The 1,153,433-nt window shown below is 46.2% G+C and overlaps 7 protein-coding genes, 1 long non-coding RNA gene, 2 other non-coding genes and 2 pseudogenes across 16 annotated transcripts; 6 read left to right on the plus strand and 6 right to left on the minus strand.

Moving 5' to 3' along the window:
• Positions 1 to 110,597: 110,597 nt before the first annotated feature.
• Positions 110,598 to 638,056, plus strand: DOCK1 (dedicator of cytokinesis 1). Its single transcript, XM_089898353.1, has 52 exons — positions 110,598 to 110,790; positions 161,396 to 161,479; positions 168,971 to 169,011; positions 172,948 to 173,003; positions 176,515 to 176,611; positions 179,462 to 179,610; positions 184,105 to 184,240; positions 185,450 to 185,607; positions 187,200 to 187,281; positions 187,700 to 187,835; positions 191,556 to 191,628; positions 194,829 to 194,971; positions 201,416 to 201,541; positions 206,441 to 206,565; positions 208,047 to 208,145; positions 209,084 to 209,156; positions 214,519 to 214,622; positions 215,186 to 215,369; positions 219,859 to 219,956; positions 225,407 to 225,496; positions 225,828 to 225,928; positions 230,229 to 230,363; positions 236,880 to 236,988; positions 288,765 to 288,835; positions 291,463 to 291,569; positions 310,668 to 310,795; positions 312,794 to 312,889; positions 432,155 to 432,256; positions 439,459 to 439,553; positions 521,662 to 521,740; positions 529,393 to 529,493; positions 539,874 to 539,932; positions 551,071 to 551,219; positions 561,108 to 561,193; positions 561,380 to 561,536; positions 567,704 to 567,744; positions 569,218 to 569,308; positions 572,777 to 572,896; positions 588,060 to 588,149; positions 589,017 to 589,121; positions 598,663 to 598,804; positions 598,939 to 599,017; positions 600,775 to 600,859; positions 603,905 to 603,991; positions 606,855 to 607,031; positions 607,975 to 608,058; positions 613,495 to 613,632; positions 621,567 to 621,712; positions 625,469 to 625,667; positions 629,444 to 629,597; positions 632,920 to 633,071; positions 636,995 to 638,056. The coding sequence occupies exons 1-52, from the start codon at positions 110,613 to 110,615 to the stop codon at positions 637,088 to 637,090; spliced, it is 5,793 nt and encodes a 1,930-aa protein (XP_089754479.1). The 5' UTR covers positions 110,598 to 110,612; the 3' UTR covers positions 637,091 to 638,056.
• On the minus strand, positions 159,436 to 159,508 carry TRNAV-CAC (transfer RNA valine (anticodon CAC)). The gene has a single exon. It is a non-coding gene; the product is annotated as a tRNA-Val (tRNA).
• Positions 179,617 to 184,098, plus strand: LOC149747347 (large ribosomal subunit protein eL39-like; annotated as a pseudogene).
• INSYN2A (inhibitory synaptic factor 2A) lies at positions 320,011 to 380,723 on the minus strand. Of its 3 annotated transcripts, none has more exons than XM_022568467.3 (3): positions 357,685 to 358,931; positions 337,658 to 337,729; positions 320,011 to 322,330 (listed from the first exon to the last, which is right to left on the minus strand). In XM_022568467.3, exons 1-3 carry the CDS (start codon positions 358,857 to 358,859, stop codon positions 322,150 to 322,152), a joined length of 1,428 nt encoding a protein of 475 aa, XP_022424175.2. In that variant the 5' UTR covers positions 358,860 to 358,931; the 3' UTR covers positions 320,011 to 322,149. The 3 variants fall into 3 exon arrangements, with proteins under 3 accessions (XP_022424175.2, XP_089754480.1, XP_022424174.2); XM_089898354.1 differs by lacking the exon at positions 320,011 to 322,330 and adding an exon at positions 379,958 to 380,723 and having other exon boundaries at positions 332,227 to 337,729; positions 357,685 to 358,864; XM_022568466.3 differs by lacking the exons at positions 320,011 to 322,330; positions 337,658 to 337,729 and adding an exon at positions 379,958 to 380,723 and having other exon boundaries at positions 356,316 to 358,864.
• Positions 414,612 to 416,097, minus strand: LOC111172197 (putative acidic leucine-rich nuclear phosphoprotein 32 family member C). Its single transcript, XM_089898355.1, is given in 2 exon segments — positions 414,612 to 415,868; positions 415,871 to 416,097. Coding segments are annotated over 2 exon segments (633 nt in total). The 5' UTR covers positions 416,049 to 416,097; the 3' UTR covers positions 414,612 to 415,413.
• On the plus strand, positions 448,049 to 469,466 carry LOC149747348 (uncharacterized). Its single transcript, XR_016388213.1, has 2 exons — positions 448,049 to 466,144; positions 466,183 to 469,466. It is a non-coding gene; the product is annotated as an uncharacterized LOC149747348 (long non-coding RNA).
• A 207,679-nt stretch (positions 638,057 to 845,735) lies between the features above and the next one.
• FOXI2 (forkhead box I2) lies at positions 845,736 to 849,154 on the plus strand. The gene is made up of 2 exons (XM_022569504.2): positions 845,736 to 846,289; positions 847,031 to 849,154. The coding sequence occupies exons 1-2, from the start codon at positions 845,743 to 845,745 to the stop codon at positions 847,471 to 847,473; spliced, it is 990 nt and encodes a 329-aa protein (XP_022425212.2). The 5' UTR covers positions 845,736 to 845,742; the 3' UTR covers positions 847,474 to 849,154.
• A 76,131-nt stretch (positions 849,155 to 925,285) lies between these two features.
• CLRN3 (clarin 3) lies at positions 925,286 to 941,772 on the minus strand. 2 transcript variants are annotated; one of them, XM_022569503.2, is made up of 3 exons: positions 941,419 to 941,772; positions 934,860 to 935,039; positions 925,286 to 929,027 (listed from the first exon to the last, which is right to left on the minus strand). In XM_022569503.2, exons 1-3 carry the CDS (start codon positions 941,645 to 941,647, stop codon positions 928,747 to 928,749), a joined length of 690 nt encoding a protein of 229 aa, XP_022425211.1. In that variant the 5' UTR covers positions 941,648 to 941,772; the 3' UTR covers positions 925,286 to 928,746. The 2 variants fall into 2 exon arrangements, with proteins under 2 accessions (XP_022425211.1, XP_089754482.1); XM_089898356.1 differs by lacking the exon at positions 941,419 to 941,772 and adding an exon at positions 935,407 to 937,465.
• Positions 941,773 to 964,898: 23,126 nt separating this feature from the next.
• On the minus strand, positions 964,899 to 966,115 carry LOC111172194 (S-phase kinase-associated protein 1-like; annotated as a pseudogene).
• Positions 966,116 to 1,021,390: 55,275 nt separating this feature from the next.
• PTPRE (protein tyrosine phosphatase receptor type E) lies at positions 1,021,391 to 1,119,066 on the plus strand. 4 transcript variants are annotated; one of them, XM_022568456.2, is made up of 20 exons: positions 1,021,391 to 1,021,412; positions 1,075,415 to 1,075,533; positions 1,080,879 to 1,080,984; positions 1,081,296 to 1,081,369; positions 1,083,008 to 1,083,144; positions 1,088,422 to 1,088,512; positions 1,092,969 to 1,093,045; positions 1,093,726 to 1,093,762; positions 1,095,599 to 1,095,696; positions 1,099,983 to 1,100,102; positions 1,101,360 to 1,101,523; positions 1,105,070 to 1,105,205; positions 1,105,482 to 1,105,631; positions 1,105,955 to 1,106,048; positions 1,107,054 to 1,107,130; positions 1,108,308 to 1,108,442; positions 1,111,523 to 1,111,648; positions 1,112,525 to 1,112,691; positions 1,114,084 to 1,114,219; positions 1,116,069 to 1,119,066. In XM_022568456.2, the coding sequence occupies exons 2-20, from the start codon at positions 1,075,422 to 1,075,424 to the stop codon at positions 1,116,141 to 1,116,143; spliced, it is 2,112 nt and encodes a 703-aa protein (XP_022424164.1). In that variant the 5' UTR covers positions 1,021,391 to 1,021,412; positions 1,075,415 to 1,075,421; the 3' UTR covers positions 1,116,144 to 1,119,066. The 4 variants fall into 4 exon arrangements, with proteins under 4 accessions (XP_022424164.1, XP_089754484.1, XP_022424167.1 ...); XM_089898358.1 differs by lacking the exon at positions 1,021,391 to 1,021,412 and having other exon boundaries at positions 1,108,320 to 1,108,442; XM_022568459.3 differs by lacking the exons at positions 1,021,391 to 1,021,412; positions 1,075,415 to 1,075,533; positions 1,080,879 to 1,080,984 and adding an exon at positions 1,081,061 to 1,081,151.
• Positions 1,119,067 to 1,123,000: 3,934 nt separating this feature from the next.
• Positions 1,123,001 to 1,123,107, plus strand: LOC115801517 (U6 spliceosomal RNA). Its single transcript, XR_004021821.1, has one exon. It is a non-coding gene; the product is annotated as a U6 spliceosomal RNA (small nuclear RNA).
• An 851-nt stretch (positions 1,123,108 to 1,123,958) lies between these two features.
• MKI67 (marker of proliferation Ki-67) lies at positions 1,123,959 to 1,151,030 on the minus strand. Its single transcript, XM_089898357.1, has 15 exons — positions 1,150,857 to 1,151,030; positions 1,150,270 to 1,150,459; positions 1,147,901 to 1,147,979; positions 1,147,694 to 1,147,809; positions 1,144,527 to 1,144,593; positions 1,142,583 to 1,142,628; positions 1,141,066 to 1,142,136; positions 1,139,589 to 1,139,764; positions 1,136,360 to 1,136,681; positions 1,136,149 to 1,136,270; positions 1,135,870 to 1,136,041; positions 1,133,876 to 1,134,031; positions 1,128,007 to 1,132,934; positions 1,126,689 to 1,127,132; positions 1,123,959 to 1,125,421 (listed from the first exon to the last, which is right to left on the minus strand). The coding sequence occupies exons 2-15, from the start codon at positions 1,150,359 to 1,150,361 to the stop codon at positions 1,125,356 to 1,125,358; spliced, it is 7,857 nt and encodes a 2,618-aa protein (XP_089754483.1). The 5' UTR covers positions 1,150,362 to 1,150,459; positions 1,150,857 to 1,151,030; the 3' UTR covers positions 1,123,959 to 1,125,355.
• Between the last annotated feature and the right edge of the window lie 2,403 nt (positions 1,151,031 to 1,153,433).

Below are 1,153,433 nucleotides of genomic sequence, written 5' to 3' on the forward strand. Positions count from 1 at the left end.
TTTTTAATGTTGTCAATTTCTGGTTCATTGTGGTTTGAGAATCCTGCTTGTATTATTTCTATTCCTTTAAATTCATTGAGATCTTCTTTGTGAGGTAAGATTTGGTCAATTGTCTTAATGTTTCATTTGTACTTTAAGAGAAGGCGTCTTCTCATATATTGTTTACATTTCTATACATATCTATAAAATTTACTCATTGAGTATGCTATTATGTCTTCTATATTCTTACTAATTTTCTGTCCATGTGGTATCGCTTCAGTTGAGAGGAGTGGGTTAAGTCTAATGTTATGTGCTTGACTAATTCTCCTTGAATCTTTTATAGATTCTGCACTGCAATTGTTGCCACGTCACCGGGTGCCTACATGCTAGCAACTGCGGTATCTTCCGTGATTGTAGCCTTGACATTATAAACTGCTTTCCCGGTCTTTTATAATGCTTTCTGATCTGACATACCTTGCCAGATATCAAGTTTTCTTTCTTGCATTTTTATCCTTCTTTTTATTTTACTTATTCATTATCTCACATAGCATAAGTTTGTCCATTCTTTAACTGTTAATCTTTCTAGATCTCTTTATTTTAGAAATGTCTCTTATATAGGGCATAGTGTTAGATTTTTCTTAAGTAACCAAAACTGTAAATCCTTCCTTTAACAGTCTAAGCCGATTTACATTTATCACAATCAATATATTTTGCCTCAGTTTCATAATATTATATATTTTATGTATATAGACGTATATATATATATACATACCTATACACACATATACATGCATATGGAAATACATATAATGATCTTTCAGTATGTAGTCATTTCGGTTTTTTATCTTTCTGTCTTAATGAGGTTTGCATTTTTGTGCAAGTAATCACCTCTACACGAACACCTCTTTATCATACTTTACTTCCTGCTCACTTAACTTTTCATCTATTGACCCTCCGCTATAAAAAATGTCAAGATTAACCAGCTGTCTCTTCTTTGCATCCACCCGCTCCTCCTCAGCGTCTAGTTTGAAATAATATAATTTTACTCCCAGTTCACACAAATAAGGTAATCAGTAAACTTATCCTTGGAATTATCTACTCTAAGGTCATCAAAGTTAATAATTTCTATTTCTGTAGTTTAAACATTTTAAACAAGCACAATACACTCCAGGGATGTCTGATTCTCTAACCCTAATGACCACACTGCCCTCAGTGCTGTGTCTTTGGGCATTTTCAAATAGTTAGTGGATATTTACTGAGTGACAAATGCATACCCAGTACTGTTCTAGGTACGTATAAAATTTTAATTCAGGTGAGTGAAGCCCGGGGGACGATGTCTAGCACAGAGTAAGTAATCATCATCACCATCACTCTGAAAAGACATCAGAGCTGACCCCTGGGCGTTGAATGTCCTGAGTAAGCATATCCTGGCATTCAAGGCCTTTTGGGATCTGACCCCAAACCCTTTGCCTGTTATGAACATTCAGGCTTTTTTTCATGACCTCCTGGCATCTATTCCACTTTCCTTTCTAACCACATCCTTATTTCCCTCTGAGAAACCACCTCTACAAAACTCTCACTCCTGGTTCTTGGAGGAAACCTGGCCTCATCCAGAGGACACGCTCCAAAAGTGAAGCACACCAGCGAGATCTAAGCCAATCAGTGGATAAATCACATTTCCTTTGACACACTGGTGAGTTCAATGTTATGCACATGACCGATCAGAGGCAATGAGATGCAATAAGACTTTTTCCAGGTATACTGGGAAATACATATTATTTTCCGCTAAGAAATATGAGGACTGGAGCTATGGCATCTCTTTTGTGGTCGTGAAAAGAAAGCCTCTCTGGGATGAAGCCCATCACTAAAGCCAGGTGACAAGATGGGGAGAAACAGGGTAGGGACATTTTTGAGTCATTCCTAAGGCTACCCCTGACTTTTCTCTTAAGTGAAACAATAGATTCCTTTTCTCTTTAGCTGACTGGTATTGGATTTTGTCATTTCCAACCCAAAGAGACTTAAGTGACATATGATCTGATCTTGCTTTTCCTGCATCCACGTGTACTCCATAATTTTCCACCTACTTGGCTTTGTTAAAACTATTCTTTCTATCTGGGATGTCCTTTGCCTATCCCCATAGATGCAAATTCTTCTAATTTTTTAGGATTTAAGTAAAATGCTACCTTCTCTATAAAGAATTCCTTGAAGTGTTCAGGGAAGATGAAGCATCAATTCAGCAACTTATTCTCAAATGGTCCAGAAAACCATTCTTTATATTCCAATTGCAACTTTTCTATAACTTTGTAATTCTTTTAAAATTTAAACAATTAAACATAAAGAAGTCTAACCTCCCTGATGGGCTCGTCATCAGTAGAGGCAACTTCACAACAGTATTATTAATATTCTTCCTGTCGGGGTTGACTTGCAGTAGCTGTAATGTGTCACATCCCTTGAACAAGGTAGATGGGCCCCTTGTCAAACGGGCAAAAGTCTCCAGGATTTATCCCAGTTCCTGGCACATAGTAGGTACTCTAGAGAAGTTTTTGAGTGAGTGAATGAACAGGCGTGGATCCTACACACAGGCATCAAAGCAGAAAATCCATGGAACCTTTCCTTTGATATTTTATGTGATGTAAGGAAAGATTATTAATGTTCTAGGGTCTGATTCCTGTTTAAATAGGAGAATAAAAAGGAGATTTTCCAACTGAAATAACTTTGCTTTCCGTAGACCGTGTAATGAGATAAGTGAAGATTCACGCAAGACTAATGGATTCTTTGTGGAAAGGATGGATGCATGAAGGGAACATGACATCACTGCACGATGACAACAGCAGAAGTTATTTATCAGAAATTTAAATGGATTTACTCGGCTCGTGGCATCACTCCTATTATAATGCCAAGTACACATTTGGCAAGACTTGCCTCCTTCCTCCCGACCTCCCTCCCGACCTCCCTCTGCTTTGCCTTCCCCTCACTTGCTGGCACTTCTTGCACCAGACTGTCAATTTGCATGGCACTACAAATGAGTGCAACCCTGCATATAGTCATGAAGCCTGCCCAGCACCCTCATGAGCATAATGGCTCAGAAAACAAAAATCCCACTCCTTGGAGTACTTAGTAAGAGACCATACTCAGCCTGGCTGCTGCAGGCCTGACCCCAAAGCCTCACTTCACATAGAACGCATGGACGCTAACTCCTCTCTTCAAAAGGACCACCAGAAAGATGTCGTGTCCGGTTGGGAAATCTAACCCCATGTCTCGCGTTATGGGAAGAGAATTCCATCAGTTTAAAAGAGCTCACTCCTGGCCCCAACATTGTCCCTGTATGACTTTGATAAATCACCCTTCGTCCCAGGGTCTCAGGCTACTGGTCAGACAAGTAGATATAGTAAAAAATTGCCTTAACTTCTTCACCCAGCCATAGTGAGGCTCGAATGTACAGGAAAGCACTATAAAAATAAAGCTGTTCCCAATACACACAAATTATGATCAATATTTAGATGCTAAGGCAGTAGTTACAGAGACATGAGGCATCCAAGCAAAAAGAAGGTAGAGTGGATTAAGGGAATTTGGTCCAAGCTCCAAATGGAATGAAGTGCCTGACTTCCCCTTCGGTGATGCTGGCCTTCCACCGTACCCTGGGCTGACAGCATCACCAGGAAGGTCTGATTGTTGGAAGCACTATACGATGTAAAGTCTTATGACTTCAGCGTACATTAATGCAACTCACATCTTGAAGAGATCACGTCTGTGCTATTTGGTGGTATGTGATGTGACAAAGAGAAGAGTGTCTCTCAAAATAGTCCTGTGGCTTCCCCATTTCTCTCCCCATCTAGAAAGAAGTGGCCCTCCTCTCCATCATCTTTGCTCACCTGCTCTTCCCCTCTGCCCCTTCATGACTCTCCTGCTCTCTCTTTTTCTCTTTTCTACTAGCTTCAAGCAAACACATGTAGACCTTCCCAAACAGGAAATACTTCCTACTACTATGCTCCCTTCCAGGATAAAGGATTCTCTTCTCTCCCTCTACTCCCACAGGCCTCCTAAGTGAGGACCCATCTCTTGGCCCAATTCTCTCCCACTCTCTTCACATCCTCTTTCCTGGACCTTCTCAACCTACCTGGGCTGCAGCCAATGACCCGCTGAGGACCCTTGAGCCAAACTCTCCCTGGGCTCCTGGCCCCCACTGCCACCTGTCTATGGGATATCCTTCCCTGAATGTCCCAGCAGACCCTCATCTCATGCTCAACTAAATTTTCATCTCCTTTCTCAGACTGCCTTCTACGTTAAACTCTTTTATTTCACCCAGTTGGGCCAACATGATTCAAACCATCCAACCTAAGAAAACAAACTCAAAGTCATCTTTGAATGCTCCCTCTTATTCCCTACTTGCCCTGTCAATTCTCTCCATTCTTTTTGCTGCCATCCTTTGCTCAAGTCACTGCATTTCTCCTGGACACTAGCCTTCCAACTGCCTGGTCCCAAGTATCTCTTCTATCTATACAACTGCCCAGAAGATCTTCCTAAGTTACAGCACACAGTTCCAGAATCTAAAATCCCTCAGCCCCCACGTCCACCTCTCACATTGCTTTCTGTATAATTCAATCCCCTCAGCTTGGCATTCAAGTTTATTTTGGGTCTCGCCCCAGCCAACCCCTCCTTCACATGCACTGCTTACTTCCTCGTAACCAAAGTATGGACACTTCACAAGTGCGTGCCCACGGCCTTTGCTCACATGGGTTCCTCTTCCTGGAGCACCTTTCCTTACCTCCCATCCCTACTTAGCAGAATCATCTGAGGCCCAGCTCTGGTCCACCTACCAGGAAAACATCCTGGATCCCTGCTTTTCTGCTGCCTTTATTAGAACCATGAGCATACATGCCCGTTCTCTTCACTAGGTTATAAATGCCGTGAGAGAGCAGTCTGGGTCTTGTTCATTGATGGATGCCACACAGCAATATCTCATTGTAGCATGCAATTTTATTTGCTGTGAGAAATCCATTTGTTAAAATAAATTCCCCTGGGGTGGATTCAATACCTCCTTTGAAATGAACCTTGTTGCCTTCTGATGTTTGCATCCTCTTGAAATTTTCAGACATTTTCCTTAAACTTGAGGTTTCCATTTTGAATCACCTAGATAGATGTGCCTAGCTGGCAACTACAACACCAACCTTGAAATTTCATGAAAGAAGAATAATCCAATTCCTATGGAATAATAGAACAATGCTAAATAAGGGTTTCTGTTTGTAAAAACTACAAAATGCCCAAGAAGAAAGAAATGCTGCTTGAATATTTAATCAACAGTGATCTAAAGAAACTGAAGAAAGTAAAAGTAAAGCCACGCCTTCTGATTTCTCAATTCCCTGAAAGCTTGGGAGCGTACTCTTTCCGTGGCCAGGAGAGGAGACAGTTGCATTTCCAAAGTTAAAATAGAAGTGGATTCGGCGGTGAGGGGGATGCTTGCTCTATCGGAAAAAGTCGCATATTTGCTAGGAAAGATGATACAAGTTATGTTCTCTTTTGTTAAGGCAGCCTCGGAAGGCTTCTTTAGAAACGTTTTCCTATTTAGAAAAAGGTTGAGTGGAATCTCCCATGAAAATCTTCAACTAAAGATTTCCATGCGGAATCACCGACCAATTAAAAATTACAATATGCAAATGGCTCTGGCATATATGTTCATAAACATGTTTACTAATTCTCGAGGTGGCATGTCTTGACTGCAAATTACACGCTGCTAGACCCACCTGAAGTAAGTCTCTAGCTCCCTTTTTGAAAATGACATCACATGACCATCAATAGTTTATATTCACAATTTGCAAATTTTCTTAAATGGAATATCTTGGTAAGGGATCATATTTCTATCACCTCTGAGAAAGCTCTCCTCTGTTAATTAGAAGAACTAAGAAATTAGAAGAACTAAGAACTCTATTTTGTCGGCAAATTCCTACACTGGAGGACTAGAGGGTTTACCTACAATATTTGTCTTGTGACTCATTTTAGCTTTGACAGTTTGACTATCATAATTATCACTTTCTCAGGAAATATTTAATGAAGATAATAAGGTAATCCTGTGCATGACTGCACTTTCTCATGGAATCGTTTTCATTCATTATTTTAATGATAGGAAAAATGTGAATTTGTTATTAAGCTAACACAAGGCTGAATTTTCAGATATGTTACAAAAATGTACATTATGGTACATAATTTTAAAGGGCATATACACTATCTTTATGGAGTAAGGTTTAAAAATATCATCTTAATGGAAAGACCAACATTCTTTCAGGGAGGGTACAGTCACTATGTTGGAAAATACCTCAGTCATCTGTTCACGGGGCTTAAAGTGGCTCCTCAACTTGAGTGGCTGCCCCACTCAAGTTGGCTTGAAGCAAGTCAATAAAAGATGGGCTTCAGATGCTCTGCATGTAGAGGTCAAGGAGAGAAGAGAGGAGGGGGGAGAGGAAGGGAGGGCTGAAGCGGAGGGTCCCCAGGGGCTTCGAAGGACAGAATAGCTTATTAAGTGTGAGTTACAAAGCAGCTCCATCATCGCCAACATTCCTCCAAGTCCACCGCCCGCACAACTGCCTTGTGTGTGGAATCAAGCAGACAGACAGAGTTATGCACTCAGGATGGCGTGGACCAGAGAGACTGTGGGTCCCACAGAAACAAAAACTGAATGCGCCCAGGGATTTATCTGAATCTGGGGGGCCTGGATGAGGGAACATGGGTGGACCTCTGCATGGCACTTGGGGATGCCCTGCCTTCGAGTCTCTTTTTTTGATATTACCACTAATTTTTGAAAAGAAAACATTTGCCCCTGGAAATATTTTTCCATATTTTTTTTCTGACTTGAGAGATCTGTGACTCGCGACAGAGCTTTCCCCTCCCCACACCAGGAAAAGATATACCTTCAGCAAAGCACATAAAGGATTAAGGATGAAGTAACCTACGACTCTTCAGTTGAGTGTTTCCTCCTCTCACTTTCTCAGTATGGACTCAGAGATGGTCAGATTTCCTATATACCCAAAACTGATGGAAAAACTCTGCAGGAAACTGGGGTGATAGCAGCTTCTGGCATCTTTGCTCGGGGATGAAAATCCTCAAGGCTCTGTGTCCCCTTCTCCCTTCGTCCTCAACCACAAACTGGAGTCTTAAAATGTACCAAGTCAGGACTTCCCTGGTGGCGCAGTGGTTAAGAATTCGCCCGCCAATGCAGGGGACACGGGTTTGAGCCCCGGTCCAGGAAGATCCCACATGCTGCGGAGCAACGAAGCCCGTGCGCCACAACTACTGAATCCTGTGCTCCTAGAGCCTGTGCTCCACAACAAGAGAAGCCACAACAATGAGAAGGCGTGCACTGCAATGAACAGTAGCCCCCGCTCATCGCAACTAGAGAAAGCCCACATGCAACAACAAAGACCCAACGCAGCCTAAAATAAATAAATTAAAAATATATATATACGTCAGAAAGAGAAAAACAGATACCATACGCTAACACATAGATATGGAATCTAAGAAAAAAAAAAAGGTCATGAAGAACCTAGGGGTAAGACAGGAATAAAGACACAGACCTACTAGAGAATGGACTTGAGGATATGGGGATGGGGAAGGGTAAGCTGTGACGAAGTGAGACAGTGGCATGGACATATATACACTACCAAACATAAAATAGATAGCTAGTGGGAAGCAGCCACATAGCACAGGGAGATCAGCTAGGTGGTTTGTGACCACTTAGAGGGGTGGGATAGGGAGGGTGGGAGGGAGGGAGAGGCAAGAGGGAGGGGATATGGGAACATATGTATATGTATAACTGATTCACTTTGTTATAAAGCAGAAACTAACACACCATTGTAAAGCAATTATACTCCAAAAAAGATGTTAAGAAAAAAATGCTGACTGATAATATGTAATAGGCAGTGAGTATATTATCATTATTCCAGTTTATAGGACATTTAGAAATGTTTCTTAATTATCACATGTATCCTTATTACTAATGGCTCATCTTGCCACACCTGTTTCTAAAATATTTGCTCTTAACTTGGGGTCAGGAAACATACTTATATTATATGTAGAACTTTGCATATTTGTCTACTTTTGAGGGAAATAAATTTGTTTTGTTTTATAATGAAATTCCAAAGAAGCAGGTAACCCAAAATATATAACAACTAAATTTTCTAGCAAATGAAAATTTTAGAGAAAAAAAACTGTATTAAGAGCTGATAGATTGGAAGCCTCGGATTCTACACCAACACTGCAGCTAGTCAGCTGTCATTTTTGCAGATCTTTTATAAAATGATAGTATTTCTCTTGCTGACAATTTAAATCTCCCAATCTGTGTCCCGTTCTCTCAAGCATCACTAACAAATTTGCTGTGATGATTGTACACTCCTTGATAGTGAAGACATTACTGTTGTCAAACTTGTACACTCTAAAGTTGCCCACTCACAGAATGGCTCAGACTAGGTACTCTGAACTGAAACCGTACAGAGTCCATGGCATGGTACAAGAACTAAAACTTCTATTCTAAGGCAAAAATAAGTTTATCAATATTGACCTTCCTCAACATAACTCAAAGGAATCAGTATTGTAGAAGTTTCAGGTTCTAGGACGGGTTACTCTAGTAATGTGGGTTTTGTAGTCAGGCACCTTCAACTCCCAGCTCTGCCTCAACAATGGTGGGAACACGTACAATGCTTTCAATGTATCTGTTTCAATTTACCCTTCTATAAAACTGACATAATAATATTACTATTTAGCTTAGTTTTTGCAAGTTTTAAAGAAGGTAATACATGTGTTTTTGTTTGTTTGTTTTATTAGACCTGTGATCTGGCTTGTACTAATTAATTCATTAATTCATCCATTCAGTTTTATTTATATATAATTGACAAATAAAAATTGTATGTATTTAAAGTAATATATATATATGTATATATATATACCAAGTCCTCTTCTTCCTTTTCATTCTCAACTGTCATCCATTTAAAATATTTTTCCCTTTTTTCTTTTACATCTTTATTGGAGTATAATTGCTTTACAATGGTGTGTTAGTTTCTGCTGTACAACAAAGTGAATCAGCTATACATATACATATACCCCCATATCCCCTCCCTATTGCACCTCCCTCGCACCCTCCCCATCCCACCCCTCTAGGTGGTCACAAAGCACCGAGCTGATCTCCCTGTGCCACGCGGCTGCTTCCCACTAGCTATCTGTTTTACATTTGGTAGTGTATATATGTCAATGCTACTCACTCACTTCGTCCCAGCTTACCCTTCCCCCTCCCCGTGTCCTCAAGTCCATTCTCTACGTCTGTGTCTTTATTCCTGTCCTGCCCCTACGTTCATCAGAACCGTTTTTTTTAGAATCCATATATATGTGTTAGCATATGGTATTTGTTTTTCTCTTTCTGACTTACTTCAAAAAAAAAGATGCAAACGTGACACAATTAAACAATGGGAATATATCAGTTTCACTTAATTTTCAGTTTTATACTTTATATGGAGAAAAACATACACAAAAATTTAATTAGATATTCTCTTATGTTGTTTACAGCAATTAAAATCAAGTTTACCGCAGCAAGGAGAAAAATTACAGATTATTTCATCAATAAAAATAATAATAAGTAAAAAATAAAATAAAATATATTTTCTGAACACCAACTCTGCATAACATACAACATATAGGCAGCCTTGCTAGAAAGGAATATTTTTCTACTGAGCAAGAAATTAGAAATGGTTGAAAGAAAAAGAAAATATTAGGAAAATTCACCCACTAGAGTAGATATACTGTGTAACTAACCACCAGTAATACACAGTTGTAACTGGCAACTCAGGCTAAGGTCCCCTGCTCTGTAAACTCATGATTTACCCCCCTCGACTTGTAGATCCTAAAACTGTTTCCTCTAAGTTTCTGGATGATTGCTCACTCTAGGGTCTAGGAGACGGTGACAAAGTCCATTTTGCACAGAAAGTGTAAAATGTGCTAGTCCAAGGTGACATGGGTCACGGGTTTTTTTTTTGAATCCAGATGAAGAGAAACTGGGAAAATTCAGGTGTATTTGTGAGCAGTTTTTCTCCTGAGCAGGAGATGCTTGGATTTGCATTTGATGTTGTCTGCTCCTCAGTTCTGGGGAAACCTGCCAAAGTCCTTCAGTATCTGCAAAGCAAAGGGACTTTACTGGAAAGGAGGGCCTGGAGAAAACATGGCAGTGGGAACCATGCTCCTTGGCGTCGTCCTCCGAGATGCTGCTATTTTCATGGACAGAGCTGCCTACTCTGCAGGGTATTAGTGATGGAAAAGTGCTTCTTTCCTAAGTGAGGACTGAGCCTGCCCTTAGCCTATTTTCTTGTGCATCCTTACAGAGCTGTGGGCATGTTCTCAGCAGTTTTGGGTGGCGTGGATGGACAGGAAGGACATGCAGGCCCATCTAGCCCCATAGGCCAAGAGGAGAGGCTCAAAAGGACACCAGCTCCCCTTGGCCCAGCCCAGCCTAGACTGCAGGTGGGATTTAAGATCAGGTAATCCAGCTTGGAGAAATGTACTCATGTTCTGTGGCTAGTAGTGGGGCAAACCAATGATTCTAAAGAGATCAAAGCCAGATGGACTTCTTACTAGAGTTAAGGGGAAAATGCCCGCTGAGGCTTGGGGTCTGGGGCCATCTTGGGAGTGCACCAGTGGGGAGACAGAAGCGGGCTGTGAACCGAGGTAAGGAGAGGGCTGGGAGAAGATGTCCTGCAGTGGTTGTATGTGATTCTGCTCGTCTCCTGTGATCATGGGTCCATCTTTAATATTTTTCTGGAAGTTGGAACCTGCTCTTTGCTGTGGTGCAGGACCCAGAGGAGCCAAGGGGAAGGCCACGCTCAGCCTCTGTGTTAGTTTCCTGTTACTGCTGTACTAAATTACCGCAAACTCAGTGGCTTAAAGTAACACAGTCATTCCTACACTTCTGGAGGTCAGAAGTCTACAGTGGGTCTCAAGGAACTAAAATCAAGCCTGGTGTTTCTTCTGGAGGCTTTAGGGGAGCATCAGTCCCTTGCCTTTTCTATCATCTAGAGGGCTTCTGGATTCCTCAGCTCATGGTTGCATCACTCCAACCTTCACTTCCATCCTTGCACCTGCTTCTCTGACCCTGACCATCTTGCCTCCCTCTTAAAAGGACCCTTGTGAAGATATCAGGCCCACTTGGTGAATCAGGGGATCTCCCCATGGCAACATTTGCAATTTAGTCACATCCTGCAAAATCCCTTTTACCATGTAAAGTGACATGTTCACAGGCTCCAGAGATTGGGACCTGGACACCTTGAGAAGCCATTATTAGCCTTCCACAGCCTTCCAGCCCCAGCCCAAGTGAGCACTGACAGATGCACCCAGCAAAGGAGCCCACCCAAGAGGCACTGGTGGCAGAGGCCACAGAGGGGATCCACAAGGTGCAGGAGGCCAAGGTGGGAAACCACAGCAGGGGAGGGGGTGGGTCCTCAACACTCTTCATTTCATATTAACAACAAATCAGTTTTAGTATAAACAAAACCCAAATATTACACAGGACATACTTGTACTAAAAATTATTCAGTGTTTATCTGACATTCACATTTAACTGGTTGTCCTGTATTTTCATTTGCTAAATCCAGAAACCCTGGAGGAGCTCACAGAAATAGTTCCGAGGCATCTGGAAGGAAACTACTTAAACGGAGCTAGTGTCCTACAATGAGGCCATTAGAGAGGTTTGCTGGTGTTATTACATCACACATTGTACTCATCGATTTTATAAATTACAGTCATGGTTCCCTTAACACTTTCTTATTTCCACATTAATATTTCTCTGATCTTAATTTTATTGTCTTTTCTAATGTTAGGTTTTCTGCATTTTTAAAACTTGGCTAGTTTTATCCAGGTACTAAATATACGTTTCAAAAATGTCATTCCAACCAATGTATCGAACTGAGCACTTTATTTTCATAAAGCAAAGACATCACCTGTTGCCTACAATAAAGAGAGTGTGGCTCAAACAGTGAAAGTCATAATTGGGCCACTGACTGTCAAAGTTCTTCTTGGACTTCAAGACGATCAAGCTAAAGTTGACAACCAGTTATATTTCTTGTGCATCAGAAAATTCTCAGAGATCTCATGTGAAATGGTATGATTCTTCAAAAGGCATCATAGCCTGGGTATTGAAAAGGGTCTCAAGTAAATTTCTATGTCATGGAAGATTTCCTAAGCAGTCAGCAGTCAGAAGTGTGAAAAAGCCCCAGGATGATTTGACATCCTTTTTAAAGAGTGTATATCCTTGGAGGGCAGACAGCAGAAGCAAGAAGAACTACAATCCTGCAGCCTGTAGAACAAAAACCACATTCACAGAAAGATAGACAAGATAAAAAGGCAGAGGGCTATGTACCAGATGAAGGAACAAGTGAAGATGATCCAGGACCTTGGAAAAAGAATGGAGGCAAACATCAAGAAGATGTAAGAAATGTTTAACAAAGATGTAGAAGAATTAAAGAACAAACAAATGGAGATGAACAATACAATAACTGAAATGAAAAATACAGTAGAAGGAATCAATAGCAGAATAACTGGGGCAGAAGAACGGATAAGTGACCTGGAAGACAGAATGGTGGAATTCACTGCTGTGGAACAGAATAAAGAAAAAAGAATGAAAAGAAATGAAGACATCCTAAGAGACCTCTGGGACAACATTAAATGCAACAACATTCGCATCATAGGGGTCCCAGAAGGAGAACAGAGAGAGAGAGGATCCGAGAAAATATTTGAAGACATTACAGTTGAAAACTTCCCTAACATGAGAAAGGAAATAGCCAACCAAGTCCAGGAAGTGCAGAGCCCCATACAGGATAAACCCGAGGAGAAACACACAAAGACACATAGTAATCAAATTGGCAAAAATTAAAGACAAAGAAAAATTATTGAAAGCAGTAAGGGAAAAATGACAAATAACATACAACGGAACTCCCATAAGATTAAGAGCTGATTTCTCAGCGGAAACTCTACAAGCCAGAAAGGAGTGGCATGATATACTTAAAGTGATGAAAGGGAAGAACGTACAACCAAGATTACTCTACCCAGCAAGGATCTCATTCAGATTCAATGGAGAAATCAAAAGCTTTACAGTCAAGCAAAAGCTAAGAGAATTCAGCACCACCAAACCAGCTCTACAACAAATGCTAAAGGAACTTCTCTAAGTGGGAAACACAAGAGAAGAAAAGGATCTACAAAAACAAACCCAAAACAATTAAGAAAATGGTCATAGGAACATACATATCAATAATTACCTTAGGGCTACCCTGGTGACGCAGTGGTTGAGAGTCCGCCTGCTGATGCAGGGGACACGGGTTCATGCCCCGGTCCGGGAAGATCCCACATGCCGCGGAGCGGCTGGGCCCGTGAGCCATGGCCGCTGAGCCTGTGCATCCGCAGCCTGTGCTCCACAACGGGAGAGGCCACAACAGTGAGAGGTCCGCGTACTGAAAAAAAAAAAAAAAATTACCTTAAATGTGAATGGATTAAATGTTCCAACCAAAAGACACAGGCTTGCTGAATGGATACAAAAACAAGACCCATATATATGCTGTCTATAAGAGACCCACTTCAGACCTAGGGACACATACAGACTGAAACTGAGGGAATAGAAAAAGATATTCCATGCCAATGGAAATAAAAAGAAAGCTGGAGTAGCAATACTCATATCAGATAAAATAGACTTTAAAATAAAGAATGTTACAAGAGACAATGAAGGACACTACATGATGACCAGGGGATCAATCCAAAAAGAAGGTACAACAATCATAAATATATATGCACCCAACATAGGAGCACCTCAATACATAAGGCAAACGCTAACAGCTATAAAAGAGGAAATTGGCAGTAACACAATAATAGTGTGGGACATTAGACCTCACTTACACCAATGGACAGATCATCCAAACAGAAAATTAATAAGGAAACACAAGTTTTAAATGACACAGTAGACCAGATAGATTTAATTGATATTTATAGGACATTCCATCCAAAACAGCAGATTACACTTTCTTCTCAAGGGCACACAGAACATTCTCCAGGATAGATCACATCTTGGGTCACAAATCAAGCCTCAGTAAATTTAAGAAAATTGAAATCATATCAAGCATCTTTTCTGACCACAACACTATGAGATCAGAAATGAATTACAGGGAAAAAAATGTAAAAAACACAAACACATGGAGGTTAAATAATACATTACTAAATAACCAAGAGATCACTGAAGAAATCAAAGAGGAAATCAAAAAATACCTAGAGACAAATGACAATGAAAACAAGACGATCTAAAACCTATGGGATGCAGCAAAAGCAGTTCTAAGAGGGAAGTTTATAGCTTTACAAGCCTACCTTAAGAAACAAGAAAAATCTCAAATAAACAATCTAACCTTACACCTAAAGGAACTAGAGAAAGAAAAACAAACAAAACCCAAAGTTAGCAGAAGGAAAAAATCATAAAGATCAGAACAGAAATAAATGAAATAGAAACAAAGAAAACAATAGCAAAGATCAATAAAACTAAAAGCTGGTTCCTTGAGAAGATAAACAAAATTGATAAACCATTAGCCAGACTCATCAAGAAAAAGAGGGAGAGGACTAAAATCAATAAAATTAGAAATGAAAAAGGAGAAGTTACAACAGACACTGCAGAAATACAAAGCATCCTAAGAGACTACTACAAGAAACTCTATGCCAATAAAATGGACAACCTGGAAGAAATGGACAAAATCTTAGAAAGGTATAATCTTCCAAGACAGAACCAGGAAGAAATAGAAAATATGAACAGGCCAATCACAAGTAATGAAATTGAAACTGTGATTAAAATTCTTCCAACAAACAAAAGTCCAGGACCAGATGACTTCACAGGTGAATTCTATCACACATTTTCAGAAGAGCTAACACCCATTCTTCTCAAACTCTTCCAAATAATTGCAGAGGAAGGAACACTCCCAAACACATTCTATGAGGCCACCATCACCCTGATACCAAAACCAGACAAAGATACTACAAGAAAAGAAAATTACAGATCAATATCACTGATGAATATAGATGCAAAAATCCTCAACAAAATACTAGAAAACAGAATCCAAGAACACATTAAAAGGATCATATCCCAGGGACACAAGGATTCTTCAATATATGCAAATCAATCAATGTGATACACTATATTAACAAATTGAGGAATAAAAACCATGTGATCATCTCAAGAGATGCAGAAAAACCTTTTGACAAAATTCAACACCCATTTGTGATAAAAACTCTCCAGAAAGTGGGCACAGAGGGAACCTACCTCAACATAATAAAGGCCATATATGACAAACCCACAGCAAACAGCATTCTCAATGGTAAAAAACTGAAAGCATTTCCTCTAAGATCAGGAACAAGACAAGGATGTCCACTCTCACCACTGTTATTCAACATAGTTTTGGAAGTCCTAGCCATGGCAATCAGAGAATAAAAAGAAATAAAAGGAATACAAATTGGAAAAGAAGAAATAAAACTGTCACTGTTTGCAGATGACATGATACTATACATAGAGAATCCTAAAGATGCCACCAGAAAACTACTAGAACTAATCAATGAATCTGGTAAAGTTGCAGGATACGAAATTAATGCACAGAAATCACTTGCATTCCTATACACTAATGATGAAAAATCTGAAAGAGAAATTAAGGAAACACTCCCATTTACCATTGCAACAAAAAGAATAAAATACCTAGGAATAAACCTACCTAGGGATACAAAAGACCTGTATGCAGAAAACTATAAGACACTGATGAAAGAAATTAAAGATGATACCAACAGATGGAGAGATATACCATGTTCTTGGATTGGAAGAATCAACACTGTGAATATGACTATACTACCCAAAGGAATCTACAGATTCAATGCAATCCCTATCAAATTACCAATGGCATTTTTTACGGAACTAGAACAAAAAATCTTAAAATTTGTATGGAGACACAAAAGACCCAGAATAGCCAAAGCAGTCTTGAGGGAAAAAAATGGAGCGGGCGGAATCAGACTCCCTGACTTCAGAAAATACTTCAAAACTACAGTAATCAAGACAATATGGTACTGGCACTAAAACAGAAATATAGATCAATGGAACAGGATAGAAAGCCCAGAGATAAACCCATGCACATATCGTCACCTTATCTTTGATAAAGGAGGAAAGAATATACAATGGAGAAAAGACAGCCTCTTCAATAAGTGGTGCTAGGAAAACTGGACAGCTACATTAAAAGAATGAAATTAGAACACTCCCTAACACCATACACAAAAGTAAACTCAAAATGGATTAAAGACCTAAATGTAAGGCCAGACAGTGTAAAACTCTTATAGGAAAACATAGGCAGAACACTCTATGACATAAATCACAGCAAGATCCTTTTTGACCCACCTTCTAGAGAAATGGAAATAAAAACAAAAATAAACAAATGGGACCTAATGAAACTTCAAAGCTTTTGCACAGCAAAGGAAACCATAAACAAGATGAAAAGACAACACTCAGAATGGGAGAAAATATTTGCAAATGAAGCAACTGACAAAGGATTAATCTCCAGAATTTACAAGCAGCTCATGCAGCTCAATATCAAAAAAACAAACCACCCAATCCAAAAATGGGCAGAAGACCTAAACAGACATTTCTCCAAAGAAGATAATACAGACTGCCAACAAACACATGAAAGAATGCTCAACATCACTGATCATCAGAGAAATGCAAATCAAAACTACAGTGAGGTATCACCTCACACTGGTCAGAATGGCCGTCATCAAAAAAATCTACAAACAATAAATGCTGGAGAGGGTGTGGAGAAAAGGGAACCCTCTTGCACTGTTGGTGGGAATGTAAATTGATACAGCCACTATGGGGAACAGTATGGAGGTTCCTTAAAAAACTAAACATAGAACTACCGTATGACCCTGCAATCCCACTACTGGGCATATACCTTGAGAAAACCATAATTTAAAAAGAGTCACGCATCACAATGTTCATTGCAGCAGTATTTACAACAGCCAGGACATGGAAGCAACCTAAGTGTTCATCGACAGATGAATGGATAAAGGAGATGTGGCACATATATACAATGGAATATTACTCAGCCATAAAAAGAAACGAAATTGAGTTATTTGTAGTGAGGTGGATGGACCTAGGGTCTGTCATACAGAGTGAGGTATGTCAGAAAGAGAAAAACACATACCATATGCTAAACACATATATATGAAATCTAAAAAAAAAAAATTGTTCTGATGAACCTAGGGGCAGGACAGGAATAAAGACACAGATGTAGAGAATAGACTTGAGGACACGGGAAGGGGGAAGGGTAAGCTGGGATGAAGTGAGAGAGTAGCATTGACATACATACACTACCATATATAAAATAGATAGCTAGTGAGAAGCAGCCATATAGCACAGGGAGATCAGCTCGGTGCTTTGTGACCACCTAGAGGGGTGGGATAGGGAGGATAGGAGGGAGACGCAAGAGGGAGGGTATATGGGGATATATGTATACATATAGCTGATTCACTTTGTTATACAGCAGCAACTAACACAGCATTGTAAAGCAATTATACTCCAATAAAGATGTTCAAAAACAAAGGTCAATAAATGTACACCTGTAATTAATATAACATTGTAAATCAATTATACTTAAAGAAGAAAATAGGTCAATCGAAGCTTTACAAACTAAAATTCAAAGAATTAAAAACAAAATCCCCAGAACATTCTAGAGTGATGGGAAAGGGGAGTTTCCTGGTTAGGATTCTGGGCTTTCACTGCCATGGCCTGGGTTCAATCCCAGGTCGGGGAACTGAGATCCCACAAAACATGCTGTGTGGCTGAAAAGAAAAAAAGAAATAGAGTGATGGGACAATTTCAACAGGTATAATAAATGCATAATTGGAATACCTGAAGGCAGAAAGAGAGTGGAACAGAAGAAATAGTTGAATAATAATGGCAAAGAACTTTCCAAAATTAATAATAATTGCTCCAAATCCCAGATCCAGAATAACAGAGAACATTAAGCAGAATAAATGCCAAAAAAATCTACATGCAGGCATAACATGTTCAAATGGCAGAAAACCAATGACAAAGACAAATTATTGAATGAAGGCAGCGGGAGGGAAAAAAGACACTTTATCAGATGAAACAGAATTTTAGCAGCCATTCCACCATAAACCACACAAGAGAGAATGGAGTCAAAGCTTTTCTGTTGAAATAACAAAAATGCCAATCTAGAATTCTATGTTCAGAGAAATCACTCTTCAAAAGTGAAAGAAAAAGAAAGATTTACTCATATAAACATAAACTGAAGAAATCCATCACCTGTTCTGCAAGAAACATTAAAAGATTTTCTCACGCAGAAGGAAAATGATGTAGGTCCAAGACTTGTATCTACGTCTAAAAAAAAAAAATGGAAAAGCATTGGAGAAGGAATAAATGAAGGTAAAGAAAATATGTTTTATTCTTAATTGATCTAAGAGTTAACTATTTGTTTGAAGTAGTAACAATGTATTAGGTGATTACAGCAAATAAGTAAATGAAATGAATCGCAGCAAGGTCATAAGGATGGAAGGGAGAAGTTGGGAATTCTCTTTTATAAGATAACCTCACTACATATAAAGTAGAATAATGTTATTTGTAGGTAGACTTAAATTAGTTTAAAAGTGAGTTTTGTAAACTCTTAGAGCAACAATTTTTTAAGAAGCATACTTGCTATGCTAAGAGAGCAGATAAAATTTAATCATATGAAATGCTCAAATAAAATCGGAGAAGGCAGAAAAGAAGTCTCTGACAATAAATAGAAAATGGTTACAACCATGGTTGATATATTAATCCAAATATATCAGTAATCACATTAAATATGATTAAAATAGACTGTCAGAGAAAAAAAGACCACAATATATGTTATCTACATGAAAGTGACTATAAACATAAAGTTTAATGTAAAAGATTGGAAAAGATAGACCATGCTAATACTATTCTAAAGAAAGCTGGAGTAGCTATATTAATTTCAATGCAGATTTTAAAACAAGGAAAATTATCAGGGGCACTACCTAATGATACAGGGGCTATTTCTCAAAGAAGACATGTAACAGTTCTAAAGATGTATGCACTTACAAAGAAGGCATTGAAATACATGAAGCAAAATTTGATACAACTGAATGAAGAAATAGTCAAATCCACTGTTAAAGTTGGAATTCAATACCTTCTTGTCAGTAATTGATAGCCCAAGCAGACAGAAAATAAGTAAGGATACAATGGACCTGAATAATACTATCAATCAACTTGATCTAATTGCCATTTATAGAATACTCTATCCAACAACAGTAGAATATACCTTCTTCAAAGCTCTCATGGAATATTCAGCAAAATGGATCATGTTCTGGGCCAGGAAATACATCTTAATAACTTAAAAGGAATAGAAATCACACAAAGTGTGTTCTTGGGCCACAAAGGGATTAAGCTAGTAATCGGTAACAGAAAAATAGCTGGGAGCCCCCAAATATTTGGCAATTGAGCAACACATTTCTAAATAATATGTGGCTCCAAGAGGAAGTATCAAGAGAAATGTAAAAATATTATGAACTAAATTAAAATGAGATCACAACCTATCAAAATTTGTGGGATATAGTAAAATCAGTGCTTAGAGAAAAATACACAGCATTAAAATGTACTTATTGGAAAAGAAGAAAACTAGAATATCAATAATCTAAACTTTCATCTTAGAAAACTAGAGAAGGAAAATCAAGAGAATCCTAAAGCAAGAAAGGAAAAGAAACAATGAAAATTAGAGCAAAAATCAATAAAATTGAAAACAGGAAAATAAGTGAGAAAAATCTATAAAACCCAAAGCTGGTTCTTTGGCAAGATTAATAATATTGATAAAGATCTAGCCAAGCTAACTAAGACAAAAAGAGAAGGCACAAATTATCAATATCATAAATCTGGAAGGCTCATCACTACTGATGCAGTGGACATTAAATAGATAACAATGAAAGTCTACAAACAATTCTATACCCGCAAATTTAATATTTTAGATGAAATGGACCAATTCCTTGAAAGAGGCAAACTAATAAAGTAAATAAAACTCAAACTAATAAAACTAACAAAAAGGAGATGCAGATAACCTGAATAGCCTATGACTTTTAAAGAAATTGAATTAATAATTAATATCCTTCCAAAAAAGAAGCACCAGATCCAGAGAGTTTCATGGGTGAATTTTACCAAACATTTAAGTAAGACATAATGCCAATTCTCCACAATGTCTCCAAGAGAATAAAAGCAGAGGGAACATTTCCTAATTCATTCTATGAAGCCAGCATTACCCTAAAACAAAATCAAAAAAAAGAAATTAAAAGAAAGGAAAATTACAGACCAATATCTCACATGAACACATACTCAAAAATCCTCAAAAAATATTAGAAAATCTGATCCAACAACGTATAATGTATTCTATTCCACAACCAAGTGGGATTATTATTCCAGGAATACAAGGTTGGTTGAACATTTGAAAATCAACCAATGTAATCCACCATATCAACAGACTGAAGAAGAAAAATCATATCGTCAAATCGACTGGCACGGAAAAAGCATTTGACAAAATCTACACACATGCATGATTTTTTTAAAAATTCCCAGCAAACTAGGAATGAAGGGTAACTTCCTCAATCTGATAAAGAACATCTATAAAAACCTATTTAAGATATATATGTATATATATATATATATATGTGTGTGTGTGTATGTATAACTGAACCACTATATTGTACACCTGAAACTAACACAACATTGCAAATCAACTACACTTCAAAAAAATTAAAATAAAATAAAAATTTAAAAATCTATTTAGTTTTTATAGGTAACTATTAAGTGTGATAGCTAATATTATAATTAATGGTGAGAAACTGAACACTGTCTCCCTAAAACCAGGAATAAGACAAGGATGTTCTTTCTCACCACTCCTATTCAACATCACACAGAAAGTGCAAGTTGGTAAAATGAGGTAAGAAAAGAAAGTAAACGGTATACAGAGTGGAAAGGAAGAAATAAAGCTTCTTTGTTTTAAGATGACATGGTTATGTATAAAAATTCCAATCAACCAAAAAAAAAAAAAAGAAAAGAAAAGAAATAAAACCTCCTGGAACTAATAAAAGAGGATAGCAAGATTATAAGATACACAGTTAATAGACAAAAGTCAATTGCTCTCTTTTGCCAGCAATGAACAATTGCCATTTGAAACAAAAAAGAAAAGAATTGACAGTAGCATCCAAAAAATAAAATGCTTAGGTACAAATCTAACCAAAAATGTGTAGGATCTATATGCAGAAAACTGTAAGACACTGACGAAAATCAAGAGAATCTATATAGAGAGATGTTCCATGTTTATGGAATGGAAGACTCAATATTGTTAAGATGTAACTTCTTCCCAATGCGATCTAAAGATTCAACTTAATCCCAGTCAAAACATGAGCATGCTATTTTGTAGATATTTACAAAATAATTTTAAAGTTTATGCAAAAAGGCAAAAGACCTAGAATAGCATACACAATACTGAAGGAGTACTAAATTGGAAGACTCACACCTCCTAATTTCAAGAGTTACTGTAAGGCTACAGTAATCAAGACAGCACAATATTGGTAAAAGAACAGGCACATAGATCAATGGGACAAAATTAAAAGTCCAAAAATACACCCACAAAAATCTAGTTAACTGGTCTTTGACAAAGAAGCAAAGACAATTAAATGGAAAAAGGTAGTTTTTTCAAAACCAGTACTGTATTTAAAAAATGGTTTTAAAAAAAAAGTACTGTATACAAAAATAATAACCTAGACACAGACCTTAAACCTTACATAAAAATTAACTCCAGATGGATCATAGACCTAAATGTAAAATGCCAAACTATAAAACTTCTTGAAGAAAATCTATATGACCTTGGGTTTGGGGATGAGTTTTTAAATACAACATCAATGGAATGATTCATGAAAGAAAAAAATTGGTAAGTTGGACTTTATTATAGTTAAAACATGCTCTGCACAAGACACTGATAAGAGAATGCAAAGATAAGCCACAGATTGGGAGGAAATATTTTCAAAATACTTATCTGATAAAGGATTTGTATCCAAAATAGGCAAAGAACTCTTAAAACTCAACAATAAGGAAACAGAAAACCCAATTTAAAGATGGGGAAAAGATCTGAAATGTCGTCTCTACAAAGAAGATAAACATATGGCAAATAAGTATATGAAAAGGTGCTCAACATTTGTCCTTAGGGAATTGCAAGCTAAAGCAACAATGAGACACCACTGCACACCTATTTGAATGGTTAGAATCCAAAAGACTGACAGTACCAACTGCTGGAAAGAATGCAGAAAAACAGGAATTCTCATTCATTCATTGCTGTAGGAAATGCAAAACGGTATAGCTCCTTTGGAAGACAGTTTGTCAGTTTCTTACACAACTAAACACAGTCTTACCATAAGATCTAGCAATTACCTTCATAGGTATTTACCCAAATGATTTGAAAACTCATGTTCACACAAAAAACTGCACATACACGTTTATAGCAGCTTCATTCATATTTTCCAAAAACGGGAAGCAACCAAAAAGTCCATCAGTAGGTGAATGGATAAACAAACTATGGTATACCCATGCAATTATATGATGTTGGGGAAAAGGCCAACGATAGAGACAATAAACAGATCTATGGTTGCCAGGAGATCCAAGTCAGGGTGTGGTGGTTGAGTAGGTGAAGCACACGGGATTTTTAGGACAACAAACCTATTCTGTATGATACTATAATGATGAATACAAAACAGTAAGCATTTACCAAAACCCGTAGAACTTGACAGCACAAAGAGGAAACCTTAAAGTACGCAAATTAGGCAAATTTATAAAAAATCACTTAGGATGTTGGGGGTCCCAGGATGGAAGTCAGAATGTGACAGAAGACTCTAAATGTAGTAAAAATATATGCAACAATCTGACTAGGATGGGGAATAAGGTGCTGACCTAAGAAACTCTGGAAATGAGTAGAGGCTATAACCTATACATAAGCACCTTAGTTGATAAGCTTGTTCCCGTGGGGATATGCATTAACAATTCTGAAACCATTATACAAATATAATGAAAGTAAGCAGTTAATAAATGGCAGGAGTCCGGTTTCTCACTGTTAGAATGGGAATGGATTAGAGTTAGAGATAGGAGTATGCTAAACTCATGTTCAGCTTGCTATAGATACAGATGGCTACACGTAGGAATATTTATAGATATGTACATACACATGGACTAGTACATGCATATATGACTGCTCTGTCAGCTGAGAGGACCTAAAAGGAATTACAGCCTAGGACTTCCCTGGTGGCGCAGTGGTTAAGAATCCACCTGCCAATGCAGGGGACACAGTTTCGAGCCCTGGTCGGGGAAGATCTCACATGCCACAGAGCAACTAAGCCCGGGCGCCACAACTACTGAGCCTGCGCTCTAGAGCCCGTGAGCCAAAACTACTGAGCTCGTGTGCTGCAACTACTGAAGCCCATGCACCTAGAGCCTGTGCTCCGCAACAAGAGAAGCCACCGCAATGAGAGGCCCAAACCCCGCAACAAAGAGTAGCCCCCGCTCGCCACAACTAGAGAAAGCCCGCGTGCAGCAACGAAGACCCAACGCAGCCAAAAATAGGTAAATAAATAAATTTAAATTTAAAAAAGAAATGACACCCTAGTAGCAAGAAGCACAACAGGCACTAGATCTTGGTTTCTAATAACATTCTCCAGTGAAAGAAATCCAGGCTAGTCAGACAAATGGTGGGATTATAGACTGGGACAAGAAATACACAAGATGAGCCTGGAGCATCCTTGTAATGCAAGGAAGTGTAAACAGAAAAAGAAAGCTGAGGGTATTTTAAAGGCGTACAGAAGCAACTGAAAGAGCTCCCCGTGGCCAAACTGGAAAATTCTGAGCAGTGGAATAAAATAAATAAAGTAGTATTGGATTATAGCCCGAAGTATATAATGAATATGTAGGGTCCGTGCTGATGTAAATGATTAAATAAGTAAACAAATAAGAAAGATTAGGCAAATCTTCTATGCAGAAGAATTCCACATGATTTATGTATACACTCTACCTTTAAGGAAGGGGGGCATACTCCTTGCTCCTTAAGTGTGGGCTTTCTTGGGTGACTTTCTTCCAAAGAGTACCCGTAGGGAAAGGGAGAAACAGAAGTACAACTTTATAGTGGAGGGATCTGACAAACACAACCTCAGCCAGGTGATCAAGGTCAACACCGGAAGTGATGAAACATATTAATAGGAGGTGCCCTTGGTATGATGTGATGAGAATAGCACCTTACCTCTGTGGTCCTCCTCCCCAGGACCCCTTGAATCCAATTCACTCATGAGAAAAACATCAGACAAATCCTAATTGAAGGACATTCTAGAAAATATCTGACTGGTAATCTTCAAAACTGTTTAAGTCATCAAAAACAGGGAAAGCCTGGGCCTCCCTGGTGGCGCCGTGGTTGAGAGTCCGCCTGCTGATGCAGGGGACGCGGGTTCGTGCCCCGGTCCGGGAAGATCTCACATGCCGCGGAGCGGCTGGGCCCGTGAGCCATGGCCGCTGAGCCTGCGCGTCCGGAGCCTGTGCTCCGCAACGGGAGAGGCCACAACAGTGAGAGCCCTGCGTACCGCAAACAAACAACAAAAAAAAAAACAGGGAAAGTCTGAGAAACTGCCACAGACAAGGGGACTTTTAGGAGACAAAATGACCAAGTGTAATGTGGGATCCTGGGTGGAATTAAGGAACAGAAAAAGGGTATTAGGTAAAAAGTAAGGAAATCTAAATAAACTATGATCTTGGGAATTCCCTGGCGGTCCAGTGGTTAGGACTCCATGCTTTCACTGCCGAGGGCGTGGGTTCAATCCCTGGTAGGGGAACTAAGTTCCCACAAGCAGCAAGGTGTGGCCCCAAAAAAAAAGAATAAAAATAAAACTATGGTCTTTAATCAGTAATAATGTATCAACTTAGATGCAGGAATTGTAACAAATATATCATATTAACATAAGATGTCAATAACAGGGGAACTGATGTGGGGTACATGAAAACTCCCTGTACTATTTTGGCAATAATTCTGTAAATTTAAAACTGTTTTTTAAAAGTTCATTTTTTGTAAATCAAAGGGATAGAAAGCAGAGGTCAAAATTGAAAAAACTCACAGAACTCTGAAATTCAGGCAACACATCTGCAAAAATAAACATTAAAAAGCTTGTTTTAATCTACCAACATGTCCATCATAATAACATCATTGGTTAATCTAACTTGATTCTGAAATAAACTGATTTCATTATATCCAATTATAGGCAAGATGCAGACACATACCGAACTATTCAAGAATCAGATGGGCTGGAGACAATATCTTAATAGAATGAGTGGTTTGTTTCTTAAAATGCTAAATCAGAACATGAAGATCCAAGCATGCATGCTGGCTAAACCCACACAGAAGTGGACAAATAGAATCTCAAACATTGTGCTGCTAATTTGTGGCATCCTTATAACTCAACTGGGCAGTTTGAGGAACATCACAGAAGAAAGACAAATAATAAGAATGGACCTAAGGAGATTATAAACAGAGCTAGAAAATAACAAAAATGAGATTCCTGCTGGATAAATGCCAGTTAATACATATAGGAAAAATAATCCCAAACAGATAAAGTCACAGGGAATGAGATGCTTGAAAATGCCAAAGAAATCAAGCAATGAAAGCAGATTAGATGTTAGCTTGTACGCAATAAGGTGCGGGCAGTGAACCAAGGTGGGAACAGGATGTGGGCTTCAGAGATGGTACAAACAAGCCAGTGAACCTCTTCTGGGTAACGACCTCTGGTCCTCCGGGAAGCTGGGGGAGGGCTGAGTGTGGAGCTGGCTTGTCCCAGAGAGCAGAGAGCTAAGAGATTCCATGCTCTTCAAATTCATGCCAAATGAGAAGGTTGTTCTTCATTTCTGCTAAGTGTTCATAACTGAACAGAGTCAAAGCAAGCCACAGAATATGAGAATTGGAAAGGACTTTTGAAATCCAATGTCTAAAAAACATGATAATGGGAGACTTGGGCATCAGGTTTCCCCCGCTGTCCAAAAGCAGAGCATTCCTATGAAACCTTCTGTAACTGAAACAGCATAAAGGGAAGAAACAATTACCTTAGGACACATCTTGCTAACAGGTGTACAAAATAAATTGAGATAAAGCACAGGTGCTCACAGACACAGTTCAAAGCTCTGGTGACCTGAAGCTGAGGTGCTGAGTGTAGTCCTGGGGAAGGAACTTGGCAGGGCCACTCCCACTGCTGGGCAGGGGGTGGGGGGGGCCGGGGGGGTCCACTGCCCCTAAAATGACTGCTGCAAAACAAACTCTGAACACGACTTTCACAATTTTTGCTTTTCACCTTTTTTTGTAAAAGTGGAAATCTTCTTCCAGTTTCTTTCAGTTGGCAAAAAACAAGTACTAGTAAAGCTCTTTCATAAAAGCAAAGCATTAAGTGAACTTTCCAAAAGTGGGGGATACCTGCATCCCCATTTTACAGATGAGGAAGGTGAAGCCCAGAAAAGTTGAGGCACTTTCCTGAGGCCTCCAGGCAGTTGATGGCAAGGCCAGGATGATCACCAGAGCTGCACAATGCCCAAGTGTATGCACCTAGTCCCTCAAAGAGGTGGCCCCCTGCTGGGCAAGCAGCCCAGGTAGTCCTGCTGGAGTGGCTGAAAGGTCTGAGTCCCCAGCCACTGCAGACAGAGGAGGCACTGGGCCACCTCCTGTCTTGTGTGCTTTGCTTTCTGAGAAAGTGAGTTTCACAGGGCAGCTATAGCCCTGGGGTGGGGCGAGGGCCAGAGGATGTCCATACTATGGATGCGGGGAGCCCCGTATGGCCACACACCTGGGTCTGTCCTCTTACTGACTCTTCATCCGGAAACGGGATGTGTTCATTGCCGTTTGCTTGAGTCCTCCCATGAAGGTTATCTCTCCCTCCCTGTCTGTCCCTGTCTCTGTCTGTCCCTGTCCTCTCTGTCTTTCCCTCTCTCTTCTGAACTCAGGCAGGTAACGGGATTGGCACCTATTAGCCCGTCAATCTCAACAGTGACAAGTGAATAAATAATGCAGTCCCTCCCTGTGAACTCTTTCTGCTCCATAGAGATGGGCAGTGCCAAGGCCTCAGGGCCCCACCAGTCAGGGGGACACTCCCAACACACCTCAGGGCTCTGCCCCAAACACGTGGCCCACCCTTTCCTTGAGCCTTACACTCCCCCCCCAACCCCCTGCCTACCAGCCAGAGGCCAGTTCAAATCATCTCTCTTGAGCATCAGTCCAAGCTCAAAGGGGTCTTGGGAATAGCCCCCTTGCTTAAAGAGTGCCCACTTTAGGTGGGAACTTCTCGTTTCACACCAGAAATGTTGATTTAAGGGGCTTCCCTGGTGGCGCAGTGGTTGAGAGTCCGCCTGCCGATGCAGCGGACGCGGGTTCGTGCCCCGGTCTGGGAGGTTACCACATGCCGCGGAGTGGCTGGGCCCGTGAGCCATGGCCGCTGAGCCTGTGCGTCCAGAGCCTGTGCTCCGCAACGGGAGAGGCCACAACAGTGAGAGGTCCGCGTAACGTAAAAAAAAAAAAAAAGAAATGTTGATTTAAGCATCTGTTATGTGCCAGACACCTGTCTGACACTGGTGCAATCAAGAAAAATTATAAACTGTGCCTACTTTAAGAAAACCAGTCTGGTGGAGGCCACCATCATGTCCACAAGTCAAGAAGAAAGAGTTGGGTCCCTGCACAGCAGAAGCCTTGACGTCTCCCAGGGAGTGGGCAGTGACCTCACCAAGCCAAGAGGATTTTATGTCCACATACACATGGTGTTAGAATACACAGCTAAAGCACAATAGGGAATAAGAGAAAATAAGATGCAATGGAAGGAGGTGAAAATGATTGGGTCCAGGCAATAAGTAGAGAGAAAAAAAGAAGAAATAAGAGGTCAGTAGAAGATCAAGGAGAAGGCTTCAAGAAGCAGCAAGACTTGACTTGGGTTTTGAAGGGCATCTGGGCTCCAGGTAGGCATGGCTCAATGCACAAATGGGGTTTCATGTGGGGAATGAACGTGGGGAGCAGAAATCAGAGGAGGTCCAGGTCTCAGCCCAGGGCATGAGTGGGCATAGAGGGCACTGCCCAAGCCCAAGGAGCATCAGACAAGCTGGAAAAGGCCAGGGCCAGGACCACTGCGAACACCCATCCACCCCCAGCTGACAGAGGACCTCGGCCCCTGGGAGTGCGTGGGCAGCCAGGATGGGCCAGAACTGTCTGGTCACTCCGAGGAAAGCTAGGAAGTTCCCTGCCCAACCTCCGAGGCCAACTGTGCAAAAGGTTCTACCCAAAGATCAGAGGAAAATAATTCCCGGTGGGCTCCCCACTTTAGATGTGATTCTTCAGAGTCATAGAATCCACCTGGAGGGGCTCATAAAACACATCTGATCCAGAGAGCCACTCAACTACTCTTACAGAAAGTGGGAGTGATCATGACAGAGTCATCCAACATGACAGACAGAAAGAGAAAGAAGTGTTGGGTCTAAACTCTGCGCTTAGACACATCACCTACACAGCGCCAGGTATTTTAGGGGGTGCTGGGGATAGAAAAGTGACTAAAACAGACAAAAATCCCTGCCCTCACAGAGTCTGTATTTTGGGGGCATCTATAAACGGCAGATCATAGTAGTGCCTCCCTACGGAATTATCACAGTTAAAATAAAGTTCTGTCTTCGATGCAATGACTGTTCAATGGTGAAAGAAACAAATTCCAAGGCCAGCACAGAATTCATGGAGCTGGCACTCGACAAATAGGGAAGCTGGAGGTTGGACCCTCCCTGCCACGTCCCAGGATGTCCCCACTGCCCAGACCAGACGCCCATGAGGCTGGAAGCAGGAAGATCTCCGGCTTTGCCTCCTTGCTGGAGCGCCTAAAACCAGTAGCTCCACAGTGCAGGAGGCCCCACCACCACCAAGGCGTCCCACGAGCACCACACCCACGTCCCCAGCCAGCTTGCTCTCAAAAGGAGCCCCGGAAATCTTTCTTTGTCGACTAAAACAATGGAAATTGGTTTTTTGGTCAAAACCTGTGATATTTTTAGGAGTCTTCCTCTACAGATGCTTCCATTTACACCCTGTAGGTTTTAAGCAAAGATAATTAAATGGATCTTGCAAGGCAAAGACCAACCGGTGTGATAGAAAATTATAGTTCAGCACATGCTTCTAACTGAAACATGCAACTTAGCAAACAGACCCAGCACCTTCTGCCTTGTTAGTGCCAAACGTTGATCTCCACCCTCAGGTGCGGTAACAAGAGAGATGAAGAATCCTGAGCAGGCCCGGAATGTGATCTCACCCACCAAACCTTTCTGGCTTTCTTCTGGGTCCTCACTTTCAAGTGTCGGTGCCTCAAAGCCATCCAGCTTCAAAGCCCAAAGCTTCTTGCCTGGATTAGCAGCCAAGCCAAAGGCCCCGCGAGGAGTCTGTCTGGTAAGGTCCTTCCTGCTGCTGGGACTGACTGTCCTGGAGGGAAGAGCTCCTGAAAGTCAGGGGCCCGGCCAACGACGCCACGCGTGCGTGCAAGGGTGACACCACGTGCGTGCAACCACACCACGTGTGCGTGCAAGGACGGCTGCCCGGCCACCGCACCCACCGCCGCCCTGCCCCCCCTGGGGCCTGGTTTGCTGGCCTCCGGGCCTGGCTCACAAGCGACGCTCCCCTCTGCCGCCAACTGCCCTCTGCCACCTGCTCCTGTTTCTGCTGGTGATGTCGAACTTTCCCAAGCCCCCTGCTCTGGAAAACAGCGATGGTTAAACCCTGTCCCTGCCTTTTTTGTTCCAGCGAACAGCCAACGGCAGAGAACTGCCCTTCGCAGCAGGGCTTAGGTCAGAATCCCAGATGCCCCCGCCCCGCCCTTGTTTACCCATAAGAAAGCCGGACACAGACCCCCAATTCCCACATAAATGATTGGCTGAACTGGCTGTCCCCACTGACCAATCTGGACAAAATGCCTGCTAACTTGGCCAAAGTTTCATCAGGCTCGGAGCCCCTTCCCCAGAGCCCCTGAACTGGTCCTCGGGTACTGGAACAATGAGCAAAACTTTCCTAACAGAATCAGCTGACCTCAGAGCCAATCACGGACTCCTCCCGCTGCCCCATCCCTGGTGCTTTCTAGCCCACTGACTCCACCCTATAAAGGAAAATCCCTTGCAACGTGGATGGACCTAGAAATTATCATACTAAGTGGAGTAAGTCAGAGAAAGACAAATCTCCTATGATATCACTTATATGTGGAATCTAAAAATGTGGTACAAATGAACTTATTTACAAAATAGAAACAGACTCACAGACCTAGAAAACAAATTTATGGTTACCAAAGGGGAAAGATGGGGAGGGGTAAATCAGGAATTTGGGATTAACAGGTACACACTACTATATATAAAACAAACAAGCACCTACTGTAGAGCACAGGGAACTATATTCAATATCTTGTAAAACCTATAATGGAAAAGAATATATATATATATATATATATATACATGTATATGTATATATACATATATAACTGAATCACTTTACTCTATACCTAAAACAGTGTAAATCAGCTATACTTCAATTTAAAAAAAAAAAGAAAAGAAAAGAAAAGAAAGAAAATGCCTTTTCTGCCTGACCTTGGAGAGCTTGCAGTTTCAAGGTCAAGTGTCCATATTAAAATAGTAGTCCCCTCCCCCTACTGCAATAATCCTTTTAAACGAAGTTTCTCTGTACTTCAGTCCAGATTCATTTTATCTGACACCAGCACCTCCAGTCCTCCATAAGCCCTCTCAGTCTCCCCCCCTTTCTCCTTGATTACCTGGAAGCCCAGGTACCTTTTGTGACTTGTCTCCTCCACAAAGTACCCCCTGACAGTAGGCTTAGCCCACTGGAAAGCAGATGGTGTCTGACCAGCTTGGCTCCAGATCGCTGCATCGTTATGATGGGCACATGACCTCAGCAAGTTCCTTCATCTCTTAGAGCCAAGTCTGCTCCTCTGCACAATGCCATTAAAGACGCTTTCCTCGCAGGAGGAATAAATCGGGGTGTGGGAGATAGGGGGTGGGGGGCACACGTAAAGCACTCAAGTCTCCAGAAGCCACAGCAGCAAACACAGAGCATGCGTGCCAAGACCGCTCCAGCCCCCAAGACAAACATCACCAGGCGGGCACAGCCCTCTTGCCCTGCCAAGGAGAGGACAGATGCAGAACAACCTGGGAGAGCCCAGGAACCGATACAGAAAGGAAACCGGCCAGGGCATCTCTGGGAAGCTGAGTTTCTAACATCGGAACACAGGGCAGACGCCTTCAGGTATCTCAATGCTTCCTTCCCACCTAGTGGTTCCCACACAGCTGGAGTTCAAAAAAGGTAATAATGGGGCTTTATTGTCTCTGTTTCCTATGTGCTGATCTGAGTTGAGGCTGCAGAAGCTCATTAAAATATCCATTTTCAAAATTGCTCTTGGTTGGCATCATAACAGTTCATTGTGGTAGCACTGGCTATGAACGGCTATAAAAGAAACGCCTTTGAAATGATGCAACTGACAAGGGCTTAATTTCCAAAATATACAAACGGCTCATACAACTCAATAACAAAAAAACAAACAACCCAATCAAAAAATGGGCAGAAGCCCTAAATAGACATTTCTCCAAGGAAGGCATACAGATGGCCAATAGGTATCTGAAAACATGCTCAATGTCGCTAATTATTAGAGAAATGCAAATCAAAACTACAATGAGGTACCACCTCACAGTGGTCAGAATAACCATCGTTAAAAAGTCTACAAATAATAAATGCTGGAGAGGGTATGGAGAAAAGGGAACCCTCCTACACTGTTGGTGGGAATGTAAATTGGTATAGCCACTATGGAAAAACAGTATGGAGGTCCCTCAGAAAACTAAAAATAGAGCTGATATATGATCCAGCAATCCCACTCCTGGGCATATATCCAGAGAAAACCATAATTCAAAAAGATCAATGCACCCTAATGTTCATTGCAGCACTATTTACAATAGCCAAGATGTGGAAACAACCTAAATATCAACAGCTGAATGGAAAAGGATGTGTTATGTATATATTGGGGGGCCCAAAAAGTGCCTTCTGTTTTTTTAAGTAAAAATAAAAAACACATTTTTCATTTTCACCAAGAACTTGATTGAACTACATATTCACCCTTTTGTTCCACTACCTTCTGCCATTTTTCAGGCAACTTCATAATTCCATCTTCCCAAAACTTTTTATCTTTTTGACAAAGAACTGTTCCAGGTACCTTTTACAGTCTTCCAGGGAATTGAAATTTTTTCCATTAAGAGAATTTTGTAAAGACCGAAATAAATGAAAATCCGAAGGTGCAATACCTGGCAAATATGACAGATGAATCAGAACTTCCCAGCCAAGCTGTAAGAGTTTTTGCCTGGTCATCAAAGAAACATGTGGTCTTGCGTTATACTGGTGGCAGATTATGCGTTTTCTGTTGACGAATTCTGCATGCTTTGCGTCGAGCGCCACTTTCAGTTTGTCTAATCGAGAGCAGTGCTTGTTTGAATTAATCATTTGGTTTTCCGGAAGGAGTTCATAATAGAGGACTCCCTTCTAAACCCACCATATACACAACATCACCTTCTTTGGATGAAGACCAGTCTTTGGAGTGGTTGGTGGTGGTTCATTTCGCTTGCCCCACAATCTCTTCCATTCCACATTATTGTACAGTATCCACTTTTCATTGCCCGTCACAATTTGTTTCAAAAATGGAACGTTTTCATTACATTTCAGTAGAGAATCGTGTGTGGAAATATGGTCAAGAAGGTTTTTCTTGCTTAACTTATGTGGAACCCAAACGTCAAAGCGATTCACGTAAACAAAGCTGGTGCAAACGATTTTCAGCCCTTGATTTGGCTATTTTGAGTATGTCAGCTCTCTCCCGCGTTGTGTAATATTGATTGTTCTCAATTATCATTTCGATTTGATCGCTATCAACTTCAACTGGTCTACCCAACCGTGGAGCATGGTGCAGCGAGAAATCTCCAGCACGGAACTTCGCAAACCACTTTTGACATGTTCGATCAGTCACAGCACTTTCTCCATACACTGCACAAATCTATTTTGCTTTTCAGTTGTGTTTTTACCTTTCTTGAAATAATAAAGCCTAGTATGCTGAAAATGTTGCTTTTTTACCTTCCATCTTCAATATTAAAGTGGCTACACAAAAATTCACCAATTTTGATGTCTTTTTTAAATGCACACTGATATAACAGCTGCCACATACAATCTAACAAAATTGATTAGAATGAAGTTAAAGACAACTAAGAGCTACTAAAGCCATCTTGTGGAAAAAACCGAACGAACTTTTTGGCCCACCCAATATATATATAAAAAATGTATATATATATAATGAAATATATATATATTTATATAATATACAAATGAAATACTACTCAGATTTTATATATATATAAAAGCTGAGTAGTATGTATATATATATATACAATGGAATATTACTCAGCCATAGAAAGGAATGAAATAATGCCATTTGCAACAACATGGGTGGACCTAGTGATTATCATACTAAGTGAAGTAAGTCAGACAGAGGAGGAAAATACCATATGATATTGCTTATATGTGGAATCTAAAATATGATACAAATGAACTTATTTACAAAACAAAAACAGACTCATGGATGTAGAAAACAAACTTATGGTTACCAATGGGGGAAGGGGTGGGAGAGGAATAAATTAGAAGTTTGGGATGCTAACTGTTATATATAGAATAGATAAAGAACAAGGTCCTACTGTATAGCACAGGGAACTATATTCAATATCCTGTAATAAACCATAATCGAAAAGAATATGAAAAAGAACACACACACACACACACACACACATATATATATATATATAATTGGATCACTTTGCTGTACACCAGAAATTAAAACAACATTGTAAATCAACTATACTTCAATACAAATTTAAAAAAAAAATAAGATATACACTTTGTATGCAAGGTCTTTCCCAAAGTGAGCTCTATAGAGAGGAAACGTTCTGTAAAATATCCCATGACATAAAAGGTGACCCCCTAATCCTACAGCTAAAGCCCTGAGAAGCTGGGAGTGCCAAGTTTAGGTTACAATAGGCAGGTTTGCTTCTAAAGTAAGTTTTACTTGGCAAGCACACGAATCTTTGTTTTCTTTTGTTTGTTTTCTTATACATTTGAATATTTTCAGTTCCACAGTGCTGACCATTCAAATGTGCGCTTTCCATTTTCCCACTGTTGCCCTCACCACTCAGTGACCCATTCCCACCAGATCCCACAGTTGTCACCCCTGCTGGGATACTATGGACATTTGGTTCTGTGACTTCAGTCAGGTCTCCTGCCTCCTTGCCCAGTGGCTTTTCTATAGTGTCCTGTGGCCAGCTGTGAACTTCAGCTGCTTCTCAAGGAGTCTTAACCCCAAGTCAGCCTCAAAGGCCAAGAGAGTCCTTTAGGTTCTCAAGGGACACATACAAAAGTCCAAGACTCAAAAATCTCATTGATTTAACTTAGAAAGCACAATTTTTCTTTCTGACCTAGCTTTTCTACTTCTAGAAACATATCCCCAGGAAGCATGATCCAAAAAATATATGTGTAATGATATTTATCAGAGCACTGATTGAATACTAAAAAATTGGCAATCATTTAAATGTCTAGCAATGTAGCACTAATCCACAATTTACACCCACTGAGAGATTATACAGCCATTTAAGATATACATGCTATAATCAGATATTTGTTTAATAACATATTAATGGCAGAGAGTTAAGTGGGAAAATTATGCCTTCTCTTGTAGCGAACCCAGTTTGCTTGGTCCCCTGACCCCACCACCCCTAGAGCTTTGGCTGTTTGCTCAGTGAGAATCTCACTGCTGCCACCAAGACCTATTTAGTCTCCTGACCCTGCCTGGTGTCTCAGTCTCCCCAGACAAGGGCTGGGCTCAGGTTCAAGCCCATGCCTCCAACAGGCAGGTCTAAATCAAAAACCCCACGTATGGCAGCTCCCACCACTTCCAGATCCAAAAGAAGCACTTGAGCTGCTGGGTGGGACCTGCTTTCTCCAATGGCTGCCTGGAGAGGCTGGCAATAAAGCACAGAAGGCCAGATATTTGACGTCCATGGGGCAAAATTTGACCAATGAGAGGGAAGAAATTAGAAGGAGCCCTCAGGTAAGAACCTCTCCCTTCCAGCCCCTAAGAGTGTTCTGAGACATGGAGGTCCCACACAGGCTGTTGGAAGATAGCCCACTGCATCTTCCTGTGAGGCTCTCGATAGCCCAATAATGTACCACATTATATTTTGCTTTTTTTTTACCTCTTCTGCCTCCTTCCCCTTTTCCCTCACTGTTGTTGCCATGGGATTGCACCTCCCAGGAAAGCCTTAGCAAATAAGCTAGGTACCTGGGCTAAAACAAAAAAAAAATCTAAAAGATACTCTGTGTGTGTGCGTGCGTGTGTGTGTGTGTGTGTTCACACACATGCATGTGAGCCTGTGTATGAGAGAGAGAGAATTGTGGTTTCAGGTGATGTTCACTTTTAAATTGTAAATTTTTGTATCATTTCAATTATGACTATTATTACATTTATAATCTTTAAAGTTTATTTTTTTGAGAGTGTCAACCACTGAATATTCTAACCGTCCCCGTAAAGGTTAGAAAACTGCAAAATTAGAGGAAGAACAGTCCACAAGGTCACTGCTGACACTAATTGCTAGTCTGGAGGATCCCCGAAATCCCCTGTAGGTTTGATAACTGGCCAGAAGGACTCACAGAACTCACTGAAAACTGTTATGCTTGTGGTTATGGTTTATTACAGGGAAGGGATAAAATTAAAATCAGCCAAGCGTGGGCGGAGGGATAAATTAGGAGTTGGGGGATTAACACACACACAATACTATATATAAAATAGATAACCAACAAAGACTTACTGTATAGCACAGGGAACTATACTGGATATCTTGTAATAACCTATAAGAGAAAAGAATCTGAAAAAGAATATATAGATAGATAAAGAGATAGATACAGAGATGGAGATGAGGTATATATGTGTGTATGTATGTATAACTGAATCATTTTGCTGTATACCTGAAACTAACACAACATTGTAAATCAATGATACTTCAATTAAAATCAGCCAAGGGGAGGGGCTCATGGACAGAGTCCAGGAAACGTCCCTAGTGCAGAGCTTCCATTTTTGTCTCCCTGTGGAGTCAGGAACAGCATTTATTTCCCAACATCAACGTGTGACAACACGCACAGAGTATTGCCAACCAGGGATGCTCACCCAAGTCTTGGTGTCCAGACTTGTACTGGGGCTCCATCACAGGCATCACTGATTGCCTGTGGAGCTGGTCTGTCTCTAGCCCCTCTGGACCTCCGACCCAAAGTCCCCACCCTACATCACATTGTTGCTATCCTGCTTGGCCCAAGGCCCCAGGAAAATAAAGATGCTCCTATCAGGCAGAACATTCCAAGGGCTTAGAGCTCACCTCCCAGAAGCTGAGGGCAAAGGCCAGATCTCGTTCTGGGCAGGGATAAATTCTCTGGTGCTCATCTCCTGTAAAATTTTAGCTCAGTGGTCTTCCAGTGCCTTCACGGTAAAGTCAGATCTTTGCAGACCCTTTAAGATCCATCCACTGCGTATCTCTCCGCGCATGTGCATCCCTCCCAACCACACATGCTCTCCTGCCATCCCGGTCTGTTGCAAGCACTATTCTCTCTCGCCTCCAGGCCCTTGCGTGGTCTATTTCCTCTGCCCTGAACATCTGGCTAACGCCACCTCACGCTTGGACACGCTGAGGTTCTGCTTCCGAAGCCTCAGATTCTTATACCCACAAAGCCTTCTTCTTCCTTGGAGGCCATGTCTCAGGCCGCAGCTCTCATGAAGGAATTCTCTTTGAAACATTGTTTCTTTGGGCAAAATAATGCCAGAAAGAAAATCCGTACTAGTGATGGAAGTAAAGCATCTAAGAAATGATGGTTCTTAACCAGAAAATGGAAGTGTAGGAGAGATTACAGAGTGAAATATCAAATGTGGCAGCCTTTCGTATCTATGCCTGTTACATATTAGTCTCTTTCTGGAAAAGCAGTTCAGGAGTTAACTCGACAAGCAGTCCTATTGCTGCAAAAATTACACACTGAGTTAAAGATAAAACTTCAGTGATATTTAGAAGGACAGTTAACTATGGTGTATCAATATGCAGAGAAAACATGTAACTACCAATTGATTTAAATAATTTACTTACTTAATCTCTTCTTAGAACCCACTGTGTGTCATATATTGTTCCAAACCCTTTACAAATAACTTTTAAAATAACTTATTTAATCCTTTTAACAATCCTATGAGGTTAGTATTAATATTAACCTCCATTTACATAGGAGGAAACTGACACACAGAGAGGTTAGGTAACTTGCCCAGGGTCACACAGCTCATAAGTGGTAGAACCAGGATGGGCATCTGCATTCTGATTCTACGGTAATAATGTGATTCACTAGAGTATAAACTCCCAGACACCAAGAACTGAGATTAATTTGCTCACTTCTATATTCCCTGTTATTAGCACAGTTCCTGATACCAAATAGATACTCAACAAAGGTTTATTGTTAATTGATTAATTAATTAACAGGACTAAATATTTTTAATGTCCATTAATTAATTAATCACACTAAGGGTTTAATACATGAAACATTTAATGGACATTTTAAGACATTAAATTATCTGCCCAATCAAACACACTCTATAATCTAGGGAATGGTTTGTGGCTGCAAGGGAAACAAATGAGTTAGGGATTCAGGGAAGGAGCCATGGAAAGAAAAAGTTTGAGAGCCTTCTCCTAGAAAATAAGCGTTGGCAGATGACTTTCTGGGGTGAATATAGCTAAGATACAATTAAATAAATTTCTTGTTGAAGTCTTGAGTATGCTGTCAGGTTCATTACTCAATGCCCATAAGGCTTAGATTGAGAGAATCATAGAATTTCAAAGGTGGAAGTGACCTTAGAGGTCATCAGATTTAACTTTCTCATTTTGCTGTGTTTTCATAAAAAGAAACAAAGACCCAGAGTGTTCTGGTGGCTGGCTTATGATCATCTCTCCCTCTATGTCGAAAGCCCCTCGTTCCCCTCTTCAGAACGTCCTGGTGCAATGCATCCTACAAGGCTCTTCTCAACCCACCCACCCCCATGTGGTCTCTCTTGCACCCTCGAAGCCACTGGAAGCCATTTATCTCCTTTTAACTCCCGTAACATCCCGTTTTTAGCACTCTTTAATGCTTAGCTTTCTTCAGCAACGGAGTGTGTGTTTAATTTCCCCAGATGGGCACAGAGGTCAGCAAGCATTTGTTGAATAAATAAATCCAAGCTCCGTGTCGGCTGACACAGCAGGACACATCTGGCTTCACGTTCCATGATGCAATGAGCCAGCTCACCGGGGCCTGGGGCCCAGAGAACAGTGTGCGTGAACTTATACCTGTCCTCTAGGAAGTTAGTGATCATAGTGGTTAGGGTCATAAGCCTCAGAGCCTGGGTTCACATCCTTTCTCCATCACTCACTGGCTGAGTTATTTAGGCATTTACTTATCTGCCCTCCTTGTCTGTCAAATGAGGATGAAAATAAACTATATCTGCCCAAACGTACTCTATGAGGATAAAATGGATGATGTTATGTAAAGCATTTAGAACAGTGTTTAGCACATAGCGAGTGTTCAATAGATGTTACCAAAAATAGAATTATTAGCTTCTTATTATTGTGCCTTGAATAAAGCCTGACATACCAGTCTAATAAATGGTAACTGCTATTAGTTCCTTTGGCATCTAGAATCTTTGTCACTGTCTGCAACTACACTTCACAACAGAACATTTCAAATGATCAGAAGAACAAAGAATACAGAATAGACTAAGGAAACTGCACCCCTCGAGGGGAAGTGGTAGGAAAGCTATCTGTGCAGGAAGAAATGTACATAACATAACTATTACAGACTCTTAAAAATTCCATAAAGTTGCATGAGCAATTAAAACACATTAGGGACCAATTTCAGATGTGCTCCCAGGACCAAATAGTGTAATTATGTCACTGAACTAATATCATCATTTCCATTTAGCTGAAAGAGTTCTCAGGTCATAAACACAGTGGTTTGCGTTCTACCATAGCCGACTGCTATGAGTGTAATGGATGCCTAATGACCCAGCCAGTTTAATCAAAGCAAGGAATCTTCTTTCCAGACGCTTCTGTCACTTACACTGTATGATCTAAACTTAAAATTATGGCACAGCTCAAACACAAGGCAGTATTCATTCACCTTTATGAAGCTCTTAGCTCTGAAGATTTAAAATATACTGAACCAAGTACTTTGAATTCAGGGAAAAAAATGTTTCCTCAAGTTAAGTAATGGGAGTGTTATGAGGCATTATTAACCTTTCCTGCCCTAGAACCCCATTTCAGAGATGATGAAAGAGGATTTTGCGTTCCACCCTCCACATAACCTTTCTTTCCTCTGATTTTAAATATTAGTCTCAGATTCCTTTTTTTTTTAATAGTAGAGCTGCTGTCTTTTTTTAAATTAATTTATTAATTTTATTTTTGGCTGTGCTGGGTCTTCATTGCTGTGCATGGGCTTTCTCTATGCAGCAAAAGGGAGCTACTCTTCGTTGCAGCGCACAGGCTTCTCATTGCGGTGGCTTCTCTTGTTGCGGAGCACCGGCTCTAGGTGTGCGGGCTTCAGTAGTTGTGGCTCTCGGACTCAGTAGTTGTGACTCACGGGCTCAGTAGTTGTGGCGTAAGGACTTAGTTACTCCGCGGCATGTGGGATCTTCCCGGACCAGGGCTCGAACCTGTGTCGCCTGCATTGGCAGACGGATTCTTAACCACTGCGCCACCAGGGAAGTCCTAGTCTCAGATTCCTGTGGCCTGTGGGATAATGACAAGGTGCCCACATTTTATCACATTTTCTCATCTTTATTGTATTTCCTACATTTGGGCAAATAGTCTAACTACCCAGCCTCGTCAACAGCAACAGGGGTCTCAGCAGCTCAGGGAGACCTCAAAGACCACCACCATCCTGCCCTTTCCTTCTCTTTGCATCAGCTTTGACAGAACAGGTAAATCCATGGCTGTAAGAAGGTCTTTGCGTCCAGGTTTATAGGTCTGCTTGACACATGAGCAGCACTTATGAGACAGAAACAGAAGTCCTTCGCAGACATAGCTTCTTTAGCAGGGCATTTTGTGAAAAGAAATGAGACCATTTGGGGCTTCCCTAGTGGTGCAGTGGTTAAGAATCCGCCTGCCAATGCAGGGAACATGGGAACACGAGCCCTGGTCCGGGAAGATCCCACGTGCCGTGGAGCAACTAAGCCCGTGCGCCCAAACTACTGAGCCTGCACTCTAGAGCCCGTGAGCCACAACTACTGAGCCCATGTGCCTAGAGCCCGTGCTCCCCAACAAGAGAAGCCACTGCAATAAGAAGCCCATGCACCACAACGAAGACCCAATACAGCCAAAAATAAAAAAAATAAATAAATAAATTTATTTTAAAAGAAAGAAATGAGACCATTTGACTCCATTGTTAAGCAGTACTATAAGTGCCTATAAGAATCCCTGCCTTCCTGTTCTTGAAGAGGGAAGTTTCATTGTGAGAGACATTCTTGATGCATTTCTGTCTAAATTTTATTTGAAGATAATTCTTTTGCACTTGTAGAAAGTTTATTTTATCTTCGTTGAAGGGAAATCAGCCCTGTTGTGTTATGCTATTTTTTTTAAAATAGGAGGGATGTTACCTATTGCTTGGACTTTCATAGGAACCTGATATTCCTGTGAATAAGATAATTATAAGGATATAACTGAATAGCAAGTGAATTGAAACATCCTAAGGGTGCATCAGCATGAGCTGGTTAAGTGAATGATGGCACTCACACAATGGAGTATTATAAAGCAATTTCAAAGAATGAGGCAGTTCTTGTGTTAATATGGGATATTCTCCAATCCAACATATTATGAAGAAAGCAAGGCCATAAACAGTGGAAAGAGTAGGCTACAATTGGTGGGGGTATTTTCAAAGGAGAGATAGACCCTTATATTTACCCATACACACAACTTCACTGCAAAAATCCAATAGAAATTTATAACAGTTTCTGTCTCTGGGGAGGTAACCAGAGAACTAGTGGACTGTGGAGAAAGAGACATATACTTTTTTACTGTATATTTCATTTATTTTTACTGAGCTCTAGTATTCAATTGAGAGAAAGAGAGAGAGAGAGAGAGATACATTTTTTGGTATCATTTTTTTTTAGATTCCACATATAAGTGATATCATATGACATTTGTCTTTCTCTGTCTGGCTTATTTCACTTAGCGTGATAATCTCTAGGTCCATTTGCTGCAAATGGCAAGAAAGAGATATAATTTTTAAAAAGGTTATTTCTACAAATGATGTTAGAACAGTTGTCAGCCATACACAAAAAATAAAACTTGACCTATATAAAGACTAATTCAAAGTGAATCAGAGATCTAAATATAAAATACAAATGATAAAACTTGTTAGAGGAGGGGACTTCCCCGGTGGTCTAATGGTTAAGACTCCACGCTTCCAATGCAGGGGGTGTGGGTTTGACCCCTGGTCAGGGAATAAGATCCCACATGCCATGTGGCATGGCCGAAAGATTAAAAAAAATAAATTTTTTAGAGGAAAACCATCAAAACCTGGGTAAGATGAAGAGTTCACAGAAATGACACCAAAATCATTACATTAAAAATAGATAGAACTTCAGCAGGTGTTGGAAGAGGAGGTATTTGGCTTTTATTCCCACTCAGAAATAATAATTTGACAGGCATCCACAGACAAAACATTTAAAAAATTGATAAATTGAATTTTATTAAGATCTAAGATTTGTCCTTATTCAAAGCTACCATCAAGAGAATAGAGAGACAAGCTATAGACTGGAAGAAAATATGTACAAATCACATGCTCAACAAAGTACTTATATCCAGAATATAAAAGAACTCTCAAAACTCAATTAGAAACCAAACGACCCAATTTTTAAAATGGGAAAAGGACCTGAACAGACACTTTACCAGAGACTATTTGCAGATGGTAAATAAATACATAAAAGATGTTTACCATCATTAGCCATTAGAGAAATGCAAATTAAAACCATAGTGAAATACCTATACACCTACTAGAAGGACTAAAATGTTTAAAAATAATGACAATAAGAAATGCTGGCAAGGATGTGGAGCAATGACAACTCTTATACATCGATGATAGGAATACAGAATGGTACAGTCACTCTGGAAAACAGCTTGGCAGACAAATGAAGTTAAATTTTATCATTTGACCCAACAATCCCATCCCTGAGTATTTGCCCTAGAAAAAAATGAAAACTTATGCTCACACAAAAACCTGTATTCACAGTTGCTTTATTCGTGAAAGCCAGAAGCTAGAAATATTCCAAATATTGTTCACTAGGCTAATTGATAAAGTGTGGCACATCTGTACAATGGACTATCACTCAGCAGTAAAAAAGAAAAAAGAGACAAACTATTGATGCATGGGACAACTTGGGTGAACTGCAAAGACATACTGTATGAGAGAAGCAGTCTCAAAGGTCTACATACTGTACAAGCCCATTTATTTGAATTCTCAAAAAGACAAAACTATAGTTATAGAAAACAGATCACTGGTTGCCAGGAATGACAGGTAAGGGGAAGGCATCACTATAGAAGGAAAACATGAGGACATTTTGGGAGGGTAACAGAACTGTTCTATATCCTGATTATGGTAGTGGTTACATGAAGATATACATGTGTCAAAACTCATAGAACTGTACCAAAAGAAAACAAATTTTAATTTAGTGTATATTTTTAAATTATTTTTTAATAATTTTTTTTTAAAGAATGGTGAGTTCCAGCTTCCAGTACTAGTGGAGTAGTTTGGTAAAACTAAGACACTGTTACAATGTTCCTATATTATATATAAAGTAGTGAATTGTTAAATCTAAGTTGATTGTGATGAATTAATGTAATCCCTACAGGAACTACTAAAAAAAAAATTAAAACAGCAAAAATGCCTAAAGAAGAAACAAAAGAAATATTGTATTAATTCACAAGATGTCAAGAAAGGAGAAACAGAGAAACAAAAAGCAAATGAGACAAATAGAGAACAAATGGCAAAATAACTCACCTAAATCCACCTGTATCAATGAGTATATTAAATGTAAATGAACTAAAAACTCTAATCATAAAATAGAGATTCTCCAGCTGGATAAAAAACTAAGACCCAAGTGTATGCTGTCTACAAAGGAGTTATTTAATAGTTTTTTAAAAGACACAAATAAGTTGAAAGTAAAAACATGAAGAAAGCATATACCATGCAAACACTAATCCTAACAAAACTAGAGTGGCTACATTAGTATCCAACAAAACAGATTTCACGACAAGAAGCATTACCAGAGATAAAGCAGAGCATTTTATAATGATAAAAAATGTCAACATAGCAGGGAGGCATAACTGTATCCCTAATAATGCAGCTTCAAAATACATGAAGCAAAAGCTGATAATAAAAAAAAGGAGATGTCCGTCAACAGATGAATGGATAAAGAAGATATGGGAGATATATATATATATATATATATATATATATATATATATATATATGTTGGAATATTACTCAGCCATAAAAAATAATGAAATTCTGCCATTTGCAGCAACATGGATAGACCTAAAGAATATTATGCTTAGTAAAATAAGTAAGTCAGACAGAGAAAAACAAATAATGCATGATATCACTTACATGTGGAATCTAAAGAAATAATATAAACAAATGTATATAGCAACATAGAAACAGATTCACAGGTGTAGAAAACAAACTAGTGGTTACCAAAGGGGAGAGGGAAGGGGGAAAGGGCAAGTTAGGGGTATGGGATTAAGAGATACAAACTGTGTATAAATTACATAAGCAACAAGGATATACTGTATAGCACAGGGAATTATAGCCATAATCTTATAATAACTTTTAATGGAGTATAATCTGTAAAAGTACTGAATCACCATGCTGTGTACCTGAAACTAATATAATATTGTAAATCAACTATACTTTAATAAAAAAAAAATAAGTTAACATAAATTTTTTTTAAAAAAAGAGAAATAGGCAAAGCCATAATCAGAGATGGAGATTTTAATACCTCTAAGTAATTGATAGAACAATTAGAAAAATCAGCAATGATACAGAAGATCTGAAGGGCACTCTAAAACCTCTGACCTAATAGACATTTACAGAACACATATTTAAGAAGTGTGCTGCAAAGTTTGAACATTTTACCAAAAAAAGAAAAGTAAGTGTGGAGGAGAATGGGTATAATTACTAATGAAAAAAATTATGGATGAATGTTCATAATTGTTGAAACTAGGTGATGGGTGCATTGGTGCATATGTATGTATGGTGTGTATGTATGATGGGTACATTGGTGCGTATGTATGATTCTGTTTACTCTGTCTATGATTGAAATTTTGTGTAGTAAAAGCTAAAAATTAAGTTTAGGTCAGAATACATGGCCTTTAGCAGATAACTTTGTTCTTTTCCATGATGGTTTATGACAGGATGTTGAATATAGTTCCCTGTGCTCTACCCTAGAGCCTTGTTGTTTATCCATTCTGTATATAATAGTTCGCATCTTAGCAGAAGACTTTTAAACTTTGTACACACACAAAGGCACGCTGACTCTGATGGTAGAACCTCAGGAACCAAATGTGGCGTGAACAGTGGCACAAGCCTGCTCCCTTGCCTGTTCCCTTTGTCTCCTTAGGTCTCCCCAACCTCCAGGCACACCACATGCCCTCAGCATCCATAAGATTATTCATACCATTCCCCCAAACTCCTCCTCCTCTCCAAAGGGCTAAAGTCCGCCTCGTCACACTCAACCCCACTTCCCCTGAGGACTTCTCTACCCACTCATCCTTCTTCACCATGTGAAGATGTTGCCCAGAACTTTCCATGACACTCACCTGGCATTCAGCACTTATCGTCCAGTATGGCTAACTTTCCTTCATTAAACCTCATAGTTCCAAAAATGGACACAAACTATAAAAATTGTCAGAATCTCCACATTCTGGGTAGAAAGCAGCCATTTTGTTTCGGCAAACACATTGGTGAACTCTTCTCTTAGACAAAGATGGCTCCCTAAACCTAGGTCGGAGAGAGTAGGTCACGAAATAGGACGTTAAGCAGGAACAGAACTCTCCTGTCTACCCCTAGGTTAGCCTTAACACTGTAGTAAAAGACTCCCACCCCAGCTGGGGAGGGGAGGAGCCGGGTCTGTGTCCACCCTCGTGGCACAGGTTTGGGGGAGAGGAGAGCAGGAAAAGGGACCCACGTGGCAAGAGGCAAGCAAGACACACCTCTGACCTCTGCTGCTTCTTGCCTTCCCATCTCAGAGTTTCTCCCTTTTTCTTTTCTGTAGCAGCTAAGCTTTGGTTAAAGCAGTTTAAAGTCTCCATTTCTATTTTGATAATATGAAATCTTCCACATTGGAACATAAAATATTGATCGCACTCACTTCTGAAACAGAGACTCACGCATCAACCCTTTCCAAACAAGCTTGGAAAACACCCTGACCCCACGGGTCATCTTCAGCCTATGCTTAGCTTTAGGAAACAACAAAAATCATACCAAGAGGAAGAAAGAAACATTTGTATCATGCACCCCTTCAAACCTCAAAAAATATGTATATAAGCATTTACGAAAATATGAAGGAAAAACATGAAATACATGACCATTTCATTGTTTAAAACTTCCTGGAACAGTATGAGCGTAGATGGTCCTCACCTTGTGTGGTGGTGCACATTGGGACCATGCAAAATCAAGGACTGCCTGTACCCTTACTTAGTAATTTATGATCCCTTAAAATTGGAAGCAAAGGGAACTTTTTGATTAAAGACAGGTGAGTAAACCTACTTCTCCCACCCCTTTCAAGGTCACCCCAAACAACCTGAAAATGAAGGGAAAGCCTCTTCTTAAAATGGACAGGGAAAGAGCCACAACTCCAAAGCACAAAAGGATGCATGCCTACAGGGTGCTGTAAAACACAGTCAAAATTGGGGAAGATGCCGAGAGATAAGGCACATCTTCAGATTTTAAGCTACTCACCAATGCCCATAAAAGTTCGTCATGGTCATGAAAGGCTAATCTCTTCATCAGCCTTTGATTAGATCTGTGAATAGGGTAGATCATGCTGGAAGCAAGCCAATTAACTGATGGTCAGAAGAGGTCAATGTAAAGGAGAAACCACGAAGAGACACCACTTTCATTTATGAAGGACATGGTATCAGACCTGAGGGAGAGATTGCCTGAGAAAAAGAGGAAGGGGAGGCAGTCTGACCAGATTATGAAACAGAGAGGCTATGGCTAAGGACTTTATAAAAGTCCACTGACTTTATGGTTGCTGAAAATTGAGAGTACTTCTCTTTCATCTCAAAGATCACAGGTGCAATGGACTGAATGTTTATGTCCCCCCAAAATTCATGTGCTGAAATCTCATCCCCAAGGTGATGGTATTAGGTGATGGAGTCTTTGGGAACTGTTTAGGTCATGAGGGTGAAGCCCTCATGAACGGGATTAGTGTCCTTATGAAAGATCCCCTGCCTCATCCACCCTGTGAGGACACAGGGAGAAGCGCCATCTCTGAGCCGGAAGGTGGGCTTTCGCCAGACATCGCATCTGCAGGCACTGTGACCTTGGATTCCCAGCCTCCAGAATTGTGAGAGATAAATGTTTGCTGTTTATAAGCCGCCCCATTTATGGTATTTTTATTACAGCAGCCAAAGTGGACTAAGACAAAGGCAACCTGATTCTCTGATAAGAGATCAAAGAAGAGAGAAGATTCAAACAGATATTATAAGGCACCAGAAGAAGACAAGCAGGTTGGAAGATCTAAGAAAAATAAAAACATTTACAAATTCAAATCAGTACATCAACTATACTTCAATTTTTAAAAATCTTAAAAATAAGTGGTTTGGAGGGGAGGGATAAATTAGGAGTTTGGGATTAACATATACATATGACTATATATAAAATAGATAATCAACAAGGACCTACTGTATAGCACGGGGAACTCTACTCAATCCTCTGTAATAACCTATATGGGAAAAGAATCTGAAAAAGAATGGATATACGTATATGTCTAACTGATTCACTTTGTTGTACACCTGAAACTAACACAGCATTGTAAATCAATTCTACCCCAATATAAAATAAAAACTAAATTAAAAAAGAAGGCACTACTGCTTTCACAATTCATAAAATGCTCACAAAACCTCATAACATAAATAAAACATCTAAAAAGTTTCCAATGTAAAAAAGTTTTTAATTAAAAAAGTTTTTAAGTAGTTTGGGAGCCCAGTGTTATAGGGTCAGAAGTTATTCAGCCCCCCACATGGGGAAAAAGAAGAATTTAAATCATATCGGAAACAACCAAAATTAGTGCTCAGAAATATAGCTGGGGCAAAACAAAGTGCAAAAAATAAAGCTATAAACTTATCAGAGTTCTGCCTTTTGGTCATACAGACTAAGCTTCATGTTGGTTATAATAATTATAAACTCTGGACAAAAATCTTTAAAATATAATTTTTGGAGGCAATGGAGAGCAACCAAAATTAGGCAGAAACTGGAGGTAGTTCAACCCTTGAAAGAAAGGAGTCACAGGGGGTGTGATCCACGTTTAATTGCTTTTCCTTCCAGAACACTCTGCCCCGCATGGTGGGGGTCCCTTAGCTCTCAAGGAAAGTCACAACCTGCTGGTGAGAGGAATAGGGAGAAATTCGGGGCTGCCAGGATGTAAGAAATTAAGGAGGAAATCCAGTAAAGGAAGGAGGCACAGAACGGGGAGCTCCATGACTGAATAATCTCACCACCAAATCACTGGCTGGCCCTGAACTGTATATGTGACCAATGGGACTCCAAGTAGAGGGGGGACAGCAGGAAAGCTGAGCGCTGAGCAGAGATTTCTGTTCCCACCAGGAAACAGTTTGGCATTTCAGTGACCAAGTTAAAGGCACTGGGTAATCACCCAGGTTTCTAGTGAAGCCCCAGAAAGGCCAGCCCAGAGTCAAGTCCACATCCCACCCAATGGCACTGGGAAGCTGGACCAGAGGGGCTCACGGTTCAGGTCATTGCATTCCAGCTGCCAGGGTCAAAGGACAAAGCCGAGACCAGGCCAGAAGATGGACATACAGCCAGGGTCCCTGTGAGTGTCCACCTGCCGAGGCTTGTGTCACAGGAGGGTCCAGGTGCATGGAGGAGCCCCCCTCATTCCAGAACCTTCTTTCCCACGATGTTTCTCCTGGGCTTTGCTTCTCTCTGATGCTGTCTTGCTCTCCATTCTCTGAAACTCAGCCACGTGGCTTATCCTCTTTCCAGGATTTGTTGAGTAGCCCCTGTGCCGGGCCCTGTGTTGGTTGCTGGGTTTCTTCCAGCTGGTTCTTTTCAGCTCTAAGCTTTCACTTGGATCTTCCCTTCTGACAAGACACCATCCACCTTTGGGGCCTCAGTGCCAAATCCTAAGATGCAGCCTGAATCCTTGGCAAGGGCAGAGCCAGAGATGACTTTACATGTGTTTAAGGTGCAAGGACATCGTTTCCTGGTGACATGTGTGAACCCCAGTCATGACAAATGCGTTGCACAATGGATGGGTCCACTCCTCCACTGGAGGTTTGCCAAGATTGTTTTTTTCTTCCACATACACATCCTTCCCATTACATACCAGTCAACTGGGGATCTCTCCATGAATTGTAACACTCTATCTTCAAGACCTTTTTCCGTGATGAGTACAAACTTGAGAAAGGCGTTTTAGAGCTTTCTGAAATCCAGCATCTCTGATGACTTTTAAATGTGTCTACATGGCTTCACTCTTAAGAATCAGAAAAATACATTTTTCTGGGACAAACTTCACTCATTCATTAATTCAAATGTCTGTGTTCTGTTCACAGGAGATTGATTCAAAACCCTACAAGACAAATGCTAATTATGAACTTAGCTCTGTGACCCTGGACAAGCGATATACTTACCTGCTGTAAGTTTCTATTTCTTCTATAAAATGGGAATAATAATGTCACATACTTGATAGAGTATGTGAGTATAGATAGAGTATACTTTGACAAATAAAGAATGTATGGGAGTATTTAGCCCATGGCTGCCTCAAAGGAATCAGTAAAAGCTAGCTGTTGTTTCAGGTTTATCTCTATTCACAGGGTTAGGAGAGAGGAGAGAGCAGGGATTTGAACCTACGACCAGTGCTCAGAAACTTGTTACACTTTCTGTAGATGTAAAGCCCTCTGCCCTACACCTAGCACTCGGGAAACACAATAAATCATAGTAACTGTGGTTCTGAACCAGGTTCTACACTAGCAGAGGTTTACAACTGTACCTAACTAAATATACAGATGCACAAAGACTGCAAAATGAACAAAAAAGTTTTAGAATATAATGAATTATGGCTCTTTCCTTCTCTTTTCCCTTAATTTTATGAAACTAAATAAATGAACACTTTGGAGGAAAAACAAACATTTGTAGTTACAGGTTATAAAACAGTGTAAATGGAATGAGATACAGGGATTCTGGGAGGGGGCAGGAGCATCCCCAGAGACAGTGACAGAACTGTGACACCCAATATATCTGGACAGAACTAAAATTCAAAATGAGGGGCTTCCTTGCTGGTGCAGTGGTTGAGAGTCCGCCTGCCGATGCAGGGGACACGGGTTCGTGCCCCAGTCCGGGAAGATCCCACATGCCGCGCGGAGCAGCTGGGCCCGTGAGCCATGGCCGCTGAGCCTGCGCATCCGGAGCCTGTGCTCCGCAACGGGAGAGGCCACAACAGTGAGAGGTCCGCATACCGCAAAAACAAAAACAAAAACAAACAAAATGATACCTGCACCCCTACGTTCATAGCAGCCTAAATGTCCATTGATAGAGGAATGGATAAAGAAGATGTGGTACATATATACCAAGGAATGAAATACTGCCATTTGTAGCAACATGGATGGACCTAGAGATTATCATATTAAGTGAAGTAAGTCAGAAAGACAAATACCATCTGACATCACTTATACGTGGCATCTAAAATATGACACAAATGAACTTATCTACAAAACAGAAACAGACTCACAGACATAGAGAACAGACTTGTGGTTGCCTGGGGTCAGGGGAGGGAGGGATGGATTAGGAGTGTGGGATTGGCAGGTGCAAACTATTATATAGAGAATGGATAAACAACGAGGTCCTACTGTAGAGCACAGGGAACTATATTCAATATCCTGTAATAAACCATCATGGAAAAGACTATGAAAAAGAATATCTATATATATGTGTATAACAGAGTCACTTCGCTGTACAGCAGACATTAACACAACACTGTAAATCAACTATACTTCAGTTAAAAGAAAAAAAAAAAAAAGCAAGCACTGTGGTGCCCAAAAGAAAGCTAAGGGGAAATACAGGTATTTGGTTCAAGTCCACAATCATCACGATTCTAATAGGTGACCCCTCTCTAGGTAAGTTAACATACAAAGCATTTAAAACAACAACAATCTCTGCCCACTTTTTCTTGAAAGTTCGAGAAATGTGCCAGTTTGGAGACAGGCAACAATAATAAAGAATTAAACATCGTTTCCCATTTTTTCACTGAGTAGCTATGGCCAGCTCTCATTAACAGTAAACAAGAATGAAGCCTTGTAAGAAAAAAAAAATGGATTAATAATTAAAAAAAGAAAGTTTGGCTCTCTTAAGGGTCAGAACCAATAGATCCTGAGACCTAGGAACCCAATGGCACAGACCACATCTTTTTGTGTCCCCAAAACCCTGAAATGCTTCCCATTTCTTGACAAGTGTGGCACCACACGGCCCCTACTCACGAAGCGTCTCCTCTGTGCTGGGCAGGCACTGTGCTAAGTTCTTCTCTGACAAGTTTCTTATCACACAGTCGCAGTGATAACTAACGTTGGGGCCAGGGTTCAGACTCACGCTGGTCTGATTCCAACATGGGTGTCCTTACCCACACCCCAGAGCTACACCTGCCCCTTAGTCTCACTTCTGTTATTACAACAGATCAGCCCCCAGCAGCAACTGTACCTTCCTCCCTCTTTTGTTTTGCTTCTGTTGTTCTCTTTGCAAAAATGCCCCCCTCCAGTGGGATGATGGATGTTTACTCAACTTACTGTGATGATCATTTTATGATGTATACAAGTCAAATCATTATGCCTATACAGTGCTATATGTCAGCTGTAGCTCAATAAACTGGAAGAAAATCAACGCTACCCCACCAAGTCTGTTGAAAGCCATTCTTCCTTCAAACTAACCCTCACAGGCTACTTATCCCCTCCGGACAGAGATTTCTGCACTCCCATCCCACCTCCCCCGACCCGTTCTCCCTGACTGTGCCCACATCTGTTTTTCTACACCTGATACACCTGCCACCTCTCTTAAGGAAACCAGAAGGGTATATGGGGTTTCATGGGGTCCTGGAAAATGCTTGGGCTTTCCCACCAGAGCTGGAAGCCAGTTCTTCTTCTCGTTCACTATGTGATGTTGAGTAAACGCCTCAGAATCCCATCTGTAAAACAGATGCAGCCACTCCCACTCAGAAGGGTTCCCGTGAGGGTTTAGTGGGATGAACCAAGCAGCCTAGAGGCTCCATGAGCCCTGCTTCCTTCTGCCTCCCCACGGACAGCCCTCCTACAACTGCCTCGTCTGGTGGTGAGTTGGTATTTCTCTTGCTACCTGGTTAAGTTGTATGACACACATGCACAGATCATAGGCTACTCACCAGGCCTTTCCTGCTCAGCCCAATACATATTAGGGCCCCTATAATTACCTGTCTAACTGGATGAAATGCACACCTCCCCCAGAACATGGAAAAACAGTTGCATCGCCCTCGTTTATTCAGTCTGGATCTCATAACATACATTTCTAATACAATAAGAATTATTCAGAGTTGTCAACATTCAGAAACAGTCTTTGCAACGAACTTCTAAATCTTTAGTAAGAGCTATGTTTACATAAATATTTATTGAGTTTAAGGCTTTCAGTGTATATTGTAAACAACACTGCCAGGCATAGTTCTTATTATTGCTCAGGAGAGACCGAATTTAATCATTCATATTCTGTTCTTAGTTATTAAGGATACATCACCCTGACCGGGTATCTCTGGAGCCACAAGCAAATAGAAGCAAGTAAAGAAAGAAGAGCGTGATTCCAGGATCCTTGGTCAACATTATCACTCACCAGCCACGGACGGGTCCATCAATCCATCTAAGCATTTATTTCCCATCTGTAAAATGGGGATGATTTGGGCATTGCCCAAACAATGTTGTAAGAATACAATTAAAAACCATATGCAGGGCTTCCCTGGTGGCGCAGTGGTTGAGAGTCTGCCTGCCGATGCAGGGGACACGGGTTCGTGCCCCGGTCCGGGAGGATCCCACATGCTGCGGAGCGGCTGGGCCCGTGAACTGAGCCATGGCTGCTGAGCCTGCGCGTCCGGAGCCTGTGCTCCGCAACGGGAGAGGCCACAGTGGGGAGAGGCCCGCGTACCGCCAAAAAAAAAAAAAAAAACCATATGCAGACGTGTTTGCTAACAGGTAAGAAATGCAATGTTGCTAAGAATTACTGACAATGCACTACTGGGGCTATTCACCAAACATAGCTCTGAGCTTCCTGGCTATCGAGTCTCAAGGGACGACCACAGTTTACATGGTTTTTCGATGTTTATTAAGAGGAAGCTGAACAGTTCTTTCAAAAAGAAACTCTAAGGCTCTGCTGAGGGGAATTTGGCATCTTGACACACACAGGAGACCAGCAATTTCCTAATAGATGATGTGTTTGAGGCTGTTTTGGAAGGGACAGAGACCTTCTTCCTGGGAATATTTATCCCAGGAAGGTCTGATGACAGCTGAGGACATCAGGCTGGATTGTCACTCAGGGGAGGGGTTCCCAGGCAGCCAGATTTACTGCTCCTTGCAAAGCCTTTTTTTGGGGTCTTGAGAATGTCTCAAAATGGTAAAATGGCTTCATTATCTATAGACCCTCCACAAGGCAGGAAAGAGAGAGAGAGAGAGGGAAAAAGCAAGAGAGGAAGAGAGAAAGAGAAAGGACATTTAAGATATCAGCTTCACCTACACAAAGATCAAAGAATCCCGGATCCTTGATTTCCCCAAACTGTCTCACCTTACAAGCTAGAAAGAGATGAGAATCTTTACTAGAGTGCAGTAGCTCACCAAGAGAAAAATGCTGAACTAAAAATATTGGGCTGGCCAAAAATTTCCTTCGGGCTTTTGTAAGCTGTTATGGAAAAACCTGAACGAACTTTTTGGCTGACCCAATACTTCCTTGCTCCAAAGTTAATTATTAAGCCACAATTTTTTATCAGTTAGCACAACCCTCATTTATCTGTTGCTCAATATTCAGCAAATATTTATTGGGCATCTATTATAGGCCTGAGGATATTATTATTGATAAAAGCATATAATAAAAATACTAGCAGGCATTTACTGAATGTTTTCCATGAGCCAAGGGAAAATTCTGGACATTCATGGTCAAAACAATTCAGTCTTGGCCACCGCCCTGGAGAAGCGAAGCCTTCCCTCTTCCCCCTACCAGAATTTAGGGAGCAGGGGTCCTGGTGTCCCCCCTGGGGAGAGAGCCAGGAGAGCACTGAAGGCTAAGAAGATATGAAAGTGCATCTCTTATCAAAGGGTAGTATGGCCCCGTCTGCAAGATCAAAAACCACCACAGGAGAGGTGAAGACATTCGAGATCGAAAGGTGAGGATGACTTGTCCTGGGAAAGTGGAGATTCCAGTACCGACCCCACGTGCTCGCAAAGAGCAAGTCCACAGCTGAGTGTTTCTCCTTCAAGTCAACTGTTGCAAACATGCACCTGCACGTCTGGAATCTCCTAACTGAGCCCCTCCCCTTGTGCTCTGCAAGCAGCCAGAGAGCGTCCTGGATTGCAGGTCCGACTCATCAATGCCCCCACTTGAAACAAACCCGTGGTGTGTCCCCAGTGCCCTCAGGATAGAGGTGGGCTCTTCACAAGTCTGTTCCCACCAACCTCCCCAGGTTCTTCTTCCCTCATCACCCTCAGACCCACTCAGTCCTCAGAGGTTCCCTCTGGACCCTCACCTCCTGGCCCAGCATGAGCCTCATCCAGTCCCCTCCTCCTGTTTCACCCATCTCACCTCTCATCCCTTTAGCCTCTGCGTCACATTCACGGAGCGGCTCCATCCCTATGGGGTTCGCCCACCAGGAACTGGCCACACTAACTATAGTTTCTCAACTGCTGTCTCACGCCCTGCCCGACTGACGTTGACAATAACAGCCCCATGGTGGGCTCCCAATGGATGCTTGGGAATGTTGGCAGAATGAATATATTAAAGACGAGAGGTAGAGGGCCACCTAAGAAGCCGCTCCTGACCCAGGCTAGACCGACACCAGAGCAGGTGTAGAGCCATCCCAGGTCCACCAGTTCGTCACCTCTGCCTGGGGGCCAGCTAACTACAGACATGGCTTCAGTGAAAGTGCAAGATGGGAAAGCCCTGGCCAGTTCTCTTGGGGCCGCTCACCGTGATGTTCCTCTCCGATCGAGTCAGCACGAAACGAACGTCAGTCTCCTCTGTGGTACCATCGTTTTCTTCGAGATGAGCACTGTCACCGTATTTTAACTGTCGGTGGACTATTTCAGAGTATCTTCCTTCCTGAGCTCGGAGATAACCATCTGCCGAATAACAGAATATAAATTCTAGGTCCACAGGGCCTGAGGGGGGTTTTGTGGCCACATTTCTGAAATCAAGTGATTTTTCCTCCAGTGACATACAGCTCAGTACAATCTTTCACTTATGTGGCAAAATACTCCGAATTTTGACGCTGTGGGTGCACAAGTGAAAATCATGGAACTGAAAGGCCGTAGCTTGACATGCAATCACCGGAATCCACCTCCCCCTCACACACGCCCACCACACACTCCAGGGATCTGAAGCCTCCAGGGCAAGACTTGATGCCCAATTTGGCGAACCTGGCGAGTTTCACTGGCGATCTCAGGGAAGACGGATAGACTCACTCTCTGAATGGGATCAAAACATCTCAGCAGAAAATACCAACAATGCTTTGCTTCCACCAAACTTAGCCCCTGGGGAAATTACGCTTGGATGATTTACGGAATGCGGGTCTTTAGCTGCCGTACACTTTGCAGTGCCAACAAAGGCAACAATAATATATAATTGATTCCACTTGGATCTCAGAGAGTCAATAAAGAACTTTGTTTATACATAATTTTGTTGGGCAAATCTCCCAGATGGTACTGGAATGCTGCATTTTTAAGACGTTGAGTTTGGTCCAGGAGGATCATAAATTATAAAGATAATGTGTCTTTTGTATCGTTACAGTCATCTAATTGTAATCACAATTATAGTCACTGTGAAATCTAACTACCTTCTATTTTAGTATTACGCCCGACATTTTTTTAAAGCTTCATTTATTTAAGAACCAAAAGTCAAAATAAGGGCTCCAGAATCCCAGAGCTCCACCTGCTAACACAAGGGCAATTTTACAGACTAAAACCTATCATGAAAATAAAAATTTAATATTTTCATAATAGGAATTAACAGCAGTACAAACATAAACTCTCCAATAGGTTTTAGGTTAACTTTCTCACTCTCTAGAAAGAGGCTTTAGCTAGGTTCCTAGGAAATTAACGCTTCATCTCTGCAATAATTTTCTACTCTCTGAAACATGTAATTTATGCTTTTATTAAAGATAAAATTATGGTTCTCTCTCTTATTGCTGCATCACACAAAAATGCTCGAACAGATTAACACAACATTGGGAGGGTAGGTTTGGGATGTCGTGATTTAAAATATAAGGTGTCAGCTTAGGAAATGCCTGCGGTGGGGGGGGGGGGGCGGCCCTGGTGGGTGCATTTCACAGAGCCTGGCAGGCATCCCAGAACAGCTGAGACTGGCACCCCTGCCCACCCCACGTGACTCCCTTCCAAGAGAGCGACAGTGCCTGCATACTAAGACACTGTGGACAGAGGAAGCAAGCAGTAGGTTCAAAAACAAGCCCCCAAATGGAAAATTACCCAGGCCGAGGCTAACAATTGCCGGCATTGGCTTATAATTGAGCTGCTTCTCCCAAGGGCAACGCCGCATCACCTGCTCCAGGTGAGAGGCCTCCGGGATTTAGGTATCAGGGGATGGTTAATGATTCTCTCAAGTCGTGGCAGGAAGCCCAGCTGGCTTCAGAACAGATGGGAGGACATTCAGGGCAGAGGAGGGGGACCTGGAATAAGGGACTAGAGAGACAGTTCTCAGACTTGAGTAAGTGTCCCAATCATTGCAGGACACATTAATCACAGAGGGCCAGGCTAGACCCCGAAATTCTTATCTGAGGGCTTGGGATGGGGTCTGAGTAACTACGGTTCTAGCAGGTCTCCAGCTTCTGTCACTTACTGGTCCAGAAACCGCACGGGGAAAACCACAGCACAAGAGCCTCATGCTCTACCTAGACCCAGAGCAACACCTGGCACCTGTTAGAAACACAGAATCTCAGACCCTCCCTGGACCTATTGATTCAGAACCCACAGCTTAACGAGATTCTCCACGTGGTTCGTGCACACGTTAAAATTTGAAAAGCACCATAGTACGTGCTATTTAAGGCCCTTTCGGCCCCTGGGATTCAACTAGTTCTGTGTCCACATGGTTCCAATATGGATGCCTGTTGGGGGCATAGGGGTGCACGAGCACGCGCGTGTTTGGGGTGGGAAGAGAGGGCGTGGTTCGTTTTTAACCCTTGACTAACTTTCTCCCACTCCCTCTCCCCTCAAAAACGTACTGAGTAAAGTAAGGTTTTGCATCTACCCTCCTGGATAACCAGTCAGTACACACGCAAAGCACATACATTAGCCCTGAACTGGCTATGCCCATCATAACACTGTAATGACTGCTGCCCATCCTTGAGGGTCACCCTGAGAGCAAGGTGGCGCTGTCCGGAGAGCCCCCATTCTCGCCACAGCATGGTCTGGGCCAATAGATGTTTGCGGGCTGACCGAGGGCTGTCGGGTGAGGACACGTGGGGAGACGCACAGCACCTGATTGCGCTGTAACACCCCTGAGGCCCTCCCCAGCCCCCTCCCCACCTCGACATCCCCTCAGCCCCAGGGCCCGTGCTGTTCACAGCACCGCTCACCCGCATTCTCCATGCTCACAGCTCCTCTCCGGAAACGCCTGGGTTCTGAGCATCAGCCCCCAGAACCTGGATGCTGGGTCTCAGACTAGAGCAGGAACGGACAAGCTTTTCCTGCAAAGGGCCAGATGGTTAACACCTCAGACTCTGTGAGTCACACAAGCTCAGGTGGGCAGCCACTCATCTCAGCTGATGCTCCTTGAAATCAGCCAGAGACAATACCTAAGCCTTAGGCTACGTTCAGACAAAACTTTGTGGACACTGACATCTGAATTTCATGTCATTTTTATGTATTACAAAATATGATTCCTCTTTTGCTTTTTTTTTTTTAACCACTTAAAAATGTAAAATTTCTTATCTCAAGAACCACACAAAAAAACAGGAAATGGGCAGTGGCTGGATTTGGCCCATGGGCCACAGTCGGACCTCATCTAGAGGTCAAGTGCAGGGTTAAGGTCAAGTCCTGGCAGTGTGTCTGACTAGATGTGTGGCCTTAACCAACCGAGGGCTGCTGTCCCAGTGACATGAGATGACACACGGTCTGTGGCCTGCAGGGAGTGAGCAGTAAGTAGTGGCCGTTGTGACTGTTGTCATGGTTGAGCTCTAGAAAAAGCCAGTGGAGGCAGGCGGGAAAGACCAAGACACTTCGGTCAGGGCTAGGCCTTGTTTGATAAACCTCCGTGGAAATACGGACTCTTTAGAGGAAAGGGGGCATCTCTCCATGGAGCCCCAACCTGAAAAGGCTCTGTGGACACTGAGCTGCCTACCCAGTGGTCACCAGGAAGATGCAAGTAAGCATTTGACAGTTATGTGAGCAAAGGCAGCACCAGGACAGGCGGGGGTGAGGTAACTGCAGATAGAGGAGCTATGGTGGCCGGAACAAGCCCCAACCAATGTGACCCAGAGAAGAGAGGGCGCCAAGGGTTCCCTAAGAACGTTGGAGTCAGGGTCTGGCTCCCCCGTCTGTGGGCCCCCAGGCAAGCTGCTAATTCAGCCTGTTTGAGCCTTGGCTTCATCGTCTACAACATACTTGTCAATTTGCTTGGCATATATTTACTGAATACCTACTGTGTGCCAGGCACTGTGCCAAGTGCTGCGGATGCACGGGTAATAGAGTCAAAAAAGACAAATGATGGACTTCCCTGGTGGCGCAGTGGTTGGGAATCCGCCTACCAATGCATGGGACACGGGTTCGAGCCCTGGTCCGGGAAGATCCCACATGCCGCGGAGCAACTAAGCCGGTGCGCCACAGCTACCGAGCCTGTGCTCTAGAGCCCATGAACCGCAACTACTGAGCCCACGTGCCACAACTACTGAGCCTGCACTCTACAGCCTGTGCTCCACAACAAGAGAAGCCACCGCAGTGAGAAGCCTGCACACCGCAAAGAAGAGTAGCCCCCGCTCGCCACAACTAGAGAAAGCCCGCACGCAGCAACGAAGACCCAACACAGCCAAAAATAAATAAATAAGACAAATGATGGATCAATAGATAAATGATACATGATGGATGAATAGATAAATAGATGGACAAATATTAACAGCTGCCATCAGCACCTGCCTTGGCTTAGGAGAATAATTTGATCAGCCTTTTGCACTGTGCACAGAGAGACCAAAGGCCACAGGTCAGCCCGCAGGAGGATTCCCCAGCTGCCTGCTGTCAGGTAGCAGGAGTGACAGGACTCTGGCCAAATGGACAACACGGACCCCCTTCAAGGGACAGACTGACACAGGAAGGGGTGCTGGTTTTGCCAAATTGTCCACATTTTCCAAAGAAACTCAAACTTCCGCAGTGCACCCAATGTTAAATGTTGGTCTCTAGTTCAAAAACGCCCAAAGACTATGGAACAAACAAAACACACCCGTGAGCTGAAAGTATTGGCCCGTAGGCCGCCGGTTTGTGATCTCTGACTTAGAAAAGGAGGCAGCAAAACAAAGAAATCGCTAACTCACACTGTAGGAGAGGAGCAGAAAGCAGAACAGACCGTGGGGGACACGGGGGTGGGAGGCTAATGGCGCGTGTCCGGGGCACTGTGCCCACTGGGCTCTGAAGGACAAGGATGTCTCATGTCAACACTGCATTGTTGTGACACCAACTCCCTCATCGCCGGGCAGACTCGGGCCTATCTGCCTTCAGTGAGTGGTGCAGGAGAGATGAGGGGACAGACGAGGGGCTGAATACCACCTCTGGAGCAGGGTGGCAGTGGGAGGGTGGTGGCCAGCAAGGGCAGGACCCCAGGAGCTGCAGGACCTACCGCAAGAAGTAAAGCCCCTCGGGATCACAAAAACAGCCTGGGAGTGAAAGAGGAGGCTGGGGTCCATTGAAGTCTGAAAGGCCAGGGTCCCCCAGCCTATGGCAGGTTAAACAGAGGAGGGCAAAGCCTGGCCCCTCAAGGGGTCTGCTGAGGAAATGGACAACCTCACAGCCCTGGGAGCGGGGGACAGATTACTCTCATTTACCCACAAAGAAAGCAAGGAGCAGACAATGGGATAATATGTCCAAAATCACACAGAAAAGAGTACATCCAAATCCTACCCAGGTCTGTCTGATGACCCCACAAAGTGTGATTTTGTTGCGTTGATGTGTTGTCACAGCCCAACCCTGTCTGGAGAAGAGAAGCACTGTGCCTTGTCCCCCAAGCATACCTAAAAGTGGAAAAGGACAGCACAACCGCTGCTGTGTGAAAGAACACGTCCCACACATTCTCCATCCTTCCTCATCACACTGTTTGCTGAAGGGATCCTGGGGACACAGTGGACAGTGGACCTGGAGCCTGACCATGAGGCTGAAGCGCAGTTTCCCACCTTCATCTGCTGTGTCTTCTGTCTTTTAACTTCTCAGTTTCCTCATCTGTGAAATGGGAATAATGATAGCAGTTGCTGTCTTGAAAGTTTCCTCGTGAAAGGCTGTGTGATTGACAGTATGGAAGGCCTCCATCAAAGACGTTCCGTGCATCTGTTGGGCTGGGTTTTGTTGTCATTGTTGGGGCCGTAACCCGTGCAGTTTCCCACCTGCGTTGTCACCGGGGAAGGAAGCCCTGACTCCCGACCACAGTCGTAACAACCTCACGGGGCCAGGCTCTGAGTCTACGGTGTGACCCTACATCGCACCAGGGGATGTCCCCTCCCCCTGGGGACTCACCATCAGACCCACCTGAGTTGCCTGGGCTGTGGTGTTCCCACCATGGGGCGGGGCCCTTGGGGTTGAGAGAGCTGGAGCCCATCAGGGGTTCCGGCACCGACCCCCCGGGCCACTCGGGGTTTCTGCTTCTGTGGAACTCTCCGTCTTGATCCAGGTCTCCTCCAGGCGGGCCTCCACTCTCTCCAGGCCAAATGACCTGTACCGTCCCCATCACGTCCTTCCTGTCTGTGTGCCAATTCTTCACGGCCTGTTGGAGCCCAAGTATGATTATGTGAAGCCCTGCGTTTATTGAGACAGCCTCCCGGGGGCACGCTCATGATTTGGGGGGCAAGGGGGACTTGGAGTCTTAATTCAAACAATAGCTATCAGTGGAATTTTAGACCAAGGCATGAGGGTCACCAGCTTGTTCTCTGCTGGGAGTCTGCTTACAGATGGGGTTCTGCCCATGACAATGGTTTCTCATTCTGTCTTTGAACAGGAGTCCCACCTGCATATGTAGAAACCATTACAATGTCACATATACTGAGGGTAAACCTACCTTTTTATTTTTTTTTGCGGTATGCTGGCCTCTCACTGCTGTGGCCTCTCCCGTTGCGGAGCACAGGCTCCGGACGCGCAGGCTCAGCGGCCATGGCTCACGGGCCCAGCCGCTCCGCGGCATGTGGGATCTTCCCGGACCGGGGCACGAACCCGCGTCCCCTACATCGGCAGGCGGACTCTGCGCCACCAGGGAAGCCCTACCTATTTTTTTAACTTCTCACTTTGTGTTTGCTTAAGTAGGCTCACTGGTCTACAGTGCATGGCACACTGCAGCCCCATCCATACCATGCCGTGCCCGGGACAGCAGAGAGGCGGTCTGTGCCAAGCCCAGCAACCTTCATTTTGGAAACGTCCCTCAAGTCTAAACCAGTGGATGCGGGAGGCAAACGAGCCTTGTTTCCTGGGCCCCATCCTCACCCGCTCCCGGTCTGCCGCACCAGGGCCAGCCAGCTGCGTGCACACACAAGCTGCAGCCACAGACATGAAAATAAAAGGCCTTTGCCTTCATGGCACTGAAAGCATCACGCTTTTAGTCCATGCAGTACAGGCGCCACGTTTTGGGAATCACTGGCCTATACCGAAGAGTGTATAAATAAAGTCATCAAGTATACTTCCTTCTTCCACTAATTTTGTAATTTAATAAAAAACAATTTTGCTTGATATGGTCCATCTGTTATATACAGAAGGCATGGGCATTACTGCTTTAGGTTAAATATAATTTTGAAATGTGCCACCTGGATGCCATCATCCCCTGAGCCCTTTAAACTATATTCTCTTGGAAAGAATGTGACATGTAAGGTAAACATGGGGTCTTTTTTCCCCATTGCAAATGAGCGTTTTCTGTCCTCTAAAAATCAGAAGGATATTTCTACTGTTATGATTTTATTATGCTTCTTTATAGTGTCGTTTGCTTTCGTGAAGTTAAAGGAAGCAGTGAAGTGGAAACCAGTAACAAATAGGGCATGTTGAAATCAAGCTCCAGAGTTTAAAGTTTCCATTCATTTAACTGGGGAGAAAAGTGTGTGTTTGTTTAGATGCCTAATTATTGGGAAAGGAGAGGTTCATCTGTCTAAGTTAATATCCCCTAACCGAGTTGAAAATTAGCATACATCTCTTTAATTACACCTGCTGCTACAGCCTCATGGACCAGCCACACACACAGGATGGGAGGGGGTGTCCTGACCACCTGCCCCCCAACACTGCCTGTTGCTGGAAGGACGTCGGGCCCCCCAGGAAGCTCCAGGCGCCTCTTCCCCATCACCGGCTTGAAACCCACATGGCCCTAAGTGACCAGCCTCCATCAGTGTGCTCAGCCAGTGTATCCTCAGAGCTGTACGATGCTTGGCGCACGGATGTGCACAATAATTGTTGAATGACTGAATGAATGAATGAATGACAATTTAACAAGTGCTTGTGAGCCCTCCTCTGTGGCATCACATGGCATGTGCACTAACATTTGATCTCCAAAGCCAAGCATTAATAGGCCCCATGGAAACCACTGTGGCTCCCATAACTGCTCCCCCTGGAGGCTGGGAAGAGAAGGGCCCCTGCTGCTGTGGGGTTATATGTTAATTTCTAAGCCCATCATCTGGAGGTTCCATTTATTCACTTGCTTATCATTGCCGAAAACAAATGATCTGGAGCTTAAACATCTGACAATCAAGAAATGGTTGAGGAAATAATAGAATTGCAATGCACTAAGTTGCTATTTAAAATGATGTTTGTCCAGCACTTATAATAACATTAGAAATGCTTATGATCTAATATTAATGGGAAACAAAATCGTCTACGCCATATAAAGTCATATGAAAACGATTACGGTAAAGGCATTTTTAAAAAATCAAAGAATTCGAAAACAAGACCAGAAGAAAGCAGCAAGAATGTCAACTGTCTCTGGGTGATGAATTTATGTTACTTGATTCTCCTTTGTGCTTCTCGGTGCTTGCCAGATTTTCTGTAGCTAGCATCTACTACTGGTTCTATATTAAAAAAATCATAAAGCTTTTTTGTTTTTTAAGAGGAGGTGATCTATAGTCACCTCCCTGCCCCCAGCCAGCTCAGATTGCTGTTTCTGGTTTTCCTGAAGAGGGGGTCCTGGTGATACCTGCGTGTCCAGGAGGTTCTCCCGCACCCGGAGGGCTTTGGGGTGTGTGCTGCAGAGGGGTGCGGGCCCCAAGCCCCCTGGCAGCTGCCCCTTTCTAGTGATTGATGACTGAGTTAGTGTCCAGATACCCAGGGCCGGTGGAAGAATGGGACCAGAGCCCCTCCCTCTGCTTTTCCTGTTAATGATTCAGGCCCGTAGATTGCACTGCCTCCCCCGTTACATTTCCAAGGCGTTTTACAATCAATAACTAATTTATTTATGATCCTCTAAGAAATAGGTGTTATTTTCCATCTCATTAAAATGCGGCTTGAGCTTCACCCATGACTGACATGGGGATTCAGCTCTGGTTGGGGCTCCTGGGATGAGAAGGTCAGGGCGGGAGGCTAAGGAGGGTTTATAGATTCTCCTGGTGCAGAGGGCAGAGGAAGGCAGAGGGTCGGGGACTCCTAAATGCTGTCCCTGAGCAAAGCTACTGTGGTCGGAAGGGAGGGACCATTCTGAGTTCCCCCAAGGAAATTTCTCAGTGTACATGGTGTGAAATCACTCTAGGGGTTCTAGTAACCGGCGTGTGTAGGAAGGATTTTCCAAGGGTCCTTGCAAGTCCTGTGATAGCCAGAAAGCCCCGATGGTTGTGGTTGTTACTGCTAACGTGCCCCCCACGTGCACATACCTTCTGGATGGCATGCCCAAGGAAGCCGACCTATATTCATATATTTCCTACAATGTTTCATTTCTAAAGAAAAATCTTGAAGGTTCTTTTTAACAATGTCTAAAACATTGCTGTCACGGGGACCAAAGTCGCTTTTTAAATCACTTTTTGAAGCGTTAGTCATTTGAGTTCACAAAGATAGGGTCATTTAGCGATAAAAGCACTGGAATCCATCTCCGCCAGAGCTTCCAGTGTGCGTTTCCCTTGACTTGTTAGCATTTCTGAAACCCAGCAATTAAACCTGCTTAGAAAGGTAGCCAGGCAAATGATGTCCTCAGCCTGGGTCCCCATTTAGGGTCTCCTTAATTCCCACCGATCCTGCACACGAGACTCCAATGGTGCCTACTCTCAGGCCCCAGATGGCGCCAGGTGCCACGCCCTCTGAATGTCTTGGTCTCTCTCTTCCCCAACTCTCTGGCTCTCCCCAGGCTTCCAGGCAAACCCACCACATCATCACCCCTCTCCTGGCGCTATGGGGGTGGGGGAAAGGGGGCATCCCCACACCAGATTCAGGGAAGAGGAGAGGAAGGGAAGGACAACGGAAATAGACTGTGAGATCATCAGGTCGGGGCATGAAAGGAGGGAGAGCACATGAGATCGTTCCAGAAACGTAGAAGGGGGTCACTTTGGAACACCCTTGAATGCAATGCCAGTGCCGTTGTCATTCATTCTGCAGGTAAAAGGGAGCCATTGATGTTTCCAAGCACAGGAGTGAGGGGATCAGAGATGTGGTCTTGGAAGGTCCTGCAAGAAAATTATAGCTGGATAAAAGCAACCCACCCTCCAGCTGGAAGTCAAACTGCCCCATTTGAGACCCCTCCTCGTTCCTTCCATTCTCTTTCTATTCATGAAGACTTCTTTCTCCCCTTTGATGTGGCTTCTCTGTCCTCACGTGTCTCACTTTCTCGCTGGTCTGGCAGCATCTTGCAGGCAGGTTTGTGTCTGAGGTACCTCTCCGACCAGCGTGTATGGCAGTAATCCGGGCCACCCATGCTGCCTGCCTTGCTGCCTGATTTCAAATCTGCCTTATTTCGAAAGAGATTTAGGGCAAATTGTGGGTGATTAAGAAATCAGATGGATGTGTGGATGAATGAAGGAACAGATGAGTGCTTGATGGAATGCCAGCTTTCATAGTCCCAGAGGCCCCTGCCTCTCCTGCAGCCCACTCTGCCCAGAGCTGGCAGTGCCTCTGGAAACCTCTGGGCATGAAAGCCTGAATGAGGGAGAGACTCCCAGACTCCTGTTCACTTGTCACCTGGCACCAAGCGGCCCTGCCTCACGTATCCAGGTTCCGGGTACCCCCACTGATCCCTGGACGCTCTCTTCATCCTTCTCACCACATTCCTAAAGGATAGAGACTTTCTTCATTGCTAGCTTTGTGAAGATCATTAGAGCAGAAGGGTTACGCCCTGGTCATGCCAAACCACACATCCTCGGCCTCTCCTTTAGAAAAATAGAAACCCTCCTTGTTTAAGGTGATTAAACTGTGGTCTGCCGAGATGCACGGTTCTTTTCCAGCTAAATCTCCATATCACGACCTACCCCAGATCCAGTACCCGGGGAGTTTTGTTCTACCTACTGTACCTTTTCCAATTGTACTGGACCCCTGGGCAAGAGAGCATTTGTAAATATTCCACCTCTGTGCTAATATTATTGAAGAAACTGGGCTGAGAAGAAATATGATGTGTTTTAGAAAGATAAGTAAATACTGGGCCTCCAGGTTATGTATATATTTGACAATAGCCTGTACCCCAGGGTCTTTATTTGTGATATTGAAGAGAAACTGTTTGGAAAGCTGTAATAACTTTAGCTACAGCATAAAGGAAGGTAATATGCAGCATGATTAGCTTGCCATTATGTTATCTGTGCTGTATAGATACAGAAATTCAGAATCAGATATTTTATGGGAAATCACTACAATTCTGAAAATGTGACTGAACTTTTCCTAAATATATCAAAAAAGGAACAGCTTGTGAGCATATATAATTGAAAACAAAGTTTATGAGGCGGTAGATGTCTACAAACATCAACAGAAATTTAACAGAACTGTGTAAAATTTTGTGTTTGGTCTGTTACACTCAGAAGCTCCCCTGCGTGTATCCACTGTTCCTGTAGTGGGAGGTGCTCAGTGCATTCGCAGATGGGTATAGTGATTTGATGAGAAGGTCTATGGGGTTTGAGACTGATGGGATGGCCACGTACAGCCATGCAGGTTGTGCACTGAACAACTGCAGGGCACCCCTTTGCCATAGAGAATGATGTGAAATGCCCCTGCTGGAGTTCAGTACAAGACCCGCACAGCAGTCAAGAGTTCTTCTTGAGCCATCACCTTGATGGGGAAGCAGAATCCACCTGTAATCCCCCAAATAATACAGCTGAGAAGGAAAACCTAAAGCCTTGTGCACTGTTGATGGGAAGGCAGATTGGCGTAGCCACTATGTAAAACAGTATGGAGGGTCCTCAAAAAATTAAAAATAGAACTACCACATGATCTAGCAATATCTCTTCTGGCTCCATATCCGAAGGAAAAAAAAATTACTATCTTGAAGAAATGTCTGCCATGGCAGCATTAGTTTCAACAGCCAAGACATAGAAACAGCCTATGTGTCCATCAACGGGTGAATGGGTAAAGAAAATGTGGTATATATACACAATGAAATATTATTCCACCCTAAAAAAAGAATAAAATCTTGCCATTTGTGAAAAAATAGATGGGCCTTGAAGGCATTAGGTTAAGTGAAATAAGTCAGACAAAGATAAATACCATATGATCTCATTTATATGTGGAATCTTTAAAAAAAAAAAAAAAAAGGGCTTCCCTGGTGGCGCAGTGGTTGAGAGTCCGCCTGCCGACGCAGGGGACATGGGTTCGTGTCCCGGTCCGGGAAGATGCCACATGCTGCGGAGCGGCTGGGCCTGTGAGCCATGGCCGCTGAGCCTGCACATCCGGAGCCTGTGCTCCGCAACAGGAGAGGCCACAACGGTGAGAGGCCCGCGTACCGCGAAAACAAACAAACAAACAAACAAAAAACATATAGATACAGAGAAAAGATTCGTGGTTGCCAGAAGTAGAGGGTGGGGGGAGGGGTGAAATGGGTAAAGGGAATCAAAAGGTACAAACTTTCAGGTATTAAAAAAAAAAGCTTTCCTAGCAATCGTAACTACCTTCAATTCATTCATTCACTCATTCATTCATTCAGCTCTTGAAGTTGTGAATTCCCCCTTAGAACCATCACAGGGGCTGCCAGTGGATTCCTACATCAGGGAGAGAATTCAACTGCTGGGTGTACTCTCACCTGGGATCCATGATCTCACCAGCAAGCCAGATGCATTTCCTCCCATATTCCTGCTCCTGGGTGCAGCTTTCTTTGACCCTAGTGTATGGGGGTTGGAACCCGTGCTGCCTTCTGACTAACAACTGGGAAGGTTGCTTTTGTCATTTTGGGATTTGCATCTGAGAAAAGGCTCAGCCACATCCTCCTGTCTTACATGATGGGTTCCTAATGCTACCTGGCAGAACGTTAAATCGTTTCTCAAAAGCTGCTCCTGCTAATGACCTACAACTACTCCATGAAACGTGCTCTCATTTTAGGTCCAGCAAAAACAATTCCATGCCAACAAATGATTTAGAGCTGACAAAAAATATCTCACAAATAAAATAGACACAAAAAAGCAGTGAGTTGACATCTGTTATGACTTTTGAAAATGTCCAGATTGGTATGGATAGATTGCGGGGCTACCAACCTTTGTCGTATTTAAAGCATCCTCAAGGGATCCCCATTCTGGAGCTGGAATTTTCTTTGCTGATTCTTCCCTGCCTAACTAGTATTTAACACCATCACGCACATCAACACACATTGAATAATTACAAGAACTTAAGTCTCTTCTAGAGAAAAGAAAATCAGATAATTTAGGAGGTAGAAAACAAGACCTAAGAGAGAAAAATAATTGTTGGAATTAGGACTGTTTAACCCAGAGGGAAAAACAACCGTCTGATGGGTCACTAATTCCGGCAAGTTGATTGAATACTTTTACATAGGATACTGACCATCTGGTTTCCCCTTCCTGAGCACAGAAAGGGAAATGATTTTCAATTGCATCAGGAAGGATTTAGGTTGGAAAATAAGGAAGAGTTTCCAGATGCTTAAGTTTATTAAATACTGACTTCTGAGAGGCCACAGCATCACTTTTTGGAAATGATTCAGGGTATGACAAATTCTGTCCATCCAGACTGTTTTAGGAGCAGTCTGAGTGGAGGACATAGGATGAGTGAAATGATCTCTTTGAAAAGCCTTGCTGCCCTATTTGTTGTACTAAAAGCACCTCTTAGAGAAGCATACATAATTTCTAGGCTTTCAAAATACTCTTACTGTCTCGCTTACGTAGACCCTTCCTAGAGGCAGAAAAGGTGAGTTACCTGGTTCTGGCCTCGCCTCTCCTGTGGGTGAGTCATGAGATCTGCAACGTGTTGGGATATCCAGCCCTAGTTTCCTCGTCTGGACCTGCTCTCGTGGAGGTAAACATGTTGATGAACAGCTTGCTATGTGCACCTGCTGTTGTTTTTATCCTGCTGGCTTCCCATCCCCTGGATCTGGAGGGGGAGAGGAGGGAACTCAACCAAGGTGGCAATCTCCTGTCCTCTGTCCACTGTGATTGGTCCAGGGGTGGGTGTGTGTAACCCAAGGTGGGCCAATCAGTGTTTTATCTGTAGGTTTTACCTTCAGTGTTTCAGTGTTTTACCTGAAGGTACTGAGGAAAGGTCTTGGTTTCCTTGCTGGAGGCAAGCTGGCCCAATGGGAGTCCATGACTGCCTGAAGCCATGTCTCCACTACCTGGAGAAAGCCGTTTGTATAAAAATCCCCCAAACTGTGAGAGGCTGAAAGGACAGCGAGAAAACACTTCAGGCCCTCAAGTCAGCCCAGAAGATGGCCCTCACCCCGCTATTTCCCCTGGGGTTTTGTGAGTCGATAGAATACTTTTTCCCCCCATAAGCTAATTTGAGTTCAGTTTCTGTCATTGGCAACCCAAACGTTCTGGTGAATATGGAATAAACATGAGGTCCCAAGGATGTGGGAGCTAGCAAGAGCATAGGGCACAGAAGACAGGGCACAAGCTGCTCTAAATTCAGAATATCTTTCAGCAAGATCTATTCACACCTCAGGGGAGAGAAGAGAGAAAGGGGAAGAGAGAGGGGGCAGAAGACTGGAGCCAGGAACCTGGCAGAAGGCAGGGCACAGGCTGAATCTGCAGAGGCTCTGACGTGCCCTTAAGAACAGCAGTACATAATGTGGGGTTTTCGAACGCTAGCTGCACAAAGGGACTACTCCTACGGCCGTCAATTTCAGGAAAAGTTCTTCCACGTGGAAGCAGCCTATATTCATGGCAGTTGGAAGGGAGGTGTAGGGTCAGAGTTGGGCTCACCATAATGTAGACATAAGGAATGATCACAAGAGGCAGGGCACAGAAGGAGAGTCTTTCAAGCAGGAAATCAAGAATTCTGTTCTGATCCTCTCATGAGAAGCTAAGCCATGGGCTGTTTGCAGTCACTGACAGATAGCCTTTTCGATTTCCAGAGGCCCAGAATGGGTAGTTGAGTCACTGTTATCCTAGATGGCATGGGACCTGGAGATCCCAGAAGACACCTGGTCACAAAGGAACAGGCCTTGTTATCAGAGGAGACATTAAAATGGGGACCAGGTAACCTCTTTAAGTGTTATGGTTTATTCTGCTCTAAGGAAGTGTGTGTGTACGCAAGTCACTAAAATGTTCTCCTTTGATGGAATCACATTGCACGGGTGATCCAAGACCCGCACATGAACATCCATTCACGACAGTTAAGCCAGGCCCTTTCGCATTTGGCATGGGGCATTTTGTAAACAAAGGACACTCAGCAACAGAGGAAGGTTTCCCCACATCTTCAGGGGAGCCAAGCAGGACCCACAATCAAACAGAAATTGTGGACAGGACAGCATCAGTAAGCCCACACAATTATTGCACCTAAATTGCAGAATGGAAAAAAGCAGCTTTCAGAATGAAATTGATATGGGCGAAAATTGCCAAGAACACTGTTTTAAGGAACAAGCTACCTTTTTTTTTTTTTTTACCATCTAAGCTTATTCTGAAATGACTTTACCATTAGATTTTAACAAGAAGATTTAATGGGCGAGAAGCTAAACTTCCATTAAGTCGTTTCAAACACCCCCGATTCATATTTACTAGTAATGATGATTTCCAAACGCTCATTCCTGCAACCCAGAATGGGCAGCCCAGCAGGCTGTTGCCGTGCATGGAGTAATCTGCATGAATGATTGCCTGTCAGCATGGCATATTAAAGGGAAACATCAAGGTTACAAGGTAATGCTTTGGTCTGCTGTCTAACTTGAAGACACAAAGTGGAAAAATAGACTTGAGGCAAAAGCTTTTAGACTTTTCGAGTTTACATGAAATTTGGGAATCTTAACCCTTAGGGTGGGGCTTGGAGGGATCAACAGATGTCCTGAAAATGTGCACCAGATTTTTTTGCATGTCTGTATTATGTGCCTTTTTTCTAGGAAGAGGATCCATAGAGAGGATACGACCCCCCAAACTTTTAAGAATCACTGAATACGTGTACTTTTACCAGTGCGGCCCAATAGAACTTTCTGGAATGATGGAACTATTTTATATCTTCATTAACCAAAATGTTAGCCATTAGCCACTCATGGCTCCTGAGTGCATGAAATGTGGCTAGTGCAACTGACAAACTGAATTTTTAACTTTATTTAATTTTAATTAATTTAAATTTAAATTTGGAAAAGCAGAATTGTAGGGATTAAAAAACAGATCAGTGGTTACCAGGGGCTAGGGGTTGGGAGAAGGTTGACCACAAAAGAGCAGCCTGATGGAATAATTTGGAGTGATGGAACTCTTCTGCATTTTGATTGGGGTGGCAGTACTTGACTCTATGCATTTGTCAAAGCTCATGGAACCCTACATCAAAACTAATGATTTATTGGGAACCCCCTGGCGGTTAGGACTTCGTGCTTCCACTGCAAGGGGCACGGGTTTGATCCCTGTTTGGGGAACTAAGATCCCACAAGCCGTGTGGTACAGCATATACATATATAGTGATTTATTATATGCAGATTGAAAATAAAATTTTAAAAGATGTAATTGCTTACACGTGGCTCGTGGCTACCATATTGGTTGTGCAGCTCTAGACCATCACTTTAAAAGGCCTACATGTGTAGGCATCACCAATGATGTAACTGGACTTTCCTGACTGACAGAACAGCCACGGTGACCTGAACACACAGCCTTAGCCTTGGTAAGTTCCACTGACAGTAGACATCTTACTCAGAAACAATCTCAAACTCACGTGCTCATGGAAACCCTTTTAAACACAACTCCAATTTTTTCCCTTTTGACCATTTATCAGTTTCCTAAGGCTGCCCTAACAAAGTACAGCACACTGGTAGCTTAGAACAGCAGAAATTGATTCTCTCCGGCAGACCAGAAGTCTGAAATCCAGGTGTTGGCAAGACCGGTGTCTTCTTGACTGCTCAGAGGGAGAATCCAGTCTATGTCTCCCTTCTAGCTTCTGGGGGCTTCTGGACATCCTCGCACACCTTGGCTTGTGGCAGCATCACTCCCATCTCCATCTCCATCTTCCACCTTCGCAGAGCATTCTCCCATCTGTGTCTCTCTGAGTCTCTGTGCACAAATTTCCCTCTTCTCATACGGACACTAGAAATTGGATTTGGCCCACCCTAACTCAGTATGACCTCATCTTAATGTAATCACATCTGCACAGATCCTATTTCCCAAAAAAGGTCCTATTCACAGGTCCCAGGATTTGAATGTATCTTTTCAGGGGACACAATTCAACCCATAAAAGCCTAAAGTCGTTGCTGGGACAGAATCCCTTTCCCAGTATAGAGCATTCCAGACCAAGTATAGCTTCACCTTGGACTTATCTTTAATTTCATTTGTGTGTATGCATCTGTGTGTGTGTGTTTTCCATTTCAGCACTTTTACCATGACATGAGTGTCCTGTCCGTGGCAAAGGGAGCGGTGCCTGGCCAGTACCCTCCTTTACCGGGCCCTTGCCATTCAGGAAAAACTTTCCTTCATTAACTGAAGGGCAGGCCCTGAGGCAGAGATGTGGCCTCTCCCAGATCAGTGGCCCTTGAGCTGGTTGGCAGAACTCTGGGCACAGGGGCAGGGAGGCCATAGGACAAGAGGAGCTGGATTTGACACTAAAACCTCTTATTACAGGTGACACAGGACTTACTTTACTTTTTTTTTTTTTTTTTTTGACGGCACAACGTGGCGTGCGGGATCTTAATCCCCTGACCAGGGATCGAATCCACAACCTCAGCAGTGAAGGCGCGAAGTCTTAACCACTGGACCACCAGGGAAATCCCAGTTACTTTACTTTTTGAGCCTTAATTTCCTCACTAGTCACGTATGACTGTCGTGCTTACTTCTTGGGTTGTTTTGATCATGAAATAATAGATCTATTGAGTACTTAGCTAATTGATGTGTAGTTTTCCAAGTCCTTCCCTTTTGGACTATTTTCCTTTCATTTCTCCACACACATAGAGCCTTATACTATAAAAATAATTTCTATTTAATAGAAAAATGCAGAAAAATGTAAAAGGTAAATGAAAATATTTGTAATTCCCTCACCCAGGGATAATCGTTATTTAAATTTTTAAGTATTTCCTGACCATCTTTTTTCATGCGTATATGTAATGCACTATCTCTGCACAATTGGCTTCATTCTGTGCATTTTGTCTGGAACTGCTCTCACTTAACAAGACAGTGCGTTTTCATATTTAATTAATCGTCCTCTAAAACACAGTTTATAATGGCTGCGGAGTAATCCATCGTGGATATAGCGTATTTCTTCAATTAATAACCTTCTGTCAGCCCTTTTGGCTGTTCCCAATTTTTTAAACAAGATCGCTAGAAACGTTCTTATGTATAAAACACTGTGCAGCTCTCTAATTATTCCCTTTAGAAAAGTTATCAGGGGAGAATTTCCTGGCAGTCCAGTGGTTAGGACTCAGTGCTTTCACTGCCATGGGCCCAGGTTCAATCCCTGGTCAGGGAACTAAGATCCCACACGCTACACGGCACGGCAAATCCACTCTCTAAAGGACCATTTCATAACTTCTCCTTCCTGCTTCCATCTTTCCCTCTGCCTCTTCATCTCAGCTGATAACCTTCCCTCTTGATTTCACTGAGAAGACAGAAGCCATCAAAGAGAACTTTCTTATCTTCCCTTGAGCAAGTCCAGCCACCTACCTTCTTCTGGACCATCACACTACCTGGCCTCCCTCCTGTACAGATGAAGTTCAGCCCCTCCAGCCACTTGGGTCCTGGGTCCTGGGTCCCGGCCTCTCTTGCTGACTCAAGGATGATGCTCCTAGAACCCTCCCCTTCCTCTCCTGCATCTTCAGAGAGCTTTAGTGCATCTGGATCATCCCCAACACTTTGCAAACACACATGGATTTACCTCCTGTATTTGTTTTCTATGACTACTATCACAAGTGACCACGAACTTAGTGGCTTCAAGCAACATAAATTTATAATCTTACAGTTCTGGAGGTCAGAAGTCCAAAATGGGTTTTACTGGTCTAAAATCAAGGCGTCAGCATGGTTGCATTCCTTCTGGAGGCTCTAGGGGAGAATCCACTTCCTGCCCTTTTCCAGCCTCTCTCTTAGAAAGACCGTGTGATTACTCTACCATCTAGATAATCCAGGGTACTATGCCCATCTCAAAACCCTTAATCACATCTTCAATGGCACCTTTTGTCGAGTAAGGTAACATGCTCACAGGCTCCAGGGATTCTACCATGGACATCTTCAGGAGATGGTTATTCTGCCAACCACATCTTCCATCTTTTCTCTCAGAAACCACTCCAGCTGGACCTTTGTCCCACCAGCAACCTGCTTCTGCCAAGTCCCCCATGATCTCCTCGGCGCCGCATCTGTGGTCAGGTCTCAGTGCTGCGGTGCCCTGATGTCTTCGCTACATTTGACAAGAGATCATTATTCCCTTCATCCTTTTAGGATGCCAGAATTTCTTGGTTTTCCCCTTATTTCATTGGCTCATCCCCCTCCATCTCTTATTAAATCCTGCCCCCCCCCTTGACCACTATGTAACCCTAGGACTCACTTCTTTATCTGCACTGACTCCCTGGGTGACCTCCTTTGGTCCTACGGCATAAAACGTTACGTGTACTGATGAAACCCAAATCTACGTTCCCAGTGCCAACCTCTCCTCTGAGCTTCCAGACCCAGACCAGTCCTCTTGGATTCTCACAGGCCTCTCCCACTTGGCATGTGCAAGACTGAACTCAATGTCCCTCCACCTCCACCTGTATTCCCATCTCAGCAAATGACGCAGGGCACCAAGATGCTCAGACAAAAAGCATGAATTCATCTTGGTTCTGCTCTTTCCCTCAAAACCAGCATCTGATGCATCATCAAGTCTTGAAGGTGCACCTTTACCACACATCCCTGGACGATCCTCCATCCCTGCAGTACCCCATGCACTGTCCCCTCTCTGCTGGGTTACTTCAGGGACCTCCAAGTTACCTGAATTACCAGTCTCCCTGCTTCTAGTCCTGACTTATAGTCTGTTTTCAATGCAGAAGTTGGCACAATCCTTAAAATGTACATCAAATCCTGTCATTCTTGGGCTCAGATCCTCCAATCAGACTATATACAAGATCAGGATGGTAACCATGGCGCAAGGATCTCAGACACATAACAAGAGGATTAAGGACTTTGCTGATGACCAATGAACAGGTAGAAGAGTCAGGGCATCATAAGTCCTGTTGACTGTTGGCGGTATTGCAGGAAGTTAGCTAGAAAATGGGCAGCAAAAGGGTGCGATCAAGATTTAGAAGAGCTGTGCGTCAGAATTAAGAATTTCTGATAAGCAGTGTACCCATTGGTAAAATTAACAGAAATGTGACAGACTGGGAGATGTTTGCAAATCTACAACTGACCAGGGATTTAAAAACAAAATCAAAAAAAAAGATTTCAAAGAGCTCCAACAATTGGACCAGGCAGAAGCTCTGAAGCCTGGCTGTGCATTAGAGGCAGCTCAAAAGAATTTTGACAATATTGCTGTCTGGGCCTTCCCCAGATGACATCAATCAGAACCTCTGGGCATGAGGTCCCAGCACCAGTACACTTTAAAAGCTCTCCACACAATTCTGCTTTGAGGACTGAGAACCACTCTGGAGGGTATGAACATGGGAGCACGGAGATAAGGTGAGAAGAAGGAAAAGGAGGCTGAAAATGAGAAGATGAAGCAGCTGAGAGGCCAGGGTGTCTGACGGTCATTTATGTGGATGCTGAAGCCTCCGTGAGCTGCAGAGCAGAGAAATCCAGCTCTGATTAGAGACGCTTTCTTGGACTGATCTTCTGGGCATCTTGCTGAGATAAGACGGGCAATTTGTGGTGGGAGCTGGGAATGAGGTCTTCCCAGGGCACATGGGCCTCTAAAGAGCTCCCTCAAGTTCTTCCGAGGGCAGTGCTGAGGCCCAGGAGTGGGGTGATCCAAGTAGGAACACTCTAAGCTCAGTGGACCTCTTTTGTGTCCGTGGCAGACAGAATAATGCCCACCTGGAATGGGCTGAATGGCGTCCCCCCAAATCCATGTCTACCCTAACAGTCAGAATGAGATTTTATTTGGAAATAGGGTCTTTGCAGATGGAATTACGTTAACATGAGATCATACTGGATTAGGATGGTCCCTAAATCCAATGCCTGGTGTCCTTATAAGAAGAAAAGACACATAGAGATACACAGGAAAGAAAGGGGTCATGTAAAGACACTGGCAGAGATAGAGATGACACAGCTACAAGGGAAAGAATGACAAGAATTGTCAGAGCCACCAAAAGCTGGAAGAAGCAAAGAAGGATTCTTCCCTAGAACCTTCAGAGGGAGCAGAGGCATCAGGACAACTTCTAGTCTCCAGAACTGAGAGAGAATAAAATTCTGTTGTTGTAAGCCACCCGGTTTATGGTACTTTGCCATAGCAGCCCTAGGAAATCAACATACACAAAGATGTTCACATCCTACTTCCCAGCTCCTATAAGTGCGTTATGCTATATGGCAAGGGGGAACTGAGGTTGCTAATCAACTGCCTTTAAAATAGGGAGATTCTCCGGGATTATCCAGGTGGGCCCACTGTAGCCACGAGTGTCCTTAGACGTGAAGAGGAAGGTGGAAGAGTCAGCGTCCGAGGGATATGATATTGGGATGTGATGTTGGAAAGACTCAGGACTCAGCGGGTCATTGCCAACTTCCAAGATGGAGGAAGAGGCTACGAGCCATGAAATGGGCAACCTCTAGAAGCTGAAAAAGGCAAGGACACCGATTCTCCCCCTAGGGCTTCAGGAAAGGAACACAGCCTTGCTGACTGACACTTTGGTTTTAACCCAGGGAGACTCACTTAGGACCTCGGACCCCAGAACTGGAAGGTAGTAACTTTGCGTTGTTTCAACCCACTGCGCGGTAATTTGTTACAGCAGCAATAGAAAACTAATATAATAGCAAAAAATAATTTTTACCTTTTTCTATACATTCTCTCCCAGTCAGTTTTAACTTTGCTACTTTTTATATAAGAAATTAAAATTTTTTACCAAGCAAATTCTCTTGTATAATTTCCTTTATGTTTTTATCTTTTCGTACGATACTTAGAGCTCCTCTCCGTAGAGGTGGGATACGTACTCCTTTTATCCTCTTACAGCTTTTCACGATTTGAATTTTTATATTTAATTTTATAATCCAGTAGCTTTTAACCAATTTTTTCTGGTTGCAGATACTTTGAGAATCTGATGAAAGCTATAGATGCCAAAGAACACAAACATATACGCGTAAAAATTTGCGATGATTAAGAACGTTCTCAATCTTGTTGCAGTTTCTTTTGGCTTACAGCATGGAGCAGAGGGCTTATTTCAAAAAGGCTTTCTTGTCCCACTAACATGTCGCATAAACAAAAGTTTCGAATATCAAACAAAAGGCTTTTCTTCCCTTAGGCCAAAGTTTTCACCTCTAGAAAAAGAAGGTAAAAAAATTTCTTTTAAAAGTAAACCTAGGGGGCTTCCCTGGTGGCGCAGTGGTTAAGAATCCGCCTGCCAATGCAGGGGACACGTGTTCGAGCCCTGGTCCGGGAGGATCCCACATGCCGCGGAGCAACTAAGCCCGTGCACCACAACTACTGAGCCTGCGCTCTAGAGCCCGTGAGCCACAGTCACTGAGCCCACGTGCCACAGCTACTGAACCCGCATACTCTGGAACCTATGCGCCACAACTACAGAGAAGCCCATGTGCCACAATGAAGACCCCTCGTGCCACAACTAAGACCTGATGCAGCCAAATGAATAAATAAATAAACATATAAATATTTTTTAAAAAATGAACCTAGGTATATACCCAAAACAACTGAAAGCAGTGACTCAGATATACGTACAGCAATGTTCATAGCAGCATCATTCATGAGCGCCAAAATGTGGGAATATCTGAAGTGTCCACTGATGGATGAATGGACAAACACAATGTGGTCCATCCATACAGTATCGTTCAGCCTTGAAAAGGAATGAAGTTCTGACATTACCTTAAAATAAGCCAGACACAGAAGAACAAATATTGTATGATCCCCCTTATATGAGGTGCCTAATATATAGACAAATTTATAGAGACAGAAAATAGAATAGAGGTTCTCAGGGCCTGGGGGAAAGATGGAATGGAGAGTTAGTGTTTAATGGATACAGTTTTAATTTGGGATGATGAATAAATTCTGGATGTGTATAGCAGTGATGCTTGCACAACAACATAAATGCGCTTAAAGCAGCACTGAGTGGTACACTTAAAATAGTTAAAGGAGGGCTTCCCTAGTGGCGCAGTGGTTGCGAGTCCGCCTGCCGATGCAGGGGACACGGGTTCGTGCCCCGGTCCGGGAAGATCCCACATGCCGCGGAGCGGCTGGGCCCGTGAGCCATGGCCACTGAGCCTGCACTCCGCAAAGGGAGAGGCCACAACAGTGAGAGGCCAGCGTACCAGAAAAAAAAAAAAAAAATAGTTAAAGGAAAAAAAATAGTTAAAGGAGGATTATATGTTGTGGATAATTAACCACCATCAAAAAAAAAAAAATTATTACTCGTCCCCAGGGAGTGTCCCGGGGAACCCCAGGTGCAGAGTCTAGGAAAGGCCTAGAATAACAGTCAACATTAAAATGGAATGTAAAAAAAAAAGAGAGAGAACAAAATCAATGGGACTAAAAATAACTTTTTGGAAACAAAAATGAAAAGTGATCGGACTGAAGCTGTCGATGTTACGGGCTACTCATTTGTTGATTTCTTCATTCATTTAATGACTGTTTACTAAGGACCTACCACGTGTCAGGATAGTGTGAGATACGATGGGCAGAACACATGCACAAGACCTGTTTCCTCTCATCCCTGGGCTTCGAGTCCAGAGGCTGGACGTGGGATTGTGCCACCGGGGGCCCCGTCAGAACTGAGCCACTGTTTCTCCCAACTGCTGGGAGCACTGGCAGAGGATGCGCTCAGCTGAGTCTCCCTCCGAGCCTCACAAAGCCGTCGCCAAGCCTAAGGTCATGCATCCCACCTGGGGGCAGCCCACAATGACCTGTCCATGATGGGGTATAAAGGCCTGGCCAAGGAGGTCATCCCCAAGAAGGCACTCCAGCCCCAGGGCCCCCAGGGGATGAGCCGAGGCCTGAGTTAAACTGCATCACACACACCTTCTCCCTTCACCCGATCTTGCTTTCCCACCCCACATCCCCTGCTCCCCCATGGGGCTGATGTGAAGGATTCTTCCCAGTACCTTCCTGCACACAAATCTCCTTCACAGAGTCTGATTCTTGGGTAACTCGACCTAAGACAAAGGGACAGCAACACAAGTTCATAAACAATGATAAGACAACTCTGAGTGATCCCCACCAGGAGGAGGGAGAAACTGTCTCCCTGGGTGGCCTTGTTTTCTGGAGGCCAGGCAGATTTTATATGAAACATGAAGAACAGAAAAGACTTCTCGTGGCCACAGGCAGGAGGGCATTGTATCAGAAGGGGCAGGCCTGACACAGACGAGAAGCCGGGGGCAGGGCCTGGGGTGTCCCAGAGGCAGTGGCGAGGCTGCTAAAGACAGTATTCTGCGAGTAAGTGAAGTAGGATGTTAGGACCTGAGGAAAACCAGGAACTTTGGAGAAGAGAGCTGGGAAAGATTATGTGTATTCAGTGTGGAGGTCTGAGAGGTGGAGAAAATTACCTGATGATAAATTGTTAAACTGTTAAAGACACAGCAACATCTTACCCTAAATGCTTTCTTTTATAAGTTCCATATGGGTGCGTGCGGTGACCTGCAGGAAGAAATGGGAAGGCGTTATATCTAACATCCCCTTTCATAGATGATGATTCAGACGAAGACATGCAGTGAGGTTAAGCAATTTGTCTAAGGTCAATCATATGCAGATTTATATTCCTGCGGGGCAAGAGGGGCACATAGCAGCATATTTAACAGTGACATTGAGAGAATTCATAAGTACATAAGAGGATTTTTTAAGAATTTTTAAAAGTTATCCAAGCCTTTCATGTAACAAGGAAAAAGTCTGAGATTCAGAAGGGTTAAGTAGCTCACCTAAGATCACAGAGCTTTAGAATTAGACGGGGTTCCAATTCTCAGGACCAAGCAGCTATGGAAAGTTCTGTCAGCAACATAGTGGGATTTGGTATTAAATCCTCCTCTGGGTTTAGACCAGTTTTATAAGCAGCCCAATAGACCATGCCCTGGCTCGGTCCCCCATGACTGGTGAGTGGGAAATGTAGAAATTGTTTTCTTTATTTAGTGTGCTCCATTGAGATCCAGAAAATGCTTAATGTGGTCCACTCTTGAGTGATAGGTTGCAGCAAATTACAACCTTCACATCATGACATCTTGTGACTTGGAGCCCTCTGTATAGCACATAAACCTGTCACGATCCCAGATTACTCAGCTGTCCAGGCTCATCTCCCCCTGTTCTGTACCACCTGTGTGGGCCCCAGCAACATAGAAGCCCGAGCCATCCCCAGGCCACCATGCTGTCATGATCCGGTGCCTTTGCACTGTGTGTTTTTCCTGGCCCCTGCTTTCCTCTGCTCTGCCCGGGAAATCCTACGTGCTTGAGACTCAACTTAAAAAAAAAAAAAATCTACACCTATATTTATAGCAGCAGTATTCACAATAGCCAAGAGGTGGAAACAACCCAAATGCCCATCAAAAGATGAATGGATAAACAGCATTTGGTATATACACACGATGGAATATTATTCAGCCTTGAAAAGAAAGGAAATTCTGATGCATGCTACAACATGGATGAACCTTGAGACATTATGCAAAGTGAAATAAGCCAGGCCCCGAAAACAAATACTGTATGATTCCACTTATATGAGGTCCCTAGAGCAGCCAGCTTCACAGAGACAGAAGGGAGAATGGTGGCTGCCAGGGGCGGGGGCGGGGGAGGAGAGAAGCTGGGGGTAGTTATTGTGTAATGCGTACAAAGTTTCAGTTCGGGAAGATGAAAAAGTTCTGGAAGCTGATTGCACAACAGGGTGAATACGCTTAGCACTGCTGAACTGTCCACTTAGAAATGGTTAAAATGGTAAATTTTGTCATGTGCCTTTTACCACAATTTGGAAAAAAACATTTTTAAAAAGTCCGTCCTCTGCAAAGGCTTTCTTGCGTCCCCACGTGGGGTGATCCAGGTCTGCTTCAGGTCTTCTGGACACACTTGTATTGACACACTGACCACGGCCACCATGGAACTACTAACCGAGGTGCTTCCTTCAACGAATGAGGGGCCTCTCGAGTGGAGAATGGCATGATTCCTGTTGGTCTCCGTAGCCACAGCCCCTACGCAGTTGCTGGCACATGCTAGACAGTAATTGCTGCTCACTTAGGACCCTAAGTAGGATGTTATCATGAGGCGTCAAGTCTTCCCTAGCTCCTTGGTAGAATCATAGGTCCATGATGCCGCTACAACTGACAAGCCATTTGTAAAGAACAGGCTTGACAGATTGAACACTTTCCCCTTGAAAAATGGAGATGAATAAGAAAATATTGAGCATCCTGAAGGCATGGGAAGATTTACAGAGACATTAACGGAGAGCCCAGCCCCGCCCAGCTCAGCTCTGCATTGTGGGGCATCTCATTCACCTCTGCAGCCTGCCTCCCCTTATGGGGGTCTGCAATCTACAAACCTATAAATATCACAGTAACATACGACCAGGAGTGTCAGGGATGTCAGCCAAGGTGGTAAAAGTGTCTGTTGAAGAAGCTTGAGGGTGCATCACAGTGAAGGATGGACTGGAGACGGGAAATGCAAGTGTTAATTACAAGGCTAGGGTTTGGGATCCGGGGGCAAAGGCAGCCTTGGAGAGTGGAAGGAAGGACAGGGCAGAAGAGCTCCCGAGGCCAGGAGCCATTCCTGGGCCTCTCTTCCTCCTGAGCTGTTTCCTGCTCTCAGTGCTTGTGCTTTGGGCCCAGTGATGAGATGTTAATTGGGTCCTAACACAAGTCCCCGCATGCTTTCATAGACCCCCTCCCCAGCCTCCTATGGTCAGCCTCTGACCTGGGCTTCAGAGGTGAAGAAGAAACAGCTAGATGGGACAAGTGCCCCATAGAGGGTGAGTAGTCAACCCAGAGGTGTGAGAGGAGAGGCTTCATCAGTGGGAGCTGGGTGAAGGGGTCGCAGTTGATGTAAATGATTATCTCAGAGCCAAGGTCACCTGGGGGGCTGGCACGACGCATACGAGACCTTCAGGGCAAACAATCCGAAAGCAAACAGCAATGCATGGACCCAGCTAAATGGCTTGGCTAATAACAACAACGATAACTTACACTGACTGGATACTTTGCTCAATGCCACGCACTGTGCCCAGCATTTTTAAGTGGGCTATCTCATTTCATCCTTCAAGAACTCTATAGGGGATATGCCATTATTCCCACTTTTCTATCAAGAAAATTGAGGCCCTGAGAAGTCAAGTGACCTGCTCAAGGATCTGTGTGATGTCAGAACAAATGTGGAGAGGCAGGAAGGGAACCATCATAAATCAAGATAAAGAGCTGCAACCTCGGGGCAGCCGAGGAAACACACGCTGGAGATGTGACAGCAGCTGTAGTCATCACCAACAGGCAGAGGGTCAGGAGCTGGGAATAAAATACCATCTAGGTATTAAGCATTCACGTTAATCAGAGGGTAGATTGGTACCTCAATAAAGCGGGCAGTAGAGGAAGTGGGGGTGAGATGTATGGCCCGCTCCTACCTGGGGATGGCGAGCTATGGGCAGGGAGCCCATGCGGGCTGCACACTGGAAGCCGAGTGACACAGAGGAGCTGCTGCTCTCAAGGGAAGGCAGGCTGCCACCCCAGTGTCTCCTCCCACATACTCCAGCAAGACCTCGGCCACAGGCAGGGTGTGTCCGGGTCTGGCAGTTCACAGACACCCACGTCCTCAGGGGAAAGGAGAGGGCCGTCCCTTGGCAAAAATCTTCTGGGGACTCTGCACTACATTTCAAGAATCCTCAACCTGCCCCTTCTCCAGAATCTGTAATGAAGTCTGCCTGAAATTACAGGCTTAATTTTTAAGGATCACTCAGTAGAACATGCAATGAAAATGAAGAAGTGCATTCCCCAGCAGATACTGGGGGAAATACACTAACTCAGATTATCTTAGCCCCGGAGCTGTGCGGCATGACAGAAACTCACACTGCATCCCACACTCAGCACACATTTAGTGGGGTCCTCCGTGTGCCATGGGCTGTGCTGGGTCCTGGGCCTATAAGGTCAAAGCAGACCTGGGGGGCTTCCCTGGTGGCGCAGTGGTTGAGAGTCCGCCTGCCGATGCAGGGGACGCGGGTTCGTGCCCCGGTCCGGGAAGATCCCACACGCTGCGGAGCGGCTGGGCCCGTGAGCCATGGCCGCTGAGCCTGCGCGTCCGGAGCCTGTGCTCCGCAACGGGAGAGGCCACAACAGTGAGAGGCCCGCGTACCGCAAAAAAAAAAAACAACAAAAAAAGAAGACCTGGGCTCAGCCCTCAAGATGCTCACATATGGGGGTAATGGGTCAGGAATGACGTGGACTCTGCAGGAACACACTGGCGGGTCACTGTCTGGGTTTGGGGACACCCAGACCTTGAGGTGAGCATTGGAACACCGGGAGCTACTCAGCAGGTGCCAGCGATGCTAGTAGGGGGCGGAGAATAAGACCAGGGAGGAAAGCAGCCAATATAGGATGCGTTATCAAGCCAGCATCCCCGTGGGGTGAAGGAGCTTCATCCTGCTGGGGAAGCTGGGAGCCAGTGTAGGACACCTGCCTCTGAGCTACCCCACCGGAGGACGAGGAAGCTGGGGCATTTATGCACCAACTCCCACCAGTCATGGGCTAAGCCTACTCCAGAAGCCTCTAATTCTGACCTGCCACACAGGTGACAGCGGCTCCAGGGGCAAGCAGAATCCCTCGGGGGGCGGGTGGGAGGCTCTGCTGGTGCTGGGACTCTGGCCTATCTGCACTGGAATGGTAAAAGCGAGGGGACGTGGCCGAGACACTCCTAGTGTCCCCCCGAGGGCCACACACCTCCAAGTGGTTATTTTTAAGGGGTTTGTCTTGCCTCGCACATTGGAATATTAACCCGCCCAAGGACAAAGGCCCCTCCTACACCTCCCGGCATCTGGTCACAGGTTTTGCCACATATTTGACCAATACCCTGTGCCCAGTGTCAGGCCGGCAGGGTTCCGCGCACCATGCTCCCCAAGTACTCTGTGCTATGAGATCATCAAGCGTGTTTCATAGAGAAGGAAACAGACTCAGAGGGTCAGGGCTGGGGCGTGTGGGCCGTGGGCGTTGCTCACAGCACGCCCATGCGGGAGCTACTCTGTGCGGACTTCTACATGAATGGAGCCTCCCAGCATTGTTCAGTGCGAAGCCTGGGCAGCTGCGTCCGGGGGCCCTAGGTGAGAAAGGGTGATACCTTGCCAAGCATCCCTCTGCTAGGAAGTGGCAGTGTGGGCACCTGTCGGCTCCAAAGCCCCGACTCCTAGACCCTGCTTCTTTCCCTCCACAGCCCTGGAAGAATGCACTTCATAAACAAAACCCATCTTAACTCTTTCAGTCCCTCGGGCTGCTGCTGAGTCATGCACCTTCAAGGCTAAAAGGATTTGCGCAAGTAATCAGCCCAGGCCAGGGGGTGGCATGAGTCATGATAGGCAACAGGCAAGAATCAGAAACAAGAATCTGAGAGGCGGAAGTGAGCAGAAAAAGCAGAGGTCTTTGGAAGACGACAATGAAGCAGGTTTAAGAGGCAAATGGGCAGCAGGAGAAATGAGGGAGACTTAGACTAAGGAACCGCACAGCATTTCCAAAGAACTCAGAACTTTTTAAAATAAATTTATTTATTTATTTTTGGCTGCATTGGGTCCTCGTTGCTGCGCGCGGGCTTTCTCTAGTTGCAGCGAGCGGGGGCTACTCTTCGTTGTGGCGCGCAGGCTTCTCATTGCGGTGGCTTCTCTTGTTGCAGAGCACGGGCTCTAGGCACGCGTGTCAAGGTCATGAGTGCGCTCCACCTGGCCAGTCAAGTGATCCCTCCTCTGTCCTCATCCCAGCGTCTTAGTGACCTTCGCAGGGGGCCTCTCCTGCCTGCTGGACCCCACGCTTTCTGGGCTTCCCTCCTGGTCTCTGATGCTCCTTTCCAGCCCCTCCTCTGCTTCTGACCCTCACTGAGGGCATATCCAGGGTCTGCTCTGGGTCCCCTCCTCTTTCTCTCTGCACATTCTTCCCAGGTATCTCATCCTGTCTCCAGGCTCTAAACGCCTTGTATTTGACCCCTGAATCCATATCTCCTGCTCTCATCTCCTCCTGGAATTCCAGATTTCTAGATCCAACTGCTTATTGACATGGCTCCTCACATGTCTAAGAATGATCTCAGACTCAAGAGGCCGAACAGAAATCTTTATTTCCCTCCCTTGCCCGCAGCCTGCATCCTTCCTGCATCCCCTCCATCTCTGTAATCACCACCCCATCACTCACCCAGATTTCCAAGCCAAAAATCTTGGAGTCTTTCTGGCACCCCATCTTTTCCTCACTCCCCACTTGCAGCCCGTTACTGGGTCCTGTCATAGCCCCCACGTGAGGGTGGACCTCTACACCTTGATCTCCAGAGATCTTCAGCACCTCGTAATGGGTATCCTGCCTCGACTCTTAGAGTCAGAACTTTAAAAACATTAGATGTGTTCCTTCTCTCAGCCTAAAATCCAAAGGTTACCACCACATCTAGAATAAAACCCAGCCCTTATCATGGCCTGCCAGGCCTCTAGGCTGTCTACTTCTTAACCCTGACCTGTGCCTCTCTCACATGGTTCATGCTTTGCCAGCCACGCGGCTGTGTCTGTTCCTTAAACACGCCAAGTTCATCCTTCACGTCAGGCCTTGGCCACCCCTAGTTCCTCTCCTCAAAATGTACACCCCTCATCTGAGCATCACGGAGTCCCAACGTAAAGGTCCTCTCCCTGTCTCCGCCCTCTGTGACCCCTTCCCCCTTTCATTCTCTGCAGAGCCCACCTCCTTCGTTCTCCTGTTTAGAGATTTGTTTGTTTACTGTCTGTCTTCCCAGACTCACTCACCATGGTCACACCAGCGCTTGGAGGAGTGGCTGAACATTGTTGCCACCGAGAAGCACTTGAATGAACTCAGAATGGACAAATGTTAAAACTGACCCAAACCAAGAGCAATCAAGCTGTGAGTCTCTTTCAAAAACAGGCACATCCCCAAGAGTCTTCTGAGAACTAAGCCGCCTACAAGAACAGTGAGATTACCGTTCTTCTGTCCCCAGTGATAAAAGAAAGCGCATGCCCAGAAGTCCCATCAAGGACATTGCCTTCTCGGGGCCTCCCTGGTGGCGCAGTGGTTGAGAGTCCGCCTGCCGATGCAGGGGACGCGGGTTCGTGCCCCGGTCCGGGAAGATCCCACATGCCGCAGAGTGGCTGGGCCCGTGAGCCATGGCCGCTGAGCCTGCGCGTCTGGAGCCTGTGCTCCGCAACGGGAGAGGCCACAACAGTGAGAGGCCCACGTACCGCAAAAAAAAAAAAAAAAAAAGGACATTGCCTTCTGATTCCTCTTCTAAGTCAATCTCATCATTGCAATTAGCTCCTTTCACATTACAGAGTCAACCTGAGCTCGATGGTAAATCAATGACATCTCGACGGAGAATAAGTGGGCCCATCTTACACTCCTCAGGCTCAAACTTCAAAGCAATGTATGTGTGTTTCCTCTCTAACCCTTAACCCTTGTGCTGGCCACTCAATGACGTACAATGAGTGACAACTTTACAATTGTGCCATTGATCAACTGCCTAGGTTTTCTTTCATTGAGATTTGGATTTTGCTCTATCATTTTTCTATAATTCTATGTCAGGATGATATTTCAGTAAGAAAACCTATCTGAAATCAGAAGTATAGGTCTTAAATTTAGACATTAAAAAAAATGCACCGAACAAGCAAGGTTTTGTGAACCTCTATCATATAATAATCCAGAGGTCAGATTGGCCCACAGCTGTGCAAAGTCAAAATTTAGTGTTGTTATTGTTCAAAGAGGGAAACTCTTTGGATGTGTAAAGAGCACAGTAGAATAAGCAAGATGGGCTGGGCTTGTTAAATGCAAACTAAGCAGGACCTCTCCCTAGAGATAGGATTTGCTCTTTGATAACAGTTGGAACTCTCAGACCCCATTTGACCTAGAGCCAGAGACTTTCTCCTTAAAATTCATATTTTAAAACCTTAATTCAGTTTATGATACGTGTTGTCTTAAAGCCTGATGAAGATAGCGTTATCCGTGCTGTACTAAATACTAATAATCAACTTCCCAATATCATTGTATTCCTGATGTGGATTCTGTGACTTAAGGATGTGGGTTTAATGGAACCACCATCCCGTTACTGCCATGTGACATCTTACTTGAGGACGTGCCACTCCTGAATGACAGAGGATGAGGTCATTCATTGTACCAACAACCAGGGTCCTATTGAGATCTTAGCTCTTTGTGGTCCCTTATCTTATCTCCCGTCTTTTCTATCAGCTCCTATCCTAACTCTCTACCCGGGGCCAGGCCCGCATCACTTCTCCCTGGCAACACTGTTTCACTGCCCAGACGCTTCACCCTCCGGACAGACCTTCGGCATGCAGCCCCTGCGTCTGGTCTACAGGACAAATGCAATCACCAGGCTGAGACGCACTCGACATGGAGGAATGCCTACAGGAGAAGTCTTTGAACCCGAGCAGCCATGACCTTCCCCCTTCCCACCCTGACCTTCATTCTTGCCTCCTTGACCTGATCTCCTTGAGGGCAGGGTCAGGGTGCTTTCTGGCACAGAGCAGACACTCCACAAAGGTTAACCAAATAAAGGTTGAATGGATGGGCCTGTTACTACAGTGATGCTAAAAGCTTTTGTAAAAAAATGCTAGCTCCTGTCATCTGGACCAACAGGAGCCAGACAAGCAGCCAGTGTCCACTGGGGCAGAGCCTTCGAGGGAAGGTAAGTTCACTTGTCGGGCCACCATGGAGGTGGCACAGGAATCGAAGGGAGAAGCTGTCTCTGTGGTGCCAAACACGGGGGCTCTAAGTAGCACTTCAGGGAAGAAGACAACGGTCCTGACCTATGTACGTTTGCTCGAAAGGGCCATGAACAGAAACAAAAGAAGAAAGAGATTGGGAAAGGAATCTGAAAGCGAAGATGTAAAGAAAGGTGGTATTTAAAAATAATAACTGAATTAAAGGAGAGGCCGTGAGGTATACGAACAACCCACTCATTCAACACAGGACTGATGGGAGGACACCCACAGACAACCACCTGAGAGCTGGGAGTTGGGGCTTCCCTCTGAAGGAGCCACAGCAGGAATCTCCACCCATCGAGTTTGCTTCAGTGCCTGTCCTGGGATCAACAAACAACTGACATCTCAGAGTTCCTGCTACAATAGGAAAAGCAGGCAATGACTGTCCCCTAGGAGGCCACTCAGTGTGCCCGCTGGGCCTCGCAGGGGGTGCCAGCTAGATGTGTCCTAGTTGATGTCCCTGTGTGCCAGGTGCAGGACATCAATATTGCAGCAGCCGAAACTGAATCTAGGGTTGACCAGACATAGGAATTCAGGTTAAATTCAGGTTAAATTCAGGTTAACAAAAGTTCCAAGAGGTGAATGTATATAATAATACAGGCCACATGTTCACTGATATCCAAAAATAAAATGCTGAGTTGCCTGCAAGACTCATGTCTGTGGATCTGTCATGCTCTCTTGGAGGGAGACCTCAAGGGAAGTCACACCGTCAACTGAAGGGCAGTGGAAGTACAGAGTCCAGCAAAGGCTGCTTATTGGAGGACCTGAAGGCTAAGGCCAAGGGACTCTGCCAGCCAATGCCCCATCTTTATTGTAAGGTGGGCTCTAAGCTACCATCAGAAACTTGGATTTGAACTGACAAATTCTTGCTTTCTGTCTGCACCTTTTCTAGCCCTTCTCCCTTCCTCAGACTGGATATAGGGGACTAGGTTGAAGACTTTTTGGAAATAATACCCAAATTAGTGTCACAGTTTGGTTGCTCCCAAAAGGAGATACTGTGACAAAGGTTTGCATGAAGATAGCTTTTTGGAAGGTGATCCCAGGAAACACAAGGAAAGAAGTGAGGAAAGTGAACAAGGAAGGGAGAAAAGTCGATGAGGTTCACAGATGGTCAGGATGCTCCTTGGTCGCCCCTGGGGGTCATCTGAGATACCAGGTGGAAAATGCCCAGTAGAGCATTTACCCACCGATCCCTCTCCTACTGGTTGAAGTTTATCCCTGGAGGCAATCACTCTCCACTCACTTCCAAGCTGCACCTGTGTGCGTCTAGACATGCTTCAAGTGCCAAAGAAAGCCCTTCAAGCAGACGGGAAGAGAGAGAAACCGGAGTTCAAGGTGGGGCGTTGTCAGGGTGCTGGGAGTTGTCTGCAGGTGCAGAAAAATTCACATGGGCCCACAGGTGATGCTATAGCTCGTGATTCTCAGGTCCCATGGGTCATACATTTACAGTCAGCTAAACTGCTCCATAAATGGATAATTGGCTGATACTCAATCCTTTTTTCTTCCCCTTGAAGTGTAATCTTCCAAAAAGCTCTGTTCAAGACACCACCCTGGTTTCGTGGTCCCACCCCACTCAGCCAAGGCATTCAACCCCAAGAATAAAAGTGATATTCCATGAAAAGATTATTCTTCTCTTCATAATATTTTCATTCACTATAGACTATAAATGATTCATAACTTGATTTTCCCCACTTGTCACAAAATACGAATTTTCATTTCATTTTCAAGATTAAATTTTAGACTTAAATTAGCCCCTTAAAAAGTAGAGTGATATTTAAAATAAACTTGCAGTTCATTTCTATTTTAATACAGAGATTAACAGACCTACCCAAGATTTAAGATGTTATCTTTTTATTCAATTAATATCTTAGAATTAAGTGTTTATTATTGGTATTAATGAAAACTTTAAAAATTATTAATTGGGCCTAAATTACAATCAAATCAAAATTTTACAAAGTAAGATGTGAGACTAAAACAAACACTTATCACTCCTTTCAGCTATGATATAATTAGGAAGTCAGTCAACCTACTATTTATTTAAAGTATCCGTTCAACCACATTATAAACCATTAATTTTTAGGAATAGTTCAGTTGCCAAGCTCAAGCTTCTAGAGTATATTCTTTGTTCTTCCTCCCACTATAATAGCAAATGACAGTGACAAAATTTCTCACATCTGCTACCTCTAGCTGGAGTGCAATTATAGAAAGAGGGGACCATAATTAAAAGCCATCTGAAAGCAAAGATATAGGTGGATTCTGAGAGCAACAGTTGAAACCAAGAGGGGTTTTGCCCCTTCCAATAGCAAGTGGCTGCCACAGGCCCATGGGAAGAAGGACAAAGGGACTGGGGCAGCTCAGGGCCTGCCAGGGATTTCTTCTAGAACAGGGCACACACAGAGGAGAAACTTAAGGGGATGGAATAAATTTGATCAGGACGGGGACAATAGAGATGAAGGTAAGATCCATGTCACAGTGGTTAAGGGCAATGGATCCCAGAAAACTTGCTCGGAAAGCAAGCTGCCATATCTTTTAACAAGACACAAAAGCAACAGAGGAGGAGTTAGAAGAACTCTGGGGAGTTAGACAAGCCTTCTTGAACACTGCCTTAATTGGAAAGTTAAGGAGAACTAATTCCACTTAAAAATGAGCAATGGACAAGGAATGAAGTTAGATTCCATACAAAGTGACTATAAGAAAAAGAACAGAAGAGGCAGAATAAACATCCCAATAGATGATCAAAGCATGCCAGAGAGATGAGACAACAGACAGATCAAAAGTAACCTATTATTTCAAGATAAGCTAAAATATATGAGTAAACAACATTTAGGAAAATTCAGGAATGAGATAACAGAACTTACAAAAGAACTCAAAAAAATGTTTATACAGAAATTGAAGACTTGGGACTTCCCTGGTGGTCCAGTGATTAAGACTCCATGCTTCCAATTCAAGGGCGGGGGTTCGATCCCACATGGTCGGGGAACTAAGATCCCACATGCCACGTGGCACAGCCAAAAAAACAAAAAAAATTGAAGACTAATTTAGAAGGAACACAGTGGTAAATAGACAGAAATAATGCCTGAAGAGTAATAGCAGAATTTTTAAAAAGTATTTTAAATCAAAAAGAAATTTAGGGCTTCCCTGGTGGTGCAGTGGTTGAGAGTCCGCCTGCCGATGCAGGGGACACGGGTTCGTGCCCCAGTCTGGGAAGATCCCACATGCCGCGGAGTGGCTGGGCCTGTGAGCCGTGGCCGCTGAGCCTGCGTGTCCGGAGCCTGTGCTCCGCAATGGGAGAGGCTACAACAGTGAGAGGCCCGCGTACCGCAAAAAAAAAGAAATTTAAAAAAAGATTTGAGAAAAAGTAGCCAGTGTTGAAGTAGGCAAAGAAGATTAAACATGCAGATAATAGGAGTCCCTTAAGAATGTGATCAAGGCAAGGGAAGAAAACAAATATTAAAAACATAATTCAAGAAAGATTCCCTGAAATAAAGAAAGGATATGAAACTACATATTGAAAGAGCATAGTACACACCTGAGACTACTGACCCAGAAAACCAACACCGAGACATGGTCTAGTAAAATTACTAAGTTTAAAAAATAAAAAAAGCCCAAAAAGCTTTGGGCATCTAGAAAAAAAGAACATGGGAATTGCAAGGGAAAGATAATTAGACCATCTTTAGAGTTTTTAACTGCAATACTTCCTGCCAGAAGAAAGTGGAGCACCTATTTAAGAAACTCAAGGAAAGGGATGGTAAGCCAAGGATTTTTTTTTTTTTTTTTTTTTTTGGTACTCGGGCCTCTCACTGCTGTGGCCTCTCCTGCCGCGGAGCACAGGCTCCGGACACGCAGGCTCAGCGGCCACGGCTCACGGGCCCAGCCGCTCCGCTAAGCCAAGGATTTTATATCCAGCAAAACTGACTTTCCAACATAAACACAAATTACTATGAACTTTCAAGAAAGCAAGGAATACTGGTCCAATCAGCTATTCCTGAGGAATTTAATAGAGAATGACTTTCAGATCCCCAAATGATCAGACACTCACGGGCATAATGAAGGATGGTGAACACTAAATATACCATTATTTGTAGAACTAAAAGTAAGTGAGGGTTGAAATGTAGAGGTCATAGTAAGTCATGAGGATGTGCTCTGACAATGTAGGTAGAGACAACTGGTTTTTTTTTTTAATGGGGGATTAGAGATTGTGGAGAACATATGCTCAAAAATATTTAAATATGTTCGTGGTAGTATCAGCACTATTATTCTGTGGCTGCTGTGTGCTTGATAGGGGATAAAAGAAGTGCAAAATTTGGGGCCGTATTAATTCTATCATCCCCTGTGTCCTTAAAAACTAGGAGTTATGGGCTTCCCTGGTGGCGCAGTGCTTAAGAATCTGCCTGCCAATGCAGGGGACACAGGTTTGAGCCCTGGTCCGGGAAGATCTCGCACGCCACAGAGCATCTAAGCCCACGTGCCACAACTACTGAGCCTGCGCTCTAGAGCCTGCGAGCCACTACTGCTGAAGCCCGCACGCCTGGAGCCCGTGCTCTGCAACAAGAGAAGCCACCGCAGTGAGAAGCTCATGCACCACAACGAAGAGTAACCCCCGCTCGCTGCAACTAGAGAAAGCCCGTGTGCAGCAATGGAACCAATGCAGCCAAAAATAAATAAATTTATTAAATAAAAACAAACAAACAAAAAACTAGGAGCTACAGATATAGTAGGAGAAAACTGTAGAAGAGTTTATGTCAAAGCTCTAGAATCTTAAGGTTGAATTGGAAGATCAATATGAACTCAGGAAAAAGTTTTTCATATACATATGATTTTTATATATATATTTTTTCATATGTGTATATAAAGTTGCTGAAAAGGCTGAGAAACAATAATTAATCCAGTAACAATGAACATTCCTAGAGCATTCTTTCTCACTGAAAGAAACCAGCACTTTTTGGAGAAATGATTGATTATATAGTCCTGGGGCAGAAAACATATAAATGGCCTGAAATATCTTTTAATACCATATAGCACAAAAGCTATCAACAACTCCTAGGGTCATGTCAAAAGGACCCAGGAGCCAATGTGAAATGCTACCTTCAGACCAAAGGTGGGACCATATCTTCAATAATGATTATAACTGCAATGGATTGAAACCCACCCAATATGTTTAAATCCATAACTTCATAAAGTTAAGGCCAAAAAAAAGGGGACTGCATTTGGAAGATTACAGAAAGAGTTCATCATCCTGAAAACTGGTAACTAAAGAAGAATTAAACATTATCTGACAAGCCCCCTGTGGAACCAAGTAGTAGATAAGGAGGAGTGTCTCTTTAAAAATGTATTTCAATTAGTAAATGAAAAGAGAAATGATGGAATTAGAATACCACCACTTAGCAATCTCTAATAACTTAACAGATAAAGGCATTGAGCACCAAAGCCCGCTAACATTACAAAGGGAGAGACAACTAGTTATTAAGTGCATCCTATAGTCTGGCCAAAGGGACCTGACCTGAATCTGATCCAGTTTCTGGATCCAGCTGTAAATTTTCAGGAAATACAGGGACAGAGGAACATGTTAAACTGTACCGTAGGGACTTCCCTGGTGGCACAGCGGTGAAGACTCCAATCTCCCAATGCAGGGGTCCAGGGTTCGATCCCTGGTCAGGGAACTAGATCCCACATGCATGCCGCAACTAAGACCCGGCAAAACCAAATAAATAAATAAATATTTTTAAAAAAAACAAAAACCTGTACCATAAATGTGCAATCTGCAAAGCCCAGACTGTGAGAAATTTTACAGATCAATGGTCCTCCAACAGATACTGCATGGAAACAAAAGGGAGTAAAGAGAAACCTAGAGGTTAAAGAGACTTGAAAGATAAACCAAAAATTTTTTTAATGTAAGACTATAGTTTTCATATAATAAGAAATATATATTCAGGCTCTACCCACACCCTTACTCCACCAATTCCTGGCACAGAGCTTCTCAGAGCCTAGAAATCTCTTAAGTGCTCTGAGTGTCTTTGGCATGCTAAAGAAATGATTCTTTTTTAAAAATTTTTATTGAAATATAGTTGATTTACAATGTTGTGTTATTTTCAGGTGTACAGCAAAGTGATTCAGTTATACATACGTATATATATATATATATATATATATTCTTTTTTAGATTCTTTTCCATTGTAGGTTATTACAACATATTGAGTATAGTTCCCTGTGCTATACAGTAGGTCCTTGTTGGTTATCTATTTTATATATAGCAGTGTGTTTATTTTAATCCCAAACTCCTAATTTATGCCTCCCCTGTCTTTCCCCTTTGGTAACCATAAGTTTGTTTTCTATGTCTGTGAGTCTATTTCTATTTTGTAAGTAAGTTCGTTTGTATCATATTTTTTTTAGATTCCACATACGACTGATATCATATGATCTCTGTCTGACCTACTTCACTTAGTACGATAATCTCTAGGACCATCCATGTTGCTGCCAATGGCATTATTTCATTCTTTTTATGGCTGAGTAATACTCCATTGTGTATATGTACCACATCTTCTTTATCCAGTCATTCGTCAGTGGACACTTAGGCTGCTTCCATGTCTTGGCTACTGTGAATAGTGCTGCTATGAACATTGGGGTGCATGGATCTTTTCGAATCATGATTTTCTCTGGATATATGCCCAGGAGTGGGATTGCTGGATCGTATAGTAACTCTACTTTTTGTTTTTTAAGGAACCTCCATACTGTTCTCCACAGTGCTAATGAGATGACTCTTAGCTGAGGGGTCTCTAGGTAGGGTGTAGGTTGTCAGGATCTGGGCTGGTCCCTCTGGCATGGAGGGCTGGGCAATTTGGGCTGGTTCCAGGCCAGAGGAACCTGCCCTGTGATTAGAGGGTTGCAACTTTCAACACCACCCCTTCAAAACCTTGGTGATTACCAGTGGCCAAAGATTTAATCAATTGTGCCTACATAATGGACCGTCCATAAAAACCCCAAATGAAGGGGTTTGGAGAGAGTCCCGGCTGGTGAACACATCCACGTGCCGGGAGCGTAGTGCACCCCAAACTCCATGGAGACAGAAGTCCCTGTGCTTGGGATGCCTCTGGACCTCAGCGTCTGTATCTCATCGTCTGGCTGTTCATTTGTATCCTTCATAATAAACAGGTAACAGAAAGTAAAGTGTGTCCCTGAGTTCTGTGAGTCAATATAGCAAATTATTAACCATGAGAAGGGGGTTGTAAGAACACCTGAACTGTAGCCAAGTCGTACAGAAGTGTGGGTAACCTGGGGCACCCACTACTGGCAATTGGCATCTGAAGTTAGGAGGCTGAGGTTGGGGGACTGAGCCCCTAACCTGTGAGGTCTGTCGTTAACTACTGTGGTTAGTGTCAGAATTGAATTAAACTTTAGGACGCCCAGGTGGTGTGGGAGAATTGGAGAATTGCTTGTTGTGCAAAATCCGTACAGTTGCTTCCAGAAGTGTTATGAGTGACCAACAAAAATCAGTTTCAAAAAACACAAGAAATTAAAAGTCAGGATAACGTTGCATCTGGGGCAAAAGAAGGGGTTGTGATTGGGACAGGCATCGGAAGGAGCTATCAGGGTGGCTGGCAAAGTTCTATTTCTCAACCTGGCAGTGTTTGCCTTGAAAGAATTCACTGGGAATTCCCTAGCGGTCCAGTGGTTAGGGTTCCACACTTCTACTGCAGGGGGCACGGGTTCAATCCCTGGTCGGGGAATTAAGGTCCCACATGCCACAGGGCACATCCACCCCCCCCCCAAAAAAAAAGGGGCAAAAAAATGAATTCGCTAAGCCATATATTTGATTTGGGAAGTTTTCTGAATTTCTGATTTATTTTGTAATAAAAAGTTTTTTTTAAGTGAAAACAAAGGTCTGTCCCATGAAGACAATTTTCCTTTTGAAAGCTAGAACCTCATTTGTCTCCTGTTCTTTTCTATATATTATCAAATAACTGCGTCTATAAGCAAAGACGCGTTTAAAACCTCTCTAGGAATCAGAATGCATAAAAAAGTTGTCATCTTGCTTTGTTTCACGAGGCTCCATATGGCTTTTCTGCTCTGCAGAAAAATGGAGAAATTCACCCACACAACTCCTGCTTTCAGGATAGGATTAAGTCCTGTTTCTTCAACAGAACAAAAATGTACTTCTCTATTATCTGCTTGAGACGAACAGAGAGACAATCTGAGATTTAGTGATTTCCTTAGAAAAGTAGAGCCCAGTGTGGTCACTTAAGGTCACCCACACTTGTTTGGATGTGAGCTAGCCAAGGGCTCCCCGCCTCAGACTAATGAATGGGTCCAAGTATGATAGATGGGAGCAGACCACACGGCAGACTTGCTCTGGCTCTGCCGCACCTTCATCCCATGCCCCATAGCTGCATCCTTGCATTGGCACCTCGCTTCTGAGCTCTTAAAACCAGTGATTTAGCAAACCCAGCCACCGGAGCCCTACAGAGAGGTTGGGGATATTCTAGGATCCTGCATGCCTCGTGGTACGGCCAAAACAACAGTGGAGCTATACCATTATGATACCATTATGATGAACCTCAAAAAAGGGCTGGGCTTCCAGGTCCTAGGAGCTCCCTGACAGTGGGAGGAACCCAGGCTTCCTGCAGTCTCAGAGCTCCCGGCCTGCAGCACAAGCCTGGCATAGCAGAGGTCTTGTGAACGATAACACATAATAATAAGTACATATACTATATTATGTATGTATTAGAAGTGTTCACTAATATACCCATATAAATAAATGGTCATACCTAATGCCGAGTAATTCCAAGGCATGGCTTTTTCTCCGCCATTTACCCCTGCACCTCCTCCCCTCTCCCCGCCATCTCAGACTCCGAGGTCTCCTTTCTGATCCCAGCATCCAGCAGGTGCATTCCTGGCTCAGGACCATTGCACTTGCTGTTCCCTCAATTCTGAACACTCTGCCCCCAGATTTTTGCAAACCTCCTCCTTCCCTTCATTCAGGTCAGCTCAGATGTGATCCTCATCCATTATCTACCTGATTTACTTGTTTGCCTGTTTATTTCCTGACCCTTGCTGGACTATAAGCCCCATCAGAGAAGGAATCCTTGTCATTTCCGTATCCTGAACCTCTAGGACACCTCCAGACTCCAGGAGTGTCTGGAGGACTGGAAGTCAAGGGCTGGCCCCTGGCCTTCACTGTCACCAAGAGGATCCCTACCCACCAGGTGTTGAGTTCAACACAACTCACCTGGGCCTGGGCTGTGTGCTGAAGCAGGCAGCCTAGGCACTGGGAGTCCCGAGTCCCTAGGTCCCCTTCTCAATCTGGGGGAACACCCCTTCTCTCCGTGACTCTACAAACGTCCTCCTTTCTCCCTCCTATCCAGGACACCAGCCTCTTTCTTTTTTAAAAAAATAAATTTATTTATTTTTGGCTGTGTTGGGTCTTCGCTGCTGCGCACGGGCTTTCTCTAGTTGCGGCGAGCAGGGGCTACTCTTTGTTGTGGTGCGCGGGCTGCTCATTGTGGTGGCTCCTCTTGTTGCTGAGCTTGGGCTCTAGGGACACAGGCTTCAGTAGTTGTGGCGCACGGGCTCAGTAGTTGTGGCTCGCGGGCTTGAGGGCAGGCTCAGTAGCTGTGGTGCGCGGGCTTAGTTGCTCTGTGGCATGTGGCATCTTCCCAGACCAGGGCTCGAACCCGTGTCCTTTGCATTGGCAGGCGGATGCTTAACCACTGCGCCACCGGGGAAGTCCCAGCCTCTTTCTTTAACAAACCTTTTTAGGGCAGTTTCTCTAGAATTAGGCCCAAGATGGGAAGTCTTGATCCGTGATGCTCTGCTAAGGCAGTGCTCTCAGGAAAAGGAAAGAGAGGGAGCAGAACAGGGAGGCAGTCAGCCGCCGAAGACTAGCTTCAGCCTGGCCCTGAGGCAGGAGGTGAGGGGCAGGGCAGGAGTTGTCCCACTTGGAGGTATGAAGTCCTGTTTTGTGCCTCTGGCCACTCAGTCACTGGCCTCAGGCGGGGTGACTGTAGGGTTCCTGAGCTCTCATCCAGCCCAGTGGGGCGATGTTCCCAAGGGGACAGGCCACCCTCACCAGGACTCTGCAGGTCAAGTTACCTGGGCGGCGCTCATGACTTCAGGCAGCCTCAGCTTCCTCCCTGCGAGAGCCCTGCCTGCAGGAGGGAGAGACCACAGCCTGCAGGGCCTCTGCCCCAAAAGGAGAGGAAGAGGAACCCAAATCCACATCTCAAACGTCCTGCCATCCAAGCAAGTGCTCAGTAATGTTAGCTCGCAGCTACAGGTGTGCCGGGGGCAGCGGGGAATAAAGGAGGCCTGGCCACCCTCCTGCCCTCCTGAGGAGCCCTGCAGCCCCCGAGGTGGCCAGCCACGCAGACTCCAAAGGCTTGTCCACTGGCGGCAGGGAAAGCGGGATGGCGGGGATCCCCTTTCCCTGCAGCTCCCCTGACCCGAGTCCTCTCCGTCACTCATTTCCTTTACAAGCAGCGGGAGAGCCTCAAGCTATAGATTTTATAGCCTTAGGAAATCCCATTCAAGTGATGCTGTTCTTGCAGAATTCCTCTACTACTATTTTTACTGGCAGAAAGAAAAGAAGAAAATCAAGGATGCCTAGAGTACAGCAAGAGGACCTGTTTCTTTCTTTCTTTTTGTAAATTTTATTTATTTTTTTATACATCAGGTTCTTATTAGTTATCCATTTTATACATATTAGTGTATACGTGTCAATCCCAATCTCCCAATTCATCACACCACCACCACCATCCCCCGCCACTTTCCCCCCTTGGTGTCCATACGTTTGGAGAACCTGTTTCTTAAAACTGTTTTAGTTCACTGATTTAAAAAAAAAACTGTGGGAGTTCCCCGGCGGTCCAGTGGTTAGGACTCAGCGCTTTCACTGCTGTGGCCTGGGTTCAATCCCTAGTTGGGGAACTAAGATTCTGCAAGCCATGCAGTGTGGCCAAAAAAAAAATATTGAACTTCAGAGAACAAAGATCTCCTTGAAATCTGCATTCATCTAAAATAGTGATTCAATGCATATTGCAATTATGACACACTCAAAATGTTTGCAGTTTTATTTGTTTTCTAACATGATAAAAACCATGCAGGTCAACCCTGGAAGTCATTCATGTGTCTACCTGGGGTTGGATGGGGGTGGGGTCTTTTGTGTCTCAGAGTTAAAGTGGAGCGTGGTAGATGCAGAAAGAATTCCTCCCAAATGCCTCCCGAGCATGCCTTTACCTGGTCTCTCACCAGCAGTCGGGTCAGAGGGGAAGAGAGGGGCCAGAAGGCCCAGACACCCTATTTCTTCAGGGTTTTGCCTTCCTGTATCCAGAGTTCTGAAATCGCACTGAAGGGCTCAACCCAGACAGCCCAGCAGCTGGCAGCCCCACAGCCTCTGCTTCTCCAGCTACAGGGTCGTGTAACCTCCAACCCAGCAGAATGGGTTTCTAACTCATGTCTTATCATCTATGCTGCTCCCTGCAGAAAACTCTCCATGCTGGTAAGACAGAATCCCCATGTCTGATTGTTTATGTCCCCCCAGAATTCATATGTTAAATCCTAACCCCGAATGTGATGGGATTAGGGGGTGCAACCTTGAAGAGGTGATTAGGTCATGAGGGTGGAGGCCTCATAAATGGGATTAGTGCCCTTATAAAAGGGACCCTGCAGAGCTCCTGAGCCCCTTCTGCCCTGTGAGGACACAGCAAGATGGTGCTGTGAACCAGGAAGTGGGGCCTCACCCGACAGGTCTGCTGGGGCCTGGATCTTGGGCTTCCAGCCTCCAGAACTGTGAGAAACAGACGTCTGTTGCTTGTGAGCCCCCTAGTCTATCATATTCTGTTATAACCACCTGGAGAGACTGAGACAGTTTCCCCTCTAGGGATGCACACACACACACCCCCGGCCCCAAGCGGCTCTGCGCTGTGCCCTTGCTGGTGGAACCCTTCTTCCTCACCCACTCTTGCCCTCATTTACTCCCCTCCACCTCCCCACAGCCCCGTGACTGCTGCAGGGCCCCTCCTGCAGAACCACCCTCTCCTGGAAACCCTGCCCAGCGCCCCCCCACCCCGCCCCTCAGTCCCACCTCCCCTCGGGGGTGAGGGGCACTGCAGAGAGCAGAGTGCCCGCGGGGGTGGGACAGGAGAGGGTCTGAAGTAGGCAGGTGAATGAACACTTCCTTCTTCAGGCAGTCAGGCCTTTATTTTTAGTTCCTTTCTATTTACTGCAAGTAATACTGGTTCTCCTTTTTAAAATCAACTTACTTTTTTTGATTTTTAAGAAAAATATTAAGCAAATCGTAGTACAAGTGGTGCTGGGCAAGCAAAAGTCCTCAGGGTGGAAAGAGAGGGATGGGTTTTTAGAGCCCGCGGCCCTTGCTGTTTCCATCCTCACCTGCACTTACAACCTTCTCAGCTGTTCCTTAGCTTGTGGCCCTCCAGACTGGGAGCTCCTGGGGGGTAGTCATCACTGTGTCTCCAGGACCCCCATGGTGCCCTCGTCCAGTGGGTGTGCTGTGCACACTTCCTGCCCTGAGCTGAGCCCCACATGCTTGAGTTCCTCCGCTGGGCCTGGGTGTGTGTCTGGCTCAGGCCAGAAGCCACTTCCTCATTGTCTGTGGTCCTGGTCCTTGGGTGACAGCCAAGCAGGCACAGGGTGTGTGTGCCTGCTTGCATCTGGCTGGGGCCCTGCCTCGGGGCCCAGGAGTGGAGAGGGCTTGTTGGTGAACGTGTTGGCGAGGCCAGGCTTGTCCCCTTCTGGGGAAAAGGCCTGGGAGTGGGCCTTCCATGACGTTGAGCCACAGGACTTTTGTGCAGGTTCAAGAAAAGGTTAATTGGGGTGAGCTCTGTCCCCGCTGTCACTCATCTGCACCCTTGCACAGGTGGATCAGTTGGTCCGCAGGCCAAGGATGTGAGCTTGTACCACTGATAGCCCATGCCCTGTGTGGTCCCTGCAGCACCCAGAAGGGAGGCCGATCACCCCAGGTACTCACTCATTCACTCAACAAACATCTGCTGAGCTCCTACTCTACTGATAGCAGTAGCTGACATGTATTACACACTCGCTGTGCTCCAGGCAGTGCATGAAATGCTCCCACGTGGTTGTCTGCAAATGATAGGCTATAATTAAATGAGATAATACATGAGCTCAATAAAGCCTGCCTCTTTGTATTATTACTGCTTTCATCTCGCTATTATTAGCCCCAAGCGCCAGGCTCCGCAGATAAGATGCATAAAGCCTCCCTCCCAGCCTGTGGAGCAGTCACAGATAATTACAGGACCAGAGAAATCAGTCCAGGTAGATGCCCTCTGAGGGGGAAGGGCTTCTGTGAGTGCTACAGAGGGAGGGACTAACTGTCTGCAGGGTGAAAAAAACCTCACCTGGCTGCCCCAGGCTGGGATAGCATTAGCCTTGGCCAGAGGGAGAGAGGAGGGGCAGGTACTGTACCGGTCTAGGAAGGCTTTGGCTTAGGTGCCCTCTAGGGCCTGAGCAAGTGGTGTATGTCTGGGGCCTGGCAGGAAGTTGTATGGATGGAGGCTGGCGGGGAGGGGCACAGGCCCCTGGGGCACCTGGCTAGTAGGGCTTAAGCACAACAGTTTAAGTTGTGGAGCTCGAGGTGAGCTGGCTGGGAGGAGTAGTCTTGGTGCGGAGGCCGCTCCCGGCAGGGCTGCCCTGGGCTCAGGCCACACCTAGGGAGGAGCCACCTGGCTGCCCTGCTGGGCCTGGATCTCCACCCAGTCATGGTATTGGGACACTAGTGGTTAAGGTGGCCATTGTGTGGTCTGGATGATGAGAATTATTCAGCTTTGACATGTGCCTTTGGACTGCCAAGTCCCAGAGACAGGGAGATCCAAGGAGCATTGGTCGCTGAAGACAAGAAGTCTGGAGGCCTGGGCTTCAGCCCCAGCAACCCTGTCAGCCTCCTCATGTGCAAAGTGGGCATAAGAATAGCCCCCATCATATCCACCCCACAGATTTGCCGTCAAGACCAAATTCATGTAGGTGGTTCAGAGTCTGGGGTCGGACGTTACAGTGATTGGGTTCAATCTGGATTCTACTGCTTTTTAGCTGTGAACTCTGAGCAAGTTACAGAGAACCTTTAGGAGCCTCAGTTTCGTCATCTGTAAGATGGGGCTAACCATAGCTCCTAACTCCCAGGTTATTGTGAGGATGACATGCTCCTAGTGCATTAGTGGGTGTGTTCTCAGTAAATTAGCTGGTATTGTGCACCTGTTTAATTTGTGAATGTCAAAACTCTAAACAAAGGACCTCCCAAACTCATGCCCCCTTTCCCCTTAACTCACTTTCTAGAACCAGTTTGTCTTTTCTCACTCCATCTTCCCTTCTGCCACCAGGGTGAGCTTCCTAAAGCACAGATTTTCCTTGTGCTGTCGCTCTGGCTTGGTGGTCACAGTCTTTCTCCTCTGGCCGCAAACCCACCACACCCACCACTGCTCTTCATCCCATGCCCGCGCTCCATCTCAGGCACTGAGCGCTTTCCGGACCTCGGCCATTCCTCATGCTGCTCCTTCGTCCTGGAATGACACCTCATGTCTCACCTTCTCCCCATTATGGCCACCACATTGTCTGCTTTTCCTGATTCCTCCAGTTGGTACGAACTTCTCTTTCCTCCAAACACCCCTAAGCCTCCAGAGGCAGGGGTGTGGGTTTGCATGTGTATCTGGGCCCCGTGACTGACAGACCCGGGGCCTGCCCGCCGTTGGCCTTTTGTAAGTTCGTGCTCACCTGGACTCCTCTGTGGTGGCTGAGAAGGAGCCTCTGGCCAAGGGTCAGGCTGCAAGACTCAGGAGAGGTAATGCTGCCTCTGCTGTCTGAACCATCAGAAGGCAACGGCCAGGCCCTGGAGCCGTGCCAGCCTCCCGCGCTGCGGCCCACATCCTGTCCCTGGCTTTCGTGGCCTGGGTGAGGATGTATGACAGCGGGAAACCTGGGCAGCTCCTGTGCAGGAGACTGCAAGAAGCCAGGGAGGAGAAATGTATTTCTTATAGATCTGGAGGTTGCAATCTGAGATCAAGGTGTCAGCAGGTTGGTTTCTCCTTGAAGCCTCTCTCCGTGGTCACTTTCAGGCAGTGTCCTCACATGGCCTTTCTTCTCTGTGGGTGCACTCCTGATGTCTCTTTTTGTGTCCACATTTCTTCCTTTTATAAGGACACCAGTCAGATTGGATCAGGACCCACCCTAATGGCCTCATTTTAACTTAATCATCTCTCTAAAGGCCCTATTTCCAAATACAGTCACATTCTGAGGTACTGGGATTAGGACTTCAACATATGACAAAATTCAGTGCATAACAGTGGGTCCCCAAAGGACAGCCAGAATGGCACTGTCCAAAGATGGAGGAGTAGGGGGGACAGATACTCACCATAATTCCTGACTCCCTCTTCACTCAGGCCCCATGCTGAAAGCAGTGAGCACTTTGAGAACCAGAGACAGGAAGGGTCTCATCTAGATAAGTTTAAAAGGAAGAGGCTGGGAGAATCCCAGAATTTCCCAGATAGAATAAGGTACCCCATGGACTTCCCTGGCGGTCCAGTGGTTAAGACTCTGTGCTTCCACTGCAGGGGGCATGGGTTCCATCCCTGGTTGGGGAACTAAGATCCTGCATGCCATGTGGTGCAGCGCCCCCCCCCCAAAAGAATAAGGTACCTTATTCTTATCCTTAGAAGTATCTACCACCAATCCCACCATGACAATAACAGCTCCCATTTATGAGCACTGACTCTGACTCTATGGTTGCCATCGCTTTCACACCATTTTTATGTTTTCCTCTACATTTTGTGGGACTTGGAGCATGTTGGTAACTCTGTTTTAAGGTCTTTGTCTGCTCATTACATCATCCCTGTCACTTCTGTGTTTGTTTCTCCTGATGTGTTTTTTTCCCTGGTTACGGGTCACGTCTTCCTGCATCTTTGCACGTCTGGTCATTTTTGGTTGGACGCCAGACATTGTGCACTTGGTATTGTTGGGTGCTGGATTTTACTGTATTCTTTTAAATAGCACTGGATTTTGCTCTGGCGTGCTGTTATGTTACTTGGGCTCAGTTTCATTCTTTTGATCTTGCTTCTAGGCTTTATTATTTACTAGAGCAGCCTTTAGTTTAGGGCTAATGTCGTCCCACTACGAAGGTGTGATCCTTTGGAGGACTCGACTCCACTCTATATCATGAGGTCTTTCCACCCTGGTTGGAGGGAATACTAACTCCTGTGTGAGCTCTGGAAATTATTCAGGGCCTGCTACTTCCTGGTGTTCTTTCCACAGCCGGCTTCCTAGCATTTCAATCCACCCATGCAGAGTACTCAGAGGCTCAGTGCAGCGCTTCTGCAGATCTCTGGAATTCTCTCTCTGTGTGGACAGTTCCCTCCTCTTGGGTCCTCTGACCTGTGACTCCTAGCAGCCTCGGGTCTCCTGAACTCAGGTCTGTCTTCTGTGATTGAGACCCCTGGCTTGCTTTAGTTCCCCTTCCTGTGCTGTGGCCCAGAAAATGGCTCCAGGAAGCCACCTGGGAAGCCATAGAACTCACCTCATTCATTTCCCTTCTTCAGGGATCACAGCCCTGCGTCACCTGGAGTCTGATACCTGAAAACCACTGTTTCATCTGGAGGCCCTACAAGTGAAAGCTCTGCTACCATCATCTCATTAAGTCTTCAAGACACTCTAGAAGTCAGATTATCTTAAAAACAAGGGGGGGGCTTCCCTGGTGGCACAGTGGTTAAGAATCTGCCTGCCAATGCAGGGATGCAGCCTCTTCCTTTTAAACTTATCTAGATGAGACCCTTCCTGTCTCTGGTTCTGAAAGCGCTCACTGCTTTCGGCATGGGGCCTGAGCGAAGAGGGAGTCAGGAATTATGGTGTGTATCTGTCCCCCCTACTCCTCCATCTTTGGACAGTGCCATTCTGGCTGTCCTTTGGGGACCCACTGTTATGCACTGAATTTTGTCATATGTTGAAGTCCTAATGCAGGGGACACGGGTTCAAGCCCTGGTCCGGGAAGATCCCACATGCCGCGGAACAACTAAGCCCGTGTGCCACAACTACAGTGCCGGTGCTCTAGTGCCTGTGAGCCACAGCTACTGAGCCGACACGCCGCAACTACTGAAGCCTGCACGCCTAGAGCCCGTGCTCCGCAACAAGAGAAGTCACCGCAATGAGAAGCCTGCGCACCACAACGAAGAGTAGCCCCTGCTCGCCGCAACCAGGGAAAGCCTGCACACAGCAACGGAGACCCATTGCAGCCAAAAATAAATACATAAAATAATTACATTTATTTTTAAAAACTAAATAAATAATAAAAACGAGGAAACGTAGAGCACCCAGGTAACTTTCCCTGAGTCAGACAGCTGCCAAGGTGTTGGTCATGTGTCTGCCTGACTCTGAGAATGCTACCATGCACTGTCCGGACCCTGAGGGAATCCAGCTTCCAGGGGCAAGGCCTTGGCCGTCTCAGGCCTTGCCACCTGGATCCAGGCTCCTTCTATTTCAGGACACTCCCCCTCCCGCAGGTGTCCTGGCCCCCAGCCCCAGAGCTCATTTCTGTGTGTACCCAGTGTGGGAAGGACTGTTTGGTCTGCATTTATATTCACAGTCACATCTGCCCACGAGGCACATTGGGTCAGCAGGCAGCATCCTCTACTGAACAACATATTTGCTCTATGGAGCTGGTTGAAGTTTAACACCAAGGGTCTGCCTTAATGATCTTCACGGAGGATGCAGAGCGGCGCACCTGGGGAATGAGGTAGAGCCCGAGTGATTGGGGTGAGGCCAGCCCAGGCTACCGTTTCACAAGCGGCTTTTCAAGTCTCAAGCACTTCCCTTCCCTCAGTTTATTTATTAAAAAATTTCAGGGACTTCCCTGGTGGTCCAGTGGTTAAGACTCCACACTTCCACTGCAGGGTGCATGGGTTCGATCCCTGGTTGGGGAACTAAGATCCCACATGCTGTGTGGCATGGCCCCCCCTCAAAAAAATTCAAACATATTAAAAAAGTAGAGGGATGAAACACTCATAAACCTATCACCTAGACTGAAGAATTTTGTTTCACCTTTCTTTGTTTTTGCTGCAGTATTTTAAAGTAAATGACAAACTTCTAAACACTGCAGCATGTATCTCTAAAATATAAGGACTTTTCTGATATAACCACAATAATTCTATTATTACACTTAGCAAAATAAATAATTTTAAAATATTATCTACTCTTGGTTCACAGTTAAAATCCTCTCTTGTCCTTAACAACTTTTAGAGTTGGTTTGTTAAAGCAGTACCCAGTCAAGGACTGAATTTCTTATATTTCTTTCTTTTTAAAAATTTATTTATTGTTTATTTATTTATTTTTGGCTGCATTGGGTCTTCGTTGCTGTGTGCGGGCTTTCTCTAGTTGTGGCGAGCAGGGGCTACTCTTCGTTGCGGTGTGAGGGCTTCTCACTGCAGTAGATTCTCTCATTGTGGAGCACGGGTTCCACCAGGGAAGTCCACTTATATTTATTGTCTTTTAAAATCTAGGACAGTTCTTTCCCATCCACCCATTTTTTTCTAATAATACTGACTTGTTGATGACACCAGACCAGTGTCCTACAGAAGAGACTACCTTCTATCTTCATCTGACTGTACAGATATTCCTCAACTTACAGTGGGGTTAGGTCCCGATAAATCCATTGTAAGTTGAAAATATCGTAAGTTGAAGATGTATTTAACACACCTAACTTAACAAAACTCATCGCTTAGCCGAGCCTACCTTAAACGTGCTTAGAATACTGAAGTTATCCTACAGTGGGGCAAAATCATCTAACACAAAGCCTGTTTTATAAGAAAGTATTGAATATTTCATGTCATTAATTGGATACTGTACTGAAGTGAAACGCAGAATGGTTGGTTGTCTGGATACAGAATGATTGTACATGTATTGGTCATTTCTCCTCCTGATTGCAGGGCTGACTGGGAGCTGTAGCTCCCAGCTGCTGTCCTGTATCAAGAGATAGAATTGGACTGTGTGTCAGTAGCCCAGGAAAATATCAAAATTCAGAATTCGAGGTAAGTTTTACACTGAGTGCACGTCACTTTTGTACCATCCTAAAGTTGAAAAATCTTAAGTCGAACCATCCTAGGTCGAGGACTGTCGGGGGTTCTTGTGATGTCATTTAACCTTTTGCTCAATCTCCTCTATTTTCTGTAAACTGGAATTTAGGTCTAAAGTCTCGAATATACTTTTTTTTTTTGATTATACTTTTTAGTTCTGCGTGACATTATGTACTGTGACCATATGCCTGGAACATCTGCTACTGGATCAAAGGGGCAGCAACTGGATGCCTCACTGCAGACCCCGTACCTCCTCTTTCAGGTGGCAAACAGTCTGTGGTTAAGCCGCTTGATGAAGTGTGTAAAATCCCTGCATCCCTGTCCTACTCTCATCTACTCACCACCCTTCCTCGCCAGATAAACGTGTCCCCCTCCCCCATTCACTGTGTCTCTGGTACCTCCGCCAGGCAAGATTTTGTTGAATTATCTCTTGAGTTTGCATTGTGAATATGGAAAATTTTTTCAAATTAAAAAAATTAATTTAAATTTTCTTTCTTTTTTTTTTTTTTTTTTTTTGCGGTACGCGGGCCTCTCACTGCTGTGGCCTCTCCTGTTGCGGAGCACAGGCTCCGGACGCGCAGGCTCAGCGGCCATGGCTCACGGGCCCAGCCGCTCCATGGCATGTGGGATCCTCCCAGACCGGGGCACGAACCCGTGTCCCCTGCATCGGCAGGCAGACTCTCAACCACTGCGCCACCAGGGAAGCCCTAAATTTTCTTTTTTAAAAAATATTTATTATTTATTTGGCTGCACCAGGTGTGCGTGCTTCTCATTGCGGTGGCTTCTCGGGTTTCTCACTGTGGTGGCTTCTCTTGCTGTGGAGCATGGGCTCTAGGCGGGCTGGCTTCAGTAGTTGAGGCTCGCGAGCTCTAGAGCGCAGGCTCAGTAGTTGTGGCGCATGGGCTTAGTCGCTCCGCGGCATGTGGGATCTTCCCGGACCAGGGATTGAACCCATGTCCCCTGTATTGGCAGGCAGATTCCCAACCATTGCACCACCAGGGAAGTCCCTGCACGGGATCTTTAGTTGAAGCATGTGAACTCTTAGTTGAGGCATGTGGGATCTAGTTCCCTGACCAGGGATGGAACCCGGGCCCCCTGCATTGGGAGAGCAGACTCTTAGCCACTGGACCACCTGGGAAGTCCCAATTTTAATTTCCAAAAATTAAAACTGTAATATCAGTTATGCTTTTTCATGGCTCCATCGCAAGATTCTGCCTTATCTGGGGAGGGGGGTCACTAGTCTGAACTCCCACTGATGCCTAGGACTGGGGTACTCAGAGCCACAGTGCTCTTGGGCGGGTCACACCTGCAAGCACGGCAGAGATCCAAGTCCTGCGTGATGCCTGGGAGGTATGGCTGAGCTCCGTGGCCCAGCCACGTCAACTCAGGAGTTAAAAATGCCAACTCACCATAACCACCCAGGGCTCGTGGAATTGGAGATGGTGCCAGTCTGGAGCTCAAGCAACCACAGGGCAAGGAGCCAGGGCCCAGACTCGATTTGGAGCTGCAAGATGAGACCACTGTCAGAGTCCGGCAGGGAACGCCGACAAGCCGCTCAGTGCTTCAGGGACAGTGGCCAAACATCGCAATAATGGGACCAGAACTTCACTGTCTCCAACACATGGTCTGTGGTCCATCTGGAGTGTTAAAATTCTGATTTAGAGATTTATTTTTATGAGTGTCTTACAAAAGTATACAAATCCCACTCCACATTTATTTATCTATTCAGTGGGTCACCTTTATCAGGGTGAAAGTGGAAACTGCTCTAGAAAATGTTAACCATGATGTTATTAAGCAAAAAACCTGGGGGCAGCATCAGATGAGGAAACCAAGCACAGCTAGAGAATGTCTTACCTGTTCAGCAATATCTTCACCTTTGATCCTCAGAAGAGCTGCGTGAGGTTGGTATCATTACCCCTAGTTTATAGGTAGGGCTCTCAGAACCCTAAGGCTTACAAGCAGAAAAGGCTAGAAATGGAAGAACGGTCACACAGCTGGCAATGGCAAGGCCAGGACTCTGAGATGTGCGTGGCTCTCAAGCCCCTGGTCTTTCACTACAATACGCCATCTTCCCCAACATGTAGCCATACAAGCAAAAGTAAAATTGCGCACAAGAGAGATCAGCATCACTAAAATGTTTTCCAGGTTTTCCTTGCAGAATTCCAAGTTCCTAACAAGACCTAGAAGGCCCTTCTACTGCAGGCCCATTTCTTGGCCCTTTTCCCCTGGCTCCCTGTGCTTCAGCCACAGTGTACTAGAAGTTCCTTGAAGGATTTGTGCTCCTTCCCACCCCAGGGCCTTTGCACATGCTGTTCCCTCTGCTAGTCTCTGCTTTTCCTTAAAGTCTTGGCTTTCTCTGTTTTCTCAGGGAAGCCCGTCCTGATTTGGAGTCGGTCAGGCCGACATGTCATTTGTCTCAGAGTGCCCTACTTCTCCTGTACAGCACTTTCACTGTGCTTCTCCTTCAAGGCTCCGAGTCACCAGGCCACGGGTTCAGGGCCTGAGCTCCTGAGGTTTCTAATTTCTACAGGAGGTTTTAAGTGTGTACATGAGGTTGTGTGTGATTGGAGCTCAGTCTCCTTCCTTCTGTGGGACCTAAGTTCCTTATCAGTAAAACAGGGCCTGCAACTTTCTATAAATCAGTGGTTGATGTCCGTGAACTCTCAAGTCTCATATTATCGTCTGTACGTAGGAGGTTGCCTCTCAGCCACCCAAACTGACAAGCTCTTAGGGCATTCTCAAGTGTTTAATTAATTTATATTCTGGGTGGAACGTTGAGATTTCCCTGTCTCAAAGTGGTCCCAAGGACAGGCGACGGGCATTCTCTACAGCAGAATGGTGGCCTTCCTGGCCTTTCCTAGGCCCTACCAGCCCCTTCCCCAGCTCTGCCATCCAGCGCTGTCCCTACCCCACGGGGCTTTCCAATCTTTTCTACCTTCCTTCGTCCGATCCTTGAAGGCTTTCAGGCCTACTGCCTTGTCACTGGCTCTTGGGGTCATGAGGAGGCGACCAGCCAGTTAATATTCCATGACACCAAATTTACTCCATTTTGTGGGCTGTCTTCATTCTGAAGCTGTCTCATTCCTCCTTTTCTTGGTTTTGACCTATTCTTTTCTGAAGTTATGGTAAAAATAACTGTGTGTGTGTGTGTTGTTATAAGTTTTTCCTTGGAGAAATCTGAAACCCCATCTTCTACTGCTGTGGAAAACACAACAGTCTGAGAACTCGTACAGGGTGAAGAGCACGTTCCTAAGAGGCCAGCGTGTCTGCTCCAGACCAGGCCTGGGGGTTCCTCTCCAGGCCAGCATCTCTTCCCCTCTTTCCCCACTTCACAGACCTTGAGTCCTACTCAGCTAGCAGAAGTTTCTGGGGGCCCAAGGAGGCTGAGGTCTCTGGGCCCCAGCGGGGCCTTGCCTGCCTTTCCCTCTTGGCCTCTCCGGGTAAAGGCACTCATTCCACACTCCAGCAAGAGGTCACCTTCCCGGTAAGCGCTCCCGGCCCAGCACTGCACCATCTCCTGCCACCAGCCTTGGGTGTCCCTGCTCAAGCACTAGGAGCCGACCCACCTCTTGTTATTCTGCTCATCACCTCCCCACCCCTGGCTTGGCTAGTGTGGTGCTCCTAGCGCACCTTGGCACTGGGTAGGTGCTCAGTTAATGGTTGTCAAATGAATGAATGAACCACGTGCTCTGGGAAGGCTCCTCCCAGGGAGCCTGCGGGTTTGCTCGGCTCCAGGCCTCTCCCCCCAAAGCGGAAACTGAGTTGGGGACATCACATCACCGCGCGCCAGTCTAACCAGGGGCTGTTGCAAGCCACAAGCTTCACAAATTGCCAAGAATCCCCCTGCCCACCTGCCGGCCAGGGCGCACCCCTCTCAGAGGGGTGTATGACATCCAGCCCCCGGGAGAGCTCCGTGGACAAGGGGGAGACGACGCCCCCGCGGGGCTGCTCCTCGGGGGGTGGGGTCGCGGGCCATGGCCCCCCGCCCGCCGCCGTCCCGCCTCCCGCCGGCGCTCCCGGCCTTTCCCATCCGGCCCGCGACGCTCCGCCCGCCCCGCCCCACATGACACCGCCTCCGCCGCAAACTTTTTCCACCCCATCCTGTCGCGGCTCGAAAGGAATGGAAAATGGCGGCCTAGGAGCGGAGTTTCCTGGCGGAGCGGCGGCGGCGGCCTGGGCGGCGGGACGCGGGCGGCGGCATGACGCGCTGGGTGCCCACCAAGCGGGAGGAGAAATACGGCGTGGGTGAGCACCTCCCGCGCGCCGCGCTCCGGGCCGGCGGGGCGGGGCGGGGGCGCCCGGGAGCCTGTTGCCGGCGGCCCGGGCGGCGCGGGCGGGACGCGGAGGGGCCGCGGAGGCCGGGAACCCGCGTCCCCGCCCTGCCCGCCTGAGGGTCCGTCTGCGGGCACTGCCCCCTCGGACCCCGGGCGCACGCTGTTCCCGCGCCCGCTCCGGAGCCCGCGCGAGCCGGGCCGGGGACACGCGGGGGTGGGGGGAGGCTTGTGTCACTTCCCGAGGGTGTCCCCTCCGACATCCAGCTCTCGGGCGGGCACCCCGGCGGCGGAGCCTTCCAGCCCCCGGGGCTGTCCCCGACGCCTCGACCCCAGCTGGGCCGGGCCGGGCCGGGCCGGGCCGGGAGGCCCCGGCGGCATTGTTCGGCCGCGCCTTTTTGCTTTTCGGATGAAGTTGTGGTCAGTGTCTGCGGCTCCGGGCGGACAGTTTCAAGTTGCAGCGACCAGAGCGAAGAACTGTGCTCTCCCCCGGTGGGAGGTGGCGTGTGCGACCGGGGCTGGGCGATCGCGCCGCCTGCCGCTCGGTGGTCCTGCCCTGGACGGCGCGGGACCCTCGGAGACCAGCGGCCGAGCGCTCCAGGGTCCCCGGCGCCGGGAGCGGGTTGCGAAGGGCGGGGCCTGTTTTGGCTCCGCTGTTCTTTGTCGCTTCCTGGGGGGAGTAGGGAGGGTCGGCTGCAAGTTTACGTTTCGGACCAAGTACACATTCCAGAGTCGGAGGCTCTCCTTAGTGGCAAAGCAAGCAGCCCCCCAGGCCCCGTGCGCCCTGCCGCCCTCCTGGCGGGGGTTGGTAGCCTGGCCTGCGGAGGCCTGTGGGTGCTTGCCTTCTCTTAACTTGCGCACCGGAGGCTCTGTCTGGGCCCGCGGCGGGTCTCCCCCTCCGCACGGCTTCTCAGTTGGCTTCAGTCCCTCTTTCCTCCTGCTCCGCGATCCAGAGGCGTCCTTGACCACCTCTTCAGCCAGGCTGCACTCTGCCTGACTTGGAAGGCCTTTTGTAGCCTTGGCCTCCCCTCCGAAGCCAGGTGGTGCCCTCCTGGGGTTCCAGACCCGGCGGCCCGCCCCGCCCTGCCCTCCCGACCCTGAGCCTTTGCGGGGAGCAGCCCACTCCCACTGCTGGTGTGGTTCGGCCCTCCCACTTTGGGGAAGCCTGGGTGGTTCTGGTCCCAGGGCTCTCTCTTTTCTTTCTGTGATGCTTCTGTTAGATGCCAGGGACGTAGAGTGGAGCTGGCCTGGACATTGGGACGGTTGTAGGTCCCCTCTGGGACCGCAGGGGCTTGTTGCACAGGTGGCGCTGCTTCAGGACCACTGTGGCTTAATTCCCTTCCCTCCCCTGTTTTAGAGATGAGGCTTCCGAGGCTCAGGCACATCTACAAAGGCCAGTAGCAGAGCTGGACTTCCGAGTGCAGCTGAGTTTGTAAGCAGCGTCCTGTGGCCATTCAGGTGGTTTCAGCCCCGAGAGAAAGGTCCTCATCGATCCACATTGGATGAGGGAGGTTTGGATGTGGAGATTCCTGCTGGATCAACTTCGGGTGTGGGGCGGCATTGGGGGGGGGCGTCTGGGCTGCAGTGAGCCTGCTGGGATGCTGTGTGTGAGGGGAGGGCTGAGGGCAGACCCTCAGGGAACGCAGTGCTTAGAGATGGAAGAGAAGCTGGAGCCCTGGGGAGAGGCGGGGGCCAGGCGGGGGCAGCAGAGCCCAGCACTCCTGCTCAGGACTTGCCCTCTCAGTCCTGTGTGGTGGGGACTGCTGTCCCTCCCACTTCTCAGAGGCAAAGGACAGACTAGCGCCACTAGTAAGTGCTCCATCCTGAAACTGAACCCTGGTGGTGGCTCTGGAGTTCATGGTCACCCCACCGTGCTCACCAGGAGATGGGTGAGGGACCTCTCTTTAAGGTCGCTTTGATACCCTTGGCTCCCAGGGTGACCTGGATGGTGTCAGTGAGAACCCTGGAGGTGTCCATACCTGTGGAGTGACTTGTGTCTCATGACCAAAGGGAACATTCACAAGTAGAGACCCACAAGCAGGGTCTCCCCGCTGGGGAGGCAGCTGTGGGCGTGAACGTGGTTGTGTCCTTCCCACGGTAAGTCACATGCCTTCCAGAAGCTTTGCTAGCACTCACGGCAGTGCCTTCTAACATCACACCTTTGGCTAATACTTTGGTTTTAGGAAAACTCCAAGTTGAAAAGTTTCCAGAGAAGAAGAGTATCCTGGAGGTTTTGGAACAAGTTCTGGGAAGAATGTGAGTGGTGGTCAGGCAGGGGAGATGGGAGGGGGTCGTCCTGCCTAGTTTCACCAGGTGGAGAGGACGAGACAGCACAACTCTTTCAGCAGCAGGAGGAACTTTAAATAACTGGACCCCCTGTCGGGGAGGGCGCGCAGGCCTAGAGCTCGTAGAGTTCCCGATTTGGGGCAGGGGAAGCCTAGGGCGCTTGAGTCAGGCTGCCCTCGTGTCTGGGAGTTTGCCTGGGGAGGATCCCGCTGGTTCTCAGGGAGTGGGCTGGCTAGGAAGATGTAAGTGTTGGATGTAGGGATTCATTTCCACGAGTTTAATTCCTCTTTCTGCCGAAGGAAAAATTACTGGAGATCCCCTTTACCAACCACAGCGTTTTTTGGGGGGAGCCTCACAACAGGACTGTGTTTCCCTAGATGGGCCCTGGTGGGTCTGTGGGCGGCCAGGCTTCCACCCGGCCAGTGACTTGGCCCCTGAATGAATCACCAGGGGAGAGAAAATGGTAAAACTCCATATCATTTGGAAACATGAATCACAGCTCATTGTTTGCAAGTACTTAGAATCTGTTAGAAGCATTGTTTGTAAATGAGACACTTCAGTTATTTATTTACTTTGTGGAATCGGGAAAGGAGTAAACAGCTGATCTGTTGCCTGCTCAGCAAAGGCAGGAAACGGCGGGGGGGGGGGCCCATTCATGGTGCCGGGGATGGGTCACCTGTGAAATTGACCAGCCTGTTAATTTCTCCCCTTGGGCTTGAGTTTGGTGGGTCAGTTTTTACAGACCTGGGTTATTAACACGGACATGAACTTTGACCTAGCTGTCACACTGAGGGGTTGGACCAGATGAACTTTCCCATCATCCCCCAACTAGGCAGAGTCAAAACGTCCCAACACCAGTAAAATTGTGTTCATGGGGATCCTGTTCTTCAGATGAGGTGAAAAGATGCAGCTGTCACATCTGAGGCTGGCGTGCTCACGTCTCAGTGACGGCATAGAAGGCAGAATAACGGCCCCCCAAGTGTCCAGGATGCGTGAATGTGGCGTGTGACACGGCAGAAGGGACTTGGCAGATGAGATCACGGCTGTGAACCCGAGGTGCAGAGATGGTCCCGGGTTAGCCACGTGGGCCCCCAAAGCAGAGGACTTTCTTTGTCTGCTCGCACAAGAGAGATTTGGCAGAAGTGGAGTCAGAGCGATTCCGAGCCTGGGAGGGTTCCATGCCCGGATGCTGGCCCGGAGATGTCGAGGTCCACTTGCTACCAGGCAGAGGCCTCAGGGAGCTGAGGTTGGCCCCAGCTGACAGCCAGCAGGGAAATGGGGACCTCAATCCTGCAATTATAGCTGGATTCTGCCAGCACCCCTGAATAAGCCTGGAAACATTCATCCTTGAGCCTCCTGTGGATTGCAGCCGGCCAGCACCTTGACTTTGAGACCTAGAGCCACTGGGTGTCTGACCTGGAGCACAGTGAGATAATGAATGCAGGTGGTTTTCCACTGCCAAGGGTGTGATGATTTGTTACGGCAGCAATAGAACAGGAATGGAGGTGGTGTGGAGAGCAGCCTGGGCGAGACTACGGTTCTCTTTCCACCCTTTAGCTTTGCTAGAGGCAGATTGAACGAACACCGGTGACCTCAGCGTGCCCTTCACTCTCCACTCCAGGCAAACCTCAAAAAGGGGATGTGGGCACTGGCACCGAGACATCTTTAACTTCTGGCTCTTAATTGTTATGTGGCCCTTGAGCAAGTTATTCCTGCTTTCTTAGCCTCAGTTTCCTCATCTGGAAAGTGGACCCAAGCCTGCCTACTGCAAAGACCGGTGGGGATTCACTGGGATAATGTCCTCAGAGCACAAAGCCCTGAGATCAGCGTTTGCGATAAGCCAGGTACGCCATGGAGCGGTGCTTTTAGTAATTTTTTATTTAATAAAGCTTAGTTTAGAAATGTAGTGACAAGTGATTTCCTGTTTGGATTTGACAGTCACGGTGGCTGGAGGGATGCTTCTCTTCCAAACTTGTTGTCTTAATGGTGTGTTTTGCCCCCATATTAGGGGGATGTGACATCTTGCTTGGTGTTAGGGATTGTGACGTGTGTGTTCAGATTAGCCCTGCGCGATGATAATTGCTAGGAATGGTGTAATATCCAGTAAATTTGGGAGTGTGAGAGTTGCTGAGAGGCCCTCTTTGTTGCTTAGAGTAGCAAGCAAGCTGCTACTTTGGGGGAAGAAAAATTTGATTTGATTGTAAGTAAATAGAAATGCAGACGTTTTCATTCATTGGAGTTGCAGAAAAATGAAATTAAGGCATATTATATTTCTGCAAACCTGATTTTGCTTTGGAAACACTATAAACATTTTAAGTTTATTGTAGTGCCAGTGCTGGCCCAGAATATCAGACGTCTTATCAGGATTGTCTTAGCGGGTGTGAACGGTTCTTTCTCTTGTTCTCTTGTGACCTCGGAGGATGCAGGTCGTCCAGCCGCGGAGAAAGAAACAGGCAGTGTGAGCCCTGTGCTGGGTACAGCTGAGGAGCCGCAGTGCCCGAGGGCATCTGCCATCTCTCTGTCTCTCCTCTCTTTTTCTCTTTCTTCCCTTCTTCCCTTTCCCCCTTGTTCTTTCCTTCGTTCACTCCTTGCTCTCCCTTTTTTCTTCATTAACTTTGAATTTTCAGATAATTACAGACCCAACAGTTGTAAGAAATAGTACAGAGAGACCCTGTGTACCCACTACAGTTTTTCCCCAAGGTTATATCTTGCACAACTGCAACACACGGTATCAGAACCCGGATATTGACATTGAAGAAGATACAGAACATTTCCATCATCCCAAGGACCCCTCCTGCCCTTTTGTTGCCAAACCCACCTCCCTCTGCCCTTCCGCATCCTCCCTGGCAACCATTAATCTGTTCTCCATTTCTGTAATTTTGTAATTTCAAGAACGTTACATGAATGGGGTCTTGCAGTATGTAACCTTTTTGGATTGCCTTTTCTTGCTGAACATAATTCTCAGGAGAGTCATCAGGTTGCTGTGTGTATCCATGGTTTGAAGGATGCCTGGGTTTTGGCTGTTACTAGTAAAGCTGCTGTGAACATTCACGCACAGGTTTTTGTGTGAATGGAAGTCTTCATCTTCTGGGATAAGTGCCTAGGAATGCAGTTGTTGAATGGAAAGGTAGTTTGGCTTTTTAAGAAACTCCCAAACTTTTCCCGAGCGGCTGTGCCATTTTATGTTCCCACCAGCCGTGTTGTGTGTGTGTGTGTGTGTGTGTGTGTGTGTGTGTGAGAGAGAGAGAGAGAGAGAGAGAGAGAGAGAGATCCAGTTTCTCCGCATCCTAGTCGACATTTGCTCTCGTCCCCTGCGTCGGCAGGCGAACTCCCAACCACTGCGCCACCAGGGAAGCCCTCATCAAAAACTTTATCAGCCTTTATCCTGGCCTGTTTGCTGTTTACAGTCGCTGCTGCCTTTCCTCAAGAGTGTGATACACAATTTAGATGCCATCTTGCTGATTTTGTTTAACTTACATGGATACGTTAGGTATACTTTTAGGTATAAATGTAACTATTGTGATTTCCGTCCTGAATTAGGGTTGCCTAGCTGCTGTAAACAAACAGCCCCACCGTTTCACTGGCTTCATACAATGAACGTTCCTTTTTCCTTCACGTCACAGACCACGTGGCTGGTGGGGAGCGGCCCGGGAGCTCTGTTCCATCAGGTCATTCAGGGACCAGGGTGTCTTCTATCCTGTGGCTCTGCCCCCTGCCAGGATCTTGGGCTCCTTGCCTTTTAATTTCGGGGTGGGGGAAAGAAAGAGATGAAGGCTAGTTCACAGGAGATTTCTTCCCTGCCAGGGCTGGAGGTGGTGCCATCCTTCTGGTCACATTCTTTTGTTTAGAGCTCCGTCCCTGGCCAGCATGTGGGATCCAGAAATGTAGTCTTGCTGTGTGCCCTGCAGGAGGCTGGTGTGGAGCTCCTCCGTGTGTTTTCCATTGATCAGCAAGAGCTGTGATGGACCGGTTAGCAACATGGGCATTGAGCAAGGGGTTGTAAGATCTCATACCTTTTAGTCCCTGAGAATCCTTTGGCGGAACAGATGGCCAGACCCCTACAGAGATGTGAAGAGATGTGAACGGGGACAGATGCCGCCTTTTTCTTTGAGGTATATTCCACTACTTATGTCCCGTAGATTTCAGGATGTTCTTTGCTGTGTACTTAATCCAGATGGCTGCTGGGGTCAGGGGAGTGGACCCTTGAGCATAAGGAAAGCTCTCTAAATTGGTCATCTTCGTATTTGTCGGCAGTTCCTATTCTCACCACCCTAAAATGTATGCAGCACCCCAGACCCCATTCCTGGGTCTGTTGAATTCTTTTGACCTCAGAAGATGGTTACTAAAGCCTGCTAGTGAGAACTGTGTCTGCTTCTAAGCGTTAGCCTTTGTTTCTTTGTTAGAATGGAGTCTTCATTTTCTTTTTTTTTTTTAATAATTGAAGTACAGTTGATTTACAATGTTGTGTTAGTTTCAGGTGTACAGCAAAGTGATTCAGTTAATATATATATAATATATTTATAGAAATAAAGATATATTCTTTTTCAGATTCTTTTCCATTATAGTTTATTACAAGGTGTTGAATATAGTTCCCTGTGCTATACAGTAGGTACTTGCTACTTATCTGTTATATATATAATAGTTTGTATCTGCTAATCCCAAGCTCCTAGTTTATCCACCCCCTGCCCCCCTTTCCCCTTTGGCAACCATAAGTTTGTTTTCTATGCCTGTGAGTCTGTTTCTGTTTTGTAAATAAGTTCATTTGTATCACTTTTTAGATTCCATATATAAGTGATAACATGATATTTGTCTTTCTCTGTCTGACTTATTTCACTTAGTATAATCTCTAGGTCCATCCATGTTGCTGCAAATGGCATTATTTCATTCTTTTCTGTGGCTGAGTAGTATTCCATTGTATATATGTACCACCCCTTCTTTATCCATTCATCTGTCGATGGACCTTTAGGTTGTTTCCACGTCTTGGCTGTGTGAACAGCGCTGCAATGAACGAACCTTCATTTTCTGAAATAGCATTTGACTTTATGACCAAGCAGGCACTGAAACAGGCTGTAAGGGTAAATCAGTCAGAACTGCAGTAACTTCAAGTGATGTGAGGGGACTTGATGGCGTGGGATTTTAAAGAGCGCTGGACCAGGAGCCAGAAGGCCTGGAGTCCAGGCCTGGGTGCAGCACTTAGTGCCACCTTACTGACCTCCCCAACCTCAGGCCCTGCACGGGGCCCTGGGAGAGTCCCAGAGCCTGTGCTCACCTCTCAGCTGCCCGCGAGGAGCTACAGGGATCACGTGTGCGGGAGAGCTTGCAGCCAGAAAAAGTACCGCTCGGATTCGCTTACTGGGTGGGTGTTAACTTCCTATAGAGAAAACACGCAATTTCTGGTGATGGTTTTCTTGACTTTTGATTGGAAGAGGGCAGTATGGCCTCGTGAGCTTTCCTTTTCCTAAAGTTTGCTAATTTTTATTTTATTTGTTACAGACAAGTTGTCTGGCGATGGACTGGCATCATGGGCAGGTGAGCATTCTGAATGAGCTGCTCACCTGGGCAGTTGAACCTGCGTGTAGGTAGAGAGGAGGAGTGATGGAGTGATGGCGTAATTGTGTCCCAGCTTCAGGGATGAGCACAGTGGTCCTCAACCACAGGGAATTAGCCATAGAAGAAAATGGTGCCTTCAGACAACCCCTTCCTCCCTCCCTCCCTCCCCCCCTACCTTCCTGTTTACTTGACAGCTTTGTTCCTAGACCTCGAGGATCCAGAGACACCCCATGTCTCATCTCCGCTGGATTTTTGCCATTAAGTGAATTACTCAAAACTCTGCGGCGTTCGGCATTTTGGGGTTTGCAGGCATGTGGATCTGTTCGGTTCTTTTTTCACGTTCAGTTTGTCTTCTGAGAGTGTGTCCTCCATCCCAGCTCTCGAGGTCTCTGATCAGACTCCCGAGACCATGGTGGCTGCCGCCTCCTTGGCAAGGGCATCCTTTAAAACGCCCCTCCCGGCCTTCTTGGCCCCCTTTCCTGCTGCACTCCTGTCCCACCGGCTGCCTGGCTGGTCCCGGGTCACGGTCTGCAATTTCCTGCCTCAGCTCCATAGGGTCTGTGCCAGATCCGGCTCATTCCCCCCTCCCGGCATTGCTGGGCTGCCGAGCCCTTCCGGAATTGACCGTCCCCTGTGTTGCCAACCTCGGGCTGCGGGACAGGGTTGTGTGAGGGCTAAGGCCCCAGGGAGAATGGTCCTCAGTCCCCAGGGCCTGGGAGTCTTGAGGGACAAGGGAGGGGAGTGGTGGAGAGAGCGTGGGGAGGGGGCAAGCGGGCCCTGGGGTCAGGGAGTCAGGATTGAGGAGACCAGAGGCCAGCCTCCCCCAGATCTCACAGCACTCTGGTTTCCCTTCTTAATTTCATCAGCCAGAGTCTCGTACAGATTTGGCTGATAGAGCAGTGGTGCCCAGCAAGGGGTCCTGAGCAGCTGGCCTGAATATGGGGGAGGGAACCTGTCTAAGGCTCAGTGCCTTGTCCCTCCAATATTCAGCGACATCCCTGCAAAGAAGGTACTTTGAGTGGAGGCTGCCCGGTCTAGGACCATAGTGCTGGGTCGGGATGCCCCTGGGCCTCTGAAGCCCGTCTGCCCCAGTTTTACTCACTTGTCGACCATGGATGACAGTAGTTTCTGCCTCACAGAGTTGCTCAAGGGTTAAATGGGCGAATTCATGTAAAGCAGGTTTTCTTGACCTGTGTACTAGTGGCATTCTGGGTTGGATCTATTTTGGTCATGGGGGGCAGCCCTGTGTACTGTGGGTACTTGGCAGCATCCCTGACCTCCATCCACTAGATCCCACTAGCAATCCTCTCCCTTCAGCGGTGCCAACCCAAAATAGGTCCAGACATTGCCACCTGTCCCCCTGGGGGCCAGATGGCTCCCACTGGTGTCAATAAAGTGCTGGGAGTCACCCCCAACTCCTAGTCAGCACTCTGTAGTTGTTTACTGTAGTATTGTGACTGTGTTGTTAGAAGCAAAGTCTTTGCCGCATATTTGGGACGAAAAGTTAGAAACCTGCAGGACTTGTTTCCCGAGGGGTGTGCTTTGGGCAAGGGGACTTGGAGGAGGAAGCCTAAGGGGGTTGGGGGAGGGGTTAGCGGGGCACCTGGGCTGTCTAAGGATGTTCAGGAGACAGCTATGTTTCTTCTTTCCGAGAGACAAACAGCAGTTTTGAGGTCATGTCCTGGGAAAAATGCACAGATTACCAGGGGAATTATGGTCCATCCCCAACATTCTGTCTAAGAAATATCATTCAGGCTGCCCACAGACCTTCATAAATACAGGAGGCCAGGCATTCGCTCTTGGAGTTTTATTTGCTGGAATAAAGGCACTTATCAAGACTCCATTCCCCCCCCCCCCAAATAATAACTTATTTTCTTGAACATAATTGGCTTAACCAGGGGCAAATAATGATTTAGCAGGAGGGAAATGTGATTATTTTTCTTCCAAATTGATGTGCTTCTATTAACTTCACAAGATTAATTTTCAAGTCCTTCTAACAACATCATGTGTGTTCTACTGCCCGTTTTTCAAAGGTAAGAATGCGTTTTGGTCCTCCAGGCGCTGTGACCAGGCTGCCAAGTTTCTTCAGATGGTTCTTGGGGGGTATTGCTTTGAGGATCAGCCTGGAGAGGCCAGGGCGAGGGAGAGGTGGGGACGGGAACCCCTACTTGGGACTCCCACGTATAACAGGGAAGAGAGCTTCCTTTGGTTGACCTCACTGATGTCTGGTGGTGTTTCCATACTGAAGTTCTGGCACATCCTACCCTGTGTGTTCTGGCGGTGCCACAGTGCCTTTGTGCATGCTCTTCTGGCTGCCTGGAAATGCCCTTTGTTTATCTTCCATCTGTCAAGCTTTTCCAGGCTCAGCTCAACTTGTAAACCTTTCTTTTTTTTAATTTAATTTATTTTATTGAAGTGTAGTTGTTTTGTTTTGTTTTGGTTTGACCACACCACGAGGCGTGTGGGATTTTAGTCCCCTGACCAGGGATCGAACCCATACCCCCTGCAGTGGACCGCCAGGCAAGTCCCACAGTGTAGTTGATTTACAGTGTTGTGTTAATTTCTGCTGTACATCAAAGTGATTCAGTTATACCTATATACATTCTTCTTCATATTCTTTTCCATTATAGTTTATCATAGGATATTGAATATAGTTCAGTATACCGTATACTGCTATACAGTAGGACCTTGTTGTTTATCCATTCTGTATATGATAATCCCGAACAGCCAGTCCATCCCTTCCCCACCTCCCCTCCCCCTTGGCAACCACAAGCCTGTTCTCTATGCCTGTGAGTCTGTTTCTGTTTTGTCAATAAGTTCATTTGCGTCATATTTTGGAGTCCACATGTAGGTGATATCATATGATACTGTCTTTCTCTGTGTGACTTACTTCCCTTAATATGATAATCTCCATCTGTGTTGCTGCAAATGGCACTATTTCATTCCTTTTTACGGCTGAGTAGTATTCCATCGTATATACAGACCACATCTTCTTTATCCATTCGTCTGTCAGCGGACACTTAGGTTGTTTCCATATCTTGGCGATTGTAAATCATGCTTCTGTGAACATTGGGGTGCAGGCATCTTTTCGAATTAGAATTTTCTTCGGATACATGCCCGGAAGTGGGATTGCTGGATTATATGGCAACTCTATTTTCAGTTTTTTGAGGAATCGCCATACTTTTTTCCATTTACATCCCCACCAACAGTGTAGGAAGTCAACTGGCCAGTCTTCCTTGATTCACCCGGCTGCACGAGGGGCCCTTCTGCAGGCTGCTCTCTGCAGTTCCGTAACATGCTTCTGTCTGTGGGCGCCGTTGGTGGACTCCTCCTTCATGTCCCCTGCTGGACAGAGGGCCCCTGGGGACAAGGGCTGAGTTGTGTTCCTTCCTCTGTTCCCTGCACCTGTGTGGTCCCTGGCACATCTTGTTGAGTGAAGGTGAAGGGACAGCTAGAGTTCATCTCGGCAAAGTATCAGGAGCTAATTTGAAAGCTGTGAGTGTGTGTATCTAGGTTATTACAAAATATTGAGTATAGTTCCCTGTGCCATGCAGTAGGTCCTTGTTGGTTCTCTATTTTATTTTTATTTAATTAGTTAATTCATTGATTAATTTATTTTGGCCGCCCTGCTCGGCATGCGGGATCTTAGTTCCCCAACCCAGGATCGAACCTGCGCCCCCTGCAGTGGGAGCCTGGAGTCTTAACCACTGGACTGCCAGGGAAGTCCTGATTATATCTATGTTATATATAGTAATTGCTAGACTCTTAAAGCCAAAAGCACAACATTGTCTTGGTTTTCTAATTGAAGGACCAGAGCTGTGAGGGTAGAGCTGGGCTGGGATCCTCTGTGGCAGGCCCCCTTAGAGCTTTAATGAACACAAGAGGCCTTGGAAGTGCTGGGAGTGGGGGAGGGGCAGGGAACCTTGAGGGAAAGGTTAAAACCAGTGATGCAACAGAAATCCAATTCTGTAGGATTCCTGCCTCTTCAACCGTGTGTTGCCTCCAGTTGAAAAGAAAATAAAACCTCCATTTTACAGTTTTCACCTGACCAGTAGTTACCAGTGGGGACCATGTGTGATCAAGGGCTCGAAAACATTTGCACAATTTCCCTCTTCGACCGCTGTGATTTACAGGCAGGCACTTAAAGGTGGGATTAACGTGGAATGAGCCTTCAGAGTGAAGAATCTAAGTGCCTGGGAATAAAGTAGCGGATAAAAGTGTTTCTTAAGGACAGAGTTTTAATAATCATGGCATAAATAGTATAGCAGTAGTTACTTACATTTTTGAAGTCGATATTTTATTCACCTAACAAAGTCTGCCACTTACCTGCAAATACATGCAGCGGCTTTGCAGACGTGCTTTAAATGTGTCAGCCTACAAGTTTTGGACCAGCTTATAAAATTTTCATTGGGCTTCCTGCCTTTGTCACTGACTTAATGATGATTCCTCTCGTGGCTGGCATTGCATCACAGCTGGAAGAAATGGAATGGTGGTGTTGAATCTTGTTTTCATTTTTTTATGAACACTTCTTGTCTCATACAGGCCACCTTGCTGGGCAGTGGGCCATTTGCCCTCTGCTTATGCTCTAAAATACTTTTAATTATGCGCACGCACACACACACACACACACACACACACACAGCTGGCTGAAATCCTGGCATTACCTGGTCCAGCTTCTCCACTTTACTCTTCTTCTTACCTTTTCTTACCACTCGGGATTCATGGGTACATTTCTAAACATAAACACGTGGCAGAGTATATGTGTCATAGCTGCACCCATATGGACAACCGAAAACCTCGAAGGGCAGGAGAGACCAAATGAAGTGATGTTATTAGAAAACCTTTCATGGGACCCTTCTAGAGCAGGGATGCTTCCAATTTCTTCCTTTTCTGAGATGACAAGTGGAGGGAATACCCAAAAGTTCAAGTAGAGATGACTTTTTTTTTAATTGAAGTATAGTTGATTTACAATGTTGTGTTAGTTTCAGGTGTACAGCACAGTGATTTAGTTTATATATATATAATATATAAAGTATATATATATATAATATATATAAATATATATATAGAATATATATGGGACTTCCCTGGTGGCGCAGTGGTTAAGAATCCTCCTGCCAATGTGGGGGACACGGGTTCGAGCCCTGGTCCGGGAAGATTCCACATGCCACAGAGCAACTAAGCCCGTGCGCCACAGCTACTGAGCCTGTGCTCTAGAGCCTGCGAGTCACAACTACTGAGCCTGCATTCCTGGAGCCTGTGCTCCGCAACGAGAGAAGCCACCGTGATGAGAAGCCTGTGCGCCGCAACGAAGAGTAGCCCCTGCTTGCTGCAACTAGAGAAAACCCACATGCAGCAATGAAGACCCAAGGCAACGAAAAATAAATAAAATTGATTCTTTTTTTTTTTGAATCACTTGGCTTTTCTTTTTTTTTTTAAATTTATTTAATTTTTGGCTGTGTTGTGTCTTCGTTGCTGCACGCGGGCTTTTCTCTGGATGCGGCGAGCAGGGGCTACTCTTCATTGTGGTGCACAGGCTTCTCATTGCGGTGGCTTCTCTTGTTGCAGAGCACGGGCTCTAGCTGCGCAGGCTTCAGTAGTTGCGGCTCGCGGGCTCTAGAGCACAGGCTCAGTAGTTGTGGCGCACGGGCTTAGTTGCACCGCGGCATGTGGGATCTTCCCAGACCAGGGCTCGAACCCGTGTCTCCTGCATTGGCGGGCGGATTCTTAACCACTGCGCCACCAGGGAAGCCCAATAAAATTGATTCTTAAAAAAAAAAAAAGAATATATAAAAGAATATATTTATTCTTTTTCAGGTTCTTTTCCATTATAGGTTATTACAAGATATTGAGTATAGTTCCCTGTGCTGTACAGTGGGTCCTTATCGTTTATTTTATATGTAGTATCGTGTATCTGTTAATTCCAAATTCCTAATTTATCCCCTGCCCCCCGCCCCCCCCCCACACTACCCCTTAGTACAGATCACTCTTAACAATGGAATGAGATTTTCTTAAACTGCCACTTCTGGTGACTGAAATGAGCGCCATCTTTATCACAGAAGTCACGGAGAGCCCAGGAGTTGGAGGGGGTGGCTGACCTTGCTCTGGAGTACCGGCCTTATCGGAGGAGCTGTCCCGTGACATCAGCGGGGAGCTCCGTGACTGGAATCAAATACTGTGGCAGTTTAATTAATTATTTAATTAATCAGTCTATCTGTTTATTCATTTATTTATTTTTCAAGCTTTATTAAGATATAGCTGACATGCAGCGCTGTATAAGTTTCAGGTGTACAGCGTAATGATCTGACTTACATCGTGAAATGATTATCACAGTAAGTTTAGTGAACACCCGACATGTCGTATAGATACAACATTAAAGAAAAAAAAAATTTCCTGGTGATGAGAACTCTTAGGATTTACTCTCAGCCACTTTCATGTATCACATACAACAGTGCTAATTATATTCATCACGTTGTACATTCCATCCCTGGTACTTATTTATCTTATAGCTGGAAGTCTACCTTTTGACCGCCTTCCTCCGATCCCCCTCCTGCACCCCTCCACCTCTGTGGTAATTTTAAGTCAAAGGTTAAAAAGTCATTGGTGACCAGTGGCAGCCCTGGGAGCGTGAAGGCCTTCCGAGGATTGGGGGCCTGGCCAGTGCTGATGTGACTGTCCTGTGTCTGACCAGGCTGGGTGCCCTCTGGGGGAGCCGTCAGGGAGGCTGTGTGCCTGTAGCTGTTAGAATCCTACCACGCAGGACTAGTAAAATGGAAAACCTCCCAGAGGGGCTCTCTCTCGGCAGGGATGTGATGTGGGGTGTGTCTGGTGTGTGTGTGTGTGTGTGTGTGTGTGGAGGCTGGGCGGTTGAACTAGGTAACAATGAGATTCTTCCATCCCCGAAATCGAGCCCATGGGGGAGGCACTTGGCATGTATTCAGACCCCCGGATTCCTGTTTGAGTTTGGGCTGGTTACGTAACCTCTCTGAGCCTCAGTTTGCACATCTGTAAAGTGGGGATAATAATAGTACCCACTTCCGATGATTGTGGAGAGGAGTGACAGGCTAAGTGTCAAATGCTTAGCACCCGCTAATCACTTACTACTTGGGAACACCATCCTCAGCACCACATAAGCCTGAAAATGGACCCCTGGTGACAAAGCCACCTTTGTTTAGTGTACTTTAGTCTTCTGTTTAAAAAAAAAAAAAAAAGAAAAGATTAAAGATTACAGAGCTATTAAGTAGAAGCATGGGATTTCCACGTATATTACTTGATGTTTGTTCTCGGTTCTAAACTACTTGCAAGCTTCAGTCTGAATTTAGATATCCAGGAAAAGTAGACAAAAGAAAAATAATTAAACTTTGAAAAACAACATTTTCACAAAAGTATTTGCATATATTTACATATTAACTTGAGGAAAACACAGTTCCTGATACTTGCAATATCCTGCTTGGATCCTTTAATCCACATTCTAGGATGGAAGGTGGAGGATGTTGTGGGTTAAATTGTATCCCCCCCCACCCCCCCGCAACCCCTATTGCCTCAGACCGTGATTTTATTTGGAAATAGGGTCGTTGGAGATACAATTATCTTATTAGGTAAGATGAGGTCATCCTGGATTAGAGTTGGCCTTTTATTCAAGATGACTGGTCCTCAGAAGAAGAGGGAGACCCCGGAGAGATGACGTGAGGACAGAGGCAGAAATTGGAGTTAAGCTGCCAGTAGCCAAGGGGCACCACGGAACGCCTGGGGCTACCAGGAGCTAGAGGCTGCAAGGGAGCACCCTCCCATCAAGGCTTTGGAGGGGAGCACAGCCCTCCCCATTCCTTGATTTTGGACTCTTGCACTCCAAAACAGTGAAAGAATAAATTTCTATTGTCATAAGCCACGAGGTTTGCAGTACTTTGTTGTGGTGGCCCTAATACAGAGGATTAGGGCAGAGATGCATTTGAGAAACAGGTGAAAGGGAGTCTCTGGTCTCCATTCAGTGAGGAAGCTCATGGTCAGAGACCTTGTGTCCTGGTATATTTTGCATCATCTTTTTAGAAGATTGTCTGGAGACTAAGGTGGTGACTAATGTGCAAACGTGTGATACAGTTTGTAGGTTTTTGCTCTCTCTTTCATTTGCTTTTTTCTTTCAATTTGGATGTGATGTAGAGTGTCTTGGGCAGAACTTGAGGCAAATAGAAAATGCCTAATAAACTACCATCCCTCCCAAGGGTGAAGCTCTGAAATGTGCATGGAAGGTTCTTCTGGTTGGCAGCTGGCTCTTTAGTTGGCATCTGAGAGGTGATCTCTTTCTTTCCCTCCAGAGAGACCATCTGAATTCCTTCATTCATTGCTTCATCATTATAAGTAGACATTGAGTCAGAGCTTCCATGGAAGACACCCTTCTAGGTGCTGGGGACTCATTGAAGTACAAGGCAAACGTAGTGTGTGCCCTCGGGTTGCCCACCCTCGGGTTGCCCACCATCTAGTGGGAAAGGCGGACATGGGACCGGGTGGTTACGATGCTCGGAGTGAGCGCTCTCTAAGGGTGAGGGCGCCTACTGTGCAGGTGGGGGACCCCTACCCAGGGGCCGGACAGCCTGGGAATGCTGGCAGGAGCAAGTATCATTTCTAGAGACCCAGGGCCTCCAGCAGGTACCCCGGGGAAGAGACGGGACACGTGGCCTCAGCAGAGGGAACTGCATGTCCGAGCTTTGGAGTTGGGATGAGTGGCTTGTTGGAGAGGCTGAAAGAATAAAACATGAACAGAGTGAGGACGTTCCCTGGATTCAGAATTTAAAACAGAGTGAGGTGATGGCCTCCAAGCCCCAGGTGGAAGGAAGGAGGCTAAGGAAGGGAGGGGGAGCATTGGACCCCTTTCCCTGGCTTTCAGCCGTGATCCATTGCCAGAGCTGTGTCCTGGGCAGATGGCTGGGCTCTGCCCCCAGGGGCCTCCGCAGAACCTACTGCCTGACTTGTACATTTGTCTGGCATTATTAAGCCTCCAGCCCCCAGTTTACTAGAAACTCAGGAGAAATGGGCTTCCTTTCTTCCATTTATAAGCATTATTTTGCAGTTGCCGCAGAGCCACGATTGCCCTGAGCCAGAAGGGTTTGATCTATTGAGTCTAGACTGGTATTGTGGTTAAGTATTTAATCAGGTCACCTTCAGAAGCTTGGCTGTAAGCATTTAATCTCTGGAAGCATTTTCATATGTCTCGTTTGAGGGTGGCGTCTCTGTCCGGAAGGACCACAGGGAAGGCGGAAGGAACCAGGTTTGCAGCCATGTATAGGTCTGTCAGGCACAGATGAAAATCCATGCAAGTTTATTTGCGTCAGAATTGATTCTGCAGCTCGTTGTCAGGTCCTATTATGGGCTGGATGGTTGTTGGGCTGAATCCCAGAGGGGTAAGGGACCGTTTGCACTTGGACCGAGCTGGGGGTGAATTCTGGCTATCCGCCTTGCTGATTGGGTAATTTTTAGAATTTACCTTACCTTCCGTGCCGTGGAGGGTGAATTTGCTCCCCTGTAAACTGGGGGTAATAGCAGTTGCTACCCTAGTGTTGGCATGGATTAAAAGTCGACACCCAGGTCATGCTGTTATTTATTGGAGTTGCTCTCAAGAGTCTAGGGTGACAGTTACAGCGATCAGGCTGCAAAGTGTTTGCCCTTGGCCTTGAAGGGGTCTGGTGCTTGGTTGTGGGCGGTAGGCTGTCTGCGAAGCTTCACCGAGGACTCCTGGTGGGCCTCGAGGATGCTGAGGTTGGGAAGGGAAGCACAGAGGGAGCACCTGGTGGCGGGGAGCCCGTGGGAGGTTCTGCCTGGGCTGCAGCATGGGGTGCGGGGGAGAGAGGACAGGCGCCAGGCCAAGGGCTTGCAAGCCAGGTTAGGGGGTGGGAACTTGGTCCTGAAAGCCGCGGGGGCGGGCGGAGGGGGGAGGCAGGCAGGGCAGCACGTATGGCACAGTTGTCAGTTTATGAATCAGTGGCAGGATTTACAAGAAAAGTGATGTACTGGGGGTGAGATCCACATAATGAACCATTAGGCATGATATGGTGAACAGTTCAGTGGCATTACTACACTGACAGCCTTGTGTAACGTCCTGCATCTAGGTTTAAAAACATTTACATCTTTCCAGAGTAAAAGCCCTCACCCATAAAGCTGTTTCTCCCCCTTCCCTCCTCCTCTGAGGCCCCCTGGCAGCCGCTAAATCTGTGTTCTGTCTCTGTGGATTTACCTATTCCGGATCATACAATATGTGACCTCGTTTGTCCGGCTTTTTTGGCTTGACATAATGCTTTCGAGGTTCATCCACATTGTAGTGTGTGTCAATGCTTCATTGCGTTCTGTGGCTGAAGAGTATCTCATTATACGTATCTATACCATGATTTGTTTCTCCACTCATCTGTTGAGGGATATCTGGGTCATTTCCACCTTTTGGGTATTGTGAATAACGATGCCATGAACACTTAGGGATGAGTATTTGTTGGAACGCCTGTTTTCATTTCTTTTCGGTACCGACCTAGGAGTGGAATTGCCGGACCATATGGTAATTCTGTGTTTAAATTAGTTGCAAGATTCTTGGACATAACGGCAAACGCTGGCTGAGCAGTAAAGATGCCAGCAGCACGGAGTCCTGGACAGGGTCAGGGGTCAGCTTTGGAGTGAGGGGTTCTCTTGGGCTTGTTAACCACACACACAGCCTGCTGAGCGAGGTCCCTGTGTTTTGCTGGAGCCCTAATGTGTAGGGTCGCCGGGACCCCCTGCTCTGTCTGGTACTTCAGGAGGCAGCAGCTCTGACATCCAGGGCAAGGTGGGGTTGGAGGTGGCTCCCAACATTTCATGGGGGAAGATTACTTGGAAGAAGGGCGAGGGCAGTACGGGATCTGAGCCTGCAGACCCTCGCTTAGACTGGTTGGGTGTGTCACTGACGTGTGTGCACTTCTGATAAGAAGCAGGTGTCTCTCAGGTACAGCAGGGCCGGGTGTTAGGAGGAGGACTGGAAGAGGGACAGGGGATAGTGCCCGTGCAGGGAAGTTGGACTTGGGTCCTTGCCCATCTTTACCGCGTTCCAGCTGAGTAACCATGGGTGAGTTACACGCCTCAGTTTCTTCATCTCGCCACACGGTGTGGTTAGGAAGCTGCATCCTAGGGCCATGGTAAGGATGATGTGAGCTAAGGGGTGTGAGGTACACGGACAGTGCCTGCCAGGCGGTGAGCATGATCGATGGATGACAGCTATCGTGTTGGTTCCCTAGGGCTGCCACCATAAGGTGCTGTAACAAGCTGGGTAGCTTAAAATAACGGCATGTATTTTCTCACAGTTCTGGAGGCCAGAAGTCTCAAATCAAGGTGTTGGCAGGGTGGAGGCTCAGAGGGGGCATCGGCCTTTTGCTTCTCTGCTAGCGTCTGGCAGTCCTTGGTGTCCTTGGCTTGTGGCAGCATCACTCCGGTCTCTGCCTCTGTCTTCACATGGTGCTCTGTCTGTGTTTCCCTGAGTCTCTGTCCACAATTCCCTTTTCTTGTAAGAACAGTAGAAAACCCTAATTCAGTATGACCTCATCTCAATTTAATTACATCTGCAAAGATCCTATTTCCAAAGAAGGTCATTTTCCCAGGGTCTGGGGATTCAATATTTGAATATAACTTTTGGGGGGACAAAATTTAACCTACCACAGCTACTAATTATGAATGTTTCAAAATAAACCGATCAAACAGATCTAATAACCTTGATTAGATCTGTTTCCAGGTTAGTAGAAACCCCATTTCCAGAAGGTTATTAGGGAGGTAACAGAAGACCACAAACCTGGGTGAGTGCTGACGCCCTGGGAGGACACGCCCTGGGAGGACACGCCCATGCCGCGCTCTCCTAATGCTGTCTCGGGACAGGCCTGGGCGATAGAGCGTGGACAGAGTTCCTCCATCTGGATACCTGCTGGAAGCTTCCATCTGCTAAAGCTGAGCTTCTCTAACTCTTGACTTGCTGGGCTGACAGTTACAGCTCCTAGAAGTTCGGGGAACCCGTGGAGGGGAACGCTGTTTGGATCTCACTTAGGTGAGACTGGGGAGCTTCAAACAGCCTGGGGAGGTGGGCAGATCATTGCCCTCTATCTCAGAGATCAGACCCCCTTGAAAAGCCAGCCAGGGCTTCTAGGAAAGGGATTTCTACAGCTTCCAACGGGAGCCAGGCACGAACTAATAAAGTCTCTGATATGTCCAGTCCCTTTCTGAGGATTGGAGCTCCTCAGGAATACGGTCTGGACAGTCTATTCCCAGATGACCCTGGACGGGAAGGACAGCAGTGTTTTTTCATGGGAAGCCTCTCATGGGCTCCGACTTGGAGAGACATGGATGGAGCTGGAAGGACAAGCCCCTGACCTGGGGTTGAGGGGGTCTTCCATCTCCGGAGGACCTCGTGTGTTGGATGGGGCGGTCAGCTTTCCGGGTTTTCTCTGGTTCTTTATGGAAGCCAGCCTGGAGGGGGCGGGGCTACAGCGCAGAGCGCCTGCATCCAGGCTGGCGTAGGACACAGCTTGCATCTGCAAGAGGTGCAGTGTTTTCATCTGTGAACAGTTGGTGCACCTGGACCCTGCCTTTTTCCTGGTGTGGGATTCAGGGAAAGAAGGATGGAAAGCGCTCTAAGTGGTGCCTGGTGTGGACTCCAGGCCCCTTTCTGGAAAGGTATTAGAAAGGCAACAAGATATAGTCAGATGTTAAAAAGGCATTAAGTCTTTTCTTTTCTTTTTTTAAAACGGTATTTATTTTTTAAACTAATTTATTTATTTTATTTATTTTTGGCTGTGTTGGGTCTTCGTTGCTGTGCGCAGGCTTCCTCTAGTTGCGGCGAGCGGGGGCTACTCTTCATTGCGGTGCGTGGGCTTCTCATTGTGGTGGCTTCTCTTGTTGTGGAGCGTGGGCTCTAGGTGCATGGGCTTCAGTAGTTGTGGCTCACGGGCTCAGTAGTTGTGGCTCACGGGCTCTAGAGCACAAGCTCAGTGGTTGTGGCACACGGGCTTAGTTGCTCCGTGGCATGTGGGATCTTTCCGGACCAGGGCTCGAACCCGTGTCCCCTACATTGGCAGGCGGATTCTTAACCGCTGCGCCACCAGTGAAGTCCCAGCATTAGATCTTTTGTTAACAGGATGGAGTGGAAGTGTGGGCATATTCTTAGGGCTGGAATGATCATTTTAGAGTAGTGATGGGTAGAAGGTAATCCTCTGGAGCTCCTGCCCGTTGGATTCTAGAAGGTTGCAGATAGAGCTGAACGACAGAATCCATATGCAGAGAGGTCTTGATTGTTTCGGATCACAGGCCTAAGGACATCAAGTGAACCTCTGCCAGGCTAACTGTGGAGTCTTAGGCTCAGGGACACAAATTGGCGGACAAGCTGCAGGATAGCAGAGTGAGGCCTCCTGCGGAGACCCAGAGATTATTGTTCAAGCATCTCAGCCAGCAGCGTGTCAGGACTGCTAGAAAAGCAAAATGCACAGCGTTGCAGGCTGTCCTGGACAAGCGCAGCTGGAGGTTTGTAGGAGGGAAGATGTGGGGATGTGTGGTGGATGCAAGCCCGTCCTGCAGCGGAGTGGGTGGGACCTGGTCTGGTGGCACCGGGGAAATGCAAGGCCCGGCGATGCAGGTTGAAGGGCCCAGAGCGGGGATAAGGGGCAGAATGTCCCCTGGAGGACCACGAACCACCCATGGGAGTGTGCACACCTTGGTGACTCAGGAAGGCCCAGCGGGATTGAACTAGAAGAGCCCTGAGTCCCTTCCTTCTGAGATTCGCTTCAGTTACTGCTGGTCCTGGGGGAGCGTTTTTAACAGCAGGTGACCCAGAGCGAGGTCACACAGAGGTTGACGCACCATGTCATTGCTGATGCACGGAGGGCGCCCACTTTCTCCCCGGTGGATCTAACATCTGTCCTTCGGACCATTTGCCATGGGTTGATGGGGTAGGTGTCGAGGGAGCCTGCAGGCATGGGGTGGCTGGTGGAGGACAGCAAGGACGTTGGCTTTGGACAGCTGGAGGAGTGGCCTGACCCGGTGCCAGGGGCACTGATGGATGGGCCGACCTCCACGGGGCTACCCGTGTGCGAGGCACTGGTCTGCTGGTGTCCACTTCCCACAGTTGGGACAGATTCTGGGTCGGGGAGGGGGCAGGTGTTGCGATCTGTGGCTCTTGCAGGTATGTTGAGATGGAAATGTGACTTTATTTGGAGGGAAACATGTAGGTGATAAAAGTGGTCCCGGTGGGTGCTGTGATGTGATAGAGGCCGGCACCTGCAGCATCTCATGGCTGATGTGATAATGCTGGGTGAAGCCGTTCCCGTAAGGAGTGCCAAGCCTCTGGGGCGATGGTGTCCTCCTTTAAACATTTATCTTTTGCCTTGTCGGACGGGCAGGGAAGGTGGGGGGCCCAGGCCACCACCCGCATGGTGTCTCGGGGCCCTGTGGAGCAGTGTTGCTTCCTGCCTCTTTTAAGTTAAATATTTCAGTGACTGAAGGATATGTGATGATTCTGTGAAGATCTTTGAACTTCTGGGATTGCATTAGCTTCCCTGGCATTAGCTGAGGGCTGCACATCCTGGCGCTGGCCTAGGGCTGGGGATCAAAGGGATGGAAGAGGCAGCCCTCGCTCCTGGGATGCTTTGCATCCCGGGAGACCAGGACAGGCTTGCAGGGAAATGTGGTGATTTTAATCCAGCTGTAAATGATGACGTGCTTATCGTCGTGTTTCCCTTGGAGGTCTTTAGTATTCTGTCAAAGGGGGCAGACGTTTTCTGTGAAGCAACTTGAACTCCCACCCAGGATGTGGGTTTTCCGGCAGTCTTCAGATGCGTGAATCTGAAGTCATTTTATTTACTCTTAACACTGTGGCATTAATCACATGTAAGCCCAGATTGTATATACAGCATGATCCATGATCTTTTAGTCAAAATAAAATGTAGTGTTTTTTTATTGGCCGCACCGCATGGCTTGTGGATCTCAGTTCTCTGACCAGGGATTGAACCTCGGCCATAGTAGTGAAAGCCCGGAATCCTAACCACTTGGCCACCAGGGAACTCCCAAAATTTAGTTTTTCATTGCCCCCAAACTCAAAACCAAACAGTGTGGTGCTTGCCTTGCCGTTTGCCCTTCCATCGTCCAAGTTGGAAGTCAGAGGGGTGCCTTTGTGTGACAGTGCAGGTCTTGGTCGTGACCTTGAGTGTGACGCGCACGCTGTTACGGTGGCTGTGTGGCAGACCCCCACCTTCTGTGAGATGCTGTGCGTCAGTGATCTGGTTTTTCCTAATCGTAGCGCTCGGTGTTTAGGATCCAAGCCTGGCAAATTCTGCAAATACCGGAAGATGAGTTTTAACTTTATCTGAAAAAAATCACAGTTATCTGACGTGGAGATCATAGCAAGACTGGGCAGGTGCTTTAAATCCACATCGAAGCTCTTTAGGGTTTTATTCCTGCTTAACAGATGGGTGTCGACTTTATCTGTTTTCCCACCTGCTATGAGTTGACTTTGGATGTGGCTCAGTGTCACGGCTAGCCAGAGCCTATTTGGCATTTGTGGGGTCTTCGTTTTTATTTTTGTCCTGTCTACTTGGTGGAGGCCTCACAGCCGTGGCACGAGGATTGGGCTCAGGAAAGGTATATGGAACTTTTCTTCTGAAATGTGGACTCTTACATCGTGGTTATGTGAAAACCCTTCATTGGGACGTTACCGATTTTCATCGAGAGTTTTCTATTGAGAACGTCATGATGTTTGAAGAGTAGTCGTGATATTAACACATTTCATTGGTTTCTGATGGTTGAGTGTGTGCTTTTTTTTTTTCTGGCTGCGCCTTGCGGCGTGCAGGATCTTAGTTCCCCAACCGGGGATTGGACCTGTGCTGCCTGCAGTGGAAGCGGGGAGTCTTTTTTTTTTTAATTAAAAACAATTTTTATTGAAGTATATAGTTCACTTACAATATTGTGTTAGTTTCAGGTATACAGCGAAGTGTTTCATTTTTGTATATATATGTTGTTTCAGATTATTTTCCATTATAGTTTATTACAAGATATTGAATATAGTTCCCTGTGCTGTACAGTAAATACTTGTTGCTTATCTATTTTATATATAGTAGTTTGTATCTGTTAATCCCATACTCCTAATTTTTCCCTCCCTCCCTCACCCCTCTGGTAACCATAAGTTTGTTTTCTATGTGATATTAATAGACTGTGAGTCTATTGTTTTTTTTTAATTGGAGTATAATTGCTTTACAATGGTGTGTTAGTTTCTGCTTTATAACAAAGTGAATCAATTACACATATACATATGTTCCTATATCTCTTCCCTCTTGCGTCTCCCTCCCTCCCACCCTCCCTATCCCACCCCTCTAGGTGGTCACAGAGCACTGAGCTCATCTCCCTGTGCTATGTGGCTGGGAAGCAGGGAGTCTTAACCACTGGACCACTAGGGAAGTCCTGAGCTTGTGGTTTTTATCTAGAAAATCCTCGTATGTGGTGGGTTTGTGCAGCCCGTTAGGGCTCTACCACAGACTTCACTGGTGGCCCCCAGAGGGATCCTGTCTGCCTCGCAGATGAGAGGCTCTGCCCAGGACATGCGGACTGGAGGCCGGTTCTTTAAAGGGCCAGCAGGGCTCGTCCGGGCCTGGCCTGCCTCTGCTGCTGCGCCGGCTCATCTCACCACTGCTCTCGAGGGACAGCCAGGCTGAGCCATGTGCTTACGGCTGTTGGTCCGTGAAGGTGTCCTTTCTCTTACCTGAGTGCACGTTCCTTGCCCTGCGCTCCTACTCCCCCTGCCCTCTCCCCTCTGCTGTTTGCCTTGCTTCTCTCTGATCTCCTTCCAGGTTTGGAAGCCCCCTTGGACACTTGCCTTCCGCCTGGTTAAGGTGCCCCTACTACATGCTGCCCACAATGTCCGGAGTAGTAGAGGCCAAGGTCACGGGCTGTGTTGTGACCGCCTGGTTACTGGCCTTCTTGGTCCTCAGACTGGAAGCTCCGTGAGGGCAGGGGTGGCATCTGCCCGGCCTGTCTTCTCCGTACCCCTGGTGTCTGGTGCTGACCTTGGCCCAGCTGGTGTTTCATCAATCTTTGAACAAATGAGGCTGAAATCTTAAAGTTCTGGAAATCTTTTGATGATCTGTGGGAGTGGCATTGCAGAACATTTGAAATTGGGGCCGTCCTAGAAAAGAGTTGGCAAACTTTTTCTGCTGAAGGCCAGAAAGTAAATATTTTAGGCTTTATGCGCTATAACGCCTCTGTTGGCGTCTACTCGTTTTTTGCTGTTGTAACCCCAAAGCAGCCACAGATGAGGCGTCAAGGCACAAGTGTGCCGTGTTCCAATACAACTTTATTTATGGACACTGGAACTTGAATGCTGGATAATTTTCGCACGTCATGACGTTCTTTTTTTAAAAAAATTTTAACTGAAATATAGTTGATTTACAATGTCATGTTCTGGTGTACAGCAAAGTGATTCAGTTATATGTGTATATATTCTTTTCACATTCTTTTCCATTATGGTTTGTCACAAGATATTGAATATAGTTCCCTGTGCTATACAGTAGGTCCTTGTTGTTTACCTGTTTTATACATAGCAGTGTGTATCTGTTCATCCCAAACTCCTAATTTATCCCTTCCCCCACCACCTTTCCCCTTTGGTAACCGCTAGTCTGTTCTCTGTGTCTGTGAGTCTGTTTCTGTTTTGTCAATAAGTTCATTTGTATCATTTTGAAAGATTCCACGTATAAGTGATATCATATGATACTTGTCTGTCTCTGTCTGACTTCACTTAGTATGATAATCTCTAGGTCCATCCATGTTGCTGCAAATGGCATTATTTCATTCTTTTTTGTGGTTAAGTAATATTCCATTGTACATATGTACCACATCTTCTTTGTCCATTCATCTGTCATGGGCATTTAGGTTGTTTCCATGCCTTGGCTATTGTGAATAGTGCTGCTGTGAACATAGGGGTGCCGGTATCGTTTTGAATTAGAGTTTTGTCTGGGTATACGCCCAGGAGTGGGATTGCTGGATCATATGGTAACTCTATTTTTAGTTTTTCGAGGAACCTCCGTACTGTTTTCCATAGTGGCTGCACCCATCTACATTCCCATCAACAGTGTAAGAGGGGGGTTCCCTTTTCTCCACACCTTCTCTAGCATTTTTTTTTTTAATTAATTAATTTATCTTTGGCTGTGTTGGGTCTAAGTTGCTGGGCGTGGGCTTTCTCTAGTGCGGTGAGCAGGGGCTACTCTTCGTTGTGGTGTGCGGGCTTCTCATCGCGGTGGCTTCTCTTGTTGTGGAGCACGGGCTCTAGGTGCGTGGCCTTCAGTCGTTGCGGCGTGTTGGGCTCCGTAGTTGTGGCTCGCAGGCTCCAGAACGCAGGCTCAGTAGTTGTGGCGCACGGGCTTCGTTGCTCCGTGGCATGTGGGATCTTCCCGGGCCAGAGCTGGAACCCGTGTCCCCTGCATTGGCAGGCGCATTCTCAACCACTGCGCCACCAGGGAAGCCCTTGACATATTCTTATTTTGATCTTTTTTCCCAACTATTTAAAAATGTAAAAACCATTCTTGAGCTCACGGCCATACAAAAACTGGTGGCCCACCAGATTTGGGTGGTGGCTACAGTTTGCAGACTTCTGGTCTAAGTAGTTACTGTTGATTAGGATCGTGTTCAAAATCGTGACCGAAAAGGGCAGAATTCCCACTTAAAAAGAATAAAAAACATTAGTGTAAAATCAAAGACAAATGATCGAACCTGTCAGGAGAAGTAGATTCCCAAAATTTCCCCTGGTGTACTACCTGTTTACCTTTTTTTTTTTTTTTACATGTTATGTGTATTTTACCCCAGTCAATGGATTTTTGATCTCTTTTGAGTTGGTTTTTGTGTGCAGTGTTAGGTCCAGGTCCAGCTGCATTCCTTGGTGTGTGGATGTCAGTGCCCCCAGCAGTATTGTTGAAGACTGTCCTTTCTCTGTTGGCTGGTTTTGGCCTGCCTTGCTAAAAATCACTTGTTCATATATGTGAGAGTTTATTGCTGGGCTTTCTGTTCTATCCCGTTGGCCTATATGTGGCTCTTTATGCTGGTACCACACTGTTTTGGTGACTGTAGCTCTGTAGTAGTAAGTTTTGAAATCAGAAAGTGTGAGTCTTGCAGCTTTTGTTCGTTTGCAAGCTTGTTTTGGGATTCCTTGCATGTACCTGTTTACTTTCGGTGTATTTCTTGGCTGATAGTTTAAAGGATGTCAGAGTTTTTATTTATTTTAATTTAAATGTATTTGTCTTTTAATTTTCCCCTGACTGGCAATGGCTTGATTCAGTAGTAATGTACCCTTAACCTACCAGGTGAGTGATCTCTGATAGGTGAGTTCAGAGATCTGGATTTGGTGTAGCTGCTTTCATGTTTCCTGGATGCTTTGGTTTGGTATTTGATAATCCTACAGGTCATAATATTAGGTCCTTCTGTACTTGGGTCCCTCTCTTGGTGGCTGTAAGTGTAGCACATGCTCCTGAGTGAAGAAGGCTGCCTTATTTGGGCCCTTTGTCCTCTGGGGGTCACGCCCAGAGGCTGGCCCTCACAGCAGCCTGGGTGAGCTGGAGGCTGGCCCTCGCCTTTGGTCAGGGCTAGTATGGCAGTAGGTCTAGGAGAAGACAGATGGGAGGAGAGGCAAGAAGGAGAAAGAAAGTGGGCACAGTTTTTGCTTCCTCCCAAATGCCTTTCTAACCTTTGAAAGTCCTACATGTGTGACATTGTTGCCTCTGATTTGGACATTTCTTTGTTGTTTCCTTAACTGACAAGAAATTGACCCAGTGAATTAGCATGGTCCGTAGGAATGGTGGCAGACCGTGGGGCATTTGAGGACTCAGGGACTTGCTTTGCTTCATAATGTAGATTAATTTGTTGGGAGTCGATTGAGAATGATGTGGAATAAACTAGCCCTAGGAAGGGGGATATCCGTGCCACCATTCGGCTTATTCTTTCAAAGCAGGGTGATTTTCCAAGTTAGATAACACAGGGAATCTGGGGCATTTTACACTCAATGTAATTTTTCAAAGTACCTGTACAAGCTTCACTGCAAGTAACTCAGCGTTTGGACTTTTGTAGTTGGCCAGGGTTTATGTAATTAGTTTATCAAGTAAAATTTGAATCGTATTGACAAGATCTGGAGTTGTGATAACAAACAGTAATTGCTCATTCTTTATCAGGGAAATCAAAAGCGTCTGTTGAATTATAGTGACTCTGTTATGTTGCTCTGTGAACTCACCAAGATGATTCTTTTGGGGGTGATTAAATGTAATCATGAAACCATATATATGAGAAAGCAAACAGATGGATAAACAACCAAAGTGATTATCAGCTGTACATTTACATTTTTCCATCACAATATTTCAAGGACCTGCTGGTCCAGAGTCATCTCTTAGGTCTTTGTCTGGAAGGAAATTCTTCATAATGTTGTTTGATGGTTTATCTGCCCTGAGATCTGACCAGAGGGTGTTTCAGCAGCTTAACCTCCTAGAAACTGTTTGGAGCTTCACGTTTTTATTGGTACCAGAGAGGAAGAGAAAGTTTGATGGTGTGTGTTCTGTGGTTATGAAAGGATGCTGCATGCGCTGTATAAAGAAGCCCTGAACAGAATACGAAAGAGATTTACCTTTTGTGGATGGATTGCACATACCTAAATCCTGATGACATATTTCACTTTATGGTGCTAGTTTGGACTCTAGTCATCCTTTAAAACACAAACAGAAAACAAAATCAGTCAAATCAACAGGAACAAAGAACTCTGGCAGAATCAGAGGCAAACAGAATGTGTGGATTTTACCTGAGTATAATTGCCTTTCCTGGAAAACTCTCTCCTTTCTCAGTGCCTTTGCAGGTGGGGTGCTAAGAGTTCAACTCTCACGTGAAGATGCTTCTGGTGCGTCTCTGCATGTCTTGTAAGCTGCTTTGTTTGAGTGTTTAGACGTGAGTGCTAAGCTCACGCATCGTCCGGAACCTCCTGAGTCCCAGCAATGGGCACAAGGATTGGTGGGCCCAGTCTCTCTCCTTAGTTTGTTTCCAGTGGAGTGAAGCTCACTTTTCATTTCCGGCTGAAGTGGTACGCAGGTTGCTTGCTGTTACAGTGGAAATAAATCTTGGAAGACCTACCAGCATTGGAATCTGAGAGTAATGGATGAATCTGCACCTTATTTCTGATTTGCAGGAAGTTGCCTTAATGGAATGAGCTGGCTGCCAGGGATCAGCCATCTCTGGGAACCTGGGACCTGTGATGAAGCAGAGACATAACATCCTGCTTATTCTTCCTGTAAATACACTCAGCAATACAGAAATTCATTAAAAGATAACCACGATCTGTGCTTTGGGGAAGCTTGTAATAGAAAGCAAGGGAGAGCTGATGATTCCTGTGGCTGGGTATGTATGTATGTATGTATGTATGTATGTATTTAGGGCTGTGTTGGGTCTTTGTTATTGCGCGCGGGCTTTCTCTGGTTGCGGCGAGCGGGGGCTACTCTTCGTTGCGGTGCGCAGGCTGCTCATTGCGGTGGCTTCTCTTGTTGTGGAGCACGGGCTCTGGGTGCGCGGGCTCAGTAGTTGTTGTGGCTCGTGGGCTCTAGAGCGCAGGCTCAGTAGTTGTGGCGCACGGGCTTAGCTGCTTCACAGCATGTGGGATCTTCCCGGACCAGGGACAGAACCCGTGTCCCGTGCATTGGCAGGTGGATTCTTAACCACCGCGCCACCGGGGAAGTTCTGGGTGTTTATTTACAAGGTGTTTCTTTCCAGAAAATACTTAAATAGATTATGTGTTTTACAACCTCAATATGGACTTTTTCAGTTTTCATGAGCACTTGTGATTTTAATTACTATCCTAAAAAATACTCACTTCCTTTCCTTTTTCAACTAGAAATCATCATTAAAAATGAACAAACAAAGGGTTTAAAACCTTCTTTGAACCTGACCTTCTTACTTTCTTTAAAGGGCTAGATTTTCTGTGGTTGGAAGCACAGACTCTGGAGCCAGACTCCCTGGGGTCAAACCCCAGCTCTGCCACTGCTAGCTGGGTGACCTTAGGCCAGTCAACCTCTGCATGCCTTGGTTTTTTTCTCTGCAGATGAGTTAGCTAAATTCATATATTCAGTAAATAATTACCAAGTGCTTACAAAATGTCAGTCACTGGGCTGGGCCCTGGGATACAATGTGGACCAAGATAGATACGGGGGGTGGCAAGTAAGTTGGCAACCACAAGACAGAGTGGTGAACGGTAGGAGGGAGAAGGGACTATCAAGGAAGTCTTCCTGAAGGAGGTGACATCTTCGTGGGTGATTTGAAGAATAGGTATGAATTAATGAGATGAAGAAGGGCAGGCAGGAGTAGCATCAATATATCTGAAGGCCCAGCGGCACGAGAGTGCATGGGACATTGACGTTCAGTCTGAAACCCTTTGAAGGTGGGTGGAGGATGGATTGATGCGTCTTGGTTGAGGTTGGATAACTAAGCTGGGTCTTTGCAAGCCTCACTGAGGAATCTGACTTTATCCCCAGATCAGTGAGTAGTTATTAAGGAGTTTAAACCCAGAGGGTAATGTCATCAGATTTTGTTCTAGAAAGATCCCATAAGCAGTGGTTTGAAGAGCAGGAAAAAGGGAGGAGAGGAGGTGGGGAATGAGGAGGCTGAGGCAGCCATCCGGGTGACAGATGATGGTGGCCTGGGCAAGGGCGATGATGCAGCAGAAGTTGGGAGAAGCGGATGCATTGGAGGAATGTGAGGAGGATAAGGAATGCGAGGTTGTGCCTGATTGGTTGGGGGCGGGGACAGGATGGGTGGCTCTGCTGGTGACTGGGTGGGTGGTCCTGGGGAAGGATGGACTTGGTGACGGACATTCAGGAGGTCTCTGCTGACTCCTACGGTGAGCATCAGCTCAGTTTGGAAGGGCTGAGCGCCAAGTGTCTCTGGGACAGCCAAACTCTGCCGGAGTCACCGGGCACCGTTGATGGAGTTGGGAGTCATCACATGGACAGTGAGATGGTGACAGAAGCCGGAGGTGACTTAGGCACAGGAAGAGGAGAAGCAGTGGCTCAGGCCACAGGACCCCAGGAGCATCGGGTGTAAGGACTGAAGAGGGGGGGACCTGGAGAGTAGAGGCCCAGGAGGAAGTGGGCGGGAAGACAGAGGTGGAGAGTGTCAGTGGCTGGGATGTCTGTGACCCTGACGGGCAAGGTCCAGGGGCACGGTGGCTGGAGCCTGAGTGGGCGCGAGAGCCAAGGACGTGGCTGGAGAGAGGTATGCGTGTCTGGAGAGCTTCGGGGCTGGAGGCTGTTGGAAAGCAGAGGACTGAGCCAGCTCTGCCAGCGCTCCTGTGTGCTAGGTATCAACCGCTGCATAACAAACTATACCAAAACTTGGTGGCTTTAGATACTGTTTGTTATCTCAGTTTCTGTGGGTCAGGAATGTGGCTTTGCAGGGTCCTCCGGCTCAGGCTGTCTCGTGAGGCTGCAGGTCAGGTCCAGGGCCTCTCAGGGTTTAGCAGGGGTGGGACCTGCTTCCAGGCGCCCACAGTTGTTGTGGGCGGGATCTCTCAGCGGCTTTTAGCTGGAGGCCCTTGTCACGTGGGCTTCTCCATAGGGCAGCTCAGACATGGCAGTTGGTTTTATCAGAATGAGTGAGCAGTGAGAGAGACAGACAAACAGACAGACAGACACACACCCAGCTAGAGAGACGGAAGCCCGAGTCCTTTTGTAACCTAAGCACAGAAGTGACGTCCATCGCCTGCTGTGTTTTATTGGCTGGAAGTCAGTCGCTAGGTCCAGCTGACACTGACAGGGAGGGGACCACACGGGTGGGGCCAGCAGGAGGCGGGATCTTGGTGGCCATCTCCGAAGTCTGTTCGTCCCAGTCTCTGAGGTTTGTGTCCTCCCCTTTGTGGGTCCTGGCGACCTGCCCCCCTCAGGCTGTCGTGGTGCCTAGCACATGCCCTGCACACGCCGTGATGGCCGTGCAGGAAGCGTTAGCTCCCTGTCGGGGTCCTTGTAGGGAGGACCTGAAGGTTGAAGGGAGGTGCCCCCTTGGAAACAGAAAAGACTACATCGTAGAAAAAAATTGTTTTATAAGATACCATACGTCGAGTGCGGTTATATTTGGGGCCAGGGGAGGGGTACTCCTCGTCTTCCTGAGGCACAGGGGAAGGCCATCCTTGCTGTTGGGTGTGTTTTATCGGAGCGGGTCAGCTGTCCTGTCCTGTGGGAAGGAACCTGCAGGGTGTGCTGGGAGGGGGGAGGTGCCTCCTGGGTCCTTGTCGCCTGAGGATGGGGGGGTGAGATGTTCCCTGGGCCCGGAGTCCTTCAGCATATTCTCCAAACCCTGGTGTGGGTGCTTTGGGGCAACTCTACTTAACTCTATCATTATACTGCCAGTAAATAAAACTTGAGTTGCAAAAACAGGCACCAGGCCAGACTGGCCTGTGGGTTAGGGTTGCTGACTCCTGATCTATGGAATGAGGAAATAAAATGCCTCAAGTGCTTTTCACTGTTGGTTATCAATACTCATTTCAAGTTTTATGTTGTGTTTTATTATCCTTGTTAAAATTTGCACTCGGGGTTGGTGGAGATCACATGGACACTTTTGAGAGGCTCTGGGGAGTGGTGGTTAGGGCTTTGCTTTCCTGACACTGCCGTTTCTAAGCTGTGGGACTGCAGACAAGTTACTTAACCTCTCTGGGTTTGTTTTAAAAATTGAGCTCAGTTCGGGCTTCCCTGGTGGCGCAGTGGTTGGGAGTCTGCCTGCTAATGCAGGGAACACGGGTTCGGGCCCTGGTCTGGGAGGATCCCGCGTGCCGTGGAGTGACTGGGCCCGTGAGCCACAACTACTGAGCCTGCGTGTCTGGAGCCTGTGCCCTGCAGCGGGAGAGGCCGCGATAGTGGGGGGCCCGCGCACCGCGATGAAGAGTGGCCCCCGCTTGCCATAACTAGAGAAAGCCCTCGCACAGAAATGAAGACCCAACACAGCAAAATAAATAAATTAATTAATAAACTCCTACCCCCAACATCAAAAAAAAAAAAAGTTGAGCTCAGTTCTCTCTCTCTCTCCTCCCCCTCCCTCCTTCTCCTCTCCTCTCCTCTCTCCTTCTCTCTCACTTCCTCTTGGCCCATGCTTGGACTTTCTCTTGCCTTGGGAATCTGTAGAAGTTAGAATTTCCTTGGTGACTCTTTGTCAGGAGTACTCCCGTTTCTAAGCTGGTACCTTCGAAGCAGAACCTGAGGACAGGATTCTGGTCAAGTGGTTGAGTGAGGGTGCTCTCAGGAGAGGCCTGAAGGTCAACCGGGAAGCAGACAGGACAGGTGAAGAAACTCCCAGTGTGAAGAATACTGGGACCTGATCCTCCTGAGGCACCCGGCCTGGCCTTCTGTGTTCTAGTGTCAGCCTGTCACTGGTTGTGGTCAGCCTGGGTGGAACGTCCTAGGTGTTTTCCGGCAAGGTGCCCCGCAGAGGAGCAGGCAGCCTTTGGGAGGGGCGCCCTGCATCCTGAGCACTGATAGCCCGCACCTGAGTGGCCAGGGATGTGGTACCTGAGGTACCTGGGTCTCTGTAACCCCCCCTCCCCTCCCCTCCCTGACCCTGTGCCTCTGCCCGGTGTACATCCCGCCAGACTCCAGGGTGGGGATCACCTGGACACGGGATGGCCCTGTACTCTTGCACATCGTGCAGGGGAACCCACTGTGCTTCACGAGAAGGTGAGGCAGGAGCCCAGGTCCCTACACACGTATGTATTTGCTAAGGTTATTTTTATTTACAGATTTTAAAAAGCATACATTTTTTGCATGGGTTAGATTTAGAAGAGTGACAAATGCACACAAGGTGACAGTGGACATTAGACAAGACATTCATTTACAAGCCCATCCCACGCAGCTGCCTAAAGGTGGTGCCATCAGGACTTCCCTGGCGGTCCAGTGGTAAAGAATCCTCCCTGCAATGCAGGGGACGCCGGTTTGATCCCTGGTTGGGGAACTAAGATCCCACATGCCACGGGGCAACTAAGCCTGCGCGGCCACAACTACTGAGCCCTAGCGCCTCAACTAGAGAGCCTTCGTGCCGCAACTACAGAGCCCACGCACTCTGGAGCTCCCACACCACAACTAGAGAGAAGCCCACGCACCGTGACCAAAGATCCCGCCTGCCGCAACAAAGACCCGATGCAGCCAAAAAAAAAAAAAAAAGATAAATAAATAAGAGCACTTCAAATAAAAACGGGGTGCCGCCTATCGAAAAGTATAACTATCCAAAGAAAGATTGCATGCGTTGACTCTGAGATTCTTATAATACTGGAAGGGAGGAAGAAGTGAAAGCATCCAGCATAACTCAGGATTTGAGTGGAAAATAGTTTGCCACAGATATGCTCCCTTCCTTGGAATAATTAAAACTCTTAAAAAAAGAGGAGGCTTGTAAGTCTATTTATCTAGGGTAGCACTGCTGCTTATTAAAGATGAAACGGTCTCCAACCTTCCCTAGCGTAAAAACTAAAAAAAATATATATAAATTTTATATTTAGTATAGATTTATTATATCTAGTATTAAAAACTAAAAAGTGTGTATAAACTATATATACATGTTAAACCTTTCCTACCTGCCGCAGGATCAAGGATGATGCCCTGGAGACTGGGAGAGGGCCCTCCAGTACCAGAGATGGAGCAAGAATGTTCCAGTGCCCGGGTCTGAGGGCCAGCACACTGGACCAGAGGCCCCGTTTCCCCGGAGTCTTAGCCTCTTAAGCAACCCGTGATCCCTGCATCCAGCTATTCAGCTACGATTAACCTCAAACTTGCTGCCCCTGCAAGTGTATCAGCTCTTCTGGTCCTTTGATATTCCATCCTCTCCCTCACAAGGGACCCTTGCCCCTGTCCGCCGTCCTGAGGTGGAGGCTGTGTGCCTGTGTGGCTTGTGTCTCCGCACCTGGTCGTCAGAGCGGCTGAGGCATTGCTGGTGCCGGCGGGAAGCACACCCAGCCGGTGTGCTCGCCAGAACCCCTGACCCTCACCCAGGCCTCCCTCCCACATATGCCCTTCGGCCCTGACCCTTGTGCAGTCAACAACCTAGCAACTGCACAAGGCGGTCCTGAATAGGTAGGTGGGTGAGGAATGTTCCTATGATGGATGGGATCCATCCTTGCAAACCCCTCCTCTCCCCAGACCATCGGTGCTCCCCTGTTTTACTTCAGAGGAGCAGGGTGGAACTGGGACACAGATGAATCTCTTTGTGTGATGAGAGCGTGGGGTATTGAATGTCTTTTTTGTGCAATAACAATAAATTCATGTTAGGAAAATGTAGCAGTTTGACGGATGCGGGAAGGATCTGGAGGGAAAAGTATTACTAGAGAATATTTCACCTAAAAAGGACTTGGTGACAAGGTTTGCTTGTGACAGTCTTTGTGTGATATTAGATGATACTTTGTGTGACTTTTGTTTTGACATCTCTCCGCCTGGTTTTATGAGAGCTATTCGGGCAGCACCAGAGGGAGAGCAGCCAGGGAGGAAGAGCTGTGTCCGGTTGCCTGTGTGGGTGGTGCTCCTTTAGAATGTCACCCGGATGTTTTGTAGCAACACACACGCCAGCGTCTGACTCCTGGCTCCAAAACGCGATGTTCCCCTCCTAGCTCTGTGACTTTGAGCAGGCAGCTGAACACCTCTGTGCCTCTGCTTCTTTACCTGTGAAATGGGAATGGTAGTAGCAATACCTCCCTTGTCAAGTCTTGAGGTAACTGTATTAGGTCACCCTTGAGAGACTGTTCCATGGTCATGGTTGAATAGCTCTCATTACAGTTTTTGCTGGTTTTGTCGTTTGGAGACCTGGCTTCCCATCACAGGTCTATGGCAGGGTGTGTATCAGTCACGGCTCCATTTTTGGCTGGAGGGACATGGTTTGAGATGCAGAGCTCTTCAGGGTGGACGAATCTTGCCTTGCTCGCCTTGTGGGTCTCCACCTGCCCCGTGGTGCTCACCTGGTACCTTGGGCGGTAAACATTCCTCGTTTGCTGGACGGGCTGATAGTCTTTGGGGTTCCGGTGAGTGCTTGCTTGCAGGGGGAGCCTAGCCAGGTGTGACATGGGGAGGAAGTTTCTCCTCTAGACTAGGGTTCTGTTCGTGGGATTAATGACATTGTTATTTCATGATGTCTCAACAGCACTCTGGAGTAAGGGATGTGGGGCCTCTGATGCTGTCCCCGATCGTCCCTGCCCCTTTGAAGCACAGTGCGGCCGGCTATAGAGCAGGCGCTCCCCAGCCCTTGTTTGTGAGGCGGCAGCATAGTTGCTCTTTGTTTGAACAGCCAGGGAGGGTGTTCTCCCAGCCAGAGGTCACGTGATGCCCGTGGTGGTCCGTTACGCAGCACACCCTCCTTCCCAGTTCTTTGCTCAGAGCTTTATACGAAGAAATGGGGACGCAGTTAGTACCGACATCTTAGTGTGGGGTGAAGTGAGGAAGTATGTGGAGTCTTTTTAAAATTAATTAATTATTTTTTGGCTGCGTTGGGTCTTTGTTGCAGTGCGTGGGCTTCTCATTGCGGTGGCTTCTCTTGTTGCGGAGCACGGGCTCTAGGCGCGCGGGCTTCAGTAGTTGTGGCTCGCGGGTTCTAGAGCACAGGCTCAGTAGTTGTGGCGCACGGGCTTAGTTGCTCCACGGCACGTGGGATCTTCCCGGACCAGGGTTCGAACCCGTGTCCCCTGCATCAGCAGGCGGATTCTTAACCACTGCACCACGAGGGAGGTCCAGTATGTGGAGTCTTAAATGGAGTGTCTGGTGTTAGTAAGTGCAGAGTGAAACTTAGCTATGGTGGTCGCCATGATGGTGGTGCTGGTGGTATTGGTGGTGGTGCTGGTGTGTTGGTGTCGGTATTGTTAGTGGTGATGATCGTGGTGCTGGTGAGCCCCCATCTTTCTCACTGGAAGCCTTTGCGGCAAAGCCCTCGTGGGAGCAGTGTGCTAGGATATACCTCATCTGCAGTTGGGATTTTTCCTGGGAAACTGCTTTGGTGGAGGAAATATTTTGGGGTTGGTGGGTGTTGTCATTTCTCGGGTCAGGCGTGGTATTATCTAGAGCCTGCTGTGGTGAGTGACAGGGAACAACAGGGAATTGCAGGGAAATGAGTGTTTTCTGATGTCAGATGTGATGGAGCTGTAAAAGTTAAAAATGAAACAAGTAGAAATGGTGGGGAGATGTTCAGTTTTTTGTTCAGTGCATTATAAGAAAATACTGAGTGGATCCTGTCTGCTGAGCGTGGTGGCGGACACACTGTTGCGTGCGTATCCTGGGGTGGATTCTCTCCTGTCTTCCCTTTATCTTCTGCTTTTGTCCAGCAACTCTATAAGCAAGCAAATAGGTTTTTATAGCCTCTTGCTAAGTATTGCTCATCTCTTGCTAAGTATTTCTACCATGGTGCAAAAGCAATTTTATTATGTGAGGCAGTATTTTTGTAGTCAATTGAAATGACTATTAAAATATAACACCGCAGTCAGGGTCGCAGGAGCTCTGCTGGAGAGGCACTGCCTTTGCGAAATGGGGCAGCTTTGTCCTGGAAAAAGAACCCTTCTTGGGAGCCAGAGCCAGACCCATAGGCCCGAAACCTGTGCAGTGACACAAGACCTTGCGCTTACTTCTTTTTCTTTCTTTTTTAAAAAAATTATGGTAAAAAGGTGCATACCGTAAAACTGATGAATTTAGCCATTTTTAGGTGTCAGTTTAGTGGCATTAAGTACATCCACGCTGCTGTGCAATCATCATCCCCATCCATCTCCAGAGCTTTTCCATCTGCCCAGGTTGAAACTCTGTACCCATTAAGCGCTGTACCCTGCTCCCCAGCGCCTGGAAACCACCTGCCGTCTCTGTGAGTTTGACTACCCCGGGAACACGCCTATAAGTGGGATCATCCAATGCTTGTCCTTTTGTGCCTGGTTTATTTCACTTAGCATAATGTCCTCAGGGGTCATCCATGTTGTCTCCTGTGTCAGAATTCCCTTCCTTTTTGAGGCTGAATCGTATTCCATTGTACGGATGGACCACATTTTGCTTATCTGCTCGTCCATTGATGGACACTGGGCTTCTTGCACCTCTTGGCTATCGTGAATACTGCTGCTATGAACATGGCGATACAAATACCTGTTCAAGTCCCTGCTTTCAGTTCTTCTGGATATATTCCCAGAAGTGGAATTGCTGGGTCAGGTGTTAATCACATATTTAATTTTTCAAGGGACCACAAAACTTTTCCACTGCACCATTTTATATTCCCACCAGCGGTGCGCAGGGGGCCCAGTCTCTCCTTACCAACACTTGCCTTTTTTGTTTTTTTTTTTAAGATAATAGCCATCCTAATTGTCTTAAAATTTTTAATCATTTTTGAATAAGGGACTTCACACTTTTCTTTGCATTGGGCTCTGAAAATTATGTAGTCAGTTCTGCTGGGAAGGCACCCTGCCTCGGCCTTGCTGGGTGTTCTGTGGGCTTACAGCCACGTTCAAGAGCATGAAGGTCTGGCCAGGTGTGGGCTTAGCAACCTGCTGGGGAGGACAGAGGCTCGTGCCATCTGGGCCTAAAGCAGCTCCTGGCAGGCGGGTCTGGGGCAGAGGAGAGCTCTGAGCAGTGAATGGGTGGGCAGGGGAGACCCTCCCCTCGTGCACTGGTTTGTTTACCGCCTCGTCTTCGATCTGCAGTCCTGTCTGCGGGTCCACGTCACATAAGGTCTGTGAGCACGTGCTGGGGTCTGCTTTGTGAAAGGCAGCCCACCTGCAAACACCCCCTCAGTGAACATGCTGCCTTCTCCCCATCTGTGCACTGTCCATGGAGGGCAAATTGGTCAAGAGATTAAGGGAAGATTGGTCTTGTGTCCTTAGGGGACTTGAGCCTCACACTTGATGGCTTCGGCTGGAGCAGGGCCTTTGCATCAGATTCATCTACACACCTGAGAAGACAGACACGAGAGGCAGGTGGCCCAGGTCTGGCCAAGTCAGGACCCTCAGCTCCCTCCTTCAAGGCAGTGCTGGGACGGATGCTCTCCACTCAGGCTTCTTCTTCTCGACGAGGTTCACACAAGGGTGACCGGTGAGGGGCTGGGTTGCCGGGCAGCATCTTTTCCACACCCAGAGCCAAGAGAGACCTGCTCAGTCTTGCTGCCCCTCACAGCCCGTCCAGGGTGTGTGGTTTGCTAATGGGCCTCAGTGTGCAGGTGCCCTGGGCATCATTTGCCCAAGTGAAACTATGCTTATTCTGAGCGTGTGGTCAGACCTTCAGGGCACGCCTCCCGGGTGAGGCTGTTAGAACGGAGGTGTTAGAAGCTGTCTCTGCCGGCTAAGACCCCAGTCTGGTCCTTAGTTTCTAATGTGAGATAAATACAAACGAAGCTGCAGTGTTTTCCAACGGATTTGGGATTCAAGTAGTAGCTTTGCTGCCTTGAAAACCTGTGTTGATTTGTTAAATGATTCACTCGATCAACATCGGTGTCACTCTGGGCGCCAGGCAGTGTGAAGTGAGGATGCAGTGATGGAACTGATGGAGGGTGGGTGTGGCAGGAGTTGGAGAGCAGAGAGGTGAAGGGGTAAACCGTCCTGTGGTGTTTTAGAAGAACTGCTCATGGAATGGGAAGCCAGAGGAGGGGGCCCTTCTTCAGGCTCCCCGTGACAGGCATTTATTGGATACCTGTTAAGTGATACGTGCTTCCTGCAGTGAGTAGCAAATGGGCGCTTCGTCAGCGTGGGCAGAGGGCACTGTTGAGCTCCTGTGAGGGTGCTTCTCACCCAGTAACTCCCTCATTGGGTGAGAAGTGATGGGGAAGCTTTCCTTACGTGTGATGGATGAAGTGGAGGGCCAAGCCAGGTGAAGAGGGGGAAGAAAGGGCATTCCAGACAGAAGTAGGCTTTGGGACAGAGTCCTGGGGTGGGGTGGGGGCTGTGGTGACCCTGTGGTACGGTGACCTGGGAACCCCTCTGCTTACATTTGCACAATGGGAAAGGCTTCCCCCAGGTTGACTGCTAGCTTTATTTGTGATATTATTATTTTTGGCCATGAAGAAAAACAAATTAGCCTTCTGGAATGTTCCTTTTGTCTTTCCCCTTTATTCATCACTGCTAATATTAGATTTGAAAAAACGAGAGGAGAAGGCATGGCCTCATTCTGCAAAACCAATCAAAGCTTAAGCCCGGTAAGAGGAATTGGGGCTTGTGTCAAAGAGACCTTATCGTTGAGAATCACAGGTAAACAGGACTACGCTCAATTCTGTCACTCCTCTCCTTGTTTATGGTGTGTCCCCGGTGGAGGGGACCTGGCTCATTTCTGTCTCCCCAGGCCCCCAGGCCTGTGTGTGTTTTCACTGTGCCCTTTAGGTAGAACCAGTTTGACCAGTGGGAGCAAGTTGGAAGTCCTGGCCAGGTCTGTAGCAGAGAAATAAGACGTGCGTCGGAGGGCTCCAAGCTCCTGTCTTCCCCATCGGGAACCTCGCTAGACCAGCCCCTGGTTGTCCAGTGCCCTGGGCTCACATCCCACGTGGCTGGTGGGTCTGCAGTGCCGTCTGCAGGGAGCCTCATGGTGTTTGCCCAGCCCTGTGGGGTGAGGTCACTGTAAGGTCTCCACAGCTGGGGTGGGAGTGGGTGGTGGAGGGGGCATGGGGTGGGTAAGAGCCGGGTTGTTTCACTGGCATATATTTTCCCAAATTGCAGTAACCTTTCTGCCTGAAGAAGGATGATTAAAGAGTTTCGATCTCTCCCCCATCTCTCCTCTGCATCTCTTTGCCGCTGAGCAAAATGAAATGCAAAAAGAGATAATATTCAGGTCAGCTAAATCTTTTCTGATTTGTGGGTGGATTTGCAAAGACCATCGATAATGAAGTCAGTGGTCTTCTCCCCTGGCATTGACATTATGAAAGACAAAAGTGTTGAAAGGTGGACTCATTTTTTGTGTCACGGAAAAGCAATAAAGCCCAGACTCATCCACGACCAGTATATTTCCTAAGAAACCTGCGTATTTGGGGCACTGCGACCCTTTGGACCAGATAGAAATGAGATAGTTTCCGCCTCGTTGTGGATAAGGCTTCAATGATACTTTATTCTAAAGAAAGGTATTAAAATATCTTTGAATTGTGTCTGTCAGTTCAGTGAGAATTTGACAGAAGACTCTTTTATGTATTTCTTTTCACTATCTTATCTTTGCCATCCCTCACACCTGTTTCCATACAAAAGGCAAAAAGAAATAATGAATAACCAAAGACGGTTCCTGTATCTTGCTATGCCCCTGCACCATTTCTTTAATTATTTGCATGAGTTCAGTGATTCTAATATCCAACATCGCATGAAATCTTGCCGCAGGGAATTTTATTGGCAGAGAAAACAATCTCTCCATTCCTAGGAAAGAAAGAGATGAACCCCAGAGAAGTAACTTTGTGACTTTGAAAGTGGTACCCTTTTCAGAAATGTGGGTATTCTGTCAGACCCACACTCATGCATGCAGCTGGAGGGATTTTCTGACCTTGAGCCCATCACCTCTAGTTTTCCTATATTTCTCCTTCTAGTTTGAGCCTGATGTTTTGAACCAGGTAAGGGAAGCTGCTACACCCACTGGGGAGTTTGTATGTTGCACAGCTCACAGAAATGGGGGATGCTGGGTCCACTGGGAATTTTCCTCATTTACTTTAGCAATCTTTCTTTTTATTCATTGCATCCTTTTTTATTATTATGGTAAAATAGACACAGCATAAATTGACCATTTTGGGGTGTATGGTTCTGTGGCATTAAGCGCATTCACATCGTTGTGCAGCCATCACCCCCTTCCATCTTCAGAGCTTTGTCATCTTCCGCAACTGAAACTCTCCACCCATCACACACTAACCCCCATTGCCGTCCTCCTCAGCCCTTGGCAACCACCATCCTACCTTCTGTCTCTATGAATTTTAAGAATTCTAGGCACATCATGTAAGAAGAATTATAGAATATCTGGTCTTTTGTGTGTGGCTTACTTCACTTAGCATGGTGTCTTCAAGGTATCCTGTGTCAGCATTTCCCTCCTTTTTAAGACTGAATAATATTCCATTGTATGTATAGACCACATTTGATCTGTTGGTCGACTCTTGGGTTGTTTCCACATTTTGGCCGTTGTGAATAACGCTGCTGTGAACATGGCCGTACAAATATCTGTTCAGGTCCCTGCTTTCACTTCTTTTGGCTATATACCCAGAAGTGTAATTGCTGGATCATATGGTAGTTCTAAGTTTAACGTTTTGAGGAAACAGTAAACCGTCTTCCACAGTGGCTGTACCGTTTTACATTCCCACCAGCAATATTATAAAGTTTCCAATTTTTCCACATCTTGGCCAATACTTTTTCTTTTCTATTAAAAAAAAATGCCATCCTAGTGAATGTGCAGTGATATCTCGTAGTTTTTAAAAATTGATTTATTTACTTTATTTATTTTTGGCTGCGTTGGGTCTTCGTTGCTATCTCGTAGTTTTTGATTTGACTAGTGATGTTGAGCATTTTTTCATGTGCTTATTGGCCATTTGTGTATCTTCTTTGGAGAAATGTCTATTCAAGACCCTTGTCCATTTTTGAGTTACGTTGTTTTTTATTATCGAATTGTAGGAATTCCTTATATATTTTGGTTATCAATTCTTTATCAGATACAGGATTTGTAAATATTTTCTCCCATTCTGTGGGTTGCTTTCTCATTCTTTTGATAGTTTCCTTTGGATGCACAAAAGGTTTTAATTTTGATGAAGTCCACATCTATTTTTTGTCATTGTTGTTGCTGCCAGTGCTTTTGGTGTCATAGCCAAGAAATTTCTGCCTAATCCAGTGCCATGAAGTTTCTCTCGTGTGTTTTCTTCTAAGAGCTTTGCAGTTTTATTAGCTTTTATGTTTACGTCTTCTATCCATTTTGAGTTACTTTTTGTGAATGATTCTTCATTCTTTTGCATACAGATACCAGTCTTTTCCAACACCCCATTTGTTGAAAAGATTATCTTTTCTCCAGGTCCTGGCACCCATGTCAGAATAATTTAACCATATATGTGAGAGTTTATTTCTGGGCTCTTTATTCTATCCCATTAGTCTGTATGTCTGTATATGCCGCACAGTTTTGATTACCAGAGCTTTGTAGTATGTGTTGAAATCAGGAAGTGTGAGGCCTCCAACTTTGTTCATTTTCAATATTGTTTTGACTATTTGGGCTCCTGTGGGATGGATTTTTCTATTTCTGCAAAAATGTCATTGGGATTTTTTTTTTTTTTTTAATGGGCGAGTGCTCGCTCTAGAGAAGGGTTTCTTTTATTTATTTATTTTTTGGCCACACCATGTGGCATGTGGGATCTTAGCTCCCTGACCAGGGATCGAACCCATGCTCCCTTTAGTGGAAGCTTGGAGTCTTAACCACTGGACCACCAGGGAAGTCCCTGTCATTGGGATTTTAATAGGAATTGCATTGAATCTGTAGGTCTCTTTGGGTAGCATTGACATCTTAACAATATTAACTCTTCCAGTCCATGAACGCGAGATGACTTTCCATGTATTTGTATCTTTTAATTTCTTTCTGCATTGGTCCGTTGTTTTCAGTATGCAAGTCTTTGACCTCCTTAGTTAAGTTTGTTCCTAAGTATTTTACTTTTTATTTATCTTTAAAAAATATTAGAGACAACACTTGTAGCAGCATCCTTAGGACCAGGCTCTGAGGATCTTCCTTCCCTTCCCTTCCCTATCCTGTTCCTTTTCCTTGCTTCCATCCACGTTAGAGTTCCTGCTGTGTGCCGGGTACTGTTAGGTGCTGGGCAAAAGTAAGGCTGATGGTGAAAGCAGTGCTGAGGGTCACCATGGCTCAGGCCTCTGGGAGGCTCTAACCCTGCCTGAGTCGCCTGCCCCCAAATCAGAGAAGTGGAAGGACTGGGCTGTGGGTCATAGAAGCTGGTAATTGAGTTGGTGCCAGTCTCTTTTTTACAATAAAATTTAGGAAGCCCAGCCCCTAGCTCTGATGTAGGGTGGGAGCTGCCCCCTGCCCAGAGTCAAGTTCAAAGGTTGTACGTAAGTGTTTTCTGATTCTTTCTACACTGTTTTTACTGAATGGGTCCAATATGTGAAAAGGTTGTTCCTTAGAGACCAGGCTGCGGGGTGACTTTACTCCCTGGGGCTGCATTGTGCTCAGCTTATCTCTGCAGCACCAGCCCACTGCTGGACCAGAGCAGACGCCAGATAGAGGCTTGGGAAACGCTGTATGTCTGTGCTTGGCATGGACTAGATAAACATGTATTGGGCTTGTGAAACTCAAGGAGAGCAAGACAGACAGCCCCTCAGAAGCAGGCCCTGTGGGGGGCACAGCCAGGGTCCACGCTCCGTCCCCTTAAGGACAGGGTCTGCATTTTCCCCAGCCCTGCGAAGATGCCTGCTGTTGAACATTTTTTTCCCCACTGATGGCAAGACAAAGGGAATGAGATCACAGAGCCGTTAATTTTCACAAATTGACTTTCTAAAAGAATTCATTAACTTTTAAATTGCTACTTGAAATCCTGAAGTCATGTTTCAGGGGGACAGTGTGTGGAATAGGGAGAGAAGCTGGGAGCTGAGCAGATTTTGAGAAGTGATGTGTGGTCAAGCCCATGCCTTTGGTGCATTAAGGAGGCTTTGAACCCGCGCGCCGCTGGTGGATTATCTCATTAGATGGAAGAAACCCAAAGCAGAGCTGGGAAAGCTAATGTTGTGTCTCTCTTTCTTATTGATTGAATAAGTCTCGGGCTCCTGGATCTGTCTGCAGAGGTCAAGATCATTTTGAAAAGGAACACATGATACAGTGTTTGCTTTCACTCTGTTGCAAACCTCACAAGAAGGAATACTTTGTGGTCTGGTTAAATGCAGTGAATTTTTGTTGAATGCCTGCAAGGTATGGTGTTAGCTACTGTGGAAAATCCAGTGATTAACAAATGTTTACTTTCCCCAAGGAGTTGGGTCTGGAGGAAGAGACAGATATAGATAAGTAACCCTCCAAGGCCCTGCGGTGTCACAGAGCTCATAGGAAAGTTGGGAAGCAAGCAATTAATTCAGGTGTGCGTGTACCATTTTTTGGTCCGGGGGAAGACGTCAGAGTTCAGTAAGGATCTGGAAAAGGATGTGAAGTTAAAGGCAGCCCTTGTAGACAAGTGGGGTCTTCAGAGGGAGTGGGGGGAGGGGCATTCCTAGTGGCAGGAGCAGCTTGTGATAGGCCTGGGGTGGGGGGAAGGGGAGCTGAAGGAGGGGGAGTGGGGGGCGGAGACGAGATCGGAAAGGTGGACCGAAGTCAGATCCCACAGGGCTTTGAATGCTGGGCTGGAGAATTAGCCATTATTCAGGAAGCCAAGAGAAACCACGTAGTGTTTTGGAGTAAGATTTAAGGAAGGTAACTTTGGTGATGGAGACAGGATTTTATATAGGAAAGCAGCCTGAAGTATTATTTTTCATCTCAATGAGAGATGGTGAAGGCTTGGGTTAGGAAGAGTGGTGTGGTGTTGACAGTCTGGAAGGGACACCCCAGGGTCCCAGGGCTGCTGTCATTTGCTGTGCCTCCTCGAGCAAGTCATGACTCCTCTGGAGGCCTCTGTGTTTTCATCTGTTAAATGGGCTGAGGGACTGTAGTGTCCCCGCCCCCCCCCCCAATGTCAGAGTAGTCAAGTAGGTTTTTTTGTTTTTCCCTGAATAGGAGTTACATTTCATTGAATTCTTTTTCTGCACCGATTGGGATGATCATATGCTTTTTTATCATTTACTCTGTTAAAGTGGTGAATTACATTAATCTGTTTTCTGGATGTTAAGCCAACCTTGCATTTCTGGAATTACCTCAATTTGGGTTCTTCTGTGTAAGGAATGAGAAATCCATTACCATGATGTTGTAGACCCTGGTGGACTTCAGGAGTGCACAGGCACATTTGCCTGTCAGGGATCCAGGCTGGATGTTGTGATTTGTGGGAAGCCATCAGGAGGGCAACGTGAGGCCCAGAGAGGGCGAAGTTTGAGGAAGAGACCCTGCAGGGCTTTGGCATTCTGGCCTCTCATCCAGGCTGGCCTCTGGCCCTGTATAGCCCCTCCACTGGCTGCTCATGTATGGGCCGACTCTGAGCTGCTATAAACCCTGATGAGGGAAGTGGGAAAAATTTTATCTTCACCTCCTAGGACTGTCGTGAGTGTTGAATTAGCTGAACGTGTGAAGCTTTTAGCTCACTGGCTAGCCCAGGGAATATACTCAGTAAATGTCAGCCACTGTCATTACCAGCGTCATCACCCTCACCACCACCACCATCGTCATCTTCGTCTGTAGTATCGTCACCGTCAGTGTTATTAATAATCTTGGTGTAAATGGAAGCCCTCCTGTATGACTTATGAGCCACACTTCTTTCCTTACGTTCCTGGGCAGCCGTTTTTAGGGTGATCAGGAGGCTGAGCAGAGGAGATGCCTTTGGCTTTTCAACATCTCTGATGCACCTAAGCTGTGTGAAGCACGGACCAGAGTGTTTATTTTTTATTTTGGGAAAAAACGATCCATGCGCTTCCTTACTCTGTGCTGCTGCCGGCTCTGCCAGAAAAAAGCTACCCCCCCCCCCCAACACGCCATCCTGGGAAAGAAGCTCCCATTTCACTTTTCACGTGAATAACACGTCAAGCTTGTATGCTGGACTCTGCGGTCCAGGATTGAGAAATTCATGTTGAAGGTGCATTTATACCCAGTGACGCCGTTTCAAGCCAGGCTATTAAGAAAGGTAAATGGCTTTGAGGGGCAGGAATCGATGAAGGGCTCACCCACCAGCCAGAGGGAGGTGAAGGCTGCTCTCTCCAAAGATGTGAACGAAGGCGCGATGACCATGTTCTCTTGTAGAGGTGTTCCCACATCTTAACAGACGAGAGCGATAAAGAAGACAAACTGCAGAAAGGCCGCCATCTCTGTGCTTCTGTCAAGTAAAGACATTTTTAAAGCCAGATACCATCTGCCGTCATCATCCTTCGTAAAGGAGAAGATGCCTCTGGTCCTTCTCGTCTCTGCTTTCACCCCCCACCCCCAAAAAGGGGCAGCGTCGAAAGGTCCCATAATCAGAATAAGGCATAGCCTTTTACATTGAACACTTTGGGGCTTATTCAAGAAAAATTCACTGCATTGTTCTCATTTTTCTATCACCCAAGAATTGGGGAACCTCAGCCTCAGACTTGTTCAGATGCTTGCAACCCTGCTCAGCAGTGAATAAATCAACCACAGAATACCACTTTTATATTGTTTTCCACATTCCTTCCTGCATATGTTTCCTATTGCTGCCATAACAAACTACAAACTTAGGGGTTTAAAACAACACAAATTTATAATCTTACAGTTCTGGACGTCAGAAGTCCTGAAGTCAGCGTTTCGGCAGGGCTCTGTTCCTTCTGGAGGCTCTTGGGGAGAGTCCTTTCCTTGCCTAGTCCAGTTTCTAGAGGCTGCCAATACTCCTTGGCGTGTGGCCCCTTCCTTGCTTCCATGGTCACATCTCTGGCTGACTCTGACACTCCTGTTGTCTCTTGTGGAACCTTGTGATTTACATTGGACCCACCTGGATAACCCGGGATTAGCACCCCCATGTCAAGATCTTTAACCCAATCACATCTGCACTGGCCCCCTTTGCTGTGTAAGGGAGCATCCTCACAGGTTCTGGGATTTGGATGTGAACCTCTCTGTGGGCCATTTTTCTATCTGCCACACTTCCTCCTCCCTCCCACTTCCTCGTCCAATAATTTGTATAGTTGAGTCTTTTAATTTGCATTTAAATGTGGGATCCTTAAGGCTGGGGGCTGGGCAGCCATTGTTGTGGTCCAGGCTCTGCTGTGTCATTTGGGGCCACGGGCATAAACGCTCAGAGGCTCCCTTTCCCTTCATCTGTGAAATCATGGGTCTTCAAAGCCTCATTTCATAGTTAAATTTGAAATGTCTCTATTCTTGTATGAGATTTTCACAACTGCTTTTCTCTGCCTGCTTCAGAGATGGAGGGGCCACCGCTTAAAGGTTTTTGCATGTATGCCTTACAAATTCGCATGGACCTGAATGTATTTACAGTGGACTTGTCCATTTTATTTTATTTGTATTGTTTTTGATGTGTTTATTTTTTCCACATCTGTAATAGAACAGGCATGCTGGCAAGGATGCTGTTAAGAACGATGATAAATGCATTTATGGTTCCTGAAGGCTTTGAAAGTGGTGGTGCTGGGCTGGGAGAGGCTGGCATATGTTTTGAGCTTTCTTTATCTAATGCTGTTATTTCTTGTTAGAGATTCACCATAAAATGCTAAATAAACTTAATAACTACTAATAACCATTTATGTCAGTTGAGGACATTTAAATTTTATGAGTATGGGTGAAAATATAGGAAGATAACTGTGAAAATAGAATTTTCTATGTATATATGGTTATTGATGTTTTATTTTATTTTTTAACATCTTTATTGGAGTATAATTGCTTTACAATGGTGTGTTAGTTTCTGCCGTATAACAAAGTGAATCAACTATACATAAACATATATCCCCATATCTCCTCCCTCTTGTGTCTCCCTCCCACCCTCCGTATCCCACCCCTCTAGGTGGACACAAAGCACCTTTGTGAACATGTGATAGTCTGCTAAGTCTTTGTGGCAGTAAAAACAAAATACCCTCAAACACAATAAGAGCTTTTACAATTTACTAAGCGTTCACTGCGGGCAACACCTTGCATCAAATTAACAGATCCATTTCTTTTTTTTTTAATTTGGCTGCGCCGGGTCTTGGTTGCAACATGCGGGATCTTAGTTGCGGCATGTGGGATCTAGTTCCCTGACCAGGGATCGAACCCGGGCCCCCTGCATTGTGAGTGCAGAGTCTTAACCACTGGACCACCAGGGAAGTCCCAGCATTATTTTCTTTAAGACACAGAGTACACACACCATCCTATGAGGTAGATATCAGTCTCCTTATTATACATATGGGGAAGCTGAAGATGCGGAGGGTAGGGTGTTTGCTGGAGGTCACCCAGGTCTCCCTGGGGAGAGGTGGTACCCTGCCCACTCTGCCTGCTTCCAGAGACCGCAAATGCAGCTTGGTTATGGAGCTGGCGACAGGAAGTGTGCTGTGTTGCTGGGTGTTTTTGTAGAAGGGGTTTGAACATGCTTGGACTTGGCTCTCTGGGAGAGGTGACACGGGTGGGAAGACCCCTTTGGCAGGGGAGGAATAAGGAGTGACACACAGGTGTGGCTTCTTTCTTTCAAGGAGAAGCAGCGACAGGGGCCAGGGGTGTGTGGTTGGAAGGAGGGCCAGGCAGTCAGTCAGATGATGGAGGCCCCCCCATGCTTGTTGGAGAAGTTTGCACATGTTGTGACCAGGGAGGACTCCAGAAATGGACACAGTAATGGTGCCTGTAAAAGACAGCCTCGTCCAACAAGGTGTTCAGGATGGATGGATGAGAGTTTGATCCTGATTGATGAAAGGTTTACGATGAATTTTGCCTCAAGCCTGACATCTTTTTAGGGAGAATCCACTAGGAAGGAAAAAAATCACTGTGTTTATTTATTTTTATTGAGAGTAAGCTAATTGAATATTTGGGAGTCATAAGCAGTGTGATTGTTGCCTTTATCTCCATGCTTGAGCAAAAGTATGACCTGAATTTAATGGAATGACTTTTACGTTCTCAGCTAGGAGGAACAGAACTGCTTTTTTTAAAAAAATTATTTATTAATTTATTATTTATTTATTTTTGGCTGCGCCGGGTCTTAGTTGCAGCATGCGGAATCTTTGTTGCGGCATGCAGACTTCTTAGTTGTGGCATGCAAACTCTTAGTTGCGGCGTGTAGGATCTAGTTCCCCGACCAGGGATCGGACCCCGGTCCCCTGCAGTGGGAGCGTGGAGTCTTGCCCATTGGACCACCAGGGAAGTCCCAGGGATTTCAGACATTTGTTGCATATTGTCAGTTTGAAGGATTGCTTCCTAATATTAGACCTATTTTTTTGCCTGTTTGATTGCTTAATAGCAGCATTGGCTATGTAGTAATTTAAAGAATCAGTTTGATTTTCAAAAAATATTCAGTCCATGTGTCATTGATTTACAGATAGGAAAAAGTCATCTAATGAAAAAAGTCTGTTAATGGAAATATAAGACAGTATATGAAGTGATAATTGAAATGTTGTTGACAAGAGCTTTAGTTTTCTTTCTGTTATAAACATTATTCCACCATAAAAAGAAATGAGGTTCTGATACGTGGTACGATGTGCGTACACCTTGAAAACATTATGCTAAGTGGAAGAAGCAGACACAAAAGGATAATACTGTATGATTAACGGGGTGGCTGGAGTAGTCAGATTCATAGAGACAGAAAGTGAGTTACAGGTTATCAGGGGTTGGCGGAGGGAGTGATAGGGAGTGATTGCTTAATGGTTATGGGGTTTCTGTTTGGAGTGATGAAAAAGTTCTGGAACTTGATGGTGGTGATGGGAGAGCAACACTGTGAATGTAACTAACATCACTGAATTGTACACTTAAAAATAGTTAAAAAGGCAAATTTCACATCATACGTATTTTACCACAATAAACCACTTGTGGTTTTCTGGCGTTATGAGTAGTTATGAATTTCTTCTTCTTAAACTGAGGACCCTTGAAAAAAAAGCCTCCTTTTGTGGGTATCAGAGAGGATAGGATGATCCAGGCAAAGACTGAATATTTCAATCTTAAAAATGGCAGAAACAATCCAGCATAGTTACCTTTACTAATATCTTCTTACCTCTTTTTCCTCTGAACAGCTTTTTATAACTATGATGCCAGGGGAGCGGATGAACTTTCTTTACAAATAGGAGACACCGTGCACATCCTGGAAACGTATGAAGGTGCGTATTTATTTTGGTGTCTTTCTGTTTGTAGTTTTGTGCAGTTAGTACATTTTTCAGTGCGTAATGGGCAAAGCATTACCCTGTTAGGAAAGCGTGTATGGTTGGTTTTCTTGCATGATAGATGCTCTGTCGGGAAAGGGCAGTGGTGAGGTTATCTGTTATTTAAATCAGTTTTTTTTTTTTTTTTAAATTTAAGGTGAACTTAAAACTAAATTCCTAAACTTTTAACCTCTCAAGTTTTCTGTTGAAATAGTTGTTTTATTGTTAAGAAAAAAACCCCCATTGTTTCCTTTTTGGCAAATGTATGCCCATCTTGACTGTTAATAACTGACCACTTGAAAAAAAATTTTTAAATACATTTAAGATATTTTCGTGTTAGGCTCATTGTTTTGAGGTGTTTTATGTGAATGGTGAGACTTTCTATGCTCTCACGTAGATTTGTTAACAACTTCCTGAGAGGAACCAAAATTGTCATTTCTTATTTCCTTTTTAAAAAATCTATGACCCCATTTTCTGAATGGTGAACAGAGATTGTCACAGCTTTGTGGGATGTGGTCCAGTAAAGCAATTGTTGTAATCATCCAATAAATATACTGTCGGTGACAGTGGTTTCCTGATGTCCTTGGGTTTTCAGACAATTGGTTTTCATATTTAGGGTTTTGCAAATCATTAAAACGGGACACCTTTCGTTTTATGCTGTGGTTTATCGTTGCACAGAAAAGGAGCAATAACGGGCTTGAGTTTTAGACTCCTCACATGTGTGAGAGGAGTGTTGGTGGCTTTGTTTCTTGTTCAAAGGGGGTGACTTCCATATAACATAGGAAAAAAGAGAACTGATTAAAATTGATAATTCCAACAGCAAAATTGCTTTCAGATTGGGTTTAGCCAGACCCTTCCAAGTAGGAGGTTGGGTGACGGGGAGAGGAAATTGCACACATCCCGTAGTAATCACAAATTGATCTTCAGACTCGGTCTTTTACGTTCTCTGCACGCGAGTGACACAGCGTTCAGCTTCTGTGCACCAGGCAAGCTGCAGCTTGCTCCTGTGTTCCTGGAGAAGCGCAAACCCATTAAAATACCCGTGTCCACGTCCATGTCCCTCATTTCCCCATCTGACTCATGCTGGCTTGGAATTCCATTCCATTTGCACCTTTTACCCTAAGAAATGTCCTACTGGGGGGAAAAAAAAATCAGCTTTTGTGTCATATGCCTGGAAGCAGATGTAATACTGCAAAAACGGTCTTTATGTGAATGAGTAGCTGCAATGGGCACCTTCTGCCTGGTTTCAGTTTTTACAGCTGACATTTGGATTGCCTTATCTGCTCCCAGTATATATATGGCCAGTGACTGAGAGGAAATAGAGAAATTAACTAGAGGTTAAGGATCAAAGCTCTCATCTCAGACACTTTTCAGATCTGAAGGAGAAGTGCTCTTACATCTTTTTTTATTTCTGCCCCCGGTCAGTTGCATTTGAAATCCTGGTTAATAAACACTGGGCAATGACGTCATTCCTGAATAGATAACAATTTCCTGTGCAGCCCCGGGGTAGCAGGGGCTGCGACTTCTTGTTTTTTGCTTTGTAAGAAGAATGCACTCTTTAAACAGGGGAATCCTTGGGTGAGTCGATGATCCCTGTACATTTAACTAAAAAAAATAATTGGTGGCAGGCATTTGACTGTTTGGCCAGCATCGTGATACAGGATTCTTCGGTGAGGACTTAGTTTCCGGGCTCATCAGCCTTCTAAGTCCTGATAAAAATATTCCAGGCTTTGTAAAGACCCTGTGACATAAAACGACTTCCCCTTCTTTAACTGCTGTCTTTTTTGGTTTTAGTCAGAATCCGATCAGAGAAATGCATTTGGGGAAGTAGTTTTGATTTTGGGAAACTTGGTGACTTTATTATCATCAAATAACAATGGAATAATTGTTTTTCTGCTCTTTCCTCTTGTTCTGTTTATATTTTATGGATTATATTAGCGTTTGGCATTCTCTTCTTCTTTTCTCCTCACCCCTTCCACTTTTCCCCTAAGAAAATTTATTTATGGTTGTCAAATTTAACTTTCCCTTTCTATGTGATCCTGTTCAGGGTAGGGTACTACTGGGATTGCTCCGGAGAATATAATTTCTAGATGATTATTCCTTATATTAAGGTTCAAAGAACACGTTTACCTGCAAGTTATGGTTAATTTTTCTGTCTCAGGCTCATGGAGGCTTGGAGCACAGAACAAAGAAAAGAACTTTTCCGGTCACCAGGGAGGTGGACTGAGCTTTGAGGGGTCATTCGGGGTATGCCTCTGCCTTTAAGCAGTGTCCAGGGTCAACCAGACAGGAGAGGTGAGCCCAGGTCACCGATGTTGATTAAGTGACTCTCCAGCCAAGGAGATGCCAGTCCTGTCACCTGCTCATTTCCAGAAGGATCTCCACGGGCTGGATGCTGTGCCTGTGTGAGAGGACAGCATTGCACCCAGATCAGGAAGGCATTCTTTTGATGAAACCACAACACTGGAACTTAATTTATTCAAAATTTTCAAAGTGATAATGATCTATTTTCTTCCAAAATGCACCTTAATTCCTTTTCCTGCCACCAGCATCTGTCAACTGAAGGTCTTGAGAGGACTGCCTCTGGGTTTCCTGGGGCGACTGTAACAAAGTACCACACAGTGGGGAGTTTAAACAACAGAAATGTGTTCCCGCACAGTTCTGGAGGCTGTAAGTCCAAGACCAAGGTGTCGGCAGGGTTGGTTGCTTCTCAGGGCTGAGAGGGGCAAGCTGTTCCACGGGTCTCCCCAAGCTCTGGTGGTTTGCTGACATCGCTGGCATTCCTTGCCTTGTAGATGCAACGCCCTAGATTCTGCCTGTGTGATCACATGGCGTCCTCCCTGCGCTTGACTTTGACTGTCTATTCCTCCTTTTTATAAGGACACTGTATTGGATTAGGTCCACTGTAATGACCTCATCTTAACTTGATTATCTGCCAAGACCCTATTTCTAGATAAGGGTACACCCACAGGTGGAGGGAGTTAGGACTTCAACATCTGTTTGGGGTGGGCAGAACACAGTTCAACCCACAACCCACTACAAACAAAGTAGTCATGTTGATAAGGCTCTCATTTCACAGAAGACCACCAGGCCCTCCAGTGCAGCCTCCACCCAGCAGGCATCCTTTGCACCTTGTCCCAGGTGACCGGCCACCTGGCCCCAGCCTAGTGGAAGAGCACCGCAGCCGTGCTTCTCATCCTGTGTTGCTTCCAGAACCTCCATCCTCTGGGCTGGGTCTGCGCCCTGCCGCCGGCCCGGGTGCCTGCAAAATATTGTACCCAGGACAGCTCCAGAACGCCCAGTGTGCACGCAGATGCTGTCCATTAGGGCATGGTTTGGTCAGATCCGGCCTTTGGCTGTCTTGTAGTTCAGTACTCAGAGCAGGACACAGTACACCTGACACAGGTGACTGTGCTGTCCATCCAGGCAGGTACTTGTGAGGTGGGCAGGACCCAGGACCTTAGTGATCTAGTTTCCTCCTGTCCTACCTGAGCCCCAGCCTTTTATTTTTTAATATTTATAATTTATTTACTTATTTGGTTGCTCCGGCTCCTTAGTTGCGGCATGCGTGTGGGATCTAGTTCCCTGACCAGGGATCGAACCTGGTCCCTCTGCATTGGGAGCGCGGAGTCTTATCCACTGCGCCACCAGGGAAGTCCCCCCAGCCTTCTTCTCACACGTGTCCTAGCTTTGCTGCCGGTGGCTTCTCAGATGCTTGGTGAGCGCCCCTCTGCACCTGTGCTCTGCCGGGCCTCCCTCCTCCTTCCTCCATCTGACTAGCCATCCTTGAAGACTCCGCCTAAGCACACCTCCCTGGGCAGAAGCTCCCTTCCGACTCCCTTGCGCCTGCTTTGTTCTGCCTGGTCCTGTCCTCAGCTGGTTCCAGCCCTGGACTTGAGTGTGTGTGCTCCTGTCCTGTAGGGAACGCTCCAGTGTATCCACTGACTTGGCTGCCCTTTTCCTGGGCTGGACGGGGCCCTCCCTGAGTTTCAGGACTACGTCTGACCTATACTTGCCGTTGGGGGGCGGGTGTCTCTTGTTTGGAGCAGGTTGGTTGAGCCCTGCCTGGGAGGAGTGAATCAGCCTGTTAATTCAATGAGCCATGCACCTTTCTGCTCCTATAGCTGCATTCCCACTGGCCTGCCCCTCCAAAGCAGCAGCAACTCATCATCCTGAAGGGGGGCACCCTGCCCCCACTTCCCTGCATGAAACCTCTGGAGGGATGTCCTCTCTCCTCCATGCTCAAATCTCTGCCCTTGGTGGTGGCTTGAGCCCTGCTTGTCGTAGGGGAATCTTCTGGTGTGTGAGCCCTTGGAGGGCAGAAATTGGGTCTAATCTATTGATATTTCTACATTTGCTCTGTCTAGTGTGGCCTCTGGCACATAGTCTGCGTTCTCAGTTGGTGGAAGGAATAGCAGATGCAGAAATTCTTGGGAAGGGAAAGCCTAGGTGTTCCTTTTGCTTAGGAAGAGGCCATTAAAAAAGAAACCACCGTCTGTTATCATAAAGTAAAATCAAAGGACCCCCTTATCTTTTTATCCCGGTAGCTCAACTCTTTCTTCTCTTCCTTCTTCTGGAAAACCCTTCTGCTGTGTTTGAAGTGAATTTTTCTCTTGGCCTGTACTGGTTGGTGTATATATATATATATATATATATAAATATTTTTAATAGATCTTTATTGGAGTATAATTGCTTCACAATACCGTGTTAGTTTCTGTTGCACGACAAAGCGAATCAGCCATCTGCATACACATGTCCCCATATCCCCTCCCTCTTGAGCTTCCCTCCCATCCTCCCTTTCCCACCCCTCTAGGTCATATATACATGTGGTTGTAGCTCTCATTCTGTTTCCTTCTTTTAAAAAAATTAGTTATTTTTGGCTGCGTTGGGTCTTCGTTGCTGCGCGCGGGCTTTCTCTAGTTGTGGCGAGTAGGGGCTACTCTTTCTTGCAGTGCGCGGGCTTCTCATTGCGGTGGCTTCTCTTATGGGGCACAGGCTCTAGGTGCACGGGCTTCGGTAGTTGTGGCACGTGGGCTCAGTATTTGTGGCTTGTGGGCTCTAGAGCGCAGGCTCGGTAGTTGTGGCGCACGGGCTCAGTATTTGTGGCTTGCGGGCTCTAGAGTAGTTGTGGCACAAGGGCTTAGCTGCTCCGCAGTATGTGAGATCCCCCTGGACCAGGGCTTGAACCTGTGTCCCCTGCATTGGCAGGCGGATTCTTAACCGCTGCGCCACAATGAGGGAAGACCCTCATTCTGTTTCTTACCTTTTTACTCAGCACTGTGCTCCAAGACGCAGTCCTGTTGTGTGTATATATTTAGTCCGTGGCCCTCACTGCTCTGTGTGCACCTGCATGTTTTGCTAACCACCCTCCAGTTCTGGGCACTCATTCTGCCCCCGTAGATCACGCTGCCATGGGCCTCCTGTGTCTGCCCCGCTGCGTGTGGATGGGTATGTGGGATGTCTTTGGGGTGCACGGCTGCTCGCGGGGTGTGGGGTTATATACTCTGGATAAGTAGGGTCACGCTCACACTGGTTGTGTGGTCTCCACTCCCATCCTCAGTGCCAGGGGCTGCCGGAATCCTGCAGCACTGGAATTTCCCTCCCTATAATAACCGTGCACTGGGATTTCCCTCCCTGTAATAACCGTGCACTGGGATTTCCCTCTCTATAATAACCGTGCAGTAACATTATGTTTGAAATTTTGATTTATCTGATTATTAGTGTGAGCATCTCTTCATTCATGTGTAAGTCTCTTAGGTTCCTTCTTCTATACGTTGTTGATAAACGTTGCTTATTTTTGACTTGGTTTCTGTCTTCTTCTTGCCACGTTGAAGTATTTCCTTAGATGTTCTAGGACATTCATCCCATGTCAGTTTCAGAAAAGAAAGGGCCAAGTAATACTGAAAATACAGGAAGGATAAAATAACAGGATAGCGGACAGTCCTTTACATTGAATACAGCCTTTTGAACTTTTTCCATTTCACTGTCTGTGAACATTGTCCTGGGTGGATGCTGATTCTGGCCTTGGCAGGTAGAAACCCGCGAAGGAGACAGTGCATGGCTCTCAGGAGGTAATCCTCCAAACGTTCAGGAAAATCTAGGCATTTTGTGTCTGCGGTGCCCCCTAGTCAATCTGTGCAGTTCCCTTGTCAGGAAATGAAATGGGTTCATTGGTTGTATCCAGGTCTTAGCAAATCCTTTGCGAGGCTCCTAGCAATTTCCAGCTTCTTTTCTGAATGCTCAGAAAGCATCTCTTCATAGTGCCTGGAGGATCTTAACCCCGTCACTTTCTGGTTCCTCTCCACCTCTGGTTGTTAAATTATTGCTCTGTTAGAGGTGTGTGATCATTGGTGCAATATAGGCCCGTTTTCAGGTTCTGGGCACCTTCATTCATGTATCCCAGGTTTCTGAGGTTTGACTATTTCATACTGTATAAAAACCCAATACTTGGATGTTCTCTGGGAGTTGACTCGACTGGCACTTTCCAAGTATCTCCGTCCTTTTGCTCCTGGGGGGCTGAGTTGGAATTTGTCCGAGCTTCTGATTTCCTTTTCTGGAGTGAGGTGGCCTAAAGCAGCTTCAGAGTGTTTGGGATAAGGAAACATCCACCGATGTCCTGCCGTGGTGTAGTTGTTGGGAGGTAGGTGACCGGCCGTGGACCCCTGGGCACTGGCAGGGACAATTTCTGCCCTCAGTTGAAGTGGAGGGGACAAGGGAGTGGTCCGGTCCAGTCCGGCACTGAATGTCTCTTCCATTTGGCATTTAATTCCTGCCAGCAGTGCTAGCACGTCTGTCTTCTGCTCTGTTTGCTTGTCCTCCCCACGTGAGGGAATGGGAACTTGAATCTAGGCCAGACCCCAAGGGGGTAGGCGGACCCATATTCCTGGGCCCGGTGCTTCCTGTTGGGGGTCCAGCCTTTGCCACAGAAGCACTTTGTGCGATCGTGGCTGCTCCAGGGCAAAGCCGCCCTCCATCCCTTAGAGGGAGGAAGTCGGCTCTCAATAGGATTTCTGTTTTGCAGCAGCTCTTGATGATCTGAGGATGCTGGTATGTGCACTTGGCAGTGACCCCGCTCCATCCGGCGGAGGAACAGATACGAAAATGCACACTCCAGGAGGCTGCCTAGGGCCGGATGGTCAAAAGGACCACTCCTCCTCCTGGAACCCTGCTTCTTCAGTTCTCATTGGCGCCTTCAAGGCCGCGTGCGGCAGGTGCAGGTGAAGGAGCTGGAGGTCTGTGTGAAGAGGCCCCTGGCCAGGCTTCAAGCGTGGTTTTGAGATGCTGTTTAGGAGACCCCATAGCATCTCTCCAAAGCCTTAGGATTACTGAGTTCTGTTACGGGCTGACTTCCCTGGTTCTGCAAACAATGAGTTCTTGACAGCGGGAAGGTGCTGTTAGGACGCTGTGATGTCTCCTTGTACTAACTGTTTCGCTTTTGTGTTTGTTTAGGGTGGTACAGAGGTTACACCTTAAGGAAAAAGTCTAAGAAGGTAAGTCCTTGTTATTAAACACAGTGCATGTCCCTTCATAAATCACAATAGGCGAGGAAGTAAATTCTGTCTCATGGTGCCTAAGAGTTGTCCTTATATATCTCTTTCTCTGAATTCAGAAAATACATGGGTTGAAATGTGGGCTACCCTGAATTGTTTTCTTTAAAAAATTTTTTTAATTAAAAAAATTTTATTTTATTAATTGAAGTATAATTGATTATCAATGTTGTGTTAGTTTCAGGTGTACAGCAAAGTGGTTCAGTTATACATATATCCATTTTTTTCAGATTCTTCTCCCATACAGGTTGTTACAAAATATTGAGTAGAGTTCCCTGTGCTATACAGTAGGTCCTTGTTAGTTATCTATTCTATATATAGTAGTGTGTATATGTTAACCCCAAACTTCTAATTTATCACTTCCCTTCCTGAATTGTTTTCTTCTGAACAACATATGTACGTAGAAATTGCAGTTTCATTTCTGTGAGTGAATGGCTGGGCTGTGGCGTGATATTGACCTGCTGTCATGAGAGGTGGACTCTTCTTTTCCTGGTAGAATTCTGCATCCTGTTTAAGCACAGGGTGTGTAAGAGAATGATCTGGGTATAATGACTTGGGAAGAAAGTACTGCTCACTATTTTCAATCTTGCATTATCCTTGATGATAAATTAGCAGATTTGCAGCGCTCACGCTTGCTTTTTCCCCTCTTGCTTATAACTATTTTTATACTGCTTACGTCGCTGGCAAAAGAAAGAGGTTCTGCCTTCCAGGGCAGTTTGCATGCGTGGTTGTTTGAATTTCTGAAGCTAAGATGTGCGGTTACATTGTGGTGGACAGTCCCGTACACAGTTCTGTTGTGGCTTTTCCGTTCTCAGCTTCACAAAATCTAATGACGGCTCTTCCATTTCATTCTACGATTCTGAAGTACTGTTCCATTCTAAGCTGTGGTTTGGCTGTCCACGTTACCTTATAAAATCTCATTATACTTGACAGATGGTTCATTTTATTTCTGTTTCTTAGCTTGGCCTCTCATTATCTAGTTACTGGGCTGGGCTCCTCTTGTGGTCCGGAGCCTGTAGCTAAGGCTGCTGGAGTCCAGCTGTGCAAGCACAGGGCCTTCTTCATCTGCTTTCCCCAGACGCCCTGCTCTCAGGCTGTGCCAGACAGGTGGGAGCTGTCCATCCTCTGGTCTCAGTCACCTCGGAGGCCTCCAGGCTGAGCTTCGCGGCAGCCTTTCTCTGGCATAGTCTGTCCTAATGTGAGAGATACTGTTAGGGATACCTGGTGAGCCAGATCTGCAAATGGGAGCCAGGACCTCCCACCTCCACCCTGCCGAGCTCAGACTGGGCTATGAGTCTCTACACATCCAATGACCTGGAGCCTTGAGCTTTGAACAAGGTAGATTCCAACCAGGTGGCTGGTGGAATAGATTTCTCCAGGGAAAGTTCTATTTTCACATTGATTATCTCTTCCATAATTTGGGATTAGCAGGTGCAAGCTATTACATATAAGATGGATAAACTACAAGGTCCTATTGTATAACACAGGGAACTATATTCAATATCTTGTGATAAACCATCATGGAAAAGAATATGAAAAAGAATGTGTGTGTGTGTGTGTGTGTGTGTATATATATATATTTATTTAACTGAGTCACTTTGCTATACAGCAGAAATTAACACAACATTGTAAATCAACTATACTTCAATAAAAAAAAAAAAAGAATGTATTCCTGCAGATGAAAACCTGAGGTTCATGTGAGAAAGCCACAATTGAGGACTTGATTAATAAAGAGATTAGGGCTATGAACCATCCCCCTCCCCAGTGACAAAGCGCTAGGTGCATCCCAGGGAAGCTGTGCACTTTTCTTTGATATTTGGTGTCTGGTACCACCTTCCCAGTCGGGATCTCTCCCAACTCCTCATGCCTCCATGGGCCCTAATCCTTCCTCCCCTGCACCACAGGGCCCTGACTTTACAGCTCATAGAGCTGGGTAGGGGCATATTTATTTTTCCACCTAAAATCTTCATTAGCAGATGAGGAAATTGAAGCCTTAAAAGGGTCGGTTGTGATTTTGCATCAGCACCCCTGCCCCAGGCGGTAGCAGAGAAGGGACTTGGCTCCTAGTAACCTGACTCTGTGTTCTGGAAGCATCCTTTTATCGGTATTCACAAATGAGCAATAGATCTGGGCTGGTCCCGACTGCCCCAGCTGGAGAAGTTGCTCATTGCAGGCTTCCCTGGTGGCAAAGTGGTTAAGAATTCCACCTGCCAATGCAGGGAATACGGGTTCAATCCCTGGTCTGGGAAGATCCCACATGCCGCGGAGCAACTAAGCCCGTGCACCACAACTACTAAGCCTGTGCTCTAGAGCCCGTGAATCACAACTACTAAGCCCGCGTGCCACAGCTACTGAAGCCCACGTGCCTAGAGCCTGTGCTCCACAAAAAGAGAAGCCACCGCAATGAGAAGCCCGCGCACCGCTACGAAGAGTAGCCCCCGCTCGCTGCAACTAGAGAAAGCCCGCGCGCAGCAACGAAGACCCAATGCAGCCAAAAATAAAATGAATTAAAAAAAAAAAGTCACTTACTTCAAGCCTCCAGATGTGTCCAGCCTCATTTCTTTCACTGTCCCTTCTGTGGCTCCATGATTCTCGAGAGCAGGTTCACCGAGACTGAGGGACATCTCTGGACATGGGCAGGGGGCGAGACTGGCTTATTTGTATGCGTGTCCGTCCCGTCGTCCCTCCCCACCCCGTGCTCACCTTTTGACATCAAATGTGCACCTGGAGACCGTCCTGGGATCTGGAGGTGTCCTAGCATCGGGCACCCGCAGTCCTCTTTGGTGGTCAGCCTCTGTCTTTCTGCCTGATTCCTTCCCTCTCTGTGATAATTCTTCCTTACATGTAGTGCGGCCACTTCCCTGGCAGGCAGGAGGAACCTGAACCAGTGGTGCCCATGCCTCCTTCCCAAGCAGGATTAGTAGGGTGGTTTCTGGATTTCCTGTGGAAATCCTTCGGGGCCAGATGCCAGGGAAACCTAGTCGGAAGCTCCTGTTCCCACAGCAGGTGCCCGAAGCCACCAGGGCCACTAATTGGCTTTTTGCTGTGTGCATGACATCTCACGTGGGAAGCCACAACCTGTTTGCGTTGCATCGTTGCAAGATCCCAGGGCCTGGTGCCCCATTGCTTGCCCTCCAGGAAGGGAGGTAGTGTCCTTGCTCAGGAAGCAGGACCAGAACTCTTGGTAAAGCTCCTGGCACTTCATGCACGGCGCCTGACACTGACCGTCCTCTTGAGGAGCTGTCTCCCTCGGAACTGTCTGTTGGGCCCCTGTGTGCCGTACGCTTGGGGGTGCCAAGCACTGTCTCTGTGTAACCTGGTGTGCTCCCCCTAAGAGTCTGGCAGGTTGGGCGAAATGCACCCAGTTTCTCTATTTTATCTGACGGCCCCTCTGGAGATGGTTGCGAAAGTCTCCTTGGGTCAGGTAAGCAGTCAGTGCCTATGTGATGATCAACGGTATAAACTAACTTTTGATGACAATTTTAGTATTTCGATAGGAAGAACTGTCAGAAGCCATTGTCAGAAATTGTTCTTAGACATCATTTGGCTGTGGATCTTCCTGTGTTGAGGTCAGCAGTAAAAACGAGGTGTGACCCATGGAGAAGACACAGCAAAGTCCCTGTGGGATTTTTTCTTTGCAAACAGATTGCGTCTGTTTTCTTCTAAGACGTCTGCAGCCTCTTTGAAACACAAGCGGATTGAGTTGCCATCTTTTACACTTCTTTGTTTTCTGTGCTATGTTGTGTATGAGACTTAGCATTAGGCTTGCAGATTTAATAGTGATCCAGCCATCCCCACCTCCATTATGGGGGGGCAGTCGTTCGATTTGCAATCAGTACTCATTAATAATAAAACCTGCTGTCTTTTTTCCTCCCAAAGGGTATATTTCCTGCTTCATATATTCATCTTAAAGAAGCCATAGTTGAAGGAAAAGGGTGAGTCTTGTCTTGATATTTAAATGAAGTCATGCAGTGATTGTATTTGGCCTGAGGCTCTTTGCAGGGCTATGTTGGGGGTTGGACAATGGGTGCCATTGACCCTGATGTGACAGGAGTTTGGGGAGAGAAGGGAAACTTCTGATCTAGGGCTGTCCATAGCATGGTTTTGAGCCTTCACACAGTCTTAAGTTAAGTCAGCGTCGGAACTGCAGTCAACCTCCTTGAACCTGATGCAGATTTGGAAAGCTTCGTAGTTCTTCCTCTGTGAGCCACCCTATTAGGCAAAGCCTGCACGGCGCCCCCAGCTCTGAATCCATTTTTCCGGAAGACTTTGCAGGCTGTGACACAAATGGGGTTGAGGGTGAAGCAACAGTTGTTAAATTGGGGTGTGTGTGAATTTACACGTTGCTTAATGCTGACGTATGTTTCCTAGAGGTCATAAAACTGATGTATAAGATCTTTAAAAGGACATTCGTAGAACAGAAACCCATTAGGCAGGAATGGCAAAGGAATAGCCAGGTGCGAACTTGGAGGAAGGAGCATTAAAATGTTTTCCTTTTTTGTCTCTGCTACGTCTTCACACTAGTTAAATATGTAAATGATCAAAGTACTAACGATATGATTACTGCAGAATGACATCTCTGTGGCTGATTACAAAGTTGCCTTTCCAAGCAGTGTACTTTTAACATACGAAAAGGACTAGGTCGGGCTCTGCAGTTCCGATTAAAACGAAGAAAATAATTTAGAGGCATAAATGTGATGACCTGTAATAGGGTCCTTTTTGCTACAGATAAAATGTTTTGTATGTACAGTTTCAAAGGGAAGTAAAAAGAGGAAAGTTTGGAAACTTTCACCCTCCTGTGGAAATAGTTGAATAAAGTGTGCTTTTCATGTATTGTACTTCAGTCTGTATCAGGATCAGTCTGGACATCAGACTGTATAGGAATTATTTTTTTAAAAAGCACTTTGATGTATATAAATGAGCATATGTAAAATGTAATTATGAAGCATAATAGTGAAGGACACAAGGGACTGTGTGGATTCTTGGTAAGTAGAGTCACCCCCTGACAGCCAGATGGACAGGCAGACAGACGCTTCTGTTCCTGTCCCTGGGTTAGTGTCACATGCCCCAGCGTGAGCAAACGAATGGGGCACCAGTGAAACAAGCAGTCTAGAAAGTTCTCTGCCGATGCTCCAGGGCTCCTGTGATTGCTCTTACTGATACCTGCCCTAACCCTCCCTCGGCTGTTGCCACCCAAACCTGGCTGCTTCCCGCCTCCCTCCTGGCAGAAAACCTCCTGCCTTCAGACGACCGGTGGCCTCACTCCGTACTTTTCCTCCGGATACCGTGGGCGTCACCTTCCCTTTCTTCTCCTGGTCCTTCCTCCTTTCCAGTGCCGGCCACTCTTCATCCTGCCCCTGCCTGTCTCCTTGCTGTCCAAGTTCATTATCCCGTCTCTCCTGCAGGCTCTCTGTCCTCTCTGTACATCGGCCTTCCTTCACGCTCAGACACCCCAGATCGTGGCTGTGTTGCGGCTGCCACCGATCCTGTACCTTTAGCCTCGTGACCAAGGCAATTCCCGTTTGTCCCCTCCCCTGACACCGACATGGTTACCACACCTCCTAATCGCCAGTGTCTTCTTAGCCCTCCTCTCTGGAGCTTGTCTGTCGCATCTGACACTGGCGGGCGTCCGCTGCACTCAGCTCCTGTGGCTTCTGGTGCTTCCCCCCCTGCATCACCCCTGCCTGCCCCTCTCAGGGCGCCCTCCTTACCTTCTGGTTCTCTGTTGCCCCTCCCCCCTTGAGGTGGCTTCTGTTCTTGCATCTCAGCTGTCCCCTCTCTGTGGGGAACACTTGGATGGGGACCTCCGGCCCTGACTTGTCCCATGACATCTGCTTCAGTCATGCAGAGCCAGGGAGCTCATATGAATCACCACCTGTGACAGGCACTGTCGGGTGTGTTTACTGCTGGCCCCCAGCAGGTAACAGGGTGGTTGCAGAGGTAACAGCACAGCCGCGTCAGATACCTTAGAGCCAGCTGGCACTCAGTCCAGGGGACAGATCAGGCCAATGCAGGAAAGAAGGTGAGAAGGATCCAGAGCTGAGACCGGGGTCCACCGTGTGCAGTGAGACCCTCCTTCCATGGGGAAAGCTGGGTCTCATTGAGTTCCAGGTGTCTCCTAGCCAGTGGGAAGAGCCCAGTGGACCCAGCGTGAAACTCAGGCTCTGTGACGTGAATGCAACCCAATTACTGACGAGCGTCCTCGCACTGTGCGTAGAGAAGCTCTCCCTGGAGGCTTTGCAGGGATGACATCACAGAATCATGATGCCAACCACATTTTCATCAACATCCCTACTGGGAAACTCAGTGACAGAGTTGGTAGGGCTGCTGTAACCATCACGTCCTGTAATGGACACTGATGATGTCCCAGCAGAGGGTAATTCCTAGCAGCACTTTCATGTGGGGTGGTCCCGTGGGCCACCGGGTCCCCGGATGTCTGGTCCCTGCTACTCCCGCTGGTGCACGTGGCCAGACGTCTCTGGAGGGACTGGCCCTCTCTCAGGGACTCCAGTGTTTCTTCCTTGGGGAGCACCCCGCCATCAATGAGTCATTGCAGCCTTGAACCCCGATTGTGAGCCACAGTCAGGGTCCTGCCCACAGGTCTGGGCTCCAGGCAGTTGAAGATACGTAGGTGGGACCTATTTCAATGCCCCCAGGACACTTCATGTTGATGGGAGTCTTGTCTGTTCAGGACCTGTAGGCCCAGGTGGTCTAACTTCACAAGCCACTACATTCAGTCTCTGACCCAGTCCCACATATCAATATTATGAGTCCTCCTTAGCGCAATGCCCGACGTAGAGCACGTGACCAGAAAACAGTGGTTGATTTAATAAAAACCAGCGCACAAATATTGGTAGACCGTGAGTCAAGAATAAGTCAAGGGTTAACCTTCTGGGGTGGAGAGAAAAGGGAAAGAGGATAAGCAGAATTTGGGGATCAGGGCACCTGTGGACACTTGAAAGCTGTAACCTCGCTCATATTTAGCTTAGCAAGGATAACTGCTTCATGTATATTATCATAGAATGAGTTTTAGGCCTGACGGAAATGTAAAAAATCATCTTATCCCAAACCTGCATTTTAATGCCACACAGACTGGTGGTAATTTACGGCATCTATAAAATAGATGGGTACGCATATTATGATATACTTTCCATTTCTCAGACCTTGATGTTCTGATGGGATGTTACTTGCCTCCTTCATCTTACCTTGACATACGAGGTAGATGGCTTACACGGAGGATGACGTACGAACGTTCTCAGACTCTGTACAGAAATTACTTGTCATTCGTAGAGATGTATGTATTCCTTTGTGGGCACAGTCTCATTTTGTATACTGTCTCTCCATTTGCTTAAATATTGCACACTGTGGCCTAGATTTGGAATTTACAAGGTACCCCTGGTTTAACGAAGCCATGACCGTCTCTCTCCTTTCCTACATCCTTCCCAGGCAACATGAAACGGTCATCCCAGGCGACCTCCCACTCATACAGGAAGTCACCACAACACTGAGAGAGTGGTCCACCATCTGGAGGCAGCTCTACGTGGTGAGAAAATGGGATTTTGAATCGGAGCTTAGCAATAGAGAAGGGTCTTTGTGGACCCCGCTGAACCAACAGGGTAGTTTGCCTTTTTCCGGGAACCTCAAAAGCAGAACTTGTGGGAGCGGGTCATACTTAGCAGCCTGGCCCAGTACTCTGGCCACCCTCAGGGACCATGTGCCCTTCCACCTGCTTTGTGTTGGGGTGTAGCCGTGCTGACTGCAGTGAAGTGGCTGTCAAGGAAGGGGCCATGGGTTTCACCTTTCCTTGTGTTGGAAAGGGAAATGGGCCGCTTTCAGGCTTTGGAAGACAGGCTGAGGCAACCTGCGCTGGGGTTCCCTCAAAGTTTGTATGTGAGTATGAAAGCGAAAATCTGCTTTGAAACTGTCGTAGGTGCTTCGTTACGGATGCAGTAGAGAGGGATGACTATCTTTGCCATTGTTTGCATGTAGGTAATGCTTCTTTTCATTTGAGAAAAATGACATAGTCTTCTAGACCTAAGCGTGTCTGTTGCAGAGGGACAGAAATACTTTACTTTCTGGCTTCGTGTGCGATGTCCAGTTCTCCTCATCTCGGAAGAAGCCTTATTAATGCAGCGAGTTTGGAGCCCTGACATCTTCCATTTCGTATTCCCCGGGGCATTTCTTTGCACATAAATTCATATTTACGGAAGCATACCTTTTGTTAAGCCTGTATTTCTCTTCAGAGTCTTGACTTCTCATCTGCTAATGTTGTCAGCACAAAGCTAGGACTCTGGAGGTAAGGCCGTGCTTCGATTTCTCGGGAACATAGAAAACTTCCCAGCGTCCCACAGCTGCTCTCCAGGCAGCCTTGTTGCTTTTGATTATACAGTGGTTTCCTATAAATGCACAGTAATAAGCTGTTGCAGTAATTGTTCATCAAATGTTCTCCAAAACCTAAAAGCGTAAAGTTAGCCGGGAATGTCTTGTGTAAATCTGAGCAATTTTGGAGTCGGTGTTTCATGTTAGCAATTTTTAAACAAAAATGCAGCAGCAAAACAAACAGGAGTTGATGCTGACAAATATGTTAGTGGACACGGTTGTAGCCATACAGTCCCGGAACAGGCGTTCCTAACTGTCACCTTGGTTTCTTTTAAAAAATTTACATTTGCCTCTTAGGGATTTACATTGCTAGGTTTGTGTAAAGCTAAACAACAGTGCTTATTTTATATATATATATATATATATAGATAGATAGATATAGATATAGATACACACACACACACACACACACATACATATTGCTCATAAATATTTTTTCCCCCTCTGCTCTGTGGCTGTAGACAAGTTAGGAAAATATTGAGGATTTTAGATATTTGGTAATGCTTTATAAAACTGGACAAGGAGAATTAATAAGATGGAAACAAACTTAATTTTAGAATAAACCAGTGACTTTGATTATTTAGTTTTCATTTAAGGAATTCAGATTATGGGAATTCCTTGGTGGTCCAGTGGTTGGTTAGGACTCAGTGCTTTCACTGCCGTGGGCCCAGGTCCAATCCCTGGTTGGGGAACTAAGATTCTGCAAGCCTTGTGGCGTGGTCAAAAAAAAAAAAAAGAAAGAAAGAAATTAAGATTAGGAACATACTAAGGAAAAAAGCTCATGGGATGGAAGATAATCTGTTAGGGCATGATAGGATGGGTAAGTGGTGGGGATCTAAGAAATTCCTAGAAAGGATGTCAAATATAGAAATAGTGGGGGTAAGAGATTCACCTGTGTAGAGGAGAAGTTATTCTAAAATGTAGCAATGACCACATTTTAATTTTTTATAGGCACCGTGCCATGTAGAATTTTATCAAGTTAGGTTTCAGCTAGTTTTTTTTCATGGAAAGAACCACAGGATTCTTTTTCCTTTGGGTGATTCCTCATTTTCTTGATGAAGTGTACTCTTTGCAGTGCTCGGGCTTCTCGTTGCGGTGGCTTCTCTTGTTGCAGAGCACGGGCTCCAGGCGCGTGGGCTTCAGTAGTTGTGGCTCGCCGGCTCTCGAGCGCAGGCTCAGTAGTTGTGGCTCATTGGCTCCAGAGCGCAGGCTCAGTAGTTGTGGCGCACGGGCTTAGTTGCCCTGCGGCATGTGGGATCTTCCTGGAACGGGGCTTGAACCCGTGTCCCCTGCCTTGGCAGGCGGATTCTTAACCACTGTGCCACCAGCGAGGTCCCTCTTGATGAATTGTACTCTTGCTGTTGCAAAACTGTTGCTATTCTTTGTACCATCAAACCCCTTGGAATATGTAGAAAGTGATAAGCGGTACGAATTTTGTATCTTGTTTGTGCTTCCCTTTTGGCGTAAACGCACCAAGAGCTTTTGTAGACTCAGATTTTGCCTTTTGCAGAAGCCTCTCTGCACAAGCCAAATGCACCACAGTCACCAGAAGAGCCCAGAGGCACATTCTCTTGTAGCTCAGCCGACAGGCCTCAGGGTTGAGTTTCTCTGTGTGCTGAGAATTATTGGGGGAGAAGGTATTCTGAAGTCTCAGTAGGCAGGATCTGTAGGCTGGGCACTTCCTCAGGGAGCTACAAGGGTTGCCCATTCATAGGCCAGATTCTAGAAGCTCCCGTGCTGGCTTTGAGGCTCCAAGTCCAGATCCTGCCCTGGTCTACTCTGGTTGGCTGGAATATGCAAGATCGTGCATTGTCTTTTATTCTTTTAATCTTTTCGTGTGTGATGGGAACCAAATTCTATCTAATGTGTTCAGTTGCATGTTAAAAACATCTTTAATTTGACATTAATTGAACATCATCATGTAAAGCACAGACATGTCTATTTGAGAAAAAAGACATCCACAGTGCTCTTTTAAATCAAGAACTTAACGACTGGCTTTTCCCCCCTCGTCTAGCAAGATAACAGGGAGATGTTTCGAAACGTTCGGCACATGATCTACGACCTTATTGAGTGGCGATCGCAAATTCTTTCTGGAACTCTGCCACAGGATGAGCTCAAAGAACTGAAGAAGAAAGTCACTGCCAAAATTGATTATGGAAACAGGTTTGTTTATTTGAAAGATGATTTCATGCTTATGTTATCCAATATAATAGCATCCCCATAAACCTTGAGGAGAATATAATCCTATCTTACGATAAAACAAAATTTCTAACATCAAAATAATGGCACGGGTTTCATTTTTAAAAGGATGAGCTGTTTTCTCTTGGATCCTGAAGATCAGGGGTTTTCTGAGTCACTGTTGAAAAGTATTTTTTTCAAGAAGATGGGCCTGGGATAACCTGTCATTGTCACTCTTTCAGAGGGGACCGCGCATTGATTCCCCTGACGGGGAACTTTTCCTTTCTGCTGACAGTATTTGACCTTGATTCCAGACATGGGGGTACTTTGTGTAGTAACAAAAGCACCAGGTTTCTTTCTGTGCAGTCCTGCGTTCTGAAAGTTGGAAGGGACATCGAAGGGCACCTTAAAACTTGGCACCAGTGTAGGGACGCCAGATTTGGCGAACAAAAATACAGCCAGCTGGTCTCTTCTCTTCTCCGTCATCCTGTGTGTGGTTGAATTTGCTCCTTGCCATGTCTTCTCACAAGACTTTCAGGATCAAGCGATTCCTGGCCAAGGAACAAAAGGAGAATTGTCCTATTCCCCAACGGATTTGAATGAAAACTGGTAATAAAATCAGGTAAAATTCCAAGAGAAGACATTGGAGAAGAACCAAGCTGGGTGTATAAGGAGCCTTGCGTGAGGTGGCGCACATTTATGCTGGGTCAGGATCACTTGCATGTTACCATATCTCTCTGAGACCCTCACTAGTATCTGGACAGCCGGATGTGTTTTATTTTTGTGTCAGTTTTTCTGCACTAGTGCAGAAACTATTATTATTGGCTTAATAATAAATATGTGAGACCTTTTTTTGGAAAAAGTATACAGCCAGCTAAATTTGCATTTTCGATATGAACAACACGTAATTGTTTTACAGGAGTATGTCTCATGCAGAAGTTCCCATTTACAGCAGGGTGCCGCCCAGCTCTGCTTGAATGCCTTTAACAATGGTGCACTCACTGTCCCGCAGAGATGCGTGTCCGAGCGTGGGCGTGCGTTTCTGATGTACAGTCATCCCAGCTCTCCCAGGTTCTGTAACCAGAATGAGGCCACGCCCTTTTCTGCCGGGTAGCTATTTGACTGTTCATATAATGTCAGAGCTGGAAGAAGCCTTAAAAAGTATCTGGTCACAGGACCCCCAGATGCTGGTCTGTATCAGAATCACTTGGAAAGCTTTCAAAATATAGCATCCTGGGAACCACTCCTTAAGGTCCTGATTGCTGGCGTCTGGAATACTGGCTAGAAACCCCAGTCTTTAGAAATAGACTTGGACTGTGACGGACAGCAGATTGGGAAACTACTGGTTTAGTCCAGCCTCGTCATTTTACACGTTAGGACGTAAAGCTCAGGAAGTAGCTCCATTCAGCTGAAGGGAGCCCTGGAAAAACTAAAAAAGTGTTTTGTAAAATCAGAATTGTAACAGTTTTGTTCTCTGGTAATTCAGACTTTCAAGTGTGAAAAGGTTTTAAAAGCTGCATTATTAGTAAGATGTAATGTTTGGATTAGAAAAGGCTACAGGAGAAGGCTTTTAATTTTTTTTTCCCCCAGGAAGCCAGAGATTTCTGGGTATAGGATATGAGATATTGTTGCAGTGAAACCCTCTTCAAGACCACCTGCCTAAAAACCCAAACTTTTGGAGCTTTGCTTCTATTTTCTCTTGGAGTATCATATTTTGAACTTATGTCCAGAAACCACCTGCTTAATTTGGCCGTGGGAAGCCAAAGTACATTATGTCGTGGAACAATCTAGTTAAGAAAGGGAAGTATTTCCAAACGTAATTTACTACTTTGATAGGAAATGCAGTCCTTAACAAGATAGGTTTTTGCCCAAGGAACTCAGATCTACTCCGTAACTTCTCTAAAGCCCAGTACTCTGTGCATATCTTTTTAGTTCCTTCTTCAGAAAACAAAATAGTAAAAAATAAAATCACTGTGTTGAAAGTCGGATTTTAAAGTGGTTTCTGGGAGACATTTGAGAATATGATTAAGGTCGTGGACCATCTCTCTAGGAAAATGCACATACATAACACATAAACATGCACACAGAATTTTGCACGTAATTTCAGGAAGTCCCCCCCTGCCGCCAGAGGTGCTTTGGGCTTCCACGGATTTAGTTTCTAATGGTGTTAGGGTCCCAGCTGCTGAGAATAGCGCATGGGATGGTTGGTGTGGAGATCCCTGAGAGACCACTTCCTGTCGCAGTTGCCACATGGCATTCCGGAAGGAGCATGGGCTCTGCCATGAGAGGGTTCTGGCTCAGAATCCAGGCCCTGGGGTCTTTTAGATGTTTCTCTGAGCTTAGGTTTCCTCCTTTGTGAAATGGGTCTGACCAGCTGTACTGGCGGGCCTGAGGGACCTGGCAGGGTGTACACAGCAGGCTGGAGCATGGCCAGAGCCTCTGCTTCTCAGGGAGCCTGATTCTGTGTGGCCTGCAGGACCTTCTGGTGCGTCCTCCTAAAGCCAGATGCTTTGTAGTTCTGCCCACGCCAGCACTGGCCCTGCCCACACCAGAACAGGAACCCCTACCCACCCTAAACAGCACTGACTCTGCCCACGCCAGCCCTGGCCCTGCCCACATAAGAACGGATCCCACTTCATTGGCATTGACTGTGCCCACATCAGAATGGATCCCACTTCATTAGCATTGACTGTGCCCACATCAGAATGGATCCCACTTCATTAGCATTGACTCCACCCACACCAGCACTGGCTCCTCCCAGGGAACGAGCAGTAATATTTAAGAGGGAGGGGCTTTCCCAAATTGGTGAATCTTGTTACAGAGACAGCTAATAAGAGCATATTACCTCTTGAAATCCCTCACTATCATTACAACCACTAAGGTTCTTTTCATGCAAAGGGAAAAGCCTCTATTCGTTTAAAAGCCCGTTTACCCTGGGCTGCCGACAGGCCCAGTTGGTCTTGTTTCACCATCCGTGAATTTGCTCAGTAGATATATTAACAGGACAAAATGAGGTTTTTGTGATTGCCTTCCACAAATAGTGCAGTGGTCCAGCACAACTGACAAAACTGAACCTGCTTGACACGTTATTAGACTCATTCACCTGTAGCTTTAAGGTGTGTGACCTTCGGAGAAGTCAGAGATTAGTTCATCTAGATGGAGGTTTTACTGCCAAGTCAACTTTCCTCTTCAACTTGTAACTGTTAAAGATGTTCTCTAACTGAAATTTATCTTCATTTCAAAAGATGTTTTCCTTTGTTGTATGGTTAAAAAAAATAAAAACGCCCCGCTTCTATAGACTTGTTAATAGCAGGAAGAAAAATCCAAAAGGCAAAGTGTAAGGCATCTGTGGTTAAGATCCTCACGTCTTATTAAAAGAAAACCAGAACACACCACCGTAGCACAGCCCTTGGTTTCTTTCTTTATATAATTGCCTTTGTTTATTCTTTAAATAAAAATTGTGGTAAAAATCACCTATTTCGTTGGATTTGGGGAAATGGAGAGAATGTTGCCAAAAACCATTTCCAGATATAGACGGACAGGCTTATTACTCAGATGCTGCCTGTGTTTTAAGGCGGCTGCTACATTTAGCCATCTGCAGAAATGCTTAACATCACTGTGGGTGACTTCCGTACGTTCTGTGTTGAAACAGTAGAACGTCTTTATCGAAAATCTTCTGTTGGGCTAATTAAGGGATTAGAACTGACTCTAGGTAGAAGGAAAGTAGTGCAGTAGAAGCTGCCAGAGACAGTGGTGAGGAAATGGAGTGGTGGGTGTGCCTCTGCCCCGGCTTTTCCTTCCTCCCACCTGTCCCCCACCACCAGCTGTATATATTTGGGCATATTGGTGGGCATGTGACTGTATATACGTACACATACACACACAAATTTATATACACACATGTGCCACAGCATATACATGGCATGTGTGTGCTTTAAACTGTCCATACAGGGCTTCCCTGGTGGCGCAGTGGTTGAGAGTCCGCCTGCCGATGCAGGGGACGCAGGTTCGTGCCCCGGTCCGGGAAGATCCCACATGCCGTGGAGCGGCTGGGCCCGTGAGCCATGGCCGCTGAGCCTGCGCGTCCGGAGCCTGTGCTCCGCAACGGGAGAGGCCGCAACAGTGGGAGGCCCGCGTACCGCAAAAAAAACAAAAACAAAAACAAAAACAAAACAAAACAAAATTGTTTATACAGTTCACATGGTAATTAGCAACGTACATTTCATTCGGACTTTGTAGATCTGTAAGACAAAGCCACTACGGCAATGGAAGGAAAAACTGAATAAGTTTTTTTTTTTTTTTTAATTCCAAGGGTATACATTTTAAGTTAAAGGCGGTGACCTTGCAGAATTGTGTTTCCTAATATTGTGTGGGTGACCCCGACTTGCAGTGATGTTTTCTGCTCAGTTGCTGGGACTGAAGTTTGTTAGAGAATTCAGAGCCCTTGGGTTGTGAAGTTCTGAATTCTTGTTGTTCTAGGATCCTTGATTTGGACTTGGTGGTGAGAGATGAAGATGGGAACATTCTGGATCCAGAACTAACTAGCACGATTAGTCTTTTCAGAGCTCATGAAGTAGCTTCTAAACAAGTGGAGGAAAGATTACAAGAAGAAAAGGTAAGTTCACCTCTCTGTAATATGCCATTTACACATGGAACACATTTTCTCAGCAGCAGTTTTCTACATTAGTAAAACATGATCAGTGATGCCCATTATGTGCACTGAAAAGGACCTGAAAAGGCACAGCTACACAGTATATTTCATACGACGAGGGGTGGAATGGAGCCCAGCGTCAAAACATGCTGCTGATGACCTGAAAGCATTTCAACTCTGAGAGGGGTGTGCTTCAGCTCAGGGGGCAGGGTTTTAATGACATTGGCTTTGTGGTCTTAGCTCGTGGGAAACAATACTCGATTTTGTGTTTCCTCTGATAGGAGTAGGAGAGTGACATATCTAAGCTCAGTGATCTTATTTGCAAAGCAGAAATAGAGACACAGACGTAGAGAACAAATGTATGGATACCGAGGGGGAATGGGGGGTGGGAAGAACTGGGAGATTGGGATTGACACATATACACTATTGATGCTACGTATGAAAGAGACAACTGATGAGAACCTACTGTATAGCACAGGGAACTCTACTTAATGCATTGTGGTGACCTAAATGGGAAGGAAATCCAAAAAAGTGGGGATATATGTATATGTAAGGCTGACTCATTTTGCTGTACAGCAGAAACGAACACAACATTGTGAAACAACTATACTCCAGTAAGAATTAATTAAAAAATAAGCTCAGTGAGGGCAGGGAGCACGTATCTTATTGATCTTTTCCATCTTCCGTGGCCTTTAATGGTATCTTGTATGTAGTTGACACTGAGAACTCGATTGCCTGATCGAGCCATCCATCATTCAGCAGCTGTTGCGCACCTACGCTGTGCCAGGTACTGAGGCCATAATGACGAAGAGCAGGGATGCCCTCGGAGGGTTTGCTCTAATGGGAGAGCCAAAAAGTAGACAAGCAACTCCACATGTAGTCTCCGTTCTGATTCATTGACTGGGCCCCAAAGTGTTCTGTATCTGAAGAAAATAGTGTAAGCTGTTATGCGACTGGGACCATTGCACAGGGCACTGTTATTTTCAGTTGGGTGCGTGCCTGTGATGAGAGTGTCAGGTGAGGACAAGGAAGGCGCTGCATGAAGGGCTTTGCTGTGTTACTGCAGCTGGTTTCACATGGTTTTCTGTTCTGTAGGGAATGAACAAAGCAAGGGGTAGCCGAGAGTGTTGCTCTTGTCGACTTTCTGTTGTATTGTTTTATTTCCACTGACAGTCTCAAAAGCAGAACATAGACATTAACAGACAAGCCAAGTTTGCTGCCACCCCTTCTCTGGCCTTGTTTGTTAACCTCAAAAACGTGGTGTGTAAAATCGGAGAAGATGCTGAAGTGCTCATGTCTCTGTATGACCCAGTGGAGTCCAAGTTCATCAGGTCAGTGACATTCCCCGGCTGCTGTCTTTCCTCTTTGGTTACTGTTGGGAAGATGGCCTCGGGACCCCCCACAAAGTCTTGCTTTTGCAGGGAGCCCTAGGGGTGATCAGCTGGCCAGACTTCCCCCAGGTAGCTGAACTCTGCGTCCGGGTCAGCTTTTCTGCACGTACGTGGATATTTGATGGTAAAGCTGAGTCTTGTAATGTTATAAGGACCTCGCAACTACAGCTTGAAGTCATGCTTCCTATGTTGTCTTTAGAAGATGTTTTGTTTGTTGACCCCGCCCCCCCCAAGCCACACCCAATGTATTGATCTTGTCTTAATCTTGCTTTTTCGAGCTTTGGTTCTCTGTGAATGTCATTTCTGCACCTTTGACCTACTGTGATTTCTCCGAGATGGTTGGCTGGAATACAGTGTCTAGAAGGGTGCCTGCTATGTAAAGGCTCTCAAAGAATGTTTGTTCAATAAATATTGTAAATCCCATCTCTGCCATGTCTGTCCTTTCTCACGTGCTCTCTTTCTCAGTTCTTGTTTTTGTTCCTCAGTATAACTTTCTCTTTGTCCAGAGGGAAAAAGTATGGTTTAAACTGTGTGTGTGTGCGTGTGTGTATGTGTGTGTGTGTGTGTGTGTGTTTTAAAAGTCTAGAATCTTCACTCGTATTTTTGAAAATTTAAAAACTTAGTATATGACAGAAAACAACAAATTTCATCGCCACTTCTGATAAGGACTTTATTTCTTCTTGTAGGATTCAGTATGTATTTTTAGGTCATATTTGGTTTGTGTCAGGCTCTGAAATTATCAGGCAGTTTTACTTTATACTATAAATGAATGAATGGTGAATGTGAGACTATAATTGCTCCAAATGAACAGATATGCTTTTCATAATAAACTTTTAACATATACACACAACTGTGTAAAATAAACAACAGCGACCTACTGTATAGCACAGGGAACTATATTCAGTGTCTTGTAATAACCTATAATGGAAGAGAATCTGAAGCAGAATGCATATGTATATAACTGAATCACTTTGCTGTGCACCTGAAACTAACACAACATTGAAATTAACTAGACTTCAGTTTAAAAAAGTGGTTAAAAAAGTAATAAAAACTTTGAAATGCCCTTTGCATATAGTTCCTTTGGAATTATCACCCTGAGCATCCAAAATTAAAACCTCAGGGATTTTGTATAGGCCGTCCCTGCATACCGTCCTGTACGGAAATTGCTTATATGTTAATGGCAGAGCAGCTGTATCTGATGTGGTTGATATTTCTGAACCCATTTAGTTGTCTGCGTAGTGGACCTCCGTGGTATTAATTAAAAGTCAGTGTGGATGTACATTTGGTACCCTGAGCATCCAAAATTAAAACCTCAAGGATTTTGTATAGGCCGTCCCTGCATACCGTCCTGTACGGAAATTGCTTATATGTTAATGGCAGAGCAGCTGTATCTGATGTGGTTGACATTTCTGAACCCATTTAGTTGTCTGCGTAGTGGACCTCCGTGGTATTAATTAAAAGTCAGTGTGGATGTACATTTGGTACCCTGTTCTATTTGGGAAATTAATTTGCTTTTGTTTCTTTTTTTCAAGTGAAAACTACCTGGTTCGCTGGTCAAGTTCAGGATTGCCTAAAGATATAGACAGATTACATAACTTGCGAGCTGTCTTCACTGTAAGTGCACCCAAAGATGCGCATTTGAATCCCTCACCATCCTAAGGACTATTGAATGACCGCCCTCTGACTTCTCACCGCACTAGAGCATGGGTCCTTGGGATGCCTTTAATACTCCTTAATTTACTATAACAACATAACTGCCCAGGAATCTTCTGGGTCTCTAGCTACCCTTGGAATCCCAATGACAAAGATGTACTTCATTACGTTGAGTATGTCTCTTAAACTTGGATCTTAAGTTCATTTAATGCTAATTGACTTTGTGATTCAGCTCCTTTTTGTCTTGTGAATGACTTATTAAAATGCTAAAAACTGGTTGGAGAAAAGAGTCGCAGTCCATCTTTCTACTGTCTGTTTCAATTGAACCTGCATTGAATAATGGTTCTCCAAAATAACTTACGGAAATTAATATTTCTAGGATCTCGGAAGCAAAGACCTGAAACGGGAGAAAATCAGTTTTGTGTGTCAGATCGTTCGAGTGGGTCGCATGGAACTGAGAGACAATAACACAAGGAAGCTGACCTCCGGCTTGCGGCGGCCTTTCGGGGTGGCTGGTAATCCACTTCTTTCCTTTCTCTTAAGAGTTGCAAGATCATCACCTTTGCCGTGAATACGAGCTGCCCTTGAATATTGGACAGCGGGCTGCTTGATTTATAAGCTTTTCTGTTGGAGAGAAAAAAAAAAAATGTATTCGTTCTTCTCTGCATGGGTTCAGGTCCACATTCAGCTCAGGGTCTTTGCTCCACCAGCTTCAGGGGCGAATTGTATATTTGGTTTGAAGGTGGATCCTATCTCCTGGAGGAGACCCTGACCCACATGCTCATCCTGGAGGGAAACCAGTCACTGGAGGGTTGCAGGGTTTCTGGACTCGGCGATTGACAGATTTAGGAATGAATTTACACAGAATGGTCAAAGGGATGAAAAGGTAGAAGGAGCAGAAAGCCCGGAGAGGACAGAGTTCTCTTCAAATAGGGGCCTTTTATCCTGCAGACGTGTGCTCTGTGTTTGTTTTGTTTTTGGTGACAGCACAAGTAAAGGGAGTGATGAGTTATCTCTGTGGAGGGGAGAGGAAAGTGTCCCCAAGATGTCCTAATTAGTTGACCTCTTTCAGTGTCACTTTCATTTTTCACAATTTGGGAAGTGATTTTTCTCTCACGATTTGATGGCTGCAGTGGAGTTTCATTACGCAGCCCTCTATTTCTTCCTGTCCTTTTTGGGATTCTTGGGATTTATATCAATAGGTATGTGAGAAAATTCTTCCTTTCTGATACATCACTGGATTTCTTGTATGAGCAGAGATGGAAGGACTCTTTACCTGGGCTACCAGGAAACTCAGGGCTTAGTTTCGTTTAGTTTTGTTTTGGCCCATTTTAAACAGATTTTATTTTTAGAGCAGTTTTAGGTTCAGAGCAAAAGGGAGCAGTGGGGTGAGGTAGGGAGGGGGCAAGCGATCTCTCACCGTCCACGTTCATCCCAGAGGGCTGGCTTTCCTGAGCTGTTGAGCTGGTGTGTTTCTATAGATGCTACGTAAGGACCTGAGCCTTCTGCTTATGTGTTTCCCAACTTCCTACTCCTGTCTGCTCTGAGAATGAGGGAGGACATTTCGTCGTGCGATGTGGCCATGTACACTTTGGGCGCAAAAGGTAAATCTTTTAAGGCAACGATTCTCAGCCCTAAGTGTATTTCTCATTTGCACTTACACAATCATATACACAGCCTGGGGAGCTATTAAAACATATTCTTGTCCAGGTATGCGGTGCACATCCTTGAACTTGGATCTTTGTGTCTCTTCTGACTGTTGGGAGAGGACGAACCCCTAGAAGCGGATGCTGTGCATCTTGGCCACCTGGATGTGTGGTGCCCAGTGGCTATGAGCAGGCTGTGGGGAGTTGTCACTCGAGCCTGCTTCTCATCCCTGCCTTCTTGGCTTTCTACCTGTGCTGTCCCTCCTCCATCACCAGCATCCTGACGCCACCTTCCGTCTACCCCCTGCATCGTGTGATGTCATGTTTCTGGGCCATTTAGATCCTCCTCTGTCACACACCTTCGGTGACTACATACTGCTGGACTCTTGGCTTTCTTTTTTTTTTTAATAGATCTTTATTGGAGTGTAATTGCTTCGCAATACTGTGTTAGTTTCTGTTGTACAACAGAGCGAATCAGCCGTATGCACACACACGTCCCCATATCCCCTCCCTCCCACCCTCCCTATCCCACCCCTCTAGGTGGTCACAAAGCACCGAGCCGATCTCCCTGTGCTATGCAGCTGCTTCCCACTAGCTATCTGTTTTACATTTGGTAGTGTATACATGTCCATGCTACTCTCACTTCGCTCCAGCTCCCCCCCCGCCCCCCCCCGCCCCCCGTGTCCTCAAGTCCATTTTCTACGTCTGTGTCTTTATTCCTGACCTGCCCCTAGGTTCTTTGGAACCTTTTTTTTTTTTTAGATTCCATATATATGTGTTAGCATACGGTATTTGTTTTTGTCTTTCTGACTGACTTCACTCTGTATGACAGACTCTAGGTCCATCCAACTCATTGCAAATAACTCCCTTTTATGGCTGAGTAATATTCCATTGTATATATGTGCCACATCTTCTTTATCCATTCCTCTGTCGATGGACACTGTGGTTGCTTCCATGTCCTGGCTATTGTAAACGGTGCTGCAGTGAACATTGGGGTACATGTCTCTTTTTTGAATTATGGTTTTCTCAGGGTATCTGCCCAGTAGTGGACTCTTGGCTTTCTTAAGATGGACCCTCATACCTGAACATAGAAATGCTTGGGCTCTTACTTTGGGGGTGACACCCCCAAGTCCTTCATTCTTCCCTGGGCAACGGGGACCTTTGATGGCCAAAGTCCCAATCACAGCGAGAACTTTCTTCACCAGGACCTGTGTGCTGAAGACCAGTGAGGGAAAGACATGGTGATGGGCGATTTCAACGCCTTTCCCTCTGAGATTGGGCTGGGGGCCCAATGGGGCTGTCGCTCCCAGGAAGTAGCAGAGCTAAGGCTGCTTTCAACTTACTGGTGCTCAGACCTAGGTTTTGTTTCTTGCTCACATGCTGCCTTCCTGCCAGTAGTTGCTGGGCTCCTGGATGTGTCCAGGGCTAGAGACGGGGCTTTGACAAGGGAGCTGGATTATCAGAGAGACTCATAGTCAGCTGGTGGGATGAGTCCCAGAGGAGAGAGGTCTGCGGACACAGGAGAGCTGCTCACTGCGGCCTGGGCTGCAGGAGGTAGTCTCCTGGGTTCAGACTCACTTGTTCTGACCCATATAGAGCCAGTTGTCTGCAAATACCGAAGGCTGATTGGACTTGGGCTGAAAAATGAGCTCTATTTGTTGGTTCAGAACTGGTGGTAAAGATGTAGTCTTGGCCATATGCGCATCTTAACAACAGGAGCGATGCTTCTGCTCTGGTCCTGCAAATCCCTTCCCCCTTTTTAGGGTGGAGGGAGGTGGTAGAAATGGAAATTGTCCCCATTTTTAATATATGATTGTATGTTGTTAAAGAGGGGACCGTGCAGAAGGAATTAAGTGAGGCGTGTTGCTCACTTACCTGCAGTCAGTTGTGGTAGCCGAGCAGAGACAGAGCACGTGTCCAGTGCCCCTAGGGCTCTTCTCGGGGTTCCTCGCTGTGTTGGTCTGAGCTGGGCATCGGTGATGTTCCAGCTGCCAGATTTGGGGCAAATTCATTCAGGTCTTTGAGCCTAGTTTCCTCAACCATACAGTAGGTGAGTGAGGGGATTAGCTGTCCAGTGTTTCTTGAAATGGTGTCCACGGATGTCAGCACGGGGCGGGTAAACCGTAGCCACTTGATGTACTGTTTCCTTGCTGGGGCCGTGCAGTGGCTGACGTGAGGCTCCAGAACGGTGCTGTCCAGTGTGGTCGCCCTGCCACATGTGAAATCAGAGTAAAAATTCAGTTCCTCCATTCCACCGGCCACATTTCAGATGCTCCTTGGGATAGAACATTTCATCCACACACAAGGTTCTATTGGAAAATGCAACTCAGTCGGTGCCAGTTGGGTAATAGACAAAGGAATTTATTAAGTGGAACTCTGCTGTTTAAGCCCCAACCCCATTTGGGCTGGTGTTTCCTGATAACTTGATTGGTCTTTCAAACGTGGAAATACTTTAAACTTGAATATAAGAAAATTCCACCAGTTTATGCTTGTTTTTGGTCAGAGGACATTCTGATGTTCTTTTGTTTGTTTGTCTTCTATGATGATAGCATTTAAGCAAAACCGCCTCTGTTCTTTTCTTGTCCCCAGTGATGGATGTAACAGATATAATAAATGGAAAAGTAGATGATGAAGACAAACAGCATTTCATTCCCTTTCAGCCGTAAGTATGGGGCAAAGTACTTAACCAGATAGAATATGGAAAATGTATGTTTGTAATAATTATGTTTATAATTCAGTTTATAAATTCAGCACAAACAGGAATTGATTATTGAATAATAATGAAACATCTGTTTAGTCGCTGCTCTAGTGAAGGGCATTTTTGTAGTCGCAAGAAACCTGGGTTAAAGTTTATGGTCTTGCGAGTAGAAGATTTTACGTGTGATCCCTGACATGCCTTATCATGTGGGACACTCAGAATTACAATTCCAATCTGAGCATGCATGTTTCTTTACATAATTGATTTATTCTAGTAGCTATTCACATTTTCAAAGTACAGTAGTTTCAAATTCCTCATGGGAAGTTGCTGTCTTCAAAATAAAAAAACTGCACACAATAAGAATGAATTCTTTTGTAACTTGTGATTTTTCTGTCTCTGGGGCTGCCTCGAGTGGACGTTGTCTGTGCTTGCCATTTTTAGGGTTTGTCTAGTTCTGGCCTGAAGTCTATAGAGAGGTGTGCTTGGAAAGCACTTGGAGGAGATTCATTAAATTGATTCTCCGATTTGAAGGTAGTTCCCGTGGAAAAGGTTGAAAGAATTGGTGTTATTTCCCTGGAGATTAAAGCCAGAGGGCACGTGGATAATGGTCTGTAGTCCCTTCAAGGGCACTTCTCCACCTTAGACAGAGAGAAAGGAGGAGGAATTAGAGGGGTTTAGGTTAACTACAAGAGGGGGCTTCCTCCTGGCGGTGTGAAATCTTAGAAGACAGAGTAAAGGATAAATTGAGTTAGAATGACCTGTCATAGTGCCCTGCATTCTGTCTTTTCTCCTCATTTCTCTTTCTACTTAAGTGATTCCAGGCTTGAAAGAAATTTTATTTTAGCCAGTTCCGGTTGTTTTCAGGTGTTGGCTGAGGGGGTTTGGAGGTTGGCGGGTGGCGGGGGGAGTCCTGTCCTGGGGGGCTGGGGGAGCAGGAGGTGGTCTCCCTTTGCACCCCTGTCTTTGCACGACGGACTGCGCCTTCAGCCCCGGGCTTGAGAACCACTTGTTTAAGGTGGAACAGAGTGGTTTCCTTTACAGGCAGGTGATCTGGTCAGACAGCATCTTGAAGCATGGCTCAGTAGGCATTTAGAATAACAGAAAACATTGCATTAATGTGCTTGAAATTGAGGTTCACTTTTAGGTATCTCACCACACAACTGGAGGCGAAGGTTTTTTGTGGCTTCATTGCTTTAGATTTATTCTTCTGTCCAACACTGTAACCACTAGCCACATGTGGCCATTTCAGTTCATGAAAATTCACTAAAATTAAATATTTAGTGCCTCCATCACACTAGTTCCATTTAAAGTCTTCAGTACCACAGGTGGCTAGTGGCTACCAGATTGGTCAGTGCAGGTAGAGAACATTTCCGTCATCATAGAACGTTCTGTTGGAACGTGATACTTTGGAATCATACCTGGTGAAGAGAGTTACAAAGGGGACTCCATTCTGCAGAATCTGGAAGTTTCTTTAGTAAACAAGGAGAACATAGTCTTGGAATATGGAAAACGATACCATTAAGTTGCCCATGAGAAAAACAATGCAGCCCAGTGATGGTTTGAATGCTGTTTTATTCATTAGACCTCCGAGTTTCTTGATGCCCAAATGCACCAGTGCATTGAAATTACCTGTTGCCTACTAGTGTCTTCTGGGAAAAGTCAAGGGAAAAAAAAAACTTGGGTTACGGTTTGAAAAGTGAAGGGGGTTAGTTTTAGACTCACTAATCTCAATTTCACCGGGACTTGTTACGACCTACTTGAGGTGGCATCTTGCTGCCACTTTTTTCTCTCTTGTAGTGAAATGTCCACTTTAATTACATGTTCACTTCTTACTGTAATTTGTAACTTCTTGCTCCATTAAAGGAAGACTGATATACAGATTCGTATGTTCAGTGTTAGAAACAAAAGAGAAGCATGATTTTAATAGCAAAATAAGCAATGGAAGTAGTTCTTTGGGAAATGCCATGCTAATGAAACCCATATTTTGCTCCATTAAAACTGATTTTTTATACCACAGGGTAAATTTTAGGGAAGGAAGCATAGAGTACATTTCTCTCTCTCTGTTTTTTTTTTTTTTTTTTGCGGTATGCGGGCCTCTCACTGCTGTGGCCTCTCCCGTTGCGGAGCACAGGCTCCGGACGCGTAGGCTCAGCGGCCACGGCTCACGGGCCCAGCCGCTCCGTGGCATGTGGGATCCTCCCGGACCGGGGCACGAACCCGCATCCCCTGCATCGGCAGGTGGACTCTCAACCACGGCACCACCAGGGAAGCCCTCTCTCTGTCTTTCTTAACTTGGTGAAGTAAATGAAAACAGCACTCAGCTTTCTTGAGTAATGTGGGCTCAAGTGATGAATAGCGCTTGTCCTAGTTTCTAGAAATGATTTTAAACATTACATACCTGATGTACATTTTCTTGCTTGTTACATATTGTGCTTTGCTGTGCTACACGGTATTTCCCTTTGCCCATGTCGCCTGTTTGTTTCTATTTTCTCAGTCCTGGTGCAGCTTCTATTAAAAGCTCCTGATCCATGAGTCCCCAAAACATTGATGGTTTACATTCATAATTGTGTCAGCTTTACTCTTCAGGCATGGTAGTTGTGTTCTCTGAAGATTATACCACTCTTCACATTTAATTATTTTAGGCTACGTTGAGTACACAGTCTGATGGGGCAGAGTGGTTGCTACCCAAGCTTCCCAAGCACTTAGGTCCGAGGGATCTTTTGTTTTTTTTTTGTCTTGGTTTTGCTTTTCCCTTCAAAGCACCCACCCCTTGACCTATGCTATATGGTCAAGAATTAATGAAAAAGAAGAAATGGTCATAAACATTCCTTGGGATTAAATGCTGTTCGGCCATGTTATTTTCAGATAAGTTCCCTTTTTGTAAGTTGTCTGATAGACACGGAGTGGTGCTCTGGTTCACTTTTATTTCCCGGGGATGGGGCCGACCTCGTTCGCTTTACTTCTCTTGTGCGGTTCAGCATTTTCCTGATCAATGCTCTTCCCTGTCTCTCTTGTCACCTATCCTGTCCTTTGTCGTGCATTGACTTGTGATGACTCTCTCTCGCACTCGGTGATGATGATCTCTTGTGTTCCCTTGTTACCGTGACCTCTGGGTCCCTGTGCCCCTTTGTCTCCTGTGGTCTTGGTCGTCCCGTGCCCTCCAGGCTCGCGTTGGACGACGCCATTCGACACAAGCCGCTGAACATGTCATCCCGTTTTTCACCCAGGGTGGCGGGGGAGAATGACTTCCTTCAGACTGTTATAAACAAAGTCATTGCTGCCAAAGAAGTCAACCACAAGGGCCAGGGTATGTATTCTATGGTTTTGTTTCTATAAGAGTCCGTTTGCATGAACTTGGGGACATGCCGTGGTTTGAATTTTAGTTGATATGATGATGACGGTGATGGTAACAGTGATACTGACGGTGGCGACGCTGATAATGGTGACGGTGGCAGGGCTGGGTCATGCTGTACTCGCTGTCCCTGATGTACGGCCCGTGAGGGTTTCCTTGCCGATCATCTTTTTTTTTTTTTTTTTTTAACATCTTTATTGGGGTATAACTGCTTTACAACGGTGTGTTAGTTTCTGCTTTATAACAAAGTGAATCAGTTATACATATACATATGTTCCCATGTCTCTTCCCTCTTGCGTCTCCCTCCCTCCCACCCTCCCTATCCCACCCCTCCAGGCGGTCACAAAGCACCGAGCCGATATCCCTGTGCCATGCGGCTGCTTCCCACTAGCTACCTACCTTACGTTTGTTAGTGTATATATATCCATGCCTCTCTCTCACTTTGTCACAGCTTACCCTTCCCCCTCCCCATATCCTCAAGTCCGTTCTCCAGTAGGTCTGTGTCTTTATTCCTGTCTTACCCCTAGGTTCTTCATGACATTTTTTTTTTCTTAAATTCCATATATATGTGTTAGCATACGGTATTTGTCTTTTTCTTTCTGTCTTACTTCACTCTGTATGACAGACTCTAGGTCTATCCACCTCATTACAAATAGCTCAATGTCGTTTCTTTTTATGGCTGAGTAATATTCCATTGTATATATGTGCCACATCTTCTTTATCCATTCATCCGATGATGGGCACTTAGGTTGTTTCCATCTCCGGGCTATCTTGCCGATCATCTTTGTAAACATTGCTGAGAGCCAAGCTCCTGGATGAGAGGAGAAAACTGACTAGGATACGATGAAATGTTTGGAAAGAGCCCAGGGTTGATAGGACTGGAAGCATCTCCTCTGTTTGCTTTCCTCAGACTTCTCCAGCCACCTCCTCTGTTCAGAACACTTGAATGACTTCACAAGAGAAGAAAATAACTGTCCACTGCCTGTGATTTCACCTTGCTGTTTAGAGACACAGAGACATTCAACATCACCCACCTCCCCACGTGCTCTTCTTCTCGCTGGTTTTTTCTCTCTCACTCGTGCTGTGAACTAATCACTGCCACCTTGTTTTCCGGGGCTCCCGCACCCCGTACCCCTGAGAAAGTGGCTCCATTTCGCAGACTGGCTCCCCTTTAGTTTTGTAATCGAGGGGATTTCTCCTCCTCTGCTCCCCAGCCTGCAGTCATCGTTTTTAATCCCACGCTGACAAGTTTCCCAGCGGCTGACCCTCTGTTGGCAGAGGCAATGAATCAATCACCACGGGCTGGTGACAGCTGGCACTCGGCTGGCCAGGAGGGCTGCCGGAAAACAAGTGTTTACTGAGGCCCCGCTTCCAGCTGGAAGGGAAGTTGGGGGAGTCACCTTCTGAGTTGCTGCGACCTGAGGCTGCTTTCAGCACCAGTGGGAATATCCATTCCTCAGTCCTTGATTAGATGCAGACTTAACCATAAACGCAGTAGAGCTGAGGTGAACAGACCTGCTTCATTGTCTAGTTACCTTATGTCACCAGACTTTTAAGAAACAATTATCTTGATTCATTTCCCATTGTTCTAAGGGAGAGCGTGAATCAAACCTAAAGAATGTCCTGGAGGAATTAACAGCCCCTATCCCTCTGCAGGGACTTTTTTGGCTTTCTTTTGATATGAACCACCCCCCTTCCCTGGAGAACAACAAAACAAAAACCCCAAACCAAAACGTTAATGAATCGTGGCCTCTCTAGACAGAGAATTTTCAGCTGACCCAGGACCCGTCTTCTCATAAATTACCAGCCCTCCCAATTTGCACTTTAACTGAAAACCGCAGGGAGATCCAGTTAAAGCTGTTTGATGAGAGCGCTCTGAGGCAGTGGCCCCAGGCCCTAGGCCCCCGGCTCCTCTTGCAAAGTCATCAGAGTTTTGATACACTTTTATTACAGAGTCACACAGGAGAAGTGGAGACTGGTGGCCGGCCAGCAGGAACTTGCTCACAAAGAGGACCGTGGCCCGCCTCTGTCAGTCTCACTGGTATTGTGGCCAAAATCTGTGTCGTAGAGATGGACTGTTGCCAGGGGACCCCGATTCCTTGAACCCTGGGGGGAGGAGGGGTGCTTTCAGGTCACAGTGAGAGCTAAGTGACAAGAACATTGATTGTTTTCAGAGGGACCGTTGGTGCCTTCCTGAACCAAAATGCCCTTGGGCCACATCACTGGCTCAGGTTGACCTTGAAGCGGAAGTGATGGAGTGACCTTTCGCCAGGGCTCACTCAGGCCTATTTCATTGCATTCCAGGGAGAGCTGAGAGGCCCAGGGCCCAGTGAATGCAGCATGGAGCGAGCTGCTAGGTTTGCGGGGTTTTGCCCAGTGGAGCCCCATGTTTCCATCCATGGTGACCCATCAGTTCACACTGTCAAGTGCACAGAGCTGTGGAAGGGACTTGGAGGGACATGGCCTGTCCCTTCTGAACTGGTCTCCAGGCTTTGGCCTAGTTTAGGTTAACATCTACATGTTTACTTGTTGCAATGGACATCTTTTATATTTAGCCCAAATTATTCTGAACCCAGAGGCGCTGGGTATTTTATGTGGACGGTGAGTCCTCATACACCCCCAGACATCTGCTCCTGTTGTTTGAAATATAGCATATGCTAATAATCCCTTTTGTGTATAGTTACTCTGGTTTAGCAAAAGTCAACCTAAAATACACTTTTCCCTTGAAAATTGGCCTCATTTCCTCCTCTGAGGAAAGTGTTTGAAACCCAACGTAACAGGGCAAATTTAATCTCTGTGTTTAAATTGTGTTATATAACAGGTTGTGTCACCAAGTTATTGGTTCATCAGCTAGTTGAGCAAGCTGGTACTTGTGAGAAAGCAAAGGTGTTGGAAAGACGTCTTTACTTTTACGCTCTTAAATAATTATCTCAGCACGTCCTGCAAGTCCTTGAAAAGTGTCTTCGAGTTAGATTTATTCTGGAGATATTCCTGCCTTTGGGAGGTTTCGGGACTCAGACTCCTAAGATTTAGCTGCGTCCTGGTGTCCCCAGCAGGGAACAGCTTCATGTCAAGTGTCATGTGCAGTGATAATTCCCCTTGCACTTCTGTGAGCGTCCCTTTTCCCTGGTCTGCTCTACTGGAGGACAGAGCCAGGGGTTAGGTGCCCGGCACTCCAAGGGTCCATCTGTTCACTCATCCTACAGGTCTGGAGCTGTGCCGGCTTGTGGTGGTTCTTTTTAATGTAAATTTATTTATTTGTGGCTGTGTTGGGTCTTTGTTGCTGCGCGCAGGCTTTCTCTAGTTGTGGCGAGCGGGGGCTATTCTTCGTTGTGGGCTCCTCATTGCTGTGGCTTCTCCTGTTGCCGAGCATGGGCTCTAGGTGCACGGGCTTCAGTAGTTGTGACTCTCAGGCTTTGCAGTGCAGGCTCGGTAGTTGTGGTGCACGGGCTTAGTTGCTCCGCGGCATGTGGGATCTTCCCGGATCAGGGATCGGACCCATGTCCCCTGCATTGGCAGGTGGATTCTTAACCACTGCACCACCAGGGAAGTCCCGCTTGTGGTGCTTTTGTGTGAATTAGAAAGAGATGGTCTGTCCTGGGTGAGTGGGGAGACGTATCGCTGCCAGGATACACAGCTTGGTGAGCAGAGTGCAGGCTGGATTTAGCTCCCACTTGCCTTTCTTTGCTAGTTGCCTTGTGCAGTGCACATCCTGAGTAATGATAACACGTGTCCCTGCTGGGGTGCTATCCCCTGACGACTCTTTAGAGACCTGTTTTTATTGGTTATGCTTCTCTCCTACTTCTTCAACTCTCCCTCTCATGATCGGGAATTTTATATCTTAAAAAGAAAGAAAGGGGAAAAATATAGAAGGAAAGGAAAGAAAAGAAAAGGAAACAAACAAAAAATTCTCCCTCTGTCTCTGTATTGACTAGCTCTTGACTCCACTGTTGATTTCTCAGTGGAATCTTTCGCCTGCTGTCCGCCCTTCATCTCCTGTAACTTCTCTGTCCTTCTCCCAGCAGCGTTTGCCCCTCTCCTCCCCCAGGAGGGCTCCTGCTGAGGCCCACCCTGGTTGCTCCGTGCTGCAGACACTCCCCTTTCCTCGGGCTGCATTTTGTGCCATCGGCCACAGTGATGCCACCCGCACCTGGTTTCCTTTTTTCTCTGCCCTCTGCCTACCCCTGTCTCTCGCCGACTTCTCTTTCCCTGTGTGGACTCGCAATGTCAGCAGCTCTCCTGGGCACAGGACCGGCGTCGTCTTGCTCTCCTCCCTCTGTGCTCTGACCCTTCAGGACGTCTCCACTGGGATGCAGGGTGTGCCAGCACCTGCTATTGGTCATGCCCGGGACTGTCGCCATCTCTGAGAGTCACTCCCCCTCCATCCCTCCTTCCTCCACTTCTGATATGACCCCGATGCTGCTCACAACACCCCTGCCCCCGGTGCTGAGGTCCTGCCAGTGTCCGCCTGGGCTCCTGCAGTGGTCTCTTCACTGGGGTCCTCACCTCGCTCTAAATTCCCAGCTACCCAGTCCCATGCAGCCGCTTGAGCCCTGTCAGGTCAGACTCTGGTCGGACTCCTCCCCCGGGCCCTTTGGTGGGGACCATAGCTCCTGCCACGGCCAACAGGCCCAGGGGTCAGGTCTGTGCTGCTTTCCCAGCCGCATCCCACGCCTCTTCCCTCTGCATCTTGGGGCTGCAGCCTGGAACCCCCTTACTTAGCATCTCATCACCCCTCATCTCAGCACAATGTTCCTTCCTCAGGGGAGCCTCTGTGATGCCCTGGAGCGCAGTCTCCACGTGTGCTTTAGAAAGCTCTTTGTAGGCACGTATTTCACAGAGACACCCTTGGTGTTTGGCTCACGGAATAGAGTTGAGCCCCTGGCAGTGGTGTAGTGGGCCTTTGCCCTGTGTCTGCAGTGCCCTGTGTGTGCCTGGCACACAGTGGGTGCACATTAGGTACTTTTGAATAAATCAGAGGGGGGACGGTCTAGTTGGCAAGAGGAGAGGGCTTTCACCAGCTGGTAAAGAATAAAATGTCATCAGTGACCGCGGACTTTCTCAACGACAGGTTGTGTAAATCTTTGCAGAGGACAGGCCAGCTGCTGGGAGGCGAGGGGGCTGGAGGGGGGAGGGGGAGGGAGTGAGGCGTGAGGTTTAATTCAGCAGAGCCGCTCGCAGCAGAAGCAGCCTCAGGTGTGTTCCTTGTGTGTCCCCATCAGCTGTCTTCCAGGTCCAGTTAGAATGAAAGTTGTTCGTGAACAAGGTCTGTGGTTTTCCCATTTTCTTCTAATGAGTGCAGGGTGCTGAGCTAAACAGTGGTGAGTGGTCCCTGGAAGCATGCGTCTAGAGGATACACACGTGGGCACACACACAATAGTCATGTAAGTGAGGACAGGTACTGTTATGTTCTGATGGGCAGGTGGGGTCCCGCAGAGCTGAGTGAGAGGAGAGCAAGCAGGCCAGGCCCCCAAAATCTCAAGGACGGAGACCCCAACTGGTAGCGACACCCCTCCGTCCCTAGGAGAGCGCGTCCTTGCAAACACTGACGGAGCCAAGCCACTGCTTTGTGTCCTGCCTTCGACTTTGTCAGGTGTCGGCTTTCTTCCCTCTTATCGTTTGATTGCTGCTCCTGGAGCATTTTATACAGAATGCGTCAGCTTTTGTGGAGGAGGGGACAGAGGGCAGGGCACACACGCCTCCTAGGTACACCGTGCTCTCTCTCGGGCATCCTTGCATCTCTTTTAGAGGGTTTGAAAGCCTTCATTTTCCCCCTTGGAGAAAGGAGCTGAGTGGTGGCCAGAGCATTAGTTGCTACTTTGCTGTGACATTGTGAAACAGAGGGACGGGGCTGCCCTGACTGCCGCTGTCCCAGTCGTGTGGCTGGCCCGCTGGTGGTCCCCAGCCCTGTGTTCTGCGGCTCCCCTTCCCGGGAGCACGGGTGCCGCTGAGCGACTGGATACTTTCGTGGATTTGTGAAGCTGCGAATTTACCTCCTGAATCCTCTCCCGCTGTCATTCTTCTTGGGAGAATGGAAAATGATAGCCTTCTCAGTCCCCTTCCAGAAAAATGCTACCTTCCGATTTGTCTTCAATGTATATCAACTCAAAAGAGTCATCAGTCCCAGGCAGAGGTAGCACGTAACTGCTGTTATGTCCTTAGGCTCCTCCAGTGTGGGATTTGCATCCCAGCTAATCAGATGCAGGCACCTGTGCCAGGCACCTTTCCCCTGGTCCCGCTCCTGTCTTTCTCATCCACCCACACTTCCTCTTAAGGCATGGCATTGTGAATTAAAAGCTGCTCATTCATTGATATTGATTTCATGAAAACTTCTAAAAATGTACAAGATATAAAGTTGTACATGATAAAATGTGACTCATGCATCCATTGCTTTTCTAGGTTTGTGGGTAACATTGAAATTACTTCCTGGAGATATCCATCAGATTAGAAAAGAATTTCCTCATTTGGTGGACAGGACCACAGCAGTGGCTCGGAAAACGGGGTTTCCGGAGATAATCATGCCTGGTAAGAATGGATGAATCCTTTAGCCCCTCTGAGCGTGGGGTGGATGCGGCCGGCATTGGGAGGGTTTATGTAGCTGGCTGCAAAGAGCGACATTTAGGCAGGAGCTCAGGGAAGCAGAGGGTCGAGGGCGTAAAGCCCCGCGTGGCGCTGGGTCATTCCTGCAGGCAGGAGCTGCGGCCAGCGTGACAGCTGAGCACCCAGGGATAAGCAAATGAAACAGCACTGGCCAGAGACCCAGCCCTGAGACCTTGAGATGGTTTCTGTCGCCAGCTGGGCAAAACGCCGTCGTGATCGTGATCAAACGCACCGCTGCTCCGTGCTCTGCTGTTGCCCTTACTCAGGACGCCTGCAGTGCGTCTTCTGCCCACAGCGTCTGGGACGGAAGAATGGGCGTTTGACATCTCACTCACCCTGGCCGAAGGACTGAATGCGTTTGGTCGGGTGATCCTTAGTTAATGATGTGATAGAGGGTGATCAGACAGGGGACCGTTTGGAGAGCTGTGCAGATGTGATAGAGGGTGATCAGACAGGGGACCGTCTGGAGAGCTGTGCAGATGTGATAGAGGGTGATGATCAGACAGGGGACCGTCTGGAGAGCTGTGCAGATGTGATAGAGGGTGATGATCAGACAGGGGACCGTCTGGAGAGCTGTGCAGATGTGATAGAGGGTGATCAGACAGGGGACCGTCTGGAGAGCTGTGCAGATGTGATAGAGGGTGATCAGACAGGGGACCGCCTGGAGAGCTGTGCAGAATTCACTTTCAGGCTCTGAGGAACGGATTGATTATGATGGTTGGGTAGGACTAAGGCGACTCCTTTACGATAATAACGTACGTTCACGATGATGGTCCTGGGCCCGTCTTATGATCCTATAAGAGCATTTGAATTATCCGGAATGTGTTCACGATGATGGTCCTGGGTCTGTCTTATGATCCTGTAAGAGCATTTGAATTATCCAGAATGTGTTCAAAATGAAGGGAGCACAATTTGGGTAAATATACCCTCTTATGTTCCAAGCTTTGAAAATAACCCTCTTTGGTAGGTTATGGGTTAAATGTCTCTTCACCACAGTGGTCCACAGCCTTGAACCCCATCCATTGGCCCCAGAAGCGAGAGTGCAGGCAGCCCACCCTCTGGTATGAATATCATTTCTGCCCCTCCCTGGCCCTGGGCAAGTTAGCCGATCTCTCTTAGCTGTGGTTTCCTCCTCTGAAGAACAAGAATAATAATAATTCCTACCTATAGATCTGGTTGGAGTTAGGATGCTTTAGGGTGTAAGTAACAGAAAACACAAGGCCAGCTCAAATGGCCGCACCCTGAGGATACTTGTCGGTCATGTGAATGAGGAAAAGGGACAGAGCCTGTTGCCAGGTCAGCCTGGATCACTGGCTCCGGTTCTCTTCAGCCCCCTCTGCTGAGCTGTCTCCTTTGCGTGTTGACTTTATCCTCTGGGGACAGGTCCTGCTGGCGCCCACCTTCTTCCCAAATCCCAGTGTCTTGAAGAAGACGACATGCTTTCCACCCAGTGTTTCCAAACAAGCAGGCCAAGCGTCATCTGGCCTCAGGTCCCCTGGGGACCCTGGACAGCGATGGTGGTGACATATGCACATCGGCCACAGGGACCTCTGGAAGGGGTCAGCTCCTCCCAGCTGCAAGGGCTGTATGAGGGAGACAGGGACACACTACACATGTCTGGATAGACATCTGATCAAAAGAAGGAAGGGGGAGCAGAAAGTGACGGCCCAACACAAAGGCTGCTGCAGGGCGGATGCACAGGTTCCATGCGTGAAGCCTGTGAATGTTTACACCCGGTACCCGCTCAGTGTGTATTAGTTATCACACTAGTATCGCCCCAACCCAGCCATGGGGTTTACACTTATTAAACTGATAATGAGAGCCCACGTTAAGGTTAACCTCTGATATTTTCAACGAGATCGTGGGAAGCATGAATCTTCATCCGCGATAACCGTGGGATACTTTTTGGTTTGCAAATACTGTTCCCATTAATAATCTAGCTTGATTCCATATAAGGATCTTGGAAGCCTACAAATTGGTGTTGAACTAATTCCCATCAAGATGAAGCCATAGCCTGAAGTCACACGGGTAACGAGCAGTGGAAACGGGGCCAAAGCACCCCATGGTCGGTGCTTCCCTGCAGCCTCCTGGTTACAGGGCTTTGCTGTAGGTTCACAGGGAGAGCTGGGCACTCAGTGTGCCTCAACGTTATTGCTCCGTTTATTTTAGGGCATTTTAGGGACATGTTCTTTCTGCTCCCTCTGCCTTTCAGGGCTGTTGTGGGTCATTGTCTACTCTGTCTGTTAAAACGATAGGAAAGACATCTAACATCAGCTAGATTGAATGTTTGCCAGTCTCACCTGTAGAGGAGGTAAGCATGACACTCAGCAAGTTAAGAAACGATGGAACACCTATTGCTTGTATGAGTCAAGGCTGTTCTATATGCAGCTAATTAACTTGGACTTCCGAGTGGACGTACTGTTTGCATTTGGATTCAAGGTGCAAATTTGTAGATGAGGATAACGTCATTGACATCATGCATTTATCTTGGGTGACCTGAGGAGGCCCTCGTGTGCAAAGGCAAACCTGGGAAACTTCTGGTTCATGCTGCTTGTGCCTCCCTTACAATTGATAGACTTAAAAAGTAAGTCTAAACCTCTATGATAATCTCATGATCGATGCCTGGGGAAACTGTGCAGCTGATCGTTGTTCTGGCTTGTTCCATGTCCTAAGTCTGGGGTTGGGCTTCCCATAGTGAGCAAGCGCGGCTTGAGTGAGTCCCCCACATCCTCGGTGGCTGAGTGACCACTGAGAGGCTGTGAGCACCGCACCTTACCCTTTTGGGGGGGCTCTGTCAGACCCCCGCCTTCAGCCTCGCAGAACCTGTGCCTTCTTGTATACGCGTGTCTACGGAGACGTGCATCTCCTTTGCACGGTGGGAGAGCCGGCCGTGTCACTGTTGCTGGTTCTCCTACCTTCTCATGACCCGCTGGGAATCCCTAGGTCCTTCTGAAGGATCCTGGTGGGGAAGCAGAGTTGTCGCCGGAGCTGGGAAGGTGGCTGGAGGCTTGAGTGGGCCACCTGTATCTGCTTCCAGCCTCCTTCCTCCCCAGAAAGAGAACCTTGTAGCCCGGGAGGCATTTGCTGAGACCCTCTTGTGAGTGAGTGCCCATCGGGGGTATTGACCGCCTGTAAATGGGGTCTTACTTCTGGGCTGGAGTCAGGATCCCTAGGCCCATAGGAGGAGGGGACCCTGAGGTTCAGCCACCTCCCTGCCCAGCGCATGCTGCCTCTCTGGCTGATGAGGCCCGTATGAAGCTGCTGTGGCCCTTTTTGATGATGGTGTTGGTGCTTTGATAGAATTTTCAGGCGGAGCGCTTGTACAGACTACCCTGCCTTATCCATCAGGCCGTTTAGTGGTGAGTGGCCTGGGAGGTTAAGTGACTGGTCTGAGGTCACACAGCTAATTAGCGGCAGGTCCTGGACCGGCAGCCTTGCCTCCTGCCCCCAGCCCTGTGCGCCATCCTTTTTAACTTCTCCGTGGTCGCTATCGGCGATCACAGCCCTACTTCTTTACCAGCAGCTACTATGGCAGTGGTAGCAACCCGCTGGGATTATTACAATAATGACTTTTAAATGAAAGCTTAATCTAATGGTTGGATACATTAAAAGCCAGAATAGAGCAGTCTAGAAAGCAAAAGAAAAACAAGAAACCAAGGGGATTTTTTCTCTTCGGGGATCCTTGTTCTTTGCCCAGAGCAGGTCATTTGCTGCTCCTGGCCACACTGTTGAGGCAGCCAGACAGACAGCAGAGCAGCCGTCAGAGCGTAGCGATGCTCCCTCTAAATCATGCTGCTAATGAAGCTTGCAAAGTTTTCCCAGTCGGACCATTGCCAGGGGCTTTGTGTATTCTCAGGAGGAGGAAGCGTCTTGAGCTCATTTGTTGCGTGTGTGTGTGGGGTTGTATTTTTTGGGGGCACAGTTTAAGGCCCATCTCACTTAAAAAATGTATGAGGCTTTGCTCCCTGTGTCCCCGTTCAGGATCTTGACAACTGCCTGCCAGGAGGAGAGAGGATTCTTTGCAGAAAGTTTCTCTCTTGACCCATCCCTAGTCCCCGATCCTAAGTGTCAACTCAGGACATTGGCTTGTGGTTCAAATACTGTTTTTGTTCAACTCCTCAGTGGAACGAAAAGGAGGCCAGTGTTGCTGGTTATCCTTGGTGTGCCAGTGGGTGTTGGGGTATTCCTTGGCTACTGAGCCTCAGATGACTGCAGCCATGCCCTAATAAGGGGTGGCGATGTGGGTTGCAGTGGGCCATGGATGCTGGGGGATGGGGGGGGCGCTAGCGTCTGCGCAAACCCACTGACAGCGTTCGAGCTGCCCCGGGCATGGGCTGCCCATGGAGTGTAAGAGCTCCTCTGCCCACGTGAAGCACCAAGCAGATAATTAGGGGCCCTGACATTTTCCTCTTTCTTGCAAGTCTTATAGTGATGAAAATTGCCTTTGTCATGCTGTTAAATGCGGACACTATTTTGTAGAAAATACTTCATAATCATCTGATACAGTATTTATGATACTCTGCTAGGAATGGCAGAAATCACAGTTACACTGTGAATAATGGATTGGTTTGTTTGTTTTTATTTTTCTATTTTTGCGGTACGCGGGCCTCTCACTGTCGTGGCCTCTCCCGTTGCGGAGCACAGGCTCCGGATGCGCAGGCTCGGTGGCCATGGCTCACGGGCCCAGCCGCTCCGTGGCACGTGGGATCTTCCCGGACCGGGGCACGAACCCGTGTCCCCTGCATCGGCAGGCAGACTCTCAACAACTGTGCCACCAGGGAAGCCCTATGGATTGGTTTTAAAGGTGTAATTTTTTCCCCCCAGGTGATGTCCGAAACGATATCTACGTAACATTAGTTCAAGGAGATTTTGATAAAGGAAGCAAAACGACGGCAAAGAATGTTGAGGTTACAGTGTCTGTTTACGATGAAGATGGAAAACGACTGGAGGTATTGATTGTTGCAAAGTTGAACCTGTAGTGTTTAAGTTTTACTTCCCAAGTGTGCGCCTTGGCTCTGCTGCAGGATGCCAAAAGCCACAATCTTATTTCTGGGGAAGAGCGTTTGCTTTTTCTTCCTTTTCTTCCCTTGCCTAAGAGGGCTGGTTTCCACTGGGTCCCAGCAGCCGGCCTGTCTCAGGACGACCCTGGGGTCCTGACCACCTTCTTTTTATTTATTTGTTTATTTTTGGCTGTGTTGGGTCTTCATTGCTGCGCACGGGCTTTCTCTAGTTGCGGCGAGCGGGGGCTACTCTTCGCCGTGGTGCGCGGGCTTCTCATTGTGGTGGCTTCTCTTGTTGCAGAGCACGGGCTCTAGGCGCATGGGCTTCAGTAGTTGTGGCTCGTGGGCTCTAGAGCGCAGGCTCAGTAGTTGTGGCGCACGGGCTTAGTTGCTTCGCGGCATGTGGGATCTTCCTGGACCAGGGCTTGAACCTGTGTCCCCTGCATTGGCAGGCGGATTCTTAACCACTGCACCACCAGGGAAGTCCAACTGACCACCTTCTTTTCCAAACTCTATCCTGGGGTCCCACTTGCCGGTGTAAACCAGAGGCTCAGAGGGCGAATGATCACATTAGAAGTTCAGATACTGTTATTAGCATCTTTTGAGACAGATGGAAACTGAGCCCCAGAGAAATCAGTCACCTTGCTCAAGGTCAGAGAGCTCATGAGAGGTGGAACTGGGTTGTGAATCTGGGCCTCTGAGCCTTGTGCTTTGCTCGGTGGTGGTTACCAAGACCTCCTCCTGCATGGTCACAGCAGCCTGCGGGTGCCCTGGGAAGTGCTCAGAGGCTGCGGCCTTCTCTGAGGACTGGAGGCTGAGCCCAAGCTGGGGCCCTCCGCCAGCTGCTTCTCTGGCCCGTGGCTGCAGCCTGGGCTCCCCTGGGCCCACGTGGCCGAGAGCAGTGCCCTGTGGGTGCTCCTGAGGCCCAGCTGCGCCAGGAGGTGGGTGGCATCCTTTCTCTCTGGGTGGCCTGTGTCCAGTGTCCCTGCCCTTTTCCCCTGGGCTTTACTGGTCTCGCTGACCGCGTGTGGTCAGTGTCTGTGGCTAGAGAAGGGACAGAGTGCTGCTACCTCCTTTTTGGTCTGCAGCCCTTTACTCCAGCCGCCGAGTCAGGCAACTTGCTGCGGGTCCAGGGTGAAAGTTATTAGGGGTAAGGGTACAAAGGAATGGAGGACAGTAGCGTCCCCATATACCGCATAGCCATGAAGATCTTAGATGTCTGTGAGCAAGGTTTTCTGCTGGCTGCTGGCTCCAGCCAGATCTGTTCTTCCATCGCTGGGAGGTGTTCCGTGGGCCATGGGGTTATTGGTGTTCCCCGAGGGCCCTCGCTCCTTCTGGATCATCAAACCGGGTGGGGGGTTGGGGGACATGGATGCAGCCTCAGGCTCTGTGAGGGCTGATGTGATCTCTTTATGCCTCTTCTTTTAAAGCATGTGATTTTCCCGGGCGCTGGCGATGAAGCTATTTCAGAATACAAGTCCGTGATTTATTACCAAGTGAAACAGCCGCGCTGGTTTGAGACGGTTAAGGTATCATTTGCATGGTCCTTTTCCCATTGGGTTAATTATGAAATGCTCATTTGTACCCTGAGGAAGTTCCCGCCTCCTGCCCAGCCCAGGGCTGCCCACCGTGGACACCCTCCGCCAGCCCCCAAGGCACTTTCAACAAAGTCCTTTAGGGTTGCTAAGGAACCATGCTGGTGTTTCTTGGAATTTACATTTACTCTCATCTCCTTTTGGACCTAAAACCAGGACTTTCCTGGAGACAAATACAGAGTCCTTTAAAGATAGCAATTGTCTTTCTCTTCTCGGGTCTGTTTTATGTGTGGCATGCTGTCTTTACACCAAATGGAAAAAAATAGAGATGATAATACACAGAGGGCATCACTGGAGAGATGCATCCTGTTCCCTTGGCCTCGGTGCTCTGAGGCTCCTAATGCAGCCCGCTGATACCCCCACGCAGCCCACGCACAGGCTTGGGTACTGGGACACCAGGCCAGCGGTTGGCTTTGGAATACAGATGTTAGCTATGAGATTAGGGACAATCTTGGCTTAAAGGCAGCAGGTATTAAGTCTTTTTCCTTTTACTGTAAGTCACAAAAGGACCGCCTTCTCGCTGCAGCCGAGGGCAGGTCCCTACAACCGTAGAGGGAATATAGACACCTCCAAATCGGGGCTAAAAACGAAAATGGCAACTTTTAAAAATAGACTCTTCACGCTGAGGATCACATTTAAAAAAAAATTCAGCTGCCTTGTCCAGTGTGCTTGGCATCCCGGACAGTATTATCTGGTGTAAATTTTCGAAAGGCATTTGCTTCTGGGACAGTCATACAGGGGATGAGGTGTACGGTGTCTTCTCCCTGCAGTGCAGAAGAGTGTAGAGTGGTCCAGGATGTCTCCAGGGGAACAAAGCTGATCGAGCGAGAAGATGTTCCTAAAGGTGCTCAGCTTCTCTCTTTATTCCGCAGGTGGCCATCCCCATTGAGGACGTGAACCGCAGTCACCTCCGGTTTACCTTCCGACATAGATCGTCCCAGGACTGTGAGTAACCACACGCTTCGTTATCCCGTGTTTATCATGCACTTACTCTGGATTGTTCTAGAACGTGGCTACTGTAACACTGTGAGGTCTTGACACTTCAGCTCCGCGCCCATGCGAACCTGGTCCCGTGAAGTGCTGTCCACTCTGATTGAGTTGATCCTAGAGATCTTCAGTTTCTTCTCGAATTTGTCTGATGAGGTGCCGCTCCTTCCTACTCACGCCTTGGGTTTCCTCTTTCCCCTTTGGCTTGTAATACTGCCCCATCCATCAGAAAAGTCACTGAGATATAATACCTAGATTTCAAAAATTGCTCTTAATGCTCTTGCATCGGCGTTGAAGACCTCTGGCTTTGCTGCCAGCTGCTGGTGCCTGGAGCTCTGCCTTGCCTTTTCTCGTCCACGTTGGTGTAGCCTTGGCCGTGATGCCAAGACTTTGAGAGGAAAGAAGTTTGAATCAGTCACCTTCCAGGAGGATTTATTATCGATGATTGAAGTTTGTCTCATTACCTGTGTTGAATTCGTTGTCTGCTAAGGACGTCACCCTGTGCTAGACACTAAGTAAGATATCACAAGGGGAAGATATGCCCCCTGCCCTTCATGGTCTCTATCCATCTGGCAGTGGGCTAAGGTTTGAGAAAATAAGTGATGCTGGGTTATGTGTGCAGCGGCATCGAGGGAACGGTGGTCTGGGTGGACGCGTTTGGCACCCACCAGCCTGTGGGGGCCAGAGCCCTGCGGTTGGGGGACCTCAGCCCTGGCTCTGTGTGTCTTCACAGATGTTTCAGCCTGAGGAGGGGAATGCATGGGGGCTGCCAATCCCTCAGCAGGATGCCGGCCATAGGATAGGGCTCCACAGGACCACCGCTGCTGTGATGGTGTGTCCACCCTCCTTACTGTTTCTGGGGGCCTGCCTGACCTGTGCCCTCCCCAGAGCGTGGAGCCCGCAGAGGCAAGGGTGCAGGAGAGCAGCCGGGAGGGTGAACACGTGAGCAGAGGCATGAAGTTGGGGGTACGTAGACTCCCGTGTGGGACCAGTGAGAAGCTCTGTGAGGTTGAAGAGGCGCGAGGACTACAGGGCTGGTGTGTGGAAAGTGTGACTGTCAGCCCGAAGATGTGCTTGCGTGGGGTGAGGCCGGGAGGTGGCTGAACCAAGGGCTCTAGAGCAGCACGGGGTCCCTCGTGGTGAGTGGGCGTGTGGAGGATGCCGGGGGAGGGGTGGGAGCACTATGGAGCATCATTCCACCCCTCCTCTTGTCCCAGTGCTTAAGGGGCCAGCTGAGAAGGGGTCGGGGCCCAAGCAGTGTGGGAGGCGCAGGGTGTGAAGTCTGGGCAGCTTGGAAAGCCGGGCCCGCCCCATTTCGGGCCAAATCCAGGCCACCAGGCAGCGGGCTGGGGTCTGCTAACTGTGGGCACTCCTGGATGGCTGAAACGTGGATGGATAAGATGTTCGGACGGATGCGGACACCTCTTCGTACGTGTTCATCGTGCTCTTACTCTCTCCTGGCGCAAGTATTTGTACCACGTTATTTAGATGAGTCCTCACCACGATGCTGTGCGGTAGATCATTGGCGCTTCCTACATTACAGATGAGGAAACTGAGCCTCAGAGACCCCACCTCAGTGGCCCAGAGTCACCTGATGGTCAGTGGAAGACCTCTGGTTCCCACCTCAGTCCTTGTGTCTCCCCTGCCTTTGGGGAGCACCGAGGCCACTGCAGTCATTTGGTCTGTGTTGAGCACCTGCTGTATACGCAGCTCACACAGAGAGTTCTCCTCTTGCCAGACTTAGGTTGGGTTGAGGCGTGAGATCGGCTCGCAAGAGCCACGTGCGGAGCAGCGGCCTGGGAGCGTCGTGTGCATTAGGCAGAGGTGCGGGGTGAGCAGGGTCAGGTGGGTGATTGGAGGATTGGGGGCAGGTATGTCCTCAGCCAAGTCCCAGAAGGTGTGGTGGGCCCAGCGCCCTGCACACCGGAAGTTGCCGGGGGTGCGAATGGGCTGCAGGGGAGGAGAGGGTGGGGAGCCCTTTTGCAGGGCAAGGACAAAGTTCTAGAATGCACAGGGGACTTGTCTCAGAAGCACGCTCCCTCTTTAGAACAAGCTCATTCTCTCTAATTAATAGATTACACCAGGGCAGAGGGATCTCTTTGGTAGCATTTTAATTTTCAAAATCCTTGTTTTTCCTGTCAGTTTTAAGTACTCATTATAGACAAGATGCTATCACCCGGCCTCCCACGACACACTTGCATAATTAATGAAGTCTCCCCGGCCACAGCTGGTGGGGTTTGGGGAACGTGTCGAGCATTGCAAGTGTGATGCTGACGCCGTCCCGAGCTGTCCGCTGCGGGCGGGATGGGGGCCAGCGGGGCCCCTGCTGCGGCCTCGTCTGCAGATGCTCTGGGTCAGAAATGGGAGGAAGGCCACGCCGCATGCCCTCCCCGCCGCCCCAGGCAAAATGCGCGCTCTTTACCCCTAGTGGAAGGAAGTGAGGGGATTTCTCGCACCGGGAGCTGTCCTTGGGGCTGGGACGTTTGGCGCTGGTGTGACCGTCTGACACTGCCACAGCTTGTTAGCCGTTCCGAACGCATCAGCTGATGTTCTATGTGGATGCGGGCAGATGAGTGGCTTCTGGGGCCGGCCTGCCAGGAGCCGAGTTTCCCTTGTTTGCAGGGGGCTGGTTGGGTCCGCCAGCGCTGCCCGCCCTCTGGGGCACGTGGCCTTCTTCTGTGGCCTCTGACGTTTTGTAAATTTCTTGTCTGCCTCATAATGGCTGCTAATGAGGATGTAACAAATGCAGTCCATCCCCTGTGTGAAGATGCAGAGTATTGATAAAAGGTGCACTTTTAAGTTGTGTGCTACTTGAGAGTAGGGTCAGGGGAAGCCTTCTGCTGGCAGATATGGTCACGTGTCCTGAACTGCAGCTGCTTTCAGAGATGTGTTTTTAATTTTTTTCATGTCAGCCCAAACTTAAAAGGATCTCTTCCTTCTCACCCGAACACTGAGTTTTATGTTTTTAAGAACCCTTTCACAAAGTTCTTTCAATTTCTAGAAGTACATATTTTTTGCTTTTATCCCTCCCTTTAGCTTTGGTTGGTCAATCGTTCATCCAGTTAATTAGCTAGCATTTATTGAACACCTAATGTGTGTGCCAGACCCGATGGAAACCAGGAACGCAAAGACTAATGAGACGTGGTATCTCAGGCAGTGATGTCCTATAGCAAATATTTTGAGCCCCTGACTCAAGGTGGGCAGATGTATGCTCTTCAACCTCTGTCCTTTCATCTGCAAAAAGAGAATCTGGGATCTATAATTTTTTTCTTTTTGGCGTCCCAGCGGCCATGGCTCATGGGCCCAGCCGCTCTGCGGCATGTGGGATCTTCCCAGACCGGGGCACGAACCCGTGTTCCCTGCATCGGCAGGCGGACTCTCAACCACTGCGCCACCAGGGGAGCCCATGGGATCTATAATTTAAAGGTCTTTTCTAGCCCTGAAACTCAGTGTTTCCGTGCTGTGTTCAGCTTACATCTTGAAAAATTCATCACAAATCCATTTCTTCAGTCCAGACTCCTCATCTGTCTCTACCTGATCTGGCACCTGCCCACCTTGGAGCTCTCACTGCCTACCACTCACCAGCCACACGGGCTTCCAGTCCCCAAGCAAGGCAGGCCGGTCCCACTTTAGGGCTTCCGTATTTGGCCATCTCTTTTCCTGGAGGGTTTACATCTTGGCTCATACGTCAGCAAGAAGGTCTTCTCAGAGAGACCTTTTCCAACCATCCAGCTGGGTGGTCCCTGTTCCCATCAGCACGCTTTAACAAGCCACCAATTTTTGTTTTATTTGTTATCTGAAAGGACTTAAAAAAAAATTATTTATTTATTTTGGCTGCACCAGGTCTTAGTTGCGGCTCACCAGCTCCTTAGATGTGGCATGCAAACTCTTAGTTGCGGCATGCATGCGGGATCTAGTTCCCCGACCAGGGATTGAACCTGGGCCCCCCATTAGGAGCACAGAGTCTTACCCACTGGACCACCACGGAAGTCCTTGAAAGGACTTGTTTGTTGGCGTCTCCCCATCTAGAACAAATATTTGAGTACCTAACATATATAGCAGGCACTATTTCATGCACTGGGGAGATAGCAGTGAAAAAATGCACAATGTCTTCTGCATGGGAAAGCCCAGTTGTCTCCCCCCTCCCCTGGCCCTTTCTCATGCACAGACACCCTACAGGCTTGGTAATCTCTTGGTAATCTGGTAGTAATCTCTTGGTAATCTGTTGTCTTAATCTGCTTGGGCAGCCATAACAAAATACCATAGACTGCGTGCCTTAAACAACAGAGATTTACTTTCTCACAGTTCTGGAGGCTGCAAGTCCGAGATCAGGGTACCAGCATGGTCAGGTTCTGGTGAGGACCCTCTCCCAGGTTGCAGACGGCCGCCTTCTCTCTGTGAGCTCACACGGAGAGGGACCACTCTGGTGTCTGTTTCCCTTCTTCTACGGGCACCCGTTCTATAGCATCAGAGCCTCACCCTTATGACCTTTTAATCCTAAGAACCTCCTTACAGGCCTTTTCTCCAATACAGCCACGTGGTGGAGGGGGGCGGTTAGGCTTCAGCATAAGAATTTTGTTGAACAAATAAAACATAACAGTTCAGCCCATAGCGACTGTGAAGAACTGGCCAGGGTAGGCATTTGCTCTTCTAGGCAGGCTGGTCACTTCAGAGCAGGTGATACTTTGGCAGAAACTTGAATGAAGTGAGAGAATGAGTCTCACATGCTAATTCTGGGGGAAGGACTTTCTTGCCAAAGAGAACAACATTTCACAGTAGGGTGTGTAGCCCACCTGGGACTTTCATTTGTGGAGGGTGTGAGGTGAGCATCCATCTGTTTTGTTTGTCCCTGCTGACACTCTGAAGGGTCTGCCCCTTCCAGTGGTCACTTGCAATGGCCTGTGTTTTCATGCCCTGTTTGTTTCCACTGGTCTGTGAATCCCTGTGTTAAAAACCCACCGTCTTCATTGTTACCACTTTCCAGTTACCGTTGGGTTTTAGTATTGCAGGCTTTCCTCCACGTTCCTTTCCAAAACCATCCTCCTACTGTTGGTCCTTTACTGTAGAATCAGTTTTCAAGTTCCACAAGGAAGCTCTCCCATGAGATTTTGATTGTAATTGCTTTGAATTTACAGATTAGTTTGAGCACAGCTGATCCTTTTATGATAAGTGAACGTTGTCTATATCTCCGTTTATGTTTACTTTAACATCTGTCAGAACAGTTTTGTAATTTTTTTCAGAAAGGCAGCCCTTGTAGCATTTTATGATGTTCTTTTCTGTCGCGATGGCAGTAGAAAATGATTATTACTTTCTATTGCAGCTAAGGATAAATCCGAGAAGATATTCGCACTCGCTTTTGTAAAGCTGATGCGCTACGATGGGACCACCCTAAGAGACAGGGAACATGATCTTATTGTCTATAAGGTACGCTCTTCTGTTGGTGCAGTGTTGCTAATATTGACTGTTTCAAGTCTTTCTGGGCTTCCTGGCCTGAGCTGACATTTCCCATCTTTGTGAGAACACTGCTATCTAGCAACATTTAATTATGTAAATGAACATTTCAGATGACCAGCTGTCCCTGAGGAGAGAAGCTGACACACAATAACGCATTAAGTGCTGTTTAAAAAAATCCTCTGTGTGAATGTGAATTCATCTCCAGGAATAAGGGAAATCATTAAAATAAGCAGTTTAGCACAGGGAACTCTGCTCAATATTATGTAACAGCCTAGTAGGGAAAAGAATCTGAAAAAGAATAGACACATGTACATGTATAACTGAATCACTCTGCTGTACACCTGACACTAACACAACACTGTTAACCAGCGATACTCCAATATACAATAAAAAGTTAAAAAAAAATTAAGTGGTTTAGCAAATGATAAAGAGCAAATATCATGATGGTTAAAAGGATTAAGGATCCTAAGGGGTAGAAAATATTGCACGGGATTGTCAGTCCTATTTGACCTGTCGCATCATTAAACCCACAGGCCGAAGCGAAGAAGCTGGAAGACGCCGGCACGTACTTGAGCCTGCCGTCCACCAAAGCCGAGTTGGAAGAGAAGGGCCACTCGGCGACGGGGAAGAGCATGCAGAGTCTTGGGAGCTGCACCATCAGTAAAGATTCCTTCCAGATCTCAACTCTCGTGTGCTCCACCAAACTGACCCAGAACGGTGAGTTTGGGGCCAGAAACGGGTTCGCCCCTGGAGTTTTTCTCCTTCAACCCCATCTTTCTCGTGCTCCCTGCTGAATGGAGGAGGCTTCCTTAGGTCCCTGAAGGCTGCCGGCGAGTCATTCACACCTTCCCTCCGTAATGGCCCGTGTGGATGCTGTTGGACAAGGAGAGAGGGAGAGGGTGACATTGTTCTGCTTTGAAACTCACGTTCTGATTTTATGCTAAGGATGAACCTCAAAGAGAGATAAAGCAATGGATTTACTTTAAAAAAAAAAAAAGCTTTCTGGCCAAGGGAAGGGAGAAATCCACACAATTTGGAGTCAGACCAAAGCCCTGAACTTGAGCCTTGGCCCTGTGCTAATAACCCTGGGAATGACCTCGAACTAGGGTCTCTGAGCTCATTTTCCTCATCTATACCCTGGCTATAATGCCTGCCTCAGAGGGCTATCTGAGGGCTACGGGAGCTCTAGGGGGTGAGGCCCCTACCCTCCTTGGGTCTTCCCCTCTCTCAGCTACTCATTGAGATAATGACCAGTTACCTTTAGTTTTACAAGTTGGTGTTGACGACATCTCTAGTCCCCCTGACAGCGAGATAAGGCACCCCTTGCTGACGCACTCACACCAAAGTGCAACCTTAACGCAGCATCAGATGGTGCCCAGTGTCCCCGCGCTGCGGGCCGGGATGCTCGGCATTGTTCCCACGGACTTGCAGCCTCCCCAAGGCATGGCCGTGCGGCCGGGGCACTCCTGATTCAGAGCACACTGTCTGGTCGAGGCAGAGGGTCCTCTGCACAGATCTTACATTGAAAAATCGAGTTCACCAAATGTGATGGTCTCACAGCCGTGCAGAGTAGCTTTACGTTCTCTTGAAAGTCAGCTTGAAAATCCAATATGTTTTCCTCTCAGCCACTGATACGGACTTTGATTATCAATGTCGGTTGCTGTCGTGAATCATGTTCCCGGGGGTTGTCCGTAAAGCTTGGCAGTAGTCTCGGATGGGCTCAAGGGACAGTCATCGTTTGGACTTTAACAGGCTGATCACAGGACAGAAGGAACCTGTCATCTGGAAGGCCCTGCGTGGTAGTGGAGAGTGCGGGTCCTTATCAGACTTTCACTGCCTGCTCTAGTAACCTCCATGAGCAGATGGAAACCCTTCCCTGGGGCACTGCGTTCCGTGCACGCATGGGGAGGGGTAGATTATGCACAGGGAGTTTGCAAGTTTAGTGCCCAGGGAGCATGCTGTCAGCAAGGCGGGTGCTGGCTTGGGACTGGGTTATAGGAATGATGACCCCGTGGGTCAGATGTTACCCTCTGGATATGGCCCTGATAGTCAACTAGCCTGACGGCTGGCTCCTCCTTCTAGGGCTTCATTTAACTCAGGGCAGCCTGTCCAATGGGGCACTTAAGCTTCTGCTTTGTCTTGCCATCTTCACTGTGTGGGAAGCCACCTTCTTAGAAATGGGTCATGTTCCAAAAGCACGTTCGGAAGTTGTTATTTGGAACTTGAATATATTTTCCCCATTAAAACAGTGTGTTGAATAGCGGTTAGGTTGTGAGGCCCACGCACAGAATCCTTCTTAACCCACATATCCCTGGGGAAGACAACTGTGAACTAGGACATTCTCAAGGTATTAAGTCACAGTAATTTCCCGGGGAGATGTGTCCCACCTCCTCTCACCCTTAAGCTCTTTGAATCTCACCAGACACAGGGTAATCCCCTCTTTGGGACCGAGGGGCACAGCACGCTGGTCTCTCCAGTGGCTGTTGCCAGGCAACCAGGAAATTCCGATGTGATGAAGCTCACTAAGCGTGAGGGGGACACATCTTTTGTTGTTCATTTCACACCATCCAACAATGCCTCTTTTCTGGATGGTGGCGTGTCAGGTGTGTGCAAGATGGGGCTGCCCCAATTGGCCTCTGGCATTGAGTCCCAGATTCTCATTTGAGGGAGCCATTTTTCTGAAACGGTGATTTGTTACTGCGAAGTTCCATTTCTTAGGGAAAAGTGTGGCTGAATTATTCATCGAGGTTTGTATTAAACATCTCTGTTCTCGGCATTATGCTGGATGCTTTGGGGGATATAAAAAGAAGTAGGAGACGTGGTTCCTCTCCTCCATCAGCTTACTATGTAATTAGAGAGAGAGAAGCCATGAGGCGGAGAATTATTACGAGCCAAACTGTGGTGGTTCCCTGGGAATGAGAGGGGACAGAGAGGGTGTGGGGCTGAGCAAGCTGCCCCTCCTCAAAGGTGTTTGTCCACTGCTAATTTGCCCAGCTGTATCTTTTCTCAAAAGTACAACACAGAGATGAACCTCAGCCTCCCTCTAATCCAAAGTGCCACTAACTTTGCATGAATGGGATCCAGAGTATTAACTCACCTCCATTAAAAAAAACGCTGGTGGACTTCCCTCGTGGTGCAGTGGTTAAGAATCCATCTACCAATGCAGGGGACACGGGTTCAGTCCCTGGTCTGGGAAGATCCCACATGCAGCGGAGCACCTAAGCCCGTGTGCCACAACTACTGAGCCTGCGCTCTAGAGCCCGAGAGCCACAACTGCTGAGCCCGCATGCCACAACTACTGAAGCTGCGTGCCTACAGCCCGTGCTTCACAACAAGAGCAGCCACCGCAATGAGAAGCCTGTGCACCGCAACGATGAGTAGCCCCTGCTTGCTGCAACTAGAGAAAGCCCTTGTGCAGCAATGAAGACCCAATGCAGCCAAAAATAAACAAACAAACGAACAAAAAACCAAAGATAAGCGGTACCTTCTGGCATTCGAAAAAGCTGTTTAAAAATAAAACAACAAAAAAAAACCCACAAAAAGAACTGCTGGTAACTCTTACGATGGAAATCTCCATTAACCCTGGGACTGAGAGCGTGTCTGGGCAGGATGTAGCCTTTCTCATGACTTCACTTTCAATTAGAAATTAAAACACGTTAACCTTCATGATGAATGGCTAAAATGTTCACCTCTTTGATGGGTGGCTGCTGTTGGTCTTCCTGCCTGGCATCACACTAAGTGCTTTCTCCACATCTTGCCGTTTAAGTCTTGCACCAACCCTGTGACCCAGGTAACACTGTGCCCATTGTTCAGATAGAAAAACTGAGGTGAAGGTACTTGTCCAAGGTCACATCTTGGTGGCGTGGCCCGGCTGGTGTTTGAGTCTACTCTCTTTGCATTCTAAAGACACTAGGATGCTGTCCCCTTCACATTTTCCTGTTTGTAACTCTTCCCTTCATCAGCTGTACTTGGGGGTAAGGTGATATAAATGAGAATGTGTGTTTGGTGCTCATCCCCTGTATGCCTTCTTTGTGGTTTGATCCATGAATTATAACTGGTGTCTTGTGTTCACTGAAATTCTACCTATTGCCAAAATTATATATATTTTTTCAGTATTAACTAGGGTTTCTTTTTATGCAGACAGTTTCTGTAGCAGAAGTTCATTCCCGATGAGCATAAACAGTAAATTAGATGTGCTTTGCTAACTGTGTTTTTTCACGTAATGGGATATTAATATGACTTCAGATGAAGACGTCCTTTCCCAGAGATGTTTTGGATTCTGTTTTCATGCCCTAAACAAAATCATTTCTCAACATTGTCTTCCACGTTTAGTCTGCAAAAACCAATACGTTCAACTTGCGATTTTTCTATTAGAAAAGAAACATACAGAAACTTTTGGAAGGGCCAGGACTTGGTAAAGGTGGCAAGCTCAGTGCAGCAGTGGTCTCCAGGGCCAGGGTTCCTGTCTCCTTTGGGGACTGTCCCCTTGCATTCTCAGTACTTGAATTTATGTTGGTTATTTATTTTATATTATTTTATCTTAAAAACCTAAGAATCTTATTCTTGAACAGGAGAAAACCCCTTGGCAGGAGCTGCCAGGACAGCAGTGAATGGCCAGCGGCCTCGCAGGCCTGCTGCTCTTCTCATCTGCCTACTTGTGGGTTGGAAAGGCCGGTCCCTCTTCCGTGCTCTGATCTGCCTTCTTGTGGGTTCGAGAGGCCGGTCCCTCTTCCGTAGGCTCCCCAGATGCCTTTTTTTTTTTTTTTTTTTTTTTTTACTGGCGGTACGCGGGCCTCTCACTGTTGTGGCCTCTCCCGTTGCGGAGCGCAGGCTCAGCGGCCATGGCTCACGGACCCAGCTGCTCCGCGGCATGTGGGATCCTCCCGGACCGGGGCACGAACCCGCGTCCCCTGCATCGGCACGCGGACTCTCAACCACTGCGCCACCAGGGAAGCCCTCCCCAGATGCCTTTTGAAAGCTTCCACGTGGAAATCATTTCGTGGTAAACGTAGTTGGAAATAACGCATCCAGTCACACTGGGTGTCAAGGATGTTGCTAGAAAGTAATGAAATATTTACGTGGCGAACGTTTCCAAATAGGCTTGGTTCATCTGTTCAAAAAATTATTTAGAGGACCTCACATTATGGGTGAACGAGGGGGACAGAGTCCTTGCTGTGAGGAGCTGATGTCCGTTTCCCGTTTCCAGTGGACCTGCTGGGGCTGCTGAAGTGGCGATCCAACACCAGCCTGCTGCACCAGAACCTGAGACAGCTGATGAAGGTGGATGGCGGCGAAGTGGTGAAGGTAACGTGGCTCCCGTGCTGGTTCTGGTTGTCTTGTTGTCCTTACGGATATGAAGAGGTGTGGGCTCCGCCTCCCAAGATGGTACAGGCACGCCTCCGAGACACTGCGGGTTCGGTTCCAGACCACCACAGGAAAGCAAGTCACACGAACTGTTTGGTTCCCCAGTGAGTATCAAAGTTACATTTACACTCTACTGTAGTGTGCTGAGCGTACAGTAGCATCACGTGAAAAAAAATAAGTACGATATACAATAGACAGCCAACAAGGACCTACTGCATAGCACAGGGGACCACACTCAATATCTTGCCATAACCTATAATGGAGGAGGATCTGGCTTTCTGAGCTAGACCCCCGACAGGGGCCCCTACCGCATCGTTCTGGGTTCCCATCGTAACTTAAAGGGAAACTTTCACAATGTCCAGAGCCCTTCATGTCCTGCAAGTGTCGGAGGAGGATGTCCTCAAATTCCTTGCAAGAGTTTTAGTTGTAAACAAAAATGACTAAATAAAATATTATTCACAATTAAAAAAAAAAGAAAAGAATCTGAAAAAGAATAGATATATATATATATACGTACAACTGAATCAGTTTGCCATACACCTGAAACTAACACAACATTGTAAATCAGCTATACTTCAATTAAAAACAAACAAACAAGGGAATTCCCTGGCGGCCCAGTGATTAGGACTTTGCACTTCCATTGCAGGGGGCACGGGTTCTGGTTGGGGAACCAAGGTCCCACATGCCTTGCAGTGAGTGGAAAAAAACAAAAAAAGAAAAAAGTTTAAACAAAAGAAACAAAAAACCCTCAAAATTAAAAAACCATGTCCATTAAAAAAACCAATTAAAAAATAACTGTATTGCTAAAAAATGCTAAACCGTCACCTGAGCCTTCAGTGAGTGATAATCAACAGTCACATCAAAGATCACTGATTGCAGATCGCCATCACAAACATAATATTAATGAAGTTGGAAATATTGCAAGAATTATCCAAATGTGACACAAAGGCACAAAGTAAGCAAATGCTGTTGGAAAAATGGCTCCAAGAGACGTGCTGGACCCAGGGTTGCCACAAGTCTTTGATGGGTAAAAACCACAATATCTGACAAGTGCAATAAAACGAGGTCCACCTGGTCGTAAGCCTTTCAACAACTAGTGTCTCCGGGATGTTGACACATACCTCTAAGGCAACAGAATCCTTCTTAGACTCTGGTCCGGGGACCGCGGGCTGGCTTCACTGTGGTGGCAACAGGCTTTGGAATCAACCAAGTCTAGGGTTCTGCTTCCTCTTCCAGTGGGTCCTCACTGTGGGGCTGACACAGGTTCAATAACATCTTTAAACCTTGCTTTCCCCTGCTGTAAAATGGACATAACCAGAGTGCCTTGTTCACAGCGTCCCTGTGGAGGTTAAATGAGGTACTGGCCCCTGGGAGGTGGTCTGGTAGTATTGGGATTTATCACTATCGCTGTCATGACCATCCCCGTGATCGTTAACCCTGGCTCTCGACTCACCTAGGAGCCGTGTCATTGATGTGGAGAGCTTCGTGGTGTGTCAGAAAGATCACAGCACTCAGTCTTGTCTTGGCCGTTTTCCTCCCATGTGGTCTTGGATTGATTGCTTAGCCTCACACAGAGCAGGCCCTGGAGCAGTGCCCTTGAATCTTCATCTACGATAGGACAGTCAGACTAGAGTGATCGGAGGTCCCTTTGAGCGCTCAGATTTGGTAATCGTTGGTGGTTCCAATATTTTCTTCAGTAAAAGGCTCTCCTTGCCACTCCTGTGCCCAGTGACTTCTCCTTGTATGTAAGGAAATGCATTTCTGTGGCCACTGGGCTCCACCTTGGCTGGCGTGCAACAAGCCGGGCCACCACTCGTGGCTGCCCGAGAGCAAGGTCCCCACGGCCAGGTCCGTGTTGCTGCCTCAGTTCTTTATCCTCCGTGAGAGGTGCTTGCGGACGGAGACGACCTTATCTCTGTGAAAATTAATTACTTAAAATGGCCTTAAATTAAACAGCAGTGAGGTTAACTTCAGTAGAAATTAATTTGCTGGCACCGCTCTCCTAAATTCATTGTATAACCGTTCAAACATATCCTCACTAATCTTCAAATTTTAATCACCTTTTCCTGGCCCTTGTCTTCTTCTACTGGCTTGGACAATGTTAACTGCATTTTAAACTTCCCTGGGTTCTATGAATTCCCTAATTCAGATGAAAACTGGGTGAATTAAGTTAACATCACTTTAAAAGACCCACAGTTAATGAAATTGTGTCCTCTTTCATTTTTCGGTCCCTGTATCACATCAGGAATTGTATTTATGTTGAACTATTGACACACTGACCAGGGAAGTTCTAGAACCGTCTGGTTTTATTGCCCCCCCTCAGTTCCTCTTATCTAATCTATTATCACATCCTGTTGTTCGTCCCTGGAGTTCGTCCCTGTTCTTCTCACCTCTCTCCCTCTCCTTCCTGTGTTCACTGTGGTACCGCCCAGGGTTGGATGACCTGTCCGGCCCTTACTTGTTTTGCCTGTTTATTCCTTCCCATTGACAGTGTATCCTAATACCCTGTAGGCCTGGAGCAGGGAATAGACTCGTCTAAGGCCACCAGGCTGCTAACAGAGCCAGGAGCAGAGGGAATCGCAGCCTGCATGGGGCTGCTTTCATTCTGTTGAAGGACACTGATCGATTGTGGGTTTTATTCCATTTATTCGAGACCTCCCTTCTGTGTCTTTATAACTTTTAGTGGAAAGATGACATTGCTTGATAGACTGAGCAAAGTATTTGCTTGTTTTAGTAAAAGTGACATTGCTTGAGAAAAGTATTTGCTCATTTAGTAAAAAGTATAGTTTCCCATTTTAGTGGGAAATGAAAATGGTGATTGTGCTCTTCCAGTGGATGGTCTTGGAGAGAGGGTGGGTGTCAAAAGAAGTCTTTCGTGGCCTTGTGTGAGGGATCGCCTTCAGGACATTCGTGTCCCTGCACTGCTGCGGCTCTACGGCCAGATACACAAGGTCCCCGCTGTCTGCTGTCCTGTTTCTGTGTCATTTGTCTGGGTGGGGCTGGTAGACCTCTTTCCCTGAACTGTGACAAGCCAGGGCTTGGCACTGGACACTGGTGTGTCTGTTGGCAGTAACACTGGGCTGTTAGCAGATGGCAACGTCAAGTTTTTTTTTCTTTGCGGTACGCGGGCCTCTCACTGTTGTGGCCTCTCCCGTTGCGGAGCACAGGCTCCGGACGCGCAGGCTCAGCGGCCATGGCTCACGGGCCCAGCCGCTCCGTGGCGTGTGGGATCCTCCCGGACCAGGGCATGAACCCGTCCGGCAGGCGGACTCTCAACCACTGCGCCACCAGGGAAGCCCCAGCGTCAAGTTTTGACCTTTGCAAAGCTTTTACAATCTGAAATGATGGGAAATGATACAAAAGTAACGAGAGGTGGTGCAGGCTTAAACAATTACGGAGTGGACGGAGCCCTTGATGTCCAGACCAGAATGCCTCCTGGTCCGGCTGGTTTCATTCCCGTGTCATTTATATGTGACAGTTCTTGGCACAGACTAGGTGGTAGGTGGCACAGTGGAATAGAATGAGGATTTTATGCCTGACGCGTCTCAGATCACTTCCTAGGTCCGGGAACACGTCCTCCCTCAGGAAGAAGAGCTGTGGGGTGCTGGATTTGCAAGGCTCCACGGCTCACGGGGGGTGGGGAGCGAGCAGTGGTTGGGGAGCAGGTCTCTGTGTTTAGTTTCTGTGTCTGCGGGTCGAACCGTTTGAGGTCCTCTGCTGGAGACGTGAAGGCCCCTGAGGTTCTGTGCATGGGCTGAGCCGCCCAGGAAGATCTGGTCTAGGGATCTCACTCAGTTACACCTTTGTCCCGGCTGTGGGCCCGTCTCACTTACTCCTTTTGTTTTTAATAACCACTTGATTGAGATGTAATTCACATACCTGAAAGCACCTTTTCGTTTGTACAGTTCAGTGGTTTTCAGTGTATTCGCAGAATTGCGCAGCTGTCCACACTGTCTCACTTCAGAACCGTTCCACCACTGCAAAAAGAAACCCCACACCCGTTGGCCATCACTTCCACTCTCCCTGCAACCGGCTTTCTCTATGGATTTGACTATCTGGATATTTTATGTAAATTGAATCAGACAATATATGACCTTTTTTGATTGGCTTTCTTTAGTGTAATGCTTTCAAGGCATGTGGTGGCATGTATCAGAACTTCATTCCTTTCTATGGCTGAATAATAAATATTGCATTGTATGGATATGCCACAGTTTTTTTTATGCATTCGTCAGCAGATGGACACATTTTGACAATGATGAATAAAGCTGCTATGCATATTTTCGTACAGGTTTTTGTGTGGATGTATGTTTTCCATTCTTTGGGTTACATACCCAGGAATGAAATGTTTGTGTTACGTGGTAAATGTACATTTAACCCATTGAGGGATTGTCAGTCTGTTTTCCAAAGCCAGTGCGTCATTTTACATTTCTACCAGCACTGTATAAGGGCTCTAATTTCTCTCCGTCCTTCCCCACACTTAACTATTGTACATCGTTTTGATGACAGTCACCTCAGTCTGGGTGAAGTGATATCTCATTGTGATTTCGATGTACTAATCCCAGTGACTAATGATGATATAGCCATACTTCATTCCCTCTTACGGTCAGTAGTCCATTGTGTGTCATTCTGCCTAGTCTTGAACTACCCCATCAACAGGGAACTCATTACTTCCAATGTAGTCTTTTTTAGTTCATCTCATACTTCTTTCAGGGGAGAATGGGGTCAGGGTTCAAAGCCAGGTTCTAGTGTGACATAACTTTGAAGTCTCCTAACTTTTTCTAAATTAAATTCATAGTGTTTTGTCATTCTATGCTGTAATATTTCTTTGGTGAATTATAGTAGGCATAAAAGGAATTTCTCAATTACTGTTGAATAAATTAAGCTCATGGCTCTCTGCTCTGTACCCCAGTTTCAGAATCACACACCTCTTCTGTCCTTGGCCATCTGTGTCTGCAGAAGATCCTTTATTATACTAGAAATTTGTCCCTGTATGGCTTCTGCCCAGTTGCTAGCTCAGGTCCCACGCTCAAGTGTGTACAGAATGAGTCAGATTCGGACTTCCCAGGGTTGCTGTTGAGCTTTTTGTCCTGATGAAAGTCAGGACAAGTGTTGGAGAGGTCTCATGGGTGGGTAGGCGGTGGGCTATAGGGCATCTCCCCGCTTCCCATCCTCTGCTTGACTCAGGGTGGCCTGTCTTTGTTCTGAATTCACTCATCTCAGATTTTTGTCTTGTGAGTCTAATGACTGATAAAAATCCCCAAAGTCTGTAGCTTGGTAGGTGCCATTTGAGAAAGGTGGGTGTTTGCAGTATTGCCAAGGATGATAGTTTTTCTAGGCTGGGGAGAGTGGGGTGGATTTACCTCGTCTGCTGACCTTTTGTGTCTCTCTAGTTCCTCCAGGACACCTTGGATGCACTCTTCAACATCATGATGGAGAATTCGGAGAGCGAGACCTTTGATACATTAGTGTTTGATGCTCTGGTAAGAGGCCTCGACTTTGCATCTGCTCAGATATTACGGGACGCTTTCAGGTTGCAGCCTTTGAAGCTGGGGCGGGATCCATCACAGTAACCCTGAAAGCGCTTTCGGTTGTAAACCCAATCAAAGCAGATGAATTGAGAGGTAGAAAGTTTCTTCCACTGTAACACTGTAGTTAGGCAAATGTAAATTGTAGGGGAAGAAGTAAAGTAGCTGACCAACCTGTGTCCGAAAGTGTTATAGCTCGTTGACTCACACAGAAGTGCAGGTGATTCAGCTGAAGATTCTAAAATGGTTTGCATTTCTTTTGCTAATGAAAATATTAATTTAACAGGTATTTATCATTGGACTAATTGCCGATAGAAAATTTCAGCATTTTAATCCTGTTTTGGAAACCTACATTAAGAAACACTTTAGTGCAACATTAGCCTACACGTAAGTTCTGTTTTGTTGTTTTAAAACCAGTACTTCTTTTTGTATATTTTTGTAAGAGTCTTTTCCATATACTTTTGCCTGTGATTCTACATTTCCCTTCCCCAACTGTGAATTTACTGGGATCATTTTTATTATTGTTTCTCTCTTAACAGACCTAAAAATCTTGTTGAAAGAGATAGGTGATATATTATAAGATTCCGGAATAAGTTCTTGTTCTTCTTCACACCTTTTGTTTGTCTTTGAAATGTTCAGTTTGTGTTTGATGAAACAGATACATGAATGCAGAGTGCCCGCCGCACTGCAGCTTCCTGATGACTGTTTGATGAATGAATAAATGGTTGTGGTCCTGTATTGACGTTATTGGTCATTTAGTATGAATAAAATTCAGTTTTGTACTTTCAGTCTATCTTTTTGCTCTTTATTTATTTATTACCATTTTTAAGGTCGCAGGTGATTTGTTTATTTTTGTTCTGCTGGACAAAGCTGGATAAAATTGTTTTTTTCGGGAACTCCCTGGCAGTCCAGTGGTTAGGACTCGGTGTTTTCACTGCCATGGCCCGAGTTCGATCCCTGGTCGGGGAACTAAGATCCCGCAAGCCACACAGCACGGCCAAAAACAAAAAAAGGATCTAAAAAAAATGATTTTTTCTTTTAAATTGGTTGGTTAGTGATGTTCAGAGAGCCAGAATGTTAATGTTGTCCAGATAAAACATCTGTGGGTTTGACGGTTGTTTCTAGACTTCATCTGGATATTGGCTTTTAATACTCTTGCATCTCTTTCTTTTTTAATTTTTTCTTTAAATTTAATTTTTTTATTGAAGTCTAGTTGATTTACAACGTTGTGTTAGTTTGAGGTATACAGCCAAGTGATTCACTTATACATATATAAATATGTGTGTTTGTAATATATATATGCACATATATATTGTTTCCAGATTCTTTTTGCCTTTTAAAGAGTGCCTTTCCTTTTGTTCCAGAAGCTTCGGCTCTAACTAACTAGGATTCTTACCACTCACCCAGCTGCTCTCCACCTGCCCTACATCCCCACATGGGCCCCTGTTGGGTCTACTAGACACCAAGGGGAAAGTGTGAAGCCTGGTGTTGATGCCACAGCCCTGGGACCTGGCCACCTGGGCTTATGTTACCACTCTGTCACTTTCAAGCTTAAGTTGCTTAAACTCTGTGAGCTTCAGCCCTCTCATCTGTGCAACAGCACGGTTGTAGGTTTTCTTGAGAATTTTAATGAGTTATTACATGTCAAGTATTTGGAATAATCCCTGCCACTCAGAAAGCACCAAGCAGTAGTTAGGTTTTGTTATTATTAGAATTATTAGGGCGAGTTCCTCATTCTCTCACAATGGGATTTATTAGCATTTATTCAGACTTTTTCTTGTGTGAGTTGCAGTGAAAAAGAAAGGTTTAATTTCTTTAAGAACATTCAACTTAGAATCATTCGAAATGATTCTCTGTTAGGGCCAGGAAGTTGAGTCAGAGCTCCCATCTGTGTCTTGACCATACTTAGGTCAGAACCTGTTGTCCTTGGCTGTGGGACTCAAGGTCAGCAGCTCTGTCCCTGATTCTTGGGTTCTTCCGTGTTGGCTTGAGTGCATGTTTATTGCAGGGCAGTGGGTGGAGCCCCCAGTGGGCGGGGAGCAGCGAGTCCTCACCACACAGGGCAAAAGCTGTGACCAGCTTTGTGCTTGCTGACTAAGAAGCCTTTGTTTAAAACATTCTGTACTCTCCGTGGAGAAGCCCAGTTTGTCACACTTTGGACAGTTCCCTGCAGACCGTGGGAGGGCTGATCATGTGACACCATCTCACTATAGCAACCAGAGGGAGCCCGGGGTTTATGGGCGTGGCCTCCTTGCTGCTCTGGGTGCCATGTGACCTCCATATGTGTCACTTTCACCATTCTCCTTCTTTATTGGAAGGGGGCCAAACAGCTTTGCTCAGATCAGATCTTGCACTTTCATTTCAGAAAATCGGAACAGTGGTAAGGTTACCGTGCTGCATTCCAGGTCGCCTAGCTGGCGTCCCCCTGCCTGTGACTTTGGGGAGAACGGTGCCCTTATTCTCAAAGGTGGAAAACGAACATTGGGGAGCTTTGGGCAAGTTACTCAGTGGGAGACACAAAAAGTACCATTTTATTGTTAAGTTAGGATGGGACGGAGTTGAGAATCGGTATCCTCTCATTCAGTCTGTCCTCTGCCAAAAAGTAAATTTTAATTTCGGAAAATAAGTATTCTTGTCATGTTTTGGTAAACTAGCAACCCCAAGTGGTTCTTCAGCCATTGGAATCTGAGTATTTTTGCCTTGAAATACCAGAGGAGATAATTGTGGTTCACGCAGTTCTAACCAATCACGGAAGGTTGTGTCTGCACTAATGAAGTACTTGCAGCCTTCTCCGGCCCAGGGGACATTTGGGTTCTAAGTGTCGTCACAGCCAGTCTCTCCTCCGCCTCTTCTAGGAGCCTTGGTTAGGCTAGAGTCTGGTCCAGGTAGTTTCTTTATGTCTTTCCTTTGATAAATGTTGAGATCTGTAGCCTTTCTTTGCAAAGAACTCCAAGAGAAGAAATTAAAGATGACTGGAGGCGATGGGCATTACTTCTTAGCCCTCCGACTCTCGCAAAGCAGGAGCTCCCCTGCCTGGGCAGTTAACGGATCAGAGTGACCGGCTCTGGTCCAAGCGAGGAGGGAGGGAGGTGTCAGCTTCGGGGACGGTTCTTCCAGAAGACCAGCAGGACAGGCTCCTTCTGTCCACAGAGCTGCCTTGCCCAGAGCTGGGTCACACCTTCCTCCCACTGAATCGATGTGCCGTTTGGTCTGCCCCTCTGAGCTGGTGCCGAGGAATTTGGTCTTTCTGCAGTTACAAGTGGCGTGGCTCGCGTGGATTCGGGTCTTTTGACTTCCAGATTTATTTTCTGGTTCTGGGTCATTCCCTTTGCAAATCATTCCTTCTTTTTATTCTTTTCTTTGATTAATCTATTGGAAGGATTTCCAAAATGTATTTCTATGGAATGTATATTTCTTGGGATATTAATAAGGTCTAAGAGTAAAAGGTGTGTGTGGTCCACTCAGTTTGGGAAAATAAGTTAAACCGAGTGAAACAGGTTTTCTGCCAGGACTTGAGATGTTCTGCTGTGCCTCAGGAACCATCAGGAGGCATGTATGGGACAATACCTTTCCCGACGTCGGGGCCAGGGGAGCCTGTGGGAGGGGGATCTCTCTGGCTTCCCTTCCTCAGGACATACTGGCAGGAAGGCTTCTATGGTAGTCTCTCATTTCTTGAGTTCTGCAGCCTGATCAGTGTTAGAAATGACTTTGTATCCACTCAGTCACCCAAAAGCCTTTTTATTGTGATTTATCAGTAGAATTGTTACTCTTAGAACCGTTCCGAGGTCATCCAGAATCCAAGTTACAGTTGCTCTTATGAGTGTCTTGTAATAATCTCGAATAACAAGCTAGTGCATGCTGGCTCACAGCTTAACGGGAAATGCTGTGAATGCCCTGACAGGTTATTTTTATGACTCTGATGAATATTTAAAAGCTACAGGGAAGTTCTGTTGATTACATAAAAAGTTGGGGAGTGGAGAAGTTTGCTTTAGGGAGTAGTCTTGGTGGTTGTTGTCATACAGGTTTTACGTATGCTGCTAGTTTTTGGAGAGTTACAGTGTAGCCCAGTACACTAAAAGCTGACAGTATACTGCAGTTAATTTAATTCTTCTCTTACGATTTAGAAAGCATAGCTTGAGGGTCATCCTTGTGAACAGTGACTATTAGTTTATGGGCCGGTAGTGGTAGAAAATATAGACGTTTGGACAGAATCAAAAACTGATGATTACCATTACTGCCTCTATCATTTGAAAATACCATATGCTCAATAAAAAAAATGAGCATTATGAAAATAGATATGTCTGTAGAAATCCCTTTGATTTTTGTTATTTAGCATTGGGAAAGCTAGTTTACCTACCTACTCCTGGGCTTCTCCATCTGTAAATTAGGGATAAAACTCATCACTTGCCTTATAGTGTTGCTGTGAAGAATAAATTATATAATACATTTAAATGCTTACAAAAACATCTAAAACTTAGAAAGTTCTTGTTAAATGCTCAGATCTCGCTCCTCTGAGAGTTATTATATGGGTCGCTTTCAGTCTGCTTGAGATACATTTCACAAATATGCATATACTGATAAGCGTGTACCCAAATAAAAAGAACCCACTTGTGTATTTTTGTCCCAGTTAAGAACTGAGATATTGTAATCTTCTGGACTTGTTAACTTGTGTTTCCATTATGAACAGGAAGCTGACGAAAGTTTTAAGGAACTATGTGGACAATGCCGAGAGGCCAGGAATCAGCGACCAGCTGTATAAAGCCATGAAAGCTTTAGAGTACATCTTCAAGTTCATCGTGCGCTCCCGGATCCTGTTCAATCAGTGCGTATCACCGTGCTGGCTCTCCGGTGGACTTACAGGAAATCCTTTCCTTCCTTCCTTTTCCTTCTCCATCCCCCTTCCTCTTGCTTCTTCCCCTTCCTCCCGTCTTTCTCCTTCCTTTGCCTGCTGTCGAGCATGACACAGCAGTAACAGATAACAGTCCTGGGCTGGGTTTGCCCACACGCACTGTATCTGCTCCCACATGTAGTGAAAGGCAAGCATGAGTTTGAGTCTTGAGCCCTGAGTCTGAAATGTGTGCCTATGAGTCCAACATCGTCTCCTGAAAGCATTGATTCAGAGGTAGTGCAGACTGAACACCAAGGGTTCTGAAGTTCTTTTCAGTACATCTTATAGAGAAAAAAGCCCTTGAAAAACAAAATTAAAACAAACAAGCAACAACAGCAAAAAGCCAAAACCAAGTTAAACTACCTCACTTGGGAAGACTGGGGGCTTCCTCCCTCTTTCCGTCAACTAGAATCATGTTTTGTTCCTAGAGAGAGATTCCCACATACAAGATTGCCGTGCAAATGGACGCTCAGTGTTTTAACCTAGTGATGTGTTTCATACATTATGTAGGTGAACTTATGAGTTGTGTTTGAACTTTAAAGTGGATTGGGAATATCCCAATCCACTTTAAAATAATGACTTCGTTATTTTATAGAGAACATTAGTATTTTCTTCCTATATATCTTTAGATGAAAGAGATGTGCTAAAATAAATGAGCTTTCAGTTGGTTCGCAGTATTTAACTGTATGAATGAAGAGGTGTGAAATGGGTAGATGGGGTGTTGGGGTGTTGAAGTTGACTCCCTCTGCTCCTGCTTTTGGAGCTGTAGCTGCTCTGGGTGACCTACAGTGGATGATGTTGGTTGCTGCTGGTTATTGGAGGTTGATGTTCTTGTGGTGAGTTCTAAACACAGAGACGGAGTTTAAGAATCAGTGTCCCTCTGAGTTAGAGAATACATGTGACTTCTAAAAGCACAGCCCTCTCGAAACGTATCAGTGAATCCTTCGAGATGGAGCGAGTGTGGACGCAGATTGGTCCCTCCTTATTGCCTCTTTATCTTTGTTGGCCTGAAGTCAGCTTCTCCAGAAGGGCTGGGGAGAAAGGGGAGGTATTCAAAATCCAGCCTGTGCACACCATGGTACATGTAAGCCAAAGGAGCCAGTTAACTGACTGTGTGTACAACTGTAAGAGTCGCAGATGGGAGGGACTTCCCTGGCGGTCCAGTGGTTAAGACTTTGCCTTCCAGTGCAGGGGGTGTGGGTTCGATCCCTGGTTGCAGAGCTAAGATCCCATATGCCTCAAGGCCAAAAAACCAAAAAACGTAACAGAGAAGCAATATTGTAACAAATTCAATAAAGCCTTTAAAAATGGTCCACATCAAAAAAAAATCTTTAAAAAAGAAAAAAGAGCCACAGACGGGGTAGTACCCACCATTAATCAGTGGTCACGGCCCCTGTGTTACTGGTCAAGGATTGTTTGTGCTTTGTTCGCTCTAACATTCCGTGATCTAAGACCCACGGTTTGAGGCCATCGTGCTCTTATCCTTGACTGAGATATCAAAGGCACACTCTTCTATTTTTCTTATTGTGGATAAGGGTGACTCTTGATGTGGGTCGAAGCATTTTCTTCTCTTCAAGGTCAAAGCTGTTGATGATTTTCTCACTGTCACGGTATGAAAGATGACCAAGTAAACGAGGTTTTGTTTTCCTGTGTTTTATCTTATTATTATTATTTTTGCGGTACGCGGGCCTCTCACTGTTGTGGCCTCTCCCGTTGCGAAGCACAGGCTCCGGACGCGCAGGTTCAGTGGCCATGGCGCACGGGCCCAGCCGCTCCGCGGCATGTGGGATCTTCCCAGACCGGGCCACGAACCCGCGTCCCCTGCATCGGCAGGCGGACTCTCAACCACTGCGCCACCCGGGAAGCCCCAGATACAGTACTTGTTAAATTTAAATCTTTAGTCTGAGATTGCTGAGAAGAATCTATGATAGGAAAAAAAGTCATAACCTTAAAGTCATGGGCAACAGGGCTAAAGTCTCTTAGTCGCGTCTTGTCCTCAAACTGCCCAGGGCCCATTTTAGTAGTTCTTCATCTGTCTTATCAAAGGCATTGAGATGAAACACTGTTCCTATCTTGTATAGTCTGCTGAAGGAAAAAGCCATCCTGTGTCCTTCACAGATGTCTGGGATGTTTGATTCGTAAGCAGCTCTGATGCATGGTTTTTTTGAGGTGGGGAAGAAATCACACTCGGGTTCTCATTTTCTTACCTGCAACACATCTATTACCTTGGGAGAAAAACAGTTGTGCTCAGAGCTGGAATTGACAACTGTGTTTTTCTTTTTGCAGTTGGAATAAACGTTTGAGGTCTTTTATTTTTCTTCTTCTTTCAGACTGGTGTAGTGTGTTTTCACATAATGTAGTAGCTTTGTGAAATGCCACGATAGCTGACAGTAATCCTTCCAAAGAAGGAAGGGGCGAAACTTTGGAGAAGAAGGTATTGAAACTTACGGTTGTTACTCCACTCTCTTTCTCACTATGCAAATCCATGCTTTTTGTTTTGTTTAGAAAGCTCATTTTGCTTTGAAATGAGAACAGGAGTTTTAAAACTCTGGTCCAAAGATATTTGGTTCCTGGGGAACCCACCAAAAGATTCCTGACAGCCAGGGGCACTTCTCCACTGGTTTTGTTTGTCTGTGTTTTCTGAGTGGGTGGATCACATTAACTGGAAAGCCAGAAAACAGTCGCATCCTGCGCCAGACCTTCTGACTCCAGTCGCTAAAGCTAGTTATTGCCCAGTTCCTCTTCTGTCTTTCTGTTGCTTTGTTGAGTGTTTGCCTGTTACCTGCTGTTAGCTTCTTGAATAATTAGTCATTGATCGTAAGTTGTAAAGTTGAGTATTTAGTTCATTTATAAATAATTCAATTAAGTAATATATAAAGTTTATACCTGCTGTCTTTCTATCAATTTTCTCTTTTACCCATCTGTATTATGTTTCCTTTTCCTGCTTTTTTTGGCCTTCTTTTGTATCAATCAAAATTTTCTTTTTTTTATCCCATTTTCTCTCTTTTTTGTGTTACTATTGTCATGCATTTCAAGTCTACGTATATTTTAAGGCATTACTGTTATTATTTTTATAGTTGGTATTCATTCAGCATGTTTTATATTACTGTTTTTCCATCTTTCTTTCTTTTTTTTTTTTTTTTGTGGTACGTGGGCCTCTCACTGCTGTGGCCTCTCCCGTTGCGGAGCACAGGCTCCGGACGTGCAGGCTCAGCAGCCATGGCTCACGGGCCCAGCCACTCTGCGGCATGTGGGATCTTCCCGGACCGGGCCACGAACCCGCGTCCCCTGCATCGGCAGGCGGACTCTCAACCACTGCGCCACCGGGGAAACCCTCCATCTTTCTTTTAATTTTATGTTTCTCTATAGGATAATTTTCCTTCGGTGCAAAGAACTTCATGTAGAATTTCTTTGGGTATAAGTCTGCTGCAGGTTTTGTTTGTATGAGAATCGTTGACTTTATCTTTGTTTTTGAAGGGTGTTTTCTTTTAATATAGAATTCCAGATTGGCAGTTATTTTCTTCTTCCAGATGTTTTTCTTTTCTCTTTTGATTTCCATCATTTCTGGTGAGAAGTCAGCTTTCAGACTTACTGTTACATCTTTGAAGGTAAAGGTGTCTTTAAAATTTTTTCTCTACCTATGTTTACAATTTTTCTCTTTTTCTGTGGTTATTAGCAGTTTTACTATGGATTACATAGGAATGGTTAGCCTTTTGTTTATCCTACATTGGATTTTGAGAGCTTCTTGAATTTTTCAAAATTAATTAATTAATTATTTTGGGCTGCTTTGGGTCTTTGTTGTTGCGCACGGGCTTTCTCTAGTTGTGGCGAGCGGGGGCTGTTCTTCGTTGTGGTGCACGGGCTTCTCATTGTGGTGGCTTCTCTTGTTGCGGAGCATGGGCTCTAGGTGTGCGGGCTTCAGTAGTTGTGGCATGTGGGCTCAGTAGTTGTGGTTCTCGGGCTCTAGAGCGCAGGCTCAGTAGTTGTGGCGCACAGGCTTAGTTGCTCCGCCGGCTGTGGGATCTTCCCAGACGCGGGACTGAACCCGTGTCCCCTGCATTGGCAGGCAGATTCTTAACCACTGCGCCACCAGGGAAGCCTGCTTCTTGAATTTTGGATTGATTCTCTATTAGTTTTGGCAAATTCATGGCCATTATCTATCCTAATGTTGCATTTGTCACACTGTAGCTCTCATTTTCTTCTGTAACTTCAATTACATGTATGTTAGATCTCTTTATTGTGTCCTGCATATCTCTAGCACACTTTTCTATATTTTCTGTCTCTTCTGTTTATTTTCCTGTTAATTGTCTTCCATTTCACTGACTCTGTCTTTAACTGTGTCTAATCTCAAGTTAACCCATATAGTGAATTCTTAATTTTATTTTATCATTTAAAAAAAACTTTTTCTTTTGGCTTCGTTGGGTCTTCGTTGCTGTGTGTGGGCTTTTCTCTAATTGCAGCGAGTGAGAGCTACTCTTCGTTGCAGTGTGCAGGGTTCTCGTTGTGGTGGCTTCTCTTGTTGCAGAGCATGGGCTCTAGGTGTGTGGGCTTTATTAGTTGTGACACATGGGCTTAGTTGCTCCGTGGCATGTGGGATCTTCCTGGACCAGGGATCAAACCCATGTCCCCTGCATTGGCAGGTGGATTCTTAACCACTGTGCCACCAGGGCAGTCCCTGAATTCTTAATTTTAGATATTATATTTTTGTTTTAGAATTTTCATCTTTTTTTTATACAGAATTTTTTATCTTTAGAATTTTTTATCTTACCTTCTGTTTTCTTCATCTCTCTATTTTCATATTTCCAGTTTTCTATTTTTTCCATCTTTTTCTTTTTGTTTTACAATATAATACATTTATTTTGACAGTCTTGATACAGGATGCAACTGCTTGCTGACTACAGTATCTTGATCACTTGTGGGTCTGTTTCTGTCGTCCCTTTTTTGATTGGGCCACATGTGGTCTGGTATTCTGCTGTGTTTAATAACTTTGTTTGAATACAGGACTGTGAATATATAAAACCGTCAAAGCTCCAGATGATGTGATCTTCTTCAAGAGATGATTCATCCTTTTCTTTTCTAGGCAGAGAGAGTGAGACTGAACCTTTACACTACAGAGGCTGTATGTAGCCTTTGTGAGCCTCAGTCTTATATGGTTTTCCTCTGGTTGCCCAGGGTTTTCAACTGAGAGTCTGCTGTGTTATCTGGAGCCCCTCTCCCTGACATTTTTCAGACTGTATTCTTTATCTCTGGAGACAGATAAACACTCCACTCTGCTTTATAGATGTTTTCATTTTGGTTTTCAGTCCCCTGCGCCCTGGAGCCTTAGGAATTGGCAGATATACTGGGAGCGGGGTGGGGGGGAATGGGGGAGAATGGATGAGTACGTGCTAGAAGCCTCCCCAAGTATCTGCGCCAGTCTGCCAAACCTTGCTCCTTTTCACCTGCAAGCAGAAGTTCATGACTTCATAACTGTCATTGTTTGGCACACTGTTTATACAAACCCCTATTTGAAAACCCTTTACAAAACAGATACACTAGGTTGCAATGTCCCATTTTAGACAGAATTTGTTGCTTTACAATGGAACTCATTTAAGATTACTTCTAGGGTAATTAATTATCACTTAGTTTACAAAATTTTCCATTGTACACAAGTTTTCAGGTATGGTATACTTTTAATTAGGCAGAAAACTAGTCTGTATTAATAAAACATGTGCGCTGCATCATTTTAAAATGCAAATGTATTGCTTGTTAGTAACACAGCAGCTTGAAGTAACTGCTAATAAATAATTTATAGACAAAACTTATTTACAATTAGCAGCACGTGTTTGCATACGTGTAACCAGTGTACCACTTCCTTATTATCCATTTACTGAATATGATCCACTTTTTGAATGTTTTCCCGGAACCACCAATTCTGTGACGGAAGAATTTGTATAGTGTCATTACTCTGAAATCAAGTAATTTTGAGTTTATTATTATAGTGTCATTTTCAAAAGGTTCTAAGATCATGTTAAACTTAGTTATCTTTGTGATTGTCGATTATGTGACATTATAGGTTTAAGAAACACTGGCAGGATGTACACTGAAATATTAATGATGTGATCTCTGCGGGGTAGAATTAAAGCTGGATTTCTCCATCCTTCCTTCCTCTCTCCCTTCCTTACCCTCTCCCTCCTTCCCTCCCTTTTTATGCATTTCTGCGTTTTTCAGCTTTGTAGAATGTGTTATGTTACAAGCCAAAAGGCAATAAATAGAATGAATAAAACCAGCTTCCTCAGCGTGAAGGTGTATCTCCCTAGCTGAGGGTCCAGATTATAATCCAAGTCAGCTCCCATGTTCCATGGATATCGAGGATGTTCCCTCACAGCAATTTTAATGTCTGTAGATGCAGGAGCAGAAAGTGGTGATGTGCCGTGTGCCAGGCCCACAGATCTGTGTGTTCCTTTGCAGGCTGTACGAAAACAAAGGAGAGGCCGATTTCGTGGAGTCCTTGGTGCAGCTGTTCCGGTCCATCAGCGACATGATGAGCGGCGTGTCAGACCAGACCGTCCGGGTGAAGGTAGGTCCTTGGGGCAGCATCGACCACACTCAGGGCCCCGCTCTTAGAGGCAGGACTCCCTGCAGGCCGGGAAAAGCAGGGTCTGCATGTCCTTCGAAGCCTGGACTTGAGCGGAAGGTTCAGGAGCGGCTTTGCGGTGACCATGGTCGTGGTCCCTGTAATGGGATTCTTTTTGCTTCCTCTGGAGGGGCTCTTAAATGCTGTCCTTGGTCTTTGCTTCTCTGCAAGGAGAGGTTCTCAGTTTCCATTACGGAAGGATGGGGAAGTGGATGAGAATGATGTGTTCACGTCACTCGTCAGGGCACCTCAGTATCTGAGCAGGTGTGGGAGGCCGAGGCTGTAGGTGCCCCAGGCGTCCGTCAGGCCTCAGGCTGAGCTGCACTGATAGTGATATATCTTGGTCCCTCCAGCGAGTCTGGAAGAGCGAGCGAGGCATCCAACCTTCCCGTGGTCCTTCTGTTCTCACCACCTTATTATCTGTCCTTGCCCTGTGGTCCTTTGGGAGAAAAGATGCCTGCGTCTCAGGTGGGGTCTGTGTGGTCTTCAGGACACGCCGGCGTGGAGGTGCCAGGAGGTGGGGCGTGGGGGGCGGGCCCAGGGAGCAGCCCGGGACCCGCACACTTGCCAGCATCCCTGTCTGGCAGTTTCAGTGTGGCTGACTTACTGCAGAAGAAGCCGTGCGATTTGTGTGCACTGCCCGTGCTAATTCCTTCAAAGGACAAGAACCTTCCAAATGATTAACTTGCAGCTTTCACTCCGCTGCTCCTTGTAGCAGCCTCTGTTCTTACTTTCCTCTTTGAATGTTCTTTTACTGTAGCATTTCCCAGGAAACATCTTTATGGCTATGAAAAATATTGTGGGAAAGTGATTTCCCAGATTTTAAGTCTGGGACAGAGATGTACGTGTGCTCAGATGTGTGTCACGGTTGTTGCGACCAGGGGAGCAGTGTCACTAAACGTGAACAGTCACGATGGCCCTTTCATCTCGGAGGTGAAGCTGCTGTCTGGCAGAGCCGTGCCGTCCTCAGTATCACTTCTCAGTCTTCATGTGGAGCTGGAGATCCACAGAGAAAGCTGTGTGGCGTGTGTTTTCAAGTTTTGGCTTAATTATTTTGGCAACTTATTGCCTAAAGCTGCCTTATTGTTTTGAGGTTAAAATTAACAGTGTGTTTGGTACATTTACTACGAAATCCTCTGGCATTTCTGGAAAACAGACACAGGGAGTCTAAGAATAGATACAAATGACAGGAAGTTTTGAGCCCAGAAGTCCTTTTTGGTTTCTGAATATACTGTTAGATTATTAAATTTGATTGGGCTTGGCTTGTGTCTGCCCACCTCCCTGGATGTCAAGGCGTTTAGTAACTGCAGACTTGAAAGTCCTTCCTTCAGTGGGTGTTTTATTAGGAGACACGGGTGAGTTCAGTGACGTTTGTGCCCCGGTGCAGACCTTACATCTGCGGCACAGATGACTGAGTTTTATTTGAAATGTTGCCTGCTTGCTGCTGATTTTGTATTTTGTTCTTGCACAGTAGGTGCTTCCTCGACTTCTGAAATGTAAGAATTCCCATCACGGGATCCTGTTTTTGCGTTGTTTTAACTCCTTGCGTTTTGCTCTGTGGAAATGGAAATCCAATTGTGAGTCATCTTACGTAGAGGAAATATGAAAAAGACTGGCATTTCCTAGGGGTTAGACGTTGTTTCCCAAGGGTGGCCCTTGTTGGCTTGTTTTGATCTTGGAGATGACGTCATTTGTGAGCAGGGGGTCAGCGCGCTCCATGCGTTCTTGGTGATGTTCAGCGTGACCTGATAGACCTGTGGGGTGGGAGTGGCCGTTCTGAGCCCCGCCGTCACCCTTCTCAGACTTGTAAGAACCACTTACACCCACCTTGCGGATCCAAGTCAGCATTTTATGCCTCAGTGAAGGGAGAGGCGAGAGGAGTTTCTGATAATAATTAACTGCAGGATAAACACGGCATCCAATTAGAGTTTTGAACAGCGCTGCCTTCCACTGGACTTGGAGTTTTTAGCAGCGTCATTTAACTTAAGCAGGAGCGTACTTGGGTACGTTTTTGTTACATGGGAGAGGGAACCACGGTGAATATGTGGGCGATGCTCTGCCAGGTGGCCTCAGGTCTCCTTCACTTCTAGATCCTGCTCTGGGGCCCCCATGCGGTTCTAGAGACACACTCACCATTGTGCTGCTTTACGATCCCTCAGTTAATGACCCCCAACCTCAGAGCTGCTGACAGGTCCTTAAAAAAATTCTTTATATGGTAAAGAATATGAAAAATTACCACTTTAACCACTTTCAAGAGTATAGTTCTGTGACATGAAAGACATTCACGTGGGTGTGAAACCATCACCACCATCCGTCTCTGGAACCCTTTTCATCGCCCCAGACAAAAACTCGGTACCTGTTACACCGTAGCTGCCCCGTCCTCCCCTCCTCCCAGCCCCTGAGAGCCACCGTGCTGCTGTCTGTCTCTATGAACTTGAGTATTCCAAGTTCCTCGTGTAAGTGGAATCATACCGTACATGTCCTTTTGTGACTGCCTTCTTTTTTTTTTTTTTTGCGGTACACGGGCCTCTCACTCTTGTGGCCTCTCCCATTGCAGAGCACAGGCTCCGGATGCGCAGGCTCAGCGGCCATGGCTCACGGGCCCAGCCGCTCCGTGGCATGTGGGATCCTCCTGGACCGGGGCATGAACCCGTGTCCCCTGCACCGGCAGGCGGACTCTCAGCCACTGCGCCACCAGGGAAGCCCGTGACTGGCTTCTTTTACTTAGCATAATGTCCTCACGGTTCATCCATGTTGTAGCAGGTGTCAGCATTTCCTTCCTTGCTGAGACAGAATTGTATCCCATTGCATGTATCTAACAAATTTTGTTATTCATGCACCGTTTGATGGACACTTGGGTTCTTTACACCTTTTGGCCTTTGTGAATGATGCTGCTGTGAAAGTAAGTTTACAAGTAACGAGCTGTTCAAGCCCTGCTTTCACTTCTTTTGGGTCTATACCAGATGTGGAATTGCTGGGCTGTATATGTAATTGTTTGAGGAATTACCATGTCATTTTCCACAGCACCCATACCATTTTATTTTTTATAAAAATTAAAGAAAAAAAGATTTCTTGTTCCATTTATCTTAACAGTATTTCTGGCAGCTTCTCAAGCTTGAGACTCATTACCCACCCCCTCCCACCTTTAGCAAATGTTGCTGGTTTGTCTGCTGTACTGAAAAGATCCTCTAATACCTGTTCAACATCACCTTTCCTTTCTCACTTCCTTCCGAAGAAGACGAGTCCATTCTACTACCTGAAACTAACCCTCCACCTGTGTTGAGTTCTCCCCTACCTGCCCCTTCCTTTGGGGTCCTGATGGATCCCTCACCCTTTCGTCTCAGTCTGGAATCTTCTGTCTGCACATCAGATTGCCCCTTTCACATGCCTACAGCCACCCCCAGACATCCTAAGCATTCAGCAGGTGCTTCGGGGGACCTTCTTGGCCATCACACTTCTCCGTCCTCTGCCCCACCATGAGCAGGTCCTTGTACCTGTGGCCAGCGCCATCTGGTCCTGTTCTCTGCTCTACCCTGTGTGGTCACCGTCTGCCTCTCCCCCACGCATGACCCAATGGCACTTCACCTGCAGCATCTCCAAGCCAGACGCCATCTTCCTCTTCCATTGCCTTCTCTTCCTTTGCTCACCATGGCCGTGCCTGTCACGAGCCACTGTGTGTCTGGTACTCAGTTACTCTTGATGAAATTATGGCAGAACCTCTGTTTACTCGCTACACCCTCAGTGCTGTACCTGCCCTTCTTGTTCCCTGACTGTGTTTCAGCATTTCCCTAAAACTCACATCTGGCGGTAGACTTGTTTTTCTCAGGAAGCTGTGACGTTCTCCAGCTGCCTTGGAGAAATGGGTCAGATTCCAGGTTCTGCCGTTCAGAATCTTCACAGTCAATACAGCCAATTCTCCTATAGCCTTTGATTCTTAGAGACACGAGTAGAGTGCCCCTCTGGATGCTTGGAAGCCACCCGGAGGGTTAATGCCAAAGGCTGATAGGAAGAAGCATGAGCTCCAGGGGCTGACATTCATCGATCACTTGCCGTTTTGAGTGCTTTATATTTATCATCTTCTGTGACCCTTACAGTACTCCCGTTCCATAGGTACGATCGTTGATTGTAGGTGAAGACACCTAGAGCTGTTAATGAACTTGCCCAAGGCCATGGGACCAGGCAGAGGGATAATTTAAGCCCACGTTGCCCAGATCCAGAGCCACATCCTTCCATTCAGTTCCCCCCAGAGAGGGTCACTGGGCACCAGCGATCCGATGGCTCAGAAACAGGGCCTAAAGTGGTTGTCCACATCGAGGGACAGCAGCTCTGGATCAGATGCTTTGGGGCTGTAAAGACATCAGCTTTGTTCCCTGTGGAGCTTTTCATCGGAGTGGATATGTCCTGTGTTTTTTGGCATAAAGCAATTAAAAAACTTTGATGCTATGCCAGCAGAAATTGGTTGTGTCTAGAGGAGGTAAAGGCGGTTCCATGGGGCTGGTCCTGAGGCTTCTTGGAGGATGGGTCTCGGTGATGGGCCCCCTGCATTGGCCACAGAGGCTTCTGTTTCTTCACCACTCGTGGATTGCAGTGCTAGGTTTGGGGCACGTGGGGTTTTGCCATCAGAATTAACACAGGCATTGACATTTTCACTCTGTTCCACAAATCTTACAACTCTGTGGGATGATCCTGGAAAAGACTACCCTGTGAACTAGGCATAGCCTCCCTAGAAGTTTCTAGAACTTTCTGTTGAGGGAAACATTGACCCTGATCCACAATAAAAAATGCGTTGTTGGGCGTGTCTGTGTGTGTGTGAAGCTGAAGTCTTTCATGAAAAAGTTCTAACCCTTTATTCCATGGGATGTACTCTGGCATTTTCTGTTCCATTCTGGTATCCTTTAGTCTATTCTGAACTAATGTATTTCACTAAAAAAAAAATTGCTGGTTGACAGGCACTAAATTTATTTCCTGAACAGCAAACGTATCTCAACCCACATTTGAAAAACACTGCTCTTTACCGTTCTTTCTATTTCTTCCACCCTCTTGTTCGGTTTAGTATGAAATATTATTAGTGTTCTGTGTGTGTCTTCCATTGTAGAGACACAGGTCCCTGGTGCTCAGTGAATTCCTCTACCAGAATGCGGATTGGACTGGGGTGAAGATTAATCGAATTTGAGGCTCCTGAGCTGAGATGGGCACACAGATGCGTGAGGCTTTGCCTTCCTTCCAGGGGGCTGCCCCTTGGGTGCCAGCTTCCCTGTTGCTTGCCTTTCTGACCCCTGGTGGTGCCACTTCTGTCTGGCCTTCCCCGGGAAGAACTGTGTTGGAAATAAGCTATATGGTAATCACAGTAAATGCAGTTGTTGGGTGAGTTTTGCCCTCCAAGAAGCATGGTTTTCATTTCCTTAAATGTAAAATAGATAGCTAATGGGAAGCAGCTGCATAGCACAGGGAGATCAGCTCGGTGCTTTGTGACCACCTAGAGGGGTGGGATAGGGAGGGTGGGAGGGAGGGAGACGCAAGAGGGAGGGGATATGGGGACATATGTATATGTATAGCTGATTCACTTTGTTATAAAGCAGAAACTAACACACCATGGTAAAGCAACGATACTCCAATAAAGATGTTAAAAAACAACAACAACAACAACAAAAAATAATACCTGGAGTTGAACTATACTTACTTCTCTTCTATTTTATCTAAAATTCTTCCTTATCAGAAGCTTTGGCTGCTTTTTGTCCATTTCTCAGCTAGCTTCCAGGGTCCTCACTGCTTGTCACAAATTTGTAAGTTTCAAATATTTTTGTCCTCTGGAAAAACTCTGAATGTTTTAGGGATGATGACAAAATAAGGATCGGAAATACTGTGATTTCCTTGCAGATGAGAAAATCAGGTTGCACAGGTGACTGCTGACCTGCCCGGGGCCTTGGCTCTAGTAATAGCAGCTCCCACTTGACCCCTTCCTCCTGGGCCCCAGTGTTCTCCACTTCATGTGCTGCGTTCAAGATTCCCATAAGGATGTGAAGTCTTATCAGCTCCCTTAAACAAAGCAGGGATTTATTGTGTCCTGGCCCTCAGTTTAAATGTAATATGTGATCTTTTTAGACAAGTGGAAAATGCCAAAAAGTCACTTCAGAAAAATAAGTCTCACTTGTCATTTCCCCCCCCATAAATTACAGTGTTAGCATTTTTGTCTTTATAATCGTAGGCTTTTCCTCCTTAGGCTATGATGATGCATGAGATCGTATGTATCATATATACGTACAGATATTTGCATATGTATGTATGTGTGTTTATACATACCTGCTTATACAACTTTCCTTTTTTCCACATACATTTTATTTCCCTACATCCTTCAGTACTCTTGAAGAACACCTCTTTTAAGGTTATATCATTTCATGGTTGTGTCGTAGCTTATTTAACCAGTTTTCTATGTTTGGGCACCAAGATTGTTTGTAGTTTTTCTTTCCGTAAACAGTGCTTCAGTAACCTCCCTGGCCAACCCTTTCTCTATGGCAAAGACCTGGCTGTGTCCGGTTAGCTGGGTGCATACAGATTTCCAAATGCGCCGAAGGTCTGTGGAAGTTGTGAGCAGAGCTATCAGGACTTGCTCCCTGCCTGAGGAATCTGTGCACCTCCCATTTGGGCTGTTGTGTTCCACGTGATGGCCTGGCCTTGGTTTTCACTAGAACCCTGGTCCTGTCTGTGATTCCACTTCATCCTATTCTTTGTGGGACTGAGCGACTTGACCACAGTGCTGGACGCCTAGGGAGCTCTTTGATCCTCAGAAGTCACCTGCTTACGTAACCTTGGCGTCTCTTGGTACAGGATCAGTGGGTGAATCAAGTAAGGAGACAAGAGCTCTCCTGAGTCCGGTTCCTTCAGCTCAGATGATTCTGGGCCCTGAGGAAGCAGGCCAGCGAGACGTGGGAACCATCATAGACTTGTATGTATTTTAAAGACATGGGTAGCATCAGAGCCAGGAAGGTACGCTCAGAGCAAACAATAAAATATTTTCCTCACTTTTTTTTGAGGCTGGGGGCTGGTGGCTGTTGATTGTGTTGATTGATCCAGGATGCCGCAGATGCGAGTCAGGGCTTTGCTTGCAAAGTCTGTCATCATTTGTCCGAGATGGCTTGGATGGTGACTTTCCAGGTCACTTGTCCGTTTGGGGGGAAGACTTTCTGAACCAGGATATACTCAGCAGCTGAAGGCTGGCGTCTCAGGAGAAGACAGCCATGAAGGGAACGGCCACGGGAGAATCAGCAACGGGCCAGGCCTTCTGGAGAGTTCTCCTACTAACAGGGAGGAGAGGGTGGTCCCAGACTCCGGGGGCCGAGGGCACCGAGCCGTGCTTGGAAGTGACACCAGTCTCCTCGGACTGCTGCAACTAAATACCACAAACATGGCAGCTTGAAACAGAAATTTCTTCCTTCTGGGTGCTTGTCTTAGTTTGGGCTGCTGTCACAGAATATCGTAGACTGGGTGGCTTATAAACAACAGAAATTTATTCCTCACGTTTCTGGGGCCTGGAAGTCCAAGATGAGGGTGCCGTCAGGGCCGTGTTCGGGTGAGAGCCTTCCTCTGCATTGCCCACAGCTGACTTCTTTCATCCTTACGTGGTGGATAACAGAGACATGAAGCAAGCTCTCTTGTGACCCTTATAAGTGCACTAATCCCATTATGAGGACCCTACCCTTCCGACCTCACCTAATACGAATCACCTGGGGGTCTTGTGAAAATGCAGATTCCCCCTCGGTACTTCCAGGGAGGCGGCCGAGGGTTTTCATTTCCAGTCATAACCTAGTGAGTGCAGCTGACGTTGGTCCCTGGTCACACTCTGAGGTGGGTGTGGTTGGATCTCACCTGTGCAGTGAGTGTCCTGGCTGCCCTGGAGGGTGGAGTCCAGGCAGGTGCAGGTGTTCCCCTCGGGGCTGGCTTCACCTGCGCCACCAGCGCTCCGCTGCCCGATGTTCTGGACTACTCTGATTTCACAAGTTTTCCTTACGCGTAGATGATAAGACACTTGCAAGTGAAGTCATGACTCGCATCAAAAAAGAAGAAGCAGGGCTTCCCTGGTGGCGCAGTGGTTGAGAGTCTGCCTGCCGATGCAGGGGACATGGGTTCGTGCCCCGGTCCGGGAAGATCCCACATGCCGCGGAGCGGCTGGGCCCGTGAGCCACGGCCGCTGAGCCTGTGCTTCCGGAGCCTGTGCTCCGCAACGGGAGAGGCCACAACAGTGAGAGGCCCGCGTACCGCAAAAAAAAAAAAAAAAAAAAAAAGCTGAAGAAAACATTCTAGGTCATTTGCTTGGTAAACCTTTGGCTCAAAATGCTTCCAATTTGAACTCATCCAACACTGGGGCTTCCAGCTTCCCCCAGTGTATAATGTGGAGAGCATTCGCCCAGTGTTGGATTTCTGGAATCTCTCTTCTGGCCAGAGTTCCTTGTAGGGGAGTTGCACAGTCTTCTCAGCTGTAGCCCCAGGACACTTGAGATACCACCCATGTGGGCAGACTTTGTCTGGAGCTGTCTGGATGGAGACACTTGTTTCCTGACCACCTCCCTGCCCCCATTTGTAGTGGACAGGACTTTGCAACAGCAGCAGAAATGCAGCCTTAGCGGAAAGCAAAATCATTTCTGTTCTCCACTCTTCAGCAAGCCAACCGTTTGTGTTGGCTTTCTACCCAAGTTATGGTGTGCGTGCGTGAGAATTTGTATAGTTACAACCTAGATAAGGTTCGCTTTGCTCCCTTTGTATCATATATCATGAGTGCCTTTCCGCATTAATGAGTAGTTGTAGCTGTAACGGCTCTGTGCTACTTCAGAGCACGTGCCTGCATTGATGTGCGTTCGTTTGCTTAATCAAATGATTTTTCATCATTAACTTTTCCATTGTTGAGTACTAGGATTTTTGCTTTTAGCATTTTAAGCCTGCAGTGAATGATTTCATTGAGAAGTAGTTGGTGGCATTGATCTTTCCTTTAATTTTGTGGTGGGTTTCCTCCATGTTCTTTTTTTTTTGCAGTACGCGGGCCTCTCCCGTTGCGGAGCGCAGGCCCAGCGGCCATGGCTCACGGGCCCAGCCGCTCCGCGGCATGAACCCGCGTCCCCTGCATCGGCAGGCGGACTCAACCACTGCGCCACCAGGGAAGCCCTCCTCCGTGTTCTTTACCCTCATGTGCCTGTTTGTGTTGGAGGACAAGGCTTGAATTTGGGACCGCAGGATGTCAGGCCTTTCCTAGCCACCTTGCCTGTCCTGCCCCCTGCAGTGATGCTCTCTAGTGGAAAAGCACTCCTCTCCGGCACCTGGAGGGATTGCCTTTTCCTGGCCCCTGACCTTGGCCTTCAGGGGTCTCTCCCCCAGCTCCCCTTCCTTATCCAAGCCTTCTGCCCACCTCTTCCACCAGGCAAGGTGCCCCCCAGCCCTTTTCTCCTTCCTCCATCACAGTGGATGGCTTTATGCCTAGCCCCTCATTGTTCATTTATTGGCTCATTTGTTTTAAAAATTCATTTACTAATATGTTCATTCTGTGAGCCAGGCACTGTGCCAGGTGCTGGTCACACACATATAATACAGATGTGGGCTCTGTTCTCATGGTGATTACATTTAAGTCAGCGAGACAGGTATTAATCAAATCACCATACCCACACATGTATAGTTGTACGATTTTAAGCAAACCATAGACATAAATCTCTAATTTTAGATTGTAAAAGGTCCTTTTGAGGAAAGTAAGGGATAGGATGACCAGGGATATCAGGGGATGGGAAAGAGTTGGGGGGTTCAGGGAAGGTTTCAAGGAGGAGTTGGGTGAAGAAAGCATGAGGTGGGGCAAGTTCCAGGTAGAGGCCAGTAGACAGGAGGGTATTTGCTGCTTTCAAGGACTGGCCATAAGATCAGTGGTTGTGGCTGGATGGGGTGGGCAGTGAGCCAGCGAGGGCTGGGGGGAGAGGATGGAGAGGTGGAGGGGCGCTTGGGGCAGAGCCCGGTGGTCCTGCTCAGGATCCGTGGGCGCCACTGGAACGGGCATGGTCACATCAGACGTGGCTTCTCAGAGGGTCATCTGGCTGCTGTCTGCACAATGGGCTGGAGCAGTTAAGAGAGGATGCGGTGGGGTGAGAGGCTGTCATGAAGTCCAGGTAAGAGACTATGGGGTTGGGGCTAGAGCAGGCTTCTTTCCTTTAGTACTACTGACATTTGGGGCCCATCCTTCTTGGTTGTGGGGCTGTCTTGTGCACTACAGGTGTTTAGCAGAATCCCTGGCCTCTACACGCTAGATGCATTCCCTAGCGTGACAACCAATAATGTGTCCAGATGTTGCTCAGTGTCTCCTGGGATTGAGGTGGGGGCAGAATTGCCCCTGGTTGAGACATTGGGCTCCAGTATTGGTGATGAGTTTTGAGACGGAGGAAGAGACTTGCTGGTATAATTTATGGACTGCGGTGGTGGCTCCCACGTGGGAGATGAGGAGGAGGCAGGGTGGTTTCATCACCTCCCAAATCGTTGGCTTAAGCCACTGCCTGATGGAGAGACATCTTAAGAAGCGGGTGAAGGGACTTCCCTGCTGGCGCAGTGGTTAAGAATCCGCCTGCCAATGCAGAGGACATGAGTTCAGTCCCTGGTCCGGGAAGATCCCACATGCGGCAGAGCAACTAAGCCCGTGTGCCACAACTACTGAGCCTGCGCTCTAGAGCCCGCGAGCTACAACTACTGAGCCCGTGTGCCACAACTACTGAGCCCGCACGCCTAGAGGCCGTGCTCAGCAACAGGAGAAGCCACCGCAATGAGAAGCCTGCGTACCGCAACAAAGAGTATCCCCCGCTCGCCGTAACTAGAGAAAGCCCGCGCGCAGCAACAAAGACCCAACGCAGCCAAAAATAAATAAATTAATTAAATTATTAAAAAAAATAAAGAAGTGGCTGATGATTCTAGAATATTTGGACGTTGAGGGTGGGCTTCTCCTGAGATCCTGCTTAAAAGTTATCTCTTTCTGAGAACTGCTGTGCTAGTAACTCTGCTTCACTCCACCACGGGAAACATGTTCGTGTGCAGCCGTAGTGCGCTGAAAGCGCCCTTATTTACGTGCATTTTGGGTATCTACCTGACATTTCTAACTACGTGACCATCGTTTAGGACTGGGCTCTCATTTTCCGGTTCCCTTTAGACAGCGTCCAGTTTCCACCCCTTGTCTGGTGTGTACTCAGTGGTGCTGCTGGCTGGGTGGCTGGAGGTGTCTACACAGATACAGTGCTTGTTGCTATTGGATGCTTGGTTACGTTACATAATACAGTGGAGGAAAGTACCCAACCCAGACTCCTATATGGTTTGGAGAGAGCTTATCTGCTGCTTTTGTCCAGGTGGATTAGGGAGCCTGAGATAATCCTAAGGCCTTCTATTTGTGCAGCTCTCTCACTCCTCAGAACCTTTCAGTGCACCTTCCTGTGATCCTCCCAGCGCTGCCATGGCACCCCGTTCAAAGTAATAATGAGAAAGCATGCAGAAGGGAGGGGCAGGAAACACGATCATGTAAAGTCGGTGAGTTTAATAGCAGAGTCATCGATGGAGACATTTAGAACCCACATCCACTGGCTCTTCTCTGCAATCTTCAAATTGCAGCTGCCCCTTGGAGCGCCTTCCAAGATTTTGTTCTAGGAAAGATGAGGGGGTTTAAAACAGAGTCTAAAGCAGTCTGACCCATCTAAAGGATGGTCTCCCAGGTGAGCTGAAGGCACAGGGTCTGCAAAGGTCATGTGCACTTTGCTTGTGGAATGCTCCTTATAAGCGCATGTGCCTGTAGGTTCTTTTTGTATTGTAAGTTTCTGTGGATTGAGGCTTCTTTTGATTGCAAATGATGTAAACCTCAAACAAGAGCTAAATAAATGGCAAGATATTCCAGTGTATGGGTAAGAATACTCACTACTGTTAAGATGTCAGATCTTTCCAACTTGATCTATAGGTGCAATGCCTTCCCAAGTCAAAGTCCTAGCAAGTTACTGTGTCACTGTTGACAAAAGTGACATGAAGAGGGCAGAAGACCCAGAATATTCCACCCCATACTGAAGGAGAACAGCATCAGAGGACCGACACTCCTCGACTTCTGGGCTCTCTGCAAAGCTCCAGTAATCTAAATGCATAAACCCAACGCACATTCACTTCCAGAAGAAGGAAAGTAACTGATTCTTGTCACTGGGGAGGCCAAGGCGTTAGTCATGGCTGTGCCCAGGGGTTGAAAGAGATCCTTGCTCTCGGCTCAGTACTTTGTTCTCTCTGCTTGAGGGAAGAATGGCCACCACTAGTCAGAGGCTTGTAGTTTTCTTACTATTTGTAATCCTAGAGGACCCAGAATGACTGTCTAGCTTTTCAAGGCCAAAACCATCCACAGAAAGAGCCCTTGTTCACCTTCCTCCTGTAAAGGAAGGGACCATCCCTGAAAGGAAAAGACAAGGAAGTTGAAAAGAGCAATGGGGGCTTCCTGCTGCAGAGAGTAGAGAGAGAGGGGTAAAGGCGGCCAGTAGGGGGGCTGACATGATATTTGTGAGTGTAGCTGAAGCCAATGCAAATTAGTGACCTTGTGAAATGGCTTCTGTAGCTATTTTCCGGACTGTCTGCTGGGCTGGTGGAAAGGGTAGTTAAAGCCTTCATTTAGGCTTGGTGTTCCGGCTGGCATACCAAGTAGCCCAAGCTGAGGGCCGAGAGGAGAATATACCCTTAAATATGCCCAGGAAGAATTTTATTGAGAAACGAGTTGGCTAGTGCTAGAGCATTAGCAAGTGTGAAAAAAAAAAATTTCATACTTGAGCTTAAAAAATCATCAGCTCCATTATACTTATATCGAATAATTACAAAATTTCATGAAAGCTATTTTTCAGAACTTTACGATGGAATAAATTATTTTTGTGTATGTATGGACGCAATCTTGGACTTTATGTTGAATTTTAAAAGTGCTCACATAGTTGCCATGGGAAATCAGGGAACTGGGGAGTGAAAAAGTCATACCTGAGTTTTTCCAGGACTTTATGAGGGGACAGAATGGTTCTGTGAGGGAGGGTCAGCCCTTGCTTTCCCCGTGATATCCCGAATCAGACATTAAGCTTATACCTTACACTGTAAACCTGGGAATCCTGTGCTAGGCAGAAGAGTTTTGATAATCTGAGCAGCATTATTCTCCATGAACTGTGGATGTGACGCTTTTCTAATTCAAGTAGAATTATTTTCCCCTTGGGAAATCCTATGCATTCAATATGGTACATTGAATTAGGGGAAAGGCAAAGGAAAGAAAAGGCTATAAAAGGCATATGTTGTTAAAATAAAGCAGGTTTTATTCTCGCCTGTGTAATCTTTAGATACAGCAATTGATTCTTAGAGTTACTAACATTGTTTTTGAAACGTAAATTGTCTTCTCCCTAGTTTAATGATTAGGGAAGAACAGCAGCCCTCACTGGTTAAATAAACATAACTAAAGTGTAATTAATTTTTGAAAATGAGATTTTCATAGAAAATCTCACGAAATACACGTTGTGACATTACACATTTTATATGGTCACCACTCAAGATTAAGTACAAAGGTGATATGACTGAGAAATTAGGTGACTGCCAAGTCTGTCCTTTGTTTTTCTTTTAAACGATTCATTTTAAGATGGGAAAAAAATACTATTCCTGCTGCCATTTGTCAGGCTGATCATCTTGTTAGTTCCTGGTAGGTCATGACTCTGCTGATGGGTTCCCATCAATGCATCCTTAAGGGGAGCAGCTTCGTGGATCCATTACCTTTGGCAATCACCTTGCTGATTTGCATGGTCTACCAGCTGGCCCCTTCTCCTTTCTCCTGCCTTATTTTTTCTGGACCTGAAGATAAACCGCTGGTTCAGCAGTACGTTGGAGGGCTCCAGGTTATATGATTTATTTACTGTAATTTGCCCTCTGGGTGTGTTTCGGATGTGAGTGTCAGGCACTTACCCCTTCTAGTTTCCCAGCTTCCTACAATTTCCTCTGCAGCCAGAGCTACCCCTGGGGCAGTGGGCAGCTCTGTGTGGCAGCAAGCTGGGATGGGAGCTGAGTGTTCTTTGTGCGTCATTATTAAAACTTCGCCTAGCGCAGAATCTTGAGCTAACAGAAGCTATAGGACTATTTTTAAATGAAATTTTCATTTCTTTGTTTTGATTGCTTCTCAAAGACAGGTAACAAAAGAGAGTAAAGTACCGTAAAATAACACACCTACATCTACCACTGAGCGATTACTCATTGTCAGTCCTTTGGTCATGATTGTGTCTGAATTCTTTCTGTTTCTGTACGGATTATACATGTGATTTCCAAGAAGCCGGTGATAAATACTTGGCCAGCGCTGTCCCCTGCTTTGTTTTCCCGCAAAGCATGTATGAACTTCTTTCTACGGAATAGATACCTTCCTGTTGACACAGAGAGACTTGCTGCTTGGACCAAATCAGGATCCAATGAAATGCTGATAAATTCAGAACTACTTGACAGTACATGACAGAAAAAAGCTCAGTCAAAATGATCAGCAGTTAGAGGGCTTCCCTGGTGGCGCAGCGGTTGAGGGTCCCCCTGCCGATGCAGGGGACGTGGGTTCGTGCCCCGGTCCGGGAAGATCCCACATGCCGCGGAGCGGCTGGGCCCGTGAACCATGGCCGCTGAGCCTGCGCGTCCGGAGCCTGTGCTCCGCAACGGGAGAGACCGCAACAGCGAGAGGCCCGCGTACCGCAAAGAAAAAAAGAAAAAAAAAAAAGAGAAAAAGATTAGCAGTCATAATTAAGGAAAAGCAAAGAACCAGAAAGCAGGGGTCTCAGTGTAAACCTCAGTGGGAACCTTGGAGTTCAAGGCCTCAGGCAGCGTCAGTGCTGATGGTCTGGGGAGGGTCTGCAGGTGTGCTTCTGTGGCCCTGGGGCAGCCCTGGTTCTCCGTAATGCACCTGAGGCCTCTGACGTCCTTTCCGTTCCTCCTGGTTCTCTTCTTGCTGCGAGGGACGGGCCTGCCTCTTGTGCCTGTTCCACCTGCGCTGGCCTATCCCGGTGGGCCTCGGCCCTGCCCACAGCCACGCAGCGCCGCCCACTGCCCCTGAGCAGCCTCCCTCCAGGGCCCGCCCCTTCCTTCGTTCTTCCCGGGGGCCATGTCCATGTTGGGATCGCGCCTGCTTGTTTCTGTGCGGGCACGGGACTTCTTCAGTGACTCCGACATCTTCCTCCCCGCCTTGCCTGGAGTTTCGCCGCGTTTTGCAGGCTTCCACGGATGGAGGAGGGTAGGTGCCAGTAGCCTGTGTGTGTCCACAGTGAGGAGGGACCTGGTGCCTCTGTGGGAGTGGCCAGGTGGATTATTCTTGGGGGAAAAAATGTTGCGGTAACTTAAACATCTGTGTGGTGTTTGCCTGATGTTTATTAAATTCTTACCGAGGAAACAACCTTAAGCGCGTCTCCAGGTCTGCTTTAGATGTTGCGATCTTCATGATGTTACTGTCAGATTCAGTAGTTTAATATATATGCACTTTTAACACGTATGCAGAGGTGGTGTGGATGGGATTACTTGGCTTTATAGCTTGTTAAATGCTCATTTGGTGCCAGCTGTGGACTCGTCCTGGCCCAAGGACATGAGGAATACACAGAGGAAGGTGCAGCCTTCTGTCTGCAGGAGAGGAAAGCAGGTATTTGGTCCGGAAAATAGGTAACAGATGAGGTGGTGCATTATTGCATCATTGGGCATCCAGATGGGAGACTGCAGGCCAAACAAGGACCCAGAGAAAGTGGAGGTGGCCTGAGATCACCAGATAAGGCATGGTGGGAGCAGATAGGGCTGGTTCTGAGCTTTAAGGGTTGGTGGGAGTAGAGATAAGCAAACATTCCAGGGAAGGGGCAGAAGGTTGGGGATGGGACAGAGAAGGAAAAGAAGGAGAGAGTGGAGATGGCGGGAATGGGTTGGTTTCGTGAGAAGACTGCATCTCAGGGGCTGGAGTGGCCAGATGCATCAGGAACAGGGAGGCAGGCAGCCTTGGTCCGACCTCAGGGCCTCAGAGCTGAGAAGAGGAATGCAGTCCTGTTCCGTTCATCAGGTAGTAGTAATCTCTGAGATTCTGAACTGACCCCCTGAAAATTGGCATATAGGTTTGGTTTTTGATCTAAAATTACGTTTTTAGAAAAGGACAGGATCTCCCAAGGGAGTAAAAATGGACTTTCCCCCCAGGGATCTCTCAGTATGAAAATTACTTTAGAGAATTCTTTGTTAGTTCTTTTATTTGTGTCACGGGATACCTTTTTTCATTTGTATTTTTAAGTAAAACATGTTTTTAGTGGAAAACAAGTTTTCCTGGAATCTTGCAAGTCCCCTCTCAGAGTTTTGTGGCTGCCATTGGGAGCTCTCCCAGGGATGGTGACCTTCCATCCAGGGAAGCCGCTGGGGGTATGGGAGAGTGGCCTCTGTCTCTCCACCTCGAGCTTCGCTCAGCTGGAGAGGTGATGTCTTGCATATGTGGAATGTATTTATAGAAAATCATGACCATTTTGCAAGTGTGGCAGTCATATTTGCTAGAGGATGTGACGTGTCCTGAGTCGTCATCTGACATGAAGGTGGCCCCAGGCCCCGCCTTCTGTGCTTCATGGCTCTCCTTCACGTCTGGAACCCTTGCAGCTTTTCCGGCTGCCCTGTGGGCTTTTCGGTCACCTAGTGTGCCAGCAGCTTCCACGCCAGCAAGCCTTTTCCTCTGTGGGGCTGAAAGAACACTGCATTAGGGGCTGGGAGGCACTAGCTCACCCAGAAAGCGGGCAGAAGCTGTGTTATTGGGGCAGGAAGATTTAGATTATTTCTCATGTATTACAACTGCATCCACTTTCTGTGTTGTGAGCGTGTACATAAAATAGCTCCTTTACCCTTTTGTTTTCAACCTTTCTTTGTTCTTATATTGAGGGACAGCTACTGGTATTGTTTTTCCTCAGTCTGAAACCTTTGTCTTTTATTTGGGATATTTAATCTACTGATTCTTTTTTTTTTTTTGGTTTTGTTTACAATACCTATATCAAAAAACTGAATTTTAAATTGAGGTATAATTCATATATATTGAAATGCACAAATGTGATATGTCCAGCTTATACTCTGTTTTGAGAAATGATTGCATCATGTAACTCACACCTCCATCAAAATAAAGAACATTCCCATCACCAGTTTTGTACATTGGGTGTATTGACTGGTGATACTGGGTGCATTTCTTCTATTTTCCTCTCTGGAATCTGAGCCTCTCAATCCCAGTTACCTCAGCAGCTCTGGTTCCTTCAAAATGGAACTTTTTACTCCACTGAGTTTTCTTGTTCCCATTAGTAAAATAAAGGAAATGGTTTAGACTGTGTTCTGAGGTTGCCCCTGCATTTACACACTGTGATCCTCTCTCTAGAAACGGTCACCTCTTTAAAATAAACTCCTCTTTAAAATAAACAATGAACATCAAAGAAAACTGCACAGGCTGCAAAGGTCAAAATGCCATCATTGGCTTGCATTGGGAAATCATTTCTTTTAAGTGTGTACAGAGATGGAATGTTTAAAAGAAGCCGGTTGAGTGTGTAATGCAGTAGTCAGTCCTTCAGAAGTGCTTCATCTTTATATTTTAAACAAATCGTAACTCCCCAAATTGGTATGCCAGTTGTGTGATATTTAAAATCTTTTACCAACTCATTTTTTTTTTCTTTTTGACCCTATGTTAAATTCAGTGGAGCCCCCACTTATGCATAATTCACATTCACACCCCACTTATGCATAATTTGGGATAATTAATGTAGTGGCTGAGCTGCCATTCACGTCTTCCAGCTAGGAAATTGAAGCTTTGCCAGATGAATCCATACTGTGAGCAGGATTAAGTCATTGATGGCGTGCTTATACTTCCTCAGAGAGTAGAATCTTTTTAGGTACCGCATTATGCATCAATACTCCTCAGCCCTTCTTTCCACCAGATTTCTACCAAGGAGCTGAGAAGTGATGAATTCCAGGTCCCCCTCCAGCTCTGAAATTCTGAGTTCTTGCCGATATCATGCTGACCTGGGTTGTTAATCTCCTTTGAAAACTTGAAAGTAATAGCATTTCGTTTTTTTGAAAAGTTATCCTTCTTACCTCAGACTTTTTACTAATCTCTGTGCCCCCTGCTTCCCACTCTTACCCCCACTGTCCTCCAGTCCAGGGTTTGATTGATATTTGCTTTTGTATTGTAAGGGCTAGTTAATGTCTAACCATCCTGAGGTTTCCTTCCCTGCAGTTCCATTCCACTGGATGTGGAAAATCGCATCATCTGGCGTGCTGGGGGTTGGGTGGTCACGGTCCTCCGGGTTTTCTAGGCCTGCTGGCTCATGCATCTCACAGAGTCGAACATGCATATCCTTGCTGGAAGGAGCCCTGAGTAGATTCTGCATCACAGTTCACACTGAGTCTGTGTCTACCAACCTGTCTTCAATGCTAGGCTATTACAAATTGGCTTTATTTATTCTGTGTTTGAATTTGGACTTTCCTACCCAATAATTTAATATTTTTAAAAATGACAACTTTGGTCTCTTATTTGTCATGAGTGAGGATAGAGTTAGCCAGCCTGCAGTTTGCCGCTCTCCTCTCTCGCCCTCCCAGCGTCTGCTCATTAGCTCATAATTGTTTTCATAACCTTCTCGGAGTCTGGTGTGATCTCACTCTGAACCCTTTGTGACCCCCCCGCCCCCAAGGTAGATAAGTGGGATTTTGCTCTATGAATTATACATGTCATCTCTATTTGAAATGTTCCTGAACCCATGATGCTATATTTTGGCAAAATAAATACCACTTGCAGAGAATTTAAAACCCATCCATTTATATTTCCGTTTATTAGGAGATACAACGACCTTATGAAGCATGTAACTATCAACTCATGTTCACCTTCTCGGAAGAAGTGGCTGCTGGCATTCCTGCAGTCTGTACATGTGACAGTTCCTGCTCGCTGATTTGCACTTGTGCAGACCCTAAGCGTGGGCATCGTTGTTCATTTTGAGACTTCCTGCCTTGATGGGCAGTTAATGACCTTTCACACTGCTTCTGTGGCCCCAGGTCTGAGAAGGGATGTGTCCCCTGGACGCTCTCCCTACAACAGACCAAACCCAAGGGTCATCATGGTTCTTGTCTTTCCTGTCTTCACTCTTCTTTCGTCTGCTTCCGTCTCTTTTCCGGTGCTCTCTGTGCTGTTCCATGGTCGCTACCTCTCCAGGGAGAGCACCTCCAATAGCCATGTGGCCTGAGTCTAAGGCTGGAAGGAAATCCCTGTGTCCTGGCTCAGAATTTCAGGCCATCTCTGTGGTTCTCCTGCCCTGCCCTGGACAAGCAGAATCGTGGACCCTTGCGAGTTCTTTTTATTTTATTTTATTTAAAAAAAAATTTATAAGTTTATTTATTTAATTATGGCTGCACTGGGTCTTCGTTGCTGCGTGCGGGCTTTCTTTAGTTGCAGCGACTGGGAGCTACTCTTGGATGCGGTGCGCGGGCTTCTCATTGTGGTGTCTTCTCTTTGTTGCAGGACACAGGCTCTAGGTGCATGGGCTTCAGTAGTTGTGGCATGCGGGCTCAGTAGTTGTGGCTCGCGGCCTCTAGAGCGCAGGCTTAGAAGTTGTGGCGCACAGGCTTAGTTGCTCCGTGGCATGTGGGGTCTTCCCGGACCAGGGCTCTAACCCATGTCCCCTGCATTGGCAGGCGGATTCTTAACCACTGCACCACCAGGGAAGTCCTGAGAGTTCTTTTTAAAATCACTTTTATTGAGGTATAATTTACATCTTACAAGTGCAATCCTTTTGAGTGTATGGCTTGAAGAGTTCTGAAAATGTACGCACCATCTCATCCTGTTACAATCCAGAGATAGAATATTTCATCACCTCTGTGAGCTTCTTTTGCCAGCCCCTTGACGCTTATACGTATGCTGGTTCTTCACAGGAGAGCACTTGCACCCAAAGACTGAGAAGAAGAGCCCCGATCTCTTTTCCTTTGGCTTCTACTGTGATTTTTCTCTAAGCTACAGTTTTTTAAAATATTTTAATTCCTCTTTTCCCTTTGTCACTGTGAGAGGCTGCTGACACCTCAGGCCAGTGAAGGATAATTGTAGTAATGAGGAGAAGTTTCCCCACCGGGTATCATTTCCTCACCTTGGACACAAGAGTCTTCTTTCTCCCAGTCATTTTTTGCTTCTTCAGTACGTGGAAATGTTAAGTCATGCCCAGTCCCTCTAGGCCCAGGGAGTTGGTGTCTGCCCAGGTCTGGCGTGCAGTGGACGGGACAGATAGAGGCTTAAGTGGGAGAACAAAAGGTGACAGCGGCTGTGTGGAAGGAGCCGGAACGTGCCCTGGGCATCTGTCCCCCCCAGCCCCTGCAGTCCGCTCCTGACGGGCTCCAGGCCCTTGTCAGCCTTACTCCTTGCTGCTCCCTCTTCGTCTAGTGACCCCAAACAGGAGTGCTCACTTCCTGGCCATGCTGGTGCTTTTGCCTGTCTCTGAGTCTTTGCATGCGGAGATCTCTCTCCCTGGAATGCAGGCTCCCCTCATCTCTCCCCCGGGACCTGCCAGTCAGCTTCTGAAACCCAGTGCTGAAGCTGCTGGTATCAGTTTGTCCTGGCCTCCTGTGCTTCGAGCAGGTGCCTCCCAGCGTCCTCTGCAGGACTCCACATTTTTATTAAATGACGGCAAGCAGGTGTGTTGGCGATTGTCGCTTGCATATTCTGCTTCTCCCACAGATCAAGACTCTCTTCCGTTGAGCACCTGGCCTGGCACCTTACAAACGCATGAACTGGAGATTAGAAAATTACTCTGAAAACATACCTGCTGTTGGCATCCAAGGAGCTGTAAAACACCTGGTGCCGTTGCTTTCCAGGACACCTCCAGGCGGGCTGAGCATCCCTGGTTCTGCGGCGGTACCTCCTTGTCGCGTGGCTGGGGAGTGTGCCCTGTTCCTGCATCTCACCTCTTGCTGTCTCCTTTGGTGTCGATTCCTGACCTGACTGCTTTGATATGAGAAACCCTTTGGCTATTACCGAAGGAGATGATCATACGATTAACACGCTAACTGAACTTCATAGTGAGGAAGTATGCTTCCTGTTGATAGGTAATAGAACAGAGTAGAGTAATTTGAATTCTTTATAATGGATATGATTATAAATGATTTCCCTGTTTACTCATATAGAAGGCTAAATGGTAGATGACTAGTGAATCCTCTTTTCTGTTTTTCCTAAGGTGATTTCTTAATCTTCCAAACAAATTCCTCTGATACACAGAAGAAAAAGAATAAGCCCATTAATAGTTGCTTAAAATCTTTAAGAAGCTGTTTAAAGCTTGAGAACTGAGTTATTTATCTGTCCCTTTATTATGTTGTGACACAGGAGAGAAAATAAATTATAGACGTCCATTCCGCTGTGCTTTGTTAACCTGGGGACAAAGTTCCTAGATGTTTTACTGATCACGATATCAGGTTTCTGACGCTTGTCATAAGCAGAATCATGAGTTTTTAGACATAAAATATATTTTCCCTCTTTTGCTGTATTGCCACCAACATATTAGTATTCTTAATGAATCTGAATGTTTCCAAATCCCTTTATAGTCCATCCTCCATAGCTGCAGGAGATTGGTTCCAGGATCCCCCCTTGGATATCAAAATCCATAGATGCTCAAGTTCCTTATGTAAAATGGGGTAGTATTTACATAAAACCTAGGCGCATCCTCCTGTATACTTTAAATCATCTTTAGATGACTTATAATGCCTAATACAATGTAAATGCTCCGTAAATAGTAATAAGTACAAAGGAAATGCCATGTACATAGTTGTAAATACAGTGTAAACGCTGTGGAAGTATTTGCCAAAGTGCTGCAAATTCAAGTTTTGCTTTTTGGCACTGTTGGGATTTTGGGGGGGGGTGCGTATTTTCAATCTGAGGTTGCTTGAGTCTGCGGATGAGCAACCTGCGGATATAGAGCGCTGACTGTACTTAATACTGTCCTGTTGTTTGATGACTAAATAGTGCTGTTGTTTTGACCTCCTTTAATCCTCTTTATCCTAAATTCTTCACCTAGTACTCTCCCATATTGTGGGTGTTTCATCACTTACAACTAATTAATTCTTCATTGGCGAGTGATTGTTATACAGTGCGGTTAGGAAGATAATGTCTAAAGCCATTTTGAGCTAACTTTGTATGTCCTCTGCTACAGCACTTGGGTTTGGGAGGCATCTGGTGACCCCCTTATGATCACTGATCTCCTCGTTTATTTTATTTATTTATTTTTTGCGGTACGCGGGACTCTCACCGCTGTGGCCTCTCCCGTTGCGGAGCACAGGCTCCGGACGCGCAGGCTCAGCGGCCATGGCTCACGGGCCCAGGCGCTCCGCGGCATGCGGGATCCTCCCGGACCGGGGCACGAACCCGTGTCCCCTGCATCGGCAGGCGGACTCTCAACCACTGCGCCACCAGGGAAGCCCTCCTCGTTTATTTTTGTTAAGCAGACTTCTGGTTCAAAGCCCCTCTCTCACCAGCATGTGGAAACGTTAAATCTAACCATAGTGTCAAAGACCCTCTCCCTGGAGGGGCCACAGCGAGCATAACGGGGTCAGGGCTTTCCTCACAGTGTGCAGCAGCGTCTCTTTGGGAACCTAAATGGAAACATACAGATGCTGCTACTGAACCTGCGGTTGCAGTATTCTGTTCAACACAGCAGGACAGTCTTCCTGGGATGGGGATGCAGAGAGACCACTTGTTGTTTCCTGTGTCGTACGTCTGTGAGAACAAAACGCAAATTACTAACTCAGCAGAATATTAGCTTGCCCTGTCTTTCCGTGAGTTTCCATGAGGATTTCCTCGTTCAAGGGATAGAACTCAAACAGCAGTAGATTCTCTGCAAAGTACATCCGCCCCCAGGCTGCTCCCTGGTGACCCCTGCCGTACCCACCAGGGGGACGCAGAATTTTGCAAAAGTGAGGAAGAGGGTAGGGGGTGGCTTCTGCAAAAGATGGTTGACCGGAGGAGGCCTTTGACCTCATGAAGACATGGTGAGGTGGGAGCCCAGGACAGCTACCAGGGCATTGAGACTGTCTTACCCCAAGTGGGAGGGAAACTAGGAGTTCTCTGCCTTTTGATTCCTGGCTTGTTCATCATCCTCTGATCCCATCTCTGCCTTTTAGCCCATGGTCTACCCCAACCCTGCTTCTCGACCCATCCCATCAACCTCTGGCCTCTGTGGCGCGGAGCAGCCTTGGGCCCGGAATTTGGGGAAGACCTGGTAGAAGAGAGGGAGGTTAGGAATCCTTCTTACCCTTGACCTTCTTTATGGCGTGGGCTTCCTGGGTGGTTTTGCACAGTTAGCGGGATTTTGATGGGCCGCCAACGAGAAATTGCCACTGACGAAAAAGTCGTATTCGCCAGCTATTCTTGAGCCCCTGTCTATTTGCCAGGCAGTGTTCTAGGCATGGAGATCTGTCAGTGGTCTGGGACTTGCGGAGGGGGGTGTACACAAAGCCGGCATTACATTCTAATCAGGGGAAAGAGATGGCAGAGAACGGAGTCGTCTGTCACTTAGTGATAAACAACGATAAAAATCAACTGCTGGTTATGATCACTGTCATTCTATTTAAGACAGGCCCTCCTAACCTTCCTAAAGAAGAAGGGCCCCAATCTCATAATAGGAAACAGGTCTAAATTTTAAAAAATTTCGGCCGTAATAAAACTATTTCTTTGTGTCCGTTTTTCTTATTCTATCACAGTCCAGTGGGGGGACGGTGGTGGGTCACCCTAGGTTGCCCACAGGTACTTAAGACTTCTGACTGCAGAACTCTTTGAACCAAAGGCCTTCCTTCTGTGCCCCAGATCTCACCTCTGGATCCCGTGCCCCTCCTTTTTCATTTTCTAAAGCATTTTGGTGATGTTATTCATACGTGTGTTCATGTAACAGACGCTCGCCAGCACTGACTCAAGGCCAGATCCTATGGAAGGTGCTGGAGATGCAGAAAGATAAGAGAGTCTCAGCTCTTGGGGAGGTCCTGAGTGAGTGATGGGGTGCGAGAGGACCCCAGTGAGAGGGACCAGGGCCCCCTCAGTCCTGGGACGTGTGGGAGTTGTAGGAAATTGCTGTGAAGTCCTACAGATCAGATCTGGAGAAGCGCCCACATGCAGGAGGAGGAACCCGGCTTGTCCTTCTCAGTGTCATGGCCTGGGTCTGTGCACCCCACAATTGCCTCCTAGCTCTCGAAGCTAAGTAACATTCTCTCTGGTCTTAGAACATCTTTCTCATTATTTTGTTAAAAAAATACTAAAACACATTCGCCTGAAATCTTGATGCTAGTTTGCCATGATTTTACAGGTTACCTGGTAGGATGGATAAAAGGGGAGCAAAGAAAGTTAACGCATTTTGCGATTTCCTGCTAGCATGAACTCAAGTGTTGTCATTATAATATAATGTCATTTATAAAATAGAATAATTGGTCACATTGTGGAGATCATGAAAGATCATGAATATGTACTTAGATATCAAAGGTGCAAGTAAAAAGTTAATATAGAATAGTTTTGTGAAATCTGAGAGTGGGCAAAAATATTTCTAAATTAATATTCATATACTAAGATGTTACATAGTTAAATTAATGAAGTATAAATATTACAACTAGACACTTGGCTTTTCCCTGTATCCATAAAAGTATATATATTTGAAGTGGCCAAAATCTCTCATTGGAAAAATGAGGGATTGTCTTACATCCAGGGTCAGCTGACTCATAGGAAGTTCCATACAGCTGGGTAGGTGGGAGTGGATGTAGCAAGAGATGTTCGCGATGGGCTCCAGAAGGCTCCAGAATGTGAAGGAACCTGGTCAGGTTTGGATGGAAGGAAGTCCACTCTGCAGCTTGTCCTTAGAGCACTAGCCATTAAACAGAGCCTTTGTTCATGTAATGTGTGTATTAGATTCACACGATGCTTGCCAAAGTGGTAAGAGTTTTCAGAGGATGGGCTTGTCATTTTCCAAGCAGCACACGGAACACCTTGAGTGGATGCTGAGAAGCTCTGGGATGTTTAGAGCATCAAATAAGATGGATCACTGCTTTGTAACATTCATCCTGGCGTTGACCAAGTCCCAGAAGTTCATGCAGGGATTCAGTTCGTGATGCTCATGGGGGTGGGGGAAGGGAGAGGGCCGCTCTGTGGACCCATACTGGGGAGAATACTGAGTGGGGTTGGTCCCAGGAGCTGTTAAGGATGGATCACGGTTCGGGGGGTGGGGTCCCTGAGAAATCATGAGTGCTCACTCTTCCGGAAGCCCACCGGGGTGGGCTTGGGAGGCTTATTGAATGTGAGGGCAGTGAAGGAACATTAGTTTGCAGACTTCATTCACAAGAAACATTGCCCCTCCCCTCCTCTTTCTCAAGGGTTCTGTGGGGTTTGGGATTGCAGCCAAGCCTTTGTGAGATTAGTCCGATGAAATGTAAGTGGCACTGGGGAGCTAAAGATTTGCATCGTTTAGGGCCATCTATGTTAAGTAGAACCAGAATAATTTTGGTAGTCATTGGTCATTAAAAGAGGTAAATGACTTTTGTTTAAAAATACAAATCTTAGACATAACGGGGCATCTCATCCTGAACTTTCTTCTTCACAGCTTTATTTTGATATACTCTGTTGTTTGTCAAATTCTAGACCTTCCAAGATCGAGAGCTGAATTATTGCATTTTCTCTGATAATCATGTCATTTCATTTTCCAATAAATGTAATTATTTTCCTGCAGTTGCTTTTGTATTTAATTTCAGAGTTTTCTCTAGTTCACTGTAAATCATCATTTACAAATGCCAAGTGAACGCTAGCAAGTTTTCTGTTTTGATGGTGGCAATTATGAGTGTAATTGTAAAATTCATTCCAAATTTTATTTAACTTGATAACCAGTTGGCTGCCATCAAGTGCCTCAGATTTTTTTTTTTTTTAAATTATATGTTCAGACACACTGTGGAGTCTTCAAATAACAAACCTTTTATAAATTGGAAGTTGGGGCTTTTGTCCTTTTCACTTACTATTGCACTGTTTACTGTCATTTTCTCTGACATTTTTTCTATCCTTCAGTCAGTTTTGGAAGCCAGCGCTGTCTTCTTCTGGAGCAAAATACCATTTTTTTTCCAGATTGCAAACAGGGACGTTCCTCCCATGTCTGTGTTAAAAATACCCTTTAGAAATCATTAAAAGCTATTAAATTGACTACTGTTTATTTTTGCAGTAGAAGCCTCAACATTGTTTTTTGATTTTGCCCTGGTTTTATGTCTTTCTGTGAACTCTTCTTTTGGTTCAAATTAATCTGTCATTCCTGTTACCGCATCTGGAAGTAACAATGATTATGGTGCTTGCAATTTATTTGAACTGTATCGAGGAAGGAAAACACGAGAGGTCCGTCTTATTTCTTTTAGCATTACCTGGAAAAATGGATTTGAAGCCAGGTTCCGGGGAAGTCACTTTAAATGAATTTATGTTGTCTTTTCCATTGCTCTCATGTTTAATTGCATCCACTTCGGAGGCCTTCAGGCCTGAAAGGGACTGAGGATCGCGTGTCTGCTGAACGGTCAAAGACGGCACCTTCCTCAGGGGTCAAAGCTATTAAAAAAGGAAAACCCTGTACTTGGAAGGTTTCTTTCTAGAGGTTCAACAGCTTTGCTGAGCATCCTCTTTGGAGTTTTAACACATCTTTGCTAATCAGTGCATTTTGGTTTAACGAGTGAATGAGTAAATGGCTAAATCATGTGGAGCAGTGTTTCTTGCCTTTGTAAATTGGCTGAGCGTTTGTGGTTTTTTCCCTTTTATTAATTTAGTGTGTGATTACTGAGCACCATTCTCTCCTGTTCCCACAGTTCTTTCTTGAGTGTCTTGTCAGGGCGGGGCAGAGGTTGGGAGATCTAGCAGAACTAGGCAAGGCCCTTCCCCTCCAGGTGTGCTTGGCTCAGCGGGTCTAGGCGAGCTCACGCAGGGCTCTGATGGAGATGTGCGTGGGAGGTGTGTCAGTCTGGCATCCACTAGAAGACAGAATTAGTAGCGTACATGTTTATTAATTGCAAGGAATTGGCTTACGTGATCCTGGGGTTGCCTAGGCAAGGCTGAATGAGGTCTATAGGGCGGGCTGGAAACTCTGGGAAACCCCAGTTCTGTTCTTAACATCTTTCAGTTGATTGGATCAGGCTCACCCAGCTTGTGCAGGATGGTCGCCTTTACCTAAAGTCACCTGATTGGAGTTACTAATCACATCCGCAGATTTCCTTCACGGGACAGCTGGGCTAATGTTTGATTGAACAGATGGCTGCTATAGCCTGGCCAGGTTGATACAAAATGGTGGCATTCACAGCAGGCTATGGTCAAGTTCGCCCTGGTCTTAGTCTCGGGTTGTGTCTGTATGTGTATCTGAGGAAGGCATGAATGGATGGCCAGTGCCGGGGCATCTCGGCTACCTGGTCAAGGGCTCAGTGAATGGGTTAGAGGGCAGAGGGTGGCAGAGGCAAAGGGGAGGATGCAGGACCACCTGGCTTTCTCAGGAATCTGGAAAGAAGTGAAGGTGACTGGGGCTTAGCTTTGGGGGATGGAAAAGTCAGTGGGGAGTGGCCAGGCTATGGCTGTCTTGTGTGTTAGGGAAAGAAGCTGGGACTTGGGCCTCTTGGGGCTCCAGATCCCTGCAGGTGCTCAGCAAGGAAGATGCTGAGCCAGCCCGGCACACTGGATGTCTCTGCGGCGGTTGAAGCCGGATCCACAGGGAGCGCTGCAGGTTCTGCGGGGCTCTGGAGTGGGGGGAGCATCAGCTCCCTGCTCTCCCGCGAAAAGCACCCACCTCGGCATCCTGGAGGAGCGGTGCGGGGCCATGGTGACCCGTCCCAGTGGAGGAAGCACTGAGCAAAGCGGGTGGAGATGGCGGAGGGGGGAGGCCCTTCCAGCTGGAAAGGGGGTGGAGATGGCGGAGGGGGAGGGACCTTCCAGCTGGAAGTCGTGCCCACGTGTTGGGAGGCGGCCTGGGCACAAGAGGACGCGGGCTCTGCACACAGCCAGTCCCAGCTCGTGGGGACTCATGAGCCGTCATGGAGGGCAGACCCAGTGGGCTGAGCGGCGCTTGGGAGAGGCCCTGTGTGCGCAGACACAGTCTTTTCTGGTCACCCTGTGGTTCTGCACAGAGCACCCCTGTGTGCCTGCGGTGTGTGCTGTTACAGGACCAGAGCCATTTCTTTAACTCCTCGCATCCAGCTGACCTGAGCTGCTGCTCACGCGTGGGGCTGGCGTTGCTCCCGTGAGCCTTAGCTTGCCGGCAGCACGTTCTGGGCTTCGTTCTCTCTCTCCTCCAGCAGCCACTGGGAGCTAGGCAAAACACCCCACATAATCAAATGTTACAGTTCTTTCCAGAAATGTGCCTTGACCTTTCCTGTGTGCCAGCTGCTAGTCTCTGGCCTCAGGACGCTGACCGTCTGGCATTTCCTAACCCGTGGGCTCTAATCCCTGGCGCTAGTTCCCCAGGGACCTGCAGAGGAGCAGCTGTCTGCGGCCAGGGCAGCAGGAGTCTGCGGCCCGGGCAGCAGGAGTCGTCGGCCTGTGGTCCCGACCGGAGCTCCTGCCTGCATGGCTGGAGGTGGGGGCGTTTGCAGAAGGGTACTTTTGAGAGAACATGTTTGTTGGCAGACTTTGAACTTTCCCCGCTTGGGGCTGCCTTTCCTTCAAAAGAGCCTTTGTCAGTGCTCTGTGTTGAAGAACGTAAAATAATGAGAATGCCATTAGGTAGAAGAAAAAAGTCTTTTTTATTAATAAACAAATACGTTTGCACAAAGGAGGGAGAAGAGGGGAACCATATGTTATGGGCTGCATTGTGTCCCCAGCACATTTAAGCTGTATTCTGAGTATTTCCGAGTGTGACTGTACTTTGGAGACAAAGCTTTTAGGAGGTAATTAAGGGACAGCAGGGCCCCTTAGGGTGGGCCCTGTTCCAGTCCTTATGAGAAGAGGAAGTTACGACACGGACACATAGGAAAGAGGAGAGACACAGGGAGGACCCGGGCTGGACCCAGGGAGAAGGAGGTCCTCTGCAAGCCCACCAGGAGCCCAGCCCGGTGACACCTCGATCTGGGGCTTCTAGGAGTCACCTCATCCGTGTGTGTTAGGACACCCCTTGCTGACCCACACAGCCCGTAACAGCGAATCCCAGTGAGTTGCCTAAACTTAGGTTTGACTTCCTAGCCCCCCATCGTCATCACCCTGCTGCCCAGGGCAGGGGATCTTGCCAGGGCAGCTAGAGGGTGATCCAGGCCCATGCGCTCGGCCTCCCCGGTGACTCAGCCCTGCTGGGGTTTCCTTTGTCCTCCCCGGTCCCCCTATTTTGGTCTCTCTGTGACCTTCTCCTCCCCTGTCGCCTCTGTGTCCATGGAGCCCTGACCTGGGGCCCCTTGCCTTTTTAGCGTCTGCATTCCGAGCAGGCCCTCCTGCTCCATTCAGAGAGAAAGACAGATGGACAGATGGTGACCGCGGCCTTCCCCTGCCTTGCTGGCGGGTCACAGCCCGCCCTCCTCATTTTCTGCCTTCACACCCTCTGTGCACCCACTTTATTTCCTTCCACTCCTTTGTTCTCATCTCAGTCCCCCTGTGACATCGTGCTTCCCCCTCTGGGGGACCTCAGGATAACTGAGGATTCAGGTCCCCGCATCTAAGATTCTAGGAGAGAAAACCCCAGCCAGGGGAGCAGGCTTCCCGAGTCCTGGCACCAGGCCAGGGCTGCCGAGGGGTTGGGGGGCACGCGGGGCGGCAGAGGGCCTGACACTCGGGTCTCCAGGAGAGACGTTGCCCCGAGCTGGTGTCTGGTACGGCGATAATTAGTCTTCCCAACCAGCTTTTCCTATGGAGGAGCAGAGACTGACCTGCGGAAATATTTTTAATTACCTAACCCCAAGCTTTTCATGATTTTGGCAACATTTATAAAAATTCCCCGTTCCACGTCTCTGAGTGCCTTTTTACAAAGTTATCAATTTGGATATTCATGGTTTGAATCCTTTGACCTACATGGTAAATGTTTGCTGAGACACAGCTATAGAAAAGTGGGAAAGGGGGGGTCTCAGGGGTGGTATTTTGGGGCAGTGATCGGTGTTGGGGGCATTCGGAGGCTCTCCTTTCTGGTTTCCTTGGATTTCCACTTTGGTGGATTGTCTTACGTTTTGCTTATTTAAAGCGCTGATTGTGGCTTGCTTCAGGGGAGACGTAGCTTTCCCAGTGAACCAGGCAGTGACATTGGAATCATTATTATGATGACTAATTTCATGTCTCATTTTAGAGGAAGTTTGAGGCACCGTGCTGTTTCCAAGGTGCTGGTCTGTCTCCGCTGGAAACCATTCTGAGGGTCAGTCCTGTGTGTCACAGCTCGAGTGACAGAGAGTGACTCTGAATGACTAAATAAAGAGCAGTCTTGTGGGTGTCATTTATAGTCGGGGGGACAGCACACTCCTTTTTTTTAAATTAAGTTTTTGGTGGTGAAATGTACGTACGTAAAATTTACCATGTTAGCTATTTTAAAGCAACCACTTAGTAAAATCCCAACGTTGTGAAACCATCACCACTACCTAGTTCGAAAACGTGTTCACCACCCCGGAAGGAAACCCTGTTCCCATGGTGACTCCCTGTTACTCCCTCCCTCAGCCCCTGGCAACCACTACTCTGTTTTCTGTCTCTCTGAATGTGCCTATTTTGGATGTATCATGTCAATAACAGAATGAATATGTGGCCTCTTGTGTCTGGCTTCTCTTACTTACTAGCATATTTTCAAGGTTCATCCATGTTGTAGCCTGTGTCAGCACTTCTTTCCGTTTTATGGCAGAATCAAATTCCATTGTATGGATAGCCCACATTTCGTGTTTCCATTCATCAGTTGATGGACATTTGAGTTGTTTTCACTTTTTTGACTACTGTGAATCGTGCTATTGTGAACATTCTTGTACAAGGTTTTCTTTAAAGACCTGTTTTTGTTCTTTGGGAAGAGACCTAAGAGTGGAACTTCTGGGTCGTATGGTGACTCTCTTTAATGTATTGTATCGTATGAACTCCTGGATTACACATGAAAGTTGACATGGAAAAGTCCCCCCTTCTCTATTTTATTAAACCTTTCTCTGTAGGGCAAATGCAGGGCTGTATTTTATGTTTTCAGGTATCTAGGATCTTCACTGAGATTCAAGACCCAAAGAATTCAAGTTCACGCAGTGTTTTTCCCTGAGCAGGAGACGGGGCATCCAGAAAGAAGAGAGGGAGGAGATGTAAGGTCAGAGTCATGGGACAGCAAATCAATCTCGAGAATTTAGAAATCACAACAGATATATTTTTCCAGGAGTACATCCTGTCAAAACCCACCATTCCTAATCAGAGACAGCAACATCAGTATTATTTACGACCTCCTAAATCTTAGAACCTATGACATGGAAGAGCCTCAGGGCCAAGAAGACTCAAATCCTGTCCTCAAGGAAATGATTGAGCACTGACCGTGCATCAGACGTCTTCCCTGCAGGTTCCCGTTTAATTCTCACAAGATTCGTCCTCTGGGAGAAATCGATACCAACCTACCGCAGGGTTCAGGGACCAACTTTGGGATAAAAGGAGCAGACTGAGGAATGCTGCTGTGGGGTGTCTCCTGGATCTGCATTGCCCTATTTAAATTTAAATCCTTTCAAATTAAATAAAGCTGGGATTTCTCCTCCTCAATCACCCTAGGCATATCTCAAGTGCTCCATAGACACATGTACCTAGTGGCTGTTACATTGGACAGAGCAACTGTAGGATATCTTCCATCACTGCAGGAAGTTCTCCTGGACAGGGCTGGCGAGACAACACTGGAGTGACCACAGCAATGTTGATGTGCTGGAGAGGAGGGTGTGGGAGGAGGTGTCAGGATTTGAACCTGGAAAGGTGGAACTCTAGTCCAGGCTCCGTCATCCCTGACCAAGGCATATCCCCACCCCCAGGGGACTTGGACATGCTGCTCTTAGTGTCACTGAAAGCCGGTGGTCTCAGACCCTTGCCTGTGCACGGGTGTTTATTACTTCTCCCTAGTGAGATCAGCACAAGCATTGACAGTAAATGCTTAGGAACTTACACAGTAATTTGACACAGCTGTGTCACCCAAGTGGCATTTCCAGTTACTAGAAAATCATTTTAATTTTATTTTACAAAGCTGTTGGTTGGAAACGGACTGAAAATAGAAGTAAACTTTCGTCTTTCACAACAGGTAGTGGGAGAAGCCTTTCCTTCTGGTCTTGGGTTGGGAAGTGCGTTAGTTTCCCAGGGCTGCTTTGAGAAATGAACGCAATCTGGATGGCTTAAAGCAACAGAAGTTTGTTCTCTCGTGGTTCTGGAGGTGTCTGCAGGGTCATGTTATCTCTGAAGACTCTAGGGGAGCATCTTTCTCTCTTTGTCTCCTCCAGCTTGTGGCGGCTGCTGGCAATCCTTGGCTTTCCTTGGCTTGCGTGTTCATTTTCCACCCAGCCTCTGCCTTTTCCCTTGCCTGTGCCCCTGTGCACAGCCCCCTCTCTTGGAAGCAGCCTAAACGCCCATCGATAGATGAGTGGATAAAGAAGATATTGTGTGTGTATACACACACACACACACACACACACACGCACAGGAATGTTAGCCATAAAAACATGAAATCTTGCCATTTGTGACAATATGGATAGCCTAGAAGGTGTTAAGTGAAATGAGTCAGACAGAGAAAGACAAATACAGTGTGATTTCACTTACATGTGGAATCTAAAAAACAAGACAAATAAACAGATGTAACAAAACAGAAACAAGCTCATAGATAGAGAGAACACACTGGTGATCACCAGAGTGGAGGGACCTGTAGGGAGATGGGAATAGGTGAAGGTGATGAAGAGGTACAAGCTTCCAGTTATAAATTAAGTCAGTCACAGGGATGTAATGTACAGCCTAGAGAATATAATCAATATTGTAATAACTTGGTATAGTGACAGACGGTACCCAGACTTATCAGGGTGGTCATTTCATAATATATAAAATTATCGAATCACCACATTATACACCTGAAACTAATGATATTGTTAGTCAACTGTACGTCAATGAAAATAAATAAATATAAGTAAATCACAACAAATGAGTAAATAAACAAAGCAGAGACACAGGCATTGGATTTAAGGCCCACCCTTTCTAGTGTGCCCACATCTTAATATGATTTCATCTGCAAAGTACCTATTTCCAAATAAGTTTACTTTCATGGGTCCCAGGGGTTAGAAGTGGAACACATTTTGCGGGGGGGGCGGGGCACAGTTCCACCCACAATGGGCTGTTTTTTGCGTTGGATGCAGGGCAGCCAGTGTGCACAGGGCTTGGGGTTGGGGTAGGAGTGGGAGGGAGAGCCTGGGTCCGAGTGTTGGGCCCTGTTTGTTTTCACTGTTTACTCTCTTGAGGGGCCTTTTATTCACCCTGTTTGGCTACATCTGCCCGTTGAGTGTCTCCGCACCCTAGAGCGTCATCTCTAATGGTTTCCTGAGGGGGGGTCGGGTGGGCTGGGGCGAGCAGGCAGCGGGAGGTGCTGGGAGGGTGGAGGAGACCAGCCTCCCTCCTGCATCTTCCGTCCTCCCTTGTCTGCTGGAGCCCCTTCGTCCACCCATTTCTGTTCCTCAGAGGCTGCGTTTTGTGAGATTATTCAGCCCATGAGTAAAACACAAGTGTGACGTGTTGTCTCCTTCAGTCGCTGTTTTCAAAACTGCTTCACTGAAATGCAGCCCCTTAACATGCTTTGAATGGACCATTTTCTTATCTGTCGACTTCGGAGTTTCAAGTGTGTTTTAGAAAATCACCATCATTTGGAAGGCATGCTTTGCCTCCTGGAAGCTGTCTAGACAGGTAACTAATTTTCGCCAATTTGGAGGCAGTGGAGGCCTGTTCTAAAGGATCGTCCCCTTCTCACTGGGCCTCCTTGCTACACGGCTGTGCCAATAAAAAGTAAAAAAAAAAGTTCATAGTTTGTTTCAGATTTGTTCCTGCCGACATCACGGTAATACTGCTATTTTGCATGACTTAATTCTTGGCAAATGGATTTTAGAAGGCTAGGGAGATGACAGTGGCTCCAGAGAAGAAGGTTTTGTTCTTTTTTTTTTTTTTTGTACGCGGGCCTCTCACTGCTGTGGCCTCTCCCGTTGCGGAGCGCAGGCTCAGTGGCCACGGCTCACGGGCCCAGGCGCTCTGTGGCATGTGGGATCTTCCCGGACTGGGGCACGAACCCACGTCCCCTGCATCGGCAGGCGGACTCTCAACCACTGCGCCACCAGGGAGGCCCGAAGGTTTTGTTCTTGAATGTTGTAATTCGTCCCCTTCTCTGTCTCTTGCCTTGTGCATTTTGCACCGTGGTCCTGCTACCTAGAGCCCTGTGCTACCTGCAGGGCCCCTGTGCTCTGCTGAGCGTCTCAGCCTGGCCTCATTTCCTGAGTCATGGCGGTTCCCCTGGCCCCTTGTCCTATAGTTCATTCCGTCCTTGAGCGAACTCCCTTCTGGTGTCCCATGTGCCCAGCCTCGGGGAACCAGGATGAAACAGGTGCAGGAGCTAGTTCCAAGAGTGAGTCTTAACCACTGAGAGGAGCTAAAAGAGGGAGAGCAGAGCCACACCTGAGCCTGTGCGTCCCCACCTTTTCCATACATGGGCACATCCTTGTATAGCACAGCTACTCGTGGCCAGCGGGGACTAGCCCATAGATCCAGAGGCCTGGGTCTGGCCAGGCTGACCCAAGGGCTGAGGGCTTCTGCCCGCTGGGGACCCATTCGTGACACAGAAGGGGAAGCTCTGGTCTAACCTGGTGGTTCTTAGCCAGGGGCTGTTTGGGAATGTCAGGGACATCATTTGATTGTGACAGTGACTCTGTGTGTGTGTGTTATGTGCAGGGGGTTACGTGCATTTAATGGGCAGGAGTCAGAGAGGTGGTAAAAGCTGTCCTGCCCAATGAAAATGACATCTCTCCCATGAGAAACAGGGAGACCTTTCCCCCATTGTTGATATTCTCCAAGGGAGGCATAACAAATGTTTATCTACTTTTTTTCTTAGCATCTTTATTGGAGTATAATTGCTTTACAACGGTGTGTTAGTTGCTGCTTTATACCAGAGTGAATCAGTTATACATATGCATATATCCCCATATCTCCTTCTTCTTGCATCTCCCTCCCACCCTCCCTATCCCACCCCTCTAGGTGGTCATAGAGCACCTAGTTGATCTCCCTGTGCTATGTGGCTATTTCCCACTAGCTATGTTTTACATTTGGTAGTGTGTATATGTCCATGCCACTCTCTCACTTTGTCCCAGCTTACCCTTCCCCCTCCACATGTCCTCAGGTCCATTCTCTACGTCTGCATCTTTATTCCTGTCCTGCCCCTACGTTTATCAGAATGATTTTCTTCTAGATTCCATATATATGTGTTAGCATATGGTATTTGTTTTTCTCTTTCTGACTTCACTCTGTATGACAGACTCTAGGTCCATCCACCTCATTACAAACAACTCAATTTCATTTCTTTTTATGGCTGAGTAATATTCCATTGTATATATGTGCCACATCTTCTTTATCCATTCATCTGTCTGTGGACACTTAGGTTGCTTCCATGTCCTGGCTATTGTAAATAGAGCTGCAGTGAACATTGTGGTACATGACTCTTTTTGAATTATGGTTTTCTCAGGGTATATGAACAGTAGTGGGATTACTGGGTCATATGGTAGTTCCGTTTTTAGTTTTTTTTTTCTTTCCTGTAAGTTTATTTATTTTATATATTTATTTTTGGCTGCATCGGGTCTTTGCTGTGCGTCGGCTTTCTCTAGTTGCGGCGAGTGGGGGCTACTCTTTCTTTGCAGTGTGCGGGCTTCTCATTGCCATGGCTTCTCTTGCTGCAGAGCACGGGCTCTAGGCACGTGGGCTCAGTAGTTGTGGCTCACAGGCTCTAGAGTGCAGGCTCAGTAGTTGTGGCACACGGGCTTAGTTGCTCCGTGGCATGTGGGATCTTCCCGAACGAGGGCTTGAACCCGTGTCCCCTGCATTGGCAGGCGGATTCCCAACCCCTGCACCACCAGGGAAGTCCCCCTATTTTTAGTGTTTTAAGGAACCTCCATCCTGTTCTCCATAGTGGCTGTATCAATTTACATTCCCACCAACAGTGCAAGAGGGTTCCCTTTTCTCCACGCCCTCTCCAGCATTTGTTGTTTGTAGATTTTCTGATGATGCCCATTCTAACTGGTGTGAGGTGCTACCTCATTGTAGTTTTGATTTGCATTTCTCTAATGATTAATGATGTTGAGCATTCCTTCATGTGTTTGTTGGCAATCTGTATATCTTCTTTGGAGAAATGTCTATCTAGGTCTTCTACCCATTTTTGGATTGGGTTGTTTGTTTTTTTGATATTGAGCTGCATGAGTTGCTTGTATGTTTTGGAGATTAATCCTTTGTCAGTTGCTTCATTTGCAAATATTTTCTCCAATTCTGAGCGTTGTCTTTTCATCTTGTTTACGGTTTCCTTTGCTGTGCAAAAGCTTTTAAGTTTCATTAGGTCCCATTTGTTTATTTTTGTTTTTATTTCCATTATTCTAGGAGGTGGGTCAAAAAAAGATCTTGCTGTGATTTATGTCATAGAGTGTTCCCCCTATGGTTTCCTGTAAGAGTTTGATAGTGTCTGGCCTTACATTTAAGTCTTTAATCCATTTTGAGTTTATTTTTGTGTACGGTGTTAGGGTGTGTTCTAATTTCATCCTTTTACATGTAGTTGTCCAGTTTTCCCAGCACCACTTATTGAAGAGGATGTCTTTTCTCCACTGTATATTCTCGCCTCCTTTATCAAAGATAAGGCGACTATATGTGCATGGGTTTATCTCTGGGCTGTCTATCCTGTTCCATTGATCTATATTTCTGTTTTTGTGCCAGCACCATACTGTCTTGATTACTGTAGCTTTGTAGTATAGTCTGCAGTCAGGGAGCCTGATTCCTCCAGCTCCGTTTTTCTTTCTCAAGATTGCTTTGGCTATTCGGGGTCTTTCGTGTTGCCATACAAATTGTGAAAGTTTTTGTTCTAGTTCTGTGAAAAATGCCAGTGGTAGTTTCATAGGGATCGTATTGAATCTGTAGATTGCTTTGGGTAGTAGAGTCATTTTTACAATGTGGATTCTTCCAATCCAAGGACATGGTATATGCCTCCATCTATTTGTATCATTTTAATTTCTTTCATCAGTGTCTTATAATTTTCTGCATACAGGTCTCTGGTATCCTTAGGTAGGTTTATTCTTAGCTATTTTATTCTTTTTGTTGCAATGGTAAAAGTGAATGTTTTCTTAATTTCACTTTCAGATTTTTCCTTGTGTATAGGAATGCAAGAGATTTCTGTGCACTAATTCTGTATCCTGCTGCTTTACCAAATTCCTTGATTAGCTCTAGTAGTTTTCTGGTAGCATCTTTAGGATTCTCTATGTATAGTATCATGGCATCTGCAAACAGTGACAGCTTTACTTCTTCTTTTCCAATTTGTATTCCTTTTATTTCTTTTTCTTCTCTGATTTCTGTGGCTAAAACTTCCAAAACTATGTTGAATAATAGTGGTGAGAGGCAACCTTGTCTTGTTCCTGATGTTAGTGGACGTGGTTTCAATTTTTCACCATTGAAGATGATGTTGGCTGTGGGTTTGTCATATAACACCTTTATTATGTTCAGGAAAGTTCCCTCTATGCCTACTTTCTGGAGGGTTTTTATCGTAAATGGGTGTTGAATTTTGTTGAAAGCTTTCTCTGCATCGATTGAGATGATCATATGGTTTTTCTCCTTCAATTTGTTAACGTGGTGTATCACGTTGGTTGATTTGCATATATTGAAGAATCCTTGCATTCCTGGGATAGACCCCACTTGATCATAGTGTATGATGCTTTTAATGTGCTGTTGGATTCTGTTTGCTAGCATTTTGTGGAGAAGTTTTGCATCTATGTTCATCAGTGATATTGGCCTGTAGTTTTCTATTTTTGTGACATCTTTGTCTGGTTTTGGTATCAGAGTGAGGGTGGCCTCGTAGAACGAGTTTGGGAGTGTTCCGCCCTCTGCTATATTTTGGGAGAGTTTGAGAAGGATAGGTGTTAGCTCTTCACTAAATGTTTGATAGAATTCACCTGTGAAGCCATCTGGTCCTGGGCTTTTGTTTGTTGGAAGATTTTTTTTTTGCTGTATGCGGGCCTCTCACTGTTGTGGCCTCTCCTGTTGCGGAGCACAGGCTCCGGACGCGCAGGCTTAGCGGCCGTGGCTCATGAGCCTAGCCGCTCCACGGCATGTGGGATCTTCCTGGAGCCTAGCCGCTCTGTGGAATGTGGGATCTTCCCGGACCGGGGCACGAACCCGTGTCCCCTGCATCGGCAGGCGGACTCTCAACCACTGCGCCACCAGGGAAGCCCTTGTTGGAAGATTTTTAATCACAGTTTCAGTGCTTGTGATTGGTCTGTTCATATTTTCTGTTTCTTGCTGTTTCAGTCTCAGAAGGTTGTGCATTTCTAAGAATTTGTCCATTTCTTCCAGGTTGTCCATTTTCTTGGCATATAGTTGCTTGTAGTAATCTCTCATGTCAGTTGTTACTTCTTTTTTATTTCTAATTCTATTGATTTGAGTCTTCCCTTTTTTCTTGATAAGTGTGGCTAATGGTTTATCAAGTTTGTTTATGTTCTCAAAGAACCAGCTTTTAGTTTTATTGATCTTTCCTATCGTTTCCTTCTTTTTCATTTATTTCTGATCTGATCTTTATGATTTCTTTTCTTCTGCTAACTTTGGGGCTTTTTTGTTCTTCTTTCTCTAACTGCTTTAGGTGTAAGGTTAGGTTGTTTATTTGACACGTTTCTTGTTTCTTAAGGTAGGCTTGTATAGCTATAAACTTCCCTCTTAGAACTGCTTTTGCTGCATCCCATTGGTTTTGGGTTTTCGTTGTCATCTGTTTCTAGGTATTTTTTGATTTCCTCTTTGATTTCTTCAGTCATCTCTTGGTTATTAAGTAGTGTGTTGTTTAGCCTCCATGTATTTGTATTTTTTACAGAGTTTTTCCTGTAATGGATATCTAGTCTCATAGCATTGTGGTCGGAAAAGATACTTGATACAATTTCAATTTTCTTAAATTTACCAAGGCTTGATTTGTGACCCAAGATATGATCTATCCTGGAGAATGTTCCATGAGGACTTGAGAAGAATGTGTATTCTGTTGTTTTGGATGGAATGTCCTATAAATACCAATTCAGTCCATCTTGTTTAATGTGTCATTTAAAGTTTGTGTTTCCTTATTTATTTTCATTCTGGATGATCTGTCCATTGGTGAAAGTGGGGTGTTAAAGTCCCCTACTATGATTGTGTTACTGTCAGTTTCCCCTTTTATGGCTGTTAGCATTTGCCTTACGTATTGAGGTGCTCCTATGTTGGGTGCATAAATATTTACAATTGTTATATCTTCTTCTTGGATTGATCCCTTGATCATTAGGTAGTTTCCTTCTTTGTCTCTTGTAAGAGTTTTTATTTTAAAGTCTATTTTGTCTGATATGAGAATTGCTACTCCAGCTTTCTTTTGATTTCCATTTGCATGCAATATCTTTTTCTATCCCCTCACTTTCAGTCTGTATGTGTCCCTAGGTCTGAAGTGGGTCTCTTGTAGACAGCATATATACGGGTCTTGGTTTTTTATCCATTCAGCCAGTCTGTGTCTTTTGGTTGGAGCATTTAATCCATTTACATTGAAGGGAATTATTGATATGTATGTTCCTATTACCATTTTCTTAATTGTTTTGGGTTTATTATTGTAGGTCTTTTCCTTCTCTTGTGTTTCCTGCCTAGAGAAGTTCCTTTAGCATTTGCTGTAAAGCTGGTTTGGTGGTGCTGAATTGTCTTAGCTTTTGCTTGTCTGTACAGGTTTTAATTTCTCCATCAAATCTGAATGAGATCCTTGCTGGGTAGTTTAATCTTGGTTGTAGGTTTTTCTCCTTCATCACTTTAAATATGTCCTGCCGCTCCCTTCTGGCTTGCAGAGTTTCTGCTGAAAGATCAGCTGTTAACCTTCTGGGGATTCCCTTATGTGTGATTTGTTGTTTTTGTCTTGCTGATTTTAATATTTGTTCTTTGTATTTAATTTTTGATAGTTTGATTAATATGTGTCTTGGCGTGTTTCTCCTTGGCTTTATCCTGTATAGGACTCTCTGTTCTTCCTGGACTTGATTAACTATTTCCTTTCCCATATTAGGGAAGTTTTCAACTATAATCGCTTCAAATATTTTCTCAGTCCCTTTCTTTTTCTCTTCTTCTCCTGGGACCCCTATAGTTCGAATGTTGGTGCGTTTAATGTTGTCCCAGAGGTCTCTGAGAGTGTCCTCAATTCTTTTCATTCTTTTTTCTTATTCTGCTCTGTGGTAGTTATTTCTAGTATTTTATCTTCCAGGTCACTTATCCGTTCTTCTGCCTCAGTTATTCTGCTATTGATCCCTTCTAGAGAATTTTAAATTTCATTTATTATGTTGTTCATCACTGTTTGTTTGCTCTTTAGTTCTTCTAGGTCCTTGTTAAACGTTTCTTGTATTTTCTCCATTCTATTTCCATGATTTTGGATCGTGTTTACTATCATTATTCCGAATTCTTTTTCAGGTGGACTGCCTATTTCCTCTTCATTTGTTAGGTCTGGTGCATTTTTATCTTGCTCCTTCATCTGCCGTGTGTTTTTCTGTCTTCTCATTTTGCTTAACTTACTGTGTTTGGGGTCTCCTTTTTGGAGGCTGGATGTTCGTAGTTTCCGTTGTTTTTGGTGTCTGTCTCCAGTGGCTAAGGTTGGTTCAGTGGGTTGTGTAGGCTTCCTGGTGGAGGGGACTGGCCTATGTTCTGGTGGATGAGGCTGGATCTTGTCTTTCTGGTGGGCAGGTCCACGTCTGGTGGTGTGTTTTGGGGTGTCTGTGGCCTTATTATGACTTTAGGCAGCCTCTGTGCTAATGCATGGGGTTGTATTCCTCTGTTGCTAGTTTGGCATGGGGTGTCCTGCACTGTAGCTTGCTGGTCATTGAGTGGAGCTGGGTTTTTGCGTTGAGATGGAGACTTCTGGGAGATTTTCGCCATTTGATATTATGTGTAGCTGGGAGGTCTCTCGTGGACCAGTGTCCTGAACTTGCCTCTCCCACCTCAGTGGCACAGCCCTGGCACCTGGATGCAGCACCTAGAGCCTGTCCTCCACACGGCTTAGAATAAAAGGGAGAGAAAAAAGAAAGAAGGAAAGAAGATAAAATAGAATAAAATAAAGTAGAATAAAATAGAATAACGTTATTAAAATAAAAAATAATTATTAAGAAAAAATAATTTTTTTAAGAAAAAAAAAGGAGAGACAACCCTAGGACAACTGGTAAAAGCAAAGCTGCACAGACAAAATCACACACAGAAGCATACACATACACACTCACAAAAAGAGAAAAAGGGAAAAAAAAATATATATCCTTGCCCCGAAAGTCCACCTCTTCAATTTGGGATGACTCGTTGTCTATTCATGTGTTCCACAGATGCAGGTACATCAAGTTGATTGTGGAGCTTTAAACCGCTGCTTGTGAGGCTGCTGGGAGAGATTTCCCTTTCTCTTCTTTGTTCTCACAGCTCCCAGGGGTTCAGCTTTGGGTTTGGACCCGCCTCTGCGTGTAGGTCGCCGGAGGGCGTCTGTTCTTCGCTCAGACAGGACAGGGTTAAAGGAGCCGCTGATTCGGGGGCTCTGGCTCACTCAGGCCGGGGGGGAGGGAGGGGCACGGAGCGCGGGGCGGGCCTGCGGCGGCAGAGGCCGGCGTGACGTTGCGGCAGAGGCCGGCGTGACGTTGCACCAGCCTGAGGCCCGCCGTGCGTTCTCCCGGGGAAGTTGTCCCTGGATCCCGGGACCCTGGCAGTGGCGGGCTGCACAGGCTCCCCGGAAGGGAGGCGTGGAGAGTGACCTGTGCTCGCACACAGGCTTCTTGGTGGCGGTAGCAGCAGCCTTAGCGTCTCCTGCCCGTCTCTGGGTTCCGTGCTTTTAGCCGCGGCTCGCGCCCGTCTCTGGAGATCCTTTAAGCAGCGCTCTGAATCCCTTCTCCTCGAGCACCAGGAAACAAAGAGGCAAGAAAACTTTTCCCCGGACTCCCTCCCGGCCAGCCGTGGCGCACTAACCCCCTGCAGGCTGTGTTCACGCCGCCAACCCCAGTCCTCTCCCTGCGCTCAGACCGGAGCCCGAGCCTCAGCTCCCAGCCCCGCCAGCCCCGGCGGGGGAGCAGACAAGCCTCTCGGGCTGGTGAGTGCCGGTCGGCCCTGATCCTCTGCGCTGGAATCTCCCCGCTTTGCCCCCCGCGCCCCTGTTGCTGTGCTCTCCTCCGCGGCGCTGAAGCTCCCCCTCCGCCACCCGCAGTCTCCGCCCGCGAAGGGGCTTCTAGTGTGTGGAAACTTTTCCTCCTTTACGGCTCCCTCCCACTGGTGCAGGGCCCGTCCCTATCCTTTTGTCTGTGTCTTTTTTCTTTTTTTTTTTGCCCTACCCAGGTACGTGGGGACTTTCTTGCCTTTTGGGAGGTCTGAGGTCTTCTGCCAGCGTTCAGTAGGTGTTCTGTAGGAGTAGTTCCACGTGTAGATGTAGTTCTGATGTGTTTGTGGGGAGGAAGGTGATATCCGCGTCCTACTCTTCCGCCATCTTGAAGCTCCTGTCGACCACATCTTCATTCATCTGTTGATGGACATTTGCGTTGCTTCCACCTCTTGGCAGTTGCGTATAACGCTGCAGTGAATAGGAGTGTGTAAATGTATCTTCTGTATCCTGCTTCCATTTCTTTTGAGTAAATACCCAGAAGTGGGATTGCTGGGTCATATGGTAGTTCTATTTTTAATTTTTTGAGGAGCCTCCGTACTGTTTTCCTCAGTGGCTGTACCATGAAAATTCCCATCGACAGTGCACAGAGGTTTCAGTGTCTTTGCCCACACCCGCTATTTTCTGTTGTTCTGTGTGTTTTAAAAAAATAACTTTATTTATTTATTAATTTATTAATTTTCTGCCTGCGTTGGGTCTTCGCTCCTGTGTGCGGGCTTTCTCTAGTTGGCGGCAAGCAGGGGCTACTCTTCGTTGCGGTGCGCGGGCTTCTCATTGCGGTGGCTTCTCTTGTTGCGGAGCACGGGCTCTAGGCTCGCGGGCTTCAGTAGTTGCACTACGCGGGCTCAGTAGTTGTGGCTCGCGGGCTCTAGAGCACAGGCTCAGTAGTTGTGGCACACGGGCTTAGTTGCTCCACGGCATTTGGGATCTGCCCAGACCAGGGCTCGAACTCATGTCCCCTGCATTGGCAGGTGAATTCTTAACCACTGTGCCACCAGAGAAGTCCTCACTGAAGAATCTTAGTCTTAGTATACTGTTTGTACTTTTCTCACTACCTTTTTCCTTTGGATTTTGTGATAGTTATACATAAAACTACTCAGAGGTGTGATTTCCTCTAGCTGCTCGCTTGTCACTCGGGATTGAATGAACCAAAACGTTGGCCGTAGAGATGGGGAATGTTATGTTAAAGACCAGAATCTGCTTCAAGGGAGCTTGGTATAAAGAGAAGAGGTAATTTTAGATTTAAGATACAGAAGATGTAGGTAGTCTTGATTGAATAGGGTGTAAGGAGCAGAAGCAGTCATTGTCATTATCTTTCTTTTGTTCTGGATTCTTCTGTGTCTAAGAACAGTGTGGCTCATCTTTGAATTTCTCCAAAGTGCCGTGTGTTCCCATTTTAACTGCATGACACCTTCATGTCCTGCCATCTGCTCCATTTCATTTGTGCCCCATGAAATACACAAGCTGTGGTCCAGGGGCACCTGTTGGCTGAACTGTTCTTCCTACATGTTCCTGTATCAGGATGCTTTCCTGTATCAGGATGCTCTGGTTCTTCTGAGCCAAGTCTGAAAGGAGAATTTGTGGGCCATGTATATTTTAGCTCAAAACCTCCAAATGGAATCATTTTAATATGTGTTTTCTGGAGAAATATGTAAATTAATAATTGCTTCATACATTATTCAAGAAAAACTTATTTTGTATCACAGATAGCTCTTGTAATCTTATATATAGATATGCTAATGGATTTAATTAAACTAATTATGCTGAAAAATGTAGTCTGAACTTTACCCTAAAATAGTGTCTGTTAATCATCAGTAGTAATATTTTTATCCAGAGAGATACTTAAAACATTAAATCGATACTAGATGGAAAGTGCATGTCTTGTTTTGTTTTACAGTTTGGATTAAGTTGGCATTCTCATGAGATGCATGACAATTAAATTTGCTTAGAGAAGAGTATAAAATTTATTTAATTTCTTTAACCTGAACTGTTTGAGCAATTAGAAAACTTTTGGAATTTTCTGCCATTTCATAATTCTTTTATACATTTCATTTCTTTCTCTCTAGAATTTTGGTTTCAATGTGGTTTTTGTCCATTTGATTCAGTTCTGACCATACTTTCCTTCCTCAGAGTTGTGATACCATGAGTTCTTTTTGTTTTAACCTTTAAATCATACTTTATTATTGCCCTCTTCAGAGATGTTTCTCTCTTTTTAAAAAATGAAGTATAATTAATTTACAATGTTGTGTTAGATTCAAGTGTACAGCAAAGTGATTCAGTTATACACATACACACACACATATATATATTTTTCAGATTCTTTTCCATTATAGGTTATTACAAGATATTGAGTATAGTTCTCTGTTCTATACAGTAGGTCCTTATTGTTTTTTAAAATTAATTAATTCATTTTTGGCTGCATTGGGTCTTTGTTTTTGCACGTGGCTTTCTCTAGTTGCGGCGAGCGGGGGTTACTCTTCGTTGTGGTGTGCGGGCTTCTCACTGCGGTGGCTTCTCTTGTTGCGGAGCTTGGGCTCTAGGTGCGCGGGCTTCAGTAGTTGTGGCTCGTGGGCTGTAGAGCGCAGGCTCAGTAGTTGTGGCGCACGGGCTTAGTCGATCTGCGGCATGTGAGATCTTCCTGGACCAGGACTCGAACCCGTGTCCCCTGCATTGGCAGGCGGATTCTTAACCACTGTGACACCAGGGAAGCCCGGTCCTTATTGTTTGCTTATTTTATATATAGCAGTGTGTACCTGATAAGCGTAAACTCGCAACTTATTCCCCCCCACCTCATCCCCTTTGGCAACTATAAGTTTGTTTTCTATGTGAGTCTATTTCTGTTTTGTGAATAAGTTATTTTGTATCATTTTTTTAAGATTCCGCATGTAAGTGGTATCATATGATATTTGCCTTTGTCTGTCTGACTTCACTTAGTATGAAAATCTCTAGGTCCATCCATGTTGCTGCAAATGACATTATTTCATTCTTTCTTATGGCTGAGTAACATCCCATTGTATATATATATATATATATATATATATATATATATCACGCATCTTCTTTACGCATTCATCTGACGATGGACATTTAGGTTGCTTCCATGTCTTGGCTATTGTAAGTAGTGCTGCTGTGAACGTTGGGTGCATGTATCTTTTCAAGTTATATTTTTATCTGGATACGTGCCCAGGAGCAGGATTGCAGGATTATATGGTAGCTCTATGGATACCATGAGTTCCTGATTGCCTGAATGTTAAGTGACGAACCCAGTATTAAGAGGACCACCCAGCAACTTGCCTGTCTTTTTTTTTTTTTTTTTTTTTTTTGCAGTACGCGGGCCTCTCACTGTTGTGGCCTCTCCCGCCCCGGAGTACAGGCTCTGGACGCGCAGGCCCAGCGGCCATGGCTCACGGGCCCAGCCGCTCCGCGGCATGTGGGATCTTCCCAGACTGGGGCACGAACCCGCGTCCCCTGCATCGGCAGGCGGACTCTCAACCACTGCGCCGCCAGGGAAGCCCGCTTGTCTTTTAATATTAGTAGAAATAGCTTTACCACTGGCCCCAGATTTTGTTTCTTGTATCTTCCTGTGGATTGCTGCCTTTCAATCAGCGCTCAGTGGCAGGGAGCCCTATTGTTTTTGGTGGTAATTTCAGTTGTAACCGAATCCTTCACGTGCCTGAGTGTGTGGGGGACTGAAGTGCGTGTTCTCAGCATGTCAGTGGGCCATTGCACACGTATTTGAGGCCCAAAGGTCTTTAGGGTTGGACCCGTCCGTCCTCATGTGGGAAAGCTTTTCCACTTTCAAAGAGAAGTGCCAGCCTGGACTTAGTTGCCATTTTGTTAATTTAGGTAAATTTAAAGTCAACTCTGAAAGAATAACTTTCTTAAAAAGCAAACACTGATTTGATAAGTTCAATTATGACTTAAGACACAGGAGACGGATAAACAAAGCTCAAACATTGAATTCATTTACATTCCTCTGTTGTGCTGGTCTCTGTTCCTGGCTAGGCCCTGTCCGGTGCGTGTGTTCACACAGGTTAAGTGGCCCCGGCTCACAGCCCCGGGAGGGGTGCCGAGGAGCTCCCACTCCAAGCTGAGCCCTGTCTCTGGGGCACATCCTGCAGACCTCACCCCTCCCCACCTCACTTGCCCAGTGAACCAATGCGTGCCCCACCCCCCACCCCCGCACTGCCTGCCGGGAACCTAGCCAAGGCCTGGGAGGCATCCTGGTGGCTGCTGACATGCCATGCGGGCATCCTGACCTCTCCCCTACCATTCGAAAGAGGCTGGCATCTTCTGAGCAAGATTTTGTGTAAATAAATAACTGGTTTACAAAAAGTAATAGAAAACAACAACAGAAAAAGCGACGTCTCCAATGCCCTCCATTCCTGTTACCCGACTGTCTCTGAGACTTGGCAAATGATACTACTCACTACTTACCACTTTAATCAGGACTTGATAAAAGGAAGTTTTCACTGAATGGAGAGTTTTGCACGTTGAAGAAGGCGTGTGTGTTCACATCTGCACACGTCCACACACTTCCTGCCGCCGCAACGAGTGGTGAGCACCGTCCGTGAGCACCAGTGATGGGTCGGGGGTGTCTCGTCGCCTCCACGGCACCCTTCCGCTCTCCCGACTGCAGCTGGAGGCCGCCCCATTCACCGCTACTAACCTCCATCGTTTCCCACTGAGAGGCACCCAGAGGAAAGGCTCCCTTCCTGAGTTCACATAGTAGGTGGCGGAGGTGGCAGCCTGGCCCGGAGCCTCGGTCCTTGTCCCGGGGGTGCACCCGCTCCTGGGCGTCATGCCATCTACCCTCCCTCGTCTGCGTTCGGGCCTTCTGTTTCTGGAGGCGTCTTCTGCAGATGAGGTTCGACCCATCGCTGTCCATCACCGAGCCAGAGCCCGCCTTGTCTGGCCCGCGCTGCACACCTTGAGAAGCTCTCGAAGCAGTAGCCCCTGCCCTTGAAAGAGACCTGAATTCAGTGAAGCAGCCTGACTCCACGGAGGAAACGGAGGCCTTTTCGTGCAAGCACGAGCGGAAACCAAAACACTCAAATCTCTCGTCCAGTAGCCAGGGTTAGAAATGGGCAAAGCTGGCTGCGCCCTTAACGAGAGTGGGGGAGGGCATGTGCTTTCCCAGGAGGCTTGGGCTGCACTGCGGGGACCTCAGGGTTCCCTCAGCCTTTTCTGGCTGATCGTCTTCCTGGAGGGGATACAGCTGGGTCTCTCAGCTGACGAGGCCGATTTCAGTGGGTGCAAAGCAAAGAGGTGCAGAGTCTCTTGAGGTTAAAGAGGTGCTTTTGGGCAAAGCTCTGTGGGTCAGGGAGTCATGGAGGCTCTACTGTGTCGAGGGTTCTTGGCCGGGCAACAGCCGTGAGACCCTGGTCGGGGGGCTACAGACACACGGCCCAGCGCGGTAATATTCCTCGATGGCTGACCCGGAATCCGTGTGTCTTGAGGAAAATGATGGCTAAGGGCTGAGAAGTCACGAGGTTACCTCTGTGTGTTTAGGACCAGCGGCAGGAGTGGGGGGAACAGTGACCCAGGAGGAGGGAACAGCATGGGCACAGCCTCGGAGCTGGCAGAGAGGTCCGTAGCATGGGGGAGACTGAAAGAGGCTCCACGTTGTTGGAAGGGGTCCTGCAGGTGGAGGTGGAGGCCCCTGACTGGGACATGGGGGAGGTGGGGCCCGGGCCTCTGAGGATGCTGGGTGGTCAGGCCTGTATCCCAGGAGCAGGGCGTTGCCACCCAAGTATCTCAGTTAGATTTGCATGTTAGGAAAGCTACTCTGGCTGCGAGTGGGACGTGACCTTGAGGAGGTCAGAGCAGAGGCGGGAGGCCCCTTAGGAGGCCGTGCCTTCCTGCCGGAGGGAGACACTAGAGGCGTGGGCCAGGTGGTGGACACTATAGAAATGGAGAAGGCAGTAGAGGCAGGGGGTGTGGAATAGTGAGGATCCACCGGGCTCTGTGATTGGTCAGAAGTGGGCTGTGCTGAAGACGCAGCATCCTGAGCGTGTGACCTGGGGGCTCCCGGGTGCAGCGCCCTGAGCCTGGAGCTCCGGGACGAAGGGTACGGCCCCCTCTAAGGCAGGGGGAATTTGCAGCATCTGTGGGGCAGCCACGAGTCCAGTGGCCGCCGGGTGTGTGAGTGTGAAGCTCAGGAGAGAGGTGACCCGGGAGACAGGCATTAGGCGTCCGAAGCTGGCTGAAGGGGGCTTCCTGAGGGGTATGGAGAGGGGGGAGAAAAGTCTAGAACGGGACTGCAAGGACACCCACCTTTAAGGGAGGGGCAGGGGACAGAGGAAGGTGGTCGCCCTGGCAGTGAGGGCTGTGGATGCTCCGGGAAATGAGGGGTCACAGCAGTGTCATGGGAAGGTCACCTAAGCGAAGGCCTGGAGTCGCTGTGGCCTTGGCAGGAATGGAGACTTGATGGCGGCTGGAGAGGTCGGGGGAGTGCGTTGGTTACTGGACACCGGGGTGAGTGCACAGCTTGGGAGCTGTCTGTGCTGGGCTGGGCGGCGGGGAGCCTGGGGCTCTGGGTGCTTTCAAGGGGAGAGGCTGGCGTGGGCTGGAGTGTGGAGGAAAATGCAGGAGGTGCTCGATCAGACGGTGGGGCAGGGGCCGTGCCCAGCGGGCAGGATCCCCCCACCCCACCCCGTGGAGGCAGGTGCTCCCTCCGTCTGCCTGGAGGGACAGGCAGAGGCCGGGCGTCCGGCTTGTTTTGGCTTGAGTGGTGGGCAGAACTGCCCAGCCTGTTCTGATGGTTTTGGTTTTCCCTGAAGCAGGAGGTGAGCTGAACGAAAAGGGGGTGGGATCCTGGGCTGGAGGAGAGCGAAGAGAGGCTGAGACGGTCACTGGGGGAAGGCGGAAGGTGGAAAGGAGCCCACGACTGCCGGAGTACGGAGAGAACAGAGCTGGAAATGGGGTGCGGGGGCACGCCCTCACCTTCACTTCATTCCGTCTGTCTGTCCTTGTTATGTTATCCAGGACTGACGTGGGCTCGTGGTTGCTCTCTGTTCTCTGTGACCCTCGTGAACTGTAAAACGCGACGTCCCTAGGATCTGGCTCAGTTTGGCAGCGTTCCCTGTTAAGCAGCATTGGGGGTCTCCGCGGGTACAGCCCTCCCTCTGCGGGTGTCGCCTGACCTCGGGTCGGGGAGCCTTCAGGAGCCTGGTTAAGGCAGTGCCCGGCGGCCCCCGGGCAGCGAGCGGAGGGTGGGCCACGAAGGCCTGTCTTGTTTGCCGCTGTTTGTCCTTGTAAGATGGTATTTATCACGCTGCTCCAGGCAGATGGTGCTTCGTGGGGTACAGGCTAAAACACATTATGCTGATGCATTCTCGCCCGCGGGACCCTCACAAACTAGACAAGACACTTTCTGGCCCGAGCAGTCAGCTGTGCAAACGCTTATTATTAAACGTCACAGTAAATATTTTTTTATTTTTTCAAAGCAACTCTAAGGTATTTGAAGCAGAACTTTGGAAGCCAGAATGAAGTTATTTCTATTTAAGGTTCTTTTCAAAATTTGCATCTCGGGCTTCCCTGGTGGCGCAGTGGTTGAGAGTCCGCCTGCCGATGCAGGGGACACGGGTTCGTGCCCCGGTCCGGGAAGGTCCCACATGCTGCGGAGCGTCTGGGCCCGTGAGCCATGGCCGCTGAGCCTGCGCGTCGGGAGCCTGTGCTCTGCAACGGGAGAGGCCACAGCAGTGACAGGCTCTCATACCGCTAAAAAAAAATAAAAATAAAAAATAAAGTTGAATCTCAAAGCAGAGAGTTGGAATTCCTTGATCTGGCCGGCATTGAAGGACAGGGTTAACACCTGGGGAAAAACACCACTAATTCTGGAGTGCAGATTTAGAGGTAAACTTGGCTTACCTGTCCTTGATCATCTTGACTGTGGCGCGTTAAGGCTTGAGGGGCTTGGAGGTGGACTGGCTCCAAATCCTGGCAAAACAGCTTCACTTCACTTGTGCCTTTACTTGCTTTGCAATTATTTTCTCCCCGTGTGTGGCTCGTCTTTATTGTCTCAGCAGAAGTTCTTTTGAAGAGCAGAAATTCTTCATTTTGATGATGTACAATTGATCCAGTATTTTTCTTTTCCAGATTTTGCTTTTGGTATCATATGAAAGAAATCTTGGCTTAGCCCAAAGTCACAAGTATCTTCTTCTAGACGTTTTATAGTTTTAAGAATATAAGATCTATGATCCATTTAAAATGAATTTTTATTTAGGGTGTGAGGTATGGAAGGAATTTTATTTGGTGCTGGCCGAGGGGGCACCTTTGTCCCTTGTTGCAAATCGGTTGACCATATATATTCTGGGTAATCCGTTTAAGGTGGGTTTCTGCCTACTTGCTTTTGGAAAACAATGCTAGCAGCTGTTTAGGTAATAGGTGTGGCATTTTCCAGCGTTCAAAGTGTTATCCAGTTCTCTTTTCAATTAGATTTCGAGCTTTATTGCAGCCCCTGGAGGTATTTGACATGAGTATTATTTCCTCCATTTCATTCAGGAAGGGGGAGCCCCCCCTGGTAGAAGGAGTCACTTAGAGTCAGAGGCAGAGGGGGGCGTCCCAGCCAGGGTCAGAACATTTAAAATCCAGGACCTTTTCCCAATCGCATATAGATGAGGGTGGGCTGAGGCCCTGGCTTCCCACCAAACTGAATTTTAATTCTAGCTCAGTTCAGTACTAGCTGTGTGATCAGGGGCAAAGTAATTAACATCTCCATTGTCAGTTTCCTTGCCTTCCTGCGCAGCTAACTCCCTGTAGGAGGTCTGTTGGAATTAAAGATAAAATATACACCGGTCTAGCACAGCGGCAGAGCATGTATTAGGATCTATCATTATTACCATCACTCTTATTTTCTGAAAGTGTGGGTTTTCTAGAAGATACAGAATGTGAATATAGGAGATAAAGTTACTAAAGAAGAAAGTGATTCCAAGTTCAGGGACCTGGATATACAGGCAGTCATTTCTGGAATGGAACAAAGGCAGTCATTCTAATTGTTGAATGTGGTAGAGCTACAGGGAATTTGTTGGTGGGGGATTCTTCTGGGGGCACAGGTCTTCATTTGCTAGGATTTCCTTTGGGTAAAGGGGAAAATCACATAAAAGCTTAGTACGGTATAGGCATTCGTGAGCAAGCATTGAATGTTGGCTTCTGCTAATATCACTTTTATTATGTGTCAGGATATCCATGTTAACACATCTCCACTGTTTGTGGATCAGAGGCTTTGTTTTTTCCCCTCTGTTTTTGTTGTGTTTAACCATCAGCTTCTCATCAGGAAAGTGATCTTTGTTTGTTTTGGTATGTGTGTGGTTTTTCAAAGTAATTACAACTTCGTATGAAGATTTGCCAGCTGCCTTAGGTTCAACATTCTTCTTTGTTCTTGGTTTGCAGGGTGCAGCGCTGAAATACTTGCCAACCATTGTCAACGATGTGAAATTGGTATTTGATCCCAAAGAGCTCAGGTAAGGAAGCACCCAAGGCGAAGGCTTCCCGTGTGCCATGCTTGGCCTCCTTTTGAGGGTGTTAGTTCACGGGATGCTTGGGTTGTCTCATGACCACATAGTTCAGTGCCCTGACTCTTTCTGGAACATGTTCTAGTGATGGTGTCTGTGACACTTTGCTCATTATGTCTTTATGTGGAAAAGGTGTCATCTATCAACAGTCACAATATTTTCTTTAGAAGATTATTTATAGCCTCATGCATACATAATACAAATTGGGCATTTTGCATCCTTTAGACTTTAAAATTCCATAAGTGGTTCTTGGGTTTGGGTTTGGGTTTCAGCACCTAAACGTTTTGACTCGGGAGCTTTAATATTGGTGTCTCACCTCCTCTACCTCATTACCGTACAGCTTCTCTCTGGGGGCTCCTGCCCAAGGGCTGTGAGCCTCAGACAGGAGCCGCAAGTTGTCAGCTCAGGTTATAGTAAAACAAAAACCAAAGCAAACCAAACTCTGGGCAAGCTGGACACTGGCTTTCAGATGGAGGAGTCAGGCTGGGGACCGAATCCTTCCTTTCACCTTCCGATTTTGCCACCGTCCCCATCCAAGCTCAGTCTCAGTTGTTTACTGTGCAGATGTCACTGCATTTGGAAAAGAGGTGTCTCGAGCAAGTGGGTGCACGGCCTCTGTGACCCCAGACATCCACAGCACAGCCCTCGTCTGCTCCTTGTTTGGGTTTTGATTTAACATTTGACACAATAAACTTACCTGCAGGTGGTGGCACCACTTGACCAGCCAGAAGAGTCCACCTAAATATTAGTAAAGAGCCATCTGTCCCTCAGGTGGTTAAACGGAATGAAAAACGGTCACCCTTCTGTACTTTATGTCCACCATAGGTCACTCATGCCCTGGAAGTGAAGGGTGAGGGGCTTTTGGGAAGCTGCTCTCCTCACGAATCATCACGTGCCTGATGTGCCTGAGGATTTAGTGTCCTGCATGGACACATTTATTTTTGCTCCCAGGCGCTGACAATACTGGTTATAGTTTAGCAGGTTCTAAATGAGAAAAGGAGGCACAGATGGGCCCATGGGCAACAGGTCTGCCCTCCCGGGTCTCCGTGTGCTCTGTGACTGCAGCCCGGCTCTCAGGCAGTGGTCCAGACAACGGCAATATCAGCAGCCCCTGGGAATTTGCTGCATCTTGGGTTCCTTCCCAGATCTTCTGAATTAGGAATTGGGGGCGGGGCCCAGCTATTTGGTTTTAATGATGCCTCCAGACACTTTCAGTGAATGCTGCTGTTTGAGAACCTCAGGTCTGGAGAAACAGAGGACGAGGGGGGAGCTGCAGTTGGGTGGGCCATGGCCATGCTCTGGGCCTGTCCTCCTGGGGCATGGGGACCAGGCCTCTGCTCACTAGAGGGGTGACGTCCATGTTCACAACGGGTGCTTGTGCCTTGTGCTTGGAGATCCCGGGAAGACTCCCTTCCCCAGGACTGGTCCCATCTGCTCTTGGGCCCTTGACTCTTTCTGCCTGTGCGTGGGTTCCTCTTCAACACCTTACCTACTGATTTTTTAAAAAATGACATTGAAAATCATGGATGTATTTTTCCCTGTTTAGAAAATTGAGTCATGTTTTGATGAAACAGAAGAGATCACAGAGGAGAATAACTCAAAGTTAATTCCACGAGGATCTGGATCTTCCTAGTTATCTTTTGTGTGCCAGCGTGTGTGCACACACACTAACACACACGTACATACACCCCTAAAAGAATTCAGCATTACAGTTTTTATTTTACAGTCGACTCCTGTGCTGAAGACATCTTGTTTTCCCACATCAGGAAGGAGACTTCTACCCCATCACCATAATCTACTGTTAGAACAGTTTTGTCACCCCAATAAGATTCCTCGTGCCCAGTAAGAGTCATTGCCCACTCCCACCCCAGCTCTAGGCAACTACTAACCTACTTACTGTGTGCATAGATTTACCTTTTCTGGGCATCTCCTATAAATGGAATCGTATAATATACGTGACCTTTTGTGACTAGCTTCTTTTCACTTAGCATAATGTTTTCAAGGTCTGTTAATGTCAGGATTTCATTCCCTTTTATGGGTGAATTGTGTGGATCTACTGCATTATGTTTAGCCATTCATCAGTTGATGGACATCTGGGTTTTTCCACTTTTCAAGTGTTATGAATAACGTTGCTATGATTCATATACAGGGTCTTGTGTGGATAAATATTTTCATTTCTTTTGGGTATATACCTAGAAGTTGAAATGCTGGGTCGTATGGTAACTAAATTTAACATTTTCAGGAACTGCCAAGCATTATTCCAAAGTCTGCCCCATCTTGCATTTCCACCAGCATGGTACGAGGGTACCAGTTTCTTCACATCCTAGTCAACACTTGTTACTGGCTCTCTTTTGGATTATAGCCATTTTAGTGGGTGTGAAGTGAAAAATAACATTTTAAAGCATCGTTCTTTTGGAAGAGATTTTGGCCCATATTGTATAATGGGCCCATTCCAACATTCTGGTGGCATCTAATGACCATTCACTGAACTTGTGTCTCGGTACTGTCTTGTATCCCACTGGGTCATTTTGCAGTATTTCCAGCATCTCTTTTCACTTGTGTTTTTCCTTTTATAGCAAAATGTTTACTGATTTCATCCTAAATGTTCCCGTGGGTTTGCTGACCATTCAGAAGCTATATTGCTTGATTGAAATAATTCACAGTGACCTCTTCACACAGCATGGTGAGTGAAACCCTGAGAATCCTTAAATTGTCACATTTGTCTTTGTCTGTAGACCTCGCCCCATCTGAATTCTCTCTTCTTTGTCGAAAGGAGTGGGGAGGGGCTTCCCTGGTGGCGCAGTGGTTGAGAGTCCACCTGCCGATGCAGGGGACACGGGTTTGTGCCCCGGTCCGGGAGGATCCCACGTGCCGCAGAGCAGCTGGGCCCGTGAGCCATGGCCGCTGAGCCTGCGCTCCGCGACAGGAGAGGCTGCGGCAGTGGGAGGCCCACGTACCAAAAAAAAAAAAAACAAACAAACAAAGAAAGGAGTGGGGAGGTTGCAGCCAATTAAAACAGCTCCATTACAAGACAGGAAGATTTAGCCCTTACCAGAGAATGGTAATTGGCATATACTGTAGGTAATAGATCATTGAAGAATGAAGGCACAAACCTTGTAGTTCGGAATTAGGTGTACACCAGAGCCGTAGGATAATCAGCATACATTGTAGCCTTTAAGATGTGCGATTATCTATCCTGGGGAGGCAATCACTGTCCTCCGTTGAGATGATTGCAACAAAAAATTTCAAATTTTCTTTAAATGTAGAAGTCACGGTTATGTCTTAGCCTGAACTTTGCATTCCGTGACAGGGTTTCTTCAAACCCTGCTCAAAGGAAAAAGAATTTTAATGATTCCTCAACTCATTTATCCCAAGGAACACCTCACATTTCCACACGTTATCTCCCTTTTAATAAATCACTTTCTTTCTGTTTGGACAGATTGGATTAATATTTTACACTTGTCAAGAAGTTTTATTGAAAGCTTAAGACCTTTGCATAATTCCACAACCTTCCTCACTTACTGGTGACAAATGTAAAGACTGTTGAGTGACATTCTGATGGAGAGGCATACATTTATTCTATTCCATTTGTGTCTAGACGTTTGGCTGTTCTGTTCATTTTCTTTTATCCTCACGTGTGGTGTTGTTTCAGGGATGGAACAGCTCAGGCCTGAGATGTCCCTGTTGAGAACTCAGTGTGTGTCTGGATTAGTCCTTTGTACCATCTAGACTACTGGACCCTATGTTTTTAATCTTATTTCTTGATTTAACTTGATACAGTTCACTGGAGTCTGCACTTATAGCTAAGGCTTATGTCAAGAGGAAATGTTAAGACTTCATTTGGGTGGGAGTGTTCTTCTGGAGAAAACACATCAAACCAAGAAGGGAGTAGCTTTTTGCAGCCCTTCCAAACAGACATCCTTTCTCACTTGCATAAAAGAAAGTCAACGGTGTCGCCGTTATTTGGGACTCAAAGCCCGTGAATCTCCTTAAGCCAGTAATCCCACCCGTCAGTATTTCAGGCTCTTCTTGGAAGGCTGGATATTGAATTGCTTATTCTTCAGGTGTCTTCCAAAGCTTGGGACTTTGTGAGACTCCAGGGAGGCATGGAGGCGATAGGTGGAGATGCTGCTTCATTGTTTCTTTCCGTATTGACTAAACTTTATACCACAGCAGGTGAAATCCCCTGAAAGTTTTATATCTGGGTCTTATTAGGTAGCTTACTAATATCTCTCCTTCCAACCATCCAACCCCAAGATACGCAAAAACACACACCACCATGACCACCACCATCACCATCACCATCGCTGCCACCACCGGTGCCTTCACTGAGCTAACAGTTATCAAAAAAATGACAGTTATCACGGGTTGACTGCGCTTGGCTTTTATTGAATGTTGATACAGGGATGACCTTCTTGAGGACATATTACATACATTTCAAAATTTCTGTTGCAAAACTTTGTTCCACGTCCTTTGAATAAGGACCTAAGGCATAAACGGTTCAACTAAAAATCTTTAAAATAGATCTTCTTAAGGAGTGTATTTCAAGGAAATGTTTCCTTCTGTGGACACTTTATTTCTTTAGCTAGTAGATAGCTTGAAGGCAAACTTAGTATTTATTTTTGCAAATTATATCAGCCGTTGTTTTTGGCAGTTGTGGTTCTCTTTACCGTGCTCCATTTCTATTTCACTCCTGTTCTGTAAGTCTTTTATCATAGACTGCCTTAAGTCTTGTTTTGGAAATAATGCAGCATGCAAATAAATATTTAACTTTGTTTGACGGGGTCTTGTCAGGATGTGTAACATTTTGGAATTATTAACTTAGTATCTTTCTAGATATTGCAAAGGTAGGAATTTAATCTTAATAGTCAGTTGCACCCAACGTAGTAAATGAGATTGTAGGAAATATATGAATCCAGAATTATCACGGGCAAAGTGAGCCAAAATTAGCCTGAGGCTTCATGTCTTACAAGCAGTTCTAGAATTGTCCAATCAGTCGACATTGTCTAAGCCATAATCTTCAGTGCAAATGTACTTCCAGACGCTCACTGGCTGCCTGGAAGCATTTCAGAATGCGCTGTCCAATGTGAAAATGGCCCCGCTTACAGGCTTGAGTTTTAAGGTTGTTTCTGGGTGAAGACAGCAAGGACAGCCCAGATTTTTCTCATCTTTAGGCTCCCTGCTTCTTCAGAGTTACCCAGAGCCGTCTTACCTCCTTGTCAGGAAAGGTTTATCACTGGAATTCATCCAGTTGGTCTGTTCTTACGAAGATGTCATTACTTGTGCAAAATATGCTGTGCCACATGTGGTATAAATATTTAAAGCCAAACCATTTTCTGGTGAGATATGAGGGCTGTCATTTTCTTGCCTCGTTCCATTTCTTGTTAATTTGTAAAAAAAAATGCAGTTGTCCGTGTCCTCTTTCCTGATCCAAGTGGAATCAGTCAAACTAACTCCCTTCGTGTCTAGAGTTTTGGAATGTGCTGTAACTAGGTTTAGCTGCTCAAGCTACTGGATGTGCTAGACCTTCGTCAGTGTTCTCTGGGGGATGTGGTCAGAGTGCATCCCTGTCTGGCTCCTCCGGTTCCTCTGTGGGGCTCCAGGGCACGTCTTTGCTCATCAGCATGTGTGTTGCTTCACTCATAGAAGAGACTCACTTTGTTGCTTCGCTCTGAAGTGCTTCTTTCTGTCTCCCTCCAATATCAAAGTTATTGCGTCGTTTTGAGAGTCTTACTTTGATGGAAGTGGGAAGCTGATCTGGGTGCAGCGAGGCTGGCAGTGAATTCTGAAGCTGCCATTGCTCCTCTGCAGGAAAGCCTTCCCTTGGCAGGTTTGGGTCCCAGCAGGCCAAGGCTTCCAGGGCCCCGGTTGGCTCAGCCTGGCTCCTCTTCTGTCCTCGTTAAGGACCAGAAGACTGAGGGTGCATCCTGCTGGGTTTGTTAGGCTACAACAGGAGATGTGTCTTTTGGCAAATCGGGTTGTGTTTGGCCCCAGCTAGTGTGGACACCACAGCTGCTGTCACTGCCGTCTGTTCCCAGCCGTGCCAGCTGTGAGGCTCCTTCTGAATCAGGACCTTGCAACTCCCACTGCCTCTGCACCCTCCACCCTGGTCCGAAGGAAGTGAGAGTTCTTTACAGAGCTGTCCTCCCGCTGCTCATTTCCAGTTGCCATCCTAAGAAGTCATGCCTCCTTGGCAGAACCTGGAACATAGTTGTAGTTGCAAGGGTGGCTGTGGATTCGGGTTCTGGCTTCTGTACTGGGGAAAGAGAGCTCAAAATGTAGAAACCCCTCCCCGCCCCAAATTTAAGAAGCCTGTTCAGAAGATGTGTGTGGACCTGGCCCTCCTGCACGTCGGCCACAGTAGATTACTGACCATGCCAGTGGTCCAGCCCCTCGGCAGGTGTCCAGCGACTCAGAGTGCATGGTTGGTTGCCAGTCACATTAGCCTTTTCTCTGAGGACATGTCTCTCTCCCTTTGCTTTGCTTAAAAAATGAATGACTGGTTTGCATCATTTCTCGTGTAAATGATTTTACTTCCTCATTAATAAAGAACTACGCATGTCTGAAGCCCTTGCTGGGATGAGGGCAGGCAGCTCACGAGAGGATTGCGAGTGTTTGTGGGCTTTGTGATCACGTTGCCTGGGCTCAGATCCTGCCTCTATTACCTGCTAACTCAGTGACCTCGGGTAAGTTACCCTCCAGGCTTCAATTTCTCCAGCTGCCCTTTTCTTTTTGCCTCCGTTACGTATCTTGAAGATTAATACATGTGTGGTACTGAGATTTACACTGAGTGTTTCATGAACATTCAAGAAATGTTAGCCATGTCTTTTCATTTTTGTTGAGGATTCATTAGAAGAATGGCCGGTGAGACCCTGCCCTCGTGGCGGGGTGCGGGGCTATCATGTCAAATATGGGGCAAAAGAAAATAGACCTGGACCAAATACTGGAAGGGATTACATAGCGAGCTTCCTCCGAGAGGTGCTCTGATCACCCTGCGTAAATAAAATGTCCCCAGACACACTGCCCCTGGGCTCCTTCTGCCACTCCCCACAGCGTGCAATCATTGCCTGGTTTTACTTCTTGGCTTGCTTGTTTTCTCTGGTCCTTCCTTAAAATGAGAGGCCTTGGAGCATGGCCTTCTTGTTCATCTTGCTGTTCCTCCATCGCTGGTGCCTAGAACAGTGCCTGGCTCACAGTGCATATTTATCTCATGTTCAGATGCAGCACTTCTTTCCCCAGGGAGCAGTGCAGAGAAGGAAGCGTGACATGCATCTGTAGTTCCCTTGATCTGAGGGAGGAGAGGTCTTGTGTTCACACGGGGAAGCTGGCTGTCTCTCCCCGTCTGGGCTCTGAATGGATGGATCATGGAGCAGGAAGGAGGTGTCTTTGAGGAGGAGTAACAGAAAGAGATAAGTGAGAGAGTTAAGATACGGAGGGTCATCCGTGAGCAGTTTTATAAAATTAAGATTGTCTTCTCTTTTTTTTTCTTTTTATATGATTGCATCTACCGAGAAAACCATCTCTGGCCTCCCAGGCAACTGCTTTGGGGTCTCTGGTGTCCCGTCCACTGTGCTGAGGTCTGGATGCAGATCATAATTATGATAGTTCAATAGTGTTGAGCTCTTACTGTGTGCCAGGGGCCATGGTAAGCCCTGATCTGTCTATCTGTCTATGTTAAATTTTTATTGGGGTATAGTTGCTTTACAATGTTATGGGGCTTTTTTTTTTTTAAGATTGTCTTCTTTTTGCCTCTGATTTTATTATTCCCCTGTTTTGTGGAAAGATGAAGTGGCAGAGGGGACAGCTCAACTCTACCTCTGGACTCAAGATAGCTCTTTGTTAAAATTACGGAAAATTTTAAACATATAGGAAAATGAGGAGAAGAGTGTAATGAACGCCTTGCTGGGCTTCAGAACCTGTCGAGTCATGGTCCTGTTTTTATCTCGATGCTCCTCCCCCGGATATTGTTCTTTAAATTTATTTTATTGAAGTATAGTTGTTTTACACGGTTGTGTTAGTTTCTGCTGTACAGCAAAGTGATTCACTTATACATACACATATATGTGTGTGTGTCTATATATATATATTCTTTTTCATATTCTTTTCCATTATGGTTTATCACAGAATATTGAATATAGTTCCCTGTCCTACACAGTGGGACCTTGTTGGTTATTCGTCCTGTATGTCATAGTTTGCATCTGCTAATTCCAAACTCCCAGTCCATTCCTCCCCCTGCCCCAGATATTTTTTAAAAATTTATTTTATTGAAGTATAGTTGCTTTACACGGTTGTGTTAGTTTCTGCTGTACAGCAAAGTGATTCACTTAAACACACACACACACACACACACATATACATTCTATTTTTTTTTTTAAAGAAGATGTTGGGGGTAGGAGTTTATTAATTAATTTATTTATTTTTGCTGTGTTGGGTCTTCATTTCTGTGCGAGGGCTTTCTCTAGTTGTGGCAAGCGGGGGCCAGTCTTCATTGCGGTGCACGGGCCTCTCACTGTCGCGGCCTCTCTTGTTGCAGAGCACAGGCTCCAGACGCGCAGGCTCAGTAGTTGTGGCGCACGGGCCCAGTTGCTCTGCGGCATGTGGGGTCTTCCCAGACCAGGGCTCGAACCTGTGTCCCCTGCATCGGCAGGCGGATTCTCAACCACTGCGCCACCAGGGAAGCCCCTACATTCTTTTTCATATTCTTTTCTATTATGGTTTATCACAGGATTTTGAGTATAGTTCCCTGTCCTACACGGTGGGACTCGTCGTTTATCCATGCTTTATATCATAGCTTGCATCCATGAATCCCAAACTCCCAGTCCATCCCTCCCCCTGCCCCAGATATTTGGAGGCAAATCCCAGCTTTCACAGCATTTCATGAGGTTGTCTTTTCAAATGTAAGTTTGTAGTCAGAGTAACTGGCATTGTTTCAGGAAATGGAGGATGTGCAGAGGGGTGGATCCCCACGTTGGAGCCGGGAACCCACCTTGGCTGTTCTGGCTCCTCCTCTCCAGCTGAGGTAAAGGACTTGGGCTCCTTATCATGCTGTGTGCGGACAGCCAATGAATGGGCGGTAATGGCTCCAAGCACTGTTTGGAGATGTGACTTGACTACTTGAAAGCTGGTTAAATAAATTATGTGCTTCACAAAAAAGATGACTCTTGCATGTAATCTGCAGCATGGAGTGAGCAGATTTTCAAAGCAAGTTACGAAGAGACAGAAAGGTCAGAGCTTCATAATTTGTACATTTGTAGCTTTGTTCCCATGTGATTATATTGTTGCCCACGTATCTAATAACAGCTGTGAAAATTAAAGCTTAAATCCTATTATAGAAATGAAAATTTTCAATATAATTAAATTAAAATAGACACTAGGACACCAAGGTTTGGGATTTATGCCCACACAGATATTTTACATTAGTGTTATAGGAATTGGAATAAAAGAAATCAACCTTAGATACCATTAACTTTTAAATTAGTCAAGAGCATTGGACATCCTTGCAAGAAGCCTTTCAGCTGAGATGGGAGTTGTGCTCTTACCCACATGGGCTGCTTTTTGCTGCAGTCCTTAACCTGAGACCTTGGGAAAGCTCATTCCAGTTAACACTGAATTCCCTTGCCTTTCAAGATCTAGCCTTTCCGTATTCTCATATTCAAAGTGACCAAAGCAATTGACAGATTTCCTTTAGAGCTTACTGTCTACTTACCTTGTGTCATAAGTTTGTTTTTGCAGAATAGTGTAAGATTTGGAGAATAAAGATTTGAAGATTTAGTGGTAAGACAATCCCTTTGTAGTCTTGATAGTAGTTTAGTTTAATACTCTTGGTGGATTACTTTGGTTTAAGCTTACTGTTCATTGGGGCCACTTTGTTTTTTATTTTTTCTCTGATGTTTGGAATCTAGCAGTGAGTAGGAATGGAAAATGTGCCATTCCTTCATTCTCGGGCCATTCCTGTAGCTCTTTCCTTCAATATAACAAGTAGGCTCCTTTTACACAGTGTTCATCAACCTCATAAAACTTCATTTGTGTTCCATTTTTTTTCTTTTTTCCTTTAACATCTTTATTGGAATATAACTGCTCTACAATGTTGTGTTAGTGTCTCCTGTATAACAGAGTGAATCAGCTGTTTGCATATGTATATCCCCATATCCCGTCCCTCTTATGGCTCCCTCCCAGCCTCCTTATCCCATCCCTCTAGGTGGTCCCAAAGCATGGAGCTGATCTCCCTGTGCTATGCAGCTGCTTCCCACTAGCTATCTGTTTTACATTTTGGTAGTGTATATATGTCAGTGCCATTCTCTCACTTTGTCCCAGCTTACCCTTCCCCCTCCCCGTGTCCTCAAGTTCATTCTCTACGTCTGTGTCTTTATTCCTGTCCTACCCCTAGGTTCATGAGAACCATTTGTGTTCCTTTTTTTTTTTTTTTTTTTTTACGGTACACAGGCCTCTCACTGTTGTGGCCTCTCCCGTTGCGGAGCACAGGCTCTGGACGTGCAGGCCAAGCGGCCATGGCTCACGGGCCCAGCCACTCCGCGGCATGTGGGATCTTCCCGGACCGGGGCACGAACCCGCGTCCCCTGCATTGGCAGGCGGACTCTCAACCACTGCGCCACCAGGGAAGCCCTGTGTTCCATTTTTGAACAATACAGAGCTCCTTAAAAATGTAGGCCTGGAGAGCTCAAATAATTTTCCTCATTCTTATTTTCAAGGTGAATTATTCTTCCAGTTGTCAAGCAGAGTAAAATTCTCCTTTTTAATGGTGGAAACATTAGTTACAGCAGCTCTTTAAAATCTGAGGGCAAAGGCCCAGATGCCTATTGGGGCTAGCTAGTAGGAATTAGCAAAGTCAGATTTCTAGACCGTTTTCACTGTGATTCGATCCAAGATTTTATATCTCTAAAAAAATTACCCTGTCAATCAATTTGTTGTGCTTTAAATCGTAGAAAGAAAAGCTGTGTGTTTAATACAGACCTATAGTAAAATATACCTTCTTAATGCTTTGGATCCATGAATAAATCAAAATAAAATCTCCTGAGCTTCTCCACTGTGGAGAATGGAGAGGTATTTCTCTTATTGAAAGGGTTCTTAAACCCAGAAGTACTCTGTAGTAGTTTTTGTTAACTTGATGGATGCTTTTCGCAGAAAGAAAAATTGGGGCTGGGACTGTCATAGGCCATAATCACTTAATGTACCACTCGTATAGCATTCTGGAATACTTTAATTAGATAGTTGTGCTGAAGACTTCTGATGAACATTACCAGCTGTGAACCCCAGAGTTACTTAATTCTTTAAGTAATGATGGAATATGAATACAATTTTCTCCTCTTTTTTTCATGCCCTGAGAAAATTTTAATCTTTCTCTGTAAAGTACTGTACCTTTTTTCATCCCTCATTCTGTACATCACTCTGTAGCTTTCATTATATGTGTTTTTGAAAAGATCATTTGTTAAAACAGTGCAGCCTTTTTAGAAATGGCTTAATGAATCTAGGAGGGTGAACTCAATTTCAGTTTCTTAATTATATCCATTCCCATTCCATTGTAATTTGTTGAGTACCTACCATGTGCTCAGGACTGTTGGTTAGCAAGTTTGATTCCTCTGAGAATGGCTTCAGAGCCATCAGTTTAAAAATGCATAATTGGAAAAGAGTAATTTTCTTAATTTACAGATAACGACCCAGGAGTTAAGTAGCAAGTCCTAGTCTGCAAGCAAAATCGCAGGCAGGGAGCTGTCCACCACGTGGTGCTGATTAGGGAGTTGTCTTGTTACAAATCCATCCCCTCCTCTTTTCATAAGCTATTTCGCATCCAGCATAAGAGGTATGCATTCTGAAAACTGAATTCACTTCAAGTGCCATATGGAACACGATAAAGTACAAGTATGTGAATAAATAAACACATAAATAGATTAAACATAAATAAACCATGTAGTGTTGTGTTCATGTGCTTATGGAGTTTTCATAGCCTTTTCTCTTCTCTTTCTGTGTGATCATATTGGCAGTGCTAAGTTCCTCAGGATGTAGTTGGTCTAACCTTTATCATAGTGTGTTGGCTCTCTGTTCTGCACCCACCTCTCAGTGGACTCCTGTCCCTGTCGCTTGATATTGGGGACATGAGAGCAGTCTTAAAAGAGGCTGCCTTGGTTGTCCCATACCCAGTCATGCTCACATTGGCACTGGGACGGCAGGTCTCTGGGTCTCCCCAGTTCATGGTTCCTTCCCGGCCCCAAGCTTAGCTCTGTATGTGCACCGTGTTGCGTACAGAAACTTGCCTGGGACAATTGGAGGAGCCCCAGACCAGCCTGCAGTCTCCTATGTTCTCCTTCTAGACCCTACTTTTTTCTGTTGCGTAAACCCCTCCCTGAGGGCACAGTCCTTCCCTCAAGGTGGAGCGGACAGACCATATGATTTTGACGTTGTTTTTTTAACTGTAGAGCTCAGTATGGGGGCAAGCAGTAGAGGAGTGTGTGTGGGCCACACTGGCCAAAACCTGTGTTCTTGGTTAAAAGCATGCACACGACTCCCCAGCTCTGTTTTTCTCTTTTTGCTTTCTCATCCTCCACGTGGTAAGATTCTGCCCAAGGATAGGCAGACCTATCGAATTCCTCTCAAATGTACCAAGCCACCTCCTTAAATGCATTTCCATCCAGAGGATAGATTCCTGGTCTGACCAGTACTTTGCACACTATCTTCCCTGGCATTTTGTTTGAGTCTTTCTAATATTTTCATCTGCTTTTAAATGGGACTCATTTTAGATTTTTCTCCATTGGTTCTTCTTCCATTTCTTTCTTCTGACAAAGTATTTATTATTACGATACTAGTGGCTGGTTAACCTCTATGATTATACTTCTCCAAACTACAGGATACAAAATATCTGGTGCCCCACTCCCTTCTTTCAAAAGATGACACACTTTTTACGAGGCCCGGTGGCTTCATCCAGAAGATGTGTCTTTGACCAGCTTCTTTTTCCTATTGTTCCGCAATCTGTATCTTGCCACGTTCACTTCCAAGTCTCAAGATACTTTTAATTGCTCTGTCACTCTCTCAGTTAAAATTTTGTGACATTGGGCACCTCAAAGCTGACAGGCAGATTATCTTATTTCTGATCATTTCAGCACTCAGCCAAGTGGTGCTGAGAATCTTCTTACCAGAATACTTACAGAGGTACTACCCGTAGGTAGGAATCGAAACACAGTGCAGGGCAGTTGTATTTACTCCATTTTACAGACGAAGAAACTGAAGTTCAGAAAGGAAAACTGACATACTTAGGGTTACTTGATGTGAATTTATCCTCCTGGTACTGCTAATGATCACAGCTTACTTAAAGTGAATTAAAGTAATTCTTGGAAAAGTTTAATCTGCATTAGACCTGTAAAGATACCTGAATCATACATGTTTACACACACGTGCACATGCATGGGTCAAAGGAGCTCTGGCTTCAGGATCAGGCATCTAACTCTGGCTCAGCTGCTGCCTGGTCCCTATATTCTGGCTCCTGGCTCCCACATCTGTAAAATTTGGACATGAGTAGATTGCTCCTGTGATCCCTTCCATTGCTGGCTCTGTTTTCTTTATTTCTGGTGTTTAAAGATTTGTATGGAAGGAGAGAATTATTTGAACAAATCGAATCATGTGGGTACAGAGTTCTTAGATTGTTGAAAAATAAGGTGACTGTATAAGATGGATAGCAAGCATCCCCCATTTATATGGCTCTTACTGTTTAATTCTCAGTAATAAGTGTTCATCTGGATCTCAGTTCTGTGTAACAGGCTCAAGGTTATTAAATGCACTTTATGGATCATTTGTTTAATGTGACCAAACTAAAAACTAAGAAGCACATTATTTAGAGTTCATAAATTGCAAGTTTTAAATGGACAGATTCATTGCTGCATTTGCATCTTGCTTTGATGTAGAGCTGTAATGGCGTTATAGACGGGTATTCTGCTCGGACATTTATAAGCTGATAATGCCTGTGGAATGCCTTTTATAAAGATTAATACTTTTTACTCTGTGCCCATTACCAGAGCATTAATCATAATGGCTTCAGCCTGCACAGCTGAGGATGAACAGATGTGCAGTCATTGCTGTCTGTAATCATAGTGGATCACACTGGGAAAGGGGCTGTGGAAGGCTGGCTGGTGTGTTGCAGGACCTCTGATCCCCACGGCTGATTTGCGTGGAGTCTGGGCCCACGGGCTGCCTGCTCCGGGCTGTCAGCATTCCCTTCTGTGCACGGCAGCAAAAACCAGGACAACCGTGCTGGCTGGTTTTCGCTTCCTTGTGGGGTCAGGCCTATGCCTTGACTCAGACCTACCAGGCACTGATGAGGCCTGCAGTCCTGTACGTGTGAAGAGGATCTGACAGGAGGAAGATGTGGCCTTGATTCTCCTTCCAAAGATGAACACTGGTTTATTAAAATGAGAAATCGCACAAGAGGTCTTTAACATCTGCTTCCTAGCATACTCCGAGACTGCGCTGTCCAACCGAGTTAGAATGCCAGCTACGTACGTAATTTATAATTTTATACAGTCCACAGTAAGAAAAAAAAGTACAAAGCAGTTGGTGAAATTAATTTTAATAATATATTTTATCTGAAATATCATGTCAACATGACTTTGATCTAAATAGGACAAGTGGCATGTTTTACATTCTCGATTCATACGAAGTCTCTGAAATCCCGTGTGGTTTTCACATTTATAGCCCATCTCAATTTGGATGCTCTGTTTTCATCACAGATGCTTGATCTTAACATTTAATATAACTTACCATTGAAAAGTAGACTTACATACCCAAGTTGTTCCCGTTGTTCCAAACAGTGGTTAACAATAACTGAATCAGATGTCTTTTTTTTCCATTTAAGTTAAAATAGTGCATAAAATTAACTGAAATGGAAAATTCTACTCCTCAGCTACTAGCTACATTTCAGGGGTTCACTGGCTACCCTACTGGATAGCAGACTCCAAGGCATTAGTTTTCTGTGTGTACTTTGTTGAAAAGGCTGACTTTGCATAATAATATTATTTCTGTTACTGTTACTGACAGCTGCTAGTTATTGAATGCTTACTACTTGCCAGACACACACATTATATCATCTAATTCTCACAGTAAACCCGAGGGGTTAACAATATCAGGCCTATTTTGCAAAGAAGGACAATTAAGGATTTTAGAGAATTTAAGTCACTCGCCTGAGATTCAAGGCAAAGAGTGAGCAAGGTGGATTTTATGATTTCCTGTGTGCACGGGTAAACTGAACTTTAGCGAGGCCAAAAGGCTGTTCCAAAATCAAAAAGACTGTTAGTCCCAAACTCCCAATTTGTCCCTCCCCTCTCCCTCCCCTTTGGCAACCATAAGTTTGTTTTCTGTGTCTGTGAGTCTTGGGATTAACAACAGTGCACTACTATATATAAAATAGGTAAACAGCAAGAACCTTGTGATAAGCAATATCTTGTAATAACCTATAATGGAAAGCAATCTGAAAAAGGTTAGATATGTGTATAACTGAATCACTGTGCTGTATACCGGAAACTAACACATCATTGTAAATCAGCTCTACTCCAATTAAAAAGCCAACAAACAAAATCGAATAGACCCAGGTTCCTGGACTTCCAGTCAGGTATTTGTTGCAGCTGTTTTCTGTGTGTTTATCTATGGGTAGTTCATTTGAAATGTGTTTTCTTTTTAAAATATAAGGGTTTGTTTGTTTGATTGTTTTTCTTTCTTCCTTTTTTTTTCTTTTCTCTTTTTTTGCCTCGAGTGGGGGGATTGTCAGATTCCTGGGCCATCTGTTTTGAACCAAATGGGACAATTGGCACAAATCATGCTAGAGAAACGACGTTCTGTTCATGGAGAAGGGTATTCAGGACACTGAGTTGGGACACTCAGAATATGACAGGAGATTCCTCTTCCTTGGATGCTTTAAAACAGCTCATTGCAGGAGTGAGTGTGTGTGTGTGAGTGTGTGTGGTGTGAGTGTGTGGTGTGTGTGTGTGTTTGTCGGGGGTAGTAGCTTCCTCTGTGCTCTTAATTTTTTGTCTTGACTTACAGTAAAATTTCAGGATCTTTAGTGTTACTCCAAACTTGTGTCCCACCACTTCTTGAAAACAAAAGTGGAAGGAGCTGAAATGCAGAGTAGGGGACGTCCTTTGTAAAGTGAGGTTTGTTTTGCTTTGGTTGGGGGCTGCTGGGTGGCTGGCACGGCACCAGGAGGTGGACCTGCTTCTCACTGCAGACTCTCCTGTGATAACCCTGCACCTGTAATCACAGTGACCCCAGACCACCGCTCGTGTGCGGGTGCGAGCACACACACTCACACACACACGTGTGTCCGTGCGCCTGAACACTGCTGTCCGGATCGGCTTGGACACCATCTAGTGAAACTGCGTCACCAGAAAAGCAGGAGCCATCTTGCTATGATGCCTTTGTCCCTCTGGTGTCTTCCTAGGATGCGACGGGGCAGCCCTCGGCTGCAGGTCGTTCCTCGACTGATAGGAGCAAAGTGCTAGGTTTACGCATGAAAAAGGACAAAAAGTCCTATGGACAAAAGTCCTATGCAGCAGCTGTCCTGCTGGGAAGAGCGTGCTTCTCCACACGAGCACATGCATGCGTGCACACACACACAGTTGCACGCGCACTTGAAGTCACTGCACACACGTGTGCACGCATGTACACACACACTTCCACTGTCAGGTCTTAGTGTATGTGTGAGGGCTACTCCCGTGGATGAGAACAAGACCTCTGCTCTCACGGAGACTGCGTCCCAGGAAGGAGAAACAGGTCACAGAGCTAGTCGTAATTTCCAGCAGTCCCAGAGCTGGCACCTGAGGCCTGCCTGTCCCCAGGTCCGTCGGGGGGCTGAGCTGGGGCCTGCTGATCATGGCTCACCAAGAAGGTGGGTGTGTCAGCTTGGGCTGCTTCCAGCTTTGGTCCCTGTGGCCGCTGCAGGACTCTGGGGCGTTGCCATTCTTCCTGTGGGGACCTGGGACGTGTTTCTGAAGGCGCTGCTGCCCTGTGACCCTCTGTCTTTGGAGGCCTGCATGAGATGCCTGGGGTGGTCATTGTGCCTGTAAGAAAAGCCCAGGCAAGAGGCTGCTCCTGCCTGGTGATCTGGTCCTGTGATGGGCGTGTGGTCAGGGGATGGGGCCCTGTCCTGGGGCCGGAGGTGTGGTCCTCCACACAGGAATGTTGGACCCTCACAAAGTCCTGCTCGTGGTGTCTTGTTTCATCCTCTCGATAAAGTAGGCTTATCCCCATGACCCGCCTTTATCTTGACCAGCCAGAGATGGGGTGGGTTATGGAGTTAGAGCTACAGTTGTCCTATGGATGTTGAAAACATCCCACGTGTAAATACTATGGGTTCATCTGAAGGATTATAACAAATGGGTTTTTTATGTTCTTAGGGGCTAGGAGAATGAAATGTCTCTAAACGTGACAAAATGGTAGTGAAGTGTCCAAAAGTTTGGTGTCCAAAGCCTCAGAAGAGGCTGGATAACAACTGCACAGAGCCATCACAGACCCCTGGGCTGGGTGGAGGGTGGGCGTTTCCACCAGGTAGCCAAGGATGGCTGGTAGCATCTCTCCCCGGGGAAGATGGACAGGGCGGCCATCACTTCCCTCACCCTGGAGTAATTCTGACAGATGACACCAACATACTCAGTTACTTCTGAGAACGGTAAAGTCCACACCTGCCTGTCCAACGTGACAGATAAATGAGGCCGTATGGAATGGACTTTGGCCAGAGCATATGGGTTGCCAGGGCCTAAAGAGCCATTTCTGCAAGCTCTGAGTCCAGAGCTGTGTTCCCTGATCCTCTAGGGCTGTTCGTGGACACACGCCTGCTCCCGCGCTGGCCTAGCAAGCCCACTTGGCCTTCTACTGCTGTTGGGTCCCTCCCAGGCTTGCTTCAGACATGGCTTTGCTAAGCCTCCATCCTCATGTTTTCCTTGGTCATGTGGTCAGGGTCTGTTTTTACCTGCTCAGCTCTTCGTGGCTCTTACTTCTCCCACTGACATGTCTTGGAAACTAGACTTATCCCCAGAATGGTGGTGGCAGTGATAGGCATGACCACGCGGACAGGGGTGGCCGAGGGCTCACCCCCTGTTGAGGTCACACTGGGTGATGTGGGAGGGAAAGAGGACTCATCCTGGAGATGTCCTGCCTGGGACCTTGAGGCTGAACGCAGGCGGGGCTGCACTCAGACAGCTTTGTCAAGGGACCTCTCCTGCCCCTTGGGTGCTGGGAGCTGGGAGTGTAGCCCCTACTGTGGATGTTGTGCTGTGGTGTGGAAGGTCAACAGAGCTACCGGGGCAGATATAACTTGCGAACGTCAGGATTGTGTAGGAAAGACATTGGATTTGGGATGCTTGTGGAGTTCGTGTATGCAGTGGGTCAGCATTTTGGGCAACTGCATTTTCAGGCTGGATTCACTGCACGTGGTCATTTTCCTGTGGCATGTGCCTTGGACTGGGTTTGTCCCTGGGCGGCTCTCTGATGCCTGGGCTCCCCCCTCCCCTCCATGCTGGCAGCCCGTCTCGGCTTGGGATCACTTCCATCACAAGTTCAAGGGGCTGTGGCATTCAGAGAGATGCTCTCCATGGGGTCCTGTGTTCACCCTTGGCGTCACAGGAAGGGTTGGGTGGGAAGATAAGGGAATCGTGTGACGGCCCGTGACATCCAGGAGCACCAATGTGGAGAGACTGCCTGGTCCCCATGGGACAGCACCGCCTCCTTGTGCTGTGCTCTCACTCCCTCACCTTCGGCGACCCCTGACAACATAGTCATCCAAGCCCGGCTGGCCCCTGCCAGGAAGATATGCAGCACTTCAGCATGTCTGTGTTACCCCTGCCTATGTATTTGTTACTGTAATGGTGACATCAACAAGTAAATGCATATACTCATATATTCATTGGACAAAACTCAATCTGGAAAAATGGAGTTGCTCTCAGTTCCTTTTCTAGGGATTAAATAAAAATGGAGCTTGAAAAAGCCTTAGCGTGAGCTTCCTACATGCGGTCCCCTGGAGGGCAGAGGAGCTGAAGGGCGTGTGCGGTTTCTGCACCTCCCCCTGAGCTGCCTCGCGCCTCCAGCCCCATGCCTTCTTTATCGTGTACTTCTTGGGAAAGTCTTCTAAGCAAGTCTGCATACTTTCAGGAACCATTCCAATGTTGCATGCTTATTTTTTCCTTATGTTCAGAAAACTCAGGAAACATTAATGCAAAACTTGCTTTTAGGTATCGTTAACGTTGGAAGTCCTAAAGGGTAAAATTCTAAAAGCAAGCACAGGATATTTAATGTTCCCGAGCTCTGCTGTCTTTTGTCTCGTGCACTGCATTTTAAAGGGACCTACAGTGGCCGGGCTGGCTTCACCATACAGAGCTGGTGTTGTCAGCAGACAGGTCACGTTGGGGGATGGATGGTGCTGGTGTTAAACAGGAGTTCCCAACAGGAAGAGACAATTAGTAATTGCATTTCATCTCGAGTCTTATTTGTGTCTGGTTCATTATTTTTCTTTGATTTTTCTGAACATTCTTTCTATTGTCCTATCTAAAAAACAAACGAAAACCCAAGTGATCTTTGATCCTTAGACCCCAGTGTGCCTTTATTTCACAGCCGTGCTTTCCAGAGCCGTGTCTGTGCTTCTATTTTCGTCTTCTCATCCCACTCCAGGAAGCTGCCTTGAGAAGGACTCCATCTGCTTTTATTTATTTCTTCTTTAATTTTATACTTTTTCGATCTTTGGGCTGCACTGCGCGGCACGTGGAATAGTTAGTTCCCTGACCAGAGATCGAACCCGCGCCCCTGCATTGGCAGCGTGGACTCTTAACCACTGGACCGCCAGGGAATTCTCCTCGGTGTGCTTTTTATTGTCACATCCCAGGGCTGTGCTTTTCTACCCGTCCTTGCCACCATATTTGGCCACGCTGGCCACCTGCCCTCCCTTGGTTTGGGTGATGTCATTCATCTCTGCGTCAGCCCACATCTTTCCTCGCTCCATGTTCTGTTCTAATACCAACATCCTGACTGCTGTTCACAGTTTTCCCTTCTCATTCTACACATTCCTCTTTGATGGTCTTATTCACATACTTGGCATTTATTATGGTCTAGGGCTGTTGCTTCTTCAGTCTGTAAGGCTGGAAATCTCTAAGGTCTAGAACCCTCTCTCCATGTTCCTACTAGATGAGGCCACTTGGATGTCCAGCAGCAACTCAGATTCAACGTGTCCAGAACCTGGTCCTTTTCTCTGCCCTTAAACACCCTTCTGTCCCCAGTTTCCTCTCCTTGGATGGCATCACATGGTGCCTTGGATGAACTTGTCACGAAGATGCTGGGTGCTGTGTTTGACTCTCCTTTAGCCCCCACCCTCCTCTCCACTTCATCACCTGCCACTGTGTTCAGCCTGCCTCCAGTTTGCTTTTGTTCAAGGCCTCTTCTTTCAAACTTGCCACTGTAGCAGGAGGTCAGGCCTTTACTGTTTCTTGCCTGGACTATTGCATTAGCTAACCTGTCCAGTAATGAGCCTCCCATCTCCACTGCCCTACCTGGCGCCATCACGGCTGCTGTCTCTGGCCTTTTGATCTGATCATATCCCTTCCCTGTCAGCATCTTCCAGTTCTCCACCTCTTTCTGTCTCATCCATCATGTTCAGGATGAAATCCAACTGCCCGCCTGGTCTTTTATTCTGCTTCTCCTCTCCCCACCCTCCTGAACTGTGCATGTGGCTCTGTGAATATGTCATCTGCTCCTGTCTACTTGACTTTGTGAATAGGGTTCCTTTTCCTGGATGGCCCCCCACTTTGTGGGAAATTCTGATTCCTCTTCCCAGCAGGTGAATGTATTACCTCCCTAACTTTCACCTCCAAGGTCAATACCTGCTCCCCGCCGCCCCCTCCCTCATTAGCCCAGGGGTCTGGGAGACCAAAGAGGGGCTGGGGCTCTTCACCAGTATCTGTATCACATCATAAGAGCAAGTACCCTGTCCTGAGCATCTCACCTGTGCCAGGCCCAGGCCTTCTTGCCTCACCTTGCCAGGAGTACATTGTACCTCAGACCTGTGAGTAGCTAGTGCCACTGTGCCCATGTTAGCAATGAGGAAACCGAGGCTCAGAGAGGTAACTAGCTCTGCCCGAGATAACCTTGCAAGGAAGCCAACGGAATTTAAACCCAGCCAACCTCACTCCAGAGCCTGAGCTCTCAGCCCCCTGCAGACTGTCCCTCTGCAGATGTGAGCCCAGCAGAAAGTTGTCCCCGAGTGGGTAAACATTAAGTGGGGAATTTAGTAAGCTATGAACCGGCCAAGCTCAGGAAACTTCGGGAGGTATATGGGAGCAGGAAGGAACCATGCTCTGGTCTTCCTAGGAAATAATAAGAAGAGCTGCAATTCAAATCATTTTTGTTGTAACAACTATTTCTTCTAAAGTTGCAAATCAGTAAATTTACAGTTCAGCACAGAAAATTAGTTAAAACCCCAGCATGCTTGTTTGCATTTGTATCTATGTACATACTGTTGGATATACGTGAATATGTATTTATATGTTTGTTTGTGAACTATCGTTGTATATTTACATGGTGACACACACACATATGCGTGCACACGGGAGTGAATTATTTTATAAGAAAACAAGTGATTTCCTCCCAGTCAAGTAGTCTGACCCCCTCCAGATGTCAGTTTCACATTGCAGAGCATGTAAATGTAACATGCAGTGTCACAAGCTAGGAAAACAAGCTTCTAGCAAACAGAGTTGCATCTTGGTGGGTCTCCTGCTGACTGGCAACCCGGTGTCCCCTGCAGACTGCAGAGAGATCCTGCTTCCCATGATGACGGATCAGCTCAAGTACCATCTGGAGAGACAGGAAGATCTGGAGGCCTGCTGCCAGCTGCTCAGCAACATCCTGGAGGTTCTGTACAGGAAGGACGTGGTGAGTAATGGCGGGGCTACCTCTGTGGACCCTGCAGCAAGTGTGGGCCTGCGATCCCCAGGGGCCCCAGCCTCCCAGGACCAAGTTGTATTTGATTCAGTTAAAAAAGTATGGCCGGGGGCTTCCCTGGTGGCGCAGTGGTTGGGAGTCCGCCTGCTGATGCAGGGGACACGGGTTCGTGCCCCGGTATGGGAGGATCCCACGTGCCGTGGAGCGGCTGGGCCCGTGAGCCATGGCCGCTGAGCCTGCGCGTCCGGAGCCTGTGCTACACGATAGGGGAGGCCACAGCAGTGAGAGGCCCGCGTACAGCAAAAAAAAAAAAAAAAAAAGAAAAAAGAAAAGAAAAGAAAAAAAGGATGGCCTGAATTTTAAGGGTTACCCTTTCTTTTTCTCTCTCTAGAGTTGCATCCTCAAATTATTTTTTATTTATGTGTAAAGCATGATGATTATATTACCACGTGTGCTTTTCAGCACTGAAGATACTGTTTCATGTTTGTTTCCTATGACTTCTCAGCTAAGTGACTCCCAAGACTTAGATTTGATATTAAAAATTAGAAGTAAACAACAGGAGGCTAACTGCCTACTTCCTTTCAATTATTATTTTGTATGTGATAACTAGACAACATTATTGTTTTACACATGCACATAGTTGTTGGTTGTTTTAAGTGCGTCCGAGAGTTTTGAGAAGAGCAGTTCTCTGCCCCTTTTCCTGGGTTCCTCCCCCCACAGGCAGTTTTTTCCTGTGCTTTCTTGGCTGTTTTTTTTTTAAATGGTATTTCCTTTTGCATTTCTCAATTGTATGCTTATTCCACTGACCTTCTGTCTTAATCAAAAGCTGGCGCAAGCACATATGGAAACATCTGACCCTGTGCTTCCGCGACCCCATTGTACCCAGCACATTCATTTGGGCACACGTGTGCACACACATGTAAAGACATTGGTTCTCCAGGTGTGTCTAGACAGGTGTACAGGGCCATGTCTGTCTCTGCCTCTAGCAGTGTGTCTGCCTCTAGCAGTGGCCAGATGGGCCAGGATTTTAAGTCGGCAGGACTTGATCTTAGCTCTTCCCCACGTGACCTCCTGCCACCTCCCCAGTCCACACACACACACACACACACACACACACGTGTGCGTGCACGCGCAGGCACGCACCTTTCCTGCCCACTTCCTTGCTGCACCTGCTCATTCTCTCAGAGCCTGGGTGTTGCCCTTGAAGAAGGAGATAAGGTAAAGTAATTCATTGGGATGGTGGCTGCATCTGCTCTTCCCGGGCTTTGCCTTTGAAAGGTGTTGGAAGCCTTAACCCAAAGGCCAGCGTCCAGGGGTCCCATGCCAGGCCTTTTCCTTTTCTTATCAGATGAAAGGTTGGGAGTAAAGAGGTTGTGTGGCCAAGCCTCACAGAGGAGGTAGTGCCTGCCTGGCCTGTGCGGAAGCATCTAGAAAGCCCGTTTAAACACGTTCAAAGTTCATGAAGAAGAATCGGCAGTCCCATCACACACAAAGGAGCAAATTCTTACTGATAGAAGGTTTTCTGGCACTCTGAATTTTAAGTAGTGTGCTAAAATGATATTTAAACATTCGATTCCATGTGATTGTTCCCACATTATTGGGACCTGACATGCAGAGCCATCTATGGTTGTTATCTGTCAGCCTTGCATTTACAAATGGCCAAGTGTCTTTAGAAAACTCATTGGTGAGCTAATCAGGGATCATAAACATTATATTGTTTAAACAGAGTTGCTTTTATTTTTAAGGTTTGCTTCAATTAAATTACTATGATTATATAACACATTATCATTAATGGACTATAATTAATAAAATGCCTTGAGTTTTCTTTGTGAAGGCTTTTGCCTCTGACAAGGGCCATTTTCCATCTCGTTAAGGGTTGTAGTTGATTTACTCTTTACAGGATAAATGGATTCAGTGACAGCCGCGGGACGGGCATGTTAATGACTATCTTAGGTGGTGGTATATTTACACTGGTGTGTCCTCCTGCAGGGACCAACTCAGAGGCATGTCCAGATTATCATGGAGAAGCTTCTCCGGACAGTGAACCGAACCGTCATTTCCATGGGACGGGATTCCGAACTCATCGTAAGTGCTCGGTGACACACGCTTGTGGGTTTCATTGTGGCTGACAGCATCTTTCCCGGGAAAGTCATTCACTCTCAAGCCCGAAAATCCATGTGGTTCTTTCCCACCTGCCTTTTGAAACTAACCATGTCGTACAACGGTACAGCAAGCAGTGGGGATGCATTTATTTACAGTCTAGTAGGTTAAAGGTACTCATTTCCACGATTCTATAAGTGTCAAAGTTGAAGAGTAACAAACCAACATTTGGTTCTAGTTTTCTCATTGCTTACTTCTAGCAAAGGATGTATATGTTCTTCTAAGTCCTCATTCTTCTGGCAGTTTCTTTCTACGTATTTACATTTAAGATGCCATTAATAAAATTTTATGAAGGGCCTTAAAAAGGAATTGAGGCCCTCCGACTTCGCTGTTTTATGTCTACTGTAAAGTATTGTAGATCTCTGTCCTGTTCAGATTGTCGAGACAAGGAATGGTATCTGTTCTTTTTCTCAGAGTTTTAACAATAATTTAGCAAGCTTATTGCTAAAGCAAGACCGGAGCATTTTCATATTATGGTGATTTTTTCCAGAGTTTGCCACTCTCCTCCTCACCATCATTATTCTTAAATATGGTTTCGTGGGCAAAAGATGCATTTGTAGGTCCCATTTAATTTCTTTCATTTCTAGTACATGTTACCGCGTAACTGAGTTTGGTGGATCGCATTTCAGAAAACTAGCTTTCCTAATCACAGAACAGAAAATCCAGTTGGAGTCTTCGCTGGCAATCAGACTAGGCACATTGGTCTTCCTTGGGTGATTTTAGTTCTGTCTGCGTAGCCTGGGAACGGATCAAGTACAGTGACCCGTCTGTCTCCGTCAGGCCGCAAAGCAAGACCGGAGCACTGGGCTTGTGTTGGCTTCTGTGGCTGCATCACAGTAAAGGCTGCGGTCTGTGGTTTCGGGTCAGTCACAGGAGAATAGTTGCTGCCTTTGCATGTTTCCATCCAGTAAAATCGTCTAGTTTTTATGGCTCAGGGTTTCAGCACATGTTATGTGCAGAGTTTCCTTTTTAAGGTATATCTCTTTTAGGTTTGGATTATAACATGTATAAATTAGGGAATAAAATATTTCCTTGTAAATTGGCGTTACTTGCAGTGGATTTTCCATTCTGTAATCATGCTCTTCATCGTAACGATTCTTTTCTGTAATCTGGAAATGCTTTTGTATACGTGGGTGGAGACTGAGCCCTGTGGAGGAAGAATTGGGGTGACTCCAGGGGCACCCCCGGGGTCCGGTGTTCCCGTCTTCTTGGGGTTGTGCCCTGGGTGCCCCTGGAACACTCTCTCATTGTGGAACTCAAGAGGGCTTTAAGTAGAAAGAATGAATGTGCCTTCAAGTTGAACCAAGTTTGGTGTCACTCTGCTAAGACCCCTGTTGGAACAGGCTGAGCAGCGGGGCTGAGGTGACGTTCTGGCTGTCACGGAGTCACAGTGAACGTGTTGGGCACTCACGATGAGCAGATGGAGAACATGGCCGACGTGGAGGCCAGTGAACTGATGAGATGTTTCTGTCTCTGGTTAGGGGTGTGTTCACTTGGGTTATAAGCCCACACTGGCCAGCAGTTGAACTGGGGAGAGGAGGGCAGGGAGGAAGCCCATAAAGTTTTGGATGGGACCTTAGCCTGGGGCCAGATTGTAAGACGTGCTTGGAGCTCAGTCAGAGGATCTAGAATGGAGCGTGGTGACTTCTCTCAGACCATGTGGTCCTGGATGCCTTTGGGAAATTTCTCACATCTCAGACATAGTGATAATAGCGGCGCAAGTAATAGCTGCTCTCACCGAGCATTTGTGGACGTGCTGGGCACTGTGTAATGAATGGAGGGTCCTCACTTAACCCTCCGCTTCATCGTGCATAGGCCGCTGCAGAAATGCCTTGCAGAGAGACGGGAAACGGTCCCAGACCCACAGCTAGCGTGGCGGCGCTTGTGGGGAGCCCGGGTTGGCGCCAGAGCTGGCTTTCCTTGGTGTCTCTGTGCGACTGAGACACATGGTGCTGATCTCAGTGCTGGTCCAGGAGGCCCAGAGGCGGGCTCAGAATTCCTCCTGGTTCGGCATCGTAGTTAGTGTGGCAGCCGCCCAGGGAAATAAGCACCTTTTGCCCTTTGCCACCTTCATTCGTTTTCGTGGACCAAATGTCAGGATGTCCTGGAGGAAGACGGGCCAGACCACGGATCGGTTGCCCCTTTCCTGAAGGGCTTGGAGGAAGCCATGTGTCCTAAGGAACCCTTAGGGGTGCCTGGGAAGAGCCCTTGCACCTTTACCAAGGGGGCATGAAGTGAGGACCCAGGCTCAGTCTTACCTAGCTGTGGCCCTGCTCCTACTGCATAGGTGACGGGGTCCAGGGCACCGTCAGGGGCCACGGGGCACTAGAGCAAGCTGCCTACATCCAGGCGCATCCCCCCACCGCCCTGTCCTTCTCCAGCAGAAGTCTCCAGAAGCAGGAACAGGATTTAGGTCCTAAGCTAACTCCTCCCAATGCCAGCATCTCTAATGTGTATACAAGGAGGCCCGAAATTCCTTCCTAAAATGAACTAGGCCGTCAGGGAAGGAATCTCAAAAAACAAACAAACAAACAACTGAATATAACTGTAATTATTTAATGAGTGATGACAGCATTAAGATGTTTTCAGGAAGGACATTCTCCATTTCACATTGGAGATGTTCAGAGACTCTTTCAGTCGTCAAGGAACCATGAGTCCCCTTTGTGGCGTCCACAGAGCAGTGAGACTGAAATGTTGCCCTGCTGAGCTCAGCCTTGCTGTCCACATGGGCTCCCATGCAGATTTATGCATTAGCTTCTTAACGTCACTGCTGTAGCTCCGTGAATTTAGATGAGAGGAAGAGCTGGGGAAGAAAATATCCCTGACAAGGTGGCTGAAAAACGTAATCAGTGGCCCTTTTAGAGTGGAAAGAGAGCAGAAAATGGTTATAGGCCTGTTTGGGCTCAGCTGTAACATCCCGTTACACCACAGAGATCCCAGCCCTTATGTGTTTGCTCCTCTTTTTTGCATCAGTGGAATGGAAATGGTATAACTGTGAATCAGCTCACAAATTCTAAAGAATCGCTGAAAATGGACTTTAACAATTTAAGTGATTAAAAAGGTTTTGAATAGCTGTGCTTCACTTAATGATTTATTTCATGATATTGTCAACAGTAGTAGAAGCGTGACGTCTTTTTCCATCAAAACAAGTTACTCGTTGGGGATGAGTTGTGGCCTGACAGTTTCCCCATGTGTTTATATATGGAATTGAGAAGTGGGGAGCGTCACAAGCCATTGGCTAAGCTGTGATGTACTGTATAAGCGTCTTCTTTTAACTGTATCTATGGTACCTTATAAACACCATGCAGTTGGTTATATATCATTTGTTTTAGTTCATTTTATACCTTTCAACTTTATATTTGAAATGGGCTATTGGAATGCATATCAGGCAGAGGATAAAAATATGCCATGATCCTAAGTATTATAGTTTTTTTAACAAAACTCCATTTGGCAAGTGTAGGACTGTAGATTGCGTGGTTGCCTACAGCAGGCCCTAACACAGAAGCCTTGCAGTAACCTTGCCACAGAATTAAGATGCCATTTTATCTTTATTCCAGGATCGTCTAATGCTATAGAATAATTGAGTGGGGTGCTGAGCTTTACATTGTCTGATTTCAGATTTTATTTTTCTCTTCCTCTTTGAAAAGATTTCTAGGCCATCAGCGTTGGGCACCTTCTTGGTCATTGTGTATGGTTCTGAGCAGGGGGCCATGGTGGCTTAGGTGCTCTTGTCTGGTGGGCAGGTGACATGGTTTCCCCCTCCCTTGACCCCCCCCCCCCCCCACAACACACACATGCCTGTGTCTTTGCTGGAGTAAGTGCTGTAAACAAAGCTGGGTTGAGAGCAGACAGGATGAGTAGTACGCGTGACCCTTCCTTCTCTTGTGATATTAGCCTCTGCTGCCTCTTTCAAATAATCAGATTTACATTCTGTTAATGGGTCCTTTAAAAATGTAATTGAGTGAGCAGGACTTTTAAAGGTTCTTCTATGGCCTGGATACACACCAGAAGACTGAAATTTACTAATTCACGAAAATGAAAATGTGGCCTTCTTCAAAAGAAAGGTTCCCTTGGAAAATCCACAGAAGTAGGCTTAGGAAAGGGAAACATTCTTCCTGCATTCTCCACTTGTTCTTGTGACCACCAGACCTCCTGATCCCCTAGACTCAAGTGATGGAAGTTCTTTTGTTTCTACTCCGAACACCAGCTGTAGGGGACGTAGACGGGTGCGGTGTGTTTCATCGTGACAGTGGCGCTATTGGTGGGGAAGAGATGCTGCTAGCGAAAAGTCCACTGATTTCTTTGAGCCTGCGTGATTTATAATGACTTGACATACTTCTTCATTTAAAAGATACTGTAAAAGACTCCCTTTTACCAAGACTCATCACCAGATATTTACACAAAGATGTTATTTCCCCATGCACGAACATTTGTTTTGCGATATTTATTCTAATGGACTTTATGTATGAATGTGCTTTTAACAAAATGCTATTCTTAATCTTGCCTTGCAAAAGAAAGCAATGCATTATAAAAGTTCCAAGTGGACAGTGTTGCAAAAAGTGTCTCTAACTTGTATGTTTGTTAATAAACCTACTTAGGAAACACCTGACTTCCAGAAAATCATCCTATCACAGGTACACGTGTGAGTTGTGATGACTTTATAAATTCATTTCCATATGGTATCGGTATAGCAATTTTTCCTGCCTTTCACGTGTGTCTGTGGCCGTAGTATTTTTTCAAGGTTGGTCACTGACTGTGGATTTACTGCAGAGGAAATGAAAACCATATCATTACCTGGGTAAAACATACTGTGCAATTCTTGCATGTTCATCCCAAACCATATCGTATATTAATTATTGAGCTCCTTAAAAGGCGTTATGCTGCTTGCATATGACCTTCTCATCTGCCAAAACGTATGCTGTGCATTACAGCACGATGAGTTATCCCTAGTTCACAAAACAGAACGTTATTTCTGAATCATATAGTTCTTCTCTTCCTGTAAATAAGTTGGTTGCACACTTATCCCATGCCAAATGTGCCAGTGGTAGAGCTTTTCTAGATAAAAGGAGATATATCAGTGTCGAGTCAGCTGCTATTATCTTTAGGTGACACTGCACCAGTGACTCTTGTCTTCCTTACTAGTCACGTCAAATTTTATTCGCTGATAAAAATGCTCCCAAAGAATCATTCCAGCTGTGGTGGGCTTTGTAAACGTGTTGTGCCCTCACAGACAGGGTGGAATGGAGGGGTTCACGGCCCGTTTCTTGTATTTTGTCCTTGCTGTCTTCGATAAGAAGCACAAAGCAAGCGCTCGAATTTAATGGTGTGTCTTCTGAGTTGGAATTGAGGATTGTGTATCTGCCTTGCCTACGATGGCACCCTAAGGAAAATGGCTTTGCAAGGCGTGCTCGTTGTTGCTGTTTGAGATTGGAGTCGGCCTGGTGTGGGTCCATGAATGATGATGCCATTTCTGCCACACCTCAGGTCTCCATGGCAGTGGACACCTTGGCAACCTCATAGGATGTGGGAAACTTCTGCCAACTTCATATGCCCTTTCCAAGACAGCAAGGTTTCCCCACACCTTGATTTTCTCCCCAGTTTTACTCTGCTTTGGGGGAGAGTCTGAGATGGAAGGACCAGATGCAGAGGCCTGGGACCTCTCTTTGGAGGCTAGTCGCACACTTTCAGAATGACTGGTGGGCACCTGTGTGGCAGAATGCCCTTTGTTGGATCTAGTTATCGATAAGAGAGGGCCCCTGAGGCCGCACCAGTATTCGGCTCACAGATAATTGTAGAATGTGACTTGGAGTTTTTTCCCCCAGTGCTCCGAGCATTGGGTCTTCCTCTCTATCCTATACTTGAGCTGCACTCACCCACTTCTTTCCCCGGAGGAACTTGTGAGGCAGTGGGAGCCTTCCGTCTCAGCCGAATTCTTGCTCCCGCACCTTGCAAGTGGCCTCTGCTATTGCAGATCCCAGGAAAGGGGGTGGTGACCTCTCCTCTCCTGAGTTTCCAGGGCGCCCTCTCCCTTGGGAGAGGAGGTTGGTTTGCGCTGGTCTCTGTGGGAGAGGCAGGGTGCTCAGTCCCACTGGGGCACTGGTCCCCCACCCCGGGGAGGGAAGAAGAAAGGAAGGAGGTGGCCGACCCCCTGGGGCTGTGGACCTGCTTGATGGATGATCTAGAGAGAGTCTGTCTGCAGGGGGGCATGGCAGGGTTTGCCCTGGAGACACTGATGAGTTCAGCTGTCCCCCGGAGGTTCTTTAAAAATTAGACCTGGGCTTCCCTGGTGGCGCAGTGGTTGAGAGTCCGCTTGCCGATGCAGGGGACACGGGTTCGTGCCCTGGTCCGGGAAGATCCCACGTGCCGCGGAGCGGCTGGGCCCGGGAGCCGTGGCCGCTGAGCCTGCGCGTCCGGAGCCTGTGCTCCGCAACGGGAGAGGCCACAACAGTGAGAGGCCCGCATGCCGCAAAAAAAAAAATAAATAAAATAAAAACAAAAATTAGACCTCAGCCAGATCCTGCTGTGTACGGTGCCCTTTGCCCTTAAAAGCCATCCTGTTCTCCTGGCAGCTGAAGCCCATGCCAGGGTGTGCAGTCTGGTCAACTGAGTCTGAGCTGGATTTCAGCGCTGCCCCCTCCCCAGCCAGACCAGGCCAGTAGGCAGTGCCCACGGCCCTTCTCCTCTCCCAAAGACCCAGTGGAGTTCTCTTCAGCCTGAACATCTTTCCTTGATTATTATTTCCTCAGATTACTTATTTTTTACCAAATTATTGAAACCACGAAATAAGATTAATAGCCACACAAAACATGACCTTTGATTTTTTTTATTTAAAAATTAATAAAGAACTTAGTGACAAGTATAATAATTTAATCTCTATACGTAATGCCATGTGTACATCTACATATGAGGGAACACGGTACTTTTTACCTTGGTTTTGTATCAAAGATTTTGCTTAAATCTTTCTAAGAGAGGAGTCACCATCTGTTAGGACACTTTGCAGTTAAACTATGAAATGAGTTTGAAAATATTTTTTTTTCTATTCTGAAGACAGTTTCATTTTTAAATAGGAATTTATCTTCAGTTTCCTTTTTGATTCTGAAAATATTAACTTTTTTTTTTGTCTAGACTGCTTTCAAACAGTGATGTTACTTTGTTTACTAGATGTCCTCTTTGTTAGACGGAATTATGGTACTAAGCAGAGAGCTGCTAACACCCTTATTTCAATTCACTGAGATAGTCGGGATTTTGAAAACACAAGGAGAGATAGCTTGTTGCAAACATTTTTTATAGCTTTAGTTAAAAAGAGTAGAAAATACATGAAACACATTTTTTAAAATTTTATCTCTACATGAAACAATTGCACTTCCTTCATGGTACAGGATCAACTTAGCCTTCCTCTTGCACAAAAATATTTCTCAATTCTGTTAACTGATATTCAAGGATTTGTATCCTCATGTATCATGTCCACAAAAGATGCGTGTTTTTCTTTTAATTAAGACACACATCTGTGATATAGCTTGAGTAATCCCCAAAGAATGCTTACATGAGATACTCCTGTCACTTTTTTTTCAAGTCCACTAAGGTCTTTCTAGAATCAAAACACTTAGAATGAAAATAGATTTGCTATTGAGTCAGGAGGAAAATGCGTGGCAAGAAATAGCTCCAATCTGAGAAACGCAGGTAGATCCTTTCACTAAGGCCGACCACCTTATTGGCATCTGGTCAGTGAGGTGTGCGTGTGAGCACGAGATTAGATAAGAAACGGTTGGACAGAGACCAGAAGACTCGGTTTCATTGTACATTCACAAACGACTCAAAATTAAAGTTGAACCAAAAAAAGTCAAAAGAAGATCCCTACTTCCTACAGTGAAAAGCCAAAACTTCATAGACAAGAGTCCTTAATAGACTAGGGGCTTTTGATTTCTATAAAAAGATACTTGCAAAGGTGCAAAGGAATGAGTGAAAAAATAAAGGAACTAAGATTTATATTGCAATGTGTAATCAAAAGAGAACTCGAAGTGTCACGATTTATTTAAAAAAGACCTAAAAACATTTGATTCACAGCTTTCCCCTAGGTATGTCATTTAGTACAACTCACTAATAGGTTAAATGTAGGTGACGTTAGTTGGTTTGTTGGTAGCAGCTAAACTAAGCACGCGGTTTCTCTTTGAGATGGTCAGATCTTCTACAGTTGTTACAAAGCATAACGAATTGTATAAAATGTCTGACTGAGCTTTCGTGATGAACAGTGTCTCAGAGATTGATCCACAGAAACACTTTCCGATGGCAGAGAACGCGTGTGATTTATTGGTGACTATATTATCTGCTGTGTATCTCTCTACGTGTGTTTTCAAATTCTTGCCAGGATTTATCATTTGGCCTTTGGGTACCAAAAGATTAAAAATGAGATCTACGAAAGCTTAGTGTCCGATAGCTCTGACCCTGTCAACTTGCAGTGATTAAAGGCATGTCCTGACTTCGGGGGACTCCTGGCTGCTGGGCATTTGCAGGATGAGCAGTAAGCACGTCACCGGTCTGGAGTTGAAACAAACGCTGAATCTGAGGTGTCAGTGTGACGCTGAGATGTCACTTGGCTTAGCGCTACAGCACATGAGGCAAATATACATATAGTCACATCTTAGAGATTATTCATGGTCTCCGACCACTTGAAAAAAATTGTGCTTTCTCCGGAATTTGATGTGCTGAAAATTGCACTCGCCCCCCGCTTATTTGCAAAATTAAACATAAAAATGAAGTCCTTTGCAAATGTAAGGGCTACTTTTTCTTCTCAGTATTAAAGAAAAAAATAAAGGCTTGAAAATAATTATGAGTTTTAGCTGTGTTACAGAGTGACAGCCTGCCGTTCTGCAGGTTGATAATGTAATCCTTGCTGATCTGGGGTGCGGGCATAGAATTTTTGCTTATCACCTTTGACTATGTTAAGTTTCGTTTCCGGTTTTACATCCCACATCCACGAACTGCAAAGAACAGCTGGCAAGGTGTGACATGTACTACTTCGCTTCTGTGAGTTGATCTGTTACAAAGGCCTTTTTGGTAAGCAGGGTGAGAACTGGTGGCGTCCGAGTCAGCCACCATTCACTCCGTCCTATTCGTTTTGGGAAAGGATTTACTTTGAACTCCAGTGGGTTTTAAAGACGGCCTTTAGACTCCAAACACCATGAGTTTTAAAGGAACCAGAGTTTCCATCGTCCGTGCTTTTTAGATTCAGTTTTGGGTTTTTGCTTGGGAGTTGAGTAAGTCTCCTGAGAGTAAGGCGAGTGTGCGACCTGAGTTTCCTCGAAAGGATGGAGTTTCCTCAGAACTGGCTGGAGTTTGTCTTCTTGCTGCTTAAAATCTAGCTCCACACTAGAAAGCAAAGAGAGGGGAGAATTTAGTGCTTGGTCTTTCCTATATAAAGAGTTCCCTTAGAGACAGCAGAATTTGGTACCATCCCAGCAGGGTAATGATCATTCGGATGGTGTTTATAATGCCGTTTGACGGTTCAATATGAAGCAATTGGCTATAATATGTTTTAGTGCTCGGTCACTGTGAACTATCTCAAAAAGTTTCATTTTCTTTGAAAAATAACTTATTTGCATTCATTGCCAACTTTTGAAGTTTTATTAATGTACACAGTTGGTGTGAAAGCATATGTGTTTGTTGAAATGAGAAATGTGACATGTGAGTAACCCTTTTGCTTGTCCATAGACTGCACACATGTGCTTCATGGGACAGAGAGGTAACCGAAGATATGAGTGTTCAGGGGTCGTCTTAGTGCATGTACACCAGGTATTTGGAAGCTCTGTGCAACTTTTCACAAGGTCAGAGGAAACCATTTATCTCACCTGAAACAGTTGTAAAGTGAAGTGACCTTGGCTTCTGGTCTCCTTTGCAAAAAACCTCATCTGCCTAAAAAGCTGGTAAGAGCCCAAATATCCAACACTGGGGAGAAGAGTGTGTTTTATCAAGTCAACACCATTGAGTATCACTCAGTTGCTCGCAAAGATAGTTTTCCAGGCAAAAAGATAGTGTTCGGTGAAAATAACAAAACTGTAGTTACATGGCTGAAGCCATAATGTGCAAACATGCAGCCATGGGGAAGGACATTTGCCAGTAGTGACAGGGTTTGTGTTAGAACGACAGGGTTAAAGCTGGTTCTCTTGCGTCTTATGAAATTTCTCCTGAGAATGCTGCATTTGGCCTAGAGTCCTCCCATCCGTTCATGGCTTTGGAAGGGACCATTGTTGACCCCCTAACTTTGGGTAGGACCCCCCTGCTCCAGTGTCACTGTTCTGTGATCAGCCCAGGGGCAACGGGCCTCGCCTCCCTTTTGGTTCCCTTGCCTGTGTACCCCTAGAATCTGAACCTGGGCGCTGCATCACGCCAGGCCTCCGGAGATGTCCACTCTGTGCTGCCTCCACTTCTGTGCCGGGTGCCGGTGGAAATGTCAGTAGATTCACTAAGGCTCAGCAGTGGTGATAATACATGAGCTCAACATTTTACATCCAGTGGAACCGTAAACCGTTTACAAACATATGATGTCCTATTGATTTAGAGAACCATTAACCCTAGCTACATTTTGACATTTTGCAAAGACAAAAACAGCAAAGCTGTATTATCTGGAGTTTTAAAAACAAGTTCAAGACCCATCTAATGGACCGTTTTATGCTTTAAATCCAGTGTTCCATTTTTCTTATCATCAAAGACTGTATTAGTGAAAAAATTAAAAATATTGTCAGAGAAGTTTATGGCTAGTTCTCCCCCTGTTCCCAAAACAAAAATTATTTTCCCCCCCTCATTTCAAAGGGCCTCTTTGAGTTATGCTGCAGTTTCTAGGAAATAGAATAAAACCCCGTGCACTCATGACTTGCTAATCTAGAACAGGGGATAATGTAGTCATGCTTCCTCTTGGGGACAGTTGTGAAAAGTGCAGATCTCAGGACATGCTGCCTTTGTGAAACACGAGCCTCAGTTATTGTTTCAGTGGGAAGAACAGGGATTTCCCTCCTGGCTTTTTCATCTGATGCTGCGGAGCGGGGAGGGGGTGAGTGGGGGCTCAGATAAATCCCTTCACCTCTTTAAGGTTCGGTTTCCTTCACTTGAAGGGGTATAATAATTACTGTCCTGGTATCTTACTGAAAAATGGTAAGGATCCTCCCCACTCCCCCTGTCCTGAAAGAAAGAGTTTCCTAAACTATAAGATGCAATTCAGATATTATTTTCTCCTTATCATTTGTTGATCACTAATTGTATAATGGGGACAAGAGCTAACAATGATTAAGAAGTACCTACTCAAGAATTCTTCAACTTGGACATTTAACAAGGAAAATAAGAACCTTGCCATTGAGTCTGTAAGATAGTATAGCATCCAATATGGTATTTTAGGTACAAAAGAGTAATTTTGTCAAGGTGCTTGGTTAGTATTGAAAGCATGTTCTCCAGATCATAACCATCTCAATAGGCCCAGATAGGTTTTGTGTTATTAGGTCAGAGGGTGGGTGCTAGCATTTCCTGGGCTAACAGTACAATTCTGGGTACCTGTAATTATTGAATTCCCATTAAGCTCCTACATTGGGAATCCTGTTATTAACCAATTTATCACACCGCAGAACCACCACTGTAATCACAGCGTAATCTAATCTGAGTTCTTGTTAACAAAGTGACTCGACTTCATCTGTCTGTTGATTCCTGTCTGCACTCCCCCACGACTGAGAAGCTGCCGCCAGGAGCTGGTTTCTTCGTGGAGGGAGTGTGAGTGGCCGTGAGCGCCCGCTGGGAGATGCCTGCAGTGAGGTGACCTTGAGCCCTGCACCTCCCTCCCGGTCTGTAACCCCAAGTTGCAGTGCACCTGCTTGTCAGGTGATGTCCGGGTACCAGGGGATGCTGTGCCCTGCTATCAGGTAGGAATAACATGGCTCTGTCCAGTGTTTTCCACTGGGGGACTTTTCTCCTTTAGGGCGGAGCACACCAAGTCACCGGGGTCAATGTGAAGCAGACAGCCGGCTGGAGAGGGCAGTGTCCGAAGGTTAGTAGTCTGGCCGACTCTAGCTGACACAGAGCAAAGGTCCCTTCAGTCTTAGCAGCCAAATGGCCAGAATAAAGCAGCACCTGCTACCCTGGTCTGCACAGAGGACTTGGACAGAAGCCAGCGGTGGACAGTCTAGGGCACTTGGACTCTGTGTCCAGAGCCCCTCCCTGTTTAACACAGGGAGCTGTCCAGATAGGGCCTGGGAGCGGGGGATGGGGGGTGGGTGCTGCCTCGTGGAGAAGCGATGGCCCTCGATTTGGGCTTCCACACTGATCGGAGGGACGCGGTGGGTGTGTTGGCGGGGTTGGCTGCAGCTGCCCGGCAGACGGTGCATGTGGGCACCGTCACCGTCTTCAGGGCTGTCGCTTTCTCCCCTGTCTGGAGCACGTGTCCTGGCCACTCCTTGCCCCTCTGTCCCCAGGCCCACATGACTTCCTTACTCTCTAGCACCTTCTGCAAGCTCCCCCACTCAGCTCCTTTCTCCCTTCTTGGCACTCACTACAGATGATTGCATTTGTCTCTGTGTCATTTTGCCTCCGTCCCCCGAATGCAGCTGCTGTGATGGGGTGACTCTTGTCCTGTCTCTGCTCCCAGCACCTACAGCACGGCCTGAGTCGCGGCAGTTGCCTACGTAATACTTACAGAATTAACGCATGAGCCGTAAAAGACAAGTCCCGTCTCGGCTTTCGTCCCCATTGCCCTGGGCTGCTGTGCCTTGGTCGGTGATGTTGGCTGTGCCCCCTTGCTCTTCCCTCCCATCGAGCCCCCTCCTTACTGCCAGTAAACAGGGCTTCTCCCGCAGGCAGCGCTGTGGGACCCGCTCCCGGTGGAATCTGTGGCCCGGCTCCCTTCTCTCAGAACTTAATCGAAGAAGATGCTGAAACTTTTGTCGTAAAACACACACCAGGATCTGTTTGCAGCCTGCCTCCCCCGCTTCTACTCCTGGCTTCCCCTTTTCTGGAAGAGTCTGCGGTAAAATCTTTAAGATGGGCCGGGTTAGCAGGGTGCGGCCAGTTGTGCTCTTCGAACCCGGGAGTCTTGTGATTACCTTCCCACTTTTCCTGTGGGCTGGAGGCCCTGCTGTGGTTTTCTGCATGATGCTGCTTCTAAGCTCAGTCGAGGGCAGTGCACCTGCCTTCTGCGGTTTGGACCTGCCTTCCCAGAGCAGTTCCAGCTCAGAGACTTAGCCCTCATTGAACAGGCAGACAGGAGTGTGTGTGTTCCAAGTCTGGCCTCTAGACCTTGTCCTCATCTGCTAGGGCTCGGCTGGGGCTTGGCACAGCTTCCTGCAATGCCCAGGGTCTCAGAGTCCGGCTGCACACAAGGCTGGAGGCTGCTGGTGGTACCGTCCGCCTCCTGCAGGCCAGATCTGGCGTTTGTAGCACACCGTCGAGGGGACACACGCATCATGCGGAACACTTGCACCTCCGAGGATAAGCAGCCTGGAAAAAGTCCTGACTCTAGAGAGTCCGAGCCTGAGTGTGAAGGCACTGGAGCCAGGCCAGCCTCCGCTAAGCTGGCTGTTCTCTCCTTTGGTGCCTGAGGTACAACGCAGACTGCAGGCTGTGCCGGGTGATCCAGAGCGGCCCCAGGACCGCTGGGGCTGTTTACAAGATATGAATCCCCGGGAGCTATCATTACTTACGTTTTATCTCTCTCCTTCCCCTGCCTGTGTCCATCCAACAAAATGCTTGCGTTGAGAGCTCCGTGGTAACTGAAGCCGTGCTGCCAGTCGTGCCACCGAAAGCCATTGGCCACATCTGTGTGGCTCACGGTGATGAAGGATTAAAGCCACGGGCTGCAGACTGCATTTTTTGGTTAGTCTTTTTCTCTTGAAAATAGAAGTTTTATGTGTAGGGACTTTGCTTACAGAATTATTACTCTACATTTCCAAAGAAATAAAAATCTGCGCTGAACCTCAGGCTGCTCTGTCAGCTGGCACCAGCTTTATTTGCTTCCCGGCATCTCTGCTGGGCTTTGTAGTAACACTTCTCCCCACGACTTCATGCAATTTTGCAGAAGAGCGTGGTCCCAGCATCTCCAGCGGATGCTCTGCTTGTCTGCTGCTCCTATAAATACCCGGGCCCTGCCACAGTTTCCTTAGCAAGCTGTCGCCAGCTCCTTGAGTTAATTGAAGGGGAAATGGATTTAGAACATTCCTTTCTCCAGTCCCCTGGGTGTAGCAGTGAAGAGTTAAAAGCAGGTGAGTTCGACTCCCAGGCATTGTGTGTTTCCTGGACTGGAAGAAAACCCGAAATCTCTGATTTCTCCAACCTTGACAGTGTTGGCGGGGCTCAGTGGACCGCAGAGCGGAGGCCTCCGGTTTTAATTTTCTTTGAATCAGATCGCAGAGTCCCTGGTGCTCGGTGTGGCTCTGACTGACCCACGCTTTGCCACCGTGGATACATCATTCCACCTTCAGGGACCTGAGCTTCCCGGGCTGTGAAACGACAGTGGAGATGCACGCCCACCGCCAGGGGGTCCCATGGAGCCGCCACGCCCGCACGGAAACTCAGGCAAACTCGGGGCAGCCAGCTCGCCGGGGCGTGCGATGGCTCTCACAGTGTCCTCAAAATGCAGTGCTTTATGTCCGGCTGGCTTCACGTCAGCGCCTTGGATCACACAGTGTTGTTCAGAAGAAGCTGAAAGTCAGGCTCCAAGTAACAGGCTGGGTTGTCTCCCTTGCAAGCCTGGTGAACCAGGCACATCTCTTTTTATTTACTCCTCAGCCTCAGTTTACATATGTGGTCCCGGCTGTGCCTCTAGGCAGTGGGAGAACCAGGACCCAAAATAGCCATCATACTTCCCTGGACGCATCTCCGTGTGACTACTGAGGGGCCCCATCCATCTGGCATGTCCAGAATCAGAGCGTTTCCCCAGCCTGCTGCTCTGTCTTCCCAAACTCAGCTGCCATGCCGGGCACCTTGGCATCTAGCTGGACTCGCCCTTCCCACCTGCTTCCATCAGCTGGGTACCGTGCAGCCACCCTCAGCAATCTCCAGCACCTTCCTCTGCCCCCAAAGAACTTAGGCAGTTTTCACTTTGGCCACTGAAACAGCCGTTCAGTGCTTCTCTCTCCATCTCTCTCTTGCCCTAACGTGTTTTCCAAGTACCAGAGTCACCTTAGGAAAACCTGAAACTCCTTGACAAACTTCCGCTCATCCTTTAAACCGAGGGCACTTGTTGCCTTCTCCTTCCATGGATTTTCTAGACTAACCACATGTGCCCGCCCCTGCGTCCCATCCAAACTCCTCTGGTCCACACTGCTCAGGGTCTCTGCACATTTTTATCAGAGCACTTCTGGCTCATGTTGGATCATAGCTACTTTTTCTCAGTTCTGTGAAACGCATCGAGGGATAGACCATGTTGAATTCAACTGCATCTGTGATGCCTTTAATACAGTGACAGACTCAGCATGTGACCTCTCTGTTTACTGAATTGAAATAAACTGATGAACTGAACCCGAATCCCCTCACTTCCAGTCTCAGCAGAATGCTGCCTCTGTTTTCTAGTTATAACTTATTCATCAAAACGAACATATGTACACAAAATATGTCCATATGTTATATACCTGTTGTGTATATGTATGGAGCTTGTTCTAATAGTTTCCAGTATTAATAATTTGAACGTAGAAATGATTCATCATAACTCTGAATCCTTCTTCTGCCACTTTTTCACACAGTAGGTGCCTAATCAAAGTTTACAGAGTCACTGTAAGATTTAAAATACTAGAAATAGATAGGTATTCAATAGTACTAATACCTGAACTATAAGATCTATTCCCTTTTCGTCATGGCCTATGGCAAGGAAATTATGGTTATGGTTATAAAAAGCAAAACATTAGCCAGTTATCCTAGCTATAAAGTATATTCCAAAGTATCCAAAGTTACAGACAGTGACCTTTCTGAATACATCCTGGTACGTAGCCTGACCACGCAGGAGGACAGTCCTTCCTTTTATGCTTGACTGAAGCTCCATCCTCGGTATCTTTCTTATCTGTGACTCCTCTGGAATGCAAAGAGTGGTCTGGCACCCGGGCTTCATCTAAGTGCCCAAATTTGAGGGCTGGCCAGATGCACAGGGATCAGGGAACTGCGTTTGAGCCTCCTATAATTTTGCGCCACAGAGAGGTCGAGGCAGAAAGACTCAAGCGCTGTTTATAACCTCCAACCATAATCATTTCTCGAGTAAGAAAGGGACCAGATCACTAACAGTGTCACACGTGTATTAAGCATATCTGATGTCACGCTTCTAGCAAGCCGTCAAGATTAGACATTATATTTAGAAGGGATGGATAATTATTAAATGTGGACTGCCAGTTCACTGCTGTCCCTGGCCTCAACAAAGAGCACACAATTATTTTTTTTAATCTTTGAGCAGGAAGTGCATTGTAACTGCAGTTAAAAGGAGAAAACACAGGACTCTCCAAAATTGTTTGTAGTGGGTCCTTCAGGTGCCAGGGCTGGAACACCCAGCCAGGTGACCTGAGTCGGGTCGGCTGAGATCTTGGCCGTGACCTTGTCTTCTGTCCTCATCTTGAGGACGGACAGTCTGTTGCCCAGAGAGGAATGACTTGCGGTCACCGTGCTTGAGCTGAAGTGCAGAGCAGCCCGGCCCCTCTGAGCCACCAGCCCAGAATGCTGAGTTGCTGACGCTCTCAGGAGCTTCCCCTCTTCTGACATGAGCAGAGAGAGAGAGAGAATATGGAGCAGTGACAGTTCTCAGTGCGTAGGCCAGAAAACCATTAGTTTCTTGTGCATGTCTTATGATGTCACTGGTGACCTGTCTAAACCCCCGGGTTCCCTACCACACCTCCAGGGATGTGTTGTCTGTGGGATCAGTGCCTTCAAGGTGGCTGATGGGGCAGAAGAGTCAGCTGAGTGACAGCAGCAAACCCTAGGTGGTTTCTTTTGTCATTGAGTCCCCAAGGAATTTTACATGCTAACTTAGGGCACTCAGGTAAGGACTGGATGCTGTATCTAGCTCGTAGAAAAATCTACATGGTTGTCTAAAAGTGAATTACACTGATTTGCTCATGACACTGACAATGTAACTCCTTCACACTGTTTTGGACATAGGTGACTACCTCATTAATTTTGACTTTTGAGGGTCTTAAGAGGAGGGCTATCGGTATAATTAACCTTTCTCTGCTGAATAATTTTTAACTAATTGCTTTACAAGGAATATGTTGAGATGAGCAACCAGCTTCCACTTTTACAGCTGTACAGGTACACATAGAACTTTTGATACTAAAGGTCAGTAGAAGGTCACTGAAGACGACTAAAGCCTGATCCTTACATACTGGGGAAAAAGAAAGAATATGTTTTTATAATTCTAATGGAATAGACAAAACTTGGGCTATTGGTTTGGGGAATCTTTTCTTTTAAGATGTTGGGGGTAGGAGTTTATTTATTTATTTTGGCTGTGTTGGGGGTCTTCGTTTCCGTGCGAGGGCTTTCTCTAGTTGTGGCAGGCGGGGACCACTCTTCATCGCGGTGCGCGGGCCTCTCACTATGGCGGCCTCCCTTGTTGCGGAGCACAGGCTCCAGACGCACAGGCTCAGTAGTTGTGGCTCACGGGCCTAGTTGCTCCGCGGCATGTGGGATCTTCCCAGACCAGGGCTCGAACCCGTGTCCCCTGCATTAGCAGGCAGATTCTCAACCACTGCGCCACCAGGGAAGCTCCTCAAGGAGAATTTTGAGGTCTGTTAAGTCATTCTTTTTTGTTTTTTTCTAACGTTTAGTTTACTTTATTAAAACATATTTCCTTACATCAGAATGACATCGCCTAAAGTATTATCCAAGGAAATCCTCCCTGTCCTCTTCCTCCCACCCCATCAGTCACTGTAAATACTAGGAACAGAGCACTAAGTATTAGACAAAAGCTAATTTCCTCCACATCAGTTCATGTTGGTAAAGAACTTAATATGCACAAGTGGTGGTGATCGAAAGCAGGCCTGCAAAGGCCACTTCCACTTAGAGATAATCACTAAATGACAGAGGCAGCAAAGATTCCACTCCAAGTGGGCTCTGGGCAGGCTAGACCTGGCCCCGGTTCTGCATACAAATGCAGTTACCTCTCTTAACAATAAGACTTCATTAGGTTTCGAGGCGTCCAGTTCTGGTGGCTGTCCTGACTGCAGCTCCTTTTTTGCAGTACTCTGGAATCAGTGACATTTCCATGCACATTTTTGTCTGGAATCTTCGCAGCCTTCTGTTTTGTGTTCTTATTGGTGATGCAGTGAATTTCTATTGATGATTTGAGAAAATGCAAACCATTAATTCTGTGAATTCCTTGTTCCATCTCATAATATTAGGGTATATTTCTCATCTTTCCTGAAACCCTCCAGTCATTTTGGAAAGGACCTTGCAGAATTTGGGAGCTTCCTTGATAAACAGTTAAAGATTTCGATGCACTGGAAAGTTCCCCAGCTGCTGTAAAGCTACATGCTTATGTGCCAGCAGCAAGGCATCCCCTTTCATCCTTGGAAATCCTCTGGCTCTTTCTCCCCCTAATCCTTCCGGTTGTTTCCAACCCTCTAGCCTGGGGGGTGGGAGAGGTGTTCTACAGAACACATCTAAACCCTCCCCAATATGCTACCCCTCCAAGATGGTCCTGTGTCCTCTGCGTCAGCTGTCCCCGGGTGGAACACCCTGGTCACCTTCATCTGCCTGTCCTCTGCCTTTCTTCACTGTGTCTGTGGCCCCCACACCTTCGGTGCAGAAGGTTCCCTGTTGTTGTCACTCTGTTGTTACAAGGTCTTACGGTAGGGGTTCTACGGGGTTGTCTTCAGCCAGATCACCAGTTCCTCCCGCCTCCCGGTGTGTGGGGCCATCATGCCCCTCATCTCCTAGGAGTTCCATGAAAAATGCTTGCTGAGGAAATGCACAGAAGCACCAAATGGAAGGGACTCGGATACTTTATCAAAACAGTTGTTTGAAATTTCATCTATACTTGACCATCCATGGATCATATCAAAAGATGAAAATACAACGTAGACAACAGGGCATCCTGCAAACTCCCTCCCTCTGGGGTGTTGAAAACAAAGTGATAGGCAGACGGGCAGTGTTTCCCTTCCCTTCGGGGGCCAAGTCCACTCACGGATTCACTGCATAATTATTAGTGTCACTTGAGGCTGGCTGTGGGTGGCCCTGATGATACAGAAAGGACGCAGGTGCGGGCAGTGTCCTCCTGAAGGGGACAGGTGTTGTAGGACTTGGAACTAATGGTAGGAATTCTAATACTTTACAGGAAGATTTAAATTCTGGTAAAGATTCTACTTAATTAGTCTGAATCATCGTTATCATTATCTTTCAAAGCTCGCTTTCATTCCCCAAAGCCTTTGAACTGAGGTTAGCACAGGCTATCCTCATAAAAATGCACAAATTTGAATTCAAGCCATTTTGTTGTGGTATTATTTTACGAATTAACCACTTCAGTAAAGCAGGGAAATGGTATGTTGCATTGTTCCTTTTTGAAACAGAATCTGAACAAAGGATGAATCATGGGTTAGCGTGACTCGTCAGATTAGTCTGACAAGAGACCTGCTGAGACAGGGCGGGTACAGAGGATTTCAAGTGCTTATGAGCAAAGGTTCTATTAGTACTTGATCAGTCGAATATTTTCTGAAATAATTATAGCCTATTTTGACAGGAAATATGGATGATAGCCAGAAAAGTTTTACTACAGAAAACTAAAACTTGTATCCCTTGTTATTTTGTTTCATGCTGAGATGGTCTTAAATTAGAATTTCACAATTGGTCCAGATCAAAATGGAAAGAATGTCATTTTAGGAAACGAAAACTGTAGTCATGTCAACCACCTCCAAATTCCCACTGATGGAAGATATCACTTTTGATGCTTGGGTTTCAGTGTCTAGGAAGCAGGGCAATCCATTGCCCAAGGATGGTTGTTTCGGCTCTTTGTAAATCGATTTGCCAATATGGGAATGGATGCTATTTGGTTGAGAAATGCCCTGTGAACGCCCAAACTTTTATCTCCAAGTAGACTTTCTTCTGAAGTTCTCAAGATCCATTCCTCTCATAATTGTAGATCACTGACTCCCGGCATTTCAGAGCTAGAAAGGACCTACCTGATCCCTTCCTTCAATCATGCAGGACTTGGAGATCTAATGGACACCCCTCCAAAGACAGAGGATGGCAGCTCAGCCCTAACCTCTGGGGCGCCCCCTATCTGAGCATCAGTCCCAGGCAGGCTGATTTTCACAACCTTTTGTTTGTGGTCCCAGAGGCCCTTATTCCATGAAATTGCTTCAGGATCTTTGGTCCCTTTGATATTTTTTTTCCATGACAGACTTATTTTTTTTTACAGAGAAATACGTACTGCCACCCATGGCAAAGGCACACATTTATTCAAGGGCTTGCGTTGCTAGAACCACAGGCAGCCGTGTCTTGGACACGGCCCCCTTTGCATATCCCTAGGCCAAGTGTTACTGGCAACATGGTGGATTCTTACACTGCTCGGAGAGGGTACTTGGGTTTTGGCTGAAAAGCAGCGTGTAAATGCAAGATAGGCGGGATCAAATTCATTGACCTCCAGGGCTCTCTGCCTGCCAGCAAACAGGTATGACAAGTGACAACGTGGAAACTAGCAGCTCTGATGGCCCCTCGTGTTCGCCCAGGCTCTGGGACCACCACAGGCCTTTGGCATTTTAAAATGTCTTTATTTTGAAACTCCTTCAACCTATTCAGTTCTGAGGTGCTGCGGGCATCCTCTGGGAAAGACCCAGAAGAGTGGCAGAGATGGTGGTACAGGGACTCTTAGAACATTCCCGAAGTCTAGGGTGCAGGCCCTGGTACCTGAGAGCCTGGGTGCAGAGCCAGGCATAGAACCAACTGCAGGGACTCCGAGCTTGAACTCATCCCCTTCTGATGGGATCGTCTCTACAGAGGTGTTTGCAGGAATGGATGGAGGATTTCTTGCAGTGTCCTCCGTGAAAAGAGATGCACTTGAATCATAAAGCCTTTGCAATTTGGACACTCCCTCTGGCTCACCTCTGAGATGTTCTGGCTGCCCGTTGGCACTGCTCCAGGGCCACCTGGACAGGTGGTTTCTTCTGCCCAAGGCCTGTTGTGTTCTGGATGCTTTTCTATCAGAGAAACCTCTATCCTTCATGAAGCATTTGACATTCGATGATTGAATCACAGGGCTGGCTGTACACTGAGAAGTCATCTGGGCGAATTCTCCCTTGCTCTACGCTCCCCATTCTTTTCTGGCAGAAGGGAACCCCAAGGGAAATCACCTATCTGGAGGTATCAACAACAGCCAGCCACCACTCTCTTGTACCAGTCTTTGGTTTTCTGATGGGATCATGAAAGCCCCCTTCACCGAGGTGCTGGGTTAGTCACCACCACTGTGCGCCCCCATGATGGAACTGCTGCCCACGCGGGGCTGGATGCTCCTGGCAAACAGGCTCCTCTGTTGTTGATCCCTGACCCTCTGTCCTCACTTCTCCAGCTGTGTGCTCACCAAGGGGATGCTGGGTTTGGATCTGTTTATGCCATTTGTACTCACCATTGAAATGATGTGATTTATTTGAGTGTTACATAAACCGATGAGATACACTGGAGGCAAGAGAGAATTATTTCTGTGGGTTAGATGTTTTGGACAGAGGAGCTTGCTACAAAGTACTGAGTGTGACAAAGGGAGGGGCACATCGGTGCCCAGAAGGACCCTGAAATCAGGTTCTGTCACGAGACGGTGTTCTACCTCAGGAAAATGGGTGTGGTTCGTGGCAGGTACCTTGGAAGTCCAGTGGGGGTGACCACGGGCACAGAAGACATCTGGGCCTCGCCTCAAAAGATCGGCATAACTTAAAATCACGTACATTGTAAGACAATTATATGATTCAAATTCAAATAACATGTTTACGTTTCGGATTTCTCTTTTGACTGGTGTTCCAGTTAGTGAACCAGAAGTGAGCTTTCTTTCCTCTCATCTGTAGTGCTCAGAAAACTCTTGCTAATGTCAAGAACCAAACCAGTGTCAAGAGTAATTGTTAAATTTTAACAGTTATAATTTTAAATTATATCCTATATAAAGTGATAGGAAAACTGGGAAACAGAATTTGACGAATATGTTTGTTCAACTTGGTAGTAATATAGAGACCTCTGTTTGAATTCATAGCAGGAAGACTGCTTTTTGGGGCAGTGGGAGTCCGGCTGAAATGTTACTAGTAAGCCTTCTGAGTAACTTCTCTTTGCAGCAGAAGTTGGAGTGTTGGGAAATTTTTATTGTTGTTATCACTCTGATGGGGGGATTTTAAAACACTTTCCCGAAAGAGCGATCTAAAACTCCACTTCTTCTCTAGTACCGCCTCTCCCGGGATGCTCTGAGCACTTAGAGAGGGGGCTTACTTACTGTAGGGTGGCATGGCTGTAGAGGCCCCCACTGTACACAGTTCCTGAAGATGCACAGTCCCTGCAGTCACATCTTTGATGACAAGGTCTCTATGAAGAGACACGCATTTCCCCAGTTTGCAGGAGATGAGCAAAGTGGTCGCAATGACTCAATCCCTCTACCTGGTGAGTGAGTCTTACTGAATTTTGTCAAATTCTTGTGGCGCTGGAATTCCCAGTTCTTACCATAAATGGGCCAGTGGCCTGTGTACTGGGGTTCACACAGATCGCTGGGTGAGCCGTGTCTAACCTGTAACCACTCAAGGCTAATTCCTGTCCTTCACAGACTGTTAAATCACTTTAAACATCACTTTTTTTTTTTTTTTATGTAAGTTGCTTCTGGATTTAGAGCTAAATTTATGTAAATTACTTCAATTTACATTGGAGAGTGTCCTAATAAATTCTTCTTTCAGTCACCCACAAAATGTTAAGTGGGTTTACATCATCAAGCTCACTCTTCGCGACTTCTTTGGAAATCTGGGTTCACTTCGACTCTGTATAGCATTGGAGACTGGAGGCGTTTTAGCTCCCAGAGGAGCAAAAGCTAAATGGTGAGGGTACTTACGCCAGGAGCTCTCAGTTCTTCATTTCTTTTCCTAATTGACTGGTTTAGTGAAAGCATTTTTTTCTTTGAAAGCATTTTATTTTATGTCACTTACATCCCTTCACTGTCGATTCAAAATTGTTTCGCATAATATGGGTGTAGTAAAAAGATTCCCACCGACCAAACTTCTCTAAGTTTGTATTTGGAGTGCTTGACGTTTTTTGCCTGGGCGCTTGGTTTTCACCTCCTTGTTAATAGTGGAGAGCAATCGGGCATCTTGGCCTGCTGGGCCAGGGCTGCTGCAGGGGACCCAGGTCCCTCTGGGTAGCCAGGAGGCCTTAGCAGTTTGTGTGCCTTTTACTAGATTGTAACCAGGCCATGGTTCCTGCAAGGCAGGCTTTCTCAGTCTTGGCACAATTGACAGTTTGGATGGGCTGACTCTGTGTCATGGAGGGCTGTCCTAGGCATTATAGGATGTTAGCAGCATCCCTGGCCTCTACCTAGTAGATGCAGTAGCACCTCTCCAGTTGTGACAGCTGAAAGCATCTCCCTCCATTCTTGCCAAATGTGCCCTGGGAGGCAAAATCTCCCTGGGTCGAGAACCTCTGCAGGACGGACTTTTGCTACGGTGGTACCGGAGCTTGTGTCTGCCCTGTGGTTTCTCCTGCTGCAACCACACCAGTCACCAGGTGACCCAACTCTACTTTTAAAGAACCTGGGGCCCAGTCTGGGATGCTCTGTCTGGATTGGAGATGTGATGGACCCAAGACTGTGTGGACTCAAGCTTTTTGCCATTGTTAAGACATTTATACCCTCTCCCTGTCTCTACCTTCTTGATAGGAGGGTGGTAACTTTGAAGGTCTCTTTAGAAGGTGGTTTTTGGTTGAGATTGGCGTCCTTTATACAGTTTTAGATGTAAGACTGTGCAGCTTTTTCTTGTTGTTGATAATTTGGCAAATCAAGTAAAATTGTTCTTCAGGCTTAATTTTAAAAAATGAACTAAATCATAACATCTCTTACTGCTCTCATCTTTTGCTTACGAAAATTACATTTCCAAAAAGAAAAAATAAAAAAGACAGTAACCTCTGAAGGTCATGACCATGTCTTAAAATCCTAAATTACTGCCAAAAGCCTAACATGCTTTTTGCTTGTTGAAAGTTTCTGCTGTATTCTTGTCAATGTGAGTAATCTACGCACTTCAAATTGAAAAACAGGAAGACCAGCCATAGGGCTCTAGACGGGGGCTTATGCCCCGAGGGACATAAGTGCCACAACCCTGGTGATTCCCCAGGAAATAAACTGCACACTGGGTTTTTCTGTGGTATTCCTAGCACATACAGTGTGGTTTGCAGCCTTTGATCTATACCATCTGAAGGTCTTATATTTCACAGCCGTTACGGAACACACAGTACAGTGTTCGTGGCTGTCGATTCTGAGGGAGCAAGCCATCGAACTTACACCGATTTTGGAAACACTGCTAAGATACGTTTGCCAGATCCATGGGTTCAAGCTCTCCCTCATCCCGTGATTCTGTATGTGAGGTTGAGTATTTAGAAGCAGCCTAGAATTCTGGTCAGGAAAGGTTCTTTACTTTCTGTCTGATATAATCACCCCAGCATGATCCCAGATGATTCTTGCATTCGTGGGTAAACATCATTTGTCACTCATAATAACAAAGTGGGAAGAGGAGAATGTTGACATACCTATAGATAATACATGCACTGTTCCTGCATGTGTCACAATTAGCTGTGTCTTGCCCAGTCCGATATGAAAGCCTACAAGATAAGAACAGGAGAGCATTACACGTGGTGGCTGCTGGCTGCTGGCTTCTCTAGAGCACACAGCTCCAATCAGATTCTTTCCCAATGCCATTGCTCGTTATGGTAATAGAAATCGATCAGTGTGTTTCCCATTTTGCTCCTGTCTCTGCATTTATTGTATACGACCAATGCAACCTCTATAGCTGATACTTAAATTAAATCTAGGATGCGAACATAAACTACTGGATGAAGTAAATAATCTGATTTTGTTATAAGCAAAGGGAATTTGGGATGTTTCAGTGCAGCTTGATCTTTATGGTGTTTAAAAGAAACTTCGATGGGAAACCAACCCCAGATCTTCTGACTTGTTTCTGCCCCACCACCCCTCGGCCTGCGAGAGGAGGAGTCTGCAGACTGGGGTCCTCAGGCGAATCCCACTCTGAGCCAGCAAGCTAAGAGTGAATTTTACATTCATAAATGGTTGAGAAAGATTGAAAGAATAATAATATTTGGAACACGTGAAAACTAATGAAATTAACTTTTCAGTGTCCATAAATAAAGTTTTAAGTTTTGATAATAAAGAATAGTGAACATTTTTACATTAGTAGCTACAATACCCTTGGTCTGCAAATCCCAGGATACTCACTCTCTAGCTCTTCAGAGAAAAAAATTTGCTGACTTATGTGGTAGAGTGTCGTGCTGCATTGTCAGTGCCTTCTGACACCGTCCCTGGCTACATTCTCTGGTGAGTTCTGTCAGCCCTATGAGACTAGACGTTTTTAGGAGGAGAGGTAGGGGTGCTGATTCTCTTCCCATTAACAGAAATAACCTTAGAGTATTTTTTGGAGTATATTCTGGAAGGTTGTATAGACTTAAGGGTTTGATGAAAGGATTTTCTTGACTCTTTCTCAGCCCAGTCACCCCAAGAAGCTAGTTTTGGGGAGCTTTCATAATGTTTTTCCTACCACTTTGGCCGGCCTTCCCTCTCTGATAGTTTTAACGTGCAGGTGTATTTTATTCTGAATATTACTTTGTGCTAAGGGACAAACGTGCTAACCAGAATCTGTTAAATCAGTGGCAGAAGAAAAGCTTCCATCTGAATTGGCTCATACATACTTCGGGGGCATATTTACGTTTGGAGAGTGACTCAACATAATAATAGTGCTCAGAAGGTTTTCTGTCAACATGGATAGTCGATATTTTATCGCCTTCCCTATGTAAACTTCTCTTGCACGCATCATGGATTTTGAATTGAAATTAACTTTTGTTTTCCTCATTATATTTGGTGTTGCATAAACATTTGACAAAAGGATTTTCCTATCCATGCCACGTTGTTGCAGTGAGCTTTGGTGAACTCGGACTTGACCTTTGAGTTCTGTGCATTTTATTTATTAATCAAGTGACAATATTCTGTCCTAAAGTGTCGCCAGTCAGCGCCTGTGGCCCATGATATTCGAGCCAGAGTTGGAGTCACTGTGGCTGCGTTTGTGTTGACCTCTGTCCCCCATTTCGGACGCCTTTGGATGCCCACTTGGGGTCTTTTCCTCTCCCCTGAGCTTTGTCAGGAAGGAAACAGGGAAGAGCTTGTGCATCACACCTTCCTCTTTTCCTTAGCCCTTTCCTCCTGATGACAAGCCCCAAGGGTACATTCCTCCTGAACCTTCCTCCCTGGCTCCAGATTTGTCGAACCCATACCAAGGGGCCTCTGTGTTAGACGTTGACCTCCATTCTCCCATGCCTTATTATATATAAAAGGCCTTTCTCCATCCCACTGATTTTACTGGAGCTCTGTCCTAAGCTCATGTCTGACCACGGTCATTTTGTATGGTAAAATAAGCATGGTACTTGAGCACAAGTCCTGGCAATGACATGTTTGCTGCAGGACGTGTCTGTCCCGCTGTTAGGCTGGGCTGCAGACGAGGGACAGCTCCTCTGTGTGTTCATTGGTGTGTGTTAAGCACCAGCCAGGGAAGGGGATATGTAATAGTTTTCTGTATGCCCTAGTCACATTCTAAAGTTTAGGCTTTTAAAAGAAAACAGACGAAATCAAGGGCACTTCCTAACCTTTATTTGAGGGGCACGCTTACTGGGCTCTAAGGAAAATCCGACTTCCATGCTTGCAGAACTTTCCTGCTCGAGACCTCAGGAAGAATCTGCATCAGCTCTCATCGACACCAACACCCCTTCCTTGCCCAGGAGCATGGAGTTCCCAAGTGTCTCACTTACATTAGAGCCGCGAGTCCTCGAATTAATTACACAACCTCATTTTACAGAGGAGAATATAGCAACACTTCAGGTCTGGGATCTCATTATTCTTAGACCCCAGGCTTCTGATGCTCCGTGATGCCCTGCTCGAACCCTGGGACCTGTGTTCTGCACTTTGTATGACTGCCACCTTGGGATAGTCAGTGAGTCCAGCACTGACAGGACAGAGACTTCAGGCACCTGAAACGCACAAGAGAACTCTCTTCCAGGACCTTGGGGTTCTTCAGTTATAAACTGCTCTTTTTAAAGCCCTTTCTGAACAGACTATTCTTATCACTTGGCAAAAAGCACGCATTTTTCCCCTGTTACAATCAGTAAGCAAATAATGATTAAGTGCCATTAGGTGTCAGACATTATTCTGGCTACTGAGGAGACATTTTGGAATAAGATTGTGTCCTTGTCCTCGAAGCTTACAGCAGAGTGGGAGAGCCAGACAGGCAACACATGAACACATGAACGAATGAATGAATGGCTTTGGATACGGCTCGTTGTTAAGGAAATGTTGTACGGGTGGCTTTGGCTAAGCCCCCCGAGGACCCTGCATTTGGAATGAGACCTGGATGATAATGAAAGAGCAGTTAGTCATCTCCAGATCTAGAGATGAGTTTTGCAAACAAAAGGGCCATCACTTGTGAACGTCGTCATGGGAATGATGTTGGCATGTTTGCAGGACAGATAAAAGGGCCAGTGTGGCTAGAATAGCTGGGGCACATGAGAGAGGCGGGAGGTGAGAACAGATCCTATAAAATAGGAAGCTCTTTGGACATTGTTGTAAATTTAATGGGAAGCCACTGTAGAGGTTTATTTATACGTGGATGACAGAATGACATGGAACCTATTCCTCCTAACCTTTACTCTCACTCCTCCCTTTCTATCACATCATTTGCATTCAATTTCTTTTTTCTCCCTTCTTTGATTTGTAGCCCAGCCTAACTCACACAATCCTGAGATACAGTACGGTTTGGCTGATGCCTGTTGATTAGAATCGAGTGAGTCATAATATCTGCTTTATAGAGTGACGTATCTGTGTGTGGTCCCCGCTTTTCTAGCTAATTTAAATGACAATTTGGTGGTCCGCCATATTGCCACCATGTGTGAGAAGTGTTTTCAAGATCTCATTGCCACGAACTATTCTTGGGAAGACCCTTCAGGATGTTTCCATGGTTTTGTTAAGGACCTTTCTTTTTGAAAGGATTCAAATCTTTGGAGTCCAAAAAGGTAGTTCATAAAGATGGATGTCAGTGAGAGATTAATTTGTGGATAAAAGTTAAAGTGTTGTCCTTGTGTCATATGGTTAAGTCACAGGCTGCCTCCAGTAGCTATTGTTAATCAAGGTATGTCCACTACAATTTTATTAAGCGTGAGGGCGTTCTTAGTAGAGGTCTTAAACTGTGTAACCCCTTGTGCTTATTGCTTTGATAATCCATCTAATTGTCCCTGGGGCTTACAAAATGTAGGGTTTGGCTTCGCTGATGATTTTATGGTCACATTAATAATTGTGTTGCAGAATCTGAATAAATGTGTTCTCCAAATACAGACACAACAGATAAGTCCTTTCTACAGGACAGGGAACACAAAGTGCCATTATGGAATGTCCCTATTTTTTCCTTCTCGCTTGGAAACAAGTCATAAAACCCATACTTGGAATGATTATCTTTCTGGATTGCCATTGCCAAAAAGAGAAGCGATCCAAAAACTGAACTGCTGGAGCAGATGCTTCTCCAGTGACAGTAGGGCTAGAGGTCTTTTGTGATTGGAAGTTTGGAGAAGAGAGAGCTTAGATTATTGACGTCAGAGCCACAGAGGGAGAACATCTTGGTCCAAAATTATAAATTTTCTGTCTTGCACGTTAATTGCTACCTTTATAAAACTCTCTTCTCTTTTGTTTTGAGGAACCTATACCTTATATAGGTTTATAACCCCACGCCTGTCACAATGCCTGGTACACGCTGGGTGTTTGGTTAATATTAATTTATTAACCAAATAATACAGTCAGTCTCTGTGTTCTCATATTGAAGTCCAGTAACAGACAAATCTAATGAAAAAAATTCTGAGTGCAAAAAGCATATGAAGAGTATAAATTTTGAGAAGTTCTGATTCTCACTTTCTGGTGTAAACCTCTTTGGACCCCAGCGATAGGCACGCTCACTGCAAACACGGATGTTTTAATGCACTGATCTTTGCAACACTTGCTATTTATCATCTCACTGCAGTTAGTTGCCATTTGTCAATGTTCTGGACTCAGCGTATATTACTGTGGTGGGGGGAGGTGGGGGAGTGGAAAGCATAACATTCAGCACCGCGGACAGCGCCAAGAGTCCAGCCTGTTCCACTGACCCTCTTGACTCCCATCCCCCCAGATCACGGTCCTAACCCAGGGACCATTTCTGGGATCCTGACCCTCTCCTTCCTTGATGCCCTTTGGACACTCATTGGTCAGGGTGGGCTTTACTGAAAGGTAAAGGAGACTAGACTTCAGTTATGAAATTAATAGGGATATAAAGAGGATGGACTTTGTGGAAAGCACATGGAGGGGTGGTGGTTCTTGATTTGTTAAAGCAGAAGGTTTTGCTCAAGCTAATTTTACAAGGTAGTTTTGGTGGAGTCCAGTATGAGAGTCATTTCCACTTCCGCTTTGTAGTGAAACAGATTTCTTCAGAAGACCTTGCTGTACTTTAAAGAAAGTAAAATGAGTGTCCTTTATCGAAGACAGCATGGAACTCTAGTTGGGGCACCCCCATTCAAAGAAAACGTCAGATCCTCCTTTCTGAGTGGCCTAGAATTTTCAAGTTTAACTCAGAATGTGGTTCACCAGTTTCTCTAGCTACCTTTGGCTTCTGAGGCCATCTGCTCCAATTCTTTAGTTGTCATTATCAAAAATTCCTGAAGGTAAAAATATACTTTTGTCCACTTGTATAAAATAGATAGCATTGGTGACAATTTTGGGTCTGCAAGTCTTCAGTTAGTCCTGTTGCAGATCAGCAACAAAAGAGGCAATGAGGGATGGGATTTAAAAAACAGCAACGAAGAAGGGAAGGCAAAGGGCAGAGCTCGTGTGGCGGTTCTTGTCACAAAGCCTTAGGAATGATCAGCGAAGGAGGATGTCTGCCAGCTTCAGCCTGAGCTGGACCACAGGTGTGTCCCGGGAGGCAGGGGTGGAGAGCCGGGGACAGCGGGGACAAGGCGGCATCTGCTTTTTCATGAACGCATCACAGGGAGATCTAAGAAAGCAGGGCCCTGGGTGGTAGGAGAGGGCGCTGCAAAATATCACAGAAAGGTCACCGGCAGCTTTCTTCCTGGCTCCACGTCCAAGTGGCTCAGTGTCTCTGAGACCTTGAAGATGGGGCCTGAGAGTGGAGACTGACAACCCTGTGTCTCCAGTCCAGCCCCAGCAGAGAAAAATTGTTTGGTGGAAAGGTCAGGAAGGGGAAAAAAAATGTCTCTTACTGTGCCTGCTCTCAAAAGCAAAGTCTGACAAAGTTATAAGCAGCTCAGAGAAGAGTGGTTGGCAGGTGGAAGTAATTCTATGGTATTGAATTGTAATCACTGGTACTGGATTACTGGATTGGCTTTAATGTGCTGTTTCTCCTGCCACATCTCACAACACTGCTTTCGCCAGAAGATCTTTAATTGCCCATGGAAAAATCTCTTCTCACATTCCCTGGGGAACTGTGAATGGAGTGTTTGGTTTTAGATTTCAGAAAAGCATTCTCCTCTCAGCCAGCATCACCAGTGTGTAAGCATGCACCTGGAGGGGCCCCTCCTCCACTTCCACTTTGGGACATAGAGCAGGGCGCATGGCACAGGACACACAGCACAAGTGACCCCATTGCTAATTTGTGGGTCTTTTAAATGACATGGTGATTTTCAGCAAGTTTAGAGCTCTTAGCATGTAAGCAAAAGACGTGTTTGGGTAATGTGCAAATCGGGGCGTGATCCTTTAATTGGGGTCTTCAGAACACTCGTTACATAGGGTATTGAGTCACTTTGAATTAACTCAAAGGTATGTGTTAGGCCCTCTGCTCAGACGTTGTTTGCTGCAACAAAGAAAATGGCACGGTCTCTGCTCTCAGTGATCATTTTATGCCCTTGTTCAATTTATTCTCCTAATTTTGATCTCTCTTGTTCTTTCAGCCTTCTCACTTCATCTTCTCACTTTTTTTTTTTTTCCGTCCACGTTCTAGGCCAGGTGTGTGCTCCAGCTGTGCCCTCTTGATAACTGAGCCATCATTTATGGCAGCATCTTAAAGGGCTTTTCCACTTAATAGCCTCAAAGTGACATTAATTAGAGGCATAAAGTGATACCACTACTTTTTTTTTTTTTTTCTTGGTACGCGGGCCTCTTACCGCTGCGGCCTCTCCCGTTGCGGAGCACAGGCTCCGGATGCGCAGGCTCAGCGGCCATGGCTCACGGGCCCAGCCGCTCCGTGGCACGTGGGATCCTCCCGAACCGGGGCACGAACCCGCGTCCCCCGCATCGGCAGGCGGACTCTCAACCACTGCGCCACCAGGGAAGCCCGAAACCACTACTTTTGTTAGGGGAAATTAAATTTCAAAACTAGTCAAACTCAGCTGTTTTCCGCGACCGTCTCCTATGTTTTAAGCCCACCTCTGGCAGTAGTTTTGGCTTGTTCCTGAGTCTAATTTCTCACTAGGAATTTGCCAGATTATGCCCTGCAACTGTAGTTTAGTTCCTATATCAGCTGTTTAGTGGCTAAAGTGAATGTAGACTTTCCCCATATAACCGTGGAAACTCAACTGTATCTGTTTTATTAACTTGAGGTATTGAATGCCAGGATTTGGGGGACATCCAATTTAAGTTCGTTAAAAAAATATGACGCCAGTTTTCTTAACAAACGCCAAGAACACCCATTGGTCAATAAAAGGCAGTACTGGCTTTCACTGGTGATGGTCTGACCAGGTCCCTTTTTCCCAGTAGCTGAGGGGAGCCGTTTTGTAGCCAGCGGCAGACCTGCTATGTTAGGCTGGGCAATTCTTTGTTCATTAGTGGCCTGGAATCCCCAAGCTGACAGAGCAGTGTGTTTGTTTTAGAAACTGAGGTTGCAGTTTGAAGAACACAGACCAACACTGACCCCAGATCTTTTCACCACCCCTGCTTTCCCCTGCCTCAGGGATGTCTAAGTGGGCTGGTTGTTGTGAAGCCTTTTTAGAATTCTGCACCGTCACTTGCTCTTCAGGTGCCCTTTGGCCAGCTCTCAGTGACTTCTCCTCCGCCAGCACTCCCAGCATTTGGTATCGTCATGGCGTGCTTTGCCTTTTTCTTTGTTTGCCCAGCCGACATCTGGCTTGCTGGTCACAGGAGAGGTGGAAAGGCTTTGGGTGCATGGAATGATGAATGAAAGAGCAAATGAAAAATAAAGTTATTTGGGAAGGCAACTTTGTCTCAGTCGATCTATGAGGGTTGGTTTGATCTCTGTTTCAGTGGAACTTGACAGCTCTTGACATTTAAAGAAAGCTTTAAAAGACTCACTTCCATGTTTTCTGTTTATTGCCCTGAATATGGTAGAGCAGTGACTGCACTAGTTTCTTGGTTATAATCGCTACATTGTTTGTATTTAGAGAATTTTAGCCAGCAAGCATTTATTCTAGGACCCTGCTTTCTCTGCTCTCCTGCTCTTTTGCCTGTAGATGTGAGGTCAGGCAGTAAGGCCATTCTCATTAACTACCGGTTTCCTCTGTTTTTAGTTTCGTCTCCTGGACTTCTTTTTGGAGGAAAGGGCTCTCATTGAGATTGAAGGACGTCAAATCCTTCTTTCCACACACACTCATGCGATCCTCCTGAGTTTGAATGTGTGTGTTCCAGATGTCGCTGGCAGAAAATAAGAGTTGTTCTGGATGGAACCTTCAAGGGAGATCCAGTTTTGGAGTCCTGTGTTAGAAGAAATAATCGCTCTACAAACGTGACTGTTAGATTTCACAGCATTCTCTGTTAAGTCTCAGTACAGCTAAAGAAACTTGAGGGCTATAGCCTGGGAACTCCGACACCATCTATGATTTTGGCTTGTTGGAAATTGTGCAGAGGTCCAAACAAGTTACCTAGAAGTGATGTTTTAGAGCACAGCCCAATCATAGCTTGAGCTGGATCTTTCTTCTTCCCATTAGTGTTACCCTTACTTAATTTTTTCCACTAGAGGGTGAAGTTCTCAAAATTGTACATGTACCATTCTCCCAGAGGCAAGAATTGAGATGTGGGCCCTTGAAGAACGAGCTCTCTGTGTAACCCCGTGTGAGCTGATTAAACACATCAGGATGGTTTTCAGTAATCCTAGTTATTTCTGTGTAGTGCTCTGATTATAGACTTTCAAGCACTTTGCTATAGATTAGCCAGAGTAACCAACTGGCTTTCACTGTGTTCGCGTGTTCCGTCCACGGGCTGGTTCTTGTTCGCCAGCTCTGTGCGCGGCCCTTTGCTGGGGAGCAGTTGCTTGGATGAATAAAACACAGACCTTGCCCTCACGACACTTAAAATCTAGAGGACATTTGTTTCCAAGATGAAGGAATTGCTTCTAAGTTAACGGAGTAAGTTGTGTAACTTCAAAAAGTAGCAGTCCTTCCGTGGGGCAGTTTCTGTGCTCATTCACACCAGCATCCTTGGTCTGGACCAGCTCCTCTGTTCCCTCATAGGCTGCCCAGCATGGCTTCTGGCAAATTCCCAGCACCCTGTTGTGGCTCTTTTCCAGATCATTCCACAGCGAATGCTGATGATGTCCAGTAGAGGTGTCTTTCTCCTGTGTGGCTGAGAGCACACTGGTGGCCGTGGACACAGCTTCAGCCATCTCCCCAATCCCAGCACGTAGTCTGGTACCTTCTGGAGAGCAGGGCTGGAGCTGTGCTTCGTAAACGCAAGCTTCTGTCGTGACTGATAGAAAGTCAGTACCTGCCTCTCTTCTCTGCTTTAAACTTACCACCGTGGAACATGCCACAAATTTGAGTTATGATTTTGCTTTTTAGTCTGTCTCTTCTACTAGAATGTCAGCACGCCGAGGGCAGAGATTTTGTCTGTTTATTCCCTGATGGACGTTCAGTGCTCACATTGGGGTCTGAAGTGTAGCGGGTACTCAAGAAATAGTTTTGAATAATGAGTGAACGAGTGAATGAGTGAATGAAGAATCTGCCTGAGTGTTCTGCTGGATTAACTGATACCCACCCACAGGGTGGTCAGTTCTGTGATGTTCCCAGCTGGATCAGGTGAAAACATCTGTCTAAAAGTATTACCCTGGTACCATCTTAAATTTCCCCGCACAAGTGGGAAGGGCCAGTCATCCTCTGCTTTCCACACCCAGTTATTAAAATAAATGGCTTAGTCTGCACCTAAACCAGCTCCCTCCTCACCCCAGGAAATGTCATTTCTTTATCCCAGAAGGAATCCTGGTGAACACGTTTCAGTGGCAAACACCATATATAATGAACTCGGTGGCTTTCTTTAGACGCTGTTGACAAATTAACTTTTCTTAGCCCAGCCCCCCAACAAATGCGGTGACTCTGTTATTCTGGGGAGGCTCTGGCCGTTAGGGAAGCTTTTAATGCTTGCTTTCATTACAAAGAATTAAAGGGAAACTATAATGGTGGTGAGTGGTGCAGCATGGCCGCCAGCATGGGGAGTCGAGGCCATGTAGCTTCTCGTCCCCCGGGGTTGGCAGCAGCTACCTGCCTCTCCTCCAGCATGGTGTCTCATCGTCTGTGCCTCTCCCTGGGCCCTGCCCCGGCTCTCTCCTTCCTTGCCTTTACACAGAGCCATGCGTGATGAAGAAGAGGGACTGTCTTCTTATTATTGCACAGTCATTATTACTCCTCTCAGAAATACGTAGAGATTTGAACAGAGACAGACACGGAAATGAACACTATTGTTAGGGCAGGACCTTTTCTTTTGTGTTTTCTAATCCTATTTCCATAATATAAAACCATAATATGTAAAAATAGGGACAGATACTGATTATTATTTGGCATGTAGAACTGCCCGGTTATATTACAAATAGGGCAGAGTTTCCTTCACATATTCCTGAAATCAAGGAGATGCTAAGTTGCAAAATGATGACGATAATGACAAAGAAGACACTGGCCCCAGAGGGCACCAGGAGTAGCTATTAATAAAGGAAACAACTTTTTAGGGCTGAGCTGAAGCTGAGTTGATTAACTTGTTTCCTGAAGGAGACATAAAGCTAAAGCTATAGTTTGTTGAAAATTAATGAAAATGAATTTTGGTGGCATTGCTACCAAACTAGAAGGAAAATAGGAATGTGAGTATACTGTGTGAAAACGAATTTTCCTTCTGGGCTGCCACTTCCTTCAGCTGTAGTATTGTCACTTACCATCTTACAGAGGTTTTAATTTGAAAGCATTAATGATGTGCGTTGGGCAGTGGTTCCGATGGTAAATAACCACAGAGCTTTTACCTTTGATGTATAATTTCTTTGGATGTATTTTTTATAGAGCGCGTTGGTTCACAGTTTTAAATCAGACTTCCTCTCTGTGAAGCTTCTGTGCTTTGTTTCAGAAGCTTGACATTGCACTCGTTTTTTAAACAAATGCTTCAGAGCTCTTGTAGCTGAAGATTAAAATCTTCAAATTTTGGTGTCAGCAAGTATAAAATTCTCGATGTCCAATTATGAGACTTTTATCTGGGGAGCCAGTCTAGTGCTGTAACCAATGAGATACTGACAAAAAAATCTGACTCCATTTTGGGTCAAAATAGGCCCAGTTTTACACCTTCTTTACGTAGAGGAACTCATTTTTCATAATTGTCCGTTCAGATCTGGCTTTTAAAACACAAGTTTGCTTGTTTTTATGGTGCATTAAAAACTTTGCTTCAGCGTTTGCTCCCATGAATGTGGACATACATTTGATTCAGGTAGAGCCCGGGTGGCACTTGGTGGTCACTGGACGAGCCACTTAGGTGACAGGCGGTACGTGAAAGCTTTGAAGTGGTTTCCCCGGGAAGGTTGCTCATGGACGGCTGCTGGTCCCTGGACTTCGGTATCAGCGGCTTTGATTTCTCTGAAACTGCCTCACAGAGGGGATCCCTCTTACTGATTAGGAACCCTTAAAAACATAATTTATTACCGGGATCCCTTCCGAGGTGCTTTCTGCTCCCTCCAGCGTTAAAAGTGTGCTTTCTCCAGAACATAAATTCACGTGGACCTTTACCAGGTCTGGGTGCGGGAGCCTCTTGATCCCATCCAGTAAAAGGAAGAACCCAGAATTGGCAGGAGCAGCAAAAGCGTCTGCTTTGCAAATCTGCGCAGACGTCTAGGTTTCCCATTTTCAGAGGAGGGAGAGGATACTGCTGGGGCCTGGTGGGTCTGGATGTGAGTTTTGTCTTTACTATTTCTCACCAGTCTTGACCTTGGGGATGTTACTTAATATATCCAAGCTTTAGTTTCCCGGTGGAAGCGTATTCCTACCTTACAGTGTTATTTGGGGGATTAAATGAGACAATGCAGGATGGCCACCATATTGTAGGTGCTCAAAATGGATGAGCTCTGTTGGTGCTCTGCCCAGAGACACACACTTCACCGGAACTCTCCCCCAGAGCCAGTGGGAAATAGAGCTCAAACCATTTTTTGCGTAGCTTAGCAGAAATTGCATGGGGTTTCAAAAAGAAAGAAAAGTATTTGAAAAGTAGAGCTTGCATTTCATTTCTCTCTTTTTTTAAACCCGAGTTCTGGGACACAAATCCATAAACTCCATAAACGTTCATGCCAAGCCTTGAAGTGCTCATTTTATCTACGAATGGGCTGTCTGAATTGCCTCGTGGCTCAGTAGTGAGGCTTTTATTCACCAACCAACTTAAAAGGCTAGGGAGGTATTTGAAATCTCTCTTGGCATTCTGCACAGGAAGATTATTTAAATTACATTTTCAAGTATGTGTGATACCTACATGAAGCCCAAAGCAAGAATTTGGAACCCGTTTTATATTCTCGTAAATATATGTGCTTCATTTTTCATATTAAGGACGGAAAGGCTTATTATTGCCTAAAAACTTAAAAATAGTATTTACAACGTTATATACATTTAAGCTATAGGAAAGACCCAGTGCAGCCCTGTGTATTAAATGAAGAAAATGCTAGAATATCATGTATGCTTCTATTTCAAAATCATAAAACACGGTAACTTGTACTTGGACTTTAGAACTTGAATATTTTATCAAATATATAAAAGCCATTAGTTATAAAAGAAAAAGAAAAAACGAGGGGTTTCCCTGAAGACTATTCAAAGGATTGCAAGCTAGAAGGACAGAGGCCAGTTGCAGCAGTGTAGCAGTGGAAGAGATGAGGGATGGCTGAGGCATCAGGAGGAGAAAGAAAACATAATAGTGGGACCACTGTGTGCATTTATTAACCGACATCCGTAGAAAGGGCTGTGTTGCTTTCTCTCTCTCAACTTCTGTATGTATTTACAGCAGTGGCTGAAATTATGAAGTTCTTGGACATCTCTGGAGGATTGGTTCTTAGATCAGAAAGGACCCTTGAGGTCCCTTGTCTCGTGTGGACTGTCCTCCTTTCATGTGGGAGCGTGGGGCTCAGAGGGGCGAGGCTAGGATGAGCTGGGAACAAAACCACGTTTCCTGACTCCACATCAGCTGCCTTGGCCGCAACACCACGTAACCTTGCCCCGTACACTTCTCTGAAAACGAGCACAAAGCTGGAGGTCTCCATCCCGTAATCCTCAGCCCCTCCTGATCCTTGGAAATAAACCTGCCTTTTGAGTAAAGCAAGAACATCTCTCTGAAGGTGTTCACGCCTGCACCCTTGCATCACCTCCCTGCATTTTAGCACCTGGAAGGCTGCTTCTCAGTAACAAAGTAACTTGAAAGGAGTTAACTTTGCACACACAGTGTACAAAGAGAGCCTGGTCCTCGGTAGTTTATTTAATCTCCCAGGGAAGCCCAGGAGGGGCGGGTGTTCTTAGGTCTCTTTCACAGAGTCAGAAGCCTCTGGAGAAAGGCACTGGAGAGGTTAATAACCATCCCCAAGCACATGTAGGACAAACAGGGAGGGACGGGGCAACGTGGCCAGCTCAGGACCAGTTGGCTGCAGAGCCCCGGTCATTCTCGGAAAATGGAAAAACCACGTGAACAGGAGGGAACCTCAGTCCGCTGGCTGGCATGTTTTAAAATGTTTGGGGTTGCAACAAATGGGCAGAGACACCAAAACTGATTTCTCAAGAACTTTAGACAATGAAGTGCTAACATTTCCATCCCTTTCAAATAGGGAGCATGAGAGGACAGGGGTGCGGCTGGCAGGAGGAGAACCTTTTTGTTTCCGAGCTTGACCCTGTGTGCTGCTCTCCCTTCTCGGCTCACACACCCTCTTTCCTGTGATGCGCTGTCGGGCCAGACACCCAGGAAGGCAGTGCTCACATTCCAGAGACATCCGCCAGGATGCTTGTCAAGACCTCAGAAGCACCCACCTCCCCTCTTTGACATCTGGCCATGCCAGCTAACCAGGTGGAAAACTTTGATCTCAGTTAATTGGGTGGGTTCGGGCAAGAGTAACCCGGTCTCCTTCTAGAGGATGCACAGCCGACCTGAGATGGGTTTGTCTAACTGTGCCTGACTCCCCCCTGGGCTCCGGGTGGGTGGGAGGCTGCACGCCTCCTGCTGGGACCTCCGTGACTCCGGGCTACTCCCCGGCTGCTGCAGTGATGCTTGATTTTTCCTGTAGGTTCTTTCTGCTCTGTGACTTAAACAAATTAACTTGTCCCTTTATGCTTCCTCTGTAATTGCGATGCAGTATTTATTCTGTTTGGGCATGGATAATTAGAGAAAATTTGGAGAGATTTCTCATCCCCTGACAGGTCCCCCTGAAGAGTGCCTGCTGCTCAGTGATCTGTCAATATAAGGACAGAAGGTAAAGCAAGTATGTAATTTCTGTCCATCCAGCATTAATATCTAGGTGAAAGCAAGTCACATCACATAAACAGGTGTTGTGATGACCTCTTACTGCTGCTGGTGGGAGAGTGAGACCTTTTCCACATCATGTATGTATATGCATGTAAATTACAGGTTTGTGTATAATACACACGCACACGCACATGCACACTTCCCCAGCAGAATCCTGCAGGTTTGATGGGCTGATGAACAGATAAGCGTAGGCTTGTACAGACACAGTGTCAGCGACCTGTGGACGCTTCAGAGAGGGCCTGAGTTCTTTGCCTTCTACCCTCCCCGCCCCACCTTGCCTGACACAGTGCGCAACACTTAGGAGACTCCTGGTAGAAGCCATTTGAACCTGTGAATGAACGATACACTCGTCTGTGGGGCAGTCACATCTGGGATTGCCCTGTGCCCATATTGTGACCTGGTTTCAGGTCGAGGAACTATGGTTACTACACTTACAAGACCATGTCGCAGGAGCTGGCAAACTGGCCCAAGTCTGGCTAGCGCCTGTTTTTGTGAAGTTTCCTAGGACCATGGCAATACTCATTCGTACGTGTGTCGTGTATGACTGTGTTTACGATGTAGTGGCACATCTGAACCACTTGAACAGAGACTGCACGGCCCTCAAAGCCTAAAATAGTTACTGTTTGGCCCTTTGCAGAAAAAGTTTGCTGACATCTGCTACATTGGAAGCTGATCCTGAGGTCTTTCAGTAAAAATAGATCCTGCGGGCCTAGGTCCTTATTTCTACATGTACGTACCACACACACACCCTCACCCATTCTGTGGCTGCCTCTGTTGTCAGTGATTAAAAGGAAAAACAAAGTTGAGCAAACGTGACTACAGGATTCCACACTGGGTTTGTCTTAACTCGTGGCCATCCCCAGACCTTTATTCCTATTGCCTTTGCCGGCAGAGCCCCTGAGACTGTGCCCTCAAAGGGCCCCTGACCTCAGGGCGATTCCCCTGGCTAGTTTTTCCCTTTCCTGTCGCTGTGTGACTTGGACTCGGGAGAACGGGACATCCCCCCGTGGAGAAACCCGTTTCTCAGTGAGGTTGAATAGGACCCCATGGCCGGGAGGTTGAACCACTGGATTTATAACGCTCACTGCAAGCTACCAGGCTCCTCGGGCTGGTTGGTTACTTAGGATTTTCGTGTCTTATGTGATGGCCTCACACTCGCTCTGACTCAGTACAAAGCCCCCGGAGCTTCATGATCTCCTGTCTGCCTGCTGCCTGCTGGTCACATTTAAGGGCCAGGAGTGGCCTGGGTTTAGCTGCTCCTTCCTCCTTCCCACACCCCCAAGCCTGCAGCTAGCACTTGGCTGATACTGGGAGAGACCCGACCAGTGAAAGAACCTATCTCACTCTGGGCAATGGCAGGTTCCTGCCCTCTTGCTTAATGGGTGGAGTAAAGCTTCTCATGTCATCTGTAGGTCTTCTCTGAAGAACCGAGGGTCGCTGGGTTGTCATCCGCTAGTGAACCCCTCAAGACACCTCACATGTGGGGCTGCCAGCACCTTAGAAGTAAGCAGCCGTCTCCCTGCCGAGGTGGCCGGTAAGGGTGCAGCCCCTGAGCTGAGTGCTGCAGCCCCACAGCCTTGGGTCGGAGGGTCACCTGCCCAGCAACCCACAGCTGCTCTGGGGAATTACGACTGTTAACAAGAATTGGTTGGGTTTCTAAACTCAGTGCCCCGTTTGCCCGGTCTCAGCCTTCAGCGATTACATTTGTGGCTCGTTTAGATATCCTGTGTGACCCTGAACTTCCCGGGAAGAGACAAGAATAACGCTGAGAGCTTTGAAATAAGCAGGATCATTCTTGGCATTCACGCAAACAGAGGGATCAAAGGCTGCCTGAATTGTTTAAAGTGAGCGGTTTTAGTGAATTGCCCAGACATTTTACAAGGGACTAAGAATAAGAAGGCATATGTTCCTGAACACTTTGTGCACGTCCACTCGCTTAAAGAATGCATCCCGCTGAAATGCTCATATTAGGATAGGTCCTTTTTCAGTGCCCGCTGTGCGTCGGTTATTGCTGAGACCTTTGTGGACAACATTGTTAAGCTTCTAGCATCCCTGTTTAATAGAAGATGAAACTGAAACTAGCTGAGATTAAGTAACTTGCCTAAACTGAAAACTTTCTCTGCTGAGGCCTTTCGGAAATCTATATAAGCAAACGAGAGTAAACAAAGAGTCTCTTCTGAAAAATAATTTGGAAGTTACTGAAAATGGTCCTGGTTGGTGATACAGAAATTTCTACGCACAGAGTAAGAACTATTGCAAGAACTTGCCTGGCAGACTTGGTAATGCATAAACAAACTCAACAATGAAAAGAAGTTCTATTCAAGTTATACATTCAATGTAATTTGCCCATGGCCATGCTAGCCAAGTTCAACGAGCATTGTCTTCCTTTGGTCTGCGCTAGAGCACGCCTGAGGCCTCGCCAGCCCTGGCTCAAGCCTGCAGTGCAGTGGGGATCTGGGGGCAAAATGTGTCACTTGGTTTCAAAGTCGTGAGCTCTTAGATTGATTTCTAAGTCAAGTGCACACTGAATTCCTTCCCTCACTGAGACTCCTCTTACTGAAGGTTAATTTCTATACAAAGGCCCTTGCAAGCTAATTTGGGGGTGAAGGGTGAGGAGAGAAGTGGATTGTACACAGGTTCTGAGCATTCTTCACAGGTGATGACGTGGAGTGTTTTCCAATATTTTAATGTGATCGTGAAATTCCTTGTCATGTTACAAAATGACTATAACAATAACCTACGTGGAGCGAGCTTTACTGTTTTCTACCATGAGATGCAACGATAGGATAACATTTCTTGGCTTAGACTGAGCACATAAAATAAGTCCTGTGAATTCCTCCTTTAAAGTGACTGTCCTGGTGCATGTCCTTCAGGGCGTTGGTCCAGTGCTCAGAGCAGCCGAAGGTTACATTTTCGGGATTTAATGAGCTGGCTGATACTGGCCACAATAGCAGTATTTACACCGTGGAAATCAGCAAATGCTACTCCCCCTTCTTTGAGAGCCAGTTGTTAAAAATGTACCAGCAGACTCTCCCCCCTTGCTGGCCCAGACCCCTGAGAAAGGGATGGAGAAGGAGCTTTGCTTCTTATCTGCCCACCTCCGAGGCCGCTGTCTCCTTGTCCATATTCTGAAGTGGAAAACAGTGGTGGGAATTTGAATTCTGGGCAAATCAATGACCCTGGGCAGTTGAGCAAGAGAGGTCACCTTCAAGGGGGCTTTGGGATTTGAAACCACTTGACTCACTGTTATCCGGAGAGCGCAGGGAGGGAGGTGGAAATGTAGATTATTAGGAACAGATGTGGGGGTTCACCCGGCTATGGTCCTGCTTTCCTACCGTGAACTTGGCCTGTGCAGACAACAACTGACCTAGAGATTGATTTCTAAGTCAAGTCATCCTTTGCCTTGATCGAAGGTGCCCACTCCTCAAATGGTTAGGAGCCAGGCACTGTCCCTTGTTTTGGGGATACTGGGGCGAAGGCCTTTTTGTGATGATGGCAGTGTCCTCTGTCTTGTGTAGGAGTCAGTCTCCACAGGTGGCTCTGGGGCACCTGTGATGTTTCCGATGTGATTAAAGAACGGAATTACAATTGTAATTAATTCGAGTTTGAATTTCAATAGCCACATGTGGACAAAGCAGGTCAGGGCCAGCAGGAACGGCCCTTGGTGGCAGCCTGTGTACTGAGAGTGTGTGGGGTGCATCCGTCACTCTGGACTCAGACATGGGGCCACTAAGTGTTCCCCAGACCCCAACACCGCTGACCAGCAAGGCAACCCTCACGCCACCAGCAGACGCCACCCCATTCAGATGCACCTGGTGCTGGGCTCCGTGCATTCAAAGGTCACTCCCTGTCTTCCTCACCCTCGGTCTGCAGGACGGGGGATGAGCTCCAACTTACAGGTGAAGCAATGAGGCACAGAGAGGTGCAGCCCTCGCCCAAGTCCTCAGAGCCAGAATTCCCACCTAGACATGTCTTAACAAACTCAAAACCACTTTGAAGACTGATGTAGTCTCAAAGAACTCAGAGGATCCCATTTAAAACAACTTTCCGCCCTGTTCTAATAGAAGGAACCTCCGTGTAGAACACAGTTCTCCTTGCATGGGGTGTTTGTGGATGTTCAACCCATGCAGCTGTTTATTTTGGGACACACCCCTGTGAGATGCACGCGACTTAGTATATGCACTTGGTTTTATACCATTTGTTGAATTTTATTTCCCATTTGGTGATGTTGGTATCTTTCTAGTTTGCTGTCTGGTTTAAGTCACTACCAGCTATATCGAAGTCAGTGATCGGTCCCTGTTTGGGCTTTTCATGTTTCCATGGGAGTGGTTTACTGATCACAAATCCCTTACAGACCCACCTTAGTGTGTTGCTTTTGGTTATGTATTTATTCAAGGCTAAATGATTGAAGTGGGATGAAAATGGAGATGTAAACCCAAAATTCAAGAAAGCCTTTGAAAACCATTCTATAATGGTAGGTCTACTGTTAGATTAGTTTACGATTGGCTAGCAGCTTGTTTTGCTTAATACTGTAGGCTGCAAACAATGCTGGGTCGTAGGAGGTGGGGGTTATTGAGAGTTAACTCCTTTTGTAGATGGACCACCTACACGAAGCTGGAGAGGCCAGACACCAAGGGCAACATCTGCACCAGGCACCTTGCCTCTGGGGCCAGGGCTTAAGATCACAGAGGTTGCTCCCTCCCCTTTGTCTGCAACATGCAAACACAACGTAACTCAGCCCCAGCAATCCTGTGCAAGGGTGGTTTGCTGCCCTGACAGTGCATTTCTTGGCTTATCTTCATGCTGGCTGCCAGCTCACTTAACCCAGGGGTGGGAGCCCACGGGGTGAAGCGTGCTAATCACGCGAGGCAACAGGGCACTGCCTCAGATGCCACCTCCAAAACATGGGCTGCTGGAATCCAGACAGCTTCATGGGGGAATGGGACAGAGAGAAGGTCTGGCCGTCTAGACAAAACCAGTGAGCCGTGACACTGTTTCAAGAAACACGGAAGCAGAGCAGTGCTGGCTGTTTCGTATCAGCCTAGCACACTGCCTGGCTGTCCTAGCACAATTTCAAGTACAAAAGAAGGGCAACAGAGTTCAGTGATCTGTTATCAATGGCAGACAGTCCTGGCTGTTTTCATTCTCCCTCCTGCCCACCTGTACACACAGGGCAACTCGTGGAGAAAGGCATCTTGCTCCTAATGATATACAGATAGGATTTGTCTAAGGATGGGCATTGCTTCTATGCGTTCCAAGTAAGAAAAAAAAAAATTGTCTGCTGTATAAAATATAAAACCTCATACAGTCCTGAATATCAATGTTATTCCAATTATTTAGCATAAGCGAGTCAGCATTTACTTTTCAAAATGCCATCCGAATTTCTTTTCCATAATATGTTTCCTAAGAGGCAGGTAGCTTCTTATTTAGATTAGATATTCTGGACTGGCATACCTATTATACTTCATCAGTATCATAAACCTTTAGCCCTGGGAGATAAAAAGGAAAGCTCCATCAGTTCATTCAGAAAATAGGTATTAAATTCCAGGCCAGGTGCAGGAATGCTAACCAACAAGTCAGTCCTGCAGGTGAGGGTAAATGAGGTCTAGCGTCATAAAATAACCTGGGACTGCTTTGACCTTGCTCTGTCCTCAGACTACAGCCTGTTCTCAGAAACGCAGGCTTTAGTCTCATTAAGGATTTGGGCTTTGGGGGCTGCTGCTGGCCCCTGAGGGTGATAAGCCTGCAGGGAGCATCATAAGAAAGGCGTGAACATACATACCCTTCCCGATGGGCCTCTCCTTTTTCCAACTCCTGAATGACCCCCAAGAGCACTTTGATGGTTTCTTGGCTTGAACTGATTAAGTTCTCCATCATCTGAAGCTGTGCTTTCAGATCGACCACTTCCGCACGAGGCACGATTTGTTGGCATTCTTCACCCACGGCGAGCGCTGTCGGACAAGGCTGGTGCTCGTGCGCCGGGGGGGCCTGAGTCTGCAGGGACGCTTCACTACATTCGGGGGACAGGCACTGCGTCGGGGGCGAGCAGGCCAGGGCAGCGCCGGGCGGGGCCTGGAGCCCATTGGCCCGTGAGGCCTTCCTCCGCTCCTGGTCGGCCACGGGGCAGACGGCCCACTCGCTCGAGGGGGCGGAGTTCGACAAGGCCAGCTCGGGGGCCCTAGCGCCGGGGGCAGGTGCGTAAAGGGTGGCCACCTCCGTCTTAAACACCGTCCCGTGGGCCGATGCGGCGGGTTCCTCGGCGTCTGGGGTCGCCCGGTCGTGCTTTGCTTTCCCGTGCAGCTGGTAATCGGGCTCTTGGGAGGGAGGACGAGTGGAGTTCTGGAGAGGAGCATCTGGGCAGCGGTGCAGGTCGGGGGTTCTGCATGGCTCTGCGCAGTTGACCCCGGCGGGCTGGCCCAGCGCGTTCACGTGCTCATCAGAGTGGAAAACCAATGCCGCCGCCTTCTGAACCCGGTCCGCGTCCCACTGCCGGGACCCCTCCCCGGGCCCTTCCTCAGTCTTCTCTTTCGCATCAATTACAAACCCATTGTTTTGACTTTTAAAGGCATCCGCAGCTGGGATGCCTTTGAGATTCCCCTTCTTGCGGTCCAGGGGGAAAGTCTGGTAACACTTCTTAAGGTCCGGCGAGGTCTGCACACCTGTGCTCTTGGTGACGTTGGGGATGGACCTCCGAGCGGGCACGGTCATGTATTTGCGGTAGGTGGCCCTGTAGGACGCTGGCTTGTCGCCCAGCTGTCCCGAGGAGAGCTGCGTGTCCCTCTGCTCGTTCTGCGCCTCGCAGATATCCTTAAACCGCACCTGCAGGGCTTTATTACGCTTCTTAATCTGCCGGTTGGGATCCAGGGCATATTTCATCTCCAGGGCCAGGCACGCGGCAGGCTCCACTTCACTGGCCGAGGTCGTGAGTGCGCATTTGCTGGGTTCCTTACTGACCATGGTTCCTGCAGTCGGAGACAGCAACAGATGTGTCAGTGGAACAGAAACACACGTGCAAATGCAGGCAGCACAAACTTTTGGCCGGAATGACTACTGCCTGCTCCCTAATTATTTTTAAACAGGTGAGGTCGGCTTTTATGTTAAGGAAAATCAGACAGGCGGAGAATCGCTGGCAGGCACAGCTTGAAATGCTTCTCGGACATTAAAGCTTGCTTCCTTCTCCATGTGGGATACACTCGGTTTTCTTTTGATAGTAAGGCATGTTTCCCTATTAGACAAACCTGTTTTACTATATTCGTGAAGAAACCCGACGGCGCTGCCTCTTCTGCTTTGCAAATTGCCACTTCACACGCACATCTCCACTTCACAGGCAGATGGTTTTCCAAATGCAACTTACTTGGTTTGGGTTTTTATTACTTTTTTGAAGATGACGTGATTAATCTATTATTGGAATCCGAGAGAATTGCTATTTTTTCTTAAAGACTTCTCGGGGATTCTAGCTCCTGATCGGATAAATGTGGAGAGCCCTCCGATGAGGAACTGAGCTAAATCTATTTATGGTAGCCACTCTGGGTGCCATGGGATAGTGGGCCGTGCTGCTTTATGGGAAAAGCATAAAGGAAAAAAATCTCTGCAGTATGGCTTGCTTCTAATGGGTTAACAGGAGCCATATAAAGGACGTGGGTTTCCCTACATCTACAAAGTCTGTGTTAGCAACTCTTTTCTTTGATTCTGTGGAGAGCGGTATTTGAAAATACTGCTTTTTTTTTTTTTTTAAAGAAATGATTCATTCTAAAATCAAGTTTTGTGTTTTGATCACAACCTCTGAAAATGAACACAATGGTGGTTGTTTCAGGATTTAAATCCTGAAAGAAAATAAAATCACAAGGCTTTATGTTAATCATGCAAATTCATCTTGGGCTGAATTATTAAATGCAACTAAAAAGATGCAGGTGGCCAGTGACTGCTCCCGGGGAATACCAGTGGGTAGAATGCCTTCACTTTATTAGGCAGATTCACAGCTGTGTATTACACATGGAAGAACTTTCTTGAGGGTTGAAGTGAAAGCGAGAAAATATAGTTAAGTATGCTGTTTGTGAGTTAGCATTCATTTTTTTCCCCCTGTGTTCGAGAAGAAAACAGCCAGATGGGAGGAAGCTAGGCTGTACAGGGCACTGGCATCCAAGCAAGGTGCCCAGAGAGGCAAGGTCACTGACAGGAGCCGGTGAGAGGGGAACAAGAACAGGGTCAGGCCACCCTGTCCCTCCCAGAGCACTTCCGTGAAATGCTAGAGGCACTGCGATCACGTGGCTGCTACTCTGGGACCCAGTGGGTGTGTGGGCCCCCAGGAGCTCTGCTGATAGAGGAGGGCCACATCTAGTACCTTCAGTGCCACACTCCCTTTTCAAGGAGGAAACTGGGGTTCAGAGAGGTTACGATACTTAGTCATCGTCACACAGCAAGTAAGACATACTGGCAGGCTCCTGATCTACCTGACCCCTGAGTCCATGCTGTTTCTTGTCCCTCAGGTGTCCAGTGAACAGAGAGGCAGGACACTTCCCCACGTCCCTAGTCCTTACTGACTTAGGACTGCAGGCTAACGGGTGTGGTGGTTCAGAGAAGGAGAAGAGAGGAGAAGCTGGAGCCCCTGTCTGAGAGTGAGTTAGTGGAACTGCCCCCCCTCGGAGTTTGGGGACTCCGTTAAGTTGACATCTCATGCCAGCATGGCACTGGCGCGGTCCAGCACTTCACTAGTGTTACTGAACGAAAGGCTTAGAGAAAATGCAGGTACTTCATCAATTCTGCCTTGAACAGTAAGCTGGGAATCACGTTAGAGGACATCAAAAATAATCCCTGCAGAGTTTGGTTTCGATCACACCGGGGTGTCCCAGCCTTGGCACTCCTGGCATTATAGGCTGGGTAATTCTTTGTTGGGCGGGCTCTCCTACACAGTATAGAATGTTTATTAGCATCTTGGCTTCTCTCCACTAGATATCAGTAGCACCTCCACCCCAAAGTGACAGCAAGAAGTGGCTCCAGACAAATGGCCCTGGTGGGGGGGGGGTGGCTAACCATTCCCAGTTGAGAACCACTGCACTAGACCTGTAACCTTGGGTGGCTAGAGTGTGTCCTGAAGGTAAGGCTGGGGTGGAAAGCCACGCAAAAGACCAAGAAGGGATGGCAGTGTCCCACCTCCCAGGGGGCAGGGTGTCTGCAAAGTGTCAGCTCTGACGCTCCAATCTGGAAAAGATCCAGCTCTGTGCTGAGCCAGCATCGAGGCAAGGCCTCACTCCATTGCAGCCTGTGTGTCCTCCGACAAAAGAGTTAATGCGAAACAATCACAATCCGAGGGTAGTTTGGAGAAGACAGAACAAGCCTTCTTTGGTCTTTGGTGCTCTGCTGGGTACTGAGGATATCTGGAGACCTTTGTCATTTGAAACTCGAAAAACTAGGCAGTTTTGGAGAGAAGGAAAGGGAGAGGTACAGACTGAACTAGATTATGGGTGGTGGGGACAGAGCATGCCTGCTAAGGGTAGATAATGTATATGGTTAAGAGACACTTACTTATTCCATGAGGTTAAAAAGATGCACACAAGGGATCTTGTGTTGGGGAGATTATGGGGGGGGCGGTTGGGATAATAAGGAAATGAAATCTTAACCCTCACTCTATCTCCTATTCATGCTTTAATGCCTTTGTTGTCCAGGTTTGTCAGCATGTATTGTGCCATCATTCTACAGAAGACCTTCATACTAGGGAAAATTTGAAAGAGAGAGCATTTTTACAAAAAGCAATTTACAGTAATTTTTCAGCCTTTTCCCTGCCACTACAGAAAAATGAGTGTCTGAATAAGTTTGTCCTACCATGCTATATTCATCCTCACGATTTGCCAAAAACTGAAGTAATTTTTTTTACATCAGTCTGCTGGTTTGGAAAGATATTCTGAGTCTTGGACCCAATCATCAAACTAATAAAACAAATCAGAAGAATTAGTTGTCAGTGGCAAAATAATAGTAGTAAACAATTCCTGAGCACCTCTCTGTCTCACAGGGGGTTGCAAAGTATATGAAAATCACTTCCTTATTAGTAGAAATGATGGTGCGAAATAAGATTTTTTTATCAGTGTAGCTTGCTGTTGCTGAATTTGTTTTGAGTATAGTAATGAAGTTGTCCTAATTTCACTGACAGTAAAGACACCAAGGAGTTTTGCAGATGACTTATTCTGTCTTCAGCTGAGTTTATGAGCTCTACTGATGACTGGATGATATTTTCTAAAGCTTCACAATGGAATTTTCCTGGACATTAAGAATCACTTTTATATTAAGTTGGGCACATCTTTCCAGGGTGTTCATTCACTGTTTATTGGGGGGATTGGGCTCGAAATGATTACCATTAAGAAAATGATTTTGTATGGAAGTTTGGGAGTAGCGGAGGCAAACTATTATACATAGGATGGATAAACAGCAAGGTCCTACTGCATAGCACAGGGAACTATATTCAAAATCCTGTGACAAACTGTAATGGAAAAGAATTATACATATGTATAACTGAGTCACTTTGCTGGACAGAAGAAATGAACACACCGTTGTAAATCAACTACGCTTCAATAAAATTTAAAAACAAATAAAAAAGGATTGTGTCATAAAAGAAAATTGGACATTCTCTAGATGAGAGTCTGAGACAAGTGGAACTGCCTGGCACGCTCGTTTTTCATCGTTCCTTCACGCGTTCGTTCCTGTACACGTTACAGTGTAACCTCAACATTCAGTCCATATGTTCCCTGTTTCTGTGTCCTAACCGAATGCCAGCACTGTCCTAGGCACTTCACGTGCACCTTCTCCTTGACTCTCATGACAGCCTCACAGGGGCGGTACTACTGTTATCCTCAAGCTGCAGATCGAGAAACTGAGGCACAAGATTTTTTCGAAACCTGCTCAGAATCACACAGCCAGTGCGTCCCTTTAAGTCCCATGCATTAGGCAACTACCCCTGCCTGGGGAAATCTGCAACTGGAAGTGACCCATGATAAACCTCATAAACCATCAAACAGCTGGAACTCACGTAAGCCATTTCCTCGGCCTGTTGCTGCAAAGTATCTGGGTGCAGGTTATGCAGAGAACCTCCAGGTAGGTCCCAGGAACGTACCTGGTCCTAGAGCACAGACTCAACAAGGGTTGCCTTGAATTTTGGATTGAGCGTGACACCAAACTGGCATTTTCGGCGATGGCTTGCCTCGGCTGTGTCACCGCAGAGAACCACGGACTCTTGGAGTTAACCTCTTGGCTCTAAAGCAGCAAGAGTTCAGAAAGTTTATTTTTCATAAGGAAATTGTGCTTCAGAATTCGCTGGACTGTGCTGTCTTGAGGTGAAAATGGCAAAAGTCATGGTCGCGCCTGGCTAGCTCGGGGGGAGCTCGACGCCGAGGAGCTGTTCGCGATATAAATGTCTCAGTTACCCTCAGATTCAATTTCACAATCAAATGTGAGTTGTAAATATATAAACCTTGTGTTTTTAGATGAGTGATGGAGAGTCATCTCTGCATGCTGCTTTAAATTAATAGCTTATATAAAGATGTTCATTCCAGCTTAAAGGAGTGAAGAAATGGAAGCAACTAAACGCCTAACAGTAGGTAAACGGTTAAGTAAATTATGGTGTATATTCACTCAGTGAGACCATTAAAATGATAATTATAAAGATTATTTAGGACTTCCCTGATGGCGCAGTGGTTAGGAATCCGCCTGCCAATGCAGGGAAACAAGGGTCTGAGCCCTGGTCCGGGAAGATCCCACATGTCGCGGAGCAACTAAGCCCGTGTGCCACAACTACTGAGCCTGCGCTCTAGAGCCCGCGAGCCACAACTACTGAGCCCACGTGCCACAACTACTGAAGCCCGCGCGCCGAGAGCCCGTGCTCCACAACAAGAGAAGCCACCGCAGCGAGAAGCCCGCACACTTCAACGAAAGAGTAGCCCCCACTCGCCGCAACTAGAGAAAGCCTGCGCACAGCAACGAAGACCCAGCACAGCCAAAAATAAATAAATTAATTAATTAAAAAAATAGTATCGGAAAAAAACGCTTATGAGATAATGTTAAGTGAAAGAAAGCAATCTACCAAATTGTACTGGAAGAACATGAACAAAACTGGTCATCATTGTGGTGTTGAGATAGTGCTTTTGGGGAGGTTTATTTTCCCTTCTGTTTTCCAGTTTGGGTAGGGGGAGTTGCAGTGTCGTTATGTTGTTTGCCAATGAAAAAGACACAGGGCAAAGTTAGGCCACACCTTAGGGCAGCATGACAGGGTCAGGCCTCTGGAAAGTAGAAACACTTGGATCAAAAGAAGAAAAACCTAGAAATGATTAGATTTGGGTACAAGCAGTCTCCCAAAGGTCATCTTTTATTGTTTTGAGGAAACCTTGGATAAAGAAAGAAAATGAATTTCAAAATCCTAACAGTGTTCGTGTGTGTGTATGTGTATCTGCAGGGTGTAGACATCTACGTACATGCCTCTGTATATAGGTGTGTGTGGACTGGCTGGGAGACCCGGGGAGCGTTTAGTAGAAGATATATCCATATGTGTGAAAACTCACTGTCGGCTGGAATCTGCCATCTGTGTTAATTAGGAATCAAGCAGTTTTGACCTATAATCTGCAGTTACCATCTGAAGGAAACTTTGTGGGATTTCAGCACGAGAGAGAGTCTCCACTGGGTTAGTTCTGTTCTTAGTGTCTGAAGGGACCTGAGAGGTTTCCAGTCTGGCCCTGAGCTGTGATATAAATGGCATAATGCGGTTGACTGACAGTGGGGACTGGGGAATGGGACGGCCTTGCTAAGACGCCTCCCAGGGTCCCATCCGTCAGTGGATCCAGCAAAAAAGCAAGGCAAGCAACCCGCTGAGTTTGGAAAGGGACTGCGTGACATTATTGGTTGTTCTCGTTGCTTTCCCACTGTTGAGACACCTTGGTGTTGAAGATGCTGGCTGGGATTCAAGATTAATTGGGTCAGCATTTTATTCTATATGTGGAGGGAATGCCTGAACATTAGGCTACTCAGAGTGGGGGAGTGGTGAAAAAGAATATCCCTTGCCTTAACACGCTGCTTCCCGGAGGGAAAGGGAAGTGAGACAGAGCCTCACCTGTTAATGAATTCGTCTGCCTTCTGAAATAGTTAACATTAAGACCTGTTTTATAGCCACTGATTGATTCTTCCAAAATGGGAGCCCTCCTCTCCTCAGGGCAAAGCTAACTGCTATAGATTTTGGACTGTGCCTTCGTTAGATTCATTATCCAGTTTAATTTCCTTTAATACACTGAAATGATATTTTCCCAGACATTTCTTGCCTTCTTCAGAGGTCATTGATTAAGAGGGCTGAAATGGGGTAAAAAAGTGAATGCCGACACCCCCCTGGGATTGAGCCCTGTGGGGAGGCTGCTCCCGTCTCAGCCTCCAATGCGGTGGCCCAAGTCACGCCCCACTCCCTGGATTTGTGGACTGTTGCGGTGAGGCCTCCATCATTAAGAAGTGAGGACCATCCAGTCGGAAGCAGGGCAAAGGGCACTCAGGGAGCTTCACTGCAGGCCTTGGGCAGAAGAAATAGCATGGCAGGTGGGGCCCCGGCTCATGTATATCTTTGATTTCAGAAAACCCATTTTAACCTACTGAAAACCTTTACTCAGTTACTTCAGCTGTGTAACATAAATAGATTCTCACTGGCCTGTTTCTAATGAGTGGGAACAGAGGGAGTGAACCATCCATTTTCTACATGGATGCTTGGGTTTGGTGTTGAGGTTTTAGATGAACCAGATGATGCCCATTGGACCTCTTCATTTGTGTTTCACTGTTTACTTAGTTCTTTGACGTTCAGCTTATACTGACGTTAACCTTTGTTCATCCTCTGTCCAAATAGAATCTAAATTACTAGAAATGAATTAGCAAAAGTTTATGATGGTGGCAAAAACCAACTGGAAAAAATACCTCCTCCAAATGAGATGTTACATCACTGTAAGAAATTTTATGTGACGCAGTTAGCTTTGCTAACTAACAGTGTCCAAAAAGAATTCAGTAAACCTGGTTCCAATAGCTCCACGAGAATCATGTGTAAGATCAGGCAGAGGAACTGATTTCCCAGCTCCTCTTCTGTCCCCCATCAGTATGACAATTACAGAAAATGTTAACTATAAGGGCTTTAGTTTTGAGCATAGCTCATGAGTGCATTTAGATTACTGTAGCAAATAGCTCACCTACTCTATTCCCTGATGGTTCCGAGTAATTAAGCAACAATCAGCTGGTAGTTTGGGGCCCAACCCCAAGAGGCTGGAATTAGTAGGATGCAAATGAGGTGGCTTCCCTTTCTTAGACTATTTATGGGAATCTCAGTCCTTTGAGAACATGCGCATACTGGGATGGGCTTTGGGCTTGTTTTGCCTTATTGATGAACTATGGTGAATCCATACTTTTTTTTTTTAACTAAATGGCACGTTTTGACTCATGATATATCTGAAGCTAAAATTAGAACAGTAATTTCCCCAAGAAATAACTGTCAAAAGAGTATGTTTTCCCTGCTGCTTCTACCAGCTGAATCTCAGGATACCATATTGGAACACCCTGGCAGGGTTTCTGCTTGGAGGTTACCATTCACTACAATTGAAATCAGTTAGAGTTGAAGATGTAATCCATCTCTCTGGCAAGGCCATGGGAGTGTCCATCTATTACCATCAAAACGGATCCTCGGTGTGTTTTTCATTTGTAGTGTCTCCCGTGTTTCCATGGTCTGGCCAAACTGTAGACTTTGCAAGGTCTTGGGTGTACTGCAGCGGTAGCAAGCCAAGAAAGAAAGGGAGAAATGAGCATTTCTTGTCATCGGCTTCTGTTTATAAGTGGATGGCAAAATGTAGAGAGACCACCGCCCAGGTCAGAATCTTAACAAAAAGCCACAGTCAGAGTCAGGGTGTGTGGTCTTCCCACGTATGGCTCATGCTTTATCAGCTGGGGTCCAGGGTGGAAAGGTTGCTTGGTCTGAACACCTGAGTCTTTCCTCTGATTCTTGGGCTAAAAATGATGCAGGGATTATTTAATCTGAGAGGACCAAAAGGACATGAGTTAAGACCCCTTTCCTTTCCTTCCACTGCAGCTGGTGAACAGGTGAGGGGAACCTCAGAAGTAGCTCATTACCCTCAAGAGCGATGTGGTCAGTGTAGACCAAACTTAGGCTCGGCAGGGAGAGAGTGTACGCTTTCGCCGAGGACAGGGAGACTGAGGGCACGCTACTAGTAGCAAGTGACAGTTCCCAACTGCAGGTGCACCAAGGGTGAACTTTCAGGGTTCAGGACCCAAAATGTCAGTGTTAGGGGTGGGAGATGAGAAAGAGAAAACGAAAAGTGTCTGTGTGTCACATACTTTAGCATCCTAATAGCTGTCACATTTTACTCCTTAACATAAATTCGACTTCTCATTGATCCTGGTGGGATTTTCTACTCTGCCAGGCCAGTTGGTTTGTTAATTCTTTCCTTGACTAACAGCTGTTGTGAACTTCTGTCTTCTCCGTGCATAACAATATGTAGCTACTTTTAAAAAATAGGAAGCTACACCGCTCCCCCACATGAAAACCTCAGGGGCATCTCTGGCAGCCTGGAGGACTCTGTGCCCTCCTGGGAGGAGGGCTGGCACAGGGCAATGGCCTGAGACCTTGGTGGTCTGTACTCAACCCAGTAACAAAGCTACTGTGCTCACCTCGGCCAAGCATGGAGCAAAGGTGCCCGGTGTGAAATGCAGGACTGAACTTGTCTTACCGGGGGGTCAGGAGATCCCAGCTCATCCATCATAGGCTAGTGTGAGTCTCTGAGTCCTTTTATTCTGAGGGTGCCTTAACAGCTGCTGGCAGTGCTTTGCCTGACTGACTCCCTAGTTTAATGCCCCCAACCCAGCCATCACCAGGTCCCACTGATTTTTGTTTTTCCTTCCTCTTGCTTCACCTATTGATTTCTTCCATTTTGTTCCCACCCTTCCCACCTTGACCTTGGTGTTTTTACATCCCCTGCCCTCAGCTCTCTATCCCTCCATCCTGCATGTCCTCTTAGCCCAGGCTTCAAGTGCAAACATCTCTCCTCTCTGTGGGTACCTACCTGAGTCCCAGTTTGGTGCTTCCAAAAAGCAATTTTTTAAGGGTCCTCTATAATCTTTCCCATCCTGCTAATCTCCCTGGACTTCTCATGGGTACTCACAAACTCTGTTCAAGTTAAGTCAGCTCCTGTACTGTCTCTGGAATACACCCTGGTCACTCCCTACTTTGTGTCTTTGCTTCCGGTGGTTCATGTTCTGGGGCTGTGCCCCACCCTCCTTTTTAATGGTCCGGGTCTAGCCTTGCCTTCTCTGGCTACTCCAGTCTTCATGGCTGCTTCCATTGACTCAGTGAACGGCACCTGCACATGGAGGGTGACGTGTGCTGGGCACGCAGGGCATCGAGGAACAGTCCTCGGCAATGTGCAGCTCAGCATGGGAAAGACATTCCTCTGTGGATAGCACCAGCCCACTGTGCTCAGGACCATCCTGGTGTCAGGAAGAAGAAAGTGCTGAGAGACGGTTCCCTGGGAGTCAAGGCAGGCCTCCCCTGGGAGACATGGAAAAGCTGGCCTAAAGCCTGAGTCACTTTTCTTTGATGTGCCAGTTCTCTCTTCTTACACGTATGTAAGTGTTTGTAGACTAGGTTCCGCTAAGCGTCTCCTCTCTCTCAAACTCAATCAGCCTTTGATTCTTGCTAATTAGTTTAAGAATATAATGATATACATCCCAGGATCCTCACAGCAGGGGCCTTACCCATGACATTTTAAGAAGGTGTAGAGTGGGTACTCAGTATTACTGGCTTTCATGGAGTCTTTCTGCATAACCTGGATCCTCAGATCTGGTGAACAGACCTGGCTGTGTTCTGCAACCTGGGTAGGGATCGGATGAGTGGAAAGGGAATGGGACAGCGTTTCATTAGTTTGAGTAAAACCATGTCCACAGATTTTTATCTTCTGAACGTTGGCGTAACTAGCTTGAGTTTGGTTGTTACACGGTATTACTTTTAATTTTTTTCTGTGCAGGTGGAGGGAAACGAGATGACACACACACTCACAAAAATGAGTAGATGGTTCAGAAGCGGTGTATGTTTTATATTTAATCATAAAGTTTATTGGGGCCCTTACAACATATTTGGTATAGTAAGTGTGACCAGCAGGCTTGTTCTTACACTGCCCGGCTTCCTCCTTGGGAGTGGGATGTGGTCATGGCAGAATAAATTAAGAATTTAATTCAAAAATCTCAATAGCTTGGGATAACATAAACATTGTTAGAGAGCGTGGAATCGGTGTAATCTCAGCCTTCTAATTGGACTCTAGATTTTGCTATAGAGGAAGAACCCCTGACCTTTCAGGGCGGGTGCGGGGGCGGGGGTGGGGGTGGGGGTGGGAATCAATAGAGGGTTGGGAATCACACCTTTGCATTGAGTTACTTCAGAGCATGTGTGTTTTGGCCCAAAGGTGTTGAATGAAATAAATAGCGTTTCATTTTTCCTTACTTTGAAATGAGAACATAAAGTATAAAAGTCCACTCAATAAATAAAATCAGTAGTTAGAAATATAATTCTACGCTACTGTTTGTGATGAACATGGGGAGGGAGGAAAAGGGAAATGGGGAAATAAAATGAGAGGGGGAATGTGAGGGGAACAGTGAATGCCAGAACTGCACAGACAGACGCAGGAGAGGAAGGGGAGGTGCTCAGGGAAGCCAGTCCAGGCAGAGGGCATTACATCCTGAGTGCTATTAACTGGGGATGGAGGCACAGATCGTTCTGATGGACCAGAGCCACTACCGTCAGCTTTCCCACTGCTCTGTCTCAGACAGCTGCAGCAACCCTTCTCCTCCCATCCAGAACGGAGCTGGACAGTTCCTCCCAGGGCAAAACAAAAATCAAGCCAAGGACAGGTAACTGAGGCGGGACCATCGTACAGTTTCACATTTTATGAAGCACCCAACACACAATGAACACAAGTGTTAAACTGAATGAATAATCACATTTTAAGCTGACGTTTCTGTGTTCTGCTTCTGTCTTTTAATCTCTCTGGCACCTTGCTGGAACTGATGCTCTCTCTTCCTTCACAGGGATTGTGGTAAAGGGTGAGAGAACAGAGGGGTAAGACTGTGGAGGTTCAAGAGGTTAGCGTCATTGTGCGTAAGCAGTACTGCCGATCCTGAAATGACTCTCTGCGCCCATCAGAATCCTAAAAATACTGTTTTAAAGGAAAACATAAGTCTTCCTAAAACTTCAAACGACCCCTCTATACTTGGCTTTCTTGAAACTTTGGAGGAGAGCACAGCATTGAAGAAGTGGTACCTTTTACAAGTTTTGTTGTTGTTTTTAAAGACAGCCTTTCTGGCCACGTAGGGGAAAAGAATCCGAAGGGAGGCTGTGCTCATCCCAGAGGAAGTAGGAGAACATGCATCTTCCTCAAGGCCTCCATCCTTGGGCCTGACTCTCTAGAATACATATACTCGTCCCCAGCCCAGTCCAGGTAGTCAGAATTTCTGGGGAAACTGGTGACAGGGTGGCCGAGATCATTTTGATAATGCATGCAGGATGAAGAACCACTGGTCTCCGTGTCTTGTTTTGTTCCCCTCATTTTCTTGTATTTCCTGCTGTATCCCTGAAGCTTGGAGCTACATGTGACACGTAAAAGGTACCCATAAATATTTAACGAATGAAGGGATGAATGAGCGATGTCTCAGGGGGGCAAGCAGAGCCGTCCCCTTCTAGTTTTTCTAGAATGAACCTGGGACTCAGCCAAGGGTTGCCGATCACCAAACAGCCCAGGTTGAGGCCAGCAGAGTGGGCTTTCCATGGCTCTGTTCATGGAGCAGCAGTGGGCGTGGATTCCCCTTCCACAGAGAGGGACAATTAGTGACCTGTCATCGTCATCGTTTAAAATACAGGTCTTTTGCAATGTGGATTAATTATCAAGTGGCAAATTCCAGGTAAACTGTCACCTGGCAGGTCCATAGCAGGAATATGACACATTCACATCTTTGTTTCTTTGGATGATTCCGGTTGGGGATGCAGCACATCTAGGATTCTGCCCCTTCCTAGGAATTCCGTCGGTGGGGACAGCTCTTCTCACCAGGGATCTGGGGTTGGAGATCAGTTATTAGTGCCAGTGCTTTTCAGTGAATGATTCAGATGTAGGATTTTGTAAGTTAGCAAGGGGGTACACAAGTTCATCCCTGTAGACTAGACTCATGCTAGTCTTTTCTTGTCCTGGTCATTCCTGGATATGTCGTATCACACGGCGCTTAAGAACTGGGCTTTAGAGACTGACTGCCTGGCTTTGAGTTCTGGCACTTCCACACATTAGCCCAGAATCCTGAGCATGTTATATGACCTGGGCAAGTAAAGGTAAGCTGATGTTTCTATCCTGCTTGGCCTGGGTTAGGTACCATTTTGTACTTTATCCAAGTTCTTACACTGCATTCTCCAAATACTCTCTAAAGGAGGAGTTACCATATTTTAAAAGGTGGAGAAACTGAAGCACTGAGAAATGAGTCTGTGTCCACATCACCCAGATAGTAACTGGCAGAACTGGGGATGCAGGTGTGGACGGTGTCCGCTGGACATGGCTCTCAGTGCTCTGATCCTGTGATGAGGGCTCAGGAGGCTGGTGCCTGTGAAGCCCTCAGTATGTGGTCCTGGCGATGCTGCTGCTGGTGATGAAGTGCTGTTGACAAGGAGAACGCACTTACAAATACGTTATGGGTGTAGATGACACTGGATATGTTATTTGAGAGAAACAGGTTTGAGAACCACTTGTTAGGTTTCCACTTTGGCTGATTAGAAAGTATACAGTTGGACTTCCCTGGTGGCGCAGTGGTTAAGAATCCGCCTGCCAATGCAGGGGGCATGGGTTTGAGCCCTGGTCCGGGAAGATCCCACATGCCACGGAGCAGCTAAGCCCGTGCGCCACAACTACTGAGCCCGCATTCCAGAGCCCGCGAGTCACAACTACTGAGCCCGTGTGCCACAACTACTGAAGCCCGCATGCCTAGAGCCCATGCTCCGCAACAAGAGAAGCTACTTCAATGAGAAGCCCGTGCACTACAACGAAGGGTAGCCCCCACTCGCAACTAGAGAAAGCCCGCACGCAGCAATGGAGACCCAACGCAGCCAAAAATAAATAAGTAAAAAAAATTAAAAAAGAAGTATATAGTTGTCCTAGGTTTTTACTTGAAAACAGGGCATGCCAGTGGTCATTTTCACATAATCTTTAGATCTAGAGTTAGAATTGATGTGATGCTTTGATGTAAATAGAATTTAAATGGTCACTAGGAATGAATTGAGAGCCAGGGGCCCTGGATTCCAGTCCATTCTCTACCACTCACTCAGCAGTTGATCATGCCCCATCGAGAAGCGATGCCTCCCCTAAGCTTCCCCTCCCAACAAGAGCAGGTGATGTTTTCATAGACCCAGTGTTGCCAACCATGTGATAAATTCCATCGTTTAGCCTAACCCTTGGGGATTTTTGCCACACTAGAAAATCTGATAGAAACAATAAATAAAGCAGAGACATACTTAGAGGAGAGTAAATAGTATACATGGAGACAAATAGAAATAGCAAAGACAAAACAAACAAGAATGGAAAATACTTTTATGGAGCCACTGAACTAACAACTGCTTTGAAAACAGACAGACAGTAAATACTTGAGAATCAGCTATCACGGGGTTTTTCAATGGCCTGAGAAGTCAAATGAAAAATATGGTTTTAAAGTGAGCAACTTATCTTTTTTAACATTTTTAAAATTTCAAACTTTCCACGCTTGCACGTGGTATGAACTCTTCTTGGGAGTGATTCCTCGGCACACTTCTACAAGCTAGGTGAGTCTTAAGTGCATGACTAATGGGGAACTAGTTGTCTATTTGTTTGTGCCATGCAATTTCAACAAGGAAAAAAGAAACACACGAAAAAACCCCAAGTCTTTATGAGCCACTCTGGTATTGATTAGAACAGAAGTGCTACGTTGATGGGTCTGGCACAAAAACCAATGGAGTGGACATGTCATGACATCACATTGAGAGGTGGGGTCAAGGCTAAGAGACCAGACGTCTTCTGGTGGTCTTGGGTTGACCCAGTGAACTCTCCGGTATTTTGGTAAAGTGAAAATTCCTTTCAACCCCAAAATGTCAGCATTTGGGGTAGAAGAGCGTTTACTCTCTTGGGCTGAGGCGAAATAGAGTCATCATCCATCCTGTTCTCCTCCCTTGTTTCTCTCACTCTAACACTAGGTCACTAAACTTAGACGCATTCTTTCTTGCTTTAGTTTTTAACTTTTATTTATTTATCTATATATTTTTGGCTGTGTTGGGTCTTCGTTGCTGCACGCGGGCTTTCTCTAGTTGTGGCGAGCGGGGGCTACTCTTCATTGCGGTGCATGGGCTTCTCATTGCAGTGGCTTCTCGTTGCGGAGCACGGACTCTAGGCGTGCGGGCTTCAGTCGTTGTGGCACGTGGGCTCGGTAGTTGTGGCTTGCGGCTCTAGAGCGCAGGCTCAGTAGTTGTGGTGCACGGGCTCAGTCATTGTGGCTCGCGGGCTCAGTAGTTGTGGCTCGTGGCTCTCGAACGTGGGCTCAGTAGTTGTGGCGTGTGGCTCTAGAGCGCAGGCTCAGTAGTTGTGGCACACGGGCTCAGTAGTTGTGGCTCATGGGCTCAGTTGTGGCTCGTGGCTCTAGAGTGCAGGCTCAGTAGTTGTGGTGCATGGGCTCAGTAGTTGTGGCTCGCGGGCTCAGTAGTTGTGGCTTGTGGCTCTAGAGCACAGGCTCAGTAGTTGTGGCTTGCAGGCTCAGTAGTTGGGGCTCGCAGCTCTAGAGCGCAGGCTCAGTAGTTGTGGTGCACGGGCTCAGTAGTTGTAGCTCGCGGGCTCCAGAGTGTAGGTTCAGTAGTTGTTGCGCACGGGCTCAGTAGTTGTGGCTTGGAGGCTCAGTAGTTGTGGCACACAGGCTTAGTTGCTCTGCGGCATGTGGGATCCTCCTGGACCAGGGCTCGAACCTGTGTCCCCTGCCTTGGCAGGTGGCTTCTTAACCACTGCGCCACCAGGGAGAGCCGACATTCTTTCTTTAAAAACTCAGCTTCTACTCATGTGAACTTTTACCAAAGGAAACTCAATAAGGTTGAGTTTGGGGGTGGAAAACCCCAGACCTTTGATCCTCTTTTCTTTCCTGATCACTGTGTGGCCCAGATGTAAGGACTGTCCATCTCCAGAAGCTGTCTTCATTGTTAGCAACTTCTCACAAGACTTCCTTTTAATTCCTACTTCAAAACAACTTGAAATGGAAGAAAAAAAAATTTGTCCAATCTGGAGTCTGTGAATTTCTAGCAAGATCACTGACTAGGTTTATTGTTAATAGCCTCATTAAATATTCATGAAGCACCTGTTATTTGATAGGGCTATTCTTAGTCCTTTAAGAATTTCTCTGTGTTGAGGATCCTTTGATCCAGTTTTCTTCTCTTTGAGAGTATATCTCATGGACATTGTAAGAAGTCAGAAATGATGAAGAACTTACCTTTTAAAATAATATTTCCAGTTGGAAACTGAAGTTCAAATTTCTAATAGTAATCATATCTTTCCCCCCAAATCTGCTGGCTCCCTGGCTTCTCTGTTTGCATTGATTCCTCAACCACCATGTCTGCCTGGGTTAGTAGCATCTTTAAATGCCTTCTTCGCGTTGCCACGTCATAAAGATTTGCTGCCGGGGATGTCTCTCTCCCAGCCACCCCCTTATATACCATTCCCACTGTCACCAGTCACCTTTGCTACCAGTTAATTCTCACCTGTCACACCCTCTCAGCCGATCTCTAGCTGTCAAGACTTAATCTTCTGGAAGTGTATGTGATTGTTCAAAACATTCAGTGGTTACCCATCGCCAGTGAACACAGGACCTTTCTTTCCTGCCTGTTCCTGTGTTAACTGACTTCAAATTGCTTCTTCACTCTGATCTTCACCCCGAGACCTTTGCCCAGTGTCACTTCGTTTTTTTTTTTGCGGTACGCGGGCCTCTCACCGCCGCGGCCTCTCCCACCACGGAGCACAGGCTCCGGACGTGCAGGCCCAGCGGCCACGGCCCACGGGCCCAGCCGCTCCGCGGCATGCGGGATCCCCCCGGACCGGGGCACGAACCCGTGTCCCCTGCATCGGCAGGCGGACCCTCAACCACTGTGCCACCAGGGAAGCCCCCCAGTGTCACTTCTAACCCTTCCCACACAAGTCTCTTGCTCTGAGTATGTGGCAGCTGTGCTTAAGCTGCAGAATTTGTGTGTACGGGGCCAGCCTCAACCCTTGTCTCAGCCAGGACATTACCCTTTCCTGCCTGGGAACCTTCACAGCACACCGCTGGTCCTCTCCTGAGCCTGCTTCCCACCTCCTCTCACCCTCCTGCCCTTGAACTTCTTGAGGACCTCTCACTCATCTTGCAACGCCTCACACATTGCCATGGCCACTGTTGCTACTGTCGGGTACATTTCCACAAACCAGCCTTCCTTTCTGGACCAAGCCATCTGTGTATCAGTCTCCTTTCCAGTGCTTGCCCATTATCAAGTCCAGGTTTAATAGTTCCATTACATTTCCAAGGATGCTAAAATCACTTACTACAAAAGCAAGCAGCTTCCAGGGAGCAAAATGCAGATCATATGAGGTGTTCTGAGTCTAACTACTAAGTACACACAGAAAAACTAAAGAGATAGGCAATTGACAAACACTGGATACTTCCTAGGGAACAACCACTACAGAGCCCCACATCACTGGTGGGATGACCTAGAAACACAGACAAAGATTGGTCAGTTTCATTATCGTTGACAGTGGAGATGCTGAACCTCCAGGGTGATTTCTTAACTGAGCAGCTGAAACGAGGCCCCCAGACCATCAGCCTCCTTTTCCTGCCCTTTTCTCTCTGGAGTCTTGGTGAGGCGAGAGAGTAACTTTTATTTGCAGGGCTGCTTGTAATATTTCTGGCATCCCAAATCCTCCCTTCTCATGTCTTTCATATGCTGTAGTTATTTCATTTTATGCCCGAGGCTAGATTATTAAGGATTGAATTGGAAGTTTCTACAGTAACTGCGATGTAAACTTTGACTAGCCTTTTGCTATGCTGTTGTGATTTTTCAAAAAGTTTCTTCACCCGTGTCTTGGCCATAATAGAGTAACTCGGGTGAAGGTTCAGTGTGTAAACGTGAGTCTCTTTTGTCCTTTTTTGCTCCAGTTCCTAATAGCAAGATGACATGGTAAAGAGACCTTGTCTGTGGATGTACAATACTTTGAATAATCAGTTCAATACTCTACAGAAGCAATATTCGCAATGATATATTTGAAGACTGTTCTTTCCAGACTCCTTGGAAATATGGTGTTAGCCAAAACGTTTATAATTTAGAAACCTAAGTCTTTCTTGTCCTTAATATCTGCTTTTCTGTAGTCGAGTTAATTTTCTTTCTCTCCCAACTAGAGCTGGGACTATGCACTCAGCAGAAAGACACAGAGCCATCAGGTTAAAGTGTTCTGTTTTTATTTACATCAGCGATTTGTCGCTTGATAATTAATATCTTTGTCTACCTTAGAGCCCCTCAACTCATTCACTGTGGTGTGAACGATGTCTCAAGTACGTATGACTCATACCCATACTGAATGTCACAGTGGCTTATGGTGATATTGCTGTGCACCTACCCCTATGGTAGAGGGGGCGTCTGAAAGAGTTTATATCAGGAATTGAATTTGGAACCCGGAAATGTCTCCAAGTTATGTTTTTTGTCGATCTGAGAGGTCAGATTCTTGGGTGCTTGGAGACATTTCAGGGTCTCTGGACCTGAAAGAGATACGTTATCATACACGGTCCAAAGGCTCAAGCTTGTAATTTGTACGGCTTACTGTTAAATACTAAGCAGCCTCTTCCTGTGAATCCCAGCAGGGCCCCCACAATGTGGCACTAAGTCTCTGTGCTCTGTCCTTAATATATAAGAAAAATAGACTTTAAATATACACTGATTAAAAGTTATAAGGATTTTCTACATTTATGTTATAGGTTAACCCAGATATTAAAGACTTATCCAAATGTTTGTATGCAAATACCCTGGTAATAAGAGCGTTGTCATGTCATATCAGTCATACTAAATTTTGCTTTAAAGTATTGCAGTCACTCCATAATGAAATATTAAAATCAAATATGTGAGGAGACTAAAAAGAAACTGCTTCATAAATTATGTCAGCTCATTTCCTTGGCTGGGGAATGAAGGACTCAGGGGAAGAGGTTGCTAAGGGAGTTGGTGATGAAGGAACTGTTTAAAATAACAATGCCAGTTTTGTCTGGGGCATCATCGCGACCCCATAGCCCCTAAATGACCATGGTTGGCCTTAAATAGGCAGGCATAATTGGTGTGGCTCCCCGAGCTTCTGATTGGTTAAAGCAGCAGCCTTGCTGTGCACCTACTCAGGGGTCCGGTGGGCTGGTCCTGGTGACCCGGTCACTGCCCCCCTAAATTGATGCTGGCCCGTAAGACTGCCGCTTTGCAGTGTAGCTGTGATTTCTTTATCACGGAGAAGCAGCCTGTCCCCCACATAAGTAATCTGCTTCTCATACAAGAGTTCAGTTGTTGTAGCTCTAAATGAGACAGCCGTGGGTGACAGCAGACAAGAGAATACAAATGTGGAGCTAAGTGAACACATCTGTCCAACTGCTCTGCTGGATTCAACTCTTCATTCTGAGAATCATTTTTATTTTCTGACTTCTCATTTCCTTGTGCAGGAATCTTCCCCGTAGACCAGTGCCTTTCACGCCCAAGTCTTTTCATTAATTTACTTATTTACTTAATTTTTTTTTTCTCTACAGAGGGAGAACTAAAAGAAATACCTTACATGTGGGGAAAACAAATGTGGCAGAACAGAGAAGCCCCCAAAGTCAAGAGACTAAGAGAGAACCCAACTTTCCCTAGGCTTTCAAAAGCTTTCCAGCCTTGGCTCGATTAACCTATGTCATCACCAGTGGTTGTGTGTCTCAATAGGATAATGGGCCTGAGTTAAGTAAAAGCTAATGCCTTAATCACAATAATAAACTATAGTAAATTTAAAGGTAACCTCTGCTTTTCAAGGGTACCCATCTTTAAGTAGAGGCCCCTCCTTTAGCTAAGAAATTAAACTGAATCGTCCTATCTTTAAGGAAATGATGAATTTCGTGAAGAAAAGCTCAAACCCTCTGTAGCTAACGTAATTTATGCAAAATCATGCAATTAGTGATAGCTGCGCTAGACATTTTTTTCTCCAAATGCTCCTGTAATAAAACCATCCTGAGTAGCAGTGCCATCTAATGTAAGTAGTAAACATAGATAGTGAATTATTAATATCTGGTGAGGCATGCAGATGGCAGGACTTCCATTTTTCCTTTGAGCTGACAGCACGTTTGCTAATCATTCTGGCAAAAAAAAAAAATGGCAAAGATGAATATGAGCTTTTCTTTGAAAAGTAACATTCAACAGGATATGAATGTAATAAATAGCACACAATGTGAATCGTAAAACCCGGCACTTTACGCCTCTGCAGAGGGAAATGATGGTTATACTTTCTGCTGGATCCGTAGCATAAGCTTAATGAGGGTAAAGCGTTTTCATACGTGTACCACTCGTCAGGAATGGCCCAGGTCAGGTGATCTGGGTGGTAGTTTTCAATCAAATCCCTAGTCCGGTAACCTTGACATTCCCCGTCCCCCGGCAAATGGAAAGGGAACCTCCTGGTTAGTGCTCATCCAAGGGAAAACCTCCAAACGCGCCGGCCTGGACCCTCCTAGTCTGAGCTGTAGTCCTGTGAAATGATCGCGTGGGTTCCCAGCCAAGGCAGGGCTGGCCCAAAGTTCCTTCCCTCTCTTGGCCACTTCACCTCGGGATGCTTCCGCAGAATTTACGCGCCTAAGCAGACAAGGTCAAATTCAACGGCTTCACTGCAGCTCATGGTTCAGCGGCCCGACCGGGCGTCCAGCCCTCCGGCACAGACCTGCAGCAGGAGAGGGCGCAGGGCCCCGCTCTGTAGATGAGCCAGACGCACCCGGTCCTCCCCGATTTACACCAGATGCGCCTCTCCTCCCCCACTCCTGGCATCCCCTTATCGCTAGCTCCATCTCCCTGTGGCATATTTTGGGCTAGGAGAATGCTGAGGTCATGGGGACAGGCTCTTTTTCCTGACGACGGAGATGCCGGCCGGGAACCCTGAGCATGAACCAGCAAGACGCAGACTCTCGCTCTTGACTTTGGGCTCCAGGCGCTGCCCGGCCCCGGGCCGGCCCGCGGGCTCCCTCCTCCCTCCTGCCCTGGTTCGCCAGCAAGCCTGCTTAGACCGGTCTGCAGCCTTGGTTGGTTTCCCACGCCTGTCCCGGTCTGACTCGGGATGCCGAGCCCCCGGAAGTCCCGCGGGCGCCGACCCCGGCCCGCAGCCCCGGGAAGGTGCCAACCCGAGCGAGCCCTGGCGCCACGGGAGGAGACGGGCATTTCACGTGGGCAGCTGCCTTCGCTCTGCCCACGCCTCTCCATCGCGGCCGGCGCCAGGGCCCCTCCACTCGGACTTTTGCCCCCGAAGTTAATCAGTCGTACTTGCCAGTTCGCTTTAGTTTGGAAAAGACTTAAAAACCTCGAAATCTGCCGGGGCCACGGCCGCCCCCTGATCCCCCCAGTTCTGCCTGGCTCGGGCTGTCGGGCGCTTACGAGGCTGTGGCGTTTGTCTAGAACGGACATCGCAGACACGCAGCCCCGCTCCTCCCCGGCCGTCGCCAAAGTTGCCTGACGCCGCTCGGCGACCCGGCCATGCCAGATGCAGTTGCGTAACCTCCCGCCCCCGCCCGCAGCCCGCCGCCCGCCGCCCGCCGCCCGCCGCCGGGTTCGCTCCCGGCTGCACCGGCGCGTCCCGGCCCCGGGAGCCGCCGAGTCCCCGGCGAAGCCCGTTCGGGGGCGAGTGCGAGCTCCCGAGCCGGGGTCGGCGCCCGTCCCGGCGGTGCTCTGCCCGCGGCCAAGTGCAGCGGGCGCCGGGGCGCGGGAAGAGGGCGCGCGTGGCTCCGCTTACCTTCGGCTGCTTACAGATAAGTCGAGGTCGGTGCAGCGCTGGGCTCGGGCATGTCTCACCGCGGACCCGGGCAAGCCTGGCGCGGCACGCAGCACTCAGGGCAGGGCATCCGCGGCGAGGCTCGCCGGGCTCGCGCGGAGGAAGGCTCGGCTCCGGAGACTTGGCCGGCTGCGCGCCCGCCGCCCGCCCCCTCCACGGCCGCCGGCCCGGCCCGCCCGGCCGGCCCCCGCGCCGCAGCTCGCGTCCCTCCGGCCCGGCTCAGCGACGCGCGCGGGGAGGCAGCGGCTTGGCCGGCTCCGGGGATGCCCGCGCGCTCGCTGGCTCGCGGCGCGGCGGAGGCAGCCACAGCCACCAGGCTCCGTGCTCCTCCGATGTCCTCATTTACTGCGATTGTCTCCGGCGAGATCTCGGAGCAGAGGCCGGGAGGCGGGGGCGGAGACGGGGAGGCAGCGGGAGGGAAGCCCTTGCCGCCGCCCCCGGGTCCCAGCTACTCCGCCGAGCCGGGCGGCCGGAGGACAGGGCGCCGGAGCCGCGCGCCCGCCGCCTGTGCGCCCGGCTGGCACTGAGGCGGGCGGAGCCCGGGGCCCCGAGGGGCGGGAGCCGGGGCGGCGCGGGGCCGGACCGGGCCGCGTGCGTGGGGTGGGGGGACCCGAGGGAGCGGAGCGGGCGGGAGTGCAGGAGCCCCCGCCCGCCGACGCCCGAGCCCGGGGAGGAGGTGGAAGGAGCCGCCGGCGGCTGCCGCCTGCGCGCCGGGCTCTACCGCGGCGCGTCCTCGGGGTTTCTGGGCTGCAGGCGGCGCTGCGCGGCCCAGGAACTTGTTGAGCCTACCCTGGAGCTGGAGCCGCCTCCGGAGCAGCTGGAGGGCGGGGCCCCCTAGGTTTTTACCGGGAGCGGCCGGTGGGGACCCCGCGCGATGGCCGCCTGCTGTGCCGGCCGACCCAGCCCAGCGGGGCTTTGAAATCCAGGAGCGCGTGGGGTAGGCGCCTGACCCCTCACCTGCGGATTGCTGCCCGGTGAAGGCCAGGGTCAGGGGCGCGTTGCCTTGGGCCCAACCCGGGGTCAAACCCCCTTAAGTGGAGACTGACCGGCAGGGTCGTTGCGACTGGCCTGGGGACCCAAGTGGGGCTGCCTGCGGCGTCCGTTGCCCGCTGACCTTTAGGAACACTCCAGAGCCGGCGCCACCGCTGCTCCTAACCGAGACCCTCCCCCTCCACTGACGCTCACCACCCACCTGCCAGGCCAGAGCGCTTGCTGCGTTAGTTTCAGGCCAGAGTGGAGCTCGCTTGGGGAGGCACAAGGAGATACACCCGCTGCCCCCCAAATCCACCTATGAGTAGGTCCTCTGAGCTCAAAGCACCTGGCCCCAGGGGCTTTGCTAATTCCTGGCAGAACCTGGTGCCGTGCCTGCGATGAGACAGCCAGCTAGCTGCGGGTCACCTGGCTCCCTAAATTGTCTCAGGCTTGGGGCTTGAAGTTCATTCTCTTTGAACATGCCTGAAAGTAGCCACGTTCATTAGACTTAATATTTCCCAAGAAAAGTCAGAGAAATGGTAGATCGGAGGGCAGTGCCAGGCTCTGGGGAATGAATTGGGAGGACAGTTGGTGACGTCCTTTCACTCAAGCACCTCTTCAGACACAGTTGCTGGTGCACACACCCCGCCTGCTCATCCCTGACGCACCAGCCCTGTGCCTGGGACTCAGCCATTGCTGGGTCCTTGTTCACTGAGTTGAATTGAGCCTAGCTCCATGCTTTATATAGTGTCAGTTCTTTATAACTCACTTTATACGAAATTCTTTATTTGTCTGTACATGGATGCTTGGGGTGATGTTTCCAGACATTACACAAGAAAAGCATCCTGAAATCTCCTTTTCTCTCATTCTTTGGGATACAACTCTACAATCCTTGGCATCCAGATATGCCCAGGAAGGGATTCCAGAACCTGTGGATCCAAACTCTGTCACCGTGCTCTTTATTATCCTTTCTTAACCTAGATTCTTCAAGGCTCATTTTCAGCCTGTTTACTTCTCTGGCTGGCAGTGGCGCTGGGGGGGCTGGCTGGAGAGATTTGCCAGGTGATGTGTGAGCAGCCGGGAAACCTGTAACCCCTGTTCTGCCTGGAAGGGAACTGATATTGGGGATGTGCAGGACTTGGGGACATTCAATGCCAGGTGAGAGGGATCGTTGCCATGGATGCCTGCAACGTAATCCTCCGGGGATGGGCTGTTGCCACTGTGGGCTCAATAATCTCTCCCAGTGGTCTGGGCAACTTTCTGTAAATCATGCTTTATTGCTAATGCATAACATCGAAATCTGTCTTCCATCTCTTGAACATGTCACTGTAAATGAAGCTGCCAGGGCATCCTGAAATTGTGCTGGTGGTAATGGAAAACTAAATTTTTAGGGACCATGGGTGAAAACAGATAAACATAAATGCATAAATGCATGCCGAGAACAGAGCTGAGCCACAGGTGGCAGCGTGAAGCTGGCAAGCTCCAGGGACAGTGGGGTTTGTGATCCACATGATGCATAATCCTGGGAAGAAAATGGAAAGCTGTAATTGGCAGGTTAGAAAACCCACTTAATATGAAGAGGAGGATTTAATTGTCCTTTTTCATATCATCAAGACTATTTTAGTTGTTCATAGATCTAGTAGACACGAGTCTATTAAAATTATTGGTATCACCCCTCTTTTTTTTTTTTTTTTTTTTTTTCCGCGGTACGCGGGCCTCTCACCGTTGTGGCCTCTCCCGTTGCGGAGCGCAGGCTCAGCGGCCATGGCTCACGCGCCAGGCCGCTCCGCGGCATGTGGGATCTTCCCGGACCGGGGCATGAACCCATGTCCCCTGCATCGGCAGGCGGACTCTCAACCACTGCGCCACCAGGGAAGCCCCTCCCTCCTCGTTTGAAGTAAAAAACTATTTGTCGTATTACTTAATGGCAAGTCTTCAACTTCACGAAGGTAAATAATGGTGAGACATTGTCGCACCTTACCTTAGGCTGTGGAGAGGTATTCCACATGGGTGAAGTTGATGCGACATCATGTTCTAATCTTTAAAGCAAACGCTGTGCTGGGGGCTGGCCGGGGACACAGGGAATTCAGCCATCTTCCTGCTCCCAGATCCCCATGGCATTATTTTTTATGGATGGAAGTGTGCGTATTTTTAAGGTGTAGAATAGATCATGTTTAGTTCTTTCGGAAGAGGAGTTAAAAGTTGGTATAGAAAGTAGATTCATTTTAGGAATCAATTTGGTAAAAATTGGGTGCTTACCTTTTGCTTCAGATTTTTGCTGGAAAAGATGGACTGGCAAAGGCAAAAAAAAATAGCTACTTTTAAAGTGGAATTTCCCGAAAGCAGAAGCGCCTAAGAATAAAAATACAAGAAAGTACAAGAGAGATGATTAAGAAAATATCCGAGTGTCTTTGTTTGCCTCCTTCTTGGATGTGGGGAGGTGTTGTGCAGAGAATTGCTGGCTTTGCAGTCCTACAGCTTAGTAAATTTTGAGGTCTCAATTTCCACGTTAAAGAAGACAAGAATATAGTCAAAGATGTACAAGAACGTTCATTAGTATTGTACATCTGACTTCCGAACTGGAAATAATGCAAATCTCTGTCAACAGTAGAGTGGATAAAAATTGGGGGGTTTATTCATACAGTGGAATACTACACAGCAAGGAAGTTATTGATGATGCATATGATAACATGAGTGACCTTCACAAACCTTGGACGGCAGAAGCCAGACACAACTGTCGATGTCATATGATTCCATTTAAATAAAGTCCAGGAGGGTAAAAAATTTACCGATGGTGGTAAATGTCAGAAGGATGGTTATCTTTGAGCACACTCGTCATACAGGATCACACTGCCTTCTGTGTATCTTGAACCAGGTGGTTGCACAGCTGTGTACTTATGGAAAAGTTCATCGAGACGTTCTCTTTTTTCAGGATGCCTCCATTCTGTCTGGGCATTATTATCCCTGCGTCTTGGCAATGTCTGCACACAAGTTCCCCCAATAATCTGTCCCTTTAAATGAACCAGCTTATCTATCCACCAGTGAAATTAGCTTGTATCTTCCGAAGTGTCTTTCTCTCCAAAACCCAAGCCCAGAGAAAGAGAGGTGTCGACAGACTCACTGGTGCTGTGGGTGAGGCTCTGATTACCTGCATGTTGGAGCATCCTTCCTTGGGAGGCTCCTCCTAGACATCTGCTCGACTCTCAGGATACACAACCACAGTAGAGTTCATGTTGGAGATGATTTTCCTACCGTCCTTTCATGTTCTGCAGCGAGTGAGGTGAGCCTGTGCCTGTGATGGCAGGTTTCACCCTTCAGTTCCGAAGCTGTGGGTACAGATCAGCCATGCTCAGCCCCTGCGGAGGGGAGGGAACTCGGGTTGACCTAAGCCTGTAGGGGCGAGATCAGGTACATCAGGGCATTTTTCTTTTCTCTTTCAAGAACAAGATACAGCACTCAAAGGGGCTCCAGCCAGACCTCATCTTTTGCCTCAGAGACTAGTGAGAAGCCTTCTGAATCACTCCTTTTGTCGTATTCTGCTCAAGCCTTTACTGCCCGCTTTCAGGGCTGACTTTCTGCGCATAAGAGTCTCCTTCTGTGTAAAGTCCCTTGCCCGTGGCTCTTCCATTGTCCTGGCAACAAAGCCATGTTTCCTTCTGGTGGGAATCAGAGCTGTGTTTCTCAAGTACTGGGGATTCTCCCCATCCCTAGTTTCTTTCCCTTCCACGGTGAGCAACCAGGGATGATGTTATTGCCTTGGAACACAATTTGGTTCCGAAAAACTGAACATCACGCAGATGAGTTGAAATTCCTGGTTTTCTATAACGCATCATTGTGAATCTCATTTATCTGTAGGAAATGGAATGGTTTTATTTGTAAAGAGAGCAAAAGTGGTGGTAGGTTTTCTTAAACACACCACGCAGCCGAGGCGATGGTATGTGAGAAACGGTGAAGAGTGGGCATTTGCTTTTGACTCTCCCCTCCCCGCTCAGGACCCCTCGTGCGCAGGGCTCTGCAAACCCAGAGGCTTTCCCCTCCCCCAAGTCCGTTACTGCCCCCTTTCCTTTAGGGGGGTGTGCTGAGAAATAAACACCTGCGCCTTATTTACCTGGCCTTCATTTTGTGAGTCTGGGTGAGGGGCCCGTGGGGGATTTCTCATCATCCAAGTGTCATCTGCTGTGGAGCAGATCTCTTCCGGGTGAGGTCGCAGGTGAGGGGCTTTGCTTAACCCCTGCTGGTGATGCTGGCTGCCTCTCTGACGTGGCGAGGTCAACCCCTCGTCAAGCAGGCAGTTGACGCCGGCTGAAGAACGATACCTTTGACCAGAATTAGGTCAAGAAGGGATAAAAAATTGCTTTCAAATTTCAGTGTCTGCTCTGCTAACCCACTTTGCTGGTGTCCAGACTATTGGTGACCCTTCCTTGAGCCGTCTGCCCTGGGGCACACAAAGCCTGTGGTCAGTGTGGGTGGGGCATCAAGGAGGCCTGCGGTCTCCCCGCAGCACTTGCTGTGGGGTATCCGACAGAGGTATTAATTGGTTTGCTTTCTGTTCCCACCTGGGGATTCACCAGACATGGAGGAGGGATGGGGACATAGGGCAAAAGGAGAAAAACAAGGAGCCCTCGTTCGTCCACTCTCTTCCTTCCACAAACCCCATTTGACGATAATGACGGTCCTCCTTGGTCCTGTTTCTGCAGAATGCCACGTACCTGGTGAACTGTGCAACATCTCCTGTTGTCCTCACAAGACAACCATGAAATAGATGCTCCTATATACTCTTTTCATGGGCTTCCCTGGTGGCACAGTGGTTGGGAGTCCGCCTCCCGATGCAGGGGACACGGGTTCGTGCCCCGGTCCGGGAAGATCCCACATGCCGTGGAGCGGCTAGACCCGTGAGCCATGGCCGCTGAGCCTGCGTGTCCGGAGCCTGTGCTCCGCAACGGGAGAGGCCACAACAGTGAGAGGCCCGCGTACCGCAAAAAAAAAACCAAAAACAAAAACTATATACTCTTTGCACAGAGGAAGAACAAAAAAGTTAAGTAATTTCTCCAAGGTCACACAGCTAGGAAGTGATGGTGCCTAGATTCAAATCCAATACTGCCAGCTGCCACGATGCTACACTGCCCCAGTCAGGTTTATGCTTTTTGTATCAATCTGAGCTTCGCTCAGGGACAGATTGAGTGTTGTCCTGTTCGTACCACGCACTGGTCAGACATCATGGTCCTACTTGAGGAGTGGCCTTAACCAGCGAGGTCCATTCCTGGCCACACCAGCTACCTGTGTCCAGAGTGCACTTCACCCCTCCAGGCTCTCGTGGTGCCATCTTGGCTCTGTCATGGAACAGATTCTGACTAGTGATGTTAACTGCTAATGCCAAGCCCTCATAAAGCAGGTTACATGTCTAGGCTGACTGAGGCGTGGTTTTGGCCAGGCGTTGTTTCTCCTTTATTCCCTAAACATCATCTGATCACTGTATCAATTATACTTTTAAACAGCAATATGCCATAATCATCTCGAACTTGGATAGCACCTTTTGCTTCTCCAGTGTAATTTCAATGATCTTAGCATACCTGCTAAGATGAATACCTGCTATTAAAAGGATCCATCATAATATACATGTTCCGTATATACCACAGAAGACCATCTCAGTTTCTTCCGGGACCAGGTATCATGACGCTGTGTTACCATGGTCTTCTAGATGTATTTGCTTAGTAAGGTGGACCCTGGGTGATGAGGTAGCCAGCTGCCATCCGTCGGAAAGCAAGCATCTTGTTCTTAAACGCCAAGTTCCAAGTGGGAAGAGTACAGAATTTTAAAAAGTCTCTAGTTCTGTTTGGTGATCTCTAAGGTCACACACAGATTTTCAGTTCTGTGTTTTTCATAAATATTTCTTTTTTTTCCTCGTATTACCGAATCCTTGGAGAAGTAAATAGGCCATTACTTTAATTCCACTGCTCTGTCACGTTGCAGAGCTCCCTGTTTCCAATTTGCCTAATTTGTGTTTGGGCACATTCTGGAGCAGTGTTACACTCTAGATGTGCACCTGGCCTTAGAAGCTCACTTCTGGGTTCCCATGTGTTAATACTAGTGCACCTTTAACTAAAGTTAAAGCAATAAACAGAAACATATTTTAACACATTTCTTATACAAATTTAACTTCTTATAGGATTCAAAGAAAAGCAAGACATTTTGTTTTTAAATGTTGCTTAGTGTTCTTTTTTTCTTTTTCCTTTTTTTTAAAATACAAAACCCAGTGTGGTAGGTTAAAATGCGTATGGTTAGAATGTGGTGCAGATGGCCAAGGTTGACCACAGTCCCTGTACAGTTGATCACGGTTCCCTGGTGGGTTCTCTCCCTGCTCCCAGGCTTCTGAGCTCAGAAGGGAGGGGTCTTTATATCCCAGAACATGCATTTCATTCCAGGGACAGAGGCAGATCATACAAAGCTTTTTCTCATTGGTGTTCATTGGTTGGCTATTTCAGGAGATTAAAGGAAGCAACTTGAAAATCAATTTGTTTTTAAAAAAAAATAAAATTGAGGTGTGAATTTGGAAATTGAGTCACCAAAAAGATGAAATAGCATTAGTAGAGAAATCTGTTACTCAGTGTCAGGTTTCAAGGAAATCTTAATTCATTTTTTTTTTTTTTTTTTTGCGGTACGCGGGCCTCTCACCGTTGTGGCCTCTCCCGTTGCGGAGCACAGGCTCTGGACGCGCAGGCTCAGCGGCCGTGGCTCATGGGCCCAGCCGCTCCGCGGCATGTGGGATCTTCCCAGACTGGGGCACGAACCCACGTCCCCTGCATCGGCAGGCGGACTCTCAACCACTGCGCCACCAGGGAAGCCCCTTAATTCATTTTTATTCTGTCCTCACTATGGACCCCCAACATGTAATGTTTCAGAATTTGTTAAATATTGAAAATGTGCACCGAGGCTTGGCATTTCAGCAATCAGTAAGGGTTCTTGAGACTGACAGCTGAGTCCCTAAATGGCCTCTCTTGGCCTCAGTTCAACGTGTCCTCATTAATCGTGATTTGTCCCCTCCTGGCCCATCTCATGCTTCAAATCTCTTTACCCATTTGAATGTGGATCACCTTGCTACATTTGATGAGCATGAGCACATGTAAAATTATCCTTTTATGAGGATGTCTTGAGGATGTTTATGAGGATCCTCTATGAGGATGCTCATGTCTTATGAGCATTGTGCCCTAAAGTTCTAGTAGAAGATGAAATTTATTGATGATTTATTTATTTCACTGAATCCGAATATGAACATGAAAAAATTTATTTGAATGGTACTTTCTTCCTCCTCTCTCCAGCAGAGTAAATACTGTCACATGACATTGCTGACGATACTTCCGAGTCCCTTAAAATAAGAGTTGGGATCCATTCACACCATGAAAATAGTGAAGAGCCGGCCTCTTCACCTGCGGGTTCGTCAGCTGTTGGCTCTTTCCTTTTTGGTCCCTGGGTGTTAATGAACATTTTCACTCTGGAGCTTTCTCTGCTCCCTCGTCCATCCGGAATCAGGAATGAGGGTTCTGAATGTCAAGCTCTGGGTCTCAGCCCCGGGAATTCCATGTTCGGGCTCTGTGGTTGTGGGTGAATTGCATGAATTCGATCTGATGTTTTAGACAACCTCTCATAAGCAAATGAGCAGATTAAAGCCACGTCGTAGTTTGGTAACCACTCCCCTCCTGGTCGCGTAAGTGAACCGAGGCAGATGCCCGCAGCACGGAGCGTGTGGCTTTCCAGAGAAATGTGTCCCTGTTGTACATTGGGCATATGTAGAGTTCTTTGTTGAATTCTTGCTTTTCCTATGGACAAGCGTACTTTGTTAGTCCTTAAAGGGTATTTTTAAAACATCGCTGTAGTGAAATCAGCTTCAGGTGTGATGCATGCATGTGGCGAGTGTTGAGACGTGGCTGAGTTCACCTTGAAATTTAAATAAGCTCCAGTAAAGCAGAAATAATGTCTGTATACCATGTAAAATGCAAAGATCTCCCACAGACTTCTTTCTTCTTTATTTCTTGACAAGCATGCATAATCTCTTCATTTGAATACAGAACAGAATCAATATTTTAAGTTATTCATCCGTGGGTGCAGCCCACTTTAAGCAAACTCCTTATGTGAAAGGATGGCCTGGCAACAGGCAAACTGATAACTTTACCAAATGCTCATTTCGACGGACCACTGTCTCTCATGCACTTAGAGGGATTCAGGTTGTCAAAAGTTACTTAATACGTGACTTTGCAGAACTACATCTTTTGCATCAAGTATCGTCTACTGTACAATGTTGTTTATACACACGTATGAATACACATGTACACTGGAAACTCCTGAACTTGCCTGTGCTGGGTTTCTGTACACATTCCCCGAGTAAGATAGTCTAGACGTGGTTTGGGTCGTCAGAGCGGACTATCAGGGTTCTCGGTTTGCTAAAGTTCCCCTCTACCCTCTCTATGACATTTACCGAGTACAAACGAGAGCTAAAAAAGTAAAGAGGTAGACTTACCTCCCAAAGGATCAGGCACTGTGCTAGATGCTTTACATGTTTTCTCTTACTTCATCGCCTCCACAACGTTATGAAGTAGTAACGTGTGAAATGCAAATCGAAGGGCTGGTTGTGTAGCATCTTGGAAGATTTTTTTTTTTGCCTACACCACTTTTCAGAGTTACAGTAAATTGGAATTTACCAAGGTGTTCTTTTAAGTACTTTACAGGCCTTGTCTAGTTGAGTTTATTCCTGTTTTTACAGTAGCCGACACTTCTCGCTAATATAAATAGATGTATTGGCTTATTAAATATTTCATTTAAATATATGCTAATTTCTTCTGGGTAAATGACAAGCCTTGGCATCCCAGGTTCTGCTCTCCATAAAGTGCAGTCAGTTTCAGGTACCATCTTTCCTCCATTAACTGTTATTACATTCTTGACCTTCATGGGGAAATAGAAAACACCACCCCCCTCATTCTCTAGTCTTCATTGAACTGACTCACTTTACGCCCATTGGTTCTTCTGTGCTGGTCATGGTTCTAGACTTTTCATGAATTAGGACCTTAACCTTCCTAAAAGCTCCATGAACCGAGGTCATGGTTATCAGCACCATGTCAGGTGGAGAAAAGAAGCACAGAGAGGTCTACACATGTGACTGAGTAGGTCTGGAATCTTACATAAAAACCACTACCAAGAAGTTGTGGGTGATTAGGAATCTTCTCCAGAAATACTGGAGAGCAATTCAACTTTCAGTGAGGCAAAATATAGATGTTAGTATTAATTTTCAGCTTGTTCATGAATGATCCAGTAAACTTTTGGGAGACCTGGAAGTGCTGTCCCTTTTTTCCCCAGGAAAACAGAACATCATTCGTTCTTGTACGTGTTGAGAACATGGGTGATTATCATAAGGCAATTTGGGGATTTTTGCCTTAATAGGCAACTGACTTTATTACCTAATTGTTAATGGAAAGAAGAATTTATAGCAGTGGGAGGCAGACTTTTTCTTAGAGTTACATAATAAATATATTTTCGACTTCGGGGGTCATACAGTCTGTGTTGTAAAAACTCATCTGTGCTGGCGAAGCAGGAAAGCAGCCACAGACAATAGGTAAACAAATAAGCATGGCTGAGTTCCAGTAAAACTTTATTTATAAAACCAGGAAGTGGGCCAGATTTGCTGACCCCTGATACGTAGCATAAGTTGTTCTGAAGAATTTTGATGCCATATATAAGCCCACATTTTAAGGATGAATTAATAAAGCATTTGACTCATCACAAGAAACAGTGTTTTTTCCTTTTGCTTCTCACGTACACTGGATTCTGGGTAATACTTCTTCATCTGAGGTCTGTGCAGAATTAGATCAGTGTATCCTATCAAGGATTACTTCTGGTGAGGGATATGGTGATGGAGCAGTTCATCTGTTAGTATTTGAGTAACAGATAATAATTCCATGCATCAAGATTCACATTCTTGGAAAAAACAAAACCCAAAAAGACAAAACTGGGAATGGCAACATCTTTGTCATTGTGTACCAGAGGATTTTGCTTTGCTGGTTATGGGAATACTCTAGTTATTGAAACTAAAAGGCAGTAAAAGGGAAAGTGAGTGTATTTGGGGCCTTTGAACTTCCACACCCTTGGAGAGAACACTACATAAGTCAAGACGAGACGATGCTAGACAGCTGTTATTGGATTTTCATCTATGCCTGGTTTATTTAGGTGCTTCAAGAAACCAAATGGAATATCTTTGCTGTAGGCTTCTAATACTGGAGCTATTATGGTGACTGATATGAAATATATTTTGTTTTGGTAGTTTCCAAACAGTTGAGATAAATAGTTAAGTTTCTATAACTGGTCTTTGTAACCATATGGAAAATGATTAAGTATTAGCTTCATATGAATTTCTCACTAAAATAAGAATAAATACTCAAATATCCTTACTAATGTTATACTTAATCCTTCAGGTTTGAATATTATCAGGGAGCAGAGATTTCATGTCCCTGTATCATTTTTTTAAACATGCCAAAGATGTGACCTAGTGATCATTGAATTCAATAAACTTCATCGTGTATTGTCACCCAGCTTTAAGATTTGATGGAACACACCATCGTAAAGCAATTATACTCCAATAAAGATGTTAAGAAAAAATTGGTCAGTATCGTATCATCTGTTAGTACTTTGTGATAATCTCTAAAGACATTAGATAAACTTTTTTTCTTTTTGCGTTTTACCATGGTTTTATTAATGTATTTATTTATTTTTAACATCTTTATTGGAGGATAGTTGCTTTACAATGGTATTTTAGTTTTGCTGTATAACAAAGTAAGTCAGCTATACGTGTACATATATCCCCATATTTCCTCTCTCTTGCATCTTAATTTAATTTTATATAACAACACTTTTTCTGTAGCCTGTCATTAGGACTATGGTGCACCTTCATTAACTAAAATTAGTTTGTTGTGCGTTGTGCTGTAATTTAGCAAGTTGCAGTTAATGTAATGTCTCTTTGGCGATGGCCGTGTGTTTACCTAGCAGTGAGGATCTTAACCTACATACATTGCATTTCTCTCAAGTGTGTGTAACTGAAGGAAGTGTCTTTGAATTTATCTTCTCACTGTATAACTCTTGGAAGTACTGAGATTCCTTGGAAAACCCGGAGGCAGTTCTTCGGTTTTATGCTCTGCTTCAGCTGACAACGAGTGGCAGTTCTGAGAACCAGTTTTCATTTTTTTTTTTTTTTTTTTTTTTTGTGGTACGCGGGCCTCTCACTGCTGTGGCCTCTCCCGTTGCGGAGCACAGGCTCCGGATGCGCAGGGTCAGCGGCCATGGCTCACAGGCCCAGCCGCTCCGCGGCATGTGGGATCCTCCCGGACCGGGGCACGAACCCGTGTCCCCTGCATCGGCAGGCGGACTCTCAACCACTGCGCCACAGGGAAGCCCTCCAGTTTTCATTCTTATACTAAGGTTCACTTGATGAATCAGAATGTTTAACACACAGAAGTTAAGAGAAGGTTGACCCTGCCTTTGGAGTTGAAGAAGAAAAGCATAAGCAAGTGTGTGTTGCGTGTGTTCTAGGGCTTGATTCGGGTTTTTGTCAAAGAAAGCAAAATCTGAGGTCAACCTGTGTGGGAAAATCACATTCAAGATTTTCTGAAGGTTGAAGAAAGGAGCAAGGGCAAGTTGGAACTGTAGGGAGAGCAGGGGCTCGGGATGGGGTCAAGCCCGTGGAGTCTTTGGTGACCTGGTGTTTTTCATGACTTGCCTGGGCTTGAGGGGAGGTTAGTTCTCATCCTTTTTGTCAGAACTGAGAATCTGATACCTCATGTCATGCTGGAGTGGGGAGGCTTACAGGGAGTCCTCCGAGCCATTCTTCTTTCTTCCCTTGGTTGGAGCTGCCTTTCATTTTAAAATGGTGGATTCGGAAAAGAGAAAAGTAGTAAAAGTGCAAGAAGATGATTCACACCAGTAAGTGCTCCGTCCAATAAGTTGTAAAAAGAAATACATCCCACAACTGGGGCAAGTAAGTGTTACACGTAGAATTTATTGAAGGAACTCTGTTCAGAGAGACCTAGGGATCGTGACTCCAATTATACGAGGATGTGCCCCCCTCCTGTTAGCAGTGCACCTAAATATGCAGGACCCTGGAGCACATGAATTCAGCTGGGGCCCATTTCCTAAGACTTCTCTTTTTAATGTTCGTTCACCCTAGCAGGGCCGCAAGGGTTTCCATGTCCTCTATGCTGTTTTCCAAGGACATGGAGACTTGGCTTAAGGAAATCCTAAGCTTGGCTTCTGTGCAGCTGGTATAAGTCATCATTCCCGCTTTATTAGTCACTTTGACACATTATGATGCTCTGCCAGGATTTTTTTTTTTTTTCAAATCAGGAAAAGAAAGAGAAGATTTATATCTCAGTTCCTTGGTTCCCTCACAGTGAGAATGAAAAATTTTTATGGAATCTTAAATTTGGTGGTTATCATCCCATTACCTATAGAAACTACCGTAAAGACTCCATTCCGCTCCCTTCGACACGTGCTCTGGGCACCATCAGTGCTCGTAACGTGGCCCCCGTGCTCATCCCGGGAAGAGGGGCCCCTCCTTGTCTCTGCAGAGGACTCCCACAGAAGCCTTGGAGGGCCAAGGAGGTGGTGTGAGGCATTAGAGCTGCCATAAAGGAGCCCATGCTGGAAAATTTATTCTGAGGGATGTGGGACCCAGTACCGTTGGACGCTCACGCAGTCAGAAGGGGACTTTCTGGGATTCCCGGGAAGGAGCTCTCTCAAGTTGAGCCCAGGAATCCAGAAATGCAAGTCGAGCGGGAGCTACGTCAGGCTGTTTCTTTGTCCCTCCTCCTCTGCTTTCTTGGCCTTTAATTCTCCTGTCCATCCGGCATTGCACCTCTAGATGCGATTGGCATAGGCCATGAATATGTGGGTGCCAGGCCTAGCTCTCCACTCTGCCCCTGCCTGCAGGAGCTGGGCTGCTGATCGACGTTGAGAGCAGGACGACCTCTACTGGTCTCTCTCTTTTTGTTTTCCTTCCCCAAAGATTCCTCAGCACATGCGATTGAAGGCATAATGCAAATTCTCTCCCTCTGCTGCATTGTCTTAGGCATGACTACATTTCTTTAGAAGAGTGAAATAAAAGCTCAGAATATTCTTGGGGCTGGTTTCTAAATGTGACAAAGGCTTAATGACTTAAGGCATTACAACCAGCGGCTCTTGGCATCCTTTTTAGAGCTCCAGCTGGGCTGCCCAGCTCTGCACGCCCATCGCAGGAAGGGCCGCTGGGGAAGGCCAAGTGCAGGTAGCTGGACAGATGGGGTCTGCCTGTCTCCTTTTTGGGAAGGGCATTTCTCTTAATTTACTCAGTGGGTTAAGCTATCAGACACCTTAAAGGGAGAAAGGCTCCTCCTCAGTTTACCCCCAAAACTCACGTATTGACCTTTGCCAAGCCAGCCTCTGTGTTTCCTGTTTTCTGCCTTTATAGGGGAGTGTGGATTGACCCCATTTGTGAATTTGGGGTCTTGAGATATGATCTGACCAGCGTCAGGTGCCCCTTAGAAGCATAGCTGTCTGTGTGCTTTTCATTATTGGCATGTTTGCCTCTGACGTGTAACAGCTTTCAGTACTGATTTTTTTTTTTTTCTTTCCAGATTTTTTTTTTTAGAGCAGTTTTAGGTTCACATTAAAATCGAGGGGCAGAGACAGAGGTTTCTCCCTCGCCCTCTGCTCTCCCGCACGCACAGCCCCCCTCCGCCGCCCACTACCAACATCTCCCACTGGAGGGGACCATTTGTTCCAGTCAGTGAACCTACACTGACACATCATGATCACCCAGAGTCCAGGCTTGGCGTTGTATGTTCTGTGGGTTTGGACACAGGTGGAATGACACGTATCCATCATGATAGGGTCATGCAGAATAATTTTACTGCCCTAAAAATCCTCTGTGCTTTTTATGATTGTGATATTTACCTCTAACTTTTAACAGCTTTTCTTATTGAGTTTTTATACACTGATTTTTTGGTTTTTTCCCTAGTCGAAATGATAGGTTAGATGACTGGTCAAATAAGAAAAATTCAGGCACCATCATTTTTATAAAAGCATATTCGGAAGTAATACACGCAGTTGGTGAAGAAGGAAGATGGCATCGCAGGTGGTCCACCTGTGCTCTGCAGCCACCCCTGGGTGGGGCTGAGTCTTCCCAGGGACATGCCCCCAGGTGCAGGCTGTTCCTGTGAACACTCACCCTTCCCTGACTCCGGCCCTTCGCCTTGTCCACATGGAGGTGAATTTTGCAAATCATTTCCTGTCCTTGTCAGCAAGTCTGCCGCATGTTCCAAACCACTGCCGAGCGTGCCGTGATTCCAAAGTTTGAAAACAGCACCGTTTACAAAGACTTAAATCTGCAAACCAAATTCAATTTACTTTTGAGAATACAATGTTTTCCTCCTTGAAGGAGTCATCCATTTGGAGAATAAGCATGTATTGCAAAATTATTCAAAACTGGTTTTATCGTGACGATTTGTAAAAATCAATTTTATTTCTTTGGTATTTAAAAAAAATACCTATCACCAGTGAGTGTATCATTTTGGTTATGTGCGTTTTTTATTTTTTTTTTCAAGGACTCAGAGGATAATATCCTGAAAGGCAGGGTTATTTAACCCCGGCTCACCGATTTCTGAGTTGTCTACCTGCTGGCCTCCTATTATGTGTCTGCTTTAGATAGACTATGAGATTATTTCAAGAATCCTTTTGGTCTTTGCACTCGTAAGAAATGTTTTTTGAAGCAGCTGTACACGTGGCGCTATGTGACAACACTAGCTGCATTTCAAGAAAAGCGAGACTTCATTTTATAAGTTATTTTGTACATAGGTGTGCTTGAAGGGAATATGTAAGCGTGTGATATCATCCGTACAGAATTGGAAAATGGGTTTCCAGGAAAAGGTAAAAAGGCTTTAATATTATAAGCCAGGTACTTGCTGGCTTTTGAGGACTGGGCTTCATGCTTCCAGAGTCTTTACTTCATTTTCTTTTTGTGCTTTCAGATCCCCCCACGTGTGTTAAGCCTTTCCCCGTGGGCTTTCCTGGATGCCCAGTCATTCAGAAGCTCTCGTTCCATTTATGAGTATTTGGAGTATTTGTGTGGACTTTTTTCTCAGGATGACTTTACCAAATCTGTTATGTGCCCTTCTGTGAAGGATGCTCTCTCTGAAGGACCTTGAGAGTCCTTGTTAGTTAGGTGACTTGTTTTGTGAGCCCTTTTTTTGTTTGACCTTTCATACTTCTGATTTTTAAAATTTTTACTTTTTAAAAAATTACTTACCTATTTTATACATAGTAGTGTATATATGTCAGTGCAATCTCCCAATTCCTTCCACCCTCCCCCTTCCCCCCTTAGTATCCACACGTTTGTTCTCTACATCCGTGTCTCTATTTCTGCTTTGCAAATAAGTTCATCTCTACCATTTTTCTAGATTCCACACACAAGTGATATTATACGACTTTGTCTTTCTCTGTCTGACTTAATATAATAGTCTCTAGGTCCATCCACATCTCTGCAAATGGCACAGTTCCGTTCCTTTTTATGCTGAGTAATATTCCATCGTATATATGTACCACATCTTCTTTATCCATTCTTCTGTCGACGGGCATGTAGGTTGCTTCCATGTCCTGGCTACTGTAAATAGTACTGCAGTGAACATTGGGATGCATGCATCTTTTTGAATTATGTTTTTTTCCGGGTATCTGCCCAGGAGTGGGACTGCTGGGTCGTATGGTTGTCAGCACTTGTTAATTCCCCACTCCCCACCCTGTCCCCTTAAAAGGATGGAGAATGTGTATCACACTTACTTTGAGGTTGATTGGCTGCATCCCACTTCCATGACGATTTCCTGCTTCTTAAGTTTAAATTTGGAGAAGTGTTTTCACGTGGGAAAAATAAAACCCCAAATTCCTTATTTTTTCATTTTTAGCAGTCATACAGTAATGAGCAAAAATACAATGAAGGATGTACAAAGTCGAATCTAATCTCATCTCTCCCCAGTCCCCCTTCCCACCCTCTCCTGTCACTCACAATGTTGACATCTTGGCTTGTTTCTTTACACAGCTTTCCTCTTGTTTATAAGTACTTATGCAATTTAAAAATATATGTACATATTTTATTTATACATATAAGCTCAGATTATTATTGGGAGGGGGAGGGGGGTTTGTGTTTTTACAGAGTAGAATTAATATGTTCCTATTACCCTTCATTGCTTTTTTAAAAAAAATTTTAATTGAGACCTTTTAAAAAAATTTATTTATTTATTTATTTATTTATGGCTGTGTTGGGTCTTCGTTTCTGTGCGAGGGCTTTCTCTAGTTGCGGCAAGTGGGGGCCACTCTTCATCGCGATGTGCGGGCCTCTCACTATCGCGGTCTCTCTTGTTGCAGAGCACAGGCTCCAGACGCGCAGGCTCAGTAATTGTGGCGCACGGGCCCAGTTGCTCCGTGGCATGTGGGATCTTCCCAGACCAGGGCTCGAACCCGTGTCGCCTGCATTGGCAGGCAGATTCTCAACCACTGCGCCACCAGGGAAGCCCTGAGACTGTTTTTTTAAGAGCAGTTTTAGGTTCACATTAACACTGAGGGGAAGGCGCAGAGATTTCCAATATACCCCCTGGTCCTACACATGCACAGCACCTCCACTATCAACACCCCCACAGGAATGGTACCTTTGTTACATTTAATGAACCCATATGGCTCTTCATACTCATCCAATGTACCTCATTCACCTTAGGGTTTACTCTTGGTATTTTCCATTCTATGGGTTTGGACAAATGTATAATGACCCATATCCACCATTATAGCATCGTACAGAATCCTTTCACTGCCCTGAAAACCTTGTGGGTCCTTGGGTATTCATCCCTCCCTGAGATTCTGACCCCTGACAACCACTAATCTTTTTGCTGGCCCCATACCATTTCCAGAAGGTTGGAATTATACATTATGTGGCTTCTTTCACTTAGTGATATGCATTCAAGATTCCTCAATGTCTTTTCATGGTGTGATAGCTCTTTTTTTTTTTTTTTTAAACTGCTGAATTACATTCCATTGCCGGAATGTTCCACAGTTTTTTAGCCATTCACCTACTGAAGGGTACCTTGGTTGCTTCAAAATTTTGGCAATTGTGAGTAAAGCTCCTATTAACATCTGTGCACAGGTTTTCATGTGGACATCTGTTTTCAACTCCTTTGGTAAATACCAAGGAGCAAAATTGCCCCAAGGATATTAAGGTAAGAGTATGTTGTTTTGTCAGATTGCTTTTTTTTCATTTGACAGTATAACATGGGCATTCCTGCAGTCCATAGATACAGATCTTAAGTGTTTGGCTTTATTTTTACCAGAATATTCTTCAAGCATTCCTCGTCTGCTATAAACTGAAGGCTATAATGTCTTCCCTAATTTTTCAGAACAAATTTATTGGTAGTAATTATCTTTGCTGCAAATACATTTGTGTTGTTCTTCATGGTGGAAGAGTTATTGTAAGACACGACCTGGAAGTTAGGTTTTGGGTTAGTATTGTAGGCAACTAGTCGTATTCTAGATAGAGAAAGAACACGGGAGATAATTTTTCTTTTTAATTAGAGCAATCAGTAATATTTTCTAGTGCTTTGGAAAGATCATATATTTAGAAAGTTCCTATGAAAAATCTGATTTATTCTTCATCGCGTACTCTTGTCTACTTTGGGGCTAGGTTAGAGGTTATTTGACTTAGCGTCGTACTTTGGGGTGTTGTCAAACGTTTCCTTTTGGCATAGTGATGAGTTCTACGTAATGGATTGGTCATATAAGGTTGGATAACACGGAGTTGAACCAAATGAAAATGTTGCCTTATAGAAATTGTCTCAGAAACCTTAATATGTGAATGTATCCTATGAATTTGTTGAAGACGAGATAGGGCTTAGCATTGCAATGTTTTCCTAGCTTTCCTTTCTAGGGAGCTCTCTATTTTTGTGAAGCATGCCATGGCCAGTATTCCAGGGAACACACCTTGGGAAATGATGCTGCAGTGGCTGTTACATGTACGGTCGTGAGCTTTCGCACTGTGGAGCTTTCTGTCTTATTCCAGCCGACAGGTAGGGCTCGTCGGCGTCAGTTTTTTCTTTTTTCTTTTGAATCAAAATATATCATGCATACAAGAGAGTAAATACAATAAGTATGTACAGCTTAAAATAATAATAAAATGGGCTGCTGTGCCGTTTCCAGCTCAGGATCCTTAGATGCTCCCTTGGCCCTCTACCGTTTTCTGGTATAATCTTTAGTTAGGTTTTTCGGTTATCCCCTTGCTCTTCTGAATAGTTTCATCACATATTTATGTATCCCTTAAAAGTATTTTCTTATGTTTTGCTTGCTTTAGTCCTTGAATCATCCAATACATATTTTTCTGTGACATGCTTTTTACTTTCAGCATTATGGTTTGGTAATCTGTCCATGTCAATGGTTGCAGCTGTGGTTCGTTCATTTTCTTTACTGTGTACTATTCCAGTGGTAGGAATAGTTCACGACTGAGTTATCGCTTCTTCATGCTTGGATACATGGGTGGTATCAGGGTTTGTGCTGAGAATGGTGCCATTAAGATCATTCATCTCACTATCTCCAGGCACACCTGGAGGTTATGTACCTGGGGGTAGAGCATCTCTTTTAGGCAAATACACCCTTAGGCAAAGAGAATCCTCCATCCTTCTTAAGCTCTAAAAGTCTGTGCAGTAATCGTGAAACATAGACATAGACACTGTGATTCCTTCTCAGGTTAATCTTCATTCTCTTTTCCTAATCCAGACTAATATTTATGGGGTCGTATTTTTAAATGTACACGTACATCTTCTATGTGATGGGAACATATTGGTGGCCTGAAGCTGGGTATCCTCCCCTTCAACTCTCTTGAGCTTCCAGCTCCCCTGGGAGCCCAGGGCATTGAACCAAGACAATTTAGACCAGAAGCCTCAGCTCAATTCTCTACCCTGTTTATCTTGAGTTCCTGCTAGCAGGTACGGATAATGATGGATTGTGAACAAATAGCTCTGCCTTGTGTTTTTAGACCCTGAAATAGACAAGATGGCTTTGATAATCCTCTTTGACTGATAGGCACTTTTTGTATCCAGATCTCGTTCAGAAGCTTAAAATATGCTTCCACAAGGTTGATTTTAAGATAAATTATACAGAGCTAAAGAAAATAAAGGCAGAAAAACCCTACCTACACGTGGGATGATTTACGGACATTTTCAAAATAGTCAAAATCCAGGGGTTTTTTGTGTTCTTTTTTTTGTAGCAAACACGAACAAAGAAACAAAAAAACCCAGAAGACAATAGCAAAAACATCTAAATAACATGAGCGTAGAGCAAGATTTCCCTTTTATTACCCTGTACCTTCAGCCTACAGGAACTGCACCTCTTCTATTCAAATGTGGCTCTGAATATTCATTTGTGTTTCTGCTGCTGAGTTATCTGACTGCACCTTTGCATCTGAAATGTAAACTCATGGAGATATAGCTCCCCAGTAGTTGTATCTGAGCTGTGACAGGAGGATTGATTCACAGGGTTGGGCATAATAGAATCCCTGATACCTGGGGGTCAGTTGCGGAATTCCTGAATGAAATTGTTCTCTAGAAGGTGTGTAGTCTACCAGATCCTTGGGCTGCATTGGGGAAAACAAAGCACAAGAACCCCCCGTTGGAGTCACTTGTGGGCTATTGGAACCTGTTGGTCAAGATATTGTTTGTTGTATTGATTGACTCTTTAAGCACCAAGTTTGGAAGTAGCTTCTGTGAGCTTTTCTGCCAAATTCCACACAGAAGTAAATATTTGGTCAAAAAATTTAAAAAGTCCTTGGAACCAATCTGAAAGTGAATGATACAGACACAATGGCAAGGACAAGCAGAAGAGAGATTGGTGCCTGTCTTTAGAAGCATTGCCAGCTTTTAAGGGAAGACCTCTTGCTACTTAGTGGAAACATGTCACAGTGGTGGTGTTCTTTCAGAGAGAGCGCGGTAGCCAGGAGGTGCCACCTGGGAGTATTTTTTTTTTTAATATGTATTAATTGTTGAAAGTATGGAGGACAAGACAGTGGAAATCCAAACCAAAGCTTAAATTGGCTAGATTCTTAAAATGTATACTTTGATTCCTAGAGTGTTTATTACGAAGTCAAAAGGTTGCCATTCATTTGGATTACATTTTCCTTTAAACAAAATTTTTTGTTTTTTAGGTTCTTTGACCTAAAATATGATACATTGTACTGATGTATTTAGGTGGTACTGGTAATTAGTCAGAGGCTATCCCCAGACGTGTCTATTTTCAAATTATTTCAGTGCATAATGTTGGCATTTCTTCTTTAACCATTTCTTCTTTAAAGAAGAGTTCCCGCCTGGGACAAATGACTATTTCCATGGGGATTAAAGTTAATATTTAATAAGAGAAAACATTTTACTTTTATGCTTTCTTAAATTTCAACAAGTGTATGATTTTGAAAAGTATCAAATGCCTTCATATATTTGTGACCAAAAAAGTTATTTCCTTCTATAGTCACTAAAATATCCCCATTATTTGGAAGTTGGCAGATTGCCTTCAAATAGTTTTTCGTTTTTTTGGTAATCGGAGTAGAGTTGATTTACAGTGTTGTGTTAATTTCTGCTGTACAGCAAAGTGATTCAGTTATACACATATATGTTCTTGATGACCATGCGTTACAGCCTCTGGGCCAGACAACCTCGCTGTTCTATTTGCTGGAAAAAGGAAGAGGCTCAAGCTGACTCTCATACTTGGGCAAAAGGCTGCTGTTGATAAGTTCATGATTTCTCCAATGCAATAATAATAATGTGACTCACCCTCAAATGCTCGAGGGTTTTGCTGTCCAGGAAACATATGCACGTCCCCATCCTACGTTTCAGAAGTGATGCCTTTTCTCCTTGCTTTTCAGTGTGGATGAAGTTTGCCAATTTGCTAATTTAACAAAAGATTCAGACCTGAGTAGGAAGTACTTGCACCACACCTGTTACCCCCTGCTCTCCCTTCCGAGTGGATACGTGTCCTCTGCAGTGCAGATGTCCTGCAGGGACGGGCACCGTTTCCATCTGGTTGAGATCCTGCCTTGAGAGCAGGCCAGGACCCTTGCCTTTTAGAAGTTTGCGTGTCTGTTAATCGGTTAGCTCTGCTTTGCTAGGTGGCCCTGCAGGATATGCATGTTTGCAGGATAGCACTTTTTTTTTCCTATTACTGTTCTTAGCATCCGCCCGTGTCCCCTACTGCTGCCTTGCAGGTGACATGACCATCCAATTTGAGCTCCTTGCACGGAGCTCATGCTTGGTAGATACGTTTAAGCTGAGCCATCAGATGTGAGTGGTCTCGGTTTCCTTTTCCTTCACTCATTTCAAAATGCCTGTTTTTGTATGTCCCGCCTATAGTTCTCTCCTGGATTGGAGGCAAATGTGCCGTCTCCTTTTCAGAGCCCGTTCTGCGTGTGCCCGGTTTCTTTCCCTCAGCTTTTTAGCACTTGCTGCATACACTCTTCCATGTCCTCTTGCATCTCCCATCTCTGCATCTCCTCTCTCTTCTTGTTCTGTGCGTAGAACTCTCCTATCCCCAGAAATGCTGCCGACCATCCCAGCTTCATGCCAGGTCGTTAGAGTCTGTCCTGTCTTGTTCTTTTCACCATTTGGCAACTCCTAGAGAATGTCTAGCTGTTGCCACCACCACTTCTAACTACCCATGCCCCCGCCTTCTTTCCCCTCCCTTCTGGAACTGTTCTGTCCTGGAGTCCCTGACATCCTCTGATAACCACATCCCGTGCCGATCAGACAGCCCTCATCCTCCTGAGTCTTTCCTGGGCATTTGAGTACCTCTTTCTTCCTGCTGATGGATAGACCAAAAGGACACATTGCCTAACCATTATTAGTTTCAGAACAACACTTGAGGGTAGAATTAAACACCCTAAATTTATACATGAATAAATTGATACTCAGATTAAGTACTCTCCCTGGTTTACATTATTTATGAAAAAATTGGAATTCTTTCACAACGTGGTTGTTTTTTTTTAATTTAAATACACTGTAGTCCCTCATTTATGACCCTAATTTTAATTTATTTTACCTCCTTCAGCACTTTTAATCATTGTTTTTTTCTTAAATAAATTTATTTAGTTATATTTGGCTGAGTTGGGTCTTCATTGTGGTGCGTGGGCTTCTCATTGTGGTAGCTTTTCTTGTTGCAGAGCACAGGCTCAGTAGTTGTGGCACACGGGCTTAGTTGCTCTGCGGCATGTGGCATCTTCCTGGACCAGGGCTCGAACCCTTGTCTCCTGCATGGGCATGCGGATTCTTAACCACTGCGTCACCAGGGAAGTCCTAATCATTGTTTTTTTATGACATCTTTTAGTGCAGCTGTCCTCATACTGTTGTCACCCTAATATTTTTCTTCCAACTTTTTTTGTTTCTTCTTATTATCTCCCTGCACAAACCTTGTTTTCTTTTTCTTTCTTTCTTTCTTTTTTCTTTCTTTTTTATTGAGGTATAGTTGATTTACAATGTTGTGTTAATTTCTTCTGTACAGCAAAGTGATTCAGTTATATGTATACATACATTCTTTTTTTAAATATTCTTTTCCATATGGTTTATCATAGGATACTGAATGTAGTTCTCTGTGCTATACAGTAGGACCTTGTTGTTTATCCACTCCATATAATAATAGCTTACATCTGCTAACTCCAACGTCCCACTCCATCCCTACACCAACCCCCTCCCCCTTGGCAACCACAAGTCTGTTCTCTATGTCCACAAGTCTGTTTCTGTTTTGTAGATAGGTTTATTTGCATCATATTTTAGTTGCCACATATAAGTGACATCATACGGTATTTGTCTTTCTCTTTCTGACTTACTTCACTAAGTATGATAACCTCTAGTTGTATCCATGTTGCTGTAAGTGGCATTATTTCATTTCTTTTTAATGGCTGAGTAGTATTACATTATATATATATATACACGCACCACATCTTCTTTATCGGTTCATCTGTTGATGGACAGTTAGATAGTTTCCATGTTTTGGCTATTGTGAATAGTCCCTGCACAAATCTTGACCTCTCTGCAAACTTCTGTGTTCTGCGTCTGCATGTCCCATCATTTGCTAGAGGTTGTTAATCTCCTACGACAGGCACTTCTCCCATGTCGTTGCTTTGTCTTCCTAACATCCATTTTTAGGTATAAATTTTATCAACCAAATGAGTGTTCTTTATTTTTCTTTACTATTTTATAACTATGAAATATTTAAGTTATTTTTAGGGATAAGTAATGCTTCATGGACCATCTTTCTGCCAAAACATCTCTCTATTTAGGTTTATTTCCTTGGGATCAACTCCCACAAGCAATGTTGCTGAGTCAAAAGTATTTTAAAGGAGGACTTAAACGTGTCAATTTGGGAGATTGGATGAACAAAACAGAAAATCAAATTTAAAGCGCAAACTTAAAAGCTAAAAATGAAATGCTATCTACTAATCAGAAAAAATTGAAGTGCCTATTTATGTATTACTGTTCATTATGTTTGTAAGCAACATGTTGTCTTGATTCTAAGCCAATCATGGATCTCAGTAAATGGTCAGGAGCTTACATTTCTACGAGTATGTTTGAATTTCATCACTTTTCCTCTTGGCAATATTCCATATTCCATTTTGCCAACTATTGAGATACCCCAGTCCCACAGTGAGCACCCAGACTGGTCCTCATACTAAAGCAAGATTTTACTGGTAATAGAATTCTGGTTCACTAATTTTCTAAATGCTCTTGCCTGCTGCTGGAAAATTTTTGGCCTTCAGAACAACGTGTTCACAACTGTAGCCAGACAGAGGAATTTATAGAAGCCTTCGGTTGTCAGATGGGCAAGCTCTGCTAGGAATAATGGCTGGAGTCAGGCGAAGGTTTGAGCAGAATTTTAAGGGGAGGAATCATTGGTCGGGGAAGTGGCCTCCCAGTTGCTGGTTGCAGCCATCACCTTTCCATCGTTGAGTCTTTATCAGGGGCAGGGGTTGGTGTTCTTGCACAGCTCATCCTATAGCTCTGATCCAGTCAAGGCCAAAGAGCAGTGATCACTGACCATCATTTCTCCTCTTCCCTCCAGCTGTTGTCTGGCCAGAGGGTAGTACAGGGGACAGTTGGAGGAGGTACTCATTCACTTGTCGCCGTATTTATTAGGTGATTACCACATTCCCATGTTCTAAGTGCTAGGCATTCAGTGCTGCACCCATCAGCCTTGTTCCCTGGCCTCAGAGGAGCTTTATTATAACACAGAGGGAGGGGGGAGGAGGAGAGAAAAGGTGAGGGTGGGGAAAAGTAAGACACATTCCAAAGTCAGGCATCTCCTGCCATTGTACCAAGAACCCGCTCATGGGACACCTGCTGAGACCCTCTCCTTTCAATATAACTTGCCTTTGTCCCTGATTTCCAGCTTTAAGGAGATGAAAACTGGTTTTTTAATTGGATTCTGCACATTACTTCCTTGGAAGTGTACTTGGAAGATAGTGTACACGGTTTAAGCAGTTTCACGCTGGGTGTTACTTCATTAGTGACACTGTGTTTGGATCATAATTCTCATAAACTGATAGTATGCTAATTTTCCAGAAGCCAAAAGGATGAGAATCCTACTGTGTGTCTGTTGAGCATACTGTGCTTTGCCAGGAGGTTCTGAGCTCCTAGGGATTTCTCATTCTACTATATAAAAAAAAAAGCAAAGATATATCTTGAAAAGGTTTCCAGTTAATAAATATTAAGTTCACTTACCAATTTCTTATCTGTTTGGAGATGCTCATGGAAATAATGGCAAAGCCATGCTTCAGACATGTAATGCCAACATACTGGCAATGTGAGTATGCTCATATATGCTTTTGCATGTTGAAGAACAAAGTTTTCTTGTATGTTGGTGCCATGTATCAGTGGGAAAAATGCCACATGGAAAATATTTTTATGAGATACTAAAAATTTTAGAATATAATTACTTTCATTAATCTAAAAGAACATCAAAATGTTTGAATAGGGATTTCCTTTATAGAAATAGGAGCATAATTTGACTTAATGTGCAGTAGTACATGTGAGATGCACAATTGAAGATATTGTTGTGTCAAAGTAGAATCTGCTTTTTTTGTATCACTAATAGAGCCAGATAAATAACTTTGGTTCAAAATGGAATCATCAAGTCATAACATTTTGAACTGGAGGAACCTTTTTATTGTTTACTTTTTGGCTGGGGGTGGGGGAGGAATCTTCTTTAAATGAGAAAAACTGGTAACTTACTTAGCTTGCTGCCAATGACTAGGACAGGTAGCTTCTGACCTCTATCCCGTCTAATCTCCACCCACACCTGTGCTTATTAAACTTTTCTCACTCCACCAGCCAAAGATGCTCTTGGCAATGATCCCCTACCGTTTGCACTGAGACAAAGCAGGGCTTTTGCAAAGTTCACATGTCTCTATACTCTCTGCACCGTTGCTGCCCGTTGTCTCTGTCACGTTGAAATTCACGGTCCTTTCCTTATTTTTTCCTCCTATTTTGTGCTTTTATTTCCCAATCAAAGGATAATCAGTTATTAAGCTCGAACTTCTAGATATTGTTTATTTAATTCTCCAGATCCAGAGTCGGGTCTGTGGATTGGCCTTAAGGTTTTCCTTCTAGGTTCAAGAAGATTGGGGGTAAAGAAGAAACTGTCAGTGCACTGTGGTTGGACTGGACTTGCTGAAATATACTCTACAAGTCCTAACAAGTGTGAACATATGGATTCATGATCTGTTCGAAGCAGCCCTAAAGAAGTAAAGGTTTTGGTTAAGCTTACTGCTATTTGGGGGTTATGTACTTAGCTTTTGGCTAACTTCCTTATCTCCCACCATTCTACTCACATCTTGGCCATTTTGTCTATAAAGGGGAGGGAGTACTAGGTCTTGTTGGAGCTAATTAATTTTTTTAAATTTAATTGTGATGAAATATACATAACTCAGAAGGTACCACCTAACCTTTCTAAGTGTACAGTTCAGTGGCATTAAGTACATTGACACTGTTATGCAACCATCATCACCATGCATCTGAAGAACTCTTCATCCTTGCAAACTGAAACTCTTATACCCATTGATCACTAACTCTCCCTTCTCCCCTCCTCCAGCCCCTGGTACCCTAGCACCCTTCTACTTTCTGTCTCTGTGGATTTTACTACTCTAGACAATCACGGGTGGCTTTGAAAGCATTCCTTGGTGTGGAATCCCCTGGTCATCTCAGCCCACGTGATTCCAGTGTTGAGTGAGACCCTGTCTTCCTTACCTTCTGTCCCATCTCTGTCCCAGCCCAACCTGCTCTGTGATACTGACCATGTCCCCAGCCTACACCAGTGGCAGGTGTAGACCAACTCTTACCGTTTTGACTGTCACTGATGCAGCCCTGTTCATTGTTCACACTGTCCCCTCCTTTACTGTTGGAGCTTCGCAAGCCTTGAGACTGTGTCTTCATATTTCTGTATCCTCAGCCTCTCCCACAGTCTCTGGCCCAGGGTATGGGTTTCAGAATGAATGCTAGGAGCGTTAGGGATAAGTTACAGAACCAAAGATGTTCAAAGATGTCATCTGGTTAAAGTTCCTTCCACTCCTGTGTCCTGGATTGATCTTCATTGTATCTTCCTGGGTGAACGAGCAGCTGCCTTTCTCAGTTGATTTAAAGGTACAGTAGTTTAAGGTTCGTCCAGAGGGAGTGACGAGAAGCTGTACCCAGCAAGTGGTTCAGTGTGCAGCTCTTGGAGTCACAATGTCTTAAAAAGATGATCTCTCATGTGGGACTTGCACCTCATGGCTTATCTTTACTGAGTTTCCTTCAGTTATTTCCTTAATTTGATGTAGAGCTCAGTGCTTTTTCAATTAAAGACTCTTGAACTAAACCTTTGGGAGGACGGTCTACATCTTGTGAAGCTCAGCTTTTCTGTTTTGACGCCTCATTCGGAGGAGAGTGGAAAGCTGAACCATGTGTAGCCCGGCCTGCTGGACAACAAAGTACTGTTATGCTGAGAGTGTTTGACAGACACTCTTTAATTCAGTGACATTGGATCAGGGAGATGCTGTTCTAATAGCATCAGTCAGTATTTTTGTCTTTGTCGTCTTTAGCCACGGGTGTAGGGAGGGAAGTCGCTGTATCTGAGCTTCCAGGAGCAGCACAGAGGGGCACAGATGTCGAATTTTATACACGCTGATGTTTCCAGCATTTATTTTTTATCAAGATTTGTGCTTACAAATGGCCTGTTGAAAGTAATTGTGTAATTAGCTTAATAAATCACCTTTCTGTCATTGGTCTCTCCATATCTCCATACACACACTCCCGGATCAGCAGTTTGCCTTTTTTCACCGTAAGCTTTTATCAGTAGGGACTACAGACCAGCTGAGGTTTGCTTTCTGCTACTTAGCTTATCAAAATGACTTGGAGACTCGCAAGAAAAATAAGATACTGATGTTTTCTTGGTATATGTTTATAGCTATGCTTTGGGCTCACATGCGCCTTCTTAAAAATTTATGTGTTTACTTTCTGTCCCTGGAAAATCAGGTTTTCTTGATAACCCATTAACTATCTTTTCAAAGCAATCTTTTTTAAAAAGATTATTTCCAATTTATTTATTTATTTTTGGCTGTGTTGGGTCTTTATTGCTGTGCACGGGCTTTCTCTAGTTGCAGTGAAAGGGGGCTACTCTTTGTTGCGGTGCGCGGGCTTCCCATTGCGGTGGCTTCTTTTGTTGCGGAGCACGGGCTCTAGGCACGTGGGCTTCAGTAGTTGTGGTGCACGGGCTTCAGTAGTTGTGGCTCTCAGGCTGTACAGCGCAGGCTCAGTAGTTGTGGCGCACGGGCTTAGTTGCTCCGCGGCATGTGGGATCTTACCGGACCAGGGCTGAAACCCGTGTCCCCTGCATTGGCAGGTGGATTCTTAACCACTGTGCCATCAGGGAAGTCCCATTAACTATTTAATAAGAAAAAATATCCTGTTTTAATTATATCCAAAGATAACTTTGGGCTACTTTTTTTTTAGAATGGAGAAAGACTATTAAGAAACACTGTTTTAGGGGCAAAAGAAACACTGTTTTAAAATGTGTACACGTTTTTCTTTTACCATGGCTTAAGTTATTTGTAATAAAGAATTTCAAATAAAAACAAGCGAGAATTTAAAGCAGGAGTTTTGTGGAAGGGCAAAAAGGGGAGTGGAAATGACAAAAAAATTTGCTTAAACTCAAACTAGTAGAAAGTTAAAATACATTTTAATGAACTTGAATATGTTAACTGTGCTGTTAGAATAAGAAAAAGTTATATGTAACCATTAAATTAGAAGTATCAGAAAAATTACTATGTATACTTTGGTAATCTATTTTTGAGCAAGTTCCTTTATGTACATAAAATCAGTGTTTACAAAATGTATCCTGAAATTCACATTTGCCACCGATTAACTCTCTTCTCTCTCTGCCAGTAAATCTGAATTAGAGAGGTTTGGAATTCATATGTTGTTATGTGTCAGAAGTACACAGAGTAATAGATGGGAACAAGAATTGTAATTTGTTTGCAGGCCCCTCGTAACTGAATTTTCTAAGTACTGAACTGACTTTAAAAAATTTTTATAATTGAGTGTTTTATTGGTAATGAGAGGAACGGAACAAGTTTTAGTCAGTCAAGCAAAGCAGTTGCCCCACTTGCTACATCAATGCTACAGGCAAGAGAGGGGCGTGTCAGAGACTTCCCTGAAGAGGACAGGTGAGCCCGTGGTGTGCCCTCTGCTATGTGAATCTTGACATTTTCTCCGATCACCATTCTTTCCTTTTAGATCCCAGAGAAAGGGCACAACATAGGATGCAGCCAAACCTGTCCTTTTCTTTGTTTATTCTGTTCACCATCTCACGTTGATCCAGACTGCCAGCAACCAAATGCAGGGCTTAATCAGTTTTGTCTAATTAACTACAATTAGATTGAAGGATTTCTCTCCAGGGAGTGAGGGTTGCTCTGGAAGAATGCAGAGAAGTTAGCCTCCTGAGTTCTAGCTGTTGGATACATAGCTTAGAAAATTACAAGTTGTTGCAAAAGTATCTTTTCCACTATTTCACTCTGTAATTGCCAGGGAAGGATTTGCATTTCTGTACAAGAGTATGCAAAGAGAAAGCCAGATAAAACCTGTCAAACATAAGAAGTAGTTGATACAATATGCTCCTTTCTAAGTGAGCACCGAAGTTGTTGATGTTTTGAAATTTTCCTCATAGGCAACTTTCTATCCCCGTTGTATTGATCGTACTTGTGGACTGGAGTGGGATCTAATTGGCAACGAGAATAACTATGTATAAGACACAGGAAACTTGCAGGCAAATAAAGTTGAGCGTTGAGGTCCCTGCCCTGTCTTTGCTTCTATCTTACTTTCTGCCTCTCTGACCAGTTCCCATAAAGGGGCCTGTTGGGCTCCCAGCTCCCAGGCTCCTGGGACCTTCACCATTGTGATTAGGGAGCATCTCTGCCTGGACTGAATTTCTCCCACTTCTCTCCCCAGTTCCACCGGGCTGGGTGCCCCTGTTCCATTCCCCCCCAGCACCCGTGTCAGCCCATCTTGACCCTGCCACGCTAATACAACTGCTCTTTAATGGGTCTTTCCTCACCAGACACCGGGGCAGGCACCTGTGGCTTATCTCCATTCATATTCCAAGCCCCAGCACAGGACCTGGCCTGTAGCAAGTAGTGACGCATGTGTGTGTTGGTGAGTGAGTGGATGATTCCGGGGTCCAGGTGTACAGTCAGCTCCCCCGTGTGGCCATTCTTGACCCCTCCCACTCACCAGGCAGCTCTCGAGTTGCCCTGCCTGTCCTCTCCTTTATCTGCTGCAATTGGCTCAGTCTGTCCTTGTTGCTCCAGAGCTGCTGTCCTGGACACCCTCTCTTCGGGGTCAGGGCAGCACGAATATACTTACTTGCTAGGTGAAGACACCTGGCCATCATAAGAGCTTCCCAGGGCAGGGGGAAGGTGATTGAGACTTGTGACTCTCTGCCAGTGTGGGCCTCCCTCAGCTGCAGCACGGTTGACGACCGTTTGTAACCAACGCATTTTACAAGCGGTGTTCCTAAGGCCTCCGTTCTGTATCCTCAGACATGCCCTGAGCACCCACCTGATGGGCAGAAAGCAGACAAGAAATGGATGTGAGGTGGGCTCTCTCGTCCTCTACCGGCTTCATTCTGAGCCGTCCGCCAGCAGCCCTTTATCTGAAATGCCTGGCTGCAGCGGATGCTCTGGACACTTTCCCCCGATTCTGGTTCCCCCGGAAATTACCCTGCTCTTCCTGGACTGGAAATGCTACCCTCTGGTTGGAAAAGGCTTACTTCATGGCCAGTTATAAAGGGCAGGTAGTGTGTAGAAAGGGGCGGGGCCGTAGTGATGCCCAAGCCTTCCTCCTGTTCTCAGGGTCCCAGGCAGTGAGAATCTCACACTTCCTTCCATGCTGGCAGAATCAGGATGAGCCTCCTTTGATTTGTGACTCTCCCATTGGGGCGCTGATGGTGAGGTTTCACTGCGGCTCAGACACAGTCAGATCTGGGAGCCAAATCTCGGGGTGACTTTCAGGCTGGGCTGAGCATGGGTTCCTAGCAATCCCCCTCAGTTCCCTCCGAGTTACATGCGACAAGGTAGGACTTTTTGAGCCTTGCATAAACCTGTTCTATTGGATGTTCCTGAGCTCTGACTGATCTCTTCCCCATTACCTTTATAACCCTTAGCTTAAATTTTACTGCCTACCCTATAACTGATACTTGTTAGTAACCGAGTAGATTTTCTATCTGGTAAAATCGTGAAAGTATTAGACATTTGAAGGCGATTTTATTCTTTTTATTTTTTTGACTTTATAGAAATTTATTTCATAGCAATTATGCCAAAGTAAGGACTTATCAAATACACAAGAAATGTGAACCATATAAATACCTCATTATCCTAACAAGACTCTAATTATATCAAAATTTTCTCAGAATTTTATTGAAGCCATTAGCATCTCAAAATAATAAATATGTTCTTTTCTCTGTCAGATTATAACGATCTCCTTGATCACACATATTTCTTTGTATGTTATTGAATTTCTCTGTTCTTTCAAAGTAAACTTTTTTTTAAATGGTGATATACACATGCTGGGTTAATGTCCTTTGAGCTTCAACACACTCTTCTCTGCATTCTGTGTTCTATGACGATAATTTTAATATTTCAAAACGAGCCACATTTGCCCTCACCTATTTTTCGTACGAATGGATTTTGCTCACAGGTTGTAGAGGGAAGGGGAGTTGAATCATCTGGCTGCAGGGCTTCTCTCCTTCCTGATGGAGTGTAGATGAGGAGACCCTCCAGAAAGGTGTGCCTGAGTCTCAGGAATGTGCCCGGGTCCCCAGGTGGTTGGAAGACTCTTTCTCTCTCATCTGTGGGGCGGGGAGCAGCACGGTGCGCTTGGTGGAATGTTCTCTCAAACGCTACACAAAGCCTGTAAGCAAAATGAGGTTTTCTGCTTCCTCATTTTTGCTGGATTACGTGGCTGCATTGTGATCGCTTGGTGGCTACCATCGCACTCTTGTTTGGTTTTTGTCTTTGCCCTTTGTTTTGATGGAGGCTTACAATGACGTGATGTGACTCAGGTGAAGCTTTGCGTGGGATGGAAGCCACGGGCTGCACCTGTACACACCTATTACTGCCCAGTAAATAGACTCCCAGACCGTGTCTTACAACAGGGACCTGGGCTTTTACTCCATGTACCAAAGTGCACAAATTTTCTAGCATATCAGGTTGTCGTTATCAATGCAACGCCCGTTAAATGACCAGGCAGCTTTGCTTTAAGACTCACCTGGCAATTCTTTTTTTCCAGGACACAGTATTTAAATTCGCTTTGAATATGATAACCCAGAGAGAGAGCTCTCTTTAGAGAAAAGGTAGATGGCGAATCCCCAAGGTAGTTTCTTACATTCAGATGCGCTCACAGCAAACCCCACCACAGAGACATTTTGCTAACTAACGTGAATTCAGTACTATTAGATACCAAAAAAATTCTGGTACTGTTGTCAGCGTCTCGGAACATACATTTCAAGTTGATTGTAAAAAATACTTTGGTACATGAATTTCTTTAGAAAAGTGTTACTTAGCAGTAGGTTTAGGGATCTTTAAAAAGACTAGAAAGAAATTGATCACTTCATTAGAGGTACATTGTTTTTAATTGATATTATCAATCGGTCCTTATTTCCAATTATGGCCTTTGCTGGACTGAATAATTTCCCTTTTATTTGTTTATATTAGGCCTTTTTTCACTTTAATTTTTTTTTTTTTAATGACAACGTCATGGGCATTCAGTCTGCTTCGTCAAAGGATTTATTGCTCTTTTCTTGGCATTAGAGCTTGGTTGGCGAGTGAAACAGTGATCCCTGCCCTCTTGGAGTCTATATTCCAGTGGGGAGAGTTAATCAACAACAATTCTAATAAGTAGGTAGATTACGTGAATGTGTGTGAAGGTAACTCCTGCAGGAGAAGGTGGTGTGAGAGGATGGGGTGTGCTGGGGCCTGAGCGGGGGTCCCACTTTAAATGGGATGCAGCAGCAGCAGCGCTGGGGAAGCAGACCTTGGAGCCACATGCTGGAAGAAGGGGCTGGGAGTAAGGTGGTCTTCTTGGGGAGGAGCCTTCATCAGAGGACACAGGCAGGGCAGCCTCTTAAGGGGAGAAGCTGGGCAAGTTCTGAGACCCCATGGAGACTGTGACTGAAGCCATGAGGTTACATTAGGTTCTAGGGCTGCCATAACAAAAGCCACAGAGTGGGTGGCTTAAACAACCAAAATTCATTCCTTATCGTTCTAGAGGCCAGAAGTCCACTATCAAGGTGTCCTGCTGAGTTGGTTTCTTCTGAAGTCTCTCTCCTTGGCTAGTAGATGGCCATCTTCTTATTGCATCTTCACATGGCCCTTCTTCTGTGTGTGTGTGTGTGTGTGTGTGTGTGTGTGTGTGTGTCCTAATCTCCTCTTCGTTAAGGAATACCAGTAATATTGAATGAGGGCCACCTTAATGACCTTAATTGTCTCTTTAAAGACCCCATCTTCAAATACATTTACATTCTGAGGCTCTGGGGGGTTAGGACTTCAACATATGAATTTGCAGGGGAGGGGGGACAAAGTTCAGCTCATATCAGAGATGGAGTCAGGGGTATTTTGTGGAGAGGGGGGCAGCTCATGGATGGCCTTGTAGGCCCATTCATTGGTCAACATTAGAAATTATTATTTGTGATAATGGTTTTATCCCCAATAATGGTGCTTTCCTTTCCAGAATTCCCATGTAGTTGTGTGAAGTTTCCAATTCTTTCAAACAAATACCTCCTGTTGACCGTGCTTCTCTTTAACTGATCAGTTTAGAATTCTGCTTTTTGCCCCTTCATGACACCAAAACAGCTGATTTAAATTCAAAACTTGTGGGCTTCATTATCCCGTGTACTTCTTGTTGAGACAGGAGCTAGGATCACTACATTTTGCACTTTTAACTGTGTAGCCAGATAATTAGCTTGTGAAAAACATACTCAATTTTGCAAACAAGGAGTGATTCTGGAAAGTAATTAAAATTAGTCATTATAGTAGGACTTTGTGGATTTACCTTCCACTACATGCTGTTAAGATCTCGTCTAATCAAGATTAATAAAGAAAAAAAAAATCTTGGCTGAACATCTGTTGAAGAGTGGCTCCCGATTTAGATCATCTCAATGTGACTTGTGATTAGAGTTTTGGGTTCAGGTGAAGGGAAACCAATGTGATTTGTGATGCTTCCTTCCTTTCTTTCTTTTAAATGTTCAGATTTTATTTACAAAGCTTCTTTGTTGTACAGAACGTAAAAATGCTGTTACAATCTCAGTGTAACTGGCAGCCACGGACGGTTGACTCACAAATCACAGCTATCCACGGTACAGCAAGTCTTACACAAAAACCTAACAACGCTTATAATTTTGTTGAGGTGAAGTCCCCAAGCTTGGTGGTGGATTTCTAAGAGGGACTAAATGGAGGAAGGTAGAATGTCACAGAGACTGTTCTTTGGCTCTTCGGGTGGGTTGGTGTCCTGGGGTTTGTAATCACAGCTACCTTTTTTTTTTTCTTAAACAGCTACCAAATCCATGTGAGCAGTCCAGCCGATACTGAACAGTTCTTTTTTGCACGTTATTTGGGGTCTCAGTCATCTTTGCCTTCATCGTGTTTCTCTCTTCCTCTTTTCACCTTTCCCGATTTCTTCCCCCTCATCTTCATCTTCATCTTTTAAAAATAAATTTATTTATTTATTTTTGGCTGTGTTGGGTCTTTGTTTCTGTGCAAGGACTTTCTCTAGTTGCGGCGAGCGGGGTCCACTCTTCATCGCGGTGCGCGACCTCTCTTGTTGCGGAGCACAGGCTCTGGACGCGCAGGCTCAGCGGCCATGGCTCACGGGCCCAGACGCTCCGCGGCATGTGGGATCCTCCCGGACCGGGCGGAGCACGAACCCGTGTACCCGGACTCCCACCACTGCGCCACCAGGGAAGCCCCGGTCTTCATCTTCATCCTCTTCTTCATCTACACCCTCCACCTCGGCATCTGAGTCAGTGGCTTCACTGTCCTCTCGGTCATAGTCAACCAGGTAGGTGAGCTGGGGCGGGAACTTGAAGACACTCTCTCCGAAGTCAGTCAGGTTAGTAACCTCACGGTTAAACAGATCCAGGCTCTTCAGACATTCCAACTTTTTCAAAGGTTCCAGGGTGCTGATATCTTTCAGTTTATTTCCACTTAAGTTTAGATGTCTAAGATTTGGAAGTTTTTCTGCTAACATATCCAGATCTCCCAAGATTCAATTGTCACTGAGCTCAAGCTTTTTCAATTTAGGTAGTTGGGGAGATTTGAAACTGAAATCAAGCCTACATTAATTAAACTGAGGAACTCTAAGTTCACACATTCAGCCGTTAAGACCTTAATTTTCCCATCATTTGATGTGCAATTGTCCAGGACAAGTTCTTGAACAGCTGCCGGGGTGCAGTTCCTCAGCTCCAGGTGGATCGTCCTCTTGTCCATGTTTCTCTCCCCGCCCCCCCCACCCCGGGTCTTCAAACTTAACTTTCCGCGGCGGGGTGGAGGGACGGGGGAGAGGCGTCCTAGCCTGCGCAGAGAGGGCTGTCGGAAGGGGTCTGAGCGGTCCCGGGCGGTGGGTGGTGTGCGGCGTGCCGGCAGGCGAGCGGAGCCCCTGGAGCTGGAGCCAGTGCATCCTTTTTATTTTTATGCGTGAGTCAGGTACCTGAAATGTCTGTGATTGTCATGTTAAAACAGTAATCTTCAAAATATGTGAATTTGGTTTAAAGAGATTAATCTTAAGAAAACAGTGTTTTATATTCCCTAATTAAAACTGTGGTGGTCACCATTATGATTGGTAATTACAAGACACAGCTCTAAATTTTGAGAGGAGTAGGGGAATGGCTTCTTCTAGTATTTTCATTAAGTCTGTGTAGGAATAGATAGATGTGAATAATGTGTACATAACTCTGGGTACTCGCTGTATATTTTGATTGATATCCCGTTGAATATTTTTCTCAACATCTTGGAAAGGGTTTTGGTTTTGTCTTGTTTTTGCAAACTGTGATGTGACAGTATCTACAGTGTATACTTGCCAGGTGCATGATGATACCTCAGAGCAAGTACCAGAGGGTCTCCTTAAGATACTAAGGAGCTTTAAACAAGAGCTTCACTTGTCAGGGTTGAGTGAAGCTCTTGTTTAAATTTAGCTGACAGTAAGCTCCCTGTCAACACACTCTGGCCAATAGAATGTGAGTTTCATGAGGGCTTCTGGAATAGTGCCTAACACAGTGTGCCTCTGTAAATGTTTGTTAGACGATGCCCTTCCTAGGAAATGGGATTTATAAAGAAATGTCCATCTTCTAAGTTTTGTTTTATTATAGCTTGGCCTTACATATTTATTTTGGGGGGTGGTACCTTTCTTGCCCCCTTAGTAAAATTTAACAGCATCCCTATGTGCTTTTTTTTTTTTTCCTTTTTGCGGTATGCAGGCCTCTCACTGTTGTGGCCTCTCCCGTTGTGGAGCACAGGCTCCGGATGAGCAGGCTCAGTGGCCATGGCTCACGGGCCCAGCCGCTTCGCGACATGTGGGATCTTCCCAGACCGGGGCATGAACCCGTGTCCCCTGCATCGGCAGACGGACTCTCAACCACTGCGCCACGAGGGAAGCCCCCTGTGTGCTCTTTTGATGCGTAATTCTATTGCTGGATCTTTTTGCCCTTCAATATAAAACTCTTATATTTTAGTAATATCCATAATCCTTTTTGTTTAGCTTCACATATTTTGTCAGAGATGATCTCTAGGTTAGGAATTTTCCTTAACATCTTAAGGTCTATCTTCAGCCAATATCCAGGAGACTAGATATTAAATATTCTCACCACCCATAAAAATGGCAATTATGGGACATGATAGATGTGTTAGCTAACCATAAGTTGTGATTGCATTGCAATATATAAATGTATGAAATCAACACATTGTATGCCTTAAACTATGTCAATTAAATCTCAATTAAAAAAATAAAAATAACACATTAGACCCTAAAGGCATGCATGCCCATTAAAATCTCTAAAAAAAACCCCAAAGATGCTGGCTCTTATTACAACTTGCCATCGTCTTGGTGGTGAGGACCTGTGTAGTAGGTCCAGAAACAGAAATACAGCTTATAGTGATTGGAAAGGACAACACAAAATTGTTGACAGATGTTGGCTTGGTCTGTTTCAACATCTCTCCCCAGGCCCCCCTCCACACACCCCCCATAACAAAGACTACAGGGAGTGATGACAGATTTCTGCAAGTTCACAGTCAGTGGTTTTCGCAAGTATACAAATAAAAATATAGAGAAAAATTTAAAGCTTTTTGGAGAAAAAGCTCTCCTCCCACTAGGAACAATAATACAAGAGCCGTTTAAGATCCATATGATGAAAATCACAAAATATTCCTGAATGGCATCTAAAGAGACTTGAACAAATGGAGAGACACTGGGTGCGTGTAATTGAGAAGGCTGCTATCATAAGCCTTCTCAATGAATTTAAAAATTCAGTGCCACCTCAATTTCAATTCCAGTGGGACTTGTTTCACGCTCAGTAATGTGGTTCTAAAGTTCATGTGAAAGAATAGATTGGCATGGACACTCAGGGAAATGTGAAAACCAGGGGTAGTGATGTAGGACTTGTACTACAGATAACAAACCATTTGAAAGCTAAAGCTACAGTAACTGAGGTATGATCCAATGTTCATTAAAAGTAGTCTCTTTCTATATATATGAGAGCAAGAATGAATCCACCAAAATATCAATATTAGTTGCATATCATCTTATGGGGATTTTATGATTTTCAAATTTTCTTCTTTATATATATATCTTCTTCTTTTTACTGTGTGATCATATATATATGTATGATCATACAGTAAAATTCACCCTTTTTAGTTCTGAATTTTGATGGATATATACAGTTGTGTAATCACCACCAAATACAAATTTAGAGGATTGTGATATGCCTAAAAAAGTCCCTCATCATTCCCCTCTGGAGTCAACCGTCTCCCCTTTGTCACTGTAGTTTTAGTTTTGGGTTTCTAGAATGTCGCATAAATGAATTGATACGCTGTGTCGTCTTTTGTGTCGGCGTCTTTCAGTTAGCACAGTTTTTTTTTTCTTTGAAACAAAAGAAACCCTTGGTGTTTGAGAACGATGCACATTTATTTATTCAGTAGTAGGTCCATTGTATTGCGCAGTACTATTCCGTCATATGGATTTACCACGGTCTGTTGATCCACTTACTAGGTAATAGACATGTAAGGTGTCTCCATGTTTGGCAATTAAGACTAAGACTGTCTATAAATATTTGTATAGAGGTCTTTGTGTGGATATATGTTTTCATTTCTCTTGGGTAAATACCTAGAAGCAGGAAGGTTGGGTCCTGCCAAACCTTTTCCAAAATGTCTGTATCCTTTTGCCTTCAGACCAGCAACATAGGAGAATGTCTGTTCTGCAACTTCCTGCTTTTTTTTTTTTTTAAAACTTTAGCCATTCTAATAGGTGTGTAGTGGTATCTCATTGTGGTTTTAATTTGCATTTTCCTAATTATTAGTGACACTGAACATGGTTTCATGTCTGTCTCGGCCATTTTTATCTCCTTTTAAGTGAAATGTCTCTTTAAATTTTTTTGCCAATTTTTCGATTTGGTTGGTTGTTAATTGAGTTTTCAGAATTCTTTATATATTCTGGATACAAGCCCTTTGTCTAAGGTGTGTTTTGCAAATATTTTCTCCAGTTCTGCAGTCTGCCTTTTCACCTTCTTTTCAATGTCTTTCAAAGAGCAGATGTTTTTGATTTTGAAGAAGTTCTTTTGGTCATTTTTTTCTTTTATGTTTCATGCTTTTTGTATCCCAAGAAATATATGCCAAATCCAAGGTCAGAAAGGTTTTCCTTGTGTTTTCTTCTAGAAGTTTTGCTGTTTTGGGGGTTTTGCATTTATGTCTACGTTACATTTTGTGTTGATTTTTGTGTATGATGCAGGGTGAGGATCAATTCTATCTCCTCACCCCCTGCCTTTTTGTTTGAGACTTTTCATATGTGTCTAATTGTACCATTTGAAAATACCACCTGTTGAAGAGATTATACTTTTTCATTGAATTTTCTTGACACCTTTGTTGAAAATCTGTTAACCATATGTGTGCGGTCAGGTTTTTCCATCTATAGGCCTTTTTCACCAGTACCGCACAGTCTTAATATCTGTAGTTTTATAGTAAGTCGTAAAAGCAGGTAGTGTGTGTCCTTTTACATTATTCAAGATTTCTTTGGCTGTTTCACATTATTTGCTTTTCCACTTAAAGTTTAGAATCAGATTGTTAATTTCACAATAACCTCCTGCTGACTGTAGATCACTTGGCGTCCTAATTATATTGATTCTTCCAAAGCATGAACATAATATGTATCTCCAGTTTTTTTAGGTATTCTTTGACTCTGTTTTGAACGTTTCGTGACTTTAGCGTACAAATTTCGTGACTTTAAAGTATTCTTGTGTGTTTTTTGTGTGTTTTATCTGTCATCATCACCACCACCACCATTATAGCCATCATTTGCGTATGTACCCAGACACTGGGCCCAGGCCAGTGGTCTTGTCCAGTTTCCCATAATCTGGAGCTGTCTGCTGCTCCCTCTCCCATCCCGTCCCCCTTCTTCCCTTTCTTCCCCCTCCTCCTCCGTCTTCCTTTTTTTTTTTTTAAAAAAACTTTTGTCCGAGGGCTGTTTCTTGCTCTTCTCATCTTCTAATTGTGTATTGGCCAGGTGGCTTAAACTCTCTCTATACTCTTATCTGTAAAAAGGAGTTAATATGCTCTATACACCCCCTGAAAAAAGCTAGGGTAAGGATGTTTTCCTCAAAAAGTTATTCCTCATGATTTAACATTTTTGGCATAAAATACTACCTCAATGATAATGTGTCCTTCACATTCCATCGAACCAGGGGGCACAGCTGTAATGAGGAAGAATGTGGGGGGGGGTGAGTTTCAGATTGAGTATCTTCATCCCCAAGGACCTTTGACCTAATAGTTTCAACCCCCATTGAGGATCCTTGCTGGAATCAACCATTGCTTTAGGAGCTGAAACTGGTGATTTCCTAATTTTTTGGTCCCATCTACATTGTTTGGTCTGCAAGAAAAGAGCCTTACCTTTGCCTCTCTGGCCACCCGCCTCACCAATCCCCTTGCTCATGTATCAATATAGACTCAAGGACTTTCCATGTGTTGTAATCCATTGCTCTCCTTGTTCATTGTGACACTCGGGTGTCGCAGGTGTGGCCACTGTGGCCAGGATAGCCTCTTCCAGCATTCTCCTCATCCTGCCTTGGTCCCAGGCCCCCTGTGTGTGCTCCTTCTGGGCGGTGCTGTGTCTACTCACCTGACCAAGCCCCGGAACTCCATGCTTTCAACACAGCACCCACTCTTTGTGAGTTGAGTGTTGCACTTGTTAATACTCTGCAACATTTTGAATCTTTTCATCATTTTGGCCTTATCCCCACACTTTCTTATGTATATTCCAAGTGGCTCCATCTCCTCCGAATCTTGGGGACCTTCGATTTCCTCAGGACTGTGGTGAAGGGAGATGAGATGGGCATGAAGCCCCAGTGGGGTGTGCTTCATACTTGCAGTGTTTTCTTACACACCTGCTCGACAGGTACATTGCTCTGCAGAATTTCTCTTGGGTACCCCCCAGATTGAGTCCTGCTTCCCCATAGTAGGAAATTTTGAAAATAAACCTCAAGGCACTTAGAGCCTAAATCACTTTGGGTGCTTACGCAGTCGTAAGCAGATGAGCTATGGGTGATGTATCGTGATGTGTAGCGTTTGAACCTGTATCTGCACACAATAGATGTATTTATTTATGTATAAGTCACTATTTCCTAAGAAATAATATCTTATAAATGAGATCATCCCTATTTCTTTTATATAATAATCTCATATTCCCAAATATATTTTATTCTCCTTAAAGATTCATTAATTTTTTTAACCCTTGGTATGTGACATAGTTTTCTCCTCACTGACTCATGTAACCAATATAAATAATATTGAGGGACAGCATCCATTTATGATTCACATAGAGGAATTTCATTTCATCCAGTAAAGAGTTTCAACTTTAATCTATAACTGTGATGGTAAGAGTGTCCTTTATGGACAGAAGTCAATTAAAAAAATACGGAGAGCATTGATCCTCCTTCAGAGGCAAAATTTTATTAAGACTCAGTTACTCTTGTTTCTATTACAGTGTATTTACGGTTACTATATATCATGGGAGAACATTTGAAAAATCTGATTACCTTAAATTATCTGATTTTCTGAGTTTATGAAAATAAATATAAAATTTTCTGCTGTACTCTGACTTATGTTAGCAACAAATGAATCCTATCAAGAAGTTGTATACAAAGTATATATTCCTCATTATTACATAAAATATAATTGTATACATAAAATTTGATTGTGATTTATTTTCATCCCTTATAACAAATGTGAATATGTGTTTAATTTATTATATTGAATAAGCAGTAAATAGTTGTTATGATTATGCAAGATCCAGATAGTCCCTTTTGGTATATTCGTCCTATAAACATCTTCTTACAATTACTGCCACTGTAAAATGGAAAATGATTTTTGTTTTTAAAATTAGATTTCTTTACTTATAGTGTCTGCAATGATATGAAATACTAGCACTCAATTTAAATTTAAGATTCAGGTTTAATTTTGTTGCTAGTAGTTGTAAAAGAGCTAATAGATGACATTAGTTTCTCAACTATACTATTTTTAATTTTGTATAGCTTCTTTTTACAAACGTCCCTCACTCTGTGGTCCTTTATATTGATAAAATAAGGGATCGCAATATTTTGGAAACTAAATAAGTGAAAATTAACCGTACTTTGGATAAAGGATTCATGGGACTGAATTTATCTTTAAATGAGAAAGGGAAAAAAAGACAGCCCTCAATTTTGCCATGGATTTTATTTCTGGGAAAGATGTACCAAGTTCAAATTATGTGAGTGAATATTTATTTTTCCAAGAACCTCAGTGTTAACAATAGCACCCGATTCAGCCGTTTTGTTGTATCTTTTGCTTAAGCACATATTTAATTAACAAGACGTGAAGTACTCTGCAAAGTACAGCAGTGACTTTTGCCTTCTGATGTTTTTCACGTGGGGCACTGTCTTCTTACCTTCATTTTACAGCGTTGTTCTTCTATCTGCATTATCATTTCTTCCTCGTAACCCCCATCCTAAAAGGGTTAAGTAATTTCCTATGATGGGAAAACACATAAGTGAAGAAATCAAAGCAAAGGTGAAAAAAACTGTCTTGTATCTATTTCACAAATCTAAAGAGAAAGAACAGTTTCACAAGGATCATAGAATTTGGAAGGAGTTTTCCAAGTAGGTTATTATTGTTTTAAATCAGAATAGTATATTACTTGGTTTACAAGGACAGATCGTTTGACTTGCCCTGAGAATTAGCTGCCCCTTCACCGACCCCTCCATGATCAATTCCCGATCCACACCTGCAACTCTTTTTGCTTTTCATTTGTTCTTGAATGTTTGAGATTCATTGTTCTATCCGTAGTGTTCCAAAATCTCACAAGTGTGAGTCTGGGTCGTGCTTGACACACAGTGGGCCCTTTCATTTTGTGTACGCGTGACACTTTAGAAAAATTATCTTACATCTCTTAATTAATTTAAGTTTTATTTAAAATTTTTGACAGCTTCATTGAGATCTAATTTATATGCCATAAAATTCATCTATTTAATGTGAACGATTTAAGGGTTTTAACTGTACTCACAGAGTTGTTTAACCATTACCATCATCAATTTTAGAACACCGTCGTCAGCCTCAGAGGAAACCTGTACGCGATAGCAGTCACTCCCCGTTGCCGCCCAAACCTCCAGCCCTCGGCAGTCACAAGTCTAACTTTCTGCTGTTGTAGGTTTGCCTATCCTGGACATTTTCTAGAAATAGAATTATGCAAAATATGATCATCTGTGACTGGCTTGTCAATTTCTGCAAAGCAACCAGCTGGAATTTTGATAAGGATTGGGTTGAATCTGTACCTCAATTTAGAGAGTATAGCCATGTTAACAATACTAAGTCTTCTAATCCATGAACATGGGATATCTTTCTGTTAATTTAGGTCCTCTTTTATTCCTTTAACACTACCTTCTAGTTTTCGGGGACCAAGTTAAATTTATTCTTAAGTATTTTTTCGATACTTTTGTCAGTGGAATTTTTTCTCTCTCTCTGTGTGTCTGCTTTTTCTACTTTCGGAGGATTTCATTAGTTTTTTTATCCCAACGCTTCTATTAAAATGTTTAGTTTTGCTAATACAGCTGAAATGTTCCAGAATCATTTCTTTGTCTTTGTTCCTTTTTTTCTTTTTACAACATTGTGTTCTTGTTTTATGGATATAATCTCTTATCTGCCTGAGGAAAATAATGATCGTTCTTTGAATTTTCTTATATTTTCTAAATTTTCTTTCATTCCTCTGGCTTCTGGTTTTGTTTGTTCAGGTCTCCTTTATTAACGCTTGGTTGACTTTTCTCACAGAGCTTGGAGGCTGCTGGGTTTCACTGCATGGCAAACCACGGTGGGCTGGGCTCTCACGCTGTCAGAATCTCCATGGGAAGTTAGTGGGTATGCTCTTGTGCTGGTCAGTTTCTCCAAAGAGGATTCTTCCAGTCTCCTGTTCCAGTTTGCTGTGGGGCTGAGCCTGGTGGAGGGGCTGAGCCTTGCTGCTTTGCTGGGAGCTGAGCCGAGCAGAGTGGGGAGTTTACAGTGATTGGCTTCTTTTTTCTTTTATTTAATTTATTTATTTTTGGCTGTGTTGGGTCTTTGTTGCTGCGCATGGGCCTTCTCTAGTTGTGGCGAGCAGGGGCTCCTCTCCGTTGCGGTGCACGGGCTTCTCATTGCGGTGGTTTCGCTTGTTGTGGAGCATGGGCTCTAGGCACGTGGGCTCACTAGTTGTGGTTCACAGGCTCTAGAGCACAGTGTCAGTAGTTGTGGCGCACGGGCTTAGTTGCTCCGCAGCATGTGGGATCCTCCCAGATGAGGGCTCAAACCCATGTCCCCTTCATTGGCCGGCGGATTTCCAACCACTGCGCCACCAGGGAAGCCCCCAGTGATTGGCTTCTTATCATTGGATAGTCTCAGCCAGGTGGCTCCTGCCACGCTGTCTCTTTTGCTTTGTCCAGAGGATAAACACGTGGTTCCCTGCCAGGAGTGAGCGGGGTTCCCTTGGTGGATGTGCTGGGGTGGGCATATAGGCCACGTTTTAAAGACATCAGTGCTTTTGGTTTCCACCTGACATGCAGCCTCACTTTCTGAGTACCTGGCACCTCCAGTTTCCGAGCCTTCCTAGGGTTCTCTGCCCAGAATCAACAGGATTCCTGATAGATATTCACTCCCTTCCTGCCTCCGGGGCAGCCGGTAACCATTCCTGCATCGACTTGTCAGCTTCCAGAATTCTCTTGTCTGTAGTTGTGTCTCTTCTTATTCTCTTGGTCTTTGTGGGTTTGTGAGGTTTTTTTTTTTTAAACATCTTTATTGGAGTATAATTGCTTTACAATGGTGTGTTAGTTTCTGCTGTATAACAAAGTAAATCAGCTATACATATACATATATCCCCATATCCCCTCCCTCTTTCATCTCCCTCCCACCCTCCCTATCCCACCCCTCTAGGTGGTCACAAAGCACCGAGCTGATCTTCCTGTGCCTATGCAGCCGCTTCCCACTAGCTATCTGGTTTGTGAGTTGTAAAAACTTTTTTTATTGTCAGTTTAATGTGAAGAGACAGATGAGTTTGTGTTTTCAGTGTTTTAAATTTGTTATGTGGAAGCCCCCTACGTATAGTTTCACAAACATCATCTCTACAGAGACTTTGGAGGACGCTTTGGGGCAGTTAATGACATTTTGGGATATTCTTTCTGTTATCTTTTTGGACTCCCTATTTTTCTCTCTTAAATTTACTTGTAACACATAGAACCTGTAAATGTTTCACCATTGGCTTTCCCTCTTGAAAACAGGAAGCCTTTGCGTTCTCGAGAGCTTTCTCCTCATCTGTCCAAGAACTTATCCGTACGGGGATTTATTTCACGTCACCCCTGCCTCTGAAACAGAGCACTCAGCTCTCAATTACATTCCCTTTTCCAAATCCTCGTCCTCATAAAGTTGCTTTACAGTATTGATTCTTTGGCTGGAATGCTCCCCAATATGAAAGTCATCCAGAATCCATCAAGTCATCCGTCTTCCTGTCTTTACTACAATTCTTGCCCAGTGTCATTTAGCAGTATCATTGGAGGATTACTTTTTCTTTAATTTTTAATGGTGATGAAGTAGGTTTGATTTCATTGATATATTTGAAATGAAACATATAAATGAGAATTCCTCTTCAAAGCACTTGCCTTTGTGAAACACGTTTAAAATTTTTATTTTTTTTTTTTGCGGTACGCGGGCCTCTCACTGCTGTGGCCTCTCCCGTTGCGGAGCACAGGCTCCAGACGCGCAGGCTCAGCGGCCATGGCTCACGGGCCCAGCCACTCCGCGGCATGTGGGATCTTCCCGGACCGGGGCACGAACCCGTGTCCCCTGCATCGGCAGGCGGACTCTCAACCACTGCGCCACCAGGGAAGCCCACGTTTAAAATTTTTAACATCTCATCACTGGCCACCAAGAAGTGTAATCCCCAATTCAAATAATAGATTCTCCTGATTCAAGCCTGGTGCCCGTCCTCCAGACTCCATGCTCCTGGGGCTCTCTCCGCATCTCCAGTAGCTTCTGTGGTTTGGAGCTGCCCCCAAATCCCTTGGCGTTCAGAACACTTGGACGAGAGTTAACTTTTCTGCCTGTGCCGAGTGCCCCACGCACAATGTGAGCCCCGCGGTCATATGAAACATTCTGGACTGGCGGATGGAATTACCAAGAGCAATTTCATACGTTATTGTTCAAGCCACATAACTCAGTCCTGATGTTAGTACATAAAGGAAGCACCCCTTCACAGCTCAGGCCTGTGAGTTCAAATCCTTGGGATGTTTCCTTCTAGTTCATGTACTCAGTCTTGGACCTTAGACTAGCCAAAGATGACAAAGATACCATTGAAAAGAACTCATCCTAAGTTCCCATTCTCCAAAATCTGTTCTTTCTTAAAAACCTTCTGTCTCTATATCCTGTAGGGACTTTGTGCATTCACTAGCCTGCCACTCAGTGTCCCCTGCTCCACCAGCAGTGCTCCATTCTACCTGTCCTCCTACCTGTCCTCTGTCTTACCTGTCCTCCTTCCTACCTGTCCTCCATCCAATCTGTCCTTCATTCTACCTGTCCATCTGCCTAGAGCACTGGGGTGCCAGACAGATTTAAAACTGGGGCATTGAGGGTAGTTCTAGGAGGGAGGGCTCAGAGGCAAGTTCAGTCCAGGGCTTGAGCAGTGGTGACCTAGTCCTTGTGGATGGGGGAGCCCCATGAAAGAGATTTTTGAGGATAAGGGAGTAGGAAATGGGGACTCACGGGCAGAGGGAGAAAGAGGAGATCTCATCTGTTTCTCTCAGGACTACCTTTTAAAATACTAATATAGGGACTTCCCTGGTGGCACAGTGGTTAAGAATCCACCTGCGAATGCAGGGGACACAGGTTTGAACCCTGGTCTGGGAAGATCCCACATGCTGCGGAGCAAATAAGCCCGTGCGCCACAACTACTGATCCTGCGCTCTAGAGCCCATGAGCCACAACTACTGAGCCCGCGTGCCACAACTACTGAGCCCACATGTCACAACTACTGAAGTGTGCGCCTAGAGCCCATTCGCTGCAACAAGAGAAGCTCCGCACTCACCACAACGAGAGGAAGCCCACATGCAGCAACAAAGACCCTACGCAGCCAAAAATCAATCAATAAAAATTTATATAAAAAATAAAATACTAATATATTTTCCATTATAAAAGTAATCTGGGGGCTGCCCTGGTGGCGCAGTGGTTGAGCGTGCACCTGCCGATGCAGGGGACACGGGTTCGTGCCCCGGTCCGGGAAGATCCTACATGCCGCGGAGCGGCTGGGCCCATGAGCCATGACCGCTGAGCCTGCGCGTCCGGAGCCTGTGCTCCACAACAGGAGAGGCCACAACAGTGAGAGGCCCGCGTACCGCAAAAAAAAAAAGTAATCTGGGCTCCTCCTCCCATCCCACAACTGTCTGATGTTTTTTCTTCTAATCGTTTCTTCTTTTTTATTTTTTTCCTATGCTATATTTATATTCTTTGTTTTGCTGAAAAGTATATGTACCATAATTATGTCTGATTTTCATCGTTGAGCATTTTCTTATGTTATTAAAATAGTTCGTATTTTCATGATTAGTATTTGATGGTTGCATAATATTTCATCAGAAAACTATGGTGTGGTTACGTGATTTAGCAAATAAAAATCTACTTCAGGTAAACAACAGATCATTTTCTTAGTATCTGAATGTCTGATGTGAAATTTCCGATACAAAATTTGGGACATACTCATTTATCTGAGATTCAAATTGAGCTGGGCATCCTGTATTTTATCTTGCAACCTTACAAAATCTCATATTACTTATACAGTTCCTAGCTGTTGAACATTGAGATGTTTTCAGTGATGCAATGGACATCTTTGGGCATAAAATTTCTAATTCTGAATTACTTCCTTAGGTGGCTTGTTAGAAGTAGAATTACCCTGAGCAGATGAGTATCGTTTTTCCCAAGACTTTTCAAACCTATTGCCAAATCACTTTTTAAAAAGGTTACAGCAATTTATGCTCCTGCCAGTGCCGTCTAAGAGTGCTCATCCCCTGCGCCCGTGCTAACATTATCATCACTTAAATACTCCTCTGCTACTTTGGCAGGCAAATGATGACATACCGTTTTCATCTTTGATTACTAATGAAGTTCACATTTTTTGTTTATGAGGCTTTCTTTCCATGACCTGATTTTTAAGTTTTCTTCCACTGCCTCCTGATTTCTCTGTCCCTATTTTGCATTGCTTTGAAGTCACAAGGAATATGTCTTATTTTTATTTATTTTCTCATTTTTACTCAGCCACTGGGGCTGGAACCCCGTCCCCAGGCTCAGGTTCCAGGAGGAATTCTGCACAATCACCACCCGCCTACCTGCCAGCCCACCCACTGTCTGACATGACAGCTTCCTAGGACTTCTAAATGCATTTCCAATAAATCAATGACAAAGCATAGAATAGTAATTTTATTCTGAGCCTGCAGAATAAGTTTCTTTTGACAGCTCTCCCCCATTTCTGTTTCTGGTGTATGATTGGTTTCAAATACAGCTTCCATAAATACCTGCTTTTTATCTACCCGTAAAAACCCACCACTCTGCTCTAGAGGGTTCCACGGAGTTCACGTGGGCAGTCATGCTCCATAGCGTCCGCTATGCTTCTTCTCTAAAGATACTGGCCCCCATGGATGGGACTCCATTCCAAAGGAAAGGGGGAGCCTTTCTGTGAAATTTGACAGGCATAGTACCTCTTTCCTCGTGGGGTCTAAAGCTTCAGCTTAGAAGAGGGCTGAAGTAGCAAGATTTGCTTCCTCAGAAAGACTGAACAGCACACATTGCTTCTGGAACATTTCCTTAAGCTAAGTAAAGAGCACATTTGCACCTGCTGGACTTTTTTTTTTTTTTTGCAGTGCGCCGGCCTCTCACTGTTGTGGCCTCTCCCGTTGCGGAGCACAGGCTCCAGACGCACAGGCGCAGCGGCCATGGCTCACGGGCCCAGCCGCTCCGCGGCATGTGGGATCCTCCCGGACCGGGGCACGAACCCCTGTCCCCTGCATCGGCAGGTGGACTCTCAACCACTGCGCCACCAGGGAAGCCCCATTGGCCTTTTGACCTCTAACTCATGGCGATGACCTGCCTCTGTCCCTTTCTCTGGGCTACTCCAGTTAGTCCCCATTGCAGTTAAATAGGAGGCCATTTGGTTGCCCTCTCTGTGACGTTCTCATCCAGAGAGAAGGCTTCCCGACCGGCCATTTAAGTATTCCCAGGACTTGCTTTATGGAAATTGCTACGTTCTCTTCAGTTTTTCATGTCATGCATCGTGTCAGTTCCCCGAGCCTTTGCCTTGCATGAATTTTCAGCATTACATGGCACTCTGCTCCCTAAATTATGTCCACGTCCCATGTTCGAGTATCTGGCCAGATTCCTGATGCTCTAGTTTTTTTTCCATTAATGTTACTCAGTGTGTATGTCCTTTGCATTTTCAAGACTGCTCTGGGGCTGTGGTCTTCTTTTCTTTCCACTTTCAACTTGGTATCTTAAGTACAGTACATATGTCTATTGCTCTGAATTATACACAGCTACCTTTGTGATTTCAATGATTCTAATTTGTAAGTCCCTATTCTTTAACTCTTTTGACCTGCAGAGGATTAATCTGAGCCCCTGTTAGGTGAACCTTGACTGATATAGGCCTTTTCTTGCTCTAGAAAAGCTCCCTGTCTAGTAGGGTGGAGTCCAGGTCACAGCCACCTCGGTCAGGGTAGAAATTGGGACACTGTCTCTGGCCGCCTTTCCATTTCCTCATCCTCTTCCCAACTTTCTCTGATGACCACAGAAGTGCATGAAGTCTCTACTTCATGTTGGCCATTGTCAGTGACCTCAGATTTCTCAGAAAAATAATTAAAGTGCCTATCTGGATAAGAGGAAAATTAGCTCAGCTACTAAGCACCTACCTTGTAGCTGGTGTGCTGGGTTCACAGCCGGTTTTCCATATTCTCATCAAGAGGGGAACACCACTCAGCCTCAGTTTTACTGCCTATAAAATGGGACGAGATGAGAATCTGTGGTGTGATTGAATGAGGCCATGGTTCTAATGGCCTCAGCACAGCGCCTGACATATTGCAATTGGTCAACGTGTAAAGTTATGAAGACTGATATCCCAAAGGTGGCATCTCATCAGGAGTAAAGAAGATACAAAGGCGGCTTCTCTTGAGCTCAGCGGAATGCCAAATATTTACATATTTCAAAAGTGTATACTCATACGGGCTTCCCTGGTGGCACAGTGGTTGGGAGTCTACCTGCCTATGCAGGGGACACGGGTTCGTGCCCCAGCCTGGGAAGACCCCACATGCCGCAGAGCGGCTGGGCCCGTGAGCCATGGCTGCTGAGCCTGCGCGTCCGGAGCCTATGCTCCGCAACGGGAGAGGCCACAGCAGTGAGAGGCCCACGTACCGCAAAAAACAAACAAACAAACAAACAAACAAAAAAAGTGTATGCTCATAAATAGACATTTTACCATTTTACGGATCATTCCTCCAAAGAAGGAAAACAAGCATTATTTAGCTCTTTCCCCAAACATCAACTTGAAATCTAAATTTCAGCAATTATCATCATTAATAAATAGTTTACATTTCTGGGCAAATGGAAGATACCTTATTATCATTATTTTACTTGTTCAACTTACGTAACGCATCCTCTGAGGACCCATTTGGAAGCATATATGTTTATTATAGATATAAAATGGATCCGAAAAAATTTTGGGCTTTAACATTTCACTGTAGAGCATGCATTTGAAATGAATACGAGAGATATTTAGGCATTCAAATACATTGCTTGTAAAACAGTTAGTAAAAGAACGCAATTTGTGAACTCATTTAATAAGGCAAAATTAAGGACATGTCTCAAAGTATATCTCATCCTATAATTTTACCAGACTTGTGCTAGTTTAATGGGAGAAAATATATGTCCTCTGTTTCTTGAAATATCATTACTTTAGGGGAAGATATTTAAAAGCAAAGAAGTCTTTTAGGAAATTGTTAGCCATGAACCCCAGAAGTGATACATTGCAGTTAATGGCAATGGGACTGCTTAACCCCCTGCTCCCCCGCTAGACCAAATCCCCCTTAGTGTGTCTGCACACACACACACGTGCACAGACCTGCACACACAAACACATCCACATGCACAGCCGCTTGCATGCTGGTCACTTCTGTTGCTAAGTGCTCTGGCCCCTCAGGTTCTCCATGTCTTGATTTTGTTTGGTGGTTTCTTTGTTCCCCTTCTTTTCCTTTCCTGCCAGCTCTGTCTGGTACGAGAAATTCCCCATCTCTCCCACTTTATATTCTGATGAGGTTGCATTCCTCCTCACATGCTTCTGGTGGAGGAGAAGTGAGCCATAACTCATTGTGGAGTCGGTGGTTATTGCCTCCAAGTTGGCCAAGGGGGATAGAGGCATATTTTGAGAAATAAAAGTCCTCTCGTTGCCACAGCCCAGGAGCAGGGGCTGCACACACACTTTGCCTGATAACAGGGGCAGCAACTTTCCAGGGAACACAACGCACAGTGGTGGCGGTTTCGAGCCTGTCTTTCATTGCACATATTTAATTCGAGAATATTTCAAGCTTGTTTTTTCCAGACTGGACAGTCATGTATCAGGAAACATTTAATGTAGTTAGAAGGAAATGTAGCAAAAGGAAAGATGGTGAGGCTGGAGTGACCGCTCTCTTAGCTGGCCAGCCTGGCACATGGCTTCTCCCTGGTGGGCTTTGATCCCAGATGCTTAGTTTACATCAGTTTCTCCCATGAGTGTTGTGGGTCTCCTCATCTCATTGTATCTTTTGATTTGTTTACAGGGAAACTTCGTGGCCTGTATGACAGCTATTTTACGACAAATGGAAGATTATCATTATGCCCATTTGATCAAGACTTTTGGGAAAATGAGGACCGATGTGGTGGTGAGTGTAACTTTGACTTTCTATAACTGTGTTTTGAGGCCAGCATTTTAGGCAAAACGCTGATGTAAGTATTTCCATTTTCAATATGATTTTGGACTTGTCTCCACTTGATTTCAGAAGCCACCAGGGATGGTCTAACTAAAGGCGTGTTTGTAAGAAGATAAGGGTCAAGATACAGACTCTCTCCTTATACTGACCTGGGGAGTGATTCAGGGTGTCAGCCGAGAAAAGTCCCTTTTCTTTTTTCTCCCATGCTTTGTGGTCACGGAAAATTTGGAGATGTTACCCATGGAGAGTCTGTCATTAACTGCTGTTCATTTATTGATTGGTTTTCAATAGCAGAAGCCAGGGAGCATTGTCAGCCTTAAATTGTGCTCCTTTATTAATTAGCTTTAGTCACGGAGGCTCATTAGCATTTCTCGAAATAATTCTCTAGTCATCCTCAGTGAGAGTATGATACAACTTAATTAGGAGACGTACAGAGGGGAACTTAGGAGCTCTGTCCGTAACAAGCTGACATCGCAGGGCCATACAGCAGATGTCCTCTGTGAAGCCGCAGCCAATGTGTCTCCAGAGTTTCTGAGTATATGTCCACCTCGGCTCTCCTGTCTGGGAACACAGACTCCATTTCTGAGGCCCCTAGATTCCTATAGACTGCAGCAAGTTCTACTAGCGTTTCCAGAACAAGGTTGGTTGCACTTTACATCAATCTTATTAAGGGATAGAGACAACGCATTTAAGGCTTTTTTCCAAAGGATTAATTCTAATTAAAAAAACTACCTTATTAACTGTTGCTGCTATATGTGTGTGTGTGTACATATGTATATTTAAATTATATATATAATATTTAATATAATAATAATAAATATATGTATTTAAATTTCTAAAAAATGGATTTATACCTTAAAATCATAGCAATTTTCCTTAAATAAAAGTCAAGGAGCAAGAATGTGTATGTGTTTGTGTGTCTCTGTGTTTAGTCTTCCTTAAAAATATTAACGAGCAGTTTAATGTAGGACTGTACTCAGGCGTGTAACATATAGCACATGTGATTATATCCTGTGATTCTTCAGCAGTCATGGCATAGTGAAGTCAGATTTGCCATGTGAAACATTTCATGCCTCATGTTTGATCAGGGGAAGGATAGTTGTAGCTGAACCTTTATGAACAATTTCCTAGACAACACTTCAGGCTGAATAATAAACTTTTCAGAATGAGAAGCATTACCTGTGCTGAAAACTTAGGACTCCATTTAATTATTTGCCCTTTATCAGAATAGTCACATGATCAAAATCATACTATTCATGAAAACTGTTAAAAATATTTAATCTGGGGCTTCCCTGGTGGCACAGTGGTTGAGAGTCCGCCTGCCGATACAGGGGACGCGGGTTCGTGCCCCGGTCCGGGTGGATCCCACATGCCGCGGAGCGGCTGGGCCCGTGAGCCATGGCCGCTGAGCCTGCGCGTCCAGAGCCTGTGCTCCGCAACGGGAGAGGCCGCAACAGTGAGAGGCCCGCGTACCGCAAAAAAAAAAAAAATATATATATATATATATATATATATTAATCTGAATTATTCAGTGTTGCAGTGGATAGGGAAGCTTCAATGTATTGTGAAAAGCGATTATACAAAATAGTGTTTAAAAATGACTGTAATTTGCTGAATTCCAAGTGTGTACCCTCTCTCCTTGCACAGAGTAGATCATCAGATACTTGTTGCATGTTGTGCTCCTGATATCCCAAGGGATTTTGGTTCCTTAGACACAGTAGTTCAGAACAGCAATTATTTGCAGACAATTGGATTTCCATTATAAAATGGCATTTGTGGTTTGGATATCATAAATTCATACTGCAAGGATTGTAAACCTTTTTTATTGTTGTTAATTGGTCAGAACTTTGTAAAATGTGTTCCTATCTATTAACTATACATAGAGGGTATTTGACTATTTTTCTACTAGGACAAATGCTCACAAAAATGAAAGGTCGTTGTGTGTTAAATAATTGGAAGTTAATTAGTAATGCAGTGTACGAAGAGCCTAGATCATTTTCTCAAGACTACTTCCTTGTAAGAAGTGCTTCTTCAGGTTTTCAAATTCAGCTCTGGTTTGGTTGGATGAGTCATTCCCATACAAAATCTCAGTTATTATCAACACCAAAGTCACAGGCCTCAGAACTGGTACTTTTACAGTCTCTCAAGTGACCCTTTGGACCCCAAGACAGTGGAAGGATGGAGCACAGCATGGAACTGAAAGGCTAATCCAGGAAAGGAAAAGGGTGGACGCGTTTGGCTCAAAACTCTCTCATAACAGAGACAGTCCCTTTAGGATGGTGAGCCATGTGGGGTCTTTAAGTTCTTCTGCAGTGGAGATGCTGGCCTGAAGAAGGGGCTGCTAGCTGTCTTGTGTCCCAGTTACTGAAGCAGGACCACAGGTGGAGAACTTACTCAGTGTCCATAGTAAGATCAGAGGTGAAGAGGAGTACTCTGGGCCTTCCAGTGGAGCCTGTTCTCTTGACACTTGTCCCAGATTCCCACTAAGTGGCCATAAAGGAATGTTTGTGGAGCGACTGAGTGAATAATGAGGTATCCAAGAACAGTGCAGGTGGAAGTAACGCTTATTGGTTACAGGTTGAGTGAATGCAGGATACAGGACGGCGAAGGGTGAAAGAACCAGGCTATGGGGTCCCTCTCATCTCCAAGGAGGACCCAGGGGCAGCCACAGGCTACCGTGCATCCCCGCCTCTTTCTGTGGCCTCTCCCAGTCCTGTGCAATTGTAGGTTATGTAGAGAAGCCCGGTCAGGCAGAGCTCTGAGCTCTTAGCATCCTCCTCCTGGATTACCCTCCTGCCTCCATTCAGCTTCCATCCCAACACCTTCTGGGAACCCCTACCCGACACCTGCCTTGACCTCACCTGGTGGCTATTGCCCACTGCCCCTTCCCTTGTACCTTGTCCATCCCAGTCAACCAGCAGCCTGTGCTGGGGTGGTCCAGCGTGACTTCTCACAAATGGAAAGTGGTGAGGATGCTCACAGGGATTATGAAAGCAAGAATATTTGCCAGGTGACTGTCCTTGCCTGGGAAACATTCTGCTATTGGGCAGGCCTGGTCTTAAAGAGCCTTGATTTCCGTGTGAAATGGCCACCGAAGGGTGATTCGCAAGCTTGTGTAGGGAATGTCATGAGTAGCAGGAGGAGCCTTGCTCTGAGCATCCATTTCTTTATTTCTTGTGACCATTCCTCGTAGATGAAGCTTTACCAAAGACTGTCTCCACTGGATGATGAGTTTGGGGGTGCAGAATCCTTTTATAGTGAATTCACTCAATAGCTGTTTATTGGAGACTGACTTTGTGTTAACAGGCGGAGGAGGTGACAGCAGGCAATGCAGACGGGTCTTGCTCTCGTGGCCCCCAGTCTAGTGGAGAATATCACAGGTGATCAGGGAGTCCTTCAGATAACCCAGGCTATCCGTGCTCCAAAAGAATGATGCCTGTAAAGCAGCCAGACTGGACTGAGTCGGGTGGTCAGGAAGCCTTCTTTGCAAAGGAGAGGATTGTGGAATATCGAGGAATAGAAGAGAGGACATTCACTGTAGGTGGTAGAGCAGCAAGAGTCCCGGGGGTGAGGTGCAGCCAGACAGGTGCTGGGGCATCAAACTGCGCAGGACCCCATTGGTCATGATAAGAGGCTTTGTGTTTTTCTGCTTGTTTGGTTTCCGTTTCTGTATCATTTATTTACTGTTTTTCCCTTAATTATTTTAAAATTATTTTTAGAGCATCTATTTTTTGAGTAAACTTTTTATTTTGAGAAGATTGTAGCGTCACATGCAGCTGGAAAAAATAATGCAGAGCACCCCTGTATTCTTTACCCAGTTTCTCCCAATAGTGGCATCTTGCAAAACTATAGAACAATGTCAAAATCAGAATGTTGACGGTGATACAGTTCACTGATCTCATGTTGATTCTCTCCATTTTGCTTGTGCTCTTTGCTCTATTTATCTTGAAAAATTTCAGACATACAGAAAAGCTGAAAGAGTAGTACAATGGAAACCATTATTCCTGTCATCTGAATTCATCAGTTGGAAGCATTTTGCCATATTTGCCTCCCCTGTGTCTCTATGGACCTCTTTCTATGGAGCCAAATCCCATAAGTATGTGAGAAACATGTAAGTGGTTCAGCAAGTATCTCTCAAGGTTGAGGACAATAGTCAACGGCCTTAATGACCTTCCAGAACATAACAGTCATCTCTTCATACCATCTGTATTCCAATTTCTCCTCAGTTCTCCCCAGTCTTTGTTGTATTTCATTATAGGCTTTCTCAAATCTGCATCTAGTCTGGATTCACACGTTGTATTTGGTTATCTCTCATTCATCTCTTCTTTTTTCTAGAATGAGTTCATCACCTTGTTTTTCCTTCCCATTCATGGCATTGCTTTTTAAAATTCTATTTCATTTTTATTTATTTTTTTGAAGGGATAAAGTCGCTAGCTTTGCAGACTTTCACCCATTCTGGAATTTTTGATTGCTGCCTTGTGTACAGATTTGTTTCTGCAAATTCCTATGTCCTGCAAACTGGAAGCTTGATCTAAAATTCAAGTTCACCCTTTTGGCAAGCGGAATAGAAGTTGGTGTTAAAGCATTCCCTGGTGTGTCTGTTGGGAGTCTGGAAATGCTGGGCTGACCACTACTGATGATGCTGGGTTTGATCACTTGGTTAAAAGGGAGTAACTCCCAGACCTCTCTGTTGTGAAGATACATGCCCCTTGAAGATTATCATGTAATCTTTGGGTAATACTTTGGCATCTGCAGAAAATTGCAAAGGTCTTCCTCTAGCAATCTTTCACCTGATAAGTTTAGCATGTATTGATGGTCCTTGTCTGAAACAGTTATTTCTCTGACTTAAGAGAATGGTGACTTCCTACTTCCGAGAATCAAGACTCTTTGGCTTTAATCTAGGAACACTGGGAAGCCCCTGAGGACGTGGGTTTAGTGGGAGATTGGGGGAAGTGTTGGTGCCCTGATCTGATTTGTAATTTGAAAAGGTCACCCTGGGTGAAGTGTGGGGACTAAGAGAGACAAGAATGACCATAGGTAGATGGGCTAGGATGCCCTGCTGGTAGTCCAGGTGAAAAAGGATGATCAGTTATCCAAGTGGGTGGGTATAGAGATGGACAGAAGCAGATGGTTTTACAAGAAGATTTTGCCTGTGGAATACACTGATGGCTCTTGTTAGAGCTGTCCACTTATTATATGGAGCATCTTGTGAATAATCTAAAAATGCAGCAGGGATGGATTGATTTTAAAAAGATGAAATTTTCACAAAATATCTCGTTAATCTTCCAACTCCCCTCTTTGACTTGCAGATAGCAGTTGTAATAGTCTGCTCAGCCTCGTCGGCCGTTCTAGGCAAATGCAATGGTGGGGACTGCCGCCATGGCCAGTAAATTATGCAGACTGACAGGGGAGCCTTGCAAAACCTCATCTCCGGCAATCTGCAGCATTTTGTTTGATCAGCAAAGTACCAACATTTAACAGCTGAGCCATACTAATGAAGTACGGGACTCTGTTTCCTAGAGGGAGAAAAAAAAAGGAATTGGGAAAATATGCTTCTCTTCTAGAATAATAAAAACCAGACCCTGTATCTCAATTATTAGGCTTCGAGGAGTGATCAGCAAGAACGCCAGCAACTTCATGCAAATAGAGATGTGACTAAATTACGGCACTCAGCCGGCGAAGTAGGCAACCTGGTCATTAAAATGTGAAACTCTCGACAAAGTGGGGAAACTTAAGGAGTGAAGTATGAATTTCAGTAATTAAACTGGGGAGAGAAACTGTTCCTTGTGTCAGGGGGCACCTAGAACACCCCTGCTCACAAGCCCTGCTGGTCAGGGCTCCTGTGGGCAGAGTCTGGAGGACATGGAACTGACTTTTCCCTCCTGACTCTGCCCGGGATCCTAACCTCTCCTGCACTGGAGGCCTCTGTTGTATAAAGGGTGATCACGATTGCTCCTTGAGTTTTTATTCATGGGAGGAGGCTCGACAAACCCCTCCCAAGGCAGAGATGACTCCCTGTAACCTGGCATTGCTGTTACGGTTGCAGAGGAAGCATCTCTGAACATCGGCTTATTGCTGCTGTCGATGGAACTGGTGTCTCTTTGCAAGAAGTTCTTGGGTAGAACTTTGTGCTGGGAATTGCTTTCTTGGCTGCATAAATCCTGTTCACCACCTTGGCCTTCACAGCCATTGTACCTAATTATGAATCAGTAGATTAAATAAATGAGAAACATCCACTCTATTTGGCCGTCTCTGACTATGACCTCATTTTCCTACATGAATTCTCAGTTGCCTGTCCCCTTCCCACCCAGATCTTGAGGGAGCATGCATCCCGGGCTACCGGGATGTGTGCTTTTCAGGATAACCACTTGTTTTGTTCAGGTTAGCTCAGAATAAGCACTAAACTGTCAGATTCAAGAAATTCTCCTAATTCTGGCAGGCACAGAGTGGACCCGCTAGGAAAGGGGAACCCCTTCTCGATGCCAGGAGTGGTCTGATTGGCCAGGAAGCAAGGTGGGGCAGCAGGGCACCACTCGTGAAATTCAGGGACCATCTAGGAGACAACAGAGGTATAACTGAGGAGCTTATGGATTTGAGGATGCCACATAAAAGAGTCTGGAATGCGACCACATGCTCAAATGGTTTACTGGGAGCTGAATAGGTGCAGATGGTCAGGAGTTCCTGTTTGAGCCTTTCAGCTGTTAAATTACATAAGAAAAAGGAAAGGATAATAATACCACATATTCAACCCAATGGGCCCTGTTCATAATGAAAAATCTCTGTAGAGTAAATATAAGACATAGTTACGACCTGCGTGTTATGTCTGTTTTAAAAGGTTTCTTTAAGCAGAAAGAGTGTGACTATGTATTTGTAACCTTTGGGGACTGACTCTTTGTGACTCTTAGATATGCCCAAGGAGTATCTTTTAATATGTCCTTGAAAAAGTTCTCCGGGACAGGAGGTGCTCAGGCAAACAGAAAGGCAGAAGTGTAATACATACCTCCTGTGAAATACATCTTCATTACTTTTTCGTACGTTCTCATTCAGTTAAAAGAAAAAAAAAAAAGTCATTTATAATGTAAAATTATTCCAGGGGGCATTGGTTTTCACCTTTTTCTGGGTGGGTTGTTTCAGTGTTCTCTTTTTTATTTCAGGATTTTCTGATGGAAACATTCATCATGTTTAAGAACCTCATTGGGAAGAATGTCTACCCTTTCGACTGGGTGATCATGAACATGATGCAGAATAAGTGAGTACAGGGGAAGGCTCTCCTTGACGAGGTGCCTGATTCATGTCTGGTGGGAATGGAGGTGTTGCTTGGATACCATGGGGTCTCCCACAATGTACAGGGTGCTCCCCCTTCTGTGATGCAAATGGTTCTTTGGAGAAATGGGCCTGGAGATTGGGTGCTTTGCTTATGCCAGCACAGGCTCTGGGGCTGAGAACTTGGGCTCTGCCCCCTGGAGAAAACAAACATGAACATGACCCGCCTTTCCCTTCACCTTTGTCAAGGGCATCAGTTTGCCATCTAATCTTAACCATGTGTGTTTGTTACCCAAAGCGATTCTCAGCTCTGTGGGAGTTTTTTGAAAAGTGTTTGCATTTCACGTATTTCAGCTGGAAAGCGTCATGAGCATTTTCATCACACGTATTAAATATTAAGCACGTGCCTTGTTCATCTTCTTGTGAGGGCTGTTGGTTAATTTTCTAGCACTTGGGTTTTATACTTTCTGTAAGCGCCAACAAAGATCATGGGGTTCTCAATCGCATGTGGTTTCTAGAAGGAATTTCTGTTGACTTCTTTTTTCTGCTTCTTTCTTTTTGCAATTTTTATGGAGATAATTGTAGGTTCATAGTCAGTGCTGCGGTAAGAAGTAAGACAGGAGATCTTGTGTACCATTTACCCAGTTTTCCTTGATGATAACATTTTGTAAAACCTTAGCACCAAACTACAACCAGGGAACTGACATTGATACAATTTACCCATCTTCTTCAGATCTTCCCAGCTTGACTTGTACTCATTAGTGTTTGTGTTTAGTTTCTTGCAATTTTTTCACATGCATGTGTTCTCAAATCCACCCTCACGGTGAAAACACTGAACATTGCCTTCACCACAAGGGTCCCTGTGGTTCCCCATTTGTGACCTTCCCCCTTCCCTAATCCCTGGCAACCACTAATTTGTTCTCCATTTCTAAAATTTTGTCATTTCAAAAATGTTATATAAATGGAATCATACAGGCTGTAACCTTTTGGGATGATTGACTTTTTTTCTTTCACTCTGCCTAATTCCCTGGAGACTCATTTAGGTTCTCGGATCAGTGGTTTGTTCCTTTTCACTGCTGAGTTAGTGTTCCCTAGTATGGATGTGCCACAGGTGGTTTACCCATTTTTACTGTTGAAGGATGTCTAGACTATTTCCAGTTTGGGGCTATTACAAATACATCTGCTATGAACATTCCTGTACAGGTTTTTGTATGAACTTAAGTCTTCATTTCTCTGGCACAGCCGACCTGGGATGCAAATGCTGGACTGCATGGTAATCATATGTTTAGTTCTGTAAGAAACTGCGAAACTCTGCCATTCTCCATTCCCGTGAGCCATGTAAGAGAGATCCAGCTTCTCTGCATCCTCGTCTGCATTTGCTATTGTCACCATTTTTCATTTTAGCCCTTCTGATACACGTGTACGATGTCTCATTGTGGTTTTCATTTACGTTTTTCCTGAGCCTCTTTTTAATGATTTGTCCACCCTATGGATAAATTCATAGCAGCAAGGGCCTTTCCCTTTGCCTTTTGTGGGTGATGCTCCTTTCCAGGACAGCAGGGATGAAATCGGCCCTGTGTACCGTAAGCTGTGGGTTCTGAGCAGGCCTCCGCTAGGACTGAGCCGAAGTAAGTGTTGTCCATCTTAAGTCATACGTTGCTGTGGCTGAAGCCTCCTTCCTCACATCAGACAACATCTGAGAATTAAGTGGAGAGGCTCGGGAGGGAGCGGCCTCTCACAGCTGGAGATATAAACGTGGCCAGCGCTCACAGCAGGGGTCCTGGCCTTGGCCTCTTGCATTTCCACCTGCTCTCTCTTGGGATCTGAATCCTCACCCAGAAAGTGAGGAACTTAAAGCACGAGGAGTTTCTTCCTTTTTTCTCTGTCGGGATTACCTTTTGTGAGTGACGATTTAGAATGAGTCTAGAGAGCTGCAGTGTTCATGTTTTTAGTGGCCTATCTTCAACAAACAACAAACAAAACCCGCTGTCCTGGATCTACAGGAAGACTCGGGCTCTCCTTGCTCTGCTGGATGCTGTAGCTGAAAACGACAAACCCGTCCTTGTCGTCTAGCAATGAAATAACTTGGGGCCTCTGCATTTAACTAGATCCGGCAGATAAACTTGCCATGTCGGTAGTGAAAACACGACTCCGTTACTCGACTGAGTAGAGCTAAAGGCGGTCACTGAGTCAGGCAGCCGGGCGGCCCCGGGTGTGGTTGGGAGGCGTGCGTGTGGACACCTGACCCCGCACGTGGACTTGACCTGTGCTGCATCTCCCCTGCAGAGTGGCCGTGTCCTAGCACCCAGGCTGTGCGTTCCATACCCTGGGGACAAGGGTGGGAGAGGGCTGCTCCTACAACGTCAGATGCCATCTGTCCTCAGAAGTTGTGTGACTTGGTGACCCCAGTCCCAGGGGTCCCACCGAGGTCAACTGTCACCCCATTGAGGAGGATGCAGCCACACTTTACTTTGATGCAATTTTTTTTTTTTTTTTTTTTTTTGCGGTACGCAGGCCTCTCACTGTTGTGGCCTCTCCTGTTGCGGAGCACAGGCTCCGGACGCGCAGGGTCAGTGGCCATGGCTCACGGGCCCAGCCGCTCTGAGGCATGTGGGATCTTCCCGGACCGGGGCACGAACCCGTGTCCCCTGCATCGGCAGGCGGACTCTCAACCACTGCGCCACCAGGGAAGCCCCTGATGCTATTTTGATGGTGATGGAGAGTCTGTTTTCAGTTATACCCTTACAGTTGCATCATAGCCTCTTCCTGCGACTGCATCCTCTGCCTTCTCCTGCCAGCACTGGGGTATCTGATCATCACCCCAGACCTGCACGTGGGCGAAAGCCATGTGCTCTGTGACTCAAAGCATGGAGCGCAGCCCTCAGAGTTTCCTTCTCCGGAGACCCTGTCCAGCTTCTCCCGGGATGTTCTGTAGTTCCCAGGGTGAGGATGTCGCTTGACCCGTGCTCGCTGGAATAGTGCATTCCCTGCATTCCTCCTCACGTGCCACTCTGCAGGGTGCAGCCACGTGACAGAGATGCAGGTGTGCCGTGGCATCTCCACCAACCCAAGCCTTTGCATCTCAGCCACAGGGAGGAGAGCTCTTTGTTTGTAGGGAAAGGCAGCTCTGCAAGGCAGAAGCCCTGGTTTGTTGTGTCCTCTTAAAGGCAGATGCCGGAGACTTCTGAGGATAAAGTCTTGTGTCAACGATGATGGAATTAGGGTCTGGAGCCGGAAGTCCATCCTATTATCTTGGGCAGTATGCTCGTAGGCTGCAGCCCTAAAAGACATCTCCATAAAGGAGGAAACACTCAGAATGTAAAATCCCTGTGTTTTTTTTTATGTTGTACATAAAATGTACGGAGCCATCTCATCAAGAATTCTAGTACTCTGAGGCCAAGTCTTCCAGCTGACAGCGTTTCTTCCATCAGAACGCCCCAAGGAGGAGCTGTGTCTGTGTATGCCTCTTTGTGTGTGTGGTATGTGTGCATGCGCATGTATATGGTCGTTTGTGGTTGTGTGTGCACGCGCACGTGTGTGTGGGTTTGTTGATACCAAGTAAAGACCTTTTTTTTTTTTTGCCACACCGCAGCGTGTGGGATTTTAGTTCCCCAACCAGGGATTGAACCCAGGCCCTGGCAGTGAGAGCGCTGAGTCCTAACCACTGGACCGCCAGGGAGTTCCCTAAAGACACTTATATTTGCAGAGATTTTGACTCTGAGAAGCTGCAGCCCATCCGCCTTCCTCTCACAGCTGACATACTTTGCAGGCACAAGGTCCCCAGCCACAGGGAAGAACAGAAGAGCAGGCCATGAAGGAGGCATTTTAGACTCTGATCAAAGTTGGAGCTGTGAGGGACTTCCCTGGTGGTGCAGTGGTTAAGAATCCGCTTGCCAATGCAGGGGACACGGGTTCGATCCCTGGTCCGGGGAAGATCCCACATGCCACAGAGCAACTAAGCCTGTGCGCCACAACTACTGAGCCTGCGCTCTAGAGGCCACGAGCCACAACTACTGAGCCTGCGTTCTAGAGCCCGCAAGCCATGACTACTGAGCCTGCGCTCTAGAGCCCGCGTTCCACAGCTACTGAGCCCACGTGCCTAGAGCCCGAGCTCCGCAACAAGAGAAGCCACCGCAATGAGAAGCCCGTGCACTGCAACGAAGAGTAGCCCCCGCTTGCTGCAACTAGAGAAAACCCGTGCGCAGCAATGAAGACCCGACACAACCAAAAATAAATAGTCAATAAATAAATAAATAAAAAGTTGGGGCTGTGATCATTGTAATTTTCTCTCTTACATCTTACTGCCTTAAAACGCTACCCGCTCTGTTGAATAAACAATATTGAGTTTTAGAAGCTGAATCGGTTGGGTGGCTGAGGAAGATACTGCCTCCATGCAGCCAGCTGGGTACCACTTAAAGCTATCTTAAGACATCTGGTTGGTGACCCTTTAGTTTTCTTTAACATCCTTGTTTAAATGCCAGTTTCAGAGTGCAGAGTTTATCTCCTTTTTCATTTAACACACGCATTCTTTGTGATGTGTTGTGCGTTTTCATCTTCAGGCTAAGGGTGAGCTGAAACATATGCTTCCCACGTGCCAAGCGCTTCTCTGGGGAGACTACAGGTCATCATGTCCTTAATACCCTCAGCAGCACTTTGAGACAGCTGTTGTTTTTATGCCCACTTTACAGATGGGAAAGTTGAGGCACAAAGGTTTCTTAAGTTGCCAAAAAACACACAGCTGGGAGGTTATAGGGCCAGTATTTAAAGAGCCCGTAGCCTAAAACCACGCTGCTACCTTGAGTATGCCTCCTGTTTCCCGAAGAGAGTATTTTGTTTTGTTTTTAATCCTTATGTCTTTAAAACACAACTTTTCTGCAAGATTTACTACTTACCTGAGTGAATTTTAAGCACAGAAGTCAAGATGTTCCTACTTAGCTTTTTTTTTTTTTCGGTTTGTGGGCCTCTCACTGCTGTGGCCTCTCCCGTTGCGGAGCACAGGCTCCGGACGCGCAGGCTCAGCGGCCATGGCTCACGGGCCCAGCCGCTCCGCGGCATGTGGGATCTTCCCAGACCAAGGCACAAACCCGTGTCCCCTGCATCGGCAGGCGGACTCTCAACCACTGCGCCACCAGGGAAGCCCCCTACTTAGCTTTTTGGAGCCATTAAAAGTATATGCTGTTACAGAGGATCGCATCCATTACTGAGCTTTATGGAGTCCTGCTGTGAACTTTTAGGACAAAATATCACTAATATCTTAATAAAATAATTTCCCATAGAAATTACATAGATACCATATAACACTGTTTCTTTGTCGTTGTCTATTTGCCCCTTTTTATTCCTATGACTTAAGAGCTTGATATCTTACGTGCTCTGCCAGATTTGTCTGTTCCTCCTCCCGGCATGCATCAGAGGATGTTTCCTTGCCTGCTTGGGATAAGCAGTAATTCCCAGAAGTTTCCCTAGTCTGTATCTAAGTTTTAATGGCACAGCTGGACATGCAGTTTTACCACCTACAGCTTAGAAATTGACAAAATCAGCCTCCAAGGCCCCTTAAATATTCGTGTGCTTGTTCAGCTTTGCCTCTGCAGATGGACTGTTCTTCAATTCATGGGGCTTGGATGCTGTCTTTAACTACATTTTACATTAGTTTTGGGGCAACAACTTGTAAATCAGGAATCAGATTTATAGGATATAATGAATATCTCAAAGGACAGTAGTCACTTGGTTGCTATATTCAAGATAGTAAGTGATTGGCAATGGCCTGACGTTATAACTCTGCTCTAGGATATACTAGTGTCAGACGGCAAGGTGACATTTAAGATAAGCGCAGTTCAGGTATAGTAGATGTGTGCTTGTGTGTTAGCATCCAGAAGTGCTATTTAATCTGCCCAGAGGGAAGCAAATGCTATGTTTCCATTTAAGATCTCAGGTGGCATTGGAAGCATAGACCTTCACTTGTTGGCAGATAAATGCTGGTCGCCATTCTTGAACTTCTATCAGCTAAAATGTTCAGGTTTACAGTTTGTGGTATGTGTAGCCTAGTCTAATGTTGAAGAATTATGCTGTGGCTGTCTTAGAGTTCTGTCTGGTTGTTAACACAAACGTGACCACTTAGTTGCATTTCTATGTCTTTCTTCCGGTCGTAGGGCTTGAATTCATCCCAGTAGAGTGTTTGTGCACCGATAATCCTGACTAGAATTTTAAGGCATAGGAGTGACTTGGTAGGAAATGAGTCTGTTGGTTTGACTGAGTTCCTTTTTCACCTTGAAGGAAGCATTTGTTATTAACTACTTTTATTTACTTGCAAAAGGCATTTCTACTGTGTGCCATGGGGTAAAAACAGGGGCAGGATTGAGTATAATTTTCAGATTTTTAGAATTAGACTTTCTTATTCATGTGAACTGCAGAACATGGAATAAAACCTTTCTTACATTTGTCCACCCTTCAGACTTGCAGAAGAATTTTAAAAATTCAGTTACCCTGATTGAGCTTCTCACTAGGTCTTGTTGCTTGTGTCCTCTTCTCTTAGGATGAAAAATAAAGTAAACCATCATTTTTACTTCCTCAGAGCTCTCTTTGTTTACAACTCTGATTATCAGTATTTTCCAGTGTCCTCTTTTGGTGTCGATTTTGTGTCTCATTCTCCTTGGTTTTGTCCATGTTAAGCTGGGGCCTAAAGGAGGTTATATTTATAATTTGTTCTTTAATATCCTACACACATTCATAACAGAACTTGGTATATTTTACAAGTAAGGATTCATAGACTGTGAGTATAAAATAGACCATGTAAAGCCATAGGGAAAACTGGAAGGTTTTTAGAAGCCAAAATACTTGAAGCTGCCTGGGAGACGGAGCACGAAGGAAAATATAATGGATTGCAAAATTCTCACTGGGTGATAAAAAAGATTCTTGCAGTTTGTCAGGGGAGATTGGCAATTTATGGTAGAGATCCTTATATATGACATATTGAGCAAAAGAATATCACCTTGAAGGAATAAGTTGAGAACTCAAAATTGTGCCCACAGAAAACGGAAGACATTATTTTTATTTCAATTTTGAGATGCTTAAGATGTTACTGGTCAGCATGTTGACCATGAGCAGTTGGTCATCATTGGACCTGTCCTAAAGACTAGCTTCTCGAATGTAGTGGATTTTGCTGAGCTGCCCAATTTAGTCTTGTCTAGTTGTTGACCTTTCAAATATTGGAGACCAACCCATCTAAACTATTATCTGGTTTGTTTACCTGAAGTCAAGGTTTCATCTTAAATGTGTACTTTCAAACACTAACATTTCTTCCCAGCCTGGAATTGATGAGATCATACTGCTATTGATGTCACATGTCTGGGTGTTACTCATTTTTTGATCATGGCCGTTTGAAGGCCAAACAGTCCCAGGTGATGGGAACACAGTCTGCGTTCTCGATTGTCTTTGCACGGCAGTGTTGGCTGATTTCTCCTCCTCTTCTCTCATCTGTGATTCAGGCATTTTTGGACCAGGGAGTGTTTTCCTCAATCCATCAACACAGTGCATTATGTTTCCACCAACCTAATGCATACAATACATATTTACACACTTACAACCACATATGGCTCCTTTCATTGGGTCAATTTTCCATGCATATTTTTGTAACTTAGCTATTTTTCTCCTGTAAAATATGGCATTTTCCCCACTGGTAAGTATTATTCATCAGATGTATCAACATCCAGGAAGGCAAGCTCACGGCTGTTTCTGCCACAATTAATTTGACATATAGTCATGATAGGAAGGGTCCTTAAGGCTTAGAAAGGGATTCCATCTTTGAGATGCCAGGTTTCTTAGATGTCGTGAAGCTGCTCAGAAGGCAGATTTGCAGGGTAGGCTGTTTGCAGGTATAGCGCCATTGGGTTTCATTGCTGTGGAAGAATTTTCGTCCTTGCTAGCTCTGTGCCTTGGGCTTAGATTAGAGAAAATGTACCATTTGCTTTCGGGAGAGAGGAAGGCAGGGGTCCCCACTTTCTGGGGACCGGCCTTAAGTACTGTGGCACTAGCCACAGCCAGAACCGACACCTAATGGTCGAGTCTGGGAGGACAGCGTATTTTGTTTCCAACTCAACCTCCTTTCCAGGAAACGCTGCTCTGGTGAAAGGGCATGGAGTTGAAATCTTTGTGCAAGTTAAAAGCATGGGTGTCAAGCATTTTGGGCTCAAGAGACTCTTGGATTATTTCTTCTCAACATCTTTTCTCCTTTCTTTGAAGCATGGGGTTTTAGTTGATGTTGTTTTTAATTTATTTTTGAAAATAACTGGGTTCCTTTTGAGGTTTTGCATATCCAATAACTTGACGGTTTCAAGCACACCTAAGTATCATTTTTTCCTTTGAAACAGTATACAGTAGCTGACAGAAACACTGTCACAATCCCACTAGCTAAGGACCAAAAGGAAAAAAAATATATATATATATATATTATATATATATATATATATATATATATATATATATATATATATATATAGGTTTTGAGTGAAGAAACAGGAATTCAAAGTCATGATAATGAAAACATTCTGGAATGAAAATTTCCCTAGTGCTCAGCATGCCCGCGCTTTCTTTGGCTCATACAGTTCATAACTTCACTCTTGGAACCTTGATCCTCTATAGGGAAATTGGGCTAAGAGGAGATGTTTTGCAGCTCAGGCCCCAGTTTGCAGGCACTGAGGCCCAGGCCTGCTTCCGGATTGGGCCCACTGGGGCTGCAGCTGAGCACATTTCCGGCCAGCCTCAGGGAGAAACACGTGAGATCGTCTTCCGAGGCAGAGGTGGCCATCGTGAAGCACTGAGATTCTAAGCCAGCTCTTGATTTGCATCTAGGAATGGTGCTCTGGACCCCACGGCAGGGAGAGGAGCCCACGTGCGCAGTGATTTGCTATTAGTTGGAATTCTGTTGATCCTTTATGGCGTTTTCATAAGTTATTTTACCATTTTCCATACAGTTATTCTCTGGCATGGATACTTCTGCTCTTTGCTTAATAATTAAGCTTTTGGCCTAAAACTAACACAGATAATTCCAGATTTTACCTGGCTCTTGATAACCACTAATTCATTGCACATGGCATAGATATTTTATGCAGTTGGGTCTTATTCAAATGGCCTCTTTATTTAATTCCGAGATGAAAAATCAAAGTACTCTCCAAGGAATGGCAGTGATGAAGCACTCTTAGCCAGGACTCTTACTTAGGGAAGCTTGCTTTAGAGGAAAGTTTTGAAAGGGCAAAATCTGTAAGAATTCTCCGAGCCGGTGCACACCTTGCTGTGAGCTCCCGGCTGGTGCTGATGACGCCATCCTGCCGGCACTTAACGCTAGAGGATGTACTTCACTTTAGGAGGAATGAAGCCAAGTGCCCTCTCTACTTGCTGCATGAGACTGCTCTCAATGCAAAACAAAATGGACGAAATATAATTTATTAAGGTCGTATTCCAGATCTTTCCATCCTAAAATTTTACCTCCAGTGCTGGGGCTTAGCAGAAAGCGTGTGTAGTGTGAGACCCTCTGGTGTCATGCTCTTAAGTCTAGAATGAGTGGAGGAGGAAGCCCATGATAACTGAATGCTTGCTGTGTTGCCAGCATCGTCTTAGGTATCTGCTCTGTGGTTCTCAACCTGGGGCGCTTTTACCCCCTAGAGGCCACTCGGCAATGTCCAGACACAATTTGGTATCACAGTGTGAACTACTGGCACCTTGTGGGGAGAATCCAGTGATACTGCTAAGCATTCTTCCATGTACACGAGAGTCCCTACTGCAAAGACTCATACCCCCCCCATGTCAATTATATCCCCATTTTATGGATGAAAAAACTGAGTCTCGGTAATGTTAAGTAATTAATAGAAATATATGTCATCCATTTCAGTGATCCCCTTTTCTTTATTTCCGCTTTTCTCAGCCACTCTTCTCTGTTGCATGACCCCAGCAAGGACAGGAGCCTTTACCATAGATAATAGCAGCCGTCCACTGACTGAGCTTTCCTGTAGAGGGTGAGGATTGGAGGCAGTTTTCCCCAAGATGCCCTGCCAGGTGCTACAGCTTCACAGAAGATCCCTATGGGCGTGGCTCAGGTTCAGGTGACAATGAGAATAAGTCACACTGATGAGAATTTAGATCCTGGGGGTGCCCTTCCAGTGCCTGGCACATAGGACACGTGTGGAAGATATTAGCAAGTGTCTCTTATGGGGGAGTTACGGTTTTTGTTTTTGTTTTGTTTTAGATCCCTCATACAAGTGAGGTCATACAGTATCTGTCTTTTTCTGTCTAACTTATTTCACTTAGCGTAATGCCTTCAAGGTCCATCCACGTTTTCACAAATGACAGGATTCCCTTCTTTCTCATGGCTAACATTCTATTGTATATATACACACATCTCTTTTATCCATGCATCCTTGTTCCAGGGATGTGTGTTGCTGATATCTTTTCTTACTCACCGAGTCCTTTTTTTTTTTTTTAACCCCCTCTTAAGCGTGGTGTTTGTGGGTTGACATTAAAATTTTTTATTTGAAAAAGTTTATTTAAAAAAAATCTTTGAGGACTCTTGCAGAAGGAAACCGAGTGGACTTCCTGCTGGTCGGTTGGTCCTAACAAGCATGGTGACCATCCAGATAGCGAGGCTTAACGTATTTTCTATATGGAAGCTCCGTGAAATGCAGTTTTTGACACGAAATCATCTTGAAGATTGAACATGGAATTACACCATTATTTATCAAGCTCTTGTTCTTTTCTAGACACAAGATGGGAAATAAAATTGAGTCATATTTTATCTCCATCTTCAGCTTGACAGTGGAATACTTAAAAAAGAAATTCACATATGTAGTGCATTTGCAGGTGTATAAAGAAATGATAATACTGTTAATATAATTTCTCCATGGACTCAGAATGTTAGGTTCGTGATGGTTTCTATACATTTTTGCTCATATAAGATGCTTTTTTTTTATGTGTCATGTGGTACATTTTCATGGGATTCTGTACTTTTGTGCATGACCCTTGGACGCTGCATTGTGGGAAATCACTCATCACCTCAGTGATGCTCGGAGTTCGGTGTCGCTGTCCAGCGCATAGTAGGTGCTGAACGAACAGTGGCTGAGTAATTGCCTGACTGAAAAGAATGAACGTCGATAGGGAATGTTCTTATTACAAAGTCAACTGATAAAACACATGACATACTCTTGTAGTGGTTCTTTTCCAGGAATGAAACACAGTTACCCTTGTTATTTTGGGGTCCACAAAGAAATAATTCCAGATGTAGGTATACAATAAACATGATTAGCTAGTGATTAACTATTAGCTAATGAATTTCCTTAATTGAAGGTGTTCTAAATGTACCACAGAAATGTATGAGGGAGACCCGTGTTTGTACGTACCAGCCAGCCTTTGACTGCAGGTCTGTAAGCTGCTGGCTGCTGGCTGCTGGAGCTTGCTGTTTCTTCTTAACCCTTCCAATGAGACTTCAGAGGAGGGTTTTACTTAATACCGTACCTGTCAGATTCCCAGAGCTGCAAGTAAATTGAAAATACAAATTATATTGAAAAGTGCAATATTTTGTTTTTCTACAGTTTGGTTGATTTAGGAAGAAAATGAACTCTGACAGCTTTTGCTCTTTTCATTTCATTGGCTTCTAATGGTTCCAAACAAAAGCCCCATAGCCAAAGCCTTTTCCCGTATTGCTGTGTCAGAGATGCCATGAGCCCTTCTCTCTGCTCAAGACCCAGTGTCCACTGACTCCATGTCTTGGGTGCACAGGATCTTAGGAAGGGATAGAAAGTGCTAAATGCTAATATTTGTGAATATAAATATTAATCATCCCTGGAGCACTCCAGCTGTCCGACCCGTGGGTAGCTTTTCAGCACTTACCACTTTTTTCAGCTTTCAATCCATTTTTCATATGCAGAGATATCTTTGCCCCATTTTTTTCTGAACTGTTGCCATTGCATCCCTAACGTGGGGCTGTTCGGGATGCAGAGGTTTGGGAGAGGAGGTTAGGGGAGACCCCTCCGTCTCTCCTTTCTCTTTCTTGATTCATTATGTTCAGAGGAAAACCTTAGTGAGGTTTCATGCAAGAGCCAGAAAGTCTTAAGTTATCAGGTTGAATTCCTCACCTGTGATTCGGTGGGATGGGATGTATGTGTTGAAAGGGGACGGGGCTGTTTCATAGGGCTGAGCTCCTTTGACAGAGGCTGAACCATTAATACCTCCCAGGGTGGCTTTGCTTCAGGGACCTTTCCACACCTTCATCCTTCACACCTTTGTCACGATTCCTCCTTTGTCCTAGCTGGGGAGGGCTAGGCAGCGGTGGAGGCATTGACGGGGGCAGCTTTGGCCCTTCCTTGCAAGTCCCCCTTCCCTGCCATGTGGGAGCCGTCTGCCTCTCTGCTTTCCCCAACATCCCTGGGATTAAGGGGTCAGGAATCTGATTTGATTCTTCAAGCTGAATGTTACTGCTCCACTAAAGTAAATGGCTGTCTCGTTCCCATCTGATCCTGGAGTGTATTGTGTCCAAGGTGTTTTTAATTAGCTATTAACCAGATGATTTGGAAATGGAATATGAAAAGAAGCTGCATATTGGGTAGACTTCTTTATTTTTGGTATTAAACCTACGAATTAAGCTTGATATCTCTTTTATGAGATATCCTTGGAGGTAGACATGGTTTGCATGTAATTTTGGGGGGCCTGGCATTTCTGAGCAGTGTTTGTCACATAGTTAGGTGTTCTCTCCTAGAACTTAGCTCCCCAATATCCAGTGCATTATGAAGCGAGTTTCTCCTACTGAGAAAAACGGCGGGAAGGCAGACATCCTGCTAATTATTGACCATCTGCCCCAAAGGTAGATTTTCGTGGTTTTTCAGTTTAAAGAAACCGTATACATAACACAACACTTGAAAGAAAACATGTATTGAGCTGGGATTGTTGGGATAAGAAGGGGCTAGAGGGAACCCTGTGGGACCCAGGCATAAATATGTCTCTCCGCCCAGACAAATGAGGGACAGTGTGAGTGCCGTCATCCTTGGGGTCTGATGTGAAGGGAACTACTGCTTTCTTCAGGGGAAGCCCGTGTTTCTCTGATGTTAATTTCTATGAAGTTTCTTATCTTGGTCCTTAGAGGCGAGGATGCAATTGCTTTTGTTTTGTTTTGTATCATAGAATGTGTCCTCAGTGTCAGATTCGAAGACGTGGCACAAGCCTTCTTTCTGTGTTACTCATGATCATCTGGGTGAAAGTCAGGACAGAAAAGTGAATCCCAATTCTGTAATGTTATTATCAAGGTTGCTAAGGTTGCATCAGGTAAGGAGCTCCCTTTGTAGTTGGAGAAGCATACCTGCTTTAGAGTTTGACAGACTTTGGTTCAAACACACCCCTGCTAGCCTTGGGGCAGTGGTTTGCCTTCCCCAGCCACCTGTGAATTAACAGCCATCTGGAAGGATTCACGATGGTTATGCCAGTGGCCAGCAAAGAGCCACCCTCCACCAGTGCCAGAGAGAGTGTCCTCCCCATCCTCGTGATGGGTGTTATTGGATGATCATTCTTGAATTAGCGAGATGCAGGGGTGGGGCTTTGGGAGCCTGGTAAGCCGGCAGCTAACACAGCTCTGGCCCCCTTTCTCTCCCTTGTCAGTTGAGCTGGCCTGGGGTGAGGCAACACGGGAGCTGTCTGCATCGAGCTCGCTGCAGTGCCCGTGATACCGCTTAGTGGATGGAGATAAATCCACAGCGGGGACCGCAGGAGGCAACGTTTTGTGATTGAGTGTGTTCCTGCCCTGAGAGAGCCCCGACCCCACCCTGCCTGTGTGGCTGGGGTGACCTTGCGTGTTAAGTGCAGTTCACGCCCACTTCCCCGACCTCAGAGGGGATCAACCTTTCCTTTGGCCTTGACTCTGGTCCGGGCAGTGAGGGCAATGGGGACAGGGTCCATCCCTGCTCTGCGGCCTCCCTTAGACTCCAGGAGGCTGTTCTGTGCATCCCTTGAGGTGTGTGGCCTTCCTGTGGGATGAAGCCCATCTCCTCTGCCACTCCAGATGACGGAAGTTGCAAAGATGCTAAACCCACGCCCCTCGGAAGAGAGTTTGCTCTCTGTGTTGCAGGCCTGGGGGCTGCCCAAGGGCAATCTGTGCAGCTTTGAAAAGAAAATCGCCCTCAGGGCTGGCTTCTGTTTACACTTTAGAGATCTGTGGGGTGTTGGAGCCAAAAACCTTTCCTGGAAGAAAGTGACTGGGTCCCCTGGGGTCGCAGAAGTGCTCCTTTATCGGAGAAGCTATAATCTCCCACATCAAGGTGCTGAGGTCCACTAACTACCCACCCTTTGACCCTGTGCCCAGGGTCAAGCCCAGTGAGTCCTCCAGAGCTGGGGTGGGGAGGCTCTGGGCTTGAGGAAGAGGAAGAAGGATCTGGTAGCCTCATATCAGCCTGTGGTCAGCTACATGCGGGACTGACCGTGAAAGACCACCTGGCCGAGACCGCAGGTGACCAAGTTAGAGGCAGATTTTGTAGTGGTTGTCTTGAGATCAGTGAAAATTCTTGAGTTTAGATTCAAGGAAAACTCTTTTTATTTGCTGGGATTTCTGGTTTGTTCTCTGAGGGACAATTCAGGATCATGTACTCCTAGGGCTGGAAGTGCCTGAGGCTGGAGTGAGGTTTAGGAAGCAAGGGCAGACTCTCTGCACTCACGGTCACGAGGCATCGCTGTGACGAAGGGGCCACGAGGAAGCGCCGCACTGCCGATCAGTTCCTTGGTGATTCTGCTGATGACAAAAGGGAACGTTCATCAGTTTAGTTGTTTACACTCTTGATTGTGCGAAGGTGCTGTGGGGAGTGCGTGGGGGCTTGCTGCCACGCCGTGGGTAGCAGGAGACCATCTTGAGGTCCTATTATTGGGTGATATGCACATGACTGTGTCTCTTTTAGGCAAGTGGGTCCTGTTCCGCCTCCTTGCTACATTTCACTTCATTCAGGTGTTTATTTCTTTCAAGTAATTCCCTTTGAATTTCTAAGCTCATCTTCTTGGAATACCCACCTCAGCTTCAAAGTTGAGCTATTCGAGGACGGCTCTTCTCTTGCTTCGCAGAGGGTCAGCCCAGCCTCTCACACAGAGCTGCACACAAATTTGGGATTTAAAGAATTGTTATTGGATGGACGTGGAGATGAAGGGATGGGTAGCTAAAGATGCCTCTGGTCTTCTGGAAATCCTCGACAAAGGGATGAAAATAGCACAGAGCTTTCAAGTTTGCTGTTTCCCAGACTATAGTTTGGCAATCTGTATTTGCAAAAAGGACACCTTCTATAAGCAACGTGGGCTGTCTTTATTTTTCATTCTATGAACCATGGGCATTCGGTCTCCCTGCCTCTTACCTATGTCGCCTTCTTTCTCGCCATTGTTTGCATGTCTTACCCGTTTCTGCCCTATTTTCCTTCACATTCCTCAAGTCCTTACACTTGCTGAGATTCCAGCTTTCATCGCCTTCATCCCTTCCCTGGCTTCCCATGTGGTGTCTTCCGTGCTCTCCTGCATCTGAGGCACTGATGGACATCCGTTCCGGTAGATGTCGTATCTCCTTTCAGCCACACGGATGCTCCAGGAGGCAAAACCAGGAGGCAGTGGGTGGTCCACAAAGCTGTGGAGGGACCAGCCCGAGGCTCAGGCTCTCGGTTCAGACCTGAGTTCCTTCCCGTAGAAGCCACACAGCCTTGGTGACTCCATTAATTCCTGGAGTTGCAGCTTCCTCATTCCTGAAGTGGAGACCACAGTGGCTTGCAATGAGCATTCCAGAAGATATTGTAAAGCAAATAACTGGCCTGCAGCAGATGCACGGGATCTTGTAATATAAGAAAAAAACAAAAACACGACAAAGCCAGGAAATAGCGAAAGAATTTGGTGTCTCTAAGAATGAAGACTTTTCTAAAAAGTACGGTGTTCCCACTGAGATAGGGAGAGGGAAAGATGCTGCAAATAGACTTAAGATGGGGTTTCATCTTAATTACACGTGAGCATCTTTAACCCAGTGTGAAATCCTCGGACACAGATGTGCGATTTTGCATGATCCTATAAAATGTGAGAAAATTTCATGTGGCTTAGATTGTGGTGTGTATCTATATTCTTGCTCCTGTGTCAATGCATGTGTACTGATAGTTTATTGTGGGACGGGCACTGTTCTGGCTCTGGGGACACAGAACAAGTAAAGCAGAGTCGATTCAGCCTCCAGGAGCTGCAGGCGTTTCAGTCGTCAGAGTTCAGAGGCATCTGGGGTCCAGTGCATTGGAAAGAGATGGCCAAGAAACAAACGGACCAGCACATGAATACGCCTAAGTCTCTCCATGAGGAAAGCTTCAGACAATCTCCAGTTGAGGGACATTCTACAAAATATCTGACAGGTGCTCCAGTCAAGGTCATCAAGAATCAAGAAAAGTCTGGGAAACTGTCACAGGCCAGAGGGACCCAAAGGACAGGAGGACTGTAAGTGTTGTGGTAACATGGCTGAGATCCTGGAGCAGTAAAAGGATATGGGGAGGAAACTAGTGAAATCTGAATAATGTGTGGTTTAGTGAAGAGCAATGATGCAGCACTGGTAACATCATGGAGACAAAGGTACCATGGTGATGTAAGATGTTAGCATCCAGGGAAACGGAGTGACAGTCATGTACCAGAACTCTCTGTGCAACTGTTTTTGTAAATCTAAACCTATTCCCAGATTTAAATTTACTTAAATTTTTTTTAAAATGAAGGAGGCGGGCTTCCCTGGTGACACAGTGGTTGAGAATCCGCCTGCCAATGCAGGGGACACGGGTTTGATCCCTGGTCCGGGAAGATCCCACATGCCGCGGAGCAACTAAGCCCGTGCGCCACAACTACTGAGCCCGCGTGTCACAACTACTGAAGCCCGCACACCCTAGAGCCCGTGCTCCGCAACAAGAGAAGCCACCGCAGGGAGAAGCCCTCGCACCACAACAAAGAGTAGCCCCCGCTCGCCGCAACTTGAGAAAGTCCGCGCGCAGCAACGAAGACCCAACGCAGCCAAAAATAAATAAATAAGTAAATTTATTTATTTAAAAAAAAAAGGAAGGAGGCATGTTGGAAAATATAATGGTGATGAGGATCATTCAGAGAATTTGAATGGGAGGCTGTGACAGGCAAGGCTAGGTGGCTGACTTTAGACCAAGGGTTCAGTGAAGGGCTCTGCAGGGGAGTGGCAGTGAAGTTGGGACCTAAAGCAGATGGAAGAGGGAATTCCCTAGTGGTCCAGTGGTTAGGATTCCAAGCTCTCACTGCCAGGGGCCTGGGCTCAATCCCAAATCAGGGAACTAAGATCCCGCAAGCTGCGCGAAGCAGCCAAAAAAAAAAAAAAAAAAAAAAACAAAATCCTCACTAAAGTATTGCGTTGGCCGAAAAGTTTGTTTAGGATTTTCTGTAAGATGTTATGGAAAAACCCAAATGAAACACATTTTGGCCAACCCAATAGATGGAAGAGTGTCCTGTTCAGAGAGCAGGTGGACACAGGCTCTCTGGTGGGTATGTATGCAAGATACAAGGAGCAGAAAGAAGGCTGGTCTTGCTGTTCTATCAGAGATTTATTTTGAGGTGGAAAGTTGCTGGAAGCTTTAAATCAGAGAAATGGTATCACTGACGTTTGTTTTTCTGAGACTGTTTGAGCTGCTTTGCCAAGAAGAAGAGAGAACTGTGTCGTTGGAGGGCCAATGAGGAGCCGCTGGAAGAATCTAGGCGAGAGATGGCTGTGGCCTGGGCTCAGATAGTCTCTGGGGAGAGAAAGAGGAATGGGGGCTTTGGGGCATGTTTTGGAGGCGGGGTCAAATGGACCTGTTGCAAACTGTGTGTAGGGAGGGAAGGAAAATGGAGAATCAAGGAGAAGCCTTAGATTTCTTAGAATAAAGATGTGGCGGATATAGATACAGTGGAATATTACTCAGCCATAAAAAAGACCACAGTCTTGCCATTTGCAACAACATGGATGGACATGGCAGAGAAAGACAAATACTGTATGTTATCACTTATAAGTGGAATCTGAAAAGTAAAACGGAACAATAGACCAAAACAGAAACAGACGCACAGGTACAGAGAACAAACTAGTAGGTACCGATGGGGCAAGGGATGGGGGGGGCAAAATAATAGCCTTTATCTCTTAAATCCCTACCCCTAAGGATAAAATAAGATGCAAGGATATATTGTACAGCACAGGGAATATAGCCAATAGTTTATAAATAACTTCAAATGGGCATGAGCCATAAAAATACTGAATCACTATGTTGTACAACTGAAACCAATATAATATTGTAAATCAACTATAATAAAAGAGGTATAACAGTAGTACCAAAAAAAAAAACACACCAAAAAACACAAAAAAGGGATGGGTGGAAATTTTAATGAGGTGGAAAATCAGGCTTTTGGGGAGCTCTGTTCCGGCCTAGTTCAGTGTTTCTCAACCTTTTTTTTTTTCATTATCACCCTCCTAAGGAGAAGGATTAAATTAGATTTAAGTTTAATTAAGAAGAGACATTAAGTGCTAAGAAATAAAATTTTGTAGGTAGGGTGAGCTTGGAGGGCCACAGGCCAGGGTAATGTCTGAAATGTTCTACATCCTCCCCAAGAACCAATTTTCACCCCCTTAGGGGAGATATCAACCTGTGGAGAATGAACAACCTGGTTAATAATGAGATGCCTAGGAGACAGCCAGGTAGAGAAGCTCAGCTAGCAGTGGAAATTCAGACTGGACTTCAGGCGAAAGGGGAGGTTAGGAGATACAGCTGGATGTCCCTAGCGTTTAGATGATGAAATTGAAGCCACCTGGGGAGTGAGTGTGGCTGGAAAAGTGAAGCAGACCAGGCTGAAGCCTCAAGACACTCTTGCATGGAAGGGATTAACAGCAGAAGAGATGTCATCAAAGGAGAAAAGCCAGGAGAGGGAAGACGAGGTTGAATTCTGTTGAGAGGATGTGTAAGATCACAGAGAAGTGAACAGAGGAATCGGCCACACAGGGGTCACTGCTGCTGTTGACCAGAGCGGTATCCTTGTAATTGTCAAGGAGGAAACCAGCCTGCGGGGGTCATGGAGAGAGTGGACACACTGGCCGGCCACCTCTGTCAGGATGTAGCGATGCATTGTTGTGTGGGGGAAACTGTGATGCCAGATGGGTTTGTTATGTGTTTGTTGTTGACATAGGAATCATCCAGTGGAGAGAGAAACAGATGAGGGGTGGTGGTGGGCTGGGTGGAGGAGCTCAGTGTGAGCTGTGGGGTCCATAGTAGATGGGATGGAAGGGCACAGGCTGGCCTTTGATAGGAACGAACACAATGGATCCGTTGTAACAGGACAGAAGACAGAGTGGGTACAGACGTCATCACAGGTGTAGAGGTGACTGCTGTATGATGAGAAGATTTCAGCGTGTTTCTTTCTCTTTTCTCGCTAAAGTATGAAGCAAGATCATTAGCAAGAAGGGGTTTTCGGAAAAGTCAGTGATTACGATCTTGTGTCCCCCCCGCCCCCCAATCCTTAAGGACGGAAAAGCAGGAGCCCAGGACACTCTGGCACAGTGGTCCAGAGTCCCAGCAATGGTACACTTCAGGCTGGTGGCTTGCCATCCTTTCTCTGTTTTGTTTAGAGGTACAGAATATACAGCTCTGCTCAGCGCTTCTTGATCAGTCCCAGGAAGTCTTGGGCGCAGCAAGAATTTTGTGAACCACATTCTTTTTTTTTTTTTTGCGGTACGCGGGCCTCTCACTGCTGTGGCCTCTCCTGTTGCGGAGCACAGGCTCTGGACGCGCAGGCTCAGTGGCCGTGGCTCACGGGCCCAGCCGCTCTGCGGCATGTGGGATCTTCCCAGACCGGGGCACGAACCCGCGTCCCCTGCATCGGCAGGCGGACTCTCAATCACTGCGCCACCAGGGAAGCCCCGAGAACCACATTCTTCCATCATCCTAGTTGCTCTTTGGTCTCTATTGCTCTTTGAACTGCTCGGTTGCAGAATGCATGAAGGGATTTTAGAAATCACATGCTGAGCATTATGGGCCATTTTCTGTTGCTAACTTCACTTTCCTAGTTCCTCAGTGACATAACATGCATGTCTCTGCTGCCGGCGAGCAGCAGGTCAGGGTGTATAGAGCCCTGAAAGCTAATGGCCTTCATGCATCTCACTGATCACATTCACGTAGAAGTGTCTCTCGTCTAGCTGGAAATGCGAATGCCAGTTGGGCAGCCGTGATGAAGGAATTCCCATTTCAAATGCCTTGATGTTGAGAGTGGAGAGCGAGCTCAATTGGAACATGATCAGTTTCCCTTTTAGAAAAGGTTAATGTGGAAATACCTTGTGAGCAGCAGAGATTCTAATGTCCTTTTGACTTTAAAAAATTTCCTGGGGAGAGGGATAAATTAGGAGTATGGGATTAACAGATAAACACTATTGTATATAAAATAAACAACAAACAAGAAACTACTGTATAGCACAGGGAACTATATTCAGTATCTTGTAATAACCCATAATGGAAAAGAATACAAAAAAAGTATATATATATATATATATATATATATATATATGCATGGAATCACTTTGCTGTACACCTGAAACTAACACAATACTGTAAATCAACTGTACTTCAATAAAAATATTCTCTATTTTCATTACTGTAGAAGCACTTCATACAGTACAATCACGAACAGTATTGGTTGTTAATCAAAGCATTTGGTGTAGGGGTAGATCACTAAAGAAAAGATAGTACATATATGCCTTGCACACTTTAACTTGTAAGATGTAAACGTACATTTGTTTCACAAGGTCTGTTTGTTTGCCACGTTGTTCTACCTTACTTATTTGAAGTCGGGTCTACTGAGTAGCACTCCACATTGTCTTTCTGGCATAAAACATCTGTAATAAGTGAGTTTTCATGCCTTTAAAACCTGGAAAACTCAAGACCAGTAACATAGCGGTTTGAACTCTCCTGGATTTCTGGGATGTTCTCACGCCCATCTGATTTGACAGCAGTTTTTTTTGTTTGTTTTTTTGTTTTTTGCGGTACGCGGGCCTCTCACTGCTGTGGCCTCTCCCGTTGCGGAGCACAGGCTCCGAACGCACAGGCTCAGCGGCCGTGGCTCACGGGCCCGGCCGCTCCGCGGCATGTGGGATCTTCCCGGACCGGGGCACAAACCCGTGTCCCCTGCATTGGCAGGCGGACTCTCAACCACTGTGCCACCAGGGAAGCCCTGACAGCAGTTTTTATAGCAAGTCATCCGTCTAGTCTTTTCAAAGCTTTGACCATTTTCACATGAAAGTCAACTTTCTTTTCATAGTCGTAGTTTATCATTTCATATAATTTTTAAGTAATTTATGCAGTTATGATAACAGGTTTCCTGGATATAAACCAGGTAGGGAACAAACACAACTGTACGTACAAACCATACGTGTGTATGTGCTTTGTTCTTCACTATAGAGGTTACATGATCACATCGAAGGAGAGCTATTTAATGTTACCCGTAGTGTCACTGTTCTATAGATTAAAAAAAGAAAAATCTCTGTTAAAGTGAATATTAGGTCCTCCTCGATTGGTGTTGGGCGTAAGGGATTTTGCATATAGATGTCTCTTAAATCCCTGTGCATTAGAAGAAAAAGACCTAACTAGATAGTGTTGGACCTTGCCCAAGAAAAGAGACATCAACATATTTAAATTAGCATTAAGTGCACTCCTGGCAATTATGCAACCACTGGTCTTTACTGTTTCTAATTAGCTCTTTGCAGACCTCTCAGAGATGGCGGGTGGGTAAGCCGTCAGATTCTCAGAAAATGAGACCAAGTATTAAGATCTGAGAGAAAAGTAGTAAATGAAGCAGAACTGGCATTCAACGGACCAGAGGGGTTTTTGTTCTCACTTTTCTCCTAAATATCTCTCATCCAGTCTGGGGGTAGATTACATGAGGTTTAGGCAGTACCAGGAAAGTAAGTTAAAAAAACTATAAAAGAAGGTTGATTAAACTGAAAAGGTTTATGTTCTTTCCTAACCCTGAGTATTGAACCTGCTCATGTGGTAAAGCACCACCTGATCACCTGGTAACAGATGAGAGCAGGTGGAACCTGATCACGTGCTAACTGATCACAGGATAAAGCATCATCCAGGCTGTGAGACTGGCAGGGGAGGGGGCGAGGCAGGTGGAGGTGAAGAGAGGAGAGGAGAAAACCTTATTTTGTTTCCCTTTCAAAAGATGTGCTTCTTCTTAACAAAATGTAATCACTGATGTTAGCAAAGTAATGAGATGCTCTAGCATTGTTTACCAAATAAAAAGTTTCCTTCCGTGTGACAAACAGGAGATCAGATCAAGTGGTTAGATCCGCTGCTTATATGATGATGGGTGCAAAAATAAGTACCTAATCGGATTCTTAAGGTCCGAACGAACAGACACCAGCGTGAGACCCACCACTTAATGTAGCTCCTGTGCCCCCAGGACATCTGCTCAGTGCCCTGAACATCTGGGTTCCCAAGAAATATTAGATGAATCTGTTGATCCTGCTTTATATTTAATTAATGCTTTTCCAATGTAGTGTCTTCTACAAAGGAGTATAAATCAATACCCTTGGCTTTTTCACAATAAAATAGCATTCATGATGCTTTGAAACAGCTTCAAAAGCCCCAACTATATTCTTAGGCTTGTAGGTGTATTTTACAGGAATTATCATCAAGGATAATAAAGATCATAATAAAAGCATTTGATATTTATCAAGCCTTTAGTCTGGGCTGCACTTTCCTTGCATCCTTTGACACAATCCTCTCTGTAGCCACAGAAGGCTGATCATATGATCCTTATTTTGCAAGTGAGGGAGCTGAAGTTGATACTGATTTCGGCAATTCATGCCAGGTCATGTGACTAATAAGTCAGAGAGGACCAAATTCAAACCCCGGTTTGCCTGACACCATAGTTCACTTTCTAATTTTTTAATCTCCAGTTATATTTTTCACCTCCTTTGTACCTTCTTTACCCTTTAGAATGTGAATGGGGGAGAAGGCATGAGATTATCCAATAATGCAATTGCTTGGATAAACATTTTTTCCCCTACTGTTTTGATATAGAACTTCCAGCCCCTTTATCAGTTAAATAAATGTTTGGGGTATTAAAAAAAAATGACTCTAAGGCTTCCCTGGTGGCGCAGTGGTTGAGAGTCCGCCTGCCGATGCAGGGGACACGCGTTCATGCCCCGGTCTGGGAAGATCCCACATGCCGCGGAGCCTGCGCGTCCGGAGCCTGTGCTCCGCTAAGGGGGAGGCCACAGCAGTGAGAGGCCCGCGTACCGCAAAAAAAAAAAAAAATTACTCTTGACACTTGTGAGAGATTGGCAAGGCAGACCTTATTCAGGACGATCCTGATGGCTGTAGGGACCACAGCAGTGGGGTTTTGCAGTGGTGGAGAGAAATGGGGCTCAACTCCCTGAGAACCTAAGAAGCAAAAGGTGGGCACTTTTAGCCGAGGAGCAGGGTGGGATCAGTGGATGTTAAATCCTGAAAAGGAAGCATCAGAGGTAAGGGAAGATGCTGGCTAAACCAGCCTAACAGGTTTCTTGCTGAAGGCAGACCAGGGTGATGAGACACCGCCTGGGTGGAGGTGGGGGGAGGAACCAGGCCAGATACCTGGGGTGATCAGCTATGGAGGGTGGCGGATTCTTGCTAAAACTGGTTGACGCAGAGACAGCCACGGAAGCCCACAGGTCAGGGCTTAGTTGAGAAGAGAGTTCAGGGGAGCCTGAGTTTGATGAAGGAGAAGATCTTTGTCAGGGGCAGAAATATGGCTGGAATTCAAGTAAAGAAATGTGCTAGTGTTCACTGCAGAGCCGTTTTGCCGTGCGCTTTGGAAGAACAGCACAGAAGGAAGATCCAGTCAGCCTGGTGCACTTTCCCCCGGCTGCAGCTGCATTAGGAGACCGCAGCTCACGTTCTAGCACTTGTGAGCACGGCCGCCCGAAAAGGACTATCACACGCAAAGAAAATACTTATTTCACTCCATCATTTCTCATTCATCCCATCAGTGGCTTTTCCATAATATCTCCATATCAGTAAAATTGTAGAAGCGTGACCTGAAAGTCGAGTCAAATGTCATACTTTGAGAGCACATTCATTTTTTTAAGAAATATATTTGTGGTTTAAAAACTTTATATGTTTTACTTTTTAAAAAGGGAGAAACCTTTGTTCTTTGAGTAAAATGCCCTGGCAGTGAACCGTTTTTGTCTTTTTTTTAAGATTTTTTTTTTTTTTTCTTAGACAAAAATACCACACATTTCCCACCGCATCATCTTCACCCTTTCCCATCACCTTGCATTCAGACAGCTCTCAGGCATTTGGAAAATTGAAGGCCAAAATGCAGGGGATTCGCTCAGCCTTGACAGTTCCTGGGGACAAAGTTGGCATTTTGTTCACTGTTCTTACAGGCACTTAGCCTCTTGCCAGGCACTTCGACATCAGAGAATTCAGGGCACCGATCAGTGACTACGGGGGCAAATTGATGTAGAAGTAAGTGAGGGGCTTATACGAGAAATGCAAAATGCCCTGGTCCTTCAGCATCTACTGAGAGGCCTTCATGAGGCCGTTGATAATCCGTGTTGGTTTGAAACTGAAGGTGTCTGTCTGTTTTCCCTCCCTTTTACTTTTTTTCTCCCCAAGCCAGGAAGAATCAGGAATATTTTCAGCTTTTCCACTTATGAAATGTCCAAAGGAAATGAAAATCAGGTCAGCCCCATGGTCCGTATTTTATTCCCTGAGTTGGTGAATCACTGACACTGTTTAGTTTAGCAAGCTACTCCGTTGGAATTTACAGTAAAGCCTTATTTAATATATTTCCATTTAGTGAGTGTTTGTTTTAAATAACTTCCCTGGCTTCCTTGTTTGGTTTGTGCTGGAGACTGTCTCTGTGTTTCCAACGTGGCGGGAAACGGAGGCCCCCGGGCTTTGCCACACGGATACAGTTTTATTTTTAAATTGAAAAGTCGATTTGTTTAATGTACTTCAAGAAGCAAATTCATAAAGCTGCAGCTTTCCTGAAAGACGTTGCCAAAGTCATAATTGGTAGAAAGTTCGCAAGAAAGAGGAATTAGCTTGTTGAGCTGTGGCACAGCAAACTGTCATTGTCTCAGGTAGTTTTGTGGCTTGTTGAGAGAATGACACAGAACTTAAGAGTTCGTGAGCTCTCTGGCAGTGACATAAAGATCGCCTTTGCTGGGAGAATTTGCAGTAGGACAGCTCTCAACCCTGCGGGAGCAACGTGAAAGGACAGATCATTCCAGAAGGGCTTAGGAGGTAAGTCTTTCACTATATGCCAGGGATCCGTGATGCTCCTGGGAGCGGGTCGCAGGTGCCACACAGGCGTGTCACAGCCCCGGCAGGTGCACAGGTAGGACTGGGTTCCTTCTGTCTCCTGACTCTGTGCTTCACTGGCAGTGCTGGGGACGGGACCCAGAGGGCCTGTGAGTGTCAAAGGCCTGCTGAAGACACCTGGGGCCGATCTCGTGCTCATGCAGCCTCATCTTGAGAGTTGGGTGCCTGTTTGAACAGGACGCTTTGAGAACCAAATGGCCCAAGTTGGTTCAGATGAGCAGATGCTGACTTGGCACCACGGGGGCCCTGACCCCACCCCTGATGCTGGGGTTGCCGGGATGTAGACGCTGACCGCCCTACAGGTCAGAGGTGCTATGTCACTTCTAGGAAAAGACTGCAGAAAACATTGCAGCTCCCGGCTTGGTTGGTGCCCACCCTTCCTTCCTCTCATCTCCTTCTCTCTGAGAGAAGTCCTGTCTAGGGAGGATGTGCAGACCACCAAGGCTACACCGCTGGGATGAGGAGGGAGGAAATGGTCTCAGAGTGGAGGCACGCAATGTGCACCAGTGCAGGTTTCCTCTCACAGGGGTTCAGGAAAAGTGCCAAGCAGAGGGGGATCTGGGAGCTGGGCTGTAAAGGCAGAATAGAACTCAGTCAGCAGAAGCAGGGGGAGGTTCTCCTGCTGTGCTCCTGTGAAGGAACACAGTGTGCAAAGACCCAGTGCTCTGCAGGGCCTGGGTTAGGGAATCTGTTGGTGACCCAGGACAGCTGAGCAGAGGGACCCACACGATTGAGCAGGATAGGGTCCTGGAGCGGTGCTCTCAGGCCAGATGGCAGGAGTCCTGAATGACAGACTCAGGCCCTGAGGTCAGCTGATGAGCAACTGAATTTCCTCTGCAACCTTATTCCTCCCTTGCCGTGTCACCTAACACACATTCACAGTTTCTGTGGAGTAGGACATAGACATCTTTGAAGGTAGAATGGAAAGGCTATTATTCTGCCTACTGAAGCAGGCAAGACTTGTCTTGTTGGTCCCAGTATGTGAATGTCTAGAGTAGGGCCGGGCACTTACTAGGTGCTCACAAATTATCCTGGAACGCATAGTAGGTATACCACGAATGTTTGCTTTCCTCTTTCTTGTCTCCTTCCTGCCCCTGGGAGATATATCTATGTATCTATACATCTGTTTTATTCCAGGAGGTTCTGGTACAAGGTTCATGGGGGCACTGACCAAAAATTTCCCTTTCATACAAATTACATGCCAGTTGCATCCTCTGTGGAGGTGGTCTCCCTTCCTCTGAGTCTCCTGCTCAGGGGAAGGTGAGCTGTCCCCTTCGGCTCAGCTGAGTTAGTCTCTAATCAGCTAAATTCTTAACCAGCTTTAGGTTTTTCTACACGTATTAAATCTTATTTATTTATTTATTTTTTTATGGCTGAGTTGGGTATTTGTTGCTGCACGCGGGCTTTCTCTAGTTGCAGTGAGCGGGGGCTACTCTTTGTTGCAGCGCACGGGCTTCTCACTGCGGTGGCTTCTCTTGTTGCAGAGCATGGGCTCTAGGTGCCCGGGCTTCAGGAGTTGTGGCTTGCGGACTCTTGAGCTCAGGCTCAGTAGTTGCGGCGTGCACGGGCTTAGTTGCTCCGCGGCATGTGGGACCCTCCCAGACCAGGGCTCGAACCCATGTCCCCTGCATTGGCAGGCAGATTCTTAACCACTGCACCACCAGGGAAGCCCTACACCTATTAAATCTTATCAAATCATGACATTCATCCCACCCCCCAAAAATATCAGGAAAGACTCAATTGCTTTGGTTGTTACAAGTCTTTTATTCAGCAAAGACAATGTTATCTTGAGAGGTGATTAGACAACGTGAAGTTTTATGTATATAAATAGGCATAATTCATGTTTTGATGCTGTTAAATGTTCTTTTTTAAATTTTTATTTTAGTTTAGTTTAGTTTAGTTTAGTTTAGGGGGGAGGAGAGGTTTACAAGTTACTTTGAGAAACCAAAAGGGAAAGCAGTTATCCTTCTTCCAAGGCAGGAAATAGTCAACTATTGCCTTACAGCAGCTTCATGTTTCAAAGGAGTTAGAGCTAGTTCCTCTTTGACTTTTTAATTTAATCAACATTATTGGGGTATAATGTCTACTCAATAAAATTCACCCATTTTAAGTGTGTAGATGGTTTTCAGAACCTACTTGATTCTGATATCATATTGGGAGAAGGAGTGGAAATGTTCGGAGTTTATAATCCTGAGAAGCATCTTTATTAACTGTGATTCTGATTCCTTTGCTTGGCAAAATCACATATGCCTGAAAAGACAGCTGTCATTTCCTCTTTAGTGATGTCCTGTCCTCTGGAAGGCTCTGAGCTTCTGGGCCTTTGAGTTGAGTACAGATGACCTCCAGGCTTTTTCCTTCTGCTGTATTTTTTCCTCTTTCTGGAAGAGAGGCCAAAGGCACAGGCGAATGTGACTTGCACGGAGCTCCATGGTCCCTGGGTGTGGCTGGTCTCCCTCAAACCTGAAACACGTGGGCCGATTTCCGCCTCACGAGGCCGGGCAGGTGAGCATGCTCAGTTGGCTTCCAGCTGACTTGCTCAGAAACCTTGTGGCTTCAGCCACCAGATGGTGGTCTGCCCGGGAATGAATAGCGTTCAGAATTCCGTTGCAAAGGTTAATTTTAAAAAGCCAGTGGAAGCCTAAGGAGTCACCTGAGGGAGACGACAGCACACCTCCCCCTTTTCATTATGCTCCATGTCTCCAGCCGGCACTCCTCCCCTACCCCCTACCCACCCTCCTCTCCACACACACCCCCGTTTCTTTCTTTGCTTCTTCAGCAGCAACAAGATTCTCTCGGCTACATATTCTTTTTCCCTCAGCTATTTCCGACATCACCCTGAGTCCTGAGAGCAAGCTCTGTTTTGGTGACAACCAGTTGTCATTTTTTAGTGGCAGACTGAAAAAAAAAAAAAGACAGTATCTTTGGAGTGCGTTGGGGATCTGCCAGAGGGGACCCAGGTAACTCATGGGTTTACCAAATACTTTCTTACCCTTTCTCTTCCCACCAGGTAAGAACATAAATGTGGAAAGTTCTCCACCCAGGGGCCAAGTGTCCTGTGAGTTGAAAATGTGCTAGAAGCGCCGTGCTTCTGTGGGTCCTGTTTGGCTGAGACATGGAGCCTTGCTGGGGCTGTGGTGGGCTATGGTGCCCTTGGCTTAGCTCCGCGAAAAGGCCCTGAATGCCAGTTGGAAGTTCTGCTCACAGAGCATCACACTGGGGTTTTGCTCGGCTGCACTAAATAATGAATCATCGGTTTTCTTTGCCCATCTGTGCTTTCACACTCCTGCTCTTGGATGGAGCGGCTGTGTTCCTTGTCTGCCACGGGTAGTCGCTGTTGGAAGGAACAGGTCAGGGTGGGGACGGAAAGAGTGTGCTTGTAGCCAAACAGGCCAATGAGGTCAGAGCAAAGCGCAGAGCAGGGGCCGAGCCCTGTTCTGTGCTCTTGGCCTGATTTATCACCCTAGAGGTTACAGAAGCCTCCAGAAGGCATGCTGCCTGCTTCCACCCTCACAGGGCACAGGAGAATTGCATAGTGTTTCCTTTCAATACATTATATTCAGTAAATATAGGAGGAAGGAAACCATCCTATACCTAGTCCGAAAGGAGTAAAAAAGATACATATAACCCTTTTCTCAAATTGGCTTTAGGCAGATGTTTTTACATGTATGTTTGACTTTCTTATAATCCTGATATAAATATCATCTGTGTGCTACCGTTTTCACTTACCAGTCTATCATGGACAGTTTTCCATGTTAGCACGGAATTGTCATCACCAGTGTTCTTTTTTTTTTTTTTTTTTTTTGCGGTACACGGGCCTCTCACTGTTGTGGCCTCTCCCGTTGCGGAGCACAGGCTCCGGACGCACAGGCTCAGCGGCCATGGCTCACGGGCCCAGCCGCTCCGCGGCATGTGGGATCTTCCCAGACCGGGCACGAACCCACGTCCCCTGCATCGGCAGGCGGACTCTCAACCACTGCGCCACCAGGGAAGTCCATCACCAGTGTTCTTTTTGGCTGCATGAATCTATCCAGTAACTTGCCAGGATGTTCTCTCATTTCTTGTACTTAGATTACTATCAAGTTTTGTCTGTTGTAGATAACATTGTGATGAGTGTCTTCATGCATATGGCTTTTGTGTTTTGGATTATTTCCTAGGATACATTCCCAGAAATGGGATTACTGGAGTTTGATACATATTGTTGAATTTTTTTCCAAAAGGATTTTTACCAATTTTATTGCACACTTGCCAGATTTCAGTATTATCTTAAAAAAAATTTTTTTTGTTAATTTAGCAGGTAAAAAGTGGCTGTGTTTTGTTTACATTTCCATTTTTTCAGTTATTTGCAAGAGAAAATAGTTTGCATTCATTTTCTTTCTAACTGCATTTTTTGTTTTGTAAACTGTTCAGAACCTTTGCCTATTTATCTATTGTCTTTTAATGTTTTTTTTAAGAATTTTATTAGCATTTTTATACAGTGCTCATATTAACCCATTTGATATTTCTACAACTATTTTTCCTGTGTTGTTTGCTACTTCTTTTGGTTATTTTTTTTTAAAGAATTTGCTTTTGTTATTTTATATCCAAATTTTTAACTTATCAAATCTCTCCATCTTTTTCTTTATGATTTCTCCATAATGGCATCCTCCATCCACAAATGTGATATTCAATTCTAGGTTTTATTTTTATTTTATTATTTTGTACTTAAGATTTTAGTTTTATCTGATTTTGATTTTTTATGCTAAGCGTTTCTGAATTGATTTTTAAATTTCAACTACTTATTACAACATCATTTATTAAATAATCCTGTATGATTTAAAAGTGATTCTTTCAATTAACTTTTTAGGTAATGTTATTGGTCATTTCTGGGCAATCTGTTGCTTCCATGATAAAATCTATTCTTGGGTCACGACCACATTGTTTCAATTACTACTGCTTTATGGTATGTTTTAATATCAAACAGCACCAGTGTTTCTTTATTACTCTTTCTCTGATTCTTCTTTAATATTCAAATTTATTCTACCAAATGAACTTTCAAATTATTTTATTAAATCTCCTACCAAATATAAATTTTTTCAAGTTCTGATTGGACTTGCATTAGATCTGAGTGTGAAACAGGCACATTTTATGGCGCTGAATTTTATGCTTAATGTATTTGTTTATTTCATGAAAGAAATCCATGTTTATTATGGAAGGTATTAGAAGATAAAAAATAAAGTGGCTCATCGCCCACAAATGACCTTGCTGACCTGGATTTAATGTAGACCCTTGGGTGTATGCACATATTTCTCCTTTCCTGGCTTTGGCAGCGGTGGGGGGTAGCCTCACAGCTCAGCTCCCAGCCCTGCTTCACCTTCAGTGTGGAGGTTGGAGAGGGACTCCATGCTGAGGACCCCAGGTGCCATCTGGCATGCTTCCCTAGATTCAGCTGCCAGCCTGCTTTTCTGCAATTCTACTTTTCCTGCCTTCCCTCCAGGTAACTTCCTGTGTAGGCCTCCATCTTGTTTCCTTTCCATGATAATTAAATGATGACCATCATGTATCTCTTACTTTCCATCTGGGATCTTTTTTTTTTTTTTTTTTTTCTGATTGAGGAACACCTGGGTCTGCTGACTTTGAATTCTCTCTTTACTATGTAATGCCTTTTTAATTTCATTTCTGAAGAATATTTTGGGAAAATAATTTTAGGCTGGCAGTGACTTTTTTTCAGTTTGAAAAAGTTATTTTCTTGAAGGTAATGATTCCAGTATCTTTGGGCTTTTATTTATTCTACAGAATCTTATTATTTGTCTGAAGGTAATGTGTCTTTTTCTCCAGTGGAATTTTAATGCCAATGTATTTTTCTTTGTTTTTTTAACTTTTTATTATGGAAGTTTTTATACATATATGGAAAACTAGAATAGTATAATGTCTCTCTGTTATAACCATCGTTCAACTTTAACTGTCATAAACCGTGACTAAGCTTGTTCTAGATATCACCTGAACTTCTTCTCTCTCACCATTATTTTTAAGCAAATTCCAGGCATTATATCAGGTCGTACATAAATACTTCAGTTATAGCTCTTAAAATAAGAATTTAAAAAATACCACCACAATGTATTATTATACCTTAAAAACATCATCTTAATGTATTTTCTATAGTTTGTTCAAGTCAGTAATTAAACAAGGTACAAACATTGCATTTGGTTATTATAGCTAATGAGTTTCTTTATAATCTTGAGGTTTAACCTCTCACTTAAAAAAAATTATTTATGGAAAATATTGCCATGTTTATCCTGTAGGAATTTCCACATTCTGGATTTCTCAAATTGGATCTCCCAGTCCACTATGTTTACCCTAAACTGATATATCTACAAACTCAGTGAGATTTATTTTCTGTTTGTTTCTTGTTGTTTGGCAAGAATACCTCTCAGGTGGTCTGGTGTCCTTTCTGTTCCCTCATACTGGGAAGCACATCGTGTCTGTCTGTCGTATAAAGCTGAGATTAATTAGGATCTTCCAGTATTGTCAGCACTTATCCTTTTTTTTTTTTTTTTTTTAGGATTTATTAAAAATGTAGTATTTTTCACCCAATGATTATAGCAACCAATGATGATCATTGACTAGGTCCATTATTGGAGGTGGGGGGGGGCATTTATTATTTATATTCTGTTCTACCTGCATTCATTAGCTGGAATTCTTTCACAAAATAGAAAGTTTTTTCACAAAGTATTTGGTTAGCCCAAAGAGCAGTTTTCAAAGGAACAAAAGGATAAATGCTTGCCTCTTTTATTTGCTTATCTTCCAAATAGTGAATTGGATCACTAGTATCCTCCAACAATGACCAATGAGTTGTTGTTTTTTTTTTTTCCTTTAATATTATCATGAATCATCATGTGTCTCAGGCTATTGGCATCGTTACTGTTTTTGCTGCTCAATTGTGCCATCTTAGGCCAGCCGGACTCTCTTCATGTGGGTGCCTGGGTCTTTTTCACACAGCCCAAGTCCTCTTGGAGAATGGCTTGGCTTTCTGATGTGACAGGCTGTCCCAGGCTGATTTGGTACATTTCCTGCCCCACATGTGGAGTTAGCCGTTGAAGAAGCCTAGTTGCTTTTAGTGAGAATTGGTATTTAGAGACCATAGCTGGGCAATAAGGGTGCTCATTGCACCTGAATTAGTCATTGTTTCTAGGTCTTAGTGGGCAGTGCTGGGAAATACATTTTCAATAGAGAAAGCAATAATAGGAATTCATACTGATAGTCCCAATTCCAGTTTAGAGTTATGGAGTTATTAACTTATCTTCTTTGATGTTTTTTTATTTGTAATTTTTTTTTCTTACACTAAAAATCTTGGTTTCTGGGCTTCCCTGGTGGCACAGTGGCTGAGAGTCCGCCTGCCGATGCAGGGGATGCGGGTTCGTGCCCCGATCCGGGAGGATCCCACATGCCGCGGAGCGGCTGGGCCCGTGAGCCATGGCCGCTGAGCCTGCGCGTCCGGAGCCTGTGCTCCGCAGCGGGAGAGGCCACAGCAGCGAGAGGCCCGCGTGCCGCAAAAAACAAAAACAAAAAACAAAAACAAAAATCTTGGTTTCTAACGACACTAGCATAATTACTTATTGCTTTGTCCAAATATATGTATATAGATGATAAAATATACAGTAATTTATAATACATAATATATAATATATAGCATATATATTTCTCACACACATATGTAAAATAGTTTCAGAATAGCAATGCTAATATTATTACTAACAATATGATAACTGGAAATAGGTTATTTTTCGGCAGGACGTATTCTACAAGAAATACAAAGTCAAATTAGTGCGTTTTGCATACATTTGAGGAGATTCCTCCGGTATGGTTAAAGTCATCAATTTGATATTTAGAATAGTTTCTTTTTTAAAAAAAAAAAAGTAGTGCTTACTCTTTTATTTTCTTATATTGTTATGTCTTTCGAATACACTAAACAGGTGTCTTCAAAGTGCTTTCATTTTGGCACCTCCCTTTCTCTATAGGAAGCCATTTTTATTACTTTGTTGTTCATCTGTACATTATTACTTAACTTTTAATATAAGTAAATAGGTTACCAACCAGGGTTCTTGGCCCCCTTAATCAGTAGAAATTGATAAGAGGCCAGATAAGAAATTTAGGCAAGGCTTTATTGGGCCCCCTGCTGCAGCAGGAGGGAGCGAAAACAAGTAACAGGTTCCCTTGCTCACTCCCCCCAAGGCAAGGCGAGCTGGTTCCTTATATGAGGTGAGGGTAGGGACAGGTCCAGGGGTCAGGTGGGAGCTGTGGCTTAGGTGGTCTGCCCACCCCCTTGGTGTGGTGTTAAGTGCAGGGGGCATGTGCAGTTCCCCCTGCTTCAGCCATGGACACATACCTGGAGCCTGAGTACTGATGGGGCGGGTTGAGGTTGGGAAGGTGTGACATGCCCTCGTATCCACATCTTTTGAATTAGTCGAGACTCCTGGTTACAAGGGTCAGGACACAGGCTAGGAGGGGCTTAGGCGCAACAGGGACTATGCCAGCACGTGTCAGGAACAGCTTTGATGGGCATCTGGGGGTAATCTGCAGGAGTGGCTTGCTGAGCACTTCTCCTCGATGCTTTCAGTGTGGGCCAGCTTCATTTCTTCTTGCTACCGTCCTCCCACCCCGTCCCCCCACCCACCCCTCCTTGTGGCAGGTGGGGAATAAGGGCTACTCGCCACACGCAGCTCCCATTCTCAGACAGATGGGTATACCTGCCCCTTCGTGTGAGTTCCAGAAGCCCTCGAGTGGAATTCTAATGCTCCTGTGGCTCAATACCTAGTACACAGCCCTGTGTAGCAAGCAAGCAGCAGAGGTGGGATTGTTGATCAGAGACGCCCCTGTTGGTCAGTTCGCTGGGAGAACCTGACGGGACGGGGCTCGATCCAGCCATCCGGTGGCTCAGTGGCTGACCCACCCCTGCCAGGAAGTTGCCTCCTACCCTGTGGCTTTGCTTCTTTCTCCACCTTGTTAGGCAGAGCTCAGCCTCCTGCCCCACTGTTACGGTGGGTGTGTAGTGTTTATTATAAGCCTCAATAGATAGAACACGGAGGAACAGACAGCATTTCGAGGCACAAGCCAAATCAAGTGAAGTGCAGGCCATAAGTAATCTGTTAAACAAGAGGTCTGGCAGTAGGGCGCCTGTGTGAGGAAAGGGGTTTCACTGGGCTCCCCCGGGCTGCCTCCATCCTGCATGGTGTAGGATGGTGTAGGATGTAGCCAAGCTCACCAACCCTTGGCTGCGTCAGGCTCTGTGTGTGCCCTGCACTGCTCTGGAGTGAATATCTGTAGCTTGACAAGGACAAAGCAGCAGCGGATCCCTGGAAACTGTGTGTCTAAAGCACCTCTGTGTCTATTTCATGAACTTGCCTGAGCTGAGTCACAGTTGGCCTCTGACAGCACTTCTAACAGACCACCCTGATTTTGGACAGTTTTCATTATGTGCATTTCCAGTAGGACTACTCCCGGTCTCTCCAGTTGGTTTTTCTTTTCCCCCTTTTAAATCCTCTGTAAATGTTTGCTAGGGCCTCCATGTCTGTGCAAGATGCAATCTTTCCAGAGCTTGTGTGCCAGCCCCAGGGAAGGAAGCTGAGGGTTCTCTCTGAGCCCCAGGACCAGAGGGACTTGGGCTGCTCTCCGCTGGTTGGGACATCCCCTGTGTCCGATGTCCACTGGCCACCTCGCTGCAGAGTTCTCTTCTGCTGTTTCATGGATCACGAGTGTGAAACAGTGCTCCTGGGCCTTTATAAAGGCCACCAACATTTGTCATAGGGCCTCAGGGTCACATGCCCCAAATAACACTGAACTGAGGCCATGGAACAATGGGTATAATGCTGTGAAGTAAAGGACATCGGTAACTGACAAATCCCAGGTGTGGTGTTACTACCTGTGAGATGCTTATTTTCACGTGCGTCATTGCATGCGTCTTTGGATACCCTTATTTTTTTTTAATTGAAGTACGGTTGGGTTACAGTGTTGTGTTAGTTTAAGGTGTACAAGATGATACGGTTTGACACGTCTGTTCTTTTTCAGATTCTTTTCCGTTATAGGTTATTACAAGATACTGAGTATAGTTTCCTGTGCTATACAGTAGGTCTTTGTCATTTATTTATTTTATATATAGTAGTGTATCTCTGTTAATCCCAAACTCCTCATTTTCCCCTCCTCCTTCCTCTTTGGTAACCATAAGTTTGTTTTCTATGTCTGCGAGTCTGTTTCTGTTTTTTTTGTTTTGTTTTGTTTTTTGCGGTACGCGGGCCTCTCACCACTGTGGCCTCTCCCGCTGCGGAGCACAGGCTCCGGACGCGCAGGCTTAGCGGCCATGGCTCACGGGCCCAGCTGCTCCGCAGCATGTGGGATCTTCCCGGACCGGGGCAGGAACCCGTGTCCCCTGCATCGGCAGGCGGACTCTCAACCACTGCGCCCCCAGGGAAGCCCTGTTTCTGTTTTGCAAATAAGTTCATTGGATACTTTTGCCTTCCTGTTGACTGCTGAAAGGTGCAGCCTGCCGACTCGTCAGGCTGTTGACCACGTTTACTTAAGGAGAAATGACAGCTGTTCTCACGTCTCACCCGTAGCGATGGGCTTTATCCTCTCCTCTTGCCGAGGAAACCAGATGATGATGTGAAGTGACCCTCGACCCCCCGAGAGTTGATACTGGCAGACAAATTTCTTGCCCTGTCTCCTGGCCACCCGCTTGCCGCTTTGCAGTTGTTAGGGACGTTAGAAACAGGGCCGGGAAGTCCCAACTTGACAGGTTCAATTTGTAACGTGAAAGGCCCTGCGGGAAAGAAGGACTCCAGAAGCCCGGCAGTGCCCTGCCAGCCCTGCCGGCCAGGAGCCCCGCAAGATGAAGAGAGGAAGCGGGGCTGTTAGTGGTGGGAGTGGCGCAGCATCCCACAAGGGCCCCCTCCACATGGCACTGCCGGGCGGGGGGAGCGTATTGGGGTCAGGAAGCTTCAGAGACGTGGGGCTCCTGGTGCTCTGAACTGCCGCCCCGGATCTTCCGAAGAAGCACAGACTTGGAGGCATGGCCTTTATGGGGACATGGGGCACTGCTGGCTGGCATCTAATCTGTTATCTCTGAGGGGACAATAGCCTAGGTGGGAAGAGAAGCAAATGCCTGCCTCTGCGGAGAGAGCCCTGGTGGCCTGCAGGCGGCTGTGACTCTCCCTTCCCTGTGGCTCGGGCTGTGGAGGAACACTGCTGCCTTGTCTGGACCCTGAAGGGCCAGGGCCAAGTTTCCTGTGTCACTTGCATCCTCCTTTGGTGCATCCCGCCCAGACTAGGTTCATGGTCCGTTCTCAAGGGACAGAGCAGTGGCTTTGCAGCCGAGGTGGACGTGACATGTGTCCTTGACCGAGGCACACGCCCTCCCTCCCCTCTCCCCTTGTGGGCAGGTCATGCTCTTCAGTCTGCTGGGCAGCTTTCCGGGGGGTGAGTGTGGGACCGTGGGCCTGTGAGGACCGAGGTACGTGCCTGCCCTGTGAGCCAGACGATCAGCCCTTCTGAACCTGGGCAGCAGGATCTGTGGCCAGGTCACCCGGAGCCTAGCATAGAAGTGGCGCCCAAAAGATATTTGTGGAATGACTACACAAGATAAAAAGAAAGCAGCAAAAATGGGAGGGCTCTTTTTTTTTTTTTTTTTTTGCGGTACGCGGGCCTCTCACTGTTGTGGCCTTTCCCGTTGCGGAGCGCAGGCTCAGCGGCCATGGCTCACGGGCCCAGCCGCTCCGCGGCATGTGGGATCTTCCCGGACCGGGGCACGAACCCGCGTCCCCTGCATCGTCAGGCGGACTCTCAACCACTGCGCCACCAGGGAAGCCTGGGCTCTTAATTTTTTAAAAAGCTGGTGAGAACAGCCAGGAGCCCTGTGCCGGCGTCTTCCCAGCTCCCGGACTCTGCCTCTGGCATGGTTTTAGAACCTTCCGACCATCTGGTCTGCCCCCTGCATTCACGTGCATGGAGCTTCTTCACTTCTCTGGGGAGCCACGGGGGCCATGCTGTGGATGCACAGCGCAGGGGAGCAGCGTGTGCTCACTCACCTACCCCCAGCCTCCAGGGCAGGCATGGGTGCCTGCCTCCTGCGGTCCGTCTGTCCCCCCAACTCAGCTCGTGTCATTCCTCCTGCCCCCCATCCTCTCGTTCCTTTGGGTGGTCATCACCTGCCTATTTTAAGGCCTCTGTCACTCAGATAGGCTTGGAATGGAACAATTTTGAAGTTGAACCTTTTCCCAAGAGATCTGTATTTGTACCGAGTATTGCATTGTATGTGAATTTTCCTATTCTTAAATAAAGATGACAGAACCATGATGGGAGGGATTTGGGGCCAGGGAAAGGAGCCCCTTTAACAAACATGGCCCATAGCTTCTGATGGAGGTCAGGATTCCTGAATCACCCCTAGATTACCCATTTGGATAGCTAGAATATATTATCTTTGTTTTTGAAAACAATTAATAGGGGTAACTGAAGCCTCAACAACATGTGAAAAACCTAAAATCAGATTTGTGGTATTTAACTCTTCTCCAATGGGTACTGATAATTATACTTTTAAGTAGAGTTAAGTACAGGAGGGATCAATTCTGGGTGGACAGGCTCTGGCTTTCTTAGAGCATGCTGTGCACTTTGGAGCAAGTTTCTTAACCTCTCTGGGATTTCCCTTCCTCATCTATGAAATGAGTGGGTGTTATAGTTGATGTATGATTTTTGAAGTCCCTTCTCACTCAAAAAGTCTGCCTCAATACTTTTAACAATGCGGGACTGCCTCTTTCCACCTGACGGATTGCCTGCCGGGTGGCACCAGATTTCATTACGAAGCAGACGGGCCAATTAGTTTTCACATAGGTCCTTATAAAACACCAAAACATCAAGGTACTCACAAGGGAAGGCAGAAGAGGAGGGCAAGGCGGGGCCTGGAGCCAGCCCGTCCCCTGCACGGTACCCTCGGCCCCTGCCTCTCCCGGAAAGTCCTGTGTTCCTCTTGGGGCCCCAGCGCGCCCACCTGTTCGTCACACCTCAGTGCCCAGCGGGTGACCCAGACTAGTTGTGGTTTAATTGGCAAAACAGAGGATTATCCAGCAGTTCAGTTAGCTTTTCTCTCTTTGCCTGCCCGCCAAGCAAGCAAGCCAGAAACCTGCCCCCCGGGCCCTGCCGAGGGAAGGTGGAGCGCTTCCCTTACCCCTGCGTGCACTTGACCTCGGCGCTGAGCTCACCGCGGCTGGAGCGTAGCTGCTGCACAGCGCGATTTCTGCTCATCTCCCTCAGCGCCGACCTTCTGCAAAGCCCTGGTCCCCGGGAGAGGCCGGCCTGTGCACAGCCAGTTCAGGACAAGGTGACGAGGGCGAGGAGGGAGAGGCTGGCAGAGGTGGCCTTTGCGTGGTGTGGGCACAAGGAAGGAGGGGGCATTCCCAAAGAGGGAGGAGATTGATGGGTGGACGCGGGTGGCCCCGTGCGCCTGGATCTCAGGCGGCACGTGAGGGAGAGGTGCCATCTGTCAATACATCCTAGAGGGCGTCCTCCCCCACGTGAGATGTGCACCCTGTCCTGTCAGCGGCTGGAGGCGGGGTCGTTCACGTGTCCACCAGAAGACTGGGTCAGGGGTTCTGGTCCACTTGCTGAGGCCTCGGGTGAGGATGCTGTGGAGACAGGGATGCCAGCAGAGAGAGTGGGCAGCTATTCACAGCTCACAGGACAGCAGCAGCTGGGCGAGTACAAAGGAGGGAGGGAAACAAGAGGTGGTTAGGAGCCAGAATCTGTCGTTGTGCCAGTGAGCTGACTGCGGAAGGCAAGGAGGGGCCTAGAAAAGACAAGGCAGGATGCCGTCGTCACAGATGTCGGTTTGGAAGGGAAGAAGGCCGTTGTAAGTTTGATTTGGGACATGCGTAGTTTGAGACGCCTACAGGAAGGATGGGCTGACCAGTAGGAACCTGCAAGTATAGGCCTGGAGCTGAGAAACAAGTAGCCTCTGGAGGAATAGCTTATCCTGGTGGAAGGTAGAGAGGCGATGGGGCACGAGAACCATCAGCCCCGATTCCGGAGTGGGGGGAGGGGTAAGACATGGGGAACTCTGTCCTGGGGACCATCCTCATGGAAGCAGGTAGAGAAAAGAGAGGGGCGCTGAGCAGTGAAGGAGAGCGAAGAACCAGCTTGTGTAACTGATGCCAAGGAAGGAAGCCTCAGGTGGGACGTGTTCTCATCAAGTTCTCATAATTAAACAACAGAATAATATTCCTCAGAAAGCGAAGCAGCTCTCAATCATGCTCTATCCCTCTTCCAATTTTACAGTAATAAATTTTAGTAACTCTCTGTAGTTACGTTTTAGCATCTTGGAATATTGAAAACATAAACCAAACACTCCTAGCATTAGCTTGAGAAGCCCTTGCAGTGAACATCAGCCCATGAGAAGGGAAATGCAGGAAGCATTTCCAGAAGAAAGTGATGACAGCTCTAAGCATCCTTTTGGAGCAAGCGTCCAGTTCCACCACTGTGACCTATCATGATGCCTTCTCCACTTCCTGGTCTGAATATTATTCATTTCAAGGTTTTGTTTATTTTATCTTGAGGGGAAACAAACACTACTTAATTAATCTCACCAAACATCATATTGGAAAAGTAATTATTCCCACTCCGTATAATAACCTATCTGTAGGGAAAATAATCCATTAAGTGTGAATCAGTGTGCATTTAGAAACTGCTATTAAGATCAAATTGGTTCCTAGTTATGAGTACCATCATTTTGGTATTTGCTTATGCACATACTTTGTGATACCATGTTCTGTGACCTTAAAACCTAATACCCATACAAATAATACCTGTATGGTAATTAGTGTCAAAAAGTCACAGGTCAGGGCTTCCCTGGTGCCGCAGTGGTGGACAAATCTGCCTGCCAATGCAGGGGACATGGGTTCGAGCCCTGGTCCAGGAAGATCCCACATGCCGCGGAGCCGCTAAGCCCGTGCGCCACAACTACTGAAGCCCGCGCACCTAGAGCCCATTATCCGCAACAAGAGAAGCCACCACAATGAGAAGCCCGCACACCGCAATGAAGAGTAGCCCCCGCTCGCTGAAACTTAAAAGAAAGCTGGTGTGCAGTAACGAAGACCCAACACAGCCAAAAATAAATAAATACATTTATTTAAAAAAAAAACTCACCGGCCAGCCAATCAAATGTTTCACTGATGAATCCCTTTGTTTAGGGTTAGTTTTAGTCTGTGACAAATTTGAGAGTGAATTTCCCTCTTTTGGAATTCTAGTGATAACTGTAGCAGAGGGTGAATCTGCTTGTATTTTCAATAAGTCATTCGTTAACTGAAATGAAATCTTTTCATTAAACTATCTCTCACGGTTGAGTTAATCGGGAGTTTTCCTTTCTTTTTTAATTTACTGGTGTATCCTTCAGTTCTCCTTGAGTGAACCAAGCAATTGCTTTGACCATTGTTAGCCAGAAAGCGTTTCCCTTCAGTATCACCCTCTTCCCCAACTGCGACATAAATTGTCTCACAACCAAGATTACCACCTGCTCCTGAGACACGGGAGCTGATGATCTGCTCAGAGCTGGGCTTTGTTAAACCTTCTGAAGATGTATAAAAACTGCTATTGGTTGATTACAAGGGAAACACCTCGCAAACTTCTCTGGGTTCATATCACAAGGTCCAGAGACCGCAGTGAGCAGGACATCACTTTGGAAAATCAGCTGGGCACATTTGTCAGAAATTTATTGAGATTTTGTTGGCCTGGGGAAGGAACATGAAGGCCCTGCTCATGAGAGACAAGAGGAAATCTACCCAAGGGTGGCAAAGAGCCTAGTGATGGTTTCATTCATAAAGGAACAGATGATGTAGAGGTGGGATGCAGCCAGCATCTGTTGGGGATGAATTACGTCCCTGCAAAGATACATTGAGTTCCTATCCCCTGGTACCTGTGAATAAAACATTATTTGGAAATAGTGTCTGTGCAGATGTAATCAAGTTAAGAAGTCATACTGGAGTAGGGTGGGCCCTAATCCTATGACTGGAGAAAACAGAGGCTCAGACACAGCTGGCAGGGAGAATGCCACGTGACAGTGAAGACAGTGATTGGAGTGATGTATCTCTGAGGGGTGCCAGGGACACCACAAACTAAGACAAAGGCACGGAATAGGGTCTCCCAGACTGGCTTCATAGGGAGCATGGCTCTCTGGCACCTTGACCTTGGACTTCCTGGTCTTCAGGACTGTGAGAGAATAAATTTCTGTTGTTTTACTCCACCACTTTTTGGTCATTTGTTACCAAAGTCCTAGGACACTAGGACGTCACCTCGGCCAGTCTGGTTGAGTCCTGATGGGACCTCCCAGGCCCATTGTGGCTACTTTGGAAGGTCACCATGCTGTGGTCAAGGGTAGACAGGACTTGCTCCGTTCAACTAAGTTCTTGTACCGCATACTCACCTCAACCAGTGAAACCAAACCTCGCACCCCCATCCTTTGCTCCTCTTTCTGGAGATGTAGTTTTAAGAGAGAAAGGTATCTGTGCAGTGTTACTTCTCCCAGACTCTGTGTCCTTTCTTGCAGCAGCCCTGCCTTTGGGAGCCGACTCTGTTTCTCCAAAGCCAGCCCGCCCTCTACCCACCCACCCAACATGAATTCTGTGCTCGGAGGAGGTGATTCAGGCAGAAAGGCCGGGAGGAGCGCAGACAGGAAGGTGACCAGTGGCCTCAGTGGCCTTTCCCCTCAGGGACATCCCACAGGCTGGTGGCAGCCTTGGGCTTGAGCTGGCGTCCTCCCCTGATGACAGGTGCTGGTGGGCTGCAGCCTGGGAGCACGTGTCCCCACCTGGGCTCTTGGGAATCACCAGATAGAGACCACAATGTGAAGGGGGACATTGAACAACGGAAGGCCTCTCTCCTGCGTCTGCTTCCCTCTTCCCTCTTCTCCATCACCCATCCCATCTTCCTTGTGCTTTCCTGATAATTCTGATTCTTTCCTGAGCTACTTAGAAAAAGCCTAACAGGAAAACAGCCACTGAGAGACTCAGCTTGGACAAAGACAGCCGAAGTAGCAAAGGTTGGTATGTACTAGAATGAAGGACCCCAGAGACAATAGCAGGGACTTATGCAAATGCATAGACCATGGCCCATCAGGGACTGCCCTCCAGGAGAACTGTGTTAGGTCACGAAACGGAAAAGGGCTGCCCCCTCCCCTTTTACAGTGTGTTTTCTTTTTCCTTTGCGGGCCCTGGGATTCCTTGTAGATCTGCCATTGGATTCTTTCTGGTTGTTCATTTGAGGGGGCCTTTGGTCTGCACCCTGGCCACCCCCGGGATGGCTGTACCAGGGCTTTTCCCTCCTTCCTCTCCAGCTGGCCCTCCTGTGCTCCCTGGGGCACCACCTGACTTTCTTTGTTTTGCGTTTGTGGTGGAACTTGTTCTATCAGAACTTCTTCCTGGCCATTTGGAAGGCGATGACAGACACTTCCGGCCTCCCCTGCAGCCAGGCTGTGTGAAGGCTGGGTGCACCCCTCCGCTGCAGTCTCCAGAAAAGATAGCAGCTTTTCCCGACCTTCCAGCCTCATTCAAACACTGGAGCTGAGATGTTAGAATCACACCTCCCCTGGGAAGAGCAGCTGAGGTTTCTGTCTTAGCAGAGTCAGTGCGCATCTGTGTGATCCTATCTCTATGAGAGAAGCCAAGATCAACAAAGAGGAGTGTTTTAGAGGCTTTTTCCAGTTGAGAGGCTGACGTCCGTTTCTGACTGCGCGCCGGGCCATGGCTTCCAAAGCACTTGGATGCAGGGGTTGAAGCACAGGTTTCGTCTAGATTAGCGGGTTAATGGTTGCGTTTCCTTGAGCCCGTTTTACACACCAACGTGATTCAACAAAACCTTTGAAAAGTAGATTTTGCATCCTTTTTTAAACATCTAGCATGTGTATTGACCCTAGCAAAATGACCCAAATATTTGGTTGATGTATCGAATAAGAATCTGTCAAACTAACTTTAATGAGTACTGTACTAGTGGCTTCTTTTTGCAGAGAGAGGGGTAAGAGGGATGATAGGTGTTTGCAAAATAGCTTCACTTTCGTTGTGTGGAATAATAATTTCTGAAGGCTTTGTGGTCACCTGTGAATATGTACATTCAGATTTCAGTATTCGAAAAAAAAGTTGAATGTGTTATAGGCAAGGGTTTATATCAGGTCAGCTACTTAAGGATCCATGAGTGCACACAGTGAGTCCGTTGCCCCCAGACCTCTGTGTTTTCATTTGGCGATGGTCTCATGGGCCTTTTTCCTTCCGGTGGCCCCATGGGTTAGTTAGTATGGCAGGTCTCAGAATCCAGGGTCCCTTCTGCATAAAGGTGAGTGTCTCGGATGCTGACCTAGGTCCCTTTCTGGCCCAGCTCTTTTCCACAGCCTGTGTTTCCCACCCTCAGTCTGCCCTGGAGGAATTCAAGCCAGCCTTTACCTCTCTGCTTGGCCCACCTGAGCCCACCATGCACCTGAAGCCCCAGATGCCTGCCCTTTCCACACGCACCTGTAAGGCAGGTGGGTGAGGGAGGTGCTGAGGGGACCTGTGTGCGCAGGCATCACTGAACAGACAAGACGGCCCTGAGCTTGGAGGGAGGGGGCACCAGGAGACAATTCCTGCGGGGCCAGAGCTACTCTCGGTGGGAATTCTGAGGCTGTTTTTAATTCTCTGCTGGCTCTGCCTGTCTCTGAATCAAAGCCATGGCTGTTTTCATAGTTAGAGGCATTTTGAGGATGGCAAAGATACCTCCCCACAGAATCCAGTCTCACCTAGCACCGTGCCTAAAGTCTAGGCCATTGCGTGGAAATTGTGGTTTAAGAAATGGAGTGCTCAAGGCAGCAGTCCAGACAGTTTGGGTTTCTAACATTATTACTTCCGTTGAAGTCTTGTGGTTGATGCTGATAGTTTGTAGGTGAACTGGTTTTTTGTTTGTTTGCTTTTTTATAGTGTCAAGAGCCACTTTCATTTCTTTTTTTTTTAGAAGATGTTGGGGGTAGGAGTTTATTAATTTTTAATTTATTTTTGCTGTGTTGGGTCTTCGTTTCTGTGCAAGGGCTTTGTCTAGTTGTGGCAAGTGGGGGCCACTCTTCATCGCGGTGCGCGGGCCTCTCACTATGGCGGCCTCTCTTGTTGCGGAGCACAGGCTCCAGACGCGCAGGCTCAGTAGTTGTGGCTCACGGGCCTAGTTGCTCCGTGGCACGTGGGATCCTCCCAGACCAGGGCTCGAACCCGTGTCCCCTGCATTAGCAGGCAGATTCTCAACCACTGCGCCACCAGGGAAGCCCCTAGGTGTACTGTTTTATACCCAGGTACAGCTTTTTCTCAGCTCTTACATGAAGGAGGTAGGTGTGTGGGTCTTCAAACAGATGGAAAAGAAACATTTCTAAATGGGTCTTGTCGTGAGAACATCCAACATGGATGCCAGCTCTGTGTGCAATGAAAACACAGTGTGAGGTCACGAGAAAAGCTGCATTTTTCTTTAAATGTCTGGCTTCTTAAAATCACTAGTGTGATCACTAGTGTGATCTTAACATTGTTTTACCATGAGGTTGCACAATTAAATCTCAGGCTTAAGTTTGCAATAAAATATGAAAACTGTGCACAGTTAAGAAAATCATTATGACGCTTGTTAAAATGGTAAGGAAGACTTTGTTCAGGACTGCTGTGATGGGTGTCAAGACTTGCAGTAGCAGAGAAAGATCGAGCTTAACTCCAAATACAATAAGAACAAGTGGAGATTTATAGCCAAGGAACAAGATGGGAGGGTCAGTGGGTGGAGAATTACTAAGAGGATCAAGGGTTGGGGGATTGTTGCTAAAGCCTGAAGACAGGACTTAGGCAGTTGTCCCTTGATGTCCACAGGAGATTGGTTCCCGGATCCTCTGCGGGTACCAAAATCCGAGGAGGCTCAAGTACCTGATGTAAAGTGGTGTTTTCATCCATAGTTGGTTGAATCCATGCATGAGGATCTCGTAGATATGGAGGGCTGATTGTATATCCGAAGTGGGGGATGAAGAACTTAATTAGACATTGAGGAGGAGGGAGTTGTATCTAAACTGACTTAGCAGGATTCTTGCTACAACCAGGCTGTTAAGGCCCAGCAACAATGGGGGCTAAAGTCAAAGCCTGATCAAGAAGAGGGCTTAGAGGAGCCTGACTCAAGTTTCATCAAAGAGAGTCTTTGTCAGCACTTGACTTAGTCTTATTACTCAACAGTTACTGGCCTCTTCTGGGTTCGGTACTGGGGTTTAAAAATATTTTCTTAGTGGAGGAAGGATGAGAGGGTATTATGTAATCACAGTGCATTGAGATGTGTTAGGATGGGGTCATGTACAAGACACAGTGCAGGCCCATCAACTGGAAGGATTCAGCCGGGCCAGCCTGCAACTGGGGGAGTTCAGCGGAGAAGCTGTTTTGGGGATTGTTCTTAAAAGAGTTTCAACGGTTTGCTAGGATGAGAGCATTTGAGAGTGGAAAGGGCCTGGGGGCGAAGGAACAGCATGTGCAAAGCAGTGTAAAGAACATAAAAGCTTTCTTGCCTCTCAGGATGCAGGGTTCCATGTGGCCCAATGGGCACAGAGGGACAGGAGTTGAAACTTATCAAATGTTCAAAACTATGCTATTCTTTGAGGTATTACCCTAGCAACTTGTTATTCAGCTCGCTGTGATGTGAGATTATCTTAGGGGTCCTTCATGTGCTTCAGAAAATAATTTCCTCTTTTATCATGACCAAAATTCTGGGATATTTTTGCATTTTCAGGAGTCATACCCAAGAGGAAAATGTCAGCCCTTTTCCTGAAGTTTCTTCTATGCACTTGTGACTTTCAGTTAAATTTTAAGGCCTTCCAGAGCAGAAGGAATCTTTTGCAGTGTGGTTAAACCAGAAGTTAGGTGATTAGTTGAAAAAGTGGAAGCTATCCTTTTGATTATTACACCCCTTAATTATTTTCTTTTTACATAAAACACAGAAGTGTGCCTTTTTTCACTTTTTTTTTTCCTGATATTTTTATGTAGAATCAGTGCCTGTTTTTGAATGTGGTTCCACTGATTCACTTTCGTAATACAGAGTCAATCAATTCTGTTTAAGATTTCTTTAAAGTGGAGTTAGGAGATCTTCACATTTTCTAGTTTTTCCAGTTGTCTCACCCATGCCTACTTTTGCGGAATTTTTTAAACTATTTACCTTTATCATCCTTCTAAAGCATTCAATTTAGTTTTCAAAACATGGTTCTTCCTTTCGGGCACTCACAATTCATTGCTTCATATCTTATTTAATTACCCAACTGACCTTGGGATTATGTGCCCTGAAGAGTGTGGCCAGAAGAGCCCAGAAGTCTAGAAAGTCAGAAGCCTGTGGCTGCAATGGTCATCGTGCCCAGGACACCCGTCAGTATAATTCACTGAGGCTCTGTGGAGCGTTGGTGAACTCGGGAATGTGTTCCCCTAGAAATGATTTCAGAGGCTTTTTCAGGTACTTGAGTGCCTAACACATGCCTAGCTCTGTGCTAGGTCTCGAGGGGAATACCCATGATGAACAGGACCCGGCCCTGCCCTAAGGGCACGTGGTTTAGGACACAGGATGGCAGTCTGGTAACACAGTGCAAAAAAAGTGATGTGCCCTCGGGGAGATAAGGCCAAAAGTAGCTGGAACATGCTCTCCAACCTCAAAAATTTATCCTCAAGAACAAAGTCTTATGATAGATAATTGGCAATCTATTTGCAATCAGAAAAGAATCCAGAGGGACTGTATTTTTTGTTACAGAATTGAGATTTCCATTGGTTGTACCATTTCTATACTGAGGTAGAAGTTTATTGATTTGTTTCTTCTGGTTGGTTTCAGAGGTAGTTGTTTCTCGGTTGGGTTCTTTTCACCTGCTCATTTCATAGATCCAGGCCCCTGACCTTCATTGTACTAGGTTGACCAGATGGCTTGAACCCAGGACTGTGGGATCTAGGTATCTAAATAAGGTAATCACAAATTGAATGTTTTATGTGGTTAGCTCCAGTACATTTCAGATACATATTTGATTTTCAGTTGGTATATCAATTTGAAAACCTAAAAAGTGGATTGTTAGAAACATTGTTCTTATTAAGGACATATTTACCATTTGATCTAAATGAATTCTTGGCATTTTGTGCTGTTGCAGTGCCTCTGGCTCACAGATTGAGGAGCAGTGAATGTGTGTGTTCATCTTAAAACCTGGTTTGTAATTGCATGTAGAGGCAAACATTTAGGTATCATAGGAGATCTTAGTGGCATTTCGGAGACTGATTACCTGAAAACATATTTGTGTTGTTGAGAATGAGAATTTTTTTCTTTCACGTAGAAGTTTGTTCTCAGGTCACCATTAGGCCCACTTTCTCTGACTTGGCATTTTATGGTCTTAGGAATTTATCAGGGAAATACGTTTTGTTTATACTGACTACATTACGGGAAGCTGGGATAACTGTTTGGGGGGCTTTTACATCTCTATGTGTTAGATTTTTAGCTATTTATGAAATTAAACCACAAGTAAAGCCATGGGGGACATTAAAATTGAAGTTTGAGAATCAACATCTCGATTTCTTAAAAATAATTTTACCATAATGTCTCTCTGGGTAAGAATTGAGAAAAATATTTACATGTATTATGTGCAAAGTATTAAATTAGCCATAATTGAAAAGATGCAATACACTGACAATAATTTGGGAACCATTTTAGGATTAAAAGTAAGACCCATTTATAAGAAACTGTTTTCATTTTAGTTTTTTAATGTTAGTTTGATAACTTAAATATAAAGTGGTGGAGAAAACCCACTGGAACTGTGCAAATCAGACTGAGGGCATCTCTTATTTTTCTGGCATTTCATCACTTTGATTGACAGCTTGTCACTATGAAAGACAAGTGAGAATCCGTCCTCCTTCTGCACACACTTGGGCAGCGAGGTCCTTGGCATGGGGTGGCGTGGTAACATAATGCAACATTGTCGTGTTTTGACATTTTACCTTTTCAGGATCTGCACTTTCTCCGTGGGACCATCCACTCTTTCCCACCCATCCCCATCTCCTCTGAGATGATTTAGATCTGAACCTGGTCTCCAAAACTGGACACCAAATCCTCAAAAGAAATTCTCCTGTTCGATGCCCTGTCTGTCCTAGTGAACAGTGCCCAGTCTGCTGTCTGCATCCTTCTCAGGTCCTGGGAGGGGTGGCGTGCGTAGCGGTGACCCTTCCACTGCTATGGCTTGGACAGAAGTGGCATCCAGACACCTCTGAGGCCCTGGCCTCTCCCCTGGGGAGGCTCTACTCTGAGTCTGGGTGCTGTTTGGATCCTTTTCACTGCAGAGCTCCTGGCCCACTTCCTGGGTCTCACATGTGAAAGCTTGCCTGCCCCGCACCCCCCCCCCCCCCCCAGTGTCTGAACACATCTCCAGACAAGGCCGCCATCTCTGGGACATCCTCCTGTCCAGGCCTCTTCTGTCTCTTGCCATCTACAGCCTTCTTGTGGGAGCTCCTTATCTCATGTTTCCCTAGAGTTGTCATGGCCCAGAAGGTGAGACTCTGTGTGGGGCTGGTGGGCAGGTGGCCATCTGGCTGGCTTGGTAGTGGAATGGCCCCCCCTGGTGGGCTGGTTGCATTTAAGACTGCCTTTTGAACCAGGAGGAGATCTGTGGCTGGTGTTGTCCTGTCTACTTGGTGGTGGGTGAGGTTACTCTGCTTCTCATAGCACCATAGAATCTGAGTCTCAGATTGTGTCTCAATCCCATCCTGTTGGTTTCATGGTTTGTGGAAATTTAGAAACCACTTGATTTGCCACGGGACTGTCTCTCGTGGCATGGCTGCATCTGAGCTTACCCTTTCTTTGGCTAATCCTGATGAGTATTTTAGTACCTGCTTTGGACATGGTCTGTGTGCTAGACATCTGGCCAGCTGCCCCTCCGGTACAGGACCTGTGTCCTTGTTCTTCATTCGTGGTGGAGGGGACTAGAGATGCAGGGCCCATTCTCTGATCTCAGTTTGGGATTATCTACATCTTGTAATTAGGAAATTACACAGCTGTGACCATGTTTCTCTGACCATTTCCAAGATTTATCGGAGCCAGCCTATGAAGGACCTTTTTTTTTTTGCTGTATGCGGGCCTGTCACTGTTGTGGCCTCTCCCGTTGCAGAGCGCAGGCTCAGCGGCCATGGCTCATGGGCCCAGCCGCTCCGCGGCATGTGGGATCCTCCCGGACCGGGGCACAGACCCGTGTCCCCTGCATCGGCAGGCGGATTCTCAACCAGTGCACCACCAGGGAAGCCCGGAGGACCTTCTTAATTTTCAACGTTAATGTTTTTTAATCAATGAGATGACTCACAGCATTAAAAGAAAATCCCTTCACATCTTATATTCTACGTCAAGGGATTTCTGTGTTCTGCATTTTCCATTAAGGTTCTGGTGATAATCAAATCTGAGCTAGGACTTGGGATTTCCTATGGATGGGAGCCTGTCGCATGTTGTACCCCAGGCCCCACCGCCCCTGGGAATTTACTCTGGCAAATGAAGGAAATAGGTCTCAAGGTCTCTTCCGACAGCTTGGTGCCCAATTAGCTGGAAAGACTGGGTAGCAAGTCAATAGTTGAGCTTTGTGGCTGCTTATTATGGATTTGTTGATAGGAAACAACTTTTCTGACTGTTTACATCATGGAAATTTGATAAGCCATTTGTATTACTTAAACTGCGTATTTTATAAGTATTGTCAAAACGAGGGAGTAATTTGTAACAGAAGCAGAGTATGTAGAAACTGATCTCGGAAAAGTGTTCTCTAAATTGCTTCACTTGCAGCTACGGAGGTTGCCATAAAGAATGATTTCTCATATTGGATTTTCAAAACCGCAGGAGTGGTCACAGAGTAGGCAAGGGACAGCCTGATGATTTAAGACTATTTAATGCCTTGGTTGTCATGAAATAGAAGGAAATAAACTCCAGTGGGCTGCTAGAACACATTACTACAATCCCTTAATGCCCCAAACTAGGAGGCTGGTTTATCTCCTCTTATGTCTTATTAGATGATAATTAGAAGGAGAGAAGAAAAAAGGGCAACTGAAGCCAATGGCAGAAAATTAATCTGAAATGAGTGTGATGCAGGCAGCCATGTGTTGTTCTTAAGTTTCAGTCGCGTTTGGACCTAACGCTCCTTCAGTGGATTTTATTTTATTTTTTTCATGTACAGATATTTGGATATGATGAGACGTAAGAATGGACCAGGGGGCCATCTACCCCAGTCCTTCCCAAATTTTACTGTGCACACAAATCTCCTGGAGGTTTTATTAAAATGCAGCTTTGAATCCAGAAGATCTGGCAAGGAGCCTGGAACTCTGCATTTTCTAGCAAGTTCCCAGGTACTTCCGAGGCAGCTCTTCCATGGGGCACACGGCAAGGAGCAAGGTTCTCATCCATCCTTGTCGATTGCAGGCAGAACCGCAAGCTAGCTTCAAGTCACCCTTTATAGAGAGTGCTCTCTGTCCAGAGCTGATGGGGGGGAGTGAGCACCCAGCCAGCCAGATGTTTCCCACCCCACCCCGTTCTGCTACTCCTCCCGGAGGAGGGGTTCTTCCCTGGTTCTCCCCCAAGGCTCATTCCCTTCTCGCTTCAACCCCAGTGAAGAGAAGGCAGGTCCGCCCGCCTTTCATGTGTTGGTTCCAGGATTTGCTTAAACTACTTAAGTTCTTGTTTCCTTTCCAGCTTTTCTCTGGCCTGAGTCAGCCTTGCTGCTTTCCTCAGGATACCGGGGCTTGTTGTAATCATTGTGAGCCTTGGTCCTGACACTGGCCCATGAAGTTCTCTCTGATAACCTGGGACGGGCTCCAATTCTGCAGCCTGGGAGGATCCATGAATCTTATTTAATCTTGGACGGTGCTGCTGGCACCCATAGCAGATAAGGCTTTCCCCACCTTACAACGTGAAAAGAGACCGGTTAACCTGCGGGCCACTCACAGAGGAGAATAGCCAGTGATGAGCAGCGTAATGGACTTTTTGGTACCGCACTCAAATCCATGGGCTGATATTAACAGAACAATGTATGGAGCCCTTCCTGTGTCATAAGCATGCTGACTGTGGGTGTTGTTTTTTTTTAAATTTTTAATTAAAAGTTTAATTGTGGCAAAACATCTATAATATACAATTTACCAACTTAAACTATTTAAAGTACAGAATTCATTGGTATTAAGTCTATTCACGTGATTGTGCTGGAACTTTTTTCATCTTGCAAAACTGAACCTCTGCACCCATTAAACACTAATTACATTTTCTTCTCCCCCAGCCCCTGGTACACCCCCCACCCTGCTTTCTATTTCTATGAGTTTGACTCTTCTCGATACCTCATATAAGTAGCATGATGCCGTATTTGTCCTTATTTCACTGAGCGTGATGTCCTCAAGGCTCCTCCATGTTGTAGCATGTGCCCGAATTTCCTTCCTTTTTGAGGCTGAATAGTATTCCGTTGGATGGGTTAGACTACATTTTGTTCACCCATTCACCTGTTGATGGTCACTTGAGTTGCTTCCACTTTTGGTTATTGTGAGTAATGCTGTATGAATATGAGTGTATAAGCATCTGTTTGAGACGCTGCCTTTAATTCTTTTGAGCATGTACCCAGGAGTGGGATTGCTGGATCAGACAGTAATTCTATTTTTCGTTTTTTGAGGAACCTCCATTATAGTTTTCTGCAGTAATTACTCCATTTTAAATTCCCACTGTGGTGAACAAAGACTCCAGTTTCTCCAAATCCTTAGTAACACTTCTTTTCTCTCTCTTTTTCTTTCTTTCTTTTTCTTTCTTTCTTCCTTCCTTCCTTCCTTCTTCCTTCCTTTCTTCCTTCCTTTCTTTCCTCCTCCCTCCCTCCCTTCCTTTCTTCCTTCCTTCCTTTCTTTCTGATAGTACCCATCCTAATGGATATGAGGTGTGTTTTGCTTCATTTTTATTACAATACATTGGCTTCCCCTTATCATCCTCACACAACTCCCCAATCTATCCTCATTCTGTAGATAGAAGTTCTCTGCAAGGAGCTAAGGCACTTGTCAGTATGAAGGCAGTGGAGTGTGACCACAGGTCTCTTGCCTTTTCTCCTTTCACTGTAGCCTGCTGGCCATCCTGCTCCCCGAAGTCCACTAAGACGTGAACTTAAGGAGACTTCAAAGGGGGCTAGAAAGGCAGTAGTCCACTGACTGCTCAAGTTTGAGTGTTTTGAAGTCAACAGAATAGCCAATGATATTCCAAAGTCCCCACACATTATCAGAGACTTTGTCAAAGGAAACAGTTCCTCCTCAAATCAGTGAGTTCATTTCTCATTTTCTGATATCGTCATGACTTTGCTTGGAATCTCCCTTTGGAGATGTACTGTCAAGTGCCTTTTCTTGGGATGGATTTGCCCAAGGGCAGAGAGACCCAATCTAGAACTAAAGCCCCCGGCCTGTGATTCCAGGGACTCCTGGCTCACAGGGGCGCCTATCTGGCTCGGCTCTGAGTTTGAGCATGTTTGCAATTGAGCTGGGTCTGTGTGTGTGTGTTGTTTTTGTATAGCAGCTCTCTGATGTACACAGTTGATTTGTTCTGTTAAGATGTTTTGTGTGGAACAGATTTTATGCCTTGTTTTTTAGAGCTTTGCACCCTTCAGAGAAAATGACTTTTCCTGCCCAGGAATATTGAGACTGGAAATATTCCTCTTGACTCAGAGCGTGTCACACGCACCTGCTTTTACATTTTGGCTCCTGAGCCTGCTCATGACATGAAATTCCTCCGGGGACCTGGGTTATCGTAATGATGTCTATTTTTAGTGCATCTTGAAAACAAGGAAGGGCAGGCCATAGAAATGCTCTCCTTGGGAGTGGAAATATTTAGAGTTGGTCGGGATTGTGTGCTTGTGTGTGCTTAAGTATGATTTGGGAGCCATTTTTTCTCAACTGTAAGATGGGAGCAGGGAAAAGGAATAACAAAGGCCAAGGCCACTTGGAAATGAATGATGCTTCTCCTGGGCTGTGTTCTGGATGAACCATGGAAAGCTGCACCTGCTGATTTCTGAGCTGAGCACCACGCTGGTATTGGGGAAAGTCCAAAACAACTCCAGCAACTTCCATCATAAGTGGGTTTCTTTTTTTTTTTTTTTTTTTTTTTTTGCAGTACGCGGGCCTCTCACTGTTGCGGCCTCTCCCGTTGCGGAGCGCAGGCTCAGCGGCCATGGCTCACGGGCCCAGCCGCTTCGCGGCATGTGGGATCTTCCCAGACCGGGGCACGAACCTGCGTCCCCTGCATCGGCAGGCGGACTCTCAACCACTGCGCCACCAGGGAAGCCCATAAGTGGGTTTCTTTAAGTTGTAAGTTGCTTTCTGGCCCCAGAGCTGCTGCTTCTCTGAGTGATTTCAAATGTATGTGTATATGTAGGCAAAGCCACGTGTATCTTGTCTGCAACATTAGGTTTCTGTTGAAAACTAGGAATCATGATGTGACCAAATCAGTTACATCCGAGGGAGTTGCATTTGCGAGAAGCTGGTTTCTGAGTCTCCCCAGATTCCTCTAGAAAGTGGCTGTAGGGGAAGGAACCTTGTCTGTCTCGCCTGGACGTTCAGGTCTGTGAACCGTGACCCAGCTCACCCCTTCTATGACTGGCACAGGTGCTCAACACAGGCTTTTTGTGAGTCCACACACTGTAGGGGTTGCTGTTCAGAGAGTGTGCTGTGTCTTTACTCTGTGCGTTGGAGATTCAGAGATGAAGGAGTTGGGCTCTGCTTTCAAGGAGATGGGCAGATGGACACGTAAAGACAGTAGTGACAGTGATAAGGTGATGACTGTAGCATATAAGCAGCACCACCAGGGCATAGAGCCCCGGGAGAGGCAAGTCCCCCATTCCAGCCCAGCTGGTGCTGGCCAGAGGTGCTTCCTGGTCTTAGGGTTAGACTAGGCCAGCTCATTCTTCCTCATGCCAAGGGCGTTATCCAGTCGGCACAGTGCAGACCTGCCCCCTCCGCCATGACAAAGGTTTGGGATTTGGTGGCATGGAAAGTTGGCAAAGGGAAAAAGTACCACCAAACCCATAGGTACCTCATGGGAACCACGTTCTGTGGACTGTTAAAAAGAGATGATAGGGCTTCCCTGGTGGCACAGTGGTTGAGAGTCCGCCTGCCGATGCAGGGGACACGGGTTCGTGCCCCGGTCCGGGAGGATCCCACATGCCACAGAGCAACTAGGCCTGTGAGCCATGGCCGCTGAGCCTGCACGTCCGGAGCCTGTGCTCTGCAGCGGGAGAGGCCACAACAGTGAGAGGCCCGCATGCCACAAAAAAAAATAAAAAAGATGATAAAGATTCCACAGGAATGAACCTATTCTGAGCTGAATTGTGTCCTCACCAGAATTCATGTGTTGAAGTCCTAACCCAAGGACCTCAGAATGTGACTGTATTTGGAGATAGGGCCTGATTAAAGTTAAAACGAGATCATTAGGGTGAACCCTAATCCAATTTGACTAGTGTCCTTGTAAGAAGAGGAGATCAGGACACAGACCCACACAGAGGGAGGACCGTGTGAGGACACAGGGAGGAGACGGCCGTCTACAAGCCAAGGAGAGAGACCTCACCAGAAACCAGCCCTGCCGCCACCTTGATCTCGGACTCCCAGCCTCCAGAGTTGCGAGGAAGTACATTTCTGTTGTGTATACTGCCAGTCTGTGGTACTTGGTTACGGCAAACCTAGCAAATGAATACAGAACCCTATTTTCCTTACCTGTTATGAGCGCCGCCCCCAGAGGCACATCAGCTGAATTTCAGGGTTTCATGCAACCTTCTCAGCCAACGGGGGAACAAGCATTTGAGTACTTTTATTTAGAATTTCTGGGGAAAAGAGACGGATGGACTATATTTATCCAATAGTAAAACTCCACAGCATTGGTGAAAAGATAGGAGGGAATATTGATTTTTTTTTTCTTAGAAATCAGAAATCATGTTTAGAAGAAAGTATAAAAAGCCATCCGTATGCTGTTTAGCTTTTATTTGGATTCATTTTAAACAGAGCATTAAAAACAAAAGTTTTGCTTTGTTTCTTCTTTCTGTTTTGTATTTGAAAGTACTGTGTTTGGGTTGTTATTTTTGTATTTCTTGGGTTTATTTTTTTAGACCGTGGGTGATTTTAGCAAAGATGTATGACTTTAACCCAATAGGATAGTGTTGACAAGATAACTGAGTGTGGGTTTATGAAACAGCATTATCCTGCAGAAAAACTAAAGCAAAAGGACAGGGAAACCACAGACTAGGGCCCGAGACAGGGATCCCTCACATTCCCCAGGCAACTGGCACCTCTGGGGCCACCCCACTCCCCAACCCCCATCACCCAGAGCATTTTCAGGCATCTGTGCCCATGAACTTGGAAATAGACACTGCCACCAAGAATGAAGACCCACACACCATCAGGGGATGAAAAACGTCAGCATGGAACAAAGAAATTCCCCTTAAATAATCAAATGTCTCACCCCAAACCTTGTTCCCTGAGCTGCCTTATGCTCAAATGAGCTGCTGCGTCCGTGTATGCACTTGTATCATTTTCCTGAATTATTTCCCCAAATTTGACAGACCTTAGTAAAGCTATTTTGAGACTTTGCTGACAGTTTTTCTGGGCCCACACTATGCATTTCAGCCATTTCAATCTTAACTGTGTGACCTCATTAAGGGTGTATTTTTGTATAAGCCTGTGGGTCCGGGTGCAATGACACACGCGCTCTGCTCTGATTCCAGGATCCCGAGTTTAAAACAGCCCTGCTCTCTCAGTGCTCTCTGTGCATCTTAGTGTGGCTGGACCCAGAGAGAAAGACTTGGTCCACTGCAGCCTTTTACAAAGCAGCACTGAAATGGTGTTTTTTTCTCAAACTTGATGTATAATATTGAGATCCTTTGCTTTGTTGAAATGGTACACATTTTTCTTCATTTGCCTGCCCTGTTCGTACAGGTAATTCTCAAATGTCTAACCTGGAGTCCAGGGGTCTTGCTGCTCAAGCAGGCCACCGCGCCTCTGATCCCCTGAGTTAATTTATAATCATAGAAGTGACAGTCGGCTGGTGAGAACACGTACACCATGTCCGATGTCCAGGGTTAGGCGCTCTGGATTCTGGTTCCAATTTATTCATTGGTAACATTGAGAAGGTAGTTCCCTGAAACCCCAGCCTGGGCTACAGCGTCCTGGATGGCAGTTCAAGACAGACATGTCCTGGAGCCATCACATAGGGTTTGGTTAGTTGAGATAATAAACACGGCAGGCTTTGAACAGCTTACAACGTTCAATCTTTCAAAGTTCTGAACGCCACTAACATGGTGTTCCACTAACATGCTGGCGCCTTTCGGCTCCGTGAGTTACTGGTGGACACCCGAGTTCTTACTTGGACACCCCAGGGTGTTTGAACACACACAGCTGCTGTGCTGTGAGGTGCACTGTAGTCCCCACCAGTGGAACGTGCTGCTGTTCTAGCGCCCATAGGCTCTGCCTTAGTGATACTGATGGACCAGGAAGACAGTGGCCTTTGGGTCATAATCAGCCCCTATTCTGAAGGCAGGCAGGGTGTCTTGCAGCCTATCCGGGCCAGAGTCGGCACCCAGCAGTTATCAGCCTTCTCTTGTCCCATCTTAACGTAGAGACATACATGAGACAAATGGACACAGATTTGCTAAATTCAACCTCATTCAAATTTGAAATGATAAATGAACTTGGGGATCATTTTCATGGCAACATTGGTTCATTCTTTCTCTAGTCAAGTGTACATTGAGTGCCTACTAAGGCCACATGGAGTGCTAGATGCTGGGGATAAACGTAAGCAAAGACAGATGTGGAGCCTCCTGTCGGGCAGCTGAGGGTCCGCAGGAGGATGCTGGACTTGGCTCAAACCACCAAACAAGTGAATGTCTAATGACACATGTGACCCAAGCACCCTGGTGAAGAGATACATGGTTCTATAGGAGCGTGTTATGAGGGATGAGTGGGCCTGGGAAGGCTGGGAGCTGAAAAAGTGGAAGGAATTAGCCGGGTGTGTCCAGGCAGGAAGCAGGAGCCCTCTAGGGAGTGGGGGCAGCACTTGCAAAGGTCCTGCACATGGGAAGCACTGAAAGGTCAGTGAGGCCTGGGCTCATCCTACAAGTTAACACATCCCCATAACGTGTTAGGGCCCCGAGGACACCTTTGATGAACACTTTCCCTCCCTTACCCGCTTTCAGCTGGAACGAAGCTCACCACACGTCGGCCCCAATATGGTGGCATCATCTCATTTTGTAATGTATTTGACTGTTGGTCTAGATTTGTGCCAGGCCCTGCTGTAGACGCCAGGTATCTAACACTGAATAGGCCGGATCAGGCCCCTGCCTTCATGGGGTTTGCCTTCTAACCAGTGTGGCCTCAGACAGTAATCACCAAATATATAACTAGATCAGGTAACGTCAGCAGCTATAAGTGCTATGAAAAAAAATATGGCAAGGGGCTGGAGAGCCCCTGGACAGCTGTGCTGCCCCTGGCAGGGGTCCGGATGGCTTCCGGGGAGGGTGGGAATGGGCCGTCCCTGGACGAGAGGCTGGAATACCGAGGCTTTTCCTCTCAGGCTTGCTCCTACCTGCCTTTTCCCCACTGCACAGAACCAAAGCCTTCCCAAGGACGATAAAGGGGAAGACAAGAAAACTAAGAAATCAAAAGAGATAAAACCAGCAAAGATTGCCAAAAGCATGTGGTGTGAGCACTGATCGCGTCAGGAAGAAAATTGTTTCCATCCCCAGTTTGCTTTTCCTTTAAATAGGACATTCAGACATAGCCTCACCGTAAAATTGATTTATTGTGCGGAAATAATTTCCGTAGCTGGGGAACTAATTTGATTGTGTAGCATAAAGAAAATGTATGTGGGACAATGGGGAAGAATAGAGCCCAAATGAATCCAATATATTTTAATCTCTGCAATACAGATTATATTTTCAATTAAGAAGCTTAAGTTGCATGTGTTCGGCTGGCGGGGGCTTCCCGGAGCCCTTTACGCATGTGTTTATGGGTAATAAGTCACTTAGCATTAGCAAGTATGATCATTAGCCCGTGATCACCCAGCTGCCTCCTGTTAATAGCAAAGTCACTGCCTGCCGTGGTCATGGCCACGTTCGGGTGGTGAAAAGTGGAGTAACACAGAAAACGGAATTATTGTTTTGGTGAATGCAATTGACTAGGCAGAACAAGGAGATCCTGGATTCCATCTCCTTCAGCCCAAGCCGTGTCTGGTTCCCAAAAATCATAGTCATGTGAGAAGGTGGCCTTTGGATCATCTCTGCCAGGCTTTCCAGAAGCAGGGCACAGCATGACCACATGTGTCTGAACTGCTTTGTTTTATTAACTGTGGCTAAGGAGCATGGGCTTTGAAGCAGACAGACTTTGGTCTTTGCTCCACGGCTTGCTTCCTGCATGAGAACCTCATGGACTCCTAGGTAAAGGGGAAGTAGGATGCTCGCCCTAACACAACAGTTGTAAATCAACTATACTTAAGTTTAAAAACAATTTTTTAATGTGAAACGAAAGGGATGCTAGCCCTTATCCACTCACCTTGCGTCTCACTTAATCTTAAATCAACCCATAAGGTGGAGCCCTAATCCTTCATATTTTACAGGCAGTGGCCTCTGCCCCTTGGGCTTTTTCTCAGGGGTAAAAAGGTAGGACCCAGAGCGCTTCTGCACCTAGTCTGTGCTCAGGATTCTTTTCCCTCTCTTCGTTCCAGTAGCCGTCTACTGGGCAGAAGATTCTGGGGCCTGGCTTTGCAGACTCTCAAGCTTTGCCTCACCCCCTCCCCTCTTTAGCACAGACATAGCCGATTAGGGTGAGGGCATGAAAGAAATAAAGGGGTCATTTAAAAAAAAAAAAAAGAAGAAGAAGCAATCTGGCAGGGAGAGCAGAGGCAGATGTGGAGTTCGGTTTTTTTGTTTGTTTGTTTTGTTTTTTTAAATCTATTTCGAGCCTTTGCAGAAGGCTGGCTGGGAAGGCTGGGGCTGCTGACACACAGGGGCCAGTGCAGCCAACAAGCAGCTGTGTAAGTAGAACGGGAAGCCCAGGGCTCCTTCGCGCGCAGCCGCATGGCTGGGAGCACGTCGGGTTGGATAGCATTAAATCCAACACCATGGACCTGATGAAGGTCCAAAATAAGGTCAGAGCCGGGCAACGGGGCTGTAAACTGGAGAGCAAGCTGAGAAATGGGCCCAAGGCAGACGGGCTGAGCAGCAGGTGTACAGGGAGGGTGATGAGCCCAGAGCTTGGACGTGGGAAGAGGAGGGAAGGGGCTAGAGCAGCAGTGGTGACAGGCGGCAGATCCCAAGCTTAAAATCCGGTGTCACGTTGTTCCTTTGGGCATTGGTTTGCTCTAGAAGTATTTATGGAATAGTCAGTGCAGCTGGTGTGGAAGGGAGTCAGCCCAGCCCAGACCATGGGAACCCTTCCCTCTCCCCTCCCTTCCCCTCCGCTCGCCTCCAGGTTCTACCTCCTCTGCCCAGAAAGGCTGGAGTTTCCCTAGTCTCTATTCTTGGCGTTGCTTTTGTCCCACTTATTCTAAAATCTCTTTTCCGTGTTCTCTCATCCGTTCCTAAGGATCTGTTTGTACCTGGGCTCAGATCTAGTTTCAAATGTATATATCCCACCCTTGACCTCTCACCTGATCCCAGACCTCACTGACAGCAGCGGGACCCCGAGCCTGAAGCCAAGATCTCACTCCCCAGGGGAGATTTCTCCGCGCTCTGCCCCCATCACAGTGGTTATCACCATAAATGGCACCTTCCATCCTGGTGCGCTGGGCACAGGCCAGCGTCTTTGAAACCTCGTGGTCCTCCCGCACCCCAGCTTCCGCCCCTCACTCACCCCTGATCGGCACAGTTCCCAGTGCACAGTGGGTGCTCAATCTCGTTCAAGAACCAGAGGGCAAGAATGAGGGGCAGTGGGAAATGGGCACAAACCTAACTCCTTAAACCAGAGGTCAGCAAACTGCAACCTACGGGCCACATCTGGCTTGCCACCTGTTTTGTTTTATTTGGTTTGGTCATTTTTGTTTGTTTGTTTTTATGGCCTACGAGCTAAAAACAGTGTTTACGTTTTTAAAGGGTCGAAAGCAAAAAGTCAAAAGAATACCATTTCATGACACACAAAAATTATATGAAATTCAAATCCCAGTGTTCGTAAAAGATGTTTTATTGGCACACCCACTCGTTTGTTTGTTTTTGCGGTACGCGGGCCTCTCACCGTCGTGGCCTCTCCCGTTGCGGAGCACAGGCTCCGGATGCGCAGGCGCAGCGGCCATGGCTCACGGGCCCAGCCGCTCCGCGGCACGTGGGATCTTCCCGGACCGGGGCACGAACCCGCGTCCCCCGCATCGGCGGGCGGACTCTCAGCCACTGCGCCACCGCGGAGGCCCCGCACTCGTTTGTTTTCTGCTACAGCAGCAGAGTTGAGTAGTTACAACAGAGACCAAATGGCCGGCAGAGCCTGTCTGGCCTTTTACGGAAGAAGTTTGCTGCCCCCCAGATTGACTATTCAGCATAGTAAATGCCGTGTTCATGATGGACGTGTTATTTGCATGCTGTCATCAATAATTAATAATCGATAATCAATCATTCTTATGTTAACTGGGAACCTATTATGTAAATGATGCTCTGCAGGATGCAGAAAATGGCTACCTGCGGACTCTGCCTTGCAGGAGACAGGGTCGTTCTCATGAAAGGAATAGTGAAGAATATCAGCCCTTGGGCAGTAGCTCAGGTGGCTGGAGCAGGGAGAGGTGCACCATATCGGTACCTTGGACCAATACAGGTGTTATGGTTGCCAGGTCATTTGATTCTGTCGGTGTGGTGGGCAGAGCACGAGTTCCCCTAAGACGCCCATACCCCAACCCCCCGATCCTGTGAATACCTTAGGCTGCATGACTGGGGCATCTTAAGGTTACAGACGGAAAGTGGAAAGCTGGAAGAGGCAAGAAGACGGAACCTTCCCTAGAGCCTCCAGAAGGAATGCAGCTCTTCCGATACTTCCATTTTAGCCCAGTAAGATCCATTCTGGACTCTGACCTCCAGAAGTGTGAGATAATACATTTGTGTTGTTTTAAACCACTAAGTTGTGGTAATTTGTTACAGCAGCCTTAGGAAAGCAGTGCACTCAGGGACATCGTTCGACTTCCCCTGTCCCCTCGGCCTTGCCTCTTTCCAACCCGGGCCAGGTAGGGGTCCGGGACTCCCAGTGACGTCTGCTTGTGGCCCTGAGAATAAATCAGCACCGAGCACAGCTGTCCCCTCCTCTTGTTTTAACTTGACATTTGTGGATTTCCTTCTAAATGGCAGTTTCATAAAGATGTTCTTTATCTCAACGTAAAAAAGTAATTAGATGCATTACAGTTGTAAATTCTTGATGCTGCTTCACACTTTGGGCAGGTGGAATGACTCAGTCTGGAGCAGAAAGGTGTTTATTCTCCCTTGCACCCTCGGCTCCTCAGAAGGCTCCGCCCTCCTCTCCAGGGACCTTCCCGAGGAGTTCCCCTCCACCCCGGGTTCCCCTTTTACAGTGTTCTGCCCTCTCCCTGAGGTGGGTCCGTGGGGAGCAGAAGGCTGGGCAGAGACGACCCTCGAGGCAGAGCCCCTGGTCTGGCCATGGATGAGGGCTTCCTCTGTGTCCTTCACAAATTCTGGGTGCTCAGATGTTATCGAGTCACTCCACGTTAGAGCCCCAAGAATCTTAGGAATAATCCGGCCCAATATGTGCCGTTATAGGGGTGACTTCAGCCACTTCCCGTGGGTGCAGAGTCCCACCTCTTCCACCCGTCCTTCCCTCCCACGCCTTTTCCACATTCCCTTGTAAAGTGGAGAACGACGACATCCGCCCCTGCTTTCCCCATAACCTGGAGCTCTGTGACCCCCGCGAGGTTACCCCACCCCCCACTGACCGTGGTACCCCCCAGTGGGAGCAGCTGCCCCCAGTACCGGGCTGTGTGACTGTTGCTTCCCACAGCGTGTAAACTAATGTCTCCTGGGAAAGCTGGAGACGTGACCTTCCCCCCAACCCGGTCCGCCAAGCAAGTTTGATATTTGGAAGGCTCTGCTCCCACGTGCCCTATTGCCCCATGCCCTCCTTCCCCAGCCTCTGGGGATGTCCCCTTCCATAAGGACCGTCTCGACCATGGATGCTTCTGGGGCTTGAGCCAAGTGCGTGTATTTCCTTTCAGCCAGTTGTGGAAAAGGAAGCCAGGCTGTTTAAACTGTAGTTCCCCTCGTGTATCTTCTAAAGACCAAATCTGAGTTATCTGTAAAGGGTACCTCCGTGGTAAGGCCAGGCAGCTCCGTTACGTGTGCGGGGTGCCTCCTGCATGTGGGTGCCTGCGTCTGGGCGTCAGCCTCCACCTTCTGCACACCATGTGGCCAGTGAGCCGTGGGGCAGGGAGAAGGACGGGCAGTCACTTGGCTTCCTGGCTCTGCACCTACTGTCTGGGCGACCTGGGCGAGGGCTGATTTCATGGTTCCCACCTGTGCACTGTAGAGAGCACATGAGCGTACAGGTGAGTCCTGGCACAACAGGTGCTTGTAAGGGTTGCTTGATCAGTGTCACCTCCCTTGTCCTTGCATGGGATGACCAAGAGGCGACTTTTCTTCGACTGTGCATTTCAACATCTCAGCCGGTGTCCAGGGTTTCTCTCACTTATGGGTGGTGTCAAGGTCAACTGTGGAATAAATCCACCGTGCATCTGAGTCTTGTGCCATCTCTCCAGGGTGAGGGGTCACAGCAGAGGTGGAAAGAAGTATTTCAGGGAGGATGCTGGTTCTTGAATCTTGAGGTGGGTGGGGTCCTTCGGCTCTCCCAGCTTAGCTGTGTGTTGTCATGGGATCAGGAAGCAGCAGGTCCACAGAGACATTCTCCAGGCCCTCAAGAAGTGTGTTGTAGATGCTGACTCAGAGGACACTTTATGGGAAGAGAAATCTGCTTCTGATGCCTTCAACCCCTGGACCCGAAATGACAGAGAGGGGCTGAGCAGAAATAAACCATCTCAAATTCAGTTGACAACCTAGCACCAGCCACATCTCCTGGGAGACATGAAGCAGACATCACCGTCATCCCCTGTCATCTCAGACTTGCCATTAATTGGGCATTCGTTAAAGTAACGTGTCAATATTAGAATTTAGAAACGACTGGAAAGTTGATTTCGGAGGGGAGGCAGCTGAAGAAGACAGCTCTGATTGGCCTCCACTGAGTTTCCAGGGCAGGATCGGGGACCCCTATGTACGCCATCTCCCAGGCAACATTGTCTCCAAGCCCGTTTTGCAGATGTGGCAGCTGAAGTCTAGTCCAGGACCCATCATGCCTCTGTTTGGGGGAGAGCAGTACTATTGGAAGCTGACCGAAGGCACGTTCTAGGTTCTTTTTCATAGATACTGTGAGCTGTTCATTAGTGAAAATGGGTGAAAGGTAGCTGTTCACCACTTTGCTACCAAGTTATAGTGAAAGTGTCAGATCGAAGTCTGCCACACAGAGACGTCTATTAAGAAACGCTTTCTCACCAACAATCAATGCACACAGTTTGTTCTGAGACTTCAAGATGCCCCATTTCTCTGTCAGTTTAGGTGTTGAGAAAATCTTCTGGAGGCAAGGTTCATACAAGCCTATAGTGACCATCAGGCAACCAGAGTCCTCCAGACCAGTGACTTGACACTAGAGCGTAGGGTCAAGCTCTGGGCCCCCCGTCCATCAACACCGGGCTCCTTGGAACCGAGCACCCTATTCACACAGGAGCGAACAGAGTCCCTAAAGTCTTTTAGCTGATCCACTTCCCTTGCATAGCATTGATTTCCACTAGGACAGCCCACTTCTGTTAACCATTATATTCATTAAGAAGGCACACAGGGCTTCCCTGGTGGTGCAGTGGTTGAGAGTCCGCCTGCCGATGCAGGGGACACGGGTTCGTGCCCCGGTCCGGGAAGATCCCACATGCCACGGAGCGGCTGGGTGGAGCGGCTGGGCCTGTGAGCCATGGCCGCTGAGCCTGCGCATCTGGAGTCTGTGCTCCGCAATGGGAGAGGCCACAACAGTGAGAGGGCCGCGTGCCGCACAAAAAAAAAAGACAACAACAACAAAAAAAGAAGGCACGCATTTCCCAAAAGAAAATAATTTCTAACAATTATTCTTCTCACGCTTGTGCTTTCGATTAAGAAGAAGCTTAGCCAGAGCACTTGCCCAAGCAGTCTTCTGGAATGTGGTTTTCTGATTAAAGGTTGGTGACCAGCTGTCTGTAGTAGCACTTAGAATTTATCCCTTAAACCAGCACTCTCTGATGAAGTACTTGAGCATAATTTTCAGACCTCCTAACACTCACCTTGAGCTTATTGTGTTCCAGCAACTGTTCCAGGCACTGTACACGTTTTAGCTCATTTAACCTTCACCACCTAGCAGGTCGATTACTCTTGACACCCATTTCATGGAGGAGGAAGCCAGCTCAAGTTTGCACAGCGGGTCAGTGGTAGAAGCCAGATTTCACCTCAGGCTGTTTATCGTTGGAGTCCCTACTCTAACCACCGTGCAAACCTGCCTCTCAACACTAACCAAGGCTTGATTCCAGTCTTCCGGTCTCGTGGCGAGGCTTTTGATGAGGGGGAAGCTCAGGGTTGCTTGATGGCTGTGGTTGAGGATGCGGAGATGCTCACTGTTCTATCCAGGAAAGAATAAACAAGAGCAAACGGTCTTAATAGTAAAAAGTAAACAGATTTAAACAAGCAAGTAGGGGAGGATTAATTAGTTTACAGAGAGAAAGTAGTGGAAACTGTTTTTAGAGATTGGAATAGGTAATTACATCTTTTCTGCTTCAAAATCATTTGTTTAAATAATAGGTCAAGACTTCCCTAGTGACGCAGTGGTTAAGAATCCACCTGCCGATGCAGGAGACACGGGTTCGAGCCCTGGCCCGGGAAGGTCCCACATGCGCGGAGCAACTAAGCCCATGCGCCACAGCTACTGAGCCTGTGCTCTAGAGCCCGCGAGCCACAACTACTGAAGCCTGTGCGCCTAGAGCCCGTGCTCCACACCAGGAGAAGCCACTGCAATGAGAAGCCCCCTCACCGCAAGGAAGAGTAGCCCCGGCTCGCCGCAACTAGAGAAAAGCCCTCACGCAGCAACGAAGACCCAACGCAGCCAAAAATACAATAAATAAATTTATAGAAATAAAAAATAAAATTAAAAAAAGCCTTATTTTCAGCTTTGTGTGGGCTCTACCTTCACTGTTGCAACATGTAAATGAATGGGCATGCCTCTGTGCCAGTAAAACTTTCTTTACACCACAGGCAGACGAGTGGACTTAGCCCATGGGCTGTAGTTTGCAGACCTCTGAGATATGATACTGTCCAATTTTATATTTCCTTGCTTAGGGTTATAGCACGGGCATGGGAAATTCTAGTTCTGTACTTAATGTGCAGGACCATGCTACTCTCGCTAAAAAGAAAGCCTCATTTCTTTAGGATAAATCAGAGGAATTATGTAAATAAGAATGGCTGTTTAGGTGATTTTTATGGACTGTACGGGGAAGAAAATCATTATTCAGTTCTTGAGCTCTTGTGTTCTGGGTAGCTCACTGAATCCAGCAAGCAAATGAGCTTGGAATCAGACGGCATCCTGGGCTTGGAATAAGGTTATGCCTGTTAATAGAAAGTGTCACTCGGTGGACTGCAAACAAACAGCTTCTGAAAGAGCCACTTCATTCTTGCAAGACCTGGTTCAGGTTGATATTTCGAGTTTTAGCTTCCACCGACCTCCCCTTCACTAAGCTGAGTCTTTTATCTTGTCTCAGATACTCAGAACAGCACGGCAGCCAACAAAAGAGAGAATTCCATGATGGCAGCCTCCCCGGCCCCTCTCTCTCTCTCTCTCTCTCTCTCTCTCTCTGGCTTGCAGAAGAATTGAAGTGGGACCCAGAAAAAGCAGTTTGGCATAGAGGTTTGTGGTTCCAAGTGGCCAGTGAGGGTCCTTGGAGAATCTCCTCTGCTGGGGCGTGGATGGGAGTATGAATAGGATACATTATCGTTCCTGTGACTGTGCATCGCCTGGAAAAAGGGATTTTTGCAGATATAATTAGTTGATCTTAAGATAGGGGGATTATCTGGGTGGGCCTCATGTCATCCCAGGAGTCCTATAAAAGGAGAGTCTTTTCTCTGGCTCATGGCAGAAGGAAATGAGAGTTTGAAGCATCAGAAGGACTCAAATGCTGATGTGACGACGGCCACATGAGAGGGAATGCAGGTGGCTCCTAAGAGTAGAGAGGGGACCCCAGCTGGCAGCAAGGAAATGGGGGCCTCAGACCTACAACTGCAAAGAATTGGCTTCTGCCTGTGAGCCTGGAAGTCAAGAGCCTCCATATTAGAACCCACCCTGGCCAATGCCTGGACCAAGGCCTTCTGAGACCTCGAGCAAACACCCAAGTTAGCCTGCAGGGAGTTCTGACCTGTGAAACTGTGGCATAATGGCTGTTGAAGCCACTACATTTGTGCTAATTTGTTACACACCAGCAGACAACCTACCAAGATGGCGGCACTGTCCAGGGCCGGTGGCCTTCACGTGATGCCTGTGCAGCCGGGAGCTGGGGATGAGCTGCGGCCCTGGGCTGGGACCTGTCTCTGCAGCACTGTTAGTTTCAAAACCCACGCGTGAACCTCACCAGGCCACCCTTTTCCGTCTTGAGAAGTTACCCCTTCCGTGAAAGTCTTTGGCACTGCCTGAGCTGCTCTCCGTGAATGAAGAAAGTTCCATACACTCAACCATTGAGTGATAAGAATTCTAAGCCCCAATAAAATCAAAGACCTGAAGTTACAAGACATTCTTGTTTTCTAAGAGCTTCAACAACACCTGAGCTTTCGTGAGCACTGATCTTGTAAAGTCTCCTTTGCTCGCTACAAGCCGAAGAGCTCCTTCAGAGGCCTCTTTGGAAACAAATAACAAAGAAGAGGACAGAGGTCTTCATTTTTTGTATCTTTATCACACTCCCGATAGCACCTGCCAATTACTGAGCAGCTAGAATGACCCAAGCCCTTTGCAAACACTGACCCCTCTATCTCCCCCACTCACAGACCTCGATAAGGAAAACTGGAGTTCAGAGGTGTTCATTCACTTGCCTAAGGTTGCACAGCCTGAGTGATGGGACGTGATTTAGGCACAGAGCTCTCGGAGGGGTACCCCCCCACACACAGAGAGGCCCACCAGCCTAGTGGGAGGGAAACTAAATGAGTAGTGAGTAAAAGAAGCCGAACACCAGTGAGGAGGGGAAATGTGGAAACACCGCCAGCTGCCAGGTGCCTGCTCCATGCACACGTGCAAGCACCCAGCCCCCTGAATGGGCAGAAAACCTTGTCCCAGTTTTTAGCCTTTGGCAAACGAACCTAAAGCAAATTACATTCGTTTGCTAAATGATGACAGTGCCCATTAGCAAGTCATGAAAATGAACCAGGATAGATTCTGGGCATAGCTAGTATATTCGGAGTGTGAAATAGCTGGAAAGAATCATCCCCTTTGTGTAACTATGCTAGTTTCTCTTAAGATTTTTTGCCCTGGGCCCTGCAGTTGGCTCAGAGCCTCTGACCACTTCATGTTTTCTTGGGCTTACTAAGCGGATCCAATTGTACTGTATTTTATACAAGATACACTGCTGAGTGCTATAGGGAATAAAGTGTCAATGGACTTGCAGTAGATTTGAGACATGCCCTGTTAGGTGACCACTGTCATGTGTCAGGTTAAGTGAGAAATGATGTACTAGGATCTTAAAGGCCTCTGGGTGGATGGTTGTTGTCATTATCAGGTTTCTATTTATTTATATTCACACATTTTTTTAATGCCCCACCTCCTCCCACAATAAATCTGAGCAACCTGGTTCTTTGGGGAGGAAAATTCAGAAGTTCTTATTCCCAAGTTGGTTTTTCTTCATTTGTTGGTTTATTTTTGTTTGTTTGTTTTTAAATCATGGCACTGCATCATACTGATGATGGTGGGGTTATGAACAGAAAAATCAGAATTCCCCCTGCTGCAGTTTCTGGAAATACCCTGTTCTCTTCCCTTCTCATGTTTTTCTTTTTCTTTTTTTTATTGGGGTAAAATATATATAACATAAAATTTGCCATTTTAACCATATGTATGGGTAGAGTTCAGTGGCATTCATTCCATCCACCTTGCTGTGCAACCATCACCACTGTTTATTTCCAAAATGTTTCATCACTAAAAAGCAACTCTTGAGTCCTCATTTCTACCACCACCCCCTACTTCCACATATCTGTAACTCAGAAAATACTTCGGTGACAGATACACACGCTCTTACACCCTGGAAATGTCTTCCAGGGCAGTCGGGGCGTATGGCCAAGGGATGGGTCAGTGGTCACACCTCCCTCCCGCTTCCTCTGCCCCCTAGCCTACCCACCCGTGGCTGTCCTTGGGCAGATCCACCATGGCTGTCCTGACGCCTCTAGTTATAATCACGGGAACAACAGGTGGACCGTGGGAGAGGAGGGAGGAGGCTTGCCAGATGGATGCTGGGGTGCTGGTGGCGGGGGTCTCTGGGGTCAGCCAGGACCCTCGCGTATTCGACACGGCTGATTCTAGAATGGAGATATGCCTGTCCCTTGCATGGCCCCTCCATCAATGGAGACATCTCACTTCTTAGCATTTGCTGTTGGGCCTTCCTGATGTGTCTGTCTTGGGGATTTTCCCCCTTTACCCAGGATGTCCCTAAATCAGCCAACACTTATTTTGTGATGTTGTGTGATGTTGAAATAGGTGAGGCAGGCAGGATTGGGGATGGAGAGGAAAGTAGAAGAAGAAGGTATTAGAGAGTAGAGGGAGAGGGTGGCTTTATACATTTAAAAAACTTGACCCTGAAATAAAACTGTTAGTGAGTTGCACCTGGAGGTGCAAATGGAGGGAACCTGCCGACTTTGGTTCCCAAATCTTTTTTTTTTTTTTTTTTTTTTTTGGCCCACACCTCGCGGCATGTGGGATCTTCCCCAACCAGGGGTCGAACCTTCACCCCCTGCAGTGGAAGTGCAGAGTCTTAACCACTGGACTGCCAGGGAGGTTCCTCTCCCAACTCTTGGTAACACCACTCCTAGGCTCAAATAAGGAAGCTGTTTTCTCTAAGCTCTGGAGGGGGCTTTTTAACATCTGTTTGATCAACAAGCTTTATCTTCTGATGCCAAGAAACAGATGAGAGCCCTGGCTCCCTCCTGAAATAGGTGAAGAACTCTCCAAAAATCTGTGTAGAGGACAGATCAGAACTGAAGCACAGCTTTGCAGAGGTTGGCAAAACTTTCTGTTAAGGGCCAGGTACCTTTGCAGGCATCACTGTTCAACACTGCCTTTGTCGTGCGAAGACAGCCATAGAAAATCCCTCAATGAAAAGATGTGGTTGTGTTCTAAGAAAACTTTATTTATACCACCTCACACCCATTAGAATGGCTACTATCCAAAAACAAAAACATAAAAACCCAAAACAGAAAAACGCAAGTGTTGGCAAAGATGTGGAGGAATTGGAACCTTGAACTGTTGGCCAGAATGTAAAATGGTACGACCGCTGCGGAAAAGAGTATGGAGGTTCCTCGGAAAACTAAACGTAGAATTACCACCTGACCTAGCAATTCCACTTCTGGGTATAGAACCAAAAGAATTGAAAGCAGGGACTTGAAGAGATATTTGTTCACCCATGTTTACAGTAGCATTCTTCACTGTAGCCGAAAGGTGGAAGCAACCCAAGTGCCCATCCATGGATGAGTGGATAAATAAAATGTGGTGTTATCCATACAATAGAATATTATTCAGCCTTTAATAGGAAGGACGTTCTGACACATGCTACAACATGGATGAACCTTGAGGACATTATGCTGAGTGAAGTAAGCCAGACACAAAATGACAGACATTGTAGGATTCCACTTCTGTGAGGTCCCTAGAGTAATCAAAATCCTAGAGACAGAAAGGAGAAGGGTGGTTGCCAGGGGCCAGGGGCTGGAGAGAGTAGAGGGTTACTGTTTAATCAGGACAGAGTTTCTGTTTTATGAAAAGAGCTCTGGAAATGGTCGGTGGTGATGGTTGCACAACAAGGTGAACGTATTTAATGCCACCGAAACGTGCGTACATTTAAAAATGGTTAAGATAGTCAGTTTTGTGTTACATGTACTTTACCACAATTTTTTAAGCATTTATTAAAAAAAGAAATCAAAAATCTTTATTTACAAAATTAGGCTGTGGGGAACCTTGCCTTGAAGGATGGGAGAAATAGTTGTCGGCAGCGTGGGAAGAAGCCAGGGGTGGGTGTGTATTAGTCATAACAGTAATTGATACCGTTCATGAGACAACTGCCGCATCACAGACATGGAGACGTCAGAAAAGCCTGGTGAGGTCTGTGCTAATAAGCCATTTTCCATAGCGCGACCCACCCTAAACCCTCCGGCCCATCAGGGGCAGAGGTGCTTCCTGAGCATTAGCCCGGGCTATGGAGCAGGATATGCTTGGAGGCCGTGATGACCCATGAACTCTGTACGGCAAGCACTTGCTGCCCAGATGAGTTAGAAAAGAGTTTGACAAGAGAATGTGTTTCAAGTCTTTGCTGTAAAGTGCCTTAAATGTTAAGGGTCTTAAACCTGGGAAAAATTAGAAAACATTCTAAAAACAATAGGGGCCGCTATGAAAAGGCAGCACACTGTAGGATTCAACAAAATGACATCCTGGAAAAACCAGATCTGTGGAGACAGTAAAGATCAGTGGCTCGCAGGGGCCCAGTGGGAGGGGGAGGGTGGACAGGCAGAGCGTAGAGGGTTTTTAGCACAGTGACACTATTCTGTATGATACTGTAACGGTGGAAATGTGTTCTTGTATACTTGTCCGAAGCCGTAGAATGTACAACCCCAGGAGTGAGCCCTAATGACGCTCTGCGCTTTGGGTGACGATGAGGAGTCAACGTAAGTCCATCAGTTCGAACGCATGTACCGCCCTGGTGCAGGATGTCAGCCGTGGAGGAGCCAGCGGGGATGGGGAACGCTCTGTACATTGCATTCGATTTTGCTGTGAACCTAAAGCTGCCCTTAGGAATCCAGTCTGTTTAAAAGTAACAACAACAATAATAATGTGGGAGGGGGGCAGGATGGGAGAGCGTGGAAGCAACCAGGAGCAGAAGGTGGTAATTGTTGAAGCTGAGTGAGGAGTACGGGGGTCTCTTTTGCTGTCTACTTTTGCGTATGTTGGAAATTTTCCTCCATACGGTGTAAAAGGAACACGGTTGCAGGGTTATACTTGTATCATGCTGACCTCACTGACTGACGCTCCTAAGGAAGGTGGCATACTTGTGACCAGTTGTCACCTTGATCTAAGCCTACTGTAAGGAACATGGACTTTTGCTCCTCTGAGCTTTCGTTTCCTTGTTTGCAAAATATTAGGTAATTCATACCCCACAAGACTTGTGAGCATCACACACAGTGATGTCTGTGAAGTAACAACACTGCCTGGAACGCACAAGGTGCTCAGAAGACGCTTTACCAGCAAAGCAGCAGAAAGTTAGGTGGGTGGTCAAGTGGCAGAGAGCGGTGGTCGGTCCCGCCACTTTCAGGATGTCTCGCCTTCAGCCCACAGTGGTTCATGCGCAACACGCACTGTTTTGGCCGGAACCTGAGACAGGAGACAGATCGTGCATCTAGAGCACCAGTGTGTTGAGCATGAGTCAGAGCTGCAGACCAGGGCCCACAGATGTCTGCTCCAGGAGACCCCCAGCAGGGATGAGGCCTTCTTAGTCTGGAGCAGACTCTCCCTGGGAATTCTCTGTATTCCTGGGCCTCACGGACTGAGCCCACTTCTCCAGGTCTGTGGATCTCCCAGAGCTGGCCAGCAGAAAGGTTCAGAGCAATCTGCATTTTACTTAGGAGTCTGATGGATGTCGAAGGCTTATTGATTTGAAAAAGAAATGAGGAAATCTCATGCATTCAGGAAACAAGGGCGGCCAAGCCTTTTGTCTTTCTGGCCTCTTCCCTGCTTTAAAGTCCTCAGGGCCCCCATTGCCTACCATCAGAGGTGCAAATTCTGCACCTTGGTGTCTCCAGCCTCTCACGGCCCCAGCCAACTCTTCCAGCCTCATTCCCAGAAAGTTCTCATGACATTGGTCTTCCCACTGTTTCCCAAGTTGCAGAGACTGGGGGCGGGTCCCACCAAAGCCCCCCACCTTCTGTGCATCACTTCACCTCGAGACACACCAGGGTCTTTCCTAGAAGTCCCTTCTCTGTGCTCACGTGGTCTTCGTTCCTCACCCAAGATCCCACCGGGGGAAGTGGCTGACGCTGTTTAGACACTGACTTGATGCCATGCTGCTTGTGGGAGATGCCAGGAGACCGATCAGCTGGAGGAAAGCATCCGTCCCTTGGAATTGAAGTGACAGCCTCTGCACCTCTTTCATCACTTCACCTGTAGTTGCCTCTCCTTCCCAGCATTCCTGAATGATGCGGAAAAATCATTTTCAGGCAAATTTCCAACCACGATTCCTTGACTTACTGTTCTGCAGGGATAGGATGTGTCGCTTTACATTTGTTGCCTTTTGTCTAACCACTTTGGGCAAAACATTTTGTTAAAAGATGCAGATTTCTCTTTTCCCCCCAGAGCGACTCTAATGTGAATGCCAGACGTATTTAAATGCCCTCATATTGAACTGTACAATCTAATTATATAGCTTAAAGTAAGTTTAGAGAAGGAATAAGAGAAGCCCCACAGCTTCACCATTTGAGAAATGGGGCTTTGCCTTGCACTGGAAGCTCAGGGCATCTCTCGATAGATGTATTTCTCTCTGTAGTAATAAGGCCTCTCATCTTCCACTTCCATTGGCAGCAAACACTGGGTAACGGAGATACAGAAATGCCTGTGGCCCTGTCATAATAAAGTCATTTTAGGGACTGTAATTGTGCCAGGAGCTTCTAGTAGTTAAATTGGTTCCTGATTATGTTCCGCTTTCTAAGTTCCCTTCTTCTCAGTTACACATAACTGTGCTCCTTTGGTTGCTCAGCACACATTGCTTTCCATTAGGTACCTTTGGGGGACGGTCCCCTGCTGGAGCTCACGAGGCAGCCTTGGCCCTTTTGTGCAGGGATACAGTGGGGATGTGGGTGAGAGGCAAGGCCGGGGGATGGCTTCTGGAAAACGCCTGTGGTTGGGAGACTTGGAAACCGGCAGCTGCCTCCTTGTCAGAGCCTCGCTCCCCCTCACCCAGCCTTCTCTCGAACACATGCAGAAGTCGAGTCATGGGGCTTGTGTCCCCTTTTTACCAAATGCTACTTTCCATTTTGTAAAGGTTCAGCCGAGGCCATAGTGTTCAAATGACTTTGAATTATGTGGCAGTACATCTTCCTTACCTTTAATCTCAAAGGTAAAGGAAAAAAACACCCTGAGATTTAAAGTTCAAGATAGTTTAGAGGCCCCATAGTTTAGTACCTTTATGTGTTGGTTGAAAATAGGAGAATCTCAAAAACTTGGGCACCTTTTGAAGGTCTTCTAGCCAAATGTTTACATGGATGTAAAGAGAGAGATATGGGTGGGTAGATAGATAGATAATAGATAGATGGTTAGGTAGATGGATAGATAGATAGACAGGTAGGTAGATAGAGAGATGGATGGATGGATAGATGGGTAGATGGATGGATAGGTACATGGATGGATGGATAGATAGGTAGGTAGGTAGATAGATAGATAATAGTTGATAGAAATAATTAGATTAAAACTGTAATTGGATAAGCCTGTGTGTGTAGCCAGTTAAACTCGTATTTGACACCGTCAGGAATTACAGCACAGCATTTTGTTTCCAGCGGCAGCTCACTGTAGTTAAATGTCCATGTAGAAGAGAAGGAAGTCAAGGAGAATTTCCTGGGCTTTTTTGTTTGTTTTTAATTGTATGAGCTTTGGGAATGAGTGATCTCTGTGTCACCAGGCCCCCAGATTATTTAAAATGGGTAACGTTGTGACAAGGGGGTAAAGGTGATGACTGACTCTCTGGACACAGGAAGGAGTCAGTTACCAAGCAGAGTGAGATGAAGTTCTTTCCATGGAGCCATTAACAAGAAAAGGTGCAGCCACTGGTCTTGAATAATTTGAATGTCTACAGACAGTACATCTAGACCTTAGGGCTTCTGAGTCTTTGGGGGATTTGCCTGTGGCTCTCTCTACATTATTTATTTTGTGTGTTCGGTTTTACCTTTAAAATGTTTAGATTATTAATAAATCCTTTCATAGATTAAAAATGATTGAAAAGAGCTCTGTGAAATATTGGCTTGCCCTTTTTCTTAATCATTTTGACCGTGTGGGACAGCATCCATGAAAGCATTTAGTTCTCACACCATTAGCTTCATTTTTTAGAAATTACTTCATTCTCGTGGCTCAGAATGAGACATGACTTGCTTGGTTCACATCTCTTCCACTCCCTCTCTTTTCTGGCAGAGTCAAAGCAACACCTGTCCCAACTGCTTCCTGCCTTCTACCCACCGTGTTCTCTGTCCCCTCCCTGCAAGCATCTCGTTCTCGTGTTCTTGGGAGCTGGGAACATTATGAACAGTAGGCATGACCTCTATTCACTGGGTCGTGACATTTATGTACAGTAATGTTGGATGGAGAGAATAAAGACCAATGCAGATTGCCAGAGGGTAGATTCCCCCTCCCGTCTAGAGCAGGCTCTGAGTGTGTGTGGGGGGGGCTGTGGGTGTGGGTGTGGGTGTTTGTTTGCGTGGTAGGAGTTCCTGGACATACCACTGGCTCTGAGACATCTGTTAGTGCAGTTATAAACTGATGCTCCCTTAGATCAGAACATTTCTAAATATGCACAGTGGTAAGATGTGCTTTGGGGGATCCTGATGTGTAAAAGACGAGGTTCCCTCCATTAAGGAACTAGCTCCAGAAGTGGAGGGGAGCAATACCCAGCCATAAATGCCAAATGCCTAATGAGAAATTTGGTTATCAAGAACCTCTAAAGAGCTGAACCCCACAGTGGAAAATCTACTTGGAATGCAAGGACTCCAGGGAGAGCTGGGGGCTACCAAATATTCTAGCCTCCCTGAGCCCTCTGATGTGGGTCAGGGCTTGATCCCCTGGGCCAGTTCATCCATCCATCATCCATCCATCCATCCATCCATATTCATCCATTCATTCTTTCCTGTGGCTAATACATAGTGAACATATGTGATGTGCCGGATGCCAATTTGGCATTGCAGACACGCGGGTGAATAAACAGGACCATTTGGGAACAGTCTGGAGGGCTTCTCTGTCCTTGAGTGCAACTCCAGCGGTGCCCAGCGTGGACAGGGTCACCAGGGATGCAGAGCGGAGCCCACTTGCACCCCATCCTCCCTCTCATTGCTCCCCGACAGAAAAGACTTGCTCTTCCCCTCTGCTGAGCTGGGCTGAAACCCTCCATTTCAGCAGACTAGTAAGGCACCCTACTGTCCAGTCGCTTGGCTTAGCTCTGATGCTTCCCATAACCTTTGACGTGAAGCAGGTTGTTACGCACACGTTTCTAATGTGATTTTCTTACTTATTTCCCGCAGTTTGATGGTTACTAGAAATAACTCATGAATTACAGCAGATATTATATATTCTTACCTAAAAGTTAGCCTCTGTTTATGGTTCTTTTTGCCTAGTTAATTGATTTGTGTTCAGGTGGACTTGGAACATTGCTAAGATTTTAATCCCATCAAGTGTGAAAGGTAGGATGGAATGTATGTGTGTCCTGGGTGGCTCTGCAGAAGTGACGTGGCCCTTGATGCCTGTAGCCTGAGTGGCGCACCTCTGTTGCACCATTGATGATGGTTTTTATTTGATCATCTCTTTAGTTTTTCCCCTACAACTTGTATTTTGTGTTATTTGTGTTTTTTGTCCTGGCTTTTTAAAAAATTTATAGCGACTCTAAATTATAGACTCTCCCTCAGCATTGCCCCTTCTCAGTTGTCAGTTCATTAAAAAGTTTTTGCTCAGCCTTCATATTATTTCAGCATGGCATCTTTTTTTTTTTAAGTCATTTTGAGCAATATCTTTATTTAACTAGCCGAAATTGTTCCAGAGCTTAATTAGAAGTAGCATCTTGCAGCTGTTTGGGTGCTATCTTGAGGCACAATAATTAGCCCGTAATAATAATGCATGTCCAAGTGAACTTGTCGTTATTGTCATAGAGGGCTGAAGAGAGTGGCTTCCTTAAAGCTTACAAGGACTCTGGGCTGCACCAGTGAACGGCCAATTCCTGAAGCCGAAGGAAAAGTTAAGGGGAAAAAGAAAATGTCCCCGGCCGGAAGCCTAGTGGTTTTGTGCTGTCTGACAGCCCCTCTCCGCCCCATGACAGGAAGTTGTTTTACTCCACCGACACTTGGGGCATTCCTCCGGTTGCTGGGGTCAGCGCAGTGCACATCCCCAGATGCTACGGAACACAATTGCCAAGGGTCACATGGGCCGGGTAGAGCATCTTCTCTTGAGCCATGCATTCCGTACTTCTGAGGACCGAACATGACACGGGCAACCTCAGCCCAAGACTGGAGGGCTGATTAGGGTTGCCAGGTGACCTGTATATAGGAGGCATGTCCTGAATCTAGTGATTTTGTCCTGGTGCTGGATTAATTTGTCAGGATGCCCTCAGTGCCCTGTATTCAGCTTTTTTTTTCAATAAATTATGAAATTCAGCCAGAAGAGCTATTTTTCCAGTTTAACTAGGCATCTCATAGTGGCAGAATCTGGCCACCCTATGGCTGATGGATATGCTGCTGCCCACTCCATGCTCCTGGTTAGTGGACAAGCCAGCACGCCCATGCCCCTCCATTAATAGTCACTTACAGCACCAATTCCTCCTTTCTGCTTATGTCTTAACATCTCAGGGAAGAGTTCAGATAACTCCGGCTACGGTTTTCTTCAGCCACTAAGACAGCAAACTCCGGCACAGGTCATTTGTCATACTCGTTGTGGTCCTGGATCCCTGATAGGTCTCTTAATGAAATGATGTCTGCAAATCCTCTTTCTTTGAGCTATGCCAGAGAAAGCTGCATGATAGCGGGTGTTGGACAGGAGGTGATGGTGGGAGGTGGTGATGGAGACCTCCTTAAAGCCCCAGGTGGACCTTCCCTCTCTCCCTCCTCCCAGGCTAACTGGTCTTTAGTGGCTCTGGGACTGTCAGGGCTGGGGAGCTTCTCCGGGCATGCATAGCTAAAGAGATCCTGTTGTCAGAGAGCACCACTTCCTAGTAAGTAACCTAGATTTCTCTTACACTCTGGCCGCTTCCTGCTGTTTAAATAGAGGAAGTGTAATGAAGTTTATTATCTGCGACCTAATGCTAATCCCTCTGGCGTCCTGCCTTTGTGCAAAGGGAGAAGGGTCATTTGAAAAGAAGTATCAGGACTGAGCTCTGTTGTTGTAAACACTCCAGAGTAATAAAACAAATCTCCTGAACAAACAACCTTGTGAAACACTTAGTACTCTGGAGTCATTTGTGACAACCCTGAGTTGTATAATATATTCCATCACAGGAAAGGAAAGCCAAGGTATGGAAGGCTGTGATATTTTGTCCTGTGTTCTTAACATGGTACCTTATCAATGAATCAGTGAATTAAAATTCCTTCTAAAACTCTTGTCAAGTTACTCTCATATCTGCTAAAGCTTTTTCATTTTATTTAAACAAGTAAACAGTGACTAAAATTAACATTTGGCGTATAGGACAAACGATACTGAAGTAAGCCATACGTCCAAGCTTGATGATATTTCACCTATCGATTAAAAGAAAAAAATGCCCCCTGCCATATCAGTAAACAAAGGATATTGCAGCCAGCAAGCCATCACATTATAGCCACCCCTGTGGTGAGCCCAGAGTGAACTCAGGACGAGAAAGCACAGGATACTGGCCCCAGAGAGCTGAGGTGCACATCAAAGGAACGATTTCAGTGAGCCCAGACTCATATCTTCCCATATATGAAAAACACTAAATTCCTTAACTTGAGATATCTGATTTTCTTTTTCTTTCTTTCTTTCTTCTTTTTTTTTTAACTGGAGTATAGTTGCTTTACAGTGTTGTGTTAGTTTCTGTTGTACAAGGAAGTGAATCAGCTGTATGTATACATATATCCCCTCCCTCTTGGACCTCCCTCCCACCCACCCCCATCCCACCCATCTAGGTCATCACAGAGCACCGAGCTGAGCTCCCTGCGCTATACAGCAGGTTCCCGCTAGCTAGTTATTTTACACATGGTCGTGTATATATGTCAGTCTTAATCTCCCAATTCATCCCACCCTCCCCTTCCCCCACCTCCACATGTCTGTTCTCTAGATCTGCATCTCTGTTCCTGCCCTGCAAATAGGTTCATCTGTACCATTTTTCTAGATTCCACATATATGCGTTAGTATACGATATATTTTTTTTTCTCTTTCTGACTTACTTCACTCTGTATCACAGACTCTAGGTCCATCCACATCTCTACAAATGACCCAATTTCATTCCTTTTTATGGCTGAGTAATATTCCATTGTATATATGTACCACATCTTCTTTATCCATTCACCTGTCGATGGACACTTAGGTTGCTTCCGTGTCCTGGCTATTGTAAATAGAGCTGCAATGAACACTGGGGTACATGTGTCTTTTTGAATTAGGGTTTTCTCAGGGTACATGCCCAGTAGTGGGATTGCTGGGTCATATGGTAGTTCTGTTTTTAGTTTTGTAAGGAAACTTCATACTGTTCTCCATAGTGGCTGTATCAATTTACATTCCCACCAGCAGTGCAAGAGGGTTCCCTTTTCTCCACCCCCCTCTCCAGTATTTATTGTTTGTAGATCTTTTGATGTTGGCCATTCTGACTGGTGTGAGGTGATACCTCATTGTAGTTTTGACTTGCATTTCTCTAATAATTAGTAATGTTGAGCATCTTTTCATGTGCCTCTTGGCCACCTGTCTTCTTTGGAGAAATGTCTATTTAGGTCTTCCACCCACTCTTTGATTGGGTTGTTTGTTTTCTTGATATTGAGCTGCTTGTGTATTTTGGAGATTAATCCTTTGTCAGTTGCTTCACTTGCAAATATTTTCTCCCATTCTGAGAGCTGTCTTTTAGTCTTGTTTATGGTTTCCTTTTCTGTGCAAAAGCTTTTAAGTTTCATTAGGTCCCATTTGTTTACTTTTTTTTTAACATCTCTATTGGAGTATAATTGCTTTACAGTGGTATGTTAGTTTCTGCTTTAGCAAGGTCCTTTTTGACCCACCTCCTAGAGAAATGGAAATAAAAACAAAAATAAACATATGGGACCTAGTGAAACTTAAAAGCTTTTGCACAGCAAAGGAAAATGTAAACAAGACTAAAGGACAGCCCTCAGAATGGGAGAAAATATTTGCAAATGAAGCAATTGACAAAGGGTCAATCTCCGTTTGTTTATTTTTGTTTTTATTTTCATTACTCTGGGAGGTGGCTCAAAAAAGATCTTGCTGTGATTTATGTCAAAGAGTGTTTTTCCTATGTTTTCCTCTCAGAGTTTTATAGTGTCTGGTCTTACATTTAGGTCTTTAATCCATTTTATTTTTGTGTATGGTGTTAGGGAGTGTTGTAATTTCATTCTGTCCAGTTTTCCCAGCACCACTTATTGAAGAGGCTATCTTTCCTCCATTGTATATTCTTGCCTCCTTTGTCAAAGATAAGGTGACCATAGGTGTGTGGGTTTATCTCTGGGCTTTCTATCCTGTACCATTGATCTATATTTCTGATTTTGTGCCAGCACCGTACTGCCTTGATTATTCTAGCTTTGTAGCATAATCTGAAGTTGGAGAACCTGATTCCTCCAGCTCTGTTTTCCTTTCTCAAGATTGCTTTGTCTGTTCGGGTCTTTTGTGTTTCCATACAAATTGCAAAATTTTTTGTTCTAATTCTGTGGAAAATGCCATTGGTAGTTTGGCAGGGATTGCATTAAATCTGTAGATTGCTTTGTGTAGTGTAGTCATTTTCACAATATTGATTCTTCCAATCCAAGAACATGGTATATCTCTCCATCTATTTATGTTATCTTTGAGTTCTTTCGTCAGTGTTATATAGTATTCAGAGTACAGGTCTTTTGCCTCCTTAGGTAGGTTTATTCCTAGGTATTCGTTTTGTTGCAATGGTAAATGGGGTTGTTTCCTTAATTTCTCTTTCTGATCTTTCATTGTTAGTGTATAGAAATGAAAGAGATTTCTGTGCATTAGTTTTGTATCCTGCAACTTTACCAAATTCCTTGATTAGCTCTAGTAGTTCTCTGGTGGCATCTTTAGGATTTTCTATGTTATAGAATCACGTCATCTGCAAACAGTGACAGTTTTGCTACTTCTTTTCCAATTTGTATTCCTTTTATTTCTTTTTCTTCTCTGATTGCTGTGGCTAGGGCTTCCAAAACTATGTTGAATAATAGTGGCAAGAGTGGACGCTCTTGTCTTGTTCCTGATCTTAGAAGAAATGCTTTCACTTTTTCACCACTGAGAAGGATGTTTGCTGTGGGTTTATCATATATGGCCTTTATTATGTTGAGATAGGTTCCCTCTATGCCCACTTTCTGGAGAGTTTTTTTAATTATAAATGGGTGTTGAATTTTGTCAGAAGCTTTTTCTGCATCTATTGAGATGATCATATGGTTTTATTCTTTAATTTGTTAATATGGTGTATCACATTGGTTGATTTGCGTATATTGAAGAATCCTTGCATCCCTGGGATAAATCCCACTTGATCATGGTGTATGATCCTTTTAATGTGTTATTGGATTTTGTTTGCTAGAATTTTGTTGAGGATTTTTACGTCTATATTCATCAGTGATAATTGTCTGTACTTTTCTTTTTTTGTGATATCTTTGTCTACTTTTGGTATCAGGGTGTTGGTGGCCTCATAGAATGAGTTTGGGAGTGTTCCTCCCTCTGCAATTTTTTGGAAGAGTTTTAGAAGGATGAGTGTTAGCTCTTCTCTAAATGTTTGATAGAATTCGCCTGTGAAGCCAACTGATCCTCGACTTTTATTTGTTGGAAGATTTTTAATCAATTTCAATTTCATTACTTGTGATTGGTCTGTTTATATTTTCTGATTCTTCCTGGTTCCGTTTTGGACAGTTGTACTTTTCCAAGAATTTGTCCATTTCTTAGTAATCTTTTGAAGTTCTAACTACCTGGTCTTTGTTGCAAAAACTCCTGTGGATCCTGGCCCCACCCTCACCTCTTTGGAGCCGTCCCTCAGAGTGATCTGAGATGCTGTGTCCTAGGCTTAAGTCCTCAGTTTTGTCCGCCAAATAAAACATAATTCTCACCTTTTAGGTTGTGCATTTTTTTCCAGTCGACATGCCAAACCATTCCAAGCCTGACAGTGTGTAATAGTGCTTTCAAATGCTTCACTTTAAAAAGCCAGCTAAGCAAAGACCAATTTGGTAACACTGATACATTGTGACTTGAGAAAAATATTTAATTTGCACCTTTTCTTTTTAAAAAAATTAGGGTTTTTAGTGATATTTTTCATATGTTACTTCCACACTCTGTTATTTTGGTCTGTTTCTTTTATTCTGCATGTTTCCTTGATTAATTTGGAGAACATCTGCATATAATTCTCTGGGCTTTTCACTGGCAAAACCTCACAGCTTTTCACAGGACTTAGAGAGTTCCCGTGCCAGACAGTCTTGGATTGTAGCTAGTTGAAATGCCAAACCTCCAAAGATGCCAGAGCAGAAGTGTGTAATTATGTAATTTTCTCTTAATCTTTCAGAGTCTTTCTGCGAGCGATTAATCAGTATGCAGATATGCTGAACAAAAAATTTCTGGATCAAGCCAACTTTGAGCTGCAGGTAAGAGGAGAGGTAGACATGACCACTGTTAAGAAATCATGTTAAAACAAATTGCTGGTCTGAGCCCATATCTTATATTTCTAATCCTTGAACTTAAGTTTTCCCATTTAAGGTGTGGAAATGGAATTTACAGTGTGTGATACTGGAACCCGAGGATTGAAAATGATGCCTTTGGGCTATTTGCTCAGTTTAGCGAGGAAGGAGATGGAGCTGTTTCAGAGTGAAAGTCTTGAATCAGAGTGACAAGTAGGGACTCTCTGAGCAGGAAGGCCACCAAATCTCAATTGGTGAGGCTGCCAAGATAGTCTCAGACCATCCTAATGTGATGAGGGTCAGCCCAGGAGGAGAAGTGGGTCTGCATCACTGAGCCCAGCTTGCTTGTAGCTGTAGGTTTTCCCCTGATATATTCTCTTCCGGCTTTGTGCTGCCCCAATTGGCCTTTACCAGGCAAAAGGTCCCAGCCCTGCAACACCCCTGGGCTGTGGTCAGCTGATCCTTCCACGTTGGCCCTACTTCTCCAGTGCTTGTGGAGTGCGTGCGTGTGTGTGTGTGTGTAAAAAGGATTGGTTTTTCCCTGGCATGATTTCTTACTATGCATCTACTATTTGTGACTCTCATTTCCACTGAACTTCGGATATATTTCTGCTAATCATGATTTTGCCATTATGTAGTTTCATTTACTAAAGTTTGCAAATAAAAGCGTCCAAATGCAAACAGGTTAGTTTCCTGGGTGGGATTTTTCACTGAGAAGGAACCTGAAGAATTTATGTATACCCAGAGGGTGATCTGGCTCAAAACTGAGTTACCAGAGAACAAAAATCAGACAACCATCTACCTTCCCTTTTGCATGGTCTTCAGAAAATTTAGAGCTAATGTGCTACTCGGTTTATTAGATTAAGTTCTTAAGTGCCTAGGCCCTATTTCTTGCATCATTTTTTTAAATTAAAAATGTTTTATCGTCATTTAAGTACATAGTGGTACATCAGGTACTGTGTATTTGGAAATGTTACTTACTATTTTTCACAATTTTAAATGTTTTATTATTTTCTCTGCTTAATGTTTGTTTTCACACGTCCTGATACACAGATACATGCACGTAAAATATTTATGCAGTGTAAATCCACACATCGAATAAAATATGAAAGGCCCCTTACCACCCTTTCACTCTTTTCTCCCTCTGCCGGGTAACTTTTTAAATAATTGTTGTGTGTTCTCCTTGAGGCTTCTTTAAGCATTTACAGTTGACCCTTAAGCAATGTGGGAGGGCGGGGTGGAAGGTGATTAATCTGAGTATAATTCGGCCAACCACTATGCAGTACTGTAGTAGTTACTACTGGAAAATATCCACCTGTGAGTGGACCCGAGTAGTTCAAACTCGAGTTGTTCAAGAGTCAGCTGTATCTGGACCTAGACCTGCTTTCTTTTGGTTTTGAACGTGAATTGGGTCGTGCCAGTCGTGGTTTTCACTTCTATCATGTTCCACAACATAAATGTTACCAACATTGGTGCAGGCATTCCTGCACTGATAACCTGCAGGCTATTTTCAGTTTCTCCCATTTCCAAGCAGTGCTGCCATGAACAGTGTGGCACACGCATCTCAGTGCTGCATTGCTATAGAACAGGTTCCTGGAAGCATAATTGCCAGGCTTGACTGGTAAGATATTTTAAGCTTCATGGACACTAATAAACTACCGACCTAAAATGCTCTAGCAATTTGCAATCTCACCAGCCTTCTCTGAGAGCAGTCATTGTCTAGAGTCTTCTCCCATACCAATTTCTTTAAAATTGTTGACTCTTATTTTTATTGGCATTTCTCTGATTGCTAGTTGGGTTGAGAGTACTAATTGGCTGTGAGGATTTCTAGTATGAACTGTCTGATCATTTCCTCTGCTCACTGTCCTCTTGGGCTATTTGTCATACTTTTTTGCAAGTTGGAATTCTTGCTATAGCCTAGTCATGGGTTTAGGTTTATCGTATAGAAATATTTGGTTTTTCTGTAGTTAAATGTGTCAGTTCTTTTATGGCTTTTGGGTTTTATGTTTTGCTTGGCAAATCCGTCTTTGATTATAAATTTAACTATTCTTTATGTAGATAGTCTCTGATAATACCTTTATAGTTCTGCTTTTTTTTAACTTTCCAATGATTAATCCATCTGTGATTTCTTTTTTTAATGATTTTTGAAAAATTGATGTATAGTTGATTTACAGTTGTGTTTGCTTTAAGTGTACAGCAAAGTGATTCAGATACATATATATATACATAAAATATATACATCTGTATTCTTTTTCAGGTTCTTTTCCATTATAGGTTATTACAAGACATTGAATATAGTTCTCTGTGCTATACAGTTGGTCCTTGTTGTTTATATGCATCTGCATTTTCTATAGTTAGCGTTAGGGGCCAGAGTTTAACTTTACTTTTTCCCACATTATTTTATTGTCGACAAAAAATTAGTCAGTCTAAGGAAGAATTGGAAAATTTAATTCAAGCTGAATTTGAGGATTATAACCCAGGAAGAACATCTCAGAAAGCTCTGAGAACTGTTCTGCCAGTTAGAAATCAAGGCACATATAAGTTTTTTTGAGACAGAGGGTGGTACATCAAATGACATATTATTGACAGTTTACATAATCCAGATCTAAGTCATCAAGTTGGGTCATGTGACCCCTTACAAGGTCAAGAAAGGATGTTATCTTTTAAGGAGTTGTCTTGTTGATGCGAGGAGAATGTTTCTCTTTATGGTTGAGCAGCTATTTTCTGCCGATGGGCGAGGTTTGGTCAGTGCCTAATGCAGGTACACAATGCACAGTGAGGGGAGAAAGGAGTCCAAAGGGCAGAGAAGAATTTTTATGTTTAAATAACATATGAATTTTATTTCACATTATAAATAGTTTCTTCTTTCCCAGTGATTTGAACTGCCACTGAGGAAACTCATAATTACAAATGCATGTGGGTACATTTCTGTTTTCTGTGTTATTACCTATGGGTTTTATACCCAGCTAGTATAACCAGGACTTCCCCGTTAGTGTGTTATTGCAAAATTATCTTGACTCTTTTTGCGCATTTCCTCCTCTGTGTGAAATTCAAAATCACCTTGTTAAACTTCTTAAAAATGCTGTCTACATTTTAACTAGGATTCGGTTGAATTCATAAGTAATTGTAGGGGAAATGTAACAGCATTTTGGGGAATACGTGGCAGTATTTATTTTCTCCCATCCCACACAGGAATATTTAGGCCTTTTTCTGTGTCCTTCATTAGGTTTTCTTGTTTTATCCGTGTAGGCCGTGCCTGTCACGTGAGATGGCTGTGTGTTTCCGGTGTGACTGCAGTGGGCGTGGGCTTACTGGTTATCGCTGAGCTTGCGCATTGTTTCATGCATACGGTCCTCTGGATGCTCCCTTCAGGCCCAACACCTTGGCTGCAATGAGCCCTTTTGGCCTTTGTCCCTTGGCAAGTGTGAAGTGCATTTGATTGTTCCACTTTGGGGGGCTCCCACCCTCCCACCCCCAGGGGGAGGCTTGGGTGCCATGTGGCCGAGGCCGCCTTCAGCGTGTGGTCCAGGCAGTGGCCGCTCCCACAAGGTGCATTTTTGTGTTCTAACATTCCCTGCACAGTTCTCTCTCCTGACACTTCCTTCTCCTTTAACTAGTCATCCCTGTGGGCTGCTACTGCTTCCCTCTGTCCCTCCTCAGTCTGCTTCTCATTTCCAGCAAGTATGGTACGAAGAACTTTTTTTTCTTAACCTTATCCTAGTGAGCTGCCAGCCTGACACCCTATCACCTCCCCAGATCTGTAGTATATATTTCATACAAACAGAGACCGTCCCCTGCCTAACTAGAGTAAGAATACCAAATGCAGGAAACTTACATTCTCATCACCCCTAACCAGTCCTCAGACCACATTCAAGTTCAGTCGTCCCAATCCTGTCCTTCAGAGGTCAGCATCACAAATGCCGTTAGTTGTCACATCTGAAATCACGCGTAGCTTACAGGGTTTTTTTTTTTAATGTTTGTATTTTTATGTGATTTTTTAAAGACTTTGTTAATGGCAGTTTCAAGTTCACAGCAAAATTGAGAGGGAGGTGAAGAGATTTCCCGTAGACCCCTGCCTCCTGCACACGAAGCTACCCCACTATCAACATCCCCCACCATATGGTACATTGTTACAACTGATGGACCTACACTCACGCATCGTAATCACTGAGTCCTTACTTTACATTACGGTACACTGTAGACGTTCTGTCCACCCTGTGGGTTTGGACAAATGGAGAATGACTTGCATCCAGTTCCATTGCCCTAAAAATCCTCATCCTCCTCCTGTTCATCCCTCCCTCCCCCAATGCGTTCATTTTCTGTGTGTCTTTCGTCTCCTTCAGGCTACAACAGTTGCTCACTCCTTCCTGGCTGTTCTGTCCTCGGCACTCTTGCAGAGCCCAGGTCTGGGTTTGCAGACGGCCCTGCACTTGGGTTGCCTCACGTTCCCCAGTGCTTAGACCCAGGCTGCACCCTTGGGAGGAGCATCACGGAAGTCATGACCCCTGCCCCCCATGCCAGATGCTCCCAACTCCTGGGGGGCCCCCTTGTCCTGTTCAGGCTCTGACAATGGCCAGGGCATTTTTGAGGTGCACAATAGGCAGCCTCCTCTTTCCTAAGGATGTAAAAATCTCCTGAGGGTCCCAGTCTTGCTCTACAGGTGGAAACTGAGTCGCCAGGCACGTGGGCCACGAGGGAACCTCCTTCTTCAGGGCATTGGACTACGCAGTTCCCCTAAATATCTCCCGGGGCAGGGTTTTCAGGAGACTTGTGGCTCAGCTGTCGTCCTGGCCGCTGTGTGAGTGAAGAGAAGGAATATAGAGTTAGTGAAACTGGCATTTAAAAAGACACATTCATATTTTTGTCGATGTTGTTTTTATGGGCAGCAGGTATACATTAAAATACATTCTGGGTCCTGCTCTAGTGGTGCCCCTCACCCAAACGTGGCCGGGGACCCCTGCCAGTGCTGTGAGAGGAGGGCACTGCTGGGAGGTGGGTGGCGATAGCAGGGAGGTGTTAGTTCCAAAAACAAAGGAAGCAACTTGTACTTTATTGATTTGAGTCACCCCTTTTATTATAAAAAGGCCTAAAAGAGAAAGTGCCTTTGTGGGCAGGAAAGAGTGTGACCTGTGAGGTCCAGGATGGCCCGCTGGAGACCCTTGTTCTGCTTCACGTGTTTGTTTTTTGTGGTTTGGAGCAAGTCTCTGAACCTCATCTGAAATGGGAAGACCAGCCCTTACCTGGAAATGAGCTGCTCTGTTCCTGAAGAAATGCCAGTTCCTGAGGAGCACCGGATAAATGAAGCCCACTGCACTCTTAGCTACATCCATGCTGGAAAGTTTCCTCTTATTTCTCTGGTCGCTGAAAATAGAGTCATTACTGTTAACACCTTGTTTTTATGTAACTCTGTGTAGCCATCCCATTTGATGCAATGAATATTATCCCTGTTTTGTAAATAAGAAAACCAATACCCACAAATTTCTTCCTAAGATCATTGAAGGCACCTTGGAGCTTGGACATGTGATGGAAACTCTGTCCAGCTCTTTCCCACTGAGAGCAGGTGAAAGTTCCCCTGAAATATCCTGTGCTACAAGAATGGTCTGCTGAGGAGTATCTGTGATGGCCTGTCTCTGAGCCCCTTGCTGCAGTTCCTGGGGGGAGGAGGGTCTCCCCGCTTATCTCTCACCTGTGCTCCCCCACCCTCAGGTGCCGCCCTCTGAGAGAGGATGCGGATGGAAGCAATCTGGAGGAAGTGTCCATAGAGTTTTCATTTGCATTTGAGAAATCCCCATGGGTTCATCCCTCAAATATTGATTATTCCTGATGGATCACTTACTTTGAGCCAGGCTCTGCCCTGGACCGGGAATCCTGCCCCCACCCTGTGTATCGTGGAGTGTAAAGGGAGGACGATTAGGGCAGGACTGTAGGGACAGACCAAGGTGCTCGAGGGCTCGAGAGGGCGAACACACCTGGTCCTGGTATGCTAAGACCCAGTGAGGGAGGAGAGGGGGGTGGACCCGGCATCTGCAAAGGCCCAGGGGTGGGGAGAGCATCAGCTCGAGGATCTGATGGGAAGACAAGGGTGCAGAGTATGGGTGGAAAGGCTGCTGCAAGGCAGAAGCAGAGGGAACCAGGCAGCGGGACTCCCCTTCAAACTCTGTTCTGACCAGAAACGTGTGGGAAGTTCCTGAAGAGGTTTGAGCTGGGGTGTGGCCCCCTCAGATTAGTGTCAGTTCCCTCTGGCTGCCCTGTGGGACAAGGTGAGGACAGGAAACAGGAAGCAGGCTGTTCTGGTCTGTGAGGGATTATGCCGACCTGGGGTGGGTGATACCCCAGCACTGAGACAAAGTGGGTGGGCTTGGGAGGGATTTATAAGGGGAAGCAGAAGGACTTGCTGATTGAAATGGTGGGATGCTGTGAAGGACAAAGCCCAGAGTAAATCCCAGGTTTCTCCCCTGGGCAGTGAGGGGTATGCCCGTGTCATTTATTGAGTTCAAGCGAAAAGCCCCCATTCATGGTCCAAGAATTCGTCCTTCATTTAAATTTTCTTCACCTGGTCTTAAACATTGACCTAATCAGGGGGTCTTAGTTTCATGACTTTAGGAATCTACCCATCATAACACTTCTTGTTGAAGAACACTTTTATGGGATACTGTGTCCAGATACACAGAGCTTCCAGTGAAGAGCTTTACGAGGACAAAATCATTTTATAGTAAATTGTCATTTAAGCCACGTACAGTCTGTAAGTCCTTGACATATGAAATGTTGGATCTTTTTACGTTTTCCTCAATTTTCTAGTGTGTATATATTTTTAGTCTCATAAAAATGATAAATTATAGAAATCTACACAGTAAGTCCCCTACCTACGAACCTTCAAGTTGTGAACTTTCAAAAATGCAAATGTGCGTTCGCATGTCCAATCACGTACATTAGTTCACGCGTCTGGCGTACATTGTCCCTTGCGTGCATCCTCTACAAGTGGTTGTGCTTTTGTGTACTTTACGGTACTGTATAGAGTACAGTAGTACCGTGTCTTTATTTTCAAGCCCAGGACGTCCGGAAGCAAGCGTAAAAGCAGTGGTATATAGCTGATTGTGTTAGTTGGGTACCTAGGCTGACTTTGTTGGACTTACGACCAAGCTGGACTTACGAACGCGCTCTCGGAACTCCTTCATATGTAGGGGACTTGCTGTATACTATGAGGTAACGGGCTCCATAATACAGTATTAATAACAGCTAACATTTATTACGTGCTTACCGTGCTCCTGGCACCACTGGATGGGCACTGCATGTCTTTACTCCCTCCGTCCTTTAGCAGTCCTATCAGGTAGGTACTGTTGAAATTCCCACTTTACCTGAGGAAACCGAGGCACAGGGAGGTTAGCGTGCCGCCTAAGTGAGTGGCTGAGCTGGGACCTGACTGCATGCACCGTCAGAGCCCATGCTCAGCCCTGAACCACACCGTGGGTGGCCGATTAGCAGTGTGTGTGTAGAGAGTGCGGCTTTCAAACCTTTCAGAAGTGTGTGCTGGGCAAATGCTATTCTAAACGTCTCGGAGCGTTTCTGAGATCCTGTATTAATCGGTTCGGCACCTTAGCATCTCCCCTTTTTGGTTTCAGCTGTGGAACAACTATTTTCACCTGGCTGTCGCTTTCCTCACTCAAGAGTCCTTGCAGCTGGAGAATTTTTCAAGTGCAAAGAGAGGGAAAATCCTTAACAAGTAAGTCCACGTAGCCCCAAACGCACGGGCAGGAGCCTGCAGTTCTATTAGCACAGTCTTCTTGCGTCTTCTAAGCCAACTGGGTACCAATTGAGATGTAATCATGGTGTAACGAGAGGGTGGTTTCACACCATGAACTGAGTATTGCCTTTTGTAACCCATGAATGCAGATCTAAAACTGCAGCTTCATTCTGGTGGGTTGCAGGTCAGTGTCATTCAGGACTATTAGCACCGAACAGAATGGTAGTTTCGGGAGATAATTGCTTTTGCTGTGCACCGTGCTCATGTCACACCACGTATGGTTTGCTGTGTTGCTTAACTCTCCCAACGCTGCTTCAAACAAGGAAGCTTCTGACGGAAGCTGTTGGCGTCTTGGGATTGTGGGACAGCTCATCGCGGAGTGATGAGTCATCTGGGGCTCCTTCTTCGCAAGAGATGACCCCGGTCCTCTTCCAGGCGGGAGATCTGAAATTGCTTAACTAGCCCTTGGATTATCCTGAAAACGTCTGAGAAGCCCCGGGGAAGCCAGGATCCCTGCCTGGCTCCTTCAGCACTGCATCCCGAACAGCTCCTGGTCCAGGGTCAGGAAAAGAACCCTTACGTGGGTTTCTTTGCAACCCTTGGGCACTCTGAGGGCCTTGCCACCTCTCTCTCTGCCTCAATTTCACCAGCGTCTCAGTTCTCTGGGGGCCCCTTCCATCGGTACATCACGTTGCTAAGTCATCTGTCCCTGTTCATCACTTCGTAATCCCTCTGAGCCGTGTTGACGGTTCCAGGACATTGCCAGCCTGGTACCATCACTGAGGTTAGAGATTCCAGGGCCTCTCAGAAGGGGACAGCCGCTCAGCCCTCCTAGTATCCCAGGAGAGTGTGTCTCCCTTGCAGACCAAATGGAAAGCACGCTCTCCCTGGGGAGTAAGAAGTAGTTCAGCCAATATTTACAGAGCACGCGTGACTGCCAGTGACTTCCTAAGAACGTTTTATGCATTTTCCACGTAGAATCATTCGAACAAAACCCAAAACTATTCCATAGGTTCTCTTATCATCTTTATTTTCCAGACAAGGAAGTGAAGCAGGTTGTGAACCAGGGTCCCGTGTCTCACAGAGTCGTTCTAACTCGGGCAGTTCAGAGCCCGAGACGTTTAGCTGGGCTGCTTTTAGAACCTTAAATCCTTCCCTGAGCCATCTAAAAGTCAGCTTTCATCGGGTCATCTTGGGACTTCCCTGGCTTCCCTTCCCAGTGGTTAAGACTCCCTGCTTCCCAGGTTTGATCCCTGGTCGAGGAACTAAGATCCCTCATGCCACGTGTAGCAGCCGAAAAGAAAACAAAACCAAAACAAAACATCGGGCCGTCTTTCCTTCAAGCCTCCGCAGTTGAATGACCGGTCTGTTGGCCGTTGATAGAGACAAGTGTTCCTTCTTCAGAAAGGGAAATGCACCCCGGGTGGTGTGGGCCCAGTGGGTGCCCAGCGGCGATGGCAGGGAAGATGCCCCCTCCTCCGAGCCAGCAGAGTTTATCCCTCATCTTGGCTCAGGAGACAGACTCTTCTAGGCAGCACCTTCTGGGGATTGGCTCAACAGGGATGCTACCACTTTGTGAAATGTACATTCCCTCAGTGCTCCCAGGAAGTTAGGGGTGGCTCCCAGCTTGTTGTCCTTGATGAAAGGCTGTCATGGCGAAAGCTGTTTATAATGGAAACCCTAGTAACCAGCACACACAGGACTCGGCCCTAGCCTCTCCCCACCACAGCCCTCCAGAGCCCTGGTTATCCTGTCCTGCCCACCTGTGTGCAGTGCTCACGTGGGGTGAGGCCGGGGTCCAGACCCAGCTCCAGCCGACACCGGTGCCCATTCCTTGCCAAGCTTGTAGCGCATCCTACCCTTAGAGATGCCTGTGGAGAAGAATTGAGTTTAAACCGGAAATCTGCCTGAAAAGAGCTGACGTCTCCTTCACAGTTTGGAGAATAAAACCATTTGATTTGAGCATTCTCCGGTCAGGGCGGGGCCCGTCTCTCTCCCTGGGCCCTTTCCTTGTTGGTGTGAGAGCGTTAAAATCTAAGCTAGAGCGACACCAATACATGCATTCACCACACAGGGCCTTGTCCACCAGAGAAAACGTTTGCTTCCCACATCGTGCTGTGCCTTCTGAAGCTTCAAAGCCAAGGAAAATTAAACACAGCCAGCTGGTGTCACCCCTCCCAGAGGGCCTCTGAATCGGGCTTTTAGAATTCTCTCTGTCACAGCCGTGGCAAGGAGAGACTCCAGATTTTCCCTTTGAAATTGTCTCATGGATCCCCCGAGGGAAAAAGCCCCAAACATTTCAGAAATTGTCTTTGCAGGAGCGTCTCAGCTCCTGTGCAGCCCGAGGGGCCCTCTCCCAGGGGCACAGGTTCAGTGTGTGGCCATGACAGGCCGCGGAGGAGAAGGAATTTCCAGCATCTGTGTTAATCCTGGCCTATGAGGCCGCGTGGCTAAGATAAAACGTGGGTTCACCTGTTTGTTGTATTCACCCTGCCTCTTGCTACACCTTAAACACTTTATCATCCATGTGCAATTTTAATTTCTAAATAGCAAAACCTGCATGAGAAATATTAGGAGATGGTCCTACCCAAATGCTTAAATTTTCTAGTGCCTTAGAAATGTTTTAATTTGTTTCACATTGTGCCATGTACTCATGGCACTAGAGTCCTGGTGCTTGGCACCCAGAGATACAAAGTTCACGGTCTAGGGGGCAGGTAGCTGTGCAAAATTATATGATTGGAGTAGAACGTAAGTGCTCCCCAGGTGCCTTGGCAGCCCGGAGGTGGGCATGTAGGACTCGGCCTGGGTGGCGAAGGTGGCTGAGACGTTCACCAGACTGATTGACTGACCCCCTTGTCAGCAAACAGCCATTCCCAAAAGGGGTCATCGCGTCCTAAGGGGCAGGGCCCACTCTGTAAGCAGAAATGCTCTGCGCTGCTGAAGCATAAGTGAGTGGCCGGGCCTGGAGTGATCGGAACTTGGGGTAAAGGTGCGAGGGACCAGGTGACACGGGGACTAACCCCAGGCGTCTGAGCAAATGGCGGGCTGCTGATTTCCGGCACAGTGGAGCGTAATTCAGGGGGTTATTTTCTTATAGAGGGAAAGGCCGTGGGGTCTGAAAGTGGAGTGATGCCCCCCTGTTTAGTAGCCTCTGGCTGTCCACGTCGGCTCGTCTACTGCTGTAGGGTTTGTGAATCCAACGCAGGGCTTCGGCATGAGCCCCCTCGCGCCCCCGGCACGGCCCTTCCTCTCTGTCGCGGCCTGCACCTCCTCCTGCCTGCCTGGTCCATGGCGCTGTGGCTCAGAACAACAGAAAATCCCAGTATCAGAAGATCTGCCTGTTCGTTCCCTCTTGTTAAGCTTCCCGTCCTCCTGGTGACCTAGGTTGGGGAGATAACGAGGATATTTGTTCCAAAGGCATTCCCCAAAGCACACGGGAGCGACATCAAAGAATGGGCCATATAGTGTGCAGAGCACTGAGGAAGCCAAACCCAAACTGAATACAAGATTTGGCAATGATCCACAAAACAAATAACCTCTAGGAATCAAAGTCCATTTAACTGACTCAAAGAACATTTAACTGACTCACCTTCAGACATCCTTGGCGCTAGTGACTCCTAACAAAGACAGAGAAGGCGACAGAATGCTAACCCTGACCTTCATGAATGTCCCATCCTCCATCCCCCACGCCTTGTACGTTATGGGGGCTCCGGAAGTATGAGTCAAATGTGAAAGAGTTGGCTTTGGATTAGCAGCCAGCTTGACCATTTTAGTTTGTAAGACATCGTGTGTCCTAGCGTTGGGGCAATGGGGCGATGTGACTGCAACTGGTCTTCTGTGTTCAGGACCAGACTGCCTTCTTGAAGAGGAAAGGGGTTCATGAATGGGCCTCCAGCAGCTCTAAGCATAAAATGCCCATTTAAAAATTCCAGCCCGAGAGGGTAAAGCGTGATGGCCAAGCCCAGGTCAGTGGATTTGAACCTAGGTGATTAATGTGGGTTCTTCATGGTACCCTCTCCCCGGTTGGTCCCGGGATGTTTCCCATCCTTTTCTGGTTCGTTTCGTTTTTCCCATAGAAGTCTATCCTCAGCTCACTGCCTCTTCTAAGAGGACAGGTTTCACTACTGGACCAAAATATCACAATGTTTCCAAACACTGGGTTCTGAAACATCAGTGTGTTAATTCATACTGTACACATTACTTTTTAGGGAAACCAAAAGGAAAGAAGTACACAGTGACAAGCCTTGCTTTGCAGCGTGACCTAATCTGAAGCTGGAGTTGAACGTTCCAAATTATAAAAGGAAATTATTTGTGTTTGTGCTAATTTTTTTCCCAAGAGACTCAAATTATTCCAGATAAATTCACTATGTACTAAGAAATAGAAGGGGACCCAAGGAGATGGACTCAACAAGCTGTAACCTGTGCTAAGGTCCTTTTCGAAGAGTTAACTAAGTGTCCCACATGCATTAGCGATGCTGTATTCTTTTTTTTTTTAGCTGAAGTATAGTTGATTTATAACATTGTGTTAGTTTCTGGTGTACAGCAAAGTGATTCAGTTATATATTTTTTCAGATTATTTTCCATTATAGGTTGTTACAAGATAGTGAATATAGCTCCCTGTGCTGTACAGTAAATCATTATTGCTTACTTCTTTTATGTAAAGTACTGTGCATCTGTTAATCCCATACTCCTAATTTATTCCTCCTCCAATCCCTTTCCCCTTTGGTAGCCGTAAGTTTGTTTTCTGAGTCTCTTTCTGTATTATAAATAAATTCATTTGTATTATACTTTAGATTCCACATACAAGTGAAACTATATGGTGTTTGTCTTTCTCTGTCTGACTTACTTCATTCAGTATGACAATCTCTAGGTCCATCCATGTTGCTGCAAATGGCATTATTTCATTCCTTTTTTATGGCTGAGTAATATTCCATTGTAAATATATACCACATCTTCTTTTAGTGATGCTGAATTTTTTTGTGTGCACATATTTATTTTCTTTCTTAAAAAAACCTTTTTAATTTTATTTTTTTATACAGCAGGTTCTCCTGAGTTATCTATTTTATACATATTAGTGTATATATGTCAATCCCAATCTCCCAGTTCATCCCACCACCACCACCACCCCCTCATCCCCCCGCCCAGTGACGCTGAATTTTATTGAACGTGATAAAACTTTATGCAGCGGAGGACACATCAGACCCCCTGTGTCTAGTAAGGCTTATTCCCATCCGTCACATTTGGGGTCCCGTCTCCTCCCACCTCCCCAGAACTTACCAGTCTTTCCCATAAAAATAACAATGTCTCACCCCACCCATCATCTCCCTCCAGCTCCCTCCGTGCCTCTCTCACTGCACACCCACACCCACTCCCGATGCTGGCTGCGGGCCAGCTCTGTCCTGGGCTCCCAGAACCCCTCTATAGGTTTCCCTCCTAGCGTTTTGGCCTCTCCACTGCTCCCTTGTCAGGCTCAGACTCCTCCCTCCACCCATTAAGTGCAAGAGCTCCTCAAGTCTTGGTGTTGGGCCTTCTTATTCTGTTCTCTTTCCTTAAGATAACAGTTTTTAAATTGTGCATCTCAGCCCTTCACTGGGCTGGGATAGCAACTTAATGGGCCACTGTATTAATTTCTTAGAGTCATCTGCCATAATGTAACAACACAGACTAAGTGAAACAACAGAAATTTATTGCCTCACAGCTACAGAGGCCAGAGGTTGAAGCCAAGGCATCAGCAGAGTTGGTTCCTTCTGGAAGCTCAGAGGGAAGACCTTGTCCGTGCCTCTCTCCTATCTTCTGGGGGTGGGTGGCGCCCATCCTTGGTGCTCCGTGGCTGTGGCCCCCATCCCTGGTGCTCCGTGGCCGTGGCTGTATAACTCTCGTCTCTGCCTCCTTCTTCACGTGGCCTTCAGCCTTGTTTGTCTGTGTCTCTAAATGTATCCCTCTCCTTATAATGATGCCAGTTCTTGGATTTAAGGCCCGCCCCATCCAGCATGACCTTATCTTAACAGGATTACATCTTGTAAAGACCCTCTTTAGGGGGTCACATTCACAGGTAGTAGGGGTTAGGGCTTTAACAGATCTCTATGGAGGACACAAGTCAACCCACACGACCCAAGACCACATACATTTTTTTCCCTTTTTTTTTTTTTTTCGGTGAAATAGAATATAAGGAAGCATCAGAGTTGGCTGCAGGTAGTAAAGTTAAGTATTATTTCGTAGAACTTTTGTATACGTACATTTTTATGCACACTGCTTAGTAAAGTATATTTCTTATTGCAAAAGCGTTTTTGAAACTTAAAAAAAATACTTATAAACCTGCCTCTGCAGCCTTGGTTCACAGCACACCCCTCCTCTTGAGGGGAAGGAGTCAGGCAAGCTCCCTGTCCTCCAGTCTCACTGCCTTCTTTGGTCCGTATACTCACCTACCCCCACCCCCCCCGCCACAGGGCCTTTGCACCCGCTGGTCTCTTCCCCTCTCTGTCTGGATTACACCTTTCCTTCTTCAAATCTTGGGTAAATATTACTCTCTAAGAGAGCTTCTCCCACAGCCAACCTGGACCCACTCCTCCAGTTTTTCCTAAAGAACTGTGACCATGGCCTCCAAAAAAACATAAATAATAACCAAAAAAACTACTATATATACATATATGTGTGAGTCTCGTATGATTGTTTAATGCCCATCTCTGCTGCATGCTAATAGTCCCTCAGGTCTGTGGATTGTGTCTCTTTCCCACATTATATTAGTGGCCCCATATTAGCTCTGTGCCTGGCCTTCAGTAAGCATTTAGTAATTCATTAAACAATGAATAATGCTTACAGAACAAATTAATCTAAAAGACCATTGCAACCATGAAGGGGATGCTGTGATGAGGCCCACTCTGAACTTTTAAAGGAAGGACCAGCCTGGCTTCGTTGCTTGTTAGGACAGACGAGGGCACCGTGTCCTCGTTCTCCCAAAGGCCTGGGAGATAGATGAGCATCATGCCGTCATTATCCCAGTACTACACATGGGGAGACCAAGGGTCAGAGTGGTCAGGTAATTTTCCCAGTGTGCTTAGATTTGGTCTCAGGTTGGTCTTACCCCCAGGCTTGGGCTACCTCTGGTGGACATGGGATTTCTGCTTTTGGGGGCAAAGATTCAGGAAAGCAGGTGCTAAGGTAAGGTCTCAGAGACCAGAGTCATGCTATTTTGGGTCAGAGTTACAGGCCTGGATGTGGGATCTGCGATCTACCTGGACTGTCTAAAGGATGCCTCCTGGGAGCTCCCTTGGGCTGGCCATTTGAAGTTGTCCACTCACTTTGTGGGTGGGTACAGGTGACCTGGGTGTGGTGGGGAGTACCGGGTGACTCCGGCTTTGCAGAAACAGGCACGTCATTTCACCCCCAGGAATCTCTGCTTCCTCAGCGGGAAGATAGCTACGGGAACGTCTTCTTCCTCACCTTGTGGTCTTACTGTGAGAATCAAATCAAATGAAACACACCACACATGCACTTTGAGGGGTGAGACACAGTGCTGTGCTGTGACATCGTGGAAGTCTGCCCTCTCTGGTCCTCGAGATGCATGCTGGGGGTGAAGAACAGGAATTCTTTGGGAGTCTGGAGACTTGTGCCATCTCTTCTCCCCTTGCCCTGTGACCATGGCCAAGTCATTTTGCTTCCCCCCCAGGACTAGTTCAGTTCCCTCAACTATAAATCGTTAGTCGTGGACTTAGTAACGATCTCTAAGGCTGCCACCAGCTCTGGAATTCTCTCTCCAGGTAGGAGCATGATCCCAGATACTCTCCATTACTGCTTTTTTCTCCTCCTTGGGGCAAGGATTACAAATGGTGCAGGAATCCCTCTTAAATTCTGGTGACAGCTGTGACTCCATCTGGGGATTACGCTGAGAAGTGTATAGATTTGTCAAAGCTGCCTTCTTATTAAAATGAGAGAAGAGATCAATCTTACTGCTGGAGAGATTCGGTCCTGCCCTTTACCTTCCAGCTCTGTACTCATCTTGTACCAGCCTCGAGCACCTGTGTCTTATTTGACTATTATAATGGCATTTTTAGCACCTTTCTACCAGAGGCTTTACTCTCCTGAGCGACGTGCACTCAGATCTTTGCTAATCCCCCTGTTCTGAAATACTGTGAAGACACATCATTCCCCACGTAGAAGACAGTGAAGCGTCACTGAAAAATGTAACCCAGGCATCCTTGAGCCCCTCACGCTCCGCCGGCAGCAGGGGCAGAGGCGCTGGGCGGAGAGACAGGACGGGGCCGGCTTCCCTCTCCTCACACGCCTCCTGGGGTCCCCGGGTCAAGTCCAGCTCTGGACAGACAGCAGTCACTGTAGGGCCTGAGGCATCCATTGGGTCACTCCTGGTGATCCAAACCCAACCCGTGAGCCCGCTGCTGCCAAGGCTGGCCTGCGCTTTATCTTTCTGAAGTTTGGGGTTTGATTTGAATTATTGTAAGACCCGGGAGAGGAAGTTGAGTCAGGGGCCAGCAAGGCGCAGACGCTGATGGAGATCAGCCTGGCTTTAACCATTCGTATTTTTCAAGAGATACTGTTCTGGGCTGAGAAGGAGTTGCTTGGCAGTTAAGAGTCTTTAAGCTTGAGTTAGTGACAGGCCCACCCCTGGGACAGGCTCTCACCTCCTCTGGGCCTCTGGCGTCCTCACTGTGTTGAGGTCTGAACACCTGGCAGCAGGGGCTGGGGTGTTTACGTTCTCGGGGTCCTCCCTGCGATGCCACACTCCTCACCTCCCCAGACACCTGCTCCCCTGAAAGGCAGCTCATCCCCCTGGACAGCGCGGACCCCTCCAGCCTGAGGAGGAAGCATCTGCAGTGGATGGAGCGTGGCTTTCCTCTCCCCGATCCTATTCTCTTGGTAAATGCCCAGAGGACGGTCTTCCCAGTCATCATGCAGCCACCCACATCCTCTCCAGGCCTGGGTGCTGGGACCCCTCTGTCCTTGCTACAGGAACAAAATGGGGATTGGAAAACGGCTCTGCAAGCCTCAAAAGGGTGCACGCCTCACTGGTGCTCAGATCTTGTGTCCCTGGGGCACTTCTGGGTGCCAGCTAGGCGCAGAAGGGTGACCCGGTCCCTGCTCCCTGTGGCTTGGTGCTGGGAGCATTCCTGGGCAGAGATCCCCTCTCTCTCACTCACCGAATTTACCTGCACCAGCGCTCACCTGGTGTCAGGCTGGACTGGAAGGTAATACATTCACCTCAGAGGACCAGCTTGTCCTCGGAGGAAGGGGTACAACACTGCCCTCTCACTTCAGTTTCTCCACGGGTACAGTGAATGCCCTGGCATCTGTCCGGCTGTGATGCTCCCAAGGTTGAATTCTCCAAAGAGGAGCTGCTGGGTGTGTTCATCTTTCCTGGTTGAGCTTCTCGCAGGGTCTGCTGTCCTTTCCTGCTGTAAGTGACAGACGGGTGCTTAGGGTACCCGAGACTTTGATAAAGGGTAGCAGCCAGCTGGGGCTGTTGATTTACCAGCCGGATCTCTACCTGTGGAGGCACAAGTCGGTCATCTGTAATCAGAGCTTTTCTTCCCACATGAGCTGACATAAGGATGCACAGAGCAGGCGCCACGACACAGCTGCTACACTGTGACACTGTAGGATAATTTTGCAAATTATTATTTGTAATAGAATCAGCCTTTTCCTTAGGCAATAAAGGAAAATGTTACATTGCTCACAAACTAATAAAGGTTTATCTTCTGAAACATCAAATTCTGTTTACTCATGAAACACCCCCCCCCCCCCCCGCTGACCCACTGGGAAGAAAATTAGCATTTATTTTTGCTGGTATGTAAAAACAGGGGAATGTTTGTTGACATCTTTTGGTGTTAAGCCCTTCCTTACATTGAAAATGATAAAGAAAGAGCCAGGAGCTGGGAGCTGTATGGAAGAGGCCTTCCCTGCTCTGATTGTTTAAGACTCCAGGGCTTATTTAATATGTGAGAACTGCTTATTGTGTGCCAGGCTGTAGGATGTCATTTGGTGTCTGGTTCCTGGATGCTTATAACATGCGTGGAAAACAAACTCCCCCTCAAGCCAAGGAGCCGGGTTCTCTTTCTCCTGCCATTAGAGACTGAAGAAAGGAAAATACTTTCATTTCTCTCCACCACCTCCCCCATGTTTCCACAGAGGGGAGGATCTTATGTAATCTGTGGTGATGGGAAAATGAGATCCCTAGCTGGATTCCTCCTCCTTCAGTTCCTTTTGGTGGCAAAAGAAGTTGATGCTTGACACTCTCTTTATTTGTCTCAGGGATGGGAGAGTTTCATTGCACTTAAAAATAATCCAGGTCTGATTTTCAAATGCTCCATAGAGTGACTCAGCGTTTTTCCTGTCCCTGGTTTTCAGGTACGGAGATATGAGGAGACAGATTGGCTTCGAAATCAGGGACATGTGGTACAACCTTGGTGAGTAACTGGGACTTCAGGGCATCACGGTGAACATCATGACTCGGTGGTGGGCGATGCCACTGGCCCTGTTTGTCAGCTTTGGGGCATCTTAAAAACCTGAACAGCTTCTGTCCTTCCGAGAGCAATTGCTACCTTTGCAGTAAATGCTTTCAGTGAATGAGAGACGGGAGACCAAAGTAAAGGGAAGGAAATCTGATTGGTGGAGAAAACAGAAGAGTCAAGAGAGCGCCCTCTTGTGTCAGGTGAGCAGAGCTCTGCCTTGGAACTCTTGCTCCTGGGCAGAACTACCATTCTCTCCGTTTCTCATGAATCAAAGCATGTAGCTCATCCTACTGTTATATAGCCCCTCACTTATTGTATTCAGTTTCACATAATCTACCTTCCAAAGGGTTTATTCTCCAACTCAAAACTAGACCCTGTATTTAGGTATACTGCCACCAGGCGGTGGTAGGCTGAGTACTTGTACAATCAAAACAATAAGGGATATGTGCGTTTAAGATAAGAAATTAACATAGGCATTTATCACTATAAACTTCCCTCTTAGTATGGCTTTTGCTGCATCGCAAAGTTTTGGTATGTTGTCTTTTCATTTTTCATTTGTCTCAAGATAATTTTTGATTTCCTCTTTGACCCATTGATTGTTCAGGAGTGCAGTTTTAAACTTTCAAGTATTTGTGAATTTTCCAATTTTCCTTCTGTTATTCATTTCTAGCTTTATTCTATCATGGCAGGAAAGGATACTTGGTATGATTTCAATTTTCTTAAATTCGTTAACAATTGTTTTGTGACCTAATGTGTGACATATCCTGGAGAATGTTCCTTGTGCACTTGAGAGAAATGTGTTTTCTGCTGCCGTTAGGGGAAATGTTTTGTATATGTCTGTTAGGTCCATTGATGTATAGTGTTGGCTTACTGGTGAAGAAAGATCTCAAACAACCCAGCTTTACAGCTCAAGGAACAACAACAACCAAAAAAGAAAACTAGGCCTAAGCCTAAAGTCAGCAAAAGGAAGGAAATAATAAGGATTAGAGAAGAAATAAACAAAATAGAGGATAGAAAACGTCAATAAAATTAAGAGTTGGGTTTTTGAAAAGATAAACAAAATTGAGAAACCTTTAGCTCAATTACTGAGAAAAAAGGAGAGGAGACTCAAAAAAATAAAATCATAAATGAAAGAGGAAACATTACAACTGATGCCATAGAAATAAAAAGGATCATAAGAGACTACTGTGAACACTTAACGTGCCAGCAGCCTAGAAGAAATAGATACATTCCTAGAAACATACAACCTACTGAGACTGAATTATGAATAAATAGAAAGTCTGAACAGACCAATAATGAGTAAAGAGATTGAATCATCTTACAACAAACAAAAGTCCAGGACAAGATGCCTGCACTGGTGAATACTACCCAACATTTAAAGAAGAATTAATGTCAATCCTTTTCACACTTTTCTAAAACACTGAAGAGCAGGCAACACTTCTAAACTCATTTAATGACATGAGCATTACCATGATGCCAAAGTCAAACACACTACCAAAAAAAAAAAAAAGAAAGAAATCTATAGGCCACCATCTCTGATGAACACAGATGCAAAAATCCTCAACCAAATACTAGCAAACTGAATTCAACAGCACATTAAAAGGGTCATACGCCAGGAACAAGTGGGATTTATCTCTGGGATGCAAAGATGATTCAGCATATGCAAATTAATAAAAGTGATAGACTACATTAATTGAATGAAGGATAATAAGATTATCTCAATAGATATAGAAAAACCATTGGACAAAATTCAAAACCCTTTCATGATAAAAACTCCACAAACTAGGTATAGAAGGAATGTAACTTAACATAGTTAAGGGCATATATTGTCAACTAATATCATACTCAGTGGTAAAAAACTGATAGTTTTTCTCTAAGATTGGAAACAAGACAGGATGCTCACTCTCACCCCTCCTATTCAACATAGTACTGGAAGTCTGGACAGACCAATTAAGTAAGAAAAAGCAATAAAAGGCATCCAGATCAGAAAGGAAGAAGTAAAATTACCTCTCTTTGCAGATGACATGATCTTATATGTAGAGAACCCTAAAGACTCCTCCAAAAAAGTGTTAGAACTAACAAACAAATTCAGAAAAGTTGCAGGATACAAAATCAACATAGAAAAAAAAAAGTTGCATTTCTATACACACTACCTGTAAAAGAAATTAAGAAAACAATCCCATTTTCAGTAGCATAAAAATGAATAAAATATTTAGGAATAAACTTAACCAAGGAGGTGAAAGACTTATACACTGAAAATTACAAAACACTGATGTCAGAAATTTAAAGAGACACAAATAAATGTAAAGACATCTCATGTTCATGGATTGGAAGACTTGATATTGTTATCGCTTTCAAAATTCCAGTGGAATGTTTTACAGACATTGAAAAAATCAATTCTAAAAATCATGTGGAAACACAAAAGACCCTGAATATCCAAAGCAATCCTGAGAAAGAAGAACAAAGATGGAGGCATTATACCTCCTGGTTTCAAAATAAGTTACAAAGCTATAGAAATCAAAACAGTGTGGTACTGGCATAAAGACAGACATATAGACCAGTGAAACAGAAGAGAGAGCTCAGAAATAAGCCCACACATATGCAGTCAACTGATCTTTGACAGGAAACCAAGAATACACAGTGAAGAAAGGAAAGTGACTTTAACAAGTGGTTTGTGAACAACAAATAGTGTTGTTAATACTGGATATCCACCTGCAAAAGAATGAAATTGGACTCTTAAGCCATACACAAAAAGCAACTCATAACACACTAAAGACTTAAATGTAAGACCTGAAACCATAAAATTCCTAGAAGAAACCATAGGAGAAAAGCTTTTTGACCTTGACCTGGGCAATGATTTCTTGGAAATGGCACCAAAAAGACAAGTAGACTACATCAAACTAAAAAGCTTTTGCACAACAAAGGAAGGAAACAATAAAATGAAAAGTAATGGGAGAATATATTTGCAAACCCCATGTCGGATGAGGGATTACTATCCAGAATATATAAGGAACTCCTACAATTCTATAGCAAAAAAACAAATAAACCAATTAAAAAGTGGTCAAAGGACTTGAATAGACATTTCTTCAAAGAAGACAGACGAATGGCCGGTAAGTACATGAAAAGTTGTTTAACATCACTAATCATCAGAGAAATGCAAATCAAAACCACAGTGAGCTATTGCCTCACACCTGTTAGGATGGCTGTTACGAAGAAAATAAATAAAAGATAATCATGGGTTTGCAAGGATGTAGAGAAATTTGAACTCATGTACACAGCTGGTGGGAATGTAAAATGATGCGTATGGAGGTTCCTCAATAAAATAAAAATAGAACTACCCTATGATCCAGCATTCTCACTCCAGGTTATGTATTCTAACAAATTAAAATCAGAATCTGGGTATCTGCACTCCCATGTTCGTTGCAGCATTATTCACAATAACAGAGATATGGAAACAACCTAAATGCCCATCGACAGATGACTGGGTAAAGAAAATGTGGTATATATATGTACAATGAAATATTATTCAGCCTTAAAATAAAAGAAATCCCATTGTATGAAAAAAAAACGGAAGACCCTGAAGACCACTGTTGGATGTGAACTAAGCCAGTCGCAGATGGACAGTTACTGCATGAATCCTCACATATGAGATCTCTGAAGGAGTCAAACTCATTAGAGCAGAGAGCAGAATGGTGGTTGCCAGGGGCAGGGGTGTGCCGAGGGAGCAGTGGGGAGGTGTTGGTCAAAGGAGGAAACGTTGAAGTTTTGCAAGATGCATACATTTGAGAGATCTGCTATACACGTGGTGCCTCAAGTTAATGATCCGGTATTGTACATGTAAAGATGTAAGAAGGTAGATCTCATCTTAAGTTTATTCTTACAATAAGCAAGAAAAAAGTAAAAATGATAAGAAATTAATTCAATTTTATTTATAAGTGAATTAATTAATATAACAAGGAATTTTCTATTAAAATGTTAGCCACTATGACATGTCATTCTGTTGGTTATGTTCCTTATAAAGGAATAAACAACTGATTATAATTTGGTGTCTCCTCACCACCTTTATGTGTCCTCTGTGAACCTGGCCTCTCCTAGTTGAGATGAAGCTCTTCCTGGCACCTGTCCTCAGCTGGTTTTGTGCTGAGGTGCCCTGGGCATCTTTCTTCAGCACCACTCCTGGTCCTGTGCAAGCTTCTGCCTCTGAATTGCCCAGGCTCTCCTTCCTTCTCTCAGATTGGCACACAAATCCTACCTTGGTTTGTTGGGGGGAGGGCTTCCACTCTCCCCATCCCCCAGTGACTTTTCTTCTCTAGAAGGAGGCAGGCCACTGCCCACCTTGCTCTCTAGTCACCCCACTGCATCAGGGTTTTGTTTGTTCCACCAGAGCTGGGGCGCCTTAGCTGTATCCCAATCTGTGTGCTTCTGGAATAGCTTTCTTCGTGGTTGGAAAGGTGCCCTGATGTATCTACATTCCTTGGGCAGAACGAAACGAGGTGACAAAACTAAACACGGTTTTCGATGAAGGCCGTGGCATTGGGCCCCACCGCCTTCCTGATGGCCCTTTGAGCAGACAGGGCCAGGGTTTTGAGGGCCAGCCCTGCTACTTGGCTTAGCGGTCAGCACGTTCACAGAGGCTTCTTTTCAACTGAAGCCAGGTTTCCTCAGAGGCCTTTGACTCCTAATCCTTCTTGAGTGCCCAGAGGTCAGCAGAAGTGTGTGAAGGAAGGCTCTGTCACATCTCTAGGGAATGTTAGGAGAATTTCCAAATATTCTTTGTCTTTCCGTTTATATGAAGGATGGAGTCTTTTTCAAATGGGTCTTCATCCAGAAAAATAAATGTACAACTCTTTGGGGGGGAAATCGATACTCTGTGGATAATACTAAGAACATGGAAATTAAGAAGCTTGGTTTAACATGAGGCGCCTGCTGGGTTCTCCAGGATAAAAATCCAGTGCGAGAGCTCCCAGGTGGAGAGAAGGAGCTGGTGGGGATGACTTCTCTGCCTGTGCTCTCACTGGGAGGAGAATCCACTCCCCCACCTGCTGGGCATCAATCCTGGAGTCAACTGGGGACCCCTTAAGGAAACTCTCCACTGGGACTTTGCTGCAGCAGCTGAAATTCCAGCATCAAAGTACTGGCTCTCGGTGTCAGAGTGCCTGGCTGCATCTCCAACACAGAACCTTCCTGGGACTGTCCCGTCCTTGGTCTTCCTGCCTTCCCTGGGGAGAGAGCAGGCACCCTGGTCTCCGAGGGAAGAGACTGGATATGAGTTCCACTTGAGTGGAACTTCCTGCCAGGCTGCGTGACGCAGTCGGTCTGGGCTTCCCTCACTCAGCTTTCTAGGCTGTAAGGTGCAGAGGCTGGACGGAAGTTTTCAAGAGCCTTCTAACTCTGAAGCTCAATAATGCTTTTTATATATATGGTGCTCAATAATGCTTTTTATATGTATGGTGCTCAATAATGCTTTCTATATATATGGTGCTCAATAATGCTTTTATATGTATGGTGCTCAATAATGCTTTCTATATATATGGTGCTCAATAATGCTTTCTATATATATGGTGCTCAATAATGCTTTCTGTATATATGGCGCTCAATAATGCTTTCTGTATATATGGTGCTCAATAATGCTTTTTATATATATATGGTGATCTCGGTAGTGAAATGCTAAGGCTCCTAGAACTGTTCATGATTCATTTTAATTGATCCTACCCTGACAGGTTCATCTCTCATGTTTCCTGGCAGGTCAGACACTGTGGGACTCCTGCCAGGAAGGTTCTGTCTGTAGCCCCATTCCGAGGGAGGGGCAGGTGAGGGCGGGCAGGAACGTTCAGAGAAATGGCATGGAGGGAGTCATTCTCGGCTGGACAAGTGGGAGCCCAGGGCTCTTCTAGGTGCCGGAGTCCAGTGAGTGATGGGCTGCACCCACTGTGGCCAGGCTTTTCAGCGGGGACCTGATATACCTCTGCATGAGGGCCCTCTGCGGTCATCTTTCACCCCGGCGCTTCCAGAGAGAGTGACAACACCTTCTGAATTGTTCAGTGTCACCTCTAAAGTACAAACTCTGAGCTAGTCTATTTCTCCTAAAAGGACCCTTTTAGGTGTGTTTTCAAGTGCTTCATTCCAAAACGCCTTGGTAGTATTTTTCTCATCATTTAGGATAAGTAGAGAGAGCCACCCTGGTAGATATTCACACTGGCTTTTAACACACTAAAAGGCGTCCTTCTTGTTTGATTAGTAGCTGCTGTCTCAGCTCAGCTCACCCGGGACCCTCCCCTCCTCTCTGACCTTCAACTGAAGGGCCACTTCCTGGCTCAGAGGGAACCTCCAAAAGCGAGCCCAAGCCCAGGCTGGCCTGACACATGGGCGCTCCAGACACTCGGGTTTTCTTTTCTTTCTTTTCTTTTTTCTTCAGAGTGTTTTCAAAGTCATCTCTGGAATCCCTGAGATGGAGCACAGTTTGAAACTGATTCCTCCTCATTTGCTCCGTGTCTACGATTTCAATGCAAGACAGTGGGATGGGCCCAGGGAAGCATGAGCTTCTCTGTGAAGCCACCTCTGGGCCCTCGTGAAGCCTCCAGTGGTCGAGTGGTTGGTTCCCTCGACATCATGTCATTACGTTCTAAATAGTCTGAGTCAAGTGACAGAGACTTTTGGTTTGCAACATAAAGGATACAGTTAAGAGAGCAAATGTCCTGTCTCATCCCTGCCCGTCGCTGATTGGAATGCAGTGATGAAGGCAGCAGGTCTGTGTTTGGCAGCTTTCTACCAGGACCTCTGACTCTGGCATGAGAAGCGGCCAGGAGGTCAAATGTAAACTGTGACTGTGGTCAGTGAAGGGCAGGGATTTGGTAACAGCAAGAAATAATCATTAACCCACGTGATTGGGTTCCTTGCTTACAAAATAATTATGTTTGAAAGTTAAAAAAAAATAATAAACATGTCGGCTGCTCCCAAGATCTGGCCCAGCTTCCCCTCAAAATGGCTAAGGCTAGCTCCGTGGGGTCACCTCCGGCCACCTGGCCCTTTCTTTGCTGCTCTGAATCTCAGGTGTTGGATCCTGCCCTCCAGCGTCATTGCTGAGGATGCCACTCTAGAAATTAACGAGAGCACATCTCAGTTTCCTAAGATGGATACAACCTATTTTCTACACAGCTTTTAAACAACAAAAAAAAATTATTTTCAAATGGGCTCAGGTTTGAGATCATATTGGCAGTCTCCACCAAGAAAATAAAAATAGACGTCAGATATATTTATCCTCTTACAATTAGTCACCTGTCACTGGATCAGGCCCTGAGCCGAATGTGCCGTGAGACCGTCTCCTTCTGAGTCTTCCCAGTCATACGTGTGGTGTGAGCGGCCCAGAACCCACCTCCTTGCACAGCACTGGAACAAGGATCCGGGGTCTGTGTTGCTCAGTTTAATGCAAGTGCAGACACAGTGCTGCCCCATGGGACACAGCAGCATGGTTTTTTTTTTTTCTCCCAAACCTGTCATATTTTGAGTGTGAAAGGAGAAATCAAAGGCAGACTCTCTCCCAAAAAAGGCGGGGGGCGGGGGGGGGGGCAGATGTGCTTATTTACTCAGCTCTTCAGTTATTTATCAAAGCGCACTCGGTGCGGCAGCCTGCAGAGCACCTGAGCTCTCTTTTGCCTTCCTCACCTCGATTTACATTTTGTTTGTTACATACAGCACCCCGGAGCCCGCAGTCTCTCCAGTCTGTCCAGAACAAATGTGCTCGCAGGAAGATCTTTATCTTCCAGGTTCCGTCTGGGACATTTGTCACGCAGGGATTCCCTTCATGGGTATTTTGGAGACTTGGAAAAAATTGTGTGCTTTTCATTAAAACCCACATACAGTGGGGCCTAATCCGTTTGACTGGGTGATGGAAATTTTTGCTCTGTCTACTCTTGTGTATATGGAGATTTTCCTGGGATTAGACGATGTTTAAGGTCCCGGATTTCTGAACACTCATGATTGTCAAGAGATCATCCAGGCACCCAGGGGGAGGCTGTTGATGGGGGAGAAGCCAGCTTCCCTGAGACAGCGCAGTCTGGTTCCCAGGGAAGAAGCTCCGTGTTTTGTCACTAGAAGAAGACTGTCGGTGGGTTTTTAAGGATTGAGGAGTGGTAACCAGGAGTTTGGCCAAGGTGACCAGAGTGATCCGTCGATTCCCATTGTGATCCGATAATTAGTTTGTTCTTCCTTTGTCTCAAAAGGAAAAAAAGAAAGTAAATCCTCTTTTTCTTGAAGCCTGCATTTCAGGAGTCACCTTGATTCCCTTTGATTCCAAACCTGAGTTCATCATTAAATGCTCCAGGGGAAATCCATAATGCAAATGCCAAAAAAAAAAAAAAAAAAGAAAGAAAGAAATAAAAAAGATGAATACTGGAGAATTGTATCCGACGCTTACTTACCTTGAGGACCATTGGTTCTCCGAGGTTAAACCCTGGGGATATCACTGTGGCTGAAGTTCAGTGCTGGCCCCCAGCCAATGTGTCCTGTGTTAATGGGAGGGGTAATAATCAAAACTGAGGAGACCTTCGTTTTTGGAACATATTTTTCCAATCCCTGCATTCGCAACCACTTGTTTCTCTCTTATGCAATCCTCCCAGCCTGGAACAAAGGCTGTCAGTGAGAGACAGAGCCCTCCGTGACGCTGCAGTTGTGGTTGATGAAGAACTCTGTCACCAGCCTCTGTTTTCTGAAACATTGGCTTTGACATTTTTTAGGCATAATACAAGAAAAGTGTCACCTGAGAGACTGGATATAATAGCATTTTTAAGAGAATGCTTTGCATCACTTACGTGCTTTTCAGAAACATTAAGCATTTGGGGAAGCGATGAGAATCGTGTTATATTAGGGCCTTAGTCAAAGTATTATTTAGTAAAGGTTAATAAGATTTTAATTATATTCAGATTCCTTGTTGAATGTTGCATTTTATGTATGTGTCCACCCAATACAAATTTCTGAATACTTTAATTTAGACCACTTACGAGGATTATGTATTTTGTTAAGGGTCTTTATTTATAATAGCCAAATTTGTTTAATGGTTCTCTTTACAGAAATCTGCATTAGCTGAGTTATAAAGAAAATGAAATTATTTAGTGTATCCATTGTATTTCCAGATTGTGTAAAAATGTTAGTAACATTGATTAACTCTGGATAAATTACGAGTGCTAATAACAAAATGTCACAAATAACTCATTCAAGCATTTAATTCTTGTGCATTCTTCTATTATATGTTGGAAACAAAAAGATATAAATTGTAATGGGGTGAAATGAAAATAAATCAGGATTTCTGAAATTAAAGATAAGAAGGCAGGAATTATAAAAGACCACTTCCGTGATGGGACCTGCCTCTAAATTTAATCATATCACCTTACATAAGGTCAACGCCCCCCTTTTTTCAGAAATGAGTTTTCCAGCAGCTCCTTCCCTCTGGCAGCCTTTTATCCCTTCAAGTTCTCTGGAAGTTCACCCACGTCACTCCCAGCCCTCAGGAATTTAGACATAGCAGGGTGTGGAGGCCACTGCTGGGGTGAGGCACAATGGTAGCAAAAAACGAAAAAACGGAGATTTTGAGTTAGCGGTGTCTGAGTCGAAGGCAGAGGCCTCAAGAGGTGTGATACCAAGATTTCCAACAAAATAATTGAAATAGAAAAGAAAAAAATAAAAAGGTTTGGAGCCTGTAAGAACCCTGTCTCTACTTTCTGGGGCACCCAGTTTAGAAGTGTGATACCCCAGTAATGCTAGATGAAATGACAGGCCACTCTCCTCGGCATCTGGGTTATGACGACAGCACACGGAGAAGGGAGTGGTGTGGACAGCCAGCATCGTTTCTATTACCACGAGATGGAGAGGCCTAGTGTCCTGGAAAGATCTCGTGACCGGCAGGCCGGGCACGGGGGACACACCTGATGCTTCAGAATCACAGCATCACCGGGTTCCAGTCCTGCTCTACCATTTCCACTGAACAGCACGCTGGTTTGGGGAAATGCACAGTTTCCTCATCTGTAAAACAGAGTTCAGAAGGGCACCCCCTCTGGGGGAGGATGTTATAATGGGGGCAGGGGTATAGGAGAAATCTCTGTACCTTCTGCTCACTTTTGCTCTAAAAAATAAAGTCTATTAAAAAATAAAGTACGGTCTGGTTTTTAAAAAGAGGAGAGGAATGGTAGCCGTCTCACAAAATTATGTTGAGAATTCAGTGAGACTCTTTCTATGAGGCTTGTCATGTAGTCGCACTTAGTAAGTGTTAGCTAATTTTATAATATTCGTTATTAATCATAGGGGCAGAAGTATGTGCTTAAAACAGCTTTTTGAAAAGTTTTCTCAAAAGTTTTAAGCATATACTATTGTCCTTGCGAATCATAATGAATATTATAATCTTATGCTTTAAAAATCATATCTGGACAAGATAGGTGGGATATAAGATTAATAAAGTAGCTATTTTAATAAGCATTATCCAGTCAAATAGTAAGTCAAAAAAGGCAGAATCCTTTCTATTTTCACAGCTTCACGTCCTGAGGTCTGGTTTTGATTTCTCTGATCAGTCACTCGGAACGTTATAGAGATCCCTCGACGTTATTTACAGTTTCCAAATAGTAAACTCTTTTTGATATGATGTTGCAGACAGAAAGGGCCCAAGAGACCACCTGCCCTAACCTCTTCACTTTATCAACTCTTGTTCATTTTTCATAAAACGAGATGCCAAGGGTCCCGTCTCCCAGCCCTGCTCTTTCCAAAATTGGGTACCCGTTAGCTGCTCAGGCCCCGATGTGTGTGATGTAATTGTCTGTTTGTGAAATGGCATTTGTCGTCGGTAACAGACAAGTCATGACTGCAGGCCTTATATTGGGTAGATTTTTTTTTAACAGCTTCACTTACACTATTTGGAATACAGTTCACTTCTTATACTAAAGACTGGGCACACTCAAAATTGTTGCCTGTAGGTCAAAAATGGATACATATTCCCAAGATCCTAGCATTCAAAATCACAATGGTCTGTGTAGTTTTGTTTCTGTCCATTGAAGCTCATTTCAGAATCCTTTATTTAAAACATTTCTGAATAATGCACTTCTTTATTCAAGGTCAACACAAGATAAAGTTCATTCCAGAAATGGTCGGCCCAATATTAGAAATGACACTGATTCCTGAGACAGAGCTTCGCAAAGCCACCATCCCCATCTTCTTTGACATGATGCAGTGTGAATTCCATTCCACCCGAAGCTTCCAGATGGTAAGGACGTGGGTGTGCAGTAAGTGGCTTGGAGAGAAAAGGGGGACAAGCCTGAGTACCTTGAGACTTATAGATGGTTCTCCGGTTACACATGCTGAATATGGAAAACCTAATTCCCTACAGCTTAAGAGAGAAAACTCCTGGACTTTCCTTGTGGAAGAAGCCTGTCGTTCTCAGGGAGGATCTCACTCTCATCTTCGCAGAACGTTGTTCTCCAGTTTTAGCTTTTACTTACTTTTAAGTGGATTTACTGACACATTAAATCTGGGTAAAACTCTCTCCGGCCCTCCTTTGTACGTGCACTGGAGCTTTTGATCAGATGTTACTGTATTCTGTCAGACTGGCTGCTGCTTACTGAGTTAATTATTTTTAAGTGTAAAGTCTTTGCCTTTATTTTAAGTGTGTGCCTTGGTCTTTTTACCTGTGCAATGGAACTGATGAAAATTCCATAAAGAAAGTGTATGTAAAGTGCTAGAAACATCCTGTATCAACATGAAGAACAAAATCTGAATAATTGATATGTGAAAAGGAGCAAGATCTCCTTCCCTGGATAAGTATGGTGTTTATGGATTCCTGGGTGGGTACGCACAAGCCCGCACACAGGCACGTACAATGGATTTCTCCTTTGTGTACTGATGCCTTGCAGGAGGCAAGAGAAAAAGCCAGAGATAGGAGGTCCTCTAAATTGAAAACTACCTCTGTTAAAATATTATAGTGAATCAGGGGAGTTAATGTACTATGCATTTTACATAAATTTCTGAGGAATTGAGAGAGAAATTCCTATAGTGAATGGAAATCAAAACTGCGTCAATCAAGGTAACATGAATTTAGTGAGATCTAATATTTCAAGAGTAGGTTTTCCTTCCTCACTTTTGTACTTTCCAGTTTCAGAAACTTTGAATAGTTTATAGCCTTTAATTGGTCATTCTTTGTCATTATTGCATGAAGCTAGTAGCCACGAAGAGCAATTTTACTATTTCCCAGAACAAGAGACAGATACAAAGCCCAAAGAAGCCCCGTCTGTAAGCATGGCATTCAGACGCTGAAGTCTGGGTAGATCCTAAAGCCCTGCTCAGTCAGGAACCACCTGGGTCTTGAGCAAATCACTGACCATCTGTATGTCTCCAGCTCAGAGCTGTAAAATTGGTATGAAATAGAATCTATTCGAAAGAGCTGTTGTAAGATATAGAATCAAACCCATAAAGCCCACCCTTCCTTCCTTCCTTCTTTTCTTTCTTCCTTTTGGGTGAGGAAGATTTCCTTACATTTATTTATTTGTAAAATTAGACTATTTTGAAAGAGCAGCTGGCTTGGTTTGGTCTGTCTGGTTCACCGTCAGCCTTTGTACACGTGAGGTGTCATGTCGTAAACACTGTCCCCTCTTTGTTAACATTGTTCTTCTTGTTTGTCAATATATCAAGGACATTTTCCTCGACTGCAGCGTAGTTACCATGATTTCGAGGATGGTGTAACATTTCATAGAATGAGTGACCTCTTCCTTTCTGATCCATCCCCTTTAGTGGGGCATTTAGGTTGTATTAAACATGTGGCGAACATAATCATGCATGTAGCTTGAATTTCTTTTGAAAGTTTTCCTGTTGTACAGTCTCAAAAATGCAATTGCTGATTCAAAATATTTTGTGTGACTTTTGACATTACTGCCAATTGATCTTATTGCCACAAGATGTGACCCATCCCTACTGCCACCGGCACGAAATCATGGCCCCGTCTCACTGCCAACTCACCAGAACTAGGAACTGTAATTTAAAATGCTCTTCCCTAGGCTGCAAATGCATCAGATGTTTTGAATTTTGTATGAATCAAGCCTCAAAGGAGGACCTTATGGAAAGATGCTATTAAATTAAAGAATCAGGTAAAGGAGAAAAATGTATCTATATAGATAAATGTTACTAGCCCGGGAATATAGGATCAAAAACCTTTAAAACATTATGTCATTTGTGATTCTTTCAAGGAGTCTTTGGGTCAAAATAAGGGCCGTTGGAATTGAGAGTTTGGTTTCTGAATTGTTCTCATCCTCCCATTCATTGTCTCACTCCTGTTTCACCATAGTTTTAAAATGTCTTATAACCGTCTTCTGTGCATGTGCTTCATTTTCTCCAGTTCACAGAGTTCTCAGGTTTATCAGTAAACGGCCCAAAGCAGACAAGAGTCACAGCATTTTTGCCTCCATTCTCAACACTGTGTGCCCAGTAGTGGCTTCAGAATCTGTCCCAACATCATGAGACATCTTTCCAGAAAACCAAATGGTTTAAGTCGTACCATGAAGTAATTACACCCATTTAATTCCACCACCACAGCTTTCTTAGCCTAAAACATGCCTCACTTGGACATGTGTAAATAAAAACACGAACATGAAGACAAAGGTCCACAGAAAAAGAAAACACATTCGGGCTAAGTGTAAAGAGCTGCTCGAGTTTTTTGGTGACGAATCCTTGGCCGTTTGTTCCTTGTGTTGTCATCTGCTTGTACCCTCACAGACAGGAGGTAGGACACCGCGAAGGTAAAAAGCAAGGCAGAAAAATGAAAGCTTGTGAAAAAAAATCTCTCTGCCATATTAATGTGTTCTGGTGAATTGCGAAATGATCACTTTCCTTTTCGCTGGGACATCTCAATTTTTCTACTGACCTATCTCAGCCTCCCGCGGGAGGCCACATGGATGCCACGTGACGTCATCCTTCCCGGCTCTGCTGCTTCCCCATCATCCCTATTTCTGCCTGGCTCCTTGTCATTTGGTTCACGGGTCCAGTCCCACTGGCCTGGCCTTGGCTTGCTCTCTTGGCCTCCATGGTGGGTTGCAGTGACTTGTGGGTTCTTCCTCTGTCTCATAGCCAGTGTCCATCTGCTCCCCTCACCCCCTATCCCAGGGCTCTCCTGGACCACGGCATTTGTCTCTCGACTTGCTGTATCTTTTCTGACTCCTTTCTGTTCTCGGTTCAACTGTCATCCTCCAGCGGCTGCTCTCCTTAAGCACAAGGCACGCCCTCTGTTCCTTGTCGGTGATGTTGGTGAATGTGTGTAGCTGCACGTGCACAGAACAGGAGGGCACAGCCTTCCCTGCCTCCTTCCAGGGAGCTCCTAGGGTGGAGCTGACTGGCCGCTGTTTAATCCGCCACCAGTTCAATTATCTAACCTTATTAGTCACGTGAACAAGGCTTAAATTGGCTCTACCGTCATCGCAGATGTGCAAACCTAATGGAGTTAGGGGAAGATTAAGGTTTTTCATTTTTACAGAACTTCAGTGTTTTGAACATGTGGCGTAGCCTTGCTTTTTTAGAGCTTGCTGTATGTTTCAGAGTGAGGCTGTTCAGATGCTTCTCCCACTGCTTCCCTCCAGTGCATTAGTCCCAGTGGATACATTGTCTTCTCACTTTCCTTGGCATGCGTCCGATCTTCAAGTCATCCCACCCTACCCTACCCCAATCCCAGAGATCCCAGAGTACTGTCCCCCGTCCCCACCCTACCCTACCCCAATCCCAGAGATCCCAGAGTACTGTCCCCCGTCCCCACCCTACCCTACCCCAATCCCAGAGATCCCAGAGTACTGTCCCCCGTCCCCACCCTACCCTACCCCAATCCCAGAGATCCCAGAGTACTGTCCCCCGTCCCCACCCTACCCTACCCCAATCCCAGAGATCCCAGAGTAGCGCGATTAGCCTGAAACTGAGGACCTTGGGAAATCTCGGGGGGTGTTTTGTTTTGTTTTGTTTTGTTCTTTTCCAAAGGAGAGACCTTATGTGTGACGATTTCAGGATCTGCCCAGCTAGCACGGAGAGGTTTGGGGTCATCCTTGTCTTAGGGCCTCTTACATCATCCAGTGGACATGGAGCCACAAGATGAGCCTTAACTAACGCTTCCCCCATCTCACTGAGATCCCTGCCCCCAGATGAGTACCATTCTGAGTCTTAGCCTCTCTGGGTTTTGCTTCAGAGGAAAAGCATGCCTTTAAATTCTCTCCTAGCACCTTTTTAAGGAAATGCTTTGTTACGTCTTCGGAAAATATAGAACTAACAGCTGAGAATTGCAGCAGATGACTATTTGGGCTCTTAGACCATTCACGAAAATGGGATGGAAAAGGCTCCACGGCACAGTAATATTTTCAGTCACGGAGCTATTTTCTGTCATCTTCGTGAGGGTCAGCAAAATGCTGCATAACTTCCAGAAATTCCTATTTAGTTGTAAAAATATTAGAATGTGAGTAGCCTTTGTTCTGCAATGTTCCCGAGTTCCCGTGAATAATCTCTTCCCACCACCCAGGCTGGTACCTTAAGCAAATAATTGAATAACCCAAGTGGATGCAGACAGCTTCCGCCACTTGGTGGCAAAGCCAATATATTTTGAACGGTAATATGAATGTGAATAAGTTTGGTGGTGATTTTATCTTGTTTATTCTTTTTTTTTAAACATCTTTATTGGAGTATAATTGCTTTACAATGGTGTGTTAGTTTCTGCTTTATAACAAAGTGAATCAGCTGTACATATACATACATCCCCATATCTTATCTTGTTTATTCTTCAGTTCATTAGGATTTTGTTGATTGGTTTGTTTTTGCTTTCATTTAAAAAATAATACTTGATTCTGTCATTTTGGATGATTAGAGGGGAAATATGGCCCAAAAATTAGGCTTTTATTTCACTGAACCCCAGACCCAAAAGTGGTCCAAGAGGTCATGGAAAATAATACCCTGGACTCAGAGTTCTGATGACATTGAATCCTATTAGCTCTCCAGCAAAGAGATGCCTAGACTCCCATAATCTCTAACCAACAGGACTTACTGTGCAGACTTGTTCCTGGAGTCCACTGTCAGTTAATACAGCCCTAAAGTCAATCCTCGGTCTGGGTTGTATAGCAGTGGGGCACAGCTACACCTGTCCAAGGTGTTGCCAGGTGTAGCAGCCAGTTCCCCTGCCAGGCTGCTGCAGGTCTAGGGCTTGGGACCTCTAGGCTCCTGAGTATTTCACAAAAGCTTCAAGGTCACTGAGCTGCCCGCTTGTTAGACGTAGAAGGATGTGGGGATTTTAGAATATGGGATATGGAGTGCCAGAGATTAATTAAGTGTGTAATTAAGTTTACAGAGTGGTTAAGCAAGAGGAATGCAATATACATCAAAATATTAGTGTGTCTGAGCACAAGGATTAAAGGCTGAGTGATAGATTTGGGGGGATCAGTTACATTTCGGGTGTCAGCATATGAGCCCGGATCCCCACAGGTGTCAGAGAACCAGGCTGCTCTCTGCCAGGCCAGTGCCCTCTTCTTGGCCATGTGATCCACACAGACACAGTTCATTGCCTTTCTCCCCTGCAGCCCCTCCAGTGATGCTAAAGAGAAGGGCATGGTTCTGCAGTGCTGTTGGATTGGACAATTCCAACGGGGGGTGCAGAACCAAAGAGCATCTAATTTCCCGAGCTCTCTAATACTACGGGGTGGTCTAAAACCATGGTCCTACCTCCAGAACCTTGTGAGAAGCTTTTCTTAAAAAACAGAGAGTAGGGCAAAGTGCACCCATACAGGCAGACCCAGGAGATATTGTAGGTTTGGTTCCAGACCACCGCGATAAAGGGATATCTCAATAAAGCGAATCACATGAAGTTTTTGGTTTCCCAGTGCATATAAAAGTTGTTTACGCTATACTGTAGTCTCTTAAGTGTGCAATAGTATTATGTCTAAAAAAGCAATACTTTAATTAAAAATACTTCATTGCTAAAAATTAAAAACTACTTTATTGCTGAAAAATGCTAACCATCATCTGAGCCTTCTGCTAGCTGTAAAGGCTGCTGGAGGGTTTGAAATATTGCAAGAATTACCAAAATATGACATAGAGACACAAAGTGAGCAAAGGCTGTTTGAAAAAGGGCACCAGTAGACTTGCTCAATGCACAAACCTTCAATTTCTAAAGGCACAGTAATGCAAAGCGCAATAAAAAGAAGCATTCCTGCACCCAGGATTATTTGCGAATAATTTAGGGTTATTTAGGTTATTATTTAGGGTTATTAATAAAGGGTTTCGAAAGAAACCCTTTCGCTAATGCACTAAGCTGACCGCGGTCCTAGAGCTCAGCTTTCTCCCAGCTCTTGGTAACCTCTAAGCGCTTTACCCATGTGGTGAGTTATTTGTGCAAACCTTTCCATCCTGGCCCTCCATTGCTCTGACATAACCCCAGATCTCTTCTGTAAATGTGTCCCTGGATGCCTGGAGAATGCAAGCCTGGTTTTTATACACTTATAAATGCATTATAGCAAGAATGGTAAATCTAAGCCCCAACAGAAATGATGCATTCCAAACCAAGGAGAACTGGCTTTTGGATTATCCACTGCTGAGACCCTTCACCCCATGATCTCCTAAATTGGAGCCAATAACCCATGGTTCACAGTGGCACTGAGTGGTGAAAGCAATGGTTCTAAGTTAATTGAATTAACGATGATGTTAGTACATTACCCCTGAGAGCATGGCTCCCTCCACCCCCGACCCAGACATCCTCCACTGTGTTCAACTTAATACCAACCTTCTGAAAAGCCCTATCTACGTGGCCTCTTGTGTTTCATATTCTCAGAGGGCTGCTGGTATCAGATGCTTAGGGACGCTCTGCTCAATATTTTAAGTTGGACACCCTGTGGATCTTTTCGAAGCAATATTAGTGTTTCAGGAAAGAGAGGAAAAGATAATGATTTTGCTTATCACATGAGTGAGCCTCTGCTACCTTTTGAGCAACACAGTAAACCCTTGCTAATTTTATCCTAACCATAGAGAATCCTTTTGCAAATTACCAGACAGCATACATTTACAAGTAAGATAATAAGCATAATTTTTATAAAACCAGCTCTCCTCTCTCAGCAGAGTTACTTTCTCCAATTTATTTGGACAGGATCATTTAATCCTGATTATGATAACAGTTCACAGCACAGGAGCAAACTGATTCTAGTGTATTCTGTAAAAATTAACGAAGGCCCTAGAATTCGAGGCTGGCTGCAGATCTGTGGAATTGAATCCTTGCTGATAAACGGAATAGAGTTGCCAGGTGTTTGTGCAAATTACAGAGTTTAGACTAGAGGTTAGTAAAATTAGAATCAGCTGTGTTCTTCTGATTTACTTATCATTCATCCGCTCTTTTTAGAAAACGTTAAATTCATCAGTCAAAATTTGATAAGCAGCATATACTTTAAGGAGCTGGAGCTTCCTTTATTGCCCTTGTTTGTGACAGTGAGGTTTGTGTGGAAGCAGAGAAAACATGCCATTTCCAGAAAGTAGAGCCTCCAAATGCAAATACCGTCTGATTAACTAGAGATGAGCAATTTGAAACGCCAGTGTGTGCTTGCCAATGTTAGGGTAAGGTATGTTTTTTTCTTCATTCTCTAAGCCTTCTTTGTTGTATGCTCCTTAAACGTGTGTGGAATGGAATCATATGTTTTAATTAAATTTAGTCTTATTTTGTGTCTCGATTATTTCTTCTGAAGAATCAGCACTCACCACTTAATATTTGGCATTCCCATCATGGAAAATGGGGCTGCCAACGTTTGGTCTAGTGGCAAGCCATCTCTCTTGTGCTAGTTTCCAAGAAGAACCGCCTTTTGCAGAATTTTTTTCTGTAAGGAACAGAGTAATAGCGGGTTAGTATCCAAAGGTTGTTATTATATAGTAAAAGTCCTTATCATGAGACCTCAGGTGAACAAAAAGAAAGCAACTCATGCTTTCTTCTTCAACAGAACTATGATTTTTTCTCTGTTCCTAAAATCCCTGAACTTAAGCCCAACAGAATCAAAGAGGGTGTTTATTTGTGGGGGGAGGCAACGGAGCAGAGAATTGCAGGGATTCACTGAAGTCCTAGTTTTTGTAATGTTGCTGAGTCCTTGATGTCAAGCAAGAATCAATACTTCTCTCCAGTCCTGCTTTAAGCCTCTGTTTCATCTGTAGCGTGATGAAATTGTGGCTTCAGGCAGCGTGCCCCAATCAAGGTCATGCTCTGAGGCCCCTCCTTGGGTCTCACCAGCCCCCTTGCCTTCTGCTTCCCAGGGTCCACAACCAGCTGACACTGCAGCAGCTGTGCCCTGGGTCCCCAGTGCAGTAGACGGTGCCTGGTGGACCTGTTACAAGCACTTCGATGAATGTGTTCACCACTTGGCTTGTGTGGCCAAGAGAACAGGTTGTGTCTTAGCAACCTACTGGCCCACTCCTTTGGGGCCCTATTCAGTCCTCCCCAGCTTCAGTTTAACACCAACTCTATCCAATATATTTATGTGCACATAGCACATTCATACCATTAGAGCATCCATCTCAGGTGCTATTCTAGGGGTTGGGAATACAGCAGTGACCAAGAGAGAAGAAAATTCTTTCTCTCACGCAGCTTAAATCCTTAAGGGATCCGAGTAATAGTTGCCTGGGGAAGCAACGTCTGAGCATGTATTTCATAGGGATCCCACTAGAGATGATCATACAAAGTGAAATAAGTCAGAAAGAGAAAGACAAATACCATCTAATATCACTTGTATGTGGAATCTAAAATATGACACAAACCTATCTACGAAACAGAAACAGACTCATAGACATAGAGAACAGACTTGAGAGGGGTGGGGGAGGGAAGGATTGGGAGTGTGGGATTAGCAGACGCAAACTATTATATAGAGAATGGATAAACGAAAAGGTCCTACTGTAGAGCACGGGGAACTATATTCAATATCCTGTGATAAACCATCATGGAAAAGACTATGGAAAAGAGTGTCTATATATATGTATGACTGAGTCACTTCGCTGTACAGCAGACATTAACACAACACTGTAAATCAACTATGCATCGATAAAATCTTTTAAAAAAAGGGATCCCAGAGACCCTTGCATACATGCCATGGTCTGCTTGCTTTCTGAACCCTGAATTCAGCTGTTGTTTCCTTCAATTCCTCCTTTGCCCATCTTCTTTCAGTTCAGTGTGGGTCCCTCCATCTCTAGGTAACTAAAGCTCTTGCAGCCCCTTCTTCCTACCAGGTCCACATCTGTGAGTAACTGCAGGACCCCCTTGCAACAGGGGCACTCACCTGGCCAGAGTCCCAGTACTGAGGTGGCTCTGAATTCTGCCAGGGATGGGGGACTGGGCAGCGAGGTTGGGGATGCATGTCCATCATTATTGCGGTAGTTATTTCCAGCCTGATCGGCCATGGGGTCCATGACCTCTGTGAAGACATTTTAGAGAGTCTCTCTTGTCCAGAATTTAGAGTTTTCTTGAAACCATGAGATAGAGAGACCATCAGTTGTGAGGATCCTTTCCCACCATGATATTCTGAATCTCATCAGAAGCTTTGGGGAATTCGAAGAAGGGCCTGGGATGGACCTTTTTGAGGTGCCTGCTGGTCTGTCTGAAAGGCATTTCCCCTCTTGCTTTTTATTCTGTTTCTCACCCAGAGTGAGATGTTTCACTGGGATCCATCAAGGAGTGGCAGGGAAGTGGCCCTTTCCCTGTTTTCAGATTGCAGAGAACTCTGTGGGCAAGTGACACAGCATCTGTTCTTTTCCAAGAACCAAGGAGCTATTTTAACCGTTACTTGTTCATAAAGATGCCGTTTGGGATGTTTTTTCATATTGCTCCTTGATTTTTCTTCCCTACAGTTTCCTTGTCTGTCTTTCTCTGGCTCTTTCTCCTGTGATCAGAATATGCATCAAGGCTTCATTAACCACGGAAGGAAATGAAAGATTCCCCCTGTGACAGGGGCTCATCAGAAACCCCCAGGAGTTCAGGAAGGACAACTCTTAGAGATCAGGCTTCAAAGGTGTAGGGCAACTCTCCGATGATGATCTCTCGGCGATTTATGTATTATTGACGCTCACGTCACGAAATGAAATATCCACCATGCTGATAATTTACGCTTTCTCTGTTTAATTGTAGTTTGAAAATGAGATCATCACCAAGCTGGATCATGAAGTGGAAGGAGGTAGAGGCGATGAGCAGTACAAAGTGTTATTTGATAAAATGTAAGTGTTGATTAACAGTGGGATTTATGTCAGAATAGAGACAGAGAGACTGTAATTAGACGACAATGAACTTTGTAGCCCAGAAATAATTAAAAAGTGTTAATAATGGAAAATATTTTAAATTGCACCTCAGTCAAGTTTCTTTTCCCGAGTGTGATTAACAAGGTGTGTGTAATTATTTTTCAGTCTCTTAGAGCACTGCAGGAAGCACAAATACCTTGCCAAAACGGGAGAAACTTTTGTAAAGCTCGTCGTGCACCTGATGGAAAGACTTCTGGATTACAGAACCATCATGCATGATGAGAACAAAGAAAATCGCATGAGCTGCACTGTCAACGTGCTGGTGAGTGAAAAGTTAAATACCCGGTCTTCCCAGGAAGCCGGAGGTTGAACCAGAAGTTCAAAGCCTTGTGAAAGCTGTGGCCACGGAGCTCTGCAGAGCAGGACACAGCCTGTTTCCTTGGCTGTGGGAGGGAAGGAGGAAGGAAGAACTGTTTGCGTATCTGCTTTAAGCACGTCAGCAAAATCATCTTCCTTCTGGGTGTTTTCACACTGTTCTTCCCCTGGTTCAGAATGATGAGCCATCTTATTTTGTAAGCAGGGGAGCGCCCTCACCGATTACAGATCCTAAATGTTTCATTACTAGGAGACTGTAAACATGTCCCGTAGTGGGTCAAATGGTGGCCTCTGAAAGGTCACACAGCCTCATCCTCAGAACCTGTGAACGTGACCTTGTTTGGAAAAACATGCTCCTAGCAGATGTGATTAAGTCAAAGATCTTGAGATGAGACCGTCCTGGATTACCCAGGTGGGCCCTAAATCCGATGACAAGTATTCTTTTCTTTTTCTTTTTGCGGTACGCGGGCCTCTCACTGTTGTGGCCCCTCCCGTTGCGGAGCACAGGCTCCGGACGCGCAGGCTCAGCAGCCATGGCTCACGGGCCCAGCCGCCCCACGGCATGTGGGATCCTACCGGACCAGGGCACGAACCCGTGTCCCCTGCATCGGCAGGCGGACTCTCAACCACTGCGCCACCAGGGAAGCCCATGACAAGTATTTTTATAAGAGGCAGAAAAGGAGAAGACAGAGACCCAGAGCAGAAGACCACGTGAAGAGAGGGGCAGAGATGGGAGTGATGTGGCCACAAGCCAAGGAACACCTGGAGCCACTAGACGCTGGAAGGGGCAGGAAGGAAGCTCCCCTAGTCCCTTCAGAGGGCATGTGGCCCTGCTGACCCCTGGGTTTCAGACTCAGGCCTCCAAAACCGAAAGAGAACGCAGAGCTATTGTTTTAAGTCCTGGAGATTGTGGTAATTTGTTATGGCAGCCATAAGAAACTCGTGTGTGGCCACGTGATGGCTTGGGTGAACTTGACCACCGCCATCCACTGGTGTCTTGCAGAGCTGCTATCACTGTGATATGGTCAGGCTCTGTGGACATCGGTTTTTGACGTAGTTGTGGTACGTCAGGAATGCTTCAGGGCGATGAACTTCTAGGAAGCTTTACGACAAGCTCAGCTGCAGGGCATGGCTGGTTGGCCTCGTGGCTCTCAGGAGCCACGTGACCACCACATCTGACTCCAGAGCTCTCTGCATCTCTCTGCATCTTCCGCCCCTGCTGCTTCCTAGAAGCTAGATAAGCAGACTCCTGGCCCTGGTAGTGTTTTCCTCAATTTCCCCCGCCTGTCCCAACGCAGGAATGCAAGGAAACACTGTGCCTGGTTTCTTCTCTTTCCTTCTCTGGGGTGTCCTCACCACCACCTGGTTGTTGGATAGCGGGTGGTTGCCCTGCCCTGACTTCCCCCATTTGTACGGACTTGTAGGCGGTTTGAGCTTATGGGAGTGGACTTTTGTGCCAGGAGGAGCAGGCCCCATCATTCATTGTTGAAAATCACCAGAGATGTTTGGATTAAAAAGATAAACAAAAAGGAATATTTTTCACCTTCCATCTACTTCATTGTCAACACCGAATCTGAGCTTTGCCACGACGAGCCGGCCGCTGAAACTTCCAGAGCAGGTTTTTTTTGTTTTATTTTTTTTCCTTGCAAATCTAAACATGGGGCACTTCTGGTTTCTGGTCCAGTATGTAAAAGGGGCTTGGAAGTCGTTACTCTATCCTCACCACAAGAAAAAAGCTGGCAAACTGAAAATCAACAACTCTTCTTCGATCCACAGGGAAAACGCCTGCTCCCAAAATTGTGATACGGAGAATCACAGCCTCCCGGAGCAGAAACTAGCACTGGAGCCGGTACTGGACTCCTTTTACCCAGTACATCATGGCCACTTTCAACATAAAATAACAAGGTGTCTTAAAGGGAAAAAAAAGATGCAGTTTGAAGAGACAGGACATCACAGCTGGACTTGGACATGGCTTTAGAGGTTTTAGAATTATCAGACTGGGCACTTAAAATGACCATGATAAATATGCTAAGGGCACTAATAGAAACAGTAGACATTATGGAAGAACAGGTAATATAAGCTGAAAGATGGGAATTCTAAGAAAGTATCAAAGAGAAAATGCTAGACACTTGCAGAATGAAGAATGCCTTTGGACTTATCAATAGACTGGACACGGCTGAGGAAAGAATCGGTGAGCTTGAAACATCTAAATATGTTTGCATGTGCATCATAAGGGTCGGGGGCCACTGTAGGAGTTACTGGCGTCCATCCCTGAGATCTGGCCCACTGGCTATGTTTGCCTCTCCATCCACCTGTAGCCTGACTGTGCTAGGGCGGCAGCGAGCTCTGCCCCAGGTAAGGGCCTCGACCCTTTGCTCAGGAACGAGCCTGGCTCTTGCTCTGTTGTCTTCCTGCATTCTTGCCTCTGTCTGTAGGAATTTATTTTGATGATGCCAGTGTGGTTAACACGAAGTAGAAATCAGTGTCTTTCTGCAGGAGAGAAACAGAAACCTTTTCAAAAACATTCCCTACCACGGACATACTTTTCTAGTGCTACCTCTGAGGTTTAAGGGGACCCAAAAGGCCCATTTGTGTCCAGAAGGAAGAACTATTATTATGTCGATTAGGTTTCCAGCTTTGATGCTTGACTACTGTTTGTTTCAAGCAGGATCTTTCATGCTCACCAGGATGCAAAACCTAGTGGAGAAATGGTGACAGGCTCTGAATGGGGCCTTTTATCAGAATCAGACTCAGAATCAGAATCAGAATCAGGGTCAGAAAAATAAGGTCCTGTGAGGACACCTGAGATCATAGTTCCTGACGTTATGGTGTGTTCCTCTCTCATCCTGAGATTATCGGACAACATTCACTTCCTTCAGCTTGAAATATCCTGAATCATTCTAGGAAGAGTCAAGCATTCTATTCTTAACTGTTTCCTGGGGAGGATAAGATGGATCCCAGACTATCACAATTCTTTCATTTAAAAAATAGAGATCTGTGGATTACAGAGAACAAAAATGGATTTTTACAGATAGATGTTCTGTCTCTTAATATTCACTGCCAAGAACATTTCATCATATAAATATATTTCTAACTTCCGGGCCCATTTTTACCTTTTCTCCTGGTACTTTTCTTGTGAAACAAATAGAGTTTCATAGAACTGAATGTGTCTATCCATCTCTAGATGAGTATGTATGTATAAACATACATCTAGAAACATATAAAATGTACTCAACTGATCACTAAGCAGAAATCCCCTTGAAATCCTAAGGTTAAAAAATAAAGAACGTAAGATTTATTCATCAATAAATAAATGTAAGCTCATTGCAAAATTTCCTTTAAAACCAGTGCTATTTTTTTTTTTTTAAATAGAGTTAGTGGAACGTTCTAAGTTGTGTGGGCTCATTAATGTCCTACTCCTCCTATCACTTAAAAAACAAATTAAAATTAAAAAATGAGAGACAGGGGCTGTGATTCTGCCCAGCGGCCTAGTCCTTTAGATGTACCTCTGCAAGCAAGTCTGCATGTGTGCTGGATCATGGTTCCCACTAGGCAAAATGCGTATTTGTAATTAAGTGGAATTTCATCGTCACCTCATAATCATGCAATCTTTAATTACTGGTTCATGATTTGTTGTGTGTCACCTGGCTCTTCTATGCAATTATCAACATATTCATACCCAAGAATGGTAGAATCATTGTTTTACAGACATAAGTTAGGTCCTTCATGGCCCCTTTACAGGCTAATGAAGGTGGTTCCAAGTAGAATTCTAAGACTCTTAGGATGTGTCTTAGTTATGAAGGAGTACAAAATTGAAATACAGTGAAAATGCTTGCACTCTGAAAGATCAACGCATAGCACTGGACTGGAATTGGAGACCCAGTCCCAATAGGATTGCTTGGACAGATGTCAGCCCTGGTGCGGAGAGGACCACGGGGGGTGGGAGGATGCCCGCAGAGCCCAGAAGTGGGGCACCGAGCAGTGTGAACTTTTACATAAAGAAAGAAAAAGTTTTATAAAGAAATTGGGATTTGAGATGAATGTCCTTCAGTTCTAGGGAGGCTTTGAAGTCCTAGGCAGGGAATAGAACGCAGAGCAGGCAGGGAATAGAAGACACTTCCGTATCTCGGAGAGAGGGAGGAAAGTCGCATGATATCCCCGTTGTGAAATTGTAGAGGAGAATGATCAAAAACTTAGGAAAGGATTAAAAATAGTGCAGAAGAGGGTGGTGTGAAATCGTAGCGTGTAAATACTGGTGAGTTGGAAGTGAAGGGCTCATCCTCTGCCCTTGATGTAGGTTCCCTTTGTTACATCGCTCCGAGCCGTCAGCTGAAAATATCCTCATTACCCAGACACAGCACACGAACCAGAGGACACGCAAATCTCAGGTGCTGCAAAATGTGAAAATCTCGGTGCGTCTTTCTAAACGCGCCCCCGCTTACTCTCTGCATTTGGTTATGATTTCTTTTCGGAGAGATCAATTGTGGAAGCAGTGTCTTTCTTTGGCTAATGAAATGAAACAGGCTGTTTCATCTTCTTGGGTAATGGCATGCCTTTATGATGGTGCTATTCACTAGTTATCTCAGGCCCCCATTCTAGAGTTCTGACATGGTGCGCAGGTGCTAAATTTCACATTGAAAGCGGCAATGGTGTTTCCATACCTTAGGCCTTGTTAGGTGACTGTTCTGCGCCTTTCTGGTGCCTCGTGAACGATAAAAGATTTTAGAGTGTTTATAGAGATTTCACATTAAGAAATGTAATTGTAATAGAAATATTTATGCCCATCCTGAAAATAGTTTACAATATGTAGAATTAGCCTATTGTTGATAATCTGCTAACTAACCTTCCTCTATCAGTGCTGTACACGAGGTGTTTTTTAAGCAGCAACCAGTTTTCTTACTGTGCTTTGGAAGGCCTGTCTAGAACAGCGCTTTCCGATAGAAATTTCTTGATAATGGAGATGCTCTGTATCTACACTATTCAAGACAGTAGCACTGGCTCCATACGGATATTGAGCACTCAAAAGTGTGTGGCAAGTGCAACTGAGGAAGTGAATTTTTAACTTCATTCAATTTGAATTAAATTGACTTTCTATTTGAATACATGCGCCTCGTGGCTACTGTGTTGGACATCAGGTCTGCAATGCCACGTCGCCTTCTTGTGGCTCTTGGTAAGTGAGGCTAGACCCAGCATGCTTTGAATCATGTTGATGATGCTTATTCCAAAATTTTTCGTTTCGCTTCTAATGAGATGACAATGGTTAAGAATGGTGAAGAGATCATGTCTTCCGGTAATCCTTTGTTTTAACTGAAAACAGGTGACTTTCAAATGACAGAAGTAGATTTAAGCCATCACAACGTTTATTTTATTTTTTAATTTTTAAAAATTTGTTGCCAAGCATGTTTTCTGTTTCCTTTTTGTTTTACTGAAATAGAGTTGATTTACAGTGTTGTGTTAGTTTCGGGTATACAGCAAAGTGATTCAGGTCTCTGTATATCTGAATATATAGATTCTTTTCCATTATAGGTTATGACAAGATATTGAGTATAGTTCCCTGTGCTGTACAGTAGGTTCTTGTTGGTTATCTATTTAGATGTGATTATATATATATACAATGGAATATTACTCAGCCATAAAAAATGAAATAATGCCATTTGCAGCAACATGGGTGGACCTAGTTATTATCATACTAAGTAAGTCAGATGGAGAAAGATATATGATACCGTTTAAATGTGAAATCTAAAAAAATGATACAGATGAACTTTTTTACAAAAGAGAAATAGACTCACAGATTTAGAAAACAAACTTATGGTTACCAAAGGGGAGGGGGGCGCAGGGATAAAATAGGAGTTTGGGATTAACATATACACGCTACACTGTTTAAAGTATAGGAAATTTATTCGTTAGAATCACCCCCCGCCAGCCAAAAAAAAAAAAAAAATGAAGAACAGTGTAAGGTGTTTTTGCATTTTATGTGAATTTATGGTTCATATTCAAAGATCTGGGTCCATTTGGCTGTGTTTGACACAAGTTGAAGAACTGGATTTTTAATATGTATGTGACACCTTTTATAGAACAGGTTTCTTAAAACAGTGTTGTGGTTTGATTTTTCAGAATTTCTACAAAGAGATTGAAAGAGAAGAAATGTATATAAGGTATGTGAGCATCTGGCTCGTCTGCACCCTCGACCTGTTTACAATAATTGCTGTTTGTCAAGTCCATGCTAAAAAGTGTTTTATAGCCACAGGGGTTGATCTTGTAGGAAATCGTGAAGGCTAGAGTTTGAATTTGGTGGAGCTCCCAGAAGTATCGTCAGACCTGGTGCAGTTTGTCCGTGCCGATGCGGAGATTTGGGGTGGGGGGCATCCTTAGCCAGCTCAGAAGAAAATTATTATTTCACAGGGTTTTTATTCCTTTTGACTGACCCTTATGGCCCTTTAGAAAAAAGGCACTGCCACAAATTTTATTGTTTCACAGTAAGCCATATGATCAAATGAGAAGTCCAGTCTTAACTTTATCAGAAATAAGGCAATAGTATAAATTTTCAGTCTCTTCTTACCTGGGTACCAAATTCCCAAGTTTCATACTTTCTTCTGGATTTTTCTCCTTCACTTGCCTTTTTCTCTAGGGTGGTGGGCTATGATTGGTACCCTCTTCTTCTTGGTCACTCTTAGGGGCCAGTGTCAAATTTTAGCAAGATTACCACTTACGAGACCAGAATAATTATATAATCCACGTGGCATTAGAGTTTAATGATGAATCTTAGTTACATTAAGCATTATTTTCTTTCTTTTTTTGTTAAGTCCCTAGCGTATTTATTTGTATAAAGAGCAAACAAAAACATGATTTTCTAACTTTTGATTTCTAAGGCTTTTTAACTTTGTCCTTTAAAAACAGTACCATGTGAATATAATAAAGCTTGAGGAAAACAATCAGTTTCTTTTATCCAAAATGTAGGCTGTGGTGGGAGGGAGAGAGATGCAAGAGGGAAGAGATATGGGGATATATGTATATGTATAGCTGATTCACTTCGTCATAAAGCAGAAACTAACACACCATTGTAAAGCAATTATACTCCAATAAAGGTGTTAAAAAAAAAGTGTATACAAAAAAAAATGTAGGTTGCTCTATATTAGAAAAGCAACTTTTATTTCTTTATGGCAGAGGAATTCTTTTGATCACATTCGCTGTGATCATTGGAGCTCTTTATTCTTATGGATTTGTATTTTTATGGATTTTGTGTGTGTGTATATTTGGACTCAATAGAAATGTAAGAAATCACAATCAAACATTGTGTACTCTCATTTCAACTGCAAGAAAGAAAACTCTGGAAAAGATGAGAAAGAATGAGAGACCTTGAAGTATAATTCCACCTCCTTGTGCCACCTTCAGTTTTGTCCTGAAAAGAGAGGACTTAAATTTAAGAAATATATCTACTGTGTATTACTCTGGTTGGTTTTTCTTAGTGCTTCATGTACCAGAAGCTTCCAAGGCATTATTCATTGTGAAGATTGTAAAAAGAAAGTATAGAGATGATTTACTGTTGAAGGTAGAATTTAGCTCTTGCAGTTCTCAACACAAATTATTTGGGGATGCTTTAAGAATGTACCTATGTTTTATCGTCTCAGGTATTTGTACAAGCTCTGTGACCTGCACAAGGAATGTGATAACTACACTGAAGCAGCCTATACCTTGCTTCTCCATGCGAAGCTTCTGAAGGTAGTAAAACTTACCATATACTTTCATGATCCTGTCATTATAAATTACAAGATCATTTAACTTTTGATTTTTCCATGACAAATTTCAGTAAACCTAGAACTTAAGATTTTATGGATGTTGACTCAATGCAGTGACATAAACAAAGATAGTTAAGAAGTACTTTGATTATAGATTTGGCTCTCCTGAATGCAAATTGGACAAGATGTCAGAGCAAGTTATCACTGAGCATCTTAAACACCCATGATTGGTCTGCCAGCAGTGAGTTAGAGATTCTGTGATTCCTTATTCCTGCCAACAGGACCCAGTAATGCCGGAGGGCGACCTCAATAAGAAGGAACTTCTGTGGTACAATAGCTAAGAGAGAGGATGAGCCCACCTCTCATTATTTTATCAAAGAGTGTAGGGACCAGATCATGACTTTTCTCTCCGTGCGTTCTAAGCGGTTCCATCAAGATCTCCTGTTGGTCCATCAGTTCATGTTGGACTTCCTGCCTGATTCTCCTGGGGGATGTTACCCCTCAGCATAGGTCTGACATGACAGCTTTCAGCTCTCAGTGTCCTTTTGTTATTCAGATAGCTTTGGACATTGCTCTGTGTGTGTGTGTGTGTGTGTGTGTGTGTGTGTGTGTTGCCATAATATATTCATGCTCTCCCCATGTCCATTTTATTTTCAGCCCAGTTAGTCATACAGAGTGGACCCACAGTAAATAACTGGGTGGTTGTTTGTATTGATGGGTGGCAAGATGGATGTGTGGGTGGATGGATGGATGTGTGGATGGATGGATGGATGGATGTGTGGTTGGATGGATTGATGGATTCATGGATGGATGGATGTGTGGATGAATGTGTAGGTGGATGGATGTGTGGGTGGATGGATGGTTGTGTGGATGGATGGACGGATGTGTGGGTGGATGGATGTGTGGGTAGGTAGGTAGATAGATGAGGGAATTTCCCGTGTTAGGCAGTGAATCCCCAGCAAGAATCTTCTAGCCCTTGGCCCAGTCCTGAACTCTCCAGTAGCTTGTGTGATATGCATACTCATAAGCTGCTTTAGGGACACTGGAGTGTGGAGATTGACCTTTGCCTGAAAACAAGAGTCCTTTATAAAGAAAACACAATGAGACTGGTTTCAATCTGAATGCCTCATCCATAGTCATCCATGGTACCCTTTTGGCTTTTCACCATATAAAGCTCTCCTAAGGACTGTCATTTATGAAGATAGAGTTATCAGTTGGGGCATCTCACACCAGACCTCCCACTTTGAATTCTAATGGCTTTCATTTGTTAGAAACCCAAATTTTAGTAACAAGGTGATTTTGAAACTACGAAGATATATCTTTTACACCAGGGAAATTAAAATGGGCTTGACAAGCTGCTTGGTCACCCTTACTCTCTCTCACAGTACATAAACTTTTCTACGGGCGTGTGAATGTAAAATAGATATATGTGTATGAAACATCATTTGTTTAATCATTGCACTTACTGAGCACAGACGGGGTTATCACAAATGGTACAAGGATGTTTCACAACCCAAATCAGTTGGCCCAGTTGCATTATCATTTCCACTGGGGTTTTGAATTTTCCAGTTAGATGCCAAATAATTGCTCTCCATATCTTTTACATCATTACATTTTGCAGTTTGTCCTAAATATGTTTTGATATTGCAGAAAATGTGAATTCATGCTGGTTAATCAACATACTAAAGAACGTTACTTGTATCTTTATGAAAATTCTTCACCATGATTGATATATTCTTGTTCATTGAGTAAAAATCCTCAAATAGGGTCTTCTTTTTTTGGTTAAGGCTATTTTGTAAAAAAAAAAACAAGGGCAATAAAAACATCAGCCTTTCGCCTAGCAATCAAGTCATTTCATCTCATTGTTTAAGTGGAAGGTATAAAGGAGTTTTGCTTCTCCATTCAGTATTTTTTTAGGTGATTTTAAACTCCAAGGAAGTTATTTGGCATCCAAACTTTCTTATTCTTATTTATCTTATTGTAGTTACGTTTCAGAATCATGTAAAATTTTACTTTTACCCTTATAAAAGTAGAAATCTGGCCATGTGGTGAAAATGCCACAATTAATTGAGTTTGTAACTCCCAGTTATGGTTGGCTACGCACTTCTCCTTTGAAGGTGAAAGGATTTGCAGCAGCGTAAAGGTTTCTCACTCTTCCTTGACACTCCAGGTGCCGGAGAGCCCATCTGGCCCCATAGCCCTTTCACCCTGTTCTTTGGAGCCCTGGAGTCCAGCACGGAGTGCTCCAAACCTCTCTGGCTTCGGGAAGGTGGGAGGGGGTGTGTGCTGTGAGAGCCCGCCTCTTAGGGAGCCTTGCACTTTTGCAGGCCTGTCCCTCGGGGCCTTTGCCCTCTGCCCCAGTGGTTCCTGTCCATTTGTCTTGCCCCCTAAAATGTGGCACCACAGCTGGTCCCATTGCTCCAGATGTGGCCTGGCCAGCCCTGAGTCCAGTGGGGGACCCCCACGCCCACCCCCCTGTGGTCCAGGCAGCCTGCAAGTCCACTGCTTTCTTGGTAGCATCCTCACTGTCCTGTCTTAAAACAGGGTCAAGACCCACCTCCTGAGTCCAGCTGACGAGTGAGCCCATCCTGATTCTTTCCTCCGAGGAGCCTCTGCAGAAACCCTCGTCCTGCCTCCCGCCCTTAAATTGCCCATGAAATCTTTTCTGCAGAGTTATTATATACCACTGTGCTCTAATTTGTAATGGCACTCTCTCTGGGGCAGGTATCTTCTGACTCATCTTTGACCTGGTGCCTTGCACATAGTAGGTCCCCACCAAATATTGAAGTTTATTGAACCCTATATTTAGTGCCGTTGATTTCTTGAGCATAAGTTTAGGAGTTTAGGTGTCAAATGAGCTTGCCTTCACTTCGATGCATCCTTCCTTCATCCCATAAGTCCACTGTCACGTCCACAAACACTGGCCGAGCCCTGCCTTTGCGACAGGCAACATGCCTAGAGCTGAAGATCCCAAGACGCCTCCCTGTCTGTAAGCAGCTTTCTTTACGACCTGTAAGTGGAATCCATGTGCCTTCTGCTGTTGATTAAAATGTTGAGCAGCACAGGACTGAGGCCGCCGCCCAGGGATGCCCCACTTGAGGCAGCCACAGATCACCCGGTTCCTCATTCTTCTGGAAGGTTCCAAGGCATCCTGGGCAAGCTGACAGTTCTGTGCTGTCCAGAACCTGCCGGGTTTCTCTTCTGTGTGAATGTAGACCCAGCTTTGCCTTCTTCTTTCTTTCACTCGTCTTGAGGCCTCTGCACAGAGGTTCTGCCCTCAATTCCAGACCCGGCAGCCTGATGGCAGCAGCTCCAGTGACTCCCAGAATCATGGCCCGAGTGCCCACACTGAATTCAGGGCTTACTGTGTGCATTCTGACCTGACGGTAGGGAAACGGTAGCCCTGGCCGTGCCCTCACCTGGCACTGCTTACGCTTTGCTTTTGCCTCAGTGGTCAGAGGACGTGTGCGCGGCCCACCTCACCCAGCGGGACGGGTACCAGGCGACAACACAGGGACAGCTGAAAGAGCGGCTCTACCAGGAAATCATCCACTACTTCGACAAAGGCAAGGTAAAAAAAAAAGCAAATTTTCTGGTGTTTTCCTCTGTGTGTGCACCTTCTTGCAGTGTTGTAAACACATTTTTTAACACATGGTGTTTGTGGTACCAGAAATTTGTTACAGATTGTGTATCTGAAGGTTTTATGCAGGGCCCTCCCGCTGGCGCTTCTAAGTAGAAATCCTACCAAAGATAAAAATCAATCGCCCTTTTGTAGATGCTCTGCTGAAAGTTAGAACTGAAAAGCACAAGTATTTTCATAGTCCTTGCCAGAGAGAATCCAGGCTGGGACACTGATTTGGGGGAATTTCTGGCTACGTTAGAGCTAATGCTTTCCTTTTGACAGTTTGCGTTTTCCTGTTGTCACCAAACTATTAATCCCATGGCAAGACCAATATCACTCATGTCGGTGGCCTCTCCATTAACTGGCTCAAACAAAATTATTTAATCTGTTGACTTCTACTAAAAGGAAACCTGCCATCATTTTAATCAGCCAGTCATAGGTCTCATCACTGTAGTTCATGTGATTCAGATAAATAGTAACTATTAATAAAAAAGGGGGGCTTCCCTGGTGGCGCAGTGGTTGAGAGTCCGCCTGCCGATGCAGGGGACGCGGGTTCGTGCCCCGGTCCGGGAAGATCCCACATGCCGCTGAGCGGCTGGGCCCGTGAGCCATGGCCGCTGAGCCTGCGCGTCCGGAGCCTGTGCTCCGCAACGGAGAGGCCACAACAGTGACAGGCCCGCGTACCGCAAAAAAAAAGGGGGGGGGGCTTCTTCAGTTAAGAAGTTTTTAAAATCTGCCACCAAAGTGGCTTCTAAGCTCATTCTGTGCCTTCCTTGGGATTCTTAACTCATCTCAGTTACCAGCCTTTTTTTTTTTTTTTTTTTTTTTTTTTTTACCTTGAGAAAAGTTACCAGAGAATTCCACGACGGTACCTGTATTTGTTTCTTAGGGCTGCGGTAACATAGGCCTACCCACTGGGCAGGAATCTGTTCTCTCACAGTTCTGGGGGCTATAAAACCAAAGTCAGCGTGTCGGCAGGGCCGTGCTCTCTGAGAGAGAATGATTTAAGGGGAGAATCTGCTTTCTGCCTCTCAGTGTCTGTTGATGCCGGCAGTCCTTGGCTTGTAGATACATCACTCCAGTTTCTGCCTCCGTATTCATGTGGCTTTTTCCCTGTGTGTCACTGTGTCCAAATCTTCCTCTTCTAAGAGCACCGATTATTGGATTTAGGGCCCACGCCATCCAGTGTGACCTCATCTTAACTTGATTACGCCCAAAGACCCTGTTTCTAAATAAGGTCACATTCACAGATACCAAGGGTTAGGACTTCAACATATCTTTTGGTGGGGGGACCCAGTTCTACTCCCGGCAGCACCCATATCGGGAAAGGATGATGGCTGACCCTTTTTGTGGTTGTCGACATAAATCAAACCCTTTTGAAGAGATCATGTGTGTTTTATTTATTCCCTGGGGTCCTTGACATGGGACAAAAATCAAAATGTTCAGAATAGCATGAGGATTGGCCAGAGGCCACTTGGAAATGGTCTGTGAATTATACCTGGTCCTATAGCAAAGCAGAATATATTTCTTCATAGAAATGAGATGGTTTCACAATTAAGGCCAACTGCTAAAATTTTATTAGCTTAGCCAGGGGAATTCTGTTTCTCGACAGACTGCTAAAAAAGTGGAGCCATTCCTTCCCCCAATGGCTTTCTGGCTTATTATGTTTTTGAGAAGGGTAATCAGGTGTTACGGAAGGGGCAGAACAGGAGGTGGGACCCCAGAGCGGCCCAGGAAGCCTGAGGGCCAGAGGTCCTTGGGGCTGAAAGAGTGTGTGCCTTCACTGATAGTCATTGTGGGTTCTCACGTCCTCTGGCAGCGCTGGCCCCGAGATCTCTCCCACCACATCTCAGCTCTCTGGGTCCTCATCCACCCCAGCCCTTCCTGCCTCTTCCTGGCAGGCCTCTGCTGCTCCTAACCTTGGCTCATTTGTCCTCATCCAGCTTAATGTCACCTCTGCTCCGATGCCCACAGTGGCCTCTTCTTTTCCCGTATAGCACTTACCCACAATTTGCAACAGTAGATTTGCACGTGTATTTCTTTAGCGAGGCTCCCGTAGGCCACGAGGTCTGTGAAGATAGAGGCCACACACGTGCAGTCCCTCACAAGACATGTAACTCTCAGAGCCGGGCACGTAACACAGGGGCGTTTGTTAGATGAACAAAGAAATCAGTGAAAGAATGCAGGAACAAATGAGTGAATACTCAGCGTTTAAGGGTGATTTCGGACAGATGAGAGGTGCTCATGGACAGCAGGACAGCTGGCCTTCAATAAATAATAAATTGAGGAACCAAGTGGGTTTGGTTTTGTTTTTAGCCAGAGTAGCCTCATACGGAGAGAAAACAATGAACGTGTTTGGTTTAGCACAGTGGTTCTCAACCAGGACCCTTTCAGGTCATCATACCTGGGGGTGTGGATATGACTGGCGTCAAGTGGGTCAAGGTCAGGGGTGCCGCTTAACATCCTACACGGCGGACAGCCCTCGCCACACAGAACTATCCAGCCCAGAATGTCAGTAGTGGCCAGGTTGAGAAATCCTGGTTTCGAAAAAAAGCTAATTCAAGTGATAAAGCACTACAGGCAGAAAGAGAAAGGGGCTGAAGGAATGTTCTCACGTGTTTCTGTGTTTTGGAGGAGACAGAAGGATGGCTCTAGTAAAGTGAGCACTTAGCTCACCTGGAGTCAGGAATGTTCAACTTGATTGAACTTGTTAATCAAAACTGAGGAGGATCGTCTCCACAGCAGCTGTTAGAGGCGTACTGGCAAAAGAGACTGAAAAGCCATTTTTGAAGGCCCATAACTTCTCCACGAGAACGTTAAAAAGAAACGGAAGTTCGCACATCTTTCTGAGGCTAACATGAGGGTGAGGGAGAAAATTTCATCAAACAAAATTTCAAGTACCTGGATGATGAGCCGCGAAGCAAAAAAAAAAAAAAAAAAAAATCGTTTTAACATCAACAAGCATTAAATTTCCTGGGGAAAAATTAACAGAAGGAAGTAAGTATCCATCTTCTGTATTAGCTGGGACGGGCTGGAATCTGCTGGGGTTCCGACCTCTCACCGTCTCAGTGGTGCTACACAACCCAGGTTGATTTCTCACTCCTGCTGCCGGTCCATCCTCACTGCTGGGGACCCAGGTGAGCGCAGGTCCCAACACAAAGGAATGCAGCCTCAGAGGGACAGCAAGTCACTGCCCAGCCCCTACACACTCGGCCCAGAAATGACACATGCGTTTGTGCTCGTGTCATTGACTAAAGGAGATCACGCGGCCACAACGAGCTTCAGTGGGTGGGGAAGTGCCTGGAAGGGAAGGCAATGTACGTAGCGCCTACATCTACCAGGTAAACCAGGTAAACTACCAGGACGTTGAATCGGACAAGCGAGGCGGGGTTCTAACCTAGGGCTCTCAAAGCACGTGGAAATTACCTAAGTATATGTGTGTCCTAAAAAGGTAATACTCCCTCTAACCCCCCAATTGCAGAGCTTCCCACAACTGGACATGTGAGAATAGCGCTATCTCCAGAACCTGGTGCCGGGCCAGCTCCACTGTAGTTGAATTTCTTCCTCGGGTTAGGGAGGGGTTGGGAACGACGTGACCGGGCTGGGCAGTGCAGGGGCAGCTGCACCTGAGAACTGGTTCCAGCTCCCTGTGGCCAGGATGCCCGAAGTCTCAGCAGGTGGGGAGTCGGGGCGGCAGGAGGTCACAGCAGAAGGAAAGTTTGCTTCTTCATGCCAGATTTAGAATCACATTCATTTAGGAAACAAGACTGAGACCTGGTCTTATTATACCTGCCAGGTGTTGGGTATATGCGGTGATTTGGGAAAGAGCATCCTTCGTGCCTTCTCTGGAATAAGACAATGGCTGAGGTCGTTGCTGCAGATTCAGAACTTGACCTTGGGAAGGACTAGATGCACACATTTCTGTGCTCTGTGCCCAGACTGAAGTTTTGTTTTTTGGGTTTCTTTAATTGAAATATAGTTGATTTACAGTGTTGTATTAGTTACAGGTGTACAGCAAAGTGATTCAGTTATATATACATATATATATGTGTGTGTGTGTGTGTATATGTCTGTTCTTTTTCAGATTCTCTTCCATTATAGGTTATTATAAGATACTGAGTAGAGTTCCCTGTGCTGTACAGCGGGTCCTTGTTGGTTATCTATTTTATATATAGTAGTATGTACACGTTAATCCCAAACTCCTAATTTATTCCCCCCCCTTCCCCTTTGGTAACCATAAATTTGTTTTCTATGTCTGTGAGTCTATTTCTGTTTTGTAAATAAGTTGATTTGTATCATTTTCATAGATTCCACACATAAGTGATATCACATGGTGTTTGTCTTTCCCTGTCTGGCTGACTCCACTTAGTATGATAATCTCTAGGTCCATCCATGTTGCTGCAAATGGCATTATTTCATTCTTTTTTTTGGCTGCGTGCTATTCCATTGTGTTTATATACCACATCTCCTTTATCTATACTCATCTGTCGATTTTTGGGGAAAAAAATATCTTGAAATGGGTGATAGTTGGCAAGTGATTCAGCCCATGGGAATTTGAAGGAAGGCTGCTCACTGTGGGGTCCTCTGGGTAGAGGTGCCCAGGGAGCCAGCCCTCCTGTGATGGGGGGCTCCGACCTGAGCTGTCTGCTACGAGAGTCACAGGACCCATGCAGCCATGAGCACCTGAAACATGGCCAGTCCAAACTGAGACGCACCATCAGTGCACAACAGAACTGGATTTCTAAGGCTCCGCGTGAACAAGAGACTGTTGTTATGAGCTGAATTGTGTCCACCAGAAATTCATGTGTTGATGCCCTAATCCGAGTACCTCGGAAGGTGACTATTTGGAGGTAGGGCCTGATCCAATATGACTGAACTCCATATAAGAAGAGGAGATTAGGACAAAGACACACACTGAGCAAGGACTAGGTGAGGACACAGGGTGGGGATTTGTCTCACAAGCCAAGGAGAGAGGCCTCAGAGGAAAGCATCCTTCTGACAACTCGGCCTTGACTTCTCGCCTCCAGAACTGTAAGGAAATAAATTTGTTTAAGGCGTCCAATCTTTGGAACTTTGTTATGGCAGCCTGTCAAACATCTCATTAATTTTGTGTTATTGATTCCGTTTGAAAGAATACTTCAGGTATAGTAAATATTACTAAAATTAATTCCACTTTTTTTAAGAGTTTGCTCATTTTTAAAGCTTTTTTCTTTTTTTTAATAAATTTATTTATTTTTGGCTGCGTTGGGTCTTCGTTGCTGCGCGCGGGCTTTCTCTAGTTGCTGCGAGCGGGGGCTACTCTTCATTGCGGTGCGCGGGCTTCTCATTGCGGTGGCTTCTCTTGTTGCGGAGCACGGGCTCTAGGTGTGTGGGCTTCAGTAGTTGTGGCACGCGGGCTTATTAGTTGCTCCGCGGTATGTGGGATCCTCCCAGACCAGGGATCGAACCCGAGTCCCCTGCATTGGCAGGCGGATTCTTAACCACCGTGCCACCAGGTCCCTAATTCCACTTTTTAAAATGTGGCTACTAGAAAAATTGTTCATGTATCTTGACTGATGGTTCCATTGGACACTGCTGCTCTGAGCCAAAGACTTTGCTTTTGTTGAGAATGGTGTCTGCCAGCACATCCATCCACAGGCTGCTGGTAGATCGAAGCTTTACTGCATGTCCTTTGGAGTCATCACAGGCAGCGGCATTGCTTACGTGCTTGTTGGGATATATTCCTTACACTAAATGAATATTTTGAAAAACTGAAATAAATCTAAGAGAATTAGGAAATGGGAACCAAAGCCAGGAGATACTAGAATGTATGTCAGAATGACAAGGGGAAGCATGATCACAAGCACCAAAATTGGATTTTTTTTTCTTGTGACCCAGCGTCATTTCTGTAATTTGAAATAAGTGTCCAGAGTATGGTTGTTCTTAGCATTAGGGGATTTGGAGGGATGGGCATGTGAGGGGCTCTTTTATGAACAGAAGATCCTCTGAATGAAATACAGACAAGGCATGGTAGGCAGGGAAGGAAAGAGTAGAAACAGAGGCAGTTATGAAGATAAACCATAAGAAATCAGGAAGAAGCAACATAGCTTTGTTGGAGCAAGATGGAGTTTTCTGGTACTTACGTATTTTATTTTCAAAATTTAGAATTATGCCTCTGAGTTGTTTTCTTCTGTGCTTTGACCAAAGTCTATTATAATCTTATTATTAGTTTCCCAAACTCTTAAGGATGAGTCACGTTTTCTCACTGTGATTTGTGTGTCCAAGTGCCTTCAGGGATGAGTGTCACCGACCGACTAGCTCTAAGGTCTGCACCTTCTTGGCCAGGTTCTACCTGGGACACTGCTGAACAATGTGGGTCTCTGAGCAGAAGTCAGCTCATCCGGCGTGTTTTCCTCATGAGCTCTCAGCCTCCCTGGACTCCCAGTCCAAGATGCATCGCCCACATCCACCCCTGCCATCTGCTCCCCGGGCCACCATTCTGGGCTCTAACAAAGTGGCCATGGTATCATAGCTTGGATCGCTCCAAGGATGCCCAAACCTCAAGGTCCCCCAACCTCCTCTACAGGCAGATCCAGGCTTCTACCTGGCAGGTGAGGCCCCTTACAGCAGGGCTCTGCCCATGTATCTACCCTCTCGTCACCCACAGCATCTTGCCTCTTTCTGAACATGCTTTTTGATTCCCAGCCCCGGGACCTTCTGTGGTCTCCCCCGGATGGGAACGGCCCCTTCTCACCTGCCGTCTCTTGTGGTGACTCCTTCCCACCTCCTACGCATGTTTTCTTGCTGTCTCCACCTTGGAGCCTTTCCTGCCCCCCATGCAGAGAGAGTCCTGTCTCTGGGCTCTCCCTTCCCTGGCCAGGAGCTATTTCTATGTATCCTGTATCCCCTCCTTTGAGTATCTCACACTTTAATGGTCCCCTGAGTCCCCTGGGGATCTTGTTAAAATTCAGATTCTGGGAACCTCCCTGGCGGTCCAGTGGTTAAGACTCTGCACTTCACTACGGGGGCGCAGGTTTGATCCCTGGTCGGGGAGCTAAGATCCCACGCGCTGCGTGGTTTGTCCAAAGAAAACAAATGCAGATTCTGATTCACTAGGTCTTGGGAGGGGCCTGAGGCTCTGCATTTCTAAGCAGCTCCCAGTAATGGCAATGGAACTGGGCCAGGGTCCACCCCTGGGTCACCAGGTCCTGCTTTGACTGGAGCTCCTTGGGGACAGGGCACGCTGTGTCTGACACTTCTGTTTGTCCCTCTTCGGGAGCCCTGTGCTGCACCCAGACTGGGTATTCAGTCACTTTTTTTAAGTAGACTATTTTTTAATAGCAGTTTTTAGGTTCACAGCAAAATTGAGCAGCAGATATGGAGAGTTCCCATGTACCCCTGCCCCCGCCCCGACATGTGCAGCCTCTCCCACTGTTAACAGTGTCATTTTTATTGAATTAAGCACATTCTGGCCAATGCTTGAGCAAATACTGGAAAAGGCCACCATCACTCAGACATTCCACAGAGTTCCTAACATGGGGCTTTTTTTTTTTTTTTGCGGTACGCGGGCCTCTCACTGTTGCGGCCTCTCCCGTTGCGGAGCACAGGCTCCGGACGTGCAGGCTCAGCGGCCATGGCTCACAGGCCCAGCCGCTCCGCGGCATGTGGGATCTTCCTGGACCGGGGCACGAACCCGTGTCCCCTGCATCGGCAGGCGGACTCTCAACCACTGCGCCACCAGGGAAGCCCACATGGGGCTTATTTGTCTCACGTGTGTGGTCTGGCCTCCTGACGCAGACTCTGAGCCCCGGAAACGTCTGAAGGGCATCCCCCCGCCCCCCATTCCTGCCCGGCAGCCCCAGGGGCAGACCCCTGTCCTCATTCCAGAGGTGCCGCTCTTGGGACTGTGCCTTTTCCGCAGGCTCGTTTCCCAAGCCTGATGCTGACTTGGCTTACGTCCTGCCTTCATTACAGAAGTTGTGGATGGAACAAAGACAGATTCTCCCAAGACCCGGGCCGGCTTTTCCTGCCTGGACTCCCGACAGAACCCAAGGCAGATTTGTGTCCTGGAAACCGTGAGCGCAGGCCCTTAAAGGAGCAGGTTCCCACCCCATCCCTTGGACGCCAGCACCTGCGGGGACACCCCAGGGCGCCCGCCAGAAACTGGGGTCAGACTGTATTAAAAGTCTGTCTGCCTTTGTACTCTGAAAGCAGCAATGCTGAATGGATTTTCTTCTCCTTCATATTGGACACTCCGGTTTTTGAATTATGTTCTGTTATCTTTCTGTATTGCTCCTTCACAAAAATCATTCTTTTATTTTTGCTTTTCCACCGTTTAAAAAGGTTCTGAATGTCTTTCAGCCCAGCTTTTGGTCTTTTCATCTGTTTCTTTCTCTCCAAAAAACGTCATTTCCATCTGTTTCCCTTTTCATTCTTTTGCACTTCTTCCTTCCTGGGCTAATAATTACTTCTTGCTCCTTTTCCTTTCTTTTTTTACCACCTGTTTTTGCATCTCCGGAAAGCCCGCTGTCGGGTTTTATCGTGGCAGTCGAGCATTCTGTCCTGAAGATGCTCTGAATTGTCTGTCTTATTGTGTTTGGTTGAGGCCTAGTAATTTTCAGTAAAGCCCTTAGTTCAAGCACTGCACTGAAAATTACCAGGCTTCTCTATGGAGGGTGTGTCTAAAGTAGAAGCCCTGCTCTCAGGAAAATGTAGTCAGAGTGAGGGAGCCAGTATTAACCAGCATTAACCTCCTCGAAAGCCAGGAAGCAGCCTGGTAGCGTCAGCAAAGGGGGCACATAGCCGACAGCCCATGTGATGTCTGAAGCTCTGGGATTCTTTTCAGCTGGAGCTCTGTCTTCTTTTCCCTTAAAATAACCTCGCCTTGACGAAGATTGCACTTTGCCTTGTGCCCAAGTCAAAAGAGGAGGCATCTTGCATCATCTCACGAACTAAAAATAGGGGTTTGGAAGCAGGTTTCCACTTTTGATGAAATGGTTGGATTTCTTTTCTAAGTATTGGGGGTGACATTTTCTCATCCTCTGAGTTTCCTTTTAAAAACACAGCTGTCATTGAGAGGAATTACAGGTGCGAGCATCATATCACCCTCTTCTTGGTTTGTTCTCAGCATTTCCAAAATTTTCAAAAATCCTGACATTTGCCAGAATCTGTTCAATTAGCGAGAATTTGGCTGCAGTGCTCAGAGATCATGTGTTAATTATGATTCGCCCCCCAAAAAGAGCGAATTATTATCAGAGCATGAGAAAAGGTTTAGAGTCGTTAACAACCCTGCTGCCCCACACCCCGCCCTGCAGGACCCCTCACACGTGTTTCCACCACCCAGCCTCCTGGGTGCCAGGTGCCACCTGCACCCATGAATTACGGGGTGCAGGGGGGCGGGAGGGCAAAGGCCCACCTCGAGGCGTGAGCAGGTAAATACCAAAACCCTCCTCTGGTCTGTTGCACTGGTAGGCGCTGAGTCAACCTATCTAACAGGTATGGGAATGATTCCCTCTTCTGAGGAGAAAGGGGAGACTTCCTTGTCCCTGAGAAGGTGACATGTAAACTGGGTCTTGAAGAATGAGACAAAGCTTGCCAGATGATGGCTGGGAGGGCAGGGATTCCAAAGACTGGGAATCACACTGGTCAAGACCAGGGCTCCCGAAGACATCTCACTTCTCTGGAGAAGCCGAGAAGCCTGTCTCTCGGGGAGGGCGAGGAAGGGGTCCTGGGAGATACAGATGCAGAGAACTTGGGAGCCAGCCTGTCCATGGCCTTGTGTGTCTCCTGAAGATTTGACTTACCCCATAAGGCACAAGAGCCAATGAGATTTTATGAACATAGGCAAGGATGCCTTTATTTTCCTCTTTTCAGGGAGTGATTTTGGCTCCAAGGTGACAGAAGCCCTGGGGGTGGAGGGGGCTGGAGCAGTGGTCCAGGCCTGACCTGTGGTGGCCCAGGGAAAGGTGGTGGCAGCGGGGATGAGGAGAGGCGGGTGACAGCTCCAGAGACTTGAAGTCAGCTGATCACACAGTGTCTCTCAAATGGGGTCAGTGTCAGATGTGTGAACGCCCAGAGGAGCCGGGTACCAGGCTGGCTCAGACACCGGGAGCAGAACAAGCCTCACGTGGCTGCAAAGCTGGCAGGGAAGTGACTTCTGATCAGTCCAGGGAGGTTTTACTTCCTTCCAGGCAGTTCGAGCAGCTCCGAGTGATTAGGCTCCATTCCCTCACGTGTGAATTCTTTTTCAAAGTAATTGATTTTCCAGCTAGTGATAGCCAGGCTGTGTGGTGCAGCTTTGACCCCGTCACACCCTCGTCCACGGGTCTGCATCTGTCCCTCCTGCCCCGGGGACAGCCCTCCGTGAACATGTCCAAGGCCACGCCTCCCCCACTCAGCCCGGGATCCCCCACCCCATCCACGACATCACTCTGGCCCGTCCGCCCTCTCCCTGATAAGCAGCACTGTTTTCCTCTCCACTGGCTAATACACACTTGCCTACAACCATGCCATGATTTCTCCCATCCTTAAAAAAATTCTTTCTCGTTCTGACTCCCCTCGCCAGCTACTGCCTGTTTCTCTTCTTTCTCCAGTCCTCCTTCAAGAGCTGTGTGTACACTTCCTGTTCCTTCTCTGTTCTCCCTGAACCCACCCCCATCACAGGTGCCCAGTAATTATCTACAGAATGAGGGGATGAGTGACAGGATGTGTCCCTTCTCCTTCCAATCAAACCACCAAGAAAAAGGCAACGGTATCTTTTGCTGTCTGGTTTAGGCTTTCTAAGGGCTTGCAGAACTACAGATGCCCTGGCTTAAAGAAAAAGGAAAAAAATCCTTTTTTTTAGGGGGAAAAAAAAAGTTATACCTTCTCCATGTTTCCCCCGGGGCATTAAAACTGAGCAAACCATTTTCCATTTGGACTAATAAAGAATTGCTGTGGGGAAAAAAGGAATGTGATTTCAATGGTCAGTAATTCTTGAGTACCTGACTGCACCACAAGGCAGGATTTGTCTTCAGAGTCGGTGTAAGAACCTTTCCAGCAAGGCTTCCTAAGTCCAGCCCAAGTCCCAGATCCCACTGGGTTTCCTGCCCTACCAGAGGGCAGCCAGCCCATCTGACCCCCTTTCTCAGGCTCTGGCTCTGTCATGTGTGCGCTCAGAGAGAGGGTGGCGTCGTTACTGCACGGTTGGGCAGCTTTGATGCAGAGCACAGAGCAAATGCTCCATTGCAGGGCCTGGGAGAGCGGGGCCTGACTCACTCTCAGAATGTCTTCAGAAAGTGTGCAGCCTTTGCTCAGATTAGTGGAGATCAGCCGAGAACCGCAGGAGGACCCAGGATGCAGCTTGGCTCAGGGAGAGATGGGGAGGCCTAGAGAGAGTGGAGGTGCCCATAAGGAGTCTCCATTCTGTAAGAAGAGGTTGCAGCAGCGCCGGGACTGGCTGGGTCTCCTCTCGGCTGGACCACACCCCTTGGAGTCGCCATCCAGACTTATGACATACATCTTTCCTGGGGAATCCAGCCCGTCATCATCAAGGGACTGGAAAGAGATTCTCACTCACGTCATTCCTGCAGTGAAGCACTCACTGGCCAGGGCATAAGGCTAGTTCTGGGCCACATGGGTCCCCTCCAGTGCTGAGGGCCCTGAAACAGTGCTCTGGAATCTTCCACAGCATTGGCTCTTCATCCATTTCCTATGCAGGGCACTGGAAATTTAGAGGGTGATTGAATATGACTCTTTTCCCAACAGCTGCCTGGAAAGCCAGATGAATTTTAGAATGACTGCAATAAGAGCATCCCATAAAACATCTTCACTGGTGAGGGACTTAGCTAGTTAGCGGGTTAAACCACGGTTGCACACCAACATCCGGGTGAGTCATCACTGGCCTGAATTATTTGTAAAGGGTGTTTGTCCAGGCTGCCATCTTGGTTTTCATCCGCTGCCTCCCTAATCCTGTTAGATCAACGTTGTCATTCTACCCAACTGGTCACTCGTCAACCTCACAGTTCTCCGTAGGAAAGCAATCGCTGATGTGTGCTCTGCAGCCACTTCAGTCTTGGAACTAACGAAGGAAGTTCATCAGAAAAAAAAAGTTTTCTGTTCATGACACTTGCAGAAATGGGACTTCCTGGAAGCGAAAGGTTCAGAAAGAAAAGGTGATCATCTCAAGAGAATGTAGCTGAGATCATCTGATAAAAAGAGGAGGTGGGAAGAGTGTGCTCTGTGTTGGAAGTAAACAAACAAGGCCAAGGATGCTGTAAGATGGACTAAGGATTTCAAATCAGAAAGTAAAGTGGAGCGTTGCTAGGGTGCTTTTTCATTTGGGGCTGTGGTAACCTCATCTGCCTACTGCATGTCTAAGGATGGAGCCAGGGTAGGGCATTCAATCACACAGGCTAAAGCAATTCTTCCACCGAGATAATCTAAATCTCGATCATATTGAATCTGTTTTCTCTCTGGCACGGAAATATTTTCCAAGGTATTCACACGGGAAATATGAGCAACCCACACTCTGTAGAGCCCTAGCCAATTAAAAGTAGATGAAAATCTCCTTAATGCAGAATCCTTTAAAACATTCCGGGGTGAGGGGGGTGGAGAGGGGAATGTATGTTTATAGAAAATCTGATAAAGAACACAACTGTGTAACCTCTGGGTGAGTTGGATAAGATATTTATTCAAGACATATTTCTTTTAAAAACAATTACTTTTGATAGTTTAAAGCATCTCATCTGTCATTTAGGATAAAAATAGATTAAGCAGTGAATTAGAAGCCCTAAGATTCTAGGCAGCTAAGAGAGTGGTGTATTAGCTTGCGGAAAACTAAAGAAAAATCAATCAAGTGAATGAGAACTACAACTAAAGGTAATGATTTCTTTGAAATGGAAATGTACTAAGGGAGGAATTGGTCACTGGAGCTTAAAAGAAACATTCCAAGTGGAGAAGCTCCCTCTTCCTAGAAATATGAGCTTAGGCTCTGCCAAAGGACATGAGCTAGCTGGAGCAACAGATGAAGATATTCAAAGGATGCAAAGCTTCAGCAGGATGAAGGAGACAGGGTTTCTTGGGAAGAGAAGTGTGTGGTTCTAGGAAGAGCATTTCAGCCACTTTCTCTCTTCCCTGGCTGCTGGTCCTAACTCTGAAATCTTTTTCTACTCTGGGCTTATTTTTAATACTTTCAAAGTATTAAGATGCAATTTCAGAATAGCTTTTTCTCATCAAAAATAGAAGATGGTTTATTTAAGTAGCAGCTGTGTAAAGAGCATTTTAAGTCTATTGGGTGATTCAGTAATAAGTAAGGTCCTTGATAGTGTGGTTCTACTAAGAAAAGGCAAAGACTGGCAGGCAGGTGAGGGTTCAGTGCCAAGAGTATGCCAGTTATGGGACCCGGCTCCCTGTGTTCTCAGTGAGAGCCTGGAGTTAGGGACTAGCTTATCATCCTTTAAAACCCATTCCAGGAGGAGGGGGTGCAGGGCAGCTGGAAGTGCTGGCACATGGTCATTGTTATGGGCTCAATGTTTGCATCCCTCCAAAATTCATATGTTAAAACTCTAACCACCATGTGATGATATTTGGAAGTGAGGCTTTGGGAAGGTAATTATGTTTATATTGGGTCATGATTAGGGTGGGGGCCCCCCATGATGGGATTAGTGCCCTTATAAGAAGAGGAAGAGAAAGATCTCTCCTAAGGCCATGTGAGCACATAGTAAGAAGGTGCCTGTCTATGAGTCAGGAGGCGAACGCTTACCAAGAACTGAATCTGCCTACACCTTGATCTTGGACTTCCCAGCCTCCAGAACTGTGAGAAGGAAATACCTGTTGTATGGGATTTTGTTATAGCACCTCCAGCTAAGTCATCGAGAGCAAGAACTTCAGAAAAAGACCAAGCTGGGGCGAGTACACCGCACTGTGTGCCCTTGGGCAGGTAACTTACCTGTCTGATCCCCAACTTCCTTATCTGCCAACCAGGTGTAATAAAGATACCCACCTGACAAGGCGAAGGACTTTAACAAGGCAATGCAGGTGGCATCTCGCTGGAGGTAGAATAAGCTTGCAGTCACTGCCCTAACAGTGCTACCACTTTGTGGGGATGGTTCCAGTGGAGAAGTGAGCGATTCATGTCTGGGGACCCAGTATGTGGGGTGGTGTGACACTTTCCTGATTCTAAGTGAATAACCTTCATTTCTGTTTGAGAAACATTGTTGAGCAGGTCCTGGGCTCCATATGGTCCAGAGGTTTTGATAATGCTCAGGCCCTGCCCTCAAGGGGCTTATAGTCCCTGAGGAGGAATGACAAAGGAGCATTCCACTTTCAGTACATTACCCAAAGTTTTTTTAGTAGGGGAATCCTGGGCCTTGTAGGAGCACAGAGGAGGAGGGTGGGTGGCACCCAGGAAAGCTTTCTGGAGGAGATAGTTCCTCCATATTTTCCATGTTCTTTTCAAGTAAACCACTGTATTTTATTTTTCCCAAGGAAAACAAGGGAAATTCAGGCCTACCACATGTATCAATAAATTAATCCACATGTGTCAAAAGTTTATCAGCATTTTAATAAATGTTACCTGATTGGGAAACCCACTTTTAAACCATTACCATAAAAAATTCTCCCTTTCGAAACGATGGCAGATTTTACATCCTGACGGTATCTGCAAACGTAACATGAACTTCTTGCAAGCCTTAATTTAGATTTGAAATAGATCCTTGTCTTTCTGACCACTGACACATAGAGCTTATTAAATGGGATGATTTGGGAAAGTAGCAAATTCAGGCCTGTGATTTCTACGCAAACGCTCCTCTCAACCTCGCCCTGTGGTTTCCTTTCTGAGCTCCACGGCTGCTCCGACAGATGGACGTCAGCGGCCAGCAGCAGGCGAGGCAGGACTGGCCGGCCGACTGCTCCGACCGGGGGCAGTGGCCAGCATGATTGATGAGCCAGTAGCTGACCAGTTCGGTCAACTGATGCCCGAGCCAAAGGTCATGAGCCTCTAGAAAATATCTGTATTTTTCCAGTGCTTTCAGATTAAGCGAGTGTATTTCCAGCTTGTTTCATCATGAACGGTTGTGTTGCGGCATATTACTCTTTGACCACAGGATTCAGGTTTGAGTTTCTCTTTCCCTTGTTGCTTTCTTTTCCCTCACAGATGTGGGAAGAGGCCATCGCCCTGGGCAAGGAACTGGCTGAACAGTATGAAAACGAGATATTTGATTATGAACAACTTAGCGAATTGCTGGTAGGTCTTTTTTTCTCTTTAAATGAACAGGCAATCTCAGCTTGTTCTCCTGGAATTTTTCTTTTCCTTTGAACGTTGGGATTCTCCTTCATTTTGTCCAGGAGGACACTTGATTTGTTTGCTGGTTGATTCTGGCCCACGAGTATTCACTTTTTATTCCCCAGTGAGCTTTTTCTGGCCCACGAGTATTCACTTCTTTTCCCCAGTGAGCTTTTGTAACCAAACTCTAAGACGCCTCTGAACGATTTATATGTGAACAACTGCTGAGTCTAGGTGTACGTTGGTCTTGATGGCCCAAAGGTCTCCAGGAGTCTCCACTCGTTTAAAACTGTGAGCCTGTCCACAAGAGGGGGACGGATGGAGGCTAGCCCAGACCTTTCTCCTGCCACAGAAGCTATCGGTTTCTAACTACTGCTTTCTCTGCTGTATCATTTTTGTATTCAGCAGATCGACTTATGATGTTGTGATGTGTATCATGAATGTGGAAGAGAATTCTGCCCTCTTAAATTCTCTTGAAATGTATCCCATTATCTGACTGATACCTTTTTTTAAAAAATCCTAAAGATCAGACATTTAATCAGAAGAAAAACCATCTCTCTGGCACCTCTTTGGTTATTAAAACACCTATAAATCACAACTGGTTGCTGAATTTGGCTTTTTGGTCAAATTCCCCTGCTGAATGTTGGAGGATGAGTGAGGAGTACTGTCAACTTCGTGGTGAGATTAAATTCAATGCCTGCATCAGCACCGCTCCCCCACCTTCTCCCCGTCTCACCCGCTAGAACTGCCAAAGCTGGAAGAATCCAGATGCATGGATGTTCAACTACTCCATTCAAACCTGAAATGCATTTCCTTTCTTCCTTTCAGAAAAAACAGGCTCAATTTTATGAAAACATCGTCAAGGTGATAAGACCCAAGCCTGACTATTTTGCCGTCGGTTACTACGGACAAGGATTCCCCACGTTCCTTCGGGTAACTTTGGATTCTGTTTTGATTGGGTCAGGATTGCTCCCTGGGCAGTGAGCTTCTTCCCTTTCCGAGGAAGAATTTGGACTTTACATCCGAAGTCCGACTCTTTGTGTTATTTTAACAGCTCTGTGCTTGACTTAGGGTGCCAGAGAGGGGCTGATCGTATTTTTTGATTGCATGTAAACTTTCCATCTCATTTTTCCCAAATAGAACTCCTGTTCAGCGATTTATCTATATTTTTAAAATTATGGTTGGGGGATTTCCCTGGTGGTCCAGTGGTGAGGACTCCGCACTTTCACTGCCAGGGGCCCAGGTTCAATCCCTAGTCAGGGAGCTAGGATCCCACAAGCCGCGTGGCCTGGCCAAGAAGAAAAAAAAAATTCTGTAAGATATACATGCAAAACATAAAATTTACCCTCTTTAGGTGTATCATTCAATGGCATTAAGTCTGTTCAGTTTGTTGTGCAACTATTCCCACCATCCATCTCCTGATCTTTTTCATCTTCCCGAACTAGAACTCTTACCCCATTAAACAATAATTCCCCCTTCTCCCCTCCTCCCCAGACCCTGGCAACCACGCTTTTACTTTCTGTCTCAGAATTTGCCTGTTCTAGGGACCTCATTTAAGTGGAATAATACAAAACTTGTCCTTTTCTGTCTGGCTCACTTCCCTGAGCATCATGTCTGCAAGGCTTATCCATGTGGTAGCGTGTATCAGAACTTCATTCCTTTTTATGGAAGAGTAATATTCCATCGTACTGATGTACCACATTTTGTTTATCCATCCATCCTTTGATAGACTTTGGGCTGTTTTGCCTATTATGAATAACACTGCGATGAACATGAGTATTTTTAATTATATGAGAAACTGGAAATGGATTCCCAGTGCTGGAAACTCAGAATCATACTCCATTTCTGAGACAGGCATGTGCTCTTTGACACATGATGGAAGAAATACTGTGATCACCAGCCAAGTCACCCAATGATCGTGAGGCCAGAAATTGTGTAAATGAATGCTGCCTAGCCTACTAGTAGAATTGTTAAAAGTTTCTCAAAAACGCATTCTTGGATGCCATTGACCGTGATTTCCTGTCATTTCTTATGACCTTTTTTTTTAATGTCCCCTGGTTTTCTCTTATCCTGGGAGACCATGCGTGATCCTTCTGGTTTTAGAGAAGCAGGAGCTCTCTGCCTAGGACGCTCCTGTCTGGGGCAGTTAGATCCAGTTGGGAGATTTCTGTAGCCCCAGAGGTGTGTTCCTTTGGCCCTGGTGTTTCTGATCCCACAGGAGGCCCTGATAGTATAAGACGTCCCTTCACGCTGGCACCAGCAGGGAGGACTTACTTGGTGAGGACCTGCCATTCTGTATAGGAACTTCAGCAAGTGGCCCTCGCAGGGCTGACCAGCTCCAGAAGGTGTGACCTGTTAGTTGATACGCTCACGCAGGGTCCTGGCTGGGTGCCTGGGGCATCTGGCCTGTCCCTGTCACTGCTGGTCAGTCTCTCCTTAACACCGACACCTTCATCGTGCAGCTGTGGCATCTAAGATAGTGGTTAGGGAGGATTTTGAAATTAACTTTAAGCAAAAAACCAATCCAAAGGGGATAATGAGCCTGGAGTTGAAGTCACCTACTGTTGCTCAAGGCTTTAATTAATGTAGGTGAATCTGTACATATGCCTCCGTGTGTGTGTGTCTCTAAGAAAGACTGAGAGGGAGGGACAGGCCCTAAATCACAGCTGACCTGTGCTGTGCTGGATGTAGAGTGTATGTGTGGCCCTCCTTGGCTGGTGCTGTAATTTAAGGCCTCTACGGCTCTGTCCTGGTGTCCTGAGCTGGCAGCAGGGCGGGGTGAGCATTTTGCAGCCCCCAAGCCAACTGATGCCAGGGTTGTCCTGGGAGGTCACATGAGATCCGTGCTCCAGGGACCGTGCTGGGTCACCTGCCCATCACAAGGACAAAATGCAGAGTACGAATAACGAGTTTAACGGGCTTGATTAATATGGAACTGACTTGACCCCCACCCCCGAATAATTCTGTGGGGCTATAGCAATACATTCATTACGCTTTACAGATTACCTGTCGGGGCTCCATCTGACAATGACATTAGCAGTTACAAGAAAGTGGGTGGGATGTTTGTGTACTTCATTCAGCGCTGGGAGCACAGCCTCTGAGAACTGACTCGCTGCCCCCTCTGCTTTGTTTTGCTTTAAGCATTGATCGCATTGGGCTTTTTTGCATTTGTATGAATATTTATGATTCTTACAAGGAATAAATATCTTTGACTACTTGTACGTTTCCCTCCTGTTTTCAGGCTTGAAAGGACCACTTCAAAATGCAAAGTAATTGACATTTCTAGAAAATGTTATTAGTGTGTTCATCTATAACTCACTAGTGTTTTTCTATTAAAGCCTTTATATACATTTTTAGTATTATGTCTTCCTTCTAGGGTAGAGCATAATAAATGCATGCTAGTTTCGCAGTAGCCTGTTATACATTAAATCACCCTGAATTTCTGAAATGTTTGGCTTTTTATAGCCCTGCAGGTGCCCGTACTGTGTATTTATATTTGTATTTCTAATTAAGACTACATAGTACTTTGGTTTCTGCTTCAGATTGTTTTTTTAAAGAAAGAGCACATTTTTCTCCTGTAATGGGTACTTTAAGACATACCTAAGCACAAAGTGAAAAAAACATTTTAAATTCTTCCTTCTTTAGTGATTTACAAGAACTCAGAATAACTTTGGACTAGGGAAGGGGATAAATGGAATGCCACAGGGGCTCTGATTTTGTGAAAATTCATTAATTAGACAGATTTTAATTTGGCTTTGAGCTGAGGCTCTAGGATGCATCTGTTTGTGTATCTTCTCTTCCCCTTTCTCCCCCCCTCTCCCCCTCTTGCACTCTGGCATCCGTCCAGGGTCAGGGCAGATAACAGGGCTGCCCCTAACTCATGACCGGCTGGCCTGGACCCTCTTGCCCAGGGTCCCTGATGAAACAGCAACCAAGTCCAAGGAGGAGAAGCACGAGCCCCCAGCCTCCTGTTTCTCGGGTTCTGTGGGTTCTGCTCATCGCAACAAGGAAAACCTTGTGGCAGTTTTCATTGATGTTGAGACAGCCCTAAGATGGGGCAAGAAGATGGGTGGGGGGAGGTGGAGGGCTTCAAGAACCAGCTGCAGAACCACACTACCCACTGACACCTTTCTGTGATTCAGTTGCCACTCAGAACACACTTGCTGAATCTCTGAAGGTATGGAGACCAGTGCCCTCTTGGAATCAGAACGTTCCTGACACACATATTTACAGAGTCACGAGACAGGTCTCAGTGAGACAGCCTGAGTAGAGAGGAATGCTTACCTACGTATCATGCTCCCTCGAGGTCGCCCAGCCCAGCCACCCAAAACAACCCCCAGGTGCACTCTCCAGACTTTGTGGAGGTGACAGAAGTGGCATTTGAGAGGGACAGACTCCAGCCTTTAGGAGGAACACTCTGCATGCTCTACCCTGTCATCCGTTGATGGCTCGTTGTGCACACGACAACTGCAAACGTTCCAGGAGGGGAGTCCAGCCACCACCTCCACCCTCTCAGCACCAGGGGAGGCCCAGAGCCTTGGGTGCCTCTGCTTTGGTCTGGACCCTCTTCCCTCTGGTTCTGCTCATCTCTTGGCTGTGACCCATAGGAGCCAGCTTGGAAAGTCGTGCTCAGGCTCTGAGGCCCCACCTTAATCTCAGGCTCTCTTGAATTCTTTTTTTTTTTTTAATTTTAATTTTATTTTTTTATACAGCAGGTTCTTATTAGTTATCCATTTTATACATATTAGTGTATATATGTCAATCCCCATCTCCCTATTCATCCCACCACCACCACCCCCGCCACTATCCCCCCTTGGTGTCCATACGTTTGTTCTCTACATCTGTGTCTCACTTTCTGCCCTGCATACCGGTTCATCTGTACCATTTTTCTAGGTTCCACATACATGCATTAATATACGATATTTGTTTTACTCTTTCTGGCTTACTTCACTCTGTATGACAGTCTCTGGAGCCATCCACGTCTCTAAAAATGACCCAATTTCGTTCCTTTTTATGGCTGAGTAATATTCCATTGTATATATGTACACATCTTCTTTATCCATTTGTCTGTTGATGGGCATTTAGGTTGCTTCCATGACCTGCCTATCGTAAATAGTGCTGCAATGAACATTGGGGTGCATGTGTCTTTTTGAATTATGGTTTTCTCTGGGTATATGCCCAGTAGTGGGATTGCTGGGTTGTATGGCAGTTCTATTTTTAGTTTTTTAAGGAGCCTCCATACTGTTCTCCATAGTGGCTGTATCAATTTACGTTCCCACCAACACTGCAAGAGGGTTCGCTTTTCTCCATACCCTCTCCAGCATTTGTTGTTTGTAGATTTTCTGATGATGCCCATTCTAACTGGTGTGAGGTGATACCTCATTGTAGTTTTGATTTGCATTTCTCTAATAATTAGTGATGCTGAGCAGCTTTTCATGTGCCTCTTGGCCATCTGTACGTCTTCTTTGGAGAAATGTCTATTTAGGTCTTCTGCCCATTTTTGGATTGGGTTGTTTGTTTTTCTAATATTGAGCTGTTTATATATTTTGGAGATTAATCCTTTGTCTGTTGATTCATTTGCAAATATTTTCTCCCATTATGAGGGTTGTCTTTTGGTCTTGTTTATGGTTTCCTTTGCTGTGCAAAAGCATTGAAGTTTCCTTAGGTGTCATTTGTTTATTTTTGTTTTTATATCCATTACTCTAGGAGGTGGATCAAAAAAGGTCTTTTTTTCTTTTCTTTTCTTTTCTTTTCTTTGCAATACACGGGCCTCTCACTGTTGTGACCTCTCCCATTGTGGAGCACAGGCTCCGGATGCGCAGGCTCAGCGGCCGTGGCTCACGGGCCCAGCCGCTCCGCGGCATGTGGGATCTTCCTGGACCGGGGCACGAACCCATGTCCCCTGCATCGGCAGGCAGACTCTCAACCACTGCACCACCAGGGAAGCCCGATCAAAAAAGGTCTTGCTGTGATATATGTCAGAGTGTTCTTCCTATGTTTTCCTCTAAGAGTTTTATAGTGTCCGGTCTTGCATTTAGGTCTCTAATTCATTTTCAGTTTATTTTTGTGTATGCTGTTAGGGAGTGTTCTAATTTCATTTTTTTACATGAAGCTGTCCAGTTTTCCCAGCACCACTTATTGAAGAGACTGTCTTTTCTCCATTGTATATCCTTCCCTCCTTTGTCATAGATTAGTTGACCATAGGTGTGTGGGTTTATCTCTGGGCTTTCTATCTTGTTCCATTGATCTATATTTCTGTTTTTGTGCCAGTACCATACTGTCTTAATTACTGTAGCTTTGTAGTATAGTCTGAAGTCAGGGAGTCTGATTCCTCCAGCTCCACTTTTTTCGCTCAAGACTGCCTTGACTATTCTGGGTCTTTTGTGTCTGCATACAAATTTTAAGATTTTTTGTTCTAGTTCTGTAAAAAATGCCATTGGTCATTTGATAGGGGTTGCATTGTATCTGTAGATCGCTTTGGGTAGTATAGTCATTTTCACAATATTGATACTTCCAATCCAAGAACATGGTATATCTCTCCATCTGTTGGCATCATCTTTAATTTCTTTCATCAGTGTCTTATCATTTTTTGCATACAGGTCTTTAGTCTCCCTAGGTAGGTTTATTCCTAGGTATTTTCTTCTTTTTGTTGCAGTGGTAAATGGGAGTGTTTCCTTAATTTTTCTTTCAGATTTTTCATCATTAGTGTATAGGAATGCAAGAGATTTCTATGCATTAATTTTGTATCCTGCAACTTTACCAGATTCATTGATAAGCTCTAGTAGTTTTCTGGTGGCATCTTTAGGATTCTCTATGTATAGTATCATGTCGTCTGCAAACAGTGACAGTTTTACTTCTTCTTTTCCTATTTGGATTCCTTTTATTTCTTTTTCTTCTCTGATTGCTGTGGCTAGGACTTCCAAAACTATGTTGAATAATAGTGGTGAGAGTGGACATCCTTGTCTTATTCCTGATCTTAGAGGAAATGCTTTCAGTTTTTCAGCATTGAGAATGATGTTTGCTGTGGGTTTGTCGTATATGGCCTTTATTATGTTGAGGTAGGTTCTCTCTATGCCCACTTTCTGGAGAGTTTTTATCATAAATGGGTGCTGAATTTTGTCAAAAGCTTTTTCTGCATCTATTGACGTGATCATATGGTTTTTATTCTTCAGTTTGTTAATATGGTGTATCACAATGATTGATTGCGTATATTGAAGAAACGTTGCATCCCTGGGATAAATCCCATTTGATCATGGTGTATGATCCTTTTAATGTGTTGTTGGATTCTGTTTGCTAGCGTTTTGTTGAGGATTTTTGCATCTATATTCATCAGTGATATTGGTCTGTAATTTTCTTTTTGTGTGGTATCTTTGTCTGGTTTTGGTGTTAGGGTGATGGTGGCCTCATAGAATGAGTTTGGGAGTTTTCTCTGCAATATTTTGGAAGAGTTTGAGAAGGATGGGTGTTAGTTCTTCTCTAAATGTTTGATAGAATTTACCTGTAAAGCCATCTGGTCCTGGACTTTTGTTTGTTGGAAGGTTTTTAATCACAGTTTCAAATTCATGACTTGTGATTGGTCTGTTCATATTTTCTGTTTCTTCCTGGTTCAGTCTTGGAAGGTAATACCTTTCTAAGAATTTGTCCATTTCTTCCAGGTTGTCCATTTTATTGACATAGAGTTGCTTGTAGTAGTCTCTTAGGATGCTTTGTATTTCTGTGGTGTCTGTTGTAACTTCTCCATTTCCATTTCTAATTTTATTGATTTGAGTCCTCTCCCTCTTTTTCTTGAGTCTGACTAATCGTTTATCAATTTTGTTTATCTTCTCAAAGAACCAGCTTTTTGTTTTATTGATCTTTGCTACTGTTTTCTTTGCTTCTATTTCATTTATTTCTGTGCTGATCTTGATGATTTATTTCCTTCTGCCCTGCATACCGGTTCATCTGTACCATTTTTCTAGGTTCCACATACGTGCATTAATATACGATATTTGTTTTGCTAACTTTGGGTTTTGTTTGTCCTTCTTTCTCTAGTTCCTTTAGGTGTAAGGTTAGATTGTTATTTGAGGTTTTTCTTGTTTCTTGAGGTAGACTTGTATAGCTATAAACTTCCCTATTAGAAATGCTTTTGCGCATCCCATAGGTTTTGGATCGTCGTGTTTTCACTGTCGTTTGTCTCTAGGTAGTTTTTGATTTCCTCTTTGATTTCTTCAGTGATCTCTTGGTTATTTAGTAATGTATTGTTTAGCCTCCATGTGTTTGTGTTTTTTACGTTTTTTCCCCTGTAATTGATTTCTAATCTCATAGTGTTGTGGTCAGAAAAGATGCTTGATATGATTTCAATTTTCTTAAATTTACTGAGGCTTGATTTGTGACCCAAGATGTGATCTATCCTGGAGAATGTTCCATGCGCACTTGAGAAGAAAGTGTAGTCTGCTGTTTTTGGATGGAATGTCCTATAAATATCAATTAAATCTATCTGGTCTGTTGTGTCATTTAAAGTTTGTGTTTCCTTATTAATTTTCTGTTTGGATGATCTGTCCATTGGTGTAAGTGGGGTGTTAAAGTCCCCCCTATTATTGTGTTACTGTCGATTTCCTCTTTTAGAGCTGCTAGCAGTTGCCTTATGTATTGAGGTGCTACTGTGTTGGGTGCGTATATAATTGCTGTATCTTCTTCTTGGATTGATGCCTTGATCATTACATAGTGTCCTTCCTTGTCTCTTGTAACATTCTTTATTTTAAAGTCTGTTTTATCTGATATGAGTATTAATACTCCAGCTTTCTTTTGATTTCCATTTGCATGGAATATCTTTTTCCATCCCCTCACTTTCAGCCTGTATATATCCCTAGGTCTGAATTGGGTCTCTTGTAGACAGCGTATATATGGGTCTTGTTTTTGTATCCATTCAGCAAGCCTGTGTCTTTTGGTTGGAGCATTTAATCCATTCACGTTTAAGGTAATTATCAATATGTATGTTCCTGTTACCATTTTCTTAATTGTTTTGGGTTTGTTTTTGTAGGTTCTTCTCTTGTGTTTCCCACTTAGAGAAGTTCCTTTAGCATTTGTTGTAGAGCTGGTTTAGTGGTGCTGAATTCTCTTAGCTTTTGCTTGTCTGTAAAGCTTTCGATTTCTCCATCGAATCTGAAGGAGATCCTTGCCAGGTAAGAGTAATATTGGTTGTGGGTTCTTCCCTTTCATCACTTTAAGTATATCATGCCATTCCCTTCTGGCTTGTAGAGTTTCTGCTGAGAAATCAGCTGTTAACCTTTTGGGAGTTCCCTTGTATGTTAATTGTCATTTTTCCCTTGCTGCTTTCAATAATTTTTCTTTGTCTTTAATTTTTGCCAATTTGATTACTGTGTGTCTTGGCATGTTTCTCCTTGGGTTTATCCTGTATGGGACTCTCTGCGCTTCCTGGACTTGGGTGGCTATTTCCTTTCCCGTGTTAGGGAAGTTTTCAACTATCATCTCTTCAGATATTTTCTCGGGTCCTTTCTCTCTCTCTTCTCCTTCTGGGACCCCTATGATGTGAATGTTGTTGTGTTTAATGTTGTCCCAGAGGTCTCTTAGGCTGTCTTCATTTCTTTTCATTCTTTTTTCTTTATTCTGTTCCGCAGCAGTGAATTCCACCATTCTGTCTTCCAGGTCACTTATCCGTTCTTCTGCCTCAGTTATTCTGCTATTGATTCCTTCTCGTGTATTTTTCATTTCAGTTATTGTATTGTTCATCTCGTTTGTAATTCTTCTAGGTCTTTGTTAAACAGTTCTTGCATCTTCTCAATCTTTGCCTCCATTCTTTTTCCCAGGTCCTGGATCATCTTCACTATCATTATTCTGAATTCTTTTTCTGGAAGGTTGCCTATCTCCACTTCGTTTAGTTGTTTTTCTGGGGTTTTATCTTGTTCCTTCATCTGGCACATAGCCCTCTGCCTTTTCATCTTGTCTATCTTTCTGTGAATGTGGTTTTTGTTCCACAGGCTGCAGGATGGTAGTTCTTCTTGCTTCTGCTGTCTGCCCTCTGGTGGATGAGGCGATCTCTCCCTTGAATTCTTTCTGGTAGGATGGAAACTACTTAATTAGGGCCTACCTGGGGTGCGGGGGGAGATGATATGGACACCATTCTCCTCCACTTGCCTTGGTGCCTTTACCCTGTCTGACCATTTCATGCCCACTAGTGTGTGGGCTTCAGTCACTCACTTGGTTTCTCATGGTTTTATAAATTGATTGCTACTGTTAAGACTGAAATGTACTTTCAGTAACATCATCTTTAGTGCTTCTTAAACAGTATTAACTTGCCTGGCTTCTGTTCCTGTGTTCTTGATTAGTAAGATCACCACAATAACAAGCTGTTCTTCAATTCAGTGACATTTAAAAAAAAAACTGTCAAGCCCATCTTGAAGACCAATGCTTTTATGTGTGAACTTTTCCTGGCCCTTCCCCTGGGGTGTTATTTAATGAATGTCATTGTTTCCAGGGGAAAGTTTTCATTTACCGTGGGAAGGAGTATGAACGCCGGGAAGATTTTGAAGCTCGGCTATTAACTCAGTTTCCAAATGCTGAGAAAATGAAGACAACATCTCCACCAGGCGACGATATTAAAAACTCTGCTGGCCAATGTATCCTTTCAGACAGCCATGTCGGATATAAAATGATGGCGATGTCGTTTGTTTGGATGGTTGGGTGTACGTGGGACCTTGCTCCTGGCTAATGACCATGCTGCCTTATGACCCTTAACCCCCTTGACCTTCAGATATTCAATGCTTCACAGTAAAGCCCAAACTCGATTTGCCCCCTAAGTTTCACAGGCCCGTGTCAGAGCAGATTGTAAGGTAACATTTTCCTTACCCAACATGAGGGTGGTGAGAGGCGTACACAGATCGCTTCTTCACAATTTCACGTCTCAGAGGGTGGATGTCAGCCTTTGATTAACTTTTCAGATGCTCTTTCTGTTTACTTCAAAAAGCAAGGGAAATTAGTCATGTTCAGCATCAAAGAAGGGGGAAGGAAGATGTGAACACGTGTGGCCGGGAGGGTGCAAGGCTGTTCCTTATACCCGTGATTGGGAGACAGGGAAAGTCAGGGGGAGAAAGGGGTACTCTGGGCTCCATTTGAGCCACCAGGTGAGAGACCCCCTGTAGACCTTTTCTCCAGGGCTCAGGCCCTGCCCCACACCCCACAGATCTGTCTGTGTGCCTGTGGTGTGGCCTGAGCATTTGGATCCCAGAAGCCAGGAATAGGGATTCAGACATGTGCTCGTGATGCAGAACCAGGTGGGGGATGAGAAGAAGCCTTCACCTGTACAACAGGGTGATTACATAATATGGGATTTGGAGGTAGAATTTTTTTTTTTTTTTTTTTTTTTTTTTGCAGTATGCGGGCCTCTCACTGTTGTGGCCTCTCCCGTTGCGGAGCACAGGCTCCAGACGCGCAGGCTCAGCAGCCATGGCTCACGGGCCCAGCCGCTCCACGGCATGTGGGATCTTCCCAGACCGGGGCACGAACCCGTGTCCCCTGCATCGGCAGGTGGACTCTCAACCACTGCGCCACCAGGGAAGCCCCTGGAGGTGGATTTTAAAACTCACAGGCCAACTGTCCAAATTTGAGTGAGATTTTCTGCATCTACATTGAATTGCCCCTGACTTAGCAGTGGTGTAGAAACACCTACACTAGATGTCTCTTAGATATGAAGAATTTTCTATTTGATCCATGTACTGGTGAAAAACAATTAACCTCTTTGATGGCCTAATAATGCTCAGGATCTGCTTATTTTATATCCTGAAGTTTGGTGGATTGGGTTCTTCTACAAAATTCACTACCATTTCTTTAACCTTTCATCAGCAAACATGGGAAATAAACCAGGACTGGTTTATTGACGGATGATCGCTTTCATAAGGCTTAGGCTTTAAGTTTTGCAACATTTTTTTCTCAGAGAGGCATTAAACACTAGTGAACTCTAGTGTATGCTCAGATATTTCCCTTTGATGTGGGGTGCCCACCTGCGTTTCAGCGCAGGGGGGTAAGTGAGCCTCCCAGCCTGCCTCTGGGATGTGCGTGAAACCCACCCCCTCCCCAGGGGAAGAAGATACAGTCTCCATCTTATGTATGCCACCCTTGGTGGTTGCCAAGTCTGCCTTTTGCAGATCTGCAATTAAAGTATACAAGACCTTTTAAAAAATAAGACATACTTTTACATTTTTAATAACTTATTAGATTAAATTATTTAATTAATTGTTGAACTATGAATTCAAATTTTAAATAGTAAACGCATAAATGGAGAATGAAGGCCTTTCCCCCTCTCCTTTGCTTCACCTTTTCTGTTTTTGCTGGTTTCGCTCTTACTCCGCATCTCTTCTCCCTTGAGCATTGTCAGGGACAGAGAAGAGGCAAAAATTCAAGGTAATTTTTCCACCTGCCAACGTCTCTCTTCTGAGGCTGGCGGGGAAAGAAAGCCCAGCTGTCGCTCCAGGTCAAGGCTGGAGATGTTTTAAGGGATGCACTGACCTATAGGGAGACCGGATCCTGTGTCTAAAAGAAAATCGGCTGCTTTTCTGGTTAAATGTCTAATGATTTCTCTATCTCTGTACAGTTTTTACAGAGTAAACGAGGTCCAGCGATTTGAATATTCTCGTCCGATCCGCAAGGGAGAGAAAAACCCAGACAACGAATTTGCGGTAAAAAAAAAACCACCCCCAAACTCATGCCATGACTAACAAAACTGTGCATGGAAAAGTGTGTTCTCGAAGGCTCCCACAGTGCAGGATTGAATGCCTTTGTGTGTTATGTGCAGAGATCCTAGCATATTACCCATTCAAATTTAGTGAAATGACGACCATTTCACAGATAGTATCACTAAGGTGCTTGTGATACTGTAAGAAGGTAACTAGTGCTTTGGAGCGTTTCCGTGCTCGGAGCACACTTGCTTCCCTCCTGCGTGTATCTGAGTCTTCCTCTGTGCCCTGGGTCCTGGAGCAGGTGCTGGTGTCTCAGTTATAAATAAGCTCTCGGAGGTGCCGAGTGCTTACATGGCTCTCTGCAGGGGACAAGCAGTCAGGAGGTGAGCTGGGCTCACTACCCAGTGCCCACACCTGAACTTCACTGTGGCACAATACGCCGGAACAGGGTCCCCGCAGGCACAGCTGAATAACAGGCCTCCTGGATGTTGAGAAGCATCCCGGACCTCTACCCACTAGGTGCCAGCTAGAGCCTCCCCGGTTGTGACAACGAATCACGTGTTTCCACACATTGCTAAACATCTTGTTGAAGACACTGCATTAGAGTCATAGAAACGTTAACACAGATTCTTGCAACCTTTTAAAATCTGTACATACAACTGCTTTAATGGATTCCATTTTGCAAAGGCATGAAATAAAGCATAGCGTTTTTATTTTTTAATTAATTAATTTTTTTGAAGTAGAAAAGAATAGCTTTATTGCTTTACCAGGCAAAGGGGGCCACAGGGGGCTAATGCCCTCAAAACTGTATGTTGAAAGCATAGTTTTATTTATTTATTTATTTTTAACGTTAACGTTTCTCTCTCCTCCTGCCCTGAAAAACCTCCTCTGGAAATCCCTAGATAGGCCCATATCTCAAGGTGGCGTTAGCCCCAAGGACCCCTGGCGGGGACCTTGTCTGCAGGTATCTGGGGGTGCAGGGGGTCAAAGTTGAATTAGCACCATGCTGCTGACCCAAAGGGAAGAAGCTCAGAGCACTTTCAGCAAAGTTGCCTTCCACCCACCCTCCCTTTGAAGCCCTGTTTCCTGTAATCTTTTGATCCCCACGGTGATGCCTGTGAGTCTCCAGTCACAGCCCCTGAAAGGCCCTTCCCTTCCCTTCCCGAGCCCAGTTTCCTGTGTGTCAACTAGGATCTTGGAGTTGGGAAATTCTAAGGCTGTCCCCAGTTTCATCACTGGCTCTTTCAAAACCAAAACCCTATTTCTTGGTTAGTGGGGCATCCTGAACCTGTTTGGTGACTCGTTTCACTGTGGCACCGTCTGCAATGGTGAGAGAGGCAAGGCCCCACCTAAGACACCCACACCAGGGCTGGGCTTTCTGAGCCGTCTCTGTTCTGGTCATCACAGCAATAACTCTGTCATTTCTGTAGCACCCTGGCTGCAGGATGTATGGGCGGTTCTTGAATTTCCCTCAGGCCTCTCACGTCTCGCGGCAATGTACGTTCTTATACGGTGTAGGAAGAGACACAAGGAGGTCGAGCAAATTGCCGACAGTTGCGCAGCCATTCGAGGCAGAGCTAAGAATAACCATGGCTCCTGAACTCCGGAGCTGCGCTAAGCCTTAGAGGCTGGGCTCTTTCTAAATGGCCCAGAAATCCCCTAATGGCCCCGTTAGGTTCTCACACACAGATGAGGCTTTCAGAAGCCACGCGATTTAGTCCTTCACGTGCTTGACAAAGCCCCAGGCTTTCAGATAAGCGCAGGGGGTTTGGTGGTAATGGGAGGCCAGGCTGGGGCCTGCTGCAGGGAGCCTGGCTCCCAGGGCCTGGGTGCTGGGAAAGCTGCCCTGCCAGGCCAGCCCGGGAGCTCAGAGCAGCTTGGTGCCTCCAAACCTGGCCACGCATGAAGTTCTGAAACCCAGAGCCGGCAAGGAGGAGGGAGCCAGAGACAGGGTCAACGTGGAACCCGCAGGCCCGTCCCCCGGGGATGCTGGGGTTGGTAGGGAGCAGTGCAGCCTGCTGTTCCAGGCCGGTGCCTGAGCCAGCAGCCCCTGGGGCAGCCGGAGCCTTGACCTGTGTCCCTGGGGCCTCGGCCACGTCCTTCCCCTCTCCCAGCCTGGAATCTGAGGTTTGGAGAAAATGCTTTCTACATGCCAGCCAGTTTTCTGGAAATGTTGACAATCCGTTACGCCATCTTTTTATATCTGGATCACTATGGACAGACTCAGACTGCTCAGTGATTCTCTGTTACTGGGAGGTGTACCAGGCAAAGGCTGCTACCAGCTGGACACCTCGCCGTAGGAGGTGGGAGGAAAGGGTTACGGTTCACCCCTGCAGCGGAGTTCTGTGCGGCCATTAAAGAGGGCTGGAGTTACATTTCCTGGCTTTAAACAACTTCCCGCAGTATGTAATATACCATTTTCGGAAGAATACATTTTCATTGAAAATACACATATACACACTTGTTAATGCTTAATAGGAAGCCTTGAACCCCAGATAGTAAAAGGTTAGGTTGTCATCTTTAGGTACTGAGTGATTTTTCTGCCTTCTATTTCCATGTCTTCATTTTCTGATGTAAATATATATGTTACGCCAAAAAAAAGAAAAAAATTCGTCATTAAAATACTGACTGATTTTATTAGAATGTTGAGAGGTCACTTTTATGAAGCCCAGTCTTCCTCAAGGATTTGCATCTTCAAGTTTCTTTTGAACACTAAGTAAGGCTAACGTAAAGCTCGTTGGAGCCTTTCCAAAAATCTGTCTGCTCAGAGGGAACCTCCCTCGTGTGGATGTATATAATTCTCCCCTTCTATTGTATTTTCTTGGCCAAATGCCAGGGAAATGGGCACCATTGGCCAGGGAACAGGGGGCCACAGTGTCCTGTGTAACAGTCTGGCGGTTCAGCAGAGCATGGCCTGTGAGGTGTTCCCTGGGCGGCTGGTGACCTTGCCTCCCAGACCCTTGCAAATCCCCATGAGGACAGAAGCTGTCATCTACCTGCAACATCCTTCTCCTAACAAGTGTCCTGTGTGTGTTCCCTTTGCAGAATATGTGGATCGAAAGGACCATATACACAACTGCGTATAAATTGCCTGGCATTTTAAGGTGGTTTGAGGTCAAATCTGTTTTCATGGTAAGCACACCCCACAGGAGGAACTGCCCTTCACCCCCTCTTCTACGGTCTGACACGGCCCCTTCCCCGGGCGTGTCATCTGGTCACCGTGGCCGGCAGGCGTGCTTCAGACCCCACATCAGGCTTAACCCAGAATCACTCTCCCCATCCACGAATACTGCGGTGGAAATGCCGTGTAATCACAACCTCCTCTAGCGTAGAAAGAAACCAGAGCTAAGATTTCATTTCTTTTTACAAAATATTTAAATCTCGTCTTCACTGTGCTGTTTTGACAGTTCTTTCTGTTACCGAAATGAAAAGTTTGACAAATTCCAATTTACATACGTTTTTGAAGATCTTTCTTCCTGATGGTTTTATTGCCATTTACATGACAAACAACTTGATTAATAGTACTTGCTCGTTTTCAAGTAAAAATAGCTTGAGAATATACCCCTCACCCACACTTTTTAAAGAAATAATGACCCGCATCTCATTAGCTAAACTTTGCCTCGGTGATGAGCTATCGGACAGTTCCAGTCACAGGAACCAGAGTTGGGCAGAAGGTTCTTACTGAATGTATAGCAGCAGCAGCGTGACAATTGCCAGTATAACAAGGTCTGATTGGAATACGTGTGCTTTGTCATGTTTCTCAATGCCTTTGGTTTTCACCTGGCAGGATCTTAACCAGAGGGGTGGTACCCACTGTTCAGTTTACCGTGAGTCCCCTTGGAAACTCCTGCTTCTGCCCTAGGACGTGGCTGGCGCCTATCTTCCCAGCCTTGTTTCCACTCCTGACCCTCGTCCACACCAGTTGAGCTCTGGCTGACCTCTCCCTGACCTCTAAGCTCAATTGACCTGTCCCTGAGCATGCGTGTGGTCAGCTGCATCCCATCCCCATCTCCAGCGCCCCCTCCTCCTGCTCTGAAGCCCTAGGGCTCTGGGCCCCCCTCTCCACTCCCGGAGGGCGCCTCTACTTCCTGTGTCCCCAGAGACCCCGCTCTGTCCCCCTCTAGCACCCAGGCAGGCCCTGACCTCTGGAAGGCTCAGGAGACGTGGCAGGTGGCAGAAATGCAAGCCTTCACTGGCACCATTCGGAGCTGGTGATGTACATGCGGGAGACCACAGGACAGGAGACCCTTCCCTAAACAGGCACCACTCCTATCCTCCTGTGAGCCTCTTCCCATAAGCCGTTTGTAATCGGGGACTCCGTGAGCCAACCCGGATATGTGAGGATGGTGCTGAACAGCTCGAGGTGGCGAAGGCTGAGCCCTGATTTTCTGTAAGGATGTGGCTCTGCCACGGGCTATGCTTGCCCTTTTTAATGAACGAAGAAAGCTGGAGGCTGAATAATCCCAGGATGGCAGGACTGTAATAATCCTGCTGCCCACACCCCTGGCCCCGCCATCGCTGGAACAGACCAGCAGCTGACCCTCTTGGTTTGATAAAGCTAGGACACTGCTCTTTCTTGCGGCAAACGGGATCAGCGACAGGGAGTTAGCCATCAGTCAAAATGGAATTCTGCCCTGGAGAGTCCATTTGGCAAAGTTATGTGTCTGGGGTGGTGCATTCCAGGGTCTGATAAAGCCAGGTATGGGGTGAAAACAAAGGCCCTAGGGTACGTGTTGTTTGGGGTGCACTTGCAACCAGGGGGCACCCTCAGCGGCCAGCACACGGTCGGCCACCTCTTTGAATGTTACCTCCTCTCCATCAGGTCACCTCTCCGGCAGGTTCTCGCCAGTGACGACTGAGGGTGTCGTTCTAGGGTCTCTCCATTCTCTCAACATCTCTGCACCTCCAACCCCCATCTCTCTACCTCTCAGACAATCCCCAGGGGCTGTAGAAGGAGAAAACAGGCTGCTCTGCTTTGCCATTTGCTAAAGACACCCTAGGGTCCCCGGCACAGGTGGGGACCCGTCCCACTTCCCTTGGGGAAGGGAAGGATCAGGTTATCATGTGTTGTGGTCACCCTTGGACGTGGCTCCGGGGCCCAGCCTAGGGTCTGTTAGAGCCAGGCCTGGTGGGAAGGTGGTGTTATTGTTTTAAACGCGGACGCATCCTCCTGGCACCTGCGGGCTGAGCCAGAGAGGATTGCGGGGCGGGGCCTCGCCAGGCCCTGCAGGGGCCCCCAGAGGAAGAAGGGCACTGGGTGTGGGCAGAGCTGCAGGAGCAGTGGCGAGGTGGGCCCATGCTGGCTCGCCCTGCCTCCTGCTCTGAGGGTCCTGCTGACCAGTGACGGGTTTGCAAGGGAGGCCCGTGAGGTCCAGCTGAAGTGGTGACCACCGGGCAGGGGGGGCTCTTCCTTCCTATAGGAGGGCGTGTGGCCTCCTGTGGAAACCACGGCAGGACCCCTCCCCCGCTCCCCTAACCAAGCAAGTCCAGGGACACAGCGCCCAGACCTCCTGCCTCAGGGACAGGGAGAGATTGCTCAAAATTCCTTAAGACAAGCAACGAACAAGGCCATAGTTCAAAGGCTGCTTTGTGAGGCACGTAGACTGTGCTCAAGTGCCACTCAAGGCTGTGTTTCCCTGGGATGACCGGACGTGTGCATACGCACGCATGCGCGCACACACACGCATACACACGTGCATGCACGCACACATTCCCCAGGACTAGGTGACCTTGCGTTGTGCCTTTGGAGCTTGCATGTGGGGACAGGTCTATGGAAACACATAAAGATCCTAAAATGCCCGGCTTCTCTCGGCTGGGTGATGAGGGACCTTTGCTCCAAGAAGCCACTGGGAAGAAAAGTGCGTGGAGAGTAGGAAGCCTGCCCCACTCGGAGTGTGTGTCCTCTGGCGAGGAGCCAGAGGCATCAGCAGAGGCCCTGGCAGGACAGGGGCCGCGGCAGCTGGCCCGATGCCATTCCGTCCTCCCCCTTCCGCAGGTGGAGATCAGCCCCCTGGAGAACGCCATCGAGACCATGCAGCTGACGAACGACAAGATAAACAGCATGGTGCAGCAGCACCTGGACGACCCCAGCCTCCCTGTCAGCCCCCTCTCCATGCTCCTGAACGGCATCGTGGACCCCGCCGTCATGGGAGGCTTTGCAAATTACGAAAAGGCAAGTGACACGCCAGCTTCCTCTTTCCAGCCCTGTCCTGGGACGGACTGTCTCCAAGCCCGGGAACTACTGCGGTCTCACTGAGCGAGCTCCGCAGTGACTGAGCCCAGGCCCGGCCGGCCTGGGCATTGTCCCCTCATCTTCACCCCGCAGCGGGCTGTGCTAACGGAGCCCTAGAGAGTGACCCTCGTGACAGTCCAGAGGCCTGGGATCATTAAAGGCCAAAAGATACAGTTTCAGTGAAAGACAAAAGGCTTAGAATATTTAAAATAGATGGGAGTCTGGTGCAGTGGGGACAGCCAGCTGGTCTCCCTGGAAAATATCTCAGTGAGATCAGGCAGAAGCTGAAGATCGTGGGATGTACTCTAGACAAGGGGTCTGCACGACAGCCGCCGCCTGATTTTGTAAATCAAGTCTGGGACGTGGCCACGGCCATTCTCTTACTTGGTGTCTGTGGCTGTTTTCCTGATATAACGGTGGCAGAGTTGAGGCCCTTCACAGAAAAGGTTTGCTGCCCCCTGGCCTAGACAAAGTGGAAACTGAAGCAGAAGGGGCTCTGCCTGAAAGTGGGCTGTGAGGCGAAACTGCCCTGGACCCTTTGGAGAGGTGATGCTCTGTTCCAGCTCCCTTCAGCTGTAGGGCGGACCCGGCATGGGGGTCAGGGGCACGAGAGCAGCTGGGGAGCTGCCTCCCAGCGAAGTGAGTGACCCGGGTCAGCTGTGGCTTTGCTGGGCTCCATGGACGGGGCCGCCACAGTGAGTGAACAAAGTCCATTCGTTGTGCTGACCTTACTGGATGTTTTGCTGGGGTAGGGTCCAACCCTGGGGGGAACGAGCTGGGTGATGGCCGGGGTGTGCGTCTGTTTCACACACAGCTCTCTCCCCAGGCCTGGTGTACAGAAACGTGTGTTGATGTACTAAGTGTCTCTCCCTGTCTCCACCAGGCCTTCTTTACAGAGCGGTACCTGCAGGAGCACCCCGAGGCCCACGAAAAGATCGAGAAGCTCAAGGACCTGATTGCATGGCAGGTAAATGTCCAGCGGCAGCTGCAGGGCCCGAGGCGGGGAAAGTGGAGTCTGGGACCAGATCCACCAGGGCCACCTTGGCACACCTGCCAGCCGCCACGGAGGACCCTGGACCTCAGCCAGAGCACCCGTGACCATGTCTGTCCCGGATAAACCCGTTCACCACTGCCATGATTAACTCGACCCCTGGCTGTAGTCATGCATTTGAACACCTAGAAAGTTCTGTCTTGCAAATGAGCCTGGTCTGTTCCCTCCCCTCGGTCAGTGCAGTGCCTGCTGGGAAATCTTTGCCTGGTATCGACAGAACGGAACATCACGGGCAAGGTCAGGAAACAGTGATGCCCTAGAGACCGTGGCTCCAGCCTGTCCTGGGAGGGCGCTCGAGCCAATGCCATCGGCGTGAGAGGTGGGGATGGGAAACCGCCGAGCACCCACCCTCCTGTTCCTCGTGCCGGTGGTCAGGGTTGGGGGAAGGGGTCCTCATTTCTGTTTCCGCAGCTGTAATTAATTCTGCATATTTGGCTTTTCTGCTTGTGCTCCTGAGGCCTTCTGAGTCTTTCCTTAGCGGGACATGGTCTGGAAAGGCTGGGCAGCCCTGGAGGGTGTCCTGGGCTCCACTGGAAGTTCCCTTTTCATGTGTCTGGGCTTCTGGAGCTTTCATGAGCCTGGAGGCGGAGGGGACGTCCAGACCCAGTTCCCGTGGGAGCTCTGCCTACTTGCTCTGGACTTTGGACAGCTTGCTTCTTTAAGCTTCCTTTTCTCACGTGGGAGGCAAGGAGGATGCTGCTCATCTACACCCCACACGCCAGGCTGGGGGAAGAGGGCTGAGGAAGGCAGAGGCCAGGGTCTCCCTGTGCCTGGGCGGCATCCCACCCTGGCCCTGGGGGTCCCAGGCTGTGACCAGTGCTCTGTGGCCGCTTTGCTCCCGGCCTCCCTGGAGCCTCACCAGCCTCCCTTGGAGCCTCACCGTCCTGGCTTCGTCATCAGCACATGGGCTGTGTGACCTGTTAGGGTGGAGCGGGGCTGAGTTTTGGTTTCAAGCCTAATTACAAGTATTTATTTTATATCTATAAAATATATATGGATATTGCTGTGATAAAATTTATGTAACATAAAATTTACCACCTTAGTCATTTTTACGTACACAGTCCAGTGGCATCAAGTATGTTCCCGTCGTTGTGCAGCCATCACCACCATCCATCTCCAGAACATTTTCATCTTGCAAAACCACTGTGTACCCAATAAACAATAACTCTCCATCCTCCCCAACCCTGGAAACCACCATCCTACTTTCTGTCTCTATGAACTTGATTATTCTAGGGACCTCATATAAGTGGAATCATACATTGTCCTTTTGTGACAGGCTTATTCCACGTAGCGTAATGTTTTTAAGGTTCATCTGTGTTGTAACACGTGTCAGAATTTCGTTCCTTCTTAAGGCTGAATAGCATTCCACTGTCTCTATAGACCACTTTTTACTTATCTGTTCATTCGCTGATGGACACTTGGGTTGCGTCCACTTTTGCTATTGTAAATGATGTTATAATGAACGTGGGTGTACAAATATCTGTTCTCTTTCCTGCTTTCACTTCTTTTGGGTATATACCCAGAAGTGGATTGTTGGATCATATAAGTCTATTTTTAATTTTTTGAGGAAGGACTATATTGTTTTCCACGGCAGCTGCATTATTTTCCATTCCCACCAACAGTCATGCACGATGGTTCCGCCTCATCCTCGTCAACATTTGTTATTTTTTGGTTTTCTTTTTGTTTGTTTTATAGCCGCCATTCTAATGGGTGTGACTTTGCCACAAATCCGTAGGCATTTGATATCAATTTGCCTTGGAATTCTTCTGTGATAAGACACCTTGGGAGCTGAATTTAAGGGAACTTTTTGGCCATGATGGTTTCTTTGCACAAGATGTAAGCCTCAGGTAGGCAGTCTCCCTCTGTTACTAAAAAAGAGGGAGAGAATTTAAAGGTCTGAATGATTCCATCTTAGATGTTGTAAAAACCAAAGGGTACAAAATTCAAAACTCCACTGAAGGCTATATAAAACCATTGCTACACAAAAACTAGTTTGGTCTGCAAAAGTTCTATTGTTTTTTTTTGTTTGTTTGTTTTTTTTACTGTAAGCTGTTACAGAAAATTGGATTTTAAGAGTTTCAAGCCCTACAGAGGAAAATAATTTGTTCCCCAGAGAGAACTTTATGTCAGCACTATGTCATCACCCCTAATAAGTATATTAAAGGATGAATTTTAAAGTAGCTCACAGGAAAGTCGGGGAAAAAAAAATCTGGTTTCTAGCCACTTCATTAAATCAAAGAGTGTTGAAAAATACATATTCAAAACATTACCTGTGATCTTGCTTTCATTTGCAAATGTTTTGAAGATTCATCTTTTAATAGCAGTAATTGAGTCATACACTCATTAAAAATAAGAAGTTTGGGGTTATCGGAATGCTTTCTTCTGGTTTTGTGTCAATTTATTTGGTTTGGTTTTTTTCCTGAATATCAGGGCAAAGTGAGGTTTTCCTCCTGGGAATCCCAAGGGTTCATTGGCAGGGTTTCCATCACTAATGCCTAAAATCATTTGTGAAGGCTGGTTATTAAGTCCCAGGCAGCTCCTGGCTCTGCTGTTGCCGTTGCTGAAACAGAGGGTGCTGACCCCCTCGCAGGCAGGAGCTGGGGTCGGGTGCAGGCTGCCTGGGGCCTCTTCTAGGTTTGCGGCTGACACCAGGTCAGCAGTGAGCGCCAGCCCCTTCCTCGAAGGCACAGCTCCATCTTCCCTCACACGCAGCTGTCTTGTTGGGCATCCCTGCTCTGTGTCCAAAGATGAATCCATATAGACTCATATGAAACCACTGTGGTGCATGCATATTTCTCTTTTTTTTTAATTTATTTTATTTATTATTTTTAGCTAGGTTGGGTCTTTGTTGCTGCACATGGGCGTTCTCTAGTTGTGGCAAGCGGGGGCTACTCTTAGTTGCGGTGCACGGGCTTCTCATCGTGGTAGCTTCTCTTGTTGTGGAGCACGGGCTCTAGGCATACGGGCTTCAGTAATTGCAGAACACGGGCTCTGGTAGTTGTGGCACGCGGGCTCAGTAGTTGCGGCACACGGGCTCAGTTGCTTTGCGGCATGTGGGATCTTCCCGGACCAGGGCTCTAACCTGTGTCCCCTGCATTGGCAGGCGGATTCTTAACCACTGCGCCACCAGGGAAGCCCCATATTTCTCTTTTGAAATGCACAGAGATGAAAGACCAAACCCATTCATCATCCCCAGCCGATGACAGTCGTACCGATGTCGCCAGTGGTGGCGCTCCTGGAACACTTAGCAGTGCTTCCAAATGTTCTTTGCCGCTGGCAGGCCATGAATCCGTGTAGGGGACACACAGGAGCAGACTTCAAATACAGCACCGCCATTTAGAAGGGTGTCTTTTGAGAGCAGGCTGCATGCTCTCTTTGAACAACTAGAGGTGTGACTTTGGGGAAGTCCTCCCCCGTCTCTGGGCTCTGAGAAACTCTTCAGATGTGCAGCCTCCTGGGATCCACTCTAGACCAAATCAGGGCTCCGGGGGTGGGATTCAGGAAGCTGCTCAGCTTGGTTGGAATCCAAAGACCATTCCAGGCCTCAGTCCATGGCTTCTGTTTGTATACTAAGCACCTCATATGTTGGAGCGTTTGCACAGAGCATCTTTTTATTCATAGCTTAAGTTCAGCCCTGAGCAGACATAGAACAAGGGCCAGATCCCACCCTTCTTTCAGAAGGTTATATCTGATCAATGTCAGGGACCTGTTGAGGGGATACATTTCATACCCCATAAATTTCACCTGCCAGATCACCGTTCATTCAGTCCCAAGACCTGAACCAAAGGGTCTTAACTTTAGTCCAGCAAGTAGCTTCTTTGATGTCAAGAATCTGGCCAATGAAGAGTTTTATCAAACCAACAACAACAGAAAAAAGCAGAAATGATTGGACCACACTTTTATACATTTGAGAGAGGGCCGTTTTACAAGATGCTTTCAGGATCTAGAGTGGCTGTGCTTTAACCTTGAGACAGCACCCTGACGTTGTCTTCACGCCCAGATAGCCACAACACGTTTACCACCTCACCAAAAGTTGTCTGCAGCCCGCCTTTGCCGACCCCCAGGAAGCAAAAGGATTTCTGTGAGCATTTTCTTCTGTTGAACCTGAACAAGCTGCAGCTAGACCCTGGAGGCTGCCATCTGCAAGAGTAATTCGTATGGAATAGTAAAACGTCCCATCTAGTTTGAAAGCTTAGCTGCATGCCGTCCTGTTGGTGATAGCCGTTCGGAAAGGGGTGCCTGGCGTGTACCTTTAAGCCCAACTGTCAGCCAAACACACTTTGTGCCAGGGCAGCTCGAGAGCAGGCTGGGTGGTGTAAACACAGGGGAGCGCTCACTTATTCCGCCCTTTCCTGGAGCACCACGAGAGGCACCAGCTGCGTGCTATAAATGGCAACCAAATACATTTTATGCCTTGATTCATCTTGATAAGATTTCTTGAATTTGTTCACATGAAATTCAATTGTGTACTTATTATCCTCCTTACTAATAAATCTGCTCATTTAGATTGGTGTTCTGTCATATTAAGAAAATCTGTTTTTAATCAGTATTTTGATTTAATTGTAAATTATTAAGAGGAAGCCTCTTAGCTTGATTGCATTGAAGAGCATCTACCTCCCGGTCTGAGCCTCAGGGGAAGCAGAAGCCAGGGGAAGAAAGGAGGCTTTCTCACACCCACCCCCAGCGGCTGTGACTCCGGAGGGTCTCTGGGGCTGGGGAATGAAAATGTCTCTACGACGCTTTTAAAGGTCAGCTGTATCTCCACGCTCCGATGTGAAGTCTTGGCATGGATGTTTGTGACAGCAGTGTTGGCAGAGACATGATTCTTTTTAGTTTTAAGGAAGAATAAATTTGGTTTTCCTTTCCACATAAGAACATCCTTCAGGACTATAGATCACGTATTATTAGGCTTTTTACATTTTGGAATAGGGTTCTCACTTGCCTGTAGAGGCAATATTCTTAGCGAAAAAAATCTTTGTACTGTGACTTGGCCCTTTGCTAACAGATCAAGTCATAGCTAAACAAATCCAAAACGCAGCCCTTCCCAAATTCAAGTGGAAAGCACAGAGAAGTCTATTCTGGGGTTGATGGTCAAATGTGAGTCAGGCAAAGTAACGGAGCAGCCGTGTGCTGCATACCGCACTAGTCGTGTCCGACTTAAAACACAAATGCTTGTCATTTACACATTTTGGTCTGGGGGAGTAACCTGCCTGATGATGAATTTAATCAGCCGGTTTGACTGGGAAACCAAAGCAGATGCATTTTGCACGTTGCCACTTTCTGCCTGGTGTGCATTTCTCTCCCTAGACCACTAAGCAAGAAATAAGGAACGTCAACCTGTATGTCTTTCAGATTCCATTTTTGGCCGAAGGGATCAGGATTCATGGAGACAAAGTCACAGAAGCACTACGGCCATTTCATGAGAGAATGGAAGCCTGTTTCAAACAGTTAAAGGAAAAAGTGGAGAAGCAGTACGGAGTCCGGACCATGGTAAGTGGCTGGCGCGGCAGAGGGGAGGGAGCGTGTCTCTGTGTCACACTGTCCGACTGTGACAGGCTCACAGGGCCGAGTACTTGAGTTGTGTACGTGACGCCTGCTTAGGAAGTGAGATAAGGAACCTCCGCCCCTTCATCATTTCATGTGCCAGCAAACTAGGCACCACCTCTCGCCAACTGGAAATGTCAGGGTGTAAACGTTCCTGAATTTGCTTGATCACCGAATACCCCACTTATGGCTGTGAACACAAGCTCCCCATCGTGTGTGGAGCAACAGAAAGATCTCATAGATCCGTGCGACGACGCAGGCTGGTTCACAGAGACCACACCTCCAGTAACACGACACGCACGAAGGGTTAAATAACACACAGGGAAACAGCACTCACGATGTCCCAAAGCCGAGGTAGAGCCTGTGCCCAGGCCAAGGTCAGAGTCACTGAGGGGAGTAGTGGAGTGCTGAGGTCTGAAGCTGTTACCTGTTGGAGGAAGGGGTCACTGATCTAGGCTGAGGGTAAGTTGCAGGAGACGGGCGGGACGCTGGCTGGAGGGAGGACTCACTTAGCAAAGGCTGAAGGCAGGGATTTGAATGGCAGAGGCCAGGGGCCGGCGCAGACACAGCCATGCCTTGGACAGAAGACAGATTGTAAGGAGGAGCTGGGAAGGTGACCAGCCCCCCAGAGCCTGGAATGCCAGGATGTTCCGGGCTGAAGGATAGACCTGAGCTTTTTTTCTTTTTTTAACATCCTTATTGGAGCATAATTACTTTAAGCTGGGACAAAGTGAGAGCGGGATGGACATATATACACTACGAAATGTAAAATAGATAGCTAGTGGGAAGCAGCCGCATAGCACAGGGAGATCAGACCTGGGCTTTTGCTAAGAGTTGGTGGAAGGTCTCCTAACCAGGGCTGAGATCAGGAGCATGGTAAAAAAGTGGCTAGGCATTTTTATGGATGCAAAATACCTGACAGCTTAAGCCTTATGGTGGGCTTGAGGCAGTCTTCATGAGCCATGCCTTAGCAGCTCCGGGGGCAGGGCCAGACACCTCACATCAGAGCACCCCTGTGGCGCCGTTCAGAGCATCACTTCCACCCTTACTCAGGGTCTCTGGGAGCCTTGGTGAGTCCTAGCCTTGACGGCTTGTGGACTCGGGAAACATCTGGCCTAGCAGATGGCTTGAGGCCCCCTTTCTCCATTGTCCGGGGGTGAGCATCAGTGTCGCAAAAAGAGGCAGCGAGACCTCTTCTGGTCTGCTGGAATCCCATGCCTGCTGGCGTGGAGGGGGTGTATGCGAGCAGGTCTTCTGTTATCCTGCAAAGGGAAGGCAGGCTGCAGGAGTTACTCCACCTCTCCTAACACAAGATGCTCTACCTCCTAAAGAATCAGATGTCCAACCAGGTGCACCATTTTGGTTTCTTTTCTGACCCAGCTCCATCTTTCTGCCGTTCTCTAAAGTTCTCTGCTGTCCCCTGTTGAGCTGGCTTCTTTTTGCTCACCCGTTTATCTCACTTAGCAAACACTAATTTAGTGCTTACCATGTGCCAGGGACCTTTCCGAGGTTTTTAACAATTATGAACTTCTTAGGTTCCTGCAACACGAGGAAGGAGACACTGTGCGCATCCCCATTTTATACATGGGGCAACAGGACATGGGAAGGTTCACTAGCCCGAGCTTACACGAGTAAGTGGCAGAGCTCTTCTTCTCTTGCCTTTGTGGTTGGAGACATGTAGGAGAGCCAGACCACCCCTGAGAGGGGTTATGCTCTATGCTCTCCCACCCTCCCCATCCCTGCCGGCCATGCCTGGGCCCCAGAGCCTCCAAGCCCAGCACCCTGGTGCTCATCAAATGAGGTGCCTTTGGCCTTGACCACGGCAGAGCATGAGCCTGACCAAGCCAAGAGTAACACAACCGCCGGGCTATGGTCTGAAGACTCAGCAGGCAGGAATCTGGGACCGTCAGCCCAGCAGGAACTGCAACAGGTGAGCAGGCTTAGAAATCAGGACCACGCTGGAGGAGCCTTCACTGCAAGTCAGAATCCTCGAGCTGTGTCTCATCCCTCTGGAGCTTGTGACTCATTACAATCAGCGTCAAGTGGCCAGAAGAGTTTCAAAGTACATCACGGTGCACCTCTTTCAAAGTCTGATGCCACTTTTAATTCTTTCTGAGAAATAAACACTTGGTTTTCTTACTAAGTGAAAAGCTTCCTCTTTGATCAATCATTTCATGTATATTTCAGGAGGACAGAAATCTGGCTCGCCAGACGTCCTTCATATCCCTTTCTCTGCTGTAATTCATGAGTTCTCTGCCGGCTGTGCTTGCACACGGGGGAGGAGGGAAGAAGGGCAGGGCGGTTGTGTAGGCAGTGGGACGTCCTCGGCCGGTGGTGATGAGCCATTTGCACCGCAGTCTGAGACGGCATCTTCTCCACCGAGGTCCCATCCCGAGGCAGGGGCAGCCAAGGCATCTCCACCACCACCCCCCAGCCAGGGGTTGACCAGGCTTATTGGGAATGAAGTTGGGGACAGAATTAAGGATTCATTTTCCACCCGTGGATGCTTTGTCCCCTGGAGCTGCTTCCCTGAGTCCATCTCCATCCTGGGACCCCAAAGGCAGGCTCTGCGGCCAGCCTCCCTTGAGCAGACAAAAGGTCAGGCAGATACCTTGTCATCCTCTGAAAACTGTGGTGATAAAATGCCATCTGGAATGAGGCTTTCCCGTCTTACCTACTTGGAGAACTTTCAAGCTCCTCAGAATACTTTCAAAAGCAATACAGTATCATCCTGTTTTAAAAAAGATGGATTTAAAAGTAAAATCCCCAGGGCTTCCCGAGTGGCGCAGTGGTTGGGAATCCGCCTGCCCATGTGGGGGACACGGGTTCGAGCCCTGGTCCAGGAAGATCCCACATGCCACGGAGCAGCTAAGCCCGTCACCGCAGCTACTGAGCCTGCGCTCTAGAGCCTGCGAACCACAACTGCTGAGTCTGCGTGCCACAACTACTGAAGCCTGGACGCCTAGAGCCCATGCTCCGCGACAAGAGAAGCCACCGCAGTGAGAAGCCCATGCACCGCAACGAAGAGCAGCCCCCGCTCGCCACAACTAGAGAAAGCCCGTGCACGGCAACGACCCAACGCAGCCAAAAAATAAACAAAATTTTAAAAAATAAAATAAAAATAAAAACCCATAGAAAGGACATAAACCATTTTGTCAATTTTTCTGGGTCAGCCTAAGCCATAGAAAGGGAAGACTTGGACACCCTCTGACTCCTAATCCACCGGCGGCTCCATGGGACACCCCCGACCCGCTCAGCTTTGGCCTTCATTCAGACAGTCCTGGGCTCTAAGGTGCCACTGCTCCCCGGATGAAAGCACAGGAGCCTGGCCTCCTCCGTATACTTAGATAGTGAAGAGTGCAGACCCGGGGTCCCCAGAGAAGAGGCCACGAGCACCAGCCACGTTCAGCACTGGTCCCCAGCTCCTGGGGAGAGGGCTGGAGTGAGTCTGTGCTTCAGGCCGTGGTAACAACGGCAAGGGCAACGGAGGCTGTGGTTCAGAGCGTGGCCCGCCCTACGTGCGTCACCTGCATCATTTCAGCTCATCCTCGCCGGCCTCTCAAGGTGGCATGATTATTCCCTACATGCTCAGGAGGAAGCTGAGGCCCAGAGCAATTCTGTGTTTTATGCCAGGTCACCTAGTCCATGCCAGAGCCAACATTCCCGCCTAACTCTAACCACCCCCCTCCACTGCCGGCCCCGCTGCAGGGACAGAGACGTCCCCTCTCTCCAAGTGTCCTAGCGCTGGAGCTACCCCATCAGGGCTGGGAGAGACCAGCTGCTTCAGATGAAAAAACAAAAGCCCTGGATCCTCCATTTCTAGAGGCTCTGCTTGGTCAAGAAGGAATTGGGAGGTGAATGGCCCGGGAGGACCCAGGGCCACACCCAGTGGCTGCCCTGCTGATGTGGGACCCAGACTGGCTTCTGTCCCTCCTCTGCCAGAGCCGGCTCCTGCCGTCCCCCTTCCTTTGTTCTTCCCAATCCGTGCTTGTGCATCCCGACCAAGACTCAAGGCTGCCTCTCAGGGTAAATCACCAGCCCTCTGTGGTTGCAGGTTGGATGCTCACGGCTGCTTCCTGGGTCTTCCCATGAGCTGGATGAGGTCATCCTGTGGCCACTTGCACCTCTTGGTCCCTGGCCGGCTCCCTCCTGTGCACCCCCTCCCTCAGCGCTGGCTGCCATGAAGATCATTTCATCAGAGAAATGGAAACCGTCATGCTGGGCGCTCTTAGGAATGGGGGCTCACGGCACCCAGATGCCAGATGGGTCGTGTTTCTTCTCTGCCGTAAGCAGAGCGGCATTTCCTGGAAGGCTGCGTCTCCACGTACCCAGAAGATGATGGACAACGGAGGCAGCATCTGCCAAGCCAGAAAAATCACCCGAGCACGAGGTTGATGGCTGTCTTCTCCTCTGCCCGTCACCTGGATCCAGAGAGGACGGGGTTGAAGTCAAGCTGAGGAGGTTGCCGGGGAGAAGTGGGAAGGCAGCCCCTCGCGGGTCAGGAGGTGGTTTGAGCAGGTGGGTGCTCAGAAAGACAGTCCCCAACTTCCGGAACGCTGCTCCCCGCCTCTGAGCCGTCCTCAGAAGCTGCTGCTCTGGAAGAACTGGCAGGGGAGAGCCTGGGGTTTGAAAGGCAGCGGCCGTGAACAGGTCTCACTCAGAGCATCAAGAGGGTCAGAGTCCCACAGAGATGCCAGAGAGAGAAGCGGTAGCCGAGCTGGGCACGGTGGTACCAGGGGTAGCAGATGGGGTGGTCAGGACGCACCTAGAGTAGCAGGCAGGACTCTTCCTGGGGAGGGTCAGGAACGGAGGGACCCAGAACAGGCTCCCAGGGCTCAGCCGCAAGGCTGGGTGAGAGGAACACTTCTGGCTTTGGATTGCCGTCTGAACGTGTTGAAGAAAGGGAAAGTACTGAATGGGAGAAAGTATCTGCAAATGATAGGACTGCCAAGGGGTTAATGTCCAACATATATAAACAGCCTATGTGACTCAACATCATAAAAACAAGCAACGCGGTTAAAAAAATGGCCAGAGGACCTCAGTTGACATTTTTTCAAAGAGGACATGCAGATGGCCAAGAGGCACATAAAAAGATGCTCAACATCGCTAATCACCGGGGAAATGCAAATCAAAACCACAGTGAGATATCACGTCACACCTGTCAGAACGGCTGTCATCACAACGAACACAAATGACAAATGTCAGTGAGGGTGTGGAGAGAAGGGGAGCCTTGTGCACTGTTTATGGGAGTGTAAATCGGTGCAGCCAGTGTGGAAAGCAGCATGGAGGTTTCTCAAAAAACTAAAAGTAGAGCTACCCTATGACCCAGCAATCCCACTCATGGATATATATCTGGAAAAACCAAAAACAGTCATTCAAAAAGATACATATACCCCAGTGTTCATAGCAGCATTATTTACACTTGCCACGATGTGGAAGCAATCTAAGAAGATATGATATATATATATGAATACCACTCAGACATAAAAAAAGAATAAAGTGTTACCAGTTTGCAGCAAAGTGGATGGACTTGGAGGGTATTATGCTCAGTCAAATAAGTCAGAGAAAGATAAACACTGTATGATATCACGTATATGTGAAATCCAAAAACTACAACAAACTAATGAATATAACAGAAAAGAAGCAGACTTACAGATACAGAGAACAAACTAGTGGTTACCAGTGGGGAGAGGGAGAGGGGAGGGACACTATAGGGGTAGGGGATTAAGAAGTACAAACTATTAGGTATAAAATAAGCTACAAAGATATATTGTACAACACAGGCAATATAGCCAGTATTTTATAATAACTATAAATGGAATATAACCTTTTTTTAACATCTTTATTGGAGTATAATTGCTTTACAATGGTGTGTCAGTGTCTGCTTTACAACAAAGTGAATCAGCTATACATATACATATATCCCCATAGCTCCGCCCTCTTGCATCTCCCTCCCTCCCACCCTCCCTATCCCACCCCTCCAGGCGGTCACAGAGCACCGAGCTGATCTCCCTGTGCTGTGCGGCTGCTTCCCACTAGCCACCTACCTTACGTTTGGTAGTGTATATATGTGTCCACGCCACCCTCTCGCTTTGTCACAGAAATGGCTGAGAAGAGGATATTGTAGACTGAGTTTCTAGAAACATTTTTACAATTTGGGTTAATCTGCAAGTCACCACTTCCTTTTAAGTTTTCCTTATAAAAGCCAATTAATGACAATGGCTGTCTCCCTGGAGATGGGCCATGGCACCATCATTGGTGCTAAACCCAAGACGGACCAGACCCTCTGTGCTGGCAGATTTCAGCTGCATGTTGAGCCAGTGATCAGTAAACTATGGCCTGACACCTGTTCTTGTAAATAAAGTTTTATTGGAACACAGCTGTGCTCACTTATTTCTGTACTGGTTATGACTCTTTTCATGCTTGGGACAGAGACCTTATGGCCCACAAGCCTAAAATACTTACTATCTGACCCTTTGCAGAAAACAGTTACCAGCTTCTGCTTTACACTGCTCTTCAGCAATTTTGAACCTTTTACTATTTTTTAAAATTTTATTTTATTGAAGTATAGTTGATTTACAACGTTGTCTTAATTTCTGCTGTACAGCGAGATGATTCAGTCATACATATATGTATATATAAATACATTCTTTTTCATCTTCTTTTCCATTATAGTTTATCACGGGATGTTGAATATAGTTCCCTGTGCTCTACAGTAGGACCGTGTTGTTTATCCATTCCGTATGTAATAGATTGCATCTGCTAATCACAAACTCACAATCCATCCCTCCTTTTCCCCTTGGCAACCACAAATCTGTTGAACCTTTTACTATTGAAGAGATAGTGTACAGATCAAATAGTATTTCATGGGCAAAACAAATATTTAAGAAACAGACCGTCTTTTCAATGGTGTTGTACAATCTGTAATCACCCGTGGTCCCGGGCAGGTCTTCTATAGGTGATGGGCTGAATGAAACACCAGCTTTGGTGGAGTGGGGATGGGCTTTAGGGAGGTTGAAGCCACACCGAGAGGGAATGCCCTACAGGAATTTGGTTTCCGCATCCTCAGGTTAAAGAAAGGAGCTTCTGCTGCAGCTGCCATCCCAGATGTGCCAACATCTGGCTCGGGGTGCAGATACACTAGCATTTTGTAGCTAATTAGGTGTTGACATGTGCTGTATTTCAGTGACACTTATTTTGTTAATGTACAATAGTATGACATGACAAAGAGACGATGGAAAACTCTGTCCAGAGACCGTTCTTCTGTAGAATGCATCGCTGGTCCACTTTCTGGTGAGGAGGAGTTTTAGCAACGCCAGCCATGGATCCATCTAATCCATTGTACCAGTCGCTGGCAGGGGAGGAAATCCACCTTTAATTAAGCAGCAGGTGCATCTTATTTTAGTCTAGAAAAGTTCAGTCATTATGCATCCATATATTTTAGTGATCTTCTTGGTTTGTCACCATGCAGATACAAAGTTCATCTAAAGATCTTGTAAAATTCTTTCACATTCTAGATATTTTTCTACAAGTTAAATTTTCTGATCAGTACATTGTACTGTGACTCTGGAACAAGTTGATGCCTTGTGGTCTTGGTAAAGAAAACTGCTTTTTAAATTTTTTTTTAAAAAGTTCTTCCTGGTATTTTTCACAATATCAAATCAGATTTCAAAAAGCCTCCAAATAATCATCGTTTTTGTCTTCAACTTTGAACAAGCACATGCACTGTTCATGAAAGTGTGGACAATTTTGATCTAGATTCCGCGCTGCCAAGACCACCTGGTCCGAGGTGTCTGCCCGTGCTGCCAGGCTGGGCGCCTTTTGCCACAGCATCAAACAAGTCTCTCTCTCTCTGTTTCTCTCCCCTCTGCCCAACCCAGCCCTCAAGTCTGGACGACAGAAGAGGCAGCCGTCCCCGGTCCATGGTCCGATCCTTCACAATGCCTTCCTCGTCCCGGCCTCTGTCTGTGGCCTCTGTCTCGTCCCTGTCATCAGACAGCACCCCTTCCAGGCCGGGCTCCGACGGGTGAGTCTGGCTCAGCAGCCGGGGAGGTTTGGGTGGGGCTTCAAGGAGCCACCCAGGGCCCTGGGTTTGTTTCGTCACACCTGAGAGGGTTTTTAAAAATCAAAATTCTCTTTGAAATGGAGACCATCCAAGACTTTTACAATCATGATGCCACTAAGACTTGTAGAGTCTTGTGAATTTTTGAGTAAAAATTTCTCGCTTTGGGTACCACTTTGGATGAGGTTTCCATCAAATTGTAAAACCTCCAGGTGAGTGTTCAGTGCTTTTCAGCAAGTCCCGGAAGCAGTGTGATGCATTCCTTGCCAGCTGCGTGCTTGTACTTTTCATCTCTTGCTCACTTCCAAGGTGTCACGCTAGGGCAGGACTGTCACACACAGGCAGGCTTCCTTGATTGCTGGCAGGGCCACCTTCTTTCTACAAGATCTCTTTGAGACCCAGTTTTGCCCTTGAGCACCGGATGGCACAAAGCAACTAAGAAGGGATCAAGAACGGAACGGACGGGTGAACATTTCATTGAGCTCCCACTGTGTCTCCTGCAAAGAGAACCTCGTTATTGACATTTTTGTGTGTTTTGTGACTAGCATATATGAAAAGTTTGTTCTGATTATACAGAAAGAAAAAATGTCACATGCAATTTAAACAGTAGAGAAGAACTTCTAATTGGTTTGCTGTCGAGTTTGCACAGTTGTGTGTTTGTCCAAGCCCATTTGGTTTACAATCCATCATCCCATCCTATCAAACTCACAGGCTCCTGACCCCCGTGACACGCAGACACAAACTTCCAGAGCGCCCCAAGGGACAGCTCCAACCCAAGTGCCCTTTGTTGCCGACGACCAATGTACCCAATGAAGGATGGCAAACTGTTCCCACGTTTTTTTCCTAACAGTAATTTTTATCAGTGTCTGTTACTTCTAAGGCCAAGTCCATATGGAAAACCTCAATTTAGAGGTATTTAAATCAAGCGTGCTTGTCGCTGAGAGCAAGATTGCTAAAGAAACTTAATTCAACTTCTCCGCAGGTAAATCCCCAGGCTAGTTATGAAAAGGTTTTTATGTTTCCAGGAACGTAGGGGTGAGGGCAGAAAGTGATCTAGAGGTTTTAGATGGAGGAGTACTGTCCTGCACATGTGAATACATGAGTGGGAATCATTGTCTCCACCCCTGGAGCCGTATTTGTTTAACCTTGAACTAGAAGGCGTCTTTATTAGAGTCCAGATTTTTGTTCATTCTCGGGGTTACCACCCTTCACTACCTAAGGGATGTGGAGAAAATGAGGCTTTGGTCTCAAATGGCACCAGTTACGTGCAGAATGAAGTTCGTCCTGTCGGCAGTTGGTTCTCATAATGTGAAAAATTTAAAGCTCAGCCTTTCCCTTGGTTCCTTGTATATGCGTCTGGGTTTCACAGCACAGGTTCTCCCCGGAGCTTTAAGATGTCCACTAATCCTTTGTTTCCCTACATTAATTATCCCAAGCTCTGCCAAACCTAGAATAAAATCATGACGATTTTTAAATTTTTGTTTATAGTAGAAGAGATATAATATTTAACACCTAATGGATGTTGATTTAGTAGTTATTGTATATCCAACTGGAAAAGTCCAGATGCCCAGAAATGCCTCAATAATCAAAGTCAACACTGGTGTATTTCATTAATCATTTTCAAGTTTTTATTATGCAAAAATTTCAGACATATACGAAGGAGACAAAATAGCATAATGAGGCCCCGTACCAGCCATGAGCCAGCCTCAACAATGATCAACTCCTAGCCCACACTCCCCCTCTTCCATATTATTCCGAAGCAAATCTCAGGCATCTTATCATTTCATCCGTAAACATTTCAGTGTGAATTTCTAAAAGGTAAGAATTTACCAAAAACACAATCATACTACCTTCAGCACGTGTAAAAAGTGAACAGCAATTCCATACCGTCATCAGATATTGCTTTTAATTTCCAATAGGGGCATAAATGGCTTTTTTTTTTTTTCTTTTTAGTTTGAAACTGATCCAGATAAGAGCCCCACTCTGCAGCTGGGCTGCTGTATCTCTTTAGTTCTCTTTTAATCAATAGATTTCCCCTTCTGCTTTTTTCTTTTCATTTCTTTTCCTTGTAATTTATCTGTTGAAAACTCCAGGTTGCTTCTGGTGTCGTCTGGGTTTTGCTTACTGCATCCCCTACAGTGTTACTGACTGTGTTTCTCTGTCTTCCATATATCCTACAGATCAGGGGTCACATCTAGAGGCTTGTGCACGTTCAGGCATGAGTTGGGGACAGGATGACTTCAATTGGTTCTTCCATTCAGAAGGACATTCGTGTCTCTCTCCCTTGCAGTGATGTTAGTAGCTATTGACGATCAGTGCTTACATTCAATACCATTACGGTTCAAATCCTGCTGACCATCCAGTTTTTTCTTTTTTTTTTTTAGAAAACGTAGCAGATGTGATTCTTGCTCTCAGCAGTCAGCGTCTTCTATGGATTTGAAATGTGGTTTTGTGAATGATCCATCTAATAAGTGTTGACTTCCATGTTACCTCTCCCATGTCGGGGAGCCAAGGTGCTGGAATGGTCTTATTCAGAGCAGTGGTTTTGTTCTCAATGTCCCGTTCACAAAGAAGTTTGAAAGAAACCACAACTAGGATGGCACTGTGACAGGCTTTCTAGATTTCCTTCTCTTACAATCAGTGTCCCCTTGAAGAAGACACTTCAGTCTCCAGGTGTCCCAGGAAGTCAGGCTTGGAAGGTCTCAGTGAGAACTGGGGGCTCCCAGGGGCAGGCTCCGGACCTGGCCCCTTATCCTGACAACCCACGTTACGGGGGTGGGATTTGCCCTCCCACAGGGCTCAGGGGCTGCCTGACATTGGGCAGCTCAAGGGCAGGGAGCTTCCGTGAACCCTCTCAGCTGACCACTTTGCTTCTCTTAACCATATGGGAATGATGGGTAGACCACAGTTTCAAAAACACATTTATCAGAAATCACAATATAGGCTATTTCTCCTATATGACTGTATGACTCTAGCTTCTCTTAAGAGATCATATCTCTTCTTAAATACCATTTTCATTCCATTTCATTTTGTGATCAATCTCTTCTTAAATACCATTTTCATTCCATTTCATTTTGTGAAGGGGGACATCCAGGCCATGGTGCTTAGAGGTTGTGGAGACTCACCAGAAGGTGGCAGAGCTGAGACCCAGAATCTCCATCTCAAGCTCAGTTCTCGGCTAAAAAACTGAGGGCATCTCCACATCCTTGCAAGCCGGAATTGGCTTGTTTCTCACTGAGCCATCAAAGGGCTGTCAAATGGGAGCCACCTGTGTACCGATACGGACATTTCTTTGCCTTAGCATCTGCCTGTTTCTCCTCATTGCATTCGTGAATATTTCAGTATGACTCTGTCAAAGGTGAGGGCTTCCCTTTTGAAATAGACCCCAAATACCATCCTCCCGTCGTAAATCAACAGTAATCCCTGAATGTAATCCTCCCATATCCAGTAAGACTTTACATGTCCCTCATCATCCTGTAAGTGTTCTAGTTTTTTTCCAATTTGTTTTTATCGAGATTCAAAACTATAACCATTGCAGTCGGCAACATGTATCTTAACTCTCCCTTGACCTTCCTTTTAAAATCCTTTACTTCCTTGTAAAATTGGGCATTTCTCAGGGAGCACCTGATTCATTTTGAGTGACTTTACATGGAGCTGCAGGGCGAAAAGCAGTGGCTGTCCTAGTAAGACGTCATTGATTTAAAGAACCATTTCCTTTAGGTTTGCTCTGGAGCCCCTCCTGCCAAAGAAAATGCACTCCCGGTCCCAGGACAAGCTAGACAAGGACGACCCAGATAAAGAGAAGAAGGACAAGAAGAAGGAAAAAAGGAACAGCAAACATCAAGAGATATTTGATAAAGAATTTAAACCCACCGACATTCCCCTGCAGCAATCTGAGGCTGTGATCCTTTCAGAAACGGTAATTTCACAGGGAGCTTTCCCTCGCTCCGCGGTAGCTGCCGGGACCTGTCTGTGCTCCACATTTAGCCAAGGGGGCTGTCAATTGGATTTCACTGCATTGGCTATGAAATAGTCATTTGAAAATCGGGGTTCTCTCGCAGCCCTCCCCTTGTATAACTGATGCCGTAGGGCATCCAGAGGCACAGAGGAGAGCTGCATCTCTCCGGAGGATGCTCGTCTTTGCCCCCGCGCTCCATCCTCCATCCCACAGGGGCCCCAGCCATCAGCAGGCCCCACATAGTTCTAGGCTCCACAGCAAAGCTGGACTTGCTTCCATTAGACATCCAGACGTCTCTGGACATGAACAGATTGCTGTTGTTGTCAGAGAGCAGTACTCCGGGCCAGCTAATGCTGTTCCCTTGCCCCTTCCTGACCAGAAATCACTAAGCCACCGTTTCTGCCCGAATGTTATAATCTGCTCAGCTAGCGTCCCAGAGCCCCTTCCCGCTGGGCTGTGCCAGCTGTACACAGGTCCGTGTTATCCTCCCAGCCTCGTGTGCTCCATGCCTAAATCCCTTGGCTGTCTTTCAGAAGGATTTTCAGGGACTTAACGTGTCACGTGCTGGTGAGTTGACATTAAAGATGGATCCCCGGGAATCTCGTTCATTCCAGAGTCTGGGGTTGTGTGATGGCAGTGAAACCCAAGCAGCATGTGCTGTCCTTCCAGGGCTGGGCCTGGGGGGATGGGAGCTGCCTCTGCTCCCAGCAGCGCATAGCAGCGTTTGGAGTCTGGGGGCCAAAATTAGGCACGGACAGCTTCTGGGGTGAACTGTATTCAGGACGTGCTATTTGTAGACTGGAGACAAAATAAAGAAGAGGCTCTCTGAGGCCGTCAGCGTCAAAGGTCAAGTCAGGCTTAGAGCTGCCTCCCTCTCAAAATGGATGGACGTTTGCCTGTACGGTGGCCAAGAATGTGCCTGCCCTGGGCAGGGAGTCCAGGCCCTGTCCTGGCTGTTACTGAAGGGTTGCTTATCAAAGGATTCAGGTGGGACCACCGTTTAATAAGACATACTTCACTGCTTGTTTATATCTTGAATACCAGAGGGTATGTTTCATCCAGACCACACGCCATGGAGACCAGCAGCCACATGCCGCTTGGGTGTTCAGAGGTGGAAGGGAGACCCCAGAGCCACAACGCAGTCTTCATGAAGGCAGATGCCCTTGCGAGGCCTTTGCACACAGCTGGGACTGCAGAGTGCAGGGACCCAGGGTGCAGGGCCCGGGGCGGGACTGGCCACAGGCCAGCACTAAGTGCCCAGATGCAACCTCGCGCAGTGGGATCCAGAGGTTTCTGACGAGCCCACCCCCGCCCCCTGTGCTCTGTCCGCTCCTCTGGAAGGTTGAGAGACCAGCAACCCCGCTGGGACTGGCTGGCACCCCCCTCTCTCTAGAGTCCAGACACCATCACTGGGTGGGGGAATGAACAGCAACATTTTTTGAATATTTACTAAGTGCAGAGCCTGTGCAAGTCTTCCGTACATTTTCATGTAAGCTCCACTTTAAGATGTTAAAACTGAGGGCCTCAGAGAATTTGAGCCACGTGGCAGAGTTGAACAGAATTAAGTTGCGTGCAGAGAAGGGAAAGGACGTGCCAGGCTCAGCCATCATCACAGTATAAGCCTGTCCCTCCCCGCCGTGGCCCTGCTTTCCCGCGAGGATGCTAGCGAAGATGGGCTGAGTTCCGGCACAAAGTGCACCCCGCCCCCCGTGGCTGGCCTGGGGTACCCTCAGCCAATGCACAAGAACCCACCAAGGTCAGAGCACAGAACCTTGACCCCACTGTCGGCCTCTGAGGAGTCTCAGAATAACCACCGCTGTAGCTCCAGGGGCTAGGCCTCCTGACTTCTCGCTGGAGGCAGATTGGCTATTCTTGTCCAGCCCCGGTAGCAGTCTGTCCTCCGGGTTACAGCTGCTGGCAAGGTCTGGAGTTTTCTATTCAAGCCTCCGTGTGCCTGTGACCGGCCAGGTGCTGCGGGACAGAGCAGGTGGGCTGGTGGGGTCTGTGAGAGGCAGGGTTACTGAGTGGCGGCAGTAGCCCCATTCCCTGGGGCGGCGCTGGGCTTGCACGGCTCTGTGCGTCCACCTGGCCTCCTCATGCTTCTGCAGAGGTTTTCTCTGTTCCCTCCACGGGGCTGCATTCGGCTTCCTGCCTGAATTTGCATCATCAGCAATTTCATGACCTCTAGCTAAGCCTCTCAGAGTCTGCCTGGGGCAGGAGGGGCAGCCTCCACGTGCAGTTTGCATCTCACCAGTAAAATGTCCTCTGCTCCCCGAATTGTCCAAATGTGCACTTATGGGATGGGGTGGGAAGGATGGGAGGGGCACCTACGCAATCCCTGAATCCCCGTCTCCAGTCCCTCTACACACGCACCCGAGGAGGAGCCCGAGCTCAGCAGGCTGTCCCAGACCTCCCGCAGCAGTTGAGCTGCAGGGAACTCATCGGTTTCTGCAGATGAGGGATGACACCTGGTCTCCGGTATCTCTTTCGTTGGCATAGTATAGTTCTGGAGGTCGACCTGTTGGCCAGTGTCCCCTCAGTCCCCCGTTTACCAAAGGGCTTAAGCCTTCCTCCCCTCCTTCCAGCCTCAGTAGCCTCCAGGGAGGCCCTGCCTTTGCAGACCACTGAGAGGCACATGCTGCCGCCCACCGCCCTGCAGCTGACCCCCACCAACAGGCCCAGGAATGAAGCCCCCGGAACCAGGCCCAGAGCCCTGCCCTCCCGGAAGCCCTGCCTTCCTCCTTCTCAGCTGGGTTAATAACTTTGCTAATGACTCCTACCTTGGGAGTATTTTGAACCGCTTGTGTTCCCCCAGGCCTAATGATCTGAGACCAGGTTGTAAGAAATAGATAAATAAAACACCTCGATGTTACAGTTACAGGAAAAGGCTTAGGTGGGAAGAGTCAAGTACATCCGAAACTCAGAGATGGGGAGGAAAAATGCAGTGAAAAGTGGAAAGAATTCCTACTCAGTAATAGCGTAGCATGAGAGAAGAAACAGGAGATGAATAAAAAAAATCCTTCGGTAAGTTTCTAGATTTTCACGTACCTGCCAAGAAAGACCAAGAAATTAGGCGTCTGAGGCGTTCCGGTCACTGAGCTGGTCGTTGAGTCCACTCGTGACCCTTTGGAGCTTTCCTTGTGTGCTCTCACCCCCACTGAATGGCCCACATTACACTTATGTCCAGGAAGCATGTGATGTGACATCAACCCCGGAGTGGGTAAGGAGATTATTGTGAAGCCTGTATCAGTTTGCCAGGGCTGCCGTAACAAAGTACCACAGGCTGGGCAGCTGAAACGACAGAGATTGATTGTCTCATGGTCCAGAGGCTGGACGTCCAAGATCAAGGTGTCAGCTGGGCTGGTTCCCTCTGAGGCTGTGAGGGGCATCTGCTCCTGGCCTCTTCCCCAGCGTCTGGCGGTCGACCAGCAGTCTTTGGCCTCACTTGGCTTGTACAAGCATCACCCTGATCTCTGCCTTCATGTTCACGTGGCGCTGTCCCTGTGTCCATGGGTCAGGGTCCAAATTTCCCCCTTTTATAAGGACACCAGTCATATTGGATTAGGAGCCACTGTAACAACCTCATCTTAACTTGACCATCTGCAGAGACCCTATTTCCAGATAAGGTCATATTCGCAGGTGCTGAGGGATTAAGGCTTCAACATAGGGATTTTTGCAGTGAGACAACTCAGCCCATGACAGATCCTAACTATGCTCTTTCCATCCCTCTGATGTAGATAAGTCCCCTGCGGCCCCAGAGACCGAAGAGCCAGGTGATCAACGTCATGGGCAGTGAAAGGCGCTTCTCGGTGTCACCGTCCTCCCCGTCCTCCCAGCACACGCCTCCTCCGGTCACACCGAGGGCCAAGCTCAGCTTCAGCCTGCAGTCCAGTAAGTGGGACACTGTCCACATTTGAATTCCTGACGCTGCTCTGTGGCCTCCCCCTTGATCGAAGTCTCTAAAGTTAGACCCACCCTCTCTGTCCAGCAGGTGGTGAGAGTTTTGACAAGCACCTGACTTCCTGGGAATGTCCCCTGGGACTAAAGCAAATCAGGCCAAAGCCCAGTCCTGGGCTCCTGCGCTCCCTGGGAGGAAAGCATGGGGCCCGTTCAGATCTCCAGACCTCCTGTGTGCTGGGGGTAACTCGAGACGCATGTGGAATGTCCTCCATTTCGTGTCACCAGATAATGCTGCCCATGGGGGCGGGTGGGGGAGTTGTGAGCCTTTTTGCGTCCAGGAGGAATGGGAAGGAAAGAAGCCCTGCCAGGCTGTGCTGAGGGGCTAAGGGTAGAACTTACTTTCCAGTTTTGCCCGATTTCTAGGGCGGCTCAATATATCACCACAGACTTGGTGGCCTAAAGGATCAGAAAGTTACTCTCTCACAGTCTGGAGGCCCGAAGTCTGAAACCGAGGTATCAACAGCCTTGCTGCTGTGTAGAGTCTCAGAGGGAGAATCTGCCCGTGCCTCTTCCGGCTTCTGGTGGATTCCGGCAGTCCTTGGCGTTCCTTGGCTTGTCAACGCATCACTCCAATCCCTCCCCTCTCTTCCCAGGCCTTGTTCTCCGTGTTTCTGTGCTCTGTCCTCTTCGTACAGGAGACTGGAGATTGGGTTTAGGGCCCATCGTAAATCCAGGATGATCTCCTCTCGAGATCCTTAACTAATACATCTGTAAAGACACTATTTCCAAAGGAGGTCGTATTCTGAGGTTCCGGGTGGGTGTGAATTGTGGACAGATGCTGTGGAACGCACTGCAAGTGGTACCCGGCTTTTCATCACTCAAGTCAGGCCGGCCAGAGAGGCGACATCCTGGCAGGAAGAAAGTGGCAGGGAGCGAGGGCAGCAGCAGAACGAGGGCGGCCGGAGGAAGAGGGTGGGGGGGACTTCCCTGGAGGTCCAGTGGTTAAGACTTCACCTTCCAGTTCAGGGGGTGCGGGTTCGATCCCTGGTCAGGGAGCTAAGATCCCACATGCCTCGTGACCAAAAAACCAAAACACTAAAAAAAGAAGCAAGGGCTTCCCTGGTGGCGCAGTGGTTGAGAGTCCGCCTGCCGATGCAGGGGACACGGGTCCGTGCCCCAGTCCGGGAAGATCCCACATGCCACGGAGCGGCTGGGCCCGTGAGCCATGGCCGCTGAGCCTGCGCGTCCAGAGCCTGTGCTCCCCAGCGGGAGAGGCCACAGCGGTGAGAGGCCCGCGTACCGCAAAAAAGAAAAAAAAGGAGAAGCAATATTGAAACAAATTCAATAAAGACTTTAAAAATGGTCCACGTTAAAAAAATCTTAAAAAAAAAAAAAGCGGGGGGACGGGGAGCACCAGCCTGAGGAGTGGCTTGTGCAGCAAACAGTTGTCCTCAACGTCTGGTTTCTTCTTGCTGAAAGGGGAGCAGCAGAATCTGGAGGTGGTCCATCTGGTCACGAGTCAGGGCTGCCACAGAAATGAGCCTGAGAGAGCCACGAGTTTCTGGGCTCTGGAAGGGAGATGGTCTCCTGGTGTGTCCTAGTTTCACATCCTTGCACTATAACCAGTGATCTTCTTCAAAAATACTTTAATTTTTTGTATAAATAGCTAAAAACGGGCACCATCGCAGCTGCTGTGGAGAGCACTTTAGGGGTTGCTTGAAATTAAACACGGAATCACCAGAACCCCCAGCAAGCCCACTCCTAGGCGTTTACCCCAGAGAATTGGACACAAGGGCCCAAGCAAATTCTTGCACGTGAATGTTCATAGCTGCATCATTCACAACAGCCAACGGGTGGAAACAGCTCAAGGGCCCATCAGTTGATGAATCAACTGAAATGTGCATCCGGAGAAATCCCCATGCAGTAGATATGATTCAGCCGTTACCAAACAAGTACGTGCTGCAACATGGATGACCTGGAGAACACTAAGTGAAATAAGCCGGGACAGACATATGATTCCAGTTATATGAAGTAGCTGAAATAATCAAATTCATGGAGACAGAAAGTGGATTCGAGGTTATCAGGGGGTGGGGGAGAGCGGAGGGGGAATTATCACTTTCAGGGTAGAGCCTTTGTGTTTGGGGTGATAACAGTTGATAGTGGTGATGGTTGTGCAACAGTGTGAATGTGGGCGATGCCACTGATTTGTACACTTAAAAATGGTTACAGTGGTAAATATTAAATAAATACCGTAATAAAAACAACCAGTCTCGAGGGCAGTCCTTCAATCAGAGGCCACCTTCCTGCCCCTGGATTCAACTGCAAGACTTCCTTATAAATTGACACAACTCTTCCTAGGAAGCACTTGCCTAGTGAAGGGTTTTTCGTCAGATGCATCATCGGGGACAACTTTAACAGAGACCCAACAGCAAAAATGTCAGTTTTTCTCTCTTTAACATAAATGACACATTATTTCTAAGAGCCTCAACAAAGGCTGAGAAAGTATATTGCCTTAATGATCACTCCTCTGTCTGCTTTGCTTTAAAAACGGTACTTCCCCTCGGCTTACTTAAAGCACCGGCCACAGCGGCTGCTACTGCTAATAACTGCGTTTCGTACAATTGGCTTTTCCTGGTGTGAGAGTTTTGAAAGGCAGGTGGCTGCTTGTGAGCTGTGTTATTAGACTTGGCTTTAGTGAAGCTCCCTGGCTCATAACTGCAGGACGCCTGGTGCAGCGTCCCGGCTGGGCTCTGAAAACTGCAGGCGTAGACAGTCCTTGTGACCCCAAGCTGTGTAGATGGCACCAAGGCAGAGGGGCCTAGGAGGGATCAGAATGGTCCCAGGTTGGGAATTCCCTGGCGGTCCAGTGGTTGGGACTGTGTTTTCACTGCTGAGGGTCCGGGTTCGGTCCCTGGTCGGGGAACTAGGATACTGCAGGCCTCAAGGTGCAGCGTGCATAAATAAATCAATAAATAGATAGATAAATAGTAAGGACATAAATAAACGGTAAATAAAATAAATAAGGGTCCCAGGTCGACATGGCTGTTTGTCCAGTGGTCTGGTCCTTTAAGCTCAGGTTTTAGGCATCACGTGACAGTTGGTATTCTCTTTCTAGAGCATGCCCTTCGGAGGCAATGCCACCCCTGGCCTCCTCTGCCCCTCTCTGCTCTCTTCTGTGCCCTGTTGACAAGCATTTCTGGGAGGAGAAGGGGTTCCCGCTACCCTGCCACCCCTGAGAGAGCACAGAGCCGCCGTGTGTGCGTCCACGCCTGCTGGGGATGTGGGTTTGACTCTGATCCATCCTGTTTCCCAGGTTTGGAGCTGAATGGCATGACTGGACTGGACGTGGCTGAGGTTCCGCCCCCTCTGCCTCTCAAAGGCACCAGCGCAGACTACGGGGCCTTGACCGAGAACCTGGACCTGACAGGCCTGCCGAGCCCCCCGCCCCCTCCTCCTCAGCAGAGGGTAAGTCAGGACTCGGGGCGTCGGTGGCTCACATCCTTCTCCGCACCAGGTACAAACCCCTCCTTCCTGGTGTTAGCGTGTTGACTCTGGGCAAGCCGAGATGTGATTCCGAGCAGAGGTCACAGTGGATGGAACGTCGGCGCGTGTGGTCTGTCGTTCTGTGTCCTCGCTGCAGGGACGCACTTTCCCACGGGGCCCTCAGGACGAGGCAAAGGGGGAAGAACTCCAGCCAGTGGATCGAAGGGCCACTCTCGTGACCTTGGAGGTCACTGCACTTCTTAGGAAAGTGTGGTGTTGAGAAGTAGCTTTTGTATGAAGAGGTTTGTCTGACTTTTTAAGAAGCCGGCCGATGCCACACGTGGTCGGGGGCCTGTGCTCCTGGACACCAGCCTCGCTCTTGAGAAGCCCAGGTCCCGGCAGTTCCTCCAGGCAGCCCCACCCTCGCACCGGCCACTCCCGGGTGGGGACAGGCATTTGCTGCACAGAGAATCTGCAGAGGAGAAGCAAGGTGGGGCAAACCCTGTTCCCCGAGGCCACCCATCCCTAGCCACACCTCTAGCCCTGAAACCTACCCCACCCCGTTTAGATTCGGGGTGCTGGCTGCCACAAGCATGGTCTGCCAACTCGAACCCTCGTCAACACTGGTGCCCAGGCTAGTCCCCCCTCGGAGACCGTCATTAATCGTGTCTGATGTGCTCACTGCTCTGGCCTCTGGGCCTGCCTACTTACGCAAACGTCAGCTAAAAGCCTGAAAAAAACACCTAAACCCGTGCCTCTGTTACCGGCTCACGGCTCTAGAAACGTCCTTTTGAGATCCCCCCGCATTCTCTCCTGCTTCTTAAGGCTGCTGTCACACAGGCCTCTCCTTTGTTCACTGGCCCGGCTGCGTGCAGAGGTCCGCGTGCCCACGTGAAATGACCCAGCAGCGCCGGGTGATCGCATCCAGGTTCATCCCTCCCCCAGCCACGCTATTCACAGCCTAATGAAATTAAAGCCATGCAGGCTGAGGAGTAGAATATCCCCGATCACACGTGCAGCTGGTCAGCCTCTATAACGTAATTATACGGCAACAGAACTCCTGTAGAAGAACATCGAAGACATGAGGTAGTCATGTGGCCACGATTCTTTTCATAACAGCAAGCTGTGTTTTTTCCCCTTCTAAAACAATATAAATCCTGCATTCTTTTTTCTTTCTTTTTTTTTTTAATGGAGACTTTTTCACTGAGCTTTCTGCAAGTTTATTATCTTCTTGTGAGAGGAGCAGAAGAAAGAGGGGGTTTATTGACAGTATATTTATGCGATTATTCCTCTTGCGTAAGAAAACCAGACAAGCGGTGGGGCTTCCTCTTTGGTGCTGAAGGGGTGGTTCGTGCTTCCAAGGCTGCAGTGCCTTTCGGGTCAGCCCTCTGTCCCTCGAGATTCCATGATGGGGGACCGGCCGGAGAAGGGACCCGGTGCCCCATGATGGCTTTTTAGGAAGCTGGAACAGTTTGTAGCAACTAAGGAAATGTAAGTCTGACCCTTCCCGCGAGTTTCACGACAGGTTAGAATAAAAAGAGACGCAGGGAGTTGAGAGAGATCGTTGATTGGTTGAAGTGTTGTTTTCTTAACAGCGTAGTTAACCATCTTGATTTTCATATCTTTATTTTATCGGAAAAGCAAGAATGTCCCCCAGGTCTCCCTACACTGAAAATTCTGAACTTGGAAGTGTGAAGCAAGTCCATTTTTGTTACAAATCAATTCAGGGGCAACATTTGATGGTCTCGGCTTCTGGGACACATCCTCTGAGTTACTGCTGCCACTGCTGTTGGAGGAAGGACAAACATGCACAAGCTTCAGCTCCATTTATAAAGGGGTGTGAGTTCCATGAGATTAATTACCCAAGTCGCCTTGCTCTCGGTGTCTTGTATGACATACCTGCAGTGTGAGTACCCCTTCAGGAGGCATGCCTCTGGGTTAGCGTGTCATCTCTGGAAGCAGCTGGGTTTCCAGGGGTGCCTCCCTTTCGGGCCCCAAGAGCTGTTGTGGGATAATGATCGGTTCGCCCTCCATGGGGGCTGATACATGTCCTCCTGTCACTCTCATTGATCAGCCTCGGGCTTGTAGTCAACTCTCTCTCTAGTTGTTGCCAGTTTAAGCTGTCGTTTCTTTCAAAATGCCTGTTACGACCGGTAGTCCGAGCTCCCGAGCCGCCCAGTGGTGATGAACCCACCATGCACGTCTTTGGCACAGAGGGCAGTTCCGACCGCCGCCTGGCCCCGCGCCGCTCACACCGGCCCGCACTGTTTACTTCCATGTGTCAGCAAGCAAACGCCTCAACAGAGCCAGAAATCGGTATTTCTTTTGACCGTTCTTACCAGCTTAAACAGATTCACACGTCTGTTCTTCTATTTGCCTGGTTACAGCGTCTACATATCATTACATCAGTGCTGTGTTTCCACGTTGACTCTCTTCTCTCCTAAGCCCTAGGTCACTTTAGTATTCGTGTGTCTCAGAATCAGGAGGAAAGTTGGGCAATGAGTTCAGACACGGCTTCGTCACTGTTCTGTCCTTGAAACTTCTTTTCTCACATTGAGCTAAATGTGAACCTCCCCTGAGAGGCTGTTAACAGTGCACTCTCAGCCTTAGTTAGAGGCCAGTGCTTTGTGATCTCTTTCTGGTTTGTTCTACCTGTGGCATGTGCCCGCTTATCCTGGTCTGTTTATTTGTTCCTCTGCTCATTCATTCACTCATTCGTTCATTTGTTCACTCATTTCTTTATGCATGTGGTCAACACACGTTGACCTCTTGTGCGTGTCACGTGCCCACCAAGAGCAAGGCCACCAGCTGCCCTCCATCATTCACACCCTGACAGGTACATTCTGTTTCTCTTATCGCCGTTACAGTTGTAAATCCATTCTTTTTTTTTTTTTTTTTTTTTTTTGCGGTACGCGGGCCTCTCACTGTTGTGGCCCCTCCCATTGCGGAGCACAGGCTCCGGACGCAGCAGGCTCAGCGGCCATGGCTCACGGGCCCAGCCGCTCCGCGGCGCGTGGGATCTTCCCAGACCGGGGCACGAACCCGCGTCCCCTGCATCAGCAGGCGGACTCCCAACCACTGCGCCACCAGGGAAGCCCGTAAATCCATTCTTGAGAACCTAAGGCCAACTGTGGCCCATAAGCCACGTCCAGCCCGCGCCTGTCTTTGTAAATAAACTTTTATTAGAGCACAGCTGCACCCATTTCTTGATAAACCGTGCTCCCCTCGTGAAGAATTTAAACACCCCCCAGCCTTGTTCATCCTCCTCTGTTTACAGTTTGGGAAGCGACTGTGGATGAGAAACTGCCTTGTCAACGGGTCACCTGGATGGTGGCCGCAGGTGCCACCATGGCCCACTTGCTGACCCTCTCTCATGTGGCCTTCCCATTTCTGAGAGCAAAGCAGGTCTCTCAGCCACCCACCCATGGAGAGCATCTCCAAGGACTTGTTTGTCCCTGAACCATTTCGGGGCATCTTCAGGGGTCATGAGGAGGGGCCTCTGGGTGGTCCTCACCCGGGGAGGCTCAGCTGTGACATGGCCACAGGCTGCCTGGCTGGCCCTGGGTCCTGCTTTGCCCACATTCACTTGTCCTTAACCATTTCAGCTGCCCACTTCTGAACCCGGTCCATTTCCAGGGGCCCTTAGGTCAACAGCACGTGGATTTAAAGCCACCACCCAAAGAGCAGCGGTTACACGTCTCAGGGGCTGGTCAGACGTGTGACATACTATGTGTGAAATAGTGGCCAGGGCCACAGCCACGCGGTCCTGAGCGTGGCTGACCTGCCTGCCCCGAGTCACGAGGAGAGGGCAGTTCCCGCCCAGGGCTGCAGGTCGACTTTCCCTCACCGCGCCCCCCCTGCCGGCTCAGACCCCCCTGGAGTCTCCCCCATTTTCTGTCTTCCAGCATCTCCCCCCTCCGCTGCCCAGCAAGACCCCACCGCCACCGCCTCCCAAGACGACGCGCAAGCAGACCTCAGTGGACTCCGGGATCGTGCAGTGAATGCGCAGCGCCCGCCAGAGAGCCAGCTGGTGTCCTTCCTCTCCCTCCGCATCTTCTCCCACGTCTGGCATTTACCTCATTGGGCCTGTGATGTCTGATGTTTAGTGCAATTGCTTTTCCTTAACAGGAGCTCGTCTCCAGCCACTGAGTGAGAGGGCTTTAGCACTGGGGAGCGAGGTGGATGTGGGCCTGGGACGTGCTTTTATGTTTATCAAAGTCGGAGGCTTCTGAGTGTGTCCGTCTTGAGAGAGCCTGAGTCTTGCCCAGAAGTCTTTTCTTTTTGTGCCAAATGACACATTAGCAGAGAGGCCGGTTGACCTGAGTGGAGCGCAGTAAGAGAGCTTAGGCCTTCACTGCAGAACTGTGTAATAACAGCTTAGGAACCCTCATCTCTCGAGGCCAAACCCCGGCTGACTCTTGCAGGATGTTTTCTCAGACCCTCCTGGCTGCACCTGGTGGTGTGACTTTTTTGTTGGTTGAGTGTCCCTTCAACTTATATCAGGCAACGAAGGTCAGCTCTTTCAGGGAAGTCCCTGATTTCCTTTGGTATAATTTAAAATAGGGTATTTCTCCGCTACTGAATAGTTACTAATTTATGGAGTGGAGACACCATTTAAAATACTGGGATCAAGTGGAAAAATAAATGAGTATAGGCAGATCAGTTTTCTCTCTTTTTCGAAAAACAATATGTAGACCACAGGAGATGGTTTTAATTGGGTGAATTCTTCTTGTGCTCATTCTGTACAGAAGTTTGTATATATGAGGGTCTCTAGAACTTGTTTTAATTTTTGTGGTCCTTCTGTTTATTGTAATACGTGTCCGCAAATGGTTCCCAATATGTGTTCTTAACGTTTAACTGTGGGAAGTGTAAAAAAAAAACCCAAATTAAGTTTTCTTGGTTTTTTTTCCCAAAGCTCAAGTCCTAAAAATCATTGTGGGTGATGATTTAAAAAAAAAAAAAACAACTAACTTAGTATAACCTAATATTTTTATTCTACCATCTATATTTTTTTATTCACTGTAATCCTGATATTCTTCTAGTAGGCTCGAAAGTTAATCCATGACAAGGAAAAATAAAATGTCATTTAAAACGACTCGCAGTGTCTGACGTACTATGTTTTTATCCCCTGATGTAACATCTAAAAGCCGCTGTTTTCTATTTTGCTTTCTTAAAGAGCTTTGTGATGCCTGTTTATCTGTGTGTACGTCCTCCTCAAACGACGGTCTTAAGCATCTGTGTTTACTTGTCTCTGACTTGGAGGCCAGGTAGACAGCACCCACAGGCCTCTGCACGCGTCTTTGCATGTCCTTACAGACAGAGCGGACCTGAGCCTAGCGAAGGCTGGAGCTTTCTCCCCTCGACCCAACCCCGGGGCCCTCTGGCTGCACATTATTTACATCCCCTTTTAGCCTTTTCAGCTGCTAATTTGAGAGAGGGCTTTGTTTACTGGGGTGTGTCATTGCACTTGAGAGACATCAGACTTCCCAGCTTTCTCTGAATCTTAGGTGGCAAGAAACGAAGAAGGCACTGGGGTCCTGCTTTCCATCCAAATGTGTCCCTGGCTAAACACAAGGGTGTGACTCTGCCCCTCCTAACCAGGCCTCGAAGGAGGCTGCTGCAGAATCCCCAGGAGGCTTGGAGGATCCTTCTCTGGCTCAATGGCTGGTCCCCAGTTTATTCGAACTTGTAAATATCCAGTTCCCCCCCCGACCCGCAGGGAATTTTAGACACACGTGAATATGGAATGTTTTTCTTCTTGAATTTTTACTCTTTGACCAACATGAATATTCATGCTCCATTGAGTATGTTAGAAACCAGATATTATCCACCATCCTAAAATAATTGCAGGGGCACACCCACCTGGGAGGGGCCAGCCTCTGGCCGCGGGTGATATTTGGAGAGTCAGTATTTCACTTCTCGCGGAAGCTCTAGCCGAAATTTATAAAAATATTTCCTGGCCCTATGGCAATGGTTTTTATTCTAGAACAGCATCTGGGTTCTAGTTCTTGCCCTGCACCACCACATCCGCCAGGAAGTCTCACTGGATGATCTCTGGACTGCACACTCCGTCCGGGTTCCCCTACCCCCTGCCCCCCCCACCATGTCCCCATCCCCCCAGCCGCCGGAAATTCCACGCTGCCCTCCAGAGCTGCCAGGTACGTGGCAAACACAACAGGAGAGGAAAAGTGGACACTTTTTACAGGTGTTACAGAAATCTCCTAATATAAATATGAAAGTATATTTACAAAAAGTGAACTTCTCAAGCTAGGCAGACACAATTTTTTTTTTTTTTTTTACCTTTTAAATCAACATGGGCTACAAAACTATAGTCAAGGGGAAACTGACCTCTGTGTCATCAAGTGTCTTCTGGAGACATTCCTTCTAGAAGGAGGTTCGAGAGGACACGCTTGCTTCTCTAGATGCACTAATGTATTCCTTTTACTCAGAAACAGTGTTTCTCAACCTTTTTTCATAATTGTGTCCCAGGAGTCTTTTTAGACATTTTTTTTCCTAATCATTCTCAAGAAGTTTTAACAGTAGGGCTATACCATACATCTATTTACATACTTTATGACTATCTCTGCTTTTTACCTTGACAAAGTAAGATTATTGTTTTGTTCCCCAAGAACCAGTTTTCATCACCTTCGGGTGATACTGCCTCGTTGAGAATACTTGCTTTAAAACAGGAATGGTGAGGGTCTTATTGCCTGTTTTTGCTTTGATGGCCAGGAAGCTCAAAGCCAAATTTAGCTCTCACGCATTCAGTTAAATTTGGTTTTATTCTTTCGTCTTTCACAATACTTCCTCGTGTATTACAAATCCATCTTTAACTATTCAGTTTAACATGTGCTTTCCCCAAATCTTTATTAAAAGAAGATAGCATATAAGCTATGTCCTATAAGTGTAAAAACTTTTTCTTATTGAAAAACAACCCTTGGTGCTTGAAGATGGCTTCCTCGTATTATATTTTAAAAAATTATCTTTTAATCAATGTTAAGATTAGTCTTTCACGTAAAGATTTGATCTCTTTCAATTCCTTACAGATTTTGTTATCTTCAGCTCTGGACTTTTTTTTTTTATGGCATTGGACTTTATGTTTTATGTTCACCAAAGTCTTTGTTGGTGTAATGGATTTGGGCTTTTGCTTTTTAGTTCTAATTACTTTTTAGTATTTTACTTACTTGTTAAAGTCTATTTGGGGACTTTTACTTTTTTTTTTTTTTTTTTCCAATCTGCCTTTTCTGAATTATTTAAACTCTACTGTTTAGTTGGTGATGATGGAACAGGAAACCTAGTGAGCCAATAACCCTTCACAGGTCCTGTGAAGACCTGCATGCAGTGAGTGGCCCAAGCTTGCGAGGGGAGGCGAAAAAGAACTGTGTGGGACGGGGGGGCACGGCAGAGTTCATTTTGATAATACTGAGTTGTTATAATAACAACTCATTTGTTATAACTGAGTTGATAATACCGTGTCAGCCCTGGACAAAAGACCTACAACGGTTAGTTCGTCTTATGGGTCAACTCAGCTAGGCTCTAGCGCCCGGTAAATCAAACGTCAGTCTAGGTATTGCTGGTAGGTGTGGTGAACATCGACCATCAGCTGACTTAAAGTAGAGGAGGTGAGACCCTCTGTAACATGGGTGGGCCTCGTCTAATCAGCCGAAGTCCTTCAGAGCAAGACCTGAGGATTCCCAGAGAAGAAGAAATTCTGCCTTGAGAGGGCAGCATCAACCCCGCCTGCATTTCCATCCTTCCCTACAAATTTTTGGACGTGCCAGACCCCACAAGCACGTGAGCCAATTCCTTAAAATACATCTCTCTCTTTATGTATATGTATCTCCTATTGGCTCTGTTTCTGTGGAGAACCACGATACAAGAGTGTCACGAGAGGTTCAAAACAAGATAATTCATGCAAAAGACAAGGGGCAGCAAACCTCCTTCAGTGAAGTGGTAGCGGCTTCAGAGGAAAGCTACCGGGTAGAAGTCCAGAATCCGGAGCCCCCAGACAGCCACTCGGCCCCGCCATGCACGGGTTTCTTCCTCGGTCACATGCTGACAATACGAACTGCCCATGCTGTTACTTGTTTTCCTGGAGCTGGAATGTCCAAATGGTTTCCTCCATGGGTCTGGTGCTGAGGCTGGCTGAGCATCCTGTCTCTCTGACTCTCTCTGTCTCCATCTCTGTGTATCTTTCTTCTCTGTCTTTCTCTATCTCTCTCTGTCTCCTTCTCTCTCTGTCCCTGTTTTTCGTGTCTGTCTTTCTCTTTCTACCTCTCTATGTCTCTGTCTGCCTCTCTCTGTCTTTGTTTCTCTCTGTGTCTGTCTGTCTCTGTCTCTATCTCTGTCTCCCTATCTCTGTCTCCCTCTCTCTCTGTCTTTATCTCCCTGTCTCTGTCTGTCTGTCTGTCTGTCTCCCTCTCTCCCCCTTTGGCTGTCTTCCATCCTCCGTTACTGTTTCATGTGTAAGAGGCTACTTTGCATGGCCAAGAATTTCCCTGTTTAAACTCGGAACAGAATTATTTTCTCTGCTAAGCTATGGTGAGGCTGTGGCTGCGACCCTCCCACGTGACCCAGCAGGGGTGTGGGCTGCCCTTCATCTCAGTCCACCCAGTCTCGGCCTGGGCTCCCCTCCGAGTCAAGTTGCATCCTCTCCCTGGGCGGCCAGTCGCACCAGCGCCTCCTGCTCTAATATTGGCTCTGGAAATGGCCTCACGCAGCAGCCGTGCTCCCTTGCTCTTTTCTTCTCTTGTCGACCTTTGTAAGATTTGAAGATTCCAAAATTTGTCCTACAATCCTCTAGCAATTGTGGTGCCTTTCCCACCACTGGGAAGTAATCCCATTCCTTCTTCTAGCTTCACAGCATCATTTCCTTGCCTCCCTGGTCTCCTTTAGTTTTGTACACCTATTGCCACCTGTTCAGCTGTTGCTTATAATTCACGTTTATTTTCACTATTGGTGAGTGCTGAATTTCAACTGTTCTTTATTCTTTCTCTTAACTGGTTGTGCCATTTTATAAAATCTTTGGAGTGTGTCTACAGCTACATGCCAGGTACACTGCACAACGGGGAAGGAGAGAGACCCAGCCCTGTCCTCATGGATCTCAGAATCTGGTGAGGGAATGAATGAGCCAACAGCCAAGTAGGATTTGGTTTGCTGAAGGACACGTGGTGAGCGCTGGGCAGGGCAGAGCAGAGCAGAGGGGCCTTTCACACAAACTTTTGGGGACGTCTGGAGAATGAGCAGAATTGGGCAGACTTGGAGGAGGGTCAGGGACAGGAAGAAGCAGTGTGTGCTACCTCCCAGACATGAGGGGGAGCCTCACACTGTGAAAGAACTTCCAGAAAGCCAGCAGAGCGGGCCCAGTGTGAAGGAGCAGGCTGAGGAAGGCCAAGGAACTGGGCAGCATCCAGATGGGGGCTTCCTATGCTCCCAAGCTATTGTGAGCACCCTGGGCTTTGTCCTGTGTACCCCAGGGCCCTTGTTGAGGGTGGGAGGATCCACACAGGCTCCATGTCATGTTCTCCACTAAATGGAGCCACAGAAACCGTACTGGAGCATGATGGAGCATGGTGGAACATGATGGAGCATGGTGGAACATGATGGACCATGATGGAACATGATAGACCAGAATGGAGCATGATGGACCATGACAGACCAGGATGGAGCATGATGGACCAGGATGGAACATCATGGACCATGATAGATCAGGATGGAACATGATGGAACATGATAGACCAGGATGGAGCATGATGGACCATGACAGACCAGGATGGAGCAGGATGGACCATGACAGACCAGGATGGAGCAGGATGGAGCATGATGGACCATGATAGACCAGGATGGAGCATGATGGACCATGATAGACCAGGATGGAACATGATAGACCATGACAGACCAGGATGGAGCAGGATGGAGCAGGATGGACCATGATAGACCAGGATGGAGCATGATGGACCATGATAGACCAGGATGGAACATGATGGAACATGATAGACCAGGATGGAACATGATAGACCATGACAGACCAGGATGGAGCAGGATGGAGCATGATGGACCATGATAGACCAGGATGGAACATGATGGAACATGATAGACCAGGATGGAACATGATAGGCCATGACAGACCAGGATGGAGCAGGATGGAGCATGATGGACCATGATAGACCAGGATGGAGCATGATGGACCATGATAGACCAGGATGGAACATGATGGAACATGATAGACCAGGATGGAGCATGATGGACCATGACAGACCAAGATGGAGCATGATGGACCATGATAGACCAGAATGGAGCATGATGGACCATGATAGACCAGGATGGAGCATGATGGACCATGATAGACCAGGATGGAACATGATGGAACATGATAGACCAGGATGGAGCATGATGGACCATGACAGACCAAGATGGAGCATGATGGACCATGATAGACCAGAATGGAGCATGATGGACCATGATAGGCCAGGATGGAACATGATGGACCATGATAGACCAGGATGGAGGATGATGGAGCATGATAGACCAGGATGGGGCATGATAGACCAGGATGGAGCATGATGGACCATGATAGACCAGGATGGAGCATGATGGACCAGGATGGAGCATGATGGAACATGATGGAACTTGATAGACCAGGATGGAACATGATGGAACATGATGGAGGATGTGGAGCATGGAGTCCGTTTATCCTTGACTTTTTAAAAAGTTTTCTATTGGAGAATAGTTGATTTATAATGTTGTGTGAGTTTCAGGTGTACAGCGAAGTGATTCAGTTATACAGACATATAAATATATATGTTCTTTTTTAACATTCTCTTCCATTATAGATTATTACAAGATATTGAGCAGAGTTCCCTGTGCTATGTAGTAGGTCCTTGCTGGTTATCTATTTTATATATAGTAGTGTGGATCTGTTAATCCCCACCTCCTAATTTATCCCTCCCCCGTCCTCTTTGGCTTTGATAAGCCTTGTGGTGGAGTCACAAACGAACGAGGCAGCAGCACCATCTTGCTTCCTGGGGGACTCCCCTGTTCCCTCCATAGGTCACCAATGGACTTGCGTCTCATCACAGGTGATTCCAGGGGCATCTGATTGCTGCCATTAGGACTTTCTCAGAGATTTCACGCTTCAAAAAATAAAGCTTCTTTCCTTTCCCCTTCCCTTCTTTCCTGAACAATTCAGTCTTTGGCCATTATTGGGACAAAGCAGGGTAGGCATCGGCGCTGGGGAAGAGGATGGGGGAACCATGGTTGTCACAGCCAAATGCCATAGGAGGGAGAGATGAGCAGTGTCCCCCCAGGTAGGGAGCAGGTGGACCGTCCCTCAAAGGACTGGAGGGAAATGGAAGGTATGGCCACGGGGTCTCCATGTGGAGACAGACGAATCCTCACCATGGCCACATCTCAGTGAAAGCAAAAAGCCCACGCCCCGAAGCAGCAGTGGGCTTTGCGCTTCTGTCCTCACCATCAGAGTCCATGATGGTCTTTTTGGGGGTGAGCAGGGAGAAGTGGGCACCCCCAGGAGGGGCCAACAAGCAAGCCTGAGACCCTCCATCCCCACGATGCTGGCCTGGGCAGGAGCCGATGGCTTTCCCTGTGCAGCCCTTGCCTTGCGGGATGACACTCAGCGCCGGGCAGTGCTGGGGGCACCCTCCTCCCCCCACGATCACGACAGATCATATCCCGAGCACACTGTACACAAGCTGTGTGCCTCCGTGGAAACCACACATTTGAAATGACCAGGAACCCAGAAGCCACTCAGAAAGATGCTTGATCACAGCGCCCTGACTCCTCAGCTGCTGATGCAAAAGTGCAGCAATTTGGGAGGTAAAAATAATCACTTTGGGAACGGGAATATTTCTGAATTAGCATACATTATACTATTTTAAAGTCCTTGGTAACAGTTAATTTAGCATCACGAACACTTGCGTTGGAGAGAAGGGCACTTAATATGGAGTGAGGAGCTACCTGGAAAAGGCAGGGTTATTTTTAAGCTACCTATTTTTGATTTCTCTGCAGGGAACACAGACAGCGTCGTGGGCTTTCATTGCCTTGCTGAAGTGTTTTCACATGAAAAGTAAACTTTGGAGGGCAAAGCTATCACAACAGAAAAGCAACATCAGACTCATCTCTCAGTTTTTCAGAAACATTAGTGACATGAGGGTTCTTCGATAGAAAGGAAGACCATATTGTTGATGTTTTAGCCTTGGAGTAAAGAGCCGGCTGCTTCCTCTGGTTTGATGGCCTCCAAAGGAGGCTTCGTTGGCAGCTTGAAGGCAAAGTGGGCAGAAGATGGGGCCTGTGGCTGCAGCCTTTCTTCCTTTGATCATCCCTTGGATAATGCCTCCCCAAAGGCAGGAATGCTGGGAATTAAATGCAAAGATTGAAGAACAGAACTGTACAGTCCCGGGTGCCTTGGTCCCCCTTGCTGAGACAAGCCTAATGAAATAAATCAGGGAGAAGGTTCAGTGATATGGGAATCATTCCAGGCCCAGCTCCCGGCAGTTCGGAGTCAGCGATGTGCCAGCAGAGGGGAAACGGGGCATCCAGAGCCTGCCTTCTCTGCAAGGCAGCCTCGAATTTTCAGAACCCGTGGTGCCAGGGAGGACGAATTCACCACGGTCATCCTTCTGGCTGCATGGGGCGTCCTCGACTGGCACAGACTTACGTTTTAGAAATGGAGAAAACAAGTCCCAGAATGTTGTTAGGAGAGACCCTTAGAGCTTATGTGGCTCAAAATCCTCAGTTTTAAGATTCCGTGCTCATCAGAACGTGTAATGTGAATCCAGTAAGCACAAGGCACTGGTCTAAGGCACAGAATGGTCATACGATTTACCAACGTCACATAGCTGGTTTTCTATATGGTGACATTTTTAGAACTCACTTTGGATTAGAAATGGGCAGTTTCATTGGCGAGCCTTTTATTTTTTTTAAGGCTCCAAGCCTCCCCCAACTGGTGTTAAGCGTAACTCAGTACTAAAAACCAGCAGCAGATCGGGCTGCTTTATTGAGCACTTTATTTTTCTCTCTACAAGTATGACAAAGTAGCCCATGGGGCTGCGGTTAGTTTTCTAACAAGGATGCTATTACGAGCCAGACCTGCAGTTCCCGAAGATGACTCTTCATGCTACAGTACTTTACCAAATTGTGTGTGTGTTAATTACTCAAAGTTATTATCCTGCCAATAATTTGGGTAGCAGTCATTTCACATCACCTGTCACAGATAACCACATTGAAAGAAAGAGAAAACGGCTAAGTGCAGGTGTGGACCATTCTTCATCAGGCTGGACAGTGCTTACCTTTGCTTGCAGAAGGGGCCCCGTCCAGGGCTGGTCTTCACACTGTGGCCAGGACCTTGGGTGACTCAGTCGTTGAGAAAAGTCAATTCAAAGAAACATCATTTGGATAGAAAAATAGAATTGAAGCCAATGGTCTTGCAGAAATCCACTGAGTTTCATGGAAGGGGAGGAGCGGCAGGCATGTTGTTTTTTGGTTTGTTTTTTTTTAATTAATTAATTTATTTATGGCTGTATTGGGTCTTCGTTTCTGTGCGAGGGCTCTCTCTAGTTGTGGCGAGCGGGGGCCCCTCTTCATCGCGGTACGCGGGCCTCTCACTGTCGTGGCCTCTCCCGCTGAGGAGCACAGGCTCCGGATGCGCAGGCGCAGCGGCCATGGCTCACGGGCCCAGCCGCTCCGCGGCATGTGGGATCCTCCCGGACCGGGGCACGAACCCGTGTCCCCTGCATCGGCAGGCTGACTCTCAACCACTGCGCCACCAGGGAAGCCCAGCAGGCATGTTTTTGAAAAGCCCCGCAAAGCAGCTTCAAAATACCCTCTCCCCATCTCTGTCACCCTTTATCCTCAACACAAATGCACCTGTGCCCCTGCACTGTCTTCTCCCATATTCCCAGTTCCCTCTAGAACCCTCTGGGAGAGCTCACTCCTTCCTATCCCCAAATGTTTGTGTGTCCATGCATTTCTAGGTGTCTTTCTCCCCATTTTTGGAAGTCTTTCCTCCTTCCAGGTCTCAGCTCTTTGTTCCCAGGGTTCTGTCAGCCTCCCTGAAGGCCACAGAGGCCATCTGGCTATCAGAGACTCTTCCCGGTGGGGATGGAGGAGCTCAGAAGGCTGTGCTCTCCCCACTAGTTCCCGCTGTGTGATTAAGGCACATGTGAAGGCAGAGAAGGGGTGATGCCTCTGAGGAAGGACTTGGACATCCCTCCTGCTTCCAGGATCATTGCTTCCTTCCTGCCAGCCACCGCCCCTTCTCCCCCTGGATATCCCTCCTCTCCACTCGGGGCAGCACCCACGGGACGCCCTCCAAATCCTCAGCTCCTGCTGCAGATGGAGAATGGCTGGCTACCCAGTTTCCATTGTGTGCCTTTGTCCCTTGTACCATTTCTTCAAAAATCATTTGCTTTTTCCGCAGGGGAAGGGGCAGATTGGATGCAGGGAGGAGCCTTCCACATGCTCTAGAGCCGGAGCTCAGGTCAACTGTAGAAATTTGCCAAATCGGTGAACCCTCCTTGACCTCGTTCTGCCCTGTGTAAGACCAGCATTCACAGTCATCTTGCCCCCTTGGTGGCCAACGATTTGCCTTATCCTCGTGCCCCAGCCTTTAGGCACACCTGACCTAAGAGTGAGTTCGTGGGGGCATTTAGACTCGGGTTCCCACTGGTTTAGGGTGGCCTCAGGGGGTGCTACCTAATTTGTAGTCACTGGGGAACCTGCCACTAATTTCACAGACTCATAGAATGAGCAGCCAAAGAAAGAAAAAAAAAACCCAGCAAGTCTCAGTCAATACCCACGAGATGCCCCGGCTTGCCTCTCTCTGGCAAGGTTAAAACTCCCCCTTTCCCATCACTTGCTCCAGACATCTCTGGCGGGATAGGAAATGCCATCCTGAGTTTGGGGAAATGGCAAGTAGAAAAATCTTCACCAAACTTTAATCCCTGCTGTCAGCTTCCTGGGGACAGTTAGTAGTGGGTCAAGAAATGATCATGTTGATGAATTGTTATTGGATATAAGATAAAATAATAATAATAAATTTTGTTATTAGCTTCTTTGTTCTCCAAAGTACTTTCATTTTATTATTTCATCAGATCCTCAAAACTGCCTTGTAAGTAGGTAAGAGGAATAACAGATTTCTCTTCCCATTTTATGGAGGAGGAATTGACACGTGAGATGGTTGAGTGACATGTGGCCGTGACTCCCCACAGGCCTGTTCCAAGCCCAGCCAGGCATCCGGTGGACCCTAGAGCACAAACGTCCCGTTCAGTCCTCTCAACACCCCATGGGGTAGACGGAGCGTAGCTTATTCATTCATTCAACACATGTCTGGTTTTCTAGTTGCTGGGGATAAAGCAATGAATGAGTAGATAAAAGTTCTTCCTTCCCCTCGGGGGGCTTACAACCTGGTAAGAACTCTGTCTTTGGAACCTGACAGCAGAGCACGATTCTAGCTCTGCTGCATGCTTGCTGTTGACCTTGAGCAAGTTAATAACCTAAGCCTCGTGTCATGATCATCAATCATGCTTAGTCATGTGAATAATAATATGAATCCACGTACCGGAGACTGGGGTGGATGCCTCAGCTGACTATCGCGCCAGCCAGTCAGCATGGACATCCCCCTGGCAACCTTTATTGATCCAGAGCTGGACATGAAACCTACATTGACCCAATCAGACCATAGCAAGAGATTTATTTTTCATGCTTGGGAAGGAGGTTCTCTCACTCCTGATGGATGTGAAAGGGAAAGCTTTCGCTGTCCATGATGACGACGCCTTGGCCCCATTGCATAGCTCTCTAGTGATCATGAAGGAAACCAGCCTTGGCGTGGCACTGGTGCAGGAGACGGTGTATCAGCCATATGCGCTGACAATCCTGAAACCTAAGTGGCTTAAAGCAACACACACGTCATTCTCACTCATGCTACGTGAAACCTGCCCACAGCAGAAGGGGTTCCTGCTTACTGTAGTCCCTCAGTCGTCCAGGCAGACGGAGGCTCCATTTCAGCACTGGCTTGCACATCATCACAGCAGGGGAAAGGGCGTGGTGAAAAGAACGTGCCTCAACACCATCTCCCAGAAGTGGTCCAGGCCGTTCTGTTTACGTTTCATTCACCAAAGCAAGTCAAGAGCGGGTGAGGCGTGGGTAGTGTAATCCTACCATGTCCTGGGAAGGCAGGGGACATAGAAATGTTTGGTGAACAGAGTGGAGAAGCAGAGAGAACTGGGTCCCTGATGGCATTGCTAAGCCGTCATCCCCCCATGCCTGGCCCTGCCTCTGGACCTGCAATTATGTGAAATAATGCTTTTGCTTCTTCTTTGAGCAGCATATTTGTCTCCGCAAGGTTGGTCCAGCAATGTCTCCCCTTTCCTTTCTGATTTTAGTACTTTGAGTCGTCTCTCTTTTATTCTTGGTCCATCTCACTAAAGCTTTGTCAGTTTTGTTGATCTCTTTTCAAAGAACCAACTTTTAGTTTTGGTGATTGTCTCTATTGATTCTCTCTCTATATTTCATTTATTTCTGCTCTCGTCTTCATTACTTCTTTCATTCTGCTTGCTTTGCTTTTAGTCTGCTCCTCTCTCAGGCGTTTGTTACTTCCAGCTGCAAGCATGCTCCCTGGTCACCTACCTCCTGTGCGGCTGAGAAGGTGAAGTGACATGATGTACAGTCAGTGCTGGGCACAGCAAATAGCAGCTGTCCTTGACTCTCTCACTTTGGAAATCATCACCTAGGGGAGTAGGCACCACGATTAACTCCATTTTACGGTGGAGGCACCTGTGTCTGAGAGGATTCTTTGCCAACGTCTCAGAGTTCACTGGGGAAAAGCTGGGATTCCAACCTGGATCGAACTCCTAAGTTAGGCTATCCGGGCAGAGACTCTGTTCCTCGCCTCACTGGCCTTTGTCAGGGGAGGAGTGTCCCTGAGCTGATGACAGCCTCCGCTGTGGATGGGCGTGGGCAGGAGGCTGACGGAAGGGCAGTGCCCACTGCTGCTGAGTGGCTTACGGTGCCTGCTAACCCATCATTATTTCGCTTCCCTGGGAGCCGTCGCTTGTTCTTCAGGTCACAGTAGCACTAAAGAAACAATTTTCCTCTTAGAACTGCCTTGCCTCCACTGCTCTCATTTCTGCCTGACATAGAGCATTAAGCGATGGGGCAGCGTAACTGAAAGTGGCTTGTCATCACGCAGCCGTGTGTGTGTGGTGTTCTTTCTTGAGGAAGAAGACACTTGGATACAAGGAAACACTCTTGTCTTTGAGGATGCTGGGGGTGGGCTGCAGGTCTTCTGTTGTCTGGGATGGCCTGAGGCTCTTACAGGACCACCCGTTACCCTGTGCTTGACCCAGGCTGGTAAATAACGGCATTCTCTGGGGGCTGATGGAGCCCAGCCCCATGTGTCCCCAAAGCACTGAGTCTCCTATCAGTGAATTTCCCAAAGGGTCTTGATAACTCCAGCCCCACCGCATTGGTATTGCACATTAATGAAATAGTGGGGAACCACTGGGGGCTTTTCGGACTCTCAGTTGATCATAATTATCCCTTAGGATGTGGCCAAGTCTTTCCCATCAAAGGAAGGTCCCCATTTCCACGCCAACATGCCAGGTAGTGTTTCGCTCCGTGCACACGTTCCCCGTGCTGCCTCAGGAGAGCACACGGAAGAGGGAGGGTGGGGGAGGGATGGGTCGGGAGTTTGAGGTTAGCAGATGCAAACTATCATAAATAGAATGGATAAACAACAGGGTCCTACTGCAGAGCGCAGGGAACTCTATTCAATATCCTGGGATAAACCATATGGAAAAGACTATGAAAAAGAATGTGTACATATGTGTAACCGAGTCACTTTGCTGTACAGCAGAATTTAACACAACATTGTAAATCAACTATACTTCAAGAAGATGAATTTTTTTAAATAAGAGCACAAGGAATGTGGCATGAGCTAATGTTTCTGAGCTCCAGAGAGACCCACTGCCCCAGCTCCTCCTAGCACACCTCTGCCCTGGGGAGTGGCCCGTGAGGGCTTGTGCCCCCTGCATAGCGTAAGGAGAGCGGTTCTGGAAAGTTCGGGCATCCCCACTCCTCTCCCTTTGTAGGTGAAGATGATGGGGAGAGGCAGGTTCTTTGAGCGATAGCTGAAGACTCAGTAGACCCCTGCTTAACTCCTGGGAAACGCTGCAGTGGCTCATCTCCCGTGACCTGAAGTGTTTGAGAGCGTGTGTGTGTGTATGTGTGCACACGCGCATGCACATGTGTGCACACGATCACACGCAAGATGTTCTAGAAACTGATGCTAACAGATAGCTGTTGAAACAGAAAGGTCATCTGTTGTATATTTCTGGCTGCACCAGACACTTCCTCTGCCTTGTTAGACAGGACTGTATCCACTTGACAGGAGAGGAAGCTGACCAGAGACCCAGCACTTCAGGCCGGATCGAACTGGCTTCAAGCTGGACTCCCCACTCCACCCCACCCCCGGCTGTTTGCAGGAGGTGAGGCAGACGTGCTAAACCCACCTGGGGCCCAGTGCGGGTTCCAACCTCCCTCCCCCGCCTCCCAAGGCCTGCCCCCCATCCCACCCACCCCAGCCACAGGGGCACGGGAGGAGGCCTTCTCTCAGCAGCAGCTCCCAGTGCAGAAGAGACCCAGCGTCCTCATGGTGTGTGATAGCGCCCAGGAACCGCGCGAAGAGGTGGTCAAGCTCCGCCGTGTGCGTACTGTGCCTTACGGCACCTGCCACCTGAGGTGGGCAGGTGAGTTCGGCTCCATCACCCCCTATGTGTGCACGTTTCACGTCCCCAAATAAACTGTCTCAGGTTCCACACTTTGGGAAGACGTGGGCTACATACGACAGAGGCTCTGGGCCCAAGGAATCGGGGCGTAAATGTGGGGGGAGGCCCCAGGGGAGGAACCCCTGCCCCACCAGGAGGGAGCAGAGTACTGGAAACCAAGGCCAGCCAAGCCAGTGTCGGGGCCGGAGGCTTCGGTGACCAGGACAGAACAGCATGCCGACTGACGACCTAAAGGAAAAGGCTGGAGCCCCTCCAGCCCTGTGCTGGACCGGCTTGCGGCAAGACCGTCGGATTTTATAAGGGGCGGAGCCAGCCTGCCTCTAAAACCTGCAGGGTGTTGCACATCACAAACTGCAGTGCACACAGTCCGCCAGCAGAGGGCCCTGGCGGTCACGGGTGGATGGGAAGACGGGATCCCGGCTCAGGGCCTCACCCATCCCTCTATCGTCTGCATGTCTGCACAGCCCTACTTCACACCTTGACTCATACTCTCCCCCCTCACCCGGCACACCTTCCTCTCTTGCGTCCGTCAGGCCATGCCCATCACTTCCTTCTAAACCCAGTTCAAACTGAGCCTGGCCCTCTGTCCAGCCTGCCCCTGGCCGCATGGCTCACCCCATAGAAAGTTGGCTTGGTTTTCAGTTACTTTAACTTTCTTAGGCTCCCATTAGCTACTCATTCCTGGCTCTTTCTACATTAAATACACAACTAATAGTTGCTGGATGAGTTAAACCATCACACTAAGTGATGAGAAACTTATGGAATGATAAAAGAAGTCGACAGAAACCAATGGCAGAAGCAATAACAACAACAACAAAAAAAAACCCTCTAAAACACATAATCTTTAATATATGGCTCTCTCCTGAGCATATCAACTTTGGAAACATCCAAGTGCCTATCTGGCTGAACTTCTTTTTATATTAAAATGTTAAGCTCCTCAGTAATGAATTTCAGAATCTAAAGTATGTCTGGATGGAGCCCTGCCTGGCCATGAGAGTCAATGTGAGCCTTACCAAGTATTGGTTACTCCAGAGTGTGTATCGCCCTGTTACGAGAAGAGAGAGTGCCCGAGGTTGCCTGCTTTTAGCCTGCAGGGCGTGGTCCGCCTATCATCAGGGCCACGGACTGGTCTGCCTTTCCAGCCCCTCAGCACCTGGACTTCTGCCCTTAATGGTTGCTTGGTCAGGATGATGGATGGGCAGGTGAGTGGATGAATGGCTTGAACAGCATCCTCCAAAGTGGAGTATATGCTGGAGACGAGGAATTCTTCCCTGCGAAATAGAAATAACAAGCAGGGTAGAAGTGCAGGCTTCATTTACAGGACCACATGGAAGACCACTTGGCAGAGCTGCCTGCTGCCTGTCTCTGTCCTGGGAATTAATCCAACCTGGACTCACAGCTCTTGCCCTCAGTCTCCACATGCAAACAACCCAGGCAACTCCTTGCCACAGGGACTCCATCCCCATGTCCATGGACCACTGGATGCCTCAGCCGTGCTCCCTGCCGGGTCTCGCCTGCCCCTGACATGCCAAGGAGAAGAGGTCATCAAAGCACAGCAAGTTTGGCTGGAGGTTAGTGAGTCCTTAGGGAACAACTGGCTTTAGATAGGAGCAGCTTTCAGCTGCAAACGTGTTTCTGGAAATCTGCATATAAAGCGAATCTGGATGAATCAAAGCAAATCTTGTCATAAGAAATAATAGTAAGTGAAGCATTATGAGGGCATCTCTCACACTCACACATGTACATGACTGCATATATTTTCCTATCTCGTTTCCATACCGTGATTCATTCATTGCAAAATAAACCAAGAGTTAGAATCTAAAAAAGAAGGACGCAGACTAATTTCTATAAAATAAGAAACAAAGATGCACACGTACAATGTCACTCATTTGTCTAAGTATGTGGGACTGGACCAGCAAGGCTGTGAGAAGACTGTAGGAGAGAAGAATTATGACAAAGGGGAGTGGGGATGCTGGGATGGAGATGGACATAGGAAAGAGAGAAAAAGGTGGAGAGAGAGAGGTAGAGACAGAGACAGAGAGAGAGGGAGACAGACAGAGAGAGAGGTGGGGTGGCTATGTAAGTGGGGGACACCAGTATTCATGGTAGAAAGCAGTGGATTTAAATGTGATGGACAGACCTGCTCAATTGCATCAGAACTTGGGTTTTTGATTTTGTGATAGCTTCTTGGTAGATTTTAAAATTATTTTTGGCTTATTTGTTTTCAACTTTTAAAAACATTTTTTATTTATTTTTGGCTGCATTGGGTCTTCGTTGCTGTGCAGGGGCTTTCTCTAGTTGCAGCGAGCGGGGGCTACTCTTCATTGCAGTGCGTGGTTTCTCATTGCGGTGGCTTCTCTTTGTTGCAGAGCACGAGCTCTAGGCACGTGGGCTCAGTAGTTGTGGTTCTCGGGCTCTAGAGCGCAGGCTCAGTAGTTGTGGTGCACGGGCTCAGCTGCTCTGCGGCAGGTGGGAACTTCCTGGACCAGGGCTCGAACCCATGTCCCCTGCATTGGCAGGTGGATTCTTAACCACTGCACCACCAGGGAAGTCCTCAACTTCTTTTAAAAGTGATTTTGGTTTAGTTATGTTTTCCTAAAAAATCATCCATTTCATTCAAACTTTAAAATGTCTTGTCATAGAGTTGCTTATTCTTTATCTTTGAAATGATTGTATTGTGCTTATATCATTTCCTCACTCATAACAGTGTGCTTTTGTTGTCAACCATTTTTCTTGATTAGATTTTCAAGAGGCTTGTCTATTTTATTGTTTTTTATAGAAACATTGCTTGGACCTGCCAATGTTTTGCATTTTTAAAAATATACTCCAGTTTCATTATTTTATCTTTTTATCTTGATTAATTTCTTCATCATGTTTTTCTCAGGTTTTTTTCTCTTTCACTTCTTTCGTTGAATGATAAGCATATTTAATTTTTTAAAATTTAATAATAAAGAGCATATGAGAGGATAACTAAGGATTTTACCTTTAAAGTTCCCATTGTCATTATTATATAAACATTCTGTAATTGCAATTCTGATTTCCTCTTGTCTCAAGTATTAACTACAGGACTGAAATGTTTTACTTCCAAAATGGTTGAATTTTTTAAAAAAAATCATACATTTATAATTTTATTGCATTGTGATCTGAGAAGGTGACCTAAACATTCTTCTCTTTTTAGAATATTTTAAATTTTTATACATGGCCCATGTATGTATATTTTGGAATAATGCGTACCCTAGATATAGGGTGGATAAAGTTTTATATGTTTATATATTATATTATATATTCTGATATATGTATGTGTGCATAAATATAAATATAAAAGATATTAATACAATTAAAAATATATATGGTCACTTTGTCCCTTCTGCCTCAAATATTTCTCCTCCCCACTCTGTCATACTCTCAGTCTTCCTTCAGAGGTAAAAGCAAACATCATCTCTTCTACAAAGCTTTCCCTGACCCTCAGGCACAAGAGATAACTTTCCCAAATCCCCTCTGGGTCCTCACAGCACTTAGTTATATTACTATGACTGGAGTGATCCCAGCCAGTTTGAGTCAATGGCTTCCTTCCTTCCTCTCTGAGGACAGGCTAGGGCTCCCTCTTTGCATGCCCAGGGATTAGCACTATACTTGATACAGAATAGTAAATGTTCTTTAAAATAATGTTATTCAAATATATACATCTGTAAATGTTTACTGAATAATGTATTTCCAAAGCCAATAACTCTAGTGTCGGCTGGGTGCACATTTTCTCTGTGAAATAGCCGATAACTCTAGTGTCGGCTGGGTGCACATTTTCTCTGTGTAGTGTTGCGTTTTATAGAAAAACACACAGATTAGCTAACTCGTCAATCATAGCACAATATTACCTTTGTGTTAAGATTCAGACCTTGTAGCAGATCTATTTTGATGAACCCTTTTTCAACTTGAGTCTCATCAAGCTTCATTATTCTCAATCCAGTCTGACAGCTGGAGGTTAAAAATACATCCCCTGCCTTGATCAAATTACCTGGTTCCTACAGGTAGCCAACTAGGTGAATTGCTACTGCCTGTGAAGGTCTAATGTACACGGTAGGTTTAAGATTCTTGGAATGTTCAGTTTCTAACTATTTATCCAACGCTTACTTAGTTGCATTAACGGCTGTTCTATGTGGCACATGCAAGATACCATATGGTTTATGAAGATATTTTTAAGAAAGAATATTTACCACTACCTTGAATGTTATATGAACACAATTCTTTTCATATTATTTTATTTTATTATCAGGAGCTTAGGTTGTAACTCTTTCCTCTTTTAGAGAATATTTTTTCTTTTTTAAATTAATTTAATTTATTTTTGGCTGTGTTGGTCTTCATTGCTGCGTGTGGGCTTTCTTTAGTTGCGGCGAGCAGGGGCTACTCTGTTGTGGTGCACAGGCTTCTCATTGCGGTGGCTTCTCTTGTTGCGGAGCACGGGCTCTAGGTGCGCGGGCTTCAATAGTTGTGGCACGCGGGGCTTAGTTGCTCTGCAGCATGTGGGATCTTCCTGGACCAGGGCTCGAACCCGTGTCCCCTGCGTTGGCAGGCGGATTCTTAACCACTGAATCACCAGGGAAGCCTCCCTTTCCTCCTTATGATACTCATTTTCAAGGATTTTTAAAATGCAGAGTTTTCTTTGGAGATTGTTTTAATTTGCAAAAGGGTCCGTGGGTCAAAATATTGAAAGGCTGCTGCCATTCTGTTGACTCCCTGAATGCTCGTTGGATTCTGTCACTAATTGAAAGGCATAATGGCACACAGCAAGAGTCTCATCACTGCTTGAAAACTTGTCTCGAGAGCTTTCCTTCTGCAGAAGGAAAGGGCAGCACTTTGGCTAAATGGTCATATCCTAATGCTCATCCTCAAAGTTCATTAGTGAGATGATGACATTTCTACACAAAGTTTACCTCGTTGTGCAATAAAAGCGATAGTGAGACTTTTAATTCCTTTCTCTTTTTTTAGAGCTCTGTGACAAAGATTACTGTCTGAAGGGTACAATGTAATCAGCTCATCGGACACTCATATTTCTCCTTCTAGCAGTTTATCATGGATGTAGCTATGCCCTCTACCTGAATATCAGAGGTGAGTCTTGGTTAAGAAAAGTAAGATTGACCAATAATAATTTGGGGGTATTTTGACCAATGATGAAAAGTAAAGTGTTTATAAAATGTTTCCATAAAGGGAACTTTATTTCCTCCTCTTTTTTTTTTTTAATGCGGTCACATCATTTCTTTCATTTTCATAGGTCAATGGGCATGAATAATCTCTTGGCGCTTCATTCTCTGTATTGTATTACAAAGATGACTTCTAAACGTCCTAAATATTACGCTCCCATCGACAGACTCGAGTGCTTGTTCTACAGAGTCCATCACCCTCCCAGGAACCCTCCAGGGAGGGTGGGAGAAACTGCTACCCAAGAGTCTGCTTTGAACAATTTCTTCAAATTCTTTCACCAGAAAATGTTCCCCGTGCAATAGAAAAAGGTTAAAATGGTTCATAAATTTGTAACAAATCTGTTGACAATAAAATAATTCTTGTCAAACAAGAACAGTTAAGAGATGCTGAAAAGAATAGAATGCCCTCTTCCTGCCCTCTTCAATTGTTTGCTAGTAGCGGAATATTTTCTTTTTTCTTTTTTTTTTTTTTTAGCAGGCTAGGTTTAATTTTTTCCTCTGATAGTTTAGGTAGCTACAGCTTGAACTAATTAAAACCAACATTAAATAAGGATTGAAGAACCTGACAAAAAGGTTTATTCTGTTTGTATTTGAAATACCAGGTGAAATGCTATCTGATAAAACATTTTTCTTTGGTTGCCCTAAGTCATTAATATATTAAGGATTTCCATCGTCAGAATGTCTGCAGGTTAAAACCTTCCTCCAAAAGAGACACTCAAGTGTCTTAGAAGAAGGGTGAGTTATTATCTTAGAAGAAGGGTGAGTTATTATTTTAGAAGAAGGCTGAGTTATCACCTGCCTTGGTCCTCCTATTGTGGTGCTCAAGTTATTTCCTTTGACTTTATAGGTTTTAAGTCTTCTTTGTTGATGGAAGAGGCAAGATTAACATTTCCAGAAATATTCAGAGAGTTTGGAGAATTAACTGATCGTACACCTACTACGTGCCAGTCCCTCTCCGGCACTTGACAATCATCCTCCCATTTGTCACCATAACACTATGGAGGGGACATTATGACCTTCAGTTAGTGGATGAAGTCAGTGGGGGACAGAGCGGCCAAGGAATTTTCTCAAGGTCATATTCCTTACCCGTGGCTAACATCAGTTGGCTTTCAACACTTCCTGGAAAATCTTGGGTGTTTACAGAGTCAGTGTTCTACTGTTTTCTACAAGGCTGTGCCCACTACATCTCCCCTTCACTTTCACTCCTTTTGTGGTCCAGAAAGGGAATTCTCTTGTCACCCCCACTTCCCCTCAATATGGAAAAAAGGAACTGGCCAGACAAAGAGATGTTCCAATATCCTTTACTTAAGGTTCCAGTGGTCTATCTGGATCCAAATCCACAGAAGACATGACATTACCTGGGCTAGGGAAGTAGAGTCTGTAAGGAGCCTTATTCCTGGCTCTGCACTCACTCACCCCTGGATCCTCCAGCACCAGACAGAACCTCCCATCGTCATCATCATCACCACCACCGTCACCATCACCATCATCACCATCATCACCATCACCATCATCACCATCATCACCATCACCACCATCATCACCATCATCACCACCATCATCACCACCATCACCACCATCATCACCATCACCACCATCACCATCATCACCATCACCATCATCACCATCATCACCATGATCACCATCATCACCATCACCATCACCATCACCATCACCACCATCACCATCATCACCACCATCACCACCATCACCACCATCACCATCATCACCATCATCATCACCATCATCACCATCATCACCACCATCACCACCATCACCATCATCACCATCATCACCATCATCACCACCATCACCACCATCACCACCATCACCATCATCACCATCATCATCACCATCATCACCACCATCACCACCATCACCATCATCACCATCATCACCATCATCACCATCACCATCATCACCATCATCACCATCATCACCATGATCACCATCACCATCACCATCACCACCATCACCATCATCACCACCATCACCACCATCACCACCATCACCACCATCACCATCATCAACACCATCACCACCATCACCACCATCACCATCATCACCACCATCACCACCATCACCACCATCACCACCATCACCACCATCATCACCACCACCATCATAACCACCATCACCATCATCACCACCATCACCACCATCACCACCATCACCACCATCACCATCATCACCATCATCACCACCATCACCACCATCACCACCATCATCACCATCATAATCACCATCATCACCACCATCACCACCATCACCACCATCACCATCATCACCAACACCACCATCACCACCATCACCACCATCACCATCATCACCATCATCACCACCATCACCACCATCATCACCATCACCATCATCACCATCATCACCATCACCATCATCTCCATCATCACCATCACCATCATCACCATCATCACCATCATCACCACCATCACCACCATCACCACCACCATCACCATCATCACCACCATCACCACCATCACCATCATCACCATCATCACCATCACCACCATCACCACCATCACCACCATCACCATCATCACCACCATCACCACCATCACCATCACCACCATCACCACCATCATCATCACCATCATCACCATCATCACCACCATCACCACCATCACCACCATCACCATCATCACCATCATCACCATCACCACCATCACCACCATCATCACCACCACCATCATCACCATCATCACCACCATCACCACCATCACCACCATCACCACCATCACCACCATCATCATCATCACCACCATCACCACCATCACCACCATCACCACCATCACCATCATCACCACCATCACCACCATCACCACCATCACCACCATCACCACCATCACCACCATCATCACCACCACCATCATCACCACCATCACCATCATCACCACCATCACCACCATCACCACCATCACCACCATCACCATCATCACCATCATCACCACCATCACCACCATCACCACCATCATCACCATCATAATCACCATCATCACCACCATCACCACCATCACCACCATCACCACCATCACCATCATCACCAACACCACCATCACCACCATCACCACCATCACCATCATCACCATCATCACCACCATCACCACCATCATCACCATCACCATCATCACCATCATCACCATCACCATCATCTCCATCATCACCATCACCATCATCACCATCATCACCATCATCACCACCATCACCACCATCATCACCATCACCATCATCACCAACACCACCATCACCACCATCACCACCATCACCACCATCACCATCATCACCATCATCACCACCATCACCACCATCATCACCATCACCATCATCACCATCATCACCATCACCATCATCACCATCATCACCACCATCATCACCATCATCACCATCACCATCATCACCATCATCACCATCACCATCATCTCCATCATCACCATCACCATCATCACCATCATCACCATCATCACCACCATCACCACCATCACCACCATCATCACCATCATCATCACCACCATCACCACCATCACCACCATCATCACCATCATCATCACCACCATCACCACCATCATCCTTTAGCTCTTCCCTTTCCCCCTTCACAGCCAAACCACCCCTGACACCTCCACTCCCTTACCTCCCCCAGCAACTGAGTGCAAATAAGATTTTCCCTCCTTAGTGCAGTAAAATCCCTATGGCTAAGGTCACCACCAATGCCACTTCTGTTACACTGGTGGGCAACACTTAGCCCTTCTCGGCTCCCCTGTGAGCAGCCTTCCACACAGCACCCTTTGAGGAACATCTCCTGATTCTCTTCCCACCTCCCTGATGGCCCCTCTCAGGAACCTCCATGGGATCTTCCTCTGCTGGCTCCAGACACAGGCTGATGGCTCCTATCGCTCTGTGTCTTCAGCTCAGATCACCTGGGCTTCAGGTGTATGTACTCAACCATCTGGGTACAGCTTCACCTGAACGCCCTGTAGGCCCTACAGAGTCACTGTGCTTGTGCCGGCTCTTCTCCATCTGCCTCTCCACCACCTTCCACCCTGCTTGGTGCCCAGGAGGTACCAGCTGGCTCCCTCACCCTCTGCTTCTGCAGGAGGCTGTTGGGGCTCGAGAGACTGATGTCAGGGGTTTTCTCCCCAGACCCCTCCCTATGGGGCTAGAGATTGACACCGTGGCCCTTGCCACATAACTACTCTTTATGACTCAGGTAATTCATGCTCCCCCTCACCTTCTGGCATTGAGGTGGTGCTGGCCTCCCCACCCCATTTTCTGGCAGCTTCACATCCCTCTGCCCCTTAAATCCTGCCCACACCTTTATCACTGGTGCTTTTGCTATCCTCCCCTTGGTTAGCCTGATGGGTGTGCCTTTTGTTCCCTGGTGACCAATACGATGTCCCCACTGGCTCTGTACCTTTCCTTGCCAGCCTTGCCCTTGTCCACCAACCTGCATTCCCATCCCCTAGTTCAGTGAATGGCACATCACCACTCAGGTTGCCCAACTGGGACACTGGGACACCTCCTTGGCTTCTTCCTGTCCCTCAACCCCACATCCATTCCATTCAAGCTCCTCTAGACTCCGAGTCCTTCAGCTCTCGATCCCCACTGCCACAGCTCTTGTGTTGACCACCACCAGCTCCCACCTGGACACCCTAAACACATGCTACGTGGTCTCCCAGCCACCACGTTTGCCCCTTTAATGCATTCTCCACGTTGCAGTCAGAACAATTCTTTCTAAAATACAAGCCTGGTGACATCAACCCCCATTAAGCCTTTATTGGATTCCCATGGGCCTCAAGATAAACCTCACGTGTGCCTTGGCTTTTCCAGCTCAGACTCACCCAGCAACATCTTTCATGTCCGCCGCTCCAGCCAAGCTGAATTTGTTTCAAATGTACCATGATTTTCACCTCTGGCTCTTACATGTGCTTCCAGGGTCTGGGAACTGTAGTAATTCACCTGGTATTTCCAATGAATACTTCAGATATCATCTCAGACATTGCTTCTTCCAGGATGCCTTCCGTGATGTCCCCTACTGCTGCTATGTCTGTGCTCCACAGCATCCTGGATATCCTCCTCCTCATCGATAGCTACGGTTTATTGGACACTAACTATGTAACAAGAGTTGTGTTGAGCACTCGACATGAATTATTTTCTTTAATACACACAGAATCCCTGAGAGGTGGTATGGTACCTATACAATAAACTGTAACAGCCTATTCGCTCATCTAGAGCAGGGCTTGGCAAACTTTTCCTAAATGTAAATATCGCAGGCTTTGTGGGCCATACGACCTCTGTTGCAAGTACTCAACTCTGCTATTGTAGCCTGAAAGCAGCCCTGGATCACGCTTAAAATCAATGAGCCTGGCTGTGTGTCAGTAAAACACTTCACAAAGCTGGTGGCGGGCTGAATTTGACCCGAAGGCTGTCATTTGCTGAGCCCTGCTCTAGACTATACTATGTGGCTCGTGAAGACAGGGACAGTGTCTCTGCTGTTCACCAGCGTGCCTCCAGCTTGGGGACCAGCACACAGTGGTGCTTCACCACTGTCTCCAGGGAGAGGTTTGGGGGAGGACAAATGATGAGAAAGAACCAGACATCTGTGATTGCTGAGCAAGCAGCGTTCTCAGCTCAGTTTGCCTGATGCACCCAGAAATCCCCCCTCGCTGAGCCCAAGTCCACGTGGTGCCGTAAGACTCTTAACTACTGGTCCTCCCTCTGCTCTCAGGAGGCGCAGACAGAAGACGTAACTCCCTTCTGGTGGGAAACCTCTAGGGATCCAGCTCCCACAGGCTCTTCTCCAGGTGAAACCTCTCCCCTTCCCCTCATCTCCCATCTCCACGGTGATCAGACGCTCCTTCATCCTCTCTGCCCCCCCTACAGGCTCCCCATTTGCCAATGTCCCCCTTAAATGGCTCTCTCTCTCTCTGTGGAGGGAAACCAAACCCTCCAGACTCATGGGGTGCCATGGTCTGGGCAACACCCAACTCATGGAGTCCCGCCTCCTCCGGGCTCTGGGCTCTAAGAGTCCTCGCCTGGCCTCTAACGGGCCACCTCCCAGGTTCTAATGGAGTCAGTCTCTGCAATTCCCAGCCCTCTCTTAGGAGAGCTGCTTCTAAAGCAGGGCTCACCCATGTTTTACTCAGAATGTTTCTCAACTCCGTAGATTTTTTAAAATTCTAAATACAGACTTATGGCAGGATTTTGATGTGGGGCGTGGAGTGACATGGCAAAACAGGAACATTCTTCCAGCCAGCTCTGGAATTTGGGAGGGATCGTTTCCAGCAGAAAGGGAGGCAGAGGCACTATCTAAATGCGAGGTCACGCATTCCTAGGGAGTGGCGTCCAAACAACTGCATGCTTGGAAATAGGGAAAGTCACCTCATATTTCAGAAAGCCTCATGGCGACACCTCCCTTGACTTAAAATTACCCTCAGCAGCAGAAATGCCAAGGCTTCCGAGGAACCCACCGGCGCCATCAGACTTCATTTTCCTTCTCAGCCTCTCCCGTCACACACCTGTCAGCACCTGACCTGGGCTGGAGCTTGTTAGGTGTGAGGCTTCTGGGTTAAGCCATCTGAGTTCCTCAAGGGTGGAGATTGTTCTCACTCAGTCCCTGACGCCTGCCCGGCCCAGGGTGGGGTCCCGCGCATAGTTATGGACCTGCGCGATCTCTGTAGCCAGTGATGAGAAGCCTCCGCGGCGTTGCAGTTGGCACCACCAGCAGAAGGCTGCCTGGGAGCTGCCTCTGTATCTCCTCCTGGGAGCAGCTCAGCCCTGTCCCTCTGCCAGCACTTGTGCCTCTGCGTCCAGGGTCCCCGGCTTGGCTTGGCTCGGCCCCCCGGGTGTCCTGCTGGCTGGTCTCGGTGATGAGCCACGCTGTTTATGTCCCCCAAGTCCATGGCCTCCACGTGGCTCCATCACCACCGCAGCTCTTGTTCTCGCTGAATCATAAACTTAAGTCCTAAACTTCCCGGCGTGAATCTTTTGGCGAAATAATTTTGCAAAGGTGACTCCTCTGTGTTCCCAGGATTAAATAACACAATTACGGCAGCTTCTCAAAGTTCATGACTGTGCTTTTCAGTCTCCTCAAATGCTGCTTGAAATTTCTCGGATCACCGCTGTGGGCAGGTTAGACGCACTTGAAATGTGAAACTTCGTCCCATTTCACACACAGTCAAACGCCCGCTGGCACGGAGGGAGCCTCACGAAGTAGGGGTGGGGTGCGTAAGGCAACCAGTTGATGATGGAATGGGTGCTGTCTGACGATGGCCCCTGGCACTGTGGCCGTGACGGGACACAGAAAGGCACATCAGGGTCACTTAAAGTGTTCCAAGAGCCTTCATTTCTAAGGGTTCTATTCTCCTTCTCAAAATCCATCAACCAGTTTTCCCACTTGTTTCCTGTACTGGTATTTCTGCTTTTCTTATGTCTCTTTGGACCACTGAGCTGCCAGATTCATTTTCCTGGAGAGCAGCTTCCATCCCAGAATCGAAGGACCACCCGCTCAAACATTTCTGATGGTCCCTCTGCCTCGCTGCTTGGCCGGTCCCCTGCGACGGGTCCCGGAGGCCCCGCGGTTTCGTCCAGGCCACCAAGCCGGCCTTTCTCCTCACTCTTCGGCACGGCCAAATGGATGGATGTCTCATCCTCGGGACCTTCTCCCTATTCACTGCCTCTGAGTCTCTGTGTGGGCTCATCCTCTTGCTTAGAAGCCCCTTTCCACTGTCTCCATCACTTTTGATATTCAGATCCTCCACGGAGCACCTCTGCTCTTTCTTCCTCAGCTCTTTATGTCACTTTGGGAACTGAACAGGGCCTCAGGAGGACAGGGTCCTAGATCCAGGGGGCTCAGACGCTTTCTGCACGATGTGGATGAGTCCCTTTGCCTCTCTGGGCGAGGTTCGCTTACATATGAAGGGACTGGTTTGGACAGACCCTGTGCAGGGTTTCACCTGTACTCCTGATTCTTTCATCATGCTTCTTTCATCATGCTTTTATTTAAACTGCAAATATCTTTATGGTTATAAAAGTAGTATAGATGCAATTAAAAATTTAGAAGAATCCAGGTTTTAAAGAAGAAATTTCCCTTAAACGCTACCACCAGAGATAATTATGTGAACAGTTTGTTGTTTATTTTTCAAGGCCTTTCTATTACAAACTATTTTTTTTATGTTCTTCTAGATTTTATTTATTTTTTTATTTTTGGCTGTGCCGTGTGGCATGTGGGATCTTAGTTCCCCGACCAGGGATTGAACCCGTGCCCCCTGCGGTGGAAACGCAGAGTCTTAACCACTGGACCGCCAGGCAAGTCCCTATTTATTTTTTAATTTTTATCTTATATTGGACTCTAGTTGATTTACAATGTTGTTTTAGTATCAGGTGTACAGCAGAGTGATTCAGTTATACATAGTCATATACCTATTCTTTTTCAGATTCCTTTCCCATATCAGTATTACAAACTTTCTTATCTTTCAGCACAGAGCATGGACTTACACTAGAAACTTCTACTTTACTTGAAAACATCTTTTCACATTAAAAGCTGCAGGAGTGCCTTGTCTCTTTCAATAGCTTGCAGTGGATTCTGTACAACGCTGCCCAGAGCCCCCTTCAGGAAGAGGGCGCTCGTTCCCTTGGCAGCGGACAGACAGAGCGCTTCGCTCATGGCTCACAGCAGAATCCGAGGGGCACTGACACGGAGGAGGAGAGCTGCCTGTGCCTGTCCCAGCCACTCCGACGACTGGCCCACGTGAGGGTGCAGAGGCCGAGTGTCTTACCCTTTGGGCACCTCTGGAAAGTGTGATGAGCTGAGGCCTCTTTCTGAAGAGCATCAGCTCAACCCTTCCCCCTGCCAGTCCTTAGAGATGTTCCCAGGTGCTTCCCAACAAACCTTCATTGTGCAAAAATCTGCCTTTGTCTGATTCCCTTGACGTCCAACCTGCTTTTCTCGTTGCATGGATGTACCAACGTTTAGCTAAACAGTGTTCACCTAGGAGCGTTCAGATGCTTTTCAATTTTTCACTGTTTCAAGCAATGTTGAAACTGACATCCTTAACCATACTTTTTTTTTTTTTTTGCGGTATGTGGGCCTCTCACTGTTGTGGCCTCTCCCTTTGCGGAGCACAGGCTCTGGACGCGCAGGCTCAGCGGGCCCAGCCGCTCCGCGGCATGTGGGATCTTCCCGGACCGGGGCACGAACCTGTGTCCCCTGCATCGGCAGGCGGACTCTCAACCACTGCGCCACCAGGGAAGCCCCCTAACCATACATCTTTAAAAAAAAATTTATTGTTGATGAACGATATCATACAAGCTTCAGGCGTACAACATAGTGATTCACAATTTTTAAAGGTTATAGCTCATTTATAGTTACTGTAAAATATCGGCTATATTCCCTATGCTGTTTAACATATCCTTGTAGCTTATTTATGTTATACATAGTAGTTTGTACCTCTTAATCTCTTACCCTGTCTTGCCCCTCCCGTCTTCCCTCTCCCCATTGGTAACCACTAGTTTGTTCTCTATATCTGTTCTCTATAAAACTAGTTTGTTCACGAGTTTCTTTTTGTTATATTCACTAGTTTGTTTTTTAGATTCCACACATACGTGATACCATGTGGTATTGTCTTTCTCTGACTTATTTCACTAAGCATGATACCCTCCAGTTCCATCCACGTTGCTGCAAATGGCATTATTTCATTCTTTTTTATGGCTGAGTAGCATCCCCTTGTATATATGTACATCACATCTTCTTTATCCATCCATCTGTTAATGGACACTTAGTCTGCATCCCTACCTCGTAAATAATACTGCTATGAACATTGGGGCGCACGTATCTTTTCGAATTAGCGTTTTCATTTTTTTTTCAGATACATAGCCGGGAGTGGAATTGCTTGACCATACATCTTTGAACAAACTTCTGATTATTTCCTTGGAGTAGCATAACATAGTGTGTCTGAAAACGTAGACCCTGAGGGTCCCCGAGACTCTTATAGGGAGTCTGTGAAGTCAAAACTCTTTTCATAATAATACTAAAATGTCATTTCTCTCTATAACTGTGTTGACATTTGCAACTATGGTGCAAAAGCAGTGGTGGGTAAAGCAGCCAATGCCTTAGCAGGAATCAACGCAGTGGCAGCAAACTGCTCCCATGGCCATTTCATGTACTTAAAATTAAAAACAGCTAGGTTCGCTCCAAAATGCCCTTGATGAAGAAGTAAAAACGATTACTTTTAAAAAATTTTGACCCTGTGTACACATCTCTTTCCTATCCTGGGACTTGTGCATAAAGCATTTCTGCTATCTACCCTGGGATGTGCATTGTCTCAAGGAAAAGTACTGGTGCAGGAGTTTCTGTTTTGAGCTGAACAAGCTGCTTCTTCCTGGAAACGCCACTTTGCCTTCAAAGAATGACTGACAGACATGCTGGGGCTCTTCAGACCGGGGTATTTGCTAGACATTTTCTCAAAAAGGAACGAAACCAACCTGTCACTTCAAGGAAAGCAACTGACAGTATTTTTGCCGGTGATAAAATTTGAGATTTCAAGTGAAAATTGGAATTTTGGAAACCTTGTATCAGCCACCATGAGTTTGACAGCTTCCCAGTACTTCTGAACTTTACTTATGGGATGGGCGGTGATTTTAACAAGTACGATTTTTTTTTAATATTGTATAATGAAATGTGTCAACATTTGGAAGACCTGCAGACTCAGTGAATCAACATTTTTCCAAATGACCAATGCATGATGGTACAGAATTGTGTGTGAGAAAACAATCCATTCAAAGTACAAGATGGACCAATGGCGTTTAATGGATTGGAGTAGAGAAAGTTCATTGATGGGGTTTTGGGTTCCACGTTGCAACTAAACATTTAGAACCTATAACTTGTAGCATGCAAGAAGAATATTCACAATGATCTGAGAGGCTATTAAAACATTGCTCTTTTCCAGCTACATATCTGTGTGAGGTCTGATTATCTTCATATACTTCAACCAAAGCAACATATCACAACACATTGCACGGAGAAGCAGATGTGGCAATCCAGTTGTTTTCTCTTAAGCCAGACATGAAAGAGATATGCAGAAACGCTACTCTTCTCATCATTTTTTTTTGTTTTGAAAAATTTAGCTACTTTTTATAAAATAATTTATGTTAATGCATAATGACTTTATTCCTTTTCTAAAATGTATTAATAAACATTTAGAAGCATTCTTAGTTTTAATTTCTAATACAGTAAATATTGATAGATAAACAATGCTTTGGGGGATCCTCAATAGTTTTTTAGAGTGTAAAGAGTTTCTGAGACCAAAAGGTTTGAGAACTGCTGGCATAGAACATGTGTCTCATCATTCCTCACTCTTATCCAAGGAGGGGAGGTGGTAATCTCATAGGTTATTGATTGTATCACATTAACTGCTAAGCCAGGTCAGTATACATTGAGCTAAACACATAAGGAGAGGGTGGCCCTACTGCTCCCACCCACCCTGTGGTGGACACCTCATGCAGGACCTATCTGCCAACACTTCCTCCTGTTTTCCTTCCTGGAAGATCCACCTGGATCTAAAATCCCCATCTTCTCAGTTCCTAGATCTCCTAAATTCCAATAGTTTTTTTCTTTTCTCACTTCACACCCTAGACCAGGGTTTTTCATGAGGCTCCATTGTTTGCCTATTATGTTGCAATTTTTCCAAGTTTGTGGCTTATTTTTAAACATTTTTGATGATGCCTTTTGACATACAAATCGTGTAAAATGTTTTATATAACATCAATTTTTAATCTTTTAATTTATGGCTTTTGCTTTACTGGCATGATAATTAAATTATTTTTTACCATATGGTTATAAAAAATATCCTTCTAAATTTTCTTTTGGCATTTTAATGTCTTCTAATATTTTTAGATTTATCCCATTAATAAAATTAGAATCCGAAAAAGTTACATTATTGAGGTATAACTTACGTACAATAAAATGAATGTATGCATATCAAGCGCACGTTTGGTGAGTTTTATACTCCCAATGAATACATTTTTGATTAAAAATGTGTATACCACGTATGTATACATTATCAGAAGTAACAATCATTGTATGAATACACTGCAATGTAGGCATTCAACAGTTGATGGATGTTTGATTTTTTTTTCTATTTGGGGGATATTATTAATAAAGCTGATATGGGGCTTCCCTGGTGGCGTAGTGGTTGAGAGTCCGCCTGCCGATGCAGGGGACGCGGGATCGTGCCCCGGTCCGGGAAGATCCCACATGCTGCAGAGCGGCTGGGCCCGTGAGCCATGGCCGCTGAGCCTGCGCGTCCGGAGCCTGTGCTCCGCAACGGGAGAGGCCGCAACAGTGAGAGGCCCACGTACCGCCAAAAAAAATAATAATAAAAAAAATAACAATAAAGCTGATATGAACATTTAGATACAACTCTTCGTATATATAGTCTTTAAAATGATATATTCAAATTGGTTATTACTGATATAAAGGAAAGTGTTTTGAAATATATTTTAATGTTAAATGTAAGAATCTTAGGAAATGCTCTTTTTAATTTCAATAGTTTTTTCAGTTAATGCTCTTTGATTTTTCATGTAGACAGTAAGATAATCTTCCAGGAATTATAATCTTGTCTTTTCCTTTCCAATATTTAAACGTTTTGTCTCTTGCTCTTGCCTTATTACATTAGTTAAAGTTTCAGGCCAAAAGTTGAATAACAGCAATTATTCTTGCTCCTGACTATAGAAGTCATATATTGTTGTATAATGTTAGGGCACGGATTATATGCCCCCCACCCAATTTATATGTTGATATCCTAACCTCCTGAACGCGACCTCATTTGGAGATAGAGTCTTTACACAGGTAGTCGAATTAGAATGAGGTCATTAGGGCGGACAGTAATCCAATATGCCTGGTGTCCTTATAAAAAGGGGAAGACTGGTCACAGACACGCACACAGGGAGAATGTTATGTGAACACTGAAGACAGCCATCTCCAAGCCAAGGAGACAGACCTGGAACAAATCCTTCCCTCTCAGTCCTCAGAACTGTCGACACCTTGATTTCAGACATGCAGCCTCCGGAACTGTGAGAGAATACGTTTCTCTCATTTACGTTGAAGCCACTCAGCTTGGGTACTTAGTTCTGGCAGCCCTAGCAAACTAATGCATATAACAAACCACCCCACACTTAGTGGCTTAGAACAGTCACTGTTTCATTTGTTCATCACATGGTAGGTCAGCAGTTTGGTCTGGGCGTAGCTGGACTGTCCTTCACTGGTCTCCCCTGGGATCCCTCATACAGCTGCGGTCATCTGCAGCTTGACCAGGGCAGAGTGGCCAAGAGCAGCCTCACTCACAAGTCTAGCAGCTGGTGCTGGGCATCAGCTGAGACAGCCCTTCTCGGCTCCGTGTGGCCTTGCATCCCCTGTGGGCGAGACCGGGCTTGCTCCCAGGGTGCTCGCACAGCAGTACTCCCCAGGCGCATGAGCAGGAGTTCAAGGCCTCCGGGGTCCTCGGCCTGGACTCACACGACGTCACTCCCACTATGCCCCATTGTTAAAAGCATGCCATGAGACCAGCCCATATTCATGAGGTGGGGACTCCACCACCTTGGAGGCTCCACCGCTTACGGGACGAGTGGCAACGCAGCACTGCAAAGGAGGGCACACCCACAGGTGGGTGGATGCGTGGCCATTTTGGGCAGTTAGCTGCTCTAACTCTAATGGGGACGTGTGATGATTGATTGTTAAGTATGGCGCCTGCCTGATGTTTCTAATAGATGCTCTGAATTTTCGAAAATGTACTTTTACTCCCCAGAGACTTAGAATTTTTCTCAGAAGTGGACATGCAGTCTTGGTAAATGCCTTTTTGGCATCCATATAAATGACCATATGGTTTTCCCGTTTAATCTCTTAATATAAGAAATTACAGTGATGGGATTGCTGGCGTTCTGCTTCTGTTTGTAGAAAGTTCATCTTATGTCGCCAGCAAGGTATGAGCTCCCTGAGGGTGTGGACCCCTCTGTATGTGTGTACTGGCACACGGCAGACTCACAATTAAGGTCTGTTGCAATAGGTTGTATAGATTTTCATCTAAATTCAAGGCCATGTTCTCTCAGGTAAATCAGATGGCGCACTGGAGGCGACATGACCTTTCCCAGTTTTCAGCAAAGCGTATTCCCAGCCACCTCATGAGCATCCATCTCTGCTGCTACAACTCTCCCATCTTCTCCCCGACCCCTCCTGGGTTCCCTTCCCCGCAGTGCTAACTTACTGTCCTGCAAACACAGAACTATGCCTCGTCTTCCTCATTATCCAACAACAGGTGTTGTCTATTTTAATAAGTGCGTGATTTATACCTACAAGGGCTGTTCATTCTCATCCCGCTTCTTTTCCCACCTGTTGGGAACTCTGCCAAGAGGCATCAGAGCCTCTGGGATGGCCTGTGGGCCTTCCCGCCTCTTTCCCTTTCTAACTGCAAACACTCCGTGGGAAGCAGGTGGACTTCCCACATTCAAATTCTGGTCCTGACACCTTTTATGCTTTAAACAATAACCTTCTTATGACTCAGTTGCTTCAGCTCTAAAATGGGGGTAAATAAAGGCATTCTCCTTCTAGAATTGTCATCAGGATAGAACAAGAAAACAGCTAAGTACTCGGCACACGGACAGTGCTTCATAAACTTTGGTTGAGTCAATGTCATTTTTTACAGGTTAGTTTTCTCGTGTGGAAGTAACAAGTTTCCGCAAACTTACTGGCTTAAAGCAACACAAATGTATTAGCTAATAGTCCGGTAGGTTAGACGGATGATACAGGTTTCACTGGAGTAAAGTTAAGGTGTGGGCAGGGCTGGTTCCTCCTGGAAGCTCTAGATTTTTTGGTCTTTTCCAGCTTCTAGAGGTGCCTGCTTTCCTTGATGTGTGGCCCCTTCCTCTTTCTTCAAAACCAGCCACAGCAGGTCAAGCTCTTGTCACAGAGAATTTCTCTGATCACCTCCTCTGTGTCTGTGAAATAGTAGGAAAGACTGCTGCTCCTGGCACAGAGCTTCTACAACCTTTGTAATTTCCTACATAATCAGGGCACTAGGAGCATCTTTTGTTCTAATATTTGGTCTTTGACCCCAGTTCCTAATGCAGAGCTCTTAGGTCCCTTGGAATTTCCTGGGCCATGGGAGTGACTTTGTTCTAATGTGGTGACTCTGGGTGGATGGCTTCAGGATGAGGGCTGGTCACCAGAAGGACCAAGCTGTGGTTAGACGCTTGGAACTTTCATTCCCCCTCCCATCTCCACAAAGGAGAGGGGGTTGGAGATTGAGCCAATGATCAATCATGGCTATGTGATGAAGCCTTTATGAAAATCCCAAAGTACAGGTTTCCAGGCTGGTGAACTCGTGGAGGTCCTGAGAGAGCCGCAGCCTAGAGAGAGCACGGCAGCTGCACACCCCTTCCCTTGCCCTACGCACCTCTTCCCTCTGGCCGTTTGAGTTATCTCCTTTACTAATAAACAATCTATTAGGTACACTGTTTACTTGAGTTCTGTGAGCTACTCTAGCAAATTAATTGACCACAGGACAGTTTCACTGCCCTAAAAATCCCATGTGGGCTACGCTTTTTAGGATCTTGGAATCCATATGTGTTCTAGCTAGTCCTCTGAGGACTGCGCATCTCAGATTCTTTGTTTTCTCAATATCCTAATGGCTCTGTCCTCATTCCAGTCCCTCTTGGGGCACTTGTGTGTCCCGCTGTGGTATATACTTGCCCCTAAATTCTTCAGAGAGAATTCTTCTTTCCTTCTCTGGGAGGACCCTGATTACTTTTGTCCTCTGCCTGCACCTCTGTACCCCCCACCAGTCTCCTCTGGGTAGCTTGCTCTAGATGGCTCATCCTGACAGCCTGCGAGCTGTCACTGGATTCCTCTCTTGTGCCTTGCCAGGGTTTCCGTCCACGGCCGTGGCAAAGCCCCCCTTTGGCTCCTGCATGGGGAAGTAACATCTGCTTTATGTAATGAACTGGCACTTTCTCTACTTTCACATCCCTGGCTGTCCCCCGGGCTCACTTCCTTCTCAGGAGCCTGCCACGAGGAAGTCCATCAGTGTCTCCTCTGAAGAATCCAAATCGCTGATTTTGTATGCGCTGTCACTGACAGTGTTTTAAGGCCACTTCAGAGATCCAAGGACATTAGTTCAGCTTCCCAAGCCAACCATGCATGCCCTTCCGGGCAGTCGAAGGATGTACACAATCTCCTACTCTCTAGAGCAGAGGGGGGTTAATTGTTTTTTTTTCATGATGCGGGGAAGGAAGTGGCTGGGCCTGAATTTATTCTTGAAGTGCACGCTCGGGCCATGTCTGGTTGTGGTTCCCCTTAGCCAGCTGATTCCCAGCTGTTGGAGCTTAAATCCATCCTGCTACAGCTCTGGGCCTGTGGGTCCAGACTGGGAACCCTGGAAGTGGTCCTGGCACTTGTAAGGATTTGTGTCTGTAATGGATCAGCTCTTCTGAGCTCCACCATCCCTGGATTGTGTCCTCTTTTCCCTAGTGGTCTTTGCCTCTTGACAATTAATCTCGTCTGATCAGAGAGGATTGTTAGCCCCACCCACCTTGTAGCACCTGCGGATTGGTGGGTTCAGAGCGCGGCTCGGTTTCCCTGCGCAGACGCAGGGATCACAATTGCGTAACGCGTGCTCCTGACCTCTTTGCAGGCCTTGGCTGGTAGCACCCAGGCTGCTAGGTGGGGAGCGGACTTAGCTGAGTCCTGGGCATCAGCCCCAGCTGAGCCCGAGCATACTGTCAGAGAGGAGACCATCTGTCCGTTCGCTAATCCACGTGGCCCCGAGCAGCATCTTCCTGTGATCCCTCCGTCATGCCCGTGGGGCTGGAGCAGCCTCCGAATGGTGTTTAGCAGCAGATCCAACAGTCAGGGGACAGGCGTCTACGATGAAGACCCTGACCTGGCCCGTGTCTGCACCCCAAGCGCAGGTGGACACATTTGCGGCAAGGAAAAGCGGAGTCCAAGAGCGCGAGGTTTGCCATCTCATCACTCCTAGGATGAAATTTTGTGCCAAACCCAGGCCAGAAGTAGCTTGTCAGGGAGATGCAGGAGGCAAGAGGCAGCCTCCACAGGACTCTGCAGGAGGAGGGGTGAGGACACAAGTCTGGGCAGAGATGGAGTGTTCTGAGATCTCTCTCTCTTTAAACCAGAAAATAGTGACACGTTTCAAAGATGGAGCTGTGACTTGGGTGTGTCTATGCTCTCTCCCCAGTGACCACTTGGGAGAGTGGTCCTGAGCTCAGAACAGATGTCAGGGGCTGATACGCAGGTGCAAGGGGGAGGGGATGGAGTTCACATTGAAACTGTGGGTGGGCGTGGGACCCTCTCAGGGACTGTTGACCAGCAAGCAAAGGCCATGGGTGAGAGCACGGTCATGAAGGACCCTGAGGAGGGGAGCAATGACCAGAGAGTGGGACAGAGCTGGGGAGGAGAGGCCAGACCAGGGAGCCTGCCCTGGAGGAAGGGGCCAACCATACCCTGCGCCTCGGTGGGTCAGGAAACCAGCTCACAAGGGGCTGTGAGAGCACAGTAGCCATGATGGGGTCCAAATCCTGGTGGCCTGAGGACCAAGGGGGAGACAGGGATTCAGAGGTGAGTATTGCATGAGGCCTCCAGTGAGTGCCAATTAAGCACTTGGGAATTATGCAAATCATTGCAGATTCAAGAAAGGAGATAAAAAGGTGCTGGCCCTGCCTCCCAAGAGGTTACAGTTAGGAGTGGGGGGCAGACTTAGAAAGGAAGACAGGGGAGCACACAGGGTGCAGAGGGCCCAGAGGGCACGGCAGACGGTACCCTCTGGGGGAATCAAGAGAGGCATCCCAGGGGAAGTGTCTCTTGAGCTGAACTTTTACAGCTTTCTAGCAAAACTGGAATTGACAAAGCTACCTATCAGTAACGTAGATATTTGCTGCGTGAGCAGGTATGAATTCCCACTCTCTGAAGACTGAGTTTCTTCATTTAAAATATGCAGGGCCTGGTCTGTGGTCTATGTGGGTGTTTCTGTCTCCAAAAGACGATAGTTTTCAAAACCTTTGAAATGTGGAAAACAGTATGGTGGTTCTTCAAAAAATCGAAAGTAGAATTAACATATATTCAGCAATTCCACTTCTGGTTCTGTACCCCAAAGAATTAACAGCAGGGTCTCCAAGAGATATCTGTGCACTCACGCTCGTCCCTGCGTTACTCACAGCGGCCAAAAGATGGCAACAGCGCAAGTGTCCATCTGTAGATGATGGATAAGCAGAATGCGGTTATAGCCTTACTCGGGAATGTTATTCACCCTTGACAAGGAAGAACATTCTGACACATGCTACAACACATGAATGAACCTTGAGGGTATCGTGCTAAGTGAGATAAGCCAGTTACAAAATCACTGTGGGATTCCACTTACGCGAGGCACCCAAAGTAGTCAAATTTACAGAGACAGAAAGCAGGCGGGTGGTTGTCAGGAGCTGGGGAAGCAGGGAACGCGATGCTGATGACTAACGAGCGGAGAGCTCCGGTTCTGCACAATGAAAAGAGCCCTGGAGATGGATGGTGGTGACGGTTGCACAACAATGTGAGTATACTTAATGCCACTGAGCTGCAAACTTAAAAATGCTTAAAACGGTAAATTGTATGTTGTGTATATTTAACCACAATTTTGAAAAAGTGCTATGAATATGGATATAACTTACTAAAAGTTCTAAACTTTTTCATGCAACTGGGATTTCGATTTTTCACAAAACATAAAGCCATTGCAAAAGACAAACCACATTAGGCTAGAGGTCAGAGACTTGAGTTTTATTGAGTTTCATTAAAAAATTTTTGAAATAAGCAGTGGGCTGGGTTGAACAGCTCTGTCGGTGGCGGGTGGGCTGCCTGGGGCTCCAAGCTGCGGGCGGCGGGGGTGGGGGGCGGTTTGGGTCTTCTTCATGGGTTTTCCCTCTAGCCAGCAACTCCCTGGGGCATGAGTTTCTCACAGCCAACGGCAGGAGCACAAGGGACCAAAGCCAACTGTGCTAGCAGTTAAGGTCTGGCTCATGTCACATCCACTAACATTCCATTGACCAAAGCAAGCCATATGGTCAAGACCAAAACAACGGACAGGGGAAGACTATTCTTCCGACAGTGGGAGCGGGATGCAAAGTAACATGGCGATGGCTGTGTTTGTATATAATCCTGTAACAGGAGTGAAGGGGTGGGGTCAGGAATCCAGTCCACTCCAATCGTATCCCCAAACTGAAGTGGTTTTCCTTTTACTCCAGAAGCCCAGTTCTACTTCAGAGTGAAGACGACCATTTCTTAACGTTGCACCATATTTATCTGATTTCTTGCAAAATCTTTTCTGTAATCAGCCTTTCATTTTCATACAACTGTGTTTCCATTGCCATTTCAGTAAACAAATCACGGCCTCTCAGAGAAGCCATGGCTTCTGTGTTTGTTCTATTTCTGTAGATGAAAAGTGCTTCACAGGATCTGAGCTCTTCTGACTTGTATGTGCTCCACCAGCATCCTTCCTGCCTACTAGAGTGACACTTCAATTTTTGCCAATAGCTTTTTTTTTTATTTCCACACTACACCAATTTCATCACTGTGCAGTGTCCTGACCCCAGTGTCTAGCTCTCACTGACTTCCTAATACCATCTTGGTCATTAGTTGGAAATGGATCCAGACATTAAGCATTCCTGATAATGCCTCTGACATGTAATCATTTACTACATCCATCACTTCCACCTTTATTATTCTGTGTGTCAGGAAAGTTCCCCAATTAACACTAGGAAGGTTGAAGTCAGACATATTGTCATCACAGCTGAGTTGTCCCATCAGGGCGCTCCTGTTTCAATGTAACAACCTGGGAAAACAGGCAGACGGCAGGTGTTTTATTCCATAGTGTGGCCCAATTTTTCTGGCTAGCAGAAAATAAAAGAAATGGAAAATCTCGGGAAGAACATAAAATGCTGATACTCCAACTCAATTTATCATCAGTGATAAACGTCAGCAAACATGCAGACGCCATTTTATGTCTCAGTACGTAGAGCCTCACCTGTTAATTCTGGGCATCAAAGAAACATTTTTGGAAATGTTGTCTTGGCTTATTGTAAAATGAGTGGGCTTCCAGTGAGAAGGCTCTCTCTTTTTGCCAGGATGCAAACCTTGCTTATGGAGGATGGACACCTGTGTGCCTGCTAGTTTAGCAGCAGAAAGATGTAGTGTGTGTGCCAAGAAAGGGAACAGGCTCTGCAGATGCTGGGCAGTAAACCAAGTTCTGGAGGACCAAGGGGCCAAACCACTTGGAATCGTGGGTGCTGGCGGAGCATCCCTGAGCCTGTTGTGACATTGCACAGTTCTGGTTAAGGCAGTGCTGAAGCAGGACTCGTGCAGACACAGCGTGTTTGCAAGATGATTGAGTGTTGCGTTGTAAGAAAGACAGTTGGTGGTGAGCAGCTCTGCAGCTGTTGATCTCAGTCAACAGAAAAGATGTAAACATTAAGTTACCACCAGAAGAACCCAGTAAATACTTCTCTGTGAGCCAGTCAAAGCTCCCGCTTGCCCAAGGCAGAGATCTGTCTTGGCAGGTTACCTGGTGGGTAGGACAATGTCCTTCAGTCCTCTCCCAATTCACTCTCCTGGTCCATCCTCCATGCTGTTCTTGAGCAAATGGCTGGCTTTGAAAGAACGCATTTATAGATGAGACGCAAACAAAAAAGAATCGACATGGGTCTCAGAAGTAAAACTGCAGGATAAAATGATACTGCAAAATAAAAAGAATGTACTAAATCAAACGTAGATCCAAATGACACAACTGAAGAAGAATTATGCCATGGATAAGCACAATTATTTGTGGATAAGCACTTCTCTATGTTAGCAAACTAATAAAAGACAGTATGGTCACCCTGAAATAAGCACACATATCTGAGCTATAAAAACCCCAAAGCAGACGATAAGACAACAGAAGGTAGTGACAAGAGAACTGAAAGAGCTTAAGAAATAAATGGACGAGAAAAATCAGAAAAACTTCAGAAATAAAGCCCGAACTAGAGTCAGTAAAAAAGGAGACTGGTGCTGCTAAAATTGCAGTCAGAGATATGAAGAAATTTGGGGAAATAAAATGGAAAAAAAGTGGAGTTTAAAAGATTAGAGGGAAAATGTTATGTATGGAAGGCAGCCAAAGGACATATACAGTGTAGAAAACTGGTGTTCTTGGAAAAAAGAAAAGATGAAATGGAACTGAAAGCATATTCAAAAATATAACAGAAGACAACTCCTGTGATAACGGAATGACTGAATATGAACTTGGACAGAGCAACAAGAAGAACTGGTACAGAATAAAAACTGGAGAGATGGTCTGGAATTTAAAGATGAAGAATAAGTTGTATGGGTATCAGACAAAAAGGAATAAAATTCAAATCACTTATTTAGTAAAGTAAGTATATAGAGAATATTTGAGCCCTTCTTTAACATATTACATAACAACAAAATCCAGCAAAATGAAAATAAAATCAGGGTGAAAGGATTGCTGGTGAGCATTGAATTTACTTCAATATGATAATTGTGTGTACAGAGCAGAATAAATATTGCAAACCTTGAAATATAGAATAATCTAAGTGTAAATATCAAGAGGTAGAGAGTGTCAAGGAAGTGGGAAAAGTGTAAATGCATGGATTCTTCATTTTTTAATAGATGTTTTCAAAGATTATAAGTGAAGTAAAGACAATAACTGAACTAAAGGTTTAAATATGTTAAGGGTAAATATAACTCGGAAAAGAATTTGAAAAGCAATATAACTAATTAAAATTCCCCCAGAGTGGAAATTATACAGAGTATATACTCTGATCAATATGAAATAAAACTATCCATTAATAGCTAAACATTTCTTATTACCTGGATATTTAAAAACTCTCAAACATAAGTTGAAAAGGAGATAACAACCAAAATTACCTAGAAAACGTAAGAACTATATATCAAAGCTTATGACTAGCTAAAGGATTAAAAGTTTTTTCTAACTTTAAATACCTATGTTATGAAACAAGAAAGGCTGAAAATTAATGAATTGTCATTTAAATAAGGAGTATAAAGCAAACAATATTTAAGACAAATAAAACCAGAATTAAATAATAAAGATAAAAGTAGAAATTAATGTATAAGACATAGAAACCCAGTAGAAGTAATTCATTACTTCAAGAGGTGGTTCTTTGCAGTGGGGGAGATAACCTCTAGCTAACATAATTAAGAGAAAAGGAGAGAAGCATAAATATCAAAAATCACAAAAGAGATTGAAAAAACTAGAGCAAATATAAATGTAATTAAAATAATGGTTATAATAAGAATATACTTCATTAATACTATGCATAAATACCCTGGATGGAATGGATGCTTTATTGAAGAACATTAATAATAGCCCTTGGCCCTACAAGATTGTTGTAGAATACCTAAAATGGTCTCCCAAAGATGTTCCACTCTGATCCCTGGAATCTGTGAATATGGTAAAATGTCACTCCCATGACTGTGTTCTGTGACTTGGCACAGCTAACCTTAAAGTAGGGAAATTATGTAGATGGACTTTTTTCTTGTCACACGAGCCCTTAAAGCAGAGCACTTTCTCGAGCTGATAGTAGAAAAGAAAGACCGGAAGATTCGAAATGTAAGCAGGACTCATGGTTCCACTGCTGGAGCAGAGATGGAGGGGCCACATGACAAGGGATGCAGGTGACCTCTAGGAACAGAGTGGTCCTGCACTGACAGCCAGCAAGGAAATGTGAGCATCAGTCCTACAACCACAAGAGATTGAATTCTTCTGACAACCTGAATGTGCCTGGAAGCAGATTCTCCTCTAGAGCGTCCAGTTAAGAGCCCAGACCAGCTGACGCCTTGATTTCCGCTTTACACAACCCTCAATGGAAGAGATGGCTGAGGCTGCATGGAATTTTGACCTACAGAACTGTGAGCTAATAAATGGATGCTCTTTTCAGATGCTACATTTGTGGATATTTGTTACAGCGGCAATAGAAAACGAATACAAAGATACAGAGCATCGAAGTATACAAACTTCTGTGAAAGAAAAAGAATTGTCAGTAAGTTTCAGAGACAAATTTTGACAAAACACACATAATCTAAATTATTTATTGAAACCAGAATCACATAGAAAATAAAACTTGACAAACAGCATAAAACAACAAAAAAGACTAAGACCATGAGTACTGATGCAATAATTTGAAATAAAATATTAGCAATAGATTCTAGCAATGTATCACAAAAACCTGAATCTACTACTACCAAATATGATCCCCCCCACCCACCCTGGGAATGCATGGATGATTTGACATTAGGCAAACCGTTAATATAATTCAAGATGTTAATTGATCAAAAAGCAATGATCAAATGACCTTCTCCATGGGTGGCAAAGTATATATGTTAAAAAAGTTAACATCCAATCTTGACACTGTAAAAACTTTCTCTTAACGAACTAGGAAATGATAGAAGTCTTTCTACAATGTGTGACCAAAAGCTAGCGGAGGAAACACTAGAAATATTTCCAATAGATAAAGATGCTCAGTGTAAGTTTATTTTATATATATATATATATATATATATATATATACAGTATATATATATATATATATATATATGTAATAGACAATATCTGAAAGTATACAAAAGGAATTGTTAACAATGGCTTCTTCTAGGACTGGCAGCCTGGGGTAGGAGGAAGCTGTTATTGAGTATTTTTTGCACAGTCGAATCTTTTGAACACGCCCTTAAAATGTGTAACTTTGGATCCTCTGACTTTGAATGCTTTGCCATCACTGACGTAGCGAACCAGCTAAAGAAGTGTGTGAACGTTGGTCACAGAGCAGCCTGTGTTTGCTTAATTTGGCAGTGGGGGTACTGGGAGGAGGTACTTGGTACTCCAAGGTGCTTCCTCTGAGTCTTCCCTTCATGGATTCCGGTTCAGGGTGATTCAGAGAGAGAACCACAGGCAGGTCTTGGAAGGCTAAACTCACCTCCCTAGCCGCTCCCATCACCTGTGCCCACCACTGTATCAAGGGAGGCTCCACTGGAGGATGGGGTGGAGACGGGATTTTTGGTGCCGTGTGGTTCCTGCACCAGCTCAGCATGTGAAGTCATCCTTCACCTCAGACACAGGAGATCTCAATACACATAACTTGTCATTGTTTCTATTTCTCTAACATGGTCTCCATCAAATCAAGCCCATAGGAAGGGAGAATTACAATTGGGAGGAAAGAGAAGTAGCATTTTTCCCTTGATGCAAGAAGCTTCTAGAGGTTGACATACATTTCTGTCACAATCTACTTTGAAAATCTGAAAGTTTCTGAAGAAACTTCGGGAAACAACCCTTCTGGTCCACCAGACTCAGCTTAAGTAATTTCTTTTCTGAGAGATCCAGTGTTTTTCTCAAAAGAAAAAATTTTCCCCACACAGTACTCCTGGACTCGCCCTTCAATTAGTGGAGTTGGCAAGTGTGATGAGACTTGTCCCCCAGCTGTGATCACCAGGGGATACAGGCCATCCTCCAGCACTTCGTGGCTTTCAAGCTTTTATAAAAAGAAGAATGGATCTCAGAAGCAGGAAGCTAAATTTATTGAACATGTGCCTTGAGCCAGGTAATTGTGCTAAGTGCACCTCGTGCATGGTCCTCACAGAAGCTTTATGGGGAAAACATCCTGACGCTTTCTTCAGGTCCATTTTACAATAAGGACATGGTCTTTGAAGTGTTCAGTCACTTTCTCAAGCCTGCAGAGGAAGTGGTCGCACCAGGATTTTAGCCCCTTTGTCTCCGAAGCCCGTGAAAGCTCTAAGGTGCGGGCTTGTGTCTTCCACCAGGACACAGGCCCTTTGGGGATGAGCCCATGTTTTAAGCTCAGAACAGACTCAGAAGCATGCATACTGAGGGAATAATGCCTTCTAAGCCCTACAGCGTTTGGCTTTGTATGGTTCTCTCCTGTGACAACTCTTTGATATGTTCCCTTATCCCCCCAATTTACTGTAAACTGACAGTTCGTTCTGTGGCTTGTTTAGATTCAGGTTAAACGTTTTTGGAAAGGATGTTTTCTAGATGATGCTGTGCAGGTCTTAACGCATCACATCAGGAGGACTCTGAGGCTGGCCTGTGTCTCTGTTAGTGATGCTAAGACTGACCCCTTTGTTAAGGGTCGACCATGGGATCTCTCCGTGTGAAGGTAGGTTTTCCCCTTGTGAGAAGTCAGAAATCTGGGAGGGGCTACTCCAGCACCAGGCAATATATTTTGTTCTGAATGCTTCAGAATGGTTTTAGCGTCATTTGATTCTCCTTGCCTGCATCAGTTGTTTCCTGGAGGACTGCAGAATGGTGATTTTTCTCATTTCCTCATTATTTATACATTTGGTAGCATTAATCTTATGAAAGAAGAGCTTGCCAGTATAAAGTGGAGATGAAACTATAGTTTCTCAGATAAGACAGAATTGATGGTTATTTCCCCCCTTCATTTACCAAGTTTCAGAGTAAGAAGTTGGTACAAACTCACCTCCAACACTGGGAAATGATCCCTGCCCCCCCCCACCAGCGTATCACTATGGACTCATGGATTTTTGTTACTCTATGAATTAGTCATGTTTTTTGAAGTTCAGATTGCCACCCATCCCTCATTTAGCCAATGGGGCTCCAAAATGACTCCTGGCACTTTTTTTTTTTTTTTTTTTTTGCGGTACGCGGGCCTCTCACTGTTGTGGCCTCTCCCGTTGCGGAGCACAGGCTGCGGACGCACAGGCTCAGCGGCCATGGCCCACGGGCCCAGCCGCTCCGCGGCACGTGGGATCCTCCCGGACCGGGGCACGAACCCGCGTCCCCCGAATCGGCAGGCGGACTCTGAACCACTGCGCCACCAGGGAAGCCTCCTGGTGCATTTTGACAAGGTCTATTTAGTCCTTGAGTATTTTTGTGTCTTCTGGCTCAAAATTATGTCCCAGGATCACCATCTTTTCTCGTATCTGGAATCATTATTTCCTACCTGAAGAAATCTTATTTCCTTATAGGGAAAAATGGTACGCACATACCAAGATCTGGGTGCTAGGTAGGTTCATTGCCTCTAGACCCTCTCAGTAGGCAAAGTTAGGGTTTTTTGTTTTTTAAATATGACTTGATGTTGATATTTAAATTCAAATTTAACGTTGAAAAAGTATTTTAGATTTTAGAGTTGTACCTCCTCTTTTCTCTTACCCTAAATATCTTGGTTCCTAATAATACAGTATATTAATATATTAACTTATTTGCTTTACCCTAAAAGTTACATTAAAATGTTTTAAAATGACTATACAGTATATTTTCTATCAATAAAAACACTAAGTGAAGTTTAAATTTATTTGTTGTTCATTTAATAGTGATAGATCTCACTGGGTATGGACCTCCGTATTGTGTTCAAATGTCACTTGGAAGAACTCATTTCTGTGTGATTATTTTACCAACTTGGTGTGTCGTTAGTTTTATAGATTCCATTTGATTTTTAGTTTTCAGGGTTTTTTTTGTTTTGTTCTTTTATATTTAATTTTCTTTCTTGGATATCTAAAAGATTTTCAGGATTCAAAAGTCAAAATTATATAAAAAAGGATCTCTGAGAAATCACATTTTCAATCTCTGCTCTCACTTTATTCTCCCTCCCCTGCCTCTTCTGGACAATCATTTCATTCACTTCCAGCTATCCTTGCAGGGTTTCTTTTTATTTTTCAAAAATAGGCAAATAGTACATTTCTTTGTATTTCCCCTACCTTCTTACCCCCAAAGCAGCATTCAATATATACTGTTCTGCACTTTGCTTCTTTTCACGTAACAACATGTGCTTGAGATCCCCCCAAATCAATACATAGAGATCTTCCTGCCTGTTTCATGGCTGCAGAGCACTCTACCGTATGGACTTTCCATTGTTTATTCAACTAGTCTCTTGTTAATGACATTTGGATTGGTTCCAATTATCTACAATTACTAAAAGAGGGTTCGAGCCCTGGTTCGGGAAGATCCCACGTGCTGCGGAGCAGCTAAGCCCCGTGCGCCACAACAGGAGAAGCCACCGCAATGAGCAGCCCGTGCACCACAACGAAGAACCACCACAGCCATAAATAAATTAATTAATTGATTAAAAAATGAAATAAAAGCTTTCTCTCTTAGGGTCAGTGCTCTCTTAGGGTCACCTTCCTTTGCAATACTTCAGAGGGTGTTTGAGAGATGGGGCAGGTCATGCCCTCCCAACTTGGGCCTCACTGCAATAATAAAATAATAATGATGAAAGCTACCTTTTGTCACTGAGCGCTTACTCTGGGCCTAGGGCTGTGCTAAGCACCTACTCTATGGAGTAGTCCATATGATTCCCTTTTTGCCAAGGAGGAAACTGAGGCACATGGAGAAGTTAGGGGACAGGCCCAAGGCCATCTAGCTAGTGTGAGATGGAGACAGAATTTGAACCATATAACTTACCAGTATAAGTTAATTGAATCCCCAAGTCTAAACCCTTACCCTCTGGGCTATTTGCCTCCCACTTTTAAAGGGAAATAGTGCATTAGAATGTCCATGTTCCAGCAAGAACATTCGCAGAGTCGATCTGTTCTAACACAGCAGCAGCCTTTTTGAAGCATCAAGGCCGAGAGTGATAATGAAATAGATGACAAAGGGGCCCTGCCCGAGGGGAGCCAGAAACGTGGCTCAAAGGTGAGCAAAGCCCCTTGAGAGCTGAGACAAGTCTATGGTTCCAAAGTGACCCTGTGGTAGGGATGACAGGGAGCCATGAGACCAAGGGGTCCAGCTGAGTCTGGGGCTTCCCTGAGCAAGCTCCACCTATGAGAGGTGTGCTCAGACCCAGGAGCAAGGGTGGCTTGAGGGACGAGGTGGGAAAGCACTGTGGAGGGTTTTGATGCTTCTTCTTTTTCATCTGCACTCCTTCACAGGGTATTTGGAGCGATGATGAGCTGAGCTGTGTTGCCACCTGCGGAACCCTGCTCCTCTAGCTGCGTCTCGAACTTGTGACTTAAGGCCACTCTGTGGCCATCTCTCTATTGATAGGTGGGAATGATAATACTGTTGCTTAGGTTTTAATCCATGCAAATCGCCTGATACCTGAATCATAGCAATCACTCAGAAAAGGTTTCCTGTTATGTTAAAAAAAAAAAAAAAGATGAATTTGAAAATGTTGCACAGACTGGAGTGATCACTGGGACACAGCTGATCATCCCACCAGTTATTAGGCAGAGCACCCCTGCCGGGTGCTGCAGGGTAATGACGGTAGCTAGCTCTCTGTAAGGAATGGACAGTTCACCAGGTATACGTGCCCATCCTTTCCCTCCATTGTCACAGTCACCCAGGGATGCAGGTATAATTTGCATTCCCATTTTCTGAGTGATTTTCCCTGGTCACTAGGGCTGGCCAATCCAGAACTCCTATTTCCAAATCAAGGCTGCCTCTAGGATCCATATTCATATCCCAAGATCATTTCCCAAGATCTTTTTAGTGCTAGCGAGGCTCAGAGAAATTTACTTACATTATCATATTTTATTCCATCTTCACAGAAATTTGGAGGTAGGAGCATTTTTTTTTACCAGTACTCTGCAAGTTCAACTCAGTTTTGATGAGGAGAAAAGTTAAGTCTCAGCAAAGCTAAGTGACTTGCCCAAGTGAAATAGCTAGTAAAAGAGGGGATATACTTTTAATCCCAGGGGCGTCTAATCCCCAATTTAGTAATCTTTCCTTCTTTTTACCATCTATTCATTTGTTTATTTCTTAAATAGCTTAGCGAATTATTATAAGGCAAGTAATCTTGCAACAATTAATCAAGAAATAGAATTTTGCCAGCCACCTTATAAATTCCTCCATGTGCCCCATTCCAATCATAGACCTCCCTTTTCCCAAAAGTCACTACTACTTGACTTTTATAGTAACCACATCCTTGGGAGTCTTTATGTTTTTGTCCCTCAAGTCATCTTGAGACATTATAGTTTAATCTTGCCCATATTTTGAAACAATACGTTTTCTTAAGTTTTGTGTCAGCAACATCCTTTTCTTTTCCATACAATCTGTGTAGCCTTTTGACCCATGGTTTCCCATAGATTGGACTTTGCTGAGTGCGTGATCATGGTGTGGTTCAATATGCCCCGGCCCTCGGTATTTCCTGGAATTTGACAGTTGGATCTGGAGGCTGAATGAGACTCAGCTGGACCCCTTTGGCAAGGCCACAGTTGTGTTCTTTCATTGGGTGGAAAGAGGATCCGGTTTACGCTCTTTTAAAGGTTAGAGCCATGGTGCTCGATGCCTTGATCCATTAATTGACTGGCGGTTGTAGAATAGTGATGTTCTGATTCTATGATTTCATTTGCATGGATTCACTGGAATAATTTTCTAAGGAGATATTTCCTTCACCTGCTATTTGGTCATCCGGTGGCGTAGTTCACACAGGAAAGGCAAGGTAAATGCTTGATTCTTTTCTCTATTTCTCCAGCTTCCAAGATGGTGACTTGATTCCTGTCATTCGTTCCCGGATTTAAATATATTTGTTAGAGTTCAATCCACTGCATTTTTTTTTCTTACTGAAGCTCACTTTAATTATCCCATATTTGATCAGTGGACGTAGTTGTAGTAGTTTCCTTGTTATCTGCTTGTTACAAGATGTTCCAAACTCATCTTATACATCTCCTGCTCCAGGCCTGGAATCAATAATTTCTCTAAGCCCTAGTTTCCTTTACTGGGAAATGATATTTCAAGACCACAATTTGGGTTCTTGGAATGAGCATTGCTACTGGGTGTGCATAGCTACAGTGTACAGAATTAGGAGGTATATGTATTTCTCCTCCAAATACAGATATAATAACATGTGAGTTCATATTGATGTTTCCAAATTATATTCAAGGTTACAAGGTTTTAATTTGACCTTGACTATATTACATCTGAGTTTCTTTTCTTTTACACTGAGTCTTGATTCTAAAGAACACAGGGGATGATAAAAGTAGAATACTCCAAAGTGACTCATTAGCTTCATTCCACTTATACACAGTAGAGTTTCCTGAGGACAATTCTTACACGACTACCAACTGTGATTGTTGAAAACATTTGTTGAGTCCTTGGGAAAATCTCACATGAACAGTAATCCCTGAGTTATTTTACCTTGGTAACCATTTGTATGAGCTCTTTCTACTTGAAGATCAGCTTTGCCAGATATAAAATCCTGACTAATGTTTTATTTCCTTAAATATCTTAAATATGCTACTTCATTTTCTTCTGGCATGAAAACAACACTGGAAAAATCATCTGATAATAATATAATTTTATTTTCCTTATAACTCACATTTTATGCTTATCTATGTATCAAAAGGATTTTTTCCTTACAGTTTTTCTTTTAGTAAGTCTCATAATTTTACTAGAAAATGTCTTCTTATTGGTTCTGTGTCAGTGTTCTCAGATAAATAGTGTGCTGTTTCAATATGTAGTTTCATATCTTTTTCTTTATTTCAAGAATGTTTCCTTTCACTAGAGTTTGTATAATCTATTCTGTATCCTTCCTTTCATTTTTTCTTTAGGTACTATTATCTGTATGTTGGATTTTCTTTGCCTATCTTCAAATTTTAAAGATTATCTTGAATCTTTCAATGTTTTTCCTTTCTTTTTCATTTTCACTACTATCTGTACTAAGAAATTGTTTGCTTATTTGTGCTTGCGTTCCTTCTAGTTTAACCCTCATTTCCAATTATAGTCAAAAATTTTTATTTCCAAGCGTTTCTTGAGCTCTGTTACCCCATTCTGAGTTTTTCTAATTCTGATATACGTTGTTCTTTTGTGTCTCATGTTGTTTTCTTCATGTCTTTCTGCTCATTTTGAAATGGGTTTCTTTCCTTCTTAATATGAATTTTTGGAGTGCTTTCATTGTTTGTAGGGATGTTATTCTGTTCCATAATCTATTTTTTCTTATGTAACTTTGTATGAGATTTGATCTTGATTGTATTCTAGGTTTTTTTTTTTAAGTGAAATTAGTTTTTCTTAACTTTTAGAAGGAGGCTTGTTTCAAATATAGCTTTCCTAACTTCATAGAGCTTCTTCACCTGCTATTTAAATGTGATGTTCAAAATAGGGCTGCTTGTTTTCTATTTCTTGGCTCTGTTTCCTCTGTCCCTATGCTGTTACATTACTTTTCATTTCTATTATCCCTTTCTTGCTCAATTTTGATGGCACTTCTAACCGTATCTTCTCATCTTGGAACTCTGCTAGATGAGATTCCTGAGGATCAGTTTCAAGAGTTCACAGGCTGGACAGCTTCAGATCTTTCAAACCTTCTTAACTTAGGCCCCTGGCCCTCTCTCATTACTGGAACAGGCAAAACCATCTCCCTGTTTCAGCTGCTGCTCTGAGATTGGCAGGCTATGCTCACCAGTAAATATTTGTTAACTATTTTGAGGTCTTTCTTTTCTAAGGTCTTTCTTCCAATTTCTCCCACACTGACACCAAAAGTCTAGTGGCTTTTGGAGATTTTTCTCTACTTGCTTGTATTGTGGAGTCTGCAGGAATATCTCACTGCCTAGTTTTGTTGTAAATTTTGTCCATGAGTTTTGACCTGCAATGTAGTTGCTCTCTCTGTTCTTACGTAGATATTCTGGAAAATTCCCAAAATATACCCCCTGCCATCTTCCCTGAATTGCATTTTTTCTTTTGTAAGAAGAAATGGTATTGGTCAGGGTTCTTCAGAGAAATGGAGTTTATTATAGGAATTGGCTCATGTGTTTATGGAGGCCAATAAGTCCCAGTATCTGCCATCTGCAGGCTGAAGAACCAGGAAAGCTGGTAGTTTAATTCCATCTGAGTCCAAAGGCCTGAGAACTGGGGGGTGGACGATGTAAGTTGTGCTCTGAGCCCGAAAGCCCAAGAACCAGGGGCACAGAGGACAGGAGAAGATAGATGTCTCAGCCCAAGTAGAGAACCCCCACCCCTCCTTTTTGTCCTATTTTAGTACTCAGCAGATTGGATGATGCCCATCCCATTGGGGAGGCCTGGTTGCTTTACTCAGTTCATTAATTAAATGCTAATCTTTTCCAGAAACATCTGTAAATAATGTTTCACCCACTATCTGGGTATCCTTTAGCCCAGTCAAATTGACACGTGAAATTAACCATCACAGGAATTATAAATTATTTCAGATGAACCAAAAATATGGAAAATAATACAAGGAATATTGCATAATCACCACCCAGCTTAAGAAGTAAATCATCCTAACTATAGCAGAAACCCACTGAGTACTTCTCTTTAATCACATTTCACTCAACTCCACACCACCGCTCATCACTCCCCAGAGGCAACCACTAATGTATAAACAAGTTATAGTATATTCATAGAACAGAATATACAGCCATGCAAATGAATGATTAAAACCACAGGTATCAACCTGGATAGATCTGAAACACTCCAGTGCCCTTTCCACAACAAAATGCACATTTTTATCTCTATTGGGCATGGAGGTAGCCGTTTTCACATCTCTTCCACTGAGAAGTGCTCTCTTTCCAAGTGGGAAGCTGACAAACTGACCACTAATTTTCTTCAGGAGGTCTCACAGCGCCACCTAATTCACTTAGATGGGAATTTTTGTAGAGGCCAAATTTGGTATTTTCCCATTAGAAATAGACTTTTTTTGTTTTTTTAGACTTTATGGTTTGTAATTTCCACAGGTTAATATGCTTTGCATAAAGAAGAAAACATAATTACTTTGCACCGAGCTGTGAGGAGGTGCACCAACTCGAGGACGCCATTATTGCTGTGTTGTGAACATAGCAGAGTTGATTCTTATTTGTGAGACTGAGCTATCATGCTGCAAGTTTGCAAAGTTATTTAGACAGAAATAAGTATACCCAGTGTAGTCAGATTCAGAGTACTACAGATTGCAGTAAATTAGAAATTTGATCCTAAATATATACATTCTGTTATCTTGTTTCTTCTCTCTCTTTCCCTGAGTGATTTATTCCTTTCCTTGCAAACTTTTGATCCACTTAGCTGCTTGTCTTTGAGGATATTTTCTTTTTGGATCATATTTAATAAGATGTATGTTATGGACATCACAGAAAATTCAGTCCATCCTTGGCCGGCTGTCTTCTATGAGGTTATATGATCGTGTGGATTCTCCCCTCTGCCCTGGACATTTACCCACCACTCAAAGGCAACCTTAACGAATCACATGGACCTTTAAAAAGCAATTATCACATAACCTCTAACTTGAGGGAGATCAAACTCAGCAGTAAACCTTTAGTAACTTGCAGGTTGGAACTGTAACCATTCATGCTAATTCCATCACTTGGAGCTGTGCTGACTCGTGCACTACTTTTATCTTTCATAGCATCACTTTCTTTGTAAAAAATGGAGGTGGTAAAATTAGCCCTACCTAATTCAGAGCGTTACAGACTGTACTTTGTAAAGTATAGACCATTATTGAGGTAAACGGCAAGCAAGAAGGACTCTTTTTTTTTGACTGAATAACCTGGAAAGTCAGCACAAGACAACTGAACTGATGTGTATTTGAACAGGCTTGTTTAACTCAATCGTGTCCTCAATCTTGGCTGTTCTAGAATCTTCTTGGGAAGCTCTAAAAAAATAAACAACGCCCAGACCCTGCCACAGGGATTCTGACTCAAGTGGTTTGGAAAGAGAGCAAAGCATCCTGTTTTTATTTATTTTTATTTCTTATTTTTTTTGTGGTACGCGGGCCTCTCCCGTTGTGGAGCACAGGCTCCAGACGTGCAGGCTCAGCGGCCATGGCTCACGGGCCCAGCTGCTCTGCGGCATGTGGGATCCTCCCGGACCGGGGCACGAACCCGCGTCCCCTGCATCGGCAGGCAGACTCTCAACAACTGCGCCACCAGGGAAGCCCAAGCATCCCGTTTTTAAAAAGACTCTTCCGAGTAACTGAGATGTGCACCCAGGACTGAGATGCTTTAGCTGCTCAGCTGCCATCTGAGATGATCTAACTTTCATCTTTCAATGAATGAATCCTTCAAAGTATGCTGACCTTGCAGCTGGCTTTGAATAGTAATAAATTTGTGGTTCCTACGAGGGCCTGCTCAGACTCATCCCAATAGGTATTTAAAAGTGGAGATTTCTGAGCAAAATCCCAGGTCTACTGAATCGGAAGCTTTAGGAGAAAAGACCAGAAATCGGAGTCTCTTTTATAAGCTCCCCAGCCCTAAATGGTTATCTGAATGCCAGCAGGCTTCTTTAGTTACTCATGGAGGGATCGCCTATCAGGAAAAAAAATGAACACGGGTCTAGATTTCTCCTCTGAAAAACCAAACAAGGCAGAGGAAATGAAGTGTGCCATTTGAGTCCATGAGAAATCATTCTTTCATGTCTCAATTTCTCCCAAGAAACTTCACTTATTCAACATGGCTTTATCAAGCATATGAGACCTATGCTGGGCAGACACCTTGCAGGTTCTTTCTGGAAACATCAATGAATCAGACATGGCCTTTTCCTCCTAGCATCCTGCTGGAGAAACGGTGATCAAAGAACAGTGAGAGCATTTCTGCAATCCTTTCCTTCTTGGTATTCCCAGGAGAAAATAAGCACATAAAATATTTTAATACATCCTGAAAATGCACACTGTTTGATGCATATATACGTCTCTAATTCTGAGCAGTGTGGAGTCAGTGCTCTAAGCCAGGATGAGCAGGGTGTCCACCCTGCTGGATTCCAAAGCACCCGCTTCTGGTCATCCCATCAGGAAAGCAAGAAGTTCATGATTTCTGTGTCGTTGCCATCTACACCTGGCCTCCTGAGAATTACAGATGAATTTTTTCTCATCAACACTTGTTCTGCAGATGCTCCAGCGGTGTAAAAGGCTGACTTCTCATTCTCCCGAGTTGGCTTTTTAGGTGCCAAGATTGCAAAGGACCGTGGGAGGAAAATCTGCCTTTAGAGAAAATGTTTTAGTAAATGGGAACCTGTGACAAGGTGTTAAGCATCAAAGCTACTCGTTCCTCATAATATACACTGTTTGAAACCTTGTGATATTTGTGAAAGGATTACACGACCACAGTAAGGTTAGTGCTGTCCTTCATGAAGTACACAAGCCCCCTTTAAGGACAACCTGGACTGGCCGGGTGTGAAAACCAGTCCCGTTCATTACTCTCTCCCCAGTCTAGGATTTTAATGAATCTTAAATATCTGAGCCTGAGTTAAAAACCCAGAAGGTGGTCATTCATTCATTCATTCATTCATTCAAGAAATGTGTGTCTTATGTGCCACTCATCATTATGGACTATGGCAGAGGACTAATTTCACTCAGTGTTCCTGGTTCTGAGTCTGTATTAAGGCAGAGGCATTGTGCCACATGTCAGGAGTCTAGAGAGGTTAAAACGTGGCCTCACCCTCAAAGGGCCTGTGTTCCAGTGGGGGCCCCAGGCACGAGGCTGAGGGTGCTTGGGCTTTGGAGACAGAGAAGTGTTAAAATTCAAATGCAACCACTCACTCAGCCTTGAGAAAGTGAGTGAACACTTCAAAGACCTGTCATTGCAAATTGGACATAATGAAAGTGTCAGGATGTCTTTCTTGTAAGTTGCCGTGAGGATTCCATAAGACAATGCATGTAACACACAGTTACTTGGCTCAAAGCAAATTTTTATCCTCTTGTAATTAGCTATAAATTATTGAAATTATAAATATATAAATACTAAAGATATGAATTATAAAAGCTTGGCAGTCTATGAATTAAAGACAAATTAAGCCACACTTCAAGCGAACAATCCAACAAACCTAGAATATGGGACATTCTTCAAGGCAACGGGGCTTGTCTTTTCAAAGAGCCAATGCTGTTAAAAATAAGTGGCAGACTATCTGAATTTGGAGACACAACTAAAGTAAATGCAGTGCATGAAATTTGACGGGCTCCTGGTGAGAAACCAGGCTAGCTATAAAAGACATTTGGGGACCACAGATTAAATATGAACATGAACTAGACTTAGACAAGATTGGGAAATTATCATTCATACTCTCAGCTGTGATAACAATCCCTATTTTCAACGTTCGTATTTTTAAGAGATACAAGTTGAAATATTTAGTAGTAAAGTGTCAGGATGCGTGCAACTCACTTTTTAATGGTTCAACACCAACCGACCTGGACAGGTAAATTGATTATTTTTACCATTTACCATTTTGTCAATTGATTATTGACAAGTGTGGATTTATATGGTGACTAGTACAGGCTACTCTTCTTTCAACTTGTCTGTATGTTAATTATGCTCAAACTTTTTATATGCTTGATTATATTCTTAAGAAAACACTGAAATTGTTTTCTGATTAAATACCTCATTGCTCTCTCCTAAATCTTGAAGGAATATTGGCGCTGTAGGGCATCGTTCAAAGTTTATTCAGAAACTTTAAGAACTGCCTTCCTACACCAAGGCTGACACACCAATGTCAGAAGCAGGGGATGGTTGGCAAGATGCTGAGATCCAGATGGGACTGAAGGAATTAAACCCTCCTCCTCGTGGGCTCTCCACATGGTCCTGGCCAGCTGCCCCCTTCAGAAGCGTGTGAAGACAGACCTCTTTTGTTACTGGCTCCAGGCACAAACTCTGGCCAGAGAGAGAATTTTTCTTTGTGGGACCTCGGGTAAGTGACAACTTCTCTGAGCCTCAGTTTCCTCATCTGCAGAACAGGCACAACAATAGGACCTACTTCCTAAACCTAAGGTGATGAGCCCGTGAGCTGATGTACACAGAGTGCTTGGCTGGGTAACTGTCCCACAGCCAATTCTCCATCACTGAGTTACGGTTACTATTGCACCGACGAGACACTGGGTTGACACCTTCCAAAAGTATTAAGGGGGATCAGAGAGCTGGTGATGACAAAATGACACAAAAGCTGCTGATCTCAGCTTCTCAAACATCATTCCCGGTGAGCGAACCCCTCTCACGCATTCCTCATGAGCAACCCTCTCTGAACCCGTCTAGACCAGGGTCTCCTGTTTTGAAGGTCTAAGTTTTAGGGGTTCTCTATAGCCCCTTAGTCCCATTAAAGGTAACCCAGTCACTTTCTGCTTTAAATGTGGTCAAAATGGGGCCTGGGCTTAAGTACTCAGGTTCCCCTCCCTTCATCCCTGCACTCACCCTCGGGTGGTGGTCCAGGTGCCATCAGGCAGGAACAGCTCTTGTGTCACCTGGAGCTGGGGGTGGCCCTGGGGTCTGGGCTGCCTTGGTCCTTGCTGGCCTCTCCTGGGATGAGGCTCATCCATCCTGTCCCATCCTTATGTGTCAACAGATGCTCCTGAAGGCTGAGCCCCACTTCTTCCTAAACTGTGGGACCCATTATTTCCTTTCTAGGTCCTTCCACTCCCGTCTGGAGGGAAACAATGTCTCAGGTGCCCTCGTGCTCCACTGTGGGTGCACAGAAGTGTGGGGTGCACAGGATAAGAGCCTGGAGAGGTGTCCACGCCTGGCCACTCTGAGCATCGGAGAGGCCCAAGGGCAGCTCCAGGGACATGGCGACTGATGGTTCACACAAACCCCACCCATCTTCTGGGGCTTGACCTTAGCAGGGGTCAGGGCTGTGAACTTCTTAGGGACCCACTGTTCCTAAATTCATGCCAGTCGCTTCTAGTCTCTCTCCTGTGGCCAGCTGGGCAAAGCTTTATCCCCTCTTAAACAGAAACAAGCGAGTTCTCTTTCTCATCTGTTATATATGGAGTAACCGCTATGCCCTCATCCTTCAGACCTGAGCTTTTGATTTTCCCAACAAAGGTTTTTGGAATTCACATCAGCTTTCCTCTCTCAAGGGCCTGGCTCTTGGAATTGAACACGGTAGCTTTCAAGATCTTCATATGCTCTGGTCTCCTCCTATCTTCTTATTGCTACTTTTTGAGGCAGGGGGGCAGGGTGTCATAGAGAAAGCCCTTCTCCCTGCTTGAATGGTGGAGAGGAGGGAAGAAGTGAAAGGAATTAAAAGGAAAAACAAATCGTTACCATTATAGGCTGAAAAATGGCTGCCCAAAGATGACCATCTCTGTAACCTAATCTCTGCAACCTCTGATGTTACCTAAATGGCAAAAGGGACTTTGCAGATGTGATTAAGGTAAGTATCTTGAGATGGTTGAGTTTCCTGGATTATCCAGGTGGGCCCAATGTAATCACAAGGGTCCTTATAAAAGTAAGACAGGAGAGTCAGAATCAGAAAAGGGAGATGCGACAACAGAACCTGTGTTTGGAGAGATGAGGTTTGAAGATAGAATAAGGGGCCACAAGCCAAGAAATTGGGGGCAGCCTCTAGAAGCTGGAAAAAGCAAGGAAACAGATCCTCTCCAGGACCCTCCAGAAGGAATACAGCCCTGCTGACATCTGTTTTGAATCAAATGTGTTTTAAAACTATTTTTTTATTGAGATAGAATTGACATACAACACTGTGTTAGTTTCAGCTGTACACGGTATTGATTTGATACTTTGTATATTGCACTGTGATCGCCACCCTAGAGTTAGCTAGCACCTGTATCACATCCCATAATTATCATTTTTCTTTTGTGGCGAAAACAATCAAGACCCAGTCTCCTAGCAACTTTGTATTGTTGTCTGTAATCACCGTGTGTGCATTAGATTTCCAAAACTTATGTATCTATCAGTTGCAAGTTTTTTACCCTTAAATAACATCTCCCTGCATTCCCCCAGACCCTGGTAGCTTCCAGTCTACTCTGTTTTAATGAGTTCAGCTTTTTTAGATTTTACATATAAGTGATATACGATATTTGTGTTGTCTGACTTACCTCACCTGTTAGCGTAATGCCCTCGAGGCCCATCCATGCTGTGGTGAATGGCAGCATTGCCTTCGTTCTCATCCTGCTGACATCTTGAGTTTAGTCCCGTAAGTCTCATTTTGGACTTCTGATCGCTAAGAAAATTAATTTGAATTGCTTTTAAGATGCTACAGTTGTGGTAATCTGTTACAGCAGCAATAGGAAAGTAGTGAAGCAGGAGATAGATGGGCTCCAGGCTAGACATTTACAACAGGTCTCCTGTTCACACTTCCTGGGGTGAGAGGAAAATGGGCTCCAGGCTGGACATTCATTACCAGCTTCCTGTTTACATTTCCTGAAGCAAGAGACAAACGGGCTCCAGGACTACATATTTATGACCGGACTCCTGTCTCTATTTCAAGATCTGCACCCCGATATAAAAGCCAGCAACAAAAATAGGGTAAATAACCAGGCATTGGGCATTTTTATGGCAGGGACAGAGTGGGACTAAACCCTGTTAAAAGATCAAGAGGTCATACATTTCCCATCCTCGGGGCAAGGGAGACATTGCACATGTGCAGAAAGGCTCCTCGGGGGTCATAAAGGAGGGGGCACCACCCCATAATAGGTGATGCTAAGGCTGTCCCATAGGCCTCTGGGCTGTAATCCATCTTGGAAAAACGTTGCACACGCATGCTGGGGAGGGTCCCAGGGCAGGTCAGGTGGAACAAGAAACCAGATAATTGGCCAGAGGTAAACAGAGACCCGGAAGAACTGCCCTATATAAGTGACTTACCCGCCTCTTCACCCCTCATTGGGGGGACGCCCACACCCTTGCTCTCTGGGTGTGCATCTCTGCCCTGTTTCTGTCTTAACTAAACAAACTGTTTCTCTGTGTGCTCTCCCACTTGTTGTTGTGCTATGTCTCTAATAATAAACTTGGTACCTGTTTTTACAGTTTTGCCTCCATGAGAAATGCATTTTTCAACGGGGGCAAGAGCCAGGTGGCTGGGATTCCTGGTTTCCATCCAGGCTCCCCAGGTTCAGTTCCCGGGCAGGGAATTAAGATCTCGCTTCACGCCACCACTCACTGCTGTCTCTCTGAGATCAGTAATACAGTAATATATCAAGATATCACCCAGTGGCACGTCACCATTTGTGGGCTCAGGTGAAGAATGCTATCTCTCCTAGTGGACTCTAAACCCCACGAGTATGGAATCCAGGTGTATTTTGCTTGCCGTTGTGGTCTGCCTGTGGTAGGCAATCAGGAGATATTTGTTGAACGAATGAATTGTTTGAGGACATTTCTTGAAGACGGCTTCTGTTCCTAAGATAACCATGTATGTCAATCTCAGGGACATGTTATCGTGTTAGTCTGGCACTTCCCGGTCTCTGGTCTCTGCAAAGTGTGAGGATCTTACTTCCTGCTACGTTATTTGTTTTTTAAGGTCAAAACACACCCATCTCAGCCCTCCCCTGCAGGTCTCATTTCTGTCCCGAGGAACATGCTTTATCCCAGCCAAATGATAGGGCTGGGACGCTTGACAAGACATTGACAATGCCCCGTCCAGGCAAGACTACACCCTCCGCTCATCTTTGAAACGGTGTATGGGGACTCACTTCATACCCCCTCATCCTACCCCCTCTCAAATGGCTTAGAACAGGTAGCCTCATCTCTCACCAGGATGGGATCACACCCCACACCTCCACAGCCAAACACCAGGAATCTGAGCTTGCCCAGAGGAGTCGTGGTGACTCTTCCACACTCAGGTGCTTTGCTCCCAAGAGCTTGAACCTTTCTCTGTCACTTCTGGTTCAGCTCTGAAGAGGTAGACAGACTGGCCTTTGAAATATCAGTGCATATGATCCCACGGAGGCATCTCCTTCTCCTCCCAGCACAGACTGTACAGGCCAGGGATGGCACGTGGGTGTCCTTGTACGTGACAACTGCAACTGATCAGTGGCTGCCTGGGTGGAGGACCACATAGGCAAAAATCCTAGACCGCTGTGTTATGACCAGTGCAAACAACACGTGTTGAACATGCTTTGGGCACTACCAGCAAAATTTAGGAAATCTGTTAAACTTTCTTCTACCAGCATGATGAGGCTAACTGTAAAGTTCGGGGCCCAGAATTTGGGTAAAGAAAGGGCAGAAGCTTCACCTGAGCAAGACCCTGGTTTGAAGGCAAAGAGGGGTAAAGTGGCGGCCACTTACGACTCTGCTGAGGAGGCGGTGAGCAGGGAGTGTTGATTTCTCTGATGTTAAGTAAGTGACGTAGTTTGAATGACGCTCAACCTTCCAGCCCTCCCAGGGAAGAATAGCAAAGGTGCAATGCAAGCATGACATTGATTGGTTACCAGTGTTCCTTCCAAGGAGACATGCATTTTAAAATAAATGATAGATGCTACGAAAAAAAAAATACAGCGACTACAACTCAGTTCAGACAAAACGAGTGTCATGATCGACTAGTGCTGCCTGCAGGGACATGAGGGGGAGAAACGACATCAGGAATTTCCCATTCCTGTGCCTTCCTGCTGGCATCTTCATGCAGCTTTGAACCGCCCACTTTCTTTGTGTATACCTCTCTCCAGCTCTATTATAAATCTTTTGAAAAGGACGGAAAGCAGGACGTAGACTTCTTTGAGTCTCTGGAACCTGGCACAGTGCTTGGCACATAGTAGGGCTTTTATAGATGAGTGTTGTTTTATTGTTCTCAGAGTATTACAATATAAATACTGGCTTAAGTAGAACCCATGTTTCTTACCCATGTTGTCAACCCCCTCGGAGAGCAGTCTTGTCTGGTTTTTGTCCTCCTTTCACAGCAGGGAGCCCCAGGGCCATCAGTGAACCTGCCTTGGCCACCATCGTTTATGTCCTTTTGCCAGTTTTTCTCAGTTCCTTGTGAGCTCTTTTTTTTTTTTTTTTTGCGGTACGCGGGCCTCTCACCGCTGTGGCCTCTCCCGTTGCGGAGCACAGGCTCCAGACGCGCAGGCTCAGCGGCCATGGCTCATGGGCCCAGCCGCTCCACGCGGCATGTGGGATCCTCCCGGACCGGGGCACGAACCCGTGTCCCCTGCATCGGCAGGCGGACTCCCAACCACTGCGCCACCAGGGAAGCCCCATGTGAACTCTTTTTATTCTTCCCTCCAAAAGTTTGGGGCCTCTCCTATTAGGGCTGAAGACAGGTACAAATAACAGCTATCTAACTCTGGCACTAAAGTAGTATTTGCGCAGGTTACTTTTCTAGGATAATATCTCTAAGTTGGGTAGAGACATAGATAGTCAGCAATTTGGGGAAACAGCCATTGAAAATTTCTGTACACACTAATAGCACTTTTTTATTACAGATTCTTTTGGAAATGAGCATGTAGAATAGAATGCTGATAAAGTGGCAATTGTGACTCCAGATTTTAATCATGTTGTGGTCAAGAATGAATTGACTATCGTACAAATTTCAATGAAGAAATTCTCTCCTTAATGAGCTTCCCACATTTAACCGTTGTTCACAGATGACTCAGTTAAATGAATCTGAGTTTAATTCTCCCCAAACCTTCCTTTGGCATGACTAGTAACCAAACCAGCTGTCTTATCTTACAAAGTTCTTTCTGGTTTGCTAAGAATATACCAGATGGCTTAAACCCTATTCCTGCCACCTCCCCCCTTTACAAGTTGGAAAGTGAGGGAGTCTCTCTTGTAACCGAGATGTTGTATTATCACTTGAGATGAGTTGTATTCATGCTTAAAGCTTTCAGCATTGCTGTGGGTGTCAGGAAGTGACGGTTAATGCTAAAAAGGGTTAATCGGATTTAGTGGATTGCCATCCAAGTTTTATTAAATGTCAGGGTTCTCTCAATACGCTGCACAGCACCAAGATGAGGATATCATTGAGAGGAACATATATAGAATGTTTCTGTGCGGATCCCAGGACACAAAGGGAGTCGTTTCCTGGGAAACAGAAATGTGTTCATATTCACCAGTTCAGGGCGCTTTCCCAGCTTCTTCCCTCCTGGACTGAAGGGTTTTGTGGGGAACAGGATGCATCCCCTTTGTTGGAGGAAAGCAGGCTGTCCTGGCTGAGCTGGCCTGGGATCCCAGCTGTCCATTGTCAATCTTTCTCACAGATGGGACAGGAGGATGGCGGCTGGTCAGAAGTGAGGGGTGGATTGAATCCAGCCCAGGAAAGTTATTACCCTCTCGCTCGACTACAGATAAGTGGACTTTGGAAACAGATGGTGCTGTCTGCAACCCAAATTACAGAAGGCAGATTCAAGGGAGAGGTAAACCGTGCCTACCTCTTTGCCAACAGATGGACAGGCTCTCCACTTATTACCCAGCTACAAGATACACTTTCAATTACCCATATTTAAAATTCTAACCGGAAGTGGTTATATGGGTATAAAAATAAGGGGAAGCAATATCAAGTGAGCACTGAAGTATTTAGCAACAGAGAAGAACTTTATAATTAATGCTCCTCGTTAACAATTTCAATCACAGATTTTTAAAAAAGAGACAACCAGAGAGAGGAAGTTCATGACAGGAGAGTCAAAAGGCCTACTTTAAAGAAGAGCTGCCTGAACACTTCCGGATGGTTCTAAAGCACACTGAACACTGACCGTGGTTTCTTAGAGCCTAGGTATTGCCTCATCAAACCCTCCCCTATGACTGATAAACTAAATCCTCAAAGTGAAGTGAGTGGGCCTTTCAGGTGGGTAGTGACCACGCTGAGGTTGCCCTGTGGGCCCTTCTCCTAGACTTGGGAACTTCACTGTTTACTCCGTGGCAGAGAAGGCTATTCTTCATCCACACCCACCTCCTCTCCTGGTCTCCTTTCCAGCCTCCCTTGCCGCCATCTGACTGAGTTCTAGTGAATGCATAATGGGTGCCATCTCAAGACCAAGACTTCAGAGCAGTGACAGGCCCTAGATGATGTTGGAGTTCTGACATGGAAGGAGCTTTGGTCCTTGATCACCACGTGGAGGAGAGCCACCCACTGACCAGGAACAGCCTGTGGATGATGCCTGAGTAAGATCTGTTGTATTTGATCCATGGTACCCACTGGCCTACAGCGTGGCAGCAGAAGCAAAAATTAGAAGGCCACTCTCGTCATCCGGATGGAAGATGACAGCCATTAGCAGTGGGATGTGTCAAAGAAGATGAGGCCAAGATGCGTACAGAGATTCAGCGGAACTTGGCTTCAGACAGAGCTTGGAGTTAATTAAGACTGAAGGAGGGAAGGATGACTGGGTTGGAAATGGGTCACTATTGAAGCCATAACCCTCAGAGCCCTATCTCAGAAGATCAAGTATCAGCTCAGCCAACAGAAAGTAATTTCAAACCAACCCAAAGTCCTTACTTGTATTTTCACTCATGTGAGTGGCTTACACAGTGCCTGGGGACTTTCCCTCCTCTTCTATCTGCCTGTCTCACGTGCTCCAGGGAACCTGGCATCTCTCTCCTTAGATGCCTCTCCACACCCACTCTGTGGACCCGCCCCACCTCTTTCCAACTCTGCAACATGATGGAAAAACCTAAAAGCACGGGTTGGCAATGCAGAACGTTCCCCAGGGAGAGGAAAGAAACACCAGAATCCAGGAGTGAGAAACACTGTCCCATCAAATGAGCAAAAGAACTCTAATGCTCAAGTTTCCTCGGGGTGGAATAAAGCACCTCTCCCTTGGGCAGAAGAGAAAGAAGCTCCCAGAAGCAGCTAGGCAGAGAGTTTCTGTATCAGGCGATGGGTCCCACTGACAGGACAAACCATCCTTAATATCTTCTCCTGGTTCACCTGTGTCAGATGAAATGGCTGTAAGAGAATCCACGTCAGTAGGAGAAAGCCAGATAAAATGTATGGAAGGTATCTTCTTTCTTTTTGTCTTTTTGGAGTATTTTGGAAAGCCGCTTCCTGTCTTAAGCCGTCCTCGTGTTCATGAGAGGAAGTTAGGTGTGGCCATGAGGCAGGAGCCTAGGTGTCCCCAGGTGGCCAGGCTGTCTGGAGAGGGGACCCCCTCGTGGGCAGAGCCACCAGGGTAGCACCACTTAAGGAAGCCAAACACACCTAAGCTATGAAGATGCTCTGAAAATGTGGTCCTGACTCTGAGCGGTGAAGTGTTACTAAAAGAAGAAAATAATACAGCAGTTATCTGAAACCACAAACTAGCACTCCGACGTGAAAATCAGACTTGAGAATATCAGAGACCTACAACAGAGGAAAGACTGAAAACTCTTGGTCGTTGACAAATTGGAATATTTAGTCTTTGCTGGATCAAAAATGGCCTGATACCACATCACCAGAAGAATTCCCTGCCTTCCAGCATTATCAATGTTGTGATAATGAAGCATTATGAAGTGTGTGTGTGATCCAATTTCCACTTTATCACAGAAATAAGGAGTTAGAGAGGCCCCACGTCATTATTGGTGATTACCAACATGCTTGGATAAGTTGCAATTCTGTTGGTTATTTAACTCTGAAAAGTACATGACATTTTTAAAGAGCTATCGGATCACCAACACATGCCGCATTTCAGAGATGTACTGAGCTATGATTACCATGGGATGAGAATGTGCTTTTTAATATAATCCTGAACCGACGCATATGGGAGAGTACCACTCCCTTTCAAAATCATCACTTTTTGAGTCGACTTACGTTTTCCAGTGTTTCTGTGATTGCTCAAACAATTGTTTGGTCTGCTCTTCAGAGCCACATTATGTGAAACTCCAGAAAGTCATTCTCGTGGCTTTCCAGCCATGACTCATTTTTTATCCTAATAGTGCTTGGTTTCATCCCCCACTGAATTCTCAGCCCTGGTTCTGAAAGACTTTTTCCTCTTTTTGAAAGTCAGCTCCATCCAAGGCTAAAATTGTTGGCAGCAGTGAGAAAATGCAAAGGAATAGTCTTCCTTATTCTCTCAAACTTGGAATTAAGTTTCTGTTTTTTCCCACATAATGGTTTTTGGGTTAAAAAAATAAAAGTGTCTGCCGACTTCAATTTATCATGAAGGATTGTTCAGGAATGAATGGATGAATTCGACAATACTTGGCTGGCGTTTGTTGTGTGCCTTTTATCATGGGTCCCAAACGGGCCAGGTATTATTGGGGAAGCTGTGGTTCTGAGACTTGGGGAGAGAGACCCCCTCCCCCCACGTGGACTAGCAAGGTGGGAAATGTGCAGCGGGGCATGGAGGCCAGTGGCGGAGGGGGTGGGCTGGACCAGCCCCAGGGAGAGTCCAGGACGGGCTTGGGGGAACAGCGGCAGGGAAGAAGGAAGGATGTGAGCTCTGGCAACCCGCCCACAGAGTTCCTCCAGCCCACCTGGCTTCTCCACAAGGCACAGCAGGGACCCGCGCTATTTTCAGGGCCTCCCAAAATGTTTCAATTTCTTTTAAAATCAGAAGACTACGAGCCAGCCTGGATTTTATTTGTCTTTCTACTAATGCCGTCATAAAATATAATTTTAATTATTTCTTTCAAAGGAATTTTTGTATTTCTTTTAGGAGGAAGAGGCCCATGAAAAGCGTCATGTGGCCCTGCTCCAGGTTGAGCCTCTTAAGTGATGTCTCAGCATAAGTCCTGAATGGGGACACGACAACCAGGCTTTCCCCCTGGGCAGGAACAGCTCCTGGTTAAGGACTGTCAGGGGATGTCAGCTCCCCGCGCTCTGCCCTCTGCTCCCGGAGCCCTGGGTGCTGGCTGTGGAAAAGCCCATCCCAGGGCCGGGGCACAGGATCCACCAATGGGGACAGGAGAGCTGCTGAGCAGGGCACTGAATCTTTGTTTGTGGTTGAAAGAAAGACAAGCCCTGGAAAGTTAGGTGGGGAGCACGGAAGACAGCAAGAAAAAGGGACGATGTGGTCACTAGGGACCTTAGCCAGTGACCGCCAGCCCTGAGGCTCAAAAGGGGCCACTTGCATTTTTGTCTTAAAAAATGGTGAACTTAGGGGCTTAGGAGAAGAAAGAAATGCATTTGTTCTTCCCAGCCTTCCAACAGGTAGTCCCAAATCACTAACGCTACAAATTGTGGCCTGGCCATCGAGCATCCAGAAAACGATGCCTGCAAGGCAGAAGCCTCAGACTTGGTGCAAAGGGGGCGAGACTGGAACGCTCCCTCCCCAAGAGCATCTGATAGCCTTGGATGAGTGGAAGCCGGGCCAGGGGCTCAGACCCAGACAAGGCTCATCACGCGGGCTGGGAGTGCGCGGCTGTGACACCGCTGCTTTCTCTAAGAGGGACCTTTTTGCAGACGATGATAGGCAGCAACTCTGGGCGCCAACTGACATTTACAGTCTCTGCGGCCCTTTTCTGTTGCCAGTCTCTTCTTAATAAAGCGTGTCACCTTGAGATGGTGCGGGGCTGAACTCCTTCTGGCCTTTCTCCTTTCCACCCCACATTCTTTCCTTCACTCCATACCTAACTCTGCCCCGCAGAACCACAAGCCTAAGAGATTTCAAGGTGGTCACTAAGCCCGCCTCGCGGTCTGTCCGCAGCTTTCAGGGTCGGACTGCTCGCCTCCTTCCAGAGAGCAGAGGCCTGTCGTCAGCACCATACTCTACCTCTCATGTTCCCGAATTCCTGAGCCCCCACGAGAGCCCAGCTATTTCCCCGAGGTGGTTCTTTAGAAACAGGTAAACTGTATAGGGAGGTGATGCGGGGGAGCAGAAGATGCTCGGGTTTTGTAGGAGACAGCCTGACATTGAAATTCCACCGCTGCCCACCGTGTGATCCAGGCAGGGCTGGTTTCACGTGTGTGGGGCGGCGGTCCATGCAGTCCCTCGGGACCCTGCGCTCCCTAGGGCCTGGGCTGGTGTGACCATCTGCTGTTGCTGTCTAGAAAGTCCCCCTATTTTTGAACTAAGGACGCCCACCTTTTCATTTTGCACTGGGCTCCACAAATGGTGTAGCAGTTCCTGGATCTTGGGCTAGAACATGAAAACAGCAGCCACCCCGTCAGGCAGCGCCAGGCCCTGTTCTAAGCACCCTGCTTGTATTACAGCATCTCCCCACAAGCTTACGAGGTAGTTGTTGGGGTTCATATTGGCTGCATTTACAGATGAGGACACTGAGTCACAGAGAGGTTAAGCCACATGTCGAGGGTCACAGAGCTAGGACGTGGGAGGACCGTGGTCCAGAGTGTTCTCACGGCCCTGTACTCCGCTGCTTCTCAGGCAGGAGCTCGCTCTCCCTGAGTCCGTCTGTGCCTTTGGCAGCCCAGTGTCCCTGGGCTTCCTGTGGTTAGCAGCACTCTGCTTGGCCTCCTGGGAAGGCCCCACCCCTTTTCTGGATGATTCTGGTGCGATGGTTCTTGCTTTCTCTGAACCCACTCCGTGAGGTCTCAGGACCCATCCAGGTTAATCTGACTTTCCCTCCTGGGAACTGTTCATCAGGGCAGCATTGATAAGTGTTATCCCACTTTAGCTGGTCTGGTAGTTCCTGCTACTGAGATAATGGGTCGGCCCAGGCCCTGTCCCAGGCACAGACGTTCAAATCCTCCTTTAATTCTATGAGCCTCCCACAGTCTCTCCAGGTTCGAATTAGCCAGGGCCCACATCTGTCTCTTACGATCGCAGAACTCTAAGTGTACTGGGCCTCAGGTGCTTTTCTGTACCACGGTGACATTGACTGTCACACTGGGGTGTGGTGACAGGATGATGCTTGCATCCTGCCTGGTACAGACCTGACATGCAGAGGGTATTCAGAAAAAGGGGGCGTTTGCCATTCAAGTTAAGTTAAATAATATGATCTTCACATTCCTGCAGCTTTGCTTTTTCACAGCGTGACTGGAAATCCGTTCTTGCGGTTGCACTGAGAAATTACATGTTTATCATACGCTCAGCTGAGAATCCAAAGGAGCTCTTTATTCAAAGTGAAATGAGGTTTCATCTTTGACAGGTGGGTTTTTTTCGTAATGCTGACATCTTTCTCGAGCAGCAACTTCCTTTAGAATCTCTCTGAACAGCCTGTGCAATCATAATCCACGTTGGCAGACAGACACAGCCCCTCAGGTTCTCTAACTGCTGCCAAGAAGAGGTGGTGCAGCCTGGGCGTCCGACATCACATTCCGAACCTTGTAAGGTTGTCCTATTTTCTGCCTGCATCCCCTCCGCCCTTCTCCGGGAGCACATATATGGATGTAAAGGAAACGAAGGATCTGCCATGTAGATGCATGTTGATGCTTTAGGCTGAATGGGGCGAGCCTTAAGGGCATTCATGGAAAATAAGTAAAATAATTCCCAAAGGAGTAGCATTGCAAAGTCCTCACAAGTCTTTCAAAACCAGATTATTCATGCTATTCACATCTGGGGTTGAAGTTGTCTGCTCGAAGGTTCTGCCAGCTCTCGCTGACCAGTGAGGGCTGGTCCCACTGCTGGAGCAGGGCAGCCTGGGAATGGAGCGGGACCTACTCAGGAGAGTCTGCGTCTCTGGGCCCCTTCCTGGAGGAGGGGCCTCAATCTCGTAGTTGGAAATCCCAAGAGTATAGTCCTCCCTGCTCCGCCCTGCTCATTCTTGGGGATTCACTCAGGAATCTGTATTTAAAAGAAGGAAAAATTATGCAGCTACTAATAGGACTTCAGAGCCGATAAATCTCCTGGGCAGCACATACAGTCAGAAAAGGTGGAAGCAGTGCCGAGAAGCCAGGAAAGCTTCCTAAAACGTGAGGGGAGTCCTGCGATGATGGGCACGGCGCAGAGGGGACGTGGTGGGACCAAGGAGGCTCCTCTGTTGCCTCATGGCTGCAGCGCCCAGAGGGATCTGCAGAGCAGAGGGCCCCTAATGTGTTCCCTTCTCCAGGCTTGAACCTCGCCCCTCTCACTGGCAATGTCTCCACAGTGTTTTTGTTTTTTGGGGGTTTTTTTTGCGGTACGCGGGCCTCTCACCTCTGTGGCCTCTCCCGTTGCGGAGCACAGGCTCCGGGCGCACAGGCTCAGCGGCCATGGCTCACGGGCCCAGCCGCTCCGCGGCATGTGGGATCTTCCCGGTCCGGGGCACGAACCCGTGTCCCCTGCATCGGCAGGCGGACTCTCAACCACTGCGCCACCAGGGAAGCCCTCCACAGTGGTTTTTATTGACAGTTTCTTGAGCCAGCAGACTCTGAGGTGGGTCAGCAGAGCTCTCTCCATTGAAGGAAAGGAGTGATTGGCAAGGCTATTGTGGAGGGCAGTGACCTCCAGTAGGGGAAGTTGCCCCCTCCCACCCATGGCGTGCTCCAGGAGCTGCTGTGACAGCTACTGGGAGATAAAGTGACCTGGCAAAGCAGAGTCCAGCACGAGGCCTGAAGAGTCCTTTCAGAGGAAGGGGGTGGCGTGCATGTTTCTTTCCCAGGGAAGTTTAAGAGTTAATGGAAGCTCAGAGATTGATCTGCAACAAGTCCCCTCTGGGTCCTGCTGGGCAATAAGGAGAAACAGGGCTCCAGAAAGAGGTGGATGGGGCTCTGGGACAGAACACGGGCAGAAGACTTCCCAGGCCACAGTCAGGAATCCTAAACCAAATCGTCTCTGACCGCTAGGAGTTTTCTTACAATCATCAAATCTCTGAGGCCGACTCGATCAAGCGGAAGTTCCAGAATTCATTGCTGCCAACAGCAAAGAGCCCTAATACTTCCTAATATTTTTTCCCCACCTAAGCTAGATGTCCCAGCAATGGAAGCCAGTTGTAAAGAACTTTGCCAGTTTAACCCGTTTCGGTACATTTTCCTGTGGTCATCGTTTCTTCACGTGCACATGAAATAGTGCGAGGTCCCCACTCCGAGGGCATATTCCTTGGTCTTCCAACCTCGTACGACTGGTATATATTTGGAGGATGTTAAATAAGGGAAAACGAAACTGTAACCTGTATAACTTAACACTCATAGTTTTCTTTTGTCCTTCCACTGGGGCATGGGAGCGAGACGGCTGTCTTAAGAAGAACCACAGTATAGTTCTGGGAATTCCTTGCCATTCAGAAAATGGAGGTAAAAGGAAGTCCTTTCGTGTCTCCTAAGGAAAAAAAAAGGAGGCAAGAGGTAAGGTTAAAAAATGGACAGAAGTCCTCAACAGACATTTTCCCAAAGAAGACACAGAGATGGCCAACAGTCACGTGAAAAGATGCTCAACATCAGTAATCATCAGAGAAGTGCAAATCAAACCCGCAGTGAGGTCTCACCTCACACCTGTCAGAACGGCTGTCATCAAAGAGACCACAAATAACGAGTGTCGGCGAGCATGTGGAGAAGACGGAACCCTTGTGCACTATTGGTGGGAATGTAAATTGGTGCAACTATGGAAAATCATATGGAGGCTCCTCAGAAAACTAAGAATAGAGTTACCATGCTGCTGACTGTTTTCTGAGCCAGAATGAAGGCAAAGATAACCCCCTAGGTCTCCATCAGCCATCAGGTGGAGAGGGAGGGATCCAGAAGTTCCTGCTTCTCCTAATGGAAGATGTACAGAACAACTGAGGGTGAAGAGCCATCATTCCAGCATGGAGTGGTCAGGACATGGGAAGGACGGGCCCCTTAGTGAGGCTGTGGCGTGAGCAGGCCAGGGCAGATGGGGTGGTCAGGGCAGGCTAGGTGAGAGTCAGGCCAGTCTTGGATGTTTAGAGGATACCCCCGCTCCAGGAAGTACTAGTCCATAAACAGGAATCCCTACCAGCTGCCACAAGGTGCTTCCCAGGATGCTCTGGGACAGAAGCAGGAGGGGAAATGCCAGGGATGGAGTCCTTACCCCAACACTCCCGGTGGACGTGAAGGCAGCTGTTTCAAGAGAAGGAGACCCTTATTGGCAACCGAGAGACCTTTAAGTGGCAAGTGTAGTGTATTTCCAGACACCCTTCTCGCCCTCCCCTCCCCCAAGAATCCTGGTATAGATCTTGCAGAGAAAGAAATCACCAAAAAGCAAAAATAGAGGCAGTGGTTCTTTTCCATTTACCTCTGTGTCTCGGCCACCCTGTTTGTAACATAAAAATAAACATTCCTAAATTTACAAAGTTGTTTTAAGGGTCAAATGCTTCAAAGTACATTTGAAAAAAATGAATGTAGTATCCAAAAGCGAGATTGAACACACGCTATTGTTAGTGCTTTTCACGCTGGAGCCCCAAAGGCAACGTGGCCATGTATCGCCTTGCTCATCTTGCAGCCTGAAATGCCACCTTCAGATCATTCCCACCTTCTTTCAGGGAAGAGAGAGGCTGTGTAGAATCTGTCGATCACAGTGACAAGTCCTCAGCCAGCAGAAGGAAAGCACGGGGAATGAAGACAAGGAGCCCCCCCAGTTCCAACCATCCTAATCTTCTTGTCATGCGCACGGGGCTGGGGCACTTCTGTCCTGGGTGGAGTGAGCATGCACTCTGGCTCTGCTGCCCAGCTGGATTAATTTTCCCGATGAAGCAGCTCCTTGCCTGAAACTTTCTGTTCTCTCTTCCTTCCTCCCCCACACCCACACTTCTCAGGTTTTTAATTTTTCCTTCTGGCCAGCATCTGACCTGCATTACAAATCTTTCTCAACTAAACATCACTCAAGGTCAGGAGAAATGACACACATATTTAAAGCAAATGAGATGCTTCCACTGGGCTCCGAAACCTTTCATTTGTTCAAGAGTGAATTATAGTGTCTGTTGCAAATTGTATGGCTAAAATATTAGTTGGATGCCTTTGAAATGTTCACGGGTAACTGTATGTAAATAACCAGCCTAAATATGTGATGTGGCAGGGCAACAGCTGCGGCGCACGGCCATAAACCGTCCACGCCAAACTCAAATGCATGTAGTGTGCATGTCATACTTGTAATCAACTTAATGTTCCTTTCTGCAGGAAATTATACGTACTTCATATTCATTGATAGCTTCAGAATTCTAAATATTAATACAATAATTTTCAAAACAGTAAAAAAAAATCCACAAAATAACAAGATTGTCAGTTAGATAGATATTTATCTTCACCCTGTTTAGACACCTAAAGTTCAGAAAGCTATCTCTTTCAGAGATAATCACATGAAATTAGTTGGGAGATCAGGATCGTCTTGTAGGCAGAGACGGAAGCTTCCAGTAGATAAAGTTTCAAGTGCCTTGTATTTACTTGTCCATGAATACAACCCTAACAAAATACTGTAAAGTTTAAATGGGTACATCATTGGAAAATAACTACAGTGCTCGTAAAAACTAGATGGCAGAATCTATGGATGTGATGTCTAAGCCTTGGGGGAAAGGATGAGGAAAGAGGTTAAAAGCAAGATTGTATTCAGCAGGGTCATCCTGAGAGACAGGGTTTACGGGAATTGCCGAGTCCCGGAGGGCTGCCTGCAGGGAAGAGCCTTCACTCAGCAAATCTAGTAGCTGGGTTCTCCCCTCAGCAGCCCTAAGGCTCTGAGGGGGTATTTTTCCACTCTGAGCCTTTAAGCTGGGGATCCCAGGCAGAGTTCTGTCAGGGATGTGTTCCTCTGCCCCAGTCCCACGACGGGGGCTGCTGGAGTATCAGTGGCCGGGCAAGGGCTGTTCCTTTTCCTCGCATCTGCTTTCCTCTTACGGTACTCAGATCATCTGGGAAACAGCCTCTGAAGGGTGAAGGAGGGGAGCAGGAAGGAGAGTCAGGGCTGAGCCCCAGGCGCTGATGGACATCTCTCTGCAGACTCTCCCTGGTCATGGCTGTGTGGGGTCACGCCCTGGCTGGAGCCTCAGGAGAGTGACTCAGGATGTCTAAACCAGAGCCCACATGGTGTCTCTGGGTCTACATCTGTTAATGGGAACCAGAACAGCCCCTGCCTTTCGAGGCCGTGGTGAGGATGAAAGGAGACGGTGCCCGTAAAATGCTGAGCTCAATGCGTGGGACACACTGTCCTTGATTCCCCAGCCCGCCTCAGTCTAGTCTCCTAAGGGAGAAGGTGGGGAAGAGAGAGATGCTCAAAAAGAAGACACAGTCATCTGTTAACCTGACTTCTCCTTCTCAGCCTCCAGATTTGCTCTCTGCTTGGTTTCTCCAGTGTCTCCATACCCAAGGGGGCCAAGGCAGCTCCAGTTTCTTCCTCTGACCTCGTCTCCTTTCCCTCCTTCCCTGCTTCCTGCTCACCTCTGCTCTTTCAGAGCATGGTATACTCCTTTCCTTCAAACCCAGTGTCACTCTTAGTCAGTCAACCCCTCCTGGCTTCACTTGGCATGATGCCCTGCACTGCAACATCTGGTCAACCATCCCAGGGGCATCCTCATGGGTCACCTAGATGATGTCTCAAGACCCTCAGACACCCATTGCCAATTCCCAGAGGCAGGAGCCCAGGCACCTGTGGTATCTATGGTGCTCTCCCAGCGCCCCCCTTTGCTGGAGAAAGTATGTAACCTGGGTGCTGTGACTGTCCTGCATTGTTGCACACCCATCTCATACCCGTCTCACCCAAGCTGATCGGCAGCCCCATCAGCACTGGACATGCCTCGCCCCTCCCCCATCATGGCTGGAAGGGGCCGTGGGGGTGGGTGGCTAGCAGCACCTCAGGCAGGAAAGGCAGGAAGAAGACAACCCCTGGGCACTTCATAGTTTGTATTCCCCTTGCAGCCCACCCTGTGATTGATAGAATAGGGTGTGACTGCAGGAGCTCAAAAAATACTTGTTGTATAAACACAATCTTCCTCTAGAGTGAAACTGAACAGTTTATTCTTCTCATACAACAAAACTTTGCTATAATCCATCTGTTACTTAGAAGGCACTCATTCTCTTGATTTCTTACTTCCTATGTTTGTTTGTTCATTCAACAAGTAATGATTGGACTTCCCTGGTGGCACAGTGGTTAAGAATATGCCTGCCAATGCAGGGGACATGGGTTTGATCCCTGGTCTGAGAAGATCTGTGGAGCAACTAAGCCTGTGCACCACAACTACTGAGCCTGCGCTCTAGAGCCCACAAGCCACAACTACTGAGCCCGTGTGCTGCAACTACTGAAGCCAGCGTGCCTAGAGCTCATGCTCCACAACAACAGAAGCCACCACAATGAGAGGCCTGCACACTGCAATGAAGAGTAGCCCCCGCTCAACACAACTAGAGAAAGCCTGCATGCAGCAACAAAGACCCAATGCAGCCATACATACATACATACATACATAAAACAAAAAAAACAAGTAATGATTGAATCCTTACTGTTCTTTGTGTGTTAATTAAGACAGGGTACCAAAAAGAAACAAAAGAAACAAAAGTATCAGATGGTCATGGTGATGTGGTACAGGGTTCCCTGGTAGGTTAATGTGGGTTCAGGGAAGGCCTTGTTGAGGAAGTGATGTTTAGGCCAAGATCAAATGCAAGAGGAGCCAGGCATACAAAGTCAGAGGGAATTACATCCCAGGTAGAGAACTGCACTCCAGGTTCTGAGAGAGTGAGAAGGCCAGTGTGCTTGGGAGGAGAGGGTAAATGAGGCTGGGAGGTGGGCTGAGTCCCGGTTATATGCATTGTTTCTCCATGGGGGGCGTAGTTGGCACTGTGAACAAGTCAACTCCTCAGTGGGCGGGACTGCCTCTGGGCTTTGGGCACTAAGTGCAAATAGTACCTGCAAGTAGTTGTGACAGGAAAGAGTGCACACCTCTTCATCTCCAACCCCCTTTAAGAGGTCCGCACCATCTGAGTAGGGCTTTGTAGTCCAGGGACAAGAGCCTGGACTTTATTCTCAGGGCAGTGAGGAGACATCGGGATGACAGTGTTCAATTTACATCGTGAAAGATGGTTACGGATCACTCTGGCTATTGTGTATCAAAGACCAGCTTATAAGCTTTTGCAGACGTTCCAGAAACAATGATGGCGGGAGGATGGAAGAGGTGGATGAATGTAGACTTTATCCTGGGGAAAGAGTTGGTAGGACTTGCTGGTGGAAGGCTAAGGAAGAAAAGAATCAAAGAATCTTTGGCTCGAGCAATGGGGGGATCATGTCATTATTTATAGAGATGGAGACAACTGGAAATGACTTTAGGACAACAAGTTTGTGTCAGGTATGTTGGCTAAATGCATATGGCACTCCAGGGAGTATCAGAGAAGGAGATAAAATTTGGGGAATCAGGGACAGGCCTCAAGACTCTATGAGATTCTATAGGGAGATTGTGCAGAGAGACGAGAAGGGGGTCCAGGATGGAGTCTGAGCACTTGGAAAATTGGGAAGTGAACGAGAGGAGGATAAGCCAGCAAGAGGTGGCCAAGTAGAAGTCAGAGAGGGAGGAAAATCATGAGGGTGCAGTATCATGGACGGCTGGAGGAGAACGTGTTTCAAGAAGGAAGGAGGTTGGCAATCTGGGTCCTAAGCAGCTGAAGGATCAAGTGACACAGGAACAGAGAGGTGGCCTCATGTTTGCTAAGATCTTTGCTCACCTTAACAGGAAGGGTCTTCGTGGAGACACCAGCTCGGAATTGGTGGGGAAGCTCATGTAGGCTCTATTTTAAAGCATCCAGATGCTTTGTCTGATACAAACTATACCAACATGTTTGGAAGCTGATGGTGGTAAAATATGAGAGAGGGAGGATGCAGGGGAGTGAGAGGAGATAGCTGTGGGCACAAGTCCTTGGGAAATCAGGGCATTTGGCTCCCGATAGGAGCAGGGATTTTTATCCATAGCTGCAAGGCAGGAATCAGGGCATGGGTACAGACATGAGTAGGTTGATGGTTTTTATGGTGAGAAGACGAAAGAGTCCCTAACTCCTTGCTTCTGAGAGAAGGTATGAAATCCCCCTTTTACATACTAAGAGGATGGACCTCCTTACCAGGTACATCATACTCGTTGGGCAGGGCTGGAGCTCATTGGAGATGTATGGTCATGAATTTTTACACGAGACTAGGAAACACTGTTGTAAGGCTTTTTATGGTCATAACTTGAGTGAGGCTCAGAGATGGGGTCACATGGGGTCACTCAAGGTTGGAGTTTGGCAAGTTGTGAGAGAGGGGGTGCTTTCGGGGAGCATCATTATAGCGATGGACTGCGGGCTCTGAGCTGGGTGGTGGGGGAGGAGGGACCCCTCTGAGTGTGATGGGTGTTGAGGATGAGGCAGGAACAGAGGCGAGACACTTGTGCGTCAGAGGCTCTGGAGAAGAAGGAGTGGGATGGGGGAGTGGGTCGGAGGATGGGACAATGTGGTCAGATTGGTCACCATTGACCTTTGGAGGAGCTGCTTTTTTGAGTGGCTACGATGCGCTGGTGAAAAAGACCACTGAATCACCTCATCTCCCATTAGTAAATGTGTCAATTTCTGTCTCCCAAATGTCTCAGTTTCATCTCCTTTTCTCCGGCTCCAGGGCCACCACCCTGGCGCACAGCCCCATCGTCCCATCTGGACACTCACGCCACAGCCCACAGGGGGTCCTCTCTGTCCTGGTCCCCGGCCCTCCCCTTCCGCCTGCTCTGGCGGCCAGACCGTTCTTCTTAAGGCCTCAGAATCAAGTCCAGGATGTGCACACCCTGCACGATGGGGACCCCCTGTGCCCTCCCAAGTGAGTCTTTGCAGTCACCAGACTGACCACCTTCGTGTCCTCAGATGACCGGTGGGTCTCTTCCCCGTCCCTGTGGGGCACACGCTGCTCTGCTCTTCCTCATAGTCAAGGTCAAGTTCTTTTAGGTGCTGTTCCCACCCCGACCCTGACCTTGGAGTTGTCATTTCCCCCTGTGTTTACCCTTTGTGGGGTTTCTCTATGGCTGCATCCCCAGGAAGTCACACAGCTCCTGGCACGGAGTGGGCCTTCATTGATTCTTTGATGAATTCATAAATGAAGTAAGCGTTGGCTGCTACCAAGATCATTCCCGAAAATGCTTTCTGCCCAGTCTCTGGCAGAACAAGGTGCTTTATAGCAGGTTTTTCTCTTCTCATGTGGATTCCTTAGGAAGGCCATTTCAGGCTGCTATTCACCAAGTATATAAGTAGTATACTGTACCTTTCACATCAATGATTAATGGAATTTATTAAACAAAATGCCATTCGTGATATGATGACACTATGCCCAATATAACATCTGCTTTCTTAAAAACAATTCAGAGTATTGTTAAAATAAAACCAAAGTGTATGAAAAATAGAACAGTATGCAGAAATTTGTAACTGAGAATGTATGTCAGTGAAAAACAAATTAAGAGCATGTTTTATTACTAATTATTTAAATTAACATGCAATACATAAGTAATATGTATTATATCTCAAATACCGCCTTTGATGGTTTATAAAAGTATGTATTACTTCATTGAACCTAAGACTTTATCCATTAGAAGATACACCACTACTTTATGCATCGTCAAGAAACAAAAACATGCTGCCTATGGACAGTGATGCCATGGTTGTGAACTGTATGTCCGTGCTAACTCTCCACGCCCAACAGGAGAGAGAGAGCAGAGAGCTTGTTTACCTACAAACAGTGGTTCTCAGTGGAGGTGATTTTGTGCCCCTACCCGGGGGACATTTGATAGTGTCAAGAGACATTTTCAGTTGTCCCAGCTTGGATGGTGGAGCTACTGAAATCTACTGAGTAGAGGCCAGGGAAGCAGCACCACACAGGGCAGCTCCCAATCACAAAGAGCCATCAGCCTCAAATGTCAACAGTGCCAACACTGAGACATGATGCTCTAAAACAAGGAGACTTCCTTGCACTTTTTACATCCCACCCTCGCCTTCTGGATTTTCTTTGCCTTTTATTCCATAGAACCTTGATATTCAACACTGAGCCTGTTCTGAATGCCCACGTGAAAACTGTAATAGAGCATTTCAGGAGCAACCAGGAACTGGAGAGATGATTTATTTCAATAAATTAACCTAAGCTCTGCTCAAGCCTCTTTTTCCCCTACTCTAGTATAAAACCAGAAAACGCACTTAGCCACAGTTTACCTTTTATTTATGCTTTCAGAGGATATAACAGTGGTATGAATTAAGAAGCAGTAAAATTAAATTGATTTTTCCATATATGCTGAAAGATGCAGGTTTAACGTGTGTTATCATTAGGGACAATGGAATCAATTGTAGAATTATTTTTAGGACACCAGAATTCTAAATTATTCTGAGCTGATGACCTTTTCCAGCTTGTCCCTGCAAAATCATGCGTTAAAATCATTTTAACACATCTCCAAGTCCTGTTTTTAGCAAGGAGCCAAACACAGTAGCGATGGAGCTGGTGTTTGGGGGAAGTTTCTTGCTGTTGTAACAGGAAGCTCTGGGAATTAGAAAAGAAAAGGCTTTCATTGATCTTTTCGGTACAAAACACATCTGACTTGATGTGCTCGAACTTTTGAGGCGTGATTCAGGACATGTCTGTCAACTTCAGTGTCGACCAATGAGAAGCAGAAGTCCTTCTCCCTCTGGCTTTCACACTGATGTCATGAGGCAACATGTGAAAAGGGCTTGGGTGACTCTAAGACGGTTACACTGTGACGAATAAGAGGGTAAACTTTTGATGAAAAGTCCATTAAATTCCAAGCTGAGCGCTCACCTGCCCTTTAGGTGTTGACGGTGTCTCTGCAGGCTCCAATTGCACCATAAACACCTGTCACAGACATCACATGACAGGCACAGTCACCAAAGGCGATGGTCAATCCCAGGACCGTGAGCCACTGTCGGGCAGAGTTCTCTGGAGGCTCCTGACTCCAGTCCCATCCCACCTCCACAATATGCCCGGAATCCACCCCACATTTTTAGGCATCCAGTAATCGGCTTTCTATCTTCTCCCCACAATCAAATCCTGGTTGAAAGAAAAGCCTTGCATCGGACATTTACAGGTTAGGGTGAACCCCAAAGACGGGTCTTCCTTTCACCTGTCTTGAGGGGAAAGAGCTGACAGTGTGCTGGGACCTGTGTCAAGGAAGAGATCCCATGGGTCTCAAGTTTGAGCAAAATGCTTGTTCAGCCTCTGTTTTCGGGAGAAGACTCCCTAATGCCATTATGCCCGATTCCCTCCCTCAGGAGGCCTCCTGCTTTACCCTCTTTTTAGAATAAATCTATGGCTTCTGACAAAGCAGAAGCTGTCTGGGCATGGGAAGTGGGGCTGGGATATGGGATTGAACAGACCCTTAAACTTCCAGCTGATCCTCCGTGTTTTAGTGCCACCTCCACCACATCTGAAAGTAACTGGTTCCATGAATACTTGAGTCCGTTGAGGGGTTTGTTGCAAAACCACCATTTTGATGGGCACCTTCCTCTGATCTGCTTCATCAATTGCTCCTCACTCTGCAAGATGCTGCTGTTGTCACATCTTCTCTCCCTTCCTTTTGTTCTTATGTGTGTATTTTTGCTGGGTTTAAGGAGATACTAAAAGCAAATGTGTGTGTTCAGTTCCTTGGTGCCCTTAAGCCTCTTCTCCCAAACTCCATCCGGTGTCTCCAAAAGGACCGTGATCAAAGGTATTGGATCACATGCCCCAGCTCCCAGCTTGGCACTAATTTCTGTGATCTGGATTCTCTTGAAAGTCAGGTCACCTGCTTTTCCTTGTGGAAGGCTAAGTGTCACTATATGATTGACTGATTGACAACTACATGAGAATCATACCGAGGGGCAATTTACAAAAGAAAGGGATGCAGCGCTGACAAATGAGCAGTGGAGGTCCCAGACACAGGACAGCTTTGTCCTCCAAAAGGTGCTGATCTCGAGAAGGCAAGAATTTTCCTCCACTGCTTTGTATTCCAAAAATATTGGCTCCATCTCAGAAATACTATCTATACAAGAAGAAAGCACCTCGCTTGGTGTTTCCCTCCATCGTAAGCCTTGGCAACATCTGCTCATTCACATGTAGCACTTCTGAATCTATTATTAACATGGATGCCCATTGGTGTGCAAGGACAGAACAGGCTTCCTGGGGAAATTCCATGTCCTGGAGAGAAAAAGAGGCCACTGCAGGTAGGCTCACCTACAACTCTGGCCCCGGAACTTCGGGGATGCTCATGGAAACGGGGGTAGAGATAGCGTCCTTCCGTTATTTGGATGATTAGTGGCAAAGTGGGGGGATGACATTTGTTTCCATGTTTTAACCTCAGAAGTCCTAAAAGAAGGAAATCTGTTATAGAAAACTCAGTGTGTGCACGTGTTTTGGGTTGATGTTCTTCATTCCTGCAAGGACTCCTTGTGCGTTATTCTCTGAAAAGAGACGTCTGGATATTCAAGGAAATAATATCATACTTCTTGAGTGCTTAAACTCTGAGCTAAACAAACTTTTGGTTCCTTTTGAGAACTCTGGCCATCTATGTCACAGAGACACAGTTTAGAAGATGGCACTTTTGAAGGACATTTTTAACAGCAAACTTTAAATGAAGTCAATGGTTGGCAGGTCAATGACAATGCCTATATGTTACTGTCCTTTTCCAACTTAACAGGAACAAAAGGCCATGGCCAGATCAGTTAGTCACATATGATGGGACATGTTGCTATTTTTACTCCTGAACTTTCCTGCTATAAAAGGATCACCAACGGAGGATCTGACAGTAAGGGTGAGGAATTTGGCAATAAAATCACTGATCTACAGAGATTTCAGGAAGTCCAAAATAATCAGGTAAAAGATTGTATTTTTCCACAAAGAAAAATGTTGAATTTGTATATGCTTTTTAATTTATACTTGACTGAGTAAGACTTTTCTGAGTCTTTTTTTTTTTTCCTACTCTGCAGCTCATTAAAATCCAGTCTTGTTCTATTTCTGTTGATTTCTACAATGCATGTGTTTTGCTGTCATCCAGTTCCATCTTCTAAGGTAAGAGATTTGCCTCTATTTTTGATGCTTGACTAAATGACTAGAATTGCAGAGTATGGAAATTCAAAATAATCTCTAGGAATATCTGAAAGAAAAGGTACTTCCCTATTACTAGAGTTTACAATGAAAGAAATATAAGTAGAGTCATAAAATTAGGTAAAAAGAAACATTTTTACAATAGATGATACAGACTATACTAAAATTTGCTTTGAATTATTTAGAAGTTGGCCCCTGCATTCATTTCACTGTAAAATGTAAATGAGTTTGCCCATGACAATTTATTTGTTCCACATGCATCCACTCATAATCAAAGTGAACATTTAACCATTGAAACTGTATTAAAAATACAATGGATTATCTTTCAAAAACAGCAACTTTCTTAGTTTTACAAAAATGGTAACTTTTTCTGATATAGAATATAGATGATATGCCAGTTCTTAATGAATATCGTATAAAATATTTCTTCATATATTTATTCAAGCCTATTGATTGAACTCCTAACTATATTTATTGATCTGTTCCACACATTCAGAAAATGAATGTCTTTCTTTAGAATTTTTAATGCTGTTGCTACACGACATTTCAGGGGTTTTATGTCAATACTTGGTCTAAAAATTTTAAATATCTTTTGTCACTGATAGCGTTTTGTACTTTAACTTTGCTTCACTAAAAGCATACTGTAATTACTGAAATTGATGTAATTATGAAACCACTTTTGGGATAATGAGATGCCACATGAATCCTGAATAATAAATATATGTCCAGACATAATGATCTAGCTATTTATATTATGCGTCTTCTCACTAATCTTTGCATCTGTCATTTTTCTATTTCTTGTTTACTTAATCTAGCTTCTTTTTTCCTGGTTTACACTCCTATGAGCATTCTACACTAATTTAGTCATTGATTCTATAAGATACCACATTGATCAAGTAGACGACTTACAATCCATAAATTGGTATATTTTCTCAAGTGTATTGCTAATTACTTTCTATTCTTTCCCTGAAGGTTTGTTCATGACATTTCTGTTGAGCAATAGGCACTTGTGTGTAGGGTTTTTTTTTAATTAAGAATGTTCTTTCTTCTGTTGTTCTTATGAGATATCCTTGTCCATAAATGAAATGTTTCTTCCTTCACTGCATTTTCTGTATTTCTACCTTTTCATGTGATAATTTTGTTCTCATTATAACTGAATCACATAATAATGGTGCCAATTCGACTGTTTAGGGTGAGTGTTTATGCAGAGGACATATAAACTTTTATAATATTTGTTGTGAACTTCATAAAGTTTATCAACCAGGCAAATCTACCATATTATTCAGTTAACGAGTCTGCCTGATAAGGGTTCCCTTCATGGATCAGCAAAGTTCATCAGTATCTTTTTAGGGATGTTTAGTGATGTTTTGCGGATCTCATAACTAGAAATGAAGCATTTTGTTTTGTTTTGTTTTTGCAATATAAAGGTGCATCATGAGAATTTCTGGAAAGAACTGGAATGCTTCCCTTCCTGAAATGACTCATAGGCCCCTCCTTGCTGGGAATTTAAAATAGATGGCATTGTACCACACTTAGATCTCCTCTGCTAACACAGGGTAAAACACATAGTGTAAGAATTTTTGATTGGTTTTCCCATGACCAATACTTCCGAAATTCTCTGACAATTCCCAGATCCAAAATTCAGAAATGCGCATCTTTTTTTCCAGAGAACAGTGGGAATGGTTTTCCTCGGAGCTCTGACAGCTGGACCCTCCAGGGAGCCACCCACTGATGGGTGAAGAATCCCAGGGAGCATTTTATGCACTGGCCCCATTTCAACCTCCAAAGTAACCCCAAACCAAACTTGTTTTCCTGCATCAGGATAGGAAAATGTGTGCTTTTGACACTGAAGTATGTTTCTTTATTTGTAAAGGGGACATTCAGCCCCCCTGTCCTCTTATAGTTCTAATACAGTTGAAAAACATGGGCTTGGAGTCAGATGTCTCAGCTCAAATCCCGCTTCACCTACAAGCCATTTAATTAATTTCCTCATTTAAAGGAAATTATAACCAGGAAATAATAGTACCGATTTCATAAAGCTTTTTGAGGGGATAAAGTGAGATGATACGCATAAAACATGTAGCACACATGATCACTGATCATGCCCCTTTGCTCCTGTACTTAGTTTCTTCATCTACAAAGTATGGGGTTAGTATGAACTGCAAGTTCTCAACGGCCAATCTGAGGTCTAAGATTCCAGACTTATTTCTTCCACAACGAAGCGCTCCCTACACTATCCTACATCATCCAGGCCTTTGAGGCCCTGATGAGGAACTGAACCAAAGTCAAAAGACAGAGATGTCAACTCTCAAGTTCAAACACATCCTCGTGGAGAACCCTGGCAAATGGCCCAGGATAGACCCCAGAAGGAAAGTGGTTCCAGCTGAAACTTGGTTATCATGAGTTGTTTTTCTCAGTGAATTTAAAAAACTAGTCCCAAGACTAATTAGAGCCGCTTGAAAGATTCTTTATAAAGTAATAGCAACAAGATAACTGTACGGTGTAGGATGCAAACACTGAAGAGCTGCAATCCCATAAGTAGTGTAAAATTTAGAAAAGAGGGTACACAGCTCCAAATAATATTTTGTATTTTGATAAAGTATATATTTTAAAAGGTGTTTTAGGGCTTCCCTGGTGGCGCAGTGGTTGAGAGTCCGCCTGCCGATGCAGGGGACACGGGTTCGTGCCCCGGTCCGGGAAGATCCCACATGCCGCGGAGCAGCTGGGCCCGTGAGCCATGGCCGCTGAGCCTGCGCGTCCGGAGCCTGTGCTCCGCAACGGGAGAGGCCACAACAGTGAGAGGCCCGCGTACCACCAAAAAAAAAAAGTGTTTTAGCAAAACCCTTTTTAAATATTGGATTTATTGCCATAAGATTTTGAAAATTGTTACTATTGAGATAAGCTTTGAACCCTAAAGCTGTATTCTCTCCCTCTTGCCCCATCTCAACTGCCAGGTGTCTGGAAAAATCTGACTACTTTGTCATATCCTACTGAACAGCTGCCCCATGAGGATGGACAGGAGAGAGGGACTGGATTTTCTAAAGCCAATTTTGGAGAAGACACTTATGAAAAGGTCCTTTCGCAATGGAGTTGGCACAGGAATGAGAAACACTTCCTTTCAAAGAGCAAAATCATGACTAAGTGTGCAAAGGACTCTGGGAATTAATCTCAGACTTTGTATAGTGTGGCTAATGTGTTAAAAGTCACTTATATCTTTATCATTTAGTATTGCTATGCTCTCAGTTCTCAAATATCTTCCCTCTCCTAGCTGGTACGAAATAAATTAAATTTAAAAAAATGTAAACCCGTGTCAAACTTCCACTGTGAGAGAATAAAATATTTATGTGATCAGTTAGTAACTTTCCGGAATAGGCATGGACACATTTGTTTGATCTTAAATTGGCCAGAAAGTATGAGAATTTTTACTGCGATGACAGTGGTATGAGTTTTTCCCCTGCCTATCATATCATAATACTGAATTTTTTTCCTTTAAATATGGTTTTCTGGAATGACTTTAGCAAGGCCAATGCTTTGGGGATGTGTTATTTCAGCTTCTAAGAGAGTCTTGTGAAATTAACCAAAGCTAAGATTCATGACACGAGTGTAATTTCCTCAATCCATTGATACCAGAAACAAACATGACCAGGGCCCTCTGGATGTAACTCTTGCTACCCTTTTCCACCAGACATACTTAGACATGGATTATTGTTTTGTCTCGGGAATTTGTCTTCTTTTTAAATCTTAAAACACAGATATATCACCAGTAACAATAAAGACAGCAGAGAGATGGCTGGTAGCCCAGGAGTGGTATGGGGGTGGAGGGAGTCCTTTGTGAGTCAGCTCCCCAAAACTGTGCTGATTCAAGCCCCACTCCCTCCCCCTTCAGGAAAGACCTCAAACCCCTTCCACTGAAACTCCTGATATTACATTTTTTTTTTTTAGCCGCAGGTCAACCAGGGATTGAACCCGGGCCACAGCAGTGAAAGCCCGGAATCCTTACCACTAGGCCACTAGGGAAATCCCCTGACGTTACTTTTTTTTTAAAAGGATAATGCAACATTGATTGATGTGTTATTATTTCAAAAGCATAATCTTCATAATGTGTATGTGCGTGTTTAATTCTGCAACACACTAAGGGCATTCTAGCCAATAAAATTATTATGTTTTCCATTTCACTCTATCGGTGTAGACACAGATGAGGTGGAAAGGTCCTAATGCATTTTAGGACTCGGGACCTTTTATGTCCTTCTGCTTTCTGTCCCTGCAGTCCTGGCCTTTGTTCCTATTAGGGTACCTTTAGAAATCTAACCAACTGGCCACTGGCAGCTCCATTCTCCTTACCCTCCACTGCAAGCCTGGACTCCCCTCGGAGCATTTGGAAATGGCGGGAAGGGATCCATCTACGCCCTGCCTGTGGACAGGCTCTGCGGCACCAGGAAGCTTAACGGGTGAGATGTAGATTGCCCCCAAGAAACTGTGGAAAATCTTTCAGATGATTGTCAGGGAAATTGTCAGGATACAATTTTTTTTAATCTGCCTAGCATTGTTGATGGGGCAGCTAATTAGATAGCCCACTAGACATTATTTACTCCTGCAAAGCTGAAAACCAGTTGCTGCATTAATAAGCTCATGGCAAGCATGGTGTCCATCAGGCATCTTGCGTAGGGAAGAGAGAAGGTTTTTATTGCAGAGGAATCTTCTTAATTTTCTATTTGCATTTATATGGATTGGTTGGAATAATAAAACATCAAAAACGTAATTGGAAAAATTCTCTTCCCATTTCTGGATCTGAACTATCATTCTAACCTCAGGGGGGAAAATGGCCTATGAGAAAGTATTTGCACTCTAAAAATTGTAGCAGAGAAAAACTAGCAGGCAGGGAAATTTGCTTTCTGAGGAAAAATTGTACCTCTTGATAAGGTTTTAGGAATAAAGTGTTTAAGATAAAGAGGACTTCCAAGTCGTGTTTAGACAGTGTCATTAGAGAGGTGACTGAAGGATGACCATGGAAACCTTTGGAGAAAGTGAACCCTAAGACAGTGTAGCACCTGAGTGGCCAGTGGGTCATATTCAGTCATTGGCACCAGTCTCTGCAGGGTCCTGAGCAAGGCTGTCTACTCCCAAGGCTGCCTGAAGAATGGCCTGGGGTCAGAGGGCATGGTGATGAGAGGGTCACCAGAGGTTAGCGACTCTGGTGACGCCCCTTTGTCACCAGGGGATATTAGTGGAGGCCTGAATTTCACCTTTAGAGCCAGTTGCCTCAGGCTTGGGGTTAGAAGCCCTCAGAATGCAAGCATCCCCAGGGAGGAGTAGCTTTGTGTGTTCATTCTGATCAACTCTACATTCACTCACTTAAGTTTCATTTCTTACCTGGAGAGGTATAATTGGAGAGGAAGGTAAAAAGCCCTGAGAGCCATGAGCGCCTGGGGGAAAGAATGCTGTGTGGAGAAAGAGACCACAAAGCAGGACCTGGGGAGGCAGGATGCCAAAGACCCCCTGGCCACACACACCGTGCTTGGATCCCAGGGCCAGTGTCTACACAGCTGCATGACCTTGCTCAAGCTTCTAGAATTTTTTGATCCCAAGTTTCATCACCTATGAAATGGGACTAATACTTACTTACCTTACAGGATTGTCCATTCATTTGCCAATTCATTCACTTGACAAATATTTATTGAACACCTGCTGTATTCCAGGGACAGTGTTCTAGGCAGTGGGAATACAGTACAGTAGCTAAGAAAACAGACCAAATTCCTGCTTTCATTGATCTTTCAGTGGAGTGGGAGGGGGGTTGGAGAAAAGAAGATTATACATGTTAGATGGTGATAAGGGGTAAGTGATAAGGAGAACCAGCAATGAAGGGGGAGAGGGAGGGCGGAGGGTCTAGGAGTGGAGGCATAATTTCAGATACCGTCACAAGGGAAGGCATTGTTGAGAATGATTAGTAAAAGCCCCCAAATTCCAGGAATGGAGTGAGCAGGGAGAGGGTGGGAGGACATGGTACTGTAACCGAAAGTGGGCTCCGGCTGCTCGCTGCTCAAAAGCCAATTGGTGGAAAGGAAAGTTTGCTTTATTTTGGAGGCTGGCAACCAGGGGAGGCTGGAGGGCAGACTCCTGCCCGAAGGCCATCTCCCCGCCAGCCCCCAACAGTCAGGGGGCAAGAGCTTTTACAGACAGAGGGAGGGGGCTGCGTGCAGAAACAGCACACTCAGGTCAGACAGTCATCTTGAAATTGGTCTTGTGGTGGCCTGACCAGCGCCATCTTGATTGTTTTAAATACAGGTAATCTTCAGTTCCTGGATTGGTTTGTTCCCGTTGCCTTGAGGCCAGTTCTTGGAACTGTGGCAGCTTATGTCATGGCTACACTCTGGTCATCATGTAGTAACTTCTTCCACCTGGTGAGGGTTTCAGTATCTACAAGACAGCTCGTAGGATACGGCTCAGAATATGATCTGCAACCCTTGAGGAGGAACTAAAGGTCCTTGACTTTGCTTAATGACTAAAGTATTATTATTTAGTCTTGTTGGACTGCTTTTCTTTGCTTCTGCATTTTCTCACTTCTCTGATTAAACTTATTCTTCAGCTAAAGTTTTTCCACAGACAAAAGGCAGGCTGAGGACATGGGGGCCAGGACCATAGGGTCCTGCTCCATTTCAGGACCAGACAGGTAGCGGGCTTCTGTATGGTCTTGTCAGAAATTTTGCTTTTCCTCTGAATGACATGGGATGGCACTGGAGAGTTTTGAGCGGAGAAATGACATTATCAAATATATCTTTCAGCTTTCATTGATTTGTAAGAATGAGAAATAAAGAGCATACATAGTAGGTCTCAATAATAGTAGCAGTAATTAATTCTACGGTTGACACCCAGGAACTCGTATTGCTTTTCTTCCTAGCCTGTTTCATAGTTCTGCCCTGGGAAGTAATTAAACTGAGCGGGAACCCTTGATTGGGCAAGTACACGGGAAGGGAGAGCTGTCACTCTCCAAGGTGCTGAGAGAACATGACTGAGAGTCAGATTCCTGTCCCATCAATTAAAAATCACCTTAAAGGTGAAATTCTATTTCACTGGATTCTCTTTCACGTACAAATGTGGAACATTTTGTTCTCAAAGATTTACTGAGATTCCCACAGAAACATCCCAAATTTTGAGAGAGGGATGCATGAGTGTGTAAACCTGTGGGTAGAAAGCTCGAGCAAACAAATACAGGAATTAAGCTTTCAGCTCACGCACTTGAAATTCTGAGATGCTCTTCTCATTTTCCTTCTGGTGGTGATTTATTTCTAATGCAGAAACATGAACAAACAAACAAGGATGCCTGCTACAAAATTTCCCCTCCAAACACTCAGCCTCATTCATTTTTGAACCGTCACAGAAGGAGCAACAATTTAGGGAAGGAAAATCTAAAAACAATTGAATTTCATTTCTCTCATATAGTAAGACCCAGAATATAGCAGTTTGACATCAAAGTCCCATGTCTACACTCAATATTCTCATCCCCTTCTGGCCCTCAGACAATAACAGTAGAAAGGAAACACCAGGAGGCTCTGCTCTGCCCCTTCCCTCCATATGTGTTTCTTTCTGCTAATATTCATGTAGACTCACATGCTAAGTGTAGAGGCAGGTTTCTCTGTTGATGGAAGGCTGTGGCTTTAATTCTCTTCTATGGAGGGACGATTGTCTTCTGGGTGCTGGACCGCTGCCCCTGAGCTGCCTGGGGTGACTCTCGTCAGCCCTCCTCCACTTCATGAGTGCTGAGCCCCCCTCAACTCCCCCAGGCTGGGATATGCAACTTTCCGAGCAGCTGACAATCCAGCTCAGATTGTTTATTCCCAGCTAACAAATCCATTCCCCTGCTCTGCTCGACCTACAAAAAGTGAGATGGCCGGCAAACCCTCTCTCCTGGAGCACAAACCGTGGTGAGTCCAGCCATGCAGGTGCAAGCACCCCTCTCTGTGGGACCCAGACCAGGCCCTGCAGTCATTGCCCAGCTGCTGGGCCTTCTGCCCTGACCTCTGCCCTCCATGGTGTGGTGTTGAGGCTAAACCCGGGCCTTTGGCTGACACCTTCTTGGCTGACCCCTGCCCATCAAGGCTAATGCCCTAGATGGAGAAAACTTGCAAAATATATATATATATATATATATATATATATATATATATATATCAAACCTAAAGAGATCTTTGCTAAGCGGGACTCGGTGTGGTCGCAAACTGTCTCCTCTGCAGTGATACCCAAACTCCCACTTACCAAGTTGGGGGCTTTGCTTGAAGTGCTTTCCATACTCCATCCCATTTATACTCTCCACAGCCCCAGCCCTGGGAGAGGGCCCTGGGATGCTCTTTTCTCCATGGACAGACAAGGAAACTGAAGCTCGGAGATCCGGTTATTTTCTCTTAGAGGATCAAGGTGAAATACCCGGTAAAGGGCAGGTCTGCCTGACTGCAGAGAAGGTGCCCTGTGACCTGTGATGTCCAGTTGCCCACAGGTATGGTGTCAAGCAGTGAAGAGAAGAGAAGGAAATAAGAAATCAGAGAAAGTGTACAAGACGGTCAATTTTATGTGTCAACTTGACTGGCCCATGGGGTGACTTGATATTTGGTTAAACATTATTCTAAGTGTGTCCGAGTTTCTGGATGAGATTAGCATTTGAATTTGCAGACTCTGTAAAGCAGGTTGCCCTCCCAGGTGTGGGTGGGACTTAGCCAGTCCCCTGAAGGCCTGAGTAGAATGAAAGGCTGAGTAGGAAAGAACTCGCTGTCTCTGCCTCACCGTTTTTTTTGTTTTTTTTTGTTTTTTTTTTCCCGGTACGCGGGCCTCTCACTGCTGTGGCCTCTCCCACTGCGGAGCACAGGCTCCAGACGCTCAGGCCCAGCGACCACGGCCCACGGGCCTGGCCACTCTGCGGCACGCAGCTTCCTCCCGGACCGGGGCACAAACCTGCGTCCCCTGCATCGGCAGGCGGACTCCCAACCCCTGCGCCACCAGGGAAGCCCTGCTTCACCGTTTTTGAGCTGGGACGTTGGTCTTCTCTGCTCTCGACTCAGACTCAGACTGAAAATACACTATTGGCTTTCTGGGGTCTGGACTTCTCAACCTTCATAATTGCATGAGCCAATTGCGTATTATCTCTCTCTCTTTTCCCCCTGCCCCCCTTCTCCCCCTCTCTCTTCATATGTCCTATACATTCTGTTTCTCTGGAGAACCCTGACTAACACAGTGTATTAGTTTTCTGTTGCTACATTTAAAAATTACCAGAAACGTAGTGGTTTAAACAACACACATTTGTTAGCTTCTGATGGTCAGGAGTCCAGACACAGCTGGGTCCTCTAACTCGGGGACTCACAAGACTGCAGTACGGGTGTCATCAACGCTGCAGTCACACCTAAGGCTCAACAGGAGAAGGATCAACTTCCAAGCTCACGTAATTGTTGGCAGAATTCAGTCCTTTGTGGCTGAAGGCCTGAGAGTCTCAGTCTCATTCTGGCTGTTGGCCGGAGACCGTCCTGAGTTTCTAGAGTCTGCCATCAGTCGTTGCCATGCGGGCTCCCACCATGGCTGCCAGCTTCATCAAAGCCAGCAAGACAGAGAGTCTTGCAGTAAATGGACATTGCAATTTTCTGTAACATCGTCATGAAAGTGACATCTACCACCTTTGCCATATTCTACGGACTGAAAGCAAGTCAGAGGTCCTGCCCACACTCAAGGGGAGGGTTTACACAAGGGTGTGAACACCAGGAAGTGAGGGTCATGGGCGCCACTTCAGAGTCGACAGAGGAGTTATGGGTGACTGGCCTTGGCTGTGGGAGAGAACCATTTGTCTCTAGACCGGAGCTCTGAGAAGGAGTAGGATACACACCACAGGTGGTCTGGCAGACTGGCGGTCTGTTAGTCAGACTTAGATTGATTTGAAGGCTTAAACGCAGAGTGAAAATTAAGTCCTACTAATGCCAGGCACTGGTTAAAGAGTTTCATGTATGAGCTCATTCAATTCCCATAACTTCTTCAAGAATCCAAATACCTCTAAGGTAGGTGCTCTTACTATCTTAAAGATAAGGCATCAGAGGCAGAGAGGTTAAGTAACCTGCCTAGGGTCACATAGCTTGTGAGCAGTAGAGCCAAGATGGGGACCCAGGTGGTCTAACTCCAGAGATGGAGGATTTTCCTCCTACTCAGCGTCTAAAACCCTTAGGCAAAGAAAGCTGCCGTCTCCTGGGAGTGTTCAGGCATGTTTGAATGGCACGGGCTGGTGAAGAAAAGCTGGCCGCAGCTGGAGTATAGGAAAGACAGGCTAGGGAGTAAGACAAAAAGGCAAAAAGGACACAGTGAAAGGAAATGGTGTATTTGAAATTTCCAAGACATGTTTCCCATGGTGAAATGTGTTCTTGTGGGAGAGAGCAAAGAAGCAATTAGAAAATGACTGGATCCAGTTCAATTAGAAAATTTGGAAATTATGAAGGAGCTGCCTCTGCACTTGATAAATAGCAATGTGCTATCGTGAAGTAACTGTTCTATAAATAACAGAGAGAGAGAGTATTTCCTTCTATAGCAGTAAAATTGCTAAAAGTTATACTGGAGAAGACAGCCTCCAGGAGGTGTGTAACTCTTGTTCTCCTGTCCATAATGGGCCTTCTCATATCCTTGGGCAAGCAGGTTAGTAATTATCAAAGTGAATTATGGTCACTGCCAAAGGATGACATTAGCTAGAATCCTGCTTCCTGCCACCATGGTGGAAACCCTCCAGGTATAACGAAGAACTACGGGTTAAGGTGCTTTTTTTTTTTTGTGGTACGCGGGTCCAGATGCGCAGTCTCAGCAACCATGGCTCACGGGCCCAGCCGCTCTGCAGCATGTGGGATCTTCCCGGACCGGGGCACGAACCTATGTCCCCTGCATCGGCAGGCGGACTCTCAACCACTGCGCCACCAGGGAAGCCCCTAAGGTGCTTTTATAGCCTTTAAAAAACAAAATCTGCAGCTCAGAATCAGCGCACTGTATTCTCTGCCCGGGATCCTCTGGGCTTTGGTGACCCAGGCCGTGCGTGGCCAATCAGTTCCGAGCGGTCTCGTGTTGCTTGAGATTTAGAAGCATAGGCTTTGATTTAGACCTACGGGAGCTTTAACAGCATTCCACTTGATAAGCTTGGTGGCTGGACATGATCCTGGGCTTCTCGGGAAACTGAAGCCTCAGTTGCCTCATCTGTCAAATGGAACCCAGGGTGACATGACGATAAAGTTGTAGTGAGATGTAAGTGAAGTAATGCATGTCATGCACCTAACGCAAGGCTCCGTCTCAGTGCTCTGTAGATGGCGACCAGCTGTAGCAGAAGGCACCGAACATCCCAGTTTAACATTGCATAGAAAACGGGGTATATCCCTCATACTTGCAAATTGAGTTGGTGAAGATTTGGAGGCAGATATGGTTTGTTGATGATGCAAGTATGGATTGGATGTTATCCTGAGTATATTGCTAAGCTATTATAGATGTCCGTATGGCTGATTGTGAGGGAAATGTTCTATGCCCTCTAGAAACAGTGTGGCCAATAACGTAGATTAATGGAAGTACGTTGAGAGATTGAATGTACAGACCAGCAAGGACCAGAACAAATAGGACGATGCAGACCCACAACTCGGCAGCCACCAGGCCAGGAAGCCAATTTCTGCAGCAACTGGCACAGAACGCTCAGGACTTGGTCAATGACTGCCAATTTCTCTATATTCTTTACCCCACATCCAACTCATAACCAACAGAGAAAGTCAAATATGCTCTCAAACCAATCACATAAGATGCCCCACTTCTGGTCAGCCCGCCTCCACCTTCTCCAGGCCAACAGCCTCCAGTCAGGGCAAACCTGAAACCTCCCTGTTTCTCCACTATAAAGTTTCTGTGCTCTTCTGTCTTTGAGTCTCTGTCAAACGCAAGTGATGGTGGCCGACTCCCTTGCTATGGCAAGCTGTGGGCGAATAGCCTGTTTGTTCCAATTGGGGTGGTCTATTTGTTTCCATGAATAGATACAACCAAGGTGACATACATTAAGAAAAACTTCCCAGGAAATCTACAATATTGGTTGAAAGTAAATATCTATTGGCTTGAACTTTTTTCAGTGTTTTTTTCCTTTAAATAAAGACATTTTATTCACGTATCTTACTGTAAATTTAATAACCAGACATTTAGAAAACCTAGGCAAAAAAACCCCAAAAGGCAAAAAAAACCCCCAAAATTGAAAAATGTAACCCTAATCTCACTACCCATCGGTCACCTCTCTCAGTGTCTTCAGCCAACTATGTGATGTGGGAGCAGAGGCATGCACACACGCACGCACATTTTTATATAAATGTGGTTACACAATTCAAATTCTGAAATCAGTTTTATGAGTTCACAATATGCATAGGTAGCTTTCTATGTCTGTCGATGTTGAAATATACCATTGTGTTTAAGGTCTGCCGAGCATTCAACTGTGTGCACGTATCACAACTAGTTAAATCACCCTCTGTTAATGGACATTTCAATTCAATCAATATTGTGTTAATAGGAAAAATGCTACAACTCATACTTCTGTACATTTGGTCGATTGCTTTGTAATAGTAAAATGCTAGAACTGGGAAAGCTGGTCAACAGGTTATACACATTTAAAATTTCGTCATATGCTGCTAAAGTGTCCTCTGGAACAGTCACACTGGACATTGCCTATCTTTTTCAAATTTGCCAATTTGGTTGCTAAAAAGCAGTATCACATATTTAAATTTGTACTTTTTCATTTTTTCATTACTGGTAGGGTTAAACATTTATCTATTATCTATCTAGCTGTCTGTTTATCTATCTATCTACATACCTACACACACACCAACACACACACACACATTTGGAATTCTTTTATGAATTGCCCTCTCATGTACTTGGCCCATTTTTCAATTAGATATCTTTTCTTATCAATTTTAAAACTTCCTTATGTAATAGGCTATTGAGCATTTTTGTCATATTTTGTAATTAGATTTTTGTTTTATTTGTATTTAACTTGCAAATATCTTTTATTTTTCTCCCTCACATTTTCTGGCTATTGGGTCATGGGAAAGAAAATGCTCCCATTCCAAGAAAATAAAAGGTTTTAAGATTTTATTGAAGTCTTTGATCCAGGACGTCATCTCTTGCTGAGTTAGATTATATCCTCAAGTGTATTTACATAAGCGTGCATCGGCCCCCTTTGCATATTTAGAATGCCCTTCAGTTGACTTCTTCTTTTTTTTTTTTTTGTGAGATAACAGTATCTTTAATATTTAGGTAACAAAACATGTAGGTCAATACTCAGTGCATATACAATAAGACAGAGCAGCAACAAAAAATATTTACAAAGCACATTCTAACTACATGGAGGCTTTCAAACAATTAAGTGTTGGATAGAGAATGTGCTCATTAAAAACCCAGCTGAGCCACACCTCAGGGCCTCAGACCTGACTAGGGACATGATGGTGGTGAGGGGGAGAGTTCATTGTGCTCATGGCCTTCAACTCAGACACTCAGACCCTGAGAACCCTGAACAATCTCCACGTGCTACATCGCTCAGCTTTCTCTCTCCCAACCTCCGCTTTGTGTGTGTGTGTGTGTGTGTGTATGCATGCACTTGCTGACTTTTTTTAAATTTTTATTGTTTTTACAGTAGGTCCTTGTTGGTTATCTATTTTAAACATAGCAGTGTGTACATGTCAATCCCAAACTTCCAGTCTGTCCCTCCCTCTTACCCTTCCCCACTGGTGACCATAAGTTCATTCTCTAAGTCTGTGAGTCTGTTTCTGTTTTGTAAATACGTTCATTTGTATCGTTTTTTTTTTTTTTAGATTCTGCATATAAGTGATATCATATGATATTTGTCTTTCTCAGGCTGACTTATTTCACTTAGTATGATAATCTCCAGGTCCATCCTGATTTTATCTGTTCATCCTTTACCCCATCTTAGACAATGATTTTCTTTTTTTTTTTAACATCTTTATTGGAGTATAATTGCTTTACACTTCTAATGTAAATAACAGCTTACAGCATTTTGAGGTTGGGATTTTTTTTTCGGTCAAAATTTTGTAGATATCTGATTGCTCCGTTGTCTTTTGGAATCTGTGCTGCTGAGAAGTTCTAGCTTGTCTTTAATATATATATTTTTTTTGCTTGCGAGTAACCTGTTTCTTCTTATTACATATTTGTAAGATTATTTTAGTTTTTTTAAAAGTTCAGTTTAAAAGTTTAAACTTCAGTAATCTTATCAGGATAAATCTTATCAGGATATTTATCATTCTCTATTAATTAATTGTCCAGGTCATGGTACTTCCTTGAAAGCTCTCTTCTCTTACATTTTATTATCATGTAATTCTACTCTTTTATTTTCAATATCCATATCCAATATCCAATGTCTATCACATTTTGATCACTACCTTGGTCTGAATTCCCCAGAACACAGAATGTGGGCCACACCTCATGGCCACCCTCTGTTTGGAGTGCAATTCCAGGACAGCAAGGATGAAAGAAGAATGGAAGTGAAACGAAGAGGGAGGAATAGCAAATACAAGGTTGTGCATTATGAGCTGGTCATACCATCATCAAAATCATAGTTGGTATTCTGGGACTACATGAACCACTGGTCTTAAGACAGTTCACTGGAGAAGGGAGTGGAGGTGTAAATCGTTTATCTGCCGAGCTTTTGGTCAAATTGGTCCGCTTGCTCCTTTCCATCAAAGTTTTTCTCCTGGGGTACTCCCTTCTCCATACTCCTGGGCTGTGTTGCCCGGGTCCCACCCCACATCCCGGCCGCAGGCAGCTGCCAGGGAAACCAGGTCCTGGTCCCAGCATGTGAAGGTTCACCTAAGCTTGGAAGTGGGGAAAGCAGGAGCCCCCGGCCCTGTGGAGTTGGATGCAGACGCAGACAGCCGGTGACATCAGGAGAAATGGCCGAGCGTGGGTCTGGGACCAGGTGCGTGTGTTGACTGCACTGCTGAGAGCCGAGCCGGTGGTGCCACTGCAGCCCCTGATCAGGGCAGTCTGCTCCCGGCAAGGGCAGCATCCCTGGCTGGGGCTCCCCAAGTGGCCCCAATGTGTGTAGCCCAGAAACTGGGAGGCTCATCTGTTGGGTCCGGGACAACCATTTTCTCTGTCCTTCTTTTGTTTCTTTGTCTTTGCCTCTATGTTACCTGGGACTTTTCATTCCTGTCCTGAATGTTATTAACTTGGTTTCTGTAGTGTCGATTCTGATAATTGCAGCTTCTAAAATATTTTTAATTTCTGCAATGATACTGTCTTTATCTTTAGGCCAACAGATCTATGTTAATCTCCTTCTTTTATCTTCTTTCACTTTTCATCTTTTGTCCTTTTTACTCTCTTAAGAAGGTGAAGAAAATTCCCTGATTTATTTGATTTCGAAAAACGGCTGCTTTGGGATATTAACTCTCTCTCTCTTTCTTTTTTCTTTTCAAAAATAAAATGTAAATAATATTTTAAATATAAAATATTTAAATAATATTTTAAATAAAATAATCATGCATTTTGAGTGCTTACCACGGCAACTATTTTAAGCACTTAGCGTAAGTTACCTCTTAACCCTTACAACCACAGGGTGACATCCATAGTATTATCTCAATGAGGCATAGAGAGATTAGTTCAATTGTCCAAGGTTACAGAGCTAAAACATAGAGGAGTCAAGGCTTAAATCAGCTGTACCCGACTCCAAACCCCGTTTTCATTTACTGAGTGCTTTCTACGTGTGAGTGCTTGCTATGCCTCCTCAAAGAGGCCATGTGTTGCCTTTTTTTTTTTTAACATCTTTATTGGAATATAATTGCTTTACAATGTTGTGTTAGTTTCTTCTGTATAACAAAGTGAATCAGCTATACATATACTTATATCCCCATATCTCCACCCTCTTGCGTCTCCCTCCTACCCTCCCTATCCCACCCCTCTAGGTGGTCACAAAGCACCGAGCTGATCTCCCTGTGCTATGCAGCTGCTTCCCACTAGCTAGCTATTTTACATTTTTTTAAAATAAATTTATTTATTTTTATTTTTGGCTGGGTTGGGCCTTCGTTGCTGCTTGCGGGCTTTCTCTTGTTGCAGAGCACGGGCTCTAAGTGCGCAGGCTTCAGTAGTTGTGGCTCGCGGGCTCAGTAGTTGTGGTTCACAGGCTCTAGAGCACAGGCTCAGCAGTTGTGGCGCACAGGCTTAGTTGCTCCGCGGCACGTGGGATCTTCCTAGACCAGGGCTCGAACCAGTGTCCCCTGCATTGGCAGGCAGATTCTTAACCACTGCTCCACCAGGGAAGTCCCTATTTTATATTTGGTAGTGTATATATGTCAATGCTACTCTCTCACTTCGTCCCAGCTTACGCTTCCCCCTCCCAGTGTCCTCAAGTCCATTCTCTCTGCCTTTTTAACCTTGTTTTATTCATCAAATTAGCTGCAGAACCTTGACCGGGCAATTGCACTACGCATGCTCAGTTTCCTCACCTGCGACACAGTTTAAGATGTGTTCTCTCCAGCTCTGAGCATCCTGGCTCTATTTTTCTCCATACTCTGCACTGCACTGGTTTTGGAGACTTAACCTGGACTTTCAATTCGGGTGGCTACTCGTTCAGGATTGAGATAGTGAGGCTGCAGTCTTAGCTCTGCATCTGCTAAAAAGAAAATTTGAAAACCAGACAAAAATGCCCCACATTTTCCCCACAACGTTTTCTTGATTGGGTTGCAGAGTGCAATGAACCACCAATTACTAGAAGCGGGAAAAAACCAGAATTTTGCCTCTTAGAATTCGAAGGATGGAACAAAACTTTGGTGTAGACAGTTTGTTTGTTCTAGGAAGGGCCACATCAAGGACCCCTCCTGACCACCATGTGTAGGTCAAGTACTTACTCTGTGTCCCCAGTGTAGCACCAGACCCCGGCTAAATGCCAATTCCAATCCAAACTCTTCAGACCAGGGTGTGGAGTGCTCTCTGGATAACATAAGATGCTGTCCTGTCTCAGGGGCTGGGAGGGGGGGCAGGTGTGCACATTCCTGCAGAGTAAAATAAAAACTTAAAAATTCCTTTTATTGGCGGTTTCCTCCAGTTTTCCAGAGATGACATTTGAGGATGCTGGGGACGTGGGTGGCGACAGAGCTGGTGAAATGGGCTCTCCACTAGCGACAGAAAGATGCCTGACTTTTAACCACAATGTCCAGTATTTGGACTTCGTTTCCAGAAATCAAGGGGGTGTTATGAAGTGACTTTGTCACGATGTCCTTACATTTTCTCCGGTTTGCATAGTGACCCAGAGAACTCTTTGGCTGTTTGTCCCCACCCCCTTCTTCTGGTAATTGCATAGAGAGATTTCGCTTTGGACACACACTCCCTCACTACCAATGGTCCCCCTGGAGCTCTGCTCCTGTTCTGATCTGCATACTTAGCCCCCCTTCACAGGACGGGGTGTAGGGATTAGCACGTGAAGCCCAGATTTTGCCAAACTTGCCTGGAAGGAAAATTCCTTTTCTTCCATGGCCTTGGAGCTATGAGGAGAGGTGCTGTTGGCAACCATTTTTCCATGATGGGAGGAGTCTTTATTTTATTTTTGTTGTTGTTGTTGTTTTTGTTTTTTGCGGTATGCGGGCCTCTCACTGTTGCGGCCTCTCCCGTTGCGGAGCACAGGCTCCAGACGCGCAGGCTCAGCGGCCATGGCTCATGGGCCCAGCCGCTCCGTGGCATGTGGGACCTTCCCAGACTGGGGCACGGACCTGTGTCCCCTGCATCGGCAGGCGGACTGTCAACCACTGCGCCACCAGGGAAGCCCTGGGAGGAGTCTTTAACTGGTGGTGAATGATACAGGGACATGGGGATCTACTAGGCCCCAAAGAAAAGGGGTCCCGGAGCCTGTGATGCCTAAAGCTATATCCACCTAACCCTTCCCTTGATGTGAGCCAGTAAAATCTCCTTTTACTGCAACAGCTTTGAGCTGAGCTTCCTGCAGCTTGCAAACTTTCTACCGCACCCTGGGCACCTCTGTGGCTTGGACCTGAGCAAGATGTTCTCTATTTCTGCTGAAGTCAGATGTCAGCCCTTCCTCCAAGGTCTCGGGTTCTACTAAATAACTTTGATGTTCTCTAATAACTTGGCCATAGCATTTCACTTGCCCAGGGGACCTGCCTTAGGGTATTGTTTCACTAGAAGTATTACATAAAGGTTTCAACAAGCAAAATTAATATAAAGTTATCCTCTTCTTAAGTGGGAGACTTCCTTCCCTTGGCTTCAAAGTGAACGTTAATATACTCCCAGGACGAGAGTGGGTCTGAGAAGGCTCTGAATTACCCTCCGTCTCAAATGTGCACTCAACGTCTGCCTCGTATAAATTGGGAGCAGAGAGGATAATAAAGGTGGTGGCATCTTCCGTTATAAACTCCTGCCAGAGAGCATGAGAAGCGGTGACAGAACGGAGCGGCAGAAGGAAGGGGTGGATGAGACTTTTACATTTTTTTGTTTTATTTTGTGGATATAATCACAAAAAATAATGTCTTCCATTTGGATAAAGCTTTTATCTTTTTATTTCTCGAAGAGAGTTCACATCCTGTATCTAAACTGACATAGGTAGAAAATATATTATCATTTCCATTTTACAGTTGACGAAACTGAGATCCATAGGAACAAGCTGAGGACATATAACTAATTACGAATCTATAATTTTTGGGTAGCCAACTCTGTGGGTTCTCATGATGAGCGCTGTCCTGTTTTCAGACTTTCAGATGATAGGAACACATTATAATTCAAGAGGAGCGTGCAGGAACTTGCCACTGAGAACGCGAAATCTCTTATTCAAGAGCCCAGAAGTTTCTCATTTGTAAGGACTTTGCAAAGGGCCAGCATTATAGCTGCCATTATGATTTCATTAGTAACTCCTAAAATTAACTAATTTTAAAGGCTACATTCAATATTTTAGAAGAACTTTTGGAAGGTTTAAATCATTATCCAATTTCATATCTCTTTAAGGCTGTCATTTCAGAGGCAGCAAATTGGATCAGGCAGGAGGGACAGACATTTGCGAGATGACAGTTGAAGTGCAACTCTACTTTAATTGTGGGATAGAAACAGCAATGTCATTGCGGACAGAATGTGAGTAGGCAGATCTTCCTGGGCTCCTGGCCTCAGATCAATGAGCAAAATGAGGTGGGATTGGGATTGAGGTGCCCTGGATTCGTCCAGTCTCTCTCAGGATCATGGGCTCTGTGTCATAGATCCAGGGGCAATCTCATGTCATAACTATTTTGCAGGGTTTCTTTTTCCAATGTCTATTTCATTGAAGAATAGTTTTTTTTAATAATTGTTATTGGAGTATAGTTGATACATATATGTATATCCACTCTTTTTTTAGACTCTATTCCCATATAGGTCATTACAGAGCATTGAGTAGAGTTCCCTGTGCTACACAGTACGTTCTTCTCAGTTATCTATTTTATATATAGTAGTGTGTATATGTCAATCCCAATCTCCCAATTTATTCCTCTCCCTCTTTCTGCCTTGGTAACCATAAGTTTGTTTTCTACATCTGTGACTCTACTTCTGTTTTGTAAATAGCTTTATTTGTAATATTTTTTTAGATTCCACATATAAGTGATGTCATATGATATTCGTCTTTGTCTGACTTACTTCACTCAGTATGACTAGTATCTCTAGGTCCATCCCTGTCACTGCAGTTGACATTATTCCATTCTTTTTTATGGCTGAGTAATACTCCATTGTACATATGTATCACATCTTCTTTATCCATTCCTCTGTCGTTGGGCATTTAGGTTGCTTCCATGACCTGCCTATTGTAAATAGTGCTGCAATGAACATTGGGGTACATGTATCTTTTCAAATTATGGTTTTCTCCAGATATTTGCCCAGGAGTGAGATTGCTGGATCACATGGTAGCTCTATTTTTAGTTTTTTAAGGAACCTCCATACTTTTCTCCATAGTGGCTGTATCCATTTACATTCCCACCAACAGTGCAGGAAGGTTCCCTCTTCTCCACACCCTCTCCAGCATTTATTGTTTGTAGAATTTTTTGTTGTTGTTGCAGTACACGGGCCTTTCACCGCTGTGGCCTCTTCCATTGCGGAACACGGGCTCCGCACGCACAGGCTCAGCGGCCATGGCTCACGGGCCCAGCCGCTCTGCAGCATGCGGGACCCTCCCGGACTGGGGCGTGAACCCGTGTCCTCTGCATCGACAGGCGGACCCTCAACCACTGCGCCACCAGGGAAGCCCTGTAGAATTTTTTTTGATGATGGCCATGCTGACCAGTATGAGGCGATACTTCACTGTAGTTTTGATTTGCATTTCTCTAACAGTTAGTGATGTTGAGCGTCCTTTCATGTGCCTCTTGGCCACTTATTGGAGTCTAGTTGGTTTACAAGGCTGTGTTAACTTCTGCCGTACAACACAGTGACTCAGTTATATGTACATAAGCTCTTTTTCACCTTCTCTTCCATGAGGGTTTATCACAGGATAATGACTATATTTCCCCGTGCTCTACAGAAGGACCTTGCTGTGTATCCACTCCACACAAAACGTTTACATCTGCTGACCCCAACCTCCCACTGAGGCAAGACATATAAAAGCTCAGTGCGAGGCCTGATACCCGAAGGGCTCAGCAAGTGTCGCTGTTACTTTTGGCATCATCCCAGCACAGCACCACCAACACCATCAACGTCATCAGACTAAACTGGGTCTCTCTTTTGGGAAATCTAGCTATGGCTCTCTGCCCGTGATCTACCGTAACTTAGTGTCCTGACTCGAGCGGTCCATGTTCTTGCTTGTCTGCCCACGATGGAGAAGTGCACTTTGCATACCATACCTCAAGCCTAGCACACAGGAGTCAGCATAAAATATGACAAGAGACGTAATTTTTTTACACTAATGTTTTTGTCTCGTCGTTCAAGCCAAATGACTCAGTTGTTCTACAAGCCCTGGACTTGCAAATTAGTGGGTCATGTGGGTGTTTTCCATTTTATAGCCTTAATCCTAAGTGGCTTGAAATCAGCCTCTGTGGCTGTCTGTGGTGATGACTCTGCTTTTCTTTCACTCTGCTTCTCACAGGGCTCTAATACTGCACAGCCCAAGAGGAAATTCCGGACTCTGCATTTTGCTTAGAGCTGAATCTGAAGTCTTCATTTTGCCCCAGTCCTGCTGATTCATGCCTCCTCGTTATGATCAAATATATTAAAAAGAACAAAAACAAAAACAAAAAACAGCTATGGCTTGGAAAATCACTTGCTATTAGGAGACCTCCTCCAACTGGGTATTTTCACTAAGAAAATACTGGTGCAAAGTGCTGCTGAAAGCTTTCCAACCTCCAAAATATCTGACTTAGTGAAAGAAAAGAAAGCCTTCCCCTGTTGGTGAAATGATCTGAGACAGATGTTGGAAAAAAGTAGGCTAAAGATTAAGAAAAATAGATTTTAAAAATCTATTTTCTTCTTGTCTCCCTCCTCTTCTCCATAGTAAATTGCTAGAAAGAAGAAAAGTACTTATAAAATTTAGACGACATACTTTTAAAAATCATAAGGTTTTAGAATTCTTATAGTAGTGTGGTTGTATGAGATGTCTATTTATTTGGGCTAAATTTTCTTTGCTTAAATTATGGGCACAAGTTTCTTTTTCCACATTTACTTTTAGGATGGCACTCAAGTTTGCAGAAAATATGTACACATAGAAAACTGAGTGTGTATTACATGATTATTAATCCAAAATCCTGTTAACTTATAGCAATTATTTGTGAGAATAAAATCCAAAATTCTAACCCTTGTGAAACTGCAAACACAGCCCTCTGAGCGATGTGGTGGTCTTTTGTTTTTGGTCGTAATATAATTGGTTTTGGGATTTGAAGCAGGAGAAGCCACTAATACAAACATTGAAACATAATAATTCTGGTTTCTTGGGATATAAGCATAACCATATGACAAGTGTTTTGTATTATTGGGCACAAGAAAAACATTTGTCTTATTGCATGATAATCAGATCCTTGTCAAAGGAAGACACTTGATAAGCTATTCATATACTAGGATCTGTCGTGACCTTCTTCTACTATCTATCATAGGATTCAAGGAAGAAGGAGAGGGAGAAGGGGAGAGAGAAGATGCTTCCTGTTCCTCAAGCAGCTGCCCTTGAGTAGGAGGCTTGTTGATATATTGCATGAGTGGGTAAATCAGTGCAGAAAGAGATGCGATGAATCACCCTTGGTTGGTTCCATGCTCCATAAAGGAACTTTCTCATAAGCAGAGGAATAAGCTTCCCCTCTGAGGGACCTCTCATGGTGGTTGGTTTCCCCCATCACTGCTGGCTCAGAGAGATAGGTCCTGTGTATTTTAATGCAACTTTGATCCCAGCAGACTTTCCTTGCCTGTTTTCTCCCGTTCTCCACCTTAATTTGAAACACTGCTCCAGGTGAGCTCTGGGAAAAGAGCAACACCAATGGAAGGGGCACACCAGCCTCTCGAGAGGCTTTGGCTTCATGTGCTGGAGGCAGAAGAACCACAGGAAATCAGAACAGCTGCTCCTGAGGAAAACCGAAGTGTGCTCACTGGGGTAGGGAGAGCATTGGTTAAGACTCCGTTGCTGGCAGGTAACAAGAACCCAACTCAGACAGGTTTTAGGATAAATAAGTGTGTTACAAAGATACGGAGTAAAGACCTGCTGAACCTCTGGACCAGGGCTCAGTCCCTGCCAGGCTCTCTCTGTCTGGATAGCTCTCCTCCATTCTCTCTCTGTGTTGACTTCACTCTTTTTTAATTCTATACAAGAGCTTCCTTCATGTAGTTAGATACGGGGCCACCTTGAGCTCATCTAACAGTTTCAGCCACTGAGAAGGAGGTGCCCTCCTCTGGATCAATTGGCTGGGGCCACGTGTGAAGACCCTTCTGTATGAACATGGTGTGTAACACATTGAATCTCATGTATGAACCACACATATGTATGAACAAATCTCATTTATGGGTTACAACCATGAAACCATAATGTGGAGGGTCATTCTCAGAAGGGAGCCACTCAGGACAGAAAATGCCACGGACATGCCCTAGAAGGTAGGTTGTCCATTGGTCTTTCATTCCAAAACAGCTCTTCACCGAATCTCCCAGAGAGTCTACAAAACGTCAGAATGCCAGGACGAATCAGTTAGGAAAAACAATTAAGCAGACAGTTGCTTAGATGTGCTGTGGGCTGGACTTGGTCAGCAGGGTTGGTCATTCTTGATATCTAAGCACCTCCCCTCAGCTTTTTGGAATAGGACAGGTGACCTGAGCAATAAGAGATGATAGTGTTACCTCCACAATCCTCCAGGCCAGCTTCCTTTCGTAGCTCTTCCTTGGGCACTTCACTGGAAAAAGGATGTGTGATGGTTAATTTTATGTGTCAACATAACCGGGCTGAGGGTTGCCCAGGTAACTGGTAAAAACATATTTCTGGGCATGTCTATGAGGGGGATTCTGGAGGAGATTAGCATCTGAGTCAGGAGACTGAGTAGAGCTCTGTCCTCACTAATGTGGGCGGCCATCATCCAGTCCACTGAGGGCCCAGGGTGAAGGAAGGGCAAATTCTTTCTCTCTTCTTGAGCTGGGACACCCATCTTTCCTGCCTTCAGACATCAGAGCTCCTGGCTCTCAGGCTTTCTGACTCAGGCTGACTCATACCACTGGCTTTCCTGGGTCCCCAGCTTGTAGAGAGCACGTTGTAAGTCTTCCCAGCCTGCACAACCATGGGAGCCAAAGCCTCGTGGAAGAGGAAGCCCCCAGGGGTGCTTGCCTCAGAGACTATGACTTGCCCTGGATTCCTGGCCATGTATAGCTGTGGGCACATTTGGCCTGAGCAGTCACTTCCATTGGGTGATTAGAAAATCCTCAGGCGATTTCACAACTAGGTATATCCACAGAGTCCGCATAGGTACACCCTTATTTCGTAGTCAATATGGTTCTCTTATTTCTTGCCAGTTTTCCAGCCTGACGCAGAAACACAGCAGTTGCAATTGATTTGCTTCAGACCCTATACTCTCAATTTTTATTTTATGTCCGTAAGAATAACCATGTCCCAAACATGTTTTTTTTAAAACATATATATTTTTTATTGTGGTATAATTGCTTTCCAAACATGGTTCTTATAAACACTTAAAGATTTTTATAGTTTTTAATGGAAGGCAAATCTAAATGTATTATGTAAGATGTTTAAAATTGCCATTATGTATCACAGAAGAATATAAGATGTTACTTTCTTTTATTATACATCATTAGAACTTGGGAAAGAAGATTTGTGAAGTGGCACTTCCATGTTACATATAAAAGATAACTAATGTTCCAAGAAGAACAGTGACGTTCCTGTTGCAAACTGATGGAAACTGAGTTCTTCCCCCCACCACAATGGCATCTAAAATGATTATTCCATTTTTTGTGAATTTGTTTGAGACATTAGCGGTATCATCACACTGCAGGAGAGAACCTCTGAAGAGAATTCAAAGTGACTACAAACTCTTGAGAAATAGTCAGTCGGGAGAACACAGGTCATGCCAAATTTCAATGATCAGTTTAGAAAATGAACATAGAGTCTGTGCTCACTAGAACAGGGTGTAAAGTCCTTGTGGACAGAGTATATTTTTCTTATTTACTCTTGCAATCCCTGTACTTAACACGGTGACTGGAAAATAATAAATCTTACTGACTAAATGAATAAATTATTTACCTACTTATACCTTGCTTTATTTTTAAGAAATAAGTAGCTAGGAATAAGTAGAGCTAAAAAAGACTTAAGGAAACACAATGGATAATAAACTGCACTTAAGCACAAATTAAGATGATTATTAATGGAAGAGAGGAGTCACTTCCATTCACGTTTGATAGTGGTTTAATAGTATACTTGACAATGTGAACATGGAAGACGTTGATTAGCTGTCTTTCATCTTCATGGAAAATAGGACAAGAGAAAATGAGTTAAACATTAATATGTGATATTTGAGGTAGACGTAAAATGATTTCTGATGACATTGATTTTTTATTGTTTAATTAACTTTTGTATTTTAGTTTATTTTAAAATTTTTAATTTTATTGAAGTACTGTTGGTTTACAATGTTGTGTTAATTTCTGCTGTACAGCAAAATGATGCACATTCTTTTCCACTATGATTTATCACAGGATATTGAATATATTTCCCTGTGCTACACAGTAGGACCTTGTCGCTTATCCATCCTATATATAATAGTTTGCCTCTGCTAATCCCAAACTCCCAATCCTTCTCTCCCTCCCCCTTTCCCTCCCCCTTGTCAACCACAAGTCTGTTCTCTATATCTGTGAGTCTGTTTTTGCTTCATAGATATGTTGATTTGTGCTGATGACATTGATTTTTAATACTTTTTTCAGAAAAACGCTGGTTAGCCTTTCAGTTCAAAATGGAAGAAGGAACACGTGTCTGTTTATATCCACCAGGAACTACACTAAAATCATAACAAAAGAATTTTAAAAACAGGTATAAACTCACAAGACTAAGGAGAATGAGAGAGGAAATAACAGCAAGCAAATTTGGGAAGTTAGAAAGAAGATAGAAAAGGATAAATGACCTAGTCGACCCCAGAAAACTTAATCATAAACTTGCAGCAGGAAAATTTTAGAATTGAGTCGATTTATACTACCTAATCCTTAGAAGGCCCAGTAATTAGTGGCACTGGATGCCTCTGGAAGCAGGTTAAAGTGGGGTGACTAAAACAAGGAGGAATTTTAGAAGTCTGATTACGAAGCAGTTAGACCTCCAGATTCCATCTCCCATCCTCTGTGACCACCTCTCACCTTGCCCCCTTTGCATGGGCCTAAACTGGAATTTTATTCTTTAGCAAGGATAAGAAAGGGGGTCTCTGGATCAAAGGAGCTAGGCATGATTAAATACAGGGGTACTCTACTGAGAACTTAGGGGTCAGGTGGAGGTGGGTGTCCTGGATGCTGGGAACCCACCTCAACCCTCTGATCTCATCAGCTTCTGCAAGGATGAGCTTCATCTTCCAGCTGAGACACTGGGAGACTCTTCCCTTGGTTATTTGGCTAAAAGGAAAGACCTAATGTTGCTAACATTGAAAGTTCCCCGACTAAGCAATCAGCCAGTTCACATAGCAGGAGCACTCACAGAGGACAACCTCCATATACATTTAGAGGATTCAGTTGACTCTGCAATGCCCTTGACTTAGCAGAAGCAGACAAACAAGGATTGAGAGAAGTCTGAAGAAAGCCTCTAACAGGGAAGATGGATATCAACACTTACAAATAGAAAAAAGCAGCTTGGAGAAAATAGAGCTATGCAAGAAAAGGAAAACATGAAAAAAACCAAAGCAAAACCAAGGAACAATGACAACAAACCATCAATAATATCCTTACAGAGAGAAGACAATATCATGAAACCACAAAACAAGAACTGGATGTTATAGAAAAAGAACATTCAAGGGACAAAAAGAACATTATTGGGAATAAAAAACACAGTCAATAGAAAATTTTGAATATAAGTCAAGAAAGTGTCCCTGAAAGCAGAACAAAAAGATGAGGAAATGTAACATAGAAGAGCATAATTAGAGGACCACTTCAATAGGTTCAGTATTTAAACAATGGTAGTCCCCCAAAGAGAACACACCGAGAAACATACCATCAATGAAATAATTCAAGAAAATTTCCCATACCTAAAGGACGTAAGTTTCCAGTTAAGGATACACTAGACATATAGCACAATAGTTGAAACTAGACCTCACTAAGGCACACATCATGAAATTTCAGAATATCTAGGACAAAAAAGGAAGCTCCTACAAGCTTCTAGAAAGAAAGGAAAAAAGGTCACATGCAAAGGATCTAGAATCAGAAAGATTTCTTAATAACACTAATGAACAGCTGAGAGCCAGTGGAATAAGATCTTTGTAATTCCAAAGAAAATGGTTTCCGATAGAGAATTGTATACCCAACCAAGTTATTAATAGATTGTGAGAGTGAAATAAAGATATTTTCAGAGAAGTACGGTCTAGGAAACGTTCTTCCAATGCACTTATTCTCAGGACACTATAGAAGAATGTGCTTCACACCCAATAGAGAATAGACCAAGAAATATAGGAACACAGGGATAAAAGAGCAGGTGATCCAGGCGGAAGATAAATGAAGGGAACCCTGGGAGAGACGGTGAAGGGAGATCCAGGGAACAGCAGTGCCCAAGCATAAAGGGCAATTGTTCCAGATTGGAGCTGGTCAGAAGACTCTGGGAGATGCTGCACCAGGAAGTTTCGATTGATAAAAATGCTCATGTGTCTGAATGTCTTGGAAGGAGACTATGCCACTAATGATGTTTTCGTGGTTGGATTAAGGATAAGTGCATAGAAAATGAGGCAAACTAGAGAGATAAAATATGACCTCAAGGGAAAACGAAAGTTGTTCAGGAAAAGTAACCTTAACTTTCTATACAGCTTACCTGTGCCTAGTGTTACGAAGTCACAACACATAAACAATACATACCGATCTCACCAAAATTATGATTTAACTGTATAATACCTAAAATTGAAAAATTGAGAAGAAATATAAGCCTATCCTTGGAGATATGGAGGTGAACTCCAAAGTAATCAGCTATCGGTGATGGGAGTTGTTGCCTCTGGAAAGGGGAAAAGTGGGTGTGAAGTGGGGGATTTTTATGAAGGATTTTCAGCTGTTTTTATAAGGAAGCTTGTTTGGTTGACTCTTTAATCTATGCACATGTGTAAGTTTGATAAAACTAAAAACTAACAGAGAGAGAGAGATTGACAGAGAGGAGAGAGAGAGAGAAGGAGGGAGGGAGGAAGGGAGGAGGGAGTAGGAAAAGAATGAAAGAGAAGGATGAGGAATGAAAGGAAAGGATGAGGCATGAAGGGAAAGGCCATGTAGATTGTTTGTTTCTTGGCAGACCACCCTTTGGTTGATGGATCCAAGGCTCTGGAGCTCAGGCTGCAGAGTTTTCAGAATGCACGATTTGGTCTACCATGTGTGCATTGGCATGTTTTCCCTCCTTTCCTCATGGCAGTAATTGTAAGCTTTAGCTCACTCTTGAACTGACTATAATCATTCATTAACAAACCAAATGAATATCACAGGAAAATTCTCCCAATTTAGGCTGGGCTAAGACGGACATGTCTGAGGTGAGTCAATTAACACCAGTGTTGCTTTTGCCCAGCTGTTCACACATTTGTGGTACACTTGGGAGATCACGGCTATGTTTGCAGAATTTACAATTCAGATTAAAGGAGTACTTTACAGCTATTTCGAACAGATTTTTGAAGACAGCCTTTTGATCTTCTCAAGCCTTATACACTTGCAGGTTTGGCTGCCATGTGGGAGACAGGAACAGAGCAGCTCTGTGGAATAGTAACAGGCAAGCAACCTTTAAAATGATGCTGGTCTCCTTCTGCATGTTATTTGACTTCAGTAGGAGGAGACTTGTAATAAGGTGCACACATCTTTGTACCATCCTCCTTCTACTTTGTGTTGCAAGTGACCCTGTCAGAATCACTGAATATCAACCCTCTTTCTTGATTAAAAGGAGTTTAGTCAAGAGACTGAGAGAAGCTGAGTGGGAGGTAACCTAAATGCTTCCCTGGATCTGGGTTCAGATTTCAGCGTGAGTATTCATTTGGGCAGTGGGTGTCATATCTCTAAGCCTCAGTTTCCTTACGTATGAGATGAGGATTCCAACATTCTTTCAAAGATTCCTGAGAGGATTATCTGAGAGCACGTAAACCAGCACGGCTCAATGTCTGGTATATTAGTGGTTCAGTGAATGAAACTATTATTACCCAATGAATTGCCTCATCTATAACCTTGGTAGTCCCTGGCTCCACCCTTTAGAAAAGATGACCGCTTCCAGCCATACCATTTACAATTCAAATTTGGACCTATCACACGTATTCTTATTTGGCCAGCATAGCAGTCCTAAGAAGTAGGATGAGCAGGTAACACAGAGGATCAGAGGAGTTAAATAACCTTCAACTGATTATCTAGCTGGTAAAGAGTTGAACCCAGGCACTCAAATCATTCTAATGCCTCATGTAGGAATGTTCTCACTTGTGTAATATGTAGAGGATGGTTTGAATTGTTAGAAAGCCCTTCCAAACACTCAGCTGGAATCAGCCACTTATTTAAGTCAACTCCTTTCTTTGATCTGATGACCCTTAGGAACATTAGAAGACAGCTACTCTGCCCTCATGCCTTCTTGGGCTCCCACTCAATGGTTTGAAGCTAAGACCAAATTACGACCACTTCTGCGTCAAACGCTGAGTGCCTTCCAGGCACCAGCACCCGTGAGGACATAAGTGTCCTGGACTATTGGCCAAGGTCTCTTTCAAGGGCAGTTGGAAGATTTCTCCTCTCTGATGACCATTTTGCGAATCCCACAGGATACTGGATTCTCAGGTCCTCAGGTGGCCTTGCTGGAAGCTCTTCACGACAGCTTTTGCTGCAAGCATCATGCTTAGTAACTTTGCAAGTTTATGTGAGATTGAATAGTGTGAAGATTGGAGTCACCGCAGAAAAGTGTTCAAGGCCCACCTGCTCTTGGTCATGCCACTCCCGTTCTTGGAGCAGGTTTTATACTTCTGCAAATTTAAATCAACAAAGCGCCCTTCACTCGCACACAATAGTTTTCATGGACTGAAAACTGCAAATCCAAGTCTGTCAGTTTCACCTTCCTGTAATTTGCTGTGCAACCCTGGGCAGGTGACCCCAATCCTCCATCCATATGGAGGGCTTTGCATCTTATAGGGAGCAGGGGAGAACAAGGGAGATTTGCAATGACAATAAATAGGGTCCTAAACGCAATGCCAACTGGATCAACACACCCTTGGAAGTAAAACTCTGAACACAAAATAACCCAATTCTGATCCCAGGGAGAGTAGAAGACATAGATTCTAGTTGAGGAGGGATGAGATACAGACAGACAAGTTGCTCCGTGCTGCTCAGTGTTTCCTGCTGGGCCCAGGGGTCAGGCTGTCTGCTGGGTAGAGGCCCTGGCTTTGAGTACCTGCGTGGGTTTAGGATCCAATTCCCAGATGGAGACAGTGCAGATGGTCCCAGTAGCACAAACAGGTGGGAGGGTTCAGTCCCTTGGAGAAGGAGTAAAATCCTATTTCCAGATGGAGAGGTCAAGGTTGTGAATAGTTTTGGTGCCTTTCAGTAGGAGGACAACGTTATTCCCAGACCTGATTGGCAGTCCTTTCTGGCATAATGGAACTTAAACACTGGCAAGGATGCTAGCTTGTTTGTCACCTGATCGTGTTACAGAAATAAAACAGGATGATTTGCTTGTCTGTGACGTATGACTCAGTGGTGCTGTCTGCAGGAAATGTGTGAGAAAAGGATCGGTTGGATAATTTTAGAGAAGAAAGCTGAATACAACTCTATTCTCTTTTTTGACAGAAGATAGGAAGAGGGACATTTAAGCCAACAAAAATGCATCTTAACCTACTATGTAGCACAGTACTGAATACTACTATGTATTCAGTATCTTGTATGGAAGATGCTGAATGGAAAAGAACCTGAAAAAGAAAAACTATATATTTATATACACATATATAAATGGATCCCTTTGCACAACATTGTAAATGAACTATACTTCAATTTTTAAAAAAGCATCTTAGTCATACAGCTCTAGTCAACTGGTAAGCCATTCACTGGAAGTATAACCCTAGCCAATCAGTACTGCTGTCCATCTATATAAACCTTAACAAAGGGGCTAGCAATAGAAAAGACGCCAAATATTTTAATCTTGCCTCATACAATTTATATTATTGCCTGGTGGTAGAAACTGCTCAAGAACTGTCAAAAACTCTGATTCCCATCGTTTAGTTGGCGTTTTAAGCATTTTAACGAGAAAGACCTAGAACCATTCCTCTTGAACATTTGAAAAATGGATCAGAAGTAAATTGTGCATAATTTCACTTTATCTTTTCTTCGTGAAAACACTGCCACCAGCTGGTTAATAAATGGGTTTGACTACTTTTTTTTCTTTTTTGAGTGAAATAAGCTAGTCATTTCCCCTTCATTTAAAAAGGAGCACAATTTCTAGTTTAAAGTAATTTTTCTTCTTTTCATAAAAATTACCAGCGTCTCGTAATGCCAGTTTCTCTTCAGTCCTTTGAAGAGTAAAATGATCTGAAGAAGGCCTGTGTTGGCCGCCCCCGGGCCAAAGTGTAAAATGTGTTCAAGGGCAGTGATGGTTCACAGTGGGAATCTTTGAACTTCATGATTTCAGTCTCGTGAATCGCGCGCAGGGCCCATCCTCCAGTTCATGGGACAGTGGCCCTCACTTCCATAAAGGGAAGGAGAGCCCAGGCTAGGGGCCTGACTAGCACAGTAAACGTCCTGCGGCAGCATCTAAATACCTTAGGACTGGGAGGGTGGTCCTTCCTTCCCCACTGAAATGGGATCCAGCTTTATCTCTGCATTGGTACATGACATACTCCAAAGAAGTTATTTTGGCTTTCGAACATGTTTAAGTGACCTGAGATTTCTTTATGTATGAAGACACAGAACAACAGAAAAAGAAGAAGAAGAAAAAAAAAAACCAAAGAGCTACATCTGACAAACATGAAACAGAACTCAAGACCTGATGAAATTTTGCAAAATTGGAGTCACCATCTCAATACTTAACATGCATTCATCCAGGTCAAATGTGACACCAGGAGCAGAAGTCCATCACTTTGTTCAGAAATGTTCTTTACCAAGGAGGGCAGGGAGCCTTTGAGGGAGCTCATGTCTCGTGGAGCTCGTGCTGAACACGCTCCACGCACCAAGCACATTCTGGGCTCTTCCTCAGAGAGGGCAAGAAATGCTGGGCTCCAGGGAAGGGAGTAAGAAACAGCGCACTGGAGGCCCCACCGAAGCCAAGTTCAAGTGAGCACTGAAGGCGGGTAGGGGTCACTCGTGGGACCAGAGGACGTGTGTGACCAGGAGGCAGCAGCCCTTCAGCCACAGCAACCATAGACTGGGAGAGGGGTGACCGAGGGCTGGCCATTTGGGAGAATCTCAGCCCTGGAACTGGTTCTTGCTTTGTTTTCTTGAGGTTTGGTTTGATTTTACCTACCTCGAGCTGGAGTCACAAAGCCTGGTGTGTTCCTGACCATCGTAATTCAGTAGGATGTTGGTGAATGGGGTCCAGTCATTTCGGGAACTGCTGAATTAACCAAAGCTGAATAACGCGTGCTGCCCCCCACCATTTATCTCATTACAAAGCCCCTTTTTACCGAGCTGGGGCAAGACTTGTGCCCCAGGAATGTCCATGGGGAGGCTGGCTGTGCCGGCTGCGTCTCCTTCACATCCACGCAGTACAGCGTCAGCACGATGGGACTAAAAGCAGGGCCACGTGACCCGTGAACGTTTCTAGGAAGCTGCTTCCAGTGAGGCCCCCTAAAAAGCTCTGAGATGCATGACCCCTTCTCACCTCCCAGCCTGTGAGGTAGGGGACACCCGCCCCACTTTGGGGGTGGGAAACAAGCTCAGAGAAGATGAGTGGTGTGCAGAAGCCCACAGAGCGGGCAAAGCGGAGGGCTGATATTCAGACGTGTGAGTTCCTGCCCCCTCCACGCCACACAGCCGGACAGAAGGACAAGTAGACTGGGCAGTGACCTCAGGCCACCTAAAACCCACTGGTGAACTCGAGCACTTTACTTTCCCTCTCTGAACCTCAGTTTTCTGATGTGTAAAATGAAAGAGTTGGACTCAGATGATTGCTGGAGTACTTCAGCGGTACTCATATTTGAATGTTTCCCACAACCATGATTGTGCGTGTGTGTGTGTGTGTGTGTGCGTGTGTGTTCATCCACGCACATAGGGCTCTCACTACAGTGAGAGTTTAGTACGGGAAAGCATGTAGATGCCCCACCCATACACCACAATCAGAGCAACTGAATTTTCACACTAAAACTTAATTCCAGTTGTTTCAGTTGAACTCAGATAGAAGCCAGAGAGAGAGAGAGAGAGAGGGGGAGAAGGCATTCACTGGGATTCCTTTCCTTCCAACTAATGAGGAAAATACTAAGGATTTCCTGAATAAAAAGATTCATTTCTCCAAAAGGCTTTAATAAGAAACGGAGAGGAATTGTTAAGAATTTAAAATACGAAGATAAAAACTCTCAAAGATTCCAAAGCACCTACATTAAGCTGTAACAGCATTTATTAACTGCATGGATTTATAGAACTCTTTACACTTAATACTTAATTGAGTTCACAGGCATGAAAGTATTTTTGCAACACTGTTACATTATTTAAGTGCAAGTGTCCATTTCAGGATATTATAAATGACTGACAGCACTTGAATTTCATGGTAGAGTTAATGTTAAAATGAGGAGCAAAGCAACTATTTTGAGTTTCCCTCAGGCCTTCATAGTGATCCCCAGAAAAAACGTAAAAAATATTTTTGATTCAAAAATTTTTCTCTCAAAAAATTGACTCTTGTAATTTTTCTAAAGGATAATTTGCTTGAAAAATCTTTGCTGGGGTACTGCCAAACTTTTCTCTTAACACCCAATCAACCTGACACTGTAATAATATCAAGACCTAAAGGAATTCATGGTATTTGTTTTAGCAAGAGATGGTGGTCGATTATTGAATGGTTCCAGTTCTTCCACACGCATCCCAGGTCCTCACTGCCACGGGCCTCTAGTCGTCACAATGAATTCTCCCGGTTGCAGAAGGATGTGCTTGGCTTTCCTGGCTCTGCTCGGCCTGAGGCTGGGCTGCTGGAGCTTCTCCTCCACTCTAGTGATCAAATCCCCAAAGCCAACGCATCCCCAACACTTCCCTGAAGGCCAGTTTCCCCACATTATACACTATTGACCTCCGCTTGACCTCCGCTTCATCACCCAAGGACCTTGGCTTCCAGGCTCAAAGCTTGAGCACATCTTACTGTGCTTCAGGTCTGTCAGGTTTCTCCCCCGACGCTGCCCGGGGCCCCCGCACAGCCCTCCCCATCCAGGAGATGCGATAACCTCAGCTGCGCAAATGGACCTTTTCTGAAAGGTCGTGCATCTTTGCCAAGAAAACTCTGGAAAAATAGAACTGGATTTTTCCTGCTTCATCCGATGGAAGGTTTTATTTCATGCTGTTTTTACATGGTAAGAATAATACACAGTTAGAAAGTGCTGTCATTTTATTAAAGCGAATTTGAAAATGTTTTCTCAGTGAAGGTAACAATTTAAGTCCAGAAGCTTTGCTACAATGAGGTAGATTATTGTGAAGCAATTAATCCACCATGCATGTGTTGAACATATACAAAATTTCTAACACCTCATCCCCGTTATCACATTACCTGCAAAGCTTGTTGTAAGAGATTCTTCTGGATACATTTTGTTTCCTTTCCAATACACTGCATTGCTAAATTCAAACGCTTTTTCAGAGGTTGCAAAAATAAAATATAAAATAAAATAAAGTAATAGACTCAGTGTAGGAAATTGGAAATAGAGCAAACTACAAACAGAAAATAAACCCCTATCACCAGAGCCAACCTTCCCGGGTTTTTCACTCCATGGTTTTTTTAAGAGTGTTTTGAAAAAATAGCTGCATAAATACAGGTTTTGCGCCCTGATTTCTTTCTCATTTAACATAGCATAAGCATTTCCCACTTCCTTAAATATTTAGCAAGACATGGTTAATGTTTGCATAATATTCCATTGTGTTATTATGCTGTAATTTATTTACCCATTATTTTTTAATGCAATCTCTTTTTTTTCAGTGAAAAGGTATCGAGTGCCACTTTGTGTCAGGGGCCATGTGTTGTTGGACATCTCAGACGTTTTAATTTTTAGCTTTATGAACCTTGTAGCGTTGAGTATATTTTTTTCATGCATCTTTGTGTACAACTTTAATTCTTTTATTAGGATAAACTTTTTCAGAGGTCCCTGTTGGATTATAAAGGATTAACAGATTTTTCTTTTGCCAAGTTTTTATTTGAAAATATTTCAAACCTACAGAAAAAAATAGAAAGAATAGTATAATGAAGATGTCAGTTTGACCAACTGTAAACATTTTGCTCATTTTTTTCTCCACCCCCTCCCTCCCCCCAGCACACACACAGTCTTTTCCCTGAACAATTTAAGACTTTGGAAAGTAACTTGCAGACGTCATAATATTTTCTCACCCCTCAACACTGCAGCCTGCAACTCTAAAGAAAAGACATTCTCCTATACAATCATGCTACCTTTATCATGTCCAAGGAATTCACCATTTGTACAATAATATTAACCAATATACAGTTCACTGATTTTTTCCCCCCAACAGTCCCAATAATGTCATTATAGCTGTTGGGTTTTTTAAAATGTTGTTTTGTTTACATGCTTCTCTTTTTGGCCCAGGATGCCACTGAAATCACACATTGCACTTGGTTATCATGTCTCTTTCCTCCCCCACCCCACAGATTTATTGTGGGAGAATTTACCTGGAGTAAAAGTCACTCTGTTTAGGTGTATGACTATAAATTTTGACAACTTATATAGTAAAGAAACTACCTTGGTGGTAGTTTCAAGATACAGGATATTTCCATCATGCCACCAATTCCCTGTAGCCCTTGGATAACCAGTCCCTTGCCTCTTCTCACCCCTGGAAACTACTGATCTAATTTCTAAGATTTTGCCTTTTCCAGAATGTCATATAAATCAAATAACACAGTAGGTTGCCTGTTGAGTTTGACTTCTTAAAATTAGCATATGCCTCTGGGAGTCATCCACGTCCTTATATATATCAATAGTTTGTTCCTTTTTATCACTGAGTAGCATTCCATCCTATGGATGGAACACAATTTGTTCATCCACTTACCAGTTGATGGACATTTAAGTTTTTTCCAGTTTTAGGGGATGAGTAACAAAGCTGCTACAAACATTTGTGTGCAGGTTTTTGTGCACTTAATTTCTTTTAGGTAAATAGATAGGCTTGGGATTGCTGGGACGAAAACTAAGTATATGTTGAATTTTAAAAAGGACTGCTAAGCTGCTTTTCAAAGGCTTGTATCACTTTAAATTCCCCTCAGTAGTATATGAGAGTTTCACTTGCTCTGTATCTTAGCCAGCATTGATATTTTCTGTTTTCTGTTTCTAAAGCTGCTATGAAATGTATGCCCTGGATCTTACTGCAGTTTTAATTGGCATTTTCCTAATGACTGATGACGCTGGCCATCTTGTCATGTTCTTATTTTCTACCCATCTATCTTTTTTGGTAAAGTGCCTGAGTATCTGGTCAAGACCTTCGCCCTTGGCAGTTGTTTCTTTTCTCAGTACTTTTGAGTTTAGAGAGTTTTTCACATAGTCTGGGTACAAGAACTTTATCAGATATGTGTTTTGCAAATATGTCTTTCCCGTCCATGGCTTGTCTTCTCATTTGTTGTTTTAATGATATCTTTCAAAGAGCAGTCCAAATATCTTTTTGTTTTCTATAATGAATATTTGTTTTTCTTGTATCCAAAATCTTTGCCTGACTCAAGGTCATAAAGCTTTCCTCAAATGTTTTCTTTTAGTGGTTTTATAATTTTAGGTTTTACATTTACAACCATTGACCCAGAGTTAATTTTTGAATATAGCATAATGTAAGTCAGTGTTTATTGTTTTGGGTATACATGTCCAGTTATTCCAGCATGGTTTTTGAAAAGTATTATTTCTCCATTATATTAATCTCCTTTATAAATGAAAGGATAAAAAAGGCATGTAACTGCCAATCCTTCAGTACTAGAATGTAATGTTATATAACAAAAATTTTAAAGTCTTTATATAACTTTTATTCCTTCAAAACATTTGTGCTACTATGCTGGTTTATATAGATTAAAAGAAATTTAATATATAAAATGTTAATTTTTCAGAACTATTAGAATTTCAGGAAAATTTTATATCAATAGAGCCTCTTTGCCCCTCACCATACACCCCTGGGCATACCAGTTCATTCCCTCTAAAAGATAATTAGACGGAAAAAATTTTTGACTCCTTTTGGGTTTTTTTCCAATTGGGAATTTCTTGCTGCCACTCAATCACAAGTAAATCCTGTATTCCAGTTTGGCATTTATGCATGCTTTACCATGAAAAATAATAGTTTAAGTATATCATAAAGGAACAAAATATTTTCTTTCTGCTTTGTTGCTTAACAGAAGAAATGCTGGCGCAGTGATTCTGCCAACTTCCCCAAACTGGACTGAATTGCAAAAAAAGCTGTCTCTGCATATCAGGTTCTATATCCAGGTCCTCTTTCCTTCTGACTTGTTAGCTCAGTATCTCGAGAATCCAGGCTAGCATAAATGCATGAATATCAATGGCGTCAGTGTTTTTAACACTTTTCTACCACTGGAGCCAGAGTAATTCTGATGAGAGATGCCCCCAACGCTGCCCAGGTTATTGTACTGTGCAGAGTCTAGGCTCCCACTGGTGGGGATCTCAGAAAACACATATTCTGATTGGAGGCCAATTGTTTGTGCATATGGCAGACTAAAAGGTTCTCTGACCCTCTCTGTGATTATTCATTCCATATTTGCAAGACCATCATGTGGCCAAGGAAAGAGAGAAAACAAGGAACAAGGGGCACATCCTACTTTCCTGGAGCTCGGAGCCTGGTAGGGAAGATTGGCCATTTCACCCGCTGCAAGTCACACAATGGGGGGGGCTTGGGGACTGAGCCCAGGGAGTGCACCCTGGTCAGCCTTTCACGTGGTCATCACAACCATCTCTCAGTAAGGAAAGACGATGGATGATGTACTTTATTTTGCTGCAAATGCAGTAAATCTCATCACATGTAAATGACCCAACAGTCTCCAGTGATTAACCGTCTTCACGATCAGTTGTCTTCATCCAGTTCCCAAGCTCAACTTCATTAACAGTCTTGTCGTCGGCAATAAAGGTTCTATTTTCCCTTGAAATTGTTGATTAAGTGTGTTAAACACCTGTTGCAATAAACCACCTCCGTGAGCTGCTCTTTAGCATTTGGGTGAATAATGAATTCACTCCCCTTGTCCAAGCGATGCCTGCTATCTTTCCTCCTTGAAGGAAAACAATTTGACCACGAATAGGAAAACATTGACCAGTGCCTTTTTCCAACCAAGTCAGCTAATATTCACGGATCAGGGCAAAAATTCAAGGCCACCTCCCATTTTATTAAAATGTGACCAAAAATAAACAGAAAAGCACTGTCTATTTTATTCAATATATTGTTTTTACCAAGAATAATTCCAGTTGCAAATAACACTGAAATAATCACCAGCAATAGCTTAGCTCGGAATTTATTTCACCCACAACGTGAAAATTTAGGAGGTGACCAAATAAGGCCGGTACAGGTGCCTCCAGGATCGAGGCCATTCCACGTTTCCATCTTTGCACTGCACTGCCTTTGTGGCAATCCTCCCGATCAGCATGCTTGCCATCTGCTGTCACAAGACGTCCCTGCAGGCCGGCCTCAACAAGGAAGGTGAAAAGGACGGAAGAGAGGCGAAGAAGCATCCCCTCAGCCACTTATAGCTGCAAGGGAGTCTGGAAATGGGCATAGTTTAGCTGGGGACCTGGTGCCTGAAACAAAATCAAGGTCCTGTTAATGAGGAAAAAGGGAGGACTGGATATTGACCAGGCAACTAGGAGAAACTCTGCCATAAAACACAGAAATCAAGGGACAGGCTATTTGAGGGGAGATGTGCTTGATACACTTAGATTGTGCAATGGACCTTAGCAGTTGTATCAACAATGCTCGCATCCTCTGATTCTTTATCATTTTCACGCACACCTGCTTTCACTCCTAATAGGCAGCATCTATGTCTCTCCGTTGGAGGGCTGCGTCAGGCTGCTGAAGCATACTTTACTTATATACAGAAAAAGAAGGGAAGTGCTTGAGAATTTACACCTCCCCCACACCAGGATCAGCCCTTAAACGATAGTATAAGTGCTTCATCTCTCTTTACACTAATAGGAATGATTCTGAGATGTGAACTACAGTTGACCCTTGAACATTAGGGATTTGAGCTTCACGGGGCCACTTATATGCAGATCTTTTCAATAGTAAGTACTACAGGACTACAGGACCTGTGGGTTGGTTGAATGTGAGGATGCAAAACCCGGGATACAGAGGAACCACTTGTATGGAGGACCGACTATAAGTTATACTCAGATTTTCAACTACATCGAGGGTGGGCACCCCTAACCCCAGCATCTTCAAGGGTCAACTGTACTTATCTCCACAGTTTCCCCCAGGGATTGACCCAAGTTGCACTTCTGGGGCCTCGTCTGATGCTCACCTCACTGGTTCTGCCTCCTCATTCCTATATCAGTTTTCCTGGGATCACTTCTTTTTTTTTTTTTTGCGATACGCAGGCCTCTCACTGTCGCGGCCTCTCCCGTTGCGGAGCACAGGCTCCGGACGCGCAGTCTCAGCGGCCATGGCTCACGGGCCCAGCCGCTCCCCGGCATGTGGGATCTTCCCGGACCGGGGCACGAACCCGTGTCCCCTGCATCGGCAGGCGGACTCTCAACCACTGCGCCACCAGGGAAGCCCCATGGGATCACTTCTTAATAAACTACTTTCAGAGACATCGTCACCTACAGGAATGCTTCTCGGGAACCCAAACTAAAACATCAACTGTCATCACCGTAGCCTAATCGGTGCATCTAAATATACATCATTTTTCCCCCTAGTCAATTCTGCAATTACTAAAAAAAAAAAAATGCTCGCCCATTGTTGAAAATTTCTGTGCCACATCTAACCATCAGGTGTCTTGCAGCATAATTAATGTTTATAGGTATCATCAACATAAGCATTGTGAACACTGATCTATGTAATGGGGTCAACCAACTGCAAGGGAAAGAATTGGGTTAAACTCAGTCTCTTGTCCATTTATTTGAGCAAAGGGCGACTTTTAATCAGAATAAAATGCATTCTTATCATGCCATTTGAGAAGGGTATGTTTCTAGCAAGGCTGTCTGTATTTGGTTCCAAACTAGAATCGATCATACTGACTGGGTAGGGCTACACCAGCTTTTCTCCTGTAGGGTGAATTTCACTGTTCAAGTGATTTCTGAAACCAAGCTTGATGATACAGACAAGCAACTTCTTAAGTTTTATTGCTTTTACTTTTCATTCATTGTTTCTAGGCAAAAGACTACCCTTTCTAGCTACAAAAATATTCTCAGGGCTTCCCTGGTGGCGCAGTGGTTGAGAGTCCACCTGCTGATGCAGGGGACACGGGTTCGTGACCCAGTCCGGGAAGATCCCACATGACGCCATGGTCGCTGAGCCTGTGCGTCCGGAGCCTGTGCTCTGCAACGGGAGAGGCCACGACAGTGAGAGGCCTGCATACCGCAAAAAAAAAAAAAAAAAAAAAAAAAAATTCTCAGATTTTCTTTAAAGCTTGCAGGTTTGTTTTCAAATATCCCATCATGATCTTGTTTGGTATAATTTATTATTCAGTTTTGTTAAACAGGAGACAATAAGATTTAAGCATATTTGCTTTGCCACAATTACAAAATTCATCTTTCAAATAACTTTCTAAGAACATCCATGCCTTCTCGATTGGCTGACACTGCTGGCTTCTGGTGTGTTGGCTGTGCTTGAAGCACCTTCTGGTACATCAAGTTCAATGTCTGAAACTTCAGAGTCAAAGGCAAGTCTGCCTCAATCCTCAGTGACTCCAGGAGGCTCTGAATGTCTTCATTACCCAGTATATTTTCATTTGTTTCAAGCTAAGACTTCTAACTTCCCTTTTTAAAAACAATCCGTTTCAAGCTCCCAATCTAAAATATAATTCTTAAATTATGATGTTTTAACAGAGGAAATGAAGAATGGCACTAACTCAGCAAGAGCTAAATTTGTAGTCGTTTTTTGTCATGAAGATTCATTGCAGCTGGAACCAGGAATAGTTGCATTTTGATAAACAAAACGTTTGAGCCAACTCAACAATGGCAGGAAGTTAAACTGGCTTGTGTGGGCCAATTTTATTTTCTGTAATCAAACACTGGCTCAGGAAGTGACACATTCCCTTGAAAAATGGCTTCCAGTTCAAGATTTTGCACCGAGGACAAGTTTTTACTTCCTCCAAATAAACTTCCAATGATAGTTTTTAAAAAAACACAGAAGGGAATCAATTTGTAAAAAAAAAAATCATTACACTTTAAAATGGCAAATGAAGAAAGACAGGAACTCATAAAACCCTCCACTTTTTAGTGTGTCTATGCCATCAGGAAACTCTCTGTGCCTGACCCTTAGCTTAGTCGTAGTTTTTGTAAACAAAGTGTTTATGGAGCACAACTTCTTCACCTGATTGGCAGGAACCCAGGGCAGTCTTTGAATTCAACACCAGTTCATCTGGTGACAATCCCATTGCTCCCCAACCTCAGCGCTTGGTTGAAGGTGAGCCCTGAGCCGAACACATTTACTTCCACTCCGGTGCGGAAATCACTCAGCTCATGGGAAAGGACTACTGGCGGGGGTACGTCCATCAGAAATATTCGGTGGGTCAAAGACTGAAGACCGCCTGGATGACCCAAGCTAGAGGGTTCCTACCTTAGAGCACACACCCAGAGAGCTGGAATCAAGCAGCTACACTATTTCCCATTAGACAGCACCTGGGTCACTGGTGGAAATTACTGGAGAGAGTAGGAGTAGGGGTACAAATGTGCGGGGCTTAGTTGAGGACACTCCGCGCATGGAGCTGACCCCGCTTCCCCCATGAGCCACACGCATATCCCCCAAGGCGCAAGGCTAAGACTCTCCACCTTAATGAAACTGGGTCATCAGCAGAGGAGAAGCCTGGTTTTAAACATTTACTGAGCACCTACTCTGTGTCAACCACATACTAAGCCCCAGCAGACAGGAGAAGGTGGTTCTTTCCAGGGCTCCCTGCAGAGCAGGTGGGGCAGATTTAGCAACTTGGGGCCACCTCTCCCCCTCCTCCCCTCCAGGACTTCAAGCCTCTGATGCACAGTGAGAACTTCTCCAAACACTGTCTATTTCTAATGTGAACCAATCGGGCCATCTGCTGGGTACACTTTTAACTACTGTCAACGCGCCAAGACGCTCTCTGTCCAAATTTACATGCGGCAAAGGACTACTGGGTCACGCCAGCCACTGAAGAGCTCACTTTGGAAAACTGAAGGACTCTTGAAAAAGAAGTCTGTGCTCCCCCATCTGTTTTAGGGGAACCTAAACCATCCCATGACACGAATAATGACAGATCAGGACCTTACAGGTAATCACACCATTAGAATCCACTTTAATTAATTTTTCACATTTGGAATTCCTCATGCTGCAGCCTGCTGTTCTGTTCCATGGTCCTCACTCGGAGCTCACTGGGCAGTCCTGTGTTTCCCAGCCGCTGAGTCTCAGCCCGCAGTCCACTTGGTCTCAGAGGGCCTCTGAAATGAGTTTGGGTGTCTCAGGACAAATCCAGACTGAAAAAAGAGCTATGCCTTCTTAGCGATGTTTTTTTTATGTGAAGGAGACAATAAAATTCCCATTGCTAAAACTAAGACAAACACAAAAACTTGGTTGCCCATATCCCCCGTGGCCCAATTCCCAAGGAGATTCCACCGTGTCTTAACCTCCCTCACTGGGGTTGGTTTCAAGATGGTCTGTGGCTTGTCCTTCTTTTTATACTCCAGGGTTCTTAGCATCCTGAGGGCTGATAGCGTTCTAGAGCCCAAGGAATGGGTCCGATGGTGCTAGAAAAGGAAAGGGTTTTCTTGTTCTTTGGGTTGTTTTGTTTGTTAAATTTTCTTAATGGAGAAAGTCCAGTGTATCTTGTGTCTGTGTATTTATGGGATGATCCCAGGAGTGGGGAGAGCCACTGATGAACAGAGAGAGGATGATCTCGCTGGAGCACCCTCTTGAGCGGGGGCGGGAAGGTCCGCTTCAGACGAGGATACAGGTGGTTCCTCTGTGGTAACACGAAGGAAGGCCCAGTGAATGTTCCTCCACAGTGCGTTCAGATGTGGAATTTAAACAACAACACAGCAGTTGGTTCTTGTGCGTCTTGGTGAATACCACATTTCTTCCTGATCTCAAACCACCAATGTTTGGTTGTCATTCTAACTTCTACCTTGTGGGTTCTAACGAGGTGCAAAGGGTCTCCCATATTTGATTTGAAAGTGTAGAGAAAGGCAGAGAGGCACTGTAACTTGGATACAACTTTGCTTTTGTTTTTTATTTATAATGAGTAAAAGTTGTCATTAGGGTAAATTTACAAAAGCTACTAGGAACATTTCAGGTGACGGAAAATGGGTGCTTTTTGATAAGTAATGGGAAGGATGGAGTTGTCATCCCCCAGGTGGGCTGGACTATGGGTAAACACGTTTGGAGGGAGGGGGAAGACCAGGAATCCAGTTGAGGGATTAGAATTTAAATTCTAAGTTTAAATTCAGTTCATTTAAATTTAGAAAATCTAAAACGGCCCCCACAGCCCTCCACATTCCAAGAAAGGCCAAACAACTCAAAATAAAAGTAGGAAAAGAATTCTAACAGGCAATTAATTGAAAACGCAATGTAAATGAGCAATACACCAAAAAAAAGTACCCCCATCATCAGGAAAATATTTATAAAACATGAATGGGCATGCATTTCTTTTCCAAGCAGATTGGCCTAAATGATAATATCTAGTGAAGATGTGGTTAACTGGGCAATTTCATGGACTATTTAAGGAAATTTTAATTGGTAGAGATCCAGGAAATGCTTTGGAAGCTGGTTAATATTTGCAAAATTTCATGGGATGAATTGTCTACACATTGATTAGGTTTTACTGAATTCTGGTGAGCTAACTTTTTGAGAAGAAAGTTTTTTTTTCAATTAGTTGCTCTGTTAGATGCAGGCTACTTCTAGACTAGAAAGTTAAATTGAATTTTGAAACTAAATACTAATACTTTCTTCCCTTTGCCAAATTTGATTCCACCGAATAAGCCATTGGGATGTCAGAGAAATTCTATGTCAAGAAAAGTGCTGGGGTTGATATCGTTTATTGCAATCCTGAAGTGAGAGATTCTTGAACTTCACACAGTTGATCAAAAGGCTTGGCAAGTGGCTGCAGAAGCAAATGAGGGTTAGAGGTTAAGTCTGGAAGAAATCGCTTCCTGTTGCTGTCTCTGCTGTTAATTTAGGTCAAGAGGATGATGGGTGGTTAATGATTGTTAAATATAGACAGCCCCCTGCCAAATACAACATCAAAAAAGATTCTGAATTACCCAGTTCTACATAAATCACGTTTACTAGGTACATACCTAATTCTTCTAATGGAGATGTGGCTCTGGTAGTCTTAAAAAGCCCAGAGTATGCAGACACAGCTCCCCTCTAGGACTGTAAGGTCTGTGATCACCAGACGATCTATTTCATCTCTGAATCTCTACGCCTACTACGGTCCCTGGCATAGAGAAACCACACAAAGGCCAGGAGAATCATTCAACTAATGTCTGATAAATAAGCGAATAGAGGGATAGATGGATGGACGAGGTATGTGGGTGGATGGACAAAAAACCATACCAACGAAAAACAAAACTGAGTTTTCACTACACAGCAAAGTTCGTTCTAAATAGCCCAAGGAAAAACCTGACTCCAAAGACGTCTTACAGGATGTGTGCTCAGGAGAAAAGCCTGGATAAATAACCTGTTAAAAGAAGACATTCACAGAGCCATTTGTTTATTAGACAAACTCAAGCTTTTTTTTCCCCACTGGCATTGGCAGCATTTCTATGAACTGGTTCTTTCCTGACTCTGCAGGTTTAATTATGAAGATATGCTTCCTTATTTTTAAATAACTGGATAAAACAAAAAGATTTTGTTTTGACTTCCCAGATTCCTAACTTATTTTCAGAAAAATGTTAGCAAAGGCTTTTATTTTAATTCTTATGGTTTTATAAAGGAAGGCAAGGTGAATGTGTACATGCTTTTAAGCAAATGACATTTCCCTCTTGGTCTTATTAGCTAGATAATACATCTAGTGTTCTATCTGCATGTGGCAAATTTGGTCTAAGGGCGGTTTGGAGAGGTTTTCTGCATCACAAGGCACGTGTCCTTTATTCACAGTCTACGGTGACACCACAGGGAACAAATGAAGGATGTGTGAGAGATTCCTGTATACGTCTCTCTTCTCTGAGATTTATGACTCTTCACCTTCAGTGGAAATTTCTGGAGCAAAATCTCTCCAAATTTTGCAAAATCAAATCTTTGTAATGATGTCGGTGCGAATACAAAGACATGAGCTAACATAAATCGGCAGCTTCAGTTCCTTCCCTCCTCGTACAAAAAGAATGGTATTTGCAAAGGAAAACTTGACGTGTTAAAGGCAAAATAAGGTATTTTTCTCATAGGCTGTCTCTGCATTTGGCAATTGTTTGCTAAAGAGACATGAAAAGAGCTTGGAAAACCAATAAAGGAGAAAAATGGACCAACACAATGCTTTGCAAAAGGTGAGTGTTTAGTAAACACTTGTTAGATTTGAAAATATTTCAGGGGGTACCTTTTAAGCAAAGGATTTTTAAAACAAAATTTTAGCATGTTTGTGCTTATATAAAATGAAATTTCTTCTCCCACACTAGGGATAAACGTGGGCCACAGTTTGGAGGCCAACTGGAGAGCAGATGAGGTGATGTTATTAAACAGTGTCAACCCGGGGAGAGCTTGCCCTCCATGGGGCGCTGGCAATGCCTGCAGACATTTATGGTTGTGACAACCTGGCTGTCATAAGTGCTCCTGGAATCTTGTGGGTAAAGACCAGAGGTGCCCTGAAACATCCTATAGAGCACAGGACAGCACTACACAATGAAGGATCACCCAGGCCAAATTGTCAGTAGGGTGAGGTTGGGAATGTCTAGTGTCAAGGTTTTACGTGGGGTTGGAATCCGGGTCTGGGAGGAGAGCTTCTGTGGCAAAAGATGGAGAGAGGGGCTCCCAGTCTTCCCCTCCAGGTGGGAAGGTCAGAACAGCTGGTATCTCCAAGGAGTACGGCTGCCACATGTATTTAGCAATCAGCCCATGTTTCAATGTACTGATACATTTTTGGTCCCCAACCCAGTGGTGACACCATATGCCATTTAAATTTTTATCTTTGTCAAATTATGCTTTTGCTTTTAAAATTAATTGAAAGTATGCATCCTTTTTTTTTTAATTTTAATTTTTTTATCTATTTTTGGTTTTGCGATACGCGGGCCTCTCACTGCTGTGGCCTCTCCCGGTGCGGAGCACAGGCTCCGGATGCGCAGGCTCAGCGGCCATGGCTCACGGGCCCAGCCACTCCGCGGCATGTGGGATCCTCCCAGACTGGGGCACGAACCCGCGTCCCCTGCATCGGCAGGCGGACTCTCAACCACTGCGCCACCAGGGAAGCCCTGCATCTTATTTTTAAATGGAAAGACAGCCAGACATATTTATAAATAACATTCAAGATTATAAAAAAATTAATTTGAATAAAATCATTATTAGTACATTGATCAGAAATGAAAGTTCTACACGTGAAATATATTTTTAAAGTAATATACTTACAAGAACCCATTACAGGATTACAGGGGTTTCAAGAGATTATATATTCTTTTTTGTTTTGAAGCAGAGAAAGGTTTATTGCAGGGCTGTGCACAGAGACAGGTGGCTCGTGCCCAATACCCCCCAAACTCCTCGAAGGGTTTCAGCAAAACACTTTTTTTCTTAACTTTGTATTTTATATTGGAGTATAGTTGATTACCAATGTTATGTTAGTTTCAGGTGTAGAGATTATGTATTCTTGAGAATGAAATCAGTGAGTGAAAACTGGTGAGAATACAACTCTCCAGGGCGGCAGCATGTCAGGTCGAGGGTTTTCTCCAGTCCAGCCCCATCCAAGCCTCCTCTATTCCACTCTTCTCTCTGCATCACCCTCTACCGTCCCCACCCCAGTCTGCTCATCAAGACACAGATGTGCCATTTATTGATGAAAGATATCATACACTCTATAACCAAGGACATTTCCAATGTAGATGCTCTTTACAAACATAACTTTGGGAAAGATAAAATGTTTATCATTTAAACTAGGTTAAAAAATGTATATTGCTAGTCAATCTCTTTACTTACTTCAAGGAGAGTGAACTCACTTCACATTCTGTAGCATTTTATGAGCCCTCCTGTGTACTAAGTGTTGTTTTTATTATGCCAGATAGAGAATGGTAGCTGCTGTCTTGGGACTGCTGTTCATGAAAACCACCCACCCCTGCTTTGTGACACTTCCAGTTGTGTGAGGGGAAATAGCCCAAAATTTATAAACCACTTCAAACGTATGATCTCCTTAGTGGTGACAAATGAGTCCAATATCCATTCATTACTCTTTTGTCATTTCACAGGCAATAAAGTCCTGTTTATACAGGACTTGCAGAATAACTTCACTTGTGCTTCTGTTTATAACTCATCATTAACAATTTTTAAAATATCAAAGGTTTTCCTTTCACTGCTGTGTAGAAGGTGAATTTTCTAAATGTAAATTTATCACACAGCTGGTTATAAATATATATAAACAGTTAAAAGGAGTTATTACTATTGTGTGTGTGTGTGTGTGTGTGATGTTTAGCCACAAGAGTGGAAAGCACGGAGGTCTTTGGTCCAAGGTACCATGGGACTTTCTCCACCAAACTCCATGCAAAATCTGCGTCTCCTAGAAGGGTACGCAAGCTGACTTACATTCCTGTAGACCACGCTGAACCACAGTATCAGAAAAGGAGCTTTTGTTCCAATAATGATTTCAGAATTAGAATGCTTATGTAGGGAATTTTTTAAGGAACGCTTTTTGCCTCTAGTTGAAGAGCCTATGTTGTCAGTAAAGTGAAGATTGAGTGAAATTTTGGAGACTGAAGGATAAGTTTGAAATGAATGGAAGAGGATTAGAAATAAAACTTTTCTAAATAAGTCTCTGCCTGTACCCAGACCATATTTCACTGGACAGAGTAGCTGTTAGGGGCATGTGGGTTCTGGTCCTAGGGCCCCACTGCCAGCTGCCTGACCTGGGGCAAGGTACTTCACCTCTGTAAGCCACACTTTCCTCATTTATCAAAGGGAGCAGCTCACACCTAAATTAGGGGCTGCAGTAATGTTTAAATGAAATTGCTTAGCACTGAGCCAGTCCCAGAGCAAGCATTAAATAAACGGTGGTTAATTCTACTGATAAAAATATTCAAGCAATCAGAGAGTGTGCAAGTTACAGAAAGCAAAGTTATAAAGAGGTTTCCTGGGCCTCACTTGTAAGCCAAGACCAGAAATTGGCTCTGAGGCCGCCAACTTGTGATGTGCTTTCCACAGGTAATCTTGAGATGAATTAAGGTGTGAATTTAAATGATCCACACTAATTCATGTGTTTCCCTAACCTACTGGTGAGAAAACTCCCTCTTTACAAAGGGATAAAATTCTGTGATTCAGATACTTCTTTTATACAAAGAAAAATGCAAAAGATAAGGGAGAGAGAATCTGGCTACAACACCATGTCCTGTTTCAATGGGAGTCGGGAAATAGGCTCTTGTTAGTTGTTATGTTGTGTGGTTGAAGATATTCATTGTGTAAACACTACTTTGAAACCACTCTTAGGTTCAAAGTCAGTTTCAAATAACTCAAAGAAAGGAGATTTTTAAAATACCAACATTGTTCCTTTAAGAAATTTAGCTGGTAGAACTGGAGAGCGGCTTAGCAAAGACAGCATCGTGATGCTGGACAAGGAGACAGTTCTGGTGTGAATCTCATCCTACTTGGAAGGAATGATCAGAGGTCCTCCAAGGGCCTTCAGCCAGGTTCACCTACTCTGTTCCTTCATTAGCTTCTGTGTTTGAGCTGAAAAGAAGGGAATCTGAGCAATTATGATGCGCAGCAAAGCACTTTTACTGTAAAGGAGAAGCAGCAGCAATTCCGAGAGCTGTGGCAGGTAGGCGGATGGTATGAGAGCAGGACTTTTGTTATCCCACGTGAACAAGGAAGAAAACAAAGACATTTCTGTAGGTCAAGTTTCAGGAAACCAAAGTCAAATGAAATGATAATAGGAAGATCCGAGAGAATTTAACTGACACGTTATCATCGAGGGGTTCTTTCTTTTGCTCCCTCTGGCATGTCTTTGTTTATGACCAGCAAATACATTGAGCCAGTTAAATGTTTAAATGCAGGGGGCATATTTGGTTTTATTTGCTTGGTGTGTGTTGTGCATGCCCCTTCCTCTGGTAACTGTGCTAACTGCCCCTCATCCACACAGCCTGCTTTCCTTCTCTCTGTCTGGCCATACTAGCGGACATGGGATCTAGCCTGACCAATGCAGGTTTCCAAGTGCTGGCAAAGAGATCTGTCCAGGGATGAGCACATTGCCAAGTCAGGCCAATTACATAAGGGCACTGGGGGGAGAAATTGGCCAGCTGCGTGAATGAGACCATAGCTGCGGAATCTACATCCCCATTACCTGGAGGATCCTGAGAGACGAGGGCAACAAAGGGACAGAGGCCACAGGAAAGATGGACAGAAATCAAAAATCCTAAAGGCCTTATTTGAACTGACGCAGTGACGTCTGAACCCTTCCCTCCCGCCCTGTCCTTCCCAATTATGTTGGCAAATTTGCCCCATTTATTGCTTAACCTGATCTGAATGGGAACTTTGGATTATCAGGAATTGTAATTTTCGTAGTTACATTTGCCATGGTTCAGCCTATTTCTGCCTCTTTCTGAGTGGGGGTCTATCCATTGGTTCAATACATTTATTAACCAAGACCCCTATTGACTTATGAGAGCAGACTTCAGAATGATGGATGGAGAGAGTACACCTCCAGGACTGACTTCAAACACTGAAACTGATTGTGTTATGGCGTGAAATAGCTCACATGGGTTTCCACTTTTGAAAACACAAACATAAAAAATATTAAGCAGTTTAATATATTGAATTGAATTCCTCTGATGATTTAGAACATACATCAAGACCTACTCCATCAATGTTTTTAAAGTATGCCAAGTGTGCATCTCTCCCAGCCAGAGAGGAAAAAGAAGGGGAAGCCAGAGTCACCACTACAGAGCTGGGAAAGTAAGATATGAACCAGAAGTAGCAAGGACTACTGGGTGGCTAGAATAGGAATGATTCCAAAAGCAGGAGCCACCGGAATGTCCAAAGGCGGAGGTCCATGCGGGTGCAGGGACTAGAGATGGCTGATTGGAGGAGGATGAACCCAGCGGCTGCCTGAAGAGGTGAGCACATGCACGATGGACTGCTGGAGAGAAAGGGGAAGAGCCCTGCAGGAGAAGAGGGGAACGGGCAGCAGGAAGGGCTTGGACGCCAAGTCCTATATACTATATACTATATACTACCTCACTGGATTAACTAATATCCCAGGAATGCCTGATCTCCCTTTTTGCACATCTTTTTGCTATTTTCTCACTTTCTGCTACTGCAGTGGGCTAAAGCACAGCTCCGACTCCAGGGGGCTCGGACGTGAATTCTGAGGAAGTCTCTGATCCAGGGTTACCTGGCTGTCTTTTAATTCCTGCTTTCTGCATTGTCCTTAAATTCAATTACTAGAAAACTTCCAATTCTGTCCCTCCGCAGTGTAAAAGCAGACTCATCAATGAGGTGCCTGACTTCCCTCATCACTACACCTGCCTGCAAATTTGCTTGGCCTATTTTATGATAACATTTTCCTTTCCTTCCAGAGGCGCTCTGTTCTTGCCCTGTTTATAGAAACTGAATTCCATTAACTCATTCCTTCCTGTTCTTTAATATCAGTGCTAATGAAAAGGAAGGACTTTATACCACATGGGATGACCTCAGAATAAAGAGTAGGAATTTCCCTCAGTGGGAAGTTTGTCTACCTTTCCGTTCTTCTTCCCCCCACCTCCTCTCCATCCATCCATCCATCCGTCCACCCCGCCGCAATCTTCTCTCACCTGTCCTCTCATCTCACAGCTACTTTGAACCACATGAGAAGCAAACTGGAAACAACACATTAAAAGATCGCTTAATCAACTTCCAGGACCCCACCCTTGGACTGACTAATGTACTCCAGCCCCACTGCAGAGCATGGAGCCTGACACCCAGGGCAGATCCAGGTTTGGTGGGGCATGAAGCTTATACAACTTGGGGGTACTTCTTTAAGAAGAAGAATGCAGAATTATAAAGACATAAATAGGTGTGAAAGTAAATATTTATTTAACATGATAAATTACAACAAATTACAAATTTTAGAAGGCCTGAAAAATCCACAAACACTAAAAAATCCAGAGAAAAGTATATATTTTCCTATGTAATTGGCTGCATACTCTGATGACCTCTTCATACAAAAACAATTTGGCCATCATTTTCTAAAAGCAATGCTATCCAATAGAAATATCATGCAAACCCTTCAATGTGTCACATGTGTGGTTTTCAATTTAGTAGTGGTCCCATTTAAAAAGGGAGAGGTGAGAGTAATTTTAATTATGTTTCATTATCCCAATATAGCCAAAATATTATGATATCAACATATTATTAATAAAAATATTAATGGCATACTTTACATTTTTTTCCTTAATTAGTCTTCAAAATCTGGTGTGTGTTTTACACATACATCACTTTGTCAATCATACTAGCCACACAGGAAGAGTTCTGTGGCCACATGGCTAGTGGCTACCATATGGGACTGGGCAGCTCTATCAAAACTAGAAAGATAATCCAGTCTTTCTTCTGTCATGGAGGACCAACATTTATTTTTTTGTTACTGATGGCTTAGAAAGTTTTATTTTAAGCTTCCCAAAGTCATTATTGGTAATATTATGAGTTATTTAGAATTATTATCATGTTTAGAAAAACTATCAAGTTTCTCAAATGTGAGCTGTAAAGTTTCAGGGCATTTCAAGTTTTCTTCTGAAGGAATTAATCTTAACTACTCTTTTAAATGAGGACCCTCACTAACCAGTTTGCTGTCAGTTCTCACATTGCAGTGGCTTATTGTTTTTTCTTACCTTTTATGTCAGAATTTCATGACAAATCAGCAAGAAATTGAAAAAGAACCTATATAAATGTGCTTGGGCAGGTTCCCATAGATGGATGGTGTGTAGCGAAGGGGAGGAGAGGGGGATAAGATGGGGAAAGCGGGTGAGATTCAAGGAGGGAGGTGAAAAGCTGTCTACTGCTGCCGAGAGGTTGGGAGTGGCCCCCCTGCCTTGGGGTCATGGTTCAAGGCCTGTACGTGAATCTCTGTTTTGGAGACAGTCCCCCACAGTCTCTAGTATTTCTGCACATCTTCTCAGTAGAGTGACCGATGGCTTTTTCCCAGGGCTAGCTTTCCAAGGATGTTTGCACGTGACCTTGGAAGACAGAGAGAGTACCTCCCAGCAAAGGGCCGATTTGTTTCCTGACCAGGATAATAAAGATAGTCTCCCTGTGGAGGTAAAGGTCTGATGCATGTGAGTACTAGCATCGTTTGTCTCTGACCCAGGGCTCTCGTGTCTTCTGCCAGCATCTGTGAAACTGTGGCAGGCTCACTTGTCAATGTGCAAGGGGGATAGAATCTTGGACCCTTAGCAATTCCTGACACATTGGGAGCATATGAAAGGCCGTACAGTGCAGAGTTAAGACCATTAGAATTCGAGACCTGTAAACCTGAGTATGGATCCAACTCTGTGTTTTGCAGGCTTGAAACTGGCTATACTAACTGTACACATGAAAGTAACTGAAATCACATCTCCCACCAAATGTAAAGAAATGCATCCTCAATCAGCTTTCCTGAGGCAACCCCCACAATGCTTGTGGCCATTCCACTCCACCCACAATGAGGAGATATTGTAGCAGAAATGGGCAGTAGTCTAAGCTGATTGGAGATAAAATACTTTACTCTGGTAAATTTTATGACCATGTGAATATGTTCATTCATAGGGCCCTTCAAATAGAAATGCCTGGTCAGGGTAGAACTCGCTCCCCTAGAATGATGTAACTCTTTTTTAAAAGAATCATTAAAACCCTGGTGAGGTTGATCTGTTTTACAGAGATAGCCTGGCAATGACTATTGAACATTATTACAAGGGTGTTAAAGTAAACTGCTCCATTGCAGAGCCTTTGGGCACTCACCCATCACAGGACCTATATTCCTGCGTGGTTCCTTCTCCATGGTGGCTGTAACTAATCACCGCATCTTAGCTGCTTAAACGACACAAATTTCTTATTTTACGGTTCTGTTGGATGGACATTTGACATGGGTCTCACTGGACTAAAATCAAGGGGTTGGCAGGGGTGTGTTCCTTCCAAAGATTCAATTCCTGGGCTCTTTCTGGCTTCTAGAGGTCACCGTATTCCTTGTCTTGTGACCCGTTCCTCTGTCTTCAAAGCCAGCAGCTTTGTCACTCCCTGCTCTCGCTTCCCTATCACACACCCACCTCCTATCCTCCTTTTATGCCTCCTTCTTCCACTTTTAAGGAATTTTCTGATGATGTTGGACCAACCTGGATAATTCAGGGAAGTCTCTCCATCTTGAGGTCAGCTGAATACGAACCTCTATCCCATCTGCAATCTTAATTCCCCCTGGTCACGTAGGTCTGAGATTCTGGAAGGAGAACATCCAGATGGTCCTTAGAGCATCGGTGCATCCCAATTCAAGGCTGGCTTGATGAACCAGGGAAAGGAGCAGAGCAGAGACCTTCCAGTGCTGCCTCGACACTCCTAGGAGCAAGACAGGTGACTGAAAATCTGGGCACTCCAGGAAGACAACCTCTGGGCAAGCTGCCATCTCTTATACAACTCTCTAGGGATCAGGCTGGGCTGTGGGGAAGCTTTTCATAAGAACGAGCTGGCGGGGAGGGTCAGGGAGTCAGGGGGGAAGATAAAAAGAGGGGAACAGGTGTGATCCAGAAATTGACAAGTGGCCAGAGCCTGAGCAGAAGCCACCAGTGGAGGTTCCCAGGGTCAGAAATGGCTGAAGGACTTCTAAGCACAGGGATGCCTAATACCTGATTTTAAGTTGATTGGTTTTGAGTCAGTCACCCACAGAGCTGAGTGGAAGGGTAGGGGCCCCAGATAAGCAATGCAGTGGGGAAAGAAATACACAGAGGGCAGACGAGAGCAGCGGAGTCAGGACAGAGGATCAATGCAAGTACAATCTTAGAACCAGGGGAACCAGGAGAATCACAGCCCCAGCCCCTCCACTAGCTTCCCCAGAGCATTGAAAGGACGGTGGCTTTCCCGGCATCCCTAGAGCAGAGACGTGGGGACCAGACACTTTTACTTAATTCTTTTTTTAAAATGTAAAACGTATGTACACATAAATGCACGAATCTTACCATTTGCTGAGTTTTGACAAGTGCATACATGTGTATAACCCAAATCTCTGTCAATGTATAAAGCATTACCATCACTTCAGAAAGTTCCCTCATGCCCTTCCCCAGTCAAACCATGCTCTGTTATGATGTTTTAAATTTTTTCATTAAACTTTTTATTTTGAGATAATTGTAGATTCACATGCAGTTGCAAGAAACAACCCAGAGAGATTCCGTGTAACATTTCCACCGTTTTCCCCAAAGGAAGCATCTTTTAAAACTGCAGCACAGTTTCACAACCAGGATACTGACACTGATGCAGTCAAGACACAGAAATCTCCATCTCCACAGGGAACCCTCACGTTGCCCTTGTACAGCCGTTCTTCTCCCCCCTCACACCGTCCGTAACCCTTGGCAACAACATATCGGTTCTCCATTTCTATAATTTTGTCATTTCAAGAATATTCTATAAATAACATGATATACTACGTAGGCTTTTGGATTGACTTTCCTCCTTGCCCAGCCCAGTGTAATTCTCTGGAGATCAATCCAGGTTGCACATAAACCAGCAGTTTCCTTTGTAGAGCTCAGTAGTCTTCCATAGTATGGATACACTAGTCTGTTTGTTCGTTTGTTTGTTGCATCAGTCTCTTTAATCACTCAGTTGTTGAAGGACATCTGGGTGGCTTCCCGCTCTGGTTATTGTAAATGGAGCTTCTGTAAATGGTTGTGTACAGGTGAACAGTAGGTTTCATTTCTCTGTGCATTGCTGGGTCTAGTGGTATTTGGAGGTTTATTTGTTTTTTAAGAAACTGCCAGTCTTGCCTGGTGATGCAGTGGTTAAGAATCCGCCTGCCAGTGTAGGGGACATAGGTTCGAGCCCCAGTCCGGGAAGATCCCACATGCCGTGGAGCAACTAAGCCCGTGCACCACAACTACTGAGCCTGAGCTCTAGAGCCCGTGAGCCACAGCTACTGAGCCCACGTGCCACAACTACTGAAGGCACGCCTAGAGCCCGTGCTCTGCAACAACAGAAGCCATCACAATGAGAAGCCCCCCACTCACCGCAACTAGAGAAAGCCCATGTGCAGCAATGAAGACCCAATGCAGCTAAAAATAAATAAATAAATTTATTAAAAAAAGAAAAAGAAGAAGAATCTGCCAAGCTGTTTTCCATGGTGACTGTACCATTTCATATTCTTACCAGTGATGAACGCATGAGCCAGTTTGGGCTGCTTTCACTCAAGGCTTGGGTTATATGAGGCAAAAAGAAAACCCAAAGAACGTCCACTCTGTTGTTCCTTTGGGTCCTGAGGTCCCTAATTAGTTTGCCCTCTTCTTCCTGCATTTTAGGGTTTGTTTTGTATATACAATGTCGAGGGTATTTAGTTGCACTTAGTCGGAGGAATAGGAGAAAGTATGTCTACTTCATCTTTCCAGAAGTGGAAGGAAGTCTACACTTAATTCTTTTTTTTTTTTTTTTTTTGTGGTACGCGGGCCTCTCACTGTTGTGGCCTCTCCCGTTGCGGAGCACAGGTTCCCGACGCACAGGCTCAGCGGCCATGGCTCACGGGCCCAGCCGCTCCGCGGCATGTGGGATCTTCCCGGACCGGGGCACGAACCCGCGTCCCCTGCATTGGCAGGCGGACTCCCAACCACTGCGCCACCAGGGAAGCCCCTTAATCCTTTTTTAATAGGACTTGCTGATATATAGCTTACATACAGAAAAACCCCACGTTTTCAGTGAGCAGCTGGTTAATGTTTTTTACTTGTACACCCTCATGGCGACCTCCACCCTTTCAAGATTCTGAACATTTCCAATTCATAACCTTGCAGGCAACCACTAGTCTGACTTTTACTACCATAGATTAGTTTTGCCTATTTTTGAAATTCATATAAAAAGTCTTACGAATTATTTTGTTCCTTGTTTTTTTTATTCTGTAACATAATATTTTTGAGATTCACCCATATTGTTCCATGTATCAAAAACTCTCACTTTTTACTGCTGAATAGCGGTTCATTATATCGATATACTACAGTTAATTTATCCTTTTTAAAGTTTGTGTTAAAGGGCGATTTGATGCCAACAAGCTGTGGAGTTGGAGATGAAATTTAGGTTGTTAAGGCCACTGAGACATAGGTTATAAAGGTTAAGATTGAAAAGAAAAATCATAGCTGTTTCATATATTTTGTAACAGGTTAATATGAAACGTACAGTTGACTTTCCTCCTCAAATATAGTAATTTTAGGAAAATCCTATTAGGCGCCCATGGATATCTGTAACTTTTGAAATTCTGATTGGTTGGTAGCTAGGGGTCTGTGTGAAATCATGCTTCGGAATCGACCACACGATCACTACCATTTTGGCAGAAATACGCCTGCTATAAAGTGATAAATAAGGAAAATGTGATGCAATTACTGACCAGAAAAGACTACTCAACTCGTATTTTGCTTAAAAAAATTAAGAAGCCACTTCATGTTACTTTGCTTGTAAAGTAAAACAAAACACTGTAGAAAATAAAGAAACGTTAAATCAATTACTGAGTTGGATTTTGTTTGCAGAGATTTCCGTATCTGGCAATGTCAAATATTGCTGCTGGAGATGGGGATGGGATAGCATGCCAGAAAGATCACCTTTGAGCCAACAAAGCCATGATTGGTTCAGAAAAGCATTCACTGTGCACTTGCTACGTGCACAAGGCAAATTGCTCAGCGCATACAAAGAAGGCGAGTGCAGAAACCCCGGCCGGCGAGAGCTTGCAAATTCCTTGGGAGAAAAGACAAATGCATGGAAAATAAAGTAACAGTCCACGATTTCTTAATAACCATACTATATGAGTTCATAAATCCTTCACAGAAGATCTCGCCCGGCAATCCTGAGGTAATGATACAGGGGAGATAGTCCTTTCATTCTGAATTAAGTGGGACTTAAAACTCACACATGGCTTTTGCTCAAGGTCACATCAGGTGTGGTTGTGGCACAGCCGGGAGCCGGAATACCCTCGCTCAAGTCGCCCTCGTGCTGGCCTCACCCCTTGGGACGGCTCAGAACGGAGGAGGTAGGAAAAGATGTACAGGTCGGAGAGGAAGCTGAATCTTCAAGGGTGGATGCAGAGATCCCCCCGCCCCCGCCACAAGAAAATAGAGTCGTGTGAGCCCAGTCTTTGTTGCTCACCCCACAAGCCAGGTTTAGGGGAGTGTATTCAGGAGATAAAAGTCGAGTTTGGATGTCCTAACCTCCTGGCCAAGGGAAGAAAGAGGAGACACTAAACTGTAAAGGAGAGCTGAGACCAGAATTTGAAGATGACCAAAAGAAGAGAGAGATGATGGCGGCTGGGACCAGGGACAAGGTACCAGAGTAGGAGCCGTGAAGATGGTAACACGTGAGGTTCCGATGACGTGTGTGTACTTTTTTTCCCCACGTACTTCTTTTTGCTTTTGTTTGTTGTTTAGTTAGCGTTCAATCTTTTAACTGAAAGACAGGCGCGATGTAGTGAGTGAAAGGAGGCGAGGGAAAAGGTCTTCAGTGCGGGATTTGTGTTTATCTCGCTAGCTGCTAGGCTATATACACAGTGGGCTGTAGCTCTGGTGTCAGAGGCTACTTTGGTGTCTGTTTTTGTCGCCCCCCTCTTTGTCATTGGGATCCTCTAGACATTTCTTCCTCAGTAAGGTCTGGGATGTGTGGTTCTTTCTATTGTAATCCCCTGTCGTCACACAGGAGCTCTAGAGGCAGGGGTGAGGTGTGGCGATAGGAAGGCTCCGTGGTCCTAGGATTGGGGCTCCATCTTTCAGGGACCCTGTGTCCCCAGCGTGTGACCTTCACAAATGCTGCTCAATTTTGTTTGTTTTGTTTTCCGCCTTAGGTGGGACAGGAAGGCTATAAGGGGCTGGATCTGGACATTTCCCTCCCCCTAGGTAGGTTACCCTGCGGCAAAACCCAAGGTGGTTAGTGAACAGTTTCACAGAAGGGCAGGCTTCTGTGAAGAACAGAAAACTCTGGGTGTATTTCAAAATGAGTGCTTTAGCCACATAGCACAGGGAGATCAGCTTGGTGCTCTGTGACCACCTAGAGGGGTGGGATAGGGAGGGTGGGAGGGAGGGAGACGCAAGAGGGAGGAGCTATGGGGATATATGTATACGTATAGCTGATTCACTTTGTTATACAGCAGAAACTAACACAACACTGGAGAGCAATTATACTCCAATAAAGATGTTTTTTTAAAAAAAAAAGAGTGGTTTGCCCTTATCCCTACCAGAAGTGCCATTTCTCTCTGCACCCTGAGAATCTAGGGGGATTCCTGGAGGTAAACTCTTGCAAATGTGGGGGGCACTGCGACTGGGTCCCCCTGGGGTTCTTCATTTTCTAGAAGGTCCACATGCAGCCTGCAGCAATTCGGCAGCCACAGCTCAGGGTCTCTTACCCCAGCCCTGGCTCCGGTGGCCTCTTCGGCTCCTGGGCGTCTGCTCTAGAAGCTGGGATGCTCTGTATTCACCTGTCTCTCTCTCCAGTTTGGGGGCAGCTGTTCCCCCCCGTGAGCTCAGTGCTCTGACAGATCTAAGAAGTGTTTGTTCAGCTTTTTTCTTGTTGTGAGGACCCCAGTGGCAATTTCCAATATCTTTATATATCAGACCAGAGACTACAGTTTTCAATCACGTTATTGTGAAAAAAATTTAACATATACAGTCTTAGAGAAGCCCCCAAACCCATACCCCAGCTTCAGTAATCATCAAATCTTACGCAAGCTTGTTTCTTCTATACGCCCTCCCACTGTTTCCAAATCCTAGAATTATATTCCAGATCATCAAACATTGTCATTCAGTTTTTTCTGATTACCTCATATTTTAAAATTTATTTGAATTAGAATCCAAGCTACGTTGAGCATCCTTTTTAAAATGAAATTTTATTTTTCCTTTACCTCTTCTCTTCCCTTCCTTTCCCTCTTTCTCTGACTTTAAACCAATATTAACAATACTCCATACACACACAAAATCATGGGACAGAAATGTGTTCATCATTTTACAAAAGGGGAATTAACTTACATGCACTATTCTGTATCAGTTTTCTCACTTAACACATCTGGTAGATGAGCTACCAGCTGCTAGAGATCCAGCTCAGTCTTTTCAAAGAGCTTCATAGTATTCCAAGGCAAATACGTACCAGACGTATTCAATCACTTACTTATTAATGATAAGCATTGCAGTAACATCCCTTTACATGATCCTTACCCAGAGGTGACATGGTTTTGAAAGCATAGGTTCCCAGGAGTGGGATTCCTGGGTAGAAGTGTAGGTAGTATATTTTTAATGGCTTTATTGAAGTATAGTTTATATACCATAAACTGTACCTATTTAAAGTATAAAACTTGATGTGTCTTGCCATTTGTATACAACCATGAAGCCATTAACACAATCAAAATAGAACACACCCATCACCCCCCAAGTTTTCTAGTGTCTTGTAATTCTGCCCCTCCACCCCTTCCTTTGTCTCCTACTCCTGTCCTCAGGCCACTTCTCCTTCCTGTCATGATAGAATGTTTGCATTTTCTAGAATTTTGTATGAATGACATCAGACTGCATGCACTTTTCTTTTTTGTGTGGCCCACTCAGCATAATTAAGTTGGGACTCATCTATTTTGCTGTAAGCGTTCCATTCCTTTTGATTGCTGAGTTCCATTGATTTGCTTATCCATTAACCTGTTGAGGAACATTTGGGTTGTTTCAAGTTTTGGAGTATTATAAAGAAAGCAGCTATGAAAATTTTGTACATTCACATCAATGTTGTCACAGCTATTCTAGAACCTTCGCATTTCCATATGAATTGTAGAATAAACTTGTTAATTTCTACCAAAAAAAAAATTCCTGCTTGAATTTTGACTGGAATTGTGTTGAATCTATAGATCTATTCGGGGTGAGTTACAGCATAACAACACTGAGTCCTCCAGTCCACGAACATGGCCTATCTCTCCACTATTTGGGTCCTTTTAACGTCTCTCGCTTTTACAGTTTTCAGTGTAACGGTCTTGAACTCCCTTTGACAGATTTACCCCTAAGTATGTTACGTGTTTTTGATGCTATTGTAAATGGTATTATTTTTACCTTCAAGTTTTCATGGCTACTGATTAGAATTACAATTGATTTCTGTATATTAATCTTGTATCCTGAAACTTGATACTCACTTGTTAGTTCCAGTAGATTTTTGTAGATAATATAGCATAGATGCTCATATTGTCCATGAATCAAGGTAGTTTTCACACTTTCATTTTCAATCCGGATAACTTTTATTTATTTTTGCTTTACAGCACATGTTTTATTCAACATTCCAGAGAAATGTTGAATAAAAGTGCTGAGTTCTTTCTTCGTAGGCAGAAAGAATTCAGTCTTTCAATATTAAGTAGCGTTTAGCAGATTGAGGAAGATAAACTTCCTAGATTATAAACTTCCTTCTCTTCCTAGATTACTGAGAATTAAAAAAAAAATAAGGAACAGATGTTACATTTTTGTCATATGCTTTTTCTGCATCTGTTGAGATGATCATATGGTATTATTTTTTCTTTCATAGTCTGATAATGTGTTGAATTACACTGATAGATTTTCCAGTGTTAAATCAACATTGCCTTTCTGGGATAAAAACCCCATTTCCTCATAATACAATATTTTTGGCTTATAGTTTTATGAGGGATATTTGTATGTAGATTTCTATTCTTGTAATATCTTAGTATAGTTTTGGTATCGGGGTACAGCTAGCTTCATGGAATGAATTGAGAAATATTCTTTCCTATATAATTTTCTGGGAGAGTTTTAGTATAATTAGTATTATTTCTTCCTGAAATCATCAGTGATGTCATTTGGAGTTTTCTCTCTGGAAGGATTTTTAACTACAAATTTGACTTCTCTTTTGAGTGAGCTTTGGTAGTTTTTGTGCCTTTCAAGATATTTGTCCATCTTATCCAAGTTATTGAATTTATTGGCATAAAGTTGTTCATAATATTCCCTAATTTTTTTTTTTTTTTCTTTTTGGCTTCACCGCGCGGCATGCGGGATCTTAATTTCCTAACCGAGGACTGAACCTCTGCTCCCTGCCGTGGAAACACGGAGTCCTAACACTGAACCGCCGGGGAATTCCCAATATTCCCTTACTTTTAAATATCTGTAAAATCTGTTGTGCTGTCATCTATTTCAATCCTGATATAGATAATTTGTATCTGCTCTCTTTTTTTCTTTCAGCCTGGCTAGAAGCTTATCAACTTTTTTGATTTTCTCCAATAAACAGTTTTAGGTTTCATTGATTTTCCCTTCTGATTTCCTGTTTTACATTTCATTGTTTTCCACTCTGATTTTTATTATCTACTTCCTTCTGCTTACTTTGGGTGTGAGTAGCTCTACTTCTTAAATGTAAATTCTTAAGGGGGAATCTGAGGTCATAACTGTAATCTTTCTTCTTTTCTTGTATAGATATTTAGTGCCATAAATTTCCCTCAAGTGTTATATTAGTTGCGTCACACAAACTCTGATACATTATGTTTTCAGATATAGTAATACATGTTCAAAATACTGTGTTTCTGTTTTAAACTACTGTTTAAAAATACTTTCTGTTTCCCCTTTGATTTCTTCTTTAATCCACTGATTATTATAAAGTATATTAGTTAGTTTCCAAATAATTGGGAATTACCTGCGCTCTCTCTGTTTTAGATTTCTAATTTAATTCCACTGTAGCCAAATAACATACTTTGAACAAATCAAGTCCCTTTAAAAGTATTAAGACATATTTTAAAGCTCAGAATTTGGTTAATCTGGGTAAACATTCCGTGTGTACTTAAACAAATGTGTATTCTCTTAGGTTTGGTGGAGTATCCCAAAATTGTGGATTCTGTCAATGTGGTTGATTAGATTATACAAGACTCTACTTAACTCTATGCTGCATATAACATATGCATTTTAAACATAAAGACAGAAATAGGTTAAAACTAATAAGATGGTAAAAGATATGTTTACACTGATCAGAAGAAAACTGTATCTGTATTGGCGACGTTAGTATCAAAGTAAGTTTCAGATTTCCTTACCAGTTTTTTTGTGGACTCATTCTGTCAGTTATTGAAAAGGAGGGTTGAAATCTCCGACAACTTTGAACTTGTCTATTTCTCTTTTCAGTTCTACCAGGTTTTTGCTTCATATATTTTGAAACTGTCTTATTAGGGTTGTTATGCATCCTTGATGAATTGACCCTTACAGCATTATGAAATGACTTTCTTTATCTCTGGTAGTATTCTTGGCCGTGGAATCAACTTTGTATGAAAATTTAGAAAATTCTATTAATTTTTTCAGACATTTTTTTCTGTCTTCCCCTTCTTTCTATTCTTTTGCAGACTCCAATTACACACACAGTAGGTCACTTGAATTTTTCCTACAGCTCACTAATTTTCTATTAATTATTTTAGGTCTTTTTCTCTCTATGTTTTATTTGGGGCAGTTGTGTTTACTATGTGTTCAACCACTCTTTTCTTCTACATTGTCTAACCTGCCATGAATACTATCCAGTGTCTCACAGGCCAGGCAGCAGGGCCTGGCTAACAAAGTGGGCAGCTGTCAGAGCTAAGAAATCTCAGGCAAGTCCAAACTGGGCATCGAGATGGACGAAAGGGGGCTGGCCTATGACCAGGCAGGCTGGGGTGAGTCACAGGCAGGGTTCCGAGTAATGCAGCAGCACAGACAGACTCCACATGGGTGGCAGGTTAGCATCAGAGAGACTGGAGAAGGCGAGAAAAGAGTGGGAACACGGCAAGACTTGGGACTCTCCCAACTTAAGGGGACACTATGTCTTTTTTTTAACGTTTATTTTATATTGGAGTATAGCTGATTTACAATGTTGGGTTGGTTTCAGGTGTAGAGCACAGTGATGTCGTTATACACACACAGGGTAGACCAAGCCTTGAGTTGTTTATCCATTCTGCGTCCCTAGAGAGACTGGTCCATGGGGCAAGGATGAGTGTTTGCGCTGTTCATGCCAAATGCTTGGTACAGAGAGCTTGCGTATCTTTTTAAGTCAGGGAAGAAGCAGGTCCATGGACTCTCAAAGACCTCACAGCTGTGTTTAGGGCAAAAGGCTCTTGACAGAGGCTTTTGTGATTTAGGATTTTATGACCTGGAAGCAAGGAGACGGAAGGATGGGATGCCATCCATCAGCTCTTCCCTCTAACAATTTCCCTCCAACTGGCGATTGTTATGTTTTTACAGAGTGAGGTGGGGCATGAGTACAGGATAGCTGTAATTATGCCCATAATGCATAATCAGTACCAGACCGAGACAATGGGAATGGATTATGTTTATAATTGCAGTAAACTGTAATTTCAAATAAAATGAAAAGTGGGGGTCTCTGACACATCTCAAAATTATCTAATTACCAGAAAACAATTTTGAATGCAAATGCCCTAACCTATTATTAAACATGAGCACATTTTTAAAGTATAACTACGAGCCAATCACAATTGCTCTGACATGATAATACAAGGCTGTCCAAAGCATGTGAGCAATGTTGAAGGCTTCTAGCTTTACAAGGCAAAGTGGTTGGAAAAAGGAAGGCTGAGAAATGAAGCCAATGACAAGATGAGGAGACCTCAAAGCTCGAGGTCACCAAAAACAAGGGACATCTGAGAAACTGCCACGGCCAAGAGGAACCTAAGAGGACATGACAACTAAATGTAAGTAGGACTCTGGTTGGGATTCTGGAGCCGAAAAAGGACATTAGGTAAAAACAAAGGAGATCTGAATAAAGTACAGGCTTTAGTTAATAACATATCAATATTGGTTTGTGAACCGTAACAAATGTACCATAATAATGTAAAGATGTAATAATAGAGGAAGTTGGTGTGAGGTACCAGGTAACTGTCTATCCCATCCCCCCAATTTTTCTATAAATGTGAAATTGCTCTAAAAAATAAAATCTAATTAAAAGTAGAGATAATGGAGAAGGACTTGTGGTGGCCTAGAATTCATGTATAGCTGTGCTGAAGTGGTTTTACTTGGCTAGTTATATTATTTCGTTACCTTCATAGCTTAAATTGCATTTTATTGGAGCATTGCAGTCATACAAGTATTAACATATGCTCTAAGTCACTCTTATTTTATTTTGCTTAGTATTTTGGGTATCTGTACATATGTATGTTTACGAACACTTGCAAACATAAAACAAAGACACACACGGCTTCAATGCAGAATTTTTGAGCTTACCTTTTTTAAAAAATTTATTTTATTCATTTTATTTTATTTTATTTTTTTGGCTGTGTTGGATCTTTGTTGCTACACGTGGGCTTTCTCTAGTTGCGGCGAGCGGAGGCTACTCTTGTTGCGGAGCACAAGCTCTAGGCGCGCCAGCTTCAGTAGTTGAGGCTCACAGGCTCAGTAGTTGTAGCTTGTGGGCTCTAGAGCACAGGCTCAGTAGCTGTGGTGCATGGGCTTAGTTGCTCTGCAGCATGTGGGATCTTCCTAGACCAGGGATCAAACCCGTGTCCCCTGCATTGGCAGGCAGATTCTTAACCACTGTGCCACCAGGAAAGTCCCTTGAGCTTACTTTTGATTAGCTGAGCGAGCGCTCTTAAATGTTCTTTTTTTTTTTGCAGTACGTGGGCTCTCACTGTTGTGGCCTCTCCCGTTGCGGAGCACAGGCTCCGGATGCGCAGGCGCAGCGGCCATGGCTCACGGGCCCAGCCGCTCCGCGGCATGTGGGATCTTCCCGGACCGGGGCACGAACCCGTGTCCCCTGCATCGGCAGGCGGACTCTCAACCACTGCGCCACCAGGGAAGCCCTTAAATGTTCTATTTTAAATGCAGAATGCCTCCTGGATCAGAGTAAAGCCATTTTATAGGGACAAGAGGGACGAGGAAAAGACCAGAATGCACCAGGGAAAAGATGATCCTTGAGATTTTTCTGGCCATCTTCAAATCAATCATGTCACGTTTATGACGATTTATTGTCACACCGAAATGTTTGATTTGTTTACAAACAATAAATAGTAAAAAGGACAGTGGGGCTGCAGATGCAGTTGAAAGAATAGTACCATTTTCTCACCTTATTTGAATACTTTTAAATTTAAACCAAATGACTACCCCACTGACGACATTGACATTTGATCCGAATGTTCACAATCTGCTCACCAGTGCAATTTGGGAGGTCTTTTCCGTACATCAGGTTGGACAGACAGACCATATCTTCCAGTGCAGGATGTGGTGAGTGTTATAACTCAGCACTTACTGGAGGATGTGGTGTCAGCAGAGTCGTTGGGATGCTGCTCTGAGCCTATAACACCAATCATGGTTGCTGGGCAGAAATAGGACTTGGAAGAGGTCAGCATAACGTTTAATAACAGTAGTTGTAATAATAACAAAAATCAGCTCCATTTCCTGAGCTGCGTGCAGTATGCGTCAGGCCTCACGCTCCATACTTTAGATTTGGAGTCTCTCCCTTAATCTTCCCTCAGCCCTGGGGGCCAGCAGGTCCTGTCCTTGCAACCTTTGCATAGACTCCAAAGCTGATGCTCAAGGGGCTTTAGTGTCTTGTCTGTGGCCCCATGGCTCGCAGATGGTGAGGCTGGGACTGTTTTTTAGAACAGAATGTTTGCTACCAGAACTAAATTCCAAAACCCAGGTATTACTAACTGGTCTACACCCTCTGGTAGAACAGAACCATTCTTTGTTATTCACAATCTGTATTGTGAGAACTTACAAATTGTCAGAAAAGTTAAAAGAACAGTACAGTGAACACCCATATGTTCTTCCTCTAGACTTGACATTTGTTCATGTATTTCTTCTTTCTCTGTGTGTGTGTGTACGTGTGTGACCTTTTCTGCTGGACTATTTGAGAATAAATTGCAGACATCATGAGACTCACTCCCAAGTTCCTTGGCGTGCACCTCCTAAGAATGAGGACATCAAGTGAAGGATATTCTAGATCAGATTTTTCCAAAAAGAAAATTGAAGCTCAGGTGAGCCCGGGCAATCCCTCGCCTTCGGAAAACTCTTCATCCTCCTGGGCTGGTGCATCAGGTTCTCCCAAAGTCTGGCCCCAGCGATCAAGCCTTCTCGCCACCGCTATTGGCTGCATATTCCCGACCACTCATCATTACCTGAAAACACCCACAGCCTGATGCTGTGGCTGAGCCTCTGACCACCCGTTTCATGCATTGACATCTAATCCGCTCACTCTCTAAGGCCCAGTGGATGCTACCCCTCCGTGGGGCCCCCCACAGTGTCCTGGTCTGTGGGGCAGCGGGCACCTCCCTACTCAATCACCCTCCAAGTGTTCTGTTTTCCTTTATTTTTTTTAAATTAAAATATAGTTGATTTATAATATTATATTAGTTTCAGGTGTACAACACAGTGATTCAATTTTTTTATAGATTATACTCTATTTAAAGTTACCATTAGGGCTTCCCTGGTGGTGCAGTGGTTGAGAGTCCGCCTGCTGATGCAGGGGACGCGGGTTCGTGCCCCGGTCCAGGAGGATCCCACATGCCGCGGAGCGGCTGGGCCTTGTGAGCCATGGCCGCTGAGCCTGTGCGTCCGGAGCCTGTGCTCCATGGCGGGAGAGGCCACAGCAGTGAGAGGCCCGCGTACCGCAAAAACACAAACAAACAAAAAAAACAATAAAGTTACCATTAATAATGGCTGTACTCTCTGTGTTGTATACTATATTCATGTTGTGCTCTTCTTTAGAGACAGCTGTTACCCTGTCTGACTCTCTCATTGGGTAGCAAGCTCCCAGAGGGCAGAAGGTGAACAATTCATCTTTGAATCCCCCCCTTGAATGGGACACAAAGACTTAGACATAGTAGGTGCTTAATAGACGCTCACTGCATTGTATGGATCAACGTGCTGAAGATAAATGGAACACCGCAATCGCTCCGGAGTTCAGACGCTGGAAATCTTCTCTACTTTTATTACAAGAAACAAAATTGAATTAATTCATAGCTACAAACACAAAAAGCCCCCACCAGTGCTAGGGTGGTCTCAGCGTATCAGACGGTAGCACTTCAGGACAGAAGCACTTTTTCTTTTAAACACCATCATAACGAAAAGAGCTGGCCATGTTATAAAGTCATCTAGAGGTTTTCGTATCCGCAGGTAGTTTCATTCTGTTTATACTGGGGATTTTAAACCATACGAGGAAACATGAAATGCTATTAAAAAGAAAATCATGATTGACAAGACTACAGAAAGGGGAAACATTTCTTTCTTCAAAAGTGCCTGTAACATCCAAAGAATGTCACAAAAAAAGGTTGTTAACATCAGATAGTTCAACAGTTACGTTATTATACCCAACTGCCAAAGTGGTAGAAAAGGCTGTAAATGAAGCAGTTGAAATGAACAGAGCCTATTTAGAAGGGAAAAAAAAAATAATGTATTTCTGAATGCAACAGCTGCATGTAACTGTGACAAGATCCTGGCTCAAATCACAGCTTTGGATTATGCTCCACTTTGCAGGGTCTAATCTGCTCTCCTAAGGTCTGGCGAGGCTGTTAGTAAATGCATCAAGGACGTTCTTCCCACCCTGGTGATGTGACAGCTGTTTGATGAGCAGCTGCCTCGTGTGGATTTAGGGTCAGCATTGCCTGCAAACACAACCTCTCTGGTGGGTGATGCAGGAGAAGTGAATGTCAGCCTGCTGGTTTCCCCTGTCAAAACCCTCCGAGATGACCCCATTCAGTACAGCTGGACAGCTGTGGGTTTTGTTTTTTAAAAATAAAAACAATCTGTTCCTTCTTTGAAGAGCGCTTAGTAAGAAAGGGAGCTGATAACATCTGCAACCTGAAAGAACGATCGCCTTTGAGTGGCAATGTGTCCTTAGTGTTTCATCCTCTGATGGGGTGAAAACCGCCCTGGGGAAGAGGCCTTGGGAGCTCTTGTAAGGGACACCTACGAGACCTAGTAGCCTGTGACGTCACCCTTTCCCCAAAGCAGAGACAAAAACTCATTGAGAGAGATGCAGCCAAGCTGACTGTCCTCTCTCCTCTCCTCCTCTTCTAGGAGGTGCTGGGGGGCACATATGAGAGAAGTCAGAACCTTGTGGTGCACAGTTTTATCTGACCTGCATACCCTCCCTGGGGAGTCGAGCTCCCCATCTCACTGTAATCCCATTTAATCCCTTTGATTTGGAAGAGTCTGAACTCACCTCCTTGGTCCCAGGAGTGAGCACATGACCCCAGCTGGCAAACCAAAGCCCTCTGAGCCACAGTGATTGGTTGGGAGATGACCACGTGACTCAACCAGGCCAGTCAGAGCCCTCCGGGAGGGAAAGGCTGAAGGGGCTGGGTAGGCTCGGCCAGAAGCCATCTGCTCCATGTGCAGAGAGACAATTGGAAATGAGCCCAGCAGGACAGGACACAGCAAATAGAAAAGGGCGAAGGCTCCATGACATTGTTTACCTAAGGCCGAAAGCTGGTTTAGCTCTTGGATTTTCCAATTACGTGACCCAAAAAATTCTCTGTTAGCTTTCTTCCAATTGAATTGGACCTCTGTCACTTGTCTCTGAAATCATCTTGTTTAATTATTTGCTTCTTTTTTTGTTACCCCTCCTAAAATAGGAGCTCCATGACATCAGGAGCTTTGTCTGCTGTACCTACTGCTTCTCTGAGGTCCCAGAATACTTCTTACACCCAGTGCTGGTGCTTACCACATTTGGGAGGAACAGCTAACCATAAACGATGGCTGGGAGGGAGGTGGAGGGGGTGAGCTGAGGTTGCTGCAAAGGCAGAACCCTCCCACACCACTCTTGTCCATGTCCATGAAAAAATGCCCCCTGCCATAACAGTAAGCAGAGGATGTGGTAGCCATCGAGCCATCGCATTATAGCCGCCCCAACAGTGAGCCCTGGGGGAACTTGGGATAGAAACAGCGTGCCAGCCACCTAGCGGTCAGCCCCTGCAGCCACCCCCAAAGGTGCCCCCCGAGGAGACTCAGGATGAGAAGCACAGGACACGGGCCCCAGGTAGCTGGGGTCACATTGTCTTCTCTTCTTCTGTGTACATCAAAACTCCCTCTGCCTACGAAATAGAGACACAGTTGTAGAGAACAAACGTATGGACACCAAGGGGGGAAAGCGGCAGGGGTGGTGGTGGTGAGATGAATTGGGAGATTGGGATTGACATGTATACACTAATATGTATAAAATAGATAACTCAGGAGAACCTGCTGTATACAAAAAATAAAATAAAATAAAATTCAAAAAAAACAACAACAAAAAAACCTCCCTCTGCCTTTAAGGCCACCTGTGATGGCATTTAGGGCCCACCCAGATAGTCCAGATAATCATTCCTCTCAAGATCCTTTGCTTAATCACACCTTTTGCCATATAAGGTAATATTTGCAGGTTTGTGGGGACTTGACGTGGATGTCTCTGGGGGGCCATTTTTCAGCTCACCACATTGAGCTGGTGACCCTTTGCCAAGGACAGAAAGAGAACGACTTAAACCAGACAGGTGGAATGTCCCGGTTCCAGGCGCGGAAAGAAATCAGCAGGCTAACAGGAAGGGAGTATTCTGACCCGGGCACCAAAACGTGGGGTGAGACACCTGGGACCCCAGGAAGATGAGGATTCCCAGGACTTACTCAGGTCTCACCAGACTCCGGGTCCACGGAGCCTCCTGCTCCCAGGGCCACATTATGGCACCACACCCGGCTTTGAAAGGGTTGGAGCTAGTGAGCCTGGAGTGAGAGGGTTCAAAGGGCAGAGGAAGGCACAGGTGTGTCGGGAGGCTGGCTGGTGAGGGGCAGGGATGGTGGGTGTAGACAAAGAGGATCCTGCAGCTCCTCCTGGCTCTAGAGGTAGGCAGACTTTTGAGACACAGAGTGCCTTCAGCAGCTCCTTGTGTGGTGGCGTCTGCCCTCCCCATCCCTCGTGTGACCCACAGAGACACGTCCTAGGAGGCAGAGTGCAAAGGTGATCCAGGTCTTTCTGTGCATCATTCATCTCCAGCTGTAACTGACATGCCTCTTCCTTGAAAAGCAAGGCGGATGCATCTCCTGCCTTCTCTTCCAAGTTCTCAGTGGGCCAGAGAGCACTGGGGTGGTGTGGGAGGCATGTAAGACAGAGGTGACCAACGACAGTCTCCTGAGAGCAGGAGGCAGACCGGACTGGCTGCTCCACTTGCTAGTGGTGTAGCCCTGGGCAAGGGGCTTAGCCTTTTCCTTCAGCTCTGAAACAGGTATGATGGTAATATCTACATGATTGACGAGTGAGGACAATTAAATGAAATAATACGAGCTCTGCACTAAGAACAATGACTGGCAAATACCAAGACCTCTACAAACATTCACTGCAACTATTATTGGGTGAGAGTTTAGTGACCCACAACACCCCGCTTGAGTGTGATGAAGATTGCAGGTGTGGACGAACACCAGCCAGGCTCAAAGTCCTGCAAGGATTCAAAGGAAGACCACGCTTTCAGTGCACTCACCACCAGGGCGAACCAGGACACAGACGTGTGAATGTTTAATGAAAATGGGATTTAAAGATAGTTCAATGGAGCAACAGCTGGATGAAGCCACTTGACTCTGATCAATGGAACATTGCCTCTGCCATGTCAGTAAACAAAGGATGTCACAGCCACCAGCGATTGCAGCCATGCAGCCACCACCAAAGGTGAGCTGGCGAGCTGCTGAGCCCAGAGGGAGCTGAGGAAGGAAACAAAGAATACCTGCCTTCTAGCAGCCTTCAGACTGCAGCCACTCCCTCTGGTGAGCCCTAAGGAAACCCAGGATATGAAAACACAGGATACGGATAGCTGAGGTGCATATCAAAGGAATGATTTAAATGAGTCCAGGCTCTTGTGTCTTCCCATACATAGAAAAGCACTAAATTCCTTAACTTGGGATATCTGGTCTTCTCTTTTTTTTTTTTTTTTTTTTGCGGTACGCGGGCCTCTCACTGTTGTGGCCTCTCCCGTTGCGGAGCACAGGCTCCAGACACGCAGGCTCAGCGGCCATGGTTCACGGGCCCAGCCGCTCCGCGGCACGTGGTATCTTCCTGGACCGGGGCACGAACCCGCGTCCCCTGCGTCGGCAGGCGGACTCTCAACCACTGCGCCACCAGGGAAGCCCCTGTACTAATTTTTAAAACAAGATAAATCAACGTGTTATATCTCATTACTTAGTTAGCATTAATACACTAACGTGGAGCTAAATTATGAGTGATTATACATAATAGTTAACTAATGTGTAACCAAATTAAAGTGAAGAATCAAAGTGATGCAGCATTCTTCAGTAAAACTGTTTATATGTTCACGTGTCAAACGCTGGTATCTGGCTGTTGAAAAAAATTAAATAAAATGGATATAAAGTCAGCAATAATGTCATTAATTTCGATACACTTCAAAACTAAACTTTTCCTACATATTTAATTTAAGAGAAAATGATATATTGCCAAAATCCTATCTCTCCAGGAGCTAACTTATTATATTTTTTGTTACCAAGAGATTGAAAATATGAAATATTTTGAATTGCAGTGAGAAATTATGTAAAAATAACAAATACCTGGTTATATGATTTGAATAGAATCGGTCTTAACTACCTTATTGGATAATCACAAATTCTTAACATCACAAGTTTTATCTGTGGGTTTTATCACATGATCTTTGAAAAAAATGTAGTCTCAGAAAATATTCTAGTTATAACTAAAAGGATCAGTGGGTTTTTTTTGGTGAGGCTGTAGGGAAACCGGCATTCTTATCTATTGTTAATGGGGTACAACATAGTAGGAACTCTAACTTAGACAGTAAGTAACAAAATTATGTATGCAATTTCCTTTGACCCAGCAATCCTTTTAGAAATCTACCTTGAAGATATACCTTCACAAATATGAAACAACACATATGTAAGTTTATTAATGATGGCATTAGGGCTTCCCTGGTGGCGCAGTTGTTAAGCATCCACCTGCCAATGCAAGGGACACAGGTTCGAGCCCTGGCCCGGGAAGATCCCACATCTCACGGAGCAACTAAGCCCGTGCACCACAACTACTGAGCCTGCGCTCTAGAGCCCGTGAGCCCCAACTACTGAGCCTGCGTGTCACAACTCCTGAAGCCCATGCACCTAGAGCCCGTGCTCTGCAACAAGAGAAGCCACGACAATGAGAAGCCCACACACTGCAACGAAGACCGAACACAGCCAAAAATAAAAACAAATAATTAAATAAACTTATTTTTTAAAATGGCATTATTTATAATAGCAACAGATGTGAAACTACCCAGATTTCCCTCAGCAGGAGGCTGGTTGACAACACCATAGTACATCCACCCAAGGGGATATTATAGAGTCATATAAATGAACGAGAAAGTCATCTTTGCTCTATATGAAGTAATCTCCAGGTTATATTAAATGATAAAAACAAGATGCAGAGCAGTATATGTGTCATGGTAAACAGAAACAGACTCACAGACATAGAGAACAGACTTGTGGTCGCCAAGTGGTGGGGGAGGGATGGATTGGGATTTTGGGATTAGCAGATGCAAACTATTATATATAGAATGGATAAACAACAAGGTCCTATTGTATAGCACAGGGAACTATACTCTATATCCTGTAATAAGCCATAATGAAAAAAATATTTAAGTATATGTATCATGGTAAATTTGTAAAAGAAAGAAGGGGAAATAAGAACCCATAGCAGCAAAAAGCAAAGCCTTCAGAAGGATAATGCACAGGATAATAAAAATGATTATTGTATGGGAAATATGGAGGAGATGAAGATGTAAGACTTCTTTGAAATCATACAGTTTGGGCTTTTGAGCCAAGTTAACATTATACATATTCAAAAACTGAAATTAAATCAGTAAGAAAAAGCAAACCTAAGACTGAAATTAAATGGGATCAAACACACCCAAGAGTATATTAAATAAGTAACATAAGATCAAAAGATATTACTTCAAAAGTGAGTTTTGCCTCGATACATTGATTGTACGTCATTAGTGGGATAAAATCTAAAGACAAAATGTCATTCTCCACTAAAGGGGAAACCAGAATTACCTGAAAAACTTTTTCATTCCACACCTCAGGCAAGAAAAGTACATCTCACTGTGTTAGAAAGCAAGACAGGACTCAGACACTCCTGGGGAGACAGCACGTCAAAAGGATGCAAAAGAGAGCTAGAGAAAGAAAACTAAGACATCATCCCAATTGCGATAGAGTCAAAAGATAATATACTTAGGAATAAATTTAACACAAGACACACACGACCTCTTCACTGGAAACTACAAAACATTGCTGAAATAAATTTTAAAAGACCCAAATAAAAGGAAAGATACACCTAGTCTGGATTGGTAGATTTTATACTATTAAGATGTCTCTTCTCTAGGACCCGGTATATAGATTCAATCTAATTTCAATCAAAATTCCAGTAGGTTTTTTTGGGGGTAGAAATTGAAAAGCTGTTTATAAAATTTATATGGAATTGCAAATAAGCCAGAATAATAAAAGTAATTTTTAAAATAATAAACTTATGTTACATGATGGAAGACTTACTATAAAGCTACAGTAATAAGGACAATACGATATTGAAAGGAAAATAGACATAAGCAAAACTGGGTCCAGATGCACATCCTCACATATATATTAGCCAGTAGATTGTTGACAGAGCTACCAAGGCAATTCTAGGAAGAAACATTCTTTTCAACAAATGGTACTGCACTAACTGGATATTCATATATAAGATAACAAGCATTGACCCTTTACTTATTCCACACATGAAACTTAACCCAACATAAATGATGGACTTAAATGTAATGTCTAAAACTATGAAACTTCTAGAAGAAAACATAGGGGAAATAGTATGGCCTTGGTTTAGGAAAATATTTCCTACATAGGAAACAAAAATTTGAACCCTAATGAAAAATATTGTAAATTGGTCTTTATCAAAATTCAGAATTTTTAATATTTGAAGAGCACTGCTGGGACTTCCCTGGTGGTCCAGCGGTTAAGATTCTGCACTTCCACTAGGGGGCACGGGTTTGATCCCTGGTCGGGGAAATAAGATCCCACATGCTGTGCAGTGTGGCCAAAGATAAATGAATAAATAAGCATTTAAAAAAAAGAAAGAAAAAAAATGAAAAATGAATTAAAAAAAAAGCACTGATAAGAAAACAATCAGGCAAGTCACACAATGGAAGAAAATATTATGTATTATGTAACACACACATATATATTTATGTCAACAGGCCTTATATTCAAAATATATTTTTTCAACAAATAAATTGCAATGAAGAGAGAAAGAGAGACGGAGACAGAGACCGACATGAATTTTTAAAGATTTAAGAGACTTATCAGTTAGTTGCTGTGTATTGACCTTATATGAACCTTCATTCAAACAAAACACCTTAAAACAAGTATGGGGACAAAATGCAGAATTCGAGCTCTGGATATCTGATATAAAGGAATTATTGTTAATTTTTAAAGTCTGATGATGGTACCACAGTGATGTTTTTCACGAAGATATTTTAGTGATACATACTGATGTTTTTGTAGATAAAATGATACGGTTAGGATTTGTTTCAAAATAATCTGTAGAGGAAGTGCTTGAAAGTAGAGTTGAAACAATGCTGGGTTACAAGTTATCCATATCTTACCTCATTTATTCCTCACACTACAGGGGTCAGGTAGACATGATCCATGATCCCTATACCCGTCTTACAGATGAGACACCCAAGGCACAGAGAAGCCTGGGATCTTCATCCTTCACCTGCCCTTCACCTTTTTTGATCAGGTAGGATCCAGGAGAAGCAGGGAAGAAGCACACACACCTCTGTAGAACAATGGAACCACGGAAAAGGAGCCACAGGTCCTCCTCAATCTGGATCCACACCGGGTTATTCTCAAAAATGAGTGACTTGGGGCTTCCCTGGTGGCGCAGCGGTTGAGAGTTCGCCTGCCGGTGCAGGGAACACTGGTTCGTGCCCCGGTCCGGGAAGATCCCACATGCCGCGGAGCGGCTGGGCCCGTGAGCCATGGCCGCTGAGCCTGCGCGTCCGGAGCCTGTGCTCCGCAACGGGAGAGGCCACAACAGTGAGAGGCCCGCATACCGCAAAAAAAAAAAAAAAGAGTGACTTGTTTGGAGAGGGCTGCAGGTGGTCACAGGTGGGCTTCACATAAGGCCACAGCGTCCCTACGGAGCTGTGCTGGTAAGAACACTGTAAAGGAATCCAACCAGGGGAATCCACGTCCGCCTTTGACCGCAGGGCTACGCCATCCTTCCCCCTACCTTCCCCAAAGATTCGGGAACAGTGTAAAAATCCCACAAACTAGCTGACCTTTCAGCAGAGGGCAGCCCTGAGGGAGACAACAAGCCAGAGCCTTCTGCCTGGTCCCCTGGGCTCAGGAAGGATGCCCTTGGAAGGGAGACGGGAGCATGAGCTACCCAGCAGCCTTCTCACCACTAGATAGTGATACCCTCAAGGACACAGACCGTGGGTCTTTCGTCACTATCTCCAGCAGGTGAGTAATAAGAGTTTGCTAAATGAATGGGCTCCATTTCACTCCACTAAAGTAAGGAGAAGTATTAATTTTAATTTGCTGGCTAAGGGTGAGATGACGTGAACAGACACCTCCATTGTTTGATGACAGTGTAAAACGGTACAACTCCTATGGAAGCAATTTGGCAATAGGTATTACATTTTTAAAAATTTCATACTCTTTGATCCAATAATTCCAAGGTAGCAATTCTAAACGTCGGTTGGGGGGATGTATTCATAAGGATGCATAATACAGCATATTTATAATTTAGAAAAACTAAAAATAATTGAAATGTTGAACAATGTAGGAAGAGTTGAATAAAATTTTATGCAGTCGAAAATTTATAGTTAATTGTGTGTGTGTGTGTGTGCATGTTAATCTAGGCAACAAAGGGACCAAGTGAGAGAAATATTCCAAAGTGGTATTAAGTTATTTTATTAGGTTTATACACTTTGGATGGTTTTCTGTATTTTCAATTTTTAATTCAAAGTGATTAGAATACTTTTGTTTCTAATTTTTTAGAAACGTATAGGACAATGTCAAATGAGAGAAGCTATTGTTTTCTAACTTCTCTGTGGGGCATCAGAACGCTCACCCTGTCAAAAATGTCCCACTTCTTGTTCAGGATGTTCTATTCATTGCTTGCTGTGCTAAATGCTTTATATTTTAGTACCATTTAAAGAGGTTTAAATAATCCCCTGGTTTATTTCCTTTCCTTTTTGAATGCCTTTTTTGAATGTGTTTGAAATATGAGGTTGGGGACTTTGTGCCTGAGAAATAATTATGACAATAGCACTTAGAAGCTCTTATTCTAGAAGCAGAAGCAGCCTTCAGCAGGCTCCTGTTATACCTAAATTCTGGACCCATCATTTTCCCTGGGATTGTTAACACCCTGGGAGCTACTGGGGTGAGATGCTCTACAATGTTCAGCTCATTAGAAACTTTAAATCCCGGAGAATGTGCTTTATTAACTCTTCATGAGGTGAGTGTTCCTGTATGTGACTATGTATTGATATGAATATACCAGAGTTGATTCCAACAATTTAATCAAATGTGCGTCTAAAGAATGTTTGGACTGCTTATCTTTGTTAAAAATAATTGTTTTCACTGACATTATATGTCCATTACAAATGTATGAAATCAATAGATTTGAAATTTTTACAAAATAAAATTTAATTTACGTTCAACTGCAAATTTAAAGTTTGATACACTCTACTATCCAACTGAATTAAAAGAAATACCTAGATTATGAAATTATGAAGCCATAACTATAAACTCAAAATAAATATTTATAATAAATAATATAGATAAATAAATAATATATACGTTGTATTTATTTCATAATCTAAGTATTCTTAAAAATTCAGTTGGATAGTAGAGTGTACATATATACTATAAACACAAAATAAATGTTTATATATGTTTGTATATAAAATTTATTTATATGTTATATTATTTATTTTGAGTTTATAATTTTATACATATATATACAGAGAGAGAGAGAAAGAGAGGAAAAGAGAGAGAGAGAGAGAGAAGTAATTTTGGTAAATGTTTGAAAACAACCGAAAAAGATTCTTTCAAATTTTTTTCCTTTCTCTCTCTCTCTAGAGAGAGATTACTGCCTAATAAGTGAACCTTGTGAAAAACTGCTATGCTTCTCTAGATGTAAATCTACCTCACGGTAGATATAAAGCTTACTCTCAAACTGTGATCAAATAAGACCCTGGAAATAAATCCAAATCACAAAGTCAGAATATATACAATATATTTACTTGAAATATTCACACGTGAGAGAATATCCATTTTATGCCAGTTATATATACTGACATCTGCTTCATGTTTTGATCACTTAAAAATATAGCTGTTGTTTAAAACTGCAGCTTTGAATATACATTTTGTTTAGGGGCAAATAAGTAGAACATGGCAAAAAATATTGTGTTGTATACTAAGCTTCTACATCGAGTCATGACCTACAACATCTTATGTCTGAAGCTAGATCTGCTTTTTTTGCTACAATTTAAAAAATACTGGAAAGCCATATTGAATTTTTTAAAACGTACAAATTCTTTGGCACTCCTCTCTTCTAACGATGGAGACTAATTCTTCTTCCTTTGAATGTGGACCAGAAGTAGTGCCTAGCATCTAACATGGCAAACGTGATGCTCTGTCATTTCCACAGGTAAGTCTTTAAGAGAGTACACCCCCTGCCTGGCTCTCTTTTTCTGAGGGACAGAGATTATGCTGTTTAAAGTCCTCAGCAGCCCTGCGGAGGGGCCCGTATAGAGAGGAACGGAGGCGTCCCACCAACAGCCAACACCAACTTGCTGGCCAGGAGAATGTGCCATCCTGGAAATAGATGCTCCAGCCCAGGCAAGCCTTGAGATGACTGCGGCCCTGGCTAACATCCAAATGAGCCACACAAGAGACCTCAGGCCAGAACAACCCACTGACCCACTCCTGCATTCCATGGAAAGATGATAAGCCATTGAGTTTTGAGGTGATTTTTTTTTTTTTTTTCACTGTAGAAGTTAACCTGTGTCAGGCAGGGGAAAATGCAAACTACTTGCAGGAGGAAAAGCAAGGTCTTTCTCATTGGCATGGGGTCAAGCCCTTTTTCTGACACCTACCACCATTTTTTTTTAACGAAGTTAAATGGTTAATTTAATGTGAGGTATGAGTTTTTAAGTTGTGGTAAAATAATACACAACATAAAATTTACCCTTTTAGCCGTTTTTAAGTGCCTCTGGGTACACTCACGATGTCGTCAACCATTCGAAGCCTCAGGATTGCCCATGGAAAAATGGGAGATTGCCACCTATTTTGCAAAGCTTTTGGTGGGATTAAATTGGATGGTGAATAGCAAGTATGAGGTACATAGTAGGTGCTCAATAATTGATAGCTCTCATTAGCTGAGTTCACAGAGCACATCAGAGGGGAAATCATATTTCTCTCATCTCAGCCAAATTCAGTGTGGTCCATGTGCTCATATTCAATATAGCCTAAACCAAAATCCCATGATCACTGTCTTCAGAGAGACTTCCCCCTTTATCTTAATCACCCAGCCTGCAGAGGGTGAAGGGGTGAGCCGGAATGCCCACACCTGTCACAGGAGGGCTCTTTGCTCTTCCACTGTCAGTCTCCCACCCTCACCCCCAAGGTGCTGGGGTGTTACTGCTGTTGTTCTGTGCCACGTTGGTGATGGGGAGAGCAATGGCCAGCCCAGGGCTGTGCCACGAGGACAAGAATGCAACTAATATCTCTTGCCCGACCTATTCCTCCCCCAGCCCAGCCCACCATCTGCTCCTTCACTGCTTTACTGCTATTTTCTCCTGAAAACAAGTCACCACTCCATCTGAGTCCCCAGGGGTCCTCGTGGGATTATCTTCCTTCTCCAAAGCTGTACAGTTTCTTCTTCCCTTTTTGGCACCTTCAAGTTTGGACTGGGAAGGGAGCCAGCTGCCTATGTTAGCTCTCTATCTCTTCCTGATGGTGAGCAGTCAAAAATAATATTCACTGTGCATCTCTTTAAACTTTTCTTCTCAAGGCGAGTTATCAATTCAACTAAGGCCTCAGCATTGATTACAGTGACCACGTTCATTGAGCTTCAATCCATAGAAAATTCCAACATGCTTGTCGAAAGTCAAACTCTGCTTTTATTTACTAAGGAATGCGCCAGAACTATTCACAATGTATTCATTCAATCAACACATGTTTATTGAGCACCTACTAAGTGTCAGACACTGTTCTAGCTACTGGGGATACATTAGTGAACCCAAAAGTTAAAGTCCTCTGTCCTGTGGAACTTAAATATAACCATAAATAGTAAGCAAATCTCAGCATGTTATGAGACGCTAAGTGCTATTTCTTTAAGTAGAAGAGAGGAAGGAGAATCACGAGTGAGGGAGGGTGTGATTTGCAATTTTAAATGGACAGGGCTGTTCAAAATGAGAAGGTGATACTTGAGCTGAGTCTAGAAGGAGCAGCAAAGAATTGAAGGAAACACTGGATCCTAATCAATGTTAAGGTCAACTAAGAGCTTTTAGAATTACAAAGAAAACAAGAAGATAAGCAAGAAGTAAAGTGACCAGCCTTCAGTGCTCGTGGTGTGATGGGGACCATTTAGGTGCCATATTGCTCTTCTCTTCTTTGTAGGGAGAAAGATCGTCTGATTGAAAAGAGTAGAATGAAAATTTGCCAGAGGGAACTGAAAGTCAAGATGGGAATAGACATTATTTTTAAAAAGAGAACACTAGGGCTTCCCTGGTGGCGCAGTGGTTGAGAGTCTGCCTGCCGATGCAGGGGACACGGGTTCTTGCCCCGGTCCGGGAAGATCCCACATGCCGCGGAGCGGCTGGGCCCGTGAGCCATGGCCGCTGAGCCTGCGCGTCCGGAGCCTGTGCTCCGCAACGGGAGAGGCCGCAACAGTGAGAGGCCCGCGTGCTGCAAAAAAAAAAAAAAAAAGACTGAGAACACTAAAGTACTCTAAAAGATGCCAAGTCCTCCCCAGACCATTTACATACTGGGATGTTGGGTGGAGGGAAGTTACTGAGCAATCATACTTCTTACTTTTGCCTCTGGGGCTCCTCCATCCTTCCCCATGATGTGGATCACTGCTGGGAACCTGCCAGGTGCTCTCACGGGTACACCCTGCAAGTGTGGGCAGTTAACACTCAAGGGGGACAGAATGCTTCTGTGTTTTGACCTCAGGTGGATGGTCATGAAACACCTCTCACAGGGCTCCTCAGAAAGTCCCAGTAGAATGCAACACTGGTCATCCACAGTGGCCAAATCAATAAAGCATCCTTATGCCCTCCCTCTCCCCTGTCCCTTACTCCTGCTTCATAGGATCACTTCCCCAGAAAGCTACCTGAAGACACCGAGACTTAGAGAGGTTCACCTATTGGCCCAGGATCTGCACAGGTAGTAGTAGGTAAGAGGGTGAAGATTCTTGGCTAAGGTCACGGTCCATCCTCTTTCCTGCGAGCCGGTGTTTCTCAAAGGATGACTTGTCTGTGACTTGCAACAAAATCTTCAGGGAGTCTAGTCTAAAATGCAGGTTCCTGGGCTACCTCTCAGGCATACTGAATTTTAATAGGGAATGAGGAATACGAGGAGAAAGAGACTGGCCACAGACTTGTCTAAGCAGCCTCTCCTCACCCCACAGCCAGGACTTCTGCTTACACACTGAAGTTCACGGACTACAATATGCCATCATGTTGCCTGAGCTCAACCACCTTCAGGTGGGGCCTCAGGTCTCTGGGCTTTTCAAGGGGTATGCAACCAACCATTGTTTTAAAGGAATCTCCATCCCATATGTACTTCTTCCTAAAAATGACCCTGAGAATGCAGGTTCTCTTTTCTTTCCTTTTCTATCACAATCACCTTCTCCCTTTAACAGAAAAAAAAAAGACGTATATCTTACTTTGGCATATTGCTCTGGGGTATGAAGCCCAGCCCTGCACAAAGGGTAATTGGAAATATCCAGGTCACTCTGAGAATGTGAATTACTCTAATGAATAGGTACCAACTCCTTTTTCAATTTTCAATTCAGGTATTTCCCAAACCTTTGCTTTTAGCAAAACTAAAGGAGGAATTAATAGAGCTGGCAGCTGACAGATAATTCATTTCTTGAAATTTTAGGTCACTAAGAGTTTTGACATATAACTCAGAAGTATTTCAGAGAATTTCTATCATGAAACTCCTTTTACCTATTCGTTGATGTCGACAAGTCCTCTCAGCATTTATATCTATTTTAAAATAGATGCAGACTGCCACATTTCCAACAATGTCATATTCAGCCATATTCATTATGCATTTCAAATCGACTATAAAAATCTCCATCCATTTTACCAAAAGATGTATTTCCAATAACATTTGATATGTTTAATAATTACTTATTGAAATTTATACTATATGCTATGCTGAGTTGATCAATTGCATTTTAATAGTACTTTTAATAGTAGCCTCAGCCAGAATAAATTTTTTAACAAGCCTTATGATCACAATAAATCTTTAAAAATTTTAGATTTAAGTATGTATCATTTTTTTTTTTTTACAAAGAAGCATTAAAGGCTGCTCAACAGAAGACATTCAATCATAAAATATACTAGACGCAGAGAAAATTCTGTTCCAGAAGTGGAATGAAAATGCAAGTTCAAATAGGGAAAAAAAAAAAATATATATATATATATAATTTCTAACTCTTAAAGGATAGTTTGTGTATTTCTTAAATGGATGATGGCAGACATTGAATCACTATAGTATCAGATTCCTTTAGATCATTAAAAAGAATGACAGACTGTTTTATTTTTAAATGTAAATACATACGATATTCTGGAAATGATGCCTGTTTGCTTATTTCACTCCTATGATGAAAGCATTTGGATGCGAAATTTAAAATATCTTAGCGGGTAGGCTGTTTCTCCAAGTTCTTCTTTTGGGGCGACTAAACCAAATCAATTGGTGACCACTGCCTTCGAGTCCTAAGCATTCACAGCTTGCGGAACTCAAATCGCTGAAATAACAGTGAATACCTAGGGATGGAGTATGGGAAATACAAGTGGGAGGCATGAAATGTACCCAGGAGACCTGAAGGCAGGTCTTTCTGTCTTGAGAAGATGGATTTACCTTGGAGTCCAGGTGTCTAAATTCAGCTGGATGATGAATTCAGGAAAGATGAAAAATGATTTTAGAATAATGAAAGTTTGAAATTCCTAACTTGAGAGCAGTGATATAAATCGAGTTATATCAAATATAAAGTTAGGGGGCTTCCCTGGTGGCACAGTGGTTGAGAGTCCGCCTGCCGATGCAGGGGACACGGGTTCGTGCCCCGGTCCGGGAAGATCCCACATGCCGCGGAGCAACTGGGTCCGTGAGCCACAACTACTGGGCCTGCGCGTCCGGAGCCTGTGCTCCGCAACGGGAGAGGTCACACCAGTGAAAGGCCCGCGTACCGGGGAAAAATTAATAATAATAAAAAAATAAAGTTAGAAATATTCCAACAGAATTTATAATAGTATTTAAAGGAAGATGAAGAAAAAGGCATATCTAGACCTTACATCTAAGAAAAGAGAATTAAAATAACAAAGTATCATATTTATCAAAATTAAGCACACACATACAGAGTTTCCTCAAGTTGTAGAAAAGGACATCAAAAAATGTCTAAATTCTCCAACCTATTGAAACACAAGCGTATATTTCTATCCACTTACTTTTTTCTAACCATTTGCAGTTTATCACATACATCAGAATGCCAAGGTCCAACACCCAGAAAATGAATTTTCTTGATTAGAAGAATTTCAGCCAGAATTCCAAACTTTCAGTGATTCAGTTTTAGCCTGAATAACAACTTAGAATGCTGGCAAAGCTATTTTATGACCTATGTATAAACTGAAAGTTCTCCTATTCCAGAAAAGTACATTTAATTCATATCAAGAAGCATATACATCTTTCGTGTGATGAACATATTGCACAGAAAGAAGACACACTTCTGCACCTGAATTATCCTCACTTTTAGATCAGGGGAAAAACAGGATTTTCATACTTACAGACTGAGATCAAAATATTGTTTAAAAACACCCTGGAGAGGCCCAATTAAAAATATTCATTATAGCTGCCATTATAACACAGCAAGGAAGAATGTGACCTAACATATTTGGCCCTGAATTTTCAAATACCAAATTTCTATCCCCCCAAAATGCATAAAGTAGATTCTAATAAATCAAGGGTTATATCGTGTGTCAAATACCAGTCTGAGATATATTCCTATGGGTAAGCTACGAACCTAGAAATTGGGTCTTAACTTCCAGTGCACAGCTTCTCGTACTGTGCAAAAGGAATCACACCATATAACTTCACCTCCCTGAATACTTTCTCTGAAATACTGACTTTACATCCCAAATTATAGTGTAAATCAGTATAAAAATGCGATGGGTAATACTGATTCTATCTTATGCTGAGAATCCTCATTAACTTGTGTCTGTGTGTGTGCCTGTGTGTGTCTGTGCTTTCAAACACTGGGTTTCAGACCACAGGACCAGATATTTGAGCATTGACCTTTCTTAAAGAAGTCTGAGTAAGGACTTGAAACTCCTCAAGCTCTTATTACTGACCCTTCCTTTACAGGAATCAAATCGGACTCTTCCATGGGTGAAAATAATGTGTGTATTACATACGACAAAAAAATAATATGACTTTCTGTGTGCACTATTTTGATGTGGAAAAATATGTTTCACCCCTGTCTTAAGGACGGATTTTCCATAGTGGGAAAAGAAGAAAAATGATTTAGATGGTTGTGTCAGAAATTGTGAGCATTGGGTTCATATTGATCTGATCAAGACTTATGAGCAGAGATTAAATCTGGCCCAGAAAACAGTTTGGAAGGAAATTCACCCAAAGACTTCGGACTCTGAAGCCTTCATCAGAAATTGCAGTCCCTCTACTGACTGAAAAATGGTTCGGCTGCATGGTTTTAGAGGCCCAGTGTATCAAGGACTTTTGCTTCTTTGATGGAGTATCTAAGTCAACAGAAAAAGGGGACACTAACCTGCCATTCTGAGTTTGCTGAAGATCAAATATCTCATCCATAATTGAGTGATCAATAACAGTTTTCATTCCTCCACTCCCTGTTTCCCTCTCTACATCCATTCTCTAAACCTCTCTATGAAGTAGAAACAATTCAGGAGCTGAGTCAATAAAGATGCCTTGGTTGTGAGTAAAGCTTTAGTGCTGGCTTCCACAATACAGTGTAACTAAAGAATATTGGATCAATTTGCAAGCAATTAAGCTGAAGGATATAGTTGAGAGGACACTGAATGAGGAGACAGAAGACTTCTGCCCAAATCCCAGTTATCTTAGTCTGGCCAAGTGATTTTAGCAACTTACTGTAGCTGTCGTTTCCCCATGTATCAAATGGGGGATGACAATACCTATTCTACGTAATCCACAGGTTTTAGGTGGTTCATTTAGTTCAAGTGCACATAAATGCACTTTAAAGAATTTAAAGCATCACAGAATGTTTTTTCAATTAAACATTCTCTTTCCATCTCCATCCCCCTTTGTTATATATACTCTGAATATTTCAGAAACAGGTGTGATTTAATATAAGGTGAACTGCTCCTGTAGTCAACACTTGATTATTCATGCTTAGAGAATAAATGTTACACATAGATAGGGACTTTTAGTCAATAAGTTTAACCTTTTTCCTCAGGAGACATCAAATTAATTTGGATCATGTCTCTCACAAGGAATTACAAAGGATTTAATCAGGATTCCTCTGTGGTTTTGAAAGAAACACCTCAGAAACCTTTGGGCTGCCAGATGTTTTTCAAAATCACTTTAACCTGAATTCCTCAAATTCAAAGACTCAAACGGGCTTCCCTGGTGGCGCAGTGGTTGAGAGTCCACCTGCCGATGCAGGGGACACGGGTTCGTGCCCTGGTCTGGGAAGATCCCACATGCCGCAGAGTGGCTGGGCCCGTGAGCCATGGCCGCTGAGCCTGCACATCCGGAGCCTGTGCTCCGCAGCGGGAGAGGCCACAACAGTGAGAGGCCCGCGTACTGCAAAACAAAAACAAAGACTCACACAAAAAAATATCACTCCAACTTCTAGTCATATATTTTCCTCTGAGTTCAAATTTTCCTGATTCACACATTTTAGGATAAAGCTAGAAAATAGCCCATTATGTTCTTAGGAAGATATGTCTGTTACCTCTTCTGTATGTCAGTGGTACTACTACTCACTATCAATGTTAGTAATTATACTCACAAGGTGCCTGTTTGTATGTGAATGTCTGTGTGTATATAAATGCGTGTGTGTTTAATAGTAATGTTACCTCTGGGAAAAAGTCGAGGAAGATTAATAGGGTATAAAATTTCTAATAACAACAGGATATTAGAAGAAAATAAGAGAATGATTACTTGAGTATATAAACAATATGGTTCAAACTTATATTTTGCATTTGTTGAATCCATAATTTATATTTTAATAAACTTTAGCATTTTCTCCAAAGTACATCCCAGTTGTCTTTATTATCTGCATAACAGGAAGACTCATTATATAATACAATTATAATGTATAAACAAACTTCTAATCACTGTTAAGAAATTATTTATTAACAGGTAACACTAAGAAATTTTCAACAAGGATAACTCCGCTGGATTGTACAGTTTAATCCTATTTAATTATCTTTGGTTCCATTGCTGTTACCCATCTCTAGATAGCATGATGAATATTATATTTAAGAAGCTTGTGTTGAGACATAGTTAAGCTATCAGTACTTCACAGAGGATTCATACATGGTCCAGAATTTCAAATGTCATGAAATACAGAAATTTTAAATAAACTAAATGTGTTATTATGAGTTTTTCAATAGGATACACAATATTGACTGATATTCCAATTGTATTAACAATTGAATTTATATTGTATGTTAATGAAGGTTTACCAAACAAATGTGTCTTACTATCAGGTATTTAATTGTTTTACACAAAATAAATTTTAAAGAAAAGTGTTTCCACTTATTCTGTAAGTATCTTTTTTCCCTTCTATAATGGCGTGCATAAAGAATAAATTAAATTATTTAGGAAGGTCTAAATAGACATTTCTCCAAAGAAGACATACAGATGGCCAACAGACACAAGAAAAGATGCTCAACGTCACTAATTCTTAGAGAAATATAAATCAAAACTACAATGAAGGACTTCCCTGGTGGAAGAGTGGTTAAGAATCTGCCTGCCAATGCAGGGAACATGGGTTCGAGCCCTGGTCCTGGAAGAGCCCACATGCCATGGAGAAACTGGGCCCGTGAGACACAACTGCTGAGCCTGCACTCTAGAGCCCACGAACCACAACTAATGAGCACCACAAGTACTGAAGCCCGCATGCCTAGAGCCCATGCTCTGAAACTGGAGAAGCCACTGCAATGAGAAGTCCACGCGCCACAACGAAGATAGCCCCCACTCACTGCAACTAGAGGAAGCCCACGCAGCAACAAACACCCAATGTAGCCAAAAATAAATTAATTGATTAGTTTATTTATTTATTTAAAAAAAAAACTACAATGAGGTATCACCTCACACTGGTCAGAATGGCCATCATCAAAAAATCTACAAACAATAAATGCTGGAGAGGGTGTGGAGAAAAGGGAACCCTCCTACACTGTTGGTGGGAATGTAAATTGGTACAGCCACTATGGAGAACAGATGGAGATTCCTTAAAAAACTAAAAATAGAACTACCATATGACCCAGCAATCCCATTACTGGGCATATACCCAGAGAAAACAATAATTCAAAAAGATACATGCACCCCAATATTCATTGAGGCATTACTTACAATAGCCAGGACATGGAAGCAACTTAAATGTCCATCAACAGAGGAATGGATAAAGAAGATGTGGTAGATATATATAATGGAATATTACTCAGCCATAAAAAAGAATGAAATTGTGCTATTTGCAAAGACATGGATTGACTTAGAGACTGTCATACAGAGTGAAGTAAGTCAGAAGGAGAAAAACAAATATTATATAATATTGCTTATATGTGGAATCTAGAAAAATGGGATAGATGAACTTATTTGCAAAGCAGAAATAGAGACCCAGATGTAGAGAACAAAAGTATGGATACCAAGGGGGAAAGGGGGTGTGGGATGAATTGGGAGATTGGGATTGATATATACACACTACTATGTATAAAATAGACAACTAATGAGAACCTACTCCATAGCACAGGAAACTCTACTCAGTGCTCTGTGGTGACCTAAATGGGAAGGAAATGCAAAGAAGAGGGGATATATGTATATGTATAGCTGATTCACTTTGCTGTGCAGCAGAAACTAACACATCGTAAAGCAACTATACCAATAAAAATTAATTTAAAAAAAAACTGCATCAAGGGGATTTCCTGGTAGCCAAAGCAATGGAGACTACACACTTAAATACAAATATCTCCACACATCTACCACAGACTTTACCAATCAACAAGCAGAGCAAATAAAACCATATAAATCCCAAGCTTTCTGCAAAAATAAAAGACAGAGAACACTAAATATTGCTAATTAATGTAAAAAACAAACATCAAGATCCAGCGGAACTTCTTTTCAAACATCTACCACAAACCTTTGCTAGGAGAACTGGTAGAGGTTCTGAAAAAGCTCCAAAGGAAAGGACAAAAGGGGCTGAGATAAATTACCTTCAGAAATAGACATTTCATTGTAAGTGTGAAAATACTGAGAAACAGTCCTTGTAGATAAGAGCACTGACTAACAGAAATAAATGTAAAGGTGAGGATGGGATCCATAGACAGAATTTGAAAAGTTATGTTTCTGAAGGAAAACAATAATAAGGAAGACACTCTGGAGATTGGGTGATGAACAGAAAAAGAAGCAATGGGGGAAATTCAGAGTTCTGCAAGACAGAATAAATAAAAATGAAATCAAAGTGTGCACACCCTCTTTGAAAAGAAGCCATCCATTGATGAAGCTGTATTACACATAAGGAGCGCATGCTCTTGTAATCATCCCAAGCCGCTGTGTGCAAGGATGATAGAAACATAAGAAGTCTTCATTTATAAAATCCTCTAAGAAGGAAACAAAAGATTAAAATCGAAACATTTTAGCTGATAACAATTCTCCTCCTCTCTGTTTCAAATAACCAAAAAGCAGAAGAAAGAAGTAAGAAAAAATCCTAAATTACTTAAGTATGATTGAACAAGCATTTAGGGATATGAAAAACCATTGTGAAACAGAAAAAAAAATTGTTTTAATTTATAAAAGGAAGACATTAGCTGAGAGTAGACTGAATTTAGAAAATAAATATAAGGCAAAGACAATTAGCATACCCCAAATGAGAACAGTGTTTCATCGTGTCCCAAAGACAATATATTTGAGTAAAAATTTAACAATGGGCTTACAGGAAAAGAAAAGTAGAAAATACAGAAGAAAAAAATGAAGTTGAAAAAGAAGAAGAGAAGGAGAAGGAGAAATGTTTAGAGGGAAAGTGGTTGAAATGAAAGACAGGCAAAGAAGACCTAACATATGTATAACTGGTGCCCCTAAAGATGGATGGCAGATAATGAAACAGAACTAATATTTAAAACTACAATTCAGTTAAGCTTTCTGAAAAGAAAAAAGGCCTGGTTCTACATAATGAAAGAGCTCCATGGGTACCTAGGAGATTGACCCAGAATGATGAGCTCTGAGACATATCTAAGTAAAATGATTAGATTTTAAAGGTAAAGAAAAATATTCAAAGTCTCTCCAAACAAAAAGATCAAACTATTTACAAAGGCAAAAAAATTCAACTAGCACCAGGTTTCTAAAAAGTAATACGCAAAGCAAAGCAAAATCAAACACAATTTTCAAAAAAAAAAACTCAAGGAAAGAAGTTATGAGCCACGGATTTGACCTAGAGAATGGATTTTATTCTATCAAGAGAAGATTGGGGAAACAGAAGCAAAAGAACTGATTGTGAACGTTTAACTACAGACGTAAGACTAAAACAAAAGTGGGAAAATAATATCCAGATATTACATGTTTTGATGAAGTAAAAATCATGCAACGAAAAGTGAGGGCATAGGGAAGACGGAAAGAGAAAATAAAATGAGCTCATTTTAAACTTCATAGGCACTATATGGGAATCCAAAGATACTATTAAAAACAGAGCAACCAGATAGCAAACACCTAAATTTAAAAAAAGCAGGGAACTAAGTACATTAAAGCAAGCACTCAAACAAAAATACAGGCTCTCCTAAATAACAGAAGAAAAGAGCAACTAAAATATTCTATAGAGATGAAAACACAGCAAATATTACATAGTAACCGCAGAAATTAGAATATATAATATGACAAAGTTGAGATCAAGCATATCAGTCATATCAGTAAATACAAATAGATGAAATTCACCTATCAAAGAAAAGATTTTTAATTTCACTCATAAAGCAAGACCCAACCTAATGGGGTATATAAAGAACACGGCTAAAAGGACACCTGGAGTCCTGTGATTTAGGAAGCTAATATGAAGGAATGGGCAAAAGAATTCTAGGCAAAGGAAGAAATAAGAAATAGGGTTTGCATTCCTTATGTTAGAAAAAAGAGTAGAATTCAAGATAAAAAAATTAAATGTGACAAAGAAGTATACTCACAAGTGTTAAAAACCACAATTAATAATGGAGTTATAAAATGATGAATGCATGAACACCAAAAAATATGAAGCAATTACTTTTATAAAGCATATACTATATGTAAGGAGATATAGAAAGAAACACACTAATAATAAGAGACTTTAAAATAGTACTCCCAGTAGAAGTCAGATCAAGAAGATAAAATACATAAAGCTATAAAATGGTGTATCCTGTGGAAATATATCTAACTTTATACATAAAAATAGGGAATACTCCTTCTCAAGTGCATAGGAATTATTTGTGTTATAGGCTGAATGTCTGTTTCTCTCCCAAATTCCTATGTTGAAGCCCTACCACTAATGTGACTGCACTTGGACACTTTTATGAATGTAATTAAGGTTATATGAAGTCCTAGGGTTGGGGCCCTAATCTGAAACAATTAGTGCTGTTACAAGAAGAGACACCAAGTATCTACTAAAGGTAAAGACACATAAGCCCTGTGACCTGGCAATTGCATTGCTAGAAGAATCAGTGCAAATGTCCAACAAAAGGCATGTATAAAAATGTTTATAGCCCCACTATTCATTACAGCTAAAAACTGGAACAAACAACCTAAACGTCCATCAAAAGTAAAATAGGTAAATTGTGGTAAATCCGCATAACAGAATACCACACAGTAACGAAAAAGATGATTTACAGATTCAGGCAACAACATGGATAGAATCTCACAGATACAATTTTGAGAGAACGTAACCAGTCGTAAAAGAGTGTATATTCTAAAATTCCTTCTCTATGAAGTTCAAAACCAGGCAAAACTCGTCTAGGGAGATAATAGGATAGTAGTTTCCTTTGAGGAGTAGCAACTGGAAGGGGGCTTGAGGGGGCAATTTTGGGTAGTATAAATATTCTATAGTTTCTTCTGGATCTTAGTTGCTATACACTTAAGATTTGTGCACATGACTGTGTGTTGTAATGCTCAATTTTTAAAAAGACAAAAGAAGTTTTATGGATTAAAAAAGTGAGGGCAAGATAAAGACATTTCAGACAAGTAAAAACTGAGAGACTTTATCACCAGTAGAACTTCACTACAAATAATGCTGTAGAGATGTCTCCAGGCTGAAGGAAAGTGACGTTGATGGAAACAACGAACTGCAGGAAGGAAGTGAGACCTTCCAAAAGGGTAAACGTGAGGTAAATGTCCATTAACACCACCTGTCTAAAGCTGCATCCACTGCAATGTCTCGTGGCATTTAGAGCCTAGGTAGACGGAACAGAGATTACAAGGAACACCCAAATGTGGGGCAAGAGGAAGCAGAAGTCAAAGGCTGCACAGTTATTGATTGTCCAGAAAGTGTTAAAAGCATTGAATTATGGCGGGTTGTAATAAACCAATGATACATATTGTGATCTCTAGTGTAGCCATTATAAAATAACAAAAGTTTATAACTAAAAACCTAATAGAGGACAAAATATTTAAAGTTGATGTGTCAAGAAATGAAGGTATATGCGTATTATGCAGGTAATGAAGGTAAATCTGGAAAGAACTAGAACAGAAACCATCACAAGAGCTCACTCTGGGATATGAGACTGGGGTGGAGGAGGTGGGGAGACTGCTGCTTTTCTTCTTGAAATTCGTGAATACGCTGCAACTCTGGACTATATAAATGTATATGCGTGTGTGTGTAATGCTTTGATAAAAGTATAAAATTAATTTTGTTCAAAGGACTGGAGTTGGATTGTTGGTTAAAGGACCACCTGAACCAAAATTTGGATTCCACAGTCATTGTTGAGGAAGCGTCGTGTTCCAGGACAGTGGCTAGTCTGCCCTCTGCCATCAAAGAGGGAACCAGGTGGTAGCTGGAGTGACATTAAACAGTCATGCTTGGGGGGAAAATTCTCACCTCCAGTGGGTAGAAGTTCCCAGACAAACAGAAAGCTGAGTGCTGAGCCAGCATGAGCAGTGGCCCCCAGCAGGGGGCGAATCACCCAAGGCAGGATCTTGTCCCCAGAAGACAACCAACAGAAAGAACAGTCAGCCCATAACACACCCTTGATTAAACAGAAGCAGAGTGTGTCGAAGTCGGAGAGCTGGGCATTATTTACCCATAAGGGGCGGAGAATAGGATTGTGATAGCCTGTCCAGTTTCAAGACTCTTTTGAAGTGAAAAAGAATTAACTTTCCAGCTGGAGACATGATTTTAAACCGGCTAATTGTGGTTTCAGGAACGCTGGGGTCCTTCAGGTCCATTGAGGTTCCTGTTCACTTCACTTTTGAAATGTTAGTTGCAGTTGAAATAACTCTGATGACTCCAGCAAAATACCTCTACACACGACTTTAGTTTACAATGTTGTTACTGATTTTCCCAGGTATTTCAATTTGAAGGAGTGGTCGGGACTTCAGGGATTCTGAAATGATTCATGGGATAAAGATGGCAGATGCCTGGCATAAGGGAAATAGGTGGGACTTGCCAGTGCCTAGGCATGTGTCCAACATTGGCTCTGACCCAAAGGGGCATGATGGCCTTCGGTAAAACCATTAACCCCTCGCATATCAATTTCCTTTTTGTAAAGGGGGGGCCTTAATACTTGCCCAACCTATATGATGAGTTGATGTGTGGAGAGCCTTAAAATTGGATAGCGATGTGGCTATGCTTTCTAGTATTTAAAAGACTCTCATAATATGAGGTTACTGTTGTTCTTAATCATTCCCATGGTGATACAAACTGTACAGATCAATACATTACTATATTTCATTACACCTGCTCACTGAAATCATATTAAACTAGAGCAAAAACCAAAGTTGGTTACAAGATTCCCCAGGTTTGGCCCCTGTGCTATTAGCTTCTTTTAAAAGAATCATCCAGAGACTTGGGAAATCTTTTTAGTTGATTTGCTAAATGACAAGCCCGAGGATTATAAGCAGCAGAAGACTTGACAGGGCGTGAAAGACGCCTCTATATGAATATGGTATTCCTCTTCCTGCACTCAAGTAAGTCCACTTGTAATCCGTAGCTAAGCAAGGCAGAAATCAAACCCTTCTTATAACTGATAGAGTTTGACTTTTAGGGCTGTCCCACTTAACCTAAGAGTAGACCCAATCTATCAGAAAATAGGGCTGCTATAGCTCTCCTTTCAAAACTGACATACAGGACACCGAGAGTAACACATTCATTGAAACTCAAAAAGAATCCATTGTTGCCCCGGTAGTTGAGACACACATGTCCTAAAGCGGCCACTCCCTTTTGAAACTTTCAATATGGCTTTTACCCAAGATATGGGCTTTTTAGAATCTAGCTGAATGCTGCAAATGCTTTTGTCATTTTATCGCCCGGTGATCAGAATACAAATCAAATTCTGGCTTGATCTACAAGGAACACTTGTCTGCAAAGAGCTTCATTTGTGCTTCTTTAAACAAAACCCACTCTGAAATCTGTCCTCTCTCCCTCACAGAGGACCCGCAGGGCAGTATTGTGAGTATATATCAGAATGAGGGGGCATTCCATCACGGAGTGAACTGCACCTCCCAGGGTGCAATTATGCCATCCATCACCAAAGCAAGTTGTTGGCCTAATGATATATTGGTGTAATAATCTGTACAGGACACACCGATGACGTATTACTCAAAAGACGGCCCTGCTTATGGAAGTGAGGCTCCAGGAAGAGCCTGGGTACCCTGGAAGGCAATTGGAAGGCTTCCATCCAGTCTGCAATCACTCAGCAAGCACCACACGATGGAAGGCACTTTCCAAGGAGCAGAGAGAAATACTGTTTTTAAATTAAGTGTCCTGTCGTCTTTGTAATAAGTGTGCAGCCCGATTTGACCTTGGTGTCTTTGGCTAATTCTAATTTGCAGGCACCGTCTTGGTCCGTGGTGAGGAATGTGGCATTTTGCTCTGGGCAGTTTCAGAATCAGAAGACGGCCAAGCTCTCTGCCAAGCTCTCTGCTGCATGTCTCTTCCTTACGGCGGCTGTGGTGCAGAATACCTTAGAGATTTTTCAATTAGTTTGGAATAATTGAAATCACCTACAATGATAATCTTACTGAACACATACTTGGCCTTCTCATATGATGTTTCATTGCTTCTTCTGCTCTATAAAAATAGATTTATTTTCCTCCTGGTTTCTCTTCCCTCAAAATGTTTCATGTTATTAAAAACAGAAGATTGCTTGTCAAATGTTTTATTTGCCACGTGTCTGGGGCCATCAATCATCTTTCCCCGCCCTGTGTGCGCATGCGCGCTTCATTAGCTAAACTCCGCTCATCTTTCTCATGGAAAAAAATGCTGCGAATTGGATTAACAGATGTATAAAAACGAATTAAAACATAGCATTTACATGATAATAACTGCACTTGGTAAAAAAAATAATAGAAGCATCACAGTAAGGAAAAAAGTCCATCCTACTAACTGTGCACTACGGGCGTAATCGCTCTTGCGGCAGAGGTGAGTCCTTTAGGCTACATTTACAACGGGGGAGGCGCTCGTCTCCTTCCGGCATTGAATTAGGCGTGTAAGTGTCGTAAAGGGAACACAGCGCAAAAGGTCAGGCAGCAGGGGACAGCAGTCTGGCAGTCCGGTGGGTCTCAGAGTGCGTCCCCACATGGGGCTGGTCTCACTGTTTCTCTTCAAGCCTCAGTCTCTGCTTCCCAAGTGCACATGAAACAAGTGCCCTTGACCACACTTGAGTCCAGAGGAACCCTGAGCTGTGTGCTGGGATCTAAGGAAAACAAGCCAGAATGTCTGACCTATGGATGGTGCTTTAGCTTGGTGACCACAAAGAATGCTCTACATGAGTTGACTTAAGTAACCATGGGTCTATCCTTTCATGCTTCAGTGTGTCTGCGAGGGGCTCCCTAGTTGAACAGAACGGTGGTATCAGGCAAATGGTGCTCCCGGATCATTGGTAGAACCTACTCCTTCCCATCCAGCCTCCTTTTCGTTTGCTGCCTCAGCTTCCACTTTCTCTCTTCTCAGCTCCCAACTGACCTCACTCCAGTTTTGTGCGTGGCTGGTCCTGCTCTACACTCCTTGCCACACCTAATGTCTGAATAAAGCAGAAACTGAAAAAGGAGGGAACAGGTGCATGAAGGTCCACTGCATCCATGGATTTAGGACTTCCCTGGCAACCTACTATAGGACACTGGGTGAGCCCCAGCTTTTCTGCTAACATGATAGTGGTGTTGATGGTGATGGTGATAGTCATGGTGATCACGGAAAAAATAATGACAGAGGAAATGAATCACAGTATAACTCTAACAAAGGAAATCGAGTCATGCATTCAGAGAGTAACTCATCTTGATGAAGCAAGATTTACCGCAGGAAGTCAAGGATGGCTCAAAGCACAGGCCACAAATAGATTGTAAAATGTAATAGGAAATGATCTACTCGTGCAATGCTAGTTTGTGGCATTGGTACAGTCCTTTTCAAGAGCAATTTAGCTGCACATATTAAGAGGCATAAAAATATGCATGGGCGTTTCAAGAATTTCACCTAAGGGACTCATTCAAAGGCAGACACTGTGCTCTCTTCCCTCTTTTCAGAGTCCCCCACTTGGTGCTTTTGTCCACAGTGGCAGCTTCAGCTTCACCCCAAAGGTGCCAGCTCCGTAACAGACATCTCCAGCTTTGCCTTCATGGCCAGTTCCAAACTTATAACTGACTACTCCATATGGAAAAAAAATCCATATGGATTTTTTTCACAAGACCAGTATTTCCAAAATGAATCCCTGAAACCACTCCTCCTTGCTCTGAACAGGCTGCAATCTCAGCGCCTGGTTTACAAACTCCCCTGCAGTACCTTCAAAGTCCATCAGCAACAAGGCCTCCTGTCCCACAGCCTTGCCTCTGCCAGGCTCTTCTCCTCCTGCCTGGACCACAGCAGAGCTCTCGGAGCTCCTGGCCTCCCATCCCAACTATGGCAGTCAGGTCTCCATGTGCTGTTTTCCCGAAGCACAAGGTATGTGCTTCCCTTTTCTACCCCAAAACTGTCACTGTCACTTCCCCTTTCATGTAATTGCTATGTAAAATATCCAAATTCCTTGATATGGTCCCTAATTGCCTTTTTCAACCACTCTTCCTACAATATCCCTCCTGTGTTAGTTTGTTCGGGCTGCTGTAACAAAGATCACAACTGGGGAGCTTAAACAATAGAAATTTATGGTCTTAAAGTTCTGGAGTTCAGAGGCTCAAGATCAAAGTCCAAAGGGCTGGTTCCTCCTGAGGCTGTGAAAGAGGACCCGTCCCATCTCCTCAGCTTGTAGAGGTTCATCTTCATGCTCACTTGGTATTCTCTCTGTATATGAGCTTGTGTCCAAATTTCCCTTTTTTTATAAAGACATTAGTCATGTTGAGTTAGGGATGCACCCTACTCCAGTATGACCTTATGTTAACTAATTACAACTATAGTGACCTTATTTTCAAATAAGGTCATATTCTGAGACACATGGAGTTAGGACTTCAACGTATGAATTTTTGTGGGGAACAATTTAACTCATAACACCTTCTCAAACAATCTTTATTTTAAAATTCTATTGAACAAGACTATGCAATGGGGAAAGGATAGTATCTTCCACGTGTGATGTTGAAAAAAACTGGATATCCACATGCAAAAGAATGTTGGGTTCTTTTCTCTATAAAGAACTCCTACAACTCAACAATAACAAAAGTAACCTGACTTTAAAACGGGCAAAGGACTTATATAGACAGTTCTTCAAGGAAGACATACAAACGGCCAACAGATATATGAAAAGATGCTTGACGTTACCAATGATCTGGTAAGTGCAAATCAAAACTACTATGAGATAACACCTCTCACCAGTTCGAATAGTTATTATAAAAAAAAAAAAGAAAAAGAACAGGTGCTGTTAAGGATATGGAGAAATTGGAACCCTTGTGTACTGATGGTGGGAACATAAAATGGTACAGCTGCTATGGAAAACAGCATGGGAGTTCCTCAAAAACTTAAACATAGAATTACCCTGTGATCAGTAATATCACTTCTTGGTATATATGCAAATGAATTAAAAACAGGGTTTTGAAGGGACATTTGCACCTATGTTCATTGCAGCATTATTCACAATAGCCAAGAAGTGGAAGCAACCTAGCTGACCACTGGTAAGTGAGCGGATTAAGAAAATGTGGCATATACATACAATGGCATATTATTCATCCTTAAAACATAAGGAAATCCTGTCATACACTACAACACGGATGAACACTGAAGACACGCTAAATGGGGTAAGCCAGTCACAAAAAGACAGATACTGAATGATTCCACTTAGAGGAGGTCACTAGTGTAGTTAAACTCACAGAAACGAAGTAGAATGTGGCTACCAGGGGCTGGGTCCAGGAAGAAGTAAAGAGTTGTTCAGTGAATATAGAGTTTGTTTGGCAAAGATGAAAAAGTTCTAGAGATTAGTTACACATCAATGTGAATATAGTTAACACTACTGTAGCACGTACTTAAAAATTGTTAAAATGGTAAATTTTATGTAATGTGTTTTCCACCACAAATTAAAAACAAAACAAAAAACCCTATTGAATCAAGCACCTCCACAAGTACACTGAATTACTTGCCACTAGATGTTTTCTCATGGGTTCCAGCTGCTAAGTCCCACTGGGTATGTCAAGTCCCTAACAAATATCCCTTCCTCTGTTGATGACTAATGGGCGTAACATACCGCATCATCTCATTGGAAGAACGTTCAAATTGATGACTTATGTGGTATCTACTCTGCACGAGTGAGAATCCAGCAATGTCCCACCCAAGGCCAGTGTTAGAGAGATAAGCGTTCACAAAGATTCCATGAGCTGGAGTGTTAAAAACAGTTCTCTCAGCTTCCTCCCAATCCGGTACTTTCCTTTTCTGCACCTTGCAGTCTCCATATCACAAAGAGAGAGAAAGAACGTTTTCTGACCTGAGATTATGTAGTGGTCTTATCTCACTCTTTAAGAGTCCAATGTTTGACATCAGGGGCGAATTCTACACAATGCTTTGATGATCCCAAGTCACCTAAGTTGTTCACATTGGTGGGACCAGATCCTATCAGAAGGAATTGGTATATATGGTGGTATTCCAAAGACATGAGTTGGGGCAACAGAGAGAAGAAAAATTCATCAGCAAATGTCTCCTGATGCCACTCTGCTTTAATGTCATATAAAGGAGGGGGAGGCAGCCCAGACAAATTTTAAAATTGCCTGAGCTCACCTCTAAGTATTTTTTTAGTATTATATATAATTAATAATAATCCTATAGAAAGTCCTTCTCTGTCTTTCTAATTGAAGAATTGCTACTTCCTCTGTACATCCTTGAGAAATTATTTAACTAGCTTTGTATTGTAGGTTGAATCATACCTGTCTCCCAGATGGGCCGCAAACACCTTCAAAGAGGAGAACTCGCAACTAATATAGTCACTCAAGACAAAATAACAGCACCTCTATGTGCCCAGCATCATTCTTGGTATTGGGAATGGGATGGGTGATGGGTGCAGTAAGTGGGCTTTCAACTTCCACGCCCTTTTCTTTCCAGTGTGCTTTGCTTTACTGCAGAGGCTGGAAAGGTAAGAACTAGCATTTTGCAGACTCTCTGGCAGCTGGGAACTTGGATGCAAATTAGGGCCCAGTACTTAAATGCACTCACGAGTCATGGGAAGAAGAAGGTGAGTGGAAGCCGTAGTTGATTCTGCTTTGTGGCCATTCCTGTACTTAGGCCAGGTTGTGGAGATGTGGATCTTAAGAGGTGGAGCAGTGGCAGCCTTCTTGGCTTCTTGAGGTGTTCTCTTCTTGAAAACAGTAGTTCCTGTGACAATCTCTAATTCCTCATTTGCTAGCTTTTAGCCTTTACAACACAGTTGTATAACCACTACTTCCCTGTACTAAGTCTCTTTCTGCTTGAGATATCTAGAGTGCTTTTGGTCTCTTGCACTGAACCCTGACGATTACAAATGGTGAATAAGACTTGGGTTCACCCTCTGAGTTTATAGTCAGACATAAGAGGTTAAAACGTGGGAAATACCTACCTAAGTACCCACCAGTGGGAGAGTGTTTCAGGAATTATGGTATATTAACCTTAAGGAAATAACTTATGAGGTAGTTTACTGACACTAAAATTTATAAAAGTGAAGAATAAGCATAAAGCATATTTTGATTGCTAAATAATGACTCAATAAATCAAAACATAAAATCTTTATCATGATTACATAGCTACACTAAGTTTGAAACATAGATAAATATTATTAGTAAATAGAAAAATAAAATAATTTTTTGTGAATTGTGTGAATATAAGTGGAATTTTTATCCATTTGAAGTTTCATTTAAAGATGATGAAAATTATTTTGGTAAAAAATAGATATATAAAAGAAATACAGAGAGTCTGTAGCAAGCTCCATAAGAAAGTCATAAAGATGATGAAATGAACTGGAAAATAAAGCAGTCTGTAATTTACTTTAAAAGTTACATTAATAAAATATTTGATATAATATTCTGCTCTTCATATATAAAATTGTGCTTCTCGAATATCAGCATATGCACCTATTGAATTGCTTTTCCAGTTTATTCATGAGTAAGTATATGTTCCATGCGCTAATCCAGCTGAGTGTACAGTACTGGGCAAAGCAAATTCCTCGCCTTCACAGCTGTACTAGCCAGCCTACATTCTAATATCGGCTCACAGTCCAATATATTCCTACCCATATTTTATACAAAGAAAGCAGATCCCAGGGAAGCTAGGGAATTTCCTAAAGGCATGCAGTTAGTTGGTGGCACGTGTGGAATTAAAGCTCGGGGCTCTCAACACATTCTCAACTCTTACGGAAAAATGAACAAAGACTTAACCCATTATGGAGAGCACTTAGGTTAGAAATAGAGAAAACTTCCCATTGGCAAGGGCCATTAACATCATTTCAAGTCACGCAGGGTGGAACTGCTAGAAAATGAAACGGCTCACAAGGAAAAACGCGTGTAGGGGACAGAAAAAATAGAAGAAGCAAGAACGAAAAAAATTGAGTCTCATGCATTGATAACAACTGGATGTAAATAATTTAGCATTTATTTTGTTTCTTTTTGTCTGGAGGGTAGGAAAATAATTGGGGGATCGAGGCCAGCCCCCATTAGCAGCATGAATGAATGGAAACCTTTCTGGGCCGAGCAATGCCAAAGGTTAGGGACATTTCCTTAGAGGCCTGTGGCAGAGCTTGGACTGTCTCAGCTTGAAGAAAGAATAGCAGAGCAAAGTTCTCTGTGCCAATAGGCTGTGCTTCACCTCTCGAACCTTGACACACAGCAGCTGGTGAACCAAGAAGGCAAAGATCTGTATGCCTGAATCAGTGGCTGCGCTACAGTCCTCAGTCCACAGGCTGGCGGGCCTGGAGGAGACAGGGCTTCTGGAAAGCAAGTTCAATTCACCCTTAAACCAGAAGTCTCGGACTATAGGTCACCAGCTAAACTTAGCCCGCTGACGTGTTTTGTTTGACTTCACCCAAGTCCAAAATCAAATTAATTATTGATATTTTAAAATTGAGAATTTCACACAAAAAGATCGTTTTCTGGCCTCTTGGAAAGGTGAAAGAACCGATACCCTGGTTCTGCTTTCCTACAAGAGAACGATGGCTGGAGCTGGGTGGGCGCTGTCCTCTTTGGATAAGGCGCCAACCACAGCACTCCCTGTCACCTCCCCAGCATTGAGATGAACACTCACCTTATATTGGTCCAGTTCATTCCTTTAGCTTATTTTTAATTTTATTTATTTATTTATTTTTTTGCGGTACGCGGGCCTCTCACTGCTGTGGCCTCTCCCGTTGCGGAGCACAGGCTCCGGACGCGCAGGCTCAGCGGCCATGGCTCACGGGCCCAGCCGCTCCACAGCATGTGGGATCCTCCTGGACCGGGGCACGAACCCGTGTCCCCTGCATCGGCAGGTGGACTCTCAACCACTGCGCCACCAGAGAAGCCCCATTCCTTTACTTTATGTGCCAGATTCCATTAGGCCTCGGAGTTTGCAACCTCTACCCTTATACCTCCAGAATCCCTTGCTACATCTAGTAGCAAGGTCCAGTCTTTATATTCCGTGTTGAACAAAATATATGATCAAAAGGGCAAACTTGCCATGTAACCTTGAAGTTCTTCCCTTGCAGGGACTCAATTTTCTCATCCATGAAATGGGGTAGAAGCTCTAGATACTTTCTGAAGCCCTTTCTGATTCCAGCATCTATGGACTCAATGACTTCACAGTTCCCCTTGTTCTTATACATCAACGCTGCTAAAATTCAAGAGCGTTAACTTTGGATTTCTTCTCCTTTCTCCTGCATTTGTTGAAATCTTTTAATTTCTTGAAAGAGGGCCCAAGTTGTCAGTGACAGAACACTGCTCATGTAGACAACCAGGAACCCTTCTTGAACCAACTCACTGTCCACTGGACAGGAGGCTGCCGTATGCACAAAAAAGTCCCCAGCCCGCCAAGAAGCTCTCCTGAAGGACCAGTGGGTCTTATAAAGAGGCCAGGCATTTAACGAGCCTGAAAATAGAGCTTCCTTCTCTTCCCTGGAATTCGTTTTCTGTGTTCAGGTTTGAGGAAGCTTGACATGGGAGAAATGGAGTCTGGAAGCCCTTGTGTGTGAGTTCCTATAACTTCCATCCTTCACTAAGGCAGTCAGTCCACCCAGAGCTCTGACATGGAACCCATGGCCCTGGCTCTCATTCAAGACACTTGGGGAGGCAGAAAGAAGGTCACGTCACCGTTCTTGCACAGTGCTTTTGGGGAGGCTGCTAGAGAGAAAGATGTTTCCATGGAACCTCACAAATGTATTCTGCCTCATGTAAAAACATTTTTCTGGCAAGTAACATCCTCGACTTCTTTCCCTTCCAAAAATGCCCAAGAGTACAATGCATCTTGCAGCTTGCTACCAGCTATGTAGCATGTGGTAACACATGAGCTAAAAGCTGGATTTCCAAAACGCACAGCAGAATAGATCTCCTTGCATTGGAATGGATTTATTTGGTCATTGCCCAGCTCGTCTGTTTTAAATAACTCATGGTTCTGACAAGGAATTGAAAATGAAGCCAAAAATGCATCCAATTAAATGTGGCATCAAATGAGAACATGTTTATTTTCAGCAGTGAAAAAAAAAAAGTCTAATGAGAAGAGCGGAAATCTAGCTTTTGAATTTCTATATACCTAGTGTTGTATTTTACAGTGATGATCACTATAATATACAAAAAAACCCAAAACAAACACTGTTTTCTGAATCCAAGAATCACTCTAAATAAAAAGTAGGTGAGGCAATTGTTATCAAGTACAGAAAATTAAAAGTTTCTAAATACTGACTTCAACTCACGGAATATATTAGACCAACTTTTTTCCTGAAGTTATTTTTTCTGGGAAAAAAAAATGTATAAACTACTTTGTGACTCCCTTGCAAATAAAAGTGCTTGCAGTATAAACGTTATCTATTGAAGTTATCGGTAACATTTGAGCTAAAAATGTTTTATTCCCTTTGTGCCTCTTCAGATCTGCTTGCTTGGGCTTCTCTTTGTATATCTGCCTTCAACAAATCGCTGGATCGTCAGGATAAAGGATGCAAGGTTGCTTCTGGAAAAAAATCGCCTCCAAAAATAGTACAAAAATCTAGCCTGACACCTGAGTCACATCATAAACCAATAACTATCCCAGCGTCCTTTGGCTTTAAGGGAAAGCCAAACTGAACACAGGCCAGGAGCTAACTGACACTGAATCCAAGAAATTCTTTCCTGTTTTGCCAATTTTATTCCATTGCTACTTGGTAAAAATTAGAATCGTCTCTCAGCAGAAGAGCTCCGAGTTAAAGAGACAACCAGGTGTGCAAGTGGGAAATGATGCCACTTGGATCTTCGTCAGTGAAATGAACATATTGGGTGAGATTGTCTCCAATGTCAACTCAAGCTTGGAGTCTCCTGGACTCTTGCTATTTCCCTCATGTCCTCACAATCTGAAAAGAGTTCATCTACCTTCCCTGATACTGAAATTCGTTTCCTGAGCATTTCACTAATTGTCCCATCACCACTATTTGTGCTTCTCTAAATTAAGAAATCTTATTAATATACTTGATTTTCACATTTCTTCCCTTTTAAGCCATGACCTATTTTGTCTAAGGTTTCATGGTTTCCCATAAGAGTAGATTATAAAACTATAGAAATCTAGAAGAAGAATTGTATTAAATATTTAACTTAACCACTTTGTGAAGAGTAGTAAAGATGAAAACGATTGCTTACCCTGTTGGGCCAAAAGTGAGAGTCTTGTGTGTGAATCTCCTGGGAAAACGTGGTGGTCTCTATGACGGGAACGTCAGTGTGGTCCAGACTCTTCTTCAGTGACCCACACTGTGAACTGTGATTAAAGAAAGGTCATGCACATGGCCTTGCTGAGCCGTCTTAAGATCATGCCCGGATTTTTTAATGGATTTTCATAGTGTCAGGGAATAGAATTCCCCCTCAAGTCCAACAAGTAAGATTGCTTTTGAGAAGGTGAGTCCTGGACTGTGCCTGACCAGCCAGCGCAGCCACTGATTCTCTGGGTGCCCTGGAGCAAGTTATCTCACACCACTCGGCTTGTTCCTTCACCCACAAAATGGCCATGACAGTATCCCTTACCTCCTGTTGGGTTCCTATACAGATTCAGTGAGGAATCACATGTAAACTGCTTGGCATGGTGCTCTGCACGTAGTGAGCAGAATTTCAGGGTTTATCACTAACTAACCTTGCAGGAGCAAGGTCTTAGAAACCCCCTTTAAACCCGATCCTGAAAGAAATTCTAGGGAGAGCTCCCAGCCTTGTCCACCTAATGTCAACAGCACCTTGAGTATCTTTATATATAATGTAAGAGGCCTTTAAGAGGGCTGTTTGTTAGTCACATTTTAAGTTTAATAATAACATTAATAATTATTCATGGTGGATAAAGTTAATCAGGAGACAAACTGATTGCTAGCGCTCTCAGAAAGGACACATCAAGGCCGTGACATGAATTGTGTTACCTTGCTTGGAATCAAGCACCAGAAACCACTAAATTGATGAGAACGGGGCTGAATGTTTGGAATCTACAGGGAGAGTGATGCCAAGAGACCCACTTCTGTCTACACTCAAACTACCGTTTTGTGCCACTGAGTCTTGGTCCATTCTTAAAACCTAGATGTCTTGGTTTTCAATTTTTCTAAGAGGTCTACCTCTGCCTCATGCATTCATTCATCCATTTGTTCATTCATTCATCCATTCGTTCATTCATTCATTTGTTCATTCATCCATTTGTTCTTCATTCATTAATTTGTTCATTAATTCATTTGTTCTTCATTCATGCATTTGTTCATCCCTTCATTCGTTCATTCACTCGGTACTTACCAGGCCTCTAACCACGTGCCAGGGCCTATACTAAGTGCTGGGAATACAAGGAAAAGCAGAGCATACCTGATCCCTGTTCTACTGGGGAGCTCTGGGTTTTGAGTCCCCTCACCCACCCCCGTCACTTGGTAGATATGAGATTTAGAGCAAAATATTTAAAGGCTCCTTCTTAATAAGACAAGAGGAAGTCTAAACATGACTTTTGCGGATAAATCATTACCGAGTTTCCTGTTGTTTTTATCTTCAAATAAAAATTCCCGGAGGCATTTAGGCCTTCATGTCCTTTTTTTTCTTTTGCGGTACGCGGGCCTCTCACTGTTGTGGCCTCTCCCGTCGCGGAGCACAGGCTCAGTGGCCACGGCTCACGGGCCCAAACGCTCCGCGGCATGTGGGATCCTCCCGGACCGGGGCACGAACCCGTGTTCCCTGCATTGGCAAACGGACTCGCAACCACTGCACCACCAGGGAAGCCCCTTCATGTCCTTTTTTGAAAAGTAGCAGCTTTACTGAGATATTATTCACATGTAATTCACTCATTTAAAGTAAACAGCTCAATTGTTTACTAAAAATGCAGAGTTTTGCAATCATTGCCACAATCAATTTTAGAACATCTCGTCTGGTCAGCAGCTGGTCCTGGTCGCCCTCGGGTACCACCGGACTCGCACGTAGCGGCGGCGCAGCGGGCGGCCCGGCCCTCCTCGTGGCCCGCGCCCCGCCTGGGGGCAGCCCGAGCGCCCGCGGCTTCCTCCTCGCCCTCCGAGGCCGAGGCCGAGGCCGAGTCCTCGCCGTGGACGAGGCGCCCCAGCCGGCGGTGCACCGAGCCGCGTTGAGGGCCCGACCCCAGGTCGTGAGAGAACCGCGGCGGCCGCGAGCCGGCTTCGGGCCCGGAGGCCGAGGCCGGGGCGTGTCCGGGACTCGGGCGGGAGCCGGGACTGCGGGCGCGGGCGCTGCGGGATCCGCCCATTTCTTAAAGTATATCAAAATAAATTCATATATTATAAAAATACGATCTATGAGATACATTTCAGTTGTAATAATTGATCCTTATCAAAGTTCAATGGAAAATAATTGACTGTTACAATAATAAATTCATTCACTAAGTGAATATGCAGATGGTCTACAAACCCATAAACCAAACTAAAATGTGCTGAAAATTGGAATCATAGAGTGAAAAACATTTTTTAATGATTAGAGACTTAAAAACAATACTGAGTTTTGTATGCACTTAGGAGCCTTTATTTCATTTCAACGCAAGATGTCTGTTTGCCGACATTTATTCAGATGCAAAAGCATTCCTGCTACAGAGTACAACTGAGAGCGTGGAAAAGACGCAGCTCAATTAGTTATAAACAGGAATTTTATTTTTATATGAAATCTACTTCTTGGTGGGATGAGTGAAAACATGAAAGTTAAAGGGAATTAGAGATTAAACAAAATAAAAATTTAAAAAAGTAAATAAAAGCACATATTGAAATCTGAGGAGGAGTCATTTTTCCTGTTGATATTTAATATTTTTCATTTACACTCCGACCCAGCCCCAAGAGAAAATGAGTCAGGGTTTCAATAGTAGCAAATAAAATGTAATAAACCCATAGGAGGATATTAAGAAACCAATGCAGGCGTACAAAGGAGATAGATAACTGAGACGCTATGAAATTAAGGAACTAAAATGCCAAGCAATACGCATAATTTTTTAAAAACTATATGTGCACGCATACATTTATGTATATGCAAATGTGTGTCTATGCATATGTCTGCGTTTATATACACATATGTGTGTTTATAAAGGGATGTGTTTGTGCATACATTTTTAGTTTTACCTGCAATTACTTTTAAAAACAGCATTCACACTTTATTTTTTCACTAAAAGGTATATTACCTAGCTTCTTAAAATACCACTTATCATAATTTTATCAGCATGCTGATGCTACCAGAATACAACTTAAAGACACAGAAAATACTTAACACTGGTAGATAATGCTTACGTGTAGGTTTTCTTTACCTTTTTAAAAAAGCTTACCTCAAGAATGGAATTCAAATTACTGACTCGTCAACTTTGAAATACTAATATGTGTAGAAAATGCTTTGAGTGTTTTTCTAAAACAATAGGCCACAAATCTTCCATAAATAGTAATTTAGACAAGTGTCTGTACAAGTTCACAAAAGGAAGTCAACGTCCCTGAAAGGTGTCAGGTAGCAGCGTCAGCCTGCTCACCCACATAATATATCATGCTGAAGATGCGAATCACCTGTGGAGGAAACAGTAGGTGAAGCTCTTGGATTGTATGCTAAAAAGAATATGTCGCACAAGAGGGCCCCCATCACAAGGACAGCTACGTGTGCGCACCACTCGGAGGGAAGAAGAAAGAATAGGAAAAGAAAAAGAGAAAATGAGTGTTAGCTGACAGTGAGAGGTGACTTGGGAGCCTCCTGGCTGCCAGAAATGATCCCATCAAGAAATGATCACTTCCATTGGCTGAGTTTGGAAAGTGGGAGCAGAGAGAGCCGTTCACACCACAGGAGCTCGGAATTCTGAACCCTGCAACGTGCGTCAGCTCCCTGTATATTTTTCAGTTCCGGCCTTTAAAGCAAGACTCCCTTCCCCCTGAATTCCCTCCAAAGTCAGAGTGCTTTGCTGCGCCCCATTGTTTCTTTCTTTCCACACATTATAGGATTATTCATAAAGCATGAAGAAAAACTGGCACCCAACAGAGTGATATGCGTGCCACTGCTATGGGGCCACGTATGTAATAAAGTATCCTCACTCTCCAGGGTTCTCTATGACGAAGCTGAGTAGCAGTGAGACATCAACACTGTAGAACTTGAAGGGGCTTATGGAGTGTCCACTCCTACACCTCTTCTATGTTCGAAGGTCATAGAGGAAGAAATGCCACTACTTGGCCCCGAACTTGGGGCCAGCGCAGAGCACCCTGTTGGACCGCTGTCTCTGAAGCATCCAGCATCCTTTCTGTTCTGCTCCTGTGTGGGTGGCTCACTCTTCCTGCCTGGTGGGTTCAAACCCGATTGCAGAGAATCCCAGCAGAGATATAAGTTAGTGCTAATGTGAAGTTTTCACAGGACAAGGGCCAGCTGGGTGGAGTGGGGTGGGAGTAGTGAGGGGGAAGATGTGTCAGATGAAGCCCAAAGTCATTTCCCAGAAGCCACATGATGAACATGGCCAGGCCCATTAGCAACCCAGCTGGACCTGCTTTGTGTCTGCTTAGCATCAACATTTCAGAAGCACATCCTCCACCATGGCATGCCTTGGCTGTATATTTTAATCCCTGTCTTTGACTAGACGTTGATCATAATGCGTCACTTCATGATGTTTCATGAAATGAGAATTCCGCAGTTACCTCTGAAAAATTTTATGATCATCCTTTGCAGAGGAATTGATCATACGGTGGTTTACTAGCCCAGAAGACGGATGACTTATAGTGGCGCCATACCCCGAGCACCAAGAGCTCAAAGAGAGCCCGTGATTTAATGAAAGTGCTTCTGGACGACAGCCAGCCATGCAGTGTCCTGCTCCATCTAGAAGATAAAACATAGAGCTCACCTGGCTAAGTGCTTTCTACTTTCACGTTATACACGACTGTAGAATCCTGAGGTTCATTCAGTTCCTAGAAGAAATACATTTTGGATTCTTATGTCCTCCATCTGCATTGAGGTCAAACTATAATATTCAACTAGTATAAAGTACATGACCAATTTTGACTTGGGAATAAGAGGACTGGGAGAAGTTCAAGTTTAAAAGGCTCTGTTACAGCGTGTTTAAAAACCCATCGTATCCCCCCGTAGAACGTGTGAAGGAGGATGCTAATGGTTTCATTTATCTATCAGCCTTCATTTTCCCAGTGCCAAGGGGGCAGTGGGTAGACACCCCACTTGCAGACAAGTCGAGGCATTTCTGTGTAGAGCATATCTGTGGTTCCTCAGATTTGACATTTACACATAAGCATGTCATTCATATGGATTTGTACATTATCGATGGTTTCCGTTTTGAATACAACCATAGATTTCTGGATTCAGAGTGTAATGAACGAATTACAAATCATAGCACCTCTCAAGCAATTGTAGCCCTGATGTGACTTCTAAATTGTGAGTTCTTCACTTCTGATTCCTCTGTTTGCAAATCTGTGCAAATCCAAAGGATTAAAAAGGAGCTGTCAAGATTGATAGGCCTAAAATAGGCTTGTCTGTTCATTCTGAATGTACACACTCATGTAGATGTCTCACCTTCCTATTTCTTTCTGAACCTTCAGTGAAGAGAATAAAGTGTATATTAACAGTGTGGGACATTTTATTTCTTAAAAAAAAATATTTTTTTTCCAGAAGGAATCATTAACGGCACTTAAATCAATCAACAATGAAAAGCCACTCCACTTTAGAAAGTTTACAGGACCCTTTTTAAAACACAGTTTTAGGGACAAGTAAATTTCTACCAACTCAATTTAAATTCCCCTCCAAATGACCTTAGTCTAAGAAAAAATAGCAACAATCTCTTACATGAAAGATATGACTACTCCATGATAAAACATATTTTAACACTTGTCTTTAAACCCATAAAGCGCATTCTGACATCACCCTTCACAGTAATTTCACGTACATTTACTCACCAGGAAAATTACTATAAGATACACTTTTTAAATCTTCTTTTCTGTTTAAAAAATTTCTGTGTTTAAAGGAATTATACAATATTTATTAACCCTTCTTTGAAATGCAGTGTGCAGAAATAACACTCGGTAAATAAATAAAGAGCTTTTTAAAAAGTCACTTTGTTTTGCCACGTCTCCTACAAGGCGGGGGGGACAGGAAGGACCAGTCCTCTTCAAAGGCAGGGACACTGCCCAGAGCTTCAGGGCTGCTATACTAAACCTGGCAACATATGTGCTTTTCAGTTATGCCTCAGATAAAATCAGAACCAGAAGGATCCAGTCTGGTTTTTGACAGCTATTTAATCAGTTACTGTACAGGACACGTGATATGGCTGTTGATTTTTTCCAGAAAGCAGCAGTTTTGTAAACAGCTGAATAATGCACATCCACCTTGCTTAAGCAAAGACTAAGCCCATGACCTTCTCTTTTAGAAAGACCCTGTTATCCACTAAAGCATTGTCAGTTCTTGTTTCAGAGCTGGAGAACCCTTTGGCAGGTTCAATCTGCTGTAGCTCCTGGCAAAATTACCCTCATGCACGCGATAGGAAGTTCATGCTGCAAAGGTTCAAAGGTGATTTGGACCTGTCCTTTGCAATCAGTAATTTGATCACCTCTGCACTTAAAGGAAGGTACTTGGAAAAATAAAACCATGATTGCTTCAAGGCAGATTCTAGACCCCAGGTAACTTCTTGAAAGAATTTGTGTATCCATCCTGCTTTGACATGATGGGAGTTTTGATTATTTTTCCCCCTTGAGTGATTAATTGTTGACAAGAGGAGTCCTGCCTCCTGGGATGTCGGCTCACCAGCCAAGAGTGGTTCTTATTATGAGCAATTAAACTGTGTTCGTGGTCAAGCCTCCCATTCTCAGGTCTTCTGTGTCATCAGTGAAGTTGTCCTGAGGATTAAGTTACCAGCTGAGGCTGGCTCATCTTTGCTGAGGGGGCTCCCCATTAGGGACAAATGCTGTAATGACTCCCCAAAAGTATCCAGCTGGGCTATTAAGTGCTTGGGAGTCCGTATCAGCTGCTTCCTTGAAACAAGAGGGTGTTGTCTCACCTACACCCCTGCTGTTCCCTGCATAGAATCAGATGAAGAATCCTTCCCTAAAGCACCAGGGGGGGATTCTCTTTCTATTCATTTCCTCCTCTGTGACACTCAATGTCTGGGAATTACACTTCCCCCAGTAGAAGGTTACAGACACTCAACTCAATACACTTCTGGTTCCCACACAAAATTATTCTCCTGTTACTTGACATGGTAAAATAATCTTTAAGTCTTAACTCAGGGAGGTCTCAGTCTAATGCCTAAAGACCAGCTATTTTACAGAAATAGGTCAGAAGCTCTGGTTTCAACAATTGCTTTAGAAATTCTGTAACTTCTCAAAGGTTTTGAAGTTTAGATAAATGGAGATAGAGGGGTTGGTGATTAAGGCAGGGGTGGGGATGCAGGAATTGCTGAGAATAGGGTCCCCAAATGCTAATCCTTAGAAAACTTTAGATTCAACACGTAGGTGGGAGCAAGCTAATACATGTTAAGAACAGAAAAAGGCAGGGATGGGTAAACGACTAAAGACAAAGTGATGGTTTGTTGAAAGTCCATATAAGAGAGCAATCAGTCCCCCATCCAATGTTTGTGAGTACCCTATACCCATGAAAGAAACAACACTAGTATTTGCATTTAAAGACTTAATTAAATAAATGTAATTTAAGGTAAAAAAAAGAAGAAAAAAAGGAAAGAACACTAAACCAGAGGGTCTCAGACTTAAGAGCACCAGGCACAGAGGAAAATGGGAGTAAAATATCTTACTCACGTTGCGGAGATTAAGTAGGAGTCTACAACATGAACAGTGAGGGCTTCCCTGGTGGCGCAGTGGTTGAGAGTCTGCCTGCCGATGCAGGGGACACGGGTTCGTGTCCTGGTCCGGGAAGATCCCACATGCCCTGGAACGGCTGGGCCCGTGAGCCATGGCCACTGAGCCTGCGCGTCTGGAGCCTGTGCTCCGCAACGGGAGAGGTCACAGCAGTGAGAGGCCTGTGTAACACAAAAACAAAAATAAACAAACAAACAAAAAAAACAAAATGAACAGTGAGACATAGGTCTTCTTCCCCTCCCCAGCTCCACAACATATTTTTTTCTGAGCTGACACTCAGGGTTCAACTCAAAAGATGCCCTGATTTCTGTGTGCGTGCACACACACACACATACACACACACATACGTACACAGCTACCAACCAACTTTTTTATTGCCTCACTCCTAAATATGATTGGTCGGCCAAGCATCACTAGACTTTTAATGACAGGCTCTCATATGAAAGATACAGATGGAAATGAATAAAATATTCAAAAGTTTAAATGAACTCAAAGGAAGCAGAGGAAACACAGGATGAAGAAGGTAATTTCAAAACCATTATAGTTAATATCTTAAAAGAGGTAAGAGAGAGTTTTGCATCCATGAAACAAGAACAAGAAGCTGTGAAAAGGAACAGTCAAAAAATAAGAAAGTACTCTGGTTAAAAAAAAAAATTATCCATGAAAATTTAAAAAAAATAATAAAAGAATTGGAACATAAAGTCAAGGGATTCTCCCAGGAAGTAGAACAATAATAAGAAAAGGGAGAATTAATAGGACAGAAATGAAAAGAAAATAGTTGGTCAATCTAGGGTGTCTAACACCTGACTAGTAGGCATTACAGAAAGAGAGAGGAGAGAAGAATGGGGTAAAATGATCTAAAAACAATGTCAATATGAATATTTTTATAATCAAAGGACATGAGCCTCTGGATAGCAAGTGTGTTCAGAATAATCAGAGAAATAGAAGCCCGTAATCATGAGTCTTCAGAATCCCAAGAACAAAGGGAAGACCTTGAACATTTCCAAGGGGAAAAATACACCACAACCCGAAGATCAAGAATTTTAAATAACTGTGTACTTCTCAGAAGTTTTTGAAGCTGGACTATAATGGAAAAACATCTTCAAAACTCTATGTACAAATAATTTCCAACATATAAATCTATACTCAGACAGACTACTAATCAAGATGAAGGTAGAAATTTCAAAGTATGAAATCTGAAGAACAAATACTTCCCAAGTACCCTTTCTTGAGAGGCAACAAGAAGTGCCCTCCATTAAAAGAACTGAATAATCCAAGAAAGGGAAAGGTATGAGACCCAGAAAGCAGGGGATTCAAGAAGGAAAGAGGAAAAAGAAATCCCCTGGATAATGGTGGAGAAATGTCTCCATGAAAATAGTAGGCAGCCTGGTTTAGAAAAATTAAAAGAAGGACTCCAGAAAGACTAGTTCTCAGACACATACACAAAACTAGGTAATTTATTATCTCACAAGTTAGGCTATGTGAAGAATTGTACTGATAAGCCTTGGAGAGAGTATTGGAGGTACAGAAAGACTCAGTCAGCTGTTCAAGAGAAACAATGTAACTTTTAAAAACTGAAGCAATTGTTAACCCTTGGAAAAATAAAAAATTTACATAAAAGAAAATGTAATCATATTTGGCTTGGTCAGCAGTGAATGATATTTACATAATTATAATAGCTAAAACACTGAAAATGTATTTAAATAAAAATTATGATACTAAACTGGGACAATGAGTTGGAGGATTAGGTATAAGGGAACCAAAATTTCATCTCCCTTAAAGTAAAGCCAATAAGCAAAGCTAAAAATTAGTGAATCGGGCAATAACAATATCTGCATATTATTTGAAATGTGGAGGTAAATCTTTTAAAAATCAAGTAAAACAGCTTAAAAGTTATTATTTCTATGGAGAAGAATGGGGTACATGGGAGGGAAAGAAAATAAGTTTTTGCTATAATTTTCTATTACTTTGATTAAAAAGTTAATTAAGAAAAGAGAACAGGGCTCCCCTGGTGGCGCAGTGGTTGGGAGTCTGCCTGCCGATGCAGGGGACACGGGTTCTTGCCCCGGTCCGGGAAGATCCCACATGCCGCGGAGCGGCTGTGCCCGTGAGCCATGGCCACTGAGCCTGTGCGTCCAGAGCCTGTGTTCCGCAACGGGAGAGGCCACAACAGTGAGAGGCCCGTGTACCGCAAAAAAAAAAAAAAAAAAAGAAAGAAAACAGGTACAAGCATGTAATTTAAAGCTGGAGTGGAAACTTCAAAATATCTAACATGGAAAGAATTAAAAGTGGTTACCTCCGGGAATAGGGTTGGTGATGGGGAAGGAGACTTTAATATTTCACCTTAAACCTTTAGCATTATGTACATATTACTTTAATAACAAATAAAAACAAAATCACTACAGGATTAAAAATGAACATATTTAAGTTTATTACAGCAATTTACAAAATAGATATCAAAATAACTAGCAACCCACCAAAAGGAAAATGTTCTAGCTAACAAATATTGAGTGTTTACTGAGTGCCAGTTACTGAACTAAATGCTCTAACGTGAGCCACCATGTTTGGTGTTTAAATAAAATGCTATGGGATGCTCATTGCTGATTTATCCCCAAGTTAACTCATAAGGAAATTAAAGTTTAGGTTAGGTAACTTGTTTAGTTACAAGTCATGGTGGAGGAGAATTCAAAACTAAGTGATCCCAAGCTCAAAACTTATGCCTTTTTTCACTCTACTGCATTACTCCCCTGCAGGTAGACAGCTGTAAAAAAAAAAAAAAGACTCATAGTCTTTCTTTGTCAAAATGGCAGCAGCAACGAATTATGTTCTGAAGACATTTACGACTAGATTGTCAAGTCTTACATTTCACTTTTGCTAAAGTTCTTGTTCACATCAAAAGCATGTATGCTGAAAACAATATTCCCCCAGAACCTGGATTTGGTGTCTATGTTAGAGTGTTTAGCTATGTTAGGTTATAACAAGAAGCTCTCATTTCAGAAATATGAGCTCTCAGGGAAGAAAATGTCAGAGGTTTGAAAATTCAATGACGCGATCCAGCGAAACATAGCCCACTGCCAATCTAACTACTAGGGCTCAGGACAAGATACGGCATTTATGGACCTTAACCATTACAAATCCTGAAGACAAAACCCTACCTTTACCATCCACCCAAATGGTATTGAGTCAATTTGATGAAAAGCTGGACATATCAAAAGTTGTTGAGGACCAGGGCGATTAGAAATTTCAGACAGACGGGGCTGGTGTGTAAATTTGTACAACCACTTTGGAAAGATGTCAACATCTAATAAACCTGAGCATATTCATACCTCATTGAGTATGTAATTCTATGCTAGAAATTCACACATATCTTCGCCAAAAGATTCGTATAAGATGTTCATAGGAGCACTATATCTAGTAGCCAAAATACTGGAAACAATACAAATAACCACCAGCAGGAGAGATGGGTAAATGAATTTTGATATGGTCACACAACGAAATATATTACAGAACCACAACAAAGAATCAGCTGTAAGTACTTGCAACAATATGGCTGAATTTCACCAAAACATGTTGAATGAAGGAACTAGACAAAACAGCACATACTAATGTTAGCATTTATATAAAGTTCAAAACCAGGTACAACTCATCCAAGTTAAAAGTCAGCACAGAGATTACTCCTCAAGAGGGACATCCATGCCTGGGAGCAGGAGGGCCTTCTGGACTTCTCTAAAGTGCTGTAAACTTCCGGGTTCTGGTGGCAGAGATGAATTGACTCTGTGAAAGTTTGCCAAGCTGTACACCTGATTTGTAGACTTATCTGTAGAAATAGCCATAACATTTACAAAAAAAGCATGAATTGAACCAGGGAAGAAGTCTTGATATATTCTTGGGCGTGTTCGCCTCCAGCTTACCTTGAACACCTTATAAAATTCCTGGCTTAGAGAAGAAAATAGTGCATATATATCTCATCATAACAAGCTTAGCTATCCTCGCCTGCTCCAAATTTTTGTCCCAGGATTTTCTCCCTTAGCGCCTTTGCCCTTTCCATCCCCTCTTCCTCGTTCTTGACCTCCTGATCCTGATAACATCACACCTCCACAGTGAACCACTATGTGCCCTTGCATCGCCTGGTCCTTTGCTGCCCTGCACTGCAGTTAGACACTTGTCTCAGACATTCTTCACTGGCTTGCTAGTTTCTAAACAATGTCATGCCTTCCAGGACTTAACACAGATCTTGGCCTATAGTAGGTGTTGAGTAAATTCGTGTTGATTGAGAATTAACACATGTCCTTCTGGTAATTCATGAGAACTAAGATGTGTGGCCAAGGAAAAAAAAATCACAGAAACTGGCATAACCTTGCAGGTTTCATGCAGGTGCCACCTTGTTAAAGTGATGACCATGAACAAGCCTTGAGGAAAAAGAAATCATCCAGACGGTATTGTGCAATCAAGGTGGAGGAGACATATGAAGTTTAAAGTGGAAAAGTCACCTTCTCCTCCTGGGAGTGCTTTCTGGTGAGTATACGTGCTGGGTACCACACATCAGCCTCTGACAGGTGAACTAAACCTGAAACAGGAGTTAAGAAACTTTACTGAACCACCCCCCTGGTTTCTGTTTCCTTGCCTGTATAAAGGTGATAATAGCGATCTACTTTTCTTTTCTTGTGGACTACCAGAAAATCTCAAATGAGACAACATCTCTAAGGGTGTTAGTGTATTCCAAAGCACGTGTACATGTGAAGAGTTATCATTTTTGCTGGTAGCACTGATTCAGAATCAAACCACCAAAAGTAACACTGCAACAGCAAAATAATTCAGCAACAACCACCAAATTAACTCTCCAAGTATCAGTGTCTAATTGGGAAACAGACACTACTCCAGGTATTACAAACAGAGAGGATTTAACACAGGGAATTAAGTGATAAACTAATTGCATAAAGGCAGCGTTACAATGACAGCAGGAGCTGCAGAAAGCTGTCACATCGCTGCTGCAGCCAGTGCTCACCTGAGCCCATGGCCCACTGTCTCTGCTCCCCTGAACAAGGTTCCAGGAGTCATGTTCTGCGGGCCCCCAGCTCCATGGGAAGAAGTCAGCCCACCTCCCACTGCCACAGGTGCTGCTACCAGAGCTTGCAGCTGCCCCCAGTCGCCTTGCAGCTGCTCCCCTTGACTCGTGGCCCTGCCTTGGCTGGTGGCACCACCCAAAACAGAGTAGCTCATGCCTTCCCCTGCCTTTTCAACCTCCCATTGGCAGAAGCTAATGGAAACCCTGCTTCTGATAGGAAAGTTGCTTCTGAAGGCTTCTATGCCATTAGAACAAAAGAACATACAGAAAAACCTAGAAAGGCAGAAGTATAAGTGAGTGCTACAGACAATATCTGACACTAAATTCATTATTTGTTATTTTGTAAAAGTAACCAGCCCTGATCACTGTAACCACATTGATATCTAAGGAGAAACTTAGACTCATCAGGCTGAAGTTAGTTTTAAATTTTCTTCTTTTAAAAATAAGTGGGGAGAAGTGTAGACCTTTAAAATGTTTCTGGTTTTGTAAAAGTTTCATTGAATATCATTTCTTTTTAAAAGGTGTGCATATTTACTTCTCAACGAAGTGTCTTCTTTTGTAGACAAAAAAACCCCAATCTTGTACAGCGCATTACGAGTGCTTTTACAACATGTTTGTTTTTTTTTTTTTTGTCCTTTGCAAAACCCCTCTGAGATATGGCATGTTTTACAGATAGAGAAACTGAGGCTCAAGAAAGTTTAAGGGATGTGCCCAAGGGCACAGGGGTGGTCAGCGGCCCAACTGGGAGCTGGGAGCAGCTCAGCCTCCCTGGCCAGGCTCTCTGTCCCTCAGGAGCATCTCTAAAGTAGGGAAAGTGCCAGTAAACTGGAAAAGCCAGGCTGGGTGGGAAATGAAGCTGGACCACCAGCCCTGTTCCTCATAACCTATGTGGGGTGGTTGGGTCCCCCCTGCCCCCCATGATGCCTCAGGACCAACCTTGAACCGATGCCTGCCCCCCACACACACTGTGCCTGGAGAGACACACAGCTAATTATCATCTTGTAATTAGATTGGTTTCCTTTTCTTAATGCAATTCTCTATAGATGTGCCACCAAACTGGACAGATGTCTGCAGAGCTGCCATTGTGTGAGTAGTTACCTAAAGGTAACTAGAGACGCAGGGGAATTTCTAAAATACCAAGGAAAATGACTTGTTTCCCACCAGCCCCTGGGAGAATCTGATGGAAAGAGAGCAATGCTTGACCATTGGCCGGGGAGGAAGCAGTGCCTGGCAAGGTAAAGGGTTCTGGATGGAAGTCCTTTGGATACAGAGCATTTTAGTTCAATTCCAGATCATCGTAGATAATGCTTGAGCTGATGTGGGCACAGGGGGCCTTCAGATGAAATCCGTGAGGTCAGAGGGTATGAGCTGAGGGTACCAATCCGTTCCAGAGAGCATCTCCACAGCTTACACACAAAATGGACAAAATTGCAGAAATCCAAAGGTTTGAAAAATACTGAACAAGCAAACTCCAGGGGGGGGAACCCCTGAAAAATGCTCTAATTTTGGAAAGGACAACAAGAGGAAGGAGAACCAGACTGATCTAATTGACTTGTGGAAATGGCAAAAGCTAAGAACCAAATTATATGGGATCATTATGTAGAAATAGGAACATCATTTCCTTCAGCCGGGTCTCCCAGAAAACCAATTCAATAAATAAATCATCAAAAAAATAAATTTTCACATATTAGTATTATACCATATAACAAATATTTAATTCAATATTTTAATCTAATTTAATATATTACTAAATAATATAGTATAATGTAAATAATTTACATAATATATAATAATTATATTGTACACCATATAACAAAGTATAGGATAAAATATAAAATGTAATTACTATATTATAAAATCAATTATTACTATATTATAAAATCAATTATTACTATATTATAAAATCAATTATTACTATATTATAAAATCAATTATTAAATCAAACTTGATTTAATATATATTAGTGACTTGAATTATAATGTTTTAAGCACTAGCTAGGCGCTTAGCGTGCATTACCTGATTTATCCTCCCTTGACCCAGTGACGCAGGTATTATTATTATATGCATGTCACATACAAGGATAATGAGACTCAGAGAGATTTAGTATCTTAGGCAAAGGCACAGAGCAGCGACACGGATTCAAAGCCGGGACTGCCTAACTCCAGAGCCCATGCTCTTAAATGCTAATATCACTGCCACTTAGGCAGGCTGTGAGCTCTTGTGTCCTTTTGATTCCTGGCACGAGCATTCTTAGCTCATGCTCTGTGTCGCGCAGGACAGGAGGACAGTGAGAAGCAGTCGGAGCGTGGGTCAGACCTGGAAGACCATTCGGACTGTCCTCATTTCTGGAGGGGCAGCAGTCTTCATAAACGAGAGCTGTACCTTCTCTTTGTGGCCCCTAAACAGACCAAGTGCCAACGATGGAGAAACGACACCATTCCTTTCTCTGGTGAGAAGCAGCCAGGAGCCCAGCCCCTTCTGTCCTCCTGTGTTTGCTGGCCTGATTCACTCCTGAACCAGAGTGGTCAGGAATCAGGTGACATTGATTAAGTTGAAGAAACAGAATGATAAGAAATTGAAAAGAAAACGATTTTCTGACCTTTAGTCATTACAAGATGTAGTCAGAGTTACATCTGGGCAGGAGCAAGGAAGGAGGAGAAATGCCCCATCCACTAGTCAGGAGCATCTTAGTCTCCATCCTGATCTATTCTACTTATATGGCCATGTACATTTCACAGGAAAAATAAGACTTAGATGTTCATATAATTGGTAAGTAGCAGTCGTAAAGAGCAGGCCTCACTTTGACAAACCAGTAGTTAAGGATTCAAGGATCTACAAGATGGAAGATGAGAGACCTTCTCATCCAACCTGATCATGTACAGATGAAGCTCAGGTGGGGACTCTCCCCACCAAAGGTCACCCAAGATGGGAAAGGCACAACCCAGACGAGAACGCTGGTTCCCTGGCTCCCAGGCAACCCCGCCGCCGCCACTAAACTGGATGGACTTAGCTTCACCATCGGTGCAACTTTATTTTCATTCCAAATACATTATTATTTTTTTTAAATCAAAGGAATATTCATGGTACTTAACTGCAATAAGTGTTTCTTTTAAGTAAAATGTTAAAAAGTCCTGTCTATTTATTACATTAAAAAATATTCAACAGAATGATCATGAAAATTGGCATTAGAATATTTAATACAGACATAAAAAATATAAAAGAAACCTTTATAATGAAAGAAGCCTACCCTCTCTGTAGGTAGGTTATATCCTTAAATGTTTTTCATTCAAAAATATCTTTATTGATGACTATGGATTCTGAATATTTCTTTTCTCTTGTCGATTTCGTTACCTTTATACCGAGGAAGCAATGGAACTTAAGCTACCTATTTTGTAACATCAATGTGGGATTTTTCTTTATGAAATGGGGCTACTTGAGGAAATAGACTCTATGACTTTCCACTAGATGGCAGTACAGTCACATAATTACAGAGGGAAGAGGCGGGATGAATAAACAAAGTCGTCACGTGATTCTAAAGAGGATAAAATCATTGTCTCACCCCCAGCTTATTGGAGTTTACTGTTTATTTGCTACAATGACGGCAAGGCAAGCTCATCATTTTTTAAAAAAAAATTTTTTTCTGAAAAAATAAAGCAGACTAGTGAAGAGAGAAAATGCACTATTCTTTGCCACCCTAATAACGCTCACTGCCATGTATTTTATGCCAGGAAACGTGCAAAGTGCTCTATATGCATGATATCATTCTGCCCCAGTGGGGCGGGGAGGACCTGGGAGACAGTTACTATTACTATATTAGTGATGAGGAAAGTGAGGGTCCAAGTTAACTCATCCAGTATCACATAGTTAGTAACTGGCAGGACCAGGATTCAAACTGGAGTCCATCTGACAGTTCCTCATTGTCAAAGCCAACCACTGTTAGCATGGTCCCACTCAGTCCCTGAAAGTGTCTGCCTGATACAAGATAATAAATGTTACCACAACACTTAGAACATCCTTAGATGACCCCAATGGTAGCCATAACTTTTAATACTCAAGTAACCCTATATGAAGTCTATCACATTTATTTACTAAATACATACAGGAAAGAAAATAAATATTGTACAATTAAATGACCAAGTGTGCTTTCCAACTTCTTACTGCTCAGCCAATTCCAGGCTTTACACATACATGGAATAAAATGAAACGAGCCCAACCATCTGCCTAAAGAGCAACAGACCACACAGAGAAAAGAAAACGTTCAAGGGACTTTATAACATATTGCTTTGACTATACTTCTTTAGTGGAATATATTTTAAGGATTATAAAAAAGAACTGCAAAGAAGTCTTGATTCTCATTCAATAGTTTTTCTGTTAATAATGATACTGGCATGGTTATTGGAGGTAAGCTGTGAGATAAAGCAAGAAGTAATTATGCTAAAGTGACTAGGAATCAGATTTCCAGTGTAAGAGAAAGAAGACACAGGTATAAAGTTTTTTTAAACAAACCTTGTAAGTGTTAAATTTTAATAAGTATATTAACTCATGATTTTTTAAAAATGTATTTCCTAGCTCTGTCCATTGAAAGGTCTGAAAGCAATGTTACCCCTTTCGCCAGGAAAATATCCTACTTCTTATATTTTAGGCTCTTAATACTAATCCTTCTAAAAAGGAGCCAGGGCCCATTGGAGAAACAGTTGATTCAAGGTCTGGGTCAGGGAAAGTACAAAATAAGCCCAGGACTGCTGTGTGAAACAGCAAAGAAACGGCCAATGCCTATTGGGACCATGTCAAAAGGATATGGTGGCCAGCTCAAAGGGACCCCCAATGCCTCAGTTTGGGAAAATATATGCATCACAAAAATAAGTATAATTTATTAAAACATTAAATATATAAACATTTATGAGTCCATAATGATACTCAGAGAAATCCAACAAAACAAAGCAAGAACTTACTGTTTCCAGTTAAGATGACTGTTTCACCAACTCCTCACTCTTAAAATTGATCAATAAAGGGAAATAAGTGTGTAATTTTCTGGTCTTTTTAATATAAATTATAGTTCATGGAAACCCAATAAATCCAGTTGATGACGGCTCTGTTTTACAGAAAAATGACAGTTAATGAATGTTAAAGAATGACAGAGTTAGAAAATTTTTATTTTGCAACTCCCAGTAGAGTAATTGTTTAGGGAGCAACCATAAATGGAAAATAAAATCAATAGCAATTCTTACCTGGAGAGGATACATTTACGTGGGGGGAGTTGGATTTTTTTTTTTTTTTTTTTTCCCGGCCGTGCTGGGCAGCTTGCGGGATCTTAGTTCCCTGACCAGGCCACGGCAGTGAAAGCGCTGAGTCCTAACCACTGGACCACCAGAGAACTTTTATTGTGTCCAAGCATCATCCCATGGATTAGTTCCTAATTGTCTTTTCAATGTCACTCCTTTAGCCCAGTGATCAAACTCAGAGTCAGTGAGAGAGGCATAACCTGGCATCGTGTGTCTCCTGATATGATGGAGGAAAACCACGTAACCTGAATCTGCACCAATCTTGAGAGCTAAATTCCAGTATAAAGGAAATGCAGGGAATATGGTAATAAACGTCACCAGGAGAAAACAATCAGACACATCTAGATGGTGGGACTGCTCTTTTCAAAGAGTCAATGCCTTTAAATATTCAATTTGGGAGGGAGGAAGGGGCTGTTCTAGAATAAAAGAAACGGAAAGTACCTGAAAAATACAAGATAGCTCTCGTGGGCACATTGGATTCTGATTTGAAAAGAAAAAGGCTAAAAAGTTATTTAGGGAAAATTGGAGAAATTTAAGTATGAAGTGTGTATTAGATAATATTGAAGAATCACTGCTAATTTGTTAGTTGTGGTTATAATATTGCGGTTACACAGGAGAATGTCTTTTTTTAAAGATTGATGCATGTTTAAGGGTAAACATAATTATAAATCAAAAGATTTATAATTTGTATTTAAAGGCTTCAGTAACAAAATACATATCTACACAGAGGTGAAGCAAATACAGCAACAATTTACAAACTTGAATTCAATATTTGATCATTTTTAGAATAAAAGTTAAAACATATAATATTTAAAACAGTTTTAAAATCAATAAGATGAGGTCTGTTTAAACATAGTTCAGCACAGCCAGAATTTTCCCTAGTAAAGGACGCTAGAGCGTATTTGGAGAAAACATATTATAATAAAGCCTTTCCTCAGTTTCATGTCAAGAATGTAGATAACATATTTAGGTATGAAAGTGTATTTAACATGTAGGGAGACAAACTGTGAACTCAGGATCAGGTCTGGGTTCTCCAGACCAATGGGTGATTGAATGCGAGAGAGAGAAAAAATACCGTTACATACTATCGGTAAGTACTTAATACTTATGTGTGTTTGGCATGCATGATTTCATTTAGTCTTCATAATAACTTATGAGCTGGGCGCTACTAGCTCCACTTTGCAGAAGGAGAAACTGAGACTTGGAAAGATTAAGCAGCCTACCCATTCAGGTGATTGGGACCAGAGCCAAGGTTTGAATCCAAGTCTGTCTGTAGCTAAAGCTCTCACCTTCTACATTTGCCAGCTGAAAGAAAGGTTTGGCAGTCTGCACAGTCTGAATGTTGTCTCAATTTTTTTTCTCAGTGATAAGAGTTTGAAGTAAATTTCAGTTATGAACTACCATGGGGTGGTAAGGAAACAGGATATGCATTCATTGAGAAACCTAATACATCAAAGCACTTCACAGGTTGGGGAATAAATGGAACTCAGGGGTGGAATCATTGACCTAAGTTTCACAGGGTTCAAGCCAAAGTCTGGTTGACACCTGGGCCTGAGCTCTTGGTCACAGTGACCCCTGACCTGACCCCTTCTAGAGTAAGCAACCAGAAATCCACAGCTAATTCCAGAACTTGGGACATTATTTGGCAGAGAAGAGCTGCAAAAGTCAAGGCCAGTTTTTGTTGATGTTGTAACTGATCCATTCAAAGACCAAAACCCCCTTGAGTTCTCTCCAATTTTGAATGTTTAAAAAAGTTAACTAGACCCCACCAATCAGCCTTGACCAACAGTGGTTGTGCCTTACTTGGAGTTCCACACAGGGGATGGTGAGAAGTAAGGGCACAGGGGCAGGGCCTTTCTCGGGGGAGGCACAACCCCCACGAGAAGTGGGAACCTCCTTATGACCACAAAGGTGGGGTTACTGAACTGGGGTGACATGGCCCTGTTTGGTTTGGTGGTTGTGTTTTTAAGTTTTCTACTGCTGTGTGACAAATTACCACAAACTTAGCAGCTTAAAACAAAACCCACTTATTAGCTCACATTCTGTAGGTCAGATATCAAGCAAGGCAGGGCTAGGTTCTCTGCTCAGGCTAAAATCAAGGAGTTGGCTGCTGCATCTGGACCTTGGTCCTCTTCCAAGGTCATTCCTGCTATTGACAGAATTCAGTTCCTTGTGGTTGTAGGACTGAAGTTCCTGCTTCCTCGATGGCTGTGGGGGGTAGGGAGTGCTCTCATCTGCTAGAGGCTGCTCTCAGTGCTCATGTGTGGAAGATAATGAATTCAGTACATGTTGAGTTGGAGAGGAAGACATCCAAATGGATGATAAAAATGACCAAATCATTAGTTAATGCAGAAGTTTTCAATCAGGAGTGATTTGGCCCTATAGGGAATGGTTGGCAATGTTTTAGACATCTTTGGTGTCACAGCAGAGGGGTATTGTCAGCATCTAGCAGGTAGAGGCCAGAGATATTGCTAAACGCTCTACGGTGCACAGGACAGCACAGAATTATCCAGCCCAATATGCCAATAGTGAAGAGGTTGAGAAACCGGGAGTTTATGGTCAGTAGTTAAAGCCACAGCACTGAGGAGAGGGCCTGGAACAGAGCTCTGAGTGGAGGGCAGGCCAAGCCAGAGCCTGAGAAGGAGCCAGAGAAGAGGAGGTAAACCAAAGGACGGAGTTCAAAAGCAGGTAGAAAAAGGGGTGTTGATTCTCAAATGTGTCAGGAGCTGCTGAGAGTCAAGCAAAAGGAGTAACAGTGACCATTGGACCTAGGGTGACAGAGGCCACTAGAGACTATGCCTGAGCAGGTTCACTGGGGCCGTGGGGGCGGACGCCCGTCTGGGCTGCACAGGTGTGTTCTCCAGACAGAAGGACGCACCAACAGCCAACAGAGGCAACCCTTCCAGACACTGGGCTGCTGAAGAGAAGCAAAGAGAGAGACTGACGTGGTGAAGAAAGGACACCTCTCCCACGGTGACCAGAGGAAGGAAGACAGCTGTGGGGTGCTTGGAAGTCTAATGGAGGAAGGTTGGGGAGACCTACCCACAAAGTAGGCAGTGGGTCAGGTTTGAGAAGGAGAAGCAATGGGTCAGATGTTTGAGGGAGGGGACCAGTTCCGTTTAGGACTCCTGGGCAGGGCCAGGGACCCAGGGGAAGCTGGGGAGACTCTAAAGGCATAACCTTTTCCCTTGTTATGTCTTCACCTGAGGTTTTTTTCTTTGTTTGTTTGTTTTGGGGGGGGTTGGTTTGTTTTTTCCTCTTGGAAAATTCTCATCAGAGTTCCATCCAAGACCGACTCAAATGTTAAAACATTTTCCCCCGCATGACTGTGCTGCACCACCTGGTACTCATTTTATGAGTCCAGAGTCTGTTGAAAAATAAGGAAATTATCCCAGTAGAGATGAAGATGCACACTGGGCTCAGAAAGCAAGGAAGGGTGATTAAAATATGGACATTCCTGCACAGCACAAGTTGTAATGACTTCTATAAGGTGAAACTGAGGGAAATTTCACGAAGGTTCAACTGATTTTCTTATAAGTCCTGAAACTCACGAGCAGTAAAGAGTTACAATATTAACAGGAAGAAAGGCTGTTAAGATTAAAAGGAATTTGGAAAGGACTGTCATCTGTTTTTATTCTTTCACATTACAAGAGATGACCCAGGATGTTCTTTAGAATTCAATATCTTTGATTTTATTATGATGCAGTACAGGTAAGTGCAGATAAAATTGATTCTTCCTCTAGATCATTGTGTCACTCCACCAAGACAAGTTTTCCTACATTTGAAGCCTTGGGCAATCAAACCCCCCACGAGGTGCAGCAGGTTTCTTCCAGGGGCCTCTGCAGGTCACACGGCAGCTGCTGGAACAAAGGGAAGGCGGGGCCGGGTCTTTGTGGATTCAGGCCTGGCTGGTAAGTCCGCCCACCTGGCTGTGTCTCCCATCACACTCTTTCTCCATCACCCCCATAGTTCGGGTTAAGGCAGAGCTGTGTGGCTTCTGTGATGTCCCATCCTCATGAAGGGTGGTTTCTGGAAAGCTGCCCCCTAACCAGCAGCCATTTCAAAGTGTCAGGTGTGGAAAACTGCTGACTCTTAGCAAACTAAGTATGACTACTATGGACAGGGGAGGGGAGGGAAGGGGAGGGGACGGGGTGTGTGCGGGGCTGATACCCAGTTTGCTGGTAATGAACCCATCCAAGTCATGCCTGCAATCATATTTGCTGATGGAAAGACACTGTCTTTAAGACGCCATCACCAAAAAGCTTGTCATATCTACAGAGATAGTGTGTGTTTAAAATGGTGAGGATGTACTGAACATCTCTAAACTGACAGGCCAATGGTTCTGGCTGCGGTTTTTTTTTTTTTAACACCTTTATTGGAGTATAATTGCTTTACAATGGTGTGTTAGTTTCTGCTGTATAACAAAGTGAATCAGCTATACATATACCTACACCCCACATCTCCTCCCTGTTGCATCTCCCTCCCACCCTCCCTATCCCACCCCTCTAGGTGGTCACAATGGCTGCTGTTTGTGACAGAAGCAAGAAAAAACCGGGGCGTGCTTCCCATCCCAAGTACTGCTGTCCCCCTTCCCCCCAGCACTATCCCTGCAGTGATGGGGGACGGGGTGGAGGAGATCGGAAAGGTCCTGGGATCCTCACAGCCCACAAGCTTTTGACATCAATTGGAAATCTGTGGGAAGGGGGAGAGAGGAGGGCCGGTACAGGCCGGCTGAGAAGCTAACTTCCATGAACCAGTTCTGGCGGTTTCTTTCCTGACGTCGTCTGAGAGACCAGGGTCCCTGGTCTCTACTCTCTCAGAGCGCAAACAAACCCCCAGAACTGCCTGTAGTTCAGAGACCACTTCCCAGGGGGCTGTTACTTCTAAGAGGAGAGGCCCACGTGGCAATAGAGGGACTCTCCCTTCTGCTACTTGTTAAATAGATCCACAAATTGGTTGTTTTACATGAAATTCGAAATCACAACCTGAGAGGCCTAAGACCACACCGACATTCACGCCTGACTCCAGCTGGGCCCCTTATTTCCAGAGCCCGGGGCTTTCACTCCGTCTAATCCTTAGCCCCGCCCACGCACCCCCTCCTGCCCCCTCCCCACCTCCAAGAGTGCGGGGAGCGGGCGGCGTGGGACAAGTGGGTTGGAACGTTTGATTTTTAAAGGAATTGGATGTATTGGCTTTGACCCTGCACAGCCCCGGGATGCTGGGAAGGTCCCAGGGCGAGACCGATTTCTACCAGAAGGGTGCTAACCCCGCGGGCGCTGAACGTCGGGGCCCGTCTCCTTATCTCTGAACCTTGATCACCGCTTCTCCGCGCGAGGGCGAGGGGCCCCAGCTCGGAGTCTGGGAGGCGCTGCTCTTCCCGGCTCCGTACATGAGCCTCGGGCTTGGCCCCAGGCCGGGGTAGCCAGGGCCCGCCGGGTGGTGGCGGGCGCACCGCAGGGACGTCCCTGTTTTCACGGGGCCAGGGAAACCCAGCAGAGGGTTTTGCCACCCACCGCACCTTGTGCCCGAGGCCACTGCGCGCGGACTGGGCAGGCGTGGTCTCGGGCTCCCTGGATGACTGGGCGTCCCGAGTTTCCAGCCTCTCCGCGTTTACAGGGGTCCGGTCTGCCTTCGAGCTTGTCGCGGGGGCTCCCGACGACTCCAGCGCCACCGTCCGCACCCGGCCAGACCCTGCCCGGGCCCCTCGCCTTCTCCGCCGCTCGCACTGGCCCTTCTGCTGCTCACTCGGTGTCCCCAAAGACACAGCGAGTCCCCGGTGGACGAGCAAGGGGGGCTCGCGCTGGACGGGGATCCCACTCCGAAATCTTGGGGGCCTGCGCGAGACGTGGTACCTGCCGCAGGGTGCAGGGCAGCCAGGGCTGCGGGGCCCTGAAGGCCTGACGAGGCTGGGATCGGCGAGATCCCCGGGGACCCAGGGTGACAGTGGCCAAGATTCTGGCTCGAGATGGCGCAGACAGCACAGGGTCTGGGAATTACTGGAGCGGCTCGTCGAGAGCGCCTCGGGACCTGGGCGGGGCGGAAAGCTGACCCCTGGGCGGGGATGGAGACATCACTCCTCTAAAACTGTCGGGGAGGGGGCTCGCCGCCGACACTCACCTGGGGCTCGGGCCCCGACGGCATTTAAAGGGCGGAGGGCGGGGCCCAGCGGGCCGCACTGGGAGCTGCTGGCGGCCGCGCTGGTTGGGTCGCCCATGAGCTTAAGCTCGGAGCCACCCGCCCAGACCCGGGAGCGCCTGGCCATGGCCGCTTACCGCGACGGCTCGGGGCCCTGCGCGGCCCCGCACGGCCAGGCCCGGGCGGCCGCGCACCCCGCGGGATACGCGCGTGGCGACCTGGGCGTGGCGGGCGGTGCTGGCCCGCGCCTGTGGCTGAACGCGACCGCTCTCAGCTCCGCGCCCTACGCGCCGGGACCCGCGCCCGCGTCCCCCTACGGGGCCCCTGGCCCGCTCCTCGGGGCCCCGGGCGGCCTGGCGGGCGCCGACCTCGCGTGGCTGAGCCTGTCTGGCCAACAGGAGCTGCTGAGGCTGGTGCGGCCGCCCTACTCGTACTCGGCGCTCATCGCCATGGCCATTCAGAGCGCGCCGCTGCGCAGGCTGACGCTCAGCCAGATCTACCAGTACGTGGCCGGCAACTTCCCCTTCTACAAGCGCAGCAAGGCGGGCTGGCAGAACTCCATCCGCCACAACCTGTCGCTCAACGACTGCTTCAAGAAGGTACCCCGCGACGAGGACGACCCAGGTAACAGAATCTCACCGCCACGCCCCGTCCAGGACTCCGCGGATTCCCGCAGCTGGCCTCCTGGCACTCTAGGGACGGGGGGCCTTGGACAGCCCGGTCCTCTTTGCACAGCTGAGGGTGCCGAGGCGGGAGGAGGGTGGGGAAGCGACACGTACTTGGCCGCAGACGGCTCGAGGACGCCAGCAGAGCCCGCGGCCCTGACTTGAGGTCTAGGGCAACAGGAGTCTCTAATTCTCGCGCCCTCCCGCTAAGGAAGAAGCTAGTCTGCTGGGGGACCTTCGGAGTGACTTCTCGGGGCCTGTGTCCTTTGCTGTAAAATGGGAAAGACCGTGGCCGCCCGGAAGATCAGGAGAAATCAGATGCCGCTTTGGGAAGCCTCGGAGCCTGCAGGGAGGCCAGGCGCGGTGGGCTCCACGCCGCTGGCAAAGCGAGTGCCAGAGGAGAGCCGGCTCGGTCTTCTCTCTGGCCTTGACCTTAGCAGAGCAGGTCTTCTCTCTGGCCTTGACCTTAGCGAGGCTCTGTATTTCCTGCGGGTCGCCCTTCCCTGGTCTTTCTGGGATGCCCACATTCTTCCGAGTCTGACTGTGGAGGCCTGATCCGGTACAGAGCACCGCCTCAAGGTTTGGGGTGGGCGTGAGGGCTCACGGAGGGGCCGGTGAAGCTGACCTCCATTTCTCACGTTCTCACATCACCTCGGTCAAATCCCGGATTTTCTGATCTGGGCCCTTTCTTCTTCCGCAGGTAAAGGCAATTACTGGACCCTGGACCCAAACTGCGAGAAGATGTTCGACAACGGGAACTTCCGAAGGAAGAGGAAGAGGAGGGGGGAGGTGAGCGCGGCCGCATCCTCGGGTGCCCGGAGCCCGGGAGGAGCCGAGGCGCCGGAGCTGGAGTCCCTGGGCGCCGCCTCCCCGGACCTGTGGCTCTCGTCGTCCCCTCCCGCGCCCGAGGCAGCCGCCTGCTTCTCCAGTTTCGCCTCGGCCATGGGCGCCCTGGCTGGAGGCCTCGGTACCTTTCCCGGGGGCCTGGCGGGCGACTTTTCTTTCGGGAGATCCACGACGGTCGCTGCCCACGGTACCCAGGCCCCCGGCCCCGCGCTCGGCTTCGCCTCCGGCCATCAGACGGCGGCCACCGGCTTCCGCGTCGGTCACTTAGTCTACAGTCGGGAAGGGACTGAAGTTTGAAGGGAGGCCGGGGATTGTCCCGCGTGCGGTGTCCACAGGAGATGAGCTCAGCCCCACGTGTTCGCTCCGCAGGGGTCAGGGCAGCTCAGGGAGCGCAGGGTGCCGGGGCGGGATGCAGGGAACCGAGCCAGCCTGTCGTGCACCCCTCACCCAGGCGACCATCCAGGTGGGGTGAGCGGGCGCTCCCCACTCCCCCTGTGCTTCCACTTGACCTGGACCTCGAACCCACGCTCCCAGGGGGTTCCGCCTTAAAGGGGCCACAGACTGGCGCTCACCCCAGCTTGCTTTTGTGAAGGAACCTGGCGCACCCCAAAGAGCCTTCTCATACGTGCTAGTGGGGACGCCCGGGCCCCTGTGGGGAGGATTTTCTCCTCCTTCCCAGCCTGGCGCACCCAGCGCACAGGGCCTTTCCTTGGCGCTCCAGGGAGGCCCTCGGGGTTCCGGAGCAGCCCCGGGGGGCCGGCCGGCTTCCACCCACCGTCGGGGGGAGTGTGCAGCCAGCGAGGGGCACCTGGGACGGTCGGGACCGGACGCGAGTACGTGGGACTTCCCGAGGGCTGGATGGGAGGAGGGCTGCGGATGAGCGGCCCTGGGGACACCAGCTCCTTCCCTGCCACTCAGCGCCTGCCTCCCTGAGTCTGTCGTAGGAGCAGGCGCCTCCGGGGGCCACCAGAGCCGTGCCGAGCGCGCTGGAGTCTCAGGGTGGGTTTAGGTTTGCCACCCAGCCACACTCGCACGCCGGAGAAACCACTCCTGTTTTCCTCTCCCTTCGTACCCCTCATCCCCCAAGTTGGTCCCCAGAGTCCCCACTCCTTGCGCGGAGCGGCTGCCTTCTGTGCAAATGTAAACCCTCCTCCCCAATTTGTATAACATTTATCCAGAAGGTTATCTTTGCAGCCAACAGGCATTGGGAGGAAAAATTTTGACTTCGGGACCTCCCCGAGCTTCTGGAGGCCGGGGCCCGGGATCATTAGGTCCCTCCTGGAGCGGCCGTCGCCTCGCACCAACCTTCCCTGCGCTGGGGGCGCGCAGGAGAGGCGTCTTCCCTGGGGAAGAGCAGGGAGAGGACCCTGCGAGCTTGGAGGAGGGCAGGGGATTTGGCGAGCCCAGCGGAGCAGGTGCCTCCAGGGCGCGAGTTTTAGAGGAAGCGGAAGGGCTTCCTTCGGGCATGGCTAGAACAAGCCAAGAGTCGCGGTGCATTTGGAGCCTGCCTGGGTGGTGAGGCACAAAGTTGCAAACTGCTCAGCATCGCCTCTCTCTGCTGCCATGCTGTGGGAAGGCAAGCAGCGTCCTGGCTCTGTTGTGATACTATGTTGCCCAGCCAAACTTACAACCAACCCAAAATCTTTTTGGGGAAAAACACTCCCCAAATGTAATACAATTTAAGAAAACCAGAAAAAGAAAATCATCACCTTACGAAAAGAAATAATTTTTTCTCAGGCCCATTTAATAAACAACAAATGCTAAAAAATAAACACCAACGTAGTGTAACTCGAATCCACTTGCTGTTCTGTACGTGTGAAGAATCCATCACTATTTCCAACATTTTCAGTTTAGACTCTGCATCTGCAGGAAACTTGGAGTAAAGGAAGTTTTAAAAATAAGTTTGACAACGTTGGGAAAGTACAATGTACACTTTTGCAATTAATAGAGCTTTCAGAAAATTGGCTGATAAATACGTATGTAAACATTGTGAATCATAGCTGCATGACTGCTAGAAATTGGCACGAAGCTGCTTTTTTTTTATCTTCCAACAATGGTTTTTCTGACAAAATAGAGGGGGGAAAAGTTTCAAAAAGATCTTTCAACCTTTAGTTTGTTTGACTAAAAATCAATTTTTGATGTTTAAAAATGGTTCATCCATTCATACTTTATGCCATTAATTGGTAATGGTATAACCAAATAGATGGAATCTTCATGAGAAAAGTAGAATTTAAAGTAATTCTGACAGTGCAGGGCATCTGGAAATCAGAAACCATCCCTTCTCCATGACAGTCTATGTGTCTGGATGTATTTTTATAACGGAGGGGCAGGGAAGGGGAGAGACCAAAATGCAGTTTCTGGGCCCTGGGGCAATCAGCTTCAGAACCACTTTGCATTAGCCCAAAGATATATTTTCCCAGAGGAAAGAAACTACTGAAATCAAAATAAGCAAAAAGAACAAAGAAGCCTGTTATCGGTTTATAATTAGATATCTTCTTTGGGCCAGGACTCAGTGAATTTGACCTTAGTTTCTAGGACAGCCTGCACATGAGCAACTGAAGGACCAGCTCCTTTTGGTCAGATGGAGGAAATGCTGCCAGGACGCCAGAAGAATCCTCTCCCCAGGGCTCAGAGTCCCATCTCCACCTCTCTGTCTTTTTGGTCTTTGAAATAGCAAAATGTTGCGCTTTTGCATATCAAGGGTAGGTGCTGTATGCTACGGCTTTTCTCTTGAGGAAAATTCCAAGTTGTTTTAAAACTAAGTGCAAACCTTTACAAAAGGAGTGCCTTGGTAAGATGTTATAAGCACACGATGGAGTGTCACTGAAACACTCAACTCTTCATTTGAATCAACATTTCAGTGGCACTGAATAGTTTCAAGTATAGAAATGATGCGTTTCCACCTTCAGAAGAGAAAGACAAAATTGTCAGGATACCAGGTTTTTAGGAATTTTTTTCCATTGCCAAATTATAGTGGAAATTTTCAGGTGACTGAAAAACCAAAGAGCATAAAAATAAAGTAAATTATGAAATTACCTCCCCTGGAAACAGTCATGGGGTGAAGAGGTGTCCCAGGCAAAGAAGAACCATTTGTGTTTGAAAACCCAAATATTTGTTAAAAGTATTTTTTAAAGGGTAGTAACTAGAGTTTTAAAAAGTGAGCACTGGATTTCAAGGTAGGAATTCACATATGGATTCAACATTGAGTATGTCCACCTATGATGAACGCAAGTTTTGCATTTTGACAATTCCGCCTTGGGCTATTCATGTTCAGCTTTTAATCTTTAATTTCTTGAGTGTATCTATTGTAACCAAGTGGCATTTTTTTATTCAGGGAAATAACCTTACAGTAATTATTGCAACTCTTCAGTGAAACAGGAGACTGAAGTTCATTGTGATTTTGCAGATAGAAAAGCTGAGCCAAAGGGTTAAGCGATCTCCAGAAGCTCATCTAATGAGAACTAAAAGGGTTCCTGATAGACACGCAACCTTTCTATGGCTCACACTCAGAAATGCACCTTCACGTGTACATATCCGTTTGCTCGCGTGTGCGCGCACACAAACACGCACGCACACACATCACTGAACCATGTCTTGACCAGGATCCTCAAGAAAAAAGCCATAGATGACTGCACAAACCCATGATACTCAAAGGCATAGTATTTTCAAACAATACTGTGAGAATATCACATTTGCTGACTTCCCTGGTGGCTCAGTGGTTAAGAATCTGCCTGCCAATGCACAGGACACGGGTTCGATCCCTGGTCCGGGAAGATCCCACATGCCGCAGAGCAGCTAAGCCCGTGCACCACAACTACTTAGCCTGCGCTCTAGAACCCGCGAGACACAACTACTGAAACCCATAGGCCACAACTACTGAAGCCCGCGGGCCTAGAGCCCGTGCTCTGCAACAGGAAAAGCCACCGCAATGAGAAGCCCATGCACCGCAACAAAGAGTAGCCCCTGCTCACCGCAACTAGAGAAAGCCCACACGCAGCAACAAAGACCCAAAGCAGCCAAAAAAAAAAAAAAAGAAAAAGAAAAAGTATCACATTTGCATTCAGAATTTGACTTCAGATGGAGAGGAACATGTGCAACCATCATAGAATGTAGTAGGGGTGGAGTCGCACATCCTAATAAAATGTGATGTGTTCAGTAAATCTTTCGAGCGTCAACTCTGTACCTGCCTTTGTATTAAGCCCGGCAGTGAATACCCTGGGCCGTTGCTGCCCTCCCAAAGCCTCCTTCCAGTGGGAGAGGCAGAGATCAAGGAGCAGTTACAGGCTGGACCGTGGCTATTTGGTTCCAAAGCAATGACTTTATGATCAAGTCCGTAAGCCATCTCATTTGTAAACACACAATTGCCTCATGGCTGTGTTTCCTACACTCCGAAAACTCGGAAGTGTCTGTTTGCTTTCTCAGCTTTATAACTTCATTGTGATTTAGGCCAGGAGTTGAACACTGCCCTGGCCTGGAACAAGTGTGATCTGCTCCCTTCTCCACAGCATCATTTAGGAACTTTAACATAAAGCCTGTCCTCTTATTAGAAGATCTATTAACTGATGGTCACAAGAGATGGTGACTCATGGGACCAGAGCTGGCCTTTCCCCAAGGTTCCTGGGTATGGATGCCTTTGGTGCATCCTTGCATCCATTTGTTGAAGTTTTGGGAACTCTTTCTCTTTTAATCTAATGTAAAATTTGCTAAATAACATTCCTCAAGGCTACTTGCCCAGCCCCTGCAGTAAACTGACTACTCTCTTTCGTAAACTCCCATCAGGGACTGGACACAAAGAATGTAAAATATTCTTAGTTTCATTCAGTTCGCAGAGGGTAAATGAATAGTATATTAAATTAGATTTTCACCAAAAAAATATATCAGAGTTATATCCCTTCGTTAACATGGAGCTAACTGAACTGATGAGTTTTTGAGGTTTTCTCTACCCCCAAGAATCACCCATTCATTCATCTGACACTGATTGAACATCAAGGTGACAAGGACTCTGTTAAATGCTTAATGGACATCATCTATTTAAGCCCTCACAACCAGCCAGGGAGGCAAGTATTATTATCCCCATTTTACTGATGCAGAAACTGAGGCTCAGACAGATTAAGTGGCTTGTTTCCTAGAGGCCACAGAGAATTCAGAGCTGTGTCAGCAAGAACCTACCTACCACCCGCCCCTGACTTCCTTGCCTCCCACTTCATCCTTCAGGTCTGAGGGAGATCTCACTTTTCAGGAATCCTTCCCCGGCATCCAAGTCCAAGTTAGGTGCCCCTCTGCTCTGCTCCTGCAGCTCCTGGATGGGCTTCCTCATCAGCCTCCCCCAGAAGGCCCTGTCACCACCTCCATCCTCTCCTGGGGTCTATGTGGGGAGGAGTTGCCTGCTTTATTTCACAGGAACATCCCCAGAGCCAGGCATATTGTAGACACGATATTGTAGGGTGGGGGGAGGGTAGCAGGTGAATGAATGAATGAATGAATGAATGAATGGAGTGTGAGTAGGCGGAGTTGTACCCTAAGCTTTCCATACACTCTCCCTCCCTTCATAGGGCCCCTAGTCTCCTATGACAGGCCTGATTCCTCCATGTATAGAGCCAGAGCTTCAGCTGGACTCTGCAGATACAAAAGTGAATGAGACACAGCCTTGGAGACCGCTGTCGGGCAGAGTGCCCTGTGCTGGAGTGCTGTGTGCTGAGTGCGGAGCTACGTGGAGGAAAAGCCAGAGACGTGATGGGAGATGAGGCCAATAAGGTCTGGTTAGTTTCTCACTGTGAACGCGAAAGCAATCATAATAATACCAACAATGTCACAGAGAATCCAGGCTGACACCTCCATGGCCACACCTTGATGAGAGGTTAGCTATGTACACACGTTTATCAGAGGGGTGAGTCTTTATTTGCCAGTGGTGCCTGGGCCTTTTCCAGAATACCTTTCCCTGTCACCTCTGCTCTCCCCAGACCTACATCCTTGTCCAGAATGAGACTCAGCTTCCAAGAAGGCCAGAAGAATTTAAGGACAAGAATTGGGTCATGCTTCGGTGTTCCTCCCACAGGGCCTGGACTAAAAGATGAGGAGAGGCAGAGCGCGTGTACAATTGGTAATTTTGACTGCATCTTCTAAAAGTGTTCAGGTGTCTGCCTGGCTCGGGGCCCCTGATCTGTCTCAGCAATCCATCACCTGTGGCTGCCCCTGACTCCTGCACACACTGGCGGTTTGCCTCTGCCTAAGGGGAACATTAACTTCTGCACCTGAACCAAACGACGCCCTTTGACGGGACCTCGCTTTGCTGGGCTGGGAACACTTTAGTCCTAGAAGCCTAAGGGCAGGTCGGTTCAGGGGAAGATGGACTTTCTTGGGTAAGTAGAATTAATACTTTAATGAAAGGTTTCTGTTTCAGGATTCTTGAAAAGTTGGAGCTTAATTCTTTATGCTCTTTGGGAATCCTGAGTGGAACAGGATGGCTTTGCTGCTTTATTTACTTTGGTTTGTTTGATTTATTATTTTTAAATTTCTGTTAAGACGAATAAATCACATCATATATTTTAATTGAGGAAAATTAAAAGGAATCTGGCATATTACTTAAACCTTGCATGCTACTTACATGCAATGTAAGAAAGAAATTATAAGGGAAGGAAAGAAGAAAACTTTTAAAGACTCATTTGTAATGCAATTCTTGAGAGATATATTGCCCTTAAACTTTTTTTCCATTCATTATTGCTTTAATTTTTCTACAACACCCTAGTTAGGATATATAATACATAAAAGATATGTAAGAAACGTAATATATATAAGAATCTACAATAATAATATTTCTTCATTAGCAAGAATTCTTTTCATCCCTGGCAGGAATGTTTCTTCATTTTCTGGGTTTGAATGTATAAGTCTGTTAGTACACATATCATATTAATGCATTCATTGCAGGCACAAAATTAAAATGAGATTTATGAAAGGAAAGAGTCACATAGTTTCAAGTAACTAGTAAGATGGATGTTTCTGAATTCTTCTGACTTCTCAGGAGGAACCCCTCTCCGGCTCAGATTTCACCTGGGCTCATTTATACAGCAACCCCATGGCTCCCTTTGGGGCATCCACAGTAAAAAAGACTTTTAGCATAACTGGGTGTAGAATGACAAGAGCCGATGCTGAGACGCATGCCCTGTTCACCATCCACTGGAACAGGCTTTCATAAATCCAGACATGATGCTGTGGGCTTTGTGGAGATGTTCAGTTTAGAGGTAATCGAATCAAAGCCTTCAAACATGCTACGGAGTGAGTGACAGTGTCAAGAGAGAGCAAAATTGCAGAGTTGGGGTTTCGATTGTAGGAATACAGATCCCTGCAGTTGAAAGGAATCCGCTAAGATGCACTGGGCAGGCCTGGGTCATCAAGGATGATGCCCTGGTACTGAGCGCTCACTGTCAGCAGGGGCTTTAAAGACGTGACTGCTACTAAAAGCTACTGGGCAAGGAAGGTGGTATTAACTTAGCTTTACAAACGAGGAAATTAGGCTCAAAGAGGTTAAGTGACTCACCCAAGGTGGGTAGGGCAGCGGGGACCAAGGATTAAAGTTAACTAGTCTGACTCCAAAGTCACTGGTGTTCCTACTTTCCATACTGCCTTTCCTGTAACTAATGGGGAGGACGGGGAGCGGCAGAGAAACACCGCGTTCTCTGTCCTCAAATTCTGCTCTAGAGACGTCAATCCATTGTGTCACATTCCCAGGAAAGCTCAGACACAGGATGGAAACATGAAAACATCACTAACTTCGGACTTTATTATATAAAAAAACATAATTCAATGGGTATGATTTAAAAAAATAGCACACGACTGTTATTTATTATAAAACAGAATTCAGTACTATAATTTTAAAAACTAAGGGCAATCTTTAGATGAACAGAAATACAATCTATAGGCTCCAAACTGAAAAGAGGGCACAAAAATTTACAGCCAGAAAATTCCAAATGATCATATCTGACCCACCACCTGTTTCTGTATGACCCACAAACTTAAGAGTGCTTTCACATGGTTTAATGGTTTAAAGAGAACATAAGAGAAGAATATTTCATGACATGTAAAAATTACAAGAAATTAAAATTTCAACACCTGTAAATATAGATTTACTGAACACAGCCTGCACATTCAGTTCTGTGCTGTCCACAGCTGCTTGGCGCTGCATCAGAGATCACAGCTGCATTAGAGAATAACGTGGCTCTTATGGCTACACACACCGCAGATCCCAGTGACAGATACAGCCCTGCATCTTAAGGACCATGTATGTGGCTGTTCCAAGACTTTTTTTATATTACCAATGCACACCCATTATATCAAAACAAGAAAAGAAAAAAAAATGGACCGCAAATGTTGCAATTTTAAGACACAGTGGAGGGTGGATTATTCTGTTATGGAGTTAGATGGCCAGGTACTGTGTTTAACAGGCAATGACACCATACATGTGCTAAAGAATACACTTTAACCACCATTACCAGACTAAGCCTTTCCTTTCCACTCAGTACAGTGATGGTCAGAAAAATTAGAAAATAGCTGTCTATTTTCTAAACAAGTTATCTCACCACAAAAGTTATCTCTCCACAAAAATTAGGAAATGAAAATGAAGTTGCAACCAGACAAAGTAAGGTTCTGGGTAAGAAAAACTGTTTATTCATGTTGTGTTCATTAAATCAGGTTTGAGAGCAGCAGCTGAAGAAATGTGCTCAGAAAATATCCAGAAAAAGTAAACTTGTTTAAGACTATTAGCTTTTGTCCTCAATTTTGTTCTATTGTAATTATGTGTTATAAGTTGAATGTCATCAATAAAAATTTTGTGGAAATCTATTTTTCTCTCTTGTTATATAAGTATCACAAAATATCCGCAATTTGGTCCACAAAGCTTAAAATGTTTACCATCTGCCCTTTACAGAAAAAAGTTGTCAACATTTATCAGAGGATAGAAAGGCGAGTGGGAAAATATAGTTAAGAGTAAACGCAAAATAAGATGGTAGAAATTAGCCTAAATGCATAATTAATCATAATAAATGTAAATGATAAACTGCTCTAATAAAATCAGAGGACTGGATTTATGTATTTTTAATCTAACTATAAGCTGCTGATAAGAAATATACCTGGAATTAAACCTCAAGGAAAATTGAAAGTGAAGAGATATAAAAAGAAATAGCAGGCCCATTCTAACAAAAAGACAGCTGGTATAGCAACACTAATAAAAAATAAAATTTTAGTGAACACACACGGATATGAAAAAAGACGAAAAATACACAATAATAAAAGAAATTGACCATCAAGAAGATATAAAGAATATATATAACCAACAGTATTTTCTCACAATTCAGTAAAGAAAAGCTGACAGAAAGACACACATTTAACAAATCCACAGAGTAGGGGATTTGAACCCACTTCTATCTACATCAAGCAGATAAAAAAAAAAAATCAGTAATGCTGTGGACTTGAATATCAAAATTGCCCACCTTGATATATAATATAATAGTTAGAACCATATGCTAAAATGATATTAATACATATTTCTTACAGTTTTTATTTTGTAAAGTAACCACAGACTAGATCACAAAGGTAAATCTCAACAATGATGGAAGGACTTTGTCACATAGACCATGTTTTCTGACTACAGTGCAATAAAAGATCATTAAAAATGTCTGGATACCAAAATAAATTCTTAAAATTCTTAAATTCTTAAACATGTCATGGGGTAAAGAGAGAATTGAAATGAACAACTGTAAAAGTGCTTAAAAGATGGCTGTTAGAGGGAAACATTTAGCATTACATTTATTTAATCAATGTATTTAGGAAAAACAAAGGATATAAAAAATAATTGAGGGGCTTCCCTGGTGGCGCAGTGGTTGAGAGTCTGCCTGCCAATGCAGGGGACACGGGTTCGTGCCCCGGTCCAGGAAGATCCCACATGCTGCAGAGCAGCTAGGCCCATGAGCTATGGCCGCTGAGCCTGCACGTCCAGAGCCTGTGCTCCGCAATGGGAGAGGCCACAACAGTGAGAGGCCTGCGTACCACAAAAAAAAAAAAAATTATTGAGTTTTGTGTTCAGTACAAATAACTAGAAGAGATAAATGGTTTAAAAAGAAAAAGGAAGGAAATTGTAACTATAAAAATAGATGAGTGAAATGGAAGACAAAACAATATAGACAATCAAAAAAATCAGGCGTATTTCTTCAAAAAATGAATAAAGCAGGCAAAATTTAGAAAGACAAATCAAGAAGAAAAGAAAAAGGAATCAGTAAGCCATTATCAGGAAAAATGGGCATCTTCAGCCCCTACCACCCCCTTACCCCTGAAATGCTCCTTTGTGACTGGAGGGAAGGAGGTAAGAAAGACTGCAGTTACCACATGGAGAGGAGGGGGAGATTCCACGTGAGGCTCTACTTTCTCTGGGAAGCAAAAGGTGAAGTTACCTGTTGCGAGGTAAAAGTTAAGTAAGGAGGGAGTGAAGGAGGAGTTAAGGAAAGAGAAAGGGAGTCTTAAGAAGAGAAGGTGCAGAAGAATATAGTGGTGAACAACAAAAGGAGAAGACTAAATGTCCCTAAACATTTTGGGGACCATCACCAAGGTTCCAGATGAAGGTAGGGACAGGTTCCTTACTCAGGTCTCAATTCTGATATCAAGCAGAGGGTCAGAAGCTTCGAGGCACCACCTAAAAAATAAAAACCTGTGATGAGTATCTTCAAATAATTGTTTCCAACTAAAACCTTGAAGTTGTATTGGTTTAAAAAGTATTCTAAAATTCAAGCCTTTTAGAGCTAGAATGACAATTTGAGATCATTATTCCAGGGATGGCTAATAACATTGCACTTGTCTCTCCATTCCTTACTCTCAGGGCAGACATTAATAATTAATCACTGGATTCTTATCCACTCCATCTTCAGTTACCTTCAGAATCTTTCTCATTTTTGTCCTCCAGGAGGCCATTGCCTGTCTCTCAGAGTTCATACGTGGAATTAAATCTGCTTCCAGCCATAATAACATAAATGAAGATTGAAAAAGGTCAAATAATTTGTTCAAAGTAGGTCTTCCAGTTAATGGCAGAGTTACGCATAGATTCTGTTTCTCAACTCAGTCAACCATGCTAATGTACTGTGGAAAAGGTAGCAGACATCTTTATATTTCAATAATAACTGTATGGTGGTTTTTTTTGCTTTGGTGTCTTTTAATATTATCTCTTCTTCTTTGTTTATTTTTTGCAGTTTGAATAAGATGTGTCTAGGTGGGAGATTTTTGGGTAATTATCCTACTTGGTATCCTCTGAGCTTCCCAAATCTGTGGTTTGGTGTCTGTCATTAATTTTGGAAAATTTTCAGCCATTATTACTTCAAATATTTCTTCTGCCCTTTTCTATCTTCTCCTCTGGTATTTCAATTACTTGTGTGTTATATATTTTATAATTCTTGGATGTTCTGTATTATTCTGTTGTGTTTTAATTATTTTATCTCTGTGCATTTCAGTTTGGAAATTTTCTACTGATTTATCTTTAAGTTCACTGAGTCTTTCCATGGCCAGTCTACTGATTAGCCAATCAAAGACATTCTTCATTTCTGTTGTAGTGTTTTGTATTTCCAGCATTTCCTTTGAATTTTTTCTTGGTTTTCATCACTTTGCTTCCATTACCCATCTTTTTATTATTATTATTTTTTTAATTTATTTTATTTTTGGCTGCGTTGGGTCTTTGTTGCTGCATGCAGGCTTTCTCTAGTTGCAGCGAGCGGGGGCTACTCCTCATTGCTGTGCTTGGGCTTCTCATTGCAGTGGCTTCTCTTGTTGCAGAGCACGGGCTCTAGGCACACGGGCTTCAACAGTGTGGCATGTGGGCTCAGTAGTTGTGGCTCGCAGGCTCTAGAGATCCGGCTCAGTAGTTGTGACACACGGGCTTAGTTGCTCTGCAGCATGTGGGATCTTCCCGGACCAAGGCTCGAACCCATGTCCCCTGCATTAGCAGATAGATTCTTAACCACTGTGCCACCAGGGAAGTCCCTACCCATCTGTTTTTGCATGTTGTCTATATTTTTCATTAAAGTCCTTAACATATTATTCATAACTATTTTAAATCACCTATCTGATAATTCCAACATCTGTGTCATATTTGAGACAAGTTCTGTTGCTTGCTTTGTCTCCTCAGACTGTGTTTTTTCTTGCCTTTTAGCATGCCTGGTCATTTTTTGCAGAAAGCTAAACATGATGGATTGGGTAAATTGGCCTTTATTGTGAGGCTGTGTGTTAATCTGGCTAGAGGTTGGGCTGCATTTAATATTTGCAGTAGGTGCCAGAAGCTTCACATTTCTCTATTGTCCTTGTTTTTGTCTCTCCTGTTGGTTTTGGGCTTCCTGAAGTCCTCTTCCTTAGAAACCTGCAGCTTGTAGTTCTTTCATGTCTAATCCACTGTGTGGGGGAGGGGAAGCGTTCTGTTACTTTATGATTCCATCTCAGTCTCTGAGTGTGTCGTGTCCTTGGGCTGTGACCTTCACGGGTGTTTCTTAGTGCCCCCACACTTTTCTTGGGCAAGAATACCAGAGGGTGCTAGAGTCAGAGAAATGCTCTTCCCCAAGGGAGGCTAGGCTTTGGTAAAATTCATTTTCCCTGGAAAGTAGGCTTTTGTTATGGAGAACACTCTGGGTGTATTTCCCAGTGGTTATATCCTTTCCTTTTTCCTGACTTTCAAGGGGTTTTCTTGGCTCCTTAGCATGATAACTTAGAGGGATCCCTGTAAACAAAACCCAGGAAAGTCTAGGGGAACCCGAAGACTGTGATCCCCCTGAGGGCTTTTCACTCTCATTCTTGTCTGCATTCAGCCTTGAGCAATTTATCAAATTCCCCCTGTAAGTGTGTCTAACAGTTTATAGCTCCAGTAGCTTCTGCTCCAGGCAAGCAGATCTCGGCTGGGACTCTAGGTTTGCCTTTCTTTCTAGATCTTATGGTGACAGTTTGTTCTCTGATGGTTTCGAGAAAAGTCATTGGTCTTCAGTTGGTTCAGCTTTTTCTTGTTGTGAAGATGGGAGTGATGACTTATAAGCTCTTTACATGTCAGAGCTGAAATTAGAAGCCCCCTTCATACCTTTTTCAAAGATTATTGAATGCCTACTATGTGCCTGGTCATGAGGTGGTGAACACAAGAAACAAAAATCCCTGCTTTGTTGAGCTGACTGATACCCAGATGGCTGTGGAGTCCTAAATCATTTCCAGCCTCACCTTCTCCCTTCAATCACAGACCCACATCTCCAGCTATTAGGAGGATGTCACATCAGCCTTTCAAATTCCACGTTGCCAACCTGGACCTCGGTGCCTCCCCACCAAGCCAACTGCTAGCCGTGTATTCACCATGGTCCATTGAGACACCAGACCACGCCCACCCCACATCCCTCTATTTCATCAATAAACCTCATTCTTAGATAACTCTTAACTCAGAGGCTTTCTCTCCATCCTTACTGCCACAACTTTGGCTTAGGTTTCTACCATCTCTGTTTAGGGTGTTCCAATGGTCTCTTGACTTCAATGGTCTCCAATCCTTTGCCTACGGTACCACCATACTTAAAATACCATGAGTGACAGATAAAGTCCAAATTCCTTATCATTTGGACCTTATCTCAAGGTCCTTTACCATCTGGCCCTACATCATTTCCATTCTCTTCCACCATAACTCCTCTCTCTCATCCCCACCGAGTATGCCAGGGCCAGTCCCTCGCCCCCGCCAAGTGTCCCTTCTCTCTCCCCATCTCCCACCACAACCCAAATACTCCTTAAAGATCTTACCTCAGTTCCCAGACAGAATGAATCAGCTCCCTATCCACGTTTACACCCCCCCCACACACACACATATACACACACACACACTTTCTGTGACATCTGACACTCTGTCTCAGTCCATTTCAGCTGCTAGCACAAAATACCACACACAGGGTAGCTTATAAAAAACAGAAATTTCTGTCTCAGAGTTCTGGAAGCTTGAAGTCCAAGAACAGGGTGCCAGCAGATTTAGTATCTGGTGAGGACCCATTTCCTGATAACCTTCCATGCAGGAGGGGCGGGCCAGGGGGCTCTGTGGGGTCTCTTATAAGAGAACCGGTCCCACTCATTGAGCGTTTTACCCTCAATGACCTAAGCATCTCCTTAAGGCCCCACTTCCTACTACCCTTGCTTTGGGCAGTAGGATTTCAACATATAAATAATGGGGGAGACACAGACATTCAGACCATAGCACACCCTAAAGCGTGATTATTCGTATCTTTTTTCCCCCCCAAAAAAAATGTGACTTTTTTTTTTGAGAACATGCATCCCTTATTTACCTCTTGCTGTCAGAAGTTGGCAGTATACTGCAAGCAAAAAAATTAGCTCCTGCACTAAGCACCAATATGAAAATTGAAATTTTTAATTGAAAATGGGATTTTATTGCACAGAAACAATGCTTGCTGTTATAAAATGGAAAGATCTGCACTTATCACTGACTTTTCTCTTCATCCTGGCCTGGAGGTAACCTGGCTGATTTCTAGGTTTGCCTTTGCCCACTTGACACTCTTATTGTCATGGCCTCAGAGAAATACACTGAGAAAACAGTGGATTGTTGTATTAACAAATAATACAACTTGGGAGAAATAAGCAGAATCCCCTGCATCTTTAAACATTTGTCTCATTTTGCATGTTTTTATTTCTTGAGTAAATTATCAGACTTAAATGTAGAAGACTCAACATGAAGGAAAGCTGTGTGTTCACTGAGAAAGGGAAAAGAAAGATAAACAAACTCTCCATTAATGTGTTTTAAAGTCTAGTCAGACTGTTGAGAGGGGGAAAATACCAGGCAGGTTAATTACTTTGGGACTGAATTGATGTTATATTGGAGGGGCTTGAATAAAGTTTATCAAAATTACGAACAGATCTATGTATTCATTTTCTCAGCAAACTTTGAGTGCTTGGTATATACTTGGGACTCTACAAAAACAGCCTGCAGGAGCATCAGAAAACGTAGTTAATCAAGGAGGCCAATGAAATTGGGAGAGGGGTTGTTGCCATCTCCACAGCAGCATGCGGCCCAGCAAAGACTTCATCAGGAGGGAGCCTCATCCTGAACCCTGGAAGGTGGAGAGGAGATTCGCCACATGAGCAGAGTGGCAGGCACCCCTGGGAACAGAAACTAGGTGAGCAAAGACTTAAGGGTCTTGAAACAGCAGTTCGATATGGGGGGAATGTGAGGGTAAACGTGTGACCCATATTCCTGAGGTTCCATCAGTTGAGTACGGGACCATGGCTGTGAAATGTGGAATGGCGCTAGCCACAGTCCTGATATGGAAAAGAACTGGAAATCAAGTTCAGTGGCACTGATGCTAGGAGAAAAATCCAGATTAACGTCTCAGGAGACCTTTCCAGGGAAAGGGCTTATGGAGCTAGGATTTTGTTCTTTGTGAGACTTGGTTCACGGGTCTTCACTGACCCATCTCCGTATCTTCTCTGCCTCTGACAAACACCTGGGCTTCCCCCAGTATTGAGCATCTGGTCATTCCAGGCCCAGAACTAGGTGTTTCCACTGAAGAAGCCTGTTCCCAGAAACATGACAGCCTTTCTGGCAAAGAGGATCTCCAACCACTATCATTTATATATATATATATTTTTTACTATTTTATTTTTAAATTTATTTTTCCATCTCTTTTTATCATTAATATTTTTATTTTACTCCAGTTTCAACAGGTCTAGGGAATTTTCACAGGTGTGTTTATTCTGTCCAGAGACTGACACTCAAATTCTGTATGAATGATGAGCCAGCAGTCAGACACTGGATAAATCTTGCTCTGTTTCCTTTTGCAAGGGATACATCTCACCATTCAGGCCATAGCGGGCATTACCATGACGCAGATTTAGCCAAACTTAAGCATTGACTGTCAGCAGAAGTAATTCAGAGCTGATGGTGCAACACAGCTTCTAAAGGCGATACTTGATAGGCAAATTTTTTTCCTAAATGCCCCCTACTGGCTTCAGATATTTAACTGAAAATAATCATAATATTGAACTTAAAGCTTCTACAAGTTCACAGTGAAAAATCTGATCAGATTACATATATGATCTAGTTTTATTTTTCTCTTGAATCGGAAGGGATAAAATGTAATAAAAATGAAAATATTTTTAAAAACTATTTCTCTCAATATCATTTCTCTGAAGAATATTCTCCGTTTTAACTTACAGATAAAGTGACAAACAGTGGAAATAAAAAAGCCTATAACTACGAAAACCTCTTTCAACTGAATTTAATGTGAAATACTTAAGGTAGCGCTATTCAGCTCTGCTGGCTGAAGCCAGCCTTCCTGATCCTTTTGCTTATCTCAGAAGTGGTGCAGGCACCCAGATGCCCAGTCCAATGATGATGTCATGTGCTGCTGATAGGTTTAGAGTTGGAGTTGGGGGAGGGGGCCCTCAGGTTGGGGGAGGGGGCCCTCAGGTTGGGGGAGGGGGCCCTCAGGTTGGGGGAGGGGGCCCTCAGGTTGGGGGAGGGGGCCCTCAGGCTGGGGGAGGGGGCCCTCAGGTTGGGGGAGGGGGCCCTCAGGTTGAAGCTTGCTTCTCTCTTCCCTCTAACATAACTGTCCTTCATCAGACAAGCCTCCAAAAAAATTGTTCAGAATGTCTCTCCTTCATCTCTCTTCCCAACTGAAGGCTCTGTTGATCACAGGCTCACTGCTTCAACCTCACTGAAGTTTATAAATAGGAGTAATTCATTCTAACAATTGAACTGAAAACAGTGTTTTCTGTAAGAACTCGGGTCCACCACCTACAGGGACTACAGGGTGAAATTACAAGAGGGTCCCACTGCATCTGGTTGTCCCCATTGGCCATAAAATTTGTCTCTCTAGTTAGGGTCTTTGTTTTTCCAGAAAGGCCACAAGTGGTCCTCTAATCCGTGTAGAATGTGAAAGGGTATTGAGTTTGTCCTTCTCCTATGCCCCAGTTCAGCGTCATATTGACAATCCCATAATTTGGGGGGAAATACATTTGTGAAAAGCATAATCAAAGGTTCAGCTGAATCATATGCACGTTTCTGCACATTTCATCGACAAATGTATAACTGAAAAAAGTAAGATCTAGAAGTCTCCACGTTTTTATCCATTGTAAATCTGTCTGATTCTTTAAAAGTTTTACACAATAGAAACACAAAACTGGGACAAGTGTGTTAATGACCTCTTAGTACCTTTCTGACCTCATCAAAAACCAGTTTGGCACAAAGTTCCTTGTTTGAGAGAAAGGAAAATTTGTCGTTATTCTCCCTTGAATCATTAGTATCGCTCACAAATGAATGTGAGTCATTCTCATCAAGTAGCTCTCGTCTCCCTGGCTTGGACTTGTTAGCGACTCCCTCCAGCACTCAGGACAGAAGCTGCTGTTGGCACGAGATGGTACAAGAAAGGGAAGATTCATTCTCACAGTTGCCTTACTTACTAGGCACAAACGGATGGACAGGTAGCCAAGTTCATCAAGGTGACTAAGATGCCAACTGAAATTAGGTGGGTTCTCTGCCCCACCAATCACTCCTCTTCCCAAAGCATGCTTCAAAGTGTGGCTGAGATGGGTTTCCCCAGACAGACGTCCAGAAAACTGTGAAACGTTCCATTAGGAGAGGCAGTAATAAATAAGCCTTTCCAGCTTCCAGCACCAGGGCCTTTGGGAAGCTGCCTTCCCATCAAACCATCATTCCATCTCCTCCGATAGCACTTTCTTCCTAAAGCTAATGATTAACCGCATCTTGTTCTTTCTTGCGCTGTGGTCACGTTGCCTATGTGTCTCCCTAACCAGACAGTCAAATCCTGGTAGACAGAGTAGGCTGACTACTCTTCAGGCCCCTAAGACCCAGGTTTGGGGCACATTGATGTACTCTCAGTAAACACAGGACAAGGCTTTGGGCACTTTTTTGTCTGTTAGCAGAACCTCGCTTTCCATCACTACGGCAATAGGGGAGCGTGGAAGATTGATTCGTCTCTGGAAGGTCCCACGGACTGTGGGAAGGGTCCCAGGCTGATCTCAAAGCCCCTCTCTCCACTCTCCAAGCAATTCTCCTATAAGGAGAGGGCTTAGGCTCACCTCCTAGTCATTCTCTCTGGCCTCTAACTGGCCTAAGAGGGGCTGGCAAGCTCCAAGTTCAGTCCACGCTCCATCCTCTCTCTCCTGCATTCCTCCGCCACCTCCCTCTGTACCACATTCCCTGGGGCTCCCTCCATCCATCCACTTCTGCAGCCCTAGGCTGATGACTCCTGGCCTCCTGGCCTCCCACTTTTCAGTAGCTCCTTCTTCCTTTTAAACCCACGCGGCTGAACACCCTGCAAGGCTCCGTAGGCCACACTGACACCCTCAGGCTACTGAGTGCAGCCTTTCTCTTTCCTTTTCTCTCCTGCCTCACCAACTTTGCACAAACAGCTTTTTCGGCCCCAGTCCTCCTCCCAGTGTGCCCACTGCAGTCGTCCTCACAACCACTATCCTCCCTGCACAGGCGGTGTCCCTCCTCCAGGAAGCCTCTCTGGGTTTGGCCTTTGAGCCTCTGTTTTCACAACCCTCTTACTTCCACTCATAGATGACTCACCATTCTCCATCACTCTTTGAGGGTGGGGCTGTGTTTGCATTTTTCATCACAATATCACCTTGAAATATCACCAGGACAAATCCAGTCCACTGCCTGTTTTTGTGTGGCCCTGAGCTAGGAATGGCTTTTAAGTTTCTAGAGCGTCAGAAGCAAAGCCAAACAAACAAAGAATATGTGACAGAGACTGTGTGTGGCTTGCAAAGCCTGGAGCCCTGGTAGGAATGCAGCCTGGCACACAGTAGGTGGTCAGAAAACATTTGCTTGAGGAATGTGTATTCATAGTTGAAGGCACATGTGCTGTGCTGTCTGGGAGAGGTGCTCTTTATAACCCATCAGCAGACAGGCACAGATAGAGCTTCACATTCTGGAAGTGACAGTTGGAAACTTCAGAAAACTGTTCTGACACAGTATTTAGGGGATGGAAGCAAGACGGCATTCTGGTACATTTGCATCAGAAACTTCCAGAGACATTTTAAATACAGGTAGCTGGGGATGGGAGCATTTTTTCCTCGCCAGCAAGTTCCCAGGGTACAGTCCCATTTTCAGAGTAACAAAGGGAGAAGAGATAAAAGCCAAGTGTGTTTACTTTCCAATGTAATCCAATAATCACAGGCATCTTTGATGAACTATTGCTATATATCCTGTTATCCTGGAACACTTTAATGATTTCATACTGGTTTTCTAGGACATGTTTTACCAACTTCAGAGTTAACATAAGCCTTTGCTTGAAAGGTTATATTCCTAAGAAATTAAAACAGGCTCTGTAGTAAAATAATTTGACATTTCAGGGAGTCATTTCTTCCGTACATTGAATGTCAAGGAACATAGAAGAGAATCTCTAATTAATGGTAAAAAGCAAAGGACGGTCAAGTCTATTCTTACTTAAGTCCATGGCTTCAACCTGATTAGCCGGATAAACAGCTTTCTGCGTTTAGCCCACTGAGTAATAAATATTCTGTGTCCTTGTCTATTTTCTCTTACAGAGAGAGAGAATTTTCAGCACAGCCCACTAACAAACAAAAGAAATTTAGGTCCCTGAGATTGTTTTTCAAGCCTTTTGCCTGTGTTTCACGGTGACATATACTTTTGTTTAAATAAAACGCTGAACAAGAATATAAAAGTATCCTGGGCAGCAGGAAAGCACAAAGACTTGGAAGCAAGAGAAGAGGAGATGTTTCAGGGACATGAAAGATCAGCGTGGCTGGTGCCCAGCACGGGGGTAGCATAAGAAGAGGCCGGTGAGCTAAGCACGGGCTGAGTCCTCTGGGCAGTTAGGACTTGACCCCCAGGGCAAAAGGGTGGGTGCTTATGGTACTAAGAGGGGCTGGCCTAGTGAAGAGGGGGTTATACAGAAGTGGTCGCTTTTGGAAAAAGTTATGGTTGAGTACGTAGAATCTGGGTATTGGCTTCTTACACTGGCTCTACGTTTACCATCAGGATTATTTGGAGGGAAACCAGTTAATTCATAAGCTCCCTGGGTCTCCCGTTCCCCTACGGTAAAAGACACCACCTCACGGCAATTCTTTGAGGATTGAATGATGCAATATACATAAAATACCTGGAATGTGCCTGGTACTTGGTAGGGACACAGCACATGTTAATTGTTTATTCTGCAGTTCCAGAACATTTCTAAAATCGTCTTTCTTTGTAATAATAATAGCTAACATACTATGTGCCAGACTTTATCCTAACTGCTTTTTAACCAATGAATTAATGTAACTCTTACAACCTAAGAAGTAGGACTTATTGCTATCTTTACTTATATGTGAGGAGACTAAAACACAGAGAGGTTTGAATAACTTGCCCAAATGACACAGCAACTAAGTGCAGAGCTGGGATTTGAACCCAAGCAGTGTGATTGAGTCCTCCCACAACCAAGACACCAATTTGCCTATTATACATAAATGATCCATCTGAGTCCCACAAACAAGCCTTAAGGTAGGTATGTTATTTTCTTTTTTTAATTTTAATTTAATTTTTATTTTATCTTGCGCTATAATTGATTTACAATGTTGTGGTAGTTTCAGGTGTACAGCAAAGTGGTTCAGTTATACATATACATATACGCATTCTTTTTCAGAGTCTTTTCCCATATAGGTCATTACAGAGTATTGAGTAGAGTTCCCAGTAGTTCCTTGTTGATTATCTATTTTTATACCGTAGCGTGTATCTGTTCATCCCCAACTCCTAATTTAACGCACCCCCTCGCCTGTCCCCTTTGGTAACCATAAGTTTGTTTTTGAAGTCTGTGAGTCTGTTTCTGTTTTGTAAATAAGTTCATTTGTATCATTTATTTATTATGTTTTTAATTTTTTTTTTTTTTGCCTATGCCGCTCAGCTTGCGGGATCTTAGTTCCCCAACCAGGGTTTGAACCTGTGCCCTCAGCAGTGAAAGTGTGGAGTCTAACCGCTAGACTGCCAGGGAATTCCCAGTATCATTTCTTTAGAACTTTACATCATTTCATCATGAGCTTCCATATGCAGAAGTCGAGGCTGACAGTCTAAGCGGCTGGTCCCTGCCTGAGCAGTTAGCCTCAAAGAAGCCACACAAGGGCTCTGGCCTCAGTCACAAGACTTTGATTTCTGGGCCCTTACCACCACACCCCAAGGGAGGCCCACCTCCCAGAGATGAGGAAAAGCAGATTCCAGTTTAATTGCTGGAGTACACATCTGTTTGCAAGTCTGCTAAAGTATCGCGTAACTGAAGGATATTCCAAGAACATCTCTCTCCCCGCAAGCTTGGTGTCTGTATCGCATTAAAACTATTTAAATTAGTGCCTGTGACTGCAAGATCCTCACATGCTCCAACATTTGCATGTCACAGGAACTGAGATTTATACCTATGATTTATACATATATTATTATTTATACATAAATTATACATAAATATAGACTTAAGCATACTATTTATACATATTATTTTTTAAAATTTTTTTATTTTATTTTTATTTATTATTTTTGGCTGCATTGGGTCTTTGTTGCTGTGCACGGGCTTTCTCTAGTTGCGGCAAGCGGGGGCTACTCTTCGTTGAGGTGCGCAGGCTTCTCATTGCGGTGGCTTCTCCTGTCGTGGAGCACAGGCTCTAGGCACGCGTGCTTCAGTAGTTGTGGCATGTGGGCTCAGTAGTTGTGGCTTGCGGGCTCAGTAGTTGTGGCTTGCGGGCTTAGTTACTCCGCGGCATGTGGGATCTTCCCGGACCAGGGCTCGAACCAGTGTCCCCTGCACTGGCAGGTGGATTGTTAACCGCTGAGTCACCAGGGAAGCCTTATACATATTATTTGATAACAATTATGGATCTCCAAATCAACTTGTATTTCAAAAGAAACAGCACAGCAGTAAATCTTGATCTAAGAGCCAGAAAAGATAGAAGATAGATAAAACGTGTCTGTGTATACATGTATATGTGTATTCTAATCCTGAAAGTATGTTTTCTAAAAAGGCAAAAATACGAACTGTGTGAGTTCTCTATAAAATGAGAAAGTTAACCAGGATCCCACTAACGCCTTTAATAAATTATAATTGTGAAAAGCCAGACATGGGAACCCTTGGAATCAAGAGAGCCTGTGTAGAGATTCCTCACCCCCCACGGGTGTCTGCCTGTCTCATTGCTACTGTATAACCTGACCCATCTTCATGCATTAGGGCTGAGCTTAGCATAGAGCCACACATCACCCGCTGGACAGTTATGGAAGCCACTCTGAAAGCTACTAATACCAAAGAGAGACTCAATGACCATGATGATGCTGGGAAACAAAAGTCACAGCCCTGTCTTTTCCAGAAAGGATCCATTCCCAAACCATATGCCCCAGCAGCTTCCTGCTGACTTTAACCCAACAAGAAAGCTATAAGGAGCCTGAGCTAGTCCAGGCCTGTGAAATTTCTCACCCATTTGATTGTAAAAAGAGAACGTATTTGGAGAGTTTTGCTTTCATATCCAATCATTCTTAACTAACAAATGTCAGCTTAATTCAGTTGCACCAAATCAAGACCTTCTGTAGATTTTGAGGCAAAAATTTCTCATGACTATTCTACTCTTTCAGTGCTTGTGAAAATGGATCAGAGATTTAAGTATTTTTTAAAAATGAAAACTTTTAAGTGCTAGAAGAAAATATGAGTGAACTTGTCTATATAGGTTGAGTGGGGGAAACTCAAAATCCACAATAGGTGAGGAAAAAGATTGATAAATTTGACTTCACAAGAAAAAGTTTTGCATGGCAAAAAGAGTAAATTAATATTGCCATGATATAAAAAGTGTTCTTCTTTGTAGTAATAGTCCTTGTCTTTTTTTTTTTTTTTTTTTTTTTTGTGGTACGCGGGCCTCTCACTGTTGGGGCCTCTCCCGTTGCGGAGCACAGGCTCTAGACGCGCAGGCTCAGCGGCCATGGCTCACGGGCCCAACCGCTCTGCGGCATGTGGGATCTTCCCGGACTGGGGCATGAACCCGTGGCCCCTGCATCAGCAGGCGGACTCTCAACCGCTGCGCCACCAGGGAAGCCCTAGCTCCAACATTTTTATAGTTTTCATTTCCTTATTGAGATTCTCTATCCATTCATTAGTAGCATATTTTCCCCAATTATCTAAATGTTTTTCTTTCCATTCTTTTAACATATTTATAATAGCTGCCTTGAAGTCGTTTCCTTCTAAATCCAATAAATTTTCCTATTTGTATTGACTGCTTTTCTTCCTGAGTATGGATCACACTTTCCTGTTTCTCTGCATGTCTAGTAATTTTCAGTTAAAGACTGGACAGTGTAAATGATGTGTGCTAATGACTCTGGATTCTGTCATATTCTTCTGAGGATTATTGGGCTTTTGTCTGGATTCAAGCAGAAAATTATATTTCCTCATAGCATGCAGCTGCTGTTACCTATTCTCATAGCTTCCTCTACTCCTTTTATAGGTTGGCCCCTGTGCTTCTGAAATGTGGTGGTCAGCCAAGAATTTGAGCAGAGTTGAGGGTCAAACTCTATGTGCTTTCCTTGCTTTTGGAAATTATCTGCTAATTTTCATCTGCTCTGCTGAAGTTGAGTTCTGTACTCTGATACCTTAAGCCCTTTCAGCTTCAGTTTTCTGTCACTCAGTCTTCTCAAGGTTATAGAATGTATGCTGTTAATAAAAGCATTAAAATCACTAATCTGTTTCTGCATAGCTTATCTCTCAAGAATCTATTTTCCTCTGTCCTCTAGTTGCTTTTCATGGGGTCTCTCCTATATCTGCATAGTTAGCTGTCAGTCAGGGTTTTGGAGTTTATTCTCTGAATTTGTGTCTTATTCTTTCTCAGGTTCTCATATTGCCATAATTTCCACTTTCAATGTTCGGCTGTTTCCCCAGCCAGCTCTGAACTCTGTTCTCTGGACGTAAAATTATGTTTTGTCCAGCCACCATTTCTTATAGCCCTACCCCTGGGGTGGATCAGCATCCTTGCTCCAGCCAGCTACAAACTCACAATGTTTATCTCTTACATTTTCAGCCTTTTGAAATTAAACCTCACTAGTTTCCATTTGTTTTTAGATTCTTTCTCATGTCTTTCAACAGTTGGTCTTTTTTTAATTTTACTCATTTTTTGTATTGTTATCTGTAGGGATTTGCATGATCACTTAATTTCTCTGCTAGTACTGGAAATTGAGATTTTTTTCAAAGTTTCAATTATTTGTTTTATTTATTATTAGTTTCTAGAGTTTTTTAGTTTCATATCTGTTAAAAATTGCAAGTATATTTCATTATGTCAGTGAGATTGCATCTGTTCTACATTTTGGAAGGAATTTATTGAGATGTTGTTTGTAGCCTAATATAGAGTCAATGTTTGTTAATGGCACTCCATGGGCACTGAAAAAATAAATGTATTCACCATTATGTAGAATAGAATAAAGTTTGATATATATATATTAGGTAGTTTCATCAATTATGTTTTAAATATTGTCTGTATCACCTGTTATTTTTTGTGTTCTAGGTCTGTGATAGGCTATTAGAGGTTACTTAAGACTCCCATTGCTACTGTGTTTCTGTTCACTTTTTTCCTGCGTTTTTTTGAGTTTAAATATTATGCATATTGATCCTATTATCATTATATATTATATGCACACTGATGCTAATAATATTATATATTATTTGGTATATAAAGACTAATGACAATTACAGTCTTATTCTACAATGAACCTTTTTGTTTTAACATCTTTTTTTTTTTTTTTTTTTTTTTTTTGCAGTACACAGGCCTCTCATTGTTGTGGCCTCTCCCGTTGTGGAGCACAGGCTCCGGACGCGCAGGCTCAGCAGCCATGGCTCACGGGCCCAGCTGCCCCGCGGCATGTGGGATCCTCCTGGACCGGGGCACAAACCCGTGTCCCCTGCATCGGCAGGCAGACTCTCAACCACTGCACCACCAGGGAAGACCTACAATGTACCTTTATTGTTGTAAAAGACTTCTCAGTAATGTTTTTCAGTGATAAATTTTTTATTATATTTTCTGGCCATTTGACATGATTTTACTTGTTTAAAAGTAATCTGTGTGTTCCTTTTCTGATATAAAATATCATTAAATAGAATTTTGCTACAAGATTTCACAGCAGTATGTAGCAAGCTAGAAAATATTTTTATGTCCTCGTCGGCAACTCATCCCTTCTGAATTCTCTCACATTCAAGGTGAAATATACATCAGGCTCAGTACCGATCCAGAGCAGAGAGTCATTCAGCATCACTGGACATCACGTGAGTTCATGTGACCCACCTTCTCTTCATCCATGAACATTCCTGGTTAAGGCAGGTTATCCTTGACTCCACTCTTTCTATGAGCCAGACACCAAGATACACACTGTAGTGATACGATATTATTAAATCCTTCCAACAAATCATCACCAGTTGTACAGATAAGGATCTGAGAGTAGAGGTTAATTTTCCTAAAGGTACAGGTTCTTCCAAGGTGCTTTTCAGATGTTATATGTCCATTAGGCTAGGCATGTGCTAGTAAGGGTCAGAGCTAGAAGCTGGATATGACTTTTAATTTCAAACTGTCTTATTCCTCCACCTACCAACATCTTAACCACCATCTATCCTCCACCATCTCATACAACTTCCCAGTGAGAAGCTTTGGGCTGCTGCAGAGTTTTGGTAGGAAACTCCATGTAGGGTTGCCTTCTACTCATTCACCAGTTTCTGGTTTTATCAGCTTTGGCCAGCGCACCAGGAAAGCACCTGGGCATGGAGATTAAACACAGCAATGTGGACCATAAAGAATCACTGAGGGGGCTTCCCTGGTGGCACAGTGGTTGGGAGTCCGCCTGCCGATGCAGGGGACGGGGGTTCGTGCCCCGGTCCGGGGGGATCCCACGTGCCGCGGGGCGGCTGGGCCCGTGGGCCATGGCTGCTGGACCTGCGCGTCCGGAGCCTGTGCTCCGCGACGGGAAGGGCCACAGCGGTGAGAAGCCCGCGTACCGCAAAAAAACAAAAAACCAAGAATCACTGAGGACTCTTTTCCTAGGAAGACAGCAGTTACTGGCATCCATCTGGAAGCTTGTGGAATACTGAATGGCACCTTCCTATGCAGTGCTATGCTACCCATGTCCAGAGCCCTACCGTTCATTGCTTTCCAGACTACACTGCAGCCAGCTCTTCTAGGGTAGGGTCTTCCTTTGCCTGCTTTCTATTCCCAGAGCCCAGAGGAGGCGCTCAGTGCATGCTGTTTCAGTTTTAAATACAATGTGTCATCAGAATGCATTCTCTGTACACACAAAAAAAGTCAGTCACTCAGATTAGCTGAAAGAAAAGCAAGTATGAATTGTTTAAAATCCTGTTTTATAGTCTTTTATGCTCTTTTGTAAAAGCTAAGTCTAATAGCTGATGGCTAAATGGAGAACGTATCTCAGGGCTTTTAAAATTATATACAGAGATGAACTTCAACAAGCACAACTTTTAAAATAAAAACGGGGCTGTTGACACACAAACTTGAAGAGCCCTCTTCTTCAAATAGTTAAACGTACTCTCATCACCACATCACTCCACCTTCGGGATGAAGTTCTGAATTTAAAGTTGTAGTGACTCTTTAACTAATAACATTCTACTACAGATTTCTTTAATAATTTTCTAACAAGAAGTCCTATGAAATGTAATAAATCTTAGACACGAAGCGCAATGTATTTTTTAAACTTTTACTATTCTAACTTTGTTTTTATAAGTCAATTTATCCTTTTAAAAATACTCTGCAGGGCTTCCCTGGTGGCGCAGTGGCTGAGGGTCCGCCTGCCGATGCAGGGGACACGGGTTCGTGCCCGGGTCCGGGAAGATCCCACATGCCGCGGAGCGGCTGGGCCCGTGAGCCATGGCCGCTGACCCTGCGCGTCGGTAGCCTGTGCTCCGCGGCGGGAGAGGCCACAACATGAGAGGCCCGCGTACAGCAAAAAAAAAAAAAAAAAATACCCTGCAATATCACCCAATTAGTTTAAAACTGCATACATAATTGAGTCATGACAAAAATCCCCAAGGTTTTATTGTCATATGTGTTTTAATTTAGTGGGTTATATATTTTAGGAATGTTGGTGACAAGCCTTCATTCTCAAGGTTCATCAATTAAGTGCTTCAATTGAAAATGGAGATAATCATATTCGTAACTATTAATCTCCCTTTTCTCTTTATCTACAAGATCTCAGTATTATTGGAGGAGGTGGAAACATATCTGGTTTTAAAAAAAGAAACCTGCATTTCTCATCATCTTGTGGAAATATGGTAGCCCCGTGACTAAGTTCTGACCAATGAAATATGATCAAAATTTGTTTGTTGAAGGTCTGGGAAAATCTTAAAATTAGGGTAGGGAGGGGCATATTCAGGTTGTGTACAGCCTCTTTGCCTTTTGTTCTTTGTCTTCATCCTTTTTCTCCTGCCTGAAATGCAGTCATGATGGCTGGAGCCCTAGGAGCCATTTTGAGCACATGAGGATGAGGGGGGACCCCTGAGAATGGCAGAGAAGAAAGGTGAAAGATGTCTGGAACCCTGATGATTTTGTGGAACTACCGCCGTACCAGGCCTGACTGGCCTCTTGCAGATGGTTTTTACGTCAGAGAAAAACAAAACTTCTATTTAATTTGCTGGAGTGTGCAAGTCCTCAGCTCATCCTCAATATGACTTTCCAAGGAAAATTAGCCAAAGTCCAAAACAAATGTATGAGATATAAAAACGTTCTTGTAGCCCGGGAAGTGGTATGTGAGGGGAGTGGGGGGCATGTGATTAAGGCACACTCTCAATCCATGCCCAAGCTCTGCCTCACTCACTCTGTGAGGATGGACCAAAGAAAAAGTGTCAGTTTTCACCTCCATTGTATCATCAGGAAAATGACGGTGGGTTCGCCAGTTCACTCATCCCTACCTCAAATGTTTGTTGACTGTTTAGCACATGCAGCTCCGTGCATGCAATCTACAGATTCAGTGACAAGCAGTGACAGGCTATTGCTGTCATGTCACTCAGGCTTGGGACCCAACTTCTGTTGGCAAAGAGAAGGCGTAGAAGACATTATTTTTTGCTCGGCCTGGAGAGATACTGCATGGGTTTGATGAATTGATGACAGAAAGAAGAAAGAAGAGACATACAATGGGGGTGGGTGGGGGAGGAAGACCCTACCCATCTGCCTGGAGACAATGACTTTTGAGTTCTGCAACCCCCTTCCCAACCACACACACACACACACACACACACACACACACACACACTCTTTGGAGGGGCTCAGCTCACTGGTGCTGGATGGGTCTAACCCCACAGAGCCCTTGGCTTGCACTTTGACTAGCAGTTTGTATACAACCAGAGCAAACTATTTGTTGCTCCTCTGCTTTCTAACCCAGTATTTACCTACAAAACAAATATGATTTACTGATACTTTTCAACTGAAATTCGATGCCCGTAGGAATGCATGCCAAGGCTGGGGCAGACTTGTCTTTGAAGGGCTCCAGCTTTCATTTTGCAAAGCCATTTATTGGTTTTTCCCTTGGGCACAGATGTCTTTAGGCACCTGGGGGACAAGGAGCCTTCTTTCATGGAAACAGTTCTCCAGTCTCTCTGGAAGTCAAAGATATTGGGCATTCTTGCTCCTGAGAGCATTTCAATACATTTGCTCTTCCTTAAAATTTCACACCAAGTCAAAAGTGTGAAAAGGTGACAGAACGTGTAAGATCACTCATCATCTCCATCCTTGCTCTAGAAAATGTCAGAACAAGAGGGAAATTAGACACGAACAATAACTCTTGTCCAGCTAGAATAAAAATGGCAGAAGCGATGACATTGCATGTACTTCCTTGTAGACCTTAAAGCCATATGCTCATTTTGTGATTTAAAATTCACAAATCTGCGGCTCCCCTGGTGGCGCAGTGGTTGAGAGTCCGCCTGCCGATGCAGGGGACACGGGTTCGTGCCCCGGTCCGGGAAGATCCCACGTGCCGCGGAGCGGCTGGGCCCGTGAGCCATGGCCGCTGAGCCTGCGCGTCTGGAGCCTGTGCTCCGCAACGGGAGAGGCCACAACAGTGAGAGACCCGCGTACCGCAAAAAAAAAAAAAAAAAAAATTCACAAATCCTACCCAGGAATAGGCTTTGGTCCTTTTAGTGATCTTGTGAACCACACATGTGAATAAAGTCTGCTAAGCCACGCTTCTCTTCAACACAAGCCAAGTCCTTCCTTGTATACCTTCCCCTTCAATCATACCTGAAGATGTAACTGCTAACCTCTGGATCTGGGAGAGGAGAAGGAACTAGAGGACCAGTTGGTCTGAAAGTCCTTCTCCCACCTGGTGCTGAATTTTCTACCCTTTTGTCAGTTACTCCACTTGGTCAAAACCATGCATCTCTCCACTCTCCCATCCCCTCACTCCCAACCCCAACCTGGCCACTATTTAAAATATTTCTTGGTCAAGCATGCCCTGGACAGGGGTCAGGAGACTGGGGTCTAGTTCTGGGTCTGCCATCCACTAGCTGTATGGCTGGAACCAAAGTTGACTTCTCTGGGTCTTTTTTTATAAAACTGAGAGAACTAGGTTATATTATCGGTAAATTCCCTTCGTCTATGAAGGATTTTAGCTGGTTGAAAAATTATCAATGATTAAGAAGCATCTCTGAATTGTGGCACCAGCTGGGTCTGCTTTAAAAGCAGAACTGTGAAGAAATGAAGGAGTAGGGAAGTGGTGGGGTCCCTGTAGGGACTGGGGAACCTCATCTTCCTGAAGCAGAGCAGAGCCTTCCCACAGAAATTGTGTCCAAGGATGCTGCACACCTGCCGCTCCTTCCCTTCAGTGGAAGGAGGGTTCAGGATAAGAGGCTTCCTTGTCTGTAAGCTGGCAGGAGACCACGCCCTCCTCCTATGTGCATCCTTCCAGGCACAAGGCTGTGTGAGCCTGTCCGGGAATCACCCGGTGTCCTTCAGTGGTAGCCTGGATGTGATCTTTTGAAAGCTGGAGACTTGGGATAGGCATCCATTTGGCCTAAAGCAAGAGTTTGGGGATTTTTGTTATTTTTGTTTTGTTTTCTTTTGTTTTACCCAAAGTTCATTTTGCAGAGAAATTGGCACTGTTTCTCGGAAGAAAAAAGCAGCCTTGGGAAATTTTTCTTCTTAGGGGTTTTGTCCAAAGGCCAAAATCACACTTGAAATTGCTGAGAGGGGTTTTTCCACTATAGGAATTGGCAGCTTCCCCAGAAACATAGAAACATTTATGAACTCAACAGGAAACTAAACGTGAAAAACAAAACTCTGCAGTTCCGTCATGCCTTGGCGAGCCAGGTAGATGGTGCAGGAAGGAGAGGGACCTCAAGCAGAAGGCTTTTACCCCAGACATCACTGCACCTGGGTCCACCTGGGAGAATCCCCACCCAGCCCAGCACACCTCTGCCCTCTGGACACAGAAATACAAGGGGGTGATGGCGACACCGTCCTGGCAGCCCCAGGGGCCCACTGTGGTGCCTACTCTGGTTTGGGGAAGGACGAGCAGGCACAGTGGACTCCTTCAGTGACAGGGCAGCATGGTTGGAACTCAAGGCACTGCGGAGGCGCTGCTTGTTTCGTCCTGGAAGAGAGCCTTTTCAAGGGAGCTGTTGGGGCCTTAAATATTTCCTTATCACTCAGGACAGGAAGTGCTCCAGGACCGGAGAGGGGACCCATCACCTTATGAATGTTCTCACTGCTTCCATGGGCCAATGCCCCCGCTCTGAAGCCCTGCCTGCCAGACACACATTAGCCGCAGAATTAATGCACGTAGCCACTGAGTCACCTCAAAAAAGACTACCTCTGTGATCAGTTACACTCATGGTCCTGCAGCATTCAATTCCTGCCAATGTGCATTTTAAACCAGCGCTTCAAAATAATCAATTTCTGATTCTCGGGTCTACTGCAATGGCTTCTCAGGATGAACTGCTTTCAGAGACATTACCAAGTTGATGCCACGGACAAAGGGACCCTGCACCAGAGTTTCCACCAAGCCAACCCCCTCCAACCTGGTCTTCTGGAAAACGGGGTACCAGAAGGGTCATGCGTTTGCGGTGGGGGGTTTCACCTCTGATATTATGCAATTCTCACATGAGCCTCCCTGCGCCCTCTCCAAGACCTTGGCGGACCTCCCCTTTTGCTCTCGACTGCCCTTTTCTGGAATTTAATTCATAAGTGAATTTTATGTGATTAATCAAACGGCATCCAGTCAAGTTTCAACTTGCAAAGAACAAAAAGAAAACCTTATATCCTTGCATTTTCAGGGAATATCACTGATTGCTTTACTCTGAGTTTCCACCAAACCACTTGACACTCTGTGAGTGCTGTTTGTAGGTTGAATAGGGTTGTTGTTTTTTTTAAAGGTACTACTAATATTTTTAATTTATTTATTTATTTATTTTTGGCTGTGTTGGGTCTTCCTTGCTGCGTGCAGGCTTTCTCTAGGTGTAGCGAGAGGGGGCTACTCTTCGTTGCGACGCGTGGGCTTCTCATTGCAGTGGCTTCCCTTGTTGTGGAGCACAGGCTGTAGGCTCGTGGACCTCAGTAGTCGTGGCACATGGACTCAGTAGCTGTGGCTCTTGGGCTCTAGAGTGCATGGGCTTAGTTGCTCTGCGACATGTGGGATCTTCCCAGACCAGGGCTCGAACCCATGTCCCCTGCATTGGCAGGTGGATTCTTAACCACTGCACCACCAGGGAAGTCCCTAGGATAGGGTTTTAACAAAAGTATCCTCAAAACTTTTTATGCATTATGATGACGTGTTACATTGATGGTAGAAAAAGAACAGATATTGGAGCCAGTCCTTTCTGGGTTTAAATCCATTCCACTTAACAATTTACTGTGTGACCTTGGGTGTGTTGACCTGAAACAAATAGACTGCCAGATTTTTCTCCAGCAAAGATGGATTTATTTGGGATCAGCAGAGAATTGTAATTCAGGGTCTGCAGCTATGGTGAGCCACATGCAAGTCCCTGAACTGCAAGGAAAGGAGATGCTTTTATATAGGGGAAAAGGAAGTTGGAAGGCTGGAGTAAACAAGGAGCCCATGGCTTTTCATTGGCTGAGTCCTTGCCAGGACAGAAGAGGAGTCTTTCTTCTTCCTCTTGGCTCGGCTATGGTCACAGGACATGAGAACGCCCCCTTCTGGTCTCCTGACTCAGTAATTGAGGCTCCTGTTTATTAATTTTTATAGGTATGTTACTTAACCTCTCTGAGTCTCAGGATTTTCATTTACCTGTTTAAATACCTTGCACAGTGCCTGGTATATAATGCACACTCAAACTCAAAGTTCCTTTCCATTTCCTTATCTATTTCTAGGTAAGGAAACAACAATCGTGAGGTATAATTTGCCAGATATTGTATAATAATAATTATTGTTATTTATTGTTGTTGTTGTTTCCATTATTATATTATTATTTTGTTCATTCTTTTTGTTTTCGTTTTTTGCAGTACGCGGGCCTCTCACTGTTGTGGCTTCTCCCGTTGTGGAGCACGGGCTCCGGACGCGCAGGCTCAGCGGCCAGGGCTCACGGGCCCAGCCGCTCCGCGGCATGTGGGATCTTCCCGGACCGGGGCACGAACCCGTGTCCCCTGCATCGGCAGGCGGACTCTCAACCACTGCACCACCAGGGAAGCCCTATTTTGTTCATTCTTGTAGGTAACATTCTTTGAGCACTTTTTTCTCTCCCAGGCATTATGGTCAGTTCCTATCTATGCATGATACCAGAAGAAGTATGTAAAGGGCTGAACCACCCAAAATTTCAAAGCCATTTATAAATTAGGTTTCAAAACCATAAACAAAGAACAAATAGGTAAACTGGATGTCGTCAAAACTAAAGACTACTGTGCTTCAAAGGACACCATTAAAGAGTGAAAAGACAACCCGCAGAATGGGAGAAAAAAATTGCAAACCGTATATCTGATAAGGGACTTGTATCTAGATTATATAAAGAATATTTGTGACTCAAAAATAAAAAGACTACCCCACCAAAAAAAATAAGCAAAGGGTCTGAATAGACGTTTATTCAAAGAAGATATACAAGTGGCCAATGAACACATGAAAATATGCTCAAAATCATTAGCTATCAGGGAAATGTAAATCAAAAGCACAATGAGATACTACACAGCACCCACTAAGACAGCTAAAATAAAAAAGATGGGTAATAACAAGCATTGCAAGGATGGGCAGAACACAGAACCCTTGTACACTGGTAGCGGGGGTGTAAAATGGAGCATCTAGTTTTGAAAAGGGTCTGAGAGTTCCTGAAATAGTTAAATGTAGAGTTACTCTATGACCCAACAATTTTATCCTAGGTACATATTCAAGAGAAATGAAAACATATGTCCACACAGCAACTGGTACATGAAAGCTTATTGCAGCATTAATTGTAATCGCCAAAAAGGGAAAATAGCACAATATCCATTGACTGATTAATGGATGAGTAATGTGTTATATCCATACAGTGGAATTATTTGGCCATAAAAAGGAATAAAGTACGGATACATACTACAACAGTGCTGGATCTTGAAAACATTAGGCTAAGTAAAAAAAAGCGAGTCACAAAAGGCCACATGTTATATGATTTCATTTATATGAAATATCTAGAATAGGTAAACCCAGAGAAAAGGAAAATGGATTAGTGTTTCATAGGGCTGGGGGTTGGAAAGAAACGGGGGGTGACCACTGATGTGTACAGGTGGTTCCATTTGAGGGGATGAAAATCTCCTAAAAATGACTATGGTGATGGTTGCATGACTCTGTGAATGTACTATAAACCACTCAACTGTGTACTTTAAATGGGTGAATTGTATGGTACGTGAATTATATCACGATCAAAATATTATTTTAAAAAAATAAGCACGCGGTTAGTATATATTGACTTTCTCTGACAAGGTGAGCTCAGAGTTTTAAGGTAGTCTGTGGTCCTTCAGCACCTCTTCCATCCCCTCCCCCAAACACACACAGTGATCAGGGAACTGTCCCAGAGGCCTTGGTGCTGAAGGGCACTGGGTGACTGCCCAGTGTGGCAGCCGCATCCGATCATCTGAAGCTCCTCCATGCACCAAGAAGTCCAGTTCTCTGCACTGGTGCCATTCTGGCCAGCAAAGCCCTTCCAGCTACATCTCTATTGGTAAATTCTGGTGCTTCTTTCAAGGCATGGTTTTGGGGCCACTTCCTCTGGTGCCCCACCCAACTCTTCTGATATGGTTAGACGCTCTGTCTGCTCCTTTGCTCTCAGACTTGTCACACCGCATGACCATTAGATGAATACCTATCCCCCTCCTCCCGCCCCAATTACGCTTTCAGCTCCCTGAAGATAGGAACTGAAACATGTTTATCTGAATGTCTGCGTCACCTGCCAATGCCCAATAGACAATGAGTGAGAAAGCTAAGGGGGTCACTGAGCACTTACTGTGTGTCAGACATCATGACACAGTGCTCACGTACGGCACAGTATTGATTATCAATACTTTTCCCAAAAGCCTGAAGAAGTTGATATTATAAACCACACTTTTCCAATAAGGAACCCAAGACTCAGAGAGGTCAAGTTCCTTCTCAAGGTCACAGCGTTAACACTTAGCAGAACCTGTATTGAGCGCAGTCCATATCATGCTAAAGACCATGGCTTCTTATAAAGAACTGAACAGTCTCTCAAGACTATTTTTTTTAAATAAATGTATTTTGTTTTTGGCTGTGCTGGGTCTTCGCTGCTGCACGCCAGCTTTTCTCTAGTTGCGGTGAGCGGGGGTTACTCTTCCTTGCGGTTCGTGGGCTTCTCATTGTGGTGGCTTCTCTTGTTACGGAGCACGGGCTCTACACGTGCGGGCTTCAGTAGTTGTGGCTCGCGGGATCTAGAGCGCAGGCTCAGCAGTTGTGGCACAAGGGCTTAGCTGTTCCGCGGCATGGGGGATCTTCCCGGCCCAGGGCTCAAGCCCGTGTCCCCTGCATTGGCAGGCGGATTCTTAGCCACTGCGCCACCAGGGAAGCCCTCAAGACTATATTTATGCACCTATTTCCCTAAAAACGTTCTCTTTCTCCTTCTACCTGCCCCTGCTTTTCCTCTGGGCTCTCTGCAGCCTCCAGCAGAGGCTTTGGGACCTTGTGTTGGGTCTTGGATTTTTCTTAAGGTTGACTTCAACTATGATGCATGGCAAATGGCTCCTTGTTTTCTTGGACCCAAATTATGCCTCTTCAGCAGAGAATGTCCTGACCTTTTACCCTCCCTGGCTGCTAAGGTAGACTTCACACAGACTTCTGACTGATCATTGCCTTTTTTTGGTGGGGGCGGGGAGCAAAATTTCTGAGGATTTCTGAATCTAAGATGAATACTCTGTGTGAGTTCTTTGGTTGACTCTGTAAAGGTAACGTCAGGTCAAAATGTCCACTGGGGAATAACCCTCTAGACTCTTTGGGAAACGGTCCAAGCAAAGCCATGGCGGTATTGCAGAGAGGTGCAAGAGCATCTTGTTGCCACGGTAACAGCACTGAGCTTCTGACACAGCCTATAGCCTGTTAAACACCAACATGTTGCCTCATTTCCAGTGGAAAAACAAAACAACATTCCTAAATCCGTGTTTAGAACTTTATTATGACAAAGATGCAGATCAATACGGTTTCATTTCTTCGTCAGAGTGTTTCTCTGGAAACTAAAATTTAGGCTATGAAACAACGGAGATTTCCTTTAATGACATTGGAGTTGGTGTTGGAGTTCCTACAGATTTCCTCTTTCCACCCCTATGCCAAGAGCTACTGGGATGAAAATAAATTGACCACCCAGTCACTTATCTGGGTCATAATATTTGTAATCCAGCAGAGAGACTATTTCCTTTTCGACTGTGATTAACAGATATGAAGCAACTCAAGTGATTTACAGTAAATATGATCTTTATGCTGGTGAGGGTAACACCACCACGCCTGCCTTCGCTGACATTCTAAACAGCTGGGACAACTCCCTCCCTCTGACTGTCAATACAGTGGACAAAACACAGGTGACCTCCCAAGGTCACCTCCAGTGGGTGTAGTTAGGACCTCAGCTTCCAAAGGCTGTGCTCAGACCACTGGGTTAGTCAAAAAGTCCAAAAGAGGGTTTTTTCATTCTAGAAACTCCCATGGCATTCCTTCCTGAAGATTTGGGGGAACAAAGCCAGAAGTGGACTGGGGCAGGAGGAGGGAGGGAAACAGTTAATGAGATGGGATCATAATTGTTGCTGCCCCGTGGCTTTTCTGAGAGAGGAAGGAGTTGGGAATCCACTTACTCTGGACGCCAGCAGATGGGAAGATGTGCAAAACAAACAGCCCAGTAAGAGCTCTGGTCCTGCATGAGGCCTGTAGAGGGTCCATCCAGAGGCTCCCGGGAAGACTTCCTGACGTCTCTCTCTGTGATGACTTCTGTTCATCACTGGCCACGTGCCCCACCCGCTCCTTGGCCAGACTCGCCTTTCCCTCTGCAGACTCCCAAGCAGGGTCTTGGAACCTCACTCCTCTGAGCCTTTTTTGCCCCCAGTCTCTACTTGTCTCCCGGCAACCACAGAATGCTGGGACTCCAGGACCATCCTGTCTGGGAGGACAGGTTCACAGTCAGAGCTCCCTTCTAGATGCTGTCCCCTGCACCACCCCACAGTGCACTCCATTATTTGAACAGTATCTATTGTTTGGACTTGTTGAAAATGTTGCTCTAGAAAAGCTTATTCTCCTACTGGGTAGAGATACTGTCCTCTCTGTTTATTTTAATCGTAAACAATAATGCCTTAGTCTGCCCTCAGTAAATCTTCTAGAGTTGATTGACTGATTGAGCACACTTCTACCACTACTCCCATTTGGTCCTCTCCATTTTTTTTTAATTTATTTATTTTTGGCTGTGTGTGGGCTTTCTCTAGTTGTCTAGTTGTGGCGAGCCGGGGCTACTCTTCATTGTGGTGCGTGGGCTTCTCATTGCGGTGGCTTCTCTTGTTGCGGAGCACGGGCTCTAGGTGTGCGGGCTTCAGTAGTTGTGGCACACAGGCTCAGCAGTTGCAGCTTGCAGGCTCTAGAGCGCAGGCTCAGTAGTTGTGGCTCACAGGTTTAGTTGCTCCGTGGCATGTGGGATCTTCCCGGACCAGGAATCGAGCCCGTGTCCCCTGCATTGGCAGGCAGATTCTTATCCACTGCGCCACCAGGGAAGCCCCTCCATTTGTATTTTTAAAATGCCACCTCCCTCATCCGCAGTGCTCTATTTCTGAGCCAGTGTTTGTGGGGTTGTTCACCCTGTGTGTGCTTTTTAATGGAACCTAAGTTTTTAAATAAGATCCTTGTTTTTTAATTACAGCCATGAAATCTAAGCTTTAGGGATAGTGTGAATAAGCATTGTTTTAAAAAATGAGGTTTGTTCCTTGCAGTGAGGTTTACTCTAAGGGATTCTAAGGGTTTCTTTGGTTTCCTTAAGAAGGAATTAGCGCATGGGGGCTTCTCTGCTGTGGTCTAATTGATTGTCTCCTCACACAAAAGGTGCAATCGTAACGGAAGAAGACAGAGGCAGGGGAGAGAGAAAACACTTTTCCGTACCTCACTGTCTGTGGTCCAGATGTCCATCAGGAAGGAGCAGGTGAAGGATTCCACTTGGAGGTCAGTCTGTCACATTTACTGCAGCTTCACCCACCCTCTGCTCCTGCCCCAAGATAAATTCAAACAGCTCTATTGTTTCACAGAGAGAGAGGGAAACTACCCAAGGCTGCCCTTTGCACTCATGCGAAATTACTGCAGTGACCCGCTCCTGTCTCCTGTCTCGGCCGGCGAAGCTACCAGCTCCCAATTACCTCTGTCTGCCAATGACTCATCTGACGGTGATGTGGAGACCCGGGCACTAAGCTGAGCAGACTTTGCAGCCACATAATTGGATCCGATTCCATGAGGGAGCCCATCTCATTATTATAACGATAATGATCACAGCAATTAAGAGAGCGCAGGCTGCCTGGTTGATGCAGGGAGGAGCTGGTGTGCAAAGACAGTCTTTGGAAAAGGGCTGAAACTCACCAATTCCAGAACAACTGCACATCTGCTGCTCTGCTGTGGATACATGAAAGACAGTGACCCTAGGAAGGAGTGGGTACATCCAGACATCCTTAGGAGCCCAGTGCGAATTGCAGGTTCATGATTCTGACTGGCATGCAAGTTGAGACAGTCTTCACCTTTGGAGATGGGGGTCTGTGCTGGTAATGACTCCACCAACCAAAGAACAGAGGGCCATGCAGACCCTTTCCCCAGGGCCCCATCGGCTGTGGTCTCGGCGCCCACTGCACTATCCCATCCACACTTCAAACTCCAGTCACCCAGAATGACTCCTGGTTCCTGGCCCCCATGCCTGTTCTTGCAGAATTCCGTGTCTTCATGCTGCGTGTTCCTGCTGCCCACAAAGCCTTTTCTCTCCTCTATGGATGAGCTCCCACCCATCCCTCAAGACCCAGCTTGAATTTCACCTCCTCTAAAAAGCCTTCCCTGACCCCAAACCCAAGCAGGGCTTGTATCTCTCTCCTCTATCGCCGTATAAGGATTTGTATCTCATCACGATTGTAACACTTACCGAACAGAACTATTTATTCACAGGTGTGCTTTCCCCCTCTGAACTCTGCAAGAGGGGAAGGACCGTGGCTTGTCTTGTTCTTCTCTGTAGCATCTGTGTGTGTGTTGAATTAATGGATGATTGGAGCAGTATGATATGTGAACTTTAATACCCCAGTAAATACTCTCCTTTCATGAGTTTTTTGCCCAAGGAATGGATACATTCTTTTGACCCCTGAGTTGTCTGGAGGGTTGAACAGAAGCATCACTCTTATTTTGCTCAAAGCAATGACAGCCCCTGGGCTCCGTGGGCTAGTAGCCTATAGAACACTGATGACCTGCCACCCTGTAGAACATGCTTCCAGCAGAAGAGTCCCAATGACTTTCACATGTCAAATTCTGCACCTGCTCTTTTCAAAGCAGATGGAAAGAAGGCATTAATATTTGACATGCATTATAAAACTACAGAGAGAAGAGCCAGCCATTTTAGCATCGTAACACATGTTGGCCACTGACACTTGTGCTGGTGTGTAGAGACAGCAGAAGTATGCAGGGTCTTCTATGTGTAATTCACCTCCCACTTGAAGATCAACACCAGTTTACATTGTGAGCGCACAAGGGAGAACGCACTATACCTGCTCTGAAAGGTAAAGTGGGTTGCCAAGCAGCCCATGAAATTCAATTCCACAGAGAAGATGACCTGATAGTCCAATGTGGGGTTGCAGCCACTTCTGAGTCTAAGACAATGGACAGTTGCGGGGTGACCCTGCTTGCCTTTTGGTTCCAGACAATGGTTAGAGGTTGCTCCATAAGCAACCTACAAAATCATGAAGGAGTGGGGCAGGTGGACTGAATTCTCAGGGAGAGGAAAGGTAATTAGACACAAGCGTCCATGTGTGAAGCACAGTGTACAGAACCCAGGGCTGAGCAGAGACACAGCTGGTCAGTTAACATCTCAGGGACTGGTGTCTCCACAAGTGGAATGAACGGGGTTGACAGTAAGGTTTGCAAGGTCACTTCCAACCCTAGCCTTTTATTGATTTTTAAACCCCAGGCTTCAACTGGTCCAATCCAAAAATTCGAATGCCCCAGACTCCACCAAGAGAAGCCTTCACCCACTGATGGGGCATCTATCATTGAAACTCACATGTCACCTTCTCAGGGATGCTTCCGTCTCTCCCAACCCCCTTCTCTGCTTAGTTGTCTCCGTAGCACTTCCCACCACACTGTGTTTTGCCCACGTATGATGTTTACTTGCTTAACTATAATATAGGACGATGGTGGCAAAGACTGGTTGTCTGCACCTAGCCTAGTTCCAGGCACATAGTAGGTTATTAATGAATATTTGTTGAATGAATGAAGGCTCCTCTTCTTTGAAAAACCTGTATTATCTCAGGAGAAAATGATGAGGAAAAAAATACTTTTTACTTCAATGATACCTGTTACTGGGGAAAAGCTTCAGGAATTGTTAACTTATGGAGTGAATGCTGCTGTATAACAATTATTCCCTAAATAGCCTGGAAAATCTGGAATCATCCATACAAAGGAGAAAAACAGGTGTAGAGTAAGTTAGTGTGTGATTGCAGTATTACAAATAATTGAAAAAGGAGACCTTTTCTGCTTTGGTCAATTTCTGAGAGAGTCAATGGATAAAGCTGATTCAAACCCTTAAGAGCACACTCTCATCTCTGTTTCCTGTGGTTTCCACTCTTCCTGGGGCTAGCTCTATCTGCTTGCACTTTAATTTCAGGCTTGCACAGATGAGAAAAGGATAAGAAAGGAGATAAAAGTCAAGTTCTTGGTTCTCCTGAGATCCATGTAATGACTCTGGAAGCCCACAGCATAATTCCTTTAACATCTTCTACGTGATAAGCACCTCGCTGTGGAAACCAAAAATCTCTGAAAGATATAGCAGTGACCTCCCGCTAGCGGTGCCACAGAAAAATGTAAGCTTAAACCCCAGGCTTCTCCTGTTTCACCTCCTCTGCCCCAGACCTCGGCTGTCAAATGTCTTAGCAGGGCCCCAGTACCATGGGATCTGAGCCCTAAGGGTGATGGTGATTTAACAGGAGCTGAAAATAACCACGTGTCAACATTCCTGAGACTTCACTCCAGAGAAACTGAATGGGAGGAGAGGAAATCAACAAATCATCCCTTAACCAAAAAATATTGGGTGTTGATCACAATGAAACAGGCAACACTAGAAGAGATGACAAACTGTCAGGTCAGAATGCAGTCTGACAGTTTGGAGCGGCAGTGAGTTTTTAGTGGAACTTCACAAATTTGATCAGACACTCGAGGGCAAACAGCTCTTCTCTACAAAGTGACCTGGCATCCCCAGTAGACAAACAACACAGAAGACTTAGCTTCCTCCACCTGTTCCAAGTGAACCGTGGTCCTGGGTTGTTCCAGAAGCAGGTTCTCTCCATGTCACAGGGATTTTAAAGAATAATTCCAAAGGGTCTGAGCGTTTTGTATCTGATGCTTGCTTCACCGGATGCTCTCCACACAAGGAGATGTTCTGGAGTCTCTATATTCGGGCTATTTGATGTTCCAGCCTTTTCTTCTACTCAACATTTCAGCCTTTCTCTGGATTTCTTTATTAACTATAGAACCCGTTTATACAGGATCTGTACACATAGGCTCTTTAATGTAGGGTATATGTTAACTCTAGGATCCTCAGTGATGGAATTAAACTGTAATTTTTGTCCATTCATGAATTCATTCATTTAGCAAACGTTAATTGTGCCCACCGTGGGCAAGAGCTTTGTGAAGAGCTGATGTCCCTGCGTCGATCACAATCTCCCAAGACCCTGATTTTCCAGCAAGCCTCCTTGCACAGTCCCGTCAACAGCTTTCCCCATCCGTGCCCCTTTCCCTAAGCCAGATAGCAAACTGAGCCATCAATGTGTGCGAGGCATAAAAAAAGCTAGGTTAGCAATACCCATTCTGTTGTGTGCATAGAGTCTATCTGGATCCAGACACGCATAGCCCCATCAGGACAAACGCATGTTAGGAGAGAGGATTTTTTGGGGTTTTTTTTTTTTTTCTGGTTTGCCCACTCTGGACACCAGAATCTAGACTTTTATGGTTATCTGGAGCTCCCTTAGGTAAAAACATAGAACTACTTCAAGGGGTTCTTACTTAAGGATTCCAAGATGAGACAAAAGGATTTAGAGCTGATGACAGGGGTCCAGGCAGTTCTTGATGACAACTATGTGTGTTTCCTCTGCGTATCTTTATGCAAGGTGCTGCGAAGGGTACGTAGTAGGTCCTGAGGTGGAATTTTAGTTTCTTCTCCCCGAGGGACTGGTGATAACCTTTGCCGGGTGTTGTGGGCACAGCTCTGCCTGGGTTTTCTTCTGTGTGCTCCATCTTGCGTCTTAGCCTTTGCATCACACCTTGCTAGGACGAGCCTTGAAGCACCACGCTTTATTCACCACTTCCTTGGACAAACTTGGCCTCTCTTCCATGTGCTCTCCAGTGAGGACTCTGTCATGAGCAGGGTTCCATGCGCTGTGGTGATAGGAGAGATATTGTGAAATCTCCTTAGAAATCTATATGGGGTCCAAGTGAAAAATAGGGCCTCTGTTGTGTAAGTTCATGGCACTTCCTATGTGACAGCATTAAACTCTCCTCCTGTCCCCAAAATTGACAGCCAAAGAACATTGCTACTTTGTAATCCATGTACTGTCAGTGCGATAGGTTCATAAATCCTGGCAGGAACTACTGTAGCTCATAAGAAATGAGGAAGTATAGAGGAAGAAACACCAGGGCATTGCCAGCCCTTACCCCTCTTCGGGGCCCTGGGATCTTCAGTTTGTAGACAAGTGACATCAAATCTATATCAGCAGAGTACTCAGGACTAAACTCCAGAAAACTTATATACAGCTCATTTTAAATTATTAAAGTTGGTAGGTAGGTATGTGTGTTTAAAGTTGGTAGGTAGGTATGTGTGCATGTGTGTGAATTGTGTGTAAATTGAGTGTAAAGGAATTGCAGGGAGTTGAGTAGTATGGGGAGCTGACCACGTACTAAGATTGTCATAATTTAAACATATGAAACACCAGTTCCCCAGCCGTACTTATCAACCCAAGCGAAGCTGAGTGATTGTGCTGTGAGTTGAGGTATGATAAGAGGGCAGATTGGAATGATGGTTAAAACTCAGTCCCTCCAGTCAGGCTACCGGGCCTGAATATAGGCTCTACTGCTTAGAAGGTGCACAAGCTCAGGCAGACTACTTAACCTTGATTTTCCCAACTGTAGAACTCAAATGAGCTAAGGTATGGAAGGCACTTAGCTCAGAGGAGTGTATTTAAGAAGTGCTCAGTAAACCTCAGCTCTTAGCATTTAGTGCTAGAAGCCAAATGGACTGTCACCCAGAAAACTGCCCCACCTGACTTCCCAAGCAAATTGCTCAGACTCTTCTTGAGTCATAATGTCTTTCCTCTTTCCCTCTGCCAGTCCAGTTTCAACAAGTCTCCTAAACCCATGCTCTGTTCTCACCACCACCTCCATGAAGCCCTCTCTAACCTCATGAACGATGAATTCACAATCCAGCAAACCAGAAGCACCTGGACAGCTGTTGGTAAGTTCAGACCCTTCTGTAGGTCTCTGCTGAGACCCCACAACAATAGTCCTAAGGAATTCATGGAATCCCTCCAGTCTGTGGACAAGGAAGGTTTTGATAAGGAGGCCCCAGTGATACTTACACCCCTAAAGGAAAGGCTAATGTCCAGGGGTCCCTATCACTAGCTCAACCAACACAACAAAGATGGAATAAACACAAATGGCAGCACAAAAGGCCAGTGCTGGGCATCTGGACATGGTCATTATGGGTGTTATTATCTTTATCACGATGTATGAGGTGGAGCTGATTGGTGGTCTTGTATCTCTGACACTATGTCCCATACCTCTCCAATGGCTTCATGTCACTGTGGAATCTCTCCAAATACTGTGGAAATTTACAGCCCAGAACAAGCAGATAAGTTACTCTCTCAAATAAAATATACCTTGCTTCATCTCAAAGGAAAGTGTGACCTCTGCTGGAAGATTCTTGGGACTGACCATGACTAGGAAGTTGAAGGAAGGAAGGAAGGAAGGAAGGGAGAGAAGAAATGGACTGAGGGAAGGAGAGAGGGAGGTAAGGAATGAGGGAGAGAGGGAGGGAGGGAAAAAAGAGGGAAAGAAGGATGGAAGGAAAGAAAAACAGAGCGAGAGAGAATGTAACAGCAGGACCCTATGGGGCCTTCTCAGGACAGGACCCTCCCTCCCAATGTCCTCCACCTGCCTCTTGTCTGTAGAAGAACTTTAGCCAAAGAATAAATTTAATCAGAGAAGTAATAGAATGCAGAAGCAAAGGAAAGCAGTCAAACCAGACAAAATAATAATAGTTTAGTCATTAAATAAAGTAAAGGACCTTTAGTTCCTCCTCAAGGGCTACAGATCATATTCTGAACCATGTCCTTGAGCTGTTTTGCAGATACTGAAACCCCCACCAGGTGGAAGAAGTTAACTATATGATGACCAGACTGTAGCCACGACATAAGCTTCTCCATCTTGCACAATTCCAAGAACTGTCCTTAAGAAAATGGGAACAAACTGACCCTGGAGCTGAAGATTCCCTGTACCTAAAACGATCAAGATGATGCTGGTCAGACCACCCATGACCAATTTCAAAATGATTGTCAGAGCTGACTGTGATGTTCTGCACGTAGCCCCCCTTCCCTCTGCCTGTGCATCCCTGAAATTCTCCATTAAAACCCTTACTCCCTGATTGGCTGTTGGGAGTTGGCTTTTGGACATGAGTCCACCTTCTCCCCAGGTTGCTGGTCTCCAGAATAAAGCAAACTTTCCTTTCCTACCAACACTTGTCTCTTGAGTAGTGGCTTTCAAGAGTCAAGCATCCGAGCCTGAGTCTGGTAACAAGATGAAGGCAGGCAGCCCCCTTGATGTCAACCCAGAGCCCGTTCCTTCTGTGAAATGCCAGGCTGATAAAGCCTGTCTGATGGACCTTTTGGTTTCACTGCCTCCATGTTTCTTTCTTGATACCCCCTGGTGTGTGCACCTCTCAAGTGTGAAACCAGCCTTCAACCTCCCTTAGGACACAGAGCTTCTGTAAGCTAATCTTAACCATTCTCTACTGACCATTTTTAAACCTCTTTTCAAAGAAGATTTTGGAGAAAATTGTTCTATTACTGCATTTTGGTGGTTTGGCACGTAGTTGGGGAATGTAGCCCTTGTGTTCTGAAAATTGTGCCAACATCTTGAAGTTCCTTGTCACCAAATCTCCAGGGGTGGTGGGGCAGGGAGGAGGTTGGGGTTTCTTTGCTTTAAGAAATATAATCTTTTAAACACCCCTTCCCATGTGTTCCCACCTCATAGAGTGGCCGGTTGATAAAAAGGCCACATGCATTATAGAAAACCTAGATTCTTAGACACACATCTCACTTCCTTGATCAGCGAGACGGCAGAATTTCTCAGGTATTCATCAGTCAGGAGCCCATGGAATCTTAGACTTAGTTCTTTTCCACCTTCTGCTGCAGAGATAATGGCAGGAAGATGCCCACAAGTATCTTTTAAGAACAAAATTAACCCTGTGGATCATCCACAGACCTCAAGTACGTTCTGGGTCTTTGGAGTCTGCACAATTGTCCCCTTTGTTTTCTAAATCACACGTGTCAAGTTTGGGGTTGTTTTATCACCTTATTTTAACAGAGAAAGTGGGCAAAGAAGAAAGAGGAACATTGTCACTGTGGATCATTAAAATCACAATTTGAATAGCGACTGGCATGTAATTGTGGAAGCTACTTGACCATAAATACATTTACAAGTGAACTCTTAGTTTTGGAAGATATACACTATTAGTAGATATTTAATTGCTAATGTAAAAGGAGGGAAAAAGAGCCATTAACTGGGAGATTAAGTGTTCCCCAATTTTCAGGCAGGTATTAACTAGAAAGTATGAACCCATATGGCTAAAAAAATAATCTCTCTCCTGGCAAAACTTCTCAAAGGTTAGAGAGAATGATTTGAAAATGAGAAGATATTCACCTTTAAACCCATCTCCTCTGGATTTCAACAAATTTGTCCCCTGCGACTCCCCCTGTCAGATCTTCACTCTTACTCTTCCTGTTCCAGATGTTCCAGTCCTAGAGATGCCTGTCATTGCCTTCTCTGGCCCACAGTCTTCTGGGAGAATCTATCTCCCACTGTCGTGGGTTCTCTGTTTGTATTAAATGATGTATGGCCACAGTTGACTCCAGAGAAATGAAGTCATTGGCTGGTCTGAACCTATCTGATTTGTTCACTCTGAATAACTTGAAGGTATCCGACTGAGTCAGTCTGTGAAGAGCTCTTAACCAGAAGGCAATGTGCAGCCAGGGCCAGAGTGGTTATTTTTCACCCTTTGACACAAGATGGTGCTGCAGAGGCCCAGACAGAAGCAGAGACAAGAAACCATGTGCCTCCAGAGAGATAAAAAAAGGAACGACATTAATGGAATACTCACGTCCCAAGTCTAGCCCCTTGTAAAATCTGACCCTTCTTTCTGCCATGTGATCCCAAAGATGCCATCACCCCCTCTTCTTCCATCATAGGCACCATCATCTTCACCAGCACCATCATCTCCGTCACCACCATGATCCCCAGCATTACTTTCACCATCACCATCCGTACCATCATCACCATCACCAGTATCATCACCAAAACTGTATCCCCATCACCATGACCGCCATCACCATCACCATCATCACCACCACTGTCACCACAGTTATCATCATAACCTCCATCTTCACCATCACAACCACCATCAGTATCCCCTCACTGATAACACCATCAGCCATTCCTGTCACCCTTACCACACTATAGCCACCATCTTCAGTATCACCGTCATAAATTACCACCAACGCCGTGAATACTGTCAGCAGCAGCAAATCGTCTCCTTTGGATTCACCTCATTTGAGTTTCTGCTCCTTGCAACTAGGTGACCCTCTAGAAAGATGTCATGCACGAGAAGGGCCTTAGGTTAGAATTTCTACAAAGTTAAAATGGTGACAAAAATATTGGAGCCAGCCCAAAATACGTGTGAGAGACGGATCGTGCAAAACATTGGGTTTGGTAGGTTTTTGTAAGGGAAGTCAATAACATTTTGTATGATTAAAAATTTTGTGATGGGGAAGATTACCTCAGGGAAAAGCAAACCTGTATGTTGCATTTTCCGTCTTAATACATCCTCGATTGTTGCGGAATAATAGTGGGAACTTGGCTTGAAATCAGGAGAGCAGGGTTCTACCTCTGTCTTTATGCTTTTCTCTCCTTTATGCTTTTCTCCGCCACCCCTGCCAGTTCCCCTCCGCCCACTGCAACACTGTTAAGTTAGACTGCATACTTTACTGCTGGACACAGAGAAGTCCACGGCTGGTAGACATGGCCAGAAGGAGATCCCAGGAGACAAAACGTAGGAAAAGAGCTGGAGGAGAAGGGCCTGGAGTACAATGTGTTCTACATTCAGGGCTGTCCTGACTGATGGACGGAAGACCTTGTGTAGGTTCACATCCCTGGCTCTCAGCTCCCCATGCTGCTCAGGTGTGTCTTCCAGGTCTGACGGACTCCTCCCCAGAGGTGAGCAGAGTGAACAGAGCATTGAGAAGAGGCCCCTCGCACACCCTAACCTGTAACCCACAGGCCAGGGACTGTCACATTTGGACCACCGCATGCTCTCCTCTTCTTCGTGCAGGTTATGTCCATACACGCCTCTCTTCTTTGCTTCCACAACAAGGGAGGGAGAGCACCTTAAGAGCGTGGGTCACATCCTGTTTAGAAGGGAATTAGGCTTAGGAGCCTAGGAATCAGGCAGGGTGAGTACTTTGAGCCAGTAGCTGCGTCTCTCCCAGCCTCAGTTTCCTCTTCTGTGAAATGGGGACAATCACAATACCTACTTATTGGGTTTTGTATTAACGAGATAATAGTAATTGCTTTTATTAAATATTTATCATTTGCTGAATCTAGGGTTTGGCAGTAAATAGATGCACGTCATTTTTATTTTGTTTTTATTAACTATTACATCTTTTGCAGAGTCTAACTCAGTTGTTTAGTTAGTGTTAAAGATACTAATAAATGGACATTTAAATTTAGTTAGGGGTAAACACAAGAGATAGGAAATGAAAGTCTATTCTAAACTGTATCTTGACATTCTGTGTTTGATACGGCCACTTCTCCTGTTTCACTATAAGCTCCTTGAGCCTGGACACTAGGTCTTTACTCAGCTTTGTCTTCGCATCCCTGACGTAGGGATACAGTCAATAGTAGATGCTCAGTAAAAGTTCGTGGAACTCAGTTACGTTTACCTGCTGCTGCCTTTTAGTGATGCTTTGGGCTTTTTGATTGATTTTAGAAACAAAAATAAAATGGCCCTTAAATAAGAACCGGTGGAGACGGATGGTTTGCTATAAAAGAGTGAGAAAGCGACACAATGAAGACCCTGGCATCAGAGGGCTGCCACCTCTGCAGGTGGGGAGCCTGTTTCCCTACCCTCGGTGCTGGTTTGATGTAGGGCTCTGGGAATCAGAAAAGTAGTTAAATTCCGCTTCCTGGGAGTGCAAAATTGATCACCAAAATAGTTTCAGCTCTTCATGGCATGCATCAAAAATGTTTGTTTACAGACAGCTGAGGGGCTACTAATTATCTCCTGACACCCCGCCATGACACTCGCTTATTTCTCATGCCACCCGGGCAGCCGTGTAGCGTGTGCCTGTCACCCTATTCAGCCAAGTAGCAATTTCCCCGGTTGGAGCCGCCAACCTGCTCTCCTGTGAGTGATGGAGATCAGGGCGTTTCTCACTCAGGAAGCCCGACCCTCACACAACCTCATCCACTCTTTGCAGAAACCCCTTCAACTAATAATGAACACTGTTCATGCGGCTGCAGGTTCCACATAACTGCTGTGTGACTCTACACCACAGTGCTCGGCAGCTCATTATGGGAGGGAAAAAAAAGGATTTAGGTGAGTCAAACATTGTCAACTCTTATTTTAATGGACACATTGAGCACTTCTGAACCACACACTATTTTTCTCAATTTAAGATTATTATTCTCCACTTGGCCAATTTTTAACCTCATTGATTTTAACATCCTGCTCCCAATTTTAAAGTAGTTAATCTAAGAAAGTAATTGAGGTGGGAACGGGCCTTTGGAAATCCCTCCCATTTCTTAACTAAGAAAAGGACGTATGGAGAACTGTGTAGATTGAGTGCCCGCCATGAGCCAGGCATTGAGGGCATGTTAGGTGTCTTATCACAGCCTTCTCAACAGCAGAATATGGTAGGTGGGCACCTATGTCCTTTTGAAATATTTCCCAGTTTCACTCACATTTCACTGATTATTGTATAAACGTACCCTGGGCCAGTTCTTGGAGGATTTTAGACCTTGTTTAGAATTTTAGATGTTCTTGTAGACCTTACTCATATGCTCTCTTCTTCCATCAGTTACTTAACAAGCATTTATTGAGCATCTATGTGACAGGCACTATTTTTAGCCCTGGGACTCCCACAGAGAACCAGTCAGAGCCCTGCCCTCAGGGAGCTCACAGTTCAGGGCAGAGACAGACAACCAGCAGCCAACAGGCCAACCTATAATGTCAGGAGGGAATCGGTGTCATGAAGAAAATGGAGCATTTTGAAAGGACAGAAGGATGCATGACAATGGTTGTGCTCTTAAACACTCTAACATACCAGGAGCATCAGTCAGCATCCTGGAGAGAGCCATGCAGGGCACTCAAAAAGACTGATCTGAAAACCATTAAAGGAAGGGACTGTTATGGAGATGTGGGCTACATTAAGGGACCAGCAAGGAGGCTGAGGCCGCAGCAACTAGCAACAGGGGGAAGATAGAACCTTCCTGGGCCTGAAGAGCCTGGGAGAGAGTGGAATTAGCCGGGCCCCGGAGAGCCTGGTGGTGGAAGAGGGAGCACAGAGGCCCCAGCAGGCACACAGATGAAGGCATGCATGCCACAAGTCTAAATATCTTCAAGTGATATGTCCAGCTACCAAATTGTTAAATAAAACTTGTTTTATCCTCCTACCATGATAAATACATCTGCATAAAGACAAAATAGGAAAATATATGTAAAGCTACAGTTGTATATGTCTAAAGCCAACAAAATACCAACAGTAACTAAATTTAATTATTATTACCCATTTCTGAGTATTCTGTTGATAGGCTAGCAATATACGGATGAATAGCAAAATGTCTACATAATCCATACATTTTAATATTCTTAATCCACAAGATCTATTTTCCATGGCTTCATTATAGGAAAATCACAAATTATGTTTCATATTCAAGAGTTTTACTTTATTTCTATTCTGTTGACAGTAATGCCAAATTAGACAACATTTCTGGAGTTACTGTAGTGCTTAGTTATGTCTTTTCTTAAGTTCAATTGGGAGGCAGTTTGCCCTGCTGAGGTCGTAGCAGCTGGAATTGGCAATAAAATTTTAAGCAATGCTTAAATTCACAAATGAACCATAAAACGTACATATTGTATTCAAAAATTATAATGGGATCTCCTATGATAAATTATCCTTACTGAAAAAAATAACTCACAATGTGTTAAGCTTAGATAAATTATTCTCACTTATTAAGCAATTTCATGTATCTTAAACCAACATATAGATGTAGGCAGTGCTAGCTTTTCCCTTCTCCTTCACATTTTTAAATGCTGGAATTCTATTTAAAAAAAAAAACTGAAATAGTAGTATGAAGCTTAGCTTGTTCAATTCTCTTTTTATTTGACATTATAGTTTTATTTACAGACTAAATACATAATCATTTCAGGAATATTTTATAGAAATTTCTCCTTCATAATCATGCAAAATTTTATTTTTTTGTTCTAATTTTCTGATATGCATTTTGGAATGTCACTTTAGTTTATATTTCACCTGCAGTTTCTTTCAATTTATTTTTTTCCTAAAAATTGTTAAAACATTTTTAATCCTTTAAAAGGTGAAAATAGCCAAACTAAGATCTACTTGACCTTTTTTGGTGTAATTTTACTAACATGAGTAACAGCAAGCAACTGGTTATAACAAATAACTGTGAGCTTCGCAAATTCAAAATTAATCTGATTTTTCATGACAGACTAGATTCTTTATTCAGGAATCTTCTGTTCTCATTCCTTAACTGTCCAGAGTGTCTCTTATCTCACCTAAATCAAACCTAAATGCTTTAACAGATCCAGATGGTGGAGGACCGGGCTACCTTTCACCATGAGAACTCAGGGGAGAGTTGTAGAGATGTGTCTCCTGGGGCCTGAAGGACTCAGTCACCGGACAGAGGCTGGTGGTATGCAAGTGGGGCAGGAAAAATCTTTTCCCCTTACCCTCCTAGGCTGGGGCCTCAGAGTCAAGCTGATCAGAGATGTTAACAAGGAAAAAAAACGTTTTAAGGGAGATCACAATGAAGAATATGGCTCTTGGAGATGGCCAGAAGATTGAGGTTTACATATCATCTTAGGTTAAACAAAGAAAAAGGGGTTGGGCTTCTGTACGCAGAGGGAAGCCCTGGGAAGGGGGAGAAATGGGTACCATCATGGGCCGCCTTGTGCAGACGCGAGTTTCTTGGGTGATGGATTTGTCTCCAGGGGTAGCTCTCCTCCTGGTGGGAGAAGTCTTCATAAGTGAAAATTTCCTTTACAAAAGGGGAAGTTTAACTCTATTTTTAAGCAGCTAGGGAGAGGTAAAGAGCTCTTCCTGCATCTGCCTAGTCTCAGTTGCCCTTAGCTCAAAATAATCGCTATGCTAAAGAGGCCCATTTCAGGTGGCGTGTTCCAGTACACCTCTCAAGTGAGAGGCGATCATTTGTTCCTTAGTACGCTGATGTGTATGCAAGTTTGTGACATGTGGGGCCTTGTGACGTGCCTTTGTGTTTGTACAGGGCCCGTGTCAAAGGAGCAGAGTCCCAGAGGGACCCACCACTTCCAGGGAAGCATCTGGCAGCAAGGGGGTAGAAATACCCGGTCCTCTCTCCCCCAGAGAGGGGAGGTTGGCCTACTGAGCACAGAGCAGGACAGAGAGAGTGGAAATAGATTGGGTGGCGGTGGGGTGTGTGTGTGAAAAACAGGGAACACTGACCCCATAGTGCTCGTCGCTGGTTTTTAGGGTCTTCTGACCTTCACATAATTACATTTTGTCTTTCTCAATTTAGGACAGTGTAAGAATGAACTTTTACATTCTTGTGGAATGAAGGAAAGTAAAGCAATTTCCTCAGACAGAGGATCCAACACCTAAGAGCAGTCCCAGCTCTGAAGTGAGGGCTCTGCGTTTTAGAACATCTGGGGCGGAGCGGGGTACCGCCCAGAGGGTTGCCAGGGTAACAGCCCACAAGAGAATAAGGAGAATTATTGCTGATAGAAGTTCATTGCCTTTGCAGCACCCTGGCGCAGCCCCTAAGAGTTTTCACAGACTTCCTGTGGTGAACCGCTCAGAGTTCTACAAAAAAATCCCCCAAATTAGTCCTAGTACCTAACAGCACAAATGCAGAGGTGTGAGACAGTTTGGTTTTTCTCAGAATATGCCTTGATGGAAAGGAAATTGAAGTCTTTTACTTTTGCATAATTTTGTAAATTATATGTACTTGCCAGTTTAGCCCGAATTAGTCTTTTCATCACCCTGATCTCCATTTCATTTAAAAATAGTAATACTTGATGTGTTTTTCAGACTGCTTGAGGCAAACAGGCTCCACTCTGTGGCTTGAACGTCTGGCTTGTAGAGTCCACAAATGGTTGTATAATCAGAGAGCATTATTTGTGGGCTTAAGTGGAAAAGAAATACCCGCCGGCCTCATTGCTTCTCATGGCTTTCACAGGCCTTTACGTTAATCTGAGGGGTGAGCGTCAGGCTGCATGTTCATTCAGGGTTTTCAGTGTCTTACGGAGTCAGCTGGGGAGAAATAGTCACTAGAGTGCTCGGGTCCTGAAACGAGACCCCAAAGAGGCTCAGACCTCATGGGGGCTGCAGTGGGGCTCCATGCTGTGAGGCCCCAGCGTTTGACCCTCCCCTGCTTTCTTCAGGTCTTGATTTTGTGTTCCCAGCAGAGCTGAGCACCCGCCGGGACAAAGCAGGGATTCCCTGCCCATCTGGGACCTGTCCTGCCACTCAGCCTGGCAGACACCTGCCCCTGTCAGCAAGTTGCTGTGGGTGACAAGGACTCTGCCGCCAGAGGGAATCCTATTCTCTGTAACCCCCAAGGGCTCTTAAGCTGTCCGCTTCCTCTCCATGCAGCTCAGTTTCTATGGGTGTAAAATGAAGGGGCAGGACCACCATGACCTGCGTGGTCCAACGTGGTGGCCCCCAGCCACACGTGGCTATTTAAAGACGTTAAAATTAAATAAGAGCAAAAACTCATCTCTTCAGTTGCCCTGGCCACATTTCAAGTGCCCAACAGCCACGTGTGGTTGGTGGCTACATATTGGATGGTGCAGACAATAGAACATTTCCGTCATCGGCAAGAGCTCTGCGAGACAGCCCTGACCTAGAGGCCCTGGAGCACCCCCCAGGGCTGGTCCCCCACCCACAGGCTGGGCGAGTTCCACCCGCCTCCTGCTTCCTCCTCATGGGGTGTTGCGGTGTGCAGGGAACTCCTTAGCGCCCGTGGTTCAAAGCATGAGTACCAGTGACCATTAGCTTTGTTATTGTTTGGAGTTCTCAGTGACACTGCCCATGAACAAAAACCCTCAGGAGACCTAGAAGAGGACATTTCACTGGACCAGAGAATGCCAGCCTGAGAGGGGAGACAGACGCCCAGAAAATCTACTCCCTGTGACCAGGAGAGCTAAGGGTTGGGGGGACCAGGGGAGACCACTGCTCACCAGCCTCATGGGGGAAGAAGGGGGTCTGAGCAGATGCGGGGGGTAGGGAGGATGGAAGCAGGGGAGCAGTGATGCTCTTCAGACCTGGGGTCTTGTCTTCAGATGATGTTTGAGTGTGAAGTTACAATGGTTGTTGACCAATGAAAATTCTCTCACTTTCATGGGACCATCCCAGCATCCATCAAGACAGCAGACCGCCTGGGTACCACAGAGAGGCCCAAGTCCTGTGGTCCAGAAGAGGCCCTTGGGTTCCCAAAGCAAGCCCTAGCCTGGTGTCCATATGTGCTCGAAAAGCAGATCAGCCTCGAGAGCCAGACACCCTCATGTCCGCTGGAGACAGAATCACAGAGGCCCGGAGAGCTGAGCCTGGATCCGTCTCTGCCTTCCTCTACTGCAGCCTCTCCAGAACATGACCCTCAGGCCCAGCCTCTGCTGTAATTTCTCGCTTTCTTTCCCTTTCTCTCAAGCCCTAGCTGGCCTCAAAATGTCCTTTCCCACACTCATCACGGCCTCTTCAGAGTCTGGAAGGGAGGGGAGCCCGGGAGCCCAGGTGGCCCATCCTTCCCCATCGGTACTGCTGCCTGCTGCCCCGTTGGCGCCAAGAGGAGTGCCCTGGCGGGGTGGTCAGTTTACATGCCAGGTTCCCAGGGCACAGGTACAGGAGACCATCCCCGGGCCAGGGCTTCCAGAGAAGCACCGTCTCTCAGTCCCCAAGCAGAGGCAGGGCTGGCCACCAGGGAGCTGTAGATTTAGGAACCTTGATTCAACATTTGCCTTCCCTCCGGCTAAAGCCTGAAACCCCATCTGTCTAAGCTTTAGTTGGACAGCTTTAGAATGTGCTATCCTTGTGGTAGTTTTAAACTATGTCCGCAGGTTTGCCAACACTATTCTCAACAGGTGGAGTCGAATCCCTTTCCCCTTGGGCACGGGCTAGACTTTGCCATTCGATTCTAATGAATAGAACATGGTGGATATGACTAGGTTATAAAAGGCATCAAGGACTTTTTAAAATTTTTGTCTTATATTGGTGTATAGTTGATTAATAATGTTGTGTTCATTTCAGGCATACAGCAGTGCGTCTACTAAATTGAAACAATACAGAGAAGATTAACGTGGCCCCGGCCCAAGGACTTTCTTTGTTTTCTGTTTTGGTTCTTTGCTCTGGGGAAGGTCAGCCGCCATGTTGTGAGGATGCTCAAGCAGTCTTTTGGGGAGCTCCACGTGGTCAGGAGCTGAGGCCTCTTGCCAATGGCCACATGAGGGCCTCATCTTAGATGTGGCTCCGCCAGCTCCAGTCCAGCCTGCAGATAGGTGACTATGGCCCCCTGCCAGTCCTTGAAATCCCTGTGAATCCTTGTAAACCCCCTGAATTCTTGACTGCAACCTCAAAAGAGACCCCAAGATAGAACCATCCAGCAAGCAATGGCCAAATTCCTGACCCACAGAAACAACGTGAGATAATAAATGCTTTTTGAGGCTTTAAGATGCTAAGTTGGAGGTCAGAGCACTAACAGAGTGCTAAATTTAAAAAGAGAGTCTGGTTAAAATCAGACGAGAACATTCCTCTGAATATTTCTTAAGGGGGTGCCTCACTGGGAGCTAACATGACATCCCTCTTCAGTAACTCGGCATTACCAGGGTCCCGCTTGAGACTGGGGCATCTGAGCGCTGGTTGAAGTAGCTGCCTTGTGTTTCAAGGTGTCGCCGCATCGGATAACTCTGCATCCACATCTTTAGGGGCTAGGATCCTACTCCCCTGCTTCCAGGGGAGGCCTGCAGGCTCTCGGGTTGGATCACTGCCCCTACTCACTCTGGAGCACGCACTTGGGAAGGACCACGGCGAGAGGCATTAATCACAGGCTCTTCCTCTCTTAGAATGTTTTCTGACTGAACTCGTGTAAGTTGCATAAATTAAGGACTTGCTAGAGATTGCTCAAATTTCATCTTAAACTGTATTTTTTAAATAGATCTTTATTGGAGTATAACTGCTTCACAATACTGCCCTAGCCTCTGTCACACAGCAAAGCGAGTCAGCCACAGGCAGTCATACATCCCCGTGTCCCCTGCCACTTGAGCCTCTCTCCCACCCTCCCTATCCCACCCCTCTAGGTCATCACAAAGCACGAGCTCGATCTCCCTGTGCTATGTGGCTGCTTCCTACTAGCTAAGTATTTTACATTTGGTAGTGTGTATATGTCCATGCCAATCTCTCACTTCACCCCAGCTTCCCCTTCCCACTGTGTCCTCAAGACCATTCTCTATGTCTTTTTTCCTGTTCTGTTCATCAATGTATTTTAAATTTCACTGAATACTGAGCTTAGCAATTCGCGTGCCTCACTTCCTGTTGACAGGTAGTTTTTCTTTGAAAAGAGACTTGTAGAGTATTTTCAGTTTCCTTTTGGCAGTTCTTAAAGTAGTTTTGGCGGGGGGAGAAAACACTTCATTTTGTCTAATCTACTGTTGTCCTAAAGAACATGATTTGGAAAATAATGGTGTTGGATCCATAAACCTGGCAGCTTCCTTGAAGGTTGTGCTTTTTTATCAACTCATATAGGCTTTGATGTAATGGATGGTACACTTAAAAAGCAAAGGGAGGGCTTCCCTGGTGGCGTAGTGGTTGAGAATCTGCCTGCTAATGCAGGGGACACGGGTTCGAGCCCTGGTCTGGGAGGATCCCACATGCCGCGGAGCAACTAGGCCCATGAGCCACAACTACTGAGCCTGCGTGTCTGGAGCCTGTGCTCCGCAACAAGAGAGGCCACGATAGTGAGAGGCCCGCGCACCGCGATGAAGAGTGGCCCCCGCTTGCCACAACTAGAGAAAGCCCTCGCACAGAAACGAAGACCCCCAACACAGCCAAAATAAATAAATTAATAAACTCCTACCCCCAAGATCTTCTTTAAAAAAAAAAAACGCAAAGGGAAATTAAATTATGGACCCATAATTTGAAGATGGCCTGAGTAAGCTTTTCTTGTCTGAAAGTGGAAGCTGAGATGTAAGATGAGCCACTCCAGGTCACTTGGTTGTGGTTAATGGGGGGCTGAGATGGACACCCACCTCCTGGGTGCTCCTGGGGTGAGACTGGGGGGCTTCCCTAGGTGCCAGCTGACCCATCGTGCCTGATGGGGGTACCAGATAAATGCAGGATGCCAGGTTAAATGTGAATTTTTGATAAACAACAAACAATTTTAGTGTAAATATGTCACATTTTTTATTTACCTAAAATTCAAATTTAATTTGGTTTCCTATATTTTTATTTGCTCAATGGGGCAACTCTACTGTCCGGGCCCTGGGTTATCCAAGGCCTCCAGGGGCAAAAGTCTCCCCAGTCGAGCTGCTTGGGTTGTCAGGTTTCCACTGTCCTCTGTCCCCTGAATGAGGCACAGATGAGATCCAGACATTGGTCCACAGGAAGCAGAGACAAGGACAATATCCTCATGGAAGTGTTGAAGGAGATTCATGCTCTCCGTCCTCACGCCCAATCCCTCTTGTCCTCAGCCTAGTAATTCTTTCTTTTTGAAAAAAAAATTTTATTGAAATACAGTTGATTTACAGTGTTGTGTTAGTTTCAGGTAGACAGCAAAGTGATTCAGTTATACATTTATATACATCTATTCTTTTTTTGATTCTCTTCCATTATAGGTTATTATAAGACATTGAGTATAGTTCCCTATGCTATACAGTAGGTCCTTGTTGTTTATCTATTTTACATATAGTGGTGTGTATATTTTAATCCTAAACTCCTAATTTATCCCTCCCTCCTTCCCGCTTTGGTAACCATAAGTTTGTTTTCTACGTCTGTGAATCCATTTCTGTTTTGTAAATAAGTTCATTTTTTTTTTAGATTCCACATATAAGTGATATCATATGATATTTGCCTTTAAACAAAAGTGGTTGCTTAATTCTTTCTCTAAACAACACAGATCCCTCAGCAACACCCAAGGTTCTCTGCAGGAGGCCCCCGCAGGGGTTGCAGAGCAGGCATGTCTCTGCCTACCGGGCTCAGAGCTCTGCGGAGCTCATCCTGATAGGGACGGGGGGCTGACCTCTCAGAAATCGTGGCCCTGAGTCACCTTCCGGGGACGGGTGGGGGACCTCCCTAGAGAGAGGAGGCAGGTGCTAGCTGCCTGCCCACCTCCAGGAGGGGCCCTACGTCTGGCCACAGCAACCCTGATGGCTCACTTGACCTTGAGCCCCTGGAGAGAAGGAGCCGTCTCTTTTGTGTCTTTGAGTTCTAGCACCCGGCACAATGCTTGGCAGGGCAGGGGGTCTGTGATTTGTGGCTAGGTGGTGGATGGATCAATGAGAAGGTCTTTGGCGATAGATCTGGGTCTCTTACCCTCATCTGCACACCATGAAGTTCCATCTTCAAGGCCAGAGCTGGTGGTTCTTTCCCCTCTGAATCTCCGGGGTCTAGTCCTCAAAGGGAGGACGCATCCCAGAGGGAGGACTGAAGCAGCTGCTCTGTGTGGCCTTTCTTTGCCTGTAGAAGGCACCCTTTTCTGGCTTTGTGGAGGCCAAGAGGGATGCAGAACAGGCCGCCCAGTGTGGGAAGCCTGTCCACACTAGCTGTGTGATCCTGAGTGGATCCCGGACTCGGTTTCCCTCATCTTCCGGGGCGGTCTGTTTGGCGCTGACCTTTTTACCACTTTATAGTCAGCAGCATCACCGCCAGCAGCCGGAGCACACAGGGCTCTCGGGGCCAGGTGCCTGCAAATAGGGCCGGGCTGCCACATCCCTGGGGATTGTGGGAGAGTCCACTGGCCTGCAAAGAATGTGAAGGGAGGAGCCATGTCCCGAGGCAAGCTCTCCCTCATTGATCAGGAAAGTGGTGTCAGGGGCTACGGAAGCAGGCCGGGTGGGCTAGGCCCAGGGCTGAGGGCAGAGATGCGGGTCCTGGGAACCCAGCCAGGGGCTCCCGGAGCTCATGCATCTTCTGAAATCAACACTCCCTGTCACCATGTCCCAAAGAATCCCGAGGACCAGGCGGGGTGGAGGCGGGGGTGATGAGTGGGAGCAAAAGGCAGAGCCCCGGAGGCGAAGTCAGGGCAGTTTCTCCAAGAGACACTTGATTAATTCTCCTAAAGACGCCAGCTGGCCACCTGCCCCGAAGGCAAACAGGACAAAAGACACCACTGTCCCTTGAGAAGCTTCGGATGGCTTGGAGTCAGCCCCATGGACGGCTGTCTGGGATACGTGGGGTCGTTTAACTTCCCATCACCAGTAACACACACACACACACACACACACACACACACACACACACAGGTCTCTACGCCAGTGGACCTCACTCTGGTGGTCTCGCCTCCAGGGACGTGCAGCCATGTGTAGACATGTCCTTGGTTGTCACAGCTTTTAGGATAAGGAGGTAGTGCTACTGGCACTGAGTAGCGGTCAGGGATGCTGCTAAATATCCTAGAATGCACCGGACAGTCCCTGGACAGAGAATCATCAGGCCCAAAATGTCAGTCATGCTGGGGTTGAGAATCCCTGCTCTAAAATTATGAAGCTGCGTATAAACTTTTGCTAAAAAAGACTTTGGGGTTTCCAAGCATCTTCCCTGGAAAGACCATGCCAAGTCTCTACAAACCAAACATCTGATTAGCATCAGTTTATGTAGACACCCGCTGAAAGATGTCTGCTTTTGATGAAGCTAGCCCTTTCTCAGCCACTTTGTAAGTGAAGATTCTGTAGGGACACAGACACAGACACACACACACACACACAGGTCAAGATGCACAGCTCATTGTTTTTCTCCCAGTGGAAACCGTAAGTCCAGACCCTTTGACAATGCCGAGAGCAATAGCAGAGGCACATTTAAAGCCCTTAAAAACTGCCCGTAATTAAGGAAGTTAGAAAAATGCTCCGGGGGCATTCGTGTGAGGATGTAATTCCTTTCACCCTCACGTGCAGAATGGAAATACGAATGTGGAGCCCATTTTCTGTTCGGCATTCAAAATCTTTTCTTTGGGTTGAAACACTCAAACTTTAAAAGACGGATGAAAATGTAAAGACAATTGAAATGTCATTTGACAGATGGCAACATTTGTCTTTTCACTAATTTAGACTAATTTTTTCACTGCAGTTACACTCCACTGTCATGGAGATTCTTGCTGGGGTCACCTCGCTTTTAGTACAAATGAAGGACTCCAAGCAATTTTTGTGCAAAGGAAAACATTCCACCTTCCTGGTTTGGGGACTTTGCTCCCTCATTTTTGTCTGAAAGCCTGAAGAAAAGCAAGGTGAAGGGAGTGTACAATTTTCTCACCACAGTGACAGTCATACTTTAAAATCATAAAAACCCATCATGTAATTTGGAAAAGTTTAAAGGAGAAATTCTTCTTCATTTCTGCAGGCTGGTGGTGTGAATTACAGGACAGAGCACACTTGAACTGACTCGTGCTGGTTACAACTGGTTTTCTGCTTAAAGGGAAGGAGCCTCAAAACAGTCTCATTTGTGGCTTTCACCAGGCAGCCAGGTGAACCCAAAAGCCCAGGTCGATAAAGACATTGGCGCTGTCCCCAAGCTCTGCATCGGGAGCCATTTTTCTCTTAACCGCAGGGAACTGACACTTCATATTTGTGGAGAAACAGGCGGAAGCCATAGAATCAACCTGCTCAAGGTTTCAGGGCTGACAGGCAGCAGACCCAAGGCCAGACTCAAAGCCCAGTCACAGGCCTGGACTTCCCAGCGTGGCCTCCTTCTCCACGCTTGGTTGTCACTGGGTGTCATTGTTCTGCAGGCAATTCACTTGCTGCTGGGTAACCTGATCCAGGGAAGCCAGCTTTGGAAGCGGGAGGATGGTGACCGCGGGACCTCTTGAGGACCTCGTACACACTCAGTGGTGTCCGCAGGGACAGGCCTTAGTCCAGGGTGACACACCTGGCAGCGGGAACTTGATTTCAGGTGTTCACCTGCTTTAATCCTGGTCTACTAAGACTTAGATGTTGAGTGATCGTTCTCTGCCTGCAACAGAAGTTTTCTCTTTCTGCTTTATGAACATGTGCTTTGGAAGAAGGAGAAAACATAGACCAGGAGCCCAAGATTAAAATTAATGTGATATTTGGAAATAGGTGCAGCCTTTATGATTAAGGTTTTCTAGGAGACTGAAGTGACTTGCAAAATAAAGTGTGTGTGTGTGTGTGTGTGAGAGAGAGAGAGAGAGACAGCATGCCTGTATGTGTGCATGCGTGTGAGTGTGTGTTTGGGTGTCTAATTTTGAAAGCTTTGACCCTTTAGAATGCTTTTCCAGGAAGGGTTTATCCCATAGCTGTTTCCTCCGTAAACCTGGAAAGCAGGTGAGTGTGTGGATGTTTAAGGAAGACTTGTGAGATGCCCACAGGGCCCTGGGACAGAGTGCTGTCTTCGGTCTTTGTGTCCTTCCTAGAACCTTGTAGCCAGGAGAGAGCACCCAACAGAGGGTGAGTAAACCAATGGGTGAAGGAAAGATTTGTGCAATGAGCGATGGATGTGAACCTTCCCTCTGAAGGACGTCACAGCCTCTGTCCAGACCAGACAACACAAGAAGAAGAGAGAGGGTCCACCTGTAACTGAGCGGGACCCTCTGGGGCCTTCCCAGGACAGACCCCCTCCATGTCATCCGCCTGCCTCTCATCTGTAGAAAAACTTTAGCCAAAGAATAAATGTAATCAGAGAAATGAGAAAATGCAGAAGCCCAGCAGAGACCCTCCTGCCAGCTCTGCATGAGATGCTTTCTCTTCCCTGAAGACGAAAGAGAGGAACGGCGGTCCCAGGGCGATACCACGTGGTGGAGGTGAGCGGTCAACCTGGGGAGACCGCCCAGAGCCTGGAGACCCTGCGAGGGCAGAAGGAGTGCCCCCCCAATCCCCGAGAACACCCTGCAAGGCATTTTGTCAACTTCCGGGGCAACCAGCTTCCCCTTCACCCCATCACCCCCCGGCAGTAGCATCTCCAAGTTCACCAGTTAGCTGAACAGCAGACTCTTTCTCCTGCAGAAACAGAATCTGGGGACTCAAGCGTTGTCTTTATTGTTCGACAGGCCGTGTGCTTGTTTAGTCCGTGCACAGGGGCGCTAAACCTGGGCTGGGGCTGCCTGGACTGACAGGGGAAGTGAGTCCCTGTCGGGGGAGTCGGTTCCAGGCACCCAAGTCTCCCTCAGGAAGGGACAAAGCCCCAGGCTTCTCAACTCTCTGGGGGCCTTTTCATCCCTGTCATCTCCTGCTTAAATGAGGGGGCAGCAGAGGAAGAGATCAGCGGCTTCCTGTTTACAGGTAAGCAGGGAGAGATCTCTATCGTGGCTGCCACTCAGCCATTCTGCACCAGCTTGCCGGCACTGAAACTGATCTGGGGGATCTTCAGGTCTGTCTTTCCAGGACAGTCCACTGGGCGTGAGAGCAGGCTCCCAGCACTGCGAGGGTCCTTGGGGGCCGCGGGGGGCCTTGCACTTGCCGCCCGACTCAGGGCTGCAGTGTCTGTCGGGGGCACTGCTTCCTGGGGCCCTTGGGGGAGAGGGTGTGTTTTGGAGGAGGGGGCCTCACGATTGTGGGCTCAGCTCTCAGCCCGGCCTCTTCTCGGGCTCTGGACATCCTGGCCAAGGAATGTCTTCCCGTGTCTTCCTCCACCACCCGCCCCCAGACTGAGGACTCCAGGAGCTTCAACTAGACCATTCTCGGGCATCCCGGTGGCACGACCAGCTTCCTCCTGGGTAGCCCATGTCCCAAATGCACCTGAACCCGGCATGTCCCACAGTGAACTCGACCCCGCCATCCCAGACCTGCTTCTCCTTCAGCCACCCTCCGCCTTCCCCAGAAGCCACAAGGGCTTCCCTGTGCCCCACTCCCTTCCAGCCCACCCCCAGAGCCCATCAGTCCCATCTTCTTATCTTGGCTAAATCATGGTCTTCCTTGCAGCCCCACATCCCGCCGTGGCTCAGACCCTCACCTGCTCTCCCAGCCCCACGGCTCCCTCCCGCTGTCTCCTCCCCCTGCCCTGGTCATCACTTAACAGTGGCCAGAGCATCTGCACAGAGACCCAGATGGCCCACCTAAATAAACCACACTCACAGTCACCCCTCCCAGCTGAGACCCCACAGGATCTCATGCATCCAGGGCAGGTCACAGAGGAATCCAGCCTCCACTTCTGCCTTCTCACTGTTCTCTCCCTCCAGGCTGATTTCCAGCCACCCTCCCCTACGTGGAGCCCCCGGAACCCAGCACAGTCCCTCACCTCAGGGGCTTCGTACCTGCCGCTTCTTCTACCTGCTTCCTCCCTAGCTGACTGACTAGTCGCTATTGGCTTTCACATCGCCTCTTCCAGGAAGCCTTCTCTGATATGCTCCTCCATCCCATCCCCCCCCACCCCCTGAAAATGCTGCATTTTTGTCTTTTGTTCCCTGAAGGGTAGCAGACACATTCTATCCAAGACTATGTTCGTCTCTGTTGGGGTTCACACACAGCAAATCTGTTGTTTCTTAGATTTGGGGTAAAGGAGTCCATCACCAGGTCTCAGAAAAAAAAAATTCACCAGGGTTAATAGCACTGCAGCCCACAGGATAACTGTGTTTTAAATTAAACATCTTCAACAAATCAGGCATTTAAGAGGTTAGCTGTGACCCTGGTATAGCATATATGTGTATATGTGTGTGTTATATAAGGGGGCTCCGGAGCCCCCTTACCCACCTGTCCCCACCAGCTGCAGAGCACAGATGGGAGCACTGATGCTTGGGGGCTCCAAAGAGCTTGCCCAAGAGCTAAACAGCGAATGCGGTGCGGCCTGAACCAGACCCCAGTTCTTCTCCATCCTCCGTTCACTCGACAGCAGCCCTTGTGGGCACGACTGTGGTCCAGGGGCCATTTCGGGCACAGGTTTTAGAGCGGGAATGTGGAGACAGAGAATCAGACAAACCGGAAGATAAAGTGCTGGGGATGGGATGCAGGGGGGAACAGGCAGAGAGGGGGCGGGGAGGCAGTACCTGCTCAGAGGCCTCGGGGGTGAGGACAGACCCGTGGAAGAGCGACCAGCACACGGAAGAGCCGGCCGCAGCCCCTGCAGGGTCCGTCTGTCCTCACATCCCTCCCAGGACCTGCTCAGCAGCCTCTGGTGTCCACAGCAGGTGGATGCGATGCATACATGTCCTCTGAATCCCATGGAAAACACAGAAAGTCACTGCCGTTCCATGGCCTAAGTCACGGTAAGGTTCTCTACGTTACAGCAATACCGACTCCTCTGGGGTCCTTGTTTATAGAATTAAGCCACCTGTGTTCACTCAAATAAATCATACATGGACATTTAACACCTAAAAGGAAAGACACCAAAAAAAAAAAAAAAAAAGAATCTACCTTCCTTCCTAGGGTTCTGTTTGAGAGAATGATAATCTTCAAGAGCTATAAATTTATGGGAAGTTTCTATTGAGAAAGAATTTAAATGGAGTCTGTGAGAAATAATTTTTCAAGAAGAAGAAATGCGAGTTTTTCCCTCAGGCCAGGGGATGTTTCAACCCCACCGAAGGCCATCAGTCAGAACCTATTAGGTGAAATGAATCTCCCCAAGCAGCTGTAATCCCATCAAAGCGGGAAAGGGTGGGAGGGAGCTGGTGTGACCGCCCCACCCTGGGTCTGGGAAGGAAGTCATTTGCTCACAATGCAAACAAGTTTTCACTCTAGGAAGGATTAGAAAGACCCCCGCTAACCCAACGCTCCCACTCACCCCCCAGAAGCTGCTCTGCTCTGTTCCAGAAAGACCGGCAATGCCTTTGAGAATATTTCACTCAGGGAAAATCCCCAGCTTCATGAGATTCTTCCTGATTGCTTTCCTTAAAAGAAAGAAATTAATTATAAACCAGAAGACACGTTGCCTTCACTGCATCAGCCCTCAAGAGGGGCCAGGGCACAGGTCCCCCCAGAGCCCTTGACATCAATACCAAGTGAAAACTCGTTATAAAAATAAATTAGAAAACAACTCCTAAGCACTTGCTGTGGGGGGCTGTTCTTCTGTTCTTTAAAGCCCAATAAAACAATTAACTTTTACATCTCAGTTCCCCCTGCCAGAGAGCTGGTTTCTCCAAGCAGCGCCCTGGGCCACACTAGCCTCTGTTAGAAAGAAGTGAGCCCTGGGCTTCCCTGGTGGCACAGTGGTTGAGAGTCCGCCTGCCGATGCAGGGGACGCGGGTTCGTGCCCCGGTCCGGAAAGATCCCACATGCCGTGGAGTTGCTGGGCCCGTGAGCCATGGCCTCTGAGCCTGCGCGTCCGGAGCATGTGCCCCGCAACGGGAGAGGCCACAACAGTGAGAGGTCCGCGTACCGCAAAAAAAAAAAAAAAAAAAGAAAGAAAGAAGTGAGCCCTGCAGGGAGGCAGGGAGACAGCCACGGGCCACAGGGCACAGGCCATGGTCTGGCTGCTGCCCCCCTGGACTCCCGGGGCTCTGCTGACAGCAACTGCCCTTGACGGGAGCGCAGATGGTCAAGGTCCAGCTGTGGTCGCCATCCCGCAGGCAAATTATAAATGTCACTACCTGAGGTGGACGAAGTGAACACTCAAAACAGTGTGCACATGACACCAAGTGCTCAGAGCACGCGGCTTCCAAGTTAATTCTGAGTGTGGTCTATAAACCCCCGACCACTGCTCTGGGGCCGGGCCCTGTCACCTTCTGTCTGCAAGGCACCGTGGGACTTGGCCGGGCCGAGGATGCACCTCGGCTGGGCTGGTCGGCAGGGGGTGACTGCCAAAGCTCTGGGGGGCAGGGTGGTGGGCAGGCCCCACCAGTCCACGTGAAAGACAAGGGCGGATCGGACGCAGCCTCCAGAGCGCCCCCCAGCCCCAGGAGCACCCCGTGGGCTGAAGTGGAGTTCAGGGGGTTAGAGGAACAGGCGCACAGGACTGGAGGGCCGCCCTGGCTGGGAGGCGATGCTGGGGGCCCAAGGGCAGTAGAACCCAGATGGCCAGGAGGAAGCAGGGGTTGAGGTCCTGTGAGGTGGGGCTGGGATGGCCCTGCATGGGGTGATGAGGGGGCCTGGGGCCGTGGGTGGGAGCAGGGCAGCGGGCAGGCAGGGTAAAGGCAGGACTGCTGCCGGGGCCCCCCAGGAGGGGTGGGTGGGAGAGGGGCGGGTATGACGCACCTCCGAGATGCCTGCCTTGAAGACACAGCCTGGAGGATGCGCAAAGGTGATGGCAGGAGAGTAGATGGGGAGAAGTAGGCGTTTTGTTGTTGTTTTTGTTTTGTTTTTGGGTTTTTTTGCGGTACGCGGGCCTCTCACTTCTGTGGCCTCTCCCGTTGCGGAGCACAGGCTCCGGACGCGCAGGCTCAGCGGCCATGGCTCACGGGTCCAGCCGCTCCGCGGCATGTGGGATCTTCCCAGACCGGGGCACGAACCCGTGTCCCCTGCATCGGCAGGCGGACTCTCAACCACTGCGCCACCAGGGAAGCCCGAGACGTAGGGGTCTTGGAAAGAGGAGGCAGGTCAGCAAGACGGGGGTCGTCTGGGGCGCGAAGACTTCTCTGAACTTCCAAAGAGCCTTTGGTAATTTTCACTTCGAGTTGGGAGTTTTCCCAGAGGCACGAGAGGTGATAAGGCTCCGCTTCGGTGGGGGTGTTGAGAACATGCAGGGAGCACGATGGGCCACAGAGGGAGGCAGGACCCCTCACCCCTCATTCTCGCCTCTTTTCCGCGGGGAGAAGGCGGATCCCCAAACGGGAAAGGGCAGAACACACCACGTGCAGAGGGCAGAGTGGCCCGAGTGCAGGGAGGAGAGCCAAGGCGGGCTGCCCCTCTGGCTGCAGTGGGAGCTGCCAGCCCACAGGGAGAGGGACCCCCAAGGGGAGGGCTGGCCCAGTGGGAAGGAGATAGAACCCGGAAAGGAGAGCGTCACTGCCAATTCCTGATAGGGCTTCAGAACTGCCCGTTTGGGGCTTCCCTGGTGGTCCAGTGGTTAAGAATCCGCCTTCCAATGCAGGGGACGTGGGTTCGATCCCTGGTCGGGGAACTAAGATCCCACGTGCCGCGGGGCCACTGATCCCTCGTGTGTGGCAGCTACTGGGCCCGCGTGCTCTGGAGCCCTCACACCACAACGAAAGATCCTGCGAGCCACAACGAAGACCAGCTGCATTTTTAAATATAAAAAGTGTTGAGTGAGTGCTGTTTAGACCCACTCGTTCTCACTGGCTCTAAACGACACTCTCTTGTTAGTGACCAATATCCCAGCTGCTTTTGAGCAGCTATGAGGAATATGTCCCTGTTCAGAGCTGACGTAGTTTCAGGGGAAGCAAATTATTTCATTGATTCATGTTTAATCCAATCAACTTACTCTGTGCAAGAAGGATTCCCAGCCCATCACAGTGGACACCCAATAGATGCAAATAAAATGCTGAGGGTGCACAGCACAGGCGGCCCCAGAGGGCTTCTTGGAGGAGGTGGCATATTCTCAAGGTCTTGAACATATTGTGGAAGAATTAAGAATTAGATTGTCGTGGGTGAGGTTAAGGGGAGGGGGGGAGGAGGGGGCTTTCCAACACTTGGAATCTACAAGGATGTAACAGGCATGGGATTTTAAGAGGATTTCAGCAAAAATCAACTGCACGGTGACACCCATTAACGGTGATGGGGACTCATCTCCCGGTTTCTGCTGCAGCAGTTGACCTTTCGCATCGTAGAGGAGTGACGTTAGTCTAACTGCTCAGTGGCTGTTGCCAACGTGAGCCCCAACAGTCTCAGGATGCAGGGATCTGCATTTCCTCCCGGCTACATCACCCAGCAACCACGTCCCATGGCACCGGCCTGTGTTCTCAGGCCGGGGGAGGCGGAGAGGAGGACCACACCGCTCCTGGCTCTCCCACTGTCCACCCTGGGACCCGTGGTCCAAGGAGGAGATGCACAGACTCATCATCCCTGAGTGGAAGAGCAGGGTGACCATGTTAGAGGTTTGGGGTCGTTCCACATTTCTTACATAACTTGCTCTTGTTAGCTATCCACTGCTTTTGTCAGCCACCCGTCGTTTTCCCAGACAAGAGGGGGCCTAAGGGGAGACACAGACATCAGAAGTGAACTGACCCACAGTTATGGCGGATGTGGTCCGAGAGCACTTAGAATCCGTGAGCCCCGCTCACCCTCTTGGCAAGCACTCCTTCCCCCAGAAACACAAGATCTGCTCCCTCCAGGCCTGTGGGGATGGGACCCTGCGTGCCAGCACAGAGAAGCTTCCTCACCCCCTCCGAGAAACCAGCCCTGGGTTACTGTCAAAGCCAGCTAGAAAATGAACAAGAATCCAGTTTTAAAGACAAAACAAAACCAAAAGCCAAGCATTCCCCAAAAGGGTCAGTCAGCATCCACCAAGGTCCGCTTCATGGTGTGGGTGTTACACACACACACTCACACAAAAGACCCTAATGTCAAATAAATTGGCGAGGGTGTCAGTTTAGCTGAAGGGACGGATTCCTTCACTGTCTGACCTCTGACCTCTGGAAACTTTAGAGTGTAAATGTGACTCTGCAGGGGAGCACCAAGCAGAGCCCTCTTTGAAGGAGCATCTTGGAGGTCAAGGCATTTCCAAAGTCACTGGGGCGGGGGGGACATCCAAGTAAAGGCAGGTGGGCTTCTGCTCCCCCATGGCTCACGTACCAGAATGGTCCCTTCCCCGAGCTCAGGACCCCCTGCCAGTCCCGGGCACTTGCTCTTCAGTGGCGCCGGCGGCCCACGCACTCGCGGGCTTATACTGCCCTCTAGTGGTGCCGCCTTGAAAGGGCCGTGGGATGCTGAGGCGGGGTCCTGGGCCGCCCGGGGGCTGTAAGGTTGTCGTCGTCCCGCTGTCTCTAATGCCTCCACAGTGAATCCACAGAGACTATCACCTGCTTATGCTGCACCTTTCAAAAAGATAAACATAATGGCTTGACTCTAATAGAACGCGGAGCTGCAAGAACTGAAAGTAAGTTATATGAGAGTGTTTCAGTGACTCACCAGAAACAGTTTCCAAATCGCCCGCTAGGCGGCAGTGTTGCTCCCACTGAGAAAGGCCGAGCAGGGGCGTGACGCGAAATAGTTAAGGACTTTGAGGGCAATAGGCTGTCCTCACAACCCCTCACCCTGCGGGGGCCTCCCAGCAGCTGCGGGCGGTACCTAACTACCCGTGCACGGCTGTGCTTCCGTAAAACTGTGTCCGCAAAAGCAGGGGCCTGGCTGGACTTGGCCCACGAAAGGGAAGTCTTTTGCTGACCCCTGGCCTAGAGCTGCAGCTTACAGACGAGGAAACTCGGCGGGAGGGTCCCTGGGAGGGGCGGGGGGAGGAGGCAGAGAGTGGCCAAGGCCCGGAAGTGAGATCCTGACCCCGTGGGAGCAAAGCCAAGTTCCCTGATCCTCCCCGCCGCACCCCCCCCCCACCGAGTTTCCCTCCACGCTGTCCCTGAGCTGTGCGTGGGGGGCAGGGGGGGATGCGGATGGGAGGGTGCAGCGAGCCCCGTTCAGCTCTGACACCTCCGGTCCCTCCTGTCTCCCTCCATCCCACGCCAACACTCCTTTATTCATTCATTCACTCACTCACTCAGCCTTTGGTGACCCCCGACCCCATGCCTGCCCACTGCCACCCTCCCAGCCTCCCCAGGGCACAGCCATCGTCTCAGAAATGCCCCACAGGGAGACAGTAGGCCACCCCAGCTCCCAGAGCAGCCCCACGGGGCAGCTCTGGGGCTTTCTGATTCGCCTCTGTGTCTCCCCAGGGCACCTGCTCTCGGCTGTCTGCCCCCAGGATGGGTCCAGCGGCAGGCATTCAGCATCTTGACCACAGAGTGGAACCTGGTGGGAGTAGCTGCCCCGACCGCCAAGAAGACCACCAGGGTCCCCGGCACCCTGGGATCTGCTCGCTTCTGGGCCAGGATACAGACCAGTGCATCCCAAACTCTCCATGGTTAAGGACAGGTTTATTTCTTTTTCTCAGTTCGTCTTGGACTGATACTTCTGTAAAATTCAATAAACATGAAACCTAGAAAATAAGATAAAAAGACCTGTAAAATGTATTATTAGATTCAACAGGCATAAATTCACTCTTATTGTTGAACGTCTATAAAAGTTGCTAAGCCCTCAGTCTCTCTTCCAGCCTCCTGGTGGGCAGGGAACAAAGAGACTGCAGACCTGAGGCTGAAATGGGCTCTGGGCTCTGGCTCCTTTGCAGCGCCAGCGGCAGCGGTAGTCCAGGGTCAGCCAAGCCGGCTGGAGGGGCTCTTGAGGTCTGGGGACTGTCACGTAGGGGCTCGGGGGGCACCTTGGGACCCAGGGCGCCGTGTCCCGGCCAAAGTGCTGTAGCTGTGGCTGTCCTTGCCGTCACTGGCTGCGGCTCCACTGACGAGGGGCATCCCCTCTGGAGTGGCCACGGGGCATCACACGGATCCTGGCCCTGCTCACGGGGACCCTCAGCCCTGCTGGAGCTCTCCACACATGCCACCTATGCACCACTGGGCAACCGAGGACCCAGGTCCGGGGTGGGAGGCCTCCTGCCAGGTGGGCGCCCATCACGGGCAGGAACCACACCTCTCAGAGGGGCCGGGAGGCCGGGAGCTCCCAGTTTCCTGGTTCCTCTCACCCTCCTGGTCTCAGGGACCCGGACAAACTCTGGACCCAGATTCTTAGAAAGAGAAGGCTGCCGGAGACCTGGAAACACGGAGATGGTCCTGTAGGGGCTGGCGCTGGCAGAGGTATCCAGGGGCTCCTCGGGGAGGGGGGAAGGGCATCTTCCATGAAGCTCCTCTTGGGTTCCTGAAAAGAGTAGACCAGAGTCTGCAGCCCTGGGGGTACTTGTCTGGACCCTGGATTGAGACCCTGTGATTAGTCAGGAGGCTGAGGGGATTCAACTCTGTGTCCTGTCATTGACAGAGCTTCTCAGAGAGGTCTGTGGTCCTGAAACCCACCAGCATGTCTCGGCAGCTCCATGAGGGGTCCTGGTGGATGAAGCCAGGCTAGGACCATGCATCATCAAGGACAGGCAGAAGGTCCAGGGCTCAGGAGCGGGGTCAACACCTAGAATAACAGAGAGTGGGAAAGACCCAAGTCCAGGACCCCATGCTCAACCAAGGGAAGGAACAGGGTCCCGGGGAGCAGACCTCGGGATTTCAGAGTGAGTGTACTGGTTTGCTAGGGCTGCCACAGCAAAGTGCCACGCGCTGGCGGGCTTAAAGCAGCAGACTCTTATTGTCTCCTGGTCCTGGAGGGCATGACTCCAAAATCAAGGTGATGGAAGGGTCAGGTTCCCTCTGAGATCTGGGGGGGGATCCTTCCTTTCCTCTTCCAGCTCCCGGTGGCCCCAGGCGTTCCATGGCTGTGTCTGCATCTCTACAATCTCTGCCTCATTTCCACGTGGCTGTCTTGTCCCTGTGTCTGTCTTCGTCTGGCCTTCTCCTCTGTGTCTGCGTCTCTGTCCAAATTTCCCTTTTCTTGTAAGGCTACCATACTGGATTAAGGGCCCACCCTAACCCAGTGTGCCCTCATCTTAGCTAATTACATCTGCAAGAATCCTGTTTCCGAATAAGGTCACATGCGCAGGCACCGGGATGAGGACTTCCAACATCTTTTTCTGGGGGACAACTCAGCCCATAACCGTAGGGCTCTCGCCTGGATTGCCAGAGGGGAGCTGGGGTTCCATGGGCTCCAGCTCACCTGCAAACACCGTGGCCTGAGATGCACCAGCCAATTACTGGATAGAAAGGGTCGCTTAAAAAGCCGCTCTTTCTCACTCTTATGGGCCAACTTTTAATAAGAAGCAAGTCAGCATCAGTTAATAGGTAACGCTGCGCTGAAGGCAAGGGCCACGTCTTATCCATCTCCGTGTCTGCCCACGATGCCTCGCAGATCCGGGGGGCCCCACAAAAGCCAGTGGGCGGGGCGACTCATCCGAGGTGCAGTGGCTGGTTTCTTAGGGTGAGCCACAGAGGGGTGCTGGGGTGGGAGTGGTCGGGGGCTGCCCGTGTCGGGCTTCTAGGAGAGTTTGCCGGTTTTATTCATCCTTTTTCGGCAGGTATTTCATGGCTCACAGCGCGTCCATCTTCTCCATGATGAAGTGTGTGAAATGCAAAGGCTCTCAGCTCCTCTCTCTGTTTCTCCTCGTTTGCTGACTAGAGCCATAAAATGTTCAAAGCTTCTTGGAAGATTTGTGACATTTGCAGGTCCGGCGGGTGAGAATTAGTTGAGTTCTACTTAAGAAACCTAGATCGTCTGCTCGAGCTGTTCAGAATAGCAATTTTCACCTTTTATAGAAGGATTTATAAAATCACCTTAGAACTGTAAAAATGTTTCCTGGAAAATACCAGAGATGTTTTGAGATTTCTGCGTGTAACATATTCACTGATAATGTTATTCATAACGTTCTCTTCATGGAAACAGATTAATGGGATCATTTGTGAGGTTTTACCAAAGAAGGTGGTTGGAAAAACAGGGAATGAAAAAGCAGGTTGCTAACACAAGGGTGGGACAATAGCATCCAGTGGGAGTCAGCTAGGACTTTTGACCTTGGGCAGCTCAATTTTGACCTTTTGGACCTCAGTTTGCTCATCTGTCAAATGGGGTTAGTGATGGTTCAGTCTCCCAGAGCTCTTGTGGTGGTAACAATAAAAGATGCTTAGAGGCTATGGAAAAGTGACCTAAACCATGGACAGAAGGACATAATCTGTGATTGTGGCTACCTTGGTGAGGGAGGAAGGGGGACAGAACCGGGAATGGGGTAGAAATGAGGCTTCCACGGTCTCAGCAATTTTTTGTTTATTTCATGTAAAAATATTAGAAGAGAATGTAACAGACTTTAAATAGCTTTATGGAGATATAATTCACACACCATACAACTCACCCATTGAAAATGTACAATTCAATGGTTTTTAGTATATTCACAGATAGGTGAAACGATCACCACGATTTTAGAACATTTTCACCGTCTCAAAACGAAACGCTGAAGCCTTGATCAGTCTCTCCTTGACCCTCCTGCCCCCCTCCCAGCTCTAAGCACACTGATCTACTTTCTGTTTTTCCTGATCTCTCTATTCTGGACATCACATATGAACGGAATTCTGCAATATGTGGACTTTTGTGTCTGGATTCTTCGCTGAGCATCGTGTTTTCAAGACCCATTCATGTTGTAGCATGTTCCAGTACTTCACTCCTCTCTATGGCTGACTAATATTCCACTGCATAGTTACACCACATTTTGTTTATCTATTCGTCAGTGGATGGGCATTTGGATGGTTTCCACTTTTTGGCTATTATGAATGATGCTGCCATGAACATTCATGTACAAATTTTATGTGGAAATGCACTTCTAATTCCCTTGGGTGTATAGCTAGTACTGGAATTGCTGGGTCGTATGTAACTCTCTTTACTGCTCCATTGCACATCCCCACCAGCTGTGCACGCGGTTCTGAGTCCACACCCTCAACCATGCTTATTGTCCTCTGCCTCTGATTCCAGCCAGGCTAGTGGATGCAAAGTGGTATCTCATTGTGGTTTGATTTGCGTTTCTCTGAGAGCTAATGATTCTACCTGCCCCCTGAGCGCTGGCTCTTTGCTTTCTTTGGTTGAAAAGCATCAAAACATCACTGTGTGGGTGAAATTGGGCTCATTGTGAACACTCTGAAGTGTGGCAACTCTGCTCCCAACAGAAAGTCTCAGGCAAGGGAGCAACACGGTTCCTCGGAGCAGGTGTCCCAGTGGTTAGAAAAGGAGGCTGTTTGCCAATGGTGTCTGGTCTGCATGTCCCTCGGATGAACCGCGGGAGCCTCGGTAAAATCTCTCGCCCTCATCTGGGGCCCACAGGCTCTCCCTGTTGACTCCCTTCCCTCCACCATCACCCTGGCTGTGGTGCTCCCTTAAAAATCATGGCTGTCTTTTCTCACCTTCAGCGGATGGTGAACAAGATACGAAGTCTCCCATGAATTTTCCAGTAGATTTCCTCTCTTCACAGCTTGGGTCCCAGGCAGGGACAGCCCTGTGCTTTGCCCTGCCCTTGTGCTCACAGCTCAGATGTGTGCCCTGTGAAAGGCCTCTTCAAGCTCAGCATCTCCCGAGCCTGCGCTGAGTCTTTCGAGAGGGACAAGTTGCTCCGTGGTGTCCTCTAAGCGACGGAGGCGAGCACGCACCAGCCTGTGGATCCAGGGCATGGGCCTTCCACCGCCTGTCAGCACAGGGCTTCTTCCTCTTTGCTGGAATCCATCGTCCTCTGGAGGATACAAATCTGTCCTCCTCTCATATCTTCCCATTCGCTGTCAGCATGCCTGACCCCACATTAAGCCCAGTCTCCCCACCCTCTTACCCACCCAAAGGCTACCTGCAACATCATGGTTAGGATCAAAAAATCTGCAGAACTGCCTTTTTCAAACCCTCATGAAAGACCCCAATGGACCTAAGCAACATTTAGACGAAGGAGTGAGCCAGGGTCACGGAAGGCCTTCCGTCATGTGAATGAGGAAACCGAGGCCCAAAGAGGAAAAGCTGCAGCTCGAGGTCACACAGCTGGTCAGTTGGAAGTCCTAGGCTGGAACCGAGCTCCTGATCATGGGCTCATCCACCACCCACACTCCCACCACGTACAAGCGTGAGCAGTGGCCAAGGTTAGCTCCCTGCTGGCCCCTCTTACCCCACTTGAGGGCCAGCTCCTAATTCATTGCTTTCCTTTGTCCCGTGCTCCGCGAGGCTTATCACAAAACACAGTTACGTTTGAGAGGCCCGTCTGCTCAAGTTGACAATGCCCCCCCATAGATGAATGGGTCTAAAAAGCCTGTCTTAGTCAGCTTATAATGAAATATCGCATTCTGGGGGGCTTAAAAAACAGACATTTACTTCTCACAGTTCTGGAGGCTGGAAAGTCCAAGATCAAGGTTCCTGCAGACTCAGTTCCTGACGGGGACTCACTTCCTTGTTTCCAGACAGCAACCTGCTCACACGTCCTCATGTGGCCTTTCCTTGGTGCTCACGGAGGGACAGAGAGCTCTGGTGTCTCTTCATTTTCTTTTTTTTTTATATTTTTTTTATTTTTGGCTGTGTTGGGTTTTTGTTGCTGCGTGCGGGCTTTCTCTAGTTGCAGGGAGCTGGGGCTACTCTTTGTTGCGGTGCGCGGGCTTCTCATTGCGGTGGCTTCTCTTGTTGCAGAGCACAGGCCCTAGGAGCATGGGCTTCAGTAGTTTAAGAACTCCTGATCTTCAGCCATGGGCATCTTAAATGCCATCCATCTCTATGACCCTCTGAAAAAGTGATGCATCATTTATCTTGCTATCAAAATTCTCTACAAGGTTTTATTTGATTGAACGAGTCCATGACAGCCGAATTTTCATGGAGGCATTAAGCTAGATGTTTGCATTGAGCCACACTGGGGGTGGCAGATTATCAGGTGGAGTGACGTTAACTGACTTGGGTCAGAGTACAGCCAAAACACCTTCCAAAGGCACTGCGTTCACAGCAGGGTGTGAAGCATGCGTGGGTCGGTACGCTCAGTAAAAAGCCACACAGCTCCCAGACACACGACCTCAGAGTTTCCTCAACGGTACACCACGAGCTCCTGGGCACTCATTTGTAAATATGAATGGAAGAGTCTGGAAATGAGAAAATTTTTTCAAAGATTTCTCATTCTGGAATATGAAGAGAATTTTTCTTATCCTATCAAGTGTACCTGATTGTCATCATCATTCATTCATTGCCCTTTTTTCCTGAGGTTCTTGTGTGTGCATTTTTTTAAAAAAAAATTATTTTATTGAAATATAGTTAATTTAAAATGTTGTGTTAATTTCTGCTGTACAGCAAAGCGTTTCAGTTATACATATATATACATTCTTTTCCAATATGGTTTATCCCAGGATATTGAATATGGTTCCCTGTGCTAATACAGTAGGACCTTGTCATTTATCCATTCTATACATAATAGTTTGCATCTGCTAACCCCAAACTTCCAATCCATCCCTCCCCCAAGCCCCTCCCCCTTGGCAACCACAAGTCCGTCCTCTATGTCTGTGAGTCTGTTTCTGTTTCATAGATAAGTTCATTTGTGTCATATTTTAGATCCACGTATAAGTGACGTCAGATGGAATTTGTCCTCCTTTGTCTGACTTACTTCACTCAGTATGATTATCTCTAGGTCCACCCATGTTGCTGCAGACGGCGTTATTTGACTTTTGTGAGGCAAATTTTCAACAACACTCTACAGCAAAGTAAGACCCCTGCAGAGCAGGCTTGTTATGCCCCTCGTGGAATATAATAGCAGCATTCGCAAAAACAAGATTTTTATAGGAACGGAAGTTCCCTGGGAAACACTTATCACGTGTCCTGCATACTTGGAACCTTGACCTGTTCACATTTTGTGCTTATGTAAATGTTTCTTTAAACAATAAACTGAATGAAATTAAGAAGAAAAAAACAAGAACTTAAAGGATCCTAAATCTTCCTCTACCCTCTTATTTCTTATTTTCAAATGAGGAAGCAGAGATTAGAAACCCTCGACTTGCTAGATCTGAGCTCCCCTTGCTTTCCGTGTAACCCGAGGGCTGGATTAGATCCTCTCTGAGGTCACAGAATTCGGGGTGGAGCAAAGGCCACGTCTTTCTCGGGGAACCTTCCCAATTAGTCTAGGTTCCCCTTCAAGATGCTCCCAAAGAGGTTCTGCTGGAAAGCCTCGTCAGGGTGGACTCAAGGTCTGTCTGTCCAGCTGGGTTCCCACCTTCTGCCACCCGTCTTCAATGGACTTAGCACTCAATAAATATTTGTTCACTGCGTATTCACTAAAACCTAAGTCTCGGCACACAAGCATGTGCTTTCTGCACGGCCTCACCCGCCTTCAACAGAATACTTACCCTCTCCCTAGCACAGTGACGGAGCCATCAAGAAGAGGTTAGTCCGCCTTCAGTACGTAAAGATAACACTCAGTGTGTAGTGCCTGCTGAAGGTAAGCTTTTAAGCCAAAGGAGAATGATTCAGCACTTCAGAAATCCAGCAACCTTAGTTAATCCAGCAGACTTACCAGGAGGACACCTGATGGAGGCCAAGGTCTAGTGCGTGGATGTGCACGTGGGGCATTTTACAACGCTTTGATGCAGACACAAGGGGCCGCCGTAAGATTATCGGCCCCCAGGGCACGTGCCTCACCCAAGACATGGCAGACAGTCTGCGCTGGGATCTCTGCTCAATGTCTCCCTTGCTGTGGGATTGTGGACACACCATTTAACCAGTGTAACCCTCAGTCCTCATCTGTGAAATGAGCTCATTCTAAACCAGCACCTGCTTTTGCCAGGAGGATTCAATGGATTCTCGCCGGTAGAGCATTTAGGGGAAGCACACGTTGAGAGACGGTGACGTTTGCTGTGACCACACTCTTTTCTGGAAGACCCACCATCTGTGCACTGAATTAGAGAAGCAGAAACCCCTGCTTCCGGAAGGGACCGTTTTGTGGGCGTGTCCTGCTCCAGGACAGCCAGAGGGGCAGAGAATTCTACAAAGGGTCAAGGTTAAAAATTGTTAAGTCTACGCCTCTTGGCGAGCAGTGGGAGACAGAGGTAGGAGGGGTGTTCATTTTTAAAGTAGTTCATTTAAAAGGAATAGTCATAAAATACAACGTATTTCTACCTAAATTTTTGTTTTTTAACTAAATATTTAAACATTTTGAAAATGAAATCTTCATGGTCTGAAGCCTGTCACAAAGACAGATTCACTTTTCTCTTTTTGTAACTAGGACGTTGTCTGGAATTCTAAGTGATGCTCTAAGGATTTTCAGAATCTGCGGGCAGCGTGAGATCACAGAGCAGGAAGGGCAGGGAGAACAGCCTGGGCTGACCTTCCGTGCAGTCGCATTCAGGGCGTTTAATATTCCACAGACTCCCCAGGTCTCAGTTCCTCCTTGGGCTCGGCTTTAGTAATCCAGTGACCCAGGTCACGTCGAGTAACCTGGGCCTCGCTTTCTATTTTAAGAAGCACAAAGTCCTTAGGTCACGGGGCGTTGCCTCATCTGAGTGTGTGTGGGAGAGTCACGTCAGGGGACCCCGCCCTCTCCAGCCCAGCTGAGGATTTATTTGAAACAAATTGGGCGCTTTTGCCTGAGCAAGCTGCTCCTTTGTGTTCTGAATGAACCAGATCCAGATCCACCGTGAGACACACAAATGCGGTGAAATGTGCGGCTTAGCCCCACAGGCAATACCGCGAAGGCCATGCCTCCTCTCGGGCAGAGCTCACAGGCAGGGACCTTCTCCTCTGTCTCCTCTGTCCACCCTCAGCCGGATGCAGACAAATGTTTATGCAACCGAATCAAACGTTAGTAAAAAAGAACAGGGGCCCAGAGACCTGTTTTTCGTGCTGCTTTGCTACTTGCCAGTTGTGGACACCTGGGCAAGTTTCTTAGCCTCCCCGGGTTGAAGTTGTTTGTCGCTCATTTACAGAACAAAAGAATTATTAATGTGGTAGCTAAAGGGGCCACATCCTCTAGCTTTTGAAGTTGCCCCCACCACGCTCTGCGGACTCCCAGTTCTGTGAGGAGAGGCATGGCCATCGGTTATCAAGGCCCCGAGTTCTTTGCATCCCTTATCACAGTTCATTCTCACACTGCTGAGAGCGAAGCCTGGCACCGCGATCCCACCTCCCAGATGATTAGAAGGAGGCTTTTGCTGCGATTAACTTCTCCATCCCAGGCAGCCTGACTGCAGACGTTCCCTGCTCAGTCCCACACTGGTTGTCATTTCTATTATTTATTACTTATGTCTTCATCATGAGAAAAGCTCAGAGAAGGGGGGGACTGCTGGCTTCTTGTGGCTCCTATGAGATGTCAGAGCAGTGTACAAATGGAGCCTCCAACTGGGTCCTGTGTCCTGGGTCTGGGGGTGTTCGGTGGTGAGGACAGGCAATGAGGCCCAGAGAGCAGACTGCAGCCCCAGCTGCTACGGAGGCATCAGCCCTCCGTGCCTCTGACGGGGGGATCCTATGTACGCAAGGCCCTCGGGGGGCATCTGGGTCCCAGGGTCAGGAGATCCCCGTGGGGCTCAGGGACCAAGGAGCCTGGCTTCTCTCCAAGCTGGAGTTTCAGAATCAGAAAGCCTCCCGACTCCTAGACATCCGGTCCCACACACGCCTGCTCTGTGTCCTGGTCCAGGCTCTAGAAAGACATCAGATTAGACAACTAAGAACCTGGCTTCAAGTCCGCACTCAGTGGCTGGTTTCAGTGAAAAAGAAGGATGCACTCTGGGTGGGCGATGGGCCGGCAGAGGGAGAACCTGTTCTGGAACTTTACTTGGCACCTGCCTATGCTTTGCAGAACTGCAGGCTCCTTGGGCTTCCAAGAGGCCAATCAGAAGGCGGGAGGCTGCTGATCTGTCTACCTGTATGGCTACGTGCCACAGGTACCAATGCTGTACGGCCATGTGGGGCTGGCTGCAGGATAGTTCATTAGACCCAGAGAAGTGGCATATCCAAGGAGACAACTGCCCCTGCCCTGCCTGGTCCACAGGCGTTGGTGAGATGATCAAATCAAATTGTAATGATGAAGGTGAAGCTTAACTGGAGGCTGAGGCCCCTGTCTGCCACCGTGCTCTGCAAGCATCAGCCCACTAGAGGAGCCCCATCGCTTTGACATTAGTGTAAAGTACGACTTTCCCTACAATTATTATCACAGGCTCTATGTTCTTATAAAACTGAAGAGCACGATATTTTATACGGTAAACTAGCTCATCATAACAGGACCACGTGGACCGATTAGGGGTCACATCACGACCCTTGAAACGTTCATATTTCATGGACCAGTTTGGACCCCTTCGAAATAGTGTCTCAGGTGGTTCCGTTACAAGAAAAGTAAGAGAATGCACATTTATTAGTAGTTTTAGAACAGCAAATTACTATTCAACGGCACTTCTTTCCCTGAAAAAAAGTCAGTCCCCCTCCCTGCCCCACGGACATTCGCTAAAAGGCCCATCTCGGGGGGCCAGGGCAGGAGGCCAGAGTTGGGTCGTACCACATTGCCTGTGGTTGTGAATAGTCAGCAAGCCCTGTCCTTCCTTAGGAAGATTTCCACTGAACACACAGGCAGCTTCTTTACTTTCTACCTTCAGACGTAGTAAGAGAGCAAAGCTCTTCATCTCCCGGACTGTGAACTGTAGTTCCACTTACCTGATTTTCCCGTGTCTTAAATGATTCCTCAAAGACCATTTATGGTATAAGGATTAAGACAGTTTGTCCTCTAAAGAAACCAAGCTCTGCTCCAATGCTGAGATGAGTAAACACAGTCTTCACCAGCTACGGAATCTTTTGTACTGATACAGGATGTGAGGGCAAATTTGTTACCCTCATCTGTTTCCTCTTTGTTACTCAACCCTATTATCAAAATCTGATATAAAATTCAAACTTCCAAAGAACATAAATGTTTCTAGCTTCGAAGAATTTAGAACAGTTCCGCTGTGGGTAATCATATTTTTAATACGTTCAGTTTCACACTAAGTTGATTTATTAGAGTAATTTTTACTTTAGTAGGATTTGGTGGAGGGAGATTATGGAGAACTGACCTTTCAAAGAATGAACACAGTTTTGTGACTAAGAATGGATTTCACACGGAATTAGTGACTGCTTTTTGAATGTCTGTCTTAACTGTTCAGTTGTGATCTCTGCGGGGGCAGGTACCTGGCTTAGCAAGGCATTAATCACATCACAGGTATTCAGTGCATGTTTCTTGAATGAAAAATGTTATTTCTAAGACAGATTGTTAAAAAGTAATGGGTAAGAAGATGGTTAATCTCTGCTAGTTTCATAAAGGATGTATCCTCCTGTCCAAAGAGCTGCTGCTTTGTAAATTACACTAAGAGAATTCTGCTTCTTTTGGCTCTGGTTCCATCAAGACGTGAAAGGTGATTATTTCAGAATTCTGTCCGTGCTCTGTCAAGCCCCAAAGATTCTCAAAGTGATTTTCCGGGAGAATATCCTACTGGCGAAGTAGGTCGAATCCATCTGGTGTCTTTTAAAATATTCCAGGTCACCCACTGTCCTCTCATGAGGCCATGAACTTGTTCCACTCACCTGTCCTTAGAAGGCAACCCATCACCTGTGCTGTGCACCTAACCATCAGGGTGTGCCTGCAAGCCATAGAGCTGGAACCCATTTCTTAGCCTCTGGCTGGGCAGGAGTCTGATGATGGGTGATACACTCCCACCTGACCATCTACACCTGTGTCGGGGACACTGCAGCAACTAAGCAGAGGGTTGGTTGATGGGGTTTTTAGAACTTACCACAATATGACATTTCTCTTTTGACTGAATTCACCACAATCTTTTTAAAGCAAAAATATATTTAACCTTCTTAGCATGAGGCTGTAGGGCTATAATTTTAATCTTTCCTTGATATTCTTCCTTCCTAATCTTTTCCCTACAAAAAACCCATCTTGGGGCTTCCCTGGTGGCGCAATGGTTGAGAGTCCGCCTGCCGATGCAGGGGACACGGGTTCGTGCCCCGGTCCGGGAAGATCCCACATGCCGCGGAGCGGCTGGGCCCGTGAGCCATGGCCGCTGAGCCTGCGCATCTGGAGCCTGTGCTCCGCAATGGGAGAGGCCCGCGTACCGCAAAAAATATATATAAAAAAATATAAATAAATAAAATAAAACAAAACCCATCTTGGAAACTCAAAAATGAATATCAGCATTTCTACTCACCATTGGCTTTAAGTTATATGGGCGGTTGAGGGTCCAGAGGACCAGGTCATACACCCCTAGGTCTCTCCTTTTGCTTCCAACACCTGGTCTAGGAAAAAAAAGTTCTGAATCTCTCTGTGCCTGGAAGTCTTCATTCATAGAGTGGAATAAAAATGCATGGTCTCTCCTGAGGTGAATGAGATCATAGGTACCGAAGTGCTTTGAGCAACTCAAAGGGAAGGTGCGTAACCCAAACCTTTATTACCTAAAGCTTGAGACCAGGTCAGAAGGGTCCATAGGCTCACAGTCATTCTACTGCTTTGAACACTACGAGGGCTGGAGAGCTTTCTAGTTCATCTTCCCCACCCTCATGGGAAGAATCCTTTTTCAAGGGTACATCAGTTATGAAGAACACAGTGTCATGAGATACAAAAACTGTCACAGAATGACGGTCAAACAGGCCTGCACTTTACCTGCCGATCACCCAGACAAGCCAGCCAGTTACTGCTCGGGGAGCTGGCATACAACAGAGTAGGCCTAACCACCAAATGCGGGTACAGAATTCAGAATAAAATTCCATCCCTTGGGGCATATTCCATGGGCTTTTTCTGCTCCTGCTTCCACTGCTTTCTGGCCTTCTGGAAGATGGTGATGATGACCGCGGTGACTATGTTTAGAAGAATGACGAGCAGGGTGAGCCAGAATGAGTATCCATAACTGTGGGAGGTTCCTTGGTGAGTGACTGCTGGATAAAGTGGGTAGAGCCTCTGGGCCAGCTCTTCCGAGAGATGATTGGATTGTGTGTTCCCCACAAAGAGCACCATGCTTATGAATATGGAGGATGCTGAAAGGAAGAAATAGTTTCATAGATAACACGGTGATACATTTTTTAATGTCACTGTTTTTCTTTATTGCACGTACTCTATGGGTATTCACTGAATATCTACACTGGGACTTACTCTCTTTTAAGCATTAGGGGGAACGTAAAAGAAATGAAAGGCGCGAGCTAGATTCTAGGCTCCAAATGCTAAAGACGGTGCAGGGCAGTTGTGGACAGGGACAAACATTCAGCTCAAGCCCTTTCAGAAGGAGCTGCTCTGCCCACTTCCCTGGGCAATGAACCTAGCAGGTGTACTGAATGAGGGATGAATAAATGCTTGAACACGGAGGTCAACGGGGAAACTATCTAGAGAGACCAGCGGGCTGGGAAGGCTGAGGAAGGACAAATAGAAAAGGCGGCCCAAACAGAGACTCGTGGTGGTTGATGAACTCAGAGCACCCGGGTGTGTGAGGCACAAGCTCATCTGATGGGGAGGGGTGCTGAGGGTCCTGAGCACAGGACACAGAGGATGAGCTCACTTGGAGAGCTCTGAATGCCGGCTCCGGAGCTGGGATTTCATTCTACACACAATAGAGCACAGCATTTAACCAGGAAGGATCTCTTTACTAAACTCATTTTAGAAGAGCATTTTAGTAGTGTATATATGTCCATGACACTACCAAACGTAAACTAGATAGCTAGTGGGAAGCAGCCGCATAGCCCAGGGAGATCAGCTCGGTGCCCTATGACCACCTAGAGGGGTGGGATAGGGACGGGGAGAGGGAGGGAGATGCAAGAGGGAGGAGATATGGGAACATATGTATACGTATAGCTGATTCACTTTGTTATAAAGCAGAAACTAACACACCATTGTAAAGCAATTATACTCCAATAAAGATGTTTAAGAAAGTAATAATAATACCTACCTGGAAGGGTTGTTGTAAGAATTAAGTGAATTCATATATATATATAAAAAAAAGAGCATTTAAAATTTTTAGCTTCCCTTTTTTATTCTTCACAATGTCCTTCACTAGAGCACATTCCACCATTTTGACTTTGGAAAGCTCCTTTGGCCTAGTTAAGGAACATAGTTCTGGAGTCAGAGAGAGCAGGGTTCAAGGGCTCCAGCTACTGGCGTTGGGAGATGAGTTTAGCTTCTCTGAACCTCATCCCTCATTTTCCAAAGTGGGCGAGCTAGAGACACAAAGTAGATTCATGGCTGCTTAGGACTGGGGATGGCCTGGGGGGAGGAGTTTCCTTTTGAGACCGTGAAAATATTCTAAAATCAACTGTGGTGATGGTTGCACAGGTCTGTGAATATACTAAAACCACTGAATGGCACAGATTAAATGCGTGAACTGTATGGTATGTGAGTCATATCTCAATTAAGCTGTTTAAAAAGGCGGGAGAAGGAAGGTCAGGACGCAGACATTCCAGACGCGTGATGCTGCCGGTGAACCGCCCAGTGGGGCGGGGCCTGAGCATGCCGGGTCCGGGAATCCCCAGGACGGAGGTCCTTTGGGGCACAGGCTGCGTGACTCGTCATCTGCTGACATTTACCCAGAACTAGAAGGACATTTTGGCATCAAACTTGTCCTGATCATAACCCACACCCAGGGAACGGCCCTCCAGGGGCCCTAGTGAGAGGGCTTCTGCGTGAGGACTTCTCACTGTCCGTGATGATGGTCTTTCATCCTCAACCCAATGGTTTTATTTCTTAATAATAAAAGGAGTGAGTACATACAAACCCCCTCCTCTCTGCGCTATGCGTCTCACACCCCTTAATTATCCTTCATCGTGCTCTTGGGAAGTTTCTAATGAAAGCTTGGTCATAAAGGGGTAGGATGGAAATGGGTTAAATGCTTTTTCCTGAAGTAGGTGCTTTGATTTGAATTGGGAGGGGCCGCCATGGACACGGATGCTGACCTGAGCCCCCTGAAAAAGGGCACGCCTCTCACAGCCTGTCGTCCGTCTTCTGGGACAGAAGAGTTATTGGACCTGGAGGGAGCCACTGGTAGAAGGAGGAGGCCCTGAAGGCTTGGGACACTGGCTTCCCACCCCAGCCTGTCCCCATCGGGCCGTGTGACCTGCTGGGTTACTCTCTGCTCTCGGTTCCTGGACTGAGGTTCAAATGTGTTGGGACACACCGTCTGCAAGGTTCTCTCCGGCTCCATCATCTCTCAGACTACGGTTCTATCCCCTGGGGTCAGGGTTGCACCATGCCAGGCTGGGGTCAGAGGGCACAGTGGCCCGGGAGGTGATGCTGGTATTTTTCTCCTCAAAGCAGAATCCCAGGGCTTCCCTGGTGGTGCAGTGGTTAAGAATCCACCTGCCAATGCAGGGGACACGGTTCGAGCCCTGGTCTGGGAAGATCCCACATGCTGTGGAGCAACTAAGCCCGTGTGCCACAACTACTGAGCCTGCGCTTTAGAGCCCGTGAGCCACAACTACTGAAGCCTGTGCTTCTAGAGCCCACATGCCGCAACTACTGAGCCCGTGCGCCACAACTACTGAAGCCCGTGTGCCTAGAGCCCGTGCTCTGCAACAAGAGAAGCCACCGCAATGAGAAGCCTGTGTACCTCAACGAAGAGTAGCCCCTGCTCGCCACAACTAGAGAAAGCCTGCGTGCAGCAACAAAGACCAACGCAGCCAAAAATAAATAAATAAATTTTTCAAAAAAGCAGAACCCCCTCCCGATCCTTCAGCAACAAACTAGCAAACCACTCCCTCTTCTTCCCTGCAGCCAAGGAGAGGGTGTCCAAGCCCAGCCTGGAGAGGGGTGTGTGGCCCTTCCCTCTGCCTCCAGGACCCCTGAGGGCAGCCTGACCCCTGCCCTCTCCCCACGGTGATCCAAGCCAAGGACACAGTGATGGCATCTCTGTGGCCAAAACCCCCTGCAGGCTGAGCCTCCCATGAACTGAGTTTTCACTAAGTTCTCCGACCAAACTCGGGGCCCAAGTCTGCCCTATCAAAGCCGGAGGCTGTGAGGGCCTTCAGAGGCAAAGCCAAAGGCTGAACACAGAGGCAAAGCCAAAGGCTGAACAGAGAGGCAAAGCCAAAGGCTGAACAGAGAGGCAAAGGCAAAGTCTCCCGAGTGTGTTTCTGCCCAGCTCACAGCCTCTCTGTGTGTCAGAACTTGCCCCAAGCCTGGGAGGGAATGTGGCCAGAGTTTGCTGCCTGGCAAACAGTTCTTTGTTGTTAGAAGCAGGTGGGGATGGCGGTGAGGGAGGCTGCAGGCCCCATTTTCCATGTTTTCCTCCACAAACGTGCCCTGTGCAAAGCCAGCTTAGACTCGGCCATGGAGAAAGAGGCTGAAAGCCTGGGGCTCCCTCCTGCCGAGATGAAGGGATGCGCTCTGAGCCCTGCAGGTATAGACCGAGGAATGGGGGCCGGCTTTGTCCCGCTGGGCCCACATCGGACTTTCCCATCTGGTCCGAGAGCCCGATGTTCCTCTCAGATCCATCCTCCCCAGCTCCCAGGTGGTCAGTCCTCTGCCAAGGGGCTCAGTCATTGAATTCAACCCTGCCGGCCATGGAGCTTGCTCCAGAAATGGAGAAGGGCAATTTCAGTGAGAATCAGATTTGGGGGGAAAAGTCGTCTTTTCTCCTGGGGTTGCTGCATCGGTGATGGGCCAAGAAGGGCTGGCAGCCCTCTTGCCTTTAAGAGGACCAGCCCAGCTGCTTAATGATAGAGGGAACACTGGAGGAGAACAGAGTTCTGATGGTGCTGGCTGAGACCCTGGATCCAGCTGTACCTGAAGCCACAGTGTCCCTTAGCTTCTTAATCATATGAGCAAAAATTAAAATAATCTATATTTTACCCTGGCAACGAGTGCCAATGAGTCTTTCCTTTGCTTTGGTTGACGGAGGTGAACGAGCATCCTAGAAACAGCTTGGGGCAAGGATCCCTGGCACCTGGATGAGGATCTCTGAGTTTAGAGCCAATTCCCTCAGCTCCACTGTGAGCCAGGAAGCAGGAATACTCATTCCGAGGGACTGTCGTGCCTGGCCCACAGCAGATGCCCTTTAAATTGGGGCATTTGTTTGTTTTTACCACCGGGTAATAAAATCACAGAAAGAAAGGAAAGGGCTAGTCACGTGTGGATGTGGCTACATCAGCCTGACACCAAACGCTCAGAGCTGAGGGGTGAGCGTGCGACGTGGCCATGGTGCAGGCTTGCCCAGGGCAGCCCAAGTTTCCACCATTGCGGTGCACGATAGTTATGAACTGCGCTTGCTTGAGCAGTGAGTTGCCTGGCTCTCCCTTGTATCCATGCTGGGCTGGGACTGGCTCACACATCTCCTCAACCATTAGCTTGAAAAAGGCCGCAGTGGAAGTGTTTACACACTCGCACCAGCCAGGGCTGCAGTCAGGGCTTCCCTCCCCCAAGAGCCGGGTGTTCGTTCTCAGCACAGCACCGCTGGGAGCCACAGCACAGGGGCCCCTCCAGCCACCTGCAGTGGCCAGTGTGAGGATGGCCTCTCAGCAGGAGGACAGGAGAAAGCTGCTGCCCAGAGCCCCTCCTCTGAGGCTTCCTTACAGCCTAATATCCAGGGCACCTTTCTTTGTCCCTGAACGTTCCTGGTCTGTGTTAAAAATATACCACCGGGCTTCCTTGGTGGCGCAGTGGTTAAGAATCCACCACTGCAGGGGACACGGGTTCGAGCCCTGGTCCAGGAAGATCCCACATGCCGCAGAGCAACTAAGCCCATATTCCACAACTACTGAGCCTATGCTCTAGAGCCCATGAGCCACAACTACTGAGCCCACGAGCCATAACTACTGAAGCCCATGCGCCTGGAGCCCGTGCTCTGCAACGAGAGAAGCCACCGAAATGAGAAGCCCGCACACCGCAACAAAGAGTAGCCTCCACTCGCTGCAGCTAGAGAAAGCCCGAGCACAGCAACGAACACCCAACACAGCCAAAAATAAAATGAAAAAAAAAATTTATAAAAATAAATAAATAAATAAAGTAACCTATTTTTTAAAAAATGCACCACCTGTGGCTCACACGCGAGCACCTCCAGAGCCGTCCGGTTAGTAGGATGGGCTGCTTCTGATTCGATCTCGAGATCAGGTTCTCGTGAGGGAGGGAAAGAGCAGGAGAAACCCGGTTGCCCGGCAGGGGCAACGAGGCTCCCATGTGACCACGTCCCTGGGCAGACACAGTGGCCACAGAGTCCATGAGACCCAGAGAAAGTCCAAACCACTGTGACTCAAGCTGGGCTCCACTTCCCATCCCTCACCCCAATACCTTTCACAGCAAACAAGTAACACAACCTAGCAACACTGCCCAGCAACATCCGGGACTCCCAGGTTGCCCACAAGAAGGGCATTGGCCCCAGATTCTCCAAAATGACATTCTTGGTGGCTCTCTGTGCCACGATCAGGTTTAGATTTTGTCAAGTTGACTGCTGTTCTACGAGGGCAAGAAGGAGACTAAATAACACACGTGCATGTGTGTTGACTTCCACACATCACGTGGAGCCTAATGTGGAGTCAAGCACGCCACGGGAGCCCAGTGAATGTTTTGTGGGTGCACGTGTTTTTTTGTTCAACTCCTTACACCAGATACTCCAAAGCAAAGCCTCGGTATGTCATATATTTTAACACCTAACACGCCTTCCTCACCTCACTCTGGTCTCTTACCTGGGCACCTAAAACAGAATTTTATTTCCAAAGAGACTGAATAAATGCTGTAAGTTTACAAAAATAAACCTCAGCCCCCAGCACGCAACTCAGCACACAGGGGGCCCTCTTAACGCCCATGGCTCGACCGTGACTGTGTGTGTCCACGTGTGTGAGAGGGAAGCAGGGGGACAGAGGCAGAGAGCACGTCCTCTCGCCGATACTCACCGCTGAGTCCGTTCCAGGTGTACACCCCCATCGGTCCCAAGAACGTCTGATAGGGGTTGCTGAAGCTGTTGTAGAAGGTGAACAGAGAGCTCAACAGCGAAGTGAACAAACTAAGGACCAGGAACAGGATGACCACCAAGTGCAGAGTCTTTGGTGAAGAACTGTTCAATGTTCCTAAAACTAAAGCAATGTTTGGTAAGTACGCGGCACCAAATGCAAAGACCAACTCTGGACCGGAGGGCAGGTCCACCCTCGCGCACCCCATTCTGCCTCCTTCCCCATTCTACCCTCTTAGGCACTGGGGTTAGAAACTGTCAGCCTTTTCATAAAAGTTGCATATTTCTTAAGTGCAGGGGAGCTCTAGACGTGGATATGCACTTGCACAAAATGAAACGCAGGTGCCCTGGGCCGTTTGCCACCAGTTCCTGCTTTTGCCATTCTCCCCTTTCTAACCACCACCCGCCAGCCTCCCCAGGCATGTTTCCTCAGCTCCCTCCTTTGTTTACAAAATGAGCAGACACCAGAGACACGCTCTCCCCACACTTACCTGGAAACCCAGCCATGCATTTGTAAACATCTCCAAGAGCAGCCAGTGTGTTTCAGGCCCTTAGGAGATTGCCACCACATTCAATAAGGTGTTTACCGAGAGGTTCTGTGAAAGTCACAGCGACAGAAGGAAAAAAGTAAATTGGGAAAAAGATTTCAGAGTCTTTAGTAATGTACTAACACCATCATTGGGAATTACAAGGTGTTAGAACCACGATGGGGGTGGGAAAGGAAAAGTAAAAGCTTCCTTCTTTCCATTCCTGATTTTCAGGTCCCCTGGGAGAGGGCAGGAGCCTCTCACATCTTCACCCCAGAGCAGCTTTAAAGAACGGAAACCAGGACAGCCACGGAAACCTTCTTGCTCAGCTGTGGATGTGGCACATTTTCAGGAATGGGGCCCTGGGAGCCAGAGGAGATCTGGAGCCTCCTCCTGAAACGTGTCCTGGCAGCAAGGAGCCCTGTCTTTGCAAGGTGGCCTTTTCCATCACTGCGTCTCCTTAGTCATTTAAAGGTTTTTCATTCTGCATCTCTACAACATTTTCCCTGGATCTTAATGCTCCTTTTGGAGCGACGCAGAATCCACTCCCTCCTCTCCTGCCTGGAGCCTTTCCCAGTATTTGAAAAGGGATATAAACCCCAATGTGTTCTTCATAAGACGGGATTCCAAAGCTCCTGCCAGCCTGGCCCCGACTCTGCACACATTTAGTCTGACTTCACCTCCCTACCCGTGCTGGCCACACGGGCTCAACTCTCCCGATAAGATGTGACAATACTTGTGCGGGGTCCATCCTCTCTCCACCTCTGAATACCCACATGTTATTAGTTCAGATGTTTTTCTTTTTAAATCAGCGGTACTTTGCGAGGGAGGTAAATTTCCTGTCATCGGACAGAGGGTGGGCATGAAAGAGCTTTGGCCAGCAAATCTACCTTCAGACATCTGGACGCTGAGAATCTGGCTGTAAAGACCCTCGTGTGTGAGAGAATTCATCCTGATGGCCACGTCACGTGGCCAAGCCCAGGGCTGGAAGTGTCTCCACACAGAGCGGGGATAGAGGCAGGCAGGAGGGTGTGGCCAGCGGAAAAGAAAGGAGTCAGGAAAGACAAGGGGCGGGAGAAAAGAAATGTGGGTATGGTCTCCCGTGAGCACAGCTACAGCCCTTCAAACCCCACGGGAGACCAGAGAGGACAGAAGAGGGAAAAACCAGTTCAGCAACACGGAGGCCATGAGTTCACCACTCAGTGAGACGGAACTGGGTGCAAAGTTCAGCAGACACACGTCCAGTCTGCTCATCCCTAGCAGTGCCCAGCCCTTGTCACTGTTTCTGTTATTAACCCATGGGAAGGGCTAAGTTCTCAGCGCAGTCCCCTTTGCTATGCACCCCAGGTAAGAACTCTGAAAGGCATTGGTTAAACTGAGAATGCTGTCCTCTCTGCTACCCCCTGTTGCCTGCATGGGATGGGTGGGGTCCGATGGGCTCCCTGCCCTCCGGGCCCCCTGCCCTCCAGGAAGCCGTCTGGGCTGGGACAGTTCTGAAGGCCCTGCCCTCAAGCCCGAGGCTCTAGCTCCTTTGCCTGGCTCACCCCAGGGATGCAGTGGTGAGGGCTTGGCCTGGCTGTGGTGTAGCACACACCTATTCTGCAGCTCGTGGAAGATGACACCAGAATAGGAAAAACAAGAAGCAGGACACACCTGTTCAGAGGTGCCAGGTCAAATGTTGCAGATGTTTCCAAACTTAGTCACCACCGGCAAGAACCGCTCCCATTTTTTCCACAATCCCACAGCCTCTGCGTGAGCGTGAAGGAGGGAACTCCAACATTGAATCAGAAGTTTGCTGGGGACTAAATGACCTCTGTCCTTGGCCAATAAGACAAAATTTGGATACTTAACTAGAAAATAAAAATTTCAGCGTGGGAAAAATGTCCTGCGTCCAAGGCACCAAGTTGCCCTGGGGAAGGTTTCTCATTAAAAGCTGTAAATGGATGTTCATTTGCAAATGGTGAACATTCCACCTTTTCAGAGTAAATTAGAAAGTGACAGTCAGGTTTGGCTTTCTTTTTTTTTTTTTTTGGCAGTACGAGGGCCTCTCACTGTTGTGGCCTCTCCCGTTGAGGAGCACAGGCTCCGGACGCGCAGGCTCAGCGGCCATGGCTCACGGGCCCAGCCGCTCCGTGGCATGTGGGATCTTCCCGGACCGGGGCACGAACCCGCGTCCCCTGCATCGGCAGGCGGACTCTCAACCACTGCGCCACCAGGGAAGCCCTTGGCTTTCTTTTTGACTGTTGGTAACATCTATTAGACATCAATTCTCAAAAGGGAGTCCATTTGGAGCCTACCGACTCACACTTTTCTATGAATTCATGTGACAATTTATCTTAATTTTAACTGCCATATTTCCAAATTCTATTTCAGCCTTCTGAATTCCCCGCCACACAGGTATGACAGCTGTATCTCCCCTCCCCTTCCTGGCTCAGAACTCAGACAATGAAAGCTGAGAATTCAGTGAAAGTTGGCAAGAATGAAATCACAATCAACCTCCACAGCATGACAGCTGCTCTCTGCCTACAAAATTAGCAAATACATTCTGTCCTTTTTCCTTCCTTCGAGGGGTCAAGCGACGGAATCGAGAAAGCCACCTCACAATTGGAACTAATCACTCGGATTCTGGCAGCCCCGGGGAAAGAGGCCACAGCTCCCGCAGCTGGGAGGCCTAAATGTACTGGGTGGTGGGCAGTGCACAAATGGGGGTCATCCGGACATCCGGACTTCCTGTGCCTGGACATTTATACTCAAGCCCCACTGGCCATCTGGCCCTCCTAGCTCTGGTTTTCAGGAAGTCCTCGGAAATTGAGGGAGAGCCGGTGGCTTTCTTGTGCGGAGGAATGGTCTCCAGCCCCTCCTCAAGCACCTGGTCTCCAGGGGGCCTGACCCAGTGGAGCTTCTCAGTCCCTGGACCACAGTGTATCCCTGGAAGGGCTCATTAACTCCATGGATCCCAGAGTGTGGCCTAGGAGCTCTCCCAGGACATCCCAGCTGATGGCTTCAGCCTCTAGGAAATTGACGAGGGGTGTCTCAGAAAGAAGGATGGGGGAAAGCTTTTTCTGCCCCTTTATGCTACACTGCCCAGTGTGGTCATGTCTCTGGGGGTAAATGATATGTCGCTCCCACCCCGAGGGAAAGTATGGGATGTGTATGGGGTGGGGTGGACAGATAGGAGAAGTAAGAAGGGGCTTTTTGTAAATTCTGGAGATATAAACCTCATTTCTTCAGTTCAGTCATTCTTGCAGTTCATTGATTTTTGCAGCAGACTCACTTTCCTCATTATTCTTAGCTTGAGCCAATAGTACAACTTTGAGTTCCCCCGGAACAAAAGGGGTAGGTAGTGAAAAGAGACTGGTGGGCAGGGGGAGGCACACTTGGGGTGAAACTGCCCCTTGTTCTCATAGTGACCTGCACACACCTTTGTCCTACAAGTAGTGTGGGCTGATGGATTTAACTGATGGGGTCGGGGCCTTTCTCTAGAAAGACTAGGTGGTGAGCCCACCCAGCTCTGTGCAGTTCCGCTTGGGATCCAAGCTCCTCACTCACATAGTAGCTGCTCAGGAAGGTTTCTTTGAACCAAAATTAAATATTCAGACTCTTTGGAATAGCAAGGCAACGTGCTCACGGGTGGACACCTGGCATTTTTCATCTGCGTGATGGACCAGCTGGGATGCCTCTGGATGAGGCTATAGAGCTTCTGGTGAGCCTGAGCTGCCCGAACAATCTAGCTACACCACGGAGAGCTTCCTCCCCAGGTTGGGCTGATTCTTTTCCTCACCAATTGGCGTATTGTAGGCTGAATTATTTTGGCAAGTTGAACTCAGCCATCATCACTTCATTTCAAAATCTACAGCCCCAAATCGGCACCATGTGATAAATCCTATGTAGAAATATAGCAGAGCTTTGCAATATTCACTACTCTTTGGAGATTTCAGTGTGAACTCATCCTAGCTAAGAAACTGACATGGTTAACTTCTCATACGAAAAGGCAATCCACCACAGCAGGGCAGGAAAGTGGCATTTATACGATGATTTTATTGTACTGCCAACGGTTAGTTTCTGATTGGAAATAAGCCCGTGTGGTCCTAAAGAACCTGTCTCACTGCGCGTTTGCAGATCTGCTCCCGGGGGACCATGTCCACACACCTGCACCGGCTCAACCACCATCTACATTTGGGTTATGTGACTTTTCCCTCTCCGAGAGGACTGTTTGCAAGTGTTCCCAGTTCAATGACTGCTAAAACCATCAACACTGAAGACCCCCGGGCTCTGAGGTGTCCCTAGCAGATTTGAACGCCCGGCAATTGTGCAGCATCTCAGTGCCTGGGAGGTCGTTTATCTTCTACAGCCCCTGGGGTGACTGGAGGCAGTGACTTGAAGTTGGAATGTGGTTCTCTGGGGAAAAGGGGAAAAGTAGGAAAAATAAAAAAGAAAAGAAAAGAAAAGAGTAAAAATAGAGAGCCAGGCAAAGCAAATGCAAATATTCCACCTCCTCTGTGGGCCCACAGGGCTGCCTGCCGCCTTCAGAGCTATCCTTGACCACAGCTGTCCCTGCCCTCCCAAAGCCACTGTGCTCACGTCACTCCCATGGGGTTCTAGAACCAGGCGCTGACCCACCCGGGCCTCCTCGGTGCTTCTCTGAATGTAGGGAGTCAGGGATCTCATTGAAGCCAGTTATCTCAAATTGGAGCCAACTGGTTCCAAACAGACACTGTATGAAAATCTAAAAATTCACAGGCTGTTTTCTCGTATTTTAAAAATTTTACAAGTGTCTGGAAATTCAGGAAGTAGAACAAGTTTTGGTTTCGCAAATGCTATTCACAGAACTGAAAATGGTAGTGAATCTTTGAAAGTCTTCTTTTCTAGTCGCCGCAAAGAAAATATTCCTCATTTTCCTGAGGACCTGAGGCTGGTACCGGAGGAGATGTGTAATGCTGCTAAAATACTGGGCGAGATGTTGCTTTTGCTAAAGTCTAAAAGGCAAATTTGTAATTTGGAAATATAAGTATGTTGCTCTGGATTTAAGGAAATCATTTCATTAATAAAGTCACAAATTAGAACTTGGAGCTAATGTCCCACCATTATGCACGGAATGAGGGCTAAACATTACATTTGTATAAGGCAGAAAATGATGTATGTTTATAAGGAAAGAGGTAATGACTGCATAATACCCGATAAACCCTGTGTAGTGAGCTGCACGCAACACCCTTCGAAACAAAGTCCATTTAAGGTGGTAAACAAGTTACAAATTTGGTTTTAAATTTAGAAAACGTAACGGTATATATTCAAACTTCAAATGCCAAACAAATGGCTAAATTCAACTTATCATTCTCAAGGAATTTTTGTTTTCCTCCCATTGAGAGTAGGACATTAGTGTGTATGAAATCAGAAAAAAAATTTAGGAATTCCCGTAAAATATTCGATTAATAGACTTAATGGAAATTTAATATCAATTCCAACAGCAATGAGATATTTTGGAGGTAAGACTGCAAATTCAAATCAGTGAAAGAAATGAACTTGAGATATAAGGATAAGAAATTGTCCATATCTTCCACTTTATTTTTTCCTTGCATAGATGCCAGTAATTAAGTTCTGGACAGAGGTTCTTGCTCCGACTAAAAATCCACAGTCAATACAGTTAAAAATGCTGTCGCTACTGGCTGTAGAACACCATGTTGGTGCTCCATATTTTTACTTAACTATTTACCTATCAATACACTCTAGTATTGTTTAAGCATAGCCTCTGCTAGAATGATTTAGACTGTTTTGCTAATAGACACAACCAGAACCGAGGAAGCCGAAATAATGATTCAGTGAATTTTCAAAATTAAAAATATGCGTTCATATCTACAGCCCAGCTAAGTGCACAAGGAAATTATTTTTGCAGGGCTATTTGGCCGAAATACAGGATGGTATGACTCTTACCCAGTTAATTCAATCTCACTGTATCCATTCAAATGAGTTATGATTTACCTTCAAAATTTTTGTCTGATTCTGCAAGTCCATGATTCAATTCTTGAATACTCTTCCCACGAAAGAGTCCGTAGGTGATAATCACACTACCATTCGAAGAAGTGTCACTAATGACAACTGTACTGCGGATCCATTCTTGAGTTGTAAGAATAGAACAAATTACGATTAAAGCCCCCAAGCTTGTGACAAAGCTGGTTAAGAACATCAATCTTTTCGTTGCCGTAGGCATCTTCTCAGGAAAATAAGGATCCTAGGGTAAAAGAACAAAGGTCTTTTTATGATATTTCTGGACCTTCTCATTTGGAGTCCAGTATTTAGAAATGGAGTCTAACACTTGCTTGTAAAATATAAAAGCTCTCTCTCCATGAGGAAGGGTCATACTAATGAACATTGGACTATGAACACGGTCATAAAGATTTACAGTAGCTGAACTTTGGTCTGGAGTAAGAGGTTGCTATGGTTACAGCCAACCAGCAGGAACAAGGGAGCAGGCATGGTCTTTCCAAGACTTCCTCAATCACACAATTAATTTATAACTCTTTTTCAAGTGCCTTGGGAGAAAGTTCAGCCTATCACGTCAGGAGAGAACTAGAATTCCTAAATAATGAGGGAGCAAAGGATCCGTACCCCCCAAATGTTGCTGATTTTAGCAGCCGACAACATAGAGTCCCCCCTACCAAGGTTAATGACTTGACCTTAACAAGTGTTCCAAAAGGAAACCCTAAGGAGATGAAGCTCTTGCTAGAGATACTGGAGAGTGGAAAGAGAAAAGTTGACACCTTATTTTTAGACCTTGATAAAGAAGTGCTCCTTTCAAATTTCCTCTTTCAAATTGGATCACACCTGCACATTATTTAAATTATAACTTGAGAGGTTTCATCTCTCTTTCTCTTTAGTTCTCGGATGGAAGTGGTTCTGAACGTTTCTGCTTTAAGTCTTTGTGACTCCATTCTCCCTGTTGAGTGGCAAATAGTTTGTAAATGATCATTTCTGGCCCTCAGAGAAAGTCCCCCGTTTGGCAAGAAGATCATTTCTCAAGATAATAAATAGATGTTCAGAGCACATTATGTACACTTCTTTTTATTATATTCTTTATCTGGCTATAAAGTAATATTGTATATGCACATTTTCATCCTGTACTTTTCTTGGATAGCACCTAACTTATTAGTGGAATGAGTTGATAATGTCTGTCTTTCCCACTGGAATAACTAGACTATGGACTAGGAGGTGGACATGTTTGTTTGGGTCACCACTAGACCCAGGGTCTGCCAAAGAGCCTGGCACAGCAGACACTCAGCAAATACTTGTTGAGTGAGTTATCGGGGATATATGTACAAATACTCCACTATGGTGGACATTTATGTTGCTCCAAACTTTAAATTATAATTGAAAAAGAACAATGCATTAACACCCTTCTAGATAAACCTGCATCCATATCTCTGAATATTTCCTTGCTTAGATTTCTAGATGGGAGTCAAATCATGTAAACGTTTTCTGAAGCTGTTGCTAGGCATTGCTAAGTTGCTCGTCAGAAAAAGTTGTACCAAGTTAACCACACACCCTTAACACAGCGAATGTGCATCTTTATCTTCACAACGTTGTATATTATGGGGAAAACTAGTTTTTTCTACTTAAGTCTATTCATTTTAACTACATTTTTAGGGATAGGACGGAATTTCCGTAGTTCTGTCCTTCTAGTCCTTCTTCCAGTCTGAAAATAATTTTATATCATGATACAAGCATTATATATGCTCATTAGAAAAAATATCAAATGGAACTCACAGAAAAAAGGAAGAAAGCAAATATAATTTAAAAATTCATCCTAAAAGAAAAAATTGTGTTCATACTTGGGCAATAACGTTTATACCCATATCCTTATGCCCATACACGTTTATATTAAAATCAAGTTCTACTCCATGTTCTATTTCATAATCTTCTGTTAAAAATCTCAACAGTTTGTCATAGGACTCCCTTTCATGCCAATACATCAGGTTTACCATTGTATGAAGTAATCAGAATTTATTTATACATATCCTTGTCGTGGACATTTTAGTTTTAAGAGTTTTTTATATGGTACATTCTGCGTGTAAGTCCTTTACTAGATATATGTTTTGCGACTATTTTCTCCCAGTCTCTGGCTTGTCTTTTCATATTCCTTATAGTATCTTTTGAAGAGAAAAATTTTCTAATTTGGATGAAGTCTAAGTACCAATTGTTTTCATTTTGTGGATTGTGCTTTAAATGTCATATTTAAGAAATCTTTGCCTAACCCAAGATTGCAAAGGTATTTTTCTCCTATGCTCTCTTCTAGAAGTTTTATCATTTAAATTCTCACATTTATGGCTATTTGCCTATTTTGAGCTTTTTTTCTTAATATAGCATGAAGTAATGGCTGAGATTTATTCTTACACATGTGGGTATGCAATTGTTTAAGCTTGACTTCTTGAAAAGATTACCCTTTCCCTGATAGATTGTCTTGGCATCTGGCATCTTTGTTGAAAATCAGATGGCCACATTGTGTGGGTCTCTTTCTGGATTCTCTATTACAAAGTCTTTCTTCCCAGCTCTGTGTCAACTCCGGGAACTGTTTGTCACACTGCTTTCCAGTGGCTTTTTTCCTGTGACCTCAGATGGCTTCCTCTCACCCTTATGGACCAGCACGCAACCAAAGATTTGAGGGATCTCCCTGCAGATCTCTAGAGCTTGCCTGGGCAGCCATCTCTCTCCAGGACTCTACACCACCAATTTTAGCCACTTTTGCTTCCCCAAACTCTGATCTCTTTCTCTTCAACTCCAGATGATTACTGGCTCTCCCTGGTTTCTTCTCTTGCACCATTGCCTGTGAATTCCTCCTTGAAAACTCCCTGGTGCAGTGGTCAGTAAAACCTCATTTTCTTCTTTTCTTTCAGGAATTAAAGCCCTATTCTGCCTAATGTCCAGTGTCTGGAAACGCTTTTTTTAATATATATAATTTTCTGTTTTATTACTGGAGGGCCAATCTGGTCCCTGTTCCTCCATCAGGGTCAGAAGAAGCAGTCAGCTTTTATTCTTGAATGACAGCATGGCTGCTACATTTTCTTCCCCTCAAAATTTTGTGCGTATTACTCTGTTGTCTTTTGACATTGAATGTTGCTGTGGAAGAGTCTGAGGTCAGCTTTATTTCTTCTCTCTGATTGTGACTTTCTTATTCTGATAGCATAGTGGTAAAAGCCTTTATTCATGAAATGCAGTAGCTTGACCTGAATACATGTTGTATAGATTGTCCTGTATCATCTTTTTTCTCATTCTTAAGTTATTTTTTCAATCTGTTCCCTCAGTTCATGGCAGATACATTTTTTCTGTATCATATTTCTGAATTGTGAGCCCCATTTGCTGAAATCTTACCTTGAGGCACATCAGTCATTCTTGGGTTGGGTTATCTTTGACCTGCACAGCCACCATCTCTCTCTAATTGCTTTGGTCTCTTCACCCTCTTCCTTTGCACTCAGCAACACTCTCCTCTGTGGGAATAGCTAGTCTTTTTCTAGCTTATGTATTTAACCTGAAATTGTGTGGTTTGGAGTTTCAGTTCGTTTCTATTGTTTTATTATCTCATTATTCATTTCTTATTTTAATAAATTCTTCTTATTATAAGTCTTTACATAGCATAATACATGCAGAGGAAATTGTTCATTGGATTTTGTTTTCCCAACCCCAGAGGGTTTACTCCATCTTTCTTTCCTTTGGCTGTATGTTTACATAGTCCCCTTGGCATTTCTTTTTACCTTGCTTATGCTTAACCTGGGCAGTTCTGTCCAACCATTGCTTTGCTCTAATACACTGTGAGTGATTTCCACTGATATTCTTCTTACCTTCTCTGGGCTCACTTTGTCTTATCTTCACCAAGCTTCAGTTTTTGGCTGGATGACTTTCTTTCACTTTTTCCGCCAAATGCATCCAGGAGGAAAGAATGTACAGAGCTTTGACAAAATACCTAAATCAAGTTGACTTAAGCTCACATACGTTTCAGGTAAGGGAAGTCCCATGCATAACCTGGTACAGGGCCTCAAATGAGGTCACCTGTCTTGTTCTCTGTCCTGGTTATGTTTCTTTTGGATCTGCTCCTGAGTTCATGGACTTTCATCCTTGTCCAGGACTTTTATCCTCTCAGCTTTAAGTTATTGCAAAAAATAATTATATGCCTCTACCCCAGAAATCTCTTGGCATTTTATTAGCTCTAAAGCTGTCACACACATACCTCTTAGAGTTGGGGGGAGGTGGTCTTGGTTTTGATTCATTTGAGTTTGGGGAGGCAGAATCTGTGATCTTGCTTCAAGTCAAGAACCTTCTCCAACTAGGTTTGGGAATCTCAGAGGGCTTGACACTGGGGACCGTCTCCCACTCTGTTAAGAGTGAAAGATGTCCGGGGACTCCTCCAGGGGCAGGGCTTGCATGAAGTATGGGCTGAGATAGACAGAGCTGGGTGTGGCGGACAAAAGAAAAGTGATGTCAGAGCCTGTGGTATAGAGGCTGCTGCAAATAGAGCACAGTCCGGAACACAAAGACTTCATAGACAGGAGAACAAGACCAAAATCTGGGGTGAAGGTCATGTCAGTGCCTGGGCAGTGGCCCTGGCTCCAGACTTCCCACAATTCCATCATTCCAGCTCTACTGGTGCCATTTTTGACAGATGTGAATTCCCACCTCTAATTCCTTAATATTTTTTCTATATTCATATTTTTACAAATTAATTGGCTATGATACTATCTCCATTAGCCTACTTGTCATAAAAGCTCAGATGATGTACCAATATGAAAGTAAATACATGAAAATAAATATGCAACTCATATCTGAAGTTTAAAAATGGCCGTTTTGCACTGTCTACCATATACAATCATCTCTACCTTCCTCCACAACATATCGTTACTAAAGGATTCTTGCTTTGGAAAGTGCTAGTCTAGCTGATAAAGCACTGGGACAAGCCGTTAGCTTTCTTGTTTATTTCTACAATTTAAGGCTGCTGGTTTCTTCTTTTGTTTGTCATGTGGATTATTAAAGGTTAACATTTTTTTTTAAATCGCAAGTATACATCTTACAGCACCTAGAACTCTAAAGAATATAACAGGATTTATTTTACTATTTTTAATTAATTCATGTACATTTCACTTTTGTTATAAAATGTATGTAGACTGTGTGTACTTTGGGATCATTTTAATAGAGAAACTGCCTAGACATACTCATAATTTTCCATTAAAGAGGCAATTAAAAATTTTTTTCATTATTAATTTCTTTATTTTTTATAAAAGTATAGTTGATTTACAATGTTGTGTTAATTTCTACTGTACAGCAAAGTGACTCAGTTATATACATATATATTCTTTTTCATATTCTTTTCCATTATGGTTTATCACAGGATATTGAATATAGTTCCCTGTGCTATACAGTAGGACCCTGTTGTTTATCCATCCTATATATAATAGTTTACATCTGCTAATCCCAACTCCTACTCCACCCTTCCCCCACCCCCCTCCCCATTGGCAACCACAAGTCTGTTCTCTATGTTTATGAGTCTGTTTCTGTTTTGTAGATAAGTTCATTGTGTGGTATTTTAGGTTCCATATGTAAGTGATATCATATGGTATTTATCTTCCAAATAGGCAATCTTTTAATACATAAAAGCCTTTCTTAACATTGCAATACTTCCGGAAATTAAACATTTAAGAACTAAATTTCTATCCTGCTTTAATAGCTGATAAGAAATAGCTGTCTATCTCCTATTTACCAAGAGACTTTCCTTGGTATCTCAGTGCTGTATTATATTCTATTACCAACATTTTTCCTCAATTCCTGAAGCAAATCAAAAGTATACACAAGGCAAAACCTAGGTGGATACTAAATCATTCCACAAGTAATAATGTTCTGTGGATTATAGACACTAATTTCGTGGTGAAAAATAAAGAAATTGTCATTTCATTCTGCCAGAAATCCATTGAAGGTCTTCAAGTTTTTCAAAGAAGTTGAGGAAAAAATATACTTTTGCCAAAGCATAAACATTTATGATTTTTTGAGTGGGGAATAGGAGGGAATTCCATGCATCCCTTGAAGCAGATCATGGAAGGTGCTGAATTGTTTTATTATTTGTCCTTCCAATGGTATTTACTCCAGTTTCTATATGTCAGTTTACTTAAGGGATTGAATCAAACTTTCTTAATCATATAAGAAGAGAAGTAATTAATGCTATTTGTCGTTACAGGTGGAATGGTAACTGCACTCATGCTCACAGAGTGAAAACTTATTTCCAAAGAATCACACACACACACACGTATTGCTAATCTATTTTTAAAAAAACAACCTGGGTCCAGTGACCAAGAATTCTATATTCACACATATACTCATACACTTGAAACGACATATGAATGACATATAACAAGGATATTCCACATAGCTGTTTTTGTATTAGAAAACGACTGGGAATAACCTATGTGGTCTACAACAGAAGCAGAGTTAAATACATTCTGGGGCAACCACATATTGAGTAAAATGTGACTAAGATGGCTAAAATGAACCAGTGGCTAAAATGAATGAAGTAGGTCTATAAGTACTACTATGGAAAAATACCCATATCTTGCACTTCAGTTAACAGAAAATTCATATATATACATATGTTTGCAAATGCTTAATATTCCTCTGGAAGATTAGACAAGAAACTGGTAACTAACTTTGTCTCAAAAAAAGGCGAACTGGTTGTCTGGGGAACAAGGAAGCAAGGAGACATGTTTTTCATTATTTCACTTTTTGAACCTTTTTCATTTTGAGCCATGTATATGTGTTCCCTATTTTTTTAAAGTATAAAGTTAACTGCTATTTAAATAACATAACCACATAACTTTACTAAACTATTACAATTCTAAACAGCACATAACATAAAACTTGAATTCACACACACACACACACACACACACACACATATATATATACACATATATATTAGTTCATTCATTCAAAAATCATTCACTCTGCACCATTTAAGGTGCTTGATAGGAGCTAAAGATGCAAAAATGACTTAGACCAAGCCTTGGGGGAAGGGCTCCATATAGATAATTACAAAACAATGCAATAAATATTTAAAATAAACGTAGGAAACCCTGTGTTAGCCGTGACAAAGTAAGGGTATCAAACTTATCTTCCCGCCATATAAAAGTGTATAAAACTGGAAAAACACACATGGTAAAGTTTTTTTGTTTTTGTTTTGTTTTGTTTTGTTTTGATCAGTGGAAGCCTGTAATCCTTGAAAGAAAGGAAACATATGAAATGATTACATTAACCCCAGCATTCTGACTGGGAAGCTTTCTAAACTGCAGCACAGAGAAGTAAAGCCCAAAGAGAGAGAAGCCCAAAGAGAGAGCAGAAATCAAAGTTTGTGGCTACTGGGGAGGCTGGAATGTGTGAGACAGGGTGCCAAAGCAGAATAAATCTGTGCAGAAAAGAAGTTCTAGAGGTCTGCATAAGAGTTCCTGAAGTCTTCCATAGAATACTAACTTGTACATTATCAGGATGAGACTTCAGTGAAGTCTGTCATAACACTGGGGCTACTCTCACCTAAAAGGGTTTCTACAGACTTATTCTAACAAGAGCCCAAGCAATCTAAACTCTCAGGAATGTTGCATCCTGCAAACGATTAAAAAAAAAAAATTAGACCTGTAAAGGAGCAGGAAAATAATCAGGACCAAAAAACTCAATAGATGCACATTCAAAGATGACATAGATGTTAAAGTTAGCCAAGAACTTACAAGTGCTATAATGAATATATTCAAGGATTTAATGGAAAGGCTGAATACAATAAACAAACATATGAAGAAACTTGGCAGAGAAATAAAACTTAGTTTAAAAATAACCAAATAAAAATTCTATGAGCTAAAAATACAATATCTGAATGAAAATTTCACTGGGTGGACTTAAGAGAAGAGTAAGCTCTGTAAAAGAAAAGATTAGCAAGCTTAAATATATAGCAATAAAAACTAGGCAAACTGAAATACAGAGGAAAAAAATGGCTTAAAAGTTTAAAGAGCTTCAGTGACTTATGGGACAATATTAGGCTATACCCTGTACATATAAATGAAGTCCCAGAAATGTGGGCAGGCAGAAAACATTTTTGAAGAAATAATGGCTGAAAAATTCCCAAATTTGATGAAAACTATAAACTAGGTGTTATAAACTATATTACATACCTTATGAACAAGAAGTACAACTAATCCCAAGTGTGACAGAGACAAAGAAAACTGCACTAAGACATATTTTAATCAAAATTTTAAAAAAACAAATGAGAAAATCTTTGAAGCAAAGAGAGAAAAAAGATACATTACCTAAATTACTGATATAGGTAATAAAGCATGAAACTCAAAGAGGTTTTGCTGTGTGAAAGAAACTAGAAATAAAAAAGTATATTCTGTAAGATTCCATTTATATGAAGATCTAGATCAGGTTAAACTATCTATGGTAATAGACATCAAAACAGGTGCTGTCTTTAGCAGGAGTGGGAGATTTTCTGGGAAGAGGCATGAGAGAACTTTTTGGGGTGATGTAAATGTTCAATATCTTGATAGATGCATTTGTCTTTATTTATTAAACTGTACATTTAGGATCTCTATAATACATGATATATTATTCAACAATGAAAAGTAATCCAAGAAAAAAAGGGTAAAGGAAAATTCCAGCAAAGGGTCTGTCCTCATGATTTCACTGGTTAGTAAATGTTAATACTTGGGCATAACTTGGGAAAAGAGGAGGGAGTAGGATAGATGGGTAATGTAAAAATGGAAAGTTCTGGATCCACTAGAGTTACTCATTCTGGCACATTCTAGAGATTGGAATAGCCATCCATCCTGAGTTTTCTCTATGTGGGGACAGGTCCTGAAATCAGTCTTCCTGGGCTTCCCTGGTGGCGCAGTGGTTAAGAATCCGCCTGCCAATGCAGGGGACACGGTTCGAGCCCTGGTCTGGGAAGATCCCACATGCCGTGGAGCAACTAAGCCCGTGCGCCACAACTATGGAGCCTGCGCTCTAGAGCCCGTGAGCCGCAACTACTGAAGGCCGCGCGCCTAGAGCCTGTGCTCCGCAACAAGAGAAGCCACCGCAATGAGAAGCCCACGCACCGCAAGGAAGAGTAGCCCCTGCTCTCCGCAACTAGAGAAAGCCCTCGCGCAGCAACGAAGACCCAATGCAGCCAAAATTAAGTAAATAAATAAGTAAATAAATAAATAAAAATTAAAGAAAAACAAATCAGCCTTCCTTCCTTGCCCTGTTCTGTAGCCAACAGTCACCAAGACCTTCTGATTTTATCTCCTAAATTTGAGCAATTTTACGTTAATGTTTCTGGACAATGTTTAAAAACAAACTCTGATTTCTGTCTACATACCAATTTTGCCTTTTTTGCTTATTCTTCTAGAGACCATTTCTGGCCTCAGCATTTTAACTTTGACTGGCATCTGTTGAGCCCTTAAAGCATGACGGGCATTATCTGGGTTACTGCAGAGAAATCCAGAGGCCGGGTAGGGTCCTCCAGTAAAATGGAAAATGAGACACATAACTACAGTTAACATTACCAGACACAGGAAAACTGCCTCCAGCTGTGTTTTAAAGGAAAGGAGCTGCATGGCTTGGTGAAGGGGAGGAGGTGAGAGACAGGTGGGAGGACGGCGTATGTGAAACCGATGGTGGTTTAAACAGGAAGTGCGTCAGGGGCTAAAGAGGAAGCTGTGGAGGTAAGAAGGGCCATGTCCTGGGGTCATGAAAGATGAGAGTACGTAGGTGTTCAGGATGGCAAGAGGCTGGGGGTGGTCCTCAGAGCCTAGGAGGGGAAAAAGGGAATTGATTCTGATGTCAGGAGGGGCCTTGAGCCCATGAGAGGTGGAAGGAAGATGGATATGGAGGGTCAAGGGGCTTCCGAATGGGAATCAACACAACCCTGGATCGATGTCTCTGACGACACACTCTTGTACGACAATGATGAATGTCTTTAGACTGCAGAGGTGGAGGGATATTGCTTAATTCCGGGAAGAATCGCTGGGGTCCAGCAGAGAGGATCTCCCCCGGAGAGAGGCACCATCTGCCCCTCATCATGTTCCCCCAGCTGCTGACTTTCCAACAGCAGATGTCTGACAAAGGCAACTTGTTTCTCTCTTCTTGCATCACAGTCTCTGCCTCTGCAGCCCTGCAGGGTTAACAAGCAAAACTGTGCTCATCAGAGTTTGAAGTGATCGCCTCCTGCACAGAAGGCTGGCTCTGGAGGCCACCACGGCGGGGACATTGACAGCTGGGCGGAGTCACTGGGCTACCTAGCCCCACCCGACCTGGGCTGTTCCCCCAGGGCGCGCTCAGGAGGAAGCTGCCCACCTGCTGGTCTCCAGGGTGACCAGGCTGCCTGGCGCTGGGGCTGGCGCCCCTCCTCTGTTCTGTCAGCCCACAGGCTTTTATTGGGCACCTCCTGGCTATCCTGTTGCATCAGGAGCTGGAGATGGAGAGGTGATGGGGAGAGGCACAGCGTGGATGCTCTTGGCGCTCACAGCCCTGAGAGAGGGGGAAGGAGGGGGCCACGACTGACGCCCTACAAGTGAATACACCTTGTGAGAGAGGACCCGAGGGGAGGGGTGCAGGGTGATTTTCCAGAGGCAGTCAGGAAGAAGGCGCAGGCCAGGTACCAAGAGGGGAGTTTCAGGTGGGGAAGAGCTGGGCTCTGACCCTGAGAGACGGACCTGGGGGCTGGAGCCCAGGGAACGGGGTGAGGGGCTCAGGAGCCACTGAGACGTCAGGCAGAGCCTCCCTCGCGTTTGGATTTTATTCGGAATGGAGGCTTTTAAGCAGAAGACTGGCAGGACCGGGTTCCATTTGTAGGGGGTCCCCCTGGATGGTGTGCTTAGAATTGATTGCCTAAACAACAGTGAGTCAGAAGTTGGCGGACCACTGCAGTCATCAGTGAAGGCAGTGGAGTGGGGAGGAGAGGCACATTCAAGAGGCGTTTTGGAGCTAGACAGGAAGTAGACGTAAGGATGGATTAGAGGTGGGAGGGGAGGCGGAGACAGGCTGCCTGCCTGCCGAGAAACAGAGTCAGAGCAAGAGTTGGGTCTGCCATGGTAGACAGCCAGGAGCACCAGAGCCTGGAGGAGACCACCAGACGGGCTGTGCTTTCTGGAGCTCCCTGCATAGACAGGGTGTTTAAAGTCCTGGTGCTGGACAAGATCCCCCAGGGACAGCATGGACAGGGCAAGGCAAGAAAGTTGAGTTCAAGTTCTCCACTCTTTGACCCCTCTTTACACCCTGTGGAAAGGAAGTTGCATTGTGGATGGTCTCAGCCAATAGGTGGCCATCCTGCTCAGCCTTTGGGGTCTACAGCTTCTGTCCAGAACAGGTCCCAAGTGTCTCAGAAGGTGGTCTGCTGGCTACTGATACAAGGTGGGGCAACATACCCTGAAGAGCACCTTCTCACCATTGGCTCCTTCATTCAGAAGCCAGAATGAGTGAGGTCCCTGCAACAGGGATGCACTATCCTTCATGAGGGCGGGGGCCTTGGACCAACGTGGAGGGCGCAGCAGGAAGGCTCAGAACCAAGATGAGACAACATGTATCCTTTCTGCCCTTCCCCATGGAATCTCCTTTACTCTGAAACCTCCCTAAATAGCTTGCAAGAGGTCACCTGGAAAGCGGTCCCCCAGAAGAGCCGGTCCAGACCCCTCTGGCAGTCGCTGTCCCTCCTGCGTGTGCTGGATATCGCCTTAACGACAAGTAAGCCCTTTTCAACATCCACCAAGTGGCCACCCTTATTCCGGCTTTACAGAGGAAGATACCAGCTCAGGAGATTTCCCGGCTCTCCCTACTTCTCCGAACCAGAGGCAGTACAGGGTGCCTGCCCTCTGCTCTCCTGGACCGATTGCATGGCCCAGAGCTGGCGCCCAGCCACGCCACTTCCTGGTGTCCAGGGCCAAGGCTGGGTAGGAAGGGCCTTTCCCGCTCGTAAAAGTGGCTGTCACACCCTGAACCCCTACATGATGCCTGGGTCCGGGCACTGGGGCCCCGGCCAGGGTCTCCGCGTGGGGCACCAGCCTGGGTTATAACGTCCAGGATGGCCGGGTCCCTGCCGGCCGCCGGCCATCCCTGCGGGGCGGAGCCGCGGCCTCAGGTGGGGCGGGCGCCGGGTGCGCTCCCCGCGCCGGACACCAGGCGTCGCCCCCGCTCCTCGCGGCGCCGGGCCCCCGCCCCCGCCGCGGAGCCCGAGCCGAGCGGCGCGCAGGAGCAGCGGGAGCGGCCGGACAAATTTCCTGCTCGGCTGCGGGCGGCGCGGGTGCGGCGGCGGGCGGCGGCGCCCGGACCCCGCGGCCTCCGCGCGTCCCCACGACCCTCCTGCGCGCCCGGCGGGGACGGCGGGGCGCCCCGGAGGGCGGCGGGCGGGCGCCCGGGAGATGAGGAGCCGCCGCGGCGGCGGGATCGGCGCGACCGGACCGGCCCCCCCGAGGTGAGCGTGCGTGGGGTGCGGGCCGGGGGCCGCGCGCCCGGGGCGGCCGGAGCAGGCCGGGGACGCCGCCTCGGCCGCCGCCGCGGGAGCGGCCGCGCCGGGGTGCCGGGTCCCCGAGCCCGGTCCCTGCCGGCCCGCGGCGCGTCCGGTGCCAGCGTCAAGGGACCGCGCGACCCCGGCCCTCGGGCCCCGGACCCCCCAGCCCAACTTGGCGACCAGGTTGGCAGCTCTCGCGTTCCCTCTGGGTAAACGGACCAGAGGCGCGTGTGTGTCTGCGGGTGGCGACGGCGCTGGGAGGATGGCGACAGTGAGGACGCGTGTGAAAGCAGGGGAGACCGAGAGGGGGTGCCAAGCGGGTGTGTTGGGGGCTGCCGCACGCAGGGGTCGAGACGAGACGGGCGCCTTTGGAGGAAGCGACTCCGAGTTGCACCAACTCCGGAGGGGCGTGCGCTGCTGTCCAGGCGGCCCCTTGCCTTCCCAGGGAGGGGAACGGAGTGGGATGCCGCTGGGGGCTCAGAGATGCGGCAGGGAGTGTGGGGGAAGTGGGCAGGCCCCGCTGGCCCAGGCCGGCCCGCGGCGTCAGCGGGGTGACCTGTCAGAGTTCCTGGGCCAGAGGGCAGTGCAACGCCAAGCCCGCGGGCTTCCCGGGACCATCTGGGAAAGGCCGGACAACCCCTAGGATGGAGAGGCATAGCCAAGCCCTGAGTGATTGTGCTGGACTTGACCTAAATTCCTTCCTGGCATGGCAAACCTTTCTAGAAAGGTGAAACAATTATACTGGCAGAATTGTGATATCGATCTGTCGCGGAAGAGGACCTCTCTACCAGAGTTTCAACCCAGGAAACTCAAGGAAGGCGGAATCCGGCTCTGTGTGTGCTTGTATTCTAGAGTGAGAGGTGGTAGAACTGGATCAAAACCGGCAAAGGCTGGTCACGTGTTTCCGAAGTCCCTGGGCCCATGTCCAGCCAGCTCCTGACCCCCGGTGCCTCTTGACCCAGGGTCCCTGGAGGTCTTTGTGTCTGGAAAGGTCAGTGAATTCCTGCCTCTGCAAAATAGACTCATGCCCATATAAACTGTGGCAGGGAGGGGGTAAAGGGAGGGCCGTGCCTTTTCAGAACCAGAGCTCTCAGCCAAAGGAGGGTGTGAAAGGGTGGGTGCCGGTGGCCCAGGCTGCCTCCTGACTGCCATGGTAACTCATCCTTCGTGGTATGGGGCAGAGCTCTGTGTGCGAATAGGACTGAGGTCTGGGCTTTCTGAGCACAGGCTCTAAGCCTTCGGGGAGCAAAGGGCCAGGTGGTGACATGAAACAGGCCCTTCCCCAATGTGACACTGCCTCTGACCATGATCTCAGGGGCTGAGGTCTTTGTTCATTGGTGTTAGTGATGCCTGTGAACCAGCAACTGCCCCTCCCCTCCCCACAAAATCCCCAGACTTTCCATGTGTCAACGAGACTTAAGAGCTAGATTTGTCCCTGTAGAAGGCCAGATGAATCCAGATGGTTTTAGATTTAAAGCCATACCTACTTAGCGCCCCCAGCCAAGTGAGTTGTGGGCAGTGGTTGAGGAAGTTCATGTTACTGTCACTGTGATGCCTCCCGGGACCCCTGTGGAGGCACAGAGGGAATGTGAAGCATTGTGGTCAGGTCCACAATCCCTGCACGGGGGCCACTTCTCACTTCTGTGGAGGGACACCTGGCCCCGAGATGGCCAGGGACAGTGCCTCCAAGGAAGCCTGCAGAAGCCTCCCAGAGCTCTGTGTCCTCGTGCTTTACCCCTTCCCGTCCAGGGACGTGTGTGTGAGCAAATCATCAACCCCTGAGAGTGGCTGCGGCAGCCGTAGGATGGGGGTCCGGGGTCCGCAGAGGGGGCGTATTGAAGGTGGATGTGTGAGGAGTTGACAGCTGGAATGTGAAGGTGGGTCTCCTTTGAACTGTGCCCCCATGGGTCCACTTGTCTCTCCTTCTGCTGCCGTCATCCCAGTCCAAGCCATCCCCCTTTTAGCAAAACTCCCTCCTTCCAGGTCAGAGGCACATCCTAGCCCAGACCAGTCCTCTGCGATTCCCAGGCTCAGGTGCCCACTCTACCTTTCCTCTGGGATGTCAAATGCCCCCAACTCAACATGTCCCAAATCAAACTTGTGAACTCCCCTGACCCAGCCCAACACTTTGCTAATGTTTTCTTTATCCGTCTAATCACACCAGCCTCCACCCTGCTGTGGAAGAGCATGCTGGATTGTCATTTCCCTGAGGACCGTACTGTGTCCTCCGTGCCCAGCCAGGCATCTGACAGGAGGCTCTGAAAACCATCACTGGACGATTGAAACGTTTTAGGGGCGCATCTGCGGATGTGGGGAGTTTGTGTCTTTTTAGGGGATGTCCCTTGTGGTTGATAGGCAACCACTCTTTTTTTTTTTTTTAATGTGATTGAACTGGATCCTGGAGAGATAAGAGAGGTCTGTCTAGGGACCACATTGACAGTGTTTCTGGAGATGCCCGACATACTTGCTAAAATGACTGTCTGACCTGGACCAGAGTGACCCCAGATGACCTCCCAAGGAGGCGGGTTGGAGATCAGTCAGGAGCCCCATGGACGCCGTCCTCTGTTCCTTTATTTGACATGTCTTTTTCGTTTATAATGTTTGAGTTACACTTACAGAGTTTCTGCTGTCAAAACAAGAACAAATATATCCATTAGGATAAAGACTGGCCTTCTTAATATTTGATTATCACTAGGAAGAGACTGCGTGTTCCAAGATCGCCTTCAGCACTTCTCTTGGCGTGCCATCTCCTAGTGAACCAATGGCTGTGTGTTCCCTGAAGGCACCGCTATGCTTTCCAGATTCTCAGAGATGGAGCCTGCTCAGTCCCCTACTCTGAATCTCCTTCCCCTTTTTCTCCATCTTCGGGACTCCTACTCATACCTCAAGGCCCACAGATGTCTGTCTCCACAAAGCCTTCCTAACCTCTCTCCATAAGAGATATCTCTCTTCCTTTTAGTTCTGTAGAAGGTTACCTGTCCTGAAGCAGCTATGAGAATCTGTTTTGATTTCCAGTTGACTTGTTTATCTCCTCTACCAGGTCATTTGTGTTTTCAGGGTGGAAGGTATGTCTCTGAGAGCCTGGACTTTGGGTTCAGGTATGGATTCAAATCCTGGTCCTGGTATGACCTTGGCTGAGTTATTCAAGATCATGCCTCAGTGTTCCCTCCTCTAGAATGGGAGTGATAATCTCTACTTCACAGGACTGTTCTGAGCGTGACAGTTGATGCATATAAAGAACCAGGCACATGGCTGGCACTCCGTAAACTGTGGTTATTAGTCCCCTCCAATACCCGAGGCTGTGTATTGCATGCAGTAAGAAACAGTGATGTTTGAATGAATAAATGAACAAACTCAGAGTCCACATGAGTAGATAGATACCTTTTGTGTGCCTTCCACAGTGCTAGATCAAATCAATACGGTGGGACATGCCAGTTAACTTTATTTTTTTGCGTGATAATTTGAAAGATGATGTAAAATTTGCGTGATTAAGTATTTTAATCTGTGCTCCATGAACAAATCTATTCTTTAACACACGCCATTGACTCTTCAATGTGCGAATGATCTGGTAGGCGGAGGTGCAGTGTTTTATGTGCATTAGCCTGGGTGCACGGGCTGGATTAAACCAGGCTGTGTGCCAGATGCAAGTGAGCCAAACCCGGCATCGAGAAGTGGTGTGTCTAGAACCAGCGTGGCCCCAGGGTCAAGAGAATGGCTTCTAGACTAGAAAACTGCCCCCCAAACCCTCAGAACTTCACTTTTCTTACCTCCAAAGAGAGACGTGTGGCACCGGGCCATCTCTGAGCCCCTCCTAACCCCAGTGTGCTGATCGATTTCACCCATCCACGCTGGTCCGGGCGGTGCTGCCGCCGACCGCACGCCCGGCTGCATCCACAGCTGGGCGGCCTCCCATTCCCGGTTCATCTCAGGGGCCACATCCTCTCAGCGCCGGGTACCAGATCTACCCAGAGTAGGATTAGGCTCATGGGTATGTTCAGCATGGTGTTAGTTTTACATGCTGACCCCAGACATACCGAAAGGCTTTTTTTGGAGAGTTAACTTCTCACTGTTGTGTCACTTGGGTTTTTCTCCAAAAGCAGAGTGCTGGATAACACTCTAGATGGTTGGAGTTTTAGATCAGCTGTACCGGAGGAAAACGGGTTTCCTTGAGTTTTACTAAATCCTCCGACAGATATGCAGGTGTACAGTTGTGGGGCTGGGGGAGCATCTGCCGGATTCAGGCTGGGAGACCCCTAGTCTGGGGATTACGAAACTGGCTTTCTTTTCTTCTCTCAGTCTGGCTGCTGTTCTCCAAACCTTGTCCATCAAGGGCCGTCCCAGGTGTTCTACCTGGGGAGTTTTGATGTGGTTCGCAGCCTCTTTGAACTCACACGGCTCCCGGCCCAGAGCCAGAAATGTGAGCCTGATGTCTTTCTTTCAGCTGTGCAAATACTTCAAAGGAGTTGTCAAAGCTTATGAAATAAAAAAATTTTAGCAATATCTTTCAGAAAAACAAACATACCCTTTTATATTGATTCCCAGCGAAATAAGAAGTAAGTAAATATATATATTTTTAATGTGTGCTTTTAAATAGGTTTCAGATATAATCAAGAGTATATTGGATGAGAGATCCAAAAAGGTAACAACGTTTTCTTTCTCCCTGAAACAAATATAAACTCCAGCAGGGGACAGAGGAGAGTTTGAAGGAAAAAAATGATCCTTGGTTATGTGCTAAAAACCTGAAGCGTTTTGGGCAGGTGTTTTGCTCTTCTGTTTATTGGGTGGGGAATGAAGAATTGATAGGAAAACTTGTCTGCACCCCAAGCCTGGGTTCCAGCAACGCTAAATATGATCTGGCAGAAAGGCTCATGCCGGAATGAGTGTTCAGCGTTCAGCCATGCTCCCCGGCAGGTGCACTGGCTGCGTCATCCTCTCCAGGGATGCTGGGTTGCTCGCCAGGTGCCTGGAGCTCACAGGGCATCCAGGCTTCCAAGAGAAGTGGAAAGTGGAGCAGTGGAGGGAGGGGAGGAAGTGACAGACCCGAGTGTGAGCCGTCTCGGGCAGTGGAGGAGGCTGTATGCTGGGCTCCCCCAGCAGTGATTTTACTCTTTCTGAGAACCAGCAGTGGATCTAAGCCCCGGGCTTTGCTTTTCACTGGCAGGTGCCCAGCCCAGGACTCAGAGCACAGGCTTTGGAGCAGAGGGATGGGGTCAGGCTGGGGCTCTTGACACTGAGGCTCTGGGCAAGTGACTTACTATCTCCCAGTGTGATCCCTCTCTTTCTGATGGGGACAATGACACTTTCCAAACAGGGTTGTTATGTGGATGGATTGAGGTCACGTATAGAGAGCACGGCCTCCTGCTTACCAGACGGTCACTGGTACTGCTATCATGTCCAGGAGTCCAGGGGCGATGGGACTGGCATCAAAGGCTCGAGACGATCTGAGCTCTGATTTCTGCTCAGCTACACTTGCTTTGTCCTCAAAGCAAGTCACTCCATTTCCATTCTGTAAACACAGGCGTTTTTGGTTATTAATGTCCTTTAAATCTATTTGGTCGTTTCCAGCTGAACATTAGTCAAGGATTTTTGTACTAGGGAGCAAATTACTTCCATTTTTCTTCTCAGCTAAGATTTTTGAATGTCCTGTCGCCTAGCTCCTTGGTTACCATGTGTTATTCTGAGTGACCTTTGTACTCAGCCTTGTTATTTTGTTTCTGACCCCAAAAGGACTTGGCGTTTACAGGCTGTGTCCCAGGGACGGGGCTTCCGTGGGTCTGCTTGGCTGAGTTCAGCAGACTTGGCCTTGACTCCTTTGTCAATATGCACGAGTGCCGGGGGTGGGAGCCCGCTGGGGCAGAGCCCAGCCAGTGCCAGCTCCTGTCCCAGCAGGTACCCCATTAAACCGTGGGAGCTCCGGCCTCCCTTTCTTCCTCTCTTGTTCTAAAGGCTGCCCTCAAAGGGGGACACCCACTTACATGATTTGATGTCACAGCCCTGAGACCTCCCCTCCCTCACTCACCAGTCTGGCTGGATTCTTGTCACAGGATAAAGCTTTTCTCTGGTCGTTTGAAATATGGCTCAGGAGGGGCTTTGAGGGCTTTGAGGACACCAGTGGTCAGTTTTTCTTACGTCGCAATTTTTCCCAGGGCTGGCCTGCTCTTAGCCGTTTTATACTAATCCACTTGTTACAAAACAGGGAGACTCTCAAGATACTAAGATCCCCCACCCCCCCGGCATGCGGGCCTCTCACTGTTGTGGCCTCTCCCGTCGTTGCGGAGCACAGGCTCCAGACGCGCAGGCTCAGCGGCCATGGCTCACGGGCCCAGCCGCTCCGTGGCATGTGGGTTCCTCCCGGACCGGGGCACGAACCCGTGTCCCCTGCATCGGCAGGTGGACTCTCAACCACTGCGCCACCAGGGAAGCCCGAGATACTAAGCTTTTTATCTTCTCATGACTGTCCTCTGAGGAGGCCTCCAGATTTTTCGTTCCAGAATGGGAGCCCTGGATCCTAGTACCTGTAGGCAAGAGTTAAGAACCAAGGCATAGCCTGAGACGATTTCAGAGAGCAAGGGGGTGACCTGTCACTTCCAAACACACTTTATCTCAGAAGCAGAAGCTCTCTCAACAATTCCAGGGGAACAGGGGTAGGGAATCAGTATGAGTTAACAAAAAGTCAGGATATTTGTATCCTTTCATGACATTCAGGGATTTACAGTGACTCAGTCTGGGCTCACAAAATGTTGCCTTAGGGCACTTGCTTTAATGACTAGAAAACACATAAACGCTCTTTCAAAGAGATTAAAATACTTTAGCTTCTTAAACATGTAAAAAATAAACCCATCTTAGTTGTACCATGACATTGGCTAATCAAAAGAAACTCTCCTTTGCAACCACATTATTTCAGGTCAGCTCAAAACCTGCCTGGTTACTAGTAAAGGTATTCCTTGTAATGAACGCTTTTCTTCATTAGGTGGTTTTTCTGGCTCTGAAAGCGGCCTTAGTTTTATAAGCAGCCGAACATTTAAGTCCCGGACACCGAAATGCTTTGAAACAGTCACCCGTCCTTCAGGTTCAAATACAGTTGGCTCAGCACTGTCTCCCCCTGAGCTTCTGGCAGCACCTCATTAAGTGCATCGGTAATTCAATAAATTACTTTCTGCCAGTGTTGCGAACATCAGCTAAAGTTCAGTCATCTATTGGAGATGGTATCAGTCTGCTCATTTAAATTCCTTTGAGCAAAGTCCTGATTTTGGCCCAACATAATATAAAAATGCAAGAGCCAGAAATTTAATAATTTTCCACAGAATTGGGCCAAGCTAGGCCTATTGTTAGCCAGCCAGTGACATTCTTTCAAAGGATATTTCTTGGTTTTCATCAAATGTGGGTAGTATTTAAAAGAGTCTGTAAGGTCGCATAGAAGGGACAAATGGGGATTTAAGCATTTATTATCTACGATGTACTTGCACTGGGCTTAACACTGGTGTTGCAGAAAAGTCAGTGCCTGTCCTATGGGTGCCCCACACCCATAGGCGGGCAAAATCCATCATTTCCAGGGCATATATAAGTAAAGGTGGATGCAGAGGTGGAACAGAGCTGTCAAGACGGGCTTTTGAAGCGGGGGCCTGGAAGGGCTTCACCAAATAGAGCAGGCTTCGTTTTCAAGGATGTTTTCTTGGCAGCCAACAGGGCTAGAACATTCCAGACAGAGGGGCCTCCGTGTGCTTGCCCAGCGATGAAAAGTAGCGTGACCTATCTGAGGAACAGCGGGTATCTGAGTGCGGCTAAAGCCCAGGGATGATGAGACTGGGACAAGACAGATGGAAAAGCTTGGGATTCTCAAGACACTTCTAAGAGTCTGAGTTCTGTGTGATGGCCCAGCAGTTCTTAACCTGTTTAAGCTCATGTTCTCCTTTGAGATTCTGAGGAAGACTAGAGACTCATCCTGCAGAAAAATGCATGTGTCTACAGTTTGTTTTTACAGCTTCACGAGTCTTGCCTGACCAAGGCCCTGACATTTTTGGCTAGGAAGACTGCTTTGCACCTGGGCCAGATGCAAGATTAAGGGATGATGATAAGACCAGATTGTAGGCTGAGTTGGAGGTGCCTTTGGCGGGGAGCCAAGGAATTTGGTGACTGGAGGCAGGTGATTCTACTACGGAGAGTCTGCCCAGCAAGGCTTGAGGACAGTTTTTCATCTTGAAACTGGTAATGACAATGTTTGTGCATCACCCTGCTAACTGTTTATCTTTCTTTTTATGAGAAATTTGGTTACAGCGTACATTGTACATGGGGGATTGGACAGTATTCCTAGTAAAATAACATGAAATAGGTCATTTAATGGTGGCTGTTGTCATCAGAGAAGCCGGCTCAGAGGAATTGTGGTAAGAAGGGCTCATGAACCTGCATGTGGCCACCGTTCGCCTCTGACAGGTATAGATTGGGAGTCACCCCACTCTCTCCTGCACCCAGGACTCTTGCCTTGCAGACCTCAATCTAGCTTGCTGCATCACATTTTAAGTTTCCTTTTTAAGTGGAGAAAAGCCAGATTTGAAGCAATGACGTTTATTAAAGGAGTGGAACACAGCAGCTGGGGGAGAGGCTCAGAGAATCATGGTCACTTACGCAAACCAAATCTGAGGGATGTTTAATGCAGCTGGCCCGCCCCAGCTGGTCAGCATCCTGGCAGTTGTCCCTCTGGCAGAAAGAGAGGAAAGACGCACACTTACAAGAGCGAAGAAGGCCGGCTGCCCCCGAGGAGGAGCTTCTGACAGAGGTTGAGTGCCTTTGCCGATTTCTTAGCCAGCCGGAGTGAGAACCTTCCCTGTAGATTTCCACGAACTGGCCCAACTGGGAAACTCAGTTCTGTCTTCCATGCCGGGGAAGGGGAGCTTTCCTGAGGGCTCCCTGGGCTGTAAAACACCCTTCAAAGTCATGGAGATCAGGAATGATGGTGAGGCCCACAATTGCATTGCATTAAAAATTCATTTTCTCAGGACTTCCCTGGCGGTCCAGCGGTTAAGACTCCGCGCTTCCACTGCAGGGGGTGCGTGTTCGATCCCTGGTCGGGGAACTAAAATCCGCATGCCATGCGGCCAAAAAAAATAAAAATTCATTTTCTCCCTTCATTTTACAAATGGAGCCAGGTCCAGGTACCTTTGTGTGCAGAACAGTGCCCAGGACGGACATACGACCTGGCTCAATGAAACCACGGTTTTGTGCTCAGGAAACTGAATTCACTGCACACTAAAGAGGCACCCTTCCCACTGATTTTCATCAAATAAAAAAGAAAACACTTTTACTCATTTCTAGTTATTTTCTCAATAACCTTCCTCATTTGTTTTTTTTTTTTGCGGTACGCGGGCCTCTCACTCTTGTGGCCTCTCCCGTTGCGGAGCACAGGCTCCGGACACGCAGGCTCAGTGGCCATGGCTCACGGGCCTAGATGCTCCACGGCATGTGGGATCCTCCCAGACCGGGGCACGAACCCGTGTCCCCTGCATCGGCAGGCGGACTCTCAACCACTGCGCCACCAGGGAAGCCCCCTCGTTTGTTTTTAAGTAACTAGAAATACGTTTTCCGTATAAGTCCTTCAGTTTACCAAAAACCAAAGCCAATTCGGTGAAATAATGTCATTTGCAGCTACATGGATGGACCTAGGGATTATCATACTAAGCGAAGTAAGTCAGAAAGAGAAAGACAAACACCATGTGATATCACTTATGTGTGGCATCTAAAATATGACACAAATGAACTTATCCACGAAACAGAAACAGACTCACACACGTAGAGAACAGACTGTGGTTGCCAAGGGTGAGGGGGTGTGTGGGAGGGATGGATTGGGAGTTTGGGATTAACAGATGCAAACTATTATATATAGAATGGATAAACAACAAGGTCCTACTGTATAGCACAGGGAACCATATTCAATATCCTGGGATATCGGCTTCCCTGGTGGCGCAGTGGTTGAGAGTCTGCGTGCTGATGCAGGGGACGCGGGTTTGAGCCCTGGTCTGGGAGGATCCCACATGCCACGGAGCAACTGGGCCCGTGCGCCACAACTACTGAGCCTGCGCGTCTGGAGCCTGTGCTCCGCAACAAGAGAGGCCACGATAGTGAGAGGCCCGCGCACCGCGATGAAGAGTGGCCCCCGCTTGCCACAACTAGAGAAAGCCCTCGCACAGAAATGAAGACCCAACACAGCAAAAATTAATTAATTAATTAATAAACTCCTACCCCCAACATCTTCTTAAAAAATATATATATATATATATATATATCTCCTGGGATAAACTGTAATGGAAAAGAAAATAAATGAATAAATACCAAAGCCAAGTCTACCTTTTTGCTTTAGACATTTTCTCTTTGAGAAGTTTGGGAACTGTGTGAGCTCCCTGTTTAGAGTCTGAGGACAATGCCTGCCCTAGGTGAGCAGCCTGAGACTTGCCGGGGTCACAATGCCTGTTCCTGGTACCATGTCCTGACCAGGACTGAGCATCCTTTTTTTTTTTTTTTAATGTAACTTACTTTTTATTGAAAGTATCTTGCATTCGTGACTGATGCTTTCTGCGTTATGCCACACATTTTAACATTAAAGATTAAATTATTTTTTACACACAAGTAGTATTTATGGTTTTCCCCACATAGGATTACTGTTTATAAAAAGATGACACACCACATGGGTCAAGTGTCTTTTTTAATTGAAAAGCCAGCAAACTGTCTAATTCTATTTCCTCTCAAACCACAAACTGAGTAGTAACTGAGCCTCTAGCCAGCATATTCAAAGCTGAGAGGATTACAAATGCAAAAACACGTCCTCAGATCTAATTAAGGGAGCCCTGCTACATACAGGCTAATCGATACCAGTGGACTCCAGGAAGCTGGAAGACATTCTGATAACCCCACTCTGATAACATTTACCTCAAGTAGCCTTTTTCCAGTTGCCAACTCATGAATAAAGATAATATGTTGTTAATTCTATTTCGGAAAATTTTTTGCAAGTTGTTTTATTTACAATGCCAACTTTTAAAAGTCACTAAACTGAGGTTAACTGGACAATAAACTAGGCAGAAATTGCTTTACAAAAAGAGGGAAAGCCCAAAAATGCCACTTTATATAGAGAACCCACAGTTCAGTTTTATTCAGAGCAAAGAAAAAATAACTTTTGATCATACTAGAAGAAACTGAGCCATAAGTTTGGAATCTGTACTGAAACTACATATGCAATGAGGACGACATTCTGCTAAAATACAACTGATTTGCTGCTGCATTTGTGGACCGTTTTTCTAATATTAACAATTATAAACAAAGCAGTGCAACTAGTATTTGGAACAATCCTTACAGTGTTACAGCATCAGACACAAAATTTCACTTCTCCTCACACCACTGGTTCTCTCTGTGTACCTGGGCTTCCTCTTCTTCAGTAAAATCATTTTTGATATTGAATGTCTTTCGAATCTCCTCAGGAGTTTCTCCCTTGATCATATTAGCAACAGTCTTGCAGGTAACATCAGGCAAACCTTTGATGTCTAAGTAGTTTGCTGCCAGTATAAGCTCAAAAAGTGTTCCTTGGTCAACTTGCAGGAATTCTTGATCCCGAACAGGGATGTCGTCTGTTCGCTTTTCTTTGTTCTCATCCTTAGGAGAGGAGGACCATCCCTGTCGGGGGTGCACCACTGAATGACCATTTTTAATGTTGCTGCCTTAACATTTGGCAAGGGGACTGGATCATCATCTCCTTCATCATCCATTCCGAAATCTTCCAACATGGTCTTTTGTAAAAAATTTAATTAATTAATTTATTTGGCTGTGTTGGGTCTTCATTTCTGTGCGAGGGCTTTCTCTAGTTGCGGCAAACGGGGGCCACTCTTCATTGCGGTACGCGGCCCTCTCACCGTTGTGGCCTCTCCCGTTGCGGAGCACGGGCTCCGGACGCGCAGGCTCAGTAGCTGTGGCTCACGGGCCCAGGTGCTCCGCGGCACGTGGGATCTTCCCAGACCAGGGCTCGAACCCGCCGCGTCCCCTGCATTGGCAGGCAGACTCTCAACCACTGCGCCACCAGGGAAGCCCCAACGTGGTCTTAATGGTCACAGATTGTTTCACAATTTCAACATCAACTTCAAATATCTGTCCATCAGAACTCTGCAACTTAATTGAAGGCATGGTGTTAGGACTCAAGGAGATGGTGGGCCAGGGACTGATGAAAGCAGGGCGGCGTCTGCAAAAAGAAAAACAGACGAGTTGAGAACAAATCCAACCGAGCATCCTTTTCCTGTTCTCACCACCCTGGTGGGCTGACCCCTTTATCCTCCCTCCTGTGTCTGACCCCCTGTTCAGTTTTGGGGCTTCGGGAAATGGGGGCCCCTCGTGTGGAGGCCCCACACGAAAGCCTAGCTTATCTGTCTGTTTTGACAGGAGTTGAACGTTCCAGCCTCTAGCAGAGTCTGGAGGTGAGGGGCTATGGCCTCACTGCTGGGCCTCCATCCTGTGTCTGCTTGGCCTGACTCTCGCCAGCCTGTTCCTCTGGGTGTGGTTTCGGCCCGGCCAGCTGCGTCCAGGCGGTATTTTAGAAGGCAGTCACGTGTGTTTCTTGCACGTGGCATGCTTTTGTTTAGCAAATGATTTATTGTTTTTTATAGTAAAATGCACATCCTGAATGGGCAGGCAGTGCCGGGCAGAAATCAAGGACATCAATCCTCGTTATTTTACTTTGCAATGGATTTTCTTGTTGTCTTGTTTTGTGTCAGTATAGCAGTGATCTGTAAGTGCTTTACAGAGATTATGCTTTCTTTAGTGACCGGCAGCTTGGAGGTTGGAGCAGCCAGGCTCCATGTGCTGTGTCCATTTTCAGACCCGGCAGGCAGGGAGCGTGGCCGTGCTTCCCAGAGTGACTTCCGAGCCGATGGCCTGAGCGATGTTGGGCGGGAATTGCTTGGCTGTGTGGATGTAATGGGCTTGATTGATGATGACTATATGCATTGAAACGTGTGGAGTGATTGGTATCTGGTGCCCTGGGGCTCGACCCCTGTTGCCAATGATACGAGACATCGGTTAGGCGCCCATGAGGAGAGTCCCTTGGCCCCCCTGGAGCCTGAGGGGGGCCTGCCTTCTGGGAGGAGCCCCTTGCTGCCTCCACTCTGAGTCTGGTCGAGGGTCCACTCTGTTCCCCACCCCCAGCCAGGGTATGTATCCCCAGGGAGCTGGTGGGTGTGCAGCTGCCCTGAGGTCACCACACTCCCCTCTGATCACCGGTGCTAGTTGGTGGGGGTCCCGGTGGCGGGACAGCAGAAGCAGCTCCCATTACTGACGTGGCTGTAGCCTCCCAGGCCCGTCTGTGGGAGGGTCTGCTGGAGAGTCTGTACCTGGGTGTGGGCTGACCCTTCCTCCACGACTTCCCTGGCCTTCCCTGGGGACCCAGTGCAGAGGAAGGTGTGATGTCGCCCTGCAGACTGGAAGAGGCAGGCTGTGTATTGTCAGGGATCTGAGGGTGTCAGACGTGGAGACACGGTTCATTCCACTCGGGTTCACAAGAGGCCTCCTTGACTTACATAACTGAAGGTACAGGAAGAGCGGGATCCAGTGGCTCAGCGTTGCCGTCAAGGTCCGCCGTCCTTTCCCCTTCGCCTGGACAGGCTCTTTCCCCAGCAGCCTCTCATCCCCCCAGGAGAGAGCCTTTCCAGCAGGTGCAGCCGTAGGCTCCCAGGTGGGTCTCCTTGGCTCTGATGAGCCAGGCCTCGGCCACTTGGCGTCCCCAAAGCTTGCACCGTGGCCAGGGCTCACCCTATTCTGACTGTCCAGGCTTGGGCCCCGTGTCCTGCCAGGGGTTGGGGGTGGAGCAGCTCCCTCCAGATCACCTTGGGGTGGGGTGGCTGGGGCCTTCAGGGGAAGGGAAGAGGCTGGACCACTCAGGGAGCAGATGTGAGGACCCCTCGGCCTCCTGGGAAGGGTCTTGGAATCAGAGGAGGGACTTGGGCTCCGTCTTGGGCTGGGGGAGGTGAAGGGGGTTCTGAGGAAGGGGAGGTGGCTGATGAGGGGTGGGCTGGGGGCCCGGGGGGCTCTCAGTGGCCTCCTCCAGTGGGCCATGCATCAGGGAGGTCCCAGAGGGCAGGTCCCAGAGCATCCTGCATGCCGTGAGGTCGGCAGCTGCATTTTTCACAGAGCTCCCCAGGGAATCCCAATGTGTGGCCAGGTGGAAGACGTCAGGGGCTTTTTGCAGGGTCCCAGGAGCGAGGTCAGGACTCTCCACAGTGATAGAGGGCAGAGGGTGGCCCCGGAGGTATAGGCGGCCCCGTGGCTGCCTGGGCAGGTGGAGAAGAGGCACCGATTCCTCGCAGGGCCAACAGCAGGATTGAGATGGTACCTGGTACCCGTGGCTCTCAGGACTGAGATGCAGCCATCGTTGGGAGGGGGCCAGTCATGAGTGCCTGCACCGAGGGAGACTTGTATCCTCGGTGAATCCCCTTCGTTCGTGCTCTGCTCCCCTTTCAGTCCGGCCGCTTCTGTCCTAAATGAGAGCTCTTGGATAGACTAACCCATGACCGAGGTGTTAGGGACTCAGTGGGGGCCAGTTTCAAGTGTTGCTTTTTATAAGACGACAGCTTGGGAAAGACGAGGCCTAAACGGAATAAACAGTGGAGGGTGGGATTCCCAGCATTATGCTGGTGATGGTGGAGGCTCCTGCCCGCAGCCCTGAAGCCCCAGGAGACTTGTAGTCATGTACATATGTACATTCAGTCATCCGTTCAGCACATATGAACGGGAGACCTACTCTGTGCTGGGGCTCCAGGGCTGAACAGAATCCACGGGTCCTGCCCTTGCATCCTCTACCTGGCGCCTGGGCTTCCATGTCTGTCTGTCTGTCTGTCCCCAGGATTCCCCTAAGAGGCTGGTGGCGCCCAGCTCAGCCTTGCTCTGGGGACCGTGTGTGGCGAGGGGGCCGCCCCGAGGTCCTGGTGTCATCCACGTGGGACTGAGAGGCTCTCCTGTGCCAGGAACTGTGCCCGCTTCGCTTCCCCGTGGATCCGGAGCAGTGTGTGTTCATTAGGGGCCCCATTTCCACGTGGGTGTTGATGGCTGAGTGGCTGCCGCCCGGGACTGAAATTTTGCCAGCCTCTCTTTAAAGAGCCCGTCTATCTTGTAGTGAATACAGATTCCTGCGACTCTCTTTCTAACCTTAACATTCAAAGGAGGTCGGACTCTAAGGCCAAAGTGGGCGGCAGGGCCACCCATTGGCTGTGGCCAGGCTTGTCCCCCCCAGGCTCCCCTTCTGCTCCCCGCTTCCCCACTCTGCTCTCTTGTGTTTCCCCAGTCTCAGCTCTACCCCTGGGGCTTCTTCTTCCAGAACCCCAGACCCCGCTGAGCTCACCCTCTCGCGGTGGGACCACTCGCGCTGTGGAGTGAGGGCCCTGACCCCAGACACCTGCCCCGCGGTGGCAGTGGCCATGTCAGTGGCAGTGGCCTCGTGCGTCTGGCAGCTCTCCCGCCCGCTGCACGCCTGCCCAGACCGGTGGCCCCGAGAGCTGACACTTCACCTTCAGAGTGGCCGGCGTGCCATTCTTTTGAAACGAGCAATAGCAAAGCTAGTTCAAGAAATGCCCATTGTTTCCTCCCTCCTATTGCCCAGTCTCCAAAAAATGAAAAGATCCGATGGCTTCATCACATGAGGAGGCCAGGGGGACAGGCTTCCGGGAACAGGGGTCACCCCAGGGGCTGCAGGAGAGACCCTGACTCAGGCCTGAGGAACCACAGATGCCCGGGGCTAAGTGCTGCAAGCCCGGCAGAACCGAATAACAGAATGATTTTGCCCAGCTGCTCCTGATGCGAAAATCATTTTGGATTCGTTTTAAGGGCTCCATGGAGAGTTTCTACTTTGGGAAAAATTCTATCAAGATACCCTAGCATTGGAGTCACAGTCTTTCTTTAACGCAATGTCCAGACCACACATACGTTACTTCTTGTTACCTCTGGCGGGATCTGGATGAACCCGGGCTTGGAGCTGACCTTCAGGTGGGGTGCCCACTCCCTTGCACTCATCTCCCGCGGCCTGATTTCTGGTCGGTGGGAGCTCAGCCCCTTAAAAGAGCAGCGCGGATCCTGATGACATCCGTGCGATCGCTGCACTGTCTGGCCTGGCTGGCAGGGAACGGTTTCCCGGCAGGAGGCTTAAGCTAGAAAACATCCATGACGAGTACAAGGAGTATTTGGGTGGAGGTTTAAATGCTGTGTCAAAATGCATAAAAAATACAATTAACCACGGTGTGAGGTGGACCGTGTCTCTGAGAAACTGAACAAATTAGAGGAGCACGTGAGAACTAACTCTGAAGCGTTTTTATCCAGAAGGAGTTTGAGCTGGAAATGGGGTGGAGTTGTAGGGTCACAGGCCTGCTTCTTCATCAGGAAGGACAAGGGAATGTTTTCAAGATGCGTGATTGGCCAGAGGTATGTTTGTCAGCAGGATTTCACCATTGGCCTACGGTCGGTATGTTCCTCTCTGCCCAACGTCCCTTCCTGTGTTCAGGGGGGTATTTAATGACCCAAGCAATAAAAACTGCAAGATTAACCAGCACAACGTGGGTGAAGTGTTCAGTAGGGTCCCATTTGGTTACAGAACATGGAAACATTGGCACGGACCCCCCATATCTTAGTGCTTTCATCTTTCCTAAAAACTATTGATAATATATAATTTTTAAATCTACAAGTTATCGAGTACAACTGTAGCTGAGCTCGCTAGAAAGTAGCTGCTTTAATGAATGAGCCAAGTGAGAAAACCTCAGCCATCAGTACCATTTCTATTTTAAGCAGAGGCATTTGAAATGCACATTCCCAGGCACCGAAGAGGTGGTCCTGCGGACTAAGCACATGCGGCCTTCGGCAGTTTGGTCTCAGCTCACCTTCTGAAGCCGGTACGTCTGAGGCTTGGCTGATCCAATTCCATGGCTGCCAAGCTGATGTCGCCTGTGGGCAGGAGGCCTCAGCGCCTCCCCACGTGGACACATATCCATAGGACAACGTGAGCATCCTTATGACTGGCAGCTGGCTTCCCCCAGAGAGAGTGGTCCCAGAGAAAGCAAGGCAGAAGTTGCAGCATCTTAGCCTCAGAAGTCACAAGGTCTCTTCTGCAATATTCTGCTGGTCACTCAGGTTAGCCCTACTTACGCAGGGAAGGATGACCAGCCCTTTCCACAGGGTAGGTGCTGGTGAGGAACCTTCCTTCGTTTATTATCCTGGGTGTATGAGTTGTGGCTTTTAGCTGTACGCCACAGAATTGAGAAAAGCAGCTGGACAGAAGGTTACTGAGTAGTCCTTAGAATCAAATGGAAGACTGGAGAACCAGTTTCAGAAAAGGGGCAGGAACCCCAGGGGCTCACAGCCTGAGCCACAGTCCAGGCCAGGCCACAGGAGGTTTTTTTTTTTTTTTTTTTTTTTTTTTTATGGTACACGGGCCTCTCACTTTTGTGGCCTCTCCCATTGCGGAGCACAGGCTCCGGACGCGCAGGCTCAACGGCCATGGCTCACGGGCCCAGCCGCTCCGCGGCATGTGGGATCTTCCCGGACGGGGGCGTGAACCCGCGTCCCCTGCATCGGCAGGCGGACTCTCAACCACTGCGCCACCAGGGAAGCCCTTCACAGGAGGTTTTGATGAGGATGTGGCCTGTGGTCCGTGGCTGCTGGGTCTGCTGGACGTTGCTGCCACTGGGCCCTCGCAGCTGTGGCCTCTACCAGCAGCTCCAGAGCATCCCTGGATACACAACTCGCCCGCAAGAGTCAGTCCCGGGCAGGATGGATTGTTGAAGCCTGCATCACCTCCCTGCCAGAGTTTGGCTGCTGGTGAGTGGAGGTGGGACCACAGGTAGGATCCTGCACTGGGTGGAGCGCTCTGAACCACCAGACAGTGCACGTAAGAGGGATGCCAGGAAGTAGGACGAGAGCTGAGGCTGCTAAGGGCAGCCCCCAAACACAGGCATTCATGCTGCCTGGTTTGTACTGAACTCAAGGGCTATTTTTGTCTCCAAGTAAACCCAGTATTACATATTAAAATATTCCTGAAAAGTTATGTTAATTTGAATCGTGGTTTATATACACTGGCTAAGCTTAATACCTTCTAGAAGTCTGTAGATAATCCTTTTGTAAAGCAGCTAATCCTTTTAGGGAACAAATAATCACTTCTTAACAATTTTTTTTAAGGTCAAGACTCTATATATTGTGTTTTCTTTTTTTTTTAATTGTGTTTTCTCAAGGCAGAGTTTCCAACTTTTAGGTTTCCTCCTCTGCTCGTAGTGAGGAAAGTTACAGCTTTATAGATAACTGTTTGCAATGTCTCCTGCTGTGTGAAAAAAAAAACACTGAGGTTTTTGTTTTTTTCATTTTCTCCTTCTCTGCTGTAACTGATTGTCTTCTGGAAGGAAGTACAGGCTATTAAAATTTTTAAAGGGCTTGTTTTTATTTTGTTCTCACCCCTGAGGCTGTTTTAATGTGAGCATGTTTAGCCCTGAATGAGTAAAGAAACGAGCGTTTATAGTTGTTCTGTCTGGGAAGTCAGATTTGGAAAATTCACCTTTAGTATTAGTTTTATTTTCTTCTGTGGGAAGCTTTCACATCCCAGCAGGAATATTTGGTTCCATTTCCTAGAGCTGCTTTCACATTTCCTGGTTAACTGAGTGCAGGAGCCTGGACGGCAGGGACGTGGGGAGCAAGACAGAGACATGGGCCCTGCTCCTTGTGGACTGGTGACAGGTTCCGTGTGTGCAGAGTAATCCTGGGGGTACAGGGGCAGGGAGAACCAGCAGATGGGGAATGGGAAGCAGTCGGGAAGCGGCTGTCGTGATCTAGTAGGGAGACGAGAGAGACAGAGACAGAGACCGAGGGACAGAGAAAGAGACAGAGAGCTAGAGAGACAGAGACAGAGAGACAGAGATGAGAGAGAGACACAGAGAGACAGAGACAGAGAGAGACAGAGGGACTAGTAACAGCTGCCATTCAGGGGCCTCCACGTGTCAGGCGTGTGCGTAGCTCTTGTCTCTTTCCTCACGGAGTTACAGGAACAGGCGGGTTTACTGGAGTGGCCTCCGCCCCAGGGCAGGTCACACACCTGCAGGAGGGCGGCACGTGTGTTACTATGTCAGTAAGACTAATTCAGCTACCTTTTCTTCCAGCGTTGGAACCCGTAGGTGTCATTGGTTGACACTAAAGGAAGTACTGACCTATTTTCAGAGGCCGTGTTATTAAAACATGCATTCCTTTAGCTACTGGAATCATCCTCATTGTGACAAGATGCCCCCCTCTGAGAAGGCACCGGGGGACACAGTGGATTCACTTCGTGTGGCTGAATTTTCTTAAGTTGAATATGTGTAAGATGTCAGGCCATCTTATGGTTAGCAAAACTGAGGCGTGGACAAGTGACATGAGTTGTTCAGGGCCATTTCCCTAGAAGGTGGCAGAGCTGGGCTTCCAACCCGGGTCTGTCCACTTTCTAAGCAGGGCCTGTCACCAGACCTGCACACTGGGTTGTAAGGAGCAGAACAGCTTGGAGGGGATGGGCCTGGAAATGTGGGCAGCTTGTTTTGAGCCTCTTTCTGCAATTCCAGACCATGATTCTGAGATGGCCACATCTTTGAATAAAATATGTGGCTAAAGAAAATACAATAAGTAACATTTGTGAGTGGGTTATTTTGGTCCTTTATATCAGAATACAGGTGATTCTGATTCCGTGGTGGGACATAGTGAATTACTTTCCTGATTTAACTTTACTTTTAAGAGTGAATAGTGATATCCATTTATCTGGTGCATTTTAATGTGTTATTTATTATGATTATTATATTACTATTATTATTTAAATGGATTTTTCCATATTTTATGTTGTATTTCAGTATAAAATACAAAAAGCACCATCATTTTTTGGCCAGGAAAATTAATGCACTCTGCGAAAACTATCAGAGGGAATATTGATTTCCTAGATACGATAACCCTGAATTACCTTTTTTCTCAAGATTCGTAAATTGCATTAATGGTAGCCTTCAGATTTATAGTTAAAACAAAACGTTAAAGAAGATTTATTTGGGATATTGGCTGTTTTTCACTCATTTTCCAACCATTCTCATGCAATATTTGAACAGACTTTAAAATTCCTTTCATTTAACAGAGAAACGATTCTGAGTTGCTCTTGTTTTGTTTATCCAGTTCCTCTGAGTTGCTCTTGTTTTGTTTATCCAGTTGTCATCGTGTGCTGGCTTCCTGACCTGCTCCCCCTTTCAGTAAATCGTGTTTGTTATTGACAAGCCTGTTTGTTTCCTTAGAGCTTGGAATTTCTGAGCGGGAAGGAAATAGTAGAAAACTTAGTGCAGATACAGCAATTCTCTGTTTTTAAATGCACGTGTTACCATCCGTTTGTATTGATTCTATCTGACCTCCTTTTGGAAGTTTTCCAGTGCCAATCCATTCCCTTTTTACGTCTTTCCTGGTTTTTCTCTGTGCGCTTAGAACCATTTGTTCTGGGTGTGTGACGGAGTTGCTGTGCTGGGTTAGACGGCGTGCTCCTCTGATGCTGAATGCCAAGGCTGAGTGAATAGGAAGCATCCTACCCTCAGTACAGACTTGGAGGTGTATACTGGAAATGTGTATCTGTCTTTGAAATAACATTTTGGAAAGCACAGTGTTAGGTAGATAAGGACTTCACCGATGTCACATCAGAAAAAAAAATAATGGAACTTCCCCGGCAGTCCAGTGGTTAAGACTCCGTGCTTCCAATGCAGAGGGCGCGGGTTCGATCCCTGGTCGGGGAGCTAAGATCCCACATGCTGTGTGGTGCGGCAAAAAAAAATTTGAAAAAAGAAAAGAAAAGAAAAGAAAATCATAGCGTTTGGTTTCATAGTGTTTTTTGTCCAGCCCAAATTTTATAGCTGAACAAAATGCTGAAAGCAGTGTTGGAGGTCAAGGTCGCCATAAATCAGCTTTCACACTGGAGAATGAAAATTAACTGTATAGTCATGCAAAGTGACATGTCTGTTAAATACAGAGATTGTTGTGAATAGATTTACGCATTCAATTTGTTTGCAGTTGTCAAAAGTGCATTAATTGTAAGCCCAATGACATTGTTTGCTGTTTCAAATGACTTTTAAATTACACATGTGCTACTTAATCTTAAAAGCAAAATTAAACCGTGGATTGGCATACATTTCAGGTTACAACATTAAGCCATTGTATTTGGGGGGAAGGAGTTTAATATGCATTGTAAAATAAAATTAGGAGGTGCTTTGCATTCATGGTGGCTTATGTAATTAGATTCTGTCAACTGTAATTTTTCAGGTTAATTTCTTCCACGATGTGTGCTGTGTACATAATAAAGTTATCAATCCCGATTCATGTTAAAATTATTATATAAATCCTTAGTATTAAAGCAACAAAATATTTTAAGTAAATTTCTTGGAAGTTTGAGTTGTATGGTAAATAGGTGAAATTGATTTTTTATTTATTTTATTTTATTTTTATGTTTGGCTGTGTTGGGTCTTCGTTTCTGTGCGTGGGCTTTCTCTAGTTGCGGCGAGGGGGGGCCACGCTTCATCGCGGTGCACGGGCCTCTCTCACTGTCGCGGCCTCTCTTGTTGCGGAGCATAGGCTCCAGACGCGCAGGCTCAGTAGTTGTGGCTCACGGGCCCAGTTGCTCCGCGGCACGTGGGATCTTCCCAGAGCAGGGCTCGAACCTGTGTTCCCTGCATTGGCAGGCAGATTCTCAACCACTGCGCCACCAGGGAAGCCCCGATTTTTTTTTTTTTAGAAGTAAAAAAAAAAGATGGATATTTTATTTGTTTTAACAAATACAGGTGCTTATTGAGTCTCTACCTGGGCCAGGTGCTGGGGACCCAAAGGTCAGGAAACCGTGGGCACCGCCCTCAAGAATCTGCTAATCTAACATGGTATTTCCAAAGGGTTCTCTGGGACACGTATCCCCTCCCCAAGTGCCATGTGTGGTCAGGTGCGCTGAGAGCTATAGCTGCCTCAGGTGCCACTGGAGAAGGTGTGAGGACGCCAGCATTTCCAAACTGTTTTGGCCACAGAGACTCTTCTCCTCATAACATCGCTGATCGTGTTGGTCTGCACTCACGGATTCTTAACCTGGGATTTCGTGGGAGTCTATGGATAGAATTCAGAGGGTCTGGAAATTTAGATGGGGAACAAATTTACACTTCATTTTCATATAACTGGCTTCCTTTGTCATCCTATATTCCTCATCCCTTAAAACACTTTTTTATGGTGGGAACAATATATATATATATATTTACTTTATGGTTAGTTTTTACTTATTTTTTTATTGAAGTCTAGTTGATTTAGAATGTTGTGTTAGTTTCAGGTGTACAGCACAGTGATTCAGTTATACATGTATAATTATTGTTTTTCAGATTCTTTTCCCTTATAGGTTGTTTACACAATATTGAGTAGAGTTCCCTGTGCTGTACAGTAGGTCCTTGTTGGTTATCTATTTTATATATAGTACTGTGATATATATGTTAATCTCAAACTCCTAATTTATCCCTCGCCCCACCTTTCCTGTTTGGTAACCATAAATTTATGTCTGTGGGTCTCTTTCTACTTTGTATATAAGTTCATTTGTATCTTTTGTTTTAGATTCCACATATAAGTGATATCATATGATATTTGTCTCTCTCTGCCTGGCTTACTTCACTTACGAACAATTAAAAAAAATTTTTTTCAGGATTTAAAAGTCACTCTTTCTGGGGTACAGCTCCATGAGTTTTGACAAGGGCACAGAGATGCGTGACCACCAGCACAATCAAGACACAGTCTTTGCCTCCCCAACTAAAACTACTCTTATGCTGTTCCTTTACAGTCAGACCCTCCAACCCCACCCCTAACTCCTGGCAGCAACTGATCTGTTCTCCATTCCTAGAGTGTTTGCCTTTTCTAGAATGTTCTATAAATAGAATCATACAATATGTAGCCTTTTGAGTCTGGCTTCTTTCACTTAGCATATGGGTTTAAGAGTCATTCTTGCTGTGGTGTGTATCAACATTGCTGAGTAGTATTCCATGTATGGAAGTACTCACTTGTGGTTAACCATTCTCCAGATGGGGAGAATTTGGGTTGTTTCCGTTGGGGACACTTATGAATAAAATGGCTATAACATGTGCGTATAAGTTTCTGTGTGAATCTAGTTCCGTTTCCCTTGGATAAGTAAGTAGGATGGGGTTGCTGAATCACATGTATGTTTAACTTTATAAGAAACTTTCAAACTGTTTTCCGCAGTGCTGTACTATTTGCTTTTCCATCAGCAGTGTATGAGCATTCCAGTTGCTCTGCATCCTTGCCAACATTTACTGTTGTCTGTTGTTTACTTTTCTAATTTTGCCATTCTTATAGGTGAGTAGTAGTAGCTCATTGCAGTTTTAATTTTCATTTCCCTAATGACCAGTGGTTTTGGGCAACTTCTCCTGTGCTTATTTGCCAAACTGTACATCTTCTTTGGTAGTGTCTGTTCAAATATTTCGCCCATTAAAAACACTGGGTTGTTAGTCCTATATATTTCATTTTATGCAATTAAAAACATTATTCTGAGAATAAGCTTCACTAGATGGCCAAAGGGATCCATGTCAGCAAAAAGATTAAGAACCCTTGGGAGACACACTAGCTTTCAAATATCTTTATTATTTACATTTTTGCATTTTATTGTGGTAGAGCTACCTTGCTCAAAGACTGACTGCCACACCGTTTCCAAGGTAGTAGCTTGCCCACAATAGAATACATCGCCATGCCATCATTCTTTCTTTCTGTTCTGAGTACATTAAATAGGATTTCACAAAATCGCTCTCAACTGTGGGCGGGATCCCCTATGCCTCCCTCCTCTTTGGTGAACTGTAAAGCATTTCTTTTGTTTTTATTAATGAAATTCCTTAGCCATCCTTGATTCTTTACCCAAAAGGAAGGAATCCTAAATTGCAGGAAAAATGGGAACCAACATATTCCAGGAGAATGGTCCTATTCCACCTTTTAAGTTAAGAGCTCTTTCTTAAGGCAGGACACAAGTGTGTGTGTTTCATCACTGCCTGTGATTATCTCCGCAGCACCGTGGACTGACGTATTTTTCTGCCTCGATCTCTGTCTTTTTCATCACAACAGAACTCATCTCCCAGCAAAAATGTTTTTTTATCTAGTGGAGCTATTTTTTTAAAGCCTCTGTGGACTCTTTAAGTGAGCAGCTAAATACTGACTCAGTCGTATCTGAATCTATGGGTCAATATCATTTTCAGTGGCTAACGTTTTTAGGAACCATATGCTTATTTATGAACAATATATCCGTTTTGTGGTTCTCCTAGTAAGGAATACAAGGAAGATACAAGGTACAGAAATTTGTGCCATAACATTTTAATTCAATGAAAGGCCTTACGTAGGATTCTCTTCTTCCCCATTGGAAGGAAAAAAAAAATTGGAAAAGAAAAGTAAATGCACTGTGTGTGCTGAAAATTTGGCAACACGCAAAAAATCGTGCCATGGTGAAGAGCTCTGCCATGTGTTAGTTATTGCTTTAGAGTGAGTTTTAGTAATAAATAGATGGCCTACATTTTATATTTGGCACACTTAGCATATGCAAATATATATGTTAAGTGCTTATCGTTTGGGAAATCAGAGACATGAAAATACATTCTGACCTTCCAGCTGTGCACAATCCCTCTGGGAGAGTGAAGAGCCACACAGGTAAAGTGACAAGGACAGTTATAGGAAGAGTCAAGTCTTGTGACTCTCACATGGGTGCATCACTGTAGTTTTTAGTGTCACTTCTCTGTTTTTCCCTTAGAGAAAGGAGGGTGGGAAAAGACCACCCTCATATGCACACGTGTGTGCCCACGGCCACTCTCCCACTCGTGCTTATCAGTTTCCTGTTGCCGATGTGATAAGTTCCTGCCAATTTAGCAGCTTAAAGCAATACCCACTTCTGATCCCACAGTTTCCATGGGTCAGGAGCCCAGGACGCAGCTTCTCTCTGGCTGGTTTACTGCTTGGAGTCTCACAGGATGAGGTCAGTGTGTCGGCAGGGCTGTGCTCCTTGCTGGAGACTCTGGGATGTGTCCTCTTCCAAGGTCATTTAGACGAGGTCCCGTTTCCGTGATGGCTGAAGGTGGAGGGTGGGCCTCAGATTCTAGAGGCTCCTTGGCTCCTGGCCCCCTTCCCCCATCTTCAGAGCCAGAAGGGTGGGGGGCGTCCCTCCCCTGCTCCCACCATCTGTGCCCACCCTCTGCTCCTTTCCTGCCTTTAAGGGCTCGCGTGACAGCACTGGACCCACCCGGATAATCCCGGATGCACTCCCTATTGTAAAGTCGGCTGGTTGGGAACCGTAACCCCCTTGCCAAGTCCCTTCCGACGAGCAGCACCTAGACTAGTGTTTGACGGGTTGGAATCTGGGGTATATATATATTTTTTAACACCTTTATTGGAGTATAATTGCTTTACAATGGTGTGTTAGTTTCTGCTGTATAACAAAGTGAATCAGCTATACATATACATATGTTCCCATATCTCTTCCCTCTTGCGTCTCCCTCCCTCCCACCCTCCCTATCCCACACCTCTAGGTGGTCACAAAGCACCGAGCTGATCTCCCTGGGCTATGCGGCTGCTTCCCACTAGCTATCTGTTTTACGTTTGGTAGTGTATATATGTCCATGCCACCCTCTCACTTTGTCACAGCTCACCGTTCCCCCTCCCCATATCCTCAAGTCCATTCTCTAGTAGGTCTGTGTCTTTATTCCCATCTTACCCCTAGGTTCTTCATGACCTTTTTTTTTTCCCCTTAGATTCCATATATATGTGTCAGCATACGGTATTTGTTTTTCTCTTTCTGACTTACTTCACTCTGTATGACAGACTCTAGGTCCATCCCTGCCAAGTCCCTTCTGAGCAGCACCTAAACTAGTGTTTGATGGGTTGAAATCTGGGGGATATTTTTAGAATTCTGCCTTCCAGCCCCCTGCACGTGCACATTAACATCAAAATAACAAAATGTCAGGTTCTCCTGAGGGACTGTTTGCAGCAAAGGGATTCGGTTCCCTTTAGGAGACAATATGTGCAGAGATAATTCTGTGATATTTACACATTCGGTGTTTACGCCTCGCAGATCCCATTATCATATCTTTACGAATACTCTTTACATAAATTAAGATGATTTGTCTATTTCCTGAAAACATAGCAACATGCCACACATTCTGGATGAAAATGAGGGATTGTTTACATCATGGGCCAAATTAAACCCAGGGAGAATTCTGAAGTAGGATAGATGGAAATGTGCTCAAATGTGTGGCATATTTTAGGTTTCCTAGGAATTTCCTTTCAAGTATAATCGCAAATTAATATTACAAAGCTGTTTAATTAGAATATCATCTAGTATCCTAATATGTATCTGAGGTCCCCTGGCATTTAACAGAGAAAGTAAAGCTAAGCACACATTGTTCTCCTCCATGGGGTTGCCCAGGACAACCTCTATCACCTGGGAAAGACAGATCTACCCCATGTGGTGGAGGACAGGGGCTGGGGTCAGAGAATTTGGATTCTGTTTTCTTCCCCCACCCCTCCTGGCTGGGCTATTTGGGGCAAGTTCTGTGTTCTCAAGCCTCAGTGTTAACCATCTGGGAATAATAATCCTGACCAGACTTTAATGAAGTGACGTCTAAGAAAATAATTTGTGGGGCTTCCCTGGTGGCGCAGTGGTGGAGAGTCCGCCTGCCGATGCAGGGGACATGGGTTCGTGCCCCGGTCCGGGAAGATCCCACATGCCGCGGAGCGGCTGGGCCCGTGAGCCATGGCCGCTGAGCCTGCGCGTCCGGATCCTGTGCTCTGCAACGGGAGAGAGGCCACAGCAGTGAGAGGCCCGCGTACCGCAAAAAAAAAAAAAGAAAAGAAAAGAATTTGTGAATTAGGAAGAGTTAGACACCTACTAGTTAAGCAACCAAAGAGAGAGAGAACGCAAGTGATTGAAAGTCACTCAGCTTTCTTTCTCACACTTGTTCTGACAAATTCTGGAACCAGTATAGAGGAGGTGGGCTTTCTCAAATGAAGGCTCTTTGCAGGGGATAATCTTGGAATCAAAAACAAAAACGCTGGGGTTCGCTTTCCCTTTTTCTCAGCACTAGAGTGGGTTCATTGAGGGGAAGGGTACCAGGTCCGTCCTCAGCTCCCTGGTCTCCGTGTCATTGCTTCCCTGTTGAGAGCCCAAGTGTGAAGCTCTTATGTTAAGAGGATATTCCTGTCCTTTAATGTGTTAGAATTTTATTTGCTTTGGAGAGAGAGTCACACACATTTGCCTTTTGGGACATGTCTTTGAAATCCATCCTCAAGAAATAAGATACTGTCTGCAAACTGAGCTTGGCTATCTCTCCAAACTGGGAACCCTAATCTACTCCGTGGCTAGCCTGGGGATGGTTTGAGTTTCCCGGAATTCCGCATCTTTTCCCAGGGATAAGCACATCTGTAGGAAACGTGCTGGCCCTTCCTCACCTCCCTAGTTCAGCCTTGGTTTAGGAAACTCAGAAGCTGACACCATGCAGCATGAGCCAGACACCTCCGTCCCATGTTTGCTTTCATGGGGAAGGAGACACCTTGTTCTCTAGGGACCCAGGCTCGGGAGGGAGCCAGGTGTCTCTGAGGCTGTGGCCCAGGGCAGCACCCGCTGGAGGCCTCCTTCTTTAGACCTGTGAGGAGGGGACTGCTCTGTTCTTCACTGGCAGCGCTGAGTGTGGGGCTGGTATTTGGGGTCCCGCGATGAGCATCCTTCCCGAGAGGGAATTTCCTGCCAGCCCTGCCCCCCTCCCCCCGCTGCCCTCCCTGGCCCCGCCCCGGCCCCCATGTACCTCATGCAAACCCTCTAATTAGCGGGTGCCCCCATCTTCATTTGCCCTTCTCTCCTCCGGTTTCCATGGAGAGGCCGGCAGTAGGGACACGTGACTGACGGTGCCGCCCTCCCCCTGGAGCAGCCCTCTGGGTGCTGTGGGGGGTGAGGCTCCCCTCCGACTCCCCTGGCCCCATACAAAGCTTTATGACACCGGCCCTTCCCCTCAAGCTGGTGTCTAAAATCTGCTGCTCTGTTCTTTGCTCCCAGTTCTGTCCCTGGGGATCCCCCTTCTCCCACAGGACCCACCCCGTCTCTGCCCAAGGGCACCTTCTCTGACCCGTTTTGCAGGGCACCCTGGCTTGGAGATGGGTCTAGCTCCCTGGCAGCTTCAGGCTGGAGGCTTTCGGGGGCTGTGGTCTCCCTCCAGTGCCCAAGACAGGGTATCCTAAGAGTCCAGAGGGTCACAGAGACTTCCTGCAAGGGCCTCACCAAGGTAGAAGCTCCTGGAAGGGGCACCTGGTGTCGGTCATTAAACTAAGCCTTGAAACCACATGATTTCTTACTAAGTCAGTAACCTTCGTCCTTGATGTGCAGGTGGCAGAGGCCTCTGAGCCTCAGGTATGCGGCCCCTGGGGCACCCTGTCCTGGTGTGACAGAGCATTGTGTGTGTGGGTGTGTGTGGGTGTGTGTGTATGTGTGTGTGAAGGGATGCTCTTTCCTCAGCTCCCCAGACTGCAGCCCAGCCCTTCACGTTTCACTGAACACAACCCACCTCTTATTTCTTACTTAAATTTGAAAATTACTCTCTGTAAGATAACCCAGGAGTGTCTGATGTCATCTTTTAAATGGTGACAGTACTGTATCCTCCGTGATACTTAAAATCAATTTTACAAACCTCACCAATCACAGCACGGTAGAGATGATCCCATAGTGAAGTTCATGTCAAGACTGTTTCGTAAATGGGTACAGATTTGGGGTTTATCTTTTTAAAAAATGTAGTTTGAAACGACATTATTTGAGCTGTTTATTCAATATTTGTGGTATTTAATTAATAGCGGCCAGTGTGTATATACGTACACACACACACACACACACACACATACACATGTCTGAGTTTGCCTGGACCATTAACCCTATTGAAGAGACAACTGATTCTGACACCCAGGCGGGTGGGTGTCGTAACCCCCGAACTGCTTACTCAAACTGCTGACTGTGCAGAATCATTCCCTGGCTGATCTAGTTGCAATTAGCTGAGAATTTCTAATTCCAGTTCAGCTTAAAGATGACCAAGGGTTTGTTGCTGTCATCCTGTAAAAGGCATGAATAATGATTCTTGAAACAGTGAAGGCGGCCTGTGTAGGAAGTGACAGGGGTGTTGAGAGCTGAGACTCGTACATCCTCCGCCTTCCGTATTCTGTTCTCCTGGAGACAGAACTCTGATATTTTTATTCCTGAAGAGGCTTGGCAAGCCAACACAATGCAAAAGTAAAGGTGCCGATTCCAGTGATCTGGCTGCAAAATTTTTATTAATGGGATGCAGGTTTTAAATATGTGATTTACATTGTGTTTATTCAGATGACGATGCCTTTTGAAAAAATACCTGCATTTTTCCCCACCTCGGGAAGAAATCAAAGGCACTTTGTCATGAATCATTTGGCTAAAATTCCTCTCTAGCACCCTGTACAGTTCACTCATATCGGAATTGGTGAAAATCGGGTGATTGGCAACTCTGCACTTGCCCAAATTAAACCACGAGTGTAATTTGTAATTAGAATCCTGGACTTTCTGAGCAGAAAGGAGGTTCTAGCAGTTTGCCCAACCAGGGATGGCATTTCACTGATGAGGAAGCAGAGGTCCCAGGGTCGTTTCTCACCTAGGTAGAATCAATATCTCAGTTGGGAAAAAAGGGGGAATTCCATGAGTATGCCTTTTTTTAAAAAATTGAAGTATAGTTGATTTACAATGTTGTGTTAGTTTCTGGTGTACAGCAAAGTGATTCAGTTATACATATATATATATATTTTTTCATATTATTTTCCATTGTGGTTTATTACAAGATATTGAATATAGTTCCCTGTGCTATACAGTAGGTCCTTGTTGTTTATCCATTCTATATATAATAGTTTGGTGTATGCCTTTTAAAAATAAGCTTCTTGTAAGTTTGTGTGTATACATGTGTGTGTAAACTCCATGGCTCTAACTTATAGATATTAATAAAGATGTATGTCTAATATTCAAGTAGATGATACTATCTCATATTCTTTTTAAAAAGCTTTCATTCCCCTATGTATCCGAGTAGCAGCCTAGTAGGGTGCAAAGCTGGTTAAAAGTCAGGAGCCCTGCTATACTCGCCAAGTCCCGCCATGACTATTGTGTGCAAAATTGCTTTTGTGTTGGGACTCAGTTTCTTCACTGTGAAGGGAATTGACAAACAAAATGTCTCAGTGAAATAATAGTTGTGAACAAGCCAGCATGGCAGCCCCTTAATTGGGGGGGGTGTGCCATTCAGCTGGAATCCTCTAAGTTCTAATCATGGAGCACAGCTCAGTCATGACTAATTGTTGGTTAAGTGGACATTTTTAAAGTAATCTTATACTTTCTTCAATCCAGAACATTTTTAGAATTGATATTACTTTTTTGTTGTATATGTTTAAGGTGTAGAACATGATTTGATACATATACGTTATGAAATGATTACCACCATCCAGCTGATTAACGTACACCTCACCTCCAGTAATTACCTTTTGTGTGGTGAGAAGACTTAAGATCTAATCTCTTAGCAAATTTTAAGTATACGACACAGTGTTATTAACTATAGTCACCATGCTGTGCATTAGATCCCTAGATCTTATTTATCCTATAACTGAAAGTTTCTATGAAACGACGTCTCCCCATTTCCCCACCCACAGTCCCTGGCAACCACCAGTCTACTCTTTGCTTCTATGAATTTGACACTTTTTAGATTCCACATATAAGTGAGATCATACAGTATTTGTTTTTCTGTGTCTGACTTATTTCACTCAGCGTACTGCCCTCCAGTTTCACCCATGTTTTTGCAGACGGGAAGGTTTCTGTCTTTTTTAAGGCTGAGTAGTATTCCATCATCTCTCTCTCTCTCTCTCTCTCTCTCTCTCTCTCTCTCTATATATATATATATATATATATATATATATATACATGTATATATATAAAATATATTTGCGTGTGTGTGTCTCACATTTTCTTTATCCGTTTGTCCATCAGTTGGCACTTGGTTTGTTTCCGTATCTTGTCATAATGCTGCAGTGAACATGGAGGGGCAGATGTTTCTTTGAGGTAATGATTTCACTCCTTTTGGATATTTACCCAGAACTGGGGTTGCTGGATAGATATTACTTTTTAAATTTTTTTTTCCACAGCTTTATGATACATTTCACATGATATTACCTCTTAATATTCTTTTTTGCTACTGGTGGGAAGTATGTAAATGGATAAAAATTAGTATCATTGCTTCTGCATTTGGAATTGGAAAAACAGAAACAGAGCCAGTCACCTTTGTCAAGGCATTATGTCCATCCTCAAGCCCCAAATATGTGCTCTCTGACCCTGCCTGGACCTGCACATCCCAGGGCGCTCCATGTTGACATGAGTTAGGATGTCATGTTATCAAACCTTCTGTGAAGAACTCGAGGAACCCGACATGCAAAAAGCCTGCTACCGCAGAGGGATGCTTCCCTCTCTTGGAACAAAATTGTGTGCCTGCCTTTCTGAACAAAGGCTATGAACTAATCCCCGTCGTTCATTATCTTTAAATAGCAGAATAACATTCCAGTAAAATGCTTTTCCAGATATTTCGGCAACTGAGATCACTTGCTTGTGCTTCACATTGTAGCTTTTTCAGTAAACTATGACTTTAGAACTTTTCAGTCCTATGAACAAAAGGGACCCATTCCATCAATTATAGAATTCTTCTTGGGAACTTTTTTTTTAAATTCTTTCATCTTTCTTTATTTTTCAAACATCCTAGCCTCCTGTAGCAAAAACACCCAGGACATGTTAAACTTTATCTTTGGAAGATGACTGTAGCGTGTGATTTTCCAAACAAGGAATCTTACATTTTAGGTCTAGTTATTCCAGAAAAAAGAAAAAAACAAGAAGAGGTCCAAGCGCAGAATTGTTTGTGATCACTGGCGATCGCAACGCACAGTTTGAAGGTTCAGTTGAGCACAGGTCACTATATCTCCACGTAGGGGATACGAGGGGAGGGGAAGCATGGCCCGGCTCTCACTGGGATTTCAGTCCAGGTGGGAAGGCAGTTCAGGTACACGGGAAGTGGGAAGAACAACCATGGAGACGTGTTCCACACAGCCAGGGAGGGGGCAGCACCTGGAGGGCAGAGAGAAGAGATGGACCCCAGTGGGGAGGCAGCTGGGGACAGGCCACTGGGATGGCTGGCGCTGCAGCCCGCCCAGGCTTCTGGTCTACCCCGTACACCCATCCCCAGAACATCTCTCTGAAAACTCTGCCCTGACCTTGGTGCTTCCTTGATTAAACACCCTGGAGACTCCTGGTCATCTTCATGCAAGAATCCCATCTGCTTAGTCCCAGGGACAAGTTCCCTACCAGGCCCCTGCTGACCTTGGACACCTCCCATCTCGCCGTCCCCGGGCACGCTTCGGTACTCAGAAGGGGCCCAGCGTGGGCTTGGGAACGGACAGATGAAGGGCTTCCCACACGAGCCCATGCAGAGCAGAACATCGGCCGGAAGGAGGCACTGAGCTGGCCAAGGCAGACATCTGTCCGTAGGCGCTCCTGGAACAAGGCTGGCCAAGATGGGAAAGAGCAGGAGGGTTGGTGTAAACAGGAGGTCCTGCGTTGTCTGAGAGGTCAAGATCAAGGTCAGGACCACTGAAAAGGCTGGGCTTGCACCAGGCTGTGGAGGGTGCACTGATTCTGAATGCCTCCAAATGTTAAAGTCAAGAACTTCAGATTAAACTTTCTTTCCAACTGGAATCTCCTTCTTCTCCATCCCTGGATTCCTGGACAACCACCATTCAGCGGGAACAGCACAGATTTCCTGTGTGCCCATTCTGTTGTGTGCCCAGCCCCGTAGCTGCAGGAGGGTCACAGGGCACAGGCCAGGCAGGTGTGGTCCAGGGGCTGGCAGAGCCAGGCTGGGCGGAGCAGCACCTGCCCCACTCAGGTTCAGCCCAGTGCAGCCTGGGTGGGTATGTCTGAGTTTTCAAGAGATGCTGGACATCTTTTTTGTTCGAAACGCTACAATTTAAAAACGTGGACAGGGCTTCCGAGGTGGCGCAGTGGTTAAGAATCCGCCTGCCAACGCAGGGGACATGCGTTCGAGCCCTGGTCAGGGAAGATTCCACATGCCGTGGAGCAACTAAGCCCATGCGCCACAACTACTGAGCCTGCGCTCTAGAATCCTCGAGCCACAACTACTGAAGCCCATGTGCCACAACTACTGAAGCCCGTGCGCCACAACTACTGAGCCTGCGCTCTAGAGCCCAAGAGCCACAACTACTGAGCCCACGTGCCACAACTACTGAAGCCCGTGTGCCTAGAGCCTGTGCTCCAAAACAAGAGAAGGCACCGCAGTGAGAAGCCTGTGCACCACAACAAAGAGTAGACCCCACGCACCGCGACTAGAGAAAGCCCGTGCGCAGCAACGAAGACCCAATGCAGCCAAAAATAAATAAATAAAATAAATTTAAATAAATAAAATAAAATAAAAATGTGGACAACTGAATAAAATACTCTTTTACACCAAGTGAGCTAAACAGGCTTTCTTGCCTGCATTTGGTCTCTGGGCAGTCAGCTTTCCCCCCCAACAGATGAATTCTTCGTTCATTTCTTTACCTCTGGAAATCCATTCCTCTGCCCTTTCCACAGTCTAACTCCGCCTCCTCCGTCTTGCTAAAACCACTCGAGCCAAGTCCCCGTGGGCATCCTTGAAGACTCTGTCTTTATATCCAGGCTCCTTTGGTTCATGGACACAGGCCCGGGGGCCCTTACCTATAGACAGGTGATTTGCAGAGCGGGGAACAGGTAAGGTGGTAAGGCAGCCCAGTCCTCCCCCGGGCCAAGTGCAGAGCCACGGCGAGACTGTGCACTGTGTCATCAGTGGGAAAAAAGGCAAAGGAAATGGTCAAAATGTTGACACTTATCTGCAAAGCTGAGTGTCTTTTTATAATATCTCACAGGGAGAAAGTAGGTCAGCATCCCCCAATGCAGGCCACTTCTCCTGTAGTAAAATCAAGAGTGTGTAGATGCTCCACTTGACATGCCGGGGGTCACCATGCCAGAAGTAATGAGAATGAGTGGAAATGAAAAGAGAGCCTTACATTCCAGGAAGGCATTTTAAGGAAAGGGAACCAAGGAATCTCACTCCGTCTGCTCTCTAGCAGCTCAGAGGCTGTAAAAACCACTAGGGATGGAAGAGAATTGCGGAAATGAGGAAGTCTGGGGATTGGGTGCTGTGTATCTGCCTGTCTAAAGTGAAATTGTATAAAATAAACATTTTTCTTTAAATTATATGATAGCTTTGATTTTAAAAATTGAATTAACTAACAAGCCCATGCCTTTGATAGGTCAACTTGATCGAATTCAGTTTGACCCTTTGTCTTTAGACCTGAAAGCCAGTGCATACAAAGTGTCCATCAATGGATGGATGAATAGATAAACAAAACAAAGTCCATCCATACAGTGGAGTATTATTCAGCCTTGAAAAGGAAGGAAGTTCTGACCCAGCTACAGCGGGGATGAACCTTGAGGGCCCTGTGCTCAGTGAGATAAAGCCAGAGAACAAATACTGTGTGGTGCCGTTCAAGCGAGGTCCCTAGAATAGATTCACAGAGACGGAAAGTAGAATAGAGGTTCCCAGGGACTGGGGGAGGGGAATGGGAGCTGTTTAATGCGTGTGGAGTTTCACTTTGGGAAAAATTCTGGAGATGCTAGTGGTGAAGGTTGCCCTGTGAAGGGACTTAATGCCACTGAACTGTACACTCAATAGGGGTTAAAATGGTAAATTTTATGTTAATTATATGTTACCACAATTTTGAAAAGAATCCTGCAAGAGCAGGAACCTGAGGGTGGCGTCTGTGATCACAAGGCCAAGACGTCTCTGAGACTTGGAAGTCGTTTTTATCACACAGCCCGGGATTCTTGAGTGATTTTCTTCATCCCTCTTCGGTCTAACAGAAACCTCAATGATTTTTTTTTTTCTCAGTTTTATCCTTCTCTTGTTACTCTGCCAGGTATCACCACATCCTGTCCTAATGAAAACAATCAGGTTCTTTAAACTAGAAAGAGGTCTTTTAAGGAAACCTTCCCTACATGTGCCATTCCAAGCAAAATTTGGTCATGCCTCTATCAACTTTTGAGAAATGTATTTTTTCTGAATACTGCAGTGGTATGTGTTCATCTCTAAAACTTGAGACCATATCAAGATGCTTTCAATTCTTTCTCCTGTCTGGTCTCGTCTCCTCTGGGACATCTGTATTGAGGAATGACGCCTTTCTGGTCCCTTCTTAGCCGCTCTCTCCCATTAGGCCCAAGGGCCTGGGGATCCCTCCGGTTCTGGTTGCGGTTCCGTCAATTCCTGAAGTTCCCTGCCTTGTCTTCTCCCACACGGAAGGAAGGGCAGGGATTGGGGACAGCCCATCTCAGGGTCTCCGCTTGGAGGAAGCACAGGGCAGGCCCCTCCCACACGGGGCCAGGCTGCAGGCACGCGAGGACGCCCGCTCCCACCCCCCGACTGAGGCCCCAGGCATCCGGAGTCTCGCCGCCTGGAGTGCTCTGGAGGCCTCCCTGGCGGCGGCGGTGGGAGAGCTGCACCCGCTATCATTTTCTCAGGCAGATGGGGTTGGAGAGACTTGTACCACTTTATTCTGCAGTTGGCCAGCACTTCCCACAGGGGTTTTGTCTGTCCTCCCATGTCTCCTAATTCCGGGCGTTCCCAGCCCTCACATCTGCCAGAGGAGAGCTGGGGAGGCCTCTGCTCTTCAGCAGCCGGACAGGCGGACTGGACTGGCACTGACCATGCCGGAGCTGGGCCTGCCTGCTGGCGTGGGCAGTGGGGCTGGGGGGCCGTGCGCACATGGAGGGGAAGTGCTGCTCTGGCTGTAGACTCTGCGGAAGGAGAAGGGGTCCGCGTGGGCACCGGGGCTGCAGAGTCTCATAGGAAGCACTGGGGCTGTCCCCGCAAGCTGGCGAGCTCAGCGCTGTGGAACTCGAGAGCAGGCGAAGGCGTTCCCATCAGGGAAACACATCAGCCAGTGGACGGGGTGGAGGGTGGCAGCAGACCAGGGCCCTCCTGCGGGAAGGCTGAGGTCCAGGTGGGCGGAGGGCCTGGTGGGGATGCAGGAACCACACTGGGGGATAAAGCAGGACTTAGGATTAAGAGTAAAACCTTAGCTGCTGTGTCATAATGACAGTGTGGTCACCATGAGGTCAGGGCCAGATGAGCAGCCCTGGGAGGTAAGACGTTGGTTGGATGGGTAGATGGATAGGTAGGTGAGTGAATTACCCCTGGATGCGTAGGTTGATGAAGCTAGAAAAGTAGGCAAAGCGCAGATCCTGAAGGCCTTATAAGGAGCTCGAGGATAGTCTGAAAGCCGTTTACAGAGTGTAAGCAGGAGATCCGTGTGCATGAAAAGTGCTGCTGGCTCCGTGTGGGTGAGAGGCTGATGGAAGCAAAGGCCACTTGCAAGGCTGATGCAGTGAGAGATAACAGTGCCCTGCAGTTAGGTCAGTGACAACGGGATGGAGAAAGTGGGCCAATTCCGCAAATTTCAGGAAGCACGATTCTCAGATAACTGTGCCTTAGATGTTTGGGGTAAGAGTGGGAGACACCAGGATGACCCCCAGTTGATTAGACAGCTGGGGGGACAGCAGCACCTTCCACGGGGGCAGCAGGAAAGGGGGAGGGTCAGGTTTGGGGAGAGGAGGGATTATGGTGACGGTCACAGCGCTGCGGACTTGGTGGCCTTGATCTGCTGGCGGCCACCTCCTCTCCAGGACCCTGACGGCAGGCCCCGCATCCCCAGAGCCTAGCTCAGGGCATTTGCAGGTGGGCTCCCTAGTGAATGTGGAGCTGGGATCAGAGCACCTCTAAAAGCCTTCCTCCCCTCTGATCTCTGCCACTCCTGTGACACGTCCGCGGGGCAGAGTGCGGTCACTTGAGGAGCTGGTAGGTCAACACGGAGAAGCCTCCAGGACCAAGTGGCCCTGTCTGGCCGCGTGCCTCAAGCCCGGGCCGTGTGCCAGCCAGACTCTCGAGTCCTCGCCCGGAGGCCCCCGCCTTGCTTCCCCGCTCTGGGCACTTGCGTGAGGAGGCCCCTCGCTCATGACAAGTGTCGCCAACACTGAAGGTGGGGGAAGCTACTGTGGACAGAGCGTGTGCCGTCTCCCTCCGCAAGAGCAGGGCTGGGCAGTTAACCAAAGACTCGCTGTTCTGACACATCCTCAGGGAAGTAGGCCCAGGGCAGCCACAGAGGCCATCGAGGGTGAGATGTTTGGGCTGAGCCAGGCTTTCCCTCAGAGCTCCGAGGGTGGAGGCCGCGGCCATGTTGTTTTCCTGTCGGTGAGGCACTTCTTGCCCAAGATTCATCACCCCCTCCTCGTATGCTTGCACAGAAATGCGTCGTCTGGTTCATCCATCTTCCCTCCTGACCCTTGCGATTTCCCCTGGCCTGACGCTGGAGTTGAAGAAGAGAGTGCGGTGGGTCACCTCTGGGGGCTATGTGCTGACCTGGGGTGTCTCCTCGGGCTTCTGAGAGAGGCCTGCTCTGCGGTGGCTTCTCCTGGAGGCGAGGGCGGCCCCGGGTGGCTGGGATGGGGCAGGGAGCAGGCTGGAGAAGGACGTCAGATCCTGTGCGGAGGCTCATGAGGTCTGACAGGCCAGGCGAGGCGTCTTCCCTCTAGGGTCGGAGGTGGGGCTTCTCCAACAGCCTGACTTACGCTGATGATTCATTGCTGTGACAGAAGAAAGAGGGAGCTCCTTGTTTCTCATCGTTATTCCAGGGATAGGTTTGCTTCCCTCAGCACTTCTGAGACAGTCAGAGACGACTTCCAGGGTCCCCAGCTGACCTTCCAAACGAAGTAGTTGAGCTGCGCCTGGTGGGCTTCTCTTGTCAAGGTCCAGTTAGAAAGATGAGCCAGGACACGGAAGCAAGCTAAGTGCCCATCGACAGAGGAGTGGATAAAAAAGGTGTGGGACAAATACACAATGCAACGCTGCTCAGCCATAAAAGGGAACGAAATAATGCCATCTGCAGCCACATGGATGGACCTAGAGATGATCATGCTAAATGATACTGACTTACTAGTCAGGCAGAGAAGGACAAGTGCCATCGGATACCACGTACATGTGAAATCTAAAACAAGATACAAATGAACTTATTTACAGAACAGAAACACGGCTCACAGAGGCAGAAAACAAATTTAGGGTTACCAAAGGGGAAAGGAGTGGGGGGAGGGATAAATTAGGAGTTTGGGATGAGAAGATACAAACTACTATGTATAAAATAGATAATCGACAAGGACCTACTGTATAGCATAGGGAACTCTACTCAGTACTGTGTAATAAGCTATGGGGGAAAAGAATCTGAAAAAGGATCTATCTATCTATCTATCTATCTATATGTATATAACTGAATCACTTTGCTATACACCTAAAGCTAACACAACATTGTAAGTCAACTATACTCCAGTATAAAAAGTTAAAAAGAGGAAAGATTCCACAAGCTCAGCTCATTCTGAGAAAACCCACACCATAACACTTATATTTTTTGAACTTCCCTTATCTTGCTTCAAAGTAATTTCAATTTTCTCGATATCCTGTCCCAAAGATGCAGTAACATAGTTGGTGCTGTATGTTGGGAAAATTGTCCCTGGGACAAATTGTAGTGGTGTGAATGAGATGATGGTTCTCCTCTAAAAGATTCCATATTTATGTTAAAAGATAGATACATAGAATGCATTGAAATCCTCAAGTGATTAAAAATAAATGTATGTATCAATTTAATTTCATTATCAAATTAAATAATTTATTTATTTGATTGGAGACTCTGCCACAGGGCCTAAACACAAAGAAAAAAACATGTCAAAATTCATGGCGGGTGAATGGCCATCTGTGCCTGTCTTGTTTGATGGGGACTGATCACCTCCTAAGTGGCCAAACCTGCTCAAGGCTGTAGGAGGAAGAAGTGAAAAATCAGACTCTCTGCCCTCACTTCAGGGCCAGTGAGTAAGATGTTTACTGTGGCAAAAAATAAAATTAAAGAAAAAATGTAAAGGCCCATCAATAGGGAAAGGTCGATAAAAGATTGTTTCCACTTCTGCATCATGGACCAAAATGCTGCCCTTCAGAGGCGTGCGTTGGACCTCTAGGGGCTGACAGGGTGGGGTGTCTGTGACGCTTCATAAATGAGCAGAACAAGATACACCAACGTGTTGTCCTCTCCCCAAAGTCTGCACCTGTGAGCACTTGTCTGACTCTAACTGTGGGCAAGGACAAAGGTGCAGGTTATCACGTATCTGTACTGGACCACATACACTCAGGAAAAGTCCCTGACTTTTAAAATTTGGTATACACACTAAAACGGCCTTCCCCTGTAACCGGGATGGGGAAAACATGGTTGGCGGTGGACCACCAAAGTTCAGTGTTCCTGGAGATCAGGGGAATGATGTGGGGGAGGGTGGCATGTATGTAGAACATTTTTTTCATATGCTTGTCATCTGTATATTTCTTCCCTGAGGTATCTTTTTGGCTCTTTTGCCCAATTTTTAATCAGGCTGTTTATTTTCTTATTGTTGAGTTTCGAGAATTCTTTGTATATTATTGATAACAGTCCTTTATCAGGTATGCCTTTTGCAAATAGTTTCCCCCAGTGTGTGGCTTGTCTTCTCATTCTCTTGACACTGTCTTTCACAAAGCAGAAATTTTTAATTTTAATGAAATCCAGATTATCAGTTACTTCTTTAATGGATCATGCCTCCAGTGTTGCATCTAAGAAGTCATCACCATACCCAAAGTCATCTAGATTTTCTCCTATGTTATCTTCTAGGAGTTTTATAGTTTTCAGTTTTACATTTAAGACTGTGATCTATTTGGAGTTAATTTTTGTGAAGGGTGTAAGATCTGTGCCTACATTCATTTCTTTGCTTGTGGATGTCCAGTTGTTCAAGCACCATTTGTTGAAAAGACTGTCTTTGTTCTATTGTATTGCCTTTGTTCCTCTGTCAAAAATCAGTTGACTCTATTGATGTGGGTCTCTTTGTGGGCTCTCTGATATGTACCATTAATCCATTTGTCTGTTCTTTTGCCAGTACCACATTGTCTGGATTACCGTAGTTTTACAGTAAATCTTGAAGTCCAGGTAATGTCAGTCTTCCAACTTTTCTTCTCTTTTAGTATTGTGCTGGCTCTTGTCAGTCTTTTGCTTCTCTCTATAAAAGTAGCATCAGTTTGTCAATATCCACAAACAATTTGCTTGTATTTCAATTGGAACTGCAGTGAATCAATAGATCAAGTTGGGAAGAACTAGAATCTTGACAATATTGAGTTTTCCTATCCATGAACATGGAATACCTATTTATTTAGCTCTTCTTTGAGTTCATTCATCATAGTTTTGTAGTTGTCCTCATAGAGATTTTGAAATTTATTTTGTTTGATTTATACCTATTCCATTTTGGGGGGTGCTGGTATAAATGGTATTGTGTTTGTAATTTCAAATTTCATTTGTTCATTGCTGGTATATAGAAGAGCAATGACTCTTTTTATATTAACTTTGCGTATTGCACCTTTGCTACAATTGCTCATTAGTTCCAGGAATTCTTTTTTTTCCCCGCTGTCAATTCTTTCGGATTTTCTACATAAGTAATTACTATTATCTGTGAACAAAAACAGTTTTACTTCTTATTCCCTTTCAGTATACCTTTTATTTCCTTTTCTTGTCTCATTGCATTAGCTAGGACTTCCACTATGATGTTGAAAAAGAGTGATGAGAGGGGACATCCTTGCCTTGTTCCTGATCTCAGTGGGAATGCTTCTAGTTTCTCACCATTAAGTATTGTTAGCTGTAGATTTTTTAGTAGATGTTCTTTATCAAGTTAAGGAAGTTCCCCTCTATTAGTTTGTTGAGAGTTTTTGTCATTTATGGGTGTTGTGTTTTGTCAGATGGTTTTTCTCTTTCAATTGATATCATAGGATGTTTCCTCTTTAGCCTGTTTATATGATGGATTACATACATTGATTTTCAAATGTTGAACATACTTAGCCTTACATACCTAGGATAAATCCTACTTAGTCATGTATATAATTCTTTTTATACAGTGTTAGATTCTATTTGCTGATATGTCATTGAGGATTTTTGTATCTATGTTCATAAGGGATATGGGTCTGTGGTTTTCTTGTAAAGTCTTTGTCTGACTTTCGTATTAGGGTAATGCTGGCCTCATAGAATGAGTTAGGAAGTATTTCCTCTGCTTCAGTCTTCTGGAAGACATTGTAAAGAGTTGGTACAATTTATTAAATGTTTGGTAGAATATACCAATGACCCATCTGTGCCTGGTGCTTTCCGCTTTGGGAGGTTATTAATTATTGTTTCAATTCCTTTAATAGATACAGTCCTGTTCAACTGGTCTATTCCTTTATTTTAGAGAAATCCAGGTTAATTACAGGTCAGGGCTTGAGGGGAGTGAAGTACAGTGCAAGTGCATGTTCATCCTAAAAGCCCACCCACTTCATGCATACTCATTCATCATTCATTTTCACATTCATTCATTTAACAGCCACCTACTGAACCTGTTTAATAGGAACAAACCCTGCGTCAAGATGACCGCCTATGCATTTCTTAGGTCCTCCTCTGCTTTTCTTGAATTCCTTACCGTTTTTTGTTTCTAAAGTGTAACTGCACATCTTCAATAATTTAGATTTAATTAGTTTATATTTTGTAATAACCGTTGAAATTAGCTTGATAAAAGGCAGTCTTCCTGAATTTGCAAACAAAGTGATTGCCAGGCAAGACAGAAGCGCAAGTCCATTGCCGGGAAGATGTTTGTGTTTAAACCACACGCTGTGCAAATGGAGTTCAGCACGTTCTCCGTAGGGGTTTAGGACATCGCTAGTGTCAGACCCACTTGGAGTGACCCTGATTCAGCCACTTGCCAGGGGGGAGACCTAGGATAGTCTCCTTACCTCTTTAATCCTCCCTTCTCTCACTTGTAAAATGCAAGTAATAATACCAACCCTGCAGGCCACTTGTGAGGATAGATGGAATAATGCTACAGAGCTTCTGCCCAAGGCTTGGCAGGCTGCCAGTGGTAGCTCTTGTACTTATCTTTTTTTTTTTTTTTGCAGTACGCGGGCGTCTCACTGTTGTGGCCTCTCCCGTTGCGGAGCACAGGCTCCGGACGCGCGGGCTCAGCAGCCATGGCTCACGGGCCCAGATGCTCCGCGGAATGTGGGATCTTCCCGGACCAGGGCACGAACCCGTGTCCCCTGCATTGGCAGGCGGACTCTCAACCACTGCGCCACCAGGGAAGCCCACTCTTGTGCTTATTAAAGTGAGGGAAGCTGTATTGAGGGGAGCTGTATTGAGATTCTCCTCGGTGTTGCAGGGGATGCAAAATTCCTGTCCTCACAGAGAATACAGTTGCTTGGGAAGCTAGGACAGAGTGAAGATTATTACTATAGAAGACGGAAAGTGATCAGAGATGAGGGGAAGTGAATGCATGGCAGAAGCTGGTCAGAAAGGAGACCCCCTCCTCCGGTGTGGTCGAGGCTTGCTGGTGTGCGTAGTACCTGGTGGACTCAGGGTGCCTGGCGCTGGATGGTCAGATGGTGGCATCTGAAGTGGCCTTTGGAGGGCAAGGTGGGATGTGCATGGGAGAGCAGACCGTACCCCCCTGCAGCCCACAGCATCTACACTGTGCTCTGCATGGAGCAGGCACATGGTATGTGGGCACTGAGTTGGATTTCACAGAGAGAGAACAGGTTAAGAAAAAGCACAGAGGGGAAAGCCTCCTCTGTTTGCTAAGAGCCATGATTTCCTATCTGCACATTTAAAAGCTCCTTTATTAACTTCTCCTGGCCTTGGGCCCTTGGACGATTTCCCTGCTGTAACTTAGGCCTCGCAGGATTCATTCTGCATCCAGCTCCAGTCTCCTTGGGGTCGGGTCTCACTTGTGACTTCACCTGGTCCCCTGTGACCCGGAGCTCCTAGGGACGCAGACGCGTGCGTGCGCGCACACACACACACACACACACACACACATCTTTTCAAAACTGTAGCTTTGTGTCCCTGCAGCCTGGAATGGGTCCAAGTCATGTTTGGACCCCTAACTCAGTGTGTGAATTTACCATCACCCAGACCTTGCTGGAATTTATGAGCCCATAGTTCCATTAGCCCCCAAATGTGAGACTTTTTCTTCTACGGGAACAGGTGGTTCCCACTGGCCCCTCCTCTTGGCTGTGAGCACACATTCAGATGATGCCAGCGACTCGGCTGGTCAAGGCAGAGCCTTGGGTTTAAGAGGGGCCTTTCCTCCTCCCCAGCGTGTCCCGCATGTATATGGCCTTCTCCGGGGCATATAAGTGCTTTTTTCAGCTCCCACAAATGAAAACGATTAGACATTCAGCAAAATATCCCAGCTGCAGTCTAATTATCTCATATCATTATCGGTGACAGCCTCCCCTTTTTGGAGCTGGGATGCTGGGAGGTGGGTGAGAACAGTGTTGGCTTGTTGGGGAGCTGTTCGTAGGGCACCCGGCGTGGAGAATCGAAAATGCTTCCTTAGAGGCCTCTCTTTGGGGCTGGGTGGGGCGAGGGTGTGTTTGGAAGCAGGGGGAGCTTGGTACAGGCCAACAGCAGCCTTGGCATTTCCCTCCGGGAAGATGCCCCTCTTCCTGCCCAGGACTGGGGACAGTGCAGCACGACAGTGATTGGGGGGGGGGGCTCTCCCAGGAGGCTGTGGGGTGGCCTGGCACCTGAGAACGAACGAGGTGGGCACACAGGGTAGAGGCATCTTGACTAAGGCGGGCACCCCTTCATCGGGTGGCCGCCCTTTACAGCTGTGTGACCCTCTCCAGCGGCATCTGTCCCTTCCTGCACTTGGTAGTCGTGTGTGTCTGTGTGTGTTAATGTTCTCATTCCTGTCCTCCACCCGCAACGCCACCAGACTGCAGGCAGCGCTGAGCAGGGCCAGGACCCTCTTGTACATGCTGTCCCCAGGTGGGGCAGGTCCTGGCATGAGTGCGGGTACTTGGCAGGTGCTTGTGGAATGAATGAATGAATGAACAGATGAAAGAAGACATGAAATACACCTTGGACGATGCCTGGCATGTAATGACCACCCAGGAGATGCTCGCTCTGGTGGATGGGAGAGAGACTTGCACTTTCCTTCATGGATTACTGGGTGGTTTTAATTTCATTGAACAATAAACCTTCATTATCTCTCTTTTCTTTAAGTTTTAGGTAATGACAGGGAAGCACAGTAAACATCCAGTCAGTCCTCCTCGCCAGGGCCCAGGGGTCAAGGGAAGTCTGGCCACCCAGGGCACATGGCTCTGGCCCCCAGCAGGGGAGGCTTCCTGCCCCTAAACCTGCAGAAAGGCTGACACCAGCGGAGCACAGGCCCCGTGCCTGGTCGTGTGTCCTTCTCAGAGAGAAAGGGAGGCCGGCAGAGAGGCCGGTCAGGGAGCCCAGGCCAAAGGGTCAGGTGACTTGTCTCTGCTCCCCAGACAGTGAGCCCAGGTCCACTGCTACACCCTCTGCCTGCAGCCGCTCTACTTTGCCAGGCACAGACCCGTGCCCGTGAACAGAGGCCACCGTCGCCTGGAGGGGAGGGGTTGTGCCCCGATGCGCAGTCTGCAGGGCTGGGGACTGGCCGAGCCCGCAGGCATCCCTCCAGTTCTCACCAGCACTTCCACGTCCCCTGCATTGTCCGCTCACTGTCAGAACGAGACCCGTGCATTTTTAATCAGCTACAGTCAAACAGCTTTCAATGTTTATAGAACAAACGCCCTGTTCAAGGCGCAGCAGTGGGTGCTCCGGGGCAGACATGGGAGGCTCCGTCTCTGGGATCCCTGCCCACGCCAGCACCCAGGGGGGTGTGCGCTCAGGGTTAGGGTTCCTCACATTCTGTAGGGGAAGAAGGAACAAAGCCCTGTCCCGAGAAGCCCCCCGACTGCTCACATCAATGTCCTTGAGAGACTAATGATGCTCGTTATCAAGAAGGTTGATTTTTTTCCTACAGTCTGATCTCTGGGGCCAAGCCTCTGTGAGAGCCTAAGCTGGACCACTTAATAGGTCCAGGCAGAGAGAGTGCTCTCGGCAAGTGTTTCCCTTAACGTGGCTGGTTAGGATGGGTGAAGCTTTCTTCACTGGGGTCAGTCCCACAGATTAAGGATTATCTTCCTGGCCTCAAAAGGACCTCAAAGCTTTATCCTAGGGAGTTCCCAGACACTCTCCCATTCTCCCATCCATCCCCTCCATCAGTATGTTCCAGGCCACCTCCTGAGCTCTCTGGGATCTCAAGCATTTACCACTGGGAGAAAGAAAAGGTGTATTTGTGAAAAAGCAGTGCTTCATTTGGCTTAAGATCAGTTCGGGATAAGCATGGGGATGAGGCAGAGGTGGTTTGGAAAAGAAGTGTGCCAGCCTGGTAACTTGAGACGTCCGTGTGGGGAGCCATAGCATGTTTTAGAACAAGGTCATGGCAAGGTCAGATCTGCACCTTAAAAGATAGCAACTGGCCAAGAGGAGAAGAGGCTTGGAGACTATTTGGGACACTATTGCAGGAGTCTGTTCATCACACAAACAGACGTGTGTTAAACATGAATTACGTACCCAGGCTTGTGTTGAGCGCTGGGAGGATGAATTGGAAATGGTGACGCCTCTGACTGAATCCAGACAAAAGCAGCCAGAGCTGAACTGAGACCAGAGGTGGTGGAGAACAGGTAGCTCTCAGCAGCCTCACAGGCGGTGGATGAAGTCAAGGATGCCCTGTGTGGGTTAGGAGTGCAGCAGTGGTTCTCTCTCGCCCCCCACCCCAGGGCATTTGCTGGAGACATGTTTGATTGTCATGACTGGAAAGGTGGGGGGAGGGTGTTACTGGCGTTTAGTGGGTAGAGGCAGGGATGCTGCTAAACATCCTATGATGCCTAGGACAGACCCTATGACGAAGGGTTACCTGGTCCAAAATGTCATCTTGCCAGAGCAGAGAACCTCCGGGCCAAGGTAATGTCTAGGTTGGTAGGAAGGGATCTTACCCTCCGCAGAAACCAGGGCCTGGGAGAGGAGCTAGGTTGGGGTCTCTGTATTGCCTAGTCAGGGTATTTTCAGATTCCTATATGGAAGTGGAAATGTGCATACAGAGACCTTGGCTGGGGAGGCCTGGGCTGAGAAACCTTGGCTGAGGCTGGAGGAAGGATGTGCCTGAGGAAGGGGGTCCATGGGGGACAGCCACTGAGGTGGCAGCTAGGCACCGCCTCCACCGAGGCACGTGAAAGTGCAGACACCGAGATACCGAGGGTCCTTCACCTGCCCCTGAGGGGCTGGGGCAAGCAGACTCAGCCGAAGGCCTGTGGTGTGGGCCCTTTCTCCATGCGCTGGCTGGATGCGATGTCTGGAATGCTCTCTCCCACCACCCTTGCATCTAATTAACTCCCTCACCTCCTTTAGCTCTCAGCCAAGGTCGCTTCCTACAGGAAGGCCTCCCTGACTACTAGTCTGGCTCAGGTTGCATCCTCTCAAAGAACTGTTTGTTAATGTAAACACGTGATTCCCATCTGTCTCCCTCCGCCGCCCTGTGAGCTGCCTGAGAGCCAGAGGGGCTTCTGAGTTGGCCCCTTGTGATATCTTCAGAGCCCAGCACATAGTAGGCACTCAGAAAATGTTTCATAAATGAGCGCACTTTGTCCTTGATAACTGAGAAAGAGTCTTCTTTGCGTCACTTGTATGGCAAAATCGAGTTGACAAATCCAAAGTGGTCAGAGGGAGCACTTCCAACCCTGGAGAGGTCTCCCCCAACCCCTGCCTCACCTAGAGGGGCAGCATGTGTGTGTGTGTGTGTGTGTGTGTGTGTGTGTGTGTGTATGTGTGTGCAGAAGCCACTGGGCCGGGGGTGTTCTCCAGCAGTCTGAGGCCACAGCACATGCTCACCTTCTGGGAAAGCCCGGGGCCCTGGATACCAGGTCCTCTGTGAGAGAGAAGAAGCAGAGTCTGCTCCGGCCAAGGGTCTCCAACCCCTGTGCCCCAGCTGCCTTGCCCTCTGTGCTGAGATGGAAAGATGGTTTCTCCCTCCTGGAGGAGAAAGCAGGCCCCATACCTTCCACCTTTCTTACTGCTCATCCTTTGGTCCGGGGGTTCAGGCTTATTTTCGTAAAGCAAGAATCAGGGTTAGTGCTGGCCCCCAGGTTTTAAAATCTTCCTCCCGGTGTTGTCTAGCCTCTTTCCTGTCGAGGCCACTCCTTGGAAAGCTAATTGCATTTGAAGTTGAACCCAGTGTAATTGCAGTCCATTACCTCCTCCTGGTGGGCAGGGTATCCTTTTCCTTTATTAAATTTAAACGTTTAGGGATTTATTTTTATAGGTGATACTTCTAGCCATCTATAAGAATTAATGAAATGCCTCATTCCCGTGGCTAACAGTAGACAATTCTCAATTTTAAGGGAAAGATTTACTTCTTTATTCATAAACCTAAGGGCCACAGCAACCCTTTTCATATTGCAAGGGCGCTTGCATTACATGGCAATCCTTCCTGCAAAGACACAGGTTGGTAACATTCGGGAATATTATTGAATGCTTTGGGGAATGCAAATTCTGTGCAAGTAATGATTTAACAAGCAAACCTAAAGAGCACTCTGCACCAATGAATGCCATGAAGAGTTTCATTTCCAATAAGCACTTGCGGTCAGATGTCCAATTTTCAGAACACGGGCTCAGCAGCAGTCTTGTAGATGTCGGCGTCTTGCTGGGAGGTTGGCGAGTTCTCTGGATTGCAGGAAACTGCGGTGTGGGTGAGCGACAGGGTCCAGCCAGCCACAGCCTTTCATATCTTCTCCCACTGAAATGTCCTGGAAGCATTTGGGTTTTAAATAAGTCTCTTTTCCCAAATCTCATAAACCTGTGAAGATCCTGCACTCTACATGTGACATTCGGTCCAAGATGGATTTCCTTAATAAGCGCGTCCCTACAACAATAAGTGAGTTTTACTTCTGAAGAAGCTTCTTTAATTTGAACTTCCATAACGATATTTTTATAATCACCAAATGGAAGGAAGTAGATGCCGGCTCCCTTACTTTTATCATTCTAAATGTCACAGGAATGGCAAGGATGTTGAAAAGACAAAAGAAGTGCTTCAATGAGTAATTCCCATGGTAACTAATAGAGGTTGATCTTTTTTTTTTTACCCTTTCTGTGGCTATTTTAAGTACTTAAATTGATTTATATCCTTGTGGAGATGTGAAAAAAGCATGGATTGAGTTCGTCCACTCCGCTGGGAGTTGGGGAGTTTTTCTGTTACAAACCATGTTCTTTTCATTCTTCCCCAGGTATTTGCAGTAGAAGGTAAGAGCTAGATCCCAACCAGAAATGTTTACATTTCCTTTAATTAGGAAGAAGTCATGATTTCCCTTTGTATTTCTTCCACTGTTTATATTAAAACATAAGTACGTAACCAATTTCATTTTGTATTCCTCTTACAGTTTATATGAAAACATAAATATAAATGTGTTTTAGTGGCCAGACATTAGATGAGAAAACTGGCTTAATTTGAGCTGAGCAGGGGGACGCCCTCGTTGGGTACCGTGAGGGTCTGAGCCCAGAAACCTTGTCTCTGTCTGGTACCCACTGTGGAGCATTTAGAGCACGGCCAGCTTGGGGTTGGGCCCGTCTCTCACCTTGTTCATTGGCTGTGAACCACACTCCTGGACACTGAGGTCTCCTGTCTTTCCTCACTGGCCCCTTTGCCTGCACCGCCCGGCCCCTGGATGCCTCTGCATGGTCGCTGGTCCACAGGTGGCCCCGGCTGAGTGCAATGCCAGCTCCCACACCCACTGAATAGGGCAATGAGCAGGTGCGCCAGGTCTTCACTACGCATCCAGACACCTGAACAAGTGGACGGGCATTTCATCCTCATTTTAACACAAGGAGTGGAACTCAGCGGTCCAGGAGCTGCATCTTGGGTCGGCAGGGTTCGCTGTCTCTGGCTGGATGTCCATGTTCTGATAGGAACTGTTCTGATAGGAACTGCTCGAAGGTTACCCATCATTTATGTTTTAAAGTGTGTCAGGAAGCTGAAGGAAAGGTAGGACTAGGGGAGGTGTCTCAGGTATAATACGTCAACAGATATTGCAGTCGAAATACACACAGAGGGAAACTTTTGGGAGAAGGCTGTGGTCCTGGTTATGATAAAAAGTCAGTATTTATTAAGCCTGTGGCCTGAGCCAGACATCGTAGAAGTTCCATTGTGAACGTTACCTGGCACATCCCACATCTTTACAAGGTGGCCAGCCACTCAGTTTTCCAGGGAGTGAGGGGTTCACCGGCCCGTGGGATTTTCAGTGTAGAACAAGAAGGTCTGGGGGCAAAGCTGGGCTAGTCGGTCACCACATTTCCGACTTTCCCAGGGAAAAGGGGGACTTCCCTCATTTTGTAAATGGAAACCCCACAGCTCAGAACGGGGAGCCTTTCTCCCCTGGCAGAAGGACAGGTCCGAATCCATGTGCTTTGACCACAGCGCCTGATCAGCCCCTGAGAGGCAATTCCCTCCCACCACTGAAGGGTCAAGGTCATCCGTAGGGTCAACATCATGAAAAGATTTACATGCAGATTGAAGATTCCTGTCCTTTTGAAAACAAATAAAAGTCAGAAAGTCATTTCAAATAAAGTTCGTGCCTAAAGGTAAACAAGCTTGTTCCATAAGAAATCAGGCTTCTGATGGCGAACAAGCAAACACGCCAAGGGCACAGTCAGGCCAGGGGCACCGTGCCCTTCAACCCCTTAAGTCTCTTGATGCTAACGGTCATCTGTCACCCTGTTGGGCGAGGAGCAGCTAAAGCGAGGATGTTTCTTAGTTGACCATATTTGCAAATTGCTTTTTTTTTTTTTTTTGGTAACGTCTTTATTGGAGTATAATTGCTTTACAGTGTTGTGTTAGTTTCTGCTGTATAACAAAGTGAATCAGCTATATGTATACATATGTCCCCATATCCCCTCCCTCTTACGTCTCCCTCCCACCCTCCCTATCCCTCCCCTCTAGGTGGTCACAAAGCACTGAGCTGATCTCCCTGTGCTATGCGGCTGCTTCCCACTAGCTATCTGTTTTACATTTGGTAGTGTATATATGTCCATGCCACTCTCTCACTTCGTCCCAGCTTACCCTTCCCCCTCCGCGTGTCCTCAAGTCCATTCTCTATGTCAGTGGCTTTATTCCTGTCCCACCCCTAGGTTCATCAGAACAATTTTTTTTTTTTTAGATTCCGTATATGTGTGTTAGCATACGGTATTTGTTTTTCTCTTTCTGACTTACTTCACTCTGTAGGACAGACTCTAGGTCCCTCCACCTCACTACAAATAACTCAATTTCGTTTCTTTTTATGGCTGAGTAATATTCCATTGTATATACGTGCCGCATCTTCTTTATCCATTCATCTAAAGACACATTAGTTAATTTGTTTGCTTATTTATACAGGGTCAAAAGCAGTACCAGCCATGATCTAAAATAGTAGCTCAGATTACTCCTATGGAGCATCCCTCCCGATGTGGGTGTACTCACAAAGTGAGCCGCTGAGTAACCAGCAGGGCCGGGGGACAACACGGGACCAGCTGCCACACCAGCCTCCTGCTGCTCTATCCCCGCTTCCTCTCCTCCTTCCGGGGCAAACACTCTCCCCACTTCTAAGCCCTCCATTCGTTTGACTTGCTTTTGAACTTTATGTAAATAGAATCATAGAGTATGTAACACCTTTTTTTCATGTTTTGTGAAAACCTACGATGAGCAAAAGGCACTGCGCAGTTTCTCAGTGAGTCTCCATGGCTTGGCTTCGACGGCAGCCCAGTTGGTTCTTGTGGACACGTGTGTCCCTGTGTAGGTCACAGAGTCGTCTTAGCGGCCAGTCCTCAACGGCCGTGCTCGCCGATGACCAGCTCACAGACTGTATGTGTTCAGGAAGGCGTCGCCACCACGTGAATCGATGGTTTAGCATTCGGCATAACTGTGAATTCGGCAGAGCACTTCGGGCGCTGTGCGCCTGGGAAGGTTTCGGGATGTGGCAGTCGCCTGCGCTCTGGGCTGCAGCAGGCAAGTTGGCACGAGGAAGAGTGGCAGCCGCTTGGGGGGTGGAGGAGGGAGGGGAGGGGCCTTCAGACGTCATCTTACAGGGCAGCTACCACAGACCTGATGTCCAGTGAAGGCACAGCCATCTCGACAGACGGTCCCCGGCCAGCCCCGGCTCTACCCAGCAAAACGTTCGCCCACCCTGGCCACCCACAGGGGTTGTCTCTGACAACCAGAGAGCTGTGGGTCAGAGCCCGGGGCAGGAAATGCCCATCGATTCCATTCTGGCCACGGGCGTTACCGGTGTGTCATCTTGGTAATCTGTGCTCTTTACCCCCAAGAAAGGTTTGGGGCAACTTAGGGAAGGGAGGCTGCACTGTGTCAGGATGGTGGTAATTCGGGCGGGTTTGGGTCTGCATGCTCCCTTCGCCTTGAGCTCCTGAGTCTGCATCTCTAGCTCTGCATTTCTACCCTGTGAAGCTGGAATAATAACCAGGCGGTCGCGAGAATTCAGTTAAAAGTATTTGGTGGAAGCACCCTGCACAAGTAGGCATTCCACAGACGCCGGCTCCCTTTCCCTGGAGATAAGTTGTGATTGCAGTTGTACCTTAAATTCGGTCCTAAGCTTCCTGGCTGACATGGCAAAAACGGAAACACAATGGCTCGTATTGTTCTAGTCTGATTAAAAGAATGTTCCCACTTTTCCAGGAAGCATCAACACTTTCCTGGTGCTAGATTCTAAGACAGCTTTATTTTGAAAGCCAGAGTCATTCAGTTGATGGTGTTTGCAACAATGATTTTTTTTTTTCTCCGGAAGATGGAGAAATCCCCGTTCTATCTCCACAGCATGTATTAATCCCTTAATTTAAGAAATACTGATCTGAGGGTATAGTACTGAATTAAGTATGGAAAGCTAATACCTTGGCATAGGATTAAGTAAGTTCTGTTTCTCCATTTCTTTCACCATCGCTTTTTCGTGGAATCTTATGATAATAACATAAAGCAAAAGAGCGTAAAGTCTGGAGGGACTAGAGGGGACCCTGGGTTCACGCAGTGCTCTGGAGCCTTCCGGGGTCACCGTGCGGGTGAAGGAGGTGACATCCGCACCCGCGCCCGGTGGTCTCTTGGCGTCGGCATCTGTCCAGGAGCCAATCGCACTAGGGGTCTGTAGAATCATAGCAAGTGTAAGCTAGTTAGTCGAGACCGGAGTGAGCGGCCGCCCCCGTCCTCAGCTTTTGTGGACGTGCTGGCGCCTGTGGTGGGCTCTGCTCCCCGGGCTCACGGGCACCGGGTCCAGGGGGCAAGGAGCCTTGCAGAGGGAAGCATGGGTGTCTCCCTCCCCTGCCCGGCAGCTCAAGAATTTGGATTCCTTTGCCCAAAACATTGCAGTTCTTTGTTTTTCTCCTAGAGGAGCTTACACACACACACACACACACACACACACACACACATAGAATAGTGTGTAACCAAGGTGTTTCCCTGGCCTGCAGTGGCCTGGGAGCCCACCACACACACATGCAGACTCTGGACCAAGAGAGGCAGAGGTGAGGGGGCTGGGAAAGGTAGGGGCCACTGCACAGTGAGGTTCTTGGGGACCCTGTCCTCCCAGGGCCTTCGAGAGCAGAGCTGCTACGTGACAGCAAGAGTGCCTTAGACCTCGGAGCTGACCAAGCCAGGGAAGGGCAGGGAGGGGCCTTATCACCGTAAGCACAGCTTTGCAGGTGAAAGGTCTGCATTTGCAGAATTAGCTGGAATCAGAGCTACAGACCCGGAGCGCCCTACTCCCGCCCAGGACCAGAGTCCAGATTCCTGTCCTTAGAGGCAGCCCATCTCTCCTCCCTTGTTGCCTGTCCCGGGGGGTTGTGGCGGGGGGCACCCTTCCTTCACCACTGTTGACAACTCATCTGTTGTAGTTTTCTGTGGAGCCCAAAGCATCTCATCAGAATCAGATGCTTCAAACATGGTGGGCGTTCGAGAAATATCTGCTGGTCAACGGGTGACGTGTTACAGCCACAGACGGAACGGTCCTACGGCCTCCTAAAAATACTTCATAAAATTACTATTCTGACCTCTGGAGCTTGGAAATTGTGACGATTCTTTCATTAACCCTACAGCAGTCTAAGTTTACTGACGGACTGTAAAGTTTTCATTTCAGCTGCGTTCATGAACGAGCTAACCTGATGTCTCCCATGTTGAAGATTTTAGGTGGCTAATATTCCTACTCAAGTCATAAGAACCATTTATGGAAGAGAGCCCATTCTGTTTTAATTATGAACGATTAGGCATTTTAAAAATAACCCATCCCCCCAGGTGAAATTTATCTGGGACTAGTGGTTGGACAGAAAGGCTTCTATGCCATTCAAATTAGTTGACACAGCAAAGTCAACTGGGTCATTATCCCGACCCATATCTGTGACGGAACTGGAGGGCTGCCTGTCTAACACACGGCAGCAAAGGCCGCTGTGTCCTTTGGCCCACGCAGAGGGCCTGGCCGTATGTCACACGGAGCGGAAATGTTAGGGAAGATCTTTTTGCTGTTGTCGTTTAATGGGTACAGAGTTTGTTTTGCAAAATGAAAAAGCTCATCTTGCATATTGCACAAAAATGTGAATATACTAAACTCTACTGAACTGTGCACTTGAAAGTGATTGAAATGATGAATTTTGTGTTATGTGTATTTTTTAAATTTTTATTTTATATTGAAGTATAGGTGATTAACAATGTTGTGTTAGTGTCAGGGGTACAGCAAAGTGATTCAGTTATTCATATACATGTATCTATTCTTTCTTGAATTCTTTTCCCATTTAGGTTATTAACAGAATATTGAGCGGAGTTCCCTGTGCTGTACAGTAGGTCCTTGTGGGTTATCTGTTTTAAATACAGCCGTGTGTACGTGTCAATCCCAAACTCCCCAACATGACCTGCGGTGTGAGCTTCGTTCATCGCGAGGGTTACACACGGTTGGACGTGGCGGTCACTGAGGCTGGCACATTTGCACAGAGGGTCACCCAAACGCTCAGGGCCCGCTGAGTCCGCCGCACAGAAGGGCCCCGCTGGGCACAGGGGCTCCGGCCCCGGGCGAAGGGTCAGGGAACTGCTGGGAACACGGCTGTTAGACTAACAGGCTCGGGTGGAGGATGGGGTTTGTCCTCACTGAGGGATGTCACCCATGTCTCAGAGCTTCTGTTTCCTCCTCGGTCGTGGGGAGGGTCGTCCTTGGCCCTTCGCTCTAAGGGGAGGCTTCGGGGAGGAGGTGCCTGCCCGGGGCTTGACACGCAGCACGGCCACGGGGTACACGAGCCCGTGCATGGCAGCCTGGCCTTGCTGTCCTCACGGTCACGGTGATTTCAGTTCTCAGATAGAATGACCAAATGGGTAAGGTGGGTGCCATCCGGCACTGCCCTGAGTTCTTCTCCCTCACGAGGTGGTTCTGGGAGGGGGTCCAAAGAGCCCGTGGTTTCCGGTTCAGTTAAAGTGGAAGGGGGTTCTTTAGAAACTTGGCTGCTCTGGAGTGAGACTCCCAGCTCTCCGCTGGACAAAGATACGGGCCGGGGGGCAGGCGGCTCGCTCGGGCCAGTCGGGGACACCTGCTGGGCTGGCCAGCGGGCCGAGGCAGGGTCTGTTCGGTGCCCTTAGGTCCTGCCAAGTTCAGGCCTGCTCTTGAGCTCTGGGCAGTTTTCCCAAATTCAACTTCCAGAGCTTTTACCTTTTCAGAGACCCTGCTCTGTTTTAAATGAGCTGAACGTTCTTTGAATTTGCTCATGAGTCACTGATCTGAGTTTGGGCTTAGGTGGGAAGATGGTTCTTTGGTGTCCTTGGCCGCAACACATCCCATAAACGGTGGCCGTTTAAGGAAACGAGGGTGTTGTGTCTGGGGAGGCATCTCTGGAGTGTCCTTCCCCTGGCCGGCTGGGTCACGACTGCTTCCTCGGCCGTGGCCCTGGGCACTGCTCCTCACATGCAGCTTGTCTCCCAGGAAGTGATTCGCGGCCCGGGCATCAAAGCATCAGGATTCCCAGAGTTGGGGGTATCATTGCCCAGGGGCGATGCCCAGGGGATATTGCTTCAGGCCTGGCCTCTTTCTGACCACGTGCAACTGGCGTCCAGGTCATCGTGTGGGTTAGAGAGGCCCCTGTACTGGGGGTGTCCAGCCTTGAGCCTGACAGGTCATCAGTGCCCCTCTGACCCCTGTGCACGTGGCCCCAGCCCACTGCCACCCCCAGGGGGCAAGCAGTGGCCTCTCTGTCCTGAGCCGCCCCTTACCTGGACCTTCCCCTCTCACCTTCACAGCTCACAAGCTCATTCACGCAACGCTGTGTGCTTGGATCTTCCTCTGAAGCCGTCTGTGACCTCATGTGTAGAGGCCGTTGAAGTACAGAGGGGACGTGGGACCTGCCCAAGGTCACCTAGGTAGGAAGGTCACCCGCCTTCCATGGCAGCAGTGCTGGGGCCTGGCTTGGGGAGCAAACGCGCTGCTTCTCCCTCCCTCCCTCAGACTTGGGTCACAGGGCAGACCACCGGCCATACGTGAGGCCGGGGAGGACCCTGGGGTCCCTGCGCCACTTCCAGCCTCTGACGTCTCCTCGTTTACCCCAGTGCCTGGGACTGTACAGATTGTTTGTGGAAGCAGCTCAAATCCCTTCATTTTCAGATGACTCCTTGAGGGTAAAGGAAGAAGATCATTTTCTTTGAGAATGATGGGTACGCTGCCTGCCAGTGGGAGAGGAGGGCTGACCTTTCTAGGTCGACAAAGGAGAATGCCAGTGAAACATGACCCTTGTGTTGCAGTCTATTGTTCCCGAATGGAGCGCGGCATATTTGTGTTATAATGCCGTTTTTGTTTTCAGATGCATACTGCAGCTTTCTTACGTGTGGAGGAGGGATTCCTTACAAGTTCACAGGACTTTTCCTGTGGCGGGGCAGGGGGAAAATGGGCGCCCGTCCTCAGCAACAACGCATATATCAAGCCTGGAGACATTTTTGTTAATAGCTCAGTGATGTATGAGTTCCCCGAAAGCTCACTTTCCATCGTGAGCTCTCTGTCAAATGACGACATTTCGTTTTTCCTCTTTAGGACAACACATTTAATGCTCAAGATGTTCTCTTTCCCCTCGTTGTTTTAAAACCAGCCTCTTCTCTGAGCATTTTCCACGGATTCTTAATAATGAACCAGTTTAGATGGTTCAGATCAGCCAGTTAAGGTGGGGAAAAAAATCATAAAATGTCTGAGGGGTTCTGGGCAAAATAACTTGTTGATAAGTAGATCTCTTAGTTGTCTGACTTACTGGGTTTCAAAGTCTTTCTCGGAAGACTTTATTTCCAAGTTCGTTATTACTAACAAACTGCTCTGCTCTGGAGGCCATGTTCCTGAAAAAGAACTGCGCCATTTTCAAAAAGGTTTTCTCCTTTTCTTATGATGCTTATGTATGTCCTTAGTCTCTCAGTGACATCCTCTGGGTGTCTGTGAGGGATTCCCATACACATCACTTCCTGGCGACTCTGAGACTAGGACCCCCACCTCCAGGAATGGCAAACCTTCTACCTGGGTGCCCGACTCAGGTCCAGGGTTACCTTGATTTCTTCCTTCCCTTTCTTTCCTCTTCACATCCATTCCCCAAGGCTGGTGGGCTCTTCCCCCCTTGATCTGTAAATAGCCACCTCCCCCGGCTCCATCCCTACTGCCCGTGCCCTCAGGGGCACCTCCCCGTGGGATCCACTGGCCAGGCTCAGCTCACCCCAGCCTTTGACCTCTCCGCAGCCAGCGCAGTGATCTTCCTTGCAGAGAGCAGAAAGCGACATCCAGGCTGCCAGACTTCTGCATCCCCCTCATGGCTACAACCCCAATCCAAATGCCTTGGCGGCTTCCCGGGCCCTGCCCATCTCACATTCCAGATCCGTATTAGTCACTCGCCGGGTATCTACGGAGTTCAGTGCTGGATCCTGTATGTGGGTTTACCTCATCTGTTAACCCAGCACAGTAGGGATTCTTATCCTTATTTTGCAGGGGAGGAAACGGAGGCTCAAAAAGGTTAAGTGACTTGTTCCAAGGTCAAAGCCAGGATTCAGGTCATCTGCCATTTTTAGAATGTCCCATGAGCTCCCCAGCTTCCTCGCCTTTTTGTCACCTGCCTGGGGATCTTATTCTTGAGAAAGATGCCCTGACCTCGGCCCACACGGGTTAGGGGCTGCCGCTGCCATCTCTCACAGCCCCTGGGCTACCGCGATCAGAACACTCACCCCTGCCTTTCAGTGACTTGTTGATAAGCCTGTCATTGGACTCCGTTAGAGTAAAGACCCGGAGCTTCCGTCCACGTACTTTTTTAATCTCTTAAATTCTCAGCACTTGGCATGACACTAGCACATAAGTAGATGCTCAGTGAACAGTAGACACTCAATGAACAGGAACGTCTGATTTAAAGCACTTACTCATTCTTCCAGCTGGTATTTTCTGAGTTTCTGGTAAGTGCACAGAACTTTGTATATAATAAAGAAGTTCAAGTTAGAGATAATAGGATTTCTGCTCAGAAGGCAGCAAACTAGCCACAGATTGTGGATATGGGGGTGAGCGCACCTTGTTTTTGTCATCTGCAAAATGTGGATTGTGCCTGCCCACATCATAGGGCAGCCGAGACGGTGGCAAAGGTGGCCTGATCTCAATCCACCATCCTCTATATCCTGTTGTTATGAAGGTGGGGCTGGAAAACGATGACACAGAAGGAGCAGCGGAGAATAGCTTTGTGCTCCTGGAGAGCAGGAGGGATAAGACCAGGGTAGCCTGGTGGTTGGGACGAGAGGGCGGGGCTTGAGCGGCACCTGGGCAGCTGCGGGGGGGCGGGTTTGGGGGAGACGGGGAGCTTTCTGGGTCAGGGAGCAGCATGAGGAAAGTGATGATGTGGGGAAGACCTTGATGTGTCTGGAGGACAGTAAAACACAGTTTCCGTGGGTGAGGAGCCTCTGGAAAGTTCCGCCCTGCACAGTCTTGCAAGAAGCATGCTGTGGCTTTCGGAGGGGCTGCTGAAAGGGGGGAGCTTGGCGTTAGAAGTAGGAAGGGGACCCCCAAGTTGGAGGGTGTCTGGGTACCACGTGCTGCTCACTTGTGGCCTGTCCACATCCTGAGACTCTTCCCCGGGAACTTCCAGGCTCTGTTGAGCAATCCAGGGGATTGCTTACCAACACACTCGACTTTTCTCATCAATGCCAATCTGATGAGCAGAAATGCTGTTGTCTTTATTCAGTGACAATAGTTATCATTATGTCATAATAATATTGCATGTCTTAATACTAGCAAAGTGGCACGTTTTACTTGTCCCTTTGCCATTTGTATATGATTGTTGGTAACTGGCATTTTAATTAACAGCAACAATAGATATTTTAAAACTAAGCCCATTATAAGTTTCCTTTCATTCTGGGTCCACGGGAATAATGATCCCCCTGAATAATTACTTAATGCCGTGGCCCATCCCTTGCACTGCCTTGGGGAACGTGGCTTTGCCCCTGGCCTCTGCAGCTTTTGCTGCTGTTCACAGCAGAGTGTAAGGACCATCACCAGCCGAGCCCGTCCTGAGTACCTTTCACAGTCTGAGCCCAGTGGGAGGAGTGAAACGGGCCTTGCTCTCAAGGAAAGCCCCTCTGCAGCCCCATCCTGCAGAGGGGCAGGATGTCAGGTAAAGTGTGATCAAGGCTCTGCCACAGGCGAGCAGGGAGGCACAGGGCATGCACAGTAGGCTGTTCTCTGGTCAGGTCTCACTCCCACCCTCAGCTGGCTGTCTAGCCCACCTTCTCCCCTGCCTCACCCGGTTGGAGACATTGAGGTGTGTTCAGGGGTGGTCACTGGGACCCCTTCATACTCTACTGTCTCCACGTTATACACACCTGGCCCCTAGCGCCAACCTGGAGGGTAACTCGATTTTAGAGAATCACCTGGAAGGTAAGAACGGTCCTCAGACATTTGGGGGCAGCAGAAAGTTTAGAATCACAGGATTTTTGGTACTCCTTCAGAGCTCATGAAATTCATGCAAGGTCTGTGGATGCCTCCCTTGGGCCAGCACTGTCCTCAGCATGTGGGATATTTCTCTCTCGTGTTACTAGGAAAACTCATGGCCCTGTGTATACGTCACAAAATCACGTCTCCAAGCAAGTGAGTCTACTAAAAACAGGCTGAGAAACCGCCTGTGGTTTCTGATTTTTATACTAATGGTTAATTTGGGGATTTTTTTGTTTGTTTTTTAATAACAGCTTGATTGAGATATTCATCACATACGACACAATCCAACTTTTAAAAGTGTACAATGTAATGTTTTTTAGTATGTTTTTCAAGTTGTGTATCCATCACCACAATCAATTTTAGAACATTTGCACCACCCCCAAAGGAAACCCTGTGTCCTTACTTAGTCACTCTTCCTTCCCTCTACCCCTCCCCGCAGCCTTAGGCAACCACTGCTCTACTTTTTGACAATGTACATTTGCCTTCTCTGAACATTTCATACAAGTGGAATCTGGCCTTTCGTGATTGGCTTCTTTTACTTAGCACAATGTTTTCCAGGTTCAGCCATGTTACAGAGTGCATCAGAAGTTCATTCCTTTTTCTTACCAAGTAATAGTCCATTGTATGGATAAACCGTATTTTATTTATTTATTCATTTGTTGATAGACATTTGGGTTGGTTCCACTTTTTGGCTGTTATAAATATGAAAGTTTGTGTGTGGATGTGTGTTTTCCATTCTCTTGGGTTTCTACTTAGGAGTGGGATGGCTGGATCCTGTGGTGACTCTGCGCTTAACCTTTCTCATACTGTTCTCCAAAGTGGCTCTATTACTTTACAATCCCACCAGCAGTGTATGAGGGTGTGGTATGCGTTTTGAAAGATAAAGTCTCATTTAACAAGGAGATCATAGTGTTCCAGCACCTGTCGTTCAGTCCCCTTTAAGAGCCTTTTGAAGGTTGTAGCCCATGGCTACAGTTCTCTTCTCTGTCTCAGGCCCCATCCTCTGCTGATCCTAAAGGCTTGGAGGGAGTCTTGAGTATTTTCAGGTATAAAAGGAAGGCTGTGAGTTGAACGTGTTAGGAAACTAGGGTGAGGTGTCCTGGCCTCTGGTGGATGAGCTCTCCCATGTTCCTCCTGCTCTTTGGTCCTTAGGAAGAACCACACCTGCTATAAACTCTGTCTGTGGGTTTTTCTACAGTGTGTGGGACAGCGCTGTGCGTACCTGGAGAACTTTGGTCCATAACAGGGATTCAGGGAGTATTTTGTGAGTGATGCTCTGAAGGTAATGCTCTCATACTTGGACTTTCCAAAGTCGCCTTTCTTCCCCAAATCTGCATTGTTGATTTAGAGCAGCTCTGAGGGTGGAGCAAACAGCTGTGCTCGGAGCCCCCAGGCCACCCAGAAGTCCCCTGCAGACAGTCCTGTTGGAAGGGCGCTGCTTTGTGTCTCTTTCTGCCCGAGGGACATCTCTGGTCACAGAGGATATCTGGCCTGCATGTGGCCCAGCCAGAATTTCTGGGGACCCCAGGAGCAGCTCAGCTAATGAGGGGTGGGCCATTAAGGGTTAATTTGTATTTCAGTCCTTTTATTCCAGGTAGAACTGACCGGCAGATGAGTGATTGGTCGTGGAGAAAGAGTAAAGCGATCAAATTAATCTACTGATCTTATTGCTCTGTAAACTGGAAAGTGATGCTGACATTTGATGTCTTTAGTAGAAAGTTGTGACCCAACCTGAGGAGCCTGGGTGCCCATCCTACAGACCAGGACCCTGAGGTCCACGGGCGCAGGGGGAAGAATGTGCCAGCATTGTCTTGGGACCTGGCTGAGCGTGACTCAGTTTACTACGCTCCAGTGGGATGGGATGGGGGTACAAGAGCCAGCACCCAGGAAGCAAGAGGGCTGGGGCCAGGGGTTAGGGTGGGACCCTGCTTCATAAGAAGAGTGTACAAAGTGAAGCAGGCTTGGTCACAGGCGTGTAACTAAAAACGGGGGTGAAGGGGGAGCTGGCTCACACGTGACCCATAAGGAAGGGGCGGACCTCCAAGGAGGTGACCGGATTGAAGAAACGTCACCTGCTGACAAACCGAAGGGCTCCTGGGTTTCCTCTGTCGATGAGAAATGTCGGTTTGTCCACTACTGCAGAAGAGATAGAACCATCCTTTATGAGGCAGGATTGCCAGTACTCGTATGTTTCCAACAATAGCCACTTTTTTTCCTCTTGGAAGTTTGTTTTCATTTTTAATTGGAATCTAGTTGATTTACAATGTTGTGTTAGTTTCTTCTGTAGAGCAAAGTGAATCAGTTATACATGTACATACATCCACTCTTTTTTAGATTCTTTTCCCATATAGGTCTTTACGGAGTATTGAGTAGAGTTCCCTGTGCTATATAGTAGGTCCTTACTAGTTATTTATTTTATATCTAGTAGTGTGTATATGTCAGTTCCAGTCTCCCAGTTTATCTCTCCATTTTCCCGGCTGGTAACCATAAGTTTGTTTTCTACATCTGTGACTCTATTTCTGTTTTGTAAATAAGTTCATTTGTGTCAATTTTTTTAGATTCCACATATAAGCGATATCCTATGGTATTTGTCTTTCTCTGTCTGACTTACTTCACTCAGTATGATAATCTCTAGGTCCATCCGTGTTGCTGCAAATGGCATTTTTTGGTTCTTTTTTATGGCTGAGTAATATTCCATCGTATATATGTACCACATCTTCTTTATCCATTCCTCTGTAGACGGACACTTAGGTTGCTTTCATGTCTTGGCTATTGTAAATAGTGCTTCTGTGAACATTGGGGTGCATGTACCTTTTCAAATGAGAGTTTTCTCCAGATATATGACCAGTAGTGGGATTGCTGGATCACATGGTAGCTCTATTTTTAGTTTTTTAAGGAACCTCCATACTGTTCTCCATAGTGGCTGCACCCTTCTTGGAAGCTTTTGAGGGAAAGTGTGAAATCTGCACCCCTACCCCAACATTAGGAGACTTAAGGGCCCTGGGCAGTTTCCAAGGCAAAGATAACAAAGCAGAGGGGGAAGCTGGACCCCTGGTATTGGGACTGGATTTTACGTGTGGGCGGGAGTGACCATCCAGGGGGAGGCAAGGGCCCAGGGGCTGCATCTCGGTGGGACTAGGCCCGCTTTAGTCCTTTTGGGTTCCTCAAGGTGGGCTGGGTGGAGTGGGAGAGCACGTGCCTTACCTGTGGGAACAGGTGCATTTCAGGACTCCTGTTTCCCATCCTCTGAATCTCCTCACCTGCTTCTCGATGCTCAGAATCTCCTGCAGGGCTCTGAGCCCAGCTCTGCACAGTGAGAGAGAAAGAGCATCACTAAAGTAGCAAAAAGAGCATCACTAAAGTAGCAGGTGGACGCGTGCACACAGGAGGGCATGTGCACACAGGAGGACAGTAAACCTGTCACTGAGCCTGGCTATGTGTTGAGTTAGAGGGGGGAGGGGAGGGGCCAGAGGGGCGAGCTGTGGATCTCATAGACCTGCCTTCCTCTTGCCCTCTGGGCCTGATAACCTCCCCCAGCGGAGGCTGAGCTGAGTGTCCTGTGGGTACCAGGCCCTGCTCAGAGCCCCGGGTGCGCCTCACAGCAATAGGCCCACCTAGGGACATGCACAGACCCCACAGCCCAGAAAACCCCACAGCCCAGGCAAAGAGCCCTTGTGCCTTTTAAGTACTTAGTGCAGCTGGTTCCGTTTCCCAAGGACTCCAGGAGGCAAAGAAGCCTGTGCCCAGGCCCTGGAGAGGGATCCTTATGGCACGTTACTTTATCTCTGGGTCTCAGTCTTCCCATCTGCAAAGTGGATCTAAACCAGACTCTTCATCAGAGTATTGAGAGGATTCATTGAGCACTTAGCAGGGTGTCTGGCTAAGTGAGCACCTGGCAGGATACCTGTCCTCAGGGTTGATACTTTCTCCAGAGATGTTCACACCCATCCCTGCCCTCAAGCACTGGAGCCCCCACGAAGAAGCTACTCATGGCGAAAACACTTTTTGAAAGGTGACAGTGACTAACTGCCACTATATAAGAAGCGTTTGTGCCGAATGAGAGAGGTGGGCATGTGAATTAATAACGCCCGAGCTGGGGGCAGGAGGACGAGCCCAGGGAGCCCTGGCACCGGGCAGGGGGCGGGGCATGTGCTTGACCCACACCTGCAACCTGCACAGATGGCCCGTGAGACGGGAGCCAGGATAGACCACCCTCCCCTCTGGGGCTTCAGAAGGGAGCACAGAGAATCCATGTCCTGTGTTCCTAAATTCCATGGCAGTGATCATGGCATAGACAGACATGGAAAAGTGGAAACGGGCAGTCGTTTGTACTTGCAAAAACGGAGTCCTTGGCGTGCTAATTTGCATAGTTTCCTAGTCCAAAGAGGGGACCCCCAACTGTGGGGTAGAGAGGTGCCCTTATGTGCACTTTGGGGGCTAGGGATTGTGCTTCAGAAAACACTCTTGAGAAGCAGGCAGCGATGCGCATGGATCTTCTGAGCAGCTGCCCATGAATAATTTTTAAAAGTTGCCAAATATTTAGAAGTCCAGCTTGTTCGTCATAGATTCACAGAATGGGTGCCTAGGGAAATGGACTTTTTTTCAGTCTCGGCAACATCGTTTTAAGGACCCTCCCCCTTTTCCAGGATGGGCAAAAGAGTCTCCCAAACTGCTCATCATTCAGAAAGGTTTCCTTTCAGCCTTTCTTTCACGCGTTGGAAAATACCGAAATTAACAGCTTTGCTGATGCCTGGAAGGTGAACAAGGAAACTGTGAGACTTGGCAGAGCATGAGATCAGCGAGGACCTGAAGGGACGATTCAGAGGCGTTTTGCATTCTCCCTGTCCTTTGGATCAGCAGCGGGAAGCAGGGTGAACTTGGTCCTGCTTGGACACAATGCTGAAGCAGCGATGGTTTCATCCATTTCCACTGCCTTTGGTGGATGTGATGGGGTTTCAGTTGCTTTCCCATGTGCAGTGATTTTCCTGCTCGTTGGACCCCCAGTCGTCCTAGTCATTGTGCTTGAGTGTCACCATGACTGACAGTGAATGACACCCCTGCTATTCCAAGGGCTCTGACCAGTGGATCAGGAGAAGCCGGTCTTGGGGAACACGGGAGCCCGGGAGAGTGCCGCCACGATGGAGGAGCCTCACTCTGGGGTCTGATTATCCCAGAAAGATTACTTCAAGTCTAGGGTCCATAGTGTCTAATTATGTGTGTTAGATTTTTATTTGTGTGGCCTTGCTTTTTAAGATTTTAACCCATCGTTAAAAGTTCACATTTTAGGTGCCCTGTACATGTAGAAATACACATATAAACATTTAAAAGTAAAATGCAGGGGCTTCCCCGGTGGCACAGTGGTCAAGAACCTGCCTGCCAATTCAGGGGACACGGGTTCAAGCCCTGGTCCGGGAAGATCACACATGCCGCAGAGCAACTAAGCCCGCGCGCCACAGCTACTGAGCCCACGAGCCACAACTACTGAAGCCCGTGCGCCTAGAGCCTGTGCTCCGCAACAAGAGAAGCCACCGCAGTGAGAAGCCCACACACCACAACGACCTGCTCGCCACAACTAGAGCAACAAAGACCCAATGCAGCCAAAAATAAATACATTTATATATAAAAAAAAGTAAAATGCATATGAGTATCCCAAAGCTTTAAAAATGCTGCTGCCCATTTAAAAGAGAAGCCTGTAGATGCACCCTCGGCAGCATGCAGTCCCCCCACTCGAGTGTTTACAATGCTTCAGGCCCAGGTTGTGTACAAAAGGCATCTTACTTTTGTCTGAGCTTGGAAAGATTACCAAGTTCTGCCCATCTCAGAGCTTGACAAGTCGGAATAATTTTAATTTTTTCCTTAAATAGATCTGGTCCGATGGACTGATTCTAAATTGTGCAGTTTTGTTCTCTGCTTAGCCTTAGCAAGGTCTGGATGCACAATAACATTGCTGGGTCTTTCCATATCTTGTGAGCGATCAGGACCAACCCTGCAGTGCAGCCACTTCCTGTGGGAGTGCCTGCCCCCATGACCTTGCCTGCCCTCCCCGCCCCCAGGGTGGATTTCCCCTGCTCCATGGCCTCGCTTGGCCTCTTTCCCAGGGTCTAGCTGGGCATCCTCCTGCCTCTGCTCCCTGGAAGCAGAGCGGCTGCCCCTGTAGGCCCCAGGGCCAGACCTCCACACTTCCATGGTCAGGAGGCCCAGGGCTTCTGTGAACCCAGCTGCTCCCATAGGGCTGTTTCTCCCCACAGGAAGTATGTGGCCAGCCTGGGCCTTTCTAGATCTTTCCGGCCCATAGACCACAGTGGAGCCCCTTCTAGGTTAGAAGGGACTTTACAAAATTCTGCAGCATGCGTGTCGCCCTGAACAGAAGGTCGTTTTGTGGGCCCTCCTCCTGGCAGGCAGTGCCACACACACTAGGAATGTAAAGAAAAGGAAGATGGTCCCTGGAGGAATTACAGCTTCGCTGGGCGGGGGTGGGGGGGGGGTGGAGACAAGAAAAGAAAAAACAAGCAAACCAGAGGAAACCACATTGTAGGCTGGTCTCAGCATCCCTGGGTTAGCATCCCTGCTTCCCTGCTTCCTTGTTCTGTGTGACACAGGTCAAGGAGCTCACAGAGCCTCAGTCTTCTCATCCTTAAAATGGGTCTCATCTTGCCTCCTAGGATTGGCTGTGGGCTGTGGGTGAGATGCCACAGGAGCCGCCAACGCGCTCGACTGGCCCAATGAATCAGTAGCTTCTCTCGTTTCCTTTTTTAGAGGATGGTGCTGTTCTAGTAAGACCGGGAGCCTTTCCAGCTGTGGCACTGCCCCGTGCAAGTCCTCAGAGACACCCGCCTCCAGAGGGACGTGGGTCTGTCCGTGGAACCAGCTTCCCCCGCCCCCCGCTTTTTAATGTGCTTATGTCACCGTTTAGCTACTTGCTCAATGTTACAGTAGCCATCTGCAGGAGGGCCGTGGGCTGAGGGAGTGCTCATGTGATAGAGGCTGACTTCACAGGATATTCTGGTTGCTTGATTTCTGCTCTGATTCTGCACTTTAGAGGAGCTGATGGCTGTGGTTTCATGTGAACATGTGTGAGCCCCAAGCCAATATAATCTGTGATCTGGTTGTAGAGCCCACTGTTTCATGTATTTTTGCTTTGCTTTAAAAATCACTTCAAAGTTTAATTCAAAATTATTAATCGGTCTCGTTTGGGATTTAGTCCACGGTACTTTTACTCATTTATTTAACCACCCGTTGACTGGTTTTTTTGCCTTGCGGTTTTTAGTTGGGTTTGACTCAAGGCTGCAGCCCTGCTTCTGCCTATCGCTGGGTTTTGTTTTACATTAAAATGACTCAGCATTGGGCTTCCCTGGTGGCGCAGTGGTTGAGAGTCCGCCTGCCGATGCAGGGGACGCGGGATCGTGCCCCGGTCCGGGAAGATCCCACGTGCCGCGGAGCGGCTGGGCCCGTGAGCCATGGCCACTGAGCCTGCGCCTCCGGAGCCTGTGCTCCGCAACGGGAGAGGCCACAGCAGTGAGAGGCCCGCGTACCGCAAAACAAACAAACAAACAAAAACGTACTAAGTGAAAGCAGCTAGTCACTAAAGGCCACATACTATACAATCCCATTTATATGAAATTTCCAGAATCAGCAAATCCATATCGGAAAATAGATTAGTGGTTGCAGGGGCCAGTGGGTGGGGAGAGGGTGGTCTGGGGGAGTCATGAGCTAAAGGGCAGGGGATGATGAAAATGTGCTACATCATTTGGGATGATGAAAATGTGCTACAATTAGATGGTGAGAATGGTGGCAAAACTCGGTGATGGTGCTAAATACCATTGAATTGTATACTTTAAGCAGGTGGACTTTATGGGATGTAAATTATATCTCAGTAAAGCTGTTGAAAGCCAGAAGAGCATGAAAGCTAAATGAATGGGGAAGGAGCAAGCTGGATACTGACTGAGCTGGAAAACTGGGGTAAAGGAGGGTGTCCTGTGTGGGTTTTAAGAGGCTGGCTGTCTGTGGGGAGCTGGGTTGAAGGGATGGCTGGGGGTGGGAGGGGACATTGTAGGTCACAGAAGGAGCCGCTAACAGATGGAGCGCCTTAGGGGCCAGAGGCTAACACTTCAGATCCAGGGCCGCTGCCATGCTCGCCATCAACCAGAGACTACAGGAGCATTCGGGGCAGGACACTTCTGAAAGCTGGTGATGGCAGCAAAAAGAAGTTATTATTACAGAGCTTAAAAGGCCTCAAGAAGACCCCAAATCCTGAGGCAAAAACGGGCATATTCGACTAGTGCTGTAGCAAAAAGCAGTGGCTAGAACGAGCATTTTTTTTTTTTTTAACCGGAAAACTGACCCTCTCTTTTTTTCTTTCTTTTTCAGACTATAGCCTTCGTTTTCCCTTGGTAAGTACAAAACTTTAAAAAAATTTTCTCTGATGTGTCGTTAACTAGCGAAAAAAAAATGTTTGGGCTTTCAATGTTTGAGAAGTATTATCTTCTAGAGAAAGAAGGCCATATGGTCAGCGTGTTATATTTGAGTTTTATGCCTCAACTGGCTCGAACAGGCTCATATCACACTTCTGGTTACATCATTTGTTTTTTTCACGTTTAGAATCTGGCTCAGCTGCTCCGAATCCTGAAACGTATTGTTGAGAACACAGTTTCCACACGCCTGCCCCTCACTGACTTGTCCTTACTTTTGAAAGGGCCTCGCCTTATTGCGGTGGCACGCATTCGGGGACTGTTGGCGGCACAGTGGCACATAATTGCATTGATGGTAATTGCTTCTTGAATTGATCTGCTGTGGGGAAAACTGCTGAAAAGGAGTTTTTCCAGATTGCACTTTTAGTGAAAAAAATAGAAAACCAACAGTGTTGGCATTCCATAATATTTTACCTTTTGAGGCAATATTCCATGGCCTCCAGGTCCTAGTACTTAGTAAAAGAAACACCATCGCCTTTTTTGTGTTCACTTAATCCACTTAATGCTGTCAAGTTTCCTAAGGAAATTGAGCGAAGACCATCTAAGAGCTTTTGAAGTGGCTGCAGCCTGTGGGCAGGTAACACACGGTCTGCCCTGGTAGGTGCGCACCTCTTGTGAGTGAACCAGGATGTGGGCCGCTGGGATGTTGCATTTCTCAAATGAATCACCTTATTTGAAATACCTTGACTCTGTTCAGAATTGGTCTAAGGCTGATGGGTGGATTCTTTGGCCCCGGCTGGCCCCTCTTTTCGGGGGTGTGCCTTTCATTTGGGCATCAGTGCTTATATGGTGATTCCTGGTGTGATGAAGGGCATTTTGGTTGTACAGACTGTTTCTCCTTATCTCAAAAAATGCTAAATATAGTCAAAGATTTATCAAGACAGAGAAGAGGAAAACTTCCATTTCCTACCTACTCAACTAATTTTGTTGTCCATGTTCTTTACCCTATAATTATTGGATGTTGACAATTCCGAATGGCACACTTTGCTTGGGCAAATGGTCACGGTGGGATCAAAGAGAAGGGTCATTACTGGAATAATATTACTAGGATGGAGGCTTACTTAGAGGAAGTCAGCAATGCCTTTGCCTCAGAAGCCCAAGTGAGAGGTCTTGCTCGCTCGTGTGGGTTGGGATGGATGTTAAACCTGCTGCCATCAAAAGCAGTGGGTCCTGACCACACTGAAATTAAACATTTGAGGGCAGGCCCCGCAGACTCATCTCCTTCCAAAATACAAGGTGCAGGTTATGATGCGTTAGAAGTGTCTGACCTTTGCTTCCCTCAGCTCTCGACTCAGCACTGGCCCCTCCACACCCAGGTGCCATCCACCTGCTCTAGGATTTCCTGGCCATGGCTGGGTGAGCCTCACTCGCAGCTGAGTAAGCCCATGACCTGTGCTTCTAGGGGCCCCTAGCCTCCAGTGTCTCAAACCAGCCCCACGTTCAGAAGTGCATGCCCCGTCCAAAGGCAGCTGAGCCTGTGTCCAGGAGGCGACTTCTGACCTCTGCTTCTATCACAGGTGCTTGGTAGCCACCAGCTTCAGGCAGCCTCTCTTCCACCTGGTCCCATCCTTTGTCTCCTTTGCAATAGGAAAGTAAAGTTGTGCTTAGGGAGCTGTTGAGTCCTTAGACTAAGACCGTTTCTGATTTCCAGAGTCTTTCTCTTCCACGTGAGGAAAGTGTGTTGGAAGCATGAACTCCCCAACCGTGGCTACCTTAGGCACTGCCTGTGTTTGGAATTGTAGGTCTTTTAGCCTATGGCACGTTCATTGCCAAACGTCTCAGAATCCTTCCAGAGCGTCAGGGTTTCAGCTAATAGAAAGGAATTTATTTTTAATTGGTGAGGTTGGAAACTTGCTTTTGAGTCAGTTAGAACTAAATAACTAGGTCACCTTGGGCAGATGGGGAGAGAGTAAATGCCCTGAGGTTGGCCACCCCAGGCCACCGCCCACACTCGGTGCAGTGGCTCCAGCGGAGTGAACATGCCAGCGTCTCAGGTGTCAGCTCGTCCTAGGATTCTTGTGACATTTAAGTGAAATAACCCAAAGTCTAAGCGTTTAGTAAAATGGTTATTGTCTCCGTCATCAGAAAATGATGAAAATTGTTTCCGCTGTTTAAAGAAGGAATTTAACTGGGCAGTGATGTATTCACTGTATTATAATGGATATTTAAAGGCATTTCCTTGTCTAGAAATAATCCCTGATTTTTCATTTAACAAAAGACACTCTGTGTTAATATTTGACTTTTTTTTTTTAATTTATTTTTGGTTGCATTGGGCCTTCATTGCTGCGTGCGGGCTTTCTCTAGCTGTGGCGAGCGGGGGCTACTCTTCGTTGCGGTGCGCGGGCTTCTCATTGTGGTGGCTTCTCTTGTTGTAGAGCACAGGCTCTAGGCACGTGGGCTTCAGTAGTTGTGGCACGCAGGCTCAGTAGTTGTGGCACACGGGCTTAGTTGCTCCGCAGCATGTGGGATCCTCCCGGACCAGGGCTCGAACCCGTGTCCCCTGCATTGGCAGGCAGTTTCTTATCCACTGCGCCACCAGGGAAGCCCGATATTTGACTTTCTAAAAAAAAAAGTCAATTTTAAACTGGAGGAAGAGGAGGACTCTTTTTAGTACAACCACCCATTCTCATACTTCTCTTCTTTTTTCAGTATCTAAAAATAGATTTGGGAAGTAATACTATAGTTCATATCGATCATCAGATACGACCAGAGTTCCCTCAACTGGGGAATGCCTGCAACTCTGTGGGTCTCGGTTGCATAGCGTTCAAAAAACGCAGTGGAATTTCAGAATTAAGACTATACGGAAGACACATGATTAAGGTTTAAGTATTTTCTCCAGGCTCGTTGAGGTCTTACGTTGTTGTACCAAAGCGTATCCACCAGTAAAGTAAAATTAAATGACAGTGTAGTTTGGCGATCTCACTTTGGTTCATGGAAATACCCAAGGAGTAAAAGAAAACCAAATTGAAGTGCTAATGTTAAATAACAGTGAATTTAATTTTAACAGTAACTTAGAATATTCATTCACTAGCCTTGTCCTCTGTAAGGATCTATGATTCCAACTCTATCAGTTTCAATGCATGTGATTTTCCTCTTCCAAGTCATTTTTCTTCTTTGGTGTTGGTCTGAACAGTCACCATGGTAGAGAGGCAAAAAATAGAGAACCTGAAGGTTTTTAAATCAACTGCACAGGCCTTGTTCTCCCAGGGTGGGGTGAATACTCCAAGCATCCTTTCTGCCCGTCTCAGCTGGGGTTGCATTTCTGTTGGCAGAACAGGTGTTCTGTGTCCTGTCCTGGTTTCTTAATCCTTAGGAAGAACAGAGAAGCATGATGGGCAGGGCACAGGAGATTTGAAAACTTTCTAAGAGATTCAATTCCCGTCTCCTTCCTTTGCCACGTTCTCGGGGTTTTATTAGCATGTATGGACTGCGCGGGTTTCCTATCCAAGCAAAATGTGTTTCTCCCAACAACAAAGCAGTTATTCTCCCGCAAACTGAGAGTAGAAACTGACAGCCAGTTGGAAGAATGCCTTTGGATCTGATGGTGACAAACAGCTCAATCCCTCATTTATTTCCATTTCCATTTTCCCCCAGGAAAGTTTCAACATTCTTCCAAGAAGTACCTCCTAAAAGCGTCCAGTAAGTAATTGTTTGTCATAGAGCAAAGGCATGGATGTTGAGCTGTCAGAGTTTCCATTTAGAGGAAATAGGAACATAGCTCTCCTATATAAACGCGTGTCTCATCTCTGAGCTCCCAGCAGACCCAGTTCAGAGCTGGAATTGTTCTTCTTGAAATCCTGTTCCTGCTGACAGGAAAACATGGATTCTCGCAGGCCAGGATGGTTCCCCAGCATCGTCCCCGTAGGACAAGAGGTAAAGGGAAACTGAAAGGGGAGCCTTTCTTGTCCCTTGGGATTTATGTCATGGTTTATTTTTATGTAATGTAATTCCTAAGATATTTAAAAATTGGGTTAAAGAATATTATCAGGACGCCTCCGTTAAATGCAATATCGGCAAGCACTTTGGTTAAGTTCGTGCAGCCCTGGGCAGGAAATCTGGTACTCATGCTTCAGGAAACTGTTTAATGCACCACGGCTCTGCCGAGTGGTGCCTGGGGATGGTACAGAGGAACGGTCTGCTTTGGGGCTGCTAGGAAACCAAGTGAGGCTCACTTTTTAGGAAAACAATCCCCAACTATTGTTGGGGCCCTGGGTTGCCTGGATGACACATCAAAATCCCACCCGTTTTAAGTTGGACATTTTCTATTTTTATAATCAAAACCGCCCTCTTAATTTTCCTTAGCAACTAGATTTGTGAAGTGGCATTTTAGTTAAAAGTGACTCACTGAGAAAGTGGGAGGTACCTAGGTGGCCGGGCAGCAAGCTGGTTTTCCAGAAGCTGGTGTCTGGGTTCACGAGGGCGGGGCCAGGAGTCTGGGGCCAAGGTTGTCCCGTCTGTGTAGCTGACGTTGTAGGGACAGATGGCATCGTCAGCTGCAGATCTGTGCCGACTGCCTGGCTAAAGGCAGCGTTCACACTGGGGAAAGAAGACAAGATTTATAAACCCGTTGGGTGTGTGACTTACAGAGAACGTTCTCAGACCCATTGGGCCACAGAGTTAGGAAGGAGTCCTGCTACCACAGGGAAGGGTCATGGACCAGTCCCCACTGGATACGGGACCTCGCCCCCAGCTGCAGTCCCATCCATGGGGGACGTCCCTTTGTGAATCGGGACATTCAGCCAGCAGGAGACTCGGTGCATTCTGTTTCAAAATTGCCAATTGGGAGTGACTTTTTAAAGACTGCTTATTGCGATGCAGAGTTTGCTATAAACTATTTAAAATGTTGGGAAAGGAAAGGTCCCTGTGGAATTGCTGAACAAAAATGTGTCACATAATGGTTTCTCTGAGTAGCTTCTCTCCTTTTTTTGAATCGAAATGAACATAATCTAAAACCAGAACTTGGATTTGTGTTACTTCATGATGGGGGCTGATGGAATTCTAACAACTTTTAAAAAATATGTTGACGGTATTCAACTGATTTCAGACAACTCTCCCAAGATTGATCTGCTCTCAGAAATGGTACAGATTTTCTGTTCAGGTCTTACCTATATGTAAATATGTTTAAAGCTACCGTGTTGCTGCTGAGAAGTTAATTCTTTTTAAAAACGTCACGTTGCTGGAAATTATGATTTGCAAAAGCAGGACTTGATCTATTTCCTGTTTGGCCGGATAACGTTGTAAATGCTGCCTTATGCTGAAAACCTAAATGGCGTTGCTGATAACTCACGCGCAGTTCATTGTCCTCTTTGGGCCTCATTGACACCTGGGCGCAGTCTAGGTGTGCGTTCTCACCTCCGCCATAAAGATGGGGAGACAGAGACTTGGGCAGGCATGGAGGGGTGAGAGTACAGTGGGAAGGGGCTCACAGGTCCCCGTGTTCCCTGCACTGAGCCCAGGTTCCTCTCAAACCTCAAAACCAGTCAGGTCTCATGACCACCTCCAAAGGTAAGGTGCAGACCTGCCAAAAAAAAAAAAAAAAACCACCCAACAACGCTTTTTCCATTATGGAAAATGTGATTTTTCTGTTATGAAAGTAACAGAGCTCATTACTAACTAAGAACATATCCTGTGGATTCTGCAAACAGTTTTCTGGTAAATAATTATATTTGGGAACACTTTTATGATTGCCTAAGTCGATCTTGGCCAGGGTTCCCAACTATTTCCTCGTGTTATCTGCTGACCGAATCCAGTTTTCTAATCTCTTCCCACACGCTTGCCAGGCTTCCTTTCGGCGTGGCCAGTAGTCTGTCCATTCACTCGCCCAGCGTTTATCAGGTGTCTCCTGCAGGCTTCTGACTGTGCCACCAGGTCTTGAAAAATGCAGCAGGAGATCCTATAGTTCTGATATCAGGAAATATTGCCTGCAGGGTGGATATTTGAGTCCTTTCTTGAGCAGTTCTGATTGTGTGTCCTGCGCAGTAGCCTAGAAAAGGATTGGTCAGAAATCAAGTTTAGTTGTAGAAAGCTGAATGACTTGGACGTGTCCCTTCATGCCCTGAGTCACACCTTCTTTGTTTAAAACATAAAGAGCCCTGTAAGGATTTTTTTAAAGGTCCCTTCATGACATAAAGTTCTGTGATCGAGGGCAATGCTTCTCTGGATTTTGAGTTAACAGCAGAAATGCCCCTCAAGTAACCACAGCTGCGTATCCTCCGTGTTTGGGGGCTGTCACCTTCATTGCCTTCCCTTCTGGGATGAAATTTGTACATTGTGATGTAAAGGTTTTATGATCTTTGCTTTGTAAAGGAAGCCACTGTGTGGGTGCTTTCTCGTCCCTTCTCTCTCTTATTTGTATTTGCTCTCCTGCTGCCCTCCAAAAGAAGCAGGGACCTGTAAAAGACGGTTTTATTCCTAGAAAACAATATTGGAAAAACAATCTTCTTCTTTCTGTGATGTTGCTTACATATATGCGGGAAGTAAAAGCTGGGAATCCGTGGGTTTTGATTTTAAAACTTAAGCAGAAACATTAGTTAACAAAACAAAGGTCCTTTCTCCACTGTTTTGCAATCCATCGTGGCAGAGGGTTCTGGGAGCCTGCTACGGTGTATTTTACCTGAAGAACTGATGGACGGGGAAGGTGAGCTGCTTAATCTCATCAGATACCATGGAAACCCCAGTACCACCCTGCTCCCCTCTTGTGAGAGTCCTCGAAAAACAATCCCGGCTGCAAAGTGTGTGTTGCTGAGATGAAGTTGGAGGTCCCGAAAGCACACAACGTGAGCGTGATCAGATTCAGAGGCATCACTCTTTCCAGGATCTATTTTTGGCTTCCTTCCAATGTGAAGCCGACCCGACATTCTGTTGTGCTGTTTCCCGCTGTGGGTGGATTTATTTAATTTTTCATGAGTGACTCACTACCCATGGCTGTATGTTTTCCTCCTGTGCAGCTGAGAATTAAGTCATGTTTCCTTTTAAAAATTATTTTTGATAGAATCTGAGCCATGTGGCACTCAGAGGTTTTGAGACTAAGGGACACAGTAGTATCACTAAGACAAGGCGCCTAGCTTCCCCGGGCTCTTACAAAATGGCAGTGACTGGGATGTTCTCCCCCAGAGGGGACTGCGTCTTATCAAACAGCCAAAAACATCTCTCTCTATAAAAATGTTTTTGTAAGTTGTGTGATCTTTTCAAACATTTTTTTCACGTTGCAACAAATCCAGTCCACTTGGAACGCCGCATGGTAGGTAGGATTCCCTAACAGAAAGCCTAGTAACAGAATTAGTTTCCATGCAGGTCCACGCTTTTCCCCCCGAGTGGCCTCTGTCTGCCCGGCTGGGTTCTAGTAACCCCCCTGTGTCCATCACCTTAAGTGGCAGTAGCTCTGGACAGCAGAGCTGTTCTGTTCCCGTCTCAGGCTCAGTTCTTGCCAGACTGTTTCCACTCAGCGGCATCTCAGCCCTGCTCCTTGAGATGCATGAGGAGTGAAGATCATCTGTCTTTACCATGAGGCACTCCCTCCTGGCCCGAGCACAGACCAGGGATCCTCCAGACAAGCAGTCCAGGCGCCTGCCCTGCGCCCAGGGCTTCCAGCGTCAGATCTCCACAGTGCTGCCTGACAAGATGGGTGAGCACCAGAATGGCAAATGCAGGGACCAGAAAGGTCTGGAGGCAGCAGGAGACGGTACAAATAAGAGAAGAATAACAAAGGAAGATGAGGATGCGGTGGGAGGGCGGGTGGGCAGCTCCGTGGAGTCAGTCCAACCAAACAGCATGACCAGGAAAGGAGCAGAGGAGGGTCCGGCCTAGGGGTCAGGAGGCTCGCCGTCTCGCCCAACTGGCTGGGTGGCTTTAATCAAGTCGCCCACCTCCTAAGAGCACTGTCTCCTTAATCGCCCACCTCTGGAAGGCTCCGGCATTCTTTCCATCCAAGATGGGACCCCAGGAGATAGCAAAATTCTAGTACAACATTAATAGCACAAAAAGTCATCTGTGTTCTGGGTGAGGACACTGCAAAGTGCAAGAGGCCATGGCTGGGGGGTTGCTTTTCTTTAGGGACGATCTGCCTTTAACCAACATCCTAGGTTCAGGCTCAGGGCTTCCCCGAGCTGTTTCCCTGCAAAAGAGACACCCCTTCATCAGGGTGGCTGCTCCCGGGCCTGGTAAAGCTCAGGAAAACCAGCTTCGCTGAGAGCCAAACTGCAGGCCTGGAGCGGGAACCTCCGAGGCTCCATCCGTGTGTAGATGCACCACTGTCAGACCTTCAGCTACCACACCAGACATCCAGGTACCACTCCAGACATCCAGGTACCACACCAGACATCCAGGTACCACTCCAGACATCCAGGTACCGCGCCAAAAATCCACACAGCATGTCGGAAATCCAAATATTGTGTGGGAAACCCAAGTACCTGGTCAGAAAATCAAGAACTGTATCTGGGCCTTTGTAATAATGGTACAAATGGGAGTCTTCATTTTCACCGGACCATGGTGAACCCTTTCTGAAATTCATTTTAGAGATTAAAAATTTTAACTTTTATTTCAGCTGGGCTATAACACTCCTTATAAAAAAAAAAGTGTCTGTTGTATATATCACAGTGTCCCTGGCAAATCTGAAAAAATAGTTGAAATTGCCCCTAATCACAGAACCCAGTGGGCTTGACTGAGGGTGAACAGATGATCGAGGAAATGGTTCCTTGAAATTTCTACACCAGATTCTGGGAAAGTCAGAGAACCATATCAGTGGTGTCTGAGAAATCCTGGCAGTGCTCTCCAAAAATCCACAGGAAAGGGTTTCCTTCAAGGGTATGGTTAAAGGAGAATTAAATACTAATCTTGAGGAATGAAAAGTCAAATTCAGAGAATGGTCTGATGGCATAGGACTGCCTGTTCAGCTTTAGAAAATGCATATTAAAAAAGAAAACTTCTGTTTTCTGCTTTTTCCCATGATTTATGTAATGTGTGACACTTAACGTGAAACTAATGCTTGATTGGATCCTTGCAGAGGGACAGAGAACAATGGATTTGGCCCTCATGGCTGCCTGTGACATGTAGGGGCGTGTCAGCTCCTGGAGGATAGCAAATGTCCTAATTCAAATCCCCAAGGGTGGCCTGGCACCTAGCAGACCTCTGCGTACAGTAGATGAATGAGTAAATGAATGAATGGACTGAGGGAGAGTGGGGAGCGAGGCAGTTAGCAGACAGAAAACTGCATTTTGCCTTCTCCGCAGCGCCTGGGGCGGCACTTAGCAAGACCAGGGCCACCTACAGAAGATGCCAGATTGCTTGTTCAAAAAGCAGGAAAAAAGCTTTTTCCTTTCTTCTGTGGTCTCTCTCTGGACCTGCCAGAGTGTTTTATACCTTCCATTTAATGTCATGCTCCCTGCGGGTACAGGGATTCTCTCAGGCAGTAGAGACCCTCAGAGATGCCTGGCACCTGCCTTGGAACTTGGCAGGTGGCGTTTGCGTATCAGGGGCCAAAAATGGACCTTTAGGAACCAGCCCTGGGAAGGGGGCAGAAGGTGTGAGTCGAGGCCCCAAGCCCCTGGCAGGATGCAGAATTGTTCCGTCAGACTTCACTTGCCAAACACAAATTCAGAGATAAAATTCTTCCAAGTTCAAAAAAGTGGCTGCAGCATTAAGCCCCAGGCCCTGAGCCCCTTCTGAGTCTCTGGTCTCAGACCCCGAAGCCGGCTCTGGTGTGAGAAATGGTGGTCAGAGCACTGGAATGTTCCCCCGGGGCATTTTGCGATAAGAGATTTCACCCCCCCCCCCCGGAACATGACCTATTTCCAGCTAGAACTTTACTTCTCCCTGCTTCCATCATTAGTTTCTGGAAAGGTCTCCCCCCCACCCCCGCCACCGCCAGTGCTGCCAGCCCTCCGTATCCGGCCCCCAATCCCGGGTGACTTTCTGCCACCCTGTTTCGATTTCTTTATATTGTTGTGGAAACGCTCACTACTCTTTGGAACAGCCGTATTCACCCACTCTCTCCCCTTCTAGAACGTAGGCCCTGTGAGGACAGGGATCTTGTCCCTCTGTCCCTGCACACAGGTGCTGGCACGTGAATGAATGAATATGCTTTAATACTCCTGACACTGCTTTAGCTCCATTTTGGAGCAAGAGGGATATAAATAAATAAATGAAGGCAATTAACACCCCCAAGATTTCCAGTAAATCCCCCAGGATTTCTTCTGTCTAACACCAGACTGGCTTCAGTGATTTCTTTCGCAGGTGAGGCTGAGCTGGTATTGTTTTCTCTTGTGCCTGCATGGCAGGTGTCAAATGGGCATGCCGGTACTTCTGGCCCACTTTTTGCCTGAACTCGGGGGAGAGCAGTGTTCCAGGTGTGCACTGGTCCCCAAACCAGACCAGAACTACATGTTTCAGCTCCATTTGGGTTTTTTGTTTTTTTTTTTTTTTTGCGGTACGCAGGCCTCTCACTGCTGTGGCCTCTCCTGTTGCGGAGCACAGGCTCCGGACGCGCAGGCCCAGTGGCCATGGCTCACGGGCACAGCCGCTCCGCGGCATGTGGGATCTTCCTGGACCGGGGCACGAACCCGCGTCCCCTGCATTGACAGGTGGACTCTCAACCACTGTGCCACCAGGGAAGCCCTCCATTTGGGTTTTTAATGGCAGTTCTCTTACCAACCCCTGCACTCATTTTAGGCAGATTCCTAAGAGCTAAGGGGTATGCTTTCCAATCAAAGCCACCTACACGCCTTGAAATTCCTTGTCTTGAAAGGGATATGTTTTAGGTCAATCAATTAAAGGTGTAGTCTAACATGAGGACCTGTTATCCACCAAAGGTTTTATATACCAAGAAGAATGACCGAGGTTCAAGCCCAGCACATCAGCATGTAAAGGAGCTGGCACAGCACAGGGCTGAGCAGTGGGGAGTGACAGCTGGACCCAGCTCTCAGAGCAGCCCCAGGACCCAGGGGGAGAGGCGGGCGGGGCTAGGCACCTGGATTCGGAGAGCTCTCACTGCCCGGGACCCCTATTATCACCTTCCTACACCAAGCTGCTGGTCGCAGCCTTACCCTCCCACCAGTCCTGGGGGAATAGGTGGCATGGGTAACTGAAGAAAATACAAGGAAATTAGGTGAAAAAGACCTGAATGTGCAAAATAAGTCATGCTAGCCTGAACTGCCCCTGCGGTGTGGAGTAGGATAGGATCTCGGAATTAACAGTTATTTGTAATGAGGTGGATGGACCTAGAGTCTGTCATACAGAGTGAAGAAAGTCAGAAAGAGAAAAACAAATACCGTATGCTAACACAGATATATGGAATTTAAGAAAACAAAATGTCATGAAGAACCTAGGGTAAGACAGGAATAAAGACACAGACCTACTAGAGAATGGACTTGAGGATATGGGGAGGGGGAAGGGTAAGCTGTGACAAAGCGAGAGAGTAGCATGGACATATATACAGTACCAAACGTAGAATAGATAGCTAGTGGGAAGCAGCCGCATAGCCCAGGGAGATCAGCTCGGTGCTTTGTGACCACCTAGAGGGGTGGGATAGGGAGGGTGGGAGGGAGGGAGACGCAAGAGGGAAGAGATATGGGAACATATGTGTATGTATAACTGATTCACTTTGTTATAAAGCAGAAACTAACACACCATTGTAAAGCAATTATACTCCAATAAAGAGGTAAATAAAATAAAATAAAATAAAAAAACAAGAAAAAAAAAAACCGGTGTGTTTTGTGTTATCCCTCAGGGGGGTTGGTCAAAACCCCCTGAATTTCAGGCAGGTAAGCTTTTAGCACTTTTGCAGCCCACTGTCATAGAAGGAGTTACATTCAGAAGCCGAGTCTCACCACATCGCTGTATTTTTAGAGAGTGAGACTGCCATCCCCTCCACGACCCACAGCCCTCATGAGCCCTGCAGCCTGGACCTCGGACTCGGCTCCGTGACATCCCGGAAGCTCCTGGCTGCAGGGGCCTTCCTCCTTGCTGCCTGGGCTTCAGACACGTTGAGTAAGAGGCAAAGCACACCATCTCTCCAGGGAAATGGATGGAGCAAGATCCAGGAAAACAAAAACAAGGGAACTGCCTATAGCCGAGTGGGTTGGTATATCTCATGAGTAGACTTGGTGCCTCTCAAAATCTCCTTATCCTCAGAACTCAGAGCACCTTAAGCCAGGAGCCATGCTTGGGGTTCTCCTCTCTGAGAGGGATGACTTCAGATCTGTGTGGCTGGGGGTTGAATACCTGGGTCATCCTGGCTCCTGGGGAAGGGCTGTGGAGAGTTCTCCGCTCTGATGGAAGGTGGCACCACGGGATTGGTGCTGAGGGCACAGTGATTCTTCCTGGTGTGTAAAACCTATGGTTGATAACAGGTTCTCATCTCAGACTGCATCTTCAATCGACTGATTTAAACATATCCCTTTTCAAGGCACGGGATTTCAAGGCCGGTAGGCGGCTTTGCTTGGTGGGCATAGCCCTTGAATCTTGAAATACGTCGGAACTGGATGGAGCTATTTTTCTCCCTCTGAAGCAGAGGAGGTTAGCTCATGGTGGCCCCCCTCCAGGAGGAGAGGGTGCAGCCCGGGGGCTTGCCAGAATGTGGGTGTCGCAGCCCGGGGGCCAAGTTCAATCACCAGGGGCTGCCTGACAACCAGTGAGTCCTGTGCTTTGTAGGGCCTCCATGTAAAGGACTTAGGTCCCAGAGGCCCCTAAATTCTCGGGGTCTGTGGATCCGGAATAGCACCACAGAACTACTGGTACTCAGCTGATGGCCCAGAGCCTGCAGGCAGGGTTTGGAACCGGACGGAACCCAAGGCTTCTGTAGTTTCATAGATAGCTCCATGCAATAGATTGTTATAAACACCTATGAAAACCCCTGTTTTCCGATGATGCTGCAATATTTGATTAATGCTTCTGGATGACATCACAGGATGACTGGAGCAAGCACTGCTTGGAGTTGTGGCGAATTTGCTGAGGCTGAGAGGAAAATTGTCAGGTCAGGAGCCTAATCATTTTTAACTTGTCTCATTTGGCATTCTGTCCGGGTTTACACTCAGGCTACACACGCACACACACTGGAAAAAAAAAAAAAAATCCCAGACCACCTTGAACGAAATGGTTTTGACCTCTATTTCTAAAAATGTGTGTTAGCATGAAAGAGGGAGCTTTCTCTGAGGGTTCAGCAAGCAATCTACTCCACCTGCTTCTGTCTTAGCTGCCAACCTTGGGTATTAGAGTGCCAGGTTTCTCTGGGAAAATTCATGTCATGGACATCTTGTTGCCAGGAAGCGCACCATTCACTTTTCATTTCAAGATGATGTAAAGTCTCACATGTTATTCCCAGCGTGGATGCGGAGCAGTGAATGATGTCTAATTGTTTGGAAGGGAGAGAGCTCCTCCAAGAAGCTCCTCTAAGAAGCATGCAGTGTCGGAAGCTTCCGTCGCTCCGCAACATTATAACTTAACTTCTGTTTCACCAAAGGCAGTTAATTGGGCTGAAGACTCTCATGCATATGATGGTAGAGAGAGGGGAATATCTTCAACCTGACCTGATAAAAACATTGCTTCCACCGTAGAAAAAACCCCTAGGAGAAGATTGGGGGTGGGGGCAGGCTGCATGTTGCACACCAGGGGGCAGCATGTGGAGGGAGATAGTGGTTCCCCCATTTCTCCTGCATTATACTAACGTTAGATAAAGTCTATTCAAATTGCTCAGGATTCTAACCATACAAACTCCAGCTTAAGGATTTTTTTTTTTCCAGAACATCAGCACTGGAGGCTTCCCCAGGTTTTATAACTGTGGTGCCTCAATACGGAAGCCAAGTCAGTGGGTCCCCCTCCATTCAGCGCACCTCCCAGCTCTCAGTGGCCACCCTCCGCCTCATTTCGTGTCCAAGCTGAGCTCAGGAAGACCCTTCTTTCCCCTGAAGGAGGAGTCAGAGAGGTGCAGAGATGGCTCAGACCACACACACTCAGGCTGTGTACTCACAAACCCAGGCTGATGCGCCCTGGCTGCCGGGGATCACTCTGAATGTTACAGCCCTCCTTTCTTCCTTTCTTCCTCCCTCCCTCCCTCCCTCCCTCCCTCCCTCCCTCCTTTCTTCCTTCCTCCCTCCCTTCCTTCCTCCCTCCCCTCCTTTCTTTCTTTCCCAGTGCACAGTGAAAAGGCACACAAAGCAGAAAAAAAGCGCTAAGGGTCTTAAAATATAAAGCTTGTTCCTTTCTTCCACAGCCTCTCTCGACTTGCCCTGGTGGTGTTTTTTTGCTATTTTTTAAATTAATTTTTTATTGAAGTTTAGTTGATTTACAGTGTGTTAAGTTCTGCTGTACAAAGTGATTTAGTTATACATATATATACATTCTTATTTTTTAAACATCTTTACTGGAGTATAATTGCTTTACAATGGTGTGTTAGTTTCTGCTGTATAACAAAGTGAATCAGCTACGCGTATACACATATCCCCATATCCCCTCCCTCTTGCGTTTCCCTCCCACCCTCCCTATCCCACCCCTCTAGGTGGTCACAAAGCACCGAGCTGATCCCCCTGTGCTATGCGGCTGCTTCCCACTAGCTGTCTATTTTACATTTGGTAGTGTGTATACATATATATACATTCTTTTTAAATATTCTTTTCCATTATGGTTCATCATAGTATATTGAATATAGTTCCCTGTGCTGTACAGTAGGACCTTGCTGTTTATCCATTTTATTTTATTTATTTATTTATTTAGGGCTGCGTTGAGTCTTCGTTGCTGCGCGCGGGCTTTCTCTAGTTGCGGTGAGCCGGGGCTACTGTTTGCTGCGGTGCGCGGGCTTCTCACTGCGGTGGCTTCTCTTGTTGCGGAGCACGGGCTCTAAGAGAGCAGGCTCAGTAGTTGTGGCTCGCGGGCTTAGTTGCTCCGCGGCATGTGGGATGTTCGCGGATTGGCAGGAGGATTCTTAACCACTGCGCCACCAGGGAAGTCCCTATCCATTTTATATGTAATAGTTTGCATCTGTTAATCCCAAACTCCCACGCCATCCCTCCCCCACCTCCTCCCCCTCATTTCTTTATGAAGTGGGAGTTGTGAGAAGTGTGTCTATTCATCGCTGCAGCCTCGGTTTCTTAGGCCCCCACGGCATTCCTTCCTACGTGGAGAGAGTTCTCTTTCTGTCCCTAAAACAACAAGCTTCTCAGCTTTGAGCCTGGCCAATCTTAGTGTCATGGCAAAAACAGAAGTGGAAAAAGGCAAAAGAAAACAAACACCAAACAAATGGAGTGTCGGAAGAAAAGAAGACCAGAGTGCACAGGTAACATGAGTTCAACTCAGGTTAACTTAATGAATTGGGGCCAAACTTAGATTTGGCATTTTCCTTGAATTTTGGCTTTGGTAAATGACCTACCTGCCTTTTCCAAAAAGTGACCTCTGAAATCCAATCCCGGTGATTTGATTTCTCCCCTTTCGATGAACACTGTGGTGTCAGGAGTCCAAGCCGGCTCTCAAGACCATTCGCAGTAGGAGGTAAGGACAGCCGACTGCTCACCCTGAGTGTCCAGATAAATTTTGTGTTTGCTCAGAAGGAAACGTGGTGAAGTCCGTGTGCTCCAAAGGAAGGCTCCCACCTGCCATTTTCCTGGCGATCTCCCATTTCCCTCCTCTGCTTTGGGGCTGTCACGTGGTGGACACCCCTCCCACAATCTGGAGTCAGGGCTAGAGCCTCAGAGAACCAGCATCTTTGAGTTCAAAGTGAGTTCCGCACTTGAACGGTTCATGCTCAGGAAACCAGGGCTTAAAGACGGAAAAGTCAAATCAGTAGTTTCATTTATTTAAGCTTCACAGGTTAGAGACCTCAGGAATTAATAAATAAGTACAAGGACCTGTATTAGTGTGCAGTTGTGTGTCTGCTAGTTACAAGTAAAAGTAAGATAGGAGACTTTAAAAATGAATATGGCAGAAGTTCAGTTAACATAAACTCCCAGCAATAAAAATGTACGCTTCCTCATTTCTAGTCGTATTACTTTTGCCTTTTTTTTTTTTTTTTTTTTTTTTTGCATTCAAGAAACATTTGTTGAGTACCAATGTAAGTAGATTCAGGCAACTAATTGCTTTGCATCTTTTTTTCCCCCATTTTTTAAAATTTATTTTTTATTTTTATTGAAGTAAAGTTGATTTACAATGTTGTGTTAGTTTCAGGTGTACAGCAAAGTGATTAAGTTTTATATATATAATTCTTTTTCAGATTCTTTTCCATTATGGATTATTACAAGGTGTTGAACATAGTTCCCTGTGGTATACAGTAGGTCCTTATTGTTTATTTTATATACAGTAGTGTGATCTGCTCATCCCAAACTCCTTACTTTTGCTTTTTGAAAAGCATTTCTCAAGTCATTGGAAGTAGTAAGAAATCTCTCCTTAAATTAATGAAGGGAAAAAAATAAGAAATTTTTGGATGTTTCCTCTTGTTGTTTGAGATCTTGCTGCGCACGTGGGTGCTGGCACACACAGACACTTTTGGCCGTCCCCATTCATCACCACTGTGAGATGAAGATGAGTTCAATTAACTAAGTTTTACGCAGCCAGGTGTTCGTTTTCCGAAAAAACCCGTGCAGGGTGATACAAATGGTTTGATTTAAGTGTGTGGCGTGACTGCATCGGGAAGCAGTGGAACCCCAGCAGCGATACTGCAGCATCACCATGGCAACCGGTGGAAATAATGGCCCCCTTCGGGAATAAAAGAGATCTCAAATCCTGTTGCAGGCGAGTAGCATTGGCTGTCTGCCGTAGGGATGGTTTCTGACGATTGTTTCAGAAATTCCTTATCAACAGAAAATGAACGAGAAGTGGCGTTTTCAGAAAATGAATGGATTTACAGGCAACTAATGTGATCATCTCAGGCACCCAGGAAGGCAGGGTGGCGATCTATTCCGTGCGCGCCGCTATTCCAGTAGCTGCTGGAAGCCTGGTCACTGGCCCTGCCACACAGAACACGTCTGTAGGACTGTTGTCGACCTGTGCTTCTTTTATAGGCTTTCCACTTCGGTCTGGATTTTTTGCTTTATTGGAGGCAGAAATAATTGGGAATTCAATGAAAGAGAATATGACTACCTAGCACAGTCCTTGGTACATAGGAAGCAGTTTGTAAACAGTACTTCACATCAAATTCTCAGGACGAAATGAAAGTGCCTGGGGCTGGTCGGAGGAATTGTAACATTGATAGTATTGACAACAACAACAGCAGCAGAGGTGAGACGCAGCAAACCATCCTCTAGACGTTGGGTGCTGCTTCGGTGCGGTTATGTCGGTGCTCCTTCCTGAAGATGTGCAACTGGTCAGACTTGTCTGCACAGCCTTTTGCCTCGTGCACTGATAACCATGTCCATGGGAAAGGCACTTTCTTTATGAAGGGGCCACATTTCCAGGGATACAGCTTGACCCACAGAATGTGAGATAAAGAAGCTCTGTAAAAAAAAAAAAAAAAAAACTTCCACTTTAACGCAAGAGAAGGAGAACTTGGTGAGAACAAGCAGGCTTGGCAGCTTCAGTTTTTCAGATAACAGACTTGAGAGTAACACTTGGGAGTCCGTTTCCCTTTTTATTTTAGGAAGTGCTCTAGAGAGAAAACAGAGATCTTTCTGCTATAAGAAGTTCTCTCTTCAAAGCAGCATCATGCCTGGAATAGAATTTTCTCTTAGAATTTTCTCTAAGTGGAAAACTCTAGAATAAAAGATTTTTGCCTTTAAAGACTATTTGGGGGAAGGGCTCACATCATACGTGTGTGGAAGAGTTTTCCTGCACGTTTTCTTCACTTTCAGTTGTCTTTCAATTTAGTTTTGCCTTGAAAGAATTCGGGGGAAAGGATAACATTAGTGGTAATTTTTATTTGGAAACTGAATCTGAAGCATGCCGGACTCGTGATGGATCTTGCCATGTCTGTGCTTGCTGTCTGCGGGCTGTGAACCCCGCTTGTCCTGGGCGCTGGGTGTTTTCCCTTCCTCTGCCTTTTCAAGCGCAGTGCACCGGAGGGTTTTGATGACCCAACTGGGACTGCCGACTGCAGCAGCCGGCAGCCGGGTTGCCTTGCTTCCAGCAGCCAGACTGCTTCTCTGCCACCTTTCTTCCTGATTTATTTTAAACATAAAACAAAAAAGGGAAAAAGGGCACTCCACCACTGCAAATTATACATTTATTTGCAAGTGTTGATTTCAACTAGCGATGAGCCATCTCTCCTGACACTTTTTCCCCTGCTGGATTTTGGGCTCTGATTTCTGATGACATAGTCTGGGTACCGCAGCCACTAGCCTCAGAAGGAGAATTACAGAGGGAATACCCGCGTAAATTATGTATTGCCTTTTGCATCAGTAGGAAATGTTCAAATTGTCAACTGGCGAGACTCCAGTGCTGTGGACATGGGTTTGAATGAGTTGATCACCTAGGGGCTGTTCAGAAAGCCGTGCTCTGTAAGTATCCGGGGATGCACAACACAGACGGGAAAAGGAATTTCTGGAATGTTCTTTATGTCGCTGGTTTTGGTTGGGAGAAAAATGCATTTTCCAACAGCTTTTAAAATGTAATATCTAATGTTGCTTCTCACTGTTAATTTAAGAATGTCACAGCGATTCTATTCTTGGTCAAGTTTGTGTGTGAGCTTATGCTACCAGCTTGTAAAATGTAACATCCGTGCAGGTGGTGGGTGAGCAGTTTTTACAAACGATTTGTGCAGATTTTATGTCTTCCTATGCGTTAAATTGCTATTTAACATATAAGTATTCTCTTTCACTTAAAATATAAAATCTAAATGTTCTTTAAGCAAAGAGAACGTGCTTAAGATTTTGGACATGCATCTTTCAGCTAACGTGGAAATTATAAAGACATTTTAGGAAATATTTGACATGAAAGCCGACTAACCAATTAAAAAATGGGAGGAAGAGATTTTTTTCTAGCTGTTTTCTTTCTTTTCTTCCTTCCTCCCTCCCTCTTTCTTTCTTTCCCTCGCTCTCTCCCTTCCTTCCTTTCTTTCAATTTCTCTCTTTCAATTTCTTTCTTTCTTTCTTTCTTTTTCTTTCTTTCTTTCTTTTCTTTCTTTCTTTCTTTCTTTCTTTCTTTTTCTCTCTCTCTCTCTCTCTCTCTTTCTTTCTCTGTCACCTTCTTTCCCTCCTTCCTTCCTTCCCTCCTTCCTTCTTTTTCTCTGTCTCTTTCTTTTTCTTCCTGCCTTCTTTCTCTCTTTTTTCTCCTACTGCTACAGTTAAGGCTGTATCATTTTGTAATTGCACCTGTTCTCACAGTGACTGTATGTTTGATAGATGCTCAGATTACTTTCAGTTGCTAATGCTGCTCTGTGGGTAACTCAGACACAACTCGCCTTTGAACTACTTTGGATACATATGGTGAGAACAGGCTTCCTGCTGAGAAAAAAAACATTAGGTTGCTTCTTACAAGGTGGTTCATTTAATCAGTTTATCCTGGGACGTCAGTCTTTCCCGGCAAAGTAGAGGGAACCCTTCCAGGCTCTTGTACACTCCTGGAGGGATGGCCGTTCATCCCAGTGTTGCCGTAAGGACTGCACCTGCTCGCTCACTCGGGACCACGCCTCCAGAGGCACCTGTGCCCGGTGGCTGGAAACTGCCGTGCCAGGGCCGGCCGTCTCCCCGGGAGCCCCGTTAGAAGGGCACCCCTGTGCATGTGGGCCCCCAGAAACATCACGAATGAAAAACTTCATAGCACTTTGCCTCTTATGTGAAAGTGCGTCCCTTACCTTCCAGCCAACTTAGGTGCCGTCTGGCTGTTCGTCACTAAAGAGAAGTGTGTGTGTGTGTGTGTATGTGTGTGTGTGCGCGCGCGCGCTGTGTATGGGGCAGCACACAGAAAAGAGCAAGGGACCACTTCTCTGGGAGTTGGAAGCTAAGAGCATCCAGTCATAAATTCCTGTTCTTTCACACTGAGTGGCGTGCTTTTGGTGTCCTGGAAAAAGGCTCACGGTAAGGAAAGCCTGAGCTATTGTTCCCACGGTACCTTATCCCAATCATGCACAGGGTGAATTTTGCACGATTTTTCTGCCTTTTGATGCGATTTAAATCCACCTACACCCAGTATGGCTTTGGGGGCTGTGAGGTGGCCTGGGGTAGCTCCCACTCTGTCCCCCGGATCCTGGGCGGGCTCAGGGCCCCGCTCCGTAACACAGGCAGACTAAGGACTGCGCCTTCCGTTTCCTGCCCCTGGGGACCTCCCAGGGGGGCTGAGGGAGATAACGTATGGGAAAGTTCTCAGAACCAGGAACACACGGAGTCTGTGAAAGTCAGTCCCTGCTGAGTAGGGCCGCCATGCGGCAGCTTGATGTTGCTCTGTAATAAGGGGTCTAAGGGCTGAAGGGCTTATGGTCTCACCTGGTTTCCCGTCCCCCTGGCCCCCCTAAATAAACTCCCTCATTCATGTTGCAGGAAGAGTGCCCCTCCTGTCTGATGTCCGGAGGGCTGGCCACTGCCTCGGGACTTCAGTTACAGTCTGTGACCCCTGGGCAGGCACACTCCAGCCCTCGCCCCCTCCCTAATCCAGAGCCGTGTGTCTGCTGAGCGGAGAGCTGAGCTGTAACAGAGTGTGAGTGTCCCCCCCGCGTTGGACCGCACCTCTGTTTGCTTACTTGAGCTGCGGGGAAGCTGCGGGAGGGAGCCCGTCCCGGGAACAGGTGATGAAGCTTCCTGTTTGCAGGAAGTTTGTGTGAAGGTGGCCCCCCCGTGCAGGAGGGCTCCAGAGGTACCAGGGCAGAGAGAGAGTACTCTTCAGGAGGAAGCAGGAGTGGGGATCACTCTGCTTGAGGGCCCCAGCGATTGCAAGGGGGGGTCCGAGGAGGGAAGACGCAGCAGTGGGCGCGTTGACCAGAAGAGCGGAGAAAGTGGAGACCTCAGAACCCAGGAAGGCAGGGCTGCTGCTTCTCTGCTCACCGTCGTCGTCCCTGCTCCCGGCATCCTGCCTGGCGCATAGCGGGTGTTCACGCAGTTGCTTCTACATAGACGAACATGAGCTGGTGAACGAAGCAACCTCAGTTGGTTTTGCAGTATTTGGGGGTGATACGTCTTATGTGTGATGTGTTTTGCCTCCCTACAAACAGGCATGCGTAGCTACGTAGTTTGAAGTATGGAAAAGCGTTGGAGCCTTTGGATCAGAGGCTGGGTTGAAATCCTGCCCTGTCACTTCCTTGCTTTGAGACTTGGGGAGTGACTTGAGCTCTGGAAGGTAGTACCTTCCTCTTCAGTGGCTGAGGGACTGAGATGAGATGATTCTTGTAAAGCGCTCAGCAAACTGCCTGGCCCTGAGCAGCCTCTGTAGAGCATCACTATTATTGTTATTATTTCTTCCTTCATATTCTCCTAATTGCACTGGGTAGCAGTCATTTGTATTTCTTTGGGAAACACATTTAAAAAGTCAGCCACGGGCTTCCCTGGTGGCGCAGTGGTTGAGAGTCCACCTGCCGATGCAAGGGACACGGGTTCGTGCCCCGGTCCGGGAAGATCCCACATGCCGCGGAGCCGCTGGGCCCGTGAGCCATGGCTGCTGAGCCTGCGCGCCCGGAGCCTGTGCTCCGCAATGGGAGAGGCCACAGCAGTGAGAGGCCCGCGTACCGCAAAAAAAAAAAAAAAAAAAAAAAGTCAGCCACGCTCGGGGGAAACAAACTTTCAAAAATGTTTTCTAAAAGAAAATATTTGCACTGTCGATTTTAAGAGCAGCATAATACTGAGGCAGTTTTTAAGTCTAAAATAATCTTAAATAGCTGGAAGTTAAAAGTGCATTTTTACTCCATCCGTTTATGGCTGTTCACACGCAGACATAAGGTGCTGGGGTTCTGCCAGGGTTTTAAAATTAGAGCAAAAGAAATGGGACCCAACTTAATTAGTATAAATGTTGCCGTGTGACTTCTAATAATGAGTGTAATTTGCAATGCATGCTCACCATGTAATTTAGCACAATGGGACCCACGGAATGTAGGACTAGTATTTAATCAAGAGAAATGATTAACGCAGAAAGGGATGAAGTTTGGAGATTGGAATCCTGATAGAAGCCGTGCGTGCCCACTGGGATATTCCTCCTGTAGCACCATTTCCAACACCCCTTCCGGCCCCACCCCAGAGGAAGCTGCGTCAGCTACTGAGCTGTGTGACTCTGGCAAGTTACTCAGTGTTTCTGCGCCTCAGTTTCCTCATCTGTGAAGTGGGGACAACAGTGGTCCCAATCTCTTATTGTTGCCGAGGAGATTAAATGAGTGGACAATGGAAAGCCCTGGGTATGCAGCACTCAACCAGTGTCTCGCCGACTCTCACTTTTGTGACTGTCATCATTCATGAGGATCTTGGATGCCAGGCTGGGGAGGGTGGCTTTTATCCCAAAGTACAGTATGGGGTGGTCCTGGGATGCTCTGTCTTTACTGAGGTAAAATTCACATCACCTAAAACTAGCCATTTTAAAGAGTAAAATCAGTGGCATTTAGTACATTCACAGTGTTGTGTAGCTATTGCCTACCTAGTTCAACACATTATCATCACCCCAGAAGGAACCCTCTGTACCCCTTAAGCAGACAATCCCCATTTCCCCCTCGCCCAAGTCCCTTGGGATCACGAATCTGCTTTCTGTCTCTATTGTTTGATGTATTCCGGTATTTCATAGAAAAAGGAGATCAGACATTATGTGAGCTTTTTGTCTGGTCTCTTTCGCTTACCATTATGTTTTTGAGGGTCACCCAGGCTGTAGCAGGTGTCAGTGCTTCCTTCCTTTTCCTGGCTGCCCTAATAGCCCATCGTATGGACATGCCACGGTTCCATTTAGTTTGTCCATTCATCAGTTGGTGGACGTTTGGGTTGTCTTTTGACTGTTGTGAAGCATGTTGCTATGAATAGTGGTGGACGAGTTATCGTACTCCTGTTTTAAGTTTTTTGGATACATACCTAGGAGTGGAATTACTGGGGATAGAGTAGTTCTGTGTTGAATTGTTGGGGGGATCCCCCAGACTGTTCACAGGAGCCGCACCGTTTTGCGTTCCCACCCGCGGAGTATGAGGTTCCTGTTCCTCCCCCCATCCTCGCCAACACTTGTTATTTTCTATTTTTTTTTAAAGTCTAGTCATCTTAGTGGGCATGAGTGGTATGTTATTGTGGTTTTGTTTCTGTTCACGTTTCCCTAACGATTAGTGATGTCGAGCACCTTTTCATGTGCTTGTTGGTCATTTGTGTATCTTCTTTGGAGAAATGTCTATTTAAGTCCTTTGTTTTTCAATTGGGTTATTTGTCTTTCTGTCCTTGAGTGGTAAGGGCCCTTCATATATTCTGGACACTAGATCCTTATCAGAAACATAATTTGCAAATACTTTCTACCATTCTGGAAGGTGTCTTTTCACTTTCTTGCTAGTACCCTTTGATGCACAAAAGTCCTGAGATGGTTTTAGGTGGAAACAGAACATAGCAGTGAACAATTCTGAATCATGAAGGGAGAAATTCTTCCCTTCTTCATCCCCTTCCAGTCTTTCTCATGCTCAAAGTGGGGAGAGGCTCAGTTTGATGCTCCTGTGTCTTCAACACCGTCACACATCTTTTTAACAGAAAGAGAACAGGCTTTGGCCCAAGAGCCTTCCACGGGGCCAGTTTTTAGCAAGAATTGCTTCCCCTTCTCCACTGAGCTGATTGTCAAGATCATCACTATATATGGCTAGCGATGCTGGTTTTCCCATTTACGCTGATGACAAAGCGTTTCCTTTTAAAGCAGCCGCATAGCACAGGGAGATCAGCTCAGTGCTTTGTGTCCACCTAGAGGGGTGGGAGGGAGGCTCAAGAGGGAGGAGATACGGGGATATACGTATGTGTGTAGCTGATTCACTTTGTTATACAGCAGAAACTAACACACCATTGTAAAGCAATTATACTCCAATAAAGATGTTAAAAATTTAAAACAAAGCGTTTCCTTTTAAATACATGTATTTGTTTTTTTTAGGAAAATGAGTGAATGATGAGACAAAGCTTGTGATGGTGATGAGAGGATACAGATGCGTGGGAACTGCCTGAAGGTCCCTGGGCACAGAGGAGGGGTGGGTGGGACCACCGATCTGGGGATGGGGTGCAGGGTGGACCGCAGGTACCAGGCTTAGCGGGCATGGGAGGGCCACCTGGCTGCCACCACGGCCTCCCCGGGGTGTCCTGGGGGGTGTACCCGGCCCCGCTCTTTCTGGTTCCTCACTTAATCCTGATGACTGCCCGGTGTGGTGAAGAAGGTCTTGACCTTCAGGTTGAAGAGACAGAGCAAGCGAAAAGTGGGCAAGTCGACTGCGAGAAGAATGTGGAAGGTTGGGGACTGATGGATGTAGGGGATGAGCAGGAAGGAGGTCTGGAAGGATCCCACAGCCAGTGAAGGGGGAAGACTGGCAGACAGGGAACTAGAGGCATTTTAGAAACCTCTTCACAACTTTCTTAGCTCAGCGTCTGTATCCATTTCCTACGGTTGCTGTAGGAAATGAACACAAACTCAGTCACTTAAACAATAGATACGATTCTCCCACAGATTTGGAGGCTGGAACTCTGAAATCAAGGTGTCAGGAGGGCCCTGTTTCCTTTGAAGGCTCCAGGGGAGGTTCCTTGCTTGCCTCTTCCAGCTTTTATGGTTCCTGGTGGTCCTTGGCGAGCTTTGACTTGTGGCTGTATCACTTCAATCTCTGCTTCCGGCTTCACATCGTGTTTTAGGAAAAAAAAAAAAAACCAGCCTTTCTTTCCTCCTATGTGTCTCCTTCACGTCTACACAGAACACTTCACTACTGACACTTCTGGTCACAAAACACGTGGAGGTTTTCCCCCACCAAGCAATTCTCCGTGACACCAGCTGGGCATCCTACAATTTAACTGGATTCTAACATCATCTGGAAATAGCATCAGATCCCACAGGTGAAGGGATCCCTCCCACGAGACTGCTGCCCCTTCAAATGCCAATCACAAGTCCAGGTTGTCACCTGTGCTTCTGACCGAGCGGCTCTAAACTGAAGGTTCCCGCAATCCCTTCCTCGGGTTCAGTTAATTTGCTAGGGCAGCTCACAGAACCCAGGGAAACACATCTCCCAGTTTATCGAAGGATGCGATAAAGGACACGGATGAGCGGCCTGATGGAGATACACAGGGCAAGGTCTGCAAGGCTCCTGAGTGCAGGAGCCTCTGTCCCCGTGGAGCTCGGGTGCGTCACCCTCCCTGTACGTGGATGTGTTCACCCGCCTGGAAGCTCTCCGAACCCTGTACTACTGTGATTTGTACGGACTCTTCAGCAGGCACGAGCGATCACTAACTCCGTCCAGCTCCTCTCCCTTCTCAGGAGAATGGGGCGGGGGGTAGGGGCGTGGGCAGGGCTGAAAACGTCAAGCTTCTAATCGTGACTTGGTGTTTCTGGTGACCAGCCCCCATCCAGGAGCTCCCCCAGAGTTGCCTCATTAGCGCAAAAGACATTCCCATCACCCAAGCCATTCAAAGCATTTTAGGAGCCCTGTGCCAGGAACCAGGAGGAAGATCAGATGTGTATTGCATGTTATAAATCACAGTGTCACACGTCGTTCTCTGTGTGTGTCTCTCCTCTTCTAATAAGGACACCACTCATTAGATTTAAGGCCCACCCTAATCCATTATGACCTCATCTTAACGAATTACATCTGCAAAGACCCTGTTTCCAAATAGGTCACATTCTGAGGTTCCAGGTGGACAGGAATTTGGGGGGAGCACAATTCAGCGCACTATGGCATCTGTTGGAGGTTGGCTGCTTGTCCTTTTCCACTGCAGATCTTGGGAGTGGTAATGATATTATTGGGCTTCCTAAGACCAAAGGGAGTCCCTGGACCTTCTCTCTGGAGCTCAGTTAGGGTCGGCACCCTCGGGGTCCCTGGGCATGATTTCACAGACCAAGGAGAAAGCAGACTCTCACAGGCAAAGGTAAATCTGGGCACAAGAATTTTACACACTTCTAGGAGCCCCTTAGGTACTTAACTAACTTTGACTTGAAAATCACTGCTTAATTTTAAGTCTGTTTCCTCCTGTCAGAGCCACAGAGAAGTCGGGAGGTATAGTCTTTCAAGCTTGCTGCATTGTTACACAGCTTCTAGATGCAAACAGGCAATGGAGCAGTATTGATGCTCTGTTGATACAGAGTTGCGTCTTTATTGAAAACTTTCCTGCATGGAGTCGGAAGACACCTGATCAGTACCCTTGTCCTTTCTTTCCATCTGGGTGACTTTGCCAGACCTGGGATACAGCAGGAAGTCGATCAGCAGGCCTTTGGGTGGATTAAAAAAAAGAAGGAAGCCTCCCCCGGGAAATTGAAAGGCCCGCACCCCCGGGGCCCCCATGACTGTGCCAAAGCCCTGTGAAAGGCTCCTTCACCAGAAAAAAGCCTTCTGGGTGGCTCTGCCCTAAAGCATTCTCCTCCTTCTTCTCTTCGGCGTTCAAATAAAAGGATGCTCTTTGCTCAAAAGAGACTCCCCTCTGACACAGCCAGGTCCAGGGTCGCTGTGCTTAAAGCGGCCAGACTCTGCTTGGCCTCAGCGTTTCTAAACACACTTGAATAAACTCAAATTCTCAGGGCCTGTTTCCTATTTTCCTGTTACCTGACTTCCTAGCAGATTGGGACATCCATTTCCTTTGAGGTTTCTTTTCTTCCTTTTTTGGGGTAACAGAACAAGGAATCTCTCTCAAAGGACATAAAGTTCTGCGATTCTATATTGATAAATATTTGAGGAGATGCAGCTGGTGTTTATAGAGATAGCAGTTGGGGAAAATAAAGCTCAACTCAGGCTTTTTTTTTTTTTGGTAAACTTTTTGGCCATTTCATTCCCTCAATGAACAAATATTTATTAAGCACTTATTTTATGATGCAGGGCCATTTCCCAGGTGTAATAGATAAAATGAAGTTTCTGAGTAGACCGGTTTGGAATCCCAAACCCACAATATGCTAACATCAGCTAATGCCAAAACAATTCATGGAGTTCCATGACCCCCTCTGGGGGGGGGGGTGCGGAGTTAAAGTAAATATTTTCAGTGAATTTTTGGAATTTACAGAATGTGTGTCCATTTGTCTTGAAAGGAAATGCTTTTTAGTTTAGATGGAGTCCTGCACTCCCTGTGCCTGTCCTGATAAAACATTACAGTGTTTCAGAATACTTCCCAGGTCTGGTGAGCTCACTTTGACCTTGGAGACATGGTTTTCTAAAGTCTGGTTGTTTGAGACTTCCTGGGCTTGAATTCAGGCTCTGCCATTTTATGGCTGTGTGGCCTTGGGCAGGTTACTTAACCTCTCTGGTCCCTCAAAAGTCCTCTGCCATAAGACAGGCATGATGAGTGCCTATACTGTCTCAGAGAGCTGCCATGAGGGTCAAGTGTGTTTATGTGTAAAGTGCGTGGACCCATATCTTGGGCCGGAGCAAGTGCCCTGTGATGTCACCGTCACGGTCAGCCTCAGCATCCTTACTTGACCCTCACCTGCACGGCTCACTGTGCTCCTGGAAATGGCTGTCTCTGAAATAAGGGCACAAGTTCTGTCTCGGTACCCAAGTGCTACGTGGCTGATCTTCCTACTCCCGGTGCTGACTTGGGGTGGAACTCAAAGCTTGGTGTCTCCCCGCGCACACAGGGCTCGCACTGGGGGTAGCAGGCAGCTCCCCCCAGGAAAGAAGTCTGCCCTCGCCTCCACCCAAGGGACAGCACAGCGGGCTCTGTGCCATGAGCACCTGCCGTGGGAACACTGCACAGCAGGGACGATGCATGGAGGCTTGTGGCATCCAAGAGGCGTGCTGTCCGGGCGGGTCTCGGGCGTTCTTGAGGGCCTGGGCAGAGCCATGCTTGGTAGATACTGTGGTGGGTGGGTGAATCCCAGACATCTCACTGTCCCGGAACTGCCGGGCCCTTCTGGGGGTTTATGTCTCTGGGACCGAAAGCTGAGGCCTCTCTTAGGTTTCCTTCCCCAACTCAGAGCACCAGTCTGTAATAAGAGAAATAAAATGGATTCTGTTGCTTCTTGTTTGGTTGCCTTTGAGCTGAACATATTTTAAAGTGTTTATTCGCATTCCAGAAAGGGTGTGAAAGGCTCTCTTCTTATCTTACGGACTCTCCCCCCAAGTCTCGTGAGGTCATTGTTTTGCTCATTTTACACACTCAGAGAGGGAAAGAGCTGGCCCAAGGCCACACAGCTAGAGAACCAGAGCTCAGGTTGCCCTGAACTGGTGGCCCAGGCTCTTTCCAGTGCTTTCCATGCTGCTGGAAGGGCAGCTGTGGTTTAAAGGATGCTGAAAGGAATGAAATAATTGGGGATTTTAAAACTTGGAATTCCCTAATTGTTTAAATGCCATTAGATTGAGGGGGATTTTAGGCCATTTCTCTTGGGTCAGGTCTCATACGAAGACCTGTCTCATGCCAGCCTGGTGACCTCACCTCCATCCGTCTCTCCTAGTCAGGTGGACACACAGTGGATCTGTGGAGCCCTGATGCTTTGAGAGAGAAAGAGGACACTTTGGAAAATTAGGCCGGTGACGGGCATAACTGAGACCATCCAAGGCAAGCAGGGCGTATGGTCCCTCTGCTCACAGTAACAAGGGTCATTCACTCTGCAAATCCTCCTGGGCAGCCCCTGGGCGCCAGGCCCTCTGCTGGTCGTGAACCAGACCCACATCCCATCCTGGAAACCTGGTGGGTTTGGAGCACGTCTGCACATGTTGTTCACTCACGGCCTCGTCTGAGCCTCAGGTGGAGATGACACCCCACTTGACAGGCAGGCTCTCAGACAAAGTGGCAGGGCCGGGGGCTCCCGAGGCCAGCCCGGGCGGCAAGAGAGAGCAGAGCACAGCTTGGTTCGGGAACTGACATTTTTCCTTGGACTGAGGAGTACGAAGCTGCTCCCTGGGGCACAGGTACCGTCACCACACCAGGGACAGGCAGGCCCCACCCTGTCCAGCTCCTGGCCTCCCCCCTCACATTGCCCCCTCTCCTTTCCTCCCTGCCCTCCCGGCCTCTTTTGCTCTCTCCATCGCTTTTCCCCCAAACATAAATATCAAAGCAGTTGTCGTCAGTCAGTTTATTAAATAACTGATAACTGATCCATCACATGGAAGCAAGTGATAGGCCAGCACGTCCTGGAAGTCTTCCGTCTTGATTAACTGCTACCTCTGCCCTCGGCCACCACTTTATTTGTACATAATTTGAGTTATAGTTTCCAGTATAATTAATTTTAACGTGTATGGAAGAATCGCTACGGTGGGAACAAAGCCAGTTTCCTGAACGTGGCATGCTGTCTGATTTATAGTCTCTCTCACTTCAGGCGAGGAAGTCCGTTCAAGTGTTAAACTTCTTAACTGAGGGAGAGGTAGAGTGTCCGCAGATTATGAAATAGAATTCCAGGCTGGGTGGAATTCTCCATTCAGGAGAATTCAGAGGCACCTCACAATGCTAGTTACTAATCCCTTCACTATAATGCATGGAGAGAAGGATTATTAGAGAACAAATAATGGTCCTGGCGCTTGTGGGGTTGCTGTGCGGCGCTGTGCAGGTACCAGAAACCCCGTTTCTGGAGTGACCCTGGAAGGATGCTGGGTGGGTGAGAGCCTGACCTTATAGGAGGTGGGAACATTCTGGGTTGGAGTCCGGGAGCCCCCGACAGGTGCGGATGGGCTGTTCCCTGGCCTCCCCGCCTGCGCCACCTGCTGGTCATCTCTGCCTTCGCGTCCGGGTTTGCAGCGACTGCGCATGCGTGGAGGCAGGGTCCCGCCCCCGCCAGCATTCTTGATGCTTCCAAATTCGGGTGCAAGTTGAGCCAGTAAAGCAAATTATAGAATTATAACACTTGAATCACTTGAAAGCTCCTTCTTGGACACTCCTGTCCCTCTGGGATATTCCGCTTTCTAACTCCACGCTCATTTTTGTGTGTCTGTCTGTCCCATTAGACTGTGAGCATCTTAGGGGCACCTTGCACCCCCGGAGGGTACCACGCAGCTGTGGGTGCCTCGAACGTGCCGGCGCAGGGGCGGCACCCTGAACACGGGGGTTGTGTCTGTAGCTGCTCCCTCCCACCTGCTCAGAGCAGAACCTGGGCCGAGAGTTCACTTGCGTCCCCTATGGGTCTTAACAGGCAGGCCCTGTGCCCCCAGACCACAGAGGAGGGGGGCAAGAGACTTGGCCCGGGGTGACAGGTAGAGGAAACAGGTGTCAGGGCTCTTTGCACTAGACTGGCCGCCTTCTGGAGCCTCCCAGTGAGTCACAAAGGCAATTTTGGGACAATGAAATGCCCTGAGGAGAGTTGCCATCCTGGTCACTGAGAAGCCCAGCAGCTTCCTGGCCAATACGCCCAACTTCTCCTTGCCCTCTGCTCTCGAGGACAGACGCAGCATCCCCAGGACCCAACAGCTGAAGTATCCACTGCTACCTTCTTCTCTTGCTTTGCCTAAACCCCAGGTGGAGCTCCTGACCAAGGTAGGAACAGGGGCAGACGCCAGCCTCAGGAAGGAGCCCACCCATCAGCTTCTCCCGACAGCCATGCCGCTGACTGCCTGGATTTCTGCTCAATTCAGGGGTCGTGATGATGCACGTACTACGTGCTCGGCAAGGCAGAGGCATGGTTTCCTGCCCACAGGAACTTCCCAAAGTCAGGAATGGGGCGTTGGTCCCTGAGGCATCCACAGTACCCAGGACGTCTATATCGAAGGCAAAAGCAGAGTAGACCTTCAAGTGGCCTGGTGTGGTCACTCCCCACAGCCCCACCCTGACCCACCGAAGTTCTTTTCAGGAGAGGGCTGGCCCCCGGCCAGAGTAGAAATCCCCTGAAGGCAACATCTCTGTCTAATCTTGTTGATTAACAAGGCCACCTCCTATGCTCTGTGTCCAGAAGACACTCAGTAAATATTTGTTGAGTGAATAAACACGTAAACAAATCCCTGTTACTGGCTCCTGGTTGTACTCAAATCAGCATTTCTTTAAAAATTCATGAGGGCCATAATGTTTCCCAGAGTGAGAGCAAACCATTTTATGAAATAAGCATGAATTTTCTATTAAAGAAAAGAGTATCAATTGATTAATATTCCCAAAGGGTACCTTTTTTGGTTTACCGCTGTGCTGCTGTTGTAATTTTCCATAATTATATGGTGTTGATGGTGGTTTACCGGCAGAGCATCGATAACGAAAACTGTAACCCTGGAACTATTTTACTTAAGGTGTTTAGCCTTACCAGATGGAAACTAGTCAGTTAGCTGAGTGGAGGGTGGCAGAGAGGATAGACCCCCCCCCAAAACGGTAAGGAGGGGAAACACAGAATTGTCCTACGGATCTGAATCCGTGTGATCTAAACAAATAGCAGGTAGGCTGTCTATTAGAAAACCTGTCGGGATGATTTAGACATGGAGGGAGAGTCTGAATCCTGAGTGCCACTGGGGGCTGGTGGTAGAAAATACTTTGATAGAAGTCAACATTCAGGGGTAGAGCCTGTTGAGAAAAACAATCCTGTAATCAAACAGTCCCACATTATTAAGAGAAGGTGTTTAAAGAGCGGTCCCTGGGGCTTCCCTGGTGACACAGTGGTTAAGAACCTGCCTGCCAATGCAGGGGACACGGGTTCGAGCCCTGGTCCGGGAAGGTCCCACATGCCGCGGAGCAACTAAGCCTGTGTGCCACAGCTACTGAGCCTGCGCTCTAGAGCCCGTGAGCCACAACTACTGAGCCCGCGTGCCACAACTACTGAAGCCCACCTGCCTAGAACCCGTGCTCTGCAACAAGAGAAGCCACCGCAATGAGAAGCCCGCACACCGCAGCGAAGAGTAGCCCCCGCTCACCGCAACTAGAGAAAGCCACGTGCACAGCAGCAAAGACCCAACACAGCCAAAAATAAATAAATAAATATTTTACAAAAATTAAAAGATAAATAACTAAAGAAAGGTCCGTGACGGAGGACTTGTTTATTTCGTTCACCGTTGTACGGTAGGTGCCAGTAAGTAGTTGAATGAATGAATAAATGAAGCAACAGTTGACTTACTGAGATTAGACCCAAGCGACCTTGTTTCAGGTGTGAAGTGGGCCAGGCCTTCAGAAGGGACCCTGGCCCCTACCTCCTCTCCAGACACGAATAGTGTGTGTATCCACCATGGTTGAGGTGTCCAGGGAGGTTCCAAAGCAGCTTCTTTGAGTTCCGAAATATGGCGAGTTCTTTTCTTAGTCTTAGTTGCAATTTGCAGGCAAAATTTTCTTCCAAATAACCAGACGTGCGGTTATAAATAATTCATGCACATTGTTTCCCAATTATCATTTTTCAGGAGATGCTGGCAGTTCTTTGAAGTCTTTCCTTCTTAAGGGACAGCGACCCACCCTGTTGAGCTGGGCCAAGCTTCTGCCCTAATTAGGCAGTTACACAAGAGACCTGGGCGAGGAGGGTGGATTTACTTTTAATAAAAGAAGATTAAAAACTGTGTATCTGCCGCATATTAAAGAAGATCGAAGCAAATTAAAATCCTCCCACAGCTGTGGATAGTCGTGGTCTGAAAAGGAAGTGTTTCACTTGGAATTACTACAACTTCTTGCTTTGAGTCAGGAGAAAATTCAGGCTCCCCGAACCCCGATTTCAGAATCATCTGTTGGTGTTCTGCGCGAGAGTGCTGGGGATGGAGAGGCACTTTGAATCCGGACACCGGGCCCAGGTGTCCCCTGGTGGAGTGGCAGTCACAGGCTGTGTGATGAAGGAGGTAGAGTGGGAGCCGTGTGGCACGCTGCCCATCCAGGCTCCTGGTAAGGGGCCAGCTCGCGCAGCCCAGCAGGAATTCAGGCAGACCTGCTCTTCCCAAGAGAAGCCAGATCTCCAGGCTTTATGTAGACTCTCCCCCTTTTTAAATATTTCAAACTAATTTAAATCCTTTTAAGTCATCAGCATACACCTACTCCTTGAACCCAGCGATTCCACTTATAGGCATTCACTTCAAGTGAATGAAAAACACTTGCCCACAAAAAAGACTTGCACCCAAGTTCATAACAGCTTTGCTCATAATAGCAAAAAACTGGGAAACAGCCCAAGTGTGTATCAAGAGAAGAACGGGTAAGCAACATGTGGTAGTCGTGCAGTGGAAAACTCTTCAGCAGTGAACAGGGGTGGACCTCTGACGCCCATGGCGACGAGGATGAGCCTTGGAAACCTGTTGAATTTAAGAAGCTGAACACAAAAGAGTATTGTGTTTCCATTTACAGGAGGTTCAAGAACAGGCAGAGCTAACCATCTGTAGATAGAAACCAGAATAGTGCGTGCTTCTTGGGGTGTGGGAAGAGTGGACAAGAAGGAAGTTTCTGGAAAAGTGGCCAGTGCTCTTCATGTTGACTGCATGGGGGTATGCATTTGTCAAAACTCATCAAACCATAGGCTAAAGGTCTGCATTTGACTGCATGGAATTATATCTTTAAAATTGTATCTTTAAAAATAAAAGAAAAACTTTCAAAACCCAACGCACATCAAACCTAGACTGTCCGTGGATCACACTGCGTCAGCAGGCTTGGGTTTGTGACTTCCGTGCTTCAGTGAATTTTTACCCCTCGAAGCATCCAGGTGGAGAAGCACATCCCTCACCAGCAGGTGTGATGTGATGTGATAGGGGTGGGCGGGATGGGCAGGAGGGTCCCCCTCTCCAGATTGCTGCCCAGTCCATGCAATGGCACCATTTCGAATTTATTGCTAGGATTTCGACTTTCCTTCACATGCAGTTTAGAGGAACATGTTCACCTCGTTCAGAGCAAGTGACAGTGACCTGTCAGCCTTTCTGTCTTCCTGGTCGGGGGACCTGCACCGGCTGGGGTCTTGGGAGAATAGGGACAGAGGGCATAAAGCCCACCTTTGCCCTGGATCCGTCAGCCAGGCGTCTAGTGGAGTCCGTCCTGTTCCTCCTTTCCTCTGCAAGGGTGTAGGGAGTGTGGGCAAGGAGGGTGCCCATCCAAGAGAAAAGGAGGCAGACGTGTCCAGGCGCACGCATGGAGCATCTGCTGTGTGCTCGTGGGACCGCAGAGCCAAGGAGCTGAGGGGCTCAGACACGGGGGAGATGGACAAGGCGGTCGCTCAGGGTGCACAGTGGGGAGCGGGTGGCCTGGAAGCAGGTACCCGGGTCTCCTGGGGCACGGATTGCTGGAGAGCTTGGCTGGGGTCAGAGAGCTGAGAGCCAAGAGGAGTTTGGCTGGCAGAGCAAGTGCAGAGGGGGATCTAAACAGCAGAAGCCAGTAATCTACGGGGAGCAAGGAGGCTGGCGTGTTTGCTGTGCGGGGGGAGGGGGCGGGCTGGAAGGGGAGATGGGGCCACCGCCCAAACCCACCCGGCCGTCTGGCCTCAACCCTGAGGGCAGTGGAAGCTACTGAAGAGGAGGATGTGGCAGGATTTTCATTTGATGAAAATCGCGACCTTGGCAGCCTTGAAGGCCGGCTTCAGAGGGCCCCCTTCCTGCCTTCCCTGCGGGGCCCACAGGGACCGCACACAGATCTGGCCCCAAATTCGGTGGGCTTCTCATCCCCGCGACACACCCGCAGACCGGCTCCTGCCCGCCACACGCGGCCCCCAGACTGAGAGTGCATTCTGGACATTTTCAGAGAGCAAATGACTGATGGAGGTGGATTCTGGAGGCGATGGGAGCTTTGGAGTGGGCAGCATGAGAGGGACTTCTTAGATCCGTGCGTCCTGTCCAAAAATCTGAATTACAGTCCTTGACTGGATGGGAAGCTCAGTTCGCTCCCCGATGCTGCTTCCTGGGCTCCTGGTCGCACGCACGTCTTCAGGTGCCTTTCAAACAGCAAACAGAGCCATCAGGCTGCCCGGCGGCTTCTGGCTCCAAGTCAGACACGGTGCCTTCCTCTGCCAGCTCCCTGCCATCCTGCCTCTTGAATCTCCCGTGTCGTGGTCCAGTCAAAACAGGTCTTGTTCACGCAGCCAAAATCTATACTCGTGCGGCCTTGGCGATGCACATATTTCTTCCTTTCCCAGAAGTTTAGTGGGATAGGGTGGGACTGGTGAGCCGCCCAGAAGACTGTGCTGTAATTGCGGTGTTTCCACCTCTCTGTCCCCGCCAGGCTCGTCCTGGGCCTTCAATAGGCCCCAAGTGCTGGGGAGCGAGCCCTCAGGCCAGGCTCTGCTCTGTGGTGTTCTTGCTTCTCTAAATGCTGCACGTCTAGGGTCTTCTGTAGGATTTGCCTTCATAGCCAGAGCGTCAGCCTGGAGCACGGGTCTGCCACTCTGTGACGCTTTGATGGTGTGCCCTGCTTAAGCCCGGCCTATCTGCTCAGTCACTCCTCTAGTCATTGCTCAACAAATGAGTACCCACCATGTGCCCTGGGATTGTCCCCAAGGCTCCCCTTGGACCGGGGTTTCAGACCAAAGACAAGTTGGTGAATGGAGAGGAGGTGGGAAGGGTTGCTAGGGCAGGGTCCCGTGGGAGGTGCAGGGTCACAGCACCCATTGTGCCCCTCAAGGACCCCTGCCCTTCTGCATATGAGCTGTGAGGATGGACAGTCTGGCTTTGCCCAAACTCAGTGATGGTCCCTGTGCAGGGACCCTTGTTACAAGGAAGCACCAGGAGCCTCTCCAGGGAGATCAGGATTCTCTCCCTGGGCTCCCAAAAGGCTTTGCTGGGAGGTGGAAGCTGCGTGTGTGTGTGTGTGTGTGTGTGTGTGTGTGTGCGCTTTGCAAGGGGCTACTGTGGGAATGAAAGGCAGAGAAATTATGCCCAAAGCCAGGAAAACTGATCGCTGGTAATTGACGGTGGGCCTTCTTACTGAGGTGTCAGAATTTAAGCAACCCAGTGATGTGCTTTAGATGCGACAAGGTGCACAGTTGTGCCTCAGAAAATCCCGACTTTGCTCTTGGCTCAAGGGTGACATCTTGCACTGATGCAAGGCCAGGTTTTACTTGATTTTACTGATTGATCTCTTGACCCCAGATTCAGATATAATATCATCGGACCACAAATACAAGCAGTTTTTTCCACTGAATTTCTGCCATTTGCCAACAACAGAAACCTACTTAAGGACAGTTCAGTGTACAAAAGAAACTGCCTTAGTCTGACCGTGGGTCGGTATTTGGGTTTTAGAGCCTGGATAACTAGATAACTCTGGATCTAACCTCGCCTCAGTTTACATTAGATAACAGAACGACACACTGGGCTTTGGAATGACAAAATGGTCAGTGACTTCTGCGGATCCCCTGGCCAGCTGGCCCGCCCCCTGGGAAGCCCTGCCTCCACTGTCCTCCGGGACTCCGACCAGCTGGTGCCTTTCCCTCCGGTTTCGTGTGGATCGAACTACCAAGAGCACAGCCCTGGACAAGCTCACAGCGCTGAGGCTCCCGGTCCAGCCTGGGGCCACCGGGAGGGATGGACTTTACTGGGAGCCACGTGAGTTGAGAGGCGTGGTTAAACCGTATCTCAGCCCTGCTCAACCCAAGGAGAGGGCATTTGTGCGCAGGAGGGTAGAGGACCCAGGCGCTGAGACCCAACGTCTCGGGTGCAGGTGGCGTCCATGCTCCATGTGCTGTGCTGGCGTGGAGGAGACTGTGGCCTCCTCGGCGGGGCCAGGATCCTCATCCTGTAAGCCTCGGCAGCCAGAGCGAAAGCCCTGCGGGTTTGGGAGCTGCTCACGGAATGGAGGCAGAGGCTGGATTTAATGGAAGCTAAAGTGCAGTGATCGGCTGGCACCTTGTTCCACAGACACCTGCAGCCTCAGAGCGGCTTCTGCAGCCCTTCTCCCAGGGCCACCTCCACCCTTCCCCAGGGAGTGGGCGCTCCGGAACGCACGCTGTTTCCAGAATTAGCCCAAGCAGAGCACTTGGAAGAAAGTCAAGCTGCAGCACCCTCCAAAGCCGAGAGTCTGTCATTCAACGCTCCTCCCGGGACCCAGGGTCACACAGCGATCTCTTCTGCTTGCTTGCACTGTGCCCAGGAGTCTGGCCACCACCCATTACAGGACCTAGGTTGCCTGCTACAGAGGGGAAGAGAAAGGTCCAAAGACACCTTTAAAAATGCTCTTGGGGGGAAGCAAAGAAGGAAAAAAATGATGCTGGAGTTCCAAGTTTCTTACTGGATCTGTCCCCTTTTGCTTCTCCTGAGGCTGCTTTTAGGTGAAGGGTCACCATCTTTATTTGACGTTTTTGTCGATGCTACGTCTTTTTCCCAGAGGCTTTGACTTCCAGTGTAATCCACCTCAGTTTTCAGGAACGATGCAGAAGGTGCATTTAGTTATCGATCACTGGCCGAGCTCTGCGCCCAGGCGATCGGCGTATTTGCTGAGTTAAATTAACCCAAGGCTGCGGCAAGGGTATCTAAGCAATTAGATGGAGGGTGTCGGCTTACAGTCCCTGGAGGTAGGGATGGAAGTGTTGGCTTATTTACGGACCCTGTTTGAAGGACGTCACAAATTGATTTACTGACACAGCCCAGGTGAAAGCTGAGTGGAAGGCACAAGTTAGAGGAAGTGGTCTTACCTGATCATCCCCTCGGAGGTGTCCTGACCATATTCTGAAGCCCCGGAGAACTCTTCACATGCCTCACTTAAAGCACAAGCCCCTCCTCCCTCAGCAGCACCTGGGCTCCCCAGGGGCACCCAGCACACCTACTCCTTGCAGGTGCGCTTGTCAGGCAGGACCCTAGATGAGGGCTGAATAAGAAAGCAGGGCAGGCCAGGGCTCCCCAGGCTCTTTGAAAATGGTGTCTGTGCCTCTGAGAATCTTCCTGCATCGGCAGGTGGATCCACATGGCCCTGATGGGTGTTCTTCCGGCTGTTAGTGAAATTCGGGTCCAGAAAAGGAGGCATGGCAGCTTCAGAGTGGTGAGGGCCTGTCCTTCCCCGACCCCAAGCCATCCCCCCGGCAGAGGCCCAGGCCTTCCCTTGGCCTCCTTCTGGCAACGTCCCTACAATGTTACTGGATGCTTTGCAGACTCTGCCCTCCCCCTGTGTAGTACCTCCCCGCCACGCTCCCCGCCCTCAGGAAATGCAAGACCCCAAGATGGCATGACTCCCAGGAGATCACATTCAAGTTCAGAAGAGGGAGCAGACGGGAAGTCACATGGATCAAAACCCACCCGCTGTAGGCACCAGCAGAGACCGCCAGGGCGCTGGGCCAGGGTGGAGAGAGCAGAGCTTCCCAGGGCAGGGGCAGGGCCCTAGAGGTCGGTGCGCTGCCCAAGTGCACGAAGGCATGGGTGGCGTCCGCCCAGGAGAGACGCGTGGACAGGCCCGAAATGATGGCTCAGGTGGAAAGAAACCACCATCGCTGAAGAGTCACCCTCAGTGAGATTGTAGTGCTTTGGGCTGTAGCACCAGGACATCGCCGTGAATATTAAGGTACAATATGATGAGAACAAAAAAGAATCCTAGTACCTTTCCCAGGGAGTAAAGATCACCATTCGTATTTGCTACACGTAAATTGATAGCACCCTCCCCTAGGGCCATGGCGATTTCGGATTGAAATAGTAACAAGAACTGAGAAGGCATTGGGGCAGGATCCTTGGTGTCTATTAATTGTTGTTTGCTTATATCTGTAGAGGTTAACTTTCTGTCTTCTGGGCATTTTTTTCTGGCTCATAGACAGTTATTCTGCAATAATAATTTGGTTGGTTTTGGTAAGATCTAAAGACTATCCCAACAGAACCGTCTTGTCACTGCTGAGGTCGTAATTTTTATTGAAGAAAGGATTCAGTGATGTTATATCTTCTGTGAAATGACAATCAGCTACTGCAAGTGTAGGAAAAATTATTGGTAATTCATGAAGCTCACGAACAATTGATTGTGAGACATTGTTCACAGTATTTCAGGTGAGGCAGCAGAACCTTCGTCTGTCATCTCTGGTCTTACGTAACTGCCACTCAGGATGGAGAGTTACACTTAGAGGTTTTCAGGGGTTTCTTCCTTTGTTCTTTTTGGATAATAAGAAGGATGGTTTTCTTTTCAATAGGGAAAAAAAACTTCTGCAATAAAAGTCTAGTTGTACTTCATTCCTGTCTTATTTGGCCCCAACTGTGGAAACATGGTCAGTTTCGTGTTCTCTAGTAGGTGACTGGTCGGTGGGCTCGTTGGTATTTAAACACATTCAAGTACAGCTTTGGGGTCGGTGAAAATGTGCTTTGGAGAAGCTTCCTTGGATCTTCAGTCACCTGTCAATCTGTTGTCTCTATTGTAATGGAGAAAAACTTAATTCTTACAGAAGAAGCTCTTCACTTTTTCTTCATAGAGGGCACGTTGCATAATTGGAACTTGCAACTTCTGCAGGAAATTGAAATTATCCCCTAACAGACTTACAGACACGCCTGTGTTCTTACGGGTCCTTCCTAGTGGCCAGGGAAGAGTGCTGCCAAGTCCTCAGCCCCTCGCTGTGCTGATCTGCCCCAAGTATCAGGCCCTGTTCAGTTGGGCAGGCAGGGAATTCAGTGTGGACCAGTACATGGGAGGTTCAGATACACAAGGGCTTTATGTCGTCCTTGTGATTTTTCAGAATTCTTTGATGAAATCCATTTCAGCCTATAGTCCACAAGTGTGCACACAGGTCTTCAGCAGTGCGTATAAAATAAAGCACAGAGATGCGTTATAAAGGACCTTTTACTCTTAGACGTAATGGACTTCCTGAATTCTTTGAAGAGCAGCTGCCACTCGCTGTTGCTGTATCAGCATCAGCAGTAGGAGATTTGGTGGAATTCCCAGTGCGGACACTTTGCTTGGGATCCTCTGTCCGTTCCTTTGACGGGCCCCTGCTTTGCTCAGGGAAATGCCTTCTCCAGGTTCTAAGCCTCGCACTAAGGAGGTAAGCTCAGCACATGGCCAGCTGAGGATGGAGTAACGTAGGTTTATTGCCCCACTTTCCAGACAAGTAAACTGAGACATCCATCCACAGCCACCTGCTTTCTCCCCCTGAATCTAATAACTGAAAGTTTCCAAGAGACCAGTCACATTTGGGCAGAGGTTGAACTTCCAGGGCTCGTATTCCCCCACACTGTACCCCCTCTTCTTCCAGAATGTACCCGTTCATCCAACAAATCAAATCTTGTTCTCGAATCATGTAAAGTTCAGTTTACAGGAGCCAACTTGGGCGTGGAAGCCGGGTCCTGTGCGCCCTGTGCCTGCACGTTCCCTGTAGACCTGAGCCTGTCCACGCAGCCTCGCCCTGTGTACCTGAGCAATCAGTGCCCATTTACAGGCAGCTCCTGCACACCTGGTCTCCTTTGAGCCCCCAATCTCATGAACACAAGAGAAGAACGTGACATGAGGACAAGAGAGAGATTAAAGTAAATGTCATGTACCCTCTGCCCTGCCATGGAGGACAAATTACCTACTTTTTAGGAAAAAGTTGAGTGGTGAAAGATCCAAGTCCAATCACCATGATAAATTCTACTGACTTTACTAAACAGAGAGGATTTCATGTTGAGACTTCTACTTTAGACAGTCCTCAAACCAAGCCTGTGATTTTTATAACAAAACTCCCAGTTCTGCTGGGAAAACTCCCACATTCCCAGGGAATCTCAGCTGAGGGTCTGGGGCTGCCCTTGTCTGCGTCTGCCTGGGCTGGGCCAGGGGAGCTCAGGACCAAGGACTGGCCAGAGATGCACTTACTCGTGACCATGTTCATCACTAGCGTTGGTGTAGCGCAGTTTCCGGCCCCATGTCTGGAAGGGTCTGAATTGCCAGGACTTCAGTGAGACCCAGAATCTGGAAAATCTGACCCGTTAGGTGAATGATCTGAGCTTGTGCTGTAGTTTTCTAAAGGAGAGTGAAAGTCAGTGTTATGGCAGACTAACTCCCAAACTGGACACGTGGAAATCTCCATTGCCGTGACCACTGGAGGAGAAAGGACGTCAACAGCCCTGCACTGCAGGGTCACAGCTACCACGGAGGAAGGACTTGCGCACCCTGGCGGGCAGGTCTTGGGGCCCAGGGGCCAGCCCTGCCAGTTCCCACGGCCTCGCAGCGATCAGCCCTTCCTTTGCCTGTCCCCTGGTTCTCCCAGATCTGTCTGACTCTTCCTTCCTAGTCTGTTTGACTTTCTTTTCTCCGGGAGCCTCTAGGCGTCAGTGGTCCCAGTGTTCACCCCATGCCCCATTTCTTCTTTCACTTTTGCTTTTCTCAGGTCCTTCAGCCATTGCCAAGGTCACCTGCCTGCTGGCAGCTCCCAAGCTCCACCTCCAGCCAGAACCCCCTCGGAGCGTCACACCTGCCTGATGGACGTGACCTGCCGGGTGGTCCACAGGGCTGCAAACTTGACCCTGAAGGCACTGTCCCGCCGCTCCTCCAAGCCAGCTCCTCCCCAAGGTCACTTTCTCCATAGAACTCCTCTCTGTTCTCTGGGCTATACGCCCCTCCTTCCAGCGAGTTACAGACCACGACCCTGACACCCTCTGATAGGGGAACCAGATATAGCAAATTAAAACCAGCCAAAGGAAGCCCAGCGAAATGTGAGTTCCCAGTAAACAGCGGATGACTCTCAGTATAAGTATCCCCGTGAAATATTTGGGACGTACTGATATCTGGGTGCTCCGTGTTTTATCTGGCAGCCCTGCTTCCCAAGTATTTCTCCAGTCTTTCTGGGCACGCATTTCCGATCCTTCCCATTCCTTGCATGGATGCTGCTGTCTTCCAGACACACCGAGCTCCACCGAGACATCAGGACCCTATCCTCTCCCGTGTGCAAGGCTTTTAAAGCTGGAAACCATCCAGCGTGGCTGTGTCACTGCCCGCTCATGACGAGCAGTCCCAGCGGCCCTGAATTACTCATCGTACCGGACCCATCATTTAGCCAAAGGGCCTCGCAGATAAAATATGTAAAAGTAAGTTGCTGCGTTGCGGCCGGCCTGCTGTCCCTCTGCTGTGGCATGTCCCACTCACGGCAACATGTGCCCTTTGCCTGGATTTGGAGTGTGCCGGCCTGCAGGGGGTGCCTCTCACCTGCCCTGTGGCCGTGAGTTCTCTGGGCTTCCCCAGTGGTGGTAAATCGTGAACTCTGGGTTGGGCATGAATGGGCTGCAGGTGGGTGTGTGTTTACAGACAGGGGTGGGAATCGAGGGGCCCCGGCAAGGAAAGCCCCCAAAACTCCCAAGGGTGGAAAGGCTTTGCTCTAGCCTTAGTGATAGGGAACACCCCACGCAGCAGGGTGCCCGCAGCTCTGCACGCTCCTTTTGCAACTCAGCATCCCCAGCGCCACCTCCCTGCACCTGCGACAAACCTCTCACCTGCCCACGCTGCCCGCAGCCTCATAGCGCATCTTTACACTTTGGAAGCTGCCCTTCGGGAGCACGGAGAAGTGGGGAGGAAGAGGCCTGCGGGGGGAAAGCCGAGCCCCACGTGCCGTGCAGTACACGAGCGTGTGCGCCCCGTGGGAGCGGGCGAGTGCCAGAGTCCCGCGCCGGGCGTGGGGACTGAGGGCCTCCGGGAGCTGGGATGGCCAGCCTGGGCCTGTCGCCTGGGCCTGTCCCCGTGGTGTTCACAGGGGAGGGCAACTTCCTTTCCGGCTCTGGCCCCACTGTTTCCCACACACCAAGTGTCTTCATGTCTCTGCCGTTTGTGGTTAGAACCGGCCCGGTTGGGACGCTGTAAGCTGCCCTCCAGGCTGGCCGCCGAGGCCTTGGGAGGTGGGAGGCTGCACAGACTCGAGCTGCCCTCACTTCTCACCCCCACTGGTCCAGGATGGCTCTGCTCAGAGACCTTCCTGCCAGACAGCAGAGAGCCCCGGAGAACCTCAGAGACAGCACGCGTGGCCCAAGCCCAGAGCCGATGGGGCCATGTCTGAGGGCTGACCCACACCCGTCCATCCGGGCTCCATTTCGAGGACTCACTTGTCCTTGAATTAAACACACGGCCCATCTCCTCTCTGAGGTGAGAGCTCTCAAAGTCCCTCCAGCCATTCCCCTGAGGATAGTGATGGAAAGTAACCACGCAGAGAGTTTGGACGATAGGTCGACGTGCTCGTTGCTCGCAGTTTTCAGGATCTACTTTTCTTTGTGAGGCCCGTGGACCTCGGTGAGCTTGACGCAAACCTTAGATAGTGGAGAGCAGAGAGGCCCCTTCTGCTCCTAAAAGCAGGCAGCACTCTGTCTCCTAAACATATCACTTTGTCATCAAATGGCAGGATACATTTTCAGATGCTATTACATCAGCTGATTTTATTGTATCAATATTTCCCCCAATTAAAAGGGAGAGAATTTAGTTAGCTCTGCGGAAGGGCCATTTTTCCTAATGGATTGAGAACTCGTGGCCTCAAATTTGGTAAAAGACTGTGGTATCCATTATTCCGAGGCCAAGTAACGTCACCTAACGGTGGCTGTGACGTCTGCTTTCCTCACACCCGTCTCCCCACGCTGCGTCCTCTCACTCAGGACCCAGCCTCTCCTTGAGCTGAGTTCTCTAGTTCTCTTGTCTCGGGGATTCGCTGAGCCCAGGATGTGCCTCAGGCTGCGGACAGGGCACCCTCATTCCCCCAGTGCTCTCTGCCCTGACAGCCTGGGTGGTGGCCAGCAACTCACCCTCTGACCTCCCTTGTCCTTGTCTGTCCAAGGCAGAGGTGGCGCCTGCCTCTCTGGGCGGCTGTCAGGGGAGGCTCAGACGAGGGGACCCTGGGGGACACGACGGGCGACGCAGGCCCTGCCTGGCCGAACTGCCCAGGCTTGCCTCCTTCATTTCCCCCTGGCTGTCTTCCCCCTTTTCCTCTCCTAACACATGGGCTTCCTTGCTAGAGTCTCCTTTTAATGATGTTTCAACGGTTTGACATTTAGACCTGTGCAGTTGCCTTTGTCCAAAGGCAATTAAGTCCCAACCTCCACCGGCTATGATGAAAAGCACCCTTTTGCATCTTTTCCTTTTTAACAAGCAAAGCCTTCTCTGAAAAGGCGGGATGGCTGTGGATACAGGGGGAACTTGCTGAGTCTGCACATTTTCCTGCTTCAGGGGGTCTTACAATTGCTATTGGAATCTCTCATGTGTAAGTATATTCACCCCTGAAGCTTGGGAAAGGTCTGGGCTTGTTTCTCCTTTACCGTGAAAATACATCTTTCTTCTTCTTTTTATTCTTCCCCAATGCATAGAAAAGTAATAATTTTGCCCCGTGGGTAATATTGTCCTGATTTTCTAGAAGACAGGCGTGGTGGGATCAGGTACCAGATACCTAGGTAATCAAGGCCCCAAGGCTCGTAGCGGTCCCTGCTTTCTCAAGGGTTTATCAGGAGGCTGGGAGGGGCTCAGCTCTGTGCCCGGCAGGCAGAAAGGGCTTGACTTGTCTTATTAGGGGTCATTTCAGAAAACCGGTGCTGCCCTGTCCTGTTTCCCAGGCGAGCAGCTGAGGAAACCCGCTGTCTGTCTGTGCTCCTGGCGGTGGTTTTCCAAGCACAGTCCTTTCTCAGGGGCCTGAGGGATGGAGGGATGCCCGGAGCCCCAGGTTCATCTCTCACCGACCCACACCCCACGGGTGTCGAGCAGTAACCCCCACTGTAGTTGAACAGCAGTGCTTGTTGGCTTTCTGGGATCATTGAGGTACCATGTGTGATCATCCTTGTTGAAGCTGCGTTTCTGCCCTCGGGATTCGTCAGCAGGCAGAAGGCTCGTCCTCCTGGCCTTCGCTTTGCTCCCTCGCCCGGAAGGGTGCGGGCAGCGTGTGCATAACTGCAGGCCTGGGAGCGTGTGAAACTCTCCATCCGCGCATACAACCCGCCAGGCTTTGTGCACACGTGGCGTTGAAGGGTATGTAAAGCAGTTTGGGGTCACCGGAGAGGGGCCGATGGCTGGCCTTTCTCCTTCCGCTTGCCCTCCACTGAGGGCCTGGATAAGCAGCTGTAGAGAGAGCCCCTCGCCTGCGCCAGAGACGCCCCCTCCAGTCGGGCAGACCTGGCCGGCTGAGATGGCGGGGGGTGACAGCAGCGGGAGGCTGCCGAGGGGCCTGACTTCGTCCGGCAGGAGCGAAGAGGCCAAGAGGCCTGGGGGCAAAGGGCATGTGTACCCCGAGCCTCCCGCAGGGAGAGCCGGGCAGGCAGAGGGAGGCCATCGGGTGGTTCCGTCCGACTTTGGCCAGGGCCCTGGCAGCTTGCCTCTGCTCTGGAGACCAGAGGAGCATGGGTTGGGTTCCTAGAGAGCACTGAGCTTCCCCAGCCTGTCTCATCCATTATCCTCAGAACCTTCCAGAGAGGGCAGGTGGCAGACGTTCTAAGCCACGGTGCTCAGGGGAGGTGAGGAACCGTTTCTGTCTGCAGTTAGATGAAGGATCTGCATGGCTCTGCCTGCCTCCGGGCCAGGGTTGGGTGGGGGGGGGGGTCTCTGTGGAGCCTGGAGGCCTCGCCCCGGGAGGACACACGCAGCCACCCTGGGACCTGAGCCCACCGCCTGAGCAGGTGGAGTCGCCCACCCTGAGCTCTTCCACTTCTCCTTTCTCCAGCTGCCTCTGAAGGTCACTGTGACCGGCGTTCCCCAGGAAAGATTGGGGAGCAGGGGACACAGTGCCCTTGGCCCTGGCTCTGCCCCGCCTGGGCAGGTGACAAGGGGCATGGGCTGTGCCTAGCTGGAGGAGGCTCGCACTGCTTCTGCTCCTGGCCTGCAGCTCCCAGCACAGCTGAGGGACCCGTCACTAAAGCCCAGGGGGACAAGCGAGAAGGGCCATGTGTCCGGGTTGGGGCCGACTTTGGACTCTGATTATGGGCTGGCTAAGGGCCCTGCACAGCCGGGCTGGGCGCACGCACTTGGGCTCAGGGGCTGCCGGCACCTTGCCCCACCTATGTGCATTGGTGGTTCCTGGGCATCAGTGTGGCAACAGCCGGATCTGTCCAAGCTGTTTCTGAAGCTTGTTTGCAGAGAAATGGTTCTTTTGTGGGACAACAGGGAGCTTATCTCCCTCGACAAAGATCATCCCAGGAGGGCACGACCTCCACAGACGCTCTTGACCACAGACTGAGTGAGCATCCAGGCTCCGCGCCAGCGGGCTTTGTCGTGGAAATAGCAGCTGCGCCCCAGGCTGTGCCCACTGCCCTGGCTGCTTCCAGGGGGAGTGATGGGGCGGAGGTCTTCTCGGGAGATAGTAGCAGTCACTTGGCTGAGTTTAAAGTCTCCCTGCAGCACGCATGGTGCCCCAGTAGTTCTAATAACCAGCCCAGGCCGATGAGTTAACAATTCACTCACAGTTATTATCTCATTGGATCCTCTTGTTTTACTAATTGGGAAGGAAGGTCAGAGAGGTGACGTGGCCTGGCAAAGACCTTCATCCGGTGGGGGCGGGAGAGGAGAGAAAGAGAGAGAGGGTGAGAGCAACAGAGATACAGAGACAGAGAGACACTAAACGCAGCTGGGCCTTCAGTCCCAGTAGAAGATGGACAGGAACCTGCTCTGCTTTGCCTGAGGGGTTTATTTCCTTCCACCACGCTCCCTGAGCATCTCCCCTGTGCCAGATGGACGCACGCATGAGAGCAGCTCCGCCCTCAGGAAGCCCCGGGGTAGGAGTCATTCTGCCCAGTGGAGTGAGCTTTACTACAGTCCTGCTGGAAAGTTTTTCCTGGATGTCTTTAAGGTAACCCTCCTCAGCGTTGCCAGGAGAGACCCTCGGGCTTCCTTATCCTGGGCAGGTCCTGGGGCTTCCTAAGGACCACGTTCTCTGCATGGGGGGGCCCCCCTGCTTCCTCCTCCCACTTCCCACCGTGGACCGGTTGACTCCTCATTGAGAAGACACCCCTCTCCTCAGGCGGCTTTTCAGACCTCCCTGCACAGGGTAGGTGTCCCCGCCAGGTGCTGCCACCTCACCGTGTGTGGCCCCCTCCTGGCACGTCAGAGTTGCATTGTCGTTATTTAGTTATTTCCTGTCTCCTGCTGAAACAGGAGCTCTGAGGGAGGCAAAGGCAGTGCTCGATTTGTTCCGTTGTCTCTCCAGACTTTGGCAAACAGTCGACTCGGTAAATATCACTGAAAGAGGAAAGAACGAATGAACAAATAATCAGCCCAACAGACCGTTGCAGGTTTACAGGGTTCACACAACGAGCCAGTAAACTCATGCCTTTGAAATCAGACGTGTGTGTAAACCTAGCCACCGAGGTTTAGCCCACCCATCCCTGTCTGTCGGCATCTCCACGTCTCATCCCAGGTGGGTGGAAGCAGCGTGGTCTGAGGTTCACCCAGCGGGGGTCACCCGGCCCTTGGAGTTGGCCACCTTCTCCTCTGTCATCTACACTGCTGAGTGGAGGGTCAGTGGAGACCCATTCATCACTACCCTTTCCCTGAGTCCCAAGGCACTGCTGCGTCAGCCTCTACTTAGCAGCTGTCTTAGGAGCTCTGTGCCTGAGGATAATGGATGGAAGATGCAGGACGTAGTGCTCCGCAAAGCGTGACTTTTCATTTAGATCAAACGGCTCTTCTTCGTTCATTTTGCCTGTTTTCAGCTCCAAGTGTCATTGTGCACTTACCGAAGGTGAAGTGATAGGTGTTAATGCTCCCATAGCAGACGATCCTCACAAACCATCAAACGAGGCCAGTTTGAGATCAGAGTCATTGTCAAATAGTGATTTTCAAACAGAAAATCAGTTAATTCCAATCTTAGTTCAGCGGTTTTTCCATTTCACGGAATCCAGCCACAACTTGAAAATTTGCTCCGTCAAAGATAAGCACCTGACATAATTGCTGATGTTACTGCAAATTTGATGAAAGAATTCAACATCTATGATACAGTTATTTGTTTTGTAGGATAATATAAATGTTTGTGGTAAGTGTATCACCCTCAGAATTGATTGTGGTGTACAAATAATTCATAATTGTGTCCAAACCAACGGGATGTTCTGTCCGTTAAAATAGAAGCTGTAGATGTCAGACTTTATAAATGGTGATAACTACAAGAGTAATTGAACTAAAAGTGTATGGTAATGAAGCCAACGTTGAATTTTCTAAAATACTTCGGCTTATAGCATGCACTCTTCCTTCTCAATTCAGCATCATATTTCAGAAATGTTTAGGCCGTCAGAGAATTACTTTGTAAATCAATCTGAGTGTCCAAAGATGGTGAACTTTTCTCTAAATGAGGCCCTAAATGTTGGCTTCATTCTGTTATAAATTAGTTGGAAATATTTAATAGTAGCCATCAACAAACAGAACACCAAAAAACACAACCACAGAGCAAAACAAAAACTCTCAGCTTTGAGACTTTTATAGAATTACAAGTATTAAAAACATAGTTTATGAACAGGAAGACATTAAAATTCCTACAAAAGCAAGGAAGGGATAAACGAATTCAGTGATGAGAGCTCACAAGATGCTATTCTGAAAAAAATTACAGGCAATTTCATGAAGAAATGTAAATATTAAGGATATTGAAGAATATATTAAAAGTGAAACATACTAAGAACAGACAAGGCTAAGAAATTTATTGGAGCAGGTGAACATGTACTGAGAATAAATATTCTGTTCATGTTCTTATTTTATTTTCATAAAGACAATATAAAAAGGTTTTCCCCCCAAATATTGCTGTAATGTGCATTGATACGTTAATTTTGTCATCTAGAATTTTTTCTTAAGTTTTAAAAATAGTTTTTGAACAGAACTCCTTAATAGTTTCCCATTTTAATAAGACCAAAATGCTCTTCAATAATTATTTTAGAAAGCATATGGCTTTAGTTGTTTTAGCCCCTCCTTCACTCTCAAAAGGGTCCTGATTTGGATGAGAAAGTATACGGCGCCCATTCTGAGGGCTCTAAGTGCAATGGCTTTAAATCTCGAGCATGATGGCTCCCAAATCCTCGTCTGCTCCTCGGTGAAGGAGCCTCGTCTGTTTTATCAACGTAATCGAGAACAGAAGAACCACCTGGGAGGGGCTGGAGCTGCAGAAGGAAAACACTACCCTCTTGGGGACGCAGGGGGCAGTCTGGTTCAGCCTGCCAGGACACCCAGGGCTACTTGGAAAGGGCACTTCCAGGCCCCGCTGGGCAGGAGGGGTCAGCCAGGCAGCCCCTCCTCAAAGACACCGGCTCAGGGAAGGCGCCAGCCCTCAAAGCGCTGAAGATCCCAATCGTCTGGGGTGGCTGGGACAGTACCCGGTCTGCTTGGGTCACCCAACACCCTAATGACTGTAACTCACACCGGGTGGTAGGACCCCAGGGAGCAAGCGTCGGTCTCAGACTTGCTGGACCTCAGAAGCTGATGGGACAATTCAAGGGAAAGGAGAGATGGGGTCGCGCGTGAGGGGAAGCCTGTGAGCCAGGGCTGGGGGGAGTGGGCAGGGGGCGGGAGAAGCCCTCTCCTGCTCTGGTTCCACCTCCATCTGCTTCTGTCCTCCTTCTGTCCCCCAGCTGCCACTGCCCGGTCTCCCGCCCAGTTCCCCTTCCTGTCCCTAAGCCAAGCACCCCAATCCTCACCTGTCTCCCACTTACCCTTGGAGTGAACTCAAGCCCACCTCTCCCTTCCAGCCAATCCCCAGACCCCCCTCCTCTTGGTGGTCTCCACTAGAATGGCCCACAGCCCCCTGAAATACAACTTGTCATCCCGCTGCAAGGACAGCAGGACATTTCCCGTGGGATTTCGGTGAGGGTGGGGGAGGAACTTTATCTCAGAAGCTCAGCTAGCCTGTCACACGTCATAGGAGCCCCCCAAAGCGGGGACCCACTCCCCCGTCTCAGCTGATGAATGATGTCCCCTCCCATCCACCTCCCAATATGGAAATCCCAGCACCTCTGACACCCGACTCTTCACCACGTCTAGCTGATTACCATCCACGTGGATTCCACCCTTGAAACCCCCCTCACATGCTGCCTCCCTTCCATTCCCATGGTCCTGCTTTAGTCCAGACCTACTCCATCTATTGCCTAGACCAGCACATCTCAAATTGTAACACACATAGGAACCACCTAGGGACCTTCCGAGAGGGTGAGAGGTCTGGGTGGGACCTGGGATCCTGCATTCCTAACCAGCTCCCAGGTGAAGCCCATGCTCCAGGACCATCCTGGGGCAGCAAAGGCTACATCACCCCCCGATTCCCTCCCCATCTTAACAGTGGCTCCTGATGGCTTCCAGTCACTCGAAACTTCCATGGCGGTTCATTGCTCAGAGCCAAGGTTTTCAGCTTCAGTCTATGTAAAACCCATCACTGCCCATATATTTGGATTTCCAACAACTGGAATCTGGAGTTAGGCCCAGGAATTGGCATCTTTGTTTAATGCCCCCAGTGGTTCTAATAATGTAGGTTTTCGGCGGGGGTTGTTTTGGTTTTGGGGGGTTTTATTTATTTATTTTTGGCTGTACCTCCAGGCTTGTGGGATCTTAGTTCCCCAACCACGGACTGAACCTGGGCCCCAACATTGAAAGCACCGAGTCCTAAACACTGTACTGTGAGGGGGCTCTGATAGTCTAGGTTGTTGATGGAAAATGAGCCTTTAATACCAAACCAAACACTTTACCATGGCACTCAAGGGCCTTCTCAACTCAGCCCCATCTTTCTGCCTCGCTCATCCCTGCTATACCTTCACGTACCAGAAGTCCAGCAGAACAAACCGTCCGCTGTCTGGACAGTAGGTCGAGCTGTCGTCTCCCTCAAGCCCCTGTCCGCCCCCTCTGTGTCCTGGAGGGACCGCTTAGCCCTCCACCCCTGGGGAGCCTCGGTGACCTCCCAGGTGAATCACCGCCCCCATCTTCCTTTCTTGGTGCTGTGGCCTCACGTCTCCAGAGCGTGAGAGTGGGTGTCTTAGGGGTAGCTGTTTCCCACTCGTCCTTCCAGCTCAGGAGGGCTGCTTTAGGGCAGGGACAGGTCTGTATTCATCTTTGCATCTCCAGGACCAAGCGGGCTGCCTGCCCCAGAGCCATTTCCTAAAGAATAGTATTGAAAAGGCATCAAATGGGGTTTAGAAAAAGACAATTTTAATCAAATGTGTAGCTGGCTGACTTTTGAAGGGTGTAAAAATAAAGTCTGCTTTGTTGGAAATCATCTGTTTTGATCATCTCAGTTTTGGAGAGCAATGTGCTTTATGCCCCACAGTACTTCACATTTGGTGAGCACACAAGCACTGATTAAATACAAATCACTCAAAGTCAGTATAGATTTAATTACTGTTTGAAGCATTATTTTTGTACTGATTCGTGCCTGTGTTTATCGGGTAGCTTGTGCAAACCCTTTGAGGGTGAATGGCCAGGGACTGGCAAGCTGTCATTGGCCTCTTAAGTGCTATGATTAAGGGACTCTAGGTGGTGGGCTGGGTTTGAATTCTGCAACGTTTAGTGCCCTCTGCTGGTCACACCAGGCAAATCACCTGCTGCTCCAGGAGGCCCTTGCAGAGCTCATGGTGTCTGATTCCTGATAAGCTGGTCTTGTCTGGCCTCTCTTTAGATCGTTGAACATTTGGAAAGGAGGGTTTTTAAATTAATGCATGGAAGAGAAAAATGTTCCACCTAGGAATTCTGCCTCTCTGGGTTGTATTAAACCAATTAATACCTTCTAATCAATTACACTACAATTTACTCAAATATATTTTTTTAGTGATCTCATTTCCTTTTCTCATTTTTATTGAAGTATAGTTAATTTCCAATATTGTGTTAGTTTCAAGTGTACAGCAAAGTTCAGTAAAGTGATTCAGTTATATATATATATATTCTTATATATATGAGATTCAGTTTTATGTATATTATATTTTTATATTTATATATTTTACATACACTTTTTTCAGATCCTTTTCCATTATAGGATATTACAAGATATTGGGTAGAGTTCCCTGTGCTCTACAGTAGGTCCTTGTTGTTTACCTATTTTACATATAGTGGTGTGTATCTGCTAATCCCAAATTCCTAATTTATCCCTCCCCACCTCCACTATCCCCTTTGGTAACCACGAGTTTTTTTTTTTATGTCTGTGAGTCTGTTTCTCTTTTGTAATAAGTCCGTTTGTATCATTTTGTTAGGTGCCGCATATAAGTGACGTCATGTGGTGTTTGTCTTTCTCTGTCTGACTTACTTCACTTAATGTGATAATCTCTAGGTCCATCCATGTTTCTGCAAATGGCCTTATTTCGTTCTAGGAAGGAGTAATATTCCATTGTATATACGTACTACATCTTCTTTATCCATATATTAAGAGTATCATAACAGTGCTCAATAACAACTTTTTAATGCAGCGTATGCAGAGTGCCTGTCAGGGGTTGAGGGCTTTTGTCTCCAGCGGCCCAGGATTGGAATAGCGGCTCCTGAGTTTCCTCTGGACTGGATATGGACCAGCTCCCCCGTGGGGCCTCAGTTGCTCCGTCCTGGAGGGATTTCTGTGAGGGTGATACCCATAGAAAGGGTGTAGCACACAATAGGTGCTCACAGAGCGGGAGCTATTTTGCATGTATGGCTCACTTAGTAAATCTCAAATACATTTTGGAAACAAAAAAGAAGAAGGAACTAAAAGTGTTGATCGTGACTGTGGTAGTTGTTCTGGGATAATTGTCATAATGTGCTCAGCGTGGTTTCATTTTAATAGTGGCGATTGCTAGAAAATGATTGGGTTTTTTGCGTTCATTCAGAGCCTTCTCTAATTACAAGTGTTTCTTGGCTTTGGTCCATTCGTATACCCGAGGGAGGCTTCTTGCAGGAAAGTGCCATCTGTAGGGCCGGGCGCCCAGGCTGACTGTGGACAGGGCTCGTGGATGGAAACGGAGGAGGGCGTCCAGGAGGGAGGACACGCCTGCATCATTAGCACCAGATCCCACCCGGCAGGTGCCACTGCCCACCTTCAGCTGCAGGGAGCCCTCGGGAGGGGTTTCTATACCACCAATCACTATCATGATTCCCAAGGATTTGTGGTGTCTTTGCCAAAACGGAGCGCTGAGTAGGGGGTCCCAGGTGACTGCCTGCAGGTCTCCTGGGCGAAAGAGCCTTTTTCTCTGTCGAGCCGCGTTGCAGTCTGGGTTTGCCCAGCACGTCTGCCCATCCACCCAATAAATACTTTCCCCCATCCCCGAGGTGCCCAAGTGGGTCTGTCAGAGATGAGCTGACCATGACCCCTCCTCCAGGAGGGGGCTTCCCTCTGCTTCCCCTGAGAGCTCAGACCGGAGCAGAGTCCAGATGCAAGGCCTGATATCAGCCCTGAGTCGTGAAGATTACACGGGATGATCTAGGAAAGCTGCCGGCAAAGTGCTTGGCTCAGAAGAGCAGTGACATGACGCCAGCTCTTCATCCCCAAGTCACTGTTCACACCTCATGAGGCAGGGGACTGAGCTGAGCTTCACGACAGTTAATCAGGCTCCGGAGTGTGGGACAGGTGGACGGCCAGGGGCTAGAGTTTTTCGGGGACCTTTTCCTGTAGCTCTGGTAGGAGGTACTCAAGGCCGGCACCCGGAATAAGGGCCGGGGTGTAGTTGTGGTTGTGGCTGAGGGACAGCAAAGGGGGACCCTGTGCAGGTGGCTGGACCCCCCTTCCAGCCCCCAGCCCTGTGACCACAGGCTACGTAACCGAGGGCGCTGATGCATCTCTGGGCTGCTGTGATGCAACACGGAAATACTCCACCGTGTCAGCACGGGCACAGCGAAATGTTCCTACACGTTCAACAAGTTACTGTCGTTGGCAATTCTCAAGCCAAGGTGACCGGGCCTCTTGCAGGGTCTGTGAAGCTGCCTCTCAGAATCCCAGACCTCGTGATGTTTTAAGAGTTTGTTCTCCCCGGCACCTCCACGTCCTTGGCCTCTTCTCTCCCTCCCGAAACAGACAAACAAACGAAAAAGGAAAGTAACCTGAACAGCAGGAGCTTTTATAACCTGCTAGGGTAGTTATGGCGCTACTAACCTGGCTTGTTCTAAGGTGGGGCTACTTCCCAAGTGCAGGTAGAAATCGTGCCAGTACAAGACCTCCCCCCCTACCGCAGACTGACAAAGCCACGCTCCCAAAGGGTCCCCACTGTCACCCCGATCCCCGGCCCACTGTTTTTCTTCCCGAGTCCTCTGTGTCTTCCCTGAGTTTCCCGCCTCGGTGGAGGCTGGCCATCCCCAGGTGGGTGGTGGGCGAGCCCTCTGAGCCCGTTCTGCCTCTTCCAGGGTTGCCATGGAGCCCTTCTGTCCGCTCCTGCTGGCCGGTGTTAGCCTGCCCCTCGCCAAGGCTTTCAAGGGCAACGAGACCACCACCGCGCAGAGCAACTGGACCTCCACGACCGCAGGTAAGGGCCCCCCCCCGCCTCTTCCTCCCTGCCCTCCTGCCCGTACTGCCCACTGCCCCGCCTCCTGATGGCCTTGTGGGGTGATGGGCAGGTGAGTGGGAAGTGTGCTTCTGACCCTGCACGTCTGTAGGGCAGGCTGGCTAGGAGAGCAGTTGCTCCGTATTTGACTGGAGCAAAGCTGAGCACTCGGGAGGCAGCGGACATAAGCTCCCACCCCTGCCCTGGGCTGAGAGTCCGTGTCAGCTTGGTGGGACGGAGGGCAGGATGGCCTCCGTTGTGCTGAACCCAACTCAAACCAGCCCTGAACAAACATGGATGAGTCAGTGGGGGATATTTAAACGCTGCTGTGATAGTTGATGCCATTCATTAAGAAATTCATACTGTGGGGCGAGATATTGGTATAGCAGTCAGGTTTATTTTAAAAAATGAGTCCGTACCTTTTAGAGACGCATACTTGAATGTTGACAGCTGAAACGACAAGATATCTAGGAGTGACTTGGAAAAGAATACGTAGCGGGGCCGGCCACAGACGCACACAGTTGATCCAAGAATGTCAGGGGGCAGATACGCGGGGGTTCATTACTCTAGTCTCTCACTATTTTTATACTTTGAAAGTTAAAAAGGAGAAAAGGAAAAGGAATGCCTGATACATGAGACAATATGGGTAGATCTCAGAAACATGCGAGGTGACCAGACGGGCTCCCCACTCCTGGGTTCACCTAAAAATAAAATGCTTGGCTGATAACTGGCTGTGGCTGTCAGGTGTCCTTACAGGAAGCGGGACGGTTGTGTGACCTGGTGCCCACCAGAACGAATGTGGAAGTCACCTGTTGCAGCCTCTGCAGGCTTGGCAGTGGCTTCTGGTCACTTCCAAGAGGGAAATCATCTGGCTCAGAGCCCCTGTTATGTGAGTAGACGGGCTCCTGTGGCCTAGAATTCCGGAGGACACCTGACCGACCCTGTGAGGTGCCCTTTGAAACTTCATCTGTTCCCCAAAAGAAGGATGAAGCATCATTTGGGATGATCACAGCGCTTTGCCAGTGTGTTCCAAAATAACCGGAAATCATTTCATTTGCTCACTGAACAAAATGTATTAAATGGTCATCAGGAGACATTATTTTACACACGTGGTTGGAGGTAAATATCTACAAATTGTAGAGCAGAATGTTATTGTCCGGATTATATGAAGATTCCTAAACATTAACAAGAAACAAAAAAAGACAGTAGGAAAACGGTAAAAAATTTGACCGGGCAAAATATGAATATCTAATTAAGTATGTTTGTGAATCATGAAAAGGCGCCTAACCGTCTAGAAATTAGGGAAATGCAAATTTAACTAGTATTATTTTACTTATCAGATTGACAGAAATTCAAAGAATTACTAATATCTGGGAGAGATAGGCTCCATCGTACACTCCAGGTGAGTGTAGAAGGTGGAAACATTGGCAACTTGCAGTTTCGATTACAGTTTAACGTGTGTGGACAGAATACAAAGGGTCCACTTCCAGGAGCTCGCCTACAGAAACCCTTGTGAGATACACAAAGGTATCGACATGAGCTGCAGAATTGTAGGTAATAGCCAAAAAGTTGGCAACAACCTAAGTGTCCATCCCAATCTTGGTTTATCCAAAAAGTGGAAATTCAAGGGGCAGTTAAACAAAATGAAGAGGCTCCTGTGTGCTGACACTGAAACTCTCCAAGACAGACGACCCAAGAAAGGCAAGTCGCAGAGCTGCCAGATACCGTATTTCATCTGGTTTTTTTTTTTCCCCACATTTCACATCACTGAAGTGTGCCTTAATATCTTTTTTCCTTTCTTAGTGGTTCATAAAGTAATAGCACATCTTACGATCCGTGGAGTCTTAGATGTGATGAGAGAGTCGTTAGGACTCCAGTTATCAGCGAACCTGTAGGTTTATGAATGTAAACGTGTAGGGAAAATGTCAGGGCAGATACACCCCGTGGGTTTAACAGCGTGTAACTCTGGGAACAAGAAGGGATGGCTCTTGCCCGTGACTGTTCTGTGTTTGGTCTGAACATTTTGCAGCAGGCCTGGATCCCTGTGTTGCTCCTATCGACCAGAACCCAGCAAAACGCACGAGGTACAGGGTGGGAGCAGACTTTTAAAGTGCCCTCTGCTGGTAAACAGCGGGTCCTGCAGGGACCTTGCCCACCCCCCCGCCCCCCAACCAGAACACAGCTGCTCTGCCACCTTCTTCCCCTCCCTCCTCTTCTCTCCCACCCCTGCCCCAACTCTTCCCTCCCCCAGGGACCCCCAAGGCAGGGCAGATCCGCACTGGAGGAACATCATCCAGTACCCCCCCTTACTACAAGAGGGGACCCCAGAAGGGGGGGGTCCCTTCGTCAAGGCCTTACACAGAACTCTTTAGGGCTGAGGGGGGAACCAAGGGGCCTCCCCACCCCCTGCTGCCCACCCTCACCTCACAGGGCCGTCCAGCACAGCGGGCGAGCTGCACAAGTTTAAGCGTGCAGGTGCATGACTGAGGTCAGGACTCACATGGCAGCCCCCGCCTTTCAAATTCCAGGACCAGATTCCATGTAAGCCGACACACACGTGTGCACACTTCTCAGGCGTGCATGGGCATAAATTTGCACGAACATCCATGCACACCTGACTTGGAGCATTGGCTGCATAGAATTGGAGGAGATTTGGGGAGAAGGCTGCTCCGAGTGGACCACCGGGGTACTTACCTCCAGGAGAGCCCCGCTCTGCTCCCCAACCGTGACCCTCAGCCCCACCCAGTCTGAGTCACATCACCGTGAAATGAAAACAGAAAGAGACTTGAATTTCCTCTTAGTCATCACCCTGACTTCCCGTCGGGAGCCCATTGGTGCCCAAGAACACAGCCCAGCCTGCAGAGGGTTTTTCTGACCCACATTGGTTTTCAAAATTGTATTTGGGTTGAATTGCTTACCGATATTTAAAAATCAGATATTTTTTACGTAAAAATATAGATTTCTTCCTTCGGTAAATTGGAAGAACTGAGCATGCCACGTGCACCTCTCCTTGGCCCCCGTGAGTTGGGGCTAAGACGCGGCCAGCCCTGCAGACAGGGCATGGACACCCCGCCAGTTCCCGGAGCCCCACGGGGCCTGCTCATCCTTGACTGTTCCCGCCTGACCTCCATCTTCCATAACAGACGCGGCTGCTGACAACTGACAGAGACCTCGAGCAGGGGAACCCATTTGTCCCTGTGGCCCATCGCTTCTGTCCGGGTACACGGCCCCTTTCTGGGGGCCTTGGGTCATTCCGCCTTGCTCCTTGAGGGTGTGCCGTGGAATTGCCCACGTCTGTAACTGCAGCCTTGACTCCGGGCAGCATGAAAGCGGAGGCTGGACCCTGGAGCCCCTGACGGCCCCAGGGGTGGGCTATCTGTGATCCCGGTGCCCACCTGAAGCTCCCGGCAGGCCTGCACGCTCAGCTAGGCCCATCCAGCCCTCGGACCTACGAGCTGGCCCGTCAGTCACTGCCATGGTTAAGCTGAGCAAATGCAGAAGTGGGGAGTTCGACAGGAGGGATGCCCCAGGAGAGCAGATGGGCACATGTCAGGCTCTGCGGCTGCATCTGGACGGGCAGGGATGGAGCTGAGTGGCCTCTCTGGGGCTGGGCCCAGCTCTGCCCCTTGGTAGCAGGCGTCTCCCCAATCAGTCTGGGCTTGAGTTGCTCCAAGGCCCTGGCAGGGTTCGGGGGTGCTCCAAGGAGCTGCAGGCAGGGAGGCCACAGGCAGGTCGGCTCCTAGGGTCAGGGAGGAGCCTCTGTAGCGGAGGGGCTCCCAGGGAGGGACTGAGCAGAGATCTCAGCCTGGCATCCCCAGCCTCCCAGCACAGCTGCGGTGGTCCCTGAACATCACTAGCTCAGGTGGCAGAGGCGTGGGGCAGCCTGGAGCGGGGGCATGTCGTAGGTTGGCCAGGTTTACGGTGGCTGAGGTCACCTCCTCACCGCTGTCCTCAGGTTTTAATACTTCCACGTCTAGCAGTCACTCAGGTCTGTAAGAGTCCTTCGTTCATTAGGAGTATAGCACTGACCACCCACAGGGTGCCGGCGTCAGCGCAGGGCCCCAGCGGCAGAGCTCCCGGCCCAGGGGTGAGATACCCATTACACCTTTGGGATACGTGGGGAGGGGTACGAGATGGGGGGCTGCGGGGCTGTGGAGCCCCCGCTGGGCTCAGGGGCCCTGTTGGCGCTTCTGTGACTCAGAGCGATGACGGTCCAGTCATGCCTTCTAGGGGCTTCCACTGAAACAGGGGTGAAGGCGGGCCCCCCGGGCCTGTTCCCCCCAGGAGAATAGGCTATGTGCTAAAGGCACACAGAGCCCCTCTGGGATCCACTGGAGGGGAGCTGCGTGGGCTTCGTGGACGAGGGGCCTTTGAGGTGCTCCTTGGCGAGCGAGGACGCTTTGGAGAGGAGGGCGCCGCAGGGCAGTCTGAGGGCACAGAAGCTGAGTCAGAACACTGGGCGAGGGGTGGGCTCTGAGGGTGGCAGCCGGGCCACCAGAGCCCCCTGGAATTCGGGCTTGCAGGCCAGGCCCTGGGCAGCCACGTTGGGTCCAGGGACGTGGCACCTTCTGGTCCAGGAAAGACAGATGAAAGGGGAGCGCGGGTGGTGCCTGGTCAGCAGCTTTCCTCTGGGCGGGTGAGGTCGGCAGCTCACGGCTCCGGGAGGCCGGGTCACCATGCGACCACGGGCCACTGTCCTGGGACAGAGCATCAAGGCATCTACACTCCCACCCTCCTCCACCTCCCGTTAGGGGGAGGGACAGGTGCCCTGGGACCTGGGGAAACAGGTCACACGGGGGTCTGGGCCTTCACTACCCAGCAGCAGGGGGCCTTGGACACGTCAGGTCATCACATCCTCAGCTCAGCTTCTTCTTGGTGTCAACGCTGCTCATCTAAGTAGAGGGGCCTTTGTGGACCCAATGGACCAGGATGGTGAACTGAGTTGCAAACTGTAAAGTGGGGTCCGGGAAGAAGGGCAGATGAAGGAGGGAGTTTGCAAACTGTAAAGTGGGGTTCTCGTGTCAGGGAAAAAGGGTTGAGAGGGAGTGACTACTTGGCAAACTGTGAAGTGAGGTTTTGGTGTCCAGGAGGAAGGACTGTTGACGAAGGGAGTTTGTAAACTGTAAAGGAGGGTTCTGGTGTCCTGGGCCGCTGGGATGGGGGGGACGAATTGGTGACCTCTAAAGTGGGGTCTGGCATCAGGGAAGGGGGGCTGGTGGGAGGGCCACTTTGCAAACTGCGAGGTCTGGTGTTGGGAACCTTTCCTTGCCCAGAGCCCGCTTCCCCTTGTGCCTCGGGTCCTGACGGGGACCTGCTTCTGCCCCCAGGCGCTCCGGCCCCCGGCCCTCCGGCCCCCGGCGCGCCCCAGCCCCTGCTGGCCTGGCTGCTGCTCCCCTTGCTGCTGTTCCTGTTCCTTGCAGCCTACTTCTTCAGGTAGGAGTGCCCGGGCACTGGCTCACCCACACCTGCTAGGGAGGAAATGATGCAGACGAGCAGGCGGGGGCTGGCCGGGTGGCAGAGGGCAGAGCAGGGGCGGGGCCGAGGGGCCAGGGCAGTGGCTCAGCCATGAACAGCAGGAACAGCTTCTCTCGGCTCACCTGGTGGGTATCCCTGGGGTTCACCTGGTGGCTATCCCCGGGGCTCACCTGGTGGCTATCCCCGGGGCTCACCTGGTGGCTATCCCCGGGGCTCTGGACTCTCAGCAAGCTCCCTGTGCTGACACCTCACGCGTCTGTGTCTCTAAGGTTCAGGAAGCAGAGGAAGGCAGTGGTCAGCTCCAACGACAAGAAGATGCCTAACGGAATCCTAGAAGAGCAAGGTAGGGGGCCGGACTGGGCCGGGCCTGGGGGGGCCGTGCCTTTCTAACACCTTAACACTTAAATGATGGACTCCTCCGGCTTTGCGACTTTCATCTGGCTTTACCTGGTATCATGCCGTCCTTTATAACCGGAGTTTCCCCGTTTCAAAACTACTGTCATTTTCTGTCCGGTGTGAAACAGACGTTTGAGGCATTTCAGTTTGTGGCTTTGGGGGAGACACTGTTCATATCCTGTCGCTTTTCCAGGATTTTAACATATAAAATTTATCAGGAAGTCTTCGATCGTCCTAAGCTGAGACAGGTGGGCTCATAATGTACAGTTCTCGAAAGGGCCACCCTGGAATCCGCAGTTTTCCGATCAGCTAAAAGAAGGGAATTGATGTACCAAAGTGCTTAGCAGGGAGGCTCAGAGTAGCTCAGGGGGAATTTCCTGCCTTTCTTTGAGGTTCCAAATTCAGCTACTGACTTGTAAATTCTGCTTACAAAGGCACATTGGTTTTCTTCCCACGCGTTGAGATGTCCAAGAAAGGTATGTGAGGCAGAGGCTTTTAAAAATATTGTTCACACCAGTGACTACAACTTCCTCAGTCAGCTTGCTGCCTGGTTGTCCCGTGGTTTGGGGGAGCAGAGGTGCCATCAGACTTCAGATGAATTACAAAACCGACCCGGCACACGACAAAGAGTATCGGCAGCAAAGGACCTCAGCCAGACCCAGGAGGGCAGTTCTGTCGTGCTGGGAGACCCGTGACCCTGGTTTCATGATGACACGTGGCCTCCGGGCGCCACCTTCCTGCCCCCTTCTCCCTGCCCTGCACGTCCCAACAGCCCGGATGGGAGGAGGAAGTTGGGGCTGGTTAGGCCGCCTGCTCATGCTAGAGTGACTGTCTCAGGAGGAATGAGCCCTGGAGGGAGTTCTTGGCTGGCCTTCAGAACAGCTCTGCAGGTGGGGACAGGCCCTTTTGCAAGTGACAGCAAAATAGAGTTGACCTTGTTGAGAACAGCAGCTCGGTTCCCTAGGAAGAGAAGCACATGCCAGGGTGTCACTTGCAGTCTCACTCTGAATTTGTGAAAGCAGCTTGTCCGGGGACACCCTTGAAGTCTGGTCCTTCTCCTTTTCAGTGCCGCCAGCCCCTCCCCCCCCAAAAAAAGAAAAAAACAGCAATGGTTTCTCTTATTTCTCTTGGAGCTTATGGGGCTTGAGTATCCAGGACTAGTTGTTACAAAGAAGACAAGGCTGCGGGAGACTCATACCGGAACTGATTCCCAGCCTGTTACCAATTTGCGCCCAGAAACCTATTGTTATTCTGCTCCATTTCAAACCTGGACAGTTGAGCTGGAGTGTGAAGCCACCTGAATCCCTTGAGGAAGGAGAGGTGGCTGATGGGCGAGTGAGCTGGGAAGATGAGGCGTGTCTGGTTGGTAAGAGCAGGGGACGCCAGCCAGAGGGGCGTCCGTCTGTCACTATGAGTGATCAGGGTGTGTTAAAAGAGACAGACCTTGCGTTCAGCTGCTCATGATCTGAGCGACTGTCCCCCTCCAGCTGTGTCATTTCCTCAGGAACGTTGTCCGTCTGTCTGGCTAATGTCACCCATCTGGGAATATGGCTTAATAAGCCCTGTATTTCTGTTGATCCCACAGAGCAGCAAAGGGTGATGCTTCTCAGCAGGTCCCCCTCGGGGCCCAAGAAGTACTTTCCCATCCCCGTGGGGCACCTGGAGGAGGAGATCCGGGTCCGGTCGGCGGATGACTGCAAGAGGTTTCGGGAGGAGTTCAATGTGAGTTTGGGGCCCCTCTTTCTTGTCACGTGGAAGGGCGCTGGGACATGGGATGTCGTGTTTCAGGATAAATTAGCCCAAAGGCTCAGAATGCTGGCATCCATCGAGACACTGTCCCAAAAATGGGGTTCCAGGGAAACCTGGTTTCTGCCGTGATGACCCTCCGCTAACCCTCATTCCCATTTATGAGATGGTTGAGAAAGAGGTTCAGAACCTCCTTGCAGCTCAGACACCCTGGGTGCCGTGTTCTAAAGTCAAGTGTGACGGAAACACCGTTATCTCGATAATGTGCAAGACCGGGGCCTGAGTGGACCACAGGATAACAATTTCACGCTGAGAGCAAAGGAGCCCCCAAACCGTCCTGCACAACATCAATTAAACAGTCGAGGGGCTGCCTTGAGGGGACACTAGCTCTGCCTGGACAGCCCCTTGATTCTGCCCAAGTCAGTGTGTTCATCCTGCTACCGCTGTTCTGGGTGAACTTAATGATGGAAACAGCTAAGATGAATTTGACGAACTGGTCCAGCCCGATGGTAGCAAACCGATCCTACTGTCAACAAAAATGCAAATGTACATTAATGACACCTCCCCTTGTGTTGCTAATTTTTTAATTTAATGTTCCATGAATTGTGAATCTGCTAGATAGATAGATAGATAGACAGACAGTTATAGATGCTTGGATGCGCAGGCAGGCAGACAAGACGCACTGGGAAGTGTGGTCTCAGATTTGGCTGTCCAGTGTTTATCCCTGATCGTGTTTTGAGTTTTCTTTTATGCATCTTCCTCATATCGTATATAGCCGTGCGCTGGTGTTGAGCTTGAAAGAGGACGGGTTTCCAGCAGGGGGACCACCTGGTCCTGGCCCTGCCTGTGGCACCGCAGCCCCGCCCGGCCCATCAGTTATTCTCCTGGAAGCCACAGCTTCCGTCATCTGTGAAGGGGCAGGGGTGGGAGGATGCCTTAATGACCTCACAGGTCAAATATGAGGCTCTGACTTGGTAAACAGCAAAGAGTTGTACCATTGTGACATCTAAAGACAGCATGACTCCTGCTGCAGACAAGTGACTTTTTATCCAGAAGCAACCCACGAGGGCACGGCAGGGTGATGGCGCATTTAGACCCGTGCTTTTGTTTATTTTTTAACACAAGCCTCACCTGCCTTTATCTTGCTTCCTTTTAATTGTTTCCAAATGTATCCCCTTTTCTGAGCTATTAGGTCATAGTGAAAGACAGCTCCAAGCAGTATTGTTTTGCAGTCTCTCAGCCTGACAAGAGAAGTTAATTCTCCATTTTCAAAATGACTATCCAAGTTGGCAGCTACAGGACCATTTCCCCCACGTCCATTCTTGTCCTGTTTCCTCTTGTACTTGTATTTCTCCACGTGGAGGCTGGTGACTGCCCTTGCCGAGGGAGGGCTGAGTCAGAACTCGCTGGCTGTGCCACCATCTCAAAAGCGAGGGCCCGGGAAGAGGGTCGGGCAGGTAAGGCACTTGTCCCAGGTGCAAAATTTAAGGGGGCACCAAAACACTCTGTCATCTGGATAAATTCTATTTTCATGCAGCTTTTAAAAATCATCAAAATTAATGCAAGCAATCCATGATGAACAAAACAGCGCAACTGTAAATAAAGACAGGCTCACTCTGGTGTTTCCTGTTGCCCCAGGCTCCGACATGGCTTATCACCACGCTGTTGCTGATCCTGACGGTATTTAAAAGTTTGATATTTTGGTTATCATGGATTTTTTTTGCGTTTAGATTTTGTATTTCTTTTTAATTTTTTTTTTGGCGGTACGCGGGCCTCTCACTGCTGTGGCCTCTCCCGTTGTGGAGCACAGGCTTCGGACGCGCAGGCTCAGCGGCCATGGCTCACGGGCCCAGCCGCTCCGCGGCATGTGGGATCCTCCCGGACCGGGGCACGAACCCGCGTCCCCTGCATCGGCAGGCGGACTCTCAACCACTGTGCCACCAGGGAAGCCCTTGCGTTTAGATTTTTTTAGATGTTGCATTTGAATGGGATTTTTCTTGATTCCTGGGTTTTGGGGTACCAACCAAAGCAAGTGACTTGCTCTGCTCGCCCCACCCCTGCCACTGAGCAGCCTTCCCAGCTGCCCTCCTGCCCACGGCCTCCACTCAGGGAAGGGCCGGGAGACAGGGTCGAGGGGTCGAGTCCAGCAGCATGGAACCTGGTCCTGGCTCCAGGGGACCCAGGGCAGCTGCACGTCCCCCTCTGGACCCCAGTTTGCTCCTCTCTCAGGCGAAGGGCAGGCTCTACTGAGCGCATCACAGCTGCCGTGACCAGCCCGCTCTTGCCTCCACTGGTGGGCACGCTTGAGCTGGGCCCTCGACGCTCGTCCTCTTCTTTGCTCACCCTCTGTCCTGAGCTCCTCTCCCAGGAACTGTGCAGGGAGACGGACGAGCCCCAAAGTAGTCGATCCGAATGAGTTGGCACTTGTGTGTACGGCCAGTGGAAGCTGCCGTGAACTTGACGAAGTAAAAGAGGGCCTGGCACTGGGATCCGTTCAGTGGGGTGATCAAGGCGTGGACGCTGGAGACGGGCTGCCTGGGCGCCTGCCCCAGATTTGCTTCTTACCAGCCTGGAGGGCTCGGGCGACATCCTTAACCTTTGCCTCAGTGGCCTCGTGTATGAAACGAGGCCCCCCCCAGCACCCATGGGAGTGTCTTAACACGTGAAAGAGGTAAGGTGTGTGCCCAGCTCAGCCTGGCTCCTGCATGAGGGGAGTCTGAGCTGCCGTCCTTCTCAGGACGACTTCTCTGAATGTCCGGTCTGCCGTCTCCACCCGCAATGGTAGAACGCTGACCTAGCAGAGTCTGTTCCAGGCCCCCGGTTAAGTCCCTGCAGGTGAGGAAAAGGCCCCCTCCAGACAGCTTCTTCCACGAGCCTCTGTCCCAGCAGGTTATTTTAAGCCCAGTGCCTAAAAATGTCACCTCAAACAAACCAGCAAACCCTCTTTAGCCAATTTACGTAACCGGACAATCCATCACAAGGTAGTTATCAGCCAACTGCTAGCTGCACGGCTCACTCGGGGCGCTGCAGGGGTTACCCAGCTATGGCAGACCACACCCGGCCCGCCCCAGAGCTCTCTTATGAGCCCTGTGCCTTTGGAGCAGCTCAGACATGACTGACGGCAGGAGAAAGTGCTGGCCTGCTCTGTGTGGGCGGTCATTCTGTGTGCTTGGAAATGGAGTAGAAATTCGGGGAGCAGAGTGCTTTGCCTCCACTGTGAACTTCTGTGCTGCCGCCCACAGAGTCAGGATCATCACCCCATCTCCGTGTTCTGCTCTCCGGTCACTGCCGGGGCCACACGGCTGTGGGTGGCAGAGCCGGGTCCATCCTTACCGCTCAGACCCCTCCAGCCACTCCAACCTTCAGAGGAAGAGGGAGGCTTCTTGGTTTTGTTTTGTTCTGTTAATTTATTAATTTTAATAGAGTATGTTTTAGAGCAGATTTCGGTTTACAGAAAAATTGTGCAGAAAGTACCAAGTTCCCCTATACCCCATCTTTCCCTGCACAGTTTCCGCAACGATTAACGTCTCGTCTGAGTGTGTTACACTTGTCACAACTGATGAGCCAACGTTGACTCGTTGTTACAAACTAAAGTCCGGGTCAGGGGTCCAGCGCCGCACATTCTGTGGGTTTTGACAAACGCACAGCGTCATGCGTCCCCCGCGATGGTCTCAGGCCTCATTTTTGTTTTCAGTGCTGGGGTCAAAAAAGCTTCGGGGTGAAAAAGAGAAGGCTCTAGAATGTTGCTACAAATTTCACGTTGAGGTTTGGTCAAGAAACTCAGTGTTAAGACAGCTCGATGCAGAGCTCCCGGTGGAGGAGGTGCTGGTCTGGCGGAGAACTGCCCACCAGCCTTGCCCATGTGCCCGCCGGGCGGGCCTCCACACTGGCCCTGGCAGAGCCTCTGCCTGTGGCCACTGGGTGTGGTGGGGAAAGAGGCCATGGGCTGGCCGGGGCTGGGTCTGTGATGGAGAAACCCCCGACCCGGGAGAAGGGGGCTCTGGGCCCCCGTGGGCTGCACACCCGACTCGGGGCCTTGGCTTTGATCTCAGGCTGTGCCTCAGTCTCCTGGGCACTTATAGCCAGACGCAGGGAAGCCCTCGCTTGTCCCTACACTTAAGGAAGCGAGTCCCCTTCTCGTGGTCCAGGTGCCAGCTCCACGTGCCCTCCCACTGCCTGCTACGTGCTAGGCAGGCGACTCTGGACAATTCTGCAGCCACCCTGGGGTTCTCTTTCCTCACCTGCAAAACAGGAGTGATCCTGGTGTCACCTGATAATAGGTAAGTTGTGAAGGCAGGTGACCCAGCTCCTCCCTCAGTGCCTGGCACTTCGTAAACACTCGATAGATTTTAACACCAGTGACCCCTGGTTCCTCTGACGGTCAGGCTGAATGTTGAAGGATGTGATTTGGGGGTTCAGAAGGCTCTCTCCCACTGTGCACTTCGAGAAGCCCCCCTGAGCATGGAGCCCCCCCCAGCAGCGAGCAAACAGGAAGACAGTTGGTGCTAACAAGAGCCGAGGGCCTCTGAGTCGTGGAAAGAACTAGAAGTCAGGACGCTGGGCTGACACCTGCTGTGCCACACGTCAGCTTTAGGGGCCTAGCTGAGCCCCTATACTCATTTTCCTCCTCTAAGACAAAGGGAGGGTTAGGGCGGTGCGTGCAGGTCCCCTGGGGAAGTGGGTAGCTGCTGTGCGGGCCTGGGGTGGCCTGAGATCTGCATTTTCAAGGAGCCCCCCAGCTGTGCCTGTCCCACTGGTCCTCAGAGCACACCAAGTCCTCAGCAGGTGAGGGCTCGAGGACGGTCCTTCGCCATCACTCTGCTCGTCCTTCAGCCCAGCATCTGGGTCCTTGCTCCCGGATCAGAGCTCTGCCGTGGCCAGTTCCTACGTACTTGTGCAGGGCCTGCTCTGGACCAGGACTGTGAGTCCTGGGGGTTTGGTGGCAATGCACGGGCCAGCCCCTGCCTTAATGCACTTCGGGGTCCAGCTATGGGTCATCAGGTTATCTGCACCTCCGCTGGCCCCACTAGACAGCGGGCCCAAGGGGAGGGGGGCCTGTGTCTCCATCACATCTCTGCCCGGTGCCGGCCCAGCGCCTGAGGCAGAAACTTCCACAGGCAGGAGTAGAGAGATGGGCCCAGCACTGGAGGTGCTCAGAGACCAGATTTCTGGATTCGTGCGCTCAGTCGGGAGGTGACGTAAACACAGTGTTGGATTCCTCACGTTTAGTGCTGACCCTGTGCTTTCTTCTAGTCACTGCCGTCTGGACACGTACCGGGAACTTTTGAGCTGGCCAATAAAGAAGAAAACAGAGAGAAAAACAGATATCCCAACATCCTTCCCAGTAAGCTTTTACTTTTTTTGCGCGATGGGTGGCATTTTGACTAAACTCAGCCTTGCCTTGCAGCTACTGGTGACCCTGCCTGTCCCGACAGCAGATGCGCGGGGGCTTGGAGGTCAGGGCCTGGGTCAGTGCAGCGGCTCAGCCTTCGCAGCTGGGAGTCTAGGTGTCTGTCTCCCGCCCAGGACTTGTGTAGCCTGTGTTGCTCTGGGTCTGGCTGCCAAGCCTGTGCTCGCTGTTGAGACCTGCGCTGCCTCGTCTATCTGCCCAAGAGGGGTGCCCCCCGCACCGGCTGGCAGGGCTCCTCCTATGGACCCAAATCGTGCCTGGGTCTCGGGCAGCTGGTGGCCCTGGGCATCTCCCGTCTTGGACGCAGTGCTCCTGCCACCAGCAACAAGGCTCCTGTACCAAGGACAGAAGTGGCAGAATAAGAGAGCTGTCTGACATTGGCAGCTTGGTGGGAAGGCTTAGAAGTAACTGGATCTTTACCACCACAGCTAAAGGTGGCCATGGGCTGGGGAGGGCGGCCTCCAGGGGGTGAGGGGCCGGGGAGCAGACACATCTGTCCAGGGGCGTTGCTGGATGGGCTGCGCCTTGGCCTCGGTGCCAAGACAGACCCCCAGAGTTCCAAGCTGCCTTTGTGGAAGCTGGCCCGGGAGGTTTGCGACGTCCTTCCTCCATCCTGGACCCTCCTGTTGGCTTTGCCATCGGACTAACAGAAGGGCAGCCTCAAAAAACTCCAGGGAGTTCACGTTTGAACCCCAAACCAAGGCCTCCCCGAGTCCCAGGGAACACCTCCCTCCTGAGGCAGTGCTTCCGTGGGGTGGAGCAAGCTGGCCTGTGCTGGCCCTCGGCATGTCCGCTCCTGGTTGCACTTTTAGGGTTAGAATTGAGCCCGGCTGCTCTGTAGGTAGGAGAAGCTGTGGTCCGCCTCATCTGTGTGGTGTCTGGATTATCGGCACTTGATAGAAACAATTCTTTCCCATCTTACGTGCGTAGGATTTATTTGCGGTTTTGTTTGGGTTTTTTTTTGGTTTTTTGTGGGTGTTTTCTGCAGGGCCCACCACGAGCCTGGGTCAACTAAAACCAGAGAAGTTAACTAAGTAGTCTGCCATCCAACACATACTTGTAGAGGCAGCCAAGGGGGCACCAGGGAGACGGGTCAGGAGGCCACTGTGGTCACACAGCCGAGCTGAGAGGGTGGCTTGGACCAGGGTCAGGTTCTGCACACACTGCAATGATCACGTTGAGAGGACTTGCTGTTAGATTGGGTGAGGCTTATCGGAGGCAAGTTTCGCGGCTTGAATAGCTCAAGGGAAAGGAAAACCATGCAGGAGGTTGGGGGTCTTTGGAATGTTGTTGGTCGAATAAAAATCGGGATATTTGGAAGTTAGCATCTAGTATTAGTTGAATTAATTACTTGATGCGTTGCCTGCAGAACGTACACGTGGAGGACCCACTCAGCGCCAAAGCCCTTTGCCAGGTTCCTCACCTGCATTCCTGTCCTTATCACTCACTGAACACTGTATCTTTTAAAGCTAACGATTACATTGCCGATTAAGAGTCGTTTGGGTGGGAGCTCAACCGGGCGGAATTAGCAGCCAGGTGTAGGAATTACCTGCACCCACCACTGCTCCCAGATGTGATGGCTGGGGGAGTGGGCACCGCCTCCCCAGAGGATCACCAGCGGGGACCAGCAGGACCTGGTCCGGCACAGCATCTCTAAGCCGTGTCCTCCAGCTCGTACCGTGGAAGTGAGTTGGCCTTTCCTGCAGGTAGGAAAATGTGGGTCCTGCCTCAGCCCCTCCTGGCCCAGGAGCGCCACGTCAGAGGTAACGGAGGGCGCTGGCCATCCACAAGGGCCCACGGGACCTCTGCCAGAATGTGAGTGTTTCACGTTGGTGGGAGGATGCGTTTACGGAGCAGTGGCCTGGAGATACTCGGGGTGGGCCCTGGAGACGGCCAGCTGGGTGGCATCTGGCGTTTGGCACCAGCCAGACATAGGAGGAGCGTATCTGATTAAACTGAGCAATTGGCCAGAGATGCCCTGGGGCAGCTGGATCACGGGGATATCGTGCAGGGGGCTCCCAGACCTGCTTTCCCCACCCCAAGGCTGGGAGACCCTTCTCTTACTCAGGCTGAGGTCAGGGTCAACGGGCAGGGAGAGGGGCGGGGGCCCAAGGCCCTCAGTCCGGTACACCTTCCCTGCGCCTCGCCCTCTTCCCCAAGCAGAGATTGGCTGTAACTGTATCAGATTTATGAGGCGCCCCTGGGGCAGGAGCCCAGTCCTGGATGTGGCTCTAGGGAGCTCTGAGGACAGAGGTCAAGGTGCCGGGCGTGCTGAGAGGCTGCATGTTCCAAGGGCTCCACGGCCGGTAGCAAGAGAGCATCCTCTCTTCTGGAAAAAAAACACCAACACCTGGTAATGTTAGGAAATAGTGTTTTGAAAGAGTAGTGCAACTTTTTAGAGTAAAAAGACAGGAAGCTCTTAGAACTGCAAGATGCTAAATCTAACCAGAACGCTATTTTTTACCCCCTGCTTTCTATAGCTGTCCTCAAAAGGGTAAATTGGTCCAAATTATGTTCAACTAGCTTTATACATGTTCAGCCAGAGCTATTTCTGCCTCAGGGCTGTCAGCCCCTGAGCAGAAGGGTCTCATGGCCGAGCCTTTGTGGGCTGTGAGTTTGAGGTTGGGCACCCTGACAGCCCTGTGTGGGCCGTGACTGACCCTGAGAGCTGCACTGGCTGTGCTCGCTAGCAGCAGTGGTACAGTGTCCAGACAGCTCGCAGTCAACCCAGCTTCCTTCCATGTAAATGGGAGACGTACAGCCTGTGACTAGGAGGGAACAAAGCAGGGGCCAGGACGTGGAACTATTCAATAATTAATGCAGTAAATACATACGAAGTACCCACCATGTGCTGTGCCCAGCGCAGCATAATAAACGCGGAAGCAGCTTGATCCCCGGGCCCCGGGCCGAGTCTGGGCATCCTTCATATTTCTACTCCTGGGAGCGGCCGGCCGCTTACACACCAGTGGGGAGACCCAGGGCCGGGGCCACACCACCTGTAGGGACCCATAAAACCATCTAATTTCTTTGTGAATCTGAAGAAAATATATACCTAATCCAGCCTGGTTCACACTCATCTTTTTTTTTTTTTTTAATAAATGTATTTATTTATTTTATTTATTTTTGGCTGCATTGGGTGTTTGTTGCTGCGCGCGGGTTTTCTCTAGTTGCGGCGAGCGGGGGCTACTCTTCGTTGCGGTGTGTGGGCTTCTCATTGCGGTGGCTTCTCTTGTTGTGGAGCACGGTCTCTAGGCGCGCGGGCTTCAGTAGTTGTGGCACGCAGGCTCAGTAGTTGTGGCTAGCGGGCTCTAGAGCACAGGCTCAGTAGTTGTGGAGCACGGGCTTAGTTTCTCCACGGCATGTGGGATCTTCCTGGACCAGGGCTCGAACCCGTGTCCTCTGCATTGGCAGGCGGATTCTTAACCACTGTGCCACCAGGGAAGCCCCTCACACTCATCTTTATACCAACTTCTAATACAGTTGTAAAGTAAAATGTGTAATTTTTTTCTTTTGGAGAAAGGGGCCCATGAAGGCAGAAGTGACCTGGACCCATGTAGGTCACATAGGGCCCTGGTTGAAAGCTCTTCCACATGTGTGTACACACAAATACATACCACAAGCATACTCATACACACCACAAACACATATATACACCACACTCACATAAATACAACACACATTACACACACTGTATACAAGACACACCACTATACACCCCACAAGTACACACCACACACACACACACACACACACACACACTACACACACAGCCCTCCCTGCTCGGCCCTCCCACACTGGAAAACCACTTGTACCACAGACCAGAATCCTCCAGGCAGTGGCCCATCCTGCCCAGGCAGTCCGTGTGAGTGTGGCTTACCTTTCTGCTCTGGGGCAGACCTGAACATGAGGACTGGGGTCTGGAGTCCCAAACCCCAGAGCCTTGTGTCCGTGTGTCCAGAGGCAGAGTTGTGCTCCTCCTGGAAAGCCTGGGAGACTGGACCCCGGAAGTGGTCCTGAGGGTACCCTCACTGGTCAGTACTGGGGCCTGGTTTGGGGTTCAGAGGATATTGCCATCACACTGTAGGGGTCCCGCACGTTCTGCTGTGTCTGCGTGATGGTTCAGCAGACCGACTCCTGGACCCTGAAATTCTTACCTGTCATCATCCCACAGGTTGTATTGAGCTCCTGTTTGGGGCCTGGCTTGTCCTCAGTGCTGAGGTACAACAGGTGCATCCCCGACCTCAGGGCACTGAGGATCTTGTGGGAATGTTTAAGAAGAATGTCCCTTCTGTCCCGTGATCACCATGGTTATGTCCTTTGTAGTGTTTAATACTGTGCCTGTGATTCCCTTGTCCTAATGTCATGGTTTTTGTGTTGGGTTTTTTTGCAGATGACCATTCCAGGGTAATTTTAAGCCAGGTGGACGGAACCCCATGTTCAGACTACATCAATGCTTCATACATAGATGTAAGTATGCCCAGCCCCCCACCCAGCATGACACTCATGCTTGGACCATTGGGGGTTGAGTGTGAATCATGACCGTTGGACACTTTCTTCTCTGGGGCCACAGATGTAAATTGTCACAACTTTCCTGAGCGCAGTGGCCACACTGGTCACAGCACAGAGCATGAAAGTGCTGGGCCTTTTGAATTAGCACCTGTGTCGGGGATTTGTTCTTAAGATGCAGATAAGCCCTGAGGATGTCCATTACAGCCTTATTTATATCACTGACCAAACAGAACAGAGGGGACCAGTTAAATAAATTGTGGTAAAATCATACACAATGGATTATTAAGAATCCATTTTAGTTGAACCTTAAAAGATCATTTAATAGAAATTTTAAATTATCATAAAAATTCAGTATAAGAGAATGTGTACATATTAACCAATTTAAATATATATATATATATACGTGTGTGTCTGTGTTTCTGCTTGTGTGTGTGTCTGGGAAGGTAGTCACAGAAAAAATACTGGAGAGGGATATACAAAAATAGCATGTTATTTCTGGAATTCCTGGTGAGTTTTCTTTGTACTTTTCTGTGTTTTCCAAATTCTTCACGATGGATACGTGTTATTTTAGTAACAACAACAAAATCCTTCCACAATGATAATTTTGAAAAATTATAAATCTGATTTTATTTTTCTAGGGTTATAAAGAGAAGAATAAATTCATCGCAGCTCAAGGTAAGCTTTTTGTTAAGTTACTTTCTGAACATGATTTTGGTAAAATGACATGGAAGGTGATTGCTTCTTTATCCGGTACCAACCATCCTGAGGGTTTATGTCGGCTTTTTGTACGTGTGTGTGCTGCTACATTTACGTAGCTGATCAGAGTCCGTCTAGCCTTTCCCGAAGCACAGAGTTCAAAGCTGTCATGAATCTCACACAGCACTGCCACTCACTGTGTCTGCTTCACTGGCCAGGAGTGTCCCATCCCCTGCGAGCTGGTCAGAAATGCAGCAGCTCAGGCCCCACCCCCAGCCTGCTGCTGTCCCTGAATTTGCATTTTGGCCAGCGTTCCCAGGTCATTCTGCTCAGTAGAGTTTGAGAAGCATTATACTGTGAGGTGATGAAACTCCTCCTAGGAACAGGGTTTCAAAGGAGCAGAAGAGTTGGAACCTCTGAGAGCATATGCCCCCCGTCTGTGGTCAGGGCAGACAGACATGGAGCGTTTGGGGGCGTCTGTCATACAACAGGCATGTTAGATGTGCAGTCACACGATGTGTATGTGCAGAAAGACACACGATCTGTTTCCACACCTGCATGATTTAAACCCAGACACCCAGTGGTCTGGGTTGCCACTTCAGCATGTCGATACTTGCGTTAGAAAACCTTGAATCTCCCTCGGCTGGCTAAGCTCTATGTGGCTTCCAAGTTGTCGGGTTTGGGGATTACTTTCAATCCAGCATCTCCCATCTGCCCAGGGGTTGCATCCCCAGGAGCCAGTACTGGTGCGGTTGGGTGTCATTGGAGCTAAAACTAGGTTTCCTGGACGTCCTGACTCCTCAGCAAGAGTCTTTAGAGCTGTGGGTCCCAAAATTCAGTGTAGATCAACATCTTAAATGCACATTCCCTGAAAAATAGGGAGATACACATACGCCCACCGTCCATCAGGAATAGGCCCAGCTCTAAATGTCAGAAAACCTGACAAACACTAGCTGACACCAACTGAAATGTCTTTTTCGTTCTTGTAAGCAGACCTCCAGGGGAAGCAGCGCAGGGCTGGGGTGGCAGCTCAGGGGAGAGGGGCCTCTTTTATACCTCTCCACCCTCCATGGCGTCATCCTCAGGGTCACAGCATGGCCTTCTGCACCTCAAGGCACTGTGTCCCTAATCAGGCAGGAAAGAGGGCAATGGTCAGAGGACTTTCCTCCAGGGACACTTTATCTTTTGTTCAGATCCCCTCCCCAGGGACTTCAACCCACATCTCACTGGACAGCGTTACTGGCTGTCAGGGCAGCCAGAAGATGAGATGTTTTCAGAGGAATGGGGGTTAGACATGGCACGCGGGTCAGTCAGCCTGCAGTCTCTCTCTCTCTCTCTCTCTGTCACACACACACACACACACACACATACACACACACACACACACACTCTCTCTCTCTCTCTCTCTCTCTCTCTCTCTCTGCTTCAGCAGTTCTGGATGGAGGGTCATATTCTGAGGCTTTGACAAGCACCCCAGTGGCCACAAACCACTTTGACAGGCAGCTTGAAACCCAGCTCCCATTTGAATAGCCTTTATGGCCCAGGAAGATCATCACCCAACTGGGTCTTACTTAGCTCCTGAGGATTTCCCAGCCCCAGCGGGACATCGAGGGGGGGAGTGGTAGGACAGAATGGGGAGGCTGCCACCTACTCCGGTTCTGGGACTCTGTAGGGTGTGAAATGGACCAGCAGGCCCAGCACCCCCTTCCTCAGGGTGGGTGGGGAAGCCGTTCCCGGGGCCTGAGGGCCAGGGCCACAGGCCTGGGGCTCGCAGCGACCTCTCGGTCTGACTTTGGGACCATCGTCTGCTCACAGGCCCTAAGCAGGAGACAGTGAATGACTTCTGGAGGATGATCTGGGAGCAGAAGTCTGCAACCATCGTCATGTTGACGAACCTGAAAGAAAGGAAAGAGGTAAGCCCAGCCTCTGAGTCACCGGCACCTTCTTCTCAGCTGCTTCGCTGGGGGTATGCTTACCACTTCCTGTTCCTTTCTGTCCCGCCCCCCCGCCACTTATCACTGCAGAAGAGAAAAAACACCCAGTGGCTCACAGCATTTTTATTTTGAAATAAATTCTCTGTGTTCCAAGGATCTCACTGTCTTAGACTATGATGTAAAAATGACGCAGAATTTTCTTCTTTCAGCTGAGGGTCATCCCTGGTGGGCTACTCCATGGTGGGAGCGATGGATTTTAATATAGAGATCTTTAGTATGCCGGACATATAATGTGTGGAGCCTCAGACCATAAAAAAAATGATTTCCTGCGTATTACTCAGACCAGAGAAATGCATTTGAAAAAACAAGGCGTATTGAAGTAATATTGATTTGTCGTGTCAGTGTGTTTAATTAGCTGTTTCTAATTATGCTAATTATGTAATGCATGTACATTATAAGAACTTGAAATCTCTAGGTTAAGCTGGTTCATTTCCTACGGGGACAGGTACACGTTGGCCTCTGTCTCCTGGACAGGGCTGCCCCAGGTGGGGTGCATGTAGTCAGCCGCCCGGCAGACCCTTCAAGCAATTTCTATTCCACTGACGGGGGCTGCCGCCAAACGGAGAGCACGTGAATGTAGATTATGTCAGGAGGTGACAGAAAATATAGAGGAGAATAACGAGGACAGCGGTGGCCCGGGAGGGACGGGCCACCCGGAAGGCAAGGCCAGGCTGAGGGTGCAGAGACGCCGGGGCATTCTCATGCCTGGGAGTCACTCACTTTTTAGCCAAAGGGACGCAGACCCCTGTAGGATAAACCGGAACACAGCATGATTGTGGCTCTGGAGGTATGGAGGAGAGGAGGGGCGGCCCCCCGTGGGTCCTGGGCTAGGACCAGGGCAGGAGGGCTCATTTAGGGGGTGATGGTGTTGCTGGGTCTCAAAGACTGGGCTGGTGCGGGGAGGGACTGCATCGGATGCAGCTGGAGAGAGGCACTGGGGCGGGGAGGCGTGTTCGCAAGGCCGGGAGCAATGTGCTGGGCCCAGAACCAGGACGCCCACACGGGGGACAGAGCGGCTACAAATGCACCAGGGAACTGGGGCTTGGGGCTTGAACGTCGGGCTGAGACGGGTGGGCAGTGGAGGCCCTCGGCGGGTTTCTCGGCAGTAAGCAGGGGCCTGTGCTTTAGGAAGTGAGCTCTCGCTCGCTCTCCAGAAGGAAAGAATTGGGAGCTGGAGGCACGGACGCTGGCGGCAGGGAGACTGTTCTTCTCGCAGATTGCAGCGTGAGGGCCAGCACGAGGGTGGGTGTGAGCAGGCCAAGAGGAAGACCCAGCCTGGCGAGAGACGTCCGTCCTGCTGATCTCTTCCCAGGGTCTGCGTGTCCTGGCACTCGGCCAGGCACGGGCCCAGAGGCACTGATTCCCCCGACCCCGCGCCCTGTGCTCCATCATCACGCACTGGCCTGGGGCTGGCTGGCCTGTCCCCAGCGAAGCCCAGGCAGCTTGGCTGGGGCCTGGGCTGGAGGGCGGGGCTGCCGGTTGAGATGGAAGTGACAGGCCGTGGGGAGCTCAGCTGGGGCAGGGGTGGGGAGGCCAGGCGGCAGGCGGGGCAGCCCTAGCGGCCACCACCATCACTAATTTGTTCCGCCCAAAAAAGCACCGGATTTTTGCATCTATGTTCATCAGTGATATTGGCCTGTAGTTTTCTTTCTTTGTGACATCCTTGTCTGGTTTTGGTATCAGGGCGATGGTGGCCTCGTAGAAAGTGTTTGGGAGTGCTCCTCCCTCTGCTATATTTTGGAAGAGTTTGAGAAGGATAGGTGTTAGCTCTTCTCTAAATGTTTGATAGAATTCACCTGTGAAGGCATCTGGTCCTGGGCTTTTGTTTGTTGGAAGATTTTTAATCGGTTTCAATTTCAGTGCTTGTGATTGGTCTGTTCATATTTTCTATTTCTTCCTGATTCAGGCTTGGCAGGTTGTGCATACAATGGAATATCACTCAGCCATAAAAAGAAACGAAATTGAGCTATTTGTAATGAGGTGGATAGACCTAGAGTCTGTCATACAGAGTGAAGTAAGTCAGAAAGAGAAAGACAAATACCGTATGCTAACACATATATATGGAATCTAAGGAAAAAAAATGTCATGAAGAACCTAGGGGTAAGACAGGAATAAAGACACAGACCTACTAGAGAATGGACTTGAGGATACGGGGAGGGGGAAGGGTAAGCTGTGACAAAGTGAGAGAGTGGCACGGACATATATACACTACCAAACGTAAGGTAGCTGGCTAGTGGGAAGCAGCCGCATAGCACAGGGAGATCAGCTCGGTGCTTTGTGACCATCTAGAGGGGTGGGATAGGGAGGGAGACGCAAGAGGGAAGAGATATGGGAACATATGTGTATGTATAACTGATTCACCTTGTTATTAAGCAGAAACTAACACACCATTGTAAAGCAATTATACTCCAATAAAGATGAAAAAAAAAAAAAAAGAAAGCACCAGAAGAGGCTCCACACACACTTTCGGGTCGGGGACAGGAGAGGGGTTTTCTTTTGTTTTCCAGGGAGCTGAGACGGGGCTGGGGAGGGCCAGCCTTCTCTGTGTGAATCCTGCCCTGGCCTTCCTCTCTCGCCAGAAAGGGGAGGAAGCAGGGGGTTCCGGGGCAGGGACACGGCCCTGGGGGGAGGGGGGGAGGGTGGCTGCACAGGAGGTGTCCCCAAGCTCTGGGCAGGTGCTGCGGCAGGACCTGGCCCTAGAAGAGGAGGCTGACCTGGAGCCCCGTGTCCCGTGGGACCAGCTGTCCCCTGGGACCAGGCTTCTGGGGGCTCGTTTATAAACATGAGACACAACGAGACCAGTGCAGAAGCGGTGGGACTCAGAAGACACCCCCAGCTCCCCCATCAGTGATCCTGTTGCTACGTTACTTGACATTTTCCCTCCATCTTTCTCTACAGAAAGATCCTACTGCATTTTTCTGTCTCTGTGACTCAGAGCTGGCCTGCTTCTGTGTCTTGATTTTCACCGTTTCAGATGAAATCGTTTCTCAATAGGGTTCCCTTTTTCTTAATCGCTTACACTTCTGTTGTGGTCTCCCTGGCTTCAACATCCTGACTTGATGTTGCGAAATGTAGCTGCTCTGGCGTCTCATGATCTGATGGGAGGGAGGGGACGGCACCCGCCATGTAGACGGGAGCCATGTAGACGGGAGGCCGAGGGCGTGGAAACAGTGCACACACTGAGCCCTCTGGCGGCCTGAGAAATAGCCCTCGGGTCCCCGAGTGAGAGTTTGTCAAGGTGAGAATCTCTGGAGGGTCCCTAGGAGGCCAAGACTGTCCTGAACCAGGACCTTCAGGGCTTGGCTTCTCCTCGGAGTCCCTTCCGAGTCACCCGGGCCCGGGCCGTGGAGGGGAAGTTGTCTGGTGGGTGTCATCACACAAGCTCTGGGCGCTGGTGAATACCAGCTGACTCTTGTTTTATCAGATTATCAGTGACTCGACAGCTGTGCCCTGTGGGCAGTTTCCAGGGTAAACGGCTTGCTGACCCCAGGGCCTCTCCCGTGGCTGTGGAGCCGGTGTCTCCCCCTTAGGCGGGCCTCATGCCTTCAGGTCCTCCTTGTAGGAGGACAACCTGGGATCGGGGGCCGGAGGCCCCATCCCCACCCTCTCGTGTGGCCCTTTGGTAGTTCCGGGGGAGGGAAGGCAAAGGAAGGGCCTCTCCATGACCACGCGCCCGCTCCGCAAATTCCCACATCGGGCTCCTCCTGGCTGGAGAAAAATTAGGAACGTTCAGCTGACCACAGGCTCATGACTCTCCCACAGAGGACGGGCGGGATGCAAATTTAGTTTGTCCTTAGTGCTGGGCAGGAAAAACGACCCGCTGAATGCGACGGGTAGTGTTTGGGGAGCACGTGGTCCTCCGGGGCTTAGGGCGGCCCCTCCCAGGTGAGGCCACTTCTGCTCTGGTCCCCAGCTCTACAGGGAGCAGCTCAGCCAGACGGTTCGGCTGATGTGTGGGGTTAGCGAGTGGATGAGTGAATGAGACATGAACTGGAAATGGTCCGATCCTGGTCTCAGCCCTGCCATTCATCAGCTGTGTGGCCTCAGTTTCCCCATTGATAAGATGGAAACACACTTCCCCAGCTGAGGACTGTTTCACGGGAAGCTGGTGTGTGTGAGGCCTTGTGGCCATGGCCAAGGAGGGGGCAACGAGGTGCTCAAAGGTCCCCACAGACCTATTGTTTCTGTTCAATTGTTCCACGCAGGAGAAGTGCTATCAGTACTGGCCGGACCAGGGCTGCTGGACCTACGGAAGCATCCGGGTGTGTGTGGAGGATTGCGTGGTCCTGGTGGATTACACCATCCGGAAGTTCTGCATTCAGTCCGTAAGCACGTTACATCCTGGACTTTTCTGGAGAAGCAGGGTAGGGAGTAAATACCCGTCTACGTTTATAATAGGAAGCGCTTTGCCCGCGGCTCTCACGAGTGGAGGATGAGGCTGGAGGAAGTGCCGGGCGGGGGTGTGGGACGGTCGTTAGTGGGCCCAGGCAGTGAGTCTACAGGGCAGATGGCAGACAGGTGCACGTGGGCCTTGAGTCAGTGCCGGATGTTCCTGGCTCCCAGGGACCTTTCTGGGTGGAGGAAGTCGAGTCAGTGGGAGGGCCATGGGGGTCCCCACTCAGTGACACAGTGTCATTTCACACGCTGGAATGGTGAGGTGAGGTTTTTTTTAGCAGTTTCAAAATCATATCTGAAACACCTCATTAGTTTTCCCACTGATTTCCTGCTAATCCTTCCTTCCCAGAAGGGATTTAAGGCAGTCTTCAGTAAAGATACCTGTATGCAAGGCAGATGAAGTAGAGGTTTAAGAGATTAAAAACCCCAGAAAAGGCAGAAGGTCGCGTCATCAGGAATCGAAGGTAGAGTGAGGGGTTTAGCTAGATTACAAACTAAGAGTCTGAGGTTCCGAGAAACCACAGCAAAAAAGGAAAGAGGATGAGCTTCATCGTTCTTACTATCCCCGGCCTGCTTGCCGCCCCAAAACACACACACACACACACACACACACACACACACACACACACACAACTTCCCAATACACCGTATAACTTTCTGTGGCTTTGGGCAGGGAACCAAACCTGGGTTCTGGGTAATAAACTCTGAGAGTGGCTTTGGGGCATGGGGTGGGGGGTCTCCCGAGGGCCAACCACGTCTTTTCCCCGAAAATTAAGACGCTTATGAGAGTGAAAGCTTCTGCCGTTGGTAGTTACACAGGCATAAAAGCTAAGCCCACCAGGATGCAGCCACCCTGCTTCCCAGCGGGGTCCATGAGCCCTAGGGCCATCTGTAGGGATGTATCTGGCTGTCTGGGGCCTGGCCTGGCCTGGTCCTGGGACAGGTGACCGTGGGTCCCGCTCTGCTGCCCCTGCTGCCACGGTGCTGTGTCCAGAGCCGGCAGTAAGAATCAGGGTCTTTCACTCTGGGGTGTCCAGCCTTCACTGATGGGTCCCTCCCTGCACCCATACCCATGGCTGCCCACACCTGGATGGCAGAGGGGGACCCCAAGCAAGCATTCTCAGAGCGTGATGCTGGGGAGGCGTAGGGGCCGCCCCAACTGCTCACACCTCCGTGCATCCCCGCAGCAGCTCCCCGACGGCTGCAAAGCCCCTCGGCTCGTCTGCCAGCTGCACTTCACCAGCTGGCCCGACTTCGGAGTGCCTTTCACCCCCATCGGGATGCTCAAGTTCCTGAAAAAAGTGAGGACACTCAACCCCACGCACGCCGGGCCCATAGTGGTCCACTGTAGGTACGTGCGGAGCAGGGGCCACGGGGCGGGCCCTCCAGGGAGGACTCAGGCCCTCATGGGAAAATCACCAGGGGACGGAGAGCCAGGTGGGCAGAGGGTCAGCAGGGGCAATGTGAAGGCACCTCCCGGATACCGGGTGCAGCTCAGAGAATCCCTCAGGGCAAGAGCTGGAGGGATATTCCCCATCCGGGGCGGCAGAGCCCTTTCCTCAGTGCCACCGGGGGAGAAAGCCTAATGTCGGAACCACACAGAGCCGGGAGGCCCAGGTTGATGGTGGGGATGGAACTCTGCCATTCACCCCCCAGGGACCCTCAGGTCACCTCCAGGAATGGAGATGGAAACCGCACTTCTATAGGGGGTCCACCTGACCTCTCAGCAGAGGTCTCCGCGTCTGTAACGGGGAGGACAGCCTCGGAGGGGCTGGGACTCACCTCTGGGAGTGGGCTTCACGTGCTGCTGAGCACCGTTTCCGTGTAAGTTGCTGCGGCTGCGGTTACAGCCGCAGCAGCTAAGGTGATGGAAGAGCAGGTTATGAAGTGATTGCTTCTCCCAGAGCACGTTCCCCTCTGCCTCTGCATACTGGGACGTCCTCTGGTTGTTCTCACGCCGAGCTCTTATTTGCTCTGAGCTCCCCAAGCCATAGCGTCAGGGCTCAAATCCACCCCCTCTGTAGCTCATGACTAAATGCAGTTTGGCTTCGAACACGAAAATCACGGTCGTGAGAAGGCCTTGGACTCCTGGGGGGCGTGTGTTGTTTTTTAAGACAAAGGCACAAAGATGAGAACGTTCCCCAGCCATGCTTCTCACTCTTTGGTGGATGCACGGTCAGAACCCGAAGGTGCTGGCCAGATCCTTTCTCTGCCCCTGCCCAGGGGCTTCTGCTGTGCCCCTCATTGCCTAGGCTGGGAGGTTTGGGGGTCGCTGGGGCGGGGGGGAGCGCCTGGCGTCCTGGCCGGGGATGGAACCCTGGATCTGCGCAACTACACATCAGGTGAGGTGACACCTGTAAGAGTCCCGTTACCTGGCCCTGCACGCTCCTCCCAGCAGCTGCACTGGAGGGGGTGGGACATGGTCGAGCCCCGCTTGGCCCCCTCGAGGCGGCAGCCCCTGTTCTCAGACGCCCTGGAAGCCAGGGTCTGCATGCCATTTCTGCTGAACACCCGTGTGGCAGGTTCGGAGCACCTGTGTCACTAGGTGCAGGTGCCTTTTGCCCCTGGCAGGGCTGTGATGCTCAGAACGACCCTGTCTTTAACAGCTGGAAACCCAGTGTCCAGACAGCGTGACACCCAGTGAGCAGGCCCCTTCCTCCTCAAGCCTGGACAGCCGGGCCACAGGCCTGGGTTCCTGCACGGGGATTTCTGAGAAACCCCGCAGAGATGCGGGGCCGCATAGCCGAGTCAGTGGGGTCGACGCCGGCGGCTTGTCATCGGGCGGAGAGTTTGAAGGGCCCTCTGCGGGAGAAGCGGCTGGCAGGGAGCTATGTGCTCAGTTCCCGTCAGCTGCAGGAGGCCACCGGCCGTGCTCTGGAGGGCAGGGGATGAAGAAGCAGCCTCTGTGTGGCATCAGGGGCGGCTGCGGGCAGCTGTTCAGTGCTGTTCTCTTCTGGTGCCTCTGGATCCACCGTGCGTGTGAAAACTCAGTATGCGGCCCTGCCGTGCTCCCCTCTCCCTCACCACAGGTGCCCCGGGCAGGTGCATTTGCCCTTCATCTTGGTTTCCGTCCTTGGTTCCCCTGTGGCTGTGAATCTCAGCCTTTGCCATTGAACACAGAAGGAGTCTCTCGGGGTAATGCTTTATTTCCGTGCCACCAGTGCAGGTCCTGGCCCTCCCTGCTGCTCTGTGCTCTGCCCTGCCCCCGCGTTTTTGTGTGTGTGGAAGGGAAGCCCTTCTCTCGGGGTCTGCTTCCCCGCAGAGCTGAGTTCCCCTGCAGGCAGTTGGGTGGTCTGGGCGCTGCCTGCAGGGGGTCACGTGGTGACAGCAGTTCCCACCAGGAGTTCAGGCCAGCCAGAGTCCCCCCTGGAACAGGGAAGAGGCTCCCGTGGGCTGGCAGCCTCCGGTCTCGGGGGGAGCAGACCAGACCTCCTCATTCCTCCACATTCATCTTCTCACGGGGTCTCCTGGGGCTCCAGAATGTGCATCGCCTGGGGGTGGGAGGTTTCTCGATTTCCTTCTTTCTCCCACACTCACCCTCAACGTCTCCCCCTTAATCCCTTAAAAAGAACCCACTGCCTGCCTGCGGTCCCTGTACAAACAGCAGGGAGGGTCTCTAGCTAGGGCTGTGAGCTCTGCACCAGCATCCAGGGCCCAGGAGGGAAAGAGCGCCGGGCCGGGGCCTTTGCTCTTGGAACCGTCGCTTTCCCCGCTCCCAGGTGCTCCGCTACGCTCTGGCCCGCGCACCTGGGCATTTCCTGGTCCTTACACTGACCTGTTGGGGCGCCTTTAACTGGCTCTGCACCTGATGCTTTTCTCTTACTCTGCGTCTGTAAAGAACCAGGGCTCCCGAAGGGGCCTCTCCTGTCTCGCCTGCTGCCCCTCCCCTCAGTGTGATGAGCGGGGAGTCCTTCCAAGGGCGAGGGGCTTCACTGTCTGTCCTAGCACCATTCTGGAGACTAATGGTCTGGAAAGAGTGGTACCACCCTCCCCGCAAAAAGAGGAGCAGGGTAGGGGACTTCATTCATTAAGTTGTGAGCCTTTTCGTTTAAAAGATCACTTTGACTGCAGGGGCCAGAGGGGGAAAGCCCCGTTCAGCCAACTAACCCGACAGACACCTGGGCCACCACGTGCAGTTCTGGTCGACGCCACACACATGAGTCTGGGCCATTAGGGGTTTATTCGTCCAGCGGATGTTGGCTGAGTCCATTTGTGTGCCCCCTGAGCCCTGGGTGTTGGGAAGACACATATGGACGGCCTGCACTGGCTGGTGGGCGTCTAGATGAGACAGGTGGGGTGGCGGAGGGGAAGATGTCCAGAGACTGCTGCGGGGACAGCGCTGGGAGGGAAGGAAACCCGAACCCAGGAATGGAATCGGGCAGCTTCCAGAGGCGGGAGACCTCTCCGTGGAGCCCCTAAGGACCAGCTGGCCCCAGCCAGCCCGGAGGTGAGGGCTAGGATCCCAGACAGAGCCCCCATTTGCGTGACCTTGGCTCCAGGGCCAGCAGACCTGGCCTGGGGTTCTCCACTCTTATGAAGAGCCTGGAAAAACCATATCGAGCATGACAATAAAAAATCCAGTTACACAAGTGATAAGGAGAAGATGGCATTTGGTAACAGAGGAAAAATTACCTGTACAACTCACCCGAGGCTTAGGACACAATTTCCAGGCAGAGGGAGAGATTTGAGGTCTTTTCACTAAGACTGTGGTGCCCTCTGGTGGCCTCGCGTGGATTTGCTCTTTATTAACCGAGGAAAGTTTGCGTTCAGGGATGAAGTGGATGTCTCTGTGGAGGGCGGGGTGTCCTCTGGTCCAGGCTGCAGGCGTGTTCCGAGGCCCCGTCATTCATTTTGGGGAAATGTGACTCACGACTTGGCGTCTTTCTTTCTCCCCAAGCGCGGGCGTGGGCCGGACGGGCACCTTCATAGTGATCGATGCCATGATGGACATGATACACGCCGAGCAGAAGGTGGACGTCTTTGATTTCGTGTCCAGAATCCGCAATCAGCGGCCTCAGATGGTTCAGACGGACGTGAGTAATACCCTCCTCGGGCCCAGCTGCCCGTCCTGGTGTGAGCTTCGCACAGCAAACCCAGACGCCCCAGGATGTGTGCCCTCTCCCCAAGATGGTGCATGCAGAGTGGTGCCCGGCAGGGAGAACGTCCTCAGTGACGCCCGCTGTCACACTGTCAAGGCCATAGATGCTCGTTATAAATGGCCATTAATCTGACTCTGCCCCCAAACCCCCTTCCCTTTACACAAAGAGAAGAGAAGGGCCCCCTTGGAGCCCACCTGCGTCTCCCCGCAGATGCAGTACACGTTCATCTACCAAGCCTTACTGGAGTACTACCTCTACGGGGACACCGAGCTGGACGTGTCCTCCCTAGAGAAGCACCTTCAGACGCTGCACGGCGCCACCACCCACTTCGACCAGGCCGGGCTGGAGGAGGAGTTCCGGGTAGGTGCCGACTTAAGGGCCACCGTTTACACGAAGCTGCTTTCAGTTGCCTCCCCCCCGATTGACCCCAGAAAACGCAGGGGAGCCGTCCTGCCCGTGACTTCCGAGGGAAGAGTACTGGGGACTTTCAGAGCTTAGCAACCACCTGTGCAGGGGGCGTGTCGTGCATACACTTTTATTTCCCAAGACTCAGGAAGCGTCTGGAGAAGCAGACAGGTATTTCCATCGAGCAGGTGCCCTTGACGGTAGAGCTGTTAGAAGGCTGAGGGATCTCTCGGGAATGTCCGGGTTTTAACTGCATGGCTGTGTCCTCTTGGCTGCAGAAGCTGACAAATGTCCGGATCATGAAGGAGAACATGAGGACAGGCAACCTACCGGCCAACATGAAGAAGGCCAGGGTCATCCAGATCATCCCGTGTAAGGCAGCCCGGGCCGCGGAGGGGAAACCCTTGAGGCAGGCGTGATCGGGCTGGTACCCTCTGGCTTCAGTTGCTAAGAAGTCATTGCCCACCCACCCCTGTAAACCAGGGGTCAAGGGCAGGACGCCCTCTGGGAGCTCTGTCAAGTGTGGGGAAGGCACGAGTGACCCAGACAGTCCTGTGGGTGTCAGGCGGGCAGCTTGTGACTTGGACTTGGAGGCAGGAGAGGGAGGACTTCCTGGAAGCGGTGAGATTCTGGCCTGACTCTGCCTCCTGCTTCTGCATGTCATCCAGTTCTACCCCAAGCCTGGGCAGAGGCATGGAGGCCCCCGTACACAGAGCAGGGGTCCTGGCCCAGGATGTGTAGCAGGACCAAACTCAGCTGAGACCTTCCAGGAAGGGGCCTGGGGACGGGCGAACCATGGGCAGGGTGGCATCGGGCACTGGGCTGCCTGGGGTCTGGGGGCCTGCAGGAGCATCAGAGGAACCCTGGGGGGAAGGGGAGGGCACCCGCCTTGAGGGGAAGAGGACGCCTCATCCAGACGTCCCCTCCACCTCCCCGCCGGGGCTCAAGCTCGGGCAGGAGCGGGTCTCACGTGGACCTGCCCAGGCAGGCAGTGTGTGGGCTGAGAAAGTCCTCTTCAGCCTCAGACCCTATAGGGTCTTTGCGGCTGTGATGTCCCGGGCCGGCTACCCCGGGTTGCCTGCCTGGCCACACTCCTTTTACTCTTTAAATTTACTTTAATGCTTACGTTTTGGTAGGAATTACCTCAATTATGACAAATGAGAACGATAAGTGGATTACTTTAGAACTTCCCTGGTAAAACACAACTTCCTGGGCCACTTGAATTAACCTATTTTAGAAAGTAAACCTTCCTTTGAGTTGACTTTTTTTTAGTGATTTTATCCATAAGTTTTATGTCTCGGAAGCTCCTAGCAGCATGTTCAAGTTTGCAAGGCAGGATGGGGTTGGTTCTGACCCAGGGGACACACTGCTTTGCAGATGACTTCAACCGCGTCATCCTTTCCATGAAAAGGGGCCAGGAGTACACGGATTACATCAACGCGTCCTTTATAGACGTAAGTGCAGCGGCCCGGCCCTGCTTGCGTGCCTGGAGAGGACGCATGCTCTCTTCATCTGTAATCACAGAGACTCTTGATCAACTTGCTTTCACAATCAGAAAGGATGGACACGCCCACAGAAATCCAAACCATTTCATTAGCAGACACTTGCTTAAAGAAAATGAATAAGGAACTTTGGAAATAGAGGATGTAGGTGCGCTGCTAAATAATTTGCTATTTTTCCATTCTGCTTTTTTTTTTTTAATTAATTTATTTCGTTTTGGCTGTGTTGGGTCTTCATTGCTGCACGCGGGCTTTCTCTAGTTGCGGTGAGCGGGGGCTACTCTTCATTGCGGTGCGCGGGCTTCTCATTGCGGTGGCTTCCCTTGTTGCGGAGCACGGGCTCTAGGTGCGTGGGCTTCAGTAGTTGTGGCTCGCGGCCTTGGTATTTGTGGCTCGCGGGCTCTAGAGCGCAGGCTCAGTGGTTGTGGCGCACGGGCTTAGTTGCTCCGCGGCATGTGGGATCTTCCCGGCCCAGGGCTCGAACCCGTGTCCCCTGCATCGGCAGGCGGACTCTCAACCACTGCGCCACCAGGGAAGCCCTCCATTCTGCTTTTAATACATAGTGACTTCCCTTTTCCCTCTCTGTTGCACACCACCCTCTATCAGTGCTTGCACACGCTTTCTCTCGCACGTGCTGTGCGTGGACGGCGCGATTGTGTTCAGGCCCAGTCTTAGGCTGCTTAGGGCACAGCAGAGTTGGCTGGTGAACGGGCAGGAGAGGGCGTAGCAGCCAAGTCTGTGCAAAAGGATTTTTGTTTGCAGGTGAGAACGCTGTGCCCCCGAGGGGAGGACCTGGGACTTGAACCCACTCCCTCTAACTCCAGGCCCAGGCTCGCTGCCCCACTGCGATGCTAACTTAGCTGTGACACATGCAGACATGTTAGAATCAAAGCCAGCCCAAGCAAGGGCTTCATTATACCCATTCAGAGGTGACCTGGGGCGGAAGGGGGCGCTGTCTAGCTTGGGCATCTTGACCTGTTTTCTGAGCGTGTGCCAGCTGCAGCTTGGCTCAGGCCCTGGAAGCCTGGAGAATACTGTCCCTCATCCGGCCCTGGGCTGTCCTACACTCACATGTCCCACGGTGGAAATGGGTTGGAAGGAAGTCGGACTTTAACCTCTCTCCCATTTGAAGGGCTACCGGCAGAAGGACTACTTCATCGCCACCCAGGGGCCCCTGGCGCACACAGTGGAGGACTTCTGGAGGATGGTCTGGGAGTGGAAGTGCCATACGATCGTGATGCTGACCGAGGTCCAGGAGAGAGAGCAGGTCAGGGCGCCGCCCAGCCCACCTCTGGGGCCGTTAGCACATACCAGGTGCAGCCCACCTGATGTGACTACCTGTCCCTTGTGAATGTCTCACCCGCTGTCATCTGTGAGGCCAGGCCACAACTACTGAGGAGGGGGAGAGGCTGGAAATGAAAAAGGTTTTATTTCATCACCACGCCCACCATGAGTTAATCGTAACTACCCACTGGCTTTATTCTTAGCCTGCATTTTATTTAACCTGCCTTGAAATTCTGCCATCTTGCGTTTGCCACAAATACAAATTTGGTCACAACCTGTTGAAGAAAAAGACATTTATTCACTTTTTTTTTGGAACAGAAAGACATAGGTATTGATATATGTACCTAATTAATATAGTTCTGGTAAAACTGAATGAGTTAAACATTTCTTTTTTCCCAAAGATCCATGCATGGCCTTCTTGTTTTGTGTGTGTGTTTTTTTTTTTTTTTTTCGGTATGCGGGCCTCTCACTGTTGCGGCCTCTCCCGTTGCGGAGCACAGGCTCCGGACGCGCAGGCTCAGCGGCCATGGCTCACGGGCCCAGCCGCTCCGCGGCATGTGGGATCTTCCCCGACCGGGGCACGAACCCGCGTCCCCCGCATCGGCGGGCGGACTCCCAACCACTGCGCCACCAGGGTAGCCCCAGCCTTCTTGTTTTTATTTAATAACTTAATAAACAGTCACAAACCCACCATCCAGCTGAAAAACCAAACTTTTGCCAATAATGTACATTTATCCAGATTCTCCCGAGAGGTAACCACTGTCCTGAATTTGTGTGTTTTGATTTCTTTGCTTTTTAAAACCAGTTTTGTTGGGGTATAATTCACATGCCATACAGTCCATCTTTCTAAAGGGTACAGTTCCGTGGTTTCTAGTGCATTCAGAGTTGCGCAGCATCACTAATTCCAGATCATTTTCATCACCCCAAAAAGAGACCCCATACCCACAAAAAAATCACTTACCCACTTCCCCCCCGCAGTCCCTGCAACGACAAATCTACTTTCTGACTCCATGGATTTGCCTCTTCTGGACATTTCATATACGTGGAATCATACATGTCTTTTGTGGTTGAGCTCTTTCACTTAGCGTAAATGTCGTCAGGGTTCATCCGTGAATCAGTTCCTCGCTCTCTTTTACTTTTTATTGTATAAATAGACCACACTTCGTTTATTCATTCATTAGTTGATGGATATTTGCGGTGTTTTCACTCGGGCTATTATGAATAATGTTTTGAACACTCATGGGCAGGTTTTTACATGAATGTTAACTTTTAATTTCTCTTAGGTAGATACCTAGGGGTGGAATTGCTGGACCATATCATGACTGTATTGCAAACTCATATCACTTAACATTTGGAGGAACTGCCAGACTGCTTTCCGAGCAGCTGCCCCGTTTTGCATTCCCACCAACAGTGCACAAGGGTTCCATTTTCTCGCCATCCTCATCAACACTTATCATTATCTTTTCAATTAAAGCCACCCTCGGAGATGTGTTCTTAGCTTTTTAAAAAATCTTTTTATATCACGTGTGTGTATTCCTAAAGAAACAACTGTTTAGTTTTGTCTGCTTTTGAACTTTATTCAAAAGTTGAGTTGGGGGCTTCCCTGGTGGCGCAGTGGTTGAGAGTCTGCCTGTCGATGCAGGGGACGCGGGTTCGTGCCCCGGTCCGGGAGGATCCCACATGCCACGGAGCGGCTGGGCCCGTGACCCATGGCCGCTGAGCCTGCGCGTCCGGAGCCTGTGCTCCGCAATGGGAGAGGCCACAACAGTGAGAGGCCTGCGGACCGCAAAAAAAAAAAAAAAAAAGTTGAGTTGGTTTTTCCACTCAAAATTACGCATTTGATATTCTCCTATGTTGCTGCCTATAACTATGGCTCATTCATCATTATTTCCTTATACTCCACAACACAAACTGTACATCCTGCATCCATTGACTTTGCCCCTTCTCCTGTCATGGGCATTTGGGTTGATTCCATTCTGTTGTTTTACAAACAGTGCTGCGGGTACTTTCTTGTACGTGTCTCATGATGCACAAGGAATAGTAGGTTCCAAAGAGACAAAATGCTGCATTGGAGAGCGTGTGTGAAAGTTTGAATTTGCGAGACATTTCCTAATGGCTTTCCAAAGTGGTTGTGGTTTCCAAAGTGGTCAGTGGGTGAATATCATTCATCGACATCCCTAGGGTTGTCTGATGTCCTCATTTTTGTTAATTAAATAGGTATAAACATCATCTCTTTGTGTCCTTGATTTGCACCTCTCTGATCCCTGTGAGATCAGGAATCGCTATGCATATGTATAGAGGACATGTTTCGTCTTGTGCAAAGTGCCTGTTCATGCCTTTCACTCATTTTTTTAGTGGGTTGTTTGCCCTTTTCTTATTGATTTATAGGATTTCTTTACGTATTCTTGGTACTGATCCCTTGTTGGTTTTACGTATTGCAAATATTTCATCCCAGTTGATGGTCTGTCTTTTCATTCTCTTGATATTTTTGGATGATGCAGAGTTAATTTTATTATAATCTGATGTTGCAATCTGCTGTATCGTGGTTGGTTTGCTCTTTGGGGCTCTTGTTTGTTAAATCTGTACCCCAAAATGAAAAGGTATTTTCTTCTTCTAAGGCTTTCACAGTCTTGTTTTTGACGTTAAGTCTGACCCTGTCTTGGTTTGTTTTTATTAAGGTTCAAGGCTACCATATATGGTAGGGCAAGTTCTACGCTGCCCAACTCCAGGAGGGGCTGGGGCATTCATATCAGCCCAGGTAGGGTGTGAGTCAGGGATCCAGTTCCCTTTTCCCATATGGAGAACTGATTTCCCAGCTCCATTTACTGACTAGTCTCTCCTCTGTGTCATGTCACTTCTGTTCTGTATCAAAGTTGCAAATACACGCATGTCTGTTTCTGGACTCTGCTCTGTTCCCTCGGTCAACAGGCACTGGTAGCATTCATATTCGTGTTCATATGTTATTTTCTTGGTCAGACGAAATACGTTAAATGCTTTGAGAGCAATTCTGCACCAGATCGTCAAAACTGCTAGCAGCAAATTCTTTTTATGTTATCCCCCAAGGATAAATGCTGCCAGTATTGGCCAACAGAGGGCTCAGTGACTCATGGAGAAATAACGATCGAAATAAAGAGCGATACCCTTTCTGAAGCCATCAGTATACGAGACTTCCTGGTCACTTTCAATCAGGTATTGTTGCCCAAGCCCTTTAATCTCTTGTGGACATCACTCGGGGTCTGCTTGTCATTGTGCCAGAGTGTCCCGCTCCTTCAGGCTTTTCCGGAGCCCCAAGTTAGATTAGTATCGATGGCCAGTGAGGACAGTACGAAGCTGTGTTATCAAGTGGCTGATCTCCCATAAGATTTGACCTCGTGGTCCCCTGCCTCCTTGCTGGAGCACGGGGATGGTGGGGCAAAGTGGCCAATTCCGAGAGGCGTCCCACCGCCACCCGCTCCCCAGGAGCAAAGACCGTGGCCGAGAGCAGGAAGAATGAGTGGATGAATCCACAGAGACCTCTCTGGGGCTCTCTGCCATCCCCCCTCCCCACTGGGTCTTGGGCACTGCTCCCTGGCAAGAATGGGGACGCTGTGTGTCAACTGTGGGTAAGATGACCCACCTATGGGATTTGATTCTGAGCTCAAGGCGGTCAGAACAGTGAAACCCAGCTTTGCCCAAAGACTTGTTCTCCTCCACGCGGGTCGCAGAACGACCCAGGGCCGCTTGACTCAGAAACTCCTCATCTCCAGCCTTGAAGGGACGTGTAGGGTCCTGGCCTCTTAAAAAAAGGGATGATTCCTGTTAGCTCAAGCAAAACTGCCAAGGATCCCGTAGAGGGGTCTGGTGGGCCCTGGGGACTCGGGGGCGCATCCTCTGAGTGTCCTATCCCCACCCAGAAGGAGGCACTGCTGGCCTTCTGCTTTAGGGTGGCCACGGCCTACAAACACCCTGACTGGGAGGCCAGCCACATGGGAACTCTGCTGGCCGCCAGACACCGTGGCCCGAGTCCCCGGGAGGGCAGGGGAGCCTGCGGTGGGGCAGCACTGAGGCGCCCTTCCCGCCCCGCAGCCCCTGGCCCGCCAGGAGGAGCAGACCCGGGTCGTGCGACAGTTCCACTTCCACGGCTGGCCGGAGATCGGGATCCCCGCCGAGGGCAAAGGCATGATCGACCTCATTGCGGCCGTGCAGAAGCAGCAGCAGCAGACGGGCGATCACCCCATCACCGTGCACTGCAGGTGAGCGGCCCCTGGGGGCCCGGGCAGCCCTGCTGGTGGGGCGGACACAGACCCCACGCCCAGTTCACTGCTCCCAGCAGCATCATTTACCTGGACGGTATCCTTGCCCTTCCCTTACGCACGTCACATAACGCAAATGCATAGGTGTCATCTTACCATAACACACAGAAGCGTTTGGGCAGAAGGAGTCAGGAAATGCCTCAAACACACACTTCTTTGTGCTTTTTAAGTTGTCAAAAAAAAGAAAAAATTGCCAAGCACCACTCCGACAAACCCTGAACTTGAGTCGTCTTCGTTTTGAAAGGCCGTCTGACTCTGGCTGGTGCGCCCACCCAGCACAGCAGGAAGCTCTTCCTGAGCTTCTTATGGATGTCCAGGCCGGGGTCCATAACGGAGGGCCCACCGCTCCACGCCCTCCCTCTCAGCCCGGCTCCCGAGTTAGGCCCAAGGGCAGAGGGACACACTGGGGGGACCCCTGGACACAGCTGGGTGCCCCCAGCAAAGACTTTGAAAGACAGCATTACGAGGGTAGAGGGTGAATCCGGCTGAACCTAGACACCTGCCAGCTCACCTTTTTGCTGGGCCAGGCCCCACTGCTGGCAGGGACCTTGACCACCCTTGCAAAGCTCTTCCTCGCATTTGGGGAGTTTAATCTTGGGGGTGCTGATTTGCCTCCAAAGCTGCACTTTTGTTCCTTTGTCTACACGTGCGGCTCCCATTTTTTTGCGACTGCCATTGGCACCGACCCATTTCGCCTTGTAGCTAATAACACCCAGCGTGGAGGGTTTGGGCCTCTTTCCTTGTCTGGGACCCGCCTGGCGCACTTCCGGCCTGGCCAGCAGGGAGAGCACACGCCTCGGTTTCCAGTCCCTGGTGCCTTTGTAGATGTCGTTTTGAGTTTCTTTTTGTTCCACCTCTGCAAACCCAGACTGAGCTTGACACGTGTCGGACACCAGGGATGCAAAGGTGAAGGAGACCCACAAGGTCATCCCACCTGTGGGAAGGCAGACGCAGGGAGAGCAGCCGTAGAGTCAGCCCACAGGTGGGATTCCAGGGCCCAGAGGGCAGCCGTGCATCCCCAGAGGGCTCCCTGGAAGAGGCCAGCCAAGCCCGCCTCCATTAGGTCTGGTCTACACAAGGAAGAAGGGAAATGGTTCCACCAGCTTAAAAACTTGTAACCGGTCCTGATTTAACTCATGTTGTAATTAGGCAAGTGTTTTAGGAATTTTATGTTTGCTGACTCGTAGTCCAAAGCTAAGCTACCTATAAATAATCATTAAAAATCCAAGCTCCGGTCATTCCAGTACTGACGTGTAGGGCTTGGCGGAGGCTGTGGGATTCTCATGCCCGTGGGTGAGTTTGAGTATCTCATCCAGCACGTTTTCTCCGCAGTGCTGGAGCTGGGCGCACAGGGACTTTCATAGCACTCAGCAACATTCTGGAACGGGTCAAAGCTGAGGGACTTTTAGACGTATTCCAAGCTGTGAAGAGCTTACGACTTCAGAGGCCACATATGGTGCAAACCCTGGTAAGAAACCGTTTCCAGAGGGATCGAGAATGGTCTCATGTTGAATTTGATGTATGCTTCATTGAAGGAGTTCAAGTCCACGGGGAAGGAGGTAAAGTTTCCAAGAAAAAGAGCTAAAGGTTCCAGTCAGCTCACAGTAAAGCTCTACAGACCCCCTTCTTCCCTTGCGTCTGGCTGGGGTCTGTCCCCCGGGCAGGACACGTGAGGAGGGGCACACCCGTGACTTCAGATGATAAGACCCTTGGACGGAGGCAAGGATGATAGCAACCGTTACGTCAGAGTGAACTGTTCCTCCAGATTCCAATGTGCATTTAAATATGTACCAAGTTCAAAAATAGCACTGACGTTTACAGTCCTGATTCTTGTAATCTATCTTCCACTGTTCGTGTGGACTCTTTTCCTTGGCTGGATCTCACTCAGCCTCCAGACACTGCCGAGGGGGCTTCTTAAGGAGTCCATGCAATGCACAGTTCCTTCTCACATTCTCTTTCATTTCGTGGTGAAAACACACACTTTCTGGTGTTCAGAAGAGATGCCTCTTCACCAAATTTGGTGATTGTTCTGCAACAGCAAGGACAGTTTTAAAGGCTGTTATATAACCTGTCGTTTTCCCCAAGGCTCCTTATTTTAGCACTTGCCCTCCCGGCCCGGCCCACTCATTCTCTGTGCTAACTGGATCCCGACTCAGGCACTTTCCTTTCCTTTCCCGTCCGGGGGCTGGGTGATCGGGTGGGAATCTTGGTAGCTGGAAGGGAGGATCCCTACCGTCCATTCTTGGCTCCCCTGACAACTTTCCTGCAACCTCAGGACAGCAGTTTTCTGCCTCATCTTTTCTTCCCCTGGAAAGCCCAGCTCCTTCCCATGATGGCTGGACTGAGACTCCAGAACGGCCAGACAGGCTTATGTTTGGCCTCTTCCAACCCAAAAGCCTGTAGATTTTTGTTCAATGGGAATTTAGAGAAGAGGCTGAACCCAAGGTGTTGGGAAAGAAGAGGGAGGGGCATGAGGAACCACCCTTGGTCCCCCTGCTTCCCCAAGCTCTCATGTTCACTGGGCCAGCAAATGAGCAGGGTCTGCAAGGAACCAGACCCTTTCAGGGTAGCTGTTGTTACTTGAACCTGCCTGCTGACCATTGTGCACGCGTGGTTTTCCGAGGCACACAGTAGGCTCACTAAGAAAGCCCTGCCGCGGCCATTTTCCCCAGCTCTTTTATTTCCTCTTTTGAGTGCCCGTTATGGGCCGTGTCACACAACCCGCTTTCTGGTCCCCTGTTAACCCACCATCTGGCTCTAGTCTCACCACCTCAAAGAGCCACTGGGAGGTCTGGAGTCAGATGATGTCCAAGTGTTCCAATAAGTTAACAGCCTTATACATATGCAACACATTTTTCTTTTAAATTCTAGTAAAATGGATATAAAGCAATGCCCTTTTATAGTGTAAATTTAGGCTTAAAAATCATCTATATTTCTGTCTTATTTAACTTCTATAGATTATTTTCATTACACTCTGAAGTTTGATGTTAAGTATGCTCATTTTTTTTCAGTTCAAAAGTGGTTGTTTTTAAGTTTAAATATGAAAACGAAAGATCTCTCACTCAGACTGTCCAAAATACTCTAAGCTAAACTTGAAACTGAACATTGACATTTTCTATGTAGAAAAACAGCTTTATTTGGAAATGTTCATGTGCCGAGAAACTAAACTGTATAACAGAAGCTGATATGCAGTAGGATATACAGTATTTCAATAACTGGTCAGACTTTTTTATGTCTTCTCTTTAAAGTTTCTCCTAATTAAATTAGGCAAATTTTTTTTCATATTATTTTAATGTGTTCTTGTTTTTCTTTTTCAGGAACAGTATGAATTCTGCTACAAAGTGGTACAAGATTTTATTGATATATTTTCTGATTATGCTAATTTCAAATGAAAAATCCTGCCTTAAAATATTTTTTAATTTAATGGTCAGTATATTTTGTAAAAATCATGTTAATTTATTTCATAGTTGACATTAATATCCTCCTAATTTCTTTGTATATATTTTGTTATGCTTAAAGGCCACCTGCTGTAAAGTTATTAAATCTTAAATACCCCTTTTAAAAACTGGAATAATGTATTAAGGTCAAATAATATTCCATAAAATATATATTTCTGCTAATATCAGTAAAAATATTTTAATTTTTCATTAGATTCATATCATTTCATTTCACACAGTCAGCACCTCTAAATGTTAAAAATCTTAATATGACAAGTGTGTTTATTTATGCAAGATACTAACCACAACTTCCTTAGAAAACAGTCGAGGACTCAGAAATCGGTGGAAAATACATTTTCCTGACACTGATTTTACAGCCCTGAGCAGTGGCAGGTGTTTTTTGTTTTTTTGGGTTTTTTTTTGCGGTACGCGGGCCTCTCACTGCCGCGGCCCCTCCCGCCGCGGAGCACAGGCTCCGGCCGCCCCGCGTCATGTGGGATCTTCCCGGACCAAGGCACGAACCCGTGTCCCCTGCATCGGCAGGCGGACTCTCAACCACTGCACCACCAGGGAAGCCCCCCAGTGGCAGTTTTTTGAAAGCAAACTGTTTGTGAAGATACAGTGTAAATAGGGAATTCTGTAGTCCTCAGTCTCAACCCACGTGGTTTATCTTTACATTTTAAAGATCAAAGAAGACTTTACAACCTGAGTCCAAGTCTAAAACACACTGGAGTAGTCAGTGACTATATAGTAATACTTAAAAATGCATTTATTCAAGGCTGTGTCGTGCCATCTTGGCCAGATGAGAAAGATGTAAAGGCCAGTGGTCCAGTTCGCACGGGCCTTGGGTCTGGCAAAACCAGTTATCAGAGTTTCAGTCCCACGGCGCTGGGCGCTGCTTGCTGTCCGTCTGTCTGAGAATCACACCCACTGCACTTCTCACTCCCCCCCGCCCCCCCGGCCCCCGCCATTCTGCCCTGCTTGTCGTGAGCTGTGCCTCAAGGCATGACAAAAAAACCACTTCCATTCCAAAAGGTCAGATAGAGCATCTGACACGCATGGAAGCAAGGAGCTCCAGCCTGGTAGAAACAGTTGGGCAGCCACAAGCAATTATGCTTTAAACTTTCTGAGAAGCATTTTGGTATTTAAAAGTCTCTTGTAAATGCTAAGACTGTTTGTTAGAGAAGAAATCTTAAAATCTAGATTTATACAGTTTTTTTTTAAGTCCCACTCCTCGATATTTAATAAAAGAAAAAGAGAAATCCTTAATCTAAAGGCTAATTTATTTTTGAATGGTTACTAGTGAGACCTCTGACACTGGATAATAATGATGTCACTGCCAGACAGGATTGGCTTATGGGGCAAAAAAGAAGAGAAGGGATGAATGTAAAAAGGTTTGATTTAATGGCAGTGATCTGTCTGTGGCTGTTAGGTACCTAGCCGATGAGCACAATATAAAAAAAAAGACATCTGAAAACATTTAACGTGTGCATTTTTGGGTACACTTTTTGCTTTTTAAAAGAGATGTGAATGTGAAGGCCTTTATTTGATATTTCCACTGGTAACTGATTGCACAAAGGTAACCCAGGGTAAGTTACGTCCTAATAACAAGCCCACGGGTAATCAAGCTTCTGCCACTCCTCCGAGCCCCACCCAAGGGTCAGATGAGGTGCCCAGCTGGACGGACAAAAGCACAACTTTGTGAACGCTGCCATGGCCACCAGCCTGCAGCCCTGAGCTCCACACACAGCTGAATGCGTCCCTCACCCTCCTGGGTACAATGATTATGCATTTGGGTCGAAGAGAAAATGGAGGGAGCTTTGCAAGATGCACCTGGTGGCCCTGTTTGTTTTCATTGTTAAAGTCCCAAGCCCGAAGCCCTTCTTGACTAAAGGGGAAGAGAGAAAACTGAGCACCAAAGCCTAGAAACAGAGCCGGTGTTTGTGGTGAAGGCGACATATAGGGGTCATAGAGTCGAGACGCCTGGATTGGGGTCCAAATTTAGGAGCCTTTAGTGAGAATCCTTCAGGCCCTTCAATGGTCTTACTGGCATCTCTTGTCTTGAGATTAAGGTAGACCTTCTCGGGGAAGCACCCCGTTTGTGTGTTCTTCTGCCCCCTTGGCGCATCCCCCTTGTCTGCTGCGGTTCCGCCCTCTTGGTTCTGAGAACAGAGCGGAAGCCACTGTCCCTGGGTTGCAGGACCCCCTCCGCCTTTGGGGCAGTTCTTGCCTCCCAGTAGCGGCAGCCTCCTAGCCTCGGCCCCGGTCCCGGTTCAGACAGCCTTGGTGGGCGCTCTGGCACTCCTGTCCTCTCTGTCTCGCTGGGATAGTTTGACTCTTCCTCCCCTTCGGTGAAAGAAAGTCCATTGTACATAACAAAACAGCGCCAGGCTGGTAAAGTCATTTTTCTCTGCCAGTTTTCTCCGTTGCATGCGGCTACATTCAAACGCCAAATAGCGATTAGAAGACGACCATTCTGATCTCCTTGCTTTTATCAGTCACTGTGTGACTCACTTTACTGTTTCTCTCCATGTGCTCTACGAATGAAGAATGCATACCAGTGTTTTCAAAGGTATTTTTATGTGTTTTTTAAAACTTTTTAAAACAAGCCTGACACCTCTGTTTCAGCATTTGGAGTCACGCCCATGTTATTTTTTAAAATGTGTGATTACTGATACTTCTGTTGTGTTTGTGTTAATTTATGTGCAATCTTGATAAGATATGTATGTATTCCGGTTTCAACTCTCATTTTTTCTTTTATTCCATTTATCACTTGATCTTGCACTGATCATGACGCCAGTGAATGCTGCTGAATTCTGTGTATATGCAAATTGCAACATCCAAAACATTCTGATGCGAGGATAAATCTTTACTTTGACTCCAGCCTGCGTCTCTTTCTTCACTGAAATCTCCTTATCTCGTTCCTCTGCTTTAAATCCTTTTAGACAAGACATTCATTAGGAGGGAAGCATTGATTTACGCAGACAATTTTAGGACTTGTAAAATTTAGCTCAGACATGGTAGAGAAACAGCCCCCCGGGCAGGAGTGGGCATGATGGCCAGTGGGCCGGTCTTCAGAAGTCCTGAGGGTGTGTGGGTCACTAGTCACAAGCGGCCCTGCAGAGTGCTCACGTCCCTCCTCCAGTCCAAACAGGGCTCCGAGCTCTGAGCAGTGGTTTCCCAGCATCTACGAGGAAGGTGACCACATGCTCAAAGTCCACAGCCAGGTGGGGTCAGAGAGCCCTTCTAATGTCGCTTCTCCTCCTAAGACCTAAACACCTGTTAGGCCTCCCTTTACACACCTTGTGTCTCTGGTGACCCCAGCTCTCTTTTTCAGCTTCCCCGCCCTCCCCCAGCTCACACGCCAGCTTCCTCTTTTAGGTATTCTGGGCCTAATGTGGAAATCTAGACATCTGCTTTTTATTCTTGGTTGTATTTATTTAATACATTTTATAAGCCTTGTTATATTTGTTACAGATGTGATTAATTAGGATGAGGGCTTAGGAGTCGGGTGGGCCGTTAGGGTGGGTCCATTCTACTCCAGTGTGAGGGCGCCTTTATGAGAAGAGGGAACTTGGACCCAGAGACACATGCACGGGGAGAAGAACATGTGAAAAGAAGGCAGGCGTTGGAGTGATGCTTCTGCAAACTAGGAAGCCCGGAGGCTGCCGGAGACCAGGGAGTGGCTTCTCTTTCACAGCCTCGGAAGGAAGCAACCTTGACTTGGCCTTCGTGCCTGCAGGACTGGAGACAATAGGATTGGGTTGTTTGAACCACCTGGTTTGTGGCACTTTGTTAGGACGGCCTTAGCAGACCAACACCCTGCCCCCGTTCTGACCCCTACAGCCAAGGTTTCTGTTGTTGGATGTCCCCGAAAGAAGCCCTGAATCAAGTACGTGGGTGCAGGTAGCTAATGGGGAGGAGACCCCAGCACGCGCGAGTGAGGGAACAGGGCGGGAGGGGCAGCACAAAGACCCCACCCCCACCCCCGGGGACTCGACTCTGCAGTGATGCCCGAGGGCCTCCCTGAATCGCCCTGCCGAAGGACGGGACCCTGGAGCCTTGCCCCGCCACTACCCCCGGCCCAAGTTGGAGGTTTTCTCCAGCGGTGCCAGCCCCTGGTCTCAAAGGACGGTGCCACCCTGGTGACACAGGGAGATGCGTTTGTTGTACAAGTTCAAAGCAAACAAAGAGTGTGCACGAACTTGGCCTTTCACTCGGTTCCTCTTCTCCACCTCAGTCCATTGGTAACTTGGGGGTACATCCTTCCAGACAGCTATCTGCAGATTTAAACCTGTACAGTTACATAAACACACGGACTCTTGCTTAAGATTGTTTGTTTATAAAAACAACAGAGCCGAACTCCCGGTATATCATCAAATCCAGGATGAGAGAATTGCCAAACCCACTTTGTTTTGCTGAGAAAGCAAACACACTGCCAAATATTTCTTGCAAGACACCGTCAGTTTTGAGATGCATCCTGATGTTCGAGAGGTTAATATGTAAAAACCTTGTATCTTAGAAACGACAAAATGCACTACCTGCGGCCGGTTGTGTAAATTGCCCCTTGTCCCGCCTTAGGATCGGGCCCTGTCAGCATATACACAGCTTCCTCATCCTGTCTAAAGGCTGCTTGGCATTCCTGGCATAGAGCTACTCTGATGGACGGAAAACGTGGAGACTAACCCTTTGTTATTCATGTTATAAGTATTTCCCCTCGATGCTTTATAAAAGACTGTCCTTGATGGCTATCTAACGTCCCTTGTCCAGGAAACTTTGGGACTTACCAGCCTGTCGACAGGGTTGCTGGGTGCGTGGGTGATTCCGCCTGGCAGCCGGGCCCTCTGTGGCCCTTGCATGGCGGCACCCAATAAACGCATCAAACCAAACATTCATGCCTGTGGAATCATCGTGTAGACGCCAGGAGGGGCTTCATGTGAACAAGTCCTGGGCACTTTTTGTTCCTCTGTGAAGAGCAATGTTGATGACATCCATGTGTCAGCACGGCGCTCTGTACCAGGAGAGGGGAGACTGCAGCCATGTCCAGGAGACGGCCCGAGGCCTGGGGGTCTGCACGGCACCGGAATCAGGGTCCCTCGGGCTGTGGCTGGAGCATCGCATCTGTGTCTGGAAAGATGATCCCACCAGCTCTTCTAGAGGAATCGTCTAGAAAGCCCAGCAGATGGGCAGATCCCAGCCACAGTGTCTTAACGTCGTTTTCAGTTCAGTAGCTGGACGTGACTATGGAGTTGACGTTTACAATGTACTTGCCACGACAACCCGGACACCTCCACCCAGCGTGCCCATCTGCAGAGGCCTGAATTCCTCCATCTTGACTGTGTTTAGGACTCAGGATGGCCCTTCCTTCCTGCCTCAGCCCCTCCAGGTAGTAATGAACTTGACGCCTGGACACCCAAAAGCCTTTCTCTGCCCCTGACAGACTTCTTCCTGGGAACAAACCGACCCACCACGGGCTCCCACCCCCTGACTTGCCCGCAAGTTCACTCCCAGGATCTACTCACGTTAGGACGGCCAACCTGGGGGCAACATGCATCTTCGTTTGCTGACTCTGCGGCCCTGACCAAATCCCTGTCCTTGGACTCCCCACTTCTGTCCAGATGAATAGGACAGAGCCAGGGTTGTGGGAGTCCCCTTCCCCGAATACAAGGGCCGTTCCTGCAGGACCAAAGTGGGCCTGCTGGCCAGGAAGGGAAGCAACTGTCCGGCCACGTCAGAGCTGGGGAAATGCAGACAGGCCAAAGAGCCCACGCCGACCCACCCCGTCTGCCACTCACTGTCTTGCTTTGGTTTGGTTTTCTTTCCCTTCCCTCCCTTTAATAAAAAAATGCCATGGGTTTTAAGATCATTTCATCCCAGACACCTCCTGCACAGGGTCACCAGGGTATCGAGACTTGTCCATCCATGGTCTGCCCTCCTGGATGGACAAAGCTTTGTCCTAGAGGGGGGCGTCTAGTTTTCACTGCACTACGTCCCACGAGGATGCACACCAAGACCCCAGGATACAAAACGGGAGACTAACCCAGCCTGGGAAATGGGGATGGGGTTGAACGAGGCTTCTCTGAGGGAGTCTCACTGGAGCCGAGCTCCGGGCTGAAGGGGACCATCTTGTGAAGCAGGAGGTGGGGAAAGTCCGAGGCAGAGAAGAGAGCAGGGCGTGTGTGTGTGTGTTCATCTGCATGTGTATGTGTGCGTGCGTATAAACGCATGATGTGTATGCGTGTGTAGGAATGGGTGTGGACCTATGTATATGTTTATGTATATGCATGTGTATGTGTGCGTGCGTATAAACGCATGAGTGTGTATGCGTGTGTATACGTGTGTAGGAAGGGGTGTGGACCTATGTATATATTTATGTATATGCATGTGTATGTGTGTAGGAATGGGTGTGGACCCATGTATATGTTTATGTATATGCATGTGTATACGTGTGTAGGAAGGGGTGTGGACCTATGTATATGTTTATGTATATGCATGTGTATGTGTGCGTGCGTATAAACGCATGAATGTGTATGCATGTGTATACGTGTGTAGGAAGGGGTGTGGACCTATGTATATGTTTATGTATATGCATGTGTATGTGTGTAGGAAGGGGTGTGGACCCATTTATATGTTTATGTATATGCATGTGTATATGTGTGCAGGTCTATGTATGTGTGAGGGGGGGTGGAGGGGTTTAACTAAGAAAGACAAAAGTTGGCTGGTACAGAACTGGAGCAAAAAAGTCAAGGAGAGATTGTGGCAGCCATATCACGGAAAAGCTTGGAGATGAAAAAGTAAAAATAGCTTCCATTGTGCTCGCTTCGGCAGCACATATACAAAAACTGGAACAATATAGAGAAGATTAGCACGGCCCCTGCGCAAGGATGACACACAAATTCGTGAAGCGTTCCATATTTTTTGTTATACGGCAGAAACTAACACAACATTGTAAAGCAATTTATACTCCAATAAAGATGTTAAAAAAAAAAAGAATAGCTTCCATTTACTGAGAACTTTCCATCAGAGGGATGTTACTCACTTGGAATCTGAGGCTCAGAGAAGGTACCAAACCACACAGCGAGTAGGTATTTATCTCTTGCACCCCATTCTCAAACACACAATTAGCCTGGGTAAATATTAGTGGTTAATATTTCTGACCCTTCACCCTCAAGAATGCGAGATAAAGGATGTGTCCTGTGGATGTGCGCTTTTTTAAACACTTGTTTGAATGACCTTTTCTAATCCAGCACCTACAACCCTATAAAATAAAACCACTCTTACGCTCTTGAAATACTGTACTTACAAAGGCGAGAAGATATGCTGATATATTTCAGTGAGATTTTTGGTTAGAATTGAACCCTAAGAGCTTTCTAATTAATTTTTATCCCATTCCCCAGGCATACAGCTAATTGAAATTTTTCTGTATGTAAGGTTCATAATTATTACTACATGTGAAGTGTTGGCAGAACAACTTAATCGTAGAAAATTCCTGTTTTACAATTTCTTGAATCTTGCCTACCTAAATGACACATGTGTGACTCACACCTTCAAATAGAGTGCCTTTTCTAATGAAGGTTGCGCTTCCTAAAATACTCTCCCTTCTGCTCGCCAGAATCCCACCCCTCTTCCTGGCCCAGCTCTTTGAATGTCCCCTCCCTGCTTCATCCTCAACCCTCCTACCTCCATCTGTCACTCACCCTCCCATAAGATTTCAGACAACACTGTCTAAAACTGTATTATAGCACCCAAAATAGCAAAAGCCAATACCACTGACTCAGCAGACACGCCTGGATTCATGTATTCGTTCAGCAAACATTTATTGTTATGTGGGCCTGGCTCCATGCCAGACACGGGGGTTACAAGAGTAGACAGGCAGGGGCACCAGTGTTACAGTTCACACTCTAGGGGACAGCGACCTTTTCTTATCTTCCATCCTTACCTCCACCTGGCAAGGTAGGTGAATGGGGAGGACTCCATACAGGTGACTGGAGGGAGGGTGTGCTCGTTTCTGATTTGGGGAACACAAAGGGACAGGAGGACAAAGCAGAACAGCAGTGTGACGGAGGCTCTGAAACTGAAGAAAGACGGAAGTCCAGGCTTGAAACGAGTTGTAGGAGCCATGGGCTCCCATGTTAAGTGACTCAGAAATGGTGGGGGAAGAGCCTCATGCTCTGTGGCTGTCAAATGGCCGCTCTCTTGGGGGAAACGTTCGGGTTTGTGTTGCTCCGTCCAAGGTGACCTGCTGGGGACTAAGACAGGCCAACAGGTGTGGTCAGAGAAAACAGGTGAGAGCAGATTTGCAGAAAGCTCAGAATATGCAGATGACATGAAAGCTCAGAGGGGTGCTACAGTTTGGAATTGAGGGGCACCCTGGCCGATGGCCCTAAGATTGAGTGGGGCGATGACTTCTCAGATGAAAGCAGTCCTAGTTTAGACAAAGATGCTCAACGTGGAAAAGACAAGCTACCCGTCATTCCTCAAAGTCTCGTTACCCTGAAAATGGCATCGCAAACTGTCCTCCACATCACACATTTATTCCCTTAAGTGGTCAGGACACCAAGGAGAGGACAGTCCTGTGCAGATGACCCACAGCCCTAGTGCCTGGACCCGAGGTCTCCCCAGTGTAAAGGTACACCTTGTAACTTTCATTTTTCTCTTCCTATACCCACTCATTCATATTTCCAGAATGCCTGCCTGGTGTTGGGGGTGCAGGACAGAAGCCCCGCCGTTCACATTTGGATGGAGGAGGTATGTACACGAAGGACACAGACCCACACGGAAACGGAAACATTTACAACACAGCATGGCAAGTGCCTGAGCCCACGGCCAATGGGGGCTGACCGTGGAAGTCACAAACTCCAGGGCTTCATCTCGCCAAGTTGAAGGCCACACCTTGGCAAACCCTCCCCCGCCCCTGCCCCGCACCCACCCAAGCTTTAAATTTTTTTCAGTTTAGGAGACCCAGCAGTCTCCTTCATAACCTCCACATGGAGGTTTTGAATAAACTATTCAGAGTCAGAAAATTCCAAGCTTTCTTCCCTTAAACCTGCCCTCCCCTCCAGATAGCATTATTTACAGAATTCATTATAAAATGTACGGCAAATATTGTACTACAACTTATCGCTAAACTAAATTCATTACATGTTTTTCCCTTTTAAGCTTCTTGGCTATTTATCTTCACTGTCCCGATGACTTCTGGTTCTTATTTTCTTGACGCCCACATTGTCATTTTCCTGTTTGGGAACAAAAGTATAACTCTTAAGTAATTTAAAAGAACAATTTTTGTAACCGACTCTGCAAAAACCCCGATCCTTTCTAGGTGTGATGCAGGCCTTTAGTCCTAGAAAATTAATCTTGAGGTTGGAAATAAACTTTAAGATAGAGCCTGTGAAAGTTGCCTTAAACTGTTTTTACTATTTAGTTTTTTAAAGTTAAATACTGTGTCCTTTGATAGAAAGGTTTGTAAGCTATTTTTAAGTTCATACATCATAAAAGGAGAAAGAAAATTTCCACACAAATACATACATTTTCACTAATTTTCATAAATACCATTCAGAAAAAGTGAATTCAAAGGTATAATCAGGCTGAAATATTGTTTTCTTTTATACACAAAGACATTTATTTAAGACCTTTATTCACAGGTGCTTGCAGTTAGTTGACTGTTTTGAAAAAAATCAAGCTGTAAACTTTTATTACAAATAAAAAATGAGGTTCTTAAAGATCTCAACTTGACCAGATGTGAAACAGATTAAAAACCAGAAGACCCAAAAGGTTTCGGCCTGGTTTTCTTCTCAGACCAAAATCTTTTGGGTCTTCTAAACAACTGAGGTGTTTGAAGGGGACCACCCCTCAATGCTACGTGAGTGTCAGCGGAGAGCACATTTGGGACGGGACAAAGGACACCAGACTGCCTCCCGGGTGGGAGCTCTGAACAGTGCTACCCACCTAAACACACCTCCACCTGCTCTTCATCCCAGCTTTCCAAAGGGACGCCTTCGAAATCAGGCGTTACCCCTCTGGAAGTTTCATTCAATCTCTAACCAGGGACTGAAGACAGCTGCCTGGAATCTTACTACAGGGTATGCAACGAGCAGTCAGAAAATACTAACTGGATAAATCCCTTTTCCTTCCTTTTTTTAAAAATTTTTGGCCACGGCAAGCAGGATCTTAGTTCCCTGACCAGCGATTGAACCCGAGCCCCCTGCAGTGGAAGCTCGGAGTCTTAACCCCTGGACCGCCAGGGAAGTCCCATCCCCTGTTTTTCCTGAATGATGACTTTATAATGTGAATTTACTATTCAAAGTGGAATTCCCAAGCCAGATACACTTGAATATAGAGACACAAAATGTGGCTTAGATTCATGCCTCTTACATTAGTCTAACCGGGAGCTGGTGGCATGTTATTACATATCATGTGTTGTGTCTGCTCTAGCAACATAGGGCAAAAATCATATTGAAACATTCTATGCACTTAATAAAAGAGAAACAGGAAATTACTTGCCTTTTGGAGGCTGTTGGCACATCTCCTGGCACCCCGGGTTACTCTCTGCTCGGATTCACTCTCCGAAGGGTTTCCTCGAGGGTGGAGAGAAATCTTCCTGGATCTCAAACCCTTGAAGTCTGAATATTCCGTTGCTTCTTTCTCTTCCTGCTTCTTCAAGGGGATTTCCACTCTTTCCTGCCTTGCTGTCTCCTCTGTTGCATCAGGCAAAGGCTTCTGATTCTGCTTCCCAGATCTCAAGGGCCTCCTTCTGTCTTGAACTTTGCCCCCAGAGGTAGGATTCTCGGCTGCATCTTCTGGGCTTTGTAGCTTCATCTCTTGGGAGGTCTCCGTGGACTTCTTTTCACTTCTCTTTATTTTCATCTTTCCTGCTGATATAAGAGACCCAGGTCTTTGCTCCTCTATATTCGTTTTAGTGGGGCGCCTGGTACGCAGGGACATTCCCTAAAAAAATTCAAAAGACATCCACAAAACGTCAAGAATGAGGAATACAAATTTTAAAACTCCACATGGAGAAAATCATTCGAAAGTGAACTCAAAGGGGGATTAATTGGAAAATTTTCCATTGGTTCATTTTCTAAGATGCCAGTAATCTAATCGAGTCAAGGGAGTGCCTGTCACTTTGTTCCAATGGAGGAATCACCATTTCTACTGATAAACCATAAGTAAGGAATTCAGTATAAATTCCAATCACAATGTCTGAATGTCATATACGTCAGTCTGATTACAACAAGCGTTAAAAGGGTATTCCAGGAGAATGCCCCATTATTCAGGTAGTAAATGAATTCCTAATCCTTTAACAATCATTGATAGAGCAGGACAGGAAAATCTCAATTTCTGGAATCGAATTTACAAGCTTCTCTATCTGACAACCCTGACAGTTAAGGTCTTCCCAAGACACACGCCCCGTGAAAATTGTTCTAATTGTTTCAATACTGATGCAGATACTACTTCTACCCAGCGCTCCAGGTCTCAGTGTCTGAAACAAGGCAGCACTGAATTGCCCACTTTTTCTCGGCACAAAGTTCCACACCTTTGAAGATGAACACAACTCAGTCACTTCCTGAGAAGTTCTTGGCAAAATGTGTAATAATAATTTTGACCAGCTATTTTCCCAAATTAGCCTATTCTCTCTAGAAGTCCCCAAAGGATGCTTTACGAAGGTCTGCAGTTACTCACTGTGTTGAACGCAGACCCCACGGGGAAAGGGTACCCACACATACATTCGGGTTATGTACAGCTTACAGCAAACGTTATACCAGAATGGAGAGCATCCACCCAAGATGACACGGTACGATTACATCACACCACCCATCACCTTATTTGGAGCGTGCGCGTCTTCTCCTTGTGGATCCGTAGGTTTAGTTTTCATGTCATTGTTGGGCAGGTTTCCCACAGGTTTAGTCCTTTGTGCCAAAATCCTCAGACTTCTCTTCTTCACTCCCGAGGGTTTGGGGGGCTCCCGTCTCTCCCTGGGGGCTGTCCTCTGCTTCTTCTGGAGGGGCTTCTCTTCCTCAGGGTCCTGTGCAGCCATCGTGGGGCATAGCCTCTTCCTGCCCACAACCCTTGCATCTTCTCCCAGTTTCCTCTTGGGGGATGGGGAGATGCAGCTTTCACCTGGTGATTTTACAGGGTCTCTGCTGCCCACAAGGTCTCCCATGAACCTTACTTTAGGGGCCCTGAGGACTCTTCGGGATATTTCTACAGGTCTTCTTCTGTCTGCTGTTTGCTTTGGGGCTCTCTTAACTCCAGAAGCATCGTTTCCCAGTTCACTGGCCTGACCTGGCTTTTGGAAGAGCTCTTTGAAACTGGCCGGATCTTCCAGGGGTTGGGATTTTTCCTTAAATGTTCTTCGCCGACTCTTGACACAAATTACATTTTCTGCTGAGTCCAGGTTCTGCCTTGAAGTTTCCTTAAACACTTTGATATTGTTCTCACCACCTGCTGGTTCTCTGTGCATGGTTCCCCCTGCTGTTTGGATGGGCTCTCTGAGTACTGAGAGCTCTTCTAGGTCTACTTTTCCCAGTGGTGACTTGAGCCGCCTCCTTCTACTTGCTGGCCTGGTGACTGGTCCGGCTGGTGGAGATTGGCAGGGCACTGCAGTGATTTTAACATCACTCACCGGTTCTTTGGCCTGACCTGGCTTTTGGAAGAGCTCTTTGGAACTGCATGAGTCTTCCACGGGTTGGGTCTTTTCCTTAAATGTTCTTAGCCGACTCTTGATGCCAATTACATTTTCTGCAGGGTTGAGTCTCTGCCTTGAAGTTTCCTTAATCACTTTGCTGTCTTTTTCATCACATACAGGCTCTCTCTGCGTATCCCCTGGTGTCTGTGTGGGCTTCTTGGGAGCTGAGGGCTCTTCTACACCCACTTTCTCTGGCGGTGACTTGACTCGCCTCTTTCTACTTGCTGGCCTGGTGACTGGTCCGGCTGGTGGAGATTGGCAGGGCGCTGGAGCGATTTTACCATCGCTCACCGGTTCTTTGGCCTGACCTGGTTTATGGAAGGGCTCGTTGAAACTGCACGAGTCTTCCACAGGTTGAGCCTTTTCCTTCAATGTTCTTAGCCGACTCTTGATGCCAATTACATTTTCTGCCAGGACCAATTTCTGCCTTGAATTTTCCTTAATCGCTTTGCTGTCTTTTTCATCACATACAGGCTCTCTCTGCGTATCCCCTGGTGTCTGTGTGGGCTTCCTGGGCGCTGAGGGCTCTTCTGCATCCACTTTCCCTGCTGGTGACTTGAACTGTCTCTTTCTACCTGTTCGCCTGGTGACTGGTTCTACTGCTGGAGATTTATAGGGTATTGTGGTGGTTTTCTCATTAGTCATTTGTTCCTCTGCATGATCTGGGGTTTGGAAGAGCTCTTTGAAGCCAGCCAGGTCTTCCAGGGGTGGGGCCTTTTCCTTGGGTGTCCTTGGCCTCCTCTTGCTTCCAGTTACATTTTCTGCAGGGTCCAGCTTTTCTTCTGGAGCTTCCTGAGACACTGCAATGCCTCTGTCACCACCGTCTGGTTCTCTGTGTGAGTGTGTGGACTTCCTGAGTGCTGAGAGGTCTTCCTGCACAGCCACTTTCTGGGAAGGTGTCTTGAGACGTCTGGTCATGCTGGTTGATGTAACAACTGGTTCTGGTGGTGGAGATCGGCAGAGCATTTTGGGGGTTCTGTCCTCAGTCGTTGGTTCCTTGGCTTGATGTGGGGTTTGGAAGAGCTCTTTGAGGCCAGCCAGGTCTTCCAGGGGTGGGGCCTTTTCCTTGGGTGTCCTTGGCTGCCTCTTGCTTCCAGCTACATTTTCTGCAGGGTCCAGTTTTTCTTCTGGAGCTTCCCGAGACACTGCAATGCCTCTGGCAGCACCCTCTGGTTCTCTGTGTGAGTGTGTGGTTTCCCCTGGCGTTTGTTGAGGCTTCCTGAGAGCTGAGACATCTTCCTGCACAGCCACTTTCTGGGAAGGTGTCTTGAGACATCCCTTTCTACTTGGTGTGTTGGCTGGTTCTGGTTGTGGAGATTGATGAGGTATGTTGGTGGGTCTGTCATCAGTCGTTGGTTCCTTGGCACGATCTGGGGTTTGGAAGAGCTCTTTGAGGCCAGCCAGGTCTTCCAGGGGTGGGGCCTTTTCCTTGGGTGTCCTTGGCCGCCTCTTACTTCCAGCTACATTTTCTGCAGGGTCCAGTTTCTGATGTGGAGTTTCCTGAAACAATTTGATGCTTTTATCATCACCTACTGGTTCTCCCACTGAGTGCCTAGTTTCCCCTGGTGTCTGTGTCATTCTGCATGCTGAGAGCTCTGTCTCTACATCTGCTTTCCCCAGAGGTGTCTTGAGCCATCTCTTCCTATTGGTTGGTGTGACAATTAGCTGTGGTTGGGAGGACATGTGGAGCGTTTTGGGAGTTTTGACAACAGCCCTTAGTTCCTTGGCACGATCTGGGGTTTGGAAGAGCTCTTTGAAACCTGCCAGGTCTTCTAGACATTGGACCTTTTCCTTGGGTGTCCTTGGCGGCCTCTTGCTTCCATTTATATTTTCTGCTAAGTCTAGTTTCTGCTTTGGAGTTTCCTTAGATAATTTGATGCTTTTATCACCATCCGCTCGTTCTCTGTCTGAATGCCTGGCTCCCCCTGGTGTCTGTGTGGGCTTCCTGGGCTCTGAGGGCTCTTCTGCATCCACTTTCCCTGCTGGTGACTTGAACCGTCTCTTTCTACCTGTTCGCCTGGTGACTGGTTCTACTGCTGGAGATTTATAGGGTATTGTGGTGGTTTTCTCATTAGTCATTTGTTCCTCTGCATGATCTGGGGTTTGGAAAAGCTCTTTGAAGCCAGCCAGGTCTTCCAGGGGTGGGGCCTTTTCCTTGGGTGTCCTTGGCAGCCTCTTGCTTCCAGTTACATTTTTTACAGGGTCGAGTTTTTCTCCTGGAGCTTCCTGAGACACCACAATGCCTCTGTCACCACCGTCTGGTTCTCTGTGTGAGTGTGTGGACTTCCTGAGTGCTGAGAGGTCTTCCTGCACAGCCACTTTCTGGGAAGGTGTCTTGAGACGTCTGGTCATGCTGGTTGATGTAACAACTGGTTCTGGTGGTGGAGATTGGCAGAGCATTTGGGGGGTTCTATCCTCAGTCATTGGTTCCTTGGCTTGATGTGGGGTTTGGAAGAGCTCTTTGAAGCCAGCCAGGTCTTCCAGGGGTGGGGCCTTTCCCTTGGGTGTCCTTGGCCGCCTCTTGCTTCCAGTTACATTTTTTACAGGGTCCAGTTTTTCTCCTGGAGCTTCCCGAGACACTGCAATGCCTCTGTCACCACCCTCTGGTCCTCTGTGTGAGCGTGTGGGCTTCCTGAGAGCTGAGACATCTTCCTGCACAGCCACTGTCTGGGAAGGTGTCTTGAGATGTCCCTTTCTACTGGGTGTGTTGATTGGTTCTAGTTGTGGAGACTGGCAGAGCATTTTGAAGATTTTGTCAGCACTCATTGGTTCCACTGTGTGATTTGGTGTTTGGAAGAGCTCTTTGAAGCCAACCAGGTCTTCCAGGGGTGGGGCCTTTTCCTTGGGTGTTTTTGGCCACCTCTTGCTTCCAGTTACATTTTCTGCAGGGTCCAGCTTTTCTTCTGGAGCTTCCCGAGACACTGCAATGCCTCTGTCAGCACCCTCTGGTTCTCTGTGTGAGTGTGTGGTTTCCCCTGGTGTTTGTTGAGGCTTCCTGAGAGCTGAGACATCTCCCTGTACATCCACTTTCTGGGAAGGTGTCTTGAGACGTCCCTTTCTACTTGGTGTGTTGACTGGTTCTAGTTGTGGAGATTGGCAGAGCATTTTGGGGGTTTTGTCATCAATCATGGGTTCTTTGGCATGATGTGGGGTTTGGAAGAGCTCTTTGAAGCCAGCCAGGTCTTCCAGGGGTGGGGCCTTTTTCTTGGGTGTCCTTGGCCGCCTCTTACTTCCAGCTACATTTTCCGCAGGGTCCAGTTTCTGCTTTGGAGTTTCCTGAAACAATTTGATGCTTTTATCATCACCTGGTTCTCTGTGCACGGGCATAGTTTTCCCGGGTGTCTGTGTGAGTTTTCCGAGGGCTGAGGCATCTTCTACATCCGCTTTCCAGGAAGGTGTCTTGAGCTGTGTGTTTGTCCTGGTGGGCGTGCCGACTGTTCCTGATCTGGGAGATTTACAGAGCATTTTTGTGGCTTTGTTCTCTGAATCCACTGCTTCCTTGGCATGAGCTGGGGTCTGCAGGAGACTTGGGATGTCCAGCTGGTCTTCCTCAGGCTGTGTCTCCTGCAAGCTCTCGAGGGCGGTCAGGTCTGCTGCTAGCTCACACCTCAGCTCTGAGGCTCTCCTTGGTCCCCTCACGGCTATCGTGTGTTTGGAATTCCCTTTTGACCCCATGTGCTCTGTCTGCGCTTCACTCTCCTTCGCGTCTCCCTCCAGCTTCTGCTCTGGCTGTGGTGCTTTCCTCAGACATCTTCCCAAGACGTTCTCAAGAGCGTCAGGTTTTGGGCCTTCGTTTTTACACTCTACACCTGGTGCCTGTGAGCTTCTGAGCTCCATGGACCTTCTCAACTTCTTTGCACTTGATGTTGTCTTTGGTGTCATTGCCTCAGACACTGGAGTTTCCATCTCGGCACCTGCTGTTTTATACACGTTCCTGGGAGTTTTCGTAATACTTTCATTTATTTTAATTTTCATACTCTGGCGTCTTAAGGCAGGGCTTGCAGAACTTTGATCAGACAGCTCTTTTGGTGCATCTTGAGTCCCAGGGGACACATTCTGTCCTATAAGAAATTAAAACATGCATGATGAGTATATTCTGTGCACCGTGCGCCAATGTGGTGTTTTAGCCTCACGAGGTATTTAAGAGCCAATAAACCAGCCTCCCATCCATCTCAGGATACGAGGCTGCCTACGTGGCCATAAATCTGCCTGACATGAACCACACACAATTAAGAACAATGTTTTTGGGTGACACAGAGTGGGGTCATGCATAGGCAGTGGTAAGGGTCTATGGGGATCGGATAAAAGAAAAACATTCCTTAGGCTGCCAGCCAGGTCTCAGTGAGCTGAACACACGCATTTTTTTCATCAAACGTGAGAAACAGCTGTTTCATCTGCTGGACCACCAATGCAATAATATGGATTATACTTAGTGCGCTAAGGGTCCATGTTACACAGGAAACATCAATTCTTTAGCAACAGGAAGCATCTTGAGTGTAGCACACTGTCCCCTCTATGACAGAAGCTCGGTGACCAGTGTAAATGAGAGAGAAACAGACTCACATCTCACTCTCACCCTGCGGCAGGTGCCCAACCAGAGATTAACAGGAGTACCTGCGTGGTGCACACCTGCTGCCTTTCTCTTTGGTAATTGACAGCACTCGCACGTCTGAGTAATTTACATATAAGTATGATGAGAGATCATTACACTTTCCTGCTTGTCAGCCTCTTTACTTATGCTAAATGAAGGCCACGTGTACACCCGTAGTTTACGGTTAGTAAACAGGCATATGCCTTTCCATGCAAGTCTCTGAAAGCCAGTGCTACTTCAGCTGCTGATAGAAACCTCCCCTAAGAACAATGGGACAGGGAAGCTGGACATGGTACTTTATCAGGAATATCTGTCGTAGCGAAATAATACAGTAGCTGTTGTGAAAAAAGAAGACCATCTACAGTTTCCACTGAAAAGATCAAAGTGCCAGGGGAAAAAAAGGAAACCCACCAGAATTTTCTGAAGCACACAGCAGAGGTTTTCCTCCTGAATGAGGTACTGGAAGCTCTTCTCCAAGCAAACCCTCTGAATTTGAAAAAGTGGAGGGACACAGGCTCATCCTTTGTGGTTTCTCTTTCACTGGAGTCCTGAACATTTCAGGCAGCCCTGTTACATGAAAATAGTGGAAAAACAGTTAACAGACTGCTCATACCTGCAAATCAGCATGCCTGTCCTCACGTACAACAGAGGAAATGTCGGAAGGCAAACAAGAGATCACTCCCTAGAACTTCTGGGAGACAGGGTCTCACAGGAGAGGTTGATGCATCAGCTGTGGACCCATATTTTGAAGAGGGCAATGGCGAGTTAGACTCATAAATGGCCTCTTCTCTGGCCTTCCTCTTGGAAAGAATGTAATGACGCAAGTTGATGTCCACCCTCTTCTAGAGTGAACTCCAGCTGTGAGCATTGGCCAGAGGACAGAGGCTGCCCTCCAGGGTCCCTCTCCATGCATCCCCAAATCCAGGGCCCTCAGGCTCCTTCGATAAGTCCTAGGTTATGCACTACAAGAGTTTATGTACAAATAAAATGTCCAAATGTTAAAAGTGAGATAGGACTGCCCATTTTTAGTACTGTCAAGTACTAATATCACCATCTTTTCATTTTAACACCAAAAGGTAGTACTAACATAATCTCAGAAAACAAACAAGCAAATCCATCCAGTTCTCTAAAGGGAAGATTTAAGTTTCTCAAACTCTCATTCTCCTCCTGTTCTCCTTACTTTTCTCATTCTGACATCAATGGACCAAAACAGACCAGCAGCCGACTCTCTCGGTCTGGCAGCCGTCTGCAAACTGTGTTTGGGAAGCCTGTTCTGAAGGCACCCAAGCCAGGCAACTCACTTAAAAAGCTCATTCCTCCGCCACCGTTCAGGCCTTACTTAAAATACCCAAGATTTAATATTTCATCACATATTAATGTTTTGTCATAAAAGTACTCACACCGAGGGGTGGCCTTTGTTGAGTGTCTAGAAAAATGTTTTGAAGGAAGGCTGAAAAAATTTACCATCCCAGGTACTATTTAAACTTCTACTTATCTTATAAATATTTTTGAGAATTTGTCTTCAATGCTTTGTAACATATATAGTAGTACACTCACACTTGTGCGTAATTTACAAGCATACACAGAAATCTGTGTATCTGTGTATAAGCTCAAATTGTTTTTTACTCATGGAGCATGCTATCAGAACTCTGGCTATCACTGTTCTACATGTTTATAGTTTGCTTTTAAAAAGCTAATAAATATGTTGATCCAAATGTGATTCTAACTGGAGGGTATTTTGCATAGGTTTTATAAGTGGTACAACAATTCTCCCATCTTAAAATCCGCCAGGAAATAAAAACTAGGTTCCACCTAATGGATTCAAGTGTCACCTCCCTCCATAGGTGCTCAGAATGGAAACCACTGGTCAAACGACGTAGCAGAAAATCCCAAACCCAGGGTCCTGCCGTGGTTCTAATCCAGTACAAGTGTCAGCAGCTCACATCACACTTTTACTGAAAATAGCAATACTGGCTCAACTATGAATGGCTCAGAGAAGCCTTTGTTTCATGAACCAGCTAAGCTACACGGAAGGAAAAGAAATCTTGAAGCAAAGCATCACTCAAACCAATTGCTCCGACTCTGGCAATTATAAGAGCAAGGCTGCTTTTTCACCATGAAGCCGCTGCCAACGTCGTATACCCGCGCTGCTCTCCCAGGTAAAGATGTGCATGTCCTGCCATACCTGCTTCCTACAGGCCACGTGACTCCAAATCGTCAGGGGCCTGGCCTTGTTCTCCAATCCAGCACCCTGTTCCTTGAATATCATGACCCTCCGAGATGACTAGATTGTTTATCCTCCTGTCCCATGCACAGCAGATAAACAAACGTGATACCCACCCATGTGGACCCACACAGGAGGATGAAAGCGTTCTGGTTCCTAAGAGCCATGGCTATGCTTTTACCTGAAAGATCTTCACTAAAGTCCATTGGTTTGTTGACCACGAAGTTGTTCAGCATCCTGTAGGGCCGAGCTGGCCCGTTCACTTTCTCGATGTGAGCTTTCCCTATTATTATGGTACAGGGAGAGTTTGCGTGGCCTGTGCTAAACTGATTGTGAACGATGCCAGTCAGCTTCTGGAAAACAATCAGGAAGTCAATAAAGCGTCAAAGCCTCAATCCACACTTAATGTATCCCTTAATCATATTATGTATCAAAGAGCAATTCACATTGGAACACCTACCTTCGGAGTATTATTGGTTCTTCTTTGCCTTTTGCTCAGGGGTCTTGGAGGTCCACGTTTAACAGCTTTGGTCTGGGTCTGCTTGGTACCAAGTTTTACCACGTCTGCCCACGATTTTGCCACTGTCACAGGGAAAAGATGTTGAGACTTTTCAAAACCGGCACTAACGAGAAAATCAACCTTGAAACCTATCTGTCGATACAAGACTAACCAACTAAATTGGCCTCAGAAGCGCCACTCCTTCTCTTGGAATAAATCATCTGTAAGATGCCATGCTGGCTTCGATCCACGGAAGATCTCTTGGAGGGCAGGTGGCTACTTTTTCTCCGTCCTCTCTTGGGAATATCTGTCTGATGTGGAGATTTGCTGTCGCTGGAGATGGAAGACGCCTTGGATAAGCTACGGCAGCGGTCGGGCGCATCTGGAGAAGCGGCAGCAGCATTAGGAGCTGGAGGCCTCACAAACGCATCCTGCACAGTCACCTCCAGACAGGCTTCTGGAGAATCTTCTTCCCCTGATGGCTGAGGCTGCTCCTGACAAGATTTAAATGTGCGTAAGAAACCTTACCACAAACATAACTTCTCTGTAGGTTCAAGATGATGGAGTAGGACGTGTGCTCAATCCCTCTTGCGCGAGCACTGGAATCACAACTAACTGAAGAACAATCATCGACAGGAAGACACTGGAACTCACCAAAAAAGACACCCCACATCCAGAGACAAAGGAGAAGCCACAGTGAGACGGTAGGAGGGGCGCAATCACAATAAAATCAAATCCCATAACTGCTGGGTGGGTGACTCACAAACTGGAGAACACTTATACCACAGAAGTCCACCTACTAGACTGAAGGTCCTGAGCCCCACGTCAGGCTTCCCAACCTGGGGGTCCAGCAATGGGAGGAGGAATTCCCAGAGAATCAGACTTTGAAGGCTAGCAGGAGTTGATTGCAGGACTTCGACAGGACTGGGGGAAACAGAGACTCCACTCTTAGAGGGCACACACAAAGTACTGTGTGCATCGGGACCCAGGGGAAGGAGCAGTGACCCCATAGGAGACTGAACCAGACCTACCTGCTGGTGTTGGAGAGTCTCCTGCAGAGGGGGGTGGGGGGGTGGCTGTGGTTCACCAAGGGACAAGGACACTGGGAGCAGAAGTTCTGCGAAGTACTCCTTGGCGTGAGCCCTCCCAGAGTCCCCTATTAGCCGCACCAAAGAGCCTGGGTAGGCTCCAGTGTTGGGTCGCCTCAGGCCAAACAACCAGCAGGGAGGGAACCCAGCCCCACCCATCAGCAGACAATTGGATTAAAGTTTTACTGAGCTCTGCCCACCAGAGCAACAGTCAGATCTACCCACCACCAGTCCCTTCCATCAGGAAGCTTGCACAAGCCTCTCAGATAGCCTCATCCACCAGAAGGCAGACAGCAGAAGCAAGAACTACCATCCTGCAGCCTGTGGAACTAAAACCACATTCACAGAAAGAGAGACAAGATGAAAAGGCAGAGGGCTACGTACCAGATGAAGGAACAAGATAAAACCCCAGGAAAACAACTAAGTGAAGTGGAGATAGGCAACCTTCCAGAAAAGGAATTCAGAATAATGATAGTGAAGATGATCCAGGACCTCGGAAAAAGAATGGAGGCAAAGATTGAGAAGATGCAAGAAATGTTTAACAAAGACCTAGAAGAATTAAAGAACAAACAAACAGATGAACAATACAATAACGGAAATGAAAACTACAACAGAAGGAATCGATAGCAGAATAACTGAGGCAGAAGAACAGATAAGTGGCCTGGAAGACAGAACGGTGGAATTCACTGCCACGGAACAGAATAAAGAAAAAAGAATGAAAACAAATGAAGACAGCCTAAGAGACCTCTGGGACAACATTAAACGCAACAACATTCGCACTATAGGGGTCCCAGAAGGAGAAGAGAGAGAGAAAGGACCAGAGAAAATATTTGAAGAGATTATAGTCGAAAACTTCCCTAACATGGGAAAGGAAATAGCCACCCAAGTCCAGGAAGCACAGAGAGTCCCATACAGGATAAACCCAAGGAGAAACACACAGAGACACATAGTAATCAAACTGGCAAAAATTAAAGACAAAGAAAAATTACTGAAAGCAACAAGGGAAAAATGACAAATAACATACAAGGGAACTCCCTTAAGGTTAACAGCTGATTTCTCAGCAGAAACTCTACAAGCCAGGAGAGAGTGGCATGATATACTTAAAGTGACGAAAGGGAAGAAACTACAACCAAGATCACTCTACTTGGCAAGGATCTCATCCTGATTCGACAGAGAAATCAAAAGCTTTAAAGACAAGCAAAAGCTAAGAGAATTCAGCACCACCAGGCTTTCTATTTATTTTATATTGGAGTAGAGTTGATTAACAGTGTTGTGTTAGTGTCAGGTGTACAGCAAAGTGATTCAGTTATACATGTACATGTATCTATTCTTTTTCAAATTCTTTTCCCATTTAGGTTATTACAGAATATTGAGCAGAGTTCCCTGTGCTATACAGCAGGTCCTTGTTGGTTATCTATTTTAAATATAGCCATGTGTACGTGTCAATCCCAAACTGTTTAAATCTGGAAGCACCAAACGTTTCAACCAGTGTCTGTCAAGTATATGGTAGAGATGGGAGTCTACGTCTCTCACTTAAAAAAAAAAAAAAAAAAACGTGGCGGGGGGGAAAGAAAGCACCGAACAAATCTTAAATCTTAATTGGGGTATTTCAGGTGGAAAGATGAAAGGAACTTCCTCATGAGCGAGGCTCTTATCTAAGTTTAAGGAAACACCGTCCGTGGGAATTTAACCACCTTTGATCTGCATGGAAAGACAGCCACTCACTTCCGGGAGCCCATATAAAAGGGAAGGAAAGGAGACATACCTCACACGCCCGTTAGTGTGAAAGGAAAATAAAGACTTCCCAGGCCCTCTGATGAAGGCGAGCTGTGGGCCACCACCTTTCTAGAGATCTAAGGTCACAGCCTAGGGTAGGTGATGAAAAATTGTAAATCATGGGTGTGCTGCCACCCAAGATTTTTCTTTTCACCTTGTAATTCTAAAAGGGAAAAACACCAAAACCTTACGGTTCTGTGTCGTGATGCCTCCAGAGTCTTTCCAAATGTATTTACTATAACCCTAGCATGACCACCTGGCCCTGCAAGTGTGGTCAGCAGGAGGCCTCTGCAGAGAAGGAAAGTCCTGAGGACCCACATGTGCTCAGTCACCCTCGGGCCGTGGTTAGGAACCCAGGTGCTCATTTCCCAACACCCACATGAATGAGCTCTCACAGAGACTTTTATATTTTTACTTTGTTATTAGAAAGAAAAAGGTGTTCATTGTCATTCTACTAGTGTGAGGGGTTGGAAAGAATATGGACCAAGGATGTATGCTATCATCAGACCCGAAGGGGGGACCAGTGGGTAAACTCACCTTGATGATTTTCTTCAGGACGGTTGGCGTGTGGGTGACCAGAGACCGTCTTTGCTTTGGTGTCTCTCCTCTTTTGAGAGGTGTGTTGGGAGGTAAGTTTTCATCGAATAATTCAGGTCTCAGGCGACCACCAAAGGAGACCCGCCTCCTCTTCAGGGACACCTCGTCCATCTTATCTAGAGGAATGGGCACAGACGTGGAGAAGGCAAAAGAGAGCAGCACCATAGGTGTGACTTGTTTCCATTTACCATTGAAGACAAACTAACTGTAAATTCACTGAAACCTGGCACCTCACACACCTTTAGTCTCTTGTGATGCTGACGAAGGTGATGCTGCTTCAAGAGCTCAGGAAAGATCCAGGACAAACCACTAAATGCCAAGTCCCAACCTGACAGGACAAGGACTTTCTTTAAACATTGACAAGTCCTGTGTGGACAGAGCTTAATAAAGGGAGTGGCCTGGAGCAGTGGCTCCCACTTCGGAGCAGGGGCATGAAGGGGATGAGGCTTCAGCAGTGGCCTGAGGAAGCTTTTCCAAGAGACTCACACTTGGGTCTCACTCAGACCTACCCAGTGAGTGGAATTCGAGCTGGAAACCTCTCCTGGTGATATTGACAGATGGGCAATTCACGAGTCCCAAGCCCCACTATCCATCTTTGTGAACCACTTGTCAACATAAACCCTTGCCTGAGTGAGGCGCCCCACTTGTAAGACTTGTGGGGACTCCGTGACTGAAGTGCGTGGGTCTGCTTTCAGAGCCGCACACCCCTGCCCTGGGGGCTCCCTGCAGAAGCAGAGCTGACAGCAGGGCACAGCATCAGAGCACCTGGGGGCCCCCGAGGAGCGTGGGAGGCCCTGGAGCTACCACGCCTGCTTCACGGGTCACATCTCTGCCACCCATGGGGTGCCGTTAGGTTACTGGTTTCCCCATTTGCAAAAGGAAGATAACAAAACTCCTGTCCCATGGGCCCTCTTGCTGCCAGAACAGAGGATGGGAAATGAGTGTCTGAAAGGCACGTAAAAGAACACCTGGCACGTAAACCCATGGGGATGGGGCAGGTGTGTTCTAAGAGCCACCCCACATGAAAAGATTTCCAAGGGATTTCCACTGACTTATTCTAGAGGATCAAACTCATAGGATAAAAGAGCTTTTAGTTCAGAATTGAACTCCTGTGAAAAGCAATTATGCTTATGCTTATTCTCCTTTGTTTTGTGGTAGACGGAAGAATCAAATATGCTTTTGGACCACCTTATTTCCTTAGACCCCCTGCTAATTCTTCCCGAATAACCAGCACTTCTTCTGGTTGGTTGGTTATCTGGGTCTTCACGCAAATCTATGAGTAGAGGATGAATATGTGCCTTTATGTGCCTCACAGCTAATCATTCGTGAAGGAAGGAAGGTCCCACTAATTCATACCTAGACATAAGGTAGGAGTAAACTTGGGGGGGGAAATAAATTTACAGTTAAATAAACTTACTCGTGGAATCACCGAAGCTGCTGCCATCAGCCGAGCTAAGACCGGGTAACCCAGTGCACACCGGATCAGCTGCCATGCCCAGCTTCTCAGGCTTGTTGAGAAAATCGCTTTGAATCTTCCTTTCAGCTTGAGGGACCAATGGAGCTGAAATTGTCTGATGCAGGATCTCTGTTTCTGTTGTCAGATCGTCAACATTTGTAGGATTCCTCTTCCTCTTTCTGGGGCAAAGTTTTTCTGGTGTATTTCCAAAACTCTCAACTTTAACGGGCGTTTGAATACTAGGTAAGAACTTCCTAGGAGGAAACGTTTTAATATCTGCCCTGGAGCCTTCACTTTGATCTAGGTTCAGGGATGCACCACCATTGACAACACTCAGGTCTTCACTCCGCCCACTCCGTGAGGGACTTTGTTGTGAATATCGTTCGGGGGTCATGGTTTGTAGCGTCTCTATCTCTGTGCAGAGGCTGCTGGGGCTCCTGGTCTCCTTGGGCGTCTGAAATGGCTCATCACTCCTCTTCCCCTCAGTCTGGCTACTTCCTTGTTCTCCTGAAGCAGGGTCTGCCTTAATTTGGGGGCTTTGGCCCGATTTGGGTCTGGATTTAAGTGAGACCAGAGTCTCGCTCTGTAAACCACCAGTGCTTTCTTTTTCTGGTGTGCAATGACTCTGTGATCCTGATTTTCTGCGATTCTGAAGAACATTGACTTTTCCTGATTTCACATCTAACTCCACCTTCATTGACTCATAAAGCTTCCTAAAGGGAGACTCATTTTGGTCACTCTCCTTAAGACACTTTCTAGAGGAAAAAGCCTTCAGTTCTCCATTACTGATCCCGAATGTTACACTGGAACCTTCCTGAGAATCCCCAGCAGTGGGAGCTGTTGCATTTCTGCCGTTATCTCCAGGACGTTCTGAGGAATGAACGCTGTTAGGTGTCTTCCCAGCAACAGGATCTTCTGAGTCACCTGAGACAATACCAGCTCCTGTGACATTCTTCCCATGCACCACAGGCCTTCCGGAAGCAGCGTCTTCCGTGAATTTTGAACGGGCACTGGAATCTTGAACTTTTCCATCTTGACAATGAGTTATGAAATAGGAAGCAGAAATTCGAGATTTTCTCAATGATTAACATGGGCAATATTCACATTTTAAAATTATTTCAAATTGTCTTAAAAACCTAGCTTTCCACTTAGCCTACAAATTTCTTAATGTCCAAAATGTATTCTAATGGTGTTCTGGTGCTAGTTCCATGATGAAAATAAATAAATCACTTTAGCCTCCTACACCTCCTATAACCAACAGGAGACATCCAATGCTATCAATCTGCTCAGAATTAGGGGGAACAACTGAGCATGACAATTCATCTCTACATGGACCCTCCAACAAGCATATGGCACCCATACATCACTTGTGAGAAAAGTTAACTCAGGTGTCTGCCTATGTCTGTCCCTTCCTTGCCACAAAGCTACATAGAGAACAGATCTTACAGGATCCCAGACAAAACCAAAAATCTACTAACCAAGGTTGGAAGGGAAGCTAGATCTTGAGACCCGACGCGAAGGCTCCTGTGAATTGGCAGATAAGAACAGCAATTTAGATGCCTTTTCAAATACCGACAGTCACATTTACTAAAATGTTCTTCCTTTGATGACCTTCTCTACCCAACTGTTCTTAGAGAACTTTCAGCGACTTTGAGAAACGAGCCCAAGACATTGGGCTGGTACTCATAACACAAGCATTTCTCAGTTGATTTTTTTAAAATATAGTAATAGAATAAGAAACAAACTTGAAGATTAAAATTGCTTAAATTGAACAGCAGTGACTTTTTATAACTTCCTTGAACTTCTGTGAAAGAAGAATCAAAGCTAAAAGTAAACATCATCCACACTCAGTATCTGGGAACCAAGGGCACAGAATTATTGACTTGACACTGTTTTATCAGAGGTTGGCTAAAGGACCCGTGGGTGAAGTGGGGCTCCACTTAGCATGTGTGCTCATTGCTGGCAGGTACTAAGGGTTTATCTGAAAGCCCAGAAGTTAAGGCAAAAGCAAAAGCAATGCACCCAGAGGCCCTGTACCCTCAGATCACAGGGCTGGGATGCAGCCCTCCTGCTGGGCCACCTTCACATTCCTTCCCAGGCAGCTTTATAGAGGGTAAGGAACAACTACGGAATAACACAGGTGTAAGATATAAAAGTCCAATATTGTTTCAAAGGAGGAAAAATAATATCCTCTGAATTATTAGGGGTGGAAATCACAAAATATATCCAAAGGCAAATACTTTAACTTCTTCCTTTAATCAATTTCCGATATCTTGGTATTGAATATGCTGCTTCTCAAACTTCCCATGTGAGGGCTCGGTTTCTAACTTCCAATCTGAGGTTGACAAAAGGAATCATATGACTGAACAATAAAAATGAATTAAAATTTAAAACTGTGTGCAAAATACAAGCCCATATTTTTTGTACTATAATATCCAATAGCCATAAAAATCACTGTCAAATAACATGTTCTAAGTATTCAACTTCAATATTTACAGTATCACAGTCCAGATAATGAACAGGTCATAGACCACTGGGACCTCTTATCTAACCCATAGTCCAGCTTTTTGGTTGGTTTCCTTATACCTACTAACAAGTTGGAAGCGACGTTGGTTGGTGGGTGGGATACCTCAAAAGCTAGCTTTCCCCCAAAGCTGGTGAGCAGGGTTGACATTAAAGTTAGTCCTCTGGGGAAGCAAGGGCACATGGCAGGAGCAGGGAACTTCAAATGCAGAGCCCACTGCTGATTTCAGGAGTATCTGTGCTAAGGCTCTTAAGCCAGGGAATTCCAACCTGGTCAGAAGAGAATAGCTTGAGTAGCTTCATAAAAAGTAAGAAGGATAGGAAGTCTCAGGATTAACCCAGAACCTTCTAAGTCCTACTAAATCTCCCAGGATGGGCCCAGACTGCATTTTAATAAGGTGGGCCATTTGGAGTACGTTTTCTCCACTGATAGACACAGGGCAGTAACTCTCCTCCAGTGTCATGGGTCATTTGTCTGTCAAAACTGGGAAGCATCATTGGTACCTACAACTCTGATGTGATTATTCTGGATGAATAAAGACCAATGAGTACAATGGGACAAAAAATGAGCCGCCAGATCATGTGGTTCTGGAATCTGAGTTCTGCGTCAGGGTTGCCCTAACCAAAGGTTTGCAAAATCATATTGTGGGATACTTTAGGAGACTTTGGGCCCAAAGTGTAACACCTAGTACTCTCATTTTGAATAAAAGAGGAAGGATAGTTTAAATTATCTTAATATATCTAAGTTCAACTTGTTTTACTACCTTAGCGACGTTTTCCTACTATAACTGGTAAGTCGTTCTCCCTTGTGAGAAATCAGTGTCAAAGTGCATATAAATGATTTCATATCATCATGCAAAAGAATCAGAACCCAAAGTTCCATAATATCCCCCCATCACCTGTTCCCATCTTTGTCCTGGAAATTCAGGTGACTTGCTTCCATTCTGATGACTTTCATTTTCATACCTGAAGCGCACAGAATGACAGGCACATATTCAGATTAAAGATTTGTAACCAATGATAAAATTTCCACATCTGACTAATGTCCAAGGAGCAAGGAACAAAGATCAGGTTTTACTCAAGATATTACCTTATTCATGGAAAGAAATCAGGAAAGTGTTTTTATGCTAAAAACTTAGGTAAATTGGTTTCTTCTGGAACACCACGGTCAGAGGTTGGGACCAGATTAAATTTCTGAACCCTGACTAGTCTGTAAGATTCAACAACTTCCCTGAGCACCTCCTGTGTTGGAACCAACTGCACAAGAGAGCAAAACCCGGTGTCTGCTAGTTTTTGTTCGTGGAAATCATCTGATGGCTTGGAAGGTCAACCAAGAAGCTGGGTGGCATCTGACACCTTTATCACTCTGTGACGTCATTCACCACAGGGTAACCACAGAGCTCTACTGTAAGATCACTATGATCTTTTCAGCTTCCCACTTACTCCATCTGTATCTGAACAAAGACAGGCACATTTTAGGAAGACGCAAAGATATTTAGCAAGAGACATGGTTGTTCTAACAGACCTCAGGTATCCATTCACAGAAACTTTTATAACACATACTGAACTCGGGTACCTCGGTGAGACAGCCTGATTCGAATTTAGATGCCATCTACGTAAGCTCTGAAGCAGCCAATCGTCTGGAACTGTTTCTCATGGTACCAGAGTTCTAAATCAAGCCCTTCTTCCTATGACCCATGTCCTAGTCTTTGTTGGAGGTATTTTGTCATCTCAACTAATCTTAATTTGAGCAGCATCTCATTTGGGGGACATACTTCTGCTCTCCATTCCTCATCAAATATTTCCTGCCTAGAAATAATATTTATTTCTCTATCTAATAAAAAAATACCCTTTAAAAATGAAGGCAAATTCACAAAAAGCACAAAAAAAGAAACGACCAGGATATTCAAATTAGAAAATATCTATTTAATACAAATGAAGGCAGTAATGAAGATGGAGTCCCATTTGGCAGAATGGATGACAAAAATGATCCAACTACATCTGCCTACGAGAGACACAATTTAGAGTCAAAGACACAAATAGGATGAAAGGATAATGATGGGAAAAGATATACCATGCAAACAGTAACCAAAAGAGAGGTGGAGAGGCTGTACCAATACCAGACAAAATAGACTGTAAGATAAAAATTATTCACAGAGACACTGCACATTTTATAATGATAAAAGGGTCAATCCATCAAGATCAAGCAGTTATAGACAAAAGTGCACCTAACAGCTGGTTCCAAAAGATCATCTAAACCTTAAGGATTATGAAAGTTGAAAGCAATGTGATTTAAAAAAAAAACAAAAAAAACACTATAGTATGAAATCTCTCATCAAAATCATTACTAAGGGCTTCCCTGGTGGCGCCGTGGTTGAGAGTCCGCCTGCCAATGCAGGGGACACGGGTTCATGCCCCAGTCCGGGAAGATCCCACATGCCACGGAGTGGCTGGGCCCGTGAGCCATGGCCGCTGAGCCTGCGCGTCCGGAGCCTGTGCTCCGCAGCGGGAGAGGCCACAAGAGTGAGAGAGGCCCGCGTACCGCAAAAAAAAAAAGCATTACTAAAGGTACAGGACATTTCAGAATGATACATGATACAGCTTCATCCACACCAAGAGGAGATAATTCTTAATTTAAACCCATAGTATGGCCTCAAAATATTGGACGCAAAAAACTGACAAAGTTAAAAAACAAAAAGAAAAAAAAATCTTCAATGCGTGATTTCAGCTTACCTGTCCAGGTAACTAAGAATCAGGGGAAAAATTTACTAGGATTCTAGAGTCAGGAATTTGAATCTGATGGACCTACACAGATAGAGCACTCCACGCAGCAGCTGTGGAACACACATTTTTTCCAAACACCCAGGACAGATTAGTAAAAATGTAACCATATCTGATCATAAAAAGCAAGCTCTGACTCATTTCAGAAACTGGAAATTACTCAAATGTCCATCCAGAATGAATAAATTGTGTATAATTGTGTATGTAACTGTGGATCTTATTTCAGTGAAATCCTTAAGCAGCGAGAAGGAACAAACTGGGATGAATCCATCCATCCCAATCCATGCTATGAATCCCACAACCGTAAAAGCAGAACTCAGTTACTACTTTATGGAGTTTAATAAAGGCAGACAAAACCATAGCAGTTAGAGATGCATGCTTAGGTAGTAGGACTCTAAAGACTTTCATGCTATCAGAAAAGCCACATTAGTGGTTTACTTGGTGCGGGGAAGAAGTGATGATTAGAAGATGCATGAAAGAAACTTCCAGAAATGCTCTGTTTATGACTCGGGTGGCGTATTAGTTCTATAACAAAATGTCACACCCTGGGTGGCTTAAACAAGAGAAATTTATTTTCTCACAGTTCCAGAGGCTGGAAGTCCAAGATCAAGGTGTCGGCAGGGTTGGCTTCCCTGGGGCCTCTCTCCTGGGCTCTGGCCGCCCTCTGCTGCCGCTTGGCACAGTCACCACTCTGAACACCTCCTTCCCTGGCTTCTGTGTCCTAATCTCCTCTTCTTGTAAGGACACCACTCGGATTGAATTAGGACCCAGCCTAATGGCCTCATTTTAACTTAATCATCTCTTTCAAGGTCCTATTTCCAAAGATAGCCACATTCTGGGGAGCTGGGGGGTCAGGACTTCAGCTTGGGAATTTAGGGGGAGCACAGTTCGGTCCGTGATGGATGATTATCACAAGGCTGGTCACTTCATGGTAAGCTGGGTCATACATCTCGTTTTGTAACTTTCTCTATGAGTGTATTTTACTTTAAAATAAAAAAAGTAAAATGAATGCAGTTTCACAACACTTGCAACCCAACGAACCTCCTTTAGGACCTGGCCACCTTGGCATAGTTACGTGCTCTCTAATCTTTGAGCTGGAGCACACAATAAACCTCACCTGCCATTCCTTCTAGATCCGTATGAATTTAGATAAAGACTGTGTTGGGAATGGCAACCTCAAACATGCTGGCATTCACCCGCATCACAGAAGGATCACTGATGGACTGTGAGGCTGGTTTTTGGTGGATCAGAAGGTCTATTTCTTTTTAGCCCATTTCTTACCTACCTGAAAGACCGATCAACAACAGTTATCACATCTCCATGTTTTAGCTGTACAGGTTTATCAAAAGTAGATCCATTTACTTGTGTTGGATTTGTGGAACTGAAATTAAACAATATTGCCTACAAGTAGAAAAGAGAGGAAAACATGTAAACTAATAAATGGATAAAAAGCGAAAAGTTTTAAAAAACAGACTTCCGAAAACCCGCTCACCTCCTGTCCATTGATTTCAATTTTGCAGTGTTGTTTGGACACTACGGGAAGCTGAATACGAATGTCACACTCGATACCCCTTAATTCAAAAGAATAAAGATTTTTTAGATTGCTGCAATTTAAAAAACTTACATCAGTGATTCAAAATAAAACAGCATCTGACACTATGTTTTTTTGTGTTTTTTTTTTGCGGTACGCGGGCCTATCACTGTTGTGGCCTCTCCCATTGCGGAGCACAGTCTCCGGACGCGCAGGCTCAGCGGCCATGGCTCACGGGCCCAGCTGCTCCGCGGCATGTGGGATCTTCCCGGAGCAGGGCACGAACCTCTGTCCCCTGCATCGGCAGACGGACTCTCAACCACTGCGCCACCGGGGAAGCCCCTGACACTGTTTGATCTGTAAATGTAATGACATAAAGGAAAAACAAACTGGGCAATGTAAATGATCTTTTCATTTTGCCCCCAATTTTTATAAGTATTGTATAAGCAAATATTTTAAATCATTAAAACTTAAAAGAGTACTGAAAAATAATTATAATGGAAAATATTAGAATACAAAATTGAATTGCCTTTCACTAAGATATCTATGCTTATAAGATCCAACTAAAGGAGTACTTTACATCAGTTTGGAGAATACTTGTTTGTACTCTGTGCTTTTTTTTTTCCTATAAAAAAGGTTTATGTATGTTTATTGGTAATGCTATGTATGTTTCAAGGTTTAATCATCACCTAAAGTGCTGTTATTTCATGCTAGGACCTCTCCGTGTCTCAGTTTCTTCATATAAAAAGAGGACTCCATTGGCAAACATATCATGGTGTTCTTCAGAAAATTAAATGTTACTCATGTCTGTCATTTGCTTGGCACACAGTAAATGCTCATAACTTGTGAGCTTTTTATTGTTTTAAAACTATATTATTGGGACTTCCCTCGTGATGCAGTGGTTAAGAATCCGCCTGCCAATGCAGGGGACATGGGTTTGAGCCCTGGTCCGGGAAGATCCCACATGCCGCAGAGCAACTAAGCCCGTGTGCCACAACTACTGAGCCTGCGCTCTAGAGCCCGCAAGCCACAATTACTGAAGCCCGCACGCCTAGAGCCCGTGCTGTGCAACAAGAGAAGCCACCGCAATGAGAAGCCCGCGCACCGCGACGAAGAGTAGCCCCCACTCGCTGCAACTAGAGGAAGCCCGTGCGCAGCAACGAAGACCCAATGCAGCCAAAAATAAATAAATAAACTACACTATTAACTGACAGAGTCACAAGCCTCCTATCATTACAGACACTAATCTACAAGCCACAACAAATTATCTAGACGCAACCTGTCTTTTTACAGAAAACTAACATCAGCAGGAAGCAGCTGAAGGGAGAATTCCCAAACCTACACAGAAACTAATCAAAGACGCCCTTAGCAAGGCTCTTTGGGTCTCTGGTGTTCCTGTTACCATCCTGTGCTTTTACACGTTTGAACAGACCGTATGCCTCCTCCCTGTACTCAATACGAACCTCTGGAGTCTAAGAATACCCCTTCCTACCTGTACCATGACCAAACACTTACGAGTGGGTTTCTGGATTATAAAATCTCGCATAAAAATACACTTAATCACTACAGTATAATAACAGAATTACTGCTATTTGGTACCAAAATGTTTTTGGTTTTTCCCTTTTGAAGAGAGTGGAAGCTATGGAAAGTGAACAGCTACTTTAAGCCAAAGAAGAGAATTTGATTTTTAGGTATCAGAACATCCCAGCAAGAGACAGAAAAAGACGATCTCATTAGAACTGAGAATCTGTTTGGCAGGAGACAGCCATCAGGAATCACTATAGACCAATGGTGTGATTAATGGTGCCTGTTACGCAGGGACCAGAGTTACTGCCACCACCAACACCAAGGCAACAAAACAGAAGTTCTCAAAACGCAACCAGAAGGACTTTCCTTCCCATTTCCATTTTTCCAAAAAGACCGACAAGCCATGCACAGATTCCTTCCTTCACTTGTTCAATAATATCCCCCAGCAGCCAAGGAATGCCCAGTTTGGAGAGATTTCAGATGAACACAATGGCTTTCTAAAGACAGTCTGAAGTGGAGCAGGATTTGAGAATCCTTTACATTTTTCTCCAGTTATATTTTTATCAAATCAATTTAAAAATTTGTGTTTGACTGAAAAAACACAACTATGTTAACATTGTCTTCGAATTCTATTTCATAATAAATAACCAGTAGCATTGACAATACATAGGAAGTCCTGAGCAAACTCGAGGGCTGACTACTCCTAGAGCTGTGTATCTCGTCTGTTAATCTCTGGTTAGTAATATTGAGGGGTTTTTTTTAAGCTAAATTGTCTAAATTGTCCGCGGGTGGGCAGGGCTCACCTTCCAAACAAGCAGGTATGAAGGCTCAGTGGAAAGTGGGGGCCGTCGACCCCGCTCCTTTTAATGGTAACAAGGCGTCTTGTAGGACCCATTTTCTAAAGAGGAATTTTGACTATAATCCGTACCGGAAGGTCAGGCATCAAAAGGTTTGCTGAAGCAGACTTACAAGCAATCCTTTGACTACACGCCACTGACAAAATAACAAAAATAAAACACACAGGGGGTGAGGGTTATTCTAAAGCAAAGAGCTAAGAAGTTACTTGTAAGTGACCAACTGGGGTCGCGTGTACTATTCACCGCTGCCCCTGCCGCCCCGACCCACGCCTTACCTGACCCCGGTGGAAGCCCCAGCCAGGCCCGGGGCTGCCTCCACCACCCAGCGCCCTCCAGAGACCTGCGTCCAGGACGCCGCCCGCCAGGCTCCTGGCTCCCGGGAGTTCCCACCGTGACCACACGCCAGAGCCCAGGACGAGCCAGGCAGGCCAAGGCCGCGCTCCGGCGCTGGTGTCCGCATAGCCCCGAGTGGTCCACGCGGCCTCCGCCCCGCCGGCTGCCCCCGCCCCCGAAGCTCCCCGGCCGCTGCTCACCCAGGACGAGTCTCCCGGGGCGACACCAGTGGTTCCGCCGCTCGTCGGCGAGCAACCCGAGTCCGCACCGGGAGGGGCCGGCGACGCGCCCACCTCCGCTGCAGGGACCGGGCCTCAGTCCTCTGGCCCGCCCCCACCTTCGCCGTGGCCCCAGTCCCCGCTCCTCCCGCCCTCGCCCTCGCCGGTGGCCCGCTGACCCTGCCCAGAGACGTCCCGGAGGTGTCCGGCGTTAGCGGCTCTGGCGCGGAAAGCCGCCGCCGCGCCCTCCAGATTCAAACGATAACACCGATTCAAATTTGGCGCTAAGCGCTGCGATTGGGCGCAGGGGAGAGGAGGCAGACCAATGGGAAAGGAGAGGGCGGAGCAAACTGGGACGGGCTCTGCGGGGCGGGACGGGACGGGGCGGGGCGGGACGGGACGGGGCGGGGCGGGGCGGCCGGGCTCGGCCGGGCTGGCTCCGGTGCATCCGCGGAAGACGGCCACCTGAGGGTCCTCAGCTTCCACGGCACCTACGGGTATGAAATGCAACAGGGTCCCTCCGCCGCGAAACCCTTCTTGCCTTCTTTTCTCTAAGGACCAAACACAATTGTACAGTTAACAGTGGTACATAATATGTTACTCATTGCTGGAAGGTTTACAATTTTTAAAAATTCCTATATCTCCCTAAAAATAACCAGTTGTTGTAAGCAGTTTCTTGTGTCTTTTCCCAGTTACACATGCATTATTCTCTTATAAAAACGCACGAAGACTATCATAATATACACATTGTTCTGTACTTTGTATTCTCTGCTTCACAAACTCCGAGTATATTAATATTGAGTACGTCTTCCTCCTTTCTTTTTGATGACGGCAAAGTATTCGGCTTTAGAAACCATAATTTATTTAATCTCTGCTATTGCCATACATATAGGTTTACAATGGTTTCCTCTTAGAAAAAATTCTTTAATTAATAAACCTGCTGCACTACAAAATGGATGAATTGTAAAATAATTAGCCACAGGATTCCTCCACGTGAGTGATGGGACAGGGGGAGGGGAGAGCTTCTGCAGGCCCTCCTGGTACGAAGTGAACTGGGGATGTCCGCCGCCCTCCAGCTCACTCCACACCTTTGGAGCTTGGCTTTCCTTGATCGGGAGCTGCTGTTCTGGGGACCCGAGGGTCTCTTTGATCCTTGCAGGAGATCCATGAGGTCAAAACCACCTTTGTAATAACAGACAGTCCTTGCCCTTTTCACTCATTTCTCGTGTGTGGAGGGTGGCATTTCCCCTGTGCAGAGCAGATGTGAGAATCCAGCTGTCTTTTATTAAATCAGGTATCACAGAGATTTGCTGTGATACTTGATTTAGTAAAATATGTCTTTTATATAAAATATAAAATAATGCTGCTCTTTTCACTAATTTGTTTTGGATAATAGAGGTATTTTTCATTAAAAAAAGATGTTTCTATGTGAAACATGAAATAGGTTCATCATTGCTTTAAAATTAATTGATAAATGAAATTTTAAAAAATATTCAGTTAATAACCTACATAAACAAAAACTCTTAGTGGTCCTCAGTGATTTTTAAGAGCGCAAAGGGACCCTGAGACCAAAAAGTTGGAGCCTTTCTATTCCTGAGATACAACGCAGAGATAGATTGCCTACAGCAATGTGGGAAAGCACCTAGAAAAACACCGTGAATGTGTAGAATTCCCAACTCCTAATCCTCTGTGACAAAGCTGATGTGGGTTGGGTAGTGTAGATGCCTGGATACTATTAACCTTCTGGGGGATTAGTTTCATTTCCTCACTTTTACACTATGGGAAAATAAAACTAAAATAAGATTAGAAAGGACGTGGGGTCCTTGATCCCTGGATTCCTTGAAAGGACATTGGATTCCATGATCTCTGTCCGGGAATGGCTTCACTTCAAGTTGGAGCACTGGCATATCCACAGGCAGATGACAGCGCAGGGCTCTGCCAGCATATCTAGATCCCCAAAAGATGCTGAGTGAAATCACTACTTCAAAGGGGAACTGACATAGAAGGAAACAATTTTATTGGAGAAGGTTATGACCTCTAGGTGTATGATATATGAGTAGTTGAACTAGATAGGTAATTGATAATCTCTTATAAAAGATTATTCCTTCCATTGTCAAAGATTTGAGTAACTAACAATTTGAACCTTTCAATTCTGTGGTCTTCATAATTCTTGGACTCCAAGGGCCAGACGGTGCCCCTGGAGAGAATCTCACAGACCCTCTTTCCTGGAGGTGAGGGGTGTGTCATTATTGAAACTCCTGGAACCACTTTTCAGTATGTGGTTCTTGCAAAATGAAAGGAAGATCTATGAGTTTAGGTTTAGATATTTGAGTTGCTCGAGAACAGAATTTCAATACTCTAATAATTAGTTCAGACAAGTTTCTATCCTATAGTAATTGTGTTATTTTTTTACTGTAATAAAATCTTTAGAGATGATCAGTGATTATTTATATGTAGTTATTAGAAGATTATAGAATTCTAGGTGTATATCTATCATTGGGAAAGCCCTCATTACAGCCTTAACTAAAATTTTGCCTTTGAAACATTGGAAATTTCTGG

The sequence above is a fragment of the Delphinapterus leucas genome, chromosome 16 (genome assembly GCF_059928025.1).
Source record: "Delphinapterus leucas isolate spDelLeu-1000000601 "Yukka" chromosome 16, BTC_Dleu_Yukka2, whole genome shotgun sequence".
In the NCBI taxonomy this organism is placed as follows: Eukaryota; Metazoa; Chordata; class Mammalia; order Artiodactyla; family Monodontidae; genus Delphinapterus; species Delphinapterus leucas.

Coding starts and splice junctions, on each gene's coding strand:
- CLRN3 (XM_022569503.2), bottom strand. CDS start 941,647: ATGCCTACGGCAACGAAAAGATTGATGTTCTTAACCAGCTTTGTCACA. Junction 935,040..941,418: donor ATCAGACAAAAATTTTGAAG/GTAAATCATAAC, acceptor ACATTGCTTTAG/TTTTAGGAACATTGAACAGT. Junction 929,028..934,859: donor CACCTGGAACGGACTCAGCG/GTGAGTATCGGC, acceptor TCTTCCTTTCAG/CATCCTCCATATTCATAAGC.
- MKI67 (XM_089898357.1), bottom strand. CDS start 1,150,361: ATGGGTCCTACAAGACGCCTTGTTACCATTAAAAGGAGCGGGGTCGAC. Junction 1,147,980..1,150,269: donor CATACCTGCTTGTTTGGAAG/GTGAGCCCTGCC, acceptor TTTTGAATTAAG/GGGTATCGAGTGTGACATTC. Junction 1,125,422..1,126,688: donor GTGCCAACAGCCTCCAAAAG/GCAAGTAATTTC, acceptor GTTCCCAAACAG/GAAAATGACAATGTGGGCGT.
- PTPRE (XM_022568456.2), top strand. CDS start 1,075,422: ATGGAGCCCTTCTGTCCGCTCCTGCTGGCCGGTGTTAGCCTGCCCCTC. Junction 1,080,985..1,081,295: donor CTTGCAGCCTACTTCTTCAG/GTAGGAGTGCCC, acceptor TGTGTCTCTAAG/GTTCAGGAAGCAGAGGAAGG. Junction 1,105,632..1,105,954: donor GGCTGGAGGAGGAGTTCCGG/GTAGGTGCCGAC, acceptor TCTTGGCTGCAG/AAGCTGACAAATGTCCGGAT.
- FOXI2 (XM_022569504.2), top strand. CDS start 845,743: ATGAGCTTAAGCTCGGAGCCACCCGCCCAGACCCGGGAGCGCCTGGCC. Junction 846,290..847,030: donor CCGCGACGAGGACGACCCAG/GTAACAGAATCT, acceptor CTTCTTCCGCAG/GTAAAGGCAATTACTGGACC.
- DOCK1 (XM_089898353.1), top strand. CDS start 110,613: ATGACACCGCCTCCGCCGCAAACTTTTTCCACCCCATCCTGTCGCGGC. Junction 206,566..208,046: donor AAGATGGAAAACGACTGGAG/GTATTGATTGTT, acceptor CTTCTTTTAAAG/CATGTGATTTTCCCGGGCGC. Junction 312,890..432,154: donor GACGGGATTCCGAACTCATC/GTAAGTGCTCGG, acceptor ATTTGTTTACAG/GGAAACTTCGTGGCCTGTAT.
- INSYN2A (XM_022568466.3), bottom strand. CDS start 358,859: ATGGTCAGTAAGGAACCCAGCAAATGCGCACTCACGACCTCGGCCAGT.